Source organism: Ambystoma mexicanum, chromosome 11, assembly GCF_040938575.1.
Source record: "Ambystoma mexicanum isolate Mex_15411 chromosome 11, UKY_AmexF1_1, whole genome shotgun sequence".
In the NCBI taxonomy this organism is placed as follows: Eukaryota; Metazoa; Chordata; class Amphibia; order Caudata; family Ambystomatidae; genus Ambystoma; species Ambystoma mexicanum.
This window is the reverse complement of record NC_090934.1, coordinates 1,097,672,166-1,098,825,598: the sequence shown is the minus strand read 5'-3', so window position 1 is coordinate 1,098,825,598 and position 1,153,433 is coordinate 1,097,672,166. Positions and strand designations below refer to the sequence as shown.

The window sequence follows — 1,153,433 nt, the reverse complement described above, 5'->3', positions numbered from 1 at the left end:
ATATAGCGCTACGAACCCTCAGTTATCTGAGCGCTGTCTCTTATGCCCCGACAAGGAAACTACAATGATTGCCACTTGAACAGAGGGTGTCCTTCAAAATCCTGTAAATGGTCCACACAGTAACCTGGAACACCAGCCCTAGTTTTCATTTCAAAGGAGTTTAGCTTGTCCAGACTTAGAAGGCAGAGGAGTTCCTAGGTCTGGAAAAGACCCGGGGCCACGCTGGTATCGGAACTGTTGGGACTGGGGGCTAATTAGTCTTTTGGCTGTAGCTCCTGAGATTCTATCCGGGGCTACAACCAAAAGATCAGGGGCTATAGCCCCCTTAGCCCCCCCTAGCAACGCCCCTGTTAGAAGGAACTTTAGATAAGCTAACACATGCCTCTTAAGCATGCCAGCATCGCAAAGGAGCCTTCCCGCCTTCTGCTGCTGGACCCAATATGTGGGATAAACTTTTGTGGCCTTTGAATTACAGGAGAATGACATCCCCTTCACAAACGAGATGGGTATTTTTCTCTTTTTTGTGAAGGCCTTCCCATGCCCAACCTAGATTCACATTATACAGCTGAACAATGCCCTGAGTGAGCACATGATTTTCAACTAGCAACTAGGAATCTGTACCATGAGAACTGTACCAGCATTAAAGAGACATCAGGATCGTCCCTTTGACTTTTCTCTGTCCACTAAGAATCCCACACTGGCCTTGGGTCCCAGTGTACAGACCCTCCATGGATGTTCACAGCCTCGAGTAGTCGGACCTCCAGGACTATAGTTTTTAGACGTACTCCTACCCCTCTCGTCTTCCCACCTCTTCACTCCTACCCTACAAGCAATTGCTAGCCACACTCTAGCTCCTTCTGCTGTACCTGCTTCAGTTCCTACCACGTGCAATGGCGTTGTCCCGTGAACAGCATGTCCGACGCTGAGAGAGTTTGAGGACTGTGTGGATTCTCAGTTGCTGCTGAAGGAGTGCGCTTGTCGCAACTGAAGTGCTTTGGGATTGTCCGCCACGCGTTCTGCTTACGTGCTATGAGGCACATGGGCACCCAAAAGCTTAGATTTCTTTATAACCTAAGAAGGGAGGTGCGTGTGATGATTTCCGTGACCTTGAAAAGGCCGGTCAGAAGACACAATGCTCCCTTATCATATACTGCTTTGAAAGCTACAGACACGACAAGGCGTATTGTTATGGTTTCATGATTTATATATTTTAATATACTTTTGCGATGGGTTACATTTGTGTTCCCTTTCTGATCCCGTGAGTCTCCCTACATTTTATTTTGTGTAGTGCATTCATTTTTCCAGGTTTATATAATTATTTAAATAGTTATTTTCTCCACTAACGGGGACATTTTATTTTCACAATACCTACCGTACGAGTGTACAATTCTTATTTTAGCTACTGGTATTGAATGTTTTATCAGACCTTATCTCTTTGGCTCCCCAACATGAAATGGATTTGAAAACTAGGAAATGGAGTGATGCTTCTGACAACGTAGAAGTGTTTATTGCAGGATTTTAACGGCTGTTTTACTTTGTGGTCTGGCGCTATTTTCAGATGGCAATTGGTTCACAGAGATCTAAGCAGACCAGAGGTGCATCTCAAAATCTTCCCTGTGACCGCAAATGCCAGCGTTCACATGCCCCATCGGATATAGAATTGTAGAATTGTTCCCAGCTTCTCTTTATTCTTCAGTACAATGCTTTCATACAAACTTCAGAATTGACATGCTTTTGGTTTCTTGCTTGAGAAAGTCCCAAGCCTAGAGAAAAGAAACGAGACCATACCAGTTTGAAAAGTAGAAATCTAAGTCAGGGTCATTTGTGTTGGCCTTGCTAGTTTTCTGCATCCAAAATACTTTGCAACCTGTGGGGTATAGTTTAAAACACTTTTGTAGATTATTTTTATCATCCAAGTTCTCTCTAACTAGGACTCTAGAGGGATGGCACTTCTGCCAGTGTTGTTTACATGGCAGTGCAATCACTGGCACAGCTCATGAGCAGAGAATGTGGAACTCGCTGCATAATAAATGCAGTGGTAGGCCTACATAATTTCACTGGCAGTGGACGACATCATCCAGTGTCACCGGGATCAGTGATATCCTCGTCAGAGTACGTTGAGTCCGATTCTCCACCCTCTCCTAGCTCCTCACCTTCGTCCTTCCTTTCCGTACCCTTCTTTCCTTTTCTTCTTGGTCGCTCCTTTTTTGTGTGTAGGTAAGGATGGCTACGGAAGGAAGCCACCGTGCCACCCAAAAGGGGTACCAGGGCCCCCCTCCCGGGAACGCCAGAAAGGGGAAAAAGCCCAAAGGCACAAAAAAACCCTGAGCGACCTCAGTGACTCTCAGGATATGAGTAATGGGTACTCTTGAAGACGAGGCCGGGCAGAAGAGATGATCAGCGGAATTCTGTAGGTGCTCCGGAGGAAGGCAGTCCATACGGAGTAAGGTATTCCACAGGGGGAAACCAGGTTCAAGGTAATGACAAAAGGAGAATACGGCAGTCCAATATGCAGGCCAGGGTCTGGTACACGGGAAAGCAACAGAAGAAGGTATCCAACCGGTAAGAATACTCAATCCGAAAACAGGCCGGGGTCCGGTACACAGGAAGCAAGCAAGAAGACAGCAGGCAGCAGAGGAAGAGTCTGGAACAAGGAGGATGACCAGAAAAGAGGTAAGGAGCTCAGGGAGAGAGTAAGATGGGAAGGGGGGCAGGCTAGAAAGACGGAGGGAGAGCTGAAGGGGAGCAGCAAGGCTACAGAAACAAAGGAGGAAGCGGACAACAAGAGAGAGGAGGACCAGGACCCGAGAGGGATCGGGGCCCGACGGGGAAAAGGACGCTAGAAATGGTAGAGAAAGGCACAGAGCAGACAGCACTCTCGGAACGAAACCGGTAGCGTCGCAACGCGTACGCAACCCGGAAGCAGCAGGCTTTAAGCTCCGAGCCGCGTCAGCGTGCAGCCACTGGAACGGTGCTGAAGGAGGGCGTGACGGGTAGGCGGCACGTGCGACGGGATAGTATCCGCGCTGCCAGCGGCTCCACAGGCGCCACCCGCCTCGCGGCATGACATCCAGGCACTGTCAGTTCCTCAGACCCTGTAAATAAGTGTCTAGAGTTTCACACTTAATATAGAGGGGCTACGGTCTTCAAAATAGATTGTGATGGCTGCACCATTTAAGCGGGTCTCCTCTAAATTAAAATAGTCAGTCAAAATGTTTCTTCGAATCAAAATAGTCCATCGAACAGATACAAAATACAATAACACAATACATGATGACTTACAATTACTGCTCACAATTGCATATAAAAGCCCATTTTCCCGAAATGGAAACCGATCAAAACACAGCGCTCTGTAGAAGTTAATCAAATCACATAACATACAAAAAGGACATACATACCAATGCCAGTTCGAACCAATAGAATACATACTTAACAAATCATCCCGTTTGACATCAAGGAAAAGTTAACAAAAGGAGAGAAAGAAACCCACAAAATGCTCAAAGTTTTGTTTTGTGACAGTGCGCATTAAAATTATTCAAAAGATGGCCTATTTTTCAGTGCAGTTCCATGAGCAACCCCTTTCTTTGGTACATGGCTCTTTTCAGAAAAACCAATAGTGCCCACGCAGTCAGAACCGAATCAGCTGTCAGAAGGTAAATAGCCGCCGGCCTATAGGTACGGGTATTAGCTCACCTAAGCACAGGCAGTGTAGTAGGGATATAGAAAATAGGAGCAAACAACAAACTCCCGAGGTGTATCGGAGGGTGAGGGAAGAGCTGCACTCTTGTATAAACCTGGTCGTCTCCTGGTTGGGTAGACTGCCTTTGGTGAAAGTGAACATACTTCCATGCTCCCTTGACTTGTTCCTAACATTCCAGGGACAGGTTCCAGTTAGGGCACTCACAGCAATGAAACTGAACATTACAGCGCTTATTTGGCAGGGTCAGGCCACAGAGTTGCTAGGATGACTATATTCAGGCACCGGGAAGAGGGAGATCTAGCATGGTCAGACATTGGTAAATAATATCAGGTAGCCCAACTTAAATCTATAGGTGGGGGTCTGAATCCAGCCAGTACTCTGAAACGGAAAACTCTAGAGGACCACCTTCCAGGACTCGCTACTCCAATTCATAGGAACACTAACATTTCTCCAGAGATTAGGAGGAAGAGTTATGGACTTTGGGGCAAGGGAGTGCGTGAATTTGGGGGGCATTTGTTACCAGAGAGAAGAATTAAATATTTTATTCCGTGTAAAACGACTTGGAAATTCAGGGGACGAAGCTCATGCGCAATCCATGCATTAGGCATGTGTGTCTGCACAGAGCAAAGAGACAGGGAACTACCAGACATTTCACTACCTGAACTTTTTCTACCCAGACGGGAAAGGTCTCATTTCCTGCCTGTGTAAAATTCTATTATCTGCCCCTACTGATCTAAACCAGTCGACATCAAAGCCTAGCACAAGGATTTGGGAGAATCCCTGCATAACAACGTGCGGAGTCAAATATGGACTACAATGGCGAGATCTTCTGTGTGTATCCAAAACAAAGAACAAGCCACAAAATACCATTTCACTGGCATCTGGCTCCAAAGAGACTGCAGCTATTTTCTAACAGGGCCACTTGACTGCGCTGAAAGGGCTGTGGTGGCTCTGGTAGCTTCCTGCATACATGGGGGCAGTGATCCAGTTTAAGAAATTCTGGGAGGAGACCATGTGGACATAAGAATGAGCGTGGATATAGAGCTACCCAAACGCTCTACAGTGTGCTTGCTATGTGTACAAATACAAGGGCTATATCACCTCCCACAAAAAGGAAGTGACCTTATCACACAAGTGCTTGTGGCAGCAAAAGAAGTTGCACCAGTGCATGCGCCCAATGCCCTTCATTGGTATCACATATATAGGATATATTTGCAAGTGACAAGCTAACCTTTATCCTCTGGGGAGACATGCCACCCTGCTTCATCAAATGAAATGCATTCCTTCATGTATGCCTTCACCCTAAGCTTTTGAGCTACTTGGTCCCAGATCTGGACACCTGACACGGGTGTTAGGGAGAATTCTCATTCAATGGCTAATTTCCCTTACCCCGTGAGTCCCCCAGCAGCTTTGCTGGATTTCTGGAGTTTATTTTACAACTTGGTAAGAGTGTGAGCTGTTCCCCCACTCTTACCCATGTTTTGCCATGTGTGTTTTATCTGTTTTTGTGATTGTGGACTCTGGAGTACACCACTCCAGTAGCCCCCTTCTTTTGTGTGTTACACAGCACCTTCAGTGCAGTGACACAGGGCTGTCTTTTAGACTTCCCACTGACTCCATTTCTGGGGCTGACTACTGTCCCCCAGAAAAGAGTAAAGTTGCCATTAACTTTACCTAGTCATTTAACCACAGATCCAGTACACCCCATCTTACATGGAGTACTGGAAAGGGTAACTCCTTAGCCCTTTTTATCTGTACGTCCTAGAGCCTTGTTTTGCTCTTTTAACATTTAGACTTGGCTGGTGGCAGTGGTATCTACCCTAACTATTCTACCACGTTTATACTATATAAACTTGGTACTGTTTTAGGCTATTATATTAGCCTCGAACATAAACCCGCTTGAAAAAATACTCTTTCTTTTGGCTCCGGTCGGGTTTAGTCGCCATTTCTTTTTGTTAAAGTCCTTCTTGTGTTTTACTTTGCACGGCAAACCAGGTTTGCCTCCTTTGTTGACTGTCTTTTGGCGGGCTTCTGCCAAGAAGCCCTCCTCTAGGCGCCTGGGTGTCTAGGTGGGCTGAATGTGAGGGAGGGGTGTAGTCACACCCTGCACAGGGTATCCTAGGAAACCCAAGTCGCACTTTACCATGATTGGCTTAGGTGGTTGTGCGGGCTGGACAACCCCCCTGCTGCGTGATTGACAGCCAGGCTGTGTGAATGGGGGATTTTGCATAAAAGGCAGGACTCTTGGGCTGGAAATCAGAGCCACCACTGGAACTACAAGAAACCAAAGAGAAGTGGAGAAGAAGACGGCTGCTGCAACTACCCTGTCCCTGTGAAACCCTGCTGCAGTCCTGAGCTATCTACCCTTCGACGACAAGAGAAGATCCAGTCCGGAGTCTTCTTCCATTGAGCGTGGTGGGGTCGACCAGCTCATCTTCCACAGCCAGAGGATCCTCTTCATGGTCGAAATCGCTGCACACTGCTGTAGTGGTCTGGATAGCGACCTGAAGAGCTTCTCCTGTTTTAAAGGAGCTCACCTTTTATTCACCTTCGCCGCTGCTGGCTTCATCACTGTGTGGTGCAGACCCCTCCAGACATCCTCCTTCTCGTCCCCATGACAGAAGCTCCAGGAACTGTGGGTCTGCAGGAAACTACCAGGAACAACTGCCATGGCACCAGCTTCTCCCTTGAACAAGGTACTGCGTTCTTCTTTGAGGAACTAGGGTGAATCCCTTTTCTCCTCTTCCAAGGCTTGTCCTTAACTTCCCTCCTTCTTATAACTTTTGCTTCCTCTGTTGACAATATCTAAGTACTCCTGGCAACGTTGAATCTTGAACTGTCCGACTGTGTGATCCTCGACAACAAGAACCCGGTTCCACTTGACACTGGCTCCGGCCTATTGACTCTTGTATTTCTGTCAACGAGTGTTCTCTGATTCTGTCTGCCCTCACAAAAGTATTGCCTATGATTTTTGCCCCCAACTCTCTCTGGTTAACTCAGGTGCTAAGTGTGTTTTTGCCCCGGTAACATTTCTTGCCGCGGATACGCGTATCTTTAGTAAGACTGGACTGTCATTACTGTCAAAAAGTGATTGCATATGTATTCCCGGGAACATCTTTTGTTTCACAACACTGATCCGTTAAAACATAGGATACTTACCTTGAGTTATACTGTGCCAAGTGAATTGGTTGTGTGTAGTGTATTTTACGTGTGGTTTTGAAAGTATAGAAGTGTTGTGTTTTATAACAGATGGTTTAAAAATAAATGTACTTATATTTTTTACCTGAAACTTTGAGTCAGTGTTTGCTTGAGTCACTGTAATTGTGGGCCCTTTGTGTAATCATATACCCTTGAGATAAGCCTGGCTGCTCCGCTACTGCTACTACTTTAACATAGTAGTACAGGCTTGTACCAGAGGTGAACTTGTATTACCACTTGTAGTCTTAATTGTGTGTAGCGGTCCCTAAGGGCACTGCATGGGATTCTGCCTAACAACGGGCATGGAGATGATAATGCTAAATTAGATATGGCCTCAAACCCTTTCATATCAAAGTTACTTAGTGTCCAGGAACCGATTCCCTGCAGTGATGGGGATAGAGGGTGGTCAAGATGAAGTAGTAGGGACCTTAATTAATTCTAGAATGGACTATGGTAACAGCTAAATAAGCTGGAGATGCCCAAAATGCAGGAGTCAGATTTATTTTTGATGTCTCAAAGGCAAATCCCATCTCGGAGCTGAGTAAATCTCTACACTGGTTACCGGTTAAACAGAGAATCGATTTTAAGATTCTGTGCATGGTTCACAGAGGCCTACATGGCCTCGCTCCCACCTGTTTATCAGAGAAGCTAACATGGTATAAGCCATACCGAGGTCTTCGCTCTTCAGATAAGCTGCTGCTTGTCATCCCACCTTTGTTGTACCACGAGAGGAGATCGACGTTTCTCAGTGTATGCACCAAAATTATGGATTTCCATTCCTGGGAGCATAAGGAACTTGATTGAGCTGCCACAGTTCCGGAAAGCACTGAATACCCACCCGTTCTCTCTAGGCTCGGGGCTCTCCGCTTCAATAAAGGCTAATCTGGATTCTTGTTTGGAAAGGTTGATGTTTGAATACGGTCGGTCCCCAGATGCAGTTAATTCTGCCTGACTGCACAGTACAAGTAAATCAAATCAAATGAAATGGAGACATTGAAGGACATAGGGTTGCGTACTGGTAGTATGCGAGATGCTTTAATTTTGCTAATTAAATACTGTACAATCTACTAATACAAAATACCCACATGGAAACTAAAGGCTAATGGCAAAGGCCATGCCATGGAAGAATCCCACAGTCCCCTGATTGCAAACCGTGCTCCAAATGGTATTATTATTTAGATATGTCACTCTATAGAGAAAATATAACCAAAAAAGTGATGGGTGGAAGGTTTTGATTTAATCTCAACCACTGGCACTTCTCTGAGGAACCTCCCACACCACCGTTTTTTAGCCTGTCTGCGTCATTGCAAAAGTAGTCCAGCCATATACAAATCAGTCAAGTACTGCCACCAATGGTAGCAGTCCAGCCCGAACTGCTAGGCCAGGTCCCCTCTGTGCGGCAACACATGCATCCTCAGACATGTTTTGGCCTTGATGGGCCTCATCAGTGAGGTGCAGCTTGGTTCCCTATGGTGCAGCGAGCAAGGGTCCCACGTTTGGGCATACCTTCTCTTACATAGGGAGACACTCTATAACCAAAAAAGTGATGGGTGTAAGGTTTTTAATTAATCTGAACCACTGGCACTGCTGTGGGCAAACTTACACCCCCCCCCCCACGATTATTAGCCCATACGCGCCATTGCAAAAGGGGCCCAGCCAAATGCACATCAGTCAGGTACTTCCACCAATGGGAGCAGCACGGCCCAGTCACCTCTGCCCTGCGGCATAGGGGAAAGGTGAGCATTATGCCAGTAAGTATTGCCGTAGAAATTCAGCTAGGGTTCTGGACTGCCCTTGTGGGTGGGACCAGACCAGACTGATATGCACATGGCTATTTCTCCTGTGTGACGGGTGCAGTGAGCTCAAACGTGGCTGTAGACCCTCCCGAATGGTAGAAATACCATAGAACAGGGTATTTGACCCATGTTCGTTTCACACTATTTTGTAACTATTGCCATGGAATTGTTGCATGATCTTCGTCTCATTTCACATTTCTATTCACATCCTGAGCTTCTTGGATTGGGTGTGGCTTGTGGGATGGGGGTCGGTATATTTCATTACTGGGTAAGGCACATTGGGCCTCATTGTAGCATATGTGTGGACAATGGTGTGTGCATGTGTTATGTGCCTCGAGGGCATGCTGTTTTTCTAGTGGGGTTCATTGCCTCTGAGTCCTGTAACAGGACGGACATTGGTCTTCCATCATCTGATGGAACAGGTCCATGGGCCTCATTACACGGTAGGCGCTAAAAAATGTGATTTACCGTCATGGCGCCATTAGCGTGTCCGCCATCGTAGGAGACCGCTAATAGCGTCACATCACGAGTCAGCGGACACGCGCATAGGGCCATGACGGTAAATGACCCCACCGCCATGGCGGAAAAGCACCTTACCGGCTCCGACCAAAGTGCTGATAGCACCTCCGCCCTCATGCTGCACGCTATTAGCGGCCACCGCTGTTAGCGGTCACTGCTATTAGCGGTCACTGCTATTAGCGGTCACCGTAAAACACCGGAACCGGAAATAGCGTCATCGCACCGGAACGGGAAAGAGCCCGGCGGCCATCTTTAAAAACACAATCCATTGCCATCCCCTGCACTCAGGACCTGCAGCAACACCACGACTGGCAAAACCACATCCCAGAAGAACAAACAATGCCCAAGGCCCTAAAGAAAGCCGATGCGCGCCAGCGCAAAGAACGCTTCTCAAATGAGGAATTGAAAATGCTGGCAGACACCCTGGCTGCAAATGCAGAGGTAGTGTTCGCTAGCGACATGCGGCGCCCGGCACTCCTGAGAAAAAAGGAAATCTGGGCTGAGGTGGCGCAGAAAGTCAGTGCGGTGGGCTCCACCCCCCGCACCGTAAAGGACGTGCGCAAGCGGTGGGATGATCTGCGCCTCCGTGTACGCAGCATTTTATCGGCCAACAGGAATCTGGCCATGGGCACAGGAGGCGGAGGTGGATCCCCGATGAAGATGCAGGAGTGGGAGGAGACATGTGCCAGCACCATTGGCATAGAATCCATCGAGGGAGTGGGCCGAATGGAGTGTGGTGTGGCAACAACGTCAGACGGAGGTGAGTGACCACGCAAGACACAGCAATGCCAAGCATGAGTCCCTCCCCTAAATGTGAATTGGGAATCAGCTAATGGATGGGGTCATCACACACACATGTACACAACCCTGCATATATGCCCTGCACATCCCCACACAACCACATGCATGCAGCACCTCACACACGTGTCACCCTGACACATGTCCGGATGACCCACCCATCTGGCCAACAACCTGCAGGCCCAAAGTAGATGTCCAAATGCAAAGAACTGCAGCAACAACAACATATGCATGATGCACGTTGACCCATCACTGATGTTATCCCTGTCTTGCTCCCCCACAGGGTCACAATCTGACAGTGAGGAGCTGGACGCTGCAACGCAGGCCCCACCACCCAAAAAGCAGGCCAAGGGAAAGGATGCAGGCACCAGGCCCAGTACATCGAGGGGCACTGGGATATCTGGAGTGGCCCAGCGCACAAAAGCCACCCACGCAACGACCACACCAAGGGTCGAAATGCCATCCGACACTGTGGCAGCACCCCCACCACCCACCCCCACCACTCAGGAGCCAGTGCCAGAAGGCACGCCGTCCGCAGCCAATAGCTCCGTTGGGGAAGCAGCAGCCACGGCACCTATGAGTGATGTGGACGACCCATGTCCGACACCGGAAGGGCAGCGTACACCCAGCCCCCAGCTGTCCCCACTCCACAGCCCATGCAACACATCCAATGGCAACATCCATGAGGTGCATGCCGGAGATGCAATGGATGGGTCATTCAGTCCCGTGGCGAGCTCACCTGATGTCGGCCACATGCAGCAAGCTGCGCCGAGGAGTAACAGGGGCAGGGCCGCAGACGACACCATGAGCCTGATACGCCAGCGCCAGGAGGAGCTCAATGCCCTGGTTGCCCGGCAAGTGAGCGAGGCTGCCTCGACCAGGGAGGAGATCCGGGGGTTGTCAAGGGACATGAAAGCTGCCATGGACAGCAACACGACGCGCCTATGTGAGGAGATGGCCGCTGTGAGGCAGGTCCTAACGCGCATTGCTGAGGCGATGGAGAGCATGCGTCACTCACAGGGAGCAGATCAACCAGCCACGCCCTCGTCTACTAGCTCCGACCAGACAACCATCCTGCGCAGGTCCAGCCGGTCCTTGCGGCGGTCAGACTCACAACCCCCCAATGGTGGTAGTGGAGGAGGGAAGTAGGGCCAGCCTGTCCCTGTTGACACTTGGGAACTAATGCAGCACTGATGTGCACACCATGTTCGGTGGAGTTGTGGGGGAAGGGGGGTGAGGGTGTTTGGGGGAGTTGTGGGGGGAGGGGGGTGAGGGTGTTTGGGGGAGTTGTGGGGGGAGGGGGGTGAGGGTGTTTGGGGGAGTTGTGGGGGGAGGGGGGTGAGGGTGTTTGGGGGAGTTGTGGGGGGAGGGGGGTGAGGGTGTTTTGGGTGGAGGGTACATGCACGTTTGAATGTCATAATGCTCAATACAGACGTAATGGCATGGATAATCACATGACTGGACATTGATAATTGTGTATGTGTGTATTATTGTTGAAGGGTGCACTGTGATTATGTCCTCCATACACCCCGTGCCCTGAGCTGAACACCAATTGCACCCTCCTAATCCATGTGCATCAGAAACAATGGTCTATCATGTGCTGCCGCACAGCACGTCCCTCATGGGCATCGCCACCTGCATGACCTGCAGCCCCCTCTCCTCCATCCTCATCCCCGTCATCATCCTCAGACGGTGGTCGCAGTTCTATGTCAGGGGGCATTGGCACATTCCGTCTGATACACATATTGTGAAGCATGACACATGCCATGGTGATCTTGGCCACCTTCTCATGCCCGTACAGGAGTGCCCCGCCCGACCTGCTGAGGCACCGGAAGCGTTCCTTCAATAGGCCGAATGTCTGCTCGATCACCACGCGGGTACGGGTGTGTGCATGATTGTAGTCCTCTTCGTGCCTGTTCTGTGGGTTCCGCACAGGGGTAAGGAGCCACCTCTTCAGGGGATAACCTGCATCACCTGCATGGGTGCAACAATGGGTATGTGTAAGTGTCTACATAATGTGGAGCGTGCACATGTCACACAAACAAACATTGCATATTCAACGACATCCACTGATCCAAGCACGCATGGCAATCAGGGTAACTGCAATGTGGGAAGGTGAGGTGGTCCTTGCAAGTGGACATGCACCATGCATGCATACAGCAGGGATTGCCATGTCCCGCCAGAGTTTAAGTGATTTGTGTTTCCTGGCCCTGGCAACGTTAGTGCCACACTGCTAGTACACTGCCATTCCTTAGTTGATGTCCCCATGCTGTTTGATGGCAATTCTGTGGTGGGGTACGGGTGTGCCTCACCACAATGGCTACAGGGGATCCATTTGTATGCACTCATGTGCGCGGACCATTTCTGATGTAGTTTAGCGTACATTTCAGTTGTGATTTTGATATGCATGTTGCTGATTTGTGTAATGGGGGAATGGTGTGTTGTGCGGTGTGCATGTTGTTTGGAATGGCCTGTTTGGCGTAATGGATTGATATGTTTGCCGTGGCACTCACTTCCGGCATGTGGTTTTGTCTCTGGTCCATTGTGGGCTGCCTCACTGTACAGTGATGCAAATATGTATGTCCATTCTTCTCATGACACAAGTTCACGCACAGTTGGAGTATGCATCTCCCCCCCCCCATTCACGCCCAGTTGGAGTATGCATCTCCCCCCCCCCATTCACGCCCAGTTGGGGTATGCATCTCCCCCCCCCACTCACAATCCACATCACACTGACATGTGGTCAGCCTGCTACTCACCAAGTAGCCACGAACGTTGTCCAGCATGTCGCTCCATGTATCGTGGTATTGTCGAGTTCCGCAGGACCATTGCATCATGGGTTGAACCGGGATATCGGGCACAGCAATGTGTGATGATCTTATTGGAGTCACATACCATTTGGACGTTGATGGAGTGGTATTGCTTTCTGTTACGATACACTACCTCATTGGCATGTGGGACCACCAGTTCTACATGGGTACAGTCGATGGCCCCAATGCAACTTGGGATGCCTGCCAGTGTATGGAAGCCTACTTTGGTGTTGGAGATCTCCTGGGCAGTCCGTGGCATGTATATGTGTTGACTTGTGTGCTGCAGGAGGGCATCGAGCACCTGGTTCAGTGTGCGTGAGAATACTGGTTGTGATATGCCATGCATCTGACCTACCGTATGCTGGTAGGTGCCTGTGGCCAAGAAGTGGAGCACTGTTACTACCTTCAGTAGAGGGGGGATGGCAGTACGGATGTCAATGAGACTCACAATGTCGTTGTATATCATGTCTACTATGGTGGTGATGGTATCCCAGTCCAGACGGTACAGGGTGTGTATCTGCTCAGGGGTTAGGTTGACTGGACTGGCTCTGATCCTGGGAATTGGTGGCTGCCTCTGTGGTATCACTAGGTGCACTGGTGGTGCTTGCTGCGCCTGTCTTGCCCTCCTCCTCCTCCTCCTGCGTCTCCTCTGTGCTGCCTGTTGTTGTAGCTGCTGCACAGCAATCATGTCCTCTAGCCCATGTAATGCTGCTAGTATTGCATCCATCTTGGTGTGGGAATGGGTGTGGGGAGGGGTGTGGTGTGCTCTTTTGTGCTGCCAGTCTCCATTGCCTCCACCTGTGCTGATTTTGTCCACCTGTGGCAGGTTGGAACTCTGCTGTGCTCTTTTAACGTGTGGTTCGCGATGCCGGTATTAGCGCCTTGCCGGTAAGGGTTCTTTGGGTCTAGTACATGCCGGTATTGCCATGTACGCATGGCTCGCGATGCCGTGATATTAGCGCTATGCCGCTATTTCCGGTCTGAGGGGCCGCGCGCTCACGGACTTGCCGCTAATAGTGCCACCGTACTTTGCGGTGCCGCTAATAGCGGTATGTCCGGGTCGTGATTGGGGAGGGGATTTACCGATATCGGTAATCCCTTACCGGTAACGGTATGTCCCTACCGCCTACCGTGTAATGAGGCCCCATGTCTTCACGACGCACTTCCATGTGCTTTCACATAGCATCATGGAGCAAGTGATTATAAACTCACAGCATGTTGGTGTTTTGGGGGCTACTTTGTCATTGCAGGTCAACCACACCATAATCCTCTGAATTGTGAGTGATGCAGGTGGATAAGAACAAAGTTACAGGAAAGACATTTCACAGATATCAATGGACCCCATGTCCCTGGTGGGCTGATGAGGGAGTGTAGGCGATTGGTGCTGTGTGCTCTGAAGCTCACCATCTACATTGCATCTTACGTGCCTACATCATATGTTCAATCTGCCTGGCAGAGGTGCTTGTGTTGAGAAGTGTGCTCAGGTGGGCACATACACGTGTTTCATTTCATGTGGTCATCATCTCCCCATGTCTAGATGGAAAGTAAGTTATGTGGATGAAGCCACCATCAGGAATATGCATTGGGGGTGGATATGTGGTTGATGTCTGGTTTCCCGATTGATGTTCAGAGAGGGGTGGTGCGTCTTGGGAACATGTGTGCTCATTCTGGCTCATAGATTGGTATTGGACTCTCTCACACTTTACCCTACTGGCGCTGCATGACTATGTCTCATGCATGAAGTTGATTCATCCTCAGCCCGAGTCTACTCCTCCAATTCCCTCAATGACGCTGACATCAATGGCAGCTAGTTCCTGCTATTCCCATGGCCGCAGGTCCAGGGGTGGTGATCCTCCTCCTGTGGCCACGCAATTCCTGCAGTGTTTCACTACCAGCACCGCACCGGACACGCCTCTTGAGGTACTGCCAGCGCTTCTGGATCTGGGCCACCTTGTGAGGTGTTGTTGCTACAGCATTGACATTTTGCAAGATGGACTTCCAGATCTTTTGCACTGCTGTTGCAGGATCTTTAAACATTTTGGATCCAGATGGCAAACAGCCTCTTTTGTGACAGGTCAGGGAGGCCTGAGGGCCGGTATGTTCAAGGGGTCTGGTGGGCAGAGGGGAGTTAGGGAGTCCTAGGGGCAGGCAGGGCTGGGTTTTTTTCTTCACGGTCTCACAGTGGTTTGCCCTTGCCTGAGCTTGATGCTGTGGGACTAGGGGAATGCGGTGTGCCTTGCAAGAGGGGTACACTCTTCCCTCGGCGCACAGTACACAGTGCACCATCCTTCCGATCTTGATCTACGCAGCGATAGATACGGAAACAGACATGGCGCGGCACTGTGTACTCAGGTGGCATAAATGTGAGGCGTCTATGCCATGTATTTATGCCTTAAACGATTTTACTGTCGTTCTGCTTTGGAAACATGCGTATCGTGTAATATTTTGAAAATTGGGCATGTGTGTTTCGCTTTTACGCTGACGTAAGTGTAAAGCTCATCCGTGGCATACAATACACCACAGCGAAACTGAGCTCCAAAGACAGTCTCAAAGAAAAAAGTAGCAAATCAGTGCATTTTTTATTCTACATGATTTTATCTAGAAACGGATATTTTTCCCAAATATATGTATTTTTGGGAAAAAAACTGTTTTTAGATTGTTTTTTATTTAGTTGTATGGCCGAAACCCCAATGGTCTCAGGTTTGGACATTTGGGAGGCGTCATTTTAATGTGTACTGAGGTGATCAAGAGCAGGTGCTTTCCCAGGGACGTCATTTCACCAAAATGCCAGGGGTAGCGGAAGTGACATCACAGTACCACACCCCCAAGAGTGACATCACAGGAAGTGATGTCATTTGACCACACCCCCACAGGAAGTGATGTCATTGGACCACGCCCCCACCATGACATCACAGGAAGTGGCCTAATAAAGCATTATCGCTCAGTGCATTAAGAAAAAAATGGTTACGATATCAGTGTATTGTGACATTTCATACAAGAATGGATCATCATATGTATCAGTGTCAAGGTCCATGTTGCCACGTGAAGTGTATGAACCCCAATCCCCTCTTTATGTGGATCTGCCCTGTTATTTCAACAGGACTACAGAAAATCACATTCTGGGGGGACAGGGACGGATAGGCGGGCACGGGGATAGGGGAAAGCCAGGATAAAAGGGGAGATTGGAGAATATTTCACCAGAAAACATGTATGGCATCCTCAGTTTTTAATGACTCTTCTGCTTGTGTTATTTTGGCTGCCAAAAGATTAGTTCAAAATGTGTTCAAGGCATACAGTGCATTACTGAGTGATACAAACTTCAGTACCAAAAGCCTCATCAGTCCAGTGCCCAGATTTTATGGGGGGAAAAAATCCTGGCTGCATTTTGCATTACTCCCACACTCACCAACACTCTTTATATGCCTAGGTTTCTGTTCCTACATGTTCATTGTCCTCCACACCCCGCACCACAATGGTACACATTCCAACAATTAGTACTATTATATAGATTTTTGGATAATGCCCAACAGTTGCTCTTCCTTCACTCTGATCATAAGACTTAAAATGTAGTTTCTTACCAGATTGAGCAGAACAGTGGCTTGACAGACGTGCCAGTTCTGCTGTTTCAATGGCATGTGAGGTGAAGATTCTGACTCGAAGGCAGGTTGTTGCTTAGGTGACTGGAAACCAGAGGAGAGGTCTGTGAGTGTTCAATGGCAACAGATCAAGAAGACACAGAACTCTGGTAGTGGAGCTGCAGGTGTTTGGCAGGGAAGAGGCTGCAAGTATGGCAGGTGCTGTTTTGAGGTCACAGAACTCTGGTAGTGGAGCTGCAGGTGTTTGGCAGAGAAGAGGCTGCAAGTATGGCAGGTGCTGTTTTGAGGTCACAGAATACTGGCTGTGATGCCGATGGTGCCGGGCTGGTTTTAACAGAGGGCACTGACTGGGTGTGTCTCATCATTGCTTGGTTGAATACAAATCAAGGATACGGTGCTGGCATTGTGAAGACAGAACTGTAGCTGTGGGGTAGCTGGTGACTGGCTTAATGGAAGTTGCTGCTTAGATGGCTCATCATTGCTTCCTTGACTGGAAATGAAGAAGAGCCAGGTGGGAATCGGATAGCAAATGTTTTCATGACACAAGACTCCAGCTGTGCTGCAGCTTCTGGCTGACCTGTCAAGAAGATGCTGATGGAGGCTACTCAGATTCTAAGAGACTGGCGGTTGACAGATGCTTGTGGCTGTGCTACTAGTAGTGCCTGTCTGGCTTCACAGGAAAAGGCTAATTGAATGTCTTGCTGTTGCTTAGACTGAAAATCTGTAGGATGCCGGCGGTGTGGCAGATGATGCCATTTTAAAGACACACATGATGTTTCTGACGTAATGGTCCATTGTTGCTTAGCTCACTGGTAAAAAATAGGATGTTGACTAAACTCAACAGCATACCATGCAGTGTTTTGAAGATGAGACAAACTGGTTGCAGTGCATGAGCGATGTATCATGGCTGACTTCATGAGGAGAAGAGGCTGGTAGTGTAGGAGAGTAGCAGATGGTTTTGAAGACTGTATGTGGTGCTGATTAGGTCTGCGTGACTTGAAAAGAAAGACCTAACTGGAAAATTGAGCTATAACCTAACAGTGTCAAAGAATATAATGGTTCATCTTTTCAGAGGATACCTCCTGTGTCGCATGTCAGCAAATCGGTCAATGGCATCACTCAAATTTACCTCGTCAGCCTCCATAGGTTCACATGCCATTACCAACAAATCACTAAGTCTCTTGTCTCCACATCTATTTCGCAAATAGTTTTTAACTCTTTTCAAACAGGACAAGAACCTCTCATTTGCTGCAGTTGTAATCGGCAATGCAAGAACCAGATCCAACAGATTTAGGACATCAGAAAAGCCTCTTGGAGATTCATTGAGATAGTACCTGACAGAGTGAATACCTGCTAAAGTCTTGCCAGATAAATAGCCCCTTGCAGTGTCAAGGCCTGGATGCAATCCAGCATAATTTACCTGGGGCCCTAGGTAGTGCCGAGCAAGAAGATCTGCAGATGAGTCCTCCAAGAAATTTTTTGCCCTTGGATTGAACATGCCGGCAGCCTTGATAAGCCCCATGTTATCTATAAAACAAGCATCCAACTCTCTTACAAACCTATCCAAGGTGCAGAAAAACACCTCTTGCTTTATCCGTTCAGTCTGTGGCATTCGATCCTCAGAGTGCTCATAATGTCCAGGCCTCTTCCCTACAGTAGTACCAACAAGGTATTCTTTGAGTTTGCTGCTCAGTTGGTGCTGCCTTACTGGTAAAGCTCTGCGGTCGTGGTCTTCAACTGTTTCAATACCACATTTTTCTGCCAATTCTGTTGCGTCATTGACGATTTTCACCCAATGGCATTCTTGTCTAAGGTTGACGAGGGCAGTTCTTGTCACTTGAATTAGGTGACTCGCATCTGGCAAATCAAGATGCTTTCTCTGAACTTCATCAGATAACACACAAATCTTTTTCAGAATTGCTTCCATACTTAACAAAGTTAGCAAAAACTCAAAGCACTGCATATTTCGGAGAAGTCCTCTGGCTTCTGAACAAGCCTGCTTGTCACGTTGTTGCGATGATTCTATTACACTGAGAACAACTATAATGGTTTCAAATCGAGCCTGTATTTTTTTAACACACGCGTACCAATAAAACCATCTAGTGCCACAAAGTCTTTCTAATTCTTGTACTTCCAGACCGCTTTCTGTTTGAGCTTTTACAAAGAGTTCGTGCCGAGGAGAACTTTGTGAAAGGAACACATACATAGCCTGCAAAGTTGAGAAAAAATCCTTCACTGTTTGTATGTTAGTGATAGTTTGCACTAACGCAAGGTTTAGACGATGTGCATGACAGTGAATGTAAACTGCCTGTGGAGCAATTTCTTTTATTTTCGCTTGCACTCCATTGAAACAGCCACTCATAACTGATGCCCCATCATAGCATTGTGCCACACAGTTCTTCCAGTCAAGGCCAGCATTGCGTACAGATTTGTCAATGGCTGCAGCTAAACTGGAGGCATCCAACTTCTCCATGTGGTAACATCCCATGGCTTTTTCCTGAATGTTCCCATCTTGATCTACAAACCAGATCACAAAGCTCATCTGTTCTTTATGCGAAATGTCTTTGGTTTCATCAACCAACACTGCAAAGTGCTTTGTCACTTTCCTAACGATATTCTGACGTATAAGATTTGCCACAAGTGAGATCATGTCATTTTGATACTCTGGAGATGTGTAGTGCCCATATCGTCTAGCCATTTGTACTTTAAGAAGTTCATTATTATCAGACAGCAAACGCAATATTGCTATGAAGTTTCCCTTATTGTGGGAGTCTTGCAATTCATCTGTGGCTCGGAAAGCAAGTCCTTGACGACCCAAAACACATACAACCTTTAGTAACTGCAGCACATGTTGACGATTCTCTTCAATCTCTTGGTCCCCAACCTTTTCTAGCATTGAAACAATTGAGTGGTGAGGGCCTGTAGTCTGTTGTACACGCTTAAAGTCTGCCCAAGCTACAACCGAAGACTTATGCTTATCAGAATCTGAGTGCATCTTTAAAGAATGACGTGTCTTTTCCCATTTAGCGAAGCCAATATCAACAAATGGAACATTGCCACGTGCACGCCCCTCTCCTCCAGAATTAGAACCAAAATGTCTGCATGCAAAGCAGTATACTTTATCTTTCAGAACAGAATATTCCACCCAAGGATATGTTTTGTAGTCTCCATTAAACTTACGGGAACCCGTTACAGGGTATGTAGGAAGTTTTGGCTGTACAGGGTGACTGCATGGATTTGGGGACAGATCAGTCACCACACTGTCATCTAAATTGGGAGCTGGAGATCTTCTTGGAATGCCCTGCTCAGCTAGACACATCTGCATACTGTTATCGCTCTGCAACCAAGAGCTGCTTGTGCTCTCCCCGAGGAGTGAAATGTCGGGAGAGCAAGCACCAGTGGGAGGATCATCAAACATGCCAATACGGGAAGAACAATCCTCAACATCAGGGTTGAAAGAGCACTCTGCGCTATCCAGGAACGTTGAAGTGTTGATTAGGTCATCAGCATCACGTGAAACCGTCACAGCAATGTCTGCACGTGAACAAGAGCCATCAGTGGCCACTACAAATGAAGGAGGTGCTATGTCAGCCAAGGAAGGTGGAGCTGTAGACAAAGAGTCAGCATGTGGAGATAGTGAACCAATGTCAGCACATGTAGATGCACTGTCTGCACCTGAAGAAGCAGCTTCGCTGCCAGCAAGAGTTGATGTGCTGGCCGATGGATGGACAACATGTGCAGCTGTGTTTGAACTGCCACTTGAGGTATCATCAGACCTCTTGCGCTTGCTTGAATCAGAGCCTGGAGTAGGGCCAGCTCCTCTTGCTTTTGGAGAAAACATATCAACGATTGACCTCTGTTTTGGATCCTTGGGTTTTCCTGTAGGTGTAGACATGTTCGTTCTTTTAGTACTGCTAAATCAGAAGCTATCATTCAAGCAAATGATGGATTCCTCACTGTCCTCCCGACTTCTTTTGTGCTTTACACTTCTTTGGAGGACCACTTCCGCTGAATACCAAAGAGGAGACAAATCTGAAATGTATTGCTTTGGCTTACAAGTTTATCACTGTACTCCCTGAAAATAAGTGAGTACTCCCCAAAATGAAAAACAGATTACAAATACTCCCAACAAAAAATAGGAAACAAACACTGTGGACCCTGGACCCTGACCCCTGCTTTCACGCACACAGCTCCATAGATGTTTGGAGAGGTAGCGCACGTAGTTCCAAAGGAAGAAAGTACTATTATTACTGCTCGATCGGTAGACATGCACATGATCTTCTAATGTGTATAGAGTAACTAGGTGCAACAATAATTATTAGAAAAACCTTTCTGTTTTTCAGTTAAAGCGTTTTACTTGCTTACAAAATACTGCCGTGGGGAACTAGATTTACATGTTTACTCCCTAAAAATCATTTTACTTCCAAGTTTACAAAATAGGGAATACAATAGTCCCACTTCAAAATCTTATCTGGAGCACTGAGTACATACCTAAGCAGTGATTTCAAGTATTTATCTGTCAGGGTAATACTTTACATTTGAGAGATTAACAGTTGCAACCTGTTCAAACTCTGCCCCTAAGAAAAAAGGAAACTTGTGGGTCCCACAAAACTGAAGTGAAGCATGCGTTCTGTGTCATACAGTTTGAAGTTAATTTTGTGGTGTTCTCTGATTAAATGGAAAAGAAACAGCCATCTTTAGTGTTGAAACAACTAGGACAAGGCTGCAATGCATAAATAGATATGGACTAACAGATCAGATCATTAACATATGCTGTACATTTTCAATATGTTTCTTCACGTTCATTTACCTCTCACAGCGGTCACAGATAAGGCTGGATGTCAGCTGCTCAATGGTGGTACTGTTTGCTGGCGTTGAGAACACAGAAAGGAAGGAACTCCCACACGAAGATGCAGGTCTGAAAATAATAACAAAATATCAGAAAGATTCATTTGTGCAACACCAGACCATATTAATTTTTAATCGAATTTTAGAGTTCTGGGGTGTACGCATCATGCAAAGACAAACTGGACCACAGAGGCTTTGCACATGACAGACCTAGAGACTGTCTCCGGCCCAGCAACGATTCATCATTAACCTTCTGTGACTCGGACAGACGCGCATGTTATGCGCCATTGCCCTAGGATCTCTAGGAACTAGCTCTGTAGGCCGCAACAGGCCCAGGCTGAGTGTGCGGCTCGGGCAAGGAGCAGTTTACATAATGTCATGTCACAATGTAAAATCCTAGTTAGATGCATTGCAAAATGTATAGGCTGCAGGCCACAAATGACCTGGATTTCATCTGCCTGTGGTTAATTTAAGCAGTTTAATTTGCATAAGCTGTTGCTGTAAACTGGGCTCAGGAGGGCACATGAACACAGTGGCGAGGGGCAAGGGGCACATGGACACAGTGGCGAGGGGCACATGGACACTCTGGCTGGGATCGGGGGCACATGGAACCGGCGATGACTTATCTCACAGCAGGAAGTAAAAATGCCTTCAATCCCTCCCCCACATGATCTATCTAAGACAAAATGTAATAAGATAGTTGATTATAAAACACTCCCTTCGTCCCACAAAGCCCGGGTTCACATTTTCTCTATCCTGACAACACACACAGGTCCGGTCCCAGATTTGTCTCGTGAAGTGGGGACAAAATGGATGCTGTAATGGTGCAGTGTGGTGACCCCACAGAGACAGTAGAGGGGGAAAGTGCAAATATCGGGACGTGTATTATTCAGTGACAATCACTGTATTATTTGCTGCCCTGCAGTACAGACCAGTGGGTAGTTTTCCACCTGAACAGAAGCCAAGCCCCTCCCCCACACAATAAAGGACACACACACACACAGAAATCATCTGCTACTTGTTGGGGCAGTCTGGAGAGAGGCCCCGCCTGGTGGTGCTTTAAGCTGTTGCTTGGTCTTTCATTGTTATACAGCTGGGGCCTGCCCCACATAAAATCAAAAGTCCCTTTAAATCTATTAGCTCTTGTATAACCACAACAGTGTTGAGGTATTCTGATGATGATGTTAGACTTGCTCAATAGTTTTGTATCATTAAATGTACTTCAGCTCTTCAGAGTCTCGGGAGGATAGCTCAGGGGCACAGGTTCGATCCCTCAGTCCACGCAACACAGGTTCGATCCCTCGGTCTGCGCTTAGAAACCTCTGGGTATTATTACGCGCATTATAAATAACCAATTAAAAATAAATAAATCTGCTGAGAAGTGCTGGGGCCTTGTTAATAAGAGTGTAGCAGCTCAACTGAGAAGTGCTGATGTAGTTCCATCAAAAGTATAGCAGCCCCACTAAGATGAACTAGCATTGCCTCAACACAAGCATAGTATTAAAATTATAGAAGCCCTGTTTAGTGAGTTAACTGAGCAGTACCAGCATTGCCCCCATTTAAAATATGGCAGCTCTAGTAGAAAATAGATTACACAGCCCTGCTGAGAAGTGTTGTTACTGTCTCTTTAAAAAAAGAGAAGCCCATTAGCTCTGCACCATTAGGCCCTGCCAGTACTATCCCATTGCATGCTAATACACTGAACAAGGTCAACAGTATGGCAAGGTACATACTGGGTTCTATGTGATAATTCTGCATTTTGAAGAACATATACAAAAAGACCGATTTATTTTAGCCGATTTGTGTGGTCTTCAAAAGGCTGAATTATCACATTCTACTGCCCCCACACCCTGCTAACCCCCCCCCCCAGAAGGTGATTCCACCTCACCCCACACTCCCACCCTGTTACCTTCTTTAGAATTCAGGGGAGTTGCCTCCCTCAACGCCTCCATTCCCCACTCATAGCATAGCATTCACCCTCACCACGTACACACTCAGAGATATGCAGTCTCGGGAGGATAGCTCAGCAGCAACGTGCTCGCCTTGGAAGCAAAACGACACGGAGCAACACGGGTTTGATCCCCGGGTCTGCGCTTAGAAACCTCTGGGTATTAAGCTTGTTATAAATAACCTATCATATCATATCAAACAGTCTCATTTGCCCTCTCCCTGCCACCTTGTTTAACAGATGCAATGCAAGAGGGGCGCCAAAAAGATTTTTCGAAATTGAGGGACAGACTTGCTTTGCATCTGTGCGTCCATTTCTAAAAATCATTAGATCCCAACCATCGGCACTACCCGTCTCACCTGATCCCGACCCTCGCCCGCACCTCTCCTGACCCACATCCTCGCCGGCCCCCCTCTCACCTGATCCCCACCCTCACCTGATCCCCACCCTCGCCAGCCCCCCCTCTCACCTGATCCCCCAACCCTCTCACCTGATCCCCACCATCGCAGGCATCCCTCAGCTGCCCTGATCCCTGTCCTCGCCAGCCCCCCTCTCACCTGATCCCGCACCCCTCTCACCTCACCTACATCCTCGCCAGTCCCCCGCTCACCTGATCCCCACCATTGCAGGAGCTCTCATCTGCCCTGATCCTCGCGGGCACCGGATTTGTTCTTCACAATACCCCTAGAAGGGGGAATCAGATAAGGAAGAAGAGGGCCAAAAGGAAAGCTTGGAGGTATGTAACCAGGTCAGATTTATGACTCTGTCAATGGGGGTGATGAGGACCCTGCTACTCTGGGGTAGGGGCCAGGGCAGGATTGCTACTCTCGGAATTATATGACCTCCTCCCCCGGCAGCGTGTCTCAGAACCAGGCACAGACAGAGGATGTGGGCTAGGTGAAGTGACGCAGCGGTTAGTCGCGATGTAGCACTGCAGAGAACAAGGGTCTGTGCAGCTCCTGCCGGGGCAACCAGGAGATTGTGGTCCATTAACGCCTGGCAACTGCACGAGCCACAAGGCTGGAAAGGCAGGGAGCCACACAACAGCTCTTGCAGCCTTTACAGCTGCTTGTTCTGCGAGGCTGTGCAGTTTCAGATAGCTGGAATGACTTGCCACTGTTATGTTGTGCTGCCTGCAGGAATAGATAATGGTTTGTCACTCCAGCTCTTAAAGCTCTGTATGATGGCAGTCCACATCGCCCTGCATGCACTGCACTTGGGATTATAGGTAGTAGGTTTGCCACACCGTTTGTCACAAACAGCATTAACCTTTATTAGAACTCACATATTTCACTATGTTGATGGAATGGTGCAGAGTGCATGCTGTAGAAATCAACAGATCCCCCCAGACTCAGTATTTTCCCCCACATTATCAGCACCACAAACCCTATTCACACACACACACACAGCTCACAAAATCAGTTGCATGGCGTAAGAGAGCATAGTAAACATAAAGCATTTGTTGTTTTAAATGCACTACGGACTAAAATGCAGTCCATAGCCAGCCAGATCGTAGATCTCCCAACTCCCACTCGAAATTCTGAGAACTAAAGTAAGCAAAACGGCTGTATGCCGCCTTCTCTGCCCATGCAATGCAGTGGCAAAAGTAAAAGTACTTGTAATTGTCCAAAATGTCATGTTCACGCTCCGCTTAACTCGGCTCCTAATCCATCCATCTCTAGACATCCGGGGACTTGCATGCTCATACAACGTCACAGCGAGCCATTTCTTTTAACTTCATCACGCTGCTGCCATGTACTTCAACATTCCCCGTTCTCCGCCCCAATTCTTGAAGGTACATATTATATTAGAGGTGTCATGGTGCCACTCAGCTACACTGTCACTACATCATGGGAAAAGCAAGCTCTGGTTTAATGGCAACCCTTTTGGAGAACTAGGGGCTGCCTCTCTATTTAGGGCAGAGATGGTTTTGTTTTGCGCGACTGCAGCGAATGCCATTAATCCAGCTCATGGACGTGCCTGTTGCCGGTCCATGCCGCTCTGTGCAGAGGCCCGAGCAGAGAAAAGACAGTGACAACCAAGACCTAAAAACACTGGCAAGACAGGACAGCGCAGAACATGTACCAGACCGATGGCCGCCCCAGTACTGGCATCAAACAGGGGTTTGCCCAAAACATTGTAATAGGGGTTTCCACCGGCCCACCTAAAACGTTCACATTTCTTGTATTACCTATCAAAGCCTCGCGTACAAGTGCCCTGTGGTGTTCAGCCGAGGGAGAATTGGTAGAATTTTTCCTGACACATATTACCGAAAAGTTTATGGGGACGGGGTTTAGGGTAATAATAAAGGCAGGGGTGTTTGGGGGAAGGCTGCGGGGGTCTCCGCGCATACATTTGTGGTGAAATGTTCTGAAAGAAAAAAGTAATTCGACCAATTCTCCCTCGATTAAATAAATTCGACCAGATCACACAGAACTATTAATTGTGTCAAAAACATGATGGGTAGTCTAACATGTTCTGGAGTAAATTACACCATGTTTCTCTTAGTCAAAAATATGCCACATATGCCTTCGGACACCACACATCCCACATTGTTAGACACATGTTCAATCAATTTCACACCTCACACCCACCTTTTAAAACTAAAACATTCAGGCATAACTTAGCTGTGTGCACAAAAGATTCTAAGACAACTTTGACATTTTGTAAACCCAAATGAATTTACCCTTTTGTGGGATTGCATATTTTATCCATACACTCCAATGACACATGCACAACTCTGCAGTTGTCAGTAACTGGCCCCAAAACATAATCCCGAGTAATTTACTCAGGGTTGGACCAGCCTAGAGGGAACTCTGGAGATTTCCCGGTAGGCCTCTGCATCCTGGGCCTCTTTTGTGTGGTTACCTATTTTATTTCCACCTTTCCTTATAGGAAAGGGGTTGGGCTTGCTCAAAATGTGTAACATGCGGCCATGTTGAAAATTATTTCCAAGGCCTCTTTTGTTTCCCAGCTCACCCCTGGACCTACTCATAGGTAAGTCAGTATTTACTTCAAGAGTAAACCCACCTAACCCCTGAAAAAACGTCATAAATAACCCATGTAATGGTGCAGAGCTGTTAGAGAAGAACGTTGTAGTTTTGCAGAAGGGATGGCCAGTGCACTTTGATCAGATCAGGAGACGACTAAACCCAGGGGGTTTGCTTTAACATTAGTTGTTAATGCAAAGCATTCAGCTGTCCCGACTACAACTCCCAGAAGACGCCTATAGAAATGAAAGCCCGGGACATTGGCCTGCATGGAGTCCCCGATGACAGTCATCTGCTAAGAGGAACTCACCTCCGATCTGCTGGACTGCCAGATAGCTTAACCACGGGCAAATCCTTATCCTGAGCCAATTCTCCACACGATCCCCTGCAGTCAGAGAAGACTATTACTGTGTAACCAGAAGACCTTTCCATGGAGCACCTGTGAGCCTTCTCTCATACCCACCAGCTTGAAGCTTGCCACTATCTGCACATACATTGCCCTCCCCGAACTGAGGCCCGGAGGAGGAAGGGTGGGTGCTGTCCCTCAAAGTGAACGCCCATCCCGCTTTATGGGGAAGCAAAGGGCCTCGTTTCCGGACTGCCTATTACTACAATCCCTTGACTCCCCTTGCCACGTGCTTACTGCTCACACCACTCTTCCGAACTCTGGTGGGTTCCCAGAGAAGGTGTGTCCCCATTTCCAGCCCCGCACACTCCCCTACACAGAAGGCCTTGCTCAATGCAGGGGTTGCCTCTGTGCTCTAGTGCCACTTCAAATTCCACAAGAGATCCATTCTCGAGCCTCCACTGCGCTTTTCCCTTGTAGAGGGCTCTGTCGGAACAGGGGGACCCCCTGAACCCCTCTGTCGCAGACATTTTATAAACTTAATGGAAGAGAAAAGTGACATATCAGGTGTTGAGAAGAAGGCACAGCGCATATTCCCGTATTCGGAGCGCATGAAGTGACTCATTGCAGTTATATTGGAATGTGTATTTCTTGTTGGGCCGCTGCCACCCACTTATAACTCACATGTCACCAGATCCTGCGCGCTCTTGTTTTTTGCAGCTGTGCGAGTTTTGCCCGTGCTGCTAATGGCCAAAGTGTAACAGTAACAGATACACAAGAATTAGGCTGGGATTGGCCTGCTGGGCAGAACCCCACAATGAAGCTAAGGCTGGCCTACAGGGTACATCCCCGGCGTTAGGGTGAGGCTGGTCGACAGCCAGGGCAATACCCCAGAGTTAGGTTGGGACTGGTGAAAAGGGTCACAGGGCAATGCCGGAAGAGTGGCCTGGGGCCGGGCAGGCCTGTGTGCCTGGTTTTGTTAGCCAATGTGGGCCAGTGGAATTACTCAGTGTACCCGGAAGTGGTTGTGATTAAGGTCACTCCTCTGATCTGGTACCCAGGCCTGTTTTTATCTTAGCCCGACCTGCCGGCAACATTTTATAATGAGCAGAAAATGCAACCAGCATCTCTTAGCAGGGTCGCTTTGTGTGGCAAGGCTCATTTTCCTAATATCGGGCCCTAAACCCGGCCGAGAGGATACACACGCTGTGTATCTTAAGTACCAGCCGTGCTTAGAATGAGCAGTAAAGTGCAGGAGGAAGAGGCCCGTGTAAGAAGACATGAGAAAGAGGCAGGAAGCGTCGAGCCTCGGCAGCAACACCTCTCAAAGGTCATAGCACCACAAAAGCCAGCTTCCCCCTAGCTTCCCACCCTTGTGGGAAAGTGGAAGAGGGATGTGATCACCGCCCGCCCCCCAACCCACGATTCCGCTTTAGTTTCAGTTCTGGAGATTTGCCTCCCGTGGCTTCTTGGCTTTTGAGAAGGTGTCAGGAAACCCGGAGGAATTATCTTAGCAGAATACACTGAAGTATCCTTTGTCTCCTCTACCCAAGCGGGGTGTCTTGTGTCCTTAAAAACCAGGCGAACCGATGTGGTCATGCTCCACAACCGGACAGGAGGGTCGCCGGCCGCCGCGAACTGCGCAGTGTTCCGCTCCCAGCGCGTGCACCAGGAAACGAGTCTACTTCGGACAATAGAGCTGTGCCGTTTTGTTTTTATTTGAAAGCCTGGCTGCCTGCTGCTGCGCAGCCCAGCGGGGGCACACAACATGGCCACCGGGCCGGCACGGCAGAGACATGTCTCTGCCGTGCCGGTGGCCTTGTGCCCTCGCCTGCGGCGTCGCCGCCGGGTCCTGGGGCCCGGCCCCCGGGCTGCGCGGCAGGCTGCCAGAGCCAGGCAGGCTTTCAATCGAAACGAAACAACCACCACTACCCGCGCTGATGGTCATGGTGGCAGAAGTGCGCACCGGCGGCCCGCCCCTACACACACAGACGACACCCGCTGCCCTCGACCCATGGCCAGTTAGTACTCACCAAGTCGCGACACTGCAGCTGGCCTAGCCTGGCCTTCTTCAGTGGTCACTGGATAGAGCTGAGCAGCAGGAACTGATCAGCAGCAGCATGCGTTTACACGTGCGCATTACATTACAAAATGGTGGAAATCAAAATGGAGGACCACAAGCGTCACAGCACGCTGTGGCCACGCCCCCTCCTCCTCTGATTGGTTGATGGCCAGAGGTCGCAAGAGATTGACAGAGGTCGCTGGCCAATCGGCAGCGGTCGCTCTTGCGACCTCTGGCGACCCCTAAATGACGTCCCTGTGCTTTCCCCAGCTTTTTAAAGACCTCAACAGCTACTATCTTGTTTTTTTCTTATAACCCAGGACATAATTAACAGAAATATTACAGGGGGCGAAGTAAGCCATCTCTTTCCTGCTCTTTAAGGATACATTATCACGCCCTATCACGCTGCGAGTTTCACATATTTGGAAGCCAGTGAGGGCTGATGACATCACCTGTCAATCAGACATGAGCAGATCAAATCATCATTTGTTGTAGAATGTGAACCCCAAAAAATCCAGGTCATCGGTATTACAAAGTTCCCAAGCAGCCATCCGAGAAGCATGCATGTGTTAGCCTTCATGATGACTCACAGGGTGAAAACTTGCTACAGCCTAATTACGAAGAAAATGTGCATTAATCACAAACGTCTCATTACTTGTGTTGCACAGACCATCAGCATTCCGGAAGTCATTGATCATACTAAAAGGAAGTCCCATAGCATTAACTCTTTTAAATGACACAGTCACAGGCCCTCCACTACTTGTGTAGGCGGCAAAGAAATCCAACATGAAATACCTAAACGACCCTTATGGCGTGTTACGAGTAATTATTGAAATATTGAAGAATCTTTTCCAATCAACAGCAGTTTTGCTTTCACTGCTCACAATAGGGCTGAGTGTTTTTGTAACAGCAAAAGGTGTCCAACAGTAAATGATACGGTTGTTGTTCAATGCTAACGTTCTGCTCATAGGTACATGTTATGTTGATAGCTGGGTGTCCGTGATGGATGTCTAAGGGAATCAAGCAGCAAGCTCAGACATTGCATCTTCATTGTAAGCTTTTGGACTTGTAACAAAGACAAATGCCATACGCCACTGAAAGGCATGAGGTCCATCACTATGGTTGCTCCCCATACAGCAAGTTCAGAATCTAATAACATCTTACATCAGTCCTATTTCAAACTTATAAGATGTGTAAGTGCCTTGCAGTTTTGCAGTTTAGCAGTGAAGTTTGGACGGACTGCGGTCGCCTGCTGAAACGCCTGGGAAAGGGTGAGTGACAGACGATTATAACGAGATGTGAGACACTGCGCTCTTCCTGAATACTATCTCACTGAATGCTGATATGCGTGTAGGCAAAGAAAACAAAAGGGCAACTATAATTTGCATTCGATAAAAATGTATAAAATACTTAATGCAGTATGAAGGGCAGGGGGGCCCAGTGCTGGTCATTGGGCGGGCTCTCAGCGGATCCGAGATCCGGCACCAGATATGGAGTAGGATCTCAGGATCCGGCCAGAGTCAGCGGCCAAGCCCATGAACCGCGCTGGAATGCTTAAAAAATAAAAAAAAAACACCCACGACGGCAGCATTGCCTTTTATCGTGGCTTTGGCACTGACGTCTAATGCACAATCCTCGCTACATGTACAACCGATTCCTTTCATTTGTGCATGTAGCGAGCATTGTGCATTACACACGAGTGCCAAAGCCGGTGGTAAAAGGCAATGTTGCCGTCGCAGGTGCTTTTTTTTCTTCTTTTTTCGTAAACTATTCTAGCATTGCTGGATGTCCACTACGAGCCCCGCCTCCCCTAGACCACGCCCCTGCGGGCACAGCCTCTCTCCCATACTCCTCCCCCACCCTGGCACTTGTGTTGTGGGATCCCCACCACATTTTTTCCATTTCCACCACTGGTACCGACCACTAGCCACCAGACACAGTGGACAGGGGGCAAAGAAGACCGTCAAGGCAGAATGACAGATTACTTTGGCCCTGGAAGGACGGAGAAAACACCCAGGCAAACGTCGGACGTCCAACAGGAAGAAGCAGATTGAAGTGGCTTCACACAAGGCCCAGCACTGATTGATGATTAAAGCTGGGGTTTATTCTTACAGACATAAATCACAGTGGGAATGACAGTCTGTTGCCCAGCAAGTCCCGTAGATCCTGCAGTTACTTCACTGACAATAGGCCCTGTGCTTAAATAAGGGTCTATGGTGAGCCAGGCTCCTCATATTAAAATGGGGCTCCAGTCAGACATGGGAGGAGCGCCGGAAGCGTCTGCTCTGTCCCTCGGTCCACTCATCTCTCATTTGCCGCCAAGCTGCATTCCTCATACAGTGGTTTTGTGAGACCTCGCACGGCCCGAGATCTCACGAGATTACGTCTCTACACAGATGGGTCGAGATTAACAGCAGTGGACAATAATTGCTAATTGAATCTTTGTTATTCCCTACAGAGTGAGAGAAGGAAAACTTTAGGGAATGTCAATGGAAATGAAGATATAAGGAATAGTCCTTGAGAAGAAATGGCAAAGGTAAACAAAGGCCACATACTGCAGCAGGAAACTAGACTATCAGCCTCCCCAGAAATGTACCTTGAGAGGTCAAGTGATCAAAATGAAACCCAGGGGTCGGCGAATACTGCAGTAGCATGCTCCACTTTGAGAACAATTACAATTTGCCAATAAGATACTCCTGAAACTCTGCAATAAAATGCCAGAAGAGTTAAACACACATGGGGTCATACTTGAACGTTTGTGTTATGGGTTTTTGCCAGAAGAAACCAGCCATCACCGTGCCTCGAGGTACTACCACTGGAGTAGTGGCTCTGCACATTCGTGCATAGTGGTCAGCACCCCCACACCTGCCACAGATCTTCCCCATCGCTGGGCACTCCGCAGGGTGAGGCAGGTCATACCCACACTTGGAGCATGAGTTGACCGGGGCTGACCCCCTCTCCCGTGGATTCACCCCCGAGCGTCTGGCTCATCTGCCACGGCCCACCGCACAGATGTCTTCCGATTTGCTGGGGCACACCCCAGCCTCCATGTGGGACGCACATAGTTCGGATACCTCCTGGCACTGCCCTAGTTCCAGGATATGGGGTAGGATGATCCCCGGCTCCCTCAGGACTTGTCTACACAATTTAACAGATGCGCACCCCTGGATTATTTGGTTCCTGATCATAGTTTCTGGGTCAACCCATGCGCAGGGCACTGCCAGCCTCCTCAATCTTCCATAGAAAGTGTCTAATGTTTCATCATCTTTTTGGCGGGCTGCCCCCATGAGGAACCTCTCATCGTCAGCATTTGCAAGGGGGAGAAAGTAGTCATGGAGAGCATCTTTTGCCGCCGCATATGAGACATCGCAGGGTTGAAGAGACAAAAATACCTCGTGCACCGCCGGCCCTGCGCAGTACAACAAAGTGGCCAACTTTCTGTCATCATTCGTCTCCATCATGGCCCTGAAATACGTTTCAAGTCTGTCTGTCCATCCACATCTTCCACCGTGGTCCCAAGCTCGAAGGTGCACCTGAGATATCAAACTCAGGCATTGATGGGAGAGCACCTGGAGGTCTTATCCCAGGTGGTTGTTGTGCAGCCATTGCCGGGGGCTGCGCTGGAGGTTGAACAGGTGGCACAGTTGGCTGCGCTAGAGGCACAACAGGCGATACAGGGGGTTGTGCTGGAGGTTGAACAGCCACTGCAGGGGGTTGTGCTGGAGGTTGGCCTGGTAACACAGGGGCTTGCGCCTGGGGCTGACCTTGTGCAGGAGGTTGCTGTTGGTCCACTGGTTGCTGGGGCGCTGCTTGACTGACACCATCCATGGCACTGAGTGCACAAGCACCCTTGTAGGAACACACAAAGGCCGAAACTCAGACCAACTTCCTTGCAGGTTAGCAGTGTATCACCATCACCATGATCAGCTAATTCAGTGACAATGTCCAATCAACACCAGGAGGAATCACCACCATGAGCACAGTAAGTTGTTAGTACACCCTTGTGGGTGAGAGTTCCAAATATTGAGCCAGGTGGGCCCAAGGTTTACACTACTAGTTTAGCGGGCATCCCCTGGATCCACCTTACACTCGGTGAAAACACAAAGAAAATAATCAAAATCCTCATCAAACCACATCAAATGGTAAAAACAGCCTTCTGCTGCTAAGCGTTCCAAAAATTGGCCCTGGATGGCCCAGCAACACTTTAAAATGAAGCCACAACCTTCCTAGTCCCGGTTTGCAAAATGGCCGCTGACCGCATGGTTTGCATCCTTCCCTTTGGCATTATCAGATGGTGAAATTGTCAGAATGTAAAACAAAATTCATCGCTGATCTGACCGCCCGGCCCGGGATGGAATCCTGCGTTGTCGCCACTGTTATGGGTGTTCCACGTCCTCGCGGATGTCCGTGAGCCCCCTCCTGCCACAGACTGCACTCAGACACATGCGCTCGGTTCGGGCTCCCCGGGGCATGTCCAAATGCCTCTACCATGCCTACTTTGTCTTCTATGCCGATTGATAATGATGTTGCTGTTATCTCTGTTACATGGCTCTTGGCTTCCATGCCACATACTGTGCACACCATGCCCACATGTAATGAAGTTGCTACTGCTGCATGTCTGAATGCCACTACCATGCCTACTTTGTCTACTACGCCCATTGATAATGATGATGCTGTTATCTCTGTTACATGCCCTCTGGCCTCCATGCCACATACTGCGTCCACCATGCTCTCATGTAATGATGTTGCTCATACTGCATGTCCCAATGCCACTAATATGCCTACTCTGCCCGTTATTATGTCAACGTGTAACAGTCCGGTCGCTACTGCTGGCCTCTCTAACACCACACCCCTTGCCCCCACACCCCATCCTTAGCTGTACCCTCATCAATCCATACTCTCTACCAGCCCACGCTGTAGACCTACACAACCTGATTATCGCTAACAACCTGAACCTTTTTGCCATTACAGAAACCTGGCTCCATGAAGCATCTGGCCCAGCTCTAGCGCTTGCACTTCCCATGGATTTCACCATCTTCCGACAAGACCACCCTCACACCAAAGGAGGCGGGGAAGCCCTCATAGCCAATGACTCTATCACCATCAGAAAAATTGAAAAATCAGTCACAAGTAACTGCTACTTCCTAACCATTAAGCTCAACACCTCACACAACTGCACTATTACATTACTGTCTACCGTCTACCGCCCCCCTGGGCACTTGCTGAATTCCATTCCACCCTCACACACCTCCGCTCCGACAACTTAAAAACCTCCTCCAAGGTTATCCTGGCAGGAGACTGTTAAGACGGATTTCTGAACTCTGTCCTGGTCGAAGTACCAGTACAGGCCTTCTGGTTCGATCAGAGGTAGAAAGGGTTTCACCAAGCGACAGCAGTGCGGAGGAGCCGTCCTTCAGCGGGTCACCAACGATTCCTCGGTTCAGCCTCGTGGTTGCAGGATACTTGGCTCCTGTATTCCTTTGTTCGTGAGAACTCAGGAGATCGGCATGGTAGTGGCGTTTCCAGCCCCCTCTTATCCACGGTTCCCTTTGCGCCAAAACAGAGGGGACCCAATGGGAGATCCGCTCATAAAACACTCACACCATCTGTGGACCTTATCACGGACCACGGGGGTCCCAGGCATTCACACCACCCTAGACTCTTTGGCACCCAGGATGTGTATTGGGACCAGACATCCCAGCCCCCATCCTGGAGGCACACACCAGGCCTGTAGAAGCCCGCGAAAGCATCTGTGTTTCGCGGGAAAGTACATGCCCAAATAAGGAAGGCCCCGGGTCGGCTCGACCTGGGGGAGGTGAAGGGGCAAGACGGTCAGCGGACAGGACAAAGAGCCTCGTGGTCTGGCCATTTTGGCAGCCAGGACACCATTTTGGGCGAAGCGCGAGAAACGCGCTAAAAACGCCAAAAGGAGCTCAAAAACACAAGACACGATCGCTGCCACCAATCCCGTCCGTGATTCACTTGCACCGTTCATTTACAATCCAAAGAGAGTATTTGGGGCCTGTAGAAGACTAGAGACCCAAGAGAGCAGTAACTTAGCTTACAGTGCCCTCTTGTGCCATGTTGCGCGAAAGCTGCAACATGATAAAGAAACTACGGAAAACAACGTTTCCCGGTACTGACTGTCTTAAGAGCATGTCAGTTTCCCCGTAAGAATGGAGCAAAAGCCTAGAGGAGTGCGGCAGAAGGCTGCACTTCTCTGGCAAAGTCTAGATCATGGTGAAAACAACAGCAAAAAGTTTAGGGGTTGCCACATGGAAGGAAAATTACCCACAATTAAGAAATCTTTCCTAACAGAGACCTCAATTTAGGATTCCACGATCCCAACAACACCCCTCCGAAATCCCGAGGTAAGGCATTGGAAACATTAGGCTTCACACACTCAGTCTCCGATCCAACACATAGCAAAGGACGCACCCTTGATTGGCTAGCACACCACAACTGCCCACCTATCGTCACTGCCAACTCTCCTCTCCCATGGACTGACCACCACCTCATCCAGTTCACCCTCTCCCCTCCCAAATACCAGAAATCACACGCCATGCCTCTCCCCTCTTCCTCCACCAGAGGCGCCCACCTCCTCACTAAAGAGAGACTAGCTCCCTACCTCTGAGTCCCAGCTCTAAAGACCCCTTTCTCCAAAGACCCAAATATACTCGCCCCCTCCTTTAACACTATTCTCACTGAGGCAATAGAGGCCATCGCCCCCTAACTGTCCGCAAAGCCAAACCCACCAAACACTCCAACACATGGTTTACTCCGGAACTCTCTGACCTGCCCTCCAAAAAGTGTGCAGTCCTATCTAAGTGGCAAACCAACCAACTAGACTCAGACAAACTCTACAATGAATACAAAAAAGCGATAATTCACGCCAAGGCCAAATCTTTCAACGATAGAATCGGTAATGCTAAGTCCAATTCCAAGGAAATCTTTGCCATCTTCAAGGATCTGTAAACTCCTGCCCCCACCCCCAAGCCATATCCAAGAACGAAGCCTGGTGCTCCAACATTCAATCAGCCATGCTCCACAAGCTAGACACCCTCTGGAATAAAATACCAACCAACTCCACCCTCACCACCCTAATCCTGTCCACCCACTCACCTCCAACCATGGGTACCACTAACTCAACACACTTTTCATTCAGAGACATCAACGAGACTAAAGTAATCTCGATTATGAAGAACATTAAACTATCCAGGTGCAAAGGGGATATCTGCCCCGCCACCCTTATCAAAGAGTGGGCAGACTTGCTAGCACCCTTCCTCACGGCATTCATCAATGCCTCCTTCGCATCAGGATCTGTACCATCTAGCCTAAAGGAAGCATGGGTACGCCCCTCCTAAAAAAGCCCTCACTCGACCCAACCAACCCTAATAACCACAGACCCATAACCACTGTGCCCTTCCTACTAAAAATCCTGGACAAGGCAGTCTACCTGCAAGTCCACCACTTCCTAGGATTCTAGGATTAGATTTAACAACATCCTTGGCTCCCAACAATCCAGCTTCCGTCCTGGTCACAGAACCAAACAGCCCTGCAAGACCTCAAAAAACAAATTGATGACATTAGAGACACAGGCAAACCTGCCCTACTACTCCTAGACCTCTCTGCCACCTTTAACTTGGTGGACCACAAGGTAAGCCCTGAGGAGAAAGGGCTGGGAGCTGCTGTTTTGCCGTGGCGAGTGGTGAATTCTATTGAAGCTACTGGAGGTGTGTGTGCCTTTAAGAAAAGATTGTTGGTCAACTGGTCAGCTGACTATATAAGGCCGCCTCGTTTGCCCTTGCGGCGTAAGCCCTGAGGAGAAAGGGCTGGGAGCTACTGTTTTGCTGTTTGGCGAGTGGCCGAGCCGTGCATCTGTGAGTCACCAGTTGGAGTCAATGCGCGGCGCATGTAGAAATCGTGAGCCGGAGCTAATGGCGAATACCCAATTACGCATCCAAGCTCAGCGCAAACGTGATGGTCTGCCAGATGCTGCAGAATTGAGAGACCGCTCACGCCAAGCACAAGTAAGTTGTTATTTTTCATGTGCATCGGAATAGGAAGTCCTTGATTTAGAAGCTTTGAACACTGTGCTGTCGTCTACCTTAGTGAAAACAGCTGTGTCCGTAACAGTACATGAAGCTGAACTGCCCCCGCCCCCATTGAAAGCCCCGCCGAAGTTTACAACTGTAGCCGGCGCAATTATCACTTGCAATCTGGACATCTCATGTAATCGGCAGAGTGTTGCAAGTGGTGTTCAACAAGGTCAGACTTTAAGCTTACCGTCAGATACGGTGACGGCCCTGAATGACTCTGTTAGTGATCTATTCAGCGGTCGTTTGGTGGAGTGTGGCAGCACGCCTGGTACCTGTGTTTGTGCGCGGGATGTGAGCTGCACTATGGGCGAACTGAGACAGCGGCAGCCCCATCCCTTGCGCTTACTGGCATGGCGTGCATACAAATGTGAAGACTCCGACAGCTGTGAAAATAACATGTCTTTGGTCACGGCTAAAGACACGCGAAAGTCCCCCTGGTTGGCATTATAGAACACTTACAGTGCAATCAGGAGCGAGTTAAATGTCTGGATAGTGTGGCTCTGGCTAACAACTTACCTCACCCTTTTGTTCAAAACGACCCACCCTCTCAAACTGTATCAGACGAGATGATGATGCACCACTCTCAAGTGGCACTTGATACCACTGGAGATAACCAAATCAACTTGGACATCACCTTACGACCTTTGGCCGACGAAACAACAAATGACGACGTCTTTTGTACATCAACCATCACCGAGCCTGTCAACACAGTAGTGGAACTATGTAAATGTACACTGAATATAAGCGAACAGAGTAATAGTAAGGCAGTGGGGCGCAGTCTGGAAGCCTGTGCTGGATCTGATAGGCGAAACTCTCTTGAGGTAGTAAATAAAGTGTTTAAAAATAGTACAGATCAATAAGAATCGCACTTTGAAACATCAGCAAATATGCAATATGGAAGACGCTGCCCAAGAAAAAATAAATTTAAAGAGGAACAACCATCAATTATCAGACACAAGTGAAGACATTTGGGAGAGTGTGGCATACAAACGAAGAAGATTGGAGAAAGCAAAGCGCAAAAATAATCTTGCGCAAGACTTCCCCTGCTCATTACCCACGTCCCAAAAAAGAATGCCTGACAAACTAAGAGGCGCCACGGAAGAAGGCCTTAGGTTGAGGAGATTGCTGCTATCACACAATGATGAAGTTTCAAACTCTGAGGATAGCTCAACGTCGGATTCCTCCTTTATGGAGAGGCCTTTTCCCAAGATTAGGAGAGAGAAGGCTGACACAGTAAGGAGCACCTGTTTGATGGAAGATCTGTTGTATAACATGGATACACGTGCTGTCGGCGAGGAGCACGTTCGAACAAGTGATCTGCAATCTGTCCTTATTTCATCTATGGCGATTTCACTCACACCTTTTACAAAACTATACAAACAGATCAATGAAAACACGAAGGATCAAACTACATTAGTGGCACTAATGAACGCCAAACTGTTGCAATTGGAGGAACTACTTGGCCAATCAAATTACAAACAGGAAGCAGCGATCAAAAGGATTGAAGCAGCTTTAACGCTTCTGAGTGAACAAAGGCGTAACGACAATATGACAAAAATTGCTGGCTGAAGTAGCAAAAGTGGTGTTTTCACTATTCAAACATGGCAAGCCAGTTACAGGAAATAGTTCACAATTACATCAAATTTCCGATGCTTCTGTGGTAAGGATCGAGCCTGTGTTTGACCCAAACGAAACGAATATCAATTCTGCAAAATATAAATGTTCTGATGTAGAGAAGACTCACTCAACCACTGCAGGTGTTGTATCAAACAGTCATCAAAGTACCAAAGGACAGAAGTTAGGCTTCATCTCACCCAAATCGAGTCTTGGGCAGCCTTCAGATCTGAGAAGTATAAACGAGGAACCCCTGTTAACCTCTAACAATGTGGAAATTGTATCTGAAGTTTCAACAGCTTACAATGCGGCTGAGGTCTCCTTCAACACGGCTTTTGAACAAGCAAGAAGTCATGGAAATCGGGCACTTTTGGATGTTCAAACAGCCACGTCCTCAAATAGCCCAGACCGAGGAGTCGATAAGAGAGGCGAGGTGTCGCCATCCACTGACCCTTCGAGTAAGACAGCTGGTGTTTTCTCGATCGTTAAAGGTGGTCCACAAATTCCAGAGAAAGTAGTGAAACCTAAACACCTACCCACAAATCAATCAAAGAAATCTAAAAATCTCCCTGGCCGTAAAAATGCCAAAACTAGAGAAGATTCCTGAGGAACATTAAAGTTCTACACATATTAGCAAAAGAGAATGACTCTAACCTCTGCCCTACATTGCTGAATGACGCATGTAAAATTAAAGAAAAGGTCTCCATGGAGACCCCAAGTAGTGAGGCGATACAATGTGTTGATTCCCCACACGAGATTTCAGAGGAACTCATGAATATGTCAATCTACGATGATATTGATTCTGAAGACCCGAATGGGATCGATATACCATCTGGACCGGGGACAGTAACGGACCCGAAACTGACCCTCAAGGTCCAGCATGATGGTACCTCCAACAAATCAAATGAGGAGACAGGGATCCAGGACCAAGTCGAAGAACTAGAGTGTTTGAAGCGTGGCGGCAGGGCTCTGTCGGCCACTGAAAGTAAAGCCAATGCCGGAAGATCGTGTGCGATTATCCACACTATTGTCCCTTGTTCTTCAGAGAATACGGTTCCCTGGAGTCCAGTGTTTGTCACGCGAAACGAGAAAAGAGAGAAGTTATGTGAAAAAATACATATTGACTCTCGTAGTAGTTTGAGTAAAAATCATCATAGCCCAAATTTTGATTTGGCAAAAGAAACAGACAACGCGAGGCTACCTCAGGCTATAATAAATTGAAAGCAATCACATTTGTGTGATGAACTTTCTCTCACAAAATCTTCTAATTTCAGTCAAAATATATTAAATCATGTGGAACAGAGAAGATTCAATGGAAAGCAATCTATATTTAAGCTTATGATTAAGCGTGTGGACTCCCGAGACAAATTGATCCTAAACAGACACAATGTGATAAAATTATTACACCATGTGCCAGGTTTACATCTAATTAGTTCAAATGACGTGAAGATAGTGGAATTTCCAGTTGAAGAACGGACTGATAAAGTAGTGCTCCATTTGGCATCTAATATAATTACATCAGTAATTTTTAAAGTTTACGAAGCACTACTATCATTGGGCTTTGACGTTTATAAACATCACAATGATCTGCCGTCCATATCGGCAAACAAGACCGTCAACAACTCAGCCTCATTGACGTTGGATATGGCACCACGGTCCTCATCAGCTGTCATAAACTGTGACCGACAGCGTAAAAGCTTGGGGAGAGAAACAAAGACCTCAATAGTAGACGACGAAAAATCAATTGGAAAGTCAGAGCACGAAAATCAGAAAGTCATGTTCGGCGGAGATGAATTAGAACGAAATGACGGCCCAAAAGATACAATTCAAATAACCATACAAGGCGCCAAAAATGGCGACCTCATGAACGACAAAGACAATAAAAACCTGTCCAAGATAGAAAAAAACCTTGAATGGCAATGGTTGGCATCTTCCTTGAATTCTAATAGGCGTAAATAATGCCAGAAGGAGAATTTGGATAAAGGGTGGTTGATCATATCCTGGAACACACAGGTTTTCTGTCACTTGTTCACAACACACTGGTTGGAAGGGATACACATTGCATGTCTACAAGAAACTTAGATCTGCAAATCCCCCTTAGTGGCAGAGTTTGAACTTGCCTTCAATCCAGCCATAAAACCTCCTAAAGGGCGACCGATTGCAGGCCTAATAACTCTCGTTTGGAGATGAATGGGTTATTGAATTATAAAAGCTACAAACTATTCACCGTTTATCCAAGCAACTGTGATTGGCAAAATTAATGCATTGAACATCCTTGTGGACCAGATAATGGTAGTGAATGTGTACTGGAACCATGATAGAGCTGGCAAGCACTCGTTCATGGGCCAAATATCAACTATATCAGACAACTCGTTAGAAGACGGCAACTGCACAAATATGATTTTCTGTGGGGATCTGAACATTGATTACTTTAGGAATACCCAACTTGACAAATTGAATTTTGCAAAAGAATGGCTCGATGAAATGGATGCAAGAAAAATACAGATGTTGAATGGATGCACTCAAGGAGACATACCACCTGCACCAACTTGGCGCCGTGCGGAACAAGCTTCAATTACTGATTACATGTTTGTTTCTGACGCGCTTCATCCAAGAGTTAAATCCATGCAAGTAGTACAAATGAAACACAGCAACCATGATATGTTACAAGCAGAGCTATCGATATTAAATAGTCAGTCAAGCTCAGTCTGGCCACACAAGGTTTTGGTACAAGCCAATAGAGTTCGACTCAGACTGGAACCGATGGAAGTTGTGCAGCTCTCTACACAGTTTGGTCCGAGAACTATGTCAGTTGAATATCAAGACCTGTTATTCCAATTTATGACCAAAAATACAGGTTTAAGACACTCAAACGTTGACCATACACATCACTTTAATGTGGAAATATTAAAACGAAAATGCCAGATGAGAGCAGAGCTTAGCCAAAATCAGAAGGCCGAGTTACAAATGCGAAAGCTGAAAAATCGTGTAGCCAAACAAAATAATAAAAACTGGCTGAAATCACAGAAACATCAAATGTTGCAAAATGATGCCGAAAAAATGCTGGAGAGTTTAAGTAATAAAAACACTGGGGATTTTTGGGGCCTGATTAACAACATAGAAGCGCCCCAAAGAGCCCTACAAACCAGCATGGTGTCTGAGGCTGAGTAGATCTTGCACTTTACGGAGTTATACAAGCCCTATAAAGAGGCCACCGCACCACTGGTCAGCAGGAACATGAGCTGAGCTTTATCCTTTTCAAAAGATGACATCGAGAGGGTGATTAAAAATGCAAAAAACTCCAGAGCACCGGGCCCGGATGGCCAACCCAACTTCATGATTAAACAACACTCAGAAATATGGGCCGAGGTTTGTTTGGCATTATTTGAAAGAATAAAAGTGCAACACCAAACACCGATCTATTGGAAAACTGCGGTGATAGTGCCTATCTTTAAAAAAGGAACTAGAGCGTGTCCAAAAACTTATCGCCAGTAGCGTTACTAAATGTAATGGGAAAAATATACGCTACCCTATTGCAACAAATACGAGTTGATTGGGCCACGAAATCAAAACGTGTGGACATGCGACAATCGGGATTTGTTGAAACGTAGGATGCTCATTGAATTTGTTGCTCCTAAACCTAATCAAAATGGATGCTCTGAGAACACACACACAAGTCTATTTGGCTTTCATTGACATTTCTTATTCTGTCGATACCATCGATCGTGAGATGTTGTGGGGAAAGCTACAAGCCTGGGGTTGTCCGGCGGATTTGATTACTGCAACTCGAGAGTTGCATACTGGAACTTCCATCAGAATTCGGTTAGATCAGAGTGGTCTTTTGTCCGCGGAGATTAAAACATGTAAGGCTGTGAGACAAGGCTGCCCCTTAGCTGCGGCAATTTTCAGTCTTTTCATATCAGACATTGGAGGCAGTATAGACGCTGTGAAATCGTTTCCACCCAAGTTACATAAAATACATCTCAGTTGGCTCTTATACGCGGATGATTTGATTCTGTTGGACGGAACGCCAATTGGGCTACAGAGAAAGATCAATGCTGTCCAGGAATATGTGAATTGCAATCACTTAAAGATCAACACAAAAAAATGCGAGATTCTTTTGCTTAAAAATTTGAAATCCGCGAAAACAATCAATTGCAAAAAAAACATCTGGTACCTCGCACAGGAACCATTGAACATCCTTAGTAACGTAGAATACTTGGGAATGGCAATAAGCACAAGCATCTATGACGGCCCTTGGATTCTTGAAATTAAAAGGAAATGTAAACAACTTTCAAGTCAAACGTGTGTGTTGAACAGAATGTTCAGCAAATTCTCTTTAAAACCGGCATTAGCTTTTTACCAACAGAAAGTAATCCCGATTGTAACTTATGGTGCAGAAAATGCACTTGGATGCCCTCACGACCTGTGGGCTACTATAGAGAACATCTACTGGTCGAAAGTCTTACGGCTCCCAAAGGGGACGTCAACGGCGTGCATGAGATATGAACTATCTTTAATATCAATACATGCCAGAATCTGTTGGAAGCCACGTCTCTATTTCGAAAAACTAGATTGAGAGAACAAATCCCTCAATTCGTACTTCTTCATAGCGCAACATCAAACGGCACTGACATCCCTTCGATGTGGATAAGGCACAGCGAAAATCTGTTGATAGAGTATGATATTACTCTAGATCAGTTACATGGGAACCCACATGCAGCTAAGCTCAAGATTTGGCGGGCACAATGGGATCAGACCTTGACACAGCAAGCTTCTTCAAAGACGATGGCAGATGTACCACCGGAAGCAAGGAGCTTCAATAACATCCAACGGTACATTGCCCGATTTCCTGACTTAAAAGCAAGGAGACTTTTTATGTTGTTCCGCTTGAATGCCTTTAGAACTAAAGAGCGTCTCTGTGTATGGTCAGAGAATGCAGGCAAAGATGACTTGTGTAGACTTTGTAAAAGCGAAAGGGAGACCCTTAAACATTTGTTGTTGTTTTGTGGCGAATTAAGATCTGTGAGGACAATTCATTTGGGGCCTTGGTGATCAAATCATCCCTCCTTGTGTGCTGACGACTGGTGGCATAGAATGTTCATTTGCAGAGACATGAAATTGTTAATTCCTTTAACATTTTTGCTAGCAGAAATAGAAAATCGGCTGCAGCTGGAACCACTGTAGGTGGAAATTCATAGCACATATGAGTCGGGGAAGAGTGGAATGGAATACGAAGAGAATGGAGGAACAATGCTGAAATTTGGAAAGTAAGATGTGTTGTGTTGTGTGTATTGTTTGTTTTATTTTAAAGGTTTTACTTTGTGAAAACTAATAAAATTATAAAAATAAAACAAGGTACTTTGTCAACACCTCTCCGCCTCTGCCTTCTCCCCAAATGCCACCACCTGGATCTCTTCCTTCCTCTAAGGCAGAACCATGCAAGTCCTCTGATACCAAGCTTCAGGAAATCCAGCTACCATCCAATGCAGAGTCTCACAGGGCTCCTGCCTGTCCCCCACGTTATACAACATTTGCAACATAACTCGCTTCAACATACTTGACTCGCTCGGCATCATGTATGCCAACTACGCTGACGATACTCAAGTTCTTCTTCTGTCTGGTGATTATGAGTCTGATTCCAAAACCCTTAACTCCATTTACGCCACCGTTCACACCTGGATGGCTTAGAACTGGCTTTGCCTAAATGGGGCTAAGACAGAACTACTGCTGCTAGCTCATACCGACTTGCGGATAAAACCTGACAACCAATACTCATCCTTCACTATCGACAACACTACCATCCCATTCTCCCAGTGAGTCAAAACAGCCATCCCTGCCTCTGTAGCCTACTATACTAAACTTCTAAACGCTGCCAGGACATTCCTCTCCACCACAAACTGTCTGTCTATCGCTAGAGCCTTAGTCTGCTCAAGACTGGACTACTGTAGCGTCCTTTTTACTGGAACCAGGGCAAAAAACATGGACAAACTTCAAACCATTCAAAACAACGCCCTACGTGCTGCCTTAGGCATCCCTAAAAGGGAACACATCTCTGCAGCCAGACAACAAGCCCACTGGTTGCCCATCCACAAACGTGTCCTTTTCAAAACACTTGCCCTTACCCACAAATGCATCCATCATACAGCCCCACCCTATCCTTCTCAGAGGGTCATCATTCCCCCCACACCCCACCACCAGACCCACAAGAACATCTTACGCCAACCCGCTGCCTGTTCCCATAGTTAAGCGTGACAGAGGAGGGGATGCTAATTTCCCCTTCATTGCTGCCAGGCGATGGAACTCCCTCCCATGTGCCCTCAGAGCTAAACCTTCACACCTCACTTTTCGCAAAGCCATCAAAATCAGACTATTTGCCTAAAACATCCCACGTATCTCTACTGAGGCCATTGGCCTAGCCATTTATGTACGTAGACTATAAACAGATGTATGTATGTGCTATGTAATGATATGCTGCTCAATATGTAACCCTGTGCTGCATTATTACCCTCCATGTAACACATCCTAAATAACTAAATACAATTATGAGCAAATATAAGTAAGCCGATTCCTTGTAACAGCGCCACAATGCCTCTGGGCTGTTTTTGTGCACTTTACAAATTCAAATAAATAAATAAATAAATAATTGTACTGTCATTGGTTCATATGATTCCATCATGGAGAGCTTTGGCATCCAGTGACATAGACTATGTGGTGATTGATGAATATGCAGAGATTCCAACATCAACAGCCGGGCACTGGACAGGCTGACCTCCTTTCTCACTGACCGTCCTTGGCAGGTGATGCTGGGTCTCTTCTTCTCCTCCACCTCTATGTCCACCTGTGGTATTCCCCAGGGCTCCATCCTCTTGCTGTGGCACTTTAACATCTACCTTGCTCCTCTTGCTCCCCTGATATTCACCTTCGCCCGCACTTTCAGTGTTATGCAGATGACACAAAACTCTTCTTCAAACTCCCTACTGCCTCTCTGCCTACTTCCTCTGTCATTCCTGATTGCCTTTCTACTATCCAGTCTGGTGCACCTCTAGCAATCTCTGTCTCAATGCCAGCAAGACTGAGATCCTTCCCATCGGGACTCCTGTTACATGTTTCCTCCCTTCACTCTGGCCACCCTCTATGGGCTCCCCCTCGCCTTCCTCAGAAGCCAGAAACATTGAAGTCATCTGCGACAAGAAGGCCCATTTTCAAATTCACCTCCTCAGAGGCATTCTCCCTTTCCTCACCTTTCCCCAGATGTTCAATGTCTCCAGAGCTCTGGTTCTCTCCAGGCTGGACTATTGCAACAGCCTCTTCCATAATCTACCTTCCTCTTCTCTCCACCCCGTCCAACAAATCCAGAAGATGGCTGAAAGACTCATCCTTGGCCTCAAACCCAGGGACTGTATCTTTCCAGCCCTGAAATCTCTCCACTGTCTCACGGTTGCTGCAAGGATCAAATTTAAATCCCTCTGTATCATCTCTTCCTACACTTACCCACACCCCCTTTCCCCTCTCTCTCTCTCTCTCTGCACTTGCACGCTCCGAATTTCACAATGCCTAGTAAGACCGCTGTTTTCATTTGTTTTTCATTGTTACTTTCTTCCAATGTCATGTTTTGCTCCCTTGTTCCCTTCGCTTTTGCCTTGTGGTGCTTTGAAACACTATTCTAGCTGTATAAGTGCCTTATGATATGATATGATATTTTATTTATATCACACCCATACACAAGTGTTTCACAGCGCGTCGATGCAAGGGAGGGGTACAAGGGAGGACAAAACAACAAACGTATAGGCCCAGTGGCATTGAGAACGCGCAAGTGCAGGGGATGCCCAATAAATGACCAATAAAATAAAAATAAATGAACTGTATGTATATTGTTCTAGTAGAGATTGTACAGAAATAGTTGTGTCCCACATGACACATTTTTTGAAGAAACATCTGTACTTCAGGGTTCGAAACTAAGATTCGATGAGCAGGAGCTAAAACCAGCTCCAGGGTGTCAGGCATCACCCTGTAGGCAAGAGCTACGGCAGGGGAACAAGGAGCTACCAGAGATGCTCCTTTAGATTTTTGTCCATTTTGTATGAACCATTGTGTTTAAAATGTGTATTGGATGTGTTCTAATTCTTCTTTATGAACATTCTCAAATATTCAAAGGTAATGTCACATTTACATGTTTGGAAGGCACCAGTTGGCCCTAGGAGCCAAAAGTAGCTCCTGGTAGCTGTTGCTTTCAAGCTAGCCAGGGTCTACTATGCCAGAGGCAGGAGCAAAACAGCTCCCAGCTCCCCTCAATTTCGAACCCTGGTACTTATAAACAAGTAGAAGAGAGATTGCGGGATCTGAAAGTAACAACAACTAATGAAGGTAGATAAGTAGAAAAATGTTACGAAATTGCTAAAGGTAAAGACCAAGAGGAAGAATTCGGGTGGCTCTCTGGGTTTTTGCCTGTAAACTCCCACAAGAGACCGTGATTGTGGAATGTATTGATATAGAACACCCGGGGACACAGGCATTTTGTCAGCAACACCAAACGTCACAACATAATGGATAACAGGGATATTTTACTTATACAGGAAAGTTGAATTACAATGGATCTATATATAGATGGATTGAAAATATACCAAAAGTATGCAAAAAAAGGATTGAAGGGCGGACCGATGGGGGGATTGATCAATGGGGTAAAGAATAACATTGTAGCAATGGAATTCACTATCCCTGGGAAGACCTCTAACATATTAGCCGTTAATCTTCATCTTGGAGAGGGGTAGGTGGCAAAGGTGTTGCTGCTGAACATGTATGACCTGCCTAGATGTGAGTGCGCTGAAGGATCCAAGAAATGATTGATGAAGTTTTGATGAACTGGTCTCTTAAGAACAAAAAGGGCTTGGTTCTTATGCGTGTGGATTTCAATGCACTGTTTATAGATAATAGTAGCATAAATGAAGCAAGTATTGTTAAATCACGGAGTATACTGGAACACAAAACCTTTAACAATAAGGGAAAGCTCAGGATGGACTTTTCTGAAGGATGGAATTTGTGTATGATGAATGGTAGAGCAGTTGGAGATATACTGGGAAAGAGCACATGGTTCAGTGGCGATAAAGAGCCTACACTGGATTATGTATATGTGACCAACATTGCATTAGAAAGCATAAGAACACTGAGTATAAATAAATGGATTAGTACCCGACGGGGTGGGCGGGGACAGCCTCTCAGCCAATGAGGAGGCTCGGAACAGGGGAATTACCAGCAGTAATCCCCCTGCTACAAGCACCTCATGGCTAGAGGCCGCCATCTTCCCCTGCCGGGCAATGAGGTAAGTGGTGTCCCACTTCCCCTCTCCTCTCACTCCTCTCCCCATCCACAGAATTCCCTCCCTGCCCCCCATCCCCACTTACCTTCGTTGTCCATTTCGGGAGCGGACGCCCTGGGAAAACTTCTGTCCCCAGCGTGTCCGCTCTCGATCTGCGACAGGCCATCATGTCCCTTCTTTCCTTTCCATGGCGGCCATTTTTTTGTTTACTTGTTTAATGGGTACCATGGAAGGAGAGAAGGGACTACATGTAACCCCTTCTCCCGTTTCCCTGGCAGCCATTTTTTGTTTACTTTTTTCTATTTCTTTCAATGGCCGCCATGGGAAGGGAAAACGTTCTTTGTTTTCTCTTCCCCGGCAGCCATTTTTGAACTTTTTTTTTTCTGTTTGAAACAAAATAACAGAGCATTTCAGAACAGAAAAAAATACTTTTAGTACCTCGGTCGGGCCTGAAACTATGGGCCCAGGGGCATTACCTGAACTGTAAATGCCCCCCCACTGTTCGAGGCCTATTGCTTAAATATAGCGATCATGCTGTCATCACCCTGCAGATGGAACTCAACGTGAGGATTCCTAGTAAGAATAAAGTAGGAGATATAGAACTAAATAATGGGGGAAACAGACTGAGTTGGACAGAAAAGAATATCCGTGCATTCAGTAATATGTTGATGGGAAATAGTTCAAAGCATGACAGGCAATTAAATCATACAGTGGGGATCGAATATGGTAGCAAAAATAGCTTTGAAAGGGGGAATGTATAAAGTACAGGATGGTAGACAACATACAAGAAGGTATGATAAGTAGATCAGAAGTGATAAGCCGTCTTTAAACCAAGATTTACGTTATATAAAAAAAAACTAATATGCTCATAGATGAAATGAAGGAAAAGAGAACACACACATTAAGCTCAGAAAGTACATGATGAAAAATGTACAGTGGCAGAACCTTTTTATACAGCTAGTTAAGGGAAATAATACAAAAATATTGGATAGCCTTCAGAGTATTATTGGTATAAAGGCACATCTAGTAGCTAACACAATAGGAGAAGAAGAGTCGGTACGGTTTACTCTGGGAAAATATGGAATAGTGAAACTAATAAAACATGGAATAAGCAACAGTTAATACAACTGTCAAAAGAGAACTATTACTGAAATAGTTTATAACGGAATAAAGAAGTTGAGAAACCTAGGCATCCTGGACCTGATGAGATGGCGAATGTTGTGCTTCGTAGAGATCCAGAATTATGGCCCAAGATATTAACCGTATTATTTAATAGGGTTAGTACAGAAGGAATGATACCTAGTTCATGGAGGTCATTAATAATCCCAATGTATTAACACAAATCTAGGGAAGATCCTGAAAACTATATGTTGATATCTTTGCTAGACGTATCAAGTAAAGTCTATGCTATCCTTATGCAGAGGGAAATACAGAAATGGGTAGATGAAAAATCTATTTTGAGTAGACTGCAGATGGTGTTTTGACCCAGCTCATCAACGATACATTATATGCTAACTTCGAATACTGTTATACGTGCCACGAAAGAAAAAGGTAGCATCCCTTATATGCGTTGTTTGGAGATTTTAGATCAGCCTTCCACTTGGTAAATAGAAATTGCCTCTCGGGTAAAGTGCAGAGGTGGAAAATGGAAAATAACTTATTTGCTAAGATTAAACAGTTATATTACGATACAATGGTTGCAGTATGTTTGAACAGCATCGAAGCATGCACAAGGGACATCACTGTAGAAGATGGACTAAAGCAGGGATGTGTGCTAGCTCTGATGCAGTTTAATCTGTATATAGTGTAACTACATGCAGGATCAGAAGACGTGCATAGCCCTCAGCCCCCTCTGAATTGGTCTAACACAAGTAAAGTGGTTATCATATGCAGATGATATTATTTTACTTGACCATACGTTTGTTGGACTAATGAGATTGGCCAAAGAACTATGCACATATGCCCAGCTGAATATAATAATGCATCTTCTAAACGTGATAGACCGGTTGTCCTACATACACCTAGGTGCAAAACATTTCCAACCTCCAAAATACATCTAAGTGCAATACATTTCCTGCCCCAATACCTCTAGATCCAACACCTTTCCTGCCCCAGAATACATCTAAGTGCAACACATTTACTCCCCCCAAAATACATCTAAATGCAACACATTTCCTGCCCCCCACAAATCTAATTCCAACACCTTTCCTGCCCCCAAAATGTCACGATTTCATTTGGTCTGCCACATACTCAAGCTTTGAAGGGGTTCAATCCAGAAAGATTCCATCTGTTGTGACAATATTTCTGTGTTTGCTTCACAATGAGAGATACTTACTACTTGTAAGAACCAGAATCTTAGTTAATTTTCATTATAGTGATATTCCAGTAAGTGTTGCGTAATGGATGGCTTCATGTAGTATGGGCCCTGAATAGTGAGTTCAATGCCTGGGTGCAGCAAGTGCATTTAACAAGGTTAACAGGCCCATAATGTCAGGCACTGTTTTTTGCCAGGGTCTATAAAACTCTTATAACACTTCCTGCTCTTTCATGAAAAAGAAAAAGTCAAAAGGGCAATCATGGTAGATGTAAGTAATGCCTTTATATGCCAATATAGCAGGTGGATTAATGTTCTGTGCTTCCTACTGGGAATATTCACTCAGCTTTTGGTATTTACAATAACATGGTTATGCTGGGGCGTGTTGCTAGTATTTATATCTGCCTGGGCTGGGCACTCATTGGGAATTTGCTGTGCTAACCTATGCACAGGTCTGTGGATAGTCCCATAGTCCCCAATCTTAAGTGCTGTGAGTTGGCATTAAGCACTATACAGAAGACCAACATTGTTTGCTTTACATCTAAGCCAGAAATAACACATTCACTGTATTCATTCTGTACATCCCACAGCCTTGCATTTTGGTACCCATAACATTTCTCACATACCCTACTCTCGGATTAGGCTGCCTTCTAAGTGGGCCTGGCAGTCCCTGAATTATTATTCAGGATTTTACCTTTTGTACCATAAATAGATACAGGTGATAGTTAAAGCCTAAATAGCTCCCTGGATTGCTAAACCACACTCTTAAACATCAATTTACAGAGCCAGCAATTAAAGAGAGACTGGATGAAAAGATTAAGGCACCTGAAACAACACCACAATGTCTCACCTCACAACCCACTCCAGAGTCGGTGGTGTCAGCGGGAGCGAGTCACAAGGCTCGTACGCAGCACAAACGTGCCACTCCAATGAAGGCAGGAAAACTGATGCCTTTGGTAAGAAGGTGCTCACCATTGGAGCAACAACTGTCAAAGCAGCAAATGCCCTTGCAATAGTTGCTCGATACGATCGAGAAATGTGGCATCGGTTGGCTCCTATATTAGAACACTTACCGGAGCACCAGAAGAAGGAAGCCATGACGCTAGTACGTGAAGGGGCGGAAGCATTAATATAGCTGTAGATCTTGCTGAAATGCTGTTTAAACAGATTGGCAATGGGGTAGTCCTCTAAAGACAAGGATGGCTATGTTGCACCGATTTTGGGCAAGAAGTACAGCACAAGGTGATCGACATAACATTTGAAGGAGAAAATCTGTGTGGTGACAAGATTGATGAGGCCCTCAAAACCATGAATGCTGACTCAGACACTGCTATCTCTTACAACCCTATAGGGCAGGCGGTCCTTTTGCTCCTTTCGAGGAGCCTCGGGTAATTCTAGATTCTCGTCCTCATGGGATAACATAAATTACAACAGATCCAGATACTTTTCTCAGGGCTACAAGAGAAATGACCAGTCCTCCCAGCGCAGTAGGGAGTACCACCAAGGACATCAAAAGCACCAATCGGCCACAGGCCCCTCTCACAGAGGTAGGCAGAAAAAGGCCCAACAATGACTACCTCAGGGACAGACAGGTGGGCGGAAAAGTGGCAAGCAATAACAAAAGACAGGTGGGTGCTAGATGCCATCCAGCACGGCCATGTTTTGGAATTCAAATGCCCATACATCCTGTTACCTCCCATAAAGGTATCACATCTGCACCTACAAATTCTACAATAGGAGGTGCATAAAATGTTAAAGAAACAGGCAATCAAAAGAGTTCCTCATTTGGCAAAGGGAAAAGGAGTATATCCAGGTACTTTGCCGTCAAAAAACCAGACGGGAAGTGGCGTCCTATCCTGGACTTGCAAAAGTTAAACAAAAACATCAAAAAGCAGAAGTTCAAGATGGTGACTCTTCAGGACGTCATATGGCCATAAAACCCCTTGAACATCTGGCGGCGTTAGACCTCAAGGATGCGTACTTCCACATTTCAATACACCCAAGACACCGAAAGTATCTCAGATTCGAAGTCGGTGAAAGCCACTACCAGTTTTGAGTACTTCCAATCTGCCTAAAATCAGCACCCAAGACGTTCATGAAAAGCCTAGCACCAGTAGCCGCTTTTCTCAGAAAATGGGGCCACCACGTCTACCCATATCTAGACGACTGGTTGGTTCGAGGTCCAACATATTAGCAAACCATGTTTTCTCTGCGACAAACAGAAGCTCTTCTCCAACAATTGGGATTTGCAATGAATTACACCAAATCTTGCACAGCTCCTTCAAAACGTTTGGTGTTACAGGGAACTCAGTTCCTCACAGACCAAAGCCTCGTCAGACCCTCTTCCCACAAGGTGAAATAATTGATAACCCTACCAAATTCTTTCACTCCAAACAAGCTAGTCACAGTGCGCACATACATGGCTCTCCTAGGGACCATGTCTTCCTACATCCCACTAATACCCCACTGCAGGCTACATATGCAGCAAGTGCAAAGGTGTCTGGCTACTAGATGGTCCCAAACCCAGGGGTATGGTCAGACAAAATTACCATCACTCGGACTCTCTCAATTGCACTAAAATGGTGGACGTACCCCTACAACATTGTGAAGGGGCTGCCCCTTGTGGAGCCCAACTACCATCTCACGATTTTGACCAATGCCTCCTTGGTGGGATGGGGAGCTCACCTGGACAAACACCAAATCAAGGGCCTGTGGACTCCCGAAGATTCTGTTCTCCACATAAATGTGTTGGAACTGTGGGCAGTACATTGGGCTCTAAAATCCTTCCTCTCGCTAATCAAGAATTTGGTGGTACGAGTCCTCACGGACAACACAACCACAATGTTTTATCTGAGGAAACAAGGTGGAATGCTGCCAAACGCCCTGTACCAAGAAGCACAGACCATTTGGCACTGGGCCATTCACAACAACATTCTGCTTCAAGTCTTCCACCTACCGGGGATACAAAACAAACAGCGAATACCTTCAGCAGGAATTGGTCGCAGTCCCATGAATGGCAACTACACAACAACCAAATATCCCAAATCTTCTCGAGATGGGGTCATCCTCCTCTGCACCTCTTTGTCACTCAGAGCAACAAGCAGTGCAAGAAATTTAGAAATTTGCGAGCAGGATCCCTCATCCCAACTCTTGTTCCCATGCACCGGAATGTTCGCATATGCGTTCCCTCCGTTCCCTCTCATCAGGAAAACAATACAGATGACATGCAAATATCACTGCAGGATAATCCTGGTAGACCCGTACTATCCCAGACGGGCCTGGTTCTCATACCTCCTTAAACTGGCAGCAGACAATCCAATCCATCTAGGATCTCACGCCAATCTTCTATCGCAGAATGACAGGGAGATTCTGCACCACGACCCCAGCTCCCTGACCATGCTGAATTTGGCCATCAAAGACATTTGCCAAGCAGCAACATGTGCAGTGCTGTACACATTTACCAGGCACTTCTGTTTACAACAACAGCACACTGAAGACGTGCAGATGGGACGAGCAGTCATTCAACGTCTGTTCCAGTAAGGTAAGCCCTGCAGCTTCCAGGGTATTTTCTTATACTCATGTATGTATACTTATTGCATTACCACAGAAAATATACAGGTCTCTAATCTATGTTTGCCTGTTTTATATCCTCCTAACATGTATACTGCTATAAAATCTATGCACAGCATGTGAATCCATGAACGATCCAATGCTGGAGAAGGGAGTTGTTTCTTACCTGTAACTCCATTTCTCCAGCGTTGGTATCTTCAGCCTAGCCCCTACAGGCAAACATCCTCTACAGGGGGATATCCTCCAGCTGGAGGATATCCCCCTGTAGAAATCTGAGGGGAAGCGGTTGGGGCGACGTCCTATTAGTGGGGACCAAAAGCACCCATAACGACGTTGATGGGACACAATAAGAGTCAAGTTTTTCCAAAGGAAAATTACTAAATCAAAGTAACCAGGATTCCCAGCATGTGAATCCATGAAAGATACCAAAGCTGGAGAAATGGAGTTACAGGTAAGAAACTACTCCCTTCTTAGGCAGTGCCTCACCAGAAGGCCTCGACACCTAGGGAGCGGGATCACCTCCCTAGCCTCGCAAGGAACGGGTGCCCCATGTCGAGAAGTGATGGAATCCCGTGATTCATCACAGGTACCTTTTACAAGAGCAAGGGTGTAAGCTAATTTTTTAATTTCAGCACTGCTTATAAAAATGTCGCCTTAGATTATCCCAAAAACCTGCCACATAATGCGTTAACAAAGCTAATAAGAGTTCAAAGCTAGGAGGTTGTCTATAACATTGTAAAGTGGGCTATAGAAATGCTTTCAGTCAGTCATGGAACACTTTTCGTATACAGCTCTACGGTAGGCTCAAAAACGGATTGAAAAAATCAATTGAGGGAAGCAATAATGGAGTACACGATTGGCAAGAAAACCAGCTTGACTCCATGCAAATTACGTCTGGGAGGGTCAGTCAGCTCCTTAGAGCTGAAAACGCTCTTGCCCACCCATATTGATTTACAGTATTTAAAGACAAAAACCTCAAAATTTGAATACATTACAAGTATCAAGTACATGTTAATCCCATGTGCCCTATTGGCTCTCGCCTATATAAAAATCTCAATACAACCTACACTACCACACTCTATTGGTTAGTATTTTACCCATGATCATCCTAAGTACAGCCCCCTACGAATTACCTAATTTTGCTGTCAGCAAAAAATACTCAATCCTGATTGGCTAAAGTTATACATTAAACATTTACTAAAATTACATACCCTCACTGGGCAAAACAAATCCATGTAACTTCTAATATGTAGTCCCACTGAAACGACACAATCATTTAGTGGGTGTGAACAGTGAAGTCTGCTAATTAGACACAGTAATATCCTTTGTCATGAGCTCAGCCAATCTGGCAATCCAGAGAGTTCCCAGGCCCTGTAGCCGTTTACTCTGCTTCACTTTTTCAATCTCCTGTTTTGAAACATGTTGTTTTCTCTTGGGAACCAGGTGGCTTAATAAAAAACGAAACTGTGGCTCCACTGTTTGGAAATTAATTTCTCACATTTATTCATACTACCAGGCCATTCTTTTGCAGACCCAGTTGTCCCAACACTCCCTAGGGGGCATTATAACCACGATCTAGTTTTACGCTTTGGCAATGCCTCCACTCAGGGCTTTGTTCACACCAAAATATGTCCTTCACAACTATTGTACTTATTTATCGCCGAGAAGACAAACCGTTCCTCTACATTTCACTCAAAGCTCCTGAGAACAGCCAGGACCTGCAACAATAATTAATGTGTGGTGCACCTCACCCTTCCGCCAAGAACCTTGACATGCGGAACACTTGCTGGGCTAAGCAGGACTAAAGTTTAATAAAATGGTAGGACAGAGGGTCAGATCTGCCGCCTAGTGCCCTGAATGGCAGAAATTTACAATACTGACGGGGCCTAGTTCAAATGGCAGGACCATGGCTAATGTGGCAAGAGGCCCTCATGCTACTGCAAACCAGTAACACTATATGTTGCTGGCCATCATTCCACCACATACTCGGTAGCCTAATGCTATCTAGAATGTGCCAGAACTACATCCAAATCTAAAATGGCCTGAAATGCTACACACATGACAGAAACACTGACACTAAAAATGACCAAATCTTCATGCTAATATAATTTCTGCAGCTTGTATTTCACTTCACATTTAGGGCATTGCACCGGCAGCCTAACACAGCCAAAAGCTATTTAGTGCTGAGCGATCGTTTGAGCCTGTGCGATTACTCTCCAGAAACTACCTTAAAGAAAACCACAAGTGATGTTGCATTTAAACCTGTCCGTCTAGACAAGAATATTAAGACCAAGAACTTTCTCGCTTGAAATACCTGTTGCCTGCTTAATCTTACAAATGCACTTAATGTGGTAGCACATTCAAGGAGACTGGGGCAATCGGTACGTTTGTGATTCAGGTGACTCACCTTAGCATTTATATGCATGCCAGACTAGCACTCTTTATGAAGCCTGCATAGGTTCATCTCTTCCCATGCCACGCACCAGAGGGTTTGTTATCTTTGTACATTTTTGTAGATTTGTTGGACAATTGTTGCTAAATTCCATCTCCCTAAAATAACTCGTGTCATACAGATTTGCAACCTGTATCAGTTGTACATCAACATCCAGTCAAAACTGACAGTCCTGGCCAAGTAGTCATACAACCTGAAAGGGTGGATCAGTCTTTGCAAACCAGACAGAATGTGATTGACTGTGGGATATCTGAAGTCACTTTAAATCCTTTTACTGTGACAACCTCCTCATCATATGTAATAAATGGGCTACAACAGGGTTCTACTCCTACATTCTCTGATGCTGAATGTAAACCACCATCATTACCAACTCATCTTTCTTGAGCAGCGAATGTAAAATCAACTGAGCTCCATATCAGGGTCTGCATATGGGAAAACTCCAAATGCCAATAATAAAGGATAAAAAAACATAGGAGCCTTCTTCATGGATCAAATGAATTTTGTTATTACAAATGTCGAGAAGCCAGGAGGAAAAGAACCTAGAGAGGCCTTACATAATAAAGTACTGGCATGGCTTCACCAGAGAACAGGGCCAGGATTTGTCAGATCCTTTGACTTGAAGATTCTACGTAGGATTGATCTGGATGACTGGTGTACCCAGACAAACAGGGATTGTGTCCTGGTGGCATGTGGCACTAGTAATATACCCCTTTATTTGAGTATGTGTCAATACCTTCCGAGGGGTTCCTCGAACTTGAGCTTGGTACTCAACCTGAGTTAGTTTCGTTTTATGATTGGTGATGCTGTTAAGCCCTCTGTACCCTCTCCTGTATGACTCTTTTTTGCTGCATGGTATGTGTATTGTTCTTTGAGTTTGTGTCTTGTTTAAGTGTTTTTCTGTTGTCTCATATAATTGCTGTTGTATCTCAGTGTTTGTTTGGCGCCCTTATGCCGTGGGCTTTGGAGCCTTATAAATATACAAATACAATACAAATAAAATAAATAAATAATACAGTTCTATTAAAGGGTCGGCAGATTCAACGAGACACAGAGGTCAGGCATGGGATCATTACGTGCAGTTCAACCTCTTTTGATGGGTTCCTTTTAAATGCATGCCTGCTTAATATAGACTATCACAGCTTTTATGGGAACCTAAGTGAAATTTTCCTCAACTGTCTAGGAGCGTGGGTTATCCGCAGTGAACTGCTAGCTATATATGTAATCAGGGTACTGTAGAAGTACGCCTCATGCAGCTGGGGCTCTTGGTGTACCACGAAGGGCTATTATGTAATGGCAGTGTGAAGGGCATAGAATCCAACCAGGATTTACTACTCTTTTACATCATTTGGACATCTTTAATTCTGTCACAATTACCTGTATTTGATGTTGGCATGCCTGGCATGCAGTTTGCAAGATGAGGTCTTTTGTGAACTGTCTGCGATCACTCCATCCCTGCCTGTTGATTGGTCTCCCACCCCCAAGGAGGAGGCAGTTGAGGGTTAGGCTAGAGGCTGTGTCCGACCCACTGTTCTTCGCTGGAATAAAAGCTGAAGTAGTGATGTTCTCTTGGACAAACAAGGGGTTGGTGACTTGGTTATGGGAAGCCTCTGGGCACACATGAGCGTGGCCTGTATTCCCTTTGAGGCTGTTGCATTGCTGGACACCAAATCTACCCTGAATGCCACACAGACCTTGTAGCATGTCTCATGAAGCCTTTGTTTACTTCCCTTCAGACTTGGGCTGGCCCTCACAATTGTGTTTACCAGTATGCAAGACTGATATCTCCCTTTAATGCTTTTTTGTCTTGAGTTTGTAATCGTGGCTGTTTTCCAGTGTGTAAAATGAATTGCCTTAAATTCTCTAAAGGCATGGACTGGCATTTATAACTACATCTACTAACATGCAGCAAGAATGTCTTTTCTGTTATTTACATATGCATCTTGGCATTTCTCTTGCACCGTTGGCTGTACTATGTTCCTCCTCGCCTCCTCCGACCCATGACACACAGTCACTGACATCTGTATTGGTCCACCCATAGCTGGTGGCAGGAGCAGGTCTCGTTATGCAGTCCCTTCTACGCTCAGTGCGGTTCAAACTAGTGGGTAGGGCGTGGCTTGTGCTGTTAGTAGAGGGCAGTAACACTATCAATTAGAATTAATGATGGACCGTGCAACCCCATGTTTTAGTATTACATTTGAAATATGTCCTCACCTTAGGTTTAAAAAAAAGAGCAATTTTGTAAATGTCAGTAATACGAAGGATAGTTGTTTATACTGCCAAGAACCATCCCTAGGTTCCAGAATGTGGTGTTTAAGCTAGTAGATGGGTCAAAGGAAACTACAGTCTAAGTTGCACAATATGTGTGTTGGGGTGGGGGGGAAAAGGTGACTACGTTTTTGGCATTGGGCAGTTTTCTTTGTGCACAGATGCCTTTGTATACAATGTAAGACTTATTTTCTAAAACATCCCTGCAGACAAACTATAAAGGTATGGGGATATGTAAGACAGGCATGGTATCAGGAGAGATGACAACAGATGTACAATTTCAAACAAAGGTTTATTAATGATCAGGGAGTTGTAATGCCTAACTTTCCCTAGATTAAGGTGGGATTTTCGCTACATAAAGAAACTAAGTAAAGTCTGTATCTACAAGTTTAAAATAAGAGTCTGACTGTGTCATAACCTTTGCTTGTCCTCACAACTATAACTTAACATGGTGGAGGAATCTTCTCAGCAAAATATAAGTGTTCAAAATTAAAGGTTTAACTACTTGCAGTTTGAGTTCTTCTTGAACTCCCCATCTCAGGTTCAATGCAGTTCCAATAGAAGTTCACTTTAGATAGGTTTGGTCAAGTTCTGAAATTACCTTCTTCAAGTTCTAGTGATTCACAATTCACACCAAACGAAGGTCCTAGGCTTCCCTTCCCCAAGTTCAAATGTAGCACAGTTCACACAAAACAAAGGCCCTGGGACTCCCTTCCCCAAGATAATGTTCTCTGGTTGTTTGGCTCTCAATGGTCCCTTCCCGAATACTTTATCCAAGCATTCCCATTGTTTCATCTGTTAAAAGGTCACAAACACTGGGCCCACTTGACCCACCATCAGGTTTGCTTCACCAATTGTTTCACACTTCTTTGCAGCTTGTTCAGCATTCAGGGTTTCCTGTTCTAGGCTCAGTTATCAGACCACAGGGTCCACCCATCACAGGTCACGCAACCAGTAACCCTATACTTTGATTCTTGATGTTGGTAACTTTCACATTTTGAGACTTTCTGGTCTGGGTGCAGTTGTCGGACCGCACAGTCCACCCATCACAGGTTCCGCAAACAAAGGTCTCCCCAAAGCTGTTGCTTGGTGATGCTCAAAACAACTCTTCAATTTCATCATAGATCTTTCAGTTCTGTTCATACTGCATTTTTACTTGAGGTGAGCTATTTGATATGCCTAGTTGACATAGTGTTCATTTACCATTCAGCACATCATAGTTTGGTCAAATAGCAACTTTCTTTCAGTTCGGTTTTCAATAGATGCAGCATTTACGTGTGTTCACTCAAATAGCACCTTTCTTTCAATTCAGCATTCGATATATGCAGCATTAACTTGTGCTCACTCAAATAGCAACTTTCTTGCAGTTCAGTATTCAATAAATGCAGTATTTTCTTGTGCTCATTCAAATAACTTTCTTTCAGTTCGGCATTCAATAAATGCATTGTTCACTTTGCGCTCATGGACCATTACTTATTTACGGTCCCTCAGAGTCCTTCGATCTCCTCAGTGTCTTCTGACACTTACCGGCTCTTGGCATTTCCTCTCGGCGGCCCTCCAGAATGGTGAATCAAACCGCCATTTCGCCGGCCACATTGACACAGACACACCAGCTTCTGTACTCTGCTCCACCTCTGATATATGGCAGCTCCCACTGCCGACTTCTCATACGATGGTTCCCGATCTTGCCCAGTCCCTCTGGCAGGTCTCCAGGGATTGTTGCTGGTGTCTCGGCTCCATGGTCCTCCAGCACAGCAGATTCTCTCTTCTCTCGCCTTCATGCTGATGCTTGAATGCTTCTGGGCGCCACATTTTATACTCATTTCCATTCTTTACAGGCTGCAGATGGAATAAGTTAAACTCAATTGTCTGACCTTGTATAAGCCTTGTGACATGCCTGATCTTCATTACTGGATGCCTCCAGGCCCCTCTTCTTCGTACCAGTACTAGAGTGGTGTTTGCAATAGGAAGTGTGCACTACTTTTAGCTGCCTCTGCTCAGTGCTTGGTGGAAAACTACAGGGAAGGATGGGATAAGATTGACAATATCCCATCAAGCCTGAGGGAGGGTCAGGTAGGTCAGTGTTAGTGAAGGGGATACCATGTCTCGCATTCAGGTACCTTCTCTCCAATCCCCAAAGACCCCCCCAACCAGGTGATCCCTCGCCTGTCCACCCCCAGGGTCGGGGTCCAAAAGCAATGGCCCTTCCCTGGCTACCTGAGCAGAAGATCCCTGGGGAGTAGATGTGAGAGTACCCTCAGGTATCTCACAGTATATAATTACATCATACACTGTATGCACTTACGTATGTCCCAACATGTCTGGATTCCTTTGTAACTGTGCAAAATGTCCAGGGTGGTAAAGTCAACATTGCACAACTTCCAGTGCCATGCTTTATAGCTCTAGCCAGTCTCCGATGTGGTTCAACCTTTCCATTGAGCTGCAGTGGGCAATCCTAATTGAGTTCTTCGGTTTCCCAATTCACCAGTATGCAGATTACACCCAGCTTTACCTAAATTGTTGATGACTCTGCGAAGTTCAGCATTTTAAGCACTGTCTGGAGCAGATGGAATACTTGCTGTTCACCCCACCCACCCCCCGACCCCTATCTCACAAATGCCTATATCTCAAAATAAACCAGACAAAAATGTTCTCTGAATATTCCTTGTATCGTCTGTGACGAATTGTGGAAAAATGTCACTTCTCCCCAGGGTGGAACCTTTCCCTGTGAGGCTAGGGAGGTGACCCTGCTCTGTAATACCCTCCCTAGCGGTAGAGGCAAGGCGCGCTCACCGGGAGAGACTCCCCCTCTGGGTACAAGGACTCCTGTTCTTAGGAGGAACTCCCTAAGCAACATCCCCCTAACCTACCTTCAAAAAACACCCAGTGAAGAAAGATATCATGAATAAACCAAAATATTATTGTCATCCAAACACTCTAATTCTGTCTATAAAGGAAACCTTATAAAGTACTGAGACGAAGAAAACCTCTGGAAGAACACAGAGCATGAACCAAACGGAGGAAGCACTATGATATTGTGCCGGGGAAATCCCACGCAACATTATGAAAGCTAGAGATGGAGACATTGAGATAGAAACTGTGAGTGTTGAAACTGTGCGCAGTGGTACGCTGAAGAAAACTAGGATGCATGTCATCGGATGCCAAGGAGTAGCCCAGGTGCAGCTTCCGACGCACAGATTTGAAAGGAGAGGAGACGTGTGAAATGGAGGTGGACGCAAGGCATCCTGATCCCGACTGAGAGCAAAGTGGTGGCGTGACCGCAAGCAAGTCGTGGTGGACAAGCGGGTCCATAAATAGATATCACTTCCTTTGATGTAACTGTAAACAGACCAACCAAAGAAAGAACCTAAAAACCATATATGAGACCGCAGAAGATGGGAGAAGCCAACCTGATAAACGAAAGAGTGGGTCTCAACCAGTTAGGAACCCCAGTGAAGTTCTACCTGAACAATACAGGTAACAGGGAAAGAGGGAGATCCAGGAGCGGGACCGAAGATAATTACTGGAATGCTCATACTCATCGCAGTTGAGATAAAATATCAAGAATACATTAAGAGAAAGGGAATCATTATTGGCTCATTCCTGCTCATCCGAATCATGACAAAGGGCCTCATTACGAGTATGGTGGTAGTCAGGGTTAGTGTGGACAGTGGACTGTTCTTGATTTGGACTCTCACCGACAAGCACCTTAGTTGTGTTAGGTAGGGAAAACCCTTGGTGTAGGGAAAGATAGGGGTTATTACTTTTAATTTAATTAATGCCATTAGTGAGATGGAAAATCAGAGTCTGCGTTCTTCTTCTGATCCACCACACATCCTACTTGAGAGTCCAGGAATGGACAGGGAATTTATCAACTCTTTGCGAATGGGCAGATCTTAACACATTGAATTGCTTGGTTACCTTTTTGAATGCTGTGGTGGAACCAAAAAAAATGTGACAAAGAAGTATGATTTAAATATGTTATTTGTGTTGTCAGGATGGAGATGGGGTTGGGATAGTTGCCTGTAGGTTGTGTGAGTTTTCGCTACAACTAAAAGGGATATTTCTCTCTCTGAGAAATCCAACAGTGTTAGGAAGGGTTAAACTATAAGGTGTTAGGTTCCTCAATTTAAAAATGATACCCGTCTCCCACAGGTTTATTTGTAACACAGTCTCAAAGATAGAGCCCCATCCACTATTTGTAATCCAGTCAGGTGGATAGGGCTGTTCCCTCTTATAGGATCATAGTGCCCCACTCACAAGGGATATAGTGCCCTGGCCATCGTAAGCACATTTGGGACCCTGTGCACAGACATCTTTGGGGCCCCCACCCACCAAACCAAAGGAGTTGAGTGATCAAGAATATCTAGTCCCACCTGCACCCTCCCCCCAATGTTTAAAGGTTTAGGGACTGGCAATTTTGAGAGGTTAGGCAATACAAGATTATATGAGTTGCCCAGGATCACACATTGGTTAAGGGGTGAAGCTGGGATGTGTGCCAACTTTGGAATTTCTGCATTTCTTTTCCAGTTCTTACCATGAACTAATAAAATCTCATTTTATAAAACTGACTTGGAAAGTACACAAATCACATTACCAAACATGACCATTTTTAAAAACAAAATATTATAGAAGTGTGTTACACAAAATGGGAATGATTCTAGCTTCATTCTCTTAATCACCAAGTGAATTATATAAGTACCAGCAAAACAATTGATGTGATTTAACAGATTTAATCTGAGTTTGTCTTTTGTATTTTACAGCTTTAAATTCTTTAAAAAAAACACTGGCTTGTGAACCTGTCATTTATAAACGTGCATAAAAACCTTTCACTTTTACAAAAAGCTAACCTTTTTTGTGTCAAATCAGCAGACCTTAAAATATGCTTGCCCGAGGCCTGCAACATCTGGTCCACCATCTCTTCTGTCTACCACCCCATCCTCTCAAATGGCCTACATAAGAAGAAAAATCAAGTAATGGGCGAAACGATGCCACCAGCATGGGAAAAGGTAAACCTAACAGAAGATAGCACAGTAATGAAAAGATATTAGACGATTTGACCAGGATCACTGTATTGTCTGCTGCCAGGATGCGAGCATGAACGCTTTGTTTCCACAGTATTGAATTTGCATACTTAGTCACCTGGTGGACTAACAGTTTATGCTCATCATTGCATGTGACTGCTCGGTTTTACAACACCCCATCTGTTCCAAGCAATTTCTAGACCTTCACCATAGGGATGACATGTTAGTTGTTATAACAACGCCTATCTGGTGCAGCTCCATTGCTGATAACAGCACCTGTTGTGCTACAAAACCAAGTACATAAGCAGGCAGGTCTATAAACTTCAGACATAGGAAAGGCTCAGCCAGTCTTGCTGGAATGTGCTATACTAATCTTGCATTTCAACACGTATTTCTGTAATGAGTGTTTAACACACTGAGCTAACTTCTGAAACATTGTAGCACTCAATTTATCAATATGCATTTGAACTTTGGTTATTGCGCATGATCAACAATTCCCACAGGAAGGCAAGCATGCTACAGAAGTTGTGCCGTAAGGAACACACAAACTATATACCACAGTGAACACAGAAAGCATTACACAATTAATTGATCACGGCAGAATGTACTTGTACAAACAGACAAGCAATAGAGCCTCAGCAGCACATCATACAATATCCTGATGTGTGCTATTTAAGTCTGGGGAAGAATGGAATCTTACTTCATTAGATCATGCAGCCTTCTGGGGTCCCCCGTCCCAGGTGGGGGCCCGGGGCAAGTGCCCTTTTTGCCCTCCTATAAAAACATCCCTGGGAGAAGGTGAGGGAGAGAGGGGTGCTGGAGGAGAATAGAGTGAGGCGAGAGTAGAGAGAGGGGAGTAGAGAGACAGGAGTACAGTGAGGGGAGTGGAGAGAGAGGAGTGGAGAGAAGAGAAGAATCAAGGAGAGAGGAGAAAAGGGAAAGGGGAAAGCAGTAAGTAAGAGGTGGGACAACAGAGGGAAGAAGGAAGCAGAGAGAGGGTGTGTAAACATCCGAGGGACAGACAAGGAGAGTTGGTGCAGATAACAAGTGGGAAGTAGAAAGAGGAAGGAAGAAGGGCAAGAGTAGAATAAAATGGAGAATAGGAACATCAGGGACAGGAAAGAGAGTTTGGGCAAGAAGAGGAAGGAGCTGGGTGTCTGTGGATGTAAAGCATTGACAATCTTTTTACAACCTGATCAAGGGGCATGGTTATATAGGGGACCTATTCAAAGAATACTGAAAGGAGTCCGATAGAGAAGCCTATGGCCTTTAGACCCTTAAAACAGACAGCTTGGTAGGGAGGATGAGAGAGGGACACCCACTAATGTACTTCAGCCCTGATGCGCTATATTAGAAAAAAAGCTGCACATCTTACATTGTTCAAAAATAAAAACCCTTTAATCCCACCTTGGAGTCTGTGAGATTGAATGGTTATCTGTGACACACCTCAACCTTGTCTGTATTAAGTTTAAGCCACTTACCGCTGTAGAGGAGCAGCTGCGTGCCTCTGCAAGAAGTCCCACCCCCCTACCGCCTGTATGTTGGAAGCCTGAAATGTGCCATGCTTGACACCAGCATTTGTGACCATTCCGCGGCGAATATGCGAGAAAAAATATCCACTGAGAAAACCCTATCAAATGCATCCCCGAAGAGATGACAATCTGAGGGAGGAATATGAAAAAGAGTGAAAGAGAAGCTGGTGACGTCATGAAAAGACGAAGACTGGCCAAAGAAGAAAACGTATGGACCATGTAGAAACTGATGACGAAGTTAAGAATCGTGTAAACTTTCGTATGTGAAAAGAAAATTGCATGTGTGAGGAGCACTGCAGAAAATGCAAGCCGTTCAATAACAGTACAGATGAAGTAACACAAGTAGATCAAGTAATCTTAGACACTGGCTGTAGTGAATAGACTGCAGGCAAAGCCGCCATTGTATAGAAGCTGGACATCAGTGTCATAATTTAGTAAGCCCTGACCCATGGAGAGAAGAGCCGACAGCTTTGTTGCAGCAAGAATGAACTGAGATTGTGGAAGAGTCTGGACGGGCTGTCTGGCCTGGTACCAAAGTTGAAGCAGCCAAGGCCAGTTATCTATTCTTGAAGGCGGTGAACATAAGATGCTGCATCATCCCTTGTGTGCCAAGTTTTATTCATTTAAGACAATTAAATGCTGCAAAATGTACCAAATTGTGGTCTCCTGTCACGTGAGCCAAAAATTGAAATAGAGACGGGCGAGGAGTTCTAGAACAACGATAGTGTGCGCTCGCCCTCCCTTATATGCTCACAGAACAGGATACTTTGCAAGGCCAAGTTCAAAGACAATCTTCATGGCAGAAGACATTGGTGATGAGAGATGTTGGGCTAATTTGGTGAGGAGGTACAGTCAAGTCAAGCTCCTGGCACCTGGGTTTCAGCTTACATGCTGCTAACCAACTGTAGAGGGCCATAGAATGAAGGGCCTTCTAGTTTGAAAGCCACAGATATATATTGTGTACTTAATAGTGATGAAGATGACTTGCACTAGAGGTGGGGATAAGTTGTCCACCTGACAGTAGATATCCAAGCACAACCCAACCCCTTATAGAAAGTATACTTAGATGTTCCCCTTGAGCCTATCACAACCCCTCATAGGTTTTTCGTATTTGCCACATAGTATGGCATCACGTATGATGAGTTTTTACTGTATAACTGTGATTTTTTGTAAGATGCGCCGAGAGCTTGAGCGAACATCCGTTGTAACTCCCTATTTTAGAAAATTGTTAATAAAACAGAAACCTTTGCCATCTTCCTGAGTTGGTTTGATTATTTGGCATCATAGTTATTCTGCATCCCATCCATTGCATGCACGTTACCCAAAGGGCCCTACCCTCACTGCTCTTCCACTCATCTTTGGCCTCTCAGTAGTTCTTTCATCACATAGTGCTGTCACACAGCCACTAGCTTGAGTGGAGCTGGGAGGAAGTGATAGGTGTGGATGAGCTTCCCCAGTGGCCGTACTTGAAAGTTAAGGTAGAGAAGTGATGGGACAGAGGCTTTCTGAACACCGCAGGACAGATGGTGGGGACGAGACATGAAGTGGGGAACAAAAACGGAATGCGAATGGTGAGCCAGGAAGGATTATCACCAGACAAGGGTGAGTCCATCAATCCTTATCTTTGTGAGATTCACAAGAATTATATTATCAATGCATCATCCACAGGGCTGCCTGGGGTCTGGGACCTCTCTACATCCAGCTTTCCCTCCCTAAATACCTCCCTGCCAGAGTCCTTCGGTCCTCTGGCTCCAGCTCTCTGCAGGTCAAACGTTTCTCCAAGCAGAGAGTGGGAGTTAGATCCCTTTCCTCGGCTGGTTCCTCCCTCTGGAAGGGCATCCCTGCACCCCTCAGACTTGAGCTGGATCTTCTTAAGTTCTGGAAACTTCTCAAGACATTCCTTTTCTCCCCTTCCCATGCTAACATTCCCTCTGCCGCTGTGACAGGGGCCTGGTCCCTTCAGAGTCATACAGGTGCCAGACTACCCCCCTAACATTCCCCCCAGCATCCTTCGCCAGCACTTGCCCTCAAGCTCCCTTCCCCGAACTAGCCATAACCTGGTCCACCCTGTCCACCACACTCATCCTCCCTTCTCCCCCTCTTTCCCCTAGCACTTGCTGTCTTTGTCCCCTAGCACTTGCCCACCCCCTCCTTTTGCGCATCCCACTCCTGCACTTCTCCCTCTACCCCCCTGCACTTACCACCTTGTCTTACACTTGAATGGTAGGATTGTCACAAGGCCAATATAACCGTGTTTTGTTCTTCTACATTCTTTCCTATGTCCCCCCACCCCCAACTTGTCTTGTGGCGCCTGGAAACACTTGTGTATAGGCGCCATACAGCTGTACAATAAATAAATAAATACATGTCTGGATGAATAGCACACAAATAGTTATTAATAATGGTTTCTAAAGCACTGATAGATCGAGAAGGCTCAGGGCCGAGACACTGCTGAGATCAGTGGCTTGGCCAAGGTATTCGAGGACTGACACAAGGACATATCTGGTAAGCGGTTTGGATTAAGGTACAATATAAATAACACATCATTATCGTTATCATTACCAGGGTTGGGCAAAAACAAGCCTAGAAGTCCTTTAGCGCAGTATATTTATATTTTCTATTATATTTCACCTCAATATATGCCGGATTCTCTATGTGTCTTTATTTTTCTCAGTGTGGAAATGTGCACAGTTTTTTTCTGGTCTTTCTATTGTGTTTCACAGCTTGGTAACTGTCAATCCAGGAAGAGAGTGTTCTCGCCTTTTATAGGTTGTATTTCTCATATTTCATCAACATGTTTTATGGTAGTTTTTGCTGTTCTAAAATTACCTGTTGCTATACATGGAACATTGACGATAATCTCACAAAACATTTACTTGCAAAATATGGGGCCTTAGGAGTTTCTTTAGGCTCCATCATAATATATCTTGCACATATCAGGCTTCATCAGGGAGCACCTTAATTGTTATTGCACATATTACTTGTCGCGTTTCATTGAATGCAAACGTGATATTTTAACACTTATTTTGCTAGTTGTTGTTCTTTATTGGCTTAAAAAGACATTCTGGTTTAGTCTCCAGTGAGTTTCTGCACACAGGCCTTTGGTGAACCCAGGCTAGCTTCTATTTCATACAAGCTGGTGTTTCTGTTGTCCCCTCTCTTTCCTCTGTGACAGGGACAGGAGCTTGACCCTGTCATTTGGGGCTAGGGACCCCTCTAACACTGGGGCAGGAGGACTACCAGGGTTTTAGCTAAAGACAGTTCTGACCCAGAGGCAGGGTGAAGGTGCTGGCAGGGCCTGTACCCCCACCCTGTATGTGCCATGTTGCATTTACCAGGTACCACTATCTATCACTCAATGCCTTCTGTGTACCATTCTGGCTAGAATTCTGTTAATGTTGTTACAGGACTACCCGCCCTAGAAGGACATGCATTGGAGGAAACTACAGACTTCGATGAAGAAAAAGACACATTAATGTCGGTCCTGTGAAGCCGATAAATCCAGATTCACCACATCGCCGCTATGGCAGCAGAAACTAAAGGACCCAAGTGAAGAGACTGCATTGTGAGCTAAGAGTGAGAAGGGGCGGGGCTACTGGTCCTCTTTAAATCCTCCTGAGGCTGTGGCACAACCCTGGGCGAAACCAAAAGGGTAAATTGCCCAGCCCCAACAGGTGACCAATGGGTTGGGGAGCATAAGGTGAACAAGAGAATTCATGGTGATAAAAACCCTGTGAGAATCATCAGTCTGGGAGTGGGGTGTTCTGGTAATGAGAGTAGAATGGAGAGAGGGGAGAGTTGAGGGAAGAGTGGTGAGAGAGTAGGGGGGAGCTTTGTGTGGACACCAGAGGGACAGAAGAGAGGAGAGAGGAGGGGAGAGCAGAGAGCGTAGAGAGGAGAGTGGAGGGGAGAGTAGAGAGAGTATTGAGGAGACAAAAGGCGAAAGTAGAGAAAGAGGAGAGAGCAGCAGAGAGTAGAAATCATCAGGGAGAGGAAATAGAGGAAGTGAACGGCCAGGGCAACAGGAACTGGGCAATTGGAATACAGCATTGAAGACATCAACCCATATCTAATTCTCGGTGAAGGGTCAGGACAGGATATCACCCAGGAAATCCCAGAGGGAGAAAGATAGAAAAGGCCAAGGCCTTTAGTCATCACCTTAGTCAGAATGGAAGCAGCTGAGGTTACCTACTACTAATGTCCAACCTGGGGTACAGGCACACCTTTGTTAGTGAGGTGGGACACCCACAGGAGATGAGAGAGGGACAGCCTGCTGTCATCCAAACATCATATTGCTTTCAGTATTTGAATTTATAAAAAAAAACTTGAACATAACTCTGTAGTTTGGTTATTCTCAAGGCCATTTGTGACACCTGTGATAAGGGACATTACCTTTTCCATGCCCATGAATTCTTCATTCTTGGTTTGTATATTCTTATGTTACCTTGACAGAGTATTTCTTTAAGTTATTTGACACATGAATTGTTGCCATCTCTAATATGTTCAAAAACCCTCTTCTTGTGTGGTCTCATTGTTATGCCTTTGCTGATCCGGTTGTAAATGCATTCATTTATGTAAACAACAAAAGCCATACTTCAATGTATACATTGTTGAGTGTCTGTTTTATACTTTCTCTCTGGAACTCTTTTGTGTTTTGTATTGCATAGTCAGAGGTTCTATAATTGTCACATTTACAAAAAAACCCGAAGGTAGTTGTGGAAGCCAAGTTTAGAAGGTTGTCTTCTCAGGTTGGAAGAAACTGGGGTATAGTTTGCTCTACTGAGTGGCTGCTTTTTTTTTAAAGTGATAGATCAAGTTTGACCTCTATGCTTTTCTAAATCTGAATCAATACTTGGAATTTGCTTGCTCTTGTTTTATATTTCTCTGCATGTACTTTTAGGCAGTGTTATACAGCGTAATGCAGCTTCTGGTGCTGTCATTCAAATATCTGTAACCCTCTGCTAGTGATGATAAAATCATGTCTCTTGGGCGCTGGGCTATCTCATTAAGAGCTCTGTGAAGTTTGGCATTATGTATCCTTTTGGAATATTTTATTATGTTTATTATGTCTTTTACAGATTGTAGAACAAAACAGTGTACTCCGGAGACCCCCGGCCGGCCCACAGAGCCGAGGTTTGCCCCGAAGTACTTTAAGACGAGATAGCTGCACCTTTGTGATAGATCGGGGTGCAGATTTATTACTCCAACACCAATCAATAAGGACAACTCAATGGTTTGGCAAAGGGAGTCAGTTTAATGACAAGTACAAAAATCGGGGAGCCATGGCAATCAGCAGTGATGCGATAGTCCGTCTCGCTTCAACTCCAACAAACTTGATACAAGCAGTGACATTTATACTCAAATCTCATCATAATTGACGTGTAACACTTCAAATTTAACATGCAATTCTATTGGTTAGGAAAAGGTAACTTTAATATAGGTACTATATCTGTATATGGTAACGGAGTGAGGGGATTGGGTAAACACTATCAGGTGGGAGTCTAAGCCCTTTCTTCAAAAATGACTACTGTAGACGTCTCTAAAGGTACGATGTCCCATTGGTTCTACTAACTATAGGACCCTAGATTATTTGGTCCATTGTGATTGGGTTGGTATCAACCCAATGCATACATTTCCACTTTGCTTAGCAGCACGCAGAACGGTCAGCCAGGTGCAGGGTGCCCCTCAGCTACCCGGCCTTCCTCCAATTAAGGTTACAATCAATCATCGCTTCAGCAACTAAGTGTCAACTATGTTACTGTGGTTGGCCTCGAAACTGCATCTTCTGTCTGGAAACATTTCTGATATCTCTGCCTGGGCGGATGCCAAGCGTAGGTGTGAACCCGTGCTCCTTCTTGCTCGGCTGGTCACGTGCTACCCACACCGTGAATTTGTCTAGTTTCTCTCAATTTGTGCATTTAATTCTTATTCAGCTTACCAACTGCCTACGCCTCCTTAACTCAACTCTTCAAGGACAGGATATTCTGTTCTTAAGTTTCAATTATATGTAGCTACTGTTCGTTCCTTCAATTGGTATGACCTTGGCTCTCCTGGCACGAGCTGCATCTGCCGCATTTCGATTCAGCTGTCTCTTCTCGTTTTGCTTAGAATATGAATCTTGTCTTGTTTGGCCTCTAGTAACCTGAGTTGATTCTGATTTTGGTGCAAAGTGGAATCGCACTTATAACCACAGTGCTTAGTTTTGAGGTAGATTAATGGCGCTTGCCGCGCTATTCTTCGAGTTAGCATAGCAAGCCGTACAGTTTTCTTAGCTTTCTTGCGGTTCCAAGCATATGTACAGGCATTAGCTGGTTGAATATCTTCATCCTGCTTACAGCTTAAGTTTCTTTGTATTTGAACATCCTTTGCTTGTTCTAAGTTCACGATATCCTTGTTCATGGCGTTTCGTCTCTGTGTGTCATTTTTTGGTTGTCATTTCATCTATCTGTGAGTCTGTCTGGGCCCTCGTGACGTCACCATTCGTCTTCCATGAAGGCCTTTTTGGTTTCTTCCGGGACTCTTCATTTCGTCTCATTTGCTGATAGGGTTTTCTCAATGAATACCTTACTTTCCATTGTTTTCTGGGTACTGGGACTTCAATAGGCGTTGTTCTTCTGATAGGTACTGGGCAGAGCCCTATTGCGGCTCTCTGCTGGTTTATTTTCTCATCATACGTTACATATTTTGGTGTGAACGTTCCTGGTGCTTCAAAATGGGCGACTGGAGTGCAGGCTTTATTTTGGAGCTCCTCTATACTACCCCCTCTGAGCGATTCATCAACCACTTTCACCTCCTTCTTTGGATTTAATTCACTTGATTCTTCTATATTTATCTTCACTCCATCGCCTGGGTTCATTCCTTCTTCATCTTCTGGGTTTATACATGATGGTTTGAAGAAGTGTCTCTTCGGAGTCCATATCTTTATTACTCCCTTCAGGCTTCCTGCTGTCCTTACATGTTCTTCTCTATTCCATGTCATGAGTTAACATTGTCCATTTGGGCTACAGTAAACCCATCTTCCTATATCATTTCTCTGTTTCCTGGTATATAGAAATGTTGTTCGCTCAGGTGCATGCCTGTTGGCCTTCAAAAAGTATTTTATTTATTCGTCTGTCAGGTCTTTGGGCTTCCATCCTGGCTTGACATCAATCATGATCTTCATCCCTATGGCTTTCTTCACAGTTTTCTGGCATTGCGAGATTATTATCTTGTTAACGCAATATCCTAGTAATATCATCACTAGCAGGGCTCCCAATAACTTGAATATGTCTGCCATCCATTGTGGGACCCACGGGAATAGTGTCCGAACCAGCTATCATCATCAACTTCGTCAGTTTCGTCGATCATCTGGTTCTGTAGCTTTGTCAGCATACCTATGGCTTCTGGCAAAGTTCCCTTTTCCTCATCGTGAGAAGGTATAAATGTGCAACATAATTCTCCTCTTTTTGAACAAACTCCTCCTTCCATGGTTGTGATCATATCAAGGACATATCTGTTCTGGAGAGTCATCAGTCGGGTGGGTCTTAACTCTTCCTTGATTGCATTGAATCCTTTTATGGTCGTGTTAATGGTCTGTAGCAATTCCCATCTGGTTATCTGCAACCATTTAGTATTTACTCCAACTTGGATTCTTGGCATGAAGATCGTCGTGAACACTGATGAGGTGAGGCTGAACAGCCTGTGTTCATATGGGATTGCATGAAATGCTTCTTCTGATTTAGTACAGAAGTAATTTTCTCTCTTCATTCAAGTTATCAGTTCCACATATCTTTTCTTCCTTAGGTGAGCATCTGCTTTTGGGAAACTGTCAATATTCAGGTCACTTTCCGGGATCACCAATGCTGGAACGTGGACATTCACTATTGTGCATGTGCCTCCCCAGTTCTTTGGCAGTCTGATGTATGCTTTAGATCCGCATGCCCAATAATGATCCATAATTACTGCAGTTCTGTGTACCATTCCGGGAGCATCAAAAATTCGTCCACAGGTCCAATTCTCTCCCACCTTTCTTGTGCCATTATTCCTGAAGCACAATTTAGGGTTTTCCAGTGGCACTAGCTGCAAGGGTCCTCCTCTGTCCACGACCCATGTCAGTAGCTTTGCAAGTTTTGGCCATAATGGCTTGCATATCCTTTGTGAATTTTCAATTGCCTCCTTGCATGCTCCAGCGACCATCCATGATCTGCAGATCACTACTCCTTTCTCCCATTCATCTGGTGAAAGCACTGTTCCCCAAATCTGCATTCGGCCTCTGTTTTTCCAATTTTGAGCCTCATATGGAGTTTTTCCTTGGACATTTAGTCTCGGGTTCACTTCCCATCTTATTCCTACTCCTTTAACTCCAGGCTTCTCATACCTGATCACATGATTCCTAGTATGAGCTCTATTCCGTGTATTGATGTCTTGGACATAATCATCTTCATCGGGATAGGATGTTTCAGTTGCCCATATTAATGAGGCATCTTCCCATGAACTGGCCTCTGGTCTTGCACATTGATACGTGTGAGAGACAGTGTGCTGTCGGGACATCAATTTCTACAGCTATGAAGATCTTGGATTTTCCATGCTGTATGGTAGGAGTGCACAAACAAAGCATTCCCCTTCAGAACTTCGTCTTCCAACTTCTTTCATGTGCTGGTACTAAATGTTGTTTCCCAGATGTGCTGTGCTATCCAGGTAGTCGTTCAGTTCATTGTCAGTTCCATGCATGCTTCTCTTGATCCTTAAGGTTTTCATGTAGTTTGCTATTACTACATCTCTGAATGCATCTGTATGGCTCTTTCTTGCTGGGGGATTTTCAGGTATTCTGATCCACTGCGCAGGCTTCCTCATCTGCGCCATTTGAGTGGGCAAACGTCTGGCAGTTCTTTCCCTCTCTTTGGACATTATCCTCCTTCTGGTTAGAAATGCCCATTCTAACCAGCCTGACGCTGGTCCGGTGTATGGCTGCACTGTGGAACTGGTACTTGTCCCTTGTGTGGGAATATATATGCTTGGCAAAACAGTCTCTGTGGTTTTGTTCTTCAGTTCCTCTTGCAGTTTCCTCGCTCTGGCTATGTGCGGAAATAATGAGTCTACTATCAGTTGTGTCCGTGCAGAGAGTTTCTCTGAGGTGGCTCTTGTTTTATTGAGAGTTTCTGATATGACTGCTTCTGTTGGTTTTTCTATTAACTCTTCTTGTTTTCTCACATCATCTGTGAAGTTTCTTATGGCAGGCAGTCACTTCTTTTCTACTGTTTTGGTTTGTGGTTCTGCAGTCATTGACACTAGGCCTGTTTCGTATGCATTCAGTGTTTGCGTGACTATGGTTGTCAGTGATTTTACTTCATTTTGTGCCGACCCTGTCTCCAGGTTTTCTGTTTGTGACTACAAGTGTGTGTGTATCATTACTAATCACATTCATTTCAAGTTCATTCATTCCTCCATCAGATCATCTAGGGACTGGAATAACAATGTAAGGTCTGGGTGCTTTTGTGGGTTTCATGCGTGCATCATTAGGTGGGTGCACTGAAATGTGAACGCTTTGTACACCAATAAAGAATGCAGTTCTGATCATTAATGACAGTAAAACAATAATAATTATGATGCATAGATACGTTATGGTCCTGTGGGTGAGGCAGCAGCATTTTCTTCCCGAGAAGCATGGTCGTCTCTCTTCTTGCAGGAGGACCATATTGCTGCTTTGGACCCCCATCTCGATCATTCACCAAATGTCAATGTTTATTATTTCTGTGTTCTAAGAGTGTCCGGTGCTCCACAAGTGTCCCCCCTCTTGCGAGTGACAAATTGTCTCTTATCTCAGGATACAGTTCCTTTGCTAGACTATGGAAAAATAAAAATCTAATCAAATAATACTTCAGTGAGTCACTTTACTGTGCATGTTCAAAGTAAGTAAGCTCCCAGTCCACTCCTCGAATTTTCTTCAGTCCTGAGGACATATTGTACTTTGATCAGTATGAAGGAATAGGGGAATAAATAACAAGTTTAACTTGTGGAGTTTTTGACACTGCTTCCTCGATCTGTCCCTCGGCGGAAGGCTTTTAGAATCTTCTCAGATAGCTCCGTTGATGGTTGGAGAGTTCCACTTGCAGCACAATTCCGTGCAAGAGCATTCCCATCTGTGCAATATTAGCTGGATCTCTGATGAATGTGAGGGTGTCAACTTCGATTGGTCTCCCCACTAGCTCTGGAAAGTCAGTGACTAGGCGAAAGAGGAAATTGTGTGCCAACCTGCTGTCTTCCGGTGACAGGGACATCTGTCCTGTCTTTGCTGGACTTTGGGATTATGTGTTCTTTTCCTCAATGTTAACAATGTCTGCACTGTCCGGTCGCGTTGAGTGCAACTAGAATTACGATTTTATTTAGGAGATTGCTTTGGTGATCTGTATTTGCTGGAACTTGAAGAAACTTGATTGTATCTGTTGTTCTTCCGATAAGAGTAGGACAATCTTCAATTATACGAAAGAACAATGTGTTGATAAGCTCATCAATTTCCGCCTGTGTTTGGGAAATTTGGTTTCTCCTCACTGTACTCAGGGAGTAGGAGAAATTGTTTGGCAATGACAGTGAGCAATTGTCTTATTGTCTTTTCGTTTTCAGGATCTTGAAGAAAGTCTGTGACACTGGTGAGCCTCCCTCCCAATGACGGGTATGATCTTAGCACTAGATCAAAATAGGTGACCACATCCTTGGCAATGTCGCTATTGCGGGACACCATAAGTGATTCCGAATAGGGTCTCAGTGTGGAACGAGTCGGGATACTGTATTTGCTTCCAATGTAAGTGTCCTCGGTCAAAATTTGGCATATTCTTTTCTCATCAAGGCTTAAGTACGCCTCAGTCCAAAGTTCAGCAGTCAATAGACTGTGTTGTGGCTTGTATGTGCAATGTTCTTCTTCACGCTGCAACTAGGATGCACATAGTGTCCGTTTTTTATGTCCTTATCCCCTTTTTTGCTTAGAGGAAGTGTCCAATTTAAGCCCAACTTACAAAAAGTTATTTGTCTTTGTCTGGCTGGTCATGCGTTCTTCTTCCACGTCATGGATCTCATCTGCACGTGCTGTGGTTCTTCCCCGTCGATCATCGATTCCTCTCGTTGGGGTGCAGGCAGTGGGTCTTCTCCGATGTAGCATTTAATATTGCCGAGAAAAATCCAAGCTCTCCTGCCTTGTTGTTTCACTGCGGATGGAGTGCAGTCCTCCACTGTAAAAGGACCATTGAATCTTGGCTCGTCCCACTTTTTCCATGTATGATTCTTCACAAGGATGGTGTTTCCAGGGAAGACGGGTGGATCACGTAGACCTTGAACTTGGTCTGTTGAAGTATCTCCTTCTGTGTTCTGTTCTGCTCTGCACCCTTTTCGTCATCACTGCAGCTGGTCTGAAATTACAGTGAGGCAAAATGTCATGTAGTTCAGATAGTTTTGCATTTCAGACCCTAACATTTCTCCTGTTGACCGGGCATCACATCTAGCTCTATCTCAGGGTGTCAGAGGAGTTCTCATTCTTCTTCATGTAGCTATCTCGTGTGGCGTAAGATGATGGTCGGAACCGGGTTGGTTTCGAAGTGCATACAGTGCCAGTGGAAGGCAGTGCAACCATCCCTTCTTTAGAGTAAGCTTCAACTTGGCTATCTTTTCCTTTAACAAGACGTTGAGCTTTTCACAAATCCCATTACCTTGCGGATGATACGCCGATGAGAACTTGTGCTTTATAACAAGCAGCAAGCTAATCTGTTCGAACACTGTATTGACAAAGTGAGGGCCATTATCTGATCTCATGACCTTGCACACCCCCCAACTGGGGAACACTTCTCTCACAAAAAATGTGGTCGCACAGGTAGACTCTGGGTGTGTACATGGACCTGCCTCAATCCATCTAGGGAATGGACTACCACAACAATTAAATATCTGTACCCGTTACATACTTGAATCATGTCGACGTAGTTGACATGCAAGTGCTGAAAAGGCCCATTTGGCCTTGGGATGATTCCTCTCATTACCTTTAATGTGTGCCCAGCCGTGAATTGCTGGCAGATTATACAGTTTACCATAAAGAATGCAATGTGCTCAGCTAAATTCGGTATGAACCTGTCTTCTGCGAGCGTTGCTGCAAGATTCTCATTTGTCATGTGCGCCGGGTAATGTAACTGCTCCAGCGCTATTTTTAATAGGGCTACAGGCATTACTGGTTTACCAGTGCTGTCTTGTCGCCACAAGCTGTCTGAGGGGTTTAAAGAACAGCCTTGACGTTTCCACAGGTTCTTCTCTTCCTGTGTTGCCTCCCCTTGGTGTTCCATTATCTGTGTTTGTCCCAAATTACTGTAACTCTTAGGTGCAGTTCGTGTAACCATCATTCGCTCGTTGGCATGGATAACTTGGCATGGATAACTTCCACTGCCATGATCGTCTCACTTGTAGATGCCATACGCTTGGCTTCTGTGTCTGCTGCTTGATTTCAGCGTGAGATAAAATCTGTCCCCTTCGTGTGGGCAGCGCATTTAATGACCGCTATGCCCACTGGGAACTGTAGTGCCTTAATGAGTCTGTCCAATAAGGCTGCATGCTGCACTGGCGTGCCATCTGCTCGGAGGTGGCCCCTGCTTTTTCAGCACGATAGGCCTGCGTGCACCGCGTGCACTGTTGACGTCACATAAGCGGAGTCACTGTACACCGTTACTTCGTGGTCTGCGTGATTCTCAATAGCAAGTATCAACGCTAATAATTGTGCAGCCTGTGCTGAATAATGAGGTGGCATTTGTGCACTAAGAAGCACTCGAAACTCTCCATTCGCTGTGTGTTTCATCACAGCAACGCCTGTGTATCTTTGCCCATCACTCGAAGATCCGTCAATAAAGACAATCTCTTCTTCTGCCAAGGCATTTTCTTTCACCCTGGGAATTTCATCATAGAATTCTTCTTAATTTGCACAGTCATGCATTGGCTCTCCTTCTGTGACTGGCTCTGCTATAAACGTAGCTAGGTTCACTATCTTACATCGGACTATTTTAATCAATGGATTTGATATGATCACTTCATAAGCGGAAGCTCTCTGAGATGGCAATGTGCCCTTGGTTTCTCTAGAATGGCAAATAATGAGTGCTCGACGTACAACGTCATGGAGCAATCCATCACAATGGTTGTAGCCGTCTCTGTGGCGAACGCTGCGGCAGCCAAACTTTTCTCGCAAGGAAAATTATCTCTCATTAATGGGTCCTACTGTAGTATGCCAGGGGCTTGTACCCCAACGTGGTTCTCTGCGTGAGTACTGCTGTCATAACGCTGCCATTTGTTTTCTAAAACAGGTACAATTCCTCTGCATAAGTCCCAAGAACTGGAGCTGTGCAAATAGCTCTTTTGAGTTGAGCAAACCCTTTCTCGATGGTCTCAGACCATTCAATCTTTTCTTTCATCACTTGGGCCTTCTTTAGGGCATGAAGTAGAGGCCTAGTGTAAGAGCTGTAGTCGAAGACCCATCCCTGACATAGTTGTATAGGCCTAAAAAGCTCTGCATCTGCTTTATTGTGTGTGGCTTAGCCATGTTCTATATGGCTTCAGCCCTTTCTCGGGTCACTTTCTTTCCCTCATGTGAGATTAGCTGGCCTATATACAGCACTTCTTGTTGACAATATTGTAACATTTCCTTGTCAACTTTATATCCTTTCTCAGCCAGTATAGTCAATAGCTGAACAGAATCGTGCCTGCATTGCTCTTCTGTGGTGCTGAAAATTAGGATGTCATCCAGTATTGCAGGATGACACTTTCTAATGCAATATTGCTCAAGTTCATCTGCAGGACTCGGTTGAAAATAGAAGGAGACTTACAGTACTCCTGTGGCAGCCTCGTGCTTTTCAGACGCATTTGTCTGAACGTGAATGACAGGATTGAGAAAAATGCATTTTTTAAGTCAATCACCGTGAAATATTTTGCCTCAACGGGTATGTTACATAGAATTGTAGACGGGTTAGGGACTAGAGGCAACTCGGCCTCAACAATATCGTTTATTGGGCGTAAATCCTTGATTAGCCTCCAAGACCCCCTTTACTTTTTTTTCACAGGATACACTGACGTATTGCATGATGACTCTGACGTCACTAAGATGCCTTGTTCTATCATAGACTAAATTGTCTTAAAAATCCCTTCAACTGTCTCTCTGGACATGGGATATTGCCGTGCTCTTGGGAGGATTGCTCCTGGTTTCAGTTTAATCTTCACTTCTCCAACCCCCTTTTAGAGGCCTATGTCATAGGGGCCTGTAGTCCATACTGAGACAGGCACCTTGGCCATATCGTCATCAAAATATTCAGGATGATTGCGTGCCAACATCATTCTCTGAGGTACTTCTCTTTTAATCATTTTAACCCAAAAAGTGAGACTCAGTTCCATTGTCTCTCCCATATCGGGTTGCTCTTCAAACAGATTGTCATAGGTGACGTCAGTCAATCGATATCCTTCTTCAATGGTGATTACTGCACACCATTGTCAGCCCTCGTCGTCATAACCATCAATCAAGGCCACTCTCCCTCGCACTGCATCTGTGTGTATCATCAAGGGAAATACTTGTCCCTTCTCCTCATGCATCGGTATTCTTGGTCTAAATAAGAACTCATCTGGGGTCGTCATGATCTTGTCTGCAAGACCTGGCAATCCTGCCATAAGTACACGCATACCATATACAAATATTTCTGGCTTTAATGGTATAGCCCTCATGGCTATGTGTCCTGAGTATGCATGAATCATTTCACATTTATTTGAGTAGTGCATTCCTGGAGTTGAAAATACTAGACCTCTTCCATGAACGAGATTGTCATGTTTAACTTTGTCATTAAATCTTGACCTAACATGTTTACTGGGGTCTGTCGAGAATTTAATAAAGGTACATTCATTTCTCCTATGGAGACTGGAAGTGCATTTGTGAAGTGAACACGACTGGTAGCTCCTGTAAAACTCTGAGTATCTATGGCCTCGCCGGACAAAGAAAACTTGCTTTCACTTATGCACTAGCGTGTTGCACCCGTGTCAACTAAGAAGGAATATTCTTTATCCCCTATAACGACATCCACCCTAGCTTCCCTGTGAGGGTCTGGTGTCACTGATAGGATAGAACACATCAGGCTTCCCAGTGAGCTGTCCTAGTCCATATACAACTTTGGCCCACTGTGTGCTTGTGGATTTTCCACATGTCCATTGTTACTTCCCATTCCAGGGTTCGGAGTCTGCCCTGTGCTCATCGTCTGTGATAATTGCAATGGCGCCTGTTGGGTTTGTCCTTGTGAAAAATTCCCCATGCTCTGAGGTTGCATGCCTTGTTGCACTCCTGGCACTTGTTGTTGCACTGTGTGATTCTGTGCAATAACCTGCAGTAAAACTGAAGGTGGATTTGTGATGCCTGCTCCTGTCCTTTGGCCGATCTGCATCATGTCTTGGTTTCTGCATATGCGCACCAAGTGCCCTGTCTTTCCACACAGCCAACATACTGGCGGTGGTCGGATCATTAGTCCGTTTGACATATCTTGGTTACCATTTTGCATATTTTGAAAGCCTCCCTGATTATTTTGGAAACCTCCCTGTTTGCTCTGCCATTCTCGTCCCCTAAATCCTCTTCCCCTGGGATAAAACCCAGTACTATTCTGATTATTCTACTGTCGGTTAGTCACCTGCTGCATGCTTGATTCAGCTGCGCTAGTTATCATGGCTCCCTCAAGAGCATATTTTGACAATTTCTTTTGCACCAATTTCGCTTCCTCACCTTTTCGGGCTGCTTCCTTTTTGCAATTCTTTTCCTGCAGCAGTCTACTATAGTGTGCGATGGTCAACTGTATTTCAGCCCAAGGCTTGGCCTCAATTCCCACCAATTTCTTGAGTTGTTTCTGTACTGGCTCTCAGCCCTTGGCACAATATATGGTAAAACACAGGTATAGATTTCTCCAGCACCCATGCGTCTTGAAAATTCTGTATGTAAATTAATGGATCCTCAGAGTCCTTCATTTTTCACGTCATTATAGCTCCCATATGGAAAGTATCTGGGTATAGCACTCATAGTGCTTCCCATACTGCGGCTCTACAATTGTTAAATGGAGCTCCGTCATTGGAGGTATTAATTGCGGTTACACCAGGGTAGCCTGCTCCTGCCCACACATCGTCTGCTCTCTCACCAAGTATGGCGATTATGAGACCCTTAATGTCCCCTATAGCTAATGTGTTTCCTCCTGTCATTTTTTTCTAACTCATGTATCCACTTTCCAGCTCCCGATGGCAGTATTGGAAGCTTGTTTTTCAAATGTTCTCGATCCATGTGTGGCCATGGAATATATTGCAGTCTCACTCCCCCTTTCTCAAGCAACAGAAATTGGGATGCATAGCGCTCTCTCTCTTCTCTCATTGTTCTCCTATCTATTGCAGGGGTAATATTCCTGCATCGCCGTCATTCTGGCAATGTCCTGAGCCTGTCTACATAGACAGACTGTGTGGCTGACTCTGATGCCCTCGGTGCAGACTCGCTAGTGTCTAACCATCTTATTCCTTTTTCCCTGGGGGTCGTCTTTCGCTCTGTCTCTCTTCCTCATTTTCCTTGTGCTCCTCCCTTTTAGAGTCGGACATTGCCTGTCCCTAGCTCATGCTACTTCTTGTGTCTTCTGTGTTCCTACTTATTTCTAGTCTATCCAGGGATAGTTCTCTATTCCCACTACTTTGGGAGACATCCTCAGTGTCGTACAGCTGAGTGCTCTCCAGGCACTCGTCTTCCCCCTCCCCTTGGGGTGTTTGTTCTAACCCCATCTCATCATATATTCGATCGATCGTTTCTCCGATGCTTCTGGTGTCGAAGTCATCTTCCATATTTGCCCTAGACGTGCCTGGTACTGAATCGTATGCGGGAAATAATTGGTCTATATCTTCCCAATCTACTACTGGATCAGGTTTTTTAACCTCTCTCCCCAGATATTCAAGATCGCGTGCTCTCTGTCTTCGCTTACGTTCTATATCGTCATCAAATTCTTTGCGCTTCCTCGCCTCTTCTCTGACTCTATCTTCTTCCTTTTTCTTTTCATTTCTACGTTCATCTGCCCTTTGAATTTCCTCATCTTTTCATCTCATTTATTCTTATCTCACATATCCTTTGCTCTTCCTCTAACCTTTGTTGTTCCTGTCTTTGTTGATTGTTGGCTGTTCTTTTGTTGCGATCGAGCTGTCTTTCTTGATCTTTGTGACATTGCTGTTCTTGCATTTGTCTGTCTTTCTTTCTTATCCTTTCGTCTCTCAATTCCTTCTCTTTTCCCCTTCCCTGTACATTCTGTTGTACATTCTGTATCCTTTCCTTTTGTTTCACGTCATCAATGCCTTTACCATCAAGTTTTAATAAAATTTGTCCTCCCATCCATTCGTTTTTTGCAAATGCTATATCATCAGTTCTATCTTCATTTCCCTTCCATCTTTTCCCTTCTCTCTCCTTGTCAAGAGATGTATGTGTCTGTGCCTGATCTCTTCTTTCGTCCTTGCATCTCCCCTTGTCCCGTGGGACCGTGGAGGTAATATTCTTTTTTTGATTTTAATAATTTTTTTTTTATTAAGGTATGTAATATACAATCATAAAGTCATAACTTCATAAACATAATGCAGTGAAACTTTTACATGAGAATAGATTAAACAATGGTAAAGTGGAAGTGTTCTTATCCTTATCTTTCCCTTGATTTTCGTCACTACTATGTGTAGGTGACTCATATGCGGGATTGCTGTATCCCGTGGCTGCTTTAAGTTCCCTTAGTGGGTGTAATCCCTCGTCCTTACTTTCTTTAACTTTCGTTTCAGATGGGGCAGTTGGTGCGGCAGGCGTCTCACCCCCTTCTGTGCATACATTAAGTATCCAATCTGTTGGCGGCTCCTCCTCCTTTCCCTGTTCATACATTTTCCAAAGCTCCAGGACAGCGAGGCGTTTTTCTAGCTTTTTGCCCGTTTTTCTAGCTTTTTGTGGCATGCAAATATGTCGTCATGTGCTGCAAGACGGCTTTAGATAAGGACCCACCTTGTGGCCATGGCATAAACATTTTGTGGGCAGTCCCTTTAACCCACTCTGTGCTGTATTTCTTCAATTTGGGTGCATGTTTCGGCAACTGTTTGCATAAGTGTGTCAATGGAGTTATGTCCTCCATGCTTTAATCTGTTCCCTTTTCTCTTAGATAACACTGGTCAATACTTTTGTGTACCTTAAACAGTTCCAACAATATGAGCGAGCACCAAACACTGCAAGCTCAAATCCAAATTTTTCTCAAAATGTTATATCTTCTAATTTACTCAAAAAACATCAATTCATATGCGATTTTATCTCAGCAATTAAATCGTGTAAAATTTAAATCAGTTTTCTCGAAGATTCTTTTTTTACATATGCCGTCACAACAAAAACATGTAAGACAGACGCTTGACAGACTAGACAAACACCAGCTGGTCACAGTTTTCTCTGCCTCTAATCATTATCCCTACAAGGAGTCTAAACGTACCCCTTTTACAATGTCTTTAACCGTCGTGGTAGTCTAATCGATCCCCCTTTTAGCTGGGACTCTGGGTACACGTTTCTTCTAGCTGCTTGTATTAAAAGCGTAGGAATAAGGCAGATCCTCTCACTTCTCAGGTGTCTGCCCCAGTAACCTCTCTCTTCTCGGGTGTCCTCCCCGGTAACCTTTATATTTTTAATTATTCTCGAGTCATTATCCCCTTATATATATATAGTCTTCTCTACTTCTAACTATACTGTTACCTTTTCCCGTTACTTGTTCTAAAGTATGCACTTTTGCCAGAACATTTAAGGCCTCATTACATGGAAGGCGGTAAGGGTTAGCGGTCACCGGTAACGGTACCGGTGACCGTTAACCCTTACCGCCTTACTACGAGTTCCCTTTGCGGGACCCAACCTTAACGGCTGGTGTAGACCAGCCGTTAAAGTTGGGACCCGCAAAGGGACCTTGGTGCTAATTACGGTACCGCAATTTGCGGTACCGTAATTAGCTCCTTCCCCATTCCCATTATGCCCTATGGGGCGAAAATGGGAATGGGGAAGGGCCATGGAGAAAGGGGGAATTACCGCCCCGCCAACCTTGGAATTGGGTGGTAATTCCCCTTTCCTCCATGGTGGTACCGGTATGGTACCGGCGGCACCATGGTGCTATTAGCACCATGGTTTACCGCCTACCGTGTAATGAGGCCCTTAGTCTTTTTCACTCACTGTTCGCATGGTTCCTCTCTGGACCCTTGGGATCACCGCCTTCGTTACCGCCTTCTTCGGTTTTTCGCCCGCTCAGCTGCCTGTAGGTATGGGAAGGGATGCGTGGGGGACACGGGTCCCTTCAGGCCCTGTCTGCAGTCTTTTTATACTACCACTGTCTACGCAGAGCTTCACGGTATACTCAGCCGAATGGCAAAGGACTTGTGATGTTGCCGAAGACCTAGAGTTACTTTATGTCGACGGTCAACAGGTGTCTTATTCTAATCAATAATCAATAATCAATAAACCATCAATCTCTGCTACCAAGTGTACTCTGGAAACCCCCGGCAGGCCCATAGAGTCGAGGTTTGCCCCAAAGTACTTTAAGAGGAGATAGCTGCACCTACCTGTATTACTCCATCACCAATCAATAAGGACAACTCAATGCTTTGGCAAAGGGAGTCCGTTTAATGACAAGTACGAAAAACAGGGAGTCATGGCAATCAGCAGTGATGAGATAGTCCGTCTCGCTTCAACTCCAACGAACTTCATGCAAGCAGTGACATTTATACTCAAATCTCATCATAATTGACGTGTAACACTTAAAAGTTAACATGCAATTCTATTGGTTAGGAAAAGGTAATTTTAATATAGGTACTATACGTGTATATGGTAACAGAGTGAGGGGATTGGGTAAACACTGTCAGGTGGGCGTCTAAGCCCTTCCTTCAAAAATGACTACTGTAGACGCCACTAAAGGTACGACATCCCGTTGGTTCAACTAACTATAGGACCCTAGATTATTTGGTCCATTGTGATTGGGTTGGCATCAACCCCATGCATACATTTCCACTTTGCTTAGCAGCACGCAGAACGGTCAGCCAGGTGCAGGGTGCCACTCAGCTACCCGGCCTTCCTCCAATTAAGGTTACAATCAATCATCGCTTCAGCAACTATGTGTCAATTATTTTACTGTGGTTGGCCTCGAAACTGCATCTTCTGTCTGGAAAAAGTTCTGATATCTCTGCCTGGGCGGATGTCAAGCGTAGGTGTGAACCCATGTTCCTTCTTGCTCGACTAGTCACGTGCTACCCACACCGTGAATTTGTCTAGTTTCTCTCAATTTGTGCATTTAATTCTTATTCAGCTTGCCACCTGCCTACACCTCCTTATCTCGACCCTTCAAGGACACGATATTCTGTTCTTAAGTATCAATTATATGCAGCTACTGTTTGTTCCTTCTATTGGTATTACCTTGGCTCTCCTGGCACGAGTGGCATCTGCCGAGTTTCGATTCAGCCGTCTCTTCTCATTTTGCTTAGAATATGAATCTTGTCTTGTTTGGCCTCTAGTAACCTGAGTTGATTTTGCTTTTCGTGCAAAGTGAAATCGCACTTATAACACAGTGCTTCGTTTTGAGGTAGATTATGTATAATGGCGCTTGCCGCGCTATACTTCTACTTAGCATTACAAGCCGTACTGTTTTCTTAGCTTTCTTGCGGTTCCAAGCCTATGTACAGGCGTTAGCTGGTTGAATATCTTCATCCTGCTTACAGTTTAAGCTTCTTTGTATTTCAACATCGTTTGCTTCTTCTAAGTTCACAATATCCTTGTTCATGGCGTTTCATCTCTGTGTGTCATTTTTTGGTTGTCATTTCTTCTATCTGTGAGTCTGTCCGGGCCCTCATGATGTCACCATTCGCCTTCCATTAAGGCCTTTTTGGTTTCTTCCAGGACGGTACTTAGGCAATCTTCATTTCGTCTCATTTGCTGGTAGGGTTTTCTCAATGGATACCTTACTCACCATGGTTTTCTTGGTACTGGGACTTCAATAGGCGTTGTTCTTCTGATAGGTACTGGGCAGAGCCCTACTGCGGCTCTCTGCTGGTTTATTTGCTCATCATACATTACATATTTTGATGTGAATGTTCCTGGTACTTCAAAATGGGCAACTGGAGTACAGGCTTTATTTGTGACCTCGTCTACAACAATTTAACAATTCATCAACTGAACATTAGTAGTGATGATCATAGTGAATTATATGGATGGGGATTGCGCAAGATAGCAGGAATCCATGTGACACCAAGGCGTTGTTGGAAGAGCCAGGTTTTCAGTTCTTTACTAAACGTAAGGAGATTTGGAGCAGTTGAAATTGCTACTGGGATGGTGGACCAGAGGGCAGCATGAGAAGGACAGTTTCCTAGTTTACTCCTTGCGAGTCAGACTAGTTTCCAGTCGGATGATGTTCTTACTGAGAGATGACTGTGTGCCACCCAATGTTTTTAGTATGGTCATCAGGTAGGCTTGCGTACGAGCAGTGCTTGCCTTGTAGGTGAGGAACATGGTTTTGAACCAGGTCCTAGCCAGAATAGGGATTCATTGTAATTTGAGCAAGGTGGGCGTGACGTGGTCCAATTTCCTAGAGACGGTGGTGAGGCGAGCCGTGACATGGTGGGCTACATTGAAGGGGGCCATGTGAATTTCCAGGAGACCTGCATATAAGTCATACCATTTTAATATGTGAGATCACTAGGACCTGCACCACCATTTAGAAGTCCTGGGGCCGGAAGAAGAGCTTGATCTTGCGGAGTAGAGTGATCTAGTACCATGACGTTTGAGGCTTTTTTCATTATGTGTTGTTGGAACAATCGATTACTATCCACAATGAAGCCTAGGGATTTTGCAGAGTGGGTGAGTTAAGGGTTGAATACTTCCAGTTGCATTTCCTTCAGCCACCTTTCAGTGGGTTCAGTGGGTTCCTGCTTGGGGGGGTGGCCCATGAATAGGAATTATGTCTTGGTGGGGTTAAACTTTAAGTAGGCACCTGTAATCCATGTCTGAATACTTTGAAAAGTTTTGAATAGTTTTAAGGCAGGATTGAAGGCGAGCAATATCTTGTGGGCCCTTCATCTTTGGGTAAAACTGTGAATCATCTGCTTACTGGTGTATGCAATGTTGGGGTCGCCTAGGAGTGAACCCAGTGCTTACATGTATAGGTTAAGATGACCTTAGAGGGAATGCAACCCTGAGGGACTCGAGTGGTAATGGGGACGCGTTCTGACCTGAGGGAGCCCCTCTGGACAGCCTGGTGACTGGCAGATAGGTAGGTTGGGAATTATTTTAGGACAGTGCCAGAGAAACCCATCCTGGGTGCAAGGAGAAGTGTAGTGTGTGATTGTTGACAGTGTCAAACACAGCCGAAAAGGACCAGGAGAACTAGCAGGCAAGGGTCCTTAGAGGTAGGTGCTCCCAACTTAGGTCCAAAATCCCAAAGAAAAAAGCAATCCACAAAAAAGGGAAGGAGTGCATCATGTGCAAGAAAAAACACAAAATGTATTGGTACACTGCGGCTGGGAAGATGCACAAAACAAGCCAACTTTGACCCGCCCCTTGTGGGCCCAACAATTTATAGTCACAACAAGAACATTAGCACGTTAATTGAAGTGTAACTAAAATATCATCCTAACAACGTCACCAGCCACCTAAACATTTCTGTGCATTGTTCAAATATTATTAGCGGTTTCCATCTCATCACCAAAATGGTCATCATCCACCCCACATAGTCACGCCCCCCTTGATGAGCGCAAAAAGTACATCAATCCCCTCTCAGGAAACCAGTTTGATAAAGGGCTTCATTTCTATTGGGCCATATTACCTCAGACAATTGGGCTGATCGCTCCTGGCCACTAGGCAATGAGGCACATGGCACAACCTTCCCGAACACTATATATTATTGCGGTACCGTACTTAGCACCAGGGTCCCTTTGCGGGTCCCTACTTTAACGGCTGGTCTAGACCAGCTGTTAAGGTCGGGTCCCGCAAAGGGACCTCGTAATTAGGCGTTAGGGGTTTAACGGCGCCGACACCTTTTACGGCACCGTTAAACCCTTCACCCCAGGGTCGTAATGAACCCCAATATCTCCAATACCTTCTGTTTCCATATTCAGTTCACGCAGATAGTTTACAGTCGCATAACCAATTGATTTTGAATGTATATGAAAAACATATCTACACAAATCCTTAGCCTCCATACAGATTGAGGAGTCAAATAAACTTTTAAAATATTTACAACGTAAAGGCACCAAATTAGCACACTCAGAAATAATGTGTTCTAAAGTTTCTATTGCTTTTTCACAAAAGCGATATATATATTTCTTTTGGCTTTGGGGGTACCATCTTGATGTGATTTCTCTGTTTTTCCATAAATTGAATCGTAAACGCAGTCGGCCAGAGCGATGCCGGGGGTTATTGGACTTCAACAAATATGGTTTTACTGATCCGTAGCATTTTAAAGCAAACAGATTCATTGCAAAGGCTTTGTATTTGCCACAATGTTATCTAGTGACAATCCAGTCAGCTTGCCATAATTTTACTTTGGCTCGATCAGGATTCTGGGGGAGTACTTCCTCTGTTAGGTCAGCAGCACTTAAGCACTCCTGCACCTTTGATCTCGAGCATTTCATAAAAGTGTCAATTTAGGTTTCCTATTTTTGTTCAACCACCACTTTTTGCTGTTGAAAGATTTCCCAACACCTTTTGTCAAAGAGTGAGGGCAAGCATAGGTTTAGACACAGACCTGTTTTTATCTTGGACTTTTAGACTTGTAGACTTTGACAGCCCTTAGAAATATCAGTTAAGGGAATCATCCCTTTAGTGTTAGGGCCAGTTAGGCATTACACCAACCGAAGAACCTTTAGAAATAAAGGTTTTGAAAACATATCTTTGAGTCTGTGTCTTTCTTGATACCATGCTTGTCCCACACCCCCTCCAACACAAATCCCACTAGACCCCAATGCCCTACAGCTCATTATCCCCTCCACCCATTCACCTTTAAAGAAAACTGCCCCTTCAACATGGATCAATGGACGAGTCCTGAACCAGTGAATGGGATGCACAGTCTTGTTGAGGCACGTGTGTTTATCGTGTGTTGTGAGCGTGACCTCCTTCCTTTGCAGTCCTTCCCTCTCAAAATGCCGTACCATATCCTTCATGCCAGGCAGGGTTCTCTTCCATTTTCCTGATTTTAATGTAGTTGTCATCATGCACTACCTGCCCTTCTTCTACCCACTGTACAATGATTGCCCGACCCCAGAAAAGACCTGTAACTTTGCACAGTGCCAGATGAAGTAAGCACTGCGCCTTCTCCACCTGCACTTCTCTTGGGAAAAATTTTCTGGGTGTTCCCGCTGCTTGGGGTATAAGGGAACACACATAACATGTTCCCTTAAATCTCTCCCTTCCTCATGTTGCCATGTACTCATACAACATGTTTCCAGAGTCGTTTTGAGGTCCGCTCCTTACCTTACTCGAAAAGAACTTTGATTACATTGCTTCCCTCTTTGCTCATGCCATTTTACTGGCAGTGGCAAGGGGTGCATCTTTTGTTGCCCCCTTATTACCCTCACCCTATTATATACAAACCCCTCAAACAAATCCCTTGAAAATAGTGGAAATAACAGAAGAACAAGAAGGGACAAAAGAACAAAAGGAACTAGGCAACACATTGTTTTCCTCCTTTCTATTGCCCGCACCATCTAACCAAGGCCCATTCCCGGATGTGGCAGAAGGAAGACTACAGAAAAACACTTATATGACAGTAACTTCCCTTTTGTCTCCCTCCCCTTCTTCTCCTTCAAGGGGGGGGGTCATTGCTTTTGTCTCAACAGACATCAGAGATGTGGATCCATTTCTTCCTTCGACCTTAAGGGCAGTAGGGGTTGCGAGAGTCACTATGTAGGATCCAGGAAACGTGTCTCTCTGCCATTGTTTCTTATGTAATTGTGCACCAGCACTATGTGTCCAGTGTTCAGTTGGAGTGGGGGCAGAACGTCCTGTTCTTCTTTTTCTGGTGAAGCCGCAGATGATGGCTGTACCGGCCGGTGTTGTCGGGACCAGTATGTAGGGAGATCAAACTGAGAGATTGAGTAAACTCCCTAAAATACCCCCTAAACTCCTCCTGCAGCATCTCGGCCATACTGTGGGCATGAGAGGTAGGCCAAAAATTGCTTTTAGAAGCAGGAGGAGTTAACATTTGCATGTCAGTCACAATCTCATGAGGTGTGAGATGGTGATCGGAATCCAGGCTGATTGCTCAGTGCAAAAAGAGCCAGAGGTAAGCATTGGAGCTAGCTCTTACAAAGTGTTTCACGTGGCTTTGCAAGGCACACCTTCAACAGGCCATTCAGACATTCCACTAAACTGTTGGCTTGTGGGCGGTATACGGAACAGAGTTTATGTTTGGTGCCTAATAGGAAACTTAGTTTCCTAAAAATCTCATTGGAGAAGTGTGGGCCATTTTCAGACCTACGTACTTTGCACACTTCTTACTGTTGGAATACCTGCATACAAGGAATTTGGCTGCATATTTTGTGTCATAGTGGATACATGGGCCTGCCTCAAGCCATCTTGAAAATGGACATGCCGCAATTATATAGTGATAGTCTGTGTACCTATTTTGCATATCAATATAACCAATATGCAAAATGCAGAAAGGCACCGAAGGGCGAGGTAATGTTGCTTTGATAGTCTTTAGCGTATGCCCTGCAGTAAACCTCTGACATGTCATACAATTATCAATAAATTCAGCCACTTGCTTATCCAAGTTAGGGATGCACCATTCTGCTTGGAGATCGGCTGCAATGCATTCATTGGATGGTGTAACTGAGCGAGTGCATTCTTAAGTAGCTCTATTGGCATCACTGGCTTCCCTGAAATATTTGACACCATAACAAATCAGTGGATAACAAAGAAAATTCCTGCTTCTTCCATAACTCCCATTCCTGTATAGGTGCCCTGCCCTGTAACTCTGTTATTTGTGTTATTGGTAGGATGTTATAGCAATATGGTAATTTCACCTGCTGCTGTGTCAGGTAGGTGAATATAGGTGGCTAATCTGTAAAATATGGCAGATAAACTGCTTGTTTGGCCATCATATCTGCTGCTTCATTGTCACGTGACATAAAGTATGTACCCCCTGTGTGGACGGTACTCTTGACCACCACTAGAACTGATGGTAACTGTAACACTTCTATTAATCGAGATAGCAAGTGTTTGTGCTGCACTGTCACTTTTACTGAAAGCCCTTCTATTCCACCTAGAAAATCAAGAGTGTACCGTGGTGTAACATAGGCTGTCACTATAAAAGGTGGCGCAGCAGCCCTTACACACCTCTACTGCTGATTTCAGTGCCACCAACTCAGCTGCTTGTGCTGAATAATGTTGTGGTGATCTCATCTTGGCTTCCCACTCAAAATCCTCCCCCTCAAAATGCACCACTGCTGACCCAGTATGGCGACATCATGTGTCTGGTCTATCATCGATGAACCATCAACAAAATATATCTCTGCCTCTCACTGTGGGCTGTCCCTCTATTATTCCTCCTTTGTATGTGCTACAGTCATGAACTTCATCACCCCCCTGTACTGGCTGGGCAACGAAAGTTGCAGGTTTGACCACATGACACCTCACAATGCACACTGCTTAATTTGTACTTATACCTTTGTACTCTGATGCTCATTTAGTGGTGAGTGTGGATTCAGATTTTTCCAAAATTGCAAACCCTACATGCTCTATGTAGAGTGTCACTGGACAACCCATTGTGATGGCAGTTGGCTTTTCAGTTGAAAAGTTGATGCTGCAAGCGCTTGCTCACAAGGAAGATGGCCCTGCATCATTGTGTCTAAAATACCACAGTAATGAGCTAGTGGTTTGTGTCTTTGGGGCATTTTCTGATTAAGGACAGCCATCATCACTTCCTAAATGGCAAAATAGGATGAATTCCTGGTTGTAATCTGGAGTGGCTAGTACTGGTGCATGTATCAATGCATTGTTCAATCCCCTGAAGGAATCTATAATGTCGGTTGTCTGAGTAATGGTACTTTTCACTTTTTGGGCTGAGTTGAACCCCTGCAATAATGGTTTGGTGTAACTGGAGAAATTGAAAATCCAGGACCAGCAGTAATTGCACAGGCCCAGGAAGTGCTGCGTTTCCTTCACTGTGTTTGGCTGGGGTGGATTGCACATTTCTGCTTCCCTTTCAAGTGTTAATTCCTCCTTTCAGATGATAATATCTGACCTCTGTAGACCACCTAATTTTGACAATATTGCAGCGTGTCTTTGTCTACTTTGTACCCTTTTTCAGCCAATAGTGTCAACAGTGTTAACAAATCCTCCCTGCATCGTTCCTCCATGGTGCTGCATCCCAGTAGATCATCCACATATGTTACTACGGTGCTCTGTTTCTGTAAGTTTCCCAAGTCAGCCTATAAAACTCTGTTAAATATAAATCGGGACTCGCAGTAGCCCTGTGGGAGTTTAGTGTGTTGGAATTGCTGACCGTGGTAAGTAAACACAGTGAGGTACTGACAAGCACAGCATGAGCTATATTGGATCTATCATCTGGATGCTATAGCTCCTTTGCGAATGAATGAAAATATTTCTGGGGCCATACCTATAGAATACTTGCAGATAAAACAGATTGTCCCAGAGGATTATATCAAGCAGATTGCTGGTAATGCAGACAACAATTACAATTGATAGTCTGCATAGAACACTTGATAGGGGTGAACTGTATGTGGATTACAACAAATGTATAATCATTATATTTTGATATGTTTTTATTTTGACCTATGTTTAACATCAGGCTGATAGATTGTACACTCCTAGGTGGTAGACATACAGGGCCATACTATACATATCTAAATGTGCTGTTAGACTCTGATTTACCCAGAGGGTTAGATTGTACACCCCAGAGAGGGATAAGGCAACGAGGATTCACCTGTTTTTTTTTATCATGAACTCACCGGCAATTACATCATGCGACATCATTGATCAAGACATCTTAGTATTGTCTCTTACAAAAGACTCTTTCACTGGTATGATGCATACCGTCTACTATGTTGCAAGGTCTAAATTATACAAGTTAAAAGAGAACACTATTCTGTTGCAAGGCTCACACTAAATTTACCAGTGAAAGGCAAGATAAAATCTGATCTTTGCTTCACGTCTTGATGAAGGTCTAAAAAAGAGAGGGACAGGAGTGTTAGTCCCATGACCAAAACATGTGTCGACTATATAAATTGTTTGGAATTGTAACAAACTGTGACTGACACCAGTATTAAGGATAGGGTCAAGATATGTTGTATAAGCACTTGTCCAAGAAATGTGTAATATGAAATTTTGTTTAGACATAAAGATGGAAAGCCATTGCTGCGTTGTGAGTGAGAGTGAATGACGGAGAATATTTGTGAGCTTGACTGTGTAGAACTGTGTTAGAAATACTGATTTCGTGTGATTTGGTATGTATTAGTATTATAATGCACATAACATATAAAATGTTGTATTTACTGAATAAAATGTGTATATAATGTATTGAGTTAGAAACTCTTGTCATCCTTTATCCACTGGTCCACCCTATTATTCTTACTGTTCATTTACCTGAAGGACCAGGGATTATATAGTGCAGGTAACCCTTTTGTGTTTGACTTATTCATCATAAGACATCTTGTGTCTTTATTACACCTCTGACAAGGAACACTGTAGGACCATGAATCCAACGGAACCCACGATAAATATAGAACAGGTCATTTGTTTACATTAAAAACGTCATTACTGTCATAACGGGATGACGTCATCAGGTCTACAACATACGCTGCTTGTTATAGCTGCCCTTTTGCTTAATTAGTTCTTCTGGCGGCCTTGGAAACACAGACTAGACACTCTAGCCAAATAAAGCTTTTGAAGTCAGATCTTAGATTGAAGTAGATATTATAACAATGATTTCATAACCTTTGGTGACTATACAACCTTAAATTAGGTACTTCCACAACATTACAACATGATTAAAATGGTATACCACACACTTTTGTTTCGGCATTACAGGGGAAGATTATAAAGGCCCCCACTTAGAGTTAGTGGTGGACAATCCCATCCATATCTTCACATCTTGAATACCTCTGAGGGGGTGAGTGAATTTATTACAGAACTGTGCAATATCATTGAGCGCTCTATTTGGGCTTATGGATCTAAACAATTATAATCCCACTGAAACAGTGATCTTTTACTTCACAGACCTGTCTAACTTTCTGACTGCTACTATGTTCAGCTCAGCTATCCTTACTCCATAGCATTACAGAGAAGAGGCTGGGTGAGTACCACCTTTGGACCATCCCAGGGTCTGTAATGGTTAAATGAAGCACTTATGTTTCATTGGGTCAGCTCCCACAATTACCTTTTGTATACATCTAATTGATAGGAGGAGGTCATTTATTCGTGCACAGCACTGAACTGTGAGTATTGCAACCTTCCATTCCCTACACTAGAAGAACCGGTGCATGTTTGTTTGAAAAAGGAGAGGTGAGGCATCTGTCAGCATTTTTCCTACAGTATATCCTGCACTTGCTGCAGAAACGACGACATTTTGTTATTTGTTATTTTGTGTCACTAGGGACGGAACACCACATGCTTGCACTTTCCAGTCCCTTCAATTCTACTTTTTAGAACATTGGTGCCATTCGGACCATGGAAGTTATAAGGTAGATGTGTAAACATATACAAATGGTTTAATAATTGGAAACGTGATTGTTAAGATGGTTACTTTATGGAAAATACCCACCCAAGAAAATCTGTTTTGATTGTTTGTAGAACGATTATGGAATATACCCACATAAGATAATCTCTTTTGATTGTTTGGAGACATATCAACTGGTCAAGACCCTTGATGAAGTGATGAACTCTAGAAACGCGTTTGGTCATATTAATAAATGTATCTTTTTTATATAAATCTTTACTGAAGTGTTTGATGCTTGAATTTTACTGAAATGTTTCATGTTAACAAAATGAATCTAAAACATCCAGGATATTAGACACAATATTATTTTGAGATTATGTATTATAAATATGGCTATTTTTGGCCAGTGAAAGTGTGCAGGGGACGGGGGTTCCCTACTTTTGGGAACCTATTTTTTTGCTATTATTATTCAGCGCATGTGCCCGGACTGATTCTTCTCCCTTGCACCTTAAATTCATGCAATAGTTTTTTAAATCTCTGTTAAACTATTTAACTGAAGTATTTATACTAAGGTGTGGACTGTGCAGCATTTTGGATAACAAGACAACATTTGCCCACTTTCAGAAATTTCAGTTTGCCCTTTTTCATGACCAACTGAGCAGGACCCGGGCTATATTTTATCTGAATATGTGCTGACATTCTGCATTTTAAAGCTCATTGGAAAAGTAACATTGGTTCAAACTACTAGTTCAACAGTGCACTCATTCATCAAACTGATCTACATTGGCCCCACAAAATGAACCCACTGTGGTCCATCAGGCCTGACCTCAAGTATTGCCTGATGCTAAATGGACGCTTGGACTGATGGACGCATTGACAGACAGGTGTCCTCTAGTGAGAGCTCATCAGGGGTGTGATGCAGACGACAGGCAACATACCAGAATTGGAGCAGTGTTGTGGTTCCTCCATAAACAGGTCAACTGCCATCTCTACTTCTCACAGGGAACTCGTTAAGCCAGGTCTTGCAATGGCAGTTGAGTGGCTGGAAGGTATCAAGAGAGGCTTCCTGTCTGGAAGGTGAACGCTGCAAAGTATAAGGAAAGGGTGATTCAGATATTTGATGAAAGGGTGAGGATGAAAGTAATCAGAGTGCAGGTAAATCACATAGTTATGTATCATGTGCGAACCCGGGCCAAATGGAAGTAGCAAATAACAAAACTAGGACTCATTCTATTAGCAAGGCATAATAGGCTTCCAGATAATGGGGATGGGGCGACTCCTGGATCAGAAGCCAAGAATCCCGCAGCTAAAAGCACAGAGTCAAAGTGTAACACTAGCTGGTACTGCAGAACCTATCACAGACAGATATGATGGGCCAGTAGCCCCAGGTTCTGTGGCAAGGACTCCAGGATTCCAGACACAGAGCTGCCAAGTGGCCCCATGCCATCTGTGAAAACGTTGGCACGTCCTGACATTTTAGCCCTTTCAAAGGGTAAACGTGTGTTTGCTGAAAAGATAGAACTAGCTAAAGGTGTGACAAAGCACTTTGGGACACTTGGCATACACCACATTTTATATTTATGTATTTATTTATTTATAACGTGCTGAATATCCCGCGGGCATCAGGGCACACATGAACACAAAGGACAACAAATGAGGACAGGATATTAGAGGCCAGGGATGGTGGGGGGTAGATTAGCTCAAATAGTGCAGTCTTTAAGTTCTTCCTGAAACGCAGGAGGTTCTTTTACAGTCTGACCTTCCCAGGACTCTGTTAGTTTTATTACTTTATATCTGTCCCCCATGTGAAATCGCTTCTCTTTCCTGTCACCTGAAATAAGATGTGCCCTTTGAATTACTCATACGTGCAGGCTTTCCTTTTGGGTGTGTCTTGATTCTGAGAAGTCCGCCCCCAGCTGTTTAATAGAAAACATCACAGGGCAGGCGTTCCCTGCCTTGTGCAGTTTCAAAACAAGAAGCAGTCGTCCACAATGCGAGCTTGTGGCGTGTGTGTGCAACCCCGCAGTGCCAAACTACTAGAGTAAGTACGGTAGCTATGCAAGCAAACAGGAAGTATCGAGTTCATCGGAACACGAGGGAGCTCAGGTGCTGAAGGAGAGGCCACTGATTGATTAGTCCAGTGATCTGAACGGAAAGTAATGGGCCAACATGCGTTATATTTCCTGGGACGTTAGAGCATGGGTGATTACACAGTAATGATTACAATACTGAAATCAGTTCGTATAGACTAGGTTATCACTTTGACGAAAATAAACCGGCCTTCATGATTTGCCCCCGTTATTTGCCACGGGCACTGCTGCCTTTCGGGCCTCCTTACAGTTAGATGGCTTTGGGGGTAATCCCCCTTACCGCCGGCGATCGTATGACAAATCTGCCCGGCAAGAGCATTCAAACTAGTACAGAGGAACCTGTGGTGGTTTTCCTGGAATACCACTGGTAGTATTTCAGAAAGTTCCCTTTTTATTTTGATCCATTTCCACCCGCATATTGAGCGCGGAAGTTAATAGTGCACAGTAGTGGTTTATGCTACTACTGTACACTTTGTATGCACAAAACATCATTTCAGGCCCTATTATGCAATACATGCGACGGGTGGGAATCAGAATTGGCAGCGTTTTTCTCTGTATTAAAGGGAGGTGAGGTACAGGAGAATATCATTTGCGATTTTCTTTTACAAGGTGTACCTCCATCTCGTGGGTGGAGGCAAAAATATGCAGATTTTCATAGTGAAATACTACCTTGTAATATGTTGTATCTATCACCAGCGGTTTTCTTTTGGAATAAAACCAGAGGTAAAACCTCCATGCCTTTCAGAATCCAGTCCAAAGCTACAATGAGGCCCTTTGACTAATGCTTGAAAGGCTCGAATGGCAGCAGGAACGCTCTGGCCAATCGTGTGCTCAAGTTGAGTCCATTGATTCTGAGAAATGTTGCAGAAACCTTTGCAGATGTCCACTTTCCCTGCCTTTCACTGCACGCGTTTGGTCATTCCAGAGTGGACTGCATATCTGTGGCACCCATTTTGGCAAAGATGGCGGCCACAATCCCCCAAGCATTTGCACAGATTGCTCCTGGTCCTTTTATTGCCCAGGACAAGCTATCGGACCCAAGTTTCACAACATTGCTTTCTTTCCACAGTGAGTGTGCTGCCCTCGAGCTATGCCCTTACAGCCTTGACTTGTGATGGGGCACCGCCCGGGGTCTTCTTCTGGCTCTAGAAAGTAATTCTTGAATGGAGCGTTGAAGGTGCTGATGCAAGTGGCAGTTCTTAAATCAAAAGGTAAAGCAGTCCAGTGAACTCTTGTCAGGGCACCATGGACATTTTGGGATAAGGTGGCACTGGAAGGATTTAAGATACATGGGAAGCATGCGGTGTAGGAGGTAGTTTGGCCGAGGAATGGAGAGCAAGATCGGGGTCAAGAATTTCAAGAGGGCCCTTTTTTTACACAGGTAGCCACCCTACCTAGTGCTGGGAGGTATATGTAGGGACTTGATGGACCACAGTGATAAGGAGGTGCATTTTTCACACACATACACATCAACTTACGCACCCACACAACATGCACTCTTTCACTCACGCGCGCACACTTGCATACACTCATTCATCACACACGCAGCCACGCACACATGCAATTTTTAGTGTGGGCTATTAGGTGTCGTTTGTGACACCTATAAGACAAAACGATTGTATTAGATTATAGATAGGGAGGAATGGCATATGAGGAGGGACACACAGTTTGTAGGTGTTTGGTTATTTGCCCACCCATTCACTTCCCATTTCATGCTAATCTCTCTGGCCATTCTCAACCAGTTTCTGGGCCCCCCACCCAAAGCACCTCCTAATGGGAACTCTTTTAGCTCACTTTAATCAGTCCTTACCATCAAAATGTGCACTCAAAGTGCCTCCCAGTGGTTTTTCATAGCAGTCTTCTTAGAATGAATAACTTAATTGGAGCTCTAAACCTGCTACTGGTATAATAAAAATGTCTTCACCACGTCTGCCTTCAGCCACTTGATTTATAAGCAGTATCGGTGTCCTTCACTGAAGTCCTGCTAAAAACAAGCATTGGCAAACCCAACTGTTTTGGCTAGTGTATACGTATTATACATTTGCCAGGCACTGCTATTAGATGCACAGGTACTCGATCCATTTGGCACCTGCTACCATCAATGGACAGTTTATATGGCAGTGCCTGGCAGAGTACCGTTTGCATTCCTACATAAAAGGCCAATCTATTGGCTTTGCCAATGCCTGTTTTTTCTTAACTGCAGCCAAGATCCAGAATCTACTCCTCCGGGTGGGTCTTGCAATGTCGCTCTGGCTCTGCGCAACATGAGCACGAAGCAGAGAGCTTCTTCCTGGTTACTGCACATGCGTGCACGAGCCCAGTGCCCCCTGAAGTATGCATCGGCAGCTCTGAATGTGCAGGGAGGCACAGGAGTCAGCCTCACACATTCAGCACTGCAGTAGCCAAACCTACACCCTCAATTGGACCCTCAAGGCTGGGGAAGTAAAACACTGCTGGCTGTGGATGACCCATTGGATATGCACGGCTGGGATAAGAACTGTCAAAGGGAAACCACAATCAACCCAGGATAGTGCCCACAGCTGCAGCCGAGGGAGCACTAAGTGTTTTCGCTGGGCTGGCCGTTGCCCATTATGGACAAGCCACTGGTGGTAAAATGTTATTAATCAAACAATCGGCTTGCTAAACATCGACAGACCTGCAGAGGAGACATCGGAGGAAAACAAAAAAGGTAAGAAGAGGTATGGGAGCAAGGGGTCTTTGGGGTGTTAAAGTGAGGGTACATGGGCCAATGGGTTCTTGTGTACAGACAGGCAGGCATATTAAAATAAAAGGAAAGCCTGGTCTGTATTGGGGGGATGTAATGTGTCGAGAGAAGAGGAGAGGCAGGAAACTTGAAAGGACGGTGGTAAGCTACCTCCGTTCTAGGATCAGTACAAAAAGATGACAGGTTGCTCTACAACTGATGAGTGACAGAGAGAAAATAAAAAGGAAAGGTAGGGAATGGAAGGACAGGGATGGGCCTGAGAGGCAATTGGGCAAGATGATGCTTGCGGAGAAACAGAGCCTGTAACAAAAACAACCGTAATAAATTAAAAAATAATCATTTTGAAGGAAAAGATTCTTGAGGAGTTCAGTGCACCGAAGACACATATCCAATGCCCAATTATTCTTTCGGCTTAAAAAATAATGTCTGGGGGAATTTGCCCAGTACAATTTGGTGAGTTACATTGTATTGGTTGTTGTGCACCCCCTTCCCTGATGAAGGTACAGTATTGTCAACTAGCTGAAACATATGCTGACTTTTTGTACTGAGATCGAATTAATTATCCACAGGAATGTGTGCATTATATTTTTCACTGCAAATTATGTCATCATTGTTTAGATCTATCGCATGTTTGATTCAATACAATGTTTTTCTTTGCTTCTTTCCATTGTTCATACTGACAAAAAATTGAATTGTGACACTTTGTTATTGAATGTTTTGTGCATGTAACTGTTTAACATGGATAATTTTTATGTAAAATGTTGTTTTAAAGTGGGCCTTACTAAGGTACCATATTTATTTGTAGAGATGTATTTCTACTTGCTGGACTGTAATAGCATGCCACTTATACAAATATATTCAGTATTTATTTTAGCAGCTACAGAATAGTGCTGTGGGTTAGAATACATTTAATAATCAATCTCACTTTTCTCTTGCTTTAGAAAAATAGAACAAATCTGTTACTATACTTTTTCTTTTTTAGACTTTCCAGTAGCACTCTTCAATGGTATTTACAAATGTAAGGAACTGCACCTGTAATGTATGCCATGCATAAATTAAGTTACATGCATGGTGTTCATAAATTATGCATGTCAGAAATGACATAAAAAAAGATTAAACACGTACGCCAAAATGTGTGAACCTTCGCCAGTGTACAAAACACAGGAGTAGAATTCTACATTTATTTTTTCTTTTCTATACACATATTCCCCTATGCCTGTTTAACTTTGTTAGGGATTAGAATGAGAGCTATTAGCTTTTTAGCTCATGGATGCATGTACCCTTTAAGAGTCTGCTTTGCTTCACACCAAAATGTTATAAAGCTTTCATTTCATATGGAAGTAAGATTTGGAGTAGGCTATATAGTAGCTCCTCGTTCCCCAGAAGACATTTGGCAGGTTAGGACATCTCCAGTGCTCACTGGATGATGTTCTGATATGATATGATATGGCATTTGTAACGTGCCTGCACAGAAGTGTTACCTATACCCAAGAGCTGCTTTTAGCTCCTGCACATCAAATCATTATCATTGGTCATTCTTCCACAATAACAGCTCTATGCATTGTAGAGGAGGAGCCAAATGCCACTACCAGAAATCCTGCCCCTATCTTGCCTGTATGTTAGGAACCAGAAATAGTGACAAGCACAACAACTGTAATGATGCCCATAGCACGAAAAGCCTTTGAGACAAGGTATCCATTGAGAAAGCCATTATTTATGTATCCATGAAGAGATGACAGTCTCTTGGGAGAGATCCCTAAAGAACATGTAAAGACAGATGGAAGAGGGGACTGGCGACGTCACATGAAGCAAGGTGACACACCAAGAAGAATTGCCAAGAGAGAAGGTGAATGGACCATATAGAATCTGATGATGAAATAGAGGATCGAGTGACCCTTTACGTGCGGAATTAAAATTGCACGTGCAAGGAGCACTGAAGAAAATGCAAGCCATTTCATAATTGTACAGACGCAGTAACGCAAGTAGACTAAGTATTCATGAAGGCAAGCTATATGCAGTGAATAGACTGCAGGCGCTGCCACCATTATGTAGAATCTGGTTGTTCCACGTCGTATTTAAGCAAACTGGGATCTCATGAGCAGAAGGGCTGAAAGCGTGGTGCAGTAGAATAAGAACGGCTGAAGATGGAGGAAGAATTGAGAAGGCTTGTCTGGCCCAGTGTCAAGGGTTGCGGCAGCCAAAAATCTGGCTATCTATCATGGAAAGGCACAATGAACATGAGAGACAAGACAAGCTCCTGTTAAGATGCGACGGAAAGACAATGAGTGCCAAGTTTTATTCATTTAATAGTATTAAATCCGAAGAAGGAGCTCAAAACACACTCTCCTGTCACATGGTTTAGATGGAAATAGACTCTGGGCAAGCTATGCCGAGACTTGAAGATAAGAGCATGCTCACACTCCCTTCTATTCCCAGGAGCAGTAATACTTTGCAAGGCCAAGTTCAAAGACTATTCGAATGGCAGACGGCTTGAGTGATGATGGATGATGGGCTAATTGGGTGGGGAGGCATGGTCAAGTTCAACCCTCCAGCACCTGGGGCACCAGCTTGTGCGCTGCTAGCGAGTGGATTATTCCAGAAGGGTACAAGCATGCCAACCAATTGTAGAGGGCTGCGTAGCAAAGAGCCCTATAGTGTGAGACCCAATGACACGTCATGTATTTTATGACACTGAGATGACATGCACTAGGGGTGGGCATAGTTGTCCACCTGACTGTAGAGACCCAATCACAATTCCATCCCCCATAGAAAGTATACCTAGATATTCCCCATAGACCAACCACAATCTAACTTAGGTTTTCTTACTGTGCCACGTAGTATGACATCAATGATGATGTGTTTTTACTATATACTTGTGTTTTTTATGTAACTCACTGAGAGATATGCTGTGAGACATCCGTTGATGTCTGCTGTACTCCCTGTTTTAGTTGTTTTAGTTAATTGTTAAAAAAAACCTGAGTCGGTCTTATTATTGATGTTTGAGTAACTTCTGCATCCCCATCCATCCCATAGAGTGCTACCTTGCTTAAAGGGCCTACAGGTTTACGTGATAGCAGAGGATGGTTCTATAAGACCCATCGATTAGTAGGGCGTCCAGATTTTCAGATAATCAGACACCCTCTGCCATCTAGCCGGAAGATCATGAGGTTTCCTGTGGAGAGCGGCCAACATAGAATACTTGCAAGAAAATCGAGACGGTCGGACGGGTCCCTCTTTGACTAAATCCCTCCTGGTCTACACAGGCAATGAGCGGACGTAAGGTGACGGTGGTCGATTGGAGGAGGTGAGACGATGCTGAAGAGCTCGAGCTGAACAGCGAATGGTGAGTAGACTAAGGGGAATGGCAAAATGTGGGGACTGGATTGGGGTAACATAGAAAGTAATGGTGGTTGTTAAGTATATAACGAGGAGTGTTAGAGACATAAAAAAGAGGAGCGTTTGAAGAGGCCAGTTTCCTAGCTCAAGGAGCTGTAGAAGAAGTCATTTCAAAACGCAAGTGGGTAAAACTAGGCGGCACATAAACATGTTTATAAGAGGGAATGACTCAAACTCCAATCAGGGTATTTTAGGGGCTAAGAGAAAAGGAGGAACATGGTGTATTTGTGAAAAGTCAACTAGCCTGTCTGTTTGTGTATTTTGTGTATTGAAAAAGAGAAGTGTCAAAGAACGGCAAAGATAAACTGTGTAAAGTAGGAATAAAAAGTTACTATCTATCTTAGGTCATTGTCTGCGCCGACCGCAAGGTAGATTGAGATCATTGAGAAATAGAGGCTTTGAACGGCGAAGGTTGGAGTGTGCTCATATTTGTTGTTTTTCTGAAACATATTCTGTGTAACCGCTGGTAAGTATTGACAGTCAATTGAGACTCATCACAATGGGAGAAGTTAGTCCACTGATGCACCTGTGCAAAACACTGCCAAAACATATGCCTAAGCTCAAAGAGTACAGTGCAGAGTTGGTAAAAGGGACAGCAGTTTAAATGTTCATGTCATGGCCGCAAGGGGATCACTGTCAAAGGCAGTATTGCAACACATGACCACATACTTGCTCGCTGTGTACATGGGAAAGACATTGGAGAACATGTTAGCTATTTTAGAGCTCTGGAAGATGTACCAAGAGGAGCGGGAGGATCCACCTCCTGAGGAATGGATGCTTAGCCAGTGCAGGGAGGAAGGTGTCGAGCCTTCTGCTCCCCTTACCTCACCAGGAGTAAAAGGCGATAGTAGAGAAGATGTAGACTGTATTCATTAAAGGAACTGAAGCCGGTGACAGGGTATAGTAACCCAATATATGAACCGCCTGCTTATGGCAGTGACGATAGTCCAGAAGAGAATAGAAGAAAGGAAGAGATCTTGAAGGTCTTACAGAACAAGGAGGAGAAAAGTGAATGATCAACTGTAACCACAGACATAGAACGAGAGAGTCAGGCAAAGGGAAGATCGAGATGAACAGGATAGAAAGGGCAGAGGACAAGAAAAAAGGTTAAAAGAGGATGAACAGAAGAGAAAGAGCAGACAAAGGTGAGAACAGATTTATCAGGAGGAGCAGCAAAAGAAGGAAGAAAGGGAGAAAATATGACAGCAGTCAGAGAGCAATCGAAGAACGGGATAGGCAAGTAAGGAAGAGAGAAGAGGAGGAAGTGAAGAAATTAAGAGATAAAAGGATGCACTGAAGAAGAAGAGTGAAGGGCGAATGAAATAACGGCGGAGAAAAGACAAGAAGACGAAAGAGTTAGATAGGACGCGAGAAAGCAAAGAGAAATAGACAAAGAGAGTCAAAAAGTAGACAGAGGGAGTGCGATATTGATCGCATTCAGAAGGAGTTGATGGAATCAAGTTCAGTAATATCATGGGGCAATATAGATGAGTTCCTCCCGTCACAGGGAGCAACGTCAGGACTGTCTAGGGTAACCCTACAGGAGAATTTTCACATAGAGAGCATCAGAGAAAGGATCAATAAGGCCTATCAAGATTTTTGGCAAAGCAGCAAATCGGGAAACCGAGGGAAGATAAAACAATCCATGGCCCGCCAACCATGGAGCAGAGAGAAAGACCTATTTAGTCTCAAGCATAGAGCACTGTCTCTAGACAGCCTGACTCTAAAAATGTGTGATATGGACAAACGCCATACTAGCTGGGGGCTAGAAATGTCAGATGAAGATAGAGAAACCTTCTGTGGGGAGGAGGGAGGGAGTGCATGTGGTTCCGAGACATGTCTGCAGACAGACAAGGAAGTAAGATGGTCTGATTTAGAGCAGCCTACGGATAGGATGCCAGATCCTGTAGCCTACCAAGAACATCCTAAAGGACCATCGCATAGTGAGAAGGGAGATTCACCACCATATGTGAGCAAGCTAAGATCGTTTCCAGGTAGAAGACGATCAGGAACCATTGTCCCCACTATGGATAAGCAGACAATGGGAGCCAATTGCAGATGTGGTTTCACGCAGTTTCCTCTATTGGAGAAAGGAGGGGCCAGACCACAGTATATCCCATGGCCACAGATCGATAAGGATAATTTAAGATGTAAACGTCCTAGTTTAACGGCGGGTGCAGGAACATGGATTTGTGATCTAGAGAAAATGAAAGGGGAATATCGACAGCAATATGGGACATTAAGAGTCTCCTAGCAGCCATTCTTGGGGAAAGGGCTGATGACATTTGGACACGAGCAGGCTACTCGAGTGTCACGACACAGAACACAGCGCATGAGCGCCATTTAATCATTGTAGAGCAGACGTCTGGAGAGCTCCCAGGGTACAGTATCCTGACATGTCACATATGGGTGCAATTATAGCACGTAAGATGCAAGAAGATGAGGATCCACTTGCTTACATTGAAAGCATTCAGGAACGGTGGACCCTTGAAATGCGAGAACCGTGGGGAAAGACAGTGGCGGTTTTACCCCCACTTTTATGTTAGAGATTGCCAGAGCAAGTACGGAGACAGCGTAAGCAAGGCTCTGGACGGAGATTCAGTTGACCATAGTGCATCACTGTCGACCGTTGCAGGAGGAAAATATGAAGAAGGAAGAGGCTAGAAAATTTGAGGAAGCCAAGTTACTCCACAAAAAAATTTCAAAGTACGCCATAGAAGGGGCAGTATTGACAAGCAGAGAGGCACTGGGAATGCAACAAGTTGTGGGTACAGCGCAGGCGAATAATCAACCTTCCATGGACCAAGGAGGGAATGGGTTTGTGCCACGAGGCAGAGGAATGGGCTACAGGGAAAGGGGGGGGTTTCAAAACAATCAAGGTGGCTTTCAGAATATGCAGAATGATGATCAGAATATGCAAGGAGGATTTAATCACGTATTTTGAGTGGGGTGGGGACTATTTTGTTTTTGTGTCAAAATAAGATAATAAAAAACTATTGAAATGTATATTGGCTCTTTTTAAAATTGTGCATGTTCACTTATAATGATAACTTCCAGTATATACTGTAGGCATAATACTAATGTTACACTTGTTTTATGGACTATATCTTCAAAAACTAGAATAACTATGAGCATTATTTTCTGATAGTAGGTTAACATTCCAAAATGGACAGTCTGGTACTTTCCAGTTGTACTCTTTGGAAATACCCACATGAGAAAGTTGAAAGGGACAAATAGCACCACTGAGGAGTCCAGCCCGCTTTGAATAAAATAAAAGAACATTTGGGGAACAAAATAATGACCACAGACCTTTAGATTTGAAAAGTGTCTGTGATTAAAGGGTTTTATGCTTAAATCACCAAGCACATAATGCACAATGCGCTTGATGCTCATTTTATTTTTCACAACACTCATCCTAATGTTAAAATATTTGTAACATTTAATTATGTGTACTGAATTGAAAACATTTAGTATTTGGATGGGTGGAAGAAATGCCTATGAAATCAGTCACTACATTTACTTTTTATTTATTTAATTGTGGATTTGTTAGGTGCTTATACATCAAGTAAATTGTGTTTCAAAGCGCCCACACGGCGACAGGGAGTTCCCTCCTAACAATGGAAGATAGAGGCAGTCCTACTAGGCCTTGTGAGCATTCAGAATGTGCGAGTGAAGAGAGAGACAGAAGGGACAAGGGAGGGGGTAAGTTCAACTGAGGAGAGTGCTAGGGAGTAAATTGCAAGCAGCCATTAAGTGCCTGGCAGAGATCACTAGGTAAGAGTGGTCAATGCTATAAATTCATGCCTGTGAGACAGCACAGGCCAGAAGGCACCCAAGGTCATGTGCTGGGAGTGGGCAGAAGCTGAAGGCAATTGTAGGGCGGAAGACTAGGACTCAGAAGGACAAATGGGGCCCTGGTCACCAATCTCAACAACTGTGGGGATTAGCAAGGGAGGGAGAGGGGAAAAGAGGAGGTGAATAGGAAAGTCTTGAGAAGCTTCCGGAATTTGGGGAGATCCGGCTCAAGACAGAGAGTAAGGGGGAGACTGTTCCAGACGACAGAGTCAGCCGAGGAAATAGATTGGCTATCAGCTCGCTAGTTGGCGCCGGAGGAGCGTAAAGATCTGGAGGGAGAGTATTTGAAGAGAGCAAGTTGTAAATAGCATGGCCCCCAACCCCAGACAGCCTTATGGATGATACAGAGGGATTTAAATGTGGTCCTGGCAGCAATTGGGAGCTAGTGGAGGGATTGTAGGGCTGGAGAGATGTGGTCCCTGGGCTTGAGGCCAAGGATAAGTCTTACAGCCCTAATTTGGATAAGGTGGAGGGGACGTAGAGTGAAGGAGGGTAGACTGAGGAAGAGGCTATTGCAGTGGTCCAGCCTAGAGAGTACCAGTGCTATAGAGACATTGAGCTTCTGGGGGAAAGTGGGGAAAGGAAGGATTCCTTTGAGGAGGTGGAGTTGAAAGTGGGCCTTTTTTGAAAGTTCTTGGATGTGAGAGAGGATGGAAAGGGCAGAGTCAAAGATGACTCTGAGGTTTTAGGCTTCAGATGAAGGAGAAGGGGGAGAGCCCATAGAGGGTGGCCAGAGTGTAGGTAAGAAGAGGGAACAGGAGTTCCAATAGGAAAGATCTCAGTCTTGATGGCATTGAGGCAGGGATCATTGGAGGCACATCGGGACTGCATGGTAGATTATCAGCCAGTAATGGTGGGGGGAGTAAGGAGGAGATCGGAGGGAAGTTTGAAGAAGATTTATATTTCTTTGGCATAACACAGGAAGTAAGGGGAGAAGGTGGAAAATAAGTGTGCCAGCGGAGCAAGATAGATGTTAAAGAGCCAGGGAGAAAGGTTGGAGCACTGGGGAACGCCACAAGTGGAGATAGAGCTGGGAGAGGAGAAAGAGCCCAGGATAACTTGGGAGGAATGGTCAGTGAGGAAGGAGGTCAGCCAATCCAGTGCCCACACTGAGATATCAAGGTTGCTGTGGACCCGTTTTATGAGGATGGAGTGGTTGACTCATCAAATACAGAGGAGAGATCAAGTAGAATGAGAACAGCTCGACAGTTAGTGTCAAGAGATAAGATGCTGGATCCCATATTGATGATCGTGTAGGCAACGGACAACCCCAGTATGCTGTGTCAGTTGGGGAAATACCTGTTTTTAAAAGAGTTTCTCAAAGAAGGGGGTGATAGAGATGGGGTGGTAGTTATGCGAACACGAGGGGTCCGCAAAAGATTTTATCAGCAGGGGGCGCACAAGAGAGTGCTTGAGGGAAGAGGGGAAAGAACCAAAAGCAAGAGAATGATTGCAGAAATCAGCAAGTGCAGGGGCAAGGGAGCCAATAGTATCCTTAATAGTTCTGGAAGAACAGGGGGAGACCTGTTTGGAGGAGACCTTCATAGAGCGGACAACTCTAGTGACCTTGTCAGATGTGGTTGGAGAGAAGGAGGAGAAAGAGGCAGAGGGAGAATGGGAGGCCAGAGGTGACAGGGGGTGGAAAGATGGGAGGGGGAGAAGGAAGAGAGAGTGTTCAGGATGTTCTGAGTTTTTGCAGTGAAGTGTGTGGCCAATGTAGAGGACCTGAGAGGGAAGAGGCGATGCTGAGACTGCTGAAGGGTTGGCTAGTTCCTTTCTAATTTTAAAGAGTTCAGGCCTGTTGTTGGATGCACCAGAGAAACAAGCCTGGATGTGGGCCCTTTTCTTGAAACAAATGGAGAGTCAGTATTGCCTCTGGAGAAGGCAACAGGTCAGTTTGTCAGAGGTTGAGCCTGAGGTATATCACTTTCGTTCCACAGCTCTGCACTTGTCTTTCAAGGCTGCAAGTTCAGAGTTGTAACAGGTGTTATGCTTGTTGGCATGTTTCAGACAGATCCTCATGACTGTGGCAAGAATGTTGAGCAGGTTAGTGATGGCAAGATGGAGGTTGCTGAGCGCGCTGTCAGAGGTAGAGTCTGTAGTAAGAGGAGAAGGGGGATGAAGGTGGATGCAAAGGCAGCAGCTGACATTCGTTTCATCGGGCAAATGTCTGTGAATGAGGATGGCAGAGCTGGGGGAGGTGCGGTCATATGGCAGAGAGGATCCATGCGATAGGAGAGGAGGGAGGATCTGACCAGGAGAGTGGGGTGGTGAGTGGAGAGCAAAATATCTGTGTGGATTAGGGCATCAAGAGTGTGCCCAGCCCAGTAGGTAGGACCAGAAGGGAGAATGGAGAAGGAGAGCGAGGTGCAGAGGTCATGGAAGAGAGTAGACACTGTGATTAAGGAGTCAAGGTGGATGTTGAAGTCAGCCAGGAGAAGGAGTTTAGAGCTAATTCTGAGATGAACAGGGTGATAAAGCCAGGTGGCCTGTAGATAGTGGCAATGGTCAGGGAGGAAGTAGGAGAGATGCCCAGCTTGCAGACCAGGCCCTCAAAGGAGGAGTATGGCTGGGTGGGTATGAGGGAAGAAGGGACCCACCGGGGGAAGATCAGGGCAACTCCACTGCCAGCACAGTTAGGTTGAGACTTGGAGATAATCTTGTAGCCATCAGGGAGAAGGGAGTCAAAAGCAGTGACAGAACAGGCCTTGAACCACACCTCAGTAAGAGTGAGGATATCAAGGTAAAGGTATTCAAGGAGCAGGCAGATGTCAGCAGAGTGTTTGAAAGCAGAGCAGGCATTGAGCATACTAGATGCAGCAGGTCACTGCCTTTGAATGTTTTCTGATGAGGGGTAAAGGGGTGTGGTACACCAGTTAGAGGGGGGCAAAGAGAGAGGTAGAAGGAGTAGCAGGTGTAGGAAGGAAGCTGATGAGGGACGTAAAGCTCCAGTCAAAGAGGAGGAGGTTGGGTTGCAGACCCTGTGCAATGATAGTGCCATTGCAATAGGCATTCATTATACACCTGGATGATGAGAAGCCCACCAAGAGTACTTCCCATCTTGTGCCACCATAATTGGTGAGGATGTGAGAGGAGAGAGAGGAGATGTAAGATGAGGAGTCCAAAGATATGGAGAGGGGATGTGAAAACATAAAAATTGATATGAGGCTGGGAAGCCCAAAGGAAACACACCAACACAGGTTACAAAGGACATACAAAGTGCTTTATTTAAAAGCTACAACAGTTACCAAAGTCAATTGACAAACGGATAGCTATTCGGCTCTCAGAGTAACGTAACGAACTTCAACGAGGGTTTGATGCATTAGTAGAGAGACCGTACATTGGAATACTTGAGCTTTTATATCTTTTATTCAGCCCTTGGCCAACCCCCCTCGCGGGTTAACCATTCTCGGGACCAAGCCTAGGTTTCCTTACCAGGTCAATCCCATAATGTATGCATTTTGATCAGTTCCGCTGATACAGTTGTTCATTTACACATAGGTCAGGGATAGGACAAGGTCTCAGTTCGCGACCCGGACAAGTGGCCTGCAGGCATATTAATTATTCATGTGTGCGGAGGTCACAACGGCCAGAATCTCACTCAGAATGTCATTCGGCCTCCATTTTGATGTTCAGGGTGACTTCCATTTTACAAGAGAACCTAAAATGGCGGCTAAATCCAAGATGGCGACTTACATAGTTTTTCGTTGAGGTCAAAACCTTGCCGCGGAGTCTATTTACATGATATTTTAGACAACTTGGCGTAGGCCAATACACATTCAAATACTGCGAAAGGAGGCATAATATTATTTCAATTCCAACAGACCCTCCTTTTGGCCTATGCCAAGTGCTGATATCATTTCTAATACTTTTGCAAATAACTCCATGTGTTGTCATCCATACATCCCGAATCATTGTCTGTAATATCTATAGCCATTAGGTCGTTCATCAGAACCTCTTGTAACACGAACTCTTTAGATGCTGTATCTGGGGCATATATTCTATGCCCTATTGTGCTCACTGCTTGGGCACAACATCCCCCTAGCATTCCACATATACTCGGAAGACATTGAAAACAGCAACAAAGGAATAGCAGGATCTCCAAAATAACCAGAATAACGGAAAGCACCTTCCAACCCCAAGATCGTAAAGAATCCCAGAACCAGGTGCTAAGATTCCAATCTCCTACAGGGATATGTACTTCAGAACTAAGAGTATGCAAGTTCTGTATTGCTTTAAAAATTGTCGGCGAGGAATCTGGTACGAAAACACAGCAAGCGGACCCCACTAATTTGCATACTCCACCTTGTTCTGCCAGAATGACATCTAATGCCATCCGATTTTGGAGTGCTACCAATCTTATTGCTTTTTGTTCTAATGTCATATTGTAGAGTATGTCCGTGGTCCGGTTGATCGTTCTCACCAGTACCCTTGCTAATCCCCTAATGTTCTCAGAGTTTGTTATTTGTCCCCAAAAGGGCACAACTGATTTTGCTATATCCCCCAACACTTGCCCAGGGGTATCTCCGTTCTTGTCCCGCCGTGGGCGAGCCTTAGAAACCTCCAATGTACTAGCTACATATACCCCGGGTAACAGGATTCCTAAATAACAGGTTCCCTGCCAATCCTTGGGCAACCAGGGAAATGCTAAACTACCACAAACAAAATAAACAGGCCCCCCTACATACAGAGGCCTGTTTTCTCCAGTCAAATTTACAATGTTCTTACAACCTTCAAAATCTCCCATTGGCCGAGTGCCATTTCTTTGTACACAAAAGGGGACCGAGTCAGGGCTATGATTTATAGAGTAAGAAGGAGGCACGGCGTCCTTATTGCCTATCGGAGCCATTTTAAAGGAAATTAAAGTTTGAAAGGGAAGAGACAGTTTATCAGACGGCCTAATAGAAGCGACATTAGGTTTACTTCTATTTGCAAAAAGCGAGCATCCCAGGGGAGTTAATTCACGTTTCTCAAAATCATTCAGATTAGTTCCATCAAAGTTCCCTGAGATGCTATCATTCCAACGGCCAACGAATAGTGCTCTAAGAGAGGCATAGCAAGCAGTCGTTAAAGGTAAAGGTTGAATATACCATCCAAGTCCCTTGTTCCCATGTTGCGGTAAATGAGTGCAAATCCAACAATTACTCTTATTAAAAATGGCATGCGTTGCATTCATTACTATCATTAGAGTGTTATTATGATACTTTTGTCTATGTTGGGAGTCTCTAGGGGACAGAGTGTGAAGGTGTACAGAGGGAGTCAAAGCAGTTGGTACAATCTCGGTCGGTAGTAAAGGTTTTAGAGGATACATTTCTTCAAAGTACCAAAGTCCTACAGCAGTAATTGCAAAAATAACAATTATCGTTATCAAAACACAGCAGTACGTTTTCGGGGCCCAGGCACATTGTTCATTGTCCAAGTTGGTCACCCCCTTATTCACAAGTCCAATGCGGGGAGCAGCAGTGGAGGTGGCAGGCATTATAGTTCCTCAATCGATGACCCCAATGTTCGTTGCTGGCGACGCTACGGTCGCCCGTTTTCTTAGTCCTTCCCAACCGTAGCCAGCAGAATCCCTTTTGTTCAACAGAAACTTTCTTATACAAAAGAAAACTTCCAATCACTTCCCTTTCCCAAATGCACCTTCGTCGAAGGTTGTACCTGGTGGTACCCAAGATTGTTTGGTCCGAAAATAAGGCGTCGTCGCATCCTGAGGGAAGCGACGTATCGGAGGCGACGGAAGTCGCAGAGCTTGAAACAGTGTTTTCCGGAAGTGATTTTTCAAGAGAGTGCGGAGACGAAATAGACTGTTCCCCAAGCTCCACAGGCTTAGAGAAATTCTCCGTCGCACCCCCACGTTGTTTGCTACTCCATGATCAGAGACTGTAGCATCAGCGAGGGGTTCTGCTTCTTCTGTAACGTGTGGCGTCGGGTGAGGAAGTTTCTTGACATGCGTCGCGTGGATCCAGTGTTTCTTCCCAGCCACCCGCACTGCTGTCCGGGTGACCAACAGCACCTGGTAGGGTCCCTTCCAACGAGGAGCGAGACAGGAAGACCTTTCGTAGGCCTTCACTAGGACCCAACTTCCAGGCTGTATATCGTGTCCTGGGCCCGTGAAACGTACAGGTAAAGCTGAGTGCACCTGGTGATAAATGAAATACAGGTTTTTAGTTAACTGGTTACAGTAGTCTACAAGCAATACATTTTCCGCCTCTCTCAGGGCTTTAGGTTTTGGGAGACCCCAAATGTTAGCAGGTCTCCCCATCACTACCTCAAATGGAGAAAGCCCAGTCTTAGTTTGAGGTGTGGTACGCATAGCCAATAATACAATAGGTAAGGCATCTGGCCATTTCAGTTTGGTATCGGCACATGTTTTTGCAAGCTTATTCTTTAAAATACCATTGTGTCTTTCCACCAACCCAGCACTGTGAGGATGTCTAGCTGAGTGAAATCGTTTCTCAATACGTAAGGCTGTGCATATCTGCAAAATTACTTCTGCAACAAAATGAGGACCATTGTCCGACCAAATTACCCTTGGGAGCCCAAATCGAGGAAAGAATTCTTTTACCATAATCTTTGCAGTGGTCATGGCGGTAGCATCTTTAACGGGGAAAGCCTCGACCCATTTACTGAAGGCACAAATAATTACAAGAACATATTTCAGATTGTTACACCGTTCCATCTCAATAAAATCAAAGTGAATGACCTCGAAGGGAACAGAAGGGGGCCCAAAGCTTCCCCTTGGAGTTACTGTCCCCCTACCCACATTGTGCTGTAAGCAGATCATGCAATTTCGGACATGATGTCTGGCAGTCTCCGGAATCTTGTTATTCACCCAAACTTGTTCTAACATTTTCGTGATCTGCTGAGCACACACATGTGTAGGACCGTGTGCCATCGTAACCATTGCCAGTACGTATGAATCAGGGAGCAACCATTTTCCTTCAGATGTATCCACCCAACACCCATCATCATCTAGTTTCCCCATTCCTTCGGCCCACCTTTTAGATTCTTCTACTGTGGCATCAGTTTGAATATCTCGCACAGACCCAAAACCTTCATCCATTATATAAGCATCTTTCATTTCCCTCAAAGCATACATGTCTGTGCTAAGGTCTGTGGCCGTTTTCCTGGCTATCAGGTCCGCAAAAGCGTTCCCTTTTCCCACATCATCTATGACCTTACGATGTGCTGCACATTTCATGATCGCTACCTGCTTAGGGAGTGAGAGTGCCGAGAGTAATTGCACTATCAAGGGGCCATGCTGGATCTTGGTCCCATGTGAGGTCAGGAACCCTCTTTCCGACCAGAGCCTCCCAAAGTTGTGAGCCACCCCAAAGGCGTACTGGCTATCAGTATATATATTTACTATACGCCCTTGGGAGAGTTCACAAGCTCGGGTCAACGCTATAATCTCTGCGGCCTGCGCGGAGTTATGCGAAATTCTCTTAGTTTCAACAACTTTACTCAATGTAGTAACTGCATAAGCAGCTGTAGATGTACCATCTGAAAGTTTGAAGCAGGAGCCATCACAAAACAGCTCCCCTTCTGCATTGTCCAAAGGAGTATCTATGAGATCTATCCTGCCCTTCGTTTCTTGTTCAGTGGTATACAGGCAATCATGTAATTCTTTGTCACCGCAAACAGTGTTTTGCTGGAAAGGTAAGAGTTCAGCCGGATTAAGAACACAACACCTCTTAATTTGAATGTGAGGGGCAAACAGAATTAATTCATACCTTGTTAACTGCGCAGAGGTGAGGTGTTTCGTTTGGGTTTTGTTCAATAGGATATCTACAGAGTGAGGTACCATCAAAATCAAATCATGGCCTAGGACCATTCCCTCACTCTGTTTTACAGACGCGGCAGCAGCAGCGACAGCTCGCAAACATCTTGGCAAAGCACATGCGACAGGATCAAGGGCGGAGGAGTAGTAGCCGCACGGCCTATTCTTCCCTCCGTGTTCCTGTGTTAACACAGCCAAAGCACATCCATCACATTCATGCACAAACAACACAAAGGCCTTGTCATAATTTGGAGTACCCAGAACCGGTGCAGAGCATAACGCGGTTTTGAGAAGCTCAAATGATCGTTGATGTTCCGATTTCCATGGCAGCGGCAGAGAAATGCCCTTCTTTGTCAAAGCCAACATCGGTTTTATCACTAGTGAAAAGTTCGGGATCCACAACCTACAGTAAGAAGCCATACCTATTAAGGCTCTGACTTCCTTCTGTGTATTTGGAACAGACATGCCAGAAATGTGTTTTATTCTTTCAGGTGTCAATCTTCTCCCCTCCTTTGACAGGAGGTAGCCTAAATAGGCGACCTCCTGACAACAATATTGAAATTTTTTGAGCGAAGCTTTATGACCATTTTTGGCTAAATGAACAAGCAACAGTACAGTGCCTTCTTTACAAGCACTTTCAGAGTCTGCAGCCAAAAGCAAATCATCAACATATTGAAGCAGTGTACAAGTAGGTGGCAATTCAAGGGTGTCAAGCTGCTCTTTCAAAGCTCTACTATAAATGCTTGGACTTTCAGTATACCCTTGAGGTGCCCTGGTAAATGTAAATAAGCGTCCTCCAAGGTGAACGCAAACAAATATCTACTTTCCTTATGTATAGGGATGCTAAAGAAAGCGTTTTTTAAATCCACAACGCTAAAGTGCGTAGCCGTAGCAGGGATCATTGTCAATATCGTCGTCACATCAGGCACGATTGGAAATTGTGGGGCGACAATTTTGTTAATAGCACGAAGATCAATTATGAACCGTATGGAATTGCATTGTCGCCTTTCTTATATACAGGCAAGATCGGACTGTTACACAAACTACCTGTAATCTCCTCGATCACCCCACGATGCACAAAATCGGAGACAATGCATTTCAAAGCACGCTCGCCCTCAACTGATATTTTATACTGCGGAATGCGTGGTAGTTTCACTCCATGTTTCAAAACTATTTTAACGGGCTCAATCTGTAATACCCCGACATCATTGTCGTCAACCGCCCATAAACATTCCGGGACAATGCTAAACTCAGGAGGTAAAGGTCGAATCAGGAACTGAGAATTAGGAAGTTGCTGTGGTGAAACCGTCAGCCGCACTCCATCAGAGGAACAATGAATTACTGCATTCAATTTCTTTAACAAATTCAACCCCAGCAAATTCTCTCCACAGTTCGAAGTCAGAAGAAAAGGGCAATGGTCTGTAAAGGGACCCAAAGAAACAGACACCGGTGAAGAAACCGGACAGACAATTGGTATACCAGAAAACCCTACGGAAACGTTTGTTTGCCCTGACAGTGGAATGTTTGGAACCCGGGAATGATCAATGGAGCACTTCTGTGCTCCAGTGTCTATCAAAAACTGGTGTTTCCTATTCCCTACTAATAATTCAACGTAGGGGCCTTTCTGATTAACGGGAATAGGTGAAGGTTCCAAACCCTGCTTCGGGCAGTCCTAATGAAATAGAGTATCGTCAGAAGGAAGCTCTTCAGAAAGGTAGGCAGCAGAAGGGTGATCAAATATGTTCCTCGAGTCCACACTCGAGGTCTGATTTTCCTGTGAAAAAGGTTGCTGAGGATCTTGTAAAAACTGACCTCTATCAGGGCCCCCTACTCCACGGCGGCCCCTAGGTCGTCTACCCATACTCCCAAACGCACTGTTTGACCTTTGTCGAAGGACGGGGCAATGCGCTCGCCAATGACCTTCCTGGCGGCAATAAGCACATTGATTAATATTCAAAGGACCCAAAGGAGCATTTCCTTTTGGGACATACTGACCTCTGGTCTGTGTCGTGCCTCCTCTGGGGTTTCTAACAATTTGTTGTAATAATACTTTGGTTTTCAAATCTCCTTTCCTCTTTTCAATTTTGTCCTTCTCATTATTAACACGGTTCTCATAATACTGAGCCATGTGCAAAACCTCAGATTGAGATTTTGCCTGCCAAGCGCTCTCAGAGGACACAATCTGTGACTGGATGTCAGGCAGCAATCCATGTACAAATTTGTCCACAAACAACCTTTTCCCAGACTCTGTACCCAAATCCTGTCCACTGAAGTCAGAAAATGCCTGCTTGAATCTGTTAAAGAATTCGGTGGCGCCTTCAGTTTTCCCTTGAACACAGGCCGTAAGCTTGTCCCAAATAATTCTTTTCGCTGGAATTATAGTTTTTAATTTTGCGACAATTCTATCAGGCAAAGTAAGTATTACCTGAGGTGGTTTCTCACCAGCTGGTCTTTCCCCATCAATCCTAATCATATTAACCCACGTATCTCCCAACCCTGGCACATCGTCTATTGTCCGAACCTGCTTCCATACATCTACGGGTAGGAGTACAGGGAATAGCAAATCAATATCGCTTAAGGTGAACACAGAGGACTGCAAGACGGACTCTATCTCTTTGTAAAACCCTGTCAGGTTTTTCCTGATATCGGGAACTGATTGTCTAATAGTGTTCACTTCCTGTCGTGAAAACGGGACGTGAACGAATTGTGATACATAATGTGCAGGGATATCCACAGCGGGGTCACCAGTCCCAGCGTTGGCGGGGATCTCAACTTTTGGGACAAAGGTCGGAGGAACCTCTCTCATAGGCAACTGAGATATAGGTACCTCCGGCCGCTTACTAAGCAACAGAGCCAGGTCGAGCGCTAAGGCAGCCGAAGAAGTGTCGGGCGAAAAAGCCTGTTTACAAATCCCCAATAATTCTATGGGGCAACTAACCTTCTTTCTTACACATTCTTCTTGCAGGTACTGTACCATTACCTGAATTACCTTTCTTTGCATTTCTACTGTATACTGACTATACGTGTCATATACTTCATCTGGCGGAATCGATGAATCCGAGATCCATCGAATCGCATCTTTGGTACAAATTCGTACTTCCTCAGGAACCGTTTCTGTACATACGTACTATCGTCTTCGTCATCCTCATCTCGTGACTTTTCAAAGTCCTTCCTATACTCAAACAATTTTTCAACATGTCCATATACTTTCTGCTTTGTGTCCCTCGAAAGTTCCAAAGCATTCAGATCTCTCACCCCTTGTGGAAGATCTGAATTTTGTAATCTACCCCACATCACACATAAATGAGTCCCCAAACCTTCGATAAAAACATTTTTCTCGGGAAAACTGTTCAAATTAGATAATGTGGAAAAAACATTAACTTGATCACCTTTCTCCATACAGTGCTTAGCCCATGCAAACAATTCCTGGTTCTTATTTGCAGAAACAGTATTACGAGTGACGATCTTTGATCCTGCACCTGGATCAACTTTAGTCAATACGGGGCCACTCGGGAGCGGAGGTGCAGGTAAATTTAATAAAGGTACAACTATCGGCGCAGGAGGAAGGGGCGGTGCGATAGGTGGAGGAACAACAACTAGAGGAATAGGAACAATAGGTTGTACCGGGGGAGCAGGAATAACAGCAGGAATGGGCAGAGCGCCACAAATCGGAACATACGGAGGTGGCGCAGAGCCATCAGGCCTGCGTTCGTTTAACAATTTTTCAATAAATTCTTCGGAAACATGGAAATCTTTAGAGGGGTACATTTTCTGGATTCCAAGTGAAAAAGCCCTATCCATATTTTTAACTGATTCTGAATGTTTTTCTTTATCATATAACAACGCTTTTTCGGCATTTGTTTTATGACGGCGTGCATGCTTATCCCTACTTTTAAGCTGCTGTAACGCTTCTTTTTTCCAATTCTGTAAAACATCAAAGGCTGCAGGTCTAGCCTTCTTTTTTAGTAAGACTGATTCTAGGTATTCAATACGGGGGATCTCAAAACTGCCGTTGATTGGCCACTGAAATTCGGAGGCATGTCTGGTCTGTCTGTGCCAAATATCATTAAATACTATACTACCAATGCCATACTTACAGTACATAGTACATGCCGGCGACCCCTCCTGTGGTGCCGGGCGGCTAAATTCCAAAGATTGTCGATCGCTGCGGAACAGAGCCCTAAAGCAGCTAGACAATTTCCCTGGAATTTCACAAAATATTGGTGTTACCTGGTCAATAATTGTGTCTGCAGATACAATACGCCAAATTCAAATTGTCAGGGTTAAATTAAGAGCCGGGTCACGACTGCACCTGACCAAACCTAAAGAGGACCGTACGGTTTATCAAAGAACTTACCTAACGAATTTTACCTTGTGTTTGGTGGTTTCGACAAATCTGTCCGCCTCAAAAATGGACCCTCGTCAAGATGCCGTGTCAGACCACACGACTATCGTCCAAGGATCGGATCGTGCAGCGCTGCCGAGGTATCGCGTCTCGTTCGGTCGGGCCCGCAGAATCACACCGTCCGATCCCGGTTCGATAGTCTGCGTCAACCTTCAATGATCCGGCATCAATCTTGAGGGTCCCTGTTCGGGCGCCAATTGTGAAAACATAAAAATTGATATGAGGCTGGGAAGCCCAAAGGAAACACACCAACACAGGTTACAAAGGACATACAAAGTGCTTTATTTAAAAGCTACAACAGTTACCAAAGTCAATTGACAAACGAATAGCTATTCGGCTCTCAGAGTAAGGCATAATATTATTTCAATTCCAACAGGGACAGAAAAGAGGATATCAGTGAAAATCTGTCTGGAAGTTGCACTGATGTTGGTGTCTGCGATGGGTAGATCGGGGTTAGTGGCCAGGATGTCTTTTTTAAACCTTTTAATTCCAGACTTTGTGAGAAAGGGAGGATAGGTGATAGTATAGCAGTTAGAATATATAGGGGAGATGGTGAGTGCTGTAGGGGTGGTGGAGAGATAAGGTTGGAAGATAGAGAGACTGCACAAACAGAAACTCACCAGGTGTCCTAGTAGCCAAAAAAGCTGGAAAACACATGCAATAGAAACAGTTGAGTACCAACATGGGGGGGGGCAGAGTTTTTGAGAAACAAAACACAAATAAACACTTAGGGGGAAACAACTATTGTTTTTAGCTCATCCTCAAGGGATGCATAGACCTTCCTGTCACTTTCAGTCACCATATCACACAAGACAGAAACAGGACTGACCCTGCAGAGTATCCTGTCCCTAGTGCACGAGTGCCTATCTAACAGGATAGACAGAGAGGGAAACTAGCCCTTACTCTACAATGAGCAAATGGTTAGTATTGCCAAGATCTTTCGTAGGCTATCCCAGATGAGAGCGTGCAAATTAGCATAATGAAGGGGTAACTTGGAACAGGGCACACGGCGGGGGATTTCCAATACTTTATTCACCCTCCGTAGTGTGTGCTATCCCTACCCATCTGTGAACATGCATTGAGCAAGTTTCAATTGCACTTACCGAAAATAAAAATAAAAAATATATATCAAGGACTTTCTGTTTTGCAAATATTCCTATGTAATGTGTTTAAAAACCCATCATTGTATCATATAGATACCAGGCGTTGTAAAAATTAATCATTCTCAGCTGGTGGCTCCTGTCAATTAGAGACATCCATAAACTGTGATTTGAATCGAAGTTATGCAAATGATTACATTATGGACAATTTGACATGCATTTCACCTATGTGATCCATTATACAATGCCAGATGAGCAAAGTATCAGATTGTGACAATTATTTTGCTAGGACCCTACAATGAGTATAGAACATTTCTGGCAAATATTATGCATGATGGCATCAAACATAAACATAATTTGTCTGTACAAAATGATTTTAACAATAGAAAGTTGTGCATGGGCGCTACTTACTTGTCGATTGTCTACTTGCCAGCTGTTCAAAGAAATAGGGGATCAGTTACTCATCAGGACAAAAACACACATGTGGGACACTTATTTTGCCCACTAGTGTATGGAACATTTCTAAAAAATAATGTAAATTGAGGATGCAAACACAAACCCTGCATGTACAAAAAGGCCATTTGGAACTTATTTGATTGTGGTTGGGAATTGACATTACTTATTTCTCCGTTGTGCACCTGAAAAGCTATGGCTAACAGCACTATTACACGGTATCAAGGTGCAGATGAGGGAGGTACAGCTGGGGACACTGTGGTTCACAGATTAAGTACCTGCTCCAGCCAGTACTACTGCTCTTGGTGTGCTGCAGACCCAAGTGGTGCAGCAATTGTTGCTGCTGTGTTAGGCTGGCCTAGTAATTAAGAGGATGGGTGTGTACTGCTCATTGTCATGAATCCTCAATTCCGCCCATTCTGGATGACCTGGTCCCTAAAGCACCGTTATGCAGCATCCATTTTTACTTTCAACATGGCTAATGCCGTTGGGAAACACATGGCCTAGTCTCCTAGTACTGCCTGTAGCTTCATTGAAAAGCGACACGCCCCCGCGGATCGGCGCGTCTCAATGCTTGGCTTGTCCGTACTCTTCGCTCTGGCAAGTTGTTTCCTGGTTCCCTTTTCCTTCGTCCTGTCTACTCAACCCCTTTGACTTTGCGTGTTGTGAGGTCTATTCTTGCTTCCTTTCTGGAGTCAATCTCCCGTGACGCTCCTCGCGGAGCTGGGCGAGCCGCTGCTGAACTTTCCTGGACTTGCTTTTCTTTCCTGGTTACTTCACTGCCCCTCATGGTATCCTACCTGGAACACTGAACGCTCTCCGGACTAACGTCTCCTCCCTGGGCAGGAGTCTGGGGTACCGCCTGCCTGTTACCTGCCTGCAGACTGGCGTCAGAGGAAACTCGCCCATTCCTTTACAAGATCCAAACCACCAGAAAAAAGGAGAAACCTGTGAACATAAGAAAGAGGACGACAAGAAACAAGCAGGTGAGCTAAGAGTCTGAGGACTCAGATTCTGACACTCATTACAGCATCAGTCATATTGGTCTGACCTGGTTCCTGCCAGGCTGGCCTCGTTTTTGACCCTCAGGTCTTCTCATTCACGCCATCACTGGTTCAATGTGCATTGCACACCCACACTCCCCGGGCAGTTTTGCTGCAGCTTCTGATTTCAACATTGGTAGTTTGGCCTTTGTGAGGCTTGCCTAATCATCAGCCTTATGATTCAGGTTAGTAGCCTTCAACTATGCTCTCTGTGCAGCCCCATGTGAACTTTCGCTGTGATACTATGATAACATGCTGTCTATGTTTAAGTCTATCAGAACCTCCCAACCCGTGACCTTCAGCCCACCACGATGATGCCTCGAGCAATTCGACAGGCTGGGTTTCCACACTTTCACAGCTCAGCTCGCACTATCATTGCTGTCTTATCACTGCCTCCACACAGTGGGCCAGAGCCAGGGCTCAAGTCGGGGGTACACGTGGGGGGACGGAGACCACCCACTTTATTCAGAGGGCGGACTTAGTCCCCCACAGCTAAAAGAGAAACATTGGATGTCCTCTTTGAATTTATGAATTCAAGCTGACCTCAGAGATCAAACCGCATTTCTCCGGACACTTCACCACTGCACTATATGACCTGCAGAAAAATAACAAACAACTAAAGGTGAAATATCCCATTTCGGTACTGCAAGTCCCAGGGAAAACATTTGTATTGGTTCTTGGAGTTTAAAACATGCACACCTTTTAATGTTTTCAAAAACACTATTAGAAGAAAATATCCTGTCTTGGTTTTGTGTGTGTGTTGATTTCATGAAAGGCAAATATCATTCGTCCTGTTCTATTTGGCTGGTTATGCAAAGCCAATTTAATGAAATGTGCATCTATCACCTTGATATGCTAATTTCTGGCAACGTCACATCCCATTGCGTTTGCTGATAAGTCCCTACACTTTAATTTTTAGGACTTGACCCCTGCCCAGAGCAATTGGTGAGCAACATTTATGGGTGTTGCGAGCAACATGTTGCTTGTGATCTGCACGATGGGGAATCCTACCCTCAAGCAAACTCAGAAACCCAGATTGCCAATAATTGTTGCTTCTTAGAAATATGGGAGAAAATTCCTAGAGCAAACTGAGAAAGCGATATTGACTAGAAATCAGCAAGCAATTCCACACCCCTCAGGGAATTCCCATAAAAGTCAAGAAGGTCTGAAACATGTTGAGATAAAGCTGTCTGGCATTGCTTAACACAAAGAGGGTCTCTTTTGGAATGTGTGGTTCAACTGCACAAATGTATATACTTTGTTTTGTTGGTTGTGTGTGATTCCTCTCTTGTAAATAGCGCAGAGGCAATTGGGCTCAAATTTGTTTTATATAAGCTATCATATTTGTTTCAAGCTTATGTTGCAAAGGTAGACAACAATCAAGTGGCTACATTAGCTACAGATCACTAAATGTGTATAGTCAGCAGTATAATGTACTACTGAATGCAATATAATTTAAACTGCTCATGGAGACCTTGTTATGCTGTAATATGCTAATCACACAAAAAATAATCATATTTGTAGTTGTGTATTTCTTTGACACTCGGGACTTTTGTGTTTTAATAGTAATGTTGAATACCTCGGTAACCCTCTTGTCATAAAATCGTGTTTCCCCTCTTTGGTGTTTAATGTAATATTTGCAAGAACATTTACACCCTGGAACTCGGAGTGCAAGTAGCTGTGGGACACTGAGAAAGCCCTCTTGATAAGAAATGTTGAATCCTGGTACACAGGCAAAGAAGGCTGAATGCTGGAGCAGAGAGTACGAATCGCTCACGTATCTAGGAATATAGAAATGAATTGCATGTTGAATACAGCAACCAGTGATCCTTAAGCACACGAAAGAGACATTTGAAAACGTTCACTGCGTGTTGAATTCTGAATCAGAATTCCCCAAGCATCTGAGAAAGAAACATTTGAAAACAGTTGTTACATGCTGGAGAAAGGACGCAGAATTATTCAAAGATCCAAGAAAAACACTCGGTTACAGACCAGTGAAGACTTGAAAGTCTGACAAACAAAAACATATTAAGCACATTTCTGTGTAACTTTATGTTCAGTGGCGGCTGGTGATTTTCTTCATTGGAGAGGAATAAATATTTCCAACAAATATGCCAGTGCGACTAAGACAACCAACGAGGGTCCAGGAGGGTTTCCCCCCAAGAAAAGTATTTGAATAATGGGTTAAAATTGTGCATTATACAGCAAAATGTCTGTGAAAAAATTGGTAAAAAGCCAGACAGTTTGTAATTGGTATTGTAGGGTAACTCCAATCTAAAAATGTTTGTTTGAGTTTGTTTCTGATTGGTTTTTCTTGGTTCCAGTTTAACTATGCAGACTTGGGATGGCTGCTGTCACTTGTTCTTCCTGGGGTGTTGGTGTTGGATGGGAATGGTTGGTACTTATCCTTATTTTTTATGTTATACATAATAGTAGTGGGCTTGATACAGGTGTTTGTTGTTTTTGATGTGGTTTCTGGGACTTGTTGCTGAGGATATTTGAGGAGGTAATTATAATAGTGAAAATGTTGGGCATAGGGTTCTGAGGTGATAGTTGGAATGGGTTATGTTTTGTACATAATGGTATTTTGTTGAAACCTGTGTTATATTGGGTTTCTTACAATCAAGGCTGTATGTTGTTTTTTGTTGTATGTGTGGGGTGGGGTTGGGGGTTGGTACATGTGTTGCTCTACTTCGTGGGATGGGTTGGATGATTGTCATAGTGTTTAATGGAAGGTTTGTGGATGTTTGATGGTTATGAGTCTGTGTGACGATATGGAGTGTTTTAGTGAGTTATGAAGGGGTCTGTTTCGTTGTGTACTTGGAATGTGAAAGGGTTAAACTGTGTGCGGAAGAGAAAGAAGATGCTAGCTAAACTTTGGAGGGAGAAAATTGATGTGGCGGTTTTGCAAGAAGCACATTTAGTTGATGGATTTGGTGATTCACTGACCAATTCGAGATATACAAAGGTTTTCTTGAATTGCTACTCCTCTAACTCCCGGGGTGTTGGAATATTGTTGAAGAAAGGTTTGAATGCATGTGTTGAAAAAGTGAGTATGGATGGCGAGGGGCGTATCATTCTTATTGATCTTAAATGTGAGGGCTTGCTATTCACTGTGGGATCTGTGTATGGGCCTTGTGCGGGTGGGGGGGGGGCTTTTTTGAATCGCTGAAGAGAATGCTTGGCGATATGGGAGGTGAAATGATTGTTTTAGGAGGAGATTTTAATTGTGTGATTGATCCCAATATGGATAGGTCTTCAATGTGCAAATTTACTGGACAGAAATTGAGTAAGGAGTTTCAGGACTTCTTGGATGTATATGACTTGGTGGGTACCTGGAGACATTTTCATTGGGGGATAGAGAGTTCTCGTTTTATTCGCCAGTACATAATTCTTATTCTAGGCTTGATTACATATTGATGTCGGATAGACTGATTGAGAATGTCTGGGAGGTGACTATGGGGGAACGACACATTTTGGATCACTCAATGGTAGTGACCAAGTTGATGTTACTTGCTGAGAGGCAGGGTCCTAGTAGATGGAGGTTGAAGCCTGTTGTGTTAAACAACCAGGATGCTGTGGCCGCATTAATGAATTTCATACCTAGTTTCTTTGCGGTGAATGAGGGTACGGCGGACAACATGGTGGTGTGGGATGCTTTTAAAGCTTCTGTTACAGGGGAACTAATGAACTGGATTGCAAGGGTGCGTAGGGGAGGTGAAGCCAGATTAGTGGAGCTTGAAAGAGAACTTGGAGACTTACAACAGAGTTATGCTTTGTCAAGAGATGAGACTATTAAACTTAAAATCTTGGATGCCAAGGCTTTACTCAAAAATGAGTTGGATTTGCAAGTTGAGAAGGGATTGTATTTCTTGAAGCACAAATACTGGGAGAGGGGGGATAAAGCAGGGAGGTTGTTGGCAAGTCGATTGAGGAGTTATTTGGAGAGGGTGTATGTTCAAAAAATTGTTGATGAGTCTGGAAATTTAGAGATCAGGAAGAGTAAAATTGGGGAATGTTTTTGCTCTTTTTATGCTAAATTGTCTGCAGAGGATATTGCACCACAAATAGGTGATTTTGCCAGGTTCCTTGGGAAGGTTGAACTCCCAGTGCTTTCTGAGGAAGGTAGATGTTTCATGGAGGCGCCGATTATTGTCTTGGAGGTTTTGTCGGTGATTGGGGAATTGAATATAGGTAAATCTCCAGGGATGGATGGGTTGACGGTGGAATTTTATCAAAAATTTGGTGAGCTGTTAGCACCAAGTTTGTGTGAATTATATAACTGTTTTTTAAGGGAGGGGAGGTTGTGTAATTCCATGAAAGAGGCAATCATCACGGTGGTCCCGAAATCAGGAAAAGATGTAACCAGGTGCAATAACTATTGGCCGATTTCTTTACTTAATGTAGACCTGAAAATCTTTACGAAAGTGCTGACAGTAAGGCTTAAAAAATATATATGGGTGATTTGGTGGAGCGTTCTCAGACGGGTTTCATGGAACGAAGGTATGGGTATGATAATATTCGGACACTGTTGGATATGTTGAGTCTGCCGGACTCGGAGATTAAGGATGTTTTATTGATTTTTTTGGTCGCCGAGAAGGCCTTTGATAGGGTGAATTGGGGCTTTCTGAATTATACACTGTCAAGGTTTGGTTTTGGTCCCATCTTTATTAAGGCTGTTCGAGCTCTTCAGAATGACATATCGGCGAAGGTGTGGGTGAATGGGGGGTTTTCAGCATCGTTTTCATTGTTTAGAGGCACTCGCCAAGGTTGCCCTTTGTCGCCGCTGTTATTTAATTTGGTGTTGGAGCCCTTGTTGGTGTATATACGTCAGATGGGATGTATCAGAGGGTTTGCGGTGGGTGATGGGGAAGTAAAGGCACTGGCTTATGCGGATGATGTGGTGATCGTCTTAAATTACTCTGTTGTTGGAGGTCCTGTGTTACGGGAGGTCTTTGATGAAGTGGGTAGGTTATCTGGGTACAGGATCAATTGGGATAAGACAGTGGTATTTCCGGTGAGGGCTTTGCCGGGTTGTGAACAGCTGTTGGGGTGGGACTGTAAATGGGAATATTCTAGTGTGAAGTATTTGGGGATTTATATTACTCGTGACTTTGGAAAGTTGGTAAATTTTAGTGTTCATAAAATCATTGAGGTTCTTAAGCGGGATATTATGAGATGGGGACGTGTATGTCTGACTCTTTGGGGCAAAGTTAATGCTATTAAAATGATTTTGCTGCCGAAGATTCTATATGTTGTTAAATCTCTACCTTTACGTTTTACAAAGGGAGCATTTGCACGTATAGATAGATTGTTTCAGGATTTTTTGTGGGGATTTGGGAAGAGGGCCAGGGTTCCCCGGTTCATTATGGTCAAGAGTGTTAAGGATGGAGGATTTCGGTATCTGATTGTGGGAAATTATTGTAGTGGTTTCTTGTTGAAGAAAGTGTCTTGTTACTCTGGTGTTGCTCTGCACCGGATGCCGTGGTGGGTACAAATTTAGATGCAGCGGTTTTTGCCTTATGATATTAAATGTTTATTTTCTTTTGGGAAGTTACCTAAGAAGGTACAGTGTTTGAAGTCCGTGTTGGCTACTAAAGAGGCGTTGTCGTCGTGGATTGTTGGTACTGGTCAGGGATTGTATCTTTATGAGGAGGCCTCACTTTGGCATAATCCTGGTCTACTGTTGGATAATAAGGTGCTGTCTTGGAAGAATTGGATTCAGAGAGGAGTTTTGATTATTGGAGAGGTGTGGAATGAGGCTGGGGTGGTGCCTTTTGAGAGTTTAGTGGAGAAATTTGGTTTGGGGAACAGAGAATTGAGGAGATATAATATTTTGGTAGCTTTACTTGTTGAGCGGAGAGAGATGTTGGATGCTCCATTTCTGAAAAAGCCGGAAAACTTTGGTATTTTTGAGATGGGATTTCAGAGAGTGTCTACGTTTACTCAGTTTATGCTTCCGGATAGCCAATGGTTGGATTCGAGGGAAATATTGAGGTTGTCATGGACAGAAGAGTTGGGTAGGGAACTGACATTGAGAGAATGGGATAGGATTTGGAGACTGCCGACGACAACCAAAGTGGATTTGCAATTGCGCTACATCCATCAAAGGATAGTGGGAAGAATTTATTGGACTCCAGCGCATATGTGCAAATTGGGTTTAGTTGATGATGCTTTGTGTTGGGGTTGTGGGAAAGAACAGGGTACACTGTTGCATATGTTATGGCATTGTGAAAGAGTGGTACGCTTTTGGAGGGAGGTTCTTGACAGGATTGACCAGATTTGGAAGATTGCCTACCCGCGCAATCCCTTAGCAGTTATATTTTTGTCTTATGGTGGTGGGAGTAATGTTAGTTGGGTGACGCTGTGTGCAGTGCGTGAAGTTTTGTTGGTGGCAGCTAAACAGGTGTTGAAGGTTTGGAAGACACAGAAAAAGCCGATGGTGGAGCAGTGGATTTTGGATGTTAGAGCTTTGTCGAGGTTTGAAAAGACGATGTTTTGTAAACAGGATAAGGCAGACCTTTATGATGAAATGTGGGAGGATTTTGATGACCTTTATGGATAAGGCTGAGGTGTGTTATGGAGTGGAGTGCAATAGTTTATTTTCATATTCTTGGGGGTGGGGGGCTTTGTGTTGTTTGTGTGGTTGTTTGTGTGGTCTTGTTTGTATGTTGTTATTTGTTTGGTACATTTGATTTGGTTTTCGATTGTTTTTTAGGTTTGATATGGTGGGATACGGGGTTATGATATCAAATTCTGTTCTATTGTTTCCCACTATTGTATGTTATGCAGTTTAATGACTATGGATGATGTTACTGTTGCTTGTTACCTATTGTTGTAAATTAGAAATAAAGAGTTTAAAAATGTAATAGATGCAAGTGACCAACAATGCACAAGAGCATTTACCAACACATATTCATGAAGCCTTTGACCACAATGTATATGCCAGTATAAAAACAGCTGTCCTCTTACATTTCCATGCTAGCTGCGCCAATATAGACCAGTATTCCCATATAAGAACATACTCATGTCTGCTTTGTGCATAATGGCAGAAACAATACTATAGCAAAACATACCCATGCTGGTTTTGCTGATATATGCCAGTATCCCCTGGCAGCACTATACTTGTGTAGGCTTTGCCATTAAAAATACAATGCCACAGTATGCAAACATTCCCAAACTGGCTGTACCAAAATGCCAATCTAGACATGTAATAACATTTATCATGCTTGCTTTATTATAGATGGACAGTAAAAAAATGCCATGCCAAAGAAATAGCCAGACTGGCTTCACCAAAATGCCACTCTAGCTGCATAATAACACTTTTCATGGTTACTTTTTTAAAGATGCCCAGTAAACAATAGTGTGCAAAAGACATAGCTAGACTGGCTGCACCAAAATGCCAGTAGAGCCATGCAATAACACTTAACACTTTTATCAAAGATCACTTGCACAGTCTGAATGCTCATTAGGCTAAGTAGGTCCGCCTCTATCTTTCATTGTTATATTTACTTTTCTTTCCCATGTTCCCTCCCGGTTGTCCTGTGAGCGCTTTGAAGCACAATGTGCTTGATGTATAAGTGCTACACAAATGCACAATAAATAAATAAATAAATAAATAAATATACAAATACATGTTTTACCACAGTAAGAAAGAGCTAAACTGGCTGCCCAACATGCCAGTCTAGCCACCTAATAATACATATCATCATTCTTTTTTTTTTTTTTAAATCAACTGCTTTTTTTTACTGGCCACCACACCTGTCAAACTCCCTCCCCACTGCCCGTCTGCCAAGATTTGCTCGCCCACCCATCACAGACACATGCATAAACACATTATTCACTTGCTCGTTCACACACAGCATTCATGCACTCTTTCGGACGTGCACCCATACATCATACACTCACACACAGACATTAATAATTATAATGAATTAAAAAAATGCTTACCTGCATGTATTTTAGTCCAGACTCTGCAGGCTCTGCTGCCTCGACGAAAGCCTCAACTCCTGCACAAGAAAGCAAAGAGTGCAGGTTGGCACCCCACGCATGGAAGAGCATCCTCTGTCTAGTTTTCGAGTCCAGCCATTTATTATTTCGATTCATCACCGTTCATAACTTTTCTCTTGTAAAAACTACAAACTGATGTATACCATTCCAGTTCTTCACAAGTGGAAGAAAGGCAGGAGAAGGTATTTTGGAAAAAGCATTACCATAATGTAGCATTCAATGTCTTGCCCAAGCAGTTTAATAAAATACAGTAAAAGCGTGCTTTGTGGTGAAGATGTAACACGATCGAATCCTGCTCTCATGTACTAAACTGCAGCAGGGTACTTAATAAACATACTACCCTAAATGTATCTTGTGAATGACAAAGACAATTATTTTCAAAGGAAGTAATCTGAAAATCTAGCCACAACTAAATAAAGGGATTTAATGGCTCTTGGAATTGTGTGTAGTAGCTCTGGCATCAGGTTTTGTGACGTCACAAATACGAGTAGCCATGACACTCTGTCATCACAGGAAAGTCCTTGTCCAGGTGGCATTAGGCGATAGTCCATCTCCACACACTATCCATCCTCCATTGCCTTGTTTATTTCCTAGAGATGGAAATAAAAACAACAAAACTGTCATGGTATGACACTCAAGGGGAAAGAAGGATAGGCAATTGTGAATGTAAAAGCAGAATGGTGAACAGAGCTACATTTGCCAGAAAGGAATGTGAGCCGAAACTGGACTACTCCAAAATGGCCGGAAGCTACTAGAAATGCACCAAATGCTCTCCCACACGCTTACCTTAAGGTCGGCATTAAGGATGATTGCACCTGCATCCGTTGCAAGATTGAGGTGAGTTCTTAAAAACTTCAAGTCGGCTAATTGGTATTATTATTACAAGATTAGATTAAGCTCTGTTAGTTGGTGGGGATCTGAAGGAAATATTTCCAATGAAGGCACTGCTAATTGGCCGAAAGATTATTTTGTGATGCTAGAAAATTGGAAAAGAATTTATAATCGTGGGTTGGATATAGGAGACGTTAGCTCATGCATCATTTTAAGTTACACCATTGTCTGATTTTTAATCTTCTGACTTCTGCGAACTGTATAGTGATGTATGCATGGGTATTGTCTGTGAGCAGTGTCTTGTATTTTCCCCAAACTGCTTTATTTCTTTTTTTTCATAATTTTTTGACATTCATTTTTCCATGGTATATTCTGTATTCTGTTCATCAAATATGTAAAGGCTTTTACACATATATTGCTGGCATTATCTTGGGAATTGATTCCAATACATGACTTGTTTTTTTAATTTTAATTATTAAGAGGACTGATGGACGACCTGCGTGCACCACCAATATCTTTAATCTTTGGAGAGATTGTATGGCGCACTTGCTCCCAAAATAAAATGTATGTAATCCTGTCATCTGTAAAACAATGAATTGCATTGGGCGCTGCACACTTAGCAAAAGAAAGACTCCCAGTTGTTTTGTGCATTAAGAGGAAAGTCTATTTACGGAATTTCAAAAACAGGACAAATTGTCTATACTAACCTCACAGGAACGTCTGGACATTGCTGACCCCTGTGAATTCACTCAGATGTTTTGAAATTGTTGCAGCTTTTCAGAAGTGCTGCTTCCCAATTGAGGTCCATTGGTTTTGCAAATGTCAAGCAGGGTTGGACTGGCCTAGGGGGAACTCTGGAGATTTCCCGGTAGGCCTCTGCATCATGGGCCTCTTTTGTGTGGTTACCTATTTTCTTTACACATTTTTCTATGGAAAATGGGTTGGGCTTGCTCAAAATATGTAATATGGGCCACTTTGAATATTCTTTCCAGGGCTTCGTGTGTATCCCAGTCCACCCCTGTGAACAGGGTTTGCAACCAATCAATGCTCTCTAATTCCCACATTCACATTGGTCACCATTATCTTAACTACCATCTTCAACCCATGTGTACAGCACACACCATTTTTGGATTTGTCTGTGATACATCGTGACATCATCACATAGTTATACATACACATACAAACATAATTAATTACGAGTCCGAGCTGGCCTGAGACCTCCTAACCACGGATGTAATTGCACATGGTTTACAAGAGTACTTCAAACTATTTGAGGAAGGGAAGAATAAACAGGTTCCCTTTGAACTGGAGCTAACCATATCATCCACCCCGAATTGCTGGTGCCTTTGGAACACTCTAATCTAAACGACTATCAATTCAACACGCATGGCCTTTGGCCACATCCTGAGAAAACAATCAAAACCCATGAGGTATCAGTCACTCTGGTCTCAGACTCCAGGTTTATTGCTTGTCAAAAAGTGAATGGCTAGATGCCCCCGACCAATAAATAACAAGCTCTCATGCACTAAAAAGAATGCATCTTCCTTCCTCCATACTGCCAAGCCATAAAACCCTGGGCCAGCCTGTTAGCAGACCATCTGCTTCATGTCACGGCTAATCATTACCTTTCCTTCGGCCTCCAAACCCTGCAGGACCGTATTTCCTAGTCAGTCAGAATTCACCTTGCAAACCCTGACTGAAGACTGTAACCAATTTATGAAAATAGCACACTGCAAATAGATTTGTAAATTCCCCATTTATGTATATCAGTGTGCATGCATGCAACTACTGTATACTCTTTACAATAGTTTCCTCATAACAAATCTCTTTTCTTTCATGAGCACTGTGAAGCTCCTTGTTGTCCAGCTTCTAGCGCTTCGTGGCACCTCAAACCCAGATTGTTTATAAATTTAATTGATGATTTTGACATTTATTTTGCTGCACGCATGCAAATCATAAATTTATCAACTTGAACACAAAGTAACACTTAAAGTAACACATATCACATTCTCCTTAACTACTCTGGATAAATATAAAATTGCAACATCACACCAACATTTCCACTCCCACAGTCACAAATATGTCATGCGCAACGCGAAACCCTCTTTCTCATTGGGACCTTTCCTGACCACCCCAACATACCCCCTTGAGCTAATACTTTAAATAATTAACCAATGTAATGTTCTTTAAAACCATCTTTCTGGGGAAAAGTCCTACAATCATCTCGCACATTGGTCCTGTGGGATGTATTTACCCATGCATCCTAGCCCTACCTCAAAACTGTGCAGTACTGACATGAAAACATCATGATGACCAGAGCTTCCCAGAAAATGCACCGGGAAATGCAGGAAGAATAGGCTGCCACCCATTTTTGCCGATGTTATGGGCACAGAAGGACGCTGCCTAAAACCACCATTGGACTACCCGCACAGTAGTCTGAAACCATTGTTTTGACCCATGTGGAATCATTAGACGGGGTAAATATGGGGATTAAGCTGTCGCTGCCCATCATTTTGCCCCAGAACAAAAATAAATAATTGGAGTGGGTAAAGATGGGGATGCGCTGTCGCCGCCCATCATTTCATCCCAGAATCCAGGACAGCTGCGCAGTTGTGCGCACACCAAAATGGTTACCTAACTTGCCACCCACCAGTGTAAAGAAAGGTCTTTGTTGACAAAATCCACTTTTACTGATGTCAAAAAGTTGCTGAAATCGTGACTCATTGGACCACTTTAAAGATTCAACCCTTTTTGTGTGTGTTTAGAATGCATTAATCCAAGAAAATCCCAAAGTTGCATGCAGTGCCAACAAAATCCTCTAGGCGGCACTAGCGGTCTAAACTCTGACTGGAGAACTGAGTGCAGTTGCTGTACAAAGGGATTTGACTCAGCTGACTTCAAAGGCTGCATTTTAATTAAAAAATTAGCCACATGCTGTTCCCAGAGGCCTGAAGCCTGGGAAACCCTCTCACCTCCAGAAGCTTCACACCAGGAGTTAGAATCTCACATGACCTCTTGATTGATAGAAGGCAGACTGGCTGGGAGCTTCCCAGAGACCACACAAAGGACCCTTTCCTCTGAAAGGAATATGTTAATTCTGAACTGTTTAATGTCAACAAAGCCCTGCCTGCCCAGAGGACTGACCCACCCAAGTCTTGGAGGCGGACCTCAACACTCTGAGGATTGAATTGAAAAGAAAATATATATTTTACAAAAACACTGATAACTCTTTGTAATCAAATGACAGAAATGTATAACTTTGAGAGCTTTAATTAAGAAAATGTACCTTTCATTCAAGGCCAAACTCGAATTTGAGTGATGTTCTGGGGCAAAACCCCATTGTTTATTAATATTACAGACTCCCTGTTTCAGCTAGACAAACGAAAATGCATTGGTATGTGGGTAGATATGTGAGGAACAGTTGTGTAAAATTTAATGAAGATCCAATGTTGTGCAGCACATGAATAAGTGCTAGAAGTGGCCGTTTTTGAATGCAAGCTCCGAGGATGAACACATTTGGACAGAGACATGGCTAAATTCAGCCACACCATGTATATGTGATTTTAATCAAATGTGTACCTGTGCAAATATGTTTTTAGGTCAGATATAGATTGTGTATAAAGTTGAAAGGGGTGGGTTCTCTGTATCATAAACAGACCTCATCATGATGACACTTCATTTCATTCCCCCAATCAAGTAAGGGATGAAAGCTGGACCAATGGAAAGTGGAGAGGGGCAAGGCTAGTGATGCGACACACACACCCACTTGGAGAACATATAAATGGACCACTGAAACTTAGGTAGGGACCTAAAATTCCATTTGCTGCAGCGCACTTTGCTGGACCAGACAACATCCCGAGATCCAGACTTCAAATTCATCAACCTCCTGAAAGCCAAACTAGAGACTTCAAAACCCAGACCAGAGGGAAAGCAGTGCTGTGCCTAGCTGTGAGCAGAACCCAGAGAGAAAGCAGTGCTGTGCCTAGCAGAGAGACCAGACCAGGCGCTGTGAGCAGAACCCGGAAAGACCTGACCAGACTGTTGACCAGATCGTGACAAGTCGCTTTCCTGTTCAAAATCTCTTGTGAGTACTTAGCAAACTCAGAACACATCTCTTAGTTGAATTCATCTAATTCAATTTATTTAACCCAAGTAGAACTGCCTCCTAGCTGTCACCTGTCATTCTAGCTGCAAAAATTTGTCACTTGTCATTTTGAAAAAGTGTGCGTTTAAAATTTACAAAACCAAAAACGACCTTTACTAAATTGCTCATATCTCCGCAACCGTTTGGGTTAGAGACTTGCAATAACTTTTATTTGGAAGCTGAGATCCCAGGCTTTCCTAGGAACCTAGAACCACATCCCTACCCCTTATAGTTTTACCGCAATCGCGGAACACGCACCCGCGAATTTTGCCGCGATTTGCAATCTCTTCACATGTAAAAAAACTGCTGATGCTGATTTCCATTTGCTAGAAATTCGTTTGACCTGATAATCATTCCGGCATCATTGCTAGTGTGAGCCTGGACTAATATTAACTAGATACCACTCATCCTGAACCTCTAAAGGGGAATTAAAAGCAAATTTAGCATATTTCTCATTCATTGCCAGCACATATCAAAGCAGTTTGGGCCTGTGATTTCAAAACTCCTATCTGTTTTCTGTTGTTTAAGCTTGCTGGGGTGAACTGAATTACAGTTGATTGCATTTCTGAGAACTGTGTGCTTCCTTCCATTCCTTGCATTGCATAAAAAGGGGGGGAAGGGCTTGCCAGAGAAAAGTGATTACATTGTCTGTTGAAATCATATTGAGTATTTTCTGTATTGCATTTTTATTCAACATTATATCCATTTGAACTACATAAAGCATTCTTTACCACCTTTTTCTGTTGTACCATTTACCAGTGTGCTACCTTATTCATTTCATGTCCACTCATTAGTCATTATAAAGAAGTGTGCTAGTGCCAGATTCTCCGTTGTTAATATTTCCCATATCAGATAAAGTGTGATATTCAATTATTAATTTATTATAAAGTGTGATATCTATATTTTAATTTATCAAATAAACCTTTTAAACTTGCAAAACAGAACTACTTCTTGGCTCAGTGGGGTCAGGGGGATTCCAAGAGAGGGGTGTTATACAAGGGTAGTCATCCAGAACGCATGAACTGGACCTAAAGATATATCAATAAGGGTTTTCATTCAGTATCATAGACTAGGCGTTAACTTGGCTGTAGTGCTGAATTGAATCCTCTTACAAATTGGGGGCTCGAGCCGAGACGTTGGGTTAGATTTACCAGTTGTGCAGCTTAATACAGTGTGCTAACTGACGGGATACATACATCCGGTCGGATCACCACGCTGCATTACGCTGTGAAGCATTCCTCAAAAGGGACACTCCAAGAAAAGTTCTGTTCTGCAAAAATAAAATACTAACTTCTGTAAGTCAGGACAGAGACCAATCTCTAGAATGACGGCCTTAGTAGACATGAAAATAGCCAGAGAGCACTTCTTACATAAGTTATTTGTGAGAGGTGAGTGGACTCACCAGGACCAAACAGTCTGGTTGCAGGCCATCATGCAACAGGTCACGGAAACAGGGTCAGACCTATGGAGAGATCAGGGTCCATTACATGAGGCCCTGAGTGAACTATATATGGCTCCTAAAGCCAAAGAGGAACACAATAAGATTGCCAGGATAGCAGCATACCTGTACCTATATATGGGAGACATGCAGGATAGATGTGCTGAAAGCCAAAATCTGGCAAATAGGCAACAGATGGAATTACAGAAGGTCCAATCTGATCTGGACTCTTCTGAGCAGAGGCTGCAGAGGAGCCAGGAGTCAGAAAATGACAGCAGACTGTACATTACTAAAATAAAGGAGGATATGGATGTACTGCAAAAGGAAAAGTCAGAACAGGATACCAGATTTCTGGCCTTGCAGAAGGAACACCAAGAAGGTTTGGACTCCCTACTGCAAAGCCAGAAAAAGCTGGAGCAACAGCTAGACTTCAACAGGGTATGTGCTGAGCAGGTAGTCACCCTGCAAGGCCACCTAGATAGAGTGAAGGCAGAGAGCAACAAACTAATTCTGAAAGACCTGGATACCCAGGCAGAGTTTGATGAGGAGCGCCAGAAAGCTGGTGCCCTTCAACGGCAAAGGGATGACCTGGCGGCACAAATGCAGGCTCTTAGTCAGGAAAGAGACGCCATAGGCCAGGAAGTCTGCCATTTAAAAAGAAAAATGGAAGAAAATCACCTGGCCCACCAGGGACTGGGTGACCTCCAAAAAGAAAACCAGAACTTGGTAGAGCACACCAGAAGGGTGGAGGATGCTCTAGCAAGAAAGGAGCAGGCCAATAGGGACATTGCCCAGGAGGTAACCCTCCTGCAGCAAAGACTGGCCCAGTTCTCCAGGACCAACCAGGAAGCACAGAGGGAAAATGAGGCCCTCTGCCAACACAATGATAGGCTCCAACAGCAGGTAGCGATGCAGGAGAAACTGATAGAGTCGAGTAAGGCCTTAACAGAGGAACTGAAAGCACAAATGCAGGCTCTTGCATTGCAACAGGGAGCAGGGGCGGATAGAGATGAGGTCCGCTGGGAAAGAGAGACTCCTGACCATAACCGCAGGAGCCCTAACACCAGGGGCCTTCATCTTCCCCAGTCCCTGAACTCTGCCACCCCCATGTCCCCTGGCGCACATGAGCACAGGGCCACAGGGATGGCAGATTACTATCCAGCCAGAAGCATGGGGCTCATAGGCCAGGACCACTCAGGAATGGAGGGGTGGGCATCCGGGTATGGGCACCCAAGTACAATACAGTTCAGTGGGGAACCCCAGGAGAGTAGGCCCATTAAGGGCATCCTGAAAACCTCTGCCCAGTTAGGTCAGTGGAGGGGGTACCCATCCAATCCTGGCAGCAAGGAGGAATCTGAAGACTCCTCTGAACTGCGCAGGACACAGGAGACCAGGTCCCCACATTCTGCCAGCCATTCCCAGGCTCGCAGAATCCGGGAAAACCTGGAAGAACAGACGGGAACCTCTGGGAGCAGTGCCTCTGAGTCCGACGAAGAATGGACAAGGGTTACCCGAACCAAAAAGGCCAATAAGGCAAAAAGGGCCTTGCTTAAGGACCCCTTAAAGCAGATTAAGGCGATCAGGAGCGTCATCACGCCTTACCATAAGAACTCTAAGTATTCTGTTTGGGAGCACTTAGAGTTGTTTGAACAAATGATGGAGACTTTCCATTTGAAGGACAGCCAAAGCTGCATTCAATACGTAAAGTGGACCTTCTCCCCGGAATACTCCAGTTTCTTTGCGGGGCTGGAGGACCAAAATCATTTAAGATGGTCCACCTATAAGGCGGCCATCCTGAAACATTTTTCTGTTCACAGAAATCCTCAAGAGGCTCGCAAGGCAGCCTACAATTTGCAATGTGGGGAGGATCAGGCCCCACAAGAATTTGTGCAGGAGTTAAAGCGGGCTTTTGCACAGACCACAAGAAGGGTGCGCACGGATAGCCGTGATTTTATCAACACGTTTTTCCATGCCTTGCCCAAATATATCATGACCCAGCTCGTGAGGGATTTTCACGAGAAAAGATCTTTAGACTGGGTCATTGAACAGGCTACCCGCATCTATGAGGTGCAGAAGCCCATAGAAAATAAAAGCAATGCCCAGAAAAACCCCAAAGCCAACAGCACCCCTGCTGCTGCCAAGGTGGCAGAGGTAAAGGTCACCCCCGTTTTGGATTTGGAGATGGGGGGGCCTAAAAACCTACCTGCACCGAATAATGCTAGGCCCAGAAGGTCCTCGGGCCAGTCACAGACAGGGAGCCAGGGAGGCAGCCCCACAAATGGGGTCCCTCGCTCTCCTGACTATGTAAGTCCTCGCTACAAAGGTAACAGACCCATCCTGGGTTATGTGTGGACTCCTCCAGCCCAAGGGGGGGGATCCAGCCAAGCACCAAACCCAGGGAACTTCCCTCCAAACTTCCCACAGGAGGGCAGAAATGTACCAAACCCTGGGCAGAACTTTTTCCCCAGATATCCACCCGACTTCCAACCCCAAAATCATCCATCCTTCTTTCCTCAATTCCCTGAGCCCAGACCACTGAATCCGGGAGAGGGGAGGCCAAGGGTGGAGGGGTACCAAAATCTTCCCAACCCGGGGTATTACCAAAGGAGGGATAGCTACCCTTCCCGGGATCAGCCCAGGGGAGAAAACAGGGCCCCGTATCAGCCTGAGCGGGTTTCCCAGTTAGAGCGCCAGGTTCAAAACATGGCGCGGGATATGGGTCATATACTGAGGGCGCAGCAGAACCCTCAGATCGGCGTGCCAGCGCAGAACGCACCCAACTCTGGACCTGGTGCTCCAGAACAATGACGGGGGCAGCACCCCGATAAATCACCGGTTCCCAGGGAGGAGGCACAAAGGGAAGGGGGGTGTAAAGCCTTGGAGGAAGCTTCCTTCCTCACTTGTAAACAGCCCCTGGAAACCCAGGAACCGGAAACAAAATCTCTTGCCCCTGAAAGTCTGCCTCCTAAGGAGCAGAGGGGGGGTAGGAGAAACAAAAGACCCAAACAGACTCAGTTTGAGGAGGAGGTACAGATCTTCCAATTTGAGGGAGAGGGATCCTCAGAGGATCCTGGGAAAAGGATTTTCTCCTTCAGAGAGGGGGGAACTCCTCCCAAAGAAAAATGGGTCCCTAGGGATGCAAATCATGACTGGGGAGATGTGGAGAGTGAGCTACCGCCGCCCACCATCTCATCCCAGAACCAACAGCAAGAAAATCCCCTGGTTCAAACCCATCCTGGGGATTGCCTCCAAAAAGGGGGGGGCGGCCCAGAAATGGAGCCAGGGGAACCCACAATGGCTCTGATCTCCAGTTGCAAAATTTTTCTTCCAGATTCCCAAGGCTCTCCACAAGATTCTGCCCAAATCTCTTCGCTAGCGATGTCCAAAACCAGAAAATTAGCCCACCAGTTGTCCAAAAATGTACATTATCTGTGCCCCCTTGAGGAGAAGGAGGGAAGATATTATGCCCCGGTACAAGTACAGGGGCAGGGTACAATCTCAGCACTGGTGGACACTGGATCTCAAGCTACCCTTCTGTCCAGAAGGGCCTTTGACGAACTGAATGCAGGAAGGGGAGAGAATTACCAAATTCCTCTCACCTCTCTTCCTGGACAACTGCAGAACTTTGACGGGAAGGAAATTCCCGTCGAGGGGACGGCAGACTTGGACATTAAGATCGGGCGACATAAGTTGAAACACCCGGTCATAGTTGTGACCCCAGAGGGCACCCCTTGTTTACTAGGGAATGACCTCCTGAGAAGGTTGTCACCCCTAATAGATTGCGTAAACAAGGTCCTCTGGACTCAGACTAGCCGACCCATAAAATTAAAACAGAGTGTCAACCATGTTAGTTTAAACGGCACATGCCACATGGTTGAACAAAAATCTGACCAAGTAGAATTTCACTTCCAGAACAACCAAATTCCAGACGTGACAGTAATAGCAGTAGGACAACAGACTGGTGATGGGGGGTCCTCTCTATTTCTGAAAATCAACCTTCCTTCCAGTCTAAAGTGGTATTCCATGCTGGAAGGAAACACTCTGAAATTCTATACCAATCCACAATCTGAAGCTCCCACTCCTATAGTCCAGAAAGATGTGAAATCAGCTCAAAGCCTGGCTGATATTCAGCAAATTGGAGAGCAGTTGTTCATCCCTGTTCAGTTAAATGATGGGAAGGACTCTGTTCTCGCTCGAGTGTGTGTGAACAACGGTAAGAGCTTCATCGGCGAAGCCATGTTCCGCCAACTCCCAAAAGATCCAGCCATTCCCACCTTCAAACTGATAGACAAATGGGAAATGGACCTGGAAGCACCTGACTCCAAACATCTCCTGCCAAGCAGGTGTATGCTCAAAATCTCCATTGGCAACAAGAGCATAGTCCATAATTGTTGGGTCGTGCGAGACGTCACTGCCGCCTTTTACTTAGGCAGTGACATTCTCAATCGCTTTGCCATTAGTTTGGACCTAATAAACTTCAAAGCTTGGTCCCGATTAGCGGATAATCCCATGGGCTTTGATGATCCAGAAAAAGCATTTAGGTCAGCTCAATTGCTACCTTATGCAGTTGAAATTCAGGTTAAAGAGGAAGTCACCATCCCAGAAAGGACCCGACAATTCTCCCTGGAAGTGAAAGTTAAAAGGGGACAATATTTGCAAAACCCTGATGCTTACATACATCTAAATGCTTCTCTCCAACTGCAAGGGTTAGGGGTAAACCCAACTCCATTAGTCAACATAGAACATGACACCATTCCAATAGAGGTGGATAACAGCGACTTAAAGAGTATTACTCTAGCCGCAGGCACCATTATTGGAATGGCGGTTGATGACCGACATTTCTCCATTGATCTTGTAAATGAACTGTTAGGACCCATCCCCAAGGACTGTGCTGACAGTGACAGTGAGGACAATACAACACCAGACAGGATTTTCACCCGGCATGGGGGGAACTTCCTGGTGTACACTTCCTGCCCCTATGGTAAGGAAGATGTGACGTGTGACTTCAGGAGGGATGAGGTGATTTTCCAAGTCCATGAGGGCTGCCTTTCCCACCTGAAGCCTCCGGTCCAAATCAGCACTCTGACCAGGGACTTCTCCACCCAGCTGGAGGAGGCCGCGGAGATAGCCAAACCAGAAGTCTTTCCAGGCTTCAGGCAGATGGTGGAAGAGAGAGTCAACCTAGCTGATGCCTGTGTGACTCTGGAACAAAAGCAAAAGTTGAAACAAGTTTTCTTGGATTTCCAAGATCTCTTTGCGGTAGACTCATATGACTGTGGTCGCACCGACATCCACACCACAACAATCCCCACGGACCCTGGCATGACTCCTGTGTTTGTGAAGCAATATCGCTTGCCTCTCGCATCAATGGAGTCCCTTACTGAAATAATTAAGAACCTTGAGTCCCGGGGAATAATCCGTCCAGTCCACAGCACCTTCAATAATCCGGTGCTGGGAATATTGAAGCCAAACGGCCAGTGGAGACTCTGCGCCGACCTCAGGGAGCTCAACAAACGGGTCCATACTTCCCGATGGCCTCTGCCCTACATTGACCAAGGGCTGGCCCAGATCCAGGGGTCACAGGTATTCACTGCAATAGACCTGACCAATGGATACTGGACCGTGCCTGTCAGTAGGGAGGACCAATACAAGCTGGCTTTTACCTTTGGGGGCCAGCAGTACACATGGACCCGGACTCCCTTCGGATACCTTAACTCCGGTAATGAGTTCAATATTTTCCTACATAAGGCCATGCCCGACCTGGGTACGAGGGGTAACCTGGCTTATGTAGATGATGTCCTCATCAAAAGTTCATCTGTGGAGGAACACATAGCAGAGATCCGTTATGTTCTGACACAGTTGAGGGCCGCCGGAGCAAAACTTTCCTTTCAGAAAGCACAGTGGTGTAGAACCCGTGTTAATTTCTTGGGGCATGAGATTACTCCTCAGGGTCTCTGTCCCCAGGAAAAGAAAGTGGAAGCACTTCAGAAACTGAAAGACCCCACAACTCTGCGGGAACTAAGGAGCCTCCTTGGACTGACTAATTACAGCAGAAAGTTCATTGAGGGCTACGCAGAGATCACCAGACCCCTGATTCATCTCCTGAAGGGGGGGGTCAAGTGGGAATGGGGTCCAGAACAAGCCGAGGCAGTAAAACAACTCAAAAGAAGCCTCTCACAAGCGCCTTGCCTAGCTTACCCTGTCAGAAACAAGGAGTTCTTCCTGGAGACGGGGTTCTCTAATACGTGCTTGACGGCAGTATTATATCAAAAGCATGACAAGGTCAATAAAGTAATCTCCTATGCGAGCAAAACTTTATCCTCTGTGGAGGAAAAATTCAACGATTGTGAGAAGGCACTCCTGGCAACGGTGTGGGCATTGAAGAATTACCGCCCGTTTATCCAGGGGGAACACATCATAGTGGAGACTCCACACCAGCCTCTGCAATATCTCCAAAGTGACAGAATCCGGGCCGGAAATGTGAGTAATTCCCGAATTACTTCCTGGATTCTGTCAATGCAAGGCTTTCCTGTGGAGGTCAGATATGGCCAAAACAAGAAGAGTCCACTCGCGCAAGGTCTGGCTGACTTGCATGATTGTGCCAGAGAAAACTGTCTCGAGGACGAAAGTCTAAAAATAAAGGACAACATGGAGGCATACCTTAATTCCCCCCACAAAGTCTTTGAAGAAGACAAGTGTGAGGGAATGCCCACTGTGTATGTGGATGGATGCTCTTACCATGTTGACAACAACGGGGAGAAAGAACTGGTGGCTGGCGTAGGGAATGCATGGGTGAATGAGTCCCCAGGACCCTCCGCTGGATACAAAATTGGTCCCCGAAGTAGTCAGGTGGCAGAATTGATGGCTGTGCATCAGGCCATCCTCACTGCTGTCCAGCATCAACTCCACGAACTGGTCATAATCACAGATTCGGATTATGTACGGAACGGGTTCGTGGAGCACCTGGTTAATTGGAAAACCAGAGGCATGTTATGTGCTAACAACAAACCCTTGAAACATGGGAAGTTGATCCAAAACATTGATGATCTGGTCACCTCGAATGAGATGACCATCTATTGGAAAAAGATCAAGGGTCATTCCAAAGTAGAGGGACCAGACAAAACTGGAAATGACTTAGCTGATCAGCTGGCCAAAACCGGGGCCATCCAAGGGGATCTAATTGAGATTGAGTCCCTGTTGGGGGAAATCCAGGTCACTGCTATCACTAGGTCCCAGACAAATGCTCACAACGACCTCTCAATTGCACAATGGAGTAAGGAGACCCCTGATGCTGATTTGATTACTGCTCAGAAGGGGGATCCAATAATTGGTAAATTTTACCAGCACCTTGAGGACCCTGAGAACTTTCCCCTGACGGATACCGATTACATTGGGAAAGAGGACCTAAGAGTGTTGATGAAATGTCCAAAAATGTTCCGGATCCAAGACGGTTTGTTGGTAAGGAAATCCAAAGCTGGCCATGATCAGTGGGTGGTTCCTACCTCATTCCGAAGCCTGATGTTAAGTCACGCCCATGATGCGGCCACCGCCGGTCATAGGGGGTTTCACACAACATTGGAAATCTTAAGAGAGGTTGCATACTGGCCACACATGGGGCAGGACCTCGACCAGTACTTGAAGGGTTGTCTTGTGTGTGCACAATTTCAGCCGACATCACTCACGCACCGGGCGCCTTTACAAAAGAGGGGAATGACACTGCCATGGTCAGATTTACAAATCGACTTTGTAGGCCCTGTGATTCGCTCGGCTAGGGGGAATAAGTACATGTTGACTGTGACATGCTTGTTTACCAAGTGGGTGGAATGTCTCCCAGCCCCAAATTGCAAGGCAGAAACTGCAGCTGCCTTGATGATTAACCACATCTTTTCCCGTTTTGGTCTACCTCAAAGGATTGAGTCAGACAGAGGTAGCCACTTCACCAGTGAAGTAATGACAAAGATGTGGGAGATACTGGGGGTCAAGAGAAAGCTGCATATTGCTTACAGACCAGCTTCTTCTGGGGCAGTAGAGAGATATAACCGGACAATTGTGAGCATATTAAAGAAGTTTGTGGCAGATTCTGGGCCAAGTTGGGATATCCGATTACCTCTGGTCCTAATGGCCATCAGATCTACCCCTTCATCTGCAACCAAAATGTCACCATTTGAGTTGATGACTGGGCGCAAGATGGTGCTTCCGCAGCATTTGCTCTACAGGACCCAAGAGCAGACACTGATAAATGCCTCCACTACTCATGAGTATGTAGAGAATTTAAGGAAACACCTCCAACATGCTTTTGCTTATGCTCAGCGGAATCTAGAAAGATCGACTGATAGCATGAAGACCCATTATGACCTGAAAACTTCCAGGAAGGAATATCAGGTGGGAGACCGGGTCTATCTATACAACTTCCAAAGGAACCAGGCCAAGCAGCGCAAATTTTTGCCTACATGGAAGGGACCCTTTGAGATCGTCGATAAGATCTCCCCTGTGGCCTACAAGATCCGCATCCCCAAAGGTGGTTCGGCAGAGGGGGAAGACAAGTGGGTCCACATAAACCAGTTGAAATGTTGCCATCCCAGGCACACTCTGCAACAACTGGAGGAATCCTCTGGAATCCTAGCGGGTACTGTATCAGACTAATTCAGTTCCAATCATAAAACATACCACATCTAGTCTCTAAAATATTGTGATTTGCATGAAACTGTCTCTTAGTTATACTGTTTTCTTTATCAAAATAAGAATGTAATGTTTTGTCATGATGAAATGCATATGCTGTCCCACCATCTCAACAGTGGTGGAAAAACGTCTATGAGTAGGTATTGCCGCTCTTCCTTTGTCGTCCTAGGAGAAAGAAAACCTTGAGACGGGCCAAGGAGGACGATCCGGAGACCGGGAGCTGAGACGCAACGGGCTCGGGGTACCGCCCAATATTCCCATCAGGACCGGCGAGGAGAACCGATCGATCAGTACCGGATGGAGGAAAAGATGCTGAACTATGCCATCTATTGGAAGAAGATGAGGAAACATCCCAGATCTTGCGAGTCCCATTCGTGAAATAGGATGGCCATCGCAAGAGGGGGGCTTGTGGGATGTATTTACCCATGCATCCTAGCCCTACCTCAAAACTGTGCAGTACTGACATGAAAACATCATGATGACCAGAGCTTCCCAGAAAATGCACCGGGAAATGCAGGAAGAATAGGCTGCCACCCATTTTTGCCGATGTTATGGGCACAGAAGGACGCTGCCTAAAACCACCATTGGACTACCCGCACAGTAGTCTGAAACCATTGTTTTGACCCATGTGGAATCATTAGACGGGGTAAATATGGGGATTAAGCTGTCGCTGCCCATCATTTTGCCCCAGAACAAAAATAAATAATTGGAGTGGGTAAAGATGGGGATGCGCTGTCGCCGCCCATCATTTCATCCCAGAATCCAGGACAGCTGCGCAGTTGTGCGCACACCAAAATGGTTACCTAACTTGCCACCCACCAGTGTAAAGAAAGGTCTTTGTTGACAAAATCCACTTTTACTGATGTCAAAAAGTTGCTGAAATCGTGACTCATTGGACCACTTTAAAGATTCAACCCTTTTTGTGTGTGTTTAGAATGCATTAATCCAAGAAAATCCCAAAGTTGCATGCAGTGCCAACAAAATCCTCTAGGCGGCACTAGCGGTCTAAACTCTGACTGGAGAACTGAGTGCAGTTGCTGTACAAAGGGATTTGACTCAGCTGACTTCAAAGGCTGCATTTTAATTAAAAAATTAGCCACATGCTGTTCCCAGAGGCCTGAAGCCTGGGAAACCCTCTCACCTCCAGAAGCTTCACACCAGGAGTTAGAATCTCACATGACCTCTTGATTGATAGAAGGCAGACTGGCTGGGAGCTTCCCAGAGACCACACAAAGGACCCTTTCCTCTGAAAGGAATATGTTAATTCTGAACTGTTTAATGTCAACAAAGCCCTGCCTGCCCAGAGGACTGACCCACCCAAGTCTTGGAGGCGGACCTCAACACTCTGAGGATTGAATTGAAAAGAAAATATATATTTTACAAAAACACTGATAACTCTTTGTAATCAAATGACAGAAATGTATAACTTTGAGAGCTTTAATTAAGAAAATGTACCTTTCATTCAAGGCCAAACTCGAATTTGAGTGATGTTCTGGGGCAAAACCCCATTGTTTATTAATATTACAGACTCCCTGTTTCAGCTAGACAAACGAAAATGCATTGGTATGTGGGTAGATATGTGAGGAACAGTTGTGTAAAATTTAATGAAGATCCAATGTTGTGCAGCACATGAATAAGTGCTAGAAGTGGCCGTTTTTGAATGCAAGCTCCGAGGATGAACACATTTGGACAGAGACATGGCTAAATTCAGCCACACCATGTATATGTGATTTTAATCAAATGTGTACCTGTGCAAATATGTTTTTAGGTCAGATATAGATTGTGTATAAAGTTGAAAGGGGTGGGTTCTCTGTATCATAAACAGACCTCATCATGATGACACTTCATTTCATTCCCCCAATCAAGTAAGGGATGAAAGCTGGACCAATGGAAAGTGGAGAGGGGCAAGGCTAGTGATGCGACACACACACCCACTTGGAGAACATATAAATGGACCACTGAAACTTAGGTAGGGACCTAAAATTCCATTTGCTGCAGCGCACTTTGCTGGACCAGACAACATCCCGAGATCCAGACTTCAAATTCATCAACCTCCTGAAAGCCAAACTAGAGACTTCAAAACCCAGACCAGAGGGAAAGCAGTGCTGTGCCTAGCTGTGAGCAGAACCCAGAGAGAAAGCAGTGCTGTGCCTAGCAGAGAGACCAGACCAGGCGCTGTGAGCAGAACCCGGAAAGACCTGACCAGACTGTTGACCAGATCGTGACAAGTCGCTTTCCTGTTCAAAATCTCTTGTGAGTACTTAGCAAACTCAGAACACATCTCTTAGTTGAATTCATCTAATTCAATTTATTTAACCCAAGTAGAACTGCCTCCTAGCTGTCACCTGTCATTCTAGCTGCAAAAATTTGTCACTTGTCATTTTGAAAAAGTGTGCGTTTAAAATTTACAAAACCAAAAACGACCTTTACTAAATTGCTCATATCTCCGCAACCGTTTGGGTTAGAGACTTGCAATAACTTTTATTTGGAAGCTGAGATCCCAGGCTTTCCTAGGAACCTAGAACCACATCCCTACCCCTTATAGTTTTACCGCAATCGCGGAACACGCACCCGCGAATTTTGCCGCGATTTGCAATCTCTTCACATGTAAAAAAACTGCTGATGCTGATTTCCATTTGCTAGAAATTCGTTTGACCTGATAATCATTCCGGCATCATTGCTAGTGTGAGCCTGGACTAATATTAACTAGATACCACTCATCCTGAACCTCTAAAGGGGAATTAAAAGCAAATTTAGCATATTTCTCATTCATTGCCAGCACATATCAAAGCAGTTTGGGCCTGTGATTTCAAAACTCCTATCTGTTTTCTGTTGTTTAAGCTTGCTGGGGTGAACTGAATTACAGTTGATTGCATTTCTGAGAACTGTGTGCTTCCTTCCATTCCTTGCATTGCATAAAAAGGGGGGGAAGGGCTTGCCAGAGAAAAGTGATTACATTGTCTGTTGAAATCATATTGAGTATTTTCTGTATTGCATTTTTATTCAACATTATATCCATTTGAACTACATAAAGCATTCTTTACCACCTTTTTCTGTTGTACCATTTACCAGTGTGCTACCTTATTCATTTCATGTCCACTCATTAGTCATTATAAAGAAGTGTGCTAGTGCCAGATTCTCCGTTGTTAATATTTCCCATATCAGATAAAGTGTGATATTCAATTATTAATTTATTATAAAGTGTGATATCTATATTTTAATTTATCAAATAAACCTTTTAAACTTGCAAAACAGAACTACTTCTTGGCTCAGTGGGGTCAGGGGGATTCCAAGAGAGGGGTGTCATACAAGGGTAGTCATCCAGAACGCATGAACTGGACCTAAAGATATATCAATAAGGGTTTTCATTCAGTATTATAGACTAGGTGTTAATGTGGCTGTAGTGCTGAATTGAATCCTCTTACAGTCCCAATATGGGCATTCTCCTCCACTGAACAACCCTAACTTGTCCCCCCACCATTTCCGAAATCTACCCACTGCTCCACACAATCATCCCAACTTGGTGGAGGACAGAAGACAGCATCAGTCTGAGTACCCATGTGATATTAAATGGTAGTGGTTCTAGATTTGGACACAGTCACAGTCATCATGGCAGCTGCTTTCAGCACCTGGGAAAAACAGCTTTGGAAGAGCATTTGGCTAGAATAAAATATAACAAGGAAAAACACAAATGTAGGCATGAAATGTTTGATGGCTAGGCTCATCGACGACAGCACCCATGAAAAAATAGAGTCCAACCAAGGGTAATTTGTGATTCCTGCCTCGTTCTCCATGACCACCCTAAACTTTGCAAAGCGGCAATAGTCAGGGTTCCATTCTCCAAATCATTAGGAAGCACAAACATGCAGCAAGTGCTCCCTTTATTTTGACAGACCCCTCCCTCCATAGCTCTTAGGCGGTTGAGCATATACCTGTTCTACAAGGCTATGAGCATTTCTTCCTTGATGACACTGAAAGCTGATTCAGAGGAATTCACAAATAGCAGGAGTTCATACTGGGTAACCTGGAGCGACTCCGCATTTGCTGCAGCTTGGAAACCAGGTGCCAGAAGGGACGAAAAGGATGTTTATGTATGACTAAACAACTGATACTGTTCAGGAATGTCCATTAAAGCCTTTGAAGATGCTGATAAAAAGGTAGTTTGACCGCTTGCTCCATCACAATAGTCCCTCCTTTCCATGATCAGACACAGTCATTGAGGTGTGTATGGGTGATGATACAGGGGACGCAAGGGCCGCGGGGGACAGAGGGGCACAGGTGTGGCTTTGAGCATCGGGCAGCTGAGGATTAAATGTTTCTCAGGAATGACAAGGACAGGCACATGTAACATGGTAAAACTGCTCACACCCTGCCAGGCTGGAGGTAACAGTCTGTAGGCATACTGTCCACAAGTTCAAAAAACATTGAGAAGCACAGCTGTTCCTCCAGCCAGATCAGTGATGCGAAGCTTGCGCCTGCAGTTCCCGTTTGTTCCAACAGTTCCCAATTTGTCCACAGCTAAGTCCCCTGTCTGCCTTTTCTTTTCTCTCAGTTTCCTCCTTGTATCATCGAAACAGCATCTGCTGCCAGACACCATCTCCCTGAGGCTTCAGGCTCTGTGCTGCCTTCCCTCCTGCTAAGGTAAGCCCTAATGGGCTTTGATCGCTGTTTGTTGTGCTGTTACTGAAAAAATAGTGTTGAGCGCCCCACACCTTCTAAATTGGGCTGATGGGCTCTGAATCTCCTAAATCAACATTCTGTGGATTTTAAATTGAAATGTGCGTGTTTTTACTTTTGAAAGCCCAGTTGGGCTGGGTGAGCATTAGCCTTCTCTCTTTCATAAATGGCTGCCACATCGATTAGCACTAGAGTGCCTCTTCTGCCCGCCTCGGCCGCAGCACTGATTGTCTATCTCCAGGCCTCAGGCCCAATCCAGGGGTCTGGGTGGCGTAAGCGGGCCTCCTCGACCAGGCCAACAGCTAGGGCCCCTGTCTGAGCCTGTCTGAAGCTGTCTGAATCTGGATGAAGCAGCTCTACGTGTAACTATCTTTTGCCATCAATCCTAAATGATTTTTAAGGACTTCCACTTGCCTTGGTAAGCAACTATGGAGTGCATTGCTCCAGCCACCTTCCTTGACACTATACATTTTCAAACTACTGCCTGCTCCTTTCCGTACATTCCTATCTGTAACTTCTAATCTCAGCACCAACAGTATTACCTCTTGATGTGCCTTGTAAAGATTTCTTCTCTACTGCTCTCTAAACACTCTGCTCCAAAACAAAATCAATAACTTACCTTTTCTATCCTCTCTGCTTCCTACTGTGCACCCATTTCTTTTGTATTGCTTTTGAGTGCTTTCTGCAAAATTCAAATTTAGGTGTACTTTTCAACTGTGCGCCCATTTCTTCTGTATTGCGTTTGAGTGCTTTCTGCAAAATTCGAATTTAGGTGTACTTTCCAACTGTACACCCATTTCTTCTGTATTGCTTTTGAGTGCTTTCTGCAAAATTCACACTTCGATACATCTTCAAACTTGTCAATGATCTGTAAATCTGGATTCCAGAGTAGCCACTGATTTCTGTCTGCTTGGCCACCTGGTGTGATTCTATTGTTGCATAGTGCCACTGACCCTCTCACCTGCTATCCTCTGACCTCCCACCCCCCTTGTCCCTGTCCCTGCACCTATGATGCTCTCTGTCTCCCCTATCTTTTCTAACTGCTTCTCAATCTCCTATCCTCCCTCTCTCACAAAGACTCAAAAGAAGAAAGTAAAAAAGGTACTCCTATGATCCAACCGTGGTCTGCCCATCGCAGACAGCTACACCAATGCTTCCTCCAGACAGATTATCACTGACATCCTCACTTCAACTAACCTATGGACCCCCATATGGTCTTTGTCTTCTCCCCTTTCTCCTCTTCACCCACTACTGGCGGCAATAGAGGGGAAGTGCTATTGGCTCACTTTGCATCTTCCAAATGCACCATTAATGTCTATCACAATGGCACTGTCATGGCTCAGGGCTCTCAGCCCAACCTTCTCTTTCTTTTCAGGCGTCTTCCTTCTCTCTTCACCTTTCCACCCTCTCCTTACACCGCTCCTCCCCTGATTCCCCCCTCACCTCACCCCCAGTGGTGGCACCGCAACACTGTACCGCCCCTTGCAAATCTTTTAAAGGGGGCCACCAGCTTCACTTATCTACCCTCAATTTTCACTCTGGACGTTGACGTGCTTGCCTCCCTGAGACATGTTTCAAGGCCTGCTCCGTTGCTGCTTTTGACACTCTTTTTTCTAAGGGCTCTGATCTTCCCTGAGTAGGTTCCTGCCTCCATCATCCCCACGCAAACCTTCTCATCCTTTGAAAGCCTAGTCTGCAGGCTGTATGTTCTTTCTCTGTTACTCTCACTACCATCTACAGACGCCCCAGACCTACCTCTTCCTCCCTGACTGGGCTGACCGCTCCTCCTCTCTTCTTGCCTCCTCCCCCAAATGTATCTTCCTTGGGGACTTCAACATCCCTCTTGATTCCCCTGATGTGGCCACTTTTCTCTTCCGTGACCTCTGCAACTCTCTCTCCCTCACTATCCTTCCCTCTGGCCCACCCCACTCTGTCGGGCACACCTTGGCTGCTCTCATCTCAACAGACCTCCCTATCTCCAACCCCTCTCTCCTGGTCTGACAGCTCTCTCTTGTCTTCCTTCCTTGGCCTCCCCTGTCCCCAGACTCCTCCCCTGCACTGGCAGTCTCCTCTGTCATTTGACAGATGAAGCGTGTGCCAGTCCCTGTTTTTGCTTCCTCCTTCATCCCTCCACCACCCCCCTCATTTGACACTCCTTCTGACTCTGTCCAAACTAACCTCCATCTCTCTATCTCTAACACCCTGGATATCCTTGCCCCTGACATGATGTTAAGATGGATTTCTGAACTTTGACCTGGTGGGCAGAGGTTCAGAAGGCCAGCCTCGTTTCTTGGAACAGCGTAACCTTCTGGACAAGCCAGACCAATCACAGTAGCATTAGCGGCAGTCAAGACTAGGTCTCAGGAGGGGTGAGGGTGATCGAAAGCCCACAATGAGCACAAACAGCAAACAATACCACAAATTACTCTCAGTCAGGTGTATATTTAAAATACATATACATTTATTAAAGTAAGGTAAGCATGCAAAAGCATAAAAGAAGATCCAGGACATTGCGCCTTATTTAAGGTGATTGTAAATATATTTTATTCTCCTTTCTTAAAAAAGTTGCGCCTTGTAATTACACGTGTTTCGGCCCCTGATGGCCTTTTTCAAATTAGGGCTAATGTCTCGAACTAAATAAAAAACAAAATTAAATATATACAACAATGTATTGCGTCATACATATTCAAGGTAAAAGTAAAAACAAGAAACAATAATTGCATTGAAAAACCCCATAATGCGAAAGTATCAGTAAAATTGTGTAAATAACAAACCAAAGTATTCAATAATCAGTTCAAACAGAATAGTTACGTGAAGAAAGGTGGATAGGTGGGGAGGGGAGACATACAAACAAAACAGGAGACAAAAGACAAATGTTGTATTAGTCACGGTTATTACCTAATTAATGTGTGCAGTAAAAGAACCACGGCTACTTCACGTCAACACTTACCCACACTGGGGCTCACTGGCTTCTTATTCAAGAAAAATGTATTGGGTCGAATCCCATTGTTATCTGCTCCATTACCAAGAAAGGGATATAAAATTGTCTTTCAGTTCCAAGTCAATCTATGTAATAAACAGTATAATACTACACTTGTGTTACATTCCTTTGAAGCTTTGTTTCTGTATATGTATTAATGTCCACGTTAAATGCTGCATTTGAAGCTTCCATTCTAAACACGTGTCATATTCCTAACTCAATAGTGTAAAGGCGGTGTGACTCCTCCATTTCATGATATTGCCGTATGATTCTGCTATAATAGTGCACGTTGTTCTACCAGCTAAAGCTTCGAGACTATTAAGAAGGAAATAAAAGAGATGAAATCTAATGAGGAGACTAAACTAAAAAATTATGAAAAAATGTATGGCATTTTGCAAATATACCAAGATGAGGTGAAAATTAGAAAATTAAGAAAAAGTTATAGAGATGAACGAGATTATAAAGAAGATAGAGTATACACTTTCCAAACTAAATATGACAACTACATCAAACCATCATCAAGAAACTCTACACCAAATACGTCATCTGCCAGCTCGGAGGTAAATTCAGAACCAGATACAGCAGATACTGAAGCACCACAACACAAACAGGACAAAGGTTATATGAATCAAATTAAAATATACAAAAAGGGTAACAGAACCCAGACACAGAAAACGGTCCGTTTTCAATTATCCCCAATAGTGAACACTCCAATTTTACCAGTAGAGGAAGGAGGGGGGTGCATGCGGCGGAGGACAAGAGAATGCAGCAGAAAACAAAAGGTTAACGAGGGCAACCTCGAAATAAGTCAACAAAACCAAATAAGTCAAGATTTGGTACTTAACCTTTCCACAAGACCAATTTCAAAAGATGAGAGGAAGTTACTCAATATAGGATTATCTTTCGCACCGACACAATGATATTGACATCCATATTGACCTGTTCAAGTTTATATGCAAGCTGAGACTAAAAAAATGTTTTGCGACGAAAGCACCTGGAAATTATGTACCTATTGAAGCAAAGACGCCCACAAGTGAGTTTATGATACAAGACATAGAGGACACTTTCATTCTAAGATCATTAACTGAAGACGAAAGTTTTAAGATGCATAATTTACTCCATGAATTAAGAATAAAACCAGATCTTTTGAGTACTAAAGAACTGAGAACAAAATCGAAATTCAATCCACAAATGTCATTGGATAGTGTGATTGATACTTTCTACAAAGTGGTCACACATGATCTTTATGAATTGTCCGCGCACAAGAACTACGATCCTAGACAACAGGAGACTGACAATCTCACTAAGAGAGAAAGACAAGCCCTTAAATCCTTATCTGAAGATACAACAATAGTCATTAAGGAGGCCGATAAGGGTTGAAACATTGTGATTATGGATAGAGAATATTATTTACGTATGGCCATGAATCATCTTAAATCACCAGGATGTTACAGAGAATTGAACACAACAGACAGACAATTAATTCTCAAACAAATTGAAGAATCAATAACAAGCTGGCACAGAAAGGGCCTCATAACAGATGAAGAGCGCTCCTACTTCAGCATGCACAAACCTATAACGCCAACAATGTACTTTTTACCAAAGATTCATAAAAGTTATCTAGGTATACCAGAAGGCCGCTCAATACTAAGCGGTATCAGGTGGATCTCAGAAAACTCATCAGAATATTTGGATGAAATGTTTAAACCACAAGCGATTCAAGTCAAGTCTTACTTACGGGACTCTTCTAATCTTATACAGATACTTCAATCAGTTGTTTGGCAGAAAACGTATTTACTGGCGACCCTGGATGTTAAAGCATTGTATACATCTATACAACACAAATGGGCATTAGCTTCTATTGATTACACCTTCAAAAATGATTCCGCATCATATTATGGCCAAATAGAAATGCTGAAAGAAATGCTACAGATAACTTTGGACTCAAATATATTTACCTGTAACAACTGTCTATTTCAACAACGAAAAGGAGTGGCAATGGGGACTAAGTATGCCCGTTCGTTAGCGAATATCTTCAAGGGGATGTTGGAGGAGTATATTGTATATTCAGAGACAGTTTTTCAAGATCGATTCAAACTTTGGACCCGTTACATTGATGACATTTTTTTAATATGGGATGGGTCTGTAACCACACTACAAGAATTCACAGATAAACTGAACCACAATCATTTTGAGATCGAATATACAGGAGAGTCTAACACCGAATCCATCAATTTTCTTGATCTTTACATCTATGTTAAGGAGGATCACTTGGTAACAAGGACATTTCGCAAGCCAACGGAAGTAAATTCGATCTTACATGCATACAGTTGCCATCAACGCTCCACCATCCACAACATCCCATTTGGTGAATACATACGGGCAAGACGTAATTGCATAGATGATCAGATGTTCAAACAACAATGCCAGCTTCTGAGAAGTCGATTCAAACAAAGAGGTTACCCTAATAAGTGTCTACAAAAGGCTTTTGAGAAAACAAAGAATTTGCGACAAGAGGACACACTGATTCCTAAGAAACGCTCAGAGGATAAACCAATGAAACTCATGTTTGTAACCCAATACAATAAAGACCATCAACTGATCAGAAAAACTTTACAAAAACATTGGTATTTGCTACAGCTAGATGAACATCTGAGCAAATTTATTGAAGGCAGTCTGATCATTATCTTCAAGAAAGCCAACACTCTCAAATCGACTATTTGTCCATCCATGTTACCAGATACACCAAAAAATATTGAAACCACCTGGCTCACTAAAATTGAGCCAGGCTTCAGGAAATGTGGCTTCTGCACAATGTGAAAATTTGCGGGAGATAAGATTAGAAGCCTGGAGGGTCACAATGGAAAAGTATTTGTGATTAAGCATTCAATTAATTGCAGATCAAAATATGTGGTCTATGCTATTAGATGTACTTGTAAAGAACTATGTATAGGTAGTACTATAAGAGAGCTTAGAACCAGAATTCGTGAACATTTGGCAAAAATTGGGAGTCAAGATCCCAACCTACCCCTGGCAGTTCATTGGCAAAAGAATCACCAGTTAGATGACAAGTCTGATATACAATTCATTGGCTTGAAGCACGTTACCATGAATAAGAGGGGAGGGGATAGAGTTCGAGCATTACGTAAAGCAGAAGCTAAAATCATCTGTTTCTTTAACACAACTGTACTGTGTTTAAATCTTGATACTGAAATGGCGTCATTTTTATAGTTATTCAAATCTATTTAACATTACCTATTTTGTTATAATTGGTGGAAATGCTGAGAATGATGTTTTATCCATTATGGTACTGGCACTACTGTATTGCTTACAGCTGTAATGTTACTGTTTTTGAATTGTAAGTCAACATTGAGTTCAACTATAGAAATCATTAACATGTTTACCCATTGACAAATTACTCCTTTATTGTTCTTGAATAGATAGCAACTAACTAATATGCCTTCACTAAACATTTGCATGAACGATTTATGGTGAGTATATACCTTTAAGACATATAACATGAACGAATACAGTCAATGACAACTTAGTTCATTAGGTTTATGGCATCGCGCGCATGTTGCAAAGCAACAGGGCGAAGCGGCACACACGGCGTTCGTAACACGAACGATTACAGACAAAGGCAACTCAGCTCATTAGATTCAGGGCTCTGCACGCACGTTGCTAAGCAACAGGGCAAAGCGGCACACACGGCGTCAGGTATCCATGGGAAAAGTTAAATTAGTCCCAAGATGGCGCTCGTGTAGATCAGTGAAGCCGACAAGAGTGATTACCTTCCTTGTCAAGTAAGTGACGTTTGTTGCTGTAGCACTTTAACGATTCACATTAGCATCGCTTTTGAGATGTGGATATGCAAACTTTATAAGATAAATCCTAACTTGTAGAATGTAAATATTATCACGTCTTAACCAAAGAAAATATTACATAATGGAGAGGTATACCGCGCTCGCACTACAGTGCATGCAGCACGACATGCGTATTGAAACGAAGCTTTAACTGGTAGAACAACGTGCACTATAATAGCGGAATCATACAGCAATATTATGAAATGGAGGAGTCATACCGCCTTTACACTATTGAGTTAGGAATATGACACGTGTTTAGAAAGGAAGCTTCAAATGCAGCATTTAACTTGGACATTAATACATATACAGAAACAAAGCTTCAAAGGAATGTAACACAAGTGTAGTATTATACTGTGTATTACATAGATTGACTTGGAACTGAAAGACAATTTTATATCCCTTTCTTGGTAATGGAGCAGATAACAATGGGATTCGACCCAATACATTTTTCTTGACTAAGAAGCCAGTGAGCCCCAGTGTGGGTAAGTGTTGACGTGAAGTAGCCGTGGTTCTTTTACTGCACACATTAATTAGGTAATAACCGTGACTAATACAACACTTGTCTTTTGTCTCCTGTTTTGTTTGCTTGTCTCCCCTCCCCACCTATCCACCTTTCTTCACGTAACAATTCTGTTTGAACTGATTATTGAATACTTTGGTTGTTATTTACACAATTTTACTGATACTTTCGCATTATGGGTTTTTTCAATGCATTTATTGTTTCTTGTTTTTACTTTTACCTTGAATATGTATGACACAATACATTGTTGTTTATATTTAATTTTGTTTTTATTTAGTTCGAGACATTAGCCAAAATTTGAAAAAGGCCATCAGGGGCCGAAACACGTGTAATTACAAGGGCAACTTTTTTGAGAAAGGAGAATAAAATATATTTACAATCACCTTAAATAAGGCGCAATGTCCTGGATCTTCTTTTATGCTTTTGCATACTTACCTTACTATTTTTGACGGGTATCTATGTGGCTTACCGTCGGTCCAGTGATTAGCGACAGATCATTGAATGTCAGTAACAGAGGGGTTACTGATCCCAGTTTACAATTTGGATCTTTTGCACTTAATTAATTTTGAATGAGTCGCCCAACAGACCAGCTGTAACCTTAAACACAGGTTTTCTGTTTATACATTTATTAAAGCCTTCTAAGTAAAACACAAAGTAAATATTCAGCAATAATAACAAAACCAACACAACACTAATCTAGCAAACATATATACAGTTACCAATGGCCTAAAGGAATAGTACGCAGTGTTGATCCACGACCTGTAGAGAAAGGGGTCACACAGTGCGAATATCATTTAGGCAGTCCTTCATAATTCAAACCCTAATTAAGACGCAGTCCAGTCCCTTAGATGAGTGGAGCCTTGAGCTCAAAAGTACTTTTGGTACTGCCGCCCGCAATCGTGCTGTTAAGTCAAAACGGGGTCTCTTAAAGGGGCTGTAGCGGCTCAGGAAGGTGGGTGAGGCAGTGAAGAATAAGGTCCCACTATTCGAAGAGGGTCTCCCCAAGAGAGCAGAACAGGATACAAGAATTGAGAATAGCTTGGTAGCACAGGCTACCTCGATAAAGACGAGTGTCCCTCAGGGGGCACTTGTGCGTAAAAATGGATGGCTGTGCCAGGGGCCACCGTTAAGGGTTGCAAGTACTTACCGATCCTCGGCGCACTCCAGACCAAACTTCGGCAGTCGAGTCCACTTTGGTCGCAGGTTGAAATGCTGCAATTGCGCAGCTCCATGGCATGAAGCCTGCCTCCAAATGCAACTCTTGGTATGACTCTGACTTAGCCGCTTTGAAACGAAAGTGCAAAGCGGCAGAGCGGAAATGGCAGACTTATAGCTCATCCCCTGACAAACTGGCCTGCCGTCTTCTCCAAAGGCAAAACTGTCTCTCAATCTGCTCCAAGAAGAGAGGCCTTGTCCGAGCCTGCATCTCTGGAGTAACCAATAACACGACTGGACTCTTTAAAATCTGCAAGGAACTTGACAATCCTACTGCAGTCTCCTCCTCTCTTCCTCCCTCCCACTCCTTATGCGCTACACTGGCCGCCCACTTTTCCTCCAAAACACTTGACATCCTGTCCTCTCTGTCATCTGCTCCCCCTCACACCACCCACCTTCTCTCGCCTCTTCTGGTCCCCTTGACCCCCGTTCTCCCCTCCCTCTCTCCCATTCCGCCAGACAAGATCTCTAGAGTTGTCCGCTCCATGAAGGTCTCCTCTATACAGGTGCTACCCTGCTCCTCCAGAACCATCAAGGACAACATTGACACCCTCGCCCCTGCCTTGGCTGACCTCTGCAGCCACTCTTTTGCCACAGGCTCTTAGCCTCAACCCCTTAAGCACTCTTTTGTGCATCCTCTCCTAAAAAAACGATCTGCTGACCCCTCTTGCCCGGCTAACTATTGCCCTATTTCTATCACCCCTTTCTTGGGCAAACTCATGGAGAGGCTGGTCATCCCCCAACTGACCCTCCACACCGAAATGGAGGCACGGAAACTGCACTCCTGGACATCCATGAAGACCTACTCTCTAACTTGGACTCAAACACTCCCTCTGTTTTGATCCCCCTCATTCTTTCTTCTGCTTTTGACACAATCAACCACTCCATCCTCATAAATTGTCTCCATGATACCGTAGGCATCATGGATAGGGCACCGGCGTGTCTTGCCCCTGGTTCTTTTCTCTCCTCTCCTCCACTTCACTCTCTACCCGTTGCGTCCCTCAGGGCTCTATCCTATCGCCATGTCTCTTCAATGTCTTCCACCTACTCCCCTCATTTCCAGTGTTACACTGAAGACACACAGCTCTCTTTCCGGCTGCCTTCCCCTAATTCCACCTTCTCCCCTTCCTCCTTAATACCTGACAGCCTGTCTTCTATTAAGGCATGGTTTTCTGCCAATGATCTATGCCTGAATGTCAGCAAGACAGAGATCCTTCTCATTGGGATACCTGCTCCTTGTTTCCCACTCACGCTCCGGCCAGACTCCTTGGGTCTCCCCCCCTCAACCACTAGTGAGGCAAAAAACCTTGGGATTATCTTTGATTCCTCTCTCTCTTTCTCTCCACACATCACAGACCTTGCCAAGAAGTCAAACTTTCCTCACCATCCGCCAGAAGCTCAATATCTCCAGAGCTCATTCTCGGGAGGATAACTCAGGGGCAACGTGCTCGCCTTGGAAGCAAGACGACGCGGAGCACCACAGGGTTGATTCCCGGGTCCGCACGTAGAAACCTCTGGGTATTAAGCGTGTTATAAATAACCTATATCATATCATAGCCCGGGTTCTCTCTAGGCTGGCCTTATGGAATAGCCTCTTCCTCAACCTTCCTCCCTTCGCCCCCTCCAACTAATCCAGAATAAGAGTGCAAGTTTTATCCTTGGCCTCAAGCCCAGGGACCACATCTCTCCAGCCCTAAAATCTCTCCACTGCTGCCCGGTGACTGCAAGGATCAAATTCAAGACCCTTTGCATCATCCACAAGGCTGTCTGGGGCCTGGCTGGACCTTCCTACATCTAGCTCTATCTACCAAAATACCACCCAGCCAGAGTCCTTCTGTCTTCCGGCACCAACTCCGTGCAGGTCAAACATTTGTCCAAGCAGAGAGTAAATCCATGGTAGATCCCTTTCCTTGGCTGGTGCCTCCCTCTGGAACAGCCCCCCCCCAGACTTGAGCCGGATCTTCTTAAGTTCTGGAAACCTCTCAAGACCTTCCTTTCCTCCTCTTGCTTCCCTCTTTCCCTCCCTTGCAAACCTGTCATCTGCTGCTGCGACTGGGGCTTGTTCCCTTCAGAGTCATATCACCCACCTACCAGCCCCCCCAGAATCTTGTGCCAGTACTTGCCCTGGGGCTCCCTTTCCCAGACTACCCCAGCTTAGTCCTCCCTGTCCACTGCACTCCTCCTCCCCTTGCCCCCTCTTGCCCTGGCACATGTCGCCTTGGCCTGAACAGCACTTGCCCGCCCCCAACCTTGCTGTGCACTTGCATGGTAGGATTGTCACAAGGCCAATATAACCATTTCTTTGTTGTTGTATTCTTATGATCTCTCATGTCTCCTCCCCCTCTTGTCTTGTGGTGCCTAGAACACCTGTGCATTGGCGCCATACAAACGCCCAATAAATAAATAAATAAATGCCACCATCCTTAAAACACAAAGAAAAATGGGTCAGTGTCTGTATCTTAACAGATTGTTCTGTCTCCTTGAGCCATGTCAGATATTTTAAATATTTCTGCCACACATTTCCGCATTCTTGATTTACTTGTGCCACCCCTTCTTCTGAGAATCCTCTTATCCCTTCAGCTCTGCAACTCTTCACCCCTTGCTCCCATCGGTTATTAATGAAAATAGACCCTTTTAAATTTAACTGGACTCTTTGCATAGACTGAACATTCTTCTGCTCTTTATGATCTGTAGCTGAACATTCTTCATCAACAGGTAAAATAGATGTTATGACTGATTGCCTTTGAACTGCCCTCGGAACCTGCACAAAGATAGGTGCACTAGACACAGTGCCTCTGCTAGCTCTATTTCATCCGGGATAAACACCCTAGGAACAACAGAAGCATGGAGGTGAGAAAGTAGGTGTAGCAATATCCTACAGATCTCTCCCTCTCCCAACTCTCCTGATATGGTTATACCATCCATTATCTGCTCCAAAACCATGTGTATCTACTATCAGGTCTAAATTTACATTGTCCTCACTGCTCAGAAAATAAGATTCAACATTTCTTTGTGATCTTAATAATATGTCCTCAAATTCTATGATACTACATACATTTAAACCAGTTCACATCCATACTGTTAGCCATCTTTGAACATGATGACAAGAGAAATGAGAAAGACATATAACCAATCATTTTAACATTCATTATAAATCCAAAGTTTTCTTCTTTTCCAGGAACAAAATAATAATTCCTGGTTTTCATTTGCTCCCCTCTTTTCCATTGTAATGAACTGTGAATCCTTAGGGCATACTTAACTTTGTGTCTGCTCCTGTGCTGGTGTAGGGGTGCCGGTATCCCTTTGTACGTCGCTGATATGGACCCAGCTCTTGCTGCCCTCCACCTTCACAGCAGTCAGAGTTGCAAAAATCACAAGGTACGGCCTATGGACATTCTGCTCATTCCAGCATTGCTCTAGGGTACGAACGAAGATTGGGTCCCTGGAGAGCAATGGTCGCTTGTTCAGATCATCATTTTATTTGCTGCTTACTCCTGTAGGCTGTTGGTGAGAGGACACAACCTGTGAAAATATAATTCTGACACTTTTGGTTAATGTCCTAAGGTACTCCCTAAACTCTTCACCCAAGATCTCTGCTGACTTATGTGCATCGGATGCTGTGCATGCAGGTGAACACAATGTGCGTAACCTATGCCTCATTATGATTTCATGAGGACTGAGGTGGTGATGATTCCCTGGCCGATTCCTCAAATAAAACAAAACCAATGGCAAACAATATAACCAACTTTTATTTAAATCACTACACATTTTGGACATAAGGACATGGACAACTCCATTTAACCGTTCTACGATCTCCTTGGCCTGTGGGTGGTAAACTGAACACAACCTGTGCCTGATCCCCAAGAGCAAAGTGATTTCTGAGAACAAGGTATTTAAAAAGTGGGTTCCATTGTCAGACTTCAGGACCTCACAAATTCCCCACTGTGGAAATATCTCCCTCACCTGAAATGTCACTGCAGACTGCAGACTTAGCATCAGGTTGTACACAGGGACGAACCTCAAGCCATCAGGATAATGGGCAAACTACAACTATAAGGTACTGGTAGTGATTACATTTCACAATCATATCGACAAAATCAATATTGAGTTCACAAAATGGCCAAGAGGATCTTGGCAAAACTCCCCCTAATGACCTCAGGGTTGAATTCCCTACAAAATATGCAGTTTCCTACATATCTACTTACCTGTTCCTGGAGGTTTGGTATGAACCATTCCTCCTGGATCTCTGCTGCAATTTGTCACTGGAGCTGGAGGTTCTGTATAGACTGAAAGGTGAACAACATCTCAGCCTTCAACGCCTCCCCAATGTCTCACATTGATGATCTTATCAATACATTGGATAGTGCCGCTTATTTGTCCACCCTAGATTTAACCAAGGGTTATTGGCAAGTCCCACTACCTGACCCAGATAAATAAAAGACCGCCTCTGCCACCCCGATAAGTCTGTGTCAGTTTGAGGTTTTACCCTTTGGGTTACATGGTACCCCAGCAACTTTCAAAAGGTTGATGCATAAGATTCTCTAGCCTTATTCAGAATTTTGCGGCCCATACATTGACTACATTGTAATCCACAGTCCAACCTGGGAAGACCATTTGTACCATCTATAAACCATAGTAAGAGCCTTCAGAAAAGCGGGATTGACAGCCAACCCAAGAAAATTTAAGTTGGCCCAACCTGCTGTTAAATATATAGGGTTTATTGTCAGAAACAGCAGCGTTCAACCTCAGGAGGAAAAGGTTATAGCAGTTTCAGAATCCCCTACACCCAAGAATGAAAAGGATTTAAGATCTTTCTTGGGGTTAATCAGGCCCTCAAATAAACATTATGTCAAAGCCCTATTCTCAAGGTAGCAGACATTTATAAAGACTTTATATTACAGACTGATGCTTCTTTGACTGGTTTAGGTGCAGTATTATCTCAGAACCATGATGGGCTAGAACATTCCATTCTGTATGCTAGTTGAAAATCTTTCCCCAGGCATTATTATTATTATTATTATTATTATTATTATTATTATTATTATTATTATTATTATTATTATTATTATTATTAATAATAATAATAATAATAATAATAATAATAATAATAATAATAATAATAATAAAATAACTATTTAGTGATCGAATTAGAAGCTTTAACGATCAAGTGGGCCATTTTACATCTCAAATATAACTTATTAGGCTGAAAGTTTAGATTGATCACCAACCACTCCCACCTCATATGGAGTCTAACCCAAGGGCTGTGCAGTGGTTCTTGGACTTGCAACCCTATTGCTTCTCAGTGGAACATCGAAAGGGCTGAGATTTCCTTTCAAGGTTCCCATGTGAAGCAAGTCAGTCCAAACAGCATAGGGGAAGGGTCTGTGAGAAACCTGATGGTATTCTCCCACCTAGTCCCCTGGGATCTTCTATTCAGGTGGAAAGAGACCGGCCATCGCTTTTGGATCCCGAGCCTGGGGCCGGACAAGCAAGGGAGGTCACGGGGATTGGGAGGAGAGTACCTGAGTGTGAAACATGGTATCACCCAATCTCCCTCAGCCCTAATGTGGTATTTTCAATCACACCCCATCTCCCCTCCCCATTTCCAACAAACACTGGAACGAGGAAGAGGTGACTGAGAATAATGAAGATCACCCATAGCAAAAACATAGGGCTACAAAGTGAGGCCTACCCTCTAACACCTCTAAAATGTCCCACTAATAGAGTCAGGCAAGGTCAGGCAAGTTTCCCCAACTGTACACACCTGACTCCCATTAACTCACACCTACAATATATAAAGGGTGATTCTGCCAGGATCATTGACCAAGTTCGGGTTGCTGGATGGAACCAGGAGGTCAAGGAGCAGAAGGCAGCAAGGAGAGGAAGCCCGGACGAACCAGTGGAGTGCGGGACGCCGAGACGCTGGCCCGGTGTGTGGGAAGGGCTACAGTGTGGTGGGGGAGTCTTGTCTCCAGGAAGCTAGAGCGGGCGGAAGGCAGCCTAACGGCCTTGGTTAGGCCAGTGCTTGTTCCCCTGGGACATGTGCGGGTCCCATCGGTGTCTGAGGGGGAATGTGGTGAGCCCCTGACCTCGACCCAAACACATGAGAACTTACTTGACCTGCTCACCAGCGCTGCGTTACTGTGGATGCGTTTTGCAAAGCAAAGAGATAAACTCAGTAGCGTGCAGGTGGCCAGAGCAGGAGCAAGAGCGCTGTGAGAGGAAAAGCCTGGTGAAGTGAAAGCGAGAAGAAAGCAAAGCAACGCGAAAAAAGGTAACAGCAAAGTGAAGCAAGCGAAAGCTGGAAAGCGGCAAGAGAAAGCAGAATGTAAGAAAAGGTGCGCTACAGGCACAGATGACGAGAAAGACAGAACAAGTGCGCTGGCGGCATGAAAGCAGCTAAGAGGGGGTGTGAGTGACCTGACACAAAGTAGAGGGGCACAAGTGACCCGAAACAGAGAAAGAGAGAGAGAGAGAGATAGAGAGAGAGAGAGAGAGAGAGAGAGAGAGAGAGAGAGAGAGAGAGAGAGAGACAGTACAGAGATAGTGAAAGGAAAAAAGGACCATCATGAGAGGGTGAGAGCAACCCAAAACTGAGAAAGGGTTGCAAGCGACCATAAGGAAACATGGAGGTTGCCAGAGAGCATAGTGAGTAAAAGAAGATACAGGAGAGGACAGTGAAAAGTAAAGAAAAGTGTGCAAGATGCACGGAAAGGTGAAAAGCAGGTGCAAGGATGCACAATAGGAAAAGAAGGTGTGCAGGGCACACATCAAAGTAGAAAAAGACATAGTGAAGGAGACACAGAAGAGGAAATGGTGCTGGAGAATAAGGAGAGGGGTAAGAGGTCAGAGTGGTCGCCCCTGGGAGGAGCAATGAACCCAGCATTCTCAAAGGCTGATGCCACCACCATGAAAGAACTGTACAGTGAAACGTACATCCTGACGATAGGAACATTTTGTTTGTTTAAACCCAGAGGAGCTTAGGCTTGGGGATGGGAACCCTAAGAGGCTCACTAAAAACATTTCAGAACTTTGTGAAGAGAGGCCTAGACTTGGGGAACGGATCCCAGAGAAGCCTAGCAGGAACTGTGTCTTTTTGTTTGGAACTGGAAAGATTGAAGCTTAGGGAAGGGAACCCCAAGAGACCCAGAGACCCTGTGAACCTTATTGGTTTGCTACAAGAGCTCTACCCGGAAGGTACCAAGGGCAACCCTTTTGAGTTGAGCTATTTTGAACTGGCAATATCACACCTATTGGTAAGACTACTTGAAACCAGCTGCTGGTTCACAATATTTTGAATCACAATATTTCCTTTACGAAGATACCCTATCACATTTGGTTTAAGAGTGAGGGCAAGCATAGGTTTGGACACAGACAAACTTTGGTGTTGGACTTAGGGACATCGACAGCCCTTAGAAACAATCAGTTGAGGGAACAACCCCCTTAGAGTTAGGGCCAGATAGGCATTACACCAACCCCACAAAGTTTGATAATAACGGTTTTCAAGCTGTTACTTTTGAGTCTGTCTTGATACCATGCCTGTCTTCCAAAACCCATATTAAAGTAACAGAGAGAGGCATCTGTCTAACAGGTTATTATGAACGTTTGATCTTAAAAGTATTGTCAAGGTGGCAGAAAGTGGGGCAAGGACTACTAGTTGCATGACCTCTAATGGGTTGGCCTTGTGGCTCATAAACTGTGCCTAGACCAGGAGGTCCCAGCCCCTCCAGAAGGAAGCTAAAGCTTGGGGAAGGGAACACCTGAGCCCTTTGTCATTTGTGTTATGTACCAAGGTGGGAATCTTGTAGAAGAGTCCTGAGCTCCTTTAGAGCTGTGTCTATTGTACATCCAGCTTGGAGAAGAGCCCTGGCATCCTTTGGAACTGTGTTCATTGTGCATTTAGCTTCGGGAATAGCCCTGAGCTCCTTTGGAACTGTGTGTATTATGCATCCAGCTTGGGGAAGAGTCCTGAGCTCCTTTGGAACTGTGTTCATTTTGCATCTAGCTTGGGGAAAGGCTCTGAGCTCTAATGGAACTATATTCATTGTGCATCTGTACTTGAGCTTGGGGAAGAGCCCTGAGCTCCTTTGGAACTTTTTTTAGTGTGCCTCTGAACTTGAAGCTTGGGGTAGTGGTGCCTGAGCCTCTTACGAACATTGTCCCTTTGAATTGTATCCTGAATATGGAAAAGGGAGCTAGAGATTGCTCCAGTATTTTACTTTAAAACACTATTTTGTGTTAAGAATATCCTTGAACTACATTAACGTGAGGGCAAGAATAGGTTTTGACGCCGCCTTGAAACAGTATATTCTTATTGTATAAGTGCCTAACAAGCAAACAATAAATAAATAAATAAATAAATAAATAGACTTTTGGTTTTGGACTTTTAGACACTGACATTCCCTAGTTTCTTTAAGTAGGGCAATCCTCACCATAGTTATGAGGCAAGTTAAACGTTATATCCATCCTGATATTTTAATAAAGGTTATTAAAACTGTTATGTTTTTTGTCTGAGATTGAAGTGGTCATGCAATGGGTCAAGCTAAACCCTGTCCACATCCAAAAGTCTTTGATAATATAAGGTACATCACAATTGGTGCTAGCACGACTGAGGGAGATTATTTGAGCGAAAGAAAGGGATCTGAGCCAGGCTGAGGGGGATCCGGGGTGAACCGTGAGTCATCCGAGAAATAATTCTCTGACATTGGTGTGAAAGGGATCTGAGCCCGGAAGAAGGGATCCAACTTGGAACTTTTAATTTGAAAAGGATCTGAGCCTGGCTGAGGGGGATCCAGGGTGAACACCCAACTTGAAAACAGGTGAAAGGAAAATAATGTTTACGTATTGTTTTTGTACAGCAGGCTCTCTGAGTCAAGAGACTTGCAAGAAGTAAAGAGGCTTGGACACAGAAAGTCCTGAACTGTGGAAATGTAACTGTATCCTCATGCTGCAGAAGCCAGAATGTGTGCTTTGCTCGAGTGTCCCGCCTTGCCCCGTGCTGAAAACGTGGGGAAGGGATGCAAACGGCCCGAGCATCCTGACATATCATTTTGTGAACACTTCTTTCTTTTTCATGAACATTACCCTAAATTTCTTGTAAGTTAGTGGTAAGGATTGAAAATAGTTTTCTTTTGGTATAGGCCCTTTTATTTTGACGAGACTACACTAGGACTGCATTATTATTATTTGGAGGTCATAGCTTGCTCCCATATTTAGATTTAGGTTTAGATATGCGTTTATCACGCCCTTGCAAAGGTTCAATAAACACCCTTGAACTGTGGTCACTTGTATCTGTCTTACTATTGCTACCATGCGTTCCTTACAGTGGGATATCCTGAATATGTTGAGAGAAACCTGGGAAGAAGCCCCAATTCCACACTTCCAAACTGCAACCCGACTAAAGGAACAGATGCAAGTAGTTAGGTCCATAGTTCAAACCCACATGACCAAGGCCCAGGAACAGCAGAAAACTGCATATGACAAAAAGGTTACTTTAAGATCCTTTTCAATAGGCCTAAAGGTCTTGGTATTGTTCCCCAGTTCTGAAAACAAATGAATATCTAAGTGGCACTGACCATATGAGGTATTCGAACAAACAGGCCCTTGTAACTACAACATTTCCCAATCTGATCGCCAATTAAAGACCCAGGTATATCATGTTAATTTATTGAAAGAATGGAAGGAAAATTCCACTTAGTCTACTCCCACTATTTTATCCTGTCTGTTGCCTGAATACTCTAATAAGAAAGTCCTGATTCCACCTGAACTCAGTAATAACCAAAAGCAAAATCTATATGACCTCATACAATAATTTCCTGATGTATTTAGAGAGGAACCAGGAAGAGTGAAATATATTTACCATCATATCCACAGTCCTGAAGGCAAAGTGGTACATTTAAAACCCTATGGATTACCAGAATCTAGAAAGGCAACCATCACCCAGGAAGTCAATCAAATGCTTGAAGATAATATTATTGAACCATTTACTAGTCCCTGGTCTTCCCCCATCGTGTTAGTGGCAAAACCTGATTGGAGCTGGATGTTATGTATTGACTTTAGTAAAGTTAACTCCATCTCTGCTTTTGATGCGTACCCAATGCCTCACATTGATGACTTAATTGATCGGCTAGGTAACGCTGTCTATCTCTCTACCACAGACATTACAAGAATCTATTGGCAGGTTCCGTTATACAGTCCTGACAAGGAAAAAAACTGCCTTTGCAACACCGATAGGTCTATTTCTATTTAAAGTGCTCCTGTTTGGGCTATAGGGGGCCCCTGCTACATTCCAATGGTTGATGGACAAGATATTACAACCATACTCTGATTTTTGTGGGACCTATATAGACAATATTGTAATACACAGTAAAACTTGGGAACATCACATCTATCATCTCTACACAGTTATGAGAACACTGAGAAAGGCAAGCTTAACAGTGAATCCAAAAAGATTTCAATTGGCTCAGTCAGCAGTCAGATATTTAGGCTTCTTTGTGGGTAATGGCTTTGTACAGTCCCAACAGGAAAATGTTAAGGCCGTACTTGACGCCCCCACACCACCAACAAAGAAAGACCTTAGAGCTTTTTTAGGTTTGATCAGTTACTATCGCCGATTCATCCCAAATTTCTAAATCAAGAGTGCAAAACCTACAGATACATTGAAAAATGCTGAGCACCAAAAGATCAAGTGAGATGAGGAAGGTCAACATTGTTATACCTAATGAAAAGAAACTCATTGTCAGAGTCCCATGTTAAAGGTCACTGATTTCCTGAAAGTGATCATCCTGCATTAGATTAGGAGCTGTCCTCTCTCAAAATCATGATGGACTGGAACATCCAATATTAGACATCAGTAGGAAGTTGTTTACCAGGGAGAAGAAGTACTTAGTTAAGGAGTTGGAGGCTCTGGCAATCAAGTGGGCCATACTCCATCTGAAATATTACTTGTTTGGACGCAAATTCAGATTAATCATGATCATTCCACTTCAGTGTGGATCAGCCAAAGCAAAGGAACTAACCTGAGAGTTATGCGATGGTACTTAGACCTACAACAATACTGTTTCAGGGTGAAACTATGGAAGGGTCGAGTCCAGGCAAATGTCGACTTCGTCTCCGGTTTCTTTGTGAAACATTGAGGTCCAACCTGCAAAGAGGAAGGGTATGTGAGGAGTCTGAGGGTATCTTCACTTCTTTTCCCCAAATACCCTCTTCTTAGGTGGCCATTGCTTTTGGATCCCAACCCTTGGGATGTATACGCGAGGGAGGATCACTTGTGTGGAGGAGACTTGGCAAGTGGGGAATATTACACCCTTAGGTGAGACATGGTAACCCCCATTTCCCTTTCAACACAACCCCTCTATCCCTCAAGCCATTATGGGCTTTTGTGAGCCTTTTTTTCTGTGACTCCCCTAAAGTATTCCCCAAATTGCACCACTGTGGCACTGGGACAAAGAAGAGGGCACCTAGAACAGCACATCCTCACTTTATGAAAACAAACATTTATCAACCCCAGCCAAGTCCTGGGATGAGGAGGAGGAGGACAACAAGACCAAAGCGGGACTACTGCTTTGATGGTGAGTGGTCTAGTCCTTTTTGGCACATGAATGAGGCGGGAGCTTTAAAAAGGTGCAAGCCCTACAGAAATGGAGTCAGTTGTGAAGAACGAGTCAGCTGTGGGAGCACAGTCAGCTGTGGGAGAACACCAGCAGACTGCTGGGTGCAAGCAGACCTCTCCGGTGTGGCGGCGTGGCAGGAGAAGTGCCCAAGACCCGTGGAAAAATGCAGGGCGCATGGTGGCAAGCCATGAGAAGGAGAGAGGCAGGACCGAGGGAAACGGTTGTGTGAGTCCTGCTTTGCCAAGGAAGCAGTGCTGGGTGTGCACGAGCCACAGGACGGCCGCTGGGAGAAGATGCGAGGGACCGCACAGAGAGACAGAAACCCATGGCGGTGGAGTACCTCGCAAGGAGCCGTAAGACTGACCGGTGAGTCCAACAAGGAAGGGGGAACAACGGGCTGGCAGGCGGTGAAAGAAATAAAGCTATGGATATTAAGAAAACACGCATTGTTAGGAAAATGAAAGCAAAGCATTTTGAATACAGACCAAAATTAAAGCAAGGCATTTTAAATACTGAACGAAATGAAAGAAAATTAAAGCATATCTAAAGGTAATTTGAATACCGAATGAAATTAAAGCAAGTTGGGAACACTCTTGCATCTTGAGAGGAGTGAAAGAAAGATTGTGAATCTAATTGAAAGGAAGTTTTTGAACTGCAGTGAACCATTTAACTGCATTAAATGAAAACGAGTGCAAGCAAAGCCAAGAGAGCACAAAGTGTTGAATGCATGATAGGAGAAATCCAGCATTGGTCCGAGCCAAGAAAGTGCAAGGAACTGTATATTATAAGGAAACAAGCATTGGCAAGCGTAAAGGGAACATACAAAGGTGTAACAAGTGCATGGTGGCCAAACAAGCCACAATACAGTGCCAGGAGAGTGTGACACATGTGACCGAGGCAAGCCTCACTGCTGAGGGGAATTAGTGGACTAGTGTTAATTGAAAAGCAGTCAAGGAGGAGTACCATTTGCGTGACCTGTAATGGATGGACCGGCTGGTCTGACAACTGTGCCTAGACTGGGTTCCCCTAAATGGAAGAGCCACTGAAAACACACATGAAGAGGCTTGTGTGGTGCAAAGACCTTTTTGTGACTTTGAAGTCAAGTGTTGTTTTGAAAGCTAGAAGATTTGAACTCTTAGTGAAGGGAACCCCTGTTTTTGAGGAACTACTTTGAACTTGGGGAACGGGAGCTGATTAGAAGCCAAACAGCTCGAAGAAGCTCTGAACTTTACTTTGAACACTATTTATTTTTGATGCTGACATCTTTACACGTTGTATGCAGTTAGTTGTGAGGGCAAGTATAGGTTTTTGACACAAGATAGATGTTTTTACTTTAGACTTCCTGACGCAGACTACCCTTCGTTTTCAGTCAGTAGGGAAATCCCACCTTAGCATAGGGCAAGTTAGGCATTAATCCACCCTGCCTTTTGAGTTAATAAAACTTTGAAGAACTTGAACCTGTTGTCTGTGCCTGACTCATGATGCCTTCACAATAGGCATGTCATGAACCATCGGACACGTCCTTTCTGGACTTCCTGGTCCCTGACCCATAAGGGCTTGCACTCAGCAGTACTCCCAACATGGCTGCCGAACACGAAACGATGTTTACCAGTTTCCGCGTTGTACGCAATACGTTCTATTAAGCTGACACACCCCCACAGCCCTACGCGTCTCAACGCTACCGCTTGCAGTGGCTAGCCGTGTGCTGCCATGGTTCGTTCTGCGAATTCATTTGATTCCTGGTTCCAGGTTCCCTAAATTACTCCTCTTTCATTCCTTCCCTTTTGTCCTCTGTTGCTTCCCGGATCTCCTTGCACTCGTTCCCCGCCGTTTCCTGGACTTTTCCCGGACATCTGAACGTTCCCAGGAGATGGGACGCTGAACGCACCCTGGAACCCGAGGACCTACGCACAGGGTTATACAAGACCCGAACTGTGCGCAAGAAGACTCCATCGAAGAACTCCAACAAACAACACAGGCAGGTAAGAAGGGGGGAAACCTGTGACAGATTGAGACGCCAACAAACTGATACAGATACTGACATGGAGGCTGCAGTTCAACACCTCATGCGCGGCCGAACACGAAACGCTGTTTACCAGTTTCCGCGTTGTACGCAATACGTTCTATAAAGCTGACACTCCCCCGCGGCACTGCGCGTCTCAACGCTACCGCTTGCAGTGGCTAGATGTGTGCTGCCGTAGTTCGTTCTGCGAACTCCTTTGATTCCTGGTTCCCGGTTCCCTAAATTCCTCCTCTTTCATTCCTTCCCTTTTGTCCTCTGTTGCTTCCCGGATCTCCTTGCACTCATTCCCCGAGTGCACTCCTCGCCGTTTCCTGGACTTTTCCCGGACATCTGAACGTTCCCAGGAGACGGGACGCTGAACGCATGCTGGAACCCAAGGACCTACGCACAGGGTTATACAAGACCCGAACTGTGCGCAAGAAGACTCCATCGAAGAACTCCAACAAACAACACAGACAGGTGAGAAGGGGGGAAACCTGTGACAAGGCACAAGGCAGGGCTGTAAGGAGGGTTGTAAGGAAGAGGCATAACAGATGCTTATATAAGTACAAACAACAGCTATGAGTTTTTGTATTGAAAAGCTTTCATGTTTTAAATATGAAATGTGTTGTGTCTATATTTTTAAAATATTGTATGTCTGAAAGGGTAAATACATAGTATTTACTGAACAGCTGAGAGGGCATGCATTGACTCGGCAAACAATTTGCAGACCCACTTTTATTAGTTCAAACTGGTGGACCGTGTTGGAGATTACCATCATTTTGTAGCTGAATAATTATACAATTTGTTGTCACTGTACCAGAAATTCATAAAAAAGCCCCTCTATTTTTAGTGGCACAATACCTACATTTTCAGCATGTTTGCTATTCTTTCTAATAGGACTAACTTGTTCTTATCAGCAAGCACTTATACTTTAAATATGTCAGCAATAACTGTGCTTTTCAGAAAGGTTGTGATTCTTTCAATGGCAGAAATCAGCATTTCTCAGGTAGAATTCCATGCCTTTTAAAGGGGCTATGCAAGCCCTTCTCAGAGGCCCAGTAATGACAGAGTGCCAGCAAGTCATCAGAGTCTCAGGAGTGAACCGACACAATGAATGGGCATAGGGTCTGAACGCCCTTCTTACACCCTTAGTCAAGTATGATGCATATGGTTGTAGAGAGCGGCAAGCTAGCTTTGCTCTTGAAGACTTCAGGTGATAGTCATGTCTTCCAGGCACCTTTAGTAACCTTTCCCACTCTCTTATCCCGTACAAGCATTGAGCGATGTTCCATCTATATATGCTTTTCTTTTGCGTGGACCCCTTTCTAAATAAAGCTTTTACTGGCGCCAGCAAAGCTTGTTCTAAGTCAGCCATAAGTCAGGTGTGCAATACACGTTATTGGCACTGCCCAATCCTACAATTCTAGTTGTACCAGCATCTTAGGAAATGTAGCTTATTTGGTTAATGCACATGCTTCAGGCATCTTTAACTGGGTTTCGGCCCTGGAAAGATAGCTTGGTGAAGTAATGTACCTGCTGGAAATAGTATGTGATTAACTTGCAAGTCAAAGATTAGACACCCTAGTCAGCGAGCATATCCTTCCACTTCTCAGCAGGATGGCATCAGAGGGGCTACTTCAATTTCAAATGTAGTATTGACTCATATATTTTTTTCAAAACGTGCTGAGTACCACCAGACAGTTGCTTCACAATGAGTCTGCAACCTTAGACTGACTGTATGTTTTGGACTACAACTCCTGTGATCCCTCATAATTGATTGTGCTGGCTAGGGCTTATGGGAGTTCCAGTGCAAGGCATTTGGAGAACCAAAGATTGCAGTGTCCTGCTTCATAGTACTGTAATGCATTTCTGAAAAGAGTAATTGATCAAATTAGCATTCTCATCACCCTTCCTGGACTGGCTTTAATTGTCAAAGGGAAACATGGTTTCTCTTTGACAGTTTGCGTACCCCAGTGCGCATGTCCAATGGGCCACACAAAGTCAGGGGAGTTTTGCTCCGGTGCCTCCCTGCACATCCAGATTATCCAGGACATTGAGCAGGGACCTCTCGGTCTACTTCACCCATGTACAGGCACCAAGAAGCTTTCCCTACTTCCTAGTTCCTGTTTGTGCAACGCGGGAACATGAGAGCTGTTGTTCATGCCTGTCCTGAGGGAGGCGGATTTGGGTCTGGAGGTAAGGGATAAAAGCTGTATATGAGTGTGTGGATGGATGCATATAAGGGAGTATGTTATCGGTGTGTGGGTGAAAGAGAATGTATGACTGGCGTACAGGTGCACAAGTGAATGTGTTTGAATGCTAAATGAATGTGTGTGTGTGTGGTTGCTTGCGTGTGCCCTGGAGAGTGGGCTTCTGATATGGGGAGGGGAGGGTGATTGGGGGGGGGGTAATTTATTAATGTTTCAAACTTGTATTGCATTTGTTTACTAGGCATCAAATGTAAAGCAAGCGTAAGTGTTATCACATTGCTAGACTGGCCGACATTGCCACAGCCAGTCTAGTTACAATTCATTTTATTTACTTTGGCCTGGCATTTTTTACTGGGCTTCAAGGGTAAAGCAAACGTGATAAGTGTGTGTCTAGACTGGCCTACATTGCTGCAGCCAGTTGGAATACTTTTTCCTACTGAGGTATGGTATTATTTACTGGGCATCAGGTTTAAAGCAAACATGATATGTTACTATGTGGCTAGACTGGCCTACATTGGTGTAACCAGTGTGGGTATATTTGCTTACTGTGGCATGGAATTTATTACTGGCTATCAAGGGAAAAACAAACATGATGAGTGTTATTACAAGGCTAGACTGGCCTACATTGGTGCAGCCATCCTGGATATATTTTCTTGCTGTCGCATGGAATTGTTTACTGGGGATAAAAGGTCACGTGACGTGATGAGTGTTATTATGTAGGTAGACTAGCCTGCATTGGTGCAACTAGTCTGAATATATTTTCTAACTGCAGCATGGCATTTTTTACTAGAAAGTCTAACAGGAGTTTGTACTTATATGGTTGCACTGGCATGTATTGGTGCAGTCTGCATGGGCATGTATGAACAAAGCCAGCATGAAAATGTTTTTTTATACTGGCATATGTTGTGGCCAAAGGCATCATGAACATGAGATTGAAAATGCTCCTGTGCACAGTTGGTGACTTGCACCTATTGGAATTGTTGGTGTGTTAGCCAACAAAACAGAATGGAAACGTTGTGATTTTGACCCAAATTCTCACAGAAATTATGCTATAAAATTCATAATTTTAAACCCATTACTTGTAGAATTTGGCTGTCTCGGGCTTCCTCGTTACGCTCGGTCACCTGCGCATTTTCGTGGGAAACATTTTCACCTTTTAAATTCAAAAATTCACCAGCTGCCGCCTCATGAGGGGCAGTGTTTGTTGATTCTGTAGAAACTAAAAAGCTATCCTGAACCAAGAAGATTGGCATCCTCCCAGACTGACAGCAGGGAAGAAACAAAATGTCCATCCAAAGCTGCCAAGAAGAGATAGAGAGATAACGATTAGTTACCCTGAAGTGACAGCTATACCTGTGTTCTGCCTCACATACAGAGTAACTCTCTGTGTCCTGTGCTGAGGTCTGAAACGCGGTGGGATGAGATGAAGTAGCTGAAAGCTGTCCAGGTGTAAAGGGGGCATTTTAGCTAGGATGCTCTCAAACACACTTGATAGGATGGTAAGATGAAAATAAGCCTACAAATGCCCAACATACCAGGTCTTTACATTTAAAGGGACAGCACCAGTGTTTCTCGAAACTCTTGTGCTTTTGATGACTCAGTATCACCAAGTCTCATTCTTAACAAAGACCATACGTTGGAAGCGCCATAATGCCTAAGCTTTCTTCGTGCCCTCTTGTGGAGCTATGATGCACACTGGTGGGCGGTGTGGGAAGCGTGCATTGTTGTCAGAGGTTTTAAGTAATAGTGCTCTAAATCAGGCATCTTTAATTAATTCCCATGTCAAAGTTATTTACAGTAACCTTTTAGAGGTACAGAACAGTTACACAGCTACTGTAGCAGAGCCAGTCTTAGGTTGAGTATGTGACTGGAGCTACCCTATCGTTTTGGGTCTTCGAGGGGCCACTCAGCCATTTGAGAGGGCTCCTGCAGAGATCAATGTTTAACATGCAAGTCTCCGGATGGTTATTTTGAAGGTGTGAGTGTGCACAGTCCACTACCATCCTTCTCTGCATGTCACTTGTTTGAATACCAAATAAAATGACTTAGGGCCTCATTATAAGTTTACCGGTCCGGGAACTACTGTACCAGTAAGCTTGCCGGTACTGTAGTTCCCGGACCGGCAAACTACGAGTTGTGCTCGCGGGTGCCTTTCTGCCCGCCAGGTCGGACCTGCCGACTGGCAGAAAGGCACCCGCGAGCACGGCATGTCGGATGCACCAGCACCGTTATAAACGGTGCCGGTGCATCCAACCTCCTTATTCCATTTCAGCACTATGGCTCCGGCAGTGCCGTAATGACCCTGTAATTGCCCATTTGCAGGCGCCGGAAAAAGAATGACACTGGCGGCAGCCGTGCCTGCTACCGCCAATGTCATAATGAGGCCCTTAGCCTTCCACTTGTCAGCCAAGCTTCAATTTTCACAGTGTAACAGTACTGACAGTTATCAGCATACTTAAAAAGTAGTCACTGTTTTCAGCAGGGCTGCTATCTACTTCAGTGTATAGTTTCTCTATCCCTCAAGTAGTGACAGACAGGCTCTTCAGAGTGCTGAAATGGCAATCATTTAATGGATCAACTGCTTCACTTCCCGGCAGGGCTGATTTACTTTTAATATGACAGCACAATACTTTTCGGCAAAACTGCTATACGTTAATATACAAACATAGAGCTTCTGAGCAGGCCACACTTTAATGGGATGGTACAGCATATCTAACAATGTTGCTAGACCGTCATGTGGATTATATGCCACTTGTCATATTCACTGCTGTACTATCGGCGAGAGAGTGCTTACACTTTTCCCTGGAATTGCAATAGATTTAATAAGACAGTGAGCCTCATTACGAGTCTGGCAGTAACCATGCTGGTAAAACCGGCAGGTTGCCGCCGGACCCGTAAACAGTTACCGGTAACACTGGGGTATTACAACCCCGGCAGCTGGAAAGTCAGGCGCCGGTAAAATATGTTGTTCCCCATTCACATAGAGTGCCATAGAACTCTATGGCAATGGGGAGCACAGAAAACACTGGCACCGGTAGTAACGGTGCCGGTGCTTCTGTGAAAGTCTGTGGGCAGGTGCCGGACCGCCCAGCAAGTCAGACCTGCCGGGCGGAAGTGCACCTGCCTGCCTGACTTGTACCTTGATGGTTCGGACGCAACAGTGCCGGTTAGCTTACAGGCAAGGTTGTAAAGAGGCCCAGTATTTCACTTTTTGAGCAAGGAATCTGTTTTAATAGGACATGACGTTGCTTTCTATCCAGGGCATCTGCACCTATGCTTTAGATGATGTCCTAACACTTATGAGCAGGGTTGTTATTCTTATGATGGATAGGACCAGCACTTCAAGCATGCCACCTATACTTTAAATGACAAAGTACCAGGAATGTTCAGTAAGGATGTATTACATCACTGCCTGTTTTTTATTCTGAGGTGGGAGACTACAAATTGAATGGGTATGGAATCTGATCTCCCTTCTGGTTCTCTAAAGAAGTTATTACACACACTGATTCATTTACACATTTTTCCTCCTCCATTGCCTGACATTTAACGGAAATGTCCGATTCTCACCAGTCTTCCAAAAATATTTGGTATGTCACTGCACATGGTAGTTGCTATTCTTTTGTTATTATGTATCTGTCTACGAAAGGGGCGATATATGGTTCCTCCTCTATGCTGGATAAACATTCCTACCTGATGTTCCACTTGGTATCATATATTGATGCCTAAAATACAGCGAAAGGAGGGGTGGTGCATGGTCATCACTGCACGACTTGCTTCCCAGGGACATTACGTACCACCCATAAAGGAAGGACACAGATTCCACAGATTTGACATTTTCAGCTAACATGATTGATGGCGCATGCTTCCTGTCAAACCAAAATGGACTCTTGTCCATTTGCACTATAGCATCACATCTTTCTCAGATGGACAAAGCAATCTTCGGCAGGACCTAAAAATGACATGATCTTTCTTTAATTTTAAATAGCAAATGTTTAAGTGAGCTTGAGTATCATCAGGAGAAAAGCTTTGAATATGCCCTCCTATTATCAAGAGCAGAGTAGATCACTGCGTGAGCATGGATATAATTATGAACAGAGGTCCCCGTTAATAAATACGGGAGCCTTCGTGAGCAGACCTCTGTGTGAATGTTCTGGTGTTAGTAGGTGCTACTCTTAAGGAGTCCGTGGGCCTCATTACGACTTTGGAGGCAGCCATGCCCTTAATAAGGGCATGGCTGCCTCCAAAATCGTAAGCACAAAAGTGATGGGTGGAAGGTTTTGAATGAATCTGAACCACTGGCATTGCTCTGGGCAACCTTCCACACCACCGTTTTTTAGCCCGTCTGCGCCATTGCAAAAGGGGTCCAGCCCTATGCAAATCAGTCAGGTACTGCCACCAATGGTAGCAGCCCAGCCTGAACTACTAGGCCAGGTCTCTTCTGCACGGAAACACAAGCAACCCCAGACATGTTTCGGCCTTGTTGGGCCTCGTCAGTGAGGTGCAGCTTGGTTCCCTATGGCGCAGCGAGCAAGGGACCCACGTCTGGTCATACCCTCTCTCACATAGTGACACAAACAGTAAGCACAAAAGTGATGGGTGGAAGGTTTTGAATGAATCTAAACCACTGGAATTACTCTGAGCAACCTTCCACACCACCATTTTTCAGCCCGTCTGCGCCATTGCAAAAGGGGTCCAGCCATATGCAAATCAGTCAATCGTGTCCGGGTCTGGGTTCCCTGAATGGGGAAATACCGGGCCATTCCAACTTTGGAGGGCCCGGTATTTCCTCCTTCAGGGAACCCGGAAACATTCCTTCCCCATTCCCATTCGAGCCCCCATAGGGCTCAATGGGAATGGGGAGGGAGCTAACAACGGGCCCGTTAATAATGGGCCTGTTGTTAGCTCCCTGGTCCCCTCGCGGGCCCCGCTCTAGACGTCTGGCAAAACCAGACGTCCAGAGCAGGTCCCGCGAGGGAACCTCGTAATAGGGCAGAATGGGATTAACGGCACCGGCACCATTACCGGCGCCATTAAACCCATTCCGCCCACCTTGTAATGAGGCCCCGTGTATTATTCTAGATGCTTTTGGGTAACAGGGTTGACTTTGTGGCAAGTTCCATAATAAAAATGTCTTCATCCCAGGAGGAAACTGTGATTATTGCTTTAATTGCCAGCATTATATTCTGAAGTCCTATTCCATGGCACAATATTCTGTGGGTGCGGTATGGTGGCCCAATCTTCAGAGGTACTTTGATGCATGGGGCAAAGTATTCTGGAGGACATTTGTCCATTGCACACTACTGCTGCAGGACATTAATTTACTGAACGCACTATATTTCTGATTGCAGCATTCCTCCTGGTACAGTATTCTTCGTGCTTTTTTTAAATCATAGAACAATATTACTGGTGGAAATGATTTACAATGGCAGAATATGTATGACGGAAATTGCTTCTATGTGGCTCAGCGTGTGTCGTCAATAGAAGTAAGGATACTACACATGCATTAAGGATACAAACTATGGAAATTGGTTTCAGATGGCAATGTACAAGAGTTTTTAGGACTAAAGTACAACTAAAGAATCCAGCCCATGTGGAAACATGCCAATGTGTTAGTGAAGATCTATCGTATACAATATTTCGAGTTATTTAAAGTAGCTGGAATATGGTTTTTCAGCAGCAAAACTTTGAGGTGGCCGTCAATCTTTATTTCTTTTGATTGTTCAGCACCAACATGCAGTTTCGTCCCTGAACGGTTTCCCTTAAAATGACAATACCATACCATACCACACTATATTCAAATATTTGGGAAAACTTAATTTAAATGAACAACTAGATCCTGTGGTACAGAAGCATCTTAAGTTGAATGCATTTCCACTTATGCTTCCACTCAGGGCATTACTTTGTTTCATATCCTTGCAAGTTCAGTAGAAACAGGATTGTTCACCGGCTCTATGATTTTGTTAAGTTGAGCTGCGTACTGGATTACCTTACTGGTCACATGTAAATTCCCCAAATCCATTTGAACCACCTTGTTGAAAACACTCTTGAGATTCACAATACCCCTCGGGCAACCTTGAGTGCTCGAATTTCTGACCATGACACACACGTAAATGCTGTGAGGTACTGGGAATATGGGTGGAAATTGACTGAGAAAATGCATTCTTTAAATCAATCACGGTAAAGTGGGGTTTACCCAGTAGGGATATTATAGAGACTGGTAGCAAGATTCGGTACCACCGGTAATTGCGCCTCAATAATATTATTGAGGGGGTGCAAATCCTGGACCATCCTCCAACTGGACCGCTTCGCTAGATGGCCGTGAAACATAGGGACAAAGAAGGTTGTATTATGCCTTGCTTCAACAACACCACAACTTGAACACAAAGTACCACTTAAAGTAACACATATCCCATTCTCCTTAACTACGCTGGATACATATAAAATTGCAACATCATGCCTCTTTGCCGCTCCCCTAGTCACAAAATGGTGCAGGCAACTTGAACCCCTCTTTGTCTTTGGGACCTTTCCTGACCATCACAAGAGTGTCAAGCATAAAAAGTCCTTTCTTCTGCCCTTCCCAACCAAGAAGGTTTGTAGAGGGCACTTGCAGGGGCTCTGTTACCTCCAGTGCAAGTGGCAGGGTCCTTGGCACCAGTACCATTGTTGCAGTAGGCATTGTCTTCATAGCAGTTTCACCCCACATGTGCACTTGGGATGGGTAGGGAAGAATAGCTTTCCTTTTCATTGGAACCTTCTTAGTTCATCTCTATGGCAGAGGACTTTGGAATAGACTGTATTCTCAACAGTGTTCCAGGCGAATCCTTCTTTACCTGGGGTCCAAAGATGAATCAACCAAGGGAAGGCTCTTCTTGGCATTATATGGGCAGAATTCCACAGTGGATTGATCAAGAGCAAGCCCTTTGTCAAGTGTCCAATCCATGTTGCTGTAACAAGTATGAAAATTAAGTGTCAAGAAACATGATAAGCACCCCGTTTTACCTTGCATACTGATATTTTAGGTATGTAAAGAATAGAGACTGAAGAAGGACAGAAAACTGTCACCCTTTTCTTACACTGTTCAAGATCTTCCAAGTGGCGAATGATCAATCTAACTGTAAAACAGGGTGGCTTGTTGTTACTCAGGGTTTATTTCCTCTAAAGTATGACTGCAAGGATGTCATATATCGACATCGACAGTGAATTGCCATACTTTGTTATGCTGCTTAAACTGCATCTTGCCCAAATGGCACAGTGTACTAACCCCTTCTGTGTGAGCACTGCCTTTTCACATTATACATCACATACATTGCCATACAGCATAAAGCAGAAGAAATTGTTAGATGGATGCTGCATTTGATGTTTTGTATGTGTTTTTTGATGTTTTTATATGTTCTGTAAAAGTGGATTGATACATTGGTTTTAACAGACATTATGGTACATTAGCAGATATTGATTTAAATATGCTTTTCAAAGTTGTGATTACCACAATCTAATGCATTTAAAGGGAGGGGTAGCCTGTTTTCCTGTTGTTGTTGTCTGTAGTGTGTTCTTCCCCTGTCCAAAACAGGCCCCCAAATGACAGCTTTCAGCGTCGGAGATACAGCGTTAATTCCCAAATGGAACAGTGGCGATGTCTCCGCTCCGAGTGGATGGATCAGGCCAGTTCCGCTGTAGCAGGCTTCAGGGCACAGAGGACCACAGCTGCAATGAACTTGTAAAGTTCGTCACCACGGCTAGGCGACACAGTAACCGATTATAATCCGGTTCGGGCGCACTCACTTTACTCCAGACCTGGGAACGCCAAGTGTTCGAAATTCGGTTTGAGAGTGCCATGAACACAGAGCTTGCGATGTACCAAGTTTCAAGGGCCTCTTCGAAACGGCGGCGGTATCAGGGCAAAACTCCTGCGCAAGCTGGTAAGCCCACTGGTTGGCCCAGGGATGCTTCCGAAAAGGCTTACTTGCAGGTTTTGATGAAGGTGCAGAGAATAGTTGGTCCCACTTTTCCAATGAGTCAAAGCGTCTGCAGACCTTCTAGGATGACCAGATGTAGAGGGTTTCCCACGGGATGACAGCGGGCTCAGGGTGCCAAACCTTCCAGCGAGTCACCAGCGGTTTCTCGACTTGGCTTCTTAGTTTCAGGATGCTTGGATCCTATCCTTCGTTCAGTGAGAACTCCAGAGATTGATATGGTATGGGTGATTGGAACCTTCTCTTATCCAAAATCTCCTTCGTGCCAAAACGAAGATGACCCAATGGGAGATCTGCTCACATACAGGCATAACATACGTGGGCCAATCATGGACCACGGTGGTCCCAGGCATTCACAGCACACCAGACTCTCTGGCACCCAGGATGCGTATTGGAACTAGACAGTCCAGCCCACATCCTGGGGGCACACACTCAAGGCATGCAGAAGCCCGCGAAAGCTAGGCGCTTTGCAGGAAAATGCATGCCCAAATAAGGACTGACCCGAGTCAGCTCGACCTGGGGAAGGTGAAGGGGCAAGATGGCCAAAGGACAGGACAAAGAACCTCATGGCATGGCCATTTTGGAGCCAGGCCAGCTAACCGTGCCAAAAGCGGTAGTCACAGTTTACCTGGCAGGAAAGGTTTAAAAAGATACAAAAAGATAAGCTGCCACCAGCCCTGTCCAAGGCACATCTGCACTTCTCCTAAAACATCTTTCGAGAGTAACTAGGTCCTTTAGAAATGACAGGAAGACCCAAGTGCACTGTACTCTAAGGTACTGTGTGCACTTGCAACATGTTTCAGAAAAGTTGCAACATTGACAAGGACTAAGGGAAACAAAGTCTCTCAGTACTGACTGTCTTCAAGGGCATGCCAGTTTCCCCATAAGAAGTGAGGGAAAGGCCCAGGGGAGTGCAGCAGAAGGTTGTGCTTCTCTGGTAAAGTCAGACTATGGTGTTTAAACAAAGCAAAAAGTTGGGGGGTACACAACTGTAGGGAAACTACACATGAAATGGAAATCTTTCCTAACACTTGGCTGGACAAGTGGGGTGTGCTGAAGATTTTTTCAGGAAGGGGCACACAAGGGAGTGCTTGAGGGGGGAGGGGAAGATCCAGAAGCAAAAGAGTGGTTGCAGCAATCAGCAAGTGCATGGGCAAGAGAGCCAATGTTGTCCTGAATGGTTTGTGGGGAGCAGGGGAGACCTGTTTTGAGGAAACCTTCATGAAGCAGACAACTCTGTAGACCTCATCAGGTGTGATAGGGGAGAAGGAGCAGAGAAAGGAAGAGGGAGGGTGAGAGGCCATAGGAAGCAGGGGGGTGGTGGAGGTGGAACGGGATGCAAGGGTGCTCAAGATGTCCTGCGTTTTTGTAGTAAAATGGGTGGCCGATGTGTTGTACAGGGCCTGGGACAGAAGAGGTGAGCAGAAGACTGCAGATGCACTGGCTAGTTTCCTGCCGATTTTAAAGAGTTGAGCCTTGTTGTTGGATGCATCAGAGATGCAAGCCTGTATGTGGCCCTTTTCTTGGAGACGATGGAGAGTCGGTATTGCCTTTGGAGCAGGCGAGAGGTCAGTTTGTCAGAGGGTGAGCCTGAGGTCACTTCCATTCCGCATCTCTACACTTGCGTTTCAGCCTGCACGTTCAGAGTCATCAATGGTGTTACGCTTAGAGGCAGGTTTCAGGCGGATCCTCATGACTGGGGCAAGAATGTCCAGAGTGTTAGTAATGGCAAGATGGAGGTTGCTGAGAGCAGAGTCAGAGGTAGAGTCTATAGTGGAGGGAAAGGGGGGGTGAAGGTGGATGCAAAGGCATCAGCTGGCACTCGTTTCATCGGACAGATATTCGTGAATGGGGTTGGCAGGGCTCAAGCAGGTGTGGTCATAGGGCCGAGAGGACCCAGTTGAGAGGAGAGGAGGGCGTGGTCTGACCAGGAAAGAGGGGCGGTCAGTGAGGAGAAGAGTGAAAGATCAGAGTGGATGAAGGCATCAAGAGTGTGGCCAGCTGAGTAGGTAGGACCAGAAGGGAGAATGGAGAGGTGGAGCGAGGTGCAAAGGTAAAGTGAGATGCTTGTCCCGGATCTTAGGGAACGTACTGGACGGTTTTGGTCAATACTGTTATTCAGGTAGAGGGGGGCTTCATTGTAGATGCAGCGGTGGGTCAATGACAGAGTTTTAAAGTAAATGCGGGCTTTGATGGGCAACTTAACTAGACATTCATTCATATGCCACATTCTTTTGGCTTTCTTGTCATGTTCAGTGTTCTGATCATCAATTTTTGGTAATTATAATATGCATTGGGTCCCAACAGGACTTGCATTCTTTGGATTCAGCAGCAATGTCTATGTGGTTATGCTTTGCCCAAATCAGCGTGGCATTGATTGGTTTCCCACTTCATGCCTCCCACTGTGTCTGTTATGAATAGAATCTTTGCTGCACCTCTGCCAGTTGCCGGTGTGATCATTTTGCTTGCTTTGGTGTCATTCCCTGAAGTCTGTCTGATCAGGAAGGCTCGGCTACCAACTTCCTTAATCAATCAGGAGAGTAGGTAATTTGAATCTTTTCTCAAAGTACTGTGGAGATATGCAAATCCTCTGCTGGACGTCAACCTGGATATTTTCAGGTCTGACGGTAGGTCAATAATGGTTGCCGACAGGTGATGTAAATCTAAAATAAGTGATCTCTGTGAAAGAGATTGTGGGTCTTGGGTTGGCAAGGTTTGCCATCCTATGCCATTGGTTGCGATTCATATGATATGATATGATGTTTCATTTATATTGTGCTTCTACACAAGTGTTTCACGAGTGTTTATGCCTCTGATGTGGATTGAGCAGTCAATTGTGAGTTTATGGTTCTTTCTCCTACTACAAATTTCTCTTCTGGGATTTGAAAGGAATTAGATGGAGGAAGAGGCGGGAGGCACAGACCTTTGATCCGTTATTGGTGTCAAATGTTAAGGTGGAGTCCGGCGTAACCGCTAGGCTTTGGGTCTTGAGTAATGACTTGGCTGAGAATGGGTGGGCAGAGGCTGGGCCGAATGAGATGCAATGCTAGCGTTTTGTTTGGCGTGTGTTGTTGAAGAGCAGCCATTGTGTTGTGGTTGGTGTATGTTCGGGAAAGCGCATGCACCTGCAGGGTTTGAAAGCGGACAGTTGGCTTGGCATGGGTACAGGAAGAGTTGTGTGTCACTGGTGAAGAGGTGTTAGTGGAGGTTTCTAGGGGGCAGGATCCTGAGGATCAGGAGGAGGTTGGGGACCCTTTTTGGCCCCCGCAAGACCCTGGTGGCAAGGCAGGTTTGCCTCTGCTGCTCGCGGGTCCTTGAGGTTCTGTTGGTGTGTGTCGTGGATGTGTGTGTGTGTGTGTGTGTGTTTTTCCCCCATTGATGGCGGGCACTTAATTCCAGATACACTGGTGTGCCAGGTGGAGGGGCTAGGGTCGGATAGTGGATAATGGCCAATATCCAGAGTCTGGATGATACGGGATCGGGGAGGCTCTGCCAGTGGACGGGTGTATCTGTCTGCCAAGGGTGAGCATCAAAGCCTTGGAGACAGGGAGGTGTGAAGAGCTGCGAGGGGGGCCTGTGCTATGTTGGGCGCTAGTGAGGCGCTCACTGTGAACTCATGTGTTCCTTATTGTGCAGACCCACAAACAGCCGGGGGCGGGAGGTGGATGCCTTCTACTAGACAGTGCTTTTGTGGGGTCACTTCTCTTTTTAAGTGCTGCCTTGAAATCGCTGGTATAAACATGGGCAGGTGGCGCGAGAGATGGGGGGTTTAAAATGCCCACCGCTGCGGCACGTCTGTACATTTTATTACATTGGTTTGCTGTAGTCGCTGGCACTAATGGTAATTTTATCTGATGAGACATCACGGTTTTATTTATCGCAAATGATCACGAGAGCGCCTCTATAGTGAGATAGTAAAGAGGGTGAGGTTTTCACTTACACAAATGTATTTCAAGCTTGGAGGGTGGGACGGGGTGTGCAGAACACAAGTACAGTTCCAGTGATAAATAACTTAGCCTCTGTTCATTGAGGCGGCCTATTACAGTCAATACGGTAACAGTGGGACGAGGGACTGTGTGCAGTGTGGGAGCTGTGATCTCATAGGAGGAGGGAAGTGCTGGGAGGGGAGGTGTTTACAGACCGACAGACCGGCGGCTCTGAGGGAAGCTTTTACTCCAAGTCCCTAGTAGAGTCAACCCTGGAGCTGCGGGCGCAAGAGCATCCCAGAGCTCCTCTGGAAGACGGGAAACACTTGGGTCCGCGAACCCACGGGAGGCAAGCAGCAGCCACAACAAGCAACAGGGCCGCCCGTGCAGACAGGAGGCGCAGCACTGGACCGACCGCCGCCGCCGCCACACTCAGGAGGAACGGCGCTGGACCCCTCTCCCCATATACAGACAGCGGAAGAGCAGCGCCAGACCCTCCCACCCCCATCCTCACACAGGAGATCAGCACCGGGCTGCTCATACGCAGGGACATCCCCACACACACAGCGGGGGGCAGCCTCTCCGTATCCACAACAGGAGGCGAGAGCAGCGCCGGGCTGTCAATACACACAGGAGCCCCGCTGCTGGAAGTCTGCTGCGCTCATTGGCTAGACGGGATTTGGGATTCCTGCCTGGATGGAGCGCTTCACTGGGGGCTCTCTGCACCGATTCTGAGGGTTGTTCGTGGAACCGTTCGTGGGATATTTGTGTTGCTGGTGGTGACGAGTCTTAAGGAAACTTGAAGCGGTTTATTTCCAGGCCAATCAATCACCAGTTGGAGGTCCAGGCAATAAGGTTGTGCAATGGTGAGTAGGGCATCGCTGGCCATTGCATGCATAACGTATGGGCACCCAGGTGCAGGCCTGTTCATTTATTCACTCGGGCATTTGTGAACTTGAGATATTAACCCCACATCCCATTACACGAATCCTTTATTGCTCATTGCGCTGGTTATGGTCCCACTCACGTGTGCATTATCATTTAATGTATGTGCGTCTTGCCTTCATGGATAGTGTATGTTCTGAGAAGCAGTAGACGTACCAGCTTTGGAAGCCTTGCTGTCATCACGCAGCGCCCTGGGAGTTCTGGCAGTGGCGACTGAGCAAACCTCATGCAAGAATGCTGGGCACATCGCCCTGCAGCCCATGCCAAGTAAATGGCCGAGCAAAGCACGTGCTGCTAAAGGCTGTAGGTTCGAGCCCACGCAGGGCAGACTCAGTCTTTCATCCTCCTCAGTCCGGTACAGGCGAGTAGCCTTCAATTGCCTAATTCACAGAAGTGTTTTATAATGGCAAAACCCCATTGGAAAACGTTCTGTGAATAAGGGCCACAATAGTTTGCACGTTTCCTTCATGCGACATAAGCCTGGAAGGGTCATAGTGCAGGGAATGTATTATGCAGGGTATCTGGTCATTGCATCTAATGCCATTCCATTGCATTTTTTCCATCTAAAAAATGTGCACCGAATGCATGTTTTTGGGGGATAAAGAGTTCATTTTTGTTCAGGGGGATTTTAAAGTGTAAAAAACAGGGATGTGGGGGGTCCCCCCCACAAAAAAATAAAATAAAATGCATTCAATGCTAATTTTTTAGATGGAAAAAATTCGACGCAAATGCATTAAGATGCAAGGAATTCGATGCAATGACCATAAACCATTACGCAGCTACCTGATTATAATAACTCGCATAAACTATGGATTTGGGTTAGCAAACAAATAAACCGAAACCCGATATGGTGGGAAGCATGGGCTGTAAGCTTAATTATACCAGAAATAATAATCTTAACAATGAGCACTTAATAACGGAGGATATGCTGTTGGGCATCATGTGAGCCCATCGTAGGGCCACCTCCAGGCTGATCCATGCCGCCACACCTGAGAGGGTACCCGGCCACTCTTGTTCCCCCCAAAAGGGCCTTCTATACATCCCTTTTCTGCTGGTGGCCAAGCGATATTTCTCGTGACTATTTCCATGTCGCTAGGTGGACACCGCTTTATCTGCTCAGGCTCCCTGCCAGTGATGCCTGGCTAGTATTTCTGTCTGCTTCCAGACCCCTGTTACCCGTCTAAGGGAACTGCACGTTTCAGACAACCGCACTTTCCTACCCAATTGTGCCAGAGCGTTACCTCCTAAACGTATGATCAGAAAATCGGGGGAGGAGGGTCCCTGGAACCTATGAACTCTGCCCACCTGTCGTGCAGGTCCTCCCACTTCATCCCAGGCGTGCCCCACCATGACGTGATTGTCCTTTGAAAATGTAATCCAGCGTGGGTGTCCTCTAACCCTCTGTGGGTCTTGACACGAAAGAGTGGCCCACACCTTCCAACTGATTTGAAAGGGGGGCATCGCCTGTTGGGAGACGCGCCCGTGTTATATCTGTTCTTTTCCGATGTATATCTTTATGTCCCCCAGCTTTCAAGCCCCTAATCCCCTTACTGGCTTTCTCATCCAACCCTCCCATCCCAGGCTGTGTGGATAATGTGTCCCGCCAATTTTGCAGTGGGACCGGCGGCCCCAGCAGGGCCCCGGCTCAGCTCCACTTTTGGAGACTGCTGGGGCCCGGCCCCGGCAGGCCCCGACCCACTTAAAGCACTGACCGAAGGTTTAAAGGACGAGTCACCGCTGCAAGGGGTTCAAACCCACTATGTCATAGCATCACTCCTATCGCTGGTAGAATTGTCTATCTCTGAAGATTGCGCTGTCCTCATGACCAGCATCGGGGTAGGGCTTGGGGAGCGGTGTGAGTGCATCTCTGTGATCTAGCGCCTACTGCATCCCATGCACAGCTTCGAAGCTTTTCGACTCAGTACAGTGACCACAATCCTCTCACGGCTTCCGTTCCGCTGCCCGAAACTTCCGGTGTCAGGAAAGGTCAGCCAGGGCAGGGGTGGGAGTGATGCATGGACTCGGAGACGTGCCTTACTGTCTCTCTCTGGGTAGGGGTCAGGCTGTGTAAACATGTGGGTGGCAGGGAGGGAGGGCGGAGGAGGGGCAAAGAACGGGCTCCTTTCAGCGACCGATAGAAGTACAGAAGGCCTGGTACCCAAATGGTTATTCTGCGCAGCTAAGTGACTGCCGGCGCTGTACATAGAACACCCCGATAACTACACGAACAGCCATTGTTCACTACTTTGCATGAAGCGGGCAGGCCTACAACACCAGAGGCCTGTGCCACGGGAAGGCCGGTATGCAGAGGTCTTCAGTCTATGGGGCCTGGCCCCCTTATGGGGGCCCGAAGGATGTGGGGGGGGCATCCAAAAGGGACTACTGTGACTGTTTTTAATAGAAAATATAAGCAAATGTGGCATCGAGGAGGGGTGGGGGGGTTCAGCAACACAATTCTTTTCTCCCTCAAGGGGGAGGGGCCTCAGCAGAAACCAATTTGACTACTACTGGATTAGATAGTCGGACCCAGTCCCTCCAACCTTTCAGAGGCCTTACATATCGCAATGTTCCTTGAGGGTCAGGCAGCTCCTGACATTCCTAACATTTCCCCAACCCTGTCGACATTCCCGAGGCACCAGCCTTGCCAGTAAAAAGAATCCTCTTGCTTTAGTTTAGTTTAGTTTATTATTTGTATAGCGCCGCCTGGCCCTAGGGCATCCGGGCGCTTGCGATGAATACAGCAAGAATAATGAATACAACAAGAATAATGCAGCAGAAATGTACAAATCGATTACATATTTACAAATTTACAGTCTTGGTGCATGCTAGTGCGGTAGGGCTAGGCAGTTTCTTTGGATAGAAGCCAAGTTTTGGTGTTGTGTCTAAATCTGTGAAAGGACGGTTCTGATCTCAGCTCGAGTGGAAGTGAGTTCCAAAGTTTGGAGGCAAGCACGGGGAAGCTGGAGCCACCTGCTTTTTGGAGCTTAAATCTTGGGATATTTAAGCAGTGTGTTTGAGCTGATCTGGTAGGGCGCGCTGGGGTGTGGTGCTTGAGGTTGTCGGATAGGTATCTGGGTGCTTGGTTAGCTAGGCATTTGTGTGTGAGTGAGATGGTTTGTATTCAATTCTTTGTGGTATGGATAGCCAATGGCAGGTGCGTCTGGCGTCCGAGATGTGTTCTTGTTTGGGTATGTTCAGGGCTGCTCGCAAGGCGTTGTTTTGTATGACTTGTAGTTTGTTGATGTTTTTCTGACTGGTTCCCAAGTATAGCGCATTGCAGTAGTCAACTTTGGAAAGGACTAGCGCTCTGGCTAAGGTGATGCAGTTGGATGGTGAGAGGTAAGGTCTGCTGGCGTTGATAAGTTTACAAGTGTAAGCAGTGGCTGATGAGATGGAATTGATCTGTCTTGTCAGTGTGAGGGAGGAGTCGAGGTAGATTTCTAGGGTTTTGACGCTGTTAGAGACGGTGATGTTATTGCCGTCTATAGTGAATGCTTGATAGAGTTTGTCGAGTTTATTAAGTCTGGGTTGGGAACCTAGGAGAAGAAGCTCGGTCTTGTCGTCATTAAGGCATAGGCCATGCTTGGCCATCCATTCTTGGATAATGGAATAAATGTTGTTGAGAGCAGTGAGGTCAGTGGAGTAGTCGCCTGTTAAAGGGATCAGTATTTGGGTGTCATCTGCGTAGTTGGTGTAGATGACACCCAAGCGGTCCAGTATGTCAAAGAGGGGTTTCGTGAATACATTGTATAGAGTGGGGGAGACGCAGGAGCCCTGGGGGACACCGCAAGTGACTGGGGATGGGATGGCAGAGGCTGTGGGTGCGAAGACTCTCATGGATCTGTTGTTAAGGAAGGAATGGATCCATGCGTTGGCGTTATCTGAAAATTTGGCTGCTGAGGATAGATGTTTGCAGAGGATGTCGTGGTTGACCAGGTCGAAGGCGGCCGATAAGTCGAGGAGGAGAAGGAGGGCTAGTTTACCATTGTCTTTAATGTTGTCCATCTGTGTCTTAAGGTCAATCAGGGCGGTCTCAGTGCCGTGTTTGGGGCGGAATCCTGATTGTCTGAGTCCTAGTAAGTTATTTTTCTCGAGGTGGTTCTGTATCTGGAGATAGGCAGCTCTGTCGAGGATTTTTAGTAGGAAGGGTACAGTCGTTATGGGTCTGTAGTTGGTGGGGACATTAGGGTCAAGGGTGGGCTTCTTAAGTAACGGAAGAACCCAGGAGTCCTTGAGGTTGTTGGGCACTATGTTGGAGGTGAAGGATGCGTTGATGAGGGAGGTGATGAAGGGAGCAAGTTGTTTGGCAGCATCTTTAATGATAGGGGCTGGGCAAGTGTCGCCTTGGCATTTGGACGGTTTAAGAGAGTAGATTATTTCTTCAACCTCTTTAATGGTTATGGTGGAAAACTCAAAGAGGTTATTGTCATCGTTTTGGGGGGTGGTGTGGGTGTATGTAGAGGGGGTGATGTTATCGGAGAGGGTGAGGCTTTCTTTCTTTGTCAGGATTTTGGCTTGTAGCGTGGCAATTTTGCCTAGGAGTGCTTCCTGGATGTTCGTGCACCAGTGGATGTCTTTATTGCAAGTGTCTGGAATGGGGGAGGGTGATTCGAGTTCTCTCAGGATATTGAAGAGCTCTTTGGTATTAGATTTGGCGTTGCTGATTCTTTCATTGTACATGTTTTTTTTAGACTGGATGATGGCTGATTTATAGATGTTCGATGCTAGTGCGTAGGATGTCTTATTAATAGTGGATGGTGACTGTTTCCATGCTAATTCAGCTTGTCTTTTGGCTTTGCGGAGTGTTTTTAGTTTGGGGGTGAACCAGGAATTGAGGTGTGCTCGTGGTTTGGCTTTCCGAAGCTTGAGTGGTGCTATGGTATTTATGGCCTTAAGGATAGTTGTGTTGTATAAATCTACTAATTCAGTAGGGTTGGTCATGGTGGGTGAGAAGTCGATGATGGGTCGGAGTAGCGGGAGGAGTTTCTCTAGTGTGATATTTTTGTTGTTTCTTGTGAGTGTGGGTGGGGCATTGGAGGAGGGCCCTGGTGTTTGAGAGCCTTTGTTGATGGTGAAGGTAATAAGGTGGTGATCGGTCCAGGCGCATGGTGTGTTGGAGAGGATGGTAGTGTTGCAATTGAGGTCAGCTATCCAGTCAAGGATGCGGCCTTTGTTATGTGTGGGTTGTGCGATATGGTGGGTGAGTCCTAATTCTGAAATAGTGTTGGCGATAGTGTGAGCTTTGTCATCTTTCTCATCATTGAGACCTAGATTAAAGTCTCCTAGGATAAGTAGTCGAGAGTTAGGTTTGATATTGTTAGAGAGTAGAAGGGCTATGTCGTCATTGAAGGATAGTATGGGGCCTGGTGGTCTGTAGATGAGGTGGATGGTGATAGTGCTTGTGTGCGTTGTGGATAGTTTGAGGGTGAGTAATTCCGCTGATGTCAGTGATTGGTTTTGTATGTGTCTAATGTTGATGGAGCTTTTTGCAATAACGGCTACTCCACCACCTTTAGCTGTTTGTCTGTCTGCACGGTAGATGGTATAGTCATTGGGTATAGCAAGTGATAGAGAGGGGCCAGATGCTGGGTGGAGCCAGGTCTCTGTAATAGCTATGAAGTCGAGATCATTGACGGTAATAATGTCGGCAATGTCTAAGGCATGGGCGACTACAGATCTCGCATTGATGAGTGCACCTTTAATGGTTTCGGTGGTGATGCATGATTTTTTGATGTGGGTGCGGGGGGAGGGTGCGATCAGGCCGTGTGATATCTGGTCTGTCGGAAGTGTAGGGCGTGTGCAGTGGGGGGCAGATTTGGTTAAGGTTATGTTTTGTTTGTTGCCTAGATTGGGGAGGGATGCGGGTGTGTGTGTTCTGGATCTGAGTCGGGTGAATCTCGATAATCCTGAGCAGGGATAGGATCTGCTGGTAGTGAGGTTCGTGATAGTGGGTTGGCCGATGGGAGTAGTTTGTGATGCTTCTTGGGGGCTGGGGGTGTCTGCTATGCGATGAGAGTCAATGGAGGAGGTAGGCTGGAAGGGGTTGATGTTGGGTAGGAAGGGGGTGGGGCAGGGTATGGGATAATGTCTGGGGCAGGCTAGTCTGCTGAGGCCGTTGGAGTGTAAGCGAAAGTGTGACCCTGTACAAGGGGTGTCATGGGGGACCAGGCAGAATGGGAACATAATGAGGAAGGTCCAGGTTATCATTTCTGAGTTTAGAGGGAACTGACGCACAAAATCGTCAGAGAGAAGCTAGTGCGCAATGTTAGTACTGTATTGCTAGTCCTGTAAGTTAGCCCAGAGCTGCATGACACATCCATGCATACACCACTACTTCCCATTGATAGGTGCCATTATTAAAATACATCAGCGATACTCATTTCTGAGACCCTGTAAAGGAAGACCCGTCCGTCCCTGTCTACACTCGAACGTTGCACCTTGTAGCTTAGGGGGCTCTTTACAGCCTGCGCTCAACGCCCCGCTCCCTGGGCCCCCCCAGCCCGAGCCTTTTCAGTCCGGCGGTGCAGGCTGCGGACCTCTCCTGCCAGAGCAGCAGCCATTTCTCACGACGAGGAGAGGAAGGTTAGAAGACACATCAAAAGTAAGGGATGCCCCTTGAAGACGTTGATAGGGATCCAGAAATTAAATGGTCAATGGAGCGGGATCTGTGAGCGCGTGGTAGGACCTCCGTTGGGTCACTGAAAGATTCTGATATGCGCAGACAGAGCTGTTCCTTGAACTGGGGTTCGGTTCATCTATACACCTACTGCAGAGTAGTTCCATGAAGTACAAACTAGGCTATTAGTGGTTAGGTTTCTGCCGTCTGAATACAAAGCACGCAAACTGATCCAGAACCCAACTCAATATAGTTACTTATGCAGAACAGAAAATAGCAGGGGCCTCGATGGGTCATTTCTTCTCTCTGACAGTAAAAACGATGTATCAAGAACCTATACCAACATAAGCCTTTTATGGGGGAGGCTCTTTTTCTGACCATAATAAAGATGTACCTAGAACCTAACCCGACATAGGCCTTCATGTGCCAGGTAATCAGTCTCTATGATCATAACCAAGATATGGCTGAAACATAGGCCAACATTGGTCTCCATGGGCCAGACATTCCCTCTGACCCGAACAGTTATGTATCCAGAACCGAAACCAACATAAGCCTTTATGGGTGAGGCGCTCTTTCTGACAATAATGAAGATGTACCTAGAACATAGCCCGACATAGGCCTGCATGTGTCAGGTAATCAATCTTTATGACTATAAGCAAGATCTGGCTGAAACATAGGCCAACATGGGTCTCCACAGGCCAGGCATTCTCTCTGGCCTGAGCAATTATTTATCTAGAACCAAAACCAACATAAGCCTTTATGGGTGAGGCGCTCTTTCTGACAATAATGAAGATGTACCTAGAACATAGCCCAACATAGGCCTGCATGTGTCAGGTAATCAATCTCTATGACTATAAGCAAGATCTGGCTGAAACATAGGCCAACATGGGTCTCCACGGGCCAGGCATTCTCTCTGGCCTGAGCAATTATTTATTTAGAACCAAAACCAACATAAGCCTTTATGGGTGAGGCGCTCTTTCTGACAATAATGAAGATGTACCTAGAACATAGCCCGACATAGGCCTGCATGTGTCAGGTAATCAATCTCTATGACTATAAGCAAGATCTGGCTGAAACATAGGCCAACATGGGTCTCCACGGGCCAGGCATTCTCTCTGGCCTGAGCAATTATTTATCTAGAACCAAAACCAACATAAGCCTTTATGGGTGAGGCGCTCTTTCTGATCATAACAAGGATGCATTTAGAACCTAAACCAATGTAAGTCTTTATAGGTGAGGCACTGTTTCTGACCATGACTAAGATGTATGTTGAACCTAAACCAATATAGGCCTGCTTTGGTCAGGAAATCTCTCTTAACATAACCAATATGCATCTGAAACAAAGACCAAGCTTGGTCTCTACGGGCCAGACAGTTTCTCTGACCCGAACCGAAACCAACATATGCCTTAATGGGTGAGGCACTCTTTCCGATCATAGTGAATGTATGAAGAACTTACATCCAGCCCTACAGATAAGGTGTGTATACTCAGGGATGTCATTTGGGGGGGTCCCTTGATAACCCTAAAAAAAATAATAATAATAAAACGTTTTTTTTAATTGAATATCCTGGGCTGTGGTCAGCACCATGTTTTGTTTCTGGAGTGACTGGCTTTCTTGTTTCTCTTTAAAAAAAAACAAAAAAAACAGGGTCTTCCACAAGAGTAACACTTTGAGCAGTGGCCCTAAATAAGAAAGAATAGGAATACCAAATAATTTGTCTTTCTGGAATTCTATACAATAATTGCTAGACTCATCAAAGGTTTATTTTGGACACACATCACGGGGTGAGTCACTGATTTAGTCTGTTCTTAAACACCTCAGATTCACAATGCAGACAAACATTTTCAAAAAGCCTTTAGAGTAGAATAAGCATCCATTTCGGACTATGGATTTTGCTTTTCGCAAGTTGCAGTTATATCATGTTTTTTTGCCGTTGTCTCTTTACGATAATCACAAGACATTCCATCTCGGTGTCCTCGGTCACTTGACAAAATCCTTGTGCCTAAAAGCTTGTGTACAGTGTAGACATGTTTGACCATTGCCCATAAAGGGGCCCTTGATTTCATTGTGCCACGATTAATGCTTTGTTTTAATGTGTCTATATTTAATCTTTCGCTGCCTGGTCTGACAATTGGTGACATGGAAACCAATGGCTTCCAAAGGGCAGCATAGTGTGTCTGTCGCCTACTCGCGATGTCTCTGCCACTCATTGCTTGGTTGCCACCAATGGTGATACGGAAGCCACTATATGGCAAAGGTTTGCGTATTACCCACTGTACAGGATTTTGCTATTGTTCCCTTAGTTGGCTGGTACCACCCACCGGTGACAGGAAAGCTGGTGTCCATCCAAGGGTCCTGCTGGCAAGTTTCCACAAGCAAGGACCCTATGCTGGATTCCTGGTGCCAGCCACTAGTGACAGGAAAGCTGGTGTCTACCAAAGGGTTCTGTTGGCATGTTTTCCACGAGCAAGGACCCTGCGCTGGATTCCTGGTGCCAGCCACTAGTGACAGGAAAGCTGGTGTCCACCCAAGGGCTCTGCTGGCATGTTTTCCACGAGAAAGGACCTTGTGTTGGTTTCCTTGTGCCAGTCACTAGTGACAGTAAAGCCAGTGTCCACCCAATGGGCTCTGATGGCATGTTTTCCATGAGTAAGAGCCCTGCGCTGGTGTCCTTGTGCAAGCCACTAGCGACAGGAAAGCCTGTGTGCACACAAGGGCTCTGCTGGCATGTTTTTGACAAGCAAGGGTGCTGAGCTGGATTCCTGGTGGCTGGATTCCTGGTGCCAGCCACTAGTGACAGGAAAGTCACTGTCCACCCAAGAGCTCTGCTGGCATGTTTTCCACAAGCAAGGACCTTGTGTTGGTTTCCTTGTGCCAGTCACTAGTGACAGTAAAGCCACTGTCCACCCAAGGGCTCTGCTGGCATGTTTTCCACAAGCAAGGACCTTGTGTTGGTTTCCTTGTGCCAGTCACTAGTGACAGTAAAGCCCGTGTCCACCCAATGGGCTCTGCTGGCATGTTTTCCACGAGCAAGGACCCTGCGCTGGATTCTTGGGGCCCACCACTGGCGACATAACGTCAGTGTTTGCCAAAGGGCTCCCTGCTTGAAGAGAAGTAACACCCTCTGCATTTAAACGCGCCCTTGTTTGCCCACTGGGTGTCATTGCAAGGTGAGGCTGGGTAGCCAATTCACCTTGGCTGAAAGGGGCTCTGTTGTTGTAGCGGCTCTGCATCAACACTGGGCCGCGCTCCCCTCCTCGTCTGCCTCCAGCTCCGGGGCGGTGTTACCAGGCACCGGCCGAGCACGGGCGTAGTCACAGAAGCGTGTGTGCGGAGGTGACAGGGCGCACACTGTATGGCGCACGTTCTCTGTCTGGCCTGCAGAGACAACATTCAGGGTTTTAAGGGGCGCTGGGCCTCCGTGTCTCCCTGTCGGCATGTGTTTACTTTGATATTTAGCTTTTTCGGTGTACTTTATAGCAGTGTCCTCTCCAGAAAGGGTACTTGGGACAGGGGGAGGGGGGGTTTGAGGCACACAAGGGTCAAGTAGAGCCCTGCCTATAATGTGCGATGTGTGAGGCACAATCCTACATCATAAACAATGAAAACCACACATGTGAGTTGTAACGTGAATAAAGGGTGTAAAGGCCACGCACAAGGCTTTTTACGCCTTTCATTCTTGCCACATTTTCATTCATTTGCATGGCGGAGGGCAGGGGCGGAAAGCAGCTTGCGTTTCTGTCGCCTTCCTTCCTCTCCGCCATACAAATGCCCCAGCATTTGCGCCGGCACGCATTTTCATGCCTGTGCAAATGCTGGGGATCCCTATGGAGTTGGCCAGCTTTATGTGCCAGCATAAAGCAGGCAGACTCCATAGGGATCCATTGTAAATTCTGCCTACCATGCTTGCATGGTGGGCAGCGTTTACAATTACAATTAAACGCTGCCTACCATGCGAGCATGGTAGGCAGTGGTTACTCATTTGCACTCTGAAATGCAAATGACCATAATTAGGTAGCAGGGACCTGGCTACGCTTGACTGCAACGTACGAGATCCCAAGTTATGGTTGTTTTAGGATCTATGTGATCACTGCGCGGCCGAAAATGCAGACCTTTTCTTTTTTTAACCCTTTACACACATATATATGTGGGGAGACCCCTGCAGTCCCCCATATTAATATCATACTCTAAACCCCCCCACATATACATATGGTGTAAGGGAGGGGTTAAAAAGAAGAAAAAAAGTAGCCATTTTCGGCCGTCGCAGTTCCCAGGTCGACATTTTTGTACGCTTCCCTTGTTTTGCAATGGCGGTGGTTCCGTTGTGGATGCTTTACAATCAATACATTTGAATTTTGCTTACTATTTCATCAGTGTTCATCAGTTTTACTTAACCATACTGTGCCTTTAACCCAAAGTGTTTTTACTGAATTTCAATGTTTTTTTAATGATATACTGTATCATATCTACAGTACCACTGGTCGTATCCTGCGGCCCTTTGAAGGTCTGTGACGGCCACAATGGCCATTGGCTAAATTACCTGGGACATGGCCTTTTGTCATGCCCAGATCCTGGTAAGCCACACAAAGTAACCATTAAGCCAGGCCTATGGCCAGGCCTCAGGACACATTACCTGCATTTTGGCTCAATGGGCAACTGGCCATGGCCTAAGGCCATAACTAGTGGCCACTTAACCTGGGGCACCCATGCCAATGGTCACTGTGCCACATTACGGGCCCATAGGCCACTGGCCATGACCTGCAACCCCTTTGCCCGGGCACAGGCTTTTTCCATGTGCCAGGCCCAGCCAAGCCAGCGAACGCAGCCAGTGGCCAGTAGCTGCGTTACCCCATTTCAGGTCTGTGGGCCGGGTCGGAGTCCCAGCTCTGGTGTGCAGGCTGGGTCTAAGCCCTGGCTCTGGGTCCGGGAGCTCTGCAATAACATCGTCCATGCCCTTCTCGCACTTGCACGATCTGAATGACACAAGGCATAGTAAGATTGTTTCTTGTCCTCCATCTATTTCCCTCCCTGTCTTGTCACGCCTAGAAACAAACACTTGTGTACAGGTGCGTTATAAATGACACATCATATCATTATTTTTGCTATTTGGGGGCATATTGCATCCCTGTCTGACCCTCCTAATCTTGCCTTGGGATTGCCCCGGTTTTTGCAACACGTCCCTTTTCAAATGTTTGCAGTGAGGGGTCTTCCAGACCCGGCAAAATTCTGCAAGCAACAATAGTAATAGTTTGAAAAAAATGCACATGGCACCAACCAATCATATCAGATGTTTCACAACTATCCAATCAGCTTGTCACAAAGGGTTTGCAAATGCAGACACCCAGAAGTAAATCCGTGGACCGGAATATCAATAATTAATTTCTGCCATTTTTGGGGCACTTTTAAATAAAACCGCTGGGTGGATTTGCAAGAGATTTGCGAGGTCTGCTTTCAGGACGAGACGGCCACTCCCTGCAAGAGTTTGACGTAAATCCTTCCAGCGGTTTATGCAGTAGGTGCAACAGAAAGAAAATGTGGCTGGGGGCAATGAAATGGAAAACGTACATGTAGCCCTTGCCTACAGTCTATATTTTTGAACTTTTTTTGTGCAGATTCATCAATGCGTGCCAAATCCACCCAAAATGCGCTCTTTGTGTGGTAAGTGCAACTGAACTATAACTGCAAGCTTGAAATTGCCAACCCTGCAATATGTGCAAAGTAATTTCTGGCCTGATTTTTGGTCCCAGCAAAAGGTCTATCAGCTCACTGCCAATCTATTGATGAAGCAGTCCCCCCCCAAGGAGCTTCAGGTATGGCAGTGTAAACATGAGATTTGTGCCTATCTTATGGAATCAAACTTATTGAGATAAGATTTTTATAAACGCCATGTCTGTCGATTATGAATCTAACCAGCATTACTAGTTAAAGGGACCCCCGTTTAAAGCTAGGACATCAATCAATTTCCTCCTGGGGAGATATGTCCATGATCATGAGTACACCAAGGAGGAACTTTTCTGGCTCCACTGTGTTAATTCAAATAGTATGTGCCTGTTGACAGCTTTTTATAACATCTGGCTGAGAGTGTAAGTTAGTTTGGGTATAACACTATAAGAAGTTGAGTAAGAAATGTGTTATTGTATTGTTACCTGAAAGTAGGATATATAATTATATGTTTATGGTTTTATATGGTATTCTTTTGCTTCTAATTTTAATATGTATTTGTATTTTCATAGGTTTGTGTAAAGTTTCTAATGTAAACTATATCACAATAAATATTATTATTATTATTAAAAAAGCTAGGACATTATTCTGATCCTTGGCTTGGGAATTACTCATGTTAAAATGTAGGCCTTTCTTTTCTCCTTATGAAATTAATGTGCTTGTACTTTTGGAAAATAATAAATATTTTTTTAAAAAATAAATGAATTTGCATACCCACATGTAGACGTGTGAATTGAAATGACATTACGGGTACTTGCCAACCCTGCTTTGCACCTTATTATTATATAAAAGTCTTAGATATTGACTTAGGACTTAAATGGATTTAATTTTAGTATGATTTGTTTCAATTTCTCTGTGGTTTCATATTGTTATGTCTCAGCAAGGCACTGTAATTCACAGTATACGTCCAAGCTGCACATATGGGTTGTAAATTGTGTTTTAAATGTGTATCTGCTTATTCAATTGCATGTTTTGAATGCTTTTATGGCCTTGAGCCGAAATAAAGCAACATTGACTGACTGGCATGCCCACAGCTTTTGGTAATTAACAACTTGATTCTGGGGGTTACATTTATGACTCAGAGGAGCACCAGGCTGCCAGTTTGCAGAGCAGGAGGAAGGGAAGGATAGCAGAGCAGGAGGAAGGGAAGGATAGCAGAGGGAAGACAGGGAGAAAAGAAGGTGGAGAAAGGTTAGCAGGGGAGAGGCAGAGAGAAGGAAGAGGAGAAAAGGAAGGTCTTGAGGAGCTTCCAGAACTTAAGGAGGCCCGGCTCAAGGTGGAGAGTGGCAGGGAGGCCATTCCAGAGGGAGGCACCTGCGGAGGAAAGAGATCTACTACCGAGTCCCTGCTTGGAGAAGCGACTCACCCTCAGAGCATTGGGAGTAGACGAGCAGAGGGCTGTGGAAGGAAGGTACTTAGGAAGAGAGCGGTGGAGATAGTACTGGCCCTGGCCCCAGAAGACCTTGTGGATGATGCAGAGGGGCTTGAACTTGATCCACGCAGCCAACCGGGAGCCAGTGGAGGGATTTCAGATCCGGAGAGATACGGTCCCTGGGCTTGAGGCCAAGGATAATTCTTGCGGTCCTGTTTTGGATGAGTTAGGTAGATTGAGAAAGAGGCTGTTGCAATTGTCCAGCCTAGAGAAAACTAGGGCTCTGGAGACAGTGAGCTTCTGGGGGAAGGTGTGAAAAGGTAGAATACCTCTGAGGAACTGGCCCTTTTAAAATGTTTTCTGGGATAGAGGGGTCGGCAGAAGGCTTTTTGAGCAGGGGGTGCACAAAGGAGTGCTTGGGAGGAGAGGGGAAAACTCCAGTGGCGAAGGAGTGGTTCCAGAGATCGGCAAAGGCTGGAGTGAGAGAGTCAATGTTGTCCTTAATGGTTCTGGAGGGGCAGGGAGACACCTGTTTGGATGAGACTTTCATAGACCGGACTTGGAAACCTCATCAGGTGTGACAGGAGAGGAGGAGAGGAGAAGGGGTGGCCAAGGAGGGCCTGAGAGAGGTAGAGGTATGGAGGGGAGCAGATGAGAGTGAGGGCAGGATGTCCTGAGTTTTTGTGGTGAAATAAGAGTACAGGGCCGAGCAGAGGGCCTGAGCGGGTGTGGTAGAGGAAGACACTGGAGCAGGATTGGCCAGCTCCTTGCAGATTTTGGTCGTGTTGTTAGATGCCGCAGAGATGTGGGCTTGAATGTAGATTCTCTTGTTTTAGAGAGGATGGAGAGTCTATAGTGCCTTTGAAGTAGGCAGAAGGCCAGTTTGTCAGAGGGTGGACCCGAAGCTCCCCATTCCTGTTCAGCTGCTCTGCACTTGCGTTTCAGGGCGGCAAGGTCAGAGTCGTACCAAGAATTGCACTTTTTGGCAGGCTTCAGGCGGATCCTCATCACAGGGGCAATGATGTCAAGAGTGTTGGAGATGGAAAGGTCAAAGTTGGAAAGGGCTGTCTCGGGATGGGAGTCAGCCGCAGGAGTAGGTGGTGGAGAGTAGGTGGAGGCAAAGGCTGCCACTGACATGCCTTTCATGGGTCAGCAGAGGACTGTGAAGGAGGGTGGCAGTGCTGGGAGGGCCATTGTCAGGGAAACAGGAAGCTTCAAGTGAGAAGAGAGAAGAACGTGATCAGTTCAGGGGAGAGGAGTAGTGAGAGGGTTAGAGAGAGGGATGTCAGAGGAGATGTGAGCATCCAAGGTGTGTCTGGAAGAGTAGGTCAGACTAGAGGGTAGAATGGAAAGGGAGAGAGAGTTGCAGAGGTTGCGGAAAAGCCCTGAGGAGTCGGGAGAGTCCAGGTGGATGTTGAGATCCCCAAGGAGGAGAATCTGGGAGGTAGAGGAGAGGATAGAAGAAGTGAGTTCAGCCCATTCAGAGAGCAAGAGGGTGGCCTGTAGAAGTTGGCCAGGGTCATGGAGGAGCCAAGAGAAACCGAGATCCTGTGGACCAGGCATTCAAAGGCGAAGTAGGCTTCAGTGGAAATGATGTAGAAAGGAATCCACTCAGGAAAGAATAGGGCCACTCTGCCTCTGGGCCTGCTTGGCCTGGCCTCAGAGAGGATATTGTAGCCCACTGAGAGAAGTGTGTCAAAACTCGTGAAAGAGTTGGCCTTAAACCATGACTCAGTAAGAGCGAGAACATCTAGATCCAGCAGTTCAAGGAGGTGGCAGATGCCAGAGGATTGTTTGACAGCAGAGCGACAGTTTAGAGTAGCAGTGTGGAGCACGTTGCCACTGTTGAAAGACTTCCGGGGATGGGGACAGGGGTCACCACCAGCAGTGGCAGAGGAGCCTGGGAGGTAGAGAGAGGAGGTGCAGAGGAGCCAAGGAAGACGTGGGTGGCAGAGGGGCTAGACAGGTGACGTCTAAGGGAGGCAAGGTAGCCAGGAAACAGGCATGTGGCAAGGGAGCCAGTGAGGTAGAGTATGAGGGAGGCAAGGGAGCCAGAGTAGTGTAGGAGGGGGTGGCAAGGGAGCCAAGGATGTTGATGGCAAGGGAGCAAGAGTAGTGGAGTGAAGAGGTGGCAAGGGAGCCAGAGTAGCAGAGGGAGGGGGTGGCAAGGGAGCCGTGGAGGAAGATGGCAATGGAGCCAGGGTGGTGGAAGAAGGTGGCCAAGGGGCCAGCACAGAGGTAGCAGGGTGGCAGAAGGAAGCAAGTTGATGAGGCAAGGGAGGCCCCTATCGAAAAGTAGAAGGTTGGGCTGAGGCCCTTGTACCAGGATGGTACCATTGAGATAGACATTAATGATGACTCTGGAGGAATGGAAGGAGGCTAAGAGGACCTCCCAACATGTGCCACCATTAATGGGTGAGGAGGAGTAAGGAGAGAGCAGAGCGACCATATGAAGAGTCCATAGGTCGGGTGAAGGAACGACAAAGAGGATGCCAGTGAGCGTATCTCTGGCAGAAGCACTGAGATAGGTGTCAACGATGGAAAGTCCTGGGTTGAATACCAGTGTGTCCTTCTACAGCCTCTTCCTACCAGACTTAATGAGAGGCGCAGGATAGGATATAGAGAAGAGAAGATGGGGGAAATACAGAGCACCATAATGGGTGTGGGAGGGGGGGAGGGGGCATTTTGCAAGGCTGAGCAACTGAGGTGCAAGGGAGGGGTACATTGGGAGGCAGAGGGAGAAGAGAGAACACATTGATATACAAGTACAGGGAACAGGCTAAGAACAGTAGGTTACAGTAGGGTAACAACTTCTACAACAGAGTTCAGAGAACAAAGGAACAGCCACAGGCAATGAGTACCAAAATGGGAGCTGGCTCAGAGCACCCTAGGGGGAGAGCTGGAAGCCAGAGTGTGGAACCTAGAGAAGAGGAGAGGAGAAAGGCCTATTGGGAAAAGCAAATCATGCGAACAGAGCTGTGGCCCAATATAGACTGTAGGGGGAAAGTAGTTGCAGGGGTCCACAAGCGTTCACCTAGAAGGAAAAAACAGGAGATGCGATAGGAGTGCAACAAAATAGTAGTAGTAGTGAAGAAACAGAGTACGCCTACCCCCGAGAAAGTGCAGCCTGGTGGATGCGAGGGAGACAGTGCAAGGTAAGAAAACGCATTGGAAAGGAAAGTACATGTGAGGTAGGGCAGTTTAGTAGGACGCAGTATGGCTGCGCCCCCACCCGCACATTTCCTAGCTTGCGGTTTCTGCTGGTCAATGGCTGCGCTGCATGCTCGCACTCTTCGATTCCGCGTCCCATGAATTTGATAAGAATAATAATATTCTGGTGGGATACAGAGAAACCTAAGCCACAGTAATATCAAAACAGGAAATATTTTGCCATGCCCAAAACGATAGGCCACAGAAACATAAAATAATTAATTTAACTGTAGCTAAGTGGCTTCTTGTCCTATATATACAACCCCATCTCTCTGGTTTCACCTATGCGAAAATAGCACATCAGCTACTGCAAGAATGTCAAGGCACAAGGGACATATAGAAGACTTGTGCCGGGGGAATTGCGGTGGAAATGTCACACTGCAACCCCATGATCTGCCATGCACTCACGTTTCAGATTTCTGAAGTGCACAAGAAAATAACTCTTCGCAATGCTGTGCTTCTCTCAGTTTGTTGGTGCATGTGCCCATTACCAGGCCTGCTGCTGCTCACTTCAGGGGGGCCGCAAAAGTGGGCGACACATTATGCAAGGCAGGCCAGTGCCCCCCTGACGCCTCTCTAGAGACGCTAGTGCTCAATGGACTTAAATATTGCAGATCTCAAGTCTGGCACAGACTCTCTCTGTCCTGCGGGTTTATAGGTGAATATACACGGTGCCTATTGATGTATACATACTTATTTCTGGGGTGGCGGGGTTCTATAGCATGCGAATGAGTAATTTCTCTGTAATTCCATCCTACACTTGACCTTGGATTGAGACTGCCTTGCCCAGTAAGCAACACATGGTTAATGTTTACCTCTGTCTTTCTTATACATTTTGGCTAGGTATTAGAAGTTTTCAAATAGTTCAAATGGTCTTTCCCAGAATGCATCACACTTTTCAAAGGTTCAGGCTGGCCAGACTCTCAACTCCATTTCCTTGCAGGAAGCAAACGATTTAAATGTGCCTTTAGTGCTCCGTTGCCCTGTGCATTGTGCCATTGCCCCGGGAACTGCCCCATGCCACACTCCATTGCTCAAATGACTACTCCATGCCCCATCCCAATGATTCAAGCCGTAAAACCCACGAAGGCTTGCAGACTCAATGTGCTCAGTTTGGCATCCACCAATGGTTCTATGTTATGGCATCCTGGATTGAAAATGTAGCAGTAATAATGAAGAGGTACCAATAACATTCATGTAAACGGTAAAAATGCAGGCATTTTAAAAGAAGAAGCTAAAATAACAATGTATTATTTTGCATTGTTTCTTTAAAGCAAATTCCTTGTAAAAATATGTATCCATTTTAAAATCGTGTTTTTGATTCGCCCAAGCCCCCTAGAACTACCAGGCACTTTTGCAAGCCTCCTCTGATTTCCTGTTCTGGACCATGACGATGCCAGCCAGGAGTCTTTTTTTGTCCCCGTTTATTTTGGCCTATTGTATGATTTTCTTTTCTATAAAATAATACAGTTAGGGTTCTTTTGCCTTCTTCATTTTTACCTTCGCTATTTTCAGTTACAGTTGTTTTTACCTTTTCTTCTCAAAACATTTCTGGTGTCATTTTTACAGTGTAGCCCACAAGTCATGGGCCATGATTCTAATTTGTATTTGAGTCTGCCAACCATTTGCAAAACCCAAAAGAAATATTTTTTAAGGATTTATTTGAGTTATTTTAAAAAGAACGGTTTTTGTCAAGCCAAGAGAAAATATTGTTTCTCATCTGAGTGTAGAGTCCATCTGAATCCACCCAGAGGTTTCTACACTGCTCTAGGGCAAATATGGGAATTTGAATAATTCGAAAAGTGTTTTCAACCCCTCCCCTTCCAACTCTGCAATCTACTGGGAACTTCCCAAAACCTTTCCAAAAATGTCAGAGTTGGTTGTACAATTTTTAGGAAGAGTTTCATGCAGTTGTGTTGACTGAGCTACAAACCTCTAAGCCTCTAAATTCCAATTTTTCATGGAAAGGTTAACTTCAGCATAACCACAAAGACACTATTGCCGCCTCTGTATGCTATACATGTATAGAAAATGGATAGGTAAGGTAACGTGAGCGATTAAGTGATTTCCAGCGATCACAGAACATTGAGCAGCTGGGCTATGCAAGTCCTTGCCATCGGGTCAAATCCAGTCCATGTTTTCAGGATGTCCACATAAAATGCTATTGAACACAGTGAATCTAAATGGGGTGATTTAAATAGACTGGGGTTATCCTGGAAACTTTTAGTCACTAAACCATGTCTGTGGGGGAATCCCTTCACATACTGAGCCTCATTGCGAGTTTGGTTGTGTTCTGGCAGTAACTCCACCAAAATACTGCCAAACTCAATTACTGTTACCGCCACTTGGTCCCGTTTAGGTACCAAAGGATTACAATTGGTGGTAATTCCCCTTTTTTGGAGTCTATAGGACTGCATGGGGAATTTTGGCAGATTTTTCGTTGGCGGAATTACTGTGCAGTAAATCCACCGATTTTTGGGGGTAAAGTGGAGGATTTCCCTCCATCAACGAACTTGAGGTGAGTATGCACGGTAATTCGGCCATCGGTAAATCCGTCAAAAATAATAATTTGTCTGTGCAGGACAAGTGGCAGTAACGCAATTACTGCTGACAAACGTGTATTGAGGCCCAATGTGTCGAATACTTGCCGCATTCATTCACATTTTCGCCGTCCGCTACCTTTCATGATGTTGTTTGCAGGCTGTTCTCATAGCACTGAAACTGCCATTGCTGTAGTTAGTCATTCTGGCAGGGAGAAAAGTGACACAGTATTGAATAATGCAAACAGTGTCTGGTATCATCTGTGCTCGACTTCCTTCAGGCAAATGATGACAGCATTTGGGTGGTAAGCCGAGGTGTATCTGCATTAATTACGGTGCACCTAGAGTAAGGCGAATGTGTTTTATCGATTTGTCAATGCTTATATTTCAAAAGGCCTTGTAAAAAAAGAAAGCAAACGCCTATGAGTCTAACGAAAGCTGAATTCAGATGCCCAAGTGTTTAGACAGTACCTAACCTGGTTTTAAGCTTGGGAGATGAAACAAATGAAGAAAAAATGGCTATCTTTGGATCTCAAAAGGTAATCAAATGCAGAATTTGGATCTGGATTATGACCCAGGTACAGGAGGCTGAGACAAAAAGGCAGGAGGAGTTCGACCAACGGGCTGTGGGGTAGCAAAGAGAAATAGAATTAGCACAGTTTCCACAGTACCTCCCCGCTATATGGTATGATATGGCATTTGTAATGCGCCTATACACAAGTGTTTCAAGGCACGACGAGGCAAGGAAGGGGGAACAGAGGGAGGACAGAGACAACCATCTTACTAGGAAGTGACATTGAGATTGTGCAGGTGGTGGGGGGGGTTGCCAGGGGAAAGGGGAGGGGGCAGTGAAGTACATGGGATCAAAACAATAACAAGAAGTGCGGCCAGCATGTGGCAGCTGCAGACAGCAGGTATCCAAAAGTGCAGGTACAGGGACTGTAGGGTTGCAGATACAGACCCAAGTGCAAGGGTTGCCGGAAGCCAGTGCGGGTGTGCAACTGGGTGGGCAGGGACATGGGCCCGAATCAGAGGGTAGCCTGGTGACCAGTGCAGTATCAGGCAGGAAATCCGCAGGGGAGAGGAAGAGAGGAGGCAGAAGCAAAGAGGAAGGTCTTGAGGTGCATCCGGAACTGGAGATGGTTCTCCTCAAGTTTCAGAGAGGCTCTGCTCTCTTTCTCTCTATGGGACTGTATGAGGTTTGAAGACACAGTCCCATCTAACGAAATAGGAGTCCGTAGATCAGGCTATCGCCCAATAAGCCATGGAACAGAGAAGGAACAAAGAGATAAAATAGCAAAACTGTGCAGGGGCCTGACCCGGGCGGAACGAATATGCCCCTGTTGGGCACATTTTCCACAGGGTAGTGTGCACCAGGCTTCCAGGAATCCAGATACACAAGTCTTTGTAATCTAAAGACATCCTCTGGAGTCCAGGGGTCAAAGAGAGCAAATCAGTATTTGAGGCAGTCCAAAAGGCAACAATCTAGGAACAGTCAGGCATCATAACTATACAGGTAACAGTCTTAACACGTGTTCTGAAAGCAGTCCAGTGTCATATGTATCCAGCATCAACACAACACGCAGGCAATTTTGGTGTTGCAAATCATAGATGCAAAAACGCTTCAGGCATAGGAAGGGGTCGGAGAGTCAGAGGTCAGGAGCGACAACCGCTGAAGGGAAAAACCAAAGACCGGGTCAGAAACAGGGCGAGTTTATAACAAGACGCAACCCAAAGGTGAAACCTACCCACTCACAAGCCCAGGCTTGCTTGTTTGAGAAGTGACGCTGCTCATCATACCGGAGATCGCAGGATTCCGAAAACAGTGACGCTCACATTGGTTGAACCTGACTTGGGTGATGACATCACTGTGCTATTCCTAAACTAGGGGAACATCATGGAAAATGTATTTTACCACGTTAAGTGCCTGGGAAGTTTCCATGGTTTCCCATACCATGGCTAGCGTATTCCGTGCCACTGTGCTCGGATCCTGACAATCTTACAGTCAACTGATTAGCCACACAATACATCTTTGCTGTTGATGACTGGGTGTGTGTTGCAACACAAATTCGGAATCTGGAATATTATGTTGTGTGATCACCCCAGGTTCTGTTACGCAATCTATAGTATGTCCACTATGAACTGAAACACCTCTACAGCTGACTGAGAATGCTGTTTCTAATGGCTTTTTACAGTGGGAGATGTGCAGATGGAGGCAGGTTCTTATTTTTAAGAGGAAGCTAATTCCAGAGTATGGTGCCTCTATGGTAAAATCTTGCTACCCCATTACATGGTTTTAGAGATAAGGTTGGTCATTTGTCATGGTGAGTGGATGTCACAAATGGCCTCAATAGCACACCAACTCCCAAAGACAGTTCAAGGGTTTTTATTGATGTGATACAACAGGGCTCTAAGGGCCGTCCCTCTATCTCAGTCTAGAGATGGAGAGTCCCTTCCTAACATAGGAGTCCCTGCTCCCCAGATTAGTATCTACTGACCAGTAAACCCTGCTATCTACGTTCTGCTTGTCTCGATATGATGGCCTATAGGCAGAAGCCTTATCTATTTACCTCCCTCAGGGACATCATAGGTGTGACCTACTCTACTTCCCAGCATAGTTCTAGAGGTTGGGGGGGTACTTTCCAGGCACTGGAGCCCCACTCCGTCTTCCCCATCTTTTGACCCTCTTCTTATGTACTTGTGTCCCTCTTCCGTCCTCTTCCTACTTTCCTCCCTCTGACTCCATCCACCTTCTCCTCTGTGCCCCCCTGCTATTTCTGCTCCTCTGATGTATTTAGTGTTCACCTTCCTCCACCCTCTGTTTTTTTTCCTTCCTGCTCTCCCTTCTACAACTCCGCCTGTTAGCACTACCACTCCTCCTTCTCCACAACATACCTACTCGGCCCTCTACACACCACTAATTTCCCTCTTCACACTGCTCCTACTCTCCCTTCTCCACACCACCACTCTCCCCAATACTCTCCTCTCCACACTACCACTGCTCTACCCCACCTTCTCCTCAGTCCTCCTCCTCTTACTCCCTCAGTCCCCCCACTCACTCCCTACTCTTTCACTACCCCTCTCACTCACACACTTTACATGCAGACTCGCAAAACAGTACCCTTTTCTCTCACCAATCAATATCTCACCTTCCATGCAAATCCCCTCTGCACTCCTTTCCCATCATCTTTCCTCCTACTAGTCTCTTTGTCCACCGCCTCTTCCTCCTCTGACCTCACCTGAGCAACCCACACCTTCCTGTTTCCTGTTTTTCCTTATATGCTACCCCTTCTGCTCTCCCCTTCTGGTGCCCCTGGCCAATCTTGCCTGCTTTTACCAGTCCAAAGTTGTGTACCAACAAACAGTGCAATTCATAAAAGTGGTGTGCGGGTCCGCCATGTATCGCAATGGTGGGCCGCTGTAACAGTAATTCCTGTTAATCCAGTGTTCTGCCGGGACAATTCATAAACCGGCATTACATAGGCCCGACCCCGTGGCCTTGCTGTGAATTGATTGGAATGCTGTGCAGACCATTCCACAAGCTTGCATTGATGGGTGCTGTCTGGTGTGGAGGCTTTGCTGATTTTGTGTTCGGCAGGACATTAGCAACTGCCTCTCTTTTTCTGTTCTGCAGCGTATTTGTTTCTTTGGCCCCGTGCATGCTTTCTTTGGCCCCGTGCATGCTGCTAGTGGTAGTTTTTCTACAAAAACCAAGAAGACTTGGCGTATGTCATGTGACACATGTATGGGGAGATCAACAGTAGTACTGCCCACACACATGTAGGCACTTAAAGAGGGAACGGAACTGGGACCCTCCCAACTGGCACATTCCCCCTCTGGGTTTGGACTGGTTCTGGCTTCCACCCTTGTAGGCCACCCACCCTAGGCTGAGCAGGGTATCCATCCCCTCTTGACAGGGTCAGACTATTCACCCTGTCACACGTAGCAAAGGCCTCAATCGGAGAGCAGCTGGAAAAACAGCCATTAACTAACAACTCAGCGCCTTGGTTTAAAGCGCTCTATAAATAAATAAATCAAATCAAATCAAACTTTATTTCTGCCAAGGTGGCAGGCTGTCGATGGTTAGCATTAAACAACTCGAGCAAGGTCTGCAGTGCACCCGTACTGGTGCAGACGGGAACATGGAAGATTCCAGATGTTTCCCAACACACAGAGGAGAGACATTCCATCGGCAGCCAGACTTCCATCTGGACACTAGGGAGCATTGAACATGTCTTCGATATCTGGCGAGCATCCAATTTGTTAGAAATGTTTGCTGAACCTTGGCTATGGGCTACTCTCTGCAGCATACTCTGGTGTTTAGAGAAATGGACCCGTCAAAAACAAGGGCTGCTGCAACATATGCTACCTGTGGAAAGACTAACATGCAGATTTAACAAGGGGGGTCCTGGGAGTCCCTCTGCCAGACATTAGTCCTGGTTACGAGGGACTTACCCAGAGTCTTTAGCTCACTATCTTTCACAGAGAAGAAATATCCCAAACATATCAGTCTTTGTCCTGCCCTGGGGCAGTCCAGCACCGAAATGCGAGGCAATTCTCCTCTGAACAAGAGTACCAACAGAAACCCCAGACACGTGTTTCGGTCTGGTTGGACCTCATCAGTAGGGTGGATCTGTGCCTCTCTAAGAATAGTGAGCAAGGGGTCCACGTCTGGATTCCCCTAGTAACTTAGGGTGAGACCCAAAGTTACTTAAATATGCAGATTTAACAAGGGGGGTCCTGGGAGTCCCTCTGCCAGACATTAGTCCTGGTTAGACTCTGGGTAAGTCTCTCGTAACCAGGACTAATGTCTGGCAGAGGGACTCCCAGGACCCCCCTTGTTAATTTGCATATTTAAGTAACTTTGGGTCTCACCCTAAGTTACTAGGGGAATCCAGACGTGGACCCCTTGCTCACTATTCTTAGAGAGGCACAGATCCACCCTACTGATGAGGTCCAACCAGACCGAAACACGTGTCTGGGGTTTCTGTTGGTACTCTTGTTCAGAGGAGAATTGCCTAGCATTTCGGTGCTGGACTGCCCCAGGGCAGGACAAAGACTGATATGTTTGGGATATTTCTTCTCTGTGAAAGATAGTGAGCTAAAGACTCTGGGTAAGTCTCTCGTAACCAGGACTAATGTCTGGCAGAGGGACTCCCAGGACCCCCCTTGTTAATTTGCATATTTAAGTAACTTTGGGTCTCACCCTAAGTTACTAGGGGAATCCAGACGTGGACCCCTTGCTCACTATTCTTAGAGAGGCACAGATCCACCCTACTGATGAGGTCCAACCAGACCGAAACACGTGTCTGGGGTTTCTGTTGGTACTCTTGTTCAGAGGAGAATTGCCTAGCATTTCGGTGCTGGACTGCCCCAGGGCAGGACAAAGACTGATATGTTTGGGATATTTCTTCTCTGTGAAAGATAGTGAGCTAAAGACCCTGGGTAAGTCTCTCGTAACCAGGACTAATGTCTGGCAGAGGGACTCCCAGGACCCCCCTTGTTAATTTGCATATTTAAGTAACTTTGGGTCTCACCCTAAGTTACTAGGGGAATCCAGACGTGGACCCCTTGCTCACTATTCTTAGAGAGGCACAGATCCACCCTACTGATGAGGTCCAACCAGACCGAAACACGTGTCTGGGGTTTCTGTTGGTACTCTTGTTCAGAGGAGAATTGCCTAGCATTTTGGTGCTGGACTGCCCCAGGGCAGGACAAAGACTGATATGTTTGGGATATTTCTTCTCTGTGAAAGATAGTGAGCTAAAGACTCTGGGTAAGTCTCTCGTAACCAGGACTAATGTCTGGCAGAGGGACTCCCAGGACCCCCCTTGTTAATTTGCATATTTAAGTAACTTTGGGTCTCACCCTAAGTTACTAGGGGAATCCAGACGTGGACCCCTTGCTCACTATTCTTAGAGAGGCACAGATCCACCCTACTGATGAGGTCCAACCAGACCGAAACACGTGTCTGGGGTTTCTGTTGGTACTCTTGTTCAGAGGAGAATTGCCTAGCATTTCGGTGCTGGACTGCCCCAGGGCAGGACAAAGACTGATATGTTTGGGATATTAAAGATAGTGAGCTAAAGACTCTGGGTAAGTCTCTCGTAACCAGGACTAATGTCTGGCAGAGGGACTCCCAGGACCCCCCTTGTTAATTAAGACTAACATGCAGCCTGGGCTGTGGGTGTAAGGCTATTAACATAATATGTCTTTGAGTGTTAGAAATAGAATGTGCAATTTGCACAGCTCCCTTTTCCACGTATTTGATGTTCAATGGTTTGTGTTTAATCACGTTATTTGAGTGCGCCCTTAAGAATAAGCGCATTCAAATACAAATCGGTCTTCTCCATGCCCCCAAAAGGGCCACAAGGAGACAAACCTTTTGCGCTTCGTTTATTTATTTTGTTCGTCTCATTAGTTTTTGTTAGCATGAATTCTTTGCACACAGTGAGCTTGGGATCCATCTCTGGGCATACCCTTCCCACTGAACGAGATTGATTTAGAAAACCAGCCATTTCTGCCCGGAAATGCTTGAGCCCGCGCTTCCGGGCCACTTGGGATTTCTCTGACAAGGTTCTATGCCATTGTATTGTTTAGCTCCTTATTGGCATTACAGGAGGGGGCACCTATTCCCTGTCCAGCCTTGATCAGGGCTTTGAGGGAATAGTAGAGCACAAACTGCTTAGGCATGTTCCTGTCACTGCGACTGAGCCACCCTTGGCATGTTTCAGGCTTTTTTTGGGCTTCATCGAAGATCTTCCCTCTCGGGATCCCGCTCTCCGACAGAGACAAACTGAGGAGTCACTTTTCACCTGTGACTCACCTAATGAGTCGCCAAGGAGTAAGGGTGTCACCGCCTGATCATTAAGACTGGCGCCGCTTATTTCACATCCGAGGAACATTGTGAGGTACAGTAGCATGTCGGTGGGGAATGGCAATCATCTCGGAATTGTACCACACCTTTTAGAGTTTAAATCAGTGTAACCAGATATGCCTTAATCAATTGACTCCAGGTCCTGCAGAAGAACCGCCTTAGAAGGAGAATGGTAGGTGCGGATGTGCCATCACGAAAGAATATCTCAACACAACAGAAGGAAAATAGCATGGGTCTTCTAGAAGGAGAGAACTCTGCCACTCACTTCAAACACTTGTATGATGTATATATCACTCGGACCCCATTTTTTTTTATTGGATATTTGTAAGGCGCCTATACAACAAATGGTGTTTCAAGGCGCCACAAGGCAAAGAGAAAAGAAAAAAAACACCCTTGCCCAACTTGATGGCATTGCTTTGTGGTAGAGGCAAAAGAGCAGCGTGCGTCCTGGTGAACTTGGTTCTATGTTAGACCAATGCAGTGTTTTGGTTGCGGGGAAAAAGATTTGTTTACGTTTTTTTAACAGCAAAATGTGGTGGGAGTCCCTTGCAAACCCCTCACCAGCCCCCACTACACTTTCCATATACCTAACCCTAACTCCCCCAGCTACCATTTTTATGTTAAAAATCTAGTAAAAAATTGTGGTAAAATTATTTTTTTGAAATTGTACCCACAACCAACAGGGTGAGCACTGTCAACGTAGCTGGGGAAGGGTGGTTGCCACAACAGAAAAATATTTTTGGGAGTGTTCAACAATGACTATGAATAAGCACAGGCAATTGTTAGGTGTTGTCTGCTTTTTGCTGGTCAATGAAGGTCACTTTGCGTTCTATAAAATAAAAAGTGACAAAAAGGTAGAGGGCTGACAGAGAGGTTTGAACCCAGCTCCCATGGTTGCTGCATGTTAGCGCTTACCTTTAATGGACCACTTATTTTGTCTTTTTGTGTAATTTTTTTTTACACTGTATCACACATTTGATTCAAACAGTATTATTGTTATGTCTTAAATTACATTTGACAAGGTTTCCCCCTTTTTCAAATATAACAATGCTCAGGACTTAAACAAGTGCATAGCATGTCAATATGTGTGTGTGGGATGGCATTCAGGCCCTGCACTGCAGCACAGTAGATAATGATATGTGGGGTAAAGCTTAACCTCACAAATGGACAGTGTTGTCAGCATAGATCACCACACTGTGGAGAGAGAGTGGGGAGGTGCATATCTTCCTTTTAGGTGTATTGATGATGGAAAGAAATCAATACATGCCTGTCTAGTATGTAGCTTGTCAAGATGTACAGCATTGTATCGCGGAAAAGGGCGCATTGCATGTCAGCCAAGGTTACAAATGTCGTTGGCAAGTACTATACATTTGATCTCGACACACTGACCCATTTTTTTTGCTTCTAATGTTCTTTGCTCTATTTCTTGCTACTCTAATGGCTAATGGAGGAAAGCCCATGTAGACAATGGAAGCCAAGGGTATAACGGACAGGGGGCCTCGCCCCAGGTTGGTCGAAATCCTGTGAATGTATCGGGTTGGTGGGAATATCAAGGTCCACTAACCACATTTTGCAGGGTGAGAGGTATTTATTTTGTGGGATGCCAGTGAGAGCGGTGGATTTGTGAGCAAGAGAAAGGGATATACTCTTTGCCTTCGGGCTCCTCATATCCTCAGCCTTCACAAGATGACCCCACTGCAATTTTTCTAGCATCATTTTGAAACCAAAATCATGAGGCATTTGGGTGCAGGGATTCATTTGTGCCCTTTGGCTGTGTGTGTTGTTGGAGAGGGGTTTGGGCCTTTTGGAGACACTGGGGTAAACTTCTCAGAGAAACAATCAGGGATTCTGGCTACTTCCCAGATCACCTAACGAGCGCGTGTTGCTCTGATGGGCCAAAGTCCCAGGAAGGCTCAATGAGCACACCGACTAAGTAAGATTGAGGTTTGAGACAGCTTTTAGCCCGTCAAGCAACATACCAAGGGTGAAGCGATCACCTAGGGTTTCCATATCACAGGCAGCAATTTCTCCGAAGCAAATGTTTGCGTCTCTCATAACCCGCAGCACTCCGCTTATGACATAGAGTGGAGTCTTCATAAGGACCCATCCCCCACCTGTTAATTTGCAGATCCGTGTTGTATATTGGGTACAATGTAACTATTTGAGAGATTGAAAGAGAGAGGGAAAACATGGCTTGTTAGGCTTTTTCATGCTTTACTATAACTTGCGATTCTTTTGAATGCCTTTTGTGCCTTGCCATGCTCTTGATATGCCATGTTTTTCCTTGCTATATGTGGCTAAAAAATGTGCACCCCAAACTAACCTACTCGTCAATGTTCTTTTTTTTTACCATATACCATACTGTTTGTCAAGTATCGGACTGATTCTGCTCTCTGGGATTTTCTTCCATGCATCCCACTGTAAACTTGCCCAGCTGTGGTTTTGCTTGCTCCTGAGTGCCCCACTGCAATTTTGCCCCCCCTGTGATTTTTGCTCCCTGGTGTCCCACTGTGATTTCGCCCGCTGGTCCCAAATACAATTTGTTCCCTACCCTGAATAGATGTGCAATGTAATTTGCATGACTTGCTTCTAGACCTTGCACCTTGAGCTAGTAAGTTGCTGAGTAGTTACTACGGACGCCACCAGGTATCTGCTCTTTCTGGAATCCTACTCTGCACTCTCTGATGGAGCTAGTCTCACCCACTCTCTACTTGGCACCCCCTGCTGCATGCTCCCTATACCTTCCTTCCACCCCTCCCCGTGTTCTCCACTCTCATCTAGGCCCTGTTACTACACACTGTCCACTGCCAGAGATACCAGCCCATACTACGGTGCCTCAGGGTGTCCCCTTTGAAGTACCTTACTTGAAGGATACTGCTACCGAGATGTAGTCCTGACCACACCGGATGGATGCTCTACGTTGCCCACTGGTCTTCCACTAACCTCCCTGTGATAACATTCATCCTCTATGCTCGAACACACCATACACATACAAACTAAGCCACTTACACACAGCAATTGAATAACCCTGCGGACAGACCTCAGACAGAGCGCTACACCTCTGCAACCAGCTTGCGTATCACAGTCCCGGCCAATGCATCCTTGCCGTGCACCACAGTTTCATCTGCATACCTTACGAAGTGGCAAGCTACCTCATGGTAGGTTTCATTGTGGGGGGAATAGATATATGTACAGGAATAGGGGGAGTGGGAAAGAGTAGGTGAAGGGGTGGGAGGTTCTAGGGGTGAATACCTCATTACAAGAAAAAAAGAAAAAACCGCAACAAAATTTGCCATTAAATGACTGATCAGTGTGTAGTTTATGGGGATGAAATCACGTAGAACCCATCCTAGCACCATGGGCACGTGAGCCTCTGCCGTGAACCCATATGCTTCTATGCTTTCAACAGAGAAGACTGAAAAACACAACCATTTGCATAGGTCCGGGAACTCCAGTCTGCACACAACGTCGCAACAGCAAAGCTAGCCTGCATCTACACTTACCTAAGCCACCACCCCCTAAATGGCAGCCCAGTAACATAACCTACAAAGGAGGACTTTGTAAGAGATGGAGAAAAGGACATGGGGAGCAAGGTAGAAGGTGTTTGACTGCGATAAGGTGAGAAAGATAAAGAGGCAACCGAACCGGGAAGGAGAAAGTTGGCAGAGAAAAGTTATTGTCATGGAGATGGAGGGAGGGAGTGAGTTAGGCGATAACGCGGGGAAGTCTGAGGAGAAGGTGTGGCGCAGGAGAGAAATGGTGCTGCCATGCCTGCACAGGTGGCTGGTGTTGAGTGACAGGTGGCGCGCGCGCGCGCACGGGCGGGCACGGGTAATAAGGCCCACGCCTCTCCGTCGAGTCTCGCTTGTTAAACAGGTCATGCGAAGCCTCTGCTGCCCGAGCGGCGCTTCTCTTGACACGCCGCACGGTCAGGGAACCGGTCCCACGGCTCTGCCCGCGCCCACGTGGCGTGGGGCGTCTGCTGTGACCCGCCAGATCAAGCTTCCGGTGCGCGCAGCCGCCAGACCAGTGATGCCCTCCCTCGGCGGAGGCCCCTGTCACGCCATCTCTACGCAAATAGTTTACCACCGACATTTTCATTTTGCTGGATTTCTTTGACGAGTCGTATTTCACATAAAGTCGCATGCGTTGTTGTTTATTTATTTTTATATATTTTTTTTATTATTGAATAAAAATGCGGCGGGCATCCCCCGTCTTTCAGCAACCGTGTCCATTTAAATACAGTCTGAAAATGACAACCCCATCAGAATAGGCAATGCAAACATGGACTGTAAACGTAGCAGCATTTGTGAATTCACATTTTAAGGCTGAATAGTCGTATCTGAAGGAACGTCGTACACATCTACCCGTTATGGGACACTGGATGGAGGGTGCGAGGAGTGTGTGGGCCAGGAGTCTGTCTGCTTCACGGGTGGATCCTCAACGTCACGGCAATTACTCGCACAGGTGCACAGATGCGAGTACGCAGGTATCGCGAGACATGCCCAGGTATATATAGACACGTGGACACACCGGCATTGAATTACTTGGGGTATCGATGCACTGCTGAGGGATACACACGAGCTGGCACAGTATACAGGTTCACACATAGATGCATATTCAAGGACATGCATAGGTTTGCAGTCACATAGAAACATACATATCTACATAGGCACAGAAAAATAGCTCAACTGAACTATAAATACATAGGTCTTTATTTTGAATTAGAATTAAATTGCTATTAGTATTGCTGTTATTAGATTTTTTAACTCTGCATTGTAAGTGTTGATCGTGCTTTATATCTGTCTTTGTTCTTATGTACGCTAGCCTATATTGCACTTACTATATATTATTGTGATTATAGAGGGTTGTTCTTTTTTTATATTCACATATTTATTAGTTTTACTACAACACAACAATACAGTATAGTCTAATATAATGTATAATAATTTAATTTAGCATTTATATAGCACTACGAACCCTCAGGTATTTTAGCGCTGCTTATTATTACCCACAGTGGGTGGTACTCATTTATCGACCTCCGAAGGATGAAAGGCTGAGGTTGGCGCTGCGTCAACAGGCTCTGCACAGATGTCAAAGCGAGTGCTCTACTCGCTGTGCTATCGGACTGGCTATACAATAGGAACATATACAATATATACAATAGGAATATAATAAAACAAGTGTACACAATTACAGGCCGAGCTGGCCAAACACAAGTTCGTAAATCAAATGAACCTCCCCCCGTATTCCTTCATACAGGTTAATTTTCTTTGGTTTGCCCAGAATAAACCTCTCCATCAAAGACATTTTACTTAAATCCTCAATCCAGGCAGACGTGCAAGGAACAGTGACATTTTTCCAGTCCCTCAGGACGTTTTTTTTCCCCCCGAGAGTGCTGTCCTAAAAAACCAGCACCTCTGCGGATGGCCCAAATCCTCCAATGTAACTGTGGTCAAAACCATCCAAACCCCACCCTCCCCCCTCATAAATTCCACCACAAATATATTCCTACAAATATTATGTTATGTCTACAAACCCAAGAACACATCCACGTTTGTCATTCCTAGCCCCTCGCCGAGTGCCAGAGGTTTGAAACAGGCATGCCCGAGGTATCCTCCTACTTGACAATGAACCAAAGTACATACACACCAGACTCATTTTGAACTGCAATAAACGTAATAGATTCCAATGGGCTGTATGCCTGGGCCAATGCATAAACACGCGCAGATTTGGAACTGCCTTATCATAATGCCACACTATATTCCTATCAGGTGTGCATCACTTTATGGGAGCACCACAATCCTCCTGATCCTTGTCAGGTGTATTTAAAACTGTTTAGTAGAAAACATTTAGCAGATCCTGAAACCAGTCTTATAGACACAAGTAGGGTTGTTCTTTAATATTGAAAATGCTCAATGCATGTTTTTTAGGATGTTCTATATGTGAATAAAAAACACATTAAATTAACTAAAGAAAATAAGAATCTATCTGGGTATATGCACACATATGCATATGTACACAGATAGTTACACAGATACATAACTATAAATACGTAGGTACTGAACAATACATACATAGACATACCTATGTTTGCGATACAGGTGTGTGGGTTTGGCATTTTAGTTGGATGTATAGGCAGATAGGTACATAGGTATACTCCCCTTAGCAAGCCTATACATAGACATAACAATACATGTCTACAGCCTCATAGGTGTATAGATTCCCATTTACATTTCTACTCCGAGTTACATCTGTGTAAAGAAATGAATAGAAAAAAGATGATTTGACATATAGATGTATAGGTACAAAGATCTAGAGATAAATAGATGCATGGTTACATCATGGCAGGCAGGCAGATAGGTCTACAGTCACATAGATGCACATACTGGTAGATGTCCATGCATGGACGTCATTTCCCCAAAATGCCAGGGGTAGCGGAAGTGACATCACACAACCCTTGACCCCATGATGACATCACAGGAAGTGATGTCATTTGACCCCACCCCCATAATGATATAGTGGGAAGCGATGGAACACGACCTTTCACCTGTTGACAAAACAGGAAGTGGCATCACATAGCATTTTACACTACGAAAAATATGGTTACGCTATCACTATAATGTGATGTACATTTCATACAAGAATGGATTGCTATATGTATCGTTAAGATCAGTGTGAATAGTCCCATATTACCAAATTACTGTGAGTGCAAGCAGACGTCCGTGACCAAATGGTAATGATGTGTTATTATATAGAACTTACGCTTAAGCGCTTTATATTGAAAAAGTATACACCCAATATCACCCAACCTGTGTTGGTACTCATTCATCGACCTCAGAAGGATGAAAGGCTGAGTTGAGGCCTTTAAGAACAGACTAAATCAGTGACTCACCCCCTGAATTGTGCCTGAAATAGACCTTTAATGAGTCTAGCAATTATTGTATAGAATTCCAGAAAGACACATTATTTTGTATTCCTATTCTTTCTTATTTAGGGTCAGTGCTGAAAGTGTTAGACTTGTGGCACTCCTGTTCTTATTTTTCTTCTTTTTGTAAGGGGCCTGAACAAGAAAGCCATTCACCCCAGAAGTAAAGAGCCACATGGTGCTGGCCACAGCCCAGGAGCTTGCATTACAAAACATTTATTTAGTTTTTTTAAAGGTCACAAGGGAGACTACAGAGGTCGCAAGGGAGACCTCCGACCCCTAAATGACGTCCCTGTGTAAATGGGGATAGACATTAAGATTTGATGAGCAGCAGAAAGTAGAATAAGTCCCTTGAGCCAAGTCACACATGCCACGGCACCTCCTGGCAGCCATCACCAGAAGGTCGCCTCTAGTTCAGAGCCACATGAGCAAACCATTGTGGGTATGACGATAATGCAAGCCTTCAGCCCCGGCAATTATCCCCGCCTTGCAGAGGCAGTGCCATTGAACTCTTTCGTTTCGGGCATCACCCAAGTAATAGGAGCTACAGCAGAAGAACGGGAGGTTAGTATATACCACGCAACAAGGCAAACTACCACACAAGGTGCAACCTGTATCATTTTTGCAAACCTTTATGCTTTTAAAGTCTTCTAGTTGTGTCCTGATGCACATTCCCAACTAGAGAGTTAATGTGACTTGGGAATGTTTGTACAGCATGGGTTGTCCCAGGGAAGTCAAAGTGGCTCCTGCTAGCTTTTAGTATCCAGCGAACCACAAGCAGAGGTTTAATATCTCACTGCAATTTCAATGGCTAGCTGCACATTTACACGGATAGATGGGTACACTGCCGGTACATACCTAGCAATAGAGGTACACAGATACACTGATGCACAGGCCGATGCACAGGTCCAGATGCACTTCCATGCTGATGTGAATTGCCAACCTTGCAGCCCAGGTAGCTGCCCATTTCCATGCCAGATACATCGCTGTCAACTCAACTGTGTCTCCCCCTGGGCTCCTACCTTCGGACTGGATGTGGTTACTGCCTATTTAAGAAGTTGCAATACATTTTCAATACACTTTGACTCCCTGGGCGTCATTAGGAGCATGGTTGTAATGGCAAAAACATTTGAAATTTTAAACGACACTTGTTTTTAAAATAGCACTTAATTGTGAGTTAGGAGTATTTATGCATGAGATACATAGAAAGCGTTGCATAGGCTAAATATAATGAGTTTTTATTTTACCCCATGTAGTACTTTTTAAGTATGAATGTCCCATGTTATCCCATCTCTTGATAATTTAGAAGATGCAAGTTGCAACAACACTCTCTCACCTTCACACCCTCTAAAGGTGCCCATTCCCCCGTTCCCCCAAAAGCTAATTTTCTCTGTGGCACCCTAGAACCCCCCAAAATCCCACATACCTCTAAAAGGTCGCTCCACGGCTCTCTGGGTACGTTACCTTCACAGGTACCCGTCTGTGGTCACTTTTCCAGGGCTGATGCTGAGAAACACCCTAACAGACCTGAAAGGTCTTGCCGAGCAACTGCTCCCACGGTTGTCTACAGGTGGACATGCCATTCCCACAACAAACCAGCCAGAATGCAGTGCAGATTGCTTTGCACCTGATACCTGCCACTTTAATGACACTTTTGCAGTGGATCATTTGGATCACTGCCACAAAAGTGTACTTTAAAGTGACAACAGGAATCCGCAGCACAAGTACCCCAACCAAAACACATCCTAAGCATACCACCGCGAGTGCCTCATTTCTTAAATCTTAAGCAGCCCCCCAACTTTCTGGAGAGGACATGAAGAAGTTACGACTCAGGACCGTGTGTTGTGGGGGTATCCCAATCCACAAAACGCATGGTCAAGAAATTGACGGAAGCTGCCAAGTGCAAGATTGCTTTTCCCTGTGAAGTCGTGCTGCTTGGAGACGGGCAATACGTAAGACAGTGAAAACGAGCACTGGCATAGCCAAACGTTCTGTCTGTGACATGTCAAGCGCAGCGACAAATGCCCCACTAAGGCCGTCATATGGCTGGCATTGTCACCATTAATATCAATTTTACAATTGTGTTATATTGATTGAGTCCTTTCTGTTCACTAATATTCGTAGTATCTTTGACTGGAGCCATATGAGGGCTCGGAGACTGCAATGCACAGCGACTTGGGGAAGCAGCAGCCAGGGCTACTTTTTCTTTGTGCAGTTGGCCGGTTATCCAGAAGCCAAGGCTTTATCTTGCAAGTCTTTTTAGTTGGTGTCTGGTATCCCTCCGCGGGGACCAGATTCTAAAAGTTCTGTTTGATAAGAAAGTTTGGTTTAACTTGACGAGGCTGTGCACTATTAGCCATTGAAGTGTCTTTAAGAAGGATATGGTGTATCTCTGGGTGGCACATGGAAGATTTGATGACAGGCTGGGTTCCTTGCCTACATCACAATACATTCGCTTGTTCTTGGCTTAGAAATTACTCTAATAAAGGCCTGATTTTGGGAGGCTGAGACCACCTGTTTCCGATGTGCACACTCACTGGTTAGATTACGCACGCCGCTCATAAAATACAAGAGATTCTTTGTAATAATGTTAAAGGTATTTGTACGGCGCACTGTCACCACCAAAGTGGTCCCCAGGCAATGATGAACTTTAGCTCTCCAACTTGCATGATCTTACTATTCTTGCCTCAAAGAAAAATATGTAGGGAGTTTTTCGTGTAAATCGAGGATTGGAGATGCGTTTTTCTATCCATCTCTAGTACATTTGTACTTATCCCAGGCACTAAGTGGCAAAGGTACAAGAGTTTGGCATTATGGCGATTAGCCCAGATGAAATACCCACAAGTAAGCCCAAACCTTCCGGCTCCCTGGCAGACAGCTCCTTCCGTCCTATTATGAAGGAGAACAAAAGAAAGTCAGGCCGAAGTTACACTGCCACATTGCTTTGGCACAGGGATCTACCCATGAATTGAGCCTGTGTCCATCATTCCATTATCATCCCTCCTTAACAATGATGTATGTAGCTTATTGCCTGTGGCATTTGGGACCGCACATGACTCATTACAGTCTGTCGTTCTTTTTAGTTTGCTCAAGTGGTCTTTCTGCGACAGCCTCAGAATCCACCTGAATAGACTGCCACACATCTACTGCTTATCCCGATCTATGTGTGGAGCTTCCTGGAAACCACGGAATCAAGACAGAACGGGTGACAAAAATGCTGACGGACATTGCTGTCTTGATAAATGCAACATGATCTTTCTCCGCGTCACTAGGGCACAATTTCCACTGATAACCTCCAGCGTAGCGCTCACTTCGTTTAAATTCCCAGGCGTGCCTACCCGCCTATATCTAACATTGTGGGCCAAACTAAGGTCCGGAGCTAGGGAGTGACTGTGGATACTTCCCTGCGGCTTGAGGCATGAGTCGACGTGGTGATCTTTGCTGGCATATCCAACAACAAGTGTATCGGAAGCATGCACAACGCCCTAAAGAAGTCGAAAGGCCTACCGTAGTCAAAATGTTACTATTGGCACTTTTGAACCACTGTAACTCAATCATGGGAGCAGGCTAACCCTTTTGCTAACACACTTTAATTTACTTCGCAAGGCCAGTCTCAGCTCATCGCGTGGGTTCTTATAGACCGCAAAGGATGTCTGTCCTGACGTAGGTGCATTAGCTTTCACTGATAAAGTTTTGTTGGTGCAAGTTGCAGGTCCTCAAGACCTCATTCAAGAATTGATCCTGACAAGGGTCAGCTTGGGACCTGCCGATCAGTCGCTCGGGCAAGCACTGCAACGCTACTGATATTATAGCAATTTAGCTGTATGATAGAGCAATGCCGCTCTTTCTCAGCCCTGTCCTGTGGAACTTGCTTAATCCTAGGCCTGTGAGAAATCTCTGCCCCGCTCTTGTGCCGTGAAGCTTTGGAGACATGACTCTTTAAGCAGGCATTCAAACAGCAAAGGCTGGCAGTGCCAGGGCTTTTGCTCCCCGACCGCTGAACGTAAATGGCCCGTGCAATGATGTATGCAGCCCAAAGCAAAGTGCCATTGTTTCTCCCCTGGCACCTCTTTGTAATGGGTGGGTTTAGAGGTGCCTTGGGGCCTTCTGAAGCTTCTCTTCTGCTAGCGCCAGGCTGCAGTATTGGCCCCGTCACCCTCCTAGATTCACTTGGGTGGTTAAGATCCATGCAATTATCCACAATCAAACTTGTGGAACTTGTAGTCTACCTAGTCCTCGCTGTTACATTCACTCTTTCAAAGATATTGGCCTGCACTACCTGCAGCAGACACCCTTGCAGCAAAGGCAGTGCAGGACTATTCAAAGGGTCCCCAGGTGGGTCTGCACTACCTGCAGAATCTACATGGTGTCTAGTATCTAGTGGCATAGCAGACACCCCTGCAGCAAAGGCAGTGCAGGACTATTCAAGGGTCCCCAGATGGGTCTGCACTACTTGCAGAATCCACATGGTGCCTAGTACCCAGGGGCATAGTAGACACCCCTGCAGCAAAGGCAGTGCAGGACTATTCAAAGGGTCCCCAGGTGGGTCTGCACTACCTGCAGAATCTACATGGTGTCTAGTATCGAGGGGCACAGCAGACACCCCTGCGGCAAAGGCAGTGCAGGACTATCCAAGGGTCCCCAGAAGGGTCGGCACTACTTGCAGAATCTACATGGTGTATAGTACCCAGGGGCACAGCAGACACCCCTGCGGCAAAGGCAGTGCAGGACTATTCAAGGGTCCCCAGATGGGTCTGCACTACTTGCAGAATCCACATGGTGTCTAGTACGCAGGGGCACAGCAGACACACCTGCGGCAAAGGAAGGGCAGGACTATTCAAGGGTCCCCAGATGGGTCTGACTACTTGCAGAATCTACATGGTGTCTAGTACCCAGGGGCATAGCAGACACCCCTGCGGCAAAGGCAGTGCAGGACTATTCAAGGGTCCCCAGAAGGGTCTGCACTACTTGCAGAATCCACATGGTGTATAGTACCCAGGGGCACAGCAGACACCCCTGCGGCAAAGGCAGTGCAGGACTATTCAAGGGTCCCCAGATGGTTCGGCACTAGTTGCAGAATCCACATGGTGTCTAGTATCCAGGGGCACAGCAGACAAACCTGCAGCAAAGGAAGGGCAGGACTATTCAAGGGTCCCCAGATGGGTCTGCACTACTTGCAGAATCTACATGGTGTCTAGTACCCAGGGGCATAGCAGACACCCCTGCGGCAAAGGCAGTGCATGTCTATTCAAGGGTCCCCAGATGGGTCTGCACTACTTGCAGAATCCACATGGTGTCTAGTACCCAGGGGCATAGCAGACACCCCTGCGGCAAAGGCAGTGCAGGACTATTCAAGGGTCCCCAGATGCGTCTGCACTACTTGCAGAATCTACATGGTGCCTGGTATCTAGGGGCATAGCAGACACCCCTGCGGCAAAGGCAGTGCAGGACTATTCAAGGGTCCCCAGATGCGTCTGCACTACTTGCAGAATCTACATGGTGTCTGGTATCTAGGGGCATAGCAGACACCCCTGCGGCAAAGGCAGTGCAGGACTATTCAACGGGCCCCAGATGGGTCTGCACTACTTGCAGAATCTACATAGTGTCTAGTACCCAGGGGCATAGCAGACACCCCTGCGGCAAAGGCAGTGCAGGACTATTCAAGGGTCCCCAGATGGGTCTGCACTACTTGCAGAATCCACATGGTGTCTGGTACCTAGGGGCATAGCAGACACCCCTGCGGCAAAGGCAGTGCAGGACTATTCAAGGGGCCCCAGAAGGGTCTGCACTACGTGCAGAATCTACATGGTGTCTGGTACCTAGGGACATAACACCCCTGCAGCAAAGGCAGTGCAGGACTATTCAAGGGGCCCCAGATGCGTCTGCACTACTTGCAGAATCTACATGGTGTCTGGTACCCAGGGGCATAGCAGACACCCCTGCAGCAAAGGCAGTGCAGGACTATTCAAGGGTCCCCAGATGCGTCTGCACTACTTGCAGAATCTACATGGTGTCTAGTACCCAGGGGCATAGCAGACACCCCTGCAGCAAAGGCAATGCAGGACTATTCAAGGGTCCCCAGATGGGTCTGCACTACTTGCAGAATCCACATGGTGTCTAGTACCCAGGGGAATAGCAGACACCCCTGCAGCAAAGGCAGTGCAGGACTATTCAAGGGTCCCCAGGAGGGTCTGCACTACGTACAGAATCCACATGGTGCCTAGTACCCAGGGGCATAGCAGACACCCCTGCAGCAAAGCCAGTGCCGGACTATTCAAGGGTCCCCAGATGGGTCTGCACTACTTGCAGAATCCACATGGTGCCTAGTACCCAGGGTCATAGCAGACACCCCTGCAGCAAAGGCAGTGCAGGACTATTCAAGGGTCCCCAGATGGGTCTGCACTACTTGCAGAATCCACATGGTGCCTAGTACCCAGGGGCATAGCAGACACCCCTGCAACAAAAGCAGTGCAGGACTATTGAAGGGTCCCCAGATGGGTCTGCACTACTTGCAGAATCCACATGGTGCCTAGTACCCAGGGGCATAGCAGACACCCCTGCAGCAAAGGCAGTGCAGGACTATTCAAGGGTCCCCAGAAGGGTCTGCACTACTTGCAGAATCTACATGGTGTCTAGTACCTTAGGGCATAGCAGACACCCCTGCAGCAAAGGCAGTGCAGGACTATTCAAGGGTCCCCAGATGGGTCTGGGTGTGTATGGTCTCAAAGTGCTGTGGGTGACCGCCCTTGGAGGACCGAGGTCTGAGGTATGAGAATTGAGATGGTGAGCATTTTAGCCAGCACCAGCGACCCATGGAGATCTGGCGGGCTGATGGGAGAGTATGCGGGTCGAGGAGACTGGTTATGTGGCCATGATTATGCGATTATATGGAAACATGCCCACTTCTCAAGATGTGGAGTTCCTAGACAGGCATACCGCATTCATGCGTAGTTAATGACTTCTTTTTTTTATACAATGCCTTTATTAACAGTTCATCTCAGTACATCTGACAATGCATAAAGAAATATTAAGAGAGAATATTCCAAGCCCAATAAACAATTCACTAATAGACTTTACATGCATAGATGGCCATTGTGCACATTGAGTTACTTTTCACTCATTAGCGGAGGGTGAATTGGTTATGTTTTATGATTTTATTTCATACAGTCAATATTGTGTACATCTGTTATAAGGACTTAATTAGATTGCCAGGTGGAGGGTCTATTTTACATCTGTCTTTGTGATAAGGTTTTGTGTAGGGGCACTGTCCTTGGTAATGGGGTTCGCTAGGTCATGTGCATAGGTACAAGGCAATTGGTGGGGGTGTTTTCGCTAGCGCAGTTGCATAAGGAGGTTTATTTTCAATTAATGTAAAATGTGTCACAGTAAACTTTTCACACTAGACAGAAAGTCAGTCAGTTACAATGGCATGCATATTAAGAACAGTCCAGCACACCCCAGATGAACAATGCTCGTATTTTATACACCTAACCTGATGGTTCCGATCACTTCTTGTCCATTTTTCTGATTAGATAAAACAAGACATGTTCAACAATTGAAATTCCCCAAGGCAATTCATAACAACTGTCCATCGCCCACATAAGGAACTAGAAAGGGCTATGGAAGTCCCAGAGACCCAGTCTGCCCAAAAGACATCTGACCCCACGTGTAGAGTATTCAATATAAATGTACTCCATGATAACATGTAATATGGCCTCAGAGGCCGACATTGCGTCAACAAATGATCGATTTAAGATTTGCAGATTTTACAGAGACGTTCAGAACGAGTTTTTCGTCGAGGACACTGGTCCTCAACTGGGGGGCTGCTCCCCCTCGGAGGGCTGAAGCATGCCCCGGTGGGGTGGAGCGGGCGGGTGCCAGACTCTTTAAAAGGGACGTAGGGGACTGTTTATGTTTAATATAAAAAAGGATTAAGATGACTGCTTTTAATAGTAAATATGAGCAGCAGACAAACAATCTTTTTACTCGGGGGTGGGGGGCGGGTGGGGGCGCAGTATGGAAAAGATTGAATACCACTGGTCTAAGACAAATTACCATTAGCGAGGGGAGTAGGTTAAATCGCAGCAACATGATCAACCTACGTAGCTTAGCGTTAGCAATCGTAGATGGATGTAGATTTAAAAAAAGGAAGCCTTGCATCGAATATTCAGCTAGTGTTGTTTTTGCTGATAATTGCGGCCCCAAAGTAAGGCTTTCATTTTTTTCACAATGCATAAAGCAGTGAACCCCAAATCGATCTTGGAACGAAATGTTACACGAGCAAGCGCAAATTCCTGCAACGCCTGCAGAGGGAGTTCTATATGTGGGTGCAGGTCGTCGGTGAGGGTCTTGACCGGTGTGGTCATATAAGTAGTTATGATGTGCTAAGTTGAAGGTTTGTTGGTGGGCTAATTCACCTGCATTACCATCTAGGTAGTCATAATGTTCATCTCTGCAGGGTTATTGGTTGGAGTGTTCACTGGTGCGGCCATCTATGTTGTTATCAAGTGTATGGTTGAAGGGTTGTTTGAAGGCTTGTTCACTCGTGTAGTCGTTTTTGCTTGCAAGGTGATTGGTTGGAGTGTTCACTGGTGCGGCCATCTATGTGGTTATCAAGTGTATGGTTGAAGGGTTGTTTGAAGGCTTGTTCACTCGTGTAGTCATTTTTGCTTGCAAGGTGATTTGATGGAGTGTTCACTGCTGCGGCCATCTATGTGGTTATCAAGTGTATGGTTGAAGGGTTGTTCGAAGGGGTGTTCACTCGTGTAGTCATTTATGCTTGCAAGGTGATCGGATGGAGTGTTCACTGGTGCGGGCATCTATGTGGTTATCAAGTGTATGGTTGAAGGATTGTTCAAAGGGATGTTCACTTGTGTAGTCATTTATGCTTGCAAGGTGATTGGATGGAGTGTTCGCTGGTGCATTCATCTATGTGGTTATCAAGTGTATGGTTGAAGGGTTGTTTGAAGGGGTGTTCATTCGTGTAGTCATATATTAAATTACCTTTTTCATAGTTACATGGTGGTTGGATGGAATTTCCACTTGTGCTGTGATCTATGTGGTCATCAAGTGCATAGTTAAAGGGTTGTTTGTAGGGGTTATAACCTCGTGTAGTGAAATATTGAGTTACCGTGTTTATGCTGGCAACGTGATTGGATGGAGTGTTTGCTGGTGCATTCATCTATGTGGTCATCAAGTGCATGGTTGAAGGGTTGTTTGTAGGGGTGTAACCTTGTGAAGTGATATAATTAGGTACCTTGTTTATGCTTGCAAGGAGACTGGATGAAGTGTTCACTGATGCGGTCATCTATGTGGTTATCAAGTGCGTGCTTGCATGGTTGTTCATTAGGTTGTTTAACAGAGTTGGCATTGTGCAGAGTTGTCATATGCATGATTGTAGGGTTGTTGGAGGAGATTATTCACCGGTGTGTTCATATATATATATATATATATATATATATATTTATCATGTGTGTGTGGTTGGTGATGGGGTGTTAAAAGGTGTGATCATATTTATTTATCATGCATGGTGTTTCAGGGTTGTTGTGGATGTGATCACTGGCGCGGCCATATATATAGTTATCTTGCACAAGGAGAAGATTCCACAGGGCCATCCTCACTTCACCTCCACTGTGCAGCTCTTTCTCCAATGTGTTCACCAAGGATTCACGGGATGAGCCGAATGTATGGGTACCAAGGAGCGACCAAACACATCCAGTATGTCTGCTTGTCCTGGGCCTCATTACGAGGTTGCCGGGAAAACCCGTCGGTAGGTTACCGGCAACCCGGTAGCACCGCTACCACCTCCTGACATCCCTTTGCTACCGGGATATCACAAGCGGTGGCGGTGGTACAGTAAATCCCCATTTCCATGGAGTCCCGTAGGACTCCATGGGAAGGGGGACACTGAAGCACCGGCACAGTTATTAACGGGGCCAGTGCTTCAGTGAAAAACATTCCAGTAGCGGCCTGAACTCCCGGCAGGTTAGGCCTGCTGGTAGTTCAGTGCCACTACCGGCATACCTATAGTTTGGCGGTCCAGAACGGGTGCTGGTATGTTGCTACCGGCACCTTTATTTCCGGACTGCCAATCTCGTAATGAGGGCCTTAGGGTTGACACCCTTTGGGGAGCGGCTCTAAGCGGGGTGTTGATGCCCCAAGGGCTGTGCCTTTGGTATTGCACATTTCAGTGGAGGATTTCATACTAACCTAACATTGGGATTGGTTGGGGTGTAGTTCTCATGACTGCCTTTCTGATTTATAAAACTCCAACAAAGAGCCAATGCATGAAGTCATTCGTCTTCAGCAGACATGTTGGTGCACCTCAGGAAATTGCCTCTGCCCTTAAAACTCTGAGATTTGAGCAAATCTTTTAGATTGATTGAGTATATTTTAAAGGTTCAATTGCCACAAACCTGATCTATCTTGTTGTGGCTTATAAAGCGCTGGCAACCAAAAGAGGCATCTAAGCTTTAGATCTGTTTGCTGCAGTGCCACGGCGAGGCTTCAGCCAGATTTCCGCTAAACCATACTGACTGATACATGCTAAGCATAGCAGCCAGCCTCCCACACTGCCTGCAGCGTTTAGCCTGGATGTGAATTGGAAGTTGATGCACCTGCAGGAATGGCGTGGGACATTTTGATGCAGGGTTTCTGTAGTGACTAAAAGTGCTGCATGACCGTTGAGTGGAAAGGTGGCCTGGGGGCAACCTCCATTCGCCCCACCACTCCTCGGTCGCTGCCTGTGCAGACCCACCCACATGCATGTCCCTTATGCCTGTTCACAGTGACACATTCTCGCTGCCCCATTCCTGGAGCAGTGTTCTGATTTTATTTTTTATTTTCACTGCCCTTCCCTTTTACACCATGCATCCTTTTTCGCACACCCCTCCCTACTTCCTGGCACCTTGGGCTGCCTGGCTCTCCACTCACCACCTCCCTGACACTGTGCCCAGGCTTGGGTGTGCTTAGGGACATTGCCCGAGGAGCCAAGCCCACTGGGGGCACTGTGGGTGGACGTCGTGAGGTAATTGGTGGCTTAGGGCACCGTGCAGCTGTTAGTTTTGATTAATTGGAATTGCCCAGAGTACTTTGAAATGCACCTCGGTTGCACATTTCCCCAGAATTGAGAGCCAACGGTATCAAGTAATATTATCCCCGCCAATAATATCGCCATATATATATGGTCGTGGGATAAGGCCATAGGCGATATTATTGGTGGGGATAATTTATAGGGTAAATGGGACTGGGGGTTGCGGGGTGCCCCCCACTCCTTTTTAAAAAATATGTGGGTTGCTGGGGTCTCCCCCGTAGGTTCCATGGCTTAATATTGACGCAAAAATATGGCGATATTTTTACAAGGATATTAACACATGGAACCGACCCAACTGTACTTTAACAGTTTGTCATAGAAAGTCATTCCTTGCAATTCTCTGTGGTAGGTCTCTTCAAAAGTTAATGCGCTGGCCTAGATTTGTGTCCTGCACTGACACCCCCATCCTGGCCTCCTGCCCACCTTGTCCTTTGGGTTCCATCCTGGTCAGTTCGAGGCAGTTTATAAGTTGCCACTACCCTGGGTCAAGAATTAGTAAATGATGGGCACTGGTGCCCAGGAAAAATGTGCTGTCTTTATGCCTGCGCTCGTTGCCATGGTAATTTAATGCAGGTGGATGCCATTTTGCAATTCCCGGGCATAGCGATTATGACACTCGCTTCTTGGGGACCGCTATGGCGTCCCCCTATGCTGTGTAATTCGGGTGGCGCATTTCAGGTCGTGCTGGGGCACACATTGCAACGAATTTCAGACTCTGTTTTGTGCCTTAGTTCTTCCGTCATTGTGTACACGGTGCAGAAACTGGGGCTCATGAAACATCACTGCACCATCAGCATTCCGTTTAATGGAAAAAAAACAGGCTCCAACGTTTTAGAATGGATAAAAAGATACGTATGATGGAGACCAATGCATGAGAAACATAATTTTACAGACATAACATACAAAGTATGTTTAATCTGTGTTTAAAAGTATTTTTTTTAAATCTCTATGGCGGTGCAATTGTACACATTTTTGTTGTATATCAAATTCAATGTGAAATTGAAGATCTGCTTTTTTAAAGGGACCATGCGGGAAGCTGGTAAGCTGTCAATTATCTATACCCAGAAGTATTTTCAAAGAACTAGACACTGTCATACAGAAGTTCCTGTGGGATGGTAAACCGCCAAGGCTAGCCTTATGGAAGATGCAGCTTCCTCTGAAACAAGGTGGTATGAACTTGCCAAACTTCTTCTACTATCATCTGGCGTTCATTGCTAGACACCAGATAACAAAAGAAAGACTCGGGAAAGTTTAAATGACCCCAAGATTCGTCCCCCTAATTAGGCTTGTGACAGCTTCAAAACTAGAAAATCGTGTTGCCTCCATGTTGTCGCCTCTTATGGGATGAAACAACCCACTCTTTAGACAACCATGACACTAAGACAAATGTACCAAAAAAATATAACAATCAATTGTAATACTTTATTATATCAAAAATTCATACACATAATTCATACACTTTTTAAACTAAGTGTGAAGCACTTATCTATTAAAACAAAAACGTTTTTTTAAAATCTCTTTTTGAAGTGCAATTGAGTCTGTAAACAAGACTCTACCTTACATAATATAGGTGTAAAAACTAGACAAAAAACCACTACGTTCAAATACTAGTTGTCTAAAAAACTACAAAAGACCCCTTATAGTGATAAACACTTCTATTTAGTACAAAAGACAGTTCCTCTTTTATAGGATACTATATTACAACATTCAATATCCTTGTTAAATGAATCCTCATGTGTTCAGACAAGGGGTTCCCTTCAACTCAATAGTTCATTAACATATGTTGGCAACCGTACAACACACCTTAAAACACCCAACATGTTTCGTTCGTTGTCAACAACTAAAGATATAAGAACTTCTTCAGGGGAACAAAAAGCAATTTATCTAAAAAACCGGTCTTGACACTCTTATCACAATAAATGTATCTACTCTTCTTTGTGGTGTTCTTCAAAAAACCTAAGGGGGAAAAACATAGAAAAACAGCAGTCAGTAAAGCTGTTCAAAATTATATGGAGCCCAAATACAAGCAAGAGCGAAAAGTCTCCTACTGCTGGCTCACCGTATTGGCATTTGTAATTGATGCCTTTAACGGATGGGTAGATTCGTCTTCACTGTAGACAAATGATCTGCAATGAAAAATACACCAATTGATATCAACCGCGCTAATCTAGTCACAATCCAAGCAACACAGTCTAGCTTAAAGTTTGGAACTTAAAGTTTTTGCTTCCGACTGAAAGATCTATCATGTTGAGGTATTTCGTTTCAGGCGCAAAAATTGGCCGAATGGAAGGTTTTCTCTGGTATGACGGGGATGACAGCTGTCAAAAACCAGAAGAGAATTGCGATCAGTGGGTTTATGAAACGGTTTAACGTTGAGAGTGTTAGAACCAATGTCAACCCAGATTGTGATATCTAAAAAATGTATTTCAGTATCACTCTGTGTGGAAGTAAACTTAAGATAATGTTTTGGCAATTGATCCACTCTAAGAATTTGCTAAAAAGAGCGGAGAGCCATTCCACATAACCAGTATATCATCAATACATCGGCGCTACAAACCCAAATGACCAAAATAAGGGTTTGTGGGGCTGTAGATTGTGCACCGTTCGAAACTTTCAATGTAGAAATTGGCTGCTGAAGGAACTACTGATGACCCCATTGCTGTCCCATGGGATTGGTGGTATAATTGGCCGTTAAAACGGAAATAATTTTCAGTCAATGCCATGTCAGCGCATCACAAAATGGAACTATTTGGTGTTTTTCCTTCTGTTCTCTTTAAGAGTAAAGTCTCTTCTAACACTTGCAACGTCTCTTGCTGAGGTATACACGTGTAAAGAGACACGATATCAAGACTCACTAAACGTTGTTTACTAGAATCGAACTGCATATCTTCTACCATATTGATGATTTCGATAGTATCTTGTACAAAAGAGTACATTGTTGACACATATGGTTTCAGGTATCTGTCCGCAAACTTAGACAATGGTTCTAAAAGTGCTCCCGACCCCGAAACAATTGGGCGACATGATGGATTTACCAATGCTTTATGAATTTTTTGGAGAATGTAAAACTTAGGTTCTGTTGGATCTTTGACCAATAAGTAATCACTCTCTTGCTTGCATATCCAACCCCTTGTCAGCGCTTTCTCTACTTTTGTGGTAATTAGTAAAGACAATCTTTTTGTCGGATCTTCAATGATTGGTTGATAGAAGTCATTATCTTGAAGTTGACGGAGGCATTCAGTTATATAATCGTGTCGATTCAACATTGCTATAGCTCCCCTTTGTCAGCTTTCCGTAAAATGACATTGGGGTTAGTAGCTAAACTTTTCACCGCTGTCTTCTCTGAATTACTTAAATTTTGAAACTGGCGTTTCTGATGTTGTGTTGCTAGCTGTTGTAAATCATGCCAGACTCTTTTACTGAACACTACCGCTTCAGGGGTATGACTTCCAACAGGAGGATTAAATGTAGATCTATTCCTGAAACCACTTTCGTTACACTGGTCATCATAAGTGTTCTGAAAAAAATATTGATGTAAGTGTATTTTCCGTAGCAATTGTTCAATTTCGACATGGGTTCTAAATTTGTCATACTGAACAGTTGGTACAAAACTGAAACCTCTATTTATTAAAGCCACTTCTTATTTGGTGTGGGAATAGGATAACAGATTGACTAATAGGGTCTTTTGTTGCGGAGCACTCTCTGTGGTTCGTCCCAATTGTCTAGGTCCTAGCGTTGTTCTAAAAAACCTAGTCTCTGTAGTTGCTGTGGCGGGTCTCCATTAGTGCCCCCTTGGTTTGTCGAGTAAGAGTTTCTCCTATTCTGGGTATTACGCCCAGATCTTCTTTGGTTCCTTCCACGGTTCCGAGAACCTTTAAAAACCTCTCTGGTGGGAAAAGCTATTATTACTCGAACTACCATAGCTGAAGAAAGTGTTACCAAAGCTTACTTGTTTATGGCCTTTTTGTTTTTGTCCTCCTTGTTGCTGTCCCACAAAAGTATAGTAACCTTCCTTCGTGTACCAGAATGCATTTTCATGCGAGAATTGTAATACATTTTCTTTCGATTTCGCTATGCGGTCTTGATTACAGAAATCTTTGAAATCTGTGATTTCCTTCATGATCTCCTCCAAGCGTTTTTTGTAGGTTTCTAGTGGTACTAACTTCTTGTTTTCCTCTTCCATTTTTTCAGGATCTCCTGACATTTTCTTCATTGTTCATTGCTAGACACCTATGCCGGACCAATGGGCCTGATCAAGATCCATGGGATGAAATCGTAGTGGAGTGCAATAGGGTCTCTCACTTGTCACCTAAGGCCTTGTTGACGATGGTTACGAGACCATCTCAACTTCAGAACCCACTGACAGCCTTCCTGCGTGAGTGTTGGCGCTGCATGTCGGGTTGAATAGGATGTGATCCGTACTTGTTCCAAGATGCATTGATTTGGCTAAATCCGGCACTGACCATCCAGGATAAAGTACTCTTCTGGTCATCATGGTTGCTGGGAGGAATTAGATACATCAAGGATTTGGTTGTCAATGGGAACTGGATCCCCTTCGCATGTCTACTCCGTTATTTTGACCTAAGTGAATGCACCTACGCAGAATATATTGAGGGGAATCATTGCTGCCAAATTTGATCCTGCGCAACTGACGTCGCAGAGTGCAGCCTGGTCAGCGCTTGAGCTTTGCAATCGTGCGTTACATTTGGTTGCCACAATGTATGTACGATTGTTATCCAACCGTAGAGAAGATCCTGAGCTTGCCAACATCTGGGCTGGTGAGCTAGCGAGTTGGTTGATCAGGGCTGCTGGCAGAGATGCTGTAACAAAGTTCATCTGGTCAGCATGGGCTAGGGTCTAAGAGCATCTCAAACTAAAATCCTCTTTAGAACATACAGGACTCCAGAACATATGTCCAAGAGGTGCTTTCTGGAGAGTGATCAATGTTGGAATTGCAGACAGGCAAGGGGCTCAAGGGGCTCAATGAGTCCTTTACTCTGGTCAAAGACAAAAGAGCTCTGGGAAGGGGTCCGTGAAAGGTTGGGCCTGGTTTTGAACTGCACTATTGCAATGAATGCATCAATCTTGGTTCTCGCAGATGTCTCTCCATTGGATGAAGTACCATTTTGTAAGAAAGTATGGCTACTCCGGGCCTGTATGGTTGCTAAAAAAAATTATCCTGAGGGCTTGGAAGTCAACCATTTCTTTCTGTATTGATGACTGGGTGGAGGAGTTGTTAACCATATCCACATACGAGAGGGCCATCTATAAGCAATCTGGACACAATGATAAATTCACAGACATATGGGAATTATTCTTAGATACATATGGCTAATGTACATTACATAATACATTATATAATCAATGTTAATTACTGTGCGCTTGACTCCCATGAATGTAATGTTTTTTTGTTTTTTTTCTTTATCATTCATCTACTTTGTTGAATACTTGTGTTTGTAAATTCTTGACTGTCCATTTGTACACCCGTGCTGACTGTAGATCTTAATGTTGTTATGTATCATTTGTTTAGTTTCATGTGACTCGCTTTTGACATGTGAAAATAAAAATCGTATACCAATCTATGGTATACATCCTCCAGACTTAACCAATTGCTGCTCAATATCCCATATTTACCCGCACAGAAGTGCTCCTCATTATTATGCAGATGTTTGCATTCCAAACCATCTGTGCTTCAGCTCAGCCCTTTTCTGGATACAGAGTATTTCAGGACATCCTGCAGGGCAGAGCAAAGACTCACTGACTGATATTATTCGTTGTGGCACTTAGATGGTGCTGAAAGCACTGCCTGTAAGCCAAAAGTATTGACATGGAAAGTGGAGCTAGGAGACAGATTGTGGTGTGAGAAGCTTCACACAGCGTGTGGGTGTTGTTTGGTTACTCACCTACCCATTGACCTCCCATGGCCATGACTGTCCCTGTGACTATTCCCACCCACCACTACCGGGCACTCCTCAGGCAAAACACATTCCCCTGGATCACTTTCATTCTGTACTTAGCAGCCTTCTGAAAGGTAATGGATTAATTGCAGTCTAAACTGGCTAAATCGGCTCCTGATATGATAAAACTATCTTATGCAAGTGTGCTTTAAGTCATTTGATTTATAAGTAGTATGCGTGTCCTTAAGGAACCTCTTTCACTGAATTTCTGTTAAAACAAGAATTGGCAAAGCCAACATTTTTGGCTTGTGTATAGGCATTAAATAGGCATATTTTAGCAACGCCTGGCAAATGCCTAGGCACTGACTCCAATTGTCTGCCATTACATCTTCTGTTATGGTGGTAGCATTATGGTACAAATGCAGATCAAAGGCCTATACAAAATCCAAGACTGTTTGCTTTGTCAATTCTTGCTTATTACACCTGGCTAGCCGATTGCTTCCAGCTAACTATGTCCAGTCTGTCTGTGTCAAAATGCCACACTCTCTGGGAGAAGCAAAACAAAAGAGGTGATGGCTGGAAGGTTTAGAATAAATCCTAACCTCTGGCATTGCTATGGACAAAACGCCAGACTGTCGTTCTTCGCCTGCCAAGCCATTACAGAAAGGGGAAAGACCATATCCAAATCATGCTTGGTCACACTCCCAAAGGGGAAGTCCAGCCCAAACTGCTAGGTCACATCCCTTCTGCACGAGACCACAAGCATCCCAAACATGTTTCAGCCATGTTGGGCCTCATCAATGAGGAGTAGCTTGGGTCTCTAGACCCAGTAGGCACAGGAGCCATGTCTAGGCATACCAAAGCAAAACTAAAGAGGTGATGGCTGGAAGGTTTAGTATAAATCCTAACCTCTGGCATTGCTCTGGGCAACCCTCCATACCATTGTTCTTCGCTCTGCCATGTCTGGGGTTGCTTGTGTTCCCGTGCAGAGGAGACCTGGCCTAGCAGTTCGGGCAGGGCTGCTCCCATTGGTGGCAGTACCTGACTGGTTTGCATATCGCTGGGCCCCTTTTGCAATGGCGCGGACAGGCTACAAAACGGTGGTGTGGAAGGTTGCCCAGAGCAATGCCAGTGGTTTAGATTAATTTGAAACTTTCCACCCATCACTTTTTTGGTTTCCACTATCTGGGAGAAGCATGGAATGAAGCTCTTTGTAACAGGACTGGACTTGTTCGTACAATCTGAGAAAGGCCATGCTTGCCTGCAGAGCCCACGTCAGGCTGCAGTCCCCATGAACAGAGCCCCCTTGCTTCATTCCGACAGCCTCGGTGCGGCTTCACAAAGAGCCCGCCACGGGCCTCTCTGCACCTTTCATTGCGATTCTGGGACCTTTAAAAGCTATTAATGGTCTCTTTGTCTGTGAGACGTTCAGCTTGTCGGTTTGTTATTAGGCCTCATGACAGAAGCGTGGCATTTATAAGACACACACATGTCAGAGATTATTATTACTGGCTATCAGTGCCGGCCTTAGCAGCGGCAGCCCCAGTGCAGTGAAAGAAAAATGTACCCACCCCACCGCCACTGGTCAATGCCAGGGGGGGCGCCAACCTTATTTTTAACTCCCTGCGCCAGAGCCGGGAGGATACACCTCAATAGGGTGCTGATGCAAAAGCATCATTGTTATTAAATGCGCCCCGCTCCTGCACTGGAAAGACCGGCGCCAGCACAAGAGCAGGGCACATTTAATTTCAATAGGGCGCCTGCCGCTCCTTCTCCCACCATGTGAGTTCATGGGAGCCCCTTGAAAGACTCCCCCAAGCTGACGTGGCTAGGGGCTAATAGTTCCCTCGGCGGTCGCCCGGGTAGTCCTGCCCAAAAGCCGGCCTCTCTGGCTATAGGACTCTTATCAAATTAATTCACAATTTCGTGTCTTAAATCTTTAATTAAAAAGAGCCTCCACTGGTTAAGAATTCACTTCAGAAATGCTGCGAAGACTTGTTTTCTTTTCATCTCTCTGGAGGTAGGAGTGGACTGGGAACCAAAAGAGGACCTCGTTTTTCCAAAGTGCAAGTGAAAATAGCACCTTCATTGTGGGTGCTGCATGCAGCAGTATAAAAGATTCTGAGTGCTCTCAGGAAAGAGGCTCCTGGTGCAGAGGCCACCGCAAAATCTGCAGACTTCCCTGTAGGTCAGTCTACCACTGTGTGCAGGGCAGGGAGACCTCTAGTGTGGTGGCTGCCCATTTCTGCACCTACACAAGTGAACCCAAAGCAGCCCACACTTAGTCTAACAAAGCCGAAGCTTGTGCCAACAAATGGTGTACTGTTCCCCCGCCAGGGAAGTACAGACCCTGGTTTGCAGAGCAAGAGGAAAAGGAGACCGAGGCAAAGACTGGTGAAGGGGGACAGAAACAAACTAACTCTGAGGTGTTATGAGAGCTGTCGCGTGGGCACACGGACCATCAAGAATGGTGAAGGGTGATAGAAACAAACTAACTCTGGGGTGTTATGGGAGCTGTCCCGTGGGCACATGGTCGGTCAAGAATGGTGAAGGGGGATAGAAACAAACTAACTCTGAGGTGTTATGGGAGCTGTCCCGTGGGCGGCACGCGGTCGGTCAAGAATGGTGAAGGGGGATAGAAACAAACTAACTCTGGGGTGTTATGGGAGCTGTCCCGTGAGCACACAGTCAGTCAAGAATGGTGAAGGGGGATAGAAACAAACTAACTCTGGGGTGTTATGGGAGCTGTCCCGTGGGTACACGGTCGGTCAAGAATGGTGAAGGGGGATAGAAACAAACTAACTCTGGGGTGTTATGGGAGCTGTCCCGTGAGCACACGGTCGGTCAAGACTGGTGAAGGGGGATAGAAACTAACTAATTCTGGGGTGTTATGGGAGCTGTCCCGTGTGCACTTGGTCGGTCAAGAAGGGGGATAGAAACAAACTAACTCTGGGGTGTTATGAGAGCTGTCCCGTGAGCACACGGTCGGTCACAACTGGTGAAGGGGGATAGAAACAAACTAACTCTGGGGTGTTATGGGAGCTGTCCTGTTGTCAGACGGGCCATCAAGAATGGTGAAGGGGATAGAAACAAACTAACTTTGGGGTGTTATGGGAGCTGTCCCGTGAGCACACAGTCAGTCAAGAATGGTGAAGGGGGATAGAAACAAACTAACTCTGGGGTGTTATGGGAGCTGTCCCGTGGGCACACGGTCGGTCAAGAATGGTGAAGGGGGATAGAAACAAACTAACTCTGGGGTGTTATGGGAGCTGTCCCGTGAGCACACGGTCGGTCAAGACTGGTGAAGGGGGATAGAAACTAACTAACTCTGGGGTGTTATGGGAGCTGTCCCGTGTGCACACAGTCGGTCAAGAAGGGGGATAGAAACAAACTAACTCTGGGGTGTTATGAGAGCTGTCCCGTGAGCACACGGTCGGCCACGACTGGTGAAGGGGGATAGAAACAAACTAACTCTGGGGTGTTATGGGAGCTGTCCTGTTGTCAGACGGGCCATCAAGAATGGTGAAGGGGATGGAAACAAACTAACTCTGGGGTGTTATGGGAGTTGTCCCGTGGGCACACGGGCCATCAACAACGGTGAAGAGGGTCAGAAACAAACTAACTTTGGGGGATTGAAATTGAATGAGAGTAGGTGTGTTGCAGGCAGTGGCGTACCGAGTGGGAGGAGGCAAGCTGCCCCCCCTCCACATGCTCTTTTGAAAGCCTAACCAGGACCTTTGTCACTGGGACACCTCTCCCTTTCGGCACCTCAATGAGGGTGCCCAACGGGAAAGGTGTCCCGCTGGGAGGACAATGTGTGCAGAGCAATTCCTGCTCAACACGCTCATTGGCCTGGCAGCAGAACACCTAACTCTTTCCAAACGGGAGAGGTGTCCCGCTGCCGGGACAACGTCCCAAGGAGCTCCGTGAGCTAATGGAGCCATTAGGCACTGATGGGAGGGAGAGGGGCTATTAGCAGGGACTTTTGTCCCTTTAGAAATGTGCATGGGAGGGAGTGATCAGCAGTGAGAAGGGTGCATAACACTGCATGATTTAGGAAATAATGACTATGGCTGTACCCAAGGGGGATTTGTTAGGCTCACATTAATCTGCATGATGCCGCTGTGACTTTGCATGAAGGATGGGGAGAATACAACTAAAGTCATCCTCTTATGGCTCAATATAGTTCTATAATGATGTATATAGTGTAACGTTAATCATGAAAGGGTAGTTTCTTATGTAATGTGCTTTGCTTCCAAGGCATTGCTTTAAATAATGTATGATTTAAGCACATGAAATGCAAAGGGAAACCTTAATAAAAATCTATATCAACTAAACCTGTGAAGAGCTTAAATTGTCCACATCCCTGTTCCACCATTTCACCAAAGTGTGTGGTCTTGGGCAGATCATTTAATCACAATGTGTCTTATCTGCAGCTCTGTGATTCACTTCAGAGCTTATGTTAATATATCATGCTGTTATTTTTTTTTTAAAAAAGCCTGACTATAGAGTTGCTCCATATATAATAATAGTGCAATTTAGGTATTTTGCACCACGGTTATTTGCCACTTGGCTTCCTTATGGCAACTTATTCTGAAGTCACTTCCATGGTGCCTCCAAGTATCAAAGACTGATGATGCTCCTCGCAATGTGTGCATGTATTTTTCCCCAGAGTGCCTGGACAGAGCTCTAATAGATGAGTTCCCTGCATCTGTAATGATTTGTAGTTTTATTTATTTTTGTTATGTATTAAAATGCCATCTGCCACTAACGTTACCAAAAATGTAGATTTGGGCAGAGGTGGGCGGTTTGTGGGCATGAATGAGACAGTATGGAATTGCGCACACTGCATTTGGGGAGGAAAGTAGCAGGACTTTTTTCGTGCCCCGCCCCACTCTTGCAATGCTGGATGCTCCCCTGAGTGTAGGGTTGCAGTAGTGTCATATCACTGCTTATATATGAGGCCATATTGATATCCGGACAAAGAATGGAAGCTTCTTGTAGTCTTTGGCCTGGCTAAAGGAAAGGACGCGCGCACACAGAACAACACAACTACTGACACTTTGGAATTACGGAATTACTGTTTTATTCCTTAAACACACAGCTGATTGAATCCATTTTGTTTCTTTTTTGTGTGTTTTCTGTTTGTTCTTGTCATGTGAGCTCCCTGAGACCCTTGGGTTAGTGTTGCGCTATATAAGTACTTAGTTAGTTAGATCACCCCAACACACAACACTTAGGAAGATTTCCAACTCCTGTTTTATTCGTGCCTTAGTCGTCACTGCCCAACCTCTCCCCCTCATCCCACGTCACTTCCTTTTTCCTGTCCCTTATCTAGTTGCTCCCACGCATGATGATACGGCCAACCCATCTAACTCTTAATAATATGACCCTACTTTTCTTGATACCTTGGAGGTTCAGGTCAGGGGGCGCTCGGTAATTAGACAGCCTCTGAGTTCCTGCACGCCTCTTTTTTGGGGGTATGCATTGGCCCCTTTAGGACTTCTGGTATTTAAATAGGGCAGTACCAGTACTTTTCTGAAAGAAGCAGGCCTGTGAGAGAAAACCTGAATGGGTGCTTGCACTTTCAGCAAGGCTGATGTACGTTCTTTGAGACAATACTTGGACATACATTTGACATACATACAGAGAGATAACTATAATGGAGGCCGTTTCTGCACTTGTTATATTTCTAAGAGGCAGAGTGTGTTGGCATTTCTGAGTACATCTGCTGCAATGCTGCATTTCTGAGTACAGCTGTTGTAATGCTGCATTTCTGAACATCACTGCTCTATTTCATGTGGATCGAGTACAGTAGACCGGACCCGTATGTCTTTTTTGCCTTTTCAAAGACTGGAATTCCTGTCACATCTTCTGCATAGACCATTTCAAAGGAAGTTTGTCACCCTGACTCGAGTTGTTTTGCATGGAGGTGCTTTACGAATTACCAATTGAAAAATAAATGTTGTGCTTCGCCAGTGCATAATCGTACAGTGTGGGAGGGTGCGGTTGGTCGCCGATTAGTAGAAAATTGGCTACATTTAGAGCTTGTGAACAGCCCAGCTCCCCATAACAGAAATACATTTTGAAAACCTTGCATGTTTCGCTTCGGCTACGGTGCTTCAGGGCAGCCCTTTGGGCCTTTGCACAATCATTCTTTGAAACCTTGAATTTGATATGTTAGCACTCACAGATTGGAGGGGCAATCTGACAACTGGAAATGTCACAGAAAACACACCAGACCTTATCCTTTGAACAGCTTCCCTTTGCTTTAACTTATTGTCGCGATCACCGTCTCTTATCCTTTTCATCTCGTCTGTTCTCTGAAACTTCTTTTCATGATTGCTCATTTGTAGTTTATCAATATCTATTATTTTCTCTTAACTGAAACTTCTTTTCACAGACCCTGACTTTTATCCTTTGGGAAGCTTCTATCCCCTTTAACTTCTTTTTGGTGATAGCTTGCTCTGGTCCTTTTGATATTTTCTATTTACTGTTGTGCCTCTCATCCATGTAATATCTTCTGTTCGCTAAACCTTCTGGCTTTGTTTGCTCGTATACTTTGGTTCCCTTCTAGTTGCTTTCATTTGATTCAGGGATGCATAGTTCTATGACATTCCGGTACTTATTTTTTTCCTCGTTATGCATTGGACGATGTCGGGTCAGACGAACAGGTGTGACTTCCATATGGTAATTTTGTGGATCTCTGGTAGTGTCGCTAACAGCAAAGTGTTAACTTGTCTTGTGTTAATATGAACGGCTTCCTGAATAGAATGGGGTATTTGATCTCATGATGGCTGCTAGCTTTCAGTTGCCTGATTTCAAGATGGAGGCCCAGACATGGAGACAGGGTTACATGGACACCAGATCCCTGCAGTTCCTAGTGTGGGAGTGTTGAAAAAACATGCCACTATTTGGCGGTTCCATGTCATTTCATTGTGGGATGAAACAACAATGGGTTTTATTCTGTTGATATTTCAACACGAAAACTATTTTTTTTGGGGGGGGTTCCTCCCCAACCCCCATCCCCTTATGGGATAAAATTATTTCACTATTCCCGAACACCCACACCGCATCTATATATTTTTTTTAACCCCCTACAAAATTAAATGAGTTTTCAAGTTGAAATGACAACGGTGAAAAACCCAGCGTCCTCTCATCCCACGATGAAAGGACGGTGTACCCCTTGGGCATAGCCTGAGGTTTCTTGCAACCCTCCCTTATGCCGGCCCCCCTCGCAGTAGCTCTTAGTGAGTGCAGGGTTTGATGGGTACTATGCTTGGGTGAGGGGAAGTCTTAAGTGGGCATTCTAGAGGTTCTCTTCTCTGGCACTCTAACGTTGGCTGAAGTACTAAAGAGAAAAGCACCCACTGCAATTCTCAGCACTTCGTAAATTCACTGCCGTTTGTTTTTACTTCAAGACAAGTAAATGAATGGGGTCTGCATTTATGTTCTTAACCAAGGTGACGAGAGCCATACATGTCACCCCTCCGGATTTAGGTAGGGGACTCCCGATTTTTCTGTGAAAAATATTGCTATTTTTCACGTTCTCCCACCTAAAATAATTGTTTCCTCAATGCATTCCTATTGGAACATTTTTGCCTCCCGATTTCTCTGACAGAATCTCCCTCCCAGGTGCGTGGGAACGTTGGCATGCTTGGACAACTGCTGGTTATTTACCCTGTAAATTAATGCGAGAATGGTCCTTGAAAAAATAGTCGCTGTGCCCGGGCACAAGGACTTCATTTTCCATTGTGCCCCTTCTGTTCGCGTAATTTACACTGGTGACGTCAGTGTAATTCACAGCAGATTAATTAGCACGCCGCCATCGCCCCGATATGAGCTGACTTTGACAAGTGTGTGCTTTCGGAGAGATTTGCAGTGAAAACACGCCAGCATTCTGCGTAGCACAGCTTTAAATGCAAAGGGCACAGTGCTCCCAGAAGACATTCCAGCCATTGTGCACGCAGGGAGCACGCGCCCCCTCGTATGATGGAGGCTGTGTCACAGCGGGTGGGAAGCGTATTATAATTATGGGATTTTATGAATGGGTAACCCGTAGTTCTCAAGACCTTCTCTCTATGGGTCCACGTTTGTAAACCCACTTTCCTCCAAAGTGAAACCCTTCAACTATACCAGCACACTCCTAAACCCAAAAAGTAGCTAAGCAGCAAGATATTGGCACTGCTTCGTTTCCACTTGTGTGGAAACACCTCAGAAACACCTTGGCGCTGCTAAGAGGGAGGTTTTGGTAGCCCCTTTCTCGAGTCTAGTGTAGGCCATGGGAGGCAGTGTTGGTAGTGTACCCAGTATAATCTGTGTGGTGCTCGGACCGAGGCTGCAGTTTACATTTTGGGAGCAGAAGTCATACAATTGCAAGTCTAAATATTTTTGGAAGGCAAATTACTTCTATGCTGAAAATGGAGTCAATAACCTGCTTCTATGAACCCACCCATGGCTTTTGCAGAACTGCTAGAGATGGCATTGGGGCGTGGCATGAATCCCAGTAGCACCGCATAGATGTGGAAGCCAGTCCTTTTTACCACTCTATGGGACAGAACGCCTAGCACCTGCTACGGTGAATTTTTTTTCACTACGTGGTTCACTTTTTTTTCTGAGTAACTGCTACCCGCCACTCCTCACCGGCATACCTCCACGGATGCCACTGATAACTGGCTTCACTCTTTGCCTGCACCTCCTGCATCACAGATTATCCATTGTCGTGCACCCTTTAGATCTGGCTTAAGTGTTTAGGCCCCACGCGCTGCTGGGATACATGAGTATCTTGCACCCCCATTTGGGTCCTGGGCGTTGCAACGTCAGTTGAACTGGTGGAAAGATCTTTTCTGCGTATCTCCTCAAGACTTTGTTACTTCACGTCATCGGAGAGTGTCTCAGTTTACCAGGTAAGTCCCATTTTCTCACAGGCGCCATATTGAGGCAACTCCTTTCCAAGGATCACCACGGTTTACAGAGGCCCATCGGATCCTCAGAGGCCCACCAGGGATGGCTCAGAGGCCTTCAAGGCTCTGATTGACCCTCTGTCGAGGTCTCTCAAGGGCCTAGCGCCAGACCTCAGACTGAGGGGGTAAGATTTCCCAGGGACACCATCACAGAGGGTACAACTATACCTTCCGGGCCTTTGCCCAAGACTCACCAGGTCCGTATCAATGGGTTAACTCCAGAGGGTCTGCCGAAACCTAGAACTAAGGGCACCACATGAGCAGGGAAAAGCCTTTGTGTCCCACTGAAAGAAGGCCTATTAAAGTCATGCAAGTTGGTCAACATGGACAAAATGGCATGCAGGGAGCATGCCAGTGGCTCTAGGAAGAAGGAGGCTGCGTCCAAGAAAAGTTCTGCAGCTGCACCAAAGTCAGGGCAAAGATCCTATGACAATGGGCCAGGATCGCCTTCATGGTCCTCTCCAGGTGACTTGGCTACCAGATCCACCTCCAGGGGACAGGGCTCGCATTCCCGCTTCTACCCTTGGTTCTTTGAGAGGCATTCCTTCTGTGCACTGGCTGGAATACCTCTCCTCGACACCATCATTGTCTTGGACACCACAGCCTCGTCTTCTGTATTGGGTCCTGGGAACTTCAACAACATGGCTCCTTCTCGCTCCACTGACACCTGTGACAGCTGCATGGATGTTCACGGCTTCTTCTAGCAAGTCACGTCCAGTCTATGCAGGATAGATTCTGCGAGAGGTTTCAGACCTTAATGAAATCCAGTACAATGTATGATTATTTTAAAGTATGTATCAAAGAACTAATCCTTCAGAGCCTGGCTTCTGTCACAGCTTTACTAGTTCCACTGGCCTACATCGACAACAAGGCCAGTGGTCTTCACCTTAGATGCCTCAGACTCAGTCCATCGAGAGTGCGACTACACCTCTAGAGAATAGTACTAGTGCATCCAAGAAGAGCAAGGATGCAGATCAGATCTCACACGAGCTGTTAGCTCGTTAAGATACCCCTAACTCGGGTAAGGATTCAGCAAGTGACACATAGGAGAATATTCTTCACACTGCCAAGGTATTTTAGGACAGACTGCTCAGCCGGTCTACATTTCTTTTTGCTTCTGCTCCTGAGAAAACCCAGCAGGAATCTGAAGTCCTCTCCGAAGTGCTATCCCAACGAGCCTCAAACAGATCTGGGCTATCCACACAGAAAGACGTCTTGGCTGAGACTACAAAGCTATGCGAGAAACCTCATTCGCTGCAGCCTACAAGCAAGAAGCTGGATGCCAGATATATGGTTTTGGCCCAGGAAAAGCTATGCCTGACCTCCCACTCCCAGCCTCACTCTTTGGTGGGGGCGTCGGCTACACTATATACCAAACCTTGGGGATCCATTATGCCTTCTTCCTCGACCGCACTTCACAAAAGCAGTACAAGCTGTTGGAATCCTATGTCCGCAAAATGTAAGCTAACGCCTCCCTTCAGTTTAGGCAGGCAAATGCTAATGGACTCTTTAAAGCTGGAGATCAAAGATGTGGAGAGAGCAGAGTAATTTTCAAGCCTTTCTAGCCCCTGCCAAAAAGCAAGTCTTCAAATTGGGTCTAGTAGAAGATACATTTATACCGCAAGACCTCGTAGCATCAGTGCATCAAATTGATGCAACCAGCAGGGGCATGGCTCTCGATGCAGATATGTGGATAGTTGCATGGATCTACTCCACAAAGTTCTCACAGAAGGTATAGGACCACATTGTAGATCTCCCTTTCAATTGTCAGGATCTTTTCTACCTTTTTACAGACGAGGAACTTAATAAACTCAAGACTTCTACACAGACTGCAAAATCACTAGCAGTCTTGGCCAAGCATTGTATGAAGGGTCATAAAAGTGGGATGGACAAGTAGACCGAGTTTTCTCACAAGTAGCCATTTTTGTTAAACAATAAGGATGAGACAAACGCCTAACTTTCACTAACCTAACAAGGTTTTCCCTACTAAGACTAAAGAAAAATGACCTAATGCTCAAAGATCTCTGTCCCTCACACTCATACATACAACACAATCATACAGGGATTATCTGGCTGTTCAAACCTCATAAAATAACATTTATATTCAAACAGAGAAATTATAAACATAAATCCTTGTAACCAGGGTTGAATTCCTTTCCCCTGGATCAATTCATAATATGTCAAACCAGAATTAAAATTCAAGAACGTTCTTTTCAATAGCCAAGTTCTACGTGAGAAGTACGGCATAAAGTTCTGTTCTTTCCATAGGCCCTTCACTTGGCAATATAATTGTCTTATCTTCAAATAGGATTTCTCATTATTCTAGACAATGGTTAAAGTATCCACAAACCACTGTTTGATAAACCAAAAACACAGTGGGCCTCATTACACGGACGGCGGTAAGGGTTAACGGTCACCGTTAATGGCAACGGTGACCGTTAACCCTTACCGCCGTACTACGAGGTCCCTTTGCGGGTTGGAGGAATTAACGCCTGCTTCTTGCAGGCGTTAAAAACCAACCCGCTAAGGGACCTCGGAGCTAATTACGGCACCGCAAAATTGCGGTGCCGTAATTAGCGCCTTCCCCATTCCCATAGAGCCCTATGGGGCAGAAATGGGGAAGGGCAATGGCGGAAGGGGGATTTACTGCCCCTCCAACCTTGGAATGGGGCGGTAAATCCCCTTTCCGCCAAGGCGGTGCCGGTAATTTACTGCCTTCCGTGTAATGAGGCCCAGTGTCTTCATACATCAAGTCAGTATGCAATATAAATATTCTCTTCTCTGAAGACCAATCACTTTTAATTATATCACATTTCTTCTTCATAAGCAACACAGTTTTGTCAGGATAGTTTCACAATTGTTCACCAAAGCACACCAGTGGCTGCACCACTTTCTTTCCACCATAACCGTCTACCACATTGCAGTGCTTCACTTATCTTCTTCCTGATCCACTTGCCTGCCAGGACCAACCACTAATTGTCCCTTTCCTGGTATACTCGCCTGTCAGAATAAAACTCCTACTACTACTATCACTACTTTGTGGTGAGGTTTGCTTCAAACTTTCCACACTTCAATCCTCAATGGGGAAAGTTAAATTAAGAACTGTTTCATGGAAAAGTCTTTTGATTTCCAACAACCATAAAGGGTTTGTAACTTCTTCTACAAGGATACAGTACACATTGACAATGTCTCTGACACTGATTCATTTGCCACAGGCAATGCAGGTTATATTTCTCTCCCCCTTGATGATTGTTACGAGAAGGGCTTATATTCTGCCATCCTTGCTTTTCTTTAATTGCCTTTCTTTGGCTTAGGCGATGCTGGTTATATTTATCTCCCCTTGATGATGGTTACAAGGAGGACTTCTATTCTGCCATCCTTGCTTTTCTTTAATTGCCTCTCTTTGGCTTAGGCAGTGCTGGTTACAATAGTCTTTAATTCGATCTCTCTTAAGATAACATGTGTGCCCAAATTGATTCAATTCAATAGTTCGGTATCAAAAGCTTTGTTTGGAGTCAGCGGTCTGTTTCAGAGCACCCTGTGGTTACCTGACAAAGGCCAACTCACTGGTCTTTCTGTGCGTCTTTTGGACCTGCTGCTCCTGTTTCTTTTTTCATCTCGTTTGCACAGGTATCCTCTTTTCCAAGATCAAAAACTGCTTCTGAAGTCTGGGCTGCTGAATATAGATGAGGTGGCAAAATAGGCCCTGGTCTGCAGGCAGTTAACCACCTTCTGAACGAACCACGCCAGCTCATATGGTAGGGCAGTGGGACTGGCCATGCAAAATCTCTATAGTGTGGCTGGCTTCACCAATGTACCACTGTATTGCAGCGATTCCCAATGCAATATACTGAGGATCGTCTGTGGCAGCAAGACCCATTCTTTTGAAAAGTCCTAGATTGGAGCAGTCATTTACCCGACGGGAAAAACAAATCTCCTGACGCAGAGACTACGGTGGCTGAGGAGGCCAATTCCCACTGTCCAATGTCCATACACGGTAGAGGCAAGCGTGTCCTTAAAGTCTGCATGTCATTGCCATGTTAAGGAAATTCCATCGCTTCTTATGACTGTCCCGCCTCGATCCAGCGTGTCTTTGCTTATAGCTGAAAACGCTGATCTCCGCCTCTGGCTTCAAGCCCAAAGTCTAAGAGCAAAGGAGAAGTGGTTTCCTGAGATGAGAAAAGTTTAAAGGCACGTCTTTTGGGGATGGCCAAGCCAGGAGGGGTTAAAGGCCTTCTCTGTGTCTGCAAAGTACTAGCATCCTACTTTCCAATCCAAAGCACGTCTAAAACAGTCTTAAATCTCTGCAACGCCCATTTGTGGATGAGACCTGACTGCCTGTTCGGCAGAAATCAGACATTTTTCAGAACATAAAATAAAAAAATAAAACAAGGACTGATTGAAATAGTGATCAACAGCTGTGTGCACTAGATTGCTGCCAGTAAACGGTAGATGAGTGCTAATCCAGTGTACCATGTATTCTGTTAAAAACTGCTGTACCCCACTTCTTTTCCTTCAGATAAAAGGGTGCCACTGGCCAGGTGACATTTGGTGGTTTAGCCGTTCAGATTTGTGTCATTTCAACAGAAGAACTGAGGGTCTCCTCTTCTGGAGCAGATCCACACACACAGAGCCAGAACCAGAAACAGAACCAGAAACAGAGCCAGAACTCGGCCAGTCAGAAATGAGACACTCTTATTAGTCACAAACTATGCATGACAATGTAGCGGGGAATGGAGAGTCTTAAACCTGAGGGCACCGCCGTGCCTGTTTATCTCTTACATCCACATTTGGTTCCTTCCACCATTCCTGCAATCTCAACGTCGTAGGCTGCGGTGTGCCCCGGCTACCAGTCTTTTAACCCTTTAGTGCTGATGCAGTGGAATCTGCCAATATCAACGCTGCATTAGGAGATCCCACTATTCCTCCAGTGAACTCCAGGACTCCAAACGAGGGACCCGTCACCCATGAAACATGTGCCAGTGTAAGAGGACAGGGCGCTCCTTCAGGCTCTGCAAAGCACTCCTGCAGAGCTTTCCTCCCAGCTTCTTCTGTTTATTGCCCTGCTTTACCCCCCATTCCCCCTCCAGGAGAAATCGTGCTGGAGGAAACGTGCATGGGATGCCCATTGAGGCATGGCATGGTTGTCTCTTATAGTAAATCATGAAATCCAATCAGTGGTATGTGGAGCAGTCTGGTGTGTTGGCCCGTGAGGTTATTACTCAAAAAGCAACTCTAAGGATAACCACCCATTCGAGCAAATACGTCTACTCTCCTCTCCTTGTACCCTCTGTTGGGACTTTAATATAAGTTACTGAGGCCTTGGGGAGGAGATGCACACCTTAAAGCGGAATGCCATATGCAAGCCACCATTATGCACCTGTGAGGACCGCCTCATCCCTCTTTAAGGTGGTACTGCCACACATAAAACAAATCTGCTCGGCTCTCCCCAGGAAAGCTTTGCTTCAGTCCCCTTTGCCCTGGGGAAGAAATATATTGCAGGCAAATTGATGGAGAACGCCGGCTCTTAGCAGGCCTGATCCTTCTGTTTGTGGAGGATCCTTTCGGGATATCTCTCAACAGTGGCATTGTTGACCCCTCCCTCCCCGCATGCAAACATGCCGGAGGAAGTCGGGGAGAGTGAGTCGCTAGACCCGTTCAGCAGGAGCGTCCGTCATAGAGAACATGTTTCCCCAAAACATCTTCTTCCCAAAAGGACTTGGAAAATGGTTCTGAAGATATGTAACTGCCGGCAGTAATGGAAGGGTAATGAATTTTATTTTTGATTCAAGGTAGGTTCCCCCCCAGCCCACCTTAAGAGTTCGCCCTTCCAAGTACGCTCCTTGGGCCAGGCTTATCCTTTACCTTCTTTAATATGTGGCAAGGATGAGTGTGCTCGTCTTTTTTGCATAGACTTGCATAATAGCCTGGCAGTGAAGTGGTTAAGCCAAAGAACCTTGTATGCTGAAAATTGCACTTTAAGATCTTGGAAGTGCTTTACAAACAATCAACTTCGAGAACCATCTGTATTATTAATGCCATTAGTTCTCACCTTTATCTGATCAGGGGCCAGAGATCCTGGGTTAGAATCGTAATATGTGTCCAGACGATCGGATCAGGGGCCAGAGATCCTGGGTTAGAATCATAATCTGTGTCAGGGGCCAGAGATCCTGGGTTAGATTAATTGGGGGTCATTACGAGATTCGTGGTAGGGGGTTAACGGGGCCGGTAGAGCTGCCGGCCCTGTTAACCCCCTACTGCCTCATTACGAGTTCTCCTCGCGGGACCCGCTAAGGACGCCTGGTTTTACCAGGCGTCCTTAGTGGGTCCCGCAAGCAGACCAGCATGCTAACAACGAGCCCTTCATTAACGGGCCCGTTGTTAGCACCCTACCCATTCCCACTGAGCCCTATGGGGGCTCGAATGGGAATGGGGATGGGTTCCTGGAATGGGGAAATACCGGGCCTTCCAAGGTCGGAATAGCCTGTTATTTCCCCATTCCAGGAACCCGACCCAGTACCCGGAAGGGGGGTAGCCATGCCGCAAATAGCGGCATGGCTACCTCCAGGGTCGAAATGACCCCCATAATCTGTGTCCAGACGATCTGATCAGGGGCCAGAGATCCTGGGTTAGATTCATAATCTGTGTCCAGACGTGTGACTGTCTGTGTCGACTAATGGTGACTGGGCAAAAGTGAACAGTCCTGGATGCAGTGGTGATGCCATGCCGACGGTTCTCTTGTGCTTATGCAGACGTTGGGCATATATGGTGGATTGGCCATGAGATGCCAGAGCAGCAAATTCAGGGGCCTGAAGGTGACCCAAGGCCTCTGCCGATGTCTTTGTGTGGCTGGAATGGCTAGGGGCGGAGCCTGAGATGGGCTGGCAACTTTTTATGGGTCTGTGGAAAGCTTACTGTTGCCATGACCTTGATGTTGTGCGAGGGGGACTGTAATCTTTGGGACGCATATTTAGTCCGATTCTTGTGGCTGAAGTACCCTATTAGAATAGCAGAGACAGCCCTTTAGCAGGAGGCCTCTACATAGTTACACATGGATTGCACTGGTGCAGGCAAACCGGGTGGTTATGGGTGTTGCATTGGTACATGTAAAAAGTGGACGTTTGGTGATACAATGATTAGTGCATATGAGTGTGCATTGCTACACACCTACCACGCGCAACGAGCAAACTATCAAATATGCACACTTTACCATGATGAATGGATGCATTTTATGTATGTGCGCACTTTGTATCTGTGCAAGTGCAGACATTTCATAAATATTCATTGTGCATTGTGGCAAGCAATGGTGATTCTCTGACTTACTAGATCCCTCACGATGTAGACCTTCCTCTACTTGCACAGCGTTCCACTGCTCTGTAGCTCAGGTCCGCTGCTCATGCTATGGCCTGTTCTCTACTTGCACAGCGTTCCGCTGCTCTGTAGCTAAGTTCTAAGTTCCTCTGCTCACCATATAGCCTTTTCTCTACTTGCACAGTGTTCCGCTGCTCTGTAGCTAAGTTCCTCTGCTCAGGATATAGCCATTTCTCTACTTGCACAGCGTTCCGCTGCTCTGTAGCTAAGTTCCTCTGCTCAGGATATAGCCATTGCTCTACTTGCACAGCGTTCCGCTGCTCTGTAGCTAAGTTCCTCTACTCACGATATAGCCCTTTCTCTACTTGCACAGCGTTCCGCTGCTCTGTAGCTAAGTTCCGCTGCTCACGATATAGCACTTTCTCTACTTGCACAGCGTTCCGCTGCTCTGTAGCTAAGTTCCACTGCTCACGATATAGCCCTTTCTCTACTTGCACACCGTTCCGCTGCTCTGTAGCTAAGTTCCTCTGCTCACGATATAGCCCTTTCTCTACTTGCACAGCGTTCCGCTGCTCTGTAGCTAAGTTCCTCTACTCACTATATAGCCTTTTCTCTACTTGCACAGCGTTCCGCTGCTCTGTAGCTAAGTTCCTCTGCTCACAATATAGCCCTTTCTCTACTTGCACAGCATTCCGCTGCTCTGTAGCTAAGTTCCTCTGCTCAGGATATAGCCATTTCTCTACTTGGACCGCGTTCCGTTGCTCTGTAGCTAAGTTCCTCTACTCACGATATAGCCCTTTCTCTACTTGCACAGTGTTCCGCTGCTCTGTAGCTAAGTTCCGCTGCTCACGATATAACACTTTCTCTACTTGCACAGCCTTCCGCTGCTCTGTAGCTAAGTTCCACTGCTCACGATATAGCCCTTTCTCTACTTGCACAGCATTCCACTGCTCTGTAGCTAAGTTCCTCTGCTCACGATATATCCCTTTCTCTACTTGCACAGCGTTCCGCTGCTCTGTAGCTAAGTTCCTTCTCTACTTGCACAGCGTTCCACTGCTCTGTAGATACATTCCTCTGCTCACGATATAGCCCTTTCTCTACTTGCACAGTGTTCCGCTGCTCTGTAGCTAAGTTCCGCTGCTCACAATATAGCACCTTCTCTACTTGCACAGCGTTCCGCTGCTCTATAGCTAAGTTCCACTGCTCACGATATAGCACTTTCTCTACTTGCACAGCGTTCCGCTGCTCTGTAGCTACATTCCGCTGCTCATGATATAGCCTGTTCTCTACTTGCACAGCGTTCCGATGCACTGAAGCTAAGTTCCACTGCTCACGATATAGCATTTCCTCTACATGCACAGCGTTCCGCTGCTCTGTAGCTACATACCGCTGCTCATGATATAGCCTGTTCTCTACTTGCACAGCGTTCCGCTGTACTGTAGCTACGTTCCGCTTCTCACGATATAGCCTGTTCTCTACTTGCACAGCATTCCGCTGCTCTGTAGCTACATTCCACTGCTTATGATATAGCCCTTTCTCTACTTGCACAGCGTTCCGCTGCTCTGTAGCTAAGTTACTCTGCTCACGATCTAGCCCTTTTTCTACTTGCACAGCGTTCTGCTGCTCTGTAGCTAGATTCCTCTGCTCATGATATAGCTCTTTCTCTACTTGCACAGTGTTCCGCTGCTCTGTAGCTAAATTCCTTCTCTACTTGCACAGCGTTCCGCTGCTCTGTAGCTAAGTTCCACTGCTCATGATATAGCCCTTTCTCTACTTGCACAGCGTTCTGCTGCTCTGTAGCTACATTCCACTGCTCACGATATAGCCCTTTCTCTACTTGCACAGCGTTCCGCTGCTCTGTAGCTAAGTTACTCTGCTCAGGATCTAGCCCTTTTTCTACTTGCACAGCGTTCTGCTGCTCTGTAGCTAGATTCCTCTGCTCATGATATAGCTCTTTCTCTACTTGCACAGTGTTCCGCTGCTCTGTAGCTAAATTCCTTCTCTACTTGCACAGCGTTCCGCTGCTCTGTAGCTAAGTTCCACTGCTCATGATATAGCCCTTTCTCTACTTGCACAGCATTCTGCTGCTCTGTAGCTACATTCCACTGCTCACGATATAGCCCTTTCTCTACTTGCACAGCACTTCGCTGCTCCGTAGCTAAATTCCACTGCTCACGATATGGCCCTTTCTCTACTTGCAGAGCATTCCACTACTCTGTAGCTAAGTTCCACTGCTCACGATATAGCCCTCTCTCTACTTACACAGCGTTCTGCTACTCTGTAGCTAAGTTCCACTGCTCATGATTTAGCCCTTTCTCTACTTGCACAGCGTTCCACTGCTCTGAAGCTAAGTTCCACTGCTCACAACATAGCACTTTCTCTACTTGCACAGCGTTCCGCTGCTCTGTAAGCTAAGTTCCACTGCTCACAATATAGCCCTTTCTCTACTTGCACAGCATTCCGCTGCTCTGTAGCTAAGTTCCTCTGCTCACGATATAGCCCTTCTCTACTTGCACAGCATTCTGCTGCTCTGTAGCTAAGTTCCTTCTCTACTTGCACAGCGTTCCACTGCTCTGTAGATACATTCCTCTGGTCACGATATAGCCCTTTCTCTACTTGCACAGTGTTCCGCTGCTCTGTAGCTAAGTTCCGCTGCTCACAATATAGCACTTTCTCTACTTGCACAGCGTTCCGCTGCTCTGTAGTTAAGTTCCACTGCTCACGATATAGCACTTTCTCTACTTGCACAGCGTTCCGCTGCTCTGTAGCTACATTCCGCTGCTCATGATATAGCCTGTTCTCTACTTGCACAGCGTTCCGCTGTACTGTAGCTACGTTCCGTTTCTCACGATATAGCCCGTTCTCTACTTGCACAGCATTCAGCTGCTCTGTAGCTACATTCCCCTGCTTATGATATAGCACTTTCTCTACTTGCACAGCGTTCTGCTGCTCTGTAGCTAAGTTACTCTGCTCACGATCTAGCCCTTTTTCTACTTGCACAGCGTTCTGCTGCTCTGCAGCTAGGTTCCTCTGCTCACGATATAGCTCTTTCTCTACTTGCACAGCGTTCCGCTGCTCTGTAGCTAAATTCCTTCTCTACTTGCACAGCGTTCCGCTGCCCTGTAGCTACATTCCACTGCTCACGATATGGCCCTTTCTCTACTTGCAGAGCATTCCACTACTCTGTAGCTAAGTTCCACTGCTCACGATTTAGCCATTTCTCTACTTGCACAGCGTTCCGCTGCTCTGAAGCTAAGTTCCACTGCTCACAACATAGCACTTTCTCTACTTGCACAGCATTCCACTGCACTGTAGCTAAGTTCCATTGGTCCCGATTTAGCCCTTTCTCTACTTGCACAGCGTTTCGCTACTTAATAGCCACATTTGTGCCATATAAAGCCCTTCCATGCAGACATTCATCTTATCATCTTCTCTTTTAAGAATTGCTGGGATCTTAATACTTGTTGACCCATTCTTGCATGGGATCATCCATAGGAGTGGCATTCGCCTCATGGTATGTAAAGCTCCTTGTATGTTGCGCATGATGTGAATGTGGTGGATTTTAGAAGGATGCATCTATTCGGAATCTGCAGTGTGTCTAGAGGCTGGGTCAAAAGGACCTTCTTGCTGAAGCCTGGGATGAAGAGTGCATGTAAACGGAGAGCTGCTCGTGATGCCGAAGAACAGACCTCGTCTAATCCTCTCCATGGAGGGCGGTAGCCGGGGTGAAGAGATGAAATCCACACCCTGGGCATTAAGACGCATTCCACCCATTACCTGCAACCAGTGGACTGTACTTCCTTCTAAGCTTCACAGTAGCTGAAAATGCACAGGCAAATTAGATTTGTGATGGCACTGCTTGCTGAGATGTGTTACCCCAACACAATTGATTTTGCTCACATGGTAATGTCTTAAGTACAGAGAGGAGAAGAACTGTTGGGGTTTCCCCTACTAGTTATTTGGGAATCAAGCAGTCAGACCCACCTTTGTCCATCACCAATTGGCTTTGCAGGGGCTTGCACCATGTCGGCCCAGGTACAACATTAGCCTTTGTCTTCTCTCTCTCTGCCTGTCTTACACATAGGCCTGACTTTGGTTTCCAGCATGCAACATGTCATTCATATTCGCTCTCACAGACTGTGTGTGGCTGGAACTGGACGTTGGCCCTCATTTCCCAGCTAGAAAAGAATTATTTAGGTTCACCTCTCACAATCTTTGTTAGATGTGGGCTCAGTTTATCAGCTTGCAACAATTAATTCAGATTATCTCTCACAATATAATGTTTGCTAAAACTTAAATTGCACTCTCTGTTTCCTAGCATGCAACAATTCATTCAGATTATCTCTCAAAGTGTTTGCTAAGACTTATATTGCACTCTGTTTCCTAGCATGCAACAATTCATTCAGATTATCTCGCAAAATGTTTGCTAAAACTTAAATTGCACTCTCTGTTTCCTAGCATGCAACAATTCATTCAGATTATCTCTCAAAGTGTTTGCTAAGACTTATATTGCACTCTGTTTCCTAGCATGCAACAATTCATTCAGATTATCTCTCAAAATGTTTGCTAAAACTTAAATTGCACTCTCTGTTTCCTAGCATGCAACAATTCATTCAGATTATCTCGCAAAATGTTTGCTAAAACTTAAATTGCACTCTCTGTTTCCTAGCATGCAACAATTCATTCAGATTATCTCTCAAAGTGTTTGCTAAGATTTATATTGCACTCTCTGTTTCCTAGCATGCAACAATTCATTCAGATTATCTCTCAAAGTCTTTGATAAGATTTATATTGCACTCTCTGTTTCCTAGCATGCAACAATTCATTCAGATTATCTCTCAAAGTGTTTGCTAAGATTTATATTGCACTCTCTGTTTCCTAGCATGCAACAATTCATTCAGATTATCTCTCAAAGTCTTTGATAAGATTTATATTGCACTCTCTGTTTTCTAGCATGCAACAATTCATTCAGATTATCTCTCAAAGTGTTTGCTAAGACTTATATTGCACTCTCTGTTTCCTAGCATGCAACAATTCATTCAGATTATCTCTGACAATGTTTCCTAAAACTTATATTGCACTCTCTGTTTCCTAGCATGCAATAATTGATTCAGATTATCTTGCACAATGTTTGCTAAAACTTGTGCTGGGATTGCACCCTGTTTCCCAGCATGCAACAATTGATTCACATTTTCAGTCTTTATTAATCGTGGCCGAATATTGGACCTTTTTATCAGCATGTAACAATGGTTTCGGATTCTCCATCACACTCTTTATTAAACATGGCCTGGGTATTGGACCTGCTTTCGAGCTTGCAACAATTGATTCTGTAACGGTTTATTGAGAGGCCACCCTCAACGCAAGAAGTTCCTTCGCACACCCCACCTGCATCTAGGTGTTACACAATAAACAGTTTTATATCAGTTCTTTTATTCCGACCTATTTCTGATGCATATAATACCCCTTGGATCCCTCTTCCTCAGCGACAAATGAGCCAAGAACCAGGCTGGTGTACAGGAAATATATTTGTATTCATTTGGATGACAGGTAATAGAAAATCGAGCTAAAATATCATGCACCACTTTATCCGTGGCACAGCACAATAAACCTCTCTACATAAATAGCTCACACAATTTGGTTGGAAAAACTCAAATCACTATATTTTACTTTATACAAATTTCAAAATAAATGATCATCAACACTGGTTCCTGAATAAAATCATTTCATGTTTGCAATGCTGTGCAATTTCAATTTTCCTGCACACTTAAACGGCTAGCAGTAAATAAACACAGGGTGATTTAGCAGTGGGGTTGTCAGACCCCCTCCTTCTACTTTAGTCTGTTTTGGGGATATTGGACAGAAAAATGGGATGATTTAGGGATTTTGGATTTCAGACCCCCCTCCACTTAAAGGCCTGTGTTGGGGATGCTGGATGGTAAACATTGAGATGATTTGAACATTTTGGATTTCAGACCCCTCTCCACTTATAGGCCTGTTTTGGGGAAGCTGAACAGAAAGATTGCCCAATTAATTACAAACTATAGTTTTCAGCGCACACTGGTAATGAGCTTTGTTAATTTTGAATTTTAACAAAAATCACCTGTGGTGTGCCCCCAAGGGGAATTAATTAAATTAATATTTTTTTAGTTAAATAGGCTAAGGATCTACAGTTTGGCTCCCGCCCACTATGAAGGGCTAGGATTTAAAGCAAGCAGATACCCCTACCTTTGGTTTCATTGGCTCAATTCTACTCATTTGAAAGCCTCTGTTTAAAGTCAAGGAAAGCCTGCTGCATTTCAAGACCCTCTTGGAGGACAGGACAGGGGTCTGATCACTCCACTCTCAAGGATGGTATCCCACTCTTCACCATAGGGCCCAGTCAGCTTTTTTAGGCCTCCTTTGTTTTTTGGGCAAAAATCCAGTTATGTGTCAAAACTTTGTGATTCACTAGTAACTGCCACACTATATATATATATATATATATATATATATATATATATATTCCGCTTCAGCTAATCATGGGAAATTTAACGTCAGCCAGGTCTGCACCTTGTTATTCAGCCATTTGGCAATTTTCTGCTGCATTTACAAAAAGCATAATTGTTAGGAACATGAAATCTATTCCCCACATGCCTAATTTTACACCCCACCAGTTCACCAACTCTTAAATCCAGGACATGTTCCTAGCAGCCAGGAATACCTTTTAACTTACCATTACAATTCCCTAAGTAGAATGTGGGTGAATTTTATTCCAACAAAATAGCCTGGAAATTACCAGAAAAAAAATGACACATCAATCAAGGAAGTATGACCTATAGTTGCTAAGAAACATATCTAAATGATTATAGTCCTTTTAAATGAATAGGAGATCTTTAGGTTATGCAATTGGAGCCCTCCTGTCCCCAGCACCATTTGCCTGTCTGAGCCAGCCTGTGACCAAAGTTTTTCTTTTATTAGTCTTTTTGTTTTTTGAAGTTGGTAGCTACCGGTCGTAAACACTTGGGAGGCCTTGGCAACACAGAGATCCCCCTTCCCACATACCAATCATGCACCGGCTAGAGCCATTTGCTCAGCCCATAAAATAGCTTTCAGATACACCAAATGTAGGGAAAGTCTGCTGTCAACACCTCATAGCAACCACACTTTAGTTGTAAACAGCTGGGATGCCAGCCAGGCTTTCAGTGGGGGAGTCCTTTGTGAAGTTTGCCCCACAGCAAGCAAAAGGGTCTCCCTCTGGCCTACAGGAATTTTTTCATCGAAACCCCTGGAAACACAGTGGGCTTTTCTTTTCAAATGTTTGCTGGTATTGTGCATGTGAAGCATAATATACATGACTTTTTGTCAACACACACCATGTCTTTTACGCACTCCATGTCTTCTCCCTGACATCTTTATGTTAGCAGGGATATATTTTCTCATGTCTTGCTTTAAACTGCAAACACCCATGCAAAGTCATGTTGGTGTCAGTGTTTGAAAATCCTGCTTTCCACATGAAAGGGGCCTTTGCATTTCTTCTGCCACTGTGAATAAAAATGCTGCTGTTCCTTTTGTAATGACAGGTAAGCCTTTTCACATAGCGCATCCTTGTGTTACGTGCAGAAACCCCCACATTCTGCCTACTTTACAGTTTCTGTGTGGAGGTTGTTCTTATTTTCTTTGATGAAAGCTGGCAAGGCCATGCTTCCTGTGGCCCTTCACTTTTGTTTATTTGGGGGCTTTGATTAATCCCCACAATTCAGATTTTCTCTCACAGTCTGTATTAAACGTGGGCTGGGCATTGGACCTGTTTTCCAGCATGGAACAATTGATTCAGATTCTCCCTCACAGTTTTTATTACACGTGGCCTGGGTAATGACCTCTTTCCCTACATGCAACAATTGTTTCAGATTCTCCGTCACACTCTTTATTAAACGTGGCCTGGGAATTGGACCTGTTTTTGAGCATGCAACACGTGATTCAGATTCTCTCTTACAGTCTTAATTAAACCCTGGCCTGGGTATTGGACCTGTTTCCCAGCATGCAACAAGTGATTGAGATTCTCTCTCAATCTTTATTAAATGTGGCCTGGGTATTGGACCTGTTTCCCAGCATGCAACAATTGATTCAGATTCTCTCTCAGTCATTACTGAACTTGGCCTGGGTATTGGACCCGTTTTCCAGCATGCAACAATTGATTCAGATTCTCTCTCACTGTTTATTAAACGTGGCCTGGGTATTGGACCTGTTTCTCAGCATGCAACGATTGATTCCGATTCTCTCTCACTCTTTATTAAACGTGGCCTGGGTATTGGACCTGTTTCCCAGCATGCAACAACTGATTCAGATTCTCTCTCAGTCATTATTGAACGTGGCCTTGGTATTGGACCCATTTTCCAGCATGCAACAATTGATTCAGATTCTCTCACACTTTTTAGTAAATGTTGCCTGGGTATTGGACCTGTTTCCCAGTATGCAACAATTGATTCAGATTCTCAGTCATTATTGAACGTGGCCTGGGTATTGGACCCGTTTTCCAGCATGCAACAATTGATTCAGATTCTCTCACTGTTTATTAAACGTGGCCTGGGTATTGGACCTGTTTCTCAGCATGCAACGATTGATTCAGATTCTCTCTCACTCTTTATTAAACATGGCCTGGCTATTGGACCTGTTTCCCAGCATGCAACAACTGATTCAGATTCTCTCTCAGTCTTTGTTAAACCTGGCCTGGGTAATCCCAGCATGCAACCATTGATTCAGATTCTCTTTCACAGTCTTTATTAATTGTGGCCTGGGTATTGGACCCGTTTCCCAGCATGCAATCATTGATTCAGATTCTCTATCACTATTTATTAAATGTGGCCTGGGTATTGGACCTGTTTCCCAGCATGCAACAAATGATTCAGATTCTCTCTCAGTCATTATTGAACGTGGCCTTGGTATTGGACCCATTTTCCAGCATGCAACAATTGATTCAGATTCTCTCACACTTTTTAGTAAATGTGGCCTGGGTATTGGACCTGTTTCCCAGTATGCAACAATTGATTCAGATTCTCTCTCGGTCATTATTGAACGTGGCCTGGGTATTGGACCCGTTTTCCAGCATGCAACAATTGATTCAGATTCTCTCTCACTGTTTATTAAACGTGGCCTGGGTATTGGACCTGTTTCTCAGCATGCAACGATTGATTTAGATTCTCTTTCACAGTCTTTATTAATTGTGGCCTGGCTATTGGACCTGTTTCCCAGCATGCAACAACTGATTCAGATTCTCTCTCAGTCTTTGTTAAACCTGGCCTGGGTAATGACCTCTTTCCCTACATGCAACAATTGTTTCAGATTCTCCGTCACACTCTTTATTAAACGTGGCCTGGGAATTGGACCTGTTTTTGAGCATGCAACACGTGATTCAGATTCTCTCTTACAGTCTTAATTAAACCCTGGCCTGGGTATTGGACCTGTTTCCCAGCATGCAACAACTGTTCGGATTCTCTCTCACTCTTTATTAAACGTGGCCTGGGTATTGGACCTGTTTCCCAGCATGCAACAAGTGATTGAGATTCTCTCTCAATCTTTATTAAATGTGGCCTGGGTATTGGACCTGTTTCCCAGCATGCAACAATTGATTCAGATTCTCTCTCAGTCATTACTGAACTTGGCCTGGGTATTGGACCCGTTTTCCAGCATGCAACAATTGATTCAGATTCTCTCTCACTGTTTATTAAACGTGGCCTGGGTATTGGACCTGTTTCTCAGCATGCAACAACTGATTCAGATTCTCTCTCAGTCATTATTGAACGTGGCCTTGGTATTGGACCCATTTTCCAGCATGCAACAATTGATTCAGATTCTCTCACACTTTTTAGTAAATGTTGCCTGGGTATTGGACCTGTTTCCCAGTATGCAACAATTGATTCAGATTCTCTCGCAGTCATTATTGAACGTGGTCTGGGTATTGGACCCGTTTTCCAGCATGCAACAATTGATTCAGATTCTCTCTCACTGTTTATTAAACGTGGCCTGGGTATTGGACCTGTTTCTCAGCATGCAACGATTGATTCAGATTCTCTCTCACTCTTTATTAAACATGGCCTGGCTATTGGACCTGTTTCCCAGCATGCAACAACTGATTCAGATTCTCTCTCAGTCTTTGTTAAACCTGGCCTGGGTAATCCCAGCATGCAACCATTGATTCAGATTCTCTTTCACAGTCTTTATTAATTGTGGCCTGGGTATTGGACCTGTTTCCCAGCATGCAATCATTGATTCAGATTCTCTATCACTATTTATTAAATGTGGCCTGGGTATTGGACCTGTTTCCCAGCATGCAACAACTGATTCAGATTCTCTCTCAGTCATTATTGAACGTGGCCTTGGTATTGGACCCATTTTCCAGCATGCAACAATTGATTCAGATTCTCTCACACTTTTTAGTAAATGTGGCCTGGGTATTGGACCTGTTTCCCAGTATGCAACAATTGATTCAGATTATCTCTCGGTCATTATTGAACGTGGCCTGGGTATTGGACCCGTTTTCCAGCATGCAACAATTGATTCAGATTCTCTCTCACTGTTTATTAAACGTGGCCTGGGTATTGGACCTGTTTCTCAGCATGCAACGATTGATTCAGATTCTCTCTCACTCTTTATTAAACGTGGCCTGGCTATTGGACCTGTTTCCCAGCATGCAACAACTGTTTCAGATTCTCTCTCAGTCTTTGTTAAACCTGGCCTGGGTAATCCTAGCATGCAACCATTGTTTCAGATTCTCTTTCACAGTCTTTATTAATTGTGGCCTGGGTATTGGACCTGTTTCTCAGCATGCAATCATTGATTCAGATTCTCTATCACTATTTATTAAATGTGGCCTGGGTATTGGACCTGTTTCCCAGCATGCAACAATTGATTCAGATTCTCTCTCACTGTTTATTAAACGTGGCCTGGGTATTGGACCTGTTTCCCAGCATGCAACTATTGATTCAGATCTCTCTCCATCTTTGTTAAATGTGGCCTGGGTATTGAACTTGTTTCCCAGCATGCAACCGTTGATTCAGATTCTCTCTCACTCCTTATTAAACGTGGCCTGGTCATTGGTCCTGTATCCCAGCAGGCAACAAGTGATTCAGATTCTCTCTCACTCCTTATTAAAAGTGGCCTGGGTATTGGACCTGTTTCCCAGCATGCAACCATTGATTCAGATTAGCTCTCAGTCTTCATTAAACGTGGCCTGGGTATTGGACCTGTTTCCCAGCATGCAACCATTGATTCAGATCGTCTCTGTCTCTGTCTTCATTAACCGTGGCCTGGGTATTGGACCCATTTCCTAGCATGCAAGAATTGATTCAGATTATCTCTCACTCTTAATTAAACGTGGCCTGGGTATTGGACCTGTTTCCCAGCATGCAACCATTGATTCAGATTAGCTCTCAGTCTTCATTAAACGTGGCCTGGGTATTGGACCTGTTTCCCAGCATGCAACCATTGATTCAGATCGTCTCTGTCTCTGTCTTCATTAACCGTGGCCTGGGTATTGGACCCGTTTCCTAGCATGCAAGAATTGATTCAGATTATCTCTCACTCTTAATTAAACGTGGCCTGGGTATTGGACCTGTTTCCCAGCATGCAACAATTGATTTAGATTCTCTCTCACTCTTAATTAAACGTGCCCTGGGTATTGCACCTGTTAACCAGCATGCAACAATTGATTCAGATTCTCTCTCACTGTTTATTAAACGTGGCCTGGGTATTGGACCCGTTTCCTAGAATGCAACTATTGATTCAGATTCTCTCTCACTCTTTATTAAACGTGGCCTGGGTATTGAACCTGTTTCCCAACATGCAACCATTGATTCAGATTCTCTCTGTCTTCATTAAACGTGGCCTGGGTATTGGACCTGTTTCCCAGAATGCAACAAGTGATTCAGATTCTCTCTCACTCTTAATTAAACGTGCCCTGGGGATTGGACTGTTTCCCAGCATGCAACAATTGATTCAGATTCTCTCTCACTGTTTATTAAACGTGGCCTGGGTATTGGACCCGTTTCCCAGCATGCAACAATTGATTCAGATTCTCTCTCACTCTTAATTAAACGTGGCCTGGGTATTGAACCTGTTTCCCAGCATGCAACCGTTGATTCAGATTGTCTCTGTCTTCATTAAACGTGGCCTGGGTATTGGACCTGTTTCCCAGCATGCAAGAAGTGATTCAGATTCTCCCTCTGTCTTCATTAAACGTGGCATGGGTATTGGACCTTTTTCCCAGCATGCAACTATTCGACCAAGGTTCATACCCTCAGAAAGGGGAGGCATCGGTGTAATCTGTTGGCGCTCCTGGTAGATGCTGGCCAGTTTGTTGAGAAGGATACACGTGCCCAACAATGTACACAGCCCACTTCACCTCTGAATTGGGAGGGCTCCAGGCAGTGCCACGGGAACAGAACAGCACATGCAAGGAAGACATCTGGGGCGCACATCTCTCCGGAAACACGTGCACTTCAAAGATTCGTGTTGGAAAAGGGTTCTTTTCATTTGTTGAACGCATTGAAGCAAATGTGTGTGCAAAGGCAAGCAAAAAAGAAAATGAATGTACGAATACGTAAAAACAGCCCTCCCCTGCACAAAAAAAAGAAAAGTTATCCTGGGTTCATACCCCAGAAACCGTGAAATACAGTGACCCTAGCAGGAGTTACCCCCCCTGAGCCGTACAGTAGTTTCCATGGCATTTCTAACCTGCTATTTTTCAAATGCGCACAGTGTGCATTTCTTTTTAGGTTTTACCAGGGGTTAACCCAGGGACGTCATTTCTCCAAAATGGCAGGGGTAGCGGAAGTGACATCACACGACCCTTGACCCCTGTTGACATCACAGGAAGTGATGTCATTTTACCCCACCCCGAAGTGATATCGTGCGAAGCGATAGAACACGACATTTCACCCGTTGACAAACCAGGAAGTGGCATCACATAGCATTGTACACTACGAAAAAAATGGTTACGATATCACTATAATGTGATGTTCATTTCATACAAGAATGGATTGCCATATGTATTGTTAAAATCAGTGTGTATAGGCCCATATTACCAAATTACCAAATTACTGTGAATGCAAGCAGACGTCCATGACCAAATGATAATGATGTGTTATTATATAGCACCTACGCTTAAGCACTTTATATAGAAAAAATGGACACCCAATATCACCCAACCTGTGTTGGTACTCATTTATCGACCTCAGAAGGATGAAAGGCTGAGTTGAGGTGTTTAAGAACAGACTAAGTCAGTGACTAGCCCCCTGAAGTGTGCCTGAAATAAACCTTTAATGAGTCTAGCAATTATTGTGTAGAATTCCAGAAAGACACATGGTATTCCTATTCTTTCTTATTTAGAGTCAGTGCTGAAAGTGTTGACTTGTGGCACTCCTGTTCTTATTTTTCTTCTTTTTTTTAATGGGGCCTGAACAAGAAAGCCAGCCACTCCAGAAGTGGAGAGCCACATGGCGCTGGCCACAGCCCAGGAGCTTGCATTACCAAAAAAAAAAAAAAAAAAAGCACTTTTTTCTTTCTTTTTTTTTATCTAGAGGTCGCAAGGGAAACCACAGAGTTTGCAAGGGTGACCCCCAAATGACGTCCCTGGGTTAACCATAACATATTTGTAATTACATATTACCCGAGAGTTTTACTAGTATTTGTATTTGTATTTTATTATTTATATAGCGCTTTACGCCAAAGCGCTACTAGTGCGGCTAAGGAGAGAGTACTCTACATAGCAGCTAGCTGTGTCGCAGCATAACAGGAAGTTACACATTGCCAAAGCCGCCTTCTGTTCCAAATATGTCCGACAGCCCCTGTGACTGACTGCATGGGAATGTACGCGTTTTGCTTATTCGGGAAAACTGCGGGCGGGATGTGTCAAAGGTTTATGAACACTAGGAGAAACTGCGACATTTCACTGCGCACCTGCTCCTCGGAGCTCCTAGTCGACAAGCACCCTGTTAGATCTTTCTCTAATCCGGATAGATGGTTTATGGGTTAGACCCGGCCTGTGCAAGTTCAAAACCAGGCAGGGTCAACAGAGTTCTTTCATAGTCAGTCATTTGAGAACCATTACATTGGGCAATAATAACCGTGTTTCGAAGATTGAGGAATGTGTTGGAAGCTAACAGCATTCTTTGTTTTGATTGAACCGTTGGCCTACATGAGCCATGGACAGAGCAAACCGCACCCAGGATACGCAATGAGGTGGCACTCACAGCCATGTTTAACAAGGTGGCGCCGTGAGGGAACCAATTGGGTGGCACGCACAGAGGGGCGAGTAAGGCTGCGCAAATGTTAAATCCTGCTCCGTTCAGGGCACAGTAACCAAGGGTGACCAGATTTAAAAAGTAAAAAACCGGGCCAGGGCAACTAACATAAAAGTTGGACTAACTCTTGAAAGTGGCTGTCCAGGCATTACACTTCAGTAGTGTTTGGAGGAGAAGGGGGGGATTAAGTGTTACTCGTCAAATAAACAAATATTGTAATTAATTTATCATAAACTACTGCTATTTTAGGTTGTAAAATGCAGTATTTCTTCTGTGCGAGATCTGTGCCAGCTATTAAGACCTACTACAAAAACCAGGACCACTGCAGTTTCCAAATGGGAACATAATCTTGAGACAGGGGGACAGAGCACCAAATACCGGTACAGTCCTGGCAAAACCACCGGGACATCTGGTCACCCTACAGTAACCACCACTTTTCGGCTCAGTGTCAACATTGAAGGCTGACCACACTTACAATCGGGACGAGAGTCATGTAGGCAACGGGTCCCGATTAGGTCTTGTTCCATGCAACTGGGAGATCCACTAGGGGAAGTGGTCTGTATCATGTCGATAGGCCGAGTGGAATTGCACAGGCCGAGTGGAATTGCACAGGCCTCGCTCGAGTGGTGCTGTAAAGCCATACCTTCCAAGGCCGGAGGATGTACCGTTAGGAAGTTCATTATTAATGTAATCGACTAAATGTAACAGACTTACTTTTGTGTATAAGGCTCATTGCATTAAAGGCCTATGAACACCCTGAGGCTTCTGTGCTTGGAGGCCACAACACTGGGGCAGGGATACTTTGCCAGCTTCTCTGTCAATCTCTGCGCAGCTGTATGGATAGACACCTGCCTACCTCTTCTGCCTGGCTTCCTATTGGATTGTTGGGTGTTGAGCCTCTGGACTCTACACTGTTATAATGCGCTATGTGAAGACCTTTATTATTATTAATTTATTGCGATGCAGTGGATTGACTATAATTGCATGCCCATTGATTGCACAAAGCACATTGCAGCAGTTTACCTTTCTTCTTTTGGCGAAACTGGGGGATTAAAGAGGGTACAACGTCCTTTCATCAGGGGATGTTTTTTCACTGGGTTTTTTACCGTGAATTGTTTTGCGAAAAAGCCCATCGAATTTTTTAAGGGGGGGTTAGAAAATTATATATATGGGGTGTCAGTGTTTGGGAATAGATACTAAATTTAAAGGGAATGGGAGGGTTGGGGTGGACACCCCCCCCAAAAAGAATGAAAACAATTCATTGGGTTTTTTTGTTAAGAAATTTGCTGTAAAAAAACCCCGCAAAAAAACATCCCGTGATGAAATGACATGGAACCATTAAAGAAGCCCCAGACAATCAATAGGACATTTTTGTCCCAAACAGGACTCCGTCATGGGGACCGGGGATGCATGGGAGATGCCATCCAAGCAGTCTGTCTGTAATTATATGCCCACCTGCGTAGCTCGGGAAAGTCTTCTTGCCCAACTACTCTCGGATTATGAACTCTTCCCCCACATCTTGACACGGTGGAGTCTAAAAAGTCAATTCCAAATACTTCATAACATTCAATTGAAATCCCAAGCACACAAGTCTGACTTGTGTGCATGTATTTGTGGTGCCTATGTGTGCGATCCGCTCACTGGCAATGCAGATCTTGCCAGAATACCGCAAGACTATCAAACATGTTACTAAATGTCACAAATTTAAATATTGTCCAAACATATGTAGAGCCAATGTGGGCCCAAGATAGGAAAATCATCAAAACGTCCGGACGTAGGGAGTGATTGATACATTATGAAAACCATGAAAAACCCATGTTAGGTTGCCAACATGCCTCGTCAACACAGGTCCACCCCTGCTCCGCCAAAACTATTAAGGACCACATCGACTCCTTGGCTCCTGCCCTTGCTGACTTCTGCAATCACTCCTTCGCCTCTGGAGTCCCATCCCCTCTCAAGCACTCCCTTGTGCACCCCCTTCTTAAGAAACCCTCTTCCGACCGGTCCTGCCCAACTAACTATCACCCTATCTCTATCACTCCTTTCCTGGCCAAGCTCCTGGAGAAACTTGCCATCTCCCAGCTTAATCTCCATACCGAATCTGTTGGCAGCCTTCATGACCATCAGTCTGGCTTCAGAGCTGCCAGAAGCACAGAAACTGCTCTCCTGAACATCCGTGAGGACCTGCTCTCGAACCTAGACTCTAACATTCCAGGTGTTCTCATTTTGCTTGATCTCTCTTCTGCCTTTGATACTGTCAACCATACCATCCTGCTCAACCGTCTCCGTGATAACCTGGGTATCACTGGTCAGGCTCTGGCTTGGCTGACCTCTTTCCTCTCAAATCGACCCTCCCAGGTCCAACTGGGGTCTTTCCTGTCTGACATCTTTTTCTCTACCTGTGGTGTCCCCCAGGGTTCTAACCTCTCTCCCTGGCTGTTCAACCAGTATCTGGCACTTCTCGCCCACCGCATCGCTGCTCTCTGCCCCAACTTTCAGTGCTATGCGGATGATACCCAGCTCATTTTCAGGCTACCCTCGACCTTCTCTTCTCCTTCCCTCATCTCTGTCTTTCTTCTATCCAGAAATGGTGTGCCGCCAACGATCTCTGCCTTTAAGCCAGTAAGACCGAGATTCTACTCATCGGCACACCCACTCCCTCCTTCCCTGCAGCTCTCTGGCTGGCCTCTCTTGGCCCTCTTCCTGCTCCTACCTGCAAGCCAAAAACGCTTGGGGTCATCTTCGACTCCACACTCTCCTTCTCTCCTCACATTTCTGACGTTTCTAAGAAGTCAAACTACCAGCTGCACCTCCTCAGAGGTATCCTTCCTTTCCTCTCCTTCCCCCAGAAGCTCACTGTCTCCAGAGCCCTGGTTCTCTCGAAGCTGGACTACTCTAACAGCCTCTATCTAAATCTTCCTGCCTCTACTCTCCGCCCTCTGCAACTCATCCAGAACAGGACTGCGAGACTTGTCCTTGGCCTCAAGCCCAGGGACCGTATCTCTCCAGGACTGAAATCGCTACACTGGCTCCCTGTGGCTGCGAGGATTAAGTTCAAAACCCTCTGCATTGTCCACAAGGCCTTCTGGGGCCTGGGGCCAAAATACCATCAACTCTCCCTTCCTAAATATCTTCCTTCTCGAGCACTTCGCTCATCCGCCTCCAACTCCCTCAGGGTCAGCCGCTTCTCCAAGCAACGAGTTGGGGGGAGATCTCTCTCTGCAGCAGGGGCCTCCCTCTGGAACAGCCTTCCTGCCTCCCTGAAACTTGAGGAGAACCATCTCCGGTTCCGGAAGCACCTCAAAACCTTCCTCTTTGGTCTGCTTTCTCTCCCCCTCTCCCCTGCTAAATCACTGAAACTGTACTGAATCAGCAACTGGGCCACTCACCAATCTCGGTCCTTGGCCCAGCCACTCTCCCCTGCACTGCCTTCCTGGCAACCCCTGCACTGCGGGACTGTCTCTGTATCCCTACAGCCCCTCTTCCCAGCACTTGTCTGCACTTATCTTGCACTTGCCACCAGCTGGCCCTTATTATTTATCTTGTTCGTTACTAACCCTGTACTGCACTTTCCCCTCTCCCTTTCCCCCTCGCACTTTTCCCGTCCCCCCTACCTATGCACTTGCCTGGCCTAGTAGGATCGTTGTCTGTCTCCCCTTGTTCCCCCCTCCCTGCCTCCTCGCGCCTTGAAACACTTGTGTATAGACGCGTTACAAATGCCATATCATATCATGCCAACCATACCAATGGCACTCGCAGCCCCTCTGCATTTTGGCAAAGTGTTTAAGCACCGATGGCAGCACCATCCACGCAGGGTGAGGGCATGGCATTAGCCCTTTTCCTTTCCATGGCAAGTATTTGCAGCCTGTGAATTGGAATAATTTCATCCAAGCCCACCTGGATAATACCCAAAACACCATGTGTTTCACTCTCGCTAGAGTGCCTCGGGGGGGGCATTGCTTAGCTCAGACGCAAGCATGGCACCCAGTACCAGAGGAACCCTACCTCTCAGGAAACAGAGCGGCAAATAGGAACAGGGATGCTGGAAAAGTCAGACAAGCGGTAAAGTCACACAGCAAACCAGGATTCCTATTGCTTAAGGTTGGATGTGACAGCAGGTACTGATAATCAGAGTTGATCAGGTCTTTGAAACGGTTTACAGTTTTATGGCCTATCTGCAAAATGCGATTTTGGAACTGGACAAAGACTGATAATGGTGGAATCAGTGGGGAATTTAATGGAATGGTCAGAATGAATATGGTTCTGTCATTTAAAGTGGCAATTAACAGTTTAAACGTTATTTTCTTCTCATTGTTAATTTAATACAAATTATATTCATAACCCGCTGCTTTTTGCAATGCAATAGACTCAAGGAACAATTGTTTCTAATTTTCCATTTTCTTCGCTTTGCTTTATCCTACTTATGTCCCGGTGCTTGATTTGTAAATAATATGCGGCTCGGAGTGTTCCACTGTTGCGGTTATATGTCTTTATACCGAGGTATTATATACTGAATCACTTAAATATCGAAACATATACCTTGAAAACCTGAATATTGAATTATTTTGTATTTCTTTTTTCGCTTTTGCTCCCCCCCAAAGCCCTGTTTCTGACCCCTAAAAACCCATCCCGACTGTTTCCCCCCAAAAATTAACCCTTTACCCCACCATAAATATATTCGATATAAGGGTTTTCAAGGTATATGTTTAGACATATAAGTGATTCAGTATATCATTTTTGATATAAAGACTGTGTACCCAATGTTGCTTATTGTAGGGATTTCGTGCAATGATGGGATGTATCATGCAATGCTCCATGCGACTTTCATTTCACAATCTTTCATTAGGATTCATAAGACAAGGTCTTGGGTCAGATGAACCCCTCTAAGCACTAGGGGGCTGTTCTAGAAATAATAGACGCATTCTTCGTAAACTAGTTTCAAGGAGGCTATTACTCAAAATATGGTTCTCTGGATGCTCCTTGCACCTCTGGGTGATCAGAAGGTCTCTGTCCCCCAGGGATGGTCTATTCTAACAACCAACATTCAAACTCATGGCCATCTGAAAATGATAGGTCCTTCAGCCCAGAGGCTAACCCTAAGCTACAACCCAAGAGTTCTCCACGTATGGCCAATAGAGCTGTCCATGGACCTAGCCTTCTAAAGTCCATCTCTATACATAACACATATATGCAATGCTTTTAATGTATCAACATCTTCGGTCTCCTGATGATCTTGGATTCTCTCACTCTTCTCTTGGGTCACTCCTCGACCTTTGATTCTCTCAAGCTTGCCTCCGGTCTCTGGTTCTCTCAGACTTCTCTTTGGTCTCTCAGTGACCTCCATTTTCTCTGGTCTCGCCTCAACCTTGGATTCTTTCAACTTTCTCTCATTCTCGTCTCGGGTCTCTCCATGATCGTGGAGTCTCTAAAACGGCTTTCTGCTCTGTCCACAATCTTGTAATTATTCCATCCAGCATTCTTGACAGTAAGTGGTTACTTCCTGCCCTCCCCTGAGTCCCCTTCAGTCTGCCCCTTTCAGACGGACTATATAGTCACCCTACTGCCAGGGACGGTTTCTCTGTGGTTCCTCAAGGCAGCACCTCGCCTTCAGGCCTTCCCTCAGGCATTCCATTCTGTGCATAGGACCTGCCCGTAGGACCTTTCTTCCACACAGTTCCTGGTTGGTCTTCTGGTTGCATCTATGTCTGCCCTCCTCACAGCAGTTAGCAAATGTACGTTTTTTTCCCAGATAGGGCCCTCCCCACGTGCTTCCCTCCAGTCTTTCTCACTGGCTGGCGTTTTCCAGCTTCTTTATATGGCCGGTCCAGTGACTGGTTCCCTAAGCTGGCCCGGGATTGGTTCTTCCATTATGTAGTTTGCTTTACGTGCCCTGGTTTGGTTCTGTTGGTCAGGTCTTAACTGATGTTTTCATTTGTTTAGCAGTTGGTGCCAAGCCTTTAAATAGGGACTGAGACCTCGGTGGCATTTTTGTTTTGCAAATGTGGGCAGAGGAGCTTCAGAGTTTGCTGATTTGGCTGACTGCAAGCGGGTACTCGAGCGGAAGGAGATGTATCTGACTGTTACTCGCAGTGTATTTATCTTCCGCGCGAGGGGTCACGTGCCTGGGTTTCTCGCAGTTTGTTTACTTTCCGTGCTAGCGGTCACGTGAACCTCTGTGCTCAGCCTCTCTTTGGTTGGGCAAGCCGGTTGTAACTAAACTGGGAGGCTAAGCTTCATAAACCCTGTTATGCACATTCTGGGTGTCTAATGTTAATCTGTAATTATGATTTAGGAGACATTTATCAGAACCGCGTTCTTTACTGCTTAATGCTGCCTGTTCTGGGGCACGATGGAACAGGTACAAATGAATCCTTTTTTGCATTAATAAGTCAGCGCATCCCACGACAACCCTCACACACAAAAGGATGTGGACTTTCTCTAGCTGTCTGCATTATGCATATTCTATTTGATATTTATTCCTGTTTTAGGAATATTAAAAATCAGCACAACCGTAACATTCACTGCAATGTGATTACTGTTTGTTTCAATCGATAAGCTAAACAATGAATTCAAAATTGTACTGTTTGCGCCCTGTGGGCCTGATTCACAGAAGCATTTTGTAATGGCACAATCCCATAGTACAATTCTCTGTGAATCAGTCCCTATGTGTCTGCAGAGTTGCGAGGCATTGTGTCTCCAATTGCCACATTTCACTTCAGCTGAGCTTGCTGTGGTTGTGCAGCTCAGGCTGTCGTTTTCTAGGGTTCCTAGGTCACCCTTGCTGCCCATGTTGCTTGATACCTTGCCAGCCCAGGAACCTTTAAATATACCTGTTTATTTTGTCGTTTTTTTTAAATGAAGAGACTAATACTTACCAAGTGCGACACATTTGGGCCGCATGTCTGCTCGGACTGTGGGCTTCTACGCAAAGGTTCTCGTAGCCAATGGGAGAAGCCCGCCTAACGGTTTATGCCTTGATAAGCTCAGGCCTTAATTCCACGTTTCTGCGCCATTTCTCATATTGCGGCTGCCGTCCCCTAATAGTACCGTAACCTCTTTACTAATAATAGTAAGAATAGATTTAGATAAACTTACTACAATCAAGAGATTTAATAGGTAATGCCTCGCTATTCAAGCAGGGCTGGTCTGTTCGGTACTCCCAAGTTGACAGATGATGATTCCCCTTGTGACCTCAATTCAAAGTTCTACATGGTAAGGTGCTTGAGCAGGGGATGGGTAGGTGTGCACAGACCTAGCCATGGACTCTCCTCTCTGCCTTTTTCCTTATCTGCAGTGACGCTGGGTACCTGTTCTTCGCTCTCACACACTTTGATTACTCTCCTACATCTGTGCCAGATGTTTATTTTTCTCCTGCTACTCATTTCACCCTGACCATCCATGCTGAAAGGCATGTCTGTGTGCCATGCAGGCTACCATATCGGCGGAGAACCTCACCATGTTAATGCTGTGATAAATCTTGGTATATCAATGGTATCCCAAATCTCTCTAGCCCGGATTGCGCTTACGTACTCCCAGAACTCCTCCTTTATAAGGCTTTGTGGCATGCTCAGGTGCCGGTGCCTGCAGGAGGGCTGTGGGAGCCCTGGCTCATGGCTGGTATCTGGAGCCTGCCAGGACTCTGCAGCGTCTAGCCCACAGGCCCTCTTACAGCCCTGTACATCACCACATGCAACACACGACGACAGCCTGATACCAGCAGTAACATGTGTCAGTGAGCCCAGTCTTGTAAGAAATAGTATACAGCACCTTGTCATTATTCTAATAGATATTCATATTCGGTGCAATGCAACATTTTATCAAAACTGTAGGAGAGAACTGAAATAATGTAGGATCCTCACAGGTAGGTTCCAGTAAAGTTCCTTTATTACATCTTGAGTAGTTACATTAAGATGCTACAGAGATAACTCCTAGATAACCACTGGCTCCCATCACCCAGGCATGGGCTCTCCAGCTGCCTGTGTCTAGAACCTTGTCTGCATACATTCTCTCACTCACGGCCAAAATTCTCTCGTACATCACCATCCCAAGCACATCACCATGCTTCCATATCCATCCCAAGCACATCACCAGGCTTCCTTATCCATCCCAAGTAGATCACCAGGCTTCCATATACACCCCAAGCACATCACCATGCTTCCATGTCCACCCCAAGCACATCACCAGGCTTCCTTATTCATCCCAATTACATCACCAGGCTTCCTAATCATCCCAAGCACGTCACCAGGCTTCCTTATCCATCCCAATTACATCACCATGCTTCCTAATCATCCCAAGCACGTCACCAGGCTTCCTTATCCATCCCAATTACATCCCCATGTTTCCACATCCATCCCAAGCACATCACCAGGCTTCCTTATCCATCCCAAGCACATCACCAGGCTTCCTTATCCATCCCAATTACATCCCCATGCTTCCACATCCATCCCAAGCACATCACCAGGCTTCCTTATCCATCCCAATTACATCACTAGGCTTCCTTATCCATCCCAATTACATCACCAGGCTTCCTTATCCATCCCAAGCACATCACCAGGCTTCCTTATCCATACCAATTACATCACTAGGCTTCCTTATCCATCCCAATTACATCACCATGCTTCCACAACCATCCCAAGGACATCACCAGGCTTCCACATCCACCCCAAGCACATCACCAGGCTTCCTTATCCATCCCAATTACATCACTAGGCTTCCTTATCCATCCCAATTACATCACCAGGCTTCCACATCCATCCCAAGCACATCACTAGGCTTCCTTATCCATCCCAATTACATCACCATGCTTCCACAACCATCCCAAGGACATCACCAGGCTTCCACATCCACCCCAAGCACATCACCAGGCTTCGACATCCAACCCAAGCACATCACCAGGCTTCCTTATCCATCCCAAGCACATCACCAGGCTTCCACATCCACCCCAATTACATCACCAGGCTTCCTTATCCACCCCAATTACATCACAATGCTTCCACATCCATCCCAAGCAAATCACCATGCTTCCACATCCATTCCAAGCACATCACCAGGCGTCCACATCCACACCCAAGCACATCACCAGGCTTCCACGTCCACCCCATGCACATCACCAGGCTTCCACGTCCACCCCAAGCACATCACTGGGCTTCCACATCAATCCCAATTACATCACCAGGCTTCCACATCCATCCCAAGCACATCAGCATGCTTCCACATCCATCTCAAGCACATCACTAGGCTTCCTTATCCATCCCAATTACATCACCATGCTTCCACAACCATCCCAAGGACATCACCAGGCTTCCACATCCACCCCAAGCACATCACCAGGCTTCGACATCCATCCCAAGCAAATCACCAGGCTTCCTTATCCATCCCAAGCACATCACCAGGCTTCCACATCCATCCCAAGCACATCACCAGTCTTCCTTATCCACCCCAATTACATCACCATGCTTCCACATCCATCCCAAGCACATCACCATGCTTCCACATCCATTCCAAGCACATCACCAGGCGTCCACATCCACACCCAAGCACATCACCAGGCTTCCACGTCCACCCCAAGCACATCACCAGGCTTCCACGTCCACCCCAAGCACATCACTGGGCTTCCACATCAATCCCAATTACATCACCAGGCTTCCACTTCCATCCCAAGCACATCAAAAGACTTCCACAACAATCCCAATTACATCACCAGGCTTCGACATCCATCCCAAGCACATCACCAGGCTTCCTTATCCATCGCAAGCACATCACCAGGCTTCCATATCAATCTCAATTTCATTACCAGGCTTCCACATCCATCCCAAGCACATCACCAGGCTTCCACATCCATCCCAAGCACATCACCAGGCTTCCACTTCCATCCCAAGCACATTGAAAGGCTTCCACTTCAATCCCAATTACATCACCAGGCTTCGACATCCATCCCAAGCACATCCCCAGGCTTCCTTATCCATCCCAAGCACATCACCAGGCTTCCATATCCATCTCAATTACATCACCAGGCTTCCACATCAATCCCAATTACATCACCAGGCTTCCACATGCATCCCACTTAAATCTCCAGGCTTCCACATCCATCCTAAGCACATCACCAGGCTTCCACATCGATCCCAAGCACATCACCGGGCTTCCACATCCATCCCAAGCACATCACCGGGCTTCCACATCCATCCCAAGCACATCAACAGGCTTCCACATCTATCCCAAGCACATCACCAGGCTTCCACATCCATCCCAAGCACATCACCAGGCTCCCACATCCATCCCAAGCACATCACCAGGCTTCTACACCCATCCCAATTACATCACCAGGCTTCTACACCCATCCCAATTACATCACCAGGCTTCCACATCCATCCCAATTACATCACCAGGCTTCCACATCCATCCCAATGACATCACCAGGTTTCCATATCCATCCCAAGCACATCCCATGCTTCTACATCCATCCCAAGCACACCACCAAGCTTCCACATCCTTCCCAATTACATCACCAGGCTTTCACATCCATCCCAATTACATCACAGGGTTTCCACATCCATCCCAAGAACATCACCGGGCTTCCACATCCATCCCAAGCACATCACCAGGCTTCCAAATCCATCCCAATTACATCACCAGGCATCCACATCCATCCCCATTACATCACCGGGCATCCACATCCACCCCAAGCACATCACCACGCTTCCACATCCATCCCAATTACATCCATCCCAAGCACATCACCAGGCTTCCACATCCATCCCAATGACATCACAATGTTTCCACATCCATCCCAAGCACATCACTGGGCTTCCACATCCGCCCCAAGCACATCACCGGGCGTCCACATCCGCCCCAAGCACATCACCAGGCTTCCACACCCATCCCAATTACATCACCGGGCTTCCACTTCCATCCCAAGCACATCACTGGACTTCCACATCCATCCCAAGCACATCACCAGGCTTCCACATCCATCCCAATTACATCACCAGGCTTCCACATCCATCCCCATTACATCACAGGGTTTCCACATCCATCCCAAGCACATCACTGGGCTTCCACATCCATCCCAAGCACATCACCAGGCTTCCTTATCCATCCCAATTACATCACCAGGCTTCCACATCCATCCCCATTACATCACCAGGCTTCCACATCCATCCCAATTACATCACATGGTTTCCACATCCATCCCAAGCACATCACCGGGCTTCCACATCCATCCCAAGCACATCACCAGGCTTCCACATCCATCCCAATGACATCACAATGTTTCCACATCCATCCCAAGCACATCACTGGGCTTCCACATCCGCCCCAAGCACATCACCGGGCGTCCACATCCGCCCCAAGCACATCACCAGGCTTCCACACCCATCCCAATTACATCACCGGGCTTCCACTTCCATCCCAAGCACATCACTGGACTTCCACATCCATCCCAAGCACATCACCAGGCTTCCACATCCATCCCAATTACATCACCAGACTTCCACATCCATCCCCATTACATCACAGGGTTTCCACATCCATCCCAAGCACATCACCGGGCTTCCACATCCATCCCAAGCACATCACCAGGCTTCCTTATCCATCCCAATTACATCACCAGGCTTCCACATCCATCCCCATTACATCACCAGGCTTCCACATCCATCCCAATTACATCACAGGGTTTCCACATCCATCCCAAGCACATCACCGGGCTTCCACATCCATCCCAAGCACATCACCAGGCTTCCACATCCATCCCAATTACATCACCAGGCTTCCACATCCATCCCCATTACATCACCGGGCATCCACATCCATCCCAAGCACATCACCACGCTTCCACATCCATCCCAATTACATCCATCCCAAGCACATCACCAGGCTTCCACATCCATCCCAATGACATCACATTGTTTCCACATCCATCCCAAGCACATCACTGGACTTCCACGTCCACCCCAAGCACATCACCGGGCTTCCACATCCATCCCAAGCACATCACCGGGCTTCCACATCCACCCCAAGCACATCACCGGGCTTCCACATCCACCCCAAGCACATCACCGGGCTTCCACATCCATCGCAAGCACATCACCAGGCTTCCTTATCCATCCCAAGCACATCACCAGGCTTCCACATCCACCCCAAGCACTATACAATAAGAACATTTAAATTTGGTGTATGGCACGAAAAGAACTCCGGGAAAGTGCTAGGATCTACTGATTGGCTGCTTTATTGTGTCCATAGTGTAATGCAAGCCTTTTCCTATGCGAAAAACAGCCATATTTCCGCATAGGCCGGTCGGTGTCTGGCTGCACCGCAACGTCTGGCCAAAGAAAATAGCGACTGAACGCAGGAAATATCCTGGGGGTGCGGGTTCTTTAGTTCATACACAACTGCTTGATTAAGGGCAAACACACGTGTTCTTCATATGCACTTAAGACATTAAAGCCAATCTCTGAGCTCAGTTTAAGGAGGATTGGGGCAAAACAGGAAAAAGCCTGAGAGAAAAGACAAACAAATGGTCAGTGAAAGAAAACTTGGACACAGCAACATCAACTGGAAGGAGAAATGTGAAAAGGGATTTCTGGAGAAATGTCTCTAGAGCCACGGACCCGCAGCATAAGAGAGGCGTTTCTTCATAGTTTGGATATATATAACATGTCATGCTACCCTGAAATATTATGGCGCCAACAGGATTTCCCAAATTTGGGCACCATCTCCGGTTACCAACGAGAAGACAGTCACCATTTGGGTTCCACCCCTTGCTTCCACCTGGCTCTCCCTTTTTCCTGAGTGCATAAGGGGGTGGGGCAGGCAGCCCAAAGTACGTTTAATAGGGCCTGACTCCGTCCCTCTGCTTCTATTGCGGGCCAGAACTTTAGGAATCCCACCCCCCTCTCTTTAAAGTGGGCGTTCTTAAAATGATTATAAATTAGGAAGGGGAGTTCAGGTCCTATGAGGGAGTGGACGAGCCATTGGGCCTGGGGATGATCTCCATATTGGAATACCTCAGGGTAAAAGGCTCCCTATGTGACCAGAAATGGAAACGGAAACTTGCAAGATCTTTAACCCCCTTCGAGAAGGCAATAGACACGGCCAGCTCTAGGACTGGTATGGTTTCCAGACTGTACAATACTTCCAGTACTGAACACTAGCAACCGCACAGATAGGAGCGGGTTCCGGCATTATTGGGCAGAATTGGCAGGCGAGGGCTTTACTGAGGAGACGTGGAAGAAAGTGTCTCAGATAGCCTTCCATGGAAATCTCTTCAAGGCAGACATGGAGCATAAGTCCTACAAGGATGGCACAGAGACCCACAGAGACTGTCAAAGATGTTTGGAGGAGCCTCGCCGATGTGCCCAAGGCGATGTGGCCAGAAGGGGACAGGGAACATATGTGGTGGTCTTGCCCAGTGATTCGGAGGTATTGGGAGGATTTAACGGTGTGGATGCAGGGGGTTATCCCAAGAACCACTGACCATGTTCCTGGGCCTCCCGCAGAAGGGCTCGGACATATATAGATACCCAAGGATGTGGGAAACAATGCTAGGAGCAGGGAGGGTGGCCCGAGCTCAAAAATGGAAAAGTGTGCACGCCCCCAGTAAAAATGAATGGCAGTCTAAATTGAAACAAATGTTCCTCGTGGACAAATTGACAGCGACGGTGAACGACGACCAGGAAACCTTCTGAACAAATTGGGATGGGGTGAAACAGTCCTGGGGCTGGGAGGTATACGGACATCGAACCTCCATAAGAGGATCAGGATTGGAGGAGGCTATTGACAATGAAGATGGAGCCATGGGAAAGATACGAGAGGGATATGTCCAGAGGGAAGGGAGCCTTAGCTAAGCAGGAAGGTAAAGTCTAAAAGCAACGACGGAAATATACCAGCCGGGAAAGTACCCAAAAGCCAGCAGTGACCATAGCGCATGCAACATGACTCTGAGTCAAAGGACCAAAGTACAGAGACAGCCAAGGCCGGGCCCCCGTATAAAGTGTCATTTGAGGGGTAAGAGGGCATGGGGGGGGAACAATCGCAGTTATGTGGCTATATTTGATGTAAGAGTTTCTGTTTATTCAAAATGCCAATAAAAATCGAAGTTAAAAAAAATTATCATAAATTGTATTCACAGTATTTTCTTTTCTCAAAAGTCGCACATGTCTGAATGGTCGAGCTGCAGGGCGATCGAAAGCACACATTCGCAGCTTCCGCAACATTCAGGTACCATGGGGCCCCAGCGGAGCCAAGACGCTGGCCTTAGAAAGAACGTGAATGCACTCCATCCCTATAAGAGAGAGCAGTCAAAAGCACTGGCCGACAATGGGACAGAAAAAGAAATATACACCAGAAGAAATGTATCCGTTAGTGACCCTGACCCGGGATGAACCTGCCCGGAAGGGAACCCTTTCACCTGGAAACAATTGGCCTTGTCATTTTGGATAATCAGTTTGATTTCTTAGAAGTACCATTGTGGATTATGTCTGAACCGCCTGTAAAGTAACACTGAAATTATTAAAGCCTGCAACCTTTTAAAACCACTTAACTGCGGGAGTTGGGGAGCCTCCAACGATTCTTTATGGGAATTCAGGATGAGCATACACGCCCTTTGCACATCAATGTGTCTTCCTCTCCTCTTTACATTACTTGTATTGTTTTTGGTGAATGGCTAGTCTTGGGCAGAGGCATTGCTTGGGGGGGGGGGACTGAGGGGGCTATAGCCCCGGGTCTTTTCATTGTAGCCCCAGATAGAAGCTCAGAGGCTACAACCAAAAGGCGAGCTAGCCCTGAGTCCCGACAGTCCCACCAGTAGCGCAGCCCTGGACCTTTTCCAGACCTAGTAACAGCCCTGGCCTTGGGGTTGTCACTACTGTGGTTGTTGGCTGTGATGGTGTGCTGCATCGTCTTGCGATGCATTTACTGTTCAGCTGCAGTGCTGCTGTCGGTGTGTATAATCCTCTGGTCTGTAGTCGAAAAGAAGGCAATTCAGTGAGCAGAATCTCCCTTAACCGGCTTCTTTACAGAATTCCCTGGGGGTCCCACACCTAAAAAAAGCACTGTCCAGACCAAAAAAAAACAAAGGAAAACTTTTAGTAAAGGAATTGCTAAGCATTAACATTGCACAAGGGCATCATCATAGCCATACCTGGGAGTCTTACGGGATCTCCTTCGGCCTTCTCTAATTAGCGACCGGCCCATGTCCCTGGGAGCGCATCATGCCAGGCGAGTGATTCCGCTGAATCTCGCGGGGGAGCAGCAACTATGAAGTAACCAGAACGTTACCCGGTGAAGTCCCCCGCCTCCGTATTGGTGTTGAGTTTTAACCTACAATGAGGCCTCAACAGTAAAAGGCAAGGGCGTGGAAGTCAAGGCATCTACTTGGTGCCGCTGACATTGAGCGCTTTCAACAGAAGGATTTTTGAAGGTCTCGCCCTAGCCAATAAAAAGTCTTGCCTAAACCAGAACATAAAGTCTCGCTTTAGCCAATAAAAAGTCTCGCCTAAACCAGAACATAAAGTCGCGCCCTAGCCAATAAAAAGTCTTGCCTAAGCCAGAACATAAAGTCTCGCCCTAGCCAATAAAAAGTCTTGCCTAAACCAGAACATAAAGTCACGCACTAGCTAATAAAAAGTCTTGTCTAAGCCAAAGTCTCGTCCTAGGAAATAAAAACTCTTGCCTAAGCCCAGTGCTAGACTTTATGTTCAGGGACACTAATGATTATGCTGTATGGACAATCAATATTTGGTTTGGTTGGTGTATTTTGTAACGCTGTTTTATTTATTTATTTATTGGTCACTTGTTAGGCGCTTATACAGGAAGCAAATACTGTTTCAAAGTTCCCACAGCTTAGACATGGAGGGGGACAGGGGATAAATAGATAATGTAATTAAAACAACGATAAAATACGAACAAAAGATGCAATGGGGAGGGGAGGACGAACCTACTATGCCTTGTGACTGTTCCGAACGTGCAAGTGCAGAGAGGAGGGGGTGTGGGATAGGTGCTGTGATGCTCAGGGGAGCAATTTGCCCAATGGTCTTACTCATCGGGGAGGGGAGGACGAACCTACTATGCCTTGTGACTGTTCCGAACGTGCAAGTGCAGAGATCAGGGGGTGTGGGATAGGTGCTGTGATGCTCAGGAGAGCAATTTGCCCAATGGTCTTACTCATCGGGGAGGGGAGGACGAACCTACTATGCCTTGTGACTGTTCCGAACGTGCAAGTGCAGAGATCAGGGGGTGTGGGATAGGTGCTGTGATGCTCAGGAGAGCAATTTGCCCAATGGGCTTACTCATCGGGGAGGGGAGGACGAACCTACTATGCCTTGTGACTGTTCCGAACGTGCAAGTGCAGAGAGGAGGGGGTGTGGGATAGGTGCTGTGATGCTCAGGAGAGCAATTTGCCCAATGGTCTTACTTCTGAAAAGAAGACTGCAAGATATGATATGATATGATTTGGCATTTATAACGCGCCTATACACAAGTGTTTCAATGGGGATGTGATCAATTGAAGAAAGCTGTGGTTCAATATTGTGAGACGCTTGTGCTTTAAGACATTTCCTGGGGCTTTGAGTTTAAAGGCCACTGAGTTTGTGGCACTATGCCGTTTAGACTATGGTGCACGGCAAAAAAACTTAGGGGCCCATTATAAATTGGGCAGTGCGGTAGAAATGCAGCAGTAATTCCAATTCCGCCGCATTACTGCACCGCCCAACTACGAGTTTGGTGGTAAAATGGAGGAAACCCCTCCAGCAAAATGCTGGAGGTAATTCCGCCTCTTACCGCCCAAATGCACACATTTTGACGGTATTACCACCGGCAGTAATACCACCGAAATCCCCAATGGAGTATCAATGGGGACTAATGCTGCCAAACCCCCACTTGTAATATGGCAGTAACACCACTGAAATCCCCACTGCCACTTGTAATCTGGCGGTAATACCTCTGGCTCAAGTGGCAGTAATGGTAATTCCATTTGGTGGTATCTAGGCAGATTTACCGCTGCGATACCACCTTTAGATTCTTGTTTTGTGCTAGCATTAGATGTCTGCTGGAGGGCTATAGTTCTTGAAATCTGTTCTTGACCTATTGCCATTAGATGACCTGAGAAAAGAAAGCTAGTAGTTGATGGAGATTATGCCAATCCCAGGGGCAACCTGAGCACATTCCTCAAATTGTACTCAATCCTCTTTCGTGGTGGAGTGATACTGCAGGGAAGTGATTACCAACTGTGTTTTGTCTTGTGGGAATGGCTGGGTTTGTGGGAAATTGAAGTAGCCCAGCGGGGAGGTGGGAGCTTTATAGTCCTGAGTGCTGGCTGCCAATATGCGGCCTCTCTGAGGAGAGAAGGATGCCGGCCATAAGGCATCCCATTTTAATGAAAGGTTCTAGGCAACAGGGTGCTTTGCACATATTTAACTTCCTACCGCCCTATTGGAACCTATCCGGTGTTGCACGTTATCCAGTCCCATGTGCCATAGTTTGCCTCTTGTCATTGTTGACATTGATTCGCTTTTTGTGGCTGGTTGATAAAGGCGCTAATAAGATTAGGCAGAGGGCTTGCCTACCCCTCCCAGCACCACTCCTCTGCTGGGGATGGGCCATAATGGCATCTAGGTGCAGAAAGTTCTCCCTTCCCCAACACCCTCCTCCCTTTCTAGAGTGTGGCAGCCTCGGGGCTATGTGCAAGGTCTCCCCCCCCTGTGTTGTGTCTATCCCAGGCCCTCGAGTTGGTGGTGAAACCGGGGGTAAGTGTGAATGCCAATAGCAGAAGCTCCTTTCCTGCTCCGGTCAGAGGAGTGGGGGACACGGCCATACCCACCTGCAAGAGCAAGAACTGCCTATGTCACCCTTGAGCCCAATGGGGAATAAGGCCAAGTGGGCCGCTCCGACTGTGAATGAGGAAAGGGCCAGCAAGCCCTCTACCCAGATAGGAAAGAGAGTATCCACCTCTCGGGCATCCCGGGTACGCCCGCCTGCCACCGTTGCCCGCTTCATGGTTAACGATACTAGGCAACTCGCAGCAGGGTTTGCAGGCCTCAGTTCTATTTTCAGTTCCTGGACTTGAACCCATTTAGTTATCCTAGACAAATAAGTTCCTGTTTCTGGTGCCTTCATTTTCTAAAATTAGAAGCAACTCGACTCTCGAAGCAAATCCCAATATTGCATGATATGTAAACATGCAGAGTAATATGAAGCTGTAAACCTGGTGTCTAACATGGACTCCACGTTAACAGCTATGATGGAGAGGTTGACGCCTGCAAAGTCTTATCAACTTGCAAACAGCGGAATATTTTGTTCACTGCACCATCTCCCAGCAAATCCTAGGACGATCATTTGTTGGAGACTTTTTAATCCGAGAACCTCATAAGGTATAGACTGTCAGCAGAGGTTTCCCTTTTGCTGATGATTTGCTGAGTATCGGGTGCTGCCGACACAAGTGCACCACTGATCAGCACCTCTGATGGTCCTAGAATGTGCTTCTGGAACATGGGTGTAGAGTTTTGGGGATCTATAGTAGATTGCCAAGGAAGAAGAGCGATCGTTAATCATGGCACAGTTATGAAATTAGATTTGAACATTTTGGGAGGGTTATGTCATTTTCTTCGGATATCTTTTAAGTAAGTCAATTTGCCGCCTGCCATTTTCTGACATTGAAGGTTTTCCAACCTAAACTGTCAGAGTTGTACGTCTTGACATAAGCTTCATGCCTCGGTCTGGACCTGTAAGTTGTCTTTTTTTAATGCTGCACTACTGTCACCTGCGGAATCCATTGCAGATCAATTTCCCATGATTCCATTTAGACTACGTTACACTCTACCAGTGGTAGGCACGATCCTTCTCCTTTTGAAGCCCAAAGTGTGCTCTTTGTGTCTGTACCTTGCCTACAAGACATGCCCTTTTAGTATAACAAAAGAAAGGAGAATGGCAAAGTTGTTTTGCTGAGAAAGTGCTCTTAAAAGTATGGCACAATGTTAAGGGGAAGATTGATGCCTGTCCCTGGTTCCCTTCTTGGTATTTATTTATTTATTTGTATACTGTGTGGAAAACCCGCAGGCATCGCAGCGCTTCAGTTTCAAAACGTATTGCGCTCTTTTCTACCATAGTTTTTTCTAGCCTTCTGATTGTGATGACCCAGATTCGGGGGGGTCTTTGATCCCTAACCCCTAACCCGCATCAGCTCGTATTCTCCAACCATTCTGGAACCCTACGTTAGCAGGGGTTTGGCCTTTATGGGATGCTGCCACCATAGCACATCCTTGCTCGGCGGGAGTAATGCGAATCCTTGGCTGTGGCAGGTGGCTTTCTCCTTAACTCGCTTTATCCCCTACAGTCTTCTCTGCCCTCAAGCCTAGCCCAATGACTAGTAAGACGAACACGAGAAATGCGCAAATTGGTAAAGAAACTGCTAATGTATTAATCTGGCATTGAGGATTAGGCCTCCTCGCCAGTGGCAGAAGTTCCCTGGGATGCTCCAAAGTCCTGCATTTCTTCAGTTCTGCTTTTCTACTTAGAGGAACCTTTGCACATATAGGGAAATGGAAACCTTTTCAGGAAGTGCAGAGGTAATTTCCATTTATTAAGCGGCAGATGAAACCCGGGGGAATCCAGCCTCACAGTATCCATTATTGATTGCTCTTTTGGGAACTTCCGTATTTTTCAGCCAGCGTTACAAATCTTTTTAAAGACCTGCAACTAACTATTCAACCGGTAGCGTGCCAATCTCATCAGGCTGAGATAAAAGCGAGTGCTGCTGAGCCAATGCTCAGCATTCAAGTACCTGTTTCTGGCCTTTTCTGGTTGTTAGGGTGCATACTAAATTGCAAACTGGCCTCATTTATTTGTCTGACTTTCCAGCAACTTATTTTGCGACCACGTGACCATGGACATGAAATTCTGGTGAAAGAGAGCAGGGCAAACGTGCAGTACCGTCAGGTTGTCTGCAGTGCAGGGATCTGTAGGACAGAGAGGGCAATGCAAGCGGAAAGGGGGTCTTCAAATGAGCCCGAGACACTTTGGTCCAGTGGACTGAAGGGCTGGCAGATGTTCCGAAGATGTCCACAAAGAGACCGTACTCACTGTAGGGAACGGAGCGTGACCACAGACATAGGCAGAAAACCAGTCCACGTATGGTTCTCGCAGTACCTCTGCCAGAAGACTTCTAAAGCCTTCCTAAGCTGAGGCCTTTTATGCAGTGCTAGCATCTGCACGAGTGGTGGCCTCCAGACGCCAGGCAGCTCCTGGGACCCTGGGGCCAAAGGTGATCCATGGGTGGTTAATTAGTAATAATTTAGAGAGCTGTACTATGCTACGTGCAAAGTGGAAACCGCTGCAGAATGCCTTGTGAGCTAGGGTCGGTTCGCGGAAGGGGGTTTGGAGGGAGGATAAGGAGCAGACTCTGTGGAAGGAGGCAACACGGGGAGCAGGGCTGGAGCACAGCATTATCTGCAAGCCAGGGACTGCCTGTCTTGGAGACCAGGCTAGAGGAGGTAGTGCGAAGTTTTGGTTTCTGGCCAATAGTCAAGAATGGAGAGTTGCTAAAGACTGCTTAGACATGTAAGAGGAGGGGTGAGGGAGCCCCCTGATATGATATGATATGATAGTTTATTTATATAGCGCCTATACACAATGTGTTTCAAAGCGCTTCAAGGCATGGGAGGGAACAAGGGAAAATACAACAACATTCTTACAGGCCATGAACAGTAAGGATGTGAAATTAACTATCGTACTCGGCCTGAGGACATTTCAGATAGTGCAGGAGCTAAGACATAGATAAGGAAGGGAGGGGGAGAGTGGGAAGGAAATGGAAACAGACAGGCGACTACCGTACTAGGCCTGACGCCATTTCTGGTAGAGCCGGAGAAAAACCAGAGGTGAGGGAGAGGGGTGCAGAAAGGGAGGGGAGGAACAAAACAAGCGACTATGGTAGTAGGCCTGACAACGTTTCAGAAAGTGCTGGAGGGAGGGGGAGTGCACTAAGGGGATGGGGGAGTGACAGACGAGGTTGCTATCATACTAGGTGAGTCTTTCTCGCAGAAATGGGGGTCGATGGTTCATATCTCCAGAAATGCATTGGGATATGAATGTAGGAGGTCTCTCACTGACCATTGCTGCATGAGTGCCTGGGTTCCCAGAGGAGAGGCCCCCATGGGTTGTCAAGGACATCCCAATAAGATGGTGGAATGAGGGAAACTCGGTCTGCACCAGCAATCCTGAACTGCCGAGCCATAGTTTAGACAAGTCCTGTTTACAAGGAGAAGTACTTGCTATTCTTTCAGGAAGTGTAGATCATGCTCCCGTGCTTTCAAGGATGACGACAATTCTTCCCACAACTTTTGCCCAACTCTACTATTTTGTTACTGTCAGGGGAGGAGTTCGGGTTGCTGGGTGTGTGTCTGTGCGTGCGTGCGTTTTTCAGAGAATTGGACACATGTACAAGAAATAGTCCCTTGGCTTCTGAGGATTGGCACAATAAAAGCCACTTAGCTTTGGGGGTGGAAGTGGCCTGCCCTCCTTTCTTCATCTTCCTGCTTTCTTGCACTTGTTTGTCCTGGGTGGATGAGAGAGACTACTTGTGTTTTTTTTCTCCAAAATCCTCAATACCGCTTCCTTCTTGGATGAAATGAAAAGCAGGGCCTCGAGTTTACCAACAATATAATGTTTCAAGGTTTACCAGGAGAGCGAGGCAATGTTGGCAGTGGGAGAGGTTGGCTGTCTACACTATCGCCCCCTGCCTGTTGCAGGTTCCTAGTTCTAGCAACCTCACACCCTGCTTCACTCTACTCCTCTAACAACCTCACACCCAGCTTCACTCTACTCCTCTAGCAACCTCACACCCAGCTTCGCTCTACTCCTCTAGCAACCTCACACCCAGCTTCGCTCTACTCCTCTAGCAACCTCACACCCAGCTACACTCTACTCCTCTAGCAACCTCACACCCAGCTTCGCTCTACTCCTCTAGCAACCTCACACCCAGCTTCGCTCTACTCCTCTAGCAACCTCACACCCAGCTTCGCTCTACTCCTCTAGCAACCTCACACCCAGCTTCACTCTACTCCTCTAGCAACCTCACACCCAGCTTCACTCTACTCCTCTAGCAACCTCACACCCAGCTTCACTCCTTCACTCTACTCCTCTAGCAACCTCACACCCAGCTTCACTCTACTCCTCTAGCAACCTCACACCCAGCTTCACTCTACTCCTCTAGCAACCTCACACCCAGCTTCACTCTACTCCTCTAGCAACCTCACACCCAGCTTCACTCTACTCCTCTAGCAACCTCACACCCAGCTTCACTCTACTCCTCTAGCAACCTCACACCCAGCTACACTCTACTCCTCTAGCAACCTCACACCCAGCTTCACTCTACTCCTCTAGCAACCTCACACCCAGCTTCACTCTACTCCTCTAGCAACCTCGCACCCAGCTTCACTCTACTCCTCTAGCAACCTCGCACCCAGCTTCACCCTACTCCTCTAGCAACCTCACACCCAGCTTCACTCTACTCCTCTAGCAACCTCGCACCCAGCTTCACTCTACTCCTCTAGCAACCTCGCACCCAGCTTCACTCTACTCCTCTAGCAACCTCGCACCCAGCTACACTCTACTCCTCTAGCAACCTCACACCCAGCTTCACTCTACTCCTCTAGCAACCTCACACCCAGCTTCACTCTACTCCTCTAGCAACCTCACACCCAGCTTCACTCTACTCCTCTAGCAACCTCACACCCAGCTTCACTCTACTCCTCTAGCAACCTCACACCCAGCTTCACTCTACTCCTCTAGCAACCTCACACCCAGCTTCACTCTACTCCTCTAGCAACCTCACACCCAGCTTCACTCTACTCCTCTAGCAACCTCACACCCAGCTTCACTCTACTCCTCTAACAACCTCACACCCAGCTACACTCTACTCCTCTAACAACCTCACTCCCAGCCTCACTCTACTCCTCTAGCAACCTCACACCCAGCTTCACTCTACTCCTCTAGCAACCTCACACCCAGCTACACTCTACCCCTCTAGCAACCTCACTCCCAGCTTCACTCTACCCCTCTAACAACCTCACACCCAGCTTCACTCTACCCCTCTAGCAACCTCACTCCCAGCTTCACTCTACTCCTCTAGCAACCTCACACCCAGCTTCACTCTACTCCTCTAGCAACCTCACACCCAGCTTCACTCTACTCCTCTAGCAACCTCACACCCAGCTTCACTCTACTCCTCTAGCAACCTCACACCCAGCTTCACTCTACTCCTCTAACAACCTCACACCCAGCTTCACTCTACTCCTCTAGCAACCTCACACCCAGCTTCACTCTACTCCTCTAGCAACCTCACACCCAGCTTCACTCTACTCCGCTACACTTTACTCCTCTAGCAACCTCACACCCAGCTTCACTCTAGTCCTCTAGCAACCTTACATCCAGCTTAACTCTACTCCTCTAGCAACCTCACACCCAGCTTCACTCTACTCCTCTAGCAACCTCATACCCAGCTTCACTCTACTCCTCTAGCAACCTCACACCCAGCTTCACACTACTCCTCTAGCACCCTCACACCCAGCTTCACTCTACTCCTCTAGCAACCTCACACCCAGCTTCACTCTACTCTTCTAGCAACCTCACACCCAGCTTCACTCTACTCCTCTAGCAACCTCACTCTCAGCTTCACTCTACCAGGGCCATCTTAAGCACTTTTGGGGCCCGGGGCACAGACAGCTTTGGGGGCCCCCTCCATCAAGCCAAAGGAATTAAGGTATCTAGAATATCTGGTCATGCCCCCTTCGCGATCATACCACATAGGTTGGCATGTTACCTCGCAGCAATTAAATGGTACTCCCTTTCAGTCCCCTTACCCTCTTCATTCTTGCTGTAATAAGAATGATAAATTAGTAGCATTTCAAGACCAACATCAGCAGTCCACAACAAGGCTACTTACATTCTAGCATAGGTACAGGACACTCCTCATCATTAGCACTCAAGAGGAAGGTACACCAGCCATAGTATACATTGAGGACACAGATCATATGTAAAAGGTGCACATAATCCAGAATAGACGATGACTCAGATTATCTCTCTCGCAGAATGCAAAAATGCTCAAGCATGGACACAAGAGACCAATGGGAAGCAAAGATAAAGATAAACCTGCCACAGTATAGATAGTGGATGAAGATTAGAAACTACCAGGAAGGTGCACACATCCAGACAGATTGAGATTAAAAGAGGGACATGGTTTTCAAGTAGGGTTGCCCTAAGAGAGCAAAGAAATAAGTGGGTGTGGTTTGCAATTTATTAATGCTCACTAATATTATAGAGGAAGCAACACTATGACCAGTGACACCATGTGTCAAGCTGTTGTGAAGATCATACCCTGAGAACAACATCACTCAGCAGGGTGACAATTTTGAATGGTTTAGGGCCTGCCAATGTTGACATATCAGTCAATGCAAGATTAAATGAGATGCCCATGATCACACATTAGTTAAGAGGTGAAGCAGGGATTTGCACCTATTTTTGCACTTTACCACTTGCTTTTCTAGTACATACCATGAACAAAAATAATCCCATTACATAGATCTGACTTAGAAAGTAGACAAATCACATAACATAACATGACCATTTTTAAAAACAAAATGTTATAGAAGTTTATTATGCATAATGGGAATGATTCTAGCTTCATCACCTCGATCAGCAAGGGAAGTATATAGGTGCAAACATACTATATAATGTGAACCTAAAAGATTACATTTGGGTTTCTCTTTTGTATTTTAATGCTTTAAATTGGCCCATAACACAGGCTTGTGAAATTGTTATTTATGAACATACACAAAAACCTTTCAGATGTACAAAAAAGCAAACGGTTTTAGGTGCCAAATGAGCAGACCTTAAAGTATGCTTGCCAGAGGCCTGCAATATCTGATCAGCTCTCTTCTGTCTAGGAACCCTTCCGCTGAAATTACCTATATGAAAAGACAGATCAGGTAATGAATGGGCTAAACAATACACCCAGCATGTGAGAAGCCAACCTTTTCAAGAAAGACAGCACAGTAATGTCAGTGAAATAAGTTGATTTGTACAGGGTCACTGTATCGTCTGCTGGGGAAGACAGGATAGAAGCATGAACACTTTGGTTTCAAAGTCTTGAATTTGCATACTTAATCACTTCTCGGACTAACACTTTATAGTCTTTATTTGAGGTGGCTGCCCAGGTATTACAAGCCTCCATCTGCAGAAAACAATTTATAGACCTTCACCATACTGATGCTATATTCTTTTTTTTCATAGCAGGTACAAGTACATTGCTGAAAATAGGACCTATTGCGCTACAAAACAAAGAACACATACCTGCAGATTTATCAACTTCAAACATAGAAAAGCCTGAGTGTGCCTTGCTGGAATTCAGTATTATAATCTTGCATATGAACATAAATCTGTGCAATTAGTACTTAACACACTGAGCTATCTTCTGAACCAATGCAGCACTCACATTTATCAGTATGCATGTAAGCTTTGGCTATTGCACATGATCAATGTAATTCCCATAGAAAGGTGACATTGCTACAGGAGTTTTCGTAGTGAACACACAAACTATATGAGGGACCGTGAACACAGAAAGCAGTACAAGATGAATTGACCAGAGCAGAAAATATTTGTTACAACAGACAGGCAATAGGTTCAGAGCCTCAGCAACACGCCATACAATATCTTGATGTGTTCTGTTTAACTTTTGTAAACAATCGTCACTAACTTCTTTAGATTAGACCCCCTTATGGGGGACCCCATTCCAAGGTGCGGGCCCGGGGCAAGTGCCCCTTTCGCCCTCCCATAAAGACGTCACTGCACTCCACTCCTCTAGCAACCTCACACACAGCTTCACTCTACTCCTCAACGTCTTGTCAAGGTTCTATTTGAAATTTCCGAAAATTGAAGGATGCACACAACAACAACAAATTGGGCCGAGTTGGTGCAGCCTTCAATATTCTGAAATGTCACTATTTCAGGGAGGTTTTGCCCTTGCTCTCTCTAACAACTAGTTGACGGGAGTGGTTGGGAGCGGTGCTCCTCTACTTTTTAAAATTAGGTTTTACCATTCCTATACTTTTATTTTAAAAAGAAAACTTTCCGGAATGGTTTTGTTTTTAAAATAAAAGTGCATTAAGAAGTTGGAACTTGCCCTTCAGTGCACTGCATTGAAGGTTCCCTTAAACAGGGGGCGTGTTACCTTGGGGGATTGTGTTCCGTGTGGGAGGGGCAGTGGCGGTGGGATTTATGGGGGGCGAGGGCAGGCCAGCAGGAGACATAGTTCCACTACTTCTTTTCATACACAACAGTATTGTTGTCCTCAACATTAAATTGCGCCACAACCAAGATGCGTGAAAAAAACAATTTTTAATGATGTCCTTCTTATGTTTTAGACCAACCAAACAATGTGCCCTTTGATTAGATGTGTTTCGGCAACACTAGTGCCTTTATCAAATCTGGGCATTCCAAAAAGACAATTCAATTTCGTGTTGGTTTGCAGTCAGTGTTCTTGTGCAACCCGGAGAGCTAACGCTGCGCGATAATCATGAAAACTGTAGCTGGATTTAACCCAGTTATTATTTGCATATTCAGTCACACAAGAGGAGTGACTGCAAACCAACACGAAATTGAATTGGCTTTTTGGAATGCCCAGATTTGAAAAAGGCACTAGTGTTGCCGAAACACATGTAATCAAAGGACACCTTGTATGATTGGTCTAAAACATAAGAAGGACATCATTAAAAATTGTTTTTTTCACGCATCTTGGTTATGGCGCAAATTAATGTTGAGGACAACAATACTGTCTTCAATTTGGAGGTGGGGTCTTGATCTCCGTTCCTCACAGTTGCGACACCACCCTAAACAGAGGTACATTTAACCAGGTCGCATATAAGAAGTTGATGTAACAACCCCCACAATCCCATTTTTTTCATACACTTTGACCACTGCTAACAACCTACAACCCTCCCTCCCACCCCCCACGCCCACACCCACCCTCACTCTTTAAATCTGGGAGGCAGTCTCAGAGCTGTCTTTCTAAAGCAATATAAAAACAATATCTAAAAAGAAATAGGAATGTTCACTACCCAGCTTTTTCCAGAGGTCTTCTATTACCTGCATCTGCTCCCCATTCGTCTGTTTCACCGGCACTCCTCGATGCTCTGATGCATGCCTGCTCCTCCACCCCTCCCAGGCTTGCCCCTATCAGACTCCAGTTTTCTCCCTCTCTCCTCAACAACCACGGTCTGCTCGGGGCCGGACACACCCTCTTCTTCGAGTCCTTTCGTCACTCCTCCGTCTGCCTGAACTTCTCTCCCACCTCCTCCTGAGAATTCTTTTCTCTTCCTCCACTCTAGGCTCCACCTGATCCTATCTTCTTCCTCTACACAAGGTTCTTCTGCCACTTCAGTCTGCCTGGCATTACTTCCAACCTTTTCCTCCTTCTGATGTTGTTCCTCCTCTTCTCCTTTGAACTCTTTTTACCCTTCTCCTCAATCCTATTGGGGTTCCTCCTCATTTCACCCTCCTCCTCCCTCTTGTGGATGTTCCTCCTTTCTTCCCTTCTACCCCTTTCAACATCCACCTTTCTCTTCATGATGTGTCTCCCTTCTCCCCTCTTCCTTCCCACACATTTCAGCCACCTCTTTCCTACTCCCCATAATGTTCACCCTCCCCATTTCTCTTGCTGATCCTCCTCCTCTCCAATCCTTTCGCTGCTCACCTTCTCCTCTCTGTCTGCATCTCTCTCTGGTCTCCTGCCGCCTTTCTTTCTCCCTCTCTCTCTCTCGCCTCCAGCAGCCTCCAAATGTGTCACTGCTCCTTCTCCGAGCTCCCATACTGCTACTTAACATGTTTCCTTTTGTATACCTTGCTGGTTGCACCCCCAAGGCCAGGTCACACTGGACAGGAAACACTTGTGGGGACCTAGATATCCCAAGCCCGGCTTGGTGTGTCTTAATTACGTCTTTTATTTTAGGCGTGCACATTCAAAACTGCTGCGTCCTCCGAGGCACATTTAAGCCCGGCCATCACTTTGAAAACCGTCTCAGCCACGTTGGTTTTGCGGAACGACTTAGGCCCTTATTCACAAGGGGTTTTCCAGTGGGGTTTTGCCATTATAAAACGCTTCTGTGAATGAGGCCCTTAACGTCTATACGTGGGATGTGAGGGCCGCCCTGTGGTGGTCTCCGTCACGGGGCACAGGTCGAGTTTCCAATCTCGGAGAAGTCTTTCGATGATTTTGCTAGCTTCGGCATGTTATCAGAGCAGCCCGGTTTTTATTCGCTAAACACATTAGGCCAGGCTTATGCGGCGGGATCTAACTCTGTAACCTCAGACCTGCCAGTCTTGTAAGTCATGGCTCTTAGTGACAGCCCCCCAGAATTAGAAGATCATCCATTGGCCCTCTCTCACAGAGCCTGGCCCCTCTGAGGTCCTTCCTTAAAGGGGCAGTCCCATATTGCAGTGCCATGTGGCAAGCCCATCCCTCGGCCTGTGGCATGGTGAAGGTAGCCAGACCTGTGTTTGGGGTTGAAATTGCCAGGAACCTGATATAGGCAGTGGGCAACAGCATAGACAGTTAACCCTTTCCACGCTGCCCCAGGTCTAGCATTGCAAAGGATCGTCCCATCAACCACAAATAGCCGGGCAGGCGACGTCGTCACAGGGGACAAGTCCCTGTATTTTTTTATATTGTACATTTCCAGAGGTCTGAATGGCCATGAAGTCTTTGCCATTCGCTGTGTTTCTGGCTACGGCGGCTGCACCAGGGCTTGCGTCGATGTATGAGTCTAGTGATGCATCGGAGCTCTCCTTTCATTGGAGGAAGTGAGCATAATTTGAAGCATTTACAAAACAAGGAATAAACTAGGGGAAATCACATGGTTGCAACAAGGGCTTGAGATAAGAATTTTAATCAGAGGTATTTTACTACCCATTTTTTCAAAGTTGGGAGTTAAATAATATTACAGGGATTAAAATAGTGGTTACAATTTTAATGGGAGTATCTGCAGGCTATTAAAATATATTTTAACTCTAAAACCGATTTATTTTTGTAATCCATGCTTCATTGCTTCGGGCAATTCCTGCAGATCAGAAGATGCAGTTGACCTTAAAGTTCCTCTTCAGCCCAGGCAGTAATAACAGTAGAGGCCCCTTCTGTGGCACGTCTACCACTGGTCCAAATATATCCATGGAACTGCGTGGGTGGAAGCGTGGGGCCAGACTTTCATGGCCTTTTCATGATTTTCACTAGGTACACCTTTTCACCCCATTTTTTGTATTGGAGTGTTTTCCTGATTTTAGGGAGTAAAAGTGTCTGGTATAATGCTTGGTATGCAGTCATATGATCGCTGGAAATAACATTGAGGGTAACTGGATATTTTTTTTAAAGGCGCTATCCAACACTTTCCGCAAATATTCTAGGACTGGAGTTTGTTTATATAATCCCACCACTCCTAAAATATGCTAAGGAGTGTGTTTGGTGCCTTTTAAAATAACATCAATACACCCTCAATGTTTTCTCGAACGATAATATCACATATAACCCAAACCTTATATGTAGGACTGGTTACATCCTATGTACTCACTTTATAAACCAAATATTTGACAGAGGCAGTAGTTTCACCAGTTACTTTTGAATCCTGCCGGGCCCACATCGGCACGTGTTGCGACTGCTGCATTCTTATAAAGCGAGACTATCTGGCTGCAGTGCCTGGCTAGAGGTATCGGTCTGTCATCGGCTCCGGAGATCCAATTGTAGAGAATTGGCTTTCAGTGTAAGCTCTCAAAGATACGAGATTTAAAAAAAAAACCAGTACTGAATCACAGCACCTGGCAAACTAGGTGTGATACCGTGCAAATGTGATATTCATGCATCGCTTTTAATATAATATGGGTATTTAAAACAAAATGGAGAGTGGCTTGGATCCTGTCTTCAATAGTTTCATACTAGAATAGTTCAACTTGCTGTAAATGATGCAAATCGTCGCTTTATTGGTAGGATGACTGATTGTGGAAGTACAAGGATTGATTGATGTCTCAAAGGAAGGTGATTTTGTGTTGTGAGAATTATATAATGAATGAATTCAGATGGAAAGCAAATAATTACATATTTTCTACAGCGTGTCAGACTCCAGTATGTTTTCTCTGTTCACCCTGTACCACATCTGTACAGTTTTTATCGGGTAAATTCCTTGTGCCATAGGGTGTGGGGTAAAATATCCCCTATTTATTTCAGAGAAGATAAATCACTCTGGAGCAGGGGTGGACTGGGAATTAAAAGAGGCCCTAGAAATAATGTTCAAAGTGGCCCCATATGACACATTTTCAGCAAGCCCAATGATTTTCCTATGAGAAAATTTGGAAACACCACACAAAGAGGCCCAGGGTGCAGAGGCCCACCGGTCAGTCCACCCTTGCTCTGGAGAGACCGCTTTGGGACCACTCGCTCAGAGCGGTCTTTCTAAAGCGACCAGTCATGCCCCTGCCACACACAAGTGCATGCAGGGGCTGACAGGCAAGGCGGGGCCTGGCAGAAGGCGGATGCTGAAGCCACGGCTGCATCCGGTAAGTAATTGTGAGTGTGTGTTAAGGGGGCAATGTTTGTAGTGGGCAGAGGCTGGGGAGAAGGTAAGGTGTGTATGCTAGTTTGTTTTTGGCTGGGTGGAGGTGGGTGGGGTGCAGAGTGGGGGGTTTACCCCCCTTCCGGTTTCAAGAGTGAGGCCGGGCGGGGAATGGTAGACAGAGGGTTCGGCGGAGGAGGGGTGGGGGAAACCCCCTGAAAGAGTGACGTTTCTGAATATTGAAGGCTGCACCAAATCTGCAGGAATACATTTGTCTTGGATTAGCTAGAGCTAGGGAGAAATGGCATATGAGGAAGGACACAAAGCTTGTAGATGTTGCTTGGTTAATTACACACTCATTGACTGCACATTGCCATGCTAATCCCTGTGTCCATTCCCACCCACTTCCTTCCCCTCCCCGCCCAAAACATATCCGTATGGGATCTCTTTGAGCTCGATTTATCAAGCTTTTCCAAAAAACACTGTGCTTCAAGTGCCTGCCAGTGTTTTTTCAAAGTAGTCTTCTGAGAGCTCATGACTTAATTGCAGCTGTAAACGCAGTACTGATGTAATACAAATGCCTTAACCAGGTCTACCTTCAGCCCCTCCATTTATAAGCACTATGCATGTCCTTCACTGATGTCCTGTTAAAAACAAACATTGGAAAAGCCAACAGTTTGGGTTGTATATAGGTATTAGACATTTGCAGGCACTGCTATTATATACCCAGGTACTCGCACAATTTTGCAGCTGCTACTATCGATGGCTAGTTAACACCACTACGGCAGTGCCTGGCAAATGCCTTTCCGGCACCAACACTGTTGTTTTATCCACTATCGTAGTGAAAGCCATTGCATTTCTTTTTAATCCTTTCTGCCACTGCATGTCTGTATCCAGATGCAATTTCTGGGATCCTTCCCATGGGCCATCACTCACATTTCCAATCCCCTCCCAAATAGTTTGTGTGCGTTAGACCCAAGAGTTGATAGTAGTACTTGCAGGCAAAAGGGTGGGTTTAGGTGGCGCACAAGCAGTCTATTCAGGGCTCTGTCAGAAGATTGCAGAGGGCATTGTACTTGTGTGTGGAAGGTTCGATCTCAGTCTATGAAGTGCGTCACATCTAGCTGCGCACGCAATGAATGGTGTCGCAGACTTCTTCAGATCCCCAAGCTTTGGAACTTCACGCCAACATCAGAGAATGCTCCTATCTTGTCTCTTTTAGGGAAATCATTGTTCTGTTTCCCGTCCTCCCCTTCCGGTGACATCTATTTGTTGTGACTGCTTGTCTCTTGTCCCCTTTGGGATGATTACACTCGTGATATGCACAATATAAATGTGGTCACGTTGTCCTATCACTGATGGCCACTGTTGTTTTTTCCGAGGAAGTAATGTCTTTTTTTTTTACCTATAGGGGGAGATTGCTGTGCTCCTACCATAATGACTTGCCTCCTTTTCACTTTCTGCTCCCAACCCTAGACCTCCCTCTGCTCTCCCCGATAATATCCTTTTCACCCCAAAAATACTTTCCAGCTACGAAAGAACCCATCCCGATATGTATGCTGCGCTCTGTGACACTTATCAAGGGAGGAATGCATTGTTGGTTTTCTCTACACGGACTGTGTTTGGAGGAGGCGTGGAGCAAGCATTTGGCCTTTCCTATGAATTCATTTCCTCGCTTGCGCCATTCTTTACCTCATCAATATGCTCTAATAGTCTTCCAAAGCATTCTTTACTGTTTTGATATTAGTCAGCGGTATTTCCGTCCTGTATGTTTGTTTCACTCATGGGAAATTAATGGCTTCTATTGTTGTCAGGAGTCATAGTCCTATTATCTGGTATTGGAAGGGCTCTAAACCCCTCTTTATTATTAAAAAAAAAAAGACGTCCTTACTCGTGCCTCAGTTGGGGCCCTTTTTTATGGGCCCAACTCATCTGGGTCAAGGGCCAAGCATCAAAGAAACAATGAAGGATTCAGGCCGAAGTACTTTCAGCATATTTTTTAACGATCACTCAAGCTGAAGAGACCTCCATGAAGAGCTCCTATTGAGGTTTTGTGGGTACTGCCTTTATGTATTTATTTTTAGAAGAGCCTGATTTCTTTTAATACCTACCACAGTTAGGTTTTTAACTTCCAATTATTAAAGGGTCCCATTATGCACAATTATCCATTGCTTTTTAAATTTGGAATGGTTGTGTTTGGCCTAGTGTAGTCTAACATGTCGGAGACTAACAATTGCACTTGCCCTTCCGGGCCCCCTTGCCCTGACTAGCCAGGCGGGGTGTGCATACCTACGGAGCCTGGTCCTTGCACTTAGCACGTGGCCCTCACTCCCTGCATCCCCTGGCACTTGGCCACCTGCCCCCCTGAGCACTTGCCCTTCCAGGCCCCCTTCCCCTGACTAGCCTGGCGGGGTGTGCATACCTACGGAGCCTGGTCCTTGCACTTAGCACGTGGTCCTCACTCCCTGCATCCCCTGGCACTTGGCCACCTGCCCCCCAGCCCCCCTGAGCACTTGCCCTTCCAGGCCCCCTTCCCCTGACTAGCCTGGCGGGGTGTGCATAGCTACGGAGCCTGGTCCTTGCACTTAGCACGTGGCCCTCACTCCCTGCATCCCCTGGCACTTGGCCACCTGCCCCCCCAGCCCCCCTGAGCACTTGCCCTTCCAGGCCCCCTTCCCCTGACTAGCCTGGCGGGGTGTGCATACCTACGGAGCCTGGTCCTTGCACTTAGCACGTGGCCCTCACTCCCTGCATCCCCTGGCACTTGCCCACCTTCCCCCCACCCCCTCTTAGCACTTGCCCTTCCGGGCCCCCTTCCCCTGACTAGCCTGGTGGGGTGTGCATACCTACGGAGCCTGGTCCTTGCACTTAGCACGTGGCCCTCCCACCCTCTTCGCACTTGCCTAGCCCCAGGGGCCTTCTTCTCCTCCACCCCCTGCCCTTTATGCCTCCACTCTGTGCCGCACTTCCCTCCCACCCTATCATTATCCTTTCCATCCTGACAGGCATCCCCACTTCCTGTTACTGCACGTGCACCCTTTACCCCCCCCAACCCGGCGGTCCAGCCCCATAGTTTGAAGTCCACTGCTGTAAGCTATTTTCTGGTGACCCCGCTGACCCTGCTCTCCACCCACTGCCAGTTCCTCCCACACCACTTATGTTTTCCTCCATCTTGGTCAGGCATGCCACCTTGCAAGCCTCGCGTCAATCACCATGAAAATAGAAAACGGACACTCTTTTTAGCTTCTTTTCGATTTTCTGTGGCTGCTATTAGCAACCCTCCTCCTGTCACACGTGCTTAGCGCAATAATGCCTTCATTGGAGGGCCGTACTGGGATGTAACGGCTCGCTAGCTTTTTTAAAAGCCTTCACCACACGCAGACATGTGCAGGACAGGAAATGGGACGAGGCGGTACGGAGCGAGACAGAGCTGCGAACTGGCCAAGTTTGTCTTGTCGGAGCGCCTTATCGTCCCTGGTCCCGAGGCCTAACCACTTAGCCATCCCAGCCGGCAGCTCTCGACAAAAGCAGACTGCAGGAGAGTGTGCAAGCGAGACTACATTGTTTAACTTATTGTTTAACTTGTGTGTGAGCTCCGTACAGAAACAGGCGAAGCTTCACACCTTGATGACAAGCTGTCCAATGAGTATATATGTCTTGCAATTTAAACACGTTTCTGTTAGAGTATTGAGACAACAAAAGAGCCAGGAACCCAAGTTGCATTACTTCATCAGAAGGGTTTTATACTGAATCACTATCACAGACACATTTCAAGTGTAAAATGTCATGTTTATGTTCCCCAAAGGACCTTTGCGTTTATGCAAAGCGTCAGGATTGTGATCCTTCAAGAGACAGAGTGCTGCTGCTGGATGGGGCTGTGTCCTTCACCCCTGCCCACATCCCCTCCATGCCCCCCCAGACAGAGTGCTGCTGCTGGATGGGACTGTGTCCTTCACCCCTGCCCACATCCCCTCCATGCAGCCCCCCAGACAGAGCTGGGTGGGGCTGGGGCTGTGTCCTTCATCCCTGCCCACATCCCCTCCATGCCCCCCAGACAGAGTGCTGCTGCTGGATAGGGCTGTGTCCTTCACCCCTGCCCACATCCCCTCCATGCAGCCCCCCAGACAGAGCTGGGTGGGGCTGGGGCTGTGTCCTTCATCCCTGCCCACATCCCCTCCATGCCCCCCAGACAGAGTGCTGCTGCTGGATAGGGCTGTGTCCTTCACCCCTGCCCACATCCCCTCCATGCCCCCCCCAGACAGAGTGCTGCTGCTGGATGGGGCTGTGTCCTTCACCCCTGCCCACATCCCCTCCATGCCCCCCCAGAGAGAGTGCTGCTGCTGGATGGGGCTGTGTCCTTCACCCCTGCCCAAATCCCCTCCATGCCTCCCCAGAGAGAGTGCTGCTGCTGGATGGGGCTGTGTCCTTCACCCCTGCCCACATCCCCTCCATGCCCCCCAGACAGAGTGCTGCTGCTGGATGGGGCTGTGTCCTTCACCCCTGCCCACATCCACTCCATGCCCCGCCCCCAGACAGAGTGCTGCTGCTGGATGGGGCTGTGTCCTTCACCACTGCCCACATCCCCTCCATGCCCCCCCAGACAGAGTGCTGCTGCTGGATGGGGCTGTGTCCTTCACCCCTGTCCACATCCCCTCCATGCCCCCCCCAGTCAGAGTGCTGCTGCTGGATGGGGCTGTGTCCCTCACCCATGCCCAAATCCCCTCCATGCCCCCCCAGACAGAGTGCTGCTGCTGGATGGGGCTGTGTCCTTCACCCCTGCCCACATCCCCTTCATGTCCCCCCAGACAGAGTGCTGCTGCTGGTTGGGACTGTGTTCTTCACCCCTGCCCACATCCCCTCCATGCCCCCCCAGAGAGAGTGCTGCTGCTGGATGGGGCTGTGTCCTTCACTCCTGCCAAAATCCCCTCCATGCCCCCCCAGACAGAGTGCTGCTGCTGGTTGGGGCTGTGTTCTTCACCCCTGCCCACATCCCCTCCATGCCCCCCCCAGAGAGAGTGCTGCTGCTGGATGGGGCTGTGTCCTTCACTCCTGCCAACATCCCCTCCATGCCCCCCCAGACAGAGTGCTGCTGCTGGTTGGGGCTGTGTTCTTCACCCCTGCCCACATCCCCTCCATGCCCCCCAGACAGAGTGCTGCTGCTGGATGGGGCTGTGTCCTTCACTCCTGCCAACATCCCCTCCATGCCCCCCCCAGACAGAGTGCTGCTGCTGGTTGGGGCTGTGTCCTTCACCCCTGCCCACATCCCCTCCATGCCCCCCAGACAGAGTGCTGCTGCTGGATGGGGCTGTGTCCTTCACCCCTGCCCACATCCCCTCCATGCCCCCCCAGACAGAGTGCTGCTGCTGGATGGGGCTGTGTCCCTCACCCCTGCCCACACCCCCTCCATGGCCCCAGCACAGAGTGCTGCTGCTGGATGGGGCTGTGTCCTTCACCCCTGCCCACATCCCCTCCATACACCCCCCCAGACAGAGCTGGGTGGGGCTGGCGCTGCCAGACAGCGTGCTGCTGCTGGATGGGGCTGTGTCCTTCACCCCTGCCCACATCCCCTCCATGCCCCCCAGGCAGAGTGCTGCTGCTGGATGGGGCTGTGTTCTTCACCCATGCCCACATCCCCTCCATGCCCCCCCAGAGAGAGTGCTGCTGCTGGATGGGGCTGTGTCCTTCACCCCTGCCCACATCCCCTCCATGAACCCCCCCAGACAAGGTGCTGCTGCTGGATGGGGCTGTGTCCTTCACCCCTGCCCACATCCCCTCCATGCCCCCCCAGACAGCGTGCTGCTGCTGGATGGGGCTGTGTCCTTCACCCCTGCCCACATCCCCTCCATGCCCCCCCCAGAGAGAGTGCTGCTGCTGGATGGGGCTGTGTCTTTCACCCCTGCCCACATCCCCTCCATGCCCCCCCAGAGAGAGTGCTGCTGTTGGATGGGGCTGTGTCCTTCACCCCTTCCCACATCCCTCCATGCCCCCCCCCCACAGACAGAGTGCTGATGCTGGATGGGGCTGTGTCCTTCACCCCTGCCCACATCCCCTCCATGCCCCCCCAGACAGAGTGCTGCTGCTGGATGGGGCTGTGTCCTTCACCCCTGCCCACATCCCCTCCATGCCCCCCCCCCCCAGATAGAGTGCTGCTGCTGGATGGGGCTGTGTCCTTCACCCCTGCCCACATCCCCTCCATGCCCCCCCCCCCCGACAGAGTGCTGCTGCTGCTGTATGGGGCTGTGTCCTTCACCCTTCCCACATCCCCTCCATGCCCCCCCCCAGACAGAGTGCTGCTGCTGCTGGATGGGGCTGGGGCTGTGTCCTTCACCCCTGCCCACACGCCCCTCCCACCCCCGCATGAAGTGGGCATGGGGGGGGTCCATATTTTCCATTTCGATCGCTGGGAATGTGAACTCGGGAAGTGGGCCATTACACCCTGGTGTGGCCCGTTCACTGAAGGCATTGATACTTTCACCCAACAGCACCCTAAGCATCCCCTCATAACATGAAAAGGACCTGCACTTCCCATTGTCCTGCCCTTTGAACTGCGGGGGTCCCAATGCCATGCAGTCTGTAGAATTCCGCCCCACGTTTGCCTTGACTTTGAATGCATCCTTTGCCGGCCTCAGGAGCCGCATTCCAGCCTCGGCCAGATACCTCAAGGCTGCTCGTTTGTTTTCTGGGGCGGCAGGCAGTAGCCTCAGTCCTAGCCTTGCATTGTGCCAGATGTGGAATAGCCGAGCTGGAGGAAGCATGTGGTTTGCATTATGCTTTTCCCCCCCCTTCTCTTCTGTTTTTTTGCAGAGGTAGAAGCACGGAAACTTCGCCACGGTCTTGTGATCATGTGCGAGCAGTCTGAAGTGGCATCGGCTGCCTTGCCAGGCCCAGAATCGCTTTGCGTCTATAAATATGATTTTTCTTGGGAAGCCCCAGCTTCGCCTTGCTTCCTGACAGTGTTCTGGGCTTTTGCTTGGGGCCCTTGCCTTTTCTGGTTTGCGTTTCGTGTTGCTCTATTTCTGCTCTATCCAGAGAGTAAGATGACAATGGAGCGGGCATGGCCCTGGCAACAGCCATTTAGCATAACCCTCAAGAATGCTTTATCGAGTCTGTGGAGGGAAAACGGTCATGTGTTTGCAGAACTGTTCCCATACTTTGTGATTGTTGGCTGCCGGAAGCCCCCCTTCCCCTCTGAGGCCCTATGCATATCCTGTAATGAGTCCCATCTGGGTACAAGGCGCGAATGAGTGTGCTACGGGAGCATTTCAAATGAGCTTCTATTTACGCTCCAGCAGAAGTCCACATATCACTTTACCATATACAGTTGCTCTTTTTTTAATCCACGATTAAGTTAGGCTGTGGAGTGAACCCGAGCGGAAAGTGCAGTCAGAAGCCTACTACTGGAACCAAATGAAGCCTTTGGTTTTTGGACTTTGGCAACTGTCCAGTGGAACAAAATAAAGGAACTTTCTCCTGGTTACATAAAAATACCAACTGAAACCAACAGACACCAGTAGACACCAAAACCTCTTTTCAAAGGCAACGCAAATGGAAGTGACTGGAATTTTCTTCATAGCAATTAAATATGTATCCAAAATCACTTACGCCAGCATTTGGACCCTGTGGAAAGCCTTATTAGTCATGAAGGGCGTTGCTTGTATGCTTGATGATTTTGTGTTAGTACTCTCCCGTTGCAGCTGAGGGTCAGACGTGGCAAGGTGAAAACCCTTATGTTGCTTTTTGTAGATGTGATGGGAGAATGGAAACCATAATCCATTTTCTGTTTGCACCCGGGTAAGGCCGCTCAGCCAATAAGGTGGCTGGAAATGCAAGTGAGAACACGCAGTGTACTTCCCTCTATGGAGGGGGCCATCTTGGTTTATTTTGTTTTCATGGGCGATTGGGCTTGTGTAATATGTTTGGAGCCTGGTTCTCCCATGAAAATAAAATAAAAGTTTGGCATCCTGGATAGACCACCAGAGTGTGAATAGCAATCACCCTCTTTTTGGGGCATGCTACACTAAGGCAGTATGGGATATGCAAGCTACTTCAACCTGTAACCGCACCTTCCGCCAGCCTCTTTGAAACCCAAATCACTTGTACAGCACCCTGGTGCTTCCTATCTAGGTTTATGCTATATGAACCTAAATACAAATATAGTTCACACAAGAATATGGCTGTCAACCCCCGTCATGAGGTGTACATGGCCAGTAACAGCCCAGAAACCTCACTGAGGCCCTCACTATGCTCGATCCTGCCTAGGCTTGCAGGCCATTACCAGCCATGTACGCCGGGGGGAAAAGGCCCTTTCTCTCCTTATGTACTCGTCCCCCAGATGGGACTCCTCTTAATTCATAGTAAAATGGAGGTGTGGTTTTGTGGTCATTTCTTGCCCACTGTCTGTGTTCACTTTCTGCCCAAGTCGGAAGCGCTCAGTCCCATGCCAGTATTGGGCTATGTAGGGAAACTGGACATGTTACTCAAAGACTGTGACGCTTTTGATGAGAGCATCTTAGGCGATAGTCTGGAACTCTCAAAGTAAGAGACTCACCGTGATGCATGACTTGGCAAAAAACATTTCTTTTGTGACGCATTTGTACATACTGTATCACAATTTGCATAACAAATAGCTATGCCTTAATTAGGCCATGCACAGTTGATGATGGCTCGAGGAACGTGTGATCAATAAAACTATTGTCTCGGCCTACCATCCCCACAATGGGACAAACAAAGCTATTTCTCAATACTAGTGTGAAAATGGCATCTTTTCATTGCCCCATTGGCTGATGACACACAATGCATTGCCACACTCACTTCTGGTCTGTAATTTCCATATCCTGTAAGAATGTCTAACTTGTCTAAGTGGATATAGTTGATGTGTCTCCCGACCATGGAATTCACTAGGGTTCTGTCATTGTTTTAGCAAATCTTAGTTTTTAGTTGCTGCTTGTAGATGAGTTGTAGTTGAAGATGGCTCACACTTTAATAACGCTGCTTACATTGGATTCTGCTGCTTCCAGACAGAGGCCAGCCACTCCTGCATTCACAGGCAACCCTTTTAATCATTAGGACCAATTACCTTTGGCCATGCCTTAATGATACCCGGGGTTGGGTGGGGACAGTAGGTTACCCTTATTCGCTATTTCGCTCTATGAGTCACTTGTTTTGAATCTCATTCCCACATTACTCTTTGATGACTTGCCCAAGTGTCTTGGAATGAGTCTCCTGCTCTACTTGGCTCTGGCAGGAGGGTTGACGCCTTAAACCGCTTGATTCTTGGGGGTGCAGCAATCGGCTCGCATTTCACGGGTTTCCCGCCGGCTATTGCAGAGGATTCATGATGCGCTTTCTGCAGCAATCAAAGTGGAATTGCTGTCCACTAACGAGCGCCGTCACTCTGGGCACGTTCTTTCAGCACTAAATCACTTCTGTGCTGGGCTTTCATCTCCAGAAAGTCTTTCATGTCCTTTCTGAGTGTCTAATTGTTACTGTCTGTGATGCCTGCAAGTGCCACGTCGGGAGGTGATATTTCTATAGTCCCCATTCTTCCCTGTGTGGCTGATGGCTTGTGGTTTATTTTTAGCACAGCCTCTGGGACTCGTAGCCACGTTCGCAGGCTGCCACGGTGCTGGTACTTATCCTGCATTGCTTCCAGCCCACTTGCCTGTTTGTCTGGCAGACGTTTTTTTCTTGATTAGAAGCTGGAATCCAGAGAATGGTCCTCATTATGACCCTGCCGGTCTGAAAACAAGGGTGCTGGTAAGCTTACCAGCACCGTTGTTTCCGGACCGGCATGTTACAGGACTGCCTGCCGGAGCCGCCGTGCCAGACAGGTCTGACCCTGCCAGGCACAGCAGCCACAGTAGGCAGACCGGTCACGGAAGCACCGTTAGCAATGGTGCCGGTGCTCCCCTGTCCACACTCCCATAGAGTCCTATGGGACTATGGGAATGGGGACTTACATTTTACCGGTGCCTGACTTTCCGGCCAGCCAGTGTTTTAATCTCCCAGTGGCACCGGGAAGTCAGGCGGCAGTAAATATTTACGGGTCCGGCGGCACCCCGCCGATAGCACCGGCAGGATTACCGCCGGACCGTTATGAGGCCCGCTATCTTTTGGGCTAACTGCACAAAAATCCCAGACTCACTTGAAGTGGGAAAGGTCACTTAAATGTGAGAGGCCACAGCTTACAAATACATGCTAACCTGGCTCCCTGACCTTACAGACTACAGATCAAATAACAATCACCAATTAATTAAACAATTCATCACTTCCTGCTCCTTATTCCCACCCCGCTCAATTCCCCTCAACATTTATTCCCGCTTTCTCCCCCCATGATCTCCCCCAGGCCACGCACCTCTTTCCCCTCTTTGTACCCCCCGGGCTAGCCTGTTTGTGCAAACAGTGCCACCCCCCTCCTTTACCGCGCTACTACCCCATTTTGCTTCCCCCAACCATCCTCAAAAGGGACAAGTCCCCGGTAACCCCTTGTCCCTGAAAACCTCCCCCACAATGCTCCTCTCAACACCAATCTCCCTCTGACCTACTCCCAGGCCACATAGCCAGGCTGACCTGCCACATCAGCAACAACTTGAAACCGTTAACATAATCATTCCCCAACTCTTAATGCCCCAGCCAGTCGCACCAATGCCACCATCCCCCATCTAATACGCCAAACCCGCATTCTACAAACATCATCCCCAAAACAAGGGAACTTCAAAAACCTCCCAGACCCCAGAACCTCCCCTAGAGAGACCAGCAGGAGGGAGGGGGATGCACAGAAACACCACCAACTGCCGTTTGCTCCTGAACCTTCCCTGCTGCTTTTAAGCCCCCAAGAAGTAAGACACGCTACCCCAGGCCTGCTCGCTGGCCTGTGTAGCACCCAAAAATACCCCCAGTGCCGCCCATGTTCCAAGGAGGTCTGGGGTGGAGCAGCGGAACTTGCAATCATTAACAGTGACAGCATGTTGTGGCTTGCGATTGTTTGGAGAGTGTTAAGTCAAATGTAACCACAAAGATGATGTCTTATTCTTGGGCCTCGTTGGCAGTGCAGGGCTCTGTTGGTTTTTTCATTATTGGCTATTTGGTGCTTCTCTGTGCTCTGAAATAAGTTGAGCATTTTGGGTCGAAAATTGGTCAAGCAAGTGGAGAAGAGGTTTGTGGTTGGAGCTTTGGACCAAGAAGTCCACCGGCTCCTAATGGCCAATGCACATGGACCTGTTCAGTTGTATTTACTCTGGTTCAAGAGTCCAGCTCCAGATTCCAGAATTGCGCACTGTGGTCTCATGTGAATGTAATAATGTCCTTCAGAGACGTTGCTGGGGGAGTCCATGGAGGGGCACTGAGTGGGCTGTAGCCCCCAGTGTTCTGGCTGTAGCCCCAGTCAGAAGCTTAGGGGCTACAACCAAAAGGCTAGCTAGCCCTGAGTCCCAACATTAGTGTAGCCCCGGACCTTTTCCAGACCTAGCAACACCCCTGATGTACTTTTCCCTTCTGTGGGCCTCTGTCTGCCAGCTGGGAACAGATGAGGTCTGTAATGTTGCAATTGCTGTCTATCAGCCTGTGGATCATCAGGGAACTTCGTTTCCCGTAGAGGAATTTGGCCACTGCACTTGGCACATGCACCCCTTTTATTTGTGCCTTTCCATTAGAATCCGAGCCATAGTGACCCGACTCGGAAGTGTAATAATACCCCCATATTTTGGCGCTCATTTTCAAGCTCTTCTGCTTTTTCGAAGCAAATGTAGACCTTTTTGTTATCCACATGTTTAAATTGTGACCCACGTTTTGTTTGGGATCTGAGGTTTCCTGCAAGAGCAAAGTTCTGGAACTCTCTTAATATCTATGTAGCGCTGCGTGTGGGTGGGGTGCGGCACAAGGTACAGCTCCTTATAATGGCCCAAATGAAGCTTGGCACTTTTTGCAGAGCTCATCCCTCATTCTGTTTTATGCCACTGAAGATAACGGGGCCAAGACAATGAAACATGAAATATGTTTTGGGGAGAGCATTCCCACATAGAATAATCCCAGTATACTATACCTTGCTTTCGTATCTGCGCCTCAATCGGACTCTCTCTGGAACTCTGGGATGGCAGGAGGCGCTTGTTCCTTCGGTTGCAGCCTGTCCCCTTTGCATTCTTAGGACACATTAGCATGAGGAAGTCCCGCTTGGAAGGCGGATTCTGAATTGTTTCGAACAGTGTTGTCATACGTGGGTCCTTTCCCCAGGGCAGGTATCTGGCGAGTAAAGGTCTCTGCCAGTGCGGCATAGCGTTAGCCCAGGAAGTTGCCATGCAGATGTCTCTGCCAAAGATCTGGTTATGTACTGGCATGGGCATTGTCTACCTTCTGCAGCAATGGCAGCTTTATTTCTGGACCGACTCACTTATAATGAGTCCCCTTGTATCTGTTTTTCATTTTAATGTATGCTCTAGTTTAGTTAAAATAACTTGAAATCATGCAGACAATTGAAATAAACGATCAAGTACATTTAAAAGAAAGAACATAGGTTTAAAAAACAAGTAGTTAGTTAATCACCTTCGGGTCAACATATGTCTATGTCCAGAGTAAATGATGTTGACCAAGTTTGACAATATTTTCCCATCATTTATTTGAATTTAATTTTATTGTATATTGGTAAGGCGCCAATACAACAAATGGAGTTTCAAGGCGCCACACGACAAAGGGGGGGGGGGGGGCAAGGGAGAAGAAAAGAATAATGGTCCTAGTAGGCCTTGTGACATTTGGATTGTGCAAGTGCAGTAACAAGAAGTGTGATGGAGAAAGAGGGTGGGGGGAGTGCCGGTCTGGGCAGGATGCAAAGGCCAAGGAAGAGAGGGAGGTGCAGGGAAAAGAGGAGAGAGTGCAAAGAAAGGGGGTTGCTCAGGGGGTGAAGAGGGCAACAGGTGTTAGGAAAGTGCTCAGGGGCAGCCAGGAGGGCAAGTGCCAGGATGGCATGGGGTGCAAGACAGCAGGTCCACACGCTAAGTGCAAGGGGGGGCTGGGCGGGAGGGACCAGGTGCCCTATAGAACTTATGGAGAACCAGGCTGCCAGTCACTGTGGCAGATGGGGGGTGTTAGCAGAGGAGGGGGAGAGGGAAGGAAGAAGAGAAGAGGAGGGTCTTGAGAAAGTTCCAGAACTGTAGGAGGTCAGACTCATGCCTGAGAGGGGCAGGGAGACCATTCCAGAGGGAGTTTCCTGCAAAGGAGAGAAATCTTCCCCCCACTCTCTGCTTTGAGAAGTGTCTGATCTGCAGAGAGTTGGAGCTAGAAAACCAGGGGGGGTATAGCAGGGAGGTATTTAGGAAGAGGGATTTGGATGTAGCAGACTCCCAGGCCCTAGAAAGCCTTGTGGGGGTGATGCAGAGGATCTTGAACTTGATCCTAGCAGCAACTGGGAGCCAGTGGAGAGATTTAAGGGCTGGAGAAATGCGGTCCCTGGGCTTGAGGCCAAGGATAAGTCTTGTAGTACTATTCTGGAGTAGTTAAAGGGGTGAAGGGAGGAGTTAGGTAGATTGAGGAAGAGGCTGTTGCAGTAGTCCAGCCTAGAAAGGACCAGAGTTCAGGAGACAATGAGTTTCTGGGGGAAGCTGAGGAAAGGGGAGAATGCCTCTGAAGAGATGTATCTGATGGTGGACCTTCTTGGCAAGATCCGTGATATGAGGAGAGTAGGATAGAGGGGGATAAAAGATGACACCAAGGTTTTTTTCCTCTCAGGAGGGTGAGGTGAGAGGGCCCATAGAGGGCAGCCAGAGTGAGGGAGGGAGCTAGGGTCCCAATGAGAAGGATATATGTCTTACTGGCATTAAGGCAGAGATCATTGACAGCACACCAAGCTTGAATAGCAGTCAGACAGCCAGGGATGAGATAGGAGGAGGAAGAGGAGGAGGTAGATGGAAGCTTGAAGGAGAACTGCGTGTCATCTGCATAACACTGGAAGTGAGGCGAGAAGAAGAAGAACAAGTCGGACAGAGGGGCAAGGTAGATGTTGAAGAGACACAGCAACAGGATAGAGCCTTGAGGGACGCCACAGGTGGAGAAGGTGATAGGGGAGAGAAAAGGGCCCAGTTGAACCTGGGAAGGTTGCTCAGAGGGGAAAGATGTCAACCAGTCCAAAACCAGGCCTGAGATGCCAAGGGTGTCACAGAGCCGATTTGTTTAGGTGGAGTGATTAACCTTGTCAACGGCAGAGGAAAGATCCAGAAGGATAAGAACGTAAGGAAAGTTGGAATCGAGATTTGAGAGCAAGTCATCACGGGTGTTCAGGAGTGCAGTTTCCTTGCCTCTGGCTGCTCTGAAGCTAGACTGGTGGTTGTGGAGACAACCAACAGATTCAGTGTGTTGGATCAGTTGTGAGATGGCCAGCTACTACAGGAAGGGGGTAATGAGAGGGGTCGGCAGAAGGCTTTTTAAGGAGAGAATGCGCAAGAGAGTGCTTGAGGGAGTCAGTGGGGGGAGTAGGAGCCAGTGGCAAAGGAGTGATTACAGAAATCGGCCAAGGCTGGCGCAAGGGAGACAATTTTGTCCTTGATAGTTCTGGAGGAGTAGAGGAGACTTTCATAGAGAGGACTTATCTGGAGTCCTCATCTGGTGTTATAGGCGAGAAAGAGGAGAGAAGAAGGGAAGGAGAGAGGGGGGCCAAGGGAGGTCTGAAGGCAGGGGAGGTAGGGGGAAGGTTAGAGGAGAGAGAGAGGACTGGATGTCCTGAGTTTTGGTTAAGAAGTGGGAGGCCAGTGAAGTACAGAGGGACATGGATGGAAGGGTGCAGAGGGACAGGGAAGGCAGGGTGTGAAATGGAGCCCATATATTCCCTTTGACTAGAGTACATGCTGTGGAGATGTTGGTATACAGTCGTTTTGCTGCCAGTTCTTTTTTTTAATGAGTTTTTAAACAAAAAATATTAATCGAAAAAACTCATCAAAAAATAAAAGGGGCCGGATAAGGTATAAAAGAGGTGGGTAGGGATAGGAATAATATTGGAGAAGGGAGGGGCTTTGGGCAACCCCCCCCAATATAAATAATAATTTGAGGAGTTTTTTTTAATGAAAAAGATTCATAAAAAACTCAGCAATGTGACAAGTGACAATTGCCCCTTGGTGAATAAGAAATGGTGTGCTCTGTGAATTTGGATAACAAAGGCAGCGAGTACATGTTTATTCCTGGCTATTTGACATTTTTTCTTCCCTGTGAACATTATCCTTCGAGGAGGATAAAGACGATCTTTAGAGAAAAAAAGGTTGGAAACCTATTTCGGGAACAGTCTTGGAGAGGATATCTTAAAGGTACCTAACAGGACAGGCAAAATAATTGGGAATGGCTGGTGAAAGCACTAGCCCCGAGGAGCAAGAAATGCACCGTTTAAAAAGAGGACGCCCCGGTGACTTGGTTCGGCTCTTAGACCACAAGGGGCTTCAAACCTCTGTTTACGGACGAAATGAAGGCCCTAAGTAAATACGATATTATTTGCCTACAAGAGACTTGGCTCTGGACGGCCCTCTCCTGTGACGGCTTTGAGGTTTTCCTGAACTCTGCTGGTAAGGGGGTCATGGGGAGACCCTTCTTGGGTTTGCTAACCCTGCTGAAAGTGGGTTCGGAATATGCAGTGACTGCCCACATGACTCCAAACCCATACGTGCAAGTGCTAAAATTAGCGAGGCAAGTACGGGGAAAACAAGAAAATCTGCTTCTATAAAATGCATTCTGGCGGGTTAATTCTGATGAAGAAATTAATTTTGTTCAATCAGTGTGCAATGTGGTAGATCAGGACATGGCAGATTGGGAAGAAGCCCTTGTGATTATCTGTGGGCATCTTAATATACACCTGTTAGATGAAGATGGCCTCCCTAAAAAAGAGAGAGAACTAGAAGGAAGGGCCAGGAAGTGGCTTCAGGAAATAGGTTTGAGAGATTTTCACATGTTGAATGGACAGGCTGTGGGAGACACCCCGGGAGATGTACATGGGGAGGGGGATCTAGAAGATTTTGTTTAGACTATTGTTTCATGTCTGGCAATCTGAAGGATATAGTCACGAGATTTGAAGTAAAGGAGCAAGTCGTGAGTGATCATGATTTGGTTACCTGGGCACTGGAGATGAGGGGGAAACTGGAAGCTAGGGATCTAATGGGGTCAGTAGAAGTATCCTGGGCGAGAAACAGGCTAAGGGTGGGAAAGAGGGAGATTATGATGATCAGTGGCCAATTTAAGGAGGCAGTGGAGGCTGATGACACCCGGGTGGATTACAACTGGATCTTAAAAGACTTTTCTAAACCAGGAAAGAAAGGTATAAGGGTGGGATCAGTCCCTAGACATGCTTATGACCCGCTGGTAAGTAGTGCAAAAAAAGAACTTTGCATATCTCTGGGGAATATTAAAGCAACAAATCAGCCGGATCGGGTGGAGTTGACTCAGTTACGTAAACAGAAGTTCAGGGACTGGCTAATTTCCACCAAATGCCAGCGATTGCAAACCGAAGCTCATCTCCTCAAAGAAAACCCTGAGGAGTGGAGCTTGCTTCTCACGCAGATTTTCGAGCAGGTCCTTCGCACAAGGCAGATACCTGACACATGGTGTGAGGCGATAGTCATCCCCATTTATAAGAAGGGCAATAGAGCGGACCCACGTAACTATCGTCCGATCGCCCTGCTTTTCACCTCAATCCTATTGCAGGACCTGACAGAGTGGGCAACCAAGTCAGAAAGGATGGACCCCCATCAAACAGGGTTTGTTAAGGAGGTGGGAACATCTTTAAACCTTTTCGCAATTGGGAACCTAAAACTGCGAGTGCTAGAGTCCGGGGCCTGCATCCACATGGCCTTTTTGGATTTGGAGCAGGCCTTCGACTGTGTGAACAGGGCAAAGCTGTGGGCTAAATTAAACAAATGGAGCTGCCCAGTGGATCTACTGGCGGGGAGCGGCACTCTTAATACTAATACCTCAGTCCAAGTTAGATTGGCAGCCACAGGGGTGCTCTCTAGTAAAATCCTAATTTACCGGGAACTGAAGCAAGGCTGTGCCCTTGTCCCGCTCCTGTTCAGCTTGTACGTCTCTGATGTGGGGGAATCACAGGAAGATGTGAGGGCTTTCCCCCCAAAAATAAATGGAACACCTATACCCTGGGTCTTATATGCGGACAATATCGTATTCATGGATTATATGCCATTTGGCTTGCAGAGGAGGATTAAATGCTTCCGCCAATTTCTAGAAGTCAATGATATGAAAATTGACGTCTGCAAATCCAAAATCTTAAGTATGACGTCTATAGGTGCCAGCAAATAGATCACATTTGGTGGATAGGTGGCGAGAAGATTAAAGTGGTTGATACGGTGGTTTATTTGGGGGTGGTCATTAACAAAAGCAATGATGACAGTGCCCATTACCACTCCCTGTGATCAAAGACCAAATGATTAGCAGCCCAGGGTTCGAGAATCCTCCACAAGTATGGTACATTTTCCCTTATACCACTGCTGGCTTTTTATCGCCAGAAGGTGGTGCCCATTTTAACCTATGGGTTGGAGGGAATGTTGAGTATGCCCTGGCAGAACTGGGCTTCACTTGAGGGTTTGTTTTTCAGGAAGTGCCTAAGGCTGCTTAACGCACTACCAATGCTGGTTATAAGACAAAAACTTGGACTTCAATCTCTGGAGGAAATTGCCTTATGGAAAACAATAGTCTTATGCTGGAAATGTAGAATGGCAGAAGATGGCACGCCCTTGAAATGCTTGCCCTGATGGAAAATTCTACCGACACCCATCTGAGGAGATGGTTGGGAAAGATTGAGGGAATAATGGTAGAATGAGAATTGGATGACAAAGATTTACTTGCCAACCCCTTGAAGATTAAAACAAAATTACAAGATCAGTATTGGATCGAAACAGTCTGTCTAAGGAATCTAGATCCCCTGAGACCCTGTTTGGAAATGTAAGAAAATGATCTGAACCAGCCCCTGAAGTATCTGCTGAAATTCCCTTCCACACACTACCGAGACCTGTTGTTGAAATTAAACATCCTTGACACAAGAGAGGTTGAATTAGAAAGGAAGTTAATCTCACAAGAGGTGTCAAACTGCCGATATTGTGGTTCGCTGGTATAGTGGAACCCCTCAACCTTTGGGTAACCTCACGTGCAGGACTGATGGGCATGCAATCTACATACATCAAGAGAATAGTCACATAGTATTAGATCAACAATGGTTGAGAGAATAAGCCTCTGCTTGGAAGTGTTGCAATTCATAGAAGCTGTATTAAAGCTCTCAAAGGAGTAACGTTGTAGACAAATCTTGCCTCAATAAGCAGACGTGTGCTGCTTCCCCTTAGGTGGGAACGTTCCTGCTTGTCAACTACTAAGAATCATTAGGACTAACCGGGTGACCCATGTTGGTAAACTAGGTAAGAAAGAAGGTAGTTCAGTTTAAAGGCTACAGATGGTATAATTGATTTGGTTTTTAAGTGAAGATGGGATAAGGGAGTGAATCTGGAAACGTAATCATCTTCGTTTATGTTTTAATGATGTGATGTTAGATGTATGTAGATAGGATTGGATTCATGTAAATGGTTAAAATGGCTTATTTTGTACTTTTATGTGTCTAAATTAGTTGAACCAATAAACATTTTAAAAAGAAAAAGGTACCTAACAGAGCTTAGAAATGATGAAGCTCAAATGAATGTTATGCATACCAGACTGGAACACATAAAACCTTTATTGATCGCAGGGGCTCGGTATCATATGCAGATTGTGAAATGTAAATTCGGACATAAACTAGTTCAAGCAGATCTCATGTATGACTTACCGTTATTCCTACAGCTGCATCAGTTGTGGCAAGAGGTTCTATGTCCAATTCTCTGCCTTAAAAAGGCTTCAACTTCAAAGGAGGCACTGGTCTCGTGGCACAGCAAGCTTGTGACCAACAGCTAACATGGAAGAATGAAAATCAATGATTTGGAGGGTTGCTCTGAGCAATGGGCGCGGTTATGATTTATTTAAAACCTTCAATCTCCAATCTTTTGTTTTCTCTGTCACCCTAACTTGGACGAGTATGCCCAGACAACAGTCCCAAGCTTGTTGTGCCTACAGACCCACGCTAGGCACCATAAGTGACACCTGATGAGAACAAAACATGTATGGGGTGGAATGTGGTCCTTTGCAGAAGGGAGGTCACCTAGCTGCATGGGCTAGAACACCACTGATTTGCATATGGTCTTTCCCATTCTGCAATGGCATAGAAGCCTGAAAAACGGTTTGGCGGGTTGCTTGAAGCAATGCTGGTGGTTATGATGTATCCAAAACACTCCATCCATAGATCTTCAGTTTCTCACCCTCATTGGGATGGGTGTACCTCTACCTAGACGTAGGCCCTGGGCTTCCTCTGCCTAATGTGCCAAGCTACACCACGCTTCTCAAATATTCGGAAACCCCCATCTATCGCTCTTCAGGTCTGCTCTTGTACTAATCCTACAAACAGGTCAGCAAACTGAGAGGAGGGCTGCTGTTTGCTTGAACGTCTCCTAAGAAATTTGAATTCAGAGTCCCACATGGGAGAGTGCCTATCAGGGACTCCGAAAGAATCCAATGTTGAGAACAGACATAGGTTGAATTTTTGGGTCTGTTCTTAGGCACCTACTAAAGACAAATCTGCAATGCGGTCTAGAGCAAGAAGGTTGCCCAGCACCAAAAGGGTGGTTTTTCAGGTCAGTCAATGGCTCTATTGCAGTCTAGTCATCTCGCTGATCTAGATCACAGTTTTCGAGTCTTCGTGAGATCCCCATGTAGTAGAGTGGCCTGTGGCGAGATTTATTTTTGGAGGGTAGTTTCAAAGACTAGTATGTACAAAAACATCTAAAGCAAAGCTTACTGAAGAGGCTGTCCCATGTCCTCGTCCAAATCCATCGAGAAACGGGCTCCTTCGCAGCTTCTGCCTTTTCATTGGCATCAGGTGGAGCACAGCTGGATCTCTGGGTAGTTCTATTAGTCTCACCATGATTAAGAGGAGCAGGGCGCTGCCCTTCCAGACCTTTGGTCCACGTAATTAGATTTGTAAGACCCGACCTCCTTGGTCTGTGCTGATCCCAAAAGCCCCTTGTTCTCAACAAAAGCTAGAGCTCATGTTTCTTCCCCCAACAATCAGTTTCTGTTGAGCACACACTCTAGCCTAACCCTCAAAACTCTTCCTTTAGATCCAGCAAGTGCACATGGACTTAAACTTAATACGTATTGGAGACATGTGGTGTTGGACTCAGAAACATGAACTGGTCTCCATCGACTGTGTACTACCTGAAACCTTGCAACCTCTGGCCTCATCTGTGGTGAAAGTAATGTTTTAACTAACAATATAACACTCTCTTAAATACATAAGTGAAGGTAAACCTCCCTGACCTGGAAGTGTTCTGAAGCTACCCCATGTTCACAAGTTGCAATCCTGCCTGTATATCGGCACACAGTACTGAACATGCCATGCAGACATGGCAAGATCTCACGACATACTGGACAGACCATGCAGACATCTATCGGTCTGCAAGCAGGGGATAAACAAGTTGGATCATGACAGGCTGAGGTCAGTAACATTGGGTTAGGCAATATTAACACCTGTTATTTAAAGTATGCAATGAAGTTCACTGCCTGATTTTGGGGGCTTCTAGTAGGGTGATCAGGGGGGCTACGTGCTTTCCCAAACTAGCAGATGCTGGGCCCAGGGATATTATGGGGAGGCTCCTCGGGTCACCCCTACTTATCCCCCAACCTATGGCAGGGGACATTCACAGAGAAGGCTACAGAGACACCGGCCTTTTAAGAACCATCGAAGAGCACCTCAGCTCCTGAAAGGTCAGCACCCCACCCATTACTGTCAGCCCTGGGGTTCTAGTGCCAATTGCTTCCTCATGTGTATCCAGCACCCTTCTAGTCACGGTGTGCCTTTTAAGAGGTTGGGATTCTGAAAGGTCACAGAAAAACAGAATACAAGGCTCGAGGATTCACTGTGCCGCACCGGTGCCTGCTCAAACAGCAGGGGCCTTTGTGAATACTTGTGCAACCCTTCTTCTTACATGCTCGCACAGGTGGCAGGAGCTTGTATTAATCTCTTGCATTGTCCGAATAGTGAGTTTGGTTAACTTTGCAGACTGCTCTGAAAATGCCAGGAACTCTACATCCCATTGGTCGAAGTGAGCGGGAGCGGTTGGGAGCTGTGCTCCTCTACTTTTGTGCATTAAGTTTCGCAGTTCCTATATTTTAATAAGAAACTATTCTGGTTTCATTGTTTTTCCTTTCAGTCTTTGCACAGTGGTGGAGGTGGAATGAAGGAAAGGCAGGGCCCAGGTATGGGGTTTGTATTGCACGTGGGAGGAGTCTGGCAATGGCGTTTGAGGGGCGTGGGGACGAGTCTCCAGGAAACATAGTTCCACTACTTCTTTTCATACACTTCGACCACTGCTACATCCACAAGCAGAGCAAACACAGAGGAAGTTGGACTATGGTAAAACACGTACCCCTCGCTTGTAGTCCTTTTTCGAATACCAGCCTTAGTAACGTAGCGTGTCACAGCTCCTGCTCTCCCTGCAGACAACAGGAAATACAAATATTGAATCCAATATTGCAGACCAGCTATTTAAAGACTTGGCCCCTCCGCCGAGTCAGTTGAGGAGCCCTGGTCAGCCTATTGACGCCTGCCAATCCCTCGTCAATTTGCCATAACAGGTGCAGACTCTCCCAGGGAGTCTAGCCTAGGAGGAGGGTTTACTAGGCATCATAACCCCAGTCACAGTAGGATAATGACAGTGTTTGGAGACGGTTGTGGCTGGCAGATGGAGTGAGTTAGTCTTATTGGAAGAAGATGGTGGCAGGGGTTTGGTGAGGTGACTGGAGACTATGGGGAGAAGGAGGCGACAGGAGAGGATAGGAAAGCAGTTGGTGAAAATGTGGAGGAGGTGGCATTTGTGGATAATGAAGTGGCTGGGGAAGAGCAGAGGAGCGTGTAGACAGATGGCAGAGGAAGGTTCTAGAATGACAAAGACGTGGGTAGGTTAAATAGTTCAATCTAATGGGGTTGGCTCTGCAGTCTGCGGAGGAACAAGCACAAGGCGGGTCATCGAGGAAAGATGCGAACAGAACAAGAGTAAAGAGGTGCTGAGAAGTGCAAATATGTGGACCTACACGGATGGAGCGGATGACGCCTTTCTCGAGTGCCCTGCGGCAGTGAGAGCAGGACTGCCCATATGGTTCTCCCCAGGTCTTGCTCAGAAATAGGCCTTACACTAGCAGTCGCTGGAAGAAACACACTGACGTCAACAGGAGCAGGACACGAACCAAGTGTGTGGGAAACCCGCAAAAACAATATCGTGAGGAGAGTCCAACGTGACGGAGATAACAGGGGTGCTGGAACCCACTAAGCCCAAGACTGGCCAGACATTTTAAGTCAACGCAAGACTGTTTGGGGTGGTTTGAAGAGTTGTGTTGGAATTAAAACCTGATGCTACCATATTCTGGTGTACTCCTCCATTGTGCTGCCCACTTGGCTTAATGAAAGAACCAAGAGTCAATTATATGTACAATGTTCTGGGGCATTATCGGGGATCTAAAAATAGATTTGATGAGGTGGGTCCATTCAGTGAGCAAGTACGAGTGTGCAGCAGATCTCACGCCCATCGTTTCGATGTGTCCTAAGGCAGCTCTATGTACATTCCTAAACAGAGTTCATGCCACATAGGTATGTTTGTATGACACTAGAAGGGGAGATTGTGGTCGCTGTTGGTGTCCAGCTAACCATACTCCTCTAGGCTACATGAAGGAGCTAATTAGCCTCTAGCTTTTGTGGTGATGTATCATGAAAGGGCCTCTAAATCATTGCAAAGGCGCCCGCTGTATGTACATATGCCACCTCTGAGACTCACCGCTTCCAAGTGGACCTTTCTGGGGGTCTCCCCATCCCAGCAAGAGCAGACATGCAGCTGCTTTTGGGCAGCATTCTGCTCTTGTGGAACCAAGCAATTCATTGAATGACCAAATGGTCGCTTTGTGTTGTGAAGCACACCTTTTTGTTCAGTGCACTGTGTTAGTACTAAGGTGCACATGTATTTGCACCTTGTGGTTTTGATAAAGATAAAGGTTGCTTGGTGTGCGAGATACTCCGCAAAGTTCTGTTTTTGGGAAGGATTGGCACTCCTAAATTGTGTGCATTGTGTGACTTGTGGGCTGTTCACAAACTCTGTGATTTTGGGAAGACGCTGGCAGTGGGTTTGGCAGTGGCTGTGAGGAGAGCTCGAGTTGTGTATGGGGGAGGTGTTTCTTGTAAGCACACACCCCGATTTCCCGCATTGTTTTCAGAGGGGATTTGGTCAGGTTTGGCAACCTTCAGCTAAATATTGCTGAGTAGTTAGTTATTTTACTGAGTTAGCGCCTAGGAGCATCAGGATTTGAAAGTGGCTACAGGCGCCCATCGATATTGTTCCATGGTGGGTCTCTTTTGCAAAAGAGAATATTCTGCTGTAACCCAAAACTTCACTTGAGTGAGTATTTCTCATCAATACAAAATGTAATTTATTTATTTATTATTAATGTGATATAGTTTAAATTATAAACTTTACACTTGGTACTTAAAACATATAATCCAACACATTTCATTATATTCAAACAATAAATAAAATAATACAATAAAAAGCCCATTAGTAAAAAAATAAAAGAAGCAAAACACACAACCAAGGAAAGTAACCAAGAAAGCAATTAATAATTGTAATCACTAAATGTCATTTAAAACTGAAATCTGCCTAGTTGAGCAGTGATCTCACTTTCAGCGCTATTGCTCATAGAAGCCGGATGTCACTCACATGTTTCTATTCATAGCCCCTATTTTAGATCACTCAAGTGAGCCTTTAAATGCACCTTTTACAAGTGAATTACACAGTTAATGCAAGGCTTGCCGCCACTAAGCTAATGATAAACATGCTTTGTCAGGTGTGTTTCCCTTGAAATGGCTCCCATTACTTATACTTAGCTTGGTTTTTAAAATGAAAGACATTGCCTTACACACGAAATAACACCTCAAGCCAACGTTATATGAATGCACAAAATGAAAAAAGTACAAATTAATCTGAATATCATGTTGATGCAATATGATTTTAACATGAGCCTTAATCTATGCAATGAGCCATGTGGAACACTTTGCAGTAGCCTTCCTGAGCAGATCCTGGGGCCCGCTGTTGTATTGCCTGTGAAAGTCCCCACTGGTGAAACCTGAATAGCGATGGCCCAGCATGGATCTAGAGAAAAAGATGAGTGTAAAGAAAGAAGGCAGGGACGAGCCTTTAGAAAAAGAAAGCACTCTTTCAGCAAAGCTTGACTGATCGCACTGCTGAAACATTGGTAGACATCTCTTTTGTCGAATGGCAACTGGCGAATATGTTGTTGGCGCATTTTTTTGCTTTTTTTTTTTTTTAGCACAAACTGTTAGATGGTGGTTGGGGTGAGTTATATATTGGGGTGGGATTGAAAGTTTCTCACCCTGCTGTTGGTGGTAAAAAAAAAAAAAACAGGAAATTCATTCGGCAAAAAAAATTCGGCGAATTTGCCAATCGGCTGTAAAAAATGCAGCAAGCCTTCATAGAACCGACGTTTTTGCTTCATCCCACTGTCTCCTCCGGTTCCTCAGCCAGTGAGATTATCTGCACAAATAGCCACTGGCATGATAGGTTTCACGCATGTATGCGTTGCTTAACGGTGAGGAATGTTTGCTCATTTTATAAGTCTACAACTCCAACATCTCGATCCTTTGGCCAATGAATGCTATGCAAAGGCGTTGCTGGGGGTGTGGGGGGGGGGCTGAGGGGGCTATAGCCCTGGGTCTTTTAGTTGTCTTTTGGTTGTCGCCCCGGATAGAAGCTTAGGGGTTGCAACCAAAAAGGCTAGCTAGCTAGCCCCCAGTCCTGACAGTCCCAAAATTAGCGTAGCCCCGTATCTTTTCCAGACCTAGCAACACCCCTGATGCGATGGAAGGTAGATGTGGCATTAGGTGCCCGCTACCGCATCACTACCGCTCGGAATGCCAAGAGCGTGCGCTTTATTTGCTGGTACATGCCGAGTTCCCAGCTTTCCGACTGGGGAGATCTCGGAAGCAGGTTCCTTTTTTGTTTATCTTTCTTATCCAGGCTCCGTTTCCACTGCACTTCTCACTGTTCCTCGAGCCTCACTTTTGACACACCCGAAATTGACACAGGCTCTTTCTTTTGAGTATGTTTTCATTTCCGATGGAGGCCATGTTGAGTGTATTTTTCTGAGAATATTTGGGGGCCTGTGCAAAAGCTTTGCTCCAAAATTAAAAATGATGTGAGGACTGGGGCACGGATTATCCTAACGCCCTAGGTCTTGGGCTGTAACCATCAGTTATTGTTGCCAGAGTACTGGTAAAATGTCCTTGCTTTTCGTGTGCCTGTTAACTCTGCTGGCTGGGCTGTTAAATGATAATAAAGTCTGCAGCCTCTGGCGCTATTGCTTTTTTAGTACAACTCATTGAGTTGCCAGCCAATCAGGTGCCTAGGAATGCAGGCCGCATTCGCCAGTAATAGACCGCATTCCCATCTGAGCTATTTCTGCGTGTCTGCCATTCTTTGCTCAGCCTATGCTACAAATACAGTATTCCTCCTCTCTCCGTTCCACCAGTCTGTGATGCTATTACTATTAAATTCCACATTCGGAGGGGTTTGGGGGGGCACATCTGATACTGTCCTGAGCCCCTATTTCAGGCCCACGCTCCACTCCTGACAGGCTTTGGATGATGGGCCATTACCAGTTGTGCCCCCTGAACACTGGACGGAAGGAACTGTGCAATGGGGGGCTGACTCTTAATTAGGCACTTGCGAGGCTTGCTGCATAATCCGTAAACCACTGCATATTCGACTGATTTCATCACAAAACTGTTTCTAATTGCAACAGATCAATAGCTGCGCTAAGCGGTACATAATTAACCAAACGGAGAGACACTACATGCCTGCCTCTCAGCTGACAATTGCTGCATTCAAACTTTAAATGGTATGACTCTCTCTGTAGCTTTCTGGGCCTTCCACATGGTTGTTGCGTGGGAATGTCTGTGTTACACTGCATGAGATTGAGTAACGTCGCTGAGTACCATTCCAGCATCACCACCCTTGCTATCTTCTAAGGGTGTACCAAAGTTTGGCTTTGAGTAAGTATTTGGCCGAATTCCTGCTGAAAATGAGATATGCAGTGAATATTTAATTATCACTGGAAGACAAATAGTTTCCCCTACAAAATACATTAAGTACTGCTTTGACTCAGTGCCTGAAATCCTTCAGGCATGACATGTCTATCTTTAAAAGAATCATTTTGAGTGCAGGCCAAGCAGAGGTGTGAAAGTGCAAACAAAGTCCCTGCCCTTGATGTGCTGGACAGACTTTAATCTTGTGGTTTGCTGGGGAGGAGTGAGCTGAAGCAAAACTCTCGACATTTTGAATACATCTCTGGTCTCCCCTGTATTTTGCAGTTTAAAACCATTGAGCTGGAACAATAGTTTATGAAGTCGCTATTGGAAAATGATATTTTCTGTAGCCGCTTATTGATTTGCTAATGACCTGTGTGAGAAATCTGAAAGCTATAGGTTCCAATCCCACCAATTCCCAATCCAATAATATACTTAAGTGGATGAATATAGCTGTTGTAGAGATCCCATTAAGTTCCAAACCCTGAGTAAAATAGCTCAGGAGGTAATGTGCCTGCAGCAAAGAACTGTATTCAGCCTGCAGGCCAAGGTTTTAAAGCAAGTACGATGGCTCAGTGGGAAGGGTGCCTGCGGCAGAGATGTGCTTGTAATATCGAAACATAGATTACACATTCTTCCCTCCAGCTTTCTCGTGTTGCCAAAATGATTCCCTTTGAATTGAGCAAAGTGACAGATATTACTAAAGAACAAAATGCCCCAATCTGTTGCAGCAGAAATATTCCTCCCAACATTAGAGAGTTCAAAAAGAAGGATACAAGTTTACAACTTAAAAACATTCGACCAAATGGATGTTCAAGTGAAACAAATAGGTAAAATAAATATGCACATTTCAATAAAATTTCTGAAAAATAGCACTGTCCCTTTTTATAGTGTCAGCCGAGAACCATGGAGGACTCAGTATTCCCTTTATATTTGTGTCTGGTGTCTTTTAGCATGCTCCAAAACACAACAAATCTACTCCACCTAAAAAAGAAAGAAAAATAAATACTATCTATTCATGAAAATACATTTTTCAGATGTCTCATCTCCTCTCAGTACCACGGGTAGAAAGCATGGTTTTAGCATCCCAAAGGTTTGTATTCAGTAGCACTCCAGACGTCAGAAGGGTGCTAGTTGATGTAATCACCCCTTTTGTGTTTCTGTGCCTTGCTGGAGCCAGAAGGCTAAAGATGGGCAGGCCCGGGAGGAACATTGGAAAGTACAAGTAGACACATCCCAGTCTCCCCTCACAGTGAATGCATACATGCATACTATACATTTGGGCTAGTCTTAGTTACTCTGGTCCTGCTCAACAAGCAACACCCATGGATGCAAAGAAATACAAACTATGCTGTTATTGAACTGTTTATTTTCTGATACTGTATTCCTTTCATGGTTTACTCAGACATCTTCCATAAACAACAAAGAAGATAAATGCAATAAATAAGGGATATACATATTTTAAAATCTGTTTTTAATTTACAAGGTGTTTTTCTTGTCTATATAACTTTATTTATTACAGATTTTACAAAAAAAAGGCAACTATTCGGCTCTGTATTCAGCTGTGGACGAACACTTGTTCATTTATTCGGCCGGAAACTTAAATCTACTATTCAGTACACCCCTACTATCTTCCATGTAGATCATCCCATGTTTCCACTGTTGTGTCACTACAATAGTAAAACAGCTAAATATCGTCTTCACAGTCTCTGAGTGCCACTCCAGCATCTCCTCCCTTACTATCTTCAATGTAGATCATAACATGTTTACACAGTTGCTTCCCTGCAATCAGAAGACAGCTAAAGATCAACGTCTTCACCATCGCTTAGTGCCGCTCCAGCATCACCTCCCTTACTATCGTCAATGTAGATCAGACCATTTTTCCAGTTTCGTCACTACAGTCAAAAGATGGCTGAAGATCAATGTCTTCACTGTCCTTGAGTGCCACTCTAGCATCACCTCCCTTACTATCATCAATGTACATCACACCATGTTTCCACAGGTTTGTCACTACAATTGCAAGACAGCTAAAGATCCACATCTTCACCATCGCTGAGTGCCACTCCAGCATCACCTCCCTTACTATCGTCAATGTACATCACACCATGTTTCCACAGTTTTGTCACTACAATCGCAAGACAGCTAAAGATCAATTTCTTCACGGTCAGGCAGTGCCACTCTAGTATCACCTCCCTTACTATCTTCCATGAAGGTCACCCCATGATTCCACTTTTTTGCGTGACTATCCTACTTGTGCATGCTAAAATCAAAAATACGACATAAGTTCAACACACATATTTGAAATACACAATGCTTTTGAAGAATCCCAAAGATTACATGTTTGGTTTTTATTCAAATAGCCTCTCAGTGAGACACTGCAAAATAATGATTTAATTCATACAGCGAGGCTCGTTGCACATTTCTTGCATGGAACTCGGGAAATGATAGTTCCAGGGAGCCCCACATTTTCGGCACTAAATAAACCCTGCACTTATCACCTTTGATGGCTTTTATGAATATTTTGTTACGAAGAATTTGCAATAAGCCTTCTGCAAAAATTGTCAAATAAAGTAATTTTGATTGAATGTTGGGAAATTTGTTCCAGAAAAAGTTGAAGCTCTTTTTCACTATTTTTCTTTTGCATAATATTACTGTTTTACAAATCTGAAGCCCAATGTTAGACAAGAGGGCCTCCAAATATTCACCGTCAGTCTTTTCCCCATTATCTTCCCTGACTTTCCCCATTAATCAACCAAAGCCCTTGGGCCTGGTGCGCTTTATAAATAAATAAAATACAAATACAAATACAAGGCCCCTTGCCCATTATTCTGCCATCAGGGATTCAATGAAATACAAATGTCGGAGCTCCCACAGTTGCGTGTGAGTTCCTGCGTGTGCATCGTGTTGAGTTTCTCGTTTGAGACACATGTGTCCTGGCAGGGGGTGCTCAGGGAGAGCGGTACTTTGTGCAGTCAGGCACATGAGCATCATGAACACTGGGCCATACAACCGTCTAAGGCACCAATGAAAAAGTGGCCCACAGTTGCAAATGGCTATTCATTCCCTTTGTGACAGACTGTTTGAATAGAACTCAAGGGGGACTTTTTTGGTAAAATGTGATGCAAATTGTGCATTTTAAAGAATATTTATTCTGCAACACTGGTCAAAACTACTACCCGCATAGTGAAGTAACTCATCAAACTGGCCCACACTGGGCAAAAAAACGGGCCCACCCCAGCCTTTTGCGTTTCTGGTTCCGATTTTTGCGTTTTTGGTTTGGCCTATTGCCCTATAGGCCAGTCAGAGCCTGTCTACATCTCTTGTGTGCGTTGTGTAATCAGTCATACTGCAAAGTGCACTATTTTTTGCATGCTTGGCACACTACATGCTGTACTGTTTGTCTCCTGTGTTCAGACATAGATACAGAAAACGAAGCACTGGGTCACGTGCTTCTGTTTGGCACACGCAGACACTACTATGAGGAAGGGGTGCTACATCTAAAGCCTCCCTGCTGTGTGATATGTTGCCTTTCTTCCAAATGGGGGACATCTTGCCCCTTCCAGGAGTCCATTGCACTTGCATCACCATTGGACTTATTTATGTAGCCAAGTCTGCATATAGCCAGACCTAAAAGCTGTCGCGGCGGTCTGTTCGTGGAATGTATTTTTGGAATGGAAGAAAGCCAAGCAAAGATTGTTTCTATAAAGACACACTATTTTCTTTTGTTATGTTAAAAGGGCAGACATGGAGTGTTCTTGTTTTTATTAGGCTAGGTTTTTAGACGTGGTTGTGTGGCTCCCTTACCTTTTGATTGCAGAACAGCATGGCTGAGACTCAAGAATTTAAGGTGGAGTTTTCAATTCTCCAAAACCATGTGATATTTAAAGCCGCAGTGGAAAGAACATGTGAAAAGCAACTGGAAACAGCGTAACAAATGAGTTCTAATAATAACTTTCATGTTATATAGCGCCTGCTACCACAGTCTTGTAATACGGTAAGTAACATTGATATTGATATTTTATTTGTATCGCGCTCGTACACATGCGTTTCAGAGCGCGACATGGCAAGGGAGGGGAACAAGTGCGAACAAAAACAACGATCTTACTAGACCCAGGGACATTGAGAACGCAAAAGTGCATGGGAGAGGGAAAGGGGAAAAGTGCATGGAAGAGGGGTGAGGTGGAAAGTGCGGAGCAAAGGAAAACAGACAAATAAATAATAAAAGGCAACAAACAGTGGTAGTGCAGCCAGCAAGTGGCAAGTGCTGAGTTTAAAGCAGCAGACAGGGTATGTCTGATAAGTTCAGGAAAAAAGGCGGGGCACTGTATGGTTACAGATACAGACTTCAGTGCAAGGGATTGCCCGGAGGCAGTGCGGGTGGGTGACAGGGTGAGCGGTACCTGAGCCCGGAACTCAGAGGGTAGGCCAGGTGCACAGTGCCAAGAGAGAAAAGATCAGCAGGGGAGAGGAGGGGCAAAGGCAGAAGCAAAGAGGAAGGTCTTGAGGTGCTTCCGGAACTGGAGATGGTTCTCCTCAAGTTTCAGAGTGGCAGGGAGGCTGTTCCAGAGGGATGCCCCAGCCGAAGACAGAGATCTACCACCAGCTCGTTTCTTTGAAAAACGACTGACCCTGAGGGAGTCAGAGGTAGAGAAACGAAGAGCTCGAGAGGGGAGGTATTTACGGAGGGACAGCAACATCTGTTGCTATCACCAAATCGAATGGCACTTACACCATTGTCTTTGGAAGGATGACAGCCAATATCCTCGGTGCACCAAATTAACCCACTAAACCTTTGGTTTCACACCAATACTTGCAGCATACTCTTTATTGCCCTTCTACCAGTTTAACAGCAAATGGTGCTGCCAAGCAAAGCCTTCTTTGCTATTCAAACCAGATTATTTGATGAAACTAGGTGAATGCAATGCAAGTAATAGGTGTCCAGACATTTGGTCGACCTAAAACTGGTCGAATGACATTTGGTCGACACAATTTGGTCGAAAACCAAATGGTCGAATTTTTTTTTTAAATTATATATTTATTTTTCGGGTTTTCGTTTTTTACAAAAATGGGTTTTTAGAAAAAAAAGGGGGTTGAGGGGGGACCCCCCCAAAAAAAAAAAAAGTGTGAAAATTAAAAATAAAAAAAATTCGACCATTTGGTTTTCGACCAAATTGGTTCAACCATTTGTCTGGTCGACCAATTTTTTTCGACCAAATGTCTGGTAACCCAAGTAATACTATACACATTGTGAAAATAAATAACAATTGTGCACCAAGGTCCCATCCAAGCTGTAGGTACAGTATTTGTCCTCAACATGTTCACACAGTATTTGTTCACAACATGTTCACACAGTCATAGAGTGTGCACACAGGTTAAACTAAGTGTGATTAGTGGAGTGCAACAATGAGGACATTGGTAAATAGACAAATGATTGCACATCTGGTGATGAAGTGTATGTATGGTTCGTTCGAAGTATTATTAGCAGAGTTTGGACAATAAGGATATTGGTAAATAGCAACTGATTGTTCAGCAAACTATGGCATCTAAGGATTAGTCGACATGTGATTACTGAAATTCGGGCAATGAGGACATTGGGAAAGATCCAATTGATTGTTCGACTGATGGAGGGTGTCCGGGGAATAATCTTAATGTGGTCACTGAAATTCAGGCAAGGAGAACAGTGACAAATTCCCAAGTGAATGTTCACCCAGTGATGGAAAGTGCAACATAGGTAGAGTGATTCTCTACCAGCAGGAAGGTGCGGAAGATGGATGATGGGAGCAAATGTCATTATCTTTTGAGAAGGCAGTAGAAGTGAGACTGGGGATAGTGTTGCTAGGCCTGGAAAAGATCTGGGGCTGCGCTACTGTTAGGACTGTCGGGACTCGGGGCTAGCTAGTCTTTTGGTTGTAGCCCCTTAGCTTGTATCTGGGGCTACAATCAAAAGACCAGGGGATATAGCCCCCTCAGCCCCGCCCCCTAGTAACGCCTCTGACTGGGATTCACCTTAGTCATATTACGTACCTTTATCTGTTGTTAAGTTTGCTCAGCCATTGGGTGATACATTCTACCAATCAGAAGACAGAGGGATGCATGCCATTGTTATACAAGTACTTTTTATACTCTTGGAAGAATGAAACATCTCAAGGCTTGTCTTCGAAAAGAGCTTCAATGAAAAGGTATTTTTCAAGTAGCCCAAAAATGTTCTTTAACAGGGATGAAGTGGTTGGGCGAGCTTCATGGAGACTGATCCGACCCAAAGTCTTTTATGAACATGACTGTGTCTCCAATCTGAACCAAATGCTCTTGTGGGTTCTCTAGGTTTCTGGCGGAGGAGGATGCGCTGTAAATTGGCTTCTACTACATCTTTTACTTCCTGTGACGGTCTAGAAGTGCGGCTTTGGGATAGCTTTAGTTGCGAAAGACAATCGCCTCCAATCCTTTATGCCATCTGATGCACTGTACTACAAAAATAAGACAAAAAAAGAAGTAAATAGGAAATGCATCATAAGTGTTTTGCTAAAGACGAGCATATTGATGGAAGTAGAACTGTGTGAAGCGCGGCCGTTGGTCTTAAGCTGGATTGTGGCTGTGTGTGGTCTAAACTTGAGTAATGATGAAAGCCCTTCAAGGTCGTTTCAAGATAGCAGGCGATCCAGAATCCCTCTTGACATCTTAGTGATGATGATACAGTCGAACAGAGTAGACCTGTTAGAGCTCACCCTCAGGATAGAGTGGCCAATAAAATGCGTCCAGCGAATGGAAAAGCCACCATGGTGCATGTGTATCATCCCAAAGTGTAGAGGTCTAAAAGTTTAATAGTGTGAACTGAAAGTTAACACTTTACCCAAAACCGGATTCCCTGGTGTACAATTAGTCTAAAATGGTTTTCACCATTAAGACTCATCAAGAGCAAGGCTCTGCTCCCAGTTACTGCAACTTGGGGTGTGTGGGAATCATTTTGTTGATCTAAAGGTAGTGACTGGGAAGTTCAAAGATCGAGCTTACACTGTCTGGACGAGTTCCTTGCACTCAGGCTATTTACTCAAACGGAATCGAGAATTAATGAATATGTACACCATTGACTTGGCCCAAAAGGAGGTTTGCCACCCAGTAATGCACATGCTTGCCGAATGGCTATATATGTTGGATAATGCTGGGATTAGCGAGCGCTGGCCGAATGGAGTACACATACTGTTCCGTGTTTCAGTTCACAAAAAAAGACGGCAAACACAGGCAATCTCAATTAACTTTGGATACTAAGGCCACAGAAACGACTTTAAGATATCATTTGGAACAAATTACAATATTATTCTCGAGATGGAAAATGTAAGTATTGAATAGGCCTTAGCTGGCACAATTTGAGGAGCAGATTAATTCTTTTAAGTTTTGCAATCAACATAATTTTTGGCTTGAGACTAAAATGAGAGTCCTGAAGAAGCACACACTAAGTAAGGGCAACATAAGATGAACCTAGGCAATGCGAAACAAGTGTTGGTCAAGAATGCTTTTGATTTTTGTAATTTTTTTAAAGGATGTAACTAAGTGATTAAAACAAACTCCTGGTTAAGTGATCATAAATGATTATTTATTTGTGAATTATCTGAGCATGCTATAAAACATTAAGATAATGTGAGACGATAACGTGCCATGTGGGTTCCATGGTACAGTTCGGTGCTGGGATTATTTTCACGAGCCCTTAACAGTGTCTCGGGCTCATTCTGTATCTCGATGTAGGGGGAAAAATTACATAGGGGCTTTGCCAGTGTTGTCTCTGCTATCCCATATTCAGTGCGCAGGGAATGTAGGGCGGCCGCACACATCCCGACACACAGCGCACTTCTGCTAGTCGTCCGTGCAGTAATATATGGACTCTATGATACTCTCTGCATTGATGCAGTTTAGTGGATTTTTCCCAGTGGTGCTACTCCAGCTCAAAACACATTGAGGAGATGGGTTCACAGTGGAGGTGCCTATAGCACATGGCTAGCCACCATTGCAGACGTCGCAAAGAGGCCCAGAAACAAACCATCGACCGGCTGTATGGGTTAGGCCCGTTCCTGGGACCATACTGGTCCCTTCAGAATGTGGCTGAAAGTGATGTTATTTTATTGGACTCTGCACAGCACAACTGCGGCCATTTTGTATAGTCTCTTGGTACACTTACTGCAGGATTGGGCAATGCATGTCTTCCCAGTTTCCACACGCTTTCCACTTTCCTTAGGTCAGCGTGTTTCCTGAACTCCGGAGCGTGCCTCGTGCTAAGCTCAGCAGTACGAAATGTAAACAAGGCAATTTACCGCGCACGAGGTTGGATCAGCAGCAGAGCACAGAGTGTGATTGCACTCTCCTGCAGACAGGAAATGGAGGACGGCTTTTCTGGCCGCCTCAGAGTCATTCACTGAATCACCTCATTCAGCTGAGCCCGCAATCTATAAATTGCTTGCTGCTGTCATCTCTGCGGTGAAACGCAAGTATCCAAATCTTGCTTGAGCCTGAACAATGTCACCAGATGTATGATTGTCTTGTATCACGTGACCTATTCATTTTGGCATGCGTCACAACAGCTGGGGCTGATCCAATTCCTGTACAAATGTCTTTTATTATGATCAGGAGTGTGTGTGTGTGTGTCCCGTATTTAAGTTTGGCTTAAGACACTGCGCAATACTTTAACCACAGCCGATTGGACTGTGTTCAATGGCCGCCATGCAGCCAGGTGTGTAGGAGAATTTAACTCAGTCACGGGTACATGATAAGCCTGTGTTTCTGGCCTCTACTAGGATGTAATTCTCCAGAAAAATGATTCAGTGTCCAAAAAGCAAGGGAATATTGGACTTGTAGGAAAGTCCAGATTCATGTGCATTTAAATGTAATTTAGCACCCTGGGCGGGGGGCCAGCTCCCCCAAGGCAGTGCGCCACTTCCTCTAGCCTACCTTGCCCCCCCCCAACCTGCCTTTAGCACCCGCAAGTTGCCAACTACACGCACGTGGTAAAGGCGATGTTAAAAAATCTGTCCTGTGACACGCGTCAGGGACAGGAGTCCGTCTTCTGTGTTGGCTCAGAATCCCCACTGAATACAGACTCCTGTTCCCGACACGGAGTCGTAGGAAAGAATAAAGGTACATTTTTCCTTTTTAACATGCCGGTAAGATAGCGCAGTGGGTTAATCGCTCATTGCTGTGATCTGTGTTTGAACTGCATGTCGCAGGTTCATATCACGGCAAGGTCAACTCAGCCTTTCTACCTTCAGAGGTCGATAAAGTGAGTACCAATTTCGATTGGGTAATAACATTCCTAATGTATGTTAATAGGTCCTATGTAAAGCGCTTTGGATAAAAGCACTGTATAAATACAAAATTATTATTATAATTATCCTGGCTCTGTAAGAAAATGTGCATGACAGACCCTTTGTGGCAGGGATTTAAACTGGCCTGTTGTCAATGTCAATACTGCTAAGTCCTGTTGCGTTACGTTACTGCCCAGTATATATGATATCACGCTATGCTGCGGTACCTTGCATTATTGGGATGTTTATGGGTTCCGTTGAGTACTGATGCCTGCTCAGACCGTTTCATGCCTTTGGGTCTGAAAATAACTGCCCAATATAAAAGATGGGGTTTAAAAGCCTCCCAGAACATCAAGCGGCTGACTCCCAACCTGACACAGCCCTCGCTAACCTCAATCTCTCTATCTCCAACCCTCTTGACACCCTTGCCCTGTCATGAGGGTCCGATTTAAGCCTTTCAAAAAGTGCAACTCTTGATACAACTCCGACCTGGCTGCCCTTAAACGCAAGTGTAGGGCAGCTGAGCAGAAATTGAACGCGTCTGGTGACAAACTGGCTTGCCGCCTCTTTCAAAGGCAATATCGACTCTGAATCCGCTCCAAGAAAAGAGTCTTTATTCAAGCCTGCTTCGCCGCGGCATCAAACAACACGGCCAAACTTTTCAAAGTCTGCAAAGAACTGGCCAATCCTGCAACAGCCTCCTCTTCTGTCACACCCACCCAGGACCTTTGCTCAGCCCTGGCTGCACACTTGACCACAAAAACCCAAGACATCCTTTCCACCCTCTCGTCCACACCACAGCATACACCAATACCAGAGTCTACCTTGGCCCCCCTCCACTTACCCTCTCTTCTCTGTTACCCGTCACACCTGGTGAGGTCACCTGACAAGTTCGATCTATGAAGGCTTCATCCAAACAGGTGAACTCCTGCCCCTCTAAAACCATTAAAGACAATATTGACTCCCTCACCCCAGCCTTGGCTGATCTCTGCAATCTCTCCTTTTCCACTGCAGTTTTCCCAACTACTCTTAAACACTCACTTGTGTACCCTGTGCTCAGAAAACCCCCTGCCGACCCCTCTATTCCGGCAAACTACTGCCCTACCTCCAGCACTCCTTTCCTGGGCAAACTCCTGGAGCAGTTGGCTATCTCTCAGCTGACCCTTCACACTGAATCTATAGGTTGCTTCCATGACCATCAGTCTGGCTTTAGAGCATCCAGAGGCATGGAAACTGCTCTTCTGAACACCTGTGAAGACCTGCTCTCAAATAGTGACACTATCACTCCCTTAGTCCTAATTCTCCTTGACCTCTCCTCTGCCTTTGACACAGTTAACCACAACATCCTGATCGCATGTCTTTGTGACACCCTGGAAATCACAGGTCAGGCTCTGGCGTGGTTAACCTCCTTTCTCACCGACCGCCCATCCCAGGTGAAACTCTGAGCCTTTCTCTCAACTATAGCTTTCTCTACCTGTGGCATTCCCCAGGGATCTAACCTATCCTCCTGGTTCTTCAACGTTTATAAGGCTGCCCTGGCACGTGTGATATCCACTTTCACCTCTAACTTCCAGTATTACGCAAATGACACGCAACTATCTTTCAGGCTACCCTTAGCCGCCTCTTCCTCCTCGCTCATATCTGACTCTCTGCTATTCAGTCATTGTGTACTGCAAACAACCTCTGCCTCAATGCCAGTAAGACTGAGATCGTTCACATTGGGACCCCTGCTCCTGCTTTCCCACTTTCACTCTGGCCGGCCTCCCTTGGCCCTGCGCCCGTACCCACCTGCGAGGCAAGAAACCTTGGGTTAATTTTTAACTCCACTCTCTCCTTCTCCTCTCACATTTCGGACATCTCTAAAAAAGTCTAACTATCAGCTACACCTCCTCAGAGGTACTGTACCTTTTCTCACTTCCCCCAGTGGCTCACTGTCTTCAGAGCACTGGTTCTCTGTAGGCTGGACTATTGCAACAGCCTCGTCCTCAACCTCCCTGCCTCTGCTCTTCGCCCTCTGCAACTCATCTAGAACAAAACCGTAAGACTTGTCATTGTCCTCAAGCCCAGGAACCGCATCTCTCCAGTGCTGAAATCCCTTCACTGGCTCCCCGTGACTGCAAGGATCAAGTTCAAGACCCTCTGCATTATTCACCAGGCTTTCTGGGGCCTGCGACGTACCTACCTGCAACGCTGCCTACCTAAATACTGTCCCTCACGAGCCCTCCGCTCATCTACCTCCAACCTTCTGCGAGTGAGGCGGTTCTCCAAGCAGAGATCTGGAGGGAGATCGTTATCCTCAGCAGATGTCTCCGTCTGGAGTAGCCTCCCTGCCGCCCACCAGCTTGAGCCTGATCTTCTTAAGTTCTGGAAACTCCTCAAGTCCTTCCTCTTCTCCTCTTCCATCTCTCTCCCACTACCCTGCTAATCTAGTTCCTAGCTCTTTCCCTCTCTCCCTCCTCTTCCTTACAGCTTGTTTACTGGCCGCCTCGTGTACCTCAGAGTCCCACAGGTCCCTGGTATCCCCGCCAGTCCTCTTTCGCACTTGCCACGGGGTCCTACACCCCACCCACACTCACTGCACTTGAGAAATAACCCAAGAGAGTGGGTCTCTCTGCACTTACCCCAGTCTCCACTGACGGGGTGCACTTGGAACTCCTCCTCCTTGTCACCATCTGACCACTTGCACAATCCGTTCGCACCATGCCTGAAGATTGTCTGTCCTCCCTTGTCTCCACCCCCTAATTGTACTGGTAAAACTACAGAATCGCCATCAGGCCTATTTGCTGTATCTCAAACTGTTATAGTACGCACTTACTCTGCCTGTGCAGACTATTATCGTCTCAGAATTTCAAGGGCTCAGAGCGACTGTAGTTTTTTCTCCATGTTCCCACCCTCCTTGAGTGCTTTGATATACTTGCCTGTGTATAGGCGCTTTATAAATAAACAATACCATACCATGTTCATTGTGAGAGAGGCTACGCCGGCGGGGGTTCCCAAGCAGTGGTCCTTAGACTGGAAGTTCAGACCAGCGAGCCTCAGGACGTGGAACTTGAAAGGGAGAGCTGTGGATGAACGAGGGATTCTTAATCCTGAATTATAGTTAAACCAGTTCCATGGATATTTTGTTCCCATGTTGAAGAATATTTTAAGTACGAGGTTAAGAATACCTACAGTGGTGCATACACCATCTTCTAGTAATTCTGAGCACGTGTGAAGTGCACAAGGCTGGTTAAATGTAGACACTGTATTTCAGATAGATGTAGGTTTGCCTGTTCAGGTCGAAGCTGCAGTTCAGTCACGTGATGGCCATATTTTTAGAATTGTTACTCTAGATTGGAGGTCACCAAAGTTTAGGCAAGGGCAATGCCTGGTGAGTTCCAAAAGAGGGTGTATGTCTGATCTTAACCGGTAAGGTTGGTGTCAGAAATTACTCCAGTTTCTGCTAGGACAACGGGGATGAGGGAGGTGCCAAGGGTACTAGGCCAGGCATGGATGAGGGAGGTGCCAAGGATACAAGGCCAGGCATGGATGAGGGATGTGGCAAGGGTACTGGGCCAGGCATGGATGAGGGACGTAGCAAGGGTACTAGGCCAGGCCTGGATGAGGGACGTGCCAAGGGTACTAGGCCAGGCATGGATGAGGGAGGTGGCAAGGGTACTAGGCCAGGCATGGATGATTGAGGTGCCAAGGGTACTAGGCCAGGCATGGATGAGGGAGGTGGCAAGGGTACTAGGCCAGGCATGGATGAGGGACGTGGCAAGTGTACTAGGCCAGGCATAGATGAGGGACGTGCCAAGGGTACTAGGCAAGGCATGGATGAGGGACGTGCCAAGGGTACTAGGCCAGCCATGGATGAGGGACGTGGCAAGGGTACTAGGCCAGGCATGGATGAGGGACGTGGCAAGGGCACTAGGCCAGGCATGGATGAGGGATGTGCCAAGGGTAGAAGGCCAGGCATGGATGAGGGACAGGACAACAAGGGTACTAGCCCAGACATGGTGAGCGATATTTGGCATGTAAATGCAGGTTTTCAGGATTTCTTTTTTTGGCCCCTGGAGAGCAAGGTCATTAGATTTCTTCCATTGATGGATATCCCACAGCAGCTTTGAATTGCCAAAATGAAGGTTGGTTCGGGAGCCTGAATTCCTCCTGGCTTGGCACGCTGCAAACAAAGCTGTTGTCACAGGTTTAAAGCTGAACATGGAGTTGGTGGTGGCAAATGATGTTGGATAGTGGTCTGAAGTAAGCTTTGAGCTAGAGGAGCGAGAAGGCATGTCTCGGGAGGATAGCTCAGGTGCAACACGCTCGCCTTGGAAGCAAGATGACGTAGAGCAACATAAGTTCGATCCCCGGGCCCGTGCTTCAAAACCTCTGGGTATTAAGCGCGTTCTAAATAAGCAATCATAATCATGTTGGTTAAGGTTTTTAATTCCTGTTTAGCTGTGACTTGCCAAAGATCCTCTACAAATCACCAGCATTCTTTCCTGCTCTCTGGACACATACTCAATAGTTAGCACAAAAGCCCATCCTATGTACTCTGAATTGCTATGTCCTTTTATGAAGCCGAGTAAGGCCCCATTTATTTGGGGTGCCATTTGTTATTCAATGAGTGTGTGCTCTCGGGCTTAGCTTTACATTGAGAGAGAGGTAATAAATATTCAAAGAGGCCATGATTCCATTGTTTTTTCACATACATCCTATGAACGCCTACCTTAAGCGTAAAGGCCCCTCTCTAGTTTAGTTTAGTTTAGTTTGTTTATTTGTAAAGCGCTGCCGAACCCTAGGGTAACTGTGCGCTAATTCTTTGAGCTCAACAGTGGTTACAGATTGTTGCACATACAGGCAGGTGAATATAATACATTACAATGTGGTTGGAGAAGCATAGTAGGTTATGGCAGGAGCAGGTTACAGTTTGGTTAGCCACAAGCATAGCATACATTTGAATGAAGAAGCAGATAATACATTAGATTACAATGACATAAGTAGGGTAGTGGACCCGTGGGGTATAGTTAAGTGCCTTGGGCAGACTATTGTTGGGTGCTGAGCAGTTCCTTGACTTTGGCTCTAAACGACCAGAATGAGGTGTCGGCTCTTATTGTCATGGGTAGTGCATTCCGGGTATTTGGCTGCCAGTACAGGGAAACTTGCTCCCCCAGCTGTTTTCAGGTTAAACTTTGGTATATTGAGTTGGCGCAGGTAAGGTGATCTGGTTGGTCTGGTGGTATTCTGTCTCGTGAATTTGGCTGAGAGGTAGCGTGGGGCTGTCACGTATAGGCATTTGTGAGTAATGACCAACGCCTGTAGTTTAATTCTTTCACGGATAGGGAGCCAGTGGGATTCCTTTCTGAGCGTAGAGATGTGGGCCTTGCGTGGAAGATTGAGGGCACAGCGGAGGGCGTTATTTTGGATAATCTGTAGTCTATTCAAGTTGTTATTTGTAGAGCCAAGGAAGAGCATGTTGCAATAGTCCAACTTAGACAATATGAGGGCTCTGGCCAATGTGAGGCAACTGTTAGTGGATAAAAATGGTTTACAAGCATTTATAAGTTTATTAGTATATGCTGTGGCTGAGATGGTAGCGTTGATTTGCTTTTTGAGGGAAAGTGTTGAGTCAAGGTACACCCCCAGTGTTTTGACTTCTTTCGACACTTTTATGATGTTACCATCATGAACGGGACTGTTAACCGATAATAAGCAGTTCTGTCTTATCGTCGTTTAAGCAGACGTGCACGCAACTGGAATGTTTCAATTAGGATTTCTTTCAGGTTTCGGAAAGGTGCGCTTCTGTGCCCACCTAGGATATCTGAGCAGACTTCATGGACGCTGGGTGGGGCTCTGGCCAGAATCAGGCATAGTGTAGGCCTTCCTATATGAGTCAGTGACTGGTGAATATGTGCAATCCAACATCATCTAATGCAGAGAGAAATCTTTGAATGCATCAGGCCAGATGTTAAGCTCCCCTGTTATTAGTGCAGAGGTCTTGTGCATGGTATGTGACTATGAAAAGGGCATGCCAGTTATTGTTTGATACCCATGCATGCACCATGCCAAAAAACACAGTTTGTTATGCTGGCTTGTGTTCTTTGTTTGGCAGGTGCATGGTGGCACTCTGTTCGATAGGGAAACACTCACTGGAGCAGCGCTGAACTAAAGGCTGTCAGCATTTGTATTGAAAGGTGATCTGTTAGGTTTCCTGGCGCACGGCCCAAATGATCCTGGGTTCTGCCATTGCCAATTATCTAAGAGAATGAGTGCACTTGTAGAACAACTCCTTGGCTTTTTTTTCTCTGTATTATTAGGAAGGCATTAAGAAGGAGTATGTTTGACTGTCTATGTGCAGAGAGGTAGCTAAGGGCCACAGGAGATGAGGGCTCATAACAGCTGCTGCTCTGGAGGGAACCGGTCATGATATTTGGAGGAAAAGAATCCAGATTCAACATGCCTGGTGATAAGGGAAATAATCTCTGGTGAGGTCACCTCATTCTCGTAACCAGTGGGAACTCCTGCAAAGTCTCAGAAGTAAGGTACTGGGACAATCCATAAGCTCCAGGGCCCACAGATATGATATGATAGGTTATTTATAACGTGCATAATCCCCAGAGGTTTCTAAGCGCGGACCCGGGGATCGAACCTGTGGTGCTCCGTGTCGTCTTGCTTCCAAGCCGAGCACATTGCCCCTGATCTATCCTCCCGAGATATCCTTCCGAGATATCCTTCCGAGATACCCGAGATACCCAAGAAAACTAAACTAAACTAAACTAAACTAAACTGTGCATAGATGTTGCATGGGAGTCTGATGCCACAGTAAAATCCCAGAAATGTAGCCCCCAACAGCAGCCTTATTCCCCCCAGTAGTCCGGAGCTTGATGGTCCCCTTTAGAGGGTATCAGGTAATATTGTCCCTGTATATAATGTCGCCATACATATATTTGCTGGGAAACAGCATAGGCAACATTATATATGGGGACAATATATGGGGTAAATGGGAGTGGGAGTTGCAGGGGTGTCCCCCGCTCCATTAAAAAAAAAAAATAAGGGGTGTCAGGGGTTTACCCTGCATGTTCCTAATGACAATGGACCTCATTACGATCCAGGTGGTAGACAGTTAACGGCGCTGGTAGAGCTGCCGGCACCGTTAACCCTCTACCGCCTCATTACGAGGTCTGCTCGCGGGTCCCGCTAAAACCAGGCGTCCTTAGCGGGACCCGCTAGCAGACCAGGATGCTAACAATGGGCCCGTCATTAACGGGCCCGTTGTTAGCATCCTCCCCATTCCCATTGAACCCTATGGGGGCTCAAAAGGGAATGGGGATGTACCGGGTCCAGGTCCCGGGAAAGGGAATTACCGGGCCCTCAAGGTCGGAATGGCCCGGTAATTCCTCATTTCTGTAACCCGGACCCAGTACCCGGTATGGGAGTAGCAATACCGCTATAAGCGGCATGGCTACCTCCATATTCGTAATGAGGCCCAATGACTCTGCAAAAAAACAGCGCTGTTTTTCCATTATCACATGGAATCCTTTGAGGAGGTAGGTGGAATAAAAATATCAAAAGCCTTTTTTAGATAAATGGTAGCCTGTGTCAGTCACGGTGGACTAATATTGACAATTTTCGGTCAGCAATAACGTTGATGTATGGATCACTGAGGCATAGTTATCTTTAACCACTAAATGCTGGCTAATGCTCTCGCTCATGATCTGAGGTTCGAGGAAGCTTTGCAAACTGGTTCAAAGGTCCCTATCCTTGTAGAGGTACCTGGACCTTTTCCAGTCCTGCTGTGCAATTGGTGGTCATTCATGCCACCATGAGGCATCCTGTTTTGCCATTCCCACTGAAGTGAGGGTGACTCGTATGCTTGTCTGCCCAAATTAAACCCGTGCATGTATTTCGGGCACGGCCTAGTTGCTCACATATGCATTCTTCAGGCCTAACGCAGCCAGATCCCAGTCTGGGTGTCATAGCATAACATAAGTTGTTTGCATGTTTAGTGTGAGATGGAGCATTTCCCATGCTTCCACCTCACTCTTCGTGAGCCCCAAGTTCATGTTTCTTGAAGTGATAAACTCGCCAGTCTTGCACGCTTTACCTTCCACTTGGTATGGTCGGGCGGTCCCTTAAAAATAAGTAGCGGAGCTCCCTTTATTTCTCTACTTGTGTTCTGTTGAGCGATGGAAGGTGGTTGGTGACCACAAGCCAACCACAGTGCGCATACTTGGCAAAGGCCAGGAGCCATAGGCTGTCAGGCATACGTGTTTAATTATAAAATTCATGGAAATAAATTGGGCTGGAAAACATATTTACTGTGAGCCTGAAAGAGGTCTATCGGCATTTAATTGGAGGAGGTCTGAGGTATCAATGTGTTAGTGAAACAAGCGAGGGTGTGTAGAAACAGGCACTCGTACGGTGGCCGCGTTGGGCGCATTAGTAATTGATCTCAGCTTTGCGATGCACAGTGGCTCGAGGAGACGTCGATGTCTAAGAAAGTCGGAGTCCAGTGAGGGGAGGTCGGCAGCGATTATTGATTTAGATCGGAGTAGAGTGGGACGGCGACGCTTGTCGAAGGTCGCAGGAGCACATGGACGAGAGGCAGGTAGCAATGGTTTCCTAAGGAGCCTGGGTACAGTGATGGAGGGCAGTCAGTGATGTTCTTACAGTAGTAGAACTGGAGGCGTGCATGTATGTTTTCTTGGTGTGTGACTTGAGGCAGGCGTTGATGTTTGCTATAGACAGGAGGAGTATAATAACTAAATGCTGATAGTTATATGTGTTTGAGTTAGAAGAGAGCAATGACTGGAAGCAGGTATAATTCTCTTGAATGTATAGGGCAAAGTGATTATCCTCTTTCAGTGGTGTTTCTTCATGGTAGCAGGGGCACATTAGAAGCGAATTATGTTTTTTGAGATATTAAGGGCACAGCAACGTGAGGCAGACAGTGGAGCTTTTTAAGGTAGCAACCCACTATAACTAGAAGCATGTATGTTTGCTTGAGGTAACAGGGGCACAATGACTGGAGACTGGAGGCAGGTAACAGGGGCACAATCACTGGAGGCAGGCAGTGACGTTTGCTTGAGGTAATAGGTGCACAATGACTGGGGGCAATGAGGTAACAGGGTCACAATGACTGGAGGCAGGAAGTGATGTTTGCTTGAGGTAACAAGGGCGGAATGACTGAAGGCATGCAGTGACGTTTGCTTGAGGTAATGGGGCACAAAGACTGGAGGCAGGCAGTGACGTTTGCTTGAGGTAATACGGGCGCAATGGCTGGAGGCAGGCAGTGACGTTTACTTGAGGTAACAGGGGCACAATGGCTGGAGGCATGCAGTGACGTTTACTTGAGGTAATAGGGGCACAATGGCTGGAGGCATGCAGTTACATTTGCTTGAGGTAACCGGGGCGCAATGACTAGAGGCATGCAATGACGTTTGCTTGAGGTAACAGGGACGCAATGGCTGGAGGCAGGCAGTGACGTTTGCTTGAGGTAACAGGGGCGCAATGGCTGGAGGCAAGCAGTGACGTTTGCTTGAGATAACAGGGGCGCAATGGCTGGAGGCATGCAGTGACTTTTGCTTGAACTAACAGGGGTGCAATGGCTGGAGGCATGCAGTGACGTTTGTTTCAAGTAACAGGGGTGCAATGACTGGAGGCATGCAGTGATGTTTGCTTGAGGTAACAGGGGCGCAATGACTGGAGGCATGCAGTGGTGTTTGCTTGAGGTGACGTTTGCTTGAGGTAACAGGGGCGCAATGACAGGAGGCATGCAGTGATGTTTGCTTGAGGTAGTAGGGGCGCAATGACTGGAGGCATGCAGTGACGTTTGCTTGAGGTGACGTTTGCTTGAGGTAGCAGGGGCGCAATGACTGGAGGCATGCAGTGATGTTTGCTTGAGGTCGTAGGGGTGCAATGACTGGAGGCAGGCATTGACGTTTTCTTGAGGTAACAGGGGCGCAATTACTTGAGGCAGGCAGTGACGTTTGCTTGAGGTAATAGGGGCGCAATGACTGGACGCATGCAGTGACTGGCTCTCAGTTCAGGACAGAATCTACTTTAACTAGTCTCCATTTTCCACAAATGTCTCAACAATGCTGCTCCAAAGTAATTGAAAGACAAAATCATCCTAAAAACTTCGCTAAGACCTACAAGATCAGCGAACTCCGTTTGCATTTCTACCCCATGCTTTAACCTAAAAAGAGCTGTAGGCACCAGCTTCCCTGTACAAGCAGCCCTAGCTTGGAATGCGCTCACGCTCAATCTATGTGCTACACAATATTTCCATAGCTTCAGGTCCAACACCAAAAAGTGGCTCCTCACGAATGACACCATTACCAAAATTGTATGAGTACCTCAACTAACTTGCACTTATTATTTGCTCCGCTGCTAACTTTGATTCAATGTAAAGTATCATGTGTCTCTGTACGCCTTTAAAATGTATACACTGTATTGACTACCTGCCTTCCCATTATGATGTATGTATCTTCGTGCCTTCATTATGATGTATTCATGTATCTTGTGCCTACTAAGCTGTCTTGTAATGTGCCCAGATACCCCAGGGTGTGGTGTGCTTTATAAATAATAAACAAACAAACAGTGACGTTTGCTTGAGGTAACAGGGGGGCAATGACTGGAGGCTGACTGGAGACAGTCAGTTATGTTTGCTTGAGGCAATAGGGGAGCAATGACTGGAAGCAGGCAGTTGCGTGTGCATGAGGTAATAGGGGCACAATGACTGGAGGCAGGCAGTGATGTTTGCTTGAGATAACAGGGGCGGAATGACTGAAGACATAGAGTGACGTTTGCTTGAGGTAATGGGGCTCAAAGACCGGAGGCAGGCAGTGACGTTTGCTTGAGGTAACAGGGGCACACTGGCAGGAGGCAGGCAGTTACGTTTGCTTGAGATAACAGGGGTACAATGACTGGAAGCAGGCAGTTACATTTGCTTGTGGTAACAGGGGCACAATGACTGGAGGCAGGCAGTGATGTTTGCTTGAGGTAACGGGCGGAATGACTGAAGGCATGCAGTGACGTTTGCTTGAGGTAATGGGGCACAATGGCAGCAGGCAGGCAGTTCCGTTTGCTTGTGGTAACAGGGGCACAATGACTGGAGGCATGCAGTGAAGTTTGCTTGAGGTAACAAGGGCGGAATGACTGAAGGCATGCAGTGACGTTTGCTTGAGGTAATGGGGCACAATGGCTGGAGGCAGGCAGTTACGTTTGCTTGAGGTAACAGGGGCACATGACTGGAAACAGGGAGTTACGTTTGCTTGAGGTAACAGGGGCACAATGACTGGAAGCATGCAGTGACGTTTACTTGAGGTAATGGGGCGCAATGACCGGAGGCAGGCAGTGATGTTTGCTTGAGGTAACAGGGGCACACTGGCAGGAGGCAGGCAGTTATGTTTGCTTGAAGTAACAGGGGCACAATGACTGGAAGCAGGCAGTTACGTTTGCTTGAGGTAACTTGGGCGGAATGACTGATGGCATGCAGTGACATTTGCTTGAGGTAATTGGGTGCAATGACCGGAGGCAGGCAGTGAAGTTTGCTTGAGGTAACAGGGGCACACTGGCAGGAGGCAGGCAGTTACGTTTGCTTGAGGTAACAGGGGCACAATGACTGGAAACAGGCAGTTACGTTTGCTTGAGCTAACAGGGGCACAATGACTGGAGGCATGCAGTGATGTTTGCTTGAGGTAACGGGCACAATGGCTTGAAGCAGGTAGTGAGGTTTGCTTGAGGTAATGGGGGCACAATCACTGGAGGCAGGCAGTGACGTTTGCTTGATGCACCAGGGGCACAATGGCTGGAGGCAGGCAGTGACGTTTGCTTGAGGTAATAGGGGCGCAATGGGTGGAGTCAGGCAGTGACATTTGCTTGAGGTAACGGGCACAATGACTGGAAGCATGCAGTTATGTTTGCTTGAGGTAACAGGGGCGGAATGACTGAAGGCATGCAGTGACGTTTGCTTGAGGTAATGGGGCGCAATAACCGGAGGCAGACAGTGACATTTGCTTGAGGTAACAGGGGCACACTGGCAGGAGGCAGGCAGTTACGTTTGCTTGAGGTAACAGGGGCACAATGACTGGAAGCAGGCAGTTACGTTTGCTTGAGGCAACTTGGGCGGAATGACTGAAGGCATTCAGTGACGTTTTCTTGAGGTAATGGGGTGCAATGATCGGAGGCAGGCAGTGACATTTGCTTGAGGTAACGGGCACACTGGCAGGAGGCAGGCAGTGACGTTTGCTTAGAGGTAACAGGGGCACAATGACTGGAAGCAGGCAGTTACGTTTGCTTGAAGTAACGGGCACAATGACTGGAGGCATGCAGTGACGTTTGCTTGAGGTAACAGGGGCACAATGGCTGGAAGCAGGTAGTGAGGTTTGTTTGAGGTAATGGGGGCACAATGACTGGAGGCATGCAGTGACGTTTGCTTGAGGCACTAGGGGCACAATGGCTGGAGGCAGGCAGTGATGTTTGCTTGAGGTAATAGGGGCGCAAAGGCTGGAGGCAGGCAGTGACGTTTGCATGAGGTAATAGGGGCACAATGACTGGAGGCAGGCAGTTACATTTGCTTGAGGTAACATGGGCGGAATGACTGAAGGCATGCAGTGACGTTTGCTTGAGGTAATGGGGCGCAATGACCGGAGGCAGGCAGTGATGTTTGCTTGAGGTAACAGGGGCACACTGGCAGGAGGCAGGCAGTTACGTTTGCTTGAGGTAACAGGGGCACAATGACTGGAAGCAGGCAGTTATGTTTGCTTAAGGTAACGGGCACAATGACTGGAGGCATGCAGTGACGTTTGCTTGAAGTAACAGGGGCACAATGGCTGGAAGCAGTAGTGAGGTTTGCTTGAGGTAATGGGGGCACAATCACTGGAGGCAGGCAGTGACGTTTGCTTGAGGCACTAGGGGCACAATGGCTGGAGGCAGGCAGTGATGTTTGCTTGAGGTAATAGGGGCACAATGGCTGGAGGCAGGCAGTGACGTTTGCATGAGGTAATAGGGGCACAATGGCTGGATGCATGCAGTGACGTTTGCTTGAGGTAATAGGGGCACAATGGCTGGAGGCATGCAGTGACGTTTGCTTGAGGTAATGGGGGGCAATGACTGGAGGCTGAATGGGAGGTGATAGTGGCAAAATGATTGGAGGCTGGCAGTGACGTTTGCTTGAGGTAACAGGGGCGGAATGACTGAAGACATGCAGTGACGTTTGCTTGAGGTAATGGGGCACAATGACCGGAGGCAGGCAGTGACGTTTGCTTGAGGTAACAGGGGCGGAATGACTGAAGAAATGCAGTGACGTTTGCTTGAGGTAATGGGGCACAATAACCGGAGGCAGGCAGTGACGTTTGCTTGAGGTAACAGGGGCACAATGACTGGAAGCAGGCAGTTACGTTTGCTTGCGGTAACAGGGGCACAATGACTGGAGTCAGGCAGTGATGTTTGCTTGAGGTAACAGGGGCGGAATGACTGAAGAAATGCAGTGACGTTTGCTTGAGGTAACAGGGGCACACTGGCAGGAGGCAGGCAGTTACGTTTGCTTGAGATAACAGGGGCACACTGGCAGGAGGCAGGCAGTTACGTTTGCTTGAGGTAACAGGGGCACAATGACTGGAGGCATGCAGTTACGTTTGCTTGAGGTAACTTGGGCGGAATGACTGATGGCATGCAGTGACATTTGCTTGAGGTAATTGGGTGCAATGACCGGAGGCAGGCAGTGACGTTTGCTTGAGGTAACAGGGGCACACTGGCAGGAGGCAGGCAGTTACCTTTGCTTGAGGTAACAGGGGCACAATGACTGGAAACAGGCAGTTACGTTTGCTTGAGCTAACAGGGGCACAATGACTGGAGGCATGCAGTGATGTTTGCTTGAGGTAACGGGCACAATGGCTGGAAGCAGGTAGTGAGGTTTGCTTGAGGTAATGGGGGCACAATCACTGGAGGCAGGCAGTGACGTTTGCTTGATGCACCAGGGGCACAATGGCTGGAGGCAGGCAGTGACGTTTGCTTGAGGTAATAGGGGCGCAATGGGTGGAGTCAGGCAGTGACATTTGCTTGAGGTAACAGGGGCACAATGACTGGAAGCAGGCAGTTATGTTTGCTTGAGGTAACAGGGGCGGAATGACTGAAGGCATGCAGTGACGTTTGCTTGAGGTAATGGGGCGCAATAACCGGAGGCAGACAGTGACATTTGCTTGAGGTAACAGGGGCACACTGGCAGGAGGCAGGCAGTTACGTTTGCTTGAGGTAACAGGGGCACAATGACTGGAAGCAGGCAGTTACGTTTGCTTGAGGTAACTTGGGCGGAATGACTGAAGGCATTCAGTGACGTTTTCTTGAGGTAATGGGGTGCAATGATCGGAGGCAGGCAGTGACATTTGCTTGAGGTAACGGGCACACTGGCAGGAGGCAGGCAGTGACGTTTGCTTAGAGGTAACAGGGGCACAATGACTGGAAGCAGGCAGTTACGTTTGCTTGAAGTAACGGGTACAATGACTGGAGGCATGCAGTGACGTTTGCTTGAGGTAACAGGGGCACAATGGCTGGAGGCAGGCAGTGATGTTTGCTTGAGGTAATAGGGGCGCAAAGGCTGGAGGCAGGCAGTGACGTTTGCATGAGGTAATAGGGGCACAATGACTGGAGGCAGGCAGTTACATTTGCTTGAGGTAACATGGGCGGAATGACTGAAGGCATGCAGTGACGTTTGCTTGAGGTAATGGGGCGCAATGACCGGAGGCAGGCAGTGATGTTTGCTTGAGGTAACAGGGGCACACTGGCAGGAGGCAGGCAGTTACGTTTGCTTGAGGTAACAGGGGCACAATGACTGGAAGCAGGCAGTTATGTTTGCTTAAGGTAACGGGCACAATGACTGGAGGCATGCAGTGACGTTTGCTTGAAGTAACAGGGGCACAATGGCTGGAAGCAGTAGTGAGGTTTGCTTGAGGTAATGGGGGCACAATCACTGGAGGCAGGCAGTGACGTTTGCTTGAGGCACTAGGGGCACAATGGCTGGAGGCAGGCAGTGATGTTTGCTTGAGGTAATAGGGGCACAATGGCTGGAGGCAGGCAGTGACGTTTGCATGAGGTAATAGGGGCACAATGGCTGGATGCATGCAGTGACGTTTGCTTGAGGTAATAGGGGCACAATGACCGGAGGCAGGCAGTGACGTTTGCTTGAGGTAACAGGGGTGGAATGACTGAAGAAATGCAGTGACGTTTGCTTGAGGTAATGGGGCACAATAACCGGAGGCAGGCAGTGACGTTTGCTTGAGGTAACAGGGGCACAATGACTGGAAGCAGGCAGTTACGTTTGCTTGCGGTAACAGGGGCACAATGACTGGAGTCAGGCAGTGACGTTTGCTTGAGGTAACAGGGGCACAATGACTGGATGCAGGCAGTTATGTTTGCTTGAGGTAACATGGGCGGAATGACTGAAGGCATGCAGTGACTTTTGCTTGAGGTAATGGGGCGCAATGACCGGAGGCAGGCAGTGACGTTTGCTTGAGATAACAGGGGCACACTGGCAGGAGGCAGGCAGTTACGTTTGCTTGAGGTAACAGGGGCACAATGACTGGAGGCATGCAGTGACGTTTGCTTGAGGTAACAGGGGCACAATGGCTGGAAGCAGGTAGTGAGGTTTGATTGAGGTAATGGGGGCACAATCACTGGAGGCAGGCAGTGACGTTTGCTTGAGGCACTAGGGGCACAATGGCTGGAGGCAGGCAGTGATGTTTGCTTGAGGTAATAGGGGTGCAATGGCTGGAGGCAGGCAGTGACGTTTGCATGAGGTAATAGGGGCACATTGACTGGAGTCAGGCAGTTACATTTGCTTGAGGTAACATGGGCGGAATGACTGAAGGCATGCAGTGACGTTTGCTTGAGGTAACAGGGGCACACTGGCAGGAGGCAGGCAGTTACGTTTGCTTGAGGTAACAGGGGCACAATGACTGGAAGCAGGCAGTTATGTTTGCTTGAGGTAACGGGCACAATGACTGGAGGCATGCAGTGACATTTGCATGAGGTAATAGGGGCACAATGGCTGGAGGCACGCAGTGACGTTTGCTTGAGGTAATAGGGGCACAATGGCTGGAGGCACGCAGTGACGTTTGCTTGAGGTAATAGGGGCACAATGGCTGGAGGCACGCAGTGACGTTTGCTTGAGTTAATGGGGGCACAATCGCTGGAGGCAAGCAGTGACTTCTGCTTGAGGTAATAGAGGCACAATCACTGGAAGCAGGCAGTGACGTCTGCTTGAGGTAACAGGGGCGCAATGACTGGAGGCAGGCAGTGACGTCTGATTGTGCTAGCAATGGAACAATGACAGACAGTGATGTTTGTTTAAGGTAGCAGGCATACCATAATAACTGGAGATAGGTAGTAAGTACATAATCTGGACTGGAGCACAAATTGAACAAATATGACCAGGTTGGGACTACACTGTTGGGCAATAGGTCAATGCTGAAGAGCCAGCCCAACATACTAGTGCGGGACAACTTTGTTTTGTACTGAAGTGAGCCAATTTGAGGAGTTTCGTTCCTGTGCAGATTGTAGTTTTGACTGAACAAAAATGCTTACAATGGATACCTCACAACCTATATTACCAGAATTGCCAGTTTACGTAGTACTTTGCAATGCAAAATACAAACATTCCCTTTTGCAATTGTGGGTATTTTTTTTTATTGATGACCAGGCCTATGTCCCAATCCGATCCTGTTTATGACCTTATTGTGTCCCACTTTTCTTTCCTCTCTTAACCTGTAAACAAATTGGATCACTCACTGACTGTGTGAAATGTCTCACTTTTCTTCACCAAAATGGCAGCTTTACAGCAAAATGAATGTTAGAACTGTTCTTGTTTCACAAACACACAACCTTTACCCTAAGGCGTGTTCCTATTTCCTTTGAAAACACAGAGCAAGCACTTGTTGAAGCCTGGGCCATTAAGCTGAACAGCCACACACTGAATGATGCGTTTACACACAATGGGTCTAATATCTCTTCTGATCAATATCTGAAGATCAGAAACCCTCTCCGGCAGTTTAAGCGGATGCATAATGTTATCATTATATATATTTTTTTTGTTTTTACGGTGGGTAGGACAATATCTACAGCAGGGAAAGGTCCTGACCATGTTATTGTTGCAGTAACGGTCATTGTCCTCATGGCAGTCTGCAGCTTCGGGCAGGAGATGTGGTCTGCAGCACTAGAGAACATTTATTTTGAGGCAGAATTTGGGGGCGGCCATCTCCAATAGCAGCTCACATCTGGTCTATGACAGTTGTAGGTTTTCTTGACCTTTCCATCATTAAATGTATTCATGGCATAGCACCCAGTTACCTGCCTTCAAAAAGCAGCCTCTACCATCCCTCTCGTTCTCTTTGCTGGATTGGGCAAAATCTGTTGGTTGTTCCGTCTTCCCATTTTGTCTTCTGGGACGAATCAGGGGTCCCCACATTTGCAATGCATTGGCTTCTGACCTCTGGAAAACCTTTCCTCTGGCTCTCTTCCAAAAGAAATGGAAGACACGCCTGTTTCAATAGCCTTTGCCTCTGTGTTGCTGTAAGATGTTGCTTTAGAAGATGAACATGTGTGCCTAGATGCAGGTTTCTGCTTGGCTCCGTGAGGATGTGCGCGCTGAACTGCTGTGCCTAGATGCAGGTTTCTGCTTGGCTCCGTGAGGATGTGCGCGCTGAACATCTGCGCCTAGATGCAGGTTTCTGCTTGGCTCCGTGAAGATGTGCACAATATAAATTTCAAATCAAATCCATCACGTCTGAATTTTCTTTAAATTATTAGTTCATTTCCGAGTTGATGGTTGGGAGGATTCTGAAGATCTGATGGCTGATGGGTTCTTCCTTCCTTCCTGTCAGGTGACTGCAGAGTTAGGACATTAAGTTGCAACTCTTCTTGTTCTTCACCTTCACGCTTGCTGTATGGTTCACCGTCACTTGGTCGCTGATGCAATGGATCAGATTCATTTGGTTTACGGAAGTCATTTTTCTGCCTGGTCCCACCTCTAATCTGCATGCCTGTGTATTCAGCCCATTGGCGGCAGATAATCCTCTCTGGTATTGCACCAAATAACTGTCAAAACAAGGGTCAATTTGGAGGGAATCTGTTAGCACTGACCCGTGTCAATTGAATGTCCTTCCTTCAAATGCTTGCATCTCCCATGGAATAGAGAGGGTTTTTTCTGTTGGGAAACAGACACCTGGTCATATGCTTATGTTAAGTGGCGGCAGCCAAAACTCACTGCAATGGAGGCGCCAGTGCCCAGATTTCCACTGCAAGCTGCTTGGGCATCTTGCTGGACCGTTTCAGGTAGCCAGAACCAATCGGAATGCGATAAATTTCAATGTCCTGGTCAAACCAGATGTGACTTTATTAGGATGCATGGCGAGATGGCATCCCTCTGTTAGATGCTAATGACTCCAATGTTCCAGAAAAAAAAAGTGGCTCCTTGTGACGAGAACACGATGCCAACAGTTTGCCGCAACCCCCGTGCCATTGACCCTGGATTATGTGAGAGTTCATATAGGAGTTGCCTCTTTTCCAAAACCTGTTTACTCTGCAAACAGCCAATTTACTTGCTTGCTCCTCTCCACTGCAGGGATCATGTGAACTGATGACCTTATAAGTGTTATATGTATATAACTTAGAAGTATCGAGGGAGCTTTTTACTATGCATCTGGTTATAAAGAAGTCTGTCCTTCCCAATTCTCGTGGGAATTGCCCCAATCCTTTGCTTAACACCGATTGTCTTTCTTGTTCTACCTGGATGCTCACTCTTCCCGTAGTGTATAGTGACCTGATGCCTGATTTGCACTATATAAACCATACAAATAAATACATAAATAGATTCAGGGGATTGATTTCTGATCAAAATCTATATTTTTCGCTGCACTCCTTGTGTGCTATGGCAGCTGATCCCTTTTGGTGATGACATGCACACAGTCAATATATTCATTTATAGACGAAGTGCCCTGTTGCTCATATATCCACCTAGGGTGAGCTTTGGGCACTGTTTGGTTTAAAAGGGTCTAGTCCCCCCTGCGATTTCCCTTCTTTCAGACATCACTATTTATTCACAGGATTAGCATCGCCCCATTCCCACTGGAATGCAATCTGTGGTCTTAAAGATTTGAGGATTGGGCTCTCCAGCGAGCTCCATGCAAGGAATAGCCTTTGGGGCAGCCATTTTGTGCAGTCGGCTGGGGACCATCCTTCACTCGGAATCCACATTTGCCGGAATTCTGCTTCTAGGGGACCTTTTAATCAAAGCGCATGTGCTAGCGACACACATATTTCAAAACAAATTCTGCTCGATTTGCAGCACATATTTTTTCGCCATCATATAAACTTGAGATTTGTTGTCAAAATTCCATCTAATGTTTAAAAAAAAATAATATCCCAGGCTGATATATAATAGAGGATCTCAGTTATGTGAGATGTGTTCCATCTGCTGCAGGCAAGTGGAGCTCTTTCGGGTATTTTGTTAACCCAACAAATCCCATCCTCCAACATGGAACTCCCTTTGTGGATTTACTGTTGAAGTCCTAAGAAGTATTGGGAATCCATGTTGGCTCTCAATACTACGAGACCTACTTAGAATCAGTTTGACACAATTGGAATTAGATTGAAATGGCAAGATTCTGCATAGGGGACTCTGATGGACTCTAACGGGATCACTTGTAAATTGGGAATGTTCAGTTACTGTGCATATCATTCTCAATGTGGAGGTTAGCTCGTTCCCAAGAGCTCTCATATTTTTGGGAAGATGGGAACCTGAGGCAGAGGAAATGAATATATCTGTCCAGGGTCATGCAGTTTACCCAAATGGAGGTGTAAGGATTAGAACCCCGATCACAAAGTTAAGCTACGGAGAGTTTATCTATTGGTCAGCATTGTTCGTCTGTAGGAGCCCGCCCGTAGGCTGACGCCTTGGCACAAGAAGAGAGCTGGTTCTAGAGTGGGGACACATCTCATGCACTGGGAGGTTGATGTGGGCCTGGATCAGATTGGTCATTCCATGCCTGCCGATGTCTGCTCCTGACTGCACCACCACAAGAAGGGAGGAAGCAAGCCCAGAAACCTGACTGTAAGGCTATGCCAACCATGGGCAATAGCATCCATCCAAGAGACCTGCTGGCGACTGCCCAACCACAAGAAGGGAGGAAGCATGCCCAGAAACCTGACTGTAAGGCTATGCCAACCGTGGGCAATAGCACCCATCCAAGAGACCTGCTGGCGACTGTACCACCACAAGAAGGGAGGAAGCATGCCCAGAAACCTGACTGTAAGGCTATGCCAACCGTGGGCAATAGCATCCATCCAAGAGACCTGCTGGTGACTGCATCACCACAAGAAGGGAAGAAGCTGACTGTAAGGCTTTGCCAACCGTGGGCAATGGCATCCATCCAAGAGACCTGCTGGCGACTGCACCACCCCAAGAAGGTAGGAAGCAAGCCCAGAAACCTGACTATAAGGCTATGCCAACTGTGGGCAATAGCATCCATCCAAGAGACCTGCTGGCGACTGCACCACCCCAAGAATGGAGGAAGCAAGCCCAGAAACCTGACTGTAAGGCTATGCCAACCGTGGGCAATGGCATCCATCCAAGAGACCTGCTGGCGACTGCACCAGCCCAAGAAGGGGGAAGCATGCCCAGAAACCTGACTGTAAGGCTGTGCCAATGGTGGACAATAGCATCCATCCAAGAGACCTGCTGGCGACTGCACCAGCCCAAGAAGGGGGAAGCATGCCCAGAAACCTGACTGTAAGGCTGTGCCAACCGTGGGCAATAGCATCCATCCAAGAGACCTTCTGGCGACTGCACCACTACAAGAAGGGAGGAAGCATGCCCAGGAACCTGACTGTAAGGCTATGCCAACCGTGGGCAATAGCATCCATCCAAGCGACCTGCTGGCGACTGCACCACCACAAGAAGGGAGGATGCATGCCCAGGAACCTGACTGTAAGGCTGTGCCAACCGTGGACAAAGCATCCATCCAAGAGACCTGCTTGCGACTGCACCAGCCCAAGAAGCATTCCCAGAAACCTGACTGTAAGGCTTTGCCAACTGTGGGCAATAGCATGCATCCAAGAGACCTGCTGGTGACTGCACCACCCCAAGAAGGGAGGAAGCATGCCCGAAACCTAACTGTAAGGCTATGCCAACCGTGGGCAATAGCATCCATCCAAGAGACCTGCTGGCGACTGCACCACCACAAGAAGGGAGGACCGTAAGCAATAGCATCCATCCAAGAGACCTGCTGGCAACTGCACCAGCCCAAGAAAGGGGGAGCATGCACAGAAACCTGACTGTAAGGCTATGCCAACTGTGGGCAATAGCATCCATCCAGGAGACCTGCTGGCGAATGCACCACCACAAGAAGGGAGGAAGCAAGCCCAGAAACCTGACTGTAAGGCTATGCCAACCGTGGGCAATAGCATCCACCCAAGAGACCTGCTCCGGACTGCACCACTACAAGAAGGGGGGAAACAAGCCCAGAAACATCACTGTAAGGCTATGCCAACCGTGGGCAATAGCATCCATCCAAGAGGCCTGCTGGCGACTGCACCACCACAAGAACGGAGGAAGCAAGCCCAGAAACCTGACTGTAAGGCTATGCCAACCATGGGCAATAGCATCCACCCAAGAGACCTGCTGGCGACTGCACCAGCCCAAGAAGGGGGGAAGCATGCCCAGAAACCTGACTGTAAGGCTGTGCCAACCGTGGACAATAGCATCCATCCAAGAGACTTGCTTGCGACTGCACCAGCCTAAGAAGCATGCCCAGAAACCTGACTGTAAGGCTGTGCCAACCGTGGGCAATAGCATCCATCCAAGAGACCTTCTGGCGACTGCACCACTACAAGAAGGGAGGAAGCATGCCCAGGAACCTGACTGTAAGGCTATGCCAACCGTGGGCAATAGCATCCATCCAAGCGACCTGGTGGCGACTGCACCACCACAAGAAGGGAGGATGCATGCCCGGGAACCTGACTGTAAGGCTGTGCCAACCATGGACAATAGCATCCATCCAAGAGACCTGCTTGTGACTGCCCAACCACAAGAAGGGAGGAAGCATGCCCAGAAACCTGACTGTAAGGCTATGCCAACCGTGGGCAATAGCACCCATCCAAGAGACCTGCTGGCGACTGTACCACCACAAGAAGGGAGGAAGCATGCCCAGAAACCTGACTGTAAGGCTATGCCAACCGTGGGCAATAGCATCCATCCAAGAGACCTGCTGGTGACTGCATCACCACAAGAAGGGAAGAAGCTGACTGTAAGGCTTTGCCAACCGTGGGCAATGGCATCCATCCAAGAGACCTGCTGGCGACTGCACCACCCCAAGAAGGTAGGAAGCAAGCCCAGAAACCTGACTATAAGGCTATGCCAACTGTGGGCAATAGCATCCATCCAAGAGACCTGCTGGCGACTGCACCACCCCAAGAATGGAGGAAGCAAGCCCAGAAACCTGACTGTAAGGCTATGCCAACCGTGGGCAATGGCATCCATCCAAGAGACCTGCTGGCGACTGCACCAGCCCAAGAAGGGGGAAGCATGCCCAGAAACCTGACTGTAAGGCTGTGCCAATGGTGGACAATAGCATCCATCCAAGAGACCTGCTGGCGACTGCACCAGCCCAAGAAGGGGGAAGCATGCCCAGAAACCTGACTGTAAGGCTGTGCCAACCGTGGGCAATAGCATCCATCCAAGAGACCTTCTGGCGACTGCACCACTACAAGAAGGGAGGAAGCATGCCCAGGAACCTGACTGTAAGGCTATGCCAACCGTGGGCAATAGCATCCATCCAAGCGACCTGCTGGCGACTGCACCACCACAAGAAGGGAGGATGCATGCCCAGGAACCTGACTGTAAGGCTGTGCCAACCGTGGACAAAGCATCCATCCAAGAGACCTGCTTGCGACTGCACCAGCCCAAGAAGCATGCCCAGAAACCTGACTGTAAGGCTTTGCCAACTGTGGGCAATAGCATGCATCCAAGAGACCTGCTGGTGACTGCACCACCCCAAGAAGGGAGGAAGCATGCCCGAAACCTAACTGTAAGGCTATGCCAACCGTGGGCAATAGCATCCATCCAAGAGACCTGCTGGCGACTGCACCACCACAAGAAGGGAGGACCGTAAGCAATAGCATCCATCCAAGAGACCTGCTGGCAACTGCACCAGCCCAAGAAAGGGGGAGCATGCACAGAAACCTGACTGTAAGGCTATGCCAACTGTGGGCAATAGCATCCATCCAGGAGACCTGCTGGCGAATGCACCACCACAAGAAGGGAGGAAGCAAGCCCAGAAACCTGACTGTAAGGCTATGCCAACCGTGGGCAATAGCATCCACCCAAGAGACCTGCTCCGGACTGCACCACTACAAGAAGGGGGGAAACAAGCCCAGAAACATCACTGTAAGGCTATGCCAACCGTGGGCAATAGCATCCATCCAAGAGGCCTGCTGGTGACTGCACCACCACAAGAACGGAGGAAGCAAGCCCAGAAACCTGACTGTAAGGCTATGCCAACCATGGGCAATAGCATCCACCCAAGAGACCTGCTGGCGACTGCACCAGCCCAAGAAGGGGGGAAGCATGCCCAGAAACCTGACTGTAAGGCTGTGCCAACCGTGGACAATAGCATCCATCCAAGAGACTTGCTTGCGACTGCACCAGCCTAAGAAGCATGCCCAGAAACCTGACTGTAAGGCTGTGCCAACCGTGGGCAATAGCATCCATCCAAGAGACCTTCTGGCGACTGCACCACTACAAGAAGGGAGGAAGCATGCCCAGGAACCTGACTGTAAGGCTATGCCAACCGTGGGCAATAGCATCCATCCAAGCGACCTGGTGGCGACTGCACCACCACAAGAAGGGAGGATGCATGCCCGGGAACCTGACTGTAAGGCTGTGCCAACCATGGACAATAGCATCCATCCAAGAGACCTGCTTGTGACTGCACCAGCCAAAGAAGCATGCCCAGAAACCTGACTGTAAGGCTGTGCCAACTGTGGGCAATAGCATGCATCCAAGAGACCTGCTGGCGACTGCACCACCCCAAGAAGGGAGGAAGCATGCCCCGAAACCTAACTGTAAGGCTATGCCAACCGTGGGCAATAGCATCCATCCAAGAGACCTGCTGGCGACTGCACCACCACAAGAAGGGAGGAAGCAAGCCCAGAAACCTGATTGTAAGGCTATGCCAACCGTGGGCAATAGCATCCATCCAAGAGACCTGCTGGCAACTGCACCAGCCCAAGAAGGGGGGAGCATGCCCAGAAACCTGTCTGTAAGGCTATGCCAACTGTTGGCAATAGCATCCACCCAGGAGACCTGCTGGCGAATGCACCACCACAAGAAGGGAGGAAGCAAGCCCAGAAACCTGACTGTAAGGCTATGCCAACCGTGGGCAATAGCATCCATCCAAGAGACCTGCTCCCGACTGCACCACTACAAGAAGGGGGGAAGCAAGCCCAGAAACCTGACTGTAAGGCTATGTCAACCGTGGGCAATAGCATCCATCGAAGAGACCTGCTGGCCACTGCACCACCACAAGAAGGGAGGAAGCATGCCCAGAAACCTGACTGTAAGGCTATGCCAACAGTGGGCAATAGCACCCATCCAAGAGACCTGCTGGCCACTGCACCACCACAAGAACGGAGGAAGCAAGCCCAGAAACCTGACTGTAAGGCTATGCCAACCGTGGGCAATAGCATCCATCCAAGAGACCTGCTGGCGACTGCACCACCACAAGAAGGGAGGAAGCATGCCCAGAAACCTGACTGTAAGGCTATGCCAACCGTGGGCAATAGCATCCATCCAAGAGACCTGGTGGCGACTGCACCACCCCAAGAACGGGGGAAGCAAGCCCAGAAACCTGACTGTAAGGCTATGCCAACCGTGGACAATAGCATCCATCCAAGAGACTTGCTGGTGACTGCACCACCACAAGAAGGGGGGAAGCAAGCCCAGAAACCTGACTGTAAGGCTATGCCAACCGTGGGCAATAGCATCCATCCAAGAGACCTGCTGGCGACTGCACCACCACAAGAAGGGGGGAAGCAAGCCCAGAAGCCTGACTGTAAGGCTATGCCAACCGTGAGCAATAGCATCCATCCAAGAGACCTTCTGGCGACTGCACCAGCCCAAGAAGCATGCCCAGAAACCTGACTGAAAGGCTGTGCCAACCGTGGGCAATAGCATCCATCCAAGAGACCCTCTGGCGACTGCACCACCACAAGAAGGGAGGATGCATGCCCAGGAACCTGACTGTAAGGCTGTGCCAACCGTGGACAATAGCATCCATCAAAGAGACCTGCTTGTGACTGCACCAGCCCAAGAAGCATGCCCAGAAACCTGACTGTAAGGCATTGCCAACCGTGTGCAATAGCATCCATCCAAGAGACCTGCTTGCGACTGCACCAGCCCAAGAAGCATGCCCAGAAACCTGACTGTAAGGCTTTGCCAACCGTGGGCAATAGCATCCATCCAAGAGACCTGCTGGCGACTGCACCACCACAAGAAGGGAGGAAGCATGCTCCGAAACCTAACTGTAAGGCTATGCCAACAGTGGGCAATAGCACCCATCCAAGAGACCTGCTGGCCACTGCACCACCACAAGAAGGGAGAAAGCATGCCCAGAAACCTGACTGTAAGGCATTGCCAACCGTGTGCAATAGCATCCATCCAAGAGACCTGCTTGCGACTGCACCAGCCCAAGAAGCATGCCCAGAAACCTGACTGTAAGGCTATGCCAACCATGGGCAATAGCATCTATCCAAGAGACCTGCTGACGACTCCACCAGCCCAAGAAGGGGGGAAGCATGCCCAGAAACCTGACTGTAAGGCTATGCCAACCGGGGGCAATAGCATCCATCCAAGAGACCTGCTGGTGACAGCACCACCCCAAGAAGGGGGAAGCATGCCCAGAAACCACAGTGTAAGGCTTTGCCAACCGGGGCAATAGCATCCATCCACGAGACCTGCTGGTGACTGCGCCACCACAAGAAGGGGGGAAGCATGCCCAGGAACCTGACTGTAAGGCTATGCCAACCGTGGGCAATAGCATCCATCCAAGAGACCTGCTGGCGACTGCGCCACCACAAGAAGGGAGGAAGCAAGCCCAGAAACCTGACTGTAAGGCTATGCCAACCTTGGGCAATAGCATCCATCCAAGAGACCTGCTGGCGACTGCGCCACCACAAGAAGGGAGGAAGCAAGCCCAGAAGCCTGACTGTAAGGCTATGCCAACCGTGGGCAATAGCATCCATCCAAGAGACCTGCTGGCGACTGCGCCACCACAAGAAGGGAGGAAGCATGCCCAGGAACCTGATTGTAAGGCTATGCCAAACGTGGGCAATAGCATCCATCCAAGAGACCTGCTGGCGACTGCGCCACCACAAGAAGGGAGGAAGCAAGCCCAGAAACCTGACTGTAAGGCTATGCCAACCTTGAGCAATAGCATCCATCCAAGAGACCTGCTGGCGACTGCGCCACCACAAGAAGGGAGGAAGCAAGCCCAGAAACCTAACTGTAAGGATTTGCCAACCGTGGGCAATAGCACCCATCCAAGAGAGCTGCTGGCGACTGCACTACCACAAGAAGGGGGGGGAAGCAAGCCCAGAAATCTGACTGTAAGGCTATGCCAACCGTGGGCAATAGCATCCATCCAAGAGACCTGCTGGCGACTCCACCACCACAAGAAGTGAGGACGCAAGCCCAGAAACCTGACTGAAGAACTGGTTCTAGAGTGGGGACACATCTCATGCACTGGGAAGTTGACGTGAGCGTGGATCAGAGTGGTCATTCCATGCCTGCCGATTGCTGCTCCCGACTGCACCACCACAAGAAGGGAGGAAGCAAGCCCAGAAACCTGACTGTAAGGCTATGCCAACCGTGGGCAACAGCATCCATCCAAGAGACCTGCTGGCGACTGCACCACCACAAGAAGGGAGGAAGCATGCCCAGAAATCTTACTGTAAGGCTATGCAAACCGGGGGCAATAGCATCCATCTAAGAGACCTGCTGGCGACTGCACCACCACAAGAAGGGAGGAAGCATGCCCAGGAACCTGACTGTAAGGCTATGCCAACCGTGGGCAATAGCATCCATCCAAGAGACCTGCTGGCGACTGCACCACCACAAGAAGGGAGAAAGCATACTCAGAACCCTGACTGTAAAGCTTTGCCAACCGTGGGCAATAGCATCCATCCAAGAGACCTGGTGGCGACTGCACCACCATAAGAAGGGAGGAAGCAAGCCCAGGGGCCTGACTGTAAGGCTATGCCAACCGTGCAAGAGACCTGCTGGAAACTGAATGATGTATGTTAACACGACTTCTAGGGGCACTGTGGAGAATTGAATGGCATAAGCCAACATGCCTCTGGTGGGGAAATGAATGATGTATGTCAACATGCGTCCTGGGATGATGAGGGGGAAACTGAGTGAAGAATGGTAAAACCCTACTTGGAGGTCTTTGGGGGACTTAATGAGGTGTGCTAGCAACCCCCTACGAGAAATGTGAGCAACTGAATGGGATATGCCAACAGACGGCCTTGACCACGTGGCAGTTCATGTGTATGGGGTTAGGGTTTTCGAGTATGTTTAGGTACCTGACTTGCTAGTGGTGCTTGGTATGTGACATGTCCAAATGATGCCAGTGGCGTCGCCAGGAATCAAATTTAGGAGGGGCACAGAGGGGGCCAAAGACAAAAGTAGGGGGGCACAGACAAAAGTAGGGGGAGAACATGGTCACTTCTTATCTTAGGTAGAGGGGCACAAGGGGGGGGGCACAGGGTTTCACAGGGGAGCCCCGTCCCCCCAGAACCCTCCTAGCGACGCCACTGATGCATAACCCTGTTGGACAGTAACCTGGTGCTGTGTTTACCAGTCGAGTATGTGATTTCAATGTCCTTCTGTTTAAGTGTGGCATACACATTTGCTGTAAGTGCGGTATCTGTGTGTTTCGTGAACATATTGCACACCTTGCATATACTGTTGTATTGCATCAAAACCAGCAATGCATTACGAGATTAAATATCTTTGTATCAGCCGAGACTTCTACGTATTAACTTCTTTATGATGGCGTTATCCATGCAGCGGTTGACATTTCCTGGGGTCACCCAGATACCCTTCGGTTAGGAGCGTGACATAAATAAATAAATAAAGGAATTTTGTATTTATTTGTATTTATTAGGTTTATATAGCGCTTTACGCCAAAGCGATTTACAATACAACCAGAATACATAGTAAACGAGAAGCATAAAGTTACAAGACATGAAACAAACCATCAAAAACAGTATGTAGATCAATTGACCAGTTCTGAAGGAGGAATAGATAAGAGGAGGAAGAAAGGGAAGTAGAAAGGGAGGTCCGAGCGGGGGAAGAATACAGAGAACAGAAGGAGGGAAGGAGGGATGAGAAAGAAAGGGAAGAAGAGGAAAAGTAGGAAGGAGGGTAGAGATAAAGGAGAGAGATAATAGGAGAAGGAGGGGAGTTAGGGTGGGGGTTGAAGAAGGAAAGATTACAAGGAGGCATGGAAAGATTGTGTGTTTGTGGCCGTGTTTGTTGCTGCTTCTTGGTTGCTTATGGGTCAAAGTTATATATGGACCAGGCACACGGTGCTGTGTTTCTGAGGGAAAAGTCTGCGGTTCAGTGAGCTACCGTTGGTGTATCCCATTAGGTTTGGCTGCAATAGGGGCCCTGGCTTTTCTGGAGAAAAATAAACAACTTGCAACAATATATGCTTTTACTCACAGACCTTTTTTTGGACTTTGGTGTAATGTGGCAATAACACATTCTAAATAGTTATCTTGCTTAAGTATTTGGTTTCCTTTTAATATCAGTGCAGGTTGTTCACAATTTCCAATAGGGGATAAGGCCACCCAATATCCTTGCCGGCGGAACTTGGGCACATAAAGGCTAAGGGCAACCGAGATGATTACTTGTGAATCCGCTGGAGAAACTGAATCATGGATTATAAGTAAATTGATAAAGGATGCCCAATGAACAACAGGCTTAGTTATTTTGAACGCGCCTGTTTTTATTGTTTCATTGAGTTTTTCAGTGTGTGCGATATCCGAGGGACTAGCGTCCAGAGACCTAGTCGCCACTGTGTGCAAAAATCCAAATAAACAGTGCATTACACAACCTCAAAAGCCTTGTAAGCTAATGATGATCCAGTGTTTGCTGTGTTTGCTCCCAAGCACAGTGTCATGAGGTGACCAGCCCACCAGCAGTGTGAGTCATGACTCACAGATTGCTTTTGGGATTTCAGCCTGGCAGTGCTGCTTTCCCCATGTCTCTTGTCAGGAAGAAGCGTTGACAATGTTGCAGCCTTTTTAGAAATGTAAGTGGGCCTTCTACAGGTCTGGGGATGTTGTAACAGTTGATGAGATAAGAGCACAATGTATGCAATATACATATATACACATATATATGAGATTGTGATTTTCTAGAGCGGCTGTAAGCCCGCAAGAGTAACTTGCATGATACTCAAGTTGGGGACACTATGCTGTGAAGTATGTGAGATTGGACAACAAATCACAGGAAGGGGAGGATATGAAAGGATATTTTCAGGGAACCTGGAACAGTGATAATTTACACAGAACAAATAAAGGATTATCAGAGGAGAATTCATTGGTTAAGTTAAGGGAACTGCTAGGGAACATTGCCACCCCAAGTTGTGGGCTCCTACTAGTGCTAAAGAACCGAAGTGTGTTTTGTAGTGTCCAAAATACAATAGTTTACTGACGTGGCATCTGGAAAGATGAGTATTCAGGCGTTTTCCCAAAGCTGGCAAGATCAAAGGCGGTCCTCTAATGATTGCGTAGATTTGTCCATGTTTTGATGGCTAATATGGAGCAAGCTTGTCCACCTCCTCTCGCCTTTTGTGGCCTGGATACTTACAGGAGCTAAGTAGAAGCTAGCCACAATTGCCCTCCGGGATTCTATCTTATAAATGTGTGCATCAAAAATTGCTTGACCGCTTGTAATATTGTTCACCGGCTGAAAGATGAGCAGAGAAAAGCAGAGAAAATATTGTACGAGTTGTTCTGTGGGGTCTCCGCTTCTGGCATATTTGTGAAAATGATCGCCAAGTGTATTCATTCAGTTGCCCAATATTATATACATTACAATTGGCAAAACCAAGAGCAATTTCCAAAAAGCAACTACTAACGCAATAAATACTTGCCTCATGCATGTACCATAGGAAGCATGGGTGCCCACCTGACAAGGAGGGGCAGCCAAGAGTATCTGTTATTTTGACTTGCATTTTAATTCTGCTGGTCCTTGCTTTTGAAGCTTAAAAGAAATGCAGAAGTCCTTGTAGCACACATTCCGTGATCATTCCAACCTTTGTGAAGCTGTCGAGATTCCAGTTCTAGCCCCAGCCCCCCTGATTAGTCATTGCTGCTGCAGCAAAGCAGGAAGGCCAGAAACTGAACATCTGTCAATGTTGACTGTGGGTTTACTTTTCTCTCTGTACTTTCCTCCGACATTTGTTTTATCGAAGCTTTGCAAGCACCTTCGGGTTACACAATGCGTCGATACTGTTCTGTTATGAACACATACATTTTGCTGCTGTCATATGAGCCGCAAAACGTTGGAAAGGCTTCGAATAGGAGCACAGCTCTGACGCTCATTGCCACTTTTTAAAAGGACAAACCATTTGTTAGTAAGGAAATCTGACAACCACGGGGCGGTGTCCTCTTGGTGCACCTGAGCGTTCCATCGAGCAGCTTTCTTAGTAACAAATGTACCTAATTTAGGGTTTCTGTACGTACAACAGTGGTGCCTGCTTATTCTATTAAGCATAGTTGCTGCCAAAGTGGTCTTTTTCTGGATGCAAATGTTGTTTTTGGTGCAACAATCTCTTCCTGCCATAGGTCTGAGTCTGCACCAAGTTGGCATTTCATGTTTGTGTTATAATCACATCCTCAGCATTGTAAACATTTACATTCTGGGAAGCACATGAAACAAGAAGCAAAAATAACGTGCTTCCAGAAGGCAGCCTGCGATCTGGGCTCAGTGACGGGCCAGACCGTCCATAGAACCAAAGATCAAAGTGTCTGGTGTTTACTTACAGTGCTTCCTTCCACCAAGCTAATGTCACAGGAGGATAGCTCAGGGGCGACGTGCTCGTCTTGGAAACACGACAACACGGAGTAACACAGGTTCGATCCCCCCCCCTGCTTAGAAACTACTGGGTCTTAAGAGGGTTATAAATAACCAATTAAAATGTACAAAATGATCTTCGAGCTCTTGAGTCTTCAAAACAGAATAGAAAGAAACAAGTGGCAGGAGAGATGTGGACAGAGGACCACATATGGTAGAAGGGCGAGGGGTCCAGAGAGTAAGATCCACAATTGCTTGTATTAAATGCAGCTTGTGTGCAGTAAACGTCCTTTGCATATTGTGTAATCTTGCATTTCTAATGACCTTTCCCAGCGTATCCACTATGAGTGTCTCCTCATTTGTTCGGCTGAAGGAACATCTTTATCCATTCCTAAAGTTGCAACCTGGCCAAAGAGGCCAGACGTTGGCTCAGGTGGAGGAGGCTTACACTTGGGTTCTTAGTTGAAGAGGGAGTGCCTGGGGGTTGTGAGGGCAAAAGTGCTGTAGCCCATAGAGTTGTGCAGTAACCGACAACAATCACAAAAATGCAGTCGGCTGAAGTGGTGGAATCATAAAGGTACCAATCTCGCTGAAGCCAACCGGGGTCTAAAAAGCAGTGCCCAATCAAGTATGGCACCCCCAGAGTTCAGATGGGGGTGTTTCAATTTACCAACAGTGTAGTTCAATACGTCCCTGGGCTGATCCCTAATGCGGATCCCTGCCCCTACACGGCTACCTTGCTGCCATCTTGTCTCCATTCTAACATATGTTAAAATCAATGCATGCAGAGGTATATGTGCTCAGTATCAAGGAGCGTAACCATGCAATTTGCCTATCGGATGATTTACTAAGCATATGATGTTTTTTAAACTGCTTACGACCCAACCATCCAATTAGCCTTTTCTAAGGCTTTATTTATGCTTTTAAAACAATAATTGTCATAACAAATATGAACGCTAATAAAGCATAAAAAGGAAACAATACAGCTTTTGGGAAGTCACCTCATCAAGGTGAGGGCATCCATGCATACACTGACATAATTTCTCCATCGTTTGATTATTAGGGCAGCTCCAATGGTTCACTTTAGCACATGCAGACATGCCTATGCGTATCCCCCTTAATCCAGTAGGCCTTTGATGGTAAGTAGGGGAAGCAGAGAAGAGGGGTGAAGTCAAGTGCCTGGCTCGATGAGACCTGCAGATGTCGATCGTTCTTGGGGGTGCAAGGCTCCGGCAATTGCAGTGACTACTGGCCGGAGACGTGAAGAGTCTTCTGTTCTGCGGGCGAAATGCTGCTTCTGCAGGGAGCCCAGTAATGTCAAGGTGCGGCGCATCTGTGCTGCTCGGCAAGGACAACGTGGTGGCAACATGTGTGCGCGGCAAAGCACAGAGCAGAAAGAAGTGAGATGGGGATCCCATTCCACGGCAGTGTGCTGTGGAATGGAACTGGGGCTGGAGGCTGGCACCTGTTAGGAGGTGGACATGCCCCAGGCTGTGTGTTTCTCGGATCACTAGCCCATAGTGCAGGTGTTGCAGAGTTGAGCTGCTTGACTCGTGGTAACATGGCCAAGAGCAGAGGAGGGAAGATACCCGAGCAGTGTGAAGCTCCAAAGAGGGACAAAAACCTCCAGCTTTGGATCTCAATATGGCTAAAGGAGTCTGTTTGCCATAAGAAGGGGTTCTTAAGTTCAGTTTTAAATGATGGTTGGAGTTTTGAATTCTGGAGGTGGTCAATTTTGGAGATGGTCAATGGTTAGGTTTTGTAATCATCTAATAACAAAATGTGGAGGAGGGGAAGAAAGAAAGAAGTGTCCTTGGCAAAAGGGTTTGTGATTCGAGGTTTGCAATGTAGGGGAATCTGTTTGTGGGTTACGCAGTAATCATTAGGAACAGACCGAATGAGGCATGAATTGTGCTGAGAGTATGACGAAAGTCTGCATTTCCGACTCCTATAAATATATGTTGGATCATTACACACACTATCAAATTGATTTTTTTATTAGACTTAAGGGGCCAATAAAATGGAAAGTTTTTATTATAATGTGTCTATTATCATGATTTCCAGTGCCTAATTATGGTTTACCAAGAGGCTTCTAGTATCAGATACAAGGGGCATTTGATGTGATCAGTAGAGGAGCAGGTAGATGCTATCCTACCAGCTCCCACCCCCTCACCGCAGTCATATTGGAACAGTCGGAGAAAAGCCATAAATCAGCCCCCCTGCATCGTTCCTATACCGCATCTAGTGTATGAGAGACATTATGCACTCAGACAGCCATACAGAATGCACCCTCGCACTGAAAGTGTGGAACGATGGTCTCATCGAAAGATGTTGCATCCCAGGATGTCATGGACCGGGAGGATAGCTCAGCGGCAACGTGCTCGACTTGGAAACAAGTCGACAGGAAGCAACACAGGTTCGACCCACGGGTCCGCGCTAAGAAACCTCCGGGTATTAAGGGTGTTATAAGTACGCAACTAAGTAATATTCCTGTAACAGCGCCTCGATGCCCCCGGGCTGTGTGAGCATTTTAAAAATGCAAATAAATAAATACATAGACAGACGTTAAAATGAAATCTGATGAGGACAAATTGATGTCACAAAGAAGATATATTAACCTATGTTGAAATAAGATGAAAATATTGAGTAACAATGGAATTGAAGCACTAAGAGTAAAATGAACCTAAAGCTAAAGTAATCATGGATCTCAAAGAAGATGAAATAACTAATTGACCAATAACTGTAAATACGCTGTAACACAAGGTAGAAAGACAACATCTAGAAGCTTGTTATAGAGGAATATATAACATGGCAAGGCGGCTATATTAGGAAACTGGACGACAGCTCACGTTACGTTTAACCAAGCTACCTCAGAAACAGGCCGAGGCTGTAAGAAACACTGACAAACAGTCCCGTGAACAGACCTGATGATGATTCAAGGTTGCTATTTTGAGGGATAAGCGCAAAGTACAAAGGGAGTTCATGAACAAGCTCTGAATGTGGGACAGTCTATTTAAATGAAGGAAGATGAAAATATCTGTGAGCCAAACTGTTGGTCAATTAAAAGTGTACAAAGTTCATATGAGATAGAATGAGCAAGTCTCTAGAGGCCAAAAGGGGCAACAACACCATGCATAATCTAAATCAAATAGCAGTAAATGGAAGGCTGAAATTGACAACTTCATGGTCTTTTCACATGTGATTCAGAAGTTAAAAACAAAGACTATTCATTAAAGTGTTAAACTAGGATAGTGGTGTGCTCACACTCCCTTGAATGTTCTAGGACAGTGAGCAGCAAGAAGGTCAACTACAAATGGAAGACTTTGGCTGATGGCCTACCGATGAGAGATGAAGGACTGATTGGGAAAATGCAGAGTACTCTGATGGGACTTAAGCACCTTTTTTGTTTTTTTAACGCGCGTGCTGCTAAGGAGCCGAAAATCTAAGGTTGGGATAGTATGCCAACAAATCAGTGGGGTTGAGGGGGCAACCTAACACATAATGTTGCAGGAGTCAATCCACTGTCATTGTGTGAGCTATAATCACTACTGTATCTATTTAGAGGTACTCAAGGCGTGCCCTACAGACAAGGGGTAGCAATTGAAGCACTAATTTGTATATGTTCTATAAGTAGATAGGTTCCCTTCACCAATCCCTACCTTTCATAGGTTTTGTATTTTGCCACGTAGAGTGATGTCATAGATTGTGTATATTGAGGTATAATACCTCCATGTATTCAAACGTGTGTGTGAGTGTGCAAGCATCAGTCCGGTGTCAGCCAGTTTGCCCTGCTTTATTAAACTGAGAATAAAATAATACTTTGCCCTATTCCTTGGGTCTGTCCGGTTATTTCGTCTGAGGCCATTATTGTAATTCCATCTAGCACAAAAGACACTTCAAGGTGCTGCAGCATAGACCTGTGGATATTTTTCTATTAATTCCTCTTCAAAAATGTTGGGTTATCCGGATGAGCCCTCAGAAATGGTTATGTTATGGGGTGTATTCAGAGGTTATTAAATGATTTCACTGTAAGTGGTTCATGCATCTCTGTAAACCACTATCTCTGAGCCAGCCCGGGATAGGGAAAGGGGGTGCAGCTACATTTATTTGCAAAATCTACCTACCTTTGGGTACACTCATGGAAGGAGGGACATCGCATGAATAAAAGTAGAATGTCAGGATTAGGATATTTTATTGACAAGATCGGCAGGTTCCACCAAAACATTGACGCTATCACCAAAGCCAACAACATCCTGCTCATGCCACTGTGCCAAACAATTATATGGACTACCTTCGAAATGCTTGCATTGTGGCTGGAGTTGGACTTTGTATGCAGCAAGGCCAGTAGTGCATGGAAGGATAAATTAAGAGTTTTTGCATACTGGGATATGTTGTAAACTTTCCTGTTTGTAAATCCTGAAGTTAATTCGTTGCCATACACCGTTTTACTTTGTCGGTAGCATTTTTTGCTCGACTCAGGAACGGATTACCTAATAGGTGCTAGAGGCATGTGTTGAGGGGCTTCAGCAAACAGTGGACACCCCACGCCTCAGGAGAAGCATGGCTTGCCAGGCGGTAGCTCTGGCTGCAAGAACCTGTGTCTGAAGTGCATACTTGCATGGCATATATAGAAAGCATGGCTTCCAGGGTTTTGCCCAAGTCTGATGCAGAGCGAAGACTGTAGATTGTGTACTAGGTGTCTGATCAGAGCCTCCTGGGAGAACTCATTTCCTTGCTAAAGATCTTGGAAGGGAGGTGCAGATTTCACGTACAGCTCAGGATAGAGGTGGAGGGTGGTTCCTTACATGGGCCCAGGGTGTTGTCCTCTTTATGACCACAGGGGGGCAGTGTTCCAGGCCTTGGGACAGGTGGGTTCCTTTGCACAGGCGCAGTGGTTGGGGGGTGCCTCTGCATGGGCCCAGAGGGTTCGGACACTGCATGGAGCTGAAAGTATTGGAAGGAGGGTTCATAATGGCGTTACCAGGGTAAATCTCTATGCTGCCCACCCCCATGTCTTCACTCGGCAGAATGGGCTTAAGTGCAAAGGGTGTTAGGAATGCTGTTTCCACCTCAATCGTCTGCTCTAATCGCCTTCCGTCTGAATGTTGCTCACACCCACCTTGCTCCTCCCTGGTCATATCTTGAACGATTGAGAGGCTGGCTCGCTTCCAACTAAAGGTTTTCAGCTTGTGTGCCGCATGAAATATAATGTCCCTTTGGGATCATTTTAGAAATGACACCAGTATCTGTGCAGCGGGGCGATGTGCTGGTGGCTTCTGTCATCCCACTCCTCAGAAAATATTAACTGGAGGTTTTGGGGAAGCCTCCCATCTAAAATCTCTTCAGGATTAGGAATCCAGGATGATTTGGCTTGGTTTTTCAGGGAGCCTCGACCCATGGGTTCCTCGGTCTTATCCTGTCCTCAAGGGTCCGTGTTTTCAAAGATAAGCATTCATTTTCCGTTTTTAGTCCATTTTAAGCTTTATAACTCTCCTGTAAGCCTTGGTTGCATCGCAATGTGTGACGCTCTAGAGAGTTCATCCTCCTTTCCACTGTGACAAATCTCCCGTCAAGGCACCTAAAGCACGATTCCACCGCCTCAATCTGTGCCATTAAGTGGGTCTGGATATTCGAGGACTCAGTCCGACTGCATTCTCTGGGTTGTGTCCTAGTGTCCATGGGAGGGCGGGGGCTGGTAACGACCTATCAGTGCCCTTTATTTTTTTCTCGTGGTAGGGGGTATTTTATCTGAGTGGTAGATGCCATATCTCAAGAAATATTCAAGCCTAACAAAAGTCGAGGCCTAGGAAGACGCTCCACCATTTGGCAGCCATCTTTCTGAGCCATTTTCTAGAAATGACTTCCTTGGAAATTTAAGTGACAATTCCTCAGGTGTCATTTCTACTAGTAGACAGACAGCAGATTAATTTTCGCTAGAGAATTTCCCAGGAAAAGAATTTGTAAACTACTTGCTTTAGTTTTACCTTATTTAACCATTCCAAAAATTCCCAAACATTAAATTACGTTGATCCTCGATTTCACTGCTGCGTGATTCAAAATAAATTCTCAATTTCTGGAATTGCGAAGTTTCGAGCTTTGCCCACTCCCGTTAGTGGAGATCGCATTTTGCACAGCCCGAATAAGAAATGACACATACAGGTTTTTGTTTTGTGGAAACGTGTGCAATATACAGTATGCATATCCTTGATTATGTACCTATTTCTTATTAAGAGTTTGCGATGCTCGCCCTAGAGCGGGATCCGGCTGATTCTCCTGCATTATGCAGATGTTTATAGCAAATGCAATCATTCGTTATTTTGAGTTCCTCCCTCTTTTTCATTCTCAGTTGCCAGACAGAGACAGCGAGAGAGACTGATTAAGGGAAACATCTACATAGGCTGGCACTACTTCAAGGACCACAATTGCTCCATGGAGGAGTCTACCACGGCACAGATCAAAGCACAGGGTTTCCAAAAGCTGTCTTCTTGCCGACAGCTGTCCAGAGATCTTTAGCCATTTGCGACAAAACAATTTAGACCGCTCCAGACGCTTGGGTGCAACCCAATCATTATACCATGTCCGGCCCTCTAATACAGAGGAACAATTAAGCCACTCATGTCATTTATTGTGGTGCGGAGGAGCCTACGCCAAAAATATCTTTGCCACTTCCTATTTTTATGGGCCAATTCCTCACTCTGCCAAATTACATCATTGCAGCGATGGCAGCGACCCATGCTTGCCTAAAGTCAAATAGAACTATTCTGTACAGTGGTTCGCTGCATGATTCTAGTTCTGGTTTTATGACTGCCATTGTTTTATACCAACTTGAAAGTCTTGTATGTTGTTCGGCCGTCGTCCTCATCGTGGAGCAAAATGACGCATCTAATACGAGATCCCGACGATACTTCACTAAGTGCAGGATGACAGTGAATCATAGCCACAGCTGGATGACCCACTAGTTCCATAAATGCCTCATAATGGCAGTTCCCAGTGACATTAAAATCCACCAGCTGCCCCGTAACTGCACTGCACACCTTTCTGATACAATTTCTCCCTACTGACCTTCACGGAATTGGTCTTCCATCTTATCACGCCCACAAGAAAAAATGGGAGCCAAACTTGCATGGGGCCTGCCGAGCAAAATCTCCTCCCTCTCCCTTCTCATTGTCACAACTTAATTTGCATTATTTATGTATGTAAGTTGTTAAGTTTGATAATGGTGCAACACTTCAAATGAAATCTCCATTAGGCTCTGGTATGGGAATGATTTTGTGATAGGATGCCATCTGGCAAGGATGTGAAACCCCTGCCTTTTTTGATTTGTACTAAATATTAAAATGATGTGGGTAATTCTGTTTCTGAAAGAGGAACCTGCTTATCAGACCCCCTTTAATAAAACTCCATGCCAAAAGCATTATGCATACACATGGCCTAGCTGCACCCATCTCCTGACGACTGCAACAACTGCTCTTCAGTGGCAAAGGGCAGGTGCAAAGTCCCAAAGTCACTACAGAGGCTGCAATGTAACTTCTGAACCTCTGATCCAAAATGTAATGATTGTTGCGTTATCAGTTTGGGTGCTAGGTAAGCTCTAAGAATAAACCATAACAGGTTGTCTTATGGTGACTGATAAGAAAACACAATTATTAAAGCCACACCAATTTGATATCTTACAAGTGTCAACCCTGTGAGCCCAGACTAGCTATGTGTAGGCAATGTGTAATCATGGCTTTCTGGCTGTCTCTACTTTAGCAAGTGAGTGTATAGGGAGCATGCCGTCCTCCTTTGGTTCCCCAGGAGCAAAGGTAACACCTCCCTGCAGGGTCAGATCTCCTGAGAATCCTACATCAAAGGGGCACACACATACCAACTGCCAGCCTCACACCAGAGTGTTGCGCACCAAAGAGCCTTTTAAATTGTAGGCTTGTGAAGGGGGCAAAGTTAGAGTAGCCAGAGATGGAAAAGTGGAATCAAGAAGGATTTCATGATCTTGCTTTTCGGCTGGGCTCTTTTTTTCTTCCTGTCCTCTCCATTTCCTGTGGAACAAGGCACTCTAGATATGACGCAAGAAGGTAATGATCCCTTGTTACAACAGGAGAGATTGCTTTCGTCCAATCTCCAGTGACAGTTTGCCTTTATGTGGGAGGATTCCCCACTCCACCTTTGTTTCATCTATGGCCTTTCAAGAAGATATGGACTTTCAAGAACACAAGGCAAAGTCACTGGACATTTATTGGGAATACCGTCAACTCCAAATCCTTCAAAGAGTGAGGTGAAGATAGAAAGTATCCAAGGCAAAGGAGAACTGTATCCCCCCAACATTCCCTAGGGAACAGTGGAGATGACTCTGTTTGGACCAGGGCCCACCTCACTGCCAGCTGCACTGGATCCCCTGTAGTTGCCATAAAAGCACCCTTGCATGAGAGTCCAGAAGAAAAGGACTTTCTCTGTCCTGGAGTCCCTGGTTTGGGACTGACAGCAACCTGTAGAAGTTCAAGACAGCCTGGTACCCACTTTCACCAATTCTAGATTCTTTTCAACTGTTTTGACCATACTAGATGCCTTCGAAACTGTCACAGGGCCTAAACGTTGCTGCTTTTGGCACCCTTTCCCATCATGGAACCACTGGTTGTCCGCTACCTGTTTTAATGTCAAATAACACCAGCAGTTCTCACTGCTTCCTGGAGTTGAACACCGGCTCAGTGCTGCGAAAGTCTTCAACTTGCTGCATCTTCAAACTGCATTTTCTCAATGCTCTGTTGAGCCGTACAGAGCCCAGTCTCGAATCCGACTCGATGTCTGGTTTGACTGCAAGAACAGTGCAGAGAAGCCCAGTTCGACGCTGTCAAACCTCAAACCACCAAAACCGAAGAACAAGATCCTGTCAAGAGGCCCTGACCACTGGTCCACATTATGGACCATAGCAACTTTTAAGCCCTCTTTTGCACCTTTTTGTGAAAAGACATATAATTGATGCCCTTGAACATTGACAATGCTGCATTTGCTTGCCTGATCACCTGCTGCTCAAGCATCCAGAGTTCTCTTCGCTAAACGTTCTGCATTTCCTGTATTCGTTCCGCAGGGGTGATGTTTAGGTGGTGTTTTCCTAGTTATTTGCATTCTTGATTGTTTCAAGTGTATATATTTGTAGAGAACCTTGTTTGGACATTCTTTCATTTTGGAATCTTTGTACTATTGTTCTTTGCGAGTATAGCCCGCCCTTGGCCCACATTACCCCAAAAGGCACAGGAGGTATACCAGTAAGGCCATGTGTATTTTTCCTCTATGTTTGCGATCTCTGATGGTTAAGTAGTAGTCTTGGGCTGAGAATGCAGTTTAGCCCCTACTCCTCCCTATCCAAACGATCGCTGTGAGCTACGGCAGACACAGCCCAGCCAGGCTCGCAAAGGCTAACCAGCACGCCATACTCGGGACCCACCAGGCCCCTGTAGCACGAGGCCAAACAACCACCCGCAATCAGGACCACCTCGGCCCTTCTGCACCAGGCAGTCCTGTCACTCGCAGCTTGGACCTATCAGGACCCTGCTCTACGCCTTGAGAAAGACCGTAGGTCGAAACATGTGTTGGCACTCTAGATATGTAAACAGTATAATGTGTTTATCCTGATGTGTACAACCATGTCTGCCAATCCTCGGCAAAGTATCATAACTAAACCAACAAACCATTAAAATCGACCAAGCTCAGGCCTACCACGGTGTCTTGTATTATTGGATACCCTAGCTAAGGTATTAACATACCATCTGGCAACCACCTTATCGAGCGCCAAGGTAACAGGGATTCCACAACCAAACCTTCATTCTCCTCCCTATACTCCTGCAGAGCAGTAGTCATTTCTTCGCAGGTTTATATGGAAATTCTATGATAAATGGATTCACAAGTGTTCTGTAATGGAGAAAGATGTGGCACTGTTTGGCCAATGGTGGGACAGTTTCTATGGTAACGAAAGTGCCACAGAAAAGCAGTTACCTCTAGCTAAGGAAAGCTGACTGTCTTCCAGCACCTCTGCCCGCATGTTGCACAGCTCTGGAAGTGTACATTTCAGAGGCGTCACTAGGGAGATTTGGGGGGCTATAGCCCCAGGTCTTTTGGTTGTAGCTCCAGATAGCAGCTCAGGGGCTACAACCAAAAGGCGAGCTATGCCCGAGTCCCGACAGTCCCGACATCCCTGGATCTTTTACAAACCTACCAGCACCCCTGGTTCATTTCTCGGTCAGTTTAGCGGGTATTAAAAAGAAGCGATTCCGAATTGCAGTGAACATGGGTGTGGAGCAGGATCTACTCTTAAGACTTCTGGACTGCACAGATGTGTTCCCAAAGTCTCCATTTCCGGCCGCTGCTGCTGAATTCTGGAGTCTCTGGAAGGCGCACGTTTCGCTTGGCCGTGAATGAGATGTGCGGTGCGTCGCAGTGGGCCCAATGGCTGCATAGTAAAGATCCTCCCACCAGCTTCTTTGTAACCAATGCTAAGTGAGATGTGTGTATGTGCTGTACAATGCCATCCGCAAAAGAAATATGACTTGCTAGGACCAGTCGCATTTTTTTTTCTCCAGCTGGGAGTAAACCCAACATAGAGGCATTACGCGAAGTAACCCCTCTCCTCCCAGTTGAGCAGTAAAATATAAAACTCCTGATTGGCCGTATCATTTCCACCTGACACTCAAGCTGAGTTCCTGGCAGAATTTAAACTACTAGACAGACTGGGGCCGTGGACCACCTCACCTTTCCCCAATTCTTATCAAGGAAAGTACAACTTGAGTCCAAAGTACTACTACACATCCTTGGGAACACCGCTCAGATTAAGACCAATGTAAAGTCTGTCTTTTCCTTGGTTCCTTGCTGACACTGTAATAATAAAGTGTCACACAGTGCTGGCAGTGGAAGGGGACATGACGCTGTGTAAGTGCAATTTTCACTGACGGTGGCGGAACACCGCTCACGCGCAGTATGCATACATGGAACTTAGTCTGCAAACCGAACTAGATAGTGATAGAGTCCTGCTCAAGTCGGTTAAGAGTAAGAATTCAAGGCGACAGAGGTTGCTTGGCAGTAATGCTAGTTCTGTGATAAGGGCCCAATCTCCTGTTAGTCTCCCACTCAACCAGCAATCAATGCCCGCAGCAACAGTGCCAGTTCAGTCCACTGTGTTGTCTATAGTAGGGGGCTCTCGAGCTCAAGCCAGGGCTTATGGCAAATGATGGGGGTGCGGATCACTTCTCAGAAACAGCTGTTTGCCAGAGCTCACCTCTGGTTTGCGAGGTAAATGCCTCGGGTTCGATGCAGGATTTCGGAATCTCTTGGCTCCCAGCTCTTCCTGGACTCTCTCTGAGGCCTTGGAGTTCCAATTATGTTCCTGCGGCTCAGTTGATAAGCAAGAAACAAAAAAAACGAATGCAAGCATAAAAACGTGAATAGATAATTATTTGGAATTCTACCTGGAGGAACCTATATAAATCTGGTATATTGATACAGTTGCAAACAACCTAAAAAATGATCCTCAAGAGTTAACTTAACTCTAACCCAGTTGGCGCAAAAGGACAATGCTTGACAATAAAAAAACATGTTCAAAGCATGGCCTTCTTATGTGCTTGACAGCTGTATCTGCAAATAGGAACACCTCACAGCAAATCCCCCTGAAGGACATTTCAATTCTGTACACACCTAGATCATGCATGCGAGTGGGGAGGTGGTTTCTATGTGGATGTTCACTCCCTTTTGCTAAGTGCTGTCTGTGGGCGTTGACCCGGCAGGATGGCAGCATGTGGTGGACCTTCTGCAGACTTCGGCGTGAAGGTCACAGGATCGAACCCCAGCAGGCCCAACTCATCCTTTCATGTTTATGAAACTGATCAAATGAGTACCAGAGAGTTTCAATGGCTGTCGATTTCACAGCAAACGATCATTCAATGTGTGGTGGGTGCTATATCAGAGCTCGTCACATGCTACGTTATATCGTCGCCACTGGGATCGTATTTCCTCTTACATCAGTGTAGAAAAAGGCGGTTCGGCAAAGCCTAGCTGCACAGCCCTTTCTAACAAACTTTTAAAGTTTTTTTTAAATGGAAAAACATGTTTTTCGCGCTTTAGAACCAATGCTGCTGTAGTCATGTACTTGAGTGGCAGCGAATCACCCCTGGGTGAGTTCCCTGCTCTCTGACAACACACAGAGTTGGTTCCTGGCCTCCTGCAATCAGCCACTCTGTTTCTAAGGCCAGACCCCCCCCTGGCCTGATGTGTCATGCACAGCAAACAATGCAGGTATTTTTAGCATCGGCTTGCTGTTCAGTCAACACAAGCTTAGCCAATGCACTCGGAATGTGGCTTTTGCTTCATTTCAGCTCGGACTTTCCCGGTTGTCTGGGTACAAATCGCCATCGTGCTCACATAGTGCTGAGGGAGCTGAGCCTCCAATAGCCGCGGTTCCACGCACTGCTATCACACAGCAATCACACATTCCTTAAAGCTCGCACGAACTGGGCACGACCTCTGCCACTAGACAGTCTCTTGATGCCAGAAAAGGCTTTTCATCTTCAGAGATAAAAGTGGATAAAGTTAATGGAGGCAGACAAAGACTGTTAGGCCCATAGGAGCCCCAACCCTGACTGCCGCAAAATGCAGACCATGTGGGGTGTTTTGTCAATATGGCATTCTTAACCTGCTCCATGGCCATACCGGGGGTAACGGCACGGCAGCCTGAGTTAATGACCCGAGCGAAGCGACGTTACCCGGAATGGGTTAAGAACGCCATTAGCACCCCGGGTTTCCAAAGCGGTAACATTGGGTGTTAAAAAAAAAAGCATTTTCATTCATTGAACGGGACACGTGAAATGTTTTGCCAAGATGGCCACCATGGTAGTAGAAGGCAGGGTTCTGTATGCAGCCCTCTTCCATTACCATGGCGGCTGGAAAAGGAAGAGGCAGGGGAGCTGTGGCAGTGGGCGGCAGCACCACAATCAGGTAAGTGGGATTCGGATTTCTTTGTTAAAGGGAACGGTGGGTGGGAGGAAGATGGCGGGCTGTAGGTGGCTTGCAACGCGGGCTAGATCAGAAGTATCAGCCCGCGTTTCCAGCCTCCTGATTGGCCAGCTGCCACCCGCAGGATGCTCATTTGCCTGTGAAAGAATTTCTCTAGTGAAAGCTGCAGCCTTCCATTTTTTTACAGGGGTATCCCGACCCCTTCCTTCCATAGCTATACACCAACCCCTTACCCCCCTCTAAAGAAAGAACATTACGGCAGTGCTTTTGCTGGTGGCATTCTGTTGCCGCAAGGTCACTGGTTGCGGCTTATTCATGCGATTCAGATTCACAAAATACTTTGTGGGTCCCAGATCTATGTTACGGCCTGAAAATAACTCAAAAATGGAGAAGGCCGCATGGACAGAATAGGAAAGAGGTGTGTGAAGTGTTGGCTGATTTTAAAGGAATCGTCACAGGTTCCCACCTTACATGACCTCTGTACTACCTGCAGACCATGAGCAGAAATGACATCTCTAGACTAAAGGGGAATTTTAGGGCCGCAAGGGAAGACTAGTTGCTTGAAGAAGCCAGTCCATGCATGTATTTCATACTCGTTTATAGAATCTATCATGGGTTTGGCACAGTAGCTCTCTTGGATCCCCAATAGGTGAACGGGACGCTGGGCCAATTGCCTGTGCAGGTTCTTATGGGGCATTGGGACGAGAGGGGGCCGGCATCTCTGGATTGCTTGTGCTCGTGCAAGCTAAATTAGTGGAGACATTAACCCACTGATTTTTTTCTTCCTGGCCCGCCTCGTTACAAGCTTGAGAAGCAGCGGGCTCAGGACTACCCTTTTTGATGCCGTCATTCGTACAATTGGAGAAACCCTCACCTTGCTCGCCTCCATGAGGAACTCGGTAGCTTTTTTGCCATTTCCTAATACCTGAGCAGGACCTCGTGCTGAAGGCAAACGTTTACTCTTAAGGGCTCATGTTCAATTGGGGTGTAACATTAATGGAAAGGGAAAAAGCTTTACGTAAGGCTTTTCCGCTCTCAATGAACGCTACACCCCGTTTGTAACCCTTTATATGGCAGAGAGGAGGGTGGAATGCAACTTGCGATTCGCCACCTCCTTCCTCTCTGCCATACAAATCCTCCAGAATTTGCACCGCCATGGATTTCCATGCTGGCGCAAATGCTGACCTCCCTATGGGATCTGCCAGCCTTATTCACCTGCTTAAAGCAGGCAGACCTCATGAGAATCCATTGTGAACGTCACCTGCCAGCATACCAGGCAACGTTTATTTTTCATTGTGAACACTGCTTACCATGAGCATGAAAATTAAATACTCTCCAACATGAGCGTTTAATTGTAATTGTGAGCGTCGCTAGCCATGCTCGGCGCTCACAATCAAAAGTAAACTCTGCCTGGCATGCCAGTATGCTAGGCAGTGTTTACTCACTCTGCCAGAGTGCAAATTACCAAGATTTGGCGGCGGGACCCCTGCTTACGCTGAAGTGTAAATGTAACGGCTTGCGGGCGCTACATTAATAATTATTTCAAAATGACCTCCTTAATCGCTCGATGATATCTGATCACTGAAGTCAATTATGTGTTATTTGCTAATGTAGAATACATTATTTGTATCTGCCTTTAAAGGTATTGTTTCTGTATGTTCTTTAAGAATACTTGCTGCATGTAATGTTGCTTTCTCTGTTTTCTGTGGCTCAAATATCTCAATTTTGGCTTAATTCGCGTGAGTTTTATTTCGTCTCATTATCAATTGAAATGTTTCTTTTCAAACCATGAGATGTTTAGAGACATTAAAGTCCCTCTAACACGTGATGCAATTATGAAACCTCAACAGGAATCTTAATTAGTCACTTTCAACTTTTTTGGTCAGCATATACCCCATCATTATACTTTTGAAACTATCAAGCAACCGAAAAATAAGCTCTCACCATATTGAAAGAAGGCACATTTATTCTTTCACGTTTCTAGGACAAATCTCTGTCTCTGTGTTCATTGGACTAACCTCAAAGCTGTACAGTACTTCTTTCCGGGGACAATGCTGTTCAAAGTAGAGGGCATTTAAACAAAAGAGTCAGTGAAAAGACTGTTTATTCGCAGCATCTGATGAATATCCAAAGGTTAGGAATATTGCCACAGAAATGATAACAACTGTAGCTTCATTTCACTCGCGAAAGTACTTTTCGAAACGTCAATGCAGAATGTTTCTCTTTGAGAGAGTCTTGTGTCTCTAATGTATTGTAACATGTTTCAATATTTATCGTTCGCCAAATGAAAATATCTCCAGAAACTTGATTTCCTGTTCATCAACCTGATGTCTGATTTGTACTCGTTTAAGCAATCTTTTAGTTTCTGAGTTGCCTGGTCTGTGTAAACATTTTAGGTAGAATTGCAGTGGCAAATAGAAAGCTGTCTGATATAGATTTTAGCTGTTGACTTTGGATGATCATGCATTCTTTCAAAATGTTATTGTAATTTGAACGTGAAAGGCAAAGAAAGGTTACTTCCTATGGTCTCTTTAAGAATCCTAATGTTTATACAGTCCACTTTAGTGACCTGATTCGGAAACATTATTTTGATGTTTATGTGCAAATCTCTCTAATTCATTTGAGATAGTCTTCAGGTCAGAGTCCTGTTACTTGTGCATAAATCCATCCACAGTAAGGTACTGCCATACAAACCCTCTCGCGACCTTCACTCTGGCTCCTCCACCACCCTCGTGGCACCTCACCCACTCTATGCTTCCTCTCGCTTCCGCGCTTTCGCGCTTCTTGCTGCGCTTACTTGGATCTCCCTCCTCTCTAAAATTCGAAACATGGTCCACATCGATGTATTCAAAAGCAACTTGAAAGCCCACCTCCTCGCTTCTGAGCTAACCTCTCCAGCACCACCTCTCACTGCTAACTGTACTCTTCCCTTTCTTTTCCCCACTGCACCGGCACTTAATAGTTTGAGGTCGCAGCCCATGCGTAGCTGGCTAGACTGCCTTCCCGGCATCTGTCCAATATACCCCATCATGCCACTCGAACGCTCGCCATTATCAGAGGCTCACTGCCTCCTGTTTATCGGCGATATTACCTCTTGTACGCTCCTTTGCAACCACACTGAGCTTGTTTCCCGGTATGTATGAATGTATGCAAATAAATAAGTAAAGAAAAATAAAGCAATAGATGTTAAAGAATTAGGCAATTCTTTGCGATTATCCATTGATTCTTTTTATTTAGTACCTCACTACTAGTGGCATGCTGGGTGACCTCGTTGTTTAGATTTGGGTATTAGGTGGTGCTGAAGCACCACCTATAAGCCAAAACTATTACATTAGAGTAAAGTTAGGGAGAAATGGCATATGAGGAGGGACGCAAAGCTTGTAGGTGTTTGGTTATTTGTCCACCCACTGACAGCCCATGTCCATGATAATCCCTATGGCCATTACCACCCAGTTCCTGCCCCCCCCCGCTCAAGACACCTCCTTATGGCAACTCTTTTAGCTCCCTTTTAAGCCTTATCATCAAACTTTGCACTGAACGTGCCTGCCAGTGTTTTTTCAAAGCAGTCTTAACTTAGCAATGACTTAAATGGAGCTGTAAATGTGCTACCCGTGTAATAAAAATGCTGTAAGCGGTCTGGCTTCAGCCACTCTGTTTAGACGGACGTTTCCTGTCCTTCATGGATGTTCTGTTTAAAACAAGCATTGCTAAAGCAAACCATGTTGCTTTGCGAATAAGTACTAGGCATTTTCCAGGCACTGCTATTATATGCCCAGGTACTCGCATCATTTTGCAGCTGCAACCATCAATGGCCAGTTAATACCACCACAGGAGTGCCTGTCAAATTCCTCTCCCATGTCTACACAATTGCCAATGCTTGTTTTCTTTCGATTTGGACCTGTTTTTATGCCAAAGCCAAAAGTGAATATTACTCTGTTTGTGGGAGCTGTAAGCTCTTTTGGCATTTGCATAAAGCTTCTGGAGGAATGATTGGTGATGCACACGAACATGGCCTGTACCCTCAGAACAGCCACATTAGTGTCAGGTTTAGTTTAGTTTAGTTCAGTTTATTTATTTATAGGGCGTGCCGAACCCTGAGGGATCTGGGCGCTTTTACTTGCGCAAAGAAGCAGTGGTTACAAAAACAGTACATCAAGCAGTTCACTTGGGTTACATATCAAGTAAACATGCCAGAGAAGTGGAGCAATTACAGAATAAGTTGGAGGTACAGTTGAAGAGGTACAGTTAAAACACGCATAAAATTACAGATCTCGGGCGGTACAAAGGAGCAAGATGAAGGGAATAGAAAGTTTCTAGTTTTGCTGGGGGACGAAAAGCCACTCTTTTAATTTTTTTCTGAAAGTCCAAAAGGATGTTTCAGCTCTAAGTGCTGTAGGCAATGAGTTACAAAGCTTGGCTGCTAGTACTGGGAAACTAGACCCGCCAGCTTTTTGTAGTTTGTACTTAGGAATAGTAAGGCAGCGTAAGTAATTTACTCTAGTAGGTCTGGTGGATTGGTTCCTGCCGAATTTGTCGACCAGGTATTCGGTGCTGTGTTGGAGAGGCATTTGTGCGTTATTACTAAAGTTTGAAGGTGCTGCTGTAACTGCTTTATACGCAACATACAGTGCCTGACTTTAACATGGCCACCTCAGAAGACAGGGGTGGATAATGGCTTGTTTCTCACAAGCAGTCAAATTACTCTGCCATCCCCTCCAAGACAGTATTCAACCTCTTCCATTACTCACTGACTCTCACCAGTATCTGAACTAGCTGTGAAACACTAAATAATTGATCATCAATACAAGCATCTCCTGCGTTTATCCTTTTAAGTTAAGCCCTGCTCATTCAGGAGGTGTATGTGAAGTCTAGCAGTGCAGGCATTCTCTGAAGACGTTGGTGGGTGCGACAGAAACATAGCAGAGTTAAGCCACCCTAGGAGTGTAAGGTATGCACTGTAGTAAAGGTAGATGAAGACCTCTATCACAAAAGAACAAAACAATTCCAACAACAATTTAGTGAGTGAGACAAAAGCATCTATTTAGAAAGTCTAATACAGCTATCAGGGGAGGAAGGAATACATCTGTTTTGAGGTGAGAGTGGAGACCCCCATATGGATTAGCTAAAAAGACAGCGTCCCACAGTGTCATAGATTCTCCTTATGCCTGACCTTTGGGGTTCAGTTAGTGAATGCTGTAAGAGGACGTTGGCAAGAAACAAAGACAAGGAGTATGAGAACAGGGAGACATACTGACAGAGGAATGATACCATAAGAAACGCAGGCCAAACCGAGATATCAAGATCAGAGTCTGGCAAAGAGGAAACCGAGTTGGATAGTGGAAAAATGCAGAAGAGGATTTTGTACGATCCTGTGGGAAATAGAGCATGAGGTAGGACCGAAGCCATGGTGGTGATAAGACTCCACAGAGGAGATTTGAAGGGGCCTTCATGGAAGGGGGCCTGCTAGATCCCGTCATTGAAAGCACTGTCTCGGACCACGTGGGCATCTGCATAAGCCATCAGAAAATGTATATGCCAATGAAGTCAAAGGAAAATTAGAAAGTTTGAGAACAGACATTCATTTAGGGATACAAAATATTATATACACATTTCCAGTTTCTACTTCACACAAGTACATTTGTGTGTCATGGACCCCATAATGTCGATATGTGTCCTACAAGAAATACGACTTGTATCTGAGGAGTCTGCAGAGACTCTAGCTTTCACCCCCTGTGGCGGGAGGCTGACATTCGTTCATGCCTCAGTGAAGGCTGCGGGCCGTTACCGGCCATGTCAGCCCCTGCCAAGGGCATGAAAGCCATTTGCACCCCAGGTTTTAACCGGGATGCACATTTTTTTCTTTTATTTTTTTCTCTGTCGGGAGAACAGCTAAACGTGGAGTGCGAAAGCACATCTCCCGAGGTAGGAAATAAAATGGCTGGCGCCATTAAAATGGAAAAGGGACTAGGTCCCTTTTCAGAATATGGCAGCCATAAACAACATGTTAAAAAATGGCTGCCATCATTCGAAAAGGGACCTAGTTCCTTTTCTATTTTAATGGTTGCAGCCATTTTATTTCCTCCCTCGGGAGATGTGCTTTTGCACTCCACGCTGAGCTGTTCTCCCGACAGAGAAAAAAATAAAAGAAAATAATTTGCATCCCGGCGGGTGAGGGCGGCGATTGCAAAATCATGCCTGGGAAAGTCCGTTTGTGATTGGTCAATCTGTCGTTCCTGGGTGCGAATGTCCTATAGGGAAGGGAGAGAATAAACTGACCTGGTTGTGCCTCTGAAAAGCCAAAGCACTACAACAAAGTCTTCACATATCTCTACCAAAGAAATGTGATGACTGTCGCCTCTCTGTAAGCCGTAATGAGAAAGTAAGGGAAGAAAGTGGAGAAGTATCCACTATTATTCTCACAATTGCCATTGTTCCGATGACTGTAAGGACCGCATTCATTTGCTGTGGTACCTGTACATTACTATGGGAAATTGGCACATTCTAAATTGTCTCAATTTTCCTACAGTTAATAATGAAAAAATATATTCTGCAAGCAAATAGCTCTACCAAAGGTTTGCATCAACCCAACGAAAAGCCAGCTTTAGTTCAGTGATCCAGGCCGAGTACTCTCTCTCTTTAAGTAAAGTCTTTATGTGAACTGAAAAGGAATTCTGTATCTTCTGAGTTTCTCCCTATGTTCCCGCGTATAAGAAGTCCCTTGATTCCTATGCGTTGGTGATGCCTCCGGGAAAGTGTACTGGCCACGGTAAGTAATAATCGCCAAACTAATTTCTTTATTATTCAACTTTATGTTCACCTCCAGCTTTTGAAGCAAGTTGGTAAGCAGTCTCTTGCTCTGCTTTTAGTTTTGGTTATTGGGTGATACTAAAGCCCCACTTATAAGCCAAATCTATGGCATTTGAGTACAGCTAGGAAGGAAGCCTGTGGGCAGTGTTTGGTTACTTAAACACCCATTGACTGTCCATAGCCATGCTAAGCTCTATGGGCATTCCTACCCAGTACCTGTTCGTCCCCACCCAAAATAACATCTTCTTGTGATCTCTTTGAGCTAGCTCCATCAAGCAGTAACATCGAACTTTGAGCTGAAAGTGTTATTTCTCAGCAGTCTGAGAGGTAATGGCCTAATTACCCCTGTAAGTGCTACTAATGTAATACACATTTCTCAACCGAATGTACCTTCAGAAACCTGATTTATAGCTTGTCATTGCACCGAAGCCTTGTTAAAAACGAGCATTGACAAATCCAACAGTTTTGGTTTTTGTAGAAGTATTACCTAAGCAGTTGTCAGGCACTGCTGTCATATTCCCAGGTAAGCACACCATTTTCCAACTGTTGCCATCTTGTAGCCAGGTAGTTCTATTATGGCATTTCCTGGCCTTTTGCCATGTCAACACAAAAGCAAAAACTGTTGTCTTTGCCACTGCTTGTTTTTGCTTCTAAATGGAACATGAACACATTTGTGCAGGTGACTAGTGTTTCCCTCTGGAAGTCGGTTAACTACGTTTATTTTTTGGCCATTCATTCAAGGATGCAATGGATAATTTTGGCTGGAATGAGCTGATGTAATGGCAGCTGATTGATTGTGTCAGGTGTGCTTCTCACCACCTTTTGCTGTATCATGACCGCTGAGAGTGTGGAGGGGCCGTCATAGCCCTGAATGAGCGGTGCACTGAGGGGCGGCCTGGTGGGCCATGGCGGGTCCCTTTGTTTACAGCTCAGGCAACTAGTAGGCCAAACTAGCAGCTGGCGGGTCGCAGGGCTGCTAGGTTGAAGGTCATGGCCGTGCAGGCTTACAGTCCGGGCGGGTTTTGGGTCAACCATACTGGTGGCTAAGTGACAATAGTTAACCCGGAGGAAGTGTAACAAAGCAGGAAGATGTGTTTAAAATAAGCAATGGGGAAACGTTTTCACTTATAATTTGATGGGGGGGTTTTGACGGGTGCCTGTACCGTAGCGCCCTGGGGGAGGGCTGCTGAGCAGTAGCCCAATAGCTGTGTGGTGCTGTTGACATGGACATATACAATGAATTATCGAAATCTTTGGACAATGACCAAAATGTTGAACCTGAGGAACTATGATTTTATTACCCGGGTTGAGGGGGCCAATCGAGTTCAACAGGCCAAGCCGGCGGGGATGGTGGCAGTGGCCCCCTCTGGTTGCCCATTGGGTGGATATATAGCCCAGGCTTGGGTGTTGGACTGTCCGGCTGGACATTGTATTTCTAGCCCTGGAACTGCTCAGACAGCTAGTTTGCTAAACTGGCAGCTAGCAGGTCGGGAGGGCTGCTTGGACCAACGTCATGGTAACCGATTATGGTTGATGTAAAACACGTGGGTCCCTGTCATGACTTCTGAAAATGATTCTGTAATAAAGTGCGCCCAGTTTACCACCAAATGATGTACCTTTTGTATAATTCAATGTGTGTTTCAAAAAGACATGGGCATTACGAGCGCACCCCTATTCCAAGTTCCCGCAGCAATGCTATAAACACCTGCTGCCGGAAAGAAGAAACCTTCCCACTCTCAAGTGGTGCCTGCTCTCATTAGACATTTTTTATTATTATTATAATTATAATTGTTTGTTTATATCGCACTTAATACCGACAAGTGGTTGTGGTTCCATGTCATTTCATTGCGGGATGTTTTATCGCGGGGGGTTTTAAAGCAGATTTCTTTACGAAAAAACTCATCGGATTTTAATTTTTTATTTTTGGGGGGATTTTTGAGGGGATTCTCCCCCCCAAACCCCACCCCCTTTAATTGTTTTGCTATTCTCAAACACCCACACCCCAAATATATATTTGTCTAACCCCCCTAAAAAATCAATGAGTTTTTTTCATTAAAAAAATCGCGTAGAAAACCCCCGCAAAAAAACATCCTGTGATGCGCGGAATCGGGATTCGAACCTGTGTTGCGCTGCGTTGCCACCGCGATATCCTTATTAATTTCTTTTAAGTTAAGTAAAAAACAGGAAAACAAGAAAGCTCTCCATAAGGTTTATCACGCTTGCAGTGATAAAAAGTGAACAAGAATCTAACACGTGTGTTCTAAGAGGAGAGCCAAAAGTGCTGAAAGTGGGAGCAGAGCGAAAAGCAGAGCAGGCGAGCGCTTTAAAGAATGGGGCGCAGAAGAGAGAACTAGCCACGGCGGGATATTGCAGAGGGGGGATGGTGGAGCAACATGGACCTGCCAAGCAGAGCAAAGATATGGAAAGATACTTGAGGGCATCTGTGATTACCAGTTGTTGTGGACAATGGGACGTGGCTCCCTTAAGAAGGAGGGAACCAGGGAGTGAGGGGAGGCAGTGGGAGGAGGAAAGGAAAGGGCGGGGAGAAGGGAAGGCAAAGTAGTATGTGAAGGAGTAATAAAGGGATAAGACGGGTGAGCCCAGTGTCTGGTGTCGTTATGAATGCACAGGTGACCAGGGTGCAACACCAGTACCCTTTAAGCACCCCACTACCTATATCCCCTATGCTCATTCCCCTCCCGCCGTATCGAGGCCACTGGTCTAAAAAAATTGGAAAGCAACAGAAAGAGCGAGAGCTGTAGTAGATAGGTGCAGGAGAAGGGGGCAATACTGCAGAGCAAAAGGCCAATGAGAGACATAGCAGGGCCAAGGTGGAAAAGCTTGAAGAGAAGACGAATAACAGCGAAACCGGACTGCAGTGGAGCCACGAAACAGGCAGGAAGAGAGAGAGAAAGACGAAAAGAAGGAAAACAAAATGGAAAATGGGCGGTTTAGGTGCAGAAAAAGTGAGGAAAGGACGGACGTTGCAAGCATTGTATACTTGATAGTTCTCGAACTTGACGAGTCTAATTGAAATCACATGCGGCTTTCAAAATAAACTTGCTTTTCGCATTCATCAGACGTGCTCCTAACACCACTGCGGAGGGGCTGAAAGCAATCCAAGGACAGGAATAGTGCATATGAAATGACTGGGTGGAACACACCACAACTGAAGGGGGGAATCACTTTGCAGAGCCAGCAGAAGATGTCAACAAAGCACGCCACTGGCTGAGTGCTGTCTAGCGCATGCCAACCGCAAGCACAAGCCCGTCATTAGCCAAAGCACGTGACAAATTCGGGGCCAAGCATAACTGGTTATGACAATTACATAATTAGCGTCTGTAATGATACTTGTCGTGTAAACCCTGCTTGATTTCAGGATTTGAATGCAGATGTGAAGGGTTGTCTTGGTTTGTTATTGAATATTATTGCCAACCTTTGCCATCAAGCGGGCATACTGAAGCTGATTCACTAAATGCTCCACAAGCACGAGGCACAGCACACAGTGCATATCACATTATGCAAATGAGCTAATCAACACCTATGTTCTGAGATGCTTAGATATGTACTGGCTTCTACCAGTCGCATAATTGAAGACCTGGGGCCTTCTGACATCAGCAGGATCCAGAACAGCTGCCTTTGGGGCAGAGTCAAGTCTGATTTGCACTTGTTTGGTCCCTTCCTTTAATGACACAGAGAAGCTAAAAAATGACGATGGACTATGTGGCCCGCCTCCGGTCACCGGGGCGGGCCACCGATGATGTCGGAAACACCCGACACAGCTGCCACGCTGGGGCGCACCCAGCAGAGCGTGAGTAGGGGACACCCTACCTGGCCCGGATCACCGGCCGGAGTTCCACAGTTTGGGGATCACCACTGCGCTGGCAGTAGTGGCTCCAAGGGCACTTGGGCCACTCTGATCAATTAGGCCACGCTCACGTGGCACTAGTCACCCAAGCACTGACACAGACACGAGTTGCCACTTCCTGGGCTCTGCTGCACTGCCTTGTGCGTGCCGGCAGAGCCCCTTTTATTATAGAGGCGTCATGACGTTGTCATGACGCTCTCTGGCATGCAAACACCTAGACACACACATAACAGACTACTGCACTCAGGAATCTCCAACAGTTCAAAAGCGTTGGCTCGAGTATTTCCATCATTCACGTTTTGTTTAGAATAGTCATGGCGAGACACCAGTTAACTCCCCATGCAAGGCCCTTGATGCGGGTCATTTTTATCCCATCACTGATGAAAACTTCAAAACACAATAGATTATTAAAACTAAACCAAGGGCCCCAAAAGAAACAGAAAGACAATATTGCTGTTGTTCTTCTGGTTTTTAATGCTTGGAAACAGAAGACAGGTGGCAGTGAACAGGAAATAGTTCGGTCGCTCTTTTTGGAATAAATGATGAAAACAATCCAAGCGAATAAGGAAATCTTCTCATCACTGTTAGAATTCTGTTCCTTCTTTTCCATGTCTCTGTAGATAAGGTAGCCATTGCAGGGGTGCATTCCATGCATACTCCAGCTTCTCCCAGTGAGTTGTAAACTGAAAATGTGCTTTTTTCTACAAGAACGGAAAGTCCAGTGTAGGTCTTTTCTTACTCATTTCACTCTGTGGCCTCCATCTGATGAATCTATGGGACTGGCAACGTGTGCCCAATCATTAATGGATATTGTTGATGTTCCTACTACTATGTCCCCTATAAAATATCTGTTGGGGGTGTGACGACTCAATTTGCGAGGCACCAGTGGTCTAGGGATGTATATCGGTTTCGAAACCATCAATCAGCCTCACACCTCTAGTACACCAGAAGGGATCCGAACAGATTGGAAACACAAGTAAATTATAAACCTCCTTGTCCAATTTTGGTAATGTGGACGGAACGGCAGGCTTTTCTCCGCAAGGTCATGGATCGTTAATTAGTTGCAACACAGCAAAAATACAATTATTACCGAATGATAACTGTAAGGGACTGTACAGTCAAGGTTGCATCTACTTCATTGTTATTATTACAACAGACAGTTCTAGCACAACACCAAAATATAACCCACCCCGTGAAGGAACACAGAGGACAGACAGTTTCACAAAGGAAAGGGAAGCATTCTGGATACTGACAGGAGGGTAGTAAAAAGGACAGTAAAGCAATCCATCTGAACTGTTCAAGGCTATTTGATTTCAACAGCAAGGGAGTAAGGGGTTGTAAATGTCACAGAGAAGGACCAGAGGAACAGAACCACAATGTACCTAGTGCTTGAGATGATCTTGATGCTCAACAGTGTTGAGTCAGTTCCAGGATGCTTTGCAGTTCCTGCGGTAGAGTTCAAGACGGTAGACAGCTGCGGGTATCAGGCGGCAGGCAGTTTGGCAAGCGAGGCAGGACGAATGGCTGCAGGCTTGCCTACATGGTGGCTCAGGGTCAAAAATCGTAGTCTCTGTGCTGGTTGGCGGATCTGGAATGCTGGTTGGATGGCTTTAGTGACAGCAGCGTGACAGTCAGTGGTGCAGCTGGTCGTGGTTCAAGGGCTCGACTGTCTCGAAAATGTCCTTAAAAGATGGATGCTGGTTGATGCTTGTTGTGGCACTCCTCCTAGCTTCTTCGCAGGGCTTTTGTCATCCTTTAAGGTGGATGGTCCAAAGCTGAGGAGAGTTTTTGCAGGCAACAGCCTTGTCCTTTGGTCAGAGACTCTCTGGCAGTTTCCTCCTAGGAAGCTTGCTGGCAGAACCTAGCAGGGTACGCTGTATGCTGGCTGGGGTCTGGTTCTGGAGCTGCTGGATGGGTTCTCTGAGTCTGATATCTCCCTCTGTTCCCTGGGAGATTTTTAGGAGAGGGATCTTGATTCCCTCTTGGAAATTTGGGCCTTCCTTCACTGGCAGAAGCAGTAAGGCAGACTGTACCTTCAGCCAGGGTCCAAATGAGTCCTCCTTCTTACTCCTTTCAAAGTCGTCGATTGATCTGCTAAGTGAGGGGCTCAGCCCTCTTTTAAAGCCAAATGGGCCCCAGTGATTGGTGCACGCTAAGCCTACCTTAATGAACCAATCCTAGGTCCCAACCAACAATCTCCTGTTTTGCCTGAGGTCATAACCAGAGTGCTTTGCAACAGGAAAGGTAGGTGGTGACATCATTGTCACCACTCTGCGGCACCCCCAAATTGACTTCAAAAGGGAGTGCACTGACCTGCTCCCCAATGCGAACACATGCTCTATTTCCCGAAAGTATTTGTTTGAGAATGTCCAGAATCCCCCTAGGACAGTTCATGGACGTGAGCACCGCCCAAAGCTGTGCTCAGTTCACCTTGTCAAAGGCGGTGCTCAGGTCCAGGAAGGCAAAAAAAGACTGTCTCCTCTCTCACAAAGACAGACTTGGACAATAACATATACAGATTCGCGGCTTCTTCCGCCGTCACCACTCCAGGCGGAAAGCCCAACTGGATATCCAACAGCATATTACTGGAAGAGATCCATTGCTCCAAATGACGCAACAAAACTCACACAAAAATCTTAAAGGACATATCCAATAAAGATATTGGTCTGTAAGACATTGGAGACGCCCGGTTGCCCTTTTTAAAAATGGGGAAATATAATTGCTGTTTTCCAAGAAGGGGGCAAGTTCCCAGTTGACAGGATTGCATTGAAACTATGGCTAAACAAAACACCCAAGAGCTCTTCACAGGCTTGGAAAGAAAATGCTGGAATGGCATCAGGGCCCAGCACATGATTGGAGATTGATTACAGACAGCTGTTAACACCTCCTTCAAAGAAAAGGCAAGGGACGAACCCTGAGTTTGTATCCTCAGGCTCTACTGGACCTTGATACAAGGAGGAGAAATTATCGACCTGGACCGTGGCCTGTATATGGGACTCAATATCCACCTGTATAATCTTTCAGGCACTGAACTACAAAATCCCAAATCTTCCTAGCATCATTAGCCTCTATCGTCCTCAGCAAAGAGTCCCAGGCCTTCGAAATCCCTTTTCCGATCTGACTGGTATTCTGCTCGAGCCTTTATCACTGTGCCTTAAGATTTTTGTGATGAGTGCAAAATGGATCCAATAGCTCACTTAGAGGCTCTCTAACGTTCGTTAAGCCATCCTTTTTGTGGCAACAGTTTGCCAGTAAACTCCCTTGAAAGGAATTTTACACCATACCGATGAGTTCAAGGAAATGTTCTACTAGCAATTATTTAAAAAAGAAAGAACTTGTCTTGCCTAGCACTTTCACACAAGCCATTGGCACTTTTGAGATTGGAGGGGATAATTACTGCCGCACACTTTCCATTAACCCCTTTGAGCTTCCAGTGAACAGAGAAAAGAGGGTGGGAAGAGCCCTAAGGACAAGAGGGGAATACAAAGTGGGCTGTGTTTTCATAGAACAGGGTCATTTAAATAGCAGGCTGTACTACACAAGTGTCAATTTAAGTAGCAAACATTCATAATTGCTTTGCGAATTGCATAGCAAATAGCTATGCGACTGCTTATTTTATGCCATGCAAAGTGCGTGACATATTATTGTACAATGACACGCTGACATTTTAAATTTAAACCTAGCTAATTAGACACACTGACACTTTTATTTGTAGCCCAGCTGATTAGGATTTCCAAGAGAGCAACAGAAACTGACAGCTGTCACCCTGCACACTTCCACGTGGCACAGAATCACCTCCAAAATAATCGCTGGTCTGCAAAGACTTCTGCTTCCTACTGTATGTTGGTTTAATTTCTTTTTTTTTTAGTTTTATTTTCAGGTCAGTCTCTTTTCTCACTGTTATTTATGTTGGAAACCATATGAGGACACATTGGATTGAATCTGGCCTAAGTATTTCCAGACGCCAGCCCGCAATCGGCGGCCCAGTGCACCACGTAGGGCCAAAACTATTTTGGCAAACCCGCCCTGCACATCTCTGTTTCTCCCATTCGCTATTTCCTATCCACTTTGGAGAAAACAGCAACAAGTGCACCTAATGCTCAGCAAAGTATCCCTCCCCGTTAGACCTTTGGAAATAAGAGTGTCCCAGATGTGGGCTGGACCAATTTACAGAATGTCTCCTGGAATATTTGTCTGGTGTTCTTTCCCGGAACAGTGGAACGGGCACTGACATATCACAAGTATTCTGAATCTTTAATCGAGAACTTACCAAACGACTTTGAAACACGGTTGTCCAATTGAACTTCATACAAATCTAACATAATAATAACTTAATATAATTTAGCATTTAAATAGCATATACTCAGGTATCCGAGTGCTGCTTATTATTACACACGGGGCCTCATTACGAGGCGGGTGGGATGGGTTCAACGGCGCCGGTAATTGTGCCGGTGGCTTTAATCCCATTCCGCCCTATTACGAGGTTCCCTCGCGGGACCCGCTCTGGAACCAGGGAGCTAACAACGGGCCCGTTATTAGCGGGCCCGTTGTTAGCTCCCTCCCCATTGAGCCCTATGGGGGCTCGAATGGGAATGGGGAAGGACCGGTCCGGGTTCCCTGAAGGAGGAAATACTAGGCCCTCCAAGGTCGGAATGGCCTGGTATTTCCCCATTCAGGGAACCCGGATCCGGACACGATTTTGGAGGCAGCCATGCCCTTATCAAGGGCATGGCTACTTCCAAAGTCGTAATGAGGCCCACGGTCTGTGGTGCTCATTTATCGACCTCGGAAGGATGAAAGGCTGAGTTTGGCCCTGCCTGGATTCGAACCTTCATCAGCAAGCTCTGCACAGATGTCAAAAAACGTTTTAAAAGACTGCTCTTTTAGCTGTACCAAATTGTCTCGGATTCATCTGATCCTCGCTCTCCATCTGTACTTGTATTTTTTATGTATTTGAAATTAGGAAATATTGCTTCTACCAGAAATACTTTACAGTAGTAGCTGTACAGAACAGAATCCCAATTCCATAAAAAGATGCTTTGCATTGGGGGGTCGTGAAAGTCATGGCTAGACTGCCAGGTGTGGTAGGAGGCGCACTAGTACATAGAACCGGGATGACGTAGGCTTAGCAGAGAAGCGTGATACGTTGTCATCCTTTAAGTACCTTTGAAGCATTGTACATGCGTTTAGTCCCCTGATATTACATGCTATCACAGATCACAGGTCCGGGTAGCATGGCCCCCTCCTCAGAGGTGTGGTAGCGTGCAGGTGAAGCTGGAGAAGCGGCAGAGGTCCTGCACCTCCGAACCCGAAGACGAAGCAAAGTATGAGGTTGTAGAACCAGTTGGATAAGGGGAGTCCCCGGATAGTAGGAGTGATTGACACAAGGGGCGGGGCTGAGTGATGAAGGTGAATGGGATGTTACTTCTGGGCCTTGAGAAGTGATTTCTAGGTGGTGATTGCGAGGGGATACTTCGTAGCATTCAAAACATCATCAAGCCAGTCAGGGAGCATGAGGGGTCGTGTGGGCTCTGTACATGAAGTAGGAATGTATATGTTCATTTTACATTGGAAACTGTAAGAAGAAATGCAGAAGCCGATAAGGGGGATAAAGTGAAAGGAGTGAATGGAGAAAGAAAACGGAAGCAACATGAAAAAAGAGAAAAGAAATTATAAGTAGAACGACATAAAAGGAAAGCTACAATATCAAAAAGGTTACATTGATAGACATTGGAATTGGGAATTGAGACAAAAAGAAATGAAAGGAGAAACAAATGACACCAAATCTGAAAAGGTGGGAGGGTTGAGAGCAGGGAGGGTTGATACCCATATTTTACGAGTTCTTAAAAGGTATTGTACGATCGGACCGAAAAAAAAGGTCAGACCGTACAAAGCGACTGAAAAATGCTACCACCAAAGGTTCGAACACAACACCCCGGTCACTATACTGTGTGGTATAGTGAGCGGGGTGTTGCAAGGGACAACCCCGCAGCACACCCGCAAAAAAAACAAATGAAAAAAAAAAACAGGGGCCGCAACGGTGTCCCCCGCAACACCCCGCTCACTATATTTTACAGTATAGTGAGAGGGGCTTGCGGGGGAAACCCCTGCACCACCCGTAGTATGTACGTGTGTTCGCTTGAGAAAGGTGCAAACTTTTGGTAGTTCGCACCTTTCTCATGCAAACTTTCCGGCCGCAGCAAAATCAGCCGCGGTCGGATCACTTAGAATCTTCTAAAATAACCTCAACAGGACAGGAAAAGGATATTTCAGGTTGCCTCTGACTTCCGTGACCTTATGAAGCCACTCCACCTAGGCCCTCGTCAACTTAATGCTTATGGCTCTCCTTGTTGACTTTCAGTGTCCTTATGTCCTACAGGCATGCGGTTGGGGGTTCGCCTATAGACGTGTTTGTGCACCTGCATGGGCGCAAATTACGTTGCACTTGCCCCGAGCGCCAAATGCAAAAGATGTCTATTTGGGAGTGGCAATGGCGAGTAGTCACCATATTTCTGAGCACAAAGTAATGTACACGACCCCGCATCCGCCGTTACCTACATCCGGCAGAGGGGAAGGCACGTGTTTCACCCCATTCCCAATGCAGAAAAGTTCAAACACAGTAGAAGCATTTCTGTGCTGTTTTACGTGTTCACGTTATTACTAGGGTTGAAAATGGAACAAGCGTTCCAGATGATGGCCCCATTAAGACCAGCTACCTAACACTCATGTGGACAGGGTGGGTTTCCAGGGGCGGGCATACCATGCCATGGCCCAAGGAAGATATGGGAACGGGGCAAGTCTGCCCTACCCACATCCATCTACCCCATGTGGCAGGCAAACAAATCTGCAGAGAGCTTCTAAAAAGGCTCCCACCTCCCACCTTTGCATTGCTTTGTGAAACTGAACATCCTTAAACCTGTCCCACAATTGTGGGCCCGTGTGCTCATTACTATGCCAGCACACTGACATGCCACAATGGAGGGTTGGGGGCTTAAGATGGAAAAGGCCTTTTTTTCTCTTGCTTGCCATATCAAAAGGGCATCAGACTGCCTGGAATATGAGGTTGTGGGAGCAGGGGTGAAAGAAGTAAATTGCTAAAGAGAGGCATTCTATTTAAGGAAAGGGCAAACTAGCATTGACTTCTGGGCTTGTGGCAGAGGATGTGGCTCATTTTCTTGTGTGTTGGCTGTTTTAGGGCGACCAAAAGAGTGTCTGCATGGCATCAAGACACCACTGAGGTTTCTTTTCTAAATCAATGTTTTCTGGTTTGCAAATCCAATTGAAACCAAAAAAAAGACTACTACACCCAGAATGCATGGGTTTGTTACATCTATTTTAATGTTTTCATTTTTTGTTTTTATTGCTTATAACCCGAACGTAGCTCTCAGGAGCTGGCTCTTTACAACAGGAGGTTGCCAGCCTTGAGCGAGGCCTTTTCTACATTAGCGCGCAGTGCTGTTGGTTGAGGGAGCGTGGGATTTGTAGACTCCAACCTTTTGATAGTTTTGCAATGTGAGGTGCGTGAGCTTCCAGAGGTGTGGAGTTTAACCACCAAGTATGTTGTACATGAAATTCCAGGCCTGGAGAACATGTGTCCTTGTGACATGGAGCCACCTGGCCAACGGATGATATTTACTGGAAGATAAAATAAATGTTTGAGTGAGTTGAGAAAAAAAGCAATATTATTACACGTTGTGTTTGTTGCTCCTCTTCAAGGTTTATGCAAAGGGGCCAGGGGTAGGAAACATGGTTGAGGCAGGATAATAATTTAGAGCAGTAGGTTTGAAGACTGAGGGGATTGCTCATGACAGCATTCCTGCCATTGTTTGGTGCCCCCTTGTTACGCACTGGTGCCCTCTTGGTCCCCACCACCTACCTCCCTCCTTCTCTTCAATTCTTCCCCTGGAATGAATGAGCAATGAGCAAGCAGGGTTTGAAATTGCTGGGAGCTATCTAGCGCCTGCTTCTAGCCTAGGAGAGCCATCTAGCTCCTACTTCTAGCCTAGGAGAGCCTGGTTAGCTTGGTACCAGCAGCTGCCAGTAGCTACTTTGGGCTCCACTGGCATACCGGTGCCTTAAAGACATACATTTGTGACATTCATTTGGTATATTTGAGAATGTTAATAAAGAATAATTAGGACACATATAGTACACATTTAAACATAATGGATCATATATAATGTGCAAAAAGTTGAGGTTTGCCTGTCACTTCGCAGTTACATTTGCGGTGCACTAGGTTGTCGCTCCAGGTTCCCCAGCAGTAGCTCCGGCCTACTGGGTGATGCCCCAGATCCAGGAGCTGGTGTTAGCTCCTGTTCAATGAGTCTTAATTTCGAGCCCAAGCAGTGTCTTCAGTAGCTAACGCGCGCTATTCACTACTTCTAGATGAAATTGTTGCAAAATAGATTACACAGCAGCTAAATTTGTCTCGGGAAGATAGCCCAGGGGCAACATGCTCGCCTTGGAAGCAAGACAAAACGGAGCAACACTGGTCCGATCCCCGGGTCCGCGCTTAGAAACCTCTGGGTATTAAGCACGTTATAAATAACCTCTCATATCATCTCAATACAAACGTTTGCATCAGCAGCTTGAAAGATAGGGCTCTGCAACTTGTGGCTCACCAGATGTTTTGGACTACGATTCCCATGAGACCACGCCATTGACTATATTGGCAGAGGTTACAGAAGTTGTAGTCCAAAACAGTCAAAGGTTGCAGACGCTGGACTCGCCTCACTTATGCGAACATTTATATAAATATGGGATGATGAAAATGAATTTCTTTTTGTCATGTTGACTGAGTTGTTGTCTACTTATTACTTTAAAGTACAAGTCAATTAAACATTAATGAAACTGCAAAGATGTAATGATGTTGGAGAGGGGGTGCAGTGTGGGACAGCAGTAGAGGAGCAACGTTGGGAGGTGTACTCTGGTATTTCGTCCGTGGGCACAATATTGTCTAGAAACCGCCCTGGACATGGGTAGTGGGGTGCACTGAGCCCGCAGACAGCAGCCGGCCCTAATCCCACATAATTCCAGATAATCCCAAACATAGTGCAGATGTAAATCATGGCTCCACTGGGTTGGTGTGCATGCTCCCATCATAGACTGGGACCGGCCGGTCAAGTTCGAGACACGAGTCCTTACTCGTAAGTGTACAGAACGGGGATGGTAAATTAGACGAAGTGGGGATAGGTTAGGGGGGCCAGAAAACGTGGCTCCGTTTTTGATGGGAACAGACCACACACAGGGCCTGATTCATGGCAGTGTTTTATAATGGCACAATCCCATAGGAAAATGTTCTGTGAATCAGGGACACGGTGCACTGCAGCACACTTCCTAAAAGCTGGCTGATTGACAGCGGGAAAGAGGCTTCGTACATCTCGCTCCGCTGTCTTAACAGTGTACTTGGTCTGAAAGTTTTCAGCAGACAAACGGCTTCATGTTGATGTGTGTTGGGAGCCCTCCATGTGCACCACATGCCGTCTAGTTGCCGCGCACCACACAGTGCATCCTCAGCCCCCTGCCCGTCAGGGAAAAGCGAGGAATGTGGACGCTGGAAGACTGGGCCGCTGCAGTGCATTCCTGGGAGTCCAGAGCCACAAAGGCAGGAAATGACTGCTGGTGTGGGGAATAGCTGTGGCGGGAAATAGCTCTGTTGCTTGCCTTTTTTTGGTCAAAATGAAAGTTTGCACCATGATGCCGGCTACGTCATCAGGAGGGCAGAGCCAAGGATGCAGGTGCTTTTCTGCACTACTAATGAGCACTGCCGGTTCTAAGGGCATCTATGTGTTTACTGCACCGATTTTACAGCGACACCCGACAATGTTTTTTTTTTTTAAAGTGTGCCCTTTTTTCAACACATAAATATGCGGGGGAGACCCCCGCAGCCACCCTACTCCTGCCCACATTAATTATTTACTGTACCCGTACCCCAAACATATAAAGGGTGAAATGGGGATGTCAAAAATCAGCATTTGCCCTCAAGCTCCTCCCCTCCCTATACTGTCTGCATGGCCTGGTGATTATGCCACCGCAGATGGTTCCCTCGCCCAGGATTCGGCTGGTGGTGCCAGCTGGAAATGGCTTGCGAATCGGTGGGTCTAGTTCTGATTCCTTCCATCTAACTATGTGCTCACTTTTCTGGAATGTAATTTAAACAAAAAATACGTAGCTGGAGACTTTACTGATGCGCTTCATGTGAACCTGCAGAGAAGATGAGAGGGAGTGAGATGTGTGGCACACTACCCCGACACACTGCATGCCATTCTCTATGTCCTGGTAGACTATACAATTCATAGGAGGATGATGATCACTGCTAAGGGATGCCTGGGTAGGGGTGGGAGAGGTGGCACTTACCTGCTGCTGCCTGTTTTGCCACACCCCCATGTCCCTTTACAGAGCTCCTCCAGTCCCCTATTTGGTATGCCAGTTATAGCACAGGGTATATGCATATGTTTATTGTGATTATTTCTGTTTTTTGAGGATGCATGGGGATCCAGTTAGAGCTCCCTGGCCTATGGTCGGTGATTCTGGTTTTCGTGGAAAGGACTGCGAGTACCTTGGTTTTGGGGCAGCTGTTCCTCTGTTACTTCTCTGTTCGGAGCTTGTGGTGCCTCTGAAGTACTTGAGACAGCCGTAGCTTTCTGGTGTTTTCTTCATTGGCATTAAGAGTGTGTGTGCGTGAGAGGTGGGGGGGGGAGTAGTCCTTTCTGGATGTGCCCCCTGTTACCAAGAATGGGGTCGCGCAGCCCCTGAGGTACTGAGATAAGGTCCCTGTAATCTTGAGGGGACACCTGCTGTGACAGGTACATGGGTGCATCCTCTCTCTCGCCTTTGCCTTCAGTATGTCTCAGGCATTGCTCTTTCCTTTACTAAGATGGAGTCCTAGAAACCCTCATGTGGTGAGACTCGGTTCTTGTGACCTTTAAGAATGTTCCTGGTGGGCCAGGTGCATGGGTGAGTCCTCCCTTGCCCCCTTCCGATCCTCTTTTGTCAGGAGTCACAACTTTGGTTTGAATTGCATGTAAAGCTGTGTGGCACCCTGTTCCTCCCCGCCCTGAATGCCTGTCTGTGTGTCCTGGGGATGAATGGTGTGATGTCATGTGCAAGCGTGTTATCACCACAGTGCATTTCCTCGCCCAGGGATCTACTGGTGTCGATTGGGGCTGGCTCCGCGTGGTAGCGGGAGATGGTGGGTCCTGTTCCGAATCCTCCCATCGGTCTACGATGTAACTTTTCTACATGTAGCTTAAGTAAAAGGAGCGCGCCCTATGACTCTACCATACTAACGGCCTCATCACGAGTTGGGCGGTATCTGGGCTGTAATACTGCCCAACTTTATCAGCGTTAGCGCCCACCGGTACGGCAGTATTACCGCCGAATCATGGTTTGGGCGCTAACTATAAGTGCCCATTTTGACGCAATTACCGCACGGTAATACTGGCAGCAGTAATTCTGCCAAAAATTGACATTTTCTCTGCGTGTTTACACCCAGCTCTGGGCCGGGGGTAAACACGCTAGACTCATGATCGGGCCAGCCCTTCAATGCAGCGGTAATACTTGTTACCGCCGCATTTAAGGGCTACCGTGCACTTGTGATGAGGCCCTAAATGTAAACCTGCTTATTTCAAGAACCATCAGTGGCGGGAGGGCACCCTAGTAGCTATTCACGCAGCAGATACAGCCACTTGGCCAAGGAGGGAGAATCTAAACGGTGCTTGGCCTCATGCCACATAATCTCTGCACCAGCCCTGGGTATGTAAAGCCTGGTTTAGATGTAGGTGCGATGCTGGGAAGGTGGCAGCTGCACCAAGTTCACCCTTCGCCGGTCTATACATGGAGTGCTGAGAAATTGAGTGATAACAACTAATAGCACCCGGCCCGTGACGTAGATGAGGCTCACTGACAATCCGGAATCTGGGAATGCGGGCGTTACCGCAGGCAGTCAGGCCGCCTTCTGCGCCCCCTGAGCGGTGGGAAGCCACCGTCTGCCAGTCCGCCCTGCCCCACTTTAACATTTCCCCTCCTTGCTCCTCCCACCACACGCTCGCACGTCTCTCAGCCCCACCCACTCGCCTAGCTGGCCTGCCTCTCACCTCCTCTTGCAGTGGCTGCCATGGAAAGCGAGAAGGGGCAACCAGGCGTGGCCATCTCCCCTTTCTCATTGAGCACACTCGTTTCCCATGATTTGTTACCTTGTGAAACGGTATCCGTGGCGATCACAACATAAAAACATAGCTGCGCCACCCCAAATAGTAGCTATACCCCCCTTAGTGGGCGCCATTCCAGCTTGATAATGGAGCAGGGGCCCTCAGTAACATAGGCAGCGGGCTATTATTAGGGGATAGTGTTCCCCATATCGTGCAGTGGTTAGATGGGGTGTTGATCCGCCTAGGATGCTATCTGAACGCATGGTTATATTGCTAGGATGGGCTAGTGTGCACTGTTGCTGAGCCCTGACTCAGCCGGAGAGTGCGGTGGCGTGTGCTCTAGTTGGCATCAGAGCAGTCCCAGACTTCCCTGGACGCAGGAACGCCTCCCTTCTCTTTCTCCATCCGGAAAAGTGCAGCACGAGCAGAAGGAATGCATCCGGTGTCAGCGCTCATGCAATGTCCCCAAGCACTCACAGGGTCGGTGCTATTTGACCACAGCCATCTCACCATATGCCATATGCCAGCTGGATGCATGTATCTCATCAATTTGCATCTCAGTACACGTGACAAGTGCCCTCCAGTAGTACCTGCAAAAACCGACATACTTTGCACATTTGCACTTTACTATTCGGCCCCATTACTTTCAAGCTTTTCTTGTGTGGAAAACACCCTCCCACCTCCGCTACCGCAGGGGCGTCGGTCACGATTGCTTTACTCATTCACTCACTCCACTTGGAGGCTGATATTATTCGTGCCCCAGCTTTGAAGGTTCTCCAGCCTCCATGCAGTGGAAGCTTTCTTTTGGGTAGGTAAATGGGTTTAGGCTGAAAAGTTGCCATGGTTGGTGACAGATAATTGGGTGAGATGTTTGGAGGTGGAAAGGTCCACGTAGGGTGCATCATAACTGAGCTGTGCTCCTTGAGTAGGACTTTTAGCAAAGCTTCAAATTCGTCCAAGAAGGGCTTGGGTTTAGGCCTTCATATGGTTTCATGAGTGCTTTCTTCCCGCAGGTGATGGTTAGCTGAAGGACATGCAGATGTGTCGGTTAGACATAGGGCTAGTGTGTTGCATGGACCTTTGCCATTGTGTCCAGAAGAGCGTTATGTCCTGTCGGTGTCAGTCCTTTGCTGAAAAAGGTTGTGTACACGAGTATATATATATATATATATATATATATGTATTTATTTATTTATCTTTTTGGTAGGGCACTACATGCAGAAGGCTACAGTGTGCAGATATATATGTAGGAAAGTCCATTTGAGCCAAGTCACAAATTCCACAACGCCACCTAGTAGCCATCGCTGGAAATTCACTTCCAGTTCTGAGCCACAACAGCAAGGCACTGGAGGGGAACTCCCAGCGATGGCTACTAGGTAGCACTGTGGAATGTGTGTATTTATTGGTGTTGTGGATAAATGTATATATATATATATATAGATCTCTTGATTTGGTTAAGGCTAAAGGAAGACCGACCACCCATGGGAATAAAACCTAGTCTACAGAGACCCAGACATGAACCAGTGAAAATAGCTTTGGAGAGCCTACCCATAGAAGAGGATATCTCGAAAAACGTCTTCGAAGGACCACTGGACATTGAAGAGCTAATCAGGAGATTCGAGAAAGAAACGTTCTCCCTTAACGTAGTGTAGTTGTCGAAGAAACCGCATCCGAGAATATGGCTACTTTGGAAGCTTTAATCCAGCGCCTGTTTGACCACCAGATTCAGGCCGAACAAAGATTCCAGGAAGGTCTTGAGAGAGTGGCAGCCATCCTCCACCGGCCAGTAGTACCCCATGGAATTTTACAGCCTTACCAAGAAGGGGAGGACTTTGGAACTTCTTGCCGAACATTTGAGCGGTCGGCCCAACAGTTTAGGTCGAATGAAGAGGTGAAAACATGCTACCTGGCACCACTACTAAAGGAAGAGTTACAAACGACATATCAAAGCCTAAATCCCCTGGGAGCCACAACCTCCGTTGACATCATGGAAGGCTAACTTCTATGGGTCTGTCAAACTGAAACCTTTTACCGGAATAAATTCAGAGATCTGAAACCCGCCCCAGGAGAAATTCCAGTGGAACTAGGAACCCGGTTACAGAACAACTTGTCCCTCTGGTTGGGCAAGAAAACATGAAATTAAATTATGGAAGCCATAGCCTTGGAACAGTTCATTGACAGTTTACTGCTGTTTCTACAAAAGCGGTATTACAACTAAGAAACAAAACTCTAAACAGCTCAAAGCTTTTCAAAAGCTAATAAACAACTAAGAGCCATGCATCAAATGGAAGAGGTCTGTAGGGAGATGAAACTGGATCCCCATTCTACTTCATCCATAGAGGTGAAATCCAGACTACGACGGTTTCCACCAGAAGTTACCCCCAGAACCTTCAAGTTCTGACCCAAAGAGCCCAAAGAAATGAGTGAAAACTGAAGAACAGAAACCACCCATTGTCTCATGCTTTTCTTGTGGCGAAAAGGGACACCTGGCTAGGCATTGCCTGAAGAACAGGGGAGAAGAAACGATGGAAATCGGTTAGATGTCAGGAAGTCCCTGGGATGACATACAGACGCAAGAAGAATACAAAGCCGACAATGTCACAAATTGTCTCTCCTTACTTACCTCGGTGAAAACACACAAAAAGGCCACAGTGAATGGCATCCCAGTAATCGCAATGGTGGATTCTGATAGCCGGCAAACCACTGTTAGATCAGATTTCATTTATCCGGAAGAGTTTCTAGGAACGGATCCAGTTCAAATCTCCTGCGTCCATGGGGACCAAGAGGTGTATCATCGAACTCCTGTGGTAATTAAAATCTGTGACCACGAGGCAACGATGAATATGGCTGTAATGCCAGGACTTGCAGAGGAAACAATAATACGGACTGACTTCCCAAATTTCAATACGATTTTTTGGGATTTTAATCCCATACAAACCACCTATTCACCATTTTATAACTGGGACGAAGAGAATCTTGTGAAGGATACTCCCGCCTGGTGCCGGGAGGAAGAAATATCGGCAAGATCATCCAGAGAAAATCCAACCCAGACGAGGAAAGGGGAGTGTCCCCCTGGCATAGGGCTCTAAAGCCCTTCCATGTCAGAGAAGACAGGGAAGGGGAGTGTCCCCCCGGCAGCAGCGGCTCCTAAGCCCGACCACGTGGGAGAAGACCAAGGAAGGGGAGTGTCGCCCCGGCAGCAGGGGCTCCTAAGCCCGACCACATGGGAGAAGACCAAGGAAGGGGAGTGTCGCCCTGCCATCAAGGGCATGAAAGTCCGGGAGCGGGAAAACCAGTGAATGGGCGTATCCCCTGGTAAAGAACAGTAGGCACAAGAGCCATCACATGGCTGCAGGAAGACAGCCAATTATTGTTTATTCTCCCAGGTGATATTTTTGTAGTATATTAAGTGTGAGGGTCAGAGTAGGTTTTGGACACAGGACTGGAAGTTTCATTATGACATCCTGATAAAGACTGCTCCATTATTTAGTTTTGCTGAGGCAGGGAAACCCCTCATAGAGTTAGGGATAGTGAGGCTTTCTTCCCAATCCTCTTTTGATTTAAATAAAAAGCATTGTGAAACACACCAGTGTGTCTGTTTTGTCACTCTGAAATCTCACAGTGCGCGTATAGGTGCAGTGCAGCCAGTCTGACTTCCACAGGAGGTTCGAAACACTGTCATTTTTTCATCACGCTTAATTACGAGTCCGGCAGTAACCCTGCCGGTGCTTCTGGCGGGGTTCCGCCGGACTCGTAACATTTTACCGGCACCTAGCCTCCCGGTACAACCGGGACAGTAAGAAGTCTGAGCGGACCAGGAAGCTAGGTGCCAGAAAATGTTAGTCCCCATTCCCGTGGAGTCCCATAGAACTACATAGGAATGGGTTCACGGAAGCGCCGGCACTGTTGCTAACGGTGCCGGCGCTTCTGTGAAGAATCTGCCTACCGGGGCCGCTGTGCCCGGCAGGCAGACCCGTAGTGTGGCGGTCTGGAAACAAGGGTGCCGGTAAGCTTACCAGCACCCTTGTTTCAGGACAGCCACACTTGTAAAGAGGCCCATTGACTTGTATTTTGGGGAACATTCTAAAGGGCTCTAAATTTGGTAATTTAAAAATGAAAGAATACTGAGTAATACTCCAATACAGTTCTTCAAATTAAGTAGAGCAAAAATAAAATGAATACATTGCTATTGGCTCGGCATTATACCTAAGAGCAGCACTTGCCTTCCATTTTGTATTTTGCAAAAGGACACAAGGTAACTTGTGAATCGGGCTGCATAATTTCATATTATTTTTAAGAATAGTCCCAATTAATAAATGGGATTGTGATGCATGTATTTGGAAATCCCAAACAGCCAACGCAGATTGTCAAATGGATATATGTGTACGGCACGAGCTGCCTGGATGTCACAGGTTGTTCCCGTATTAGTAGTCTGAGGTAAGTTAACCAGACGGTTCCATGCTGCGAGCAGTAGCCAAATAGAGCCCCGCTCCCAGTTATGTCGATCCCTGCCATACTGTTCTTTTTGATGAGCTGTGGTTGAGTACTTGCATGGTGCAGCATAACAGGTGCTTTGTGCTCTGCCCTAACAATAGGCCTGATGATGCTGCCAGTCACCAGCTTCGCGACCGGAAACATCACACACACTCTGGAACGTTCCCACCTGTGCGATGAGGCACCAGGGAAACAGATGCAGCTCTGCCTCTGAAAGCACGTCACAATTCGAGAATAGAGCGTCACTTCTCATCCAGGCCGCCGACCCGCCAAATAGTAGAAGACAGCCAGGAAGTCAATCTATGGCAAAGCATATGTAAGACGGTAGCATGGGATTTCGGTGTGGAAGGTTTTCATGTTTGTAGGTCATTATGAAAAAAATCAAGGGCAGTCCAGCACCGAAATGCCAGGCAATTCTCTTCTGAAGAGTACCAACAGCAACCCCAGACAACTGCCTGGCATTTCGGTGCTGGACTGCCCTTGGGCAGGACAAAGACTGATATGTAGTTGACATTTCTCTTCTGTGAAAGGATGGTGAGCTAAAGACTCTGGTTGAGACTCTAACCCAGGATATGGCCCTGGAGAGAGAAACTCCCAGGACCCCCCTTGTTTGTGCATATTAAGTAGCTTTGGGTTTTCATCCTAAATTACTAGGGTAATCCAGACGGAACCCTTGCTCACTGTTCTTAGAGAAGCACAGCTCCACCTCACTGACGAGGCCCAACCAGGCCAAAACACGTGTCTGGGGTTGCTATTGGTACTTTTGTTCAGAAGAGAATTGCCTGGCATTTCGGTGCTGGACTGTCCTTGGGCAGGACAAAGACTGATATGTAGTGGAAATGTATCTTCTATGAAAGGATGGCGAGCTGAAGACTCTGGTTGAGACTCTAACCCGGGATATAGGCCGGCAGAGAGACACTCCCAGGACCCCCCTTGTTTGTGCCAGAACTGTGGAGTCCATACTACATTTCTGAAACACCAAAATGTAAATTTGGTCGTTTGAAAAAGCTTTCCAAATGCTCCAAATGATGTAACAGGGTTTATAATTATGAAGAAAACATAAGTTGTGTACTAAGGAGGTGGAGCCTGAAAGATGGTTTTAGTTTTGAAAATGAAGGGGACTATATCACGTGTTCTTTTGTTTTTTGATGATCATTTTGGGAGTAAACAGCCACTAAACGGAATGAAAGGAAATTGTATGGTGCTCTTGCTGTAATGTTTGATGAAAGAAAAAGCGTGGGGTGTGTCACATCCAGACCTGTAACATAAAACAAGCATCGGGAAAGCCAGATATTTCTACTTTCCTGTAGGTGGAAACAGGAGAGGCCACCAAACGAGAGGAAATTGCAAAATACGTGACTACTGAGCATTATATTACATATTTAACAAAATGAGCCAACCCAAATGCTCATTCTAGGAGCATGTGCTGGGATGTGATAGTTCAGGAATCAAGTCACAGAAGGCAGCCTTGGTTAAGTAGATGTGTTGCACCGCACCAGAACCAACTCAATAAATGCATTTAAAACCAATTTCTTTTAGACCAGCGCATTTGCAGACAGGAGTGGTTGTTTTAAAATACCTAAATGTGATCAGCCGAATGGCTGCAATAAATTTCAGATAACTGCTTTTGTAGGCAGCCATGACTATTTTAAATCACTCAAGCATGCCAAGAAATGAGATGAGAGTATTGACTACTGGCCATGGTTCTGGTGCACATGTAGCCCTCCACAAAGACCAGTGAAAAGGACCAGCCCCCCCATATGCTTTCTATACCAATAGGCAGGGGAGTGAATTTGGTGAAAATGTTGGGGGTGGGGGGAAATCATCTAAAGGAAAGGATTCCCTGCCAAATGAGGGGGACACAATGGTGTGCCACGAAAGTCGGGTTGAGAAACACTCTTGCCCCCCGTAAAATGACTCCCATGCCAATGGTTAATACCATGCAGTTGGCTATCGCTACCACTACGAGTGTTCCGGTGAAAGACCTTTATCAGGTGATGGCACCCAGTTGGCCCACTTCTTGATTAAGCCAGTACCTGGCAACTCTTGTGACTTCCGATACGTAGCATGAGTTGGGGGTGGTGGGGGGTTCGGGTGAAGGTTATTTGGGCCGCCATTAAGAACATATTTTCATGCCACACTCACGCCACAAGCCAAGCTGTTGAGGGATCTGTACGTACTGGCCCGTGAGGACATGGGCTGGATCCGTGAGGGTAGCAGTGCACAGGCACAGACGTCTGGTGCATTTAAACCGGATCTGAAGCTAGGTGTACATTTGCCTTATTGTTGTGCCCAAAAAGAGAGCCTGTCTAATCGCCTGAAAAGCATATTAAATGAATGTGCTTTTCAGTGCGAAAGAATTCTGCTAATTGAACACCACATCTACACTCCAAGAACGTGTTTCCCAATGGAGATAATGTGGAAAATGGAGTGTCAAGTGACCTTGAATAGACAAATGAGAGACTGGTAACATTTATAGGGTGCTCATATGTAGCTATAGTTCTATCTCTCGATCTAGATTGCTTTGAATTCACAAATATACCTTTATGTAGAGCTATCAATAAACATGATGTGTAGACAGATATATGTGTACACAGATACTGGATACTTAACCACACACACAGGCTTCTGGAGAACAATGGCCAGATCCCTCTGAAGCATTAATGCTGTAGCGTTGCCCATAGTTGCTCTTTTTCCAGGTGCTTTGTAAGTGCTGTGATATCTGATTGCTTCCCTTGGCTCCTCTGCAATCAGAGGTGTGGTTGGTTGGTCCCCAAGAGCCAGCGCTTTTGACTTGAACTGCACAGGCTGTGTTGCTAAATCAGGCTCTGCGCATCGTATAATTGCCAGGATCTGAGCCATAGAGTGCCTAGGCCTTGCTCATTGCTGTACAAGGTAAGAACAGTAACACATTGTATTACTAACATAACTAAAATTGATATACTTATTTGTGTTATTTCCTTTAAGGGGCCTGTAAATTGGAGTCAGCAAGCATCCGGGAAAGTCCTGCGTGTAGCCAGGTGATCCGTTCTGTGTGTGGTGCTTCTTGTGGCCTTATTCTACTGGACGATGGGGTACCCTGGATTTTAGCAGGACCAACCCAACTGGGGGGGTTAAGCTATATCTGGGGTATTCTAGGCAGAATGCTCTGCCCATGGTATTCAATACATGAGTGCAGGGAGTCCTAAGGGAATGAGTCCCCCACCCGGGGATTTAAGCATGCAGCGAATCCTTGAGTTCAGTCCCCCGTAAGCAATGCAAGAACACGCATACTACCAAGGGAAATGATGATGGGTGTCCTTGGGTTCCAGACTCATGCACTCCCAGCTGGACCATCACTCACCATCCCACACATGCAACTACTGTCTGCCTGGATAATTAGGACCTCACAAATGGCTCTTGCGGTTGCTCTCCCCAGGCATGGGTCGGCACCAGCATTCCCTGTTCGCAAAATTGTCCTCTGTTGCATGCAGGATCCGCAGAGAGTATTCCTGCGTCGTCGTGGTGTTGCCGCAGACATGCCGCAACATGACACGCGGAACCATCCGCACCTGGTCGAATGCGTCGAAGAGTTGAAAATCTGGGCAACCTCTTTTTGTCTGAATTTGGATTGCATCCGCAGCCTCCAGGATGAGAGTGGCAAGCCCGGGTACAATTCTAAAGCCTTGACGGGGGAAGGGATGGAGTAGAAGATGCACCAGCTGTGTGAGTTAGCAGGGGTATTAAGGGCGTGAGCTGCCAAATGTGGATAAGTGGTTAATTTGCATCCTAGTTGAAGAGATTGGTCTTCCGTTAGCAAGGTCCGCAAATCAAATGTTCTTTTTGCAAATGCCTACAATGAATGTTCTGCCTAGCGAAATGCCATCCAATGTAAGATTTGCGCCTCATACCCCAGGGGGATTTTTTTTCTAAGGAAGAGATGCTTGCAGAAAAACATAATTGGTGAGCGTGCTGCCATCAGCAACCCAGTTCTTCTCACAATAGTTGCTGGAATAATACTTTGGGGACGGGCTCATGCGACAGTGAGGCGGAAGAGCTATTTCTGAGAGCGCCTATGAGGCCAGCTACCAAAACGGTGCATGACACCGCTCCTACGAGAAAAAAAGAACACAACATGCAATTAGGCAGGCACTGCCAGAAGGAACAGGAGGCTATCAAGCCCCTCAAGAGAATAGGCATAGTGCATGAGGCAAACATTCCCATGGGGAAAATGAGTCCCAGGTCCGTCACCGAACCAGTTCTCTCACTTGCCAGCCCCCGCGTCAATGGCCCACTTACCCACAGAATCAAAATCCAATTTTTTTCATCTGCCTTGCCAGCTCAAAAGGTGGACCGGTCTGAAGCCGAAGAATTAGCAGTCGCAGTCTGAGACATGGGGTGGGGAGGCCTAGGAGAACATGGTGTTACAGGCTATGACCTAAATCCATGGAAGCTTCTGTAGAGGTGGTGGGGAGGAACAAAAGCCTGAGTAGCTCTCCCAAGCAGATAGCTATAGCCCTTCTGAGGTTAGCCACATTATAAAGTGTACAAAAGATGAACACCTCTGGCACGACACTCCTATACCAGAAGTATCCCGTTTACTTCACCATGAATTTTATTTGGAGGCGCTGCAGTCGAGCGAGTCAGTAACTTGTATCATAGCGTTATTGGACACGGTATGTCTTACCAGGCCGGTAATGGCCCTTTAGCCACCTCACCAAGATATCAGTGGAACTACTGGCCCGGACATTCCTAAACCTAGCTATCAAGGCTATCAGCACCCTGAGAAAAAATCGGGTTAAAAAGAAAAGCGAAATTGTATTTGCACAACGATTTCCCTTCTCAGGAGGATAGCTCAGGGGCTACGTGCTCGCCTTGGAAGCAAGATGACATGGAGCAATAGAGGTTAGATCCCCGGGTCCATACTTAGAAAACTCTGGGTATTAAACGCGTTAGAAATAATTACAATTTAAAAAACTGTAAGATGGCTACTGCTGGAAATAGTAAACGGAGCCCAGTCGTGAATCGGTTTAATGCTTACATGGCTTGCAACCATAAGTTGCGCTCGGTGGGAGGGCTTCTTAAATGCGGGATGGGGGAAGTGCAGTGACGCCTCTAAGGGCAAAGGTCCTAAAATAAGATGGTGGTCCCCAGGTGATGCGCCGGTGGCAGGGATGCAATGTGCACCTGTACTGCCGGATTCAGTCTGTGTTCCTAGCCGCCTGATTGGCCGGTGCCTCTTACACACATGCTAATATCTCCTCAGCATACTTGTAGAGTGCTATTTGGAAGTGCAGAGCTGACTTTCCGGTAGATTGTAGGCTGGAAACTAATAGTGCATTAAAGCATTGCATAGCACTCATGATAAATGGGGTTATCTCTGAACCAGATACTATGTTATGTCCAGCTTCAGCTGCTTTGAAAAACTTTTTCGATACAGGGCGCTGTGCGTCAATGGCGTCGAGTCGATGTCCCTCAAAGGCCTCCGTCGAGGGTGATGTCATCAAAGGGCATATATAGCACACGCAGCGCCCGTTGGCCACATTCTGTTTTTTCCCCTTTTGCAGCAGAGATAACCGTAAATATGGGCGTGACCGTACTCAGCTTTGTTGGAACAGAAGCTGTAATAGCACAGGAAATTCTACTGAGGGGTAGGTTGGGAGGGCGATGAGGAATACGTGGGAGGAACATCCAGTCAAAAGAACGTTACCAGGGGTATGTAACTTGTTCTTCGAATGGATTGTGTCCTCCCACCTATTCCTCATCTTCGACAGATTCCCAAAGCAGTATTATGTTTGGAGGAGGGTGTAGAATTACAGTTTATACATTTTCATGGGCCGAGCAAAGAACTGCCTTGCCAAAAAACCCATCCTGACTATGGGAAGAATCTAGGCAATAATGTTTACTAAACGAGTGGATGGAAGACCACGTTGCCGCTTCACAGGTATTTCTAATAGGAACACCCCTTTGAAGGGCTGTAGAAGTAGCCATACCCCTGGTGAAATGAGCTCACAAACCTGTTTGAGAGTTTAGTTCAGTAACTGCTCGGTGTCTGAGGGAATTGGACACTTTTCTATATTTTTCTCAAAAGCACAATTGAGATTTGCTTATGAACTTATGGTGTTATATCCAATTTTTATATCCATCCTTGTGCCACTCCTGAGCACTTGGCTATAGATGCACTGAAACACTAAGCTAGTATTAATTGCCTTGTGGTGACGTTCAACTGTGATGCGTGACACCAACATAGATGAGCGAATAAATGTTTTCTTTAAGTGTCAAGTTAGGCAAGGGTTTGGACCAATCGCCTATATTAACTACAGGAATCTCTACATATGATGAGGAAGTACCTAACAACAAGAGTTTCAGATGGGTCATTAAACATGGCTATTTAACCAGAATACAACAACTTCAAAGGAGTTCCTCCAAGCATACGTTCAAACCTAATTTTACAAGAGTGTGCCTCCAGGAACCCCTAATTCTACAAAACAATGTCCAGTGATGTGGCCAACAGACATTTCTAAATTATGCTTATCAAGTCCTTTGCCTGGTTAAATCCATATGCTCCAACACAAATGTTCCAAGATTTGGCCAAAAGAAGAAATCACAAAACCTATACTATAATGTCCAGCCCTATTCTAGAACTAAAAATAAAGGAGCATTTCCTGGAAAGGCTCTTGCAGGGTTTACTCAATCTGGACCCTCCTTTGGTCTTCCTGTTTTCACTCTCTCCCGGGTCTCGGTTTTTCAGGCTCTTTCGGCTACACCTCAGCCTCTCGCTCGCAATCATCCATCTTGTGCTGGCACTCCTCGCTTCACTGTTCATTTTATCCACAGTCTCTAATCTCCTTTACCAGATAAGTCTCTTCTTCACCTTGATTTATAAGCATTCACTTGATTAGGCCTCACCCCAACCTGGTCCTCAGCCTTCAGATGAGTAGATCCGTGTGCAACCTCGTACTCGGGAATCACGTGGTCCGGTCTCTCCATGGTCTTGTTTCTCTGTATTCATTTGGTCAGAGCTCTCCACAAACTGCTTTTTCAGCATTCCTTGTTCATGCCCTTCCTAGTCCTCTGGCTGGTTTCACAACCTTGTATCTGGGTCTTCAGTAATTTTACTTCCAAAGATCTTCTGAATAGCAAATGGTTTGGTTCTGTTCTCAGCATTTGGAGCAAGACATCTAGAACTTGGACACATTCTGCTCTGATCGACCTGTGCCCTATGTGTTTGCCTCCTGAGTTTGGATTGGTAGATTGGGTACATTGTTGCCAGCGTGATGTGCCTGCTGGTCATGTAGTAGAGGGAGGGCTTCTGGAGATAATCTGGACTTTGCTCCAGTAAGCTTGTTCATGATGCAGAGATAGGAGCCACCTGTGAACTTTGAAGATAACGCTAATTTAAGAACTGACCCAGTCTGGCCCCTGGTTTGTCCTATGGGCCTCATTACAAGTTCGGCGGTAGCCTTCCCGGCCTGGCAATGGGGAAATACAGGGCCATTACAACCCTGGCGGACCCTGTGTTTCCCCGTTGCCAGGCGTCGGAATGCATTACTCCCCATTCCCATTTCAGCCCCCTAGGGCTCAGATGGGAATGGGGAGGTTGGATGCACCGGCACCATTCATGAATGGTGCCGGTGCATCCGACATGGTCTGCTCGCGGATGCCGCTCCGCCCGCCAGGTCAGACCTGGCGGGGGCGAAAAGGCACCCGCGAGCAGACCTTGTAGTTTGCCGGTCCAGTAACAACGGTACTGGCAACCTTACCGGTACCGTTGTTACCGGGCTGGCAAACTCGTAATGGGGCCCAATGTGTGAGTTTTTAGGGAGACTTGAGAATATAATATTGCAATAGTTGATGTGTCAGAGTAGGCAGGGCTCTCGTCAGTCCGGCTCAACGGATGGTTTGTAGGAGTGGTTGGATCTTGCATGGTAGGAGGTTCATCTAAGATGACTGCATGTTAAGTTGGACATAAAAGATGATGGGGTTAAATATATATAGATCCTAATCAAGAATTAATGTGACAAACTCTTGAGAGAGGAAAGAAAAGCCCTGGCTGAGAACCCATATGTATTCCCTGATGAAACCCAGCCTCTTCTGATAGGCAGACTATGGGCCTCATTACGACCCTGGCGCTAATGGTTTAACGGCGCCGTAAAGAGCATCGGCGCCGTTAAACCATTAGCGCCTGATTACAAGGTCCCTTAGCGGGTTGGAGGCTTTAACGCCTGCTTTTTGCAGGCGTTAAAATCCAACCCGCTAAGGGACCTTGGAGCTAATTACGGCAACCGTAATTTACGGTGCCGTAATTAGCGCCTTCCCCATCCCCATTATGCCCTATGGGGCAAAATGGGAATGGGGAAGGGCAAATGGTGAATGGGGAATCACCGCCCCCGCCAACCTTGTGATGGGGGCGGTAATTCCGCCATCCACCATGCCGGAGACCGGCATGGACCATGGTGCTAATAGCACCATGGTCCAGCGCCTGGGTCGTAATGAGGCCCTATGACTTGAAACTGATGATCACTCTACCAAATGAGTGGCCTTGTGGGACTTTCAGATCTCAGTTTGGAATGAATTCCTGAAGATGTCAAAGGCCCTGCAAAGTAAACATGTTTAATGATGGATGGCTGAGTCGGTCCAGTGCTTCCTCAAGCAAGCATTGACAAAACCAACAGATATGCTTTTGTGTGAGCAATAAGACAATCCTCTGATTAAGATTGTGATTGTGTAAGGTATGTTTTGCAAAGGACAGTATTGTTAAAGGGGCTGTGCATACAATGCACAGGAGAAATAAGTGCACTTTTAAATAATTGTGGCAACATGAGCGTTTCTATTGTTTTGGCTGCATTGGTTTTTAGAGATGGTCACAGCATTCACAGTGCAAGAGCAAAGGCAAAGCTGTGGACAACGTACCGCTTGTGTTGTGACAGGCAGAGCAGTGGGCATGCCACATTTGCTTGCTGTGCCTCATCTGCCTTCAAAGTTGTATCCCAACATACACGCCAACGTTCTTGCAAATGTAGCCGCTAATGTGCTTGTGGAGGCTGTTTTAGGCGATAGACACACAGACACAATGTCGTATGCATGCTCCGCTATGCCTAGCCAGAGCTGGCCTTAGGGAAGGGCGGGCCGGGCGACCGCCCGGGGCGCCATTAGCCCCCCGCCACGCCAGGTCTATGGAGTCTTTTAAGGGCTACCCCGAGCTGGCGTAGTGAGAAAATGTGCGGCAGGCGCCCCTTTGTTATTAAATACACCCGCGGCGGTGGGGCGCATTTAATAACAATTGGATGCTGCATGAGCGTCCTATTCCAGTGATTAACCCCCTGCGAGGCGCCGGAGCAGTGAGGGACAAAACAAATGTGGCGCTCCTGCCCTTTCCGCGCCCTGCCTCTCCCCCTGTCGACCAGTGGTGCGCAGTGGGGGGTGTGTGCCAATTAGCTCAGCGCATTGCTGCCTCTAAGGCCGGCCCTGCCCCTAGCCATCACAAAGCACATACTGCAGACTGACACAACCAATGAACAGAAAAACACAGCTAGAAGGCAGCTGGCAGGGTCTGCTCTCTTCCTACATTGTTACATGAACAACATCTAGCAACATAGAGCTGAGCCACTCCTTAGCCAGGGCTAAAATGATTTCTTTATGCTGCTTGGAACCTTTGCAACGTATCCACTTTTAGCGTCTCTATTGTGTCTCCCCAACCTACAGGGCAGCAAAGGACACTACCGGTACCACTGGCAGAGCCACAATGTCAAGCACAGCGGAGTGGACGACATGGTCTTGCTTTCCAAAATCACAGAAGATGCCATTGTGGAAAACCTGAAGAAGCGCTACATGGACGATTACATTTTTGTATCCTTTCATGGTGGCCAATGCCTGGCCTCAATAGATCTATGGCACTAAAGGGAGTATAACGATCAATTGTGTTTTGCTGCAACCAATTCCTCTGAAAGTCATAAGCATGTGATATTTTGTCTTGAGCTGATGTTATTTCAATACCGGTTGCATAGACACTTCATGCACCGCCACCACAACAACCAGAAACCACCCTGTTGCTAAGTCTATGTGCTCTAGCTACAGCAGATACATAGGAATGTACGCTATAGTCACGTCACAGTTCCATGAGGTGCACTTCTGGACTCTAACCAATCTAAATGTAGTCCTCTACACGCATGGCCATCGGGCTAGCCCCTCTGTGCATGCCACACTTCGCACAGACGCTTGAAATGTATTTAAGACATAAGGGAGATGCAAACATGCAGTGTTATCTGGGGTATTATTATAATGAGTCTTATACTTGCTGGGAAGTCGTTTTCACTACCTGGGCATTGAATTTAGGCATAGAGTGAGTGTTCAAAGTAATCTCATTCTAAATGCTCAAGCAGTGTAACAGGCTAAGCTGATTGGCGCTGTCCTTTCCACCCAGCACGCAGTGCACCGCTACCAGACGGTATCCTAAATTCCTGCTTGACAGTATTTTCTGGCCACTATTGAGAGGCTGGTACAGCTTTGCATGTGCACCTAGCTCCACGCTGCTCACCAACCCAGACATTAGTTGCATGGGGAAAGGTTCCTTTGCAAATTCGGCCTGGCCCCCCGCCTCTACGGGCAATCTACTGCAATTTGCAGAGACTTGGGGATGGAGGGCACTTGTCAGATCAGGACTAGCCTTTTGCAGATCCTAATGAGCGCAGTGTCGGAGGGTCTCAGCGTATCGCTCTAATAGCTTTTGCAGTGTTGTGGAGTAGATCCCAGATAATCCAGTTTACCCAGAGGCCTTGCAGCGGGAGACCACATTACTCCGCCTCCTCCCCAGCCTAGCTTTAGCCTGCCACTCCATAGCGTACCAGGTGAAAATATATTTGTCTGGCCGTAAGTGCACCAAACAGCCAATTTGACTGCTCACCCAGGATAAGAGTTGTATTTAGGCTGAAATGCAAGAAAGGGCGAAGGTTTAGACCATAATCATAGTAAGCATCAGCGCACCGCAGTGTCTGTTTTGGGGCAGAGGATCAAAAGTAATCTGGGATTACCAAGGGCCCCAAATACCCTTGAAAACCATATTTCATAGGTGGGATATCTAGGGGGCCTAAAGACACACTCAATCATGACTTGGCGTCACTTAGTAAGCATGGGAAACACTATTGAATGGTTGCGTGTCAGGACTGCTAGCTAGCATAATATGATCAAGTTCATGGAGCTACTGTAGCGATGCCATGGTATTACTGACGGGCTTATAGTTGCAGGAATTGTTGCTGCTTTTTGTTGGACCTCTCCTTCCCAGAATCCTTCCTGACATTCCTGTGTTTTATTCCAAAGTCCTAATTTAGTGTTTTTTAATCATCTGCACCAGAAGCATGTCAACCACAAATGTTAATAGTAGATCACAAGAAAGTGGTCAAGCAATTGAACAACATAAACTTGCATATTAAAAGCCCTTACTTAAGAGTCTTTTCCATGATGAAATGATGGTGACCAACGTGCTTTTAGGAATTCTGTGCTTCTTCCCATCAGACGGTCCTTCAATTGTACACACCTCCCTTTTCCTAATGACCGGGATCCTATAAATTGCACATCTCTCATAATCACTGGGCTCAGGTAGATGTACACCACTCAGTTACTGGCACTCTCTAATTGTACACACCTCCCCTAATCTCTGTGGCCCTGTAATTGTTCACACATCTACTAATCACGGTGGCCCTGTATGTGTACACACCTCCCCTTATCACTGTAGCCCTGTAACTGTACACACCACCTCGAATCACTATGGCCCTGTAATTGCATACACCTCCCCTAATCAATATGACCCTGTAATTGTACATACCTCCCCAAATCACAGTGGACCTGTAATTGCATGCACCTCCCCTAATCACTGTGGCCATCTAATTGTACCCTCATCACCTGATCTGGCTTCACTTTCTGTCTGGAACTTCACTGCCAAAGGCCATCCTGTAATGGTGACTGACATAATTTCCAGCGGCCATCTTGGATTGGTGACATGACTTCCTGTGGCCATCTTGGATTGGTGGCATCACTTCCTGGGGCCATCTTGGATCAACCCTATCTCCAGCCAAAGGCCACAAGAGGCTCCTCTGGGAAGACCAATCAAGAAGAAATTGCCTCATCCCAGCAACACCAGGGGCAATAAATATCAGAGAGACCACCCACTGATAGACTAGGCGATCAGGTGACAAGAGCGTGTGTCATCCCTTCTGAATTTCCTAGTGGCCTCCCGCCAGGATAAGTCCAAGTTAAGGGTGGTACAGTGAAGGTTGAAGAACAGCCATTGACCAAAATCTTTGCCTTTGAGCCCCTTTGCCTTTCTCCCTATTATACCTGTGAGTACCAGAAACACTCCGAATTACTGTACTGTCTCTCCACACTGTGCTACTCACCTATAATGCATTAACTCATTCTTCTCCTCATACTCACCTCTCTCTACGCTTTCTCCAATCACGCTAGAACTTCCTCCTTTCCTATCCCTATTATAAAACTCACAACTCGAAACTCCCAGTACTCTATCTCTCTTGCACCTCCTTCCAACAAACAAAGCAGATGAGCTAACCATACATCCGCTAACACCTATCCACCTCACCTCTCTTCGTCTGAGACTCATCTTCTCTATTCTTCCTTACCATATCAATGGAACATTGCAATCTGGAATGCTCAGTCTGTATGCAACACAACCTCTTTTATCACTGACTACTTTCCCTTGAGCTCTTCTCCCCTGGACCTTCTTGCTATCACTGAAACCTGGATTTCTCCATCTGCCACTGCCATTATGGCAGCCCTACACAACTCCAAACTATTCTTCATTCACTCTCCTCGACTGACTGGTAGAAGTGGAAGCGTCGGACACCTACTCTCTACCCGCCTCAAGGCCTCACATATCTCCAATGCCACGTCTTCTCCGACCTCTTTTGAATTCAGCATCTGTACTATTGCTCTGCCTCACTCGGTTCACATCATCACCATCTGTTGCCCTCCTGCTCCCACTGGACTCTTCTTTGATGATCTTGGGCAACTCCTTGATTCTCTTTCCACTAAAGATGACTTTAACCTTCCCTCTCCAACCACTTCTCAGAAGTCTGAACTTAAGTCTTTTCTTAGTTATCGTGCTCTCCACTCTATCCATAATCTACCCAGACAGGGGGTAACTCTTTGGATCTCTTATTCATATCCACTGCTCTCTCAGCCACTAATACTAGTATCACAACATCCATATCTAATCACTCAATTGTTTCCACCACCATCTCCTTTCCACCCTCTGACCTTTCCTCACTTTTTCTCAGCACTTGCTTCACCTATCACTAAAAGGAAATGTAAACCTGCCATTCCCTCCTTATCTCCGATCTCACTCTCTTCCTTAACACCAATGCCTCTTACACCCACACTGCCTTATCCAGCTTCCAATCCATACTATACGACTCCTTCTCCTCTCACTTCCCACTGCTTAGTTTCACCCCTAAGTCTCAGCATCCTCAGCCATGGGTCACCCCATTGATATGCTCTCTCTGCACAGACACATGTTGGCTGCTGCGCAAATGGAGGTGTTCCCACTCACATGAGGACCTGCAACTGTACCTCCCTGCCCTGAACTCTCTCAAGTGCACTCTTGATGAAGAAAAAAGGGAATTCTACCTAACCCTCATTACCTCTCACCCCAGCCATCCTTGCTGGCTACAGGGCACCCTAAACTCACTCCTCACTCCTCCTAAATCTATGGCTATCAACTCCACTCTCACAGCTGATGACCTAGCTGAGTACTTTGCTGCACACATTTCCAAAATTAGAGACTCTCTCCTAACCTTTCTCACACCCTCCTACATTTTACACTCTGCCTACCATCATCCTCTGCCTCTATCTCCCACTTTAGTCACACTAATACTGATGAAGTGCTATGTCTACCGATGAAGGCTAACCCCTCTGTTGCCCCATCAGACCCCCTTGATCCTCAGCTAGTCAAGTCTATTGCCCCTTTAGTGGCCTCTCACCTTGCTGAACTCTTCAATCTACCCTTCTACTCCACTTGCTTTCCCTCTGTTTTCAAAACAGCCACAGTCATCCCTCTCCTAAAAAAGCAAGGGACTAACCCGAACCTGTTGGCTAAATTTTGCCCTGTGTCTCTCCCACCGCACTACTCTAAAGTGCTTGGAAGGGTTGTTTTAAATGGTCTTACCAATTTCTTAGACATCCACAACCTCTGAGACCCCCTGCAAGCAGGTTTCCACTCCTGTCACTCTACGGAAACTGCTCTCATGAATGTGTCCACCTTAATCACCTCTACTAAGCACTCCAACCTGTGCCCTATCTTAATTCTCGTTAACCTGTCTGCTGCATTTGACACTGCTGATCACTCTGATCTCCTTAATATTCTCTTTCTTCTTGGGATTTGCAATCAAGCCTTTGCCTGGATTGAATTCTACCTTGCCTACCCTTTCAACTCACTCCTCTAACTGTTGGTGTTCCACAAGCCTCTGTCTTGAGTCCGCTCCTCTTTACACTCTACACCTCTGCTCTTGGAGCACTAATCTCCTCCTTTGGGTTCTCGTACCAACTCTTCGCAGACAACATCCAAATCTTCTTCTTTTTCCTGAACTCTCCCTGATCTCTCTATTTAAATTTCAAACTCTCTCTCTGCCATTAAATATTTTATGGCTTTGCACTCTCTGATGTCAAACTCTACCGAAACAGAGGTGCCCTTCTTCCATGTCAAAAACTCACGCATATCTCTTCCTCTGCCTATCCAGTTCCCACCTGACACTTTCCCCATCTCTCCTTCAGCTAGAAACCTCAGCGTCATCTGTGACCCTTCTCACACCTTCTCTACTTTCATTTTCAAAACTGGAACAGCAGCTCGCCTCAACCTCCTAAATATTAGCAAAATCAGGCACCTCCTTTATTTCAACAACGTTGAGCATCTCTTAACCACTCTTGTCTTCTCTAAACAGGGCCATCCTCTTTGGTCTCCCCAACTTTGCTTTCTTTCCTTGTGACAAGGTCATTAACTTCCCTACCAGGAGTCTCTTTGGACTCCCTCACTTCACACCTACTTCCTTGTACCATCACCAGGCTGGATGGCTGATAATGCAAAACAGAGCCAGATTTAAATTCTTCTCTGGTTCACAGATCTATCCATGTGAATGTACCACTGTACCTATCCTCCTCTATCCAACTCTACAAGCCTTCTTGTCCTTTCCACTCTGCCTCCTCGACAACCCTTGTGGCTCCTCGCCCTGCCTGTGCTTCTCCTCGATTCCGCTCTTTCTGTCTTCTTGCTCCACTTGCATGGAATTCTCTTCCCCCAGACAGCCGAGAAACAGTCCACACAGATTTGTTCAAAACCAATCTAAAAGCCCACCTCCTCGCCTCTGAGTTACCCTCTTAACCTAACCCTCATCTGCCTGCTAGCTAACATTTTTCCCTCACCTTTAACCTGCCTCTGTCCCTCACTTACTCTGCCTCCACTCGAGCACTTCACCTATCATGGTTGTATCCCAAGCACAGCTGGCTGTACCACTTACCTGCACTTAAAAATGTCCAATGTTGGTTGTCCTTAATCTATGTATGTCCACTTATGTATTGTGCCCAGTGACTGTTCCATTAACTCCCCTCCACAACCTGATAAGAGTGTCCCTCAAACTCACCCCATTGTAAGAAGCTCACTGCTTCCCATCAAATCTTATTTCTTATCTATTGTATGTTCTTTTGTGATCAAAAAAGCATTGCTCCTCCTGCATATACATTAATGAATAAATACTAAAAAACAAAATAATCACTGGTGCCTTTTAATTGTACACACCTCCCATAAACAGGTGGACACTTTAATTGTATACACACACCCAATCAGTTGGAACCTGTACATTGTACATACCTCCCCTTATCCCTTTAATTGCAATCCCCACCTTATCACTGGGCCCTATAATTGCACACACCTTAACTAATGCCTGGAGTCCTGTAAGTGCAGACATGTCCCCAGTCGTCATGGTCCTTTAATTGTAAATCCCACAACCCCTCACTGGGTTCTAGGAATTGTCACCACTCCTATTCAAGGGTGTCCTGTAAGTGTAAACTACCCCAGCAATCGCAGGTGTCCTGGAATTGTAGACACCTGCCTTTTCGAATGATATTGCATAGCTGTTTCTCTGCACCTGACTTCCAATCAATGCTCCCACAGGAACAGCTCAACTTCCTGTTTAGTCCTTGTTTTATGTTCAGGTCCCTTCTCTCTCTGAAACCTAATCATCTGCCTAATGATAGTAAGTGGAATATTCCATTTGAGGCATGTCACACATTCCAGAATGCCATTGCTGGGAGCAAACCCCCAGTTCACAGCCACATCAGCAAGGCATTGTGGGTATGCAAATTAGCTCAAAAGCAAGCCGTTTGCTCCAGAAAATGTCCTTTGTCTTACAGGGCAGTGCTACTTTATACATAGCTTAATTAACCCAAGAAAGACATTTCTCATGACTGCAGACACCTACATACCTGGTTCCTCCCTTATTAGGGATGATCACTGTAGTATAGTATGACAGTCTTTTGGTTGGGGCGTTGGGGCATGTTTTACAAACAACAGCTAAATTATGGTGGGTGTATTTTGAAGAAAAACCCAGTGCCCTCAGCACACATTACATTTCAGACCCTTACATCATTTATTTGCAACCCTATTAAATCGCAAGCATTCTCACTTGTTCTTGTGGAGATCAGCGTATGAATCAATCAATTGTTAACATGGCCAATACGTGTTAATCCGTACCATGGCGGGCAGATATCATCTGAGGCTAAATGGAGCCATTGTTTCCCAGCAGCAGACCACACTTTTTAGAGTGTTAGACACACAATGGTGGCATGGCGACCTGTTTTCCTGGTGGAGGGCACACTTATTTGAAAGGATTTTAAAAAATGAGCAAAAAACGCTGCAGTTCCTTACTGTTGAATGAAGGAAACTATGCTGCATTCAAATGGCTTTTTCTTAACTCCGATCAAAGGTTTGACGCTCTTTATATGCTTTTTTTGGTCTAAACTGGATGGGTCCACTATGTGGGTCAAGAGTTTGAAACAAATTTTCAAAATATGGTTATTTAAACACTGCATAATATAGTGACAGAACCTTTGAATTATATGAACATGCAATATTGAGTAACAGGGGTGTAAAGTTAAAGGTACATCAACTGAAGGGGAAAATGGGATGCCCACTCCCTGATCTAATGTCTTCATCAAGACTACATATCATTTCCCTCAACATGATAAAGTGCCCTAATTGCTGTAAGCGATAATGGCAGAGAACGAGACAAAAGTAGTGTGGAAGCAAGCATCATATGAAAGTGGCATGAGTAGACCAGAGAGGAGGAAGAGAGAACGGTGTGCAGGGGAAACTCATGATGTCAGAACGCCATGGAGAGGCGGAGAAGAGTTGAACCGCTGAACCTGCAGAACTGCAAGAGGCCCAAAACACCAAGCACAGTCGTCTGAGGCCCGGCAAAGCACACAACGGCAAAGCCATTATCAGGACGAGATCAAGGAACTGTACGACATGGTGGTGTGACCATGGAAGTACAGTGGTGGGCCAGGCACCCGGTTAACAACTCTGTAACCTGGACGACAGGGATTGTTGACAGAGCCCGCCTGCCATCGTTTGCTGAATGCAGCCAGTTGCAGAGACGCTGAAAACGGTACGTGCGTGAAGCTCGAAAGGAATAAGCGAGAAAGCAGACCAACGTACACAAGCGAGCGCCAAGCCTAGCGGGGCTCCCCATGGCAAACAAAGGTACGGGGTGAACTGTAGAAGCGGGCGGTGCCCACCGAGCAAGAAGCAATAAACAGAAGGGACTGTGATTGCGACAAGTGCAATAACAGAACATTAAGCCAATATAGTTTGATATCTGAGGAACTACTGGAACATCTGAAGAATAGAGATGACTGTGAATCGTTAAGAAAGTGGAAACAAATATCCCAGGTGAGACAGAGAAACCCACAAGAAATAATTCCACGAGAGATCATTTTTGAAGAGAGGGTAGACCACTTAATGAGAAATGAGTGAAAGTGTAATGAGCTTAAAGCGCAGAGTGAACCAAGCAAGGAGAGAAAGAGTGGATTTAAAAGACACCAAGAGTGGGGAACTTTCAACCCTAATAAAACAAGGGAACAACCTAAAATAAAGGTTAGGTGTCTAAGAGAATAACTTAAAGAAACCATTGGTAAGTGTCATATTGCCAGGAAGACAAGATCTTTGAACAGTTGTGAGGAGCTCCAAGAGCTCATGAATAAAATCTGAGAAAAGAATCAGAAGAAGTGACCAAAAGGAACAGATTTTCTAAAAGAGAGACATTTACATACTGAAGATTGGTGTATAACAAGAAAATCCTGAGAGAAAGCCTAAAGCCAAATGGCCAAGAGGAGACATCCAGAAGAGAAACCTTCTTTTAGCCACTTTTACTTGTTCCTGTAAGTGGTAGTGTCAGGTAGATTTAGGTTTGGACTGAGGAAATTTTTGAGTTTGGACTTCAGGATGACAGACGTGCACCTTCAGTTTAATTTCGATAGGTAGGGAATCCCCCTACCGCGACAGGGGGGCCATTTCCTAATTATTTAAATAAAAGAAGATCAGAATGTTCACTATGTGTTTGACTCCTTCTTCAGACCCACTACAGTCGATATTAATCTACCGGTTTCTAAGTCAGACTCCCCTCGTGGATACAAAGCTCCCGTTTTCCCCCTAGACCTCTGCCCATGGATAGCACTTCCGCCCCCAGAATTGTATTTGCGTTGGCTTCATAAGATCATTTGAACCAACACACTTGTGATGGTGGTTGAGAGACCTGGTGTTCTAGCATTTTGTGGCCTTTAGGTAGTACACTGTCAGTTATCTTATTTTTCATATCAATAAGATATGCAATAATTTCCTCCTAGCAAGACTTGCAGCACCTTACCGCAATAATGTGCGCATATACCCTTTCCAGGCATGCCCTGCCGGTAACACAGCACCGCCCTTTGTTGACCCGAAGGCTGCTGAGTACCTTGCTGTTGATTCTTTCTGCATAAAATAACTTTCTCAACTCTCTTTGAAAGGCCAAATGCAGAAGGAACCTCCCACACATTCTTAGTCATTTTGTTTTGCGGACAGAGCTAATCCCCACTGCTCCCTTGAATCAGCACAACCTCGCAGAATCAGTTTTTCAACATTCTACTTCTCTCTAAATATCACTTGTTCCGCCAACAGCGAGACCCTCCCATATTCGTAGTGAGGCTGAGGCTACACCTCAATGAAAGCTTTGCAACCGTTGAACTATAGAAATCCAAAAGATTAATGGCTGCCAGAAAGATATTGCATGCGTCTGTTTAGTGGAAGTCATTTTGTCCGTAAGGAGTTTACTTGAGTTTTTGCCACAACGTGGTCAGCAGCATAGCTTCCAGACGTGTTCAAAAGAGAGATGTGAATGTACTGGTGACCTTTAAAAATATAATCCTTGCCCACTATTGAAAAATGTAAAGTCAATCAGAAAGGAACTAAAATATTGCTTGTGTGAGCTGTGTGCCATAGATTCTTCTAACACGAAACGCTGGGCCTCATTCCGAGTGTGGCGGTCCGGAAACAAGAGTGCCAGGAAGCTCACCGACACCCTTGTTTATGGACCGCCACACTCCGAGTCTACCTGCAGGGGCCGTAGCGTCCGGCAGGTCTGACGCTGTCGGGCACTTCGGCCCCAGAAGGCAGAGTCGCCAGCAATGGTGCCAGTGCTTCCGTCACCCCACCCCCAGGGACTCCATGGGAATGGAGAGTTACCGAATCTGCCGCCTGACTTCCCGTTCCGCCGGGACTTGTAATGTCCTGGTGGCTCTGGGAAGTCAGGTGGCGGAATCAGTGTTTCCGGGTCGGCAGCAACCTGCCGGTGGCACCGGTGGGTTACCGCCGACGTCGGAATGAGGCCCACTGTGTTTTATTTGCAACAATTTTATTTTATGGTGAGCTAGGCCTTCAGTACCAGATTTCTGTACCATAAAAACATACAGTGTGATGAAGTACCCCGCCTAGATCTGGAAACTAGTGTGTGTTGGGCCTAGAGGTGGTATGGAAAGGACCCCCACGCCCAGTCATCTTACCTTGGTCTCTGTCATATGATTTGACTTGAGAATGTGTAACGCGAAAAACATTGAAAGTGTATGGAGCAGATGTCTTCTGCATCTGGGTGCAGGTGATGCATCAAAGAACTGGGCTGACTAGAGAAATGAGGAGAAAAGGGAAGTAAATAAAACAATCAATGTTTTGCTGAGAACTAACAGGGAATGGGAGGAATGGACTTTAAGTGGCAAATTGTTCCAAAGGAGAGAGCCAGACACAGAAAAACGTCTGTCCCATCGAGTAGTGAGGGATAACCAGTAGATGATGCTGAGCCGACCAAAGAGGGCATGAGGGATGATACCCATACATTTTTTGTGCAATATACTGAGGTGCTAAACCGTGAAAGCATTTGTAAACGAGAAAGAGAATCTTAAATTTAGTCTGCTGGTTGACGGCCAGTGAAGGGAGCGTCTGGGTCCGGAAATGGAGGAATATCTTGGTAGATGAAAATAAGATGATTTTGCACTAATTGCTGGTGGTAGATGAGGGTATCTGGCAGGCCTATATATAGTTATGTTATGTTATGTTATGTTATGTTATGTTATGTTATGTTATGTTATGTTACTTGGCATTTATATAGCGCCTTATGTATCATTGGTATGATCTCAAAGCGCTGGTAGGTTGAACACCCTTGGAAGTCAGTAGAGAGGGAAAGGGTCATAAGGTGCGTGTATGCACCGGCTATGTGTGCAGCCGATGTGGCAGTTGCGTGTTAGCTGCTTCTTAGTGGTAGGTGTAGCCGTTGGGAGGTCAGGCATATGTGTTCATTCTGGGGGGATGACGCCCAGACTGATTTGTGGCTGCGTTAGGCCTGAGGAGACGCTTAAGCTAGCGGTGTGTTCAGCTGATGTTTATTCAGGATGATGGGGAGTATGCGGCGGGTGTTAGTATGAGAACAGCTATACCGAATGTGTCATAGTATCGCTGTGTTCTAGATGAGTGTTGGTGTGTAGGAGAGAGTAAGCATGGTGGTGTGATATGGCGGTTATCAGTTATGTGTTGGCGTAGTCCAACCGAGGGTTAAACAACCATGTGTTAGGGAGAATTCTCTTATAAGGCTAATTTCCCAAACCTAGTGAGTCCCCCAGCAGCCTTGCTGGATTTTTGGGGTTTGTTTTTTCTCCTGCTAAGAGTGAGACTCTTTTACTCCCACTCTTAGGCATGATTTGAGGTATGTCTTTGACTTGTTATGTGCTTATGGGCTATGGGGTTCCTTTTTACTCCATGGGGTATCATCTGTTTTTCTGTATGTGTGGTACACAGCACCCTCAGTGCAGTACCACAGGGGTGTCCCAGTGACCCCCAAACATAGACTCCATACCCTGGGACTGACTAATGTCTCCCAGGGCATGTAAAGTCACCATTGGCTTTACTAGTCCAAAATTGTGAACAGAACCAGTACAAACCATCATATTGTGGAAGTACTGGTAGGGGTAATTCGATTGCCCCAGGGTCTGTTTTCAAGGGGGCACTGTCCCGTCCGCCCTCGTCGAGTTTCTGGCTGGTGGCAGTGGTTACCACGCGAGATATTCGACCGGAATATTCTCTATGGGATTTTAAACGCACCACTTTCTGGTGCAATGTTAAAGATACCTCCGGTTTATTTATTTAATATTAAATCGCCGGTTGGGTCTTTTTGCCAGAACTCGATTCTAAAATGGCGTTTGTGTCCATCTCTGTAACTCTGAGCAAGGTCGAGACCTTTGTTCCACTATTTTGGCGGGCTTCTCCACAGAAGCCCTCCAAGTGGTGCCACTCTGTCTGGGTTCCATAGGAGGGATGGAGGGGGGAAAAGGCACCCTGGACTGCGTTGCCTTAGCAACCCAAGTCGCACTCTACTCTGATTGGCCCAGTGGTGAGCCACCCGGCTCACCACTTAGCATGTGTGATCGACAGCTAGGCTGATGAATGGGGGGTTTTCTGCATAAAAGCAGGGCCTTTGGGAGTGGAACTTCAGAAGTCGCCACAGGACCTAAGAATCCGAAGAGGGACGAAGCTGAGACACCTGCAACGACGACACCACCGGTGAAGCCCTGCTGCAGCTACCTCACCACTTTCCCGACGACAAGAGAAGATCTTCTGCAGGATGAGTCTTCTTCCTCTGAGCTGGTGGGACCAACCAGTTCACCCTTTTCGCCTTCCAAAGACGGCCGTTGGTCGAATCAGCCATGCCAAGCACCCCAGCGGCCGGATAGCCAAGCTCACCACTTTTGACCATGAATAAAAGGACTGCACCTTTTAATCGGGAACTCTGTGGCTGGTTTCATCCCTGTGCAGTGCAACGACTCCACGTTTCCTCCTCGACGAGATCTTCTCTTCCCCTGGTCGGAACCTCAAACCTCAACCACTGCCAGGAACAACTGCCCCCGCTGGAGCTTACTTTCTCTTAAGGTACTGTGTCCTGCCTGGCCTCTCCTTTCTACAGATTGCTAAAGGTGACCCTTAAATCCTTGGCTTCTAAACTGAGTTGGCTCCAGGCCTTCTAACTATATCTTTTGACTCACCCCACCTCTTTTGAACACTCTGCAAAGACTTCCAGTGCACTTTAAACCGTGTGATCCTGGGCACATTTCTCTTTGCTCCATTTAAAGTGGGCCTGGCCTATGAACTTTGGCTCTACAGTATATCCTGCCTTTCTCCCCTTGCTCTGAACTCTTAAAAGTGTTGGGAACTGTTTTATTTTATGCTCTGCCTTTGCTCTCCCTTTTTAACCTAAACTATTGGAGTGCCATCTATGTTAAGCGCTCACTTCTGTCTTAACAAATAGTTGTGCTTTAACCCTGACTTGTCTGATAGTTATCAAGAGAGGTTTGTATACTTACCTGACTGTGTTTTAGATTACTTTTCATTGAGAGTGCTAGTGTATTACCTAAAGTGTGTTTTAAATAAACAACTATATACTTTTTATACAAAGCTCTGGTCAGTGTTTGTTTGCTCTACTGTGTTTTGGCCCTATTGTGTATACTCTGCATACTGCCCTACTCTTCTTGAGAGAAGTCTGACTGCTCAGCCACAGCTACCAGGTAAATCTGGGTGGTGCGGACTGCAACCAATTGGGTTTACTGCTGCTCCTGTAGTCTTAATGTTTTTGCAGTGTTCCCCAAGGGAACTGCACAGGATTCTGCCTAACTGCATGGTAGCATGATCTGATTTTGGAAGGAAAGGCAAGGTAATGCATAGTAGAAGAATGATGTTACGGCCATGTTTATTTGTTTGGTGAGTGTTAATTCGGAATCCCAAGTTGTTCCAAGACTTTTGACCTTCGTAGAGAACATTGTTGGAAGACCAAACAGTGATGAAGGAGAAAGGTGGCGTGTAGGATCATTTAGCAGATGTTTTGGACCCAGGAGCATAATTTCAGGTTTTGCTGAATTAAACTGAAGTTTGTTATTAGTTATTCATGACTTGATCTCCTCAAGGCATAGCTGGAGCTGATCAAACATTTCAGCGGGGTGGGATATGGCAGAGAGCAATCACAGTAGCCCACCGCTGGCCAGTCTTGTAAGTCCGGACTCCCTTACTCTTCCACCTCTCAACAGCCCACTAGGACAGACAAGCCCAACACGCTTTAACATTACTGAAAATCTGTGCTAACCCTTGCAGGGCAATACTGGTAACTCTCAAATTGAGAGCAAAAGAATTATCGTCATTGGGTGATGGTAGTTAGTATTTTGATACAGTTGCCTCACACAGCACATCAAAGGTGTCATTTCACAGGGTGCACGGACCTTGCAATGAAATCTGCGGTTTCACGGGCACAATGCCAGCGACTCTAGGAATGTTGAGAGTTCAGAGCTGGATTAGCGGGTTCAGAAGCATTGTTCCCCAGCAAGAGATTCTCGCACCGATGATGCAATATTTCGCCTTGCGCCCAATGTAATATAGAAACAATGGGCCTCATTTCGAGGTAAACAGACCGGCAAACTCCGAATTGTGCCGTGGGTGCCTTTCATTCCACCAGGTCTGCCCTGGAGGAATGAAAGACACCCACAAGCACAGCATGCCTGTAGCACCGGCACCGTTATTAACGGTGCCGGTGCTACAGACATCCCCATTCCCATTGAGCCCTATGAGGCTGAAATGGGAATGGGGATCTACCGGCACAGGTACCAGCGAAAGGGCAATAACCGGGTCCGGCGGGGTCGGAATACCCCGGTAATTGCCCATTCGCGGGTGCCAGGCTTTCATGCCGGTATGGAGGCAGCCTTGCCGCTCTTACCGGCAAGGGTACCTCCAACCTCGTGATAAGGCCCACTGTGTTCTGACAGCTGACCCAGAGTATTTCCAGTATCAAAGTTATACACTGAAAACACCAAAGATCTCAGCACACCACAAGCAGCACCAAGAAGGTCAAAGGAGGAAAGCTTGCTTCCAAGATGGTAGACAGATCAATTATACATTTGGTCATGCCCCTTGAGCCCAGGAAAGCCTTGGGTGCATTCAGGGACAGCAGCCAATCGCAACCCTCGCCCAATTACAAGCCACAAGTGCAGACCATCACTAAAAGTCCCACCCAAAGGGAGGAGAGGTCCGCATATAAAAGCGGCCAGCTCCAGTTGCTCAGGGCTGCTTGCTTGGGAAGGTTGTGGCAAGCGTCGAGGCAGTGTTGGATTAAAATATAAGGAGTGTTTGGGGATGCTGGAGGCAAAAGGGGAGAAGACAGCTGAGGAGGTGGAAGTGTCAGAGGAGGAGGTGGTAACATCAGAGTCGGAGATAGTAATAACAGAGGAGATTGTTATGGAGTAGGGGGGAAGTGGTGGTATCAGAGGAGACAGTTGTTGTAACAGTGGAGAAGGAGAAGCTGGAGGCAATGAAAAGAACAACTGAGGGGAAGCAGGAGGGCAGCCCCATATCCAGAAAGGACAGGAAGATGCAAGGAAGTTGGGTTGACCAAAGGGAGGTTTTTATATTTGAGGAATGAGTCTGGAAGAAAGGGTTTGATAACCCCTGGGAAACCCACAACGGCACTGGGAGGAGAGATGTCACAAACCCACTGTGCAGGGCTTGTTTCTTTTTTTAGTTTTTATCTTCACCCCAGATTGGGTGATTTATATATCATTGAATATTTATGAATGCTCCTTCCTGAGTTTAGCCTACTTTGCATCCTGCATAGGCCTCCTGACACACCATATTGCATAAATGGACATTAGATACCACAGGAGGCCACTAATGTTCATGTAAGACTCTTCAGCAGAGCTGACCAGAAAATCCCCACTGGCCAAGACCTGAGTGCATTGAATGATGTTGAGCGCCGTGCACATTTACTTCTTCCCCCTGCTCCACGAGTACTTTTACTAAAGTGCTGTTATGTTTGGTATTTGTCCGGTTTACCTCGGTGGATCCCATCATGTCGATTAAGCCCTCCTCTTTACAGATAGGAGTGGAGACTCTGTAGAAACTGCATGGCGTCACTGCATGCTTCCGGATAAAACCACAACTCCTCCCAGTCCCAGTGCACACTGGGTATGTGCGACGTGTACTAAGATCAGAAAGTTGTGCAGAGTGCCCGCTTCTCCTCAACGAGTCTAATTACGGAAGGGGAATGCATGTGCATAGACATAAAAGAAGGACTGAGGAAGTCCGTCACTGCATCCCTAGTGTACCTGTAATGCAGAACATGTTTTTATACTGCCTGTAACCTAGTCCCTTGCCTTCTTTTGAGGGCTTCCAGTGCGCTTACAGAGCGGGCCTGGTGCCTCCCTGACCCAGTGGAATGTAAGTCTGGGTGCGGATATCGGGATCCCCCCCCGTCCCCTCCCCTTATCCCCCTCCAGCAAGCCATGAACTGTGACTTGCGCATGTCCAAAATTCCTGGCATTTTGGGGAGGATCTGGACTCTGTGCAGCAACAATTAAGAGCAGAAGAAACCCAGAAATATATTTTTCTCGCTTGTGCCAAGCACACTGTATTTTGCGGAATTAAAACATAATTGCCGAGCACCCACTACAAAGAGTCTGTGCTTCACAAGTGCTAACAATTTACAGCAAAAAGACCAAGTTCTACCTACGCATTAAGGTCTGCCGCCACATGTGCTGGGACGTTCTCAAGTCAATTACAAAAGGGCAGATGGGTTTTTCTAAAATGCAATCCAGCCTCTACGCAAGTTAATACCAGTGGCACATGAAACCGCAGAACTGCAATGAATTTTCAAGATAAACAAATGGAAGGATCTGAAGGTGGACATCTGGTCACAAGGGAAGGTATGTGATAGGCCCCTCAAAGACTGGGGAGAAAAGGGCTGGCATGGCATTGCTTTCCTTGATCGTGGACATAAAACTACAGATACTATTAGGAACTGTTGAAGAACAGCCTTTTGAATAAACACTCATATGGGCAGGAAGGGAAGACATTGATTAACTTTGCGTTACTGAAGCTACGGATGGGCTATCATTTTTATTTGTGTTGACCATAAAAACAGTTTATGCAAAGGTCATACTCATTCACAGAGAGGGAAAGGATCCGGAGTTGTGCGGCTCATATCGACCGATAGCGTTGATAAATGTGGACGCTAAAATTCATGCTAAGGTCCTGGCCTCCAGGTTAGATACGATCATGCCCAAGTTGGTAAAACCTGACCAGGCTGGATTTATTAAGGGTAGACAAACGGTGGATAATGTACGAAGGATAATCCACCTAATAGAAAAGACACAGCGGAAGGAGGTCCCGGCTCTACTATTGGCGATCGATGCCGAAAAAAGACATTCGATCAGGTGGAATGGAGCTACCTATTCGCCGCAATGGTTAAGATGGGGTTCAGTCCAAAATACATCGATAGGATCAAGGCCAACTATCAAACCCCGACACTTCGATTGATAGTTAATGGACAGCTGTCTGACCCGGTCAAGGAAGAGAGGGGCACCAAGCAGGGGTGCCCCCTATCCCCGCTACTATATGCTCTGCATCTTGAACCATTTTTTGCGGCGGTGAGAGCAGCAGATTCCATAATAGGCATACCATTCGGGGGACAGGAACACAAGGTAGCCGCCTTCACCGATGACCTAATATTTACCCTTATGTGTCCCGAACAATCCTTGAGAGTCAGCGATGAGATAGCACAGTTTGGGCGAGTAGCCGGCTTAAAAATCAATGCTAACAAATCAGAACTGCTCAGCCTTAACCTGCACAGCCCCACTGAACAGCTAATTAAGGCCACACATGCCTTTAGGTGGGCCAATACAAAGATCAAATACCTGGGGGTGTATTTAACTAAAACCGTAGAGGAAATTTACCAGGCAAACTATCCGCCGTTGCTGGAAAAGATTAAATCTAAGCTGATTGACTGGGGACCGCTCACTATCTCGTGGCTTGAAAGGGTAAACGCCTTAAAAATGGCGATACTGCTGAGGCTGCTATATCTATTTACCGCCCTCCCGGTATACGTACCATGTACCTTCTTTAGAATCCTGCAGAACACCACTAATAGATTCATCTGGAACCATAAACATCCAAGAATCTCTGCATATCTCATGAAAGCGTCTACCTCGCGTGGAGGTGTGGGGGAGCTGGATTTTAGGGCATATTATATAGCGGCTCAAATTATAATCCTTAGAGACTGGCAAAAAGATGACAGGGATAAAATATGGCGGAGAATGGATAGGGCGGTGGTCGCAGGACAATTAGAGGAAATGCTATGGAAACCAAGATCAAACAGAACTCCCCAAATGTATGCCAGTAAAATTGTGTTGATGGTGGGATAGCCCTGGGACGCCGCAGTGGCATGGGCCCAGTTTACTACGTTCCCATCTCCATATACCACATTTTATTCGAAAATCCCCAGTTCACCCCGGGCTGTGATAGCTTGGTTTTTGACCGATGGTATCAAGGGGGATGTCGTAGAGTGTGAGACATGTTTGAGGGAGGCAAGGTCAAGGAATTTGAGCGATGCAAAATGGAATTTGGACTGGAGGAGACACATAGGTATGGATACATTCAGCTGCTGCACTGGTTATCTCACCCAGATTTGAAAAAAGCAGGATCGCGGACCCTGACCCTCTTCGAAAAATATCTAGACACCCACTCCGGAGACAAAGGCCTGATAGCCTCCATATACAAATATATCAAGGAAGGGGAAAAAGCACCACACAGATTATATATGTGCAAGTGGGAGGCAGACACGGGCATGATCACAGGGGACCAGGAATGGCAAAAGCTCTGGAATCAGATCCCTAAACTCACCAGGTCTCTACAAGTCCGGGAAGCATGGCTAAAAATAATGTTCCAATGGCACTTAACCCCGGTCAAACACCATAAAATGTACCCAAATTCCTCCCCAAAGTGCCGGAGAGAGTCTGGAGGAGCAGGTACATGGGCCCACATCTGATGGGAATGGCCGAAGCTAGATGCATATTGGAGATACATACACCAAGCTATAACACAAGTCATGGGGAAAGTGGGTGGGGAAAACAGGGGACGGGATATGCTATGCATGAACGGGGCTCTGGTTGAAATACATACAAAATCACTCCGTAAAATATATGTATTAATCATGATGTCGGCGGTAATGGTGGTGGCTCGTAGGTGGAAGTCGAAAACACCGCCCCCTAAGAACATGAATGGGTCGCCAAAATGTGGTCTGTGGTTGCTATGGAGTGGCTCACGCATTCAATACAGGGGGATCATATGAAATTTACCACAGACTGGTCCGCTCCTCCGTCATTCCTTGGAGGAGGGATGAATAGAGCATGGTGCCCCAAGGCAGTAACCCTCCTGGGAATCATCGCTCCGCAAGAGCAATCTGATCCAGGATAGGGAAAAGATAGAGATGAATGACTTCCTCAACGTGGAAAGTAAGGAGGAGGCTAAGACTCCAAAGTGCCATAAGGGATACAATGCATACGAGAAAGACAGTATATCAAGCTCCAGGATCGGGGGGAGAGGGAGGGAGTTGGAGGGAAAGGGGGGTGGGGGCGTTACCTTGTTATTTTGATTTTTTTAAAGTTGATTGTTGCTGTTCGCCTTACAAAATGCCAATAAGCATATGTTGAAAAAAAACAGTTTATGCTGATGTCTTTGTCTAGTGTGATGAATCAACAATGATTCCCCCAGAAAACCTGTCTTGGGACCCATCTCATGTGGCCAGGGAAAGGCTGACACTTTCTGATCCCGACCCTGGGGGCGCTGTTCTGTAGGGAGTTCACATGAAGGGGGATGCAGATCAAGAGGAATGGGAGACCCCTTGTTCAATTTTCCTTGAAACTCCAACCTCCTAATGGCTTATTACAAAATAGAAGAAGTGAAAAAAACTAACTTTGCCATTAGGGACTTCAACTCCCATAATTCCTGAAGTACCGGGATGAAGAAGAGGCCTAAAGAGGAACAATGCTGCAGGAGTGGTTAGATCGTTAATAGAAAGGACCCACATCTGAGGGAGACTGTGAGGCTTGAAAGCTAAGCCCTCCTTAGGTGCAGGGCATTGGCGAGCAGAGCAAGCAGGAAGAGCAGTGTCATTCATGTGTGCAGATTACACAGAAACTGGAGGAGGGAGAAGATGCCGGGACCACTGTCATGCAAGAAGCAGTAGCTGGTCCCGAGGGGGTCTGTGCCTCTAGAAGCCTTAAGTGCAGAGGTTGCCCAGTGGGAAGAGTGCAAGAGGGAAGCTTGCCCTCTGAAGACCTGCTTTGCCGAGGCTGTGCGTGGGAGTAAAACAGGTAGACGTCGAAGAAGTGTTATAAATTGGTGATGTCGAAGACAATTTATTTTGTTTGTGGTGCTGAAGTACGAACTGATAAAACTGCTGTAGAGGAGTGATATTTCTTCAGAAATACTCGGTTGTGGCAAATCATCCTGACAAAGACAATTATTTGTGCTATTGACAAACTAAGAAGATATTCGCTACGTGAAGAGGTTATTTGCTCAGAGAAAAGAAAGAACCTTCCATTTTCTTTGTTGAATCACTCAAGTGTTGGAACCTTCTATTGTAAAGTTGGAATCACTAAGAACTGTGTTGGAACTTTGTTAAAAACCAGGATTTCATGATTTCTTTTTGGAACCATGGAGCAAAATCCTGCTTGAATTTGGGGAAGGGCAATTCACCCAGATTATAAGGAGAGAGTGTTGTCATATTATGAACTCAATATGTTATTTTTGTTGCCTTTGAACGGCATGCATTAATTCATTGAGTTATTGTATTTATAAGTGTGAGGGACTTTGTTAGAGTGTTTGCTTTAGTTTATTTTAGGCAGTCAAATTCTCTTCAGGGTAGAGATAGGGGGAGTTGTGTATCCAACCTTTTACTTAATAAAATGGCATCTTTTGAAAAATCGCTACAAAGTAGTCAGCCTCACATTTCTGACCACTCACACCAGACTCTTAGAGGTCTTACATGGCCACATAACACCCCTGATGTTCATTCTCTACTTACATTTTGATACCACTCATGCCATGGCTCCTCACACCCACGTAGGACCCTCAAAATGTGCATGAGTAGCCACAGAATGCAACACACATGAAAAACTGTGGCACGCTTGAGCAGTCATTTGGGGTTCTCAACACCAGGTTACATCTTGCACTACTGAGGAGCAGCACTGCATTACAAACTGGAGATACTTGGAAAAATCGCCATTGTGTGCTGTAAGTTGTTTTCTGCGCAACTTGGTAATTGGGATAATGGGTGCTGACGCCTTCCACGATGTTGACGTCGATCATGATCAAAATGAGGAGAGGAGGCACAGCTCCGTTCAGATCAGGCGATTACACTGGCGATTAAAAACATTCTTGGCGAAACATTTGTTTTTCTCCCACTCTCCAGTAATTCCTCCACATATTGTAGGGCTGGATCCTTACTGTATATTTGCATTGGTCCTAGAATAGGTTGAGAACGCTGATTAGTTAACGAATAATAACATATTGACCCCAACAACGTTTATTTTTTTTAGCCAATGTAATCTCATACAACCGTATAATATTATGATGTTTCTTACAAAATGTGGTATAACATCATACTGATTTTTATATATATGGTAATCATGAGCTTATGCTTAGGCAAAAAGAGACATGTTGTATTTTAGACTTTGAAAACAAACAGCCAAGCAGCCACAATATCGATGAGGAAATGTACACCTTTTTAGGAACATAAAATGGGACACTCCAATCAATACGGAGTGTATACTTTCCAAATGTACCCATGTTATAACAGAATGCTAGTTTTGTTTGAAAACCTGAAATACACAAAAATAGACCCGGACATGATTGTGCTTAGTAATGTACATGGATTTTATCTGTGATTAATGTAGATCTCTGTGGTGATTTACCTGGATTTCTTTTTCTCTTTTTATCCTTTCATTTCTTCACTTTATATTCTTAGAAATGTGGTAGTATAGTAGTACCTGGCACTGTGATAGTAATCTGGGCAGCAGTTTGGATGTTTAACTTCTGTGCCTGAGGGGTAGATGGTTATAGAGAGCAGATGAATCAGGACCGACAATTAGGAATATAGCTGGTGCATCAATTACCAAGTTTGAAGAATGAAAGTTTGCACTATGCACTTTAGTAAAGACTCTGCTGACGTATTATACTGCTGCTAAAAAGAGGAGCGCTATGCACCTTGTAGTTGATTGTTGTTCATATATGAATAATCTGCTAGCAATCGAATTGCTTTAATAAGGGAACATCTGCTGCTATGGAGCTCTATACACCCCAGTAAAGACCTTGCTGAGGTAGGATAATGCTGCCAATGGAGGAGAACTATGCACTTTACAGTGATTGGCGTTTACATTTGAATAAACTGCTAGCGATTTTGCACACTTGAATTGTTCAAGTAAGGGAACAATTGCTGCTATGAAGCACTATGCACTTTAAACAGCAGCTAAGTTTGAATGTGATAGCATTTTCATGATATTGGCATGAGCTTTATGGTCGATTGTTTACAAAAGCAGCATCACTTTCAATGCACTTCAGAGATTGTTGTTTACATACGAAGAAGCTGCTAGAAACTTTGCACAATTGAAGTGTTCAAGCAAGGGAACGATTGTTGCTATGAAGCACAATGCACTTTATATAATAGTTAACTCTAATGTGATAACAATGTCAGCGTCAGCACTATGCACTTTCATGGCCCAATGTTTACAACTATAGAAGCATTCGCACAAAGTCACCGCAAGATGGTAATAATTGTGTGAGGTTGGAATAAGCACAGTGTACTCTATGCGCATAAGAACTATAGAAAATATTGTTATTGGCACTAAGTGATCCTTACAAACCAGCATGATTGAATTATCTGAATCTGTGCATTTCCAGTGTAATTATATGTATTAGGCGTATTGAATACACTCACTAGACAAACATGGCCGACATGTAATCACTGAGATTTGCAAAGTTGTCAGTTCTTTCTCTATCTCTATTTCTGCCCTAAATGCTGGATTTCCTTATTTAATGGGCACGGGTTTAGGGACATGTGGTTGTGATCAAGCGGCGAGGAAGCCGCGAAACGCATCAACGCCAGAAATCTCTTTGCCACACAATGGGAGCATCGCACTAATTTGATGTTTTTATTTCTTTTTTTGCAATTGCCGAACGTTCGTAACGAACGTACAATAAAGAAAGTGTGTTTTTCAACAAAGACGACCTGATGTTTAATTTTTCACCATCGAGAGTGCTGCTCATTCCACTGATTGGTGATCAGTGACAGGAAGTATATATATATATATATATGTGTCACACCGTCCTCCGGAGCCCCTAACCAACACCCATCACAATACACACACACCCTCTATCCGCCTCATTCAACAGCCACCACACACTTCATCAGAACTTTTGACTTGCCAGTTTCCCAGATGCAGAAAGTGTGCTGCAGAAATGGTGGCAACCACTACAGAAGTGATGTTGGTTGTGGCAACCACTACAAAGGTGTTGGTGGTGTTGGCGGTCTTAGTGACAAGGGAGTTACCATCACTGTGCTGGGAATCACCACCACTCTGGCCACTCTGCAGTTCTAGCATCTTTGATAGAAAAGTGAGTCTGCAGTCGGTAGGTAGATATTAATCCAGGGGGCTGCACATTAAACCACATGCCATTTAGTGAGTCCTCTGTTTGAGCCATGGGCGTTGCTTGTTACACTCTGCATGGGTGTTGTTGGTTGCATTTACAGAACAAGATGAATTGATTTATGGCAATGTTGGTTAATTTGTCATAGAATGTTGACAGGCATGTCTAAGAGGACATGAAGGAAAGTTTTACCACCAAGCTAGGCCCATCTTGAGTGCGACAGGTACACTGCACTCTTGATATCATTTGGGCCTGTGTGGCCTTCAGTACTTTAGTGTTTTTTTTTAAAATAAATCTGAAGCAGCATGCAGATGTGCAACACCAACATAATTCTCTTGTTAAAACATTTGGCAAAACAAAAAGCACTTGCATAAACATGTATCTTGCTGCATTGCTGCTAAATGGAAACGTTGTTAGTTTCTCTTAATCATTGGTGGAAGTGGAAAAAGGGAACTATCGGTACTCCGGCTGCATCCAAAAAGGAGGGAGTGGTATGGCCGGACAGCTGGCGGAGGTAGAAGGGATGGCTAGAGGGGACAGACTAGGATCACAAACTTAGGCTGAAGAGTGACTCTTTAAATTTAACCACATACCTTCCAAGCTTTACTCGGTACGAATAGTTTGGATTTCAAGGCCTATAGTAATAATGTCTTATAGAGTTTACTTTTTTTTTTTTACTCAAATTGCATAATAAAGCTACATGACAATATGTAAATCCTTATAGCAAAATGTTAAATCAGAAGAATGTCATTGTGGCTTTAATTTTCACATCCCCAAGGCTAATGGTAACTTTCATATCCCTGCTACTTCTGGCCGCCAGTGGGAGAGGACGTGAGCGGTTAGACTCTGTCCCCGACAGCCTACAATTGGCTTTAAAATTGGGCTAGGGCACCGATAATCAAGTGAACTGCATTGTGTCTGACCCCAGCTGTGGATTGTGGATGTGAGGGCTCTGGAAGTACTGCATTGACCGGCCTGCACACATGTCGCAGAGGGGATAAGGAGGATGACATCTGCATCAGAGAGAGCGACTCCTTGTCTGGAGTGGCCCTGACTTGCTCGGCGTTCACCGGGGATGAACCTTGCTGCCATGATGTACCGGGGACTCCCGTGACTCCAGCGAGCAATTTCAGAGCAGCGAGTTCAGAGTGGCAAGGGCGCCTGGGCCAAGTGGAAGGATTGCCATCAGTGAGGTAGCGGGAGCCCTTCACATCGTGCCTCACTGGACGGCACGGCGGAGTGTAGGTCGGGGATCAGCGCGGCGGATCAGTGACGCCATTGAGGTCTGCCGCAGTGTTCATGCAGCTACGGGCAGCAATAGGGTATGGTACGCTGCAGGACATTGCAAGCCTAGACCCCTAGCGCAGTCGGTGCTTGCCTACCTTCACCATAGGCCCTCCTACTGGATTTGAATGCAGCTGGAGTCCGCTGCACAGAGAAATCATCGGAACGGCAGCGGCTCTTTTCCCCAATGTCTCTGTTGGCTTTTTGTACTGGGATGCATGTTATCGGGGGCTGGCGTGAGATGTTTTGGACTCCTGTGCGCCATTTTGGGAGGTTGGCCCGCTGTCCCTTCGTGCTGACAAACCAGTCGGGCTCCTGTACGGTCTTCCGGGGTACCAGCAGACACACGGGTGAGCCAGAGTGGAGGTAGTATTTTGAGTGACGGTGTGCGGATGTCTCTTTTCTTCTTCATCCAAGGATTTCATTCTGAAGCTCCCATTCTCATGAATCACTGATGTTTTTGCACCTAATACCAGCTGTTCCGGTCTTCAAACTGAGTTCACAAACTATTGATTTTTTGCCTTCTCGTCCCAGGGTTTCATCTTTCTGTCTCCAACGATTTGAACATTGGTGATGTGGATTATTGCAAAAAAAAGTGCCCAATGTTGCTTCCATGTGCTGGCTCAATTACTACACTATTAATGCTTGGTTAGAAACATCTCCCTGGGAGACCCAAGTAGATTGCCTGGGTGGAGAAGGAGGGGCGCTATAGTTGGGGGAACCCCTGTGGCATTTTACTTGACCTTAGTGAGAACTATTTGAGGACTTGCTCCTCGAGCTTGCCCTGGGGTTTGCCCCTGCCACTCTCGCTGCTGGAGCAGCGCAACACCTTTTCTCGATGACCTTGTGCACTGGACTTTTCTCTGTCCCATGGTGCTCTCCATCTTCCCTATTTACTTTAACTGCTACTCTATCACCTAACCTACCCCTCTTTCAGGTCTTGGAAGGAAAATGTTCAAAAAACATCTCCTGTTCTCCAATCCAGGCCTGCCCATCGCTAACACCTACATCCACGCTTCTTCCAGGCAGACTGTCACTGACATCGTCTTTGTCGTTCACTCTCTGGACCTATGGACTCCCCACATGGTATCAGTCCTCTCCCCTTTCACCTTGTCATCCATCTTTGGTGGTACCAGATGGGAAGTACTCCTGGCATGCTTTTCATCCTCTAGGTGCATCATTAATGTCTATCAGAATGGTACTGTCATGGCCCAGGGTTCTCAGCCCAACCTCCTCCTTCTTGATAGGCGTCTTCCGTCTCAAACTTCCTCCCCTCTCCTGCCACTCCTCTGTCTGCCACCCCTCTTGCCCCGTCTCCACCACCGTTGGGCATCTCTCATCCCTGTATCCCTCGGAAAATCTTCAAAGGTGGCAACCAGTTTCACCTAGCTATCCTCAACTCTCGCTCTGCTTTTGAACACTCCTCTGATATCTGTCTCCGTCTTGAAGCCTTTGACCTTGATGTTCTCACTCTCACTGAGATGTGATTACCTGCCAGCTCTGTCACTGCTTTTGACACACTCCTCCCTACAAGACCCTCTCTAAGCTCAGGCCTAACTGGTCTGGAGGAGGAGTGGCCTTGATCTTCCCTGAATGGGTCCCTCCTACTATCATTCCCACTCAGACCTATTCCTTCTTCGAATGCCTCATCTGCAGGCTTGATGTCTCTCCAACCCTCTCATTGACTCTTACCACCATCTTCAGGGCCCCTGGCCCGGTCTCTCTCTTCCTCACTGAGTGGTCTGACCTCACCTCTTCTCTTCTTGCCTCCTCCTTCAAGCTTCACCTCCTTGGAGATTTCAATATTCACCTTGACTCACCTGACTCAGCCTCTGTGACTTTGATTCCCTCACCATTCTTCCCTCGGGCCCGACGCACTCAGCCGGACACACGTTGGATGCTCTCATCTCAGCAGACCTCCCCATCTCCAACCCTCTCACTATACCTCTCTCCTGGTCTGACCAGGCTCTCCTGTCCTCTCACCAGGATCTCTTAGCTCCCTCGGCTAAGCCTCTAATGGCACTTCCTGACTCCTTCTCCGTCATTCGACCAATGAAGCGAATGTCTGTTGCTGCTTTTGTTGCCACTTTCATTCCCCCTCCCACTCCTGCCATGGATTCCCCCACCGACTCTGCCCTTGATAACCATCACCTCTCTATCACCAACACCCTGGACATCCTTGCCCCTGTCATGAGGATCTGCATGAAGTCTGCATCCAAGCACAACACCTGGTATGACTACGACCTGGCCTCTCGTAAACGCAAATACATAGTTGCTAAGCGTAAGTGGCAGGCTTCAGGCACACCCTCTGACAAATTGGCCTGACGCCTGCTCCAAAGGCACTACAGACTCTCCATCCGCTCGAAGAAGAAGGCCCATTTCCAAGCCTGCAACTCTGGGGCCACTAACAACACGGGTGAACTGTTCAAAATCTGCAAGGAACTTGCCAATCTTACTGCAGGCTCCACTTCCCCCATTGCAATCCCTGACCCTTTGCACTTCACTGGCCTCCCACTTCTTAAACAAAACTCAGGACATACTGTCCTCACTCTCCTCTTCACCCCTCCCGCCTCTGCCCCCAGCTTTCAGGCCTCCCTTGGCACCCCTCACCCCTGCTTTCCTCTTCTCTCTCACCCATAGCACCGGATGAGGTCTCGAGACAAGTCCTCTCTATAAAAGTATCCTCCAAACAGGTGCTCCCCTGCTCCTCCAGAACCATCAAGGACAACATTGCCTCCCTTGCGCCAACCTTGGCATATTTCTGTAATCACTCCTTTGCCACTGGCTCATTCCTACTACCCCTCAAGCATTCCCTTGTGTATCCTCTCCTCAAAAAGCCCTGTGACGACCCCTCCTGCCCTGCTAACTACTGCCCTATCTCCATTACCCCCTTCCTGGGTAAACTCCTGGAGAAGCTGGCCATCTCACAACTGATCGAACACACTGTTTCTGTTGGCTGTCACCACAACAAGTAGTCTGGCTTCAGAGCAGCCAGAGGCACGGAAACTGCTCTCCTGAACACCTGTGATGACTTCTCTCAAATCTCATTTCAAACTCTCCTTCCATTCTTATCCTTCTGGATCTTTCCTCTGTCTTTCCCACAGTCAGTCTTGCCACCCTGACAAATCGGCTCTGTGAGACCCTTGGCATCACAGGCCTGGCACTGGACTGGTTGACCTCATTCCTCTCCGACCGACCTTCCCAGGTTCAATTGGGCCCTTTTGTCTCCCCTATCACACTCTCCACCTGCAGCATCCCTGAAGGCTCTTTCTTCTCGCTGTGGCTCTTCAACATCTACCTTGCCCCGCTAGCCCACCTGATCTCCTCACTTCCAGTCTTATGCAGATGACACGCAGATCTCTTTAAAGATTCCCTCCACTTCCTCCTCTCTCATCCCTGACTGCCTGACTGCTATTCAGGCATGGCGTCTGCCAATGATCTCTGCCTTAATGCCAGTAAGAGTGAGATCCTCCTTATTGGACCTAAGCTACCACGTTCCCTCTTACCCTCTAGCTACCCTCTATGGGTCCCCTTCCCTCAACCTCTTGTGAGGCAAAAATCCTTGGTGTCACCTTTGACTCCTCTCTCTGCTTCTCTCCTCACATTGCGGACCTTATCAAGAAAGCCCACTATCAACTGCCCCCCCTCAAAGGCATTCTCCCTTTCCTCACCTTCCCCCAGAAACTCAATGTCTCCAGAGCTCTGGTCCTCTCTAGGCTAAATTTTTGCAACAGTCTCTTCCCCAATCTTCCTTTACCCTACTTTCACCCCCTTGAACTAATCCAGAATAGGACTGCAAGAGTTATCCTTGGCCTTAAGCCCAGGGACTGCATCTCTCCAGCCCTAAAATCTCTCCACTGGCTCCCGGTCGCTGCTAGGATCAAGTTCAAGACCTTTTGAATTACCCACAAGGCTTTTTGGGACCTAGGATCCCGCTACATCCAACTTTCTCTCCCTAAATACCTCTGTGCTAGAACCCTTCGGGTCTTCTAGCTCCAACTCCCTTGATTGGGGGTAGATCTCTCTCCTCCTTAGGAGCCTCCCTCTGGAATGGTCTCCCTGCCCCTCTCATGCTCCAGCCGGATCTCCTTAAGTTCCGGAAGCTCTTCAAGACTCTCTTTTTCTCTTCTTCCTTCTCTCTCCTGCTAACGCATCTGACTGCCACAGTGACTGGCTGCCTTGTTTACCTCAGAGTTCTATTGGGAACCAAGACCCCCACGCCAAGCCCATCCCCTTCAGGGCACTTAGCTTGGAACCCTCACCCTCTGCACCCCTTGCAATCCCTGGCACTTGCCCACCTGTACTCCTCTTAGCACTCCCCTAACTAATGTGGCCCTCTGCCTCTCGTCCCCCTTTTCACTTGCACTCTCTCCTTTTGCCCTGCACTCTCCTCCCCATCCTAGCACTTCGCATTTTATGCAAACGGCCCCCCCAGCACTTCTTCATACTGCACTTGCACGATCTGAATGTCACAAGACCTAGTAGGACATTACTGTTATTTTATCCCTGCCCCCCTCCTTTTGTGTCTTGTGGCGCCTTGAAACACATTGGTTGTATAGGCGCCTTACAAATATCCAATAAATAAAATTAACTATAAGTCCCAGAATGCAAGACAATGTCAACCTTGTTAAGATGGATTTCTAAACTCTGACTTGGTGGGCAGAGGTTTAGGAGACCACCCTAGTTTAGTGGACAAGCCAGACCAATCTAGGTAGCTTGGCAGGCAGTCAAGACTAAGGGCCTCATTACGAGCATGGCGGAATGGGTTTAACGGCGCCGGTAAGGGTGCCGGTGCCGTTAATCCCGTTCCGCCCTATTACGAGGTTCCCTTGCGGGACCCGCTCTGAACGTCTGGTCAGACCAGACGTCTTTTGCTGGTCCCGCTAGGGGACCAGGGAGCTAATAACGGGCCCGTTATTAATGGGCCCGTTATTAGCTTCCTCCCCATTCCCATTGAGCTCTATGGGGGCTCGAATGGGGATGGGTATTTTGAATGAGGAATTACTGTGTCCTCCAAGGTTGGAATGGCCCGGTAATTCCTCATTCAAGGAACCCGGACCCGAGTTTGGAGGCAGCCATGCCCTTGTTAAGGGCATGGCTGCCTCCAAACTCGTAATGAGGCCCTAAGTCTCAGGAGGGCTGAGAGTGATAGGAAGCCCACAACGAGCACACACAGTAACAAACCACAGATTACTCTTAGACAATTGTATATCAAAAACATCTATACATTTATTGTCAAACCGACCAATTGACACAAGTAAACTTCAGTTATATAAACACAGTTACCACACACTTCTTATACTAAATAATATATATATATATATATATATATATACAGTACATTTTCAAATGCGACAAAGCACTAAAACACAGCCACAATCTGTAAGGAGAAGGGTGAGTTAATACACTATGAGTATTAGACAATTCTTCTGAGTCGTTCCAAATAATTTGGCAGTCCAGCCCTAAGAAGTGGGGAGCCTTGTTGCGCGATCGCCTGATCGCACACATAGAACAAAAAGCCTGTCTTCTTGAGAGAGCTGTAGCGAGTGAGGAAGGGGCTTGAATTGACAAAGAATTGGTTCCCACTATTCGAGTAGAGTCTGCCCTTGGCGGCAGGGCAATTTCCAAGAGGTGAGAATAGCTAGGGAGAGCAGGCTAACCCAGCCAAAAGCAAGTATCTTTTCAGGGATATTTGTGCGCAAAAGTGATCGGTTGTGCCAGGGGGCCACCGGTAAGTGATGCAAGTACTCACTGACCCGCAACACAGTCCAGACCAAACTTTGCCAGTTTAGTCGTGGTCGCTAGTAGGTTTGAGTCCTGCAGTTTCACTGCGCTTTGGCTCTCTGCAGCTACGGGATAGGATGACCGTCCGTGACAGGACAGTTGTCTTTTTTCAGCTTCCGAAATTGATACAAAAAAAGTTCTGGTGCAGCAGGCTTCAGGGCATGGGAGGGCAAGTCAGCAAGGCACCTACAGCGAACGTCACCAACAGGTAGTGACACAGGAATCACAGATGTGTGCAGCGTTACGCATTCTCCTAATTTGCGACCCATAAGAGCTAGGCCTATGAAATTTGGCAACAGTGGGCACAGGACCACAAGCAAGTGTTATTCCAAGTTTCGCATTTCAACTCAAGACAGTGGCGATTCTGCAGGATACCCCGAGGTAGAGCTGGACAGTTCACTGGATTGCCCAGCAACACTTCCGAAAGGGGCACCTTCAGTGGGTAAGCAGGGGGCTCTGAGAGTAGTTGTTCCCACTACTCCAAAGGGGCAAAGCTGCCTTGCAGGCGTTCTTGATTGATGAAGAAAATAGGGGTCCGATGGGACAGCAGAGGGCCCAGGGTGCCAAACCTTCCAATGCTTCTCTGGCGGTTTTACAAGCCTGTTTCTTCGTTGCAGGATACTTGGCTCCTTCTGTAGTTCGGGGAGAACTCAGGTGATCAACCTGGAATGGATGCAGAGCCCCTTCCCTTATCCAAGATTAGCTGCATGCCAAAATCAAGGACTTCCAATCGAAGATCTGCTCTCATGCAGCCATCCCAGTCGTGGACCAATCACGGCCCACGGTGGTCCCAGTCTTTCATGCCCTCAAGTGTCGATTGGGTGCAGACAGTCCCAACACGCTTCATGGGCACACACGCTTGAAATGCAGAATCCAGTGATAGAGATCGGTTTTCGCGGGAGGCTACATACCCAAACAAGGAAAACCCGGGTCACTCGACCTGGGGGAAGGCAAGGCACAAAAATGGCCGTAGGACAGAGCAAAAGACTTTGTGGCTCAGCCATTTTCGGACCTGGCCACAGTCTTAAACCAAACGTGGTAAACACAATGTGATCCTGTGAAAAGAAGTACAACACTTATAAAAAGTAACTGCTGCCACCAGTTCGTCCTAGGCACACTTGTACAATCACCAAACAATCCTTCAAGGGTGTCTAGGGCCATAAAACAAAAAGGACCGCAGTGCACAGTACTGGAAGGTAACATAGTTTCCCAGTAACGACAGTCTGAAGGATATGTCAGTTTCTCCATAACAAGTGAGCAAAAGCCCAGGGGAGTGCAGCTGAAGGCTAAAATAGGATAGCCAAACAAAAGCAGAACGTTTGTGGGGTCCACAAATGGAGGGAAAATGACACATCAATGAAATCTTTCCGAACACTCCTGAAAAATCTATTTAACCCCACTGTACTCTGTGATTTAATACATGCAATGAAATGAGTGTAATAAACTCATAGATATGATATGATATGATATGATATGATATGATATGATATGATATGGAGATTCTTTGCCACAAACCTCCAGCTCGTAATCGTAATTTAATCGATTTAATACAATATTAATACATGCAATCATATTAATACAATACGTAATCGATTTAATACATGCAATGAAATGAGTGTAATAAACTCATAGATATGATCTGATATGATAGATATGGAGATTCTTTGCCACAAACCTCCAGCTCGTAATCGTAATGTTGAAAACATTTGATTAGTGACTTAAAGCAGTGTTATTGTTTTGCATATCAAGAAAGAAGACGTCATGGATATAAACACATTTTTAAATGGGTGCTTTGTGTTGCTCACTTTAACTAGCACAGATGTGCAAGGTAACTGGTGTTTTGTGAGCTCTTTGAGTTGGAAATGTTCCATCATGCATATGAAAGGCTCTGCCACTGATACAAGAAGTTTGCTTGCAACCTGAGCACCCTAACAACCTGCAGAACCACCAACGCGGTGTGTGTGTCTGCCTAGCTGTGAATTGGGGAAACAGCCGATTCTATATTTGGCTCAGGAGAAAGAGAAAGCGACCAGGATTCATTTCTTGAGCCTTTGAACTAAAGGTACGCTATTTAAAAAGCAGACGAACTAGTGGTATGGGCAGCACAAATGATTTATATTACAATTGACTCTTCTCCTGGCTTGTTAACCACCCTTTCGGTGCGGTGAGGACACTGAAATAGAGGACGCGGTTTCAGAGAATGAAGGAACCAATGGCTTGTAAGCATATTGTAACAAATAAACTCCAGACCTATATTCCTGAATCTGGATAACCTCCACAACCATCCGGCCCCAATCATTGCGCTCTCAGCAATGAGTCACAGTTCCGGCGATGACAACGTTCATCCAAGAAACCGGTTATACCACCCGCTCTGCTCTTTGATTTTTCTTCTGTCATCTTGATGGTCCTTTGGCTGCTGGATGTTACCAGCTGCAGGGGCATGGGCGTTATTTTACAAGGGTGTTTGTCACCAGTCCCAAATTTTGTGGCACACCATTTTGTCCCACTTATTTGGCACAGGCCCCTTTCATTTAGATGTGATGTCCCCCCAACATTTTCAGCAAAGTTACTCCACTGGTAGAGGATGCTTTGTGTTTCCTGGTTTTAAAATGGCTGCTTCTGCGTTGCAACTATTAGGCCCACACGGTAACAGTAATCACCCAATAAAGTACTTTTACCATATATGGTTCTTGCTCTTTTACCACATGTGCACAGTACCTTTACTGCTTTTGCAGTGGACCAGATACCAGGGACGTCATTTAGGGGTCGCCAGAGGTAGCAACTGCGACCTCTGAGGTCTCCCTTGCGACCTCTGTGGTCTCCCTTGCGACCTCTAAAAAAAAAAAAATCCAAGCTCCTGGGCTGTGGCCAGCCCCATGTGGCTCTTTACTTCTGGAGTGGCTGGCTTTCTTGTTCAGGCCCCTTAAGAAAAAGAAGAAAAATAAGAACAGGAGTGCCACAAGTCTAACACCTTCTGCAATGAACCTAAATAAGAAAGAATAGGAATACCAAATAATGTGTCTTTCTGGAGTTCTATACAATAATTGCTAGACTCATTAAAGGTTTATTTCAGGCACACTTCAGGGGGTGAGTCACTAATTTAGTCTGTTCTTAAACACCTAAACTTATCCATTCATCCTTTTGAGGTCGATGAATGAGTCCCAACACAGGTTGGGTGATATTGGGTGTATATTTTTTCTATATGAAGCGCTTAAGCGTATGTGCTATATAAAAACACATCATTATCATTTGGTCATAGACATCTGCCTGCATGCACAGTAATTTGGTAATATGGGACTATTCACACTGATCTTAACGATACATATAGCAATCCATTCTTGTATGAAATGTACATCACATTATAGTGATATTGTAACCATATTTTTCGTAGTGTACAATGCTATGTGACGCCACTTCCTGTTTTGTCAACGGGTGAAAGGTTGTGTTCCATCGCTTCCCGCAATATCACTTCGGGGTGGGGTCAAATGACATCACTTCCTGTGATATCACCGGCGGGTCAAGGGTCGTGTGATGTCACTTCTGCTACCCCTGGCATTTTGGTGAAATGACGTCCGTGCCAGATACTTCGCTGAGTTCCTTTGTAAGGTCATGGAACTCTGAGGTAAATTGCAAATATCCTTTTTACGTACAATAGCGGGTATTTTATGTATATGGCTACACTCTGTCTGCTCCTTTACTACCTGGCCTCTTGTAAGTGATCTTGCATTTGCTGTTCCATATGATTAATGTACAACATGTTTGGATTTATAAAAGCTAACATGCAGCTTGTAATGTGTTGAAGAAATATTGTTTGAACAGTTTAATAAAATTCATTGAAAGAAACCTGATTTTTATGCTTTAAAATAAGTACAAATATGCTGATGCTTGTTCACAGGTGTTAAACTCCGGAAGTGCATACATTAAACAATATCCAGTAAATAGTTCCTTGTCAATTACTGTCTGTAACTTGTCACAGCTTGACACGCCTTTAAGTGAGCAAGTGACAGCTGGAGTTCTGCTCTGGGTTTACTCAGGCAGGAGGCATTCTGAGGTCACAGCTGAAGGGTAATCACTGATAATGCTTTGCGTGTGATGTCATTTTCTTATTATACGTTAGTTGAGATGTCACAGCTAGCCTGTAATAAGAACATTATTTCCAAGATTTTATACAGATATTGCAGGCTGCAATGTATTATGAAGGTAATTACTGCATGCGTGAATTTCTCGGTTGCGCGACGAGGTGGGTGCACAGGTAGTGAACCCAATCTGTTTTACTCAAATGCTGTGTTCTTTATTTTGAGTGGTTTCCTTGCATAGAACTGGATAAAATTCAGTTAGTTTATAGAAGCCAGAGAATTTAGGGGTGATATTAGACCCATGAAGACATCACACTTCAGTGAACATATCATTATCATGAGGTATGCTTCCGATGGCATTTTTACATGTTGCAGCTTCCTCTTTATGCATTATCGACTGAAAGCAAATGGCGAATTCATTGAACCGATGCTTTTACAAACCTACTTTCTTGTGCATATTTTATGAACCTTAACTGTCCATCTGCAGACATACATCGGGCCGGTGTTAATCTCGGTTAACCCTTTCAAGCAGATGCCGTACTTTGGAGATAAAGAGATTGAAATGTACCAGGGAGCTGTAAGTAACAGATTTCTTTTTTTAATGACTGTGCTTAGCACACGATGAACAGATTTCCCAAATATTGTATTGCCGTGTATGTGTTACAACTGACACCACAAAACTCTCCCTAGAAAAGGGCCGCTAGTTGTGCTATAAACTGGTGACTCTGTGATTTCGGCCTTTAAGGCAATAGGAATGCCCATGCCTGGCCAGTATGATCCATTTTTCTTTCCTCAATATCATTCTTATCTCAGCCTAATGCTAGCCCCCGGGAATGCTGGTCCTGTTTCATAGTAATGTGCATAGCCTTCCCGAGAATGGCTTAGAAATAATGCCCCAAGCCTAGATCAGTGGTCTGCAAACTTTGGCTAATGAGATGTTTTGGACCACAACTCCCATCAGCCCCAGCAAGTATAGTCAATGGTGGGGGGTCATGGGAGTTATAGTTCGAAACATCTGGAGAGCCGCAGTTGCAGACCACTGGCCTAGTCAAACATGACCTTCGGCCTGCAGACATACTGGGAAGTTGACGTGCAAATAGGGCATGAACATGTGTCATTCCATGTACCTGTTAGATACGGGTTTGTCAAACATTTGATTGCCTTTATCCCCATTTTCCAATAACCGAGATTGACAACGCTGTGGCCCTGCCACTTCGGTTCTGAGGTTGCCGGCCACGGCCATGATGATCCCCACCTTAGACTTTGACTTTGGAATGACAGAAAGAGGGACATGAGAAAAACATCATGGCACTGGCTGGCATGGATAATTGACTCACCTTCTGTTGGGAGAGGTGGGGCCAGTCTGTGCTACAGGCCCGGGATTCTGTTGTGACCTCAATCGGGAAATCCGCATGGTACCCGATTTGAAGAAGGTAACCGAGACACCTCCGCGGGAAGTCTCTGAACTCTATCCCAGACCACAGTGCCACTCACAGTTGTGCCTTTCATGATCAAGGTACTTTCTCCTCGGCATCTCATTGGCTGCAGTGTTTTGGATCATTGCCCTTTTCTCACAGTATGATGGACGCCCCAGCTTCTCGCCACAGGCCTGTAATCTTAACGCAGCACCCACCGTTCTTCCCCAATGACATTGGGGAGAACGAGTTCTGATCCAGCAAGCCACCGCCATCACCAGACATGTACCCCCGGCTGTAGCAAGGGCTCCCATGGAGTTAAACATCACCCTGCCTTTAAAGCAAAATAAGGCTGTGCGCAGCATGATTAGCAACAGGATTGTGTGCACATATGTGTGTGCTTGAGGACGACCTTAGTTTTTAGAGGCTCCCAGCTCAGGCTAAGGTGGTTGTGTTTCTCTGTAGTTATTTTTTATTTGATTATATTGTTAATTTATAACACGCTTAATACCAGCGAGTGGTTTCAAACCTGTGTTGCGCCGCGTTGGCTTGCTTCCCAGACAAACGCGTTGCCCCTGAGCTATCCTCCCTCCCCTGGCAGGAAAATCACCCACCCCATTACATCTTTTAGTGGGGGGGTGTTTTTTTTGGGTTGATCATTTGTGTATTGATCCTCTCCCCAAGCAATGTTACCAACATTTTGCAGATTGACAAGACGAGGGATTCATTTCCTTTCAATGATAAATCCTTTTTGTTTATTTGAACCCTTTTTACTGCTATCCCATGGGAATCCTATGATTCCCAAAGGGGAAAAGCGAGAAACTTGAGAACGGAGACCGTGTCATCATTCAAATGCCCCAATCGGCTGACAAGTTGAAGTCAGGCAATCTTCAATCCCACTCAGTCAACATTATGAGAGCCAGCCAACATCATGAGACCCAGCCCATAGCCTTAATGTCTCCCTCTCAGACAGCACTGCTGCCCCTTCTTGTCGATCAAGGTTCACTATGTTCCTCCTTGCAAACCTGTCATCTTGTGGCCCACAGTTATCACAAACGCCTGGATCCAACATGGGCACTTTAGTTCAACCCTTTTACTGTACCATATGCTCTGTGACCTTTTAGGATTCTCTGCTTTAACGTCAGTTGTCCCATCAATGTGTGACTATTGTGTTTATGCCAACAATTAAGTTCAATCTGCACAAGGTACAAGCCACAGCTAACCTAATAAAGAACAATGACCCAGATTCTGCTGTGCTGACACTAACTCCCTTCTTGATTGGCTTTCCCTACCGTCTAGGCACAGTACGAGAACCCGCCGCACATCTATGCGCTGGCCGACAACATGTACAGAAACATGATCATAGACCGAGAAAACCAGTGCGTCATTATCAGGTAAGCGAGATCCAGATGTGTGCTTGTTGCCTGCCAGGAAAAGGCGGGATCCAGTTGCTGCAGCTAAGAGCTGGAGCTACTGTGTCTGAAATGGGGTTCCTTTTCTGTCAAGCTGATACTCGCCCGTGCAATTGCACACATGTGAATCCATCCGCTTCAGTGGCTTGTTTCCCGCCTTGAGTGAGCTGTGAATCAAAAGGTCCTATACACAATTAAATCGTAAATTGCTGATGTGTCTAGTATCAATGGACATACAGTGTAGACCTGTTCAGTCTCTTTGCAGAATATTCAGGGATGATGAATATTTCTGATGGGGGCATTGCCTGAATTGGCTGTTGTCACAGAGGCAAATCCAGCTCTGCCTGGGCGAGTAGTCTGCTTTTTGGAAGGATTGTCCCCACTGTGGTGTAGCCTACTCCAGTCGTGGTCATTGCTTTTACTTTAGTTTGGCAGAAGTCCATTTTATTCAGATGGGTGGTCCAAGGCTGCCAGAAGCATTTGGTGGAGAAATGGACGTCAAGGACTTGGCTAGAGTCCCCGTGGTGAGTCATCTGCTACCCTTATGGGTTGAGAGGGGGACGGGTGTCGCCGTCCTTTTCAATGTCACCTGCATTCCGCTCCCCCCCACATGCTGGGAGTTTTAGGGAAACCTGCTGGAGACCCTACCAAAATAAAGCAAGAATAAGATGAATACAGCGTTTCTTTCTGTAGTCTTTAGTGGCAGCGTTATACTGGTTTAGTGTCTGGTGTTGACCGAGCATGCAAGTGGGACGGAATCTGCATGGGCCATGCACCCTTGCTGATCGGTCCCCGTCCAATGGCCATCCGACCTGTGGTGCCGGCGGCACTTTCCCATAATAGATCTTTCCAACTGGAGGGTCATTACCCATCACCACCAGCTGCTGTGTTTTGGTAATGTGATGTCCATGCCACCTGCCAGCAGCCATGCCTTTTCACAACTGCCTTCTGGTAGCCACACCTACAAACAACTGCTCCATTTTCAAATTCCTTCTCCTAGACTTCAAACCTATGCACGGGCTGGTCTCCCCTACCCAGGTGACTTTTTCTTCCAGTACTATCCCTCTGGTACTCTCTGATCTCAAGGGCATCTAAACATTGCCGTCCCTTCTTCCACTGTGCCTTCTCGCTTGTAGTCCCATGCCAGTCCCCCACAAGATCCTCACCACTGTAGCAGATCTGGAAACCTTTGTGAAACACCTCTTCTCTTTTGAAGCACCCCCTTGCTCTTGTCGTGTCATCTTTCCTCCCCAGTGAACTATGGTACGTCTTCTTACTAGTGTTAAGTCTTGCATTAGAGCTGCGTAGCTGTCAGTCTGTATAGACCCCGTCCATGCTCCTAGACCCTTCTACTCCATCCACCAGTTTCTGTAGCATCCTTTATGCTTCTGCTCTCGCCTTTCTAAAGCACCCAGTATTGGGATTGCTTAGAGGTGTCGCTAGGAGGTCTGGGGGGGGGGGGGCTATAGTCCCTGGTCTTTTGGTTGTAGCCCAGGATAGAAGCTCAGAGGCTACAACCAAAAGGATAGCTAGCCCCGAGTCCCGACATCAGCGTAGCCCCGGATCCTTTCCAGACATGCAACGTTGCTACAATAAGATGGTATCGTTGTTATGTTCGACTCACTTCACCCTCTTTAGTAAATAGTCCACTCATTTGTATTGACATGGCAATAGTGTGCTCGAGACAGATGCTCTTGGGAGATTTAGTATTCCCATAAATACAAGGGATTGTGCGAATCTCACTCTGTGTTCCGAGAAGAAGCATGATCAGGTTTTTTTTAACTCTGGCTTTGCCGGGTGGGAATGGGTTGCCATTCGGGGCAGGATTCAGCAGGAGACAGGAAAATCCGCAGGACTGCATGGAAAGGTTGGGGGAAGGAGATGCCTACATGCGTTGTTCCTTTCTCAGGCACCCTCTGCAATGCGCATGAGATTGAGAGGCTGGGGATGAAGCAGCCAAGAGGGTTCGCAGTTGGACATGAGGTGACAGATAACATTAGGAATGTTATCCAGAAAAGGCAGCATGTGCAACTCTGTGTTGAGATAGCTCAGTGGTTTAATGTGCCTGCTGTGGACATCTGTGTGTAATACACAGGCCATTTTGTAATGTGAGCATAGTCTATACAATGAGTACAATCTATCTAGGTAGGAGACGGATCAGTTTGTGGTCTGCAGTATCAACCTAGTCAATATCTCATCTCTTGTGCCTGTTTGAAATTAAATGAATTTGAAAAAAGCTGCAAATATAAAACTTACATGTCTGCACAGCAGCAAACACTAACTAAGGCACAAGGGCAGAGTCACTATTCTGGCTTCTTAACACATAGCCCAAAGTTCAACACAGAGTGCTCGACTATTTTCTTGTTGTCCTCTTAGTCAAGTTTTTTTTGTGCTGTTAACCTCGGCACACAGGCAGTTGTTAAGTCTGGCTGAGTGATAGCTCAAAATGGTTTGTAATCCAGTGGGCGCGCCACGATGGTTTGTGCAGCGTCACATTGGTGACTGGGGGCAATGACCAGAAAAACACAGAAAACTTAAATTCCAGGAGGTTTATTAGGGAACTATAACAGTCCATGGGCAAAATTATAAACGGGGACTGCATAAAGTGCAGTTGTGTCAGGAAAGGTTGGTTGTGGTCTAGCTAAGATCGCAGAGCAACTAAAAGTTCAATAGTGCATTTCCTGCAGCCTTATAATGTGCTGGGGTTCCCTTCCTGATTCTATAGTTGCTGATGAACAAGAGCATTCGTAAGCAAGATATCTGGCTTCCCAGTATCTCACACTTGCCTTCTCCTAGGCTTTCTTGGCTGGACATCTGTAGTACTGCTGTTCACGGGCTAATCTCCACTTTCTTTCTCCTCTTCCTTGTTCTGTTCTTAATGGTCACTGGTCTTACGTAGTCCTCCAGGATCTCTGTCTTCTGCACCTCGAGGCGCTCTACCTCTGTAGGATGCCCCTGAATCTTTAGTGCAGGGAGTGAGGGCCTTGATGGGCAGAGAATGAGGGTCTTGGGGAGCTTGCCTGCTAGGCCCCAAAGTTCTGGAAGAGGACCCTGAGAGTAGGCCTGGAGGTTGGCCAACTACTCCAAATCACGCTCCATTGGTTCTGTTACATTTTGCCACCCCCTCAGCAGCTTGTATCCCACTCCTTTGATTTCCAACTTCTCCAACCAGAAATTGCCCAGCTCTTCTTGTAATAATTTCATGTTACCCATTCCTCCATCTCTTGTCTTAGCTCCTGCACCAACTTCTCCTCCTGCTCTCCCTATCATCTTCCTGCTCTCCACGCCTCAACTTCATCAACTGCTGTACCGGCACTGTGTTCCTTATCCCTTCGTAACCATCGCTCATCACTGTATTCTACTTTCAGCTCTTTACTCTCTTCCTTGCTCTCTTTGCCCCTTTGGGCACCTTCTCGCCTTCTGCTACAAGGTTCCTTGTCATTTCATCGCGGGATGTTTTTTCGCAGGGTTTTTTACCGCGATTCTTTTTCTTCAAAAAAACCCATCGATTTTATTTTTGTAGTGGGGGTTCCCCACCCCCAAAACCCCATTTTCTAAAAAATTCAATGTTTTTTTTCAAAAAAGAATTTGCGGTAAAAAACCAAGCGAAAAAACATCCCACGACGAAAGGACGTCGTACCTGCTATATACACCCTGTTCTGGGGCCAAAGTCTCTCTCTCTCTACCGCTCACCTCTCCCTTCTCTTGGGTCTGGGGTCTCTTTCCTTTGGTCTCAAGGGCCTCTCTTCTTCTCACTGAAAGCCACCCCTCTTCTGGGGTACAAGGGGCTCACCTTTTCCGCACAGAAGCATACTATTCTTCTGGGGTTCAGGGGGCTCTTCTACACCTCACTGGAGCAGACTCTACTTTTAGGGTTCAGGGCGGCTCTTCTCCTCCTCACTGGAGAACACCCCTCTTCTGGGCTGAAGGGGCTCCCCTGCCCTGGTGCTCTCTGGCTTACTCAACAAACTCCTCTACTCGGCTCCCAACCTAAAAGACACTAGGCCTCATTACGAGTCCGGCGGTAACCGAGGCGGTAAACCGCCTGGTTACCGCCGGACTCGTATTACCATTCTGCCTCCGTGATACCCCGGAATTACCGGGGCATTACAACCCCGGTGTCCCGGGAATTCCGGAGGCGGAATGGTGTAAATCCCCATTCCCATTGAGTCCTATAGGACTCAATGGGAATGGGGATCATGGAAACACCGGCACCATCTCGTGATGGTGCCAGTGTTTCCTCATCCGCCTTTAGGCGGGCGGTGGTAACCCGCCAGGTCGGACCTGGCGGGAACGCCACCTCCCGCCTGCAGGACTCGGGATCGGGCGGTCTGGAATTAACAGTGGCGGCCGGTTTACCGCCACTGTTATTTCTGGACCGCCCAACCTGTAAAGAGACCCACTGTGTTTCTTAGCCTCTGTTATAAAGCTCTCGCAAATTCTCCCCTTGTCTGGGGCAAACATTTGAATTGATTGAATGATTACCTTCCCATTCCAAGCCAGGCAAAGGAAGTCTTTTTAGAGCTTTTCATGCAATCTTGGATTTCTTTCAGTTGTCTTCCAAATGCCGGAGCCGGTGTTTGTTAGCTGCTCTGCTCCTGCCTTGTCTCCTGGTTTTCCCCCCTGAACAGAATGATTTTGGTCAGTTTCTGATGTAAAAAGGCCATGACAATGGACAGGAAGACCTCTAGTAAATTCACACCTGAGCAAAAATAATGTTTCCTTTTGAGGAGGGGTAAGGAAGTATTGCTCTTTAAATACTGCAACTGCAGGGGAGGAAGAAAACCATTCTCCTCTACATACGCTGCTGTTGTGGGGGGTGGCATTGGTTAGGTTTTTCTCTTCGAGGATCCGCACTTGTTGTCTAAGGGAGTGCACTGGATGTGCTAGTGTTTCCCCATTGTGTATCTTTCCATGGATATCTGAACGACGCTCCGAAATCTGCTCCGGGTTTTGGATCTCTGAACCTGATGAGCCTTGGGAGATGTGTTGAATACCTGTTTTCTTTGGGACCTGGCAGTTTCTTATTAATTGCTGTCTCAGTGCGTTTGGGGGAGCAGTTCAGGGCTGGTCCTGTCAGTCCTACTCTTCGGTGAATAAGGGACGTGATGTGATGTTCTCCTATGACTTTGCTACATTACTGATCTCTAGTGACCAGCCTGGGTTTCACAAATGGTACTGCCCTAATTGGTAGGGGGCACCTCATCACGCCCGTTTTGCTGCTTTTTTCCACAGCATTTGTAGGGGGGGCATTCTAGGGCTTGGTAGGGGTTGGGAAATGTATGGGGCAAAAAGAGGCCCATTTAATAACACTCTTGTAACAGGACTGGCAAGCACATTTATTTTAAAACATTAAACCCCAAAACAGCGCACACATTCCTAAGCATAAACATTACAACCACTATATTCATCCACTTCTAGTCTGCAGATTGATCCCACACACTAATATATAGACGTTGATGTAAAGTGCAAATATTCATGGCGTACCTTATTAACACTTGTGTCAATGAACATGAATACCTTGATTTCCTATGTACATGTTGCAGTCCCCCAATACCATTTCAGGACCTGATTAGGATCACATATTACAAGCTACCATAAAAATAGTCACAAACATTTAACATGAAGACTCTAGACAAATGTATATATGTCCAAAAAAAGTACCTAATTACACCATGTCAATATTTCATATTCCACAAACCTGTTTATTGTGTATTTGCAGTCTAAATTTATATAGGTCCTTTGCAAACAATTGCGCATTGCCCATCATAATATTCTAAATAATTTGTAATGCATTGGTCATTGGCTTACAATACACCCATCAATTACAATAAAGTCCAGAAATTCTAATTCTGATTTTGGTTTATTTGTACCTGGGGGGTCAACCTCCCAGCCAGTGAGGAGGTTCAGAACGGGGCCTTTACCACACCGGTAAAGACCCTGCTCTTAGCCTCCTCAGAGTGGGAAGCTGCCATCTTCGCTAGCCAGGAATCAGGTACGTGCACTCCCCACGCCCCCTGCATCCCCAGCCTGCTTTTCCACACATTGAATCCCCCCGCCTCCTCCACACTTACCTTGTGCTGCATTGTCCCTTGCTGGCAATGGCAACAGTAGTTATGTTATGTTATGTTTTAGTTGGCATTTTTATAGTGCTCTATATATCATTGGTATGACCTCAAAGCGCTAGTAGGTTGAATGCCCTCGGAAACCGAGGTTCTGGTCAGTAGAGAGAGGTAGAGTCATAGGGTGTGTGGGTGCACCAGATATGTGTGCATCTGATGTAAATGCCGGATGGTAGCTGCATCCTAGCCTTAGGTGTGGTGCTGAGGATATCAGTTGGATGTGTTCAGTCTGGTGGGTGGACACCCAGACTGTGTTCTGGCTGCGTTTAGGCCTGAAGGACGCATATGTGAGCAACAGGGCTGGAATGTGCTCGGCTAGCTGCGTTTTATTAGGGTAATGAGGTGTTTATGGGGATGTATTCGTATGTGAACAGCTAGGCCGAATTAATCAGGGGTATAGCTGTGTTCTAGTTGTATGATAGTGTATAGTAGAGAGTAAGCGTAGTGATGTGATATGATGGTTATCTTTAAGGCGCCAGAGACCAGGCACGTGAACAGGATGGCAAGGAACACAGCAATACACTGACACATAGAGACAGGGGGCTGGGATTACAGCGACAGGAGGTGGGGATATATAGCAACAGCATGGGAACAGGAACGCAGGGTACACAGTGATACACAGGCTAACATTCGCAATCCTGTCAGGGTCTGGCGCAAGTTAATGTTCACAATTCCAGCCAAGTGTAGCATTGTTAACATTCACAATCCTGTCAGGGTCTGGCGCAGGCTAACGTTCACAATTCTGGCTAAGTGTGGCATTGCCAATATTCACAATCCCGTCAGGGTCTGCCGCAGACTAATGTCCACAATTCTAATTGCCGCAGGCTAATGTCCACAATTCCAACCAAGTGTGCCATTGCCAACATTCAAAGTCCTGTCAGGGTCTGGCGCAGGCTAATGTTCACAATTCTAAGTGTGGCATTGCTAACATTCACATTCCTGTCTGGGTCCGGCACAGGCTTGCTAAGTGCAGCATTGCTAACATTCATAGTCTAGTATAGATCTGGGCAGGCGTTTCACAGCGTTCCCGGCCCACCTCTGACTACTGAATGGCTGCCATGGAAAGAGAGAAGGGACTACGAGTAGTAACCTTCTCCCTGATCCATGGTGGACATATTTTTTGTAATTTTATTGCAAGCTCTAAAAACACAAAGACGCTGTTTCTCAGCTTGTCATAAAAACACTACTAGTACCCTGGTACAACATGCCAGCGTACTAATAGCAATATAACCCTTGTAGAGGGGAATTGCCGGTGAGATAATGCCCCGGGACACACGTTAAAGCACTGGCTTCAGTCTGGCTTCTAACTTCTGCCCCGGGGCATTACCTGACCGGTAATGCCCCCCTCCTCGGGTTATATTGCTTAGGTATTCCCAAACAAGTTGCCGTCTAAGGTATCCGTCGATTTCATTGGCGTTTGTAACAGTTCTAGGTCAGAATTATTCCTGCAAACGCTTGCTTTGGTATTCTGAAAGAAATAAACAACATTTATCGTTAATGCAGTTTGTATTACCCATTGTTGAGCTATGCAATAGCAACTATATTTCCTCCAAGCGGTTTTTTAAAACTTCTAAAGGAACACATTTTTATTTCATCTTCCATATTGCCTAAATCCAGTACTATTTTTTTCTGAACTACACAGGACTATAATGTGGGAGTACTTATGTAATGACACTTTTCCAAAAGGTTTCCTTGTGAGAAACAAGCCTACACTATTTTTGGACAATACACATGTTGTTATCCAGTGGAGTTGCATTGCAAACGAATGTGGGCACGACTGGGTAATCTTGATAAATCATAGCGCAAAAGAGATTTCAGAAAAAATAGTAGTGGATTTAAACAATATGGAAGATGAAATAAAAAAAATAATTCCTTTAGAAGTTTTTAAAAAACGTTTGGAGGAATTACAATCGGAGATGGTAGAATAATAGAATAGGGAGTAGCTGAATGGCAGAGGGTGTTGTAGAGTGTAGAAGGGAGTAGTGGTGTGCAGCAGGAAGTGGTAGTGTTGTGGGAAAGGTAACATCAAAGGGTGGAGGTGTGGCATAGAAGGATCGAGAGACATCGGAAAACCGAGGCATTGAGGGAAGACCGTAAAGGCGGTTGGAGTGGGAGTAGGAGAGTAGTGAGAGGAGAACTGCAGATAAGGAGAGGCAATGGAATATGTGGGCATGATGGAAAGAAGCCCAAGTCGGGCAGAGTGTCTGTAGGCCACAATCCCGTACCCTTTAGAAGACTAACATTTTGATAGTGTTGGGAGAGTTTAGAAAGTCCCAGAGGGAGTATAGATAGAGCGCATTCAGGAATACGGGGCTTGATTGATGGAAGGGGTGAGAAATAATTACCCTGTGACTGTAGTGTAATTCTCAGGGCATGCAGCAGGAGTTACTGGAGGCATTAAGTTCCCTTAAAAAGCTGTGGTCTGAGTGTATTTGTAAGCTGTTGTTTGTTGAGTTTCAGAACTCAATGGCCCTCATTACGACCCTGGCGGAGTGGGTCTACGCCAGCGGTATTCGCGGCGGACCCGTCCGCCCTACTACGAGATCCCGTAGCGCCATGGTGAGTTTTCCACCCGGTTTTTCCGGGCGGAAAAATCCATGGCACTACGGGACCTCGTCGTTAATTACGCCACCGTAATTTACGGTGGCGTAATTAACTCCTTCCCCACTCCCATTATACCCTATGGGGCAAAAATGGGAATGGGGAAGGGTAAAATGGGGATTGGGGATTTACCGCCCCGCCAAGGTCGGAATGGGGCGGTAAATCCGCCAACCCCCATGGCGGTATCGGCAGCTTTCCGCCGTGCTCCATGGTGCATTTTGCACCACGATCTCCGCCAGGGTCGTAATGAGGGCCAATGAAAGTTTATTGGCTTTGTTGACTAGTTTTAAACCGTTAAAGGAATGTCTCCCCCCCAGTACCAATAGACCTATCACTGATGGTACAGACTTACAGGGCACTGCCAGTGAACTATCAAGAGTAAAGGGGGGTTGTAAAGAGCAAGACAGTATTCCTGTTCCTGGCCCTGTCGTTAGGCATGCCCATCCAGTATGTGATAATGCAAACAATATGAGAAGGGGGTCGATCACGCCTGGATGGGCACTACCAATTATTGGAATCAGTGACCGACCGGTGGCGCACCATACCCCAGCTAGGGCGAGTGGTACTCTACCCAAGGATAGGTACCATTCTCGAGTTGGAAAACGAATTGGAGAGGACTGGTGATGTGATAGGGCTCTTTAAAGGATCTACCCGTAGCCACACTGCGTAATGTGCCTAGAATGCGGCACGGAGCATGCGAGGCCCAGGATTCCGTAATTAACAAATGCATCCATTGGATTAGATCAGTTAAGGGGTGTGCATCTATTATTAGGGAGGACATTGCTGGATGTGTTTAAGGGCGCCAAATAATGACAGAGCCTGTATCCAAATTAGTTTGTATACCAGGGACATAGCTGAAGGGCTTTTGTCCATTGACTTTAGAACGTACCCCCCTGAAGGATCGGAAATTGTCCTGAGAGCCCATTCCCCATGAATACTCTCAATGGTTGGTTTCAGGATAAATGCCCATTCGGACGATCAAATATCAGGGAGCTTGATAAATCTGGTCGAAGCCTTACACCAGGCAGAGTGGTATCTGGAGCTTCTTCGTTTGCCCGACCTGGCCTACCATGTAGGCCCCAGGTCTATCGGGGCCTGGGGGCAGGGAACAGTAATGGGCTAGAGGGGGTAGATTGACTAACCAGTGATGCATGGGTGCTAAATCTGACATGTTTTGTAAAATGTTGTCATGGAACATTGCAGGTTTAAAGAAAAACCTGGAGGAACCAGCCTGGTGTGAATTCATCAGGAATCCTCAGGTTCTATTGTTCCAGGAAACATGGGCGTCTACCAGGGTTGAACTCCAGGGTTACCAAGCCTATCATATCATGGCCCAGAAGGGTCCTAGAGGTAGATCTATGGGTGGGTTGCTAACCTTGATGGATCCATCTCTTAACTGGGGTGTTGTCAATCGGCCGACTGAATCACCTGATTTACATTATCTAGAGATTCACACTATTGAAGTCCACTCCATTATGTTATTTGATGTCTATAATAGACCACATGCTCCCTCCCCCTAGCCATAATAAATACAATGTATGAATTAGTATTTTGACAAGAAAAGCCCAACCTGACAAAGAACCATCACCTCATAGCTGGGGACTTTAACCCTCGAATTGAGCCCCTGAAAGAACAGGAGGGATTGTGGGAGGACCAGGATGAGGCCTTTGATATTCCAGCTCTGGTCGCATTTCCCCCTAGCAAAATCCATTGTTATTGTATGGACACCGCAAATTTATGTTAATGACTAACAAGCCATTAATACACACCCTGTTCCAAATAACGTTGGCGCTGGATCGGCTGAAAGCCCGTTGTCAATGACAGTATGTTGGTTTCTTCTTCAATGAATATCCAACACTTTTTAGATTTGAGAAGATTTGGTTTATTTATAATTGTGCCAATTGGTCATGCATGTTCCTTGGTTAGCATTGAATGTCACTTGGGTGACAAACATTCTAATGTGTACGTTCTTCACAATGCAAGTTATCAAGCTATATGCTTAGGATTTGGGACACGTGTTTCAACCAATGGTATTTCTCAAGGCAGTTGAATATTTGGGGATATCCCGTGCAGGTCTCAATGATGATGATGTTTGGGAGTGGACTGCTAAATAGCATCTTGTCCCGGTTGGGTTCAGTGAGATCTTGTGGTCTTGCGGTGATCTTCTAGTTTTAGAAGATCACCGCAAGACCACAAGACCCCACTGAGATGCCAGAGCAGATGCTATTTAGCAGTCCACTCCCAAACATCATCATTCAGACCAGCACAGGATATCCCTAAATATTCAACTGCCTTGAGAAAGACCATCGGTTGAAACACGTGTCGCCACTCCCAAATCCTAAGCATGTAGCTTGATAACTTGCATTGTGAACAACGTACACATTATCATGTATGTCACACAAGTGACATTCAATGCTAACCAAGGAACATGCATGACCCAGCACTAACGTACAAAATAGTTCAAATCCCAGCAAAAACGTATACTTAAACCTTGGATTGCAGGAGCTCTGTCCATTTGGAATCACAACCGAGAGCAGAGATCCACAGTTCCTACAAGCTCCAACTCCTTCTCACGTACCGTTCCAAATAACTTCAGCTTGATTGATTATATTCTGGTCTCTGCGCGTGACTGGCTGTTTCTGATTTTAGGGTCCGTGAACGTAATGAAAGTGATCACAATGCATTGGTTATTGCCCTTTGTTACCCTTGGAATAGTTCTTTTTGGTGGGATGTCTGGCACCTTTCTGGTGCAATTACAGTGACAGGGCATGCCTGCAGAATTGTAGAATGGGCAAAGCTAATCGCTTTGGAAAAAAAATCTAATATCTACGCAGCTGCCCTCCCGAGTGTTGAGAAAATCTGTGAGGAGGGGATTTCCGATTCAGAGATTATTAATGAATTTGATATATTGTTTAATGCAACTAACCCACATGTTACCCTCCCCAGGCTAGCTGTGAAAAAGCATGCTCTTGTTAAAAACAGTTTATACGATGAGGATTGTAGATTAGCCAAACATCGGCTTTCTGGCCCACCAGTAGACAAACTGCTTGACCGCTCTTGTGGAGCAGACTATAAGACTACTGTTAGCGCTAAGAAGGGGTCTTATGTTAAAGCCAAATGGAACAATCTTATGGAAGCATATGCAAGGAAGCACTGTGTATCCTTTTGGAAATTGATTACTGATGCAGAGGTGAGGGGTAACACGGCCTTGTAAAATTGCATCAAGCCTGCAGCTTGGCACGTTCACTCCTCAGAGCTGTATGTGGAAGGCACGAACACTGTGATATGGACAGTCTGATCCCGAATGACATTAAGGTGGGGGGCTTACTGCTTTGTCCCGAAGAAGTAGTTGAAGCAATAGCATCCCAGACAGGTGGTAAAGCACCTGGCCCTGATCGGTTGATGATTGACGTATTTAAGGATGGACCACTAGTCCTTCTGAAACTTTGTAACTCTTGTATTAGTACAAACACAGTCCCTGAGTCTTGGCGATCAGCCAAAATCGTACCAATCTATAAAAAAGATGGAAGGGACGGTCCGGTGAACTATCGCTCGATTTCCCTGCTTGATAGCACTGGGAACACGTTTGCGAAAGTTATTTTAAAGCATGTATAGAGTTGCACCGATGATAATAACATTATTCATTCTTTGCTAGCAGGATTCCAACGCTGTAAATCTACGAATGATCACTGCTTTCACCTGTACTTGCTTGTCCAGAAATATACTGTATTGATGAAGGTTACATTGTATGTCGTGTCGTATATGTGAATCTTAAAACTGCTTTTGACGCAGTGCCAAGAGACCTCCTTTGGCATGTCCTTAAAAATAGAATTGTACAAAAAACAAGCATGTACTGCCATACTATTTGGGACGCAGCTTTGTGGTATTTCAAGTATCAAGTCAATTACGAAGGTTGAAAAAAAAGTGACCTTAGGTGAAAACATAGTTTTGTGCAGACCGAACCAAACAAGATCGATTTGGAAAGACAGAATAAAATCAATAGTTCATTCTTTCTAAATTGGTCCTAAAACCCCTCATACCTACATCAAACTGCATCTCCACTGACGGCCTGGACCTCCCCACCCGCACTTACCTTGCTCCATCGGCGCGGTCCTGCTCTCGGTGCATAGCCATTTTGTGAATGCCAGCTGCTACCTGAAGCGCACAAGAGAGCGCGCAGGGGCAGACATCCACGGTCAGGCGTGGGACGTCATGGAAGTAAGGTAAGTGTTTGGGTGTGTGCATGTGTGTGTACCCGTCTGTGAGGGAGAGGTGGGTGAATGTATGTAGTGGGAATGGGAGGGGGTGGGGGCTCAAGTTAATATTTAATGAATGGTGTGAGTGTGTGATGGGAAAGGGTGGTGCGGGACAGGAGGGGGTGTGAAAGGGAGGATCAGGGGGTGAAATCCCCTGAATACCTTAAAAACCAAGTTCACAGCGAGGTTCGGGGCCCAACGTGATATTACAGCATTTTGAAAGCGACACCAAAACAACCAAAATAAATAGGCCTTTTTGGTGTTCGACCTATAAAATGCAGTAATATCACATAGAACCAAATACATTCATTAAAAGCTTTCTCATGTTACTGCAGAGTACCCTGAACATTTTATTACAATTTGAAACCGACATCTCCCCCATTTGCTGATGCGGCCAAGTTGCGCACCCTGCTGTATTGGCTTCGCCTAAATGAAAGCGAAGGGCCAGTGAAGTATAGGGAAGCCTGTCCATGTGAAGAGCTTGGAGGGGGTGGGGAAGGGGGGGGTCGCCTCTGCCTTGGCTGAAGCACGTCAAGGACACTCTTTCCAAGCTTGACGAAATCGCTCTAGGGATAGATCCTGCTAGTCTTGATCGAATTGCAATTGGTAGAGTACGAGGGCCATGGTTTCCTACACAAGAATAAAGATGGTAGATGGGAGAAGTACATTGAAACTAGGACCATGTATTTGGCTACCAAAGGAGATTTTTGATATGAAGGTTTCTTGCTAAAATCAGCCGGCCTCTGCACAGGCACTATATATAGCTTTAGGTTGGGAACCCTCAGGGTTGCCTCATTTACAAAATCATGGGGTTTGGGAGGCACAAGCATGTGCACCTTATGTAAATATGAGGAGGAAACCACGGCCCACTTTGTTTTTGTGTCCTAATCTTAGTGCATTAAGACAACAATATATAAAGCCTCTCTTCAGGATAGCTGAAGGACTGGCGTATTATAAACATTCTAAAAACATGCCCATCGTGCTAGTGGCGGCAAAGTACCTATACCGGGCATGGTACGCAAGATTACATTTGTCAATAACCCATGCAAGTTGATTTGGGCCGATAACGAAGTATAAGACTGTGTGATCTATTCTCTTCTCTCCCATGGGCTACAGTTTTGTTTAACGACGTAGGCAGCACATTTGAGGCTGGAAATGATTTTAAATAAGGGGCTGCGAGGTATCTCTCCCCTTGGGTACTTCAGACATTGCTGAATAGTCATTTACCAAACCATTTTATATTTTTCCTTTTTAATATGTGCATTTTATCTGTTATTTTATGGAATATTGATGAAAATTGATGTATGTGTTGTGTAACTGTTTTGTGGCATGCCTCATTGTGGGCATTCGTGAAATATGTATTTTGTCTGCTAATTTATAAAAATGGTGATGAATTTGTATGTACTGTATAACTGTTTTGGACTTTATGGCTAAAGCCGAATAAAGTATGATTGATTGAGAGCACATTCTGCCTTTAGCTTTTAATTCCAAGCTAAAGTAAGATCATAATAAGTATCTACTAATCCAGGAGTAGGGACACCCGGGTTATGGAGGCAGTGCTTTAAAAGATGAGAGAGGGACAGCCCTATGGCCTATTCAAATCTATCTTAATAGAAACCCTTGAACCATCTCAGAGCACTGGAACATTCTTTGAGCAATCCATGACACTGATTGACCACTTCTCACATGCTTGTACCCCCAGGGACCTTCTTGTACTTTCTTCTCCTCCTCTGCTTTATGTTTCACCTGCACCTTTCATGCTGGTTTCTTCACCCATCTCTGTCTACCCTTTTTGAGAGACAGGGTCCGTCCTAAAGGCTACCTCTCTAGGGCTGGCTTGCTGTTCTCTCCAGTTCCCTTCTCTCTCTGTTATTCCTCCTCTCACCCTTTTGTTCTACTCTGCTGGTATTCCTCTTTTCCTCCTCTCTTTGCACCCTCCTCTTTCTGTCTGTTATTCTTCTCCCCTCCTCTCCTGCTCTTATTGACCCTCTGCTTCACTTCTGTTTTTCCTCATCTTCTTTCTCCTCCCCCTACTTCCCGTTATTTGTATTCCTCCTTTCCTCCTTTCCTCCTCCCACACTCTCCTCTCTCTGGCTCCTCCATTTGCCATCTATTAGCCTCTTGTTCTCATTGGGTCTGCTTTCTCCTCCAGCCTCCTCTGAGTGAACTCCTCCTTTAACTATCTATCTATCTTTTCCTGATTTACTTCATGCACAGTCCTCTCATCCGAAACACCTCTTTCAAATGCTCTCCCGTTTGCTTTCTCCTCCTATTCTGGTTCCTTAAACTAATTCTACTCTTATTGCTACAGATCTTGCACTTTATTTCACTTCTAAAGTCTCTTCTTTTCAATTAGTTATTGAATTCTCTCGCACTCAGGTCAGCTCTTTGTGCTCTGCTTCTCCTCTGGGATCTCCTAAAGATAGTTTTACTGACTTTACTACAATGAAGACACTCTCTGTCTCCTTGCCCGTGCTCACCCTACTTTCTCCCCACTGGATCCTGTAACATCTGCACTCATATCTAAAATCTGTGCTTTACTTGTTCCTTATCTTACAATTTTATTTTATTTTTGTTTATCTTCTTTTATTTTCTAAATTTCTCGGACGCATTGTTTATTCTCAAATTTCTACTTTTCTCTCTCATCATTCTATTCTCCCTTGTTTTCAATCTGGGTTTCTTCTTTCTGTTCTGGACTCTTTGCATTCTGCACGCCACGCTAAACAGTCTTCTCTTCTTATACTTCTGGACCTTTCTTCTACTTTCGATACTGTTGATCGCACACTCTTACTTCCTGTTCTTTCTTCTTTTGGTTTTTCGGGTTCTAGTTTAGCTTGGTTTGAATCATATCTATCCCAGAGAACCTTTTCGGTCTCTTTGTCGGGGGTTCCCTCTGAAACACATTCACTTACTTGTGGTGTTCCTCAAGGCTCAGTCCTTGATCCTTTTATTTTGTCACTTTATAATTCTCCATTAGCTGGGGTTATTTCTTCTTTCGGGTTCTCGCATCACTTCTACGCTGATGACACTCAGCTTTTTCTTTCATTTCTACATTTCACTGATGACATTCATCAAAAAACTAGTGCTTTTTTAGTGGCCATCCTAACATGAATGTCAGATCATTTCTTAGTTCTTAATGCTGCGAAAACTGAGGTTATTTTCTTTCCTTAATTTCCTCCGGCCCAGTTAGCTATTTCATCAGTGGCCAGTAATTTAGGTCTTTTCTTTGAGTCAGATCTTTCTTTCATTATCTGCTCGTTCCTGTCGATTTCATCTGTATAATATTCAGAAAGCCCATCTTTTTATGACTTTTGAAGCCACAAATCTACTAGCTACTAGTGTCTGCTTTAATCTTTGCAGGGACCCATTTCAGACCCATTCCCAATCTCCACCTCATAACAGGCGATGGAAGCTGACTTTGCATCATAAACATGTGCATCATTGGTTGCCTTCTCATGTGCATAGCAAATCTGAAGATACCCTCTTCAGATTGGGCAATTTCAAAATAAATTGAAGCTAAATCATATTCTTAGATAGTCCTATGATGTGCATGCAACCATTCAAGTCCCATTTGACCGCATTGTCCTAGTATAGTAAAATAGGATCCATATTCTTCGCATGTTCGAAATAATCTGGTTGAATCCCATTTGTACCTCCTTATTTTGTGGTGGGGGAACATCCACACAACCCCCTCACCCACCCTTCCTATATACCTAACCCCAACCCACCCTCTAGTCTTTTGCAGTTAAAATAATGCGGCAAAATGGGATTCCACCAGATTGGTTTTCAACCAAATTGGTGTATCCCGTAAAATTGGCATGCACTTTCGTTCTATTTGGAGAACATCTGGACTAACCTCCTCTAGAACCTTGTTGAATGAATTGACAAGGATTATAACATAAAGAGGAAAGAACAGGCTCATGCCTTACACTTATTACTAAATGGGATTCATTAGTTCGTCTGAGGTTCCACATCGTAAGCAGGATGAAAAAGGTTGGAGGATGTTCAGACGCAGCAGCTGCCTGGATTGATTCATTTTTAGAAAATAGAGTTGTATGGGGTAAAGCTTGTTCGTCCCCTGAAGTGTTGAAGTGCTGAAATGTGGTGTGCCGCAGGACGCCTGTCTTTCGCCATCTCTGTTTAATATTTACTGTCAACCACTATGTGTTCTACTGGATAATTTAGGAGTCTGTTTCAATAATTATGTGGATGACACTCAGCTCGTTATCGAGCTGTGTGGAGTGTATGAGAAAGAACCTGAGAGAGTATCTCTGATCTACAACTCGATCCAGAATTGGATAACATGTAATGGAATCTGTCTGAATGCAGCTAAGATAGAGCTGTTACTCTTTGGCTCATCCCAGGCCAGAGGGAAAACTGAGGATCTGCGCTGGATTTACCATCGACAAACACTTCATCCCCACTGTCACAAAAGTGAAGACCTTGGGAGTCATCTTTGGAGCATCTCTTAGCTCGGATGCTCATATTCACACTGTCATCAATAAAACCCAGCATCACCTTACACTACTACGACTGGTAAAACCTTATGTTTCTGAAGCCAATTGTATGACGTTGGTCCAGGCATAGATTATGCCCAGGATCGACTACTGCAGTGCTCTACATATTGACGCTAGTAAGAGTAGCCTAGGATGCTTGCAGGTTCTGCAAAATGACTCTGTACGCATCGTGAAAAGCGTGTACAGATATGATTCTATCTCTGGACACAGAAGAAATCTACACTGGCTTTTGGTGGAAGCCAGAACTTGCTTCAAGGCACTTACCATTGTACCTATATGTTGTTACGGACAAGCCCCAGGATACTTAAAAGACCGCATGAAGGTGCACATCCCCAAAAGAGCCACTAGGTCAAGTGATGAAACACGCATGATCATTCCAAGTAGCAAGCGTGTCGGAGGATATGGTAAATCCTTCCCAGTGCAGGCAGCCACAACCTGGATCAAACTTGTGAAGGAACTGTGTGTCAAATCCAATCTTTTGAGCTTTAGAATGTGTATGAAAACTTTTTGTGATCTTGATCCATGACTGCCATCTCCGTCTTTCTCTGTGCCCTGATGCCTGCGGATCTGGACTTTATGAATGGATATGAATGGATAAATAAATAAGTAAAATCGTATCTGGACCTGAGTGTCTATGTAGAGCTCAATCAGTAAAGATAGAACCAGTCGCGATTCCCATTTCAGCTACAAGCTTTTCCTTTCCACACAGTAGAAATCGGAGGCAAGATCCGTAAATGCCAGATGAATAGGATACCCAGAGCCAAGTGATGGGTCAGAGAAAGCCAGATAATTCAGGGGTAGAGCCAATCCCATACCTGTCGTTTTACCACCCACTCCCATACCTGACATCCTGCCTGAACCCCCTGTCTCCTATAATGCAAGATCCAATACCTGGCGTTCTGCCCCTCACAACACAAATCCTGCACATGGTGCCCTACCCTCCCCACCCATACCCACAAAGCAAGTGCCATCCCTGGGGTACCCGCCCATCATCCCCCACAACACAAAATTCATACCTGGTGTCCTGCCTTCTAGACCCATACAACATAAATCCTGCATATGGAGTCCTACCACCCCATGCCCACAAACCAAGATCCATACCTGGGGTCCCCAACCATCATCCCCCACAACACAAAATCCGTTCCGGGTGTCCTGCCTCCCAGACCCAACAAGCATATCCTGCACATGGTTTCCTACCTCCCCATGCCCACAAAGTAAGCCCCGCCCATCATCCCCCACAACACAAGATCCATGTCTTGCATCCCAATTTTGGCAGCTACAGCACAGTGAAATAAAATGATTTGCCCAGGATTACACACTTTAGTTAAGAGGTGAAACAAGGATTTGAGCCCAGTCTGTGCTTTAGACATTTGACCACATATGTTCAGCTCTATAACTGATAGAATTATGTGTTCATGTAGGTCTTCAAAAGGCTAAAATGGTCATCTGTTTTGTAGACATTATAGAAAAAAAGTACAAATCACATTATCAACCAACCTGACAAAGCAAAAACAATATGATGGTAGTTATATTTTCACCACCCTGATTGGAAGACTATACATACCAGAATCCAAAGTAATATCAGCCTCGTCACAGACCATACTCACTTCCCCATCCAATGAGCATTTAAATGTGCCGCTGTTAAGAATGAGAATTGTTATGGGGGTGCTGTTGTGCGCCAAACGTGATGGCCGCATGATTGCCGAGCTCCATGACCGGCGGATTCCTTACTTGATATTCCTCCATAAGTGCACTATCTAAGTGAACCCAACTGAACGATTCTGCAGCTGCTGACCTGGGGATCAACCGCTCCCGAGTCTGGAGTGGAAACGGTGCCGGGAACCCAGAGAGCAAAAGCCCATATGGCGCGGCCACCCGCCAACAGCCGAGAAGCTGCGCGCCAAAGGCAAAGGTCCTTGCGTCGCGAAGGGAGGGAGCCGTCCTGGACTGCAGCCTGGCCTTGTGAAAACCCGGCGGGGGATGGATGTCCACATCCACGCAGCCTGGCAGCAGAGCCCCAGAGGGAGAAGCTCGAGTGTTGGAGCTCCGGCCTGCAGGTGAGACGCGGCGCCGCCTGCGAGGCGGACGGATCCGTGACGGGCCGGGGTCCCTGCGGCTCGGGCCGACATTTGCCCGAGGGGACGGGGCAAGCCCCACCGCGGCGGTGGGCTGTCCCCCCTGCACAAACATCTACAGTGGCACACGAGGGGGCTGACCTGTGGCGGGCTGGCCCCCCTCCTCAGCGAGACCGCAACACCTGGGGTTGAGATGCTGCACAACAACGGAATCCTGATGCCGCGCTCCCCCGACAGCGTAAGAAAAATATACTGGCCGCGGTGGTTCTGGGGTGCGAGAGGCATGAATAAATATCAAACACCACACGGCCACTGGGACTGTTGAGTGACCTACGAAGGAAACACTGTTAGTGGCTTGGGGGGAGGGGGGAATAAAAAAATGAATAAAAAAAAATAAAAAATTAACCCCAAGGACAGAGGCACAAAGCGAAACTATAACACCCTGAGGGGGGCACCTTCTGAGCACCCACATTGCCGGTTGCTTCGGGGCTTGACAACCCATCCTGTAGAGCGGACTGCTCCGCTGCCCCTCCTGGGTGGCGTGCTGTGACCCGGGCCCTGCTCCAGCGCTGGACCTGTTGGAGCCTAGGCCTGTGGCTCGTCCATAAGACGCCCACTCCTCTGGCAGGCACGGTGAGTTCTGTGGTGCCCTTGCTCCCCCCGCTGCTCCTCCCGTAGAGACATATCCTCCTTCTCCCACTGCCCCCCCCCCTGCATCGGGAGTGCGGCCGGCTTCTTCTGCCCCCCCTGCGAACATCTACTCATTATCAGGGGTATTCCTTGTTCCCTAGGATGCTTCTGGGGGGGCACGGGTCCCCTTGTTACTAATAATACAGTGTAGGTGCTGCGGTGGGGGGTGCGGGCGCCACGTCTTGGCCCCGGCCCTGGCGTTACTCGACTCTGCACCCTGCTGCTGCTCCGGATCAGCCATGTGCCCCATAACTTGTATGGTAGCCCCTCAAGAGAACGCCATTTAATCCTGAGGCAACCGCGTGGGGATCAAGGTTGCATCGGTGTGCATCCCGGCCCCCCCTGCTCACACTTGACATCCAGAGGCCAGACACTCACAGCCCAGCGAAATAGCGGGGGTCGCGCCCTCCATTCTTTCTCCATAAGTTCGAGCTGCTGGTCCCTGGTCTAGCTGCCCTCTGGGTGGTGGACTCGGGGCGTCTTGCCTGATCCTCAGCAATCCTCAATACCTGCACCAGGAGCCTCGCGCACATTGGGGCTCTGGAATACCGCTTGCCTCTCTCCCATCGCGGTCCAGGAGCTGGGGCTCCATCGCCCTCTTGCTTAACACTCTAAACTCCCCCGCCCTGGATACACCGCGCAAGCCACTGTTGTCAGCGAGGCACGTCAGTTCATCTCCTTGCAATACACGGCTACCCCCAATACTACAGAAAGGTTGACGCTACATTCTACTGGTGCACCTGTTAGTTGCGTCCTTGTCAATGCACGAGGCGCCTCTTTCCCACTCTCTGCGCCCTACTGGGCTACCTGCCGGCACCACTGTTGGTCTCCATAAGCCTCCTTCTCACCTCATTCAGGACTTCGCCCGGCACCATGACCAAAGGAGCAGGGAAAAAACAGTGCTCCATCAATATGTTTGCAAAAACTCCAGCGAGATCAGCCAAGGAGGCGCCGGAGCTGTCTCCAACTAATCCAACATCGTCTGTCCCTCCTGATTCCCAGAGCAGGATGGAATTCATCCGCGAGGGCTTGACCACACTTCACTCCAAACTCGATGACATGAATGGCACCATATCCTCCATCAAAGCCCACATTGAGAGGACTGACAGCCGGGTGGCGGAGATCGAGACGAGCGTGAGCGCCAATGAGGATAACCTGGGTTCCCTTCGTGCAGAGGTATCCTCTCTCTCCAACCGAGTCCTTGAGGTCGAGAAGAAGAATGAGGACCTTGAGTCCCGATCGAGACGAAACAACCTTCGTATTATCGGTATCCCCGAAGACGGTGCCAATGAGCCGATGGAGGACTATATCGAGCGCACACTGCTGACACTCCTTGATTCTCCAAAACTCTCCCCGCAGTTCGCTATAGAGAGAGCTCCTCGAGCCCTAACTGCTAATCCCAAGTCGGGAGCGCCTCCGCGTCCTATTTTAGCTAGGGTCCTGAATTTCCGAGCTCGAGATGCCCTCCTTAGAGCTGCAAGAACTAAGGGCGAACTGCTGTTGGAGGGTGACAGAATACACCTTTACCTCGACTTCTCAGTGGCTGTCCAACGGGAACGCAAGACCTTCTTGGCGGTAAAGAAGAGACTGAGAGACCACAGAGTCAAATACTCCATGCTATACCCTGCTAAGTTACGAATTGAACACTCTAACGAGGTGTATTTTTTCACAATTCCAGAGGAGGACTCCAGGTTCATTGATGAACGCTTCCCTGGCTAAACCTCCTGCTACACCATATATTTCTGGCTGTTACGTCATTTTGTTGAGAGGTTACCAAAACTAGTTACCACCCTGTGTCAGTAACCTATGAGTCTACCACACTCAACCAAGAACAAATTGGTTCACTATTGTACGACCGTGCCATATCTATGCATACCAAATCCTCCCCAAGTTGAAGATGACGTCACTGTCAGGCACTTAGTTTATCCTTAAATTGTCCCAAGGTTCGGAGGATCGCCACCAGGCCGGTTCACAGGCCCCCCGGCATTGATGCCACTGGTTTGGATTTGGTTAATGGGGTATGGGGTTATCATTCCTCTGTTTGGGGGAGGGATGTTAGTGGGGGTGGGCAATGTTGGGTGTTATGTCATAAAAGGCTTGGCGGCTGCAGAAAGGGTTAAGTGTGAGGTAACATTGAACCGGTGGTGTTGCAGGGCTACTGGACCATTCCATCGGTCACCGGGCCTGCCGTACCGTCAAATATTGATTTCTAACGAACATTTCCACACTGTTAACCGAAGATAACTTAACTTTCATGAGCTGGAACGTGCGGGGTCTGGGTAATTATAAGAAAATGAAATGAGGAAATGAGACAGTTGCAGTCTGAACGTCACGGGGTCAAAATCCTTTTCCTGCAGCAGACACATGCCTGTACTGAATACTGTGAAAAATTTGCAAAAACGTGGGGCCCCCAAAGATACTTCACTAATTACTCTACCCAAAGTCGTGGGGTCATGACCCTAATTCACAGGAGCCTCAAGTTCGATCTTATATCCTCACAGATTGACCCCCAGGGCAGATATGTCCTACTCCATGCTATTCTTCAGAACAGGGAGCTGGTCCTACTGAACATATACGGTCCTAACATTGACAATACAGAATTTTATTTACATCTCACGTCCCTCCTGGATAGCTTCCCCTTAATACCAATACTCTGGGGGGTGGGGGGGTGACTTTAATACAATTTATTACGTGAACCTGGACAGATCCGACTCCAGGCCCCGTCAACTTACCAAAGCAGCCTACACTACATTGTCATCTCTCCCCCGGCTTGCACTGGTCGACGCATGGAGGCTCCTCTATCCCGATTCCCGCTCCTACTCCTTCTACTCCTCGTAACATGACTCCTACTCCCGAATCGACAGATGGCTAGTTTCTGATATGCTGATAAAAAACGTGTTGCGGCTAGTGATCCTTCCTAGAACCCTATCTGACCATTCACCAGTGACCATTACCTTTTGCTGGGGTCCGGACCGCGATCGGACTAGGCACTGGAGGATGAAGCCTCACTCTCTCCTTGACCCTGTATTTAGTTCCAAACTGGAGATAGCCATCGAAAATGGTATCCTTAAAACAACCCGACAGGACATCGCCGAAAGCGAGTCCAAACTATCAACCCTGGAAGCCCAATGCTCACTACACCAAACTCCTGAAGCCCTAGCATCCATAGGAGCGGAACTCGACACTTTCCGCGCCCTTGCGGACTGCGAACTAAAATTCTTGGACAGCCCTGGCCTTGCTAGGAAATATGGTGAGGGTGAACGCCAGGCCACTTCCTGGCCAGGCTTCTCCGGCGCGAGCTTGGTGCCCCACACATTCCTGGGGTGGAAAGACCCGATAGCTCCCTAATCATTTCATCGCAAGATATGAACTCCGAATTTCTCACCTTCTATGAAGCCCTATATACCAACGCGGACAGTGCTCCGACATCGGAGATCGACTCCTACCTTGACGCCCTCCCCCTCTCCGTACTCTCCCCCGAAAACATTGGATCTCTTGACTCCCCATTCACCCCTGAGGAGTTCTCAGATGCCATAGACTCACTTTCCACAGGGAAGTCCCCAGGCTCTGATGGCATCCCAATTGAATTTTATAAACGCTATAAATCGCTCCAACTCCCCCGCCTAATAGCCCTCTGGGAGGAATCAGTGGAGACAGGCAAATTTCCCCCTCTCTCTCCGCGGAGCCACGATAACTGTCCTACTCAAACCTGGCAAGCCCCCCCACACAATGCGGTTCGTACCGTCCACTCTCGCTCATTAATTGCGTTGCCAAAATTTACGCCAAACTATTAGCTCTATGCCTGGCCCCCTACATTCCGCATATTATTCATCCTGACCAAGTAGGCTTTATTCCAGGACGCTCCACCTCCTTGAACCTGAGGCGCCTCTTAAATATAATTAGCAGAATAACCCCAAATGTCCACGCAGTAGCCGCTACTCTCGACATGCAAAAAGCGTTTGATTCGGTTTCATGGATGTACCTCTGGCGGGTTCTTGAAAAATGCTAATTCGGCCCCTCCTTTCTTTCCTGGGTTAGATTACTATACTCTGACCCAGTTGCCAGGGTCCACACTGAGGACCGATGCTCTCTCCTTTTTCAGATTGCTAGGGGGACGAGGCAGGGTTGCCCATTCTCTCCCCTGGTTTTCGCCATAGCAATGGAACCATTTGCCGATATGCTACACCAATCCCAAGCAAATAGAGGTTTACGAACTGCGGGCCAGTCTGATATAGTGTCCCTGTATGCCAACGATGCGCTTCTCTTTATCCGCTCTCCCTCCATCAATTTGGCTCCAATACTGGAAGACGTTATCCGCTTCGGACACATCTCCGGACTCAAAGTGAATTGCACTAAATCCACCCTCTTTCCACTCACAGACTGCCCCCCCCCCCCCCCCCCCGCCCCCCGACACTCTGGGGTTCGCTTGGGCTCAGTCCAAATTCACCTATCTAGGAATAGAAATAGCTTGTCACTTTGAATTGACTTTTGAAGAAAACTACCAAAAATACCTCACGAACCTTGCAACTAGGGCGCTGGGCTGGAGTAAGCTGCCGATCTCCCTAGCAGGCAGAATAGGGATACTAAAGATGATAGTACTGCCCCAACTTCTGTATAGGTTCACTAACATCCCCCTATGGCCAGGTGAAGGGTTCTTTCTTTCGCACGATTAGCACCTTTTTTGTGGCACTTGGGCAGGGTCCACCTTAAACTCGGGACCCTGTCCACCCCCATGGAGGGTGGCGGCTTCGGTGCTCCTGATTTCTTTAAATACTGGTTGGTAGCGCAAGTCCAATTTACGTCACACTGGTTCAACATGTTAGACCCCCCACCCCCCACGTCAGGCTCGAAAAACTAGCAGTTGGCGACCGGGACATTCGCTCCCTAGTTGTCCAACCCATTCCGTCAGTCCCGGACTCACTTGACCCGGTGGCCTGTACGTCCCTGGCCCTAACAAAAGCATGGAAATTACTCGGTACTGCCCACCCATTCCACGGTAACCTCCCACTCTGGAACTTCCTTCCGGGGGTCCCACATGTACCACCACTCGTAGTGCGCTGTTGGGCCGAGGCAGGATATGAGTTGATCCGAGACATCTTTGAGCAGGGCAATTTCATTGAATGGCCAGACCTCCCACTGTCCCTGAGTCAGAGCCTGTCTGTATGGCTTCAGTACTCATCACTTCGGAAGACCCTTAAACGCAAACACCCTATGTTCCCAGCGATACCACCAGATGATCCTGCAATTGTGAAGCTAACCTCCCCCATGCCCACGAGGGGTAAAGTATCCAGACTCTATATAGAATACCATGGTTCAAACTAGGACCACCCCAGAATTCACCAAACTGAAGCATGCATGGGAAGATGACCTTGGGTTGGAAATGACCGAAGAACGCTGGGCCCATATGTGCACACGCATACACAGGGCATCCTTCAACTCCTGCTTCCATCTAATTCAGTTTAAGGTACTTCACAGGTACCACTATACCCAGAACAGACTTCATCACATGCTTAATGACTACTCCCCAAGGTGCCCCAGATGTGGCGACGATACTGCCGACTATATCCACATGATCTGGTCCTGTCCCCGCCTCACCCAATTCTGGAAGTTGGTATGTGCCACCGTGTCGACTATTCTTGAGCATCCTATCATCCCATCCCCAATGAGATGTCTCTTCCACGACATTCCCGAACTCCGCCGTGACTCCAAAAAACTGGCCGGCCTCTGCATTTTACTCGCAGTGCGATCCATTCTACTCTGATGGCTTCGGCCCACACCACCCACTCATGCACAATGGCTCAGGGCGGTCACTTGGGCTTCAGACACAGAGGAATCCTGGCCCCTACTACAGCCCACCCACTCCAGACCCAGGGATGCTTGGCTCAAGTTTTGATCCTATATGTCCGCTACGGAAACTGCTTCAGGCACCACATCCCTGGCTCCCACCCCCCTACACACTAGTTCCCCTTCCTGAACTGTTGTCTTTCCAGTTCCTCACCCACTCCGCATGTATCTCCCAAGTGTATAATCAAACTGTAAGTTGATCCTGTATAACTGTATTATCTATACTTACTGCTAATGTATTGTACCTGTTTTGTATATTGCTAGCCTATGTCTGTGCTGCCAAGCTAAATAAAAAGAAGCTTTAAAAAAAAGAATGAGAATTGTTCTGAATGATTTGCTGCATCTTGCTCTGCAAGACTCCACTTCTATCACAACTAGCAAGGCCTGCATAGATTGCGAGCCTCTGGTCTCAGGGGCGGGCGAGACAGCACATCAGACAGATGCTGCTTGCCGGGGGGAGTGAGGTGGAGGGAGGGGGAAGGAGGAGGAGGGAGGGGGAGAAGAGAGAGAGAGAGAGAGAGAGAGAGAGAGAGAGATATCTGTTAGGAATCTCGGCAGTCTTTTATGGTTTCTGAGAGCTTCCCCTCGTTCCTTCATATTTAGACTGTCCGCATCACTGCAGGGCTCTGATCCACACACAGGAGTTTTAGTGCATAGCTAGATGATGCAGCTGAAGCAATAAAGTGCATGGAATAAGTCAAGTCAGGTTTTATGCATAACTCCGGGAATTTGTGTCCCAGCTCCACACTTGCAGTGGAAGGAACACTGATACAATGCAAACACAGGGGGAAGCTGTGCCTCCCTCCGCGCGGGCAGAAGCAGATTGGTGCACTTGGATTTAGTCCATGCGCTAAATGTTCTGCCAATGGAACATGGCTCTCAGTATGAAACCAGAGAGCAATTACTATGCCTGCCTGCCACTCACAGGAGACCTCCGAGCAGTAGTTAAACACTGTTTATAGCCTGTGCAGGATTTCCTTGGCTCTGTGTCCAGGAATCCTGTCAGCGTTCCACCGATTTGGCATGATATAGTGGTATCTTTTGGTATGAACGCTTGCAGCATCAAGAGGAAGGGTTGGATGTGCACCGGAGAGGTGCAGTCAAGGCGCTATTTATGACTTCACTGTGCTGAGAAACGAACACATGCATGGAGCAGACTTGCTGAGGGCCAAGGCCTGGCATGGTAGAGGAAGCAATCCACAGGATGAGGCTTCGGAATGTCAGTGGCATAGGATATTTGTAGGCAATGTTTCTAATAGCATATATGACATTTTTAAAAGTGTTGGTTAAGGAAGGTGTGTGAGGGAACCAAACCTTACTATTGTCACACGGTCAAAGGAATTTAAAACGGTAGTGCTATATGACACCCCATCCATTCTCAAGATCAACCCTCTGTCGTCTAGTAGGATCTTAAGAATCACCACATCCACCCTCGACCCAGGTGCAAGCCGCTTGGATCACGGTTTTCAGTTTGTGCTGTTGTGCAGGGCCTCATGGGTTTTCCTGCATACACCCCTGCCTTGATACAGGGCTATGTGCTCTAGCACCTTGAAGTGTCTCATGTACTATATGGAATTACCAATAATGATCTCGGACCCAAATAACTCGACAGACTCAAAGAATATGACAAAGTACTACTTTATTATCACCATAGAAATAAAGTAGGGGAATCTGGCGAATAACAGGCAGTAGTAATTCACGCACTCACACGTAAACATGATTATACAAAGCTTTTATACCTCAACATGCGTCATCTGTGACGTCATCCTATTTGGCAAACTAACACCTATTGAAGGGAGGGATTGGTTATGGGAACATATGTACCGATAATATATATAAATGGTAATAACTTAATTGGCTGCCCCTTATTTGGTGGGCACGCCTTGAACTACCTTTAAATACGTATAATACTGATTGTAATGGATGAAATGGCATTGGGTTGGTCTGTGCAACATTGTATAGTATGTTGCTACATAGGCACTCTGATTGATTGGCATGCTTTCCCAACCTTGGACTTTCGGCTCGTTAGCATCACCTAAGCAAAACGAAAATCAGGTGCCGCAAGCAACGTCAGACTACTCCCTACTTTGCCAATTAGTCCATTGTCTCTCATCGATCAGGCCCCAAGTCAAGGCTTCCCCTTTGTATTTGACCTTGCAGCCTGCTCTCTGCTCTGAGACATTCAAGCGAGTGTAGGCACACCATTATCTTTGTTTGAGCTTAATGAATAGCCCTTGTTTTTAACCTCTGAATCACATGTGAGGAGACCACAAATGTGTCCATCTCGACCTTCTATTTAATACTTTTTGATCCAATTCAATTGGGTGTCATTAAACTTCTTGGCCTCCAGAGATTTGCTCACTCCATCTTACATGGGCTTTCTGCATCTTTAATTGTCTAATACTTGGCTCTTGTTTTCTCCTTTGCTTAATCTAAGAGAAATATGTTTTACGTATATGGCTTATCCCTTTGACTCCCCTTGTGCCTTGCAATTATTCCTTGATGTAGCATCCTTGATTCCAGGCCAATAGACTTCTCTTTATTCCTCACACAAAGCTGTTTTTCCAGTGTCTCCTGATGCTGCAGCCCTGGTCTGTCTCTGAGGTAAATTAAATGGTTTTAATACAAGTCCGACGTCCAGCTTTGCATCATGGCTGCGCTGGCCATGTTAGGTTTTCTTCTGCAACAAGCTTCTATGGGCCTCATCACGAGTCTGGCGGTAACCCTTAAATGCGGCAGTAGCGCTATTACCGCCGCATTTAAGGGTCCGCCAAATCATAAGGGTCCCCAGCTTTTAGCTGGGTGGAAATCCACAGCAAAATTGCCGATTTTCGGCGCTATTACCCCCGGCGGGAAATCCGCCGGCGGTAATAGTGCGAATTTTCCCTATTGGGCCCAATGGGGAATGAGGAATTCCCGAATGGGCCCAATGGGGAATGGGGAATAACCCTTCCGCCAAACCCGTGATCCGGCGCTAATAGCGCCGGGGGGTTTGGCGGTAGGGCTATTAGCGCCGGCGCTAATAGCGCCGGCATTACCGCCCAACTCGTGATGAGGCCCTATGTGTCATCCACCTTGCGTTTCGGCCTATATACCTTTATTAATCAGCAAGTTACTTTATCTTCTTTGCATATACAATTTCTTCATATTGGATTACTTGTTTCTCTTGTTACTTCAGTTAAATCCTTATTCTTTGAGTATATGCATATTGTTTCAGTAAGTCTCAGTGGGCCTCATTCCGACCCTGGCGTTGACGCCGTTATCTCTCCGACTCCGCCATGGTGAATGGCGGAATTACCGCCCCATTCCAAGGTTGGCGGGGTCGGTAATTCCCCATTCACCATGGGCCCTTCCCCATTCCCATTTTTGCCCCATAGGGCTCAATGGGAATGGGGAAGGTGCTAATTACGGCACCGTAAATTACGGTGACGTAATTAGCTCCAAGGTCCCTTTGCGGGTTGGTTTTTTAACGCTTGCAAAAAGCAGGTGTTAAGTTCCAACCCGCAAAGGGAACTCGGAATAGGGCGGTAAGGGTTTAACGGCACCGGTCTCGTTACCGGTGACCGTTAACCCTTACCGCCCGACTCGGAATGAGGCCCAGTATCTTTCACTTTGCTCTTGTCCGATTTCACTTATAGCTCTATGATGGCCAATGGTGTGTGCAGACATCCTTCTGCCCTCTGTGTGAGGATACTTTCGATACAGTTGTATGACTGCACATCATCTCTCATACACTCGATGCAGTATTGTGATGATACCTGGTGTCCCACATAGGACTCTTCTACTGTTCCAATATGATGGATTTGATGGGGCGGGAGCTAGGGATAAAATGTCCACCTGCTCCTCTACAGCTGCATGGATCATCCTGTCGAACCTCATGCCTTGCGGTATCGTCTCCAGCCTGATGTCATGGCGCATCGTCCTCATTCTCCTGCCGTGGCGCATCGTCTCCAACCTCCTGCTATGGGGTATCATCTCCAGCCCCCTTCCATGGCACATCGTTTCCCGCCTCCTGCCGTGGTGCATTGTCTCCAGGCTCCTGCTGTGGGGCATCGTCTCCTGCCTCCTGCCGTGGGGCATCGTCTCCAGCCTCCTGCATGGGGCATCGTCTCTAGCCTCCTACCATGGGGCATCAACTCCATCCTCCTGTGATGGTGCATCGCCTCCAGCCTTCTGCCTGTGATGTGAATCCCTATCAATCATCCAGTTGAAGCTCCTACCATGGTACATAGTTTCCAACCTCCTGCGGTAGTGTAGATTCACATGGGTGTTGTTGCTGAACCCCCTGCCACCAGTCCACAACCACATAGATCAGTGTGTCCCACTTCCTGCCGTGGGGCAGAGCTCCATGGATCATCTTATCAACCCTTCTACCATAGTGAATCGTGTCCAACCTCCTGTCCTGCCATGGTGCAGAGCTGCTTGAAGCAACATGTCCAACCTCCTGCCACTGTGGTCCTTGGGTCAACAAGTCCAAATTCTACCATTGGGCCGAGCCCCGTGCTGAATCCTGGTCAACCTGCTTCCATGTTTTGGAGCCATGTGGATTATCTTGTCTACCTTTTTGCCATGGTGCATACCAGCTCCCAATGTTCATCGCATTCAGTCATGGTTCCCATCAGCCTGTGCTGTGGAGAACGCTCACAGGGTTAGCATGTCCAAGCCCATGCTCTGCTGCAGGCACCCATGGATCATTGTATCCAACTCACTCTCACCCCAAATCCCCTGCCATGGTTCAGAAAATCGTGAAACAGTGCACAGGCATTGCACACATCCGCGATCTGTGGTGGTCTAGTCCTCATGTTGTCCAAGACACACTGTGGTGCAGGAATGGAGCTATACTACCACATCTTGACTTTATCATCATGTTATCTGAAGCCTTATTGTGGGAAGCTCCCTAACCCTCTACATGGAAGAATATTCCACCATGTAACCGATTAAAACAAGGATGTATAAAACGTATTGAATGAGGATCTGGAGACGCTAAAGGCAAACTCGTGCAGGTACTTGAGAGGAAAGTATGGAAGTGAAGTACTGAGGAATGAGCTTCCAGCTCATATGGGCTGTGGCTAAATATTTGCCTTGCATCCTTGGCCACCCTCAACGTACCCCAGCGGGTGCTCAGTAATAGCAGCAAATATATTCTCTCTAAGGAGCCAGGCTCCACTTTTATTTTTGGAAACTCGTGCTCGGGAAGGGTAGTACTTTTTTACTTGTTGGGGGAATTTAAAGAGAGCTGAGGGTGCACTACGTTCACCTGTCTGTCATATTTTGGGCAAATGTTGAATATATAGGACTGTGTAACCCAAGGGAAAGTAGGATCTGTGTTGTCATTTCCCCTGATAAAGAGGGGGCACGGGAAAAACAGCTTGTGGCGGACATTAATAGAATGACAAAGCTGAGCTCTTTGCACATTCATCGCAACCTGTTTTACTCTCTAGAAGAGACCTATTAGGTCTGGAGAGCCCCCTCTCATTAATGTGCAAAAAATCATGGCAAGGATACAAACCGTCCACGAATGAAGTGACCCAGGTTCTGTAACTGTTGTATCCGAGGTCTTGATGGCTCTGAGGATTACTCTGTGTACTAAGTGCCAATATGGCGGACATCCGCTGGAAACTACTTTGGCCCCAGTTGTTAAAATTTGGCAGAGGCCTCAGGCGCTTGAATTTTTTTTACAAGCCGCATCTTAAGAGATGGACTATTTGCTAGGTTCAATCATGACAATCGCTCTTCTAAGATGACAAGTTGTGCCCGAACTGCCCGGCTCCGGTTAAAGGAAGATCACCCGAGATCTGGCAAAGTCTGTAAATAATGCACGCTGCACTTTAAGAATGGATTATCTGACGCATGCTTGGCACGTTGCACTCTACCACAGGTTGTTTGCCTGGATTTGATGACTAACAAAGCTGTGTGCTTGGAAATTATCCAAGATGAGTCGTTTTTGTACCGCTTGGAATAACATTTTGACTTGACAAATGGTACTTCTTTTTATTTTGGATACAGTTAAGTTCTCTTGTTAATCTCTTGTGTGTTTAGTTTTGAAAAGTAACTTTTGAGCCAAAATTTACATTGCATATTTTTGTATTTTAATCAATTGCCGATGGTACCGAATGGTGAATAAATGTTGAACTCTGGACATTTCCAAGACTTACTTTCTTGCCAGGTTTTGGGTCAAAGCACCCATATTCCCGGTGTCCACAAGATTGAGGGTCTTGCATTCAACACTTATGGATCGTCACAGCCCAAGTGCTGCTCCCATAATATGGGAATCCATTGCACCATAGTTTTGTGGAATCCCGAATGGCCAAAGGCTTCTACGGATTTAGCAAGTTTTGTTTCTTTTTTGCATTTATCCCTTGAGTGATCCAGGACTTAAGTCGAGGATATGCGTGGGTGGACGGCATCCCCCAACTTTTTTCAGAGGGTGGTCTTCCTCCCCCAGGGTAGTTTAGAGACTGTGGGCCTCATTACAGGTTTGCTGGTCTGGAAACAACGGTACCGGTAAGCTTGCCGGTACTGTTGTTTCTGGACTGGAAAACTACGAGTTCTGCGAGCGGGTGCCTTTCAGCCCGCCAGGTCTGACCTGGCCACTTGCAGACCTTGACGGATGCACCAGCAACATTCATGAGGACGGGCGGTGCATCCGTCCTCCCCATTCCCATTGAGTCCAATGGGACTCAAATGGGAATGGGGAGCAATATTTTCCGGCGCCCGGCAATGGGCAATTGCCGGGCTGTAATGCTGCGGTAAGTCTCCATTGCCGGACGCCGGGGAAAAAATGACTCCTGGAGGGACCGGTAAATCCCCATTGAACAAACCATTCCCCATTCCCATTTGAGCGCCCATAGGGCTCAATGGGAATGGGGAGGGTGCTAAAAATTGACTCGCGACTAGCAAGCCTGTTATTAGCGCCCTGGTCCCCTAATAGGACCCGTAAGGGACGTGTGGTCAGACCACATGTTCCTTATGGTTTCCGCTAAGGGACCTCGGAATTGGGCGCTAAGGGATTACCGGCACCGGTCTCCTTACAGGTGCCCGTAATCCCTTACCGCCCAACTCATAATGACCCCCATAAAATGCCTTTTCAACACAAATCTATCTTCTGTCATTGGTGTTGATTGACACTTGTATTTCCCAAGCTCATGCACAAGAACGCCACCTCGCACTGGCAGCAAAGAAATCAATCCTTCCTTGTTATGTTTTATTTAGGGTTATTTGTAGGATCTGGGCATAGCCTCTGCTGGGCATCAGGACACTGTAGATAGAAACAGGGGTATATATTGTCATTGTAGGAACATGAGAATGCTTTGAGAGGATACCCACTGCCTTTGTGCCAACACTGACATACGTTGCTAGTCAAATTGCATAGGGATTCAAGGCTTTTGGTGAACTGAGGGTATTGAGAGTGTATTTGTTGTCTATAACTAAAGAGCCTTAGAGTCTGGGGGAGGGGAATTGCTGCCAGAATGGGTGGGTTTTCCTTTCTAATCTGAATTTAAGGAGGAACGAGGAGAGTTCCAAATGTAAAGCTATGATGAGGCTAGATAAAAAGCACGACCTGGCAATGACTTTCTATTTGATGGCCTTCTTTATTATCCACACAAGAGGAAACTTGAGCGATAGGAAGATGGTATGTCTGCACAAATAAACTCGAGATCAAAATAAAGCTTCACCAAACAATGAGGATACAGCTTCTCTGGGAACCTACCCTGCCCCTATCGTTCCCTCCTCAAACGTGATCTTTAGTGATTGGTGGCTTCTGTGATGAATCGAGGGAATTCGTCCCTTGTCCCTACTGCGAGGCTAGGGTGGTGAGCCCGCTACGCAATACACTCGCTAGGGGTAGAGGCAAGTGGGACCTCACCTGAGAGACTCACCCTTTGGGGACAAGGACTCCCGTTCCCATGAGGTTCTCCCTCCAGCTGAATACACCATGGCCTACATGGGATGTTTTTAAATATCCGAAAACTTGAACTGTCAAAACTGGGATGAAGAAACTTCTAAAGGATATCATTATCTGAGAAGAAAAAGAAAAGATCATGGGCCTCATTACGAGGTTGCCGGTAACCCATTGGTGCTACAGGCAACCTCGTCCTACCGTTTCCACTGACATCACAGTGCTACCGGGACATCACAGGCGGCAGTACAGTAAGTTCCCATTCCCATGGAGTCCTATACGACTCCATGGGAATGGGAACACAGAAGCACCGGCACCATTGTTAATGATACCGGTGCTTCAGTCAAAAACCTGCCGGGAGGGGCTTGAACTACCGGCAGGTCAGGCCTGCCGGTTGTTCAGTGCCCCTACTGGCAGACTCAGAGTTACCTGGTCCGGAAATAAAGGTGCTGGTGTTGTTACTGGCACCTTTATTTCCGCACCGGGTTACTCATAATGAGGCCCCATGTCCCTTTAAATCAGAATGCCCACTTTATTGAGACAAGTACGTTACAGAGCGTACATGAAGTCAGAGAAGGGAAAGAAGCCAGAGAAGTGGGGGAAGCCCAATATGAGAGAGAGAGGCACAAAGAGAGTGAGAGGATCACATACGCAAGCCATGGGAGACTCAAAGCGCTGCAGGAATTGGTGACGGCGAGAACTAGGAAACCCACAAATTACTAACTCGCTTGATGGGGGGGCCAGATTTGCGACTAACCCATAATCCAAGTAACTGTCAGAACAGACACCCAACCAAAGAGGGTGGTGAGACCATGGAAAGGAATCGGACTAGCAGTCCTCAGAATGTTGCCGATTCCACCGGCAACCGGAAATTGTGAAACAAACTTAAAGTCAAATAGGTTGGGCAACAAGAAAGATATATATGTAGACTGTGAACCAAGAGAACAGGTTGATGAGAAGGAGAGCCCGTGGAGGAAACCACCCTGAGAAAAGGGGAAAATAACTTGCTATCCTGAACGTGAGCAATATAGTACTAAAGAGAAAGAACAACATTGTCAAGAGCCTATACCTGTAAACCAGATACAGAATCAAGGGATTCAAGAGAGTTGGAACCATTATAAAATAAGAGCTAAAGCACTAAAGATCATATTCCTTCAAAAGGGCACGCTGAAGTTGCTACTGATAGGAGACAGCCAAAAGGGAATCCAAGTGAAGAAAGGGTGTTGGTAGATTAATGTGCATTACATTTCCTCGCATGAGAATTTGTTGCATTTTCCGCAAAACATTTTGCTGCATATATGTGTGGGGGTGGGTTTAGGTGACCAATTAAGGAAGGGAGTTTAACTGGGGGGGGACTGCAGGAGGTCTCACCCACATATATATGCAGTAAAATGACCCTGACAAAAAAAATACGAGGAAATCAACCAAATCAACCCAAATGGAAGAAAGAAAGCTCAGGTTTTCCCCCTGGGAATAGAAGAGACTAATACAAGAAGTCCCAAGAGACTTTTTGCTAATTGTATATTAAAGACTAGTACTAGAAGTACTTTAGCTGAAGGGAGTCGTTCTCCTAACTTAAGTTCCTTTCTTTAGTGGTAGGGGCAGCTAAAGTCGTTTTTGGATGATGCACGCATTTCTTTGGACACTCACGACTGAGACGAGCACCTTAGTTAGTAAGATAGGTAGGGACTCTCATTGACATAGGGAAAGTTAGGCCTTATATCATTAATTCAATAAAAGATTGTAGATCATGTCCTCTGAGAGACTGTTTCCTCCATATGGCTCGCCGCACTTCCTAATAATTAGCACTTCATAAGACTCACAGCCTAAGATTTCAGTCAGTAGCTCAGATTCATGGCCAAATGGGTATAGTCCCTCTCCAGACTTCCTTTCTCCTCCAATAGATAGTGCACAAGCTTCTGCCCTTTCTGCAGGGTTAGGGGTCAAACACAAATGCTTCAGGTGTCTCTCGTTGTTGGCCAAATTCTTAGACAACTTTAGCTAGCACAACTTAAAGACTGGAGATTTCCATCAAAATATTGCTCTCTTTCAGATACTCTCGGCATCAATCACAGAATCTTTAACCAATTTCCCTGGAGATGGCGAAATGTTGGCTGGTGAAATGTGGGAGAGCATTGCAGATCTATTTCCAACGGGATGCCTTGTTCCGTGATTCAGGTCAGCAGGTTCCTCATCTTCTCCAAGCGATGAGGCCAGTCAGCTGTTCTAGAGGGATTCTAGCAGGCTCCTGATTTATCCTCTGATCCGGAGGGATGATAGATTTGCCATTTGTACATATGCAAGATCTATATCTTTTCTAGTCTCAGTTCATAAACATCTCTAAATGTATTATTCAAAGAAGAGTCCCCATTTCGGTATCCCAAGTTCAGCCCGAATTCAGTAGCTTGTATTTGGCAAATTATTCTGGCTTCCATTTGCCTTAGGCGGAGTTCCTTATCTCCCCCTCTTTTTCCGAGTTATATTTTCCATAGTCCAATGAATCTAATGACTTGTTTATTATTCAGTGAGTATGAAAGTATGGTTATGTGTCCCTAAAGAGTGCGCTATGATCACTAGTCCTTAAATTATGGTCGGCTCTATCACCAAAATCAAGAAGTGAGTGCACCCATAAGCACTAACAGGTAGAGTTCTAAGAATGCGTGATTGACGTGACACGCTCTGCCTAAAAATATTGGCAAATCGAAAATATTATTGATAAATCATAAATGCAAATAATGCGACATGTATTCATATATTGTGGTTCATTTAATTTCTCCAAAAGAGAACGATGTCAGCCAACACGTGTTTCGACCGAAGTCGTTTTCAAGGCTAACAAAGCTGTTCATAATTCAAAATATTATCAGAGTTATAAGTTATTGATTCATAGAAAACAAAGAACATTGTAAAATAATGAAAGAATCGCAATTTGCGGTACCGTAATTAGCGCCTTCCCCATTCCCATAGAGCCCTATGGGGCAAAAATGGGAATGGGGAAGGGCAATGGTGGAAGGGGGAATTACCGCCCCGCCAACCTTGGAATAGGGCAGTAATTCCCCTTTCCACCAAGGCGGTGCCGGTATTTTACCGGCATGAACCATGGCGCTAATAGCGCCATGGTTCACCGCCATCCGTGTAATGAGACCCAATGTCTTCCAAAAAAAGACATTTATCAAATATATTGAAAAATAGATCTGTCTTTAATATACTTTTCCCTATTCCATTTGTACATATGTTTCTCTCATCTCTATCACATGTACCACCGGTTATCTTTCGGCCTTTGCTCATTCATTTAATCATGCACCAGAAGCCTCTATTGAGTGGTAGGGGACCACTGCCAAAGTTCTTAAGCGTGTGCTGGGGCCAAAAAGGGAGACTTCACCTGTGGCTTGCTGTGACTGGGCCTGCCCATGTCTCCTTGCCCAGAGCCTATTGTGCACACGTCATAAAGGGAGGCTTGGAAAGCAGTCTTTCTAGGCGGTTAGGGCCTTCATTCCAAGCTTCCTGATTGGCTAGAGATCTGGAAAAAGTGAGTAGAACAAACAGGAAGCACACAATTCAGGCCTCCAGTGGTGGTTACTGCTTGGATTCCACACTTGCTGATTGGCTAGAGAAAAACTGTCTCTCAACAAGGTCTATTTTGCATGGAACTCATATTCTTTCTCCCAGAGCCTCAGTGAACAAGGGGGAGTGCTCTGAAACAGGTGGCCTGTTTTCCCTTAATAGAAGGGTGAGGATGTCAATGCATATTACCGCAGTGGAATGTACATTCGTGGGACTCGGGTATTGGACATAGTCCAGGAGGATCAAGTAGGAGTTAGACCAGGGTCTGTAGTTGACAAGAGCCGACTAACAAAAATAACTCGCTGGACAGACTGGCCATGTGTGGGCTTGCTAGTGCGATGGTGTTTGTATATGTTGAACAACGAATAACACGTTTTTCACTTTACAACAGCATAGTTGCGGTGAACACAGACTACTTCTCGCCCCTTGGTTATGTCTCCCTGGTTGGCGACCATTCTCCCATATTTTGAATTTACCTTCTAGGTGCTAATAATGTATATCCTGCCACCAAATGGCCCTTGGAAGACCTTTACGTTGCTTAAATGTCTCTGACAAGGCTATTCATTGTTGTCTGTGCATATATATCGAGTAAGTAGTAACTCTTGTGTACCGCCTCCTTCAGTTTACTGGCCTTAGGCCTTCTGAGGATGTCACAGTATTTGTCACATATAGCGTGATGCTTTTTTATAGCGGTTGTATGTATGAATGTGCTGGGTTTTATGTAGTACAAACCTAACAGAAGCAACAGAGGGTTACATGTCTTTTCATCTAACTTTTTCCATCGAGGAATAGTTCCATCGAATCATTTCCATTGAAAAAATGTCCATCGAATGCATTTTTTATTTATTTATTATGGAGGGGCTCCCCCGTCAACCCCCCGTTTTGAACCCTTAAAACCCCACCTGAAACAAAATGAACCCTTTACTCCCCATAAGTATGCATTCGATATTTTTTTGATGGAATACATTTGTTGAACTATCCCTCGATGGAAAAGGTTTTGATGCAAAGATTGCATACTGCAACAGCGCTATGTACAAGAAGAGGATACAGTAATAGCGTACAATATTATGCATACAATTAGAATGATAAAATACTAAGGAGCTTATTTTGAGCTCCTGGTTATGGAAATGATCGGCATAAATGCCTTGCATAAGGCGTTTATGCATATAATTTCCAGTATAGCACATTTGATTGATTAGTATAGCGGAGAGGAGGGGCAGAACACAACTTGCGTTTCCGGTGCTCCCTTGCTCTCCACCATACACATACTCCAGCATTTGCCTTGGCATAGGTTTTCATGCCGGCGCAAGTGCTGGGGAATTTCTATGGAGTCTGCCAGCTTTTTGCACTAGCACAAATCAGGCGGCCTCCATACTAATCCATTGTAAATGCTGCCTGCTGCGCGTACATGTCAGGCAGCGTTTCCTCGATTGGTACAGCGGAGGGCAAAAGGCAGCATACATGCTTGCATGCCCCCTTTTGCACTCAGCTGTGCAAATGCCAAATATTTGGAAGCGGGGATCCATGTTCGTGAAGGTGCATGCGTAACGAGTCCCCACCGTCAAATTACTGTGAACTCGAAAATGATCCCTTGAGTAAATGCTTGGAAGGCCATGGAGAAAGGGGATCCCAAGGGTTGGTTGAGGAGAGGAAGGAGGATCCAGTCTTCATTGATGTGGTGTCGTAGAAGCCGTATTCCTGAGCCTGTCATACATTCGAATCTTCCGAACTTCTCGGTTGAGTCCCTGGGTCTGCATCACCAATTCCCTCTCTCGCCTTCCCCCTGCTTCTAAGCACTGTAAAACAGCTGTTTTTATTACTCAGTTTAATAGTAATAAACGTATCGACCTCGGAAGGATGAAAGACTGACAGCCTCGTTTTTTACCTGCCGGCTTGCCCCATGTCAGAGGCAAGCCTTAACCTGGGAGTTAGCCTTCTGAATAATCTGATAGAAGTTGTTTTCTCTTTTGCCTTTGTTGATCTGTTGATTTTGTGTTCTGAATTTGAATTAACTTTGCTCTTTGAAAGGCTTCCAGACCTACAAAAGGCAATGGATCTATCGCGCGGAGCGAGCCCTGTGTACACTTCCTGTGTTCAGAGAAAGACACAGTAGTACTGTAGAGCGCCCAAGGCGAAACGCAGTTGTTTCTGCTTGTGGTTTGGCCATCAGCAGGGCAGATTTTTATTTCAATTTTGCCAAGATGCAGACTTAGTTCCTTAGCTGCACAGAGAACTGTTTTCTTTGGCGTTGGTGGCTGTCCCGGAAGCGCTCTCGCTGCTGAGCTGTGTGCCTGGAGGCATGGCCAGCGCAGAAGAGCATCAGACAGCCCGCCACTGAGCCCGGAGTAAGCTACCTAGACAGGATCTTCTTGCTGGTTTGAATTCTCTCGACACAGCCATCTCTTATGGTGATGTGAAGGATGTTTCTTCCGGTTTGGCTTCTAGTTGGTATGGGATGATGCTGGTTTCCTTCACGCTTGTTCTTGATCACAGCTTTCCGAATAGATGAAGAATTGTGATCGTGTACCTGTCTGACTCTGTGTGACCTGCTCTCATCAAGTACATTACAGAAACCGGTGGGGATGTTTTGGGCATCAAACTGTAGGCTCTCATGGCCCTCTGTGACTTCTTTCTAGACGCTCTTCCCTCTCCTGTCAACCCTCTTCCTCAGACCATTCAGGCAGCCATCTGACAGCAGGCGTTCTTTACCATTAAATACATAATAAAACTGTTTAACCAACTCATAATTAAATAACTCTTTTTCAGGTGTGTTTTTCATTATAAACTGTGCCGTGTTTTCCCTCGCTGCCGCCATTTTGAAACTTTGTTACATTGTAAACCGTGAATGTTGTAGGGATTGGCTGTAAGTAACCTGAAGGCCTCGCCTACGCACAACGCATCATTTCAGTTCTCTGTGGTTGTTAAACTGGGTGCCTGTGACTTGGAGTATAATAACTCATATTATTAAACCCTAAAAATTGGTGTACCATACAAATAGTCACTTGGCCTGGTTTACCACATAAACTATCACAATAATTGATCTCATAAAGTCCACAAATCAACCAAACAATAGGCCAGTTATTTTGTGTATACTGTAGATGTTTTATTCCTGCAAATAGGATGTAAAAGGACGACGGGTAGGTAGATTCTCTTTTATTTATTTTAGTGTTTTTGTTTTTTATATGCAGTTCCCAGATTGCATTGGTTTTACAAGGGGCCAAAGTCCTCTGGTTGCAGCCAGGATGTAAAGTTATGTACAGATCATTGACATTTCAGTAAGGCTAGTAATCAAATACTTTCAAGGCACAAGAGAGTATGTTCTAGAATTACCAAGGAGACATAGAAGGCGGGGGTTGTTGGTTCTTTAGGGTGAGGAGCAATGAAGGGAGTGTAGGGTTGGAATCAAAGTAAGTGCAGTTCACTGAAGAAGCAAAAGTGCTATGCTGTCTGAAAGTGTATATTGGGTAAGTGCTATTGTGGTAAAAGGGAGATAAAAGAAAGGAGGGAAGAGGTGAAAGGAGGGGGAGTGGAGAGGGGCCTCTGGGGTGTCTAAGTGCTAATATAGTTGAAAAAGGGGGGGTCCGGATTAAAGAGGGAGTGGAGTCTTGCAGGTGAAGTGTTAGGTGTGTGAAGGTGGACACAGGTGGTGTGCTAGGTTTGTGATTCAAGGTTGGCACTGTACTAGTCTTTGCATAGTATTTTGAAGGTGTTGAATTTGGGTTCTTGTGAGATGGAGGCTGTATTTTGTTCAGTTGGGTGAGGGGAAATGAAAGAGAATGATTTGCCTCTGTTTAATGCACTGAAATGTGCGCAGTATTATTCTAGTCATATTTGGTGACAATAGGTGTCTGCGTAGGAGGGTATGCTGAAGGAATAATTGGAGGCATGAGAGGCTAGAAGTGTGGGTGGCTAATGTTTAGGGTTTTGAGTTCTCTTTTAGTTTCCATGGATAACTGTTTTATCCCTTAATTGCACGGTAAAAGGGAGACTGTGTCATCATTCACTCTGGAACCCATGCACGCAAATTAGGAGGTAGGAGCCCCAGGAATAGTAAACCTCCTTTATCCTCTTCCTCCAGGTTTCTTTTGCCCGGGCTCTAGTAGCCCCTCCTCTTCCCCTTTGTTCCCAGTGTCCGTGCCCTTCCTCCTCGCCCTTAACATCGTCCCTCACTTAAGGTGGTATGTTCACTCTACAACAATTACCAGTTAAGTGCTTCTAGAGCTGGAGCGATATGGTCGTAAGGCTTGAGGTTTAGTATGCATCGTGCAGTTTTAGTTTGAATAATTTGAAACAATTTAAGGTTTTCTGCGGACAGACCTAGTTTAGAGAGTATTAGGGGTATTGGTGATGATGATCCTTTGGTGAAGTTCCAAGTAGGGGAGTACCTTTCTGAAGATGAGTAGGAGGTTTTCTTTTTGTTTTTTTTGGCCCGGTCTTTTATATGTGGTTTAAGGGAGAGGTTAGTTCCTATTAGGATTCTCAGGTTCCGTAATTCTAAGTTGGTGAAAGAGGTCACTGGTTCCTAGGTCAGCGGGCCATGTAAAGGAAGGTGGTAAATGTGTTGGGTATCAAAGACCATGACCTCTGTCTTGCTCTTGCTGTGGTTGAGGTAGACATTGTTTTTGGGCATCTATGTTTGCATGGCTCTAAGGCATTGACCCATGGAGTTGTTGGATTCGAGGTTTGGTGAAATAGAGAAGGCAAGTGGTGTCATCTGTGTTTCCTTAGTTTAGTTTAGTTTATTATTTGTAGTGCGCTCCAGACCCGAGGGTATTCAGGCACAAGGCATAAGGATATTCAAAGCTTGGTTACAACATGAAAAATGTGTGTGCAAGTGCCGTTTGGTTACATGTTGACACAATCAGGTTGCGATATCTAAAGGCAGGTACATTACATGCATAGATTTACAGGTAGTTGGTTGGTGCTGCTGGTGCCTGGACTGTGTAGAGGGTAGCGGGCAGAGTCAGCGGGTGTGTGCCTATATGTCGGCGTCTTTGAGCCAACTAGTGATGCTATGGCGGAACTTGTGATAAGTTTGATTGGTTCTTAGGGGGGATGGAAGTGAGTTCCAAAGGAGTGCTGCCTTGACCTGGATGCTGCTGCCTCCCATTTTGGCCCGTTTGAATCTGGGGACCCAGAGGTAGTTGGTGTTAGCGAGTATGGTGATTCTTGTGGTGGGCTTCAAGGTGAATCTGTCGCAAAGGTAGCGGGCTGCTGCATTTTTCAAGCATTTGTGGGTGAGGGATGCAGTTGTTAGTTTTATTTTGTCGTGGGTGGAGAGCCAGTTGTTGGCTCTTCTGGTATTAGAAATATGATTTCTCTTCGGTATGCCTAAGGCTGCCCTCAGCGCGTTATTTTGTAGGAGTTGGATTTTTTTGATGGTTTTTTTATTGGCTCCTATGTATAGCGCGTTGCAGTAGTCCAGCTGGATAAAATGAGGTGACAGGAAGGCCTTGCCAGCTCGAATCAACTTGCATGTATAAGCCGTGGCCAAGGCCAAGGCATTGACTTGCTTGTTGAAGGAGAGAGTGGAGTCCAAGTAGAAGCCCAGAGTTTTAACCTCTTTGGCGACCGTAATAATATTAATGTCTATGTTAAATGCGGAGTATTTGGGGCTGAGTTTTTTGAGGGTCGAGGGAGTGCCCAGGATGATGATCTCTGTTTTGTCATCATTCAGGCATAGACCGTTGGTGGCCATCCATGCCTGGATGATGAGATATATCCTGTTCACCAAGGCCAAATCCTTGTCGTAATCACCGGTAAGCGGTAGGAGAATCTGTGTGTCATCTGCATAGTTTGTGTAGGTGACACCCAGAAGGTCCAGATTATCGAAGAGGGGCTTGGTAAAGATATTATAGAGGGTGGGTGAGACGCAAGATCCCTGGGGCACTCTGCAAGTTATGGGGATGGGGTTAGCTGTTGCAGTAGGAGAGAAGACTCTCATAGTCCTGTTGGTTAGGAAAGATTGTATCCATGCTATGGCTTCTGTAGAGAAGTGGGCTGCCGAGTTCAGGTGGCTGCATAGGACTGTGTGGTCGACCAGGTCGAAGGCAGCTGATAGATCCAGAAGTAGAAGGAGGGCTGATTTCCCTTCATCCTGGAGTTCATCAATCTGTGACTTAAGGTCTAGGAAGGCTGTTTCTGTGCCGTGTTGGGGTCGGAAGCCAGATTGCCTGGTTCCTAGTAGGGAGTTGGTTTCTAAGTATTTTTGTATCTGGGAATAAGCCATTTTATCTAAGATCTTAAGGAGAAAAGGCACTGTGGTAATCGGGCGGTAGTTGGTGGGTATAAGTGGGTCTAGGGTCTGCTTTTTCAGTAGAGGAAGCACCCATGATTCTTTGAGGTTGGATGGGATGGAATTGGTGGAGAAGGATGAGTTGATGAGTTTCGTGATGAAGGGTGCTAGATCGCTGGCTGCGTCCTTTAGGAATTGAGCGGGGCATAGGTCGCCTTGGCAGTTTGTGGGCTTGAGGGATAGTATGGTATTTTCTGTTTCTTTTATGGTGACTTTGGAAAACTTAAATCTGGGGTGATTGGTTGGGTAACTTGGTTGCTCTAGGTTGATGCTGGTGGGTTTGTTGCCAGAGAGTGTGGCTTTTTTCTTGGCAATTTTTGTTTGAAGGGTGGTGACTTTGTTGGCTAGAGCTTGCTGTATATTGGAGCACCAGAGTTGGTCTTTGGTGCAGTTGTCCGGCACAGGGATGGGTGCTTCTAGCTCTTTGAGGATGACAAAGAGTTCTTTTGTGCTGGAGTTGGCTTGGGTGATTCTGGAGTTGTAGGTTTTGCATTTAGCTAGGATGATTTCTTTTTTGTATAGGGCTGTGATGGAACTGAGGTTGGCTTTGTTTTCGTCGGAGGGTTGTGATCGCCAGGATGTCTCGCAATGCCTTTTTTGTTTGCGCAAAGATTTTAGGAATGGGGTGTACCATGAATTGAGATGGGCTTTGGGTTTGCTTTGTCTAAGTTTGAGAGGTGCTATGGAGTCTAGAGATGTGGTCATGATGTGGTTGAATTCTTTAACCATAGCTTCGGGGTCCAGATTTTCTGGGATGGCATTGAGTGTGGGGAGCATGAGGGGTAGCAGTTTGTCACAGGTGATGTTTTTTTTATTCCGGTTAGGGATGGCCGGCGCTAGAGGTGCGGGAGCCAAGGTGAGTTTGTCGGTGGAAAGGGTGAAGGTTATGAGGTAGTGATCTGTCCAAATCTGGGAGGATATGGAGGTTATCGTGGCAATGCAGTTATGGTCTGCTACCCAGTCCAGGGTTCTGCCTTTGTTGTGTGAGGGGGAGAGCACTCTTTGGGTGAATCCTTGTTCCGCTAGGATGCTAGCCACATTGGATGTGTGTGCGTCTTTGGAATCGTTATAACCAAAGTTCAGGTCGCCTAGTAGTAGGACCTGAGAGGAGTTTTTTAGGTTATTTGAGATGACATTAGATATGTCGTCTTCAAAGGTCCCAATGGGGCCTGGCGGTCTGTAGACCAGGTATATTGTGAGGGTCTGGCTGTTGCTTATGTTTATTTTGGCTGTCATGAGCTCGCATGAGTTGATGACTGGGGATGGCACTAGTCTGCAAGGTAGATTGTTTCTTGTTCTGAGTGCAATGCCTCCACCCCGAGTATCGGTTCTATCTGATCGCAATATGGTATATCCATTAGGTATGGCCAGTGAAAGGGCGGGTCCTGCTGCGGCATGTAGCCAGGATTCGGTGACTGCTAGGAGTTCTAGCTGTTCAGAGTGGATGATGTCAGCTATCTCTGTAGCGTGTGCAACTAGCGATCTAGTGTTTATGAGGCCGCACTTGAGGCTAGGTTTGTTTGGTTCGAGTGTGGTGAGACTGGCTGTAATTTGGGTCTTGGAGGGGCTGAAGGTGGTTGGAGGGGGCCAGTGTTTGGTTGTGCGTTTGTTAGTGGATGCCAGGGTTCTCGCTAATGGTTCATAGAGTTTTGTGAGTCTTGAGCGGAGTCTGCTGTTCCTCTCGAGGGTGTTGCAAGGTAGTGTGTTTTGTGACTGGGGTTGTGGGCGGCAATCAATTGGCCTGAGTTTGTTAATGTGGTTGAGAGGTGGTGGCATGGTGTTGTAGATGGTGTAGTATTGGTACGTTGCTAGTGCTAGGAGCAGGATGTATATGATACTTGTGTAGGAAGTGGGGAGCTGGATGCTGTCAGAATATGATGAAGTTCCTTCCCCCTGAGACTCCTCACCTGGGTCTTCAGAGGGGTTTGATGGCCTCGGTCTCCTTCTTCTTTCCGTCTGGGGACTCTCTCTTTCGTCACTTGACTTGATAGTCCTTCTTCCCTTCTTGCGTTCGAAGAGATAGGGACGTTCTCCCCCCGAGGCCACCTTGCCCGCCTATGGATCTGGCAGTCAGGTGAACCCAGGGGAGTCCGTTCCTCAAACAGGGAAAAAGCCTGATGGCAGAAAAAACCCTGTGTGTTAGTCGATGGGATTGGTCGATCCGATGGGAAGACTGGAGAGGCTGGTGTAGTCCCGTATCAGGTGAAACAGCAAGTTACACGAAGGCCTGATCTTCCTGGATAAGGGTTCGCTCCAAGCGATGCTCTGTGAGAGAATGGGGTTCGGCAGCTCGCTGGAAGCAAGGAGCTATTCCAAACAGGAAGCAAATGGAAAAGGATACAGGAGGCTAAAGAGGTAAGGATAGCCACACTAGGAATCTGGAGAAAACAAGAAGAGATGAAGATAACAAGCAGGTGAGAGTACCCGAGAAATCCAGGGAGAAAGAGAGCGAGAGATGGAGAGAGCGAGAAAGAGAGAGAGAGAGAGAGCGCGCGAAAGAGAGAGAGAGAGCGAGAGAGAAAGAAAGAGAGAGAGAGAGAGAGCGAGCGAGAGAGAGAGATAGCGAGAGAGAATAGAAGGTGGGTGAAACACAGAAAAGAATGTGACTGACCCGAGAAACACCGCGGATGGTAAACAGAGCCCACTAGACCCCGAGGTAGAAATTAAGGGAACAGAAATCGGAAGGCGCACTCGAAAAGTGAGCCTAAGTCGGGAACAAACAGCCGCGGAAAGGCAGACCGAAGGTAAGAGAAACTCGTGAAAGAGGCTGGACAGGAGAAAAAGGGGTCTGAACGAGAGGGGATAATCAGGGAAGGCACAGGCAAAATACAAGGGAAACAACTCGTAAGAGGCACTGCAGCAAAGCGAAAGTCAATAGACCGACGAATGCGAGTTGCAACGCGAGTTGCAGGGGGCGTGGTCTCCTCTTATACCTGCCGGTCCAAGACGACTAGAGCGTCAAACGGACCGGTAGAGAAGCTCAATATCGCCTCCATCTTGCCCAGAGTTTCCACGGCCGCGGTGTGACAGATGCGCATGGGTGTGTGCATTGTTGGAATGGGTGCTGTAGGTGGGGGCGCTGGTATCAGGTTTAGTGTTGGTGTGCTGCTAACTGAGTCGGGTCTAAGCAGTGTGGCTGTGAGCTGCGTTCAAAAATCGAATACGGTAGTAGTCTATGTGCAGTATGTGTGAGGGTGTAGTATTGGCTAGGTAAAAGGCAATAGAGTGTAGATACGGATACGGCTAGAGCAATTCACAGACAGTGAGTGCCATGAGCCACTGCCTAGAAATGCAGTAGTTCAAGGCACAGACAGAGGGTCACCTAGATTCAATGTGGGTGTGAATTGTTATGTAATGTGCATGAGTGGCTTGAAATTGGCATTGAAGAGCCATGGGGATAAGGTGGATTGATAGGATAGCAATGACTTTTACTGTGGTGGTGCGGTTCTGGAGGAAAGACTCAATACGTTTTAGGGCAGACTCTTGCATGCCTAGCTGGAAATGCAGCTGTTTTAGAAGTGTGGGTGGCTGACGGTGTCAAACGCTGAAGAGAGTTCTAGAAGGATCACACGGGTAGGATTTATGTAATCTAGTGCAAGCAGGGTGTGTTATCTCATGAATAGAAGTGTGGTTTCAGTGCTTCTGTGGGCTCTGAAAACAGATTGATTGTTGTGGAGGAGGTTGTGCCTTTCTGAGAATTGGGCGAGTAGATTGCATGCTAGTTTCTCCATGCATTTTGCTATGAATGCTAGATTAGAGGTTGGCCTACACTTGTCTGGGCTCTTTCCATCGATAATAAGTCTTTTTCAGGAGTGATCAAACTATTGCTTTTTTGTTTTTTATTTTAGCTCTGTGAAGTATAAGCCAGTTGACAATGCAGCTTTGCAGAGTTGTGCTATGTAGGGGGCTACAAGGGATCTATTTTCTCTGATTATGGAAGCTGGGAAGGGTTGTTTTTTTTGAGTGGAGGGTGCCTTTAGGTTCAGTATTATCGTTTCTATTTCCCAAGCTAAACTGGGTGTGAAGGCTTTGAATGTAGGTGCACTGATGCGGGGGTTGAGCGGTGGCATTGTCATGGGTTGTTAAGGATGTAATTGTCTATAGCGTACTGGATTTTCTTAATCTTTGGAAAGGTAGAGCTGTATTCTTAGCTCAGTCTTGGGTAGGTGTGTGGAGGTTGTTCAAGGTTTCAGGGTTGGTGATTTGGTGGTATAGTTTGAAGAATTCAGCTGTTTTGGATTGAACGCTGGTGATAGTGGATTGGTAGAAAAATGTCAATTTTCTCTTGAGCATTAAGCTATATTTTATAGAGAGGATTTTGAAAATAAGTTTGTCCTTGTCTGGTTTTGTTTTTCTCCGTTTGCATTCTCTTTTTCTAAGTGTATATTTATGGAGGTTTACGTCGGAGTCAACCATCTGTTGAATACAATTTCTGGTGGTTTGGGTCGACGTGTTATTATGGGAGCGAGGATGTCCAGTGTGGTTGCACTTTGTGGTAAATGTTTTGCAAAATGTCTGTGGCTGTGGTGAGGAACTGTATTGAGTGGGAGAGTCATTCATTGTAGGTGTTTTTTCTGGTGTATTGCGGGTTGATGTATTTCAGTGAGCTGAAGGAAAATGTACAGGTTAGGTTTTGTTTTGTTTTATGTGTGAGATGGAGGGAGCATTATGTGACCACATGGTATTGAGGAGGAAATAGTCAGTCCATGCTTGTACACTAGTAGCTATTTTGGAGAAGGGAGATTTGAAGATATGATAATGCCAATGAAATACCCTTTCTGGTGTGTGGGCCGTTGAGAGAGGAGGTTCCTCTTGTGAGCAGATCGACTGTTGTGGAATGACCGTGACATAGTGTCATTGTGATTTAGTCTGATGTTAATATCACCAAGGATAATGCATTTCTGGGCCGGGGCCCTCACTACATCCAACTCTGTCTTTCAAAACACCTTTCTTCTCGAGCCCTTTGCTCAGCCACCTCTAAGTCTTTGAGGGTCAGACACTTCTCCAGGCATAGAGTGGTGGTAGATCTCTCTCCTCGGAAAGTGCCTTCCTCTGGAATGTGCTCCCTGCCCCTCTAAAATGTGACATGGACCAATTGAAGCTCACTTCTATCGTCTATTCCTGCACCCCTCTCCCAACACCCTCAGTAGCCTCTGTCCAATGCTCGGTCTCCATATCTTACACATTCTCTCCACCTGTCTCGCTCAACTACCTTCCTCCTTCGGTCTCCACCCTTCCTACTACCACCTTTCACTCTCTCCCCCACTCTCCTGTCACCCCCCCATCACATTCTCTCACTCACTCTCTAAATCCCCCTATGCTTATCTCCCTCTCACCTTTCTTTCACTCACCTTTTACAATGCCCTCAATACAGTACACACAACAGGCACCACTCTTCATTACACACAATACCTAACCTGCACACTCTCATAGCCACGTCTCCTCAGCACTTTCCTCCACCGTCTGCCCTCTGCCTGGTCTTTTGGTCTGCCACCACTTCACCTGATCTCACCCAAACACCTTCCAGTCTTCTCTTTGCTGGCTGGGCTTTTATAACTTAAATTGGCCACCCTGCCCCCATGCTCCCCTTTGCCAATCTCTGGCTAAGCTATCCCTGGAAGGCTTCACAAAGGCCTTTAGCCCCACCACATTTTCAATCTCTGTGTTTGGGGTAGCATCCATGTGCCCAGGCTGCTTGTTTTCCTTGTGGCTTTCGTCATGTGCTGGTGAGTTTTGCTTCAGATTCGGCTTGGGTATGATTTTGCTGTCCCTCCTGCTCCCCTGCAATCCCTTCTCACTCTGTTGATTTTTTGATACCCCGCCAATCGCCTGGGGTCCGTTTGAGGTTGGTAGGTCATGTGTTGGGCATCTCATCTTTGTGTGGCAAGAATAATCGGAGTCCATTACATTTCTTTACTCGATTCCATTCCCTTGGTTCTAGGTTTCCTTGGTTCCACCCAAGTGCATTCTGTGAGTTTTTGTCCTGAAAAGGGCAAAAGAAAACTCTGGTCAGAAAAGAGTCTGTTGGGTAGGTACAGCTGTACCAGCAGATATATACCATGCACAAACTATACGTCGCGCCTTGTATATAGGCGCATCATAAATGCCACATCATATGATATGATAGGTTATTTATAGCGCACTTAATACCTAGAGTTTTCCAAGTGCGTACCCGGGGATCGAACCTGTGTTGCTCTGTGTCGTATTGCTTCCAAGGTGAGCACATTGCCCCTGAGCTATCCTCCCGAGACTAATATCATTCGAACGGCAGGTACTGCCCCCCTCCCAACTCCCTCACCCTCACCCCTCCTATGAGTGAGCATCATCTTTGGTCTACGCTGTGGTAAGCCGCGACTCCAGGTCGGGAGGGGTCCCTATTCACCACAGTTCATTACCCCGCCCCTGTCACACCTGCAAAATAATATGTGATTAGTGCAATGAATTTACAACTGAAAGGGTTTGAAATTTTTATTTTGCAATGTAAACAGTTAAAATATAATAATACCCAGTTAAGTAGTCAGCATTAAAATGCAACAAAGATACCCCATACAGCTGGATTACAACAATAATGAGCTAGCCAATGAAATCTAACAAATGATGCCAAAAGAAAAAAGAGAAGGATAGAAGGAAAGGAAGAGTGAAAAGAACAAAGGAAAGGCAATGAGAGGTTGTAAAAAGTGAATTCAGATAATTCAACAATCGGATACAGCAATTATGGAAAGCATCACACAATAACTTGGATATTACATCCATGGCATACATAGGAATAAAGTATCTTGAATTAGTAAACCAAAACACAGGAATGTTCAAGTTTAACTCACACCTCAACCATACAGATCGAGGAAGCTTCCCCAAATGTCCCAGAACTTATCAATGTCTCCCGCTTGTTTATGGATAACTTTCTCATAGGTGGAGACAATGAGCAGGTCTTCTACCCAATCGTCGATACATAAAGAGCTGCTCAATTTCCAAGATCTTAAGATCATTTTCTTTGTGACCATGCAAGCGGAGAGAAGCCAGATCCTTTTGTTGAATGAGACTTCCTCCAACAGAGACACATCTCCCAAAACCATTACAGAGGCATTCATAGGGACTGTACAGCCCAAGGCTACACCCAATCTCTCACAGACACCCTCCCAAAACAACTTAGTCTTTGGGCAAAACCAAATCAAATGATAGAGGGTACCTCTTACGTTTTTACATTTCCAGCAAAGTTCATTCTCCAGAAGGTGTCTTTTGAACAACCTAACGGGCGTCCAGTAAGATCTAAAAAGTAGCTTTGTGTGCGAGGCTCTAAGGCCCCAATCTAGACTCATTAAACGTGTTTTTCTACAGCACCTAGGCCAGCATTTCAGACCGATATCTTCCCCCAGCTCTTCAGCCCACATCGCTGGTAGCCTCAGGTCTCCTTTACGACAACCCCTTAAGATTCCATACATTGTTGCTGCAGGATGAGATGCACTTTTACAGAACTCCAGAGTTGACCAGGCAGCATTCTGAACCGTCAGTTGAGACGCATCCAAATGTGTTGCAATAGTGTTCTCCAATCTCCTATACTCTGGTTATTATTATATGTTATCTGTTTACATTGCAAAATAAAAAATATCAAACCCTTGAATTTACAGCTCCCAGAAGCCAGTGCTGTCTCATGACTGCCTAAATTGAATACAGGTTATTTTGTTTTTCTCCTTATCACACTTGCTCCTTACTATGGTGTATATCTACCTGAAACTGCCTCCAACCTAACTATGGGTTCCCATAAAGTAATATTTTAGTGGGCTACACGTCATCAGTACAGTTTAAGATTTGATTTAATTCTCGGGGTGGGGACAGGTACGTGTCGTTGACTGGATCTTGTACCGTGACTTGGGCAGTCCCCGGCACCAGGTTTCTGTCGGTCACATGTCTGTTGCTTGCTAATCCATGTTTTAACTCCAGTAAAGACTAGGCATGCATGCACGTGTCGCTGTCCTCTCTAAATATACAATGTTATGGCAATTTCAGGCCACAAAAACATCTGTCATGGTGTGACTTTGGACTTTGCTTCCAGGAAGAAGGCATTGAGAAGTGGTAGCGAAGGCCACTAAAGGACACATGTCTGAACCGGGTCAGGAGCATGCGCTCACCCGGATGTGATTAATAGGTCTGGACTATGAAATCCAGGAACTCTGAAAATAGAGCACACTTGCTTCTAATTCTAGGCTTCACGCTGGCGGCAAGCCCGCATTGCCTTATTTAGGTTTTCTTTTAAACTCGTCCCACACATACAATAGGGGGAGGGGGGCGGGGCTGCTTTGGCTCTACTCTGAGGCTTTTGAGCTCATGGTTTTGCTGTTTCATTGCTTTTGAGTATTTAACGAGGTTGTTTGTCGTTGGGGAAGTCTGATAAAGGATTAATCATGTTGGAAAGCGCCCTGCAGTGAGCAGGAGTGTTTGTTTAAATGTAAAATTCAAACGTCAAATACTAATTTGCACAAGGAAAAGTCAAAAAATAAAAATGTTATACTTCCAACAATTGTAAATTCGGTATCCAAGTGTTAAAGTGGCGAAAACCTAAAGCTCTAAAGGGCGTACAGTCTTTGCACATCCTCCGATAACGAGAAGTAGCCAGGTGAAATAAATGAGGCTCATTTGGAGAGTGTCTGCAGCTTTGTGGGGGGTTCTGAGCACTCTCTAGGGAGGGGGCTCTGTTTAGGCCAGTCCAGAGCAAGAGAGGCGAACATTTGAATTCTAAGGACACACACAAGGGTTATCTTGTTGCTAAGGAGAAGGGTATTGTAGGTGTTTGTGTGAGAGGCGTTCTGATGCTTTTAGAGATGCAGTGCCTGGCCTAGGGCGTGTGGGGCAGTGCCCTCCCACCCCCAGTTGTTCCTGTCTTGGGGCAGAGGGGCTTAAAGCCAGATATCTCTGTAACAGAACCACAGTGGAACTTCTCTCGTTACTTACCCCAGGATGGTCACCCTTTCGCGTGTTTACACACAGTTCTGTGTGTTCATTTTCATTCATTCAAATGTTTCCTAGCGCTGTACAAGAGGGAAGGCAAAATGTGAGCACTCATAGACCGTTGACTTGCATTTACGCAGTCCGCTAAGGGGTGCAATGCGGCGGGGGTGGCGGAGTTGCACAAGTGCTAAGGTGGGGGATGCTTCCCAGAGGGGAGGAAAGCAGTCAGCAATAGGAAGTGGGGAAATTGCACTGCAGTGCCGCCATGTGATCTTGGGCAAAACACTATTTTGCGAGCTCTTGAGTGCAACGTGAATGCATTACCTGGCATAGTGAACAAATCATGAATTGATATTTAAGTAACCCTAGTTAAAGGATAGTTCCGGGACTTTTTTTTTATTGTCCCTACGGTTCGGCCATGTGTTTTTAAGCATAACTCGGTAGATCGTAGAAAACTTTCCTATGGACCTTACCCGACTTTTCGTCCATTAACGCACTCGAAATCAGCCGCCATTTTCTGATAATCCTATCATTTCCCCCCATCGCCCTGGCTCACCTGCTTTTGCGGCACTAAATCAAATCCCCCGCCCCTGAAACAGACTTTATCAAAACATTCATATTCCCCGCCTCTATCCGTGACGTGACTGTGCTGCGTAGGCAAACGCGCCCAGGCGTCTTCTACGCGACTCCACACAGAACCCGGAAACCAACACAGATCAGCTCACAACACAGCGCGCCACAATTCGCAATATGAAACTGTACTTTTAAGTCAAACCGCAAGATTGTAAATTTGGTAAAGTACATTTATTGGACATCAAATGTTTAGAGAATATTCAGCGATTTTCATTTTTCTTTGCTCTCGATCCAAAATAGTTCGTCTTGAGGCAAGCGATGTTCGTGTGCAGTACACAGGGTGTTGGTTTACGATAACATAAGCTCTTCGGTCGCACTGATAATCGCATGGCTGTTCCAACAACGAGGCACTAGGCCACCACAGCGGTCTGTATGTTGCATCTAGCCGTTAGTACCACGTAAGGGCATACTTGTACTTGGCGATCGTCCCATAAAATGGTCAGGGTGGTAACGTTGTTCACGCGGAGAAGCAACTGGCGGTTGAAAAAGCCATCCGCCGGTGTCTGGTACTCGTGACACAGACAATAATGGGTGAAGTACCTGTTTGAAAAACATAAAAAATGAAATTAGTCTCACCATCAGATCTTTATTAAAATTATTCATTTTATATATTCGGTCGGTAAATTATTTCATAGCTAGGACAGTGCAACTGGGTTTTAAACGTCAAGGGGGGGCTGTAGGATACTGAGACAGTCCACCAGTGCAGGGGTTGACAGGGAGTGCAGGTGGAGAGTGGAAGGGCCCAGGACCGAGATCGCAGACAGTGGACCAGTTGTAGCAGGGGAGAGGGAGAGAGAAAGCAGAAGCAAAGAGGAAGGTTTTGAGGTGCTTCCGTAAAAGGAGACGGTTCTCCCCAAGATAGTGCGCGGTACAAAACAATATGCCACATAGAACGAACAAGTCCAACTTAACCCGTCTTTAAAGCTACTGTATAGTAATTAAATTGCGGTATAAACTCATCTAAAGAGTTACTTACATTATATTTGCATTTTCCATTGTGTCTGTGCGTAGGGCAGTCCCGAAATACCACTCCTTCTATGCAGACGTTATTTCTTCTAATGAACGAACATGAAATGGCTTTAGTTTCTGAAATTATATTCATTATCGTTTCTTACGTGGTCCCGGCCTGTCAAGGTCAAATAACAATAGAACCTTATACTGAGTCGTGGGCCATTCTGGCACCCTAGAAAAAATCAAAGCAGCTGACCTTCACTTTGAACGAGCACACATTCCTAGTTAGCTACATTCAGTGTAAGGCCGTCTCACAGGACTTGAAATTTACACTCCATCTTTGCATTTTGTCTGCGTGCTTTGCAGCCCCACAGAACCATAAATACGGAGACATTCTATATTTTTTGAAAAATGATTTATATTACTGTTTGGTTTAATTTAATGCGCAACTGAACAAGGGTGGAGAGACACATTGCATGTACACTGAGCAATCACTTTTATTTACACAATACATAGCTACACATATTCAATGGGCCTGCGACATGAGGAGACTCGAGAGAACAGACAATCAAATTACAATCATTTAAACCGTGATGTGTATTTCTCAATGAGTTCTTCTTTAGGTGGACATGGAACAGAGGCAATGTTGGGTGGCAATGCAGTTGTCCCCTGCACAGGTTCGTTCACAACTCCATTTATGTGCCTATCTAGGACGTCAACAATAAGTTTCTCAATAAACTCATATTGCATATCCTCAAACACTGGTTTGATCACCCATTGTTTACTTCTTTTAGTGAAGGCCTTATTGTAGCGAAGCGTCCCTAAAGTTCCGGTCGTCCTACTTTGTTGACGGCCAACATTATGGTTATGTGCCAAGACCGCTAAAAGAGTCCGATTTATCATGCCCTCCATGCCAAAATGCAATCGTTTTGGCCTGTACTTTAGGCACATATTGTGGAACACCTCCAAATCTCCTGTGTGGCAGAATTCCGTGAGTCCCCTCAAAGCTTTTGTTATAGTTTTATCAAATACAATCTTTTCAATGGCTTTGTGAGTGGGTGATGAAGGAATCAACCACTTCTTCTTCCGTGCCTCCTCTGTGGACAAATGGCCATGTTCACAATTGTGGAAATGTTGGTTCGTGTTCCATCGGTGAACGTTCGTACAGTGTGGCATTACTGACCGCCATTTTTCCAGTAGAATTTCCAACGACCCTCCACATGTTTTTGAGCTCCACCAAAGATGGTTGCTGATTGACTTGGACCACTGTGAAATACCTTGCAATTCTTTTTTTTTACCTGCAGCCGACAATTTTTTATTGATTGATTTTGCAAGATGCCAAACGTCAAATTGGTGATTTATATTTTTGTACTGTTCTCTCATTGTCTTGGCAATTGAAACGTGTCTGTCCGTGGCTATCAGGTCGATCACCATTCCCCGCGATTGTAGTTCTTGCAATGATGCTACAAAGCCAACTTTCTCCATGGCCACTGAGGATGTACTTTGTGACACCTGCACGACCACCGAACTCACAATTTTCTTACTTTCCATGTCCTGAAAGTGGTAGGTGCAGTACTTGGCTGAAAATCCTGGGCTGTCGCACTGTCCATCACCGGCTAGCCTGAACCGTTTGCCCGCGAATGTACTATCAATAGACATTTTTTCCATTCTCCAAGCTTCGCTAATGGCTGGAAATAGATAATCGGTTTGGTATTTGTAGAACTGAGTTTTCGCAATGAAATGGATTCCCACAAACTGAAAGAAAGACTCTAATTTTTTAAAACTTGAACCACTAAAAAGTGCAGCCGCTGCACAAAGTAGATTGCCTGCTGGCAGTTGTCCCAGCATAGGTTGTGCAGTCCATGAGAAAGGATGATATTTTGTACAGGTGGCATGTATTTTAAGGTTAGTGCCTCGAATTGCACGAGTCACATTAATGAATGGCTCCCCACATACTTCCCCACCAACCGAATGCCCACATTTCATCCGAATAATAATATCAATCAAACAACTATCGAATACAATGAATTTGGCCTCTTTCCTTATACTGTCACTCTGCATCCCAGCTGGTTCGGCCTGTAACGTTGAGGACATGTCACTCACATGAAAGGTAGAATCTCTGATATCGTCTTCCGCTATGTTCAGTGATATTGATGGTGTTTCATTGTCGTCCACTTCATTCTCTTCCATTGCAACATCTGTTCCTTCTCCGGAGATGGGTGAATAAAACAATTTCTTCAACTTTCTCGCGGTCTTAGTTTTTGCGGGTGTGGATTCTGTGAATTGATCTCCGACTGCATCCGAACTACCAGGAGGACATTCACTATCAATGGCTGGTGGTGGTATAGCTCCGTTGTCAATCACTTCATATTCTTCCCATTGGCACGATGCATCTCCAGTCTCAAGTCCCTGCCAAAAGGTTTGACAAGCAACATCTCTCGTTCGCTTCACTGTCTGTGTAGATCTAGTTCGTACACCCACTCGCAACTAGAGGACAGATTGGAAAAGGGATGTTCAGTTTAAACACAACTTACAGTATTGAACTATTAACAGTGAAAAACAACATAATATAGTGACCAGGACACTAACCTTCTTTTGCTTTCTTTTCTTTGAAACTTTCTTGCCTCGAACTTCAACATCAGGACGCTGTTGCTCCGACTCGTGTGTGCATGTCTCCACTTCCTCTTGCGCTGCAACGACTATATTTTCATGATAAGCACATCCATCACGCACTGACGCTCCATCGACTCCCTGAAACATAGAACTTTCATTAGTATGTATAATAATATCGAAAACACAAAATGTACTTGGGGACCAATACCCACGTACATCTCAATAGCAAAACACGAATGAACGCTTTGTGTAGAACATTCAAACGACAATTATTCACGCATTGTTGATCTAGTTAGATGGAACTGTCAAGATCCATACCTCGGGCTCCTCATAGACTTCCATTGATGATATTATTGAAGATGATGCTTCAGTGACTCCCTGAAACACAGTAATTGCATTAGTATGGTTTTCTATTTTGATAAAAAGAACAGAAACTTTGTGCAGGCGTGAACGGCTCATCTAAATAGACCTGCACAAATGATCAGTTGTCTAAAATAAATAATGGATATGTAAATAAGATTCGATTTGCTCGATCGTTGGAAGTGTCACCACCCAGAGATCTGCATCAACTACTAGGGGTGATGTTCTTGTAGAAGAAGCTCCGTCATCTCCCTGAAACATAGTACTTGCGTTAATAAAGAAGGAAGTATAGCGGATGTAATCACGTCATATGATTTCGCTTGATTGAACTGTCAGTATCCATACCTCGAAATGCATAAGAACATCAAGGGACGATGTAACTGCGGTGCACACTTCTGCAAGCTGTTGCGCCGACCCGTAACTGCACGCTCCCCCTTCTTCTTGGACTAATGCTCCATCGACTCCCTGAAACATAGGACTTTCATTAGTAATGAACACAATATTGAAAAAAGAAGACACATAGGAGGGCGACGACAGAAGGACATATCAATGGCTAAAAACGAAAGAAACATTGTTTGTAACAATCACGCTACAAGAATGCAAGATCTGATGATCTCCATCGATGGAACTGTCCTGAAACGTACCTCGAGCATCTGAGTGACATCAACGGTAGTCGTCAATACGTTGGACTCCTCAGCATCTCCCTGAAAGACAGTACTTGAATTATTTTGGATAACAATAATTATAACTGAAAACAAAGACTAGAGGACGAGTACAAGGGTGTACCATTAGGTAAAATAATTACACGATAAATTAAAACTATTGATTTACATGCCTAAAACAAGTCAGTGGCAGAATAGCCAAGTAAGATTACCCGATAGGCGCTTGAAGTGGCTGATGACTGCAATAACGACACGGATGGAGAATCTTCCGCCTTCATATTGAGTGGATACATAAATGGGGAAATTATTGTTAGCTAATGCTACACACTACCGCAAGGCCGAGAGATAAATACGTAAACTTGACTCACCAGTGGAGGGATGTGGACGAATAGAGTGGGAATAGCGGTTGAGAGCAATTTTCGCCTCGCTCGCGGTGTGTTCTTCTTTATTAGCAATGATGTGGAGTACATGTCAGAGGTAAAGTGCCTGCTGCAGATGCGGTATCGATCACCCCTCTTGTCCGCAAAGACTTCTAGGACTCTACTTTCAAGCTCAGAGGGTGGATATCCGCAATATCGGACCCATTCTCTTATCTGATCTATTGTCTTAGGGAAAACATGCATTATAGTACCTTCAGATTTATTATGGGTCTTCGAAGGGCAACCGCCAATGGAACAGGCAGGCATTGTGGAAAGTTCTGAAAAGTAAAGATCAACAATTCTCTATGAATACCAATGTGTTAAAAAATTAAATGACACATAAAAGGTTCAATGCAAGGTATGTTTTGGTTCTTGGAACTATACACGTTATTCACATGCGGATAAGTATTTGAATAACTTTAAAAAAATAGAAAAATAATTTGACTAAACTCAGAACATGTGACTAGTTCCTTGCATGTACTGTCTTGAACGAAAAGAAATTGGACGCAAAATGAGTATGGTACATGGCCTTACCTTGACGAGCAAACAGTTAGATGCAGGGATCAGAGTAGTTTCTTGTCGCAGAACAGGGAGCAGTTCACAGCTTGCAAACTGACGAGTTTCCTCGAAGTGGTCACGGAAGTTCACAGAGACGAAGAGCAGATAACCAGCACCTTCACGGGTTGACTAGCAAAGCGCAAAGAAGTTCTCATTAGAAATATGAAGTGGGTTATAAAGAATTCGAAACAGGGGTGTGTTTGTGAATGAATGACGTGAATATGTCGTGGCATTATGCGGTTTGAAGGGGGGCGTCCAGCGTGAGGGGGGATGCTTGGCAGGAGACACGGGGTCTGGAGGTAGACATGGGAACAACAACCCATGCTCTATAGACCACTTTGAAGTGTACATGGTCTTTGGCACCTCTTGGCCTTTATCGCTCCCTGACAGCTCCACTTGCCAGCGCAAGTACCCCGGTGCGAACTGCCTTTGATAGGGCCGGGGGTGGATTGGGGCGGTGGTCGTGCAGACAAGACACAGGAAGACTCGTGAATGGAGACACACTTATGTGGATTGCAGGGGGCCGTCCAGCGTGAGGGGGGATGCTTGGCAGGAGACACGGGGTCTGGCGGTAGACATGGGAACAACAACCCATGCTCTATAGACCACTTTGAAGTGTACATGGTCTTTGGCACCTCTTGGCCTTTATCGCTCCCTGACAGCTCCACTTGGCAGCACAAGTACCCCGGTGCGAACTGCCTTTGATAGGGCGGGGGGTGGATTGGGGCGGTGGTCGTGCAGACAAGACTCGTTTGCCGCAGGGCCTCACCAAGGAGAGGCCATCTAACTGCATGTAAGAGGCAGGCTGCAGGATCTAGTACATGGAAGGCAGGGGGGTGAGTTTATAAATACCTCACCCTCCCAGGAGAATATATGGGTGCAGTTCACCCTGGAGACCCTGGATGCCTAGGCAGTTAGTCAGCAGCAGGCTGGCCTGTGGTGGCAAGGCGGCACGGGCCAGAGGGGGTCATCTCTGTACCCGGTGCCCAAAAGGATGATTTATTATGATCAACCATATTGATTATTTACCTATAACCATGTTTTGTATCAATAAAATCCAACGGCCTTCCTTTTATTGCCAACGCTTGAACAAAGTGGTGTAGTAAGTATTTTTGGGGTCGGAGGCAAGGCCGGGAGGCTTGATGCCAACCCGCAAAATAACATATGTATGTCTGCTGCATATGGGTTCAACGGTTATGTGGATTGAAGGTGGGCGGCCAGCGTGAGGGAGGATGCTGGCCGGAGACATGTGGTGTGACAAGACAAGGCACAGGAAGACTATTCAATGGAGACACACTAGATTCATTTAAAAAATCAAAACAACCATTGTTAAAATATATGTTGGGTTTTATTTTAGATCTTAATTTCAATTGAACATAAATAATAAACATTACACATTGTAAAGTTGCGGTTGCAGCACATCCAGGGAAAATCCGCGGTATTGTCCACTGTCGCTGGGGAAATGTTGTCTAATGGCAAGTACCGCACAGGCAGGTATTACTCTCCGAACGCGGTGTCCGAGCCTCCCGTGAAGCCACCAAGTGAAGCAACGATAGGCCACCAGCCTGTACCACCTGTGAAAATGAAAGATGCAAACTGTATTAAAATGACAACTTTCTTATCACTGTCGATTCAGGTAAAAAATGTCATTCTGCTTTGAAAAAAATTCTATCTAGAAAATGCACAACATGGAACCAATTTACATGCATTCGAATGATGAGACGACCATGAAATAGTAGTGGCATCACTGACATCACAACCAGAGTATACTTACTCGTTACTCGGATTACGCGGACGAACAGTGCCGCAAAGTTCGTGCATAAGCACCATCATCATCCTCAACACGGTCCGTGAGAGGCAGGCTTCCCTGAACTCTGGCAGCTCGGTGATGCATTGCGGACTTGGCTCGCCTTCCGAAATGTAGGCCAAGCACCCGGAATTTTCACGGCAGCAGCAGTTCTCCTCCTCAGTTGGCATTAGCTCGCACCGATTGCACGTGCACCAGGTGGAGACGCCGTCCATGCGACATGGTCCAGGCTCTTCATCCGTTGACTGGTCCTCCCAACTGCCGTCCGAATCCCCATCGTTTTCGCGTGCTTGCCTTTCCAGTAGTTCTTCCTCGGTGTACTCGGGCTCGTACATATACGGCATTATTGTAGCCATTGTGTGGTAAAGAAAGTAAAATAATTTACAGAGATGGTACAGGTGTTCACAAGGCCTAGAAGCGGCGAAGGTAGCTGACCAGAGCACAGAAACGAGTCACAGAATACTCAAAGTAACACAGAGAGAGTAATGGAATCGAAAATCTGCTGCTGTGTGTTGTGAAACGGTGTGTTTATACTTATTGAGGAAAGAGGCGTCCTGCCATTTCCATGGCGACACGTCATTAGCTGAGGCGCAGCGATTGTTGACACGAAACGTGCTTTGGCGTTGGGAAATGGGCGGTACGCGTCTGCTGATGTCAGGCTCAGGGGCGGGGGATTTGATTTAGTGCCGCAAAAGCAGGTGAGCCAGGGCGATGGGGGGAAATGATAGGATTATCAGAAAATGGCGGCTGATTTCGAGTGCGTTAATGGACGAAAAGTCGGGTAAGGTCCATAGGAAAGTTTTCTACGATCTACCGAGTTATGCTTAAAAACACATGGCCGAACCGTAGGGACAATAAAAAAAAAGTCCCGGAACTATCCTTTAAACAAAATGTCTAAAATGTGGCACTCGCAATGGTGGAAGGTGCCATCAGGACGCGGCCGTCAACGTTCTGTGCCACATACTGCATAAGCCGTCCAAGTCTTGCAAGGCCAAAAAACTACACTGACTTGCAAACACGTGCCTGCTGCAGGCAGGGGCGCCGAGTACGGGGGCTCGCCGAGTACGGGGGGCTCCGGGGCCCGAGCCCCGCCCCCCCTCCAAAATCAAGTCGGGGCTGACCTAAGCCCTCCCCTCTAGGACTCATTGGTGTATGGTCCTGGAGGGAAGGGCTTAGGGCAGCGGTATTCAAACTGTGGGGCGCGCCCCTCTGGTGGGCGGTAGCCTCATGCCCAGGGGGGCGCGCATCCACAGTTTAAAAAATAAAAAAAAAAAGGATAAATGACCAAAGGATCGGGCTGTTGCTTCATTAACAAGCAGCAGCAGCCCGATCCAAGGCCCCTGCCACACATGCTTAGTGCGACAGGGGCCGGACCTTTGTGAGGTCTCAGGCTCCATTAGGAGCCTATTGACGAAGACAAAAGAAAAAGCGCACACCTTCTTTTGCCTTGATGATGGTCATTGCGGCAAAATAAGGCATGTGTGCTTTTTTTGTCGTCACGAATAGGCTCCTAATGGAGCCTGAGGCCCCACAAAGGCCCGGCCTCTGTCCCACTATGGGTGGTGGCAGCAGGGTTGGATTGGCCCCTGGCCAGGCCGAAATCGTCCCTGGGGAGTAAGGGCCGGTTTCAGACCATGATTGGGCAGGTTTGAAAAAAAGAAATCGGAAAAATTCATTTTTTTCTAATTTATTTTTTCATTTTTTATTCTTCAAAAACCTTTCATTCTTCTTGGGTCGATATAAGTACCAACACAGGTTGGGTGATATTGTATGCATATCTGTTCTATAAAAAAGAGCTTAAGGGTAAGTGCTATATAATACCATATTATCATGTGGCCTTGGTCGTCTGCTTGGAGTCACAGTATTTTGACAATATGGATCTATACACACAGATATTAATGATACGTATGTTGATCCATTCTTGTATGAAATGTATATCACCTTAGTGAATAGTGGGGTCAAATTACATCACTTCCGGTGATATCATCAGAGGTCAAGTGTCGTGAGGCGAGGGGTGGGCCACTTTTTTGAGGCGAGGGGTGGGCCACTTTTTTTTGGGTGACCGGGCCTATTTCTTGTCCCAGTCCGACCCTGGGTGGCAGCAGTTGTGTGGAACTGCCCAAGTGTCACAGAAGTGCTAGAACATATTTGGGCACAGGCACTTACTGTTTTAAAAATTAAGCACTTGGTATACACATGCAGTTGCAATTAAATGTTCATTAAAAAAAACTATGCCCTCAAGAGTATGCTATCACAGAGAAACGGGGACCCCAAAGCCAGTTCAACAACACACTCCCAGGTGTGCTACTGAACAGGTAGATGTAAGTCGAGAGCCAACCAACCTCTTTCTCCTATCTGTGCTACTGTACCATACAAATTAGGGGGAGTCGCTCTCCTGCAGCCTCTCTCCCAGTCATCGATTCTTGATGATTTACTAGTGCAGTCACAAAAAAAAGATTTTTGGGGGGTTCATTTTGTTTACAAAAGTAGCGCATTGCTAAAACCCCCTGGCTGCCAGTTCATTGTCCTTGGAGCATCCCAGGCTCCCTACCCCCTGAGAGCCACCAACCTTGGGTGCTGTTTTATAACAAATGAAAGACGCAGACAGAACAATAACTGTGTGAGTCAACTGAGAGATGAATGCACTCATGCTCCATTCAGAGAGAGGCTTTGAAAATGTAGCTCTGACAAATCAGAGAATCAGGGGGGCAAAGAAGCACTGCACATCTCCGCTCCCTCTTCATGGGTTTACGGTTGCCACCTGAAAGGTTGCCAGCAGCTAACCTGCCATCCTGTCCCAACTCCATGCCTCGTGTGCTATTCCCTTCTGCAACCTTTAGCTCTGCAGATATGTTGGACTACAATGCTCATCAGCTCCAGCCAGCATAGTCAATGGTGATGGATCATAGGAGTCGTAGTCCAAAACATCTGGAGAGCCAAATGTTTAAGACCCCTGGCTTTAAGGAACAGGAAGTAAAATAATCCATTAAAAGTAACAGGAGTATGACATTCCTGGATCTACATGGGTAGAATAAAAGTAGACTAGAAGAACAGCCTGGGGGCATCAAGTTTATGTAGGATGGAATGGTGGGGGTCTGAGTCACCTGAGGAGACAGGGGTATTTTACAGGTCTGAAACCTGGTAATCCACTTTACAATAAAAGACAACATGGAGAGAGGTGATGTCTCTGTGTGGCTTGTAAATCTGCAGAGATACCACCAAAATGTACTACCATTACTGCCACTTGGTCTGGCGGTACTACTGCCGGATTACAAGTGGTGGTAGGCAGTGTTAGTCCCCATTAATTGGAGTCCATAGGACTCCATGGTGGATTTCAGCGGTATTACTGGTGGTAGAAATTTTACTGGTGGTAATATCCCAAATTGTTCTATTTTGGGCGGTATGGTGGAGGAAATACATCCAGCTTCTTGCTGTAGGATTTCCCTCCACCTTTGCCCTCAAACTCATAGTTGGGCGGTGCGATAATGTGGCTCTATACGGTATTACCAGTGTTGCCAGTCGGAACTCATTTACCTCAGCAATGTATTCAGTTCTCTATTTTTTATCCTGACGCTTAAAATGTGTGATTTGCATTACAAGCTGTGTGCCGCAGACTGCTTCCACTCTAAGCGGGGGAGAAGTTAGGACTGTGGGGACTGAGACGGCAGGACTTTTCAACCTTTTGACACGAGGGGCCTTCACTGAATCTTGGGGGGGCATCACCTCCCACGGGATATGGTACTGTATAATTACCTCATTGCTTTCTATCACTGGTTCCTCTACATCAGCCTCTTGCTGACATAGAAGGGTTTATAGCTGTTCAGTGGGCATTCAGTGGTTAAGATCTATGCTGGCCTACCATCTTGTGATAAACGGCAGCTATTAACCTTAAATGTGTCGCCATTGCAAGTCTCACTTCTCCCACAGCAACAGCAGAGCCCGCTTGCCAGTGCCTGATAATCCCAAAATTCTCTGTAATTTTATGCAAAGCTGCATTTTATTTTTACAAGGTTATTTTACTCACTGAATGCTGATCAAGTGTTTTAAGTCAGGACTTTATTAACTGGGTGCTTGTAATTGCAGCACAAGCAGTCTTTACAATCTAAACTAGAGGTGTGTTTACAATGTTGATTGTTCCAAAATACATCTCCTAGTGTGCTGCTTTGGGTCAGATGGCCCCCTTTAAGCTGTACACAATGATACATTGTCTGGTTGACATACTATGTGATTTGTGTATTTTTATAAAGGAAACTAAGAGCACTAGAACTCACCACCATAGAAACTCCCAATCCCACCTTTGGGGGCATTCCTGTGGACATGGGAACACAGAGGAAAGAATGAATAAAAAAGTATTTGCCTTCAAGAGGAAGCTAGACCTTTGCAAAAGAACAGTTGGAGCTGGGCAAGCCACCTAGCAACATTAAGGTCCAGCTTTGATGAATACTTCCCTGAAGTAAATGCTGGCATTAATGACTGGGTGATGCAGACTTTTCTGGCAGAGGAGGTGGTGCATCATCCATTTGATGGCCAGGAAGAGCTGATTGAGGTTCAGTCAGACACTACTCTGCAATCTGAATTTAGGAACATTGCAGTGGGTGAATTTTGACTGAAGGTAATCCTGGAGTATCCTACATTGGCATGGTCTGCTATACAGTCGCTCTTACCCTTTGGGTCTTACTACTTGTGCGAAATAGGCTTTTCAGCATTGGCTTTTTTACTGACTCCTTCATTTTTTGAATAAGGGGTGTTTCAAATGAATGTTGAAAACCTGGAAAGTGGGAGTTTTTAAAACACGGAGACAACCATGGCCACAACATTTAGACGCGAGTGCTTCCATCAGTCCCAAACATCACCTGGGTGCAGGGTGAGTCTGGGTAACTGCTTTTTAACATTGTACACTACTTTACCAGAATTTCTGGTAAACTACAATGTTAAAAGCAGTTAACACTTCCCCCAAGTCTGAAACCACACTTGATTGCATTATACTTCAGCCAGGATTGCATTATACATCAGCCAGGATTGCATTATACTTCAGCAGCACATCTGATCTGTCCACTGAAAGGTTTAAGATTAAGCTACATCCCTAACTCTATCTGGTTACCCAGAGGTAACATCTGAGCAAATGTCACTTTCGGCTGGCCAATCTACAGCAGCACTATTGTAAGTTTGAATTGTTGATGTTTTACTGAACTATGGCACCACACACGTCTTGCTTGGTAGTTTTTAATCGGGAAACGTCTTTACTTCTCGTTTCCCTTGAATTGGGAACTTTATTTTTGGTGGTGGTGGTGGTACTCCACCTTCACCTTGCAGCTGTACCTTCTGTTTAGCAAGCATTTCATTCTCCCATCCTAGTTCTGTTGCTGGACGATTATAGAGCAGTGGAGTAGGGGCAGTGATGTCTTACTGGAATGCAACTCGAAGGCTTAAATCTCCTTCTTTCTTGACTTTAGTATATGCAGTGCATGCTAGCCAATGTTTCCACTGATCTGCGCTGCACGCACCAACACCCGCCCCCCCCGCTGTGCGCCGTTGCACCAAGTTGGCGACTACATGCAAATTTGCGGTCATATATCTGCCAGTGATGTCACTTCCTGTATTTGGGCCCCCCCCCCCGGGAAATTCATAAGTCGGCTCCCCTGGCTGCAGGCTCCCCTTATTCGGATGACCCCTTCTCTGTGACAGCATCGTTTTCAAAATCGACTGTTATCTGGGCCACCCAAAGCAATGAACCTCGCTGGCTAGGAGTGGCAGGCGAAGGAGCTGTGCCAGGATTGTCAAAACGCCTGCAAAAGTCAGCGGTGCTGCTAAGAAAGCGCCGTCAGGCCCTTCTATTTTCCTTTCACTCTGTCACAGTTTAGAAATCAGTAACACCGTGTCCTGGGACTGGTTGTACAATTCTTCTGTCCCCCGCCTTGCGCTAATTGTTACCTAGTCCCATATCTAATATTTAAAATAACTGAAAGTCTAGCGCAACTTGGCATGTGTTTGCACGCGCTCGTGGCAGTCCGCGGATTGCTGGTCTACGCTGTGTGCTCTGGTGGTCTTTTGCAGGAAGGCGGTTCGCGGGCCTACCTCGGCAAGCTCAAAAGCTGGGCTCATGCCTCTGACTTGGCGCCAAGCTACTGAGGGCCACATTGAAGTATCCGTACCCAAGCGCAAGCAAGAGTCTCTTAAGGTGGATGCGGTGTCACCGCAAGAACCGCCATGCACGCTGGCGCATTTTGGACTTTTTCCAAAACTCATCCTGTTTCCACTATTTTGTTGACACAATCCCAGATCATTTTTAATTTGTTGTACTTTTGCCCTTTTAATAGTTTAACATGATGTTACCCAAATGCAGCTATTTCTCTATCAAAACACGAGATTCTGTACCGTTTTGGAAAGCAAAGGGTTATAATTTACTAAATCCTCTGAGGTCCTATAAATGTTCTGCTGTGGCCTCCTTCCCAGCTGCACACTGTAAATAAATATGTGGCAGGCCACCTAAAAGTTAGGAATGTTATTGCATTCAGGCAAAAGGTCTTGGGAGGATAGATAGCTCAGGGTGACACGCTCGCCTTGGAAGTCAGACGACGCGGAGCAACACAGGTTCGATCCCCGGGCCTGCGCTTAGAAACCTCTGGGTATTAAGCGCGTTATAAATAACCACTCATGCAATCAATAATGCAGAGGAAATCCGTAGCCGCCTGCTGCCCGGTCGATGCTTGGATCCTATGATCGAGAGAAGCCGCCGGCACTCTAACTGTTCGGACCTGCCGTCTCGACCAGGCATTAACCTTAGTAATGGTTGCTTCTTGTCTCCCTGTCTTTTGAGTGGTAACTGTAATCTCGGTAGCTAGCTTCCCGGGTGCTGTTGGTGATCTTCATTTGGAGGAGAGTTGTGAGTGCTTTGCAGTTGCTTGGTTACTGTAACTCTAAGTAGCTCCCTGTGCTGCTGTTAGTTTGTTTCAGAAATTCGGGGAAGTCTAGTGTCCTACAGTTTGATTTCTACAGTTGGGAGAAGCCCACTGCGGTTAGTTGGTTTCTTTAAACTGGATCAGTCCCAGGAATATGATTGCTTGTTTGGGGATTTGCAGGGGGATCCTGATGTTGGCTGCTTTATATAATGGGTTGCATTCCTCGAACACGCGCTTGCTTGTTTGCTGTATGCAGGAGCAGCCCTGTACATTGCAGTTGATTGAACGGTCAATGGAACAGCCCTCTACTCTGCTGTTGGCTTTTTACTATTGCAGGGGTTAGATTGCTAAACCTCTGAAATCGGGCACAGGATTTGTTCATCTACCTAATTACAAGCAAGAGGAACTGGTCCGAGGAACTCCCCCTCACCAAAAATGGACAAGTCCAACAATGTGACAAATTGCACTGTTTATTGAAAGCTTCCGGTACAGGGGTCAAGTTAATGGACAAAAGGCAATTCTCCAATGCTTTCTCGTTGTTCTCAGACTCGTCTCAGTCTTTTACGGCCCTGTGACATCACAAAATACAAGATCCATTGTAAGAAACCTAAGGGAACACGTGATTGGTTAGTGAGGTAAACTACATATATAATACAACAGGGTTAGTAACCCTATTGGCTAGGCCATATCTGGTGGCTCCTCCTGTGACCACCTCCTAAATGTTGTAACTACAGGTATGTCAGGTTAGCACGCTGTGCTTGGGCCCCATAACAAGGTGTGAGCTAGCAAGGAAGGTGGATAAGGTTATGTCAGCAAGGGCCTTCTCAGCCTTTGCGTTTTGGAAGGGTACCAGCCCATGAGCAACTATTCGAGGTGGTGGGAACAGCCACAGAGGTGCTGATTGTACCTAACAAGTTACCATCTCTGATCCTATCTAGGCCTTGAGACAGAACATTATGCTTTCATCCTGGTATATTACCTTTGTCTTGCCTTCAGTTGGATGGGAACGACGGTCTCTGTCTGTCTCTAATGAATAGGCTCTGTGTTGCAGGTTTCAAGTCGCGCATGGAGGGACCACACACTTAATTTTCCTGCTTGCATTTATGAGGATTTTCGGCTGTTACTCTTGCAAGAGTCCTATCTCTTCTATTTTAACTTGAAACTTTCCCTCCCTTGGTGTCCTTGGCAAGGCCTTGCACAATGGCTGCACTGACCGCCTGGTCTGCGCACCCCAGCAAAGTCAGCATGTCAGGCCTCTCTCCGTATTCTCAATCTTTCCAGCATCTTGCATTCATTTCAATGCGTCTGTGGCTTCCATCTTTATTTACATGGACGTTCATGTTAGCTGCATTTAAGTGTCAGAAAGCAGTTTATATATATTTGTGTGCAACTTGCGGCTATTGCATAGCAAAGGTGTTTCTGTCCTCTAGCTAAATGAGTCATAAGCATGTTTTTCATGTCTAAGAGCAGCGCGGCCAAAGTGTCTGCGTAACTTCATGCAGAAATGCATGTGGGCTTCATGTCTAGGGCAGCTACTTCATAGTCTTAGTCATGACGTCATCAGCTTTCTTCGTGGTTACACTCAGTCGACTTGCTCCATCGATTGCAAACATATCTCTTCAACAACGTCATCAGGATAGTGTCTAAATGGCTGTCTGAGTGAATAACATTTCTCACATCTGCGGTACATCGATGATCGGGAGGAGGGGGCCAGGAACGATGTACACCTAATTTTTGTGGGGTCGAGATGAGGGCCAGACCGGTGCAACGAGGGCAGCATTTAGGGCTCCGATTTCACTTCTGTTGGTTCGATGCTATACTGTTTGCACTGATGCTAGTTGATTTCTCAAATCATGAGCACCCCATTGAATTGTTGTTGATTGTTGTCTGTAATGGGGAGCAGCTGTTTGCCATACTCTTGGTTGATGGTTGAACTCTGGCATAGCCCTCTGCATTGCAGTTTATTAAATGCTATCATGCGTTGCCCCTGACGATGCTACTGCTTTGTATCTGTCAACATAGGCAGCACACTGCACTGCTGTTAATTGGTTGCTGCAATTTGTGTAGGACAGCCCTCAATCTTTTGTGGTAGTTTGGTTTAATAAAGACTACTTCTATGCACAGTTTGTTGCTGATAGCTGCACCTTGAACCTGGAGGAAACCTTTACACTGCTGTTGGTTTCTTTATGTAATCAGCTTTGATTGGTACTAGCTTCTAGGTGTGATCGGAACAGCAATCTGCACTGTTGTTATTGTCCATAATTGGGAGCAGCTCTGCACACTGCTGTAGACGAATGTTGTACTTTGCTCTAAATGTAACATTTCGTTGTGTCACTTCACTTTTTGAAATTGATCTTTGTTTCTTGTGCTTGTGACTCGTGGGTTTTTAGGAATTATGTTTTACTGTTAGTTTATTTTCATTTACTTATTCTTTATTCAATTTTTGTTTTCTTTGCTTTTGTGTGCTTTTACATTGCCCTTGTTGCGTATATTGGGTAGCCTAATACAGAGCCTCCAACCAAAAAAGTGTTATTTAAGTAAGGATATGCTGCTTGATCATCAACACTAAAAAGGCTGCATTTAAATGCATCACTTGGAAATGGCTATTGGGACTCTGATTAGACTATTTTAGTTCAAAATCAATTAATTCGAGGAGCAAAGAAAAGGAGAAATCAAAAAGAGCCCCTGTGTCCAAATAACCAGATTGCGTTGCCTGATGACCAGCAATTGCCCCTTCCATGTTTCACGTACTGACTGCTTCGTCAAGCCCTTTACCTTTAGTGAGAGGGCATCTGCTGATCCTTTCCTTGGCAATCCTATATCTGGCTGTTAATGTGAGATGGAACATTCATTTAAGTTGAGCTGCTGTGAATTGTGCATAGAGTTCATGTATGACAACAATACTCCAAAAGGGGCCTTCCGTAACGCCTCGATTGCATTTACCAGGCAAGGCATACACTTATGCTAGTAGGCCCTCGATGCTGCACCGCTTGCAGACATATGTATATCACCCTCCTCGTCCAGCCCACATGGTCGCCAATTAGTTATGTCTGTTTTTCAGAATCTTTTTAGAGTTAGAATACAGTGTGTGCAGCACAACATAATTATATTTTTTAATGTATGCAAGGTAAACCGATTGATGCATTCACGGATGTAATTATCTCCACCTTGACTCGGTCTCAAAAAATGTATCTTTACTGTCCATGAATCTTTCACTGGGTCTTGAAATGATTCTTTGTTCAGTATTATTTGACACCAGTTCCAGATCTTTACCCTCAGTCCTCGCTGGGTTGGATCCCGGCAGAAATGGACTACAGTTTGTGATGCTTGCTGATATATGTAATTCTTTGTCAAAATAATTCTTTCATTGAAGGAAATTGATGACTAGGATGTTGTTTTGACAAAGACTAGCAGCTTCTAATACCATGACTAGATTTCCATTATTAAGCTACCCATTGTTGTAAAGCCCGCAGACACAAAGATCATTTCCAATTTATTTGATAGAAATGTTTCCAAGAATGGTGATCTCGATAAAGACAGATGGCCAATGGAATTGCCAAATATTTAGCTAAATCAATGCAGACTTGAAAGGCCTTCAGGATTTTAAGACTAACCAACCTGAAAAGTCACAGGGCTGGGGGTACACATTTTAAGACAAAGCCTTTGTATCCCCATGGTTTAGTTGTTTCCTTGAATAGTAGCAGGATTGTACTCCAGAGGGAGGTGCAGAGCATAATGCTGCAACCCTTTTTAGATGCGATGCCCAGTAATCAAAGCTTGGAGCCACTCATTGTCCATTGTTGATTTGCAGCCTGATTTTCTGCGAATGTATCTTTGAGCCCTTATTGGCCTGATTAAATGTAGAAAATTCAGCCAGAACACTTGAAAAGAAAGAGTTGTGCACACAAATTGGAATAGAAAAGTCAATGTTGACATGAGGCACATTTCTAGCAAACTAATCCTGCCTATGATTGTCAGGGTTAGGGCCTGCCAGGTCTTAAGAGTTTGCTTCAATGTTGCCAGCTCTTGCCCATAATTCTCCTTGAGCCAGTTCTCCGGATTAGCTACTTATCTGTAGATATTTAGCCGGGTTTGCACTGTTGCTTAAATCCCATCCCTCTCCTTTATTCCAGACCATAACGTTAATTCTTAGTTTCTTGAAATGGTAATTGTAATTTTTCCCTTTGTCTTTTTATCATTATGGTTCTCAAATTAAACCTTTCTTGCAGCGTGTAAAATGGCTTCATGATGCCTACATCTCCAATCCGCCATACCCCTGATCTTTCACCAATCGGCACGCCTATGACTATTCTCACCTTTGTACAGAAATTGGTGGCATGTACCTGGACGATGTCAAAGGATCATTTTTCACAAACTATGATAACAGGAATGAGGTACTGTTTATCTAAATTAGGCACTCTCATGCCATCAAAATATCAGAATAGGACACAGCAAAGCCAGACTTTTCATGTAACTGATATTGGCCTTGAATAAATCAAAATCCTTTAAAACTGTTCTTTTGAAACCAGACTTTCCACCTCATACGGGCATCTTTATCCAAGGACAGGCCCTTGAAAAGTAAATCTCTGTTTCTTTTTAGTGGCCAAAAAATACCGACCTATTAATGCTTGAACAATTATATTAGGCATATTCTGTATAGGCTGACATGCATCCACTGAATGTGCCTGTTAGTGTGTATTATGGCAACTGCAATGTTATCCCTGGTGCTGCTGCGAAATAATCCTTCCCTTCTACTCTTCCCCTATTAAATGCTGCAAATGATACCACTCCCCCCTTTCCGCCTTTTACTTCAACTTTTCAAATCCCCTACCTGCATTCTGAAGTTGTCAATTTTTCTTTGTGTGGCACAATACAAAAATTCCATGAATTCCATCCACCGGTGGTGGGCCTATCTTAGCGACAAAAATCCACTGGATTTAATGGTATTCACTGGAGTCCCCCCAAGGCTGCATACTCTTCCGCTGTGATCGTCACGCCCTATATGAATCCCCTGTGAGTTCTCCTCGCCCGCTGCTACTTACATGTACATCATTATGCAGATTCCTCACAGCTCTACCTAAACATCTCCTCCATCTCCCGCATTCAGAGAATTTGCTTCTCTATAATCCAAGCGCTGATGAACTCTACCTACCCAAACAGATTCCTACAAAGGCTCCCTTCATCGGCACCACCAACAAGTTCACACACAACCCCAAGCACAGGAATGGCTCAACCACGTGAAACATGGCAGCCTTGCACACCAGCTCTCATCACAATGAAAATCACTTGGCTTCTTCATTCAGGTCAACCTTTCCTTCAAATCCCATGTCTCTGTAAAAACGAATGCCACGTGGCAAACATTCTCGCTCCTGTGCAAAATCAAGGTCTTCTTTTCTAAAATGGACTTCAGAACCTTGGTACAGATAATGGTTCTCTCAGAATCAGATATGGGTACTGCACTACTCCTGACAAAAGCCAGCAGACCAAGGACTCTGGCTTTACAACCACGTCACCCTGCACTGATAACCGGGCTTGGCCTTCTTATCCAGTCCTGCATTATCTTCAAGGCATGCTGCACAACTTGTGATGCCATCACAGACACACTGCCCACACAGCACAAAAAGACATGGCATCTTCAGAACAGACATTGAGAGATTCAGGAAACAAAAGATAGGGAGGTAGGCCTTTTTCAGATGTGTCTGAAGGAGATGCAATAAAGTATATAAGACTACTGTGAGTCGGTCAGTCAATATACTATCCACACTCCTTTTATTCCTTAGAGTTTAAGACCCACCCATTTAAGGACCACATTATAAAGCCAGGCACCACTTAGGCATAATAGTTCCATCATGGTGGAGGCTATTTTGTAGAGCTGCCACCAATTTAAGAGGGAGGATAAATCCACCCTTGGATGCTAAGTGGCACCTCTGTATTACCCCTGCCTTAAGAGTGTTAAGGAATCCTAAATTAGAACAGAGAAAGTACAGAGCCACTCTCCCAAAGAGGATTTAGATTATGCCCGACTTGGAGTAAAAAGGAGCAATAATACAAAGAATCCAACAAAAAGTGACGGGGAACCCCAAAGTTAGGCAAAAGAACTCCAAAACCGGAATGTTGACCTAATGCATCATTTGAAACTGACTTAAATGTAATTCTACAAACTGGAGTCCCGTACACCCTTGCATTCCCTCTGACTCATGCTGACTTCAAGCATACTTGGCTCTTCCCCTAATACCGACCCCGAACTCAAACAAACTCAAACTGGATAACAGCATCACAACGACTTTGCCAAATGCCTGACCATAAATAGCAATGCAGCAGCATGATCCGAGTGAGAAATCAAAAACTAATAACCGCTATTGGTTAGCTAAAAGGAACAACAAAGAAAAAAAACAGAAAAAAAACAAACAAAAACAAAAAATAAATAAAAAAATAATCAAACATGCGAAGTAGATAAAAAGAATAAGTTGTACGCTAGCAATAAAGTGGCTGAAACTGACGAAATAAATGTAATGGACAAAAGGATCAATGTAGACATGAGGCATAAAGTGGATAACAACAATTCAACTAACCCAAACGACTAGACCTTAAATAACAATAAAACAAATCACAATATAACATCAAGACCCAAGCGCGAATTTGAAAACTAATAACCTCTAATGTAAATTAAAAAGTACAAACAGAATAGAATAAATGAAGTAGATCAAAGCAGTGAAGTGGATAAAAGAATAAGTTGTACGAAAGCAGTAAAGCGGTTGAAATAAATTAAATGGATGAAATGATTGCAATGGACGAAAGGAACAAAATGGACAAAAGGAATAAAGTGGAGAGGGTGGAAAGATGAATACAGGAGACGGATGAATGCACAGACAGATGGCATGTAATCTATGAGTACATGGTATAAATGGAAAGTACAGAATAGACAATTCAAGTGCATCTGACTGGGGTAGTGCTTGGGACAAATTGAGAGCATGGAACGGATCGAATGCGTGCGACAAGTGACATAGGCTGAACCGATAATGCAGGATGAATAAACAAAGGGAGTGGAGTGGATGAAGTCGGAGGAGTGGATGAAGTGCGTAGAGCGGACGAGTGCGTAGAGCGGACGAGTGCGCAGAAAGAATGAGGGCATTGAGCGGATGAGAGCGTGGAGCAGATAAGAGCGTGGTTCCGATATATATTGTGGTGCGGATGTAGGGTGTGAGTGGATAATAGAGTGGAGTGGAAGTAGGATGTTGAGCAGATGTAGGGTGTTGAGCGGACGTAGGGCGTGATGGTGTTGAGCAGATGTAGGGTATGTTGCAGAGCGGGTGTAGAGTGCGGAGCGAGGAGCGGGTGTAGAGTGCGGAGTGGGTGTAGAGTGCGGAGCGGGTGTAGATTGTGGAGCAAACGGATAATGTATGTGGATGGAAGGGGTGAAGTGGTTAGAAGTATTGGGTGAAGTGGTTGGAGGTAACGGGTGAAATGGTTGAAATGAGCATGTGAAGTGGTTTGAGGGAACGGGGGAAGTGGTTGAAATGACCAGGTGAAGTGGTTGGAGGGAACGGGGGAGTGGTTGGAGGGAACGGTGAAGTGGTTGGAGGGAACGGGGAAAGTGGTTGGAGGGAACGGGGGAAGTGGTTGGAGGGAACAGGGGGAAGTAGATGGAGGGAACGGGGGAAGTGGTTGGAGGGAACAGAGGAAGTGGTTGGAGGGAACGGGCTATGTGGTTGGAGGGAACGGGCTATGTGGTTGGAGGGAACGGGTGTAGTAAGGCGAAGAAACGGGTGAAGAAACGGGTGAAGTGGGTGGTAGGAACGGAGGATGGATCTGGAAGAACAGGTGATGTACATGGACGAGACGGGTAAAGTATGAGGGAAGAAAGGGTGGAGTATGTGGACAAAATGGGTCAAATATACTGAATAGAACGATTGAAGTATATAGATGGAACGGGTGATGTGGATCGATCAAATGAAAAATGTGGTTGGAACGGAGGAAGTATGAGGTTGGAACGGGTGAAGTATGTGAGAGGAACGGATGAACTGGGTCGATTGGATGAACTGGGTGGAACGGATGAAATATGTGGATGGAACGCATGAAGTATGTGGATGGAACGGGCAAAGTATGTGGATGGAACGGGCGAAGTATGTGGATGGAACGGGCAAAGTATGTTGAAGGACATGGTGAAGTATGTTGAAGGACCGGGTGTTAAGACGGATTTCTGAACTCTGTCCTGGTGGCGCAGAGGTTCAGAAGGCCAACCTAATTACTTGGAACAGGGTAACCTCTGGACGAGCCAGACCAATCAAGGTAGCGATCGCGGCGGTCAAGACTAGGTCTCAAGAGGGGTGAGGGTGACTGAAAGCCCGCAATGAGCACACAAAGCAAGAGCGCTTACAAACTACTCCAAACAGTTGTTATATCAAAAATATATACACATTTATTTTAAGGCCTTTAAAATAATGACCGTAGCGAGAAAATCACAATATCACAATATTAAGCCAACACATACCATATCAACACAATATATATACAAATACGACAGTCGCAAGCATTAGAAGCACGAAATGTGTAGTCCACCTGAAAGGGAAGGAAAACAGGCAGTGCGATAACGCTTTAGACTCAGTTCGCCTTCAGAGGCGCCTAACTAGATGGAAGTCCGAGCCCTGCGAAGAGTGGAGCCTTGTGCTCAAAGTACCTGCACGCGCCGGTGCCAATGGGCAGAAGGAGAAGCTCTTCGAAGGAAGTCAGGCAGTTCGGGTTAGTGCACAACAGAAGAAGAACAGGGTCCGCGACTCAAGCGCAGCCTCCACAGCGAGCAGAAGCAGAGCGCAAGTACGGACAAAAGGGTGCTGTTTTTACACAGCGGGGAAAAGCAATGGGCTACTGCAGGAGGGCGACCAGATCCTAGCTAAACTACTCACCGGTCCCCGAAGCAAGCAGACCCAGGCTTCTCCACGTTAGTTTCAGCAGCTGGCAGGTTCAGAAGAGTCGGGAAATGCCTCGTCGTCGTGTAGAGCAAAAAGACGTCCCAATCGAAGAAACCTGCACAGTTTTGTCACCACCGCAGGGCAACGGAGCGGCCGTGTGTATTCGAGCCAAATGTACACTCCTCCCTTCAGACTTGGGAACGCCAAGTGTACGAAGCGTGGGAGAGTGACAAGGACTCGGAATACAACACAACCTGGCGGCGGTTACAGAGCAGGACTCCCTTGTAAGCTGGTCAGTCAACTGGATGGCCCAGAGACACTTCCGAAGGCTTACTTGGCAGGAGATGATGAAGTCACCGGGAATAGCTGTTCCTGCTATTCCAAAGGTCGAAGCACCAGTACAGGCCTTCTGGTTCGATCAAAGGAGGAAAGGGTTTCACAGGACGACAGCAGTGCAAAGGAGGATTCCTTCAGCGGGTCACCAGCGATTCCTCGGTCCAGCCTCGTGGTTGCAGGATACTTGGCTCCTGTATTCCTTCGTTCGTGAGAACTCAGGAGATCGACATGGTAGTGGTGTTTCCAGCCCCCTCTTATCCACGGTTCCCTTCGCGCCAAAACGGAGGGGAGCCAATGGGAGATCCGCTCATCAACACACATACCATACGTGGACCAATCACGGACCACAGTGGTCCCAGGCATTCACACCACCCTAGACTCTCTGGCACCCAGGATGTGTATTGGGACCAGACATCCCAGCCCACACCCTGGAGGCACACAAACGACATGTAGAAGCCTGCGAAAGCAACCACGTTTCGCGGGAAAGTACATGCCCAAATAAGGAAGGCCCCGGGTCGCTCGACCTGGGGAAGGTGAAGGGAGCAAGACGGTCAGTGGACAGGACAAAGGAGCCTCGTGGTCTGGCCATTTTGGGAGCCAGGCCACCATTTTGGGTTCAGTGCGAAAAACATGCTCAGAACGCCAAAAGGAGCTCAAAATAAACAAAACGATCGCTGCCACCATTCCAGTCCCTGAATGACTTGCACCGATCAAAATACCATCCTAAAAGAGTATCTAGGGCCTGTAGAAGGCTAGAGACCCAAGAGAGCTGTAACTTAGCTTACAGTGCCCTCTTGTGTCATGTTGCACTAAAGCCGCAACACGATAAAAGAAACTACGGGAAACAGCGTTCCCCGGTACTGACTGTCTTAAGGGCATGTCAGTTTCCCTGTAAGAAAAGGAGCGAAAGCCCAGAGGAGTGCGGCAGAAGGCTGCACTTCTCTGGCAAAGTCAAGAACAAGGTGAAAAACAACAGCAAAAAGTTTAGGGGTTGCCACATGGAAGGAAAATTACCTACAATTACGAAATCTTTCCTAACACTCGCCCCTCCCAGACTATGGACAGGGGGAACTAATCCACCCCTGGATGAGTCTCTTGTTCATGTCGGTTAAACATTCTGGACAACCCATCAGCATTGCTATGTTGGACACCTGGCCTATGCTCAATAGTGAAGTCGAAGCCTTGTAGACTTATGGACCACCTAAGCAACTTTGGATTCTCCCCCTTCATGTTCATTAGCCACTTTAACGGCTTATGGTCAGTCTGCACAGTGAAGTGGGTCCCATAGAGGTAGGGCCTCAGCTTCCTTAGGGCCCACACAACAGAGAAACATTCTTTCTCTACCGTGGACCATCTGAGCTCTCTGTCCTTAAGCTGGCGACTTATAAAACCGATAGGGTGTTCCTTACCCTTCTCATCTACTTGTGATAGTACAGCTCCTATCCCAGTGTCAGAGGCATCCGTCTGCACGATAAAAGGTCTTTGATAATCAGGGGCCCTGAGGACAGGGGCCTGGCACAAGGAGTCTTTTAAGCCATCGAAGGCCTTCTCACACTCGTCGGTCCAAGTTACCTTCTTGGGTTTCTTCGGAGTTGTGAGGGCAGTCAGAGGAGCAGCTATGGTGCCATAGTCTGCCACAAAAGTGCGGTAATACCCCGTGAGTCCTAAAAAGGCTCTCACTTGGGTTTGCGTAGTGGGGGTAGGCCAGTCTTGTACTGCTTGTACCTGACTGAGTAGAGGCTGTCTCCTCCCTCCACCTACTTCATGTCCAAGGTAAACCACTGAGCCTTGTCCATTTTGGTGAGGGGCCACTCGGACACCCTCAAAAGAGCTATCTGAAGGACTGCTTGGGAACAGGTCGGGGAGAGGTTCAGACTCCTCTCCCGCAACGTCTGAAGCCAGTAGCAGTGCTGCGATTTCGACGCTTGGGCCGAAAGCCTTCAGCCTATTCACGTGAAACACTTTTAGAGCCTGTCCAGGCCTTCCAAGGTCCACTGAATAGCTAACCTCACCCAGGGGCTCCACCACTGGGTAAGGGCCTGACCATTTGTCCTGTAAAGCTCGAGGCCTTATGGGATTCATGATCAGGACTTGCTGACCAAGTGTAAAGTTGATGAGGGAAGCTTTCTGGTCGTACCAATGTTTCACCAGCGCTTGCCCTGCCTTCAATTTATCACTAGCCAAGCCCACCAGAAGTACCATCCGTTTTCTGAGCCCTAGCACATAATCAACTACGTTGGTAGTAACAGGGGGAGTGGGCATCTCCCATCCCTCCTTGACGATGGCTAAGGGTCCCCGTACGGGATGACCGAACAGAAGTTCGAAGGGGCTGAAGCCAACACCCTCCTGTGGTACCTCTCGGTAGGCAAACAGTAAGCATGAAACAAGAAGATCCCATTTTCTTCTCTGAGGCTCCTCCAGAGCCCCAATCATGCTCTTTAACGTCCTGTTGAAACGCCCCCCCAGACCATTGGTCTGGGGGCGGTATGCAGAAGAGAACCTGTAGGTGACCCCACATTCTTTCCACATAGCCTGCCTATACTTCGACATAAAGTTGTTGCCATGATCCGACACAACTTCTTTAGGGAAGCCAACCCTAGTAAATATGCCGAGTAAAGCTTCTGCAACTGGCTTGGCAGTTACAGTTGTAAATGGGACGGCCTCAGGATACCGGGTTGCATGGTCGACCAGCACCAGGATAAACCTATTGCCTGAGGATGTTTGCGGGTCAAGGGGACCAACGATGTCGATCCCTACCCTTTCAAATGGTACCCCCACAACTGGGAGCGGTACCAACGGAGCTTGGATTGTCGCGCCAACCTTACCAGACAACTGGCAGGCGGCACAACTCCTGCAGTGACTTTCTACTTGCTCCCCCATCTTGGGCCAGTAGAAGTGCATGGGTAACCTTTGCTTGGTTTTCCTCATACCGAGGTGACCAGCAAGGGGAACTTCATGCGCCAACTGCAGGAGGAAGGGCCTAACAGTAAGGGGAACCACCAACCTCCTATGGTCTCCTTCTGTAGACTCTGTGGGCTCACTATACAGGAGTCCACCTTCCCAATAAATGCTATGCTTCCCAGGAGGTTCACCCTCAAGCTGGGCGCAGGCCTGTCTCCTTGGGCCTTCCAGAGATGGGCACTCACGTTGGCCTTTACTGAATTCGTCCATATCAGGACCTCCTTCCACTAACAAGTCTTTTAGTTCAGGATGATCGTTGGGGTCGAATACTTCAGGCATCGCCACCTCCTCGTCAGGCCCGGGCGATTGACCAACTTCCTCCACCGCAGTGGTAGGCGAGCTCGGGGGAATATTCTCTTTCCCTCGTTTTGACTTGTAGACTCCTTTCGCCTTGGGTTTCCCCTTCGGCTGGGGCGGCGTATTGGACTTGGCCAATGCTGCCCGTGCTTGAGACCGTGTGTAGGGTCTTTCGGCAGTGTCTCCTACGAGCCCTAAAGCTCTGAGATCATTACCCAACAAGACCTTTCCCGGGACGTTTCTCTGAATGCTCACTGGAATCCTGACTGCTGTACCATTTAAAGTAAGATTTACAGGGATTACGGGAAACATACGAAGGGGGCCGTCCGCCAACTTAGTGGGCATCAGAGTAGCTCTGGCAACTTCCTCTGAGTCTACCAAGGTAGAATCCACTACAGTGCGACTGCACCCACTATCCCTAAGAGCTGGAGTATCCACTCCATTGATCAGCACACTGTCTTTAAAGTAGTGCTTGGTATTATCCGGAATCCTAGCATAAGCCTCTGCGACTTTAGGCTCCCAGGAACCCAGGGACACTAAAACTACCTCAGCCTCTATTCCGCTGGGAAATGAGTCTGAGGAGAAGGATGCTCCTGTAATCTCTTCTTCCTCGTAGGAGGAGAAGGCCAGATTAGCGGAGTGGACCCCCAAATGTCTAACCTTACAACGGGGATCCCCCTTCACGTGGTCAGTTGCTCCACAAGAAAAACAAGCCCCAGTGGGTCTGTTTACGTAGGGAGGCTTATTGTAACCAGAGTTCTGTTTCGGAGGCTGACCTCCACTACCCTGTGAGTTCTCTTGTGTCTTACCCTTGTTTTTCTTTTTGTGGCCCTTATGGGAAGAGGATTCAGCAGATTCCCCACCCTCCATATCTTTGGACTTTTTCCCTTCCTCCTGCTTACCAGGATGAGTTTTGTCCTTATGAGACACTCGATGTGACACCCATAAGTCTGCTGCAATGGCCAGCCTCTTAGGATCTATCTCCTTCGAATCGGCCAAATGCTGCTTAAGCTCCGGGGAAGAAGAAGCAAAAATGTGTTCCAGCATGACAAGATTTATCATGCCTTCGAAGGTAGAAACCTTATAACCTTCGACCCAGCCAGTTAAGTTTTTCAAGGATTCAGTGACATAAGATACCCAAGTACCACCTTCCTTTTTCTTATACTCTCGAAAACGCTTTAAATATTGGGCCTGAGTCTTCCCAAACTTTAAAATGAGAGTTTGCTTTAACATTGCGAAATCAGCTCGCTCAGCCTTTGACATTTCCATAATGGCACTACAGCCAGAATGGGGCAGTCTACTGAGCAACCACGCAATCTTATCAGCATTGTCAACTTCTTGAACCTCGCATGCATACTCAAACGCATTCAGCCAGTCCATAATGTCATTCCTTTCTTCATACACACTGAGCAGATCTTTCGGAAACCGTGGATGAGAGGAAGCCCCAGACCCATGTCCAGGACCCTTGGACCCATTTGCAACCTGAAGCTTGGCCAGTTCCAACTGGTGATCCCTGTCTTTCTGTTTTTCTGCCTGTTCGATTTTTAGTTTGGCTATGCTGAATTCAAGCTCCTGCTGCCTAAACCGCAGCTCTTGCTTCTTGAATTCAAGCATAGCCTCCCCATCAACACTGGCAGAGGAAACATTAGACATCACATCCTCCCTGTCCTCGTGGTCGCGATGGATCAGTGCAGCGGCAGAACCGTCGGTTCTACCAGTGAGAGCAGCCCCACCACCTTCTGCACTGTCCTCAGAAGTTATAGCGTCAAGCTGCGCTTCTTGCCACGCCACGATTCTCTTGATCATTTCCAATTTTGTGCCTTGAGAGGAAACACCTCTCTCCGCACACATCTTTTTCAGCGTTTCTGATTTGGAAGCATTTAAAGTTAACAAGGTATTTGTTTCCATACTGTTTGATAGGACTATGGCCTTTTTAAAGTTATACTACAACAATTCACTACGTGTACTGGTTGGAATAACCTGAAATGCCTTAGTTCGAGCGCAACACTGGATACCTTCAGTCGTATCCCACCGCTGTACACCAATTTGTTAAGACGGATTTCTGAACTCTGTCCTGGTGGCGCAGAAGTTCAGAAGGCCAACCTAATTACTTGGAACAGGGTAACCTCTGGACGAGCCAGACCAATCAAGGTAGCGATCGCGGCGGTCAAGACTAGGTCTCAAGAGGGGTGAGGGTGACTGAAAGCCCGCAATGAGCACACAAAGCAAGAGCGCTTACAAACTACTCCAAACAGTTGTTATATCAAAAATATATACACATTTATTTTAAGGCCTTTAAAATAATGACCGTAGCGAGAAAATCACAATATCACAATATTAAGCCAACACATACCATATCAACACAATATATATACAAATACGACAGTCGCAAGCATTAGAAGCACGAAATGTGTAGTCCACCTGAAAGGGAAGGAAAACAGGCAGTGCGATAACGCTTTAGACTCAGTTCGCCTTCAGAGGCGCCTAACTAGATGGAAGTCCGAGCCCTGCGAAGAGTGGAGCCTTGTGCTCAAAGTACCTGCACGCGCCGATGCCAATGGGCAGAAGGAGAAGCTCTTCGAAGGAAGTCAGGCAGTTCGGGTTAGTGCACAACAGAAGAAGAACAGGGTCCACGACTCAAGCGCAGCCTCCACAGCGAGCAGAAGCAGAGCGCGAGTACGGACAAAAGGGTGCTGTTTTTACACAGCGGGGAAAAGCAATGGGCTACTGCAGGAGGGCGACCAGATCCTAGCTAAACTACTCACCGGTCCCCGAAGCAAGCAGACCCAGGCTTCTCCACGTTAGTTTCAGCAGCTGGCAGGTTCAGAAGAGTCGGGAAATGCCTCGTCGTCGTGTAGAGCAAAAAGACGTCCCAATCGAAGAAACCTGCACAGTTTTGTCACCACCGCAGGGCAACGGAGCGGCCGTGTGTATTCGAGCCAAATGTACACTCCTCCCTTCAGACTTGGGAACGCCAAGTGTACGAAGCGTGGGAGAGTGACAAGGACTCGGAATACAACACAACCTGGCGGCGGTTACAGAGCAGGACTCCCTTGTAAGCTGGTCAGTCAACTGGATGGCCCAGAGACACTTCCGAAGGCTTACTTGGCAGGAGATGATGAAGTCGCCGGGAATAGCTGTTCCTGCTATTCCAAAGGTCGAAGCACCAGTACAGGCCTTCTGGTTCGATCAAAGGAGGAAAGGGTTTCACAGGACGACAGCAGTGCAAAGGAGGATTCCTTCAGCGGGTCACCAGCGATTCCTCGGTCCAGCCTCGTGGTTGCAGGATACTTGGCTCCTGTATTCCTTCGTTCGTGAGAACTCAGGAGATCGACATGGTAGTGTTGTTTCCAGCCCCCTCTTATCCACGGTTCCCTTCGCGCCAAAACGGAGGGGAGCCAATGGGAGATCCGCTCATCAACACACATACCATACGTGGACCAATCACGGACCACGGTGGTCCCAGGCATTCACACCACCCTAGACTCTCTGGCACCCAGGATGTGTATTGGGACCAGACATCCCAGCCCACACCCTGGAGGCACACAAACGACATGTAGAAGCCCGCGAAAGCAACCACGTTTCGCGGGAAAGTACATGCCCAAATAAGGAAGGCCCCGGGTCGCTCGACCTGGGGAAGGTGAAGGGAGCAAGACGGTCAGTGGACAGGACAAAGGAGCCTTGTGGTCTGGCCATTTTGGGAGCCAGGCCACCATTTTGGGTTCAGTGCGAAAAACATGCTCAGAACGCCAAAAGGAGCTCAAAATAAACAAAACGATCGCTGCCACCATTCCAGTCCCTGAATGACTTGCACCGATCAAAATACCATCCTAAAAGAGTATCTAGGGCCTGTAGAAGGCTAGAGACCCAAGAGAGCTGTAACTTAGCTTACAGTGCCCTCTTGTGTCATGTTGCACGAAAGCCGCAACACGATAAAAGAAACTACGGGAAACAGCGTTCCCCGGTACTGACTGTCTTAAGGGCATGTCAGTTTCCCCGTAAGAAAAGGAGCGAAAGCCCAGAGGAGTGCGGCAGAAGGCTGCACTTCTCTGGCAAAGTCAAGAACAAGGTGAAAAACAACAGCAAAAAGTTTAGGGGTTGCCACATGGAAGGAAAATTACCTACAATTACGAAATCTTTCCTAACACTGGGTGAAGTATGTGGATGGAAAGGATGAAGTATGTTGAAGGACCGGATGTACTGATGTAGAATAGGTGAAATGGTAGAACGGATGAAGTAGGTAGATGAACGGGTGATGTGTTTGGAACTGGTGAAGTGGGTGAACCGGTGAAGTGGATGGAACGGGTGAAGTGAATAGAACATGGCAAATGGGTGGAACCAGATAAGTGGTTGGTACGTATGAAGACGACGTATGTGGATGGATGATGCATGGAGAAAGGATAATGTTGGTAGAACGAAAGGAGCATTGATGAAAATGCTTGGAGTGCATAAAAGGGGTTGAAGTGCATGGAACAGATGCGAGTGCATGGAATGGACTGGAGTGCATGGAATGGACTGGAGTGCGTGGAACGGACTGGAGTGCGTGGAATGGATTGGAGTGCATAGAACGGATTGGAGTGCATGGAACGGATTGGAGTGCATAGAACGGTGTGACTTACATGGAATGGTTTGGAGGGCATTGGAATGCTTGAAAGAGCATTGAAAGGAACGGTTTTGAATACTTGAAACGGTTGTAATGCATGGAACAGTCGGAGTACATGGAACGGATGGAGTACATGGAAATAATGGAGTGGGCTTGATCCCAAGCACCTAAAGTAAACCACCATATTCACATCTCCACGCTTACTCTCTTCTTCACACCACCACGCAAATAGAACACAGCGATACTATGACACCATTCGGTATAGCTGTTCTCATACCATCATTGCCTCATACTCCTCATCACCCTAACTAAACACTGCTGGTCACACACCCTCTAGCCTAGGTGTTCTCCTCAGGCCTAACACAGCCAAAATTGGTCTGGATAACATCCTGCCCGAACAAACACATAGGGCCTCATTACGACTCAGGCGGTAAGGGTTTTACGGCAGCGTAAACAGCGCCGACCCTTACCGCCTGAGTACGAGGTCCCTTAGCGCCATGGCGGACTTAACACCTGCTTTTAGCAGGTGTTAAAATCCATGGCGCTAAGGGACCATGGAGTTAATTACGCCACCGTAATTTACGGTGGCGTAATTAACGCCTTCCCCACTCCCATTATGCCCTATGGGGCAAAATGGGAATGGGGAAGGGAAAATGGGAAAATGGGGATTTACCGCCCCGCCAAGGTTGGAATGGGGCGGTAAGTCCGCCTACCACCATGGCGTAAACGTAGTTTACGCCATGGTGGTAAAGTCACGGCCCAGGCGGTAACTTACCGCCTGGGTCGTAATGAGGCCCATACTCTTGATCTCTCAACATCCACACCTACCGCTAAGAAGCAGCTATCACACGAATGCCACACCAGCTGCACACATATCCGGTGCTCACACGCACCTTTTGTCTCTCTGTTTTCTCTCTACTGACCTGAACTTCGGTTCCCGAGGGCGTTCAACCTACCAGAGCCTTGAGACCATACCAATGGTACATAAGACACTATATAACTGCAAAGTAACATAACATAACATAACATTCAGAGCACAGAGGCGTAGATCAATACAAAGATGCATCGCTACTAGAGAACTGATGAACTTGAACTCTACTCCCATGACACAAATCCACACTTGTACGGAAAAGTTGTTTCATATACAGAAAAGGTCACCTGGATTTCTTTGTTTCCCTTATGACACAATCACACACAATACCGAATGCGTAATGCTTTAAGACAATGCCATTTGAAATTGTTCCTCACTATTTATTTGCTCTATTTTGAATACAAGATGGTGGTTGGTGTTCATTTAGGACTCCTATAAACTGTCTTCTTTGTTGGTTTGACCCTTTTTTCGCCAGCAGAGCACAACACAAAATAACAGCACATGTTTGGCCATTATTGGATCTTTTTTTTGTCCTTGACAATATGTGCCCTAATCGGGCTATATCAGCCCCTTTAACCACTACATGACACACGTTTCCATGTGATCATGCAAGGAACCAGGGGGAACACTTGCAACACCCCGTAAGCAATCATTTCTTTGACGGTCACCATTTTCACTCTAATTGTGCCTAATATAGGTGCTGCAATTAAGGCCCCGCCCCTGGACCTTTTATAGCTACATAGATGACATTGTGTGTGGGAGAAAACCAGGTCTAACTTTCCCCACAACTGTCTACACAACCCAAGTTAAGATTTAGGAGCATATTTTAAACTCTTTTCCTTATGAATGAAACCTTTGGATTTCCATAATTACTTAGCCCAGAACTATAGGGAGTGTGTTTGTCCCGTGTAGGACCTAGTATTAATGGACGCACACCAAGGAGGAAAATCAACGTGTGCTTTATTAAAAAGATAACTGCAAAAGTGAAACTAATATTCCTGGGTTCCCCCCTCCTCCCACGTCATAGCCCACGTGACTCCCTCTGTGAGCTTGTCTCTGTCTTAAAGAGACATGAGCCTTACAGCAACGCCCCTGAACAAATGTCCTTGCTTCCGATCAACATTCCTCGACCAGCCGTAGCAGCTTCTTGATGGTCCGTTGTGCACGGCCATTGGGTTCAGCACCGAGACCTGTCTCGGGGCTGTCAACCGACTCTACCTGTTGTCGAGAGCAGGGCCCGGGAGGAGTTCACAAACCATCTCTGGCATCGACGGTCTCTGGGTCTGGATCGGGAGGTGAATGCCTTTCATCTTCTTCTCCAACAACGTGCTTAAACAATGAACTGTTCTGTGTTATTTCTTTCTCAGAGTTCACGGTGGCCACCATTCGTTCCTTTGCCGGCAATGACTTGCAAAGGTTTCAGAGCAAACCGCAAGTCGGTTTTCCTAACAACGGCTTGTTGGACCAGCACTTCATCTCCTACATGGAATTCCTTCGGCCTGGCTCCTCCCCTTTCACCTGTCTCCGCTCGTGTCCTTGCCTTCCGCTCAGTATCTCTTCTTATGACTTCCTGGTCCGCTTCTGGCTGGTTTGTTGGGTGTCTGACAATGCGCGTGCGCACCTGATATTTAATCATGAACTCCGCAGTGGTCTTATTTGTGCCTCATGAGGCGTGTTGCGGTAGTCTCTTAGCCGACAGAGCGCTTGATGTGGATCAGCGCCTTCAATGCAGGCTCTCTGCAGTGTCTTCTTGATCAAGGCCCTGAACCTTTCTGCCATCCCATTGGCTTGGGGCAAGCGTGGTGTGATTTTCTGGTGTTTAAACCCCATATGTTTTGCAAAGGCTGCAAACTCATGGCCGCTGAAGGGGGGACCATTATCTGACTTTATGGTGACTGGCATTCCCCATTCGCTTATGACCTCGTCAAGGTAAGCTGCTACTTGGGCAAATGCGGTGGATGTGTAACTTCTTTACGATTGGAAATCTCGAGTGTTCGTCAATGAAGTGTAATAGATACTCTCCGGATTCAAGAGGGCCATAGAAGTCCACGGCGACCTTCTCCTAGGGGTGTTCTGGGATCTGTGCTGGTTGGAGTGGTATCGGGGCTTCAGCCTTGGTCGTGCATTGGCAAGCTACACAGTTTTTCACCCACCGGTCTACCATTGCGTCCAAGAACGGGAACCACGCATGACATCTGAGCTGTCTTTTGGTGTTGTCTGTCCTGCAGTGGCCTTCATGGGCTGTTTTGATTACCTCTGACCGGAGGGTCGCTGGGATGACCAGTCTGCAGCCTCGCAGCATGATGGTGCTGTGTTTTACAGCCAACTCTATGTGTACTTTGGCTAACCTCTCCAATTCATCTCTGCATTCCCCTGGGTGCGTTAGTACAGCGCGGCGGTAGTCCTTCCATCTGTTGTTCTTGGTGAGGCTGATTGCTAAGGCCATGGAGGGGTCCGCAGCTGAGGCCGAGGCAACGGTTTCGAGCGAGACAGCCGGAGGAAGTACATTTGACGCACATAGCTAATGTATTTGGTGTCGCCAGGTCTGGGTACGGGCTTGCCTGCAGGGTGCCTTGATAGGTAGTCTGCTGGGTTATTCTCACCCCCAGGTCAATGAACGATTTCAAAGTCATATTCCTGGAGTCTGATACCCCATCGCTCAATCCTGGGGGGCATTTATGTCCTTGGGTTTCTGAAGAGCGACAACAGGGCTTGATGATCCATGATGAAGGTGAACTTCTTCCCTATCACAAAGTTGTGGAAGTGTTTGCACACCCATACAGCCTTTAAACTCTCTTTCTCGGCCTGCGAGTATGCCGACTCAGGTGGGGCTAGCGCTCTACTGGCATATGCCACGATGTGTCTATCCCATTGGTCTTTGCTAGTATGGCTCCTAGCCCCACTGGACTTGCATCTACGATGATCTCCGTATGCCAGTCTGGGTCGAAGTATGCAAGCCTCCTGGCTTCGGCTAGAGCCTGTTTGATGGTGTCAAAGGCAGTTTGGCACTCAGCTGACCATGCAAATGGAACTTCCTTCTGTAGCAGCTACCTCAGTGGCTCTGTGATGGTGGTGTAATGTGGAATATATATGGCACAATAGCCCGCCATCCCCAGAAACGATCTTACATCAGCCACCTGACCTGGTTCTTGAAGGTTGAAAATGGTGGAGACTTTGTCGGGTTCGGGTGTCATTCCTTCGGCTGAGAAGATATGGCCAAAGAACTTCAGCTTGGTTTTGCTGAAATGACATTTGTCAATGTTGAGGGCCAGACCAGCACCCTGGACAGCTGCGCAGTTCACCCTCAGGGCTGTGTCATGCTCCTCACGTGACTTTCCGAATACGAGAATATCGTTGCTGTAATTTAGTGTCCCTCGTATTGGCCTAATGACCTGCCTGATGGCTTCATGGAAAATCTCAGCCGCCGACGAGATGCCAAAGTTTAGGCGCTTGTAGCGGAAGAGACCATCATGGGTGGCAAAGGTGGTAATGCCTCTTGAGTCAGGGTGGAGCACCATCTGATGGTACCCTTGGTTGAGGTCAAGTTTGGAGAAGAGAACAGATTTGGTGAGCTAGACAATCATGTCCTCAATCCTTGGGCCAGGGTGTCGCTCTCTTTGGATGGTGGTGTTTGCCATTCTCATGTCCACGCAGAGTCTCAGGCGACCCCCTTCCTTCAGTACAATCACAAGAGGCAAGACCCATGGGGTCGGACCTGTGGCAGGCTCAATGATGTCACCCTTCACGAGCTGGTTGAGCTTGTTCGCTACGCTGCCTGTAGATGAAACCCAACTCTCCTTGGATGTTGAGGGACGGGCTGGACTGAAAGATCTATGTGTAGTTTGACAGGGGGCCCTTTCATCTTGCCTAATCCCTTACACAGAAGCGGGAACTCGTTCAGGATTGTGTCTTTCATGATGGTATTTGCAGCCGTTTGACTATTCCACATGTTACAGATCTGGTCTTTTGCCTCATTTGTAGGAGCGGTGGAGCGAATGGTGTCACCTTCCTGGACGTGAATGTCAATTAACCCTTTGTCGGGCTTCTGATCACGTGTATGACTGTTGTCATGGACCGATCACCGTGAATTAGTCGGTGCCTGAATGATCTGATGGAGTGTAGAGGGATGTCGGCCCCCCATTGGAAGATCTTGGATATTGTCTGGGTCAATGCCGGTTTCTCAAGGATCTATTGAAACTCTTTCTCTCCCATGATGTTCACCTTGGCCCCTGAGTCGACCAAGAAGCAGAAATGTCTGCCGCATATATCCACTGGTATTCTGGGTGCTTTTCTGGCCTCCCTTTAGTCCATTATGAGGTTTACACATTCATCTTGGGTGTGTTGGTCATGCTATTCACTCTCATGTTCTAGCTCGTGGGGTGCCATGAAGTAGTACCCTTGGCGTGGTGGTGGTCCATCATATTCATCTCAAATCCATACATGTTGGTCATGCGCCTCCAGTTCTTGAGGATCATCATCAGGGTAGAGTTCCTTCACAACCCTTACGTATCTTCTCGTTCTTTGCTGGAATGGGCACATCTGATACATCTGGCTTTGCGGGGTCCGGTTGTCCATTTTGTATTGTGGCGATGGCGACATGTGCGGTGTGGGGAATGGCCTGCCCTCTCTGCAGACTGACTGGAAGTGTCCGTCTCTGCCGCAATTCCCGCATCTTTGAGTGAGTGCGGGGCATGTTCCTGAATAGGGAAAAGCCATCCCACAGCGGTAACATTGTTGTTGCATCCTCGGCGTTGTCGGGTAGCTGCTTCCAGTGTTCTTGTCTCCTGCTCTTGAGCTACCAGGTTGGATCGCTGCTATCGGCTCGCTTCTGTCGTGCTTGGGCGTGATGTTACGTGACATCTGGGTTGCTTGTATGTCTACTCTTTCAAGGATCCTTGCCATTTCGCTGACTTCCTCGATGGTGAGTGGTTTCTTGAGCAGTTGTTTCTTGAGCGTTTGCGATATGCACCCTTCTATCACTCGTAGGCAAATGGTTTCATCCATGGAGAAGGCGTGGAACTGGCAGTGTGCTCCTTTGATTTGCAGTCATCTGATAAATTTGTCCACTGTCTCATCAGCTCTCTGGGTGCATTGATTAAACATGTATCTTTCGTAGTCCCTGTTGGGCTCAATTACCAGTCTCTTGTTGAGGGCTGTGAGTAGTGAAGGAAAATGAGGGTGTTCAGCTGTTGGAATAGTCTTTATTAGTGTTTTGACTTTATTGCCGGCTATGTTGAGGAGCATACGGCATAGTTTTGGGGAGTTTTCTTCACCTGCTGCTGTGATGAAATTATTGAAGTCTTCTAGCCACTCTATCTACAGTGGCCCTTTGTCAGCTTGTGGGGTCTTAGGGAAGGACGGAGGCATGCACCATGCTGTGGCTGTGGATTTCATGGGAGGAGCCTGAACTGCCTGGGGTTGCCCAGCTTGATCAGGGGGTGAGCTCATCCTGGTAGTGGGTGGTGGGGGTGACTGGATCACCTGGCAGGAGTAGTCAAAAGGTGGTGTATGCTCTGCCTCCTGGTGGTAGTTGTCAGGTGGTGGATCAATGTGGTCCTAAGTATTTGGCAGAAGCTTCAGGTGGAAGAAGTAGAGAGAACTCCAATGTGGTTTCTTTGGGGGGGAACAGGCTTGGTCCAGTGTGGACTGATGTATTTTCACATAAGATCCACGTGTGAGTTTGGCGTGGGGGCCGCTTCGCATCGTAGGAGTGGGGGATGGGAGACACCCACCTGAGAAGAGATATGGGCCCGGACCGCTGGCGGATTGCAGCGTGGTGGTGGGACAGGGCTTCCTTTTGCGCGTGCTGTCCATGCCGGCTCCGTTAGGCAGCAGCAGGAGGACGTGGAAGGCGGGCCTGGGATTGGGTCCCTCGCAGTGCGGAGGACCGGCATCGGGAAGACGGCTGTGGGGGCAGCCTGAAGGTGGCCAGGTGAATTCTGAGGAGCAGGATTGCTCTGCTTTGGAGGAGGAGGACCTTGGCGTGCGAGTGAGCAGCCTCGTTGCCAGCTGTTTGCGCTGTGTGGGGCCTAGTATTAATGGACGCACACCAAGGAGGAAAATCAACGTCTGCTTTATTAAACTGATAACTGCAAAAGTGAAACCAATGCTCCTGGGCTCCCCCCTCCTCCCACGCCATAGCCCATGTGACTCCTTCTGTGAGCTTGGCTCTGTCTTAAAGAGACATGAGCCTTACAACAGAGTGGTTTATCTATTCAACAAATGATCGTTTAATAGTACACCTTTCAGGCTATGTGTTTAATCATTGGTTGACAGAATCTTACCACATTTTTTCTAATGAGGGTACTTGGATTGTTCATCTATTTCCATGTATTATTTATTTATTTTTATTTTATTAAGAATTTGTTAGGCGTATATTCATCAGAATTGTGTTTCAAAGCACCACAAGCCTAAATGGGGAAGGAACGGGGGAAATAATAGCATTGGCAAAACAGTAAATATACAGTTATGGTCCTACTTGGCCTTGTGGCGTTCGGCCGTGCAAGTGCAGTGATGAGAAGGTAATGAGGGGTGGGGGGGGGCAGAGGGGTGGAAAAGTGCTGTGGAGGGACTGGGAGAGAAGTGCCAAGGGGAGTCAAGGGGGAGACCTCAGGCTAAGTGCTAGTGCAGGCGCCTTCCAAGGATGGGATGAAGAGCTGTCGAGCAAGGGCCCACAAGTCTAGTGCAGTGGGGGTGCTGGTATCAACTGGTAAGAAAGCCTGGAATCCTATGAGATACATGAGGATCAGGCCGCCGGTCTCAGCGGCAGTGGGGTGAATTAACAGGGAATGGAAAGAGGTAGAGAAAAGCAGAGTTTTTAGCTGTTTCCGGAACTTAAGGAGGCCAGTTGAAGTCTGAGAGGGGCAGAGAGGCTGTTCCAAAGGGAGGCAGCAGTTTAGGACAGAGACCTGCCCCCACTCTCTGCTTGGAGAAGCGTTTGACTGTGAGGGAATTGGAATTAGAGGAGCGTAGGGTTCTAGCAGGGTAGTATTTAGAGAAGGACTGTTTGGAGATAGCATTGTTCCAGGCCCCATAAGGCCTTGTGGATGCTGCAGAGGGTCTTGCATTTGATCCTTGCAGCCACTGGGAGCCAGTGGAGAGATTTTAGGGTTGGAAAGATACAGTCCCTGGGCTTGAGGCCAAGGATAAGTCCTGCATCCCTATTCTGGAATAGCTGCAGGGGGCGCAGGGGGGAAAGGGGCACATTGAGGAAGAGGCTGTTGCAGTAGTCCATCTTAGAGAGGACCAGAACTCTGGAGACATTGAGCTTCTGGAGGAAGGTGTGGAAAGGGAGAATGTCTCTGAGGAGGTGAAGCTGGAAGTGAGACTTCTTGATAAGGTCCATGATGTGAGTGGTGAAGGAGAGAGCGGAGTCGAAGATGATCCCGAGGATTTTGGCCTCAGGATGGTGGGGGTAGAGGGCCCAGAGAGGGTGGCCAAAGGGTAGGAGGAAAAGAGGGTGAATGTGTCTCAATGAACAGGATTTCAGTCTTAGTGGTATTAAGACAGAGTGGGAAAGCTGTGTATCATCAGCATAACACTGGAAATGAGTAGAGATGGAGGAGATCAGGTGAGCAAGAGGTACAAGATAGATGTTGAAGAGCCATGGTGATAGGATAGAGCCCTGGGGGATGCCACAGGTAGAGAGTATGGTGGTGGATGAGAAAGGGCCCAGTTTCGGATAAGAGGGGCGGTTAGTGAGGAACAAAGTCAGCCAATCCAGTGCCCGGTCGTTGATACCTAGGGTATCACAGAGTCATTTTAAGAGGATAAAATGGTTGACCATGTCAAAGGCAGAGGAGAGATGAAGGAGAATGAGAACAGCGGGTGAGTTGGAATCGAGATTTGCAAGCATGGTTTCACAGGTGTTCAGAAGAGAAGTTTCCATGCCTCTGGATGCCAGGAATCCAGATTGAGGGTCATGAAGACAACCAACAAGTTCAGTGTGGGGGGTCAGTTGGGGGAGGACCCGCTTCTCCAAGAGTTTACCCAAGAAGGGGGTAGTGGAGATAGGGTGATAGTTAGCCAGACAGGAGGGGTCAGCAGATGGCTTTTTTAAGAGAGGGTGCACAGGATGTGCTTAAGGGAAAGAGCAAAAGAGCCAGAGGTGAAGGAGTGGTTACAGAAGTCAGCGAGAGCCAGGGTGAGAGAGTTGATGTTGTCCTTAATGGTTCTGGAAGAGCAGGGAAGAACCTGTTTGGAGGAGACCTTCATAGAGAAGACACATTTAGAGACCTCATTCAGTGCTTTGGGCAGGAGGAAGGAGAGAGCAGGGGATGAAAGGGGGGGAACCAAGGGAGGCAGGGGAGCAGGCGCGGCAGTGGTGATGGAGGTGGAGGAGAGTGGGGACAAGATGTCCTGAGTTTTTATGTGAAATGGGAGGCCAAAGCAATGCAGAAAGCCTGGGAGGGAAGGAGAGAGGTGGAGACTGCAGCTGGATTGGCGAGTTCCTTGCAGATTTTGAAAATGTTGGCTGTGTTGTTCATGGCTCCAGAGATGCATGCTTGGATGTGGGCCCGCTTCTTGGAGTGGATAGAGAAGCGAAAATGCCTTTCGAGCAGACGGCAGGCCAGTTTGTCAGCGGGTGAAGCCATGCTTTGCCACTTTCGTACAGCAACTCTGCACTTGCTTTTCAGAGATTCTAGATCAGAGTCATACCAGCTGTTGTTCTTGGTGGCAGGGTTTAGGTGGCTCCTCATGACAGGTGCAAGGATGTCAAGGGTGTTCGAGATGGAGATGTGCAGGTTAGCAAGGACAGAGTCAGACGGTTAGTCAGTAGTGCGAGTAGGAGGGAAATGCAGCGAATGACACTCGATTTGTCAGTCTGATGACGGCGAAGGAGGCTGCCAATGCTGGGTGTGGCTCGGATAGAGGGCCAAGGGGCTCCAGGAGGGTGAAAAAGAGAAAGTGGTCAGGCCAGGAAAGGGGGGTAGTGATCAGATTAGAGATAAGGAGATCGCCAGAAATTAAGGCATCCAGAGTGTGACCGGCAGAGTGGGTCGGGCCAGAAGGAAGAATAGAGAGAAAGAGGCAATTGCAAAGGACACAGAACTGAGAGGTGGCTGATTCAGGGGAGTCGATGTAGATGCTGAAGTCACCAACGAAGAGGAGGAGTTTGGAAGAAGATGTTGAGAGGGAGGAGGCAAAGTTGGCCCATTCAGAGAGGAAGAGAGAGATAGTGCCAGGGGGCCTGTGGATAGTGGTGAGAGTGAGAGAGAGAGAGTAGGCGAGACCCCAACCCTACAGGCGAGGCATTCAAACGAAGCATAGGATTGAGGGGGTATAATGGCAGCAGAGCAACTCCACCTCCAGGCCTCATGGGTATGGGGTTGGAGAGGATTTTGTAGCCCTCAGGAAGGAGGGTGTCAAGAGCAGTGACAGAACTGACATTAAACCGCATCTCAGTAAGAGCAGGGACGTCTAGGTCAAAGTCTTCAAGAAGGGGACAGATGTCAGAGGAATGTTTGACATCAGAGCGAGCATTCAGAGTTGCTAGGTGAAGCTGGTTACCGCCTTTGAAAGTTTTCCTTATGAGGGGTAGAGGGGCGTGGTACACCAGTTGGAAATGGCAGAGAGGTTAGAGGAGAAGAGGAAGACTGGGTAGCATGGGAAGGGAGGAAGTTAATGAGAGAGGGCAGGTGCTGGTTGTTAAGACGGATTTCTGAACTCTGTCCTGGTGGCGCAGAAGTTCAGAAGGCCAATCTAATTACTTGGAACAGGGTAACCTCTGGACGAGCCAGACCAATCAATGTAGCGATCGCGGCGGTCTCTAGACTAGGTCTCAAGAGGGGTGAGGGTGACTGAAAGCCCGCAATGAGCACACAAAGCAAGAACACTCACAAACTACTCCAAACAGTTGTTATATTAAAAATATATACACATTTATTCCAAGGCCTTTAAAACAATGACCGTAGCAAGAAAATCACAATATAACGATAGTAAACCAACACATACCATATCAACACAATATATATACAAATACGACAGTCTCAAGCGTTATATGCACGAAATGGGTAGTCCACCTAAAAGGGAAGGAAGACAGGCAGTGCGTAATAATGCTTAGACCCAGTTCGCCCTCAGCGGCACCTAACTAGATGGAAGTCCGAGCCCTGCGAAGAGTGGAGCCTTGTGCTCAAGAGTACCTGCACACGCTGGTGCCAACGGGCAAAAGGAGAAGCTCTTCGAGGGAAATCAGGCAGTTCTGTTTAGTGCACAAAAGAAGAAGAACAAGTTCCGCGACTCAAGCGCAGCCTCCACAGTGGGCAGAAGCAGAGCGCGAGTAGGAAAAGGGTGCTGTTTTGACACAGCGGGGAAAAGCAATGGGCTCCTGCAGGAGGGCGACCAGATCCTAGCTATGCTACTCACCGGTCCCTGATGCAAGCAGACCCAGGCTTCTCCGCGTCAGTTTCAGCAGCTGGCAGGTTCAGAAGGCAGGGAACGCCTCGTCGTCGTGTTGAGTAAAAAGACGTCCCAATCGAAGAAACCCGCACAGTTTGTTACCACAGCAGGGCAACGGAGCGGCTGTGTGTATCTGATCCAAAGGTACACTACTCACTTCAGACCTGGGAACGCCAAGTGTACGAAGCGTGTGAGAGTGACAAGGACTCGAAATACTACACAACCTGGCAGCGGTTACAGAGCAAGACCCCATGTAAGCTGGTCAGTCAACTGGATGGCTCAGAGACGCTTCTGAAGGCTTACTGGCAGGAGATGGTGAAGATGCCGAGAATAGCTGTCCCCGCTATTCCAAGGGTCAAAGTACCAGTACAGGCCTTCTGGTTCGATCAAAGATGAAAAGGGTTTCACAAGGCGACAGCAGTGCAGAGGAGAAGTCCTTCAGCGGGTCACCAGCGATTCCTCGGTCCAGCCTCTTGGTTGCAGGATACTTGGCTCCTGTATTCCTTCGTTCGTGAGAACTCAGGAGATCGACATGGTAGTGGTGTTTCCAGCCCCCTCTTATCCACGGTTCCCTTCGCGCCAAAACGGAGGGCACCCAATGGGAGATCCGCTCATCAACACTCACTCCATCCGTGGACCAATCACGGACCACGGTGGTCCCAGGCATTCACACCACCCTAGACTCTCTGGCACCCAGGATGTGTATTGGGACCAGACATCCCAGCCCACATCCTGGAGGCACACACAAGACATGTAGAAGCCCGCGAAAGCCTCCGTGTTTCGCGGGAAAGTACATGCCCAAATAAGGAAGGCCCCGGGTCGGCTCGACCTGGGGAAGGTGAAGGGAGCAAGACGGTCAGCGGACAGGACAAAGGAGCCTCGTGGTCTGGCCATTTTGGGAGCCAGGCCACCATTTTGGGTTAAGTGCGGAAAACGCGCTTAGAACGCCAAAAGGAGCTCAAAACACAAGAAACGATCGCTGCCACCATTCCCGTCCCTGAATCACTTGCACCGATCAGATACAATCCTAAACGAGTATCTAGGACCTGTAGAAGGCTAGAGACCCAAGAGAGCTGTAACTTAGCTTACAGTGCCCTCTTGTGTCATGTTGCACGAAAGCCGCAACATGATAAAAGAAACTACGGGAAACAGCGTTCCCCGGTACTGACTGTCTTAAGGGCATGTCAGTTTCCCCGTAAGAAAGGAGCGAAAGCCCAGAGGAGTGCGGCAGAAGGCTGCACCTCTCTGGCAAAGTCGAGAACAAGGTGAAAAACAACAGCAAAAAGTTTAGGGGTTGCCACATGAAAGGAAAATTACATACAATTACGAAATCTTTCCTAACACTGGTCAAGGAGGAGAAGAGTAGGTTGAGAGCCTTGAGCCATGATAGTGCCATTGTGGTAGACATTAAGAGTGCACCTAGAGGATGAGAGGTATGCCAGAATTACGTCCCATCCAGTGCCACCATTAATGGGTGAAGAGGATAAAGGGGAAAGAATGGAGGTAAAGTGAGTCCATAGGTCAGGAGTAGACACAGAAAAGAGGATGTCAGTAATAATCTGCCTGGAAGTAACATTGATGTAGGTGTTAGCAATAGGTGAGCCTGGATTAAAGTCCAGGAGAGCATTTGTTTGCTTTTTTCTTCCAGACTTTGTGAGGGAGGTAGGGTAGGAGATAGAGTAGCAGTTGGAATAGATGGGAGAGATGGAGAGAGGCATGTGGTGAAGTGAAGGGGGAGATGGGGTCAGAAAGAGGAGCAGCACAGTGCATGAAATGTTACCAGGCGGCCTAGCAGCCAATTGGCACAGGTGAAGGGGGTGCCTGAAAAATGAGATATGCACAGGTAGCAGTGGTTAAAAAAACACACCTAGGTTTGACTTTAAGTAAAACACTAAAATGCAGCAGAGAACACAGCTCAAAAACACACCTAGGGTCGACTTTTAAGTAAAAGACTGAAACGCAACAGATGAACAGTCAGCGTACAGATAGAAAGGAAGGAAGATTTAGGTGTATGGATTAGGAGGTAAAGGCGGGCTTTGGCTATTGATTTCAAGGCAGAGTTTACGGCAGAGTTTACGGCAGATCTTCATATACAAAGCACACGAGTGCACAGGTTTTAATAGCACAGCTGGGTTCACAGTAAAGCAGGATCTGAGCTCAGGCACTCACTCAGTTGTGCAAATCAACTGATGGAACAGTGGAGATCTCAGGGCACAGTAGGAGAGCACAGCTCATGTAGGTAATACGGCCACACACAGGCTCTGGGTCCATGCCTGAGCAATGTCCTGCTGCATAGTCAATGCAGCCTGGTAGCCCACGGCTGCGAGTGGTGCAAGTCTGTGTTGGCGGCGGCACCCAGGAGCAATAGTTTGGTGAGGCAGCATTGATGTTCATTGATGGTTGGAGAAGGGGGAGGAAGGAGGCCACCATTAGACAGCCCTTAGGGAGGCATGGAGTGCGGAGTGGCAGAGGGCAAGGGGATTGGCCAATGGCGGAAACCAGTGGATAAGGAAAAGTCGTGGGAGGCTGGACACGGCACACTGGGGGTATGGCGAAGTCCGACCGGCCCCTGGGCGAGGAACAGAGCAAACGTTAGTAGAGGAACGGTATTAGGTAGGGGTGTAAGACCTTACATGGAATGACTTTTTTAGAGCCTCGATTTTTAAGTGTGGAAACACATCTTGGCGCAATGGCGTAATTGATTTGACGCTAAAGGTAATTATTTCTGAACGATTAACAGAACTGTTATTTCATTACCTGTACGAGCGTTATCTTCGTGTATAACATTGGATCACTGCATGCATTGTAGGGGCTACAAATAATCAAATGAGTAATGACTGCCTCCCATATGCCACACATCTTGCAAGAGATCTGAAAAGTAGCTATTGGGCTAAAGAGCCACTTCCGGGCCGGGAATGGAATCCGGAGCCTGTCACAAGCAAGGGTGGGGCCACCGCTAAATTCAGACCATTCTGAAGCAAGTCACTTTTTTTCTTTCAGGTTGGTAGATCCCATTCCTAAACATGTTCACCATGTAACGGAGAACAGCGCTGCATCAAAAAAAGGCCACGCCACAAAACTAGTGACCCTTGCCAAATATCTTGTCCATTGCTTTGCATGTTGTGTTCTGTGCCACATCCTAGTCAGGAGGAAGGCTGGACTGCCCAGATCTCCTTTTATTTTCGAGTTAAATCATCAAGCAGCATGAAACCCATTGGCTTCATGCTGAGTGATTACTATTTACTTGGAAACAAAAGGAGAGCTGGCCAGTCCAGCCCTCCTCCTGTTTCTGAGTGCAGAAACACCAAGCAGCCTATGGAGCCGAAGTGCTGCATGGTTACATGGGCTGCTTGCAGGTGTCAGTACTTCCCAAGTGCTGACACCTGCAAGCAGCCTGTGTAACTGCAGCGCTTCGGCTACATTGGCTGCCTGACAGATGTGTTGGCATGGCTGGGGTTAGTCGGGGTGTGCCCGGCAGGGCCCCGGCTCGGGAGCCCCCTTTTTGGAGACTGCCGGGGCTCGGCTTCGGCTAGTCCAGGCTCACTTAAAGCCCTGGGTGTGGTCACTCATCAACTGCTTTGCTGTAATCTGAGCTGCTACACTTCTGAGTCTCCCTAGTCAACACTTTCCACACACTAGCAGTGCAGGAGACACACAGTGAGTCGTGGGGCCAGACCTCCCAGCCATTCCTCAGAATTATCCCCGTAGTACCTCGAGCAACAGGAGGCCGGAAGAGCCAACCATAACATCTCGTGCCATGCTGAGCTTGGCTTGCAAAATGGCAGTCATCAGGTTTCCTGATTTTCTGCAGCGTACAATCTTCCCAAGCAAGCTCACAGAGCGCCTGGGCAGCTGCTGGTGTGGTCTTGTGGAAAACAGTCTTGCGCCTGAACCTACTGCGGTTTAAAATCTAACTTCAGTTGAGCCACCGTTAAAAGTAGCCTGAATGCACTGAAATAAATCAAGAGCGCAAATGGATTTCACGGATCCGGGGAGACATTGTTTGCCCGATCCCGGATCCAGGAAAATCCAGCCCAGTACACAGCACTGGCAGAAAGAGTAAGAATACTGAAATAGAAATGTTTTTGTGGAAGGGCAAAAGTTTGTCAGTCCTGCAAATCTCAAGAGGCAGTGTATTCCTGTGTGTAGCCACCTGGACCTGAAACGATTGGGCCAAGGCTTGTTTTAATTTGAAATTGGTTTGTTGCTATTGCTAGTTTTGCTGACAGGGCTTTAAGTGGGCCAGGGCTGGTCGGGGCAGAGCCCCAGCAGGCTTTGATAAATGTTGCTGAAATGGGGCACTAACGGGGTACCTTAAAGTCCCCTGGTAGCCCCAGCCGATGAGGTTGCTAGAAGTCAATGCCTTTTTTTCTAAAGCCTGCAGCTTTCACTCATGCGCAGACTTTAAAAAAATATATCTTTTCTTCCAAAATTTTGAGGCCAACCCCTGCCAGGCATCCCTTTAACTAAGAGATGAGCAGGGGCCGATGCCACCATTATGGAAGAAAGGGCGAGGTGTTATGGCATAGCTCTCAACCATTTGTGTCACAAAGGCGGGTGAAAACACCCGATTTTATTTTTGGCGGGTGAGAGGCCCATTGAAATGAATGGGCATGCAGGAGGCTTGGCGGGTGAGTCAGCTGTTTAGAAGGCGGGTGACACCCGCCAAAAGCGTGTGAGTTGAGAGCTATGTGTTATGGCCACCGTATGGGCATCGGAGGACAGGGGGAGCAACAAACCGTGTGGGAGGAGTTCAACACACATTATGCCTGGAGAGACTACCTGGTCTTGCATGGTAGCACTATGGAGGCTCAAAACATCAGGCACAGGTCAGGCAAAGATGGCCGCTTTACCAGGACGTACGAGAGTTCGGGATATGTGACGCAAGATTTCCCACAAGTTTACAAGAAGCTACCCTGCTCAGCACTCCATGCCAGACGTTCCAGGAAGACTGCCTGGAAGGACCACGTCACCCGTGTAGACCGAACAACTCTGTCCAGAAACCACTTGAGAAGAACGGAAGAAGGGCATAAGGAAGAAGAAGGAAGATAACAAGAAGGGAGAAGAACGACGCTTGTTCCAAGACTTACCCCACTGCGTTCTTGTGCGCTCACATACCGCGGGCTCCCCTGCTGGCGTGTCGTATATCCAACCCGCTGTGTTCCACAGACCTGCAAGACGAGGAAAGAGATGAGACAGGTGTAGTCTCCAAGAGCTCCTCCTGGATTTAGCTCCCGCAAGGATGTAACTTACCTAAAGGCTCTGTATGGCGCGTGGTGTACCACTCCGATTCCGCAATCCAATACCCAGCCCATGCAAAGGAAAACGAGAGATATCGTTTCCCAAGGACCTTTGAAAGCAGGAACAGTGTAAATAAGGACATTGATAGACTTTTTCAACACAGCAGTGTAGCGTTGAAAGACAGGGTGCAGGTAAACCCCCTGTCTAGTGCTGACTACCCAGTGGAGTGAGGTAGCTCCGTTCACCTCCACACCACTTGAACTCCAGGTCGTTGCTGGCCAAGACCTGGAAGCGCTAGTACCTGATTTGCTGAAACCTGGTAAATCGAGGAGACAATACTCCAAGCAAAATAAGGCACATGAGACACTAGGGGTAGGGGAGAAGGAGAACGTACAGGGGCAACAACTGTGTCCTTTTGTCCACTAGATCCTGTTTTACCTAAAGCTTGAAGCTCTTGCAGGTGAGTGAGAGCTTCAGGCTTTAGAATAAAAGGCCTTGGCTTCAAGCAGCCTCGTATAACGTCTTCTGTAGCCTGCGGGGACGTGAGGATGCCTCTGTTACCTTTGCCAGTCCGCCCACACCAAACCCACCCTTGGTGGTAAAAAAAGCACAACCAACAAGTAGCATTCCGTGGAGAACCAAGGGCAGTTTCCTCCCAGCCGCCTCTTGTTGGAATGCCCTCTTGTGAGTGTGTGCGGTTCCCCTTACCTGGCAGGACAAGATCTAGGGGACAAAAGGACACAGTTGTTGCCCCTGTACTTTCTCCTTCCCCCTCCTTAACCCGCCTGCCTCCCACCCTCCCCAATTGTGTCATGTGCCTTATTTTGCTTGGAGGAGGGTCTGCTATCTTTACCTTGGCTTCTAGCATCCATCTCTTTACTTCCTTAACAGTGGCACCAACCCCTCCCATGTATCCCTTTTCCGTGCATCTCTTAGTTATAGGGATGCCTGGTAGGGGTTGGTGTGATGCTGGAAATGCATCTGAGGGACAGGGCCTCTGAATCCTTGTCCTTTTTCTGTTTTTACCGTGTGTTCTGTTATGTTTTCTGCCCCGGAGTCCATGTGGGACTCCTGGCAGTGCAGCTCTCTCTTTTGGTTTGGTGAAAAGACCCATGGGATACCCTTATAGCACCCATGGGTAGGGGTACAACCCTGTGCCCCTAGTGTATGTTTTTGGGCACCTATGGGTGACCCCAGAGCAGGGTATGGGCTGGTGGCAGCTCCATGCTGAAATTGACAGGTGCTCTGGGTGTCCTCCATTTTGGGACACCCTGGCCCTGCCATTGGGATCTGTTGATTCCTGATAGGAAACAAGATGGCCCCTGTGGCCTCTTGCTTTCTATGGCCTGTTATCTTGTTTTTCCCAAAGTCCTGGGAAGCCCTGTCTCTGTCCCTTCCCCCTGACTGGCTGTTGGGTGGAAGTTCCATGTATGGTATTGTTGTGAAGGCCCAGCTAGACTGGCTGGAGCCTTCCCAGTGACTGTATGTTGTGGGTACCTCCTGTGGGTGGGACCTGGGTGAATGGAGTGTGTGACCAATATACACTTCTTGTTGTGGTTGTCTGGTTTCTGGCATGAGAGACAAAGACTGAGACAGCCCTGCCCGAAACTGGCCTGAATGCAGTGTGTAGTGTTGAATGGCTGGGTACTTGTCCCAATCCACATTCCTTGTTGTGAGTGTCTGGAAGGGAGGAGTGTGGCCTGAATGCACTGTGTGCCTGATTGGCTGACTGACTGCATGAATGCCCTGCAGTATGATTGGCTGCTGAGTGTGTGCCAGCAGCGTGGATGAGAGAGAGGATAGTATATCTGGGGACCTCTCACCACTGAAAAGTGTTCAGAAGCATTCAGAAGCTGAGTCTCCACTCAAGAGTAACTGGAACTGCTGATCCTCGACGTCCAGCTGGAAGAAGAAGACTTGCTGTGGCATTTGCTTCGACCGATCCGAAGGCTGTCGAATTCGTCGAGGGCTGACCCGAGAGAGGACCTGGTAAGGCGCCCTCTTCCCGTGCTCCGAGGGACCATCGAGCACCGCTCCATCTTCGCCGAAGCGCCCTGGAAGACAGATCCTCGAAAGGCTGTCGACCCGAGACGGGACCGCCGAGGAGATCGAAGTGAAGCACCCGGACATCGACGCCGTCGAAGTCCATTGCCGTCGACCAGGGTTCGCAGGTTTGTGGAACCGCTGGAGGCCCGTCGAAGTTGTGTTGCCCAGCCGTGGGAACCACTTGACGCTGTGCCGCCGACGACCGGAGCCGTCCGCTCCATTGCCTAAGAACATTCAATCGAAGGACTCTCTCGACCGCATCGTCAACCGCTTATCCTGCCGGAGAAAGTCGAGGACGACCAACGCGCCGAGGAGAAACCTGCCGGTGGGTTTCCCGCCACCCGACGACCTCAAAGACTCGGACGACTCGACGCCCTTGCTGGGCTCCCGTCCCTACAATCTTTGCGGTCCAGAACTATTGTCATCGAGGTGCCCCGCACACCTCCGCCTTGAAGGACGCCGACGCCCCGACGCCGACGAGCACCGCTCGGACGAAGCTGCCGCCTCTTCGACATCGTTCCACCTCGTTTGTCGACGGACGTTCGACGCCCCGTGCCTCCTGCTTGAAAGGGAAGGCATTCAAGAAGGGCCGTCGATTCCCCGTCGCCGAACAGCGAGTCCCTCGACGCTTGTCGACGCCTTTTCGAGGAACTCGACTCCACCAGGTACATTGGGGGGGTAAAAACATTATAGGAGAAAATAAGACTTGCAGAGCAATATATGGACTGGGCTTGTACTATATCTTTCTTTACAGGTTGCCCAGGTGGGGGGATCTCCACACAGAACTGTGCCTAGTGGTAGGGGTCAGTATTCTGCCTATTGCTCAACCATCTTATTTTCTCTCCTCTCTCTATTGCTGGTTTCACTCTATTGGTCTGTGTGACATTGTACAGTATTGTTCATGCACTTCAATGAGATCTAGGGTGGTACCACTTTAGGATTGTAAATATTTGTCATTGTAGATTTTGCCGGAGTACAAAGTGAGTTATCATGATGAATGTACATAACCTTAACTATTGATTATATAAAGACTGTGTTCTAACCAATACAGAGTGTGGATATTCCTTTGTGGGGGATTGGGGATACACTGTACTTAAGAACCAGCCTGCATCACCTCCTGAGAAGCTAGGCCTTGATTGCTCGACCATTGCTACCGAATAGAGAATCTTGGCTGGGGTCTCCTGTGCCTCTCCTCCACCATATAGGGAGTGGGAGTACAGACACCCCCCACCGGTCGTTGAGGCCCGTTCTCTCACAGTTGGCGCCACCATGAAAGAACAATTGTGGCAGAAACCCCCAACAAGCGTATCTCTTTAGCTAAGAGATGCAGTGATCATCACCCTCGCACATGCCGGATGAGAGGGGGATGATCACTGCAAAGGGATGTCTGGCGGGGGTCAGTGGCACTTACCTAAGCCGCCCGTTAGGCCATACCCCATTTAGACCATGCTTCCTTACAGAGCCCCCCCTCCTTGATTTCGCATGCCACTTAAAGCTCTTCTTGCTAGTCGTGTTGGTGGTAAAGTGCATGCCCACGGGCCGTCGGTTGCATAATGGCAAGGAGAAAGGACCTTCTATCCAGGGGGGAGGTGATGATTGAAAAATGCGTCACGGTCAGACTGTTTCATGTTTTAAACCATGCAGCTTTATTTCACTATAGTGAACCCGCTTTAAGAAAACTCTATATCAAAAACTTAACATGAGTCCATGGAGGGAAAAGGGTTTTGCTTGTCAATTGCATGAAGCAAGAATTGCACAGCCAGCCCCCCTTTCTTCAAACAACTCAACTCTTTACTTTATCGCATGAAGAAGATTTGAATGCCAGAATGAGTCAGCAAGCCCCACAGGAAGCAATAGTAATAATGTAATGTAGCAAAAAGAAACTCCGGGGTGTAGTATGAGGGCAGATAATCTTCTCATCTCCAAAGGGCAGGTATTGAAGGCTTGAGTTCTAGTCAAGAATGTAGGATGTCAGAGTTGATGCTGGGGGTGGGGAGTTCTGAGGGGGCTATAGTCCCGGGTCTTTTGTTTGTAGCCCAGGATAGAATCTCAGGGGCTACTACCAAAAGGATTGCTAGGCCTGAGTCCCAACATTAGTGTAGCCCCGGATCTTTTCCAGACCTAGCAACACCCCTGCAGGAAGTAACAATGTTCACTTATTGGGTTACCCTCCTGGGCTCTTTCCCCAGCACTTCACTAGGCACAGAATACAGAAGCCAGTTGGAGAGGTGTTTATTACTTTGTCTGAAACCCCTTTTCCCCTGAAATCTGTTGGGCCTAATGTACGCTGATAGAACCCAGCAGTACAGAGACAGTGGGCCTCATTACGAGGTCGGCGGTAAGGGGTTAACAGCACCGGTAAGGATGCCGGTGCTGTTAAGCCCTTACCGCCGCATTACGAGGTCCCTTAGCGGGTCCACTAAAGGACCACGGAGCTAACAACGGGCCTGTTATTAATGGGCCCGTTGTTAGCTCCCTCCCCATTCCCATTGAGCCCTATGGGGGCTCGAATGGGAATGAGGATGGGTTCCCTGAATGGGGAAATACCGGGTCCTCCAAGGTTGGAATGACCCGGTAAGTCCCCATTCAGGGAACCTGGACCCGGTATGCGGTATGGGGGTAGCCATGGCGCTAATAGCACCATGCCTACCTCCATACTCGTAATGAGGCCCAGTGTATCCCGGCAGCAGGGGGCGCAACGAAACTGACATTTCTGGGGATGGGCTGGCAGGGGCTAACCCTTCAAATGTTGGGAGAGGCGCTGCCTTCAGAGAAGGTAGGGGAGGGGCAAACTTATTTGTGTGGGGGCATTTAACTTTTTATTCATACTAATGAGACTATTCTAGTGCACTCCAATGTTACAAGCAGTTAACTCTCTGCTTTAAGTCTAAAAGCACCCACTTAAGGACTGCTGTGAAAATATGCAGTCTCCTGTCCCCTCTCTACCCTTCCAATCACTCCCCTGGCATGCAAGTACTAACCCCGCATCACGATTTCAATTGCCTAAACACGTATGCATATGAATGCAGGTGCTAACAGTGGAATGCTTTACGTTAGTAATTGCAGGGCCTTTGTTAACAGCGAATGCCAGGTGCCGTTTAGAACCTATGTCCTGTTCTGTCCAGCCACGGCTCTGTGGGTCAGCCAGGTCGAGTCAAAATAGCCCAGAATTTTGCGGGGGTCGGGGTGGGTAGGGTTGAAGCCCGGGCAGCTCATTGATGTTGCGCCACTGCCTGACAGTCACTCATGGTAGCCAGTTGGGTCATTGGGTTGCTGATATATCTGCCCACCACCTAGGTCCCACTGCTTCCCTGATGCCGCGACCAGGCATATGATCTCATGGAGCGGGGCCACATGCACCAGGGGCAATAAAAGTCTTCCAAGTAGGGAAGTATTGCATCTAATGTACCATGCACTACAGCAGAAGCATCACCACGTCACCCGTCCACTGGATGTGCCCATGGATGCCTCCCTGACATAGATCCAAATATGCCCACAAGGTAGGGTGACCAGACGTCCTGGTTTTGCCGGGACTGTCCCGGAATTCGGAGCTCTGTCCCACTTAGTGGTAACGATATGTGTATATTTGAACAGTAACACTTAAACCCCCGTCTCCTCCAACCGCTACTGAAGTGTAGTGCTGTGACAGCCACTTTCAAGAGTTAGTCCTACTTTTATGTTAGTTGCCCTGTCCCTGCTTTTTACTCCTTAAATCTGGTCAGCCTACCACAAGGCTGGCTCTTATCTATGCAAGTGTTCAGCAATAAGGATCACACTTCCAACACACACAAAAGCAAAACATTCCAGGACCAACGCGAGCCCTTCTGAGACAGCCTTTAATTGACCCCGGAAAGAAAATCACTGAGCTAAATATGGCCACTGTGAAGTCTTAAGATGGGCTGCGTTAGCAGAAAATGAACTGTGCCCACTAATCCTGGCGCCGGAGCTGACATAAGGCCTGCCCTCTCGTATTGATTGAAGGGGTGGTCTAAGCTAGAATACAAGGAGCCCTGCCCCCCTCTAGAGGTGCCAGGGACACTCTATGTGTTAACAAAAAAGAAACTATGAGCAGAGCCGCCTTTTCTGTTCAAACAAAAGCGTGTCCTTTATTTGTCACGTAATTCCGAAGCAAGCTTCAACCTCTCTGCCACGCCATCAATAAAGGAGCTTGTAACAGCTTTTCCCCAACAAGTGGGGGGCGTCCGAGGCAGAAGACGTTGGAGGTGCGCGCCTGCAGCTCACATGCCTCCCATTGTCTATGAAGAGTCACTCCTGTGGCGCATGGTTGCACGCACAGTAGTCTGCAGGCGTTCCCTTCCCAGCCGCCCAGGCTGATTATGTCACTCTTCGTTTGTTAAGCAAATGTTTGCCGGCCAGCAAGGTTACACGCCACGCGCTCCGCCTCCGTGCGTGAGTGGTAGCTATTAAAAATAGCCATTGTCTGCTTGCAATGGTACGGTTCAACCAAAAGCACGCCCAGCCAAGTTGCCAGGAAGCGGCAAACCACATGCAGCATTACAAGCAATCTGACACAAAAGAGATACCTAGATACAAGAAGCCTTAGGCAGTAATGGGCATGCACGAACAGGTGGCTAGCCTTGAGCAAGTGGCATGCAGCCAGTGGTGTAAAACAAATTGTGGGGGGGGGGGGACCTCTGTGAGCCATGCTTAGGCCCCCCCATCTTGTCAACAAAGCATGGGACGCACCACACTCCAGGTTGGCTTGGACCACCATGCATGTGGAATGCCCATGATGACCATGCTGCTGCAAGGACATGCCGCACACTACTCTATGCGCAAGTTGTAAGTATGTATTCTCATCAAACCTTAAATCTTTTACCTACCATCTAAACAAGAGGGCTGTGCCTGGCACCTGACCCCCATATGTACAAGCCATCTCTGTGCGTGGCCAGTGATATTATGGGCCATAATGGTACCATAAGAAAGCATGATCATGCTGACTCTGCCGTAGTATGCCAGTATCCCCATGTAAGAACATACTCCTGCTGGCTTTGCCCTTAATGCCAGTAAAACATGCAATGCCACATTAAGGAAACTTCTCCTCTCTGACTTTATAAATGCCCCTACACCACTCACGTTGACTTGGCCCTTACAACCAGAAAAAAAAGCTATACCGTAGTAAAAAAAAACTGTACAGCTATGCAGTGCTCCGCCTCTCGAGCTAGGTCTGTGCTTTAAACGGTAAAAGAAAAAAAGAAAAGAAAAAGAAAACATCTTTTTGATGGTTGCACAAATAATCTGCCATTCCAGAACACTCATCATGTTGACTTTGCCCTTAACTCCAGTAAAACATGCAATGCCATAGTAAGTAAACATTTGATTACGAGCTGTAGAAATGCAGCATGGCCGCACCCCCGAGCCCCATGTAAGAGCACACATCATATTGGCCTTGCCCTTAATACGAGTAAAAAATGCCACCCTCCAGAAAGAAATGTCCAGTTTCGCGCCTTGAAACACCTGTGTATAGGCGCGTTACAAATACCATATCATATCATATCATATTATGCCTGGCTGCCCCATTGAACTAAATACCACATCCCAACCTCTCCATGTACCACTCATCAAGTTGGCTTTGCCCAAAAATGCCAGGAAAACATGCCATGTCACTGTCAGAAAAAGTCCATGCTCCAATGCTCCCTGCCTTGTACGCCCACATTCATACTTATTCACCCAACAGTCCCTCAACCATAAAGCTTCTCTCTCATAAAGAGTGTGCCAAAACATTAACGCTGCATTTTAAACATGTGCACCCAGCCAGAACATTCACACTGCATTCTCATTCACACACCCACTCACACACCCATACATACACACACCCCATTTACACAGGACTCTCATTTATATGTGCACTTACACAGACACACCTTGCACGCACAGAAGAATATATTACATTCAAACATACATCATAAACATGCAACACCCTTGCACGCAACAACCACACTTTCAAAAAAGCCTTCCCCCCTATTTTTCCCCTAATCTGTCGCTCCGAGGGATTCGATGCTCCATTCCAGGCAGGCCCCCATTCTCCTTCACTCCATGTAGACAGGAAGCAGGCAGAGTTCCCTGACATGCATGCTGGAGCCGGCGTCTCCTCTGTCTCGCACTGAAACCACAACAGAAATCATTTCTTTCTCAAGTCCCTCTGACTTCAGAAAGAAATGATTTCTTTCTCTAGTCAGAGTGCTGATGAGGACCTCCTCCCCAACATGAGGCGGTGCCCCCCCCACACAGTGAAGGTTGGCCTGCTACGCTGCTGCACGCAGCTTGTGTACACACAGAGCCACACTTAGCAACATGCACATGTGCTGAAAAGAAATGGGTCTGACCGTGAATTGGAGCTTAGTTAGAGAGTTCAATGACAAGAGGACTACAACCGAGGTCGCAGGCCTGCATTTCCCTACAATCTCTGCAATCAGGCTCTCCCTGTTCCTTGACTCACTCCCTTATGGATACATTTACATGGGAGCACAGAACAACAGAGTGTGGGGTAGGACGAGCAGTGGGAACTGCTGGGTGCACACCCCTTCATGTCCCTAGGCAGACTTGGCTTTTGGGAGGGCAAGGGCATAATGGCTCAGGAGGGATGCATACTAATTGACCTTTTCACAATTGACATCGGGAGAATTGACCTAATTTAAAAGGTCAATTAGGACATATATGCAAGGGGAAACCCCCCCGCATCCCCCACACCCAATCCAAAAAAACCTGCAACCCCCCACCCAAACCCCTTATATTATTGATAATGCAAACCCAACCTAATACGTATACAAAATAACTAAAATAATATACAGGTCAATTGTACAGAAAGTCAATTAGGACCACTATAATTAGGTCAATTAGGACAAAAGGTCAATTGTAAAAGGTCAATTTGGGTAATAACCTCAGGAGCAGTCACTGCAGAACATCCCACTGAGAGGGTTACAGCACGTGTCTGGATGGCTGTTGTCTCCTGTGCTGCTGCCGGGGGCCTACAGGATAGTTTTTTTGGTTGGCTTGATACTCAAGTGATTGAGGGCACTTTTGAATGTTGGTAGAAACAATATGGACAAATTACCGTAAACTCAAAGCAGGAATTGGAGACCTACTGCTTTCGTTATGAGAAAAGGAAGTTGGGCGGGAGTTCCGGATGTAAATGGAGATTATCTCAGCAACGTGGGGAGGGACATGGGCACACGTCAATGGCTTGAAGCGAGAGGAATTGAAAGAGGTTCTGTTTTGCGTTCTGAACCAGCCTTCTTGGCGATCGAGGTGGTGGCTTTAGGGAGGTGGACGAACAAAGTTCAGGAAGACTCTGGGTCCCCGATAAGAAATGTGTTCATGTAATGTAAGTTGCAGCTATACATAATGCTGTTTGTAGTCTTGGCAAATTAAGGTTGTACCAGAACAAGTGGAAGTAAGTATCAAAAATAGCAACATGTTGCGGGCTAGGTTACAAAGGGTGCAAAGAAAGGGGTGGTGATGTGATTCCAGGGCAGGAAGTTGAGAAAGCAACGGTGAGCAGAGGCTTGGAGACTGAATAATGTGTTAATAATAATAGCCAGAGATTGAGAACTGCAGGAAGAGAATTGAGGTCCACAAATTGAAGTGAACACCAGGATAATGAAAAGTCACTAATCTGAACGAGCACATGGGATGAGTGTAGCACGTGGTGCATGGAGAGTAGACGGATCTAAGGGACCTCACAGTCCTTCCGCTCCTCCTTTCCTTTGATGCACGTGGGGCAATCACTTCCGGGAAAGGGCACATTCATTTGAGGGACATTTGTATGAGCTGTTAGCACTTTATATTCTAATGAATATTTCTCCCATTCAGATAAAATGCTGTGAGTTTTTCCACCACACCTCTTCAAGCAGGCAGGGTATGTCCACGCCCTCTACCTCGAACGTTCGCTTTCATCCCTGTGTGCAACTTCTTGCTACCATCTACTGGGGCTTCCCACACTTCTTTCCATCAGCGCCCATTTTGCAGAGGCATAGCCAGGATTGTCTAACAACTGGGGACTGAAGCTAATGTTGATGGGTTGATGGGCCCCCCCACAGTTACATACATTAACATCTGTAAATGCCCACACAGCACAGCTAAGTGGGTATTTGTGGGTGGGCCTTGCCCGCTCAGGCCCTACCTGGGCTACGCCAGCCTTCGTTCCTAAACATCCTTTGCGAAGCACCAAGTGACCGTCTACTGCAAACCTCCAAAGGTATCTGTGCTATCCACATTACTATTGCAACCTTCTTTTCCCACTTAAAACACTGCATTTCAGCAAATTTTTCTCCTCCCTTGAAGCGGGGCTCAGAGGACATCCTAGAGGGGTGTTCTAATCGATAGCATCCTGCGATAAATTCTTCACCTTACATCTAATCCTGCAACTTAAGCTGATCACAGAAAACCTTTCACCAGCGGGTGAGGGGTATTGGGGGGGGGCACCATGCCCCTTGAACGCTGGGAACCCTTGATGCGTGCACTGCTTCAAGCTGGATGTGACTTTGATGTTCATACATATAAGTCACATCACGCCCTGTGTCCTCCGTTCCTTTTTTCTGCCTGCTCAGCACACTTTTCAGAGCACGCCACTTTATTCAGAGAAATGATTTCTCATTTCTATGCGAAATGTTTACTCCTAAGCTGTCAGGGTTTAAATAGTGTGCAGATTGCGACTCGAAAAGGTGTGTGGGCGTGAAGTATGACGTCGCAGAATGCGAATCATGTCAATCCATGCTAAAAGCACTGGAGGAGAGATCCTCATAGTCAATATTGGGGCGTTCAATGTTATGAAATGATATGATAGGTTATCGCTTGCTTCCAAGGCGAGCACATTGCCCCTGAGCTATCCTCCTGAGACAATGTTTAAATCACCAATCGCCTCTCCCTCAAGCACAAATCCTAGTAGGGTAGATGGTTGGAGGCTGCTGGGAAGTCTCCAGCAAGGCCCACAAAGCAGAGCAGAAATCCTGAAACGCTTGCACTCGAGGAGAGAGTCCTGTCACTCATGCTCTCGTCCTCAACGAAAAAGAGAAGACATCACAGAGACTCCTCAACGGAGTCTTCGTCTGACAGAGAGAAGATACATTTCCCCTCTAAATCCACTGCGGCAGATCAATGGGAAGGATTCGGACTAAAGGCGGTAGATGTGTTCAGTACGGTGGCTCCAGAGGCTTCTACTGCAAAACCAGTTGGATCCGGCCACGCCTTCCAAAGCCAGCAGGATGTCCAAATGAACCAGCTCCCACATGCCCAAGGGTCGGATACAGTGTCCAGTAACTAGGCCCCTGAAGTAGGCGTGATGCCGTTTATCAGCGTCTGGATCTCCTTGACGTTTGGTTCTGATTGTGCATCCTTTTCGAAGGTTCCTTCAAAGTTGAAAGTGGTGTCGAGCTTGATGTCGGCATCGAGGTAAACCTCGGAATCTGGGGCAGAAACTATGAAGTCCTTCCAATCTATCTTTAATGGGGAAGGGGATCTCATTTCCTTTGGGCTCGAACCCTTCCATGTTGTCCATATAGGCTTCCCTGAAAATTTCTTTTCACAGGAATCAAGTCTGGCTGATTTTACTACCGACTTGAAGGGCACGAATGGCAGGGACTCTTCGGCTAAACTTGATTTCATGCAGGCGAGCCAATGGGCCCATCCATATGTGGCGTGTAGGCACACTGTGTCAAAGATCCCCAAAGCACTAGAGTGGGGTTCACCCACACGACCTGTCACCAAGTACAGCTTAACGGACATACTAGAAAAAGTTCAGCTGAAGGAGCTGGTGCTCCCGTTTTATGTGGCCCTCAGATACTGTACTGGAAAACTTGTGTGTGGCACCTGCTGTCAACAAAGACTTGGTAATAAGGATACAGACCAGGACCGACTGACCCGGAATTTTAACAAAGCACCGAAGTCTAGAAAGCATTGTTGTGCAGGCAGCCACCTCAGAGACAAAGTCAGCTACATTCCCAAGCATTCACCTTGACAGGGACCGAAAAAAGATTGATGCCTTGGGTAAAAATGTCTTATTATCGGGGGTATGGTCCTTCAAGCCACCAATGTGTTCTGCACCCTTGCAAAATATCCACATATTTTATTGGTTGTAATTTCGGAGACTGTGCCCCATATGCCAAAGCGAGAGATCAGAGATGGATTCAACAACCTTGTCTCCAATGGAAATAAGGCAGCATGCCAGGCTCTTCAGGTAGCGCTCATTGCTGTGAACTGCGTCAGCTGATCCATGAGCACTGGCTCTGTTAGCAGGAGATATTCCTGGTTTCGAATATAGGGGTTTGCACCGGATGTTCAGGGCAGCTACTTGTTATGCCATCTGATGGAGAACACTTATTTGGACCAAGGTGTTTCAGGGTTCCAAAGTGGCTGCTAAAATCATAGGGGTAGCAGTAAGGCAACAACCTGGTCAGTCAACAGTGCCAGCCTGGAGGTGCTGGTCCTTTCGGTACTTCAGCTCTTTCACGCAACGAGGCAAGAGACAGTCCGTTCCTAGACAATCCCAAACAACGTTCTAAGCACCAGGTAGAAGTAGAGGTGGCAAAGAAGCTCAGACAGCCACAGCTACAGTCCCCACAGGACCCACAACTGCACCAAAACCTCTATGAGGTGTTTTCCCATGTCTCAGCAGTGGGAGGGATGGCTGGCCCAATATGCTGAAAAATGGTTGCACATTACTTCAAATGCATGGGTGCAGCCAAGTGGTGGCTCTGGGCTACTGTCTCCACTTTCTGAGACACCTCCGAACGGTCAAGCATCCCCTCATTCTTTTCAGTCTCCAGATTCGCTGCTGTAGGGGATTGGTATTCTGCTGGAGGCGACCACCATAGAACAGTGCCTATTGCAGAACTGGTCCAGGAGTGGTGGTCCCACTATCCTTGTGGAACACCTGCTGGTGCCAAAAAACGACAAGAGGACTGTGTCCCATTCTCGACCTGAGACACCTGAACAAGTTGCTTAGGAAGGGCAAGTTCAAGATGGTGACCCTAGCACAGTTTATCCAGGCCGTGGAACTGCAGGATTGGTTGGTGTTACTGGATCTGCAGGATGCTTATTTCCATGTGCCTATCCATCCAAAGCACAGGAAGAACCTAAGATTCTTGATTGGCAGTACCCATTACCAATTTTAGGTTCTGTATTTCGGACTAACCTCGGCCTGAGAGTCTTCACTAAGTTGTCATCAGTGGTTTCAGGGAGTCTAAGGATAAGACAGTATTCATGGCTTCCCCTACCTGAACGATTTTCTGATAATGGCACGTTCTCCAGAACAGGTTCAGGGTCAGCTTAGCCAGTCATGTCAACTCTTACACAAACTGGTCTTCTCCCTAAACTTCAGGAAGACCCACATGACACCCTTGAGAACACTCCAATTCATGGGAGCAGTCCTGGACTCCTCCTTGAAGGCTTTTTCTCCCATAAATAGGGCATTTCACATTTGTCAGATGGTCAAGAAATTTCAAAAAGCTCTTACTCTGCCGGTCCTTAACTTTCTACGGTTGCTGGGCCTCATGGCAATCTGCATTTTGCTGGTTCCAGAGGCGCGACTGAGAATGAGATCACGTCAAAAGGCTCAGGACTCAACACTCGCAGTTCTCGGGCAACTTGACAGAAATTCTCCAGGTCCTGAGCAGGGTTCCACAGGACCTCAGGTGGGGGTTCCAAATAGAGAACATGATGGCGGGAGAACATTTCTGAAAACCATGGCCGAAGGCAACCGTGGTTATATATGCCTCTCTGAAAGGCTGCAGTGCACACCTGAATGAATTGACTTTGCGCGGGTTGTGGTCCCTGGCAGAGACAACATTGCAGATAAACCTCCTGGAGCAGAGCGCTATTAGACTGGCGCTGATTACGTTATTGCCGTTGATATAGGAAAAGACCGTCCTGCTAATGACGGACACAAATGTGGCCAAGCATTGCCTCAACAAGAAAGGGTTTGTGGGGTCACTGCCGTTGTGCAAGGAGACAATGCAGCTTTAGTTTTGGGCATTACAGAACAATAGTCTCCTTTTGGTGGTGCACGTAGCTGAAACAGAGAACATGATAGTGGATGCCCCGAGTAGGCAGGGTTCCATTTTCCATGAGTGGGAGTTATACTAGGAGGTCCTTGCAGAGATTTACACCCTTTGGGGAACCACACAAGTGGATCTATTTGCGTCTAGTTCAAACAGAAAGTGGGAGCTATTCTGCGATAGGGAATTTCTTGTAGGAGGGGCACTGGGGGGATGCGTTTGTGGTGCACTGGAATTTTCCAATTCTGTAAGAATTCCTTGCAGATTCCCGTCAAACCTCACATTCTCAGGAGGTTGAGAAAGTTCGGTACCACTATGATTCTAATTGCTTCCGATTGGGCTTGAAGGATGTGCTACCCAGAACATTTGAACACGGTCATCTGTCGTCCCAACGTCTTCCTCTTTGAGCCGATTTGCTCTCGCAAGCAGGAGGCCAGGTACTTCTCCCAAACATCGACACTCTCAGCCTTCAGAAAGGAGACCAGCAACAACTGCATGGTACAGCTGACGGTGGAAGAAATTTTGCAGGCAGTGAAGGGTCGCAGAGTTGATCTTTATTTTTGCAGCAGAGCATTGGTATTATAATTTCTACTGCACCTTGTGCAGGCTCCAGGTGAGAACTGCAAAAGGATATCTTGGTGAGCTGTTGTAAGTGCGCTCCATAACAAGTCCCTTACTTTGCTATACCCACGGTTATGCAAAATATCAAAGAATTGAAAAATATGTTCCCTCCATTTCTATTTTTGTTTCCGGCTGGGATCTTGAATTTAGTCTTGACTTTTCTGATTGGCACTTCCTTCAACCCCATGCATTCCTGTCCATTCATACTTCTTACATGGGAACGAGTTGTGTGGGTGACTATCCCATCAGCGAGGACGGTGAGTAAAACTGCAAGCCCTATATTGCACTTCTCCAAAGTAATAAGAAAAATCTCACCATCACCAACTGCCGACAAGAAAATATAATCATTGAAATGTTGACACTTCATTTTTGAAAAAATGTAAGTACAGCTGCAATTTGAGAAAAATACTACCTTTTACATTGTGGAACCATAAGAAAATGTAATTATTTGGTTACAAATAAGTTTTCTACAATGTATTATTTAAACTAAATCAAAAACATGTAATTAAAAATCAAAGAAACTTGTGCATAAGTGCTAAGAGAATCTTTTTCTTGTAAGTTTCAAAATTGGGCACTGGTTAAGAGTGCTTACCCAGTATAGCACACACAGCACTTTGCTGAACATATTAACTTGATATAGAACAATATAAATAGGACACTTATATACACAGATTCTAGGCGAGGGATATCATTTGGTTTACTAACATTTTGTAAAAGCATACCCCTAGATTCAGACATTTTTCCCTGACCAAAGTAGTGTCTGAGTTCCATCGTGCCCAGAAGATCCCGGTGTTCTGCCCTCGTCCCTACCTATCTAAGCAGTAGGAAAGCTTCCATATATTTCACCCCAAGAGAGCCTCAGGCTTCTGTAATTGGAGAACACTGGCATACAGGTTGATTGACCAACTGTGTGTGGCCTATTCCAGTGCAGAATGGGCAGAGCAGTCACAAAGTAGACGTTGTCCAGGTAGATCATGGTATGATATGATAAGATAGGTTATTTATACCCAGAGGTTTCTAAGCGCGGACCCGGGGATCGAACCTGTGTTGCTCTGTGTCGTCTTGCTTCCAAGGCAAGCACGTTGCCACTGAGGTATCATCCAGAGTATGCATTGCTGAATGCTACTCTGTGTTAGGGAAAGAGGTGCCTTAGGGCACAGTCATCCAGGGGAAAGGCAGCTACTTTGGCTGCCCAAAGAGGAGTCAAGATGCTGGTGATATGTCAGGCTGCAGCTTAAGCATCGTTACATACATTTTCAAAACATTTTAGCATCGATTCTCTGGCTTCGGCAGAGTGGTTCTACAGAATTTTCTAATATGAACTTTGCCTTTGGGTTTGATACCCCGCCTGCAGGATATAAATATCTATATATACAAATAGTGCTGTGGGAGTCTATCAAATATGACGAATTTGCTTGAGGACACTATCCATTAGAAACATAAATGAGTTACCTTCTAGTTCCATTCGGTAATGTTCGTTCAGACGGGTATTCCTACCACAGATCCCTCATCACTCTCCCATATTGTCCCCCTGATGGAGAGCTTTCTGTTACTCTTGGTGATTCCCCAACATGGCTGAGCAAGGGGAAAGAAACAGAGGTCATGGATGCCAGTGCACGCTATATGTATAGACATCAATGTCTGCATGTCTCAAGGGATCCCGAAGCTGAAGTTGCATGGCACCCCCTGCTGGTGAAAAGTTTTACGTGATCGGCTGAAGCTGCAGGAATATATCTAAGATGGGGAATGTGAGGGAGGACCATCTATCAGAAAAAACATTACCGGAGGTTAGTAATTTGTTTTTCCAAGTCATTGCACAATATCCCCGAGGATTGTCTTCAAACATCAGGTTAACATTTTCATTAAGCACCCTCTTCACTTACTGACGTTCCGATTACCAAGTACCACGATATATGTGGAGTACACCTTAATATTTAGATATGTCCAAGTTTTTTCTCACAGCAGCAGTATATGAACTAGTAAAACAGATCTGAGTATAAACATGTAAAACCCAACAAAAGCAAATAATATTGGCAAACCACTACCCACTGTTATCACTTAACATCACCGTAGAGGAGCGCGTGGTGATAAACCCACTCACAGAAAAGATTACAAGTCATAATCTGCAGTGCCATATTTTCTATTTACATGTCATTTTGCATTGTTGTACACTACTTGTAGTTTGTTCATATTATAAGTGCAGGAATAAAAGTACCAGAATGCAATATGAAGGGAGGCACTAAAGTTAGGATTGGCTAATTATTTGGGCTAGTGATTGAGACGTCTTGAGTTTTTTGTAAACTGCCCTATGAAGAGCATGATTGATAAACTAAACTACTTTTAATCATTGATACACATTTGTAACTTGTTGCTATTAATGATTTGAAAGGCATAGTCAAAAAGTTCATTTAAAAGTAATTATTTTCTACTCAACAATCGTTTATATGGTGATTCAATTCACTTTGCAAGAGGCAAATTAAAAACCCATTTAGGCTTTGAAACATATATGTCTCAATCACAGTGCTAATTACTAGTCATGTATTAAGGCATGGATACCTCTCAGCCAATCAGAATGCTCTGAATGGAATGTATTTTCTGTGGTATAGAACTCTTTCCAAACAGTTGGATATGAGAAGCAGCCTAATAAGCATCACACAAACAATTATCTTCAGCTGTGTAAAGGCAGAGAGGGGCATGTGCAGTTCAACTCTCCAAACTAACAAACCACCGTTAAACACAGGCGGTAAGTTACCGCCTGGGCCGTGACTTTACCACCATGGCGTAAACTACGTTTACGCCATGGTGGTTGGCGGACTTACCGCCCCATTCCGACCTTGGCGGGGCGGTAAGTCCCCAATCCCCATTTACCCTTCCCCATTCCCATTTTTGCCCCATAGGGCATAATGGGAGTGGGGAAGGCGTTAATTACGCCACCGTAAATTACGGTGGCGTAATTAACTCCATGGTCCCTTAGCGCCATGGATTTTAACACCTGCTAAAAGCAGGTGTTAAAAGCGCCATGGCGCTAAGGGACCTCGTACTCAGGCGGTAAGGGTCGGCGCTGTTAACGCTGCCGTTAACCCCTTACCGCCTGGGTCGTAATGAGGCCAAAATGTGTAAAGTGTATTGTTACAAGGTGCTGGTGTGTGCTTTTCCCCCACAATCAAAACACTTTCATTTTTAGTTGCACATTTTCATGCGCTAATAGCCTTATAGACCTCGGGTGGAGTGAATGCCCCTTCCCCAATTTATAGCCCTTAAATTTGCCTCGGAAAATAACATGGGAGTCGGTCCTTAGCCTGTGATAATGGCCCCTCCCGCAGTCTACAAGATTTAAATAGAAGCAGCAACTACCCAGAACATGGTCTTTCCCACACGTCATTTAACCCTGATGGAAGTGCCTATTGCACCTCAGTATTACAAAACGTGCTGCTTAGAATAAAGGGTCTGTGTTGAAGATATAAGTATTGTTCACAGCGTGAGGGATGCTGCTGGGGTGGCCTTGGCACATCATGCAATGCGCCTACTGCAGCTAGTTTACCATGCTTTTGTAAACATTTTGGAAGGGTTTCAGTGCCCCACTCTTGTGTCTGGCACCCCCCTTTTTTAGTGGAGTGTCTGTATACACCCACAGTGGAGTCATTTTGCTGAAGACTTTGTGGGGGGGGGGCATGACATCTGAAGAAAAGGTGCCCCAGCCAAATGAATGGGGACAAATTGGTGTGCCATGAAAGTTGGGGGGGGGCAAACACCCCTGTCCCCCCCCCTAAAATTACACCCATGTACACACATGTCCTGCACTAGTAACGTAGTCAGTTCAACAGACACCCTTACACACAGAGAGTGCACACTACTGGACAGGAAGAGAAAGGCACACTCACCTGCACCCCCGCCACAGTGTCCCGCCAATGGAAAACAGCACCCCCAGGAATATGTAACTGAAGGAGCGTTGGTTGAGCCAACTACCAAAAACTCCTTTGCATACAACTCGTTTAACACACCATTAATCAAATGATAAGGGTGGGCAAGCACAGGCCAGAGTCAAAGTGTGATCGAAGCCCAATGTCACAGGAAGTGGCATAAATCAAACAGAACTGCCCACTTGCGTCCAACCTACTCCCACTTATCACATAAGTCAGAATCTGACTGACCAGAACTTCAAGAAAATAATATTTAAGTTACAGCCAACACATGTTTCAACCCATTAAAGGTCTTTCTCAGGGAAAGCCCTGTTTCAATAGCTCCACAACCTTCACATTATTATTCTTGATTAAATCAGTTCCTTTATATAAGGCTCAAGTGCCATTCTGCAAAGTCTCGACCTATAACCCACTGGAATACACTGTAGGGTGTCCCAATGTTGCAAAATATTCAACTCCAATTTCATAAACAGGATTTATTACATTTTTATAGCCATTTGGGGTATTATGTAGTGTTTTCATTGTTGTTTTTAAAGAAGACTTTGTACTGATATGTAATTACACAAATATGTGATGGTGGACTTGTAAATTGAGAAATGTGTTTGCCTCTGGAAATATTTCTGAAGTGAAACTTCTCCAGAGTTGTGTTTGTAGAAAACGGCCTTAGGATGAATGCGCAACGATCGCAACTGCTAGGGATGAAGGAGGAACCTTTGTATAGTATTCTATTTATTAACAGGAATATTTCTAGAAGAATTGTTGAACCAAGGATACATTGTAGATGATGGAGGCATGCCCTTGGTAGAGTGCCTTTGCAATGTAGGATGGTTGTCTGGATGAGAGTTCACCAGGTGATGGAGGACGGGGAACATTTATTAGGGAGCAGATATAAAGACGATATCGCATCTCTTTAATACTTGCACTGACCAGGTGTTTAAAGAAACTTTATGAATTATTGGAAATGTAGAACATTTCTAATTATATTGTCCACGAGTGTTGTTCTTGGTCTTAATATTTTGTGTTCCATGTTGTAAATCCTTTTAAGTTTTGTGATTTTTCTATTATGTGATAATTCTTAATGCATTCTATTATTATTGATTTGTGTAAGATTTTAATTTAAAACCATTTCACGATAAAAAAAAGACATAAAGACAGTATGCATTGAAGGCCAGAAGCCACATAGGAACAATTTACAGTTTTACATGTGTGTAACATATAAGGAGAGGCAAGTTGGGGTCCCTTGAGAAAAGGTGGAAGGGGTAAGAAACACTCCTTTGCTGGCTAGCAAGTGAAACCTAAGTTGATGGCTAGAGGGTGAGCTTTCTAGTGGGACTTTGCAAATAGAGAGAAATTGCTGAAGCGGGAAAGGGCAAAGGGAGTGCATGGAACAGAATGGTTGTGCAGAGATATTTTCCCTACGTAGGGGCACTGATCTAGAAGGAAGTTCAAAGATGTTCAAACTGGCCAGTGGTCAAAAGGCCGGTTGAATAACACCTACCAGCTTTCAGGGGTAGCAGCCTATCGGACCATCTGATGATTTCCCAATAGGCCAATAGTTATTTTTCTAATACACTCTTTATGTGATCAGTGTTTCCTGGCGTGCTTTATTTGTGAAGGCAATGTTCTTTGTGCAATCTAAAATGTCATTTTTCCAAAATCATAGGCTTAACGGGTGGGACCCATGTCCTTTGACCATGACATCACAGGAAGTGACATCATGTGATCTTTACCTCACCCTACTGTAGGTCTATTTTTTTTAAACAACGTTGACAAAAAAAAAAACAGTGAATTATGGACGGGATAAACAACGAGCTACCAAAAAGATCAGTAGTCAGACTGGTTAAATCACAAGGGTTGACTAAGAATCCACATGTGCCACGAGCAACAGGCTTAGTGCTAGAGACTGGTACCGCTAGAGATCCTCAGATGACAGCCAGGTGTATTCCACCTATTATAGGAATCAAAGGGGGGGGCAGTAAAGCAGGCCAGAATTCCGTTCTCCAGGTCCCGCATGGGGCTTGACGGGTGCTGTGTCAGAAGAATAGCTGGCGACGACAGCTCATGTGGATCTCATTGTGTCTCTGTGTCATTTCATTTGTCATTCCCATGACCCACTTCATGTGTGTATGTTTCTGTTCATGTCTTTGTCTCCTAGTGGTGAAAGTGGTGCTGGAAAGACTGTGGCTGCTAAATATATCATGGGTTACATCTCAAAAATATCAGGCGGTGGCCCCAAAGTGCAGGTGAGTTGACGTCTTCCCAACGGGAGGCGGAATGACATGTCTATGTAAGTTTCATCAGATTGACGGCTGCTCAATCCATTGCTGTCAGTTTAAGTACATGTGTTAAACAGTTGTACCCCATATCCCCAAAAATCTGCCTCAGTATAAGGAGCGTTTTGGTTTTGGAGTCTTGAGTTTAAAAAAATGTGAATGTCCTTTTACTTTTCTGTCTGTCATCAAAATAAATGTTCGGTCGCTGCTTTCCCTCTTTCTTTGTTCTGTTGTATGTTATGTTACTTGGTTATTTGTCAGGTCTCAAACTGCCAAGTAAATGACCACTTAGAACTGTGTGCAGTTCAGCAATGCGTAGTTACACCTGCCTGAGTTTCTGGTAGGGTCTAGACTCATATAATATCCATTGTATCGTTAGGATATGGGGCGAGAAAGCCCACCAATCCGGTAACTTGAATCGTGGGTTGACTCCCACGCTCTCAGCCCACGTTCAGAGCAGCCTACCGGCTGCTCCCCCTTCCTCATCTTTCACCCAACCTCCCCTCTGATCACTGTTTCCTCCCCTCACTCCTACCACACTAACGTTATACTTTTGGCAGCGTCAACCACCGCCCCAGACTCCGTCCTGTCCCGCCGGCTGCAATGAAAATGAAAGAGGGACTCTGCCTAGAGCCGTGCCTTCCTGTTCCACAACTGCTATCATAAGTAAGTATTTTGTTTGAATGAACGGGACGCCACGAGGCATCCCATTTATTCAAACAAAATACATTTCTGTTAGTACCCCGGATTTCCAGATTTCAAATCTGGGTTGCTAATAGCACCCGATCCGGCCTGCCAGATCGGGTGGTAATCGTGCTAATACCCATTATTTAGGCTCTCACGAACTTGGGCCACAGGCTTTGACCAGCCATTCCGGGCCGCTGGCTCAGGTGTTATTGCTCTAATAATGAATACACATACTCTGGCTATATCCTCACTCAAAAGATGTCAATATTTCATTCCTCAGCCTATATACTGACTAGAATGCTGTTCATATTTTATACATTTTATATATATAATAAAATACTGCCACACAATATAGATAATGTTACATCAAACTTTACACAGGAAAATGCAAACACGTTTTCCTCTGTAACTTTTGTTCTCAAAATCACAAAGAGAGGTACCTGGTCACTTGTCTTGACTCCCCAGGGCCACCACATTTTATGAAAAAAGTCAAGATCAGACCATTTCTTTTCAACAAAGCTACTCCAATGCAAGAAATCTAATTCATCAGACGCAATAAGTCTGACAAAATTCCAAAAGCCTTTGGATGAAAACCAATTGAAGCCCCAAAACCCAGCACACTATTGAAAACATCTATAATTTTATTTAATTAAAACAGTCTTTTAAAAATTCAGACCCTGAAAATGCTTGATATTCAATTACCATTGAAACACTTGTGTATAGGCACGTTATAAATGCCATATCATATCATACCATGGGATAATAGTGCTTACATGTTTGTATTTGCATTTAAAGACTATGGGCTTCATTAGGAGTTTGACAGTATGGTAAAAAAAATGGTGGTAGTTTCATTACTGCCACTTTTTTTTGATGGTAACAGATTTACTGCCATTTTTACTGCAGTTGCGAATTTCAAATTTGGATGAAAAGTGGAGGATTTACGCAAAGAGCTGGGGATAAATCCTACAGCTTTCACGCCCTGGCAGATGGGCGGACATGGCCAGTAACGGCCCGCCAGCCCGAGCCATGGTAGGGCAGAGCAAAGCGAGGGCCTCTGCGAGGGCTGTGGGCCGTTACCGCCAATGTTCGCCCCCCACAATCCCCTGCGTTGGGGCGTGAAAGCCATTCACACCTTAGGGTTTTTCCGGGGTGCGAATGGTTTCTTTTTCTTTTTACCTTTGGAAGATTCGCACTGCTTGTGCAGCCAATCTCCTGAGGCGGGATAGTGGGGAATGGAAGAAAGATGGCCGCCGCCCATAGGGAAAGGGACCGCATTTGCATGTTGTCGCCAACTTGTTGCGAGGGGGTTTGGGGGGAGCGCTGAACAGGGGAAACATTGGCTAGCATATACTGCTTATACTAAAGTCAAATATGAAGGAGTTTTAAGCCTTCGAGTTGCATTCCAGTAGGCCAACACTGCCCCTATTCCACCCCTCTATAATCAGCCAGGTTTTAGTAGCCCTCAAAAGGCTAGAATGGGAGAACGAAATGCCATCCCATCCTATGAGTTGTCAAACCTCAGAGCAAAGACTGTGCGTGTGCCTCCTACCTTGGAGCACAATCTCACTAATTTGGTGCATATCTTGCAAGTGGGTGCATGGGAATCCCATGCGTGTGTGTGGGCTGCAGACCCTGGATCACATGCTCACTTCTTCAGTGTGAAACTCTGGCCAAGGCTCTTTGGGCAAGCATTCGGGATGGGTCTCACACCTTTAAACAGTGTGATATGTTGAGTGGGCACCTCACTCCTTGGAGCATAGTATACCCGTTGCTGGTAATCTCACAACTGAACGTACAGGTTTACTCTTGGTCATCTCAGTGACCCCATGTATATTAATGGAGACAGTCTCCCATCTGGGAAGACAAGTATATTTCTGTTAAAACACTCTGAATTCTCACCCCTGTTTTCTCGATCTATAATCCATACCATATTCATTAATTGTGTGTGCAGGGGTGCTAAAAAGGGGTACCAACCCCTGTATGTGGGATCAGGCTCATTTTGCCCCATGGCCCCTCACTCCAGAATGAGTGAGCAGGTTTTAAGACCCTGCTGATTCTGCTATCCTACAGGCTCGAGCCTTCTATCCCTTGCCCCATCACAGCTTCCAACATTCTGAGCAGCAGCTTATGTACAGCAGGCAGCTCGGGACATGCCTGTTGACAATTGAATGTCGCCAGATCTACTATTTAGACACTGAGAGAGTGCCATGAATCCGCATTGGTGGTGAAGAAGCACTCAACATACAGAAAACAATGGTATAGTGTAGCAGTCCTGCTGAGAAATGACAATTTGGTCTGTTTAAATGTAAAGCAGAGTGGCTGAGAAGTACACGCACTGTGCCATTACAAATAAAGCAGCTGTGGTGGGTGGAAGTGCTGCTTCGGTGGCATCAAGAGTATGCAATTCCCTGTGGGGTAGTGTTGGTCATTTCCTATTGAAGTATAGCAGCCCTATTGAGAAGTGCCATTAAAAGTGAAGCTGTCCAGTGGGCGCGACCAGTACTGCCCCATAAAAGGTGTAGAAGCCTCTGTAAGAAGTGGCAGTACCGTTCCAATGGTACCTCTACATCTGTGCACCCCTCTTGCTAAGAGGGGTGCACAGATGTAAAAATACACCCAACCCAAAAAGATGTTTAGATATTGAGGGACAGACTTGCTTTGCATCTGTGCCTCCATTTCTAAAAATCGCTTTGGGTTGGGTGTACCTCTGCATCTGTGCACCTTAGTGCACAGATGTAAAAGTATACCCAACCCCAAAACGATTTTTAGAAATTGAGGGACAGATGCAAAACAAGAGCCTCTTGCTTTGCATCCGTCCCTCAATTTTTAAACATCGTTTTCTACCCGGCTTTCACCCAGGCCGCCAGAGAGAGACACAGTATGGATGGAACAAAGGGCCATCCGTACTGCGTCTCTTCTCTCCGGCCCAGGGGGGGTAGCTCAGCCCCAACTTGATTCTGCCGGGGGGTGCCCGGCCCCCAAAGCCCCCGCATACTCGACGCCCCTGACCACAGGTTTCGCCACAGTTTGGAGTCTGTTGGGTCTCCGCCTCGTACATTCAGGTGGGTTCAGACTTCCTACAGCATCCTCCACGTCAGAAGAGCGGTACGAATATGGAGTGGCAATGTTAAAGGCTTTCGACGTGGATGCTCCCTCCTGCCAAAAAAGGACCCCAGATGAACCTGTGCCATACCAAGCAAGACGTGCAAGATGTTCTGTTCCCTGAGAGGGTCTTTCTGACTGATGCATTACTGATTTCCAGGGAGTTGAACACAGTGCAAGTATTCCCTCTGTGCCCACTGATTTCTTTGGTACTGAGGAAGTTGAAACAGAGTGGTACAACCCTGATTGTGCCCCAGATTGGGCATGGAAGACTTGGTATCCAGTCATGCTGGACATGCTCTTTGTCCTCCTAGATGGATCCCATAGAGGGAGGATTTTCTGGCACAGGGTTGTGGCAGAGTGCTTTACCTCAACGACACGGCGTTACATCTTCATGCCTAGCTATTGAGAGGTTGAGGTACAGAGATTGGGATCTCTCTGAGGAGGCTCTTGGTGTGATGCTCTTTGCTAGGAATGCCTCCACCAAGTCCATCTATGTTTGTCACTGGCACAGGATCTCAAGGTAGTACTTTTAAAGGGATGATGACCTGTTAGCATGCCCCAACGTCACAATTCGGGAATTTGTGTTGTCTCTTGCAATGTCAGGTTTGATTAGTGGCCCTCTCAGTTTTCAAAAGGACACCTGAGCAGGACTCCTATTTTTCTGCACTAATGGTTTTGCAATTCTTAAAAGATGTAAACAATTCCTTTCCACCAAGACCATGCCTGGTGCCTCCATGAGACCATATGTTGGTGCGCTCATGTTCCTTACTGCAGCCTCACGCAGGGTTGCCTTTCTTATGGCCATTACGTCAGCAAAGAAGGTTTCAGAATTACAGACCCTCCATCACCTCAGTTTATCGAGTGTTTTAAAGAGAAGTCAAAACATAATTTTATCACAAGCGCTCTTTGAATTTTACTTACTGCAGAAAACACACCTCCCGGTATTCTTCCAGCCTACTCATCCATCTAAGGCAGAGGAAAGGCTTCACAGATTAGATCCTGAGATGATGCCAAAGTTTCATATTCCCAGAACAAAGGACTGCAGGCCGCATGGCCAACTTCTTTTTAGCTTCGCTGGCCCTCAGAAGGAAAGGGCTATGTCGAAAGAGAATATCTCTAGATGGATAGTACTGCCGGCTATGACCGGCCCCATAAGGAGGTTCCTTAAGGAGGTTACTGAAAGTCTGAAAGTGCTTTCCACCAGAGGCCAAGTGGCTTCTTTGCCCCCTCCAAATTGGTGACCGAGTGGCAGATACTTGTCTGGCAGAACCTGGACATTGCTTTACACGTTCTCAAACCATTACCTTTTGGACTTACTGGCGAGTGGCAATGTAAGGATTGGAAGACCTGTTCTGCAAAACAAAATATTCCATTACGAAGAGGAAAATCCCATCTCCTTCCCACCCCCATATCGATTCTGAATATGAGGAATCTCTAGGAGCATTATCTCCACTAGAATTTACTATTCTTTCTGGTGGGTACGATAAATCTTCCCACAGATTCCTCATTGTCCCTCCCACCCACTTCCATATGGAAATTAGAAATCTAATTAGATGTTTTACAAACATTTGTATATTTTCTAAAAGAGTGGCAGTTATACTGCTCCTTTTTGTCAGTGAAAACAATGTGGAACTGAAGAAGATGGCACACGCGGCCTTGGGTATTTAGGACGTTGATGTGCTATCTGATGCAAAATGGGGCCGATGATCAGGGAGGGAGTTGGCACGGCACCTCTTTGTAGCAAGCTGAAAAACATTCCAGTCCAGACTGGATCTGAAGTGAGAATCTGTGGAAGGAATTATCCTATTCACCCAAAAGAACATACGCAGTAATAATGTGCCCTTCAGTCTCTGTTAAACCTGTGCCCTGCTCTACCTTGGCAGCTTAACGCAACAAAATATGTGTGATGAATAGGTACAGGAAGATCCATAGAAAGCATAAAGAACACCAAATAAAATGTGTCTCGCGCTTCCTCTCACAACTTCTTAAGGTCCCTCACTGTTGGTCCCAGTCTTCCAGTAAAGTCTAATTCTCTAGAATGTGTATTTTCCTCAGCTATGTTCCTGTGCATCTAGGCGACAGTGAGCAGGCCTCCTCATCCTGGGTATCACGTCTGCATTAGAGCTTGATGGCTGTTCTGTAGTAGGAGTTACACTGGGGCTGGCCTTCAATTTAGGACCAGGTCCATAGAAAAGCAGGAGGCCACCCTAGACTGTGGTTGTAGTTCTGGAGTTCCTGCCACTCTCATTCATTATCTTATGTCTCTGGCAGTCCAACCCCATCTTCCTTTCCTCTTTGCCATCTTGTTTCAAGTTCAAACCTAGAAGTCTCTTTCTTAACATTTCTTCTTCTTTCTTCAGATGTTCTTTCTGCTGCTGTAGGTCCTTGTGGTTCTGCCACATGCGTGTTCGTCCACCCACCTTCCTTATTCACCATGTAAACTTGGGGTCTGTGGTTCCCACACTCTTTTTCTTCTCAGCTCTTTGTTCTTCCTTCCCCTCTACAACTCTTCACTTCAATATTTCCTTCTCACTGTGTCTTCTCAAATACTCCTTTGTTAGACACCTCAGGTGCCACCTTCTTCACCAACCCTTACTTGGCTCCCCTCACCAGTACCTTCGTAGCTACTCTTACCACCTCATCCTTTACTCCTTTCCCTCCCTTCTCTGGGATTCATCTAATCTCCCCCATTAGCCCCTCTCACCAACTCCTTCTTGACTCCACTGACCACCTTCTGCTGAACAAATTTGACCTCCCCCTCTGTAGACATGTCATCATCTAATTCCAATTTCACTCCTTGATGTCCTGGGACTCTCTCTCCTTGACCACCTGTGTCTCTCACTTTCTGGTCTCCTGGGTCCTTCTCTAGCCCATTCTCCCACTCCCAAGACTTTTTCTCTCCCTAAACCTCTCCGGACTCTCTCTCACCAATCTCTTTGATCACTCTCTCTCCCCCAAGCCTCTTGGGTCACTATCTCTCCTGCCTCCTGGGTCTTTCTTTCCCCATCCTCGTACTTCCTCTCCACAGCCACATAGGGTCTCCCTTCCCCAGTCTCCTTCGATCTTCCTCTCCCCAGTCTACTGGGTCTTCCTCTCCCCAGCCTCCTGGGTCTTCCTCTCCCAACCTCCTTGGTTTTACTCTCCCCAGCCCCTAGGACTTTCGTTAAGCATTACCCTGAGTCTTTTCTAGCCTCCTAAATCCTCTTTACCTATGTCTCCTGGGTCAAACTTCCCCCAGGCTCCTGGGTCTTACCTTGGTCCTTCTATCTCCTGCTCGACTCTTACCCAGCCACTTCCAAATGAGCCCCTACCTCAGACTCCAGCCCCTTTCTGACTTATAGCTTTCCTTTTATGGTCTACAGGGTTTCAGTATGAAGACTTTAATTCAGGGATTTGGGGAGTTTAGAAGGGGTTTGAGTTTTCCCAACCCTTCTCACTTTTCTTTTGCGTGCAGAATTTTCTGCCAGGCAGGTCACCAACTTGGATGATCAAATAACGCAAGTGCCAAAGTGGGCTCCCTCGTCGTCCGCGATGTTCAGACACTCCTTTCCTGTCCTTGCAAATTAGAGTCTCTTCTAACTAAGTGCCAGCAGATGCACTTGGAGGTTTCAGATTGCTCGCTTTTACTGTAGCACCACAATGCTGTGAGCACATTGTTCATTTCTTTGTCTCTAATATTTGAAGCATTGCAAAATATGTCTTGCACACGGGTCTGAACGCATATATGTCCTGCTACAGGCACCCACGGTTTCCATATTATGCTAATACCTTAGATGGGCTACTGCCCCAGTCTTGCTCTAGGGGCATGGTGGGTGTAGCAAGATGGCCCTCCACTCGTCACCTCCGGGACCAGCATCAAATTCTTGTGACGGAACCGGACTCCCTGGTCACAATACTGAAAACGTCAAAGCTTGCACCATTCCTACACATACATACACAAACATGTGCACATAAACCTGCTACTAGCCATGCTGCTTCCGCTACATTCACTTCTACACAGGCCTAGCCAGCTGCCGGTCACTTTGAATCCTTTTGGCTAACTAGGGTGGCTAACCCCCAGACGCTGTGTGAAGCAGGTGTCTTGATTTGTTAGTTGAAATGTTCCAGGAAAGTAGATCAGTCCTTTTCATGAATAATGTTGAGAGGAAGGCAAGTAAGGGTGCTCGCCATTTAGTGTTCCAAAGTCTTTCAGTGCTCTTCCAAGCGTGCACCATGGTGTTGAGATATCTTTTCTGATCCCGATAGTCCGATTACGTCCACACCTGGGTTTACGAAGCAGCCCACAGGCTCATAAGATCCTTCTGCAGTCAGGTTTTTATCAACCAGAGCTTTGCCCGTTTGCCTTTGATAGCCTCTTCTTGAGCACAGAGGAAGGAGGTGTGGTTTGTAATATACACAAGAACGCCTCTGAAGCCTCCTACCATGACTCAATTGGCCTCCCTAGAACAACGATGGGTGATTCATCTCATTCGTAGCAGTCGTAACACTGTGGTTTACATGATATCGGTTTGTGTGGGTGCTCCACTCGATTCTGATCTTGTGGGCTTGCCTTAACGCACTTTGCTGACTTCGCCTGGGGTTTCGTTCCTTCATGTTCTTCCCTTTCTTATTGGTACATTTTCCTTATCCAAAGGGTTGTAGGTTTAGTATTTTTAGGAATGTTGTAACCTTAGCTTGATGGTTGGGTGTGGCTATGTCAATGGCTTCTGTTTGAATTACCCAGAATTTGTTGGAGCCTGTTAATGCGTTTAAAACAATGTGTTTCATAAACACTGTATAATCATCAAAAGTGATTCTCCCCGGAACTAGTCCAGCTAAAGACAAGGAAAAGACAGGCTGAGCATATATGGCTTAAGGAAAAAAATACCAAAAATAAAGAAGACTAGAAACGTAGGGAAAAGGAGTATAAAGACAAGATCATAGAAGCCAAATGTAACCATTATAATGAACAAATAAATAGAGCAGGAAATCAAACAAAGGAACTCTTTAAACTGTTTAGAACATGGGAAAAACCTAAAGTACTAAACCAAAATATTAACCCTAATAAGGAAGATTGCACAGGAGTTCAAAAGGCATTCGCAGATAAACTGATGCTTGCTCAGGCCAAAATGAGTGAAGAGCTGGACAGGTTGAAGATTGTGACGGCTGGTGTTATCGCAGGGAATGGGCAACAAGAAATGGTGGCCGACCAAATGCCTTCTGATCCCAGGGAGCAAAACCAGGTGGCGCCTCCCCTGAACTTTAGCTTCTCAACTGCAACAACTTCAGAAATTGAAGAAAGTCTAAAGGCTATGCATCCTACAAGTTGTCCAGGGGATCTATTGCCATCTAAGATTATCCTGGAAGATTATGGCGTGTTTGCATCATTTCTGTGCAGATTTGCTAATGCCTCCTTTAAACACTGCGTTGTTAGGCAGAATCCTGCGCAGTTCCGTTTGGGACCACTGCAATAAGTTTAAGACTAAAGGAGTAAGCAGTAAACCCAATTGGTAGCAGTCTGTACCCCCCAGATTTACCTGGTAGCTGTGGCTGTGCAGTCAGACTTCTCTCAAGAAGAGTAGGGCAGTATACAGAGGATACACAATAGGTCTAAAAACACATTAGAGCAAGCAAACACTGACCAGAGCTTGGTATCACAAGTATATAATTATGTATTTAACACACACTTAAGGAAATACACTAGCACTATAAATCAAAGCAAGTTCAAACACAATCAGAAAAGTATACACAGCTCCCTTAAGAATTATTAGACAAGTCTAAGTCAAAACACCACTATTTGTAAAAACAGATGCGAGTGCTTAACTTAGATGGCACTCCAATAATTAAGTTAAAGGGAGAGAAAAAGGCAGGTCATAAAAATAAAACAGTTCCCAACACTTTTCTAAGACCAAAACAAGTTAGTGAAGGCAGAGTCTACTGTAGAGCCAAAGTTCATAGGCCAGGCCCACTTTAAATGGAGCAAGGTGAAATGTGACCAAGATCACACTAAATAAGAAATGCATTCAAGTCTTTGTAAAAATGTTCAAAAGAGGTTGGGTTGATTCAGAAGGTAAAGTTAGAAGGTCTGGGGGCCAACCCAGTTGGAAAGCCAAGGATTTAAGGGTCACCTTTAGCAAACCATAGAAAGGGAGGCCAGGTGGAACACAGTACCTTTAAAGTTGAGGAAGCTCCAGCGGGAGCAGTTATTCCTGGCAGCAGGTGCAGTTCGTGGTTTCGACTAGGGGAAGAGAAGATCTCGTTGAGGAGGAAACTTGGAGTCGTTGCACTGCTCAGGTAGGAGACCAGCCGCGGAGTTCGCTCGGTTAAAAGGTGTGTTCCTTTTATTCGCGGTCACAGTGGTGAAGCTTAGCTATCCGGCCGCCGGGGTGCTTGGCACTAGCGATTCGATCAAGAGACGTCCTGGAAGGCGAATGGCGAACTGGTTGATCCCACCAGCTCAGAGGAAGAAGACTCTTTCAGCAGAAGATCTTCTCTTGTCGGGAAAGTAGTGAGGTTGTTGCAGCAAGGCTCCACCGGTGGTGTCACTGTTGCAGATGGCTCAGCTTCTCCCCTTTTCGGATTTCTTAGGTCCTGTGGCAACTTCTGAAGTTCCAGTCCCGAAAGCCCTGCCTTTTATGCAGAAAAACCCCCATTCAAACGCCTAGCTATCACTCATACATGCTAAGTGGTGAGCCAGGCGGCTCACCACTGGGCCAATCAGAACAGAGTGCGACTTGGGTTGCTAAGGCAACGCAGTCCAGGGTGCCAATTCCCCCAACCACACATCCTGTGGAACCCAGACAGAGTGGCACCAGTTGGAGGGCTTCTATGGAGAAGCCCGCCAAAAAGTGTAACAAAGTGCCCGACCTTGGTTGGAGCTACAGAGACGGACACAAACGCCATTTTAGAAAAGAGTTCTGGCAAAAAGACCCAACCGGTGATTTTATATTAAATAAATAAACCAGCAGTATCTTTAACATTGCACCAAAAAGTGGTGCGTTTAAAATCAATGGGAAAATCCCATAGGAAATAGTCTGGTGGAATATTTTGCATGGTAACCACTGCCACCAGCCAGAAACTCGACAAGGGGGACTGGATAGTGCCCCCTTGGAAACAGATCCAGGGGCAATCTAATTAACCCCTTCCAGTACTTCCACAATATGATGGTTTGTACTGGTTCTGTTCACAATTTTGGACTAGTAAAGCCAATGGTGACTTTACATGCCCTGGGAGACAGTAGTCAGTCCCAGGGTATGTAGTCTATTTTTGGGGGTCACTATGACACCCCTGTGTCACTGCACTGAGGGTGCTGTGTAACACATACACTAAAACAGGTGATACCCTTTGGAGTAAAAAGACCCCATAGCCCATAAGCACACAATAAATCAAAGACATACCTCAAATCGTGCCTAAGAGTGGGAGAAAAAGAGTCTCACTCTTAGCAGGAGAAAAAAACAAACCCCAAAAATGCAGCAAAGCTGCTGGGGGACTCACTAGGTTTGGGAAATTCACCTTATAAGAGAATTCTCCCTTACACTCGCCCCTCCCCCCCAGACTAAGGGACAGGAGGATTGAATCCACTCCTGGATGAATCTCATACCTCTAGTCAGTTACAAACATCCTAAAGAGACCATCAGCAATTTGGTGGTGACACCCTGACCTGTGCTCAATGGTGAAATCAAACCCCTGGAGGCAGATTGACCATCTCAATAGTTTTGAGTTTTCCCCTTTCGTTTGCATCAACCATTTAAAGGGTTGGTGGTCAGTCTGAATAACAAAAGTAGAACCATACAAGTATGGCCTAAACTTCTTCAGAGCCCACAAAATAGCAAAACACTCTCTTTCAATGGTTGCCCACCTTGTCTCAGGTCCCTTCAGTCTTCTACTGATGAGGCAAATGGGATGCCCCTACCTTTCCCATCCAGTTGACTAAGGACTGCACCTATACCTGCATTTGAAGCATCTGTCTGTACAATGAAAGTTTGGTGGTAGTCAGGAGCTCTTAGCACTGGAGCTTGACAAAGGGCTTTCTTCAGGTTTTCAAAGGCCCGATTGCACTCCTCATTCCATCTGACCTTTTTAGGGAATTTAGGAGAGGAGATCACATTCAGTGGAGAAGCTATGGTCCCACAGTTCTCTATGAAATTCATGTACTACCCAGTGAGACCTAAGAAGGCTCTCTCACCTGGGTCTGAGTAGTAGGTGTTGTACAAATTTGCACAGCTTCAATCTTACTGGGCAAAGGCCTTATTTCTCCACCTCCTACCTCATGTCCAAGGTAGACCACTTTACTCTGTCCAATCTGGCATTTACTTGCCTTTATGGTCAGATTGGCCTTCTCAAGAGCTTGCAAAACATGTCCTAGGTGGTCAATATGCTCTTCCCAGGATTGGCTGAACACTGCAATGTCATCCAAGTATGCCATGCAGAAGTCCTCCATCCCAGTCAGAACCTGATTTACCATCCTTTGGAATGTAGCAGGTGCATTCTTCAGTCCAAAAGGCATAACCTTAAATTGGTAAAAGCCAACTGGGGTAGAAAATGCAGTTTTCTCCTTGGCATGGTCTGTCAGGGATATTTGCCAATAGCCTGACGTTAGATCAAATGTGCTGAGGTACTTGGCTGAACCAAGTCTATCCACCAACTTATCTGTCCTTGGCAAAGGATGGGCATCAGTCTTGGTGACTGCATTAAGAGCTCTATAGTCCATGCAGAATCTCAACTCTTTGGATCCTGCCTTTGGTACTAACACGACTGGGCTAGACCATGGACTAGTAGAAGGTTCTATTACCCCGAGGTCAAGCATCTTGCTGACCTCTCCTTTGATGTGGGTTCTTACATTCTCTGACATTCTGTACCCTCTGCTTTTTACAGGCAGTCACCAGTGAGTCATGCTGGCCCCAAGGGGTCAAGCCTGGTGAAAGTGAGAACAGGGAAACAAACTGATTTAACATAGATTTACACTCCTCTTGTTGCTCAGGTGTCAGATTTGAAGAGAGATTAACTCTTTCAATCTTTTCATCCAAATGTAAGCCTCTGAGGAGATCAGGGAGAGGTTCACTCTCTTCTTCCTCTTCTGCTGAAGCTAGAAGCAAAGATCCTACTTCAGGTCTAGAGACATAAGCCTTCAGTCTGTTGGTGTGGAAGACTCTGGGAGCCTCCTTGGGATTGCCCAAGTCCACCAGATAGTTCACCTCTCCAAGTTTTCCCACAACCTTGAAGGGTCCCATCCATTTGTCCTGCAAGGCCCTCTGCCTTGTTGATATCATAACGAGAACTAGCTGGTCTTGAGTGAACTCAACCATGTTAGCCTTTTGACCATGCCAGTGCTTGACCAAAGCTTGACCAGCCTTCAGGTTATCACTAGCTTGGGCCATAATCTGTGACATTCTCCTCCGGAGTCCTATCACGTAGTCAGTCACTCTGACTGGCTTGTGGGAAGGAGCACTATCCTACTAATCAGGGCCAATGGACCTCTGACTGGATGGCCATAAAGAAGCTCAGAGGGACTATAACCTACTCCCTCCTGAGGGACTTTTCTATAAGCAAAGAGAAGGCATGGTAGTAGAAGATCCCACTTACCCTTAAGGGGGTCCCTCTAAAGCAACTATCATGCTCTTCATGGTCCTATTAAACCTTTCAACCAATCCATTGTCTGAGGGTGGTAGGCGGTCGAGAACTTGTAGGTAACTCCACAGTTTTTCCACATGGCCTTCATGTAGTGGGACATAAAATTTGACCCCCTGTCAGAGATTACCTCCTTAGGAAACCCAACCCTGGTAAAAATACCAAGGAGGGCCTTAGCTACAGCTTGCGCCGTAACAGTCCTCATAGGAATTGCCTCAGGGTACCTAGTAGCATGGTCTACTACAACAAGGATGAACCTGTTGCATGAGGAGGTTGGAGGATCAAGCGGACCAACAATGTCGATTCCTACCCTCTCAAATGGGACTCCCACTACTGGGAGAGGCACTAAATGCACATTCTTGGAACCACTCTTACCAGACGTTTGGCAGGTGTGGCAGCTCTTGCAGAACTATCTACCTCAGCCCCCATCTTTGGCCAATAAAAGTAGAGAGAGAGCCTTTCCTTGGTCTTCTTGAAACTCAAGTGACCAGCCAAAGGAATCTCATGGGCTAGTTGCAAGAACTGGAGTCTGTTTTCTTGAGGCACTACAAGTCGCTTGTAGTCTCCAGGTGCAGACTCAGTCGGTTCACTGTAGAAGAGGCCATCTTCCCAGTGTAACCTATACTTCCCAGGCTCTTGCCCATCAGCCTGAGAAGCTGCCTGGTGGCGAAGACCTTCCAGTGTTGGACATTCTCTTTGTCCCTTACTGAAGTCTGCCCTGTTGGGTCCACCTTCTGCCAGTAAAGACTGCAGCTCAGGGTGGTCAATGGGATCCAGATCTTCAATAAGTTCTTGGACTTCTACTAGCTCTGTCTCTTCAGAGTCTAGTTCAACCACGCAGGGTTGTACCTCCCTCTCAGCCTCAGCTGGAGGTGGAGTTACAGGTGTAACTTTGGACAACCTAGGGGAAGTCCCAGTTGGAAGCACTGGCGTGCTTGCTGCTGGTTTCCTTCTAGAAGTCTTGGGTTGCCCCTTTGCTTCTGGTTGCTCAGATATAGCAGAAAGTAGCTCCAGTGGAGTAGGAGTGATTTCTTTTCTCATCATCTCCTTGGGAGAACCTCTCATGGTTTTCTCCCTTGCAGGTCTCATTAGCTCCTGTAACCTTTTACTAGGAGGTCTGGGGGTATGTGACACTACTCCAAGAGTTTTCAGGTCATTTCCCAACAGAACCCTTCCTGGTACCTCACATTGTACACTGACAGGTATCTTCACAGTCATATCATTGCACTGGATGAGAACTGGTAACTGGGGAAGCATCTGCACAGGCCCTCCAGCTAACTTGGTGAGGCGTTTGGGTGCCTTAGCAACATCCTCTGCCTTGAAAAAAGATTCATCCACCACAGTTATGCTGGCCCCAGTGTCCCTAATGGCAGGAGTCTCCTGACCATTCACCTGGACACTGTCCTTATAATACTCTTTAGTATTATCTGGGATAGAATTATAGATATCTCAATTCTGTTGTTACCACAACCCCAGGGACACTAAAGAAACACTGGCTGAGACTCCTATTGGTTCATCAGCCAGTAATAGAACGTTTCCACTTGCCATTTGTACTTCCTCCTCTGGAGCGAAGGCTAATGAGAGAGTGTGGACCCCTGAAGGTTTACCCTTACATCTGGGATCCCCTTTCGCATGGTCAGTAGAGCCACAAACATAGCATTTCCCAAAGGCCTTCACGAATGGTGGCTTGTTCTGACCTCATTCTGGTTTGGGACCAGAAGGTACACTAGCCTGATTTGGTTTCCCATGTGGCTTACCCTTATGGTTCTGTTTGGGGCCCTCTTTGGAATTGGAATTATTGGAATTCTCTTTGGAGTCCTTTTTAGCCTGTTTCCCCTCATCCTTTTTCTGATTTACCCCAGAATCCTTGTGAGAAGCCCTATAAGCAACCCACAAGTCAGCAGCCTGAGCTAGCTTCTTGGAATCTATTTCCTTTGAATCAGCCAAGTGCTGTCTGAGCTCAGGAGAGCAGGCATCATAAATTGACTCCAACATAACAAGATTTTTCATTCCGTCATAGGTGTTCACTCTGTAACCCTTAATCCATCCCTCTAAGTTCTTCAAACTTCCACTCGCCCAGGTAGCCCAAGGGGTACCATCATGCTTTTTGAGGGTCCTAAACCTCTTAAGGTACTGGGAAGGGGTCTTCCCAAATCTAGCTATTAAAGCTAGCTTCACACATTCATAGTCCATCCTATCCACCTCCCCCAACTCCATTACCACATCAGATGCAACAGGGGGGGTAGAGAACAACCAAGGAAGCAACTGATTCCCTGTGATGTCCTGGAGCCCATGATTATACTCAAACATAGCCAACTAATCCAACAGATCCAACTTAGGTTCATACATACCCACAATCTCTTTAGGAATCCGGGGTCTTTTGGGACTGGGACTCCTAGAGGATCCGGGGAGAGAAGCATTTTCCACAGACAATTTCTTCATCTCTAGCTCATGTTTGAGCTCCATTTCTCTGAGCCTTAGTTCTTGGTGCTTTTGTTCAGATTGGGCACTCATTCTTTTGAACTCTAATTCAAGCCTCATGTTTTCTAGTTCAATGAATGCAGGACTTAATGTGGGACCTGACAAAGGTCCAGTAGACACAGCTTGAGGTGCTAGAGAAGGCGAGGGCCAGTGGGGACAGTTACATTGGCCTCACCTTCCTCTTCTAACTCTACAACAATACTATCAAGACTTTGATTCATATTACCTTCATTACTGTTGTCTACATTTGCTGGGGAGGTAGGCTCATCTGAACCACTACCCAGACCTTGGTTTTCTAACAATCTTTCTATCAATTCTATTTTCTTTCCTTTTACAGGGAGATTCTTATGTCTACAAAGGGCTCTTAAACAATCAGCTGTATTTGCAGTAAGAGACTCCTGGCTGTAACTTTCCATAGTTGACTTGTTAGAAAATAAACTTTTCTAGTGCTAAGCTTTGTGGTTAGTTGCACTGAAGTATTAGAAGCACTCTACAATGTATCCTCAATACAAATCCCACCGCTGTATACCAGTGTTAGGCAGAATCCTGTGCAGTTCCCTTGGGGACCACTGCAAGACGATTAAGACTACAGGAGTAAGCAGTAAACCCAATTGTTAGCAGTCTGTACCACCCGGATTTACCTGGTAGCTGTGGCTGAGCAGTCAGACTTCTCTCAAGAAGAGTAGGGCAGTATACAGAGGATACACAATAGGGCTAAAAACACATTAGAGCAACAAACACTGACCAGAGCTTGGTATCAAAAGTATATAATTATTTATTTAACACACACTTAAAGAAATACACTAGCACTATAAATCAAAGCAAGTTCAAACACAATCAGAAAAGTATACACACCCCCCCTTAAGAATTATTAGACAAGTCTAAGTCAAAACACCACTATTTGTAAAAACAGATGCGAGCGTGTAACTTAGATGGCACTCCAATAATTAAGTTAAAGGGAGAGAAAAAGGCAGGTCATAAAAATAAAACAGTTCGCAACTCTTTTCTAGGACCAAAACAAGTTAGTGAAGGCTGAGTCTACTGTAGAGCCAAAGGTCACAGGCCAGGCCCACTTTAAATGGAGCAAGGTGAAATGTGACCAAGATCACACAGTTGAGAAATGCATTCAAGTCTTTGTAAAAATGTTCAAAAGAGGTTGGATTGATTCAGAAGGTAAAGTTAGAAGGTCTGGGGGCCAACCCAGTTGGAAAGCCAAGGATGTAAGGGTCACCTTTAGCAAACTGTAGAAAGGGAGGCCAGGTGGAACACAGTACCTTTAAAGTTGAGGAAGCTCCAGCGGTGGCAGTTGTTCCTGGCAGTGGGTGCAGTTCATGGTTTCGACCAGGGGAAGAGAAGATCTTGTCGAGGAGGAATCTTGGAGTCGTTGCACTGCCCAGGGAGGACACCAGCCGCGGAGTTCGCTCGGTTAAAATGGGCATTCCTGGTGGTGGAGCTTGGCTATCCGGCCGCCGGGGTGCTTGGCACTGGCGATTCGACCAAGAGACGTCCTGGAAGGTGAATGGCGAACTGGTTGATCCCACCAGCTCAGAGGAAGAATACTCTTTCAGCAGAAGATCTTCTCTTGTCGTCGGGAAAGTGGTGAGGTCATTGCAGCAGGGCTCCACCTGTGGTGTCATCATTGCAGATGGCTCAGCTTCTCCCCTCTTTGGATTTCTTAGTCCTGTGGCGACTTCTGAAGTTCCAGTCCCGAAAGCCCTGCTTTTATGCAGAAAAACCCCCATTCAACTGCCTAGCTGTCACTCATACATGCTAAGTGGTGAGCCGGGCGGCTCACCACTGGGCCAATCAGAACAGAGTGCGACTTGGGTTGCTAAGGCAATGCAGTCCAGGGTGCCAATTCCCCCACTCACACATCCTGTGGAACCCAGACAGAGTGGCACCAGTCGGAGGGCTTCTGTGGAGAAGCCCACCAAAAAGTGGAACAAAGGGCCCAACCTTGGTTGGAGTTACAGAGACGGACACAAACGCCATTTTAGAAAAGAGTTCTGGCGAAAAGACTCAACCGGTGATTTTATATTAAATAAATAAACCGGCGGTATCTTTAACATTGCACGAAAAAGTGGTGCATTTAAAATCAATGGGAACATCCCATAGGAAATATTCCGGTGGAATATTTTGCGTGGTAACCACTGCCACCAGCCAGAAACTCGACAAGGGGGGACTGGACAGTGCCCCCTTGGAAACAGACCCAGGGGCAATCTAATTAACCCCTTCCAGTACTTCCACAATATAATGGTTTGTTCTGGTTCTGTTCACAATTTTGGACTAGCAAAGCCAATGGTGACTTTACATGCCCTGGGAGACAGTAGTCAGTCCCAGGGTATGGAGTCTATGTTAGGGGGTCACTATGACACCCCTGTGTTGCTGCACTGAGGGCGCTGTGTAACACATACACTAAAACAGGTGATACCCTATGGAGTAAAAAGACCCCATAGCCCATAAGCACACAATAAGTCAAAGACATACCTCAAATCATGCCTAAGTGTGGGAGAAAAAGAGTCCCACTCTTAGCAGGAGAAAAAAACAAACCCCACAAATCCAGCAAAGCTGCGGGGGGACTCACTAGGTTTGGGAAATTCGCCTTATAAGAGAATTCTCCCTAACATGCGTCATACCTCAAATCATCAAAGATGTCACGGTGATGCCCCTTTTGAAAAAACAAGGTTTGGATCCTAATGATGCAAGAAACCTGCAGCCGATATCCAATACTTTCTTCTTTCTTAAGCTGATTGACAAGGTGGCTACCATGCAGCTCCAAAGACATATGGAGGCCATAGGCATGTTACAAAAGAAACAATCGGGTTTTCGATGTACCTATGGCACAGATAGTACTTTGGTCGACCTCCAAACACAGATGTTGATAGTGATGGAGAGGAGTGGATCGAGGCTGCTGATTTTACTTGATTTATCAGCAGCCTTTGATCTACTGGACCATAAAATTCTGTTAGAGAGATTGGTTGTCACGGGGTGATTTTCAGGGGCGGCGGTCAGGTGGATGAGGTCATTCCTGGTCCTGGAGGGACATAGATCCAGGGTTCACTGGGGAGATGTCTCATCTGATTCGGAACCCATTGTCTGTGGAGTCCCGTAGATGCATGTCTGTCGCCATCACTTTTTAATATATACATCCAGCCCCTGTGTTTGGAATTGGGGAGATTGAGGTTTTTCTTTACTAATTATGCTGATGATTTTCAGCTATCAATGGAACGTATTGGAAACTATGCAGAGGACCAGGAGAGGTTAAATATCTACCTGCTTATTAAAAAGTGGATGTCTACGAATTGGCTATGCTTAAATGCCGGTAAAGGTAAAACCGAGCTGATGATCTCTGGGGCCAAGCACGCTAGGGAGAGTTGCGGTCAGGACTTTTCCAGATTCCTGATCGAGGGTAGCCTGATCCCGGTGGCTACTGAGGTGAAGACCCAGGGTACTTACATGGAGGCTAATCTTCATGTGAATGCCCATGTGGACTATATTACGAGGAACACTAATTACTATCTCAGAGGATAATCGTGGGGAAATTGGCACGGGCTATTATATTACCATGCTGGGATTACTGTAATGCCCTGCTGGAGGGTGCTAGTAGTAAGTATGCTATACAAACACTGCAGAAAATACTAAATGAAGCAGTGCTTATAGTTCACCACATAGCACGGAGAGAACCAGTGACAGAAGCTCAGAGAGAACTGCATTGGCTCCCAGTGGCAGCTAGGGTCCTTTTTAAGTTGCTAACTTTAGGACACAAGTGTATCTTTGGGACTGCCCCACAATATCTCAAAGAGAAGGTAGTAATCTATGAACGCACTAGGAACCCTCACTCAGCTAAGGCATGCCTCCTTAGCGTAAATCGCTTCAAAAGAGCCGGGGCAAACGGTCGCTCCTTCCCGGTTTGGGTGGCACAGGCCTGGAATGCGCTACCAGAATTGCTCTGGAAGGAAGAAAATCATCTTGCCTTTAGAAAGTTGAAGAAGACCAGGCTGTTTCTGTAAAGAACCTTGAGATATTCTGGGATCCCTGTCCAGTAGTTCTGTCCCTCTGTTCAGCACCTGGATGCCTTAGCGCTTTGGTGCTTTATAAGCAACATGACATAACATAACACAATGTACACCAATGTGGAGGACCATGTATCTCTTAGATCTGTGACTCGGTAGAATACAATGGGCCTCATTATGACTCTGGCGGCAGCCGGTTTTTTACAGGCGGCCAGGAATGGGCAGTTACCAGGTCATTACGGCCCTGCCGGACCCAGTAATTGCCCATTCGCAGGCGCCGGAATAAAATGCTGTGCATTCCCATTCGAGCCCCATAGGGCTCAATGGGAATGGGGAGGCCGGATGCACCAGCACCATTCAGAATGGTGCAGTTGCATCATCTGCTCGTGGGTGCCAGTCCGCCCGCCAGGTCAGACCTGAACTCGTAGTTTGCTGGTACGGTAACAGCGGTACCGGCAAGCTTACCGGTACCATTGTTATTGTACCAGCAAACCTTTAATGAGGCCCAATGTGTACGGTTTTGTAGCTTCAAAGGTGTGTTGTGCCCGAAATCTCAAGTGATGTTTTTCTTCACCGTAATCTAAGTGTGCTAAGATTGCCGTTGTGGTTTTATGATATTGAGCCGAGGTCAAGGGATTGGATGCTTTATACAGGCAAAAGAGCAGTGTACTTGCTCCACTGTTCATATGCCCAGGCAGCATTCCTTTGCGCTCGCTCAGATTTGTGAAGATGAAAGTACATTCTTCACGATTGACGGATCAGTGAAAGAATGATGCAACAGCTTTAATGCACTCTGTTTGAGCTGATTTTGTCCGAAAGGTCGGCGAAGAAAGATGGCTGACTGCTTAGCCTGACCAACGGGACAGGTAACAAACATTGTGTACCCCCTCCTGGTCGTGGATTGTGTAATGACGTGAGATGCAATGTGCCTAGGTTGTCTGTTGTTGCTGTTGCAGGGCCAGCTGCAACTGTTGTTGACCATCAATCATGCATCTGCAGTGCTAGTGGGGAAGATGGACAGGGAAAGCATGGCACAGAATCACTCTGAGCCTCAAGAATGGTTACATCGGTTTTTATTTTTGTGGGACCTAGGACCATTCCTCTCACTCTCTTGGGTCCTTTGGTGTCTTCTCCCTAAGTCAGGCATCCATAGTCAGGGGTAGGTCAAGTGAAAGGGTAACCCCTACTGTCTTGTTACTGTCTTTGGCTAGAGATGTCTCCCTAAATGCAGACTCTCTAAGTTCCTTGGGGACTTTCTAGCTGTCCCTACTCTCGCTAGTTGTTTGTGTTCTAGTGGGAGATTGGGGTAGTGCCCTGCACTTACTCAAGTGGATTCAGGCAGGTTCACTCACCTCTTCTATGCTATTCTCACTATTAACTCCCTCCTCTCACTCCACCCATCACTCTGCTGTCCGTTTGATGTTTCACTCCTTCAAGATCGTCTCCACCCTTGGAACTTACTCCTCCTCCTGCCCCACTGCACTAACTTCTTCCACACTACCTCTCTTCTCCCATTATTACAACTCTTTCATGCCTGCTACTACTCTCTTCCTCCCACGGTACAACGTCCATTCATCGCCGTTTTTATTTCCGCTGCATTTTTTGCCATTGATTTTTTACCGCAAAAACCCATCGCAAAATGTGTGGGGGGGTGGTTGGTGGTGGGGTGGTTATTAGAGAGATAAGGTTTCAGGGTGTTTCGGGACTAGACTCTAAATATGTGGGAAGGGTGGTGTGGGGGGTAACCCTCCTAACAAAACAAAAAAGTGAGCTTTTGCGGCAAAAATCGGCGGCAAAAAATGCTGCGAAATAAAAACAGGCGATGGAATGACATGGAACCCCTCCCACTACTACTACTCTCCTCCTCCCTGACTACTCTTCTCATCCCGTTACTACTCTTCTCCTTCTGTGACTACTCTTCTAATCCCACTACTATTCTTCTCCTCCTCAGACTACTCTGCTCATGCCACTACTACACTCCTCATCACCCTACTTCTCTCCTCCTCTCACTACTCCTCTCCTCCTACCACTCTTACTCCACGAGGACACCCTCCTTTCGCCCTGTACCAAACCTTTGACATTCACTACTTACACTATAAACTCTCTACTCATTCATCTCACTAACAGGCACACTCACATTGCAGAGCCATTACCACTCCAAAGCCAATATCGGATCTGCTCCACGAACCCTCTCCACAAGCCGCCGCTCCTTCTTTCTTTCTGCTGGTCTCTTGGTTCTGCTCCACCTCGGACCTCATCTGAAAACCCACACTTCCTGCTTACTGTCGCCTGCTGAAATACTCCTCCCTCTGTGAGGATTGGACAGCTTTCCCTGGTCAATTTGGCCCCGTCTTTCCTACATGTATTTGCAAGGGAAAGTCTTGAAAAGGGGGGTAAGCCCAGCCCACTTCCTCTGTGCGAACTCGCCGCATAGCAAAGATGAGAGTCCAATGTGCACGTACGTGGTTTGGAGTCCGTTCCCGTGGGGCGTCCCGGTAAGTTTGGGGGAGGATGGTACCTTTGTCGCTGCTGGTATAGGGAACTGTTGTTTGCCTGTGAGGTTTCTGGTAGATACCGCGGGTTCCGCAAGGTGGTTCCATTTTGCCCCCCGGTGTATGGGGCGCTGATATTGGATCTATAGCTTGGCCTTCCCTGTGAGTCGTTTGCATCAGTGTGGGGCTCTCTAAAGCAACAACTAACAACTGACACTTGCAGTATCTGAACCAGGACGCATGGCTGCAGATAAGGGTCTGCAAACAAGGTCTGCAAACAAGCATGCTAGCACAAGGGGGGCACGGTAATTCGGTTCATCATCGCTAAATTTTCCCTCGGGGCTGGGACTGGCTTCCTCCCTGCACCTCTCACAACGGATGAGAGGAGTTCTCAAGGCCTTCAGACAGTCAGTAGAGTGTCGCTTCCTCGTTGTGGAGAGTTTTCCGTCCCATTCTGGGCTGCGTGCCAGATTCTTTTGCAGGTCCAGGATTGTCCTCTGACAGCGATTCCTCCAGCTTCCTCGCTGCTGTCCAGGTCTCCCAAGAGTTCTACACGCCCTGTGGTGCCCATCATGTATTTGGACCTGCACCCTCTGGCCCCTTTTGACAGTCAGCCTGTGTCTGCCTGTATACAAGCAATAGCTGTGATATGTGTGCTGGTCTCGACATGGGTCTGGCTGCCGGTGACGTACCAGCCACACTGATGGGGTCCACAGACCATCCCTCTGCTTCCAGTCCAGCTTTTAAACTCATTCTGTCTTCTTTTACCCTTTGCCTCTGACAGCTGCTGCTTCCAATTTACGAAGAATTCAGTCATTTCGGAGGACACCATCCTTTCTATGAGCCATGAATAGACAGTACAGGATGTTAGTTTCAGGGCAGCAGTGTGGTCTGGAGTAGCGTGTGCTGAAAGCGTGCACAGAAAAGCCACTGTGTGCACGGTGCCGCCTGCCCTGAAGCACAGGCGCCTGCCTGCCCCCAGGACCACGCTTCCCTGCCGTATTAATGAATTTGCTACAGCTTCTAAGGCATCAGAAGATCGATTGATCCTTCTTCACGAAGCGAAGGCTGAGTTTATATTTCACAACTCGGATCAATGGAATCATGCTTTTAGTTTGGAGTCCATTTCGTTTAATTATCCTGAGGCCATATTTCAATGAGTTCCTCGTTAGTGGTGTAAACGGTCTCGGCAAAGTACGGCTTGTAGCTGGGAGTAGTTCGAGGGCTTCCAGATTGGCTCAGAAACAGGAAGTAACCTTCTGCGCATCCCCAGTGGGGAAGCCGATGGGAGTGAGCTGCTCCTGAAGGGATGTCAGTGGAGGTAAGGGCAAGCGAGCAGTAGTCAGGTCCAAGAATCCATATTCTGGCTGCCTTCTGGAGAAGATGCACGTGCTGAAGATGGCTTGATGGTCGCCCCTCTCTGTCCGGGTGCGAGCCCACTAGAGTGCATCAGTCAGGCTCTTCTCTTCTGCGGGAAGAAATACAGTCTGCTTTCTAGCCCAAATTCTGGACCTTGTAGCCACTAATCCTATCTCCCACTGGAGAATCTCTTCTTGCTACCCATTGTTCTCAGAACCCAACAGTGATAACCGCCATGCATGGACATCCCTCGGTGCTCTTGTTTGGACAAAGAGGTGCTTAGTCTGTCCCCGGTTTCAAACAGCATGGCTTTCTGCATCATGGTCAAATTTTTGTATGTAGGAGGCTATTTCTGTTTTAGTTTCCCCGAGTGCCTTAATATGTCCATGTAGTTGTTGGCATAAATGTTTCTCCCATGATTCCTCTAAGTGTAGGGATACATGAAATGCAAACATGCGCTTGTGTGGGTTCTGGGCTCCACCTGCATGTACACTATGGCCTAGTATTTCTAGCATATTATTATTATTATTATAATTAATATTATACTCATGGTATTTATTGATTGCTGACCTCGCTTCGAGAAGCAACAGAGTGCCTTCCAGAGGTATACAACAATACAGAGGCATAACAGGGAACATTTTAGAGGTAACAACAGAACAGATATACAGTGGGGATTGTAGGAGACAGAGGGCCACAGACGAAGGGTGCACCTGTACCAGGTGGCGGGGCGGGGAGGGGCGGACAGCGTCTAGCAAGGCAGGTGACACAGGGGGCGACGTGATGGCCTAGGTGTTGAGGAGGAGAAACTCCACGAAGAGGTTGGTCATGAGTTATTTTCTGAATTGTCGAAGCATGGTGGCAAGTATAGTATATTATAGCACAGAAGTACAAAAATATAGTAAAATCATATGCTTTCTGATCCCGCTCACACCAAGCGAGCATGGCACCTCAACAAAAATGTACTTCCTGTATTTGTCCATGAAGTCCCTATAGAGCTGGCGCTATGTCCTGTTTATCCATTGGCTTTCAATGGGGATTCTGAAGTGGGGGCTGGACTTGAGGGTGCAGTGGAGATTCACATCATAGGTAATCTCCAGGAAGCCACCCCTCCCCAACACCTGCAGAGTCTGATGACATGTTCACACTATCCTTATTGTGTGTCTTTCTTTATGCGCTACAGGAATACTACAGAGGTGCAGTGTGTGGCAGATCTAAGCAAAGCAATGGCTCTGGGCGCTAGAGTATGTATATCCCTCATCGATTGGCCCATGTACTGAAACACAAGAGGCGCGGGCACATATTTTGAAAACGGTACACAATGCTAACCGTTGGCGAGAACTGTGGGCTTTCCCCTGCGTCCATCACAGTTGCGCAGTATTAAGGACTGCAGTGCAGTTGCATGCACATGAAGTTGCGCGGTAGATTGCGCTGCACCTCATGATGGAGCCTCGGTTTCACACTCCGCCCTGTCATAGTGTGTAAGGGAGCTCTTGTCCCACTTGTACAGTAGCTGAGGGTACTCTCTAGTGGACGCAGTCACTGACCGCACGCATCTTTACGGTACTTGCTGGGTGCACTCAAAGGGCAGATGCAGAGTTCCCTGGCGTAGAACAGGCTGGGAGCTATCTGCCAAGTTATCTTTTCCTACCCAAGGGAACTCCAGTGCACATTTCAGCAATCGTAGCAGTACTTGACTGCCTGATTCACCCCCATCCCCCCATACCTTAGCTGAAAAGAATATGGAGTGGCACAACAGCTAAATTGACCACCCGCGGACAAGCATGTCTACCTTCCTTAAACCCAAAGTCTTATTGCATATGGCATCTACTGCCATTTTAGGAGACGCCACACCTTTTTACTCATTTTTCATCCTACTTAAGGCCATGACGTTGTTCACACGCTCCTTCACTTCTCCAAGAAGTGTAAATGTCACCCTTCAGAGCTGGATTTGTTGATTTTGTAACCTAAATGGAAACAGTTCTGAGGCAACACCAATCGGTTGTTTTTCCAGCTCTCAGTTCTGGAGCAGTGAAAACAGTGCGGGCTTTGTATGGCCTCTATTCGTGTTCTCGGAAAGAGTCTATGTGGTGCGAAATTGATGAGCGGTGCATGCGTTATTGATGGTGTTAAATATTCTGCCCGTGATCAATGACTGACGCATTGGTTATTACAACATGGAATATAAAAGGGCGGATCAGCCCCTCCAAAAGGCAGAAGGTCTTCACCAAACTGTCACATATTGAAGTAGATCTAGGTTTCCTAAAGGACACGCCTATTAGATGAAGATCAAGCCTACATCTTAGTAGTAGGTACGCTGTTTAGATTTCTAGTAGCTATGTACATAAATCAAGGGGTGTATGTATCTTCGGCAAGGGCTGAGACACGCCTTGGGGAAGATTGTACGGGATGATGAAGGTAGGATCCTGTTAGCAGAAATGGGGATTGAAAATACATCTGTGGTTCTGGGCTCCATATATGGCCCGTGAGCCGCCAATGGGGGAATTCTTAAAAAAATCGTCGATGGAGTCGGCTGAACAGAGCTGGAGTCATTGTTGGTGGCGGCTTAAACCTGGTATAAAACACACGACTAAACAGATCTGCTTATTTTAAACTCCCCGGGAACCACGCGAGCAAGTAAATAAATATGACAGATTACCTCACATAACCTTGGCGACACGTGGAGGGTCTTTCACTCCGGCGAGAGGGAATACACCTTTTCCTCCCTGATTCAAGATTCTTACTTGAGAATCGTTCTCTTGCTTCTTTCCAAAGAACCCATAATAAGAAATGGCAGAGTGAAGGAACACCATTTTAATCATGTCAATGCTGTGTTTACTGATATTTTAATACATTGCTTTTTAAATAAAATAAATAGTAAATATCTTTAAAATAACAGATTTCACAATTATCTGCTGGGGAAACAAGCCTCAGAAAGAACCCTGACTAAATATAATGAATTTTTAAAATCAGATATTAAACTAATTTATTCATTGATGATGACTGTATTAAAATAATAGTAATGATAATAGCAGAAGTCCTTCCGATAATCCTGGCCAGCAACCACGATAGTCTATTTTTTGCATCTCTGCAAACAAGTGGAACATTATTAAAGAATTAAAGTGATCATCAGCTCTTTGTTTCTTCGTATTAAATGGCAATCCAGTCGATTAATCCCCAAAGTGCATACAGAGGGAGTTGAAGTTAATACCACTGGTAAAAGAAGATTTAATGGGGAAAAATTGATAAGACCCTGATTCATAGGGATATGATAGCACTGAATTTTCCTCACTTCATGAAGATATTTAATGGTGAGTCAAAGCTGTGCACTATCCTATCCTCATTCAACGTAATATTGGCAAAGATTATGAGTATTTTTCAAAAGGATTATACATTGCGTATTAACCAGCAACCACAGGGCTGGTTTAATGACAAGAGTATATTTGTATTTATTTGTATTTATTACATTTTATATAGCGCCTTAAGCCAAATCGCTTTACATGAAACAACAGAGAATACATTACAAGCAATACATAACAAGTCATGAATCAAGTAACTGAGAACAATATACAGAACAATTTACCATGAGATATAAGAGTGAACGTGTGCAGGACAGAACAGTTGTGAGAGAGAACAGTAGAGAGGTGTCAGGTTGGGGATTGAAGAAGGTAGGATTTTAAAGAAGTGCGGAAGGACGAGTAAGAGGTGGTGGAGCAGATAGGGAGAGGGAGACGGGTCCAGTGAAAAGGAGCAAGAAGTTGGAAGGAACGGAAGCGGGATGGTGCACAGGGAGCGGGTGGAACAGTAAGTAGGAAACGATCGGCAGAGCGAAGTGGGCGAGAAGGATATTAAAATGAAAGGAGGGAGGAAAGGTAGGGTAGAGCAAGACCATAGAGAGATTTAAAGACAAGACAGAGGAAGTTGAATTTGAGTTGGGAATGAAAGGAAAGCCAGCCCAGCGAGGTGAGAGAAGAAGAAATGGAATTGTGAAGAGAGAGAATGCAGAGAGAGTGGATGGCAGAGTGGTAGATGGATTTAAGGGGGGTTAGATGTGAGGAAGGGAGACCGAAGAGGCGAGCAGAGCAGTAGAAAAGTCGAGAGAAGATTAAAGAAGAAATTAGGAGTTTAGTGGCGTGAAAGGTAAGGAAGGGTCGGATTTTGCGAATGTTATAGAGATGGAAGCGACAGACACTGGAAGTAAGAGAGATGTGGTGAGTAAAGGAGAGGTTAGAGTCGAAGTGTAGGCCAAGATGGAGGGCATGGGGGAGATGGGGAGCAGGGAAGGAGGAAAGAGGATGGAAGGGGGTGGGGAGGGTTTGGGAGGGTGTTAGCGGGAAAGAATAAGACTTCGGCTTTGTCAGTATTTAGGGTAAGAAAGTGGGAGGACATCAGGATTTAATATCAGAAAGGCAGAAAGAGACCTTAAGATGGGTGTCAGGGGTAAAAGAAGAGAAGGAGAGGAAAAACTGGGTGTCATCGGCATAGAAGTGGTGAGAAACACCAAAGGAAGAGATGATTGGAGCTAGAAGAGAGGTATAGAGTGAGAAGAGAAAAGGGCAGAGGACGGAACCTTGGGGTACACCTTAGTTTAGGGAGTAGGTGGGGGAGATTCAAAGGTACGATTGGATAGATAGGAGGTGAACCAGTTAAGGACAGAGCCTTTGAGACCAAAGGAAGGGAGAGAGTCAAGAAGTAGAGGGTGGTCTACAGTGCCAAACGCAGCAGAGTTGTCAAGAAGAATGAGAATCGATGAGCGTTTAGAGTAGCTGGCGGAAAGGAGGGAGTTGAGAACAGATGTAAGAGCAGATTCAGTTGAGTGGTTGGGGCGAAATCCAGATTGGGTAGTGGGGAGGAGAGAGAGGTTGGAGACCAAGGCAGAGAGTTGTGAACAGACAAGGCGTTCAAGGAGCTTTGACAGGAAGGGTAAGAGAGAGATGGGGCGAAAGTTGGAAGCCCGATGGGGGTTGGCTGAGGGCTTTTTCAGGATTGGGATGATGGTTGCATGCTTGAAGGTTGAAGGAAAAGTAGAGATAGCCAGACAAGTATTGAAGAGGGAGGTAAGGTAAGGTATAAGCAGAGGGTGCATTTTGGGGATGAGAGAGGTGGGAAGGGGAGGGGGGTCAGAGGAAGAAGCGGTTGGGTGAGATTTAGACAGGAGGAGGGAGACCTCAGATTGAGTGAAGGAAGACATGGTAGTATGGACCTTAGAGGAAAAGAAATTTGCAAGATAAGTGGCTGAGAGAGGAGAGGCAATAGAATGATCTGGGGTAGGAGGAGAGAGAAGGCGAGTCAGGGTTTGAAAGATTCGGCGAGGGTGAGAAGATTGAGAGTGGAGAAGGTCTGAGTAGTACGTTTGTTTTGGTGGAGTTGAGGCAGTTGTCATAGAGTGTCTGGTAGGAGAAGTAGGTGGATTGGTTGGTTGGAGAGTGGTGTTTAAGCCAATGTCGTTCAAGGCGTCTAAGAAGGCGACACATGGAGGAAAGATGTGGAGAAAGCCAGGGTTGGGCAGGTTTGCGAGAAGGGTGGAAGCAGGTGACAGGGTGTAGTTGGTCGATACTGGAGGTAAGGGAAGAAAATAGAGTGGAAGAGGCCTTGTTAGCCGAGAGAGAGGAGAAGTGAGAGAGAGGGGGGAGGGAAGAGGAACAGGAGGAATAGAAAAGAGAGGGATTAAAGTTATGCAGGTCACACCGGGAGAAAGAGATGGGGCGTGAGTGGGGAGGAGTGAGAGAGACAGAGAGTAAAGCGTGGTCAGATAGATAGTTAGGAAGGATGGATACAGAAGAGGCGGTGAAGGAAGAGATAAAGATAAGGTCAAGAGTGGAGCTGGAGAAGTGTGTGGGTGGGGAAGGGAGAGGGTAAGAAGGTAGGCGTCAAGTATAGATAGAAGAGGAGAAGTTGGGGGATTAGTGGAGAGATGGAGGTTAAAGTCGCCAAGAACGATTAGAGGTGTTGGAATGGGGGAGATGAGGCCAAGGAGGTGGTCAATATCATCGTAGAGGGTTCTGAGAGTGCCAGGTGGACAGTAAATAATGAGAAAAGATATGGCATGTGGGGAGGTGAACATTGTATACATAAACTCAAAGGAAGGGAGGACTGGAAGAGGAGTGGGACAGGGGGTTGAGAGGCACCTGAGGTGAAAAAGAAGACCAATGCCACCTCCACGGCCCGTGGAGCGGGAGACCTGGCCGGTGGAAGATTAGGAAGAAGTGAGGGATGCAGGAACAGAAGTATTGTAGGGGGGGATTCAAGTTCTGTAATACAGAGGAAGTGAAGGTTCAGGTGTAAGAACAAGTCCAAAACAGTGCCAGGTTTGTTACAGAGTGATCTTGCATTCCATAAGGTGATGTCAATGATGTTAGAAGTGTTGGTAATTTGGGGATAGATGAGGTTGTGGTGTCGAATTGAGGTGGTTGGGCGTTGGGCCAGGTGGGCGTGGGGAGGTGTGGGATAGTTAAGAATGGAGATGGTCATGATGATAAGGCAGAGAGATTTGGGGGAGGGCAAGGCAGTAGAGCGGGGGTGAAAAGGATGGGGCTAGTAGAAGGTATTACGCATGCCTGGGAGGACAGCAAGAGCGGGGAGGTTGTGGGCAGGTAAGTCGTAGATGGGAGATACCGTACTCTCAGTGGGTGAGAGAGTAGTAACTGGGTAGGAGGTTGCCACTGGGCAAGTGGGGAAGGTTAAGCAAGTTGTGGGTGCTAGCAGGATGGAAATGACTGTTTGTTCTCTTGGTTGGAGGCCTCAGGATGTGTAATGACAGATGGTGATGGCTCAGTGGTTACAGTGTCTCGGAAGATAGGGGCCGTGAGGGAGGTTATGTTGGGTTAGTAGGGAAGGACAAGGAAGCAGTGGGTGAAGTGAGATGGCAACGGGAATTTAATCTCAAAGTTGGAGGCCTCTGGGTGAGTGATGATAGGGTGATAATAGCCCAGCGCAATCAGTAGGTGGTAGCTATGTAGCTGTGCAGGAGCATAGGGAGGGGGTGAACAGGCTGTGGGTGATAGTGCTGGTAACAACAGATTATGATAGATACACAAGAGGGTTTTGGATTGAGAATGGGGGTAGTCTAGACAGGTAGTGGGTGCTGGTATTGGGCTACAGCACTTAGTTGACCATATAGGTGATTTGAGTTTGAAGTGTTAATAGTTATGCAGGAGAGCGTCCCGAGGAGGCCGGGGCCAGCCAGATGTGCAGGAGAGCGTCCCAAGGAGGCAGGGGCCAGCCAGATAGTAGAAAGTGCTGATCGAGGGGGCCACAGTCCATGCAGACAAGATTTGCGTCGGCAGAAGGAGCCAGGCACTTATGCAATAGTCCGGAGACAGTAGAGCAATGCCGCTGGGAATGAGGCACCAGCATGGTAGACGTTCGCTGAGGAGGCGGGGGAAGGAGGGAGCAGACAGAGGCTGAGGGTTCTAATCTCCTGCGTGCAACAGACCTCAACACAGGGGCTCCCCTCTCGAGGAAATGGAGAACGCTGTAGTGCTGAATTCGCCCTCAGAGGAAGCCTCAGCCAAGGGAGTGGTGTGGAGCATCCGGGCAGGTGGTGGCTGCAGAGGAGTACCTTGCCGACGGAGAAAGCAAAGAAATGTCCGTGGACGAGGGAGACAGCAAAGGGAGGTCCGTAGCCGACAGGGAGACAGTTGTAGCCAGCAAGTCAGTCAGGTGGCTGTAATCGTGAAGGGGCTCTCGCCGATGGAGCAGGTGGAGCTGCGGCTGTAGGGGAGAAGGGTGCAGCCTCGTAGATCAGTCCTGTGGCTGCAGACGCGGTGGTGGTCCCAGCTGTGGGAAGAAGCGAGGAAGGAGGCGGGCCGAGGCTGTGGGAGAGGTGGGCACATCGTCGCTGAAGAGCCCGGCAACAGCAGTCACAGAGAAGGCTTTGCTGAGTGGGAGAGAGCGAAGAAGGGAACGAGCACAGTTGATGGTGAGAAGAGTAATGCCCTGTTGGGCGATCCTGTGATCATTGGGTAAGGTTGTTGCGGGACAACAGGGATAGGACCCAGTCACTCCTGGCCACGATGACCAGACAAGGTTGCCTGGTAGAAGGTCGCCGTCGGGCTGACAGAGCGGACGCTAGATCCAGAGGTAGGTGGTAGTAGCTGGAGGAGGTTATTGACCTTGTCAGATGAATGTCAGCATCCTCTGATCGACTGCCAGGTGACTCTACAGCTGCCCTTCTGTACCTGCTGAGAGTTTCTGGTTTTCTGGTCTGTCCACCTTTCTGGCCTGCAAGCTTAGCCATTCCCACCATCTTGGCAGCATTTTGTGTTCTTTTATACCTCCACTCGTTTGCAAAAGTCTAGCCTTCCTGGATAATGGGATTCAATGTCTGAGGCCTTCATTGTAGGTGGGGAGTAGGGCGAGGCGAGTGGCCGATTCATATTTCCGAGGACAAAGTTCATCCTTCCATGTGATAGTCCAGTACAACATGAAATCTGATGTTCGTTTCTCCAGCGTGCTAATGAAAATCAAAAGAAATGCAGTACTACATTTAATTGCATTTTCATTTTATTTTAGCATGTGAAGGATATCATCCTGCAGTCGAACCCTCTGTTGGAGGCCTTTGGGAATGCAAAGACTGTCCGAAATAACAATTCCAGCAGATTTGTAAGTTCTTCACTGAGTCCTTCTTTTTGTATATCAGCATTTGCGATCAGATGAGGTGGTGTGCTTTAAGCAGTATATTTCTTCAGTGTAGGTTTATTTTTACATGGTGAATGTGTTCATTTTGTTCCACCACTATATCTGTTCCCTGAAGTCTCGGTTCTGTGCGGCTAGTGAAGCAAGGCCATTGAACTCCCCTGCTGAACCTCAGTGGCATAGCAAACCCATGGCTGCGGTGGGTTAAGGATTACGAAAGTGCTCTCGGCATTGGGGTGCGTGTGTTGTCTGAGAATCACTGAAGGCTTGGCTTTCTCTGCTGCCCCTCTAGGTCGAATTGCAGGCCAGCTTGGAAGTCCTGAGTGTCAGTGATACTCTGATATCCTGATGGGATCGGTGGCTTCTCGTTCACTCCTCCAGCACACCCATCGTCAGCTCAGGGGAGCAGTTTGCGATGTCTGGTGCCAGGGCAGCCAGCACGTGATCTGTCCATTGAGGCTCCACTTAAAAGTGGCATCTGAATATCCTCACCCCTGCTGTTCCCACATATGCCTCCAGGGGCACACTTTCAAGAGCAGGTCTTACCTGGACGCCTTTTGGCTTCTTCTTAGTGGCAAGATATGCCCTGCCTTTACACGAAGCTACTGTGTCAGCAGGTGAATGGTACAGGCTAGACAAGTGCCAAGTGGAAGGGGTGACAAGCAACAGAGAGAATGCCCCAAGGGAGGAAAACCTCCTATATCTAAGATCTGCAGCTTGGAGAATGGCTTCGAGTTGCAATGAAAGGTGAGGCTTGTGGGCAGCAGGAGTGAAGGAAAACTGTGGAGTGGAAGAACTGGAGACAACGTATCCAGGATCATTATGAGACCCTGGACAAAAAAAGGCATCCTCCTTTTATGCAGGCTAAAGCTCCAGAAGTGGAAATCGGCCATCTTGAGTCAGCATTCCGGATTGCAAACAGCGGTCTAGTGTTGCTTCTGCACTGCTACCCCCAGGGAGAAGATGAGCACAGTTGCTGGATCCAAGGACTGGGGCCATGCGTGGAGAACACGGACCCTTCTGTGATGCAGCCCCTGTGGAAGTGAACCCCCTCCAGTCGTCCTCTAGTGGAGGGTTTCCTTCACAATTCTTCGCCACCGCCTGCATTTAAGGATCAGATCCATGTCTGCGGCAGTGATCACACTCCTCCATCAGACACTTCCTATGCCTTGTTTCAGTATTTAGTTGAATGCTAATGCATTATCACCTCAATATGGAAAGGTGGTGCTTATTCATGGACACAGTGCTCTGATAAACCTGAGCTCACAGGCACCATATGCGTGTATGCGTGTATGTGCCCTAATGGTATAGGGGCAGGCTGACACTTGGTGATGGGTTCATAAGTTGGTTGTAGTCCATTTCCACTCCCACTTCTGTGCAGGTGCGTACCCGCATGTCACGCATATCTGTCTGATTCAATATGGAATATATTAGTGTTTCAAAATTATTTTTAGAGCACATATGTTTAATGCTGATCTGGTGCAAGGAGTTTTTTAATCCCTGAATAGTTGTGGAAGTTGTGAATATTTTTTTCTAATGTATTGTTTGCTCTTTTCAATTATGTAGATATTGTTTTGTGATAACATTCTTCTGGTGAACAAAAACTCATTGACTAATTGTTATACCTGCGCGCCTCCATTTTATTTCGGGTATGGGTCTGATTGGGGGTGGGAGCACTCAAGGGTCTGGAGGCCTTTATGTGCTCAGTTTTACTATCAATCTGGCAGCCAAAAATAGAATGTCATTGGCTTGCTAAAAGGGAGCATTAGTGTTCATCATTGCAAGAATTCTTTTTATTTTAACTTTTAATTTTTCACAGGTTGTGGGAGGCCTGCTACAGGAAACATGCCATGCCAAAGTCTTTGGTATTCTTGTCTTTTTTCAGTGGAGGGATTTTTAATGGACAATAGTACATAGAAAAAATCTGTGTCTATTGCCAAACTCTGTCAAAATTTTTATTATCCTCCATGTGAAGCTCACGTTCATGTAGTGACAGTGCCTCCTTTCCTGGCTCTCAAGCAATATGTGGATCTCAACAAAGGCAACAGTCCCCACTCCTACAAGAATATATTTGCTAGCCAGCACCAGATCTCCAGCAGGTCCATCCCACTTGCGCACATGCAAGCCCTTGCGAAATGCAATATAAGTTGCCTGCAGTCTTTCCTCCATTTCTATTGTCAACCATTGCATTGTAAACCTATGAAGGTAACAGGAACATCTGAAATCAGACACAGGACAGAAATATTTCTTTTGAGAGCCCAATCGTGTTTCTTAAAAGACAACTGCACCTCTATCGAATATGATTGATCTTAAGCAGTACAAAGTGATAATTGGGACTAAGTCACAGCTCATGCCTTGAAAAAGCACCACAAGGCTTGAAACACGTGTTGGATCTTTCTTGAGTTGAAAAAGGGCTACTTGTTGAATTGATAAACAAAAAGCTGAAATTAGTGAAAGTCTGGATTGTAAAAATAGTAAGAAAATAATATGCTGAAATTAGTGTCTGTTGCATTTGCTACAACACGTTTATTGCTTGTATATATCAGTGCACGCTTTTAATGTTTTGTGGAAGAAAAACATTTAGGGAAATGTGCATGTATTATAAAAGTTTCCGGAAAGGAAAAATTGACGCACTACATTACATCTTAAGAAGCCTTTTTTTTTTTATTAAAAGTGCATTTGAAAATGTGATGATATTAGTTAGCTCACAATGATTTCCATAGATTGCACGCCCACTCTAAAAGTGTGTAGCAATGAGATACAGCAGTTTGCCTTAATGTTATTGAATAAGTGCTGCATAAATGTGCTGGTACAAAATGTGCATCAATGAGTACACTGACCTTGGAGTTACTGTTTTAAATATGTGACGTATTATTTATATTGTATATATGTTATATTGATCTGTATTTTATAGTGTGGAAGGTTATATCTTTACCACAGTGCAAAAGTGCACTCGCCACTAGACATTGTCTAGTTAAAATTGACTCTTGGCGAGTGAGATATTGTGTGCTGTCTCTATGTTTAGAATGCAGGTGGCAAGTGTCTTTTTATGGCTGGCTAGTAGCCTGCAACTTGAAATTCTGCGCTCTGTCTTAGCTATAACACACTAAATAAATGTAAAAAAAAGAATATGTGCTGCAAAAAAACAGAAAGTAATCGGTTGCTCGAGTTTGGGTTTCCTATATTTGATATTTGTCACTAATGTGCATTAATATAGTAGTAGTGTTTGATTTAGTTTTACTAAGTATGAGCTGCACAACAAGCATTGCTAAAGCCAACAGCTTCAGCTTTTGTATAGGCATGGAATGGTGCAATCTGAGTCGCAACCATGCATGTAGACAATGGGCCTCATTACGACTCAGGCGGTAAGGGGTTAACGGCAGCGTAAACAGCGCCGACCCTTACCGCCTGAGTACGAGGTCCCTTAGCGCCATGGAGGTTTTAACACCTGCTTTTAGCAGGTGTTAAAATCCATGGCTCTAAGGGACCTTGATGTTAATTACGCCACCGTAATTTACGGTGGCGTAATTAACGCCTTCCCCACTCCCATTATGCCCTATGGGGCAAAAATGGGAATGGGGAAGGGTAAATGGGGATTGGGGACTTACCGCCCCCGCCAACCTCGGAATGGGGCGGTAAGTCCGCCAACCACCATGGCGTAAACATAGTTTACGCCATGGTGGTAAAGTCACGGCCCAGGCGGTAACTTACCGCCTGAGTCGTAATGAGGCCCAATCAGGTGGAGAGAATGATTCCTTTTTTAAAATATTTATTTATTACATTTGTGTAACGCCCCAACCCGGACGTATGACAGCGTTTGTACAGGTAAGCATTAGATAACCAGGAAAGTCAGAAGGTCCCCAATAGCACAGAGCTGGAGCAGATTAGTCATATTTGTTGAACAACCACGTTTTGACAAGTTTTCTAAAAGTCAGGTTACGCCGGTTTGTTTCTGATGTTGGGAGGAAACGAGTTCCAGAGTGAGGGAGCAGATACTAAGAAGCTTGCACCTCCTACAGATTAGCTTAGTAATGCACCCAACAAGCAGGAAAAAGCTCAAAGAAAAGCCAAGGAAGGGAGGAGTTTGTAAAGAACGCAGGGTTTAGTTCTAGTGAGAAGAGTGTCAGATACTGTCAGTACCGAGTGCTAACCATGCAATGTCTGTAGCACTGAAGTCCATGTTTACTACAATCAATTGGACTCTAAGATCGGATATTGCTTGTGACTGCAGATGATTTGGGATCAAAGACTTTAGTGCAAAGTGTGTGCCATATCTGTAAATCCTTGAGGATTATGTTGTCACATTCGCAAGAGGGTAGTGAATATCCTGTCCAGCTCATAACCAAGGAAGAGCAGAGGCCACCGAGTTGTACTGAGCCAGGCAATTGCTCCTTGTTTCACAATGAAGCCTGTTTGATCATTGGAATATTTGTGTGTAGCATAGCATTTTCTTCATCTCTTTTCCTTGGACTAGTACTTTTGTTGGCGTAAAGTTCTTTCCACCATTTTTTGTTTTAATTGTAAAAGTTGTGCCCCGTTATCTCAATATAATTCTTATGGAGACATCTCTAAAATGGTCGACAATCATTGACCGACACATTTCACTTTTTTGGTGGTTGTTCGGTGTCCTCTATTGTAGCTGAGATTAAAAAGGTTAATGAATCTCAGAGGAGGACTAATTCCTGATCAGATACTAAGTTACTGATCGGGAGAAGCAAAAATAAAATCCCTCTGCAATGGTAAACCATTATAAAGGGTTTTTACCCCACACTCCAAGCGCTCTCTGGCAGATATCGTAGGTCCATTATCACTGCGGAACTGCCATATTGTTACATTAAAAAACAAATCGAAATTGATGAGTAATATATCCTAAGTGGGGACATTAGCAAAGACATTCACACTGAGATTGTAGAAACACACTGAAGTGGGACATATGAACTGCACAGGAACATCTCTTCCCATCCCTCTCTCACGTTCACACTCCGCGCTTTGAGACATCCTGAATGCCACCCAAAAAACTATTCAAGTTAGCAATAAAACATAATCCTATATACCTTCTTTCCCTGTGCTTCTCTCTCTCTCTCTCTTTCTATCACTCTCCTTCTCACGATCAAATCATTGAAGTGTCCGAACTGCAGTGTTACAAGATATACAGGCAACTACTGTCCTGAGTCACATAGGAAATTATGGCGTTGTCCTAATGAGTCACTAAACAATATTTTGGGGTGGGGCATCAGAAGTGTCTGGTGTGGCCTAAAACTAGCAGGTAGCTGAGAAACCTTTAAAAGATGTGAGTCATATGTAACCAAGGTAGTTGCTTAACTGGTGCAGTCAGGGTTTCATACCCGTCATGAAAGGGAGTTCAAAAGTATGTTCAATATATTATCATTAATCAGCAGCCAAAATATCTACAAAAAATAATATTCAAATATAAAAAAGGAAAATTGGTTTCAGTCTTTAAGTTCTTTTGAAGGAAATCTATGAATCATATATATTGATTTTATTAAATCATTCTAATGACAAGACTTCACTGTAATGTTGCAAAAATCAAACCATTATCTTTGACATTTTCCCTTCAGAGTGTATTTAAAACAATTACTATAACTCCAGAAGTGTGAAACTGATGATGTGATTCTAAAGCGGGAAGATAGTGACACCTACTGGGCAAGAGCAGTATTGTAGCTCATCAGCGTTTCATTGACTTTTAGTCAATAAGTTCAGGGAGCCCTATCAGAAGTCTGGCTGATGGGCAATGTTTGGACTGTGCTGGCTCTAAACCCCAGATAATCCTGGCCCACTCATAGCCTGCAATCAAACACCTTACTTGATTCTGGCAGTTCACAACAGTACGTCCATTCATTATTTCCTGGCCCAAGACGTGCAAACATTGTCCTGCCATTTCAGACTGTTATGCTCACTCTATCATTAACCTTGTTAAGCAACAAAGGAAGTAAAATGTATGCAATTTTTCAATAGATCCACAATTACTGTGCATATGAAAATATATATATTTTATATATATATATATGTATATATATATATATATATATATATAGACACACATTTTCTTGGAGATTATTTGCATATTCGTTTGTAATTGAAAAACCCTGACTGGATTTTACTGTTGAGAGGATCGACAATCGCAGCCATAATATAGATTCATTTTAAAGAAGGATTTAGACAGTTAAGTCAGAGTAGCCTAATGTATCCAAATAAAGTGAACTAAGACTCCCATAAGCAGCTGATAGCGACATGAAAGCCCAGGCCTGGGGACATGGTTTCCTGGTCACATGGAGGCATCTGGTAACCATTGTTAAAGGGCAGTGTAAATCACCTATAAGCAGGCTAACTGCTGATACATGGAGAGTAACTGCACCAAGGCTCTGCTTTCATACTGAATAGCTTAACTGGGCCGTCCACTAATGATGACTTGGTTCGATGATTCACTGCTAAGAAGAACATGTGACAAACAACCTTCACTGGCAATGGACTTCAAACAAACAAATGTGTTTCTAGACGGCAAAACATAGAGGTGGCAATTACATCAAAAAACCTTTAGAGGACAATTGTGATTTTTACTTTTAGTTTAAAAGAGCACTGACACGCCGCTTGCCAAAGGACATACACATGGCATCCATTTTGGAGTACCACATTATGACATGTTACAAATCTTTTATTGTACTCCCAATCGCCACCGTAGTGGTCTTAAAACTCTTAAAGGTGTCTGGAAGTAGGCGTTGTCACAAATGCAAGTGGACGCCACAAAGGACACAGCTAATATGGTTGTATTTCTGGAGTTGGAGTAGAGATTATGGGCAGTTTAGGGGTAATTTACATATCAGAAATGACACAAGATAACTTCTTCAAACAGTCTTTCTGAGTCCCTTACGGGCCTCACTCTCTCTCTTGTCAACAGCTCCTTTAAAATGACAATGTCCGGCCAGATGGATATGTTCCTCGTTGGCAAATGGTGGGATGGCCTGGCAGACTTATTGCAGCAGGTCGTCTTGTAATTTTGTGGTTCTGAGCAGCAGATGTCGCAGCTTCTTTCAAGCTGAGGCCGGCAGGGAGGTGCTAGAGAATGTCTGGTGGGCTCCAATCTACCCCCTTGCCCTGTGATCTGGCGCTATGAATGCCTAACCCTCTCCTACCTTCCTCTTCATCTGGCCGACGCTAAGTCATGCCTACAATCCTTTCTCTGTCCTCTGGTCTGGCCCTGATGCTGCCTGTCAAGTAGCCTTTTTTGACATTCTGCCACAACACTGCTCCCCCTCCCACCTGTCCCACAGATCCTGATGACTTCACTTGTGTATTGCCATCCCTAGAACTCTCCCTGTGTCTCCAGGAGTCTCTGCAACAAGCTCATCTCCTAGTATCTCTATTTTCTCTCCACCTCTCCCTCTTTCCTCTTGCACTGATGTCACTCTTTTTCCTACTTCCTAGGATCTGGCAATTTATCTCCTGCTTCTCTCTGCCACCTCCTCTTCTCCAAGTTGGTTTTGCTCCTTCTCTGAATAGTTTATTATTCTTCCTCTCCCCTACAATCCTCCCCTCTTCCTCCTCCTCCTTCCAACTCACTATTAGCTCTCTCCTTCCCTCTACTTGATTTCTTTTTCCCTTTGCACCTTCCCACTTATTTACTTGTGTCCTCTTCTTTCCAACCTCTTATGCGCTTCCAACCTCTCCTGCATCCCCAAGCTCTGCTCCATCTCTACCCTCTCCAGCACTTCCAGTCTCTGCTCCACCATCGTGCACGCTGCTCCCTTACTCCAAATTCCGACACAAACCCCTACTTTTCCTGCTTTATATAAGGCTCCTTCTCCACAACCCGGGCAGGGATAGACTGAAATGCTTGTGTCTGTATAGTACTGTCACCGGGAGTGCAGGAATGGCTCTTACTGCAATTCACAGTGACATTCGCTGTAAACACTGTTGGATGCCACAATGGTCAGATTGAGCCCAGAAGGCTTCAGCAAACACTTCCTATATAATAAAATGCCAGATGTATATTTGTCCGAAGCTGTCATGTGCAGTAGAGGATGCCCGAATGCACAGAATGCTCCGCTAGAGGGAGCTGTTGCCTTAGGAAATACAGTGGTCCAGTTTGCATAACTTCGCCTGTTGTCACCGCTAGATGGAGCTGTAGGCTTGTAATATATTTTGTGGTCCTACTGTGTTAATGAAAACCTGCACTTTGGCCGTGTACACAGGTCTGTACACTAGTATGTAATATTGTAATAATAATTCAGGGTCAGGGCAGTCCAGTCTTCTGAAATGGCAGCATAACTGTATTGATCTTGCTTTTTTCTTGTTAAATGCAGTGCATTAGTAGGACCCACCTGTGACAAACCTCTGCCTCTTATTTTCGCCACACCACCCTCTGGCTCCACATCCCATACCATAATGGTGCTTGGCCCCTGGTTTACCCCCTTAGCCCCCACGCGCACAACCACCCCCAAAGCTAGGCAGGAGACATCATAACAACCTATTGTGCCCCAGCCCAGGTATCCAGCCAGACCATAGTCTGCAGAGGAAAGGCTAAACTATTGGGGGAAAGAGAGAACAGATGAAACAAATGGGAGGGTTATGAAAAAGATGCAGTTTAGGCCACTGCTATAACTAAGCAATGGTTGTCAGCCAGTGAGCACCATATTTGTCCTAGAAACATCACAAGTGTTTCCACTCCATGGATGGGAGTATTGTGACGAATCAGAGATAAGTCTCCCCACAAACCTGGTCTGAGACTGCCTCATCTAGCCCAGGAAAGGCAGACCCTTCCAGATCCCGGCCATGGGGGTGTTGTACTGTGGGAGGATCGCATGGGGGTTGGGAGGGGAGACCAGGAAGACTGGGACGGTTCCCTCTTTATCTTTCCCTGTAATTCCACACTTTTGATGGCTGTTTGTCAAATCACAGAAGTTGAAAAACCTAACTTTGTTAAAAGAAACTACAAGTCCCAGAATTCCACAGGGACTGAGACAAGGAGGAGTGCTGAAAAGGCATGCAGATGTAGTAGTCAGGCAATTAAGCCTAGTAGCCATTGCATTAGTCAGGCAATTGAGGGTAATAACCCACACCTGAAAATTATCACTGAACCTCGGAAGCATAAAAGGCCCCCTCAAGTGCAGACAGAAGGAAGGAGTAGAAGGAGCTGGTACGAGAGCTAGAGGACAGGCTGGAGCATTGGATGCACGCTGCTGGCAAACCATGAAGAAGTGGGAGAACAAGAGGGACGCCGGGAAGTGGAAACAGCAGATTTCAGCTGCAAGTTATGAGAGAGTCCTGTTCTACCAAGATCGGAAGTGAAGAGGCTGCGCAGGAGAAGATGTGCAGGAGACTACGTTTTCCCCATATGAGCCTGATTGATGTAATTGCAGAACTGTGAAAGTGCTGAAAACTAAAGTAAGAGGCAAGTTGAGGGTCTCGGGAGGAAGAGTAACTCCCAAACTGAGTTACTGGGCCAGAGAAACCCATGCAGGAGAAAGGTGTGGGTCCCTAGCGAGCCAGAAGCAGTAGAAGTTATAGTGGAAGTCTGGAAGCAGTGCAATCCGCAAAGCAAGTGTCTAAGAAGCCAGTGAGTAAAGCACAGCGCTCCAACACATTGCGCAAGCCTTGCCCGCACCTTACTGACTCGCGTATAGCTCTGCATGCTAGTAAAAGTAGTTTGTTGAATCCAGTCTTGTTAACAATGGAAATGTAGCACTCTGCGTATATTGTGAAAGACCTAATGCTTGCGTGAGATGCTACAGCTACTGAAATCCATTGTCCCCTTGTATAAAGACTATTGCTGTCTAACGGAGTAGTCGCATGTCCCTAATTAAGGAGAGGGAACACCATCTAAAACATTACCGAATACCTAACCTGGACAATACACGAGTTACAATTTACAAAGTCTGAAAACTACATCAAAAAGAGGCCATGTGTGCCTAATTGTAATTCCCAAAGGACGTCAGAAGTTAATGCTTTACATTTACACAGGAATACAATTCTCTATTAATCTTTAAACCTTGAATTCTACTTTAAAGAGAGGTTGTGTGTGCCTAATTGTGTTTTCAACCAAAAGACTGAGTAATAAACGGTATCTAGAAGTGACATACCTTTCATTTCTGAGAAGTAAAGATCGTAACTGTTGAACAGAACAAGCATTACCCCAGCCAAGAAGCATTCCCTGTTAATAGTGAAACCAGCCTTTGTAGGTGTCACAGAGCCATTCAGCTGCACTGTGAAGTTATTAACAACCAAGTGGCTTAAGAGACAAGTGTGCAAGTATTACCTGAAGCCGAGAGAGTGGCACCAAAGCTTATGGATAATTACTTGGGCTGATAGGAAAGGTGTGAGTAAACCTGTGGAAGGGAAGTTGACTGCTTGTAAAGAAACATTCTGAAGAAGACATAGCCTGTAATATAAAATACTTTGGACGCCAGAGATAAGTGAGTCTAATGGGCAGAATCAGGTTATTGTGGCAGACAGACGGCAGAGGCAAAGACGCTGTCCCTTTTGAGAAAGCTGTTCAGAGGAAGAGTGCCTTGCCTACCTGAAGAGGTTGAAGTGTCTTGTCAAAGCCTGCCTAACAATACTAAACTGTGGTAGTAGTACTGAAACTGTGGTGGTAGTATATAAGTTGCCAGCGGATGTAACCTTGCAGTGGTCTAAACAAGTAAAGCACTTTGGAACAAAAGTGACTGTTCTCATAGTAACACCAGTAAAAGTGTGGTTGTTGAGGTTGAAGCAGCAGTACTAAGAAAGCATCCTTATAAATATACCAATGTAGATACTATAAGTAATGAAATCCTAACTGTCGATTACGCGCTGTGTGTTGTTGACAGTGGGGACATTACACCTTCTTTTGGAACTGTGGCAAATTGTCTGAAAAAAGAGAAATATTCTCGACCTGGGTTACGATTGGTGCTATTTCTTTTCTGAAAGTTGGAAGTGGATCTTTCGTTCAGGAACAAAGAATTGTACCAGTGAAACTTTGTTTGATGAACTGTTATTTTGGATTTGAACTATCAGGAGCTGGTTCAAAACCTTTCTTTTCTTTTGCTGAACATTTTGAGTTGACTTTCAATCCTGAGGAAGGGACCTTAAACAGGAATGGAAAAGGTAATTCAGACATTGTGTTAATATTGTTTATTATATTGTGTTGCCATATATTTCTTTGTGTGCTTGTTTGATGCGAGGGCCAGTTATCCCATGCTAGAGAATGTTCCCTTAGCTTTTAGACCAGACAGGGAATTTATCAGTAGGGTAGGTCAAGTGAGGCTTTGATTTCATATATTTTCTTTAATAACATGGCATGACCCCTCACAGTGTCAAAATTGCAAGTTTCTCTGAGGCAGTATACATCGTTACATCGGCCTTAAGGCATCTTCCCAGTGATTGGTCTGCTCAAAACCTGTGACTGCCAAGCCCCACCAACACTGGGGGCCCAGAATGCAGCAGCCCAAAAAAAGGGTTTTCCTGCGTTCGCTTGTACTTGGCAGGGGGAGGGTGTGCACACAGAGGTGCACACAGAACACTCCCAATTTAGGATATATATACCTTGAACTGGACAGTCTTTTCTTGGCATATGTATACATTCTAAAGACAATGAAAGAGTTGATCAAAGTGATTGGGCTCCACTCTGCCAGTTATGCACATACAGAAGTAGAGAGTTACAAGTAGACAGTGGTCGCCAGAGGCTGATGCATTGATGCCTTCCACACTCTTACTTCAACAAACATTTTGTGGACCAAGTCTGAGTTTTAACTACCTAGTGTGAACCAGCTTGCAGAGGTAAATCAATGATGCATTGGAAGTTGCAGGCAGAACCACAGGACACTGAGCCATAGAAAATCAAATATCCCATTTACAGCCTACTGTCGCAGATGGCCTCAATAGTATACCAGCTCCCAAAGAAAGTGCAAGGGCTTTTACTGATTTTCTTGAAAGAGGCTATAAAGGCTGTCCCTCTCACTCATCTAGAGGAATCAAGTTCCCCCCTTAACACAGGCTTCCCTACTCCCAAGGTTAGCATCTATTGATTTGTTTACCCCTTCTGTCTAGTTTCTACCTCTTAGGTGGTCAGGCGTAAAGTCAATCACCATATCTATTTAACCTCCCTGTGGAACCTTCCAGGTGTGACCTACTCTGCTTTCGGGTTACTTTGAATGAGTTGGCGGGTTGTGCCTTCCAGACATTAAAGCCCTATTTTATCTTCCCCCTTTCAAGCCCTGGTATTCCTCTCCCTATATCTCTCTACCACTTTCCCTTCCTTCAGCTATTCTTCTCTCTCTGACTCCACCTACCTTCTCCTCGCCCTCTCTCCCTGCATCTCCCTCCTCTGTCCTTCTGATGACTCTCTCGCTCTACCACCTACCTCCACCCTCCGATGTCACTACTTTCTACTCTCTCCCCTGCTTCTCTTCCCTCTCCACAACACCACTACACTTCTAACACTCTCCCTTCTCCACTTTACAACAACGCTCTCCTCTTCACTCCAATAATTCTCTGCAGTCCACTACTGCTCTCACTCACCTACCTTACATCCTCACTAAATACAGAATACCACTTTCTCTGAACCAACCAATACCTCGCCTTTTCTGAAAATTGTCTCCACACTCCTTTCCACGTCCTTCCTCCTCTGGTCTCTTGGTCTGCCACCACCTTCTCTTCTGCCGTCACCCAAACAACCTATAACTTCCTGTTTTCTGTACCCAGATTTATCCTGCCCTTATTTTCTTCCACTGGTCCTTGGGTCAATCTTGCCCTGTCTTCCCCACCCAGGAGATGCTACAAGGATCAATATACATAAAAAGGACTAGGTCCTGCCCCTTATCCCTTCATTGGTCTACAGCTCCAGTTCAATAGCGGTCCGCCTTCAATAACATGGCCGTGCCATGGCTGAATCCCCGGCAAGCGTATGTGTCTCTTAAGTTCCGGTCAGGGAGCCTCTCTGTGGCTGGTTTGTACAAGTCCATATCATGGAGCCCCTTCACATCAGGGCCCCAACGCTAGCCCCTGCCTTTGGCAGTGTATTCCCTCTTGTTGCATTTTGTCTCCTGCTAGCATTACTTGTGCTGACTCTGTCTACAGTCTGAATGTATTAGTGCAAACCTTCTACATCAACGTCATCTTGAATACTATCAGCAATCAGTAAAACATTACTTGGAGCATGTGTAGTATTATGATACGGATAATTATCTTATTTTTTTATTGATTTTAATAACCATCACAAAATCAAAGGAAAAACAAAATACAGACGCAGTACATTCCCCACCCCACACATTACAAGAACGCTGGACACAATAAGGGAGACAGTTGCGTCATAGTTTAGGCGTCAGACAGATGTCTTGAGCCAGTAGATGTGTTGCCCATTTCCGATAGAAGATATGCCGCATAGAGACCCCAAATGTTCCTTGGTCTGGCTGCCCGGTGCAGAATGGCACCATATTTGGTGTCTGTGTCATGACAGTACAAAATGGCTGCTCATATACAGGGGGCACCCCCTTCCCTACACCATGGCGACCCTTCTCTTTGCAAGCAACAATAACAGGTCTAGAAGATGATTGCCAAGCTTTGGCAACTCCTTTGTGTATCCCAGAAAAGCAACCTGGGGGACGGTGACACCACCTCCCCAGCAATCCCACATACTGTGTCGAATACCTGTGACCAGAAGATATGTATGCGTGGACAAAGCCATGCTAGGTGCAAGAAGGTAGCCAGTGAAACTCCACATCTCCGGCATGAGTCTGGTGTCTCAGGGAAAAACCTATGGAGGTCTACAGGGGAGAGGGGGGGTTAGATCAAACTGATGGAGGAATTTGAAGTGGATCAGCTTAAATCTACTGTTGACCGCAACCCTCCTCGTCTGTGCACAGCAGAACCTCCACGTGTCATGTGTGATGGAAATACCCAAAGCGCTCTCCCACTTACTGTGGGAATTATCCGCCCACCCCGCAAATTTGTCAATTATGCTGGCATACAATTTAGAGACCAGTTTAACCCCATTTCCCATGCTAATAACTCCATGCAGAACCGGGGCAATGGGGGGCTCCCGGGGAAAGGAGGTGTACCTATCCTTCAGTCCAATACGTAGCCTGAAATATATACAAATGTCGAGTGCTGACAACTCGCCCCTCGCTTTGAACTCGTCAAGCGTCAAAAGTGCCCCCTCTGGAAAAGATCCTGCCAGCTCGAAAGGTTCAGCCTCGCCATAAACTGCTTGCAAACCTTCTGCCCCATCAGTGGGAACCCCGGGACATGCGTGATAGGAAGAAGTGGAGAAGGCCCCACCCTCAATGCGCCACCAGGCGCCACACGTCATCTCTGCCATATTGCAAGCTCTGGTCATACATTGCAGCGAGGTAAGGATGACTGCTCTCAGGAGCGGTGGTGCCACCACCGCCCTCTCAATCTGAACACCTGCCCTATCGGGGATCGGCTCATACCAGAAAGCAAGGAATGAAGCCTGTGCTGCAACCCAATAAGCCTCAAGGTCGGGAAGCGAAAGACCCCCCCTTTCAAGTGGGGCCACCAATTTGCTCCAGCACACTCGCGCCTGCTTCCCATGCCATACACACCTTGTAATGAAAGCCCTCAGCGATTTAAAGAAGGTGGTGGGGACCACTAGGGGCACATAAAGCAGGGTGTACAAAAACCTGGGCAGGAGAACCATTTTCATTAACACTATCCGCTCGTATGGGATAGAGGCAAATTCATCCATCTCTGAAGGGATTTCTCGGTCTGAGCTAACTTCGCCCCATACTTTTCCCGGTATCGCACCTTCAACGATCTCGCTACGGATACATTTCTTAGGTGGTTTCACAAACCACGAACCCCCGTAAGGTGAATGTTTTGTTTGATTTAAAGGGGAATCATCTTCTGTCAGCGTCAGCCATCTCCAGTTGGAATTGTAACAGGCGTTAGTCCTCTAGCGACTTCTGATTTTGATGCGTCTATAGTGGACAACCTGACACATGTTTAGGTTGAAGAATCCAATACCTTGTTCCCATACTTCGGGACCATACTTTTAAGACTGTAAACAGTTCCAAGAAATGTTTGCAGTCTCTTCCTGGGAGGCATATTGCCTATGAGATGTACTTTTTTGTTGAAAAAGCAGTGTTTTTATGAAGACATTTTAATCTATTATTTTCTTGTGTTTACTGTAATGTTTTGTATTCCATACATTGTAGCCTGTTTTGCTTTTATGATGGTCTTTCAATCATTGAAGTAAGTTTTTTTTTAAACTGTTTTTTCATGACCACTCCTATGTTTTGTTACATTGTATGTAATTTTGTTGACTTTTTAACTAACTTATAGCGTGTCGTTTTTGGCTATGTAACTAACTCTCCCAGCTTTTGCATAAAGCATAAACCTATTTTTAACCAACAATACCTTTAGCAAGCCCCTTGTTAAGTGATTAATAATTTCTTGAAAAATACATTTTCTAAACTCTGTAATGCTTAAATATTTCAAATGCCACCTCCAAGCTTTTTAATCTCTGAAAAGTACTAGTTTTTGAACGTGGGCTTTAATATGCTCTTTATGATCTTGAATTTTCAGCACTCACCTGTTAACCCACAACTTTTTTTTTTTTACTGCATTTTTCACTGAATTTATTTCCACAAATGTATAGATGGTGGGATTGGAGCAAGGATATAGTAAGGGGGGGGGTTCAGTAGGTAAGGTAGAGGGTGCGGGGTTCTATCCCCTTATTTTTCAGTAAAATAATATAGATGTTTTTACTTGCGGACAAAAACGTGTGTTTTTCTAACATAAAGCCGATTTTTCTTAGCCGAAAATGTCCTCAGAGAAATGTATTTTGTTGAGCCATTCCAACAGACAGAATATTGCCATCGTGGCCGTTTTTCTAAGAATTAGCTAATATTTTGCTCAAATGCAAATGCTGTGCAGAAAAGCATGGACACTGGTGGAAGATTTTGTGATATGGGCCAAGGTTTTCAGCATTCAGCACAAGCACTTCCAAAATAATCCAAGCCACTTGGATTTCTATAATAAATACACACCAACGATGTGATTAGCAATAATAATTAATATGCGCTGCATGGGTTTATAAGAAATCACAGGTGCAGATGTGGGCGCAGGGTCCACAATAATAAAAGGAAATCAAGTCCCCACTGCGCTCACTAATTAATACATGTATTTAAGGGCCCATGATGACAGTACTTGTTGGTATCCTCTAGACATTGATCCGTTTCACACTTACATCCAAGCAGAGGTACACGCTGTCAGTGCAAAAGTAATCAAATCAGACCTAAGCTATTAATAAGTTTCTGTTAAACTGAACCTATCGAACCAAACTTACACATGTTTCATGCTCATAGCCTATATAAGGCCACATAGGTACTTCTTCAAGGAAATTAAAATCATAATAGGAAGTGTTTTACAACGTATATGATATAAGTCATTTATAACACGCCTGTACACAAGTGTTTCTAGGCGCAACAAGACAAGGGAGGGAAGACAGAGAGAGGACAATACAAATGATCTTACTAGGCCTTGTGATATTCAGATTGTGCAAGTGCAACGGTGCCGAAGTGTGAGGGGAAGTGCCAGGGAGAAGGAGGGGAAGTGCAGTCAGGGCAGCAATGCTCTGAGTAAGTGCACCAAGGGCAGCAATGCTCTGGGTAAGTGCAAGGAGGCAGGGGACTGTAGAGGTAACCGTTACAGTCCCTAAGTGCACTGTGGCCCCGAGGCACTGCAGGGGAGACTGATCATGGAGGAGCCTGAAACCCATTATGCTCAGAGGGTAGCCAGGCAGCCAGTAGGTGCGGCAGACCAGTAGGTCAGCAACGGAGGGAGAGAGAGAAAGCAGAGGAGAATAGGAAGGCTTCAGCTGCTTCCGGAACTTCAGGTGTTCTGGCTCAAGTTTGAGAGGGAGAGGGAGGCCATTACAGAGGGAGGCACCTACAGAAGAGAAAGGTCTACCCCCCACTCTCTGCCTTGTGAAGCATCTGACCCTCAGAGAGTTGGAGGTAGTTGAGCGAAGAGCTCGAGAAGGAAGGCATTTTGTAAGAGAGGACTGGATGTAGTGCGTGCCCCGGCCCCAGAAAGCCTTGTGGAGAATGCAGAGGATCTTGAACATGATCCTTGCAGCCACGGGCAGCCAGTGGTGAGATGTCAGTGCTGGAGAGGTACGGTGCCTAGGCCTGAGGCCAAGGATAAATCTTGCAGTCCTGTTGAGGATTAGTAGCAGGGGGCGGAGAGTAGAGGAAGGCAGATTGAGAAAGAGGCTGTTGCAGTAGTCCAGCTTAGAGAGAACCAGGGCTCTGGAGACAGTGAGCTTCTGGGGAAAGTGAGAAAAGGAAGAATACCTCTGAGGAGTTGCAGCTGGTAGTGGGACTTCTTAGCAAGGTCCAAGATGTGAGGAGAGAAGGAGAGAGTGGGGTCAAAGATGACACCAAGGTTTTTTGCCTCACAGGAAGGCAAAGGAAGAGGGCCCAAGGATGGCGGCCTGAATGTGAGGGGGGAAGTGGGAGCAGGGATCCCAATGAGAAGGATCTCATTCTTACTGGCATTAAGGCAGAGATCATTGGAGGTGCACCAATCCTGAATCACAGAAAGACAGTCAGGAATGAACGAGAGAGAAGAGGAGGCTGAGGGGAGCCTGGAAGAAAGCTGGGTGTCATCTGCGTTAACACTGAAAGTTAGAGGAGAAAGTAGAGATCAGTTGGGCCAAAGGGTAGACATTAAAGAGCCAGGGAGAGAGGTTAGAGCCCTGGAGCACACAACATGTGGAGAGGGAGGTGGTGGAGAGAAAGGAGCCAAGTTGGACCTGAGAGGGCCGGTCCGAGAGGAAGGAGGTCAACCAATCTGAGGCCTGATCCGTGATGACCAGGATCTCACAGAGTTGATTGATCCGGATGGCGTGATTGACCGTGTCTAAGGCAGAGGAAAGGGTAAGTAGGATGAGGACAGAAGGAAGGATGGAGTCAAGATTAGAGAGCAGATCTTCACGGTTGTTCAGGAGAGCAGTTTCCGTGCCTCTGGCTGCTCTGAAGCCAAACTGATAGTCATGAAGGCAACCTTCAGATTCAGTATGGTGTGTAAGCTGGGAGATGGGCAGCCTTTCCAGGAGTTTGCCCAGGAATGGTGTGATAGAGATTGAGCGATAGTTTGCCAGGCAGGTAGGATCGGCAGAAGGCTTTTTATGGAGGGGGTGCACAAGGGAGCGCTTTAGGAGAGAGGGGAAGGATCCAGTGGAGAAAGAGGGATTGCAGAAATCGGTTAAGGCTGGAGTGGGGGTGTGGTCCTTGATGGTTCTAGAGGAGCAGGGTGGAACCTGTTTGGAAGACACTTTCATAGATCAGGCTTGTCTAGAAACCTTGTCAGTTGTTGCCAAGGAGAAAGGAGGAGGAGAATGAGAGGCGGCTGGCAGGGGGGACCAGGAGAGGTAGGAGAGGAAGAGGAGAGCGAGGATTTCCTGAGTTTTAGTGCTGAAATGAGCAGTTTGAGCCATACAGAGAGCCTGGGAGAGAACAAGAGAGGTGGAGACTGCAGCACGATTGGCCAGCTCCTTGCAGATTTTAAAGAGTGTGGCTGTGTTGTGAGAGGCGGCAGAGCCGGAGGCTTGGAGTTGGACTCTCTTATTGGACAGGAGAGAGACTCTGTATTGCCTTTGGAGCAGACAGCAGGCCAGTATGTCAGAGGATGTGCTCGAAACCCTCCACTTCCTCTCAGCCACCATGCACTTGCGTTTCAAGGTGGCAAGGTCGGAGTCATACCAAGAGTTGTACTTGCTGGTAGCCTTCAGGCGGATTCTCATGATAGGGGCAAGGATGTCCAGAGTGTTGGAGATAGAAATATGCAGGTTAGAGAGGGCTGTGTCAGAGTGTGAGTAGGGGAGCAGAGAAAGTAGCGCCAAAGGCATCCACTGACACATGCTTCATGGGCCGAATGACCGAGAAGGTAGGTGGTAGTGCTGGGGTGGGCTTTGTCAGAGGGACAGAGAGTTTCAGGTGAGAGGAAAGCAGAAAGTGGTCAGTCCAAGAGAGAAGAGTGGTGAGAGGGTTAGAGAGGGGGATGTGTGAGGAGATGAGAACATCCAAAGTGTGTCTGGCAGAGTGTGTCGGATCAGAGGGTAGAATGGAGAGAGAGGGAGTTTTGCAGAGGTTGTGGAAGAGCCCAGAGGAGGGATTAGAAGTATCCAGGTGGATGTTGAGGTTTCCAAGGAGGAAAAGTTGAGAGGTAGAGGCAAGGAGAGAAGGGGAGAGGTCAGCCCACTCTGAGAGGAATAGGGCAACCGGGTCAGGTGGCCTGTAGATGGTGGCCACAGGTAGAGAGAGGCCGGGAGAGATAAAGAGCCTGCAGACCAGGCATTCAAAGGAGGAGTAGGCCTGCATAGGAATGACAGAAGCAGGGATCCACTCCAGGAAGATCAGAGCTGCTCCACCTCTGGGTCGGTTGTTTCTGGGCTCGGAGAGGATCTGGTAGCCATCAGGGAGGAGTGTGTCAAAGCTCACGACAGAGCAGGCAGTGAACCATGTCTCGGTGAGAGGGAGGATATCCAGGTCAAGTTCTTTGAGGAGATGGCAGATTTCAGAGGAGTTTTTGACAGCAGAGCGAGAGTTGAGAGTGGCAACGTGGAGCAGGTTGCCATATTTGAAAGACTTGGGGTGGTGTACAGGCTTGAGGTACAACCAGCGGAAGTGGTAAAGAGGCTCGAGAGTGGGCAGAGGTGGTAGCAGGAGGTGGCATAGGAGCCAGAGAGGAGGAGGCAGGTGCCAGAGAGATGGTGGGGAAAGGAGCTGGCAGAGGAGCCAGAGAGGTGCTGGTAGGAGTAGCAGGAGAAGGAAGTAAGTTGATAAGACGCAGGAGACGCCTCTCAAAAGGAGGTGATTGGGCTGAGGCCCCTGGACCAAGATATTGCCATTCAGATAGACATTAAGGATGGTCTTGGAGGAGTGGAAGAAGGCCAGAAGGACCTCCCACCATGTGCCCCCATTAATGGGAGCGGAAGAGATCGGAGAGAGAGAGCCGAGACCATGTGAGCGGTCCATAGGTCTAGTGCGGGAACGACAAAGAGGATGTCAGGGAGAGTCTGTCTGGAGGAAGCAGTCGTGTAGGTATCAGCGATAGGGAGGCCTGGGTTGGAGACCAGGATGACCCTCTTGAACTTCTTCCGTCCAGATTTAGTGAGAGGAATAGGATAGTAAATAGAGTAGCAGTTAGAGAAGATGAGGGAAACGGAAAGCGCCATTGGGGTGCTAGGAGGAAAGTGGGAGGAGGGGGTAAAGAGAAGGAGAGACCACTGCCCACAATCCAGGATGCGCAGAGGGGGAGGGTCAGACACTAGGGAACACACAAGAGGAAAAGACAGGTGACGCAAAACAGTAGAAGAAAAAACCCCAAGCTTGGTGGGGACCTAGAGAGTGGAGGAGAGCCTAGGGGGAACAGACACAGAGGCAGCAGACGGGTACACTCCCAGCAGAGTCTTGCCGATGAGACTCCCTAAACAATACCCAGTTACCACAGCAAAGTGGATTAAAACTTTCCTAAAAGGGGAGAAAAGGCTAGGTTTTTAAACACAGCAGCAATGCAGGAAACCGAGATTCAACTTTCCTAAAAAGGGGAAAAGGGACAATTTTTAAATAAAGCAGCAATGCAAAGGACAGCGATTATCCTGGGGAGAAGTTCGGGAAGGCTAAGCAACAGATTACTAAGATGCTTGTGTCTGGTTAGGAAGATAACGAGAAGTGAGAGGGTGGGTCAGTTTAGAGGTGTGCAGTGAGTGCTGCAGCCCCTGACCCCTAACCTAATTGGTTGCAGCAGGCCCCTGACACCGGCCGCAGCTTCTTCAGGGGCCGCCCTTTGCCTTGTGGCCCTTCGCCGCCAGGGGGGCTGCAACGGGCAGAGGCTGCCCTGGATGCCAGAAAAAGTAGAGACCAGTAGCCAATGGGGGATTGGGGGCGGAACACAGGAGGGAAAGTAAACTGAACACTCACAGGAACAGGAAGGAAGGAAGGCACACACAAGGAGCGATGCACGAGGGATGGACAACAAAACGATATTAGCCCAGCAGGATGTTTGGATGCCCTCACCCCAGCACCGACGGTGCAGAAATGTACTAGGACATAGATTTGTGCATGAACTAAATTGTAGTTTATATGGTTGTCGTCTCTATAGAAGAGGGCATGGAAAATAGGTGTGTATAATTACCGTACTAGCCAGAGGTCCATCTAGGCAGCCTTAAAGCAAAGGCATATATTGGGAGCCACCATATCGACAGGCACTGCATGAGCATTAATGAGGAGTAGCAGATAGTGATGTGTCTGACCCTTTATGCCACGTGCACTGCTCAGGAGATGTTCCGACCAGCGGCACCTTCGACGGAAAAGGACACCTACTACATGGCTGGGAGATGGAGGACCTCTTATATCAGAAACAGTGGTTCTTTCCATTTGCGGGAATTGCTCGCTATAAAGAATCTCTGGATTTGAGGAAAAAAATGCCTATTTTCTAAATGCATATATATTTTTACCTCCCTAAAATTGCCGCGTCGCGAATGAGAACATTTACTCCCAACTTCCCAAAACAGGGCGTAAACTAACTTCAAATGTGCATCTTAAGCCGTGGTCACAATGGCGGAATGGATTCAGCCATACTCGCAGGCACGCCATGGGTTTAGCAATAATGAGAGGCGGGTAATGGATGCCGCCATATGCACAAGCACAGTATGGGTCGAGCTATTAGCTCATTAATCACATGCCTTTCTTTGGTTTCCCAGAAATCACAGCCACAGTAAGATTTTCCAATCACAGGCATTCTGTAGATCCTGCAGTCACAGACATTAGGGGTAGGGTTCGAAATTGAGGGGAGCTCAGAGCTATTTATGCCCACCTGTAGCCTAGAAGAACCTGGTTAGCTTGACACCGAGTTACCAGGAGATTCCTTTGGCTCCCCAGGTCATCTGATGCCAAACAAACACACCTGTGTGAATTTAACTCTGGACATTTGGGACAATCTATAAATAAAAATTAGGACACATCTATGTGACATTTAAAGCGTATAGGGTGGTGTCATAAATAATGGATGCAATTATATGTTTGCATCCTATGTGGAAGTTAGATTGGCGGAACGCTCTGTTTCCCAGTGGTAGCTCATGGTCCCGGGTTAAAGCTGGATACCCAGGAGCTGCTTTTAGCTCCTGCTTATCCAATTTTAATTTCAATCTCTGAGGGGTCACTCGGTCATTGCCATAGCAATCATAAGCACTGTTGTTTCCATCATTCACTGAAAGCCTTTTGCAGACTCAACAACTATCCTACACAGGTATGGGTAGAACAATAATCAGAGCCACGCGGGATCCGATGTAATTACAGACAATGGTGCACTCCCTATGTTTTAAAACCCTGCCACTTCTCCCTCAGCCCATGTAAACACCTTATCTTTACTATTGGAAGGACCTTAGGTGGACCTTTCTAACCAGTAGTCCTGGCCGTGGTGGTAACTGGTCCTTACTGGCTGTCTTTGGTGTGCCACCAGAGATGTAGTAGTTTGGTGGCAGCCCCACTGCTGTATCCTGACTGCTGCAATGTTTCACAAAAAGCAGCGTCCCAGTGCCGCCTCTTCACTTGCTGCCATCAGCTAAGGTCTATCAGGTGCCATAGAAAGGTGTCTTTCTTCGTTAGGAAGGAGCTCTATTTCAATTCCTCTGGCAGCCATGTTTGTTGTTTTTTTGTAGCAAAGGAAACATGTTTGCACTTAGTAGCGTGAATATCATACTGTCATTGAATTTAAGAAAGATACCCGGGTGTTTCCACCCAGGTGATAATAGCCTTAAAGCTGCAGTGGGGTCTATACTGGGGCTTTAGGACACCAGAGAACGTTTTGAATACCAACACGTAACCGGCCTTTAATGCTCCGTTAGGGCGTTTAACACCCAGTGTAGCCCGCATCAGCAGGCTTTCGGGCTATATTATTGTGCAGTTTTGTAGTTCACGACACGGAGAAACAGCCTATGTTGGGGCTCTACATCTACACACGGATGTCGTTAAGGTGATAGTGCTGTTAAAACGCGTTTCTATTGCCAGGTAAAGGCTGCCCTGGGGGTGGAAGTGGCATCTGGTCATGTAGTTGTTTCTTGTGGAACTATGAGACCTGATTTCTAATCCTCACTCCCACATTTCACCAAATAGGGGGATCCTTGAGGAGTCACTTTATCCGCCTTAAGAATCCCTTTCTGCCAAAATTAGGATCCGTTGGAATAAGCCATACACTGCTATATACGTACTATATAAATTGAAGACATTAGCACATCCAAGCTGTTGCGTGCTTTATAAATGTTAATAAATAAATAATAAATAAATAAATGATGCAGATCTTCTGTCCGGGTGTGGTGGAATCTTCTTGGTCCTGCTTCTAGGATGATGTGTTCATTTGCCCACGTTCGACCGAGCCCAGGTATCCACTGGGACTCCTCCAAGACCCCTTTAGGCTCAGCGCTGTATTAATGCAGGTGCGCGGTCGTACAAGATGTCTTCCTCACTGCACACTGTTGGCTTCTGACCCCCTCCCCTGTGCTAACCACGTCTTCCTTTACAGGAAACTAAAGGAGGATCCCTGGCTGCGGAAGGTTTTTATTCGGTGTCATTGCATGATTGTAAAGGGTAACTGTCTTTTTGTTCAGGGGAACAAGCAGGTCATTGATCCGGGCACACCTGTGAGAGCCAATCAACAAGGCCTTTGTATCACATCGCACATATAAGCTTTTCATTGAAACCTGATCTTCACGTGTCTGTTTCAGTTATTAAAGGCATGCTATAATTATGCATTACAGGGGAAATACTTTGAAATCCAGTTTAGCCCAGGTGGCGAACCAGACGGCGGAAAGATCTCCAACTTCCTCCTGGAAAAGTCTCGTGTGGTGATGAGGAATCCCGGAGAACGCTGCTTTCACATCTTCTATCAGGTCAGTTGTTCAATTGAAAGCATGTTGTGTTTGTTTAGTTTTGGCTATTAGGTGGTGCGCCACCTATAAGTAAAATCTATTGCATTAGAGTACAGCTATGGAGAAATGGCATATGAGGAGGAACACAAAGCTGTTGTTGTATGTAGGTGTTGTTCGGCTATTTAGCCACCCAGTGACTGCCAGGGCCTTGTTTATCCCTATCGCCATTCCCACCCACTTCCTGCCTCTCCCCACCCAAAACACACCTTCCTGGGATTTCTTTGAGCTAAAATGATCAATCTTCACCATCAAACTGTGTGCTCGAAGTGCCTGCCAGTGTTTTTCAAAGCAGTCTTCTGAGAGCAATGACTCAATTGGAGCAGTACATCCACTACTGGTGTAATAAAGATGTCTTACTCAGTTCTGCCTTCAGCCACTCCATTTACAAGCACTATGCGTGTCCTTGGCTGAAGTCCTGTAAAAAACAGGCATTGGCAAAGCAAAGCATTTTGGCTTGTTATTTTGGGCATTTGCCATGCATTACCGTTAGATGTCCAGGTACCCGCACCATTTTGCAGATGCTACCATCGATGGCCAGTTTAAACCACTATGGCAGTGTGTGGCAAATGCCCTATGCAAAAGCCAAAACGGTTGTCATTGCCAATGCTTGTTTTATGTCGGCCTTCGTACATGTCTCATGAACACCTGAATTGCAGCTTGCCTCTTATGCCCTCTGACCCTGCTGCTGATCCCTGCCAGAGTCTAGAATGTCTTGCACCCTCAGCAAACTTGATATTTCACACATGGTTCCAAGCTCCTAACTCTGGCCTGGATGGACAGATCAGTGGTTCCCTTCCCCAGGCATTTCCTGAAATCGTGGCTTCCTCAGTGGTAATATCGAATCAGAGCCTGCCTTAGGGGAGGGCGGGCCAGGCAACCATCAGTGGCGCCACGCCCCCCAGGCCGCCATTAGCCCCCGCCACGCCAGCTCGGGGGAGTCTTTCAAGGGCTCCCCTGAGCTGGCATAGTGAGAGCAGGCGCAGCAGTCACCCCTTTGTTATTAAATGCGCCCGCTGCGGCGGGACACATTTAATAACAATAGGGTGCTGATGCTTTGCATCAACGCCCTATTCAGATGATTACCTCCTCGCTCCGACACAGGAGCGAGGCAGTTTTCATTGGACTAGAGCGCTCATGCGCCCTATTCCAGTGATTAACCCCCTGCAAGGTGCCCGAGTGAGGAGGTTAAAAAAAAGAAAAGTGGAGCATCCTGCCCAAGTCCCTCAGGCCCGCCCGCTCCCTGTGGACCAGGGGCGTGCAGGGAGGAGGGCGGCAATTCGCCCAGGGCGATGGTGCCCCTAAGGCCGGCCCTGTATCGAATCTACTCTGACAGTGCAGGGATCTGCGCGGAGCGAGAAGGAGCTGGAGTCCTTCCCCTGGATCTGCTTCCTGTGTCACCGCAGTGATTTGCTGGGCGGTGGCCAGAGGTGCTCCCCGCCACTCCTCTTTCAACCCTTGCAACTGCAAAACTGAACGCCCCCGAAGGCGTGAGCCAGGTCAGAGTTCTAAATTGCAGGGGACACACGGCTGGTCCAACTGGAAAGGCACACACCCTTTGCCTGCAGCCGGTAGTAAAAAAATTGAAGCTAAGCAAATTCAAACTTCTCTGACAGCGTAATTGGCCTAACAGTCTTCCTGCAGGAGCAGAGCTTTCTGGCTAAAAACAACAGGGCGCAGGAAGTAGGACCTTGGGGGAGGAGCAGGTGGGATGGGAGGAAGAGAGAATGTAAACAGAGACAAGTGTCAGAGAATGCGGCCAAGGACTGGGAGAGTGGGCGCAGAAAGGAAGAGCAGAAACTGAGAGTAAGAAAAGGCGCATAATTGCACAGACTTGCTGGAGGGCAGAGACCAGGAGAGAGGAACAGGGGAAGTGTAGACATATTTGGAGAGAGGGTAAAAGAAGGAAAAAAAAGGAGAGACAAAACATTTCTGCACAATTCTTCAATTTCGCAAATCTGTCAAAACATGGCTCTCAACAACACCTGACCAAGGCCTAATTGCAATAGACGCACATACCTACGCACAGACCTCACAGTACTGCGCCACTGTTAAAAGATGCCAGCCCAATTGCTGGCTACCCACACTCTGTACAGCGCTCTGCTGCTCTCGAACTAGGTCCGCGCTTTAAACAATATAAATAAAAAAGAGCGCATATTGATGCAAGAACAGAGCCTGACAAGAGAGGGCACAGACAGCTTAAACAACGGCATTAACCACAGCTTGATGGGGCACAATCAGGAAGAAGAAACAGAACAGTGAAGGGGGGCGCAGACAACTGAGGCTGCTGTCAATGGCATAGAGAGTGCCCACATTGGGTGGTGAGAGAAGGCTCATAAAGTGAGGACATAAGAGTACAAAGAGTGTGCAGACAGCTAGGGGGAGTGGCCACATGCTTATGGGATTTCGAAATACTACGGTGAAGGCACCAGCTATGAGAAATGCCCGACGTTATGAGTGAGGGCACAGGTTATGCGAAATGCCTGAGGCTATGACTAGTGAGGGCAAAGGTTAAGAGTGAGGACACAGGTTAGGAGAAAAGCCTGAGGTTATTAGTGAGGGCACAGGTTATGAGTGAGGGCACAGGTTGGGAGAAATGCCCGAGGTTATGAGTGAGGGCACAGGTTATGAGTGAGGGCACAGGTTATGCGAAATGCCATGGCTATAAGTCAGGGCACAGGTTAGGAGAAATGCCTGAGGCTATGACTAGTGAGGGCAAAGGTTAAGAGTGAGGACACAGGTTAGGAGAAAAGCCTGAGGTTATTAGTGAGGGCACAGGTTATGAGTGAGGGCACAGGTTGGGAGAAATGCCCGAGGTTATGAGTGAGGGCACAGGTTATGAGTGAGGGCACAGGTTATACAAAATGCTCAGGTTGTGAGTGAGGGCACAGGTTATGAGAAATGCCCAAAGTTATGAGTGAGGGCACAGGTTAGGAGAAGTGCCTGAGGCTATGACTAGTGAGGGCACAGGTTATGAGTGAGGCAAAAGGTATGAGAAATGCCTGAGGTTATTAGCACAGCACAGGTTAGTGGTTATGAGTGAGGGCACAGGTAATGAGAAATGCCCGAAGTTATGAGTGAGGGCACAGGTTGGGAGAAATGCCCGAGGTTATGACTAGTGAGGGCGGAGGTTATGAGTGAGGGCACAGGTTATGCGAAATGCCATGGCTATAAGTCAGGGCACAGGTTAGGAGAAATGCCTGAGGCTATGACTAGTGAGGGCAAAGGTTAAGAGTGAGGACACAGGTTAGGAGAAAAGCCTGAGGTTATTAGTGAGGGCACAGGTTATGAGTGAGGGCACAGGTTGGGAGAAATGCCCGAGGTTATGACTAGTGAGGGCGGAGGTTATGAGTGAGGGCACAGGTTATACAAAATGCTCAGGTTGTGAGTGAGGGCACAGGTTATGAGAAATGCCCAAAGGTATGAGTGAGGGCACAGGTTAGGAGAAGTGCCTGAGGCTATGACTAGTGAGGGCACAGGTTATGAGTGAGGCAAAAGGTATGAGAAATGCCGGAGGTTATTAGCACAGCACAGGTTAGTGGTTATGAGTGAGGGCACAGGTAATGAGAAATGCCCGAAGTTATGAGTGAGGGCACAGGTTGCGAAGGCACAGGTTATGAGAAATGGCCACGGTTATGAGTGAGGGCAGAGGTTAGGAGAAATGCCTGAGGCTATGACTAGTGAGGGCAAAGGTTAAGAGTGAGGACACAGGTTAGGAGAAAAGAATGAGGTTATTAGTGAGGGCACAGGTTATGAGTGAGGGCACAAGTTGGGAGAAATGCCCGAGGTTATGACTAGTGAGGGCGGAGGTTATGAGTGAGGGCACAGGTTAGGAGAAATGCTTGAGGTTATGAGGGAGGGCACAGGTTAGGAGAAATGTCAGAAGTTATGAGTGAGGTCACAGGTTATGAGTGAGCGCACAGGTTAGGAGACATGCCAGAGGTTATGAGTGAGGGCACAGGTTATGAGGGAGGGCCCAGTTTAAAAGAAATGCCGAGGTTATGAGTTAGGACAGAGTTTAGGAGGCAGTGCACAGAGAGATGGCATGTTTTACAGATATGCATGTGTCTGACCATTGTTTTCGCCTGCACTGATGTGTTGATGTTTTCAGAGTAGGGGCATCAGCAGTGCCAGAGGTTATGAGTGAGGGCACAGGTTAGGAGAAATGCTGAGGTTATGAGTGAGGGCACAGGATATGAGAAATGCTTTAAGTTATGAGTAAGGGCACAGGTTGTTAGGGCACAGGTTATGGGAAATGGCCAAGGTTATGAATGAGGGCACAGGTTATGAGTGAGGGCACAGGTTAGGAGAAATGCCTGACGTTATGACTAGTGAGGGCACAGGTTATGAGTGAGGGCATAGGTTAGGAGAAATGCCCCAGGTTATGACTAGTGAGGGCACAGGTTATGAGTGAGGGCACAGGTTAGGAGAAATGTGCAATGTTACGAGTGAGGGAAGAGGTCAGGAGAAATGCCTGAGGTTATGACTTGTGAGGGCACAGGTTATAAGTGAGGGCACAGGTTATGACAAATGTTCGAGGTTATGAGTGAGGGCACAGGTTATGAGAAATGCTCGAGGTTATGAGGGAGGGCACAGGTTATGAGAAATTCCTGAGGTTATGGGTGAGGGCACAGGTTAAGAGAAAATGCCCGGGGTTATGACTAGTGAGGGCACAGGTTATTAGGGAGGGCACAGGTTAAGAGAAATGCTCGAGGTTATGAGGGAGGGCACCGGTTAGGAGAAATGCCTGAGGCTATGAGTAAGGGCACAGGTTAGGAGAAATGCCCGAAGTTATGCGTGAGGGCAGAGTTTAGGAGGCAGTGCACAGAGAGACGGCCTGGTTTTACAGATATGCATGTGTCTCCCCATTGTTTTCGTCATGCACTGGTGTGCTGGTGTTTTCAGAGCAGGGGCATCAGCCGTGTATGCCACGCGGAGGAGCTATACTATTGTGTTATCTGATCTGAAGCAGGTCTATGCAATATATCATTTTTGTTAATTACTGGGCGCAGAAAAGTGTGTATTCAAAAAAATATCTATGGTTTTAAAAGTTAAATGTCTTTTTGCTTGCCTAAATGAGAACGACTTGTTTACTCCATGAGAAACGTTTTTCCTCCCACATTCCAAAAGTTAGGATTAAACTACTCCAACCTCAGAATGTTACCTGGATCCCTGCACACCGTGGTAGAGAGGGCACAAGTTAAGTTAAAAGATGCACAGCAGGTTAGAGGGCACAGAACATGAGGCCTGGCACAAATGGAGAGACAGGGCAAAGACAGACAGAGTTTGCAAGGGAGAGAAGAGAATGAATAAAGGGCATTAACTGGTATATAAGGTACAACTAGGAGGGGAAGTGTTGGAGAGTGATTAAGGACAGTCCTCCTTAAACAGAGCACCACCTTAAGGGAAGGAAGGAGGGGGCTGAGGGAGGAAGAGGAGGGGCTAGTAGAGGCCGGGACAGAAGAAGTAGAGGGTAATAAAGAGATGGAGCCATGGATGTATACAACCACGTTCACATGTATGTCGTGCTAAGAGGTCGGGATGTTGTGGGAAGCCGGGGCCTCACATCCCTAATAACGAACACAACAGGAAGCACAGATTCGAGGGCGGGGTGGTACTGTGTAGTGGGGGAGCCCTCAGAGAGCGAGAATAAGCACACTGTGGGACAAAGGGCACCATCTGAGAAAGTGGGTACCTGTTTATCAGTAAGCTGGTAGGGACTGGGAGTGAAGGCAAGCCTATGACTATCGCCTTTGCATGTAGCGCTTTATGCTGGGTTAGGGCTTCTGAATGTTTTAATAATAGGTGGTGGCGTGACCCAATGTAATGATACTGCAGTCATCATCTCTAAGTGCAGGCTGGCCCCATGTCTGAGGCGAGCGCTTAACTATCCACCGAGACATAATAGAGAATGGGGTAGATGGAATAGACTTGGAGAAGAGGTCACTCGCTAGGGAGTGGGGTTCAGTGTAAAGATCCAGTGTATGGACCCCCCAAGGGCTAGGCTTCCCTCGCCTCATGGAAGTGCTCAGCCACCAGAAGGCCCCTTCCTCCCATCCAGTAAACACTATAGAACCTCCACAAACATGATGCTTTCCATTTCAGTCCGCATGTATTGGCCCCTTAGAGTACACGCTTTGGCATGACACAAATGTACGGTCCCAACATGCTTAAAATATGGGGGCATTTTGAAAAAGAGAGTAAATGTTACAAATTGCCTTTTTGTCACCCCCCCCCCAACAGCTAATTGAAGGGGCTTCCACGGAGCAACGAAACAACCTGGGCATCACCACCATCGACTACTACTACTACCTGAGCCAGTCTGGATCCTACAAGGTTGACGACATTAATGACAAGCGGGACTTCCAGGAGACAATGGTGCGTGCTGTCCACTGTGGACTGTGTGGTGCTGTGCTGTGCTTGAATGGTGGAGTCCATGGGCCTCATTACAAGTTTGGCGGTAGCCTTGCCGGTAAAGCCGCCAGGCTGCCGCCAAACTTGCTAATTTTTCCCGGCTCACAGGAATGGGCAATTCCCGGGGTATTACAACCCCGGCGGACCCGGGAATTTCCCATTCCTGGGCGCGGGAAAATATTCTTCCCCATTCGCATTCGAGCCCCACAGGGCTCAATGGGAATGGGGAAGCCGAATGCACCGACACCATTTGTGAATGGTGCCGGTGCATGCAGCATGCTCTGCTCGCAGGTGCTAGTACGCCCGCCAGCTCAGACCTGGCCGGCACAAAGGCACCCGCAAGCAGAATTCGTAGTTTGCCAGTCGGTCCGGTAGTAACGGCACCGGTAGCTTACCAGCCCCGTTAATACTGGACCGGCAAACTTGTAATGAGGCCCCATGTCTTGGAGCGTGGTGTCCAGCAGTCGGATCGGAAGCCCTAAATTCTAATCCTGGCTTCTTTACCTGTCTCTCATGTAAACAAATTCTTTGGTCCTGGGAAAACTATGCAATTCCCCTCTGCCTTGGATCCTTAATCTGCCATTAATTAGACCATCTGGGACGCGGGCTCACATGTGCATTATGAACACTAAACACATCTCTGTTGTACATTGCTTCCTTACATGATCTAGTTGCATGCATTGTGAATATATATAGGTGCTTAGAACAGGCAATGTGTGCTTCAGAGCATGTCATCAAATATAGGGGGGCATCCTATATAATCAGTGAAACTAAAGGCTGGCCCCTGTGTGGATCTATCTCTAGCTACCACCACTATACTATGTACATCTACCCACTGATGCCACCCAGCATCGCATATTGTTGCTTCAAATGTATGTGGGTGCCAAACAGCTGGTGGCACGGGTGGAGAAAGGGATTTGGTTCAACAAAGCTGAATAAGCCATTGACACAGCTCATGACTGACCACGACACATCCAAAGTAGGTCACAAGACTGGGAGTGAAACACATACCAGCAAAGGCTGTCCAGAACCTGGACACCATTATTGAACACTAGGGATGTTAGAAACCTTGTTCACGCAGGTCATTAATTAAGCCATCTTGAACCTGCATGTTGTTTGACATGGGATGGGATCTTCCCATGAAGCACAAATGCGGCCACTGGAGGAAGACAAGGTGCTGTCATGCTTGTATCATGGGAGTGTAATGTACATTGGCCACCACAACATGTTGTGTAGCCTGTTCCTGAAATTTAAACCAAGGGACCATATCCAATGTGCCTTGAAGACCCTGGCTTGGCTCCTACTGAACAACCAGAAGAACGAGTGGTGAGTGTAGTGTCGGGATCAGCTGGCCCCTGCCACATGCAGCATTGAGTGGGAGGTTGCATTCCAGTGAGAATGCTTAGGTCTGACTGGCAATCTCTTTCACATTCGTATGGTTTAGCAAACAAACATATGATGGAGGACATTGGCTGCGCTACAGCGGCACCGCGTACAACTAGGACTTCCTCAAGCTTTTCCTACAAGTTGTAGACAGTGACCTGAATTTCTTTTTATTCTTTGTTTATTGCAATTCCGTTTACAAAAACCTTACACATCAATATAAAACTAAGGAACACATTTCCACAATAACATATTCATACTCATCCATGAATGAACTCAATTATCAAAACTTTATATACAAAATAAATACACAATTTGATATTCATACAATAGACTCAACATTTGATAATGACTCATTGTGTCACAATCACAAATTTCCCCTAATGATACAACATAGCATCAATATTCTTTAAAACCTGTATATAAACGGTTCCCCTAGCATCACAAAAATTGCTTTAATAAAATGGAAGAGTGCAATTATGTGTGCCTGTAAACAGTCGCCACAATCTGTCCGCTTGATGAGTCGATAGATACAGAATAAGTTGGGCTAGCCATCCATGCCTAGGTAAATCAGTGAAAGGGCACTCAAGAATAAAATGCTTCCATGTTTCCTTAGTTTGTTGACATAGTTGACATACACAACTTATTTCGCAATACAGGGACCCCCATACTATCTAGCATGTATAGCATATTTAGCTTGAATCTAAAATAGGTCATCCTAATTCGTCTGTCCGGAAATATATTCAGATTATGAATTTTTCTCACTGTTTGTTTATAGTGTTCATTCATTTTGTAGTTCAGTATTTTGTCATTCTGTTGAGACTATTCCCATAATGTTACTCGATTCGGGTTATAAATTGAGTCTTTGCAATTTAAACCTATATCTTCTAGGACTTCAAAACCTTCCTTGAACATTTTTGTCAAAATAACATAGCTACCATACGATTTAGATCAACATATAGGGATTTTGCTGGAGGATTTAAGATTTTACGAAATACCATTAACTTTTTGTACAAAACAATCGAGTCTAGGGATTGAATCTCCAGTTCGACTCTGATAAAAGGGATAGGTACACAATTCGGAAGTCGTAAAGTTTGCTTCCATAATATAACCTCCAACTTATCCAGTGAATTATGTTTAGGCAAGCTTAAGATCTCCAGGATAGGGATATGTTTCCTTTTATAAAAACTCATAAGAGGCCACAATGTAAAAGCACATTTTACATATCTTGTCCTCAACTGTGCGGCCAAATGAATAGCCTTGGTATACAGTCTTTCCATGATTAGCTTGGGTCTCATTGCTGAGTAAAGTGGAAACCCTAATTGTATGACATGATTGAATCTACTCATGGGTGTACCATTTAGTTACCACTTATGTTTGCATATCTGTCTACCCTTCTGACTCATTACACAAGATTTCCCTGCATTTATTATTAATCCATTGTTTCCAAGCTATAGCTCAAGTGCTTTAATTGAACGATGGGTGTCAAATTAAAAAAATGATATCACCCGCAAAAGCAAGAGCTCCTATTTTTCTGAAAGGAGTAGAAGGCCCTTCCCTCCAAACAAACATAAGCTAAGTATTTTGTATGACAAGAAGCAGCAGGCTAAACTCACCATTATACATTTCCAGGAAGTGTTTTGCTAATACTAAGGCAACATTTGCCCAGGATCAACCTGTGGCAGTGGCCGGCAAACTTCAGCCCTCCCTATGTTTTGACCTACAACGCCTATGACCCCTCACCATTGACTATAATGGCTAGGGATGATGGGACTTGTAGGCCAAAACATATGGAGAGCCACAGGTTGCCCACCACTGGCCCATGGCAATGTGTTGCACATTAGGACATTACAAAAAATATATAAATAGAAAAGTCAATGAGTGCTGCACTTATTTGATTGAATAGTAACCTATCTGTTTTCTCTCCACAGCATGCAATGAATGTTATTGGGATCTTTGCAGAAGAGCAAGCAATGGTGCTGCAGATAGTGGCCGGGGTGCTGCATCTGGGAAACATCAGCTTCAAGGAAAAGGGCAACTATGCTGCAGTGGAGAGCGAAGAATGTATGTACTGGTATTTATCAATGGAGAAATGATCATATCAAATGATCTTTTTTATTAGTGTATAGCATGATGTGATCAAATACAGTACTAAAGGGATAACATGTAATAGAACGTGAGGAGGTTGAAGGTGGATGAAAGATGTATAGACATTTGGATTGCCGGCAGTTTGCAGGACGGATATGGTGTGATGCAAGAGATTTGCAAGTTAGATTTATGCATGATGGCTACACCACCTCCACTGTGTTCTGCAGAGTTGTGGATAAGTGAATAACCAGGAGGTATGAGGTGGGGATGATTCCGTGAATCAGGATTTCATGATAATGAGCATATACAAGTCAAGTTCCAAGATCATTAGCATGGACACTAGCCGTCCATTGATGATACCACATTTGGATCTACTCATATAAACCTATGTACAACAAGGCCTACTGGGCCCAGGCCTAGGGCGGCAGATTGCCAGGGAAGCAGCATTTTATTGCAGTTTATTTTTAATGTACTGGTTTTTCAAATATAAAGCCAACTTTGTTTCTCTGAGTCTGACTGATCCACAACACTGCGAGTAAGTATGAGCTGTTAGCAGTCATTCCACTCTGATTGCCAAGGTTTTTGATGGCCAAACTTCTATGCAAAATGCAGCATGCTTTCGGTATTTAGTGATCCAATCATGCAACTCTCAGACATATATGACAGATATAAAGCGCCTTGATCGTTCTTATCTTCCCAAAATGCTCTTTAATATGCAAAACAGCCAAAGCCTCATTGGTTTCATTGATGTCACTTCGCATTATCTTTGGAGTTCTTTTTTATCAATACACACATACACTGTGTTAAGCAATCACTTTTATATTCAAATATAAATACAAATTCAAATACACAAAATGCATTTTTAAACTGTTGCAAAAATGAGGGGTTTCCCTTCAGAAAAGTGAAGGTTAAAAATGATACATCATTTTACAATATTAAATGCATGCCTGTGCTTAAGTCAAGCACATGTGGCACTATTAGACTTCATAAAAACCATATCTGGGGGTAGCATGGACAGAGCCATCAAAATTATTTTAGGAGGGAGAGAGGGCTGTAGCTTGGTACAAAGAAATGGTAGTATAGATATGGTCTAAAGAAACACAAACACTATATATTGTAAAATAATGACAGATTATAAATGCATGTAGACGAAGATAAATCTTGGGAAAGGTAAGTACTATCACATATCATATTAACACAATAAAAACAACTCAATATTCATGGAATACAAATAAAAGTATAACCTTATTTAGAGGAGCATTAAGCAAGTCAAGGTGAGTCAAACCTATAGTTATACATTCTAAATGGCACCAGGCTATTCTTGGGGAATAAGACCAGGTTAGTTATACTTTTACAATACCAGAAATAATCGTCATAACATACAGTGTTATTCAGTAATTAGAAGAACTGAATTCGTGGATTGAGATAAATAATATTTTGTGCCCCAATCAGACAGATTTCAGTTCCAAATCTAACACAACGCACAATATTCTTTTACTCACCTGTGCAGTCAAATATTCATGAAAGAGGTGCCAAACAAAAAGTCTACTACGCGTACATTGATTTCAGCACAGCGTTCGATTCTGTGAATCGCCAGAAGTTATGGTGTAAACCTTTAGCATGGTATATTTCTCTTGGGCTACTAAGGATGTTAATGCTCTTGTATAATGACACTACAAAACATGTATGTACCCAAAGGTATGTACAAACTCTCATAGCATTTGAGAATTATTCTTTTCTTTTGCAATCTCTTTATACATAAACAAACTTTCAATCAAAATATTCTTTATTTTATATAATACATGGAGAAAAAAACAGAAACACAATATATATAAAAACAGTTTTCATTCTTTAAAAATACATGGCAAAATCTGTGATACAACAATTATTTAAATTAGAAGAAACACACAACCACCTGTGACCAACACTGTAACTCATACAAACCAACCACATTCATAATCCATTCCTACAGTGCAAAAAAGTGCAAGGTAAACAATTTATAGAAATAGTAATAGTGGATCTAACAAATCGACCTAAAGTGCAAAGTGCTGTTTTGACATTAAATGCACCAAATTGTTAAAATGCTGGCATGTATCAATTATCTCATTCAGAGATAGTAATTCTACACAAAATCATGCAGGTTATCCAGCTTTTAATGTTCAGTGGAGCTTGTGACAAACGGTGTCTTGTGTAATGACACGTCAGTACGTGTACGCCTCGATGGGAAAGGGAACCTATCCCACTCGATACCTACCCAGTGAAGTGTAAAACAGGGATGCATCTTAGCAGCTACCCTTTTTAATGTTTATTTATCTGACCTTTGTGAACATTTATCACAACTGCACACCTATCCTGTTAAAGTAGGGACAATCTGTTTATTCTAGACAATACCCCTATTGGCTTGCAAACTATGATTAATGCTCTAGATGAATATGTGAGAACTAATGATCTGAGCGTAAGTATAGGAAAAAGTAAAATAATGGTCTTTTCAGATCAACGGATTACCTCAAAACAAACAAGGTGGACATATTCAGGTCTTGCTATGGAACAAGTATGAGTCTATAAATACCTTGGTGTTTAGATAGATGATAAATTAAACTGGTAATTTCATTGGAATCAAATTAATATAAAATGCATGATTGCAGTTAACGCAATTAGCACTTTCATAGGTAAAAATGTGGGGTTTTCAGCATATACGATCTTGCTGTTGTACACAAAAAAATGTCTTCTTTGTTGGAATATGAAATTGAAATTTGGGGCCACAAATATCTTGCAGAACTCAAAAAGTTTGAAGCAAAGATCTTACCCAAAATATTTCGACTACCTAACTCTGTCTCAGTAGAATACATATTGCTGGAGTTTGATCTCAACGGAATAGAAGCCGAGTTTATGTATAATATTTTAATTTGCTATGAAAAATTGAAGCACCTAGATAATGCCACAATTGCGGTTTCCTATATTCATGCATTTTTACTGACCGACCAATGTTGCAAAATGGGCACGTTAGGCAATATCCTGTCTCTACATAAGAAATGGAGTGCAAGATTTTAACACCAATACTGTATTAAGGTTTATTCCTGGGTTTAAAAGGTGGCTGAGATCTACCATCAATGATCATAGTAAAGACCAACACATGACACAGCTATCGACATTCAAAAATTGCAGTATGTATGTTCGCTATAGAATGGATCGTGTCACCCGACGGTTATACATTAGAGCATATCCATCCCCCCAGGTCAGTCGACAATACATCCTACTTAAATTTAACTGCATTGCTGTATTGGAAATCAAATGTGCAAAATTAAGTATTTCGCGACAGGAACGATTGTGTCACCCATGTGGGGAAACAACTATCGAAACTCTGGAACATTTGTTAGTACAGTGTAATAGTCTGAATCTTCTGACATCCCGTTTTTTTGAAATCATACGACAACCAGTTTGATTGTAATGATCTATCTATGATTTGGAATAATTTTATGCCGGGTGATGATGTGAATTTTATATGTTTTATGGTAACATTTTATTGGAAGTGTATTGATATTTTAAATATTTAATCAAATGGAGGGTTCTATTAACTATATACGTTGATTATCATATTTATATGTTGAGTGTCCAGTAGTCCATAGATAGCCCACCCTATATAATCAAGTTTTTAAGAATCTTTTAATGAAGTTTATTGTAACAAGATTTTAAATATTTTTATGTTGTTGTTGTTATTGTTCCTTGTATACATAAAGCTGTGAGGCTATACATGTATTAAATAAAATAAATTTAAAAAGTCATTCAGTTATAGAATCACTTAATTAGACCAACCCTGTTACAAGTATATCTTGCAACATTTGTAGCTTTTTTCCTATTGTGAATGGATACAGTTACAACACCAATGTTACGTTTTTTTTTTAATGTAGTATACAATGTAGCTTACTGTATAACATGTAGTCAACTTTAAATACTATTCTCCATCTCTTTAAAAAAAATAAATGTAATATTTAAAAACACAGTTCAGAGAATGTAATTTAACTCATACTGTCTAGAGGGACCTTATGCTAATCATGGACAAGTAATAAGTGCACTAAAGCAACTCAGGGAAAGTGTAACCCAACATTACAATTTAAGAAGAGCAACAGCTATTCAAGGTCCGTATGATCTATTGGTATATGAACTATCTGCTAACTTATATCTAATTATACCAAGGATACTTTTCAGAAGTGTAGAATACAGTTCTAAGGTAAGTAAGAATTCTTAGCGCAGACCTTTAAGAAGGGCAATAAGCAGTTCAGGGTAAGTAAGGACCATTATACTTTTCGGCGGGGCTACAAGCAACTCACAGACAAGTATGAACTCCAAGGCTGTTTTAGAAATGCACTGAAGTAGATCAGGGAAGGCAAAACCGAATGGTACACTTTAAGAATGCCACACAGTTTTTCAAGGTAGGTAAACCCTATTGGTAAGATTTTACACTCATTCAGTTAAGAACAATAAAACAGTGCTAACACTATTTCTTTTAAGAAGAGTGAAACACATATAGTTTTAAAGGAGCAACCAGCAACTTAACGGTAAGTAATAACCTATGGACACTTTGTAACTTTTTCTATTACTTAGATACAGTTACCACTCTAATATATTTAGCAAGTAAGTACTTTTCACAGATATGGGTTGTTTGACCGAAAACAATGACCTACTGCCGAACTGCCCTATTTATTTTGGTGGAATTGTCTTTGACCTGCTGCGGGGGAGACCCGCCGAACCCCCTTAATGTGGCGGTAGGCCCCCCACTCCCTCTCTGACTTCCACCCCCACCTTAACCCATTCCCTTACCCCACCCCACATCTTTTTTTAATGAAAATATACCAATTGACCTACCGAATTCAACCAAAACAAGTGGTCAATTCGAGTAGGTCAATTTGGCATTAGATCAAATTGGGCGATACCCTTTTCACACTTGTTATATTTTCTAGACATAAGCCTTATCTTTTAAAGTCCTTCCCTATTCTACAGCATGAGTTTTCCCAGTTGCAGAAGAGGGACCCTAATGGTCTAGGAGCCAGCTGGAGGCAGGTCAGGATAGGGTTCAGTTGCAGGAAAGTCAGAGTTCCAGAGGATATCTCTTCAGACATGTAGGTATTCACTTCAGAGTTAGTTGAGTGGTCAGGGACTTCACAGAAGGCTCCCTATAGGCATTCCAGCATTAGGCCTGGGGGGAATGGTATGGGCAAACTCCCAAACACATGAACCACCCACTCCGCCACACAGGACAGACACAACACTTGAGCTAAGCATTACCCAAGCCAACACAACACCTCAGCTAAGAAGAAGAGCTTGAAGATGGTTGTCTTGGATTCTTGGTCTGGAGACTGAAGAAATGGACACTGAAGGGAAACTGGCAGCAGCAGTCAACAGGAGAGGCTTCCAACAAAGGATTCTTCAAGGCTTCTAACAACTCTGCTGATTTGGCACCCTTTACAGGTACCTGCTGAAGAATGAAATGGGTTGCCCATGTAAAAAGCACTCTAGGTGAGTTGGGCCTTGGGGAATATTGGTTGAACCCTTCCGTTATGGCATCTGCATCCAAAGAAGTCATAAAGAGCACAGTGGGGCTTAAGGCAGAGAGTTATATCCTGACGAAATCTAGATCCTCAGAGTCGCTAACCTGGTACCTTGCAATTAAGAAGCGGGTTGGCTGTGAAGAGTATTTAGATTATGTCACCCCCCAGGAGGGAAACAATTGTATTTCTAAAGTTCCGTCTTGGGATTCTGCCCACAGCTGCACTCTTACATAAATGGAATAATACCCTTCCCCCAACATGCATCCTCTGTGGTGATGCCGTTGATGTTCTCCAACACTATTCATTAATGTGCCCCGGGACCAAGCCGCTGAGGAAATGCTTCCTGAAGCTGCTATTTTTGAACCGTGGTTGTAAGACAATAAGCAACGCCTTGGCTAAATGCTTGGCTACCACAGATGTTTTAGCTGTTTTTGCAACAAGTAATTATTTGAGCTGGGCATGGAGAGTCCACTTGAAGTCTAAAGAGCCAGCTCAGCCACCCCTGGCAATTATTCCTTGATTTATTGTCGGGATGCTTTGGATTAAGGCACTATATAAATAACATATCATCATTATCATTAAAACCCCTGACTTTTTAATTCTTTTATCTACAATGTATTGATGAATTTTGCAAGGATTGTATTGTACTGTTTCTGATGGATTTATGTAGTGTTGCTTTTATGACTTTTACTGTTGAAATAAAGCCTGTGAATGAAAATATCGCTGGTCAGATTCTCTTCACTCATCTTGTCCTCCGCTCTGGTGAGGGGACTTCAAGGATTCGAGTCGGGACTCTGGAGGTCAAGCAGGATTCCACCAAAGTTTTGTCAGGAATCAAACTTCGGAAGACCATGCACTGCATACTGGCCTGAGGTCCCTGAGTATTGGCAGTTTGGAGCCCAGCAAGGTTGCAGCGCGCCAAGGGATGGCTCAAAATGCAGGTATTCTCCTGACTAGTGGAATTCACCAGTCTCTTGATAGGAGTCATCATTTTCAGGTTGCTTGGAAGGAAGGGTTAAAACAGACTCTGGTTACACAGCAAACTTTCTGGTCGCTGGAATTCGTTACAGATGTCCTTTCTTCATCTTCCTCTTCAGAATTGGTTCCAGTGGCCGACTTGTCAGCAACTTCCAGGATTGGACTATTTATCAGGAACTACAGCACAACTTCTACAAACCCTGCCTGCAGTTTACAGAAAGGGTCAGCTGGCTGTCCAATCAGGACAAAAAGGCTGTTAGTGTATAACCACTGCCACCAGCCATTCAAGTTAGATTGCAATTGCAACACAAATGTTACCAGGATAGTGAGAAAGGGGATATATTATATCGCCCCAGCACTCCACATAAGGTGGGGGTGTGCTGGTTTCACATATAAAATGTAAAGGAGATGATAATCCATCCCACTTTACTTCTTGGGAACAGTAGTTCACCCAAGAGATAATAAGAGAAATTACAAAGGCAAGCCCAGTGTGGCAACCCAGCCTAATCCCAACATTTATAGGGAACGATGGATCCATACACACACTATGGAGACACATAAAAAGGGTAAACGACTAGGTGAGAAGGGAAAAAGAGTCTCACTCACCTTGGGACAAGCGAAAATAATCACCAAGTCCAGCAAAAGGTCTGGGTTTCAATATATATATATATATATATATATATGTGTATATATATATATATTTTTTTTTTTTTAATTATTTTTTTTTTTTTACCAAGCAGGCAATAAAATGATGTTCAGAAGCAATCACTACTTTCCCTCCTCTGCCTCACATTTCAGAGGTCTGCGGCCGCCCAACAGTGGCAAGCATGAAATAGATCATAGAGAAGTTAAAGTTGCAAATAGTAAATCTGAATGCCAAGTGCATCAAGAAACCTGTGAAAGGATACTGAAAGTCATAGAAGGGTGAGAACAAACACTTTGTGCCAAAGGTACACACAGTTTCACAGCTCTAAAGTTGTCCCGTAAAGATATCTACTCAGCTATCTTTACAGAAGCTGCTAAGTGCTAAGCAGGCAAATTGCATCTGTGCTGGGTTTATCATGTGTCTTTGACATTCTGCTGCACGCTCAGTACTACCAGGAGAACCAAGTGCAATGTATGTCACACAATGCAGTACTGTGATGTATATAAGTAATCTTTACATTGATTATATTTTAAATACAAGGTAGGACTTTTACTGTGAAACAGTACTTCAAACGACAGCAGGACATCTATAGCTATACCCACAAATCTCAATATGTTCCTGTGTATTGTACAGTCCAACTCTACGCAGTTAACAAACATTTTAAATTACTTTAAACACAAGCTGGAAAGACCCATAGCCTAAACCACACCCACAAAGGTAATTCTAACACCAGAGCTGTAACCATGAGAAGGGGGTTGAGTTCTGTTTATTCAACATTTTTATAAGCTGTGCATGTCCCGCTTTCATATATTTCATATGTAAACTTTACCATTTGAGAAGACCAGATGTAGAAACTTAGTTACGTTGCATTAATAGTACAGACCCGTCTGGGTGCGTCTCATAGAGTGACAGCAGGTCATTTGTGAGGGAAACGAGATGTTAGCATTGAAACCAAAATTCCTCGTTCCAACCTTCTCTCACTTATGTCCAGTTGGCAGACTGCTTATGTTCTTATCGCTTCCTCTAAAAGATTGTTTTCGGACCTAACTGAAAGTAGACCATTAGCCGTAACAATCACCTCTAGTGCACTCAACTGTAACACGCTGCAAATCTTCTCAAATCTTGGTCAATAGAGATCTGAAAACATTCTGTCAACGAAGATAACGTAGAAGATGACAGGCTTGGATTAATAGACAGGAAGCAATATGCTTCTAATCCCTGCAACCTTAAAAAAATTTCTTATAATGTCATGGAGCAAAAATGGGGGACAAAATGGGGGCGAAGGGGCTTAGTTTGGACACCGTGGACAGTTTGTTGACGGGTGAATCTGGTGAAGGTGCAGAGTCTGGCAGAGGTGGAGTAAAGTTGGGGGTTGGGGCTCATGCACTTATTTGGGCCTAGGGCAGCAGAAATCCTAAATATGCCACTGGGCCTACTCACTTACTGGGACTTTTCTCCAATATTCACATATTGACTTTTCTCGTGCACAGATCTAGCAATTTCAGATTTGTGTTGAAAAAGATATTGCGTCATACCCTTACATAGAGACCTCATGGAGCTTGTCCCTGGGTTTGACTGCCAAGACAGGACATTTCTAGTCACCCTTCTTACAAATGTAGTCTTCCTACTAGAGCCCATCGGCACCTGGGACATATTATTCAAATCTGCCTGTAGCATAGGCCAGGCTCTCACTGTTCAGGCATTGCTACTTTTGCATGAGTATCCTCGTCAGGCTCAAGTAACAACGTTGTTACCGGACCGGCAGGGTCGTAATGACCCCCACTGTTTTTTTAAGTACATGAGACTGTACAACTGCTACTGACTGTGAGGTTAATGGAGTGCATTTTGGCATAAACTAGGCTTATGCATAAACCTGTGGTGACATATCCATACGGTCCCAATCAGGCAGGGAAATTGCCAAAGTAAGACTGTTATCAAACCATGACTAGACACTGTCAGCATGTGCTAGATGCCTAACCTTCCCACTCCAACAGCTATTCCTACAAGGTATAACAGGCAAAAGATAGCATACATAATTGACAGGCCATAAAACGTCATTCGAATCTGGGCCTACTAAAATTAGAGCCTTCCATGCCTTCTTGCTGCATTGTAGTTGTGTCATCTACTTTGCAGAACTGAAGGTAAACATTAAATTCACACAGTGCTTTCCTTTTGTTCTCATTAGTTTGGGTATTAGGTGGTGCTTGCACCTCCTTTCAGCCGAAACTATTACATTATAGTACATATACAGAGAAATGGCATATGAGAAGGGACACAACATTTGTAGATGCTGTTTGGTTATTTGCCCACCCATTGATTGCCCATGGCCATTCTAATCCCTATGGCCATTCCCGCCCAGTTCCTGCCCGTCCCTCACCAAAACTGCTCCAGATGGGAAGTCTTTGAGCTTGTTTTAATCAACCCTTATCATCAAACTTTGCACTGGAAGTGCCTGCCAGTGTTTTCTCAAAGCAGTCTTCTGAGAGTGAATGACTTAATTGGAACTGTAAATGTGCTTCTGGTGTAATAGACATGTCTTAACCAGGTCTGCCTTCTTCAGCCACTCGATTTAAAAGCACTATGCTTGTCCTTCGCTAGAGTCCTCTTAAAAACGAGCATTAGCAAAGCCAACAGTTTTGAATTGTGTTTAAGTAATAGGCATTTGCCAGGCACTGCTATTAGATCTCCAGATACTTGCACCATTTTGCATCTGCTACCATCAATGACATGATATGATATGATAGTTTATGATATGATATTGTTTGTGCCCTCCCTGATTTACACGTGTAAAATGAATAAAACAGACACTCCCTGTACAGGGAATAAGGCACAAAAGAGCAGGCTGCGAGAGTTCAAGGAAAAGTTAATCTAGATCTCTGAGAGCGCTCTGACAAATTATCGTTACATTGCATTTTTATACAGTAGTGTGTGATGTAATTAACATAGGATACTAAGTCGATTCCGGATTGGTCAGTTGCACACTGTCTCAGGTGTGGGTGGCATCTCTTCCTCCGGGTTGGTTGCTTGGTTGGCGGGAGGATTGACTTCAGACATCTGTGCTCTGGATGGGTGAAGGTCAGGTTACTGTGAAACACGGTGGTCACTATCTATCTAAGCTAATGAATACATTCTAAATAATGCATGCACTAAATAATGGTTGATCAAAAGACCCTCAGTAGTTTATCATGTCACTTTACAAATCACACAGGTATCTATATCATCTATAACATTTGGGTTACACAGGTCACAGGTTTAAGGGTCTTGACCACCATAATACTCTCATTGAACTGTGGTGTTAGTCTCACAAGAATCTCAGGTATGTGGCATTTGTTAGTATTAGGCACGATATACTGCAACAGGGGTCTAATGTTAGTTGGGGTCAGTTGGGTGGGCTTCATAGCATGGTCAGCGGTCTGGCACATAAAAGGAATATCTTGCAGGGACACAGGGTTAGAATGGCAATAAGTTTCAACTGGCAAGGGTAAGAGGGCAAGGACACTTTTGTGGAGATGGATGAGCTATGTGCTTAGCTCATGTTGGTTCACATGCAGGACAGTGATCTCAGAGGAAAAGAGATGTGTTACATTTATTATTTGTTGCAAGCATCTCTGGCTTCAGCGTGAAAATGGAGCTGCAGAGTTTTCCAGTCAGAGTGGGAGCAAGGGTGGGGGCCATGTGCTCCGAGCTGCTGCGGCGAGGAAAGGGAGAGAAGCATTTTGTACTATCGCAGTGAGGCCTGGTCACAAGATGGAGTCGAAAGGGGGTACAAAAATGGATGCCCTGTGTCCTGCTCAGTGGTCCCATCTACGCGAATGTAACCCAAAGTTAACATTGCATAAGGGCAAGGGGTGTACCCACTACTGGAGGCACTTGGTCCGAGTTTTGTACTGAGAAGTGACGGCAGAGAGGGGCCTGTTGGCCCCTCGCTCCCACACATTCCCCCCTTTTGTTACATCTAAAGTAACAAATATTTATTTTTTATTTTTTTCATTCTCCCTTCGGTAGTACTCAGCTTCCTCCCATGCTGGGGTACCTTTTATTGGCATCCATGCCCTGCATACGCGTCTCAAGCTATTCCCTCTTCTTGCATATTCATCTGGCGTGCACATCAAGTAAATTCCTCCATCCCCATCTAGGCCCACCCATACTTCTCTGTACCATTGCAACTCCCTTGGTTCTTTTATCGTTGTATGATGCAAATTATCAACTATGTCCCCATATTGCTTGTAAATGGCTGTCATCCTGTATTGTGGTGTAGTGTACTCCCCTGTTTGTATTTCTGCATCTATCATGGTAGCTACCGTTGTCGGTCGGCCCATTGTTACCATCATCATAGCTGAGGTTGGCATACCTTTATCACAACACCGGAGTCCCAGTTGGCACACACAGAAAAACAGGAGCACAAAGACGATGATGGGGATGAGTATTTTCATTTCCACGTTTACCCATGATGGTATCCAACTGAACAGATTGTCGAACCATGTGCTTTCTTCTGCTCCTCCCTCTGTTCTCATCCTCTCTCCTAGATTGTGCACTGCTGTTATCACATGTGAGAGTGTCCCGTTATCAGCATCCTCAGTTGGCACGAACGTGCAACACGTCCCCCCAATTTTTCGTCAAACACCGCTGTCCATCGCCGTGAGGAGATCTAGGACGTATCTGTTTTGCCTTGTCATTAGGCGCAGTGCGCGGAGCTCTGTTTTTATCACGTTGAACCCTTCTTCAGTGTCGTTAGCCAGTTGGATGAGCTCCCAGTGCACTATCTGCAACCATTTGAAGTGAGGTGAAAAATGTCTCTGCTGATGAAAAGAGCTTGTATTTCTGTGGGATCTCAGTAAGGAGTTTTGATGATTTGGATGAGATGTAATTGGAGGACCTTTTACTTCGTGCTAACCTTTTCTTTAGTTCATATTCTGACAATAGTTCATACGCTGGAGCTTCTGTTGTCATTTGTTGGGGCGCTGTCGATGGTTCAGCCGATTGCCCTGCTGCCGATATGCCAACCGATTGCCCTGCTGCCGATATGCCAGCCGATTGCCCTGCTGCTGATATGCCAGCCGATTGCCCTGCTGTCCCTTGGATATGGCTCTCTGGTATTAGCATCAGGGCTGTGTTGAGGGTGGCTAAAGCACAAGTTCCTTTCCATGATGCTGGGAGGTGCAGGTAAGCTTGTTTGCCGCAAATCCAGTACATACCCATTAGTGCAGCAGTGCCTTTCTTCATGTCAGGTATGATTACTGTCTTGTTACATTTCCTTGTCTCCTCCATGTTCACTCTTCCTTCCCCATGGAAACACAGTTCATGTGGCACTTCTTTCTGTATTTTGATAGGTTTTTCCAACGCTGTGACCCACGTTAGTTTCGTGAAATGCTGCGACCAGATGGGGTCACATACCTCCTTTACCCATTGGAAGATGTCATTGGATAGGCCTCAAAGTGCTTCTGCTTTGCATTCGATAGTTTCTTCGTGCCACTTATTTCCTGCATATCTCGTCCCCTTGATGACAAGAAATTGTTCCTTAAGGCAAATTACTCCTTGGCATCTGCTTGTGCACGTTCTTTCATTTTCCAGTTTTTCCAATGTGACGGTGTGCGCTTGGAACGTGCTCTTTATCCTGCACAAAACCAGATGAAATAAACATTGGGCCTCCGACAAGGGCACTTCCTGCGGTATTAACATTTTCGGTGTTCCTGATGCATGCGGAATGAGTGAACAGACGTAGCAGCTTTCATTTGTTGCTTGCTTCGCCGTGGCATTCATGTCGGAATACCATTTATTTGATTGATCAGGGTGGCGGGGATCTCCTATTTCATCTAACCCCAGGTCATGATAAATGTATATTTTCCTTTCTGCCCCCCTTTTTCTCCTCCTTCTTCCTTCCTTGTTATTGTTTTTCACCTTTTTGTAATGTATTGGAAACATCCCAGCCCAGGTTGTATCATTGTTATTCAATATGGCATGTGTATCTTCATTAGTAGCAGCAGTGTCGTGTGAGGTAGGGTGTATGGTTATCTGTGAACGTGTACTAGTGTTAGTTATGTCGTTTGGCCAGTAATAATCGCCATCGTATTCATTGAGTTCATAATCATTACTCATATTTATATTAGGAAGTAGCAAGGAGACACCTGTTGGGCCTGCGGTGGCGTGTTCTGAATGTTGCATTACAATTGTACGATTGGCATTAATGTCATATGTTATGGAGAGAAGCGTAGTGAAAGAGTGATGGAGAAAAGCGAGGAACAATAATCGAGAGGAAGAAGAGAGAGAGAGAGAGAGTATTATACAATAAAAAAAGGAGGAGCAGAAAAGAAGAAAGTAGGAGATAGGTCATGCAGAACAAGACGCATATCATAACTTTTATCTCAGCCGGCTCTGTTTGCCGACAATTTTCTTATCCCTTTTCCAACTTCATTTGTGGTGCTAGTAGTACCATCTTGCTGATCCTGGGGGATTCTACTATCGCGTGCCCTCCTCACATCTGATAAGTGCACCAAATACTTCAATCACTTCACCTTCACTGCAGTGGGTGTACTATATATGACCTCATAAGGGCCATGAAACCTGGGTGAATTCCACCTCCTTACAAAGCTACAAAGGTACACCTGTGCTCCTGGTATCAGTGGCCCACTTGGGCTGTCTGTGGCTGGTGTGGTAGTATCAGTCGCCATATTTTCAGTAAAAGGCGGTGCTATTTGTCGCGCTATGCTGCGTACTGCGCGTGTCAACTGGGTTAGGTATTCCTTGAACTCTTCCCCCAGCACTGTGGCAGCCCTGTGTGCATCCGATGCTCTCCTAATCGGAGATACTGGCGTGTGTATTCGTCTCCCAGTTACAATTTCATGGGGGCTCAGATGGTGGTCATTACATGGTTGCGTTCTGAGTTGGAACAGTGCTACGGGCAAGCAATACACCCAGTTTTTCTTCAATGTATTGCACAATTTTGATAGCTTACTCTTCAGCAATCCGTTGATCTTTTCTACCATCCCATTCGCCATCGGATGATAAATTGAACATAGTTTGTGTTTTACCCCCAAGAGTGATGTCACTTCCTTAAAGAGGTCATTCACGAAGTGCGTACCATTGTCTGATCTTATCACATCGCATATTGCCCATCGGGAGAACACTTCCCGAACAAGGAATTTCGCCGCACACTTCGCATCTGGGTAGCGATATGGGCCCGCTTCCACCCATCTTGAAAAGGGGCATACCACTACAATCAAATATCTTGCTCCATTACACCGCTCTCCCATATCAGCATAATCTATATGGAGCTCTCTAAATGGTCCTGTTGGTCAGGGCAGGGTACTGCGCAGTGTTCTCAATGTCATCCCTGAAATATATGTTTGGCATGTTATGCATTCTACGATGAATTTTGACAGGTGCTCTTGTAAATTAGGGACGAACCTATGTTCCAGAATGTCTGCGGCAATGTGTTGTTTTGCTACATGGCCGGGGAAATGTAGTTGCTGGAACGCTATTTCTAGTAATTCTATGGGTATTACTACCTTTCCTGTTGTCTCCTGCCTCCAAATGAGGTCTGTGGCTGATTGTTTACATCCCCGTTTGTTCCACAATTCTTGTTCCTCCTGTGGTGCTCTTCTTTGTAAATCTTTTATCTGCGCTATTGGTGTATTACTGTAGGCTTCTTCTAGTGGTTCTGTAATGGTTGCCTTTACAACGCATTTGAGTGTTGGTGTTACATTGAAATATGAAGCCTCTTTCGCCGCTGTGTCGGCTGCCGCGTTTCCCAATGAGATTGCATCTGTGTTGTTGGTATGGGCTTAGCATTTCACCACTGCCACTACCAACGGTACTGCTAGTGCGTCTATCAGCTCATTCAATATGTTGGCGTGCTGTACTGGAGAGCCATCCACTCGTCTGAACCCCCTTCTACGCCACCGGGACAGCCCTGAATGGACTGTTGTAGTTGCATATGCTGAATCAGAGTATATGGTTACTATGCATCCTTTAGCTGTGTGCAATGCCTCAATCAATGCAGTTAGTTCATCTGCCTGTGCTGAGTAATGGGACGGGAGGTGCTTTTGGACAATCATTTCATAGCCATCTTCTTCCATGCGCACTACCGCCATCCCTATGTGTTATTCCCTGGTTCTGGGTTTATTGATACTGACCCATCTATGAAGTATATTTCTCCCTCCTCCAGGGCATTTTCACTTGCTTTTGGGATGTCATCACCTTCCCCCTCATAGGTGGCACAATCGTGTTCCTGTATGTCCTCTGTCGTGCATGGCTCTGTGATGAATGTAGCTGGGTTTACTGTTTTGCACCTGATAACGTGTATGTTGGGGCTCGAAATTATTATCTCATATGCTGTTGCTCTCTGTGTTGTTAATGTTGATTTTGATCACTCAAGAATGGCAAATAAGGAATGTTCTGCATATAGCGTTACTGAACAACCCATCACAATGATGGTGCTTTTTTCAATCGCGAAGGCCGCAGCTGCGAGTGCCTGTGCGCACGCGAAGTGACCTTGCATTACGGGATCTAATGTCCCGCTGTAGTAAGGCAATGGTTTGTGACCTAATGATGTTTTCTGTGTCAGTACTGCCGTCATCAATGTTCCATTACAGTGTGAAAACAAGAAAAATTCCCTCTCATAATCTGGTTTCGCGAGAACTGGGGCACCAGCAATGAGGTCTTTTAGTTTAAAATACTGTGTCATCATTTCATGTGTCCATTTTATTGCGGCTCTATTTTTCTGCGCTTCTTTTAATGCTTGTAGCAATGGACGTGTGTATGCTGCATAATCGAGGATCCATGGTCGACAATAGTTACAGATGCCAAGAAACTTTTGCATGTCCTTCACTGTTTTTGGGATGATTATGTTGCGTATGGCAGCTGCTCTGTCTGGGAGTATTTGTTTCCCATCTTTTGATATTAACTGTCCGAGGTGTACAACCTCGGCGAGGCAGTATTGCAATTTTCCTTTGTCCACCTTGTACCCCTTGGTAGCTAGCACATTCAGTAGTGCTATCGAGTCTTCTCTGCACTTTTCTTCTGTATGGCTGCAGACGAGTAAATCGTCTACGTATTGAATAATGGTGCTCTCTACATCTATATTTCCAATGTCTTCACGTAGCAATCTGTTAAAAATGCTGGGGCTCTCGCAATACCCTTGTGGGAGTCTGTGATGTTCATACCTGTTGTTCCCTGATGTGAACGCTGTCAGGTATTGAGATCCTGGTTCGAGTGGTATAGAGAAGAAAGCATTTTTCAAATCAATTACAGTAAAACATGTTGATTCTTTCGGTATGCTGCACAATATTGATGCCGGGTTAGGCACTAATGGGAACTCTTTTTGAATGACGTCATTGAGTGGGCGCAGATCTTGGATCATCCTCCACGCCCCTCCTTTTGTTCTTTTGATCGGGAGGGAAAATTGCTGTATTACACGGGGAGTTTGATGGCACTATGATACCTTGTTTTAGGAGTGCATTTATGGTTTTCCTAATTCCCTCCTCTGCTTCTCTCGATATGGGATATTGTTTTACCCTCGGTGGTATGGCACCTGGCTTGAGTTTTATTTTTATCGGTGTCACTTCATGTAGTAACCCTACATCGTGGGGCCCTGTAGTCCAAATTTCAAGTGCTACTTTTGCCATGTCCTCCTCAAATATGGTCGGTGGGGCATTAACGCTAGCCATGAGTGGGTTGTGTACCTCTCTGTACTGGATCATAATATCACATGGTATACTTATTTCCATTATTATTTCTCCGTCATCTTCACTATCAGTGAATAATTCCTTTTCTGTTATGTCTCTTAGCATTACGTTTGGGTCTATGCATAACACAGTTCTCCACTCGCACCCATGCGCATCCAGTCCTATGACCACAATACGTTTGTTGGATACCTGAACTGCCCTGATGTCTATGGACATGATTTTGCCTGGCACGACATCTGTGTGTGCAATTGGGCAGAATATGAAATCTGATGGTGTTCTCCATTCTTTTCTCGTTATCTCTGGTACCACTCGTGCTAATACCTTGATGCCATAAATAAACATGCTTATATCAATGGGTATTCCTCGCACCACAACTTCATTCATTACTGTGCTGATCATCAACATGGCTCGTACTGGGCACATTCCTGGGGTTGAACATACTATTCCTCGTTCTGTAAACGAGATGGTCATATTTAATTTACTTAGCAAATCGCTCCCCAGAAAATTGATTGGCGCGTCTTCGTGGTACAGTAAGGGTGCGTGCACGGTTTTTCCCCCCACTGTTATGTCAAGATCTTTAGTGTAAAGAACTTTTAAAATAGCCCCAGAGAACCCCTGTGTTCCAAATTCCTGCCTGAGAGCGGAAACCGCCCTTTCATAGGACATGACTTCTCTGCTCCTGAGTCTACTATGAAGATAAACTGCTTGTTTTCTATCTCTGCCCCCACTAGTGGTTCCTCTTCTGCACGTAGGGTGGTGGATAGGACTGGACACGCAAGTGTTCCCTGTGGGCTGTCCTAATCTGAATGTCTTTCTTGTCCTGGTACTGAAAAGACATTGGGCCTCATTACGAGTCCGGCGGTAACCACGGCGGTAAAACCGCCTGGTTACCGCCGGACTCGTATTACCATTCCGCCTCCGTGATTCCCGGAATTACCGGGGCATTACAACCCCGGTTTTCCGGGAATCACGGAGGCGGAATGGTGTAAATCCCCATTCCCATTGAGTCCTATGGGACTCAATGGGAATCGGGATCATGGAAACACCGGCAGCATCTCGTAATGCTGCCGGTGTTTCCTCGTCCGCCTGCATGCGGGAGGTGTTAAACCCGCCAGGTCAGACCTGGCGGGAACATCACCTCCCGCCTGCAGGGGTCGGGATCAGGCGGTCCGGAAACAACGGTGGCGGCGGGTTTACCGCCACCGTTATTTCCGGACCGCCAGGGTCGTAATGAGGCCCATTGTCTCCAACCACTGTCACGCCACGGTATGGTGCGGGCACACCGTTTGCAGCTGTTGCAAAACAATTATTGTTTGTGTTTCCTACCGCGTTTTGTCTTGCCATAGGTTGTGGTGGTGGTTGCTGTCCTTGCTGCATTTGAGGTTCGTTATAGTACTGGTCCTGCTGTCTCCCTCCTCCCATCGATAGTCCATATGGGCTACCTGGGTGTGGGCACCCCCAGCCTTGTTCGTTCTCTATGGCCTGTTGCCCTTGGAAATACCCTGAAGGCTGCATTCTACAATCTCTTGAATAGTGTCCCCACCTCCCACAATTCCAGCATGACCCTTGTGGTCCGCCTCTCATTCCTTGACCACCAAATCCTCTATTGCCATACCTCCAAACCCCCCTCTCTGGCCACGGTACCCACCTCTTCCTCTTGCTGGTCTTTCTTGCCACTGTTGTCCGCCGTATTGCTCTTCTCCGTTCCACGGTCTTTGTCCTCCTGTTGCCCGCAGTGCCGCTATTGTGACTGGTCTGTTTCCCGCTCCTTCATCCCCCTCGTTTTCTCTATCTGTGGCTACGGTGGCGTTGATGGCGGCGACCTTCACTAATTTGTTCTGTACCAGCTTTGCTTCGTCTGCCAGCCTTTTCTGTGCTATCTCCTTTTCTCTCTCTTTGATCCTCCTGCATTGTGCACAATTATACTCTATATTTCAGGCCAACCCTTGGCTTCCATACCAGCTATTTATCCAAGGCCTTCTGTACCTCCTTCGGGAGCCCCTTTTTGATGATAAAATAGAACAAGGCGGTGGACTGGTTCCACGCCGTGCCAGTTTCGCTTCTCCACAAATCCTGCACCCGCAGTATGAATTGCGTGGGATCCTCGTTCTCCTCCATTTTACACTGCATCACTAAATATAAATCCGGAATATAAGAAAACATGCGCCACAATGCATCCCACACTTTTGCTCGAACGTTGTTGAACGCCGACCCATCGTGGTGGTCGCAACTCATGGTTACTCTGGGGAAACCGGCCTTTTCCCACACTGCGTCTGCTTGTTCGCCAATTGCTGACACTAATAAACTTTTCAAATCCCCTATTGCTAGTGGCACTCCTGCCGTGTTTTTCTCAAAGGCGTGTATCCATTTCCCAGCCCCTCCTGATAGTCGAGGGAGGACCTTCAGCAGGTTGTTTTTATCCATTTGAGCCCATGGAATGTAGTGTGGCCTACCTGCTCCTTTATGTATTAATGGCATTTGTAACTTGTGTTTCTTTTCTATCTTACTTACCGCACCTTTCTTTATTTTACTTACCATCATATTCCCTCCTCGCTGTCTTAATCTACCCTGCCATAGTGGTGGCGATGGTGTTTCTGGGTAATGGCGGTTTGGCAGTGGGGACCCGGACTCGGCAGCTGCCTCTTCATATTCGTCTAAGTCACTCCATACCTCTTCTATTTCTGATTCTTGCTCATTGTTTTCTTCACGTCCTTCCCCTTTCTCACTTTCTGGGGTGGGTGGGCGTATAATCCTCACGGGTTTGTCATTTAGATGAAACAGGAACTCCCCTGAATGCCACTCTTTCTCTCGCCCTTGTGGTATGCATGTCCCTTGTGATGATATTGATCGCGCTGGCGTTGAGATTGCTGGCGCTACTTCCCCTGCTGTGCTTAATGATGTCGTGAGATCTGCCATGGATAACGGTGGCACCTCTCCTCCCCCTGGCAGCATTTGGCCTCTATCACACAATGTTCTTAGCCGCGTTATTTCCATCTGTCCATGTGCCAACTGGCGGTCCAATTCTCCGGTTAAGTGGGCCAAATTCACGGGGGGTGCACTTGTCAGACCATGCAAACCTCCTTTATCATAGGGCGGCTGTGCCGTAGCGACTGCTCCGGTTGAGGGTGTGGGGGTGGGACATGCTGGTATGTACAGGGGCTCGCTGTATCCTACTTCTGGCCTTGACATTAAGGGATATATTTTCGTTGTATTGCCCTCAGCTGTAGTGGTTGTGCACTCGCCCTTTGGCGTTCCGCTTACCTCTTCCTGCTTTTTCTGGTTTTCGTTTGTTCTTTCTTTACTTACCTCTGCTGTAGGCGTAACTTCTTCAAACATTCGCCACAGGTCTAGTACTTCTCTTCTATTCTGTAACTGTTTCCCCTTATACCTTGCCAACAAGTGTGTGGACACTAAATCTAACACCCTTTTATCGAATGACCCACCTTCTGGCCAAATTGGCATCACACTGTCTCCTTTTATCTCTGTCAACCACTGATCGTGGTATTTTTGTATTTTCTCACTGTATAATGGAAGGTGCTGACAAATATGAGTTAGTGGTGTCACTCCCCCATGATGATATGTTTCCCTTTGTCTGTACTTGCCCTTCAGTCTCTCTTTCCCTCTAATCCCTTCTCCGCTTGCCTTTCTTTCCTTCTAGCTGGACAATATACCACAAATCTTCTCAATTACTTGTAGTTTGTATGCACATATATGTATCAAAATATATATATAAATAGCTTTTCAATGTTAACCTTATGATTGTTGCATGTTCAAATTCAACAGTTCACTTTTGCATATTTTGCCACTTTACACACAAATTAATCACAGTACTTGGATATCCTTGACAAAAATGGACAGAACACAAAAGACATAACACATACCATGCACATGCACTACCTGCGCGCTTTTTCTTCCCGTTTGTCCTTGTTACCACCCCTTCCCCGTTTCGCCTACTCTTCTCATTCACTCCCCACCTCTTACATCCTCTTACTCTTTTCCAAGAATTCTTTCGTACCCAGAAAAAGGATGTTCTAAATAACTACTCCGAGTCTACTCAATATACGAGACTCCTACTATTTTCTCTGTATTTCCACTTATTTATTCTGCACTGGACGAGACAATGCTGCGCGGCGCCGCCTTCTACCCCGTTCGGGCTAGGATACCTCTTCTCTTCTTCTCTTCACTTCTCACAAAAACCTAATGGCCATATAAAGGACAGATCAGAAAAGCCTCATCATCACTCACACAGGCCCTACTCTTCCCTATAACCCATTACCACCTGTTCCCTCCTGTTTCCCCCCTTACCTTTCCTTGGTAACCTTCACAACCGGCACTCACGTGTTCAGTCAGGTGACCCGAGGGTCGCCACTCGCAGTCCGACCCCAGTTAGGTCTGCACCCCAACCTAGCCGTGGCCCGCCTCGGCGAGCAGCTTTTCAGTTGGGTATTCGTCAACCAGGAACCCTTGACCCTTCTTCGTAATGCGCAAAGGCTGGTCGGCCGCAGAGGCGATGGTTTTGCTGGGGGCGTCCCTGATCTCGCCGCACGGCGCCGGCCTCGAGGCACCTCTCCGATCACATCGCAGGGGGTCACCAAATGTTTGTGCTGTCTCTGACTTACACGTGTAAAATGAATAAAAAAGACACTCCCTGGACAGGGAATAAGGCACAAAAGAGCAGGCTGCGAGAGTTCAAGGAAAAGTTAATCTAGATCTCTGAGAGCGCTCTGACAAATTATCGTTACATTGCATTTTTATACAGTAGTGTGTGACGTAATTAACATAGGATACTATGTCGATTTCGGATTGGTCAGTTGCACACTGTCTCAGGTGTGGGTGGCATCTCTTCCTCCCGGTTGGTTGCTTGGTTGGCGGGAGGATTGACGTCAGACATCTGTGCTCCGGATGGGTGAAAGTCAGGTTTCTGTGAAACACGGTGGTCACTATCTATCTAAGCTAATGAATGCATTCTAAATAATGCATGCACTAAATAATGGTTGATCAAAAGACCCTCAGTAGTTTATCATGTCACTATACAAATCACACAGGTATCTATATCATCTATAACATTTGGGTTACACAGGTCACAGGTTTAAGGGTCTTGACCACCATAATACTCTCATTGATCTGTGGGGTTAGTCTCACAAAAATCTCAGGTATGTGGCATTTGGTAGTATTAGGCACGATATACTGCAACAAGGGTTTAATGTTAGTTGGGGGTCTGTTGGGTGGGCTTCATAGCATGGTCAGCGGTCTGGCACATGAAAGGAATATCTTGCAGGGACACAGGGTTAGAATGGCAACAGGTTTCAACTGGCGAAGGTAAGAGGGCAAGGACACTTTTGTGAAGATGGAAGAGCTATGTGCTTAGCTCATGTTGGTTCACACGCAGGACAGTGATCTCAGAGAAAAAGAGATGTGTTACATTTATTATTTGTTGCAAGCATCTCCGGCTTCAGCGTGAGAATGGAGCTGCAGAGTTTTCCAGTCAGAGTGGGAACAAGGGTGGGGGCCATGTGCTCCGAGCTGTTGCGGCGAGGAAAGGGAGAGAAGCATATTGTACTATCGCAGTGAGGCCTGGTCGAAAGGGGGTACAAAAATGGATTCCCTGTGTCCTGCTCAGTGGTCCCATCTACGCGAATGTAACCCAAAGTTAACATCGCATAAGGGCAAGGGGTGTACCCGCTACTGGAGGCACTTGGTCTGAGTTTTGTACTGAGAAGTGACGGCAGAGAGGGGCCTGTTGGCCCCTCGCTCCCACACAATATGATAGTTTATTTATATAGCGTCTATACCCAATGTGTTTCAAAGGCTTCAAGGCAAGGGAGGGAAGAATACGACATTCTTACAGGCCATGAACAGTAAAGATGTGAAATTAACTATCATACTCGGCCTGACAACATTTCAGATAGTGCAAGAGCTAAGACATAGATAAGGAAGGGAGGGGGAGAGTGGGAAGGAAATGGAAACAGACAGGCGACTACCCTACTAGGCCTGGCGACATTTCTGGTAGAGCCAGAGAAAAACAAAATGTGAGGGAGAGGGGTGCAGAAAGGGAGGGGAGGAACAAAACAAGCTACTAGGCCTGACAACGCGTTTCAGATAGTGCTGGAGGGAGGGGGGCAGTAAAGGGATGGGGGAGCGACAGATGAGGTTGCTATCATACTAGGTCCAGGGACAATTCTGATAGAGTAAGTGCATAGAAGAAAGTAAGGGGGGAGGGGAGGAGATAGGAAAAGGGAAAGGGGAGGTGAGAACAGAGAGTAAGCAGTCAAAAAGAGTGGAGAAGCAAGAGGGGAAAGCGAATACAGTTGCAGAAGTCAGTAGTAACACATAATGTTGCAAGTCAGGATATAAGATGAAGATGGGAACAGCATGATTCAGGGGCACCATGAGTACAAGATGCAAAGGAAGACCAGCATGAGAGTTGAGAAAGGGTGACGCACCGTGAAACAATGAAGTCCATAAAAGTAAAATCCAGCATTGGCCACAAGACGGTGATGGTGAAACCAGAATGTATCAGGACAGACTCCTGTGTGCGGGAAGGGGGGGTGGGAGGGCACAAGGGAACAACACACGGGGACCAGAGAGGGTGGGCGTAGCTGTGGGGACAGAGGGTATAAACACATGTTGGTGCATGCTTACCTGCTGTTTTAGCAGGGGGTCGGACCCTGGATCCTCCTGGTCCAAACAGGAATTGCCCTTTTCTTTGACTGCCCTTCACTTTGGACGCCCGGGTGAGAGGCGCCCTTGATCAAAGAGTTAAGAGCAGGAAGGAAGATGCGTGGCTAAGAAGGTGGGTGGTGCTTAGGCTAGGTGACCTAGATCCACTTGCACCTGCTCCCCAGCTGCAAAGGAAAAGAGGCTGGAGGACTCCTTAAGTAGGGAAAAGAGTGGCAAGCAGGAAGGCACCAGGTGGGCGGGGCTTGCTAAGTGGTGAAAAAGAGCAGCAACCAGGAAGGCACAAGGTAGGCGGGGCTTCGGTCAGGTGACCTAGATCCACTTACACCTGTTCCCCAGCTGGAAAAGGAAAAGAGGCTGGAGGACTCCTTAAGTAGGGAAAAGAGCGGCAAGCAGGAAGGCACCAGGTGGCCGGGGCTTGCTAAGTGGTGAAAAAGAGCGGCAACCAGGAAGGCAGCAGGGGGGCGGGACTTAGGCCAGGTGACCTAGATCCACTTATACCTGCTCCCCAGCTGCAAAGGAAAAGAGGCTGGAGGACTCCTTAAGTAGGGAAAAGAGCAGCAACCAGGAAGGCACCAGGTGGGCGGGCTTAGGCCAGGTGACCTAGATCCACTTACACCTGCTCCCCAGCTGCAGTTAATACCACTATGGCATTCCCAATGCTTGTTTTTATGTTGGAATCTAGGTGAGCTGTCTTGCTTAGTCTACTCTCACATCTAAGCGAATTGTACTGCTTAGCCTTTTCTCACATCTAGGTGAATTGTATTGCTTAGCAATTTCTCACATGTAGGTGAACTGTGTTGCTTAGTCTACCCTCACATCTAGGTCGAATTGTATTGCTTAGCCTTTTCTGACATCTAGGTGAACTGTGTTGCCCATATTGCTGTTACATCCAGGTGAACGTTGCTGCTTAGTCTACTCTCACATCTAGGTAAACTGTGTTGCTGAGACTACTCTCACATCTCGGTGAACTGTATTTATTAGACTACCCCCACATCTAGGCTAATTATATTGCTTAGCCATTTCTCACATCTAGTTGATCTGTGTTGATTAGTCTATTCTCACATATAGGTGAATTGTATTGCTTAGACTACTCTCACATCTAGGTGCATTGTATTGCTTAGCCTTTTCTCACATCTAGGTGAATTGTATTGCTTAGCCATTTCTCACATCTAGTTGAATTGTATTGATTAGCCATTTCTCACATCTAGGTGATCTGTGTTGCTTAGTCTACTTTCACATCTAAGCGAATTGTTTTGCTTAGCCATTTCTCAAATCTAAATTAATGTTGTTGCTTAGTCTGCTCTCACATCTAGGCGAATCGCACTGCTTAGCCATTTCTCAAATCTAGGTGAACTGTGTTGCTTAGTCTACTCTCACATCTATGTGAATTGTATTGCTTAGCCATTTCTCAAATCTAGGTGAACTGTGTTGCTTAATCTACTCTCACATCTATGCAAATTGTATTGCTTAGACTTTTCTCACATCTAGATGAATTGTATTGCTTAGCCATTTCTCACATCAAGGTGAACTGTGTTGCCCAGACTGCTCTTACATCCAGGTGAATGTTGCTGCTTAGTCTACTCTCACATCTATGCAAATTGTATTGCTTAGCCTTTTCTCACATCTATGCAAATTGTATCGCTTAGCCATTTCTCACATCAAGGTGAACTGTGTTGCCCAGACTGCTCTTACATCCAGGCGAATGTTGCAGCTTAGTCTACTCTCACATCTAGGTGAACTGTGTTGCTTAGTCTACCCTCACATCTATGCGAATTATATTGCTTAGCCTTTTCTCACATCTAGGTGAATTGTATTGCTTAGCCATTTCTCACATCAATGCCTTTTACCCAGACTGCTCCTAATTCCAGGTGAATTTTACTGCTTAGTCTACTCTCACATCTAGGTGAACTGTGTTGTTTAGACTACTCCCACATCTAGGCGAATTGTATTGCTTAGCCATTTCTCACATATAGGTGATCTGTGTTGCTTAGTCTACTCTCACATCTAGTTGAATTGTACTGCTTAGCCTGTTCTCAAATCTAGGCAAATTATGTTGTTTAGCCTGTTGTCACATCTAGGTGAATTGTATTGCTTAGCCATTTCTCACATCTAGGTGGTCTATGTTGCTTAGTCTACTTTAACATCTAAGTGAATCGTATTGCTTAGCCATTTCTCAAATCTAGGTACATTGTGTTGCTTTCACTACTCTCTCATCTATGCAAATTGTATTGCTTAGCTATTTCTCACATCTAGGTGATCCGTGTTGCTTAGTCTACTCTTGCATCTAAATGAACTGTATTGCTTAGACTACTCCCACATCTTGGCAAACGGAATTGCTTAACCTTTTCTCACATCTAGGTGAATTGTATTGCTTAGCTATTTCTTACATTTAGGTGAACTGTGTTGCTTAGACCACTCTCACACCTAGGTGAATTGTATTGCTTAGCCTTTTCTCACATCTAGGTGAACTGTGTTGTTTAGACCACTCCCACATCTAAGCAAATTGTATTGCTTATCCACTTCTCACATCTAGGTGAACGGCCTTGCTTAGACTATTGTCACATATAGGTAAACTGTGTTGCTTGGATTGATCTCCCATCTAGTCAAATTGTTTGGTTAGCCATTTCTCAAATCATGGTGAACTGTGTTGCTTAAACTGCTCTCACACCTAGGTGAATTGTGGTGCTTAGCCATTCCCCACACCTAGGTGAACTGTCCCACTCAACTTACACGTATTGTTTGCTCAGCCGTTTCTCACCCCCCACCCCAATACACCTGAAAAACCAAGAAAACAGAATCCATATCCAGGGCCTTATTACAAGCATTCTGGTTCAGAAACAACGGTGCTGGTTACCGGTAAGCTTACTGGCACTGTTGTTTCCAGACCCGCATACTACAGGTCTGCCTGCTGGAGCCGCCATTCCCGACAGGTCTAACCCTGCTGGACACAGCGGCCACAGTGTGCAGACCATCATTGAAGCTCCGGCACCGTTAATAACAGTGCCGGTGCTTCCATGTTCCCCATTCCCATAGAGTCCCATAGGACTTTATGGGAATGGGGAATTACTATTTACCGGCACCTGACTTTCCAGACGTCAATCCCGGTGTTACCGGCAAGTCAGGTGCCGGTAAATATTTACAGGTCCGGCGGCAACCCACCGGTAATACCGGCATGGTTACCGCCAGACTCGTAATGAGGCCCATAGTCTAGTGGACAACTACTTCAATGAATGAATCAGGCCTCCCCTTCCCATCCAGTCTAGCCCACCTCCATCACTCCCCCCACCAGCGAACCATCGGGCCCAGCTCACCTAGAACCCAACAAACACTGAGACTACCGCCAACCAACAACCAGTCTAAGACACGCCCGATACCCCACAACCCAACCACTAAAAGGAAACACGCAAGGACACAACCACTCAAAGGAACATAACTGCCAAGCCGTATAGGAGAACCATCACAGAGCAGACAGAAACACAAAACAACAACTCAGGAGGGCAATCGCTCCTGCAACCCCTGCAAACAGTAACAACGGGAGGAGATTTGCAACCGTGAGGCAAACAACCACTAAACATGGGAAGCTACTCGCAGCCGTGAAACAATCTGATAGATACCTGAAGAACAGACAATGCCACGCCAAAGAACCAGCAGACCCAGGAGAAAGCAAGACGTAGAGACAACTGCAAGGGAACCACGACAGACCTCCACGCTGCCGAACTACACCAACCCTATAAATCACTCTACCTTACACCCTAACTCGCAACAGATAGTCCACCATAACAAATGACCATACACGCAAGCGGGATATCAAAACCTCAAAGAAAAAATGATGAAACGACGAGAAGATTGGGGAACCACACCCTCATCCCATACATCACCAAACACCAAGGCAACCTCCTCCAACATCGTCTTCAATCTAAGGAAGAACCAGAGCAGGCCATAAACCTAATAGGAAACCTAACCAAACTGTTCAACGACAAAACTAGAACAATTGAGCTCGTTCAACAACCCACACACAACAGGGAGAGCCACCAACAAAACCACCCAAAGACACATGCCATACAAAACAAACAACCTTCAAGACGAAAACTACACTGCAACCTAATCAACGCCAGATTGATCTCCAAAAACGCAAACAAGATCTATGACCTACTCTGTGACAGGGGAATTGACATCTATTCATCACAGAAACCTGGCTAGCAGAAAACTACAAAGTGATCCTTCACAGCTGCCCACCCAACAACTTCAAATGCGAACAAGCAAACAGGAAAGGGAAAACAGGAGGAGGGCTTGCAGTAGCCTACAAAGAACACCTAATAATAAAAACAGCCGACCCTTTAAAAATCCCTAATTGTGAGTCCCTCATTCTTCACCTTACCATAGACCCACAATCAAACCTCACATTTGTTCGGATCTATAGGCCACCAACCTACGACACAATTTTTGCAGACACCTTCATAGAAGCAGTCACAAATCTAGCCATACAGCATGAAACATCTGATCATTCTTGGATCCTTCAACATATGGTTCAAAGATGAGAACCCCAACTCGCAGAAAACGTTAATCAAGCAACTCGAGACCATGAACCTCTGACAGATGGTGAAAGGAGCGACACACAGAGCAGGACACACGCTGGACGCAATCTTTGCCAATTAAAAACCTGGTCACAACGTCACCACCCATCCAAATACTATGCAGTGACACTTCATTATCCCTTTCGTGATCCAAATACCATCAAAGCCACTTAAAACACCTGAGAAATGCCCACCTATTTGAAAAACAAATTGGAGAAACATCAAGAACAGCAACTTAGAGGAGCGACTAGAAATCTCGAAGCTAGCAACCACATAGACGAAAAAGCAAGCCTAATCCAGAAATGTATTGCAGAAACAATAAATGCCATCTGCGCAGAAAAACACGTCGTCCCATGAAGAAGGAAAGCAATGGCAAAATGGTACACACCCTAGCTAAAAGTGATGAAAAGAATTAACAGAAAACTAGAACAAGAATGGAGGAACAAACGTGACCAAGAAAAAATAATAAATTACTTACTACAAATCCGAGCATAAAAATCAGAAATTCGAAAAGCAAAAATGAAATTCCATAACGAGCGGATTGAAAAAAAACACCAACCCCCAAAATGAATTATTCAACATCATAAATGAGATGTGAAACCCATTGGGATGCAACAACGCACTGACACCCTCTCAAAAACTATGCAATGATTTTGCAGACCATTTTAAGACCAAAATCACCAGCATACACTGAATCATACAAAGCAGACCAATCGAACAGACAACCCACTAGCTACCACCAACCCCAGGACCATCTAACAAAATGCACTTCTTCCAACAGATGGCAAGAGAGAAAAATTACTATGTTTGGTGAAAAGGAGTAGCAAGGCAGGTTCTCCGATGTACCCCTACCCTCCAGAGATCTATAAATCTATTCTTGCACAGGACCCACCAGTGGAATACTACCTAAATCTCTTCAATCCCTTTCAACAGGGTAAGTACCAAGAGCTTTCAAAACAGCCTACATCAAACCTCTACTCAAGGAAACAACGGGAAATGTGGAAAACCTCTCAAAACACAGACCAATCTCTAACATCACTTACCCGGCAAAAATACAAGAGGCCTATGTCTATGAACAACTACTGGAGCACATTGAAAATAACCAACTACTGGGTCAGGCACAAGTAGAATTCAGACACCTGAGAGGAACTGAAACAGTACTAGTCTCAATATGGGATGACCTAAAGATGAACGCAGATTCCAACACCAATCGGCACTGATATTACTCAATCTCTCAGTTGCCTTGCGCAAAGTCAACCACAACATCCTAATAAAAGAGTGGACGAAATAGGGCTCACTGACACGGCACGGCTCTGGATCAAATAATTCCTCACGGAAAGGACAGAAATGAATTGGTTAAAGTCTATCAAATCCACACCACAGGATTCCTCCTGTGGAGTACCACAAGGCTCCTCACTATCCCCTCTTCTTTTCAACATCTACATGACACCGCTAATCAACCTCATCAAAAGGAATGGACTGACATGCTACAACTATGCAGACAATACACAAATCATCTTCAAATTCGGGAACATACAAGAAGAGAATGATATCCGGTGATAGTTTTACAGGAAATAATAAAGAATGCATTTACAATGATGACAAAATATTGCAAGAAAATATAGCAGGTAAAAAATACCTAACAGCAGAAAAAATATCAAAATAAAGGAAAGAAAATGTAATGATAGGGGTTGGTTTTAGGTGAAAAAAAATAAACAGATGTAGGTGTTAAAATTGGGATAGAGAGGAGGGAGACTCAGGGAGTTTAGGAGTAGGAGAGAAATAATGGGGGTTCAGGGATCCCCCCGCCCCGGAAGTTGGGTATTATTACAATGTGCCCTGTAAAAGACATTTTTGATATTTATTCTTGAAAAAAGTTTTGCACGCTGTAATTGTGCATCCCTGTTATTTCTGCAATGAAATCACAGTGAACCGAAGATAGCGCACCCCTAGGAGAGTGTCTCAAGGAGTTCTACCAATGGATGAACATTACCAAACTCAAAATCAATCCTGACAAAACTGAAATCATGATAACACCAGAGGACAGAGGGAACAACCAGCACATACCATGGCCAATAGAGCTGGGAAACCACCCAACACCATCCAAAGCCGTAAAAAACCTTGGAATCCTCATGGACGACGAGTTAACACTTGAACCCCAAGTGAATGCAATAATCCTGAAATGCTTCTTCCTCCTACAAACGATAAAAAAGATCCTACCATTCATCTCCTTCACACACAAAACACTGGCCAGTATATCCCTCATTATGTCCAGGATTGATTATGCTAACAGCATACACCTCCAAAGTCAGAGTACGTAATGAGGAAACTACAACGAATACAAAACACGGCAGCCAGACTCCTCCTCAAACTCAGCCGAAGAGATCACATCACACCAGCGCTCAGGATGCTACATTGGCTCCTGGTCAAAAAGAGAATCTCGCGCATTAGCGAGATCATGAAAGCCACATTGAATGCCTGGGACGAGCAGACACCAAAAGGGAACATCACCACGGCAACCGCCCCTTTCACTTCAATATGCAGGAATCCACAATTTCCACCAGGGCTAGAGCATGGTGCCTTCGAGAACTGGGAGGAAGCAGGATGTAGGAAAATTGGGGAAATGTTCGTGGATAAGGAAGTGAGATCTTTCGCTGACTGCAAGTCACTCTGGAACCTCACAGACGCGGATAGATACAAATATGAACAGCTCAGACATTGGCTGACAACGCCTGAGATAACACAGGCGGCGACCAGGGAACTGACCACCTTCGAAAAATATCTTCTTACCAACTCAGGGGACAAGAAGCTAGTCTCCACTCTTTACAACTTCATAAATACACAGGAAGAGGATCTAAAATGAGCATACATAAAAAATGGGAAAAAACACTAGGTGAAGATATCACGACCCAACAGTGACAGTCGCTATGGGCTGCCATTCCCAAACTAACGAGAGCGGCCCAGACCAGAGAAATGTGGATCAAAATAGTTACACAATGGCACTATACACCAGAGAGGCTAAACAGCATGTACCCGCAAACGTCAAACCATTGCTGGAGAGGCTGTACAGGCGCCGGCACATGGAGACACATCTAGTGGGACTGCCCAAAGGTCAAAGGCTTCTGGTCAGAAGTGATATCCGAAATGAAAAAGATATTCCCAGAGGCGGATCAACTCGAAGCGAAGGTCTGGCTCTGCGGACTGAAAGGGCAACAAGCCAAAACATTCACAAAGGCCCAATGGAGAAGTTTCATGGGCCTAGTCATAGCGGCCTGGGCCACAATTGCACAGGGCTGGAAGAAACAAGACCCACCATTACTATTTACATGGTTACAAAAGGTCTGGTTGCAAATGACCATGGAAAAGATAACACATAATCTTCAAGGAACGCAAGACTCCTTCATAAAAGAATGGGGAGGAGCAGTAGATTATCTACAATCAGACTATGTGGCCCAATGATGCCCACACACCATTAGAATTACGGACTTATTCACCTCATAGTTGACCCCGAGAACAATAGAACACTGAGATCTCTTCTGGAAGGGGGTGGGTTGGGGAGGCGGGATGGGATGTTTGGGGGAAATGTTGGTTTTTGTGACATGGTTAATATGTGAAAACAATAAAAATAAGTTTAAAAAAAAAGAGAATCTCCTTCAAAGCCCTGTGTATAATGCACAGCCAAATACACAGCCATGGATCAGACTTTATCCAAAAGAAATTCTCCATCTACAAACCAGCTAGAACACTGAAATCCTGCTACGACATCTGTCTTGAATGCAAATGGTACTGCAAGAAAAAACTGGCTGGCTCAGCATTCTCCTGCTTAGCCACGAATCTATGAAACTCCATTCCGAGGGAAATTCGAACCATGGAGGACCATACAAAATTCAGGAAATTGCTGAAAACCTGGCTCTTCAACTCCAAACACAACGAAGCCGACTGACCGACGTCCGCACACCTCCTGATCAACTCAGCACGGGGGAAAATAGAGAAGTAACCTGGAAAAACAAGATTGAGGGATAGGAACGGAAAGCAAAGCACTCCACCCACCACAGCCAACATAGAGCCCCGGAAAAGAGAGGGTGATAAGCGTTTCAGTTGAAAAGGTCATAAAAAAAGCTGAATGTGCATTTAGTGCTCATTCAGCTTGGTAAAAGAAAATTAAGCCCAAAATGCTGAAGAACGGGGGCAGGGCTTACAGGGATGTCCAATGCTCCCCTAGTTCGGCATTATGGGCTGCGGGAGGTACGGGGTTTCCCCCGCATACATTAAAAGTATAAATAAATAAAATACAAATAGAAATAAATGTAAAGCGGGGGACAAATATAGACATTCCAAAAATCCTGAGTTACAAAATGCAAGCAAGTCGGCTTCGCTATTTTGTAACTCGAGCTTTTCGGAATAGGTTCTTTTAATGTCGATCCAGTGATAAGCCAGAAACGCTAGGGCAAAGAAAGTAGGCCAAGGAAAACCCAGGATGGCAATGGGAAAGGGAGTCTCACCCCCAGGCATGCCAAGAGTAAGGGCAACAAGAGGGTACTGGGCCAAACACTAACTACGCCACTATGAGAACTTAACCCCACCCCAAGGGAAAGCAATTAAGAAGAATTACCCGCCTCGCTGATCACTCTATGGGCTATAATCTAGTCAGAAATAGGGACTGCTCTCAGAATTTGGGCAACAGACAGAGTAGCAAAGTAGCAACTGGAAAGGGCACATGGAAGAAGGAAAGATACAACTAATAAAGCAGAAAAGCTGAAGAAGATTAGCCACGGCCACTAATAACCCAGACTGTTACTAACAATCAACCCTCTGCATACACCTCTCACATACTGCACTAAAACAATCGGAACTCCTCAGCACAGCAAACCGCACACACTTCACAACACAGCACACACAACCTTGCACAACACCACATGACGTCCGCCTCCCGAATCTTGCACCAAGCTCAGCGAACTGAAGCTGCCAACAGCAAATCACAGCTCTCGTGCTCTTTCTCCCACTCCCCCCATTAACCTACCCCCTTCTTTTTTTCCCCAGGACCGCCAGAGTGCAGAGAGACCACGCAAGTGGCACCTGTGCATGGTATAAAAACCTTTAACATTATATACACAATACCATAAAAGAGTGCATGGCTATGAACTAAGTATCAGCGGCAAAAAGTAAAACCAAGCAGTTCAAATAATAAGGCTACATGGGAGGGTGATATCCCAGGATATCATCAAGGCGCTACTACACATAGCATTCCTTGAGCGGTCTCCATGTATCATTGAATGCCCCCTCGCCTTCTCTAGGGGCAAATGGGAATGCTCTAGTGTGGCTTGATTATTCATTTCCAGTAGCCAGTCCTCAACTATACATGTGTAGAGTTCTTTCCAGGTTTAAATTATTTTTGTCCTGCTACCTGATTTTTTTGTCTTTAATCAGCTAAGGTCTCTGGATGCAGGATAGTTTTTAGAAATCTGAAATTTCATTTAAGAGTGTTTGTATTCTTAGAAGCCATGAGTAAATACATTATGGTTCCTGAAGCACCTCAAGACCTTCCTCTTCACTTCTGCCATTGCCCCTCTTCTGCCCTGCTGATCTGCTTTTCTCTCCCGGCACCGTCCATCTGGCCACCCTCTGTCCTTCGGGCCCAGGTACCTGCTCACCCTGAGGGAACAAAGGAACACAAGCTCAATTACCCCTCTTTTTGTCCGCCTCGCAGCAGGGCAGGGACAGAGGGATTTTTGGATAGATATATTTCTTGTCTATCTGAAAGTCGCATAAAAATATTTCATTATTCAGAGGGTAGTCACAGTAAAAAACATATTTTAATAGTATAATTTATACACTTTTGTAGGTGGTTGGTGCTTTCCACCAGGCACCTCCAGACTTAGAAAACAATACATACAACTAAAAAGTCCAAACTAACACATACATATTCTGCTTGTGGTGTCTAGGTTAGTAGAGTGACAATTCTAATGATGCACTTTGTCAATTTTAATTTGTTGACTTTCGAAAAATGGGGAAACTAAGACATTCAATGTACAGCATGCAATTTTAAACGCTGCAAGAAAACACAGTTGTTTCAGTGTTAGGATGTCTACATATGTTTCGGCACATAATATGCATCAACACCATCCCTGGTGTTCTGCTATTTTAGTTGTGGCCCTCTTCAGGACAGAATGTTGTTTTTCGGAATGACAAAAAGTTCAGAAAAAACCCCAGGTGTTCACGTTGTTTTTCAGTGCTGTAAAGGGTGGAAAATATGGAATTTGTGTTAGTGGTGTGTCTAGGACTCAACTTGCATTAAAAACTCTTCTGATAGAAATTTATGCGACATGGATACAGTCTTCTCCACATTCCCACTTCTCACTGACCTTTGTATGCTTTTGTGGTCGGACTTAAGATTATTATTTTTGTTCTAGGCAAGCGTCGAAATCGCTGTCATGCCCTGGATGTCATCATACAGTTGGTTGCCTATATCTTATTTGGGCTTAATGGTTGGTCCTTACGTCGAAGTAATTCAGACTTTCGAGCCTACGGACACAATTGAAAATTTAAAACAAACCGTTTGTTGCGTTTATGCGTGTTGGTATTTCAAACATCGAAGGTGTCTTCATTGTTTACTGACCTGAGAGTATCGTCAGAGGATATAATTTAATTTGGCGCTAGTTGTTTTTGCAGAGATGCATGTCCCCTGCATGTGGGTTCCCAGGGGTACCTTCTTTTCCAGTTTGACAGAACCTGTGGGGGCAGATGGAATAAAACCTGCGTTTAGGAGGCCAAATCTCCACATGAGCCGTAATATACTTTTTTCCCTTTTCGCTAACGTGGTTTCGTAGTTGTTTTATGAAACATTAGCGTTTAGGTTTTGTTTACCTTCTATTTGATTCGATGAAACGATCTTTACGTATCGTGGTGCAGCTCCTCTCAGTTTCGACGTAGAGGTACCAACTTGTTTGAGTTTGGTGTTTCAAGAGATGAAATATATTACTTCCGTGTTGCTTCCGTAGTTGCATATCATGTGACTGCCAAGTACGTCTTTCGAAAAACCCGTTCATTTCTTGGCGGCGCATACGGCCATCTTGAAGTGTGTAAACTAAATGGTTAATCCTTTCTTTTTTGTAGGTTTCCACATAACGTAATTATGTTTTGTTCATTAAAATAAATATGGTGGTACATGGACACACCTTGGCAGTGTTTTCATTGTTTACATACAGTGTAGCCTGCGTATTTGTTATAGTAGAAACGAAGTCTGGGCTCTAGGGTCATATAGGCTCGAGATGTTCTCTTCAGAAGAAAATTCCCCACTCTACTGATGAGTTAAGACCATTTTTTACTGTATCTAGGTCAAAAATCCATTTTTGTTCGCATTTGCGCAGAGCCAAATCACGGTCTCCGCCTCTGTTTGAAATTTGAACTGTTTGGATGATAAACCAAAAGATTTCACATGGTTTATGTTTTAGTTGGAGATAGTGGGCTACAAGAGGTTTATTAGGTGTCTGATTTCTGATGTTAGTCCGATGTTCTCCTATGCGTATTTTGATGTGTCTTTTTGTTTTCCCGATGTACAGGAGTTGGCATGGGCATTGGATCGCATATACTACCCATTGTGAATTGCAGTTTGTGAACGATCTAAGTTGCCAGTCTCTTTCTTTCAATTTTATGTTTTTCATGTTTTTCGTGAGTGGGCAAACCGAACACATGCCACATTTAAAATGTCCTGTTACCGGTGGAAGGTCCCAAAGAGTGTTTTGTAAGTCTGTTTTTTTTGATTGAGGATATGTGTGGACCAAACTGTCTTTTAGGTTCTTCTGTCTTTTAAACGCAAATCTAGGAGGTGCAGGATTAAAGTCCTCCGTTTTTATGACGTGCCAGTTCTTTAGGACTAGTTTGCGTAGCTTGTGGCTAATCGGGGTGAAAGTTGTGATGCATGTCATTTTTTCCACAGTTGTTTTTCTGGGCGGGTTTAAACATGTATCTCGATTTTTATTTTTCGCACTTTTATAGGCCACATTTATATACTTTTTCGGATATCCTCTTTGTTCCAGACGTTTTTTCAGTTGTTTGCCGTGTATCCTATAGTCTTCTAGATTCGTGCAATTACGGCGTACTCTTAGGAATTGGCCTATCGGAAGGTTAGTCTTGAGGCTTGCTGGATGGTAGCTCTTGAATTCGAGAAGTGTATTCTTATCCGTTTTTTTCCGATATAAGTTTGTGGTGAGGGAGGCATTTGGCTCTGTTCTGATTTCTAGATCCAAAAAAGGGATGCTCTTTGTGTTGTGGCACATAGTGAATTTGATGTTCACATTGCATTGGTTTAACCATTTTTGGAATTCTAGCAGGAGTGGATTGGAGCCTCTCCATACTAGAAAACAGTCATCGATGTATCTGTACCATGCGATGATGTTGGTTTTAAACGGATTATCGATGTGATAGATAGACTTGGTCTCTACAGAGTCCATATATAGGTTTGCAATATCGGGGGCAAATGTTGCACCCATACTGGTTCCATGTCTTTGGTTATAGAAAGAATCTCCACAGATGAAGTAATTCTCCATAAGGGCCAGTCTTGCGCATTCCAGGATAAAGGGGGTTGGAACTGTCTTGTTGTTCATAATTCGTTGGTTCAAGTATTGTTCCAGTATTTTTAAACATTCGAGCTGCGGGATGCTGGTGTATAGAGCGACTACATCTAGTGTTGCTAGAATGTCTCCTTGTTCCGTGGTTATATTTTCTACGATCTTTATCATACTCGTCGTGTCCTTAACATATGATTTCATGCGTGATACGAAAGGTCTGAGGAACCAATCGACGTAAATTGACAGAGGTTCGAGGATCGAGTCTATTGCCGACACTATTGGTCTCCCTGGGGGTGTTGTGCTGTTTTTATGTACCTTAGGGAGTAGGTAGAATGCTGGGATAGTAGGATTGGTTTTGATTAGAAAGCATTTTTCATCATGATCTATCCACCCTTCGGCTTCTGCATGTTGCATTAGACTCGATATCTCCTCTTTCAAGCGTGATGTCGGATCTCCTTGTAGGCGTTTATAGAATTTCTCGTCTTGTAGATGTAGTCTGATTTCCTCGTTGTATGCGTTTTTGTTCCATAAGACTATTCCCCCTCCTTTATCTGCAGGTTTTATTACGAATAGTTCATTTGTTTGTAGGTCTTTCAATGCCTGTCTTTCCATTGGGCATAGATTGTCTTTGGAGAAATTGTTGGTGCATAGTAGTTTTTTAGTTCCTTCAATTATTTTATTTTCAAAAGCCGCGATCGCCGGGCTTATCATATTGTTCGTAGGGAAGAAGGTCGACGGAGGTTTTAGGCCCGTTGTGCTCTTTTCTTTTTCTTTGTTCCCTATTTTGGGGTTTCGGAAAAAATATTTTAGCCTGATTGTTCGGAAGAATTTTTGTAATTCGATCTCTGTTTGGAAGTTTTCTGCCTTTTTAACCGGTACAAAACTGAGGCCACGGCTTAATACCTTGATCTCACCTTCTGTAAGAACGTGAGTGGAGAGATTGAAGATAGGGATTACCAATTCTGCACAGGTCCGTTCCAGTTCCGTGTTTGCATCCGTTGTGTGGCTTGGGATCGGTTGCGGCCTCCTTGTGCCCTCCCTTGAAAAAACCGTTGTCTCTGGTTTTTGCCTCCCCTCGGTGCGTTGGTATTGGTGCTGTTATCGGAGTCACTGCTTGTAGTACTATTGGTGGTGTTAGAGAAAGTAACGTATTGTTTTCTTTGGTATCCATTTCTTCCTCTCGGTGGTCCTGTTTTGTTGATGTTATCATAGTATGTTTCGACGAGATATGGATAGGTCTTTGTTTCTTTGTACATTTCAATGTCCTTTTTTAGTTTCCAAATTTTCTTATCAATGGTCAGTTTTTTGAATTTAGCCATTTCTTCCTCTATTTTTTCCAGTTTTTGTTTTATTTCTGTAATGACTTGATCTGATTTAATTTTCTCTTCTAGGATGTTGATTTCAGCTTGTTGTTCTTTCGCTTCTTCCTGGGCGATGTCAATAATTAAAATGAGCCAGTCTCTTGAACATTTGTTTCCGACACCGCTGAATTTCCCTTTGAACTTTGCATTGTCAATGAAAACTCGAGGGATGTTTTTGACCTGGAGGCCTTCCGGAATTATTCCAGCTTTTAAGTAGGCTAACATCAGTTGTCCGTGTGATTCAGTTCTGATGAGCTTTTTCTTCTTTTGTGTTAGTATCTCAAAATCGTTCCCAGCCGAATTGTCGATTGAGTTTGTTTCATCTGGGATCATTGTTAATGGTTGGTTGATTATTTTCTGATAGTACTCGTCTGTGAATGACACGAGGTTCACTGTTTCCATTTTAAGACGTTAATGGAAGCTATGTCCGATTGGAAATTCAGACAGGCTGACACTATGTCAACGCTTTTTATTGAACCCTACAACAACCGGGTTGTCCAAAGTAGTGTATAAAGGAGGGTAAGTCCCAATTTTTTGGTAAAGGGGGATTGAGCTGAAAACGGGACTTGGTTCTTACAGAGGGAACAAAGGAACACAAGCTCAATTACCCCTCTTTTTGTCCGCCTCGCAGCAGGGCAGGGACAGAGGGATTTTTGGATAGATATATTTCTTGTCTATCTGAAAGTCGCATAAAAATATTTCATTATTCAGAGGGTAGTCACAGTAAAAAACATATTTTAATAGTATAATTTATACACTTTTGTAGGTGGTTGGTGCTTTCCACCAGGCACCTCCAGACTTAGAAAACAATACATACAACTAAAAAGTCCAAACTAACACATACATATTCTGCTTGTGGTGTCTAGGTTAGTAGAGTGACAATTCTAATGATGCACTTTGTCAATTTTAATTTGTTGACTTTCGAAAAATGGGGAAACTAAGACATTCAATGTACAGCATGCAATTTTAAACGCTGCAAGAAAACACAGTTGTTTCAGTGTTAGGATGTCTACATATGTTTCGGCACATAATATGCATCAACACCATCCCTGGTGTTCTGCTATTTTAGTTGTGGCCCTCTTCAGGACAGAATGTTGTTTTTCGGAATGACAAAAAGTTCAGAAAAAACCCCAGGTGTTCACGTTGTTTTTCAGTGCTGTAAAGGGTGGAAAATATGGAATTTGTGTTAGTGGTGTGTCTAGGACTCAACTTGCATTAAAAACTCTTCTGATAGAAATTTATGCGACATGGATACAGTCTTCTCCACATTCCCACTTCTCACTGACCTTTGTATGCTTTATTGGTCGGACTTAAGATTATTATTTTTGTTCTAGGCAAGCGTCGAAATCGCTGTCATGCCCTGGATGTCATCATACAGTTGGTTGCCTATATCTTATTTGGGCTTAATGGTTGGTCCTTACGTCGAAGTAATTCAGACTTTCGAGCCTACGGACACAATTGAAAATTTAAAACAAACCGTTTGTTGCGTTTATGCGTGTTGGTATTTCAAACATCGAAGGTGTCTTCATTGTTTACTGACCTGAGAGTATCGTCAGAGGATATAATTTAATTTGGCGCTAGTTGTTTTTGCAGAGATGCATGTCCCCTGCATGTGGGTTCCCAGGGGTACCTTCTTTTCCAGTTTGACAGAACCTGTGGGGGCAGATGGAATAAAACCTGCGTTTAGGAGGCCAAATCTCCACATGAGCCGTAATATACTTTTTTCCCTTTTCGCTAACGTGGTTTCGTAGTTGTTCTATGAAACATTAGCGTTTAGGTTTTGTTTACCTTCTATTTGATTCGATGAAACGATCTTTACGTATCGTGGTGCAGCTCCTCTCAGTTTCGACGTAGAGGTACCAACTTGTTTGAGTTTGGTGTTTCAAGAGATGAAATATATTACTTCCGTAGTTGCATATCATGTGACTGCCAAGTACGTCTTTCGAAAAACCCGTTCATTTCTTGGCGGCGCATACGGCCATCTTGAAGTGTGTAAACTAAATGGTTAATCCTTTCTTTTTTGTAGGTTTCCACATAACGTAATTATGTTTTGTTCATTAAAATATGGTGGTACATGGACACACCTTGGCAGTGTTTTCATTGTTTACATACAGTGTAGCCTGCGTATTTGTTATAGTAGAAACGAAGTCTGGGCTCTAGGGTCATATAGGCTCGAGATGTTCTCTTTTTTTGCCAAGAAATGAACGGGTTTTTCGAAAGACGTACTTGGCAGTCACATGATATGCAACTACGGAAGCAACACGGAAGTAATATATTTCATCTCTTGAAACACCAATCTCAAACAAGTTGGTACCTCTACGTCGAAACTGAGAGGAGCTGCACCACGATACGTAAAGATCGTTTCATCGAATCAAATAGAAGGTAAACAAAACCTAAACGCTAATGTTTCATAAAACAACTACGAAACCACGTTAGCGAAAAGGGAAAAAAGTATATTACGGCTCATGTGGAGATTTGGCCTCCTAAACGCAGGTTTTATTCCATCTGCCCCCACAGGTTCTGTCAAACTGGAAAAGAAGGTACCCCTGGGAACCCACATGCAGGGGACATGCATCTCTGCAAAAACAACTAGCGCCAAATTAAATTATATCCTCTGACGATACTCTCAGGTCAGTAAACAATGAAGACACCTTCGATGTTTGAAATACCAACACGCATAAACGCAACAAACGGTTTGTTTTAAATTTTCAATTGTGTCCGTAGGCTCGAAAGTCTGAATTACTTCGACGTAAGGACCAACCATTAAGCCCAAATAAGATATAGGCAACCAACTGTATGATGACATCCAGGGCATGACAGCGATTTCGACGCTTGCCTAGAACAAAAATAATAATCTTAAGTCCGACCACAAAAGCATACAAAGGTCAGTGAGAAGTGGGAATGTGGAGAAGACTGTATCCATGTCACATAAATTTCTATCAGAAGAGTTTTTAATGCAAGTTGAGTCCTAGACACACCACTAACACAAATTCCATATTTTCCACCCTTTACAGCACTGAAAAACAACGTGAACACCTGGGGTTTTTTCTGAACTTTTTGTCATTCCGAAAAACAACATTCTGTCCTGAAGAGGGCCACAACTAAAATAGCAGAACACCAGGGATGGTGTTGATGCATATTATGTGCCGAAACATATGTAGACATCCTAACACTGAAACAACTGTGTTTTCTTGCAGCGTTTAAAATTGCATGCTGTACATTGAATGTCTTAGTTTCCCCATTTTTCGAAAGTCAACAAATTAAAATTGACAAAGTGCATCATTAGAATTGTCACTCTACTAACCTAGACACCACAAGCAGAATATGTATGTGTTAGTTTGGACTTTTTAGTTGTATGTATTGTTTTCTAAGTCTGGAGGTGCCTGGTGGAAAGCACCAACCACCTACAAAAGTGTATAAATTATACTATTAAAATATGTTTTTTACTGTGACTACCCTCTGAATAATGAAATATTTTTATGCGACTTTCAGATAGACAAGAAATATATCTATCCAAAAATCCCTCTGTCCCTGCCCTGCTGCGAGGCGGACAAAAAGAGGGGTAATTGAGCTTGTGTTCCTTTGTTCCCTCTGTAAGAACCAAGTCCCGTTTTCAGCTCAATCCCCCTTTACCAAAAAATTGGGACTTACCCTCCTTTATACACTACTTTGGACAACCCGGTTGTTGTAGGGTTCAATAAAAAGCGTTGACATAGTGTCAGCCTGTCTGAATTTCCAATCGGACATAGCTTCCATTAACGTCTTAAAATGGAAACAGTGAACCTCGTGTCATTCACAGACGAGTACTATCAGAAAATAATCAACCAACCATTAACAATGATCCCAGATGAAACAAACTCAATCGACAATTCGGCTGGGAACGATTTTGAGATACTAACACAAAAGAAGAAAAAGCTCATCAGAACTGAATCACACGGACAACTGATGTTAGCCTACTTAAAAGCTGGAATAATTCCGGAAGGCCTCCAGGTCAAAAACATCCCTCGAGTTTTCATTGACAATGCAAAGTTCAAAGGGAAATTCAGCGGTGTCGGAAACAAATGTTCAAGAGACTGGCTCATTTTAATTATTGACATCGCCCAGGAAGAAGCGAAAGAACAACAAGCTGAAATCAACATCCTAGAAGAGAAAATTAAATCAGATCAAGTCATTACAGAAATAAAACAAAAACTGGAAAAAATAGAGGAAGAAATGGCTAAATTCAAAAAACTGACCATTGATAAGAAAATTTGGAAACTAAAAAAGGACATTGAAATGTACAAAGAAACAAAGACCTATCCATATCTCGTCGAAACATACTATGATAACATCAACAAAACAGGACCACCGAGAGGAAGAAATGGATACCAAAGAAAACAATACGTTACTTTCTCTAACACCACCAATAGTACTACAAGCAGTGACTCCGATAACAGCACCAATACCAACGCACCGAGGGGAGGCAAAAACCAGAGACAACGGTTTTTTCAAGGGAGGGCACAAGGAGGCCGCAACCGATCCCAAGCCACACAACGGATGCAAACACGGAACTGGAACGGACCTGTGCAGAATTGGTAATCCCTATCTTCAATCTCTCCACTCACGTTCTTACAGAAGGTGAGATCAAGGTATTAAGCCGTGGCCTCAGTTTTGTACCGGTTAAAAAGGCAGAAAACTTGCAAACAGAGATCGAATTACAAAAATTCTTCCGAACAATCAGGCTAAAATATTTTTTCCGAAACCCAAAAATAGGGAACAAAGAAAAAGAAAAGAGCACAACGGGCCTAAAACCTCCGTCGACCTTCTTCCCTACGAACAATATGATAAGCCCGGCGATCGCGGCTTTTGAAAATAAAATAATTGAAGGAACTAAAAAACTACTATGCACCAACAATTTCTCCAAAGACAATCTATGCCCAATGGAAAGACAGGCATTGAAAGACCTACAAACAAATGAACTATTCGTAATAAAACCTGCAGATAAAGGAGGGGGAATAGTCTTATGGAACAAAAACGCATACAACGAGGAAATCAGACTACATCTACAAGACGAGAAATTCTATAAACGCCTACAAGGAGATCCGACATCACGCTTGAAAGAGGAGATATCGAGTCTAATGCAACATGCAGAAGCCGAAGGGTGGATAGATCATGATGAAAAATGCTTTCTAATCAAAACCAATCCTACTATCCCAGCATTCTACCTACTCCCTAAGGTACATAAAAACAGCACAACACCCCCAGGGAGACCAATAGTGTCGGCAATAGACTCGATCCTCGAACCTCTGTCAATTTACGTCGATTGGTTCCTCAGACCTTTCGTATCACGCATGAAATCATATGTTAAGGACACGACGAGTATGATAAAGATCGTAGAAAATATAACCACGGAACAAGGAGACATTCTAGCAACACTAGATGTAGTCGCTCTATACACCAGCATCCCGCAGCTCGAATGTTTAAAAATACTGGAACAATACTTGAACCAACGAATTATGAACAACAAGACAGTTCCAACCCCCTTTATCCTGGAATGCGCAAGACTGGCCCTTATGGAGAATTACTTCATCTGTGGAGATTCTTTCTATAACCAAAGACATGGAACCAGTATGGGTGCAACATTTGCCCCCGATATTGCAAACCTATATATGGACTCTGTAGAGACCAAGTCTATCTATCACATCGATAATCCGTTTAAAACCAACATCATCGCATGGTACAGATACATCGATGACTGTTTTCTAGTATGGAGAGGCTCCAATCCACTCCTGCTAGAATTCCAAAAATGGTTAAACCAATGCAATGTGAACATCAAATTCACTATGTGCCACAACACAAAGAGCATCCCTTTTTTGGATCTAGAAATCAGAACAGAGCCAAATGCCTTCCTCACCACAAACTTATATCGGAAAAAAACGGATAAGAATACACTTCTCGAATTCAAGAGCTACCATCCAGCAAGCCTCAAGACTAACCTTCCGATAGGCCAATTCCTAAGAGTACGCCGTAATTGCACGAATCTAGAAGACTATAGGATACACGGCAAACAACTGAAAAAACGTCTGGAACAAAGAGGATATCCGAAAAAGTATATAAATGTGGCCTATAAAAGTGCGAAAAATAAAAATCGAGATACATGTTTAAACCCGCCCAGAAAAACAACTGTGGAAAAAATGACATGCATCACAACTTTCACCCCGATTAGCCACAAGCTACGCAAACTAGTCCTAAAGAACTGGCACATCATAAAAACGGAGGACTTTAATCCTGCACCTCCTAGATTTGCGTTTAAAAGACAGAAGAACCTAAAAGACAGTTTGGTCCACACATATCCTCAATCAAAAAAAACAGACTTACAAAACACTCTTTGGGACCTTCCACCGGTAACAGGACATTTTAAATGTGGCATGTGTTCGGTTTGCCCACTCACGAAAAACATGAAAAACATAAAATTGAAAGAAAGAGACTGGCAACTTAGATCGTTCACAAACTGCAATTCACAATGGGTAGTATATGCGATCCAATGCCCATGCCAACTCCTGTACATCGGGAAAACAAAAAGACACATCAAAATACGCATAGGAGAACATCGGACTAACATCAGAAATCAGACACCTAATAAACCTCTTGTAGCCCACTATCTCCAACTAAAACATACACCATGTGAAATCTTTTGGTTTATCATCCAAACAGTTCAAATTTCAAACAGAGGCGGAGACCGGGATTTGGCTCTGCGCAAATGCGAACAAAAATGGATTTTTGACCTAGATACAGTAAAAAATGGTCTTAACTCATCAGTAGAGTGGGGAATTTTCTTCTGAAGAGAACATCTCGAGCCTATATGACCCTAGAGCCCAGACTTCGTTTCTACTATAACAAATACGCAGGCTACACTGTATGTAAACAATGAAAACACTGCCAAGGTGTGTCCATGTACCACCATATTTATTTTAATGAACAAAACATAATTACGTTATGTGGAAATCTACAAAAAAGAAAGGATTAACCATTTAGTTTACACACTTCAAGATGGCCGTATGCGCCGCCAAGAAATGAACGGGTTTTTCGAAAGACGTACTTGGCAGTCACATGATATGCAACTACGGAAGCAACACGGAAGTAATATATTTCATCTCTTGAAACACCAAACTCAAACAAGTTGGTACCTCTACGTCGAAACTGAGAGGAGCTGCACCACGATACGTAAAGATCGTTTCATCGAATCAAACAGAAGGTGAACAAAACCTAAACGCTAATGTTTCATAAAACAACTACGAAACCACGTTAGCGAAAAGGGAAAAAAGTATATTACGGCTCATGTGGAGATTTGGCCTCCTAAACGCAGGTTTTATTCCATCTGCCCCCACAGGTTCTGTCAAACTGGAAAAGAAGGTACCCCTGGGAACCCACATGCAGGGGACATGCATCTCTGCAAAAACAACTAGCGCCAAATTAAATTATATCCTCGGACGATACTCTCAGGTCAGTAAACAATGAAGACACCTTCGATGTTTGAAATACCAACACGCATAAACGCAACAAACGGTTTGTTTTAAATTTTCAATTGTGTCCGTAGGCTCGAAAGTCTGAATTACTTCGACGTAAGGACCAACCATTAAGCCCAAATAAGATATAGGCAACCAACTGTATGATGACATCCAGGGCATGACAGCGATTTCGACGCTTGCCTAGAACAAAAATAATAATCTTAAGTCCGACCACAAAAGCATACAAAGGTCAGTGAGAAGTGGGAATGTGGAGAAGACTGTATCCATGTCGCATACATTTCTATCAGAAGAGTTTTTAATGCAAGTTGAGTCCTAGACACACCACTAACACAAATTCCATATTTTCCACCCTTTACAGCACTGAAAAACAACGTGAACACCTGGGGTTTTTTCTGAACTTTTTGTCATTCCGAAAAACAACATTCTGTCCTGAAGAGGGCCACAACTAAAATAGCAAAACACCAGGGATGGTGTTGATGCATATTATGTGCCGAAACATATGTAGACATCCTAACACTGAAACAACTGTGTTTTCTTGCAGCGTTTAAAATTGCATGCTGTACATTGAATGTCTTAGTTTCCCCATTTTTCGAAAGTCAACAAATTAAAATTGACAAAGTGCATCATTAGAATTGTCACTCTACTAACCTAGACACCACAAGCAGAATATGTATGCGTTAGTTTGGACTTTTTAGTTGTATGTATTGTTTTCTAAGTCTGGAGGTGCCTGGTGGAAAGCACCAACCACCTACAAAAGTGTATAAATTATACTATTAAAATATGTTTTTTACTGTGACTACCCTCTGAATAATGAAATATTTTTATGCGACTTTCAGATAGACAAGAAATATATCTATCCAAAAATCCCTCTGTCCCTGCCCTGCTGCGAGGCGGACAAAAAGAGGGGTAATTGAGCTTGTGTTCCTTTGTTCCCTCTGTAAGAACCAAGTCCCGTTTTCAGCTCAATCCCCCTTTACCAAAAAATTGGGACTTACCCTCCTTTATACACCTGCTCACCCTGCCTCCCTCCTGCACTGTCTCCTGGCCACCCATTGCACTGGGATCTGTATCTGTACCCATACAGTCCCCCATTTTTTCTCCTGCACTTATCAGATATACTCTATCTGACTAATCATGCACTTGCTGGCTGCATTGCCTCTTTTCACCGCCTTTATTTATTTATTGCACTTATTATTTATTCTGTTCTCTCCTCTGTTCCGCACTTTCCACTTCTCCCCCTTCCACGCACTTTACCCCTTTTCACTTTTCCATGCACTTGCACGTTCTTAATGTCACTGGGCCTAAGATCGTTGTTTTTGTTTTCTCCCTTGTTCCCCTCCCTTTGCTTGGTCGCGCTCTGAAACACTTGTGTATGAGCGTGATATAAATAAAATATCATATCATATCATGCCAGTTAAGCTGCTTTTAACTGCAGATTTTGTGGTTCTAATATTTAAACCTTCACTTTAATGCCTAAAATGAGAATGCCCCTACAATGTGTCTTCCATAGGGCAACAGCACTAAACCTTGCCCCGTCAGATTAACCTATTCTTTCAGTCCCTTTTCCTAAAATCCAGGGTACTAATTGATCTATTTGTTTTACAAGAGGGATAGCACGTGCAAAGCGGATCAACTATTTCTCTTTTTTTTCCAAAAAACACACATAAATGGCTGCCGTGGAAATGATGAACAGAACTACACTCAGTCTGTTCTCCATGTCCATTGATGGCCAATCAGAAGGAGGGTTGCGAGCGAGACAGGCGTGGAGGCTAGCAAGAGGGAGGTATGTGTACCTTGACAGGGTGTGGGAGTGGGGGTACAGTTGGGTGCCCTGCCAGGTTGCCAAAGATGGCAAGGTAGGATAAAGGGGGGAGGACGGAGCAGCAGCAAGCTTAGCTCTTCTGGGAGCTAAGAATAAAAGTCATTACCAGTAGATAATGCCTGCATTCCGAGCCCTCTAATTGGCTGAGGCATGCCACCTTGGTAATAATATATTACAATCACTTGGTGACCCTTTACTAGTCATCCTACTTTCCAAAAGCCTAAACTGCACTACTCTATTAAATATGCATACGTACACAAGGCATGTGTGGCGAAGAATTCAAGTCTTTGCACTTTAAAATGGTTCTTTTAATCCAAAGGAAGTTTCAACATCCAATGTGCTTTTGTAAAATCTGATCCATTCTTGTTGTTACACTGATACTTAACATATGCAAGTGATCGGGAGCCATGCAGGTTCTTCCGAATGTAAGACTCTTTACCAGTCTTTGAATTACTGCCTTTAGGTACACTGGTTCAATACTGACCTGTGTTGGTGAGTTCTGAATGTAAATATGTACAAGATTGGTGGTCTCAGCCTAGCTCCCAATGGGTGTGCAATGACAGATGTGAGTATGCCACTCAAAACTGCAAAACCCTTCCATCAGTTGAACACCCTCTGCAAATGAACAAGATCCAATGGTGAGGTAAGGAATACTGAGCCTGGTAGAGCTGTCTCTGTTGGCCAGTTTTGCCAGCCAGCAATGGCATTTTCTGAACGCACACCTGCAGGCCCTACTAAGAAAGATGGCCGACATGAAGGAAGCAAAAGGGAGCTTAATGATTTTTTGATGGCCCTCCTGAAAAGGGGGAGGAGGAAGCGCAACTGGAAGCGAAAGGTAGAAGTGAGGCAGAAGGTATGTCCATTTGTAAAATTGTACTTCAAATGGTCGGGGACAGCGGTAGGAGCAAGCCAGAGCAGGTGTCACGCAGTTTGGAACGTGGGCTTTTACCAGCCAATAAAGTGTGAATTACAATCTCACTGACTGACTGGCTCGCTCCATAATTACCGATCGTTGGTAGTAGATAGTGCCCCATGGCCAATTGTGTCAAAGGCCTGGAGAGATACTGCGCACACAAAATGCTATTTGTGTACATAAATGAGAAAGTTCAGTAACTAATTGATTGGTATACAGAACTATACAAAATAGACAATTAAAGGGAATCTTTTAGAGTGTCATCAGTTTACAGTAGACGGAACCAAGTGGGATTGCTTCTTTGGCACTAATGGATCACAAATGATATATGGAATGCCCCCAAGGCCAGTAGTGATATCTATGATAGTAATGAGTTATTCATTACTGTGTTACGCTTGCGTTATATAGACTTTCATTAATGAATTGTTGATGCACCTTCCTATAAAATTATACCACAAAAGGGTATTTCATACATGTCCATTTTCCTTAAGAACATACATAATTGATTTCTTTTGTTTAAAGGCTATTCATTTCCACTTCCCACAGTTATACCAGGAAACGATGCTCACTATCTTTAACATAAAGCTGTTAACCAATGTAGCCTTTGTAAGCAGTATTCATCCATCTGAAAAAGAGGAGATTTGGACTAACTAGACCGAAGATGACATGATACTGTTTATCGACTCATTATAAAACATCATATTTATTTTACATATAAGGTGAACAATCTCACAGAAATTAATGAGCTAGTCTCAATACAAAAGAAATATCATCCCTCCAGATTCTTATTCAATCATAACTCACACATACATTTCTCATACTCGCATATACGTTCTGACAATTGGGTAAAATAATGTTCCCATCTCAAATTCTAATCAAATAAATGTCACTTTAACACTCTAATACTAAACGCTGCTTCTGTCAATCAGGAAGGAGAATTCCATGCAAATTCCAGGCACTGCCTGTAGTGGCTCGGAATTGTCCTTCCTCTTTGACCAGGCCAATCGGAACTCTCCCACGTTGTGGCGCCATTGACTAGGTGCCTTGCTCCCTACATCCCTTTCCTGCCTGGTACCTGCAGGCCAATGCCATTGTTCTCCCACTTGCCATCTCTCCATCTGCTCAGGTCTTCATGCCATTCTAGGTCAAATTACCTTTTTTTTGTATTTTTCCGAATAGAAAAAAAATCGATTTAGAAAGACTGCTCCGTGACCGCACAGAGTGGTCTTTCTAAATCGAACTGTCGTGTCCCTGTGGCACACGAGTGCGCACAGGGGCTGACAGGCTCAGCGTGACCCGGAAGCGCAGGATGAATGGGCAAGTGAGTGTGTGCAAATGTGTTTTGGTGTTGTGTGTTGTGTGTCTGGCTGTGTGTTGGTTTGGGAGAGTCTTGGGTGGGGGAGAGTCTTGGGTGTAGAGGGAGGGGGCGAGGACTGAGAGATGGGGGTTCGGGCGGCAAACCACAATGGTGGACTCTGGGGGTGAAAACCCCCGAATATAAACAAAATTAAAAAAGCTCTTGAGGAAAAAAAGACATTTACAATGCTGGTTTTACAATCAGTAGAAAATCGGTCATTGTAAATCGATCTTTTTCTCTTGATAGCTTTAAAATGAGGTATTTTCACATAGAACCCTTCATGCCACTCCCCCACTCTGGCTGCCCACTGGCGAATAGCTCACGCTTCCCTCTTGCTCAGTGCGCTGTCACAGCAATGGCCTCACGTTCCCCATCTGCTCTGTGCGTAGTCCTGCATCCCACGCATGAGTTCCATAGCCTCTTCCCTTCGTTTTTCATAAAAAATACAAGACTCATCCAGCATCCTGAAAACCCCAATGTGGTCCTGAGCACCCTGAGAAGATGCCCGAAGTCCTCCTTAATGGCCCACGCTTCACTCGGGAACATTAGGTCTGGCCGCTGGACACCTATCATTGGGGATGCCACCCACCTGCAGACTCTCAGGCTTAATTATAAAATCAAAGGCAGTGATCCATATGTCTGATTTCACAACTGTGGACAGGCTCATTACGAGTTGCCTGTACATTTCCTGGCAAAGCAGAATGCCAGCCAATTCTCTGACACCGTAGATTCCATGCTTTCAGGCACGGGCTTCCACATGCATGCAAACAGCCCTACACGTCTGTTGAGTCTCCACACAGCAGAGCCTAGGATTCCAGTTTCCATGGCATGGAATCATTTTGGCTGATTATGATGGTTTTTCAGCATCAGCAAAAATCCAAATGTGGTCCAAAATGAGTGGCGGGAGGCGAGACAAAAGCATAGCAGGGACAGTTGCCATGAAAATCTCACCATGCACATACTCTTTGCATTATGCACTCTTATAGTGTTATCGGATTTAACTCACCTATATATCGAAAGGCCAGGTAACACCAGAGCACTTACACATATACAGGAACTCCCCAATCCATCCCTTCAGGGTGCAGAGACAGATCGGAAGGACCAGCAAGATCCTGACCGACTGGATGCGGTATTGGTAAGGCTCTTCATGGTAGCCATTACCTTGGCTCATCACAGGACTTGGAGCTGATTGTTTAAATTTGCTGATCAAGTTGCAAGTGTATTGTTAAGGAAATTGACATTTTCTCCCAAGCTAGTAAGTGTGTGGACTTCTTGATGTCAAATATTGTCCTAGTTCCAGAAGGTCTTTCATGGTTAAATAACTGCAGGTGGGAATACATTTCCAATGTATTCCAATCGTTCACCATATCTGTGATTTGATGGTCTTAAATCATTGGTCATCGTAAAGCAGAGCATGTAAAGTTACTTTCTGATTTGTTGCACAGCTCACTCTTATCCCATTTCCAGATCACAAGTTTGTATTTTCGATCGGTGAAACATGTCAAAGTCAAGTCGACACTTTCATAACTGAAAAGTGGCATTGTGCAGGAACACGTTAGCATTGAGATACCGCACACACACAAACCTGAACTCTATGACTGACCGTCACAGATCTGACCCAAAAGATTAAAGGTACCAGATCCTGGTTCACCTGGTGAAAATGTCAGTTATAAATGGGTTCTACTTACTCCATTTATAGCATATTTGTTTGGCATTAGCCCTGGTGTAGTTATAATAAATAATTCTTTTTACACCAATTAATATACCGTTTTTATATGAATTACATACTTAGAGCTCACCAACTTTCTAAAAAAATGTTGCACATATATCTTTATTGTTTGACTTTTGTATGTCTTAACACTAATAGGTTTTTGTGCACTATCTGTATATTATCACTTGACACTACCTGTGCTTCTATGAATATTGTTTCAACTTCCTAGATTCTTCTGGTCTAATCAGGTGAAGTTCAAGGTTTTTCACTTCTCAAAATTATGGGGCTTTTTTCCAATTACATCTCCAGTGAAATTGTTCAAAAGGATCCTGCACAAAACTACTTTGTGGGAATGTTTTCGAGCAAAATAAGTGGAAAGGTGTAGTAAAGGGTTTTCAAGTAGTATTGAAATGGAATCTTGCAACAACAAATATTTGTTGTGTTTTTCATAAGGAAGTGGCACACTCCAGTGAAGAGATTTCACTTCGTTTCCTGAAAAAAGACCCCACACAAAATTATTGGATTTTCTGAGCAAAAATAAATCGGAAGCTCTAATTTAAAACCATGAAAATTAAGTTGCCACTTACTTGGCTAAAAAGGAAAATTATAGTATCCTTTTGTTGTAGATGTTCATAGAAATATGTTTGCATTTTATAGCTCCTCCTTGTATAGATTATGGCATTGGCTTTTTGCCTTTCAGAGAGACAAGTAGGATTTTGATAGAACATTCAGTAGTGGTAGGGAGTAGCAAAGATGGGTGGATAGTTGGGAAGAGGGTGAGGGATAGATAAGATGCTCAAGAAGGCATGGGCAGGAAAAGGTGGAAGAGCTATGTGTCCAATTGACTGAATTTATTGTTGGACTGAACTGTATTCTATGGGGCGTGTCACCAAGAGGAGAGATAGCTGGAGCGGAGGTCTTCGCTGTTCCAGTCGGGAGGTCTGGAATGTACTCATCAAATGGTGAGCCAAGGCATATTGGCGCAATGCCCACGAAAACACAGACGCCAAGGCTTCCTCATTTATGTCATGGCTACCAAAAGTGACAACTTTTCATTTGGTTTACCCAGAAAATCTGCAACGCTCCCTTTGATGACTTTTTAAATCAAATTTGCATTAATTAGTTTACTACAAATGTAGATGGGTTTATTTTCCCCAATTTCATAGAATTGGCAGAATTTCATGCACAATTGCACAAAATTAGTTAAAGCTTAATTTCCAAATTTCGTAATTGATGCTTTTACTCTTGTGCGATACACAAGTTGATTAAATTCTGTATTTGTTAAATGATTCCTTGGATACGTTCATTGGTACTTAGCTAATTTGGCTTTTGAATATACACCACCTGTGGAAATACAAGGGACGTTTTTGCACTTTTATATACCAATAAAGTCTGCATCAACTGGAATTTGGTTTGAGCAGTTATGGATCCAGTAGAATCCATTTACAGATTAATGTTCTAATGGCCCTCATTACAAGTTTGCTGGTCCGGAAACAACGTTGCCGGTAAATTTACAGGCAGGTAGCCCTGCCTGTAAGCTTATCGGCACCGTTGTCTGCCAATTCAACGGTGCCGCTAAGCTTACAGGCAGGTAGACCTGCCTGTAAGCTTATCGGCGCCGTTGTTTCCGGACCTGGCAGGCAGAACAGCACCCGCCCGCAGACTTTCACTGAAACACTGCTACCGTCAATGTCGGTGCCGGTGTTTCAATAGTCCCCACTCCCATGGAGTCCTATAGGGGCTCTATGGGAATGGGGAACAACATAGTTACTGACGCCTCACTTACCGGCAGCCGGGTTGTAACCGTATGAGGGTCAATGTGTTAAAATACAAAATTAAATCTAAGTGCTAAATTAATGTGACGCATCATAATCCAGGTATTAGGGTTCCTGCAGCCCAACGTGTGCACAGTGACTTCAGAGGCAGCTGTATACAATACAGTCCTTTTTTCATAACAAAATACTTCCATATTTTAATGTTTTAAGTTGTGTTGCAAATGTTTCTGTGGGGACCTCGTGTTCCTTAGTTACACAGAAAGCACGACAAGTAATCAGCGACGTCATTTTGTGAAAAGGTTCTGACAACCACAGGCCAAGTGTGAGTCACGGCCTTCACATTGTCTGAGGGGGAATTGCCTGTAAACGGGTTGAAACTCTGGCGCTTATTGTCTCCAGGAAGAATGGTGCCGCGAGGGCGAAATGGCGGGCTCCACAAACAGCTCACCCGTCATGCTTTGTTCGGGGCCGCCTCTTTTTAATCCCAATCTTCCATCGCTTCTTTTAGGTCCTTTGTGCGGCTGCCCAGCTGTGTAATCAATGCTACAGATGTTCCTTCCGAGGCCCTCACGGGGATGACTTTGCTTCCTGTTTTCCTCCTGTTATTTAGCGCATTTCTCCGTGTTCTTGCTTTGTTTGGGTCCCTCAATGCTGAAGTCACGCGCTGGACGGATGCCGTGTGTGCCTTCTCTAATTACTGAACTTCCTCCCCCCTGGTTTACTGCCCCCAGCAGCAGTCCTCCTATTACCGTGCCAGACCTGGACCCCTGCAGTCCTCCTATTACCGTGCCAGACCTGGACCCCTCAACATCTGGAAATCTTGGTCACTGGGTCAGGCACAAATCAGAAGCAGACCCAGTTTCTTTTTCAGGAAACACAGTTTAGACAAGGCAAAGCCACATGGAAAGACCGTTTGGATTCCTAATGCGGAAATGACCTATATTTCAATGGCCTTGCACTTTTTTTGTTGCTATTAAGCCACAATTAGATTTACACGGGTTCGAGGTCTAATTTATTTAAAAATGACTGTGAAGGCAACGCAACAAGTGTTTCAAAGCTCTACGTGAAGAGGCATTTTTCTAGCGCTTGATTCACCAATTCCATGACTTCTTGGCACTGAAAGGTAGCACAAAGGTGATGGGTACACAAGAACAGCCAATAACGCCACAATATGCCAATATACATTGTATGATGGGCCTCATTACAAGAATGGCGGATTGGGAAGTACGGTACTGGTAAGCATGCCGGTACCATAGTTCCCGGACCACCATACTACGAGCTCTGCTCGCGGGCGCCTGTCAGCCCGCCAGGTCTGACCCGGCGGGAAGAGCGGCACCCGCGAGCACAGCACGTCGGATGCACCAGCACCACTCTGAATGGTGCCGATGCATCCGACGTTCCATTCCCATTAAGCCCTATGGAGCTGAATGGGGATGGGGAGACCCTCATTACCGGCACTAGCGAATGGGCAATTACCGGGTCTGCCATATTCGCCATGACCCGGTAATTGCCCATTCGCGGGTGCCAGAAACAAATGGATACCGGCGGCAGCCGTGCCTGTATTTACACAGTCAAAGGATAATGGACGGTCTGTTTGCTTATCTTGAAAAGCCGAGCCTATTGCCCCATCCTCCATGCTAATGGAAAATCCCTTGAGAACAGGCGTGTGATCAGTGTCTCTGAGCTGACGACAACTTTCTATTTTCAAGAATTATTCAGAGTTCAACTTGTAACAGTATACCAGAGGACAGGGGGTGTTCGTACCAATAATGTCACAAGTTAGCAAAGTATTTGGGGCCGATCTGAACCCTTCCCCTGGCAATAAGGGAGAACGCAGCCATGGGGCAAATAAAGCATCTTTATTCTCCAAAAGACAAGGATCATACAGGAAACAACAAAATCTCCAGCAATCACAGCTCCTGAGCTCGCGTCACTTGATTTTGTTTCTTAGTGATGTCACAACCACCACCCCATCCCAAAAACATAAGGGCCGTATCTATTGGGTAGTTCGGGTGATATCACCTATGGAAATCCCCTATATGAGTTAGTCCATTGGTCTTCACATGTCAGGTGGGTTCGCCTGAGACTTTCCCAAAAACTTACTACTTTGTTTCAGTTGTCGCACGATGACAGTTGGCCCCTACAACATTATACACCAGCGTCTGGGTTGGCTCGCGCGGATCTCCCCAGGCCTTTAACCCTGTTCTGTTCACAGCGCTCGGTCTACCTTTTCAAGGTAATGGGAACGACTGTGTGTCCCTATTGATGCCACTGATATAGGCACCTAGCCTGGAAGAGTTCCTGCAGGTTGCAATGTTCTGTGGACAACACATGTATCCATCTTGTCTGCTACACTGGGAACAACTCCTCTTCCGACCATGAGTATAAGGCCATTGTTCGGCTCGGCTGGGTCACATGGGGGAGGACCATGAGACTGAGCCTTTCGGTCTGCAATTATTGAGGATTTTATTCTGTATTTTGCAGGTGGCTCACTGCCTTGGAAATCAGGAATGTTCCACCCGCCCTTATCCTTGGCTGCGAACACTGGCTCTGTGCTTCGCGCTGTGGAGTCTGCATCTCTTATTCAATATTTTGAGGCCTATGGCTTCATGCAAATTCACTACAGCCCTTCTCTGGTTCCCTATATGTTCTAATACTTTCTACTTTGTAAATTAGTATTGATCGAGCCCTTATGGGTTCCTTATATGTCCCCGTAGCTCGTTAAGTTTAGTTGCAATGAAGCAATTGCAAGCTAGCTTCTTTTTTTGTTTAGCTACCTTGCATTTCTGTATTCGGCTATTGAAAAGGAAAAGCTTTTGACAGTATGTATATGTGTCTGTCCTCTATCTACATAATGCTGTAAGCATGTTCTTCGTGTGTGTCTGCGTAACTTTGTGCAGGCGTGAAAGTTCACTTCGTGACTAACGTTGCTCTTTCGTGTTGTCACTAGTGACGTCAGCACAGCTGGTTGTTATTATCAGTCAACCTGTTCTAGCGTGTGGCACCTGTCTCTGCAAAGACATCAGCTGGATAGGGTTTGAATAGTTGTCTAAGAGAATATCTGTTCCCATACGTGGGATACACTGGTTCACACGGCGGTTGGCCAAACAGCGAGTGACATCTCTTGTTTCTTATCCTTCAGGCTCACAAGCGCATAGGGGACATGAGGACCATTCCGGGGACCCTCTCTTAAAACTCATTCAATGAATGCTCTGTTATACAGCCCCCTCTCTGGTGATGAGAACATCTTTCAGATAGAGCACAGCGCAGAGCCTTGCGCATACATTGAGGGAAGGTGGCTTTGAATCTCAGTGTAAAAGTCAGCTCTCATGAACAGAAATCTAACCTGCGGATTTCTCCTGTGCCATGCCATCCATGTTAATGTTTCCATTCGGATATATTCACATTACTCTAGCAAGGAAATGTGGTCTCCATCTGTTCAGTGTTTTAGTCTGCGAACTGCACACACTTCCATGATGGTTGTTACTGCTGTTGCAGAATTACACATTCAGTGGAAAGTAGGCTTCTGGTTTCATATCTTATCATTTCAGCAAAGGGCCCATTTAATTTTGTTCATGCTCTTTCTTGCTCTGCAACAGTATTTTGATGTGGGGCAGTTGCGGATGAAATGCTCCCTTTTGTCTGTCAGACCCCAGCGTGTTTTCCAATTGCAAAAAGGATTTCGCCATGATCCATGCTCATGTCCACACAGTCGCTCTGCAGCTCTTTCTCAATGGATTCCATTTTAGAAGCAATGTATAGAATAAAGGAACTGACGAGCATATAAAAGATCTCCAAAGTGACTCAGTCTGAGGGCACTATATGGCAGACGGACTGGGCGTGGCAAATGGATGCAGATTCTCAGGGAAAGTGCCCCTGTTTTAGATTTCAATCAAAATGGGAGGCTGGCTCCTAAACGGACCTGGGGAAAAACGTGAAAAACTAGCCTGGTTTAGTGCAACTTTTTTTTTTCCTTTATGTACTACCTTTTAAACAGATCTTTATAAATAATTTTTAAAACACTGTTTCATTCAAATCCAAACGTTAGGATGAAGATATCCACTGTCAAGGACTATCAAAGTTGCATTTAACATGAATTGCATATTTACAGTCAATCTAAAACCATGCTTGATTTGATATGAAGGGGACACACCTGTAAAACACTGGCATACTTTTCGTTTTTGGCTCATTGACCGCTAGTGTAGTCAACATTGAATGCTGTGTGTATGGATTGTGGAGGGATGGTCTTCTCAGGGGATACACATATGCCAGGCCAGTGCTTTGGCCATAACCAAACCCCCTTCACAGTCATGGGGTGCAGCACGTCACCCCAGGACAGGGTCAGCAGCCGCCAATGACCCCTCAATGCAGTCACTGATGGTTTGCAAGTGCATGTTTCGGAAAGAAGCCTTGTGGCCATAGTTTACATTCTCTTATCTGGCTTCCATGTCATGCCAATGGGCTGCATAAGGGAGACAAGAATACTTTGCCAGGTTCCCTACCAGCTCTGAGGAGTAATACATCGGCTTCTCATTGCTGTTCTGCAGATGTCTGCCTTTAGGGTGGTGTCTGCCACTGAGCTTCTAGCAGTATTCTGGGCCAGAATTTAATTGAAACAAGACATACATATGGAGATAGAATGTGTACATTATGTTGATGTTCATTAGGCACACGGCTATGGAATTACACGTACCATTAAAGTTTTTTTTTTATTTTTATGTTTTACAAAACGGTATTTCATTTGATGACCATTTAGCTTAATTTGATTACCATTGCATTGCCTGTTTTTAATTAAAGCATGTACACGTTGGCCAAATGTTGGTTCTATTTTAAAATGAAGTTTGGCATAGTGCCTTATATCCCATACCTATGGGTTATCTCGGTGTGTGCAATGTTCTCAGCCCTCAACTTGAGCTTCCAGGCTGAGCTGTTACCCCGGACCGGTGGGCTGTTTCCAGCGGGTACAGCCTGCCTATGGTTTGCGGCCATTAGCACCATGGGTCTAGCATCTTGGTTGCTAAGGGCACAGTGTTGAGGGCAAAAAGGGTTCTTGGGGACCGAGAAAACCCTTTTTGCCCACAAAAATGAAAAAACACAATAAATGGCGCTGCCATGGAAATGGACATAGGGCCTCCTGGGGGAACCATTTTCCATTTCTATGGCTCTGGCACAGGGGTGCGCAGTGGTGGCAATGGGGAGGTGATGAAGGTGGAGTGATGTGTGTTCTACTTCACTTCAGTTGTAATATATTGATTGAGGGGTGTGGGAGGAGGGGGGACGGGGTGGCAGACTACTGAAGCCAAGCCTGCATGCATTTGGGCAGCCTTCAGCTATGAATGCTGGCTCATCACACCTTCCTATTATTGTCTTATACCACCTGGCATAACTCACATTTGGAGCATCCTGATTGGCTGCTCACGCAGTACAGGTTGCTAAATAAAACACGAGGAAGGCCTTATTTTAGAGAGTTTCCCAGGATCATATATCATTGTTAAGTGGTTCCTCTAGGATTTGAGCCCAATCTAAAATGTAGATCGCTGGCCACGCCGTTTTCCAGCACTAATTGTACAGCATTGCACACATATTTGTGAATGCTTGGCTTTCAAGAAGTCAAATGATACTTTGTTTTTTACAGAGCTGTCTTGCCAACTATACAAATCTCATGATAAATTAACCTAACCCTGTCCTTATTAACAAACTATAGAAACATGTTAAGTGGAAACGTATGAAGAGTAGGGTTTTAGCTATTTTTCATTTTGCTTTTTTGCTTTTTTACCCTATCTTAAATGGGAGACTACAAGTACCAGAATGCCAATAGACATGAGCCTAAACAATCTATTCTATGTATAATGACTGTACTTTAAAGACATATACAAACTAAAAAGAATCTGTTTGATATGGTCATCTGCTTTCACACAGGCATACTACTTGTTGTTCGAGGTTGTGTAGAACGCTTGAAGTTCTATAAAAAGCAAACAAGACAGTTTACAGAATTGCTTTTTTGTTGAGGTGTATTATTATCATGAAAGGAGTCACAGTTAATTGGTGATGTATACCACACTGTTACATTACATTTAATTTGTTAGATAAGCAGAGCTGTGTGTGGGCTTGCTGATGCAGATACACCTATGGCAGCTGTACTCTGAAACGACAACACCTATGGAGAGAACTTGTCACAGACAATGGTCACTCTGGTTAATTCGAGATGTGAAATGTACATGTGTATTCCACACCAAACTATCTGTGCCTGCAAGCCCAAGTCACACATACAGGTCCCCAGAGTATCTCATGATTCCTTTCCTGTCAGTCCATCACCACCCAACGTACATCTCTCCAAGATACTCAGCTTTCACAGACACAGTTAATTATTTTTGGATATCTAGTCATAGCATCGAATGTCTTACCATCGAAAAAAAAAGCATCGAAAAAAAGCATCTACTGCAGTTTTTTTTAAGGTAAAGGGTTTATTTTAATTGTATTGGGTTTTTAAAGGTTCAAAAAAGAGGGTTTGGGGGAGCCCCCCCATTAAACATTTTTTTAAAAAAAATTAATTCAATGCTTTTTTTTCAACGCTTTTTTTTAGATGGTAAGGCATTCGAAGATATGACTATAAACCTTATTTCGTATCGTTTGTCCCTGAGATGTAGACGTGCTTTGTGAGCAATGAGGAGAGCGGGGGAGGGTGGAGTCTGGGATCGTACCATATAGTTTCAATACAGTGGAGATACACTGGAAAAATCAAGTTTATTTGTAAGTGCAGCTCCTTACTGCTCAGGCTGCTATAATAAAAGATTAATGTCCCCTCTCCCCACCTGACTAGTTAATGGTAATCTCGGCCGTCGTGCAGGGGCTGAGTTACATCCGGCTGAAGGCCACACCGCATCAGGGTCAGTAAACTGAAATGCACACCATGGTCAATGTCCTTGAGTCACGTGTTCTTGTCTCTACTAAAGATATGCATTGTGTGCACAAATTGAGTCAGCAATTGTAGAAATAACATCAAGGGAATGCGACTGGAGGTATATGGCCTGCATATCAAATTCCATTCGTGATGGGGGTGCATCTGAGAGATATTGCTGTGACATGATATGAGGGAGTCATTTAAACATTGCTGGGCATTTGAACAAATTACTGAGGGATTCAACCTGGGGACGGGAGTTGGGGGGCATTTGCTGGTGCGTTGGTGCGGGATTAGGAGGTATAGCCCTATCGTGCAAGTGACAGGCTTGTATAAAAGTGAAAAAACCACCAGGCTAAAATAACGCTCCATTTTATAGCGTGTACTTGAAACCTGCCTAAATCACATAATAAATCAACCTGGCAATGTATATCAAACCATTACAGTAATAAGTACAGCAAAAAGTATAACTGTAGCCTTAGTTTCTTTCTTCTGGATGTTAGGCTACAGTTACCAGCATACAAAGGGAATTGATCCTAAAGAAATCTGTTGTGCCTATACTTGTGGCTATTGTTCCCCACAACAGTCTGCTTTATGTACCTCTATTCGTTCTGATCACCCGCCATTCACATCTATCAAAGGACATGCCACGGACCAAAGCCACCACCATTTACCTGCTCAGTGCTGTGCCTGTGGCAATCAATTGTTAATCGTGTTTAAATGTAAAAACCAAAAATAGGCAAACCTGAGCTTAGCTCTTCTGAGCTCAGAATGTAAGACTTTGACGGCTGCAGCAGCTGATCACTATGCCTGTAGTGTTATATGGCTGCTCGGGTGTGGACATTTGGTTTCCCCAGATTCGGGAATCCACACATTGGGCCTCATTACGAGGTTGGAGGTAGCCTTGCCGGTAAAATCGGCAAGGCTACCTCCAAACCGGCATGGAAATCCAGCACCCGCAAATGGGCAATTAGAAGGGTATTCCGGCCCTGCAGAACCCGGTAATTGCCAGTGCTACAGGCATGCAGTGCTTGCGGGTGCCTTTCATTCCGCCAGGGCAGATCTGGCAGAATAAAAGGACCCACGGCACAACTCGGAGTTTGCCGGTGCGGTAACAATGGTACAGGCAAGCATACCGGTACCGTTGTTACCGGACCGGCAACCTCATAATGAGGCCCATTTTTCCAGATTGTGGGCCTCATTATAAGTTTGCCGGTCTGGGAACTACGGTACGAATCAGAGGCAACACGCCCCAGCACTGGATCTATATTAAAGCCGAAGATTTCCTGATAGCCGGATGGGAACCCTGGCGTGCGGCCGAGCCAACGCTGCTCGCTGTTTAAGAGCGCCTGCCTGTTGGGGAAATCTGGAAATGCCCTAACAGCTCCCCCCACCTCTGCTAACATCTGTGCATGGCATGCTATGCTACGCAAGCAGGATGCCTACAACATGCACCAAGTGTTGTGGCTACAGTTGTACGCCTCCTGTTCGAGTGCAGATGATGCGAGTCAGTAGCATCCCCGGAGGTTGGCAAGGATCACTTTACCTCTTGATCATCTGATTCTTTCTAGATATGCTGCTATGCCATTGTTCAAATGGATTTACCTCATTTTGAAGTGTTATTGGTTATTAGTACCCCTGCGAGAGACAATCGGAATGATACAAGCATTCTGATTGGCTCTCGCCAGGTCCATACCTGGCCGGGAATCCCTCAGTCGGGATTCCACAGCCTTTTTCCCCGGCGAGGGGCATGGCAACCCCTCAGCCTATGGGGAGGCTCTAAGCGGGGCCTTCCCTCTCCTCCCTCCCACCCGCCCCCCCAACTTACCCTCTTGTTTCTGCGTCCCCGGCGGGGGCGATGGAAGTCTCCAGCCATGTGGAGACTCAGAGCAGGGCCATCCCCGCTCCGCGCCTCCACACGGCTGGGGGCTTTCCTCGTCCCCCGCTGGGGACGCAGGTACGTTTTTTTTTACCCCTCCCATCCCCACTTACCTTTTTCTTGATCCTTTTTTGGGAGCGGAAGCGCTGGGAACACATGTGTTCCCAGCGCGTCCGCTCCCGATGACCGTCATGGAAAGGGAAAACGGACTCTGTTTTCCCTTTCCATGGCGGCGGCCATTTTCTTGGCCGTTTCTTTTTTTCTGTCTCGAAACGCCGCAGCGTTTTGGGACAGAAAAAAATTGCTTTTAGTACCCCGGTCACGCAAATATTGCGGGCCGGGATACTAATAGCAATATGACCCTCGCGGCGGGGGCATTACCGACTCTGGTAATGCCCCGGGGCCTTCGTTAAGGCCCTCGCTTCACTCGGGCCTATAACTATGGACCCCGGTGCATTACCTGAGTCGGTAATGCCCCCGCCGCTCGGGTCATATTGCTTAATTATATGTGTTCTATAAAGCCGAGACTAGAGCCCCCGGGGCCACGTGAGACCTTTACAAAGAAAAAGAATGGATTTATGAAACCTTTAACTGCTAAATCCTCCATGGTGCCCATATGAGAAATGGCAGAGAGATTGATATGCGAGTCCGGTGGCCAGATGAGCTCATCTCACAGTGTCACTACTTGCCAGTCCCGTGCTTTTCTTTGAGCTGTTTCGACCCGCCTGATATGTTCAGTTTTCTGAATATATGTTGTGGAGTGTTTTTCTGGCTTGCTTTAGGTAAAGCAGCCAGTGTTGATTTTCAATATACTCAGCAAGCCAATCCTGGAAAAAACTCTCATGACCTTTTTTATTTTTGCCTGAAAAACCCTCATTACAAGTTTGCAGGTATCCTGCCAGTAATTCCGCCGGGATACCGGCAAACTGACCTACCGTTTCCACCGCCTGATATTACAGATGGCAGAAAGGGTGGTAAATCACAATTCCATGGAGTCCGATTGTTGGTATTTCCAGCACCGGTAGTGCAGGCAGGGGGGCTGAGTACGCGGGTGCTCCGGGTCCCGGGCACCCCCCGGCCGAATGAAGTCGGGGCTGAGCCCCCACCGGGCCGGAGAGAAGAGATGCAATAAGTCTGTCCCTCAATTTCTAAATTTGGATTGCGTGTATTTGTACATCTGTGCACCCCTCTTGGCAAGAGGGGTGCACGGATGTAGAGGTACACCCAACCCAAAACGATTTTTTGAAATGGAGACACAGATGCAAAGCAAGTCTGTCCCTCAATTTCTAAAAATCGTTTTGGATTGGGTGTTTTTGTACATCTGTGCACCCCTCTTGGTAAGAGGGGTGCACAGATGTAGAGGTACACCCAACCAAAAACGATTTTTAGAAATGGAGGCACAGATGCAAAGCAAGTCTGTCCCTCGATTTCTAAAAATCGTTTTGGGTTGGATGTATTTGTACATCTGTGCACCCCTCTAGGCAAGAGGGGTGCCTGGATGTAGAGGTACACCCAACCCAAAACGATTTTAAGAAATAAAGGCACGGATGCAAAGCAAGTCTGTCCCTCAATTTCTAAAAATCTTTTTGGGTTGGGTGTATTTGTACACAATTTTTACAAATGGCGGCACAGATGCAAAGCAAGTCTGTCCCTCAATTTCTAAAAATCGTTTTGGGTTGGATGTATTTGTACATCTGTGCACCCCTATATAATTGTAATACTATGCTTTTGTTGAGGCAATGCTAGTTCATCTTAGTGGGGCTGCTATACCTTTGATGGGAGAACATCAGCACTTCTCAGTTGAGCTGCTACTCTCTTATAGACAAGGCCCCAGCACTTCTCAGCAGATTTATTTATTTTAATTTGAATTGGTTATTTATAATGCACGTAATACCCAGAGGTTTCTAAGCGCAGACCGGATCGAACCTGTGTTGGACGGACCGAGGGATTGAACCTGTGTTGCTCCATGTCGTCTTGCTTCCAAGGCAAGCACGTTGCCCCTGAGCTACCCTCCCGAGACTCTGAAGATCTGAAGTACATGATAGAGAACCAGAACTATTGAATAAGTCTGATATCATCTTCATCATCATCATCAGAATAACTCAAAACTGTCGTGGTTATACAAGAACTAATATATTTAAAGGGATGGAATTACTCAGAATGTAATAGCACTATTCAATAACCCAAAGTGCTTAAGCATAGTTAATGTGAAAATACTACACTTCTCACCGTTGGGACAATACTGCCACTTCTCACAGAGGCTTCTACACCTTTTATGGGGCAGTACTGGTCGCGCCCACTGGACAGCTTTACTTTTAATCGCACTTCTCAATAGGACTGCTATACTTCAATAGGAAATGAACATCACTACCACTCAGGGAATTGCATACTCTTGATGCCACCGAAGCAGCCCTTCCACCCACCACAGCTGCTTTATTTGTAATGGCACAGTGCATGTACTTCTCAGCCACTCTGCTTTTCATTTAAACAGAACAAATTGTCATTTCTCAGCAGAACCGAAACACTATACCATTGTGTTCTGTATGTTGAGTGCTTCTTCACCACCAATATGGGTTCATGGCACTCTCCCAGTGTCTAAATAGTAGATCTGGCGACATTCAATTGGCAACAGGCATGTCCCGAGCTGCCTGCTGTTCATAAGCTGCCGCTCAGAATGTTGGAAGCCATGATGGGGCAAGGGATAGAAGGCTCGAGCTTGTAGGATAGCAGAATCAGCAGGGTCTTAAAACGTGCTCACTCATTCTGGAGTGAGGGGCCATGGGGCACAATAAGCCTGATCCCACATACAGGGGGTTGTTACCCCTTTATCTCTCCTGAATGAAAGAATGAGGTCTCTCAGACACATGTTATCACCCCTGCACACACAGTGAATGAAAATGGTATGGATCTATAGATCGAGAAAACTGGAGTGAGAATTTAGAGTGTTTTAACATAAATATAATTGTCTTCCCAGATGGGAGACTGTTCCCATTAATATACATGGGGTCACTGAGATGACCAAAAGTGAACCTGTACGTTCAGTTGTGAGATTACCAGCAACGGGTATACTATGCTCCAAGGAGTGAGGTGCCCACTCAACATATCACACTGTTTAAAGGTATGAGACCCATACTGAATGCTTGCCCAAAGAGCCTTGGCCAGAGTTTCACACTGAAGAAGTGAGCATGTGATCCAGGGTCTGCAGCCCACACACACGCATGGGATTCCCTTGCACCCACTTGCGAGATATGCACCAAATTAGTGAGATTGTGCTCCAAGGTAAGAGGCACACACACAGTCTTTACTCTGAGGTTTGACACACTCACAGGATATGATAGCATTTCGTTCTACAATCCTAGTTGTGTTGCTCTGCCATTTGAGGGCTACTACAACCTGGATGATTATAGAGGGGTGGAGTAGGGGAAGTGATGGCTAGCTGGAATGCAACTAGGAGATTTAAACCTCCTTCTTACTTGACTTTAGTATATGCAGTACATGCTAGCCAATGTTTCCACTGTTCAGCACCCCCCATCCTCCTCGCACCAAGTTGGCGACTACGTGCAAATGCATTCATATAACTGCTTGTGATGTCACCTCCTATATTTGGGCACCACCTGGGAAATTCATAAGTCGGCTCCCTTGAGTGCAGGAAATACTGGCTGTTTTTTGCCGGTCAGGGCCTGATTTACCCCCAGCTCTTGGCTGGAGGTAAATCAGTGAACCCCCACCTGCCGATCCGGGAAAACTGCTGGTCACGGAATTACTGGCAATTTTCCGGGATCAGTAAAATGACCCCCACAATATCTTGTTGATAAAGCAGATATACATGTAAAGAATTGTTTTGTCCACCTAGAGGATGGTCCGGGAGGATAGCTCGGGGGCAACGCCGAGCAACACAGGTTTGGATCCCGGTCCCGCGCTTAGAGACTGGTCTCCGGTTTGAAGTGCATTATAACAGATGAATTAATTAATTGGAGAGTGTTTTGTTTTTCTACCAGCGTGCACTTGTACAGGACTCTAAACATTATTAGCACCCAGTTGGTGGTTTCCTTTACACGCTACACACCTATGGTGTAGAGGAGATCTATAACCCCTGAACGTAAATATGAAATGTATGAAGATCTCATCACCACAGTTAACGACACATATCACTTTCAATACTGTATTCAGACCTCAAAGTTTTCACGGGCTGCCAGCCTTTGCCAAGTGATAATTGACTCTTGGCGAGTAAGAAATGGCGTGCTGTGCGCATCAGAGAATTGAGGGGACGAGTGACTTTTCGTGCCCGGCTAATAGCTTTTACCCATGCTGCATTCATGTGTCAGGAACATAAATGCAGATCAAGACATTGACAAGGATTTCAACATTAGACCAGAAGAGGGCACATTGAAGTCCTTTACTGTGATACGTGGAGGATTGTACCATTGATCGAGTAGAGTGAATGATATTTATTGGGACCTGTGTTGCTTTATGAGGACAGAGATTACAAATAGGTTTCTTTTGCCTGGCTCCATAGGAATAACTCAGAAACAATACTGAATGGCGGGTAACCGGCAGCTGTTAAATGTGTCATTAGGCTATGATACCTCCTCATATTCATGACCAGGGATGTGCACGGCCTTCGGGATAGTAGGCTACTGTGAGTTGGAGCAGTATCATATGTATTTCTTAAGAATTTGTTGATGATGATATGTACCATGAATAAAGGCCCTGATTCTAATACAACGTGACAGGCATGACAGGATGTATCTGGGAGGAGCTACATGAGCTAGTAAAACCACTAGGCACTCATTTCATTGGCCATCATTTTTTTAGCTGTCCGTGCCATTATGGAATAGTACAAGTCAAATACAAATCACTCAATCATGGAACAGCTCGGTACCACAAGCAGGAGCAGCCCTGTATAGTCTTCAGTGACTGGCCTTGGCACCGCGTCACCCCAATAGATTACTCATGCCTGAACTACTAGGGAACACAAGCAACACCATGTAGTCTTCAGTGCTTGACCTTGGCAGCCCCCAGCCCGAATTTTGGATAAAAAGAGAAACCCTGTAGCTGTTTCACAGAACGTCCACTGTAGCCAATACCCCGAAGAAGAGGAGCATGCGCCGAAGACCTGGAAGACGTCTGTTAAGGACAACCAGCATTGCCAAAGCCACCTCCCGGTGAAGCCTTGCTGCATTTGCAACTATCATAGAAGACGTTCTTTGGTGCTTCAAAACCTGGGCTAGTGGGACCAACTAATCCTGACCTCTGCACTTGAAGCCTGCTGCCAGAAGTCATCGGAAGTGTCGCTGGGACATTCTGTGGGCCGACTAGCCTCTGCAAGGGCATCTCTGATGCACTGTTTGCCATCCTGAGCAGAACCTCAGGACTTTCCAGGTCATCGACTTGTGGCCCAAGACCATCTCTCCAGCTGTCCCTGCTCTGCGGCATGAAGAGGAGACTCCCTGCAGCATAGTGTGTCCTGCATGTCTCTCCACATCATTGGGCCTGTGGTGGCTGCTGTCCTGAAGCACCTGGCCCATTCTACTCAAAGTCTATCTGAAGCATTCAACCTGAGCTCTAAACCGCTGCATAGCCAGACCCAGACCCACTGCCAACTTCAGCCACTGAACCTGCGACCACTGGACATCCATCAATGGTACTATTGGCAGAACTAACTGCCCCTAGTGATTCTGAGTACACTGAGGGGGTTCACACAGAAAATCGGAGGGTGCTTACCTGTTTTCAGCACCTGTCCCACCATTGGGATTGTATGGGGGTTAAGCCCCTCCCTACCTCTCTCTGGCCTGGCCATGATCAGTAGGGTTCTGGCCAAGGAGGATCTACCCCTCAATGGCCCCAGTATGGTGGTATTGAGAGCGTACCCCTTGGACCTTCCTTTACCGGTTACCTTCCAAGGTGCTTTAATGCTGCAACTTTTACAAATGTATTGGTTTTGACAAAGCTTGTTCTAGGGGAACATTTACAACTTCCTCCTCCCCACTCGGGTATTTACCAGAACTTTGACACTATTGAGGCACTAACACTTCCTACCAGGTGGGGAGGACTGCTGAAGCTATATGGGCCTTGTACGTACAAGGAAAATCATATGGTTATTGATTTTAAAAGCATTGATCTTTCACTTTGCTATTTTACGGTTTCTCTTGTTTTATTTGTTTGAACTGCGTTTCTGTGATTAAGTGTAACGTGTTGATAGTCTCACTTTGAGACTACCAACTGTGTACGTATATGTGTGTATATGCATGGTTTGGTGTTATAGGCTTATCTTTGATTTTACCTGCTTGGTGTTTTAAGGTTTAGTAAGATAGTATTTAATATTTTTGATTGCTTTCTGTGTGGTTTACTGTACCTCCCTCCCATATCTCTTGAAGTATGTCGTATTGCTCAGCTGGAAAAAGTGTTAAACACAGTGGGGGTCATTACAACTTTGCTGGTATCCTCGTGGTAAATACGCCTGGATACTGGCAAATGGAATTACCATTTCCGGCACTCAGTCTGGCGGTATTGCCACTGGATTGCGAGTGCCGGGATGACAGTGTTAATCCCCATTCATGGAGTCCCATGGGACTTCACATACCAGTGATTTTTGCCAGTGCAGTGGCGGTCTTACCTCCATCTCTAGGCTGGAAGAAATTCCTCCATTCCGCCGGCAAACTCGAATTTAACTGGTGCAGAAACGTACCGATATACGTTAATACCGGCAGGTTAATTCCATACTGGCCAACTCGCAATGAGGCCCAGTGTTTACTACTTAGATTGGCCTCTCAGAACCCTCCACCAGGGCTGGCTATGAACATGCATTTTAATAGTAACTCATCTCTGAATCCTGGAAGCGATCAGTGTTAGGGAGTTTTACTTAAGTCCACCTGTGGTGGGACTTTAGAAGACTCACTCTTAGATGTACAGGGCTCCAAATCTCAAGTTCGGCCTGAACTACCCAAAAGGTGTGGTAGCTATGGTCAAGCAGCCATGCTTAGCCTAGGCGAGAGGAGGGCTGTAGTTGAGTACAAAGAACTTTGAGTACACTTATAGTCAAGGAAACACTTACACACCGTAGTTATATATACAAAAGGGCTATTTATTATATACACTACGGCAATGTTAAACAAAAAATGACATTTATTGTGTTCAATATTAGACCTTTAGATGAGAAACAGGTAAGTATCAAGGGTAGCTTTAGGTTAGAAAATAATTAATCAACCAACATTTACTAAATAGCAATACTGGTGAGTTAGATAACTTTGTGTTGGCCTAAACTTTAGAAGTCCAACCCTCTCTGGGGAATGAGAGTCTCAAAAGTCAGATGGGACAATGGGGAACCCCTGGCCCATGGGTGGCAGAACAAAGGAAGACATATGTTGTCAAAGTTGTCAAATTTACAGATGAACCTTTCCATAGCCAGTAAGCAACGAAATTTGATTCAACGGGTTCAGGGGAACTATGTAGAGCACCTGAAGGATGTTAGCATAAAGCACGGATGACCTAAGTCCTGGGAGAACACGGTTGGGTCGTCCACCCCAACATGACTCTACAAGCTCAGGAGGAGTGAACAGCAACACGAAAACTGCCCAGATCAGCACCCAGCAGTACCTTCTATGATGAAGAGCAACAATGTAACCGGCAAGTCCCCAAGGTAAGATGACAGCAGCTCTGGTTCGAGTGTCTGGCCTTGGCAGCTGGATGAAGAACGTTTGGCGGGAGCATGTGGTCAGAATCAGTCACAGGGATGCCCAGCAGATGATCTTCGCCGCACTTGGTTGTGGAGGCTTGACACAGGATTTGTAGCAGCGACGGTTGTCACCCGGCAGACTTTCGTCCTTCTCTCGGTCCACAGCTCAGCAAAAGGGGACATCTATGATCAGGATGGAGTCTCTGTAGGTCCAGATGCCCACAAGTTTGCAGCCAGAAGACGATGCATTGAAGCAGTGCCACAGGTACCAGGCTTTGTGGGATGACTCCAAATGTAGCTGTTCTCGAGACGGATTATGCCCACCAGTTCAAGGGAGAAAGTCATCTGGTCTGGATCTTACCTGTCACACAGAAGAAAGGGCTGGAATAGGAGCGGTCCCTCAGTTGGATTTGGTGGTGACTGGAGGTGGCATTCTTCTTCTTTCTTCTTCTTTGGAATGGATCTTCCAGTGGTCTACACTAGCTTAAGCATCAAGACCCTCGTCTTTTATGCAGGAACCCAGCCAAACAGCATGCATGCTACATTCAAACATTGGGTGTTGGCTGTCCCAAAGGGAAAGCCAGGCACCCAGTGAGAACTGGATCCAAGCAGACGCACTGGAGGATTAAGACCTGGGGCATTTCAGTAACCTCCCAGTTTCCTGTCCTCCCAGAAAAACTGGTGTCTCCAGTTGGGTTTTCCAATGCGAGCCCGTCGAAGACAAAGGAATGAGCAGGACTTTCCCCACCCAGGTCAACAGAAGAAGGCTCAAGAAAGGACAAGTTGTAGTGAGTTGTGATAAAAGAAGACAGGCACCATTTTGGAACAAGGGTGCCCAAGTGTCATTTACTGCAGCTGTGAATACAGCCTGCAATGGAAGTTTCACAAAATAGGCAGAGCATCATCCACTGCCACATGCCACTCAGTCAGACTTGTCACTGTAACTAGAAAGTTACAGGAGAAGTGAGAAAAGGGATACGTGTCCCCTCAGCACTCCACATAATGTGGTGTGTGCTGATCTCACAAAAGAAAAGCATAGGTAGGATAGAAAGTACCCCCCTATCCTGTTAACCTTAAGTTAGCACAGGGGAATCAAAATAAACAAAGAAGGAAGCTCAAGGAGCTCCAGCAACCCTGCACAGAAGGTGCTGCGTGCTGCAATAGGAAATTACAGATGGAGGAAAGCAGACTCCATCAAGAGAAACCAAAAAGAGTTCTCAGAGAAAAGAATGAGTGAGTGTGGAAAAAGGGATCCCACTCACTCAGCAGAGTCAGACAAATACACCCCAAGTCCAGCAGAAAGTGCTGGGGGACTTACTAATTGGGGAGAATCACAGACAAGATAAACATTATACCTAACAATCCGAGACGGTTGTATCTATCAACTAAAGGTACGTCCACCACCCACCAACCCCACATTCCCAGAAGCCAAACCTCACCCCTCGTGACAGCCATTTTAAGTGACATTAAGCAGGAAAACTAGCAGACTAGAGACTTTATCCTTCTCTGCTGTCAAGTCTTTCGTATCCGCGTGAATGCAGATGACACATCCACTGCTTGATGATCTAATAATAATTCTAATATGTCCTCCTGGTACTGGTCATTAGAATCACGAGCCCCCTTTCATAGATGGCTTCTTCTCAGAAATGTCCACCTGCAGTGCCTCTGCGGCTCAGACTGAACACCCACAACACATCCACTGAGATATTTCTACAGAAGTAGAGCTCTGCTTCGGGCTCCCATATCAATGACTAGAAAGGTGTGTTCTATAGAACTGGTGAAGAGTTGTCAGACAGGTTTCCCAGCATGTCGGTTTATACAATGCATGCTCGCAAAGTCTCCGGTCATTGGTGCAATCCAGATACCTCCTTTTGTTGAGTTGCCGTAACTGGGGCCTTCAGGGGTTTCTATGTCTGACATTGCGAGTCATTACGAGAGAGAAAGTGAAAATGGCAGGAGCTGCTGCTATGTTTTTTTCTGGGGGTTGCTCAGGGATTATCTCGGAAGGAATCTTTTTGACCTTCATGTGAGAAGAATAATCCCAATCTTGTACTTCCGGCTCAGACTTTAAGATGCCCTTGTCGGTTGCCGTCACATCAGGTGGGCACATACCCAGGAGGATAGCTCTGGGGCATTGAGTTTGTCTTGGAAGCAAGATAGCACAGGTTTGAATCCCGGTCCCCCACTTAGAGACTGGTCTCCAGTATTAAGCACGTAATAAAAGATGAATTAATTCTCTGTTGAATATATGTGCTATCACTGTCATGGCCTCCAGGCCGCCTGCCTCTATTGCTTTATGTTGCAGGTTGACAGTAATGTCAATTCCTCAGGCTATTCGTGCTTATGCATTCTATATGCTGCACATACCCTACAATGCTGTTATTTTATTATTCAATTATTGGGCTTTAGGTAGTACTAGATGATCCGTGAGTGGAGCCCCTGAGCTCTGCATGTACTTGGTGGCAAAACTTTAGGTTTTGAGGTAGGAGGCATAGTATTGGGGTATACAGGTCTGGAAGCATTAGTGGGTATTACTTATTATTGTACCCTATGGACCTCATTATGAGTGTTCCATGCCAGGATAAATGCTGGTAAAACGGCTGCTAATACCGGATCCAGTATTTTTCCCGGACCGTCCCACTCAGAGTTTGTCAGTAGGGGCAGTGAACTACCAGCAGGCCTGACCTGCCAGGAGTTCAGGCCCCTACCAGTAAAGATTTGCCCCTTTCACTGGCACTGTTACTACCACAGGTGCCAGTGATACGGGCAAGCCCATTCCATGGAGTCCTATGGGAATTTACCGTTTTTGACGGCATCCGTGATATCCCGGTAACACCAGGATATCAGGCGCCAGTAATGGTAAGGCAAGAGTTGTAATGAGGGCCTGTGACCACGTAAGCCAGAAAATGTGTTGCTTAAATGAGAGCCAAATGTGCAGTGGCAGTAATCCTGGGCTAGCCGAGCTTCCCCAGATGAGGATGCTGCAGTGGGGCCACTTCACAGTAGATTCTGTGGAATGATGTGACGAGGATCCAAGCCCATCCCGGAGATCCTCAGAGCTGACACTGGGACACCCATATTACCCCGGTCTTTGCCGGTACTCTCTCCCACACATCCCCTTTACTACAGTACACATTTTAATTAAAAAGGGTGAGTTCATTTGAATATCTGTAACTCGATTGTAAAAACGATAAATACGAAATCAATTCCTGTCTCACTTGCTCTCCGATGGCCTCTTTTCCCCTTTAGTCCGCTCACCTACTTCAAAACGTTTAAATTAATTGCCGGTGTTGTAACACAGTTGCAAAATGTTACTCAGTTGTAGCTAAAATTCATTCAAAACTGCAGCCAGACTTAAGTTTCCATGTTCTCTCTCGTGATTAGTCAACCTTTGCAGAAGAACTAACATGGCGAGATAACCTCTTTTCCCAATTATCTTCAGGGATCAGTCTTTTGAAAGGACACATTTTAAAAAACAGATAGCGCTCAGATGCAATCCCTCCACAATCTACACACTATGGTCTTGAACCTAATTCCAAGGTTGAAGCCTTGGATGCAGAGGCTGTGTTGCCGTTCACCCCCATCAATTTTGCTGTATCCCAACCCACTTTAGGTAGGTAGTGCTTGGTGTTCCATTCCACAGTGTGGCTCCACGGAGAGAAGGAGCCGGGCATCAGGTTTTCTCAAGTAGACCAATCTACAGGGATCCAATCTTCGACCACCACTAATGACCGAAGGCTTTTATTGGTCAAGTTTTAGGGCAGATCAGGTTGCAACTGTAGCCCATTTGGTACCTGTGGCAAAGCTGATGGTCTGTGCCCCAGAGAGGATGGCGGGGGACATCTTTGTGCATGTGTCCATAATGTCCGTTTGCAAACATTTGAGTGGTGCAATTTTAATAGTCTGGATCCATGAATGTAACCAATAACATAGAGAACTGGTGTTGTAAAGTTCACAAGTCTCCCTAAACAGACATATAGATGCCCTATGTTCCTCGTGTTAAAATAGAGCAGCCATCAAGTGAGGCACTATCCAGTCACGCGTCTCCTTGCGATTCATTGTGCAATCTCACGGTTCATTAAAGAAGGTGTTAAAACAGTTCTGTAGGTGTGTAATGCCTGACTTTACTTTTTGTTTTAAACCTTTTTTTATTTGCATTTATCAAAAGAACAAGACATTACAAAAAGGAAAAGTCCAATGTCAAACCACATTGTAATCAACAGTCTTGACCTCTCTGCCCTTCCCCTCCTCTCCCCCAATTACCACCTGTCAATCTCTTCAATTCTCTGCCCCCCCCCTAACACCTCCACCCCCTTCCATACCCCACCACGCCCCTTCATACAAATGTGTCCAATATTGCTGTTTTCTTCTGCACCACCGTCTCGGAGGACTTGACCTCATTATGTCTGTTTTTGAGTTCCCGTTTGCTGGTTCCCTCCGGGGCCACCCCTCCCCCTCGCCAACCATAATCACTTATGTGCCTGTCCGAGTCCCCAGGTTCCCCTCCTCCAGTCCCCACTTGAGCAATAGGGCACTCCAGTCAACATGAAATTCACTCATACTATCATTCAACACCGCTGTAAGCCTCTCCATTACCATAATACTTTGTAGCTGTACCTCACATGTTTCCCTTGATGGGAGCGTTTCACTCTTCCAGCACTGGGCTACGGCTAGCCTACCCGCTCTCAACATGCTTCCCACATTTTGGGAAGCCTGTATTCTTCCCTGTCTTTCTGCAGGACCCCCAGTAACATCTGTAGCGGGTCCAAATCCAACCTCACTCCCGTAACTTCTTCCATCCAGCTCAAAACCTCCTTCCAAAACACTTGTACTTTGGGGCACCGCCACCACATGTGGCCCAACCCATGGGACACATGGGGGAAGCTCCTGTGAACATCGACAATCTCAGGGGATCCCTGTGCCAGCCCATCAACATTTTAAAATTATGTTCTACCGTGGAGGTGAAGAGGTTACCCTGGAAGGCCATTTTATAAATACGAGTTCAGTCCTCCTCAGTAATCTCATCCCCCACCAGATCTACTCAGTATTTCTGGAATGTCTGTCTCCCCTCGAGGCTGGTCTCATTCATCACTTTGTACAATCTGGACACAATCCCCCTTCTCAAGGTGGATAGGTCTATCACCTTTTCCACTGGCGTTAACTCTCGTGCAACTTGTCATTCCCACTTTGAGTCCATTAAAGTACCCTTGATGCAGAGGTATTCAAGCACTGGAACTGAATCCCTCCCCAGTACCTTCCGGACGGCTTCCAGGTCCAAAAAACACCATCCCTGAATAATTGTCCCAGCTGCTCAAGACCCATATCCGATCATGCCTGCGAAAGAGCTAGCCCTTGGTGTCCCAGATGAAATTTGGGGGGGTCCGTACTGACACCATTGGGGAGGGCCATGTCGAAAATGTACGTTTGCTCTCGGAGTCACACCAAACTGACCAGAGTAACCCCAGGGTCAGATGGGACCTAAGCCATTCCGGGATGGACCGAGTTGGGGGCCACAAAAAGTCCCTCACCTTCAGCGGGTGTGCCACCAGATCCTCTAAGCAGGTCCAGTAGGTCCTCAAATCCTCCCTCATGTGCTCGGGCATCACCCTAATTTGGGCCGCCTTATAATACAAGCGGATATCTGGGAACCCGAATCCCCCCCCCTATCTCTCGCGAGAGTCAGGGTCACCATGTTCACCGTCGGCCTCTTATTTTTCCATATAAATTTACAGAGGTCTCCCGTTACTTCTATAAAGAAACTCCCATGGGAGGTTGACACGAGATTACTGTAAACAAGTATAGCAGCCGGGGGAGCGCATTCATCTTTAAAAAGGTCATCCTGCCATACCACGTTCGAAGAAGGGGGTCCCACCTATCCAGGTCTGTCGTCAGTCGAGTTCGGAAGGGATCGTAATTGGCCGACACCATCTCCTTCAAGATCCTAGTCACTCGAATGCCCAAGTACTGTATACCCTTCTCATCGATCATCATGCCTAAATATCGCCTCCTCGGCGTGAGGAGGGGGATATGTTCTAATATCAGCATTATACACGGTTTCTCCACATTAATCTTGAGCCTTGAGAGGCAGCCATATTCTGCAATCTGTGCCATAAGCGCTAGGAGCGACTGCTGTATGTTGGTGAGATAGGCCAATATGACATCTGCAAAGAGCGATATCTTGCACTCAATTTCCCCACCCACTATTCCCCTGATCTGAGCACTGGCCTGGATCGCAATCTCCAGTGGTTCCATTGCCAGGGCGTAGATCAGTGGAGACAGTAGGCACCCCTGCCTTGTGCCTCTTGTGAGAGTGAAGATGTCCGAAAGGCACCCATTGACACTCACTCTGGCCCAGGGTTTGTTATAAAGTGCTGTCACCCATCTCAGGAAGTTTGTCCTCAGACCAATTTTTGACAAAGCCTTCATCATAAAGGCCCACTCGACCCTATCAAAGGCCTTTTCCGAAGCCAACGAGACCAGGCAGGCATCCTCCCAAAATGCGGTGGACCAAGTTTATTGTTTTCCGAATGTTGTCCGACCCTTGCCTTCCTCTTATGAAGCCACTTGATCTCCATGTACCAATTTAGGCAGTCCCACCTCCAGCCGTGTCCCCAACACCTTTGCCAGGATCTTTACGTCCCCATTCAAGAGGGAGATGGGCCTGTAAGAGGAACACCTCGTGGGCTCCTTCCCTTCTTTCGGGATCGCCACTATCATGGCCACCAACATCGTGGAGGGCAGGGCCTCCCCCCGCAAACAGGCATTGAACACTTTTACTAAGTATGGGGCTATCAGTGACCTGAACAGTTGGTAAAACTTCATTGAGAAGCCATCCTCCCCTGGCACCGACTCTGACTTCATACTCTTGATGGCCTCCAGGATCTCTTCTACCGTTATGGGGCGCTCCAGGTTCACCACCATATCCCAGGGGTGCCCCAGGAGGGGTATTTGCCTCAGACATTTGTCTATCTGTGCCTCCTCCCCCCTCCATTCCGAGGCATAGAGGTTGCTATAGTACTGCACAAATTTGTTCAGATGCTTCTGGGGTCATAAACAGACCCCCGCCTCCTCCGTTCTTATTGCCCCGATGGTCCGCCGCCTCCTCTCTTCCCTCAGCTGCCATGCTAGAATCTTATCCGCCCTGTCCCCTCTCTTGTAGTATTTTTGTCTAAAAAACAAAAGCTTGTTTTCCTTGTCTTGGGTCAATATTGCATGCAATTGTGTTTTATACCGCCTGAGCTCCTTTGCTTCCATTGGAGATATGTAGTTTCCCTGAGAACCCCATGGCTGTATCTGCGCTATTTTGGCACAGAGCTGTTTTTCCTTCTCCCCCCTCTCTTTGTTTTCTTCTTGGAGCCTATCCTATCAGTAACCCCCTGAGAGTGGCCTTGAAGCCCTCCCACACGGATTGGATCCCCACCTCTCCTGTGTCATTGAAAAGGAAGTATTGCTGGATTCCTGTGAGGAGTTACTGCTGCAATCCCTTGTCTTTTAACAGGAAATCATTGCACCTCCAGCTCCCCCCCCCAACCCCATGGCCCACTACCCATCCCATCCCCACCGAGACTATCCTCATATCGTGGTCAGGCCATGGAATAAGAGATACCTGTGACTTCAAGGTCGAGTCCACCAGAACCAGGTCTATGCATGAGAATGAGTCATGTACTGCCGAGAAGTAAGTATATGGCCTGTCGCCGTGTTGGTGGGGGCGAAAGGGAATCCACCAGACCCAAGACCTCATTAACCCTCTGAAAACATTCTGAGTGTCCTGCCCTGGCCCTGACAGTGGGCCCTCCCCCATTCTCTTGCGGCCCCTTACTGGGTCTAATACCAGGTAGAAGTCTACCCCTACCACTAAGTGACCTTCCACAAACTCAATCAATTTATCTCTGAGCCCCTCCCAAAATTCACATTGACCTACATTTGGAGCGTACACTGAGCCCAGTGTGAACCTAGAGCCATGCAATTGGCCCTTAACAAACACGTAACTCCCATTGGGATTGGCAAGAACCGATTCCACCAAAAAGCTCAGTTGAGTCAAAATCAAGACCGCAACCTCTCACCTCTTACTCACATCTGAGGCCATGTTGCCCTCCCCCACCTCCCGGGACTGTAGTCGGGGTTCCCTGCCCCTCAGCCAATGTGTTTCATGAAGCAAGATCCAGTCCAGTCGCACCCTATTAAATTCTTGCATCACCATTGATCTCTTGCTTAGCAGGTTGATGCCCCTTACATTGAGGGTGCCTATTATCATTTAACCCAGCCCAGACATTGCACCATCACCAGAGCTTCACCTTACACTCCCCTCCCAGAGACAGTTCCTATGATGAGCCCCCATTTTCAGGACCTGTGAAACCTCCAGCCAACTTTGAAACAATGCACTCCGAACTTTACATAAATAAACCAACCTTAACTCCCCTCTTCCCCTCTGATCCCCCCCCATGGCATCCTACCCCGCCCAGGGTGGTCACTTTAGACAGAATTAGATCACCAAAGGTCCCCCCATATCCAGCCCAGTTCAAAAATGATTTCTTCCTTGAGCCCCCTTTCATCACCAAGCATTTTAAAGTGAAACCCTCCCTCCACACTCAGCTCTACCCCTCCCAACAATTCCCCCATGACCCTCTGTATGTCGTCCTCCGTTACCAGCTTGTAGTTATACCCATAAACTTCAAAAGATATCAAAAAGGGAAAGCCCCATCTATATCTCACTCCATTCTTGTTAAGCCATTTTGTGAGGGGGCACACAGACTTCTCTTTGTTAGTGTGAGCAAGGAGAGAACCTGATCTATTGCAACTTTCACATTGTCCCGCACCACTGGGCCCTGCCTCTTTGCTTTTTCCAGAATGTTTTGCCTACCAGGGTAGTTATGGAAGCACGCAAGGACTGATCCTGGCCTCCTCCCTGCCACCCCTGCTCTATGGACCCTGTCAATCTTGGGTTTGTCAATATTGTCATCTCCAAACAAAACTTTCACCACCTCCTGGATTGGCTGTGCAGGTCCCTTCTGATTCTCCGTCCTTGTCTGGGATCCTAAAAAATCTGAAGTTATTTCTCCTCTCACAGTTCTCAATGTCGTCCATTTTCAGGGCAACTTCCCCCTCCCTCCTCTCCAACTCTGCCAACCACATGGCCATCTGAATCTCCAGCGTCTCGAGGGAGGACTGATGTTTTTCCACTGCCTGGAGTCTCTCATCCATTCTCTCGATTCTAACGTTTATTTTGTCCACTTTTCCATCAATATTGGCTCTCCTCCCCCTTATCTCCTCCAGAAATTAGGCAATGTCTTGTTTTGTGGACATTGGGTCATCCCCCCTCCTCCGACATCGTGGGCTCTTTGTTGTTACCCTCCAGCCCCGGCCTCTGATATTCGAATTGTTTCAGCTTTGCTCTCTAGTCCATGGGAGGCTAGGGCCCCTTACTCTAGCCGTACCCCCTCTGGGTTCACTGGTGGCTTCCTGCAGCAGTAGTGGGATTCTCCTCCGTGTTCCGGTTCCTCTTTGCCTCTGCTCTCAGAGAGCTTCTCTCCACTTGCCTTAGCCAGTCCTCCGGGCCCAATCTTCCTGTGAGCAAAGGGCAGCAGCACTGAGTTTTCTCACCGCAGCCTTCTGACGTGGTTCCTGCGGGCCTGTCACCCAGAGCCACCCTAGACGGCATTTTGGACCCTGCAGTCCGTCAACGCCTGGGCTTGCTCTTACCGCCGTCCACCTGGGCCCCTCACCATTGGCTCCTTCCTCCTCAAGGTCCACTCCAGCGTGGGCCCCCCCCCCCCCCGGGAAACAACCTCTCAAGTGCTTCATGCCCTGAGGATCGGGGGCACTGACAGGCTGGGCACCGTGGGGTGGGCACACATCCCTCTTCACCTTCTCTCTTCCTGGGGGCCCACACCACCACACAGTTCTTACTGACTTCTGTAAAGACCCCTTTCCTGGGTCTTGCTTGGCCTCACTCCCCTCCCTACTCTTTCATTTGGTATGCAGTCTTCTGTCCCCAATGCTTCTGTCCTTAGTAGGTAGTAATTCCTCCTGTGAGGGGGTACTTTCCTAGGCAGGCACATGCCCCAGGCATACGCCCGGGGGCCCTCCCCTTGTTTCTGCCCTGCACAGGCTCCACGTGGCCTTCCACTCCAGAGCAATGGAGCGCAGTAGCCCTGCTTGGTTGGCACTAACCTCTCTTCTCCCCCTAGGAGCGCCAACCTCCACCGCTGGCTTTCCTGCATTGAAGAGAGCCTCTTTACACACTCTTGTGCTCTCCTGCTGCTCCTCTCACCTCTGTGCCTTGATGGGGGACGCTGCCCTCTCAGCCCCACTCTTTTCCCCACCTGTGTCCGTCGCTGCTGGGGGTGGGGGGTATGCGAATGCACCCTCTAATCCTCTGGGGCCTCCTCACTGCCGGAGTCCCTGCAGTGTTCTCGTGGTGGTCCAGGCCGCCATTGCGTTCACACTGTCAATGGGATTACTTTCACTTTCCCGCTGACAGTGTTTGCGTTGTTTCTTTCACTTCCCCCGGCTCAATCCACTCGGTTGTTGGACCGGAGTGGGGTCTGGAGTATCAGAGACCACCTGATCTTTGTAGCCATAGTTGGGGGGGGTCCAAGTGGGGGCTTTAACCACTTTTCAGGCCGTCGGGACTGGAGAGACGTGCTCAAGCTGCGTCCATGAGCGCGCCTCCTGGTGGCCTCCGCTGACTTTACTTCTTGAATACTTTTTCCATTCTGTTTTGAGGCTGAGTCGGAGGCAAACCTTGTCTATCATGCTCTCCTGCTCCCTATCAAAAACCACAATGGTAGCATCTATTTTCATGCTGGTGTTAAACCAATGGATTAGGATAGAATCACCCACCTGACTTGTACACCAGGTAAAAGCCGGCCGGTTCCCTAGGAACTCATTGGGAATGTTGCCGGCATACATAAATGGCAGGCAGCATTTGCACGTTTTGCAAAACGGAATGCAAAAATAAAACGTAAAGGCAATTTTGCCTTTTATGCTTTGGTTTTTAACTCCCTTTTGCAAACGAACAGAATTATATGGATAGGACCAAGCAGCATGCAAGTGCTAAAGTTGGCAGGCCCCTCCATATAATTTGCACTTCGTATAAAGTGCAACCTTTGCCGCAGGCACACACAGTGGCGGGGTTATGAGGACATTCATTTATGTGCTATGAAGCTTTGATCATTTTTAAAGTATGTCTCCATTCATAGTAAAATGCGTTCCTGACATGGAATAAATGGATGGAGGGGGATCGCTATGCCAGGCCAGTGCCTCATTGAAAGATGTTGTGCAGTACGTACCCATCCATATATATGGCTTGCCTGATGCAGGAAGGGGAATACGGTAGGTTGGTGCCAGCTGCCATCAGAGGAACAGGCGAGATGCTTGTTCCATGCTATTCCATTTAGAGGGCATACTATGAGAATGGTACCCATCTCTACGAGGACTTGCAGTCTGATAGCACCAACATGAAAATAAATCTTACTCACTCACAAACCAATCTCGCTTATTTTGAATTGTGCACATCTGTTATTGAATAGCCCGTTATACCATTTGTATGGATTAAGTCCACAATAAAGCTTTAGCCCACCTCCTCCTCGCTCATCAACCCAGTCCTAGAAGAAGGAAAGAGAGGGGAGACATGACACAAGGGATTACCTCACAAACATTGGTTAAAAACATTCTTACCACCTTACCTATTTTTGCAGTAGTATTTCTATTTGCCTATCCTATTCAGTGTTCTAATGGCTTTTCCATGTTTTCCTCTCAAATCCTTCTCCAATGCATTCCCGTAGGAGATTTCCAAGCTGTTGATCCTGGAAATATCAATTTCCGAGGATCTCGCATGTTACCCTGCTGGCTATCAGTCCTTTCCCTTCGCATCTTCCCGTAGTCAGCGATTATCCTGAACGCTGAATCCTCTAGGCCGCCCTTGTAGAGAATAACAAATACAATTGTATTGATACCTTACTCAAAGGGATTCCCTGTGTTGATTGTACAGACTGTGACAGGGTCTTGGACCTTATACTGTGAAGAGGGGTTGAGGGAGCCCTCTCAACCTGGGGCAGGAGGCCCGCCAGGGTGTTTACAAGAGCCAGTCCTGCCCCAGAGGTGGGGTGTGGGAATTGGGAGGGTCCCAGTTTCAGTCCCTTCTACCTGTGCCTAGTTCTATGATCAAAGTACCAATTTTTCAGGCCACAAACCTGTTGGGCACAATGCTGGCCAGTATTTTTTTTGCTGTCCTTTTTTTGCTGGAAGAAGGAGCGAGCAACCCAACAGTGAGAGAGCTGGTGGGGAACAACAAGCCAGTGGAACGATCCACACCTCAAACCAGTGATCAGGAAGATCCATGTTACGCGCTGTAGAGCTTGAATAGTGAATGTGGTGGTCACGGGCCACTGGTTCAAAACTCTGGGGAACCCTCGTTTCAATATCACATGAAGGAGAACTTTAAAAGAGACAGTATCTTGTGCGGAGCACCCTTTTAGAACTCTGGCAGACCCACTTCTAGATATCAAACACCTACGAACTCTGAAAGTGCCTGTGCTGGTCAGGGGCTGCCATGGGAAAACTCGGGAGGATCTGCGGTTGAAGAGGGGGTGGCACTTACAAGGCTTTTTAAAGCCTCACACCTGTTGAAAACACCTCTGGGCCCAAAACAAGCTAGTGATGGGCCCAGAGATCCAGGTGCGAATCAGGACCAATGGAATGGGGAGGAGGCGCATGATAAGGGACCCAGAAAGTCTGACAGTGTGGGTTGTTCTATTGACGTCAAGGGAGGAGAAGGCAGACAGAGAAACCGGATAGAGGAAAGATGGTGCAGCAGAGCGCGGAGGTAGATTATTGGGAGCATGTGCAAGGTGAGGTGTTTGTTGGTGAGAGAAAGTGGTATTTGGGTCTCTGTGTGTGTGTAAGGTGAGTGAGTGAGACTAAGTATGAGGGCAGGTATGTGAGTGATATTGACTGGAAAGGGTGACTGGGAGAAGGTGTAGGTGAGTAGTTGGCATGGAGAGTAGTAGGAGGAGTGGAGAATAGTGGGAGGAGAGAATAGTGGGAGGAGAGAGCAGGTGAGAGTAGCAAGAGGAGGGAGTAGTCTAAAGTAGTGAGAGGAGAGTAGTGGAGCATAGGGTGGAGAGTAGTAGCTAGCAGAGAGAGAGAGAGAGAGAGAGATAGAAAGAGAGAGAGAAAGAGCAAGCGAGAGAAAAGAACGTTGGAGGGACAGAGGAGGGTCAGAAGAGAGAAAAGGGGTAAGCCGGGTGATGAAAGAGGAGGGAGTAGAGTAGGAGGTGGTAAAAGGAGACAGAGAGAAGACTAGGGCAAGGAATAGGAGTGCATGAGCAGAATAGACAAGTGGAACATGGGTAATTGGAAGGCACCTATTCCAACTGATCATTGTTGTTCTTGTGGGACCTCTGGTGGGTTCCACCTAGGGAATCAATCAGGGAGACAGATTGGATAAGGCATTTGCCTTTAGGTCATCACGACTAGTCAGTGACTAGATAGTAGGGGTTAAAATCTCTAGTGACCGTCTTAGGATACAGAGATGCCTGGACTCGGGAGGGAACAGCCCACAGGAGAAGAGAGAGGGGGATGACCCTTAGTGAGCCCCTTTGAAGCCTTTTAATAAAATCCCTGTCTTCAAGAGTTAGTGTGCTCTTGAGGCCACCCGTGACAAGACACTGCCTTTGAACATCATATTGTAATACATACAGGCTGGATATTTGTCTTTGGGTTCCAAGTCTATTATAAATATATGAATATATTAAGATTTGTTTGTACAGTGACAAAACTACCATGCACAAAGTGCTCTAATGTGGTCAAACGTGCTATATTAACATTTATAAATAATTAATGATTTATATAAATAATAATTCAGTCAATTGTCATCTTACAAACACATGCCACATATGTCTGAATTCATCGTGATGGTGCCATTCTGAAAATCATTTCTACCGAAAGGTAGATCAGAAAAAGTGAATTTGTTGCTAAATTGCATATTACTACCTCTGTCACTTGACCAAAAATATGATGAGCCAATAAAATCAAGAGGTGTTTTTTGGGAGTGTCACCGTCTTAATAGAACCAATGGCAGGATTCAACCAATCCAAAATCAGAATGTTAAATGACATAGTGCGAGAAGGTTTAGAGCCTATTCAAGTTCCAACCCACAGAAATTACGGGAGAGCACTGGGATACTGAAGGTCTTTGTCCGAATAGAGGAGTGTTGGCGTGGAAGCATACATTGAGAGTAGCAATCTCTCTCCTTGGAACTTGTCCAAGAGAAAACCTGAAGCAGACTTTACTGAAGTGGATCTGTTTCCCTGAGACTACTGTAGCAGAGAGCAGAGAGGCCTAGCTAGATCTGATAATTACCTTGAAGCTGTGAGGTTCCATGCTGGTTCTGTGCCTTAAAAGAATAATCCAAAAGGGAGCATATGCAACCCCCATTGCATATGTACTCTGGAATCAGTCCCTGCAGTCGGTAGAACTGGTAGGGTTGCCACTAGGGCAATTGACTCCAAATAGAATGCATGTTAATGTGAAATGGATATTGCTTTCTCATTATATTCAATGCCACTGGGATTGAATTAAAATAGTGTTTAAATATAAGTTTCTGCACATAACGTGCAGAATTTAATTAACTATAGCCAATTGAATGATCCAAATTAGAAAGTCGTAGTAGTTTGTGTGAAATGTACTTGCTTCCCCATCATATTCAAATATATACAATATAAGTCAAAACTAATTTAAACGAGAACAGATAAACCTTTCCTGTGCTGTGCAGAACGCACAGTCTCTTGCAACCAAAGTCAAGTAAGTTGAACCCTGTTTGTTCTCATATGTGTAGTTAAAACAGAGGCTATTTCCCGATTGCGCAGCGCTCCATAGCTTGACAAAAATGAATAAAGCAAAACCTGTAAAAGCCTAGTCATTAAAAAGGAGACCTAATGGGATGAAAGGGATTTTAGCTGGCCACTTCCAAACCATGGAAAATTATGCACATTTAAATGAACTTTCAAACCTCGCTCATGATATAGAGCATAAAGGGGAGGACCCTTTACTAGATAACCTCAATCTGCAAATTGAAGTGGATGGATACGTATTATGCTTTCAGACAATCACAAAAACGTGTTCCTAGGTTGTGTAGATAAACCAATATTCTATGTGTTCTAAATGGATTGCACAGCTTCTGTGAACTCAAGCCTGTAGATTTTGATGCAATCTACCACACCATGGCTTTCCAAACACTCCACATTTGCACATGAGAACTCATTACTAATGTCAAATGCATATCAAAAACAAAAAAGTGCAATGTCATGTTTCTGTGCAATCTTTCTCTGATATCAATACTTGTCATTGACATCGGAGAAAACAAGCAATTTAAAAAGAAATTAACACACTGGTCGACAAGCAGCACTGCCGACATTAAATCGTATATAATGCTTAGAAATGTATATAGAAATATAGGTGCTCTGTGCTACATGCAGATGACTGACCAACACTGCCAAGGCCAACTATTATCAAAACACCATAGCCAAGCCAGCAATGAAAGCAGAGCCCTCTTCAAAGTCATCAAGCTCTACATAAACACTCTGCTGGCCCACCCGTAGCACACTCCATGAAAAGATCCAGAGCCAGCAACTCTTTCTTCGACAAGATCAACATGATGCACCAAAACATAGACACCAACACCACAACTGACAGCACACTATGCATCCCATCTCGCAAAACCACAACTACCTAGACAACTTTCAAGAAACTAACTATGGAAGACCTCACTGCCACCTTAGCATCGCTGAAGGCCACATCGTATGCGGACGACAGCCCCCCTGCCTCCGTACTCAAGACTCTTCCGACTGAAGCACTCTTCGCTTATCTGACAATCATCAACAGCTCCCTAACTCAAGGCACCTTCCCCTCGACCATCAAGACCGGATAAATCCTCCCACTTCTTAAGAAAGCAACACTGGACCCTGACGATCTCAACAACTACCACCCCATCACCCATTTTCCCTTCCTAGGTAAGATCTTTGAGAAAGCAGTAGCCATACAACTCCTACAACATATTTAATCCAATAACCTCCTTCTGTCCTACCAATCTTGCTTCAGACCTAGAGCAGCACAGAAACAACTACCATCAAGGTGATCGACGATAGGCTTAAAATTCTCGATGATGACCATCCTTGCCTCCTAGTTCTCCTTGACCACTCAGCAGCATTTGACACAGTACCAGACATGCAAAGCCAATCTACATCACTGAATGATGATCAGAGAGATCGTCCTCAGCTGGTTCAAATCCTACCTTCCTAATCACCAGCAGTTCGAACAAATGGATTCTTCCAGATCACCAACTCTACCCATCACCTATGGAGTCCTGCAAGGATCCATCCTGTCTCCCATGATCTTCAATCTTTACATGGAACGACTCAGATCCCTCGTCACTGCACACAACATCTACGTCCAGATGATATGCAGATCTACCTCAAGATATCCTCCATCAAAGACAACCACAGGCTGAAGGCCTGCCTCACATTGATCCAGCCCTGAAATGTCCAGTGCTTACCTGAAGCTCAACTGAATTCCTACTGCTGACCAACAACATCGAACTCCCTGACATCCAGATTTAGCTGTCGGCTATGAACCTTGAGGACTTCACACACCGGCTGGCTACCTGTGCCAAGCCCCTTCGGTTCAACATCGACAGACACCTAACGTTCAAACAGCACATAGCAAGGAAGACACAAACGGCTGTTTACCAACTTTCTCTCCTGCAGAAAATTAAGCCTTTTGTCCCAGAAAACAACTTCAGGTCCGCTGTCCAAACCTTGGTCCTCTCCATCCTGGAAGGTGGCAATGTCCTTTTGGAAGGCCTTCCGGTGACTACCCTGGCACCCCTGAGATGTGTCCTGTATGCTTCAGCAAGAGTCATTAAAGGACTCCATAAACGTAACCACATCACCCCGACCCTCATTGAACTGCACTGGCTCCCGCTGCAACCCTGTATCATCTTCAAATGTTGTTGCATCATCTACAAGGCTGTCATCCTGAAGTCACCAAGCTAACTCACAGAGAAACTCAGCATCTCTGGAGGCCTGTGATCCACCAGAAGTAAGCAAATGGTCAGACTTGAACTCTGGTGAAGGAAGGAAGGAACCAGAAAACAGGCCTCATCTGTTTATGCTCCAAGACTCTGGAACCTCCTCCCCATCAACATCAGACTTGCCCCATCACTTCCACAGTTCAGGAAAGAGCTCAAGACCCATTGGGCTCTCTACCACTATGATTGTAAAGTGTTCTGTTGCTTCCCGAAGCTAGGCCCGTGCTCAGTAAATGCCCCATAATAACAATAATAATAATAATATCCTCCTCACTGGACAACTTTTGCTTTGTTTTGTTCTTAGTTTACTTAAAACGTAAGACCACTATGGTGGTCATTGGTGTAGTATAAAATCTTCTTAGCATAACATACCCCAACACAACACAATGCAATGCATTCCATAATAGGCTGCTCTGGAGCCGTAGAATTAGTAAAAGCCTACCCGAAAATGTATTTATTATGGCCCCCTTAACCACAAATTCCCTGCATGTCTGCGTGATGTATAACGTTTCGTCTTAGGGTTTGGTTTGTCGTTACATTAAATAGTAAAATGGAGTCAGGTTCTGAGAAAATTGAGAAATAGACATATTATGTAGTTCAGTGGAAATTATTTTTGGTATTTTTGTGGTCATTCTGAAAATCTGAATGCTTTGTACCGTTCGAAGGATTGTCGAGCCCAGCCATACCGCTGGTAGAGGAGAGCCATAATTCCTTTTTGATTTGCAGGTGATCGTCTATTATCCCGGAGGAAAATGGGTGGGATTTCCACAATAATGCCATGTGTACTGCCAGTGTCTGATGGAGGTCAAGGACTTTTCAAAGGAGTTTGACGAGCTTGCAAAATCGGGTCTGGGTTTTCTTGCTGGGCTATAGAATGACTATATTTTCTCAGTACCAGTGGCCATAACATTCAACTGCCCTGAGCGTCCGCATCATGCAGATGACTTTGCAATTGATCTGATACTTAATAATAAATTACCACCTGGCTTTGAGGGGAGTGAAGTGGAGTTAGAGGAATGTCCATGCTTTCCAGTTTATCAAGTCTTTCGCCAAATACAACAGAGCCGATTGGACGCTTCCTTGAAATGGGTCATTTGGGATACCATTGGGAAGACTCCGGCTTGAGTCAGGCCAGTCAGTCACTCAGCTGGTGAGTGAGGTTGTGTGGGAGTGTTTTGTATAGCACACAGTGCTGCAGGAAGCAGCTCCAATGTGGCTGGCCGAGACTAGACAGGCAGACCCTGAGAGAAGGTAACATGGCTGCAGAGAATGAGAACTGACCGAGCGCGATGGATTTGATCCCTTTTCCTGTAACTTGTATGGTCCGGTCCTAGTCTCTAGTAGGTGGAATCTCTTTCCACCAAGTCCAACCCTGAGCTGAAAAGGCACAGCCCCTTCAGATTGTTTTTCTGAATACGGGGGTTGGCAATTTAGTGTTGATTCTTTGATGTAAGAGGCTTTCTTTGCTTATGCCTTTTATTTTGTTTTTGATAGTCCTGGTCTCAAGGATGGCCCGTTGGCCACATTTCAGGCGGCTGCAATATTGTAATAGATGCAACATGGCAATTTCTTACATTTTTCATGGATTTTAGTGGTGACTATTTTCTCTATGATTAAAAGGAGAAGTATTGGTCTTTTATTGGCCCAAGGCAGAGGGCTAAGAAAGTCTTTCTGAGCTGCACACAAAGTGAACCCCTACCGCCTTGGGTGAAGGTGGATATTCATCTGAATGGAAGACTTGATCATCTACCAAGGCTCTGCAACCTTTTGCTCCCTAGAGATTGTGGACTACGACTCCCATGATCCCTCACCATTGGCTATGTTGGCTAAGGTGGATGGAAGTTGCAGTCCAAAACAGCTCGAGAGCCAAAGGTAGAAGACCTCATGTCATGAGTTTGGTGATATGATTTTATCAAATTTGCCAGAATGGGTCCTTTTTATTCAACGTTTTATTTCTTTAATTTCGTGTATTATTCAGATTTATTATTTTTTTATTTAGTTCCCACAATTCCTCCATAACCCCCCTGCTCTCCCTTTTTACTCTGTTACTAAACAATTTGTTTTATCCCTTTTTAAAATATTTTTTTCTTTTTGCTGACCTTTCTATAGGCCCTATATGTTATGGGCATCAAATCAGTTGGTCAGAAAAACATTTGTTGGAGTGATTTGTCAGAATAATTTGGTCATTCTGACTACATGGTTAATCTTGGATATTCCATTATAAAATACTTCTGCAAATCCATTTACAGAGATGCATCTTAGCACAAAGTGGATTTATGCATTTACCTCACTGATCTCGACTCTCGAAAGATAGAGGACCTACAGTACCTCTCACTTGACAATGTATGGTACAGAATAGGTAGAGAAACAGAGGGTGGGTGAGGCGTGCACTCTAGTTCCCAGTGTTGAATACTGGCTGCATTTCAAGTTGCTGTTCTCCTCCAAGCGCTTTCATGTCTCTAACAATCTTCAGGGAGGCAGTCTTTTCAGGTGTTACCAATTAGTCTCAATTGGTCTCAAGGAATTCTGGTAGCTGTAGTCTGTTTTTGGTAACCAGGGACGAACTCCCTGAAATTTAGCAGGTATTCAAAACTGGGAACTAGAGTGTGCGACTCACTCACCCTCTGTTTCTCTACAAAATGGTACAGAATACATTGGAAGTGGTGTGCCAGTGGGAGTGTGGGGTTTTCCCTCTGGAAGAGTTTGGGGACAAAGCACATGCTGCAAGGTACTTGGATGCAAGGCGTGATTGGGTTACGAAGGGTATGTAGGTTAGACGTGTTTGCGGACTTGGAAAAAAATGACTTTGTGTTTTGAAATGTTTAGTCATCTTTATTTTGACACAGAGCCGTATTGCATAGTTTATATGGACAGATGTTGGTTTGGGTACTCAATTCCACACCCTCTTGCTATTGAAAAGAAGCAATAAATTGGAGACACCTTTGACCTGATCCACCTCAACATGGACATTTATCGTACACTGGGAGGTGCAGATGTCGCTGCTCTATGTATGGTAGACTGATGTTCCCTCAGATAGACCTGCAATACATAGGACCTGTTGTTAGCACAGTCCTATTGTGCAGTGGCGAGCGGCAGCATTGTCTCTATCAGTCAATATGTAATGTCTAAGCTTTTGCTGAATCGAAACCTGTAACTTTAATTTCCTTCCTGTAGTTTTGGCGTTCCCTGCTTTTCTCCTGGGCATTAACCAGGACCGCCTTAAGGATAAGCTGACAAGTCGGCAAATGGACAGTAAGTGGGGCGGCAAGTCTGAGTCCATCAACGTGACACTGAACGTGGAGCAAGCGTGCTACACCAGAGACGCCCTGGCCAAGGCCCTGCACTCGCGCCTCTTTGACTTCCTAGTGGATGTGAGTATTATGAGAACTCACTTGGCTTGAGTTTATGAGTTCTATGGTTGTTGCCACCTTCGCCTTATATAAGTTTGATGGCAATATGTTTATGTTTATGTTTATTGAATTTATATAGCGCTTTAAGCCAAAGCGCTTTACAATATAACAGCAGGTACAAAAGTGAGAGAAGCATATTTACAAACATGAACAGGTCATTAGAACAATAAGTAGAACTATTTACAGGGGGGGGGTGTGGGGAGGGTCGAGGAGGGGGTAGGTGAAGGGAGTTACGGTGTAGGATTTGAGGTAGGGGGAGGGGGAAGGGAAGGGGGAGTGATCTGGTGTCCTCATTGCCCTTAAGTTGTATTTGTTACCAATTTAAGGTCAGGGGGGAAGGAGATAGGATGGGCAAAGGGGGGGGCAAGGGTAGGGGGGGAGGGTAGGGAAGGGAAGTCAGGGCGGGGAGTGAAGAAGATACCTTTGCAATAACCCAAAGAGGCATATCACACATCTTCTCTAAAGCTGATTTACCATACATGGAATACACAAACTCTTTCCTCCTAGAGCAGACTGGGGGGTGGAGGGCTGGGGGGCGGGAGCACCATTTACTGCCTTGGCTAGTCACACATGTACAGACTAATGCACCCAAATGAGGACTGCCCCCTCGCAGACCCATTTTACTAATTACGGCACAAGAGCATTCATCCTTAAATGGAAAATATTTCAGTCCTTAAAAGGCTGTTGGTGCTGTGCTTCCTAGAGGTCCACCAATGACTCAAACCCTGTTTGGAGTCCTCTTTTCTTTATTCTTCATTGGACAATAGTAAGAGGGGAGAGTTAACACTTATTGGGGGCAGTGGAGGGGGTCCTTGTTGGGAGAACTAAACTGAGCAATACTAAAACAAACAGTGGTACTCTTTGGCCAAACCTATGCAGGTCTCTATTTCTCCAAGGTCCATAGTCCAGGGACGTTCCCTCTATGCCTCTTTTACTTTTCTCAGTTCCATCTCCCTGGGTAGATCAAACCGTTGCTTGCAGTTTCTTTAATTCGATAGTGTACCTTAGCAGACATTGGGTTTGTTGGCACATCAAGTTGGTCCTCCTGGACTTCGGCAACCAGGCACCAGCACCTCTACACCTTTGTCCTTCCAGGTCCTGAGAAGCTGTACCCGAGCGGGGTGTGCTTCTCATTTGGAATGTGCCTCTCCTTTGCCAAGAGGCCATTCTTATACCTCTTCCTCCTTTGTTATTCTAGTGGGGGGCCGGCCCTCCCCCGAGCCCCCACCGGTTACCTTCGCACTTTTCCCCATGCTTGGGCCATGTTGCCATGACTACTAAGTGAGGAGGCGCTTCCTGGCGGCCCTCCCACCGTGTGTGACCCTTCCTCTGCCCCCACCCTGCGCCTAACCCCCCATGCCCTCCATCGGGCAGTACTTTGTACGGCCCGGGGCCTGTGGCATAGGCTGAGTACTTTGGGCCCCCCAGGCTTCTGATTCTTACCTCCTATCTTTGAATAAATACATACCATTTGATTTCTCGGGAGGATAGCTGAGTGGCAACATGCTCCCCTTGGAATCAAGTCGACACGGAACAACACAGGTTCGGTCCCTGGGTCCGCGCTTAGAAACAACTGGGTATTAAGCGCGTTATAAATAACCTATTATATTATATCATATCATATCTGATAGTGGTCAGACGTCGGGGTCTTCAGCAACAGTTAGCCCCCAGGATACTATCACATTTTCCTCCAAGTAAGGCTTTACGTGGTCCCTCTGCTCTAAGGGCTTTACTAGTGTTTCCTTAACCCACTCTCTTTGTATCACTTGTCTCTGGCTCTTTGCTGCAACCTGCTCCGCCAGCTCTGGAGCACACTTCTGGCCCTTTTCAGCACTCTACCAACGTTCTCCCTGCAGGCGGCCACTTCACTGGCCCCTCCATCTTGTTCTCTTCAATTGTTGTACTCCTTCCTCTTTAAATCTGTCTTGATCTCTCCCCGCTCTGACCTTTCCTCCACTTATCACTCTGTCTCACATACAATTTCTCTCCTCCTTCTCTTATCTCTCTGCCTCGATGCTTCCCCGCCTCCTACTCTCCCTCCTGATGTTTCTCCTCCTGCCCTCTGTTTCTCTCATGCTCCCCCTCTTTGTCTCGCCTGACATTTTTTATCTGTCTTTCCCCTCTCTCTCTCTCTCTCTCTCTCTCTCTCTCTCTGTTCCTCCTCCCCTCTCAATAGCTCTCTCCTTTTGCTGTCTCCTGCTGTTTCTCCTGCTGCTTCTCCCTTTGCTCTCCTTCCTCCACCTCTTTGTGTTTCTTCTCCTCTCTCTTGCTCCTGCTGTTTTGTTCTCTTTCTCTCCCCCTCTCTCTCTGGCACTGCTTTGGCCTCTCCCTTTTACATCTGTTTTCCTTTGATGTGTCCTCGCTCAATGATCACTGTGCGACTCCTGGTCTGACCAAGCCTCCTTGTATGTCCCTTTCCTTTCCATAATTGTAGGGGAACCGGTTTGCTTTGGTCCAAAAGCACCTCCCGATTACTTAACCGGTGGGACTGGTTTGTGTTATTTGTCCCAGCTCATGCTCAGCCAGATGACGTGAACGAGGTTCCAACTCTCTGTTTAGTGCCACCAGGATCTGTGGGCCAAGCGCTCAACAGTCTGTTTTGCCATCCTGTCTCTTTGCCCAAGGATGGTGGCACTGGCTGGTGTTGATGTGCTGCTTCTTTGTGTTTCATTGTATTCTATTGTTTGTGAGCTAACCTGGTAGCAACCTCTGCAGGATTTCCTGCGAACCCGATGTGCCCACTTGCCATCTGTGGGTGCTGGGTTTCTGAGTGGCACAATACGAGGCTCATGTTAGCTATTCCTTCGCCACTCAGATGCATATTCCAACTTATGCTTGAGAGCCTTGTAGTTGGCAGACCATTAGGCTAGGAATGGGGTGGAGGCCCTGGGGAATCCACTGTATACTGTCTCTGGGACTAGCAGCGCGGTGCGGGTGGCGGTCCCCAGACCTATCCTCAAGCCTTTACAGAGTGACGTCATCGCCATATGTTTTTACAATCCTTTGAATAATATGTATATGCTATTGGGCTTATCTTGAGTTTTTCTACCACTCTCAAAAATATAAGAAAAGAAGCATGCTTTGGATTCTTGCAAGCGGCCTGGCACAGTCAGCAAATTCTTAGCAATTTCTCAGGCCGCTATTAATAGTACCATTATCAAAGCACTGGGTCCCATGGTTCATTTGTGCAGTTTTATGTTCCTAACAATGTTCACAGAGCGCACACAAAGGGGGAGGAAGAGGAGGAAAACATGAGTCAGTGCACAGTCATTTCATAGCACCACCACCTACCCATGGTTTAACCCTTACATGGATTCCAGATTTGTTTAAAAGGGTTTTATGTTTTTAGGCCATTTTGCAACAGATTATTTCCAATAAGGTAGTCTGTTGCAGGTCGCCCTCGTGACCGTCGACCTCCAATAAGTGCAATGGCCCTGAACTAAAGACCGTTTCCTTTAACTCGTTTTCAACGTAAATCGTCTAGATTCACTGTTTTTAACCCCAGACGTTTGCTCTCTTTTTTTAAATGGATTATTGGGTGGCACCTCTCCACACCTTTTTCTTCCCACTTCTTGGACTTGCCTTTTATCTTTTCCTCCTCGATTGGACTTGATCTCCATAGCTCATTTGCTACACTACTCCCCCTTTTCTTAAAACAATAATTTGACTTATGTTTGGGACTTGTAAAACCATTGCAAAATGGTGGAGAGGAGATCCTAAAATAAACTGTCTAATAATGTCCCTCTCCCCTGCCCCCTTTTTCCATGACTGCCCTTTCCTTTTACCACTATTTGAAGCAAACCTTTGAGTGAGTTTAAGGTCTGTAACTCCTTTGCAACAAACGCAAACCATTGTTCCTAAAATGTAAAGTCTTTCCATGTTAGGTATTGTGCGTAGTATCCTGTGAACTAGAAATAACATGGCATGACAAACTTGTTCTTTCAAATGAATACTGTAGAAAACGAACACTTTGAATCTATCAGAATTGAAACAGAAACAGTAGTACTCTACTCACTCCGTACACTCGAGGTGCTTAGTTCTTATGTTAACTACGGCTCATGTCATCAGAGATGCCATGCCACTGTCCCAGCACAGAGTTTGATTCAGATGCCGAATCTATGTGATCACTGCACCGCCCGTAACTGCGCAGACGAAAAGGTCGACTCAAATAGATCACTTTACCCACCTTCCCCACCCCACATAGCCCTACCCCACCCGACCCCACTTACCTTCACGGCGACACACTTCTGTGTACGCCGCCGACTCCCCGCTATCCCTGCAGTGTCGGTTCTTCCCACTGCGCGAGTCGGAGCTGACACCGCAGGTGTTTTTTTCGTTTTTTTAACTTTGCTGTCCCCCGCTTACCACAATGCTAAGCAGGGTACACCCCTGCAGCCCCTGACTCCCGTTACCGCCTCCAAGGAGAGTGGGGAACACCCGCGCAACCCTCTTGCTCTACTTGGGGGCAGTAATGGGAGTCAGTATTTTGTGCGCCTCCAAAGTCGCAGTGACTGTGGTGGGCGCACAAATGAGGGCGACATTATGGTGTATTTCCCGGATGCCTAGTAGTGGGAAGATTTCCAGACCTGTTTCCCATGAAGCCTTTTAGGAACATTTCAGTGGGGCCGGTAACTCACAGAGCGATGTCCAAGGGAAGCCCCTGAGTACACGAGGGTGCTCGGGTCACGGTGGACGGTAACAAAGAGGCTGATCTGGGGTGATTTGTTGCACTTCTGATCAGTGGTAATAGTGTACCGAAAAAAGTAGTGGAACTGTAGTCTCGGCATGGGAACGTGTAGGCGAAGCATTGTGCAACATGCAACAAGGTGTTGCAATAGTCTAAGTGACTAGGAACTAAGGCTCCTATTACAACTTTACACTTGCACAGGGACATGAATGGACACATCCTCTACATCGAATGCTGAATATGGTTGGAAAAAGTAGAGGAATGGTAAATAGAAAAAAAGAAAAGTAGTGTAACACTGCTCCCGACCGTCCCCCTTCACCTCGATCACTGATTCTGACCCTACCAGAGATCTCCCAGGCGCTTGTGTCATAGGCCAAAAAATATACTATTCAGCTTTTTCTTACAATGGGCGTCTCGGTTAACAAAGAAATAGCCCCATGTATTGCATAGATCCATATTAAAAGAGTAGCACGAGTGAGCTGTGTGTATCCTGTAGGGCTCAGTATCCCATTTGTAAACAGTCACATGCATTGTTAAACTCAGCAGGGGTATGTTGGTGAGAAATGTCCAAGTCCTTTACATATGGATGTCTTTCTGCATCTGACATGGCTCTACTCTCGGGAAGCCCCACTCTCTGATTTACAGTAAAGGCTTCTAGACCCACCTGTCCCGGCACGTTTGCAGTCTAGATTCCAGCTAATTATGCTAAATGCTTCTATGGAAAAGGACCCCATTTTAAAGCTCTCAAGTGAAAAAGACCGATTTACAATGACCGATTTTCTTTTAATCACAAAACCAGCATTGTAAATGTCTTTTTCCCTTCAGAGCTCCAAAATGAGTTTTTTAATATTTTTTAAGTATTCAGAGGGGGGTGTTCACCCCCCCCCCCAGCCCCACATTGTTCCTCCCTGCCTGCCACCACCCCCCACCCCCTCCCAGAGGGGTTCTCTGAAATTGGGTGTTTTGCTGCCTGAAACCCCATCTCTCAGCCTCCCCTCTGCCTACCCAGGCCTCCCCCCACCCGAGACCCCCCCCCCCCGAACCACAATCCAGCCAGACACACAACACACACACCAACACACACACTCACCCCTTCTCCTCGCCCTCCGCTTTTGGGTCTCGCTGAGCCTGTCAGCCACTGCGCAAACTCGTGTGCGGCAGGGGCGTGACAGTTCGATTTAGAAAGACCGCTCCGTGCGGTCACATAGTAGTCTCTCTAAATAGATCTTTTTGTGAAAAGATCTTTATAAAAAGATCTTTTCACAGAGAACGTGCTAAACAGCCTCATCAATGGGAGCCACCCTGTGACTACCTTAAGGGCTCTCAAATGCCACATGTTACTGTAGTATTGTCAGTGTGTTGATTGCTACATAGCCCTGCTGTTCCGGCACAGTGTGGTCTCAGTATTTGAGTGCAAGGTTTTGTGATTTGCAGGTGTCCTGTGTGGAAAGATGAGGTCAGGATTGTGTGTGATGGCCATAGAAGTGCTACATGTGTGGCACTGTGTGTTTTTGTGTCTACCCCACACAGTTTCGTCCATATCAGTCATTTAGCAAGCACCGGGCCTGCTGCAAAAACAGATATTTTAAATTGATGACCTGCTGCCTGAAGAAGAAAGCAATGGAAAAGCAGATAGAATAAGAAATGGAGCATTAAAAGGAAAGTGAAAGGGCATGTTATTAATTGACCTAATAGAACACGTTATATTATCACTGAACCCCTTTTGCTGTTGTCTACTTTTTCTCTTGTGTTATTTTCCATCCTTCTCTCCTTCAACCTCGCCAGGTCCTGTCCCACACAATTACAGAAAACAACCCATAAGGTAATGAGCAAAAACATAGATTTTAAAAGATTTGCACAAAATAGATTGAGAAAAGTTTGGAAAAATCATGATTTTTAGCCATCCTGTTCCTCTTTCCCAACACCTTAGCATGAAGCCTCCTGACTTTATGTAATTGATATAAACATGAATCAAAAACTAGATGAGTAAAACAGCCATTCTTTAAAAACATGTGCCCAGCAAGCGGCAGGACATCAAAGCTGAAGCTTCATTCTGAGTGTACAGACCATTCATGGTCCCCTGTATCAACAAATCTTACAGAGTTTATTTCGCTACAACTCCAGTGTGTGTGGCTGCAGATATTGTCAATTCAGGTGCATATCCTGATCTTCTTTGGGTACCTCTTGGTCAAGTTGGTCGTGGGGGCCTCAGTGTGCAGGATCACCTCTTAGATCCTTTGTGTTGCCCGACTTGGAGAACATGGTTATGGCTGTAACACACAAAGGACTAACACTGTTGAATGGGTATCTCCCGCTGTGCTCGACATATAAAACATGAAAAAAGTGTGTCAAGTCGGAAACACTAAATTACTTGCGTGTTACTTGTGTGCCCATTTGTAATTTGCTAACATCAATGAATGACCGGCCAAAATTATAGGCATCTTTGCCTAAAATTAATGCAAAATTTGAAATAAATAGAAGAAATATATGCTATTTTCATGATTTTCTCTAGAAAATATCTATGAAATAATACAATTCCCTTAAAAATGTAGATAAAAGTACATTTTTTACATCAATGCCACTTTTAACTAATGATCTCTGTACTAAAACAAAAGAAACAAACCAAGAAAGAATCAAATCACAATTTCCAATTATCTCATAGCAGAAAAAGAAAAATCAGACCAGAAGATCTGAATGTTCATATTTGGATTTTTAAATTTCAATGTTTTTCCATTTTAAATTAATTCATTTTTCTTATACTTTTAGGGGTCATTCATTGATATTACTTTTTTATTTTGTATTATTTAGTAAATCTACTTCCAGCCATAAAAATGACTTTTATAAATGCATACCCATATCTACAATTTACGTCAAGCTTACTTAAGTACATTGTTAAAATGCAATAATAATTTCCCCCGTTCCCCACATACCAATAGGAATATACTTAATCCCCATGTTCCTAGCTACATTTAACAGTTGGTTAATCCACACGACTAGCTAGCAGCCAGCATCTCCTTACCCTATGGGATCTTTTACCCGTTGACCAGTACCCAGCAGCCACTTGGCCATAATAAAAGTCACACTCTGTTTTCCCTCTCCTGGTTGAGGACCTCTGGACTTCTTTTGATATTGATCCAGTGCTTTGTGAAGTGATAAACAAGAGGGATGTGATCAACACTCATGTATATGATATGATATGATATGATAGGTCATTTATAACATGCTTAATACCCAGAGGTTTCTAAGCACGGACTCAAGGATCAAACCCGTATTGCTCTGTGTTGTCTTGCTTCCAAGGCGGGCACGTTGCCCCTGGGTTAACCTCCCGAGCCAACCTACCTCTCAGATGTCCAATCCTCCTATATCGACTCCACTCTCTCCTTCTCTCCTCACATCACTGACCGTGCCAAGAATGCCCACTACCAGCTGCACCTCCTCAGAGATATTGTTCCTTTTCTCACTTTCCCCCAGAGCTCACTGTCTCCAGAACCCTGGTTTTCTCTAGGCTGGACTACTGCAACAGCCTCTTTCTCAATCTGCCTTCCTCTGCTCTATGCCCTCTGCAACTAATCCAAAACAGGACTGCAGGACTTGTCCTTGGCCTTAAGCCCAGGGACCGTATCTCTCCAGCCCTGAAATCTCTCCACTGGCTCCCAGTGGCTGCAAGGATCAAGTTCAAGACCCTCTGCATCGTCCACAAGGCTTTCTAGGGCTAGGGCCCACACTACATCCAACTCTCTCTTCCAAAACACCTTCCTTCTCGAGCTTTTGGCTCAGCTACCTCTAACTCTGAGAGCCACACGCTTCGCAAGGCAGAGAGTGGAGGGAAGATCTCTCTCCTTTGCAGGTGCCTCCATCTGGAATGGCCTTCCTGCCCCCTCAAACTTGAGCCGGACCACCTGAAGTGCCAGAAGTAGCTCAAGACCTTCCTGTTCTCCTCTGCTTTCTCTCTCTCTCCCCTGCTGACCTATCTGTCTGCTGCACCGACTGGTTGCTTGGCTACTCTCGGAGTCTCACTGGGTACCAGGCTCCTTCATGATCAGTCTCTCCTGCACTGCCTCCGGTCCCACCGCGTACTTAGGAACTGTAACTGTAAACCTACAGTCCCCTATCTCCTTGCACTCACCCAGAGCTGTGCTGCCCTGGCTGCACTTACTCGGAGCATTGCTGCCCTGATTGCACTCCCCCCTTCCCCCGCTCTTTGCGCTGTCGTACTTGCATGATCTGAATGACACTATGCCTAGTAAGATTGTTTGTCTTGTCCCCCCTCGGTCTTCCCTCCCTTGTCTTCTCTTGTCGTGCCTAGAAACACTTATGTAAAGGCTTGTTATAAATGACATATTTCATACATACACAGGCGTTCACTGGTAGTGACAGCCCATAGCCCGCATTCATAGCCACCTGATTGGCTAGCTCCTCCGCCCAGGGTGCTAATGGAGGTTATGCTTTAGTTCTGTGATGTGAACCTCCCACCAGACACGCAGGACAATTTAGCTTCACTATTTTAAGCAGTCTGGCGTTAGTTAACAAGGGAGAAGTATTGTTACGTTGGTGAGGCAGTTTAAAGGATTGTGCAGGACGATTCCAAACCATGGTTGGCCACCTAAGCGTTACGATTTCTAAGTGGAAGGATATGATCAAGTGCTTTCTCATTTCTCAGGAGAACTTCCCATGAGACAATTAGTGCCAAGGAGCTAATAGAAACGTCTCAAAAGCTTAGAGTGACACATAAATTATGCAAAACTGGAATAGGATCTCTGGGTAGACTCCCTTGTTAAGTGAAATCCATTCTAACTGCCTTTGACGGGTGAATGTGTTCCACTTAGAATGCACTCCACCTATAAAGGAAGCCTGCCCAGAGCTGAACTTTCCCAAATGCCCATGAGCTAGCCATCATTCGACCAAAGTACCAAGTGACTTATTGTAGACGCAACCCTTAGGTAACTTCTGCGTAAAGTCCACCTGCCAGGACTGTGTGTCTGTTGTGGTACTATAGAACTTTGAGATGCCACCAGATACTTTTTTGGCGTGTTCAGTTTTTAAAAGGCAAGCACCATCATTAACTCTGTCAGGTTGAGAAGAGATTCCATTTAGAGAAGATGCGATGGTGTCGTTGCGTTTCAGGGGCAGAGTGATTGGCTCCGATTTATTTTTTTATTTAATTTGTTATATGCACACAGGACCCAGTGGTATCCCAGCGCTAGATTACATACAGTAAAGCATAGGTAGTTACAGTACTGCCAGATTTTGATTGGCTGATGGAGCATTGTGACATCGTACGATGTAACAATGCTCCATCAGACAATCAAAATGTGGCAGTTTCTGCAGGCTTCTCACTACAAGGTACACATAATGAATCGCACAACACGACCAGAAAACTATCATTGCCTAGCTCATTCTTTGGGCAAACTTAAGCAGTATTTTAGAGCATGTTAACCTTCTGGAACCAGTTGGACTTTGTTGCACCTGCGGAGCAGGATCTAATTGGAATGATTGACAGAGCACTATGGCCTAATTGACCTGTCTCCCTGTTAGAAGCCATTGGGGCTCATTACAAGTTTGCCGGCATGCTGATGGTAAATCCGCAAGGATACCGCCAAACTGCATTACCCTTACCAGCTCTCGGTCCGGTGGAGTGTCCACCATATTATGAGTGCTGGGTGATGGTGTAACTCCCCATTCCATGGAGAGGACTCCAGAGGGGAGTTTGCCGGCATTACCGGCTCCTGTAATACTGGCTATTTTTGCTAGTTAGGTGGTGGAATTACCTCCAGCTTTTAGCTGCAGGTCATTTCCTCCACCTCACCAGCCAACTTGTAGTTGGCTGGTGCAGAAAAGTGCTGGTATACATTAATCCCAGCAGGTTAATTCCACAACGGCCAACTTGTAATGAGGGCCATTTTTGTATCAGCCACATTTTACTTGGGTGTTGATCCATTATCTCATGATAGTGTCCCGTAGAATATCCATCTATGCAAACAATGTTTGTGTCCATGTTTGTCCAGCTTTAAAATAAAATACAGAGGGTCTAGCTTTGAAATAAATTAAAATATTATGCTAAAATGAAATAATGCATGTACTTTCTAAGTCACATACAGTCTCTGACTTCATTAGCTCGTGCATTATTCCACCTCAGCACTAATACTTTAATAGACCATACAGACCCCTGGTGCACTCCAAAGCAAACTCTGGATGGTGTGAGCAGTCCCGAAGAAAGAATTAGTAATTTCAGTACGAAACACTCAGTACTGTTTGAACTGGTCACCGCTTATGGATGTCCGCCATAGTCGTTACTGTACAAAAACATTGGGCCTCATTCCGGGTTTGGAGCTAACCATGGAGTAATTAGCTCCATGGTTTCCTCCGAAACCGTCCCAAATCCGGCATGGTTAATGGAGTAATTACCGGTCCATTCCAGGGTTGGAGGGACCGGTAATTCCCCATTCATCTTTTGTCCTTCCCCATTCCCATTTCTGCCCCATAGGGCTCAATGGGGAAGGAGGTAATTGCGGCACCGTAAATAACGGTACCATAATAACCTCCAAAGTACCTTTGCGGGTCCCGTACTTTACTCCTGCTAAAAGCAGGAGGTAAGGAAGGATCTGCAAAGGGACCTCGGAATACGGAGGTAAGGGATTACCGGCATCGGCACCCAGACCGGTGCCGGTAATTCCTTACCTCCAACCTCGGAATGACCCCCATTGATGCTCAATGACCACTGGCAATGGTGGCTTCCCTTCTTTCACCAAGAACCGTAAGTCATAGAAATTAATGGCTTTTGTGTTACTGCTGAAGTGTCGCAATCCAAATGATAGTGGGCCTCATTACGAGCATGTTGGTCCGGTAACAACGGTGCTGGTAAGCCTATCAGCACTGCTGTTACCGGATTGGCACACTCCAAGTCTGCGGGCGGCTGCCGTCCCTCGCCTGCAGACTTTCCGGGAAGCACAGGCACCGTTATTAACGGTACCGGTGCTTCTGTCCTCCCCATTTCCATTGAGTCCCATGGGACTCAAATGGAAATGGGGATTTACATTTTTCTGGCGCCTGACTTCCAGGAACACCAGGATCGTAATCCCCCGGTGTTTCCATGGAACCAGGCGCCGAAAAAAATCACAACTCCAGCTGCAGCCTGTCGGTTTTACCGGCACAGCTACCGCTGGAGTTGTAATGAGGCCCAATGTCTTCACAAAGCATCTAATTGTACTTTTATAAAGCCCTTAATACCGTGGACCAGTTTCTAAGCGCAAGCTCGGGATTCAAACCTGTTTTCTGTCTCGCCTATGAAACATCAATTTAAACTGTGACGATAATCTGGTAGACTTCCGAACACATAGCCAGTTTCTACATAGCAAGGAACTGTTCTGTAAATAACAGGGAATCGGGAAATATTACCAGACCTTTCCAGAAGGGCATGGATAAAGGTAATTGCATTACCTTCTGGCCTTGTGCAAGGGAGAGGGAGACAATGGAAAAGTGTAACGTTCAGCAGCTCAGGACTGTCTATGATGTAATAGCCATCCAATCGATGCACAGCATATTGTCCTTTAATGGTAAGGAACTAAAATTTCAACTATAGCCTATGGTAAGGGACTAAAATTTCTACTAACGCCTCATCCCAGCGGGAGGACGGCTTAGGCAAAAAGCTTGCCTTGGGGGGAGGGGGGACATGGAGGATGCCTGCAACATGGGTTTGGGAAGCTGGAGAAGTGTATGAAGAGCTATATAAATCACCAGGAAAACAGAATATTCCACATCCTCGTACCAGTCCTTAGGAAAAATTGCAGCGTTGAAGGTTACCTGCACAAAATGGGGAAATAACCTCTGCATAACCTCTGCATCCTCGATCCAATCCTTATTTATTTATTTTATTTATTTGGGCATTTATAGCAGCGCACCAAACCCTCGGATATCAGGGCGCTAGTTACAGTAAGTACGAAGTGACATTCTTAAAGTACAGGACAATACAAACGGATTATAGCCCATAGGTGATTGGAGTGACAAATAGACTGGCAGAGCCGCGCCTCATGGTGCAGGCGGCTGCATCAGGTATACGGTTATGGCAGGCAATCAGGTAAGAGTGACAAATCAGGTAAGATGCATATACTGGCAAAGCCGCGCCTTTTGGTGTGGGGGCTACATCGGGTATACGGTTATGGCAAGCAATCAGATCAGAGTACTTATACAAGACAAATAGAGTGCGGGATCAGGTAGGTAAAATGCAACAAAAAAGGGGGTGCATAGATGGAAAAGCCTCAGCTCATGCAGAGAAAAAGCTACAACATATATGCGGGTAAGGAGGTTAGTCCGTAGGCAGGTCCTTGCCCTGCAATACGGGGGACTAGAACAAATGAAAAAACAGGGTGCAGAACACAGTAAGTCTGCAAGAAAGTCAAGCCGATGGGGGGGTAGGTAAAGGTTTGGTACACAGCGGGGGCCGGGAGGAAGTCAGTTTGATGGCAAAGGTAGGCAGAGATCAGTGCAAGGTGGAACAAAGTAGAACAAGACACTAGGAGTGGCACCTTACCATCAGTGTGTTGTCAAGGCAGGAGAGGTGGACGAGGAAGGTAGTGGATCCCCACGGCACCGTCCACGGCCGGACAAGGCCAGACAAGAGTATGGGCTTAAATGGTGGTCCGACACAGCCTGCTGGCTCAGGGCATTCATATTTGCCAGTGAATCCGACCAATCGGATTTCGGAAAGGCTGCAGTAGAGCAGCAAACAGGCAGCTGAGTGTCGCAAGCTCCATGAAGCCTGCCTCTGTGGAAAGAGGGCATCAATCCCGCCATCTTGAAAGGAGCAAGTTCTCCAGCAGAGATGTAGTGAATAAAGGCAGCAGCCTCCTCCTGCACTCGGGAGATGCAGGAGGGGCCTGATGCCAGCCTCGAGGTCTGGGGTGATGTTCAGGTTGCAAGATTTAGTAAGGACTGTAGTGAGGAAGGGAGAAACAAAGTAATATAGATTGCCATTAAGTAAACGGGACAATAGTGATCATTTATCATCAAATGAGTCAAGACATTGGTGGCAGCAGTGTTCACTGTTTTAATGTTTTATGGTGATTTGGGCATTAGCATTAAAATTGACTTGAATGAAGAAGCTGTGTGGGTGTTGCCTGGTTTAGTGTGTGGCTGAATGTGAACGTGTGCTTGTTTACATGGTAAAAGGTGTCTGTTGATTTAACACTTGGACTGCCCGCTCCCTTCTCTACCTGACCCTCGCCTCGCCTATTGGGCCCAGAGTGCCAAGGCTAAAATTATGTTTCGCCCTAGGGTCAATCAGGAGTGCATGTCTAGCCCCTGCCCCTAGACAATCACATGTGAATCGCGCCTTAATAGGTGTAGCTACCACATTTATCCTAAAGGTGAGTGAGAGGTGGGGTGGTTTGATCTTTCAATTGTCTCTTCCCCTAGCAACAGCATTGAGAGCAAGGCTGGTTGGCTGGTGATTGCTAACATCTCAGAGGGAGAGTGACAGCTGTATGTGTATCTGGGGATTCCTTGGGTGAACATGAGCCAGTGATTGCAGCAATTCAGAGTCCTGACATCTCAGAGGGAGAGTGACAGCTGTATGTGTATCTGGGGATTCCTTTGGTGAACAAGAGCCAGTGATTGCAGCAATTCAGAGTCCTGACATCTCAGAGGGAAAGGGAGAGTGACAGCTGTATGTGTATCTGGGGATTCCTTGGGTGAACAAGAGCCAGTGATTGCAGCAATTCAGAGTCCTGACATCTCAGTAATTCAGAGTCCTGACATCTCAGAGGGAGAGTGACAGCTGTATGTGTATCTGGGGATTCCTTGGGTGAACAAATGCTGGTGATTGCGGCAATTCAGAGTCCTGACATCTCGGAGGGAGAGGGAGAGTGACAGCTGTATGTGTATCTGGGGATTGCAGCAATTCAGAGTCCTGACATCTCAGAGGGAGGGTGACAGCCGTATGTGAATCTGGTGATTGCAGCAATTCAGAGTCCTGACATCTCAGAGGGGGAGTGACAGCTGTATGTGTATCTGGTGATTGCAGCAATTCAGAGTCCTGACATCTCAGAGGGAGGGTGACAGCTGTATGTGTATCTGGGGATTGCAACAATTCAGAGTCCTGACATCTCAGAGGGAAAGGGAGAGTGACAGCTGTATGTGTATCTGGGGATTCCTTGGGTGAACAAGAGCCAGTGATTGCAGCAATTCAGAGTCCTGACATCTCAGTAATTCAGAGTCCTGACATCTCAGAGGGAGAGTGACAGCTGTATGTGTATCTGGGGATTCCTTGGGTGAACAAATGCTGGTGATTGCGGCAATTCAGAGTCCTGACATCTCGGAGGGAGAGGGAGAGTGACAGCTGTATGTGTATCTGGGGATTGCAGCAATTCAGAGTCCTGACATCTCAGAGGGAGGGTGACAGCCGTATGTGAATCTGGTGATTGCAGCAATTCAGAGTCCTGACATCTCAGAGGGGGAGTGACAGCTGTATGTGTATCTGGTGATTGCAGCAATTCAGAGTCCTGACATCTCAGAGGGAGGGTGACAGCTGTATGTGTATCTGGGGATTGCAGCAATTCAGAGTCCTGACATCTCAGAGGGAGGGTGACAGCTGTATGTGTATCTGGGGATTGCAGCAATTCAGAGTCCTGACATCTCAGAGGGAGGGTGACAGCTGTATGTGTATCTGGGGATTCCTTGGGGGAACAAGTGCAGGTGATTGTGGTCATTCAGAGTCCTGACATCTCAGAGGCAGAGTGATAACAGGTAAGTTAACAGAATTGGTATTGCATTTCCAGTCCGTGTTGACCCACACTCACCTCTAACAGCCCACTTACGTCAACACGGTCCCAACTATGCAGCAGATAAATTAACCCCCACCCTTTTTTTCCATATCTGTGACCATATCCATGTAAGTGAGCCAACATAATTGCCATTCTTCCTTTCCTGTACTCACAGTCCGAGTTGGTCTATACCAAATAGCTCAGGCAGTTTAACACAAGCTCAGGAGCGTATGGATTATTTCCCTGTGACCTTGACATTAGTTGCACACATTGGGCGTCTCCACTACGCCGTGCTCCATCCTTCTCATGGTCTCAACAGTTAGGGTGGGCCGAAACATTTCGCGTTGAAACTTCAGCGCCTGGTCGCAATGCATGGGTTCAAATAATGTGTCTCCATATGATTAACGCTAACGTTACTGGTTTCCACAGCAACAACGTGCTGGCATATGCACTTCCTTACTCCCTGGTCCAATCATATTGGCCTCTCTGCTCCACCTAGGAACAAGCTCGCATAGACTACGACGTACGTAGGCATGCATGCACGCTCATTGAGACTGACCCAATCAGATATAGCCGCAACCATGACAACGCAGCGCCGGCGGCCGTTGCCTCGGGTCCAGAGAAACTGTCATGGACGCGTGAGACAAGATTAAACTTGCAGTTAAGAAGATGGCCCTTCCGTATAAGGGTGCCTTTGTAGATTACCTGATTCAAATACTGGAAAGCAAAATTGGACGCTTCCCTAAGCGCTACGCAGTTTTTATTTCCAGATTACCATTCATGCAATGGGAACGTATTGCCCTGGTATATTACAGTGAACCAATCCTGGAGGAATGACATAAACTCGCTCCTTCATACCCAGGTAGGGATATCACACCTCAATTTCTCCTCCACGCAACTTGCACCTTAAATAGCTTACCTCTAATTGTGCACGGCAACGCATCGCATTGCTTTCAATCTTGTTCCCCTTCTCCAAACCGGTACACAAGTAAACCCACAAGGTGCCACTTTCAAATCTCGGAGCATGTAGCGTTATCCTATCCCGGGTGGTGACTTTTTGACTCCATCATCCCCACACTATGCATGTACATGGGACCAGGACTTTGAACCAAGACACGGTTGCCACACTGAGGAATGCACTCAACAACTTCTCGATACGTCGCTGTTACCGTACTCCACAGTATACATGAGCACAGTTCCGGGATATTCAATTAAGATATTTTCACCACACCTAGGAATGCATTCAGCAATCCCCTGATTTAGTACTGTTCTCTTATCTTTCCTTTAGATATTAGAGACCCACCTCACCTTGACCAACAAGGGGGTCCTTCAGCTCGCAGGATCCCTTCCTGCCACTAGAAAATAGGGGCAGTGTCAGCCTCTCAGTCATCGCTGTGTAACCCAGTAGCGTCAAGATGTTTGGAGAACCCCACTACCCGCTATTTTAGGGGAAGTGTTAAAGGGTGTTAGAATGGCTTCTCAAATTACCTTTGGTCACCCACTGGCATGACACTAAAACACACGTACATGTATTTGCAGGGTCCACGAAGATGCCCTGCCGAAGGCAACTCTATTTACTATCTTGATTGCCGAAATGTGCCAGATCAGGGGTTCCTATGAAGAATTCAGGAATCCCCCCAGACCACCTTGATGCTACAAACACGTTGGTGCACTCTATGGTAGAAAAAAATTATTCTAGAAATTAAAGAACATTATATGCATGAAATTCCTAGGGATGCTAATGAAAAACAAAAACAAAAAAGTAATTGAAAAACACATAGTGAATTGAAAAATTGTATTGTATGTTATATTTCCCTATGGTTTATCCCACCTTCTTATTGAAATAAGGAAGTATTCATTTTTGTGTTATTTCTAGTGTTCACATTCGCGTTATTGTGCATGGCTACTGAATGTGGCTATTGCCCTAAAATGACCACGCCACAGTACATTTGCTTGTTCTTTGGCCATATTGTTGTCTTGCCTTCTTCCTGCTCTGCCAGGTCAGGAAATCCCATAGAAGGTAATCCGCTTGCACGGGAAAGCCTCTGATTTTGCGGATTAGTGATGCCTTTGTGTGTGCATGGCCCAGGAAGGGGGTGGCACTGTCTGCTCCCATTTTACATCCATGGCGTCTGAGAGTCTAGGTGTGTGGCATGAGTGAAGCCCACAGTAGTCCCTCATTGGTCCAGTGCTGGCTGTTTGAATGGTGCAGATCCTTAGCAATGGTGGGCTTGGAATTGCTGCCAGCCAGGATTTTGCATAATTAGAGGACTTCTGCAGCCATTTCTTCAGATCAGCATTGGGGCCACCTAACCTGTGTAGAAGAGCAGCTGGCTGAAGTTCCGTGGACATCTCCTGAAGAGGCCCATTATCCCTTCCTGCATTTGGCCCTGTGAAGCCCTGCTAGACTAACTTATCTGCAAAAGCTCCAAGCTGTGCTTCAACCCTTGGATTGGTACGATCAACCAGTCTCAATGCGTTCTTGAGAATCCAGCCATCCTGAGCCTCCGGATTTGTCCCTGGACCACCCGGTGGACTCACCAACTTTCCAGTGGGCTACCACATAAGAACCGTCACTGATCCGCATTCATCCCCGAGCGTGTGGTGTAAGTCGCCTTCCTGCCACATTTCAGCCTCCTAGCTTCAAGGGATCCTGCTCTGGATGATCTTCTTCAACCGCAACTGGAAGGGCTCCTGCCGTCGCCTATGTGCGGTGGCTGTCACCGGGACTCGCCTTCCCCAGGCTGGTGAAGTATCCTGAAGAGGTCTGCATCGGTGCTTTCTGCATATCTTCATCGCCATGCATTGCACACTGCTTCTGGAACTGACCAGAAGATTCCTTGCACCCTCAGCTACTGGTCATCTCTCACTGAAACCAAGGGTGGTAGAACCTACGTCCAGCGCCTCCCCAGAGGACCCATCTAGTAATCTGGGAAAATCGAAGTCAGGGGGTAAGTAGTGATGACGCATTTGTCGCCCCCTGTTATCTTTAGAATCAACCACCTTACAATAAACTTTGGTTATTCCATTCTATCGCTTTTTGATCATCTGATCTAAAAACCACTGTATCTGAAAGATAAGAATGTCATATCTACCGGTAACTTTGTTGAATATCTTCTGGAATAGTTCACCAACACAAGAACTCTTCCTACATCAGACCCTTTTTCTAAGAAGAAGCTTTGTGACTTTTGGGCACAAGACCTCACTCATTTTAGGGATTGAATTTATAAAATTAGGGTATATTTCTTGTGACTTGCTTCCATTCTACTACATCAGTACTTACCTTCCTTTTTGTTGAATAAGTTATTGAATGCATTCCTAAGAGCCTAAAGGTGACTACATATATATTTATAACTTAATGTTGTGTAATACTATCACCGGCTTGCTTCGTTTCCATGTGTGTTTTTGGACCTTGGGTAAATATAGTATTTGTGTACTTACCTGTCTACATTGAGTTATTGTGTGCTTCACTGTGTGGACTCATTGCAGATCCCACTCTCAATCTCCTGAGAATACCCTTGGCTGCTCTCCATTGCTACCTTGATTGGGTTTTGGTTAACTTCTCAGAGTTACCCTATTCAATATAACTAGGGTGGCCCCCTAGAATCTGTCCACCAGGCCAGACTCTAGAAATCCATCTGATTCCCAAACTCTGAATGCTCAGTCCGGAGAGTGAACCAGACGCCTAGCCTGAATGTTTATTTGTAGGTATATATTTGGGGTTTTTAGAAAAGGGTTCAGCATGCCATTGAGAAGCTGCTTCAGGGCGCCTGCTGACTTAGAAGGGAACACTGCTCCGAGTGTAGGTACATCCTAGCAGTGTTTTATAGAGGGCGGTAAACTGTGAGGACGCTCACGCTGCTCTACCTTAGCCTGTAGGGATCTATAAAGCTCACAATATCCCATGATCCTCCTTCTTAATGGCAAGGGGCAGGATAGTCCTCTCTTATTTTTCCCCAGCACCCAAGATCCAAGTTACTGCATCCGACAGAGAAACACTACAGGTTTCAAGAGACCACTTATGAAGGGGATGCCGGAGAACAAGTGTGGAAACCAAAGATGACTCACAATGGGCCTCATTATAAGCTTGCCGGTCCGGTAACAACGGTACCGGTAAACTGACCGGCAAACTACAAGGTCTGCTCGCAGGTGCCTTTCCGCCCACCAGGTGTGACCTGCTGGGCGTACCGTCGCCCGCGAGCAGTCCATGGCGGATGCACCGGCACCATGCACGAATGGTGCCGGTGCATCCGGCCTCCCCATTCTCATTGTGTCCAATGGGACTCATATGGGAACGGGGAGCAATATTTTCCGGCGCCTGGGAATAGGCAATTACCGGGGCCGTAATGCCCCGGTAATTGGCCAATCCCGGGCGCCGGCAAAAAAATTACTCCGGTGGCAGCCGTCCCGGTTTTACTGGCACGACTACCCCCGGTCTCATAATGAGGCCCAATGTGTCCTAAAACAGTACAAGAGGCCTAGTGTGACCGTAGATTTGTAGGTTTGTGTTTAATATTTGTAGAAAGGGCGCAGCAGGCATTCTAGAAGCTTCTTCAGAGCATGCGCTGACTTAGAGGGGATTATCACACAGCGTGCAGGTGGTGAAGTAGAGGGTACTTAGAGAGAAGACACACAACCTCTAATAAACAAAGCAAAACAAGTGTTTTGTGGTGCTTCGCTCCAGTGGAGTTCCATCGTTACAAGTGGGTGTATCTTTTCCACGTGGAATGATGGCTACGCGCAACTTTGTTAAGCCGTGTCAAGAGGAGAAGGCCAATGTTTATGCTTAACGGCACCAGGTGCAAGTCTGACATGCCATGAAAATGTACTATCAGACTAGGCGGTATAAGGGTGCAACTTGTCAACAAGTGCCATCTTGCAAAAGAACCTCTCCCTCTCACCTGGAAGTCCATTTAACCCTAAAAGAGCCCGTTCGCTCCCTCAGTTGTTCTTAAAACGATACCCCTCTTTTAAATGTTCCTGTTGTGGGCTAACAGTTAGGATAAGTCTTAACCATCTGAACAAGCGGAATCACTGTGGACACAAACGGCCTCCCAATGAGTCTGGTGGAAAATTTACTTTAGGCATCACCTAGATTTAAAATAACACAAATTATGAGTTTGGAGCGCATTGGATATTTACTGTGACCCCCCCCCCGCCCCCCCCCCCTCCCCCCAATGCAGTACTTGGGATGAACCCATGCTCTAAATATCCCTAACGATCTCAAGTCATAGTTCAATGGTATTTGAAAAACAAGTGGAATCTTAAATACCATGGCTTTCTTTTGCCACCATGTCCATAAGCAGTCTGCTTTAACGCTGCCCAAAGGGACACACATTACACTGTGTGGTATCAAGGGAAATGTCCTCTGGGTATTCCGTGGTGTTATTTTGGCACTTACAATCAGGTGGAGTTGTTCATCGCCATTTACACACACACATACACACACACACACACAACACACAAGGAGGAGGGAAATGGCCGGTGTGGCAACCATAACCCTACACTGGGCAAGCAGGGTCCTGACCGGAAGCCTTTAGTTCTTCCTGCTCTGAGGTTGGTTCTCATGCTCCCATGTTGTCCCAGTGCTGAAGATGACTGGCGAGGCACAAGCTCTCCCTGGCAGCATTACTTGTGCTCTGGGGCACGGGGTTCAGTGATAACCTTTGGCCCTGATGCACCCAGGCAGCACATTATGACATCACACCGTTTCTGAACATTGACACAGAATGAAGCAGCTCCTTAGTAACCGTCTGTTTTCGTAGCTGGCCAGCGAGAAAGGTAGGGCAGGCGCTTTCTCACGCCATTGTGCTTTTTTATCCGACTGTAGGAATGTGTCGTGCTGAGCTTTTTGTGTGTATTTCTGCGGCAAGGGTCAATGTTGGGGCGGTGGGGGCGTTGTAGTCCTACTTTTATGTTTGTAGCCGTCCCGTTTTTTTTTTATTTTGAGAATCTGGTGACCCTAACCTTTCTCCTTTTTAACCCAACGGAGGCACTGATACCCATTGTTTCATTTCTGCATCTCTAATACTGCCTCCATTGCTACCCGTTTCTCTTCTTGGCATTATTTCAAGGGTTATTTTGCTTGTATTATGTTTCCTGGGGGCGCGAGGGAGGAGTTTAAAAAGCAGTCACGTGTATTGTCATCACTGATGCAATGGCGTAAAATGCCCCTCTTGCACTAGGGAACATTGTAACACTTAAACGTAAGCATAGCCCATTTTTCTGTCTCTTACCTAATGGACAATTTTAATGTATGTCCTTCACCGTTTTCTTTTGGGTGGGCCGCTGCTCACTTTACAGGAGTGGCGAAATACATTTACTCAGGTGTGGTTAGTGGATCCCTGAATTCCTAGTATTGAGGAAAAAAGTAGGTTCTCATCCAGGGCTGTAAGTGGGCCAGGGTTAGCCGGGGTAGAGCCCCGGAAGGCTCATAAATATGGGTCTGAGGCGGGACGCTGCCGGGGCCTCACTAATGTCCCCTGGCAGCCCTGGGTGCTAGAGGACAAGGCTTTTTTCTAAAGCCTGAAGCTCTCGCTCATGTGCAAGAGCTTCAGGCTTCAGCAAAAAAAAAACATTTTTCTATAAGGGTGGCGCTGCCCCCCTGCAAGGCATCCCTTTTAATCTAGAGATGCCTTTGGGCCGGTGCCACCATTATATAAGAAAATGTGAGTTAGCTGGAAGCCGAATGCTTCTTTTCTAAAGTCTGAAGTTCCCGCTTGTTCGCGGGAGCTTCAGGCTTTAGGGAAAAAAGGCCTCAGCTTCCAGAGGCTTCAACTTTTCAACCTTAATGGTGCTGATGCCCCTTGTCAAATGCACGGCGAGGGGCAGAACCACCATTCAGGCTGAAAACATGTGGCTGCTGTCCCCTGCCAGGCACCCTTTTAGATAATACATGCAGAGGTCAGCTCCCTCTCCACGCTGGGGGGGGAGAGTGCTGATCTCAACAAATTGCTGCCTAGCAGGGGTGCCTGTAGATCATTAAGCTGGGGCTTGTCAAGGGAGCATGGCCTAACGAGCCCAGCCGACACCCCCCACCCCCCGCTGCTAGCCCATGCCCCCTGTTGAGCACCGGCTCGTTTTGCCGTGCCACTTAAGGCGCACTGGTTGGCGTGATTTGAGAAGCCCATTACCCTTCTGTCTATACCCCTAAAGGGCAGAATAGCATATACAGCAAGGTGTGATTAATCAGCACGGGGTCCCTGGGGCACCTCCCACAAGGCCTATCAGTTCCAATCAGGGTTGGACTGGGTCTTAAAATTGTCTTGTGCACCAATGAAAAAGTGGCCCACAGTTACAAATGGCAATTCATTCCTTTTGTGACCGGGCCAAGGGGGAGTTTTTTTTTATAACATGTGATACAAATTGTGCATTTTAAAGAATATCATTCAATAACACTGGTCAAAACTACTAGGGTATGGTGAAGTGACAACAAAAATGCCCCACTTTGACCAAAATAACGGGCCCACTTTAGCAATTTGCGTGTTCGGTTTGGGCATTGCCCTAAAGGCCAGCCTGAGCCTGGTTCCAGTGCTGGAAATAGAAAATAATTACTGGGGGACCCCTCTCCTCCTTGGAGAGGTGGGGATGTGGTGTCAGGGGGCGGGGCCAAGAGCCGTGGCACCAAGCCAGATGCAACACAGTATCTCGTCATAGAAAGTAATCCTGGCGATTGCATAAAAGCAAAGAGCATTATGGGAACATATGAATGTCTAATGTCAAACATTTCTTACAGTGATTCAGGAGGAAACCCTTTTACGCGAATAATGGAAGTTAGACTCTGCAGTTTTGCTTAGTCACAATACACACCCTAACAAATAGATGTCTGTAAATTACAGGGCATATATACCAGTTTGGACAGGTAAAATGTCTGTACTCAGTCTCCCGTGTGGAGTCTTCTGAAAAGTGCGGGTTACTCGTGCGTGGAGGCACCTGCACTTTAACGAGCAGACTCTTATTTCAGAAAAGTCGGCAGTGCTCTGTGCCATATTACTGAAAGCAGGCCTGCTGTTGAATAGCGGGATCTGGGGGTGTCCTGTGTTAGACTCTGGTCCTGGGGGACAGAGCAGCCCTCTGTCGGACAGGGCTCCGGAAGGCGTCTTTGGCCAGAGCGCCGCCCCGTCTTGTCCCGGCCCATTTCCTGCAGCCCTGTGTGGAAAGCTTAGTCGTGATCCAGGGACGTCATTTAGGGTTTGCCAGGGGTCGCAACCCTTGAGGTCTCCCTTGTTACCCCTAAAAAAAAAAGAGAAAGAAAGTTTACATTTTTTCATTAAATACAACCTCCTGGCCTGTGGCCAGCGCTATGTGGCTCTTTGCTTTGGAGTGTCTGGCTTACGTGTTCAGGCCTCTTTAAAAAAAAAGACTAAAAAGGAACAGTAGTTCCACAAGTCTAACACTTTCAGCAGTTAACCTAATTAAGAAAGAATTGGAATACCAAATAACTTCTTTCTGGAATTCTATACAATAATTGCTAGACTCATTAAAAGTTTATTTCAGGCACACTTCAGGATGTGAGGCACTGATTTAGCCTGTTCTTAAACACCTCAACTCAGACTTTCATCCTAAAGTCGATAAATGAGTACCAACCAGAGGAGTTGCTAGGTCTGGAAAAGACCCGGGGCTAAGCTGATGTCGGAACTGTTGGGACTGGGGGCTAGCTAGTCTTTTGGCTGTAGCTCCTGAGATTCTATCCGGGGCTACAACCAAAAGATCAGGGGCTATAGCCCCCTTAGACCCCCCCTAGCAACGCCCCTGGTACCAACACAGGTTGGGTGAAATTGTATCTATATTTGTTCTATATAAAGCGTAAGCGCTATGTAATAACACATCATTATCATTTGGCCATGGGCGTCTGCTTGCATTCACAGTAATATGGGCCTGATCTTAACGATACATATGGCGACCCATTCTTGTATGAAACGTATATCAAATTATAGTGATATCGGAACCATTTTTTTCGTACTGTACTTAGGAACATTGCTATGTGATGCCACTTCCTGTTTTGTCATGTGGTGAAAGGTTGTGTTCCATCGCTTCCCATGATATCACTTTGGTGTGGGATCAAATGACATCACTTCCTGTGATGTCGTCAAGGGTCATATGATGTCACATCAGCTACCCCTGGCATTTTGGTGAAATGATGTCCCTGTCGTGATTAGAGTCATCAGTCCAGTGACCGTTTTGTTCTTGGACAGGGTTTTTCAGACTGTCTCCCAAGAATTCATGTTGCAGAGACTGCAGAAATGTCAATTCCGCCACTCCGACACTCCCTAAACCAATCGGAGCATGCTCACTTTGCATACAAATGGCGTTAGCCTCCATCACTACAGGAAGCAGTAGGATGCCAAAGCAAATCTAAGGACTGTGATTCAGCATTCACTATTGTTTGCCACATGAGTATGGAGAGTTGGAACTGCGAGTATATGTACTGCAGAAATGTTTGGGCTCTGTATAGGGATTACTTGCTGGTGCTTTCTGATGCAAAGTGATTTGGCACTGATTCTAGATTCCACTGGAAGCCAATGTAGCGTCTGGAAACCTGGCGAGCTAGAGTCCCATACTTTTCAACCAGTGTTCTTTCTGGTGGTGGCTAAGATGGCTGCTGTTATTTTGCAGATATTCCCCTCTCTGTCTATTGTTGTACTAGGGATATTGCGTGGGAGAAATGGGGAGCCGTGGCAGTGGCATAGCTGAGCTAACCCTTTCGCACTTCTAGCATGTCTGTGTGGCTACCTCTGCACCTCCCTCCTAGCCTGCTATGTCCCCACCCCATCATCGCTACAAGTTACCGCATGTCGTTGTGGCATATACTATGCCAATAGCTGCCCCGGATCACCTCATTTGATTAACAACTTCCTGTCCCCCGGAGCTGTTCCTATGGCATACCATCGGCATAATTTGAGTGATTGCACAACAGCACAGCCTCAGTCATGGAGCAGTCAACGTTGTCAAAGCTTAGGCTCCATATGGTGGTCATAATTGTTAACATTTTCGGTGTGTGAGGCAGGCCTCCGTCTGTGTCGGATGCTCCATGGTGCGCTTCAATCTCAAAATCTCTTCCTAGAAACCCCCCTTTGGCATTAATGCTCCTTGATTCTCTGCCACTCGATGAGACCCTAAGAGCTCCAGCAGCGATCCCTAAGGGTTCATTGCTACATCAGAAAGAGGCATACAGGCCCCTCCTTTTTCAAACAGGTCAGCCAAATTCTGGTACTCACTCTTTTGGGAAATCTCAAACTAACTGGCAAACTCCACCTCAAAATGAAAGAATTCCTTAAGACCTGATTATTTACTAAACCATAGCAACCCAGATGGCCTTATTTCCTCATACTAAACCATAGCAACCTGGTTGGACTAACATTCTCATATTAAACCACAGTGTAAGGTAGGCCCAAAAACCGGATTAGCCAAAAAATCAACCCAATGAGCAATAAAAGTGCACGAGTAGCAAGAAAAACAAAGGTTTATTACATGCAGTCTCGGCCGGGAACAATACAAGCATCATTCAACGTGTCATTAAATAGCGGTTTATATAGCAGTGTGTGACATCATGGCTTTGATAATGTTTCAAGATACATGCAAATTCTTATTCAGTAACTGGACGTTGGTTGCTATCCCCTACAGAATTCTATACAGTACCTAGCCCTATTGGCCTAACCTACCCCCGTGACCAATCTAATGTCCTCTGCTTAACAAGGACCTAATAAACAGGTTGTCCAGCTTCTCCATTTTTATTGGTTGTTGTAAATTCTTTTTGCAACATGTGAATCAGTTCCCCATTGGCTATCCCACCTCAAGTGTTCCATGGTGGGTTTCTTCCCACTTCATTAACCAATCGTTTTGTGAGGAGCAGACAGTGGCGCACCAATTGATGAACACTTCATCACTTTCTCATGGGACCCAAATGTTGGCACCTTCTGATCTTCTCTTCGGAAACGTGTTTCACCTTTCAGAACATTTCCTTCCTTTCCCATCATGGGACTACATGATCTCATGTGGCATATTTCATGAGTGCTACCCCAGGACCATGTGTGAATCTTAAGTGTACATCTATGTGTGGATATGTGTGTATGGATAATGTAGGTTTTATGAATATAGTTAATTGTGGGCCGGTAGGGTCACTCATTTCCCCCACACCTCCATGACACTCTACTTTAGTCCCTGCATTTGAACAGGTATCCTTTTCCCTCGATTGACGAAGTAGCCTTGTTGCTTGGTACTTGTAGCTTAAATCTAAGTGGCCATTTTCAGACAGGGTGAAGTGTGTTTCCCTGGTGCAATTGTCCATTACTCAGTGCACTACCTTGTTCTCACCAAACTGTGGCCTTCACCTTGCACGTTTTAGTTACTGTGTAAGAACACTGTTTGTTATATTTTCTCTCGCATGGTGATTGGGAACCTTCTTCGCCCTGCACTTCTGACCAATCCTTGTACAGCTTTTCGCCTCTTGAAGTGTGTGAGGCACGCAGAAATGAAGTGTGTTTTACCAATGACAATCTAAATGTGTCTCTGTGACCTAGGTTTTCGAACTACCACGAAAGCTGCTTTTCCTAAATGTATTTTATTTTGACATGGGCACAAACCTCAGCTCCTATCGCTAGCTTGCCAGCCTGACAGGCTATGTTCCCTATTGTGCACTATAATTAATCTCTATTCTATTTCTATGAACAACTTGTCTACTACAGGGAGTGCCATGTGTCTCTCCCTTTACTTAAAATGTTTAACTTTTTCTAATATATTACTTGTCACTCCTCTATTTCTCTACACCTTCAGTATGTTAAATGCTTCCAGATTCTACTCTATACTTTCACATTGAACGCTCTCAAAAATGTATCTAACCCTCTGGTAACTTCCCTCGGGGCCTAGATATTATGCATTCTGTACAGTGCCTAGACATCAGCATTGCCCCTATCTCCTGCTACAGGGATTTCCATTACTTGTACTTCCCTTCTCGTTTGGGATGTTGGATCTGCCTCCATACAATAGGAACCCAGTTGGACTCATTCTCTCATACTTACCCATAGCAACCTGCTTAGACTACTGTCCTCATATTAAACCATAGTAGCCTGGATGGTCCGAACCTGTAACCAACAAGCTGAACAGTACAGGTACTCTAACCTAGCAAACACGAGATGATAATCAGACGTCACCAATGCCAAACACTAAAGCTTAGATGCTAGTGATCTGTGCTTCTGAACTATGACTTGTGTTGTGTGGCCCCTTATGGCAGCTAAGTGATTTGGATTGTTGCCAGCGCTTGTTCTCTTCTCGGACTGCTGATTGTGTTACTGCTCACTGCAGCATAGCTATTTAGTTGAGGCAAACCATGAGGTGCTTCCGGATTGCTGATATTGACTTACTCGTAGACTCCAGATTCACATTGTGCTTTGTGTTATTTGGCCCATACTACAGCTCACCTCACTGGATTCCTCCCCGGGACTTTCATCTGGATAGTTGTTTTACTGTAGTCTGCACTCTATATTCTCCTGTTTCCTATGATAAGGTACTCCGTTGACGGCACCCAATAACATACTCGTGATTGGTATTCAGGCAGTGTCATATAGCCGAGTTGCCAGCATAAAGGGCCAGGGCAACAAACTGATTTGTAACAGGTTTATTCACATGCAGTTCCTTCCAATCACACCCAACAGTCGCACCTCAAATAACAATGTGAGATGTGAGTCTGGGGCTTAAGGTTTTCCTGTACATTCTTTTGGTCCTTTATATCTCATTGCCCGGTTTAAGTGGTCCCTGCACCATTTTTCTCTGTCACTCCAAGCTGAACTCTCTGTGTGGGTCTTAAGGGTTTTCCAAATCCGTCTTCTCTGTGGTTATTCCCCTTTTCTGTCTGCTCCAGTAGGCCTCACAGTCTTTCTCTCAGCATGTTTATGTATATTGCTAACCTCTTGGCAAGGCTTAGGTGGAACTAAGGGGGCATTTTGTCACCCCTCTCCCCAAACTCCTCCCACTGTGGGTCCAACCTCCCCTCCCCCCAAGATTGGTGTTTTTTCCTACCCCCTGCCTTGGGCCCAACCAGCCTCCTGGTATGTTTCTCTACTATCAATCTGCTCCTGCTGTTCTTCTCCAACCTCCATCTTGTTACTCTTGAATATCTCCCCTGATGTTCACCAACCTACTCCTCCTCTTCCGCTGCCACCTCCTGCTTTTGCTCATCAACCCACTCCAGATGTTACTATGTCCTGCTCATCTTCTCCTGCCACCTTCTCCTGCTGTTCACCAACCCCCTTCTTTATTGACACCCACTTGTGACCCCTCTAATCTCTAAACTCCTCTCCACACTCCTGCCAACAACTCCTTCCAAAATATCCAAACCAAGCGAACCGCCTGCCACAACCAGCTCAAAACTTCCCAACACCTAGGGAGTTATTCTAAGTATGGAGGTAACCATGCCGCTATTAGCGGCATGGCTACCCCCATACTGGGTACCGGGTCTGGGTTCCTTGAATGAGGAATTGCCCGGCCATTCCGACCTCGGAGGGCCTGGTAATTCCTCATTCAAGGAACCCATCCCCATTCGAGCCCCCATAGGGCCCGTTGTTAGCACCCTGGTCTGCTCGCGGGACCCGCTAAGGATGCCTGGTTACCAGGCATCCTTAGCGGGCCCCGCGAGCAGAACTCGTAATTAGGTGGTAAGGGGTTGACGGCTCCGGCACCTTTACCAGTGCCGTTAACCCCTTACCGCCTAGGTCATAATGACCTCCCTAGACTCCCAGAGAGCCCAGGCTCTTCAATGAAGCAGCGGGAGTCAGGAGTGGCGGGGCCCATGAAGACAGAGAATCTGCTGAAAAGACTGCGGTGGGACACAGACCTGCCGTGAATTGGGACACGCCAAGAGGGACAATGGCATGAATCTACTGGCGGGAAGATTCTTGCATAATGGGCAGATTGGTACGTGATTAGTAATGAGTTTCAATACAGGTCGGAAGGGTTTCCAGAGGATGGCTGCCTGACCCATGAATAACCTTCGCCTTGATGGTTACTGACAAAAATGTGTGTGGCTAAAATCAGAATGAACGCCCTTATTACGTCTGTTAAACATAATTGTGTTGTTCTGTTCAACCTAAAAGTACCTAAAGGAAATGAATGTTGCTGTGTAACCATATCTCCTCACTAATAAAATAGCCTTCTTCACTAGTTAAAGGATGTCTGTTTTTAGTGAAAGCACTTATTTCTGATTACTTGTTATCTCTTCCACTTTGTTTTATTAGTCGATCAATAAGGCGATGGAGAAGGACCATCAGGAATACAACATTGGAGTCTTAGACATTTATGGCTTTGAAATATTTCAGGTAAGGCGCACCATATTCCAGATGAGGACCGTTGTGATGTTTGTAAAAGTATTTTCCACGTTGCATTTGAAACAAAATGGTGTCTGCTCAAACCACAAGCCCTAATGGTAGACGAAGAAGAATGCAGTCATGTATGCATGAAGGGGAAAGGGTGATAGGGAGATATCTTAAAGGAATTGACATTGCTCAAGAGAATCAACATAGTAAGGAATGCATTTTCAGCCCAAACTGTCATTAAATGTCGGTGTATGAAACTAGATGAGATTGAGAGGCTAGCAGGTAAAATCAACTATATTTGTTCTAGGAAGATGTAGTGAATACATTGGGCCTCATTACACGGAAGGCGGTAAGGGTTAACGGTCACCGGTACGGGTACCGGTGACCGTTAACCCTTACCGCCTTACTACGAGGTCCCTTTGCGGGACCCGACCTTAACGGCTGGTGTAGACCAGCGGTTAAAGTTGGGACCCGCAAAGGGACCTGGGTGCTAATTACGGTACCACAATTTGCAGTGCCGTAATAAGCTCCTTCCCCATTCCCATTATGCCCTATGGGGCAACAATGGGAATGGGGAAGGGCCATGGAGAAAGGGGGAATTACCGCCAAGCCAACCTTGGAATGGGGTGGTAATTCCCCTTTCCTCCATGGTGGTACCGGCGGCAACCATGGTGCTAATAGCACCATGGTTTACCGCCTACCGTGTAACGAGGCCCATTGACCAACCTCACAGCAAATAATGCAGAGACAGAAGCAGCAGATCAATGTAAGAAGGAATGTAACAGACTCACAGGAGCAGTCATCCTGAGTATGTGAGGATAGAGCAGGTGACTGTGCACAGCCTTTGTCCTAGGAAGAAAATGCTGGACATGGGATTCAATCTTTGCATTTTCTTGGTTGTCCTTTTGAAAAATGGCCTTCTGGTGTCTAGAGTCAGTTTCTAAACTGTGTTGGTTTCATTTCCAGTGCCCATTAAAAATAAATAAATGCCCTTTCTCCCCAAATAATGGTTATCACCATAATGAAGCAGAAGCTTTAAAATAAAGTGGAATGAGGAATTAAAAGAATATATTTCATTTTACCAATTCATGGAATCAATGATACATTCAGATATTTTTAAAGTTGTATTGTGGTATTTGGTTACAATATCTTACGTCTTAAAATCAGATTATCTGATGAAGGGTTTAGGCATCATCTTTGATTTTCAATTTTCTTAGCTTCAGTATTGTCACTTTTGTAGCTCTGTGCTCACTTAGTTCAAGCAGCCAGTATTATGATACATCATAACTTCTTAAGATTTGTAGAAAAATGTCAAATCTTTCCAGATGGTATACTAGATGCAGACGGTTTTGTATGATCGAACTGAAAAAAAAGGTCTGACCGTACAAAACGACCGAAAAATGCTACCACCAAAGGTTCGAACACCAAAAGTTAGAACCTTTGGTGGTAGCATTGCAGGTAAGTAAAAAAAAAACACCGCACTCACTATACTGTGTGGCATAGTGAGCGGGGTGTTGCGGGGGACACCCCCGCAGCACACCCGCAAAAAAAAATGAAAAATGAAAAAACGGGAGCTGCAGGGGTGTCCCCCGCAACACCCCGCTCACTATACTTTATAGTATAGTGAGCGGGGGTTGTGGGAGAAACCCCTGCAGCTCCCCTAGTATGTAAGTGTGTTTGTATGAGAAAGGTGCAAACATTTGGTAGTTCGGCCCTTTCTCATGCGAACATTCCGGACGCGGCAAAATCAGCCGCGGTCGGATCATTTGGAATCGATTCAGACCAAGCTAGAATGCAGAGTTCCTTGATGCTGCTCTCCTGTATTATATTAAGCTTGGATTTGATACAATTACTTGTACTAGATATATACTCCATGTATTGGAAATCCTTAATGTTGAATGTACAACTTTATCTCACCTTTTTCATTGTTGTTTTCTTTTAGAAAAATGGGTTTGAACAGTTCTGCATCAACTTTGTGAATGAGAAACTGCAGCAGATTTTCATAGAGTTGACGTTAAAGGCGGAACAGGTAAGTCAAGTGTTGTCTGCTGTGTGTGCAGTTGGCATAGTAGATTTTAGTTTTAGTACTGTATTTTTGGTGTCAGTCCGATATAAACTCTCCCTTTAGACGACACTGTTTTGCCAGCTTCTATATACAGCAACCAAGCTACCCGTCCCCACCCTCGCATCACACACAAAACAGTGTAAGCCCCCTAAATAGCACAAACCAAATTTCTTAGGCCCCTGCTAGACTGTTCACCTGCATTGCATTCTGTACTAATCATCCAATATTAAGAACGTATATGAGAGATGCAAAAGAATCACTTTGTTGCGCTGGCACAACGCTGATGAAGGTTGCACTTAAAGAGACTTGTCTATTGCACATACGTCAGTCAGTGCACTTAAACAAATGGGGTGCGCACCTTTGCATGTTTCCTACATTGTGCATCTCCAAAATCTGAAAGTTGGATGTGTAAATCAGGTCTTCAATGAAAATGTTTCTTCCTGTGTGATGTAGATCACAATAGTTTGGCTCTCGGCTGCTTCCTCTGCAGATTGTGGAATTGGTGAAAAGCTGGCCTACTGTCAACATCAGTGGTGACTGATCTACCTCAGCCTAGCCCCTGCCCCAATTTTTGCCAGTTATGCTACATGTTGGGGAGCAGGGCTGGTTCAGATTTAGAGTAAGTGTGTGAATGGTAGTGCTAGACACATTTTCAGGAGTGGACATATATATATATATATATGGTGCTCTACTACCACCCTTGCTTTGACCCTATGTGAGAGGTCCCCCTGCTTGGCACATGTCCGGCAGGGTTGGCTTCCTCGTTGACCCTCAGTTAGGAGTGGCTATGCGTTCTCTGTCAGCACCAGCCACCAACCATCCTCCTCCCGCAAGGCGTTCCTGAAGATATATGTATGGAGGACATACAAGCCAAATGAATAATGAGGTTCCCAGTGAGAATTTCTATACTGAGAGCTTTGTACTTTTCCTTTATTCTCAGGTGACATATCTGAAGAAAAGCCTGTAGTCGGGGTCATTTGTTGGCAGAGGGCTCTGTAGCATGTATGTCTTCTACTGCTGGTTACAGGGAAGGGTTTCTCCCAGTTCTTTTATTTTTCATATCTCTGTGATTTTTCTACTTCCCAGGAGGAGTATGTGCAAGAAGGAATACGGTGGACTCCCATAGAATACTTTAACAACAAAGTGGTGTGTGACCTCATTGAGAACAAAGTTGTAAGTAATGGTCTTTAGTGAATCTCTTCTGGTGGTTCTGTTGGGTTTTTTGTGCTCGTCATCTGCATGAATGACTTATAAAAAAAAGTTGTGTTTGTTTGTGGGTTTGTATATGCTGTTAATCTTGGGGATGTAACTCCTCGTGAACGGTGAGGTCTGGTGTTATGAATTTTGCATGCAATATTCTTTATTTCAATTACAAATGAATGCAACTATTTCTAGCTTGATAGGTCATCCGGTTCCCGAGATAACGGTCATTTGTAGAAAGTGCTCATCATTGCGCCATCTGTGCTAAACTAGTCTTGCGTTTTTTTGTTATCACATTTGTTTAGAAGAGAGTTAATGCGTCTTTCTTATTTTATTTACCTCCTGTTTTAAATTCTCACATGAATATCATATTTGTATGCTTACTCTGATTATTTGCAGTGTGTGTTTAGCAGCGAAAAGGGCCACCACTGCTAACAACACTGCAAATAATCAGAGTAAGCATACAAATATGATATTCATGTGAGAATTTCCATCGGATGCAAATGAAAATTTGGTGTTCAATTAATTAGTGAAATTGACATGTATCACATTTTTCCTTTGTGGCAAACAACAACATTTGTTCATCTTTTTCGGTGGAATATGAAAACAAATCTGAGAATGGACATCCTGGGCAAGCTGGGTACTTAAGCTCGTAAATACTGGTAGAGTATGCTCACATGCACTCTTAAGGTCCATTGGGGTAGCCAAGGTATCGATGCCACCACCTAACCTGTAATGCTGGGTCTGGGAGTAGTATGGGGAGGCTCCTCTGGCTACCCCTCACCACACCACATGCAGGTTGCAGCGGGATCACCACATGCACACAAGCATACCAGGCCTTTAAAGAAATTCCCAAGAGGCACACACAGAAGTATCAATGTCACCATTCATGTGGGCACTTTAACTCATGCACCACTGGTAGAAAATCTGCTTTGTTCTGTGCGAGGAAGTAGTATTTACCAATGGGGGACAAAACCACTTGCCAGCACAAAAATGCACACACCGTTCCTGGGGAGCGCCATGCTCGGACCAACAATTGCTCTGCCTGGCTAACACAGCACCAAGCTTCCAGTTTCCATGTATAGACTCCAAAATGGCAGGCTGGTTCTTTGTCAGCTCAGTCGTGAAGGGAGCCACACATCCCAATTGCAAATACTGGAAACCAAATTCATATTGCAAATTAACTAATTGCATATGCACAAGATGACTCACTCACATGTACAAGCCCTTGAGCCTCCAAAGTTTGTAGAAAGGATGTTTGTAGAAACATCTTAATAGAAGCCGGAGGGGGTAGGTGAGAGAGGGGAGACAGGAGACCAGAACAAAGTAGGTGGTGTTTGGAAAGACTAAAGAAGAAGATGTGTACCATCATTCAAATGAATAGGGAAGGAGAGAAACACAGTAGAGAAAAAGGAGAGAAGCGAGAGACTAGGGTAGACCCCCTAAGGAACAAGCATGTTAAAAGCTGATGAGGAGGAGGCAGAAAGGGGGTTGGAGGGGAACAGTGCCAGTGCAGGACCCTAACCCAAGAACTTGGTCAGCCCTGTAAGCCAACCACTAGTGGAAGATACTAGGTGGCCCTGTCCTGCTGGAAACGCTGGACTTCTCTGGTCGGACCCTGCGAGGCCCTGTGGCAGCACTGTTTCACCTGAGAGAGAAGAACCATTCTCCTGTTTCCTACGCAACTGTGTTCTACTAGAGGCTTGGATCTTGCAGACTGTGAGTGGCCTCGGAAGCGCTGCGAGTTTCCCAAGAGACTGAACCCAAAGACTATATCCCTTTGCTTTTTATTTGTATTCCCTGTTCGGGAGACATCTTGAGCTATGTTCCTAAATTTGCAAACCATTACATTCTGTTGGTTTAGGTTTTGACGCAAAAGACTCTACCACTAGGGAGTTTAAGGAACTCATTACCAAGATTCAGTTTTCGGCGATTGGAACCATCGCTGCTGTCCTGACAGCAGAGACGTTGAAAGTAAAATATATGTATTGTGTAACACCCTGGGAAGGGGAGGGAAGCAGAACCTGTCCTACCCGGTTCCAAAGAGAAGGGATCCTGCTTACTATCAATGTTTTTCTGTTTTGGTATAACTTCATGAACCCCTTCCCCAAATAGCCTGTTTAATATAAATCAAGTTGCAGAAATGCTAACACGTGTCGGGTTAGGTTAGTCCCAACTACACTTTGTAACAGCGTCAGAAATAGGTAGTTCTGTGCCTGCGCACATTCACTTATAGCAAAATCTGGTCTAACTGCTCAGCCTCATTCAATCGCAGCAGCCCCATCAGAATCTCCACCCAGTCTCCACCCTGTCTTTGCTCCCATGCTATGATTATTTCACTGTTTGTGTTTTAGGTTGTCACTGTAGAGGATTACTGAGAAATCAGGATAATCCCAACAACCCTCTAAAAAAGCCCAGGTGAGAATAGGCAATGGCGCAAACAGCACCAGGTTCCACGCGGAGGAGGTTGACGCCAGGAAGCCACATAGACACAGCACCCAATGCTTACTGAAGGCTGCACCTCCATGCATTCCCTTTTTCTTTTTTTTTATTATACACGGTTTAACAATACCTTTACAATTCATAGAAGAAGACATTGCATAAACACCGTCCAAGCATTCTATTAATTTAAAAACAATCTAAACAGTCCTATAGTATTAGAAATAAAAACAGATTATACCTTAAAATACTAAAAAACACAATAATTTAGACTGCTACTCCTAACTTGAAACAATTTTAAATCCCAGAAAACGCAATCCCCATCGACGTTGGGTCCGCCCCAAGACATCTCTTCCATAAGTCATCACTTTCAACCTAATTAACATCAGATGTCAATTTCCTAAAATAAGCCATTCTCTCCATTGAAAGTGCAGTATATTCAATCAATAGGGTTCTCATCCTCATAAGAAGGCTAATACTGTGTCTCTCCCAAAGGAGTCACCACTTCCCCCTGACAGCCATATCCTCCCATGTGATCCATCCTAATAATGCTCCCCCCAAGATCAGGATCAGCTAGCGGCTGTCTTCTCCTGGCCACATGGGAGGAGGTTTAGGCTGGGGTTCAGTGATGAGACTGCAGGATTTATCACACTTCCCAAAGAAAATCATGAAGCATGTCTCAGGAGGATAGCTCAGGGGCAAAGTGCTCGCCTTGGAAGCAAGACGTCACAGAGCACCACAGGTTTGATCCCCGGGTCCACGCTTAGAAACCTCTGGGTATTAAGCGTGTTATGAATAACCTATCATATCATATCAACAATATATCTCAGCATTTCTAGTGTAAGACACATGTCTACGCTGTCTGTGTACAAAGAAAATCATCAGACCTGTCGGAACAATGTATGCCATTATTGCCACTCCAAAATATGTTGTCATGCTTGTGCCCAAAGATAATCACAGAACCCTTCTCAACAATCTATGCCAGTCCATCCTCTGCTTGTTGGGCCGGGTCTCGAACCTGTGCTAATCTGCATTGTCCGATTTCCAAGACCAGTGTGTTGCTCCCGAGTTATCCTCCTGGCCCATGCTGGTCATTGCCCCACTTCTGGCACACTTCTGCTCCATGTCACTCTCTCTGTCCAACTTCTCCTAAATCAGCCCCTGATTCCGCTTTACGCGAGTTCAGTCCAATTTGGTCTGCAGTGCAGAATGCTGTCTCCATTTTGTCCTCCATTCCGAATTACCCATTTGCCCCAAGAAAAACAGAAAGCACAGAGAGAAATGGATTGACAGCATCCCTTTCCGAATCCTGCCTTCATATTCACAAAGGAAGCCATAAACCTGGCACCCTCATGACCACAAATGACAACGGCTCAGTAGTGCCACCTTGTATCTGCTGGAACAAAGGACGCTACGAGCCCAGTCTCAGATAGGGGCCTGCAAGCTGCTGTAATCCCTCAAGCACAAGGTGGAGCGGTTATTATGCAGCGTGCGGACCTGTCTGGTTTACTGACAAGAATGGTTTGTCTGACACAGTGCCTCATTATAACTTTGTCAGTTCAAAATGAATGTGCCGGTATTACCGTATACCAGCATGTTTCTGCATTGGCAAAGTACAAGTTTGCCTTTGGGGTGGATGAATTATCTGCAGATCAGAGCTGGAGGTCATTTTGCCAAACCACTAGCAAAAATAGCCAGTATTACCGGTGTCAATAATAACGGCAAATCCCCCCATGGAGTCCTATGGGACTCAATGGAATGGGGATTTACAACCCTTACCAGCATTCGTAATCCAGCGGTAGTACCGCCGGACCGAGTGCTGGTAACAGTGTCACCATTTGCCAGTGTCCTGGTGGAATTACTGCCAGGATACCAGCCAATTTATAATGAGGCCCAATGTCTGGTTTCTCTTCAAACCGGATAAATGAAACTTTTCCAGGGTGTAAGACCGCCTCTTCTCACATTTCAGGACTGTATTTGGGAAATTGGTGACAACTCTTTATTGAGGGAAACGCAAGTGAGATAAATCCAGGTTTCAGTGATCTTGAAAAGCTTGTGCAGGTTTCTGGTTTGGAAAATGGTCTTCGTCTTCTCTCAATATTCTTGGGGACTTGTGAAAGTGAAGTTGAGGTCTTGTCCACTGAAATGCTTATGACTGTCTGCAAAAGATGCTAGTCAAATACCTCAGGCACTCGCCACTGAGACTATTCTTCACCCTGCCACCCACAAGTCCCTATCCTGGCATTGCACTCTCAGACGTTCATCATTCTAAGGTCGAAACATTGAGTGCCAGTAAAATGAGTAATCCTAACACCTGTGCTCTCCAGCTCAATTAAATGGCAAAATAAGGTGATGGCAAGTGTTATGACAAACAAGTTATATTATTTGGTTCCCTTTTGTACCATACACTAATCTTATATGCTTATCTCATGGGCCAATAAAGCCAGTCTTGAGATTGTATTTGGTGCACGTTGTATGAAATGTTGCACAGTTCTATAAAATCGGTCGTCATTGGGTATTTCTGCCAACCTGTGTACTCCTTTAAAAATGGGCACCTATTGGGGCGTTCATGGGATCGGGATCAGAACCGATATTGATGTGCATTAAGCTCCATCAGTTTATTACTATTTCAAATGCACGGGGCAACCCAACCTTCCCATTTTTTTTCTTGCATTCTTTGTTTCCTTTCTGTTTATTTTACATGTGATCGGTGTCACCTAGAAGTTGTCATCATGCTGCACATCATGGAAAGCCCTCTTTGCTAGTGGCAGACCATACGTCTTGTGTAGTGCTGGAGCGCCTAGAAGCGGGTTTCTGGTTGGCGCTGTGTAAACTATTGCTTGCTCAATGACTTGCTCAGTGTCTCTCAGCGGTGTGCACGCCCTGATCAATTTCTCGTGCAATGTCTTCTCCTTTTCTTTGATCGTATATGCCTTCTGTATATGCCAACCAAGGACCACATTGGCACTGTTTACCCTTACTGCTGGGGCCAGGCATAGTCGCATTTTACTTTCTTAGTCCTGTCCACCCCGCTCTCCTGCCTTTTGTTACCAACAACATTCAACATTCACCTGCTCAGACGTTCTAATCTTGCTCTAGGCCACCTCCTGGAGTCGGCTTGGCATCCCCTGAATTACTATTCCGGAACTTACCCCGCGGTAACCTAGACACTGCATGAATTTTAAGACTACTTACCTGCCATGACAGCTCGACCGCGCTTTTGAGCCACTCATGCACCGAACACACTCGATCTCTAAATTATAATTCTTAGAAAACTGTCTTGAAATTCCAATACGTATATTAATTAACCTGACAAGTACTTGTCTGGGTCTCCTCTCTCTAGAAGTCAACCCATATATGGTGGACTAATGCGCATTAATTTCCCACTACTACAAAGCATTTGCCCTTGCCTTGCAGCATTTGCAACCTCCTTCCCTCCCTCTTACTTCTCCTTGTTCAGGCATTGGCTGATAGGATAACTCAGGGGCGCCCGTTTGTCTTGGAAGCAAGACAGTGCAGAGCAACACAGGTTCGAATCCTTGCTCGCTTAGAGACTGGTCTCCGGTACAGCGTATTATAAAAGATGAATTATTCTTCCCAGCAGCTTAAAGTCTGGCGTCCCCAGGCGGGGATACAATACGCCACGGCCGAGGCTCGGCACTTTGAAACTACTTTGGTGGCGATTCAGTGCAGTAGAAAAACATAGTAACAGGACACACCCAAAGCAGGCCTAATCATTAGAGTGACTTTTGTCTTACGTTTCTTTCAACACATTCTTCTTGGCATGGCCGGCCTTAGTGGCGGCAGCCACCCGGGCAGAAAAAGACAAATTTGGCGCCCCCCTCATGTCACCGCAGGGGGGGATTGGATGCGCTAAAAGTTTCCTTTTGTGGTGGTCGAAGGCATCCTTTTGAAATTAAATGTGTTTGCGGGAGCATTTAACAACAATAGGGTGCTGCAGCACCCTATTGAGATCATTATCTCCCCGTTGGAGCGGGCAGGTAACTATCTCAATACGGTGCGAGCGCATTTCATTTCAAAAGGACACTTCCTCACCACGCCACCTCAGGGTAGCCCTTGAAAGTCTCCCTCGACCTGGTGCCCTAACGGCGCCCGAGGTGGCCGGCCAGCCCGCCCGGCCATAAGGCCGGCCCTGCTTCTTGGCATGTCTTTAGGCCTTGTCTTTACTGATGGCCCACGTGGCTGTTGCCAGGACCAGGCAGCGTTCTGCTGGATGACGAGAATTACGCACAGGCACACACATAGCATTTGCTTCTGAAAAATACAAATGGTAGAAACGTGTCTGTCAAAAATAACATGTTAGCACACAGTGTGGTCATTAGACCCGGCCTCCTTTGATAACTGCAGATAACTTTGTGCCCCCATAAATGATAAGGTTTCAGTGGCGAATTTCACACAGAGGGAAATGGGGAAAGTCCACCATTTGCACAAAACGAGCTTGTTTTGATGCTGGACAAGGTTCCTCTGTGGATTGGAATTCTACATGGCGTACCTACAAATGATCCTAGCGTTTGCGCAAAGAGCCTGCCGCAGGTCAACGCCAGAGCCCACACGTGTACTCTGCTCTCCACACAGGTGGATGCTGCTGGGGCCTGGGTCGAGAGCAGGCAGGGCCTTCATTTGCTACTCGTGCTGGTCTGGGCTGCGGGCGCTATCGGAATAATGGCCCTCGCAGGGCTTCAGACCACTTCTGGGGAGAGGAAGTCCTACAATTCCGGGCCTGAAAACCTCTAAGTCATTCCATGTTTCAGGAAGATAAAATACACCATGCTTTACATTTTGTGAGTAAATAACCTAAACTGCAAAAATAGCAATCAATTGTTAGGTAAAAAAATACAGATAGACTTCTACTGCCCCTTGAAGTCTGAGTGCAAAGCAGAAGACAAAGTACCCGGTTCCGATTTTGACAGGAACAGAAATGTGCAGTATTTGCAAACACCCCATGGAAATGCCCCATGTTTTAGTGATCCACCAAAATCTGAGTTTCCATCCTGAGAGTGTTCCAGGCTGCCTGCTTTTGTGTGGAGGTAAACACCTCAATACAAAAGCATTGATGTTTGTAATATTCTCGCATGCGCTAATGGCGCATTTTCCCATGTATTTCTGTATGACTCGGAATCATGTCGACCATTCAAGTTACTGTATACAGCAACAATAACACCGTTGTGTGGTGTTTCCAATGGCAATGCTGGCCAACACATAATCAGGCCCAACGAAGCTACTGGAATGGTGAAAGTCCCAGTCTGGGCCAGTCAGTCAGCCAATCCCAGCTCTAACACTCGCATACTCGCCATGCACCAAGCACCATCACAGCCCTAACCCGTACAACCAAGTCAACATCCTACTCGCAACCACTCAGCCTACTCCTCCCAAGCACACCAGCAGACTTATGCTCATGGACGTGCGCGCCGCAGTACTCCCCGCGGCATACATTGCTGATATCATCCCCTCCCGCAACCTCAACACACGCTTCATAACAGAAGCTCGGTATAGCCCCGCGGCCTCCCACTATCTTGGCGCCTTTACACCTGCCCACTACAGCACCCAGCATGTCAACCATACAGAGAAGTCTGACAGCGACTTCATGGAACTGGGAAATGATCAAGAAAAATCAAAAATGCTTTCAGTGTTTTTAAGACTATTTCTATGACTCCACAACTGGGAGTCACATTTTAAACAGTCATCGGCTCATTACATGTTTGCCGGTCCCAAAAATAAGTGCTGGTATTTCCGTATGCCAGCATTTTTCCCGACCGGCAAACTATAAGGGGTTCAATGACTTACCTCCAGCCAAGAGATGGAGGTAAATCAGACCCCCACTGGCAAAACATGTGCCGGAAATACCTGCAATTCCCCCCTTGGAGTCCTATGGGACTCCCTGGAATGGAGAATGACTACCGTTCCGGCACCTGCAATAGCTCGGAATTACCAGGATATCAGGTGCCAGCAACACTAGGTCCGTTTCCCAGTATCCCACTGGAATTACTGGCAGGAAACCTATAATGAGGGCCATGGTCTTCCTTGCTTCTATTTTTTGCATGTTTGGTATAGAATGTGAAAAAGAAGCTTAATCGAAAGACGGGGTCCCCGTCGTGCTCCGGCGCATGCTGTGGCAGTCGGACCAAGGCCGCCTATGGCCCTGTTGGACATCTCAGTATCAGCCATTGAACACTTAAGTGGACGCTCCTGCAAGTTCCTCCCAGAGCCCTGATGTGGCCTCGCGCGTAGCACCAAGCAGAGAATCGGGAGATCGAAGTTGCAGTTAGAATTTCTCAAATCAGCCAAGGCGTGGGGTCCTGGGCAAATCCCTACATCAATCTGCACCCACATTTGGAACGCTTCAAAGGAAGCTAACCCCAGTTATAAGAATGTGTTTAAAAAGTGTAATGTTTGCATTCATTAGCAGACAAGAAGTGCTGTACCAGAACAGCCCCATTCAAATATGCACTTTCTAATAGTAGGTCCTTTTTCACGGAATGGGCCTCATTACGAGGAAGTCGGCCACGGAATGAACGGTGCCAGTAAGGGACCGGCACCGTTCATTCTGGGCCGCCACATTACGAGGTCTGCAGCGGGCCCCGCTCTGCACGCCTGGTCAGACCAGACGTGCAGAGCGGGACCCGCTAGCAGACCAGGATGCTAACAACGGGCCTGTCATGAACAGGCCCGTTGTTAGCATCCTCCCCATTCCCATTGAGCCCTATGGGGACTCAAATGGGAATAGGGATGTACCGGGTCCCGCGAAAGGGAATTACCAGATCCTCCAAGGTCGGAATGGCCCGGTAAGTCCCCTTTTACGGGACCCGGACCCGAGTTTGGAGGTAGCTATGCCACTAAAAACAGCATGGCTACCTCCAAACTCGTAATGAGACCCAATGAATGAATTTGCAGGACTTGTACAATTTCTCACTTCATCTATGGACTGGAGGAGGGGCCCAAATCGGTCAGGATGATTGGAGGATGACTCTGAAACAAAATGAATCAATCCGTGACTTCGCTCAGGAATACCCCGAGTCTTGTTTGTGTGTCTAGGAAAGCTCAGAGTGTGTCTTGGCAATCACAGCTCTGAAAGCATCTGGTAAACACCCATGCAGACACCATGAATCTTGAATGCCGGACGAGCGCTGTATCCGACCCTGGTCGGACAGACTCATTTTCTTAGGGGTCCGAGCCTCTCACTGACCAACCACCCAACCTCAAATAGACCTGATGACCGAGCAACTGTTTTAAACCACCAAGCCGGAGATTTGCCAGGCCATGCAATTATTGTATGTGCATTTATTGGTGAAACAGGGCACTATGAACCGCGCATGAGGATCACGACAGTGGCAGGAGCGATGCCAGCAGGGGCTGATTCACTAAAGTGATGTACTATTAGATCGAGGAGTGGGGGCAGATAATACACACACCATAAATTATACACAGCATTTAAAATGAATGACTCCCATCAAAACACTTTAATAGAAGAATCTGTCATTAAAATGTCATTGTGATTTCTTGGACTCTTCAGGCACTATTTGGGGAATTTAAGAAAGCGTATTTAGATCTTTAAAGGCCCACAGGAAATGCCTTCTAGGGAATTCTAATTGTTGAAGTGACGGCACCGATTTGCGTCACGTGGACTCTCGCGGGAGAAGCCATGTAATTTGCTTGCCTTTCCTCTCAGTAGTAGCTAAGCAGCCATCAGTATCTATGGCCCAGCTTAGCAACAGCACTCCAAGCACAGACAGCTAGTTCTCTGGTGGGGGCATACACCAGGGCCAGACCGCAGAGGGGGGGACGTCTGGTACTGCTGAGAATGGCACCTGTTGTGTAACTACTCCCAGAATTCCACAGCGCAGCTTCGGCCCGAGGCTGCCTGAAAGCAGTAGCCTGGCTTGTTGGTTCACGTGTTATGCTCGGCTGTGCATGGCGGACGCTTAGTCTGAACCTTCTTGTGCATGACATGCAGGTTAAGTTGGGTAAACATTGGTATGGCAAAGTGCCTGTGTACCAGTTCTTAAAATACTTGATTTAGTCGAGTTATTCCATATGTGGCTTAATCATGTGACTGACACCCAGTGGCATCAAGAGAACGTTGTCGCCTCATGGCATTATAGACAAAGTAAGCCTCCCACCTGCTTAAGAATGTATGTCGAGGCACTATCCCACGCTAAACGCCCTCAGGACTAAATTCCAACTACTGTGGTCCTGCTGCGGCTAGCTCCAGTTCTAAGACCGGCACGAACGTTGACTTGTATCGTCACAGGAATGGTCGCCCAAGCTAAAGCAGTATTATTATTATAGCTTTGGGAGGCAATGGAGGGCTTCCTCATTGGGCTTCTTACTGTACGCAAAACTACAGCTAGGTTGCCAGATAAACGATCTGGACTAAAGCCTCCCAGTTCCAAACTGCATCTGCTGACATCTGTTTCGACCTCAAACTTCCCAAACTCGGTTTGGTTATTTCGGTCTTCTGCTGTTCCAAATGCCGCAGGAGTCTTCAGGCAGCCCTGCCAAAAGACTATCAGGAAAGGTTTGGTGAAAAAGGTGGACCTTCAGTGCCCTCCTGACCGCGAGCAGGTCTGGTAGTAGCTGAAAGTTTTGGACCCTATAGAGAGGCTGCCTCCTCCACGCCTATGTTTGCTATGCTGGGAGCAGAGTGGGGGAGGGTCGGAGCAATAAGGTCTGGCAGGTATCTATCTCCTCCTCTTCTGCCCTGGTGGTAGGACGCCCAAGTGCCCCAGGGAAACTCAAGCCTGCGGACCACCCTACTGTTATCTAGGCTACTCTGCCAAAACATTGTTTGTTTTGTCCTTGCAAAGCTGAAAGCGGTGCTGTTCAATGAGGGACCAGACATCGTAGTCTGTTTGCAACTTAGTCAAGATCACCCCAGCCCATATCACCCTGCACTGGCTCTCTGTGCAAGCTAGTTCTACGGTACTTGCAAAGTGATCCTCATAGGCCTTCCTCGTCGCCCCCAAATACTGATAGTCTCTAGTGGCCCTTAAATCCAACCATATTCCTCCAGAAAACAGCAGACATGAAAGACAATACATGCTTGCTTGTTGTTCCCCTCAAACAAATTGGAACTCCCTCACTGTTATAGTATGACTTCCGGTCCAGGTCGTCTACAGGCTAGAAATGAAAGCATTTTTATAAAAGTAGCATCTAATGAAGACGCACCCCCAAATCAACGTGCTACCTTCTTCCCTCCGTACCCCGATCCCCTACCACCAGTGGTGGAACACAAATGCAAAGTTTGTGAGGGGCATCTAAAATCTTGGTGACCCATTGCGGCACAGGGCTACATGGGGTGTTGAACACCTCCCGCCCATAAACTTGATTTCTCTGTCTCCTTAGCAGTAGCCGCCATCTGGATGCTGCTGCAACTGCTGCTGCCCGGGCTCAATACAACTGTACAGATAAATACAGCCAATAAATAAAGCCAAACCTCAGACCTAGTCACCTGAGTAAAACGTTAGTTCTTAAACCGTGTCTGTTAATTTTGAAGAGGGCCAAGCATGGTGTTTCACACCTCAGGGTCATGTTGTGCCAAACGTGTGCCTGCCTGGTTTGGCAGTTGCCGATCTGTCAATCCGAAGAGCCTATGACACAGTAGCAGTTAAAGTTACCCTCTGCAGTAAAGTAAACCATCTTACTCCACTGGAACCCTCATCACCCACAGCTAAGCTCCAGACAGTGTGTTCCACTCGGCAGCAGTGTTCGGTTGGAATTGCTAAGGGACACACAGGCGCAGGCAGAAGTGGCGCAAGCAGCTGCACACTAGGCCTGCGCACCACATTCGTAAATTGACCAGCAGGCTCAAGTTCTTCTTATGCCTTGAGGACAGCACGGTTGCCAATTATATCCAAAAGGGAAGTAGCTGCTACATTTAGGGTGGGGTTCACAAGGGTTGTGCTAATTAAGAAACTCCTTGGCCCAGCCACTGGTTTATTTTGAACTATAAATTAATTGGTTATTACTTTGTATGCCAGAAAAAACACAAAGAGAGCATGGGATTTGCCATTTTTATGCCCATATATATTTGTTTTGCAAAAGTAAAAATGCACGAATACAGACAATGAGACAAATAAAACAGATTGTAATCATTAAATTGAAAATTAGTAAGAAAATTTAAAAAATAAAAGATCAATTGCAGGCGTGAACAGACTCAAATGTCAAATTAACCAATTGAAACCATTAAAACATCTTCTGTACAAAAAAATGATACGGGTCGACATTTCAAAACTAAGTCTAATACCTGAAATACATATAAATAGTGTCCTTAGAATGAACGGAGAAGGATATTTGAAGTATGGACACAAAGTAGCTGATGCTAATGATTGTTGATATGCAAAGAAACAATCTGAAGCATCCTGCAGTATGATTTGATTGGTTATTTATAACAAGCTACCCCGAGGTTTCTAAGCGTGGACCCGGGGATCGAACCTGTGTTGCTCCGTGTCGTCTTGCTTCCAAGGCGAGCATGTTGCACCTGAGCTATCCTCCTGAGGACATAAATGTGTACAGTAGCCACTCATTGTAGGATGCTTCAGATTAGGGTTTCTTATTTTGCATAGTGTAGGTACCTACTCCTATGCTTCGCGTGTTTATTTCGCGTGTTTATTTCACTACCTGTCATTGGTTGACTGCAGACATGGTTTGCATCGGTAGCTTCTGCCGGTTATCGAGAATGACATCCCCGTCCCCTCCCCTCCGCCAACCTTGGCCCTAAGTAGTAAAAACGGGATTGGCTGGTTACAATGGTGAAAAGTGGCCACAGGGGAGAAAAATGATAAAAAAAACTGGGAAAGTTTAAAATAAATCCCAAACCCCAGGTTGTGCAAACAAAGAACAATCGAAAGGAAAGACAAAGCAGGGACGGAACAGGAAGCGGTACAGAAACAGGACTGTAGTTCCTGCAGTGGCCATAACAGGCAAAAGAAATGAGAGAACCTAAACAAGCAGGCAGTGTGCTCAATTTCAGGAAAGACTTGGACCGTGCAATGCGCCAGTTCCTGTGTTGGCCTGCCCATTGAAGCGCTGGAGCGGAAGCCGGATATCGTTAGACCCCAGAAGTACTTTCCGCCATCTTTGTTCAGGCTGTTATAGAAGAGAAATCACTGCCAGTGCGATTTTGATGCTGGTGCCTAGGGAGGCACTGGTGCATCGAGGACAGGATCATCCCCTCATTGGCCAAATGACCAAATAGACAAATGGGTGGAGTGATCCCGGTCATCATGGTGGTGTGGTTCCCCTGGACCCTGGCCAGGAGTGGAAGGCTTGCAAATGTTAACACACCTACATAAGCAGAGTTCCTCAAATAGGAGCAGCAAAGACTCCCATATTGCGAGGACCAAGCCACATCCAGGAAGCCTGGAGCACAGGTTCCGGGGACCACTAGTTGGAGTAAATCAGCCAGATAAATCGACAACACCCCATAAGAGTAGGTTTGCCCTCTGGCCCCCAGCACCCAGGGAAAGAGCTGGCAGAAGGCACGGACATGGCAAGGAGCATGAAGGCAAATGCCATGCTCCCAAGAACAGTCTGAACTTTAAACAACCTCAATGATAAAGGGAGTCGCAGCCCACATCAATCTCATATTCATTGATCCAAACAGGGAGAGAATCATGGGGAGAATGACCTGGGAACGCGTCTGGCGGCCCAATTTTACCTGGGACATACGAAAGGCTGCATGCACTTTTCTTGAGCTGGACAGTCAGACAGACAGCAGGTGGATGTATGACCTCGATTAAAGGAGAGGGGCCAATAAATCAATCCATACATAGTGCGCTAACTGGTTGAAAGCCAAACCTATCCCCTGAATAATAAGTAGGAGCTGGCCAACAGCTACAATTGGTGGTTAAGACCACCTGCTCTTGTGGTTGCATGAGGCAATGAGCTATCACCATGGACTCCAGCGCCCATGCTGCAAGAGAGCTGCAACCAAGCATAAGGGACTGCGGAAAACAGAGCAGCCAAACTCAAGGAACAGAGTTCCAAGACTATCATGCCTACGAAACAAGCACAGTTCATATTAAAACCTAATAGAAACTATGACCCGGCAAACTAATTACTGACCTTAACTAATAATCATTTAATAAGTGGAATTGAGACTACTAAAAGGAATAACTAATGCTGGGGATAGATACAAGAGCAATTGGGGAATACCCATTCAGTAAACTATCGAGCTTCTTCTGCAGCCTCCTGGGCATAAAGAGGATGGGAAAGATTAGACAGTGTTTTGGACTGGGAGTATGGAGACAAGCCTGAGGATGCCCCTGTGCTACTAGGGGAGAATCCTGCAGCAAGAAACTCTCGGGGAATGACTGCCTAGAAGGATGGCAGAACAGGCCTGACAAGTTGGGAAGGAGAGTCCCTGGAAGCCCGGTAGCAAGAAGGCAGGCCAGTAGGGCAGAAAAGACCCTCTCAAGCCCTTGGGAGAAATTGGAGATCAAGAGCAAAAGGCTTTGCACCATCTGAGAATATTGAAGAAACACAAGGTCCAGGATTGGCCTGTGCTAGATCCTGAAGGTAGCCAATGTCCAGGAGCGACCTATTGTGTATCTTGCGATAACCAAGGTCCAGGAGAGACCTGTTGAAAATACTAAGAATCTTTTGGTCTAGGAAAGACCAAATCTTACAAAAATAAGTCAAACCTGGAGCCAGAGAGAGGTCTACCAATGATGGGAATCAAGCCCAGACAAGCTTGAAGAAGAGAAAGTTGTAATATATTTGGTATGAGTTCAGCCGAAGTCAGGATAACGTGCAGAAACTGAAGGTAAGGACAGACTGCTGGGTATCTCCTGAAGTAGCCTTCCCAGGAAGATGGGTTCATTTGGTTTTGATGCCGCGGGACGGAAATTTTAGATAAGAATTAGTCCTCTCTGGTTGGCCACATCTTGGAACATGTGTCTTATTAGCTCAGGGTTGCCAGGGCTTGTTAAGAATAGGTGCTGGCCACACCGATTGGAACATTATTTGTAGACTTGGGTTACTGGAGCGGACAAGACTCTTAACAAAAGCTTTATGTTATGATTTAGAACTTTAGACATAAAAGGTAGCGAGAGACACACTTTTCATTAGCCCATTCCTGACACTGTTTTACCTAAGCCAATCTTTTTCAGACATTGAGAAAGCTCAAGATATTAAAGGTTTTAGTCCATCCCCTTCCTAATTCATAACGTACTGCTCAATCACTTACATTACGTGTCCAGCATATCTTTCCTTGTCCTTACCATAATTATCTCTCATGATTGGTTACTCCCAGTCTGATATTGGCTAATTACCTAAGGGTCTAAATGACTGTTAACAAGGCATCTTCGGCGTGCAATGCCATATTGGACTCCCTTCCAGCTCATGGAGCCGTTCCACAGCATTCCATGGTCTCTCCATCCCTGCAGTTTCCTGCACCTCTACAAAGCTCTGGGAGCGTGTCCTTGCGCCAGTACCGTGAGGTAGTATAGGGAGGGCGTTCCTTCTCTAGAGGGCGTGAGTACTGTAGGTTTTTACCCTGAATTCCTCACCGTATTGTAAGCCCGGTATTCCTCTCCAAGAGATGGTCTGATGTTGGCAAGGCATTCTGGTACTCTGAGTCCATAGCAGCAGTGTTGCGAACGACTTCCTCTGGGAATGATTTCCTACATCTTTCAGGGGACAGCGGGCCTGCCGGATCCCTCCTCATCCCCACTCTGGGAGGCACATGGAGCAGCATCCAGACCAGCCCAGTCCCTGGAGGCTCACTTCCCCCATGTCAGGATGGCTATTTCAGTCAACTCATTACAGCGTTCTGAAATGGTAAGTCTGAAAAGGAAACTGGCTTAAGCAAACGTCCCCAAATTCCTTGACCTTCCTAGGGTTATCGTCAAACTTGCACCCACCCAGTGTTAGGGTTTCTCATGAAGTCAGTGCCTGATATAGGCTGGCGTTTGCTATCTTCATAGTCTGGACCTCTTGAGTGAGGATCGGTCCGTCTGCCAAGAGGGAGGTGCTGCAGTAGGGCCATTTTGTTTTCTACATAAGGCTTGGCAAATGGCGGGGCGTGTATGTGGTTTTCTTCAGCCTCTTCTGCAGCCTGGCTATACTGGCCATCCCGTGCCCCACCCCTCCCATCCTTGCTTCTCAATAGTAAAAACAGGGTTTGTGGGTAACAGGGAAAGGCGTCCCAAGGATGGGAACATCTCCAAAGGCCCAACAAAAATCTGTGTCCTGGTTCCTGCGATAAACGCACATTATCTTCCCTTGGTTTTGCAAAGAAAGAAACACAGTAATGGAAAACAAAGCAAAGACGGAATAGGGTGGAAGGCAGGAACGAGACCTAAGGCAAAAGCCACAGCAGGCAAAAGAAATTTGAGAAAACTGGTGGGCTATGAGCTCTACGACGCGAAAGACGTGAAGCATTGCAACATGGCGGCAGTTCCTGTGCCGCCCTGATCTTTCCAGTGCTGGCGCAGGAGCCAGAAACCAAAACAGCCCTGGAAGTAATTGCTGCCATCTTTGTTTGGGCTGTTACAGAGGAGGGGCCACTGTGGGCACCATATTGGTATGGGTGCCTGGGAGGTGCCAATTTTGTGAGGGCAGGATCAGCCTCTCATTAGCTAAACGGCATGGACCTTTGCATGGAGTAGAAGGGGCGCAAAGGTAAAGACACACTGACCTAAGTGGAGGCAGCAAAGCAGAAGTGGGCAGACCAAGCAATGCCCACAGTGGCCAAGATGGGGAGCGGGTAGGGGCATGGGCCACGCACGGCAGTGGGCGTAAACAGGCCAGATGTGCACGGTGCAACTTTCTGCATATGCTATGCTTTTCTGATGAGAGCACACACATTAAATGTTGCTTTTACTTTATTTTAGAGTAGCTTGGATAGCATTTTATTTATTCAGGAGTAATTATACCTTCCCTAGAATAGTAAAAGGGGGGGTCATACTCCTATATCCGGTCGCCTTCCCGCCATGCTTTTCTGTTTTTACATAATTCATGCATTAACCTCTGCCTCCCAGTATGTTGTGCGCGCTCAGCCCTTTCAGGTTACTCTTAGAACCTTTGGCAAAGCTCTGCAAGTGACAATGCAGTGGACAAACAAGTTCTTTGTACATGTGTTGTCCAGGCAAAGAACATCCCGTTGACAAGAGAGATTGAAAGAGAATCTCATTTATTTATTTATTTACTTATTTGTTTGTTTATTTATTTATTTGCTTTACAGTCACTTTAGTAACTAGGAAGGGCAATTCTGCATCCTGATTCTCATTTAATTAAAGAAAGAGCAGGCTACAAGTGAAGAAGGCTGTCAAAATGTCTTTGATATTGGGACAGTGTTTTCCTTGAGTCGTCCTGTAGACCCTTTCTGCTAGTTGCTGTCATGCTGCCAATGGAGGACTGACTTTTCCTACTAAAAAGGATAGTCTTGAGATCCATGGCATTCACATGCAATATCCTCTCCCCACATCAAATCTATGGTCTAAGTGATTCTCCAGCTCTCCATGTAGTCCCAATTAGAAGAAAGCTGGAATGGTAATCCCATCATTCTTTTCCGGTGAGTGTAAACACCTGCACACAACAATCAATCCTTTTGGTAGTCCATGTAATGGTCTGCAGCTAATAATCAATTCTTTCATTGCCTTAATTTGAATCGGAATCCTTTTGGGAGGTCTCCTTTCCCCCAGACTCATGGGATGTGCCTCGGAATGGGGACGGGACAGAAGCATGTTGCATAGCAGCCTTAGAATCTTTGGCACAGGCGCACCCCAGGGTCGTAGACAGGGTCACGCCTGAGCGGGCAGTGCCCACCCAAAATCTATAAATGCCCACTCAGCAGAATCACACTGAGTCACATCCTCTTGGACCTGGTGGAAGAGGGTTGGATGTGTGCTCTAGAGTTCCAGGATGCACATATATGCACATACCGATCTGGCCTCGACATCGGAAATATCTGAGGTTCTCCATTCGTAATCCGCATTTCCTTCAGACTGAATTCTAACCCAAGGGTCTTTGCAAAGGTGATGGGTGCTTTTATGTCACATCTTGGTATGCAGGAGGTGCATATCTACCCCAACCTGGATGACTGGCTGGTACAGGGTCAAGCACTGTCTGAGGTGGGAGACTGTGTTGCGCTGGTGGTTCAATATGCTTATGCACTGGGCCTGACCAATAACATGGACAAGTTAATATTGACACTAGCCAGACGCCTGCAGTTGATTGTAATTATATGGGACTGCGCAGTAGGGAGGGATTACCCAACCACAGACAGACTGCACAACATAACATCGCTTTGCCAGGAGTTCTTGAGAAGCTCCCAACAACCAGTGGTCACGTTCCAGAGACTACTGGGAATCATGTGATCGTGCATACTGGTATTTGCCAATTCCAGACTACATATGCAAATGATTGTGCTGCATCTGCCCTCGCAATGTTGCAATGAATCTCAACCACAATCGCATTTCATTACCATCCCACAGGACCTACACAGGGACCTGGAATGGCGGATGGATGAAGCGAACCTCAACCATAGCGTTCCATTTTTGCTTCCAGTTCCGTCCAAGACAATGTCGACGGATGAATCCCTCGTGAGTTTGGACGTGATGCTGGATCTGCTGGAGGTGCACAATTTGTGGGGATCGGAAGATCAAGAATGACACACACTTTCTAGAGCTAAAGGCAATCTTAGTGGGCATGAAGGCATTCCTGCCGCCTCTAACTGGACATCTAGTCTTAAATTGTACAGACAATGCTACCACAATGTCCTATCTGAACAAGCAAGGAGGGACGCAACCCTGCACTTGCTCTCTGGCCTTGGAGAGATGGCATTGGGGCCTGGATCACACCATTTCACTGATAGCCTGTCACCTTTCGGGGGAAGAAAATATCAGGGTGGACGTACTGGGTTGTCTCACACATACCCCACATAAACAGGAGTTGAGCCTGAAGGCCTTAGACCACATACTTCACAAATGGGGCACACCGCTGGTGGATCTCTTTGCGGCATACATAAAATGTCCCATGTATGTGTCCTAGAAGCGGAGCTGCCCGGATTCCATGAAAGATGCCTTTCTGCTTTTGTGGGATGGGCAAACCTATTCTGCCTTTACGCTGCTTCCACTGATACCATAAGTGCTCCAAAAATCCAAGAGGACAGTAGGTTGCCACATGATCCTGATCGCTCCCTTTTGCCAAAGAGATTCTGGTTCTCAGATCTGTACAATATGAGGAGGCAGCCACCCTGGCACTTACCATAGTGGACAGACATTCCAGCACAGCGTGTGGGATTTACTCCTCCCCGGCCCTCGGTCTCGAGCTGCTTGGTCCCTTAGGAGTTAGCTTATGGTCACCAAGCGCTGGCAGAAAAAAACATGACCATTTAAATCAGCAAGGAAATGTAGCGCAAGATCGTAATATTGCAGTAAGTGGACCCGTTTCTGCCTCTGCAGCCTGAAGAACAGGCTAGACCGTAGGGAGGCTTGTCAAAATGGTGTACTCCCTTCTGTAACCGAACTGGCAGAATATGGGATGTCAGTTGATTCGTGCAGGATGTATCTTGCTGTAATAGGGGCCTATTTGAATAAGGGTAAAAGGGTGGTCTGGATGGCTGATGTATTGGTAAAGAGGCATTTTGCAGGCCTCACAAGACTTCACCCACCAAAGGGACGAGTGCACACTTCGTGGGATCTGACCATTGTACTGAGCACGCTCATGTTTAGAGGTTTTGAGTCGATGGCCTCAGCAGACTAGAAGTGGGTTACTCTGAAAACCGCCTTTTTTGGTGGCCATAACTTCTGCCTGTAGGATCTCGGGTTAGAGGTACTCAGCATTGTGGATCTCTACCCAATTGTCCATAAGGAAAAAGTGGTTCTACGTACCAAGCCTAGCTTGTTGCCGAAGATAGTCTGTGACTTCCACATCAACGAAGAAATATCTCTACCTGTTTTCTTCCCAGAGCCTTCAAATGAAGCAGATCAGGTGCTTCAAACACTTGACATGGTCAGAGTCTTAAAACATGTGCGCATTGTGAACATTTTTAAGACAGTGACATGGGCTATGCCTCATTTATTCTGCAAGCATTATTTGTTAGATCAGAGCTCGAGGAATGACGTGGTTTGTGGGTAAATCATTCTGAAGAACCTTTTTTTTGCATTAAGGCTACTAGCCGCCCATTACAGTGACACTTGATATAGATATTGATATTTTATTTTTATTGCGCTCATACACAAGTGTTTCAGAGCGCGACAAGGCAAGGGAAGGGGAACAGGGGAGAACAAAAACAACAATTTTACTAGGCCCAGTGACATTTAGAACGCGCAAGTGCATGGTAGAGGGGAAGGGGGAGAAGTGCATGGAAGGGGGAACAAAAGGAGAGTGCAGAGCAAGAACGAAAAAACATAAATAATAATAAATTAATATATAAAAGGCAACAAACAATGGGAGTGCAGCCAGCAAGTATAAAGTGCTGGGTTTAAGGCAGCAGGATGGGTAGGTCTGATAAGGGCAGGAAGAAAAAAGGGGGCTGTATGGGTACAGATACAGACCCCAGTGCAAGTGGTTGCCCGGAGGCAGTGCGTGAGGGTGGCAAGATGAACAGGTACATGGGCCCGGAGGATAGATGATGGCCAGGTGCATGGTGCTGACATTTTCAAGAGTGCAGAGTGCTTTGGAATCTTCCATGAGTCTGCAAGAAAGGGAATGTAACGTGATAGTACAGAAATGTTACTCACCGTAGTGGCACTGGTACTTTTAGTCCATAGTCCCCTTTTTTCCAGATGCCTCCTCCACCATCCCCACTAATAAGTTCCCAGGTCCGACTTGACAAGGGGACGGACCGATGGGTAGAGCACGTGGAGGAGGTACGGCACAGGGCGTGGCAGGGCACACCCGTGCCAAAGATTCTAAGGCTGCTTTGCAACACACTGCTGCCGCAGCCCAGTTCCAAGGGATGTCCAGTGAGTCGGGAGGAAAGGGCACTATTGACTAAGAGTACAAATGTTACTACGATGAGCAACTTTTCTGATATCTACACATTCTTGTAAACATTTGGAGTGTGCTGCATTTTGAAAAGAACCATTGACACTAAGTCACACCTAAAGGAGTGGTATTGATTTAGTTGCAGTGGGCCTTGATTCAGAACAAAGGATTTGTTTGTGCTATTAAATATAAACATGTTCATTTCACTGATCCACCAAGAAGAGACAGACCACATTGCAGTGGGATGTGTTGGGATTAAAGGAAATGGAAGAAGCACTAGTGGGATGGTGCAAAGGCAGACAGAGTTATGAATAGGCCGGTCCGGTAACAACGGTGCTGGTAAGCTACAAGCACTGTTGTTACCGGACCGGCATACTCAGAGTTCTGCATGCCACGTCTGACCTGGCGGGCGGAAATGCACCCGCTCGCAGACCTTGACGGATGCTCCGGCACTGTGTGCAAAATTGCCGGTGCATCCGTCCTCCCCATTCCCATTGAGTCCTATGGGACTCGATGGGAAGGGGGAGTCATTTTTCCAGCACCTGGCTATGAGAAATTGCCGGTAACACCGGGGCTATAATGCCCTGGTAATTCCCCGTTGCCCGGCGCTGGAAAAAAAACAACACCGTTTTTACCTGCATGGCTACCGCCGGGGTCATAATGAGACCCAGAGTACAGGAGAATGAAGAGGTGCACTAGCAGACACCAATGCACCATGCACGTGGACACAGTTTCTTTCCTCGTCGTGCATCAGATATTTCTCTGTGAGATGACAATGGGAAGGATTCATGGCTCAAGGCTATATAAGCTCTCTCTAGAGGCTTTCCGTGAACAAGTACTCTCTCATGAACACCATGAGAGGGGTAATTCCTCTCACCGCTCTTGTGTTTCCTAAAGTTCTCGCAGAAAACACTTCTTGGGAACCTAGATTTAAATATATATTTAAGACGAAGAACACTCCTTCTCACAGCTCCTGATGAAGGACGACTGTGAGCTGCCCAAAAGCATTGCCTTGGGATACTGAGACTAGAGCAGTGGACTCTTGGTTCCAAAGCCCAAACCACCTTCCTTTGGAGAACCACCTTAAACTTCATCTTCTCAAAGGAGTCCACCGCGCTCCCTACCATCGCGCTATCTTTTAGAGATCTCGCTGCACAGACATAATGGGGACAGAAAAAAAGAGTGCACAGCATATCGCTCTGCACAAATACTTTGCATGATTGGGCTGCATCCAGTTTCTCAGCTGCTACTGTGTTACTGTAAGGGAGCCCATTGACTCCTTGGGTATGGCTTCACCCTTGCACTCGTTTTCACTCCAGTTACAGAGCCAGCAGAACGGGAGGCCCCCGTTTCATCTACCTATCAAACATGGCTATTGCTAGTGTGGTGTGGGAGCGGGGGACCAAAGGGGTAGAGATTCCAGAAATTCCTGCTATGTGGAGGGGGCAGACAAGGGCTCATGTCTTGCTCTTAACCACATTTAGTGCTCCCAGGTGAATGATTTGATTTCAATATGCCCCATATGCCTCTCAGTTTACAGTGCACATTATACACAAAGCATCACTGTTTGGGCCAGATTCTCATAAAATGCTGCATATAAAAAAAGCCCACAGGATGTACTTCTTTCCTGTGATTTCAATAAATCTGCTCCCCCTGGTAATCTGTGCATTTCTGGAGGGCTATGTGCCAGTGTAAGTGATGCCCTGGTGCAGCCTCCTTTTATGCTTTAGTGTCAAAAGCATGCTCCCGAAAATGATGTTTGATTGGTTCCCTGTACCCATCCCCGCTGGGAGTGTATTTCACAGTGATGTCATTGTGAAATGCTGAAGCAATGTTTCTATCCCTATTTGAGGCATAGAAATGAGTGGTACAGCAACGGTTCATATTGCTACTGTTCCACTGAAAAAACATGAAAGAATCAGAATGCCCCTCTTATTCCTTGTATCTTTGTCTGAATCTATTCCAAACAGGAGCAGGCAAATTCCTTTTCATGCACATTTCAAAGTGCATCATGTTCCTGAATATAGAAAGGCTTAGAAATATGCTCCCCCTGCGTTGCACATTTGTGCACTTTTGGGGTGCGCGGCATTAGAATGTGTGCCTCTACGGTGGTTATATGTTGATTCCCTTTGCGATTTATGCATAACTTTTCTGGCATGAGTAACTGGGATTACAATCCGTTTGGACTGAGTTGCGATTTGGGACGGAGTCAGAGGAAAGCATTGGAAAAGAGACAGGAGCAAACAAATGATGCCGAGAACAAGAGGGGACGAAGAGTCACAAGACGGTGGTTTGAGGGGGACATCAGGTGGTGGTTGGTGGAAGACAGCAGGAGCTGACCAATAGAAGATATCAAGAGGTCGAAGGATCCAATCACCAGGAGGTAGGCAAGGCATGATTGGCACAGGGTAGGGACCCTAGGTAAGGGAGGTCGATAACACTGTCAGTGACTATATGGTAACTAGGGGCAGCGGACCTCAGTTGGCTCTCTCTGCAAGTGGAAGAGAAACTCCAGCTGTGACTAAGGCTCATAGGGGAGACACCGAAATGTCTACAGGGCCTGCAGGAAGAATCAAAGTAGGCCCTATCTCTCACACTTTGAGGAGCCTATTAGCAATCTGTTGCTTGTATTGATTCGGATGCCAGTTAATCCAGATTCCTGGTGTTTCCACCAAGAGCAGCTACTCTTAGCGGCCACCTGGTGGGCACCTGGCGAAAAGGGGAAAAGAAAACAGGAGAGACCTGTCAGCTTGAAGCCCTGCAGGAGGAGAAATCTGTATTTCATGCATTCTTTAAATCACCCCAACAGGAGGCATGCTGAAGGAGTTTTGGAGAAAGAACAAAAGAGACTGTGTGTGTTGGGAAGGTAGCACAAAATCTTGACCTTTGGAAGATGGCGCTTGAACTGTTGGAATTGTTGACATGGACCATTGTGCTATTTTATGTTTGACCCTGAAAAGAAGTGTTTTATGTTACATACTTAAAATACTTTTTAGACTCGTTGTGGGTCATACTCCAACAACATCCAACAACAAAAGTGTCTTTTCAACCTCTCTGCCTCCAACACCACTGCTAACAATTATTTCAGGGACGACACTGCTGCTTAGCAAATAGCTGGTAAAGGCTTGCAAAAAAAGCAAGCATCAGTACAAACAATAGTTTGGTATTTTGTGTGCTTCATTTTAATTAGCATTTTTTGGCATCAAGTAGAAAGAGGGAGAATGCAAAAGTCCGATGGAGGGTGCGGGATGGGATGCAGGCGGGGGAGGATAAGAGTGAGAGTGATGGTGCGAAGAGAGAGAGAGAGTGAGGGAGAGCAAACGAAAGAGGGAGGGTGCGAGAGTGAGAGTGGTGGTATGAGGAGAAAGTGATGGTGTGGGGAGAGAGTGACGGTGTGAGGAGGGAGTGAGGGTACGAAGAGAGGGTGAGCTAGTGAGGAGAGTGCAATGGTATGAGAGAGTGAGGGTATGAGCAGAGAATGAAAGAGAGTGCAAGGACACCCTACCCCCAAATCTGTAGGTTGTCCACAAGAGCAAAATTCCTCAAATCTCCTCTACCGAGAAACTTGGGGTTACCAATGGTTTACCCTTTTCCCTTTGCGCTCAGGTAGGTGCGCCCAGACATGTGAGGTACCGTTTTCGTCAGGACACCTGTGGGAATGCAGGAAGGTAGGACATGTGTTGTTGGCGGTGTGTTTCGGTGGGTGGGCAGAGTGAAATATCCGAAAATTGTGGGGTTTTTTGCCAAATTTCGGACTTTGCCAGGGATTGTGGGTAATACATTCTAGGGGGAATCGCGCAAGTCAGACCTCTGTGGATTCCCACGGGTGTCCTCTTTTTGGAAATGCATTAGGTTCTCTGTTTTTCTTGGTGGCGGTGACACCCCAGGTCCAAATCTGTAGGTTGTCCCCAAGAGCAAATTTCCTCAAAATCTGCTCTGCTGAAAGACTTGGGGTTACCACTGGTTTAGCCTTTTCCCTTTGCGCTCAGGTAGGTGCGCCCAGACATGTGAGGTACCGTTTTCATCGGGACACCTGTGGGAATGCAGGAAGGTAGGACATGTGTTGTTGGCGGTGTGCTTCGGTGGGTGGGCAGAGTGAAATATCCGAAAATTGTGGGTTTTTTTGCCAAATTTCGGACTTTGCCAGGGATTGTGGTTAATACATTCTGGGGCGAATCGCGCAAGTCAGACCTCTATGGATTCCCACGGGTGTCCTCTTTTTGGAAATGCATTAGGTTCTCTGTTTTCCTTGATGGCGGTGACACCCCAGGCCCAAATCTGTAGGTTGTCCCCAAGAGCAAATTTCCTCAAAATCTGCTCTGCTGAAAGACTTGGGGTTACCAGTGGTTTAGCCTTTCCCCTTTGCGCTCAGGTAGGTGCGCCCAGACATGTGAGGTACTGTTTTCGTCGGGACACCTGTGGGAATGCAGGAAGGTAGGACATGTGTTGTTGGCGGTGTGTTTCGGTGGGTGGGCAGAGTGAAATATCCGAAAATTGTGGGGTTTTTTGCCAAATTTCAGACTTTGCCAGGGATTGTGGGTAATACATTCTGGGGTGAATCGCGCAAGTCAGACCTCTGTGGATTCCCACGGGTGTCCTCTTTTTGGAAATGCATTAGGTTCTCTGTTTTCCTTGGTGGCGGTGACACCCCAGGCCCAAATCTGTAGGTTGTCCCCAAGAGCAATTTTCCTCAAAATCTGCTCTGCTGAAAGACTTGGGGTTACCAGTGGTTTAGCCTTTTCCCTTTGCGCTCAGGTAGGTGCGCCCAGACATGTGAGGTACCGTTTTCATCGGGACACCTGTGGGAATGCAGGAAGGTAGGACATGTGTTGTTGGCGGTGTGCTTCGGTGGGTGGGCAGAGTGAAATATCCGAAAATTGTGGGGGTTTTTTGCCGAATTTCGGACTTTGCCAGGGATTGTGGGTAATACATTCTGGGGCGAATTGCGCAAGTCAGACCTCTATGGATTCCCACGGGTGTCCTCTTTTTGGAAATGCATTAGGTTCTCTGTTTTCCTTGATGGCGGTGACACCCCAGGCCCAAATCTGTAGGTTGTCCCCAAGAGCAAATTTCCTCAAAATCTGCTCTGCTGAAAGACTTGGGGTTACCAGAGGTTTAGCCTTTTCCCTTTGCGCTCAGGTAGGTGCGCCCAGACATGTGAGGTACCATTTTCGTCGGGACACCTGTGGGAATGCAGGAAGGTAGGACATGTGTTGTTGGCGGTGTGTTTCGGTGGGTGGGCAGAGTGAAATATCCAAAAATTGTGGTTTTTTTTGCCAAATTTTGGACTTTGCCAGGGATTGTGGGTAATACATTCTGGGGCGAATCGCGCAAGTCAGACCTCTGTGGATTCCCACGGGTGTCCTCTTTTTGGAAATGCATTAGAATCTCTGTTTTCCTTGGTGGCGGTGACACCCCAGGCCCAAATCTGTAGGTTGTCCCCAAGAGCAAATTTCCTCAAAATCTGCTCTGCTGAAAGACATGGGGTTACCAGTGGTTTAGCCTTTTCCCTTTGCGCCCAGGTAGGTGTACCCACAAATGTGAGGTACCGTTTTCATCGGGATACCTGTGGGAATGCAGGAAAGATATGACATTTGTTGTGGTTGCATAGTTTTCATAATGGTTTGACCCATTTGCTGCCGCACTTTGTCACACAACCCTTCAATTTCCCAAATGTAACCTACATTTACTCGCTGCTTTAGACACTATACACTTTTGTAACATGCCCAAGTCACCTACCCTCCAAAAGGCCTGCCTGTGCTCTTCAAAAAATGTATGCTTGCCCTTCGTCACCACATATGTTTTCCTTATTTACACATGCTAAGCACGTCTATTTAGGCCGTAAGATTAAAAATCCTGTGTACCATGGCACCCATGGCACCGTTTTTGGCTTGTGGTATTGCTTGTTTTGTGAAACATTATGAAAAATGTGTGATTTCCTAGCTGGAAGAGTCGGGGGAATGTAGCAGAGCATTGTTTTTCTCAAAATTCACAGAAGCCATTGCCTTACCGGGCCAACCATGTCCACCACATACCTTTTTTTCTGTCATTTTCATGATTTTTCCCCAAACTATGGAATTTTTCCCTACATAGTTGTTGCCTGACCTGCGCAAATCCATTCCTTTCTAAACTTGGAATGTTGTCTACTTTTCAAAAATGTATGCCTTTCTGCCTTCCCATTCAGCTTTCCTACCCTTCGCTTCCATTCCGTCCACGCATGTCCTATTGGAAAAAAAGGCCAAAATCGCCTACCTCTCACAAAACGGCTGGTAACCATATCAAAATATGTTGTTTTGGTTTCCACTCAACCTGTTCTTGAAAGCCTGGAAAATGGGGAATTCAACACAGCAAACCATTTGTTCCTAGCATGTACAAGGAAAAAAAACACAGGCTTCTTTGTACATCATTTTATTTGCATTTTCTGAAAAAAAACAAAATGTTCTCCCTTTTTGGTTATTTTCTCTCACCCCCCTACGGCAAACTAGGATTCCTTGGTGGCGTTATGACCGCCTACTTGTGGGGAAAAAAGGGTACAAATTTGGCCGAGATATCTCATGGAACAGAAAAGTTACAAGGGATTGAATGGCAACATACCAAAATCACTAAAAAAGGCCTTTGCACTGTGGGGGAATCCCCATGGCAGTTAAGTGGTTAAATGCACAATTGTCAGATATGTCGAAGATACAGTCAATCCATATGTATAAGTAGTCCAAAATATTAATAGAGACAAATGTTGCAGACCCGCTGGCCAAAGATCTACAATCAATGGCCGCTGTACTTAACTAGTCCTTTTCCAGTATAGCTCCCTGATCATACTTATGCAAAGCTAAAGTAGAGCGAGGCCAACCCGCACTGTGGATGTTTACAAAAGCAGGAATGGAATTTTTAAAGCATGCTTGCGTCATAAATATTTTATATAAATGGATGTGCGCTTCTAATCATAGGAAAATAAACAATCCAAATATAACATTGAGAAGTGGAAGAGAGGGGTAAATGTCATGAAAGTGCAGGGAGAAACACAGCCAGAAGTAAATAAGAGGCGGGAAGTATGCATTTGCCATTGGTGCCCAGTGCCTCGAAACTCTACTTCGAGAAGCACAAGTTGGCTATACGAATGACTGAGGTCCAACACAGTTTTTAGGGTTGTGTTCTAGTTGGCAGCAGTGCTGTCATTGGGCTGGATCTTCCCGGGTCTCGGAAAAAATGTCTCCCCAGATCGCAGATCTCGGAGCTAACAAATGACGTTCATGTGCTTTTGTATGAATTATTCTTTCCTCAATCCCGGGGAATCCATGTGCACTCCCATGTGCGTTTTACATTTATTTTCGAATGCTGACGTTCTTTCATGTTGGGGCCGGGATTTGAACCGTGGTCGCTAGGTTGAGAGGTGAGATACTTCCCCAAAAGACCACCTGAGGGTCTGAGCAGGGCTGCTCCGATTTCCCATGTCAATGTTACACTATACAGGAAATATTGATATGCATTTTTGGGGGGTTAAAAGGTGTGCACATTTTGTTCTTTGCTGACAACATTGATATGATATGATAAGTCATTTATAACTAACATCTTGGGAAGTGATAAGTCGAATGGATAAAAGCTATGAAAGATTAGTTGAATCGTTTGTTGAATTGAAGGCACAAGGATTGAGTGACTTTGTACTTTTTTATGAGAATTTTTTATTTTTTTCTGGACTTTCTTTCAGAGAACTGTTGTGGAAACCCTAGCCAGGAACTATGTCCTGGAGGAACATTCACGTTGCATATGGTCTGAGCAAAAAGGAGATGAGTTGGAAAGTGTTGACAAACCCCAGGGTGACAACATGTTTCTTTGTTTAGTTTTCTTTTTCTCTAGTGATAGGGCCAGGTAGTTGGACTGCTGTGGTTAGTTATTCTGACATTTGACGACCACCTTAGTTTTTAGTTCGATGGGAATCCCCTTTTAGCCATAGGAGAAGCAAGGCGTTTCCTTTCATATTGAATACATGTGGGTTTAACTATATCCTCTGGACAGAGTCTTGCTTCTGGTTCTCCACAGTTCCTCGCTCCCACCTGCTCCGACGCCCTCAGAAGGCTGGAGGTCCAGAAAGCAAATGGGGCCTCCATGGGCAAGCGCTCTCCATCTGTCCACTCAGAATTTGGAATGATCTCCCATTGTCATCAAGACTCTGCCCGCGCCTACATTTCAGAGATGGTGCAAAGACCTTTATGTTTCTGCAACAACTCCTCAACTTGTGCAGCCAAACTTAAGGAATGTTAGTGCTGCTAAACATTCCTGATACTGTGATCTGATTGGACATACCTAGGCTTCTGTTATAAACAGGATCTAAATAACAATGTGCTGTCATGGGTCCTAGACAGTTCACACAGAAGACTGAACTCATGCGGGTTTGGATAAGGGCAGAGCTGTCTGGGCTGGGTTAAACAGGAGGGTGGGGAGGGTGTAACCTCCGAGGACTGGCCTGAGGTGCAGCAGTGTGATTGTCCTATGCCATGTGATGGGCACCAAGGAGGGATCCTCCCTATACCACCACTGAGCCCCATATCCACTGGCTCGGAATGGCCCTCTGAGTCACCACCTTGCTTGCTAGCTATGGTTCTAGTATGAAGTGCAATGCAGAGGCTGTGGGAGAAACTGTGCTTTAATAATTCCATCCTAGAAATAAAGAAAGAAATGTGCACGTGTCCATAATGTTTTATTTTGAGCATTTGAGATGGCGTGGACTGTCTCACAGTAAACAAAATGGCGGCTGGTACCCAGGAGAGATCAGATCACAGAAACCGGGTGGGACTTGGATGAGGGAGGGATGTGCACTCTAGGTAATACTAGACAGCAGTCTGTTCAGATCGTGTTTACTTATTTACGTTACATTACACATATTTGCAATTGAGACCCAGACAAGTCTTTATTTGTCCAGAACCGTCCAATTTATGGTTAAGCACTGAAGACAGAAGAGAACCAACGTGTCTGTTTCCGGCATCATCTCGCGTATTTAGACACTCTTGCAGAAAAATAATATTAGTACCTACGGCAAGGTTTGACACACAGTTTTCTCTTCTAGAACCTTTTGCGTATGTTATGTTGCATCAGGTTGTGTAAAATGGCCACAGCTGCACTAAAGTTGTGTAAGTGTTTGAGGCATAAATTGTGATTTTGAATTGAATTTAATGTATCTATTCATTTAATTTTAATTGGTATTATTTTATCACGCAACTTATACCATACCTGAGTTTGGTTTCTAAGCGCAAAACCCAGGATTCGAACCTCTGTTGCTCTGCGTGGTCTTGCTAGACCAGCCGTTGCCCCTGTGCTATCCGCCGTTCACAATGCAATTTGCATTAGTTGCTGTTGAATGTATGTTTGCCTATGTGAATGGAGTACTACCCGCCTATACTAAAGAATTCAATGTTGCTGAGAAGTGGGGGGTAAGGGGCTTTTCTCAAATGAGAAGCCATTCACCCCGCATCCTTTTTTCTTTTTAGAATCCCCCTGGCATTATGAGTATCCTCGACGACGTCTGCGCCACGATGCATGCAGTCGGCGAAGGTGCGGATCAGACCCTGCTCCAGAAACTCCAGATGGCGATTGGGACCCACGACCACTTTAACAGCTGGAACCAAGGATTTATAATTCACCATTATGCTGGCAAGGTACAGTTGGGAAATGGTACCCACCACATTCCCCTAGTTTCTGCTGGTCTTTAAGGCAGTTTGGGCAGACCTGGGCACAGCAGCAAGGAAAGGCTTCATTCTCAATTAAGTGTTAGTAGTCACTATCAGCAAGTTCAGTTTTTGTGTTGTACCAGGTTTCTGGTTTGATAATAAAAAAATGTGTGATGGATGCTCATTTCTATGAATATGAGGCAAAGAGAGGTGTTTTCCCACACCTTTTGCCTCTTTCAATGGCAGTTCTAACCTTGCTGGGGATGGGAGGCTGGAATTTAGTAAATGGTTAGGACCGGATTAGGATGGGTGCTATCAATCCTGGTGACTTCAAATTTGTTGAGGGACCATCGGTGTGCTGATGCTCCGGCAGGTAGGTCGTGTATCATGTGATGCCTTTCGCATGGCTATATGATTGGTCAATCAGACTTAAGTCTGTTTTAGGCTGGTTACGATCTATGTGATGTCTGCCTTAGCCTATATTGTCCTTCTCCTGAGTTGTATTTATTTGCAACAGTCGTTTGTGGTGTGAAATGTTGCAACTGCAATTATGATCCAGAAGAACTTTTATTTCTGAAAGGGCGTCTCGATGTTTAGGGTCTGTAGAAAAGGCAGGGCTTGAAAGATTCCCGGGGGTGAGGTGGTCTTAGAGTGTAAGAATTCCATTTAGTAGTGCGTTCTAGTGTTTAGTGGTCATGATTGGGAATAACAAGCTCCTATGCCGCTTCCTACTGTATCAAGTCACTGTCGGGAGAGCAAAGTTGCTGGATCTTCCTGGTTTCATTGATTCGTGTGGTGCAGAGAGCTTTCAAGTGCATTCTTCATCTGACGGGCAGCCAAAATAGAGATCAGAGTACTGGTGTAATATTTTCTGTTCTAACCTGTCACAATTGTAGTCTGGCAGCTGCATTTTATATTCTCTGTATCTTCTTGAACAGGTTTTCTTGGATGCACAAATAGATGCTGTTGTGATCCAACCCTAAAAGCATACGAGATATGATTGCAAGGGTTCTGTTTCTGAAAGTCGGAAAAGGCAGGATAGCCCTGCTTAGAAGTATTTACTCGATTGCTTTACACATGAAGATTATCAGCCAAGAGACTGCTCCCCCCTCCTGAGCAAAACGTCTTGGTGGATTGTCTTTGAAGCAATGGATTGTGTTTGGATGGGCATGTGTTGGGTTGACATTTAATTGGGGTTCATTATGTCTGGCTTTGTAAGGTTTTGCTAGTTTGGTACGGATGGGATGGGTTTCGTTTGGAGTTTGGTTTCTTTGTGCTATTCTGGTTTCACTGAGTGGGGATTGTAGACCTTGTGTTTGGTTTATTTTGGTTATCTGTGCTTTGTTTACCTATTGTTCAGGCATTGTTTGAGATTGCTAATTTGGCTTTGTTGGTTGTGGTGGGTTAGTTTATTTTAGACTCGCTTTGTTAGGTTGTGAGATGTTGGAATGCCCTGCAATATTTTGGACTTAATTTGGTTGAGTCCTAAATTGGATAAGTTTAATTGGAAACTAAGTTAAATTTAGGTGGTCAGGGTTTGTTTAAGGATTTTTTAATTTAGTTTGTTTTGTTTTTTCTACAAGATTGGTTAAATCAATTTCAAATCTGTTATTTATGGCTAAATTGATTGAATTTGGTTTTGGGCTTGGTTTAGACTAATTGGAAGCTGAGTAGGATCAATATCAACGTGGCAGTGATTGGGGTTTAAATCAACCCTATTTATTAAGGATTATGGTTCAACTCAGGAAAATATAACTCCGTACTGGAGTGTCTTCACTTGGAAGATCAAACAACAAAGCCCCTAGGGTCAGAAGTACTCCTGGTGTATGCAGACCTCAATCCCTGGAACCCTTCCCCATGGATATTGTCACTTTTCATTCATTCACAGTCTTCAGGATTTGAGTGTCCCCGCAGTTGTTTCTTGGCTCTTCCTGTTTACTCAGGCCTCTGCTTCTTGTACTTGACTCCATAAGAGACCCCTTTCCTGGTTCACAGGGTCCCACAGCCACTTGCATGGTGGGCTCCCTGGTAGCAGCAGATGTTAGGATGGGCTGATGTCAAGAGAAGCCCAAAAGCTTCCATCAGGACTGACCAGCTGAGCTTCTTTATAGATTGAATCAAGGTGCCTTCTCCATCTCCCTGTCTTTAAGGTATTTTTTGATGACTCCTACACCCTGCACTTGCCTATCTACTCCACAAATTGTAATGGACTCAGGCCTAAAGGGATCCTTCAGCGACTTATACCTTAAATGCCTCTGCTTCTTCCTAACTTCCCTCTGATCTCTTCCTCTGACCTGCTTAACCAATTCACTTTCTCTCTTTTGGGGTCACTTCCACTCTCCTCCTGTGTATTCTCCTCCCCCCTTTTTGTTGTCACCTCACCTCCTGAATGACTGGTCCTCCCCCTTAATGTCACTTCTGGTCTCCTGCTGAATTGATTGCCACTCCTCTTTAATATCACCTCCACGCTCCTCCTGAATAAGCTTTTCCTCCTCTTTGATGTCCCTTCGTCTCTCCCACTGAATGTACTGTTCTTCCTCCATGATGTTAACTCTGATCTCCTCCAAACTCGTAGTTTACTGTTAGCTCCCCCTCCCGCCACCTCACTTAGCCTGATGTTCCATTTCACTCTCCTTTTCCCATCTCCTTGCCTCCTCCCGCCATCGTCCTTCCTCCTGCTCCACTTTGTGAGAAACCTGAAGTACCCAGGGATCTGTCATCCAGGTGGCCAGGACACAGCTATCGATTTTGGATCCCCTTCCTGGGGGTGGACCAGTACGGGAGGATCACCTGGATGACGGTTCCCCAGGGAGTGGATGTGCGACACCGGAGGGTGAGACGCGGCATCGCCTTCTTTGAAACACCTTTTCCCCATCCTACCAGGTATAATACCTAGGAATTCAACCCCCACTCCCTTTTCCGACAGCATACTAACACCAGAGCCGAATACCTGACCTGTCCCAACACAAGGATCATGCAGAGTCAGGCAATTACTGATAATTACAAACACTTCCATCACACTTCCCCACACGGATAAAAGGCGGAGCACAAAAGCACACTCTGAGCAAGGCAAAACACACGAGGAAGCAGCAGTTCCGAGATGGCAGTTTAATACGAGGAGAAAGACGGCAAGACCAGAATGCGTTGCAAGGAGGAAGTTGCCGTTGGCCTTTTCGGAGAAAAACCGCTACTTTCAAGTGCCCCTGAGAATAAGAAACATAACACCAGGAATTAAAGCTGAAGAAAGGTGTATTGTGTGTCAAAGGTGCCCAAGGTTCTCCCGCATCGATAGCCGAGGCGGGGAGGAGCGATTGCCGCCGTGGTACTGTCCTTGGCTCCCACAACAAAGCAGCGCCAGTAAAATCAGCACAGCCGGTGAGTTCGGAGAGACTGATAGCAGACCGGTCTGTGTTAGAACAAAGGTTGCAAGCGACAGCACTGTATAAAACGAATCGTGTGTCAAGCGCTGGCGATGAGCGAGGCAAATAGAATTGGAACTGTGAAAGTAATTGAACTTTGTTATTGAACTTTGGGAGGTAAACCAAGATACCGTATACAGAGTGGTCCGGCACCATGTGGGTGCCCATTCGAAGGTCTCTGTTAGGTAGCCAACTGAGAGTGTAAAATTGTGAACGGTAACATCGAAGTGGCCCTGCAACCGCTCAAGCCAAACCCTGTGCACATTCGAAAGTCTTTGATAACTAATACGCACTGTAATTGGTCTGAGCCCGGCAGAGGGAGACTAATTGTGAAAAGGGGATCTGAGCCCGACTGGGGGGATCCGGGGTGAACCGTGAGTCATCCGAGGAGACATAGACAAATTAAAAATGGTCCGAGCGTGCCTGAGGGAGACCAATTGTATAACAAGGGAGCTGAGCCCAAATGGGGAAGATCCGGGGTGAACTGTGAGTCACCTGAGAAGGAATTGTGGAAGAAGAATGAATCCGAGCCTGGCTGAGGTGGATACAAGGTGAAGAGTGAATCGCCATATGTGAATATTTGGAAAGGAACTTTTCATTTGTTGGATTCATCAGGCCCTCTGAAGCAAGAGACTTTTGGTAACTTAAGAGACTTGAGCGTAGAAGGCCCTGATGTTTGTAAATGAACTGGGTCCTCATGCCCAAGAAGCCCAGGAGTGTGCTTGCTCGAGCGAACACCTTGTCCCGTGCCGAAAATGTGGGGAAGGGAGGCCAATGGCCTGAACATCCTGACTGATCCTTATGTGAACACCTCTTTCTTTTTCATGAACATTACCCCACACTATTTGTAATTTAACAGTAAGGATTGGCAATAGGTTTTTTTTAGTATAGGCCCTTTTATGTTGACAATACTGCACAAGGACTGAATTATTATTATTTGATGGTTGTAACTTGCTCGCATTATAGATGTAGGTTTAGATAGGCCTTTTCCACACCCTTGATAAGGTTCAATAAACACCCTTGAACTGTGGTCACTTGTGTCTGCCTTACTTTGATACCATGCCTTCCTTACAACCTCTATCTCCTCCTCTTTGTGCCACCAAGTCTCATCAGATCTCCTTCTCTATCTCAAAATAACCACACTATTGTCACCTCAGAGTTTTTAATCAAGCGTTCGCCCATACTTGATTGCATTACGCTGTTGTTCTTCATTGAGCCTTCAATCAAATTGGTGAAGCAGTGTTTGTTTGCTTGCTTCCCGCATCTCTGCTGAGCATGATCAAGGCAAGTCACCAGTTTGGGACTCTGCTCTCTGTATGCTGAGAGTGGGACTGCTAGGGCAAAGGTATGTGTTTTGTGTTCACGTAAGATATTACTCATTTTTAAATGTAGCTCAGTTGCCTCGAGGTTTCTTGGTTCACGGGTGCCCGTAGGGTAGACGGTTTCTAGAGAGGATCATGTGCTAGTCTGGTTCTGGTATTCTGGAATATTACTCTCTTTGTGGGAAAGGCTTGACAAATACTCCTCCCCCGTCCGTTGGGCCCAACATTTTCCTACTTGGGTATCGAATTGTCATGCAAAAAACCCTTGTCGGAGATGTGGTATCCATAACCGCTGTATGGGGCCGTTTTGGGGAATGATCACACCACGGGGTTGTCTGTAAGATGAATGCATTACTCATGTTTGGAGCCACTTTAATAGGTACAGGGGCATGCGTTGCTTTATGTGGTCCACCCCTGATAGACAGCCATCATGTAGCATATGCAGCAGCATGGCCCGGTGAATAACCCACCCTCTAGCCAAGAGCCAGATAAGGGACTTTGTCATAGACATGACAGAAATGTATTATCAGGTTATGATTAAAAAAAACACACGCACAAAATAAAATCCAGCAATAAAGATAATAAGACAATTAAAAAACAATCAGACCAGGCTTTTGTTTTTGGGAAGGAGATAATTGTTTTGAAATGAATGGGTGTGTTGAGGCCTGTTGGGATATTTAGGATAGATTGGTTAGGGTAAACTGGTGGGTCAGGTTTTGTATAGTGTTGGTTTAAAAATGTTGGCTTGAGGTAGGATTATGGTTCGTTTACTGTGGGTGCAGTTGAACTGGGCTACTTTGAGATAAACACCTAAACAGGAAGCACTACTTAAGAGAAACACCCGACTTTGATGCATGGAAACACCACAAACCATTGTAAAACCAAAACGAAGCAAAACTAGCTGGACTGGCCCAACAAAAGGAAAGCAAAATATCGCCAACTACCAAATAAGGAATCCGTCTAATCAAAACAATGCAACCTACAAAAAACGCAAAGACCTCCCACACCACTAACCCTACTAAAGCCCTTATCTCTGTTACAAACTCACCGCTCAACCACCAAATACAACACACACACACATACACCTACAACACTACAGACCTGAAATCTCACAGCAAACAGCACACACACACCCCAGAATATCACTCAACCCAACACACTAAATCTCCTGCACAATTGGTTCAGGGTGGTTTGTGCTTGGGCGGATAGGCAGGGGCGTTATTTCACCAAAATGCCTGAGGTAGCAGAAGTGACATCACACAACCCTTGACCTCTGATGACATCAAAGGAAGTGATGTAATTTGGCCCCACCCCCAAGTGACATCACAGGAAGTGATGGCACAGGACCTGCAGATGCGTCTAACACCCGTGTTTACAGGCACTCTCATTTCAGCCAGCTATAACAACCGAGGCACAGAGGGAGGCGTGATTTGTCCACGATTCCACATTGGGGGAATGTCATTTTCCAGATTTGACGTGGGGCCTATATGTTAAACATACATAATGTAGTACTTGTAACAGGGATACCGACATTTCTAACGCAGGCTACAGCTAGTGTATGAAACATCTATAGATCAATGGATTCAGGAGTACTCGTTATGTGTGGCATTGATGTGGTAAACAAGCATCTATTGTAGAAAACAGAAAGGTTGCTAATCAGCATGGATGTCACTCACTTCAACGCAACAGGGCCCCTGCCAGAATGAATGTAGGCTCTGGAAAAAATATTGGGTATGCTGAGACAACGCCTAGCAAACACAATGTCAGGACTATGATAGAAAACACTCAACAGTGCCGCGGGTCTAATGCAACAGGGGATAGTCTGGGTTAAACAGCAGATAGCCCAGAAGTGTCTAGAAAACCATGAATCTGGCGACCTCGATAAACAGCGGGTAGTGCCATACAGTGCCACTGAAATAATGCACTTGAAGTCTAGGATAAACAGTAGGTAGCCCGGTACAGTGACGATACGAACACGCAGCGTCTATTGCTGGTCTAGATAACACATTTCTGCTGAGAGTGCCACTGAAATAATGCACCCAGAGCCTGGGGTTAGACAGCAGACTGCCCAGTACAGTGAACATACAACCCTGCCTCGGAGGTTTGGTATAAACATCCCAGTGTAATAACTAGAGCCACCAGTTAGGCGTCTGGGATAGGGAGTGTTTAATCCTGTACACTTCCATTCAAATAATTCAGCAGGGGTCTGGGTTAAACAGCAGACAATCTATTGCTTATAAAGAATCGTGCATCGTGAGTCCTGTATAAACAGCACTTGGCCGAATATAGTGGCACTGAAATGATGCACCAGAAATCGTGCATCGGGGGTCCCAGATAAACAGCCGCTAGCCCCATCCAGTGTCTCTGATATAATGGATCAGCCGTCTAGGATAAACGGAAGACAGCAAGTTCAGCCCCTACAAACATGCCTCGTGTGTCCGAAATAAACAGTATAGCTCTAAGCAGTGACCCCAGGCCCGGCTGAAGATGTGTGGGGGCCCATTTCAACATGATGGTTGGGAGACCACCCTTGCTTAGAGCGAAAAACATCTGAGGCACCCGCGGGGTGCATACATTATAAATGAGACAAATACAGCAGGGGGTTTATAGCCGCTGATTATCACGAGACAGTGATCCAGCAAGGGGCGTAAAGACTAAATGCCCAATAAAAAGCTATGAATCCTGCTTTGTCAGCTAAAGACCATTCTGTTCACATAATAAGATAGTTAGTTACTGTATTTCCCTTTTTATGGCGCCTGGATGCCTTTGGCGCCTTACAAATGATGTAACATAACAAGGGGCTGATGGGGAAGAACCGATGTTAAAAGGCAATGAGGTGTTAACACTTCTGCGCACCCGGCCTGAAGGGCTCCAACAAACGTTGGCGAGCACTGCAAAGTACACATTGAATACCCAAAAGGAAAGTAATACATAAAGGAATATATTGTCGTGGCTTAAGATTGCTGACTGGAAGATGGAGGCAGTTGCTGGGCCCTCCTGAGGCTCGAGGGCCCTTTGAAAGGCCCTGACGCCGTCCCTGAGGACCCCTCAAATAACACATCATGAATCTGCAATAAATGGTCAGTAGAGTGAACATATACCCATGTCTCTAGGATTCTGGGATGGAATCTGAACACAGTGGTAACATGGGTAAGGAGTCTGGGAGACAGTTCAGAAACAGTTCCCATGAAACCTTGGATAAAACAGTGGCCTGCCTGGTCAAATGCCTCGAGCACCGGATCTTAAAAGGTCTTTATTGGCACAAATAGTGTCTGCATAGCGGTGCTTTCCCTTTTAGGCGGGTCTGTGTCTATCAACTTACTGAAAGCGAGTTCTGGTGTATGCGTTTATTTCATTTCAATATGCTGCGGACATGCTTACATTTGCAGTGCAGTATCTTCACTTTTTGCACATGTGTGTTAACCATCTTTAAATGTACAGTTTTCAAATATTTCAGTGCTCCATCTGCCACACAGAATCCCTTGCACGCGCCCTTGCACCTTTAATTTCCTCCCCAGTGGATGAGTAGTCATTCAGTGCTCCATCTGCCACACAGAATCCCTTGCGTGCGCCCTTGCACCTTTCATTTCCTCCCCCGTGGATGAGTCGTCAGTACACAGAATCCCTTGCGCGCGCCCTTGCACCTTTCATTTCCTCCCCCGTGGATGAGTAGTCATTCAGTGCTCCATCGCCCACACAGAATCCCTTGCGTGCGCCCTTGCACCTTTCATTTCCTCCCCCGTGGATGAGTAGTCATTCAGTGCTCCATCTGCCACACAGAATCCTTTGCGCGCGCCCTTGCACCTTTCATTTCCTCCCCGTGGATGAGTAGTCATTCAGTGCTCCATCTGCCACACAGAATCGCTTGCGCGCGCCCTTGCACCTTTCATTTCCTCTCCAGTGGATGAGTAGTCATTCAGTGCTCCATCTGCCACACAGAATCCCTTGCGCGCGCCCTTGCACCTTCCATTTCCTCTCCAGTGGATGAGTAGTCATTCAGTGCTCCATCGCCCACACAGAATCCCTTGCTCACGACCTTGAACCTTCCATTTCCTCCCCCGTGGATGAGTAGTCATTCAGTGCTCCATCTGCCACACAGAATCCCTTGCGCGCGCCCTTGCACCTTTCATTTCCTCCCCAGTGGATGAGTAGTCATTCAGTGCTCCATCGCCCACACAGAATCCCTTGCGCGCGCCCTTGCACCTTTCATTTCCTCACCAGTGGATGAGTAGTCATTCAGTGCTTCATCGCCCACACAGAATCCCTTGCGCGCGCCCTTGCACCTTTTATTTCCTCCCGCGTGGAGGAGTAGTCATTCAGTGCTCCATCTGCCACACAGAATCCCTTGGGCGCGCCCTTGCACCTTTCATTTCCTCCCCCGTGGATGAGTAGTCATTCAGTGCTCCATCTGCCACACAGAATCCCTTGCGCGCGCCCTTGCACCTTTCATTTCCTCCCCCGTGGATGAGTAGTCATTCAGTACACAGAATCCCTTGCGCGCGCCGTTGTACCTTTAATTTCCTCCCCAGTGGATGAGTAGTCATTCAGTGCTCCATCGCCCACACAGAATCCCTTGCGCGCGTCCTTGCACCTTTCATTTCCTCCCCAGTGGATGAGTAGTCATTCAGTGCTCCATCGCCCACACAGAATCCCTTGCGCACGCCCTTGCACCTTTCATTTCCTCCCCCATGGATGAGTAGTCATTCAGTGCTCCATCTGCCACACAGAATCACTTGCGCGCACCCTTGCACCTTTCATTTCCTCTCCAGTGGATGAGTAGTCATTCAGTGCTCCATCGCCCACACAGAATCCCTTGCTCGCGCCCTTGAACCTTTCATTTTCTCCCCCGTGGATGAGTAGTCATTCAGTGCTCCATCTGCCACACAGAATCCCTTGCGCGCGCCCTTGCACCTTTCATTTCCTCCCCAGTGGATGAGTAGTCATTCAGTGCTCCATTGCCCACACAGAATCCCTTGCGCGCGCCCTTGCACCTTTCATTTCCTCACCAGTGGATGAGTAGTCATTCAGTGCTTCATCGCCCACACAGAATCCCTTGCGCGCGCCCTTGCACCTTTCATTTCCTCCCCCGTGGAGGAGTAGTCATTCAGTGCTCCATCTGGCACACAGAATCCCTTGGGCGCGCCCTTGCACCTTTCATTTCCTCCCCCATGGATGAGTAGTCATTCAGTGCTCCATCTGCCACACAGAATCACTTGCGCGCACCCTTGCACCTTTCATTTCCTCTCCAGTGGATGAGTAGTCATTCAGTGCTTCATCGCCCACACAGAATCCCTTGCTCGCGCCCTTGAACCTTTCATTTTCTCCCCCGTGGATGAGTAGTCATTCAGTGCTCCATCTGCCACACAGAATCCCTTGCGCACGCCCTTGCACCTTTCATTTCCTCCCCAGTGGATGAGTAGTCATTCAGTGCTTCATCGCCCACACAGAATCCCTTGCGCGCGCCCTTGCACCTTTCATTTCCTCCCCCGTGGAGGAGTAGTCATTCAGTGCTCCATCTGCCACACAGAATTCCTTGGGCGCGCCCTTGCACCTTTCATTTCCTCCCCCGTGGATGAGTAGTCATTCAGTGCTCCATCTGCCACACAGAATCCCTTGCGCGCACCCTTGCACCTTTCATTTCCTCCCCAGTGGATGAGTAGTCATTCAGTGCTCCATCTGCCACACAGAATCCCTTGCGCGCGTCCTTGCACCTTTCATTTCCTCCCCAGTGGATGAGTAGTCATTCAGTGCTCCATCTGCCACACAGAATCCCTTGCGCGCGCCCTTGCACCTTTCATTTCCTCTCCAGTGGATGAGTAGTCATTCAGTGCTCCATCGCCCACACAGAATCCCTTGCTCGCGACCTTGAACCTTTCATTTCCTCTTCCGTGGATGAGTAGTCATTCAGTGCTCCATCTGCCACACAGAATCCCTTGCGCGCGCCCTTGCACCTTTCATTTCCTCCCCAGTGGATGAGTAGTCATTCAGTGCTCCATCGCCCACACAGAATCCCTTGCGTGCGCCCTTGCACCTTTCATTTCCTCCCCCGTGGATGAGTAGTCATTCAGTGCTTCATCTGCCACACAGAATCCCTTGCGCGCGCCCTTGCACCTTTTATTTCCTCCCCCGTGGATGAGTCGTCAGTACACAGAATCCCTTGCGCGCGCCCTTGTACCTTTCATTTCCTCCCCAGTGGATGAGTAGTCATTCAGTGCTCCATCTGCCACACAGAATACCTTGGGCGCGCCCTTGCACCTTTCATTTCCTCCCCCGTGGATGAGTAGTCATTCAGTGCTCCATCTGCCACACAGAATCCCTTGCGCGCGCCCTTGCACCTTTCATTTCCTCCCCCGTGGATGAGTAGTCATTCAGTACACAGACTCCCTTGCGCGCGCCCTTGTACCTTTCATTTCCTCCCCAGTGGATGAGTAGTCATTCAGTGCTCCATCGCCCACACAGAATCCCTTGCGCGCATCCTTGCACCTTTCATTTCCTCCCCAGTGGATGAGTAGTCATTCAGTGCTCCATCGCCCACACAGAATCCCTTGCGCGCGCCCTTGCACCTTTCATTTCCTTCCCCGTGGATGAGTAGTCATTCAGTGCTCCATCTGCCACAAAGAATCCCTTGCGCGCGCCCTTGCACCTTTCATTTCCTCCCCCGTGGATGAGTAGTCATTCAGTGCTCCATCTGCCACACAGAATCCCTTGCGCGCGCCCTTGCACCTTTCATTTCCTCCCCAGTGGATGAGTAGTCATTCAGTGCTCCATCTGCCACACAGAATCACTTGCGCGCGCCCTTGCACCTTTCATTTCCTCTCCAGTGGATGAGTAGTCATTCAGTGCTCCATCGCCCACACAGAATCCCTTGCTCATGCCCTTGAACCTTTCATTTCCTCCCCCGTGGATGAGTAGTCATTCAGTGCTCCATCTGCCACACAGAATCCCTTGCGCACGCCCTTGCACCTTTCATTTCCTCCCCAGTGGATGAGTAGTCATTCAGTGCTCCATGGCCCACACAGAATCCCTTGCGCGCGCCCTTGCACCTTTCATTTCCTCACCAGTGGATGAGTAGTCATTCAGTGCTTCATCGCCCACACAGAATCCCTTGCGCGCGCCCTTGCACCTTTCATTTCCTCCCCCGTGGAGGAGTAGTCATTCAGTGCTCCATCTGCCACACAGAATCCCTTGGGCGCGCCCTTGCACCTTTCATTTCCTCCCCCGTGAATGAGTAGTCATTCAGTGCTCCATCTGCCACACAGAATCCCTTGCGCGCGCCCTTGCACCTTTCATTTCCTCCCCCGTGGATGAGTCGTCAGTACACAGAATCCCTTGCGCGCGCCCTTGTACCTTTCATTTCCTCCCCAGTGGATGAGTGGTCATTCAGTGCTCCATCGCCCACACAGAATCCCTTGCGCGCGTCCTTGCACCTTTCATTTCCTCCCCCGTGGATGAGTAGTCATTCAGTGCTCCATCTGCCACACAGAATCCCTTGCGCGCGCCCTTGCACCTTTTATTTCCTCCCCCGTGGATGAGTCGTCAGTACACAGAATCCCTTGCGCGCGCCCTTGTACCTTTCATTTCCTCCCCAGTGGATGAGTAGTCATTCAGTGCTCCATCGCCCACACAGAATCCCTTGCGCGCGCCCTTGCACCTTTCATTTCCTCCCCCGTGGATGAGTAGTCATTCAGTGCTCCATCTGCCACACAGAATCCCTTGCGCGCGCCCTTGCACCTTTCATTTCCTCCCCAGTGGATGAGTAGTCATTCAGTGCTCCATCTGCCACACAGAATCACTTGCGCGCGCCCTTGCACCTTTCATTTCCTCTCCAGTGGATGAGTAGTCATTCAGTGCTCCATCGCCCACACAGAATCCCTTGCTCGCGCCCTTGCACCTTTCATTTCCTCCCCCGTGGATGAGTAGTCATTCAGTGCTCCATCTGCCACACAGAATCCCTTGCGCGCGCCCTTGCACCTTTCATTTCCTCCCCAGTGGATGAGTAGTCATTCAGTGCTTCATCTGCCACACAGAATCCCTTGCGCGCGCCCTTGCACCTTTCATTTCCTCCCCAGTGGATGAGTAGTCATTCAGTGCTCCATCGCCCACACAGAATCCCTTGCGCGCGCCCTTGCACCTTTAATTTCCTCCCCCGTGGAGGAGAAGTCATTCAGTGCTCCATCTGCCACACAGAATCCCTTGGGCGCGCCCTTGCACCTTTCATTTCCTCCCCAGTGGATGAGTAGTCATTCAGTGCTCCATCGCCCACACAGAATCCCTTGCGCACGCCCTTGCACCTTTCATTTCCTCCCCCATGGATGAGTAGTCATTCAGTGCTCCATCTGCCACACAGAATCACTTGCGCGCACCCTTGCACCTTTCATTTCCTCTCCAGTGGATGAGTAGTCATTCAGTGCTCCATCGCCCACACAGAATCCCTTGCTCGCGCCCTTGAACCTTTCATTTTCTCCCCCGTGGATGAGTAGTCATTCAGTGCTCCATCTGCCACACAGAATCCCTTGCGCGCGCCCTTGCACCTTTCATTTCCTCCCCAGTGGATGAGTAGTCATTCAGTGCTCCATTGCCCACACAGAATCCCTTGCGCGCGCCCTTGCACCTTTCATTTCCTCACCAGTGGATGAGTAGTCATTCAGTGCTTCATCGCCCACACAGAATCCCTTGCGCGCGCCCTTGCACCTTTCATTTCCTCCCCCGTGGAGGAGTAGTCATTCAGTGCTCCATCTGGCACACAGAATCCCTTGGGCGCGCCCTTGCACCTTTCATTTCCTCCCCCATGGATGAGTAGTCATTCAGTGCTCCATCTGCCACACAGAATCACTTGCGCGCACCCTTGCACCTTTCATTTCCTCTCCAGTGGATGAGTAGTCATTCAGTGCTTCATCGCCCACACAGAATCCCTTGCTCGCGCCCTTGAACCTTTCATTTTCTCCCCCGTGGATGAGTAGTCATTCAGTGCTCCATCTGCCACACAGAATCCCTTGCGCACGCCCTTGCACCTTTCATTTCCTCCCCAGTGGATGAGTAGTCATTCAGTGCTTCATCGCCCACACAGAATCCCTTGCGCGCGCCCTTGCACCTTTCATTTCCTCCCCCGTGGAGGAGTAGTCATTCAATGCTCCATCTGCCACACAGAATTCCTTGGGCGCGCCCTTGCACCTTTCATTTCCTCCCCCGTGGATGAGTAGTCATTCAGTGCTCCATCTGCCACACAGAATCCCTTGCGCGCACCCTTGCACCTTTCATTTCCTCCCCAGTGGATGAGTAGTCATTCAGTGCTCCATCTGCCACACAGAATCCCTTGCGCGCGTCCTTGCACCTTTCATTTCCTCCCCAGTGGATGAGTAGTCATTCAGTGCTCCATCTGCCACACAGAATCCCTTGCGCGCGCCCTTGCACCTTTCATTTCCTCTCCAGTGGATGAGTAGTCATTCAGTGCTCCATCGCCCACACAGAATCCCTTGCTCGCGACCTTGAACCTTTCATTTCCTCTTCCGTGGATGAGTAGTCATTCAGTGCTCCATCTGCCACACAGAATCCCTTGCGCGCGCCCTTGCACCTTTCATTTCCTCCCCAGTGGATGAGTAGTCATTCAGTGCTCCATCGCCCACACAGAATCCCTTGCGTGCGCCCTTGCACCTTTCATTTCCTCCCCCGTGGATGAGTAGTCATTCAGTGCTTCATCTGCCACACAGAATCCCTTGCGCGCGCCCTTGCACCTTTTATTTCCTCCCCCGTGGATGAGTCGTCAGTACACAGAATCCCTTGCGCGCGCCCTTGTACCTTTCATTTCCTCCCCAGTGGATGAGTAGTCATTCAGTGCTCCATCTGCCACACAGAATACCTTGGGCGCGCCCTTGCACCTTTCATTTCCTCCCCCGTGGATGAGTAGTCATTCAGTGCTCCATCTGCCACACAGAATCCCTTGCGCGCGCCCTTGCACCTTTCATTTCCTCCCCCGTGGATGAGTAGTCATTCAGTACACAGACTCCCTTGCGCGCGCCCTTGTACCTTTCATTTCCTCCCCAGTGGATGAGTAGTCATTCAGTGCTCCATCGCCCACACAGAATCCCTTGCGCGCATCCTTGCACCTTTCATTTCCTCCCCAGTGGATGAGTAGTCATTCAGTGCTCCATCGCCCACACAGAATCCCTTGCGCGCGCCCTTGCACCTTTCATTTCCTTCCCCGTGGATGAGTAGTCATTCAGTGCTCCATCTGCCACAAAGAATCCCTTGCGCGCGCCCTTGCACCTTTCATTTCCTCCCCCGTGGATGAGTAGTCATTCAGTGCTCCATCTGCCACACAGAATCCCTTGCGCGCGCCCTTGCACCTTTCATTTCCTCCCCAGTGGATGAGTAGTCATTCAGTGCTCTATCTGCCACACAGAATCACTTGCGCGCGCCCTTGCACCTTTCATTTCCTCTCCAGTGGATGAGTAGTCATTCAGTGCTCCATCGCCCACACAGAATCCCTTGCTCATGCCCTTGAACCTTTCATTTCCTCCCCCGTGGATGAGTAGTCATTCAGTGCTCCATCTGCCACACAGAATCCCTTGCGCACGCCCTTGCACCTTTCATTTCCTCCCCAGTGGATGAGTAGTCATTCAGTGCTCCATGGCCCACACAGAATCCCTTGCGCGCGCCCTTGCACCTTTCATTTCCTCACCAGTGGATGAGTAGTCATTCAGTGCTTCATCGCCCACACAGAATCCCTTGCGCGCGCCCTTGCACCTTTCATTTCCTCCCCCGTGGAGGAGTAGTCATTCAGTGCTCCATCTGCCACACAGAATCCCTTGGGCGCGCCCTTGCACCTTTCATTTCCTCCCCCGTGAATGAGTAGTCATTCAGTGCTCCATCTGCCACACAGAATCCCTTGCGCGCGCCCTTGCACCTTTCATTTCCTCCCCCGTGGATGAGTCGTCAGTACACAGAATCCCTTGCGCGCGCCCTTGTACCTTTCATTTCCTCCCCAGTGGATGAGTGGTCATTCAGTGCTCCATCGCCCACACAGAATCCCTTGCGCGCGTCCTTGCACCTTTCATTTCCTCCCCCGTGGATGAGTAGTCATTCAGTGCTCCATCTGCCACACAGAATCCCTTGCGCGCGCCCTTGCACCTTTTATTTCCTCCCCCGTGGATGAGTCGTCAGTACACAGAATCCCTTGCGCGCGCCCTTGTACCTTTCATTTCCTCCCCAGTGGATGAGTAGTCATTCAGTGCTCCATCGCCCACACAGAATCCCTTGCGCGCGCCCTTGCACCTTTCATTTCCTCCCCCGTGGATGAGTAGTCATTCAGTGCTCCATCTGCCACACAGAATCCCTTGCGCGCGCCCTTGCACCTTTCATTTCCTCCCCAGTGGATGAGTAGTCATTCAGTGCTCCATCTGCCACACAGAATCACTTGCGCGCGCCCTTGCACCTTTCATTTCCTCTCCAGTGGATGAGTAGTCATTCAGTGCTCCATCGCCCACACAGAATCCCTTGCTCGCGCCCTTGCACCTTTCATTTCCTCCCCCGTGGATGAGTAGTCATTCAGTGCTCCATCTGCCACACAGAATCCCTTGCGCGCGCCCTTGCACCTTTCATTTCCTCCCCAGTGGATGAGTAGTCATTCAGTGCTTCATCTGCCACACAGAATCCCTTGCGCGCGCCCTTGCACCTTTCATTTCCTCCCCAGTGGATGAGTAGTCATTCAGTGCTCCATCGCCCACACAGAATCCCTTGCGCGCGCCCTTGCACCTTTAATTTCCTCCCCCGTGGAGGAGAAGTCATTCAGTGCTCCATCTGCCACACAGAATCCCTTGGGCGCGCCCTTGCACCTTTCATTTCCTCCCCCGTGGATGAGTAGTCATTCAGTGCTCCATCTGCCACACAGAATCCCTTGCGCGCGCCCTTGCACCTTTCATTTCCTCCCCCGTGGATGAGTCGTCAGTACACAGAATCCCTTGCGCGCGCCCTTGTACCTTTAATTTCCTCCTTAGTGGATGAGTAGTCATTCAGTGCTCCATCGCCCACACAGAATCCCTTGCGCGCGCCCTTGCACCTTTCATTTCCTCCCCCGTGGATGAGTAGTCACCTGCATTCATGTCAAGTAGGCCTGTGATGAGGGAAGTGGGTTGGAATTTGAAATCATCGTGCTGCGTGCGGCACGTGCATGTTTGGTGGATTTTTCCCACTTCTCTGTCATACATTTCCGTAAATACCCAAACAGCCCCAACAGCATGGCTTCAAAGCAGGTGACTAGAAAGTTTCAACCGGAGGGGGAGAGAGTGGGAGCTCGAGCTACATGGATGCCAAACTCGCCCCTCAACAAACAAGGTACGAGGAGACACGTAGCGGGGGAAGGGGGCATTTGTACTTACCTTACCTGAGCGTGTTTCCTCTCGCCATGTTTACCTTCATTTTATCGAACATGCTGCTCGCCAAAGCCGCTTCAGGCCCCACCATTGACTCCAGACAGCCGGCCATCTCCCGCCGCTGGCGCCTTTCCTCTTAAACCTCACTGAAGGCTCTTGTGATTGGAGCAGCAGGTGACATTAGTAATAGGCCACACCTCTCTGCTACAATGAACTGGCTGCAGTGCCCAAGTCTTCAGCTGTCAGTTAATATAGTTCTTTACTATGATTGGAGTAAAGGTTCATCAGTCATTGTTAGTGAGGGGCACCTTTGCGTATTCCATATTTCAAAACGTTCTCACGCAGAAGTGCAGTACTCATACATAATACATTTAAAAAGGGATTGAAGCCTGTCTGGAAACTAAGAGTAGTTTGTACAGATAATTTCTGAAATGGCAAGTCCGTTGGAGCTTTAGTTTTAAAAGAAATACAGAGGTAGCAAGAGAGACTGCAGGGGCAGCAAGGGTCACCTCAGGGGTCGCAGCTGCGACCCCCGGCAACCCCCAAATGACATCCCTGCGGATAGGCTTGGATTGGTGTGGTTTTGTTTTATTCACAAAGTTATTTTACCTTATATTAGACATGTTTTTCATTGAGTTGGGTTTGGTTTGATTGGTTGAGGTGGGTGCTAGGTGTCTTAAACTTTGGAAAGTGGTCTCAGTGGACGCAGAGTGCTAGAATGGTTACTAAGCAGCACTGCGATTTAACTTGGAAGCTCGTCAACACATGATGCGTTAAGAGCTGGCTAAGTGGCGTGTTTGAGTCTGTGTGGTCATCCCCACTTGCTTCTAATTCCTGGCACAACAAGATAATGTTCTCATAGGTAGCCATCACAACACAATGGCTCCCCCTTTTCCTGGATATTCATCAAATAAGTGATGCTCCTGCCCTTCACAGCCCAAGCCATGCAAAACCCCAGGTGAAAAACATGGCTCGGGTTACATTTTCCAATTTCCACAGTTCGTCTAAATATTGGGGTATATGTGTTTTGTACACATTGATATTTGGGGTTTTGTATGCATGTGACACCATGAATTGGTTTTACTTCTGGAAATCATATCTAGAGAATGCTTGGCCGGGTTCCTAATACCAAAAATCATGAGAGGAAAATGCTAGTTAAACACCTTTGAGCAGTTATTGACCAGGATTTATTTTCTTCTGTTTCCGCTGTTCACAGGTGTCCTACGACATGGACGGATTCTGCGAGAGGAATCGAGATGTCCTTTTCATGGACTTAATTGAGCTTATGCAGAGCAGCGAACTGTAAGTTCTACAGAGTCCAGCAATGAAGCCTGATGTGTAAATCCGTTCACTATCTAGGTGCATGGGGTATTGGAATGTCTGCCAGTGTATCTCCACAGTATGCTTCATGGGAAAGGGAATTACTTTTCTTTACTCACTAAAACATATTTCCGGTCCCTGCTTCTAAAAGTGGGGCTTGACATACTCCCATTTCAAAATCTGGAGCAGTGCCTTTGTCACATATTGAAAATGGATCAAGACAAAAAAAAGGGTCAGACTAAAAGGATGTATGATTTAACAAAGGATTTATTCGGCATCCTTTACAAACTTGCTCAAGATAATAAAAGGGGATATTCTGAACTAAACTAAAGTTAATCAGGATGTGTTCACCTCCCTTTTATGTTTCTCTCAGGGTTATTTTCCCAGGACAAGTTCCTCAGTAATAATCTTCACATAAACTCCATAGTATCAATACCCCTAGTATCAATACCCCTGATCTCATCTCCTTCCTAGAGCTTGGGCGAACAGTATGGCAACTCACCATCCCTAGGGGACCTCGCCCCATTCCCTATAGAGTCTGCTGCTTCCTTGTTTTGCTTATTTTCTTTCAAGTGACCCTCTGTCAGATAAGAGTTGAATGAGTTCTCCTTGTAGGTATATTGTAAAGTCAGTCCATTAGTCTCGGGAGGATAGCTCAGTGGCAATGTGCTTGTCTTGGAAGCAAGACGACACGGAGCAACAATCCGCGCTTAGAAACCTCTGGGTATGAAGCGAGTTATAAATAACCTATCATATCATATAACAAGTAAGGGATACGAATTGAGTTAGAGGCCACTCCCAAAGTCTCTGGGGAGAGTGGGACCAGGAAGGCAGAGGGTGTGACCAACTACACTATATCAATCCTGGTCTGTGGGATTTAACTCTGATGCCCCCAACCTATTCTCACTTCCAACTTCGTTTCTCTATGTGCTCATTCGTCCTCCCACCACAGATCCAGCCCTCACCGACAGTTCACCTTTACATCTACAACGTTGCTGTCACACAGCCCCTTTTCTCTTTCTTTGGTGTCCTTGGCACTCTCCTTCTTAAGATTACTCTCCTCATTTTCCTGACTGTATTTTCCATCCTTCTCCTCCTCCTCACTCTTCTCTTTGTCTTTACTCATCTACTCCTCTCTTCACAAAATTCCCTGGTCTTTTTGGGCCTCTTACCTCCATTGTCTGGCCCAGAACTTCTCTATTGCAACAACACCTTTGTCACCCCACTGGATGTACCCTGAATAGGACAGGGGGCTTTGTTGCAGTATTTTTTATTCTCACACAGTATTCCAACTCAATTTGCATTGTCTCCTTTAATACTTTAAAAAATATATGCAGTCTAAAACAAATTGATTATCCAGGAGCCTGGGTAACAGTTTGTTATGTTATGTTATGTTATTTTGCATTTGTATAGCGCCTTATATACCATTGGTATGGTCTGAAGGCGCTGGTAGGTTGAACGCCCTTGGGAACCGAAGTTCGGGTCAGTAGAGAGATTAGAGAGAGTCCAAAGGTGCGTGTGCGCACCAGGTATGTGTGCAGCGGGTTCAGATTCTTAGTAGCGACAACATCGAATCATTTAAATACAGGTTTCAGATTGCCTTTCCTTTTAATTAATAATGCTTGGAAAATATGTAATACCAAAGCAATATTTTGGACAGCCCTTTTACAAAGGGGACATATTGTTTCAGAATAAGGTGTACCTTTTCATGCTCTCTCTGTTGCTTAAATGGCCCAGTTTAAAATGTAAATTAAATTGCTGTGCTTCATTTATCTACAAATTGCTTAAATATCTCTGCACTTCAGAGGCACACAAAGCATTTGCCATTCCCCTCCAACGCCCTTACAGTATGCATCAATAGCATAACTTGCTTTGATTACACTATCCTTTAGAGTACTTTTAAAGAATGTCTTTATTAGTTTTCCACCACAATATAATTCAATTCACATGTATTGGCTGCTACATTCAGCAGATCAGTACTTTTCTGACTCCCGACTCCCAGAAAAGAAACACATCTTTAAAAAAAAAATCTTTGGCAGGGCGTTGGAGCCATCTTTCACTCTCTCGCCAAGATTCAACGTTTCCCACACTGACCTAGGTGCCTAGGTGTGCCCAGGACCCGGGTTAGTAGATGGATTATTTACCCCTACTGTCTTGTCTCGAGCTTGCTGTGAAGGGGAGCCTAAAGGCAATTGCCTTCTCTACCTAGGCTCCCTCTGGGATTCTCTAAACTGATGCCTGCGGGCTACCGGCGCATGACAGGTGCCAATAACATAACATAACATAAACTAGCCCTACACTATCAAAGTTGTCACTGCTAAAAGAGGTTAGTGAAAGTGCCTTCCAGCCACTCTACCCGTCTCAGTCTCTTCCTCTCACAGCCTGATGTTCTTCCTGTCTGATGTTCTGCTGCTCTCTCTACTCTCCTGCGTCTAACTCCACCCACCCTCTCTCCTTCATCCCCCTACGACTTCCTCCCCTGTCTCTCCGATGTCTCACTCTTTCGACTACTATCCGCCACCTTTTGATGTCCACACTGCTACTACTATTCTACCCCACCATCTACTCAGTAGCCTTCCTTTCGCTCTCACAAACATTTTCCACTCACTCTCCATACTCCCTGCAACACTCACTCAACCACCTTGCATGCACACTCACCACACAGTACCAATTTCTATCACTAACCAAGACCTCACCTTTTCTTCAATTCACTTCCACAGTGTAGTCCACGGTCCTTCCTCCTGCTGGTCTCTTGGTCTCCCAGCTCCCCCTCATCTGACCTCACCCAACCAACCCACACCTTCCTGTTTTCCAATGATGCTCTTACCTGACCCCTGCGTCTCCCATTGGATCACTGGCCCTGGACAATCTGGTCCTGTCTTCGCCGCCCGGGAGGTTTTTCAAACAAAGGAAGTTACATGTAGCCAGTTAAGCCCAACTCAATTTCTTCCACGTGGGGCCACTGTGTGATAGCAATGGCGACACAAAGTGTCAAAGTTCATGTTAGAAGAATCAAAAAGAAGACTATGTTGAATATCATCGCGACAAACCGAACGGCCTTGGAAGGCCGCCCTGGGCCTCGGTGCCCAGACAGCAGGGAGAGAGGGGGGAGGCTATTGTTAGGAAGCCATTTGTAGAATGCATATTCTCCCCTTCCTACACTTTGTTCACCCGGCTGTCATCACCTTTACCCAGTATTGTGGAAAACACCCCATTTAAGTTTTGCCCTAAGTGCAACCGTAAGTTCCCCTGGGTAGACAAACATCTCTTGTGCAACCTTAGCCTCCCGAGAGATCACGTCGAAACATCTTGTCGAGCCTGTAGGCTCTTCAAGCCTAAGACGTTGAAAGACCGTTCCACTAAGCGTTGGGCCCACCAGGCTAGGCAACAGGCCATGGAAGTGGAAGGAGCCTTCAGCGATGGCAGCGACACCGCACTTTCAGACGGCGAGGGCACCGGAGTAGCGGTAGCTACCCAAGCGCAAGCCCCCGACCCTGTAGGACAGGCCGGCGGCCATGTTGTGGGGACCACACCCGGCGGTGGTAGCGCTCCACTTACACACACCAGAAAACACACAACCCCTAGTTGGCACTCGATAGAGGAATCCAGTACTCGACAACGCTCGGCACCCCATGAACGGTGACTGAATCCCAGTCCTCTGGGCAATCTAGATCCAGATCGCTGCATGACAAAACGAAGAAGTGGAAAGACAATAAGACGTCGAAAGATGGAAAACCATCAAAAGACGGCAAGGGTGCCTCGCGAATAACAACCTCCGAGGGTCATTCGTCTGTAGACGAAACTTCAACCCCCACACCCGAAATTCGACGTTCCTCTTCAGATAGCAAGACGTCAGGACCAAAGAAGTCAGTTTCACTCTTCTCTGGGACCCAGCGTGGGGACAAACCCAATTAGACACATTCAAAAACCTCCCATACAGAGGACTTATCCAAGGGTAGACCTAAAGACCCTAGACCTAAGCCTAGCCCACCCACCAATGAAGACATGGGTCTTCTCGACCCCGAGCCCGAAACTATAATTCCAAGCTCAAAAGATTGGTCTGCAGAAGACATCGACAGAGTTATGTGTAGGATGTCTTTTATTGGGAATTTCTTTGAAAAGCACCCTAGTCAGCTTTTAAGCCTTCAGACCACCCCTCCCACCTCAGCCTCCTCGGGCTCCCAAACCCCTGTGTCGCAACCACCGTCAAAAAAAGTTTGTACTGATGTACCAACTCAGGGCAGAGTGTTAGATCTGTATGACCCAGAAATCCATCCAGAAGAAGAACAGGAGGATGTTTCGTTTGATACATCTGATTCTCTACTTATAGATGAGGACTTAGAAGAGTTCTATGAGGGGGACAATGAAGGCCCAGACCAGGAGGCCAACATTTACTCATTGGATTCACCCATTAATCAGGATCCCCCAGTAGTAGACGCTCCCATAGACAACACAAGTCTATACAGCGAAGAATCCAACCTTCTCTGGAAGCACCCAACCTTACATGGGCCGTTAACCCGCATATAGAAAAAATGTTCAGACCGACACCTTCCAACCCCCTCTCCATAAGAGGACAGTTAAAACCGGACTCCCTCGTGGTTACCACCACACGAAAGAGAGCAGGCACTCCCCTTGCTTCCTCCAAGACTCCTCCAGACAAGGAGAGCAAAAAGATTTACGCAATTGGAAGGAAAGTAGCCTCTTCTGCAGCCTACCAAACTCGCATCGTAAATAATGCTACATTGCTTGGAAGCTGCAACTTCCACAAGTGGGACTAGGTTTCCGCATTACTTTCTTCTGCACCTGAGCCACTTAAGTCCCAATTAGCCCAGGTGGCAGCAGACAGTAGAGCGGTGTCTACCTGTCTCCTAACGTCAAACTTTGACACAGCAGACAATGCAGGTACAATCATCGCGGAAGGCACTATCATTAAGAGACACTCATGGCTTCGCCAATCAGGCTTCAGGCCGGAAACATAAGCCACCTTAATCAATATGCCGGTGGAAAAAGATGCGCTCTTTGGAAAAGCGGTAGAAGATGCATTAAAAACTGCTAAAGATGAATACGAGACACTTAAGACTTTAGGCCAGTTCACGAACAAACCCATGGGGCAGAGGGGCAACGGCAATTTACGCCATTTTCGAGGACAAAGTTCTCAAAAGGGATCTGAATACAACCAGGGCTAGAGTTCCTATGGTAATAACCAAGGACAATCTTTTCAAGGCTTTCCGGGAGTACTACGAAGAGGTTGTGGTACTCGGGGCAGAGGCCAAGCTCGAGGTGGCACGCCACCTCAGAGCAAGTGACGTTCTGCTCCAGGTACCCTCCCTTGCATCTCCAGTAGGAGGATGAATTTCCAACTTCACCCACGCATGGGAGGGTATTACATCAGACAGATGGGTGCTGTCAACGGTAGCAGGGGGCTACTGTGTGTGTAGAACTTCTTCAAAGACTTCGCGATCACCCCCCGAGACAAAAGGTACACTCAGAAGAACATCAACGGATTCTTCTAGAGGAAATTACAGCGCTTCTATTAAAGGACGCCATAGAAGCGGTCCCAGGCAACCAGGTAAACAAGGGTATTTATTCAACTTACTTCCTTGTACCCAAAAAAGATTTAACAATGCGCCCTGTGTTAGATTTAAGGCCCGCAAACAAGTATGTCAAGCCAAGAAAATTCTGCATGACCACGCTACAAGAAGTAATCCTGCTGCTAAAAAAGAGGAATCACATGGCAACACTGGATATGAAAGATGCCTATTTTCATATTCCAATGTTTCCAGCGCACAGAAGGTTCTTGCATTTCAAGATAGTGAACCAACACTACCAATTCAAGGTGCTGCCCTTCAGAATAGCCTCGGCTCCAAGGGTATTCACCAAGGTACTGGCGGTGGTGGCAGCGCACCTGCGCAGGGAGGCAATCCCAGTGTACCCTTACTTGGACGACTGGCTCATAACAGGGGAATCACCTCTGATTTGCAGACAAAACATTCAAGCAACAATCAACCACCTCTTTCAATTGGGCTTCTCGATCAACGAGAAAAAAAATCAAGCCTGCTGCACAGCACCTCAAAACAGTTCTTAGGAGCTATTCTAAACAGAGAGGAAGGGTTGGTCTTTCCCTCAGAGGAAAGAATAAAGAACTTGTTACTGCAAATACCACACTATTAGGCTGGCCGCCAGATAAGGGTACGCAAAGCAATACGTTTAATAGGCATGATGGCATCTTGCATTTACCTGGTTCCCCAAGCGCGCCTGCGCATGCATCCCATACAAGAGCGGTTGGCAAAACAATGGTGTCAGGCAAGCGGTCAGTGGGGCGATCTAGTGGTCGATTCGCCAACACTAGTACAAAACCTTCGCTGGTGGACGAGAGAAAATGTGACCAAAGGGAAACCTTTCTACGATCCAGAGGTACAAGCAGTTGTCACAACAGAAGCCTCACTAGCAGGGTGGGGTGCACACTACCTTCACCACACAGCTCAGGGTCTGTGGTCACACTCTATGTCGCAGAACCACATCAATGTGCTGGAACTTCTAGCAGTGTTCAAAGCCCTACAAGCATTCGAAACCCATTTAGCAAGTCTGTCGGTGCAGGTCCTAACAGACAGCACCACAGTAATGTTTTACTACATCAACAAACAAGGGGGGACACGATCTCCAAATCTATCCAGACTTGCACAGAAAATGCGGAGATGGGCACTCAAACGGAAGATGTTCCTAGCATCTCAACATGCTCCAGGGTAACTCAACGCTCTAGCAGACTCACTGAGCAGAGACCCCATGCCAGAAGAACACGAGTGGCATCTACACAAAGAGATTGTAGAATACCTCTTTTCCCGGTGGGGTTCTCCAACTATAGACCTATTCGCCACAAGTGAAAATCGTCAATGCCTAGACTTCGCGTCCAGGTTTCCCCAGCCAGGCTCCAAGGGGAACGCTCTATGGATGAACTGGTCAGCAATGTTTGCCTACGCTTTTCCACCAACCCCTCTGATGAGGAAAGTGGTGAACAAGATCCACAGGGAAACGATGACGCTCATCCTAGTTGCTCCTATGTGGGCGAGGCAACCATGGTATCCACACCTACGCAAATTGGCAGTGTGCGACCCCATCAAACTCCTGTGCTGGTACAACCTACTCTCCCAGCACAAGGGGCTAACAGTGCATCCTCAGCCTAACTCAATGAACTTGGCAGCATGGCTCCTGAAGTCATAGAGTTCGGACATCTCAATTTACCCCAGAGATGCATGGATATCTTGAAAGAATCAAGAAAAACTTACACAAGGCACTGTTACTATGACAAATGGAAACAATTTGTTATTTGGTGTCAGAACAAACAAATCAACCCAGTTGATTGTACTCCTTCTAATGTTGTCACCTATATGCTCTACCTATTGGATGCAGATTTAGTGTTTAACTCACTTAAAGTTGTCAGGGTCCGGCTTGACTGAATTCCACAGGAGCTGATGCTGACCCCACAGACCCTCACCAGGAGTTCACCTCTCAACCCTTAAATATAAGCTGAGCTGAAAACCCCAAGAAAGGGAAAGGGGAATTTGGAGAAAATAACAACGGAGACACTGCAGCCCTGCAACCGTCTGGTAGGCTTTGGTATCTGTGGTAAACAAATACACCTGGTTACTTATATGATAAGATAAACTTCTTTTCTAAAATATTTCTAAATAAACTCTGAACTCTTTACCTCTTAAACCTCAGTAAAAGACTTAGAGGCTAGTAATCTGTGTGGAATATCTTGTAAATAATATCTTGTGTTGTGCATATAGTTCAAGCCACTCAAGTCTCTTTAGAATCCTAAAGTGATGGCCCTTGCAAACACCTTTTCAGAACTAGATATTATTCTTGCTTCAAAGTTCTTTTAACTCTATGTAGTTTTCAATGCTTTTATAAAATGCAGTCTTTCTCTGAAGTATTGAATTCCATTTGCATAAATTACATTAAATAAATATTCTTTAACTTTTTGGAATGGTGCTTTCCTTCTGCGTGTGAATTGTTTCCTTATTTACACAAAGAACGTATAGTTTCTTCCTTGATAAGCGTGTGCGTTGAACACGTGAAATCAGAAGACGTGAAGAATTGTCCTCGCGTTTAAAATACACACGCGATTCTTTACCAAACCCGCGCGTGTGAAAAAATACGTAAACGCGATAAAAATAACACACGCTAGTTAAAATGGACTTGCGCTGTATCGCTACCGAACTCACGCGGAGAAACAAAACGTAATTCACGTAACATAGTTCATGCGTTAAAAACAACTCGCGCTTAATCAAAATGGACTTGCGCTCTATCGCAAACCAACACGCGCTTTCTCATGAGACGTCTTTCACGTAAAAAATGTACACGCGCTAAAATTCACTCGCGCAATTCATTTGGGCACGCGCTCTATCGCAAACCAACACGCGCTTTCTCATGAAACGTCTTTCACGTTAAAAATGTACACACGCTAAAATTCACTCGCGCAATTCATTTGGGCACGCGCTCTATCACTCTGAATACCCGCGCGCTTTCAAAAAACACGTAAACGACGACTTGCGAGCTCGCGCACACATTAAACAGTCTTGAAGAACATTACACGCAGTTAATTAACTTTAAACTTCTACGCACAATCTTCAAGCTTGTTTTCCTTATAATAACTTTAACTGTAAATGTCTCTTTTCTCAAACAATTTTGAAACTCTTTAAGTTTTCTTATAAAAGAAAATGAAAGTTCACTGTGACAATCTTAAAATCTTTAAAAGAACGATCCCACCTGATGTCTTCTTGTTCAAACTGGATCAGCTAACGATATTCTTACTTCTTTGGTAGATTTTCTGAGCTCTGAAAAGGCCTTACTTAAGGAGCTTAACTAATGTACAACCAGCCACTGAATTTCTATGGATGAAAGGCAGTTTAGAATCTTGCTCACCTCCCAAGAATCAAACCCATTGTCCTTTCCACCAATCAGGCAAACCAAACATATCATTGTTCCTTTAACCAATCAGATTAAGTTTCTTTCGCTGCATCTTGACTTGGGCAAGCACAATGTTAATTCTATGTACAAACCCTTCCTGTTACTAACCCAGCCAGCTCTGAAAGCACAACTAACCCAGCCAGCTCTGAAAGCACAATGTTAATCCTGTTACTCTTCCTGTTACTAACCCAGCCAGTCCTGACAGTACCCCCCTCTTCAAAGCCCTGTCCCAGGGCCTGGCTTAGCAGGGAACCTTTTGTGAAACTGTTTTATCAATTGAGGGGCATATACATCTGTTTGATCCTCCCAAGATCTTTCCTCAGGCCCGTATCCCTTCCAGTCAATAAGATACTGCAAGGTACCTCTAACAATCCTGGAATCTAAGATTTTCCCAAAGTTTCTTTAGCTTTCACTAAACCATCTCTAATACAAGTCAATCGCTGCTCAACCTCTGGATTGGAATACTCAGATGGCAACAGTTCTTTCAAAAATCGTGGGTGGAAACCATAATTGCTAAAAAATGGGGAATACTTAGTAGAATCCTTGACAGAATTGTTGACAGAATTGTTATAACTAAACTCTGCTAGCCAAAGAAGATCTACCCAACTTCCTCTTTCTTGCCAAAAAGCTCTAATATATTTTTCCAACTCCTGATTTACTCGCTCTGTTTGGCCGTTGGTCTGTGGATGATAACCTGAAGAAAGCTTTACCTCAATTCCCAACTCTGTACAGAAGGCTCGCCAAAACTTAGAAATGAACTGAGAAGACCCATCCACCGCTCTCACATACTCTGGTATATTTTTTACAACGTAAAGCACATTCATATCTTTAACCACATTCCAATCCATGAAGTTACCAGGGGCTCCAGAATCTATTACTACTGGACCGCTTCCCTTTAATTCCTCTTTAATATACAAGGATACATTCAATGTAATATGTGGTACCGCTGCTTGGATTGTATTTGCCACTTGCTGATTTCTGGAGCTGTTAGTAGATGCAGATGTTTTTGGACACCAAGGGCAATTTCCAACAAAATGTCCTGATTTCCCACAATATAAACATGAATTATTCTGTCTTCGCCTATCCTTCTCCTCCTTAGTTAAAGGACCTCTCACTTTATTTACTCTCTCTGCATTCCCAGTTCTCAATTCTTTATTTACAAATTCTAATCTTCCTTTATCAACTCTAGGGAAAACTCTGGGTTGCTCAACTCCTCCTCTTCTACGCTCAGCCTTGCGTTCCCCTAATCTATAGTCAATTTGTATGACTAGATTAATTAAATCCTCACATGAAGTGGGTCTATTAACAATTGTAGATAATGCATCTTTCAATTCCTCCTTCAAGCCTCTATAGAACAAAGAGGATTGCTTCTCTTCTGGCCAATTGCTCTCTAATACTAAAGATCAGAACTGTGTGATGTAAGACACTAAATCTTTGGTTCCCTGTTTTAACTCTAATAGTTCTCCATCAACTTCTTGAGATAATTGGCGTCTGTCAAACATCTTTTTAAATTCTAACTTGAAAGCTAACAAGTTCTTTAGTATAGGATTCTCTTGACCAACTAATAATACTGACCAAGTTGCCGCCTCACCAGTAAGGTAAGACAGCATAAAAGCTATTTTAGAAGCATCTGTATTAAAAGCTTCAGGTCTACAAAGGAAATGAAGTTCACACTGTGTAAGGAAAATCTGGCATTTCTTGGCATCTCCCCCAAAACGCTCTGGAGATGCTAAGGGGACTGGACCTATAGGTATATTCAAACTTCCCCTACTTCTTCCCTGAGAACTCGTTCCTTCACCCAAATCCTCTCTAATTACCACTGGTTATTCTCTACTAGGATCCTCTGAATCTCTTGACTCCAAAGAAATTTCTTCACCCTTACGGGTAACCTTAGAGTTTAACTCTTCAAACTTGACTTGTAATTCCTGGTTTTCTTTTCGCACAGCCCTCATTTCCTCCCTTAACTCTGAAAACATGTCCCTTATGGAACTTGCTAGTGCCTCTGTGGGATCCATATCAGCTCAGGTGGAAAAAATTATCGTGGGCCTTTCATCCTGTCGGGTCCGGCTTGACTGAATTCCACAGGAGCTGATGCTGGCCCCACACACTCACCAGGAGTTCACCTCTCAACCCTTAAATATAAGCTGAGCTGAAAACCCCAAGAAAGGGAAAGGGGAATTTGGAGAAAATAACAACGGAGACACTGCAGCCCTGCAACCGTCTGGTAGGCTCTGGTATCTGTGGTAAACAAATACACCTGGGTACTTATATGATAAGATAAACTTCTTTTCTAAAATATTTCTAAATAAACTCTGAACTCTTTACCTCTTAAACCTCAGTAAAAGACTTAGAGGCTAGTAATCTGTGTGGGATATCTTGTAAATAATATCTTGTGTTGTGCATATAGTTCAAGCCACTCAAGTCTCTTTAGAATCCTAAAGTGATGGCCCTTGCAAACACCTTTTCAGAACTAGATATTCTTCTTGCTTCAAAGTTCTTTTAACTCTATGTAGTTTTCAATGCTTTTATAAAATGCAGTCTTTCTCTGAAGTATTGAATTCCATTTGCATAAATTACATTAAATAAATATTCTTTAACTTTCTGGAATGCTGCTTTCCTTCTGCGTGTGAATTGTTTCCTTATTTACACAAAGAACGTATAGTTTCTTCCTTGATAAGCGTGTGCGTTAAACACGTGAAATCAGAAGACGTGAAGAATTGTCCTCGCGTTTAAAATACACACGCGATTCTTTACCAAACCCGCGCGTGTGAAAAAATACATAAACGCGATAAAAATAACACGCGCTAGTTAAAATGGACTTGCGCTCTATCGCTACCGAACTCACGCGGAGAAACAAAACGTAATTCACGTAACATAGTTCACGCGTTAAAAACAACTTGCGCTTAATCAAAATGGACTCGCGCTCTATCGCAGACCAACACGCGCTTTCTCATGAGACGTCTTTCACGTAAAAAATGTACATGCGCTAAAATTCACTCGCGCAATTCATTTGGGCACGCGCTCTATCGCAAACCAACACGCGCTTTCTCATGAAACGTCTTTCACGTTAAAAATGTACACGCGCTAAAATTCACTCGCGCAATTCATTTGGGCACGCGCTCTATCGCTCTGAATACCCGAGCGCTTTCAAAAAACACGTAAACAACGACTGGCGAGCTCGCGCACACATTAAACAGTCTTGAAGAACATTACACGCATTTAATTAACTTTAAACTTCTACGCACAATCTTCAAGCTTGTTTTCCTTATAATAACTTTAACTGTAAATGTCTCTTTTCTCAAATAATTTTGAAACTTGTTAACTCTTTAAGTTTTCTTATAAAAGAAAATGAAAGTTCACTGTGACAATCTTAAAATCTTTAAAAGAACGATCCCACCTGATGTCTTCTTGTTCAAACTGGATCAGCTAACGATATTCTTACTTCTTTGGTAGATTTTCTGAGCTCTGAAAAGGCCTTACTTAAGGAGCTTAACTAATGTACAACCAGCCACTGAATTTCTATGGATGAAAGGCAGTTTAGAATCTTGCTCACCTCCCAAGAATCAAACCCATTGTCCTTTCCACCAATCAGGCAAACCAAACATATCATTGTTCCTTTAACCAATCAGATTAAGTTTTTTTCGCTCCATCTTGACTTGGGCAAGCACAATGTTAATTCTATGTACAAACTCTTCCTGTTACTAACCCTGCCAGCTCTGAAAGCACAACTAACCCAGCCAGCTCTGAAAGCACAACGTTAATCCTGTTACTCTTCCTGTTACTAACCCAGCCAGTCCTGAAAAAAGTACACCTGGCAGCTTTATCAGCATACACCACTTCCCATAACAAGATGTCATGTTGGAAAGTGCCAGTAGTTAAAGCATTTATGGAAGGGGTAAAGAGACTCCACCCTCCAATTTCTAACCCACCACCAGGTTGGGACCTTAATGTGGTACTTACTAAACTCATGGGGCCTCCCTTCGAGCCCATGCACAAATCTAGTCTCAAACATTTGACTTAGAAAACTGTCTTCTTAGTAGCTATCACTTCCATAAGAAGGGTCAGTGAAATCCAAGCTCTGACAGTGCAGGATCCTTTCTTTACTATACATAAGGACAAACGGGTTCTATAAACCCACCCTAGGTTTTCACATAACTTTATTTCAAAATGCCATGTTAACCAGTCTATTGAGCTCCCAGCTTTTTTCCAAGAACCCAAAAGCTCAGCTGAGGTAAAACTCCACACATTAGATGTGAGGAGGGCGGTCCTCTACTATGTAGACAAGACCAGACCGCTTAGAAAAACAGACCAGCTGTTTGTCTCCATTGCGCCAGGCAGAGAAAGAGATTGTGTCTCTAAAAACGCCACCTCAAGGTGGATAGTCAGATGTATCCAACTGTGCTATTCCCTTTCAAATAAGACACTGCCTTTTACGCCCAGGGCCCACTCCACAAGAGGTACTGGAGCCACGCTGGCTTTCATTGCAATTGTTCCTTTACACAGTATTTGAAAAGCTGCTACACGCAGCTTTATACATACTTTCACTCAGCACTACTGCATTGACACCCGTTCCAAGACACATACACAAGTGGGACAAGTGAGTCTAAGACACTTATTCGCTCATGAACCTTCTCACATCCCACCTCCTTCTTCCACTGCTCTCTAATCTATGCACAGCATGTGATCTAAGCCGATTCCACAAGCCTCAGAAGGGATACATTACTCAGAGTAATCGTATTTCTGATGCTTGTATCTGCTTAGATTCACATGCGACCCATCCTTCCTCCCCTCGGGGAGAAGGCGCGTGGATGCTTATGAGCTTGTCTAATAGTATCTGCTTGGATATAGCTGTACTCACGCGACACCTCATGCTATCTCATGTCAGAAAAAATAACAATCTGAGGGACTTGTTCGCGTGAGGGATCATGGGTACAGGGACGTCACACTAGGGATATTATTACTGGCACGCCCTGTCGACGTCCATTTTCGAGTTTCAAAAACAACAACTGTAATACTCCGCAGCTTCCACTAGATGTCAAGCACTAGAAATACGATTACGGTGAGTAATGTATCATATATATATATATATAGCAGAAAGGGAGGAAAAAAAACGAATCGCACTCTCGCAGGCACCAAAAAAACCAAATGCCAGGTTCAGTAAGAAGTCGGAAGAAACACCGCAGACATAGTGTAACAATTACTAATGTCTTTTAATGTTAATACAAAAATAACAAAACCAAATGCATTGTGCAAAAACCAAAATGCACAGCACAAAGCATAGCAGCACATAGAAGACAGAACAGCAGGACGCCTAAGTTAAGCAGCCTGAGCGCTTGATCACGTGATATATATATATTCAGTAAAAAAAACGTTGTTAAAGGGACGTTATGGTTAAGTTGCGCTACTAAAAACCTATGAAATTCACTAAAATAAACGTTGTTAACGGGACGTTATGGTTCCAAGTAAAAATGAAAAACCCTTGAAATTCACCAGTTATGGTAAGCTAAGCAACCATAACTCGAGCCACCACTGTGCACTGCTAAGACTAACACCCAGTGTGGAACTACATTTTTTACTGATGTAGGGACTTGCAACTTCAACATTTCCCTTGCACAGCTCCAACACCTATTCATACTCAGCCATTAACAATGCAGTACACAGTACATACTTTTAGCAAAAGTACTATTTATCTGAAAACGACATGAGCTAAGGCCTTCCCCCCTCCCCAAGAAACAGCACCACTGTTGTAATGAAGGAGCATGAAAAACACTGCCCCTACTTTACAAATAACACACGCACAACATTTTCCCCCATCCACCTGCCCCTCCATATTACTGTTGGGTGCCTCTTTGCTCATTTCCATCCACAACTTTCCTTCTTAGCTTTCCTTCCAAAAAAAAAGCCATCCGTAAACAAAATAAATGTTCCTTTAAGAACCACCTTTCACAGTTAAAAAATATAAATAAAAAAAATCGCATAGACTCCAACAACTTTATATTTCTCAGTAAAGTACATAGACGCAATAAGATTTTCCAACATTTCCATTTGCAGTTTGTGTTATGCTAATGGGAATATTGTACCGTTCATCCTCCGTTCCAGGGACTGGAACAGTGAATAAAGGGCCAGCAGGCCAAGTTATGAGCCCAATCGAAGTGAGAGTGCATAACGCGATCTCTGGATTATTTCCCCCCCTTCCACCTCTAAAATGGGGGATGAAGACCATTAACAATCTAGATTTCCAAAGCAGTAACCCGTGCTACTAAAAAAGAGGATTTTTTGTCCTAAACCGGGACGCCACAGGCGTCCCGGTTTAGGACGAAAAATCCTTTTCCAAGATGGCCACCATAGAAAGGGAAGGCGGGTGTTCCATACAGGGCCCTTTTTCGCTTTCCATGGCAGCCTGTAAAAAGCAAAAAGGAAACCCTGTTAACATATTACCACAAGCACTTTTTTCTTCCCTTTCAAATGTATCCTAATGTCTAACAACTTTACCACAAATCCAGTCCCAGGTGGACATGGCCACTTTAATCCTATCTTTTCTCCCTTCTGCCCATGGCCAGTAGCCACATTGTGCGGATCATGACCTTATGCCATGACACCGACATTCTGCCCACTCCCCATGGCTACAGCTTACCCCTCAGTCAGTAAAGGTACACTGCTATTTTTATTAACTACATTACAACACTTGTCAAATATGAAAACACTCCCACATCTCTTCACATAACTAACCCTAATGATATTCTACACCTTTTTTGGATGACGTTCCTCTCCAGCATAGCCAAAATTGCCCATAAGCACCTACGTGCCGTGACGCAGAACATGAAAATGAACACACAGCGACGTACAACGTAACACGTCACATTTAGAAGTAATAGAGTGGTTTTTAAAAGAAAACATTAACACTTTACAATTTGTAAAGTACTTTTATTTCACAATAAACTGTCCAAGACCATCGGGCTATTCCCATGTTCAATCAAATAGTAACTTTGTTTCTTCGGTCGTCATCGAAAATGTTAATCGTGAGGCACACATTGTTCTTTTCCCATACACAAAGTATTAGTTTTCGATAAAGCAGCCGCTTCTGTCGCACAATGATTTCCAAGATGTTGGCATGAACTGTGGCCAAGATCACCATAAAAGATGTTATGTTACTCCTAATGGCCACTGCAGCAAATGGACAAATGGAGCCTGCGCAATCGTCCCACAAAACAGTCACAGTTAGGCAACCAGTAACAAGTACGTGCGTCTGGCGTGAGAAAAATCCATCACTTGGCATCTGCAATCCATGGCAATCGCAGTAAGGCAGGATGTAGCTGTTTGGAAAACATAACAGACAATACATATCAATACCCAACCTTTAGCAAACAATTTCAAAAAAGACAAAAAGAACGTGGAAACTGATACACAAATCAATGTGGTCATACATGACATTTTAAAGAAATATTAACGTTGAACATGGGTGAAACTAGCGATAGCCTACAAACGCTGAGAATCTGCACTCTCCATGACTAAAAAAAATGACAACTACACAGAAAGATAGTACTTCAGTTACATTGCCAAAATGAATGCTCAGCTAATAAAAAAGTAAATCTCGTTCCGGTGTAGAGTCGTCAAAAGCAAACTTACATGATATTCACCGTCTCCATTGTCTTCGTGAAACTCAGACAGCAATGTGCTTGCACCAAAGATTCTTCTTGATGTGCCACAAACGTTTTGAATGCATAACCTTATCAAATGGTATTTTTTGAAAACTTTCACTCCCTGCATTCCTACTGAATTTTGCCTTTCGCTCAAGGTCAAAAAGAACAAAAATGGGTTCAGTCGGATGCGTGGGCCTACTGAGCTCGCAACCAAAAAAGCAAAGCAAGTGACCTTCACTCAGAATGCAAATACATTCTGACTTTGCAACAACATGTCTCAACGCATTCATGAAAACTGGTACTCCCATACACTTGCAGACCCGCTGTTTCCATCAAACAGGTGGCTGCCTCAGATGTCAAACTCCAGGGCGCCAGTCTGACTGCAATATTATTTTAAATAATTGTAACACAGACACAGTAATTCTTTGCCTATACTTTACGGACACTATATTGAGCAACAACTTCCAATTTACCGTATGACTGGGGTGACAGAAAAACATCACTTTTTGACTTCCTGCTGCCACATCCCACCCCAGCCTCATTAACCCTCACCTTCCCAGACAGTATTTCATAAGTTTAACAAGTGCAATGTTGTGTTCTTTTATATGTTTTAGCGGCAATGGCTGCGTACACCAAAACATGAATGAAAGATGGCGGGTGCATCAAAACAATCTGACGCAGTTTACGCTCTTCAGCATCCAATCAGTGAACGCGTCACATGTCCACAGACATGACGCTATGGATTAGCCAATCGGTATCTTGTCCGCGGAGCAAACGGAAGTATGACCGCGGAGCAGACATAGATATCACTAATTTTTTGAGACATACTTTTTGGTCGTTTTAAAGAAAAGTGCTGGACGGATTGGCACCAAATTTAAATTAGAGTGGCCCATATACTTGTTTTGCAAAGTTTGGTGAGGATTCGTCCAGGGGGAGCGAAGTTATAAGCTGCCCAAAAAGTGCTCTTCCTATGGAAATAGCAACTTAACCATAACTACACAGCCACTAATGTTATATATTAGACTACAATAATAATATGCATCTTTGTTAGCCCTAAACTAATCCCTTTTTCACGATTAAAATCCAATTAATTTAGTAATATTTAAAATGTGGTCGCATTTGTCAGTCATTGTGTAGAAACAAAATAGAAATGTGTTCTTAGCTTCCTCTTTCAGTCATTACAAGAAAAGACTGGGTCTGTGTAGAGGGCATGTTTTTAGCTGCCTGGCCTTCACTGATAAACTTAGGTTAAAACAACATCAAGGACGGGTCCTTCTATCTAGCGAAGTAGGTTAGGCTCTTCCAATATGGCTGTATTCTCTTCTTTAAATGCTATGTAAACGCTGACTGCACCAAGCAGAGGTTAGTTACACATTGAGTCATAGTGTTCAGCCCTTCCACTTTGTTACACGCATGAAAGTTATCTTATTAAGGTTGCACAAATAGGGTGACCATTGTTGAAACGCAGGGCAAGTGGATTCTGTATTTAAGGCCTCAAACATAAGTCACTGTCCGTGAACTGGCAGAAAGAGCTTATAATTAAAGCCATAATTAAAGTGGTATAACAATAATATCTGTTGAATATGCAATTTGTTCTGCCTTCTGGGGATTCGGGCATTATTATGTATGTAGTCTGAACATATTTGTGTTGTCATCTCTTGCAAATGAATAACAAAATGACCTATGCTGATGCAGGCTTCGTTTTGAAAAGGAGAAGCCGTGTACTATTCAGGTACTTCACTTCTCCACTCACCATGAAATACTGGTTGTGGATGAACCTGAAGTCCGCTCGAGTGTTTGATATGCACAAAATAAATCTTACCTTGCAATTTTGAAACTCTTTCTCAGATACGCTACTTTGTTTGAATTATAGCGCTTATAAGTCTCATATATATATATATATATATAGGCACTTGGGATGAGTATGTAGCTTCAGAATGGCTGAAACCAAGCACTTTTATTGTTTATTGTAAGTTAAAATATAAAACAACAGATTGTTCTCCCTTTTTCACTTTCCATAACCTGATCTTGAATTGTTCAGCCAAAGAGTCTTAACTAATTACATCATACTAATGATCCTAAATAGCATTTCGTAGTTGCTGACAAAGGTATGGTGATACTTCCTGTGAATATGCTCTTATTCAAAATATTATATTATTAAAGGAATAATCACGTGACTGGTATTACCTTAGCTGTCATGTTTGCTGGCCAATCAAACACCTACCTTTCAAATTCCACAGCTGAGACGCAAAGGCTTTAGCTTGCGCAGCCTACTACGGACACCTATACAATGCTTATATCTCTGTACCATCGGGCATGACATATTCAATCATTCTAAAACATACTTTCAAGCCTGAATTACCCAGGACCGTAAACGATGTCCACCAAAATGGTGTAACCCCTATCAAGCCATTTACTAGAGGGCCAGAAAGTAGGACTGAACCACACCGTAAAGGAATACAGGCGCACATGAAGGAATATTAAAGGAATAAAGTGATTGTTTCACAATCAAGAGTTGCACACCAGCCCCCTCTGCACTTGTCTTGCCGCTTGATTCTGAGTCAACCCCCGTTATAAAGGGCCGCCCTTAGTATGGTAGGGATATGTGTTATTCTCCCTTTTGTAACTCACTTTAACATTTAAAGTGGGAGAGTACTCATCTGCCACCTTTGGGCTGTCACACGTAGGGGGTTCAATTCACACACCCTCCGTAACCACAGAAGCCGAATGAAATATGACCCTCCCACCAAGGTTGGCACTGGTTCCTGGCTCTGGATAACCAGTAACAACGAGGCAGCCAATGAGGGGAAGGTGGTTAAGAAGAGGTTGTGGGTAGGTATAGGGGTTTTAAGAAAACCGGAAAGAGGGTTAGGATACATGATTGGATAGGTAGGGAGAGCACAGGGAAAAGACTCTGAATGGCAATCCTAACTCCTAACCCTGGACCTATTGCCTACTTCCTATATATACAAGCCATGGATTTCACACAAAAAGCAATGAGGGTGATTTGACCCACACATTGAACATATATGCTCAGCACAAGTTAATTAACATGTAACAAAAAAACAATGAAAATGCTGACATATAGCATCCCTTTCTTGGTTGTATGGGACTAAAACCAGACAGTTGCTAGTTATTTGCTAGTTAATTGCTAACACTCTATTTGGCGTTCATGTATTACAAAGTGTGTTTTCACACTTCCCTTCAACTTATTCGCCCTTGCGAGGGCCGAATGGTTCTTAACTTGAAAACCAATTGTTGTGAAGCACAGAGGCGTAACACGCGTGAGAAACAAAGAATGACGTATTGGCCGTTTTCAGAATTCACTTATCTTATGCTTGGGGCGCCTCCCGCACGTCCGCGGGCGTTATGAGTTCAGCGTTGACTGTAAGTGTCGGTTCTGGGTCTGGGCAGTCTTCCATTCCCCTCTCTGTAGCTCTGCTTCACCATTACAGAAGAGGAAACACCAGATACAAGTCAATATTGGGGCCCTACCCCCAAAAGGGGCAGTCCCAACTGATAGGCTTAATTCATTCTGCTGCACAGCAGCACAGGCAATCCCAGATATGTTTCAGCTTGTGAAGGAGAATTAGCCGATGACAACCACATATTTCTTCCTGGCCCATGCATTCCAAGTTTTGGAGTGTTGTGAGTTTGATGGTTTCCAAAGTAGTTTATCAACCTATTAAGGCAAGCCCTTCCCTCATTGTTAGTGTTTAGATACTATGCACTATTTAAACCAGCATTGACAAAGTCAATTATTTTGTCTTTTGCAAGTGTTAATTTAATTTTTCATTTATAGACATTAATTTTTGTTGGCCCCATAAAGAACAGGCCCAGCTTGAAGAACAAGCAAGGTGAACGGCTGCCCATCACGTGACTGGTATTACCTTAGCTGTCATGTTTGCTGGCCAATTAAACACCTACCTTTCAAATTCCACAGCTGAGACGCAAAGGCTTTAGCTTGCGCAGCCTACTACGGACACCTATACAATGCTTATATCTCTGTACCATCGGGCATGACATATTCAATCATTCTAAAACATACTTTCAAGCCTGAATTACCCAGGACCGTAAACGATGTCCACCAAAATGGTGTAACCCCTATCAAGCCATTTACTAGAGGGCCAGAAAGTAGGACTGAACCACACCGTAAAGGAATACAGGCGCACATGATATAGGATACCACGAGTCGAAGGGCATGATGTTCTGCGCGATAACTATAATTTGCAGCAGCATTAGACTATTGTGCTGTACCAAGGCCCATCACCAGTTTACCAGCCATAGCCATGCAAAGAGTGCATCACCAATCATGTAAACATGCTTCTTGACTATGTATTATACTCTATTGGATCATAACTTTGTAAACCTATGCATTGTAACAAAGAAACTGCATATTCTTGTAATGTGCCCAGATACCTTCAGGTGAGGAGTGCTTTATAAATAAACAAACCAACTTATATGAAAGGAAGAGCTGATCGTATGAAGGCCATATGCGCATTTCTGGCTAAGCATGATAGGTGCAGCCTTCATTCCTTTCCATTTAATTCTGGGACAACTGAAGCAGCTGCTCTATTCATTACTTGCCTGCTGGTTTCACAATCGATAACAGAACATACGTTGCGTACCCCAAACCCTCTAAGGGGGCCCAGAGTTGCTAAATGTAGAATACTGCACACAGATCCAAATGCAGGCTTACGGGGTGGTTGTTTCAGCATAACCAAGTGAAATCCCCATAGATGACATCCCATTTTATGTTTTCAGCATCCACCCCCTCTACAAACTCTCTGTGCAGCTTTTAAGTATTTCTGTAACTTGTCTTGCCCAGTTTCCTCGCCAAATTGCAACACACTCTCCAATGAGAGGACTGGAAAGAGGGAGTAAGAGTGAGAGAGAACTAACGAGAGACAAACAGGGACGTAGGGAGTGTGGAAAAGAAAAATGTGTGTTGAGGCAGTGCATGGGAGGAGGGAAAGGGAGACGGTCTGACTAGTAGAAGGACAAAGGACTGTGGTGAAGGAGGAGGGCTATGGCAAGGGATGGTGATGAAGGACAAGGACTATAGCAAAGAAGAAAGCAGAGAAGGCCCATGACAAAGGAAATGGACTATGACACAGGTTTATGAGAAAGAACTGTGAAGAAGGAAAAAAACTGTGACAAAGGGCTCTGATGAAGCACTATGACAAAGAATAAGGACATTGGCAAGGGACTTTGGTAAAGTTACAGGATGAAGGAAAAGGTCTATGACAAAGGACTATGATGAAAGAGAATGATTGTGACAAAGTACTATGACAAAGTATTGTGGCAAAGGGAAAATACTATGATAAAGGGTTGTGATGATGGGCAAGGACTGTGCCAAAGGACTGTTAAGTTACATTAATTTTATACAGCACGTTACCACTGGAGTGGTCTTAAAATGCCATATTGTGTCGCTGCTCAAGGCTCAACCAGACCGTGGTCTGTGGGATGAGAGGGGAAAGGGAAAGCGAAACAGGGCAGAGAAGGGGAAACTCTGGTAACAAAACAGACATATTCATGTCACAAGAAAAATTGAGTAAGATAAGGGTGAGTGTCCGTAATGGCTAGGATTCATGGATATTTGTAGGATTTCAGACTGACAAAGGAACAAGGAAAAATAACATGAAGTAGGGGAAAGACAATGACAAAGGATTAGGATTTAGGAGGACTATGGTCAAGCAGAAGGATGAAGGTGGACTATTAACAAGGGACTAGAGGAAAGAATGGCGAGTCGAAGTACACAAAAAAATACTATGTGTGATGTAGCCAATGCTTGCTAATAGCATTGTAAGCTGCCATGTCATCCAAATATTCTACTTCTCATATGAACCAAAAGTATCTGGTTTGTGATTTAATTTTAATAGCTGTATGACAAAATGCAAGAAAGTGGTAATGAAAAACAATGACACAAGAATGGATCGATGATCTCAAACGAATTATGATATTAGAAGTATTCCAAAAAATAAAGAAGCGGCTAAGCACGTTTCAACTGCTGGGGCCACTAGCCCTGTTTTGACCTTGTGCATTGAGCCTAAACCCGGTGTAGAAGATCAGGACACAGACTCATCGTGAAACACTTTAGTACGAGCACGATAGAAATAAAATATGATTATCAATATCAATATCGTAAGTCCATGCTCCAAAAGAGTGGCTGTGGCACTATGCTTGTCAGCAAAGCCATTCCCCCTATACAGCCAAATATTTTCCAGGATGTACTGCACTCTCTTGAAAGCCAGTTGGCATAGGCCACCAAAGTGAATCGAGTGAGGGGAGGGTGAACTCTTGTGGAATGTGCTCAACCGACTGATATCCATTTAGACCTGACCCCCTGGAATCAGACAACGAGATCCAGATTTGTGGCACTGGCAAGAGTGTGAGGGTGTTTAGCATAGCGGGGCACTCCGAGGGGGCAGGGCGGGTTTGAGTTCTAGTCACAGTGTTGGGCAGTATGAGACCTGAATACTGTTTCTTGAGCCTCGAAACACTTGTGTATAGGCGCATTATAAATAGCCAATAAATACTGCAGCTAAGTTAATCCTGAGTGTGGTGGGGTGTGGCCTTCTTCACACAAACTCTTAGGATCCCAAACGAGACCGCCTATCAAACTGGAAGGATCTGTTGAGTGGTGAAGATTCTTCACCCATTTACTGTAGAAGAATTGAGGCGCAAATCCTTTTGGGAAGGATAACGGTCATACAAGCAAAAAGGGACAGAGAATATTTCCCAGCTCAGACTTCCTTCAGGGAAGCAGCCTATGTGATTGGATGCCACCCTTGGTATGGAGGGTTCTGAAGGACGAAGTGTCGCCTTGCACGTCAAAGTTGCTGAACTCTGGATGAGTCATGAAGACTGAAACCTTGCATCAAAATGAGGCTAAAGAAAATAGAAGGCACAGTGGCAGATATGCAGGGCCTTTGGGAGTCAAACAATAGATTTGAGGAGTGTTAGGTAGAATTTCCATCTTGTGTGATTATCTCCTCACCTGGTGAGTGCCCCAGCACTTTTTGCTGAGCTATTGGGTTTTTCTGACTCTCATGAGTGAGTGGGAATCTTTTTCCCCCATGTCCCCATTCTTATTTTTTTTACTCTGGGCACCACTTTTTGGGTCTATTTTGATGGAGTCACTTTCCACCATCTTTTTCTATGGCATCTGTAATTTCCTATTGTAGTACACAGCACCTTATGTGGCATGTTACTGGAAGCTCCTTGAGCTTCCCTCTTTGGTTATATTTCTATCCCTTGCAAGAACTACTGCTCCCAAGGATGGGAGGGTACTTTTTATCCAATTTACAACTTTTCTTGTGAAATCAGCACCCCCCCCCACCTTAAGGGGAGTGCTGACGAGGCACTTAGTGTCTCGTTTTCCCTTCTACTGTAACTTTTTGGTTACAGTAAGAATTCCATCTGAGTATCTGGTGGCAGTGGATACTTTTCTACCAATTTTGTAAAACCTACAAAGCAAGCAGCATTTGCCGCTGTAGTAAGGCTCACATGGAACACCATTGATCCAAAATGGTTCATTTCTTCTTTTTTCGCAAACCCACAATAGTTTGTTCTTTCTTGGTCCTTTGTCTGCCATACTGGGTGGCAGGGGTCCTTGTGTGTCTTTTGTCATCGCCAGGATCCCTTTGTGAAGTCTGCCCAAAGGTACCAGTGTGTATGGGAGGACAGGAAACTGAGAGGTCTCTGAAACTTCACAGGTCTTTGTCCTCCAGTGTACCTGCTTGGATCCAGTTCTAACTGGGGTGCGGGCTCTGCTGAAAGGACAGCCCCCACCTCACATTTGACTAACAGCAGGAATGTTGCATGGCTGGGTTCCAGCATGAAAGGCGAGGGTCTTGTTGCTAAATTCGGAGTCGGCCACTGGAACATTCATTCTGAAGAGGAGAATTACATCTGCAGCTACCTCCAGAGAGCGCCAGAACCATCTGAGTGACTGCTGCTGCTCCAGCCCTCTTTTCCAAGTGAGAGGGAAACTCCTATCTGGGGGACTTCCTCCCTTAGATTGGTGCAACCAGTCTGAAGAAGACCTGCATTTCAAGCCATCCCACGATTAGCTGTGACCTTCATTGGCTGCAAACCGCCAATACCCTGTGGCCTGTGGCCAGTGTGCAGGGCAGTGAATCCTCCTGAAACTTTGGTGGACTCCTTCCAGACCTCCAGAGGCAAGATTCCACTCCTTTAAGTCCCCTCATCTGAAGGCTGGGTCGAGAGAGGAAGCTGAGTCGACCGGGCTGTAACCGTTCTTCACTGGTGCTATGAAAAGGGTGCCAAAACCACAGAATCATGAAGAATCCTTTGTCTGAAGCCTCTTCACTTGACTGCTGCTGCAAAGATTCAACCAGTGTCCCTTCTTCAGTATACCTGACCAAGAATCCGATAACCGGGTCTGCTGCTGCTGCATCATGGAAGCTTTGTGCTGCAACTTCTTCATTCTAAAGGTACTATTGTGAGACTCTTGGTAGAACTTACCAAAGGGGGTCAGAAATGAGAGGCAGGCAGAAAGTTAGAATATCTTCAACATCTGACATTTTATTAACTTAAAAGGGTTGGATAAAGGCCTTTCTGTCCTTATCCTAAAGGAAGTTTTTCTACCTAGGAAACTAAAGTAAACAGTCCGTGTGCCCATACTTTAACTGACCCTCACACATAAACAATCAAATGTGAAAAGAAAATATTCTGAATGTTACTTAATAAAAAGTGTATATAAAACAATTATGAAAATTCAACAAATAATTCTTGAATCCAGGAGGGGTTCCCTTCCCCTGGATTATTTCAGGTAGGATAACCACAGCGTCTTTCTTAAAGTGAGTAGATGAAATGTCGCTTTCATAAAGCTCTCTCTTAAGAATGGCAAAAAGTGTCTCTTTCCAAACAATGTTTCCTCAGAAATAATAGAAATGTCTTTTTCCACAACACTGTTTGGAAGATAGCAAAATAAGTCTATAAAGCACTTTCTTAAGGCAAACAGGTGTCTTTTTCCAGACAATGATTCCTTAGAAATAGTAGAAATGTGTTTTCGCACAGCACTGTTTGGAAGATAGCAAAATAAGTCTCTTCAACCTTAAATGATGGAAACATATCTATTTTTCACAACTGCTTCATAAACGACACAATGGCAAAATGGCTCTTTCACACTACTGTTCCAAGAATGGTTTCCTGGTATACGCCCATGCCAGAAATTCCTCAATTGACACTTTAGATCTCCTGGTATACTCTCCTGCACACGTATCTTTCACTGTGTCTCTTTCTTTCATAGGTTTATGGATTACCGGGTGCACTCCCCTGCCAGGAATCCCCCCCGTGCTGTATCTTGCAGATCCCCTGGTGTACTCTCCTGCCAGGTATCTTTCTCCAGAAAGGGTTCACTGCCTGATGTGTTTTGTTCACAAGGTCTTCCTACAATGCTCACTTTCTTTCTAAGTATAACACAGTTGCACTCCTTCACTGTTTATACCTCTTGACTTCAAGTACTACTTGTTCCAACTTCCCCCATATTGACATCTTATATATGGAGATTTGTTCAAGTTATTTCTGTCAACCTCTTCACTAGTTCTTGCTTGTGGCAATGTTTGTTCCAATTTTCCCCAAATTGGCATTTCACAATGACATGTGTACAACATCTGCCTCTCTACTTCTTCACTAATAGTGGCAATGCTTGTTCCAATTTCCCTAAATTGACATTTCATATAAGGAGACTTGCACAATCTTTGCCTTTCAACTTATTCATTAATGTCTTTTGGCTGGTGGCAATGCTTGTTCCAATTTTCCCCAAATTGATATTTCCTATAAGGAATAAGGAGACTATTTGGTCAGTATTCGAAATTACTATTTAATTGTTTGTATGTTTTCTGACACTTCCCGGACCCCCAAATCCTCTGTTCTGACTCACTGGTGCAACATGTAGCTGCAGCGAAGTTCCATCTGGGGAAAGCTTCCCTGGTCATGTAGACCCTTGTTCGGTTCCCGCATCGGCTTCCCAACTCCTCAGCAATGGAACCTCATCAATGGAACAATCTTTGCCTTTGCAATCTATTTGGCTGCTATTCAAAATGACTATTCAATTGTTCGTATGTTTGCTGATACTTACTGGAACCCCCAACTCCTCTGTGCCGACTCACTGGTGCAACGTGTAGCGGTGGCGAAGGTCCATCTCGAGGAAAGCTTCCCTGGTCATGTAGAGCCTCGTTCGGTTCCCGCATCGGCTTCCCAGCTCCTCGGTGAGTGAACCTCGGCGATGGAACAATCGATGCCTTTGCAATCTGTTTGGTCAGTATTCAAAAGGACTATTCAATTGTTTGTATGTTAGCTGACACTTCCCGAAACCTCCAACTCCTCTGTGCCGACTCACTGTTGAAACGTATAGCTTCGGCGAAGTTCCATCTCAGGGAAAGCTTCCCTGACCATGTAGACCCTCGTTCAGTTCCCGCATCGGTTTCCCAGCTCCTCGGCGATGGAACCGAGGCAGTTCCACAAGACCGCATCCTCTACAGCCTTGCGTCAGCTGTCTGCCTTTCAGCAATTCTCCCACTGTGCGTTCAACGGCCTTCTGTTCCTCCGGTAAAGCACGCCTCCAGGCATCTGCCTGCAAGCGCCTTGCTTTTTCAGCATGGTTCGTCTGTTTCTCTCCTCCTGCTGTGGCTCACGCTTCCCGCTTCTCTTGTTCTGCAGCTCTCCTCTCCTCCATTGAAGATGTTCATCAAGTTTAAATGTCCCACGCACCTGATTGCTAGTATGACAACTAGGCAGCACTCCTTCCTCCTCTCATTACTTGAGGCTTGTTAGGATCAGCCTTCCTTGTTATGGTTTCACCTTCTGAATGCTGTATGTATGTGGTGATGTCATCTGTGGAATGTATGAGGTATCTTGGAGTGTTTGTGTATGAAAGGGTTCTAACCCAGGCAGTTGATCTAAGGAAGCCTGGGTGGTGGGAGCCAGTGGGTTTCCCTCATGATTTGTTCCTATCTCCTTATGGACTTGATGAGACCTGATTTGTACCTGTAACTGAAGAACCTGAATAAAGCAACCATTAAGCATACCTACAACTGTATCCTGATTATATCACTATGACCCAGACCGGGTCATAACAATTGGCGACGAGGACTGGTCTCCAACAGGACTGGTTGGATGGACCCTGAAGATACAAGGCAACAGGTACCTGTGTGTGTGTGTGTGGTCCAGGATAAGGAGAAAGGAGATACTGCTGCGGGGGGTGCAGAGCAGGAGCGAAGTTCAAGTGAGGGACTGTACAAGGAGAGGGAACCCACTGCCCCCCATGGTCCAAGAAGAGTCCCACCACCCAGGGCTGAGAAAGTGACAGTGCCTTGGTAGGCGCAAAGAAGCACCCAGGGCTAAGGAAATGTGGAAGCCCTGGTAGGCACGCAGGGGCCTGCAAGAAGCAAAGAGAGGCACCCAGGAGGCAGTAAAGCGATCACCTCATTAGCAACAAAGCCAGTGCCCTGCTAAGTACCTAGGAGCAGAGGTGATTGTCCTGCCAACTGCCACTGGCTCACCAGCAGTGGGCCAGAGAGGAGAGCCCTGGCAGAGCGCTCCGGTGAGTGTAAGAGGCTGTCCAGGACTTGGGCACCCTGGGAGCTGTGGCCATTCTGGTAGCTGCGCAATGAGAACAGTGTGAACCTTGCCGGTGTCTTGGGGATGTATGTGTGCGCCACGGAAGATGCTTAGGAGAGCGTGATCGATCGCATTCTGCTGAAAGTGCAGCGACATCTTACAGTTACCGTAATCAAAGAAAGCGTATGACTCACCAAAAACTGCTGATGGATGTGCGTGTGCCCCCATCTGTTCTTCTGTGCGAGTGAGGCGGCCGTTTTGGGACAGCGGAGCTCTGTGCTGCTCTGTCTACTTTGCTGCAATGATGACGTAGGCATGGTGGCTGGTGGATTCAGCAATGGAGTGGAATTCGGAATGTTGATTGCGCACAGGCTGTTGGCGTCACTGAAAATCTGGATGCCGTCAGCTCAGCTGAGTGGGATGACGGCGAGAACGTCCTTAAAGTAAAGCACCTACCAACGCGTTAAAACGTGACCAGGAAATAGTCGATTCTTCAGTCGATGCGCCTGGAGCGTGATGACGTGCGTGAAGTCCAGTTTCGGTTTTGAAATGCTGCATGAATCAAGCAAGGTTGAACTTATGTACACTGTTGGCACTGCAGCTATGAAGCATGTGATTCGCTGGGGTAAAGAGAAACTAAACGCCACATCGGAATGAAGATTTCACGATGGTGTGGGAATCGGGTATTTCTTGTTTCAACATCACCCATGTAATGCCATATGCACGGCAATGTTTTTACTAATGGACACTATGCAGTGATTGAATTGATGTATTTTTCGTTACTATTCCGGAATACTGGTGATGTTATTTTGGGATGGAAGGTTGATGAGGTGTTCGTGGATGATTGGATTAGATCGCATGCATGTATGACATGTATAGAATACTGCAGTTAAGTTGAATATTGAGCTTAACCAATTTTGAGGCTTTGCAGCTAGGATTCGTGGCAAAGGTGGCAACGTGAACTGTTAAAATGTCACCAGGAATGTTTCAGAAAAGGTTGCATTAAAACTGTTTAGTTTTAGGCATGGAGGGTTAGTTTGACATATCTCACTAACATTCATAATAATGTTGAGAATTTTGCAGTATGTGAGTAATGAAGTATGTTGCAATTCATGTCTGTTAATCCTATGTTTCATGATCTCTCTAGTTCTTAACCATTTTGAGGATTTTGCAGCTTGTAGCGTTGTTTCCTGCAATGGACAACATGGACTTATAGATTTTGACACCATAGAAATAATTTCTGAGTAATGTCATATCCATGCGTTTAGTTTTGCCAAAAATATTTTAAGGACATGTTCTTTGATGTGGAGTGTGGGTAGGGCCCTGCCCACACCCCACTATTTCCACCTATTAGTATCAACATGTCTTTTCTTAAGTGTTGAGTGGTTATGTTGCAAAACTGTTTGAAGATGCATGGCATGCATGTAACCAGTGTGACGTGTGGACTGGCTGTGGCTAGTCAAGAGGCTCTGCGGAGTCAAGGTAGTGAATTTGTATGACTAGTGGTAGTCTGGTCAAGCGGCTCTGCGGAGTCATGGTAGTCAATTGTATGACTAGTGGTAGTCTGGTCAAGCGGCTCAGAGGAGTCATGGTAGTGAATTGTGTGACCAGTGGCAGTCTGGTCAAGCGGCTCAGAGGAGTCATGGTAGGGAATTGTATGACTAGTGGTAGTCTGGTCAAGCGGCTCTGCGGAGTCAAGGTAGTGAATTTGTGTGACCAGTGGTAGTCTGGTCAAGCGGCTCAGAGGAGTCTTGATAGTGATTGGTGTGGCTCTGCGGAGTCATGATAGTAGTTTGCGTGGCTCAGAGGAGTCAGGGTAGTGATTTGTGTGGCTCAGAGGAGTCAGGACAGTGTTTTGGTGCTGAGCCATGAAGGTGAGTGAGTCATTATTACTGTTTTACTTGAAGTGTTGCTTCTGGAGTCACCCTGGATTTTGTTCTGGGTGGTTCTGGGAGCATGGCAACAGAACATCTTGGGAGTGGGGTTACCTGGTTGTTTTCAGTAGCTATGAGGGCTCGAGGTGTCTGGCCAACATCTCAAGGAAGTATGGTGGTATGGTTGACTGGTTCTCCACTGGTTGCCTCTGTTCTCCGTGTTGCTATGAATGTTGAGTGGTTGAGGATGAGTCAAGTGAGTGTGTTTTGGTTGATTGGAGGCGCCTGTCTCTTTAGTTGCCATGAGTCTATGGTCTGGTGTAGTAGGTTAGACATGTTCCTTGTAGGTGTGTAGTGGACTTCGTGCCAGCCCGTATAGGTGGCCGTTTGTGCTCAGGTGTGGCAGTCCTGAGGTCTACCAGTGGCAGTGGTGGACGGGAGGTGTTTTGTTTCCCAGGTGGCGTATGGCATGCTGGTTAGTAGCCCAGAGGGGCAGGTCTGTGCTCCAGTGTGGCAGGCTGGTGACCCGTTGGTGGCGGCGACGGGTGGAAGGTGATGCGTGATTTTTGAAGGACAGAAGTTGTTGTTGTTTAGATGGTGGGGTGCCGTTACCGGATTGTTAGTTACGCCTGGTTGTCCAGCTGTTATATTCTTGGTCTTTTAGAGTGACTGGCAGAATATTTGTACATGAGGCCTTTTGATGGTTAGGTGTGATGACGGATTCAGGTCATGGTGTGTTTGAGGTGTGACACTGTACTGTTGGGATTGTAGGGGAAGGAGGTGTTGGGAATAGCCTTCCCTTATAAGGGAAGGAGGTGTTAGGATCAGCCTTCCTTGTTATGGTTTCACCTTCTGAATGCTGTATGTATGTGGTGATGTCATCTGTGGAATGTATGAGGTATCTTGGAGTGTTTGTGTATGAAAGGGTTCTAACCCAGGCAGTTGATCTAAGGAAGCCTGGGTGGTGGGAGCCAGTGGGTTTCCCTCATGATTTGTTCCTATCTCCTTATGGACTTGATGAGACCTGATTTGTACCTGTAACTGAAGAACCTGAATAAAGCAACCATTAAGCATACCTACAACTGTATCCTGATTATATCACTATGACCCAGACCGGGTCATAACAAGGCTTTATGGGAGCTGGAGTCCATAGACGTTTCAAAGCTTTGAATGTTACATTGCTTTACATTTGTGTTTAAATCTGAAACATCAGAGACAGAAGATGTTATGATGGTGTTATGCACCTATAAAGTGTGAATGGCATTCTGTTTAGGATGTTTGACAAGGAGGGGTTTTAGGGTTTCACAACTGGAGGGAGTTCAATAATGACAACATGCCATCAGGAACTCTGGAATTATAGGGTTTTCCTCACAGAGAAGGGGAGAATATTGCGTTCCTCCTAATGGAGTCACCACATCGTCCCAACAACCATCTCCTCCCTTGTGATCCTCCCTCATAATACCACCCCAGGGTCAGGATCAGGTAGTGGCTGCCTTCCCCTGGCTACATGGGAGGAGACTTTAGGCTGGGTTTCAGTGATGACTCCAGAGGATTCATCACATTACCTAGAGTTGCTTTGCTGCTCCTGTGTTGCTGGAGTGCTAATTCATACGTTTGGGAGTTTGCCCATACAAGTTCACCCAGGCATAATGCCTGTGCGCATAAAGAGAGCCTTCTAGTACGAGTTCCCTACACCCTTTTTTCCAACAAAGAACTGTACTTACTTGCTACAAGTCTCTGGAACCCTTGACATTCTGGAGCTTATGCCTTAAATGTTGCCCTCCAGTCTGAATCTGTGACTCTCATAAGTAGATAGGGAAGGACGTTTAAAGCCAAAGGCCTCTGTGAATTTAATGCAAGTCTTACCTGCTAGGCGTTGGTCTTGATTCATTCATGCGTCCTTGAACCAGTGATTTAAAAGTATTATTTTGCCAAGTGCTTTACTTCCCTTGAATAGCTTCCAACTATTATATAAGTGTATCCATAATACATTGCAGAAATGATGAAAAGGAAACCTATGATCAAAAAACTCAGATCCAACAACACTAATATGTTAGTGGTATGGAGAGCTAAGCTCACTCAGGTCAACAAAAGTGCCTTTTTTATAGCGGCACCAAGACTTCAGAATTCTGTTCCACCGATTCTCAGAGCAAGTAAATCCCTCGTTGTATTGAAATAGAAACTGAAAACTTTTTTTATTCAGATAAATATGTAACCCTCCTCCTTAGAGACTTCATTTGTGGCCATAGTGACCGTTGTATTTGTGTTTGTACATCTTTGTATTTTACCATCATATAGCGTCTGTATGCCTCCACGTCAATGGATGCACGGTACAAATTAATAAATGTAAATGTGTGTAGCAAGTTTTTTTTTTACTTACCAGTATTATCGGTTTATGATTGTTGGTTGAGTAATACTTTTGCTGACCTAAAGAAACTCACTTAACTGCATTCCAACTTAAGGTGTATCATTGAATTGAGTTACAACTGCAAAAGCCTTACCGTACAAATGTATACAAGGTTTGTTTTACTTACCTTAATTGAAAAGGGAACTTAACACTGCCTAGTAGGTTTAATACATAATTCTATTTATACATAACTGCAAGTGTGTATGTGTCTTCTTGACTGTGTGCTCAAAGGACTTTGTACTCTACTACAGCCCTTCTCTCTCTCCTAAGACAAGCCTGGCTGCTCAGCCATAGCTACCAAACCTTTCGGGTACTTCAGGCCTATACTAAGAGTTGGAGTCCTGAACATTAATAGGAGAGTCTTCTATAGTCCTCCCTCAGGTGGAATTTAGTAAAACTGCCTAACAAGGGTTGTGTAGCACAGAATATCGTGGCAGTGGATCTCCATATTGATAACATAGAAGATAAAATGAGAGAGGTCAACGTAAGGGTGCTTGGGGCCTAACCCAGGCTGGTAACACAGACTTTTGCCCCTTCATTGGGTGCCTCTGGGCCCATCATCCCTTCTACTAGTGGTCTAACAGGCATACAGAGGAGAACCAGGTGGTGGAGGACATTGGTGGACCCAATATGTCTTAGGGCTGCAGCAAGGCCGAAGGATTTGGCTATTCTGTATAAAAGCATTGGCTCACTTACAAGATAGAGAGAAATCATCCATCAAGCTCGGTTTGCGCGTCTGAGCTACGGGTGTACCGGATTAGTAGATTTAGTATTCGGCTGACTACGTATTCGACCGAAGCCGAATGCAGAGCCGAATAGTTGCCTTTTTTATTGCATAACTTTGCAGACACAAAAAAGCACTTTATAAATTACCACTGCACTTGTAAATATGTATAGCCATTCTTTAGTTGTATTTCTTTTTTTGTCATCTAAAGAAATATTTGTGTGAAGCATAAAATAACACATTATCAGAGAGACAAAAAACAGCTCAGTAGCAAGCTTTTTATTCATTTGTCTGTGTAATCTCTTCAGTAGGGCCCAAGTAACTAAGATTAGCCCAAAGGTAGAGATTGTGTGTGACTGGGATGTGCCCACTCATGCTCTAAAATGTTGTTTTTGGCCCTGCCTATCTTAGCCTTCTGGCTCCAACAGGGCACTGCCACACATGAGTGATGACATGAATTAGCTCTCTTCTGACTGCTCAAGTGCTACTGAATACATACTTTTGTGATGCTAAAACCATGCTCTCTACCTCCAGTACTGAGAGGAGCAGCGCGATTTTTTTAATGTTTTATTAACGGCTAGTATTTTTCTGTATTTTCGCCAGCGTAGCCCTTGTGCTATTTTGGAGTATGAAAAAAGATAACAGAAAAAAACAAGCGGGGAATATTTAGCCCTCCATGTTGCTTGGCGGGTCCTGTCTGGGAGCAACAGTACTGATGGTCACATCTACACTTGGCATGTGAATGTGTCGTGTTTTCAGTGGTTTGAATTGTACATCCATTTGGCACAATGGGGGTTCATTACAAGCACGGTGGTACAGGAAAAGGTTTTAGTAAGATGGAAGTAATGGAATTGCTGCCATTTCCCCACCACTTTCAAACACTGTTGCACTACAAGTTTGGTGGTGAAGTGAATGATTTACCCCCAGCATAAAGTTTCAGATAAATCCTTCATCCCAAAAATCTGTGGATTTACCACTGAGAAATCACTGCTCCTGGAAATCCCCAAAATCCCCATGGGGTGCTACATGCTTCAGAAATGGGGATTAACAGCCCCTTGCCGCCTGTGGAAACTCCACTGGAGCGAGTGGCCGTAATAGGAGTTTGTTAGTAATTCCTTGGAATGAGGCCCGTTTAAATTGCAGACTGGCACTTGCTTATCTTTTTTTCTTGTTTTTAATCCCTTTTGAACTCAGAGCCTGTTTGCCAAGAAATTACTTTCTGCCAAGAAATGTTAACTTGCTCTCTGTAACTGAACTATGCATTGTATTCCTGAGCTCGCACTGTACTAATCCTAATGTAACCTAAGAATGCCTATAAATGTCTGTAACAGCGCCCTGATGCCTGCGGGTTTGGTGCGCTATACAAATATACAAATAAATAAACTGTCTAATGTTGGAAGCTAGGTGGTTCTGCTATTTCAAACTGGCTCTTTTGGTTAAACTACCCTTAGATATTGCTTGTAAAGTTTCCAAACTATGGGATAGTCCTTTAGAAACAACTGATATTGTAACCAGAATCAAAGCGACTCCTTTTCGCAACACAGAAAATGCGATATTGGCCCAGGAAGTGCGATCTTGTGGCAGGCACACTGCCCACTGAGCTGTCTTACTTGCTTTGACCCACTATCGCTAAGCTGAACATCATGTTTGTTCTTTTCCAGACCCTTCATAAAGGCCCGATTCCCCGAGAGTCTTCAGGCGGACAAGAAAGGACGTCCAACTACCGCCAGCAGTAAAATCAAGGTGTGTTGTTTTTGGCGCATTACAGCTGCTTGATGAAAGAAAAGATTGAATGCAAGTTTTAGGTAAGAGTGGAATAAGCAAGCTCTGTTAAAGGAATGGTTCGTTCAAAATGTTTTATTGAAAAAATAGATAGGCAATATTAAAAAAATTCGATTGGCAATTTTTTTTCTCCCAAGTCCCTACGTCAAATTTTTAGCAAATCAAGCTCAAAAAAAGCACATGGGGGCATCCATTTTGTGAAATGGATGCCCGCCGCTGTGCTCGCTTTGGCTTTTCCAGCACCAATGAAGGAAAAGCCAGCCAGCTGTAGTAAACAAAAGCTACCACTGGGTGGCTTTTCCTTCATTGGTGCTGTACGCGGAGGACGGGGACCGGAGACTACAGTTAGAAAAGCTGCAGCTGCATCTCAACTAGCTGCGTTTTTTTTTCTAAGTTTTCCGGGCTGGAGGAGCCCGGAAAACTTAGAAATAAAACCACAGCTTTAAAAATGTTGTATTTATGTTTGCGGTACCTTTTGAAGTGACCGCAAACATAAATACAACGTTATTGTGTTTGAAAACGCTGCGGTTTTTCTTTCTAAGTTTCTCAGGCTCCTCCGGCTCGCAGGAGCCTGAGAAACTCAGAAAGAAAAAACGCAGCGTTTTCAAACACAACCGCGTTGTGTTTCTGCCTGCCGTGGCTATCACTTTGGGTCTCCGGTGCTCCACTGGAGACCCAAAGTGAAAGCCAAGGCAGGCAGAAACACAACACGGTTGTGTTTACATGCCGCTGTGTTTCTGCCTACAGCTGATTTCCCATTTGGGGCTCTCGGGCTCCCCATGGGGGGCCCGAGAGCCCCAAATGGGAAATACTAAATGCTGCAGTGTTTCTGCCTAAATCTGCTTTCCCATTTGGGGCTCTAGGGCTCCCCACGGGGAGCCCTAGAGCCCCAAATGGGAAAGCAGATTTAGGCAGAAACACTACGCGGTTGTTTTCTGCAATGCTAAATGCTGCAGTGTTTCTGCCTAAATCTGCTTTCCCTGTTTTTCCCTGCTTTCGGAGGAGCCTGAGAAACTTAGAAAGAAAAACCGCAGCGTTTTCAAACACAATAACGTTGTATTTATGTTTGCAGTCACTTCAAAAGCGACCGCAAACATAAATACAACGTTTTTAAAGCTGCGGTTTTATTTCTAAGTTTTCCGGGCTCCTCCAGCCCGGAAAACTTAGAAAAAAAACGCAGCTAGTGCTTTTTTTTTGAAAAATAAATAGCACTTACTGAGATGCAGCTGCAGCTTTTCTGCCTGTAGTCTCTGGTCCGCGTCCTCCGAGTCCCGGCACCAATAAAGGAAAAGACACCCAGTGGTAGCTTTTGATTACTACAGCTGGCTGGCTTTTCCTCCATTAGAGCCGCAAAAGCAAAAGCTAGCACAGGCGGGCATCCATTTCACAAAATGGATGCGCCCATGTGCTTGCTTTTGCAAATTTTGAGCTTGAATTGCTCCAAATTTTACATAGGGACTTGAAAAAAAATGCCAATCGATTTTTTTTAATATTGCCTATCTATTTTTGAAATAAAACATTTTGGGCGAACCATTCCTTTAATAAGCCACACACCACAGTGCCACCTATTGGCTATCCCTGGAAGTTCATCTCCAATTCAGAGTCTCAGGAGAGCGCCAAGCATAATAGACATACACAGAACTTTTTGCATTTTTGCTGCGTGTGAAGTCAGTCATTGCTTTATGGGGCAGCATTATTTTATCCATAGCTTTATCGAGTCCAGATTAACAGCTTTCAAGGATGCAACAACACTCTTTGGTGATAAATCTATGTATACAATAGGAATTCACTATACCCACAATGATATTGATCTCATATGGATCAGAAATATAATTTGGCAAGCGCACTAGGGCTGCACGCAAAATGGCTGACTGATAGTGAGGCTCCAAACCTCCCTTCCAAAGACTTTGATGATGGTAAAACGCACTCCCGTAGGCACCAGGTGGTGGGGCCACAGAGGTGAGATGTCTGAGCATCCCCAGGAACAATATGGAGAAGAACCACTCTCTCTGTGCTGAACTACAGAGCCTGACACAGTGGCCCCAACAGAGCAGTACCAGACCCTCCCCCCACCCCCACCTGCGGTGTTGTGAGGACGCATTTGCGAGTAGGCCCGAACCAAGATTGTGGCCTGGGATCAGGCCGACGGAGAAGAATCGGAAGACCGACAAATTGAACTGAGAGTGGAGGACACTAGGAGCAGGACCGGTGCCCCTCTGAAACCCTGTGTGAAGGTGTCGATGGATGTGTCAGAAGAGGCCACTGCTCCTCAGATGTTTGATTCAGGGCACAGGGCTATGGTGTAGGAGCAGATTCGGGACCACTTGGGGGAAGATCGTTGCTCCCTTGGATGAATCTCGAAGCCCAACTGGGAAGGGTCTTCAGAGCATTATCGGGCTCCTGCCCAGCTGGAGGTGTGGCAAGGGGGTGGCAGCGAGTGGGCCCAGATCAGGGCCGCGTACATTGTGCAGGCAGATGGAGGAAAAGTGGCGTATGAAGCAGCCAATCCAACGTTGAGGGGAGGACGTGAGGGGAAATATCCGTTCCCCCCAGGGGCTCTTATGTGACCGCGTGTGGCGGATATACCAAAGGATGCCTCTGTAATCCAGGGGATCATCTGGGCCTGTCCAGGAGCAGACGCCAATCCCCCAAACGCTCAGACTCACCTGGTGACACCCTGTGGCCTTGAATACCTGGCAAAGGGCCCGTGCCAGTGAAGGGGGTACCTTAAGCCATTCAGCTTGATTGAGCTGTGTGCGGGGCCCTGATCTGGTGAGGCAGGCTCGGAGAGCAAGTTGAGAGGCATAGGGGCTGTGCCTGTAAAGGTTGAGGATCCCACGAGGGGACGCCAGTGAGAAAGGGTCTGTGGTGGCCTTCAAGGCGACCCTGAGAGTTCAGTGGAGTCGAAGTTTCTTTTGAGAAGTTGGAGTTTTCCCCTCACTCCCAACGTACTGCCCTCAGGCCGCCAGTGACAACAGGGAAGACGTTGGTGACTTTTATGCCCTGAACTAAGCGGTTCAATGAGCTGGAATGTATCACTGCAGTAATTTAGGAACCAGAGCTTGGGGGTGATGGAGGAGGTGAAAATGGACCAGACCTGGAGCAGCTCATCTTTATGGATGTAGGGGTGACAAAGTGTTACATTAAGGCTATCCTGGAAGAAATCAGGGGCATGAGAGCCGGCATTAGAGCTATGGTGGCAGAGATTAATGAAAAGATGGAAGGGAGATTGCAAGGTTTAGAAACCAATTGGTGGAGACCCTTGAAACCAAGCTGGATATGAGAATGTTGAAATGGAGAGGAAGAATGAACAATTACGCCTTAAGTTGGATGATGTTGAATATAGGGCAAGGTGCAATAATCTTAGGTTTTTCGGTGTACATGAAAAGGACAGCAAAATCCCGGGAGACATTGAAAAGATGATTCAGGGCATTCTCTCTCTGGTCTTTAAAGATGAAGAAAGACCTGGATGCACTATTGACCGAGCCCACGGAGCAGATAGTGGAAGTAGGGACCCCCGCTCTGTCATAGTCCGGTTCCACAACTATTCTGAGATGGCCCGGATCCTGAATAAGGCAAGAGGCTTGAGCTCCTTTGATTGTGACAACTCCAAGGTAGCGATTTACCAGAATCTTTCATCCTACATTTTGGCACGTCATAAACAGAGTGCCACCCTTACACAATGGTTTTAAAATACAGGGGTGAGATACAGATGGCGGTACCCATTCTCTCTGTCCTTTGAATGGGAAGGAATGAAGTACCAGCTTGTTACTGAAAATGACATCCAGAGGGTCATAAAGGAACTGACAAAAGAGGGAGAAGACAGACGCGAGGCTGTCAGACCATTAACGAGATGTAGGCCGGACGAGCAAGGAAACGAGGATAGAACGAAAATCCAGGGTGCAAGGAAATCCAAGAAGCTGAATACACAGTCTACCATAAAGCAACCAACTTGAAGTTGAGGTTATTTTATCCTGGGTGCGATGGTAGTATAGCATATATTGGTTACAATTATTGCAATAGGTGGGGCAAGGAGTTTTCTTGGGATATGGGCCGGAGGGTTTTACTTCGGAGGGCACCATGCTCAATACAATGGGGTGGGGAAGTGCTTGACTCTGGATGGAGATTGGGGAAAATGGTGCACATGGGAGAAGCCTGATCATGGGTTTTCAGTGGGGCTTTATGGGAAGCGGGTTGGTGTTCTGTACTCCCCACTCAGGTTGGGCTCCTGTGGGTGACTATTGTGCTGTTCCGTGGGCCTGGAGGAACGCTACCGATTATGTGCATATTTTTTGAGTGTTGGGAGGCAGGGGGACTTTTACCTGGGGGTTCGTGCCTGTAAGTTGGAGGGTAGGAGACCGGTCCGAACAATGTTTGGGAAAGTGGAGTGGGCGAGGTGGACCCGCGGATGTGGTGTTATTGAGGAAGTTAATCTACCATATGCAAGGTTATATGTTTGTAAGTCTTGCATTTTTTCCCTTCCTTCTGTGCTTCTATCTGTTCACTCTGGGAGGTGTTATTTGCTTTCACGTGCTTGACTGAAGGCTTCAAGTGGATTGTTCGAGATGGAGAATGGCTGAGAGAGAGTGTGCCTGGTGCAAATAACAGATTTGGGGATTTGCCTTAAAATAGGCACACTCAAAGTAAGAGGTTTACATTTTCTGTTAAAAAAATTCACTGCTGAAGAGGCAGTTTAAGTCAATGCAACTTGATATTCTCTGTTTACAGGAGACTCACTTAGTGAGGGTAGTCGAGCTACTCATCAGGAGTTGCGGTGTCTCCAAGGTTTATTTCTCTTCGGTGCGGATGGAAAAAATAGTTTGCCGTAGTGCTGAGGATCTCCTGTAGGTTTCAGGTCTGTGACATGGAATGTGACGGTGAGGGACGATTGCTGTTTTTGAAGGGCCTTTATCAAGTTATTAGACTTACAGCAGTTTCAATATACTGTCCCAACACCGGCCAAACTATGTTCTGGGAGGAAGTGGGGCAGCATCGGAAATAGTTTGTGGAGAGGTTTTTCCTGGTGGATGCAGAATTTAATATGGTCCGTGACCCGCTCACAGATAGGTTGAGAATGAAAGAGGCCTGCGTGGATGGAGATAGGGTGGGGGACTCAGCCAAGTTCAAGGAAATTAATGAGACCCTAGGGTTAGTAGACATTTGGGAGGCTGAGTCGTTGTCTTCCGCTCCATGGGTTTGCCCCACGCCCTTTTTACTCATTACTCGATGGGGCACACTACTTCTCGCGAATAGATCTGGTGCTGGTTGATTCAAAAACTCAAGTGGGTTCAGAAGGCAGATACAAGTTAAGTCCTCTGAGTACACTAAGGCCCTCATTACGAGTGAGCCGGTCTGGACCGCGCCTTTTCGAGACCGGCTCATTCTGAGTCTGCCAGTAGGGGCTGTGAACTACAGCAGGCCTGACCTACGGGCAGATAATTCGCTGAAGCACCAACACCGTTAACAACAGTGCCAGCGTTTCAGTGTTCCCATTCCCATTGAATCCTATTGGACTCCATGGGAGTGGGAACTCACCGTTCCGCCACCGCCCGTAATATCCCGTTATCACCTTGATATTGTGTGGTGGAAGCGGTAAGCCGAGGTTACTGGTAGTCCACCGGTGGCTTACCGGCAATCTCGTAATGAGGGCCTATGACTTAGTTACGGCAGTGGTGGGTGCACATGAGAGGGGGATTAAGAGGGGGGCAGTGGTAATGTAATGGCCTGCCTCCTTCTGAAGGACAAGTGAGTAGGACAAACAATACTCACAAAAATGAAGGAATATTTTGAGTTTAACTATGAGGGAGAGGTCAGAATGGCCACACTGCGGGACAGCTTTAAGACAACTATGAGGGGAGAACTAATGGGGATAGGCTCTCTACAGAAACCTGGACAAATGTGAAAAGAGGCAGATCTGAGAAGCAAAATCAAAGCCCGAAGGGGGGAAGCATCAGCACCAGTTTGTCAAGGCTGAAGGACCTTAAGGCATGTAAGGCTGAACTCAACGCCCTTTTGGCGCATAAAACTGATTGGGCATTGCAACACCTCAGACAGAAATATTATGAGAAGAGAAGACTACGGACACAGATGCAGTCCCGATTGGTGGGTGCCATGCAATCGAAGAGGGCGAAGTTATGAGAAGTAGCTTGGACATTGCGGAAGAATTTAGGAAGTATTATGCTCTTCTTTATACTTCGGAATGGAAGGGGGATGTGGAGAGGATAAGGATGTTTCTTAACGGGTTGGCAATGCCTACAATGTCTCCTGACAACACCAGCATGGTGCACTTTCCCAGCCCAGTAGAGGAGGTTGTGACCGTAAAGGGAATGAAAAGTGGTAAATCCCCTGGAGAGGATGGGTATATGGTTAGGTTCCATAAAATGTTTTGGTCATTACTGGCCTCCATGATGGCGAAGGGGAAGGATCCGAAGTTGTGTTTGGCATATAGGCCCATCTTTCTCCTCAATAGAGACATCAGTCAAGGTTGTGATGAAGATCCTGGGGAATATGCTTGATAAACTCCTCCTGTCGCTTACGTATGTGGATCAGGTGGGTTTTATTAGGGCTAGACAAGAATCGAACAATATTAAGAAGACGCTGAACCTCATATACCAGGCCCAGAAACAAAACAGAGAGGCATATTTTCCCTCACGTGATGCTGAGAATGTGTTTGATCGTGTGGAATGGGTCTGTATGAGTGAGGTATTGGTCAGATTTGGTGTTGGTATACAATTTAGGGTGAGGATGGCATCACTATATCGAGAACCTGTGGCTAGAGTAATGGTAAATGGGGTTCTCTCAGAGCATTTCACTTTATTTTTCCCCAGTGATCGAACCCCTGGCAGCGGCAATTAGCACTAGTCCTGGGCTACACAGCATTGATTGTGAAGGGTTGGAATTTAAGATTGCTTTATTTGCAGATGAATTCTTATGCTACGTGACGGAAACAAGGGATTCCCTAAAGGAAATGATGAAAATGCTGGATAATTACGGTGCCTTGGCAAGGTTTAGAATCAAGTCATACATTCTTTTGATTGGTACACTCGCAATTCCGTCCGGGCTCATCCAGGATTGGCACGGGTTGACTTTAGTAGATGAGGCAATAACTTATTTGGGTATTAGGATTTCAAGGAGCTTTACAGACTTGTACCTGCTTAATTATGACCCAATTATGGGAGAGTTTAAGCGAGATTTGAAGAGGTGTTCCATCCACACGCTCTCTTTGGTGGGGAGAATGACAGTGATTAAAATTAACATGGTTCTTTGTTTGTTGTTTCTGTTTGATGCTTCCCATGCCCCTGCCTGAAAGGTTCTTTAAGGAGGTTGACTGCATGTGCTTTAGCTTTGTGTGGCAGAATAAAAGGGCTCGTATAGCGCGTAAGATTCTGGTGCTTCCTGAGGGTGAGGGAGATGTTGGATTTCCAAACGTTTTCTTATATTATAAGGCGGCACAATTCAGGGTGATGCTGGAACACATGGCAGATGATTTGAGGACCTATGGAATTTACCAGGATGATTGTGTTGTATACCTTAAAAAGTTAAGGGACTATTTATGTGCACCTACTAGATCGGTCCCTCGAGAGGTATGCAAGCACCCTACGTTGGCAGTCCTTTGGAATCTGTGGAGGAATAGTTGGATGAATACAGATTTATCCCTGTGGCCTTCCTCCTCAAGTTCACTGTGCGGCCCTCTATTTGTGCTGGTCCAATTGGGGATCAAGAGGACCCAGAGGTGGTCCGACCTGGTTCTCAAGAGAGTGTGTCATCTCCTCCTCAGTGGTAAGTTTAAGGACATTAGTGGTGTTCAAGAGATGTTGGGGAAGGAACATATCAGAATAGTCTGTGTTGAGATCTCACACCATTGAAGATGGTCCTTTATAAGACCCTGATCCTGAACACGACTGAGTGGAGGCCGAACTTCAAGGCCTACTGGGACAGGGTGCTCGGATACACTGTGCCGGAATGGTTCTGGGAGAAAGTATACAAGAAAACATTTCATGGTAACCCTCATGGTAACCTTTCCACACATGCTGTTTAACACAATTGTAAGGTTTTATATGGCTGGCATAGAGACGAGTTGAAGATTTGTAAGATGGTTTTGGGTGCTTCACCATTGTGTACCAGAAGTTGTGAGAAGAGAGGGACATCTAATCATATGTGGTGGACGTGCCCCTTGATTCAGATTTTTAGGTCAGAAGTGTTCAGCTGGATTAAGGATGTTACAGGGGTACCCTTGCTGCTTGAACATCTCACACCTCTCTTGGGGATCCTGCCTAAAGATTACAACTTTTATCGATTCCTGAGGATGTGGGAGGCCCACCTAGGTGCAGGGACAATAGCTTTGGCACAAAAGTGGAAACAACCCTCCATTCCCTGATCAGTCGGACTGGCTACAGAAGGTGTGGGATGTCTACCTGATGGAAAAACTGACATATATGGCGCATGACGATTTGTCCTCCTTTATGGCAGATTGGGGAGCTTTTACGGAAAAGATGGTGCGTGTCACAGGGAACCCACCTCTGCAGGAATTTTAACTGTTGGCATTCCCTGAGTTTCATGTTGAAGATCTGGATGGGTAAAGCTAAACCTGTTCCCTCCTTGGGGAAGAAGGCCCCTTCAAAGTACACAGTCGCTGCTTCCGCAGCAGGCAAAACTGCTGCTTATTTACTGCAGACTTGATTCCTGGTGATTGAGTTTGCTCCTGGAAAGATCCCTTTTGTCTCTTGTATTGGCATACCCTATGTTAGTGAAACAATGGGTCTACAGTCATTGGGGGGTTGTACTTGGCCTCAGCCAGTTGTTAGGTTTAGATCCCGATGTTACCATGCTGGCGGCCTCAGAGATATGATTTCAAGGGTCCTGTATTGTCTGGTTCCTTTGTATACCTTTGTCATGTTTGATTTAGTAAATGTACCCAATGTTGTGTTCTGTGATTCAATATATTTCAATACAAATATACTGTAAGAAAAAATGTAATTTCATTTAATTTGCAGACCCATAGTGCTTTGCTCTATGACATTAAACTGGAAGTGAACTTACAGGGATTGCTACTAGTTGTAGCTGTGGTGTGTATGGCTTGTTAACTAAAATGGCATTAAAAGATTGAACTTTTTTTAAACCCACCTTAATATTGATGAGCTTTCGGTAACACAGCTTGATGCTGGAACATCGGCTGCTGGACGCCCTCGGCTCACCACTTTGCTTGTTTGTTGTCCCCTTGGTATCTCAGGGATGTTTTGCTGGTGATTGTCCCTTTTGACAGTGAGTATTATCTACCAGCACATAGGCCATTTTTGAAGGACTAGATTTTCCTTAAATGTTCATATAAACGTCCGGTGGTACTCCAACACACCTAAGACTTTGGGCCTCATTACGAGTCCAGCGTAACCCTGCCGGTGCTACCCGCAGGTTGCTGCTGGACTCGTAACATTTTACCGGTGCCTAACTTCCAGGTGTCACTTGTGCGTTACAAGTCCGGCGGCCCGGGAAGGCAGGCGCTGGTAAAATGTTGTTCCCCATTCAAATGGACTCCTTGGGAATGGGTTCACGGAAGCGCTGGCACCGTTGCTAACGGTGCCGCTGCTTCTGCGAAGAGTCTGCCTACCATGGCCGCTGCATCAGGCAGGGTCAGACCTGTCGGGCATAGAGGGCCCAGCAGGCAAACTTGTAATTTGCTGGTCCGGAAACAAGAGTGCTGGTGAGCTTCCCCGCACCCTTGTTTCCGGACCAGCAAAGTCATAATGAGGCCCTTTGTCTTAAAGCCACAAAGGGAGCAGAGCCACTGATATAGCAGAAGAATGGGGATTGAAGCAGGTTTAACCAGTGTGTCTGTAAAACTCACAGTAGATTTTGTAACATATATATATATATATATATATATATATATATATATATATATATATTATATATATATATATATATATTTATATATATTTTTTTTTTTTTTTTTTTTTTTGCAACGTTTGGTAAGGATTCGTCCAGTGGGAGCAAAGTTATAAGCCGCCCAAAAAGTGCTCTTCCTATGAATTGAAGCAACTACTTGATATATACATTAAATGAAGCTTTTAATGAAATTGAACGTCCCCAGCTATCTGGATTTTATGATATTGGCACAATCTAAAATGTATCCTTTGGGGAATCACTTTTAACTGACAATTGTTGTTTGCTAGATCTAAATCAGTGGTGCACAACATAGTCAGTTAAACAGGTCACCTAGTAATTCTATTAAAATTCTAGGCATCACGTGCTTCAGGAAAAAAGTAAACCTTAAAAGGTGTGTTTTTAAAAACAAAAGTCACATTTGTGCACTGACGCTGCTACCACCCAGTCATTCCCATGGATAGTTTGGCCTACTGTATGGGACTTGTGATGGTATTTGCGGCCCTCCAGTGAAAACAGTTGTGCACCCTTGATCTAAATAAAGGAATGACAAGACATGTGCTTGATGTGTTAAGTTCAGAAAATGACCATCTGTGGATCATAAACAGAATTTCTGTTTATTTTATTATGGAATTGGTTGATATAGGAGTACCTCAGATATATTTGACAGACTTACCAAATCAATATGGGACTCTTCTTTTTAAAGGTTTAGGTTAAATATATTATCAATTTGTTGTAGAGAGCGAGCTTCGTACGGTTGGCCCCGCAGAGACACTATGTGCATTTTCTGGTATCTCTTAAACGAAGGACAAAATGACTTGGAGATGTACTCATTTTCAACATTGATAACACTTTGATAAATTGGATAAAGACATGAAGATGGAACTAATTGTATTTGCATTCATTTATATAATTTCTATTTAGGATTGTTGGCCAAGGTAACTGGCCTTTGTGATAAGTGACAGGTTATCAATGGATACATATGTAATGTAATTGTAATGTTCTTGTGTGAAACCACATTCTAATATAAACACTGAATTCCTTTGCATGGATATTTTTCAAAGGCAGGGAAGAGGGCATACAAAGAGAGTAATCTGCCTGAACCAGAAAAGGTTAAGCGTGACAAAGTGTCATTTATTGAGCTTTTAACTTTTAAGTGCATCTGCTTGGCAATTGCAGCCAGTCATGGACACTCATTTAAACCAAATTAGGATTCAAACACCAACATTCTATCACTGCCTTTTTTAAATTTGACATTTTGCAGACGTTTTCTTTGTAAATATCAAATCCTGTTGAAATTACATTTCTCCAGCATGGGGTCTGGCATGGATTCACATGCTCATGAATATTCCCCGTCGTCAGGCTGGGAATCCTCGGTAAAGAAAAATCAGTATCAGTTTTGTTTCTGATCGGTCTTTCGTAGTAGTAACCAATCACTGATCTCTGCGTCATACTGACCACAGCCAATGACTGCCATCTCCCTAAGCCCCGCCTCTGGCAGCCATCTTCAGATTTTTACCGCACGTTCAAGTGTTGGGATCCTCGTGCTATTGCTCTCGAGCTTTACTGCTTTTTTCACGTTTTTTCCTAGGAAAAATTTTCTCTTTTTCGGTCAAAAGAGCCTTGAGCTCCACCGTTTCTTTATCTGATCAACGGGGACCCGTGTCGGATTCTTCTACGCCCCTCAAGGGTGAAGACTTCGTCGAGCCACGCTTTTGGAGGACTCCAGAAGTTTCTCAGGCCCATCTCGATCATGGCCCAGGAGAAGGGAAGCTCGACGCCCGGAAAGCTGTTCAGGGTCTGCCCTGGATGCCAGCTTCAGAATGTCTTTAAGGAGGACGAACACTCCCTTTGCCTCTACTGCCTGCATGAGGACAAGACGCACGTGGAGAAGGACTGTGCGTTTTGCGGCAATATGTCGGAGCGGACCATGAAGGACCGCCATCTGCGTCTCGCCAACTGGCTGGAAGGTAAGAGCCCGTCAGGCGAGAAGAAGAAGAAGCGGTCTTCTAAGACCTTTGAGGGCGCCCCGGCGATGGGGGTCCAACAGAAGGCCAAGCACCGCGAGTCCGCTGGCACCTGGAGCGCCGAACGGTCGGGCTCTACGGGCGCCAGGCAGGGCGCATCCTCCCCGGCGCCATCAACCACGAGCCAACACTCTGGCTCGGGTAAGAGGAAGGCCGAGCACCCAGCGAAGTTCCTGGAGAGACCCCGGTCGAGCTCTAAGGCCCCATCGGAGGGGGAGCGAGGCGGTGACCCTCCCCCCAAGGAGAAGGCAGTGAGCACACCTAAGGTGGTGAAAGCCTTAATCCATCTGGCCAAGGCCTCTATCGAGACAGTCGCGGCGGCCCTGGCTCAGCCTGTGGAGGCTACACCAGTGGTGGCGACCTCGGGGCCCAGGGTCTCCCTGCCACCGCGGAGGGAGTCCTCTTTCATGCCCATCGACAGGACCCCCGTGAAACCTCCGACGGAGAAGAAAAAGGGGGGGCAGGAGGTCGTCGTGGATTCGGCCTCAACCTCTGAGGAGGAGCTGATCGAAGTCTTAAGCCACGACGTTGGCGTGGAAGAAGACCAGCCCGTCGGGAGGGACCCCGACGTAGGAGACGACGAGAACGTCGAGGGTGCCGACGGGGCTCCTGACCACCCGTCGGACTCCCCTCAACCAGTGCCGCAAGACAACTCGGTGGCCATTTTGTTGGCTATACAGTCCTTATGCTCGGAGATAAGGACGAGATTGCCGTTACCACCAACGGAGGAACCTCTCCCGACGGGGGACCTGGAGCCAGGCCCTTCTGGGAGCCCTCCTTCTAGGAGAAGAAGGATTCATCCTCCACCTCCTTTTCAACCATCGCGCCCTGCTCAGCCCTCCTCCCCGTCCACGACCCGTGGGGATGATACGGGGACTGACACGGCCGCGACGGGCACAGACGACGAGGTTTACGATGAGGATCTCCCATCGTCACCTCCTCCCCGGGCTTCCCCGCCCAACGAGATTGGATCGTTTCATGCCATGATCGCCAGGGCATCCAAGCTTTTCCAGCTCTGCCCGGAAGAGAAGAAGAAGGAAGGTTTCCTTTATCAACGGCGCGAGACCAAGAGGAAGACGGTCCTCGCTGTACCTCTACTGGACGATATCTGGGATGAGGGTCTCGCCCTCAAGAACCCATCCACAATGCCTGTGAGAAGGGATCGGTACGAGAAGAAGTACCGGGTCCCGGACGCGGCCCCCTTGTGCCTTCGGGCACAGCCGACCCCGGACTCGGTCGTCTCCGCGGCGGCCAGGAAGAAAGCGGGGGGGGCCTCGGCCTCTACGTCAACCTCCTCGCCGGACGGCGAGGGAAAGAAGTTGGACACGATGGGACGCAGAGTCATCTCATCGGCAGCGACGACGATTAAGGCTGCTAACGCCTTGGCAATCGTAGCCCGCTACGACAGGGAGTTGTGGTACAAAATCGCCCCCCTGCTGGATTTCCTACCAGATGACAAGAGGGCGGAGGCCCTAGAGATCTTGCAGGAAGGAGAAGTGGCATTGGACCACGCCATTACGATAGCGACGGACATCGCTGACACTGGATTTCGCCAGCTGGGCAACGGCGTGTGCCTTAGACGGCGTGGATGGCTCAAGGCAACTGACTTCCGTCAGGACGTGCAGACCAGAGTCTTGGACATACCGTTTGACGGGAGCAATCTGTTTGGGAAAACAGTGGACGATTCCCTACAAGCCATCAAGACGGACACAGAGACTGCCCGGGCTCTTGGTGTCCTCCAGCAACGACGGCGGCCATTTCGGAGCGGCGGAGGCAAGCAGGGTGCCTCCAAAGGTTCTGGCGGCGGATTTTCCACCTATCGTCAAGCGGCCCATTCGTCGTCACAGGAAGCCTACAGGGGACGAGGCAAGTCGGGCGGACCCCGCCGTCGTCGCCAAAGAGGGCAAGGCGGAAAAGCCTCGTCGAAGCAGGACTGAACCGGCTGTGGGGTCGGGCACCCACCAAAGCACCCCGGTGGGAGGCCGGCTGGCGAGCTTCGTCAGCATGTGGGAGTCCATCTCCACCGACCGTTGGGTGCTGGACGCCCTGGCCCAGGATCACGCGCTCGAGTTTCTAAAGAAGTGCCCGCGCGTCCCCCCCGTGGCCAGGAAGGAACATCACGTCCCTCAACTTCTCTTGGAGGTAAAGGCGATGCTCAAGAAAGGCGCCATCGAGCTCGTCCCAAAGAGGCTTCGGGGCTCCGGAGTTTACTCAAGATACTTCCTCGTGAAGAAGAAGACGGGAGGATGGCGTCCCATCCTGGACCTACGACGACTGAACAAATTCATCAAGGCACAGAAGTTCCGGATGGTCACCCTCCAGCACGCCCTGGGTCAACTGGAGGAGGGCGATTTCCTGTCGTCGTTGGATTTGGAGGATGCCTACTTCCATATCCCCATCCTAAAGGGACACCGAAAGTTTCTCAGATTCGTGGTCCAAGGGCGTCACTACCAGTTCAGAGACCTTCCCTTCGGATTGAGGTCGGCACCCAGGGTGTTCACGAAGTGCCTCGCACCGGTGGCGGCGCGGCTGCGCCTGGAGGGGATCCACGTCTACCCCTACCTGGACGACTGGCTCATCCAAGCAAAGACAAAGGAGCTTGACGCGGAGCACACGGCGAAGACCGTCCAACTACTCACGGACATGGGATTCTCCATAAACTACGCCAAGTCCCACCTGGTGCCCGCTCAAGACGCACTGTTTCAGGGAGCGAAGCTCGACACAGTGGCGCTTCTGGCCTCTCCGTCGGAGGAAAGGATGAGGGCCATCTTGGGCAAGGTGCAGCGGATGCTGGTTGCGGACGCAGCCAGGGTGAGGTCCATCAAGTCCCTCCTCGGAATGATGTCTTCTTGCATTTATCTCATCCGCCTGTGCAGGCTTCGGATGCGCCCGTTACAGGAGTTCCTGGACGCTCGCTGGATCCAGACGACGGGCAGCTTCGAGGACAGAATCACACTCGATGAGAGCTTCCGACGAGCGATCCGGTGGTGGGGCACCCGCGCGCATCTGACGGCGGGCATGGACTTCCAGACCCCGGACCACCAGAAGACAGTGACCACGGATGCCTCCCTGGAAGGGTGGGGAGCGCACACCGAAAATCTGCACGCGAGGGGCCTTTGGCTGCCGGCGGAGAAGTCCCTCCATATAAACGTCCTGGAACTCCGTGCAGTGTTTTGGGCCCTCAGGTCCTTTCTTCCGTCCCTCAAGGCTAAGGTGGTGAGGATCTTCAACGACAACACCACCACCATGTTCTACATCAGGAAGTAGGGCGGTACCAGATCCCCAGCCCTGTCCAAGGAGGCTCAGGATCTGTGGCATTGGGCCGTCGCCCAAGGGATGTTTCTGGTGCCGTTTCATCTGGCCGGAATAAAAAACACCATCGCTGACTCGCTCAGCAGGGAGCTGCGCTCGTGCCACGAGTGGGAACTGCGACAGGATCTAGTGGACCGCCTCTTCCGACGGTGGGGCACACCCCAGATCGATCTGTTTGCGACGGCGACAAACTCCAAGTGCCGGAGGTTCGCCAGCAGGTTTCCCCAGCCGAGGAGCATGGGCGATGCTTTCTCGTTCCCCTGGGAGGGCCTGTTCCTATATGCATTCCCTCCATTGCCGCTGCTGATCCGGCTCATCAACCAGCTCAAGAGTTCACGGTGCAGGATGATCCTCGTCACACCTACGTGGCCGAGGCGGATATGGTTCCCGGACCTTCTGGACTTGTCAGCGTCTCCGCCAATCAAGCTGCCAGTGGACGCGGATCTTCTCTCCAGGGAAGGAGGCGCCATCCTCCACCACGACCCGAAGTCGCGGAACATGCAGGCCTGGCTCCTGCAGCGTTAGAGTTTGGAGGTTACGACATACCGACCGACTGCAGAGAGGTTCTTGCAAAGGCCAGGGCGTCCTCAACTCTTAAATGCTACGGACACAAATGGAAGAGGTTCTCTGTCTGGTGCCACGCACAGAAGATTAACCCTCTACGGATTACGGCTCCTCAAGTACTGCCGTACCTGCTGACGCTGGCCAAGGCTGGGCTGGCGCACGCTTCCATCAAGATTCATCTTGCTGCGATCTCCCGATACACCAGAACCACGGGACGGACGTCTTTGTGGTCTCATCGTCTGGTGAAAGAATTCATGAAGGGACTGTTCAGATCATTCCCACCGGTGAAGGCCCCGGCGTGGGAGCTCAACGTGGTGCTGACCAAGCTCATGGGACCTCCGTTCGAGCCTCTGCACTCAGCTCCGTTGAAGTTCTTGTCGTGGAAAACAGCGTTTATTGTGGCCATCACCTCCGCACGACGGGTGGGAGAGATCCAGGCCCATTCCTGCAAGCCCCCGTACTTGACTTTTCACGACACGAGGGTAGTGCTCAGGGCGCACCCCTCCTTCATGCCCAAGGTGTCGTCGGACTTCCACCTCAACGAACCCTTGGTGTTACCTGTTTTCTTCCCGTCGCCTTCGTCGCCGGCTGAAAGGACTTTGCACTCGCTGGATGTGGCTAGAGCGCTGAAGTTCTACGTGGACCGCACAAAGAGTTTTCGGAAGACGTCACAACTTTTTGCGAACTTTGGACCTGTCAATCAGGGGAAGGCTCTCTCGAAGGCTTCCATTTCCAGATGGCTCTCCGGCTGTATCATGTACTGTCATCAGTTGGCAAACCGTCCGCTGCCTGGCCGTCCGAGAGCCCATTCCACCAGAGCGATCGCAGCTACCACGGCGTTCCTATCTGGTGTGCCCTTGCTAGACATCTGCAGGGCTGCTACGTGGAGGTCGACGCACACCTTCACGAAATTCTACTGCGTCGATCGGGATTCCAGGGAGGAGTCCAGGGTCGGCCAAGCAGTGCTGCGCAACCTGTTTGCCTAAGGTGAGCCTGGTGAGGAGGTAAGAATGCTTAATGTTGAGTTTTGGATGTAATGCTTAATGTTGAGCCTTTGCCACCTCCCGTGGTTGTGCATGTGTGTACTGCTATGTATTCTTTTATTCATGAGCATGTGAATCCATGCCAGACCCCATGCTGGAGAAGGAACAAGTTACTTACCTGTAACTGTTGTTCTCCAGCATGGGTCTGGCATGGATTCACATGCGAACCCTCCCGCCTACCCCTCTGCGGCTCTTCACTTGGTCATACTGCCACTTCACGTGCTACCAAATCTGAAGATGGCTGCCAGAGGCGGGGCTTAGGGAGATGGCAGTCATTGGCTGTGGTCAGTATGACGCAGAGATCAGTGATTGGTTACTACTACGAAAGACAGATCAGAAACGAAACTGATACTGATTTTTCTTTACCGAGGATTCCCAGCCTGATGACGGGGAATATTCATGAGCATGTGAATCCATGCCAGACCCATGCTGGAGAACAACAGTTACAGGTAAGTAACTTGTTCCTTTTATACGTAACATGACATTTGGTCATTTTACTAAACAAAAAAGTTAAGCATTGAGTATATTGAGTTTTTTAGCAATTGTAGTACTTAGTTAAAAAAAAAACGTTGTTGCCGGTAAAGAATGCTTAAACACTTGGCCTGTTGACCATGGGTAAGGTGGTCTGTGGATAGCATGATCAAACACTAGGGATGCTCTACATGAATCACACATGTTTAACCATGCCACAGGTATGCTCTGTAACCAGGGTATTGCAGGTAGCCCAAGAGAATTGATTAATCATTGGAGATTCAGAATTTTTATTTATTTATTTATTTGGGCATTTATAAGGTGTTTTTACAGCTATAACAGAAGTATCATAACATGTATGTTTCTGTCATACGGCACTGTAGCATTAATAGACCACAAAGCCAGTCACTCGCACTAGGTATAGGCCCTCATCCTATTTAAGTGGCCGCAAGAAGAGTATGGGGTCAGTAGCCAGTGCTATATAATTGGCTCTGTGTATAGCAGTGCCAATAGCACGTGACTGTGACTGTGGTAGTGCTGTCCCCCACTTCCTCCACTCCTTCCTGTCAGCTGTTCTCCACTGCCCATTGTCAGTGCTGTTAATGCTCTGACTCCAGACAGAGGTCGAGATCTTTGATTACGAACTGCAGTCTGGGGAATCTGATTGGTTAACCTGCTGTCAATCTTGCAAAGTGAGGGTACGAAGAGGAAGCCAGTGTATCCAATCTCCTGTAGGACTGACGAGTTGGCATGGACTGGCCCAATACAGATGTTCGGTTTATAGCCATTGCATCGAGTGCAAGACCTTTTTTCCATAGAAAAAAATGCATCGGGAAAAAAAGCATCGAATTGATTTTTTTAAAATTTATTTTAATGGGGGGGTCCCCCCAGCCCACCTTTTTTAACCTTTAAATCCCATTATAATTAAAATAAACCCTTTACCTTTAAAAAAAAATGCATTCAATGCTTTTTTTCCGATGCTTTTTTTCTATGGTAAGGCATTCGATGGTCTTGCATTCAATGCAATGACTAGATACCCAGATGTTTAACTCTTTGCAAGAACTTTGGATTTTCTCTTTGTTTTGTTGTAAAAAGTAAGCCATTTAACCCCAAATTGATATTCCAATTGCCGGCCGCTTTATCCCTCATAGATTGCAATATTTTCAGTCGTCTGCAACAAAAGGCAATGGCAGATTTGGTGTTTTCAAACCAGATGTTATTCCAGCTTTTTTTTTATTTGTGTCGGGAAATTTCATCCTTGCTGTGCAAAAGACTGATCCCAGAAAACACAGAAGTGCCAACGCTTGTGAAACCACGGCCTTCGGATGTTGCAATATGTTTCATCTCAGCAGGTTGGTCAGTTGCCCTCGTCAGATTTTTTGTGAAGCCTTCACCACATCTTAAGGAGCACAGGATGTTTCCAGCTGCGGTGCTGGAGAGAATCACAGCTGCTTAGAGTTGCAAGTTTTCCTTTCGGCCTTTGTACCTGACAAGGCAAGTTCTTGACATTATCGTTTTTTTAGCATGAGAACCTCAAAAACAAAAAAACCCACAGAAGCCGTTTCCATTTCTTTTTGGCTGGGAATCAACTCAACATTATCTTATGAATTCAGCAACAACGACTGCATTATAAAGAGCTTCTATTGACCGAGTGGTCCTTCGTTTATCCAACAGATTGGTGACAACAAGCCAAGAACAGTCTTATTTTTGTGAAGATGACAAAATGGCCCCCCATTCTTCATTGGTTGCTCTTTCCTGTCCCGAATGGGAATTAGATGAATTTGGTAAATCAATCCAAGGGCTAGCATCACACTGAGGAAACCATTAACGTCAATGAGCTAAACAAGGCGCTCAGTCTCACCTCCTGCTTGTCACCACCCTGTATAGATAGCAAAGAGTCCTTACACACTATACTCACGCTTTCATTCATTGCCTCGTTTATTTACTGGGCTGTGTGTGGAAATGTGTAAGGAATTGTTGGTATATCCTCTTTTGAAAAAGCCTTCGACTGGGCCAGAAAATCCTACGAACTTTCAATAGCAAACCTACCATTCCTGTCAAAGCTGATTGAGTCACTGCACCACTTTAGCCGAAGCAACTCCTAGATGAATTAGTTATCCTGGATAAGTTTCAGTTAGTCGACTTCCCAATACGTTGGGCAGAACCCAATTAGGATAAAGTAACCAGTGACCAACAGGACGTTTTGGATACCAGAGGAACCTTGCGACTGCTCATATTGCTTTGTCGCCCAAGATGGAAACATTTCTCAAATACAGCAGCGCGCACCACAACACTAGTCTGAATGCAGTCACAATCCGCTCTGCCAAATCCGCTGCGAGCATCAAAATTAAGGGGTTAGAGTTATTCAAGGAAGACCTTCTGCACTCCTTCATTGAAGACCCGGGGAGCACCCCATGGTTCAGACCAGTCATCAGTATTTTTTTAATACATGTAATCATCTTCTTCGTAGCATGCTTACAGCCTTCGGGATTTGTGCATCACATCTGTATCTACAGTACCAATTTTCGATCTGCGGGCTGCCCTCATATCTGGGGCAATCGCTTTACTTGCCAAGCTCGCCTTTTGACCAATTGAAGAAATTGCATCTGAGGTTCAGACCATTATGTGGAAAAGATGCATCATATTTACCAATATTACTGAGTACCCACAAAGAGGAGTACATGGATGCTTGAAAATCTGTTGCCCATGTACCTTATCCCCAATATAGCCCCATAGGAGAGGGAAGTCCTTTGATGTGAATGGCCCGGTATTGTATAAACCTAATCTCTTGCCTTTCTACGGGGGAAGGGAAAAGCTGGGTATTTCCACAAAGCTGCATCTATAGAGACCATGGAATTCAAAGTGTCACCCTTACCCTTAACCCTATGTAAACCTGGCCTAATGTGTTTCCTGATCTGGTGCATAGAGGCCTAGATGATTTCATGTGATGTAGGGTGCCCCCCCCACCTTGTTCTATTTGTCTTGCAGCATCTTGTGTGTGTTATTTTTATATACATTTAAGGAAAGACCAGTGTGTTATATAGGCTTTAGTGTTGACACCACATTGACATCAGTAGTGACAGAAACCAATCCGAGATTATGGCAAACATAATGGAGGATTGTGATGCTTCTATTTCTCATTCATTCCATCGCTCGCTCGTTCGCTCACATACTTTATCTCACCCTAAAGCCTGCAATCAATGTCAGGAAGCGGGGGCAAAACCCATGTTGAACTATATTATAGGGACGATTAACTGAGAGGCCAGGAAGGCCCAGGAATCTCCAGACCGCGGAAAGGACTTTGTGCAATGGGAGGATCTCCGAGGGGGGAAAGGGTCCCATCTCCATCTAGGTGAAGACCATCCTAAGTATTGAATCCCCTAATAACATACTGAAATAGAACATATGGTCTTGGTGTACTTCTTGGTCCCAGGAGAACCCTGCATCAGCAGTCAGACATTTAGTCATTTGGTTAGAGTCAGTCCATTTGGATAGTGTGATGGGTTGGGTTGAGAGGCCATTCTGGGGGAGCTTCAGTTAAGTGTATATAAGCTACTAACTCACACACACCATGAAGATAAGCCTAACTGAGAACCACAATAGTCCAGGTTACGGTCAATACAGTTACATGCTGTGTCCTCTGCCATTGTGTCTTTGTAACAGTTGCATATGGTGTGAAAGTACACAAGGCGATCATCTACACATAGCATGCACGGCGTATCCTTCCACTAATGTAAGATGCCCAGTCATGGGGCCTCCCAGTGATCCATATTTTCTCAAGTACACATTTGCAGACTGGTGCAGCAATCATTGAGCTTATTAGCCTGAGTAGTGCATAACAGAGGGTCTGCCTGGAGTCCGAGTGCTACGCTATTATATATATATATATAAATATATATATATATATATAATACCGAAGAGGTTTCTGAGCACGGACCCGGGATTCGAACCTGTGTTGCTCTGAACCTGTGTTGCTCTGCGTCGTCTTGCTTCAAAGACGAGCGTGTTGCCCCTGAGCTATACTACTGGTGTGCAGATGTCACTGGTGAAGATGTGTCCCCTTCACAGCAATACAAGCTGAAACTTGTTCTGCGGGAATAACAAACACTGCAGGAAGACAAGAGAGGAGGAGATCCTCACACAGTGGAAGAGGGATGTTATCGACCAGCGCACCCTGAAAGGTAGAAGTGGGGCAGGCGAGCTGTAGAACGACAAGAAAGATCAAAGGTGCCGAAAGACACAGCTGTTGTGAATCTCTGCAGGGATTTTGTGCTTGATGTCAGTCACCAAAGCTATAAGCATTGGAAGTGAGCATGGGCGTAATTTCAGGGGGAGGCAGGGGTGTTTGTCCCCCCAACTTTCATGGTACACCATTTTGTCCGCATTCATTTGGCTGGGGCACCTTTTCTTCAGATGTCATGTCGCCCCCAACATTTTCTGCAAAGTTACTCCACTGGAAGTGAGAGTGGGCCCACAGAGAAGGGGAAAAGCATTACATTCCAACGGTGTCCGGTGCAAGGACATCGGAGGGAATTGAGACTAACAGTGAGAGGCGAGTGAAAGGCATGGCACCGCCAAAGTTTTGAGAGAGTCGGAAAGCCCAAGAAAGGAGGCAAAGGAGGCTGGCAGAAGGAAGCAAAGTTGGTAAATTGGGATCGTCGGCAAAGAAAAGGTAAAGCATTGTGAGAGAAGGCTTGCGCCGAAACCTGTAGAGTTGGTTTCCGCCATCTATGGCGGATAAAAGTAAACACTGTGAGATAGAGAGAGCACTCCTGCTGAATCATGGGACCTGCAGTGAAGCGTGCGACAGCAAAACTAAGCACGGACCCAGAGATAAACTGTGTGCTGAACCCTGGAACATGTTGTGACTGTTTCTGAGTGCTGCGTGTTGAACCCTGGAACATGCTGCGTGTTGAACGCTGGAACATGTTGTGACTGTTTCTGAGTGCTGCGTGCTGAACCCTGGAACATGTAGTGACTGTTTCTGAGTGCTGCGTGCTGAACCCTGGAACATGTTGTGACTGTTTCTGAGTGCTGCGTGTTGAACCCTGGAACATGTTGTGACTGTTTCTGAGTGCTGCGTGCTGAACCCTGGAACATGTTGTGACTGTTTCTGAGTGCTGCGTGCTGAACCCTGGAACATGTAGTGACTGTTTTTGAGTGCTGAACCCCAAACACTGTGGGAGAGAAGAGCATCTTGCGCTGCCTCCTGAAACCTTGAGTGGAGATACCCAAGCATGCCACAGCCCACCGGGATAGGAGAGGACAGTATCTACCCATGGTTCCTGCGCTGCAAGGCTATACGAAAGTATCTTCATTTAACCAACCTTCTGATTGACCCACAGCTTTTATAAACCCCTCCACCTCTGCACGGATGTCAAAGTGAGCGCTCTACTCGCTGTGCTGTCGGACCGGCTTAGTTGCATGAACATGCTACAAGCCACTACATAGAACATTCGTGACAGCTGAATGAGCCCGGAGTTCAGGCCTAATATTAATACAGATGCTAAGCTCCCAATGGAGAACAGGGAACTAGCCTGAGAATCTGATGAGAGACTGAGGAGGTGCATGGACATTCTCCCAGTAAATCGAGATAGACTAGTAGACTCTGCGATGGTTAACCATGAGAGAACCTGCACAGGGACTAGCCTGAGAATCCGATGAGAGGCTGAGGAAGTGCATGGATAGTCTCCCAGTAAATCGTGATAGACTAGCAGTGGTTACCCATGAGAGAACCTGCCCAGGGACTAGCCTGAGAATCCGATGAGAGACTGAGGAAGTGCATGGATAGTCTCCCAGTAAATCGTGATAGACTAGCAGTGGTTACCCATGAGAGAACCTGCACAGGGACTAGCCTGAGAATCCGATGAGAGACTGAGGAAGTGCATGGATAGTCTCCCAGTAAATCGTGATAGACTAGCAGTGGTTACCCATGAGAGAACCTGCACAGGGACTAGCCTGAGAATTTGATGAGAGACTGAGGAGGTGCATGGACAGTCTCCCGATAAATCGAGATAGACTAGCAGACTCTGCAGTGGTTAACCATGAGAGAACATGCACAGGAATTAGCCTGAGAATCCGAAGAGAGACTGAGGAAGTGCATGGATAGTCTCCCAGTACATCGACTCTGCATTGGTTACCCATGAGAGAACCTGCACAGGAACTAGCCTGAGAATCCGATGAGAGACTGAGGAAGTTCATGGACATTCTCCCGATAAATCGAGATAGACTAGCAGACTCTGCAGTGGTTAACCATGAGAGAACATGCACAGGAATTAGCCTGAGAATCCGAAGAGAGACTGAGGAAGTGCATGGATAGTCTCCCAGTACATCGTGCTAGACTAGCAGACTCTGCGGTGGTTACCCATGAGAGAACCTGTACAGGAACTAGCCTGAGAATCCGGTGAGAGACTGAGGAAGCGCATGGACATTCTCCCAGTAAATCGAGATAGACTAGCAGACTCTGCAATGGTTAACCATGAGAGAACCTGCACAGGAACTAGCCTGAGAATCCGGTGAGAGACTGAGGAACACATGGACATTCTCCCAGTAAATCGAGATAGACTAGCAGACTCTGCAGTGCTGCACAGGAACTAGCCTGAGAATCCGATGAGAGACTGAGGAAGTGCATGGGTAGTCTCCCAGTAAATCGTGATAGACTAGCAGACTCTGCGATGGTTACCCATGAGAGAACCTGCACAGGGACTAGCCTGAGAATCCGATGAGAGACTGAGGAAGTGCATGGACAGTATCCCAGTAAATCGTGATAGACTAGCAGACTCTGCAGTGGTTACCCATGAGAGAACCTGCACAGGGACTAGCCTGAGAATCCGATGAGAGACTGAGGAAGTGCATGGACAGTCTCCCAGTAAATCGCGATAGACTAGCAGACTCTGCAATGGTTTACCATGAGAGAACATGCCCAGAGAGCTGGGCCATTCCTGGGATAAAGAAGGGAACACGGTGGACGTAGAGTGTCCCCCAACTTGTGTGGCTGCACAGGAATACAAAGAGCCGAAAAGCAGGGGATTTGCGCTGATTCAAAATGGAAGAGCACAAACGGTTAAAATGCAGCTTTAGGGAACTTTAGCTGTGCTGAGAAGCAGATAGCTCTTTAACATGCCATATGGGATGTACCTGAATTCTACGCCTAGTGGCAGAAAGGAGTTATTTGAACCTATACATCAGGAATCTACAGCCTTTAACTCTCCAGACAATTTGGACCACAACTGCCAAGAGCCCTCGCTAGGCGTTGTCAATAGAGAGGGATCACGGGAGTTGTATTCCAAAACATCTCTGTAGAAGCATTTTGCAGACTCCAGCTGTATATAATTGCATGATATCAAAGCCTATCTCCAGAGATCTTACAAAGTATCATTTCTAGTTGCTAGACTTCCAGAACCATGGCATTGGGAATCTTGGGAAATGTAGTTTCTGGCTGCATGGCTTCTAGAATTCATGCCATCAGAGATAATGCTGTAAATTGATAGGCTGATTTTAAATGGAGGGCTTGGAATCTTGGCCAATGCAATGGTTTTATCTTGTGCAGGCCAGACGACACCAGTGGTTGATATCTGCTGGTGTCCCAGTCTACTGCCCATTGCTGGCGGCCTCCGCAGGGCCCCGGCAGTCAGATAGTCAGCCAGTTGATTGATTAGTCAGTCTGTCAGTCAAGGCAATCACTCAGTCCTCCAGTAAAATCAGTCAGTCCACTATCTAGATAGTGGGTAGTGATAGGTCGATTAGTAGTTAGGAGGAGGTTCACGCAAATGCTTTTTGAATTAATAACCTGCTCCATCCCTTAAATAATGTTATCTTATGTTAAGCTTTTGTGCTACGCCTATCACCACCTAAGTAGTGCAGCGCTGAGGCTTGTACCGATAGTGATGTACTGGGCAAGAGGTGCGCAGGTGGTTGCAGCAGGAGAAACAATTGGAAAGGTACAAAGAGATTGAAGAGACAGGGTGGTCGGTTTTGGTTGTAGGGGTGCATGTCTAATCCTTGGTAATGGATGAAACAGGGTGCTGCTTGTGTAAAGTGGGAACACAGTAATACCAAGCGTTTTCTGTGAAGGCCTTTTCGAGTACATTATTGCATGGTAATAGCACATGGCTGTGTGATGGTCTTGAGATGTGCTCAATTGTACCCTTAACTGTGGAGGCTTCTTCACTTAATTTTGTTTAATGCCCCAACCCCATACCCGATGAACAAGGGGACCAGCATGTAGCACCGAGCCAACTGACTGAAGTGCCAGAACCAACAGTTGGCCATGTATGACTTTGGACAACACAAAATATAATCACAATCATCCTTTCAGGATTCCGCATGTATACACACTATTATGGTGTTGCGACCGGATCCGGTGTGCCGTATCAGGTCTTATTGGCACAGGCCCGATTTAAAGGCCCGAGCGAAGCAAAGACTTTTAACAAGGGTCCCTGGACTGATAAGATCCGATCCGGCCCGCTGGAGAGGGTCTTAAGGTTATTAGCACCCTGGGTTACCCAAGCGGTAACCCGGGTTCCTAAGAAAAAGTATTTTCATTCATTGAATGGGATGCTGCGCACGTCCCGTTCAATGAATGCAAACACCGTCTAAAGATGGCCACCATGGAAAAGGAAGGCGGGGCTCCATACAGAGCCCCTCTTCCATATCTGCGGCGGCCACAGAACGACAGCAGAAGCGCGGCGGTGGCAGTTGAGGGCCCCCCCCGCTGTTGAAAACAGGTAAGTAGAGCGGGGGTGGAGGGAAACATTTTTTTAAAGGGTAGGGTTGGGGTAAGATGGCGCTGCGCGCGGGGGGAAGCAGCCAGTAGGCTGCTCGGAACGTGGACTGAGATTAGCGGCTTCAACCTGTGTTCTGGGCAACCTGATTGGTTGGCTCCCCCGCCCCGGGTGATAATGTGTCAAAGCATTCTCCTCCCTTTGTCCTCCCAGTAATTGAGAACCACGGCCTAATGGTTTAGACACACAATGCTTGTAATTAAATTGTTCACAGAGGCAATATTTCAGCTCTGCAGTTGGCAATGCAGGAACCTTGTAAGCCCAACAGCTGTGCAGTGACTCACTTGTAAATATTATCTCCCATTCTTACAGAAACAAGCCAATGACCTCGTCAGCACTCTGATGAAATGCACGCCCCACTACATCCGCTGCATCAAGCCCAATGAAACGAAGAAGCCTCGAGACTGGGAGGAGAGCAGGTATGAGGCGGCGAGGGAGGGCGTGAGGGCATGGCGCCATGGCAAGACCTCCTGCCAGTCATTGCGACAGACTGAATGAAAAAAGGGCGCAAACACCAAACACAGCTTGAAAAATAACACTCAGCTTATAATGAGCCAGCACTTTGCAGCCAGGGAAGAACAAGCCTGAAGACGATGATACGGCCATATCGCACCCCAGCCTAAATTGCTGCAGGTCGAAGTGCCACAGCATTCAAGTGCCCATTACAATGTATATGCTTAGCTATGTTTTACAAAAGCACCAAATGCTGCCAGTTTTTTTTTTAAACCCACTTGCAGTGACCCTCACTTTAACACATTGCACATTCACTCAGGACAAGTTTCACTCAGAACATTAACACGAGTATCGCTCATCCATTCGGATCCCGCTCAGGGAAGTGGGGCAAGATGAGGAGGATAGCCGCCTGGACTCAGGAAACTGGGGTGATTTGTCCCCTGATTGGTTCATCTCAACCCTCTATAACAACCTTGTTGGTGAAGCAGTAGGCAGTGAATCAGACTCAGAACGAGAAGGATGGTAGTCCTGTTCAGTGTTGTAGGTTTACCTGAGATGACGTTGCTGAGAACAGGAGATGCCAGGCCCACCCACTCCCCTCTTGGAAGCACTATCTGATGGTTGTGATCCTGAGAAGGTGATTTGTGATGCAGTGTATAAATGCCATGCTTGTTGACGTAGGAGGGACAGGGATACCTGAAGAAAGGGGTGATTTGAGCAACAACACACAGTCCACATAGTTCTAATGATTCTGTATTGAGGCAGTAAAAGGCACAGGTTGGTGAAACTAGTTGGAGACAAGCTCTGCTTCTGTTCTCCAATCAGTGCAATGTTCGTCAGGATTCCCCAGAAAGAGCGGTGAATATGGTCCACATGATTCCGGACCCATGAGGGGAAACTGACAGCGTCTCTGTCTGCATTTAACTTTGACTTGGTTAGATCTGCACAGCCTGTTCCGAAAGTAACTAATTTCTGACCCCAACAACTCCTCGTTCTATGGACCTGGCTCTCTACTTCCCTACCACTCTAAAATCCTTGCAAGAGTAGTCTTCAACCACATAGTCAACTATCTCAAAGTGAGCTGACTTGCTGATCCTCTCCAATCTGGGTCCCAGTCCAAAGACTCCACTAAGACTGTGCCCACCTGTGTCACCAATTCTCCTACCTCTGCCCAACGCTCTCATGTCTCCTCCATTCTCATTCTTCAAGACTTTTCAGCTGCCTTTGAGAGTGTGGATCAACCCTACCACCTTCAAACTCTTTCTCTCCTTGGTTTGTTTCAAAGACACTGTACTTGAATGGCTGTCCCTCCTATTTCTATGGCCACTCTTTCTCCATCTCTTGAGACTCCAACCCCTCCTCCACAACACTCCGTCCTTTCGGTGTCCCTTAAGGATCAGTCCTGGGCCCACTTCCTCCTATATGCCTCCTGCTTCGGTAAACTAATTTCCTCCTTTGGCTTTAACGATCACCTCTTTGCTGAAGATACTCCGATATTCTCCTCTTTCAGAGGACCGTCACCTCTGCCGCCTCATGCTAAATTCTTCACTTCAAAGATGGAAATACTCTTTCTACCTGACTCCAAAACCACACTCCCGTTTTTCCATCTCTTTCCTCCTGACTTCACCCCCTCACCGGTGGCTCGCAATGTTAGGGTTCTCTTTGACAGCAACCGGACACTCTACCAGTTCTTCACAGCCACATGTGCCAGATTTCACCTCTTAAGCACAAGAAGAATCGTCCCACACCTCATACACCACTCAACTAAACACCCTTATCTCGGCTCTTGTGCTCAGCAAACTGCACTACTGCGCGAGGCTCATTCTTGGTGTACCCCTCTACTCATTTGCTTCCATTAACAAGGCTGTCAACTTTGCAACAGGCACTCTTTTCAACCTACCCAGGTCCTATCCCGTCTCTACCTACCGTCACCACGCTGTATGCCTATCATGCAGAATTGCTCTTTAAATTCCTGCTGCTCACCCATAAATCCATGCATGGTCTTGACCCTCCCCCACTACCCCACTGAAGGCCTTTCTCTGTACGCTCCCTCTCAAACTCTTTGCTCTTTTACTCTTCTCAACCTTTCAGTACCCCGCCCCCCTGTGCCTCCCGTCGCTTTTGCTCGTTTTCCCTACTTGCCCCACTCCACTGGAATACCCCTCTGGCCATCAGACATCTCTTCAGTGGAACTCTTTAAAACGAGGCTCAAACTCCACTTCCTAACAATAGGAGCCCCCTAGACCCTGTCCAAACTTCTGTCCAAACTAACCACCCAATCCGCCACTCCTGCATTCGACTCTATGTAATAGGTAAATATGTGAATACTGGCCTCAGGCTCCCAGTGTTAAAAGGTTTTAATATTTTATAGTCCCGGTCTCCGGTTTATGTTCCTATTCTTACCTTTTAGCCAGTCCTGGTTTTCACATTAGACAATGGGACTTATAGGTCTATCTTTGCTATGAGAATAATGAAAGCACAAGTCCCCAGCATGCAGTGTACAGTACCAGGGATGGCTGAAGGCATCATGCATGTTATGTGAACCCTGGGGCGCTATCAAGTGGCAGTTCATAAATAGACTAATTCATTGGTATGTTAAATGTAAAAGGTATTTGTACCACGCACCATCACCAACAGAGTAGGTCCCCAGGCGCTCTGCCGGATCTGCAAACAAACAAGAAGGCGGGATGGGTTAGTAGATTGAAGAGGGAGTAGGATAGCGAGAGTAGTGGTGTTCTGTTGGCAGCTTCATCGCAGTATACACTGTGCGCTGAGCTTTGGTGCGATGTCAGTCCTCATGTGCTGTTGGTGCGGTGTGGTGAAGCGCATGCAGCTTGCGGAGCGAGAGGTGGTTGTGTGAGTTTTTTGAGTGAGTGAAGTATGCAGAAAGTTTGAGCTTTTTGGTTAGTGGGTTATATATTTTGTAGCTAATCTTCACAGTATGGCAGAATGCCTAAATTTCAGGAGTCCTGCGTGTCTGCAATTAATGGCTGCAAATCTTTCCCTTAGTGGGTGTCTCCGTTCATCATTGGTCCAGCCTCCTTTCGTGGGGCGAGTTGAAAAAAGGCCTTTGCAGGCAGTTTTGGCATCTCTATGGACCGAAGGCTATGCAGAGCATTGTTTTAATGGCAGTGCCAGCTTGTTTTTTTCTTTTCGTGAATACATTTAAGCACCTATTTGACCTTTCCTCTGTCTGTCATATACGGGCTTCATAGCAGATCCTGGCTGGAGTCTCTGCCTGCTGCAGTCACAGGGGGGAGGGGCAGCCGCAAGGCTTCGCCGGGTCAGCATGAGTGGGGCCAACGGCTCTAGGGAGCTGCAACACTGCGGATCAGGCGACATGGCGGGCCCGCCTCTTGCTGACCCGCTGCTGCTCTCCTGGGACGCAGACCATGCCTACCCCCGTCAGCAGACTGCCTTTCGGCGCACATCGGGCTTCTGTTTGCAGAGCTGGAATGTGAAACCTGGGCGAGGAGGACAACCGACGTCCTCTGAAATGCAAAGCTCTCGCGGGAAACTAGCTAGGTATTTGCTTACATTCAGCTCGAACAAAATGTCCCCATGAAAGCGGAAGTAGAAGCAGGCCGCGCCCTCGCTCTGGCACTCGCACAGGACACTTGTTTCAATCCTGCAAGTGCCGACTCAGCCCTTCATCCTTCCAAGTTCGATACATTGAGCGCCATTTCATGGGCCCATAATAACGCCTATCATTACAGCACTTAGAAGCCAGAGGAATCCGGGATGAAGCACTGCATCGCAAAGCAATCTATTATGAATATAGTTTATGAATGTTACATTGGAATGCTCTTTCTTATGGCTTTTGTTGTCCTTTGACAATTTTTAAGAAACTTTTCACGCTCCTGAGTAGGGTAAATATTGCGTGACGTGAAGTTTCTGATCATTGGCAATGAATGCAAAAGATATAGGGATGTGGGAGAAAACAAGATTTTATTTATATTCAATGGATTCAAATAATCTCAAAGACAGATATAGCAAAATCATCTGCACCGTTTTTACTCCCAATTATAGGTTTTGCCATAAACTGGTGCGCAATGCAGACCATAGCAATTAAGCGATCTCTTCTGGAAAAGTCCATCTGAATTTTGGATACAAAGCATCAGGACCTTGGCTTAAAAATACCACACCTTCTACATTACACAGGCCTGAACTAGAAGAAAATCTGGAACTGGAATTTGCAATGTTCAAGCTTCTTGATGTTGGGATGCAAGATACCATGAAGGGCGGTCTCCAGTGCATCTCGCGAGCTAATGTCTCTGGTTTCATGGTTTCATGGTTTCACACATCACAGCATCTAGAGAGTTCAAATGTGAAGATTCATGCATCTAGTCTCCCAGTAGCTAAGCACAGTGCATTTCGGGGGATGTAGTATTGGGATGCAAAGACTACTGTTTCAAATCATTGGAAATGTTGGAAAGTGATATTCCAATTGAAGGTCTTTCAGCAGTAGCACAGTACATTATGGAACATGGAGTGTGTTATCTTGGGCATGCCACCTGGCACTGATCTACATATGCTCCAGTGTTCCAGTTCTGATCAAACAAACAGCGATACCTACATGACAGCCATGGCCAAGGCTTCTAACACCTGGCGTATGCATGTCAATCATCCATGCCAGGGAGCAAGCTGGAAAAGAAAGACCTGTTATGAGAATCTGTTCCTGACTTCTTGACAGGGAGCTAGTAGAATTGTGCACTGTTGTTTTTAATTGTATTATGTTTTTGCTTTTAAAATTCCCATTCACCTACCAAAGGATGCAGGGAGGCGTTATAACCGCATTAGTTGCCCGTAGTTGGGACTGCTCATCTCCATCTCCGGGACTAGTGGATGCTACCATATGTTGGCTCTGGACATCTTGGAAAGTTATAATGTCAGCTCTGTAGCTTCCAGAAGCCAAGCACATTGCATCCTGGGAAATGTATTTTCTGGCTTCATGGTTTCCATAATCTGGAACACTGAAAAGTCCACAATTCAGTTTCAGATCTTCCAGTAGTTCAGCGCAAAGCTTCTTCGACAGCGCAGATTCTGGCTGCCTCACAACATAGAAAGTCTAGATTCCTTGGGAAATGTAGTCTATGGCTCAATGTTTTGTGGTGTAACAGCAGCAGGAAGTTTGAAAAGTAAACATTCCAGTTCTAGTCTTCCGGTAAACCCGGCATAGTGAATTTTGGGGGAAACAGTGTGATCTGGAAAATTGGAACAAGCAGATTCCAGTTTCCTTTGACCATTCGCCGAACATGAGGAGTCTTTAGATATGTTCTTTCTGGCTGCATGTTAACAGCGTGTGTCAGCATCAGGGGTTGGCTGGGAACCAAAAGAGGCCCTGGAAATAATTTTGAAGGTGGCCCCATATTAGATATTTTCAGGAAGCCCAACCCTTTGCCTATGAGAACATTTGGAAATAAAATAACTTATCAGACAAAAGAGGCCCACGGTGCACAGGCCTACCGGGACATCTCCAGAGTTCCTATAGACCAGTCCACCCCTGGTTAGCATCAAGCAGGTCAGACATGCATATTCTCCTTCAAATTCTTCCATTAGCTCTGTCAGCGACTGGTCCCAACTGCTCTTGTCTCCGTGATCTTGCAATTGAGTTAAGGTCTGTCCCTTCAAAGCCGCCACACCTCCACCTGATAGGGAGACTGGCTGCAAGCAGGAGGATCCAAATGAAGGTGTGAGGAGTAGTAATAAGATACCAACAACTCATGGCAGGTGATATAGGATAGGTAGTCAGAGAACAGGGCAGTAGGCGTACAGTAGGTTGGCAGCTCAGAAGGAGAAAACACAGAGGGAATGGACATGAAGAAGACAAAGGTGAACCAAGGAGCGGGAACAAACCAGGCAGATCTGGAAGGAGTGATGAAGAGGTGCAGAGGGAATCGGAAACGTATCCCGTGGAAGCACATTATCGCCGGTGCACTTACTGGCAGCGGTGTGACATAATGTCCATGGGTTTGGCCATAGTCTAAGCAAGGGATGTGGCTCGAGGAACCGGAAGCGGATAGACACCACGATGTTGGTTGTACTAGGCATCCCATGAGTACTGCCATTGCATGAGGAGATTCTTGTGGGCTCTAATGCCGGCATCACCATAGCGTCCACGTTCTGCAGTGGGAGTTCATGTCAAACATCTCAAATTGTATCTGGAGACATGTAGTCTCTTGCTCATTGCTGTCAAGAGTACCACCATCAGGAGAATTAAAAATGCATAGCCCAGGTTCAGGTCTTCCAGAATCTCATCAGAGTGCATTGTGGAAGATGTATTTCTTTTTATCTTGCGCATTCCAAAAGGGCAATGATTACTGATGTGTCCCATGATGCCCTAACCTTAGTCCTGTGAACTGCAATCACACTGCAAGTATCTGTAGGACCCCATTAGTGGCCGCATGTCTGCATCTTCGAATGCACTTTTAAGTAGTTGTGGAAGCGCATGTGTTTCCGTTCCACACCTAGACCCATGCATAGGTCACTGTATGTTGGTAACAACGCCCCTGTCGCCAGCCCTATGGATTCATGCAGTAGGCTACCGCATTTAATGTCCTGCTGCCGACTTTGTGGGTGGCTCTGCAAACCTACCAATGTGTGGCCACTGCTAAACAAGGAACAGCAACCTGCAGTGTCACGTGGGCGTGTTAAATGTTGCATTAGTTTGATTAATCTGCTGCTTGCCTTTTCATGACCCGTGAAACAGATACACAATCTGTGACAGCAGTGTCACGGAAAGTATCAAGAGGTCGCCTGCCGGTCGTATAGTTGAAGAAAACATGTAACTGCAGGTGGGACAGTTTGTGCTAAATCTGCAAAATGGCAAAGCTGGTGCGCCTTCCTCACGCACATACTAGTGCATGTAAAGGCAAGTAAGGAAACCGCAGAATATGCAAAGCGCAAACAACCTTAGTGGTGGTTAGAAAAGCGCTGTAGCTGCATGGGTTGCACAGAATAAATGGCTTCCTGCTGCACGTAATGAAGCTGTGTTTCGCGTTGTTGTAAACATTCTTGTATTCCACAATGTATGTATATCTGTGAATGCTACCTCTAACACTAATGGCTTAGCATAAAGTGTTTGTGCTGCATGTGACGACAACTGAAATGAAAGCACAAGGGACCAGTGGGCAGGCTACCGCCCTTCCAACAGTTACGTAGGGTACTTTAATGTACAGCATTTCCCACATCTGCTGCGGGCAACAAGAGGGGCACTCCTGTAGGGCAGCGGAGCTGTAAAACAACCTTTGCAAACCATATGCTGCGCTACAGACCCTTACCCGGCAAAGGGCATTGTATTGTGCATGTACTGCAACGCGCTACTGTACAGAGGGAAAGTACTTGGAATTGGGTAGGAATGGTCCTTACGGGAGCATTACAATGACTGGTGTCTATGTAGGTGAGGGCAACCCAATAATTCTGTCTCCCGGCACGCCCCCTATAGTATTCAGGCAGGTGTTGCCCCTTCTGTACCAGACCTTTCCTGCCGTTCCTTCTGTGGCGTGTGTGAGAACACCATAATAAATGAAAATGAACTAGGAAAGGAAAAAAGGTAAATAAAGAAAGCACCTTTCACAGATGAACAACGGAATTGCCAATGCACGCATGCAGGGTGGGGGGCATAACAGTGTGGTAAACACTGTAGTTCAATCAGTTAGAAAGGGGGGCAATGTACAAAGAGGGTTTTTTTACATGTTGCAGAGCGTTTTCAAGAGAGACACAGCGCAACATTAACTACAAAAAAATATCACTACTTTCAAGAAGGGCACCAAGCCAATTTAGATGGGGTGTGCAAAAATCAGATGGCTGGCATAGTAAGATGAACGTTATAGCTGGGCAAAAGTATTCGTGCTGTGAAACGTCATATTCCCATGGGTGAAGTATGCTATTGGTCATTGTCGAACAAAGGCACAAATACATTTCTTTATAATGTACCTCACTGTCTGCATTCACGGACCACATAGAAAATGAAGCTGCCACATCGGTGGCTGCATAATGCGATGGAAACTTATGCAAGAGATCGGAAACAAATGCATACTGAGCAAGTGCCTCTTTCATCGCAAACAGCACTGAAACTTGTGTAACATGCTGTGCAATTTTCCTTGCATAATGAACAACAATAATATTGGCATGATTGCGTGTCACCAAAGTGTCACACAGAGAAACCAAAATCAGGCACTTCATTGTAGCTACTCCATAGCACTACACATGCACATGATAGATTGCAAAATGAGAAGCCACTGCACAGTGTTTTCCATTCACTTTCAGTCAATGTATGCCAGAATCCCCTAAAACCTGCACGCTGTGCCTCGTGAAACACACAGACGTAACCGCACCCTCTGCATTTCCGTCGATAAATACACTGTGTAGCATACTCTGTCCGTACACACCACACCCACAAACTATATTGCCCAATCCTGTAGCCTCTGCAGGCCCATTTCTATGGCTGTCATCTGCAAAAGGGGCGTACGGAACATGTGCCACCCTGCAACTATCGCGATATTCAGAGACTTTTCGTGCTGGGCACGCGCGAGAGTGGAGGAATAACTTTCAACCAGGGGAGCGGACGTCATTAGTTGTGGGGGCTCTTAAAAGAATGTTTGGGTGTTTTTCTTTTTTTTGTAAAGTTGCTTCCCTAGAAACACCTTTTTTACGGTTTTCATACATACATGTGTGTTTTCAACGTCAGCTCACATTCTTACAATAGGGTCTTCAGTGCAGTGTGTAGAATGTGAAACAACATTTCATTGCCACTGTGCGACAAAGACATGCCATTTGCCTTGAAAAGGTGTATGTATCACGAACCAATGTCCTCATTCTCACAGGAGAACATCCCATCAGCACTCAAGAAGTCACACATGCTTCTGTTAATGAGACCCCTTCCGACCTCTGGCTGGCGACAGGAATCATTGGAATACTTCCACACTATTCTCAGGGGTATACATGAGAAAAGCACCTTAGCAGTAGGAAAAATACGTTGCACTGCTTTCATCATAATCTTCAGTTGACGGAACACATGGGAACAAGGCATGTAACCCATAAAGAAGGCTCCAGAGTGCACGAGCACAACATGTACAGTTGCCGAAGACGCCACGCATAGACATTCTACAAGCAGTCTGCCGAAACAGCACGCTTCGACACTACACCACAAAGCGTCCACTTCCTCCAAACCGAAATTGCCAGACAAGTCTTCTTGGAGAGCATACACTCACAGATCTTCCACAAAGCCATCACCCACAACGAAAACTGTGCATCTTGCCATGTTTGCCAGCCGCTGTACACAAAGTAATGGAAAAAGTGAATGCCACCCTTTCCTGTGACGCACACCCAGAGCACCTGATTGGCCAGAGGCCATAGTCCCATTCCCATTGGCCACCATGGTGAGAAGCGCAAAATGTGCCACGTGCCTTTCCCCAATTACCGCGAGGGCAGCGCCCCGGTGAAGCAGGAGGACTCCTTCACCCTATTGGTGCTCTTTCCTGTGACGTACACCCTGAGCACCTGATTGGCCAAAGGCCATAGTCCCATTTCAATTGGCCAGCATGCTGAGAAGCGCAGAATGTGGCACGTGCCTTTCTCCAAGTACTTCGAGGGCTGTGCCCCAATAAAGCAGGAGGAGTCCTTCTTCCTATTGGCGCGCTTTCCTGTGATGCACACCCTGAGCACCACCTGATAGAACAATCGCTACAGTCCCATTTCCATAGGCCAGCATGGTGAGAAGATCCAAATGTGGCACGTGCAGGTCCCCAAGTATGTTGAGGGCCGGGCCCGAGTGAAACAGGAGTCCCTCTTCCTATTGCCGCATAGCCTAAGCATTTGATTGGACAATCCCCACAGTTCAATTTTCGTGGCCGCCACTCGCAAAATCTCCGGATGTGGATTTTGTGCTGCGTGCGGGCGTGGGGGAATAACTTGCAACCAGGGTAGGGGGGGTTTGTGGTAAGGGGCGACTCTTAAAAGAGCCTGTTGTTTTTTTTTTGTTTAGATGCTTCCACAGAAACACCTTTTTTCGGTTTGTATTAGCTTGTGTGTTGTCTTGTACTCACATTAGTACCGTAAGCTCTTCACTGCATCCTGTAGACGAGCAAACAAAACTGCATTGCCAATGGGTGACAACAAAATGCCATTTTCTTGGAAAAACTCTGCATTTCCACAACTGACGAGGTCATTGTTGCAGAAGAGCATTCCACGAGCGGACAAAAAAGTATACATGCTTCTGTTGATGAGACACCTTCCTGCGTCTGGCTCGGAACAACATCCATGAGTAGTGGGTCATACTCTTTGTGGTATTATGGATGAGAAAAGCACCTTGGTGGTGGGAGAAAGCGTCCTCACGACATCCAGCAATCTCCTCACTCTACGGAACAAATCTAAGCAAGCCAGGGAACCCACATGCATGCCTCCGGAATGGATGACGATAACATCTACTACTGGAAAAGTGTCGAGGTCTTTGCAAAGTGCTTGCATATCGGCGAAATTGCACTCATACACAGCGTTCCACAATGCGTCCACTCCTTCCAAACCAAAATTGCAGTCAAAGTGTCTTTGCAGGGCATAGTTGTGCAGATCTATGACAAAGGGATCACCTACAGTCAACACAATGTGTTTCGCCATGTCAGCCACTCTCAGTACACAGAGTATAATGTACAACAGTTTCCCCTCCCCTTCTTGTTAACCACACTACCTGATTGGCTAATCCCCACACTGCCATGGCAATTGGGCAAGGTGGTGTAAAGGGCAGATTTTGGCACATGCGCCTCCCAAAGTAGCGCTAGGGCCGCACCCCTGTAAAGCTGGAGCAGTCCTTCCCTATGCACTATCCTCTCTGCAGCTCTTGGGTTACGCGAAAATAGGTACACACGCATTCACCAATTGCATCGAAGCCACCATCACCCACCACTGTCACTCCTGTACAACACTTGATATGTACTGTTACACATTTACAATACAAATGTCGTGCCATTCCAAAGCATTTCCACTACAAAGTTCAATGAAAGTATGCACGATTTCTCCATCCGCATACATCCACATAGCCACCCAAGATGTGGCACGTGTAATCCTGAAAGTACCACGTAATCCACTACCTTTTCGTGATAGTGAGGAGGGGGGGTAAACAATATCAAACTGAGAAGGGGATTTAGTCTTCCATTGTAGATGTATAAAGGTTTTTTGGTTTTTTTGTCGTGCGTGCGAGCAAGTTTTTTTGTATTTTCTCTTATAAGCATTTCTGTTGGCCTCTCCTCGCATTCTTACCACATTCTGGTCAATGCTTCTTTCACAGTTTAAAAGAAAACGTCATTGGCAATGCCTCTCAGATAAATGCCAATTCTATGGAACTACTGCATATTTTGTGACCTCATGATCTCATAGTGGGTGGAGAACATGCCAGCAGTCTGCATAAACTCACGCATAATTCTGTGTATAGCACACCTTCCAACCTCTGACTGGGGACAAATTACACCATCATGGACCATAATCCTCTTGGTGTTATGCATGAGAAAACTACCTTGGCAGTAGGAAAAATACGCATCACTGTGGTCAGCAACCTCTTCAGGTGATGGATTAATCATCCACGCGACATGTAACCCAAATGTAGACTTCCATAGTGCACCACGACAAAGTCAACATTCGTGAAAGACGCCACATATTTGCAAAGTCAAACCATCCCGCCGAAACTGCAGTCACCCTGACAGGCCCCGAAAGCATCCACTCCTTCCACTCCTTCCAACCCGAAATTACAGCAAGGCCTCTTTGCACACTACACCTGTGCAGATGTCGCACAAAGGTATCACCGACGATAAACACTGTGCGTCTCTCCATCTCGACCACCCTCACGACACAGTATTGGGACAAAATGGTCCGCCCCTTCCTGTGAACCACACGCCAAACTCCTAATTGCCTATTTCCCACAATTCCATTTCCCTTTCCACCTTGCTCATAATGGCAGGATGTGCATGTGCGCTTTCCCATCTACAGTGAGGGCCACGGCCCAGTAAAGCTTGGACAATACTTCTTCCCTTTGCATTGTCACTTTTTGCAGCACTCCCCCATTTGGGTGCTGTCAAATTGTCAAACACGCATGCAGGAATCACATACAAAACCTCTGCATTTCACACTGTCATTTCTATACACCACTCCATATTTACCGTTAAACACTCTCAGTACACGTTCTGTTTGATTGCAAAGCCCGTCCACCAGAAACCTCTGCTAAAGAATGCACGGTTGCAGCATCCACAAAGATCCTAAGACGCACCCAGCATACCTTGGGCCATGAACACTACATTGCAGCCCTTTCCACACCCACCACAACACTATACATCCAAGCAAGCGACCATGTGGGCACCTAACATTATGCACAAACGTAATATACGTAGCAGCACTTCTGCCCAATTCCCCCACACCATAAAACACTCATTCACGAACATGTGTCACACTTAGCAGAATCCACAAACATACCACAGCCTGCACTACCCCTACGCGCTGCCATTCACAAAGTATTGTGTCACTGATAGCCTATGCACAAAAGATTCACAACATTGGGCCTACTTCAATAAATCTGCACACAGCAGAGTACCCAACCACATGTAAACTGCACTTCAGCCATACCCAGTTCTATACTCACATTACGTACACACTGCACCCTGTGGCCACACTACACAACTTCTCACTGCACCAACTCCTGCCGCACACCAAATACTGTAGCATGTTGTAACTATCACCACAACCATGGAATGCACAATACACGCTTTGCAACTCACTTGTGGTGCTGTAGCACGTCGACAATGTGATCCACACCCATTCTCCAAAGATCACAACCCTGTGCCTCATGCACTGTCAAACCTGCATTGCTCCAGTGGGTGTGCTCCTTGCACACATTCCCCACACCGTAATGCAACCATGCATGTCAGCATAACACCAACTACCACTATGCACATACGCACCACTGGCACCAGCACTCCTAACCAACCTCCACACTGCAATGGACATGCACAGCGTTAGATGCAACAGTTACCATAATGTATAACATTACCCTGTCTCCGGCACCCCTACGCCCTTTCATTCACATATTATTATCTTACCCACTTCCACTCAGAAGGTATTCTGTAACTGCCAACTTAACCACAACAAGTTTACACCATTGCCCATACTGCAAGCATTGTGCACACAGCACACTATCTAAGCACATATAAGCTGCCCTTCAACCATACTCTCTACCATGCTGATAGTATGCAGACACTGCACCCAGTGCCCACACTGCGTGACTTTTCACTGCATCTCCAACCACAGCGCTCCGCCATTGAACTATGCAGCAACAAATTGCAACAGTTACCGTAATGTACATACAAAACACACTCTTGCATCCCTGTGCACTTTCAATCACATACTATGGGCATACCCACTTCCATTCACAAAGTATTGTGCCACTGCCAACCTACCCATATTCTGTTTGTAACACTAGCCTAAAAAGGCTGAAATGTGCTCCACAACCATTCCTTACATGTCACCACCCTCTAACTGATGCACAATCAAAAATGCATTACTGTCATGTGTGTCCTCAAGGCCTAGGCTCTAGAGTGCATGGCCTATGGCCATGAACTCAATAGTGTAGGACTTGAACACACCGACAGCAACGTAATGCCACCATGTCAGCAACTATGACAATCCACATACACACCACTGCCACCAGCACTCCTACCCAACCTGTACACCGCCATGGCGCTATGCAGCAACAAATTACAACAGTTAACATAACGCCCATGTGGGCAGCTAACATTATGCACAAACGTAACATACGTAGGTAGCGGCACTTCACCCCAACTCCCCCACACCATAAAACACCCATTCACTAAAACAGGTCACAATTACCAGAATCCACAAACATACCACAGCCACCCCTACCCACAGCCATTCACAAAGTATTGTGTCACTAACCATAACATTTTCACAACATTGGGCCTACTTCAACAAATCTGCACACAGCATAGGCCTTGAACACACCCACAGCAACGTAATGTCACCAACTACAACCATCCACATACACCACTGCCACCAGCACTCCTACCCAACCTGCGCCCCACCATGCAGCTATGCAGCAACAAATTGCAACAGTTAACACAATGTACAAACAAAAAACTCTCCTGCACCCCTGTGCATTTTCATTCACATACTATGGGCAGACCCACTTCCATTCAAAAAGTACTGTGTCACTGCAAACCTACCCACATTATGTTCGCAACACACTGGCCCTACTGCAACCAATCTGCACAGACCACACTATGCAAACACCACCCTCTACCGAATGCAGAGTCAAACATGCATTCCTGCGGTCGGTATGTTGCAGCCCCACGCTCTTGAGTGCATGCCCTACACCCTACGGCCTTCAGCCATGCACCCAATAGTCTAATCCTTCCACAGACCCACCGCACCTTCAATCACCCATGCATGCCATCTTGTGCCCAACTACCACATTCCATCCATAGCGCACAGCCACCCGCGCTCCCACCCAACCTATGTCATGTGCAATTCACTCCCCTTCTGCAATTGACCTGCCACCACTCACCACGAAAAGAGGTCGCTGCAAACAGGTCGCGGCAGAAGCTATGGGGCTCTTACGACAGCTGCCTCCAATCACCACACAAAGCACTCGCCTATATATGTCACATGAACCACTGCTCAAACCCCCACCCGTTCCCTCCCTTATTGCGACCAACACATTCCGTACGGTACATTTTCCAGACCCTTCCGCCGCCGCACTGTCCCCCGATACACCATGGTGGCTTTCCCAAAAAATGTTGACGCACACCACGCTTCCCTCCAGCCAACCACCGGCCGCGTCCATACTTCTCCGACAGCATGCCGTACCGCGAGCCAATGACACTTTTGTCCGTGGAGTGAACGGACCCAGATATCTCTCATTTTTTGGGATGTGCATTTCGCTTCTTTGCAACAAAAGTACTGGTCGAATTTCTACCAAACACACAAAAGCATGCTTTCTGAACCAAGCCCCTACCACGCATTTGGTGAAAATCCATCCAGCCGTTCAGCCTGTAGCCGTGCGCAAAGTTTTTCCCCATTCAGTCTGTGGAGGAAAAAAAAGAAATTTGGATCCCCCTATAATTTTGCCCTCCCGACCCCCGCACGAAATCTCGCCCAACTTGGCAAAAAAATTCAGAGCCAACCATATACTTTATTTGCAAAGTTTGGTGAGGATTCGTCGAGGGGGAGCAAAGTTATAAGCTGCCGAAAAAGTGCTCTTCCTATGAGTTTAGCAACTTAAACTACACGGCCGCTACCGCAGGCCGTGTGATATATATACAATGAATTAGTCTGTGATGTACAGTATAATGTGTGTGTGATACGCTCGATGTTAGCAGCGGGTTGTGACGTGGCATATTGTAGATGTGTACTGGACTCTACATGGGTGATATCTAGGTGAAATAAAAGTATATAGAAGGACCCAATTGAAATAAGATACATGTGTAAGGCTTGGAATGTGTTGTACAAGGATAAATGTAAGCAACGTCGTGATATAGGGAATAATGTGCTAGTGATGGTTGGCTAAGCTCTGTGCTTGGTGCGATAAGACATTATTTTAAATAGACATCGAAGGTGAGTTATGTAGCCATATAAGGCGGTCCTTTTAGATATTAAGTGGGATACACATGTCATCAATTACTGTGTTATACATGGAAGAAGTTCCACTATTAGGGTCGATAGTTCGATTAAGTGGGAGCACTGTCCTATTGAATGGTGATGTATGTCCTGGCGTATTTCACCTGGGAAAGTGAAGGTTGGATTGTGAGGGATGGGCCGCCATCATCACTGGATTTCATTTCTACAGGACAGCAGGACATTGTGTCACAACTTTCCATGTACTGTTCCTCTGCCAATGATTGACACTCCTGTTCCCCCGGCTTACCTATCTTCTCATCCTCCTTAACTTCTACTTATCCTCCGCTGTTGCTTCGGGAGGCTCGACTTTCCTCTGGTTCCTTACCCGCTGCGTCTCTTCCTCCTGTGATCTTTCCTTAATGCTTGGACCTGATCTCCCCAGTGCGTGGTATCCACTCAACAATCTGCATCCTTCAGACTACTGCCACCATGACACGCTCCAACTCCTTAAGGGCACCGTCAGAGGTTTTGTCACCTCTCTGGTGTTTCCCTCAAGAGGATTGGTTCCTGGGAGGTCTCCTTGTCTCCCTGATGTTTGGTCACCTGGGAAGACAATGGCTTCCAGGAGGGAACGGTCGTATCTCGTCACTTCACGGTTCGGGTTGGTTGCCTTGCAGCTGCCACCAGAGCTCAAAGCCCCTCTTTGCTGTAATCTTAGGTTTGGGTTCTGAGACATTGTGTCCTGTCTGTGTGTTTGTCTCTCTCATCCCATCCCATTAGCTCTCTCTCTACCACCCATCCCTCACGTGTCCAATCCCTCTCTCATCCCACCCCTTCCTATCTCTCTCTCCTATCCCTTTCTCATCCCATCCCTTCCTCTCTCTCTGCCACTGGACCTGTCCAAAACAGTGCCTGACTCAGTGGTACGTCTTCTCCTCTGACTACATCAGGCGATGTCTGCCGACTTGCATATTGATAGGATGAACATAACTCAGTGAATAACGGTTTTTCTGCTGTGTTGGGGAATGTGAGGGGGTTTTACAACTTCATGGAGAATAGAACACCGGACTTCTTAGCAATGTGATGTTCATTTTCCTTCCAGAGTGAAGCATCAGGTGGAATATCTCGGTCTGAAAGAGAATATCCGCGTGAGGCGAGCCGGCTATGCCTACAGACGGGTGTTCAAGAAATTCTTACAGAGGTAAGACGGACGTCGTCATCATTTCAGTTCACTACGGCCCAAAGGCCCCTGTGCCAGCCAACCGTCAGTTCTTGTTTCCATAACATTACCCATGCCATGGCTGCATACAGTGGTGCTATTTATAACAAAATAAGTATTGGCTCTCTGACATCACACTGCCAGAAGAATCTACGGCGCTGTACACCCAATAGGCTTCGGATAGTACCCGGTGTATGGATTTGACATTTCAAAACACACGCACAGTCCCCACGGGTAGTGGGCATTGGCACAACTCTCTGGAAAATGTTACAGCGTTAACCTAATGATCACACGTCAATGGACACACTGCTATTGTGGCGAGGCACCTCAATTCACACCCTGATGACATTCATGGGCCTAGACGCCAAGGGTCAAGTCCTTAAAAAAATAAGTGGAAAGGTTGGGGGACTCATTAACATACGCAACCGGATGTGACGTCACCAGAAATTGGCATATCAATGTAAAATACGCAAATCTCATTCAATTCCCTTTGCATAACCATAGAAATTGCACGGGACGAATGGCATTTGCTGCTGATAAAAATCCATCCAACCAAAAAACCAAGGGAGGATATTTTCTTCTAATATTGTTTTGAAAACTTAAAAGCTGCGCAAGAAACAATCCCAAAGTTTCTCCTGGAACATGCAGTCCCGAAATGTGACCTTTCACCTTCAGTTGTGTATTCTTTTTCATTAGGTTTTATGGTGCATGGGTAAAGGGGCCTGCTGGGGAAACTGGTCCCGAGGTCGGTGTAAATTCATAAATTTAAAAAAGACAGACAGTTAATGTTTCTTGTTTTACACACAGCCGCTAAAATACCTGGGGGGGGGGGGCATCCACGCTCACTGTCCACCCGCGTGTACCCTCAATTTATTAGGGGGCCTTTTACAGAACATTGCGATTGTAATAAGTGGTATAAGCTCCACCTCTTGATGCATTTTTCTAGGGGATTCTCAGCAGACGATAGAAAAAGTAGTACGTTTCATGAAAGCTTTGACAATGATTACTTTAGGTGTCCCATGTCTCATTTGCCTCTGCAGCACCACCATCCAGATTCTTTCCTTTTCATTTTCGTTTTTGTGCTGTACTTTAACCATGTAACTGCAACATTAGGTTAGTTTGAGGTTTAGGTTGTAAGTCGTTTAGCTACTACTGTAGTATGAAGGAGTAATTATCAACCCAACTATACAGAACAGCTTCCCGCGAACCACAAGAACATGTTATGATAATGGGAATAGAAAGCACTGTGCATCTCTCATGTGGCCTCAAGAACACACCAAATCTCATAGACGCTTCAAAGTTTTGATTGGATTTTTAGCCAAGGGGCTCTTAAGGGCCACCCCTCTCCAGGTAACCTAGGGATGCGCAGTCCCACCTTAACGCAGGTGTCCCTCCACCCCAGGCGTGTAATCCCTACTATCGAATGTCTGTCTAGCTAACGGGGATGGCCTAAAGGTAAAGGCCTTATCTCTCTAACTACCTAGGGGAACTATATAGGGTGTGCATGGCCGAAGGTCCGCAGAGGTAGCTTTCAAAAGATGGATGCCTTTCAGGCACACACTTGGTCTCTTACTGTCACACCCTCCTTCTCGTCTCCCTGTGGCTTTTTTGGCTCTCCCTTTTCTCTTTCTCTCCACCCTCCTACTCTCCTCATCGCGCCCCCTTTCTTTCCCTTGCGCTTCCTATGCTGTCCCTCTGATATTCCTTTCTCCTCCTAGTATCTACTTCCACCTTCTCGTCCTACTCTCCCAACCACACTCGCCTCTCTCACCACTACTGCGCTCTCTTTACCCACACAACTACCACCCCTCTCTCAACAATGCTACTACTACAAGTCCCTCTCCACATACTCCTCTTGACATCAATGCTACCCCTCTCTCCACTCTACTACCCCTCCCAGACCTTCTTCCGCAATCACCCTCCTTTCACCCTTTCACTCACCCTAGCATGCCCTGCCTAATCTATCAGTCACACTCTCACATCGTCCATAACCAACACTTCACCTTGCACATTCCTTCAGCAATTCCCCCCCCCCTCCAACATCCTTCCTCCGCACGGTCTCTTGGTCTTCCACCGCGCCTGAATTACCCACCTCCTCCTGTTACTTGGAAAAAGTCAAAGCCCCTGAATTTCCACTTGACTTTCCTTAATGTGGCCCCTATCTCCTCATTGGAGAATTCAAAGAGGCACTCTTTGCTAGGCAAATCTTAAGGTTGGTGCGTTCCCTAGTCTATAGGAGTTCCCCATCTTTGACTGGAAGCCCCATGATCTGCCTCCGATTTGTTCGAGCTGTCCTCCTTATTGGGAAAACTCTCACTATGTCTTCCAACTCCTCCCCTTATTCCCGAGTCCCTCCTTTCTTCATGGCCTGCACCCGGGGAAGTATTCCTAGTTCCCGACTGTCCACATGCCTCCGTTTCCATTTCCCGGATGTAGTCTGGGGCTCAGGCATAGCTTAGCTCAGCCTTGAGTGGTGCCCAGGGTAGTCTTCTGGATCAACTGGCTGACATCAGGACCTGACTGCCGAAGATCTGCGATACTGGGAGGTAAGGTAAAACGCCATGTGCCGGAAACAGACCTGGCATGCACTGGAAGGTCTGGCGAAGCCACTGTGGCTGCGGAGACAGGAGCCGTGGAAATACAAAAAGCATGGTTGCTTTATCACACTTTCTACACACTTTGTTATATTTTATTTGAGTATTTATCGAGTGCAAACTTAGCTTTGGAAAGCAACAGGGCGCTTTACAGAGTAATAGGGCAAACTACAGGAAGGCGTTATTTAGTAACAAGGGGTGTATCATAGGAACAGGGACCAAGCAATTGACGGAGGAAGGGGTGACAATCCATAGATTGTCAATCCTTAGTACCCAGATGCCTCAGGTGCGCCATACAAATGCCTAAATAAATAAATAAATAAATAAAAATAGGCGTAGACAACCATGAGCTAACGGCAGGTAAAAGAACCAACTGCAGTGTTAAAAGACTGCACAGTATCTGCTGCCGAAAGAGCAGGGCAACACACCAGGGGGGCTACAAAGGATGCGGTGCACGCTGGCAACGGCCGCAGGGAGCAAGTAACTCACTCATTTCATTTGTTCACTTTTTCACTCATTTAGTCACTTATTCCCCCATTCAGTCACTCCTTCACGTGCACACTCATTCAGTGAATGACTTGCTCATTCAGTCATCTGTTCACCAACTCGCTCACTAACTCACTCCGTGACACTTATATGTTGCCTCGCTCTCTTCCTCCCTCTCGCCTACTTGCTCACTCATGTACTCACTTCTCACTCATTTGCTTATTCACCCGCTCATCCATGAATTCCTGCTCCCAATCAGTCACTCAAAATGTTTATTGGGCTTCTTGCAGGGTCCGTGTTGGGTTCCGGGCATTACATCCCTCGGCTCCGAACCTTCTCTGTGTTTATTTTATTTTATTGTTTATAGCACAAACCTAGTTCGGGAGCCATGGAGAGCTTACAATAAGTAACGCAGTACTGTTGAAGGTGGGAGGGATAGACTCTTGTTTGACCAGCAGATATTGTTAAGAGACATATTCTTAGTGGTGCTTGCAGAACTAGAAGGTGGTGGGGGCATTTCGAGCCTTGTCAGGATTGAGTTCCAGATAATCGTAATCAGGGCGCGAGTCTTTTCAATCAATCAATCAAATAGTTTATTGCAGCACAAGCCATAAAAGTCAATCATCAAATAAAACAATGACAATCAACACTCATATAAAAGGCTGGAAAGAAGATGATATCATTTAAAAAATGGGCCACAAAATGTTTGTTATGTTTATGTTTATTGAATTGAAATAGCGCTTTAAGCCAAAGCGCTTTACAGTATAACAACAGGTACAAACGTGAGAGAAGCATATTTACAAACATGAAACAAGTCATTAGAACAATATGTAGAACTATTTACAAGGAGGAGGGGAACAGTGGGGGAAGGGAAGGGTATTGGGGTAGGTGACGGGGGTTACAGTGTCTGTTTTGAGGTCATAGGAGTGGGAGGAAGGGGGGGAGGGGAAGGGAAGGGGAGTGATCTGGTGTCCCCAATGCCCCTAAGACTAAACAGACTCTACCTGCCCTTACCCATCCTAACACATACCATTATGGTCTCTTTGAGCTAGCTCTGTGCTTCTGGGAACTCTTAACAAATCTGCGATGGCTTAATTGCAGCTATGTTATGTGCAATATGTGTGTCCTTGCACTGTATTCATGTTGGGGAAAAAAGGCATTGGCAAAGCTAACCCTTTTGGCTCTCGTGTTGGCATTACATGCCCAGGCACTAACAGCATTTGCCACCTGTTGCCATCAAAACTGTTGACTTTGCCAATGCATGTTTATGTGTGCAGCATTGAACATGCTGTCTAAATGCACATGCATCGTGTGGGAATAACGAATGAGAACATTTCTGCTTTCAACACTTCTGGACTGCATTGTCACCCTCAGATTTAACCTTTCTGACTACTAAGCAATTAAAAATAAGTAGGCTGCCCATGTTAGCTATATTCAGTAATTCGATGTGTGTGCTTGTTTATTAACTGTTACCCGAGTTTTCGATCCATATTATCCACAGTGGCTCATCATAGGATCACTTCCTGTGTATATATGTAGCTGACTGTATCATGCTCGGCCATCTCGACACCGAAGGAGCGTCATGGCGTAGAATATCTTCGTGGAACATCTTACGAAGCCTTCCCTGTTCAGGAACCAAGATGATACCGTTACCGAGGGAACTAAAACGTTTTTCCCTGAATACTGACGTAGCGATAATGGCAGGGGGTTCCATAACCTTGCTTCCTGAACAGAAAACGAAGGACTACCCCATGTTTGGCTATTACACATGGGGGACTGTCAATAGACCAACAGAGGCTGGTCTCGAATGACGATTTGGCGTTTAATGTGTCCGACTCCTCCAAATGAATGGAGGCCCTTTGCGATAATATGCTTTATGAGGCAAAGAGAGAGCTTTGAATTCCACTCATTTTCCCACTTGCAACCAGTGGATGTCACGAAGGGCTGAGAGTATGTGAACACGTCGACCGAGGCGCAATAACATCCTTGTGGCCGCATACTGGATATACTTGTGTTTCGGCAGTCTTTTGGGTAAAACCCAAATAAATGGAGTTGGAGTAATCAAGGCGACTGGCCACACATGAGTCCATCAATTGGACTTGTGTAGGGAAAGTGTAATAATCGAGGAACCATTTAAGGCTTCTCGGCTTGTGGGTTTGCTTATCTGTTTCGCCTTAAAGAGGTCCGAATACATCGAAATACTTAGGTTTCAGAGATGGGTTTAGCTGGCATAGGACACAGACCAAGTGATGAGGGCCAGCCATTATCGCACCATATCTGGTTGGCATCAGCAGGTCTAGAAGAAATGCATGCCGATCCAGAGAATGAAAGACCCATTAGCCATTCCTGACCAAGGGTCACCACTTTTGGATTGGCATGTACCATCCAAGGCAACTTGCTAAACAAAAAAAGCAACTCCTAATGTGAGTTTCGCCCTTTATCAAGCTCATCCGAGGAGTAAAGCGTATCCAGGGAGGAGGTGAGTACCCAATACTCGCCAATGAAAAATGCTTCAAGGCATACGATAGAATATGAATTATGCAAAAACAGGACCTTTTGCAGGGAAAGTGTAATAATCCGGGGACTCTGGGTAAGTTCCCATTTTAGGTGAGGAGCCTCTAAGGCGGCGTCATCCGCTGGCTTGAATTGGTTCAGAAGGCAGCAGAATCAATGGAGCCGAAGACTGAACTGCTGGGCTCAGGTTCTGGATGGGCCACACCTCCAATGACCACCATCTCTTTGTGAAACTAAATAGTCTCTGAATTGGGGGAAAGGTGCATCTAACCATAACCAGAGGAAAGAGTAATAGCGATTCATCTGGCAGGGCTCAGAAAAGGGGACAGGAGGGTTGACCGCACAATGGGTTAATGGTCCCAATCACAACCAGTGTTCAAAACTGTCGTCCAGACCACCCTCCGCCCCCTCAAACCTTTGAGGCTGACATCGCCCCTAAAGGTATCTCAAGTGAAACAGTGATCCTGCCAACACCGTGGCTCCCAACCTTTTTTTGTCACCAAGGCGGGTGAAAACACCTAATTTTGTTTTGGCGGTTGAGAGGCCCATAGAAGTGAATGGGCGTATGAGGGACTTGGCGGGTGATGCCTCTGCTTTCAAGGCAGGTGACACCTGCCAAAAGCGGGTGAGTTGAGAGCTATGCCAACTCTCTATTCTGCCCTCTCACATAAGTGTATTCTGGTAAAGTCTTTAAGCACTGAATTAGAGTGACTTGTGAAATGCTAACTTTTCAGTGAACGTTTTTTGGCCTTTGGGATTGTAAATGCCATCCAGTCTAAACTCAAATAGCTAAAGGGTCTACGTTTTGTTCTTTTTTTCTTTTTTGGAACGTTTGATTTGCATTCAAAATGAAATGTATTTTTTAAATAACATTTGGAAAAAAAAGAGATACATGTACGTCACTATCGGTAACTCAAGAGGCAAGACCGATACCCTGCAATGTGGCTCTATTGCCGGAGGAGAGGTTCGATTAGTCGAGATTGTTGACCAGTTTCTCTGTGTGCACGGTGTTACCTGATGGCGCACGTCACATGCCCATTAAAGTCAGACGCGGCGTGATTCGTGCGTCCGATCCTGTAGTAACACCCCGGAGCATTGTGGGAAGGCTGGGCCGGGCAGGAAAGCCATGCCCCTCATGGCTGTTATTTTGGGAACTCCTTCAAATCGCGGCCTGTGTGCGGCATTGTCGATTGAATGGACCTTTTTATGCCGGTTTCTGTGAACGGCTTGTGTGTTGTAAGCGGCGCCCATGCGGAGGCCCGAGCTCTCTCCGCCCACCTTACGCCAAGGCCGAGGCCGCAAGGGTCGAGCCCACGATGAATGAAGAAGGGAAGCGTTTAAAAGGCCTCCCTGTTTACAATCGGCCAAATAAGCTTCTTTTTCTGACTTGTATAGAACACTTTAAACATGTTATATAGATCAAAAGCGCACAATAATAGATTCGATCGGATTACTCTTCCTATGGATCTAGGAATTATGTTAATTTTGTTCAGTTCTCATATATAATTATGTGATTGAAACCCACGTGGTATCCTCTCAGCAAGATTTACAATTATTTTTGTGTTTTTCTACGACAAGCTGTGGTCAATACTAGGGGAATGTGTACACCTTTTTATTTAAAATATATATAATTGATGTAGTATGTGCTAAATTGTCTGTTAGACAATAATAACACCGGTTGTCAACCACTGAGTGGAGAGCACTTTGGTTAAGCACTTGCCTCTGACATAGGACCATTTATGTATTTATTTATTTATTTTTAACCTTTCCATTTTCTATTATTCCATAAGTTTCCCCGCACTACTTCTCCCCATGTGTGCTAAATCCCCCGCCCTCATCGTCCCGGTGTAATTTCTAAACAGAGTAAACTTAGTTTTTCTTCCATTAGCACTCCATTTTACATACTGCTTACAATTTTTAAACCTCTTCACCCATTTCATAATCTTTGCTGGGAAGCCAATACTTTCTTTATTCATCCCCCCATCTGTTCGCTCTTATCCTCAACCACTCTCCTTTCCAGCCCCCTGCCACTCTGCGGTTTCCAGCCCCTTCCCTGAAACACTCTTTGGCCCCACCTTGTTACGCCAGCCAGAGCACCCCTCCCCTGCCAGGTTGGGGGAGGGATCCAGCCTGCGCACCCTACCACAGACTGCAGCGGGGGAAAAATGAAGGGGTGGGAGCCCTCAAAATTGGGCTAGGGTAACTGATTACCTGCAAATTGCGCGGTTGGTGACCCAAGTCCTGTTTGGTTCGACCTTACTGTCAGGTGGGCGAGGGCTCACACCTCTACCGCCAGCTCTGGCTCAAACTATGAGAGAAAAGGATTTACCGTAATCTATTGTGTTAGGCACCCCCCCTTCCTTGGTAGCCCTCAAATGTAGGCATGTAGATTGTTTCTATTCTTTTATTTATTTAAGCAATGGCTTCTTGACTATAATTTTGATTTCCTATGTTACCTACATCTTATCCTTGGTTCTTGCTGGGAAACCTGACAAATTCTTCCACCCCCCCCCCCCCACTCCAGTGTACGCTCTTACCTTCATCCACTCTATACCTTTCAACCCCACCTGGCAATGTGTGCGGAATCTGCCCCTCCTAGCGTACCCCCCCTTCGCACGCCTGCCAGAGCCCCCCTCCCCGTAAGAGGGAGAGGGGGATCCGGCCTGCGCACCCTGCCTTTACCATAGCTTGTCCTGGCCAATTTCGCTTTTGCGTTGCCTACTAAATGTTTTTGATTTGCTGCTGAAATTTCCTTGCTGTATACTTTGTGTTCCACCTCTCCTGCCTACACTTAACAAAGCATGGTCTACCCCATACCCCTAAGCCGCTGTGTCCTGTCTATATGGTGGGTGGTGGTTGCTTTAGTGCGCATATGTCCGCCCGTTCTTGATGTAATTATTATGCGCAGGAGGTATTGTACAGTGCATGTGTACCTATGGACGGTGCTTTTCAGTATTGGGGTGGGGCAGGGAAGGGGATGCGGCAGTGTTTACGTTGGTCACAATGTTTGATGGAATACGGGAAAAGGACACAGGGTGTGTGGCAGTACAATTATTGTTGTACTTGTGAAGCAACTGGTGGGAGCATGGGGGCTCGATGGGAGGAAACTATTAGCCGGAATTGCCAGAATGCATTTTGTGCTGAATTATATAAAACAATAGTCGCGATGGGGATTGCATAGGGGGCAAAGCTGATGGGGGTGGCGGGGAAGGGCCTGGGCTTAGACCACGTTTTAACCACTGCCAATACCAGCATAGGCACAGGAGGGGGAGGATTTAAAGGGTTGGGGCTGCCAGCAACCATCCTTCTGGGTATCGGACAAGTACAGGCAGGGTCAAGTCCTAAAATCTTAGCGAGGGGGGTACTCATAAACAGACCCAATGGGATGAGACGACCCCAGAATTTAGCATATCAAAGAGAAATATGCACATTTCAATACATTGGCTTTGCCTAACCACCCAATTGCACAGGATGAATGGCATTGTCTTTCAAAATCAACCGCACAAAACCAAGGAGGATATTTACTTCTAATGCTGTTTTTGAAACATTCAAAGGTGTGCATGTTTTAAACTCCCAAGACTTGCAGTACCCAAATGGGACATTTCACCTTTAGTTGATTGATATTTTCCTCAGGTTATCTGGTGCAGTGGTGAAGTGTCCGGCCTGCAAATCTGACAACTGCGTCTCCATCCCAGAGGTCGGCTTGAAACACAAGTTTCAATCTGGGCTCACAACCCAGAACTCCTCAAACCCTGTCGACCACCTCTTATGGCAGCAAAACCCACCGCAAGTACCGGGAGCACACCGTCCTGCACCATGCCGTCCATTACAAATCCCCTTCCTATTTCGTCCTGATTTTGCAGCAGTGCGCTGCAGTTTGTAGCTCGGCTGCGTGAGGGTTCGTAGCGCTATGTCAAACACATTTAACAAACCTGTCTGCTATTTGACTCTCCCCCCCCAACTCTGATGTAAGTCGCCAGTTATTTAATACCTCCCTTTGCTGAGCGCATGGCCAGTATGCATGCCTAGGCTTCCTTGAAGCGATTCCTACCTCTAGTCAATGACCCGGGGATCGCATTTTTCATATTGTCAGCGAGCCTTCGAGTAGACCCCGATAAAGGCACTTGACCTCGTAGACACTGCCAGCATTGTCCCCATACCGCTCTGCACCGCGACATAAACAATACCAAGCACCTGCACATTCGAATGGTTCCTAGAGCAAGCGATGCTCGCCTAAACATTGCAGCAGTATGACAAAAACTCGCGCGCTATAAAACCCATCACACTTCCAAGTATGCATGGTAAACTTGACCCCACCGCAGCACTTGAACCCACTTCGAACGTACAGAGCCATTGGACCAATTGCATTTTTGGACATGCGGTCCCATTAGGTACGCGGGTGAACCCAATGACAAAACCATCCCAGTCCTACCCTTTTCAGACAGTGGCATTTTACTAAATCTGTAACTTGATAACAGTGGGTCCCGTGGGGGGACCCAACACCAGTAGCCCCTGCTGCTACCACGTGTCATTGCTCTACAACGTGGCAATGGAAGGACCACCCAACACGGTAACGTGCACACCTACTTCCAAAACTCATTTGTACCATAGACAAAAAGGCCCCCCTTCCGACTTCCCATACCAACTGCCCTTGTATGCAGAATACTCGAAAATCCCTTCCTTAACTGTGCTTAGCCCTAACTCCACCATTTAACATTGTCCGTTTCTCTTGTAATGAGCCCCGACCACCTACATACAACCCCTTGCTTGCCAAACCTAGTGCCCTGAAGCTTTGCTTCATCGTGGGGGCTTAGAGACTTGCACCATTCAAATTGACCACCATTAGCCACGAGGCTGAAGACAACCAACCCTTCAGCAACCATTACAAACCATTTCAGGCTGCGCTCAGCGTGTGTACCCAAATCCGCACCCTTGACTTTTAGAAGCGCTGTATGAAAGCAGGACACTTAGTGTCCCATGGTAAACCATTGCCCACTGCCATTAGCAATTGTTTCGCGCAGCCAATTGCACGTGTAACTCCTCAACACTATTCAATGGCCACCATGCCAAAGGCATATTAAAATTCCATCCCCCCATTGTCCCGTCCCCTTTCCTCCATACTTATGGGACATCGCTGCGTCCTGTGGGGAGACAGGGTGAACGCTCCAGAAAGCACGCCCTCCTGCGGATAGGGTGCGTCGGGCACTGGAACATCTAAGAAACTCATCATGTCCAGTACCCGGTCATGTAAAGCTCTAATAGAGCGGGGAAGGTCCTCATTGTCCTGATCGCCTTGGGCATCATCTGACAGGTCAGGATCCTGCTGAGCCGTGTCAGGCGCTGCCTTGTCCACCGGGGACAATGGAGGCAAAGGCGGAAGAGTCGGGGAAGGCACCGTAGGCAAGGGAGGCCCGGGCGGAACCACCGGAGGAACGGGTGGAGCCGGAGGCGCAGATGGACATATTTCCCTGAAAAGCCCTTTGAAATATTCCCTCATGGGGTCGGTACGCATAAGCGTTTGAAATTTACTGAAAAAGGCGTCCTCCGTGGACTGTTTCGGAACCTGCGGAGGCCTCTCATGAGGTGGACAAATCCAGGGACATAACGGGGAAGGGCGTCACATAGGCCACTCCACCGACGTATCCACATAAATCAAAGGTGCCGACCCCGCAGGCAACGAAACATTGTGCGGAAGAGGCATCCGGGTGTTCCAATCGTAAACTGGCTGATAAGGATGCGCACAAGGGACTCTATGTTCACCCAAGGGACCAAACCCCACACCTGAGGCCGATGGCGTAGTTGTAGGGTTAGCACCTAAAATGGCCGCCGTGGTCGTGGCAGGAACGGGTGCCATTTTGTCCTCATCTAAGGGGAAATGCGGCACGTGAGGAAGTGAGGCAGGGGTCCCCGTCGATGGATCAGGGGTCTTAACTTTAGCCTTAACATAAGGAGCCTTGGCAGAGCCGGTACTGTGAGGCCCGGAATGTTTTTGTGACATACCAACCGCCAACTCAGCCTTAGAAGGAAGGAGCTCGGCACTGCCGGTGAAAGAACTTTGCCTCTTTGCCCCCTCAACAGGTCTGGTATCACCGCAGGAGCGGGAACGGTGAGAAACAGCTTTCACCGACAAGGCCTTGTCAGGCCTCTCAGAACTGTTGGTAGCTTTAGCCTCTGAACGAGGGACCTCAGACCCAGGTCCGGTAACAGCCTTTTCTACTCGGGCCTCGAACATCCGTTCGGTAACGACAAACCCACCCAAGGCCTCGGGGCGCACCCCGGTCTTATTTTTGAGGGAAGCCGACCGAGAGGCCTCAGAGCGAGCTCCGGTACCCCACGACTCAGTAGAACTGGGTTTACAAACAGACCCCACAGGAGGGGCCTCAGAGCGTACTGCGGTATCCACAGGCCCCTTACGGAGACCCTCGGAGAAAACTCCGGTAGAATTATTAGGCCCAACGGCACCTCAGGGCGAACCCCGGTGACAGAGCGATCAACGCCCCTCCCGGCCCGAGAGGAACCCGGAAAGGTATCCCCTGGCCGGGGTGCTCTGAAAAGTAAAGAACTTACGGGGCGTTTTTTCTTCTCGTCGATGAACGCCTGAAAATGTGAAGGAGGAGTTCGCCGGAACACCTCCTCCCACCGCTCCAACCGACATTGAAGTGCCCTGACCGAAAGGGAGTCGCAGTAAAAACAGGAGTCCCAACGGTGATCCAGACCCAAACACTCTAAGCAAAGAGGATGAAGATCCGCCCTCGCGAAACGACGGTGACACGATGAACAATCTGGAAAGTCTAGTTTGAAAGATAGACAGACTAGTAAACGATCGCTAGCGAGAGCCAGAGAGGAAAAGGGAAGAAAATCTTCCGAGGTTGCAAGTGCGTCCAGTCCCGAACGAGCAGAGAAAAGGACTGATGGGCGATGCGCGGGACGGAGCCAAGGTGGGCGGGGTTACGGCCGCGGGACGGACCCCGCGCAAGAAAGAGAGGAAGGACACATTTTTGGAAGCTTTTTACAAAGTGCTCCGGTCCCGTCCCACAGGACGGAGAGATGTCCCATAAGTATGGAGGAAAGGGGACTATGGACTAGGAGTACGGTGGTCACTACGGTGAGTAACCTGGTTATTTAACTGAACGCGTGGCCCCCGGCCCACCTGTTCGATCGAAGGCACGCAAATGTGCTTTGGGAAGAGGCTCAGAGCACGGACCTACCATGTCATTGATGTCCGATATGCGGCTATAATGTATGTGCGTGCCATTTTGGACGTGCAACTCTAAAGCACAGCCTCTAAACTGTCTGTGCTAAAACACTATGCAAAGTCAGTTTAGTCACAAGTGTCTATGTTCAGCACCTCGGAAGAGACTTGCCAAATGTTATATTGTGTCGGTAGGCAACTACAACTCTGTAACCACTGTCTTATGCAATGTAACCCGTGCAGCTCACCAGCATCCTGCGAGTTGAAGTCTCAAGCCCCATCCCTGCCAGCTGAGCATCATCTGTACGACATTGTCTTCATTTTAGGGGTATACGCGGCATTTGAAATAATTGCTATAGTAATCGGATTATTTCCAGAAACCCGGAAAGCAATTGCATTGCCCCCCACAATACAGACCGCACTCTTGGCGTGACAATGGAGGTGTTCTTGAGTGCGTGCAAACTTCCCCAGTGTGCAGATTAAAATTGCTGGGATCAGTCGCACAAGGAACTAATGCCAAAGAACGAAATTTAAACGCCACTCTTGCGTGACCCCGAGGTAATGGCGACACCCTAACCTGAGTATTCCATGATCGCCCCATCTGAACAAGATCAAATTTCGAACATTAACAGAGCCTTAGCAGCGGCACCAGTAATACCTTTTTACCACCTATGCCCATGTGTTAAACCATTTCTGCCCCTTATGAACAGATGGAGGAGGAACCATTATAAATCGGGTGACAAATTGCCCCCTCCACATGCATTGCCACGCATTAATGGTGGCACCGTAGCAGTACTATGGGCCACTCCACAATGAAGAGAGGCCGTTTTAATCTAGTATTCAGATTGCACATTGAAACCCATGCTCATCCATACAAAGGAAACAACGTGATGGATTGATTTATCCCTTGAAAAAGGCATTCCCATCCCTGCACCGGTCTAAGCCCAATCGTGTGTCAGAATGCTAACCGCATCCTGTGAAGCTGTGAGGCATTATTCCATACAGTAGCCTTGTTGGACTCTATCACGCATACCTCAATCCTTACACAGCAACAATACATGCGTTAATGCCCCCGCTCCTGTAGCACCAGACGTAAGACGGCCACAATCGCCATGTGCGTCCTACCGTTGCTTCTGTACTTAAGAGCTATCCCCTCCCATACACCCCTGGCGACTTAGCAGCTGCACTTTCTTCCTTTATCAAACATTGTTGTTTCATTCAATCGCTATCCGATCCCCATTCACTCTTTGGCCCCTCTGCTGACCCGCCCCAAGGTCGCCCCACCGATGGCGAGGGCACTGCAACACGGAGGAGTGTAACTTGAACTCGTAGGTGCGCTCCTGTCCCCAGGCCAAACTGTGCCTAGAGTAAGCGGTCCCCAGCAAATCCTGTGCCGATGGTCATGCACAAATGGGCATGAAACAAACAGGTCACACTGACCCCACCCTCCTATTCGCCCTCGCCCGCATTGCAACATGCCCCATAGCCGCTGGCCCGTGTGCCGGCTGATGCCGTTTCCAACGTTGCGACCATTTCTGGCTTAAAATCATGTCAAACCTTGTGTATACGCGTGTTGTACAACCCATATCCATATAAATAAGCACGTGAAATTCGCCAGAAGGCCACTGTGGTAGACAGTGCCTGAATCATAGCCCCTAAACCAGACGCCATTGGCCACGAGGGTTGCACCACCACTCGCCCCCCTATCCCAGCACTAAAACATGTACCTATTTCCCCCAGCTCCACGTGCAACATGAATACCGATCATATTGGGCAATGAAATCAATTAAACTGGAACCCCTTTTACAGCCCCACCTGCCGTTTTCCATGTCGCGGCACCCTTGCACAAACAGGCCCCGGCGCCCCACCTGAGATGAGCTGAGTATTCCCCAACTCTCCGAATTATACGATTTGAAGCAGTTAATATTGCTGGGGCCCATATCTCTACCATGGGAACCTTCAACAAGTGATACAAAACAGATATTACTCTCCAACTCAAGGTTGGCCTCTTTGCCGCGCTCCATATGGTCGACTGGCCTGTGTTTTATGCTCGCGATCCCCTCCAATCTCACTCCCCTTGCTCACCCGAGTCCCCCACTGCCCCGCCATCCTGTTTTTCCCCCTCCCACCATTCAGCTGTAGCCGTGAGAAGTTCCACTGCCCAACCCCCAATGCACGACGCCCATTCCGCATTGCCCTGTGTTCCTGCACATGTTATATATATATATATATATATATGTTTGTTTTTGCATGCATTGACCCCTCGTGGCCTGGGGAGGAGGGGTCAGAGCGCCATGTACTACTTAACCCTTCCCCAGCCGAATACTGCACATGCCATTTAAATTCATTTCCCCCCGAACCCCATGAAGCGCGTGGACACGCCATGCCCCCCACTGAAGGCCTTACCGCACTTGGCCCCGCAGCCCCCAACCACCCAGCTAAAATCACATAAAACATAAACTACCCCCCATAAACGTTCCCAGGTTCTCGCGGATGCCCTTAATGTGGCCCCCAAGCCGACCCCGCATTTCCGACAAGCCCCAGTGCCCACCACCATGTGTACCCGGCAACCCCCATTAAGGATCCATGACCCCTTCTACTGCGCACGACCCTCGCTCACCTGCACTTTTGCTTTTTTTTTTTTTACCGACCGGAACCGAAACCTGCTGGAAAACCCGGAACGTTGACCTCAAACTTCTCCACTGGAACCACGGCCACGACTGCAACCATCGCAGGACAGCAACACCCCAACAATAGTGGGAGTCGGCGGAGAATGGGGCTACATTCATGCGCCAAGCCCTTTTTATAGGGTCTCCGGCTAGGGCGCGATGTCCTTGCGTCGATCGCCGATGGGGTCACCCACCCCCCTTCTGGCCGGTGACCTGCATGGCCCCAACCCCCTTGATTCCATTCACTGTCGTGCCCAATGAGGGCGTCTGCACTAAGGGGGGGCCGCCAAGAAGCCATTCTTTGAATGGCGCGGGAGCCCGTCATTTTATGCCGATTTCTGTGAACGGCTTGTGTTTTGTAAGCTCTGCAAGGGTCGAGCCAATGATGAATGAAGAAGGGAAGCGTTTAAAAGGACCTGTTTACAATCGGCCAATTAAGCTTCTTTTTCTGACTTGTATAGAACACTTTAAACATGTTATATAGATCAAAAGCGCACAATAATAGATTCGATCGGATTACTCTTCCTATGTATCTAGGAATTATGTTAATTTTTTTCAGTTCTCATAGAATTATGTGATTGAAACCCACGTGGTATCCTCTCAGCAAGATTTTTTACAATTATTTTTGTGTTTTTCTACGACACACTGTAGTCAATACTAGGGGAATGTGTACACCTTTTTATTTAAAATATATATAATTGATGTAGTATGTGCTAAATTGTCTGTTAGACAATAATAACACCGGTTGTCAACCACTGAGTGGAGAGCACTTTGGTTAAGCACTTGCCTCCGACATAGGACCAGCCTGCATTTCGCAACATTGAATCCTGGTGGTGCCCACACCACCATTCATCCTTCCCACATTGAGTGCTTTTGAATTGGGTAGTAATAAGAGCTATTTTTACAACGCTTACAAACTGGAGGGATCCGGCAAGATGCACTGTATAAAAACATGATGATATTATTAACCAACCAAATTGTACTCAATTCATTCAGCTCAGAAGGAGGAAGGGTTGGATTGGCCGCCACTCCCGCCTGCTTCACCTCTGCTTATTCAACTGGGTTTGTCAGCTCTGTTACAGGAGGCAAACAAAATTGCACATTATGCAGCTCATAGAACCCGTTTCCCGTCCCCACCCAGAGAGGTATGGGATTTTATTTGAGAATCTTTTTGATACACAAGAAGAACCAGGCTGGCCTGTCGGCAACTCTGGACCTCTCCAATTCATCCTCCCCACGCCCCAACAATAGGTTCAAGATAATCACTCCATTTGAAATACTTGAATCTTTTCAGAGGGACGACTTGTTTTGTGTGGTGGACCTCAAGGACACCTATCTCCATTTCCTAATCTGGAAGCCGCACCGGAAATTCCTCAGGTTCTCAGACGCCACTATCAATATTGGACTCAATACAGCCCCAAGAGTATTCACCATGCTTACTAACACAGCGGGCAGTTATTTTCATCTCAGGGGGATCCACAGATATCCTACCTGGACTATTGGATGATGAGAACAGCTTTGGGCAAATAATTCCTTGCAGTTTCCACGCACTATTGAATACACTCTTCAGCTTGGTTTTTTCAATCAACTTCGTAAATTCTTCGCTTATCCCTACTCAGAGACTAACGTTCCTGGGGTTTGTGAGGGACCCTATCGTGGGCAGAATTTTCCCATCGTAACAGCACATCTCAGGCATAACCCTGACAGTAACACTCTTTTTAACCAAAAAGGCACTGACAGATTGGTGGTATCAGAGGATTCTGGCCCTTATGGTGCCATGTGTTATATGCATGCTAGGCGCCAAATTAAAGATGAGATGGCTACAACTGCATGTAGCCAGCACATGGAATCTAGTCATGGACAAGCAGTCACATCGCATTCCGTGGGGCAACGTATTGGGTCAGGATCTTCTTTGGTGGTCCAAACAGCAGAACCTTTCTCAAGTGGTTCCCTTCAGGGATATGGCCATCGAAGAGTGCATCAGCAAAGACTCCTCCCTGAGCGGCTAGGCACCCACATTAAGGGGCCTAAAATTCCACAGCCTGTGGTCCAGACAGGAGAAAGCACAGCATATCAATATCCTGGAGCTACAGGATATCTTCAATTCCCTACTAGAATTATTTCCAAACAACTGCAGGAAGACTGTTCTAGTCCATATGGACAGCGGAACTGTGATCTTCTACATAAACAAGCTGGGGGCACCAGATCGCCACCCTTATGTTATCTCGTGATCACAATATGGGAATGGGCACTGCTCCACAACATTGTGCTCAGGGCAGTCCATTTATCAGGAGTGCTAAGCACAGAAGCAGATCTCCTAAGTATACTACAGCACTCCAGCCACAACTGGGAGATCATACCCTCAGCGACTGTTTGGGAATGGATTGTCTCCCTCCAATAGACCTGTTTGTGACATTCCAAAACAAAAAGTGACCTCTCTTCGCCTCCTGCAGTGGAATAGTAGAGGGTCATTGGGGAATAGTCGTTCCATTTCTTGAGATGCAGCATTCCTCTATGCGTTCCCGTCTGCCCCCCTGATTCCCAGGTTACTGGCCAAGTTAAAGACATCTGTGAACTCCAGACTCGTACTAATAGCCACACAGTGGCCAGCCCGCTTCTGGTACTTGGAGCTGGTGGGGATCCGTGGGGAAGGCCCCATTTCCCTCCTGAATTGTCTCGACCTGTTGCACCAGCAGCAGTGCAACATTCTTTATCCATACCCTCAATTGATCAACTCAGCAGTCTGATGCTTGAGAACCAGATGTTGGGTCATTTGGGACTTTCCTCAGAAACCATGAGGATTAGCCAAGCTGATACAAAGGAGTCAACCCGCTCTCAGTATAACAGTAAGTGCAGATTTTGGCACTGGTCTTCAAATAGAAACGCCAGCCCGCTGATAAATACTTCAGATGATGTGTTGTCATTTATTTCACACCTCACTTCTTCAGGGATTATGGGCGAATCATACCGTACCTATTTGGTGGCCATCGGCACATACCGGAACATAGGGGATTCATCCTTTTCTGCTGCAAATCCTGTCATGCTGAAACATTTGGAGTGCCTCCTATGATTGTATCTCCGAGTTAAGAGACCACACCCAGTCTGGGACTTGAATGTCATTTTGACTGCTCTGGTCCATTAGCCGTTTGAGTCGATGGCATCTTTCAATGTCAGATTCTTTTTCTCGAAGGTTGTGCTGCAAGCAGCCCTTGCTTCTACTAGTAGGGTAAGCAAAATACAGGCCTTTTCAGCTTCCGAGCCGTATACCTTTTTTTCATAAAAAGACATGGCTGTCCTCAGATCCCATCTGGCCTTTTTGCCCAAAGTGGTTTCCTCTTTTCATATCAATGAAGAGGTGGTACTTCCAACCTTTTTTTCAGATCCCCAGTCCTCAGCTGACTCTGTCCTGCACTGTCTTGATGTTCGCAGGGCTCTCAAATTGTATACCCGCAGAACAAAACAGTTCAGAAAATCTGATGCCCTCTTTGTTACCTTGGGTGGACCAAATCCTGGAACGCAAGCATCCAAAGCTACTATTGCGATATGGCTTGTATCTGCTATTAACCATTGTTACACATTATGAAAGTGTACGACCACTAAGGGTATTCACGCTCATGCGGTAAGGGCTAAGGTTACTGCAGTCGCCTTTCAGAGACATGTACCATGGCCCATCATCAGCAAGGCTGTGACGTGGGCCATGTTGTCAGCTTTTTGCAAGTATTATTGTCCTGATACCAAGTTAATCCAGGCAGTTCTGTGCAATTTATTCGCTGATAGTTAGGCAGCCTTCTCCCTTGAATTTCTCAAGCTACAATATCTCCTATCATTATTAGGGAGGACAAGTACGAGTAAGAAATGGTTACTCAGCACAGTGACTACTGTACTCCTCTTCCATAGTCCCCTATCCTCCATACATCCCTCCCTCAACCCCGCAAAATTGGTTAGCATAGTGACTAGTAGCCGACAAGCGGGTAAAGTACTGGCGGACATGGCATGGCCTTTGGGTGGAATCAGCATGGGCAGGCACACCTGGCATGTCCCTGCATGCCCAAAGTAAAGGGAAAGTCTTTTCTTTGCACTGCAAAAAAGGTTCCGGTCCCGACCCCATGGGATAGACTCCCATCAGTATAGAGAAACAGGGACTATGGACTAGTTGTACAGTAGTCACTACAGTGAGTAACTGATTCTTTTTACAAAAATATTACTGTTCCGCATAATAAGAATCCTACCCACTCACAAACACCACAAGCCATGCATCACCATACCTTACTTCAAAGCCTACGAAGCAACATAAACACTCCTGTGCCAAGATATTAAATGTGTATTTAGATTGCACCATGTTGAGCAGTAACCAACTGGCAACAGACACTCACAAAATAACATATTGTTCAATTAAATTAATCATTCCAATATAAAATCTTACATAAACGCATGTTTTATTACCAATAAAAGGAAGCTATAATACATTAAAACATATGCAACACACAATTCGGAAGGAATATTTTGTCAATGCAACATTGAGGTAATCCACCTTTTACCAACATCATGTTTATATTGCAACATACAAAGTGCAACAAATGCCCAATATATTTTGCCAAATTGATCTTCACTGATAATAATAGAGAAACTACATCCTACATTGTAATCAGTTTTAAGGATTTCTGAATACCCAGTAACTTAACACATTGTAATATGTGTTTCTCCTATACAATACATGTTTCTGTCCTATCATGCTAAAATTGCTGGACATTCTTCAGGTGTGCAAATTGTTGAAACTGTTAGCTTACCACTGTGGTGTGGGACCTTGCTACCCCTCTTCAATTTGTGAATATCTGCAAACAATGTCTATCAAAAATAACTATTGATATCATAGCATTTGTATGACATGAGAGATATCAATATCTCAAAAAGAGTTTATTTTACTTCACTTATGTATGTTATGTAAGGAACTCATGCTAACAACAGTAAAAACAGACACAAGTGATCACAGTTCAAGGGTGTTTATTAAACTATAAGAGCAGGGGGGAAAAACACCTAACCTAAATCTAATATGGGAGCAAGCATCGACCATCAAATGAAAAATAATGCAGTCCTTGTGGCGTCTTGTCAAAGTAAAAAGCCTATACTTAACAAATCTACTGCCAATTCCTTACAACTAATTACAGAAAGAGTGTGGGAAAGGGTATTCAAATAAAGGAAAAGGTGTTCACAAGTAATAAATCAGGATGTGGTTACCTTGAGGTCTCCTTTCCCCATGTTTTTAGCACAGGACAAGGTGGGACTTTGGAGCACAGCACACGCTCAAGTCTTCCCTGAACAAGCTAACAGTTCCATATCAGCCATCAGGTTCTTCGATGTTTAAGTCTTTTTTCAATAAAAGTCTCTTGCTTTCGAGTCCTGATGCTCTACACAAACACAAAGTTTGATTATACAAACACTTTGGGTGATGGCTTCACCGTTGGGTCCCCCTCTCCTGGGCGCAAACCCCTCAGAAGTCGTATTCAATAAATTAACAAGACAGTGCCTTTCTCAGTGAACTTTGGGTGTTAACTTTCTACCCCTGGATCTCCCTCGACCGGGATCGGACCTCAAATGACAAGGGAGACGCTTCACTTCCCCTTGTCTTGCAATGCTTCTTGCTGTTAAGACGGATTTCTGAACTCTGTCCTGGCGGCGCAGAAGTTCAGAAGGCCAACTTAATTACTTGGAACAGGGTAACCTCTGGACAAGCCAGACCAATCAGGGTAGCGATCGCGGCGGTCAAGTCTAGGTCTCAAGAGGGGTGAGGGTGACTGAAAGCCCGCAATGAGCACACAAAGCAAGGACACTTACAAACTACTCCAGACAGGTGTTATATTAATATACACATTTATTCCAAGGCCTTTAAAACAATGACCATAGCGAGAAATCACAATACAACTCTAGTAAACCAACACATACCATACCAATACAATATATATACAAATACAAACAAGTCTTAAGCGTTAGATGCACGAAATGTGTAGTCCACCTAAAAGGGAAGGAAAACAGGCAGTGCAAAATAATGCTTAGACCCAGTCCGCCTTCAGAGGCACCTAACTAAAAGGAAGTCCGAGCAATACGAAGAGTGGAGCCTTGTGCTCAAAAGTACCTGCACACGCTGGTGCCAACGGGCAAAAGGGGAGTCTCTTCGAGGGAAATCAGGCAGTTCAGTTTAGTGCACAAATGAAGAAGAACAGAGTTCCGCGACTCAAGCGCAGCCTCCACTGTGGGCAGAAGCAGAGGTGAGTACGGAAAGGCGTGCTGTTTTGACACAGCGGGGAAAAGCTATGGGCTCCTGCAGGAGGGCGACCAGTTCCTAGCTATGCTACTCACCGGTCCCCGATGCAAGCAGACCCAGGCTTCTCCGCGTCAGTTTCAGTCGCTGGCAGGTTCAGGAGAGCAGGGGACGTCTCGTCGTTGTGTTGATTCTGCAGCAGCAGAGTTGATTAGAAGACGTCCCAAACGAAGTGGACCCGCACAGATTGTTACCACAGCAGGGCAACCGAGAGGCCGTATGTATCTGAGCCAAATGTACACTACTCACTTCAGACCTGGGAACGCCAAGTGTACGAATCGTGTGAGAGTGACAAGGACTCGAAATACTACACAACCTGGCGGCGGTTACAGAGCAAGACTCCTGTGTAGGCTGGTCAGTCTGCTGGATGGCCCAGAGACGCTTCCGAAGGCTTACGAGCAGGAGATGGTGAAGATGCCGAGAATAGCTGTTCCCGCTATTCCAAGGGTCGAAGTACCAGTACAGGCCTTCTGGTTCGATCAATGGTAAAAAAGTGTTTCACAAGGCGCCAGCAGTGCAGAGGAGCAGTCCTTCAGCGGGTCACCAGCGATTCCTCGGTTCAGCCTCTTGGTTGCAGGATACTTGGCTCCTGTATTCCTTCGTTCGTGAGAACTCAGGAGATCGACATGGTAGTGGTGTTTCCAGCCCCCTCTTATCCACGGTTCCCTTCGCGCCAAAACGGAGGGGACCCAATGGGAGATCCGCTCATCAACATTCACACCATACGTGGACCTATCACGGACCACGGTGGTCCCAGGCATTCACACCACCCTAGACTCTCTGGCACCCAGGATGTGTATTGGGACCAGACATCCCAGCCCACATTCTGGAGGCACACACCAGACATGTAGAAGCCCGCGAAAGCATCAGTGTTTTGCGGGAAAGTACATGCCCAAATAAGGAAGGCTCCGGGTCGGCTCGACCTGGGGAAGGTGAAGGGAGCAAGACGGTCAGCGGACAGGACAAAGGAGCCTCGTGGTCTGGCCATTTTGGGAGCCAGGCCACCATTTTGGGCTAAGCGCGAGAAACGCGCTTAAAACGCCAAAAGGAGCTCAAAACACAAGAAACGATCGCTGCCACCATTCCCGTCCGTGAATCACTTGCACCGATCAGTTACAATCCTGAAAGAGTATCTAGGGCCTGTAGAAGGCTAGAGGCCCAAGAGAGCAGTAACTTAGCTTACAGTGCCCTCTTGTGTCATGTTGCACGAAAGCCGCAACATGATAAAAGAAACTACGGAAAACAGCGTTTCCCGGTACTGACTGTCTTAAGGGCATGTCAGTTTCCCCGTAAGAATGGAGCGAAAGCCCAGAGGAGTGCTGCAGAAGGCTGCACTTCTCTGGCAAAGTCGAGAACAAGGTGAAAAACAACAGCAAAAAGTTTAGGGGTTGCCACATGGAAGGAAAATTACCTACAATTACGAAATCTTTCCTAACACTTGCTTTCACGAATCTTAATGTCTTTTCAAACAATGTAGTGTGAACTTCTTTGATTGGGTTCAATCTCGCAAACCTCACCATGCTGGATTCACTTCCCTTAGCTTTCACAATCATCTGCTGGTCAAAGACTTTCGACGGTACAGAGGATTTTACAAGACCCATGTATGACCACTTATTTTTTTTCTTATTCAGTTTTATTGAGAGAACTTTTTAAGTACATGTCCTATAGAAAACATTCACGAATAAACATAAAATAACAGTTAAAAGTTTCTTCCATTATCACAGCATGGACAATTATAATCTGACTAATCTGACAACTTTGGGCTAAACGGTTCCTAAATGACCTTCTTTTCCCACCCTACCCACCTCACCTAGAAGAGAGCGTTCCTCATAAAAAAAGGAAAGACATGTATACTTTTATACCACAATGGCCACCGTTTAAACCTTGCAAGACTTCCTCAATAGAGAAGCCTCTTTTGACTGTCCTTATCAGCCTATTCAACTTGCGTTTTTACAGCAATATAGAGCGTGTAGATTAGTTGAACTCCACTTCAAGTGCGGGACGGTTCTCAGTTACCATACCACTCATTAGTTCAGTGCTCCTGGCATATGTTTGGTCACAAAGTCCATCCATAACACATCACATTGGGTTGAAGTACCATGTAGAGACGCTGTTATTTTTTCCATGATACATATGTTTGAGGCTACATTAATCCATTCCCCCTTACTTGGCATCGATATGAATTTCCACTTTATCACTAACAAAGCACGTGTGGCTAACAATAATTGTGGAAACAAGCCTTTGGTCCTTCTCCATTCATTCTCACATCTCTCAAAACCAAACAAAATGAGGTAGGGGTCTGCCTCTCTATGGACACTAGCTAGGTCTTTTATCCACCCTAGGACTTCATCCCAATAGACCTGAACCCAAGGACAACTCCACCACATATGCCAATAATCAGCAATCTCACCACATTCACGCCAACATCGAGGGCTGGTCGACTGAAACATTTTAGAGAGCCTATATGGGTCATACTTCCACCGATGTAATAGTTTAATCGCATGCATTTTGTATTGGCTTGATAGTGAGGCTTTAGGAGCAGCTCTGCATATCCTCCTCCAAATCTCTGATTCAATTTGTTCTCCAAAATCCCTCTCCCATCTCGCTCTCAGTGGAACAGTTGTGCTGTTTCCTGCTTCCACTAGTTTGCAATACATAACAGATATCAAACCTTTCATCTCTGTTCTGGAGTTCAATATCATTTCGAAGGGGGTCGGATCTCTTTTCAATTTGTCCTTCCACACTGCCCTCGTCAATGTACCCTTAATCTGCAAATACTGAAAAGCAGACAGAGTGCCAATGCCTCTTCGAGATCCTGGATTGTGATGAAAGAACCCTTCCTCCTTAATTGCCCTGCCCTCTCCAATCCTGCCTCAAACCATGATTGAAATTGTTCCACATTGGGGACATATTCCCTAATGCCCAGGGACCACAGGTGGTTCAACAGAGATGGCCACGAAGATACTCTCTGCATCTCTGATCCCTCCCTCCAAATCTTCCAAAGAGTGCCCAATATCGGGTGTTCCCTTAATCTCTTTATAAGTTTATTTCTCGGGACCCACAGCCACTCAGAGACTGTTGCCGGTGATAGGTAATCATTGTCCATGGCGATCCATTGGGGTTCCTTACGGTTACGTAAATGGGGGATTAACACACGGAGTTGTGCCACCACATAATATTTCCTAATGTCTGGAAGACCTACTCCACCCATATCTTTGGATAGTGTCAACGTATCGTATGCAACCCTAGCTTTTTTCCACTGCCATAGGAATCGAACAATAGCCCTTTTGACTTCATAAAAAACGTTTTTCGGCATCTTGATGGGGAGCATTTGGAAGGGGTAGAGGAAACGGGGGAGGCAGACCATTTTAATGACATTGAGTCGCCCCATCCATGATATTGTCAGTTTGTCGCACTTGGTAAGGTCTGCATGGAAGCTTCGAAGGAGAGGGGGGAAATTGGCTTCATACAGATCCGACAAGATCCTTGTGATTTGTATACCCAAATATTTAAACGCGTCATATTCAATTATAAGACCCAGTGGGGTAAATTTTACTTCGTTGCCTGGGCGGTATTTTGCAGGGGGAATAAAATAGACTTGGCTTTATTTACCTTAAATCCAGAGTGTTCACCATAGTGTTCAATGAATCTAAGGGCTCTGGGAATCGACGTCACCGGATTAGCCAAGTGAAGTAGTATGTCATCAGCATATAATGCAACCTTATACTCAACCCCCCTAGCGCTAACCCTTCTATTTGGGGGTCTGCTCTCAGTCACTGTACGAAGGGTTCTAATGAGAGCGCGAACAGGATCGCAGAGAGAGGGCAGCCCTGTCTAGTGCCCCGTCCTAAGTCAAACCATGTGGAATATTCCCCATTCACAAATACGGATGCTTTAGGAGATGTATATACTGCCTGTATTCCCTTCCTAAACTTCGGGCCTATCCCCACCTTTCTTAGAACCGCCATCAGGAAGCCCCACTCAACCCTGTTGAATGCCTTCTCAGCATCAATTGAGAGCAGGACAGGGTCGTTTTTCATGTCCCGTGACGAGTTAATGAGATGTAGAGGCTTTCGCATCATATCGGCCCTCTGTCTACCCAATATAAAGCCCACTTGGTCAGGATAGATGAGTTCGGGCATAAGTGTCTCCAATCTGGAGGCCAAGACCTGAGTGTAAAGTTTAGCATCTATATTGAGCAGTGATATAGGACGATATGAACCACACGTTTTCGGGTCTCTTCCTTCTTTGGGAATTACCCTAACAAGGGCTCTAACAAAGGGGTCTGGGGCCTTTCCTGAATCTAAGATCTCATTAAAAAACTCAACCAAGAAAGGTAGGAGGCAGTTACTGAAGGATTTGTAAAACCCTGCCGTATAGCCGTCTTCACCCGGGGATTTGCCCAATGTCAGTCTTTTGATTGCATCCTGGATCTCTTGTTCTGATATGGGACTCTCTAGAATCTGTGATTTCACCCCCGATATCTTTGGCATGTTGACCGAGGACAGATAGCTTTCAGTGCCTGACAGATCTGGGTTCGCCTCCGAGCCATACAACGTCTCATAAAAGTTGGCAAAGGCCTCGGGAATGGCAGGAGACGCCGGAATCGGGGAGTGGCCTTCCTCCACTATCTCCGACACTCTTCGTTCTTCCCTCTGCACTCCAAGTCTGGCGGCCAAGAGTGCGTCAGCTTTGTCCCCTTTCTCATAGCTTACACACCGTCTGGTCATATTCCAAAAGGCGAAGTTCTACCCTTTTCTTTTTGGCCTCATACATTTTTTTCTGGGTTCACACTATCGTCCCACCTCACCTCCTCATCTAGATGGCATATCTCTTTTCGGAGTCTATTTTCAATCAACCTCCTCTCTCTCTTTTTGCAGGACCCCTCTCTCATCAGTACTCCCCTCCATGTTGCCTTCCCAGCTTCCGAAACTATCTGTTTGGTGATCTCACCAGTGTTATTGCGTGCAAAATATTTGCGGACCTCAGTCTCCATTTCTGCCTTAAAAATGAGTCCTTCCATAATGCTTCATTACACCTTCATCTCGACCCCTTCACAGGTAGGGTATCCCACTGCGTATCAATAAAAACCATATCATGATCAGACCATGCTACTGGGACAATCTCAGATCTTATTGTGACGTCATAAAGCTCCTTGGAGAAATGCATGTAATCAATTTGAGTAAAGGTGTTGTGAGGGATTGAGTGAAAGGTGTAACCTCGTTCTCCTGGATGCATCTCCCTCCACACATCATTCATGCCATACACTTCCATCATTTTCGCAAATGCAGTGAGCTCATTCTCGGTCCTCTCGCTTATCTCAGGGATCCCAGACTTCCGGTTAATGTTAGGGTCTGCCCATGAATTAAAATCCCTTCCCAAAATCACATGTCCCGAGGCCTCCAACATAATCTTAGGGATCGTTTTGGCAAGGAAACGAATCTGACCCATGTTGGGGGCGTATATTGTGGCAATTGTTACATTCATATTTCCAATTGAGCCTGTCACCAGAAGGGCCCGGACGTCTATATCTGACCATACCTTGGACACCATAAATTCTATTCCTTTTGTGAAGAGTATCCCAGCCCCTCCTCTCTTCAGTGGTCTGGAACCCCAAAATTCAATCCCCTTATGTTTCCCAAGGATTTGGCATTCCTCCCCTTTAACATATTTGGTCTCCTGCAAGAGGAGGATATCAAGTTTCGCCCTACGAAATTCTCTTGACACCAGTGATCTCTTGGTAGGTGAATTGAGACCCTTGACATTAAGTGTCCCCACTTTCAGGGAGTTCCTCATCTCTACATCAAAAATCGGTGCCATTATCTAAAATTATTGTGAATAGACCTTTCAACCATGACTTGTATGTCAACTGCTTGTTATACAGTACACCATATCGAACCTCCTGTATCGCCGAGGACATTGCTCTCATCCTTTCGTCCCTCCCCACTTTCCCCTTCTCCCCTCTCCCCCTGCCTCTCTTCCATTTTCCCAATTGATGGCGTCCGATAGAACCCAGTTGAAAACACCAGGCCATCATCGGACCACCAGTGTCAGCCGTTACTTCACAGCCCCATTCAGAAAAAATACCACATTGTTAATTGAGCCCCCATTACCTCCTCCCCTCTTTCCATCCAGACATCTCATAACTGTCAGGCTTTATCTTCAATCAGGATGTTGTCTGCGGAAGCTGCTGAACCCCCGCAGTCCCCTTTGGATGCTAACCTCTTAACTGGTAACAAACAGTTCAGCTGAGTGCATCCCCAAGGGAAAGGGGGAAAATGGGAAAAAATAATAAACTTCAGGTTTGGCTCAGCTTCTTAATATCTCCTAACCTGTATATAAAATAACAACAAATAAACTTTAGTCACTAACCTTTCTTTTCCTAGGCTCTGACTTCTCTTTATCAAATTGAATAAATAAACACGCCACCATACCTGAATATCCTCTATTGATAACTTAGAGTAAGTGTTTGTTTTCTTTCTGAAGAAAAAATAGTGTCTCTGATGCTATTACTATCTCCTTCAATTCAGAATTGGAAAATTGCTGTCTTTAACTCACTCTCTCAGTTCCATTAATTATTTTTCTAGCAGTTCAAATTCCAAAACACACACGCCCATCTGAAAATGCTAGGTCGGTTCTTGTGTGAATCTCTAGTTTAAACACAAATTCCAAATATGACACTTTTGCTTCTTCCTTTTAGAATTGTTTGCACATGTGAAAGGAAAGCAGTGTTCACTAATTGGATCTTTTGGTTGCGTATAAATATCGCTCTTCAAGGAAGCGTTCACTTGACTGGAGTAATGCGCATGCATGAAGATATTCCTTTTCCTTCTAAAATGGTGTGCTCATAGGAACAGAGAATAGAGTTCAAAAATGGCATATGCGCATGCGTAGTAGTTCATTATTTCTCCCTCCTTAATTTAATTTGTTCAAGTAAGAAAAAGGAAATTACTGAGCTCCGGACACTGATCCTTGAAGAGGCAGCTTAATGAGGTACGCGCGCCAGGTTAGAATGTTAGTAAATAAAACATAACGTTTCAGGATCGCGTATTTATAACACTGTCACTTGCGCAGACAGTGTAAAATTTCTAGCGCTAACCCGATGTTAAAAGAAAACACTGTTACCGTAAGAAGGAACAGTGCTCAATACTTTTTATACGGCTGAAAAAACACACAACGCTGAAAAAATTAACAGGCTTCCACACACCAACTTGCCAGGCACTAAATATGTTGCGCAGTTCATTAAATAAGAGTACTGTTCAAGAAATTCAAAAATAATGTCTTTAAAGAACAAAACTAACTAACTCTTTAAACATAAATAAGAAAACAGGATCTGGTTAATAAATTGTATAGAAATATAACTCCTTCCTGAATTTAACAAAGTTCAGTTAAAAATTATAAAGTCACTTAACTTGCTTCTTTCTTTACCGGAACGTTTCTGACTTTCTTCTTGAATTCTCCAACACTTTCCTGATCCAAAAAACAAATCCTAGGCACAAGGGCCCAGCTAAAGTTTCTAAATCTTCAGAGTTTCAAACATAAGACCTTCCTGCTGGGCTGCTGACAATGAAAGGCAGTTTAGAATGCTCTAACAATGCCTTTCTTTTACTTCTGACCAATCACTGATCCTTTTTGAAGTCTCCATTTTGGCTTGGGAAGCTCTCCACACTCTGCACTAAAAGTTAAGGCCCAAACTATAATTTGTGTTAATCATACACTCATTCCACCACATCCAACCAAACCCCATGAAACCTGACAGTACCCCCCCTTAACGCCCTGTCCCAGGGTCAACTTTAGAAGGATACTTTCTATGAAATTTTGCCACTAATTGTGGTGCATGCACATTCAAATCATCCTCCCATGTACGTTCCTCAGGTCCAAACCCTTCCCAGTCTATCAAATATTGTAGTTTCCCTCTTAACCTCCTGGAATCTACAATTCTCTTAACCACAAACTCCTCAGATGAATTTTCTAACTGAACTGGTGAAGGTGGTGGTACAACTCTAGTCCCATGAATCACAGGTTTCAATAGACTAATGTGGAAGTTTGGATGTATTTTCAAGGAAGTGGGTAGTTTTAACCGTACTGCCACTGGATTAATCACCTTTTCAACTTCAAATGGGCCTACAAAACGTGGACTAAATTTGTTTTTACCCTTAATTCTCAAATGTCTAGTCGAAAGCCAAACCAGGTCACCAACCTTATATTCAGGACCCAATCTCCTTTTTTGATCTGCAAACCTTTTGTACTCTGCTTACTATCAAAAAGTACCTTTTTACCTTTTTCCAAATTCTTCCTCATAATTTGTAATCGAACCTCAACTCCAGGATTCTCTGACTCTTCAGTAATTTCAAAACTCAAAAACCGTGGGTGAAAACCTCTTCCAAGATAAAACAGAGAAATGTTAGTTGAATCTTTAGCACAATTATTATGAGCAAATTTGGCAAGCCAAATCAAATCCACCCATTCCTCACCTGCCTGTAGATAGCACCTCATATACTTCTCCAGTTCTTGATTCACCCTTTCTACTTGTCCATTGGTCTCGGGATGATAACTTGATGATAAACTTACTTCCACTCCCAAACTCTTACAAAAATCCCTCCAAAATTTTGAAATAAATTGAGGACCTCTATCAGAGATAATTTGATTAGGGAGACCATGCAGTCTAACTATTTCCCACAAAAAGACTTTGGCCAAACTGTCTGCAGTTACCTCTCCCTCCATTGGAACAAATGAGCCTCTTTTGACAAGAGATCCACAACAACTAAAATAGACGTTCAACCCTTGTCACAAGGAAGATCTGTAATGAAGTCCAGGGAAATTGTATGCCAAGGACGAGGTGGAATGGGCAGCGGCTCCAACAACCCAACTGGCTTTCCGGTTTGATTCTTCATTTGAGCACAAACAGCACAGGTCTTTACAAAATGTAAGATGTCCTGACGCATCTTCTCCCACCAGAAACCTCTCCTAACCAACTCTAGTATCTTTCTGAAACCTGGATGTCCGGACAGCATAGATTCATGACAGTCTCTTATTACTCTCTATCTCAACTCCAAAATAGGTAAGTAAAGTTTATTTTCAAAATACAGCAATCCTTTCTTAATTTTTCAAACCAGATCCTTTCGGACCCACTCCTCCATCTGTGCTATTGACATGGACTTTCGAACTTCTTCCTCAACATCCTCAATTTTCTGTATTCCGGCTGAAATAAAACGACATGGATCGATTATTGATAAAATCTCCTTATCTGATTCCATCTCACTTCCAGGAAATTGACGTGATAAAGCGTCAGCCTTTCCATAAAGCCTACCTGGCTTAAATGTCACCACAAAATCGTAATCAACAAAGAACAATGACCATCTTAACTGCCTTGGTGTGAGAGTCTTGGCTGATTTAAAAAAAAAGCAAATTTCTATGGTCTGTTAACACTGTCACTGTATGTCTTGCTCCTTTTAAAAAATGCCTCCACTCTTCAAAAGCAAACTTAATTGCCAATAGTTCTCGATCTGAAATTGTATAATTTTGTTCTGCCATAGATTTTTTTTTAGAATAGTAAGCAACGGGATGAAGTTGTCCCGTATCTCGATGTCTTGAGAGAGAACAGCACCCATGGCAAGATTCGATGCATCAGCTTCTACATAAAAAGGCTGAGATGGATCTGGATGAACCAAAATAGGGGCCGAACTGAACCTTTTCTTTAATTCTTGTAATGCCTCCTCTGCCTCTGTAGACCACACACATTTGGCACCTTTCTTTAAAAGTTTTGTTATCGGAGTAACCAACCGAGAAAATCCTTCAATAAATCTTCTGTAGAAATTTGCAAAACCTAAAAAGCTTTGAATTTCCTTTACTTTCGTTGGTGTTGGCCAATCCGTGATGGCTTGAACTTTGTTCGGATTCATCTCCAACCCCTTGGGTGAAACAATGTATCCCAAAAATTCCACAGAATTAGTATGAAACTGAGATTTCTCTAATTTAGCAAATAATTGATTCTCTGAGTCTTTGTAGAACCTTACTAACATGAATTTTGTGAGACTCTAAATCCTGGGAATAAATCAAAATATCATCGATATATACTACCACAAATATATCTAAAAAATCTCTTAAAACTTCATCCATAAAAAATTGGAAGGCAGCTAGTGCATTGCATAAACCTAAAGGCATTACCAGGTACTCATAAAGACCAAATCGGGTTTTGAATGCCGTTTTCCACTCATCACCTTCCTGGACTCACACCAGATTATAGGCACCACGTAAATCAAGTTTGGAAAAAATCGTGGCTCCCTGAACCTGATTCAAGATTTCTGAAATTAGAGGGAGAGGATACCGGTTTTTTATTGTAATCCTATTCACAGCTTGATAATCGATGCATGTTCTAAGAGACCCATCAGGCTTTGGTACAAAAAATAATGGAGATGCGGCTGGAGATTGGGAATGGCGAATAAAACCCTTGGCCAAATTTTCTGCTAGGTACTCTTTGAGATAATCATTCTCCTTTTCCGTTAATGCATACACTGGACTACTTGGTAAAACTGCCTCGGGCTCCAAATCAATTTTACAGTCAAAACTCTTATGTGGAGGTAATTCTCCTGATTCCTTTTCATCAAGCACTTCCTTGTAACCTTGATAACACTCAGGAAGATGTCCTAGCACCGCTCCTATATTATGGCCTGTAATTCCTGCCTCTGTCAGAAAAGAAGAAACCAAACCTTGTGTTTCTTCCCTCCCAGGATTACATTTAAAAAAAACAGTTTTCTAAGCAGAAACTAGACTGTAACTCATCCACTCGCCTACTCCAATCAATTTTAGGATTATGTAGGGTAAGCCATGGCATGCCTAAAATTATTTTCAAAAGTGGTGTATCTTTCAAATTAAATGAGATTTCTTCTCTATGACCTCCAATTAAATCCATAACCAGGACACCAGTTTCATGAGTTATAGGACCTGAAGAAAGAGAAGTTCCATCCTCACAAGTGATATTCCCAAAGCCTTAGCTACTCCCCAATCCATAAAGTTCCCGGTGGCCCCTGAATCAATCACTACCGGTCCATACCCTTTCTTTTCCTCCTTCAGATACAAGGATACATTTACAGTTATGTGTGGAACCGCTGACTGAACAGTATTTGCAATCTGCTGTCCTTTTCCACCGGCTGATGAAAATCTTTTGGGTGTAAAGGGACAATTTCCTAAAAAGTGACCTCCCCTACCACAATATAAACACAAATTATTCTCACGCCTTCTAGCCTTTTCCTCTTTAGATAAAGGACCCTTTATTCTAATCTGTTGATCATTTACCTTGGGTTTCACTTCTTCACTACCCACCTCAAACTTTGGGCGTTCTCCTCTAAGGATTGACCTTACCTCCCCCTGAGTAGAGCAAGGCCTTTCTGCTCTCCTTTCACTTATACGATAATCCAACTGAACCACTAATTCAATCAATTCATCACAAGAGGAAGGGCGCTGAACTACACTGGACAAGGTATCCTTCAACTCCTCCTTGAGACCTCGATAAAAAAGAGAAGACCTCTTATCTTCTGGCCACTTAGATTCTAAAACCAAAGACCTGAACTGTGTGATATATGTGACCAAGTCTCTGTTTCCTTGACGCAAATCTAACAATTCTCCATCTACTTCTAAGGAGATTTGTCTTTTATCAAACATTTTCTTAAATTCTTCCATAAAAAGAGGAAAATGTTTTAAAGACAAACTCTTCTGTCTGACCAGTAACCCCGCCCACGTTGAAGCCTCTCCAGATAAATAAGACATCATAAAAGTAACCCTGGAAGCATCAGAAGGAAATGATTCTGGCCGACAAAGAAAGTGCAACTCACATTGAGTTGAAAATGTCTGAAATTTACTGGAATCACCATAGTAACACTCTGGAGCTGCCAAAGGTAGTGGCATAACTAATGCCCTAAAACCTCCTTCTGCCCCTTCACCTCTACCTACACTTCTCTCCTCACCAGCCCTTACCAATTCCGGGGGGGAATTCTTCTGAAACTTCTCTCCCAATTCCCTGAGTCTATGCCATCTTTTCACATAACTCATCTACCCGTTTTCCTAAATTCTTATTCTCTTGATAAGCCACCTTTAATTCCTCCTGTAATTCCCTCACTAAAGCACTTATTGCCTCCATTGAGGACTCAGGGTTCATGACAGCTTGGGCGGACTATTTTTTCTGGCCTTTCATACTGTCAGGCTTTATCTTCAATCAGGATGTTGTCCGCGGAAACTGCTGAACCCCCGCAGTCCCCTTTGAATGCTAACCTCTTAACTGGTAACAAACAGTTCAGCTGAGAGCATCCCCAAGGGAAAGGGGGAAAATGGGGCAAAATAATAAACTTCAGGTTTGGCTCAGCTTCTTAATATCTCTTAACCTGTAGATAAAATAACAACAAATAAACTTTAGTCACTAACCTTTCTTTTCCTAGGCTCTGACTTCTCTTTATCGAATTGAATAAATAAACATGCCACCATACCTGAATATCCTCTATTGATAACTTAGAGGAAGTGTTTGTTTTCTCTCTGAAGAAAAAATAGTGTCTCTGATGCTATTACTATCTCCTTCAATTCAGAATTGGAAAACGGCTGTCTTTAACTCACTCTCTCAGTTCCATGAATTAGTTTTCTAGCAGTTCAAATTCCAAAAACACACGCCCATCTGAAAATGCTAGGTCGGTTCTTGTGTGAATCTCTAGCTTAAACACAAATTCCAAATATGACACTCTTGCTTCTTCCTTTTAGAATTGTTTGCACATGTGGAAGGAAAGCAGTGTTCACTAATTGGATCTTTTGTTGCGTATAAATATCGTTCTTCAAGGAAGCATTCACTTGACTGGAGTAATGCGCATGCGTGAAGATATTCCTTTTCCTTCTAAAATTGTGTGCGCATAGGAACAGAGAATAGAGTTCAAAAATGGCATATGCGCATGTGTACTAGATCAGTATTTCACCCTCCTTTAATTTAATTTGTTCAAGTAGGAAAAAGGAAATTACTGAGCTCCGGACACTGATCCTTGAAGAGGCAGCTTAATGAGGTACACGCGCCAGGTTAGAATGTTAGTAAATAAAACATAACGTTTCAGGATCGCGTATTTATAACACTATCACTTGCGCAGACAGTGTAAGATTTCTAGCGCTAACACGACGTTAAAAGAAAACACTGTTACCCTAAGAAGGAACAGTGCTCAATACTTTTTATACGGCCGAAAAAACACACAACGCTGAAAAAATGAACAGGCTTCCACACATCAACTTGCCACGCGCTAAATATGTTGCGCAGTTCATTAAATAAGAGTACTGTTCAAGAAATCCAAAAATAATGTCTTTAAAGAACAAAACTAACTAACTCTTTAAACATAAATAAGAAAACAGGATCTGGTTAATAAATTGTATAGAAATATAACTCCTTCCTGAATTTAACAAAGTTCAGTTAAAAATTATAAAGTCACTTAACTTGCTTCTTTCTTTAGCGGAACGTTTCTGACTTTCTTCTTGAATTCATGAACACTTTTCTGATCCAAAAAACAAATCCTAGGCACAAGGGCCCAGCTAAAGTTTCGAAATCTTCAGAGCTTCAAACATAAGACCTTCCTGCTGGCCTGCTGACAATGAAAGGCAGTTTAGAATGTTCTAACAATGCCTTTCTTTTACTTCTGACCAATCACTGATCCTTTTTGAAGTCTCCATTTTGGCTCGGGAAGCTCTCCACACTCTGCACTAAAAGTTAAGGCCCCAACCATATTTTGTGTTAATCATACACTCATTCCACCACATTCAACCAAACCCCATGAAACCTGACAATAACAGAACAAAAAAGGTTAACTGTGCAGGACGGCTAATATCACATATAACACACTAAGAACTTTAAATTTATCCAGACCAATATGGCTAGTTATTGCCTTCAGGGGAAACATTGCCTCTGCGGAACTTTCATTATCCCTTCACCCTTTTTCTCCTTGGGCCTTGGATACGCCATTCCTTTCCATCCTGCCTAGGCTTATCTCGCTCACCTCTTTCCTCTTGCAGTCCAATAAGTTCTGAGGCACATTTTTCAATTTCTTTCTCAGATCTCAAGCATATCTTCAGACCACCATGATCGAAAGATAGAGAGAAAGGGTATCCCCACCTGTATCAGATGTCTCGTTCCTTCAGCCATTTCATGAGGGGGCTGCACATCCATCTCAAGAACAGTGTCAGTGATGATAGGTCTTGGAAAATAGTTATCTGCCCTCTACTGAGGGTAATCATTCCCCCTTTTCTTGCCCTATCCAGTATCCTGGCCTTGTCCTGGGAGTTATGAAATCAAGCAAGAACCGATCTCGGACCCCCAGATGGCCCACCCGCTTTATGGGTCCGGTCGGTTTTAGGTTCATCAATTGCATCATCAGCGACCAGGAGATTCATGATGTCGTGGAGCGTTTTCCCGAGGTCATCCTCCGTTTCCCCTTCTCTTTCTGGGATGCCAAAAAGCGTAAGTTGTTTCACCTTTCCCGATTTTCCAAATCGTACATTTTAAGCTTAAGGTCCCCCACCCTCTGTTCCAAGTAATTTATTCTCTGTTCACACTGCGTCCCGAGGGTGTCTGTTGTGGCCTGATTGTTTTCGACTCCATCAAGCCTCTCCTCTATCTTATCTATGCCGTGTGTGATCTTGTCTATCTTGCCGCCTATACTGACACCCATATTTTTGGTTTCACTTAGGAGGGCGGCAATGTCCCCTTTCGCGGCGGCAGATTCGATTCCCATTGTTTCCATGGCTGTCAAGGAGGGGCTGTCCATGCACGAGAGTGCTGGTGAATATGCAAAGGAGGCCAATTTTAGTTTTGCACTCATATAGACCTGGATGGGATTCACAGCGACTGTTCAAGTATTATGAGAATGCTGCTTGCGCCCGGGGAGTCCAACAGTGACACCACGATGGATAGCTCAATGTCCCAAACAGGCCATTGGTTTACGCTCCTAGTTCTGCTGGGCTCATTTATTTTTCCACAAATCAGAGATCCAGGTACCTCACAGACTCCTTTTGTATAGATTCGACTGTTGACGCAAGAGGGTTTCCACTCCTTACCTTCGAAATAGAGCCTAAGCTTTCTTGTGTTCTATGCTCCTGCAATGACTACTTGATTTGGAGCAGATGATGTGTCATGGGGGCACAAGTAAACTTGTGGACAAGGAAGGGGTTGCAGTTGGAGTCTCTTCAGGTTCCAAGGCCCAAGTCCTGCGATTTGATACCCCAACATAGGTTGGGGGGGCCGTGGTCAGAACAACAGCCGTGCTCTGGACCAGGCGAGCAATGACACTGGGAATCACAGACTTTGTCAGTACGCTTAATCGGTGGGTCCTCCTTGCACTCCCTAGGTGAGGGATTGACCCCTCACTTGTAACCTCTATGGGAGCAAGTAGCAATGGGGAGGGGACTCCTGTATTGTTGGGTACTTGTTCAGTGACATTCCTCCTCTACTCACTGGACTCTTCAGTAGTACCAACCCATACGCGTATTCTAATTTTTTCGTTTTTTTGCATTCAGCAAAGGTACCTCAAGCACGGATGGCCCCAGAATGGTTCCAGGAAATGGGGGCATATGTTTTTTTTGCCCTTCCAGAGGCTTTATATAGTCACTCACTCTTCCTCTTCTTAAAACAAATGCCCCCTGTGGGCACCACTGTCGGAGACCGCTAATTCAGGATTATTCCAATCTATTTTTAGCATTCAGGCCGCACAGTGGAGGTCTGGGGCTACGGGCAAGGTATTCAGCCCTTCTGTGTGAGCAGGGTGTGAGGGACACAGGATTAATGCTTCCTCGCTGCGGCTGGGTAGCTGAGTGGTGTCAGTCTTTTTAAAAAAAAATATTTATTTATTTATTTCACTCAGATTCGTGCCCTGGTCTTTATGGGGACGGGCTGACGCACAATAACGTTGCCTTAGAGAAGAGGGGTCCAGGTACCTACTGGCTGATGGCACCATAGCAAGCGAGGGTCACTGGTAGTGGGGAGGAGCGCTGTTGGTCCTGCTGCCTGCGCTTACCTCCACGTGTCCTCGGGCGTCTCATCTAGGTCCCGAAGCTGCCCAAATTTCGCTCCTGTCCGCCTTCCGTCTGCTGTATATAAAACGTCTGTGAAATGTCTGGACCGATCCAGCAGGGCTCTGTGGAGTATTGGTGTCTGGCAATGCTCAGGTGGTGGCAGCACCTCGCTCTCTGGTTGCACCGACACGACCCCCGCTTCGGGGTGCGCAGTGAGTTCTTAGTCCGGTTTCACAGTCTCCTCACTTTCCCCACGGCTGCCGACCGGGGGGCTCTTCTCCCACACAGTGTTACTCTATTTTCCCTGGGCGGATCGTTTCCGCGTTTGAACCGCTGGAACTGGAGTTGTTTCCTATGCACAAATCACTGCTTTATGCTGGTCGGGGGGTCTGCAAGTGGGGGTTTATTCCACTTTTAGGGCCACGAGGCACAGGGGTTCAGTGCACATCCGCGCACCCTCTGGTGGCCAGTCCCATGTATGACCACTTTGACTTTTCTTGGCCTCTTCCCAAGACCTTCTGGTTACTGTAGTCTTTACCGTTGGGTAATCGCCCAAAGTTTACCACGTGAAAACCCATTTGGTTCCGGACTCCTCTGTTGCTGGTTTTCCCCATCCTTCGTTAATAGTATCTTTTGCTTTTCAGAGTTCAATTTAGCCTTTGGCTAATTTGTGCTCAACACAGTTGGATTTCTTATCGACACACCCTCGACTCACCGGCTGTGATGAACGGCTTGGCTTTCTTTCTCCTTAGAGTCAAGGTTGGTACCACAGAGATAAGCGTATCTCCCGGACTTAGTAATCAGCGCAGGAGGGTCCCGTATACCATTGACATCTGCAGCAACACACTTTGGCTATTGTTCACAGACTTATTATTCCCTCTGCGGAGGTTTCACAGGCCTTGGTCGGAAAGGGCAAGGTTGACTCTCTCCTTGTCACCCTCTCGGTCTGCTCCGTCTTTCTCCTCCTCTTGAACTGTCGTGCTGGGTTAGCTTTTATGTCGTGTGGTCAACTTTGCTCCTCTTATGCTCTTGTGCTCCACCTTTTATCCCTGTGGGGGAAGGGAAAGGGCTTTCAGGTGTGTGTGATTCTGGTCAATTTCCTGACTTTGCCTGACCCTGGTATTGGGACACATTAGGTAAACGGCTCTAGTGTTAGTCCATTGTCTTTCGTGTTGTGTGAAAGTGTTCGTGTGGAAAAGGGGGGGCAGTGTTTTGGAATATCCTACATGGTAGGATGGGGAAAAGGTGTTCAAAGAAGGGGGATACTGCATCTCACCCGTCGGTGTCTCACTCCTGCTCCCCAAGGACCCCCCAACCCCATCCAGGTGATCCTCCCTCACTGGTCCAGCCCCAGGAACTGGATCCAATTGCGATGGCCGTTTCCTGGCTACCTGGAAGACAGATCCCCGGGGACTAGCTAGGGAGACACCTTCAGGTTAGGAATCAGAATTGCAACCTTCATTCCTTATTCCTTTTCCTGAAGGAAAACTTTACCCAATGTTCTGTGTAAAACACAAACACAGGCAGTTGGCGTAGGTCTGATTAACTATGAATTTGTCCAATATAAGATCACTTTTCGAGGAAGAAAATGTGCCGTAATTTCGATTATGCTCTCCTCCTTTAACAGCAAGATTAGTAATCGCTTTTGCTTACAAAAACGATGACTACATTACTTGAATTGAAAAGCAACATGCACAACAGCTGTACATCTGAAAAAAATACACTTGTACCCAATAAAAGAAGAAATCCATAATTGTATGTTTTGGATATATTTTTCTTCTAAAATATGTGATTTCCCACATTAGTTTGTGTTGAATTCATTTGTACTTTGGAGGGCTTTATAGTTACTCTTTTGGTTATTTATGTATGTATTTGTGTAGTGTGCATAATCATTAACTGTATGGATTGTAGTAGCTCAACATATAGTACAAAATGAGTATTTGGTGTAATTTCTTGTTTGCATAAAGAAATGGGAAGTATTGTTCCTTATAAATCTCATTCTCTGTCAATCTCCAGCTATTTCTCACTTTCTTCCTCTTTGTCTCTCTTTTAATCCTGGCCCCATAGATTTTCTGAGCTTGCATATCCTCTTTATTCTTCCTGGAGGCCATTTTCCTCTTCCCACCCTTTATTGTTATTTTCTTATTCACTCTCCCACTTTCTCTTTCTCTCGCTCTCACTCTCTTTCATCCTTCTGAGGTCAAGACATTGAGTACCATTAAAGCGGGTAATAATAACACCTATTATTACCATACCACACTTAGAAGTGGGGAGACTCTACCATTAAGCACTATATAAGAACACACATTATTATTATTAGTCTCTCGACCTCTTGCCCTCCAAATCCTTTCCAGCTCTCAGTACCTTCCTTTTTCTCTTCCTCTTATCTCATCTACCTCTTTGTCTGTCATCCTCTGCCCTTCTCTCTACATTTGACTCTCTGCCATTCTCTTTTCTTTTTTTGTGTTTGCATATTGCTTCGTTCATTATTCCCTCAACCCCTTTTTCCACTGCTTACATGTGTATAAATGTCTCATCCTACCATATCATCCAGAATGTATCCTTGCAATCTTTCACTAATGCACCCTCCTCTCTCGTTCTCTAGCCCTTAATCCCTTTCTTTTTTCCTAAATTCTCCATGTAAATGTTTCTCTTTCTGTCGTCCCTGTTCACATTTTCCTCCATCTATTTTACACTTCTTCTCATCACTACCATCTCTTTTTCTCTCCATTTTCACAATTGCCTATTTTTCTATTCATGTTAATCTCTTTTTTTTCCTCTCACTACTCCGAAAGCCATGCAACGATCCCTTGAGGTTTAAAAAAAAACCTAAAAAAAATACTAATTTACTAAAGCAACCTACAACTAAACCTGATGTAACTTCAAAATAAAACGACGAAGTTACATACAAATGTGCATATCAAGTGCTAGAGCTATGCAGCGAGTGAGTTATCGATCATCACCATGGTATATTCTCTTGTGCGTGAATGGTGAATGACGGGCCCAGTGTAAATGGAGACGTCCTTGACACTGTTTTCTGTTACAGATATGCCATTCTGACGCCTGAAACCTGGCCTTCCTGGAGGGGAGATGAGAAGCAAGGTGTCCTCCACCTCCTCCGATCTGTCAACATGGACCCTGATCAGTTTCAGCTTGGAAAAACCAAACTCTTCATTAAAGCCCCAGAGTCTGTGAGTATGACGGAACACCGATCATTGTCTCTAAAAGTGAGCTGACTTGGATACAATCCCACAACTGCTGACCCAACACTCGGACGGGTTTATATTGAGCAGGCCTAACCAATAACCACCATACACTTATGGCCAACAAGAGTTACCGATTAATATGAATCACTTCACTCTCTATTGAACCAAGTGATTACAAAATAATACTTGCATTGTTGCGTTTGGTCGGGTTTTGGATATTTGTTGAGCTTGGAGATTTAGACTCAAAAAAAGGCAGCAAGAGATGTCTGGGCCTTCAATATCCATGCGAAAGCCTTGTTTGCCACATTTCAAGAGCATGGTTCCTGTACCAGCGACACTCACTCGCAGGTTACCACAGACACATTTGGTACAGAAGCCAGTTCAGAGCTCAATGGAACGAGCCTGGACCAAAAAGAGGACATATAGCCAAGTGGGTGGCACAAAGGCCAGGACAAAACCGTGATTTTTAAACACGTTTCTATTAACCAGTTATCCCTTGTAAACATCCCCAAACACCCCCATCGTAACGTACAATGTTTGAGGCTTTACAATCCCTGTGCTTTGGGGTCCTCAAGTCTCTCAGAACCTGTGGAGTGGGCCCTGTACCCATCTTCTCTCAGTAACTCTTCTCTCCTCTCTCTGTGTCGGGCTTAAGGTTTTCCTCGACCCTTCTTATTTTTGGTAACTGTGACAAGTTCAGTAAGTTTGAGTGGAGTGGTCGGAGAGAGATGGGAGTGAATGAGAAGGTGAGTGGGGAAGTGAAAGGAGAGTGAATGCAAGAGAAAGGCGTGAGTAGTGGTGTGGAGAGAAGAGAGTAGCAGTAGCATAGAGAGTAGGGTGAATAAGTAAGATTGGAGTGTGGAGGGAAGTAATAAGGAGAGAGGAAGAGGAGAGAGGAATACCAGAGGGACAGTGGAGAGACCATAAGAGAAGGCGAAAGGGGAGATGGTGGGTGGAGTAGAAGAAGCGAGAGTAGCAGGAGAGGAGGGCAAGTGAGAGATTCAGGGAAGAGGGTGCAGAAGGAACAGCGAGAGTGAAAACACAGGTGTCTGAAAGGCGCAAATCATACCTGTGGGGTAAAGCATTGGATATGAACCCATAGGTTAGAGAGAGAGGGATGGTTGTGAGGCCCACTGCTGAATCACACAATAAAAACCCTTGAACTGTCTCTGAGAGTTTGTTTTGTTCATGCCAGCGTGGATGGTATGCTCTCCTTTTCACTGCTCCTGTAGATGTCGATTTCTCCAAGCAGTTGTCTATGTAGGAGAAACGTCTCTGCAAGCCTCAGATAGACCCAAGTGGGCAGTACCTCTCCCACCATGACAGGCTGCTTAATAAAGCACTTTGTCACCTCCCTCTCCCTGGGTCCTGACCTTTGCTCCTCTCTGTTTTGGCCCCTGTCCCTCATTGATGTTCTGCCACATGCCTGCCCACCCATCATGGGTCCAATCCCTTCAAATAGCAGTCTTTTCCCTCCCCATTGCTTGGAACACATGTGGCCTCCTCGGTACTGCCTTTGCTGTCGTTCTGCTTCTTTTTGTTATTCACTAAACTCCAAATTTATTGTTCTCGACTGCCACCTCCTGCAGTCTACCACCTGCCTCCCCCTTTTCCTTCACTTCCTCCTCCCGATCTTGACTGTCAACCTTCTCCTGATGTCCACCCATATAATTTCTATCTTCTCCTGCTGTTCTCCAACCTCCTCCTTATCTTACCACCTCCCCCTGCTGTTCATTAACCTAAGCCAGCTCTTCAACAACTTTCTCCTCATTCTCCCCTGCCAAGACTTCCCATTGTTCCCCAACCTCCTGCAGATATTTACATACCTCCTCATTAGCCTCTTCTGCAGCCTCATGTTACTCTTCTAGTCTCCACCCTCCTCTCTATACTCCAGCTGCCACCTCCTTCCGATATATATCCAACTTGCACCAATCGCCTGGCACAACCTTCTCGAAACACCCACATTTCAAGACTGGGAACCCAGGCGTACATAGCTCTGTAAGCCTCCCTCTGGGGTGGACTTGCTGCAAGGGTCTGCACCTGTGATGACAATTTAGTGAGGGACTGGGATTGGCTGTAGGTATGGCGTTCACATGGGTTCAATAAGGGATTGGGGAGGCAGGCCAAGCCTTTACGTGGCTGGTCTGCCATTTTGGATTCCATCTAGGTCATTGACAGTCTGCAGCGAGCCATAGGAGCTGGGCTTTGCTATTTCAGTGAGTTTAATTGGGAAAGTTAATTTGTATTTGTATTTATTACGTTTATATAGCGCTTTACGCCAAAGCCCTTTACATCACAAAAACAAGAATACATTAGAATAAACTAGAAGCATAAAATCACAAAAACATGAAACAAACCATCAAAAACAGTATGTAGAACAATTTACCAAGGTCAAAAAAGAGGACTAGAGCCGAGGAAGAATAAGAGGGATGTAGTAGGTAAATAAGTATGGAGTACTTGGATTAAACTCTCTGGCTTTCTTAGTACTTACTACGTTCGTGGAGCGAGAGCTACCAGCACTGTCCTTGGTCTCCTGCAAAACCTCCCTATGGGCCATGCAAAGGCTTTCTGCACACTCATATGATTGATGTCAAGCAGCAGTTAGCAGAGAACTCTCAACATCTGTACAGGCTGCGGCACTGCATAGTATCTCTTCGCACTTTGTGCTCTGTTATCCAGGGACCATTCCAAGTTCCTACTGCTTAAAGGGATAGTATCGCTGAACTGGCACTTCATACAAAGGACAGCTTGCTTTGTGTTTATCGGCACAGGTCTGCTAGAAATGGCTGTTCTTTTGTCTTTCTTTTTCCTGAGCCAGAGTGTTTCTCTGTGGTAAGGTCTAGTATAATCATGGTGCACACTGTTAATGTGCCCTGCCCTTTGGAGAGGGCTATGTATTTGTGTCCATCAGATCCCCCTGTGAAGGCACCATGAGTCAGACACAGACAAAAGGTTAAAGTTTTTGCAACAAAAATGTATTCAACTTAAAAGGCTGGGTGGGATAAGACCTAACCTGTCCAATGCTGAGGTGGGATTTCCCTACCTAAAGAAAACTAAGGCTAGTCTACGTCAGAAAGTCCAACGTAAAATATCTGTCTGTGTCCAAAACCTATACTTGCCCTCAGAACTAACTGTATACAATGTGTAGGGATGTCAGCATCAAAAAGGAGAAGTGTTCAAAGTAAACTTCAGAGGTTCTTCTAGCTCTTTGGCTTACAATCAGCTCCCCTTACCCAAGGTCAAAGTAGTTCATCAAATACAGGGTTTCCCTTCCCCGAAAGTCCAAATCTTCCAGCTTTCAAGAAAAAGTGTTGAAATATTCCAGCTTGCAAAAAAAGAGTTCAAATCTTCCACCTTTCAAACAATCACTTGACTTTAATGTCACAACAAGGTCTTTACACAACACAAGCTTCTTTATATGTGTTCTCAGTGACACTTCCATTCAGGGGCACCCGGTCTAGGTGCAGTTGTCAGACCACATGGTCCACCCATTACAGGTCATGCAACCGGTACCCTTGGTTGACTGCTTTTCCTTTACTGCCAGTCCACTGCTTCTTCTCAGTAGTGAGGTTTGCTTTAGTCCCCTGTGCAACACTCCCCTGACACTGTATTGTAGCTTATTTAGCCACCTTGCACTTGTTACACCTTGTAATGTTTCATTGGCTTTTGCCAATGCTTGTTTCTTTATGATACACAGTTCTTTGCATTTTCTTGTCTGTGGCTATGTTGGATTTATCATATCCTGCATACAGCTCTCTGTGCTCACTGGGCTTTGATAGCACTGGTTTCAGTTAATGCAGTTCATTATTTCAATGCAGTTCAAAAATGTCCTTTCATTACGGTTAACAATCTGTCTTTAACTCCTCTCAATATGCCAGAGTGTTCCCAACTTGGTTTCTTTTTGTTCGGTATTTAAAATGCTTTACTTTCATCTTGTTCGATTCAAAGTGGCTTTCATTTGCTTTAAATTGCTTTCATTGCGTTTGATATTCAAAATGCTTTGCTTTGCTACAATTATATCACCGCCTGTCAGCCCGGTGTTCCCCCTTTCCTGGTTTCACCCACTGGTCGGTCTTATGGTTCCTTGCGAGCTCTTCCGCCGCCACTTTTCCTGTTTCTCCGTGCAGACACTTGCGTCTTCCCCTGGCGGTCTTCTTGTGGCTCCCGCATACCCAGCAGAACTTCCTCCGTGAAGGAGGCTACTCGTGACTGCTTCTCTCAGTCCAGCCAGTCTCCTCACAGTTTGCCACAAGCCTCCAGCTCTGTATGCTTTCGCTTCCCCGCTGCATGCACTGTGCACTGCTTAACGGGCCCTAAACGCTCCTACTGCCACACTGCCACACCAGAGAGTTCTACTTGCACGCAGCTGCCTCTGCTTCCACAGCTGACCGGGTTCCCACAGCTGACCGTGCTCCTGCAGCCAACCCCATTTGGCTTGGGCTTCCAGCTTTTAAAGCTCTTGCCTCCATTTCCATTAACTAGACCCCTCATCAGCAAAGCGGCAGTCCTGCCTTGCTCCTGTTTTCCTCCTCCTCGACCAGTACTTGGCTGCGGTGGATAGATGTTCGTTTTTTTCCAAAATGAGGATGTGTTTGTCTAGTTGTCCCCTTCTTCGGCCCAGTACCACACTGATGCCATTTGGGGAATATTTTACGTGAATCACAAGGAAAGGGCTGACAAAAGCCTATGAAGGGAAATGGGGGATACCATGTCTCACCTAATGACGTCTTCTCCCCACTCCCCAAGTCTCCTCCAACCAAGTGATCCTCCCTTGCATATCCACCCCCAGGGTCGGGATCCAAAAGCAGTGGCCTTTCCCCTTGCCACCTGAGAAGAGGATCCCGTGGGAAAAAGAAGAGAGGACGCCCTTAGGTTCCTCACACTCCCCATACCGCCTTTGGGCTGTCATCCTCTAGCTTGGGAGTTACCCAACATACTTGGCTACCCCACTACAAATCCCCATAACAAGGCTGGGGACTTTGTCACACTACGAATGATCAGACGGCAACAATGCACCATTTAAAAGCTTCAAAGTCTACTTGGTGTAAAAGTATCTGTGAGCAAAGAAACACAATCTCAAAATGTTTGTGACCAACAAAGACCAGTAGGAGTTGGAGAAAGCCTGGGTTGTGCTGGACACAAAGGGGGTCATAAAGCGTTGTGAGGTATATTTTCATTATTGCTGTTTATTCAGTTATTTAGAGCGCACAGGTAGAATTTTCTGCAGCTAAAATAAATACACATGTGGTCAAATAGAATTACCTCAGCATCAAATATATTAGTAAGACCACACAGGTGGCAACAATATGCAGTATAAGAACAATTAACATAACATAACATAGCGTGTTAAAAATTGAAAAATGCATCTCCATCCCTGTGGAACAAATGCATAGACAGTAATTACTCTCTTTCAAGTCTTGTTACCTTTCAAAGCTTTTATACTGCGCCAAATATCCACCAAAGGAGTCTCAAAGCACAGAGGCTTGTCTTGAAGTTGGTATTTTGTATCTTCACCCTGAGCATCCAGGCTGTAGTCTGTGGAGGAAGAGAAAAAACAGATTCAAGAGTCTGCAGGATTATGTCTGTAAGAGCAGGGAGTATTTACTCGATTGCTGTTTTAAGAACTGCAAGTAACTAGCAAAAAGTGCCCATTCTCTGAACGGGTTCTGTGCACAGACATGACCTCTCACAAATAGTTGAAAATCAATGATCCTGTAGGTCGCTGTTCCGATTCGCTTTTCGCTTGATGTGCTTTGCATTATGAAGTAAACTGAACTGAGAATGGGTGAGTGTGGCTGGCTTGTTCTAAGGTGAGTGCGCACTACCTGTTGTTGGTAGATTGATCTTCTTGATCATCAACTTACTTTTACTAAATTCAGGGTGCAAACCCGCTGTGAGGAGTGCCTCCGTGGAATGGCACTGTGGGAGACTGTGTTCAATGACCTTGGCCGTGAAGCCAGCGGTGCGGGCTGCACTCCTATAGCCACTAGTAAGTGGAGTCTTTAAACTTCAGGTACGTAATCTTTCAAAAAGACAAACAAAAAGAATCTCTTTTCAAGTGTGGCTGTATTTTATTCTTAACTCTGACGAGATCTTAGGTCTCTTATTCCTGCAGATGCCTATACGGGTGGCCAATGCATTTCGGAATAAATTCCTTCATCAGGGCCTGGTAAAAATCAATGCAACACCCATTTAAGTTGAAAAATCACCAAAGAGTTAAAGAGAACCCCCATTTTAGACCCAATGTTGTGTATCCATTATGCACCAGATTGAAAAGAACCCCATACATGAGTGTGGCTGGCTGACATACTCCGAAGCAGATATTGGGGGGAGGCGAGAGTTGGGATGCTGCTGCATATTGGCACCTACTGTGTTCTCTCCCCACCCGTTGCTTCACCCTGACGTGGTGCAGTTCAAGGACGCCATTTGGGGGTCACCAGGGGCGCAACTGCGACCCTTGAGGTCTCCCTTGCAACCCCTGTGATCTACCTTGCTACTCCTATAAAAATGTTTTTTTTAAATGTATGCTTCTGCGCTGGCTGTGGCCAGTGCCATGTGACTGTTTGTTTCTGGAGTGGCTGGCTTTCCTTTTCAGGCTTCTTAAAATAAAAACAGGAGTTTGCACTAGTGTAACACTTTGAGCAGTGACCCTAAATAAGAAAGAATACGAATAACAAATAATTTGTCTTTCTAGAATTCTATACAATAATTGCTACACTAATTAAAGATTTATTTTAGGCACACTTCAGGGGGTGAGCCCCTGATTCAGTCTGTTCTTAAACACCTCAACTCAGCCTTTCATCCTTCTGAGGTCGATAAAGGATTACCAACAGAGGTTGGGTGATATTGTATGCCTATTTGTTTTATATAAAGTGCTTAAACGTAAGTGCTTTATAGCAACACATCATTATCATTTGGCCTTGGATGTCTGCTTGCATTCACAGTAATTTGGTAATATGGGCACCTACACACTGATATTAATGATACATATGGTGATCCATTCTTGTATGAAATGTATATCACATTATACTGTTATCGTAACCATATTTTTCGCTGTGTACTTAGGAACACTGCTATGTGATGCCCCTTCCTGTTTTGTCAAGGGATGAAAGGCCGTGTTTCTTTGCTTCCCGTGATGTCACTTTTGGGGGTTGGGTCAAATGACATCACTTCCTGCGATGTCATCAGAGGTCAAGGGTCATGTAATGTCACTTCCGCTCCCCCTGCATTTTGGTGAAATGACGTCCCTGGTGCAGTTCGTTGCGGTACAAATGTCCCAGAAACCGTGCATTCTAGGTTTGAGGACACGTCCTTCTACGACCACATTGATGTTTCGCTGATTTCAGGCACCCATTTCATGTATGAAGGTACGGAAATCCAGGGAAAGGGGTGGGGTGTCCAAATGTTATGTAGCCAATAATGTCTGGAAGGTCCTAACAGGGGACTATGCAAAATCTGGTGCAAATTGGTGCAACAGTGTGGAATTGTACAAGGAACAACATTTCGTCATCCCACAAACAACTTTTGACTTTTGCTGAAATCTGGGGATAGGGGTGGGGTGTCCAAATGTCATGTAGCCAGTAATGTCAGCCGGTCCCTAAGAGGTAACTATGCTACATTTCGTGCAGATTGATGAAACAGTATGGAATTGTATAAGGAACACCACTTTGCCAATCCACAAACCCACAAACAAATTTAGAGTTTTGCTGAAATCTCGGGAAAGGTGCGGGGTGTACAAATGTCATGTAGCCAGTGTTGTCCAGAGGGTCCTAACAGGTAACTATGCAAACATTAGCACAGACTAGTGAAACAGGGTGAACTTGTATAAGGAAAAACGCTTCGCCATGCCACAAACACACACATTTTCACTTTTATAAATATCTATTTTAAAAAGGGTAGTCTATGGTTGTGTGATGGACTATATGCTCAAGTGAATAGCTGAAGCTCCGAAGCTTTGTTGCTGTCCTGTAACATGCTTAATTCCCCCAACCCAAGAGTAGGAATACTGGAACTGCCAAGCCTGGAGGCCTAGGAGTGACCAAGTCAAGAACAGGCTGTGTGATAGAGGAATGTTGATGGAAACGTAGAGGAAAGGGTTGTGGCAGGTGCCTACATCGCTATAGCCTGGCACCCGAAGTTGTGTGAAATGTTACTAACTGTGCATGAAGCCTTCACCTATGAAGGGGAATGCTTTGCTTTTCCAGAAATGTTTAATGAACCTCAAGTTTGTGAAAGTGGGATATGATATGATATGATATGGCATTTATAACGCGCCTATACACAAGTGTTTCAAGGCGTATCTGATTGCCTTGGACACCTTTCCCACCCTTGAATTTGTGCAGGAGGGAATAGGGGTGTGCAGCGGTGTTGCTAGGCCTGGAAAAGATCCGGGACTATGCTAATATCAGGAGTGTCGGGACGCGGGGCTAGCTAGCCTTTTGATTGTAGACCCTGAGCTTCTATCCGGGGCTACAACCAAAATACCTGGGGCTATAGCCAGCCCAGCCCTGCCCTAGCGCCGCCGCCGGGGATGTGCACATCTGTGATGGGGGCAATTCTGATGCCCTTTCTGAATAGGGGGGCATCATTTCTTTCTGCAAGTGAAAGGGCTGCCCCAGCCTGCAAGGATGAGTACTGATGAAAACTAGCAGGATGATACCATTACCCTCATAATAAAAACACGGAGGATAATACCATCAACCTCACAATAAGTAGCGCTCAAGCTGCTAAAATAGGAAGGGAAACAGGCAGGCTCGATTGGCCTGTGGGCCAATATTGTTGCCTGTATTTGCCTACATATTTCCGAAATTCTTAACTTTAGAGAGAATGCTAAAAGACAAAAAAGCATGACTCGGAAGAAGGCAAAACAAGGGAGGAGTGCTCTAATGGCTCGTGTAGGGTACAGCGATGCCTGTTAAACATATAGTGATGCAAGGCATAAGGGTGTGGACAGGGAGAAGTCTCAGTTCCACAGCACGTGGCAGGGTTTAAAAAAAAAGATGTCTAAACTATTAGCGTACTCGGTAGGCAGAGAAACCAGGTCATGCCGAAAAGTGGTCATATGGCACAACCCAGCGTTGAGCAATCGGGAACACTTTGTCATGTATAGCTGTAATGGTGAGCAAGTTCCACTGGTCCTTCAAAAGGAGGTAGGCTCTGCATTGTGTGGTGCGGTGTATTCAGGACAGCTGGACTCCTTCCACAATGCATTCATCGACATCTATCCGTTTTAGAGCGCTGTGCTTGTGGTGGCATGCCCGTAGGGAGGCAAGAGCGTGTCACCCAAGACAGACTCAGCATTATAAGTCTGAAAAAGTTTGCCTTTATGTGACAGGTCTAAGACTCGCTAACAAATCTAACCTGGACAAACATCTATCAAACTATCCTAAAAGGCATACTACTGCAACAACATCCCTAATCGCGTCCTCCTCCCCAAAACCCCATGATCTTAACCCAGCCTGGCCCTCGTTCATTTTTCAAACTCAAGTTTGAACAGCCCGGTAACTCCCGGTGGCACCAGAAACTTGTCTCACTCGTCCTCCTAAAACACCACATGTGCACCAGGCGGTCTTACCTTTTCCTTTCTTCTTTCTTTCTCGCCCCGCAGTTCATCAAATCTTTTACCTTTGCTCTCTTCTTCAACTGGAATATATGTCCAAGCGGCATCTGTTTGAACAAGGGAGGGACGAAAGCAGGTGCATGCCTTTTCCAAGGGCGCTCAACACCGTTGTTCGATCGTTTGCAATCTCTTTCCTCAGGCCTTTCATCTACCACACTTTGGCCTGTGGAGATATAGAGCAACAACACAACGCGCAACATAAACCTCATTAACAATCTTTTACTGTGATTCACAGCATAGGTCTTGGGTTGGATGAACACCTATAGGAACTTGGGAAATATTCTAGAGATAACAGGGTAACACTTAACAGTTCAGTGTCAGGGGTGGGATGACTTAAAGTGGGCCTATCTTGGTGCTCCCTGCACCTTTACATAGAAAGTCTTGTCCATAGTCTTAAAAGTCCCGGCCCCTCTTGGGACGGCTTCTTATTACAGCTAAAGTTCAAAGAGTGTTGTCCAGCTGAAACTGCAAAGCTATTCTTTGGGTTCTTTCGCCTCCACGCTAACCCTAACCTAAGCTACAGAAAAAGAGTTCTCCAATTTGGCCAACAAAATCTTTGTAGAACTATCCCTTAAAAGTCTATCCCTATTCTAGAAAAAAAACATACACCGGAGGCTTTCCTGGGCGGCTCCTCTTGGGCTTATTCATGTCCTGCCTTCTACAGGATTCCTGGTTAGCACAGATAATTAGGTCTCTCCGCAGCCTCTTGTTCCTTTCCTGAATAACCCTTGTTAGGGCTCACCGTGACCTTAGATTCTGTCAGTCAGGCTTCTCTGAGGTCGCTTCATGACCTTGAATTCTCAGAGACTTCGCTAAGGTCACTATGTGACATTGGATTCTCTCCGATTTCTCTCGGGTCTCTCCAAGACCTTGGATTCTTTCAGAACAACAGTCTTTACAATATGGGTATTTCTTCCCCTTCCCTCACTCAGGGTCCTTTTCAGGCAGACGATATTCTCACCCTCCTACCAAAGGTTCCATTTCTCAAGCGTCTTCAAGGAAGTGCCCCGTCCTCAGGCCTTCCACCTGGTACCAAGACTGCCGGGTGGGATTTGTCCCTACGTCTCCTCCTCCATGCACCTCTGACACCCCCTTGCCAGAGCAACAACTGCTGCACAGCTGTTAATAAACAAACGGCCTGTTCCCAGCTATGCCATCCCTTTGCATTGAGGGAGCAGATGAAAACATGTCTGCTTTCTCCCGCTCTTGGCCCCTCTCTTTCATGATGTGGGGCCGGTGGCTGCTTTCCTAACCCAGCGCAGCATTGGTCTTTCTATTGTGTCTGTTACTTTCAGGGGCGGACTGGAAACCAAAAGAGGCCTTGGAAATCATTTGAAAAGATTACACATTTTCAGCAAGCCCAATCCTTTTCCTATGTGAAATTTTGGCAATAAAATAGGTCACCACACAAAAGAGGCCCAGGGTGCAGAGGCCTAGCGGGAAATCTCCAGCGTTCCCTATAGGTCTGTCCACCCCTGGTTAATTTGCATTTACAGATTGTTTTTTCCTCTCGTGATTCTTCATTTGGAACTAGGGTTTATTATGACTTCCTTTTCGGCATTGGTCAGCTCTTAATTGATGTACACATTTTGTAACAGTCGGCTCTGTGTCGTTAAAAAGGGGTCGTGCACTCTGAACCATTTTGAATATGCAAATTTGGGCAGATGCCCTGCAAGACTACTTTCAATCACTCTCTCACACGCAAAAGTGCCAAATGCGTAAAACGTTACTTTCACTCTCTGCAAACATGCTAAAAGTCTCCTCCAAGTCCTCCTCCACCTGCTGCACGTTCCTCTCTGGTCGCTGGGTCCTCTGGCAATCTCATCCAAACACCTCTCATTGCATTTTAACTCAGCTGTTCATGTATAGCCCTCGCCTTCCTGCGTAGAAGCTTCTCTCAGCTCCCATTGGCTACCCGAGTCAGCTGCTTCCCAGGGTCAGTCTCTGTCTAAGCTTATTCACCAGCTGCCCTGTTGAGCTGGGATTTTCCCAGAAAATCTTCATAAGGGCCCTTAGCTCTGCCTCATTTCCTCCAGGCAGCCATGCTGTCACTCTAGTTGATTGCTTTTTGCCTCTCTCCTGTATTGAGTATGTTAATGTCCACAAAAGCTTTGTGGAGGTCTACTTCGTCTCTCATAGGTCTGTGTCTGGATCCAGCCCCACCGCTGCTGCTCTTCTGCCCTCCTGTAGCATGCATGATCAGCCTATAGCGAGTGTTTGGTCTCCCATTGGGCTCCTGAATGGGGAAGCCTAGCACATTCACATTTGGGTAACTAGTCCACGCCTCCTGTCTTTTTGTCATTGGGACAGGTGCATTGTAGTAATTTTAGTTTGTAGCTGGTGCACTCCATGGATCCAAGGGATCTGAGGAGGCTGGTGCATGCTGGTACTCGTAGTCTTTCAGGAACCACCTGAAAGAGAAGAGAAAGAAACATGGCCACGACAGAGAGTGATAGGCATCAGGTCTGGTAAAGGGGTTCCAATATACTTGCCCTGCTCCGTGCTAAAGAAAATGGTTATAAGAGTGTTCTGGACAAGACAATGAAAAACAATCCCAGACGTAGGGGGTCGTTCAGAGTTCGGTGGTAACAGTAAAATCATCAGTAATTGGCAAATACAGTTGATTTTATCATCCACCCAATTCAGGGTTTGATCAAATGCCATCACTGGTATTCCATGGGGAATACTGGCAGTGGTATTTTAGGTGGACAGAAATCCACATATTTTTACCTCCACCTTGAAGGTAGAAGTAAAAAATCCAATCTGGCTCCAATTTTTTTAAATCTTTCTTTTTACTGTACAGACAAACACACTGGTGCTTCCATTCAATGGAGTGAAAAATGTTTTTAGAAATGCCCATTTTGAGGGGGTTAAAACGGTGGGCATCTCTGATTGCCTCCTCTGAATACCCTGACCATAAAATGCATACAAATCCCAGACTTAACCCGTTTGTGCATGCAGAAAATCAACAGTAGTGTTAGGAGCCACTACTGTACATAATCCATGTCTCCCTTTGCATTCATGCTTAAAATGGCTGAAAAAATGTTTAAAATAACCTTTTTAGATTGCCGCTGTGGGAGGTGTTATTTCTGAAATAGGACTGAAGGTACAGAAATAGCATGGTCAGAGCTGATAACTTTCTTCAGCGGTATTAAAAAATCCGCCCAATTTGGTTCCTTTGTTGCAGGCTATATTCTGAAGGATGTCTTCTTTTCTGTTGGTTTTTGTTGCTTTTATTTGTACATGTTGGCACTCCAGCCTGGGGACACTTAGCCCCCTTGCCAGTCTGCCCCTGAGTCTCAGAATGCCATGTGCCCTCACAGCACCCTTTCACCAAGGCGCCACCTGCAAGAAGGAAGCAACACAATCCACATGCACACCTATTACTCATTGTGGTTAGAGAAAGAAAAGCAATGCTAGTTTTTACATGCTTAATTAGGTTGGGTGTTGTACAAACACACCTCTGAAACCACAGCCCGGATGTAAACTTGGGGAAGCAGAATGTGGTCCAGTATTTCCTGTTAATTTGATGCCAAGCAAGCATGACTCAAGCCAGTTTGTATAGTGTTTAGAAGTTCAAATAAAACACTTAATGCCCAGGTCCTTTCTATCTACATTGTTTACATTTTTCTTGTTCAGGTTTATGGATCTCCCTGCGATAAAAGCAAAGGCTGTCGGTTTTAGGAATGTAAAACAAAATGGGCAGCAAGTCAGTAGAATAGTAGGGTGTGGGGGCAAGCAGATAAAATCATATTTTTTTTTAACTGTGAGTCCTTAGCAATCCCTATGACATCTTCAGTAAAAATAGGGGAGGGAGGGAGGCAGTGGGATTTGCAGTGGAAAAGAAGCACCGCCATGAAAGGATGACCGATCCAAACAACTCCTTACAATCATGGAAAAAATGTACTGGAGGAACCCTCTCCTCCTTGGAGGGGTGAGGTCGTGCGGAGGAGGGGGCTAGGGGGAAGAGGGGCTAGGGGGAAGAGGGGCGTGGCCCCAGGCTAGTTCACACAGTACAGTATCTCTTCATAGAACCCAATCCTGGCAATTTGTATAAAAGCAAAGGGCATTATGGGAGCATAATGTCCACAATTTTTATTTTGAAACCTGTCTGAAAGTGATTCAGTAAGAAACCCTTTTGAGCGAATAAATGCATGTGATAACTTGGCTTCAGGACATATCTCGTGGGAGTATCGTGTTCTGAAGCTGAGTTATCACTTGCACGAGCAACTCACGCGTCAACGAGCAGACTGCTTTCAAAAGACTGGGCAATGCTGCCGAGTCTTCTGAAAGCCACCTGCTTGTTGAAGCAGGTCCGTGTGATAATGTGGCTTCAGAGCAGATCCGGCGTTGCTATCAATATCCGGATTTTCACCATGAAATAGCCGCATTTTAGCTTACAGAATTCTGAGTAAAGCTCACACTAATCTAATAAACTAAAATCGGTTTCCCTCTACACGTGACTTTATCACCAAAGACCGCATCTCTCAAACATTTTCAACTATCAGAACACATTTTGGCTTGTTTGGTTACTCGTTGTCAGGTTTGTTGTTTCCCCGTGCGCCTGTGAGGGCCGATGGTGGATTTGCGAGCTCTGTGTATTGTGACATGAGCCAAGGTCGTCTGCGATCTTGCTCTTTTCTATTATCATTGCTAACTTTAAAGATCCGCGGATATATCTGAAGGACTAGACGTCAAGCAGAAGTCTTCGCTGTCAAACAGCGCCACCTAGAGGCTGTTTGAAATATGCTCCACTTTACATTTAGTTTAATAGTGTTTAACAAAGTCTTCCCGCATTATCTGTTTAAGGAGGACAACACATAAACCCTCTTTGCTTATAGTAGGACAGAAATATTCAAATGTATGTTCTTTTAGTGGTTAATCGCAATACAAGGCCGTATACTATATAAAGTGCTGTTTTTATGCAACACAACATTCTGGAGCGTAGACAACATTCAAAGGCTCCCGGTTCGGCTCATGAAGTCAGTAAGACAGAGGGTCATATTGGCTCAGGATTGCAATGTTTGTGTGCAGGGCAAAAGGCGGTGTACACGTGTGTATGCTGTCTTTTGTCCTGTATTATTTGCGCTGCACATTTGCGCTGTGAGCATGCCAGGCAGTGTGTACAATGGATCCCTATGGGGTACGCCTGCTTTATGCTGGCACATAAAGCCTGCATGCTCCATAGGGATCCTGAGCATTTGCGCCAGCATGAAAATGCATACCGGCGCAAATGCTGGTAGAAAACTAGAGGGCGGCCCCGGAGTGGAAGAACAAAAGGGTTAAACAAGGACATGGAGGAAGAAGTTCTTCCACTTAACAACTTCACATACTTTTAATCTTGCATGTACCCATTTTTCTCAATATTGGCTGGAATAAGTCAGCCCTAGGGCAACCCATCAAAGATCCTCATGTAGGATGGGTGCAGAAATGTCAAAGTACAAGGTATGGTCCTAGCACCATTGATCAATAGATCAAAGCCCCCACTTGGAGGTTTAAGGACACTGGTATTGGTATTGCCTTGTACTCATGCATTAGTAGGTTGTTTTCATGCATTCATCACAGACAGTTTAATCATGCACCGCCGTTTGCTTTTTAAAACATTAAGCTTTTTTTTGCATTTATTTCTCATAGTTATTCATTGCAGACATAACATCTAAATTGTGAGACAATTGTGGGTAACAAAACATATGAGTATAGACCACACATACACCTATTTGCACTTCAGTGCTGGTGAGTAGTATTAGATTACAAATCAATTCTTATAGCATACAAGTGATACAAGCAGAGCTGAAAATAAATGAGTGCATGCGTTGTATGTTTGACCTAACTACGCGAGGTAGTGACCAATGCTGGGTCGACGTCGGGGTTTGGTTCCCTCAGTGTGTTATGGACTGTGTAGGAGCAGTAGGTGTGTCCATGGACGTTTCGGCTGCATCAAAGGCTGCCTTCGTCTGGGCCTGGGATTGTGTCGCTAAGGGAAAGAGAGCACGGAAGTATTCAGTGTGGAGAAACCTGCTGGGGCATTTTTATGGCGGAGATGAAGGGAGACGGCGGAAACACAAGTTGCGTTCTGCCTCTCCTCTCTGTCATACAAATGCAGGCCAATGGGTGTGTAGTGTAAGCAAAATGCGCAATAGCCTATATGCATTTTGCTTACGTTAGGCCGGGCCAAAAATGATCCCCAGTGTGGCATATCTCAGATAATCAGTAATGACGCACAACTGTCAATGACAAGCTCCACAGTCATAAAAATGATCGAGATGGGCGAAGATTGCCAACTCTTGACCTAAACCGAGACATTGGCCCTCATTCCGAGGTTGGTGCTAGTCATGGTGCTATTAGCGCCATGACTAGCACCAATACCGGTGCCGCCACCGACATGGTGGTATGGGGACTTAGCGGTCCATTCCGCCCTTTGCGGGATCAGTAAGTCCCCATTTGAAATGCCATTCCCCATTTCCATTTGAGCCCCCATAGGGCTCAATGGGAAGGGGGAAGGCGGCAATAACGGTATCACAAATTGCTAGTTCATTTGATGTTTTTAGATCATTCCATCAAATTGCGGTACTGTTATTGACCCCAGTATCCGTTTTCGGGTCCCGTCCTTAACGCCTGCTAAAACCAGGCGTTAAGGAAGGACCCGCAAAGGGACCTCGGAATAGGGCGCAAAGGGATTACCGGCACCGGTGTCATTACCGGTGCCCGGTATCCCTTTGCGCCCGGGTCGTAATGACCCCCATTGTTTGCAAACCTTTCTCAGAAACTGCTTTTCCAATTTTTTATACGTTTTGAAGTAATGCAATTTAAAATATTTCTCACTTAAAAAACCTCTAAAAATTACTTCGTTAGAAATTAGTAATTTAGTGTTCTTTCAACATGTGTAGTGCATTGGGTGCATTGAGACCTACTGAAGCTTTTCTGGCGACTACTTAAGGGCTCGTTTTTATCCCTCCCTTGCGGTGCTCTTTCACCAAAACCAAACCTGAATGGGAAAAAAAAGGGGTAATCCTCCTTTTAGCAGATGACGACTGAGTGATATCCAAAATCCCTAACGGGTTGAGGAAGCGACTGCAGGCTGTTGAGCCTTTTTGTGAAGAAATTGGCTTAAAAATTAATATTTCTAAAACATTAGTAACGCTCTGTGGTTGTAGGTCAAAGGATCGAAAAAAAAGGATCGAATGCCCTTTTTTTCGAAACCAAAAGGACCGAAAAAAAGGGTCGAATATTTTTTTTGTTTTGTTTTTATATGGCGGGGTTTCCACCCCAACCCCCCGTTTTCTTTATAACATTTTTTTTATGCATACCAAACTAAAAAAATATATAAATAAATAAATAAACCATTCATCCCTTTTTTTCGGTCCTTTTGGTGTCAAACAAAAGGCATTCGATCCGTTTGTTTTCAATCCTTTGGCTGGACACCACGCTCTGTCATGTCCGCAGTCACATTGAAAGGCACTTTGAGAGGGGAACTTATAAAGCAGTATGCCCTTTTTTCATTAATTGGCCAAAAGGGTGGCCTTGAATGGCTCATGGTGAGAGCAGCTGATGAAAGCCCAAGCAACTCTGGTTTTAATGTAACATCTTCGAGGAAAAGGAACTCTGTACATTGTCACTGACCATAAGACAAAAGCATGTTAGGGTACGCTGAGCACCAGCAAATTGTGGTGGTGTGGCTGGCAAGCAACGTTGGTGTAGAAGAAAATACATTTCTGAATGTCTGAAAGTGTTATACAACCCCCTAGGAGTGCACCAACAATCCCTTTGCATTTCAAATGTGACTTGGATCCCTGAATTATGAGGCTTGGATAAAACCAGTTTTACATTGGCTTAGAATATGCAAAACCCCAGAACTATTGGTCCAATGCGAAGCCATGGGGAGATTATACTATGCACAGGAGCTGCCAAATGGAAGTGGTACAGTCGTATCATACTTTGTTTTTCCCACCTAGTCTCTAGAAACGTGTTCCCTTGTGACCAGGACATCATGAAAATGAAAAACACATGTATGAATGGGGACGTGCTGACATGGTTGACGGTTGACAAGTCCCAAGGCCGTGGACGCATTTTAAACTATTTGATATACAAACCTATTCTAGATGCTGATCCATGCCTGAATATGATAACGGCACCATTAAAAAAAGACCTTTATGTAGAATGTAGGTTAAATATTTGATCACTTGCTGATGTCACTGCATGTTGGATGTATGCTGCATCTGATGGGTGCCCTTTTTCTTTTTTAAAGTGTTAAATCTGCCTCTCACATGTTATTCGATTGCCCGCTGTTTCATGATGTTAAGGGGAAATTGCGAATTCCGTTTATGAATGCTATAGATGTAAGATGTAAAAGTGAGTCTCTGGCTTTGCATGAACCAGCATCTGTGATTTTTGCAGTTTCATGCTTGTGTAAGAATGGTCACATTCTTAAGTACTCCAATTTCAACCTATTTCTGGTCCAGATGTTTTTAACTGTGAGGGTTCGAAATCAATTAGCAGTTGTGCATAGGGTAGGGGAATGCTTCTTTCAACGAAGGCATAGGTGGGGGAGCAGAGTGGGAGAACTGAAAGTATATGATCACATTACCCTTAACCAGAATATACAGACACAGGAGCTCTTCCCGAACCAAGATGGAGGGAAGAACTAAAAGCAATCTAGATTGGTACCTTGAGGAGTTGTAGTGGAATGATCTAAACATCAAATCAACCTAACCAGCAAGACCTGTTTTGGATGGCTCTGCTTGAAGCGTGCCTTAGGAGAAGAAGTTAGGAAGAATTCAGCACTGGAGCGGGTGCAGTACAGGACAACGGATCTTTCAGAATACTGCTGGGAGCGCAGCGTTACTGAATGTGTTAAGACTATTGTTTGTGTTTTCTCAATTACAAGTAGCGAATATAGTTTAAGCCAACCAGTTCAAGACAAGTAGAGGCAGTTTCTTCTGAGTAACAATCTCAACAGCTCAGAGTAATCTTACTAAACCTCATCAGCGCTTATTGACTTGGTTTATGCGGCATCGTTATGCGCATGGGCAGTCATTGATGCAGCATGTGTTGTCTTCAGAAACGAAGAGCAACAGATGTACACGAACTTGTATGACCTAGTTGTGGCGCTTGTGAGACAGCGCAGGCAGCTTACACACATGGGTACAACGCTACGTGGAAGCGCGCCCCAATGAAGAATTAGCCTGGTTTCAAAATGCCCCACGGAAGGATGGTAGCACACGCAGAGGCGTTGCTGGGGGGGGGGCTGAGGGGGCTATAGCCCCGGGTCTTTTGGTTGTAACCCCGGATAGAAGCTCAGGGACTACAACCGAAAGGCTATAGCTAGCCCCGAATCCCGCCAGTCCAGATATTAGCTTAGCCCCTGATCTTTTCCAGACATAGCAACACCCCTGAGCACACGTCACATGAATACGCTGAAGCTTCTCATCTAGTCAATCGCGGAGGGAACGTAATAACGTGGTTCAGTTTCAAAGGTGCAGGAGTTTCAGTTATAAAATGGATTTCCTTTCTGTTCAAACAATGATAATTCATAGACTCAAAAAAATACAAAGTGGGAATAATACCCCTGGAAAAATGACAATTAAAAAAGAAATCATACAAAAGAACAGTAGTTTCATGTGCCTAGTAGAAACAATAGAAATACATTTTATAAAACATTTACGTGTACATATCAGTTTAAAGAGTTTAAATATATGAGAGTGAGAAGCTGAATATAGGAAGACTCGTAGAAGGAAAAAAAGAAAATGCACTTACATGGCAAATGGATAGAAGGTAAACTAAAAGCTGTTATTATTCTGTCTATGGAGATCTCCAAATTGGAAGACAAATGCGAACCTGTGTGTTTTTTATATTTTATCCACTTCCCCTTTAGGGTGACCTGTGCCCAGCAGAGAAAATATACCTGGGGGCAGGGCACTAAGAGGGGGACAGTGGGTTCAATAGCCTCCACATAGGATAGCATATGCGCCTAGGTTTAACGTACATTACTGTATGTATGGTGTACAGTATACTGATTTTCTTTTTATTTTAATGAAATTGGTGTCTTATATCACGCTTCATGCCAGATTCCAACCTCTGAGTGTGGGTCCAGGTATCAACCCAATGCTGGCCAGCAGAGTCTTTTTGCAAGTACAAGCACGTTGCCCCTGAGCTATCCTCCCGACGCATTTTTTCCATATTGATATCATGGATTCATAATTGATCTCAAGGAAATGCACTGTATATATACATTTTTATTTTTATGGTTGTACATTTTTTTATGGTGTGTTTTGCGAAATTTTAGGGGCATCTTGTCCAAAACAAATGTCTAGCTAATGTCTTCACATTTACCAAATCTGATTGTTTTCACTAAAACTTGGCTCTGCAACACTTCTTACCCTGCTATTACCCTATTTTAACCCCATCTATCACATGTGCATGCTGAACATGCCGCCTCTTTAGGCAGAGGTGTAGCTACCATTTTCCGCTCCTCTTTGAGGATTCTCACAGTTCCTCACAATTCGACTTCCAAGGAACTCATGGCTGACAAAATCGTCATCACTCCCTCTCTTACCATCTCTCTGGTTGTAGTTTATTATCCTCCGGGTCCTGGCATTTTATTTGCAGGCTCTTTACTTGGTAATATATATTTCTGGCTAACTTGTCCTTCCACATTATCAAACTTGGGGATTTCAACAGTGGAGCTGACTGGCCTTCACTTTCTTCTTCACATGGTCTTCCCGAGAACATATCCATAGTTAATCGCTCTCAGATGGTCTCTGGTCCCGCTCCTCTCACTGGCCACTCTCTTGACGTTATCTTTAGCAGACCTGATCTGGTTTCTGCCCACCCTTCTCTCCCCCACATCTGGACAGATCCTTTAGCCATCCCATGCTCCATCACTCAACCTCCTTCTTACCCTTATTCTTCCTATTCCCACTTGCTTTGTTCTCTCTTGTGGAGCAAACTCAATACAACTGGTTTCCTTAGCACCCTCAGCGAGACATGTTCTCTTCCATCCACTGACCTCAAATACTCCCTTTCACCTTTCAACCACTGGATCATCTCTGCTTTCAATTCTACCATCCCTCTTAAACAAACTTTACCCCTCGCTCTCACCTGCACCATCCTAAATGGTTAATCACCAAACTATCTGCCCTCAAAATAGCTACCAGAGCTTCTGGGTGTGCCTGTAGCCCTCCCTACTACATTATCTCTAAGTTCCACTATAGCATCAACTTAGATTCCATAAAACTGATATTATTATCACCAAATGCTCCTACCACTCCACTCACCTCTAACTGGCTAACAGTCCTCAAGATGTAGCATTCTCTATCCTCCAGGGGTTCTTGCACTGTCTTGGTAGCTACCTCTTCTATCTCTCCTTCTCTCAACCTTTGTGAATGTCTTTCCTTCTTCACCTATGCAGATGTCACCCATAACGTAATCCATTGGATAGGAAGGTAGTTGACAGTGCTACCAGATTCCAATTCTGTTCTTCAATCATTTCCTCTTAGATTAACCTCAAAACTCTTCAGATTGACTCTGATGAAACTGAAATCCCCACCTTTGGCAGGCACATTGACCTTTGGGGCCCTTTGCTTTGGCCTACTTCTAATTTCCCACCCCTATGGTCAAGGACCTCAGTATTACATATGACACTTTTTATCACCCTGCCCAAATCTCTCAGATGTCCACCTCCTTTCCATTTTAGCTTTGTTTTCTCTTCCAGATCTTCCAGTTTCTCTCCCACACTTCTCAGATATCTGCCACCTCTGCCCTTATTCAACCCTGCCTTGCTTATGCCAACTCACTTTATCCAGGCCTCCTGTACTACGCTATCAAACATCTTCAGGTTCTCCAAAACTCAGACACATGTCTTGATTTAATTAACCACTGCTCCACTCTATCTCACCATTTCCCATCATGCTTTATTGACCTCCAATGAAACTGATAATTCTCTTTAAATCCCCCCAGAGCCATTCATAACATTAGTCCTTCTACAATTTCCTCTAGGCGGAGGCGCCATGGTCCTTCCTGCCCTCTCCGATTCTCTCATCAGTCTTTTCTTTCAGCTCCCTGCCTTTGTCTCTTGCATGCAGGTAAGGTAAAACATCACGGCCCTCTGTCCCTCAACCGGGGGCTCTTTTACCCGTGCTCCCAGTCATTCCCATTCTCACTGTATTCCACATACATTTAATTTTTTTTATTAATACACAAGTCAACACAAAATGGAGTTAAAGATGAAGAAAAAAACCAAGTCTCTCAATGGGTGTGATAAGGACTCTCCTCCCTGTTGTTGATTTCCCAGGGTTTCCCAAAACCTTTTGACCTAATTCCTCAGGCACAAATAGTCTCTCAGTCAATTGGACTCAGTGTTGGGACAGTTGCTCATGTAGCCGGAGTGTCTGCTTTGGAGTTAGGAGAGTCCGGGAGTTGCCGCCACTGGCCATCGAGACCTCTTCTTTCCTAGATTCTGGTGTTCTTACCCCTTAAGTCTTATGACTACTCCTCCTCTGCCCACTTCATCAGTCTGTCTTGGGCCAACCTGTTCTCCTTGTACCTTCTTGTCCTTTCTGGCTAGAGCATTGCCCTCTGTCTCCTCAGATGTTGGCTCTTCTATTGTCTGCACCTCCTTCTTTCTTGTTACCACCACCTCTGGTGTTATTACAATTTCCCTGCACTTGCGTGATCTGAATGACACTCGGCCTAGTAGGATCGCTGTCTCTGTCTTCCCTCTGTTCTCCCTCCCTTGCCGCGTCGTGCCTTGAAACACTTGTGTATAGGCGCGTTATAAATTCCTTATCATATCATATTATATTGCCACCTCTGTTTTTGTTACCACCGCCACCTCCTTTGATACCACCACTTTCTTTGCTGTGTGACGAATCCCTCAGTGTCATCACGTCTCCCCGGGAGGGGGAACCTTCCCATGGGGCCAGGCAGGTGAGGCCGCTAACTGATAGTCCCCCTTGGGGGTGGTACTCAGTGGGAGGATCCCATGGGGGGGGATCCCCTCTATGGGAGAAGTGAGGACTGTCGAGGGAGAACGTGATATACACACCATCATGCTGTCAAATATGAGTCATCCATTTGACACTGGCGCAGGCCTATTGACTTTTATCTGCCTCTTAGAACACATCCTCTGATTCTATTGCCTTGACAAAGGTATTGCCTATGATTTTTATCCACTATTCCCTTGTTTTAATTCTATGTGCTACGTGTGTTTGACTACGGTTACATTTCTTCCCGCGGGTACGATTTTATTTCGTAAGACCGAACTGTCATTACTGTCAAAAAGTGATTGCGTATTAACCCACGGTAATGTCTTTGTTTCGAAACACTGGTCTGGCAAATCCTAATGTGCTTACCTTGAATTGACCTAAACAAGAGGAATTGGTTGTGTGTAGTATATTTAGAGTGTGGTTTTATCTAATAGAAGTGAAGTTCTTTGTGACCAGATGGTTTAAAAATAAACGTACTTATATTTTTTAACCAGAAACCTTGAGTCAGTGTTTGCTTGAGTCACAGTAATTGTAGTCCTTTGTGTAATCCCTACTACTGCTCATTTGCTCTTGAGATAAGTCTGGCTGCTCAGCTATCGCTAACACTTTACTGCGTAGTACAGGCTTGTACCAAAGGTGAAATTGTACTATCTCTTGTAGTCTTAATTGTCTGTAGTGTTCCCTAAGGGCACTGCACACAAAGCACGAAAAGGCCAGGGGAAAAGAACCTTTGGCACAAGTCACAAAAAGTCCAAGGGGGGAGAAAGATCCTTTTGGCACAAATTACGAGAAGACCAGAGAAAGGGAATCATATCCTTTGACAGATGATAGAGCTGTGATAAATAAGACAATTGTCAAAAAGAACCTGAGAAACGCTTGAGCAAGGGATACGCCTTTCCAATATTGTTTTGGATCTTGGTACTTTGAACTGCCTGAAACATCCCAAAGAAGGGAGTAATCCTGTTATAAGCAGGGTCTTGTTTAGCTATAGGTTTTCTATTGAAGTGTAAGGGCCAGAAATAGGTTTAGGACATAGGACAGTGGGCTTTATACTTTTGAGGGACATTTTGATATTATCCTTAGTTTTGCTTGAAGCAGGGAAACCCCTCTTAGTCATAGGGACAGGTAGGGTTCTTCCTCATTTTCAGTTGAATAAAAGTCTATACCAACAAGCATGCCTTGTGTCCTGAATCTACTTATGCACCCTTACAGCTGTTACCACTACTTTCTCCACCGTGACTACTCCTCCATCCCACCCTCAGCTTAGTCACCAGCGTATTGCTTCTCATATCGCCCTCCAACACCTACCTCAACCTTCTGCAACAACCCACACTGAGCAACTGGGGTTTTGGCCTTTTATATTACCCATAAATGTGACTCTTATTAAGGGTTTGCACCTGAGGCTTGTAATTTGATGAGTGCTGAGATTGGTTGTTGCCCCTGAGCACACCTGTGGGTGCTTTGGGATTAAGGGGCTGGGCCAAGCCTAGAACTGGCATGTCTGCTATCCTGGAAGTTAGTTTTCCATCTCTGACCCTACCTGGTGCTGCTTGTGCTGAGCTGAGGTCTATTGTGCTTCCAGCATGTGAATTAAATGTTCAAAGCTCACTGGGTGAACTCTGTAAACAATTCCTTTTGTTTCCATATTGTGCATGGAGCCATCTGCCTCAATGCAAGTTTGATGGTATCCCACGGGTAAATCCAACGGGATACCACCAAACTGTATTACTGTCACTGGCACTTGGTCTGGCAGAGTTACTGCCAGATTACAAGGGCCGTTAAGGGCAGTAAATCCTCATTCCATGGAGTCCCATAGGACTCCATGGGCGGGGATTTGCCGGTAGTACCGGTAATACCGGCTATTTTTGCCGATGGGATGATGGAATTACCTCCAGCTCTTGGGAGGAGGTAATTCCGGCCACCCCACGGGCAAACTTGGAGTTTGTCCGTGTGGAAAACGTGCCAGTAAATGGACTTACCATCATGTTAATTTTGCACCGGCAAACTCCTAATGCTGCCCAATCCACAGCACAACAGTTACTTGCTGTGTAACAGTGCTCTTGTAACTTTGCTTCCTGCAATGCATTCTCAGCGTTCCGCAGCCGCCCACTTGTAACATTGTATCCACCCGGCTTCGGAGTTCACTGCAGGTTTCACAAACTCTGTGAAATAACTTATTTTGATTTATTGTTTAAAGCCGATATAGTATCTAAACACATACTATCATCGTCGAGCAAAGAACAATAATTTACCTTAAAGGGAAGAGTATATTTTCTTATGCCCGAGTTATGGATCTGCTCAGAGACAGCTTCTGGTGCTCTGTTCGGGGGGGTCGGGGGATGGGGTACATTACTACTGACCTGCATGGTGGTTCTGTGACCGTCCCCCTTCATTTCACTGGGGACCAAGGTCAGGTAACAGGATGATCCTCCCTATACCACCCCCAGGCCCATCATCCACCGGCTCTGGGAGGCCCCCGTCACCCTGAGTCGCCGACCGTGTACTCCATAGATCCAGGGTGGAGGCTTTGTCACAGTGTCTATTTGTGAGCTATGGAGAGGGAGAGAAACACTGCAGCTATGGGTGTGGGGTTGATGTAAGATGCAGGAAGCCAGGTGTGGATATTTTTTTGGCGTAGATTCCGATTAGCAGTTGTGGGGTTGCCTTTTGGGGATATGGGGCTGGCAGGATGCAGGGATAATTTTGGTTTGAGTGGAGGAGGGCTGATGCAACACCAGGTCTCAGTGAATGATACGAGGGTATTAGGGCAGCTAATATCTGGAGATGTGTTTAGTTAATGTTAATGTTAAAGGACATTTGTACCGCGCACTGTCACCACCGGAGTGGTCCCCTGGCGCTCTGGCGGCTCTGAAAGAGGAAGGGAGGGGGGGTTAGTGGGAGGAAGTTGGAAAAGTGCAAGAAAGCAGTGATGTGCTGTTGGCGGCCTCAGCGCAGTGGGTCCGTTGGCTGGGCCTGGGGTGTTTGCGGCCGGTAGTCGTCGTGTATTGTTGTGCGAGTCTATGTGTGTTTTTGTTTTGTTGTTGCAATGTAGTGAAGTTTGTGCGGTTTGTTGTGCTGTAGGTTTGTGGTTGTGTTTGGTTTGGAGTTTGAGAGGTGCATGCAGAGGAGGAAATTGTTAGTGCAATTGGTTAGTTGGCATCTCTTATCCTGAATTGAGGTGCTGGGCTTGTGTAATCTCCCCAGATGGGGTTACGGAGCCCCCCTGCGCCTCTGTCCTGATCTGGGTCCGTCCGGCCTTAAAGGTCCCTTTCACATCTGGCCCCCTCCCCCACCAGCCTCCCTCACATCCCTACCTGTCTTCCCTTCCCACTCATACGGCGAGTGCACCTGCCAATCTCCACAACTCAGCTATTGTGGTGATTGCCAATATCCCCACAATTCCACATCACTGGTACCTGGTGGCAACTAAGGGGCAAGAGTGGGTGTTGGGTGGGATTAGGGTGGGGTTGTTGCAAGAATGCAGGTTGCAGGACAACAGCTATGGGAGTGTTTTTGCAGAGTCAGGAAAAGATTGAGCATCGCGTATGGGTGTGAGTGATCGGAGGTGGGCCCTAGCAGGATTTTACGTGAGGTGAGGGGTTATTTGAGGGGGTGTTTGGGTGGGCGCATAGATGAGTGTGTCTGTTTGGGGTGGTGCTGGCAGGACTCTTGGTGCAGGTGAGTGTTTGTGGGTTCACTGGTGCAGGATGTCAAGTAAAGTTGATTTTTTTTCGGGGTGAGAGCAGGATAGTCAGCAAAACAGTAGATGGGTTGTCAGAAACAAGTCACTTCTGTTTACTGTGTGATTTTTGTGTGCCAAAGAATATTTGAATGTTATAATTGCAGCAATAAAATCAATGCTTTTATCCCAATATGATTGCAAAAATACTACTTGTCTAAGACTTGGACCCCTTGCTCACTGTGCTCAGAGAGGCACACACAGCTCCACTGCACTGATGAGGCCCAACAAGGGTGAAACACGTGCATGGGGTTGCTTATGGTACTCTTGTTCAGAAGAGAATTGCCGCAGCATTTTGGGGCTGGACTGCTCATGTGGGCGGGACAAAGACTGATATGCAAATGGATATTTCCCTTCTGTGAAAGGTACAGTGAGCTAAAGTGTGGCTGCAGACTCTCGAGCGGGTACCTTCCCAAAGAACAGGTCATTTAGCCGTGTCCGTTCTCGCAGAGGGGCGCCTATGGACTATTTTTCATTGTCTTTATTTTTAGTTGAACAAACTGTTTATACATTTGTTAAAAAAAACTGCAAGAGAAAAACACCAGCCTAGTTAAAAAATAAACACAGAAACGAGAAATCTTAGTAACGTCTTGGTCTATTAAAAGTATGGCTGCCTTGCTGAGAAGTGCTGATTGTGGCTCATTACATTTATTGCTGTCTTAAAAATCGAATTTTTTATCTTGCAAATAACATGCCGATAACATAATAAACATAGATTGTCATATGTTAGAATTACAATATCAGGACTGTTCAGTCAGCAGTGGATGCAGGAAAAAGAAGGCAGGAGAAAAAAAAGGGCGGGCCACATCCGGTAGTAAGAAAACACACAGGGCAGGCAATCTCCCAACAGGATGCTACAGCAAGAAGGGCCAGGAGTCTTTATTCTTTGAACTCATCAGCTGTACATATCCAGGAATGGTCCCCCGATCTTGGTGACCTTGCCCTGGTCACCTCTGAGTTTGTAAATGGCCCTCTCTTATGTTGATAAAGTTAGCATCTCCTCCACCCAGTCATCTATACAAAAGGAACTTGCAGATTTCCATGCACGCAAAATCATTCTCTTCGCTATCGTGCAGCCACCAGATCTGGTTCACATATGACAGATCCTCAATCAGACCGTCATCACCAAGGAGCAACAGGGAACCTTTTGTAGGTATGGTTTGCCCAACCACCAGACCCAGCCTATCTGAGACTCCTCCCCAAAAGTCCTTAGTCTTGCCACAGAGCCAGAGGAGATGGCTCAGGGTCCCCTTTGCCTGTTTGCATTTCCCGCACTGATCTCTTTCTACAAGGCGTCTCTTTATTGTTGTCTTGATGTGAAGTGCTACAAAACAAAGGAGGTGACGGCTGGAAGGTTTAGAATTAATCTTAAGCTCTGGTGTTGCTCAGGGCAACCCTCGAGACCATTGTTCTTCACTTACCAGGCCATTACAAAAGGGTAAAGACCATATGCAAATCAAGGCTGAAACAATGTCTGGGGATGCTTGTGGTCTCGTGCAGAAGCGATCAAGCAGTTCCGGCTGGGCTGCCCCTTTTGGGTTGGGACCAAGCCTGATTTGCATATGGCCTTCCCCCTTTGTAATGGCTTGGCAAGTGAAGAACGATGGTCTGGAGGGTTGCCCAGAGCCATGCCCGAGGTTAAGATTAATTCAAACCTTCCAGCCATCACCTCTTTTTTTTTGATGTGAAGTGCTAGCAAAGGTCCATTAAACATATTATTGCATCAGTAATAATTGCCAGTACTAACATATATTACTGTCCTGGGGAGAAGTGCTGGTGCTGTTAAAAGTAATGCTGACTCGTGAGAAGTTCTGGTGCTGATCACTGTTGCTATCCCAGTGATGAGTTCAGGTACACGCCCATTAAAGATATTGATGTCTTTGTGCAAATTCTTGTATTTCACCATTAAACCTATTGCTATCGTGATGAGAAGTACCGATAATGGCTTAGCAAAACTATTGCTGTGCTGGTTAGAAGTGGGAGCACAAGTATATGTAAGGCCCAAACATATTCTTTTAGAACTGCACAGAGAGTCTCTGCCTCAACAACAACCTGCTACTTTCAAATGACTTTAACTTTAACGTGAAGACGGCATGCGGTGGCAGAGAATGACTCTGGAAATGGACGGCAAGTGAATTATAATGCCTGTGTTCTCTGCCCAGCTCACTGGGAGTTAAATGAAAGGCTGTACTGGCAAGGCAACATGAAAGCTATTAGAACACATGCAGGAAAAAGATTTATAGTAGTCTGCTTCATTCTCGCACGCAGTGATGTTGGTTTTTATGTGTAATGAATGACAGCCTGTGCTAACAAATCGCACATGAATGATAAATAGCTGTAATGGGGGGGGGGGGGGAACTGCTATCTGATCTTCCACTCTGTTAAATGCTTTTGAATGATATTTGGAAGTTCGCTTCATGTTCTTACTTGCATCAGATTGGGACACTTATTGTTTTAGTTTATGGGAGCATTAAATGTGGTACTAATGAGGAGGTTTGACATGGAATGATATATTGCAATTTCAACTCCTACATGACTGCAGGATGCAACTACTGAGACAATTTCATGGATAACATGGAGTATGCTATTTGAAGTGTCAGTTTCCGAAAGAAAGATTGACGTGGCAAGCTACTTATATCTGACAGGTGGCTGGCAGCTATATACAGCGTTGTCGTTGTCTGATATGGAACTACAAGTCTATACAGGTGTGGATGACACACCAAAACTATGGAAGGATCTTGTCTTAAGGCATTACTCTGAGACATGATGGAGACCTAGTTTTACTAGTCTGAAGGGAACATGAGGAATGAATGATAACAGGTTCTGGAGGAATACTATGGAGCTTTTCTCTTGGGGAAATGCTATTTCAATTCATGTCTTACTAATATGGTGAATCTCTAGTAAACGGTTAAACATGGAACAAAGGATTGATATTGGAGCTGTTGTATTGGGATTGAGACAATTGAAATGTGATGGAGGCAAACACATATTATTGGAATTTATTTGAAAATATTGAGAAGAGAATAGAGTTGGAAAAGACTTTGTGGCTGTTGTGTTCTCAACCTACATTTTATGTACTGCAGCCACGTGCGGGAATATATCTGCGAGTCTGAGATGTTTGTGATAGTTATGATATTCGAAGAAGGAGAATATGTTGTTGGGGAAATGAATGAATAACTACTATTGAGTCATCAATGAAAACTATAAGTTGCATAGTTAACCCGTGACATTGGTAGAGGTCATTACAAAGGTGACTGGATTTTAATGCTCTACTTCACCGAGTACACACACATGATCTTGTTGTAGGTTATTTGATTATATGTAGGTATGTCACACTTTGGGTTGTGAGTATTAATGTGACACTATATATATGTGGTTTTTTGGGATACTTTTTTTAAAGACCTAGAATACCATAGCTAATATGACACTATATTGTGGACTCCAGGTCTTTGGGGTACATGTTTAAAAGTTTTAGAATACCTTGGCTTGCATTTACTTACATTTACAAAATATTATTTTCAAATTTTTTGAATTACAGCAAATGTTAAGAATATTCTTGCAGTGCAAAGTGGTTTGGGGTTAATCTGGAAAGGTAGGGATGATGATACATACGTTGTTTAAATTGAAGCTCTAATTGCATAAAATAATTTGTTAATTCGTTATGTCATGTGGACATTTTTTTTTGGGGCAAATAGAATTGGAAAGAAAACTGTATGGAAATTCCATATGAGAGATGTTAATATTTTCTGTATTATTGAAGAGGGGCGTAACCTTTTGAATATGCAGTTAGATAATAGCGGGAAGTAGTGTAATAAATTAAAACGGTTAGTTGCAGGACTTTAGTTTGAATCAAATTAATATCTATAGATGCATAGATGTGTGATGAATAGAGAAGGGAATACTATATACAGTGGTGTTCTGTGGGTGCAATTTTATACTTGAACAGTCATTTTTCAAGATGTAAAGATTATTGAATTCATGTAAAGTTGGGGATGACTGGTGCAGATGATTAAATTCAATGTTGATGATGGGGTTTACTTTTGGTTGGTGTAGTGCACATTGTTATAGTGGCAAGAGTCATGGATAAACAATGCATTGATTAAGGGGATAGTAAACTATGACTCTTAAAATAAGAAGTGGAATCAAATTTAAATAAGGTCTCTTAAGTTTACGGTGGGTCTGAAAATTAGGGGGGTTCTTAGGGGTAGTATTAATGAAATAGGGTACATGCTGATGTATGTGATTTGAGTTTATTAGGGCATAGGATTTCTGGTAGGCATGGTTCAGAATACTGTGTTAGATGTATATATTTTTGCTTATCTTAAGCCTGATGATTATCAGACTTTTGAGAGTTGTACAAAATTCAAGGTTTGTAGTTGTTAATGTTTTTGTTTGTCTTATGTTGTCGTGTGTACTCCCCCCACCATTTTTATCTTTATTTTTTTTTCGAAACCTCTCTTTTGAGTCTATACTATGGCTTTGTTGACTTTTGCTACGTGGAATGTTAAGGGGATTGGTGGTGCTATCAAGAGACGCAAGGTTTTGGCGAGGGCTTGGAGGGGTGGAGCAGATGTGGTTACCCTTCAAGAAACTCATTTAACTGAGCAAAGTGGAGGGTACTTGATCAGTCCAAAATACTTGCAGGTGATTTCTAATTATTATGATTCTAGATCAAGGGGAGTAAGTATATTATTTAGGAAAGGTCTTCAAGTGACGGTAAAAAAAAACTAACAGATGATGAGGGACACATTTTACTACTTGATATCGTTTATAATGGGAAAATGATAACATTTGGGACAGTTTATGATCCGTGTTCGCCGACTATTGATTTTCTCACCAGGTTGGATTTGTTGCTGGATAAGATGAAGGGTGAGGTGATTATTTTAGGTGGGGACTTTAATGTAGTTATAAATAGTAGTCTAGATCGGAAATCTGATTGTAGATATTCTGGGGAAAAGATAAGTGCTGAATTGTGTGAATTAATGTTTAAGTATGGACTTACAGATGTGTGGAGAGAGCTTCATCCGAATGAAAGAGAATATACATTTTATTCTCCAGTCCATAATTCTTACTCAAGGATAGATCATTTTTTCGTGAGTAAGACGTTAATTAATCAGGTGGAGAGCTCAATTATTAGGAAAAGGAGTATTTCGGATCATGCTTTGGTTGATATGCAGGTGAATTTTGGAAGGGTGGATAAGGGATCTAGTAGATGGAGAATGCAGGCTGCTTTACTTAAAGACAATATTGTTACATCGGGTGTGGAGGATTTCATTCGTTGTTTCTTTGAGGATAATAGAGGTTCGGCTGGTGTTAAATCTGTTTGGGATTGTTTTAAGGCGGTCCTTAGAGGTGAACTGATAAGCAGAACGGCTCATGCTAGGAAGAAAGGTCAGGAGGAACTTAAGAAGTTAGAAGAGGGGGTGAGGTCTATGCAAAAGACTTGTGCTGATAATGACTCTGAAACAAACAGGATACGTTTAAGGAAGTTGGAGTCTGAAGTAAATGACTATGCTCAGATTTTGGCAGATAAGGGCATGTTTTATTCAAAACAACGGTTTTGGGAGTTTGGAGATAGGAATGGAAGGTTGTTGGCTAATAAGCTTAAAGGAACTATGATGGATACGAATGTTTCATCCATTCTGACGGATACTGGAGTTACTTTAAATAGATCCGACGAAATTTGTGACCACTTCAGAAGTTTTTATGAGAATTTGTATAGAGAAGATGGGCAGCCTGATGCTGACAGTTTAACAGCATTTTTTAATAAAATCACGCTTACCAAATTGTCTTTGGAGAAGAGAAATCAGCTGGAGGATATGATTGATGTGTCTGAAGTTAGCTTGGCGATCTCGCAAATGAAGGAAGGTAAATCCCCTGGACCGGATGGTATAGTTTCTGAATTTTATAAGAAATTTGAAGCTGACTTGGCTCCTATCCTGTGTGAGGTCTATAATGTACTCATGACGTTGGGTGAGATGTGTGATTCAATGAAAGAAGCATTGCTCATTGTGATACCGAAGCCAAATAAGGATAGTAAGCGATGTGAAAATTATAGGCCGATTCCACTGCTGAATGTGGACTTGAACATTTTCACTAAAATATGGGCTTATAGATTGAAGTCGTGTATAGGTGATTTAATCGATGAGTCTCAAGTAGGTTTTGTGCCAGGGCGTTTTGGATATGATAATATTAGGACTGTGTTGGATGTGATTGGGGCACATTATGGAAAGGACTCAGATAAAATTATTGGTTTTTTCGATGCGGAAAAAGCCTTTGACAGAGTCAACTGGAAATTCATGGAATATACATTGTTGCAGATGGGTTTTGGACCTGTGTTTATGATGATGATAAAATGTATTCATAATGGTGTTAGTGCTAGGTTATTGACTAATGGAGTTATCTCAAAATTATTTCACCTATCCAGAGGTACGCGCCAGGGCTGCCCACTGTCGCCATTTTTGTTCAATTTAGCATTGGAACCGCTTGCGCCATATATTAGGCAATGTGAGCTGATAAAGGGGATTTGTGTGGCGGAAGTTGAGGTTAAGCTCTTGTCTTACGCTGATGATATGTTAATTTTGTTGTCCAATCCAGGAGCATGTGGCACTGTGGTGAGAGACATGTTTGAGGAGGTCGGTAAACTGTCGGGCCACAAAGTTAATTGGGAAAAAACTGCGATTTTTCCGTTGTCTGGAACGTGTGATAATGGAATTAGGGACATCTGGAATTGTGGCTGGTCGCCTAGTGGCGTCACTTATTTGGGGATTTATCTGGTTGGTGATTTGAACAAAATAATACAATGTAATCTGGATAAAGTGTTAGCTAAGATGACCTTAATTATTAGGAAATGGGGAAAGATTGAACTTAACCCTATGGGTTAAAATAAATGCCATTAAGATGGTTCTCTTGCCCAAAGTATTGTATATTATTCAATCCATTCCTTTGTTGATTTATAAAAAACAATTATTGAAGATTGAGAAGCTCTTTCAGACCTTTTTGTGGGGAGCTGGGAAAAGACCTTGTGTTCCGAAATTCATACTGATGCAGAAAGTGGAAGAAGGTGGTTTTGGCTACCCAGATCTGATAAAATACTATAGGTCCTTTTTACTTAAGAAGAGTTCCTATTACTTTAGAGCGGAGACTGTTAATGAGCCATTCTGGTTGCAAATGGAGAGAGGGATGTGTGCGCCGTTTCATTTGGATAATCTCTACTGTATGGAAAAATTATCAAACAAGAAACTGGTTTTGAAACCAATTATGGTTACTCGACAGGTTTTGGGCTCTTGGTTTGGTAAGAATGGACAAACTTATGGTTTCAGTACAGATGCCTCTATGTGGCATAATGAAGCTTTAAAGATTGATAATAGATGTCTACATTGGAAAAGTTGGGTTTCAAGAGGGATTTTGAAACTGGGGGATGTTTTGGATGGGACTCGGATGTTGAGTTTTGAGGAGTTAGTAGATGGATTTAATTTGAGTCTAAGAGAAATGACTAGGTATTTGAGTTTGGCAACTGGGATTAATCAGAGGATCGCTATGGCGGGAGGCTCACTTGGGAAGAAGCCTGAGGTAAATTACTGGATGGTCAAGAGTATGGTGCCCGAACTTACATGAATTTCATGCCCATGAATGCAAAACATTTGTTGGCATGGGATGGGTTGAGAGTTACTTGGTCGAATGATGTCAGTAGGGTCATCTCTGATACTGATTGGAGTGATATTTTAAAAGTGGGTGTGAATTTAGGGAAAGATATGAACTTGCGTCTGATTCGGCAGAAGATTGTTGGAAGATTGTATTGGACTCCTGTGAAAATGTTTAAGTTACAATTGAGTTTAGATGACTTGTGTTGGAGCTGTAGTGCGGCTAGAGGTACTCTTTTACATCTACTGTGGGGATGCCCAAGGGTACTGTCATTTTGGAGTGAGGTGATAGATAGAATTGATTTCATTTTTGGGATAAGTTTAATCAGATCTGCAGCTAATATAAACTTGCTCTCACATGTTGAAAGGGGTGTTCAGGTTAGAAAGCATAACTTTTGGATTGATAGAGCACTGATGATTGCGATTAGATTGATTCTCAGGATCTGGAAAACTAGGAAGAAACCCAGGGTTGAGGATTGGTTGATGGATTTGAGGGTTTTATCTAGGTATGATAAGGTTTCGTTGAAAAATAGAGGCAAGGAAGATGAATATTTGTTGCTGTGGGGATCGTTTGATGCCCTCTATGATTGACTTTATATTCTGTGGATAATTAGAGGATAGGATAAGGGGGTGTTTTTTTTTTTCTCCTCTTTGTGATGTTTGGTTTTGTCTTTGTGGTATTTTATGTGTATTAGGTATAATATTTAGCGGGGTTCATTTAGATACGTTTTGCATGGTTGATTTTATTATTGGATTTGGTTTAAATGGTTTACTCATGACTTTCATTTGAAAATGAATACTACAATGTTAGTTTGATTCTATGTAAAACTGCTGTATTGTAAACCTAATAAACAGAAGTTAAAAAAAAAAACTTTAACAAGGGGCTTCTACTGATAATCAAAATCCAGTGGCACATCCTTGCCCCAGTTTCTAATGCACAGAGGGTTACTGCCATGCTCCCCCACCGAACGTTGTCCTCCCTCCATGTATCCCTCCCCATTCCCACCTCTGCTAAACCCTTACGCCTCCCCCACAAACACAGCAGTTTGAGGCTGCAGTAAGAGTATACACTGGACCTAGTATGATAGTAACAAATGTGTGTCTCCTCCCCCCCTTACTTGTTATCCCCTGTGTCTCTCCAGCACTATCTGAAATGTCATCAGGCCTAGTACGATAATTGCTTGTTTTGTTCCTCTCCCTCCTCTCTCCTCCCCTCTCCCTCACCTCGTGTAATACTCCGACTCTACCAGAAATGTCGTCAGGCCTTGTACGATAGTCGCTTGTTTTGTTCCTCTCCCTCCTCTCTCCTCCCCTCTCCCTCACCTCGTGTAATTCTCCGGCTCCACCAGAAATGCTGTCAGGCCTAGTACTGTAGTCGCCTGTCTGTTCCCATTTCCTTCCTATCTGTGTCTTAGCTCTTGCACTATCTGAAATGTCGCTAGGCCGAGTTCATGTTGTTGTTGTTCATGGCCTGTAAAAATGTTTTGTATTTTATCTTGTTCCCACCCTTGCTGTGAAGCGCTTTGAAACACATTAGTCGCTATATAAATAAACTATCATATACCATATCGCTGTCACAAGGCAGTGGGTAAAAAGAGGGCCGGAGAGACAAGTTTTATTGTGCTTTACACACAGGAATAGGAACAAAATGTAAAACCAAAGTAGGATACACCTCCTTAAACAGTGGGGGCAGTGGCATTGCATAGTATGAGGAAGGTTTCTAGAGCTGTGGGCTAGTCACTGTTAGGTTAGCCATCCTAGGTTTCAGGTTCAAAAGGGCATTGTAGGAAAAGTATCGTAAAACTGGCTCACGCACAGTTCCTTTTGTATTTCTCTGCACCTGAGGACTCCTTTGTTGCAGGGAATGATGAAGATGATCTTCCTCAGAGTCATGTGACTGTTGATTTCTTCCTTGCCGTTCTCAAGTAAATAGGCCATCACCCCTGCCAAGGGCAATGTGGCAGCAGATCCTGCTCTTCTCTCCGCTGGGCTGCCCAGTATTATTCACTATCATGTGTAGATTGGCCAATTCTACCAGAACCAGACTCCAGTTTGGCTGCCTCTTCACTGTCTCATTCAAGGGTGTGAATGATAGGATCAGGGCTCAAGTACCGGGTAAACGCGGGTGGACGTAGTCCCCCCACTTCATTCAGAGGCTGGACTCAGTCCCCCCAGCTAAAAGAGAAACATTGGCTGTCCTCTTTGAATTTATGAATTAAAGCCGAACCGCAGTCGATTTTGAGGCCGGACACTTCACCACTGCACTACATAACTTGCTGAAAAATAACAAACAACGAAAGGTGAAATGTCCCATTTCGGTACTGCAAGTTCCAGGGAAAACATTTGTATTGGTTCTTGGAGTTTAAAACATGCACACCTTAACGTTTTCAAAAACACTATTAGAGGAAAATATCCTGTCTTGGTTTTGTGTGCGTTGATTTTATGAAAGGCAAATGACATTCGTCCTGTTACATTTGGGTGGTTATGCAAAGCCAATTTAATGAAATGTGCATATTTCACCAGGATATTCTAATTTCTGGTGACGTCACATCCCATTGTGTTTGTTGATGAGTCCCCCCACTTTTATTTTTAGGACTTGACCCCTGGATAGGATGCATCCAGCTCTTCCAGAGCTCGCTCAGCCTTGGCACGTTGACCTCTTCCCTACACTGGCTCTGCCTTTCGACCCCTTATCCCCTCCTTCCCCTGTGCATCCTGGGATGGACCTGTTGAATAGGCTGTTCCGCTGCTTTGCTGGTCCTCCCAGTGCTCCAGTTTCTCTTTCCGACCTTCTCCTGAGAGTACTTAGACTTTTTGTCTCTCCCACCTACTCTCCTCCCTCGAGCAGTCTCTCCTCCTCTTTATGGCCTCTCTTTGCTTCGATCTTCCCGATTATGCTTTCGTCCTTCCTATTGATGTTTCTTTTCCTCCATCCTTCTTCCTTCCTCAAATCATCTGCTCTCGCCCTGCTTTCTCTTTTTCTCACCCCATTCCTCCCCCGGGGCCTCAATCTGCTCCACTCTTTCTGTCCGTCTACAAACCATACATGACAACACGTTGCCGCAGGTGGGGAGGGAGATTTTGGAATAGAAATCGGAAGAATCTAATTTTCCCATTGGATAGAATTGGGGTTAGAAATATTTTAGGAGGGGGAAAGTTAAAAATAGGACAATTTTTGAAGAAAAACACGGGAAGTCGCCTGCATTCTCCAACACCAACACCCACTTTTATACTCTTGCCTTTGAGCGATTGGCTTTGTTTCAGCGGCCCACTCGATCAACTCAAGTTTGGCATTCTGAGATTGGTTTAGGTCGCTTAGAGCCCTGCCTCTGTTTGAGCTTAGGCATTTCCTATTGTCACTGTTGGCCCTATGGCTCTGCTGGCACAGGGCATATACATCTTGGTCACCATCTTAGAATCAGGCGGCCCTGTATTGGCAGTCACCTATTTTCTCCACCCAATGACTCTTTCCTATCTCTATGCTGCTGGTTATACGTGGTTAATTAAGAATGCCGGCATGTTACTGCACTGGCAATGTACAAGTTTGCCAGAGGGGCACCTGAGTTACCTCCAGCTAAGAGCCGTGTGACTCAATGGAATGAGGATTTACCACCCATTCCGGCACTTGTAATCTGATGATCATTTCGCCTGACCAAGTGCCGGTAATTCCTCCTCTCCCCGCTTCCGGGCCACAGCTGTCTGACCCCGTCACAGCACACCTCATAAAAACCCAAAACAAATATATTAAGAAAAGGGGCGGAAAAAAAGCTTATCGACATGTCTTTTTGTGCTGTATTTTCACCAGAAGACTTTTTTTGTTAAAAGATAGTGAAAAAGCAGGGGTGGGAGTGGTTTTTTCTGTGTATACAGAAATAAGGGCATATAAAAAGTAATTAAGGGTCGTAATGCCCATTAAGACAGTGCCAGCTTTGGGGTTTATCTGTGGCATGTCTGGGGTAGCGAAGGATTTCCGCAGAAAGCCTGCACAATCATGGCACCATGGGGAGAATTGCTGACATGACTGCCCACTCTTCAAGTGGGGCCTCTACTACCCACTGTGAACCCAGCGGGGCGGGCAATGTCACTGGGCTGGCTGGCAGACCGTGCCGTGTGGGAGAAAAATGCAGGACAGATTCCGGAATGTTGGCCAAGGTGGAAGCAGCTTGAACCTGCAGCTCCTGGTCCCTCCCTGAAGCTATTTCATACTAATATGAATTCTAAGAAGAAAATTCAGGAACCTGAAAATCCTTCATCTAAAAAACAAAAGCAGCTTTCAGATATGGATGAGGAGAATCCCAGCATTCAGGATTTGTTCAAATTGATGAGACAAGTTGCTCTGGACATGGCTGAAGTGAAGACAACCATGGCTGAGATGAATCTAACAGTTGCACATCTGGATACAAGAGTATCTGAATTGGAGAAAAAATCTTCTAATATGGGTTCTGAGAAGGCAGGGAGTTACAGAGCCTATAAAAATCTGAAAACGGATTTACAGAGTGAGAAAAGCAAACGCCTGGAAATGGATTTGAAATTGAGGGAAAGGAATATCAGACTGGTTGGAGTTATGGAACATGCTGATCCCAAGGCTGAGGAATTGATACCACTGGATATGCAGATTGCTAAAGAGTGTTATGGAGTGGATAACATCAGTGAAAATGACATTGATCATGCATACCGAGTCGGTAAAGCCCCTGGTTCCAGACCTAGGCACATATTGGTATCCTTCACTCACTCCAGGAAAAGGGAATCCTTTTTGACTGCATCTAGGAATAGAGGAACTGCTTCCTTCAAAGGTAAATCCATGTATACCTATCCTGACTATCCTAAGGAACTTGTGGAGGCTAGGAGAGCCTTTAAAGGTGTGAAAGACTTGGCAAGGGAGCTTCAAGTGAGGGTCTACTTGAATAAGTTTAATTTACTAACATTGATGCTGCCAGAGAGTGATAAAACTACATCTGACCCTAAGGAAGCGTTTTCCTGGTTGGAGGATTTTCAAAAGACACGTAATATTGCTGATTAATTGTGTTATTTGGCGAATACACTCCGTTTTCAGTGTTTTTGGAGTTGTATTTTTTAACATTAAAATGGCGCCTGTTATATGCTGCAGTTAAACGTTTTTTCTTTCATGGAATCTTGGCTCGGAATTGCTGGAGGAAGCTTGTTTACTTGAAGAAAGAACCATTGTTCATCTGACCAGCTGATCAGTCACGTGCCCGGATGTCTGTCTCAGGATACGTGTGCTCACCGGAAAATGGGAACGTTTTATTGTGGAGCTGCTGGGGAGTGTAGGTGTCGCTCGAATAGCAGAACATGGTGTGGACACGGTGAGGTGTATTGTGGATAGACGTTTCTCCTCCCCTCTCCTTTCTTTGCGTGGCCTGCTCCCTGACTGAGACTGTGTGTGGCAGCAGAGAGGAATCAGCTGCTTATGAGGACAGGGGCCGTTCACGGGAGCGCGGCGGCTGTCTGCTCCAGTGTGCGGGGCTTGCGGGGGCGGGAGAGCAGCGTTTGAATGCCTGCGCTCTCCAGCTGTTACGCTGGCTGACCTTTGTTCTCTCAGGGCTTGCTGAAGGAAAAAGAATGCTCGAGTGTACAAAGGCCCTCTTTGGGGAGCGTGCGCATACATATACAGTCCCCTCCCCTTCCTCCAGTGAAATCCTTTGTGCTGGGGTCTGGTGCCACAATATGCTCAACTCCCGAGGTGTGAACTCCTTCCAGCATGCTTGGGAGGGGCCACCTGCATCGGGGTTGCAGGGCATTGTTCTTTTAGCAAATGCCATTTCCATTCCAGCCGTGGGGCTTACATTTCCACGTTATCATCTACCTTTGTCACCGTTTATTGACTCTCAGGCACTTTTCCATTATACTCTATTTGGACCCCAGTGCTGCCACCACATTACGGTCGATCACGGTATCTGACTGCCTAACGTGTTGAATGGAGACATTACATTTTCTTTCATACTGAGCATGGATTGTTGGAGCACCTGAAATAACGCTGCTGTGGGGGTGTTTTTTTTTTTTTTTTTTTCTCTTTTTTCCACATTAGTTGCTTCTGGCTGATATGTTTCTGCTTCATGCTGCCTAGATTTTCCACATGTGTCAGTACTCCTGTATCCTGTCTCTTCTGGGTTGTGATTGTGTTCACAGCTTGTTCATCTTTTTACGGACAAGTTCTCCCACTGACCACTTTCTGAACCCGTTCACCATTGGTGTACTCCTCCTCATCTTTTCACTGGCAGGCTGAGTGGCTCCCTGGATAACTTCCCCACCTTCGTTTTCATGACCATGTTCTGCACTGTTCTCTCTGGCCCATTTTCGGCTGTTGAGGAGACGAGAGGCGCAGGGCTGCAAAGACTGAAGGTGCTCGATTAGACTTGAAAGAGGCCCTTGCCAGCACAAGTGCATTTTAAGTGACACATGACTTGTTAGGGTGATTTTAGTGACAAACATTGTTTTGGTGGATCACATGACCATGTGATGTTAACATGACTGGGATCTCGTTGCAAGAGTTCCGTTTTGATATATTACACTTGGACCAGAGCATCAAATGTTGGCCCAGTACTGGAGCGGACAAGGAAATTAATACTTTGATCTATTGTCCCCCTTTGCCATTGCCACCTCCTTGCAGTGCCCTTGCAGTGTGCCCCCGCTTCTAGTTCCTTCAATGGTTGCCTGTGTTTGTATCAGTTTGAGGGGGGTAGCGGGTGCAATTCTTTTATGATGGTGGTTGCGGTGTTAGTTAATGTTTGCTATGGTTTTATTTTCAAAAACACGTGATATTGCTTATTTTATATATACAATATTCTTTCCTTCTGGATACTAGCACAATGTGGCCAGGGCTAATTGCTATATACCGTTTCCATCATTGGGCTTAGGTAATGTTGGGGATCTTAATAAGTATGTTATTTAGTGTGTTAGTTCACTAGTATACTGCATTTAGTACTTGATTGTGGTTGCCATTTGACCTGAATAGTTTTTCATTGCTACATTGGGGGGTTCCGATGATAATTACTTATTCTTGAGTTAAGTACTCTCGCATCTCTATGTATTCCTGGCATGTGGTGTGGTAAGTGTTTTGTTGGCTGTCGGCTCATGTTATGATATGGGGAATATGCAGCTCTTCATTGTATCATACTGCACACCATGTGTTGACTGTTTGCGGCGGTGCACTATCTGCTATGTCTGGGGAGATTTTATTGGCACTATTGGGGTACTGTGCCCTTGCTGCCGTGATCTGGATGTGCCTTTTGTTGTGGGCTACGCGTATCAGCTTGTTTTGACTGCTGGGATGAGGGGACATTTATTGTTTATTTATTTACAGATGGTTTGGCTAATTGCTTTGTGGTTGTTTTTTCTTGTTGAGGTATGTATATGGATTTAGGGATTGCAATTTGGTTTTTGGTTTTCAGCAGTGATGCTTGTGTTCATGTATGGGCAATTGTAATCTTATTCGGGAGGGGTGCCAGGGGTATTGTTTTTTTTTTCTCTTGAGCGCTTGTAACGTTGTCGTCATATTTCTGTTTTAGGGGGTTAGGATTTTCTTTGTTTTTTTTGTTTTTTGAACTAGTGCTTACTTTTTGGTTTCATTTTGGACCTTTCACTATGTCTGCTAGCAGGGAATCGTGTCTTTCAATCACCTCATGGAATATTAATGGTATGAATAATCCGGTGAAACGGCAGAAGATTCTTAATTGTATTGAGGATATGAAATGTGATGTTTGTTTTTTGCAGGAAACTCACCTATTGAAAGAGGATGTAAGTGTTTTACAGAAGAGGTGGGTTGGCAGTGCCTTCACCTCATGCTATTCCAGTAGAAGCAGGAGTGTTGCAATTCTTGTTCGAAAAGATTCGCCGATTAAGATTTTGAAAACTTGCAGTGATAAAGCAGGCAGGATGGTTGCTCTTTTGATGGATATTCTCAGGGGACTAAGAATGTGTTTTGCAGTGTTTATGCTCCATCTATGGATGATGGTTCCTTCTATAGGGATGTGTCGCAATTTTTGCTTGATCTGGATTGTCCCAATATTTTGATCGGAGGGGATTTTAGTTTGGTTTATGATCCTTCTATTGATCGTTCAACTCAGAGGATGATTCAGAGGAAAGATGTTCATTATCGTTCATTTAGGAATCTTATTGAGGATTTTGATTTGAAAGATTGCTGGAGGCTGCAACACCCTGATGTCAGGGAGTTTACCTTTTATTCTGGCTCGCATTCTAGTTATTCGAGAATTGATATGCTACTCACGGCGGGTGGGATGACCGCAAATTTGTTAGACAGCAGTATTGGCTCTATTGCTGTTACTGATCATGCTCCTGACTTTATGAGGGTAGCTCTGAACTTTGAGTGCTGTAGATCGTTTCAATGGAAAATGAATACATCAATTTTATATGATGATGTCCTATTGGAGAAGCTTCGGAGTGAAGCTGAATTTTTTGTGTTGGAAAATACTTCGGAAGAACTTAGTAAAATAACTATCTGGGAGGCCTTTAAATTTACAATGCAAGGTCTTGCTCTAAGTTTGTCTAGCAGCAAAAGGAAGAAAATGGATAGGTTGACTTCGGATATTAATGCTCGTATTATTGAGGTGACGAGGGAATTGGTGTGTACTCCGAATGATGATGGTAAGAGGAATGAGTTAAGGAAGCTGAAGAAGGAACTGGATGACATTTTGAGTATGAAAGCTAATAGCGATTTGTATAGGATCAAGTGTACTTATTTCGAATGAGGCGAAAAGTGCGATAAGTGGCTAGCTTACAGATTGAGACAACAACACTCTGAGGGTGCCATTACTTCAGTTCAGGATGGGAATGGTGTGACCACTTTTAATCCGCGTGAGATTAATGCAGTCTTTAAGACCTTTTATGCTGATTTATATAGAAATTAATCTGATGTTACTGGTCAAGGTGAACATTTTATGCGCAGGTTGGATGTTAAGGTTAATTGTGATGAGAAGGAAGAGTTGAACAGACAGGTCACAATTGATGAAATCAGGTTGGCCATTGGTAAATTGAATTCTGGGAAGACTCCGGGACCTGATGGTTTACCGGTTGAGTTCTATAAAATTCTGCCAGAGAGGGTGTTGGGTCTTTTGAAGGATATGTATACTGAATCCAAGGAAGCTGGACTTCTCCCGTCGTCTACAAACCATGCTACTATTTCAGTCTTTTTAAAGAAGGGCAAGGATGGTAACTTGCCATCAAATTATCGACCAATCAGTTTGATAAACACTGACAATAAGATTTTGGCTAAATTACTTGCTTTTCGGATTGAACAACTCATGCCGAAGCTTATTCTCACTGACCAATCTGGGCTTGTTAAAGGCCGTAGGACTTCCAGTAATATCAGAAATGTGTTATTGACCATGTCCCATGCACAGGATTTAGATGAAGACGTGGCGATTTTCTCCCTAGATGCTGAGAAAGCATTTGATCGAATTAACTGGCAATATTTGTTTATGGTTTTACGAAATATGAACATGGGAGAAGAATACATTGCGTGGGTGGCCCTTTTATATGCTCGCCCCACAGCCGATGTTAAAACTAATGTCTTATTGTCAGAATCTTTTGATTTACATAGGGGCACTAGGCAAGGTTGTCCATTGTCCCCATTGTTGTTTGTCCTAGCCATTGAACCGCTGGCTATTGCATTGAGATGTGATTTGAATTTGCAAGGTGTTTCCTTTCACGGTGTTGAACAGAAGATTTGGTTCTACGCAGATGATCTTTTATTCGTTTTGAGGAACTTGGATTTGTCTTTGCATTCGTTGATGAACACACTTAATTGGTTTCATGAAGTGGCTGGATATAAGATTAACTGGTCTAAATCGGAGGTAATGCCGGTGACTGCACATTGTGATAAGTCTTTGGTGGTGGGTTTTGGATTTCAATGGTGTGAGAAAAAACTGAAGTACTTGGGGGTTTGGTTGACTCCGGATGTCAGTGATATGGTTGAAGAAAACATGGGTATGGTTTGTAAGGAACTGAAATTGAACGTCCAAAGGTGGTCGGTATTGCATCTATCTCTGTGGGGTAAGGTAAATGCGCTAAAGATGAATTCTGCACCAAAAATTAATTATATTCTGAGTATGCTTCCCCTGAAAATTGGTCCATCTTTTTGGAAGTTGATTGATACCACTCTCCAGTCCTTTCTTTGGGATGAGAAACCGCCAAGACTGAAGCTTTGGAAACTCCAGTTTCCGGTTGAGAAGGGGGGACTAGGTGTCCCAAATTTTAAGGCATATCATTTGGCCTTCTCGTGCCAATTTTTTCTTCCTTTTTTGAAGGATTCTCCTAGTGTGTGGGCGATGGCAGAGGCAAGTGTGATGGGCCCACTCGCCCCAAGAGCGATATTCACGACTATAAGCAAACATGGTAGTAGATGCCCCTTGACAGAGTTTCTAAGAGACGTTTGGAAGAATATCTATGATATGTGTGGATCGGTTGCTCTGAAATCGCCTGATGCATCTCTGTGGTTGAATAAAGCTATAACGGACAATGGCAAGTTGTTGTTTTGGCCGGAGTGTTTTCTTGGCGGAATTCAATGGATTAGTGATGTTTTTAAAGATGGAAAATGGATAGACTTTGCTGAGTTAAGTGCTACTTTTACTGTTGAACATTTTTCTATCTCGGACTTCAGGAAATTGAAGAGATGTATTGGTGGAGTGCATTGTGACGGGGATGCGAATGTTGAACTTTTCACTACTGGCGTTCAGTCACTTGCGAGTAGGGTTTATCATCGAATTGTATCGAATTATAAGGAGAATACTGAATTACTTAATGAATGGAGCAGAGGAGTGGGTTGTGAAATCACTTCTGACCTGTGGCTTGTGATGTGTGCGAATTTGAAGCTTTGTTCGATAAGTTTGACTGAACGTTCGAGACAAATTAAAATTCTCAATAGAGTTTTTTGGAGCCCGGAAAGGCTTAAAAATAGAGGTTTGTCTGATTCTGATGTTTGTTGGTGTTGCTGGAGTGAGAAAGGCAGTATGGAACATTTGCTGTGGGACTGTGTGAGGGTTCGTGGTTTTTGGCATGAGGTTTGTATTATTTGTCTCGGGGTTCTGAACCAAAATATTGACTTGGATTTTAAGACTATGGTGCTAGGCTGCGATGATTTACTTGACGACCTTTCACTATCGGAAAAGAAATTTTTGTTCAGAGGTGCTTCTATTTGCAAAAAAATGATTTTGAGGAGCTGGAAATCGTGTGTCTTACCAATATTGGAGGATTGGATTACAGAAATGAACTGCTTAGCGAATATCGAGAAATATATATACAGAAAAATGGGGAAATTGAGTTTATATACGAAGGTCTGGGGAGCTTTTTTGAGTAGGTACTAGTTCATCGTTAAATTCTTTCTTTTTCTATTCCTACATGTTTATATCCTTTATGCTGTGTTATGATACTTTGTGATTTATTGTTCAGTCCTGTTCTAAGTACTAAAATTAAAATAAAGAATTAAAAAAAAAAAAAATGCAGGACAACCTTTTCCCTCTGGTTGATTCCCACATCCGACAAGCCACGAATAAGGATTTGTGTGTAAAGTTCGACTCTCAAGCATGATTGTATTTTACTTGCTCTGTCTACTTCAAATTCTCCCAGAATGACAGACCCTGTTACTTTGCTTAACATTTTGCTTTATAATGCCCTCACTGGAAGGTCTTTGAACGTGAGGTACAGGCCAATATACATAGAGCTTTCAAGCTGCCCACATCAGGAGGTTTTTCTCAGCCATTCATGTTCTTCACGCCTCTTCTGGTGTGTATAGTCCAGCAGTGATAGTAGGAAAAGAAACATTGCAAATGGCAGATCTGCTTAGTCACACAGCTCTGACTTGACTTCTCCTCCATCCTTCTTCCCGGAAGCCCAGCTTGGCCCTTTTACCGTGGATGACCACAGAGTGAGTAACACACCCAGGGAATAAAATCAGATTCTACAAGCACTGGCAGAGGTGTCACCTTGTGGCCGTGTGCTCTTGTGTTGTGCTCCCTAGAGGTACAGAAAAACTCTTCAAGGCTTCCCATGGCTCCGTGGCGCCGTGGCTGCAGGGATAGTGATGCAGGAATATGTGACCGCCATCCTCCATATGCTGCCTTCAGCATGGCTGGCCAGGTAGCTGGCCCATAGTGATAATTCCAACAACAAGCCAGCAGGGCTAGGGAAGGGTCAGTTGCATGGCAGGCACAGCTGACAGCTGGCTCACTCCCCGCTAGCCCTGCAATCTTTCAAAGCACAAGCTCCTTATCAATTCTCCAGGCAACAGGCTCACTAACCTGCTGAGTGATCTTTCCAGCTCAGTGAGTCTGTTCTTGAACGTAGGGCATTTCTCTCTTAAATGCTTTTCCGAGTTCAGCCAAATAACTTGCAGGGTTTCTCCTAAAACTCGACTCTGATTTTTATGTCTAATTACACAGCATGCTATGAGGATTCTCAAATTGAGGTTGGGCATTTGGGAGTAGAGAGGATTTGCCCAGACTCATGGGTTTATTTAAGGGCCGTAAGGGTACTCATTTGCTACTTTGCTCCCCAGACTTCCAGTTTTCAGTTGAGCCGCCTCCTGGATCGCTTGCAGCCGCAGGGGTGTAGGGATGGGCGCTTGTGGGCACCATCCCAGATCTCCTGCTGGAATTAGTAAACCACAAACTATGCTGAGGCACAATCTCCAGTGGTGAGAGGGGTATTTAGAATTTATCAGGCGTCTCAGTTTAACACATATAATATCCTCTACGACTACCATGCCTGCTATCTGCTTTTTAGCTCTTATTCTACTATTTGGTGTTTGCATCCTTTGATTTCACATGTGTGTTGAACAAAACAGATATCTTTTTTTAAATCCATAATTCTATGAATCTAGTCATTCCTGCAAATTGAATTTGCATTTTTACCTTGAAAGTCCCTGTTCACATCAGGCAGCAATTGACATAGCAGAGCTGCTTCCTGTGGCCCTGCTATGCTGGTACCTCTGATTGGAACATGGGAAGGAGGCAGGATTACCTGCTTGCTCCGGCACTGACCATTTTGGTGACACTGATTGAAGCATGAGCGGGGTGCACAGGATCAGCTGTTTCCTGCAGCACTGCTCTGCTGGTACCACTGACTGGAACAAGGGAAGGGGGCAGGATTACCTGCTTGCTCCGGCACTGACCATTTTGGTGACACTGATTGAAGCATGAGCGGGGTGCACAGGATCAGCTGTTTCCTGCAGCACTGCTCTGCTGGTACCACTGACTGGAACATCGGGGGCAGGATCAGCTGCTTCCTGTGGCACCGGTCCGTTGGTACCACTGATTGGAACATCAGGGGGTAGGATCAGCTGTTTCCTGTGGCAATGCTCTGCTGGTACCACTGATTGGAACATCAGGGGGTAGGATCACCTACCACTTGTACCACAGATTGGAACAGCTGGTACCACTGATTGGAACCTCAGGGGGTAGGATCAGCTGCTTCCTGTGGCATTGCTCAGCTGGTACCACTGATTGGAACATCAGGGGAAGGATCAGCTGTTTCCTGTAGCACTCCTTCGCTGGAACCATCGATTGGAACATCAGGGGGCAAGACCAGCTTCGTGCTGTGGCACTGCTCTGCTGGTACCCCTGTCTGGAACATCAGCAGTAGGATCACCTACCACTGGTACCACTGATTGGAACAGCTGGTACCACCAATTGGAACATCACGGGGTAGGATCAGCTGCTTCCCATGGCACTGCTCTGCTGGCAGCACTGATTGGAACAAACAGTGGGTAGGATCAGCTGCTTCCTCTGGCATTGCTCAGCTGGTACCACTGATTGGAACATCAGAGGGCAGGACCAGCTTCGTCCTGTGGCACTGCTCTGCCTGTGCCCCTGACTGGAACATCAGCGGTAGGATCAGCTGCTTCCTGTGGCCATGGTCTTCTGGCATCACTGATTTGACCATCAGGGGGCAGGATCCTATGGCCCCATTGATTCCTGTTTATGTTGAGATTATTTCTACTCCCAATGTTATTTGTTTTGACAGCATTTACATTTTTTTAGGGAGTAAAAGTGTCTTCGAAGCTGCGTATCCCTAAGGCTGCCAGCAGGGTTTTCAATCCTGCCAGGGACCCCAACCAGGGACATCATTGGCTCCCCCTCTGCTACCCCTAGACCTGCCCTTGCTACCCCTGGACCACTGAACAAAGAGGCAGTGCCAAGAGCAGATATCTGTGTTGCACCTGAAAAAGGCGGTTGTAAATACAGCTAAATGTGCCACAGCTTTTTTCACCTGGCATCTCAATCTCGTTAGCTGGATAAATAACAGGGATGCAGGAAAAACCAGGAAGCCACAATCTCTAACAGGTTAGCAGTCCATTAGTGAAGGATGCCTGAATGGTTGGGTTCAGAGGGATGGCTGTCCGTGCAGCTTATACCCAGTACTGTAGCAACAGGAACGGTATGGGACTAGGTCTAGCTAGCTGGGAATGGGTAAGAGAGCAGCCTGCAGTACACAGTGACAGCACAGCCTGAAAACAAAGCTCATCAGTGTTTCTCGTTGTCCACTTTGCACATCCAGTGAGCCAGTGGGCCTGTGATGAGAGGGGTGTGCCCGAGTGGCTTCTGCCACCAATCCTGCCTGGGCACTGTGTGACCTGACCCAGATCTGCTGAACTGCATTACGGGTACACTGTAGATAAACGCAAAGTGAGATCAGTAATTTACATGAAGTTGCCCTCTGCTTTTGAAGTAAACCATCTGTTGCTCCCTCAAGCAAAAAAAAGATATGTTTGGAAGGACAGCTCAGTAGCAACACACTTGCTTGGAAACAAGAGGATGCAGTGCAACATGGGTTCAGTTTCTGTTCTAGTGCTTAGAAGCTGGAGGAGGCTGGCAATAAGCAAGATATAAAGGACCAAAGAAAATAATCAAATGGGCCTTTTCTAGGGGTGTTGTCATGGAGCTGCGGCAGCTGTTTACATGAAAAAAAAATTCAAATGCAATTACTGTGACCTGCAACACACCCTTGCCCTCTATCTCCCATCTGACAGAAAAAAACTATGGGTTACTTACCAAATAAGCAAAACCGAAAGGTGATGGCTGGACGTTTTCAAATTATTCATAACCACTGGCACAGCTCTGGGCAATCATCCAGACCATCTCTTTTCAGCCTGCCAAGCCACTACAGAAGGGGAAAGACCATATGCAAATCATGCTTGGTCCCACCCCAAAAGGGGCCGTCCAGCCAAAGCTGCTAGGTCATATCCCTTCTGCACGAGACCAGAAGCACCCCCAGACATGTTCCAGCCTCATAGGGCATCCTGAGGGAGGAGTAGCCTAGGTCTCTAGGCCCTGCAGGCTTTTCTAGGGATGATGTGGAGCTCCTGGCGCTGTTTACATTTTAAAATGTAACTATGACCTGCAACACATCATGCCCCTCTATCTTCCCTCTAACAAAAACAACTGTGGGTTTCTTACGAAATACGGAAAACGGAAAGGGGATGGTTGGAAGGTTTCAAATCATTCACAACCACTGGCACAGCTATGGGCAACCCTCCAGACTATTGTTTTTCTGGTTGGACTTGTGTTGGTCAGTTGCCGTTTCCAGTCTGTGGCCAGACACGTGGCAGGCACTGGAAGTCTCCGCTTTGGGGCTAGGCCTCTTTCAGATGCTATGTCTGTTTACAGTTTAGCCCGAGTGATATACAATAGTTCAGGTTGTTGTGTTGGATGTCTGCTTACATTAACAGTAATTTGGTTATATGGGCCTTATGTGAAGAATTCAACCCGATTCTCACAGAAACCCTGGGCGGGAACTCCTCTCATGTGGCCAGGGCACGTCAAACACACTCGCCGATCCAGTCCCTGGGGGTGGCGCTGTGGGGGCAAATCACATGGGAGGAGAATTCAACCAGGGAAAATGGGAAACTAACTTCTCTAATTACCCTAATATCCTTATGGGTTGTTACCAAGTCCAAATCCTGAAGAAAAACCACATTTCTTGCTCAGTCCTTCAAGTCCGATAATTGTAGTGATAGTGTGATAAGTAGGAGTCAGGATCTTGATGAAAGATGGCTTGAATTGTGTACTTTTCAAACCATCTTTTATAAACACAGAAATATGGAACTGAGTCCCCAGGTTCGCCGAGGGTCAAAGACACCTCGGTAACCTGGGGAGAGAGGAAACAAAAGGACACTAACTTCGTCTGGTGACTGCTCGCATGAGGGGTCACCAGAGGAATTTACAGTGACTGACAGAAGTGCCAGCCAACCACAGTGTCGCTGTGGCTGGCTGGCACTTCTGTTAGCTTACCTGACTTAATGGCGGGCGCATCCCCTGTTGCGGCTGCGGTGGGATAATGTGTCATAGCAATGTTGTTGTGAGACCAGGGCCCCCCGGCAGGTCCCCGGCTCAGGCCCACATTTTGGAGGCTGCCGGAGCCCAGCCCTGGCTAGCCCCAGCCCATGAGTGTTGCTCAGAAAAATTTGAGAAAACAGCATTGACAAAGCCAAGAGGTTGCTGTCAAACCAGTATTGTCAAAGTCAAGAGGTTGTTGTAAAGAATTGGTTCAAACGTTATTGCCAAAGCCTAGAGGCTGTTGTCGGAAGAAGCTGAAAAACTGTAAAGATTTATTGACTATGTTTAGAAGTGTTAGGAGATCAGTCCTGACAGGAGAGTGGACCAGGGCAAGGGACTTTTAGAGTGGATCTGCCAACCTAGTAGACCAGACGGAAATTGTGAAGAGTGAAATATTATTGCTGCAAAGTTTGTTGACCTATGGAAAAGACATCCCTGATTCAAAGTATAAGTTGTTGCTGTGGAACTTATTGAATCGAAGAGAGATCATCTCACGCTTAGGTTGTTGTTACAATGAAGGAATTCATGAACCATCTGTGTTCTTGCTGGTAGCAAGAAGCTGAATGCTGAACCACTAAAGGGAGGAACCATCCTGACTAACTGTTTTGTTTTACTGTCACCATATTGGAAGAACTGTTTGAAACCTTATCCTCACTGGTTGTAAGGCGTTGATTGCAGACCAATTTACAATACTTTTTTTTTGTTTATTATTAGTTGTTTTGGTCACGAGAAACTCAAGACCTTTCAACTTAACAATACATACATAAAAAGAAAAAATATAATGCCAGTATTAAAATTAAAAAGAATAAGAATAAGAAGCTCATTAATATTAAAAATTAAAATCAAATACAAGATCATCAAGATATTAAGACATCAGTTATGAAGTCATAATTAACCATAAACCCAGAGAAAAGCAATCAATAGAAGAGAAATAAGACAATTAATTTTCCAAATATCCTCCTCATCAATTGAGCAAGCTCTATACAATCATTTCAGCAAGACATACATTTCTAATTTCAATTGATAAAGGTAATTTACAAAGGCATATCTCACTGCCTTTCTTTTGGTGTAAAATAAAAAATCCCATAATTTCTCTGATGTCAAGACTCGATATTCTGCAAATAGGTGCTTAAAATGAACGCATCGGCCTAATAGCAATTCTTCACATTCAGTACATAAATGTTTGAGTTTCTGCATATTGTTTACAGAATCGACAATGCAAAACAATACCATCATTGCTACGTCTGTTCAGCACATCATTTGTCAACCATAGATTCAGCCTAAACCTCATAAAGCCATCATGTTGGCTGAGACTGGGTGACCTCACCATATAATTTGCCACATTATTGTAACGTTTCAGTTCAAGCGGATATTCCAAAAAGTTTTTATAATTGGCGCAAGCCATACGAGTATATATCCAGTCAGCTTCCCAGATTTTTATTTTAGCTCTATTTGGATTCTTCATTAACAAGATTGCATCTACTTGGGCCTTTTCCAAAATAGATTGAATTTTTGAACGCCAAACTTTCGGAAAGTTATCCAGTGAACTCAGTAAATAGGTAGAAATAATGTTGGTAATTCCTTTTGTCAATTGATTCAGTAAACATTTACGATATAGTGCACATAATTTCCATTTATAAATTGCATAAATCGAAATTAAGCCCAATTCATATCTCAAAAGTTGAGAGTTAGGCAAATTTAACACCTTCCTCCAGAATTGACCTTCTCTCATGGCCCAATAAGGATAGGACATTATTTTCTGGGTCTCGGTCCGTACAGAATAACAGGAACAACATTTAGTTTGAAATAAGTGATTATCGGTGAGATAGAGAATTTACAGTATCTGGCCTTGATAATGCGGGCTTGCAAAATAGACATTTGCAATTTATGCAGCCCTTGTTTATTGTACTGGTCGTGCGCCTGCTGCTTGGATATAATCGGGAATTTTGCAATGGCCATAAAAGCCGAGCTAGACTTTGTTTTCTTGTACCAAATTGGATTATGTTTGTCTTGGCAATATTAATGGTTATACCATTTGCTTTGGTATATTGATCCAAGGCACCCAGTAAATTCCGTAATCCTTTGGGGGTGTGCAACATTAGTACCATATCGTCGGCGTATAATAGCCACTGAATTTGTACCCCCATGATTTTTGTAGAGTCAGTGATCAGTTTGGCAAAGGTTTGCTGAACATCTGAAATAAAGAAATTAAATAAGGCTGATGCCAGCAAGCATTTTTTTTTTAAATTTGTTTTTATTATTTAAACCAACAAACCAAACATTACAACATTAAGGACGTTCATAATCAAAAACAAACCAATCCGTTATGCAATTCCCGTCCTCCCCCCTCCGTCCCCACAAACTCGAGCCGAAACATCAGTGTCATCTTCATGAGCGTTTTCGGGTATCTCAGTGCTTGTTGACTCATCTGAGTCTTCTAATTCATGACTGACCTGGTGGGGTGTAACCATTGAAGTCACCAATTGCCTCCAAGCCATCAGGGGGCCCACTTCCTCTTCTCCTCCCCTGGTGGCACCTTCCCCTCACCCGCTTCAAGAGCCTAATGTATGTAATATATTGGCCGCTATGTGCCCCTGTTTCCTCATGCAACCTCTGAAATTCCGATACCTCCCCTTCCTGCAATATATCTCTGAGGGTGGCCAGGCCCACCGATTCCCAATGTCTGCGGACTGCTTCAAACAGTTGGGGGTCATCACCACATAGTGCCACCAGCGGGACCTGCAGAGAAAGTGGGTCCGGATCGCCCACCGTTTTCCATGCTCTGCGCCAAACTTTCCAGCCCATCTCCAATAGTCCCACCCTCCCCACCATCTCAGATCCATGCATCCACACTGTCTCTCTAAAAAAATATGGGACTGAGTCGCCCCGCAAAAGCCTGGCTTCCACCGAGTCCTCCGCTGACAGCCATCTGGCCACATACAACAGCTGCCCCGCCAAATAATACAATTCAAAGTTTGGCAGGTTTATACCCCCCTTATCAAAGGTGTTCTGCAGTTTCCACAGGGCCACCCTATTTCTGGAGTTGCCCCATATAAAGCCTCTGCACATGCCATGGAGTTTCGCAAAAAAGTGTCTGGTAATCAAGTATGGGACATTCACAAAGAAGTGCAAGAGTCTGGGCATAACAACCATTTTGAGCAGAGCTGCACTCCCCATCATGGCCAAGGGCAACCTAGACCAGAACACAATGCTATTTCTGATACCCTCAATCGCTTTCACTGTGTTATGTTTGTGCTCCATCTCTATTTTATGATAAATATTCACCCCCAGGTACCTGAATGTCACGGTCTGCCAAGGTATCTGCAGAACAGGTAGCCCCGCCGTTGGGGTGTTCATATACCTTCCCAAGGGGAACAAACTGGACTTCCCAGGGTTCACCGATATGCCCGAGAGGGTGGCATAGCGATCCATTACCTCCAGCACATATTGTAGGTTTTCTTCCGGGTAACGCAGGTAGAGAAGCATATCGTCTGCATACAATGATATCAGATGTGTGCCCCCCGTTGGGCGGATCGCAACCTCCCCGTATTGTTGTCGCAGGCATATTGCCAGCGGTTCTAATGCCAAGATATATAACATGGGCGACCAGGGGCAACCTTGTCTGATCCCCCTGCTGAGTTGCCATTTGTCTGAGACTGTGGGGCCAGTTTTAACTCTAGCAGTCGGGGCACTGTATAGCAGCTGGACCCATCTAGTGTATACAGGTCCCATTCCATACCCTTTCATGGTCGCTTTTAACCACGGCCACCTTACTGAATAAAAGGCCTTCACCGCGTCCAGCGACACGATGGCCATCTCTCCAGAGTCTCCCTTAGTTTGGTTAATAATGTGGTGTAGCCTCCTGTGGTTATCTGTGATGTTTCTACCTGGGACGTAACCCGTTTGGTCCGGGTGTATCAGCTTGCCGATGACTCTCTTTAGTCTTTTAGCTAGCACTGCCGTGAGTATTTTGCTATCCTGGTTAAGCATGGACAGGGGCCTATATGATCCGCAGTCAGTGTCCGGCTTGCCTGGTTTCAGGAGTGGGACGATCACCGCCTCGCAGAGGGACGCCAGCAGTTCCCCTTGCTCATATGCTTCATTAAACATAGGCAGCAGCGGCTGGAGTAGCTCCTGCCTATATGCTTTATAAAATTCACTGGGTAACCCATCCGACCCAGGCGCCTTGCATGTGGGGAGGTGCTGGATCACCGCCTCCAGTTCGTCTACGGTGATGGGGGCGTCCAGATCTGCGCGTTCTAGATCATCTAAGGTGGGCAGCCCCACATCCTCTATTGTTTCCAGTATTTCCTGGCCCCTGTCCTCTCCCGTGTCCTCATATAAACGTCTGTAGTACTTAAGGAACTCTCCATTTACCGCTTCTTGGGTGTTGTAAGTTCGGCCATCCGCATCTCTAACCTCTCCGATCACTGGGCGGGGAGTCTCATTTTTACATAGCCAGGGCAGTAGTCTACCTGGCTTATCTCCCCCTGCATGTAACCTCTCCGTATATTTCCTATAATTTAATTTGCATAATCTGTCCCAGAGTTCCATACAAGCTAATTGTAAATCTTTTATCTTAGCACTGTTCTCACGTCCCCACCCTACGGGTAAGGCCCTCCAGCTCTCTTTCTGTTTCCAGCAGTTCCCGTTCAATACCCCCTTGAAGCCCTTTAGATTTTGATATGGCTACCCCTCGCACCACCACCTTGAATGCCTCCCATACGGTACCTACCGAACGTACACTGCCCGTGTTAATTTCAAAATATTCTTCGATAGCTGCCCTCAGATCCTCTCGAAATTCCTCATCCTGCAGAGCCTTTGTCCTGAGCCTCCACGTCGGGATGCGCGCTCTGGGGGGTTGATGCTGCCACTCTACCACTAAAGGCGAGTGGTCGGATAGCACCCTGGCTTTGTATTCGGCCCCCACCATTTCTCCTGCTATCTCCGCCGCGGCAAACACATAATCCAATCTTGTGTGTAGGTCATGTGGCGCCGCATAATGCGAATACTGCCTATCCGTTGGGTGCAACCTTCTCCACACTTCCTCCAGACCGAGGTCTGTCAGTAGGGTCCTCAATGCTTTAGCAGCTGGCGCTAGCTTCCCTGATTTGTTTACAGACCTATCAATGCTGGTGTTCAGTGTGCAATTGAAATCCCCTGCCCACACCGTCGCACCACCCGCCAGGGGGCTAATTTTTCTATATAGGGACCTGAAGTATGCTGCTGTAACATGATTAGGGGCATACAAATTTACGATGTTCACCTCCCTATTTTCCAGGATCCCCGCCACCACCACCATCCTGCCCTCTGGGTCTATTGTTGAGCTAAGCATACGAAACGGCACATGCGGTGCCACCCAGGTGATCAACCCCCTAGCATATATAGAATATGTGGTGCCTACAACGCTCCCTTTCCATTTCCTTCTAACTACCTCGAGCTTCTCCTTGGTGAGGTGGGTCTCCTGTAGCAAGGCTATGTCAATGCGCATCCTCTTTAAATACATCATCACTTTGTTGCGTTTCAGATAACTATTGAGGCCCGCACATTCCAGGTCACCACTCTGAGATTACCCGACGCCATTTACTCAATGTTCTTCATCTCCGCTTTCCCCAACTCTCCAATATCTTCCCTGATGACCTGTTGTCCGACTCTTGGCCCTCCCACCCTCAACAACCCCCCCCTTCCCAAAACCTTCCCCCTTCCCGTTCCCAAACTCTACCCCACTGCCCCCACTGCACACAATCCTTCCCCTCCCCCCACCCTACCCTACCCCAACAAATGCCCAGCTCCATCCCTGGATCTCAGGCCCACCCGCGTCTGGTCCCTTCTCGAGGCTGAAAACAAGGACCCCGCGGGGTGTCACCGGTCTAACAGTGACCTAACTAAGTGTATTACTAAGGGGTTCGAGGAATGACTCCAGGGAGCTCCCACTTGTCTGAATTGGAAAGTTACATCCAACGGATCCCACCCGTGCATATTTACTGCAACAAATTCCCACAAGCTTAATTTAACTCCATGTACGAGTATCTTGCCAGCATATATAGCTGCAACACTATTCTCACAGGCTTTATTTAATAATAAATTCCAGTCGCAGTGTAATTTGGCAAGTCCCCAAAGATGACCACGCCACGTGTTACTTATCTTCTACAGTTCCCAACTTGGTGTCTGGTTCTTGAGGGCGACCCAGCATGTCCAGCCAGTCCATAGCAATCTCCGGCGTCTCGAAAAACAGAGTTTTGTTCCTGTAGAACACTTTCAATTTGGCCGGGTAGAGCATCATATATCGATGACCGGCCTCTCTCAGCCTTCTTTTCACTGCCCCGAAGTTCATCCTGCTACACTGTACGTGCAAAGTGTAGTCCGGGTACGCCGTGATTTTCGCCGGCCCCCGTTCAATCGTTCCCCCCTTCCAAAAGAATTCCAAAATCTTTTCACAATCCCGATAGTTCAAGATTTTTGCAATCAGCGGCCGCGGGGGGGTGCCGGGGGCGGTCTCCTTGTCAAGGCCCTATGCACCCTCTCGACCGCAAACCCCTGGGTCAGTGTACCACCAGTTATTTCCTGCAGGAGCATGGATTCTACGTATTCTGTTGGGTTAGGTCCCTCCATTCCTCCCGGCAGGCCAACGATACGAATGTCATTGAGTCTGGCGCGCCCTTCTGCCTCCTCCGCCCTGGTCTCCAGGTTACCCACACGCTGCACCAGGGCATGAAGTTCCGATCCATGGGCGGCGCATGCCGCCGTATTCGGGGCCATCTCCTTTTCCAGGTTTCCGGTGCGCTCCGCAAGCGTGCAAACATCTTGTCTCAACAGATTGACGTCCTCCTGGCCCGCACCAATTTTAAGGTCCAGACCCACTTGCAATTGCCAGGCCAAGTTTGGTCTCCCAGGCGATTTTCAAGTCTGCAATCGCTGCCAGCACTTCTTGGATCGTGCCTGGTGTTTCCGCTACTGCAGCGGTAGTGTCCTTGCTCTTACCGCCTTCTGCTCCAGTGGGCGACTTGGCGTAAGCTTCCAGTGTGGGTTGCTTGCTTTTGCGTCGGACAGTTCTGGCAGACATCATGCAATGCTATTCAGATGTGGGCCAGCAGCGCCACCCCTCTCGCAAGACTGTGTTCAAGTATGTCCTTATCACACGCCCCACCTCTAGAGTGGGTTGTGTCCTCCCACGTACCTGCGCTCGCGCAGTATTTCAAAATCCCAGAGAGGGTTAGTGTGTGTTCTTCCGTGTTGTGGGCGTTGCAATGTTAATTCTGCTCAATGTGACACCCTGTCGTGCGTCCGCTGGTCAGGTGGGCCAGCTCATGTACAATCTGGCACAGTACATAATTAGCCCAGGGTGCAACGATCGCGCTTCCAGCGCCTCTGTTGTGGTTTCTTGTCGTGTTCTTTGCCAGGGTGAATTTAAATTCGTCCGTGCCTCCCTAAGGGCACACAGCGTCTGTACTGTGCTCAAGGGCCCACCACTATGGCCAGCCTGCCCGTGTCTTGGGCTCACTTGTTTCCAGTGCAGTGTTAGAGTGCCATTTCTTCCTGCTCGTGTCAATTTCGCCCGCTGTACGTTGCTGGGGCCGCTCTCATCGCTTTGGCTCCGGCAACTATGTAACTGCTTGTGGGGACTGTATCACAGTGCGCACTTCTCCTCCCCGCTGGAGCTGCCTCCAGAGTGGGCTTGCTCTGCGTGCTACTGTGGTGCCTTCATGCGCTTATTGCGCCTCCGCTGCTTTCGTACGTATGGCATCCGCATCCCTTCCTTTTGCGGGCATATAGTTGTGTAGCCCCTGCCTTCTGCACATCTCCAGCACCTTCCCGTCCACCTCACAGGTCGGCGGTTGGACCCCTGTGCCCCAAAGTCGCACCTGCCGCGACCGCAGCCATCTTCACCCGGGCCCGCTGCGGGCCTTCAGTCCTCCGTGCCTCACGCCAGCTCTGGACGTCCACAACCCATGCACTATTCGGGCGCCTGGCGGCCGCGGACCCAGCCAGCAGGCATCTGCGTCTCCAGTGCTCGCGTTCCTCTTTTGCTTTTTCCAAGCTTCCACGCAGGCCGACAGACAGCCAGTCCCTCGCAGCCCCCAAAGTGCGTGGGTGCCGGTCTGGGGCCGCGGAATGCTCGGCCCTCTCTGTACCCCTATCCCAACACTGCATTCGTCACTTGCAATGCCGGTCAGCACCTCTGGCCCCGTCCGTGATTCCCTGGTGCAGCGCAGAGGTTGCAAAGCTCCTTAGGTAGTACCTTCAAGCTTTTTCAAACATATTGTCTATCTTCGTCTGCACCCCACTGGCTTCGCGGTGGTTCGTCTTCTCGTTATGTTCCTTTGTTCTCAGTCTCGTTGTTCCGCCATTTTGAGACCACTGGCTGTGTGTATTTACCGATCTCCCGAGGCATACAACTTCTAAACCTGTGCGTCCTGCAGGCTCAAAGCACGCTCCTGTCAAGCTCTGCTTCTTCATGTATATGTGCACGTCTCTTCCAGCATTACAGCGGCATTTGGGAGCACTTTTAGCACGGATCAATGGAGGATCGGCAGGAGCTCCTCTGAGGACACGTCCGCTTACATGGCCATGTAGCCACGGCCCCCTGATGCCAGCAAGCATCCCTGTTTCAGGCCTCTAGCGGTTTCAATAGGGGCAGTTAACAGACTTTGTCAATCTGACCTGGATCGTAGTGTTTGTATGTAATTGTATGATCCATTTCAGAATTTTCCATGGGCAGTTAGCATCAGACAGTTTTTTATACAGAAGCTCCCTGGGGACAGCATCTAAAGCCATTTTAAAATCAATAAATGCAAAATACAGGGGCTGTTTACGTTGATTGGCTTTCTCAATGATGCTTGAAAGGGTAACAATATTGATTGCAGTGCCTATACCCTGCAAGAACCCTGTCTGGAAGGGATCTCGGAGATTCTTACCATTTAGCCAATTGTTAAATACATTTAATAACAACCTGGCGAACAATTTCCCGGGGCAGTCCAATAATGCTATTGGTCTGTAAGACCTGGGGTCCTCTCGATCACCCTTTTTAAAAATAGGGAGAATGATGGACTTTTTCCAAGTCTCGGGAATGAAGCCAGATTTAAAGGCTTGAGCAAAGGCACGATGTAGAATACCTGCCCACTCGTCGACATGCATTTTTAGCATAGCATTATGCAGACCATCAGAACCTATTGCTCGGGAAGTGCTCAGTTTTTTGATGCAAAGTTTTATGTCATCGATGTCAAATAGAAACCTGCCAGCTACTGTATCTAAATGGAGCCATAGTCACATGTCGTGAAAAGGTGAAAGATCTACATTTTGAAAATACATCTGCCATGTATCAGTCGATATCGAATTAGTCTGGGTAACGATTTTGGGGTTATCCGAGGTGTGATTAAGCAATGCCCAAATGCCAGCTGTAGATTTGGTTACAAGTTGCTTCAGCATGGCCGCCCCATCCAATTCATATTGTTTTGCTCTTCTCATTTTAAGCCATTTTTTATATTTCTGCTTCAATGATCTAATTTTAATTGCAGAGTCTACCTTATTCGACTTTATTAATTGCCGAATTTCACGTCTTAACCCAGCTTTTTTATTCTTAATGTCAAAAAAATGAATATGTTGTTGCTTAATTAAACCGTTATCACTGTCAATTGGTTTAAACATCTACATGGCAAGTGTATAATCCTTTTCCACCAAACCTGTGCTTTGATACATTTTTTCAAGATTTTGGTCCAAGCTTTGTAGTTTTTCTCGATTCCAATTCAGTCTATTACCCCCGTTGTTAACTACCACATCTGATATGTTTGCATTCATTGACAGAATTAATTGGGGTTTTCTGATCTGCAATGATAGCTTCAGCTTATTATGGTCACTTTGGTCAGTTTGTATCACCTCCAACTTTTGCACACAGTTAAATACATTTGCATTGATGTATGCATAATCTATTATGGCATGCTGAGCGCCTCTTTGCCAAGTTGCCTGAGCGGGGGTATCACCCCCCACATTACCGTTTATCATAAGAAAGTTCCGGTCTGCCATAATTGTAGACCAAATCGTCTCATCGCCTGTTAATTCCACATCCCCGTCTGGAATGAGATGAAGGTTAAGATCACCTAATATTACAATATACATCAATCCAACCTCTAGGGTTAAGAAATTTAATATTTCCACAAACTGATCAAAAAAGTCCTCAGATTTTAACGTGTTGGTACACCAGTAAATATTACTATTGCTAATTTTTGATGCCTGGTAGAACATTTAACCACTTGAAAGGATGGCGTGGGAGACTGACAAGGTTTCAGATGGAAACCACTAGTTTTTTGACCGCTAATAATAAACCTCCTTTGGGTCTACCCAGAAAACCTTTTTCTGCCGGTGTAAACAAAATTACATGTAAGTCCCAGATAGGAGGTGATAAAAGCCAGGTTTCCTGGAGCGCAATAATATCGATGTCAGTCAGTTCCGCAGTGGAAGTGGAATTGAGATGACGGTGCCCTCTAGTGTTCCAGGAAATCATACTTAACTTAAGGCCTTCATATCTGTGCATAGTTATGCAGGCCTTACTTGATCTGAAAAACCTTGCTGGGGTATAGACTCTTACGAGTCGATGTAAAAATTCGGGACATATGGCCTTGCAACGTAGGAGGATCAGCAAAGCAAGGGTTTCTTGTGTTAAACTCAACCCTAAATCAAGTAAAGACATTCTAGACTGCCAAAAAGTCTCTGCCATCAAAGATGACCGGATGTATAACCTGTCTGAGGACAGATCAGTGTGGTTTGTAAATTCAATCTGCTCAATATCCACTGATGATATAGCAGATAAGGCCAGAATTTCCGCACAAATGTTAAGTACACTGGACCAGTTTAAATCATATGTTTTAAATGGCGTGTCTCGGCACTTAATGATAAAACAATGGTAAATCTGATCTGTCTTTTCCTTGTTCTGAAAAGATCGTTCTCTTGTCTGAGTTAGCAATCTTGCTGGAGACCGTGCCTACCTCTCTTCATGACTCGAAGAAGCTGGATAGGGCCCCTTTAGTAAGGGCCTCAGTGAAGGAAACCCTTTTTTCCATCATAGCATTTTGTTTAGAGACCTTTGACTGCTGGACATACGCTTCAATAGACGCTTTAATTTCATCCCGCATCTCTTGTCGTGAGACTGGAACAAGTTTTGGAGTTGGGGCCGGAAGCATTTGCAACGGATGTTGTTCATGGTTTTCAGCTGGATTAGCTTTGGAATTCAGTGCCAAATAGGCCTCAACTGAGGCCCTGATCTCTTCTTGTAAATTATTTGTAGAGCAGTCGACTTTCTGAGGAGCTTCGGTATTTGATGCGACCTGCTCTGTGAGATCATTCATATTTATGTTTTTCACAGTATCAGATTTAGAATTCTGGGCTGTGGCATGAACAACTGAGATCAATGGTTGTTGTGCACTACCTTGCTCATCCATTGACATCTGTGATGACTGACTTGGCAGCAACTTTAAATAAGATTCAATAGAACTTTGAATTTGTTTCTGAATCGCTGCCAAAACAGGCATACTCTGGGCAATGGTTTCTTGTTCATGGGACTCAATTATAGCCATCGCAGTCACAGCAGAGGACATTGGAGGCATAGTCTCCGGCAAGTTTGACTGAGAGGCTCGCTGATTTTCAATGCACGTCACCAGCTGCGCCAAATCATCTAATGGTTTGTATTGTAATGGTGGAACAACCCTCTGTTCCACCACCTGAGCGTGAGTGCTAGACTTGGAAGCAATTGCAGTAGACTGATCTATGTGTGAGTCCATTAAATTCTTCACTTTAATTCCAATAGGCAGCTTTAAGCTAGTTATCTGAGATTTAGCCACAAGCACTTTTCGTTTTTTAATTGCTCATGAGCTGCTGGATTTGGAAGCTACCGTGCTAAATACTTCAAACATATTTGTGACAGGTGGGACTTGAGGAGGCCTATCTTTCTTGGACTGTACCGTGGCCGCAGAGGTGGTGGCAACTATAGAACAAGTTGGGGCCACTGCTGAGGCAAAGGCTAAGGGCTCTGGCACTTTGGGGGAATTAGCAATTGAGTTGGCCTCCCCTGCGATGTTTGAACTTCGGTCTACAGCCAATGGACCGTGCTTATTCGGCACGACGGACAGCTGCATGGACAAGGAAGAAATGCGGTCAGTCTCAGATGTTTGCGTGAAAGCTGATTGTGAATGTTTGTCACTAGTCAGCTTAGGAACTTGCAGGACTGTCTTGGATTGAACCTCTATTTTAGAATTTATTAGGAGTAGTTGTTCAATGTAGGCGGTTTGTTTGGTAACTTTCAGGTCTAAGACCTCATATAGTAGAGCTGTATTCATGGCCGCAAGAGTATTGTTCAGGGCCGAAGCCTCCGGAAACGAACTGTTATCTTTGTAAATGGGTTTCAAAAAGAAGTCAGAGACCCATGCACCCTGATCAAAACGTGGTTGCCTCGGCGCAGGGGCTATAAATGAGACTGATTCATCGGTAGATTCAATGGGGGGTTTACATTATTTGCAGGTGAAATTATTGGCACCACTGCATGTTTTTCACCCTGAGACAGCACAGGTGATAAGGCTTCAATATTTGCACTGGAGTAACTTTTGTTACATGCTTCAAGCTGAATTAAGTCACCAGTGTTCGAGCAAATATATAATACTTCATTTGTTTCTTCCTCAGTTTTATTTGTGAGGTTCATGAGTTCAATGTCCTCCTCCTCAATTTCCCCTATCATTGCCAAGTGCGTATGTGCTTGCCCCAGTTTTTGTTGAGCCAAAACAGAGCATAATACAGGTTGTGGCATCTTATCACCCGATAAATCAGATGATAAGGGACGTGTATCTTCAGAAAGACAGGCGGCCATTATCGTAGTATCTGTTGGGGCACCATTCAAACTGCTTTCCACATCAGTAGGACCAGGGGCAATTGACTGTGAGGGGTCAGAACTCATGATACAAGGCGGCTGATCTACTGTGCTTGCCACCAAAGGGACAGACTGGTTTGTAAGAAGCACATGGTCAACATTGCCCTCACCCTCGAGGACTGCGCTCTCGCTTGAACATAATCTAATGTCATCAGACACTGAAACCGAGCGCTTAGACTTAGTGCGACCAGCACTTGGTAATAAGGTCGTTAGACGACTCTGAAGGAGTATTTTTCTAGATGTGTTATCACGACCTTAACCATCCAGTTTTGCCCGTAACTCTGAAATGGGTGGCATACTGGTGGTCAGAGTGTAGTGTGTCATTCAACAGGTGGCTTTGTGCAATAACAAATTAGTGTAAATAAACAAATAAATTAATAAACAAATAAATAAACAAATAAATACTACGTCAATTAGTCAATGCACACGGATATCACTTATTGCTACTTCCCCTGTAGCTTTGCAAGCTAACAGCAGCACAATTATGATTAGATAAATAATTAAAATAAAAATAACATGAGAGACCACAAAGTACCTGCAAATTCAAAATAAAATAAAATAAATGAATAATCAGCAGTAGCCTACTTTGTCGCTAGACAGCGAGACAGCCTCCCAGCAGATAATAGTAAGGCACCCGGCAACCCGCGAACAGCAAACAGTACTTGTCGGTACTTAGCTGGTGCACGGCGCGGGTGCGCCGGGAAATGAGATTATATAGAGGCTGAAGGGGCGTCTCACAAGAAGGGTGGGCGGAGCCTCCCTCGAGTATGTAGCTCCTCCTTCTGGCAGACAACGCCAGGCAGGCTAGATGTTGCAGGATCAGACGTCCTCCGGCTGCATAAACAGTCTCAGTACACCAAAGCCGCTACAAGGATAAAGTTGCACGGAGCTCCAGCAGGGCTTTAATCACGAGTCCTGGCAGGAAAATGCGATCCATAGCAAACAGTACTTGTCGGTACTTAGCTGGTGCTGGACTTTTGCTTTCAATTGGCATACTGGTTCTAAACTTGGGGAAGGGGAACTGTTGGAGACAAGTATTGTCAAAGCTTTATATTGAATGCCATTTATTTCCTTTTGTATTTGTGTATTAGTGCTAGGGATAAAATCTGTTTTGCTAGAATATTTCTGTTAGTTTATGTTAGGCAGAGATTTCTGTGTTGGGGTAGGGATAGTGAGGTATTTGTCCAACCTTTTTATTTTAATAAATGGCTTTTATTAAAAATAATCGTAACAGTTGTCTGCCTCATGTCCTTGACCTATCAAACTATACACATTGATATTAACGCTACATATGGTGATCCATTCTTGTATGAAATGTATATCAAATTACAGTAATATTAAACCATATTTTTCTTCGTGTACTGAAGAACAATGCTATGTGATGCCACTTCCTGTTTTGTCAAGGGGTGAAAGGTCTTGTGCCAGCACTTCCTGGGATGTAACTTGGGGTAGAGTCAAATTACATCACTTCTTGTGATGTCATTGGAGATCAAGGGTCATGTTATGTCACTCCGCTACCCCGGGCATTTTGGTGAAATTACGTCCCTGACCCAACCGCATGCAGATTCCCTCGACAATGCCTGGAAGCTCTAAACACAAGAAGAGGTCTTCAAATTCTTTTAATGAGAGGCCGATGAGGGGGGATATTTTTGAGTGTTTGGAGGTGGGGAGTGGCTGGAATAGTTAAGCCTTTCTGGCGTTTTATTGGTGGGAGTAGTGGTTAAACTATCTTAACCATTTTACTTGGATGTCTTCATTTCGTAGACGTCTTTGAGTAGTGATCGAAACACCCTTTCAATACACGTTTTGAAAATGGTTTATCTCACTTTCATGCTAAGTGTATTTTGTAATTGAAAACTAGAAGTTAGTTAGGCCCCTCCACTTCTATAAGTTCCTTAAATACTTGCGCTTCTTAGGCCATGCACACACGCATCTCCAGTCCCCACCCATAAATACTCCCCTTGATTTCTTCTCATTTGAAGCACTGCCTGGGATAATGACGAACCTGCCCAATGGGAGCAGGCTTTGGGGGAGAGCTGGCAGCACTTTGACTTTGCAGTTCTAACACTTTCCCTGTCCTCTGCCTTTCTTCCCACAGCTCTTTCTGCTGGAGGAGATGCGAGAGAGGAAGTACGATGGCTATGCACGGGCGATCCAGAAGGCATGGAGGAAGTATGTGGCTCGAAAGAAATATGTGCAAATGAGAGAGCAAGGTACAGTAAGCGCTCATTTTGGATAATTATTGTATTTATTTTGCATATAGTTGCACGTGGCTGGAAGGTGCTTCATGCCAGAGAAAATATATCACATGAGCTTCCGTCAACACTGCATCCTTGACTGCTGGCATAACATTTGATGTTTTCTTTTGTTACATTAACACTTAGCCACCCTCATTTTTTGAAACTTGTGATAATGACTCTCTGGGCGGCCAGTCCCAATCAGTAATAGTGCCACCAAAACCATATTAAAGTGCCATGCTTCGCTCAGGCCCTTCACTTGGATGGTGTGCCGATATCTACTGGGCTGGCCTGTTGAGTCATTATCTTCTAAAAGAAAATGACTGTATTTCAAATTGTTTCTTAATTTTTGAACAACCGGTCATATAATCTATTTTTCTAGGTTGCTTCTCCTTGCCTCTTCTGTTAAATTTGTCTTTTTTATTTTTTATTTGCTAAGTTGGCTCTTTGCCCATTTTGAACCGTTTTAAATGCGTTTGTTTTCCTTAACTGTCTGCTCTCATCTTATTTTGATAATTGAAATATAGTTGTTTTGTTTTTTAAATAAAGGTTCCTGGTTGGTCTGATTACCCAGTCGGAATTATTGGCAAGACAAATTATTCAGTAAAAATGTTCGATAGGAGACATTTTCATTGGCTGCATAGCCGTTAATGTGTTCGTCTCACAGGGAACTTTAAACTTGACCATTGTATCTATTAACTTATTTATATTTATTTAATTTTTTATAATGCCCTAATTTATGAAGATGCATAGGAAAAGCAATACAGGTCATCGGGTACAATGCAGAGGTTCAACATAAATACTAAGAATAGAACGCATAGGATACGGTTACATGCCCAAGTAGCCTGCTTGGTTACTGTCGGTATCCAAGAGGCGAGCCCCCAGTTGAGTTACACACTGTGTGAATGAAGCCTTTGCTGAGGCACCATGGGTTACAGAAATGCTGGTTATTGCAGGTTATTCATTTTACAACTAACATAAAACAAGTGGACGTAGGAGCAAGTCGGGTGAACTTTGACAGGTCCAAAGCAGGCAAATTTGAGGTTCTAAGGTAATGACTCAATGCGGCCATGTTGTTGAAGTGAAGTCAAAAGGTGTAAGTGTGGTAAGATCAAGTATGGAAGTCATGGGGGCGGGACAGGAAGGATCATTGATTAATGCACACAGGCATATCTGGATTAGCTCTTATGTTCATGGAGCCAGATTGTCACACCCCTTTTCAACCTCTTATGGTTATATTCCCTTTTTAAAGGTGCTATGGAGTTTGTTCCTGAATTTCTAACCTAATACTGCGTGGGATCTGCCTCTGTGTTTCAGTCTTTTGAATCTAGATGTAGTTAGGTTGTTACCTTGTGATTATCTTAACAGTCTTGTAGGTACAGATTTGCTTATTTAAGATTTAAGATCATTTAGGAGCAATCTACTGGAGGATTCAGAAAGTAATACAGTTGATTGTGTGTGTTACTCTCCTTGCTACAGAGCTATATGAAGTCTCTTTCAATTCTGGTGAGATATGGTCGTAGGGTTTGAGTCCCAAAAGAAGTCTAGCTGCTTTAGTTTGAAAAAGATGGAGTTGGTTTAGTTGTTTTTTTGTTTTGTGATAGCCTCATAACAATAGTCTAGGCGAAAGAGGGCAAAGGCTTCAGTCACCTCAATTTTCTGTGCCATTTCGAAGTAGGGGACAATTCACCTAAGAATATGGAGCTGTAAGTGCAATGTTTGGGTTAGGGAAACTATTTTTGGTTGTTGTGAGAATTTGGTGTCAAAATAATTCTTTATCTGGTCTGACAGGGTGGGTGCCATGCCCATGATGGGTTGCTGTTTGAAAGGTTATGTTGCCTGGTTTGGGATCCCAAAGAAAAAAAATGTCTTAATTCTAAACACCTATGTATAGGCACATTATAAATGCCATATCATATCAATGAGGCAACGAGTTATTTGTGGTTCAATCGTGGATTCTCTTGAAGAGATAATTTATATTCGGATTCTTCAAATCAGGTTCCAGGTTCAACAGTACCTCGGAATCATCAACATATAATTGGAATGATTTTTAGAAGAGTTTGATAGTGTCTGTTAGTGGGCTAATATAAACATCATTAAATAGCCCAGCGAATATGCTGTAGCCTTGGGGGACTCCACACTTTAAGGGGAAAATTGTTGAGTTGATTTCTCCCATTTTTAGCCTTTGGGTACAATCGTCTTGGTAGTTGGGGCTCCGCTTCAAAGCAGTATCATTAATTCCCATCAGAACTTGTCATTTTGTATTAGTGTCTGGTGATTGATGATGTCATCATAGGCAGCTGTTCAATAAGTACTGTTACGATTGGTTAATTTTTGTCATGTGCTTTGAGGGTTTTCTCCTTCATGAAAAGGAGGCAATTTTCCTGTTCTCATATTTAAGCAAAAACAAGATTGCTTTTTATGAAGTAGGTAGTTCTCTTCCTAGTGGAGAACCAGTTGGGTTATAGTTATCGTTTCCAGGATTTTAGCAATGAAAGGAATCTTGAAAATGAGGCTGTCGTTTTCGGGTATCTCTTGGTCAGCAGTCAATTGCTTTAGAGCAGGTTTTATGGTGGTAAGAATACTACCCAATGTTGATAATTAATCAATAAACCATGATGGCAGGGGGCATTACCGGGTCAGATAATGCCCCAGGGCCGATTTAAAGGCCAGAGCAGAATGAGGGTTCTAATGTGAGCCCGTGGCATTATCAGACCTGGTTTTACCCCCTCCCAGAGGGTTTTATTGTTAATCGTATCTCTGCTTGTTTACTGGAGTGCTAATAGGTTTGTTAAGTTGATAAATGGCACAGTTACCATTTATCAACTCTAGCGAAACTACAAATTAAGGTGGCTGCCATGGTCAGGGGAGAAGGGGAGTACATGGTGTGCCTACTCCCTTTCCATGGAGGCTATTGCTGTGGTAGGGAAGAGCAAGAACAGCAAGTATACCAAGCACTGGGCGAGGGACCGGGCAGTTTTCAAGTAAGTGGGGCAGGGAGTGGAATTTGGGTTGGAAGGCAGGTGGGGAGAGGGCGCTCAGACTTGTTTAACTCATGCCCGGCAGGGAAAATGGCAGCCTACCTCTGCTCAGCGGACTGGGAAAGCAGGGTTTACCATGAGCTGAAGCCAGCATTCTGAGTTCCCTGATTGGCTGGGAGGCCTCTTTGCTGTATCCCGGGGATGCTAATGCATTATATAATTCAGTGGTTCCGCCAGGCAAGCTGTTTTTCATGATCAGGCTACCTGGTCATGGATCAGATTGTTCAGCTGTGGCTGTGTTATTTGGCCATCATTATTAGCTCTTCAGTTATGATGGAGTTGAATTACATAAAGGTAGGTGGATGGCCCTGGTTTTTTGTGGCTGCGCCGCCTGATCATTTCTGGTAATGAATTTTAGTTTGAATGTAGACCGTTTAATCCTGAAAGGCTCTAGCAAGAGAATTCACAACTTCCTTTGGGTTTGGGTCAATTACTAGTTTGTTGCTGGCCAGTAAGTTTATTGCACGTTTTGAAAACTTCTCTAGTCTTACATTGTGCAGAAGAGATACGGTTTTGATAGTATTATTTTTTCTTTCTTACAATGATTCTAAGGCAGACCCTGTTTTGAATTTTGAATACCCCTTTGTCATTAGGTGGCTTTAATTTCCTCCATAGATTGTGACTTGTTCTTTTAAGAAAAACGAGTTCATCATTATCCTATTTATTGTTGGTTTTGATTGTGGTTTTAATTATTTTCTCTTTCTTTGATGCAATAAACCTGTGTCATAGTGATTTCTACATTCAGTTTTTCTAGTATGAGGGAGGTATTATTGTCCTCGGGTGGGGTGAAGTTTTCTTCAAAATTTAGTTTGTTGATTGTATTCATTTGTTTTATAAAGATATGGGGCCTCATAACGAGTGTGGCAGTCCAGAAACATGAGTGCCGGTAAGCTCACCGACACCCTTGTTTCCAGACCTTCACACTACGAGTCTGCCTGCAGGGACCGTTGCACCCGGAAGGGTCAGACCTGCCGGGCGCAACGGCCCCTGCAGGCAGACTTTTCAAAGAAGCACAGGCACTGTTAGCAACAGTGCTGGTGCTTCCGAGTTCCCATTCCCATGGAGTCCTATGGGACTTCACAGGAACGGGGACTAACATTTTCTGCCACCTGACTTCCTGGGCCGCCGGGACTTGTAACGTCCCAGTGGCACCGGGAAGTCAGGTGGTAGAACTGGTGTTAGGGGGTTGGCGGCAACCCCATAATGAAACTCATAGTATTTTGTATTGTCTCTTTTATTTAGATTATTTATGTAATGGCTGTCAGTCTCCTATTAATTTAGTAACATATGGTGATCAGACCTTAGAGTTCCCTGCGTGTGGTTTGTTTGAGGTCTAACTTAAATGAGAAATGATGAAACGGGCATGTATATCTTCATGGGTAGGCTGGTTAATCCAGAGTTTGAAACCCAGATTATTCATGGTTTGGGTTTGTATTTAAGAATCTGTAGAATATCCAAACTGTACACTTGGCTTGTGTTCCAAGTGATCATACACAATATGTTCTACCAGAGGAGAGGCCCAGATCCGGTCATATGTGTTATGGGATCAAAGACACTTTATGAATGAGTACTTTAAGACAGTCAATCTGACAGCTGTACGCTAGATGCACACCAATGGTGATGGAATATCATACTCGGCACGTTCTATGAAATAATTTGCAAGGAAAGGGTTTGGTGCCGTTTTAGTCCAGTTTTAAAATAAAACAAGATCCAAGTTTTGATCATTTCTATTGAACGAAGTGAAATATTATGCTCTCATCTCAGTATGATAGGTTTAGTTAGTCCATTAAATGGTATCAAAAGGATTCTATTATGAAATAATTATAAAATTACACCCAAGCCCAATTAGGGTATAGTCTTGTGCACTGGCCTCCCAACAAAAGAGTTTCAAAGCCAACTAGACTGTCACTCCTACAAACATGAATTCAATTTGAGTATCGACTGCAAATCACAGTGTCACGTGGGTGCTGTGACAATATACCGATACGATTGAAGAAATGTTGCCCCACCAGTCAAAATGCCAATGAAATTAAACTCTGAAGTTCTGATATGTTTGGATTATCGTAATATGATGAATTCTGAACTGCTCACTCTTCATGAAAGTCTGTCTCTATGAACACTAGAGAGACTGCAAGACTTGCCTTTGGCGAGAGATGCTGAATGACTACGCTAACCTAACGCAGAGCCATCTATACATGGTACTCATTAAGGCCACAGAGATTTCAAATCTCTAACAACAATATTTAAGGTGTAGGGTGGAACAAAACAATTTGTTTAAAATGTAGGGTTTTGTTGTTCCAGCCTTTGTGTTCCTCCACCTAAGATGCTTCCCTCCTCCCCAGGAACATTCTCAATCAACCGATTAAAAATGGTTTAATTTGATCATTCCTGATAAATAACAATACAAAATACATAGGTTGTCATATTAAAACAATCCTAATCAAATATGTATATCGTTTAAAAAACATTCAAACTGAATAATAAGTGAAAACCAAATCATCCCATGATCAATCTAATAGTGGTTACATTTGCAAAAGTGCATACTTAAATGCTCAAACAATTTCAACTTTCACCTCACCCTTCCCTTAATTTACAAATAAAAGCGGGGCTTCCCTACTATTCCTTATCTCACTGTTCTTGATGATGAAATCCAGCCATTTGCTTCTCAATATAGAGGGGAGAGGAACATTATTGCTGATCCTGGTGTCGCGAAACTGAGTCATTTCCTCTAGCATTGTGAGAAGCCTGAGAAAGACCAGGGGAAGGGAGCCATTCCGCCTGGTGTTGCGAAATGCCAAGGGAAAGGGAGCCATTTCCTCTGGCATTGTGAGAAGCCTGAAAAGAACCAGTGGAAGAATGGCATATGACCCGCCCCCTGCACCCTCTTCCACCACCACCTCCCCGGTGCTTCTTTCTAAATCTGCCTGCCTCTACACTGCCTCTACACTCCGCCCTCTGCAACTCATCCAAAAAAGGACTGCAAGACTTGTCCTTGGCCTGAAGCCCAGGGATCGTATCTCTCCAGGACTGAAATCTCTGCACTGGCTCCCAGTGGTGGTGAGGATTAAGTTCACAACCCTCTACATTGTCCTGATGGCCTTCTGTGGCTTGGGGCCTCAATACCTTCAACTCTCTCATGCTTCTCAAGCTCTTCGCTCATCCGCCTCCGACACCCTCCGGGTCAGTCACTTCTCCAAGCAAGGAGTTGGTGGTAGATCTCTTTCTTCGGCTGGGGCATCCCTCTGGAACAGCCTCCCTGCCTCTCTGAACTTGAGGAGAACCATCTCCTGTTCCGGCAGCACCTCAAGACCTTCCTCTTTGCTTCTGCTTTCTCTCCTCCTCTCCCCTCCTGATCTCCTGGCTGAAACTGATACTGCACTGGTTACATGGCTACCCTCTGATCTCGGCCTAGGTTCCCTTCCCGCCAGTTGCACACCGGCACTGCCCACCTGGCAACACTGCACTCGGGGGCTGTTTATGTATCGCTACAGCCCCCTACCAGCATTTGACACCTGATGTCTGCACTTAACCTTGCACTTGCCACCAGCTCGCCGCACTTTTTATTTATTGTTTTATTTTTAGTGTTATACTATGTACTGCACTGCTCCCCCGTCCTCGCATTTCTCTCCCTCTCCCCTCCCCTGCACTTGCACTATATCAATGTCACCTGGCCTAGTAAGATCGTTTTCTCTGTCTTCCCTCTGTTACCCCTCCCTTGCCTCGTCGTGCCTTGAAACACTTGTGTATAGGCACGTTATAATTCCATATCATATCCTCTTTCCAGGAAGAGCAGAATTGGCTCCTATCAGAGTTTCCTTGTTCCATGAACTCATCCCTTATGCCAAGGGTAGGATGCTTCATAGAAATATTACTTGCAATAACATCAATCGCATCATTAAAAAGAACACTAGATTATCTAAATTCTGCTCAGGACCCTAGTATAAATGTGCCTCTAAGTACTAAAGGACTTGGACACTTGCCCATGAGTTACATCACACTGCCATTAAGAAAGTGCTTTTTTCCGCTCAGGAAACAACTATAGGTTCTCCAAGTTCATTCATGTATATATTGACTTCATTTAACTAAGCAACTGCCGGGAGGCTGCTCTTGGGGTATGCATAATGTCAAGGAGTCTAGGCCTTGGCACATGAGGACTACCACAGCTCAACCAAATACAAAAGTGGTTGGAGGCTGGCCTCACAATCAATGCCTCTTCTGCAACCAACTTCAAGGCATAAGAAATGGTCATGTCCCATAGTTCAGCACTGTAAAGAATTACTGAGTATACCCGGGCACTGTACACCTTTAAGGTGGGGGAGTTTGCCCTGCATCCATTACTATTAGAAATACACATAGTAGCTCCTCCTCGCCTACTGGCCACCAAATCGCTTTTGGTCACCTGTTATATCCAGGAAGCATTAAAGGGAGAACCTGATCCCCAGATAGTTGAATGTCTTCACTTTTTTCCACGCATTTCCAAGCTAATTAAATACTCAGCTTAATATTTTTACATAGTTAGAACATTCTGTCATCACTCCCTTCCTTGTTAGATCTTCTAGCCTACTTGATAGATTGATAGATGTAGGAGCAGTTTTTAAGATGAAACCTAAACCCCAACACTAGCCAGCTCTCTTAAAATGGTTAATTTGGTATTCAGTTAATAATTTGAATCAGAACTTTGCTGCATGGACATATATCCAAAATACAATTGTCAAGCATGTCCAAAGAGACAGCATTGTTCTTGCATTACAGGCAGTCCTCGGATGTCCTGTTTCACAATGCATTTGCCCTGCATACGTTTTGATTTGATCAGTTAACACTCAACCAGATAATTTCAGGCACACTTCTAAAACATCTGGTTGGCAAGCATGCCTCCCTGCAGGACAGATTCAAGAAAACTCCATTGAACTGTGTTCCAGATTTTGCACAAATAACTTTTGTTGAAATGCTAATAACCAAATGTGAAAATCAGGGACCTCATTTTAAGAATAACCACTGTGACTAATTTGTCTTATTAGTGATCTCAGAAAATTACGTAGGACCTCTGTTATTTTCTGGGTACCTTTGCTTTTCACCAGTCACTGTTTTCTAAGACCAGGAGTCGTAAGTTTTCAATAAAGTTGCAAAGCATTAGAATACATTGTTGAGACACAAAGATATTGCTCTCACTTTCAAGTTCATTGCATTTTGCATTTTCTTGTTGGTTAAGCTGGTTCATACAAATGTTCACTGTAATTTTAAGATAATATTGCAATGTAAAATGACTTGTAAGACTTATCAATCTTTGATTATACTGATATCAAACAGACATCGAACAAAAACGTTTTCAATATAGTTTGTTTAAGCAAAATGCACACGTTGCCTTGAATGATCAAACATGATGTCACCTCCACTAAACCTATGAATTTGATGAAATGACGCCAGCGCTATAGGAGAATTCATTGAATAATTTCCAGATCACTCAACATAGTTTATTGAATTCTTTTTTCAATGCTAGGTCAAAACCAAGAAGATACTGAAAATATAGACCATTGGGTTACTTGCGATGGGTCCTGGAAATGATGCATAATAGCAGGGCCTTCTGGATGTGTTCAATTATAGTAGCATAGGAATTGGCACTTTGGTGCCACCCTTCGACTGGTGCAGGCGTGGGAAGCTTTGCTTGTTGTTGAGATGATCTGGCACTCCCTGTACTTGACACACGTGTTCCCTGATCCTGGACCAGCACTGCTACATATTTACTTATATACCCATTTGTCTTTGAAAGGGATGTTTCTTGGGTGAAGAAAGACTAGTCTTTTCAATGAAGGATATTTTACTATCTGCGAAAGCAAATGCATTATTCTTCATCAAGAAACAAGGGTATTCCGACCACTCTGGAGTTTGTAAGGATCAGAAAGAGGTTTGCGGCAGGGTTTGATGTTGGCGGTTGAGGAAGACTATGTTTGTATTTGTATTTGTATTTTATTTATTTATAACGCGCAAACCAACAGGCCCGGAGGCATCAGGGCGCAATTTGTACAAGGTTACAGATATGCAGGTGTAACAGAGAATCATTACACATGGGTTCCGATATGCAGGTCTAATAAAGAATCAATATATACATTTGCAAGAGGATATTATATACATATGTACAGTGGTTTCAGTGCTGATAGGTGAAAGTAGCGGTCGGCAAGTCAGGGTAGGTCGGGGAGAGGCGCGAAGCCGGCCTTAAAGCTGGTTGAAAAGCCAAGATCTAGTATTGGTTTTGAAGGTATTGAAAGAGTCTTCCGCTCTAATTGAAACAGGGAGGGAGTTCCATAACTTGGAGGCTAAGACGGGGAAGCTTGAGCCCCCTGCTTTTTGCAATTTAAATCTGGGGATCGCTAGACAGTGGGATTGGGCTGTTCTTAGAGGTCGTGAGGTAGAGTGGCGCGATAGTCGACTACCAAGGTAGATCGGGGCTTTGTTGGCTAGGCATTTGTGCGTGAGGGCGAGTGTTTTGAGTGAGATTCTCTGTTTGACAGGTAGCCAATTTAACTTACTTCTGGTTTCTGTGATGTGGTGGTGTCGGGGAATGTTTAAAGCAGCACGGATGGCGTTGTTTTGTGTCGTTTGAAGTCTGTTCAGGTTCTCTTGGCTGGTGCCAAGATAAAGAGCACTGCAATAATCAATTTTAGCCATAATGAGGGTTCTCGCTAGCGTGACGCTGTTAGACGAAGTGAGGAATGGTCTGCAAGCTGCGATAAGTTTGCATGTGTATGCAGACGCAGATCTGACAGCATTAGTTTGTCGGGTTAATGAGAGTGTGGCATCAAGGTAGAAGCCTAGCGTTTTGGTATCTTTTGAGACACGAATGATATTACCATCTATGTTGAATGACTGATAGGACGGCTCTAGTCTGCTCAGGCGTTGCGCAGTGCCCTAGATCAGGAGCTCCGTCTTGTCATCATTCAAGCACAACTGATGTTGGGCCATCCAGGCTTGGATGACCAAGTAGACGTCGTTGAGGGCCTTGGTGTCACCTAGATAATCACCAGTGATGGGGATGAGTATCTGGGTGTCGTCCGCATAGTTGGTATAGGAGACACCCAGATAGTCAAGCACATCAAAGAGTGGTTTCGTGAAAATGTTATAAAGTGTAGGTGACACACAAGATCCCTGAGGAACGCCGCAGTGAATCGGGGAGGGGTCCGCGGCTGCGGATGGGGCAAAGACTCTCATGGATCTGTTGCTCAGGAAAGATTTGATCCAAGCCGCAGCTGAGGAAGAGAAGTTGGCAGCTGAATGGAGGTGCTCGCACAGGATCTGATGGTTGACCAGATCGAATGCGGCTGAAAGGTCGAGAAGTAGTAGCAATGCTAGTTTGCCTTGATCCTTTAGAACCTCGATTTGAGTTTTAAGGTCTAATAATGCAGTCTCTGTCCCGTGTCTGGGGCGGAAACCAGATTGTCGTAGACCTAGCAGGTTATTAGTTTCCAAGTAATTCTGGATCTGAAAGTATGCGGCACGGTCTAGGATCTTGAGCAGAAATGGTACAGTGGTGATCGGTCGGAAGTTAGTGGGAATGTTAGGGTCTAGGGAAGGTTTTTTAAGCAGTGGGATAACCCAAGCGTCCTTCAGATTGTCCGGGACAATACCTGTTTGAAAGGAGGAGTTGATGAAGGCCGTGATGAATGGGGCCAACTCATGCGCTGAGTCCTTGATAGTAGGAGCTGGGCATGGGTCACCTTGGCAGTTAGTTGGCTTAATTCTAAGAATTATATTTTCTACCTCTGCCACAGTGAGTGGAGAGAATGCGAATGGTGTGATATTGGTAGAGTCTGGCAAGGGGGCCTTAGTGAGGGAATGAACGTGGTTGTCGCGCTTCAGGCTGTCCTGTTTATCTTTGATTTTGTCTTGTAGTGTGGAGATTTTATTTAGTAAGGCTGCTTGGATGTTGGCACACCATTTACTATCTTTCACGCATGTGACAGGGGGGGCGACTGGAGTTTCAAGCTCTCTAAGGATTTTAAAGAGTTCCTTGGTGTTCGAATCGGCTTGAATAATGCGGTTGTTGAAGCATTCTTATTTAGCCGTGTTGATGGCATCTTTGTAGGAGAGTGAGGCTAGAAGGAAACTGTCTTTATGCTCGTCTGAGGGGTGGCTTTTCCATCGATTTTCGGCACAGCGTTTGGTTTTGCGGAGCAATCTTAACTGTGGTGTGAACCATGAGTTAAGATAAGCTTGAGGTTTAGCCTTTCTAAGTTCTTATTGTCCCTCACGATAGGTGTTTTCTTCAGGAAGATGAAGGTTTTAATACAAGTTATCTGTAAGCATGCTAACATGCTCAATGCAAGATGGAACTCTAGATGTGGACACTAGTCTGCATCAATTGTATATTTATTTTTTAGGGAACTCCTCTACTCTACGCAACTCATGGTTTGTTTTTACAGTGTCCTCATCAGTGCACCTTTCTAAAAATAAAATCATGTGCTAATCTTTCTTTCAAATAAAACCCAGCATAGAAACATGTTTGTTATTATGACAAATGATGTTGATGTCATGTCATGATAATACCTTCACATCGCATCAGCTGTATTCGGTCTAAAACCATCAAACCGCATGTTAATAGAATCTCACATTGTGCCACAAAATAAAACCTCTACATCTGATATGATGTGATATTACCTTCCCCATTCCAATAAAGGTTATCCTCACGTTTGCAACATCAGATATTTCCAGGACCAAAATGGCTTCAGAGATTATCCATTAAAATGAACTCATGTTTTATGTTGAGGGGAATACTTATATTTACACATGTACTCTTGCCTTGTTATTCTGAAACCGAGGCAGTGGCATCCATACTAACAGACTTTGCTTTTTAGCTTCCGATCTGTTGCTAAACAAGAAAGAGAGGCGGCGAAACAGTCTCAACAGGAATTTCATTGGAGATTACATTGGAATGGAGGAGCACCCAGAGCTGCGCCAGTTCGTGGGGAAACGAGAGAAGATCGATTTTGCAGACACGGTCACAAAATATGACAGGAGATTTAAGGTGTGTTCTATAAATCAGATGACAGTAGCTCTCTTATTGCCAATGTATGAAAGAGAAGTGTGTTGCTAAAGCCAAATGCCAACATTTGTCCTGATTCCAGCTCTCACTTTTCTTCTGCATCTTTGTGCCTTTGTAGAGGCAATTTTCCAGATTGGTTTATTGATGTCCACATAGGTGGTTCAATCTGTTAAGCACTCTATCAGTGTAACCTCAAGATTCCATCCCCAATCATTTGTTTTTTGCCTAGAAATCGCTGGGGGGCGCATAGTGTTCTACCACCGCCAACCTGAACGCACATGCCCATGTGCGCCCACCAACACCGCTGATAGAAAAAGGCATGAAAATTAATAGCATGGTTGAGACTTTTTGTCTTTATTTTTTAGAAACCTTATACTACCTTTGCTATAGCTAACTACATACGTAGCAGGTTACGTGAATGTTCCTGAGAAATGTATACATTAGGGAAATATGGCAATATCCAGGATATGCGAGCTCTAATATGACAAAACGGAGCATAAGAAATTACACTGGTTACAAAAAGCGGCAGAATATTTAAGACTGGGTGGAGAAGGCAACATAAAACACTGCACTCAATCCATCCCAAGGGCATAGTAGGCAAAGGTAGGGACGAGGTATGGAACCGCACAAAAGCGGAACAAGAGTGGGGGGTGATTAAAAGGGGAGGGCAACACCCACACCCACAAAAAGCAGCAGTCCAGGGTGTGTCTGCCAGGACATCTCTAAAATGTTGGGCCAAATGCCATTATATTTTTTAAAGATATCCTTCACTAAACGCTCCCCTTCATTCAAGGGTCACATGCCTCGGGAAACCAGACAGGCATATCTCTACACTGGGTCATAACCACTCTTTCCAGTGACATATTTCTCACATCTAAAGTGTGTTACTGCTCTTAACATCCACCTTAGTGGTTCATGACCCAAGTTATCGAAGAGGAGTGTCGATCCAAGTGTAGCCAACCTGGCGCTGATCGAAAGGTCAGCGCCCAGAGTCAGGCCTATTCTTGTGGACAACTCCCTCCAAAACCCTGTCCCCTTTCCATAACCCCACAAGTGTAACAAGTTTGCATGAGTTTTTGTACAGTTGCAACATTCACTAGAGTACTGTATTCCAATCTTTTATATCTTTTCAGGGGCCCAGTACACAATAAAGATAGTGTTCTGCTGCATATGTCTGATTTTGGGGTTTCTTGAATAATTTCTGGCATTACCCCCAAATGAAGTCCCGTTCTTTCCCTGCAATTGCAGCTTAATTCGGTTTCCCATTTCATTTCAACAGAGACATAACCTCTTCCCACAATTCGACACATTTGTATATATGTATACCTTAATTCGGTTTCCCATTTCATTTCAACAGAGACATAACCTCTTCCCACAATTCGACACATTTGTATATATGTATATATGTACACCCATGACTGTCGGCTTGACTCTAAGGCTGTTTCTCCCAAGAGCTGCGTTGGGTAGCATATCCTAGTTAATTTCCCTATAGCTACCGGAGTGCCCAGCCTGCTAGCTTAGAGTGCTATTTATTTTCCGATAGGGCCATGTTGTATTTTTCCCAGTACCATATGCAAAGATGGCAGATCAGACTATTGAAGATGTCAACAAGCTGTAGTCCTTGGCGAAGCATTTTCTTACTCTTCTTGCACCTCTTGGATCTACCTTATTAGGTGTTTATCCAAGAACAGAACCAATTTTATGTTAGTGGGGACCCCTCCATCCTTTCCTGGCAAAGTTGCTATGGGTCAGCCCAGCTGATGTATGCTTTCTTTAAAGGAATACAGGATGAGATACATGTTTCTCCTATTGACCTGGCCCGCATCGAGATGGACAGGGGCTGGAAGCTTCACAAATGTGGAGGAATCGGGTCTGTCACCTGGGCCCCTTGTACATCGAGTGAGCGTTCACTTACACTATGGGCCATTCCTTGCTTGATTTGCTAAAAAAAAGTGATCAAGACGTATCTTTTTAATCCTCTCCGCTCGGGATGTCAGCATCTCCTAGCTTCTTCCACGGCCTTGGTTCAAACTTATGGGCTCCAGTGACGCTCTTCGTTGGTACTTCTGTGTTTATTAGACCACCCTGGGTCCTCGCCAGCGTTGACAGACAGTCCTTTATTTCTTTTACTTGAGGACTCATGGCTCCTTGATCTGTCTTCTTCATCCCAGTTGAGTTAGCAACCAACCACAGCGTACTCTGCATGGTTATTTCATTATTATTATTCCCAGTATATTTGACCTGAAGAAATGGATTTTTTGAGGTATTGCAGATAGAGACTGGTTGGGAATAACTTAAGGGGTCTTTAGATGTTCTTGTCAACTCCTCATAAGGGGGTCTAGGGAGTTCCTGGACAGAACAGGAGACCTTGTCCCCAAGAGGGGGAGTCTCTCCCTGTGAGGTCCTGCTTTCCTATACCCCTAGAGGGAATGTTGCATAGCGGGCTCACCTCCCTAGCCTGACAAGGATGGGCTCCCCTCTGGGGAGAAGTGACGAGAGCCTGTGAATCATCACAAAGAATACATGTCTTCCTTTATGTATACATTCTTTAATGCACAGAGTGTGTGTGTGCGCGTGTGTTTAAGGTGCAGTAAATATATTCTGAAGTTACATACATTACAGAGAACAACTATTCTAAAGTTAAATACATTATGCTCCATGTTTAATCTCTTCTATGCTAATATACACATTTTGTAGTACATGGATTTTGTAATTTCATACATTTTGTAATATATTTTGCAGAGTATTCATTCTATAGTACCTATATTCTCATCACATTGTTCAGTTGGTTGATTTTCGAGTACAAACTCGACTATTCTTAAACATTGGCTAGCACATCTATTTTCTACTAGTAAATGCAACCTTTAGTTACTACCGTTCGGCAGTTCCTACATTCTCTAGTACATGCATTCTGTAGTCAGGTGCCTTCCATGGTACATATATTCTATAGGTATCTACATTCTGAAACCATCTTTTATATAGAATTTTCATTCTGTAGTACTATATAGACATGTAGTATAAGGAAGTTGTTATATATGCATCCTGTAGTTTAGACATTCACTAGTGCATGGTATTCTTATAAATGAGTAGTAGTTATATGTCTTCTATTGTATGTATTTTAAGTATGTCCTTTGCGTAATCTGAATATTCAGCGGTACACTTATATGCATGCTTCATACTCAGTAAAATACGTCTTTTGTAGCAGCGCTTGATATTTGTATGCTTTTCCAAAATGTAGGGTGTAAAGCGTGACCTTGTCCTCACCCCGAAAACGGTGTACCTGATTGGCCGAGAAAAGGTGAAGCAGGGGCCAGAGAAGGGGCTGGTGAAGGAGGTGCTGAAGCGGAGGATAGAAGTAGAGAGGCTCCTCGCTGTGTCTGTGAGGTGAGGCTGTCAGTATTGTCACATGGAAGGTATCGCTTCAAAATGGCAAGTGGTATTCTAGCATTACAGCTGAAAATTTCTTTTTTTTGTAAAAATGTAGATCCATTTCTGTTTCATTGATCAATATTGGTTATGGAGCAGTGCATTTTCGAATGGTTTGGCCAAATCAGTAAGCTGTGACAATAAAACACATTTATATATAGCGCATCTGTTAGGTAGATCCTCCTTTTTGAGTGAAAGTCTCCCCACTTGGCCAGTCCCCCAGCATTTTTGGAGGACTATTGGATTTTTGGGCTGATTCTCCTGAGTGAATGTGAAGCTTTTTCCACACTCACACATTCTTTTACGCTGACCCTGGGAACCCTTTTCTACCTTATTTTGGTACTTTTGAATGGAGTTAGCTTTCCTCCAACTTTTCTGGCATCTAAGCTTTCCTATTGCAGTGCACAGCACTTTCTGTGCAGTGTTGCTGGGAGTTCCTAGAGCTTCCATGTACCTGTTACCAGGGCAGGGGTGGGGGCACATCTTGTCCCACCTGCTTTTTCCTGTTACCAGGGCAGGGGGGGGGCACATCTTGTCCCACCTGCTTTTTCCTTTTGCAAGATCAGCAGACCCCACCTTTATTTCCCTTGCCTGTTTTTCTCAGAGGCGTAGCCAGGATTGTCTAGCAAATGAGGCCTGAAGCTAATGTAGTTGGGCCCAGTGCACTGACAAAAATATCTGTAAATGCCCACACAGCTCTGCTGAGTGGGCATTTACCGATATTGAGTGGGCCTTGACCCTCAGGCCCTACCCTGTCTACGCCTCTGGTTTTGCTCATTTTTATGGGGCAACTGACTAGTCCCTAAGACTGTCAGTAATTAGAGACTTTGGGCCTCATTCTGAGTATGGAGGTAGTCATGGCGCTATTTGCGCCATGACTACTTCCCATACCGTGTCCGGGTCCGACCTGGTTCAATGGGGACTTACCAGTCCATTCCGACCCTGAAGGGACCGGTAAGTCCCCATTGAAATAGGTAATCCCCATTCCCATTTTAGCCCCCATAGGGCTCAATGCGAATGGGGAGGAAGCTAATAACGGTACCGCAATTTGCGGTACCGTTATTTGCTCCCTGGTCCCTTTGCGGCTCCCGCTACCAGGCACCCATAGTGGGATCTGCAAAGGGACCTCGGAATAGGGCGCAAAGGGATTACCGGCACCGATGTCCTTAACGGTGCCCGGTATCCCTTTGCCTCCCTACTCAGAATGAGGCCCTTTGTCTATCTTTTGGAATTGTTCTATTTTTATAATTGCATACATCACCTTACAGTGAAGTTCAGTTGGGAGACTTTGTATCCTTATAGATTTTTACCTAATAGCTTTTTGGTTACTTTGACAATGGGCCTAAGACATGCTGGTGGCAGCTGTGTGTTTTTTGAATAGTTTTTGTGATATTTATCCATGCACTTTTGCATTTACCGCGAATGGCTACTAAAGGTGGCTAGCGCTCTAAAATAGCTGTGCCACAAGTTATTTTCTTGTTCTTTGGCCATCTTGTCCTATGGGCTTCTTCCTGTCTTCTGTCCCCTTTCCTGATGAAAGCTCTGCTTTTGTGGGCAAGTGGGCTTTGTGTGTGTGTGTCACGCCACGTACCTGGAGACCGGGATTCTCCGCGCCAGGTCGCCCCTCTTCCTCTTGGCGGATCTACCCGCGCTTCCGGGAGAATGTCAGGGGTCCGTGCTGGTGTGCCCCTGTGCATGCACGGACGACCGCGGTCACGGTTCCGTGCATGCGCAGTGGATTGGGCCATCGCAACTGCTAAAGCTTGCGTTCCAAGCCTCATTTTGGGCTCGCCAGTGCCCGGCTATGAGACAGCTTGCGTCTCAAGCCTCTCGGGTGCTGTCGGCCCATAAAGGGAGCGGGATTCGCGAGCAAGTCGTGTCTCAACGCGGTTTGCTCCGGATCGTGTTGCTCGCTCGCTCGGCTCCCGAGTCTGCTCCTGTTTTGGTTCCTGGATCTCTGCCCTAGTCCTGTTGGTTCCTGCCTTGGCCCAGCCTTCCCTTCCTTGTGGGTCTCCTGGGCCCCCTGCTTCTCCTGCCCTACCTACCTGAGGGGTTTTCTGTCTTGGCTCCTGGGCTGCCTTCCCTGGAGTTGTTCCCTTCTCTGTCTGGTGCCTTTTTCCCGTCCTTAGGTTGTTCCATTTCCCTGAGTCATTTCCACATCCTCCTGCCTGTGCCTTTTCCCAGCTCTGTCCCAGACTCTTTTTTGAACTACCTGTTGTTGCCTCTGCCTGACCTGGCCTACCGCATCTGCTACCATTTGCCTGCAATTCCCATTAACCCCTGGGGACAGTGGTGGGACAGCTTCAGTCACGTCTTGCCTGTTACCCCTGGTCAGTACTGGTTCTTCGGCCATTCTCTGCATCAGCTCATCGCTTCCCAGACTAGCTTTGCTGGATACCACCCTCTGGCAAGCTACATCGGACACATCAGACAAAGGACTAAAGAACCTCCACCTCTCCTGCCAGTGCTTGCACTGTCCTGACGTCACGCAAATCAGGAGAAAGCGTCCCGTGACGTTGGGAGTCGGTCCATCTTCCACCCAGTACCAATCTTGGGTTGTAGAGAGGCCGGTACACGCGTCATACACTCGTCTGGAAACAATTTTCAGTCTGGCTCCCACGTCAAGACCTTCAGCCAAGCCTACAGGTACGCAACACTCTCGTGATACTCACCTTAACAGATTGAGACGCCTGCCTTTGGATCTGGAGATGGAGGACAATCAAGATTTGCGGAATGAGTTACAAGCTCTCAGAGCTGAGATGACTGCACTACATCAGGAGAATCAAGCATTACGCCAAATGGTAACACAGGGGGCAATGAGTGCCTCACAGGCTGAAGGTTCATTGGCGCATACACCTCCGATCAAGTTTGATGGAGATCCACGACGAGTGGTGGAATTCTGTAACCATTGTCGGATCCATTTCCTTTTCAGAGCAACTCACTTCAACAACGACAAGGCCAAAATTGGATACATCCTGGGTAATTTAACTGGGAATGCTCTCGTCTGGGCAACACCTTTGGTGGTCACCAATAGTCCTATATTGAATGATTTTGTAGCCTTTGAGAATGCTTTCCTGGAGGTTTTCCAATCACCCAACCTGGCTTCAGCAGCGCAAAACCAATTGATGGATATGAAACGAGGAAACGCCAATATAATAACATACATAAGTCGTTTCCGCCAACTGGCAACCGACTCACAGTGGCCAGAAATCACGTAAAAGACCCTGTCTCGCCGAGGTCTGAGAGAGGAGTACAAGGACGAGTTACTCCATATCTTTGAGCCAGAGACCCTCCAACGCCTTATCGAACAGGTGCCCCGGATTGACCAAAGACTAGCGGAGCAAAGGGCAGAAAAACGTCAGTTTGAGAGGTTTAATCCCAGAATGACCAGTGTACCAGCTGGATCTTTTGCTTCCACGGAGTCTGGAACAGAGCCTATGCAATTAGGGGCCATGAGGGGTCCTTTATCGGAGGAAGAAAAGAGACGAAGAAGAACGTTACGCCTGTGTCTCTATTGTGGAGCTGCTGGGCATTACCTGGGTACATGTCCTTTACGCCCACAGAAGAAGAAGGCAGAAAACTAGAGGACCTGTTGTGTAATGGAAGGGCAACGACAGGTCCCATTCCTTTTTCAGACCTTTCCACGTCTTGTTCCGTGCTCCATCCCATGCAACCAGCCGTCTTACTGACCCTGGAGATTCAAATACTATTGCCAGACAATACCCTGGAAGTGTACTGATTGTTGGATAGTGGAGCCTCAGGTAATTACATCAATGAAGCATTCGCTACCAGCAACAAGATATCGCTCCTTTCCAGACACACAGCCCTACCGGTTGAGGTCATTGATGGTACTCCTTTGTCTTCCTGACCTGTCCGTCTACATACTGTAGGGATGGCACTTCGGATTGCTGAACACCTGGAGAATATTGCCTTGGGCGTGATTAAGTCTCCTACTTACAAATTGGTCTTGGGATTACCTTGGCTTCAACATCACAATCCAGTCATCAATTGGGAGGCTCACACCCTGTCTTTTCCCTCCGCCTTTTGCTCTCAGAATTGCAGTCTGCCAACTCAGACTCACGTTACTTCGACTTCCTTGGAATCCCTTGGCAGAGGGTCTAGTCTTTGTTCCATTTCCCAAGTTCCACAAGTGTATGCCGACTTTGAACATGTATTCTCTGAGCCAGGGGATATACCATTGCCCCCTCATCGTTCTTTTGATTGTGCCATAGATTTGTTGCCAGGCTTTGAGATTCCCCACGGGAGACTGTATGCCTTAACCCAGGACAAGAGACAAGTGTTACAGGACTATTTGTCGGAATGCTTAAGAAAGGGATACATAGCACCTTCAAAGTCACCTGCAGGATTCCCTTTGTTTTTCGTGAAGAAGAAGGAAGGAACCTTAAGACCCTGTGTCAATTATCAGCAATTGAACGATATAACCACAAAAGACCGATATCCATTACCGTTGATTCGCAGTATCCTGGAGACCCTCCACACTGCCCGGATTTTTACCAAGCTCGACTTACGAGGAGCCTACCATCTGGTTCATATTAAGAACGGGGATGAATGGAAAACTGCATTTAAGACTCCCTTTGGGCATTATGAGTAGAGGGTTATGCCCTTTGGTCTGTGCAATGCCGCAGCTGTTTTCCAGCGATTCATGGACAACATCTTCAGCGATCTGATAGGCATTTCGGTCTGGATCTATTTGGACGACATTTTGGTCTTCTCCAGTTCATTTGAGGAACACGTAGGACATGTACATGAGGTTCTTCGTCGCTTATCACTCAACCAATTGTTTGCCAAAGCAGAGAAATGTTCTTTTCATCAACCTAGAATAGAATTCTTGGGATATGTGATCAACCATACTGGCATAGAAATGGATCCCAAGAAGGTTCAGGCTATCCAAGATTGGAAACAACCTCATGACGTAAAGGCTTTACAGCGCTTTTTGGGATTTGCTAATTTTTATAGGTGCTTCATCCCGCACTTTTCTCAAATTTCAGCGCCACTCACCAGGTTGACCAGCAGCAAGATTTCTTACAAATGGGATTCTCTTGCTACTCAGGCATTCAACTCCCTGAAGGCGGCTTTCATTACCGCCCCTGTTCTGCGTCACCCTCAATATGAATTACCCTACATCGTGGAGGCAGACGCTTCGGATTTTGCTGTAGGGGCTGTTCTTCTACAGAGTGATCCCGAGATGTCCATTGAACATCCAGTGGCCTACTTCTCACGCAAACTGACCCCCAGTGAAAGGAATTACGCAGTGATTATGAAAGAACTGTTGGCCATAAAGATGGCATTTGAAGAGTGGAGAAATCTTTTACTTGGGGGTCGCTTTTCTGTGGAGGTCCGTACTGATCATCGTAATCTGCAGTACTTACGTTCCCTACAATGCCGTACTCCTCGCCAGGCCAGGTGGGCCTTCTTTTTCTCCCCCTATGTGTTTCATGTTACGTCCATGGTACTTCTAACCTGAAGGCAGATGCCTTGTCTCGATCCCTGGATAGGGAGGAAGGGAACCCCAGTCTGGATCAGCCATTGATTTCTCCACACCATTTCTTGTTGACGCTGTCTCCTCATTTACAGTCCCTTTCGAATGCCACTCAAATAGATCTGGAACGGACGGCTCTTCTTTGGCGAACATCAGTGTCAGAACGTGATGGTCTTTTGTTTTTCCAGAAAAGGCTGTACATTCCCAAGGGGCCTATTCGTGACGGCATATTGCACGGCTTTCATGATTCACTGATTGGGGGTCATCGAGGAATTAGAGCTACACAAGAACTGGTATCCCGACAATTTTGGTGGCCTGGTTGGGCTGGAGAGATCAAGAGGTACGTGGAGAGTTGTGCCGTTTGTGACTAGTCCAAGGCTCCCAGGAGACGGCCTTTGGGATTGCTTTTACCAACGGAACTGGCACCATATCCTTGGCACACTATCGCCACCGATTTCATTGTTGATCTGCCTCCCTCTGATGGATTTACCTGCATCATGGTCGTGGTGGATTATTTCACTAAATATGCCCATTTCATTCCTTTCTCCAAGATAACCACGGCTGCCCAGATGGCTTCTCCCTGCCTGCATGAAATATATCGGTTGCATGGCCTACCAGAAAAGATCATTTCGGATCGGGGATCTCAGTTCCTCTCTTCTTTTTGGAGCAAGGTGTGTGGCCATCTTGGGATCCACAGGGCATTGAGCTCTGGTTACCACCCACAAACCAACGGCCTTACCGAAAGAACAAATCAGACTCTGGAAGAGTACCTTTGTTGTTTTGCCAATGCCACTCTGTCCAACTGGAAGGCGTGTCTGGATCTTGCTGAGGTTTCCTACAACAATGCTGTCCATTCCTCTATGGGATTCAGTCTGTTCTACTGTTCTGCAGGCCAGCACCCAAAACTGATCACTTTCCGTCCTGTACCTCCCAGTGCAGTGCAGTTCCTTCCGCTGATACTCTGATAAAGACCATTCAGAAACATCATGATATGGCACGCAAGACCCTGATAGAGGCGAAGGATCGTATGAAATCACAGGCTGACAGGAGGAGGAGTGTGGAACCTGATTTTCGGGTGGGTGACAGGGTTTGGTTATCCTCTAAGAATCTGCCACTTCACAATTTGCCCGTAAAATTGGCTCCCTGGTATTTTGGTCCATTTAAGATAACCAAGCGCCTGTCCTCAGTGGCTTTCCGCCTCCAGTTACCTCATTCTTGGCGTGTACACCCGGTTTTCATGTCTCCCTTTTGAAGCTCTATGTGAACGACACCTATGGTCGTTCTTGTCCTCGTCCGGCTTCAGTCCTAGTGCAGGGCATCCCCGAATTTGAGGTTCGGGAGATCTGTGATGCCCGCTTTTGTAGGGGGGTGCTCCACTTTTTGGTGGACTGGAAGGGGTACCCGACTTGTGATCGTACTTGGGAACCGCACCAGCATGTGCACGCACCCCGCCTTGTGTGTGAATTCTATGGTCGGTTTCCTTGGAAACCTGGGGCCCCGGGTCTTCCTGGGAGGGGTTATAGTGTCACGCCACGTACCTGGAGACGGGGATTCTCTGCGCCAGGTCGCCCTTCTTCCTCTTGGCAGATCTACCCGCGCCTCCGCGCTTGGGGATCCGCCACTGGGAGAATGTCAGTGGTCTGTGCTGTGCTGGTGTGCCCCTGCGCATGCACGGGCGACCGCGGTCACGGTTCCGTGCATACGCAGTGGATTGGGCCCTCGCAACTGCTAAGGCTTGCGTTCCAAGCCTCGTTTTGGGTTTGCCAGCGCCCGGCAACGAGACGGCTTGCGTCTCAAGCCTCTCGGGTGCTGGCGCCCCATAAAGGGAGCGGGGATCGCGAGCAAGTCGTGTCTCAACGCGGTTTGCTCCGGATCGTGTTGCTCGCTCGCTCGGCTCCTCACTTTTGGTTCCTGGATCTCTGCCCTAGTCCTGATGGTTCCTGCCTTGGCCCAGCCTTCCCTTCCTTGTGGGTCTCCTGGGCCCCCTGCTTCTCCTGCCCTACCTGCCTGAGGGGTTTTCTGTCTTGGCTCCTGGGCTGCCTTCCCTGGAGTTGTTCCCTTCTCTGTCTGGTGCCTTTTTCCCATCCTTAGGTTGTTCCATTTCCCTGAGTCAGTTCCACATCCTCCTGCCTGTGCCTTTTCCCAGCTCTGTCCCGGACTCTTTTTTGAACTACCTGTTGTTGCCTCTGCCTGACCTGGCCTACCGCATCTGCTACCATTTGCCTGCAATTCCCACTAACCCCTGTGGACAGTGGTGGGACAGCTTCAGTCACGCCTTGCCTGTTACCCCTGGTCATTACTGGTTCTTCGGCCATGCTCTGCATCAGCTCATCGTTTCCGAGACTAGCTTTGCTGGACACCACACTCTGGCAAGCTACATCAGACACACCAGACAAAGGACTAAAGAACATCCGCCTCTCCTGCCAGTGCTTGCATTGTCCTGACGTCACGCAAATCAGGAGAGCGCGTCCTGTGACGTTGGGAGTCGGTCCATCTTCCACCCAGTACCAATCTTGGGTTGTAGAGAGGCCGGTACCCCGCGTCATACACTCGTCTGGAAACAATTGTCAGTCTGGCTGCCACGTCAAGATCTTCAGCCAAGCCTACAGGTACGCAACACTCTCATGATACTCACCTTAACAGTGTGTCAGCCAGGGGGGCTTGGTTCTGTCTGGTCTCAGTCCACATCCTCTGGTGCCCGAAAGTCTGTTCGTGGACAGATGTGATAACCAGTGGTTTTCCTGGATTGGACAACTCTGGGCTGTTTGAATGTTGCCACTTCTTACAATTGGTGGGCTTGGGCTTTCTCCCAGCCCGAATCTTGAAGGAAAGGAGGGCTCCTGAAGCTATTTGACACATCATCGCTGGAACCAAGACCTCTACGAAGAAGAGCAGCCCACTAACGACGCAAGGAGGAATCCTACAGGTGAATCCAGTGATTGGCCTGGTGAAGCCCTGCTCCTCTGCCTAATGTCAAAAGACCCTTGTTGGTGTGTCAACCCTTGTGGGTGGGTGGGGTGGGAACAACCAGTATTGACCTCTGCTTGAGGATGCATGCCTTCTTAGCCTTCGGAAGTATCCCTGGACCACCCGGTAGACTGAGCAGCCCTCTGCTGGACTACCTCACTGCAGCGATTGCAGTTACAAGCAGAGCCTTGGTACTTGTAAGATCTTCAGCTTATGGCATAGGGCGCCTGTCCTCGCATTTTCAGCAATGTGTTCACCGCTGGAAGATTGCCTGTCACCGCCTTACCGGGGTGACCTCTGATGGAACAATCTCTCTGCAATCCTGCGAGGTGTACTGAAACGTTTGCATCAGTCTGCATCTTTTCTTCAACTGGGGGTTCTTCTTTATAAATCTGACTGGAACCATCTGGTGAGAACCACAAGTTACCGACCCAAAAAGTGACCTCTGCATCCATGGCCCCTGTGATTCCCTCACCTGAATCAAGGACCGAACATTGTGTCCCCAGTGAGTTCTGGAAGAATCTGAGTCAGAGGGCTAAGTGAACATACCTGTTTCTGTCCCCCGTCTCCCATAGGGTAACATTGGGTGTAGAGCCCTTGTCCCTAAACTCCCTCCTTCCTGGCCTTTGGTCATTGACCCTGGGCCATGGATCCTTTTCTAGGGCTTACCTTGGGAATAGGATTAAGTAGGGCACTTACCTGATATGAAGTAAATACTTACCTTACTTTAAAACAGTTTCAAATCACCACCACAGCCCACTGCATCAGTTCTAAAATACCTTCCCTGAAGAAACCATAGTTTGGACTTTGTGACTTTTGGGCACACGGCCTGTACATCTTAGGGCCGTATTTCATAAGATAGAGGGAACTGGGTTTGTGCTTCTTCTAACTATTCTAATTTTTTCCTCCATCTGATAACTCACCTGTTGAACACTGTTACATAATTCATATGCTATTCTATTTCTAAGGGTGAATGCATATATTTGTTATATATGTTTTTTGATTGAATTACTTAACTGTGATTTTGATATGCTTAGTGTGTTACTACAGGCCTAATAATTGTATTTTTAATTGTATTTTTATATACCTACTGACTAACATGAATTATTGATGTTATTCTGTGTGGACTCATCATAGCCCTAGACCTCTCGCGCACTTTCCCTGAGAATAAGCCTTTTTTTAAAAAAAGATTTTTATTATTATATAACACTCGGAATGCTGAGGCCAGGAACCCAGCAAGGTGTCACCGGACTACCGGTGACCTAACTAAATCTCTCATTGTGGCGGTATGAGGGCAGGCTCTGTAAGGCTCCCGTGCTATTATCAAGGTTTCTCAGTGCCAATGGATCATGCATACTTGTATGGCCCTAGAAACACCAGCCCAAAGGCTATGTCTTATACTATATTCAAGTCCCATTGTCTTAGGCTGTGACACCCTGGGTGCCACAGACATCTGTTATTTATCTACTCCTTCTCCTGTCTGGATACCTGATTCTTGGGGGCAGCTCTGCATGTCCAGACACCCCATAGCGTCATCCGAGGTTTCAAAAAACAAGGTTCTGTTCTCATGGAACACCTTCAGTTTTGCCGGGTAGATCAGCATATACTTGTGACCTGCTTCACGCAATCTTCTTTTTACAGTCCCAAAGTTCATTCGTCTGCGCTGCACCTGCAAGGTGTAATCCAGGTATGCGGTTATGTTTGCCGACCCCTTTTGTATTGTTCCACCTTTCCGAAAGTGTTCAAGAATTCTTTCGCTATCCCGGTAATTCAGAATCTTGGTCACCGGCCTAGGGGGGTTCCCCGGCAGCGGTCTCCTCGTCAGGGCCCTATGCGCCCTTTCCACAGCAAACCCCTGGGACAACACTCCCCCGGTTATCTCCTGCAGCAGCATAGATTCAATGTAATCCGTGGGGTTGGGTCCCTCAGCTCCTTCTGGCAATCCAACAATATGGATATTATTTCTTCGGGTGCGTCCTTCTGCCTCCTCCGCCCTACTTAGAATAAGCCTTGACTGCTCGTTTGCCTACCTTGATTGGGTTTTGTCTACCCTCTCTGTGCCTCCCCTGTTTACCATAAATGGGGTGACCTCCTAGAATCTTCCCCCGAAATCTATCTGAACAGCCACACAGGCAATCACTTGTGAGCTGGGGAGCAGGTCTATACCACTGTGAGATTATCTGGAATGTAGGGCCATCTTCCTGGGCATGAAAACTTTCCTAACAGTGCAGGTTGGTCACGGGTACTGATTTACACCGACAACACAGTGCAAAGACTAACCTCTGCCGGCTAACTATGGACATTTGGGCCTGGTGTTGGAACGTGCCATTTGGATGACAGCCTCTCACTTGCCAGCGGAGGAGAACATCAGGGCAGAAGACCCACACTCCACACGAGTGAGAAGTCAGCCAAGGCCATTTTGCCGATATTCCAACTCTGGGGTTCACCAGTTGTGGGTGTATTTGTGACTCACGAGTAAAAGAAGTGCAAGCTTTATGATTCATGTAAGGAGAAAGTCCCAGATTGGTTCTATCTGATTTGTCGAAATTATTTTTGTTGAATGGGGGATTTTGACAACACTATAGGGGGGAGAGCTGCAATTCCCCCTTTATCTCCCCTACATGTATCATTAACCTAAACCCACTCCCACATATATTTTCAGTAAAATACATTGGAAAAAACTCGATGAAATCTATTTCAACTAACAATGCTGCAGTAAAATCTCCCATTCACTGGGAAACACATTTTGACTTCCTTTTGCACATGTTCACTGTTGTCACCAGGGCATGCAGCGTTAGTGGGCCAGCATCTGCTGTCGCAGCCTAAACCCACGGGTCCTCCTTTTCATCAGTGAGCCACTTGTACATATGTCTCGTGCTTTAGGCGATGTGGTATTTCTCAAAGTCATGTAAACCCAGCCGTGTTGGAAGTAGACAAACGTGTACCTTGACTTCCTTGCCTGGGATACAAACCCTGGCTAATACAAAGCCCAATAGTAAACATATGTATCACATTATTTTCTATTATTTACACATTTTGAAATAAATGTTTACTACACATATTCAAACTTTTTGGAGGAGAGTTTGGTCCTTTTACCATGTGCTTTTTAGGTTATTCATTTATTATGTTATCAAAATTAGCCCACCCAAGGTACTGACCTCCAAAATGTTTCTGACAAAATTATTAAATGTCTCCAAACTGTTGTAAGCCAATAATATTGTTCTAGGGTGATGATACTAATAACCATTATTTCAGTTTATATGGCTCACTGTACTACAACAGCTCTCAATTTTAATTTCAAAGCTGTTTCAAATGTTTCATATAGAGCATACTTTGTCATTTTGTAAAGATGAGCTGCCTTTAAATTGCTTTTTCATCCTACCATTTTCCTTACAAAATCAATTTCTCCTATGAAGTAAATAGCTCTAAATAATTAAAGCAAACGGTGCACATTGGTAAAATATATAACAGCCCCTAGGATGCCCCGCCGTTCACCATAAACAAATCCCGGATAAGACACGTGAACACCCAATAACGACAAGCAACACACACAGCCTAACACAAGTGCAGATGAAATGAAATCCACAGCCTAAAGAACAGAGCAGTTCTTCATATACGTCTAGAATGTTTGGCGCCTGTGCCTTTTTCATCCAGACCATATTCCGATTTCAAGTCAATGGCCACCCTTTCCCTAAATAATTCTGACACACGTCCTTAGCCGGACAAATGATGAGTGTTCAGAAAAGTGACCATTTAAAATGTTACAGGCAAGGTTAGTTTTAAACCCCAAAGTTGTGCTGGCAGTTCTCTCTTTTCCTGCGTGTCAGCTGAATGCTAACAGTGTTGTTTGTTCTCAATGACCTCCGATTTACTCACACCCAAGACTAATATACAGTGAACCCATTTCCTGACTGTTAGTAGTTGAAGATCAAGGTGACCGGATAGGCTGTGGCATTAAAATGCATTCAGCTTGTGCGCCGTTTTCAAGCACAGCACTAAATTGTTGCTCAGATACATGAGCAAGAGGGTGAACTTTTCCAGCAAAGACTACATTTATGTGTAAAGAATACATTAATTTGCAGATAGGAAATGTTTATCTCCGATGCTTTATATTCTTTCTTAAGTAGGGCTGTAGAGGGTAGAGGGCTGGCAACTTGCCGTTTTATTTGACGTAGTTCATGGAATGTTTTCTATAGGGAGGGCAAGTGTTCCCACCAAACCGGAAACCCTTTGATTAACATTTGCTTATCGTTTACTTAATTCTCTTTTTTATAAATCCAGAGACATGAAAAAAAAATCAACACTTAACCCACTTGTTATATCGGAGGCCTCATCCTGAGTGGCCTCTGACTCTGCGTGCTTTGGTGGCTGCGCTCCATGTTGTAAAGGGGTGAGGGGGCGCAGGAGCAGCAAGAAACACACGCCAGACGTGTATATTAGTGGCACGTAACGGCCAGCTTCCTATTCGGGAAGTTGCGGCATCTGCCATTTATTCGCCAGGTCCCATCTTGCACGGTGGCATGGCGTGAACATAACATCCCTTGTCTTTTTCCTTAAACATCTATTTACACTATAGCGGGGGGCTATGTCTTAACCCCTTGTTACTTTCAACATACATAGTCACTCAATTTCCCTGGGGGGCAATATAGCTCAAATTTCCACAGATTGCTTTGTGCTTTTGCTATTCGTAGTACTTTGTTGACTATTCTCATGAAATGCTTGGTGTCCCCGTTTGCTTGGGGCCACCGCATGGCAATGTGCTGATGGTGGCTGTGAAGGTCCTCCAGGTATTTTGCCAATTCTTTTCCTTGGAAAGGTGGCTCGTTGTCGCTCCATATAGATGTCAGGATAACAGGCCTGGGTTCCAGGGACTTGCCCTCTTGTCCTAGTCTTAGCGGCCAAATACACCACCTGAAGCACGGGAGGTCTCGGATTGGGTTGCAGGTGGGGGCAAGATGGGTTAAGGCATGGCGGGCTTGGGGGGACACTAGTAACACCTGAACACATAATTGTCCTATCCACCTGACATTCATGGTATGCATGGGTTAATACTGAAGGCCCAGGGATTCAATGTGTTCACGGTGGGTACATCCGGGGTGTGATGTGCCTGCTAATCCTTTTAGAATAGGTACTACTTTGCAGGCCAGTCTCCTGGGCTTGACTAGCAGTCTGGGCGTGGCTGGCTGATTCCCTATAAAATCCACACCCAAACCACGGACCCTGCTTCGCGTCGTTCTGCATCAGCAGCGTGACGCTCCTGGCATCGTTCCCTGAAAAAGAAGAAGAAAGCATTATTATCAGCACGCGCGTGGCCGCAAGAATCTGTCTGTCAACTCTTACCTGCACCGGTCTCCGGCAACGCCTCTCCGGATCTCTTCTTCTGCTTCCTGACATCAGCTGTTTCACCCGCGGGTCCCGCTCAGCTCCGTGGGCCACCCTCTGCACATCGGGTGACAACAGAGACTCGGCTACGCCTTCCAGCAGACACTGCTCGCTCGTCAGCTGTTTCTTCTTGGTATCCGGCCCCGCTCCGCTCTGAAACGAGTTTGGCAGCCACCGGTCCTGTCTTCAAAGAGGCTCACGCAAGAAGGTAAACAAAAATACTTTGATTTCCCATTCCCACGCAATTGGCGCTAGGAAGTACAATTAAGCGCCTACCAGTGAGCCTATAATCTGCAGACACTATAACGGCCTAAGGGCCTTTTGGACACTTCTTTTAACAAGGGGGTTAAGACCCCAACTCTGGAACTGGATAAACTATAGACTTCCAAACCACGTGGATCATTCTAGCAGTGTAAAACTTGTTAAAGGCATCAAACCCACCAGGAACTATCCTCGTAAAAGAACTGAACGCCACAGCAGGTCTGGGCGGACCCTCTACAACCAGTGAAGTAACTGGTCGACTCTACAAGCACCCCTGTGAGAGACAACAGGACGGAGAGCTTCCTAAACAGTATATACAGGTGAGAGGAGACCCAAGGGATTGGGTATTGGGTGGTATCGGATGAGGGGTTCCCGCTAGAACTCAGTCTTAGGTAACTTATGGGCTAGTTCCTTTTCAGGCACACATCTCACCATCCAGCATTCCAGCCCTGAGAGCATTCCAGAGCAGTAGCAGAGGTTTCCAGGTTCCCCTGCGGAGCAAAGGTGGGCGTTACAATAGATTGGGGTAACCCATGTGTGGCGAACATTTTCTCAAGTGCTGGCAGAACCGCTTCTGCCACTGTTGAATGGATTATCTCCACTTCTGGGTAGCGGGACTAGTCATTGATGGCTTGTACTGGGCAGAAGTCAATGCTTATTGCTTCCCATTGTGAGGTACCTCTTGGGGCTGATCGGGTGGCTTCAAGCCTCTGGGTTGCACTTGTTGTCTGGCATGGGAGACACAATGATACAACTCTCTCCACTCTTGAATCGAGCTGTGGCAACCACACTCTATGGCGTATTCAGGATTTAGTTCTGACAATGCCTTGGTGCTCCTGGTGTGCGAGTGTGACAATCCTGTCTTGCAGGCTGAGTGGTTTGAGGATGCGTGTGCCTCTTAGTATCTGTCCATCGCTCGTAATAGACAGCTCATGGCGGACTGTGAATACACCTACTAAGAAGTTCTTGGCCACTGCCGGGCAGTTGTGGTTGTTCTTCAGAATCGAGTTCCACCCTCCGGCTAGTATCGCATTCTTCACTAGGTCGCAACACGTGTCTGCGTTGGTTGCTTCCGTTATGTCTGCTATGCTACCTTTGGCGTCATGGTGTGTACATTCTAGCAGATATGCTCTTCCGTCTATGTGGAATCCTTTACCTCTGCCACTGTCGCGCTGCGGGAGTACCTTGATAGCATGTCTGCAGGGTTATCTGCTCCAACCTGGTGGATGAGGTCAAGCTCATAATGCTATAAGTGTAGTAGCCACTTTGCCGGGTTGTGTGGTGCTGTGCCCAGGAAGATGGGTATTAGATGCTTGTGGATGGTATAAGCTTTGAATTTCCGGCCATAGAGGTATAGATGGAAATGTGTGCACCCCCATACGACGGCGATTGCCTCTTTTTCAATGTGGGAGTTCCTTTGCTCTATTGGTGTCAGTGTTCGAGAGGCGTAGGCTACAGGCCTTACTTCGCTGCTGGGGGAGGTTTGTATAAGGGTGGCTCCCAGTCTGACTGGGCTTGCATTGACGTACAGTTCCATCTGTAAAGTGATGTTGTAGTACACCATGGTGTCGTCGGCGGACACCAAGTCCTTGATTCTTTCAAAACCTTCTTGACAGCGGGCATTTCACTGCCATTTGGTGGCTGATTTTGTTAGCTCTCTCAGTGGTTCGGAGATCGTGGGCAGATTATTTATGAATCTGCCGCAGTAAGTCGCCATACTCAATAAACGTCGCACATCTGTGGGCGTGGTGGGTGGTGCTGCCCCCTTGATATCTGTGACCTTGAGGAGGTTAACAGACACACCTTTGCTATTAAACACATATCCAAAGAAAGTTAACTGGACCCAGCAGGCTTCGGCCTGTTTCTTCTTCTTGACAGTAGGCTCTGGGGCCATGGGGTAATTCTGTGCTGGTGGGCCCAATGACCGGCATATTCTTGCGTAGTGTTCAACGTGGGCACATACGCTGCACATGGTCCCCTGTGCTGGGCAGTTCCTCTTCCAGTGACATTGCCCACCGCACCATCCCCAGTCGTTCGGACCTGGTATCCTCGATTGCCATGTGGGGGCGCTGTTTGGTTCTCTACCATCTCCCCTGGGTTGTGGGCTGTTGGTGACAAGAGCAATTATGGGTATTGGAGCATCTGCAGGGTAGTAGTGTTCATGTGGGCCGCCCTGGCATTGGAGAGTTCCCTTTGGCGTCCACACTCTAGTATTCGTCTCAGGGGGATGCCCTTTTCACTCAGTATTATACGCCTCCATTTTTCAGACTGCATACCATTAAGTCTTTGGCACCTGATTTCTTCGTCGACGTCTTTACCATTGTGCATAGTCTGGATTCAATTGTGACATGAAATAGTCTGTTAAGGTGTTTTTCGCTGATTGATAAGCATCTGTGCCATCTGCAAGGAGATAGTAAATTGAAAATGTGGAGCACGTTTTCTACCACGTTTAGCAGTAGATGAGACTGCATTTACCTCAGAGTTGTTACATCCCTATAGTCCATTGCCATCTCAAATGTTTGTGATTCCTTTGCCTGTGTGTTCTTGTTTTGAGCCAGACATGGCTGTTGGGTCCTCTTATGCCGATTTCACTCTGTAATGGACAGCTGTTGCCTCGCGATGTACTCCGCAGCTGTGAGGCCATACCGCCAGCTTGTCGCCACTGTTATGTCGGGTGGCCTCCGACTGTGCGTGCTTCGGTGGCTGTGTGCCATGCTGTAAAGAGGGGGAGCACAGGAGCAGCAAGAAACACACGCCAGACGTGTATATTAGTGGCACGTAACTGCCGGCTTACTATTCCAGAAGATCCTGTGTCTGCCGTTCATTTGCCACATCCCGCCCTGTGGGGCGACGTGGCATGAACATAACATCAAAACATTAACGCCTACCCGCTGTCTTCTACTAAACCACTTTATAAGGCACTCTTCAGAATATGTATTTCTGTTTGTTGCAGCTTGAATGGTTTGAGAGAGATTGTTTATTTTCTTGTTCGAAGGATGGTTTAAAATGCAGCATCGGGCTTCGCAATGCGTGCATATTGCTTTTTCCTTTTTCATACCATCCCTTCAGCTTGGTTATAACATTCCTTGCATGCTCACTCCTTATTTAACATTGTATATTTGTTTTTTTCTTTCATACTGTGACTGTTGTGAGACAGGCATGGTATCAAGAGATGACACAAACCACAAGCGTAACAGTTTCAAAACCTTTATTAGAAATGTCAGTATGGGTGTAACGCTTAACTTGCTCTATATGTATGGTGTGGATTGCCCTATTTAAAGAAACTAAGGAACATTGATGTCCAAAAGTCCAAAGCAAAAGTCTGTCTGTGTCAAAACCTGTGCTTGCCCTCACATCTAATACCTAAACCGTAGTGTAGGGATATTTTGACTGAAGAGCAGTCTCTAGCTCCCTTCTCCAAGTTCAAGGAACACTTCCAAAGACAATGTTCATCGGAAGCTCGGGTCTCCTTTCCCCAAGCTGTAGGTTACACAAAACCGAGTTCAAAAGGAGCTCCAGGCTCTTCACCAGGCTGCAAGTGTTGATTCACAAAAACAGAGTTCCAGGGTAATGTTTTAAAAAAACCTCAAGATTTCCTTCCCAGCGTTTCAAGCCTTAGTTTCCAACACAATATTTAAAAACAAGCTCAGAGGTTCCTTTCCCCACGCTTCAAGCCTGGTGTTACAACAAGAAGTCTCAGAGGAGCTCAGGGTTCCCTTTCCCAAGTGTCACAACCACTTCTCTTCAAAACCACTGCATCTTTGTTTCCGTTGGGGCTCCCTGGTCGTGGCGCAGTTAACAGACCGCACGGTCCCCCCACTACAGATCGCGCAACCAGGGATCCTTGTTAGCCTCTTTGTTTAATGTTCGTAGTCCTTCAATTACCAAATCTTTCGCCACTTCTCAATGGTGTGCAGGCTTTTGCTCCCACTTCACAGCTCCCCCTTCTGCAGTTCAATTTCTTCCATTCAGTTTACTGTTCGTAATCGTTTCCAAATGCCACGTTTCCAGCCCCCTTCTTTCAGGCTTCTGATTTGTTAGGGCAGTACGGTTTTGCTCCTGCTTTACTGCCCCTCCCCCCCGCTTTCTGCCCCTCAATTCCTTTCCTTTGTGTCAGTTTGGAGGCTTTTGAGAACGTACCTCTTGTAAGCGACCATTCTGACACACTATCACTTGGAAAGTCTTTACGATCACTATGCTTTCATCCGTCTGTTTCAGAGGCTTCTGAAAGTGTACTGATTATACGCTAGCACTCTGACACAATTCATCTCACTTGTTCATTCGCACACTGGGTTTATCTCGCTTCACTCAAAACTCACTGGTGCTGTTGCTGCGTTGTACGCCTTCCTCGCTCCACACAATCTTTGCGGTTGAGATCAGGGTCTCAGCTCCTGCCCCTCAGACACTCCTGGGTTGGTTCCTCCACCTAGTAGAACGAGCACTCCGCAGCCGCAATGAAGGGACTGGTGCTTGGTATGGTCTCCTTCTGACCTCGTCAGCACATGGGAGACATAGCTTCTTTACTCCACTTCTACTGACTGGCACGCTCTGCACGTACTCAGCTTCTCGGCATCCTGCTCTCCACAAGTGTCCTCCTGGATTGTCTGCTGCTCTCCCTCTTCTGCCTGCTCTCTGAGTTCCACCTTTTTTCCACCTGAGCCCTGTGATGGAGTTTAAGCTGTAAGTCCTTAGGCTTCATTGCTGGACCATAATGAATGCAATGAAAGGGACATTGCTGACCTTTAGTTCTGTGTTCCTCCAAGTCCCTCTTCTTCGTCCCAGTACTAAAGTGGTGTTTTCCATAGGTAATCTGCATTACTCTTGGAATGATCTAGTTCCTCTTTGTACTTGGTCTGACCTCAGGGTAAAAAGTAGCATATGGACATAAATACCCTACAAAGGCTGAGAGAGGGTAAAGTAAATCACTGTCAGGAAAGGGGGATGCCATGTCTCACCCTCTCGCACCCTCTCCCCAATCCCCAAAGACCCTCCACCCAGGTGATCCTTCCTCGCTAGTCCAGTCCCAAGATCAGTATCCAAAAGTGATGGCCTTTCCCTGGCCACCTGAACAGAGGATCCCTGGGGAGTAAGTGTGAGAATGGCTTCAGGTTTCTCATACTGTCCCTTACACACTTTGAATCCTTCTAGCTTCCAGATCCTGTTTGTCTAGCTGGAGAAAGCTTTAGCTCTCCCCAGAGCACTTGGAGGTATCTCTTAGAGCAGACTTGGAAGGATGCCGTCGTAGTTGCAGGTGAAATCACACTTCTGAAGACGTTGAACAGTGATGCAGCACAGGACCCCAGGTATTGGCTGCGCAGACCGCATGGGATTGAAAGTACAGGAAACGTTGTGTAAAAGGTACACTGCCACCAACCTGAACAAATGGGCTTGTCACAGTAGTAAAATGTTACTGGAGCAGCGAGAAAAGGGGCACAGTCTATCCCCTCAACACTACACATAAGGGGTGCTGGCTGATCTCGCAAAATAAAACACATGTAGGATAATAAAGTATCCCCCTACCCTAGTAACTGCAAGAGTTAATCAGGAAAAGAAAAGAAAAACAACGCAGGAGAAGCTTTAGGGGCTTCTGACAACACTGTACAGAGGGTGCTGTGTGTTGTTTCACAAAAAGGTAGATGCCAAAAAATCGGAGGAAAGCATAACTCACAAAAGAAATCCCCAAAAGGGGCCAAAAAGGTTCCTTACACCAGTGTAAAAGGAGGGCTAAGTGTGGAAAAATGTTACCACTCACCCAGGAGAATTAGTTGAAAACTCCAGGTATCCAGTGAAAGGTGCTGGGGGACGCACAGTGAGTGGAGATTTCACACAAGAAGAGACATCTACCCTAAAAGTGCCCCCTTAAAGGGGACCACAATTTCGTTTTAGTTTACCATCCATTATCAAAGGAGAAATTAACCATTTCTCTATCAGTCTGTCCCAGCCCAGAACAGTGGCTCTCAATTTTGCCAAATTTTGAAACACTTTGTGTTTCCCCTTAAATATAACCCACCGGTGCGCACCATACTATCAGTGTCTAGAGAAAGACAGTACCATTGCCACACCTCACTGATTATGTCCTGCTAGGCAGAAACACTTGTGTGAGGTTATTGTTGGCACTCTTGTTCAGAGGAGAATTGCATAGCATGTCTGTGCTGAGATGTCCTTGTGAATAGGACCAGGCTGATATAAAAATAGATACTTCTCTGGTGTGCACAGCAGGCTAAAACATGAGTGGACACAATACCATGAAACAGGTGTTTGTCATTGTTTGTTCTCAGTACAGGAGCTTTCACAATTATTTGGAACTCTTGTGTGGTGGGTTAAAAAATAATGCCCTAGATAAAAAGAATCAATTTTAGATTTTTCCTAAATGAGTGATTTTCTTTCTTTCCCATTGCTTCTGGAATAATATTTGGTTCTATGTGATATTGTCAGATATTGAAATATGCACACCAAAAAGACCAATGTTTGTCGGCTGATTTGGTGCTGCCTTCAATATTCAAAATATATGACTACTTCAGTGGGGTATCTCCCCCTCCTTTTACCCAATCCCGTGCCTTCTCAACTTTAAACGGGAGTTTCAACCCCAAACTCCCCTTTGCTCCCCCAACCGCTCCCCGCCAAATACATTATCCTAAACCCCCTCTTATCACTAACATGCACACACACACTAACAGACGCACGTACTCGACCACCCTCTCCCTTTATCACACAAAGAGTCTTCGACCCCCATTCAAACACCCTTACACATAACTTATCCCCCACCCCACCAGACAACAAACATTCTACACAAACATACACACACACTTAACCAATTCAGCCACATCTTCCATCTTTTGTGCCTGGTTGCGCCCGTCAGCCCCGGTGCGCACTCATCTGCGGCAGGGACGTAACAGTTTGATTTAGAAAGCCCTCTCTGAGCGGTCTCTGGAGCTTGATAGGAGATGCTGTTTTGCCCAACCAATGTGAAATGCCAAGATAACTTGGATTTACTCAGCAATGGCATGGACTCAAATAGAACCTTCTAGATCAGACACAAGATTTTTAATTGGTTTCACCTGGAAGCCAAATCAATTTTCGTGTTGTTGAAGAAATGTGGTCCCACCGGCACAGTCCTTAATCAATCGAACTGCTGATTTTGATGCAATTTGAAGACATTGGCCCTCATTACAACTCAGGCGTTAAGGGTTTAACGGTGCCGTCGGCGCCGTTAACCCTTAACGCCTGATTACAAGTGCCCCTTTGCGGGTTGGTGTTTAACGCCTGCTTTTAGCAGGCGTTAAAAATCCAACCCGCAAAGGGACTTTGGAGCTAATTACGGCACCGTAATTTACGGTGCCGTAATTAGCGCCTTCCCCATTCCCATTATGCTCTATGGGGGCAAAAATGGGAATGGGGAAGGGCAAATGGTTATTGGGGAATTACCGCCCCACTCACCTTGGAATGGGGCGTAATTCCGCCATCCACCATGGCGGAATCGTAACCTTAGCGGCATGGACCATGGTGCTAATAGCACCATGGTCCTCCGCCAAGGTTGTAATGAGGGCCATTGAATTGGTAAATTGACCTTATAATTCACAATTGCTCTGATTACTGGGGTATGTTCTCAAGGCAGCAGGTATTCCAGGGTCTTCTACAATCTATCTAGTGGAAAGTACACTGCTTTTATGTAGGCTCCTTTATGTGACTCACCCATATCAAGTGCGTAGAAACCCAAAGTTGGTAGGAGAGGAGCCCTCCTTGTAGAAAGTATCAAGCAGGAGAGGAAGATAACCTGCATTGCATGGGACAAACAAATCAATGGAATAAAAAGCATCATTGTGTAGTGTATCCTTATGGAAGAAGTTGTGAATCATAATGTTGTTGAAAGTCAAAGACTTTTCTAAAGTTCGAAGCAAACCTCACCACAGAGCACTTGTAGTAGTGGTAGGAGTTTTAATCCTGACAGGCGAGTATACCAGGAAAGGGATTATTAGTGGTAGTCCTGGCAGGTTAGTGGACCAGGAAGAAGATATTGAAGTACTACATTGTGGTGGAAGGTTGTAGTGGAAAGAAAGTGGCAAGCCCACTAATGTGTTGTAAAAAACTGTGGTAAAAACCATCCTAATATAACATTGTTTATCAAGAAGAAATGTAAAAGTGGTTATTCTTCAAAGAGGAGAGGTTGTATTGAATACTGACTAAAAGTGTGAAGACAAGTCTTTTGGGTTTTGTGGAAACTTTGGACAATCATTTTGAAGAGTGATAAATCCTGTATTTATCTCGGGGAAGGGGCTCCGACCCTGGTTACAGTAATACATGATTACAAAGTTTATGCTTGAATATAACTATCATTTTGTTGAACTTGAATGGACATATGATACCTGTATGATTTTGTTATAGGTATAGGTGTGAGCTACAGATATCTTTTATTTGAGTGTTTTCCTTTAGTCTTAGTTTAATAGGTAGGGAAATCCTTTTTAGGTTAGGGAAAGTGAGGCGCTTATCACACCTTTATTATTTAATAAATGGCTTCTTGTGAAAAAATCTACTTATCCACCTTGCATTTCTGACCCCTGATATATCATACTGCTACAATGTTTACATAGTGCTTGTGTGTAGCAGGACCAGCACTGTTTTTAAACACCCTAGGGGGGTTGCCTCGCCCCTAGCCTCTACTCTTCCCAACAATTCACCCCACCCTCTATCTCTAAATGACCCCTTTGAATGGCTACCATCCTTACACATATTCATTTTTTTCAGATATATTTATTTCCTAGTTGGCAGCAGCTAGCATCAGAAACGTTTTCCACAGCAGAGGGCGCTGTGTGCCTTGGCACCGACTGAATGCAGTAGTCCTTTCCTTGGCTCCAGAAGAGTTGGAGGCCGTAGTACATATAGGGCACCACACCTCGTGACGCCAATTCCAACCTCTTTCCCCCATGCTCAGCAGCTGAGGGACTGGCTGAAAAGAGATTAGAACATGAATTTCTCTGCCTAACCTAAATAGGCAACCTTGCTCTCTAGTTGTGGGGCTGAATGGGAGGGCGATGAGTAACCTGTGGGAGGAGCCATCCATCAGAAAGAACATTACTCCAGGTAAGTGATTTGTAATTTGTTCTTCTACTGGATAATATGCGTCCACAGATTCCTCATCTTTAAATAGATTCCCTTAGTAGTGTTTCCAAATACAGGAGGCGGGTAGAGAGCGAGGACATCTCCCTCAAGAAAAAAAGGTTTTGGTGGACTGCTCAACCAAACCAAGCATTCTGAGAGTCCACAGAATCCGGGCAGTAGTGTGTACAGAAGTCCACGTAGCCACTTGACAAATGTCTAGAACGGGTGCACCCCCCTGTAGAGCCCATGGGGCCACCACACCTCTAGTTGAGTGTGCCCTAAGCTCCGAAGGGGCTCACCTTTCGCTGACAGATTTTAACATTCTTGGCATGATCCACCTATTGTCTGTTTGGGCACTGCAGTAGCCTACTGTCAAACCTAAATATGTTATGAACAGTGGTTCATAATTTCTTAACTCTTTGTTTGAACAATGCAAAGTAGAAACATAATGCCCTCTTTGGTTCAACCGTAATAGCCTTTCTTCCTCTTTGGAGGCTTGTGGCAGTAGATAGAGAACCGGTAGGTTTTATTTTTTGACTGAGATGGAATCCTGTTTTGACCTTGAGAAGAAAAGAAGACCAAGCCATTGGCATAACCGTCTGTCTGGAGAATAATAGTAAGTAGGTTTTACTGATGGATCTTGCAGCTCGCTCTCTCTCCTGGATGATTTAATTGCCACTAAGAAAGCAGTCCTCAGTAACAATAGCCAAAGGGAAAAAGAATGCATCAGCTTGAAGTGTGAGCCCATCAGGAACACGAGTACCACATTCAAGTCCCAGGATGGAAAGACTAATTGCCACAGAGGGACCATATTCACTAATCATTGAAGAAACTGTATGACCTTAGGGATTCCCGCAATGCAAGCATTGTTCAGACGTCCTTTTGAATGATGAGATAGCTGCTAAATAGCCTTTCATGGTGCCGATCTGCAAACCACTACAAGCAAGTGACAAAAGGAATTGGATCGCGGCCATGGAACAAGCAAGCAATAGGGTCCAGATCCCTCACTCTGCACCAGGCACAGAACTTTTTCCAATGGCTTTGCTAGTCTGTCTGCCTGTGGAGAAGAGTACCTCTACATCTTCTTTGGGGCAAGCCCCAATCCCTGTATCCCAGCCCCTCAAGAGCCTAGCATGGAAAATCAGGGTGCTAAGGTTGACATGAAGAACTGACCCACCGAAAAGAAGTTCTGGAGGCATCGAGGAGGGAAGATGGTCATGTCGAGGGGATCAGAATACCACGTCCTCTGAACACAATCCGGGGAAATCAGAATCATAATGGTCTTGAGTTTCCTCAGCCTCATGTGAACTTGCCAGATGACAGGAATTGGTGGGAATGCGTAGAGGAGGTTGAAAAGCCAATCTACTAAGAATGCATCCCCCAATGCCCCTCCGCGGGGAAATTCCCTGGAGCCGAATAACTTGCTCTTCCCGTTAACACTGGAAGCAAGCAGGACCACCTGAAGGGTTCCCCAAAGGTTGAAGATTTATTTCTGCATTATTCATGCCAATCTCTTGATGAATTGTCCCTTTTGTGTATTACCTGGGGCTCATCCGTTACTGTGGTTTAAATGTGTACACATCTTATGTGAGTGTCTTCATTTCATTCAACTATAGAATAACCTTGATTATCTAAACAAAAAAGATCCAAAAAAAATGGCGGTGCTTTATTTGGTGCACACGGAGGAGCCCTCATTCTACAACATCAGGGCTAATGTCTAAAGACTAATACATCTTCGCAGGCTCGGTACCATCACTAGCCACACTATGGGAGTCTTTCAAGGCCTATATTAGAGGGATTGCACTTTCCAACGAAAACGGAGTCCTCAAATCGATTCGGAGAGATCTAGCCGAGAGTGAATCCAGGTTGTCGACCCTGGAGGCTGCGTGTTCACTTCACTCTTCTCCGGGTAACCTAGCGGCCATTGGGGTGGAATTGGATACGTTTCGCTCCCTGGCTGATCGTGAACAGAGGTTTCTGGACAACCCAGGCATCGCGCGGAAATACGGGGAGGGCGAGCGCCCTGGTCGCTTCCTTGCGAGGTTGATCCGACATGAGACAGGTTCCCCACACATTCTCGGGATTGAGAGACTGGACGGCTCTTTGGCTGTCTCCTCCCGGGACGTCAACACGGAATTCTTTAATTTTTACGAGTCCCTATACTCCAATTCGGACGAAGTATCAGTGGAAGAAATCGACTCCTTTCTCAATTCCCTTCCCTTGTCAACTTTATCCCCTGAGGCTGCGGGCTCTCTTGACTCCCCACTTACACTGGAGGAGCTCTCCGACGCTATTGATTCCCTATCCTCGGGGAGAGCCCCCGGCTCGGATGGTATCCCAGTCGAATTTTACAAGTCCTATAAGTCACTTCTCCTTCCCCACTTGTTGGCTGTGTGGGAGGAGTCGGTCGAGACAGGTGTGTTCCCCCCTTCACTACGTGAGGCCACGATTACAGTATTGCTAAAGGCTGGCAAACCCCCCTCGCATTGTGGATCGTATCGTCCGCTTTCCCTTATAAATTGCGACGCCAAAATATACGCAAAGGCCCTGGCTCTCAGGTTGGCCCCCATCCTACCATCCATCATTCATTCCGATCAAGCGGGCTTTGTCCCGGGGCGGTCCACCTCCCTGAACTTAAGGCGTATATTTAATATAATTGACAGGATTAGCCCAGAGACTCAGGCTGTAGCGGCCACGCCAAAGGCCTTTGATTCGGTATCATGGCAATTCCTTTGGCGGGTTCTCGAGAGCTGTAAATTTGGTTCCTCCTTTCTCTCTTGGGTCAAGCTACTTTATTCGTCCCCCGTGGCTAGGATCCGTACAGGTGACCACTGCTCTCCTTCCTTTGGGATTGCCAGGGGGACGAGGCAGGGGTGCCCATTCTCTCCCTTGGTTTTTGCAATTGCCATAGAGCCCTTCGCGGACATGCTTCGTCACCGCCATGCCCACAGAGGCCTCCGTACTGCCAGGAGGGCGGACATAGTTTCCCTATATGCGGATGACGCGTTGTTGTTCATTCGCTCTCCATCCCTCAACTTGCCTCCAGTGCTGGAGGATATCATTTATTTTGGCCGGGTCTCGGGCCTTAGGGTGAATTGCTCGAAATCCACCCTTTTCAGACTTACGGAATGCACTCTCCCCCCCCCTGACACTCTGGGATTCACATGGGCTCAATCCACATTCACTTACCTGGGAATAGCAGTAACGCGCCAACAGGCACTAACCTTCGAAGAGAACTTTCGGAAGTACCTTACACATCTGTCCGTTAAGGTTTTTGCCTGGGACAAGCTCCCGATTTCTCTCGCGGGCAGAATGGGTCTATTGAAAATGGTGGTGTTACCTCAGCTGCTTTACAAGTTTGCCAACGTACCCTTGTGGCCAGGCGCGGACTTTTTTCGCGACTTGACTCGTACAATTAACTCCTTCCTTTGGCACTCAGGAGCGGTCCGGCTTAAGTATGAGACCTTGTCCACCCCCATGGCCAAGGGGGGCTTTGGTGCCCCTGATTTTCTTAAATATTGGCTAGTATCCCAGATCCAATATATCTCCCATTGGTTTAACACAACTGACCCCCCCCCCTCATGTCCGGTTCGAGAAACTTGCGGTCTGTGACCGCGAAATCCGCTCTTTGGTTATACAACCTGCTCCTCTGGTACTGGATTCACAGAGTCCGGTCGCCTGCACATCCCTTGCATTAGCCAAAACATGGAAGCTGCTTGGAATAGCCCGCGCCTTCCACGGCAACCTTCCCCTCTGGAACTTCCTCCCGGGGGTCCCCCAGGTCGCACCACTTACTGTTCTTCGCTGGGCCGAAGCAGGCTATGAGCTGTTGCGGGACGTGTTTGACCAGGGCATATTCATTGAGTGGACTGATCCTCCCCTACCCTTTAGGAGTGACCGGAGTGTCTGGCTTCAATACGCGTCTCTCCGTAAGACCCTTAAGCGTAATTATCCAACATTCCCTGCGTTACCACCAGATGACCCGGCCATTGGGGAACTCACTTCCCCCTCACCCATGAAAGGTAAAATCTCCAGGTTATACTCCATGCTGCAGTCCAGATCCTTCCCAGAATTTTCTAAACTCAGGGGGTCTTGGGAGAGGGACCTGGGGGTGGAAATGTCAGACGACCGCTGGGCACATTTATGCGACCGCACTCACCGGGTGTCCTTTAATTCCCGATTTAAACTCATCCAGTTAAAAGTGCTGCATAGGTTCCACTATACTCCGGTCAGATTGCATCCCATGTCCAGTGAGCATCCATCTAGTTGCCCTCGATGCGGGCATGATGACGCGGACTACATCCACATGATCTGGTCCTGCCCCCGCCTCTCACAGTTCTGGGGAGCGGTTTGCTCGACGGTATCTGCTATGCTTGATCACCCCATTCATCCTTCCCCAGCATTGTGTCTCTTCCACGACCTCCCTGGCCTCCCTCGAAAGTCCAAAAAACTGACTGGCCTCTGCATGCTCTTGGCGGTTCGGTCCATCCTGCTCTGCTGGCTTCGCCCCTTTCCCCCCACACATGCCCAATGGTTAAAAGCGGTTACTTGGGCCTCTGATTCCGAGGAAACTTGGTCTCACCTGCAACCTACCCACTCCAGGCCTAGGGACATTTGGCTTAGGTTCCGCTCCTACTTGTCCGACCTTGACATGACTCCGGTTGCTTCCCCTCCACCTGCTCTTTCTCACTAATGTGAGAGCTCCTTCCATATTATTTTGCTCAGCCACCCCTCCTCGCATGTCGTTTGTAATTTATTTTTCTGAATCATTTTGTGTGCAATCTCCGTATGACTGTACCATGAACTGTATTGTCAGTCTGTACCTGCTGGGCGCTGTTCGCCTGTTGTTTTGCTGCCACGCTGCCTAATAAAAAAAGAATTTATAAATAAATAAAGACTAATACATCTTAAACTTAAAGCTAGTTAGTGGGGTGAGACCTAAAACAAATGGACCTAACCCAGCAGTCTCAGAAAAGTGTTTTAGGTTTTGGGCTTCATTATAAGCTTGGCGGTGGGGAAAAAGCGCTGGTAAAAGTGGCAGTAATTCCGTGATCCCCACTTTTCCCGCACTGCCAAACTACAAGCAAAAAACAGCCGGTAGTACTGGAGCCAGGAATACCAGCAATCTCCTCCATGGAGTCCTGTCGGACTCCATGGAATAAGGATTTACCGCTGTTGCTGGCACCTGGAATATCGCAGTAATACCGGGATATCATGCGCCGGTAACAGTAGGTCTGCTTCCCGGTATCCTACCAGAATTACCGCGGGATACCAGGAAACTTATAACGAGGGCCTTTGTCTCTGGTAACAAAGGCAGCTGGTAGCGGAAGAATCCACATGGCCATGCTCGTTTGTGATCACTGATCTATTTCTTATTCCTCAGAAAAGGGTATGGAGAGAATAGGATGAAATGGCCGATGCTTACCCTGAATGTTCTGGGACTTTCAGAATATTTATTTATATATTTAATTGTTTTTTCTATAACGCGCCTAATACCATACCTGATTTCGGTTTCTAAGCGCAGATCCGGGATTTGAACCTCTGTTGCTCTGTGTATTTAGGCTTGAAACATGTGTGGGAAAAGTACCACAGAAAACGTTTTTCTTGGAGGTACAGGTTGGAGGATTGCCTACAAAGCTGTGGGGAAAACAAAATACAGTACAGAAGGGGAGGCTGTGTGTTAACAGTGGTAGGATGGATGAGCAAATAAAGCTGGCACATGGGTTTATTGTAAAGGGACCTATCGCCCTTAGTCTCGAGTGCAGGTCCCTAACCAACAAAGGTTCCGGCAGTCATATCCTGAAAAGGTTTGTTATATTGCAGGTATCTGCGTGTTTCAAGTGGCCCAGCAGACTTCTTTCGTGTTTTGGTGCTTTGTTACCAAAGATGCGTCCCATTCCTTGAGTCTGTAGTCAAGGTTCCAATTCTCTCATTTTGGGGCAAGATCTTGGGCTGCCTCCTTCCTGCTCCAGAGACACCTTATGGAGACAGCTGGATGACACTTTCATACTGGCACAAGGCCTTGTGCTTCTACCCACTGGCCCTGGGTTTACAATCATGGGACATGGGTAGGATTTTCTCCCCCACTGCTTTTCCGTCTGCAGTAATTATCATGCCCCTACGCAAGCGTCACTCTCAAATCTGCAGCCCACTGCAAGCTCTTCTCCAGCTTCTAGGAATCGGTTGGGCCTATCACGTTCAAGCCTCGGTGTGATTTCAGTGCTTTAATCGCACTGCCTATTCAACTCTGGGGACCTCAGCACCCCCACTATGATCTGGACTTTAGCCTACAGCATGCTAATTAAGCTGCCCCCTCTCACTGTTCTCTCTGGGTTAGAGGCTCTGTGAACCGATTATTAAACCACTTCAAGGTCTGGGCTGTTTGGCTCAGCCATCTCCTCCCCTCTCTTTGGGCTACACTCACTACCAGCATAGCAATTCTCAGGAATGGCTTCCTGAGTCTCATAATGCTGGCCTTGTTCTGACTTTTTAATACTAGGAATTTAAATATACTGGTCATATTGGAAATTATTCAAGAACATTATGTCCCCTTGTTTCTAAACAGCATACATGAATGGTTGTAATAAACCGTAATCAAACTTCTCTATTTCTGACGACATGACATTCTAATTTAAATAAAAAAAAGTATAAGTAAATAGTAATTTTTCGCAGCCATAGAAACGTTACTACATTTTACCACACTATCCAAGGTACATAATTATGCTGCACTAAAAATAGATTCTGCCCACATAGAAAAAAGTCATATTCACTCATTGATCCATACATACATATTTAATCAGAAGGGAGTGTTTGTTTTAGGGTATTACCCATTTTTGTCAAATATTTTGCTGCATTTTTTGCTGCTTTTTTAACATAAAAATATAGATGGTAAATTACATAGGAAGGATGATTAGGGGTGGAAGGAGAGGTGCAGGGTTCTCTCCCATTTATTGTTAGTGGTAAAAAAAAGCAGTGAAATGGGCCTAAAGACATTTGGCAAAATTGCCATTTGGCAAACAAAATCCAAAGAATGTTCATACATCACGTTTTAGGCATTCCTCACGAAGGTAATTCCTTTATAATCCAGTAGAAACACTACCACAGTATTGTTATAATTGTCATACTCAGGACGGTTTTGAAATTTCAACAACATATGGTCGACATGCGAACCATGGACCACTGCTTACCGTGTCTTATTCAGGATAGGTTTGTTGATTTAATCGGTCTAAAGTTCTCAAGTGATCTAAATGTCACTGGGCCGAGTAAGATAGTTGCTTTTGTTCTCCGCTTTTCCCCTCCCTTGCCTTGTCGCGCTTTGAAACACCTGTGTATGAGCGTGGTATAAATCAAATATCATATCAATTAGGTCTTTGTGGTAGATGATTCTATACAAGTTGCTTATAAGGCTATTATACATTTGGGTCTCAGGTAGCTGGAGTCAAGTATCCGTTGCCCACATAATTGGGACATTACTTTGTAGAGTATGGTGTCACAAGGAGGAGCAAGGATTTACAAGACGTTTAGAACTTTGATTTAAACATTAATCTCCAAAGGTGTTGGACATCTGGAGCAAACCTTCACTTCACATTGACCCATCCCTGACACTGTTTATCTTTGACATACCCTTATTATTGTAGGTTATCCTCTATATCTTATAGACCGTTGGTCCAACTCCATCCATCAAACGCTAGTTAGTAAAGCCGTTTGTTGAACCAGGCCCGAACCATGTGTCATTGCTTGGCCTTACCACAGTTTGTGATGAGATCTCTGTGTGCTGAGGGCTGCAAAGGGCCATCTACCATCTTTAAACCAGATATATTCCACATGGTATCCTGGTGGGCTTGTTCTCTGGCAGTACCACTGGTTGGTATATTATCTCTTAAATAATGGCATCATGCTGAATGCATAGGAGTGCTTCGCGTCCCACTTCTCGGGAATGCCTACTTCCTTCGGATTCCTCTTCCTAATCCGTTCACGGGCTCGTTTAACCTTTGGGTGCATATTGCAGGATTTTGCCCACATCAGGGATGGGTTTGTAATGTGCGTTCACAGTGACACCAGCTCACCTCTAGATCAGTGCCTCTCATAATCTTCCCCAGTAGTCCGTGTGTCCGAAGGTTCCTGTTCCCTAAACTCTCTTCCTGCCTGCTGTTCCAGTGTAAGGGGGTCCTTCCTGCCTCTAGCAGAATGCACCTTGTATTATGCTGCAGCATGTGATCCAGAATGGCTGTGGGGCTTAGTGTTGGTGCTGGGATGGAAGACTGGTTGGGCTCTGGAGGATGCCTCATATTCCACCTCCAGGGTTGTCACATAGCATAGAGGGTTGTGTTATGTTATTGCATTCTTATAAGGCGCAACCCGCCCGATAGCCTCAGTGCGCTGCAAGAACGAGGGCCAATAACAGGGGTCAGGACCAGGACAGAAAACCGAAAGCAATTCCAATATAATAATTAGAATTAAAAAAAGAATGTCTTAACAGCCTTTTTTTGAAGCGATGCAGACTTGTATGGAGTTCCAAAGGAGAGGGGCTGAATCTATTAGCTAGGTAGGTGGGAGCTTGGTTGGTAAGGCATTTATATGACAAAGTCAAGACTTTATGAAAAGTGCGATGGCAAATAGATAGCGAGTGCATTTCTCATCTTGACTGAGTGACATGGTTGTGCAGGCCCAAGTTGCAAATTATTCTGACCGCATTGTTTTGTACTACTTGAAGGCTATGAAGGTTTTTCTTTGAAGTGCCTGTCAATGGGCCATTACAATATTCCAGGCCTGAATTAACAAGTGCTGCAGCTAATGAGGCAAGATGTTCTAGAGACAGATGAGGTTTGATCTGTCTCTGATGTTTATTAATGTATGAACATACAGATTTTATTTGTGAAATATATTGATTTATGATCAGGCCAGAGTCTAGTGTGACAGCAAGAGTTTTTACATGGGGACTGACCACAATAGGGTAGTTAGATATAAGAAAATGGGAATCCCATGCTTCAAGTTTTGAAAATTCTTTGAGGCGATTCTACAATCATAGGTTCTGTCTTATCGTTATTCAGCACCAGTGAGCTAAGAGTCATCCAGTGCTCCATCATTTCATAGATGCTATTTAGGCGAAGAAGATCGGTATCATAATCGGCATGAAGTTCCAGCATAAGCTGGGTGTCGTCTGCATGATTAGTGTAGACGACACCGGCAGTATCGAGCATGTCAAACAGCAGACGGGTGTAAATGTTATATGGAAAAGGCGAAAGACAGGCGCCCTGTGGCACCCCACAGGATGACTTCCTCTGGCCCCCAGAGTTCCCCGGTCTCCCTCTTAGCTTTTCTAAAAGGACTGTCCCAATGCTTAGGATACTCAGTTTGGTGGTGCACACTGATACGGGTCGGTTTGTCCATCCAAGAATGCCTTTTGCACATCCATGCTTGGATGCGGTGCAAAGCATGATGATTATGAACGGTTCTAAAACAAAGGTCATGATGCTGAGGCAGCATCCCCTTATTCACCCCTTTTTGACCTGTCCGCTACCATTTGTTTTATGGTTTAATCATGATCCCCTTTCAAAAGTAGATCCCTGAGGTTGTAAAGGTGTATAACTAACATCTCTACCTAGCGAAAACTATCACCCTTGATTTCAACTTTCCAAAAAGCAAGTCTTTGCTCTGGGCTACCAACTTGTCAAAGGTGAGTTATGGCAATTCATTGTATGGAGATCAGGCCACCTATTCTATCGCCCTGTGTCAGTGAATAAAGAGCAATGTTAACAAGGCTCCTTGTAAACTGAGTTCAGGATACAATTTACCTGTGCTAGCCATAACTCAACAAAATGCAATGTGGAGGCAAATCAGCTGTACTGTCTGTGTGGTCAGCCACACTACTACCTTTCGAGTGACCAAATCCAAGCATGTTTAATTGCTAGTCGTTAAGGATTGCCATGCCCATTGTGGTTGCTAGACTTTGGAAAGATCTCTAAGCAACTCTCTGGGCTGAAGAACTAATCTCTGTGTAATGGGGTTATTGCAGACACATTTGTTCTGTAGATCCTTTGGTTAGACTTGTGGCCGAGGTCAAGATCAGGAGAGCCAGAGAGGGACTATATTTGTTGTGAAGTGTTCCGTAGGTTCAGGGTAGACCTTCCCACTCTGAAGTTGCCTTGGGAATGGATGCAAACAATGTGTGAAGTGTATAAAAACATACTGAACTACCATAACACCTGGGTCCCCCACAGTTGCTTCAATTAACAGATAATGCAGTGGTTGATCTTCCAGCGGCACCTTTCTGGTGCAGAGGGTGGAAGGTTGGGAAGTAACCTTTTGGTGTAGGCTGTGTATTTGCCCATTGTTACATCAAGTAGATGCAGTAATAAAAATGATCTATGTTGTTGTTATGATAGTTGTGATGTATTTTTCCCCATTTTTATCTTATAAAGCATTGTTTCAAAAAATGATATTTAATCATGTAAATTGACATCACTTTTTAACACAATATGCATTTTTTTGCCCTGAATGTTCCCTCAGCACATTGCAAGATGACTTCTTCATTCTTCACGAACAAGAATATGATAGCTTGCTGGAGTGTGTATTTAAGACAGAATTCCTGAGCCTTCTGTCAAAGAGATATGAAGAGAAAATGCAAAGGAAACTACCTCTAAAGTTCAGCAACACGTGAGTAGCGGACAGTGATCTCTGTACATGCGAAGAGCCAGAACTCCTGTTCTTTCCACCTTCGGCTCAACCTGCTGTCACTTGGTATCCTTTATAGGGATACTTGATTGATTGATATTTTATTTCTATCGCGCTCATACACAAGTGTTTCAGAGCGCGACAAAGCAGGGAAAGGGAACAAGGGAGAACAAAAACAACGATCTTACTAGGCCCAGTGACATTGAGAACGTGCAAGTGCAGGGTATAGGGAGAAGGGGGAGAAGTGCATGGAAGGGGGAAACAAAAGGAGAGTGCGGAGCGAGAAGGAAAAAAACAAAAATAATAATAAAATAATAAAGAAAAAGGCAACAAACAATGGGAGTGCAGCCAGCAAGTGGCAAGTGCTGGGTGTATGGCAGCAGGCCGTGTAGGTCTGAAAGTGCAGGAAGAAAAGGGGAGGGCTGTATGGGTACAGATACAGACCCCAGTGCAGGGGGTGGGCCGGAGGCTTGCGTGAGGGTGGCAGGATGAGCAGGTACCTGGGCCCAGAGGACAGAGGGTGGCCAGGTGCATGGGGCCGAGGGAGAGTAGAATCAACAAGTGAGAGGGGAGGAGAAGGCAGAAGCAAAGAGGAAGGTTTTGAGGTGCTTCCGAAACCGGAGATGGTTCTCCTCAAGTTTTAGAGTGGCAGGGAGGCTTTTCCAGAGGGAGGCCCCAGCCGAAGACAGAGATCTACCCCCAGCTCCTTTCTTTGAGAAACGACTGATCCTGAGGGAGTTAGAGGTAGAGAAGCGGAGTACTCAAGATGGGACGTATTTGCGGAGGGATAGCTGAAGGTATGTTGTACCCAGGCCCCAGAAAGCCATGTGGACAATGCAGAGGGTTTTGAATTTAATCCTTGCATCCACCGGGAGCCAATGGAGAGATTTCAGAGCTGGAGAGGTAGGATCCCAGTGCTTGATGCCAAGGACAAGTCTCGCAGTCCTGTTCTGGATAAGTTGTAAAGGGCGGAGAGTAGAGGCAGGTAGATTAAGAAAGAGGCTGTTGCAATAGTCCAGCTTAGAGAGAACCAGAGCTTGGGAGACAGTGAGCTTCTGGGGGAATGAGAGGAAAGGAAGAATACCTCTGAGGAGGTGCAGTAGGAGGTTTGACTTTTTTGATACATCAGCAATGTGGGCAGAGAAGGAGAGTGTGGAATCAAAGTTGACACCAAGGTTCTTGGCCTCGCAGGTGGGGATAGGAGGAGGGCCAAGGGAGGCCGGCCAGAGAGTGAGGGGAAAGGAAGGTGATGGTGTGCCAATGAGGAGGATCTCTGTCTTGTTGGCATTAAGACAAAGATCGTTGGCGGCACACCAATCTAGGATGGCAGTTAGGCAATCAGTGATGAGAGAGGTGGAGGAGATGGCCGAGGGCAGCCTGAAAATGAGTTGAGTGTCGTCTGCGTAGCACTGGAAGTTTGAGCAGAAAATGGCAATACAGTGGGCGAGAGTTGCCAGCTATTGGTTGAAAAGCCAGGGCGAGAGGTTAGACCCTGGGGGAACACCACAAGTGGAGAGGAAGACCGTTGATAAGAAGGACCCAAGTTGGACCTGGGAGGGTCGATCAGAGAGGGAAGAGGTCAGCCAGGCCAGAGCCTGATCGGGGATGCCGAAGTTACCCCGGAGACGGTTGAGCAGGATGGTATGGTTGACCGTGTCGAAGGCAGAGGAGAGATCAAGTAGGATGAGAACAGAGGGAATGCTAGAGTCAAGGTTGGAAAGCAGATCTTCGCGGATGTTCAGGAGAGCAGTTTCCGTGCTTCTGCCAAATCTGAAGCCAGACTGATGGTCATAGTGACAGCCAACAGAATCAGAATGAAGGTTTAGCTGCGAGATGGCCAGCTTTTCAAGGAGATTGCCTAAGAAGGGGGTAATGGAAATTGGGCGATAGTTGGCCGGACAAGAGGGATCCGCTGTGGGTTTCTTGAGGAGAGGATGCACAAGGGAGTGCTTAAGAGGGGAGGGGAAGGATCCTGAGGCAAAGGAGTGGTTGCAGAAGTCGGCAAGGGCCGGAGCGAGGGTATCAATGTGGTCCCTGAGAGTTTTAGAGGAACAGGGATGAACCTGTTTTGACGAGGCTTTCATAGATCGGAGTTGTCTAGCGACCACATCAGGTGAGCAGAGAGGAAAGGAAGAGAAGGAGGGAAAAGCTATGTCTGGGTAGTTAATAGTTAATAGGCACAGAATAGAAGGGTCTTGCACAGTCCATCACTCTGAGTTAAGGCTCTGTAGTATTGTATGGTGTTGATCCCAAATTACCCTTCCATAAAGGGAACAGGGGTACTTTCATATTTGTATTACATTTTTGAAATATCACAAAAACACGTCTTTCAATCAATGTAATAACAGCATCCCTGTTGCCTAACTTGGGGCCCAAGGCGTTTTGTTGTTGCAGTAGGTAGAAACAGCAAGGTGGTGAAGTGGCAGGCTGGAAGGTAGGAGTCGGATGAACCTGGTGGGTGGAACCTGCCACCCGCTCTGTGATAAAGGCCTAAGAGGTGGTCTATGGGGGAGACCTCAGATCCCGCACTGCAACCCATGACTCCTATGTGGAACCCATCCTAACCAGGGGGAAACTCTTTTGTCGGCTGGGAAACATATGTTTCGAGGGGTCGAGAGGGGGGCATGCCATACAATAGCAGATGGGCCATACTCCCCCCTCCAGTATGCTTGTATGCTTTCTCTCACTGCTTCCTCGCTTGTGTCCTTTCAACTAAACAAAGATGTAACATAGATTTTGCAGCATGTGTTTGTTTGGCCCATGTTGTCACACACAGCTGGCATCAGAAATCCTTGAAATCGAGCAGTGGGGCGCTGTAGACCCCGGCATCAACTGCATCCAGTGTTCCATTCCTCAACTCCAGAAGTGAGGGTGCCTCTGGTACAGAATGATAGCACGATGCCCTGTGACCTCCGTTTCTTTTTAGCATGCACTCTGCACGCTTCGTCAGAACTTTTTCTTCCCTTCACACATTTTTTACTGCCACACAGTTTCGTCGTCGTCAAAAGACTCAGGGTTCAAACATTGCAGGGATTTCACTTTGCAGATGTCCATTTACTGAGTCACATTCAATTTGTGTTTGGTGTTTGGGGATGGGGCATGATGTCTCGGAGTGTGGTTCCCGTCAGGCAATGAACTGGAAAGCGCTCAGGGAGTGATCGGCCATACCTTGGTGGGCAGCCCACCAAAATCATGAGGGACCCCCTCCAGAAGTCGATTGTCAAAGGATGGGAGGGTGTTGGAACTCCCCATGCCCAAGAAGAAAGACCCTTCCGGGGAGAAGGACGGATGACAAAAGGCTCACAAGAAACACTGTAAACATTTCCACTCCAGAAGTGGATTAACACATTCCTCATTGTCTTCTTTGCATAAGAAAAAGAGAAGGCACCAGACCCTGAGAGACGAGTGCGATGGTTGGTCTTTAGACACCTCAAAAGAGGCAATGTACCGGATTGCAGCTATCCCCTGGTGAGTGGAAAAAGTGCAGAGTCCCATCACCACCTCATGGGACGGAGGATAAAGAAACTGCAAGGTTGTAACGCTCACCTGACTCCCACAGAGGCGCTGGCCTCGTTCGCGCTGCTGTGACCTCTTCTAAGGTGATGCGCAGGGTTCGGAAGACGGACTGGACCGGGCCCCCAAATCTGGCTTGTCTGGCTCGCAGAAGTATCCTTCTGTAGGCGAAAATAGGGGATTAACTGTCTGCGGGGTAATGCAATCAGCCTCCCACTTTCCCCTCTCACCCTCCTCGAAACCCTTCTGTGATTCCTCGTAGCGTCTCACCTTAGGGTCTGGAAGGACGAGCTCTCCATCCTGCTTCTGATGCAGGGGCGCGTTGGTATCGAGTTACTTCACTGGATTTTCGGATTGGTGAGAACCAAACTTGCTTGGCTTCCAGGTAAGTTTTTTGATAAGAGGTTCCCCTTGTGTCCATGCATTAATGTACTAATGCTAGTGTCTTTTTCCCCATAGGGGCCGGGGTACGGAATGCCGGGGAACAGGCACCGACCCGAGATGAGAGGTGAAATCCTTGTAGAAATCAGGTAAGTCTTTAATGAGCGTTTTTTGGTAATGTCTTTTCATTCGCTCATTAACGCTGATGTCTCTTTTTCCCCTTAGGGGCCGGGGTCCGGAAATGCCAGGATGCGGCGCGGACCCGAAATGAAGAGGGAATTAATCAACAGGTAAGTCTTAACATGGAGATTTAGCTTTCCTTATTCCCTTCTCTCTCTCACCTTTTGTTCTGGTCTTTTTCTCCCTAGGCGCTGGGGCGTGACTGCGAATCCGGATGATCGCTGCTGAACATGGAGGCGCCCTGTAAAGGTGAGTGGAATGCGGCGCTGCAGCGATCGACGCGATGAGCTTTTAAATAAAAGTCTTCCTTTTCAGGATTGTCGGCGATATGTCTCCGGGATGCGGATTTAGCAGGTAAGGACTTTTCCTTCTTCTGTTCTCTTCTTCTCTTCCTTTGCAGGTGATCCAGGATGCTGGCAGGCGTGGCAGAAATCAGGATGCAGGAGCAGACACGGTGAGCGTCCAGCTGCTAGATGCAGAACAACGCGAAGCACGTGTGGCTGTTCGGGTGGGGTTTAAATAGCCTTGGAAGAAGTTCCAGGTATGTATCCTTCCTCCAACCAGGTATGTATCCTTCCCCGACCACGCCCGGATGGTAAATTAGTCCCACAGGTAAAGTAGTTCCTTTCAGGCCTCAAGGAGGCCGAGATCCTGCAGCATGGTCTGCATCAGGTAAGTGCACCCAAGCACTTCCATAATGAGCCTGGCGCCTATGGCGCCAGGACTGATGTCTTTTATGAGCCTGGCGCCATAGGCGCCAGGACACTGTCCAAAGGGCCCCTATATGGGGTTGCTGGGTCCTTCCTTGGGGCTGCATGTCCTCTTTCGGGGACGCAGGGCTTGAACCGGCTCCCCGGGAGCGGGCATCATGACAAAGGTTGCCATTGTCAGTGGAGATTCAAGATCCGGGGTCCCTTATGCGGTCACTATAGGACATAATTTCAGAGTTCAATAGATGTCAACAGGTGTGTCGGATGGAGAGGAAATCTCTTTGGCCTCACACTCAAATAGTGAGCTAGAAGCCAAGCCCATTAGACCCTCCCAAATCCCCCCAGGAAAGCCACACCATCCGGGAAAGCAACACCACCTAGGTCGGTCAGTTAGAACTTCTCGCAGGTGCAACCGATGGACATCGATCCATGGGAGAAACCTATGGGTCACTCATACTATGATTTTTCCAATGAGGAACATCCGGTGGAGGGTGAGCCGAAAGATAGGGAACTTCTGAAGGAGTAAGAGTGGCAGGACTTCATTATCCCTGTGTAAGGGAAATCGGATTCTTCAGGTAGCGCCTCACCTCTGGATGATATTGTCTCATTCCATGCCATGATTACAAAGGCAGCTAAACTCTTTGATTTGCAGGGATATATCAAGTAAAATGAAACAGTGTTCTATGGGCATATGAACAAGCGCCATAGTACTATCACTAGCATTCCAATATTGGATACAATCTGGGAGACAGAAGGTGCAATTCTCATATCACCTCTATCGGTGCTTGGAATCATGGCATGCCTCAGAAGAAAGGTAAGATACCGGACACCACCCCATTATGGCTCTAACTTCCAAAACCGAGACTCACTAGCTACAGTAGCAGTGTGGCATAAAGTGGATTTCCTGGCCTCCCTGTTGATTGCCTCACTGGACAAGGAGGATAGGAGGTTGGAAGCCATAGGACGCAAGATGTCAGCATCTGTATAGATGACCATTAGAACGGCCAATGAATTGGCAATGACAGCTCACTGCGATTGAGAGCCTTGCCATAGCACCTGCCGGAGGACCGACAGGAAGACATTAGAACTACAGTCAAAGAGTGACAAATATCATCTCTCCATGCCATTGACTCAGCAGTTAATTCCACTGACTCAACTTGCACACAGGGCTATCCTCCAAATATGGCATGGCTGGTCACCAATTTAAGTCAAGAAGCACAGGTCCAAATACTTGATAAGTCGCCCAGTGGTTAAGACTTTCAGCAAAAAGATCAACGCCCACCTAAATGTATTAAAATAGTATACCAACACAGCATGACAGGGAGAAACGACCCTTTCTTTCCATTCAAAGGGGCATTGCCAAATTCAGGTCATCCTCTTCTAGGGCTTACACGACCAGTTATTTAATGTCTACACACGCCACATCAACCGGATACCAACAGAGCTCAACCAACCAAGAACACACCCAGCCATAGACACCAAAGCAACTTAGATCCAGCTCCTGAACAGCACCCAGTTGGGAGGTCGGATCAAATGTCATGCAAGTCAATAGTCCAGACAGCTGTGTGGTAGACATATTGACCAAAGATCACGTGTTGAAATGTGTCATGAGACATCCGCAATCTCCTGTGGTGACATCCAGCAATCATCACTTGGAACAGTTGCAACAAGAAGTTCTGAAACTCCTACACAAAAGGGCAGTAAAAAAAGGGCCCAAGTTGCAACAAGAAGTTCTGAAACTCCTACACAAAAGGGCAGTAAAAAAGGGTCCAATCGTCACAGCGAATGGGGTTCTACTTCCGCTATTTCACGGCACAGAAAAAGAACAGAACAAATCCTACTGGTTTGCACCATATGAACAAGTTAAACTGGTGGAAAATGTACATGTTGCATCAGAACATCCAGTGGATATAAAAAGGAGGGACTATTTGGCTACAGTGGACTTGGAGGATGCCTGTTTTCATTTCCTAATATATCAGGCGCACTGGCACTACCTCAGCTACACAGTGGGAAATCAATACCATCGGTCACATCTCATGCCCTTCAGACTCAGGTCTGCAAAGAGAGTGTTTGCCAGATGCTTTGCATCATTAGTGCCCCATCGATTGAGAGCAGGAATTGAGGTGCATCCATATCTCAATGACTGGTTGGTGAAGGGACCCTCAGATGCTGTAGATAGAGTGAGTGGGCAGCAAACAGGTCAGACCGTGAGCACTATGTAATTCCCTATCCACAGTGAAAAGTCAGCTCTATTACCAGTTCAAGCAGTCAGATTCCTGGAAGCAGACCTCGACGCATCCATACCATTGGTCGGACCGTCAGAGTGCTGGAATTCAAATTCCTACTGGGCATGAAGTCCTTTTGAATATCGCTTGTGCCCTATTGTAGATTACAAATGCACCCGAAACAGGAGAAGATAGATACAGCCATCCCTGAGTTCATGGGATGGCTGTATCGAGCCAGCGTTTTCAGTGATTTCTAGATGGGTGGACAAGCAAGGACAGCCGTTTACTGTGAGAACGGACGCCTCTCTGACAGGGTGGGGAACTACACCTAAATCATCTGCAGGTGAGAGGTGTTTGGTCGGAAGCAGAGAACAATTTACATATCAATGTTCTTGAGCTAAGAGAAGTATACTGGGCTGTAAAGTCTTTTCAACCGGCCCTCAAACGTTGCCCGGTGACCGTACAGACGGACAACATGATGCCCATGCACTATACAAACAAGCAAGTTGGCACGAAGTGAACACTGCTGTCCAAAGAGGCCCAGGGCATGTGGTAGAGGGTTGTAAAACAAAATATCATCATCATGGAGGAGGATCCCCCAGGAAAAGGAAGAGTGTTTGTGAATCATCTTTGGATCGTCTCAGAATGAACAATGCTGTATTCTACGAGTGGGAGAAGGACACCAAATATATACAGAGGATGGTCCTGGCTTAGAGTGTCCAACCTGCGGATGTCTTTGCAACTAAGGAAACCACAAAGTGCTGTCACTTTGTGAGGTTGTTCTCGGAACCAGGATCTCTGACAGACGTATTTCAAATCCTGTCGGATTGGAAGTTTCTGTATCTCTTCCCACCAGTTCCTCTAATGGGGGAGTGCAAAGGTGGGTCAAGGAGTAGCTGATACTGAAGATGATACTCAGCCCCATCATTGCCAGACAGATGTGGTACCCCAACTTGATCAAGATGTCAGCGGCTGAACCCATTCACCTTAGAACACACCCAGGGCTCCTAACGGGACAGCAATTCATGATACACCATCAGAGCCCAGCTTCTCTATCACTCACGGCATGGCTCCTGAAGACCACACATATTATCATTTAAACTTACCAGGCTGCTATTGTCATGAGATGCTGGGCCGTATAGTTGTAGGCCCAGTGAAAGTGCACTCCACCAGAGGCAAGGCTGCAACAGCAGCTTTTCATGCGAGCATATCCTTAGCTGACATCTGAGCTGCAACATGGCAGCCTCTCCATCCCTTTCATGGCAGCACTGCCTTGATGACTATTCCAAGACAGAATCGGTGGTTGGCCAGATGGCCCTGTGACTTCGGTTTTTTTTTAAAGGTACGTGCAATCTTTTCCCACTATTTCCAACGTGCTTTTTTTCATGCACATGCCTTGGTATAGTTTTATTTATGCAAATGTCTATACTGTCATTTTGGGTAGAAAATATAAGCACATGCATGCTATTACAGCCTGGTACTCGATTGCAGCATGTGAATCTATGAAAGATCCAATGCTGGGGAATAATGAGTTACTTCTCTGTAACTGCTTCTGCCGCATTAGTATCTTATTTTCTTATGTAACATAACCGCCTCCCTTGAGAGGCTATAGCTCCTGGAATACAAGTCATATTACTCAGAGTTTGAATCTGAAGAAGGGTGCCTTGGATGGAGAAAAAGCCTGTCCATCTCATTGGCTGAGGAAGAAAGGTCCAAACGTTGGGTGGACAGGCTATAAGCGAAAAGCTTTGTTTTCTGTTGTGAATTTATGGAATGTATTGCTGTGTACCGGGAATTCCTAGCCTGCCGGCGGTTAATAATTCAAGCATGTGAATCTATGAAAGATACCAACCATTGACGAATACAGTTGCAGGCAAGTAGCTAATTTTTTTCTTCTTAGATTAGAACAAGAAAGGTTTTGGAATATGTAACACTGCATGGGACTAAGTGTGGGGGGTCGTGTTTTAGATTAAAACGGTCACAAACTCATGTGCAGGTTGTTTATGGAATCTCCAGTTTAAGTCGATTACAATTTCAGATCACAGAAGAGATTTGGTTTGGCAACAAAAGAGCAAATTATATGTATATATATGACTTCTGTTTTCTGATTCCACTGAGCCCTCTGTAAGATATATCATTGTGTTAATATCCTGCTGCTGAGATGCGAGTTCAGCTTGTAGGTCACAGATCTGATTCCCAGCTGATCCACCGGTCCTAGACAGCCAAAATAACTTACCATTGACAGTGATTCATGCGCTTTATAAATACTATGCTATTCTCAGAAAGAGCAAATGGCACACGGGAAAGAAACCTGCGTCTCTAGTTAATGCCCACTATTTTCTCTTTTAAATGTGCTTTTCTCTGTCTCGACCTTTTCAGACTTGAAGTGAAGTTGAAAAAGGAGAACTGGGGTCCTTGGAGTGGTGGGAGTGGCTCCCGGCAGGTGCAGTTCATGCAAGGCTTTGGAGACGTAGCAATTCTGAAGCCGAGTAGCAAGATGCTTCAAGTCAGCATCGGCCCGGGCCTCCCGAAGAATTCTCGTAAGTCTTTGCCTGAATTCTTAAAGCCTTTTTAACAGTATTACTCACTTTTGCCGAATGGCAATTTTGCAGAATTTATTTTGCCGCCATTTTTGCCACCTTGTTTTAACCACAAAAATATAGACGGTAAGTTTGGGTAGGGAATATAGGAAGGGGGCGAGTGGTGGCAGGGGAGAGTACCAGGGTCTCCCCTTTATTTTTGTGGTAAAATGCTAAGCATGTTCATCGATCCCTTTTAACTGTAATGCAGAAGTCACATTATAGCATTCAAAATCACCATTATTTGTTATCGGGCGAATGGCTTAGTGGGAGCAAACGTTTTCAGAAATCCCAAAATTCATGTGGCTAAATTTAGAGCTCAACGAGACCCAAACCATAAGGGCACGGCTTACCAATGCAGGCTTTCGTTTATGCTGTGGACAGATGCACAGGATTGGTGATGAAGCCGAAGATGCTTCTCATGCTCTAGAAATGTAATGTAGTGTTGTTGAGTACACTTGCATCAAATGATGTTTGTTAACTGACTTTTAGTCCATTGAATTGACTAAAGCTATCAGCCCTGAGTGAAGGGAAGTCTGTTAATTGAGAAAGCAGGTCAATAACAAGCATTATTGACTGTGAATGTAATCAGTAACAATATTGGAACATAGTATGTTTTTTGTTCAGTATATTTTTCATTTGGCTATATAAAGAGCAAAGTTATTATTACTGGGGTATTTTGTAAGCGCAGACCTAGCTTCGGGAAGCAATGGAGTACTTTACAATCATGGGGGCAGAACACGGTGAGGGAAGCAGAGAAACAAGGACCGGGCAGCTAACAGCAGGGGAGTGTGGACAATTGGCAGCATGGGTGGAGGCAGGGGGGAGCAGATCATTGAGTCTCACGAGGGGTGGGGGAGTGCAGGGTGTGTGGAAATAGGTGTTAAGGAGGAGCCATTCCTTGAAGAGGAAGGTCTTGCATAAATGAAGAAAATGTGACCTGAAATAGATCTGTACTAACCAATAAAAACACACCTATTAAATTCTAATAACAAGTAATATGGGAAACAATAGTAATAGAAAAAGAAAAAAAGTGGAACTGGGAATTAGTAAAGAAAACACTTTCATTCATTAGAAATTACATTTTCTTTGTTTTGCTATAATAAAAGGTGATGTTAAACATCCATACTATATTTAGTAACTGGAAAGTAGGCAATACATTTGCAGGATTAAGTTGATGTTTGCAGTGATGACAAGACATAGGTTGACTAATGATAGTAACCATGAAGCCCTTTCCCTGACATGTTCCTGGAATGTGGCCAAGTTCCAGGTAGTAATGGACGTGAGTTCCTGCAAAGCTGATTGGCAGAGAGGAAGACAAAAGATCTGCAAAATGTGCTAATTGTTTTTACATACCAATTGGTCTCCTTTGGAAGACTTCACAGCTATCCGACCTCAGGGTAACTTGACAATGATCTGCTGAGATCCCATCATGGCACCACTACGTTGGTTGATGTGGGTTGGCGTGATGATTGATGCAGTGTGTCCGTATAACCTCTCACTAGTCAGTATTTTTATTCCAGGCCCAACAAGGAGGAACTTGGTACAAAGTCGCGGGAGATCCAATAGAACACAGCCCAGTCGAGCGGCTCCACCACCCCCAGGTGCAGTATTGTGTCTTTCTGTTTCACCCTGCTTCAGCCCTTTTGCTCGTGTCTGAAGGCTTTTTGCATGCAACTGAATGCGCGTCAGCAGTAGCTGTCTAAAGGTAGGCGAGACTATTCCACTCCAGATTCAACTGCGAGATACTTGCCCAGAAGGTAGTTGGCTAACGAAGAACCTACAGTATTTCACACAGAACTATTAAAAGAAGTGATGAAGGGTTAAATCTGCATGTAGTTCGTCGGACGTAGTAATGGAGGGTTAATCAATCATTTGCTTCTGATTTAGTCAGATGGGAGGATAGTTAGCAGTTTGGTTCTTGATTGAGTACTGTAATAATAAACATGTATTTCTTGTGGAGGACTAAACACCCGTAGGTCTCAGAGCCCCGAAATAACAGAGGACATTACTATTCCACAGAGTGGTACTCAAATTAAAAGAAAGACAAGGCTGAATGTTTAATGCTACCAAAGAGCAAGTGCACACATAGAAAATATGACCTTTTAATGTTCTGCCAGTGCAGGTGGTTCCTATTGCACCTGTTCAGCCAATCGAGGCGACGCCCCAGAATGTGGCTTCGGCGTCAGGTAATCAGGAGGGGGAATTCTCTGCAGCAGCACAGACACTGGAGAAGAGGTGGATAGATACACCGTCCTCTGCCAAAGCGATGCACGACCCTCTGGAAGGACTGCCAGAATTCCTGGCAGTACCGGAACCACATCAGGAACAGGTGTATTATCAGAGACGCCGTCTTCAAGGACGGCAAATCGCTCAGGTATTCTATTGCATAAAGACGTGCTAGCAGTAGGGCTGGACGACATATCGAGTTTTGGAGAAATATGGATATATTTTCACAATCGAAATAGAATGAGACAATATCCTAAACAATGAGATATGTACATACATATACATTATTACATATACTACCATTTTTTATTTACATTTTGCTATTTGCAAAGCTGTGTGTATACTCAAACAGGAAGAGGAACCCTGTATTTGCACTTTATTTTGATCAATGTCTTATCAATAAACGTGTGTATGACATCTCACATGTAGTTGGCAGCCGACAACTGGGCATGTAACCCAAATAACCAATATTGAGATATATATCGTATATCACCAATCAACCCAAAAATATTGAGATATTACTTTTGGTCCATATTGCCCAGCCCTCGATAGCGGTAGCTGAAAAAGTGTGGCTTAGGCCTCTTCTGACGCCATCCATAAATAAACACCTTAACGCCAGGTTCTGACAACTGGAGGGTGAACCTGTGCTGTTAGCATCTCATCCTCAACTTCCTTCCTCGGTGGCAGCTGCAGGCTCTTTATATTCGAAACCCTTAGCAGGGTCAGCTTCGTCAACAGCATCATCATCATCATCATCATCCTGTTTATCCAGAGTAGACAAACCCCTGGAATCTTTTGGCAAAAAAGGTGTACCTAAATACGCAGTTATACCTCAGACAAGCAAATGCAGATGCATTACTGGCTGCAGCCAATCAGAAGCTCTGGAGAGAGATTGGGGATTTTCTCCCAGACCTTGCTATTGAACGACAATGTGGCTTTTAAAGCTGGCTTATCAGAAGCCAAAGTAATTGCTCAAGTCATGCTGGAGGGTTCAGTGTCTCACAGCAAGTAGGGCAGTGTGTGTTGGCACAGACATGAGCCGCTCTGCGTGGATGCACACCACACAGTTTAAAGCAGATGTCAAGGAAAGAAGATTGGACCTTCCTTTTGAGGGAACAGACCTCTTTCACTCTTTTACAGCTGAGGAATTAACCAAGAAAAAGACAAGCACCCAGATGGCTAAATCACTGGCTATTCTGTCTAAGCCTACGCCAAAGAAATTCTCAACTCTGCGCCAGAGATCTGACCAGAGACCAAAGTCATCTGGTGGATTTAGAGGCTGTCGGGACAGGAGGGCTAGGCAACCTGACTGTTTGCCGAGTACACATGCAGGAAGAAGCAGCGCAGCATCAACTAAAGGGGTTTTCTCGCCCCCCTCCTCATCACAGGCCTCAGATCCAAACAAAACAATGAGACTGGCGTCCGGGTCCACAACACCCTAGTTATGGGCAGATTTGCCCGACATGTGCGAGTCTGGTGCCACCTCTGTCAGGACATGTGGCTCATATCAGTCACTTCCATGGGTTTTCGTCTCCCACTTCCAATGACGCCCCCCCCCCCCGTTACCTCCCCATCGCCTCCCCTTCTGCAACTAGGATCGCCAGCTCTCCCAGGTGAAATAATGAAGCTGGCACAAGATCTGGTGGTGGAAAATATTTCACAAGCAGAGGATGGTCTAGGCTTCTACACAGAATCTTTGTGATTCACAAGAAGAACCAGACAGGCATGTTAGTAGTCTTGGAACTACCATACCTTAACCTTTCTCTTTCCTTCGAAACGTTCAGGATGTTGTTGCCAACACGCATAACCGAGGTTCTCTGAAGGCGAGAGATGAGGTGCTCCCTGGACCTGTCTGACGCTTACCTGCATGTCCCCCCATTTGGCAACCTCACAGGCAAATGCTAGGTTTTATAGTGATTGGTCAACACTTTCCATACAAAGTGCTTCCATTTGGTCTAAACTCATCTCCTTGAGTTTTCACAAAGATATTTAACGTTACTGCTGCAATACAGGATGGAGGGGCATCACATGTATCCGTAATTAGATGACTGGCTGAATAGGGCCAGTACGACATAGGATATGATGGTCTTCTGTCACAAGCTAATGCAAGTACCTCTTGACCTGGGATTTTCATAAACCTCAAGAAGTCAGAGTTGGTACCTTCTCAGAACTTAGTGTTTCTGGGGATATGATGGGACACATTATAAGAGAGAATGTTCACTACCCAAGAGAGATGCAGGGATATTTTCACAGGGGTCAATCACTTTCTCTCTCGTGGTCGACAACAGCACGGTGGTACCAACACTAGGGCGCCGAGCATCTTGCATTCTTATAGAACCCCTAGGCAGACTCAAGATGAGAGTGATCCGGATGCACTTATCATGCTCTTGGGATCAGGAAACAGGGAACCAATCAGACAGAATTTCTATCACTGCATCATTTGGACAAGACCTGAAATGGTGGAAACAAGAGTCCATAGTTATGAGCAGGGCCCCCTTTTACCAAACTTCCCATTCAGTGATGATTACTACAGATTCTTCCATGGAAGGGTGGGGTGCCACCTTTGGGGAGCTCACCATTCATGAAAAAATTCAGTAAATCAGAAATGTATCTCCACATAAACTATCAGGAGCTATTGGCGATTGCTCCAGCACTGACATCTTTGCAGCTTATGATAAAGGACAAGATTGTCCTCATCAGAACAGAATAGTTCAGCTGCAATGCATTATGTCAACAAGCGGGGGGGAGGGGGCGGTTCTCCAGCTCTATGTAGACTAACAGTGGAGACATGGAATTGGGCATTGAGTCAGGGCATTCAACTCAAAGCTGTACACTTACAAGAGGAGGAGAACACGGAAGCAGACAAGCTTATCAGGCTGGGAACCACCTCGTACGAATGTTGAAAACTATTTGGTTCAGTTCCCTGAGTGTTCTGTTGTTGGGGACAGCCAAATGTGAATCTTATTGCCACAAAGGAGAACACCAAATATCTTCTATGCAACTCTTGGAAAGGTCAGGGCAAGAGATTTCTGGGGGATGCTTTTCAAATCCCCTGGGACGGGCTTTGGTGTTATGCATGTCCCCCAGACCCTTACACATAGTGTCATTTGCAAGCTCAAAATCTCATTGGCCTGCACAATGATATTAATATCCCCACAATGGCTGACCAGAGTGTGTGGTACTCAGATCTCCTACATCTGTCTCAGAAAAGTCCCATTCAAATGCAGTTAAAGCAGCTTCACCTGTTAACCCAACAGGGAAGATCAGTGATTCTTCCTGCCCCGGCCAAGCTAGCCATCATGGCCTGGTTCCTGAAGAGTTAACTCTGGGGCACCTAAGACTTTCGCACCAGAATTTACAGATAATTAAAAAAGCTTGAAATTAATCCACCAGGGCCCACTATCAAAGTAGATGGACGAGGTGCTGCTTCTTGGCTAAGGACAAACAATGTCCACCCATTGGAGTGCTCGCTGGACGATGTGCTATCTTTCTTGGTACATCTTGCCCAGTCAGGGGTACAGGTGGATACTTGTCAGACCTATTTATCACCCAGTGGCGCATATAGAAATTCAGACAAACTACTGCTGTCACCGCTAACCCTGTGGTCAAGAAACATTTACAAGGACTGACACGGGTGTATCTATCTCTCGTCCTCATCCAGTGTGGGACTTGTATATAGTTCTGGTTGCAACCTTTTGCGCCAATGGCATCCACTGACATTAAACTAGTCATGTGGAAAACTACAATTTTGGTAGCATTAACGTCTGCTTGAAGAACTCAACCGGGTTTCATGCCTAAAGTCTCAGCCTTCCACCTCAACCAGGAAATAGTACTTCCCACTTTCCTTCCAAATCCCACATTGAGAATGACAAACTATTGATTGTCTAGATGTACGCAGAGCATTAAAGTTCTGTTTAGGCAGGACCAAGACTTTAGAAAATAAGAGGCTTTCTTTGTGACTTTGGGGTGTTCTCCTCCAGGGCCACAAGCTTCTAAAGCTTCCATAGCCATCCATTTAAGGTTAAGCAGAGAGTTACAGCGGAGCACTATGCTGTGTGTTTGTTCATAGTAAAGTTATCTGACTGGATGTTATTGATGCAATTTTGTACTTTGACATTGATACAGACACAGATTAAAGCAGAGAGAAAAGCACTCTCATTGTTACAGTCTCATTAAAATAGCTGTTATTACAGTCCCTTGAACTAAATCACCCAGCATACTCTGGGCTGTATTTCACGATCCTCTGGCGCTTCTGCACCAGCACTTCTGGGGTAAACCGGTCTTTGCCGGTCTACACCGAACGCGCTGCTCACAGTCATATGCTTTGATTTGAAACGCCACTCTGGTAAGGTTTATTTTCTAACCTTGTTGGGCCCTGCCACTGTGCCTTATATTCATAATGTCTTCATGATTCAAGATTTCTTGCCTTTCGCCCCTGTCAGAAAACGTCCTTCACCTTTTATCCTTTTGACCATGGGTATTTCTCCCGAGCTCGCTTTGCTTCTCGCAGCGCAAAAACTACACCGGGAAGAAATTGTTAAGAGCCATATCTCCAATTTAGACTATGAAATCAGCTCTTTAATGAGCAACACTCCATACACAGTAAAGAATTTAGACCCCTTGAAAAATGGCCTGGCTCCCCAACCTTTGGCTGACTCTGGCACTGTGGTTGCCCCAAACAGCCAGGCTAAATCAAACAGCCCGCTTTCTCTTGGTAAGGTAAAAGGTGACTACTTGGCCTCAGTACCACGAATCTCCCCATTGGAAAATCCTGGGAGCAACCCTTGAACTAACATGGCTCTTGTCGATCCTGCTGTGCACTCTGGAGTCACTGTTAAAACTGGGTTAGATGGGGTAAGATTTGCTCCATTCCATACTCGTTCACCTAGTTAACATGCCAATAACATACATGACTACATCATGGACAAAGATCTTGATGTAATCTGCATTACTGAAATGTGGTTAAGAGACTGAAGTGGCCCTAAAATAATTATGGTAACTCCTACAGGCTTTACATTTGTTAACAGAAATCGGGTGCATGGAGCAGACCTGGGGGTGGGGGTTGAGCCTTTATTGTAAAATCCAATCTCCATTGAGTGTGCGGGTTGTGAGGTCTGAGAGCTGCTGTTCTAATTTTATCTTGATCTACAGACCACTGAATGTCATATATGACTTCAATGTGGATTTGGTACACCTTTTAGCCTCACTGAATAAACCCGATTGCTCCACCATTTTGCTTGGGGACTTTAATCGATGGCTAAACAATCCTTCTGATAAGGAAGCTTTATATTTAGAACAGCATCTGAAAAACGTTGGCTTGACTATCTTTAACACTGAACCCACCCACTCGGGAGGCAATACCCTTGATTGGGTTGTCGCACAAAATATCGCCCTAAACATGATGAATACTAGTGCCTGTATTTGGTCTGACCACTCAATTTTTGAATGCTCCATTCTCCTTCCTGGTAGACCACTAAAATCTCATACAGAAAAGAGTAACTAGTAGAAACTGGAAAAAAATTAAACCCGAGGAACTCAAACATTGTTTAGAATTTATGATGTCAAGAATCTCTAATTCAGACACCACTGAGGCATTGGCGAGTGCTTACCATTGCCCAATTGAATTGTCTTGTAGATAGAGTAGCTCCTTTGAAATCTAAGATTGTTAGAAACAAAATAAGCCACCAGTATGGTTTGACCCTGCCCTGGCTACTTTAAAAAGAGAAAAAAGGAAGGCAGAATGGATTTGGGTAAAAAATAAAACTGAGGAGGATTAGACAGCTTGGAAATCGTTGCAAAATTTGAATACAAAGCACATTTATGAGATGAAAAGAAATGTCTTCAACAACCAGATTGAAATAGCAGGGAATCAGACTAAACAACTCTTTGAGATATTTAGGAAACTTGAGAAATCATCAGTCCAGCCTCACTCCTTGGCCCCCTATAGAGAGGACTGCAGCAAGGTACAAAAAGCCTTCTTACACATAATCCACAACATGGACAATGAGATCTTGGCTGCTTTTCAGGTATCTGAAATTAAAGAAAATCATGGTTAACAGAGGAGGATATGAAGAACATCTTTTATAATATGCGTCCTACCACCTGCCCGGGAGATATCATTCCCTCTAAACTCATACTAAGTAAGCCTAAAAGCGGGGACTTCAAGATGGCTGCCGACATGAGATAGACGTGTCGACGGCGCTCCAGAGCCCACCAGCGGATTTAATCGGTCCCACCACCCCGTTTAACTCACTGCGACGGCAAGAAGATCCGGGGACGTAGTATTGCGGGCAAAGGAGAAAGATTGGTCCGAGACACAAGCAGCCGGGAGAAACGAAGCACCCTCCAAGCCCAGAAGGATGTCCGAGCCGAGTGCATCGGAGGAAAGGGACCATTCGGGCAGAAGGAGCAGCAGCCAGTCAACAGCGCTACAACAATCAACAGAACCCGCCCAAGTGATAAGCGGACCCGCAGAGGGGGACAGCCCCCCAACCATCAAACAAGGAAAGAGTGGCAGCCTCGAGGGAGGATCAGCGGCTCCGGCAGGGGAAAGCAGGCGGGAGTGCTGTGGCAGCCGCAGACACAGAAGACGCCTCAGGCACCCGAGGGGGGCTCGGCGTAGCAAGTGGCCAGGGCAAGCCGCAGTAACCAAACGGCCACAAGAGTTAATACCCAGCGGACTGCGGTAAGGGGCGAGAGAGACACCGGAGACCGGACGCGTGGGAAGGACAGTAAGCCCCCCCGAGAGCTGTTGGGAAGAGCGGAGCTGCTTCAGTCGAGGCAGAGCAATAGCTGGGTGGCGGTGGGACCGGGCTCACAACGGAGCAGCGGCCACAAGGAGAGGGGAGCACAGAGTGAGATGAAAGGTCTCTGGAACAGGGCCACGGGACTCATGTAGGACGAAGGGAGCAAAGAGTTAGAGCGGAGAGGAGAACAAGTCTGCCTCCACCCCCACCCTCAAAGGTAGGAACGTCGGGGCGGCGGGAAGTGGGGGTATAAGGACAGAGTGTGGCGCTGAGCGCCCCCCCTCGACACCTCACGCCGGATCACCGCGAGAGAGGGAGCAAGGGAGCCAAGGGAGCGGGTCCCCAAGAAATTGGACCAATTGAGTGGCGGCGAGACCCTGGGAGCTGTGGGGGGGCAGACCTGAAGATGCCGGATCGGCCTCAGGGGAGGTGGTGACGGAACGGGCCCGGAGGAGGTGAGACATAGCAAAGGGGAGGAGGCAGCAGCGTCTAGAGTCCCCTCCACCTTACTGCCCGGGTATGGGGTACCCATAACGAACCCACGTCCCACTGGAAGGAAGGATCTTGGAAGAGCGAGACCAGCAGGCGAAGAGGAGTAGCGGAGTGGAGGAAAGGGGGCACGGCTCAGGGCCGAGGCACGGCGAGGGAGACAGCCAGTGGGGGGACCACCCCCCACAGGGATCCCGTTAGAGGTGTATGAAAGAGGAGGCGAAGAACGGTTCCCCGGCAGAGAAAGCAAGCGGGAAGAGGGAGCTACTGACACGGGGCCACAGCAGACCCAGTTGGCTTTGAGCCTTTACAGGAGGAGGGGATTAACAGATCAATATCCCCCACTTGAGAATGTCCTCGAAGAACAATGGTAGGCAGACTAAGGGCGGTCTGTCACAAGCGGAGATTCCGGTCACCCTCCCAACTTTGTGGCAGCACAGAGAGGAGAGTGACGAGCAGGCAAACGCCCACGAGAAAGGTCAGAGTCCGGGCCCCCAAACTGAGGACATCCCGCCTGCCCCGATATCGCGTCAGGACCTCCATGGAGAGATGCTAAACTTGCAGAACAATTTGGCTAAGACCTTTCAAGACCAAATCCAGTTGCTCAGATTGGACATTAGTCAGGCTATGGCTGAGATTAAGCATGAGGTGAGCCAGTTAGGAGAGAGGACGGACATTCTAGAAAGGGGCCTGCAGGAAGTGGGCAAGGAGGTCACAGAGAATAGTGAGGCGATTGAAAGACTGGACACAGCAACAAGGGTTTTGTAACTGAGGATGGAGGACTTGGAGAACGGGTCCAGAAGAGTCAACATATGGCTGAAATGGCTACCAGAAGCAGTTCATGACAGGGACCTGAAGGGCACGCTACAAAGCATCTTTGCAGGGCTACTGGACGAATCCCCCCGGAATCCGTCGAGCTGGATAGAGTCCACAGGGTGGGCCGTATCAACAAGGGAGCAAATGCCAGACCAAGGGGCGTACTAACTGCCTTTGCCAGATATGCACAGAAGGAGGCAGTCTTGAGAGCAGCCAGGCAGAGAGAAACTCTAAGCCACGATGGCCACAGAATAGAACTGTATCAAGATCTGGCCAACAGCACCTTGGTGAAGAGACGACAAATTAACCCTATCCTGACATTCCTCAGGGCCAAGGGGATTAAGTATAAATGGACCTTCCCGTTTGGCCTCCTCTTTGACTGGCAGGGAGTACAAAAGAGGATAACTTCTCTGCAAGAAGGGGTGAACCTGCTGCAATTGGAACTGGATCAGGGTGAGCCAGAAGGGAGGTCGGAAAGATCACCAGGGGCAGAACACCGCCAGAGGCCCAGGGCTTGGGAATGGTCAACGGCAGGAGAGAAAAGGAGGAGGAGACCCGCTCCGAGAGGCCCCACTGAAGAGGGGGGAGGGCGGAGAAATATATGACGGTGTGGGGGTGACAGCCAAAGGGACAAAATCCTGAAGATAAGGTACTGATTTGAAGGGGTGGTGGGCTCAGAAGCGATCATAAGGGCTTGGGGCAACAAGGAGCAAACATCCTGGGGTTGGTAAGGGAAGAAGTGACCCAAGAGTGAATGAGGGGAGGGGTGAAACCACAGTTGGGTGAAGGGGGGTAGGAGGGACTTGTGGGAAAGGGGGGGGACACGGGTGGTACTTTTCAGGGAACAAGGAGGGTGGTAACACAGTTTAAAAGGGGTAACGGTGAGAGGTTTTGGATGGGCGAGGGGGGGTAGAGGGCCAAAGAAGAGATGCTCCAAGGGAAGCAGCCCTATGAAAGGGTGATTACACTTGGCTTGGGAGTAAAACCATATAATTCAAGTGGATAACCCATAATGTGAGGGGGCTTAACTCTCCCCTAAATAGGGAAAAAACTGGAGAAGTTTACGAGGAAGGAGGGTCTGGATATACTGGGCTTGGAGGAAACACATTTACTGTCCAAGGACCAAAAGAGGTTAAGGCTAAGGGGCTTTGACCAAATCTTTCAGGCTTCAGTAAGCACGAAAACGCCAGGAGTGGCTTTGGCCTTTAAAAACTCAGTGCACTTCAGGGAAGAGTGTACAGTCCGGGACAACGGGGTGGGGGGGCAGATACCTTATAGCGCGGGGCACGTGTTTGGACACTGTATATACAATTGCGGTTCTATATGCCCCAAATGCGGGACATGAAGCATTCCTGAGACACTTTCTCAAAATCTTAGGCGAAACGGCAAGGGGCCCTGTTGTTCTAATGGGGGATTTTAATTTAGCCTGGGACAGGGCTTGGGACAGATCCAGGAAGAGGACAACGGGTCCGGAGAGACCAGTACCGGCGGGTCTACTGGAAAGAATGGTGGGGTTGGGCTTGAAGGACGTATGGAGTGAACTGAAGGGGGACGAGGAGGGATATACGTTCCTTTCTAGTGTACACGATACTCAATCTAGGATAGATTATATATGGGTATCGGCAACCCTCTTGGGACGGGTAAAGGATGTAAAAGTAGGCCCCCTCGGCATAGCAGATCATAACATTATTACCATGCATCTAGAGCTAGGGGAGAGAAGGAGGGGGGGTATGGAGTTGGAAATACCCGGCAGCTCTCATGAGGGACCCGGTGCTCAGGGAGGAAGTGGAAGGGAAAATGAATACATTCATGGAAGAAAATAAGAGGGGCGATACTACAGAGAATTTAAGATGGGATGTGTTTAAAGCCACAATTGGAGGCAAGCTCAGGCCAAACGAGATAGACAAATGGGAGAGCTGGAGAGGCAGTTAGAGGGGGAGGTAGAAACTGCTCAACAAAAAGCAGAGATAACGCCGAACAGAGCCACCTTGAGAGAGTATAGGAGAGCTGAGGGGCAGCTCCGAATCCTCCAAACTAAAAAAGCGAAAGGGGCCTTACTGTCAGTATGTCAAAAATTCTATGCAAAGGTAAACAAGGCAGATAGCCTCCTGGCTCGTCTTCTGAGGGGGGAAGCAGCGAAAAACGTGATAGTGGCACTTAGGTCAGGCGGGAGAGAGGGTAAAGCGCAATGAGGATATCCAGGAACACCTAGCAGATTTTTATGAGAAGCTTTACACATCACAGTACCCTAGACCGCAATCCCAAGAGGAGTTTCTGGGGAAAGTTAACTTATGCAAAATTAGTGAGAAATCCCAAGAAGTCTTAAGCCAAGAGATTACAGAGGAAGAGGTGAGAAGGGTGATATCGAGACTCCCTTCTGGAAAAGCCCCAGGCCCCGATGGGTATACGGTTGCATTTTACAAAACATTTGCAGCATTTCTAATACTGCACTTAACCCATTTATACAATACGTTCAAAACTATCGGACGTATAACCCCCTCCATGGAGGAGGCAAAAATGACCCTGATCCTAAAACCGCATAAGGACCCAGTGGAATGGACATCATATAGGCTGATTGCGTTGATCAATATTGATGCTAAAATCTATACAAAGATTTTGGCCAACAGACTAGAGGGACTGCTCCCGGATTTAATCCACCGTGACCAGTCCGGGTTCATGTGGGGTAGGCAGACAGCAGATAATATAAGGCGAGTAGCCCACTTGGTGGAAAAAACACAGAAAACGAACACTCCCGCGGTCCTACTTTATTTAGATGCCGAGAAGGCTTTGACCGCGTGTAGTGGTCTTATCTGTTTCGCACCATGGACGGGATGGGGTTGGGAGGTAACTTCTTAAAAATGGTGAGGGCTAATTACCAGGAGCCGAACACTCAGATCATGGTGAATGGGACTCTCTCATGCTCCTTTAGGCTGAGTAGGGGCACAAAACAAGGCTGCCCCCTCTCCCTGTTGCCACGTTTGCTCTACTTTTTCCAAGCCATCCCACAGGCGGTCCCGGAAAAATTCTTCAGGGAGCTCCATTCCCTGACGAAGGAGTTCATATGGGAAGGAAAACGGGCTAGACTCAATAGACGCATGCTAGCCCTTCCAAACGTCAGACAATACTATGAAGCAACCCAGTTGCGGGTTATTAGGGAGTGGCTGCGGGAGCGCGAGGGACAATTATGGGTTGGGATGGACAGGCCGGTGACTAAACACAACCATGGGGAGGTATTATGGCTGAGGAAAGAACACAGGCCTAATAACATGTATGAAAGCTCCATGCTTAATGGCAGACAACTGGGACAGACTGGCTAAGAAGAGGGGAATTACATCCTTCCCGTCCCCCTTTACACCAATATTTAACAATGCTGAATTCGCCCCGGAACCGAGAAGGGAGCATTCAGGAAATGGGAGGAGGGGGGCTGCAAGAGAATGCGGGACATGGTCCAGAAGGGTGAGAACCTGTCATTTAGAGAGTGCAAAGAAGCCTTTGGGATTGGGGAAGGGGGGAAGGCTCAGGTATGCCCAGTTACGCCACTGGCTACTATACCCGCCAAGTAAACGAGCGGCTACCAGGGAGGTCACCTTTTCCGAGAAATTTCTACCAATGAATGATGGTACCAAGGCTCTAATCTCTAACCTTTATAGGATCCTTGAGGAGACTACCCCCCGCAAGCGCTGGACCTTCATGACAAGGTGGGGGCGGGTAATAGGGAGGGTTTTGGAAACAGAGGAATGGTCAAATCTGTGGAGGAAAATCCCTAAACTGGCTAGGGCCTCACAGATACAGGAAGCCTGGTACAAAATAATATTTGGGTGGCACTACACACCGGCAACTCTGCACAGGATGTACCCAGAGATATCAGGGGAGTGCTGGAAATGGTGTGGGCACTAGGGAACAGCTGAGCATATCTGGTGGAGGTGCCCGAAAATCGCTCCATTCTGGATGGAAATGCAGCGGGCGCAAGACCAGGCATTTGGGGAAGGGGGAGCAGATCTCTGGAACAGGTGCTACTGGTCCTGCAGGTTGGCGGGGCAGCAGGAGAACCTCGCAGCAGAGAAAGAGCAAGAGTGATATTGACGCTTGCGGCTATGACAGTAATTGCTCAGAGATGAAGGAGTGCCAATGTACCGTCTTTTCAAGATTGGCTACGGAGGTTATGGGACACAGTGGCATTAGAGTGGGCGACCTATGCTATGAACGGGGAGATGTCGAAATTTGCTGGGGATTGGGGATAGATGCTGGCCTTCCTCAGAGACGCTTACAGGGTAATTTGGTGCCCCCAACGCCTCAAGATTCTAGACCTGCAGTAAACTCAACAAACTCGCCCAAGCGGGAGCGGCCCTTGGAAGGGACGAAAAATCACCAAGGGGGCATAGGGGGGTCGGGGAATAGTTTATCTTCCTTCTTTATATTCATGTTGTAAAATTAATAAAGAGATGTTTTTTTTTTTAAGTAAGCCTAAAATCTTTGCCCCCTTTCTGGTGCGCTTTGTGAATGCCTCTCTACCTGATTCTATCAAGCAGGTCGTAGGTACTCCTCTGATAAAATAAATCAGGCCTGAGCCCAAGAGATCCTAACAATTTGTGACCAATTACAAATACACTATTCTTACTGAAAATTGTGGACAAAGTAGCAACAACTCAGCTCCAGCTACATCTGGAAAGCTCTGGCATTTTCCATCTTAAGCAATCTGGCTTCAGAGCAAACCATGGAACAGAGAGCACATTACTAGATCTCCAAACTCATATGTTGGACATTCTGGAGAAAGGCAGCTCTCTGCTGCTGGTACTCTTAGATCTATAAGCTGCTTTTGATCTGCTGGACCATAAGTGCCTGTTGGATATGCTGGGTTGAACTGGAGATTGTTGTCAAGAAGCAATTGACTGGGTTTGTTCCTTCCTGAGTGGCAGGCACTGCCAGCTCGGAGACTGAACCAATTTATTGTGGTGTCCTGCAGGGTGCGTACTAACTATGCAGATGATACTCGGCTCTTGATGGAGCTAAGCGGGTGTTACAGTATAGACTCTGCTAGACTATACCACATCTATGGCCTAGTTAAGAATTGGATGTTCAAAATTGGATGTGTTTGAACAACACTAAAACTGAGCTGCTAATTTTTGGCTCTGTGCAAGCTAGAGCCAAATTGAATCTGGAATATGAGTGCTTAAATATTGAAGGGAATTGAATTATTGTTGTAGAGAAGGTCAAACGCTTGGCATCTACCTACAAGTCTCTCTTGGGAGTCTCAGGTAGATGGGGTGATCTGCAGTGCTCAGTACCATCTGAGGGTGTTAAGACATATCAAACCCCTCTTGTCACCTAAAAACCAAGCAACCCTGGTTAGGGCAATTATTAGGCCTCGCATTGACTATTCTAACACCCTTTTAATCAGAGAACAATGGCTTCCTAAGCAGATTACAAGTTCTCCAGAATGAGGCAGTTAAGAGTTATCTCATGGATGTCATTTAGGGTTCGCCATAGGTCGCAACTGCGACCCCTGAGGTCTCCCTTGTTACCCCTAAACAATTTTTTTAAAGTTTCATTTAAAAAAGTCATTGAAAAGGTGCCAAAACCACAGATCAACATTGGAGGCTGAAAAATCCTTTGCTGGGAGTCCGTTCTCTCGATTGCTGCAGCGACATCCCTTCCAGAGTCTCTCCTTTCGTCACCACAACCAAGTAACAGGTGACCGGGTCCACCGCTGCTGCATCGTGGAGGCATCCAGCTGCGTCTTCTTCATCACTACTCAGGTGCTGTGGGACTTGTGGTAATACTTATCTTGAGTCATTCTGTCACTCCTTTAGTACTGGAGTGCCGATTCCGGTGTTTGAGTGTTCACCCTTACCGTTCACCTAGGCCTAACGCTTGTGCGCATACAGGCAGCCTTTCGCAAGGTCTCTGAAACCTTCTTAACCAACAAAAACCCCTTTCTTACTTATGCTTGAAGAATCCTCTGAAACTTTGCCTCTACTTCAGTGCCTTACCTCCAATCTGACTTTGAAGAACTCATACCTAGATAGGGATGGACTGCTAAAGCCTTTAGGCCTCTGAAAAGTAATTTAAGTCTTTAAAAGTACTGACCTGCTATTGTTAGTGTTGTTTAACATTTTTTTCCTTCAACAGAACATTTTCTGTGTTGCTATAACAGTGATTTTATTTACCTTTAAACTGTGTTCAATTAACTGTATATGTCTTACATTATAGTTTTACACACCTGAAGTATTGCATTGGTCTTCTATTGTGTTTATTAGTTTGAAATAGTACTTACCTTAAGAATTAACTTTACCTTTTGTATATAAAACAAATAACTATTTTGATATAACTACAAGTGTGTAAGAGTTTCTTTGGGTCTATGTATATTCTAAGTTCTTTGTACTTACCTATAGCTCACATCTACCTCCTAAAATAAGCCTAGCTGCTCTGTCATTCTACCAATACCTTTAGTGGTACAGGCCTCTACTGTGGTGTTAAGCACCTGCTCCAAGGGCTGGAATGGGTGGTAACGGTCTGGTGGCCCAAGTTAACGACCTGAGCAAAGCAAGGGCTTTTAACGAGGGCCCCGAGCCGTTGCCACCCCTTCCAGCCCTTGGAACGGGTGCTTAACACCATTAGCAGCCGTCAAGAGGATCTGCTTGAAGCCCAAAGCCAAATGCAAGTCTTAGTATGACTCCGACCTAGCTACCCTTAAACGCGAGAGTAGGGTGGCTGACAGGAAACGGTGGGCTTCTTGTACATCCTCTGACAAACTGGCCTGCCACCTGCTCCAAAAGCAATAACAGCTCCTTATCCCAACTAAGAAGAGAGCCCACATCCAAGCCCGCGTCTCTGCAGCATCTAACAACTCAGCCAAACTCTTTAAAATCTGAAGCTGGCCAACCCTGCTGCAGTCTCTACCTCTTCCGGTCACTTCCCAGGCCCTTTGCATGGCCCTTGCCTCTCATTTCATCTCAAAAACCCAGGACCTCCTTTCCACCCTCTCGTCCTCTCCTCCTCTTCCCCCTTCGCTATCTGTTACCTCTGGCTCTCCTACAGCCGCCCCTGCCCCCTTTCTCTTTGTTTCCTCTGTTCTACCCTGATGAGATTTCCAGAGAAGTCCAAACTATGAAAGTCTCATCAAAACAGGTTCTTCCCTGTTTGTCCAAAACCATCAAGGACCACATTGACACCCTTACTCCTGCTCTGGCTGACTTCTGCAACCTCTCATACGCCTCTGGAGCCTTCCCCTCCCCTCTGAAGCACTCCCTTGTGCACCCTCCTCTCAAAAACCCCACAGCTGACCCCACATGCCCGGCTAACTATCGCACAATCTCCATCCCTCTTTTCCTGGGCAAATTCCTGGAAAAGCTGCCCATCTCCCAATTTAATGTCCACACTGATCCTGTTGGTTGCCTCCATGACCATCAGTCTGACTTCAGAGCTGCCAGAAGCACAGAAACTGCTCTCCTGAACATCTGTGAAGACCTGCTCTCCAAACCTCGACTCTAACATCCCCTCTGTCCTCATCCTACTTGATCTATCGGTCAACCATGCCATCCTGCTCCACCGTCTCCATGATAACATGGGTATCACTGATCAGGCCCTGCCCTGGCTGACCTCTTTCCTCGCTGATCGACCCTCCCTGGTCCAACTTGGGTCCTATCTCTCCTCTATCTCCCTCTCTACCTGTGGTGTTGCCCAGGGGTGTAATCTGTCGCCCTCGCTTTTCGACCAATACCTGGCACCCCTTGCCCACTGCATTGCCGCTCTCTGCTCCAACTTTCAGTGCTATGCGGATGACACTGAGTTCATTTTCAGGCTTCCCCCTGCCACCTCTTCTCCCTCTCACATCTCTGACTGTCTGTCTGCTATCCAGGACTGGTGTGCGGCCAATGATTTCTGCCTTAATGCCAGTAAGACAGATTCTCATCATCGGCACACCTGCACTCTCCTTTCCTGTCGCTCTCTGGCCGGCCTCCCTTGCCCCTTTTCTTGCCCCCACCTGTGAGGCTAAGAACCTTGGGGTCATCTTCGACTCCACACTCTCCTTTTCTCCTCACATCTCTGACGTCTCTAAGAAGTCAAACGACCAACTGCACCTCCTCAGAGGTATACTTCCTGTCCTCTCCTTCCCCCAGAAGCTCACTGTTTCTAGAGCTCTGGATCTCTCTAGGGTGGACTACTGCAATAACCTCCTTCTAAATCTCCCTGCTTCTTTTCTCTGCCCTATGCAACTCATCCATAACAGGACTGCGAAACTTGTCCTTGGCCTCAAGCCCAGGGATCATATCTCTCCAGCTGCAAGGATTCAATTCAAGACCCAATGCATTGTCCACAAGGCTTTCTGGGGCCTGGGTCCACAAAACCTTCAACTCCCTATCCGTAAATACCTTCCTACTCGAGCTCTTGGCTCCTCCACCTCCAAGTCCCTCAAGTCAGTCGCTTCTCCAAGCAACGAGTTGGGGGTAGATCTCTTTCCTCGGTTGGGGCCTCCCTCTGGAACATCCTCCCTGTCTCTCTGAAACATGAGGAGAACCATCTACAGTTCCGGAAGCACCTCAAGACCTTCCTCTTTGCTTCTGCGTTCGCTCTTCCTCTCCCCTGCTAATCTGCCTGCTTCGGCACCAGGCACCTGGATACCCTCTGATTTTCGGGGCCCAGGTGCCTGCGCACCCAGCCACACACCTGCACTGCCTCCTGGCAACCCTTGAACTTGGGTCTGTATCTGTAACCCTACAGTCCCCTTACCTGCACTTAACAGACACCCATTGTCTGCGCTTTAACCTTGCACTTACCAACTTGCTGGTTGCACTACCATTTGTTGTTGTTTTATGCCTTGCTCAGTACTTTCCACTCCTCCCCTCTCCCTTGCACTTTGCCCCTTCCCTATCGACTGCATCTCAATGTCACTGGGCCTAGTAAGATCGTTGTTTTGTCCTCCCTTGTTCCCCTCCCTTGCCCGTCATGCTCTGAAACACTTGTGTATGAGATCGATACAAATAAAATATATCATCCCATGGGCTGGGACTGGGCTAATTGAAAGTATTTTCATTCCGTTAACAGGTCGCCTCACGGCGTCCCGTTCACACAATGCAAAGACTGTTCAAAGATGGCTGTCATGGAAAGGGAAGGTGGGGCTCCGTATGGAGCTCCTCTTGTCTTTCCATGGCGGCCTCACACATGAGGAAATGAAGGAGGAAGCCGCGGCGGCTGCGAGTGCTGCTGCCGCAATGAGGTAAGTGGGGAGGGGGGATCTTTTGAAAAGAGGGGATGTGGACATCAGGTGGGCGGGGGAAGATGGCGGGTGGGGGAGGTGGCCATCAGGTGGCTTGGAACGCAGGTTAACATCGGGAGATTCAGCCTGTGTTTCAAGCCTCCTGATTGGCTGGCTCCCCCGCCAAGGGTGCTAATAGAAGTTGGAGCTCTGTGTACCAAGGGATAGTTTCATAAAGTCTTACCACAGGTAGACTTTAGGAAACACCCCACAACAGCCGTCCCTGTACAGACACTCATACAGTATGGTGGAAAGGAGATTATGGACTATGAGTACCTCAATCAGTATGGTAAGTAACTTTTTATTTTAGCAAAACTGAAAAAAATACAGAAGATACTACATTTTCTTAAATTATTCATTAACTTTCCTTATATTCTAGGTCATCATCAGAATGGAATGATAATGCCTTCGCCCTATGGACAGCATGCAAAACCAGGGAGCAATGCGGTTGGCAGCCTGAACCTGTATGCTAGCATGATGGAGCGCCCTTCTCTGCCAAGGCAAGTCTCGGGAGGCTCAGATATTAATGCACAGAAACCGCAAAGCCTGGACTTCCTCAGAGTGCCCGATCAAGGTGCCGCCGGGTAAGGTCCATCTGCACTCTTATATCACTCAGAGCTTGTCAGAGGTTATGCACCAGCGCATGAAAGCTACAGGCAGCCATATGCCCTCCTTTCGCAGCACCCTGCTTGGTGAGATGCCGCTGCATGCTCTGATGATATTCTTTGGGCTCTCATATTGCCCCAGATGGTATCTTCATTTGGCCTGCTTCATGCTTTGCCAACGGCATGTGGGCTTATTCCAGTGGGGAAAGGTACAGGAATGAAGGACTACAATGTGGTCTGTGCATGCCTACTTCATACAAATGCATAAAGAGGAATTCAATAACGGCTCCTTGCATGGACGCTTCCTGATACATGTTCCATTTCTCTGTGAATATGCCACCTCTGACACCATTATGTTTCCTATGAATGAATAGCTGCAAGTCTGATGCTCCATTATATGGTGCATAGCTCCTGTCTGGGTTAATTCTGATCCATACACCATGAAAGGAACTAGCATGAGTTCTAGTGAATGGGTGTATGACGACATATTTGTTGTCTCTGTGTCATGATTTCTAATTTTTACCAATTAAGTGTCCAACCGCTTCAAAAAGTGAAAGTACTCAGTGTAAAATGACAAGTCGGTGCATTCAGTGTAAATAAATGAGGGGAAAAAGATTCCTGCTGAATGTTTTCCCTTTCAACCCTTGGATGAAGTTTGACTTTAAATACGAAGAAATGCTGGCACCATGACTTAGCACACTCAGAAATAGAAAACTTAAGTCAGCCTTCATTCATTCAGATGCTCTGTATAGCAATAAATGTTAAGGTGTGTAGGACTATTGCCAGGATATGTGAAGATAATGGTGGATGGAATGTTGTGCTCCTCTGGTGCTTACGTAAACAGGGATTTTTATGTGTCATGGCGTAAAGTTTTGTTGAGTGATGCCACCTGTTCAATATCAGACTGGCTCACTTAGTAGTAGATGTGGCTGAGCAATCAAGCACAACTCGTAGGAAGGCAGTGGCCTAGTTAAGATACAATAGAACACATATAATACTATACAATAAGCAAATCTGCATGCAGATATTGTTTTTTTAAATGACATCTTCTGAGAAGGTAATTCATTCTGTGCAGGGAACAGGTACATATATTTATAGAGAGAGAGTATGTTTAGTGTTCGACTACCAGTTCAGGTCAGCGGTAATATCCAAAGTTATGCATATTTTTAAGATAGCAAATCCGGTTGCAAATTTCCAGGGGTGCCTTCAGTTCTGCCTCCACTCAACCGGGAGCCAATTCACAATCGGAATGAATCAGGAAGACAAACCGACTATGTATTGGTTGAGCAGGATATGCTTTCGACTTTTCAGTATTCACAATTCTAAGAATAAGATTCAATCAGGTAGGCTGGTATTTGCTGTAGGCATTGTTCCAGGGCATCCAGGCCCTGGCTGCCAAAACCTTGGATTTTAGACTAGTCAAAGTTCAACAGTGGCAGCCTTGGTCTTCAACCATGGTGCGTTGGTGATGGCAACATGCTGCAGACAAACAGGATGGCTGAAGACCCACTGGAGACAGTGCTGGACTGGGGGCAAGGCTAACTGTTGAGGGTATGATGTTTGCAGTCTGTACAGCTGCACAACTGAGAAGATGCAATCAGTGCCCAGTAATCACAGTTTCAATAAGAATTTGACTTGCGGGATCCCCACTAGGATATGTACAGTTATTGGTTGTTCCTTGTTCTGGAACAATAGACCATGGGCTCTATTCATTACATGCACTCAAGGTTCAAGTACTGCTGCCTTGTTGTGACGGATTCGCGCAGTGAGGAGCAGCAAGGCTTCTTCTGGGAACAGAGGTTCCTGGGGATTGCACCCCACCTGTGCCCTCCATGGTTAATAGTAAGCACTGATCCATCAGTTACCTCACAGAGGTTGACTCAAGTCTTCTTTAGGTGGGTGTTGTCGTCTTGTACTACGCGACACATCCCAGGGCTCGACAAAGATTCAATCTGCACAGACTTCCAGGTTTAATCAAAAAATTGGGAGTGGGGTTCACATTTTCAGTAATGTAGCACAAGCCTGTAATAGAGATGGTGGGTGGGCCTTTCCAATGCAACTGGTGCAAAATGATTGCTCACACTTGCTTAAATAATACCTTTCAGCTGTTTCTGGGATGATAAATCGGGAGTGGATATTTCTCTTAAAGGCGATATCCGGTATTGCTCCTATGGTTTGGAGAGAGCAGGGGAGACTGGGAATTGTGTCTCTGCCAAGGCAGAACATACATATTTTGTATCCTTTCTGTGGTTAGGAGAGAACAAAATAGATAAGGTACAGGATTTTAGAGTGAAGTTGATGTGTAGGTCTTGCTATTGTAGGTCTTCCCAATGTCTCCTTCACGTAATTCCATGTAGTGTATTCATGGATCAGTCCCACCAAAAACGGGTTCTCAGAGGCACATCACCACTAATTGTGTATGACACAAGAGCCCACACAATCAACCGGTGGTAATGTTTTTGCCATTTTGATGCCACAGTAAAATGCAGATCAAGCTTCTCGCACTTCACTTTCACTGTACGTTGCTACGACCGCTCACAGCTTTATTCTGGATGGCGAGACATCCAGAATTGGATCTGATCTAGAAACTGCAAGACCAATAACAACCAAATCCCTTCCTTACATTAATCATGCAAATGTATTTTTGTTTGTCAATACGTGTAAATGTCAGTCTTCAAAATACTTCTGTACGTGGCCTTTGCTATGCCCAACCATGGCTCACATCATGGTTTCTGAAGCTCTGTTGGAGCAGCACAGTTATGGTCTGTCTGTGTGGTTGCAGACTCTTTAATGTCCTATCTGCTTCCCTTTCCAGCAGTGTCCGTCGACAAGCCAGCAGACCAGCACCCGGAGGTGGACGGCCTAAACCACAGCCAAAACCCAAGCCTCAAGTACCTCTGTGCCGTGCTCTGTATGCCTACGATGCTCAGGACACGGACGAGCTCAGCTTCAATGCCAATGATGTGATTGATATCATCAAAGAAGGTAGATAAAAGAAGCCTTGTTGTATTTTTAAATAATTCAATTTCAATGTGTGTTTATCATGTGGCTTCCAAGCGTGTCACTTTTAAAGTGGCAGAAAAATAGGCAAATTCAAATGGGTATCCGCCTGCAAGTTTAGGATATTTTCACAGTTTCCCATCAGGAAATGAGGATTAGTTCTATAAAGATTACCAGAAAGCATTGCACCAAATTTGTACCTTTGCCATGTTGCAGATCCCAAACCAAAAGTTGACAAATTCCAGACCGAATGCTTTGTTGCAAATGTAGGCCCACGGATATTCAATTGTTATAGTACCCAGTTCTCACGAAGCCTGCCGAATGTGATCATCACTTTGTTGGCTTCTGCGAAGGACATAAGGATTTGGTCAGGAATGTTCTCTTACTTTGCAATTTGCTGAGAAATGAATCTGGCCTCTGCACCAATAAACTATTATAAGTGGCCTTAAGATGCCTTTTGTGGTGAACAACCTGGCATGCACAAATATGGGCATCTTTTCTCTTTTTGGGGTTTAATTTTTCACTTTGTCAGGATATTATTCTACTCTATTCTCCACACGCTGAGGCTCTGTGCAGGGATAATGAACATAACCATGCCTTGATAAATGCTCTGCTCCATAAGGTACTGGCATTTCACCTTTTATTCGCTATCTTCTGGAGCCATCAGGCTGGGATTATAGCTGGGGCTGACTATGGGGTGGGGGGGTAAGCTGCAAACACTGTTGCAATTTAGTAAAGTATATTTCATGTACCTTTCTTTCTCACCTTCTTTTGTTTGTGAGATTATTACGAAATACGTGCAATACAATTAGGGGCTGATATTGCTGGCGTGTGTGGCAAGTATCCCAAGGAAATACCTACTGTCATTGGTTTTAGTTAAAATCTTGTTTCCCAAAATGTGTAGCCACAGTGACGATGTCCCCTGTCTAGCACTAGGGAAATCTAGTGGCATGACCACAAAGGTGGCTCTCCAAGCAAGTCGATAATATGCCCGGGGATGGTATGGGGAAACTCCCCTGATCACTCTGACTTATTCCCCAGCAGATGAGCACAAGGAGAGGCCCTCTAGGTTTGTTGTCCCTTTAAGCCTCCACACCTAGAAAGCTGAAATATGAAGTCATTAATGCCATGCTGTCCACATTCCAAAACAGAAGTGCTTCGGGTACTTCTGAGGCAGTGGAGTTTCTAAACACTGTCCCTTAAGAGTACTGAACCTCTGTCCCTGTCTCGTTGCAGCGAGAGCACAGAGAGCTCACATGGGGAAACAGTCAACATGTGAGAGGATTTCTCATTGCTCCCCATAAATCAGTTCTTCCCTAGAGCACAAACACAGGCTCCAGGTCACTAGAAAGGAAGGGGACACTCTGGGCAGCCAGGTCCATACACCTAGTACAAAGGAAAACCAAGACTCTGTATCAATCATATAAAAGCCTGGTTCAGGCCCAAAGCATACACAACTGCAATATGTAAATACAGCCACTCATTCACAGGTGAAAAACCTCACAGTAAGACCAACATCAGGGGAGGTGTCTCAGGGCTACAAAAGCTGAAAAGCTCAATTAGGCAGTGTGGGTGTTTGGGTGACAAGAGTTTGGAGAAAGATGGAGAGCAAAGAGAATTTGGAGGAGTGGAGAAAGAAGGTGCTTGGAGAGGGAGTTGAGAGAGAGCGGAGTGGAGAAGCAAGGGTATTATGAGGGATAGGGGAAGTGAGAAAGGTGGTGAGGGACAAGAAGTAAAGATACATTTAGGAACAGTAGGAGGAGGGGGGATGGTGGTTTACAGAAATAACAGGAGGAGGTTATGAAAGGAAACCTCAAGAGTGAGAAGAGGTTGGGCTACAGAAACGTCAGGAGGTTGAATAGAGGATGAATTAGGGGTGGGGACAACTTCAGGAGACCTCAACAAGATGTTTGTTAGAAGGCACATCACAAGGAGGCAGTTTGGTTAAAGGAACTCCAGGAGATTTGTTAGAGACATCTGCAGTAGGTAGGTCTGAAACATCAAGCGGGGATCAGAGGAGAATTTCAGGAAACTACAAGGCCAAACCCAGTAAGAAAGGAAGGCATGAGAAACCAAGGTAGGCCCAAGGCATTGCCTAGGAGTGGGACCTCAATCTGATCAGATCAAGTCCACACTTGGAGGACGAACAAACATGTGGAGTAGCACAGATGTGGAAAGAAACTGGAGTAAAGGTGGAAAAGCAGGTGGTCGCGTCCTAGGAGCGGGAGGTAATAGAGCCCTCTTCAGCACACCTACAGAGACTTGGGAAGGAAAACTCGGCTCTGCCTTTGCATTGACGAGAAAGTCTACTACTACCTACAGATCAATGTCCACAGGAACTGAAAGGCACATCAGGTGATTGTATCCCAACTGGTAACCAGCCGGAAGAAGTCCAGAGGGTGTACTTTTGAGTCTGTGAGTGATGGAGAAGTATCCTGTACCTTGGGCGTTTTATACAGAAACCCTGAACCTGTTGGGAGTATGCAAAAGAGGCTTTTTTACCCTTTTGAGTTTGACCTTGGAGAGCAAATGGTTGCATTAAATAAAATCGGTTTTAAACTCTGAAACATGAAAGGGGAAGGGGTGAGGCAAAGAGGGGAGGCCCGGGGTGAAGGCAGAAGACTGCAGCCAGCAGGGAACCACAGCTTACTGCTGCAATGTTACCATTGCCAGACTAAGATAAGACAGAGAAGCTGGGAGAGTTTTATGATTGGTCAGTATGAGGTTGTAGGGCTCTAAAGAACTTCAGAATTACCGCAGGCATATTCATTTCAGTTGAGATTGGCTTTAGAGGTTCCTGCTAGGAAGCTGTTGCCGTAATCAGGGATGAGGCCAAGAGAGCTCTGTTTTTTAGCTAAATATAAGGGTGAATGTAATTTAACAATTTGGTGGTATATCCGCAGGATGCTCTTACCTGAGCCGCATGTGGCTTCATAGACAACTCAGCATCAAAGATGATGCCTAATGTCTTTATGGACTTGGATAATTTAATTATATTACCAGCCATGGTAAAGCTTTCATAATCAAGGCCAAGTTTTTTTTATTTTGTTGTCTTATGCTATGATTAAAAGTTCCATCTTATTGGCATTCAATGCTAGTAAATTAGTCACCATCCACTCATGAATAGCTTGATAGATAGAATTAACGGAGGAAGTGTCTTCTGTACGACAGCCGGACAACTCAATTATGACCTGGGTGTCATCAGCATAGTTAGTATATTGGATAGGTCATCGAGAAGTGTGAGGAGGGGCATGATGTATATGTTAAACAGTGTGGGCGAAATGCACGACCCCTGAGGTACTCCACATGTAACTAGTGTGGGGGTGGAGCTCACATCTTCAACAGTCACTCCAGCGAACATGGCCGATAAGTCCAGCAGCATAGGTAGTGCTGGCCTACCACAATATACAATACTGGCAATATTAGATTTCCAGTCAAAATGTGCGGTGCCCGACCTGTATTTGGACCTGAAGCCAGACTGTTTTGGGTTCAGGAGATTATTACTTACAAGGACATTTTACAGTTGACTATAAGCAACGCGGTCCAGAATCTTCAATAAAAAGGGTTCATTAGTGATGGGGTGATAATGCTTTGCTAGGTTGGGATCCAGCATGCTCTTTTTTAAAAGAGAGGTAATCCATGGCTTTTTAAGGACCGACGGTACACTTGCTTCAGAGAAGAAGAGGTTGATCATACGTGTTACCGATGGTACAAGCGTGTTCACACAGGTCTTAAAGATACTTGAAGGGCAACTGTCCCCCAAGCAAGATGTTGATTTCATACCTGCAACCATTTTAAGGATGTATTCCTTTTATCATGGCCTGAATTGAAATAAAACTTGAACATGTTCCTTACTAAGGAGTGGTCTGGAATGTTGGAGACATTGGAAGAGTTAGGAATTGAGGACTGATCAGGATCTAGCTGAACTGCTATGGATTGTCAGTGTCCCGATATTTTCTGGTTGAACTCATTGTGTATTCCTTCACACCAGGCTGAGTCCTTCACTGATTCATTTCAACTGAAGATTTTCCTTCAAATTCTTTAAGAATTGCAAATAACTTGTGTGTATTGGATTTTGCCGAAGAGATCCTGTCATTGAGACTTTGAGATTTAGCACCAATTACTGCATTCTTCTAATTAGGAACAGCTTGTTTATATAGAGAGTGAGAGAGAGAAGAATTCCTTCGCCACTCTCTCTCAGGTTTCCGCTTAAGACTACGTATATCAGCAATGGAATCACCACACCGAGTACTTTTGCTTGTTTTGGAATTTCACTAATTGATGTTTTTTGGGGGCAAAGTCATCCACAATTGCATTGATGGTGTTGGTGAGATGGTAGGCCAAATCAGAGTAATTGAAGGTATCCACTGGTCTAGGTTTAGTTAAAAGGTGTACAACAGTATAGATAAATAACTGAACGCTTTGCAGAGGTGTGCAACAGTACAGATGCATAACGCAATGCTTTGCAGAGGTAAAAATAGAGCAGATGCATAACGGAGTGCTTTGCAGAGGCAAAAAGAGAACAGATATACACACTCTCCTCTCACTAATGGGCCGTAAAACTGGAGCATTATCTATCCAGCTCTTGGGGAAGTTGAACTGCAAATGGCCAGAGGCTGTCTGGTTTAGCTACATATTGCTGAAAAAAAGTAGGCCGCAGGGGGGTTGTTGGTAACATCTTCACAACATACGAATTTAAAAAAAAAAAAGCTTGCCTGACTCGGCAACCTGTGATATCAGCCTGCCAGGCTCTCTCCGTCTCCTCGGGGGCTCGAGCTGCACCAAGCGCAGCAGTGGCAAGGTGAGTCCAATAACCTGCCTTCCTCTTCCTCGCTGCCATGCAGCGGCTCCTGCCCTCAACTTTCCACCTCACAGTCTGACATGATTTCCGTCCAAACTCACCAGAAAATCACAAGTTGAGGCATGGCACTGCAGCCGCATCTCTGCACACCACACATTCAATTTCTGTTGGCTGAGTAAAACCGCCAATGGTTATTGACTGTGTGCATGAGTGACAGCACACCCTGGCTCCTTATTGGCCCTGGTCAGTGGTCATTCACAGAGGGGCCACAATGTTGCGCTGCTTGTGCTGAGTTTCCACTGAAAGAGTCAGCGGGGCCTGAACTCTATTGCACAGCCAGCCTTGACATGAAAAGCTCCATGCTATTTGCGTGGAGTACAAAGGATTCCGTAACTAAACTGGATAAAGCTTTCCTAGCACTGGACCTGACCTGCAAGGACCTCTTTTTGAATCTTACACAACAACACAAGCATGAAAATAAAAATGATTAAATGGCATTTAACTGTAAATGCTTCGGAATAGCTATTTTTTACTTAATATACATCTTTTAGTCATTTTAGGGGGAGACAAGGGTGTTGCCCCCCCCCCGACTTTTATGGCTCACCATTTTTTCCCACTCATTTGGTAGGGGCCCCTTTCATTTGGATGTTATGGCCCCCCGCCCCAAGATTTTCAGCCAAATGGCTCCACTGTCTTTTACCTAACACAATATTAATGGGGGTGGTGTCACTGAGCCCAGACATATTAGCTGCCACTGTTCCCAGAGCCTAGGCTCAAATCCTCAGAATCCTCTCTTGGGCTTTCTCTTAGCCCCGGATTGTTACCGCGTGTATTCGACTGCCGCTTCTAGTATGCTTCAGGTCTTTCCCTCAACCTTGGGATCGGTAGGTCTCTCCCTGACATTGGGATTCACCAACTTTCACAACAGGTCTTCTCCCAGACCTTAGTTTCATCAACTTTCAAAACATGTCTCTATGTGACCTCAGCTTTCATAAACATTCAAATCAGGTCCCTCCTAGACCTTGGGTTTCAGGAGCTTTCACAACATGTCTCTTTCAGAGCTGCGGGTCATTACCTTTCACTATAGTTCAGTCCAAAACCTTGGGTTTCATCCTTTTTCACAATAGTTCTTGCAGAATTTGCCTTCATCAACTGTCAAAACAGGTCTCTTCCCAGAACTTGGCTTCATCAATTTTCACAAGGGGCCTCTCCCAGACCTCTGGTTTTATCAACTTGTGCAACAGGTCTATGCCAGACGTAGAGTTTAATCAACTTTCACAACAGTTCTCCTTCCAGGCCTTGGCTTCAGCAACTTTCCCAGCAGGTCTCATGCAGAACTTGGCTCCATCAATTTGCACAACAGGTCTCTCCTAGATGTCGTGTTTAATAAACTTTTATAACAGGTCTCTTCCAGCTCTTGAGTATTAGCAACTTTCAACAGAGGTCTTCTCCAAGACATTGCTTCGCAGCATTTAAAAATTGATATTTCTCCTCTCTCTATTCGGACAATCTCCTGTCACAGGTCTTGGTTCAGGCAGCACCTTCCCTTCAGACTTTCTTATATTTGGCACAGGGCCAGCCAGGGGGTGCTTCACTCACCAGTAGTCGAACTTCTCTGTGGGAATGAGCGCTCACCTAGCCCTCTCCAGAAGAGCTTCTACAGGTGTTAGCCAAGGTGGGCACTCTCTCTTCCCAGGTAGCCTGGACCCCGTTTATCCATGGACAGTTTGGAAGTGCACCAGCTTCCTTCCAAACTCCTTCTCCCTCCTTTTATAGTGCATTTGGGGGATTGGCCTTTGCTCTTGCCCTCCAGATTTGCTGCAGCCGACAGGATTTTGTTTCTGCATTGTTTGCTTGCACTGCCTCTAAGATATTTCAATCTCTGTATTAGGCTCACTTTATGATGGTTAATTGGGAGATTTACCTCACCTGTTTCACTCTTGTTTCAAAATGTGATCTGTAGCGTGGCCACCATCTTGGGGGTATGGGGGGTCTTGATGGGTCTTTTGTCTTTGGCGGGCATCTGCAAAGACGCTGCAGTTTCCCTTGGAAGACCATGAAGACTCTCTGGGTGCCTGAGATGACAGGAAGCGGGGGAGGTGACGGAAACTTTCCTGGTCTTTTTGTCCTGCAGAGTGTCTACCTGAAACCAGTTTTCACTGGGAGGCTGGTTGTACCCCATTTCACAGCCACCCTTCCACACCCCGAAGTTTGAATGGTGCATGAGTGTTGATTGGTGGACTCAGCCGCTGTTCCTGGATACATTCAAGGGTTCTGGAGCTGAAACTCAGTTGACGTCTGAGGGGGGTAGCGGAGAAGAAGGAAAAGAAGGAGAAGGAGAAGATCTGCAGCCAATTCAGCGACAACCAAAGCCATCAGAGTAACTGCTGCTGTCCCAACCTCAACTTCTATATGACAGGGAAGCTCCGAAGAGGACGACGTCCTCCCTTGGACTGGTGGGCATGACCAGTCCCAGGAGGAACTGCATTTTGCAACCTTCACAGCCCACAATTCGCCAATGCCATTTTGCGGTTCAACATCTTCCGAAGTGCGGTTTTCATCTAAAACTTTGTGGGCATCCTGCTTGGTTTACAGAGACTGGATCCTGCTCCTGAAAGTCCCCTGAGCCGAGACGAGGACCGAGATCTAGAGCTGAATCTACAGCCTGACAACCATCAGTTCACCCAAGCCTTGAAAAGGGCACTAACAAGCTAGTGCTGCAAAGATCCCCTGCTGGGCAGCCAACTACTCGAGAGCAACCACCAGATCCACTCCAAGCTCTTCCCTCCTGTTGCCAAGGCCAGAAATCCTGAACCGGGGTCTGTGGTTGCCTCACCGTGGAGACAGTCCTGCTGGATTAGCTTCTTTGCTTAAAGGCCTGCTCCTAGTTACTTACAGAGAGCATTGCTTTGTTAATCTTGTGCATCTGGAGCTGCAGATCACTGCATCTCGCACCCCTCCTGGACCTACCTTGAGCTACAGTGGGGTGGACAACCCATTGTGCTCTGCCTTGCCTTAGGACACTAGTCCCACTGGGCAATAAAGCGAGTTAAACTTGCCCTGTAAAACCTTACTGATACCAACCAGCAAACCTGATGAGCTGCTGCAGGACTCTGCTTCTTTGATCCCTGAACTCTGCTTTCTTGCCTGGTCTTCCTCAGCCCTTGGTCACTGGTGCCCAAGTGCCCCCCTCTGACTTTGTGAGACTCACCTAAGACAGAGTTGGACTTTCTAAAATAGGCTAAGCTGAAGTTATCAAAGTTTCTACGAGCTTGCATTTGTTTCAAGAGGTTTGATTAGGTGATTTGTTACCATTATTACTATTCTGAAGTATCTAATTCTGTGAATATTGTGTTTGTTGATAGTACTTAACCTTACTTGCATGCCATAAGCCTCAGTGTATATACGTAAATTGTATATTATTGTTATAGAACTCCAAGTGTGTAAGAGTTTCTTTGAACTAAGTGTGTGCTCTGGCTACTGTGTACCTCACTACAGCCCTCCTCCCTCCTAGGCTAAGCCTGTCTACTCCTCCAAAGCTACCAAACCTGGGAGTAGTTCAGGCTAAACCTAAGGAGTGCAACCATGTTCATCCAAGATGGGCTTTCTAAAATCTAGTCCCAGACAGGACTTTGGAGAAAGAAAACCTAACACAAAGACATCCATCTTCATTATCACCAAGGCAGGTCCCCAGGTGGGAAATGTCTGAGGAGACAATACTTTGACATATTTGTGCATCGTATGCATACTGGCGCACCTACATGCCCTAACTGCAGATCATATCAACCGAGTGTCCATGTAGATAGTAAATAACATGGGCTATAGAACAGATGCCTGAGGACCTCCACAATGCGCGGGTAGAAATGGGGACCGGGCTGTGCATACGTTCTCCACAAATTATGAATGATCTTGCAAAAAGGAAGAGAACGAAGCTAGGATAGACACGCTAACACCAGACAAGATATTAATCAAAGACGTCTCATGATCAACAGTGTCAAACGGAGCCGAAAGAGACAGAATAATGAGTAAACGGGCACCACAGGAGTCCAGAATGTGCAGCGCATCATCCACCACTCAAAGGGTCGCTGTTCTAGTGCTACTGAAGGAACCAAATCCAGATTAATAAACCCGTAACAGATTGGGAAGGGAAAGGTGATGGGCAAATTGCACTGCTGAACACTTTTCCAAAATGTCGCCTAAAATGGCAAAGAACTAACAGGCCTATGTTTGGGCATCTCCAGGGGGTCAACCCATCCGTTTCTAAAGAGATGACGCATTCGATCAGATCAAGACCTTAAGAAAACTGCACAGAACAAAACAAGCATTGAATAAATCTGAGCCAACTAGGAGAAACCGACTCAATAATAGCTTTAATAATAAAAGCAGGGAGAGAATCATCAGAATAAACAGTAGCCTTCAAAGACAAAAGAATAGTGCAACATTCATTCATAAGCATAGTAGAAAAGTATTTCATAGAGGGACTTCACGAGGCAAAATGGCTGGAACTAAAGACACAGAATGAGGAATGCTACCTTGATCTCATTTTAAATATTACACATTTCAACGGGGTAAACCTGAATAAATGCATTGGCCTGGTAATTGGAAAAAGGAGAAGATTGAACAGGGGATGGAGCCATACAATATTTCAAAACTATGAACAATACCAAGGTCTGTTTATGCAGGGCACATTTTATTTGAAACATAAGAAGATTTGGCTTCCATAATGTGTTTTTCGGTATGTGGAATGAAGAATAGAAAGTTGGATAGCTAGCGATAAAAACCTGGATTTCCTCTATCGGTGCAACAAATTAACTGTTTTTGTGCTTTCAATTGTGGTTTAAACTATCAGCTGATGGGCAGGTTCCAACCTGGACCCTCTTAACAGGAGCACAAACGTCAGAAATGTTGACGCACGCCATCAGAAACATGGAGGTCAGCAAGTCGACATCAGCATCTGCACTAATATCTGAGAGTAAATGCTCAACCAAGTGCCCCAGATAAAGACTCTTTAAAAGCATTCTCAAAAGATCGAAAAGGTGGAACTTTTACAACTCTCCAAAGGGCGGCAGTGTGAATGGGACTGAAAAATTACGTGACCAGTCAACAACAAAGGGGGAAAAGCAGAGAGGAAGACTTGGTGAAAACCATATCCAACAGGTTACTGCGGTTGTGAGTGGGTGAAAGACTGGGAAAAACCTGCATTATGTAAAGTATCAATTGAATACACAATATGTCTACCTTTTTGTCCCATGGCATGTTAGGATCTCCCAGAAAACCATTTGGGGAATAACAAATGGATAATGAGGCATTAGCCTCAAAATGTGTATCCACTGTAGCTTAAAGGGGAAGTTCACTCAAAAATAAATATGTATACTATAACTTTAAGTGTGTAAGTGTTACTGATCTCATTGTACAGCTCTACAGCTCACATTACCCCTCTAAAGATAAGCCCCGCTTCTCAGTCACACTACCAACTTGTGTAGTACAGGCCTATATTAAAAGGTGGGTTACCTAATACCAAGATATAAATCTTGTGTAGGCCCGCACCAGTTGGACTCTACAAATTCTTTCCTAACGGGAGTTGTAGTCCAAAACATCTGGGGAGCCAAATGTTGCAGGCCCATTGTCCCAAAAGATGGGCCATAATCAAAAATATATATAAAACATATTTTTAAAGAAAGTTCCTATGTAAAATTCTGAGCAAATGAGGCTCAAAGTTTTGACCTGGGGGCATCCTTTTTGTGATATGAAGCAGCCTCCTCTGTTCATGTTAAGCTCTGCTCTGGCGGCAATAATCAAGCAAACCCTCCACCCCCTACTGGGTTCTTCTGCTTACTGCTGCCAGAGAGCAGGGCTTAACACAAAGAGAGGAGGCCGCCACAGTAATTGCATTCACTTTCATTTTATGTTTTCTGTACTCCCCAAGCCCAGGAAAGCACAGAAAGCGTAAAATGAAAGGCGGAGCAATAATAAATACTTCGCCGGCTGTCAGTAGAGTTTTCATAATTGCTGCGACTTTCTTTTCTAGTTTCCCAGAGCATGGGAAACTGAAAACTAAAGTTGCAGCAATTATGAATACAACGTTGTATTTATGATTGCAGTGGCTTTCTTTTGAAGTCTCCCGGGCTCCTCCAGCTCGGGGGAGCTTGGGAGACTTAAAAAGAAAACCACAGCAATCATAAATACAACAAGGTTGTATTTATAATTGCCAGTACTTTCGCTTTGAGTTTCACCGGGTTCGCCTGGCTTAGGGGAGCTCGGGAGACTTGAAATGACAGCCACTGCAATCATATATACAACAATGTTGTATTTATAATTGCAGTGGTTTTCTTTTTAAGTCTCCCAGGCTCCCCCAGCTCAGGAGACATAAAAAGAAAACCACGGTTATCATAAATACAATGTTGTTGTATTTATGATTGGAGTGGTTTTTATCTTTAAGTCTCCTGGGCTCGCCCGGCTCGGGGGAGCTAGGGAGACTTAAAAAGAAAACCATTCCAATCATAAATACAACATTGTATTTATAATTGCCTGGACTTTCGCTTTAAGTTTCCTGGGCTCCTCCAGCTCACAGGAGCCCAGGAAAGCATACACAAAAACACAAAGAAGCACTTACCAGCAGCGCACGGCAGGAAGGATGCTGACTGCATTCTCAGCTCTCCGGCTGTATTAAGCAAAAGCTCCCAGTAGGGGGTTCTTGCTTCATTGTTGCAGTGAGAGCAGACCTTAGCACAAGCAGAGGAGGCTCATCCTTTTCACAAAATGGATGCCTCCTAGTGCTTAAAATGTGTGACTTTGAGCCTCATTTGCTAAAAACTTGACATAGGAACTTTCTTTAAAAATATTTTTTATAAATATTTTTGATTATGGCCCGTCTTTTGAGACAATAACATTGAGTGAACTTCCCCTTTAAGTAACAACTGGAGGAACATAAGATACGTGGAAATTAAATGGTAAAGATGCAGAGTTGAAGAGCTAAACAGATAGATTCAACAATGCAGGAAGAATAAGATTCCAAGAATGTAAAAGCAAACTTTTTCTTAAAAATCATTGTCAGACCTTGCACCTTGCCTACTGCAACGATCAGCAAGCGAAATAGAATACTGCACGCAAAATAGAATACTCTCTTCATAATAATACATCTAAATTAAGATTACAAGTGGCATTCAGACAACATTCTGTAATGAATAATGCATATAAATTGTATAAAACAAATAATATATAGCAATAACATGAGACGCAGCTGGATAAACATCCAATAATATACAATTGAATAAACCCAACAAAGGCAATGAAACTGTAGAATTGGGAGAGTAGGGCAAGATACAGAAATTCAAACACGTGACTACCCTGTAAAGCATAAAATAGGTCATCAAAAATATGTATGCACAGGAATAGATAAAAAGCCCATTTTCTAGCAAGTCACTTAACTCTCCCGTAAGAGGCATGTAATAGGCTAAGCACAAAAAAAGACCTTAACTATGCCATCCTTTACTGGGACGCCCTCAGCGGCTCCAAACCCCCCTCTCCTCCAATCGGATGGAGGGATGATGTCTAAGACCCTCAGTCACCTTCAAGATGGCGGGTGCGATGGCGCAGCACTGAGGAGACTCTGGCAAGGGTAACAGAGGAAGAGTCTGCTAGTGAGCAGTATCTCAGGCAGTAAAATCACATCACCAAATCATATGGCATTAAACAATGACTCGGATGAAAGAGAAGACAATGTTTGTAGACTAAATGCATCAGTTTCTTTTGATTGTGATACTAGTACTTTCATGCATGAGCAACTGGCTATGGGAAGTTCATCGTTCATGCAGCTTTCCCATCAGGACTAGATAGGCCAGTTAGGTTGTGCATGTCATGTCACGTGAACTCTTTTACTGCAGAGGCAAATATGTACTGTCACAAAGAGGAACAGAACACCCTGAGAACAGATTTTAAGTTGCTTTACCTGGTTTTATTTACGCGAGAAAGGAGCTTATACACCTCAGAGAATAACAAAACAGAAATCCCTCTGGGCAACAGGGTAGTAACCTCCAAAGTTCTGTCACGTTGTTGATTTTGAACTTCCATGCAAGCTGCCTGCCAGAGTGCTCTCTCAAAACCCTAAGCTCTCCGCTACTTGATTCTCTTGCGGAGCACATTCAGTAGTTTTGGGGGGAAAGGAGAGTGGAAAAAATAATTAAAGCCAGTGCCCCTTGTCTTGGATGTTTTGGTTCCATGCAAAACACAACATAAAATTGTCATTAGCGCTAGGAAGACCTTCTGAACAATATAATCACCCTCATGCACTACCCGAGCTCTTTAAGCCATTCCTTGCAGATTGTAGTTTCCTCTTACTATCTAATATCTGAATTAACTATCCCTCAGACTATACATGTAATGAAACTCTTCTAGAAAGGCTTTTAGTGCAGTTTTCATGAATTTCCTCTTGCTCCTTCTTGAGGTTTATTGTTTTACTTTGTGTTTTCTCTCACACATTCCATTTCTCTGGTTATATACTGTCCAAATCCTAGCTTGCAGAACTCGCTTTTTTCTCCCTTTCAAGTAGACAATTCCAAAGTCGCGCTTATGTGATCCTGCAAAAACGTTGCTTGATCGTTCTGAGACAGGCGTCTACAACATTTGGCTCTCCAGATGTTTTGGACTACAACTCCTGTTAGGTAAGAATTTGTAGAGTCCAACTGGTGCGGGACTACACAAGATTTATATCTTGGTATTAGGTAACCCACCTTTTAATATAGGCCTGTACTACAAAAGTTGGTAGTGTGACTGAGCAGCGAGGCTTATCTTAAGAGGGGTAATGTGAGCTGTAGAGCTGTACAATGAAATCAGTAACACTTACACACTTAAAGTTATAGGGCCTCATTACACGGAATGCGGTAACGGTTTACCGGTACCGGTAAGGGCACCGGTACCGGTAAACCCTTACCGCCTTACTACGAGGTCCCTTTGCGGGACCCAACCTTAACGGCTGGTTTTACCAGCCGTTAAGGAATGGGCCCGCAAAGGGACCTTGGTGCTAATTACGGTACCGCAATTTGCGGTACCGTAATTAGCTCCTTCCACATTCCCATTGAGCCCTTTGGGGCAAAAATGGGAATGGGGAAGTGCCTTAGTGAATGGGGAATTACCGCCCCCGCTCACCTTGGAGTAGGGCGGTAATTCCGCCATCCACCAAGGCGGACACGGTAAAATACCGGTGGCAACCATGGCGCTAATAGCGCCATGGTTACCGCATACCTTGTAATGAGGCCCATAGTATACATATTTATATTTATTTATATATACAGATGGATAATGAGACAATCTTTAAAAAAAACTGCAAGTACGAATAACATTAATCCTTAAAGTTAGGATTCAATTCAACAAGAGCAGCAAAGAGGTGAGTAAACTATTCATATGTTATACATATCCCAGCACATTGAGTGACATAATTTGAGGTCAGTAATAACACTTCCTTGTGATCACCATTGCAATATGGAGTTATAAGGAGGGAAAAGTTAGTTAGATCAGAACATACTTTGTACGTTGAAAAACAGAATCTCCCAGAGGGATACAGGCAGTCTTTTATCCCAGCAATAATAGTGTTCAACAATTAAAACCTGTAAGGGAACACGCTCTGCCAAAGCCAATAGGTTGAGAAGGGGCCCTTCAGGGAGCCAGGACAGCCAGAGTCAATGGGCCAGTTCAACGTTCTGATGCCCTCTTCTTAGAAAATATTGTTAAAAAGGTCAGTAGTTCAAACAGAAAATCATAGAAGCTCAAGAGGAGCCACCTTGTAGAAGCACAAGCTGGGAGGTCAGTGCAGATGAGTTGAGGGCAACTCTAAAGAGGGTAAAATAACACCCCAAGCTAGGAAGCACCACAATTGGCATAAGGTAGATGTACCCCAAACCCCACAGTACCTGTGAACTGAAGCATTCGTTCCAGCAGGATGCCTTCCTGTTGCAGTGTAGCAGACTCTTTTTCCTGGTCCTTGGTTGTGGTGACAAAGGGGAGGACGTCTGGCAGGCTTCTGCAGCAGCACTCGATAGAGAGGGGCTCTGCAGCATGGATTTGCCTTTATTCAGCTGCCTTTTGTGGTTTTGGCGCCTTTTTCTAAGCGCCAAAGAAGAACGAACAGCGCTGGTTAGAACGTACTTGATCCCTCTGTCTTGGCTCTGGTGCGGGGACTCTGGATGAAGATTTCCTGCTTCCTTAGGGTCCTCTGGATGCCCACAAAGTTTTGGCTGTATCGCACTTCCGAAGACAATGCACTTGATGATGGCCAGTGGTCCCCGGGCATTGGGATGCTGCAGTTTTGGAAAGTCACAGCAAGTCGGGGGTTGCGCCAAAATGAAGCATGGGCAAGCAAGGGGAAGCTTGGAATAAGAGTTGAAGGAACCAACAGCTTGATAGGATCCCTAGACCCCATAGTCTCTCTGCCAAGGTCCTGTCCACTATCAGGCCACCGACACACACACCTAAGCAGTAAGGATCTAAGATACAGGGTTGGGAACTCCTAGTGGGCCTAGGGGTTCTTTCACATTACACCATCTCATATGAAAAGGGGGTGCTTTCTCTAATCAAAACAAAGTGCCAGGAAGGGTAAAAAAATACAATGTACCCTCTGCTCTAGAAGAGAAGGGCCACTAATCTTCAAAGTCCAAGCTCGGTTCTAGAAAGCCAGATTCCTAAGAGTACAACCCCAGGACAGTGTCCCACAAAGTCACTCAGAGTCTCAGGTGTTGTAATGTCCTGGAGTAGTACTTGCACCCTGGGTGGGTCTGGTCCTCGGACCCTGGCCGTGGTTTGGTTTCTTGCAATCACTATGTCACCTGAGATGGATGGATGGATGGCCTCCAATCGTTGTTGCACAACCCTCAGGGGTCAGGTGTATAGTTTGCCTCCTGCCGTAGTGCTGTCCTGGACTTGGATATCGTGCCTAGAACATCTTAGTTAGGTATTTTGAACGCCATGGGTGCTCAGAACTCTAAACATCATGGCCCCTCTGGCCTCTCAATGTGCTTGCCTTTTAGGCTCCTCTATATCATGGCCTCGCGCTCAGAGCAAGTGGCTCTGTGAGTGGCTGTTCGGCTGGGCATTCTACTGGACACTCATCTCGTTAATCTACTGATTGGCCCCTCCCACTTCTCCCAGAATTCAATAAGAAGTGGAGTCCGCGCGCTCATGCGCGCGCGCTCAGAGCAAGTGGCTCTGTAAGTGGCTGTTCGGCTGGGCATTCTACTGGACACTCATCTCGTTAATCTACTGATTGGCCCCTCCCACTTCTCCCGGAATTCAATAAGAAGTGGAGTCCGCGCGCTCATGCACGCGCGCTCAGAGCAAGTGGCTCTGTAAGTGGCTGTTCGGCTGCTCGCAGCGAGCCGCGTTGTGTATCCTCTTGCTCTCGTGAATTTTACTGTTTCCCAACATGACGTGCTAGATCGAGTTATGTGAGCTGATTCTGTGAGTGCCTAACTTAGTCAAGCTTATTTAATATACATATGAAAATCTGATGAACATCTAAATCTGTGGGGAATTGACTCGATATGCTCTATCATATTTAACATTCTGGTGAACTCGACATCTCTCTGTCTGTTGGGCTCTGTACAGTACAGCTATTTTGAAATGTTTTGCTCTCATTTTTGACTACTCTATCTTAATCGTGTGCATGTGTGTATAGCATGACTACAGGCACACGATCTTTACCTTTCACAGAGGGTGCTTTGTGAAGTGGCCTTGAAAGTAGTTTGATGTGCCTATTTGGTCTGGAAAGGCCGCAGGTTGATAGCCCATTTCTCTACATTTCTTGGTAATCCTATACTGTCCTGATATCCCACGGTTCTTGTTACAGTCCTTTTGTTTTGAAAATATGGTCGGAGTTTCAACTTAGACATAGTGTAATGAGTCATGAGCCCAAAAAAATCTGCTAAAGTAGCTGAAAAAAAATCTGCTAAAATAAAGCTTTGCTCCTCCAGCGTGTCTGTGCCCTACATGGCCACCAGATTGAGTACTGCTCGTGCAATGGCCCTATCTGCCTCTGATTTAACTAACTCCGAAAGAGAAATGGTGGATTGTGCACAATCATGCTCTATGGAACAAAAACTTATAATCAGCCCAAAGGCATCACTTAATGATGTTCACCTTTCAGAAAGCTCGCAATCCCTATTTGCTGAGGAGGGCTCAATTATCGATGTTGACGTAAATAGGGAAATTGAATCCAACAGTGAAAAAAATAGAATGACCGAGAGCCCAAATTATGCTGATGCTCCTCCAATTTTTAGTATTGGAGTAACCTCATTGTTGGATGTATCACAACACTTGGTTCAGGATTTAAACTATGACACTACCTCAGTATTGGAAATAAACAATGGAAATTCAGCCGTGGCCCCGGGGACATGCTGTATAGAGACTCAAGCATTGGTTCTAACTGAATTAAAGACTCATTCTAGACTGCTAAATGAGTTGGTGTTGGCTTTTACAGCTCTACCCGAAATGCTAACCCAAATGATCACAAACTACGGCATTGAGCCCAACAGCATGAAAAAGCACTCAGATAATAGTGGTATTACTAAGATAAAAGAGTTGGCTACAAATGTAACTCCATCAAAGACCCCGCAGGGACTGGTTCCTGTTGTGATAGAGACCAACATTGTAAAGTCAGGTCTAAAAGATCCCGCCTCTATTATTGAAGGTGTAACTACTATAAGTGATGATGATAATGGGGCGTTCATTAAAAAAATTTCGAAAAAAAAGGAGAAAAAAAATAGAAAAAAACAGGCAAAACAAGCGAAGGCTAGTCTCACCACATCTCGTAAATTTATGAGAACTCTTGATATACGTGAGGCTTGGCTGGATAAGAAAGATAACAATAACATTATCACGGTGGTGGCTGATAACAACACAGCAGAACCATCTCCCCCAGTACCATCAGTTAAACTGGCAGCCCCTCCACCGGTCGGCACACCAAATCCAGACAAATCAAGAGTATACAGAAGGTACCTCTATGCTATCAGCGGTACTTAAAAAACAAAATTACTTCTGAAAGGATTGATAGCAATCTCCGTGCCCTAGAAAGGGGGGTTCAAGACATTTTTGACATCTTCAAGAATCCAAATGCCTTATCTAGACCAAATACTCCCACAATTATGGATTATACCCCCATTGCTTGCTCCACATCCCCAGTAGCACAAGCTAAAGAAATTATAATGGGTCAACAAATTGACAATGGGGGTGGTGGGGTCACCTCACGTGGTAATCCTAAAGAGAGCATGCAAGAGAATAAGTATCCCAGTCCCATTGTAAAAGATAAAACTGAGTTCCCCCAAATAAAAAATGTTGAAAATATTACATCAAAAATGGACAAAACTATGAATCAGAATACAGGTACTATTGAAAACCCTAATTTATCTAGGGAAGCAGTCAGTAGCATTGTTGAAGATATTCTGAACCATAAATTAAGTGAAGTAAAAAAACTCCTCCCAAATTTAGCAGGCCTCTCCACAAGTAAACACGATAATCCCACTATGGAAAGTGGCGGAAGTAGAAACAATTGGTTGCCTGATGCAGTATCAAGTCAAAACATAGGTATAGGGACGTTTAAAGACACACAGGAACGCTATCAAATTCAAGAATCTGATTATAATAGCAACAAGAGAAATGAGACCCGTTACCTAAGACGTCCTGTGTATCCAAATGAACCAAGTTTGGTGCTTTATTATGTATTTGACGATGGTGGACCTTGGTCGCTAAATAGGCAGTACATTCTAAGTTTATTTAACGACATTGATGAATTACGACTAATAACATCTTCAGACATACAACTTGTAGATTTTATCCACGAAGAGAGAAATGATTATGTCAGATTAATAATCAACTCTCCTTTGGTCAGATCACTTATATTAAAAGAAGCGGGTGCTCTCCAAAAAAGAGGATTTGATGTGATGGAATTTCAGGAGTCATATAACATTGACGGAAATCTGGGTTCAAATGCTGCCTACATGAAACATCCTTCTAATCAAGGCATTTATACACAAGAGGCTAGATGCTCCACCGATAAAGAAGGTGATAAGCCGGTAATGTCGGAAATTACACCCCAACTATCCGATATGCAAGAATGGAGATGGCTAGCCCTATCTCTTAGGGAATCCATAGATACGTTGAAAACATTGAAGGATCCTCTTTAGCATAGATACAGCTTTTAACCTTGCATCATGGAATACTAGGGGATGCTCACATCTGACTGCTAATGCAAAAATTGTTGAAATGTTAAAGTGCTATGACTTTGTTTTGTTGCAAGAGACCTGGGCCACAGGTAATTTATTATGGGATGGCTATGGTATAATTAACTTGAAGGCTTCTAAAGGTCTGCACGGCCGTCCTAGCGGTGGCCTTATATTGGGTTATCGATCAGAGACTAATATAAAGATGGTTTCTGAACAGCAGGTCATGGATTGTGCAATTGTTGGTACTTTTAGTCTAGCTACAGATAATGGCAATGTCTTCATAATGTTGTTAAATGTATACTGGAACTCCGCCACACACACAAATACAGAGCTCCTAAAGCTATTTGCAATGCTTAATCAAATACTACATGACTGGCTGGATTCAAACATGGGTAGTGCCTTGCTGCTTGCAGGAGATCTGAATGCAGATTGCAGCATAGATTATGAAGATGCAACCTGGATTCTCGCATCCACTGATTTGGAGGCTTTGGGGGCTCGTAACAAAGTGTACAGAGGTAGTATGTGGGTGGTTTTCATGTATAGTTGGGGAATGCATCCTCTGTTTAATACCACTCCAACATGGCAAGCACGGAGCCTTAGTTCCATATTGGATTACATCTTTGTAAGCAATAATTTTCAAAACTACTTTTGTTCATTAAAGGTGACTTGTCTGCTGGAAAGTGACCATGCGATGTTATCAACAGTTTTACCTTGGAGGAAGGCAAATATAGATGTAGTGCAAAATATGGGGAACATTAAAGTTAATGTTGCTGGTACTAAGGTAAAATGGACCCCTGTAAATATAACCAAGTTAAACACCTTGATGTTACATGATTACTTATCTTCGTCAATTGAGTGGAAACATGCAACTTATTCAGGAGACTGTTTCAAAATATATGTAGCACACATGCTGGTAAAAGGCAATATCATAAAACCAACTTCACAAATATCCAACACCAAATGTCTACATGTATTTGATATTGAAGTACGAAATAGAAAGGCTTTGTTAAGAAAAGAACTACGTATAGTAAAAAAGGAAACACCAAATCAGACAGAACTGATCTGCAAAAAAAAAAAGATCAAGCAGAAATATAAAAACTGGTTACTGTCTCACAGAGCAAATATGGCACAAAAGGATGGGGAAGCGATGATTAATGCCATAGATTATGGCGACTCTAGGGATATATGGTCTATAATCAATGGAACTGAAGTGTCTCAGCAACAACTGACAACAAATCCAATTGCTGGGCATATCTGGGTAGACCATTTTGAGATGTTGTACCAACAATCAGATACCCAATTTTCAATCCAATATATTAATGACCGGTCATGGTCACTGAACATATCATTAAATAACATCTATAGGCACATAAATAAAGTCAAATCTACATGCACCCCCGGTCCTAACAATCTTTCCTACATTACACTGAAAAATAATGTAAAACTATGGGCAGGTTTATTGAACTGTATGTTTAGTTCCATTATACACGAGAGGAAAATTCCTAAATCCTGGAAGTTGTAATATGTTATATTGATACACAAAAAGGGTAACCGCTTAAGTCCCTTGAATTATCGGCCAATCATGTTATCAGATGTAGAATCTAAGATTTTTGCAGCAATTGTTTTGGATGAGTTGAATCTATGGATAAAAAATAAGAACATATTAGATATAAAACAAATAGGTTTCAGAGAAGGGATGGGTACAGACTTGGGCGGATCAATCGTTGCTAATCTGTTGAGTATGGCTAGAATAAAAGACAAGCCGTCATTATACTTAGCTTCCATGGACTTATCCATGGCTTTCGACATGGTCGATAGGAAAACACTATGGACAACCTTACTTGATCTTGGCATTGAAAAAAACCTGTTAGATGTTATAATAGCCCTTTACTCGAATACTGTGCTTAGAGTGAGACTCAACAACAGTGGCCTACTATCGGATCAAATTTCTACCCATAATGGTCTAAAACAAGGCTGCAGATTGGCAGCAACACTGTTCAATCTTTACGTCTCAAAAGCAGGGAGCTTTTTAGATGATAGCGGTTTAGTCTCACCTAAATTAGGCAAAATAAGAATAAACTGGTTGGCTTATGCGGATGACTTTTTGTTGTTTGATGGGACTAAGGTGGGTTTGCAAAGGTTGATTGTAGCATTTGAGAAATTTATTTTGGATAGAAAGCTACTGATAAACCCTAATAAAACAATAATATTCTACACTGGTGCGAAAAATATAAAACAGGACTCTTTTTCAATTATGTGTGGTGGTCTAAAATTAAAAAACAAATCAATGCTAAAATACCTAGGTTATGTATACACATCTCCTCATTCGATGGGGTTTATAAAAAGACATCTTGGCATAAAAGCCTCTGCTATTGCCAACCAGATATTAGCTGTGGAGAGAAGATATGGCAGGTTTACAATGATGCCCTGTATTATGTTTTATCGGTCTAAAGCTATCCCTCGAGTGACATATGGTCTTGAGTTCTATTCTGAAGAATTGGTAGCTTATTTGAAAACAGTCGAAGCACAAGTATGGCGAAGGGTCTTAAGATATCTACCGAAATGTTTGCCTATGGAACTCCTACGTTATGAGTTAGGTTTGTCCTCCTTAAAGTGTACAGTACATTGGAAAAAATTATCTTTATTACGTAAGTACATGATGTCTGAAGATAACACACTGTACTACTTCATGGGTGTTGATTTGACTGGAGTTTTCATTTGTGAGTTAAAAAAAGACTGTGAAAATTCTAAGCGATTTAGGCCTTACAATAGAAAACCTAAAAAGGAATCCTCTTAAAGTTAAAGAATTATTAAAAGCCTCTGACTGGTTGGAGAATAATGTGATAATCCTAAACTCCCCGATATATTCACAAGCTATTTCATTCTGGAAATGGAAATCTTGTCCTGAGAAATATCTAGAAAAATATCCATCCAGAGAATACAGAAACCAATTCATGAGATTTCGTTTTAATGTTTTAAATACTCATGAAATCCAGAATATAAGGTGCAGGAATGAGACAAAGAAATTCTGCAGACATTGTGCTGGTACCAGGGTTAACGAATCATTAATGCATTTGCTGTTGGTTTGTCCTGCCTTATTGAAACAAAGAATAGAATACTTTGCAATGTTTGTCCATGATACATCAAATGTAAATAGATGCAACTTGTGGTTTGAAATGCTTCATGGTAACTCGACGGTTTTAAAAATACGTATTAATGAATTTTTGAGAATTATTTGTGAATTAACATGAAAACTATTTAAATGTCTAAATACTCAGGAAGTTTTTAAGAAACAATGTGTTGAAGCCATAGTTTATTAATAATGTTGTTAATTAACAATAATTATGTATATTGAGAAGTATTAGACTTAAAGTGTTTTATATGAATTGTCCGTTTTTAGCTGTTTAATGTATTGTTGGTTCGGTTTTGTATTAGACAAATGTCTTTTAAAAAGTGTAGTATAGTCTATTGTATCTTCCTCTTTTTTATGATGTATCTTTACGTAAACTTTTTCTACTATTCGATTGTATTATGAAAAGAATTTATTTTGTAAAGGTTTGTATAAACCAAAAACAATAAAGATAATAATAATAATATCATGGCCTCTCAGCATCATGGATGGGCAATCAGACTGTTCAGCGTTGTGGGCTTTCAACATCCTGGCTTCTCGGGCCTCTCAACATCCTGCCTCTTAACATCATAGCCTCATAAAGTCATGACCTCTCAACATTGACAGTTCTCAATGTCACGTCTCGCTTCTCCAACATTGTGGATTTGGCAATGTTGAGTTTCTCAACATCAAAGGTTTGCCATCATTGAAGGCTTCCTCAACATCAAGGATTTGACACTGCTAATGGTCTCAGGACCAGCTTGGGATGTGTCTGAACAGGTCACAGAAGGTGCCAAGTAGGTTAATTAAACTTTTCTGTCCTTTTTTGAAGCTGTGACGTCCAAGTCGATGACTCGGAAGGAGTCATAGAAGGCTCCAGAAAAGCTTGGTTCTTGGACCCATGCTGATCTTCCTTCAGCCTTCTAAATGGCATTTAGCTGAAACATGTGTGGATCAAAGAGACACTGATTAAATTATTCTTTAACACAGGAAGCATATTCATCTGAAATAGCCAGCCAAGAAACCGAGAAAGCAGGAGGGAAAAACCTATTGAAAGGAAAAAAGGATAACAAGAATGATTCCTCTACAGAAAAATACAATCCAAAAATGTTAAATTAGAAAGCTCAGAAGATTTGGATAGTACTCGAAGATCCTTAATCTGTAGAGTGGAAAAATGAACTGACTGTCACTGTAGTGCATGATGGATGGCTGTAGAAGCCTGACTACCTTAAAGTAAGTTGTTTTTACATGTTTAACCCAATTGCCTATCTATTTTTTTCCTTTTCTTTCCTTATACTGGTAATGCTGGTAAGCAGCTTTAACTAAGCATTAATTTGCAGTTTGGCAGTGGAATGACGAAAAAGCAGTAAAGGCAGAGTGATAAATTGTTTTGTCTCTCTAATATATATTAAAAAGTATTCCTAGATCCCACGCACAGGTGGGGGTATTGAATGTTAATGGATTTAATGAAGATGTCCATGATTGAGAACTAAGATTACAAGTAAGTAACTTTTTCCTCCCTTTAGCGGCGGAGTTCTGGGGACTTCACCACAGTATCTGTATTAGAGGTGCTTTGCAAGATGTGCTTTTGAAGAGCTTACTTGAACTAGTGCATAGAAATAGTCCATGGGACTTTCATGGTAGGTACAGTGTAGTGTTCCGATGTTCCCCTATGTGTATCCTCTGCCTAGCACACGTCTGGGAGTAAAATCTGATCAAGCAGCAACCTACTAGTTTGTTTTCAGAAGTTGTCCCAATCGAGCCCAATCCTTTAATTTCAGAGACAGCAAACGTGGCAGTACCAACAGTGTTTTCAAGTTGAAGGACTATCTCAACCAAGGATTTTACCATTGTTAGAGGGTTTTACTAAAGTCGTGTCTGTGACAAGACTTTAGAAAGCACAACTTGGATGAACCGGGCGCCCTTTACGTTTAACCTGAACTACCAAAAGGTTTGGTAGCTGTGAACGAGCAGCCAGGCTTAGTCTAGGAGGGAGGAGGGCTTTAGTGAGGCAAACAGAACTTAAAGCATACCTTTAGTTCAAGGAAACTCTTATACACTTAGTTATATAACAAAATAGGTATTTATATACACTTAGGCTTTTATAGCATTCAAGTAAGGTAAGTACTATCACACAATAATATAAAAGGAGAACAGTTGCAATATTCACAGTTAGATACTTCAGACTAGCAATAAGGGTAACAAATCACATAATCAAACCTCCTGAAACATTTATAGAAACTTTGATAGCTTTTTATAACTTCAGCTTAGCCTATCTTAGAAAGTCCAACCCAGCCTTAGGTGAGTGTCAAAAGTCAGAGGGGACACTGGGGCACTAGTGACCAAGGACTGAGGAGCAGAAACTCTTCAAGTTTGTACGTTGATATCAGTCAGGTTTACTTTGGCAAGGAAATTAACAGTTTCTCTAGCCGGATTGCCCCAAGGACAAGTGTCCCAAGGCAAGGTAGAGCATAATGGATTGTCTACCCCAATGTAGCTCAAGGTAGACCCTCCAGGGGTGTGAGATACTGACATCTGCAGCCCCCAGAAGCACAGGATCAACAAAACAATGCTCCAGGTAGGTAACTAGAAGCAGGACAGTACCTTTAAGCAAAGAAGCTGATGTATCAAGACAATCCCCATGGTGAGCCAACAGCAGACCCAAGTTTGGGTTTCTCGGTCTTGGCAACAGGACTGAAGAACTTGGAGTGGATCTGGTGGTTGCTCTCATGTGATCGGCCCAGCAGAAGATCTTTGCATCAGTGGCTCGTAGGTGCCTTTTTCAAGGGTTGGATGAAGGGCATTTGCTGTGCGGTAGAATTTGGTCCGGTTCTCATCTCAGCTGAGGGGACTTTCAGGAGTGGGATGCAGTCTCCGGAGCTCTAGAAGGATTCCCACAAGGTTTCAGACATAAACACGCTTTGGAAGATATATATATATGACCATACGGTCAATTGTGCAGAAGGTCAATTTGGACCACTGCAAAACGGTCAATTATGTCAATCGAGCAATTGTAATCTAACAATTTGGGTAATACCGCGAATTGCGGGCCCTGGAGGGCAAAGCTCTTCCTGGGAATGTGTAAAATGCATTTCGCCTTTGGACTGGTTAGGCCCACAAGTCCAAGGGAGGAAGTCATCCTCTGCAGGGATTCACTGTCGTACAGAAGTTGAGATCGGAACAGCAGGGGTTACTCAGCCGGCTCTGGCAGTCGCAACTGGCTGCAGATATCCTCCTTCTTTGTTGGAATCTTGGTTCATGTGGTCAACTCTAAGTTTCAGCTCCAGGACCCTAGGATTTATCCAGGAACACCGGCTGAGTCCACCAATCACCATTCATGCACCATTCAAACTTGGGAGATGGCTGTCCAATGGGGACAGCTAGCCTCCCCTGTGCAAACTGGTTCCAGGCAGGCACACTGCAGGACAAAGATCAGGGGTGGTTTGTTCACCTCACCCACTTCCTGTCCTCTCAGGCACAAAGGGAAGCCCACCAAAGACAAAAGGCCCATTAAGACCTCCCACAGCCAGCTAGATAGAAGGCTAAAAAAGAACAAGTCATCGATAACAGGGCTTATAAAAAAAGATTTGCCATCATTTTAGGCAAATGGTGACCCTTGTGTCCCATACTGCAGCTGTGAAAACTGCCTGCAACAAAAGTCCACAAAAAGTTGTGTAAAAAGGTACTCTGCCACCAGCCTGTTAGATAATCTTGTCACAGTAACCAAAAAGTTACTGGAGAGGTGAGAAAAGGGAGACATTGTTTCCCCTCAGCACTCCACTTAAGGTGGAGTGTACTGATCTCTCAAAATAAAATACAGGTGGGACAAAAAAGTGTCGCCCTGTCCTAGTAACATCTGTTATCAGAGGTCAAATAAAAACAAACTCTAGGAACTCCCAGCAACACTGCACAGGAAGTGTTGTGTGCTGCAATATGAAAAGGTAGATGTCAGGAAAGTTGGAGGAAAGCATAACTCCATAGAAAAGTACCAAAAAGAGGTACAAAAAGTGTTCCCAGGGACAGAGCAAAAGGAGGAGTGAGTGTGGAAAAAGGTCCCCACTAATTTAGGAGAATTACTTTTCAAAAATCCAATAGTCCAGCAAAAATGCTGGGGGTCTCACAAAGTAGGGAGAATTTCACTCAAGAAGGAGAATCTATCTAACAACCGGCTCTGATCGACCCATCCAATCTCGATCAAATACAAGAAACGTGTCTACTTTGCAGTCAAAGTGAGCCGTGCCTGTCTTAAGCAACCGATTCACAAATGCCACAAGTGTTGTGCACAAAACTAAAACACCCCTGTAGATCAAACATATATGTTTTGCTGGAGGATCACCATTTTCAGTCGTCGAGTAGCCCATGTCTGCGCTCAAAGTGATCACAAAAGCCGATGGTAAAACTTTACCAGAAACCTTTCAGACTCGTCTGCAGAGGTAAGTGCTTCAGTAGCAATATTTTCAGAGGTCACAACCCATCGATTAGGGCAATCTGGAAGGATGCTCATTATCTCCACTTATAGTAATGCCAATAGAAGAAACTATGAACTCCTGGTAAGTCGAAGAGAATACTCGACTGCGCTACAGTCGGGAAACTAGGTTCAGGCCGACTAAACTCATTTGGAAAATGAATGAGTGGTTTCAACACACAGGAGGAAAATGAGGAGCACCACACAGAATTAAGAACTTACAGACCCAATCGCCATCATCTATAGCATCAGCTCTCAGTATGATTGGACCTTCTTCCTAAATCATGGCTTGCTTTAAAGTGGCAAGTCAATTGCTATGGTTCTTTGTGATGATTTCGAATATTAAAGGCTGCATGCAAAAATTACGATTATTTTTTCCGGTAGATTTGTTGCAGCCTTTAATATTCAAAATGCATCCCTATTCCGCCTTAGAAAGACAATCACCCATTTAAAATCGTGGGGTGTATCCCCCCGAAGTCCCCTTTTATCCCACGCCCCTCCCTGCCATAACTATGCTTGCCGACCCCCCTCACAGACAGATACACACAAACACACAACAGACAAACAGTCATGCAAACACTCACCTCTGTCAGGCTTTCTCAAATCTAATGTTGTCCCCGGAAGCTGCTGAACCCCCGCAGTCCCCTTTGGATGCTAACCTCTTAACCTAGTATCAAACAGTGCAGTTGAGAGCACCCCCAAGGGAAAGGGGGAAAATGGGACAAAATAATAAACTTCAGGTTTTGCTCAGCTTCTTTATCTGCCAACCTGTTGGTGAAAATAAAAACAATTCACTTTAGTCACTAACCTTTGAATTCCTTGGCTCTGACTTCTCTTTATAAATTTAAGTAAATAAACACGCCACCATACCTGATTATCCTCTGTGAATAACGTAGAGGACGTGTATGAATTCTACTGAAGAAAACATAAAAATAGAGTCTTAGATGCTCTTACTGATTTCTTCAATTCGGTTTTGCAAAAAACTGCTAATCTCTCTCAGTTTAAGGAGTTTGTCTTCAAGCAGCTCAACTGTCTTTTGCCCAAACAACCCGCTGGAAATATTATACTTGTAGTTTGTATTGGTGTCCAGCTTCAACACAAATTCCAAGAATGACACTCTAACTATTCAATTTAAAATTGTTTGTTTTCTGAATGTGTAATAGTGTTCATTAATTGGATCTTTTGCTTGCAAAGAAGATCGCTCGTGAAAGAAGCGTTCCTTTTACCAGAATATGCGCATGCGTGAAGATATTGTTTACTTCTTCTAAAATGGAAGCGCACATGAACAAGGAATTGAGTTCAAAAATGAAACTGTCTTGGGCGCATGCGTAAAGGAATAGTCTTCCACTCTTCTTAATATGAATTGCTCAACAGGAAAGGAGAAATTCCTCAGTTCCGGAGACTAATCCTTGAAGAGGCAGCCCAGTGAAGATCACGCGCAAGGTTAGAATGTTAGTAAATTAAACATAACGCCTCGGAGTCGCGTGGCTACCACACTGTCACTTGCGCAGACAGTGTAAGATTTCTAACGCTAGTCAGACGCTAAGAAAAGCACTGTTACCGACAAAAGGTACAGTACTCAATAAACTTCTATACGGCCGAAAAAACACACTACGCTAAAATGAATAACAGACCTCCACACTCCAATTTGCCAGGTGCAAAAAAAATGTGACGCAGTTCAATTAATTTAAATACAGTTCTAGAAGTTCAAAAATAAATTCTTGAAAGAACAAAAAGAACTACTATATAAACAAAAACTAAGACAAACAGGAACAAGTTAATTAATAGTTTTGATATTTAACTCCTGCTTGATAATCATAAAATTCCATAAAAGATAATGAAATCACTTAGCTTGCTTCTTTCTTTCACCGGAACGTTTTCTAAGTTTCTTTTTAAATCTCCAACACTTTCCTGGTCCAAATAACTAATATTAGGCACAAGGGCCTAACTAAAGTTTTCTAAAATTTAAGAGCTTCAAACATAAGACCTTCCAGCTGGGCTTCTGACAATGAAAGGCGGTTTAGAATGTTCCAACAATGCCTTTCTTTTACTTCTGGCCAATCACTGATCCTTTTGGAATTCTCCATTTTGACTTGGGAAGCTCTCCACACTCTGCACAGAAAGTTAAGGCCCAAACCATACTTTATGTTAATCATATCCTCATTTCACCTCATTCATCCAAATCCCACGAAACCTGACAGTACCCCCCCCTTAACGCCCTGCCCCAGGGCCAACTTTAGAAGGATACTTTCTATGAAATTTTGCGACTAATTGTGGTGCATGCACATTCACCTCATCCTCCCATGTACGTTCCTCAGGTCCGAAACCTTCCCAGTCTATTAAATATTGTAATTTCCCTCTTAACCTCCTGGAATCTACAATTCTTTTCACTACAAACTCTTCAGATGAATTCTCTAACTGAACTGGTGAAGGTGGATGTACAACTCTAGTCCCCTGAATAACAGGTTTTAATAGACTAATGTGAAAGGTGGGATGAATTTTCAAGGAAGTAGGTAATTTTAACCGTACTGACACTGGATTGATCACCTTTTCTACTTTAAATGGACCTACAAAACGTGGAGTAAATTTGTTTTTGCCCTTAATTCTCAAATGTCTAGTCGAAAGCCAAACCAAGTCACCAACCTCATATTTAGGACCCAACCTCCTTTTTTGATCTGCAAATCTTTTGTACTTCTGTTTACTATCGAAAAGTACCCTTTTTGCTCTTTCCAAATTCTTTCTCATAGTTTTTAATCGAACCTCAACTCCAGGATTCTCTGACTCTTCAGTAATTTCAAAACTTAAAAACCGTGGGTGAAAACCTCTTCCAAGGTAAAACGGAGACATGTTAGTTGAATCTTTAGCACAATTATTATAAGCAAATTCGGCAAGCCAAATCAAATCCACCCATTCTTCCCCTGCCTGTAGATAACACCTCAGATATTTCTCCAGTTCTTGATTTACCCTTTCTACTTGTCCATTGGTCTCGGGATGATAACCTGATGATAAACTGACTTCCACACCCAAATCCTTACAAAAAACCCTCCAAAATCTAGAAATGAATTGAGGACCTCTATCTGAGATAATTTGATTAGGAAGACCATGCAGTCTAACTATTTCTCGCAAAAAGACTTTGGCCAAAACGTCTGCAGTAACCTCTCCCTCCATTGGAACAAAGTGAGCCTCTTTTGACAAGAGGTCCACCACAACTAGAATAGATGTACAACCCTTGTCACAAGGAAGATCTGTAATGAAGTCCAGGGAGATTGTATGCCAAGGACGAGGTGGAATAGGCAACGGTTCCAACAACCCGACTGGTTTTCCGGTTTGATTCTTCATTTGAGCGCAAATAGCACAGGTTTTTACAAAATTTAAGATGTCCTGACGCATTTTTTCCCACCAGAAGCTTCTCCTGACCAATTCCAGCGTCTTTCTAAAACCTGGGTGTCCGGACAGCATAGATTCATGACAGTCTCTTATTACTCTCTCTCGCAATTCCAAAATAGGTAAGTAAAGTTTATTTTCAAAAAACGGCAATCCCTTTTCAATTTTTCGAACCGGATCCTTTCGAACCCATTCCTCCATTTGTGCAATTGACATGGACTTTCGAACTTCTTCCTTAACATCCTCAATTTTCTGTATTCCGGCAGAAATAAAACAGCATGGATCGATAATGGATATCATCTCCTTTTCTGATTCCATCTCACTTCCAGGAAATTGACGTGATAAAGCATCAGCCTTTCCATTAAGCCTACCTGGCTTAAATGTCACTACAAAATCATAATCAGCAAAGAACAATGACCATCTTAACTGCCTTTGTGTGAGAGTCTTAGCTGATTTCAAAAAAAGCAGATTTCTATGGTCTGTTAACACAGTCACAGTATGTCTTGCTCCCTTTAAAAAATGTCTCCACTCTTCAAAAGCGAACTTGATTGCCAATAATTCTCGATCTGAGATGGTATAATTTTGTTCTGCCATAGAAAATTTTTTAGAATAGTAAGCCACTGGATGAAGTTGTCCTGTCTCTCGATGTCTCTGAGAAAGAACAGCCCCCATGGCAAGATTCGATGCATCCGCTTCTACATAAAAAGGCTGAGATGGATCTGGATGAATTAAAATAGGGGCCGAACTGAACCTTTTCTTTAATTCTTGAAATGCCTCCTCTGCCTTTGTCGACCACACAAATTTGGCACCTTTCTTTAAGAGTTTTGTTATGGGAGTAATCAACCGAGAAAATCCTTCAATAAATCTTCTGTAAAAATTTGCAAAACCTAAAAAGCTTTGAATTTCTTTTACTTTCGTTGGTGCTGGCCAATCCGTGATGGCTTGAACTTTGTTCGGATTCATCTCCAATCCCTTGGGAGAAACAATGTATCCTAAAAATTCCACAGAATTAGTATGAAACTGGGATTTTTCTAATTTAGCAAACAAATGATTCTCTCTGAGTCTTTGTAGAACCTTTTCCACATGAATTTTATGAGACTCTAAATCCTGAGAATAAATCAAAATATCATCAATATATACTACTACGAATATGTCTAAAAAATCTCTTAAAATTTCATCCATAAAGAATTGAAAGGCAGCTGGTGCATTACATAAACCGAAAGGCATTACCAAGTACTCATAAAGCCCAAATCGGGTTTTGAATGCCGTTTTCCACTCATCACCCTCCTGGACTCTCACCAGATGATAGGCACCACGTAAATCTAGTTTGGAAAAAATTGTGGCTCCCTGGACCTGATTCAAGATTTCCGAAATTAGAGGGAGAGGATACTTGTTTTTGATCGTAATCCTATTCACAGCTCTATAATCAATGCATGTTCTGAGAGACCCATCTGGTTTTGGTACAAAAAATAATGGAGATGCGGCTGGAGATTGAGAATGACGAATAAAACCCTTAGTCAAATTTTCTGCAAGGTACTCTTTAAGATAATCATTCTCCTTTTCAGTTAATGCATACACTCGACTACTTGGTAAAACCGCCCCGGGCTCCAAATCAATTTTACAGTCAAAACGCCTATGTGGAGGTAATTCTCCTGCCTCCTTTTCATCAAAAACCTCCTTGTACCCTTGATAACACTCCGGAAGATGTCCTAACACCGCTCCTATATTATGTCCTGTAATACCTGCATCAGTTAGAAAAAAGGAAACCAAACCTTGTGTTTCTTCCCTCCCAGGATTACCTTTCAAAAGGCAATTTTCTAAACAGAAACTAGACTGTAATTCTACCACTCGCCTACTCCAATCAATTTGAGGATTATGCAAGGTTAGCCATGGCATGCCTAAAATTATTTTCAAAATTGGTGTATCAATTAAATCAAATGAAATTTCTTCTCTATGACCTCCAAGTAATTCCATAACCAAAACACCAGTTTCATGAGTTATAGGACCTGATGAAAGAGAAGTTCCATCTACAGCCCGAACCTGTTCCACAACTTCCTTCCTCACAAGTGGTATTCCCAATGCCTTAGCTACTCCCCAATCCATAAAGTTCCCGGTGGCTCCTGAATCAATCACTACCGGTCCATACCCTTTCCTTTCCTCCTTCAAATACAAGGATACATTTACAGTTATGTGTGGAACCGCTGACTGAACTGTATTTGCAACTTGCTGTCCTTTTCCTCCGGCTGATGAAAATTTTTTGGTTGTAAAGGGACAATTTCCTAAAAAATGACCGCCCCTACCACAATATAGACACAAATTATTCTCACGCCTCCTAGTCTTTTCCTCCTTTGATAAAGGACCTTTTATTCTACTTTGTTGATCATTTAACCTTGGTTTCACTTCTTTACTACCCACCTCAAGCCTTGAACGATCTCCTCTAGTGACTGACCTCACCTCCCCCTGAGTACAACGACGCCTTTCTGCTTTTCTTTCACTTATACGATAGTCCAACTGAACTACTAAATCAATCAATTCCTCACAAGAAGAAGGGCGTTGGGCTACACTGGACAAGGCATCCTTCAATTCCTCCTTGAGACCTCTATAAAAAAGAGAAGACCTCTTCTCTGCTGGCCACTGGGATTCTAAAACCAGAGACCTAAACTGTGTGATATATGTGACCAAGTCTCTGTTTCCTTGACGCAAATCTAATAATTCCCCATCAACTTCTAAGGACATTTGTCTTTTATCAAACATTTTCTTAAATTCTTCCATAAAATGAGAAACATTTTTTAAAGATGAACTATTTTGCCTGACCAATAAACCTGCCCAAGTAGAAGCCTCTCCAGATAAATAAGACATCATAAAAGTAACTCTGGAAGCATCAGAAGGAAATAGTTCGGGCCTACTAAGAAAGTGCAACTCACATTGGGTTACAAATGTCTGATATTTACTTGAATCTCCATAGTAACGCTCTGGAGCTGCCAAAGGTACTGGCATAACTAATGCCCTAAAACCTCCCTCTGCCCCATCACCTCTACCCACACCTCTCTCCTCACCAGCCCTTACCAATTCAGGGGGAAATTCTTCTCTCCCAATTCCCTGCGTCTGTGCCACCTTTTCACTTAACTCATCTACTCGTTGTCCTAATTTTTTATTCTCTTGATATGCCACCTTTAATTCCTCCTGTAATTCCCTCACTAAAACACTTAACGCTTCCATTGAGAACTCGGGGTTCATGACAGCTTAGGAGGACTATTTTTTCTGGCCTTTCATACTGTCAGGCTTTCTCAAATCTAATGTTGTCCCCGGAAGCTGCTGAACCCCCGCAGTCCCCTTTGGATGCTAACCTCTTAACTGGTATCAAACAGTTCAGTTGAGAGCACCCCCAAGGGAAAGGGGGAAAATGGGACAAAATAATAAACTTCAGGTTTTGCTCAGCTTCTTTATCTGCCAACCTGTTGGTGAAAATAAAAACAATTCACTTTAGTCACTAACCTTTGAATTCCTTGGCTCTGACTTCTCTTTATAAATTTAAGTAAATAAACACGCCACCATACCCGATTATCCTCTGTGAATAACGTAGAGGACGTGTATGAATTCTACTGAAGAAAACATAAAAATAGAGTGTTAGATGCTCTTACTGATTTCTTCAATTCGGTTTTGCAAAAAACTGCTAATCTCTCTCAGTTTAAGGAGTTTGTCTTCAAGCAGCTCAACTGTCTTTTGCCCAAACAACCTGCTGGAAATATTATAGTTGTAATTTGTATTGGTGTCCAGCTTCAACACAAATTCCAAGAATGACACTCTAACTATTCAATTTAAAATTGTTTGTTTTCTGAATGTGTAATAGTGTTCATTAATTGGATCTTTTGCTTGCAAAGAAGATCGCTCGTGAAAGAAGCGTTCCTTTTACCAGAATATGCGCATGCGTGAAGATATTGTTTACTTCTTCTAAAATGGAAGCGCACATGAACAAGGAATTGAGTTAAAAAATGAAACTGTCTTGGGCGCATGCGTAAAGGAATAGTCTTCCACTCTTCTTAATATGAATTGCTCAAACAGGAAAGGAGAAATTCCTCAGTTCCGGAGACTAATCCTTGAAGAGGCAGCCTAGTGAAGATCACGCGCAAGGTTAGAATGTTAGTAAATTAAACATAACGCCTCGGAGTCGCGTGGCTACCACACTGTCACTTGCGCAGACAGTGTAAGATTTCTAACGCTAGTCCGACGCTAAGAAAAGCACTGTTACCGACAAAAGGTACAGTACTCAATAAACTTCTATACGGCCGAAAAAACACACTACGCTAAAATGAATAACAGACCTCCACACTCCAATTTGCCAGGTGCAAAAAAAATGTGACGCAGTTCAATTAATTTAAATACAGTTCTAGAAGTTCAAAAATAAATTCTTGAAAGAACAAAAAGAACTACTATATAAACAAAAACTAAGAAAAACAGGAACAAGTTAATTAATAGTTTTGATATTTAACTCCTGCTTGATAATCATAAAATTCCATAAAAGATAATGAAATCACTTAGATTGCTTCTTTCTTTCACCGGAACGTTTTCTAAGTTTCTTTTTAAATCTCCAACACTTTCCTGGTCCAAATAACTAATATTAGGCACAATGGCCTAACTAAAGTTTTCTAAAACTTAAGAGCTTCAAACATAAGACCTTCCAGCTGGGCTTCTGACAATGAAAGGCGGTTTAGAATGTTCCAACAATGCCTTTCTTTTACTTCTGGCCAATCACTGATCCTTTTGGAATTCTCCATTTTGACTTGGGAAGCTCTCCACACTCTGCACAGAAAGTTAAGGCCCAAACCATACTTTATGTTAATCATATCCTCATTTCACCTCATTCATCCAAATCCCACGAAACCTGACAACCTCACAGCCGACTTCTGTCTTCTTCCGCCCGCCCCCCCCCCGCGCCTGTCAGCAACTGCGCGCACTCATGTTAAGCAGGGCCACGACAGTTGGATTTAGAAAGACTGCTCTGAGCGGTCTCAGAGCAGTCTTTCTAAATCACTCTATGTAATTTTCGGGAAAATGAAATAACCCATTTAACTAAAAACCACTGCTATCGACTTTCGCTAGTCGTCTGTGTGGGTTTAGTTTAACAGTTCTTCTCGATGCCGATGCATAGTGTGATGGGAACGGATGCTTTCCTTTTAGCCATGTAAGAAACAAACCAGCTTCAGTAAGGCAATGTTAAAATGCATATCCCTAAGCACCACAGTGGAATAAAGCATGATACAATGACACAACTAAGATAAGGGCGCTGCCTTAAAGAAGAAATCAAAGCCTTGGGAGATATGAGGAGTGTCCATTGAACTAACAAACAACCTCCAGGTGTGCACTAGACAGGGGTGCTGCTAGGTCTGGAAAAGATCTGGGGCTACGATAATGTTGGGACTGGCGGCATTCGGGGCTAGCTCGCCTTATGGTTGTAACTCCTGAGCATCTATCCGGGGCCAAAACTAAAAGATCCAGGGCTATAGCCCCCTCAGCCCCCCTAGCAACACCTCTGGCACCAGATCTTAGCAAACATGGATTAAGCCACAAACAGGCCATGAAACAGCATTCACTCCAGGGCGGCCCTGTAACTAGATAAGGTTTTCTTGCTTCTGTTATCCCCGTAGTTCTTGAAATAAACTCTGCTGATAAAAATCCAAAAAGGAGCAGCACGTAACACAGATTAGTGCATGCTTAAGATACATTGTATTGATGAAACCCAAAGATGCAAAAAATGCATTAGTGCGTGCTGATTGCAGAAGACATGGCTTAGCCGTTCAATCGGAAGGGCTAATTTAGAGAGGTTTCAAACTAATTTGCTCTGGATGATATACTTTCGTGAGGGCCCAACAGAATGTTAAAAAGTGAGGAGCTGCCGGTAAGGAGTCTCAGCCACAGAATTCATAATGCAAATTTGAAGGCATTCCTATAACAACAACAGGATTGGAGTACAAAAACACTGACACAATGCTAAGCAGGCCTACGGATTCAAGGTGCAACTCACTTAAGCAATGGAACCCGAGGGTAATGGCCCGGGGCGATAGTTAGAAGCACGAGTGAAGCAAGGGCTTTAACGTAGCCCTGAGGGTATTACCCGACCGGTAATGCCCCCCTCCAAGGGTTCTATTGTTACTAGCACCCCAGCATGTCGTACCAGGATACTAATAGATATTCTTCTCGAGTCGGGAAACAGCAGTGTGACCGTTTCACGACTCGAGAAGAAAAAAAAAGCCCGCCAGGGATTGGGGAGAAGGGACTACATTTAGTCCCTTCTCCCTTTCCACGGCAGCCATTAAAACAAATGAAAACATTTAAACAAACAAAATGGCCACAATGGAACACAGAGAAGGGACTACAAGTAGTCCCTTCTCCCTTGTCCCATCTCCATTTCCATGGCGGCTTGACGGGAGAAAGAAAAGGAACTGCGAGGGACATGGCGCACGTCCCTCGTCAGGTAAGTGTTTGTCACCCTGGTAAGGACACGCCGAGGGCCAATCAGATAGTTTGTAACAATCTGATTGACCATTGCCGGGGACTAATAACAGAAATGCACCCAAAATGTCTTGTTTCATGTAGATAGGAGGTTGCTGAGCACTTTGTGCTGGACTGCTCTAATGCAAGTGGAGGGTGGACTAATGAAATGCAGCTCAGAGCGAAGTACCTGGTAGCTTACAGTGTAAATTTGCATGCTTTGCTGTCGCACCTTTTTATAAACCTAAGCCCCAACAAACGTTACCCAATTTAATTGGATTGGGCCCATGTTACTAAACAGCATCCAAGACAGTGGTCTCCAATTTCTTGAAGCAGAGACCTCTTGAATAAAATCAAATATTTGTCTGTATCCCAAAAATGCTGGAACTGCTATTATTTTCTCATTAAGACGGCACCAATCCTCCATTTTAAACAAATTTCTTGCTCCTTGTGACAACCAGACTTCCCCCTCTAGGAAGAGGCTTGCCCCACAGTTTGTAGGCCTCTGTTCTAATAATAATAATATATTATTATAGCATCTGGGAACCTAACCAGACTCCATATCTCAAGGACGTACAGATAACACTAAGACACCCTTTTTCAGGACAAAAGGCGGCATCCACATCTCTCTAATACCCCATCCTCTGAGTCATCAGAGGCGCCTCCACCATCTTATAGAATACATCACTGTTACAGCTCAGTGGCCTTGGTGGGGCCAATGGGTTTCCGCACCTGTAAGAGAAAGTCCCAACGCTGTAGCGCCCAGGGGCACCTCAGTCAAGGGATTCTGTTAGTCAGTGACCCTGAACAGAAGATTCCATAGCCTGATACACCGGCTCTTTTTTTACAGGTTGTAATAATTTGTAATTGAACATAGGTTAGATGTGACCTTCAGCAAAGCCTATGCTTTACAGTGGGTACATTTGAAGATAGAAAAAAATAATTTCAACTGAAATATGTCTGACATATAAAACTTTGTATATTGTTGATGCACTCTTTTCTAAATGTAGGATGAAGATTGCCATGCCCATACCTGCAACCTTCCTAGGCCACCACCTGCCTCGCCAAGTATTGCCCCCTTCAATTCCTCCAAATATAAGATAAATCAAAATACAATTCAGCGTTAACTCCTCCCCATTCGGGGCAGAGATGGTCCGTAACGGCCCAGCCTGCCTGAGTCTAAAGCAACGATGGCACAGGGCCATTATCAGAAAGGCCTGGCCGCAAGCACAGGCGTTAGCCTCCCCCAGGGCAAACGTCCAGTGTGCTAATTGCTTTTTTTGTTTAGGGAAATTCGTGCTGCGCCCAATTTCCATAAATAAAAACGTACAACTCAAGATGGCCTCCAGGGAAATAGTAAAGGGAGTAAGTCCCTTGTACTAACTGCATGGCAGCCATGTCGGGCAAGAATTATGGTGGAAGGCACGGCATTTAGGTAGGTGAGGACAGGTAAGGCAAGGAGTCGCAGTGGTGCAAGGCGGGGGGGCATTAGAGAAAGGGCCAATGCGAGATACGGCACACCTGCAGGAGAAGCAAGAGTTAGCCAAGAGAAAATGTGGTGGGTTACTGCTGGATTCAGCTCGCGTTCCTGGCCACCTGATTGGCCGGCGCCTCTCTCACAGGTGCTAACTGAAAATGCACGCTGTGCCTCTTAACAATAAAATATATACTGATTTTATTCTACAATCACCCCATCGCTCCTCACTTGTCTATAAACTCATGCTTGTAACCCTGTATTTTCTCAGATTACGTATGTTTGCTGATTTGTATACTGCTAACCTCATCAATTCCTGCTTTGTGATTAAACCATCAAACCGGATTTGGGGGGCGGGGGTTGTTCTGAGGGATGGGTGGTGAGGCAGCAGCCTTTGGTTTCACAGCTTCTGTGGCTAATAAAGGAACTTGCAATAGACACATGAAGAATGCATGATGTAATCATTGAGGAGGGACCGATTAACCAGGACCACACAATATTTGTTCTGTCATCCGAAAGGGAACGAGGAGGTTAGCATCAACAGGTTGTAACAGGTGTCCCTTTAGCAGCGCTTGCAAATGTCTGAGCAATTGGGCAATTCTTATTGGCTGTGGCCGGTTGTTTTCTTCCAGAGGCGACAGCCAATCGACGATGGTCTGTCTTTTTGTCCCCTATTGTGCAATTGTGGAGCATAAGCAAGCATGTTTCCAAAGAGTAGATGTGGTGGTCTGGAAGGTGGATCAATGTGAGTTTCAATATTTGTGTTATCAATTCCATATACTGATCAAATTCTCTCTTTGTAGATCAATCAGGCTGGTGGACAGGAAGATTGCGAGGAAAGCAAGGGCTGTTCCCCAACAACTATGTTACCAAAATGTAAATAAAAAAAAAAGAGACTGAATGGTTTCTTTTTTGGAAATGAAGAATAACCCATTGGTACAAGTACCAAAGACCATGGAAAGGTGGCCATCAACATGCCTGCCCTCCCTGCAGGAACCCTGGATTCGCTAGCAGCAAAGTAGCCTGCTGACTTATATGCAAGCCAAACCTTCCATCCCCGCTCACTGTCCAGGAAGCAGGCGTGCATCTCTATGCCATAGAAACACAGAAGGACTTGAAAGCACTGAAAATCAAGAGTTATTTATTGTATTTAAACTTGTTGCACAGCCGAGTGAGTGAAGGTGTGTTAGATCCTGTTGGGGCAGCGTTCCCAAAGAAGCAAAGCACTTTGCAGTCTGGGACCAGGAACCTACGGAGGGCTGTTCTGAGAAGTGCCTTTCGACAAATAACACTTAGGATGTTAAGTTATATGAAGACAATGGAGTTCTGTGCGCACTCCTCTCGCGGATAACGTTTAGCACGACTCTCTTGTATATGCTGCTATGGGTCGCGCAGAAAGGTTTCTGTATTTTTTGTGTTCATTTTGGGGCAATCTACCATCCCAAATCCGTTGCGATGGAACTGTATGTATTTAATTCTTCCGTATGGAGTCGGTGGAACTTACATAATGCTTTGTAGTGACTGTGGTCCACGAAAGTCACTGCAAATGACATGTACTGTACCGCCTTCCCAGACGCCTTATCCGTGATTTGTAATAGAATGTGGCTGGCCCATGTTGATATTATGTGTATATTGCTGTGGCTGTGGGAGGAAGGAATCTGTTTGTCTCAAGCTGTACATTTATAAAGGCAGATCATATATGAATTTTATTATGTTAGGAACATGTATGTATGTGTAATGTCGTAGTCCAAACTCTTCATTTGTTAGATAGTTGTATTAGGAGTATTACCCCAGGTACTGACAAATAGGCACTTACTTGTAACTGTAAAATCGGTTGAACTGCTTTCTAGGGCCAATTCCATTCCCTAACAATAAAAACAGCGATCGCTTACGATACACAAAATGACCGAGTCTACTTTTTATTAGCTGAGCATGCAGCAGTATGGCATTCAGAGAAGAGGTTAACACTTGTGTATGTTTCTTTTCATTTAGCAGCAGCAGAATGCATGCTGGACGTGCAGGGCATGTGCAGGGCATGTGCCTGTTATGCATCAGTTGGACCCTGGTGCTGAACTGCTTGCAGTGATTTGGAAAGGATGTAGGGGGTTGTAGAGGGCTTTTAAAGTTTGTGAGGGTCCCCGACCTATATTTGAGGGCCCACACTCCAAATTGATAACATTGGCATAAAAAGGGCAGAGTGTTCCTCCAAAGGGCCTGGTTTGCTTATTATTATTGTTATTATTTGTAATTGTATTAGCTGAAATTAATCAGCTTTTCAATATACAAAGTTCACCGGTAAAATAAGTAAAAACAGAAATTACAATATATTTACATTTAGAAAGAAAATTAGAAATTAAGAGAAAATATCCAATTACTCAAAATAACAGGAGATGATTCCGAAAACGGGAACCAGGAAGCAGTAAACAGACATTTACATGAATTTAGCATTCATTGCCCCATAAACAGACAACTCATTGTAAACAACCTATAGAACTTACAATTTAGACACATGGATGATTATTTGTATGATCTAAACTGCCCATGCAGTAATTCACAATTTAATTGTTCAAATGGCATTTGTGCTGTGCTCGGAGATAGGCAGATTTTCTAATTTCAAAGATGTCAAAAAATGTACCAATGCTATCTGTACTGTATTTTTGCCAGAGCAAAGCAAAAAGGACCAACGTAAATCATGTTCCACCAGATTTAAAATGGCAGTTGCGTTTACAAAATGTGTTGTTCTCGTCTCATTCAGCGCTGTACAATGACACACTAAATGTTCCAGTGATTCAACTATGTCCGGATCAAGACAAAATCTACAAAACTCTGTATCATTTGGAATCTGATGCCTACTAACTTGTTCTTGGCGAGTGGCCCATAAGTCAAAGCTTGCTCTCAAGTTTGCTGTTCTAAATGCCACAGATGGGGACTTTAAGAGATACGTTTCTGGCCTTTTAACTTTTTTGGGCCAGAATCTATACTTACAAATCTGGCGGTACTTTAGACACATGTTTCTCGTGGTAATCCAGTCGAACCGATAGATTAAGTCTTTAGCTTTATCCGGATTTGTCACTAGCATGTCAATTGAGACATTCGCATCTGCCAAACAGGCTAGACTTTTCTCAACCAAACTTTTCGCAAAATCACCTGTAAAACGTTTGTCTGCTGGTTTGCTGCCAAACATTTGCGAAACAACGAACAAAGACACCAGAGATAGATGGCATACAGAGAAATCAGCCCCAGTTCATATCGCAAGCACACCCCTGGTGCACACTGGGGTAAGGTAAGCACCGCCATCCAGAATTTGGCTTCTAGTCTTTCCAGTTTTAGTATTTGACAATTTGGTAATGTTTCCGATCCATATAAGATGGTTGGGGTGGCTTTCATGTTCCAAAAAATGTGGGCTGGTTTTATCGTGAATTTACCATAACGGTGCAAGATCATTTTCGCCTGCGATACAGCTGTGTTCAACTTCTCCTCCATGCTCTCTACTTGGCCTTGTGGATTTGTCACACCCTCAAAGATCATGCCTAGGTAGATGTATTTATTAACAACCTCTAGAGGCGTTTGATTTATTGTCCACCAATATGTATCCCTCTGACTTCTGTTAGCCGCATATGTCACAATTTGTGTTTTATTTGTATTAATAACTAGTTGGTTTGATTCCAAATACATGTTAAATGCGCAAAGCAAGTTCTGCAAACCCACCAGGGTCTTAGAGATGAGAACTATATCATCTGCGTAATTTAAGTTCGTGATTTTCATACCATTGAGGAACGGCAAATCAGATGTTATATGCAAAAACTAGTATTGAAGGTCTTGTATAAAATAGTTGAAAATTGCAGATGCTAATAAACAGCCTTGTTTGAGACCACGTGCTGTCAAGATAGGGTCCGACAGTAGTCCTTCAAAAGTAAGTCGTATACAATGGATGTATCTGCGTGAAAGGCATGGATAGTGTCCTGTAAAACTAGGGGGCAGCCATCTCTTTTTAACTTCGCCATGAGGAGAACACGGGAGACAGAATGAAAAGCAGCGTGTAAATCCACAAACGTGATGTACACAGATTGCTTAATTGCGTGGCATTGTGCTTTTATGGCATTTAATGATAAAAGGTTACCGTTTTTGCCTAGGCCTGCCACAAATCCGGTTTGTTGTGGATCCCTCAACCCAAATGATTTTGTCCAGGCATTAAATTCCCCCAGAATTAGTTTTGCAAAAAGTTTGCCGGGGCGTCCAATAACGCGATTGGGCGATCATTTTTTGGAGTGGTACGATCGCCTTTTTTGTATATGGGCACAATTATTGATGTTGTCCAGGACGCTGGTAACCTGTGTTTTGCCATAACTTGTTTAAAGATTGTATAGAGGATGTTAGCCCAATAGGTTGGGTTTTCTTTGAATAGAGCATTATGTAGCCCATCAGTTTTTTTATAAGCTCTTCAAGGAGTACCAGCGAGCTTTGACTGTCCCAACATGATATAGTTTGCATGATATACTTCTCAGGTCTGAAGTCGGGGTCCTTATACAAGGTTGTGTAATGAGTAACCCATGCTTCTTGCAGTACAGCACTCGTTTGAGCATAGGCTTGAAACGAGTCTATACGATGATTAAGCAATCTCCAAATTTCTGCTGAATTTTTAGAACCTATGATGTTGAACATATGTTCACTGTCATGTTGGAAGACCAAGGGGCGGCGACTACGTATCCAATTTAAATATTTGCATTTAGCTAATCTTAAAGCTTGATAAGGATTAATAACATTTGTAGACAATATTATCATTCTTCCTTTACGATATTGGCATTTACACAATTTAATTTCAGGATCAAAGGAGTGCCTATGAGATTTATTATTCTGATTAGGAACAATCGTGTTTCTAAAAGTTTCCAATAAATCAATGTAATGGATTAGTTTGTGAGAATTTGCAGGCATATTTATTGCTTGTGAGAATTGCCATAGGTTTCCTCTAGACCATTTCAGGCAAGATTTTGAGTTATTAACACCTATTTGTTGTCTTATCCACTCACTGCCTAAGTTCTCAGTAGACCAATTGATCTGTAAGGAAAGTAAATAATGAGCACTTTTGATTGAGGAATTATCGCAAATAAAGAAATTCTGTCAAACAAATGTTGCTCCACATACATGTAGTCAATGGTGCTTTTTGACTTGATTCACGCTGCCATGTGTGGTTTGCTTATTAGCCCCACAACACAGGGAAGTACAAGAGTACTGAAGACATGTCCTTCAATGTAAGGATCATTTGCATATTCCCTTTTTTTACTGTGAGCTTCAATGCCTGTTCTCTGGCAGTGATGCTGCGGGAGTAGATTGTTAATGTCTTCTGTCCAATCATGGTGGATTTCAGTCTATGGGTAGGCTTCTTGTCATGACAAGTATGTTTGTTATGTCTGGATCAATCCAGTTGTTGCTCTCTGTTGCAAATCTGATATTACGTTCTATTGAACGTGCCACAAAATAGGAGGAATTGGCATTAATGCCATACCCTGGGAGCACCTCAATGTCCGGGCGGGACTAGACATTTTTGGTAAGATTCCCAGGTGGCGACCTTACACGCAAAAACTGAGTCGCTATGTTACACATCATTTCGTGAAGCCTTTCTTGTGAATTGTACACACTGTGAAGGATTTTTAATTGTTCCAACACGGCACCTGGTCTGATTTCCCCCTCCCTTGCTGAAATGAACCAGTCTCCCCCATTAATCACCTTCACTCAAATCCCCCCACCCTCATTCCATCTCTTAACTGGGTCTACAATTTATCAAGAGCTTAACAGGCCAATCCAATACTTGCTTTCTATAAGATGACCTTGAAACAGGGCACTGGTATTCACCTTGCAAAACCTCTCTTTCACGCAACCCGAATGGAATGATCCTAGGGTGAATTGGAATATTGCTTCTCAGAGGAGAGCATTCAGGGCAATCAAAATTCTAGTCTTCCTGAGTCATAAGAATATGCCTCAGCACTAAAGGAGCACTAAAGGTCTTGTTTTGCCAGCTGGAATTTTTGTTAGAACTCCAGGAATAGTCTCAGACGGCCCCCTTGGAACACATCCTTACTTCATCCCAATCTCAAAATCCTCACTACTGCTTATTCTTGTCGGATTTGAACAATGTGATGGTATCCAGTTATTTTATCGGGAAAAAAAATTTGAAGTACAATTATGTCGAAAACATTTTGCCAACATTTTTTTTTTCCGAATGTATTATTTTTTAGTTTATAGTTTTTTTGTTGTTGTTTCGTAAGTAAAAAAAGGCTTAACAAACAGGGGTTTGGGTGGTGAACCCCCCATTTAAAAAAGAAATCACGGAATAGAATCAGGGGTCTAGCGGCTCACCTTTTACTCGCAGCACGTGCCACTCTGGTAATGAAGTGGAAATCTGATAGTACACCAAGCAAGGTTGAATGGATTAATGTAGCATTAAATATTTGTGTCATGGAAAAGATAACTTCGACCTTACATGCAAAATCTGTGCAATGTGACATGCTTTGGGAAGACTTTGTGCGCAAATACATGCCTGAGTCTAAACCACAGAAGACAGAAGAAGACTAGACAATTCTGCTCTTCCCCCAAGCGGGAACATACCGATCTATTAACTTGGAAGAGGCCGACATCACTGCCCACAGGGAGCCATACAAAATCAACCAAGCCTATCGCTATTGCCGGAGGAATCGCACGGTGTATCAACTGTGTCTTTTAGAAATATGTACGTCAGAGATTGAGTTAAGAGAGAATGTTCCGGGGTGGGTGGCGGCTGGCGGGGAGAAAATCACTTTTTGGTAATTCAGCAAATGTATTGTTAGAGGAAACGCTTTGACTGTTTATATATCACTTTATCGGGGTACAAACACTGTTGTAATGCCTTTTTCCTCGGTTTTAAAACTCTTAATAAACTCAAATTAAAAAAAAGAAAACTCACTACTAAGGGCATTTGAATGCTTTTCTGATAAAGGTAAAGTAGACCAGTTCCTCCATTTGATTCCCAAATTGATTTGGAACATTTTATTATTATTCCCAGGAGTAGAAATGATGCTTTTATTGTAGCAATAACTACTCTTTTGAAAGAATCTATTACCAAGAGAAAAAGGGCATCACACCAACTCTCTAACTGTGCCAAGCATTCTTAATTCTCTATTTGTGATTTAGCTTCCTGCATCCAGGTATTTTGGCAGCCATGCCCAAAAAACCACCTAGTACATATCAACTTGCATCCAAAAGGTTCCTGTGGCAATGAAGCATGACGTCTGTATATAGTTAATTTAGTAAACACTCATATCAAATGTAATGTCTTATTTAACCCAAATTATTCCACAAATACACTAGGTATCTCAATACATGATTTCATAATTTGTCTGTGTTTTACAGATAGGTAAGAACAAGGTCAAGTGCAACAGCGAACACGTGTTTCAACCCAACGGGTCTTTCTAAAGGATGTTGTGTACATCACATATAGACCAAATGTATTGTAATAAATAACAAAAAACGATTAACATGATGAAAAATGTCAACATACGATCAAAAATAAGAGAAAAAGCATAAGAAATAATTATGATAAGAAGGGGAAGTAAAAAGGAAGTGATTAGTAAAGATTACTGATGGGTCTTCCAAAATTCAAGACAAATTATTAGATATGCATCTTGAACTCTAAAATTATTACTCCGATCATCTCATCCAAGTAATCACATTAAGTATTATTGGTTACAGAATCCCAAAAATATGGAGACATTAGTACTTAAGTAGACTATTTACAAAATGGAAGGAATCAATCAGAGCCATGAGTCCATCCAATTTTTGACCTACCTAAGTGGTTCATATGATGTCTAATCTAGATATCGTCTAATTGTGGGGCTACATCCGCCGTGCCCAAAATGTAAGATAACTTCCTTTATAATAATTGCCTGTCATATAAACACTGGGAGGGAGCAATTAGAAAGGCAAACAATTATGCAGTGCTCTATTTTGGCACAAAACACAAAATACCTGATTGGCTTGAAAGTACTTACATAAGTGTATGTTTGTCTGTATATTAGATAAATGGCATGAGAATTCTGTTTTGTAAATCTGTAACAGTAGGAGATAATTCTGACATGATGTACCAACTAGGAGAGAGAGAATAGAATTAGCGTTACCGAGTACATGTGTTCTCTTAACAATTTAGTATTCAATTAACTTTGATCTATTAATAGAAAAGAAGAGAAGCCTCTTAAATGCTTCTCAGCTTATCAGGCTGATGGTCATGTTCGAAGAGAGTCTCTTTCAAGAGTGCATCTGAAATATGTAAAGTTGTTTGAAAATACCGTCGTAAGGTATCTACAAATAAAAGTCCCCAAATGAGAGAACTCAATGTCATCCCTCGGTTCAGTTTACCACCATATATCATGGGCGTTATTGCCCCTGCTCAGTTCTTTCCTTAGTTGGTGTTTTCCCGTGGTTGGTGCGGTCACCATTTTTGGGTCCTATTTATAGTACCTATAATAATTAATGAGCAAAACGCGTGACGTAACCTTTATGGTGATTGTTACCTTATAGGTACTGTGAGCAATTTACTGTAATGTCAGAGAATTCTTACAAATAAATCATAATCAAGCTGCTGCGATTGTAAGGATAATAGCGCACACAGTGAGGAGTGTGTTGGTCAACTTCTAAATGAATCGAAGATCTAATTTAGTGTATCCGTTTTGTAAAAATTAAGCCATGCTTGAGGCGCACCTCACCTATGAGTGGTCTAATATCAATATGATAACATATTATGAAAACCAATTGTCTAGACTTTATATACAGAATAAATCTGCTAATGGCCGTGTGAACCAATCCTCCAGCTCTTATTGCAATATCGAGTAATATCTTGACGCAATTATTAGATCTGATCTTCTAACACCTGGCGGAATAGTGGGGGAATCATTTTGAGAGAAATATAATGAGTCCCAAATTCTCATTCCAACTCATTACCATACCCACTGGTGACGAGCTGCATGCAAAAAGGTATATACATACCAAAACTAATAAATTAATCATTCTCCCGATGACTATGAAGCTCTATATCATTTGCTATTTAGGCCTATTACATTGAGTCATAATGGAGGCCGGATTCATACAATCAGTTGGTATCTGTCGCACTTGACCTTGCTCTTACCTTTCCATAAAACAAAAAAGAAAATCATGTATTGAGATACAAAGTACTGTATTTTTTTAATAATTTGGGGAAAATACATTATGTTTGATATGCGTGATTGCTGAAATAAATATATACAGACTTAGCGCTTCATTGCCACAGGAACTTTTTGGATGTGATTTGAAAGAATGTTTCAGGTAGAATCTTGCTAAAGATTAAATCTGCCAATCCAAATCTACCATCACCCCACATTCTTTTGCAAAGACAAATGGGAGTTGAAGATGTGTATTGATCACAGAGCCCTCATCAAGTTTGTAATCTAGAATAAATACCGTATTGGTTCTTAAAGATCAAATTAGGACAACTAAAATCTATATTAAGTTAGCTTTTCAGGGAATAGAAGACTGACCATTACGGCATACTTGAAACCCCGGTAATACCTTTCTGGTCATCAATGAAATGTTATTTTCATTTCTAGATGTTTTAACACACATGAATGTCAACTTGAATTGGTCTACATTGGAACAAGAACATGTGGCTATTGAGAAGGTGTTGGGATTTTTGCGTCCAACCAACTCCTTACAAAACTGGAAAAAGGTAATCAGTGGTGTTTCTGGAATATGTGGTAACACCTCAAGGGGTAATTATGAGACTCATGAATTGGGCTGTGCGTTAAAAATGTGCCGCTAATTCCGTTACGCTGCATTACCGCACACATACGAGTTTGGCAGAGAGGTGGAGGATTCACCTCCAAATAAGAGCTCGATCCAACACCTTCCCACCAAAAAAATGGCAATTATGGTCGAACTACCGCCAGCGATCCTTCTGCCGAAATCCCTCATGGAGTCCTGTGGACTCCAATTAAGGGGGACTAACAACGCCTACCACCACTTGCAATCCGGTAGTAATACTGCTGGACCAAGTGGCAGTAACAGTAATTCTGTTTGGTGGTATCTCGGCGGATTTACTGCCAATACCACTAAAACCTGTAATGAGGTCCACATATGTACTCCAAAAGTGTAGGTGAACTCCAGTGCTTCCTGAATTGACAAACCTCTATAAGGAGATAAGAGTATCATTTCTCACCAAGCGTACCCCCGTCCCCATAACCAAAGTGCCAAAAATAACATAAATTCAATATTTTAAGCATAACTTTACCAGTGTCCAAAACAACCAACGTTTGCTCCTACCAAGATCGCTTCTTAAAAGTGTGCAAAACAATCTTGTAATGGTTGATTGCCTTCTGTGTTTTCAAATAGATGTTATCAGCATCACAATTCTAGGCAACAACTGTTTTGGCATTGAGGTGAAAATAAACAAATTAGATACATCTTCATTATATAGATGCAACACACTGTATGTATGTTGGTCTTAAACTCAGTCATCTGAATGGAGCTGGCAGCATGAATGCTAATTCTTCAAAGTACTCATATCCTTTTGAAAATATATTGTCCAACTAGTAAGTTTCCACAAAAATATCTAAATGATCGCTTTGTTTAAAACAATTCCACTCCTTTGTGTCTGTGCTGTTATTAAGCTGCATACTGGAAACGTTTCATTTTGTCTATAGTCATAACATAACAGTATATGTTTGCTTTCCTTGTGGCGCCATTTAATTTCTTTTACTTGGACATATTCAAAATGTCATCATTTTGCTCTGTACTATATTAGGTGTCACATATTTCGCTTTGACTATATTCTCAAAATCACATACCAATAAATTACCACACCTAATATCACCCTATTATGTTCTTTCCCTTGTTTAGTTCCTTTTTTTAGCATAACATTTTTGCTGTATTGAATCAGGTACTTCTTACTGGCGCTTTGTGATAATCGCGCCTGGGAAAAAGTTGCCAGGGAAGTGATTTGTTTTTCCTCCTGCATCCCTAAAATCATTCCCCCACATATTTTAGGGCTGGTATTTAATATTATAACCTCCAGTCCTACAACATTTGGGGAAAGTGCTTTATTTTCATGGGAGTACGAATTTGTGGAAAAGTCACCCCACAGGGATCTTTTCCTTGCCGACTTTATCACTGGATACACTTGTAATATGTAAGGAAGGCATGGTATCAAACAGTAAGCAAGACACAAGTGATCACAGTTCAGGGGTGTTTACTGAACTTCAACTGGGTTTGAAAAACGGCTATCTAATCCTAATTCTAAAGATGGGAGCAGGCTACGACCATCAAATAATAATAATGCAGTCCCTGTGGTGTCTTGTCAAAATAAAAGGCCCTATATTAATACACCTCTTGCCAATCCTTACTTCTAAATGAAAATAGTGTGGGAAACAATGTTATGCAAAAGAAAAGTGTTCAAGAAATGATATGTTAGGATAAATAAAGCCCTTGGCTCCCCTTCCCCACGTTTTCAGCGCACGGGACAAGGCAGCACACTCGAGCTTAGCACACTCTCTGGCTTTTCTAGCACGAGGATGCAGTTCAAGACGTCAACATCAGGGCCTTCTGTGCCATAGTCTCTTTGTCATTCAAAGTCTCTTATTTCAGAGGGCCTGGTGCAACATGACAAAACAGTAAGGTTCCTTCTCAGAATGCTCCCTTGTACAACTTCTCGGGTGATTTACTGTTCACCACGGGTACCCCTCTGCTGGGCTCGGACCCACTTTTTTTTTTTTTTTTTTAAATATTTTTATTTTTATTTTAAGTGAAAACAGTATAAACAAACTTGTGACATTATACACAATAAACCAATAAAACACTTAACAAAGCACAACACTACACTCCCCCCCACCCCCCCAAGAGCTCATCCACAGGGTAGTTCCGTATCGACCTGGTGTGGCCGGGTGACTTCCTCCTCCGAGGCAGTAGGTTCTCCTCGTACCCCAAACAGACCAGTGATTAATGACCTCCAGGCTACTAGGTTTCCCACATCCTCCTCCCCGCATTTACTGCATGCCTCTTGCCAGACCATGGTTTCAGCCTCCGCCCATTTTTGGAGATCCCTCCACCACATCTCTATCCTAGGTTTGTAGCATTGCTTCCAGTTCATAGCTATCCTCCTCTTAGCGAGTATATACGCTAGGTCTCTCAGTTTCCCCAGATGTCTGGTGTTCTTTGGTCTGGAGAACCCCCCTAGAAGGCAAGCCCAGGTCGTGTCAATGCTTATCGGGACCCCTTTGTCAGCCAACTTCTGTGACACTTCTCCCCAGAAGACTTCAATTACTGGGCAGGACCAGAACATATGCGTCATGTCCGCGTTCTCCTCGTTACACTCCGGGCATGCTTGCCTGCCCGAGTTAGCAAACTTAGCTATTCTCTTGGGGGTCAAATACGCTCTGTGTGTGATATATAGTTGGATTTGCTGTAATCTAGCATTCCTGGACACTTTTTTATGATATCCCAGAGCCCGTTCCCACATCCCATCCGTCATCTGAACCCCCACCTCCATTTCCCATTCTAGTCTCAAGTCTGTCAAGTCCTTTCCCACTCGGGACATCACCACCTCGTACAATCTGGAGATCTCGTGTCCGCCCTCTGATATGTCATATATTGTGTCAATCAGGGCATCCGGATCCTCCGCTAACACCGTCTCAGGCCAAGATTTTCGGATAATCTGTACCAACCTGAAGTATGTAACATATTGGCCCCCATGTAACCCAGCTTCTTCTTCTAAGTCTGCAAAATCCTTGATGGCCCCATCTTGCCATATATCTCCTAACGTGGCCAACCCAACCGGTTCCCAGTACATTCTGATCAATTTTCTAAGTTGACCATCCCCCGCAGTCAAGGCAACCAGTGGCACCTGCGGCGAACACGGATCCGGGCTTTCCAGTAACCGGCATGCTCTACGCCACATTTTCCAACCAAGTAACAGCATACCAGGGCAAAGGTTTAAGTCTTGTCTAGGGACCCAGATGATCTCCTTCAAATAAAACGAGGTGCAATCTGTCCCAACCAATCTGGACTCGGGAGATTCCTCATCAGAGAGCCACTGTGTAACATATTGCAATTGGCTCGCTACATAATAGGCCTCAAAATGTGGTAATTTAATTCCTCCTTTATCGTAGAAGTTTTGTAGCTTCCACAGCGCCACTCGGTTGCGAGTGCCGTGCCATAGGAAGTCCCTGCACATACTGTCGAGTTTGGTAAAGAACTTCCTAGCTATTAAGTATGGTATGTTGTTGAAGAAATGCAGCAGTCTAGGCAAGACAACCATTTTAAGCAACGCCCCTCGCCCTATCATCGCTAGCGGCAGTTTTTCCCAAAATCGCATAGACGCACGGATTTTATCCACAGCAACCTCGGTGTTGTGCAGATGTTCGTTTCTCACAGTGTGATATATGTCTATTCCGAGGTATCGGAAGGACTCGGCTGCCCAAGGCACGGGCAATACCGGTAAGCGTTCCGTGGGGACCCTCGAATAGTACCCTAGAGGGAACATGCTCGACTTGTCAGGATTAACCGCTATGCCGGACAATTCGGCATACTTCTGCATGACCTCCAAAACATACTGGAGGTTCTCTTCAGGATACTTTAGGTACAGCAGCAGGTCATCGGCATATAAGGATATCAAATGGCTCTTTCCTCCCACCTCGATGCCCACCAGGTCATATTGCTGTCTAAGATATACCGCTAAGGGTTCCAAGGCCAATATGTATAACATCGGGGACCAAGGACATCCCTGCCTAGTACCCCTGCTTAGGTGCCACTTGTCGGATATCACTGATCCCGTACGCACCCTAGCCGTAGGCTGGCTATACAGTAGTCTCGCCCATCTGATATAGCCTGGCCCAAACCCATATTCCCTCAGGACCGCAAACAGCCATGGCCACCTCACCGAATCAAACGCCTTAACTGCGTCTAGGGAGATCACTGCCATTTCCTCATCTCTTCTGTTCCCTTCTTCTATCACTCGGTGGAGCCGCCTGTGATTATGAGTTATATTCCTGCCAGGGACATAACCTGTCTGATCCGAGTGTATCAGCCTGCCGATGACCTTGCGCAGCCTATCCGCCAAGACCGCTGTCAGAATCTTACTGTCTTGGTTTACCATCGACAGCGGTCTGTACGATCCACAGTGTTGTCTCGGCTTGTTAGGCTTGGGCAGTGGTACGATCAGCGCTTCTCTGAGCGTGTCTGGCAATCGGCCTCCCTCGAATGATTCGTTGTACATCTCAAGCATAGGGGGGAGTATCTCTGCGCTATACGTTTTGTAGAACTCACTCGGGAGTCCATCAGTGCCCGGGGTCTTGCAAGTAGGCAGCCGTTTCACCACCTCTTCCAGTTCATCTAGCGTAATGGGGCCATCTAACTCCTCCCTTTCCTCTGCACTAATCCTGGGCAGTTCTATATCTTCCAGTGCGTCCCTAATTTTATCCAGATTGTCTTCCCCTTTGTCCTCATATAGCGCTTTATAATAATCTAAGAAAGCAGCGTTAACCTCTTCCTGAGTGTGAGCCTCCTCTCCGTCTTCCCTTTCTATCATCATGACCGGGGCCCTGGGGGTTTCCCTCTTGTAAAGCCATGCCAGTAGGCGACCAGTTTTGTCACCTCCTGCATGTTGCCTCTCCACGTATTTCCTGTAATTGAGGTCACAAAGCCGCTCCCAAAGCTCTGAGCATCGTTGTTGTAATTCGAGTACTAGGTCTGTGTCCCCTCCCCCTCTGGTACATTCACGCTCCAATTCTTTCTCCACTTTCCCCAGCTCAGCTAAAACCCCCCCCTGAAGGCCCTTTGATTTAGAAATAGCATCGCCCCTCACTACCACCTTGAAGGCCTCCCAAAGTGTACCAGCCGAATCCACACTGCCTGTGTTCTCCTCAAAATACCTTGTAATCGTCTCTCTAATATCTTCTCTGAAGGCCGGGTCTCTGAGCGCCTCCGCCCGGAGGCGCCATGTTGGAATCCGCCCTCTAGGGCGGCCATATTGCCAGGCCATCACCAAGGGCGAATGGTCCGACAGGACCCTCGCTCTGTATTCGACCTGTGTAGTTGCTATCGTCACTTCTGGCGTAGCAAAGAAGTAATCTAGTCTCGTGTGCAACTGTTGAGGGGCCGAATAATGAGAGTACTGCAAGGCCGTGGGGTGTTTCAATCTCCAGACATCCTCTAGTCCATAGTCGTCTAATAGTACCCGTAGAGCCCTGGCCGCTGGGGTGGGCCTGTCTACTTTCCTGTCGGACCTATCTATCTTGGGGTCAAGAACACAGTTAAAATCCCCCCCCCAGATGATCGGTTCCCCTGGGCACGGGCCCAGGCGTGTACATAGAGTCCTGAAATATACAGCAGTATTCTGATTGGGGGCATATGTATTAATAATACTCAGTCCTCTGTTCTCAATCAGTACCCTCAGTATTACCAGCCTACCCTCCGTGTCTACCTCCTCTCGTACAATTCTGAGTGGGACATGCAGGGCCACCCAGATCAGCACACCTCTGGCATAGGCCGAGTACGGGGAGCCCACCACTGTACCCCCCCATTTTTTCTTTACAAGGTCTAGTTTATGTTGGGCCAGGTGCGTTTCTTGTAGCAGGGCAATGTCGATCTTCTGTCGTTTAAGATACAACATGACTTTATTTCTTTTCAAGTAATTATTGAGGCCTCGGACGTTCCAGGTGGCAATCTTGAGGTCACCCATGGCAGCTATGTGTCTTCCCACCCCCCTTACGGGAACCTCCAACAGTTCTCATGACACAGAAAGCGTCCCACTGCGGCCACTCCGCAAATAAGCTCATTCCCAAACTAACCGCACACACAACTAAACTCCAACCCCCTTTCCCCTCCCTCATCCACCCTCCCCCCAACACCACACACCCCAACTGTTGCCCAGCTTCAACAAAAGAGCTCAGGCACCCCCACATCTGGCTCCGCAAACACCAGTCTGTACACGGAGCCCAGTAGGGTGAGGACGCCCTAATGGCCACCTAACCTAAGCTATTGTGGGGAGAGAGTATCGCTCCATGGGGCTCCCGTTCAATAATAATCTCAATGTTTGTGGCAAACAGTACAACCAACTGACCTTCCATACCGAAGGTTCCGAACCGACTATAATCAAGTCTTAGGGTCCATGTGTCGCGCCATCTTGCGACGCCATTTTACGTCTTCCGTAGCTCCTCCGAGTCCTTCTGGGGCCGGTCCGCCGATTCTTGAGGGCACCCTTGTGCGTCGAGCCACTCCATGGCGTCCTCTGGGGTCTCGAAAAATAAAGTCTTATGCGCCTGTATGACCTTCAGTTTTGCAGGGTAAAGCAACATCTATTTGTAACCTGCCTCCCTCAGCCTCCGTTTCACAGTTCCAAAGTTCATGCGGCTCCGCTGCACAGCTAGGGTGTAATCCGGATACGCCGTGATGTTTGCTTCTCCTCTCTTGATCGTGCCTCCTTTTCGAAAATGTTCTAATATTCTTTCCCGATCACGGTAGTTAAGAATTTTGGCAATGATGGGTCTGGGCGGGTTTCCAGGAGGCGGCCTCCTCGTTAGGGCTCTATGTGCTCTCTCCACTGCGAAGCCTTGGGATAAGGCCCCTCCGGATATCTCTTGCAGCAACATGGTCTCAACGAAGTCAGTAGGGTCACGGCCCTCCGTCCCCTCCGGTAGGCCCACAATGCGGATATTGTTGCGACGGGCCCGTCCTTCCGCCTCCTCCGCTCTACTTTCCAGGTTGCCCACCCTTTGGATTAGGGCGTGCAGTTTTGTCTTGTGGGTGGCACAGTCCGCCGTATTCGGGCCGACTTCTTTTTCTAGGGACTCTGTGCGCTCTGCCAGAACCCTAACGTCTTGTCTCAGTAGATTGACGTCTTCCTGGACCTCCCCAACTTTGAGGTCCAATGCCGTTTTTAATTCAGAGACAGCCTGTTCTAATTTCGACTCCCAGGCCGCTCTCAGGTCCGCAATCGCTGCTAGGATTTCTTGGTTAGAGCTCGAAGTCGTCGCGCTACCTACGGCCGGTGCATCCTTATTCTTGGTGGCGTCCGAGCCCGGGGACGTTTTGGTGAAGTCATCCAGCGTGGGTTGTTTCGCCTTAGGTCGCACTGCCTTACTGGACATGGTTCTGAGGATGTGCAGGTCTACCGACTGATGAGTGGGCGCATTGCGCGCTGACCTGGTTAGGTCTTCCCGCGACTCTTTTCAATCCCGTCTCAAGTCTATGTCGGCCATTTTGAGTCGCCCTTTGTTCTCAGCGTCTCTCGACTTTTCTTCTCCGATCTCAGTCGTCGTAGCTACTATGACCTCCAAAAGTTCACAGTACTTCGGTAGCACCTTCACACGCTGGCATGCATGTCGTCGGTTTTCAATAAGCAGTCGTACTGCACTGATTTGCCCGGATCTGTTCAGGATCTCGGGAGCTCCGCTGGAACGCGTCCTCCTACATGGCTCTCGTAGCCACGCCCCGGGCTCGGACCCACTTTAACACAAAACTTTCAATTGGTCTCCCTCTACCAGGCTCGACCAAATTCATCTACTTTTCCAAACTTTCTCTAGTTCATCAAAATTGAAGTCTTTGGATTGTGCGCAGGATTTTGCTTAACCTGTCGCAGGACCACTTCGATTCACATTTATTTGTACTCTTTCAATTGGTCTCCCTCCGCCGGGCTCAGACCAAATGTATCTACTCTTATCACTTCTCAACTGGATATCTTACGGAGACCTTCAATTGAGCACTCACGTGGTGCCAGACCACTACATCAAAGTTATTGTAGCTTGCTTTAAAGTTCAATCACTCATCAGCAGTTTAACTTCACTCGCGTCTCCTATCACATGTGTTTAAACAATATTCCTTCCAGCACTCGCTATACAGTGTTGCTGATTGCAACCTTGGCTTCAACACAGACCGGTCTTGTATCAGTCTCCCCAACTCACTGACTGTGTTGACTTCACTGAAGCTGCTTTGTTCTTGGAGCTAATGACGGTACCAGGGTGGCTGGTGATTCTCCCCACCTTGATTACTGATGCAGGAGGGCCCTGGGTATCTGACACCCAATGCAGGATGCTTCAGTCTGGTTTCCTGGTCTTACGCTTTCTATTCTCATGGTCTCTGGAAAGTAATGGTTCCTTGTTGAGAAGGTCAAGGGAATTTCCCTCCTTGCAATCCTCTTCGGTTTTGCCGTCTTTCCCCTCTTGCTCAGCTGCTGTCTCGAAACTGCAGTTTTCCCATGTACTTTGCCCCACTCAGCGAATGCTCTCGCCTTTTATCCGTGTGGGGAAGTGTAATGGAAGTCAGGTGTGAGTGTTGATAATTGCCTGACCTCGCCTGACCATCGTATTGGGACATGTCAGGTACACGGCTTGGGTGTTAGTCTGTTTCCCCCTTATAGCGGGCTGTTCGTGAGAAAGTGTTTGTGTTATAAAGGGGGGGTAGAGCTCATAAATATCCTAGCGGATTCTGTGTCTCACCCTCCGGTGTTCCACTTCCCGAAGCCCCCTCACCCAGGTGATCCTTCCGCACTGGTCCACCCCAGGAACTGGATCCAAAAGCGGTGGCCGTGTCCTGGCCACCTGGATGACAGATCCCTGGGGAACAGTGGGTGAGACACCTTCTGGTTTCTCACAACTATGAAACAAAAAAGCATATGTCTTTTGTAGTCCAGCTCCCTTTATGTAGATATATAGATAAAATAAGATATTGTAGCTAAGTCACACATGCCACACTTTCACCCAGTGGCTATTGTTGTTCTCCTCCTTTTCAGTTCCACATGTAATGCGTTGTGGGTATGCAAATTAGCTCAAATGCAAGCATTTTGCTCCCGAAAATTAACTTTGTCTTATAGGGCAGTGCTATTTTATACATAGCATTTTTCAACCCAAGACAGACAGCTCTCTATGTATACAATAGCAATGCCATATAAGCTAAAATGACTTATTCAATGGATTGCATTCTCTCACTGATTTCTCATCTTGATAGCTCATCTCCTCAGCGTCAGCTACTCAGAAGATTTTGACAGAGGGACGAGTGCAGATCAACATAATCTTCTCGACTCCTCTTCTCCGGATGCGATGTTGGTGATGATACATATAACATGCACTACGCCCCTAAGCCCATATACTTCAGTTCCTTTTTTCTGCATGCTCAGCATGCTTTTCGGAACACAGTTTGCAAATAACACTTCGACATTTCAGGTGGAAGTAATTTTTTTTCAAGCCTTACTCCTTCTTTCCGTTTCCCTTTCCTCCATACCTGGGTGTCCCTGTAAAATTAAATTTAGCGTGCATGGAGGCGTTGCCATGGGCATAACCACGCCCCACTGACCCTGCCCACCGGCACCTCAACTCAGTCCTCTTCCACATGGATCTGAACCAACCTATCCCACACCTCAGTGCTATTTTTTGCTACATAGCAGCCTTCATCCCGTGTTTTTTTCCTCTCCGGGACATCACTCCCCGGCGTATGTCGGCCATGAGCGTATTTACCTGGTGCTCCTCCTGCGTCGGATGCCCATTCGCTTTGTCTATAGTGTCTGGTGCCCGACCACAGGGATTCTGAAAAACCGGTTATCTAGGTGGAGAGAGATTTTCTCACAGTCACCACTGGAACATCTCAAGGCTTTCATACTTCACAAGTCAAAGAAAACCAAGCAGGTAAGTCAAATTTTTTCTAGTGGACCTCAGCTGGGTGACTCCTTCCCGGGGTATTCCTACGCTGAGAGCGGTCCACGAGATTCTCGTACCGGCTCACAACCTGAGGCCTCTATGGCTACCGGTGCACACACCAAGGGGTCTATGGATCCTCCAAGGTTAAGAGTCGAGCGGCAAGCTCTAGTACCAGACATCGGTCCGAGGGGCATGACAGCTCTATTATAAGGCACTGGCCTGAGGGGCACTTAAATGCGATCAGACTACCGGTGGCAGTTCAAGGGCGTAAGCCTACCGGAGGAAATTCCGAGGTCGGTCATAACACAGAGTCATGTGTCGAGGTCCAACAAAGTGCAGGTCTTTACACCGAGCAACACGCCTCTGTGCATTCCTGCCAAATCTACAACAACAATGAATCAAGTCACTCTGTAAGACAAAGGCCTGAATCTGATGAAGAATATAAAACATCTGTGGCCTCATCACCCCCAGGGTGGGCTACTCATTCAAGAGCTGACAGGCATTTTACACAAATTGATTGGCATACCTCTTACCCTTCACATTATGTTAGGTATGCTGAGGGGGGTAGGTTACAGCCGCAGACCACAGGACGGAGTACTCCAGTGTCTACCTGCACTCCAACAGCAGCAGCGCAACCTGCAGCCCCATAGGCGAGCTTCCTTTATCAGGATCTACTGTGGTGGAAACAAGAGTCCAATGTAATCATAGGAGCTCCTTTCCCATCAGCCCCACATTCGGTGATGATTACAACAAATTAATCCACGGAAGGTTGCAGGGCCGCTCTAAAGTGTCATTCAGTTCACGGGAAGTGGTCCCAAATGGAGAAACAGCATCACAAACTATCTAGAGCTGATAGCAATAGCTTTAACTCTCATGTCCTTGCAACCAATGATACAGCCTACCAGAAATCAGTACAAGAGCAAATGAGCTCAGTTCTGCTTTTGGGCTTAAGACAATAACATCAATCATGTCCCTGGATGATCTATCTTTTTTCACTTACCTTGCTCATACGGGAGTGCAGGCGGATATGTGTAATACTTACCTGGCAGCTATCCAAGCCTATCAAAATTCAGACAAGTTACTGTTATCCTCAGTTAATGTGGTGGTCAAGAAACATCTTCAAGTTTCAACGAGGATTTACTCTTCGATAACCAGACCTCATCCACTTTGCCAATGTCATGCTCCGATATGAAGTTGATCACATGCAAAACGGCCCTTTTAGTGGTGGTAACCTCAGCTCAACAAATTTGTGAAATTCAAGCCCTCCCGGCATAGGAACACTACACAGTATTTCACAAGGACAAGGTGGTTCTACGAATGCACACAGCATTTCTACCTACGGTGGTCTCTTCCTTCCATCTTAATTAGGAAATTGTGCTCCCCACATTCGTTTTCAGAGGCAGATAAAGTTCTACATTGTCTAGATGTACAAAGGATACTAAAGTTCTACTTAAACAGGACCAAAGAGTTGAGCAAGTTGGATGCTCTTTTTGTCACTTTCAGAGTTTCCTTTCCTAGCACTCAGGCATCCAAATCCTCGATAGCTAGGTGGATTGTAACTTCATTTTCGGAAGCCAAGCCTGCACCAATGGGAATTCAGCCTGTGCGGTAAGGGCTAAAGCCAGGGCTATGGCATACCAAAGGCAAGTGCTGTGGGATGTATTAGCAAAGTGGCAACCTGGGCAACCCCATTTGCCTTCTGTAAACATTACTGCCAAGCTACCGGTGCCAGGTCAGATGCAGAATTTGGTCAGGAGGTGAAGAAAAATCTGTTTGCTAACAGCTCATAAAAACTATTACAATTATGTGTTGTAATCGCCCATGCACTATGAAGGAAAGGGTGCAGGATGTAGCAGTAATACAAAGTTACTCACTATAGTGACTGAAGTACTCCTAGTCGATAGTCCCCTTTCCTCCATACAACCCACCCACCATCTCCCATAATCAAAAGTTGCCAATATGGACTGTCTCGTATCTGATGCTACAAAGGGTACTGAGGTGGGTTGTATACGAATTGTTCGTTTTACAACTGTTCGAATGACAATTGACCTTTTCACAATTGACCAAATTGTGAAGGTCAATTGTATCATATATGTGGGGGGAAACCCCCCACCCAACGCCAAACCCCCCCAACACCCCTATATATATATATATATATATATATATATGTATATATATATATATATATATATATATTACCAAACCTATATATATATATATATATGTATATATATATATATATATATATATATATATATATATATATATATATATATATATATATTCGGTCAATTGTGAAAAGGTCAATTGTGACCCTTTAAATCCGGTCAATTGTTCATTCGAACAATTGTAAACGAACAATTTGGGTAATACCCTGAGGTGAGGTGCCAGTGGGTGGGGTCAGCAGGACATGGTTACACCCGCAGCCGTGCCTCCGCACGCTCTAAATCTAAAGGGGAAAAGTGAATTTTTGCAGGGCAAAAGCTTCCTGTACTTTGTACAGGGACACCCATACAGTATGGTGGAAAGGAGACTAGGAGTACTTCCATCAATACTGTGAGTAATACCTCGTCTATTGAATTATCGCGACCACGATGCAATCCTACAAATGGCAAGGGCCTCCGGCCCAATCACATACAACGGCTACAGGGTCGGGTTCTACCCTGACTACACTAAGGAAGTTCAAAAGGCCCGCCAGTCGTTCGACTAAGTCAAGAAGAAACTTCAGTCGCTATCAGTCAAATATGCCCTGTTCTTCCCGGCACTGCTTAAAGTCCACTACAAGGGCACCACTCATCTATTCTACAACCGCAAAGATGCATGGGACTGGCTCGAAACACGAGTCCTCACTGACTCGAGAGCACGGTGCACACCGCCTGGCCCGCCTACGCAGAAGCCTTGGACTGGGCGGCCTTCGCCCCCTCGATCTCCGAACAATGCGGATGGTGATTATACGCAGGACTCGGCCATGAGCCCCACGGATAAGGGATAAGGCCTCCGCAATATGGGGTTTAACCTTCAGTACAGCAACATGGGAATGTTCATCTAGCGGCTGCCGCTCCTCATGCGGTGCGGGCGCTACCCCAGTCCGGGTCATCCCGAGGAAGTTCTCTAAGTTATAAGTTTAATGTTTGGGCGACAGGTGCTCCCAGTTGGGGGGAAGTACAGGGTGGTTGGAGTTTTAGGGGTGTAAGTAATCAGATTCACAGGATGAGAAGGCATGATACCGATGTATGCTGGCAAGAGAATCAAGCACTGTCTGCGGGCAAGGCCAAGGATACCCGAGCTACCCAGTCATCAGCCACACCACTACGGGGCAACCCCCGGACGTCTCCCTCTGGTGTATACCTCTGCACACCTCGGAAATACATAGGACCACCATTAATCCTTCCAGATGCCCCGTCAAGAGAACCACGCAGTTAAAGCAAACACCGACATGCTATCCTTACTGTCCTGTAATGTTAATGGCCTTGGCTCCAGTGTAAAATGAAGATTGGTGCTCCAGTATCTCAACCGGTATTCACCCAACATAGTCCTCCTAAATGAAACACATCTGATTGGCACAAACACTAACTTTTTCAAAAGATCCAATTACCCGCATACCTACCATGCCGGATACACAAAAGGCGCCAGGGTACGATGATACTAGTCCATAAACGAGTCCCCCTACAGGTCAGGAAAGTCAGAACCGACCCTCGGGCCGCTATGTGATGCTGCTTGCTGACATCTGGGGTGAGAAATGGGGCCTCGTCGCAATCTACGCCCCCCCACGCTCACGAAGGAACTGTTGACTGAATTACGGACCTTGCTCCTGGAAGAGGAGGCCGACCTGTGGGTGATGGGAGGAGATTTCAACAAAGTGATGGACGTCACAGTCGATAGATCTTACAGGAGATCTGGGACCCGCCCTGCCCCGACATCGCTCGCTACACAGGGGCTAACGGACACATGGCGTTCACTCCATAGTGATGAGGCTGGCTTCTCCTTTTTCTCTGGCGTGCATAAATCACTCTCACGGATCGATTATGCCTTCATCCCCCGTAACACCAACCACAGGCTTCTATCTGCTGAATTCCTCGCAAGGGGAATTTCGGACCACTCTCCGCTCCTTCTAACCATGAAGAATGCCTGCCAATGCCCGGATCGCAACTGGCGCTTGAACACATACCACTTGCGGCTCCCTGAAATAGCGGAAGAACTTGAAAAAAGACCACAGAATACTTTGAAATAAACGAAGGCTCGGTGGAATGCCCGATCTCGATCTGGGAGGCATATTAGACAGTCCTCCGAGGTGAAGCTATCTCGGCGGTTTCCGCTCACCGGAAACGAAACACCCAAAACATCAGGGAAGCAGAAACACAAGTCCTGGAATTTGAACGGCAAATCCTAGCACACAACACCCAGGCAACAAAGGAAGCCCTAATCACGGCACAAGAGGCCCTCAGCAACCTGGCCCTGGACAATGCACAAACAGCCCATTAGCTCGTCAGGAGCCAAATTTAAGAACGAGGTGATAAAGCAAATAAAACCCTGACCTGGTTGGAGAAACGTGAGCAAAGTAGAGGACAGGTGGTGCTATCAGATGTCTGGAGGGAGCATTGCTGACGGAGGACTCTGACATCATGGAAACATTTGCTGCCTACTACAAGAAACTCTACACCCCACCCACCGGAAGCCCTGCGATCGAGCCCGCTTGCTATCTTGACCGGATGGAGATCCCGAAACTTCCACAACACCAATCGGACCTCCTGAACGCTGAAATCACAGAGCTGGAAATACAAGAGGCGCTCGCACAGCTCCTACCCGGGAAAACTCCGGGCCCCAACGGCTTCCCCACAGAGACCTGGAAACGCCTTGCTGGCACATTATCGACCCATATGCACCGTATGTTCCTACGTAGTAAAGAACAAGGCGTACTCCCCTTTTGACCTCAGGAAGGCGTGCATAGTGGTCATACATAAACCCGGAAAACCCCCAAAGGAGTGCGCCTCCTACCGCCCCATCTCATACTATTGAAGGTGATTGAGACTCTCGTCCACCCTGATCAGTGTGGATTCATGCCCAACAAATCCACCCGCATGAACCTACGCAGAATTCAATTCGTGCTGAGTAGAGCCAAAGAAATACCGGCCCCACTGGCCCTCCTGGCAGTGGATTTTGAGAAGGCATTTGATTCTGTGGGGTGGGACGCTTTGTGGGCAATCATGGCTTGAATGAACCTCGGGCAAACGTTCATATCATGGGTCAAACTCCTCTACGCATCCCCAGAAGCCACGGTGAGGGTGAACGGTAGGTCCTCCAAACCATTCCCTCTGGGCCGAGGCACTAGGCAGGGGTGCCCATTGTCCCCACTCCTTTCTCCTCGTCATCGAACCGCTTGCAATAAAGCTCAGAGCGAACAAGAATTGGTCTGGATTTGCCTGGCTGGGGGGAGGAGAGGACCGACTCTCGCTCTATGCGGATGACCTCCTTATATACCTTAGCAACCTGTGCACCTCATGCCCGACCGTCTCCCTTATCCTTAAGGGGTATCAAAACTTTGCGGGTCTAAAGGTGAATGAGGCCAAAACCATTTACTTCCCGATCCAAGACGGTAAGTCCGCGATCCCTGAGGCCTGCATATACCATGTCTGTATCAGGGAATTTAAATATCTGGGCATACGGCTTTACCCGATACTAGAAGGGTTCCTCCAACTCAACCTTCAGCCGGTAATAGAACAGTTTAATAGGGATGTCTCCCACTGGCAATCACTCCCCCTATCGCTAATAGGTAGAGCTGCACTATTCAAAATGATGACTCTCCCCAGACTCCTGTATGTTCTCCAAAACGCCCTGCTCACCATCACCCGGGAAACTTTTACGCTTATTGACAAGAACATTTGCACACTGCTATGGGGAGGGAAACAGCCCAGAATTTCCCTTAACATGCTCCAGAGATGGGTATGGGAGGGGGGCATCGGTCTACCCTGCATACGTATGTACTACCTTGCGACACAGATCGGGGTGGTAAACGACTGGGTACACGTAGACCCCACACTGCCACATATCCATATTGAAATAGAGACCATGTCCCCAATAACCCCACTGCAGATCCTGTATGCGACCAACAACCAACTCCCGACATTACCAAAAATAACGCACCATATCCGCCATGCTTGGCAGGACGCACACAAACTGGTTGGCTGGAAAGGGAAACCAACACTATCCCAACCCATATGGCAGAATGCACACCTTCCGGAGATAGTGAAAATGGGCTCTTTTGAACACTGGGGAGCAAAAGGGATAAATACACTAGCACATGTGATCCAGGGGGGTCACCTCCTAGACTTCGAGACCATGCAAGAGCAATTCGGCTTAGCACCTATGGACCGGTTTTGATACACGTCGCTGGCCCACGCCATCCGCACTCAGTTCCCTGACACAACAAACATACCCCCCTGCTCTCCTATTGAGACCAACGTCCTCCCGCAGTGTATTCCCTCCATTTCTCCTCTACCCTCTATCAAGCCCTCAACTCCTTCAGGGCCACACAACTCGATGGGCTCAAAGAAAGGTGGGAAAGAGACTTAGGTGAGCTGGAACCTGAAGACTGGATAGAGGCATTAATGTCCCCTAGAGAAATCGGGATAGAAACCAAGCTCAGACTAATACAACTGAGAATCCTTCATCGCTCTTATTATTCGCGCACTGCCATGGCCAGATGGGGGGGATCTGAGGATGGGATATGTATTAGATGCAAAACTGAGCCGGCCACCTTCTACCATATGATCTGGGACTGTCAAGTGCTACAAGTCTTCTGTCTTCTAGGGGGATTGTATCAATACGATCTCTACTGTCCTGGCAACGCCAATTCCTAAAGATCCCAAAATGGCACTTCTGGGCATCTGGGGAGAGGTGGACTTGACAAAATATGGGAAAATGTTCTTGCCAGTTGCGCTGGGGGTGGGCAAGAGACTTATCGCGGCTAACTGGGGCTCTGCAGACCCACTGTGTCTGAACCGCTGGAGCAATGAACTGGACAGATGCGCAGCTTCAGAACGCTGGATCTGTAACGCACGGGGTTGCCCCCGTAAATTTGAAAAGATATGGGGTAAATGGCTCGATGCTCAATGAAATCCACCCCCGCCCTACTCCGGTGCTGTTGGGCTGCTGTGGCTCTAGAGAGCTCTGCATTCTGCATTCCTTCGTTCCAATGGAGTCCCGCTTTAAATGTGCGGATCAGTGACAAGTTACATATAGAGACTGAGTATCAGGAAGCCAGTGTTTGTGGCTTTAAACAGCAAGGAACCCTATGCCACGCCCCCCTGGACGTCGGACCCGAGACCCGGAAACAAAAAGCAGAGCCCAGCACCCTTGCGGCGTGAAGCCCGGGTGCGGAGCTTTTATCTACTCCGGTGCTGTTGGGCTGCTGTTTGGCTCTGGTCGACGGAGGGGCAACCCGGACTAACGCCACGGAAACGAGCGGAAGTACAATTGTGCCTTTGGCGGGGCTGGCGCACTTTTAGAGATCACACGTGGAGAATTGGAGAAGTGTGAGTCTCGCATACATACTCTCCGCCGCCCCCATAAAAAACTTCTGCTCATTTTGGATCGGAAGCTGTCTCATACGGAGAAGCTGAGAAGTTTAACTGTGTTAACTGTGATCATCGGACTATAACAAGCACGGACCAAGAAGGTAGGATTCTAACATATTCCTACACAGACCGATTGTTGTGTAAGCGGGAGACTGCGGGAGGTCTCTGCTTTCATCCCGCTGCACCATTGCACAGAAATCATCGGAACAGGAGCTGTTAAAAATTCGTACCACTATGGAGACTCCCCCTCTAGTGGAAGCACCGTTGACAACTGACTTTGGTGAATCAGGCCACTTGCTGAGAAGTGGCCTCTTAACTATGAAAACCTCAGCAGCAATTCAGGCACAGAAAACATCTGAAAGTATCCCCCAAAGAGAAATGGCGACCATACAAAAATTGCCAAAAGCAAACCTTTCACCCCCAATCCCCCCTCTCAGATCTCCCCACAAGTATGGCCTATCGCGGAATGGGACCACGCAGTCAGAAACTGTGTTTACCGACAGCCGCGCTCCGGAGGGCATCTACGGAAGTGTTCCCAGCCGCGATGGCAGCGCGCTGCGGGTTTCCCGCGGTGAGACTGGGAGCATGAGTGGGGAGGGGTCACCAGAGAAGATGGCCACACGAGAGGGCGGAGTGGAGGTGACGGAAGTGGCCTCGCAACTCCCTGAGCAGAGTTTTCCTGACGATGCGGGTGGCACTCGAGCTGCGGAGCACGAGGAGGAGAGGAAGGGGTTGCCAGGCAAACTCGCCAGAGATCCGCAAGGGCTGAGCCTTACGTCTACCGAAGAGGAGGAAGAAGTGCCTTGTAAGCTGCCCCCTGGTGGTACGTCAAAGAAACCACACAAAACCATACACATACCTGAAATAAACTCGCATAACTTAACTACAGAAAAAGGATTAAAGAAGTTTTTAGATCAGACTTTCTCAAACCAAAGGAAAACAATAGAAAACAACGCTTCCTGTCAGAAACCGCAAATCGAAACGGAGGTTCATCCAGTGACAGCAAGAGTGGAACTATCAAGCCCAGATCCAAACTTAACAGACATTAGAGAAAACAATTCGCTCAACGGAACCATATCATATTTGGAAGACCCCGATGAACGAGAATTAGATGACCTTAACATGCTGAGAGAACACAATTGGGTCAAAACATACACTTACTCAGCAACAGAAAATCAAGGCGAAATACTGCGGCGAAAAGATTAGAACTATTTACCTATCAACCAAAACGACGAAGGGAAAGAAGAAAACAATTCTGAGCCCAAACCACAGGAAACTTTGGGTAACCGAATCATAAAAAGCCAAGGATGCATAAATGTTAACACTACTTGCTCATCAACTCCCAACTTCAAATTGCCACCGAAGTTACAGTCGAAGAAAACAGGTAAATTGACAGTCCAGACAAATAACCCGATTGCAAGGTTCTTCGAGAAACTAGGGAAAACCCCCATAGTGAACCGATTCGAACTCTCCGACATGGAAATCCTTGAGGGAATCCCACCGTCTCCTCATAGAAAATCACTCAAACAATCAGTGTCAGCACAATTACCTGAAAGTGGCTGCTTTTCGCCCCAAATACGTTGGCACATCGGCCAAACTAAGACCCCTAAACTTACAACGGAGCAATTCAAACTTGCCAATGACTGCAGAAACAAGAAGCCAACGTTAGCGGCTCATGACAAGGAAAAAAAAACTAATACATTAGAGAAGGAAGCTATACCAACAGAAGAGGAAAAAAATCAAGAAGCCGCATCAAAGTCTAAAACCATCAACGCAAGAAATCACGAAGAAGTAAAATTACTAGAAGCTACTTCAGACCACAAAACAACGACTAAACAAGAAGAGTCGGATGACGAAACGAGAGAAAAGGCACTTGGTAAAGAAACCACATCCATGGAGGAGACAAAAAGTCAAGAAACCATATCGAGGCCCCAAACAATCCATCGAAGAAATCAAGAAGAAGCCAAACTGGCAGAGGCCATATTAAATTACAAAAACATGATCAAACACAAAGAGTCGACCCGATGCCTGAACTTGACCCTTCAGCAAAGAAAGGACGATGCGCTTATGGACACATTGCTCTCACTCCTCTCTACCCCACACACAGCTAAGCTTGAACAGGAAACTTTAAAGACAAAAGAAAAGAATTCACCTGGAAAAAAGGCTGACTTATTGCCGGTCATGTCAGCGGTGACCATCACCTTAGCACCATTTGGCAAGTTATACGAATCCATTAATGATACCTTAAAGGATCACACTTCACTATTAGCGTCCTTCAACTAAAAACTGACCCACTTAGAAGGATTCCTACTGGCCACAGAAGCTTGGAAGGCAAACACTCAAGATCAAGGCACAATGACTGACAAAACCAACAAACCAACACCCAAATAAATCTTCTAGAACAACAAAAGAACGAGGTATTTTCGAGAAAAGAATGATAAAAACCAAATAGAGGTACCAGCAAATCCCAGTGTGAGACAGATATCCACTCGGAATAAAGACAAATCCAAGGAGTACTCACGAGAACCATGCAGTACAAAAAAACTCAATAGTGCGAAAGAAAATCTACGTGAAACTGAAACGACAACGAAAGGACAAACTAAAGAGGATCAGCGAAAATCGAAAATAAAACTTTTTGAAGGGCATAATAAGGAGAAGAACCAACACCAAGCGAGACAGACGACACCAAACAATCGGTCAATACCGAAAGGAATCCAATGTCTAAAAATACAACAGACACAGAAGAAATCGGAAAACGAAAGCAAGACAAACAAGCTTATGACAAAATGGATAACTGTCAAAGACAAAAAATCCACACACGTGGAGAATGGTTCTCAGCAGGCGCGTGACAAAAGAGAGTATCAACAAACGCCAGATGAAAGCACGGTCGACATATCTAACATTAGTGTCTACTCCATCGAAAATTCCGAGTCAGAAATAAAAAAAAAAAAAAAGAAAGCTGTCATCTACGGACAACAAATCTCCATTGCGAGATCTGAAAGAAAACCAATACAAGAAACAAATAACAAACTCAAAAAAAGAGAGAGCCAAAGCACACGATCTAAGTGACAAAAGACCCTGGATTACTCCAGAAAGGAAAACGCTGTTCCGATTGTCCAATACAAGGACAAGCAAAATCGATCCTGGACAAGGAGGCCAAGAGGAACAGTGCCAAAAAAGCTTAAAAAAGAACTGAGGCTGAAAGCTCTTAAAATAAAACTTTGAATAGTGAAAGACGATACAGACAAAACCACCTGACCAGTAAAGGAGCTAACCGACAAGCGAACACCACATATGAACATAAAAGTACAGCCAACCAGACAGAGGGCTACAGACGAAGAGAACAATCTCCGGAAAACAGAAATAAACCTAACCGAAGATCCTCGTACTCGTCTGGTCAGTAATGCCAAACTCAAACATCGGCGATTTTTACCCATAAGAGCAACTTGACACGAACATTGAAACTTGAAAGACGAGACAGTTCAGGAGAGAAAATTGTTCTAAACAGGAGAGCCACAATGAAGCTTCTTGATAAAATTTCAAAAGGAGATCAAATCAGAAGTGTGGAAATAAATATAGTGGAGTTCGCACACAAGGGACGACAGATAGCATCTTCCTGCACATTATGTCCCAAACAGTAAAGAAACTCGAGTTCCTGATGGCCGACGAACTGTCAAAAAGAGGGTACCTCTTACGAGAAACAACATCTGATGTAAGAGGTCACAAGGGAGAAAACAGAAATAAAACAGAAGAAGACTGGAACCATGAGACCAAAAAAAAAGAAAGATGGGACCCGACACAGAGAATATCAAACATAAAAGACTTTGTGAGAAAGAAAAGAAAACGTAATCAAATACCGGAGAAAGATAATGATAAAAAAGAAGAAGAAAGATCTGCAACTCGCAAACCGAAAGGCCCAAATTCGATGCAGACTATCAGAGACATTGAAAGAACAAAGCAGCGAGAAAACTCCCCTATGAAAGGACAGCGGAAAAATGAAGACAGGAATGTTGAAAAAACACCAATCAGGAAACCAAAGGGTCTGATTCACACGCAGACCACTAGAGGAAAAGAGATGCCCGACGAGAGATAAATCCCTGATCAAGATTACCCGGACACGGCTGAAAAAGACTCAAAAAGATGGGCGTGGATCCCCTCGGTATTGTCACGCTACACTAGAAAATAGCAACCCACATGCTATGTCCGTGGTCTTGAAACTTGTGGACAGACTATGGAGCAAATTATCACTATCGGATCATGGAACAACAGAGGCCATACTCACCTCACACAACCAGGTGAGATAAATTTAGGCCGATTCAATTTATTAAGTTTGCAAGAGACTTGGCTATTATTTCCGCCTAGCATGGACGGCTTTGATGTCTTACTGTCTCCAGCTCAAAAAGGGGAAAGAGGTCATCCAACATCAGGCCCCCTAATAGCCGTCCGCACAGGCGGAAGTTTGCGAATAGCCCACAACCTGGTATCATCCTTGGTAATCCAAGCAACATTGTTAGAATGGGAGAAAGATGGAAAATCACAGAGGAAAGTAAGTCAAGACCTTATCCTCCTATTGAACATTTACTGGAATCCAGCTGCAATCAAAACTATTGAATTTCTAAACGATATAGAAAAAATATTAACTGTAGCAACTACATCTTACAACGTGGACCATTTCTTGATATGTGGAGATTTGAATGCCACCTGTCCAGCCCCTGATGATGTAAAAAATACATCTCGAAACAAAACAAACCCCAGTTCGCAATCAACAATAAGAGGTCTTGCATGGTCTGAACTGATGGAATCCCGTGATTTGTATAACCTCAACTCTCTAGAAACAGCTAGACCCAGGATCCCAACATGCGAAAGCGAAGGAAACACAAGCACAATTGATCACATCTTCGCTTCTAAGGGTCTATATGTACTAATGAAGAGTTTTGAGGTAGTGAAAACCACTCAGAGTGACCACAATCTATTAACAGCAACATGGCACACAACTAAACGTCCGCCGGTAACAATGTCACAAAAGATAGAAACTAACACACAAGGAAACCGGCTAAAATTGACAACACAAGCCATAATTTCCACCACGGCGACTTACAAAAAGGAAAACAGATACAACATCATTAACAATATCACAGATAAAGTGGACTATTAACCACTTCTCATTCCGTATTCACATCCAAGACAGACAAGAAGACAAGAAAAAAACCATTTACATAAACACAATGAAGAACTGAGGCTAAAGAAATCCAACCTCAGAAAAGTCATATGGAGGGCTCAAACAAACCCAATACAAGAAAATCTTGACTTGGCAACCAAACAGAAAAAAAACTATAAGTCATGGCTTCAATCAACTCGATGGAAACTATATCAAGAAGATGCAGAGACCATGTTGAGAACAGTTTGCAAAAGGAACTCCAAAGATTTCTGGACGATAATAAAGAATAAATCATCAGTCACAGAAAAGACCACTACCAACAGCATCTCTGAAGACAAATGGATGGATCACTTCACCAATCTATTCAAGGAACCAACTCCAAAGGCAAACACACTAGACAATGGAGGCACAAACAAATGGATCGTACACACTGAGCAGGCCATTCTGGAGAAGATAAAGAAGCTAAACAATTCCCATGCTCCAGGTACGGACAGAATCTCAAACATCGATCTCAAACAGGATGCAGAAACCTGGGCACCGTTAATAACGGAAATCTTTACAAGATGCAGGATTACAAGATCTATCCCTGCTACATGGAAAACAGCAAACATCGTCCCAATCTACAAGAAGGACCTGAGAGACGATCCATAAAGCTACAGGCCGATAGCACTATTGGACATGCTGGGAAAACCTTTCGGCTCCTTGGTGTTGGATGAATTCCGGGAATGGCAGAAAGAGGCAAAGACCGCAGACCCATTACAATCAGGTTTTGAAAAGCACCTAGGCACCTTTGTCAATATCATGATGCTCAGCATCCTGAAGTCTAACATTTTTGAGGGTCATCCAACAATATACATAGCCTCGATTGATTTGGTCCAAGCATTTGACTGCGTAAACAGGAACAAACTATGGAGAAAACTAGAAAAACAAAAATGGCCATCATCACTTCTAGACCCAGTCTAAGCCCTGTACAGTGATACTTCAATCAGAGTACGCCTCAATGAGGCCGGCCTGCTGTCAAAAACCATAAAAACGGCAAAAGGGGTTAAGCAAGGCTGCCCCCTGGCTCCAGCATTGTACAAGGCATACATAGCAGACATAGTGGAAGCAGAAAACGACACCCGCTCATTTCCTCCCAAAATTGGAGAGTCGAAAGTAACACGACTGCTCTACGCGGACGACATCTTATTGCTGGACCAAACGGCTATCGGTGTTCAGCGGCAATTGGACAGTCTTTCAACCTACTTGAAGAAAAATGACTTGGAACTAAATACAACAAAAACCAAAATCATGATTCTAGAAAAATCATCCAAACCAATCAAAAGATCTCAGTGGTTCGCAAACTCAGAAAAACTGGACACAGTAAAAAGCTTCACCTACTTGGGAGTGAAAATATCTCATACTCGAATAGAAATAACGATGCAAGAGCACCTACTCCTCAAGACTAAGACACTTGCAGCACAAGCATTGTCCCTGGAAAGAAAATTCGGCAAATTCACAATCCTCCCAATAATCAAATTTTTTAAAGCAAAAGCGGTACCGGCCATAACTTATGGGGCAGAGGCAATGCCACATCTTCCATCGATATTATGGGCAAAATTGGAAGGCGTCTTCTGGCGCAAAGTGCTACGACTCCCGAACTCTACTCCCATAGCAGTCATCCGACGAGAACTGAGCCTCCAATTACTAAAATCTGTAGTAGAGAGAAACAGCTTATTATTTCTGGGAAAAATTCTAAGAAGTCCTCGGCCAAAAATCTTGGACATCATCCATAATGAAATGAAGAGCAAAAAAAAAACAAATGCTGACGACTTGGTACAACAAATTACTGGAACAATCAGAAAAAATTGGATGCTCTGAATGGGACATAAAACGTATTCCTGGAAAAATCAAGAACAAATTAAAAACTTAAGATTGGATTGACACGTTGGGAAAAGCAGAAGAGTACACATCCCAGACCCATCACACAATCAATACACAAAGGATTGATGAGGTAAGAAATTACCTGAAAAAATTTCCAGATAAACGACTACGCACAATTTTTCTAAGAGCACGCTTGAACGTCTTGAAGACGAAAGAAATCCTATTCCAAAGAAAGCAGTCGAAAGATACCAACTGTCGGTACTGTAACAATTTGGAGACCGAAACAGTGCGACACCTACTCCTTCACTGCCCGGGTACAGACAAATTTCGAACAATCTACCTGCGACCACACGGACTCAAACATCTTACCACAAGTGATGATGACTGGTGGAATAAGCTAATGAGTGAAGACTCCACGACATTGACCGTGGCAACAGCCAAGTTCCTTGAAAGCTTGGAGTTGGAAGGAAACCAAACGTGGAACGAATAGAAATTGATGATTTTAAAGGGAAAAAAAAGAAAAAAAAAAGAAAAAAAAGCCAGAGGAAACTTTTACTTCTCCCTTAAACACGCAACCAAGGGAACATTTTTGTAAAAATTCTAATACAATTAAACACAAAAAAAAAATAGGCAAACTAAAGCTTTGTGTGCTCAAACATATCCGTGCCATGAAACATGCAGATCCAACGCATTCCATGGCTCTTCACTTTAAATGAGCTCATGATGGAAAACTAGACGGTTTTGCATATTTTGGCATTTATACAGTCTCCAAGCACCCTGGGAGAGGCAACCGAGAATTGATGCTCAGACAACTAGAAACCAAATGCATCCTGGACTTGGAAACCAAAAAACCCAAAGGACACAATTTGGATAAAGAACTTTGCACTTTTTTGGGAATCTAGAATTTGTGGAAACATTATTAAACTTTTCATATATTTGTTTTGTTTCCAGTGTCTGAATCCAAGCTCCTTATCAATTGTGTTAGACTAAGTTTCTGCATCTCCTAGTGCTGTTTCTAACATATGGGATTTCCAGTATGAGCTGTTGAGGGACCTTATGTCTGTGCTACTATCCTGTGTCACTCTTTTTGATCTCTCTTTCTGTTTACATTTATATCACTTGCACTGAGAGAACTTAGGGTTGAGTTTGTTTGCTTATCCATTATGTCTATGGGGTACCCTTATGGACTACACTTCAGGGCGGTTTAATTATTCTAACCACACATTAGAATCCCTGTTATACCTTAGACAATCTTGGTTTTATATTTTCTACAGCTTTTTAGAGTAGATCTTTTTCTCTCTATTATTTTTTCTATATGTTCCAAAGGATCTTTCTATGGTTGAACGGATTTAGACATTCTCAGCATCTCTCTTTTTAATCTTTTGATGTAACAAAACTGGCGGTCTGCTCATTGGCATTCCATTTTAAGTTTTTAGAGGTCGCTGATTAGCACATCATATAACCCACTTTTCAATATAGGTCCTTCCATATAGTACCTTACATGTGCCATATTTATATGCATGAAACATCTTAGCATATAGGCGGTTTCGCATAAGAGCGTAGCACTTTGCACCTTATTTTTATTGACGGCCGTGTATGTCGGAAATGAAACATTCTAGCCAATTACTGCTTTGCTTTTTTGCACTAATG

General features: G+C 45.9%; 1 protein-coding gene across 5 annotated transcripts; it reads left to right on the top strand.

The window, feature by feature from the left end:
• The first annotated feature begins 185,617 nt into the window (after nucleotides 1–185,617).
• On the top strand, nucleotides 185,618–1,119,412 carry MYO1E (myosin IE). 5 transcript variants are annotated; one of them, XM_069624389.1, is made up of 28 exons: nucleotides 185,618–186,289; nucleotides 414,347–414,490; nucleotides 449,370–449,459; nucleotides 451,597–451,691; nucleotides 573,788–573,875; nucleotides 606,160–606,249; nucleotides 630,062–630,193; nucleotides 636,473–636,607; nucleotides 639,958–640,090; nucleotides 729,952–730,148; nucleotides 759,860–759,940; nucleotides 761,880–761,966; nucleotides 763,089–763,175; nucleotides 794,075–794,242; nucleotides 812,580–812,665; nucleotides 847,549–847,630; nucleotides 874,061–874,167; nucleotides 890,916–891,014; nucleotides 931,873–932,017; nucleotides 997,332–997,446; nucleotides 1,009,358–1,009,527; nucleotides 1,012,784–1,012,929; nucleotides 1,046,687–1,046,833; nucleotides 1,056,240–1,056,400; nucleotides 1,057,963–1,058,043; nucleotides 1,076,355–1,076,475; nucleotides 1,079,399–1,079,565; nucleotides 1,118,313–1,119,412. In XM_069624389.1, the coding sequence occupies exons 1-28, from the start codon at nucleotides 186,287–186,289 to the stop codon at nucleotides 1,118,387–1,118,389; spliced, it is 3,234 nt and encodes a 1,077-aa protein (XP_069480490.1). In that variant the 5' UTR covers nucleotides 185,618–186,286; the 3' UTR covers nucleotides 1,118,390–1,119,412. The 5 variants fall into 5 exon arrangements, with proteins under 5 accessions (XP_069480490.1, XP_069480489.1, XP_069480488.1 ...); XM_069624388.1 differs by having other exon boundaries at nucleotides 1,079,396–1,079,565; XM_069624387.1 differs by having other exon boundaries at nucleotides 1,076,355–1,076,559.
• Nucleotides 1,119,413–1,153,433: the final 34,021 nt, after the last annotated feature.

Excerpts from the sequence above, each read along its gene's own strand:
- MYO1E (XM_069624386.1), top strand. Across the intron at positions 1,009,528-1,012,783 it reads AATATGACAGGAGATTTAAG|GGTGTAAAGCGTGACCTTGT; the intron begins GTGTGTTCTATA and ends TCCAAAATGTAG. Across the intron at positions 1,012,930-1,046,686 it reads CTCCTCGCTGTGTCTGTGAG|CACATTGCAAGATGACTTCT; the intron begins GTGAGGCTGTCA and ends ATGTTCCCTCAG.